Genomic DNA, 1,005,155 nt, shown 5'->3' on the forward strand with positions numbered 1-1,005,155 from the left:
TTTATTAACTCAAAATAAAAACGCAATACATTTCGGACATATGCTTTTCTATGTGCTTAAGAGTATTAGTAAACGTACACTAGTTTATATTTTATCCTTAGGTTTTCGATATACAAAGGAAATCACATATAGAGCTGTTTAAACCTTATATACTCGGTTTGCATAGCCTTTTAAGATCGGGTAAAAAATGCAGCTCGAATAAAAAGACGGCGTTTGGTGGTTATGATTTATTTCTTGCGACGATTGCCGCGCCGGGAGTTTGGTTCCGGCTCCTTCTCTCCTATGCCTGTGATGGAGGCACCCGCTAGCTCCGAGTTGGCCATCTTTTGCTGATTGTCCAGAAAGAACATTATGTCGCGGAGCTGTTCTTTTAAGTCGGTCACTTCGGCGTCGTGAGTTTGCTTGAACTCGTTGTACTGCTGTTCCAAGAGTTTGTATTTGCCGTGCCAGGAGCTCTGGCTGGTCTGCAGAGCCTTTGACAACTCACGCTCTTCGTTCAGTTGCTTCTGCACCTCCTTTAGTCTGAAAAAGCACAAACTGGTTAATATTCAGTAACAACGGTGATGCAGGTTTATTTATTACTTAGCTGTATGCTGGCCCAACTTGCGCTCCAGGTTGACCTTCTCTTTCTGCATGGTCTGCTGGAGCTGTTGAAGCTCGGAAACTTCTGTCTTAGCTTCGTTGGCGGTCGACTTATGGTTCTGCCATTCCTGCTCCAGCCGTTCCATCCGCTCCTCATAGTACTTGCGCTGTGTGTCTAGCTGAGAGGTCAGAAGGTAGGTGAATTCCATTTGCATGGAGTCGATCTTTTCCTCGCGCTCATCTTTCTCGGTTTGCGATGCCACCAGCTTGCCGTCGGATTTGTTTTGGAATAAGCGATGAACAAAGTTGTCACCGGCATAATCCCATACACTTGAAGTACCTAACTGCATGGCGAAGGTGTGATTTGTAGCCCGGAAGTGCGCAGCAGCATGACCTCCTTGGTAACGACCACAACCCACATGTCCGCAGATCAGGCATATCCACAACGAGTCAGTACCCTCGCATTCCATGCACACGGAATCCTCAACCAGCCCAGGAGTTTGAACATGGCGGCACACCGGACAGGTGGAGTCACCCCATTTCATCAAGCAGCTGGCGTGAAAGGCGTGGTTGCACAATATGGTCAACACTCCATCTACACTCTCGTCCATGCGCTCCAGGCACACTGGACAGGTGGGTAGCTCGGTGTGTCCCATTGGTGGTGCTCCATGCTCACTTCTTTCCACCTCTGAGACCCAGACCGCGTGGCACAGCGAGTCCGGTTCCAGTGAGTTGTACGTAATGCCATTATAGGACTTGTAGAACTCCAAAGCTGATTCATTCGAGCGGAATCTAAAACAGATTAAATTAATAACTATTCTTCATTCTGTAATGTCAGAGTGGAACGGCTCTTACTCCAGGAGCACCATGAACTGATTGGGGCTGCCGTCACGGACAATCTGGATGTGTTTGATCTCCGCATGACAGGGGGCAATAAAGTTCAGCAGGTCGTGGCAGTTAAGAGTGGCTGGCACTGCCAGCAGGCAGAGTTGGTTAGACGGAGCTTCCTTGATGGCCTTGCGCTCGCTGCAAAAAGAAATACAATAATCATAGTAAGTGAAATAGTTAATACGCTAAAGAGTAAACTCACTTCTTCTTGTAGAGGTGGATAAGACCTTTGGTCACCTCGACGATGGGATTGCCGGAGAAGTACCCTATCTCATGGGGGAACTTGGAGGCGGTGGCGCCCGCCTGGCCTTCATCACCGCTTCGGGGAGTAATCTCCCGGGAGCTGCCCGCCGAGGGGCTGTTTACGTGCTGCACGGCGGCTACCCAGTTCATCTCCTGCTTCCTGGGTTCACTCAATTCCCGCTTCCAACGCTGGTTTGTGTACGTTTCGATGATTATGTCGCGGGACTGGCGAAGTCCGCGGTCGCGTTCACGCTCCTTCAGCACTCGGGGATTGGTTGGATGTTCGGCGGACACAGCTCCCTCAGAATCTGTTCGAAAGTAAATAAATAATTCTGGTGAAATAAACTTCCTTTGTCTGCCGCACTCGCACCTCTGAAAATTACCTTCACTGGGATCCAAATCCGTTTCGATCTTGATCACACACAATGAAATGTTTTCTAGCATTACACAGGCATACTTTTCATAAGTTTTTATATAAAAATAAGCCTAAAGAGCGTTTAAAATTTAATTTTGTTTTAATGTGTGCGAAATGAGTTTGTTGTTTTTCTATGCGAACTGGTTCGTGCGGAGCGATAAGTATATCGATAACTTCGCGACAATCGCTTATCGACAATGTCTTCCAACACTGATTGTAACGTACAAGGATTCCAGTCCATCGGAATTTAAAAATTTAAATTTTATTTCCGGCTTAACAGAGCAGCATTAAAAAACTCAAAGATTTACATCGACAGTAGAGGAAAGGAAAATTTTTTCTCCTTTGAAATCGTAAATGACTAGAGCTAATAAAAGTAAAACTGAGTTCAGGTGGAACAGTGTGCTATGAAGTAATATACAACTTGTCGGCTTCGCTATGTTGCCTCGCTTGGCAACTTCGGCTGTGGCTACTTCGGATCCGCTTGGCGAGTTGGCCAAAACAAAGCCAGTGCGTTGCTGTTGCTGCTGCGTATCGGACGTGTTCGGTAGGCCAGACTTGCGTCATCCGTGATTTGGGCCATAACAAAAACAAGTTTACGAAACTTACGTCGTCATCCCGTTCTTTTCCGCGCGCGTAAACCAAGTCCAAAAAGAGAAGCGAAACAAAAAGGCTGGCTAAAGAAAATTGCAATAAAACAATACCGAAAGCAAAAGTGAGTGCAATAGTTTTTTGTGATTTCTTGTGGTTTTTTCCTTACTGTTGCTGCTGTCTGTAACCATCAGCTGCGCCCACGGTAATAACAACCAATTGATTACCATAGGCGGGGCGGGCCAAAGTCGATTGTAATTGCAATTACCAAGATTGGACCACAAAGTACATTAAACCGCACACACGTGTAACATTCAATGTACATATGGCCGCGGCCGTAAAAATGGCCATCGCAAGAAGTCAACATATTGATTTTTGGTATTATTTATTAAGGGGTTTGCCCATAAAACTGCTTACAAAATTCGCAACTTGCTCACCTTTCTCACAGCCGCACTCATATGCTAACAAACAAGACCGGAGATCAAAAATAGCCGTGGGTACACAGTGAGAAATCTCATGTATCTAGATATGTCGGATGGCCTTAATCTCCTTAATATCTTTGCTGTGAATTTTTTTTGTGTGCTTATTAAATGTTGTTTTTAAACAAAATTGTTATATTTATTTTCGTATATATATTTTCTTTAATATTGCACTAATTTGAATTTATCAAACAGTCCATTAGCATTGTTTGAAATAAAAATATCGATGAACGCTATTTGGGGTTCCCTTATAAAATATTAACGTTAAAACCCGATGTTCCACTTTGATGAAACTACATTTCCCCAATTTATATATTCTCCACGAAAGTCGCGTCTTAGTTACAGCTTTTTTGGCCAGTATATGCGTGTATGAGGACGTCAGCCCATTTCTGGGTTGCTGCTGACAGCTGCCAAGTGCCAGGAGCTTGTCGTCAACAAGTCTATCAAAAGCACGTTTGTCATTTTTGTTGCACTCGCCCAGCCAGCAGGTGGTACCTCCCAGAGCCACCCACCCATTCCACCCACTCCCCCGCCCACCCACTCGACGTCTCACTATGTAAACGTGTGTGTGTCTGAGAGCTGCGATTGTGTTCGCCAATTTGAAGTTTGTTTGAAACTACATGTATTGCCCCCATCCCTGACATTCATCCCGCTCTGGCACTGAGCACTCTGCCATTTTCATTTGCATTTTCGCCATCCCGCTTTCCCTCTATCCCTCTTTCCCCCTTTCCACCGTCTGGAGAAAATCAATTGTTGTATGCAATAAACGCAAGGCGAACGGAACGGAGCCCAGTTTTTGCAGCGGAGCCAAAATCCGTTTTCAGTTTACATAAACAGAGTTTGACTCTAGCTTTAAAAAAGTTGGCAAAACCATGGTTTTTGGTTTCCTTCTTACTGCTAAATCATGCCCGGCTTATATATAACAAATGGTAAATGAATAAAGCAAAATAGTTAATCGATTTCTCAAATATTCTTTAATAAATGGGAGCTTTAATTAAATTGACTGACAATTTATATATGTGTATGTATATGAATTTTCAATTTTTGTGTTTCAATTTTCGTTATAAAAACCTTCAACGAATTTCAAATTCTTCCCTATGTCATTAACTTTGTTTAAAGTGTGCTTAACTACACCTTTTGTGATGAAGGAAACACTAATAAATACTTCATTTATCGAGCTTCTTTTAATTACCCAGTTTATCCTAAAAGGTAATAAATTATTAAAAGCAATTTACTGGATATATATTAAGCTTAAAGCAGTTTGCTCCTGCCTTAAATTCAATAAAATTAATGTACCAAGCACCTTGCTTGCACATTTACTTAAAAGGAAATAAATATGTAGGATAATTTATCAATTAATTTAGCTGTGTGGTATTTAGATTTATAGTAGAACATTTATAATTAGTTATTCCATTTTTGTGCAGTTTTGTGGGAAACTAGTTTGTTTCAAAGTGGTTTGGATATTTAAAGAGTCTGCAGCAGGATTTAAAGTAGCATCCAAGAGCTTGGTGACTTTAAAGCTCAGTTTTAGTTTACATTTCACACCTTGCAACAACCACCACCCCTTTCCACCAACTGGGAACTCCCTCTGCCGACGTCGACTGCGCTGCTGTTGCTTTATTCAAATTGAGTTGTTGTTTATTCATGCATTTGTTGCACTTCCCTACGGTTTATTGTTGGGCCAACACCAACGTCGGCGCAAACACCCACATAGATACACACATGCACTAGGTTCTTGTATGTTTATTCGTGGGGGAATCCCCTGCTAGATGGACCCGCCCCCTCGCCGCCCTCCAGCGCCCATCGTTTTCCAGGGCTGACATTTCTAGCTCGACTCAAGTGTCTGTTACGCTTAAATGTCGGCTCATAGCTACAGATGCAGTTAAAATTACAAGCCAACTCACATGTGTGCAGATATACAAACGTGCATGTTGACATGTGGCATTTTATATATGTATCTATATGCATAAGCAGTTTGTTTGGCTGTGTGCGAAGTTGGCTCGAGTGCACTTTCACTTTTTATTCAGTCGTAAACAAAAACTGGCAAAACGACAATCGTGGTCCGTCTCTTTTACTCTCTAACTAACTTTTATATCTCTATCTCTACCATTTTCTATCGTCGCTGTCTTTCCATCTCTTTTAGACTGTTTGGAAACGCTTAGGGCAGTGCTAAAATGCAACCGGCTGAGGTAATCGCGTTTTAGTACCGATTGTACCCATTGCCATTTCAAGCATTGTAACCCTATCACCCAGTCAGACATTCGAGCCCCCTCCCCCTCCCGAAACACATTATAATTAGAAACGTATTTGGACCAATCGATACCATCGGACTTAGGTAAAGGGCATACAGAATGAAAGGGCAAAGGTTCGCAACTCATATTAGGCATACGCAGTGTTGTATCAAATTAGATCTGTTTGGGAAAGATATGTGGGAAAATGTGTTTTTCGTGTATTTACAAATTCCGGATAGGCCCAAACAATATGCAATTAAACTAAGTTAGGCGCCGCACAAAGGGAGTGAGCCGAAAAATGAAATAATAAATACGGTCTGGTGGTAATCCCGAAATGAGTATTTGAGCGTTAATCCACTTTGCACTAATTATCTGTGAACTAAGGCAATCTGTTTTCGTTATCTCTGATATACACATTGTGTCCAATTTGATTGATTTGGTTGTGCTAGGAAAACTTATCTTCTCAGCTATGCAATTGGCGTTTTTGCAACTTAAGCCATCCATCAATGTCAGCAGATTTCGGTTGCCAGAAATGAAGTAGGTTAATTAAAATAGTATTCTATATACACAATAAAAAATCCCTAGTTACTGAGTTTTGTCCAAGAAGTCTGTAATTGGAAAAAGTCCAAGAGCTGTATTACCAAATACCGAAAGAAGAGGATAAGCAAGAGGACAAAGATGAAGACGAAGAGCAAGGGAATGAAAAGGGCAACCATTTCAATAATCCAAACAGCAATCAATATGCAACTCAGACTCCAATTTCCTTTGGCCCCAAAGTTCGTTCGGTTCCATTCTCGTTTCACCATCCAGGGAACACCTAATAAATGCTTATTTGCATATGAATGCCTCGTCGGTTAAGGGAATTCACTGTGTAAATTGTGCAAAAATTCGAGATGAACTTCTTTCGGGGCGGCGGATGGTCTGGGAACTCTTGGATCTACCTTGCATCTCATCTGGCTGGGTGTGGACGTGTGCTGGAGATTGACATCCGGGAATGTCCTGGCCCCGAATGCAAACTGCCTCTGCGTGTGTGTGTGTGTGTGAGAGTGAGGCAGTTTGGTCGTCTGCACTCATTTGTTTGTCTCCACGTCGAGGATTTTGCATTCAAGTGCATCCCAGGTTATGTTGTGCACTTTGCCGGGTCAGGCGTTGCTCATTCGCCTGCTTTCCGTGCCCTTCTGTCCGGCGGAATTGCTGTGCTGATGGTGATGAAGCCACCTGCTGCGATGTCACAGAAATTGCTCTGCATTGCAGGGACAACGCTGCGTATACGCGATGTGTCCCGCCAGACAAACACTCTGTTTTTAAGTCACTATTTTTCAGTGCGCCACGGCTAAAAAACGGATGCTATAACACCCTTTTGAAAAGCTTATGCAAACAAAACGGGTAATCCACTTTATAGTATATAAATCAAATAAGGGTATGCCTGCAATTTTATAGGCTTACGGTATATCGAATTTTAAACAAGAGTCAATATCCAAATTATTTTGTTTTAATTCTTACTATAAAGTTGGTAAATATTTAGTTTATTTGTTTACAAATTAATTTCCCTCAAAGTGCTTGTTGTATTGTAAAAAATAAGTATTTGAAAAGCTTCTTTTATTGAAATCAAGTCATTTCATTTTTAAAGGGTAAAAAAGTCGAGCTTCACTATTTCAGGAAACCATCTTTTCACCTCTCCAGTGGGTATTTGCATTGGCAGTGCGCTTTTTCGGCATTTTCATTCTCTACAAACAACAAACAAATCAACTTATTTGCTTGTTCCAGCCCCTTTCCCCTGCCTTTCATTTCTTTGGTTGTTGGTGTTGGTTGGAGGTGGTTTGCTTAACACTGATTGAGTGCAGTTTTCGCATACATCAACTGGCAGCCGACACACACACATTCCCAAGTCGACCGGCTTTGACTTTGGCCAGAACAAAGGTTGATAATGGCCACAAAAAAAAGGATTCCACTCCTTTAAGAATAAAATATGAATATTACGAACAAACGAAAGCGACCTGTTTGAAAGGAATTAAATAATTTGCCACGGATATTTCCCCTAATCCCCAAGACAGGGAAAACTGCTTTGCTAATTGGAATAAATGATGGCCCTAATTGCTTCGAGGAGCTTCAACTCGAGTTCATTAAAAAGTTAAATTAATCTATCAGCCATCAGATGCCCCGCATTCCTTTGGCCTTTTCCTCCGATAATCCTTTTTAGCATCAACATTATTACCATAAACATCAGTGGTCGTCAAATCGTTTCGAGTTTTAATTGAAATGTCAGAGTCTCGAAAATTGTTTTGGGCAAAAAATTGAATGGAATTTTCCTATGCATATTTTATGGAATTTGGCAATTTTGTAGTGTTGTCCTTGTCGTTGTCATGGTTTCAGCTTTATTGGCCGTCGGTGTTTTGCCTGGATTTTAGAGATTTTGTTGATGTTCAATTAGGAATAGAGATAGAAACGGGCTAAATAGACAGATAGTTATTCATTATTAATGCAATTGATTAGCAATCGTTACATATATCTGCACGAATTAAAACTGACATGGATTGCGTGTTTGCCCAATGGAGGATGACTATTTCTACTATTATGGTGTTTTGTGAATTTCAAGAGGCCAGAGGCTTTAAAACACTGGGTATTAAATTTCCAATAGGCAGTTTTTCCTTGCTCGAGATTTTAGGCTTCGGCTGTTCGTAATTCTGATGTTTAACCTTAAATTTGTCATGGTTTCCGAAATTAAAGGCCTTCCTTCCACTTTAGCTTTATTTACCATAATTGTAGTAGCATAAAGTATCTAGTATAAAGCTATGTAAAGGCATATAAATAAAAGTAAAAATCAATGTATACAATTGTTTTAAGGTAAATATCAATTGCTACAGCTTAAAGTTAAAATAATGTGGTGTAAGCTCTAGAAGCCTTATACAGAAATAGTTGAGATAGAAAAAATACAAATTAATTATTTCTCTTTTAAAATGTATCTCCTTGTTTAACTTCGCTTAATATGCCTTAAATACAGCATGACTTTTCACAAATTTACACAACCTTACCCATTCAATTTAAGCTCCTTAAAGTGTTGGAGTGCAGCAGGAGCCCTTTTCGCAGAATACACTATCCGGCCAGTCAATATCTCGGCATTTTCCATCTGAGATTAGCCTCCGTCCTTCTCGATTCCTGCATCGCTCAAACATTCTTGAACCAGGAGTATTTAAGTTATCTTTGTGCTGCTGCGAACTGCATTTCTCTTGGCGCAAACAAACATTCCCATCAAACTGTTATCCCATCTCGACTGGCCAATCAACCATCCTGCCCCAGCGCCCTTCCAGCGGGATAGATCCATCAATGGCTGAGCAAACATTTCATCATCGTCATCGTTATCATCGATTTGTAATGGACGGGGAAGAGAAATGGAAGTGGGGAATTCCCCATGGCTCTTCCCATGTCGACGGCGCAGCTTTCGCCAAATCAAATCTTTAAACTTGTGCAGGCAACCAGAGCTTATCGCAGAATTCCCAGGCAGATACGAGTATAGCCCCGTTTCACTGCACCACCACCCCCTGCAACATTTTGTGCCACTTGTCTGGCAATAGTTTTGCAATAAAGTTTAACGCATTTTTTTAACCCGCATTTCTCGTTTCATCCTCCGCTCCTGTGCCCAGCACTTTTTGCTACATCATCGATTTTTATTGAAATTGACACTATCTCTGTGGCCCGGGGGGAGCGGTGGGACTAAGGGGGCCTCCTTATCGTGGGCGTTAAACATGAATCCGTATAACAATCTCATTGCGAGGGACACTTTTAATGAGCAGCAACTGGAGCGGATCCACTTTGTTTCCTCGGAAATGGGAGATGAGAGATGGGGCAAATGCAAAATGGCAGGCAAGTAAAAAGTTCTTATAAAGTTTCTAATTGGATTTGATTTCCCGATATGAACGTAAATTTGATTAAAAAATCTTCCTAGCCGAGTGCTCCTCCATTTGTCTCTGCCTCCATAGCTGGCTCGCTCGTTCCCTGGTCGATTTTCATTAAGGTTGCACAGAAATTTCATTAAAAATTTATTACCAACTTTTTCCTCCATCCCCCCCTTTTTTTGTTCTGCTCTCTTATTTTCCTCCTATGCCATCTGTTTGGGCGTGCGGACAAGCTAATAACCAACAAAAGTTCACAGAGACATAAAACAAGGCTGCAGCTGAAAGGGAGAAACAAAAGCAAATGCGAACGAGAAGCAGTTAATAAAAAACAGAAAGCGAGAATAAAGAAATGGAAATGCCAAACGAGCTGTAAAAGTGGCAACAACGAATCGCAATGGCCAAATGTAGCTGGTCAACACAGCACCACAGTAGCCACAGTAGCGATGAATGTAACATTTGCGACTCGCTAACGCGTTTCCGAGTGTTTGAAGGAGTTTACGCCACTGTATCTACACACAAAACAAAATATGGTTAACCATATGTAGTAATACGTAAAACTATGGGAAATAGCTTATAATGATGTGTAAAAGTATGCAACGAAAATCAGAGCAAATGAAAACAAAGGAATTCCCAAATATACCATTGCACCATTGTACCTTCTTGAAACTTTAAAATTTCGATGAGAAACAAATTATTTTGGAAAATATCGTGAAAGTGAACCCATTGTTTTTGGCCCTTTTAATCGAATGCAACAGCTAGGTGATTCTTGTTAAAGAATAGCCAGCATGGCTCACAAGCATAATTTTTCCATGTGCACAATGGCTTCCAAAAGACTTCCAAGCTCAACTGGTTTTGTGTTGGCCAATAAAAGAGAAGAGCAAGAGTGGTATGAAGACAAGAGCAGCCATCGAAACGAAAGCAAAATTAAACGACGCGAGACAATAGCGTTAAAAAGTGTGGCAACAGAACAACAACCCAGGGCCAAAAAAAAAAAATACAACTCCAACAGCATGTGAGATCATAAAATTCACACAAATGTGCAGACCCACGAACACATGTGCAGCATATCCAGAAACGCAAATTGAGTCAGTAAGTCAAATCGAATTGAATATGAGTGCGGAGTGCGGAGTCGGTGAATTTCCATCGACATATGTGGATGTAGCTCGGTGAATGGAAAATGGCACATATACTATGTATATCTACATATACAGGGGTAAATATCTGATTAAATTGCTCTTACTACGGGAAATCGGGATGGCAAATGTTGACAAGCAATTCCGATTTTAATGGATTGCAGTTCAGTTGGTACTTTCATAAATATAAATAGAACCAATGTAAACTTCGAATGCTTAATTCTCTCACTGCCCTCGGCAGAGTTCATTAAATCCGTCACGAACTAAGATTACTGCTCCATTTATTCAAATTGTGGTTTTGTTGCCACATTAACGAAGGGGAACATGAAAGATTTTATGGTGGACCTATTAAAATGAACAACTTATCTCATGGTCTTGTCTGGCCTAAGCTTGTCTCATCTGAACCTCATCTCATCTGATCTCATTTACGACTTCTGTTTTAGTACCATCTATTATGTAAGTCATTAGGTTGGCCTTATTTTATGGCTAAGATCTAATCCCATACCAGTTCTGAATCCCTCTTCTTCAATAATGAGAACGAAGGGAAATTTATGGGACTTTCTAATTCGCTCGTTGGATGCTCAATGGCGGCATCTCCTCTCTGCTGCTCCTGGCCTTTTTTTGATTTGCCCCCTTGAGAGCCCATTGAAGTGAAAAGATTTTCAATGGCTAATTAATAACTTTAAGGGGGAAATGGCAGAAGGGGGGAATGCACTCAGCTGGAGAACATCAATTCTTGACTAAAGTGGGCGCTCTAAAAAGAGCAATTTATTCGCCCAAAGCTAAGAGTGATAAAGTGTGTAAAAAATACTACGTGAGTTGCTCCTAGGAATATTTTAATATTATTTATTATGAAATTTTTGGTGTCTAGGTTAGGTCTTTCTTTGCTAAAATAACGCACTACGTTCATACAAATTTGACTAGTCGTAGACATGAATTGCACTCTTTTGAATTGGTTTACATTTGAAATGCCATTTCAATTGAAACCCACTGACTTTGCGACACTAAATTTGGATACCTACTGACCCGAATTCGCAATGAGAAACGATTTCCCTAACTTTACTCATGCAAAATCCATTTCCTCTTCTTTCCTTCTGCTCCACAGACCCATCGCCACCGCCATAGCCATCGCCATCAGCATTATCAGCGCGCATAATGGAAATGGCGCCCCTAACAATCATGTAAAATTGGTGTAAAATGCAGACGAGATGGAGACCCGGAATGAAGGAAATGGAAGTCGTGCGAAAGGCAATAACACATCAAATTGGTATTAGAAGTTGTTACTTCGACGCCCCACGCTAGCTACATTTATATATTAAAAGGGGGCGGCAGTAGGGCGTGGCCACGGTGATACAAATTGCAGGAGCAGGATCCGTAACATTTCGCCTGCCTGCCGCTGGTTGCAACATAAAAGTCAATTAATGTACAATTACAACAACGTCAGGAACACCAGCAACAGGAGAAGCCACGAGCTCCAAAAGGCACAGAAAGCACAGAAATAGGAGAAAGTGGGGTGCTGAGGAGGAGCAGAAATTACTGCAAATTACACGCAACGAGTCCTGAAAGCTGCGGTCCAAGTTGGAGCAAGATCCGGAAGCCGAGTGGACCGAAGAGGAGGAGTCGGTGTACCAGAACCTAGAGCTGGTCCCATCAACGCCACCACAGCCTCCCAGTCGCCATCCCCAACCCCATTCCCATTCCCATTCCCAATCCCGTTCCCATCACCATCATCGCCATCAGCCACTCCACTGCCATCTATTGTCCAGCGGTGGCGGCGACAACAACAGCGATAGCGAAAGGGACGACGAAGGCGGCGGCAACAAAATGACTTTCGTTAACAAGCTGAGCAAAAGCTTCCGCTGGCTGCGCTGCTCGACATTGTGCGCAATTTTGTTTTATATGTTCTTCATTGGCCTGATCCTGCACAGCACCAGCCAGAAGCTGCAGCAGCAGCTGAAGGAGCAGGGAACCAGCAGCAGCAGCAGCAGCAGTAGCAGCAGCAGCAGCAGCAGCAGTAGCAGTAGCACGCAGGCAGACACAAAAATGGCGCCCAACGTGGGGCATAATGGCGCCCAGCGTTGGCCAAATTCGCTGCAGGAACTGGAGAAGCAGCAACAAAAACACGAGCAAAAGCTGAGGCTCCAGCCTGTGGCAAACAATTTGGATTCTGGGAACGAGAATAACCAGCCGCAGCACCAGTCCCATCCCCATCTGCAAAAAGTGCAAAATGCCAGCAAATCCCCTAACCAGCCAGAAACAGTTATTTTAGCGGCCAGCAATGTGAATGAGAAGCAAATACTGGCAAAAGCTTTCAAACGGTAAGTTTTCCCCCATTCGCCTCTGAGTTATGGCCTTGGTTCTGGGCCTCGGTTCGTTCGGTTTGTTCGGTTGATAATTTGGCACTAGTTCGGTGGCTCCTTTATTGTTGCGCACGACGCAACGACGATGTTGCCTGCGGCTTTTATCGCCCCAACACTCTGACTCCTCGCAAATCCCCCATTCAGTGCCCCCCTCCATAACTGGGTGTACGACAAATTGTAAAAATTAGTGGCAATAGCAACAGCAGCTGGAATTGATGGATGTTCCGTCGCAGGCAAGGTTGGCCGGGTCAGATTCGATCAATAAGGACACGGACTGAGATTTGGTGACTGCCATGGTTTTGATTTGTTTCGAGCAATCAGGGTAATCGAATTACAAGTTTGCCGCAAAGCGAAGATAATAAACGTTGATTGAAAAGTCTGCTTGTCTAGTATTGAATTAAATGAGTCCCAGGAGAGTTGGAGAACCCAAGGGCACGGACCACTCTTTTCAGGAACCTATGAGTTTATTTAATAATCCCCATATTTACATAACCACTTCCCCACCAGCCTTTTGCCATCTCGTAATTGGTTTGCCGGAAGGCGTCCCGATTTCTCTCCTCCTGACTTGCACTACTCCCCTAATTACTTAAACAAGGTATATAAAACGTTCTCAGCTCCTGCACAAGCGATTAGGCAATTGGCCAATTACTTGGCTTCACTAGAGGTCGTAATAGATTACTTGATGGTTGCCAGTGTTTTGGGGCCAGAGGTGGTCAGACGGAAACTGAAAAGTTTCCAGTCATGGTCCTGAGCGAAATTGCAATTTGATGCTCTGGGGTTTTTGGGGGTAATCAGGCAGTCAGTATGCCAGGAATTTCCCAACCAAAAACAGCAATGGAAATACGAAAATAAAACTTGAGGTGTTGAAAAGAATTTGAGAGAAAATACATTTTGGGGGCAAATAACAGAGGGAAATCAAACTGTCACTGCCGATTCATATTTATTCGACTTCTTGGTTGCCAAACTTTTGGCCTCCTTTAGCCAGTGAAAGCAGTAAGAGCAGTAAAAGCAGTCAAAGTTGCGGTTGGTAAACTTAAAACGTCTTTTGGCCAAACTCATTTCAATTCAATAAATAATAAAGCAGAAATCCCTCCTGCTGTTGCGATTTGCGAATTTAAGGATGTCTGACTGTGACCTCGAGCAGTTTAACTCTTTATGACCATAAATACCAGCTGAGATATCCTGTGTACTTCTGCTACTAATGAGAAATTATGTAAGTTCAATTAGGTCTGAGTTTGAATGTTTGGTAAAGTCCGGATACTCTGAATGGGGTAATTAAAATTTTATGCCAGACATAATTATGTTAAAATGATCAAGTACATTGATATGGAATCATAGTTAAGCGTCGTGGTAAACCGAGTATGTATATTTGTATGTGTTCTCCTTTCTCATTGAAGGCTCCCCATTTCATTCAGTTTTGCAGATGGGCTCTTAAGTACTGTACTGCTTTCACCTCATTGCATTTTCTGATTGGCCCAAGGCCATGGGCATCCCTCCCCCGCCCACTTTTCCGTTTCTAACGACCTTCGGTTGATACGATAACCAGTTAAAACCCCCGAAGGCATCCACCAGAAAGCTGTCCATCAGGAGAGCAGTGGCTGGGCAGCGGTGTCCGTCAGTAAACTGAAACAGGGGAGAGCTTAAAGCAAATACGAATTTGGAGGTTCCGACACCAGAACCAGAGTTTTTCAAACTCCGTGCTTCAGTCGGTCAGCAATCTCTCCGGGGAATTTCACTTTGCCGGGTGGCCCGAAATCCGGGTTCAGCAGTGTCCGCATTTGTTTGTAGACAAATGGCTGCGTGCCTATATGGCCGCACATATTTGCACAGCATTTATTAATATTTGACGAGGGATAACATTTAAAACCATCGACACCAGAGGGAGTCGGAATTCATTCGATTTCCCGCTCAGACGAAATTAACAGTATTTGTACGAGTATAGCATTTGTTGCGCCGCTTATTTGCTATTTATTTAAGCCTGGCCGAAATATGTAGGTGCCGATATATTGAATTACGAACAATTCTCGGACAATCGAGTTTAAATCATATAATCAATCGAGCTTCGAATTCAAATTCCGGCAAAAAGCAATTAAAGTGAAACAGAAGCGAACACTAAATGGCTTTTGTGGCACGCAAAATATTTGGATCTTTAAGGTCCCTCGGGTGTGAAGTGAGAAATGTGGGGCTTTCCACATGTCCCCTTCGCATTAAACTGCAATTAAACTGACCAGAAAATGTTGTGATAATTGCGTTGCTGCCTGAAATTAATAGCCATCATTTGGCGGAAGACCCGACCCCAAAACCTCGTACTTTGCGATCTCATCTCCCCTGGCCCGTATGCAAATTCCATTTTAATAATGCGGTGACAGTGGGCGTGAGTTTCGCCGTTCTATCGTGGGAGTCCTGTTCATTTTTAGGAGCAATTAAATTTTATCTGCAACTGTCGCCTTATCTGGTCGTTGAAAGGGACATTGTTATAAATTTTAATTGTAAACCGTTGTGCTTTCGGTTGTGCTTCCCGGCTCCTCTTCGATCCTGGGTCCCATTCGGTCCCCTGTGGGCAGTCACATGCCATCGACAGTTGGCAGTTTTGCAGTTCCAATCTCATTCCCCATGCATGACCGAACAGACCAGTGAGGCGGGCTAATGTCCTGTCCAGTGTCCTGGTATCCAGTGTCCTCTGTACTCGTGCCCGTGTGTCCAGGCTGACTTTTGCATCCAATTAGGCCTGCCTGCGGCTCCCGCAGCCTGCCACGCCCCCAGCTAACTCAGCGCCCCTCATTGATTGGGCGTTGTGCTAAAATTGCACACTTCCTTTTCCGCCGTCCTTATCCCTTTCCCTCTTCCTGTGCGAACGCACCAAACTATGCAATAAACTTTGGCCCAAAGTTTGCGCGCAGCACGCGGAAAACTTTTTTTCACTCAAGTTTTCCTATTGTTGTTAGTGTGCTTGGTGAGTGTGTAGTGCGGTAATGTGATTTATGTGTTTTTTTTTTCTGGAAAAGTTAACACCTTAGAACTCGAACTGACTTGTTAAAAATACTTATTTTAGTTTCTCTAATGAGGTTGAAACGGTTGAAACTTTTTAATAATATTTAATTTAATAAACTGGGCAAGCTTCGAAGATTCGATTGAAACAGAAAACGTGCTTAAAACTTTTACTTGAAAATCGAGTTATTAATAAAAGGCGATTAAAATATATACATATTTGTTTATACGATAGTGCAACATCCATGTCCTTATGTCTGTCCGTTCGGCCGTCCGTATGAGCTTGAGATCTCAGGAACTATATGTAAATACGCTGTGACGCTGATTTTCTTTATTTGACTATTTGTCTGTCCAGTTTCTATCGGTAGGCCAAAATATAACTAAACTATAATCAACTAAAAAGCTACAATTGGTCAAGTTAACTTTTGCGAAACAGAAAGTTCGAATCAATTTAAGCCAACGAAGTGTCTTTACCATAAGCCCAAAGACATTAGAACTTGCAGTCAAGGCAAAAGGCCTAGATAAACTGTCGAAATCAAGTTTGAAGTAATCCCATTAAATTTTCAGCAGTTGGTTCTAACTACTGCCATCAGACCTCAAAGCAAGAAAGCCACCCAGAAAGAGAAGGATGTGAAAGAGTTGAAAAAGAGTTGAACGGATAAATGCGAACACAAGTTCGCCACAGACTGGTGTATATGCAATCAAATAATAGTTTTATGCTAGGCATCCTGCTGTCCAAATCCTTAGACAGGATCCTCCCAAAAACAAGCTGCTGGAATCACGGCTGTGGCAGAAGCAATTGGCCAACTTCAGTGGAACCGCAGGCTTATGCAAAATGCACTTTGCGCTTTGTAACAAATCCCCAAAACGCCCTTACCTCCCAACCCGCAACCACCCACCTGCCATCGCAAGCGGGCTTTTAAACCGTGTACTTTCCCCTTTTTCGGTCCGTTCTCAAAGCCTCATTGCAGAGGAATGTACGAATGCTAAAGTTGTTCCCATTCGCATTTTTTGCGAGTCAATTTCTTGCACGTACAAGACGCCAAAGGAAGAAACGCAAAGCCGGAAAACTTTGTTTTTATTTTCGCCGACTTAGCAGAGCTTCCCTTGCCTCATCTCCCTGATCCCACTTGAAAAAGACTCTGGCGGCGACCGCAAACGTTTCCCCATATATATTTCAGCCAAGCTGGAGGACTGGAGGAGTGAAACGTGACCGAGAATAAGAATTAGGAGGGCGCACCGTCAAAACGAAGAGGCAACTTGAAACCGTTTTAGTTGCAACTTTATTTATTTATCAACTATATGCTAATGAAACCACTGTGCGGTGGCTGCTTCCTCTTCATCTTCTGCTGCTGCTGCTGCTGCCACTTCCGTTTCCGCTGCGTCCCCACATACATATACATGTACATTTATATAACGTATACGTACAAGCAAACACAATTCCAGGCACAAACAATAGGACCCGCTCCTCTGAAATCCGCTGATTATTCCAGTGGTTAGCTGCTCTCTTCCCGTCACTCCTACTTACCCATTTTCCCTGCTGCCCTTATTCCCCTCCCCTTCCGAGTCACAATAAGAAGCTCTAATATCTGACACCTGTTTTGGGCATTCGCACTTCATTTCGGGGGATGCTGAACACTTGAAAAAATTCTGAGCTGCAGAAACAAAGTAATAATTAGGTTTTCTTGTGCCAATCAAATCACGACAAAATTAATAGTCATATGCTTTAATTTCGTTTTTAGGTAATAATATTCTTGTTAATGAACGTTTTAATTATGCTCCCTGAAACAAAAGGTATATATATGTATTAATCAAATAATAATAAATAAAATCGAGCATACGTGTAGAATAAATAAATAAATAATAAATAATATCACCACGATTAACCTATAGTAATTGGCTTTACCTATTTTTAGCGTGCAATCGCAGCCTGCGGTCCTGAGAAATCATTAGACAGCTGTCATATGCAGCATTTGGTGGTACCACATCTGTGCGGTTAGGCAGAGGTGGATGTCTGAGGATTGGAGTAAGGGTGTTTCACATTGGGGGCGAGACAAGTGGGCAGCAGGGAATTCTTGAGAAATGTCTTAGGGGGCTTTTAATGTATAATGTACAGTGGATTAGGCCTTCGTAACCAAGTTATGCTCCGAATTATTCAGAAAATGTTTCTTTTTCCACCTAATTTAGGAAAATATATTATATATTGCTATTAAGGCTATTATCACTTCATTTCAGTGCCGATCGAAGTCGAGATGGCATTGTATCAATCCAGGAACTGGGGCAGTACATAAACCGCCGGATTGTAGAGCACATAGATGAGGCGATTATGAACAATGCCCGGGAGTTCCGACGCGTGGATATTGGTCCTGCGGATGGTCTGATCACCTGGGACGAGTACCATCGGTTCTTCCTCAGGGAGCACGGCATGACGGAGGCGGACATCGATGAGCACAGCGAGATTCGCCACACGGCGCTGAATCGTAGGGCCAGGGAGGATATGATGAGGGACAAGGCCCGGTGGTCGGAGGCAGCTCGAACCGATCTGTTCACACTGACCATCGATGAATACCTGAGTTTCCGCCACCCCGAGTCCAGCGTATCCAATCTTTTGGAGCTGGTCGATGATCTGCTGCGCCAATTCGATCAGGATGGAGACGACCAGCTGACTCTGGAGGAATTCTCCGATCTGAATGTGGACGATGACGACGATCTGATGCGGAAATCTCTGATATCCAAGACATTGGTGGAGCGACGGGAGGAATTCAAGCGAATCATCGATAAGAACCACGACGGCAAGGCCGATCGGGGTGAGCTTCTGAACTATGTGAACCCGAAGACTCCGCGGTATGCCCTCCAGGAGGCGGCCACTTTGTTCAGCCTGTGCGACGAGAACAAGGATGAGCTGCTGACCCTCAAGGAGGTACGATCCCGGAAGTATTGGAATTCAATCTTTCAGTCTTAATAATATTTTTATTTAGTTGATTCAGTTTTGGCAATAATATTATTTTCAAATCTTCATGTGCAGATGACTGACCATGCTGAGATATTTCTGCAATCCAAGATGATCGACACGGCGAACAGTTTTCACACAGAGTTTTAGCTTAATCACTAAACCTTTACCCCTTTAAGCATTTATAGTGATATTAATTTGTAAGTTCTGGCACCTAAAACAGCTAGTTTAGTAGCAAAGCGTAATTTTGTTAATACTTTCTTTGAACCACTTAGATCAAATGTAAAGCATGAGAAAGAAAATCATTTCCTGTGTGATTTTTCAATAATTAGCGTTTAAGGATGCAAAGCAAACCATATTTGACACAAATACTCCGAATAAATATACGTAATTGTACGGAATTATGGAGGCGTGCGTTTTTCTGGGATTATATCGTACAACCTACCATTTATTTAGCCAATTACCTCGCCCCTCTTATCACTGATTACAAACGATTTTGGCCCTTTAACAAAGTATGAAATTAAATTTCAGCCGCCATCGAAATCCCCTTAGGGACATCTTCCATTTGAGCTGACAAATCACTCCACATTAAGGATAAGTCCTTGTTCAATTTGTTTGTTTCGTGCTGTCTCGGCTCCTTGCCTGTTCACTGATGATAAACAAGGCAGGGGACTAATGATAAATAAGTGTCACTTGCACAAATTTCCATGGAATCCTGTTGCCCCTCCCTTGACAAAGGTGGATAAATATCCTTGAGAGAGAATTTTACAAGCAATTGACTTTCTGATGGGTGTTAATACCTCTCTAATCTCCCCATTTATCCGTCCAGGCTCTCAAGGAAAGCATTTAAAATGTACGGCAAATAGTGATGGATTAGTTGTGCTAAGCTACGAACAGGAGCATCAGCCGGATGTTCTGGTTACGTGACGTGTGTGTGCCGGCGGAGAATTCCGTCCGGGTAACGCAACGGGAATAATAATCTCCAGTCCAAGTCGCATATCATCAGGGAAAGGCGGATCCGGGGGATCTCCAGCCTTCATCCGACAATAGACATGCGGTGGGTAATTGAATCTAATTGTTCGGAAGCGCAGATAATGAGCACGTAAAGCGAAAGAACGGAAAACAGGAAAGCCAGGACACGTCTATGGCATCTGAATCCGAGGCAGATGCAGAAATAGAAACATATACCCTCCGACTTTAGGTAACTATGCAAACACATCAACTCCGTTAATAAGATACAGATGTAAGACATAAAAACAGGCATATTACTACGCATATCATATGAGCTAGGGCCAGGATAAGTGGGGTAAGGACGAATGAATGGGGTGCGGGAGTGGAAAGTGCCTTGATCCATGTGTTGGATAACTGATGAACATGAAGCCGAATTCATTTACCCTTGGATCTATCACACTAACTGGTAGATAGGCAAATTAAAGGGATATATTAAGGCGTTGGAATACAAATCGGTTAAGAATCAAATTAGAAATTTATTTTAGAATTAAACATTTAAAGGAAAGTACCAAAGTAAATGAATCCCTAGGCAAGTGGCAAGGTGCAAGCTCATATCTCGCTTTAAAAAGCATTTAAAAATTTCGTTTATCTCAATAACGGGCTCTTTTTCGAGGAAAAGCCAAAAGAACGGCTCATGATACATGAGTGCTATTCATAAATTGAGTTAGCTACATAAAATAAATGGCATCAGGCTAACTTAACGAGCCGCAAAAAAGAAGCCACATATACCACATGAAAAACAGGACCTACCAAAGCAAATGGAACGGCCTTGTCTAGTACAAATGTTTTGCATTATTGGAGCATGGCGAACTGATGGAAGGTTGGAAGGTTGGAAGGAGACCATGCCGAGGGTACATACATACTCGTATAAGGGATACACGTAACTTACATTAGTCAGTCACTTGCCAGTGGGAAAATTGCTGAGCATGCCAAAAATACTGGGAGGCTTTGGAGGAAATTGCTATTACAGAAGTGAGAGGCCGGCACGCCCCCTTTTGCCACGCCCCTCCCCGTCGAAGACCTGCATAAATATGCCAAACACATACAGAGTATTCTATCTGCCACTGCGTTGTGTTGGCCATAAATGCTTCATCTTCAACTCATACATATTAAAATCTGGCAAAATAAACTTCAACAGTTCACAAAGCATGGCAGAAAACACAAACATGCTCGTAGGTCCAAAGGGGTTGGGTTGGGGTTTTTGGGGAGGGTTTGGGGCCTTTGAAGGGGTGACCCGACCCGGGTGGAGCTCATGCATTTTAAAATTCAGCCATTAGAGCAACCAAGTTATTTTGTATGCAGAATATTATTTGGCTTTTCGCTCCCCCGTTTCCATTTGAATTTTTGTTGTTTCTTGCTTGACATTGCAATAAACATTTCTGCTGAACAACACGCAAAACATTCTACATAAAAGGGAAAGAGGTGAGACACTTTCGTAGCAATTAAATGTTTTTCTCTAATTTGCTGCATAAATCAGTTTAAAATGTTACAGTGCAAATCAAGCAAATAAGTCTGTGTGGGGGAAAAGGAAATTGGACACTGAGATAGAAGAAGATAGTGAACTTGGCTTAAATTGGGCCACAACACATTATTTAACAGGACGTAAATGAGCGGAACGAGGTAAAAAGTCGGTTTCAGGACAATAGAAAAAGCTGTAGCTTTGTGGCTCATATTTTGTTGTGGTTTTTAAATGACTAATTTAATTGAATGTACTTTGTACCTCTAATGGGATTAAATTATAATTAAAATAGATAGTTATAATAGTAACTTGTTTAACGAACCGATAACAGAGCAGATAAGGTATTAAAAATGAAGATGAGCTCAGCGATGTGGAAGCCATAATTTCGATTAATTCGTTTTTGTATCGTGTTAAATATCTACCGCCACTCTGAAAATTCATTTAAATTACCGACTGTGCTTTGTCCAAAAAAGTAGGCGATGCCGATAATTGCATTACGTTTGTGACGACCAATGATTTCAATGTGACAATTTCGCGGAAATAGCTTCTCGAAAACCAAGAAATTTCTTTTGGAAATGAATAAATTTTAAATATTTAATATTATTTTACTAGCACCTACATGGGGCTTATCATACGTTCGGCGTTCCAGTTGTATGGGTTTATTCATGACAATTTGAATATTTATGTTTTTGTAAGCATGAGCAGGCGAAATTCCGACACACAATATATACAGCGTTCATTGGCTATGAATAGAGCTGCCCATCGGTTGTGTGTCCATTGTGCGAGGCCCAACACAGGCATCCAGGGCTAAAAACACCAAAAGGTAATTTGGCAGTAACAACTTCAAGGCAAACACTTAACTTACTTGCGTGTGTGTGTGGGGGGGAGGAACTCATTCACCTGCATGATGGGAAGTAAAAAGCAATTTTCGTAACATTTGCATGCCTTAAACTAACACAGACGAATGGAGCGCCAGGATAAGGACGAGCTCCTGACGTTGCGAGGAGCTTGAAAGCGAGAATAGGGAAAGCACGGCCTACCTTTTCGGCTGGGAGGGGAGAGCGGGGCTGATGAGAGGAACTACTGCGTGAGTGTAAGTGTGCGTTTTTTGATGTCGGTGTAAGTAGAATGGAGTACGTGTTATGCTGAAAATGCAATTTGCCTTCTGTGCGAAATGTACGGAAAATTTATGCAAATTTCTCCCTTGACCCCGGTGTCGCCCGACCTCACATCAACCCTCCCTCTCCTCCTCCCTCGCCACCTTATACTCTGCAACACCGCCGCCAGCAAGCGGAAACAGGAAGTGCGACCATTGTTGGGGTGTATAAGTGAGTGTGTGTTAGTTTCTGTATGTGTGCGCGCGTGCCCGTGCATCCGTGTGAGTGCTTCTGCTGCATGTGCCTGTGTGAAAGCGCTAAAATGAAAATATAGTGAAATATGCGATGGGAACGAGAGGGTCTCCCCTGCAGGGTAAATGCTATAACGCAATAATGCCTTTGCAGGTGATGGGCCATAAAAGTGCCCTCGACATAAAGTGAGAAAAGACTTGATAGATGTAAAACTCGCTAGTTGATTAGAAAATGATTATTTTAAATGCCATATTAATAAGTGATTTAATATTCTTTAAATTCGAATATAATCTTACAGCTTATAAGAGTATTCAAGTTCTTTTAAACACGAATATAAATATCTTCATAAGGCTAAGGATATAAAACGTTTTATTTATTTACCAAGCAACTTAAACGATGTTTTAAACTTCATTAAATCACCACGTCAGAAACACCCCATATAAGGTGTGTCAGTGGCAGCGATCCACAAATAAGCCCTTCGCGGATGCAACAACTAACGCGACAGCAATAAAAACACGCCAATGTCGGCTGTGGGAAAAAAGTGTGTTCACAACGTGGTGTAAATTCGCCATCGATAGTTTTGACATTACGTATACGCAACGTTGGTAGCTGTGTGTGAGTGTTACTGCTAGTGTGGCACCCCAGGGCGGATTTCGGCTCGGGGAGGCGGCACAACGTAAAAACGTAAAAAGAGAGAAATTCCGACGAAAAAAGTGGGAAAATATTGCTAACATGGCCGCAATGGTGTGCGCTAGGAGCAGAAACCTAGCCAATGCCAAAGAAATTGTGTGCGGGTGGAGGGGAAAAAATGAAAAGCCGCCGGTTAGTTCAACAGCGGCACCCGCAACTGTATATGTGAGCGGAACTACACTGAAACTAATATCGTCTTATGGAAAAGAGAATTATTGGTAAAAAACATTAAAATATTCATATAAAAATTCTGTATTCTGTATGTTTTAGAGTTATTAAGGTACTTAAACTTTTATTTTTTATTAAATATGAGTTAAAATATCTTAAAAGGGTTTTCTATTGTACACTACAAGTAAGATCTATTTCAGGAACAGCATCCCTTTTAAATTTTATTTTGAATTTAAATCTGCAATGGTGCTAGATCTAATATTTACTCTCAGTGTCAATGTGCAGAATTGTTTATATTGGATTGCACGTGCCTTTGACATGCCGATCCCTTGTCCGTGTTCCTATTTATGGGCCACCGTGTGTAAGTGTGTACGTGTGTATGGGTGTGTGTTTGCCTGTGTTTTGGCTTGTGGGCAAAGAAGTTGAAGCGTATTAGGCAAACACAAGCCTCCAGCTTCTCGCACAAACACTAACACACGTGCTGGCCCCTCTTTGAGAATGGTTGAGTATGTGTGTTGGAGTGTACGAGTGGCTCCTTTGGTGTGAGCCAAGTGCCAGATAAACGACAGCATTTAATGCGACCAAATCTTTTAACGCCGCATCAAGCCATTTTTCAATCCCGGATTGGGCGCAAAGATTAAGTCGTCTTTAAGTCGTCCTCAGCCAGGACTTTTTTACTATGGCAAAGGGCGAACAGAAAATCGCCCTAAAAAATTCTTCTGTACATTCAGAAAAAAGACCTAAGAAAGAAGCCATTACCAAATGGCCCTCAATTAAAGAAAAATTAACCCCAAAAATTGAGCATACTATTGCTAACTCTTAGGGTGATATTTCTTGACTTATTTTTAAGGTGATTTGCACTTATATGTATAGGGCAAGTCTTTCTTAATTCTAGAGATAGTTTTTTGTGAAATGCAGAAAAAGTGGTCTTTGTTTTACAATAGGTTGACTAGAACACAATTTTCTGAAATATATGGCAAATTTTCTTGCATAAAAGGTCGATTTCCACTAAAGTTAAGGTGCACTTTTCTAGAATCACAGGCCATCTTTAACAATTTTAGCATTTATCTCCTTAATAAGCTTTTTTCATATTCAGGGTATTATTTCGTAATTCAGGAAAGTTAAGTGAAGGGCAACACATCCCTAGAAAAACGGGCCCTTTCCTGAAAGGAAAACCCTGAATATTCTAAAATATTTTCTTATTATTTCCGAGTAAAACGATGTTTTTTGTTTTAATATTTTTATTAGATTTAATTTTTCAAATAAATATGTATTACATAAACTTACAGGGCTTACTTAAAAATAAAAATTTGGCTTAATATGTATTTTTTTATGTTATGTTTATTTATGTTATTTTTGGCGGAAACTTTAAATCAGTTAGCTGTATTCTCCATTTCTTCCATTTTCTCTAAAACCTCCTAAGATGTTATGTGTTCATTATATATACATTCCTAGGTAACAATAATATGTTGTTTAGAAGCAAATATCTTTATTATATTATTTCTTTTATAAATAATGCTTTGATGTTTTATGAAGGCATGACAAATAACACGTTTGCCTTGTGAGTACAAATTATGAAGCTCTTTAAATAAAATAAAATTTTCAATAAACACTTCAATATACTAAATTGAACGTTTCAAAATTTATGCACCATTTTTATTGCTAAAGACTACAATAATTTTGCGGGATGTTAAATTAAATTTTTTTAGCTTATGTTTTAGTAGTTTATGCTTCGCCTCAAAAGAAAAAGTCCAAAAGTTGACCCTGATTCTTGTATTACATTGTAATAATATCATAAATCGGGTAGTTCTTATAATGGAATGTAATTATTTCTTTTAAAGCCATTAACTCATTTACAGTATACTCTGAATATGTTATGATGTCAATTAGTTTCATCATCAATGGGAAACAAGTCCCCCACAATTAATGGGAAATAAGTCATAAGAGTTAGAAGCACATATTGGTTCTCCACTGGAGTATTCAAAAACGTTTTGGAAAAACTCGAAATTCAGCTTTAGCCATGTTCTTCCAAGATCAATTTTGACTAAAAATTCGATTATAGCTTTTTATAAAGTTGTACACAGATCTCTTAAACTAAAAAGAGGATATAGTCTAATTAAATAATTAATTTTTTATAAATACAATATATTATATTATTATACCCGTTACTCGTAGAGTAAAAGGGTATACTAGATTCGTTGAAAAGTATGTAACAGGCAGAAGGAAGCGTTTCCGACCATAATAAAGTATATATTTTTTTGATCAGGATCAGTAGCCGAGTCGATCTGGCCATGTCCGTCTGTCCGTCCGTCTGTCCGTCTGTCTGTCCGTATGAACGTCGAGATCTCAGGAACTACAAAAGCTAGAAAAATGAGATTAAGCATACAGACTTCCAAGATATAGCAGCAGCTCAAGTTTGTCGATTCATGTTGCCACGCCCACTCTAACGCCCACAAACCGCCCAAAGCTGCCACGCCCACACTTTTGAAAAATGTTTTGATATTTTTTCATTTTTTGTATTAGTCTTATAAATTTCTATCGATTTGCAAAAAAACTTTTTGCCACGCCCACAAATTGCCAAAAACTCTCAGTGTTTAAGACTCTCATTCGCACTTCCACCAGCTGAGTAACGGGTATCAGATAGTCGGGGAACTCGACTATAGCGTTCTCTCTTGTTTTAAATTAAATTCTTACTGCCGTTTCCGAATCAAAAATGTTTGTATCTAGGTCGATTTTCTTAATTGCTGAACTTTTTTTCTATGAGTGAAGGCACATTGGGCGTCCTAAAACTCACATTTAAGTACCCATTCAAAATAAAATACTAATTCGATACCAATTTAATGCAGTAAGCCAAAAGGAAAAAGAATTAGACAGCAAGATTTGTTACTTTTCAAATTATTATATTTGTTGTAATAAATATTTGAATATTGGCTCACCCTTAAGCCGCTATAATTTGCCGCAACGCAGGGATCTGCTTATCGATTTATGTACATTTTATCCCAATGTCCATTCTTACCTGCTCCTGGTCATTTACACCTAGCACCGATTGCATTACTCTACGTCCGAGCAGAAAAATACACTGAGAGTGGTAGAAAAGAAAAGTTTTATTTTAGTGTTGTTAAGCTGAGTTCAGAACAATTATTTTAACTTTTAACTTGGCCTGCAATGCGAGGAGTCTGAAAGACGTAAATGAAGCTTGATAAAAATGGAAATGGAACTTTTGCAAAGCACCCTGGCATAAAAAGCCGTAGAAGGAAAGTTTCGTTAGCATAATTTTATTTTATGAATGCCCAGGGAGTGCTGAGTTCCACGACGCTGAAGGATACAAGCCATATCCCTGTCTCCAGTCTGCCGGCATTTTTAATCAGAGCGGATTCCAGTCGCTATCTGTCAGTGTTTTCCGCGCAAAAGTTGTACAATAATATTCATGCTTGACATCAAATTCATTAAGAGTGATTAATATTTGTTTACTGCTGTTGTTTGCTGTTTTTCCCATCTCAAAGCTCATCGCTCCGGCTGCGGCAAAAGGAATATTTATTAAATGGTTTCCCAAAAGAGAATCTCTACCCGAAACTTCATTTCTCCGGTTTACCGGCTCCTCCAGTGCGACAGTCGCCGCTTGACGTCGGCTGCAAATTAATCGCTGACTGAGGATTTACGGCTGGGAATATATCAAGGATACTAGCCAATTTCCCACCGTTCCCAGAAAGAGGGGTCAGGATCCTAAGTCGCTGGACAAATGGCTCCTGGCGATTATGCGGCTTATTTCCTTGCCGGAACGAGGTAAACGTCATGGCTGCCATAAATGTGGCTAGGACTCCATCATCGGGAAGGTTGTTACAGGTTTTATACCCGTAATGAAAGTGGCGGTTTCGGAAACTATAAGAGCTACAGAATTGGTATTCAGAATGCAGATTTCAATGACGCCAACGATGTGTCAGTTTCTTACTAAATCTGTCATGAAAAATGTCAAAAGTAGTTAGGAACCAAGTTGCCAAATAAAATCGAATAAGTGTTTTGTTGTGCATTCGTAGATCCCATTTAATAAGAGTCGCGTTGTAGATCTTACCATTTATACGACATTTTTCAAGCCCATAAATCTCTCACAAAAGTCATTAAAAATAAAGGAAAAGAGGTTTGTCCTGTAGATGTTTGTTGTGCTAAATTGATCTATTCCACATTGTGTTTTTAGGACAAGACATATCTAAGTGTAAAATATGTGTCTACTCTTGCAGAGAGTATTCTTATTTTATTCAGAAGTTTGCAAGGCAGTGATTCTTGATCAATTGCAACAGCCCTGGACGAGATAGGATCCATGAGCTAAGGTCAGCCTCTTAGAAACGTTCCTCCCAACTGTTGACTTCAAAGGTCCCTTCCGCTCTGCATAAATATTTATGCGAGTTAATTTGTCGGCATATGTGCCCAGTGGACGGAGGGAGGTGACCCAAGGGTCGGTCCGAAGGGTCAGTTGGGTGCAATCAATCAGACATGAAACAATATTTACAATTTGAAGGCTTAATTCGACTCGGTTGACGTCAGTCTGCAGAGTTCAGTGTGCCGCAGTCGGAAAGGTTGATTTAAGGCGAAAGGGCGAGCGGGTGAATTGCGTCGGGTAGTTTTCCTCGCCTGAATGCTCCGTCTGTCCGTGATACCCGCAGGTAAACAAACAAATAAGGACGAGGGCCTTCAATATCCTACCGCTTGACCCCGCTGCCGCCCGCCCGCTCGATGCCACGCCCCCTGAAGGACCGCGCCTGCCGTTGACAGCCATAAAAATTAAACACACACACCCTCTCAACCAGACGACGCACTGACAGACACGCAACCCGTCGCTTTCGTGTGCGCATAAGTGTGCGTGCGCCTGCCATTTCGACTAAAAATAAACAATAGTCGAAAGCACAGAAAATTACAAAAAAATTCCACATCAAAATAACAAGTGCAGGGTACTTTCTGAATCCGATAAGCCTAACCCGAAATACGCTTCCAATCTAAAGATACTTGAAACAGAAGTCAGACTAGTAGTGCTGACCCCAAAGTTTTGAAATAAGCTCATGCTAAATTCAATTTTCTAGAGATAATAGCCACTCACTTCACTAAAATAAATAAACAATTTAATACTTTAAGGATCCATTCATGAATCACTCTTTAAGTCTAAATACCTTTGCCTATTTAATGCTTCTCAAAGACCCTCTGAATAGAGTAGTTAAGCCCTCTGCCACTGCCCGCTTTATGTACATATACATATGTATGTATGTAAGTCCATAAAATTACATTAAATATTATTGCCTTGCGGACGGTTTTCCATGGCACTTTCAGATTGTGTATATAGGATATATAGGATTGGCGGCACAAAGGAGGCAATGGTGCGTATAATTGACATATTCGATTGTTTACCTAGCATTAGTAAAGTCAGTAAGGACCACGGACAGGACTTGCTCAGAAAGGGGAAAAAATAACTGAAAGGGGTTGGAAGGAAAAAATTTGCTCAGGAAACCACTGGACATACACACTTTCTAAAAGCTATTTGTTCTGCAAACGAGACGTAAGGTAACTTACTGGTAAAGTTCGTTTGTATAAAAGGAAGGAACGCTGATAGAAAATATTCATAATACTACGAACGAATGAAAATTCAACTACTTCAATGGGGAAAGATTGATTGAATTATTAAACTTTGTTATTATTTTAGAAAGCGTTTTTATGTTTTGCTTTTTTGGCTTCATGTGCTTACGTCATATGATTACGTAAAAGACTTGGAAGTCTGCAAAAGTGACTGCTTAATAGGGATTTGTTTTGACAACTTACTCTGGTTTGGGAAGCATAATCTCCTTTTGGACAGAAAACTCCCTTTAACATTCATCTGAATGTGTGCATGCTCGCATGGTTTTAGTATAGTCAGGTTTCTGTCAAGCTCAATGTGTGCAATGATTATTCATTTAATTGTGTACACATGCAACCATCAGCGACTTCTATCTGACATTGTCAGCCTGTCGGGATCACTCAACAAGAAATTCGATTTCATAACCCAACAACAAAAAAAAGTGTGATGGATTGCTTTGCAGATTCGATTGCCTGTGTGTGAGAGGGCTACATTCTTTGAAATGTGTAAAATGGAGGTCGCATAACATAAATTGTTACATATTGTTCGTAAGTACTCCAAAGGAAAATACTCCTAAATACTCCTACGCAGGCGAGGAGGCAAAAGGCTGCGCAATCTTAACTGACAGGGATGACATTTTGTCTGTTTTCTAATGCACCTAACTATATTTTAGTGCCTGTGTTAACGAAGCATAAAACTTATCAGTGCATTGCCTTTCTTAAACGTTATAGTATTTATGCTTGACTGAATTTATACGTAACTAATATTCCTAAAAGAATATGATATGAGGACTTGCATTGGTTACCAAATATTTGAAAGTTGTAGTAGACTCCATCCAAAAATATCTAATAAAAATAAAAGTATTATGGAAATTGAAATCGAACGCTTTGCCGCAATTATCAAATTTTACTTCACATTTCCTCTATTTCCGCCGACCAATCTTGGTTGTGGAATTGTCGGCTGGCAACACTATTCACTAACAAGCTGCAATCTACAATCTGCAATCTACAGCCTGGCAATCATGTAATGTAGCGAGGCATCAGCACAAACACAGGAACGGGGTGGGCGGTGTGTGCTGCTGCTGATTGCACAAAGGATGCCTCTCAAGTCCTTGGTGACGTGTTAAACGAAAGAATGAAACTAGCAGCCTGTGCCCGGCAGTTCAACGGAAGATCCAGTGCACCTGAACTGGGAACTTGCTGGCTGGAAGATAAATTATGGCACGGGATAACCCGACAATGGCTGAACAGTTTGCTTTTCGAGAAGGGAAACCTTGGGAAAGCAGCTGCACTGAATAAAGGAAATCCCTTTGAGGGTTTGGTCCCACCTGACAGACAACTACTACGGAGTTTTCCATCACAATTTACAAATGCAATTCGCTGTCTAGGATCTTTTTAAAGCACAATGGGAACTAGGGTTAATCAGGAGCGATTGAAAAGTAAAAACCCTCTTAACGAGTATTCCCATCTGTTTTATTTATATTTTCTACATGACTTTTTTTCAGCCAATTTTTCTGTAATTTTTCATACGACAAACGCTAAAGGCAGTTTGTATCATAAAATGAAAAGAAATCTCGAACGATTGGTACCACCTGGCGTATGGGTAAATGGGTGTTGAATACAAAGGAAAAGTTATATTTGAAAAGTTCGCCCTTGACGTAAATGAATGCCAACTATAAGAAAATGTCCGTGTCAACGAACATAAAATTGTGAACAGAAACCCACCTGGCGTATAAGCAATATGAGTTCTTGGAGTATAAGTAATTGTATTTGCCATACTCAATCTTCAAATTTCCGAAATTTCAATCCATGAAAGCTCCCCAACAGACGAACGTAAATTAGTTTCATAAAAGCTAACAAGGCAAGGAAAATTCTTCTGTTCAAAACCTTTCGACTCCACTCCATTGTTCATTTTGCCCCGTTTCACTCTGCTTCTGCCTCTTCCCCTGGCCCTTTCCCCCGCTCTCTACTAATCCCGGTTCTGGCCATAGTCCAGCCACAGAAGGCTCATCATTGTCGTCGTCATCATTTGAATTCTTCGCCCGATTGCGGCACGCAGCGGCTGTCGTTGTTGTTGTTGCCAGGACACGTGCATCGGCGAGCTTTGCAGTTGACATTCCGTTACGCACGTTGCCTCTCTTGGTCCTTGTTCTTGTTTTTGCTGCTTCTGCTTCTGCTGCTGTCGGTGTCGTTGTCGTTGTCGTTGTCGTTGTCTAGGCAACATGCAATGTGCACTGCCAAAGTTTTTGTGAGGCAAGTGCGTAGTTTACTCACAATAAGGCTCGTTGAGGCTGTCCAGGGATGTTGGGTGTTCGACGTGCGGGGGTCTTTTAGGGGGAAAAGCTCACACAAAAAGTTGGCTAGGAGCTATGGCCCATACTCGGGGTAACTAACTATGCCAATGCATGCAACGCTTCCAAAAAGTGCGCCAGTAGCGAATTTTAGCCACTCTACTGGTCTAATATGATGAAATATTGGAGTATGGATTGGAATACTGCCATTTAGAAAAGCACATCTTTCATTTATACTCTGAGTATGCGTAATAAACCACCCGAATAGGCAATTATTACCACTTTAAAGTGATATAAGTAGGCAAACAGCCTGCGTCTAACCCACTGCAATGTTGAGTGCTGGCCGAAGCTCGCCACGTCATAAGCGGCAACAGTTGGGTTCAGTTTCTGGTTCTGTGTGCCCAGAACGCAGTGCCCAACTGTGAGAGCGAACGGACAAGGGGTGGCAGCCAGCTGGGGGTCGGATGGGGTGGGGGCTTGGCTCGCTCTCGGTCCCGGTCTCGGCGCAGAGCTAGAAGTGCAGGCGACCGTGGGCAGAGTGCCACACTTATGCTCACACAAGCACCCACCCGCGCACAGTTTCCCCTTTGCACACACACAGATCGACGGCTTTGTATTGACGCACTTGAGCGGGCTGCTTCCAGTTACCGGTTCTCAGTGCCCGCTACTACACGGGAAGAAAATATTTTAGTTATTTTACAAAAATATGTATCATCACCATAATTTAAATCATTATTAAAAATCATATTCATGTTTAAGTGATATATACATATATATTTTTTTGTTGTTACGCTTTAAAAAGGCTTCAAAGCTTTTTCTACTTTTAGTCTATAGTTGTTAATATTTAATGTGTCTTAGTTTATATTTTTTATATTTATATTTATATTTCTTTATCCACAGCCATAATAAAAAGGTGTAACGCTATTTATGCATAAGAATTTAATTTACAAAAATATGTATCATCACCATCATTTAAATCAATATTAAAAACCATATTCATGTGTAAGTAAAAGAATACTTTTTTTTGGTACGCTTTCAAGTTTCTTACAAGCTTTTTCTACTTTTACTCTATAGTAGTTAATATTTGATGTGTCTTAGTTTATATTTTATGTTGTACCCTGCTGTTTTAGTCCTGCCAATAAACTTAAACTGACTTACTGGGGAGTAGGTAATTTGTTTCAGTGTGCGGTTCCCACAGGTCGCTTTCTCTCCATCTCTGTTGCACTCACAACACTTACGTGATTCATTTTAGCTTATAACGCCGAGCACGGAACGTTGAGCTGCAGTTGTAGGAACGTTCTCAGCTCACGAATTTCTCATTCACGTTCTCATTCGTCAATTAGTTGCCGGCGCGAGCGAATCGCGTGTGCGGAAAAATAAAATCTTTCCAATCTGAATTTTCCCCAACTGGAAAACTGTACCTTCCGATCAATACTGGGAGCGATCAGCGGAAATTTCGAAACCCAGAAGAAGGGAACTCCTCACTGATGGCCACGCGAGGGGCGAATGTGATTTGGTTTCGCCATGGACTGCGGCTCCATGATAATCCCGCTCTATTGGCCGCCCTCGCCGATAAGGATCAGGGTATAGCCCTTATTCCCGTTTTCATATTCGATGGAGAGAGTGCAGGTACGAATCGAATTGTTGAAGGTCTATTTGACGGATTTTGCTGTGTGGGTATCAAATGACAGTTATCCAATTACAAGTAAACTCGAACTTATGTAGTAGTATAGTATAAAATAATGCTTTTTTCATTTATTTAGATAATTTTCCTAGAATACCTCAAATATTTAAAAGTTAACAAAGCTTCAAAAATAAAAAAATATATCTTTATAATTATGTTGTCATAAAAAATCTTCAGGAGAAAGAATTTGAAAATATTATACCAAAAAATCAAAAAAAACAGTGGCAACAAAGGGTTAAAATAAATACTTGTACTCTGATTGCCATTACACGCTCATTCTCCGTATGAGCTAATATCATTTTTTGCGACTTGCATCGGTTATCACATACAACCTCTTTCCGCGACCGCTGCGAATTCCGAGTTTTCGCTGCTCGTGGAAATGGGAGACGGGAGAGCTGCCGGGGCGGAAAACGGAGGGAAAACCTAATGCACTTTTGCATGGTAGAGCAAAAAAAACGATGCGTCCTAATGCGATTTGTGGCTGGCGGTTTTGAGAATTTTTCGTTAAATCCCTGAGAGAGATATAGAAGATATAGAATGCAAAATGGGTAGAGCCATTGAGTATAAGCCAGAATAAGAGTACAATGTTTGTGTTTAAACAGCAATCTTTCTGAAAATGTCGGAGAGAAACAAAGGTACCTATAGAACCCACCACTTGACCGATAAGTGTTGCTTTGTGGGGAAAAGCGGGAAAACAAATATGGCAATGGAAAATGGGCTAAACTGAATACAAAAGCTTAAAAGTTATCTAAAAGGTCGCACTTAAATTGACAGAATTAAAAGTGTAGTCATTATCGCCGTTAAATATTTTTATTTTGTATTCTTATCCATTTTAAAGCGATTGTTTTAAACACAAATCTTTTTGTAATTGAATTGGGCAAAATAGTTGGGTTTGATTTAACAGGAGTACACAAATTAATAAAATGTTCTCCAAGGGATCAATTGAATGAATTTGAACACAACACAGACCACGCTTTAGTTTTTGACCTCGACTATTAGATACCCCATACTCAGCATAAGGGAAAGCAAGGAAAATGCTTATATGAAAGTAAAAAAGCGATGGTTTCCGGGATTTGACAACTCTTGCATGTCATTGACCACATTACGGCTTTAAATCTGAATGTATAAAAAACTTCAAGATAACAATAATAGATAGATAGATAATAACAATTTCTGTTGTTTCACAATATGTTAAAATATAAAAATGTACTGCTAAACTGCAGTCTCTACCATGACCCTAAAGGGTTTCTAATTTGTCGGCGTCCGAGCTTACGATGTAAATAAAGTGGGCGTGGAAATCTCTTAAAACAAACTTGTACAGACTGCCTATTAAAATCCTTCTAGCCATTTGTTTCCCAAGCCTCACTGCTTATACGGACGGACAGGCCGACACTTATTGTCCTATTTACTCTATGAGGAACGGTTTCAAAAATGTTTGTAATATGGTTTTATATTAAAAACAAGAGAGAACGCTATAGTCGAGTTCCCCGACTATCTGATACCCGTTACTCAGCTAGTGGAAGGGAGAAGGAGAGTCTTAAAGACAGTTTTTGGCGGTTTGTAGGCGTTATAGTGGGCGTGGCAGAAAGTTTTTTTGGCAAATCGATAGAAATTTACAAGACTAATACAAAAATGAAAAAATATCAAAACATTTTTCAAAAGTGTGGGAGTAGCAGCTTTGGGCGGTTTGTGGGCGTTAGAGTGGGCGCGTCAAAAAGTTTTTTAGCAAATCGATAGAAATTTACAAGACCATTACAAAAATGAAAAAATATCAAAACATTTTTCAAAAGTGTGGGCGTAGCAGCTTTGGGCAGTTTGTGGGCGTTAGAGTGGGCGTGGCAAAAAGTTTTTTTGCAAATCGATAGAAATTTACAAGACCAATACAAAAATGAAAAAATATCAAAACATTTTTCAAAAGTGTGGGCGTGGCAGTTTTGGGCGGTTTGTGGGCGTTAGAGTGGGCGTGGCAACATGAATCGACAAACTTGCGCTGCGTCTATGTCCCTGGAGTCTGTATACTTAATCTCAACTTTCTAGCTTTTGTAGTTCCTGAGATCTCGACGTTCATACGGACAGACGGACAGACGGACAGACGGACAGACGGACAGACAGACGGACGGACAGACGGACATGGCCAGATCGACTCGGCTACTGATCCTGATCAAGAATATATATACTTTATATGGTCGGAAACGCTTCCTTCTGCCTGTTACATACTTTTCAACGAATCTAGTATACCCTTTTACTCTACGAGTAACGGGTATAAAAATAGTTCTTTGAAGCACTTATATAGAAAGAAATATGAAACGCAAAAAGGCTATTCCCTAACAGGTACCAAGAATGTGGGTTACAACCGAATGCGTTTCCTGCTGGACTCACTGCAGGACATCGATGATCAGCTGCAGGCGGCAACAGATGGACGTGGACGGCTCCTCGTCTTCGAGGGCGAACCGGCCAATATCTTCCGACGGCTACACGAGCAAGTGCGTCTGCACAGGATTTGCATAGAGCAGGACTGCGAGCCGATTTGGAATGATCGCGATGAGAGCATCCGTTCCTTGTGTCGGGAGCTGAATATCGACTTCGTCGAGAAGGTATCACACACGCTGTGGGATCCGCAATTGGTGATTGAGACCAATGGGGGCATTCCACCGCTCACCTATCAAATGTTCCTGGTAAGTTCTTAATCGAGTTATATTTTTCTTCTAAGAAAACATTCCTAATCATCTGAAAATCAGAACTTTATTAATACGTGTAATCCTTTAGCACACAGTGCAAATTATTGGGCTTCCTCCACGACCCACGGCCGATGCTCGGCTGGAAGACGCCACCTTTGTGGAGCTGGATTCCGAGTTCTGCCGGAGTCTTAACTTGTTCGAGAAGCTGCCCGCACCGGATCACTTCAATGTGTATACAGACAACATGGGCTTCCTGGCCAAGATTAATTGGCGCGGAGGAGAAACACAGGCCTTACTTCTCTTGGATGAGCGTCTCAAAGTGGAGCAACACGCGTTTGAGCGCGGATTTTACCTGCCAAATCAGGCGCTGCCCAATATCCACGATTCCCCAAAGTCGATGAGCGCCCATCTGCGCTTTGGTTGCCTTTCGGTACGTCGCTTTTACTGGAGTGTCCATGATCTCTTCAAGAATGTCCAGCTGCGCGCCTGTGTGCGGGGCGTTCAAATGACTGGCGGCGCGCACATCACGGGGCAGTTGATCTGGCGGGAATACTTCTACACCATGTCGGTGAACAATCCAAACTACGATCGCATGGAGGGGAATGAGATCTGCCTGAGCATCCCATGGGCTAAGCCGAAAGAGGATCTCCTGCAGCGCTGGCGCTTAGGCCAAACGGGATTCCCGCTGATCGATGGCGCCATGAGACAACTCCTCGCCGAAGGATGGCTCCACCACACGCTGCGCAACACGGTGGCCACGTTCCTCACGCGCGGCGGGCTGTGGCAGAGCTGGGAGCACGGACTGCAGCACTTCCTGAAGTATCTGCTGGATGCGGATTGGTCGGTCTGCGCTGGCAACTGGATGTGGGTTTCCAGCTCGGCCTTTGAAAGGCTGCTGGACTCCTCCCTTGTCACCTGCCCGGTGGCACTGGCCAAGCGCCTTGATCCAGAAGGGACCTACATCAAGCAGTACGTCCCCGAATTGATAAATGTGCCCAGGGAATTCGTGTAAGTTTGCGTAACTTAGAAGTAATAAAAATGTCGATGGTATACTTGTCGTATACGCAATATATGTCTTAAGTATAATTCGTTACATATTTCGAATATCTCTAAGCATCCACTTTAACTACAAATATTTTTGAGTTAATATTCTTATTACATATTGTAGATCGTAAATTGTATTTCCCTTTTGGTTTTTCCAGTCACGAGCCCTGGCGAATGTCTGTCGAGCAGCAGGAGCAGTACGAGTGCCTGATAGGAGTCCATTATCCGGAGCGGATCATCGACCTCTCCATGGCCGTGAAGCGCAACATGCTGGCCATGAAGACGCTCCGGAACTCGCTGATCACCCCGCCCCCGCATTGCCGACCATCTAACGAGGAGGAAGTGCGTCAGTTCTTCTGGCTGGCCGACGTGGTGGTTTGAAGAATTTAAATTCGATTTCACAATAAAGAAATTATCACCACTGAAATATTATATATAATTAATAATGCTTTATTTTCTTCAATTAAAATAAGTACTACAATACAATTTGTATCCGTTTTATTTGGTTTCGTTTTATTTTAACAGCTTATAACGTGTTACTCATATATCAATTTTATTCAGCTTATTTTAAAAATCGTTTATGGTGTATATATAATATAATTATTATTATCATCTGTATTACGTTGTCAAATTATACGTTAATTAACAGCATTAATTAAATAGTTTTGCTTTTAATTGGGTCTTTCATACGAGAAAAATTGAACGCGAAGTATTTCAAATATTGAAATTTATCTTATAATTTGTCTAAATTGTTGTGTATATTTTATTTTAATGCCTAAATTTTGGTGTTCCTTCTAGATGTGTGCCATTCAAATGAGATTCTGGTAGGGGTTGATGGGACCTAAAAGGAGTTATTGTTGAAGTTTGAGTCCCTCGACAGTTCGCTACAAATTAAGTTAGAGAAAATCTAAACTCGACCAGGCCGAGCTTTTCGCTCACCCCCTACCAGTGCATTCCTCGCAACAGTCCTCGCAATGGTCCTGTGTAGGAAGTAAGCATTTGTTTTAGACATCCACATCCTCTGAATTAATTGAAGTAAATTCGAGTAAACATTTAGAGCGTTGCTTGGCAAAAATTTATTTTTCTGGTAAATGTTTATGTCACACACATTGCGTAGTATACGATAGATAGCTGAATAAATAATGGAACCAACCAATTCAATCAACAAACGAACGAGAACGAACGAGAACTCACAGCAAATAACAATTTGATGCAATTTATACTTTATGGAATATCTTGTAACGCATTATACTTTTATCATTATTATATTTTTAAAGTACTCCCCAGTTTCAAGTGTCCTCTCTGTATGTATGTACAAATGTATAGTATTGTGCTGATGCAGATGCATTCTGTGTGCTAAGTGGATGTGTGTGTTCGAACCGATTGGCTATAAAAATAAAAGGCTGCTTGTCCCCATTCCGTATGCAATAAGGTTTAAATCCCCCTGGTTTCTCCCCAGCCCATCTCCAATCTCCACTACCATATACCATTCCATATGATGCTAGCTGACTGCTTTAAGCCTATGAGGTTTAATTAAATTCACTTGCTTTTTAACTTTTCCTTCTACTGGGCGCCTGTTTCCCTCATCCGTGTGTTTTAAGACCGTGAAAATATAGCATCACTAATGATTTCGTTAAAAGCTTTAAATGTTTTCGGTTTCGATAGAGGTTATAGCTTCAAAATGGACGTTTCATAGATAGATCATTAATGTTACATAGACTTCAAGAGTTTTTTCTGTGTTTGAGCAGAACTACGTGGCAGATAGTTAAAATCTCGAGGCGACTTTGAGGATATGTGGCTACAGCAGAAGAGTACGGTGTATCTAAGCTGGTTTACTTTAAGGATTCCTCTTGTTTGGGCATTTCAGATATTGGCAGTTTCCAGTGTTGTTTAGTGTGTTTGAAAACTTTTGAGAATGGAATTACAAAAATTCTTGGGCAATTCCCATTACAATATGAAATTGTTATTCATCGCAGGCAGATGGACTATAATGCAATCGTAGCTTACAGCTAACTCCACTTGCAAGCGGTTCATAAATCATTCAAACTAACCCATGGAAGGCAACTGTTTGCTAAGTCAATCCAACCCCTCAGACTCTCATCCTACTCCTGGTTATCTTGGAATTGGATTGTTACATTGACTTTTTGAAATGCAAATCATATGCAGACCACAGATGCATAGCCAATGAATGCAAATAGACATGCCTGCATAGGCTCCTATGTACATACATGTTCTCAGAAAATCACATATTCAAACTGCTCCCACCTCTTACCCTCCCCTACAGGTCGGATGTTTGCGTTTAACTTTTTACATTAACTGTCATTTGGTTTATTTCACAATTTACAAAATTCAACTTAAACAATGGGATTATACGTGGTGCAGTCCATGCGTGGATGTGAGTGTCGTCAACAAATGTCCTGTGTGTTTGCTCGGTATCCTGGTTACATTTTACATACAGTGCAGTGGAAGGAACTTAACTAACTTACTGCGGTTGCAACTGTTTCTCGGGTTCTTTAATTTGTTGTCGTGTGCTGCACTAGTACTAGTACTAAGCTTTGTTGCTGCGGTCGCCGTACACTTGGTGTTTGCTTAGTTTGCCTTTGTTTCAGCTGACGCTGCTGTGGCTTCACATTGCTTTAATTTGGTTTCATTTCGTTTTCATGGTGTTAGTTTATATCGTAAATTTATTTATGCAATTTCATTAATCTGTTTTGTTTTGTTTTGTTTTGCCTTTTAGTTCTTGTTTTGCCTGGTTTTTACATACACATATTTTGTTTACAATTTTCTACTAGACTTAATCGGCATCCGCGCGCATACCCCGCACCTCGCCCACCTGCCGCGCCTTGTCCAGCTCCTCCTTCGTTTGGTCCTCGATGGCGCGGATGTCCTCCATTGTTAGACCGTACCAGCGATCGGTTGAACAGAAAACTTGGCTGAAATGGGAATGGAAGAGTGATCAATGGGGAGTTTTCATCGAGGGTTTATCGAACTGTATAGATTTTAACTAACTTAATCTAGCATCGAATTCTATATATCTATTCTATACAATTAAATAGCAATTACCGATGGAAGTTTGTAAAGAGGCGGCGCTCCGATTTCTGGATGAAATTTTCTACTCTTGTTTGCAGGCCGAACCATTTGAACTCGCACGTGACCAGCTTGTAGCAGGTCATGACAGGATTAACATGCTTTTTCCAGTCGGCTCCCACCAGGGGACCGCGGCCCGTCTTCTTTGACTGGTAGCTGAAAGGATAACAGGAACGTTAATTACAAATTCTCATCAGAATATTCAGTATTAACGCTTACGTGGTTGGATCCTCATCGGGCTTGTAGTCCGCGGGCAGCACCGGATCGTTGGCAATGTCGATGTGCACTACATCTCGCACTTTCAGCTTATCCGGCGTCAGCTCGTGCACCTGAAACATCGAAAAGCACGACAAGATATCTTAGATCCATAACCAATTTTTAACTAATCGAACACGAAAAGCGTTTACTACATAGACATGAACATGGATCGATGGCGGATAAGAACTACAAAGCCGAGCCGAGCAGACAGCAAATGAAATACAAAACAAACAAAACTTACGTTGTCAACAGTGCCAAGGTCATTTTCTATATGTTGCGAATAAATGTCTATTTTAAAGTTTTTATTCATATAACCAGGATTCTTAATCGAAAACCAAAAGATTACAAAACCAAACCGAAAAAGCCAAACGAAATGGGGGTGGAATTTTGACCAAATCATATTGCAGGATGATCGAGTGTGATTAGCCGGGAGTAAGTAGTTAGTATTCACAATTAAATGCATGGTTGGGATGGGGTGATGTTATGGAGAGAAAAGAAGAAAACACATGTTAGTTATATCATGCAGTGGATTCTTGACTTACATTTTCTGAATCGCCCGCATCGCCGACGTGCAAAGTGTCGATGATTATTTTGAAAGCATCTTTCATAAACTTGGGGTTCTAGAAATTCAATATAATCACAGTAATCATCAGGTTGTCCGACGTATATTGCTAATGAAACCGAGGTGCTCTGTTTCTAACCCCCATTTTGTTACAATAATTAGTGCTTTCCCCATTTACCGTGATAATCGTTCGACAATAGGGATAGGCATTCCATGCCTCCTCGTGGATCTCCAATGAGCCCTTGGGCGCCAGTAGTCGTATGTAGGCTGGAACTTTTGATTGCAGATGATAGATCTTATATGTATATTGACCGGAATTGTATTTGCCACCTGTAGGAATTAAAAAATTCTCTGTTAGCCCGAAGTTAGTCATTACCAACCGTTAATTGCTTACCCAGCAGTGGGAAGTCTTCGAAGGGTTCGTTCTTTAACACCTCGATTCCCTCGCCGCCTCCCGTATTCTCTTTTGACGCCTCGGCCACCGAGAATAATTGTGCAACTTGATACTGTGGAGCAGAAAAAAGGAGAGATGGAAAAATAGTTCTCCACATGACAGCGGGCTTTTTTCCCAGTTAACTCTCTTACCTCTTCCACAGTCAATGGCAAAGTAACACGGCTGCAACGAGAAAAAACAATGACTGTGTCAGCGAATGTATACATAAAGGCTACGCGATTTTAATTAAGTTTAATATAACCATTTTAATTAAATACCATTCCTGTGCATGAAAAAACTGGTGATACCCTTAGCTCTCCATCGACCACACGGAGTATATCGAGTTCACTTTGAGCGGGAAATATACAAATGACTATAACCAGTGAAACACAGCCAGTTATTATTGACTTTTTAAAAGGAGCGGTATTCGCACCACGTTTCTTCAGTAGTAGGGTACTTGGCTATACCAGTGTTTCGTGTGCAAACAACTGAAATAAATGTCACTTACTACATGGAAATAGGGTTGACTGTATTTGATTCAGTTTACTTCTGAAGTAATTTGACCTCGATGGCTTCACTGTTTTGTCAATGCAAAAAATAATCAAATTTGATGACTACAAATGTACATTGTAATAGCAGAGCTTTAAAATGGCTAATTGCCTGGCCCACTTCAAGTTCCAATCAGCACTGCACGCAAATTGCCCCAAATTACAGGCATCTACTCTGGTTTTACATGGTCTAGGCACTGAACTCAAGCCCCAAAGTATGCAGCACCTATTCAAACAAGGAATATTGAGACGAATTGCAAGAATGACCATCAGTAATTTTGGCTAAGGCCAATTGATACATGTTGAGATAAGATCTCAGGTAATTTAAACGACCAATTAATACAAACTGCCGAAGAAAGATAATTTTACTGCACACTTTAAACGATATATTTTTAATTAAAAGCTTACAGAAGTGGGCTGAGCATAGGCATTGGAAAAAAACAATAAAAGGGCAGCATGAAAGCTTTTTGCATTTTATTTGCATGCATATGAGTAGGAACTCCCCAAACCGGAAACCACCCACTTCCGGGCCACATACTCATCCTCTAATTACCAAAAAGGTCGCCAGGCAGCAAAAGAGGGGGCAGGGCAGATGGAAAAGGCTGCAGAAAGTGTTTTGGGACCTCCATATAATTATGCCAGCCTTGAAACTTGTTCGCATCGCTTCACTTTTGTTGCGGTTTTGGCGGCGACAATTTAATTGCTAAAATTTAATTCTGTCCCCGAATAAGAAATGCTCTTTAAACTTAAAAACGGACGGAAGGGGTCAAAACCTTTAACCTTTCTATCATTGCTTTATAATCTCTTGGCAATGTTCACATTTCGAGGATTAACGATGCAGAAATGTGGGATACATTACCAAATTCTTGTGATGGTTTTTTAATTTTGGCATAGGGAAATAGTTAGGGAAAAGATATTTGGTTTTGATATGAACCTGTGATGAGTAACAAATAGGAGCATAAAAATCCCTGGTATTTCTCGTTGATATCTGGAAATTTGCCACCCGTCGTCGCAAGTTGAAATTTAGCTACAAACTGTAATCCAAGGAAAGTCAACAGTCAACGGCTTGGCAAATGAAATATTCCCCGGCAAATAAAGGCTAAATTGCTCCCCGGTGAGAGGGAAGCCTTGGCATGCATTCGCAAGGTGCGAACTTGAGCTCCTTGGCCATAAAGAACCTGAAACTCGTGCTGGCCCGGCTTTATGGGCTGCCAGCCGTTCTCGCCTCCCCACATAATACATAATACACAGCAAATGCCAAACAATGAGACACAAGAAAACACGACACGACTCGAGAACAATCAAAGTGATGTGGAGAAAGTGGGGGAAATTCGGGGCTTAGTTTGCCGGGTGTCTTGCAGACGCAATTAACCTTTTGGCCCACTGTTGACACTCGTAATGATGTGTTCCCTAATTGCCAGTCGACTCGAGCAACTGGTGGGCGTGGCAGAGAACCAGCACCAGGAGCTTTAATATTGCCTACTTAAAAGTTGCCAAACTACGCGCCGTCCCTGAAAAGGTTAAAGTTCCAAGAGCACTGTTTTATGGCGGGAGGATTTCAAGCTTAACTTTCGGCCGAGTTCATCTGGGGGTTTTCCCCAAACAAGGCGAATGATTTAGGAGTGTGTTTGTGACAGAGGAATGGGGCTCCAAAAAATTAAAACTATAAAGGGACTTAGAGAGAGGTAGAACATTGTGTTGCTGTGTTTAATTGTTAATGAAGTTATTTGGAACTTCACTTAATCATTACATAATCAAGAGGAATGATTTAAGCTTTTGGAGTGTATGTTCAGCGAGTTGGAATTAAAGTTTCCGCTTAAGATAATTGATTAAGCATTTACTTAAAACAGAATTTGTATGGCTAAGTGCTTATGTTTTACAGTTTTGGTCAATTAGCAAAGGCCAATCTATACTTATGTAAATTCATAGCTAAGTAACTCGAAATAAATATTTTAATTGGTTGCCTTCCAATTCAATTGCCCATTTTGTGCAAACGTATCATCAATTCATTTAATTATGCAAACAGTATAACTTTTCTTTTCAACAAATTTCCACGCACCGTTTGTCGTTTAATCTGATTATAAAACTTAGGCGCAAAAAATTGCCCATAAAAAATTGGTCTTCTGCCCTCTTCTACCAAAACTTTTCCTCTGTCGCAATAAAAATGGCATTTTATTTTTGGAATGGCAAAAAAAACTTGTTAAAGCTGAAAACCCAGAAAAAGAAAAATCATTAGAGGACAAACGCAAACGAATCACTGAAACGTGTTTGTGTGACAAAATCGCTGTTCCAATAAGTTCAGTTGTAAATAAATTTCCCCGAAATTGTCAAAACAACATCTAACTAACTGGGTTGAATATCTTCCAGTCAAAGCAAGAGATCAAACGATACAGTCGCGTTTCTCTAAGGGGTTTTGGTTTTGGATTTCTATGAATCACAGCACAATCAGAGCATTAAAGAAATTATGCAAAGCAAAAAAAGAAACATACAAGCAATGGCCACACATGAGTGAAGGGCCAAAAAGTAAAAGTAAAGCAAAAACAACAGTCTGAGAATATTGAAGAACTCTTAATGAGACCAAAGTTGCCGAAAGAAACACTCGGGAGACCCCTTCATACTCAACCCTCTTTTGTGGCCGAGAACAAGGGAAATTGTTTGCTCTTGTTGGCATAATTGAAAATGGAAAGTGATTGTTTGGGGCTCTGTGGTGTTCGCATCCCAAGGATGGTGGGTGTGTGTGGGTGTGTGAGTGGGTTGAGGGGAAAGCTATTGGCCAATGCTTTTGTGGTGGCCATTATTGAGGGCCGCCCACTGGGCATTGCCGCAGATGAAGGCCGAAGCCAAGTAATAATTGATTTACCCGCAATGAAGATGTCACACAGAGATTGCCCAGTGGATTGGTCAGTGAATAAGTGAGCAACGAGTCATTCGAGCTTAAAATTGAAGCATTTGTGCTAAGCCTCTGTCTAGCAAACATAAGTTTTAAAATGTGTTTATAATTCAAGACTTTTCAAGCTATGAGTAATTAGCTATCTAATAGACAAACTATTTATATATTAGTTAAGCGGAACTGAAAACTGAGAGAGCTTATAGGTAAATCAAGTATATATGTAGTGAAATTATAATATCGCCATGCACCAATGAAGAGGAGTTTTTAAAATCAAGGCCGCATTTTGCGGTTTACCCCAATTCGAATAATGGCATACCCATCTCTATACTCGGATCCCAATTATGCTGGCGCTTGGCAGCAGGCACACTCAATTACCAAACATTTTTGAAACAACTGAAACTTCACACACTGGAAACACTCGAATCGTGTAATGAGTACAGTGCCGTTGCGGAGTAGAACGACGGACTCAAGTCGAAAGCCAAACACTGCGTGTTATCTTATCGCAGTACATAAAAGGCACACAAATGGCGGAACTAAATTGGAGCTCGTGCCATTTTCAAATTGATTGCTGGCTGGGCCAGAGGGGAGTGCGAAGGGAGAACTGTATCTGACGGATACATGTGTGGTGTAGAAAGAGGCCAATCAGTTTGGGGCAGTAAAAGTCACGCTACAGCTGGTTTATGACGAGTACCATGGAGGGCCGACATTGAAAACAACAAGCTTTTGCTTTCAGATATCTGAGTTGAGATGCTTGAAAGTTGAAAAACCTTGCACTCACACCAACTTTAATGTGGCAAGTTTGGGGCTTATGGACGAGGAAAATGAATTGGCTTAAAGGTTGACAGTACAACAATGAAGATGGACAATTTGACCGATATCAAATAGAGGATTGAATACACATTTGAGCCAATACTCAAAGTGCTTATAATCTATATATCTTACCTGTTAAAACTATAAACCTGCAAGTTTACTGATGATAGATTCACAGAAATGGTATTTAAATTAATGGCTCGAATTCAGTCCGACACAATTCTGTAATTGCAATTCTCCACACTAAATAGTTATTTTAAATGCACTATTTATATTCACTATGTCAACAAATAAAGTGCAGCACTTTAAGCCTTTGGTACACAATAAACACAATATTAGATAAATCATGCAAAGTGCAGCCGATCACAATTGGTTTTTGTTACCTTTTCAACTGCCTTTTATTTATTTGGCCACTTTGCCCCCCGGCCATTTAAATTGTTTATCAGCCTGCAGCAACCTGTGATGCGGCACGCGTTCCCTTTTTTTGCACCTTTGTTTTTCATTTAATGATGGTGCTGAAATGTTCATTGCCAAATGGTTTACACGCCAACAGCCGGTTGACGGAAAAATATTTTGAAATGCAAATGCTAAAGGCTTCGTATTGGGATTACGGTTTCGAGTACAATTAAACATTAATGCCTCTCGTGACGATTGCTGGTAAACTTATGAGTGTTTTAATACGTGGAATTGCGCTAAAGCCTCTCTTACTATAAAAAGTTTCATTGTGCAGTAAAATGCAGTCGCCTTAAATTTTCCTTATTCTATTTAAAAATGTCGAGCAATACAAAAAGTTCTCAGAAAAGAATATTATTTAAAGACCGGCAGAAATATATTTTACCCCAAACTTCTTGAGCTTTAGTTTACTTATTGGACATTGTACACTTGTATACACCATATGATAAATATAAATGTTATAAATACATTTTATGGGTAATCTAAATAGGAACTGTATATCTGTAAACGCTCGCTGCAATGAACTACTTAGCTAATATACATTTGTGATTTGTACGTTATAAAAATGACATTTACATAATTCCTTGTATTCTTAAATGATATCAAATAAATTAAAAGGGCTACACAAGCTAAACAAATTAAAAGTAAGTAAAGTAAAAGTAAATTATACACTTAGCATCTATCAGTAATCAGCAATTTTATATTCAATTGAGGTTCCATTATAGGGAAAAGGAAAATGATAAGACGGAGATTGTGTGTTTGAGCTTTCAGTTTCAATCTCCTGTGTGCAACCCGCTCGGATTTTGCCTCATTTTCCGACAGCTGTCAAAGTCAAAGCAATTATAAGCCAAGCCATTTGAAGTCAAACTTTTGACAATTTCCGTTAATAAATTAAAAGTATCATTGCCAAAGTGGGAATGTGAAGGCGGAAACGTGAGCCATTTGCAAATGAGAAGAATGTCACCTGGTGCTTTTCGGGCGAAAAGGATTAAAGATGCACGATGAGTCAGTTGAGTGGGCTTTACGCAACGACCTTATCGCACTTAACAACTTGTTTGATTAAAATCGCAGTGCCCAAAGCCGAAAAGAGAGTTAAGGGAAAAGAGAGGCGCAAAAGAGAGTGACTCACTGAAAAAGTCGACAACGTGGCGTCGCTGAGCGACTGGAAAGCATTATCTTCTTTTCGCATATATAGTATATCGATGAAGCAAAGGAGTTTCCAAAACTAATTAGCAATGGAAATGCTTATAAGAAATAGGATGGCTTACGTAGCTCCAAAGTCTGACTTCAACTCATTACGTCATCGCCACAGCTGCAAAATACCTGAGATAGAGCGGGATGAATAGAGAGGGGGTGTGCGGAGAAGGGGGCGTCTAGGGGGCTGATAAGAAAACCGTTCTTTTGTTGTTGCGGAAAATGCCCGCAAACTTAAATACAACAAAAGCAACTACTGAGAGAACAGAGAGAGAAGCGGCACGCGACCAGAGAAACAGAGGGAGAGAGCAAATGTCACGGAGAGAGTGTAAAATCGATTTGTCACAAATAATTTGCGGCTTGCCCAACTTTTTGGTGGTTTAAACATAAAATAATCACTGGTAAATGGTAAAAATACACAGTTTTAATACTCACAATTCTTTGATCTGCATCTTTGCCAATTATTATCCGGTATTTTCCTGCTTGATTCGCTGCGAGAGAGTACAAAATACAGAATTAGATTTAATGCGATTTTGCTGGCGGATTTCAACTAAATTGTAGAATTTATTATTTCCAAATGTAAATGCACTTGCACTCGACGCTTAACCTTCGCACGCACTTTCTATATTTAATTTATATATCTGCCAAAAACACTTTGGTGTTTCGGATTCGCTGCCAAAAAAGTTTCACCCGCACTTTTTGTTTATGTTTGGTTAAGTTTGGCAACTTTAGTTCATTAAACCAATTCTGATTCTAATGCTTTTTTCTCCAATTGTCGGCTAAATGCACGAGTCATATGCACACACACACACTCGCAAATACACACGCACATACTTGCGGGCGGAATATCAATAGCAATTTTTACGATTTGCCGCTGATTTATTACTCAAGTGATGACGTACAACTGGGGACTGCGATTGGCCTGGTATCGGGATCTGTTCGCGCTTGCAAATCGTCGGCAGTAATGTAGTAGTAATGAGTTTGTTATTTAGCTACTGCGTGTCGTAGCGGAGCTAAAGTTCGATGTTCATGCAAAACACTTCGATTCCGATAGGCGGATGGTATCGATTTTGCCAAGGCCCCATGGTCACACTTGGTGGTGGGCGCAGCCAGTCGCCGACTACCGATAGCATATACGATGTATCCAGGGGTGGTCACTAATCGCGTCTTCTTAGGGTGACTACCGCTGTTTAATTTAACTATTATAATAAGAAGTGCATCACATTTCCTGGAATCAATAATACCAAAGTAGATACTTGTGGTTTGAATAAAGATAAAAATAATCATACCTATAATACTTATCTGGGCATGCCATTTTTCATTACCAAATCGGCCTTTTATATATATAACATAATTCTCGCTAATTTCAGAAACCATATTAAATTGGTCTGTTAAAAGAAAACATTCTGATTACTTCATCCGTTTTTAGAAATATATAAGTTAATTTAGGAGAATTTAAATAATCACTAAACATAGCTCTGTATTTGCACACAAACAAATTTTGGAAACACTCCAAATGGAGGTACGTTCGAATGGTAAACGATTTAAGGGATAGATTCGAATTCCAATTAGCTGGGTGGCTCTGTCATGTCCTCCTTCTGGGGATTATTTCCCATTTTGTCGAGGGCGTCCTTCTCGTTTTCCGGCGAAGGCGGCATTTCCAACCCGCCGAGCTGATCTTCTGGTCGCTCTTTATTCGGATTGGCGGGATCAACGGCTGGTGGCACTGCGGCTTTTTGAGGGGTAGTGGACTTATAGGTGGAGGCCTGATTGCTGTCTTTGTCATAGCGCATGTTCAGCGCGAACTTCAAATGCCCCGTGCCCTGGTAATCTTCGATGGGAATGTTTCGTGCCCACACCTTGCAATGGAAGAAGATCTTTGAGTTCTTGGGCATCTTGTTCATTTGGATGGCCACCACGCGTGTCACTCCTGTCATCTCCTCGGAGGCCTCGAAATAGGGACCCGGGTAGAAGACCATGTCGGGCTTGGGTCCTTCGGTCACCTCGCAGGTGAGCCAGATCTTCGGCGTGTTGCCCAGCTTGCCCACGGTGCCCTGAAGGCTCGAGGGCGCCTCCTTGGGCAAGTCGTCTGGAGTGTCGTAGGTTTCCGGTTGGTAGCCGAAAACCTTGTTTAGCTTGATGAAGACGGTCGGCTTTTGGGTTGCGTAGCCCCACGACGTGTCCTGGTTGAAGTCGCTGAAGAAGTCATTGGCATTGTCGTTTAATTTGTTCAGGAAATCGTCGATGCGGTCCGCGATCGGGTTGACCTCATTCACTAAGTGCGTAAAGTACTCCAGCACGGATCGATTTTGGTTGGGCACCATCGACAGACCCGGATGACCCTTGAGCCAGCGCGGCTTTTTCGGATCGATGATCGCTAGCAGTAGGATGGTGACCCAAAAAGCCACTATAATAAAAATGAGGAAGTACAGGAACAGGTAGTAGAGCGTGATTCGCAACCAAGCAAATGCAGTGCGGCCAAACAGCTTCTGGTCGTCTATGTCGAACACCCTCTTCGTCCACGGAAGGTCCTTCTTGCGGCGCTTCTCCTGCGTCCTGCGGATCTGCTTCACCAGCTTGTAGTCCCCAGCGGGCACCATAACATCCTCGGGCATCCTGGCGATTCTTCCGGCTCAGATTCAGATACTGCCTAGGCGTAAGTGGGAAATATTTGAGAAATCTAGGCACATCGATCTGTAGTTCCGTTCACTATGAAATTTAACGCGGAGCAGGTTGAAAACTTCACAATTTTTAAAAATAGCTTTATAAATACTTTTCCAAAAGAAAGCATTTATTACCACTTTGTTAAGTTCGCATATATTTATATACATAATACATTCCCATTTAACATTAAATGTTACTTCGATGCGGAGACCCCTCCAGATTACTTCCCTGTATACCGGCAGCAGATCTCACTCGTACCACTCGTCCAGTACCAATGGAGTGGTTGGGTGAATAGGTGCCGTCAGGCGCACCAGGAGCTTGATCGTCACCATGTAGAGTGGAATGTTCTTAGCCCACGCCTTGCAGTGGATTTGGATGTCCCGGTTGGGCGGAATGTTGCTAAGCTGAACACCGATGATGCGCCTAAGGCGGGGATCCTCCTTGTAGGTGCCGCCCTCGTTATCCGAGGACTCGTTCAGAAAGACATTGCCAGAGGTGAAGAGTTCCTCGGCATCGAAGAAGCGATCCGGAACGTAGTCAAACTGAATGTCCAGTCCCGGATCCAAAACCTGACAAGACACCCAGATCCGGTTGAAGCGCTCCTCCGTTCCCAGGCCCACTACATAGTCGTAAAGTTCATCCGGAGCGTAGTCGGGCAGCGTCATGGCGTCATCGTAGGTGACCGGCCGGAAGTCGAGTGCCTGGGTGATCTTTAATAGAATGCAGGGTGTCCCGGTCATATAGCCCCAGCTGTCGTCCAGGTTACAGCCCATCATACGCTTTAGGCCTTGGAGACCGTATCGATCCACCGCTCGCGACATCGCTCGTCGAATGTTGGCCAGTTCCTTCGCGTTATCCGGGCTCCACAAAATTTGCTTCTGATCGCCTACATGATAACCGGGCGCGGATGCTAACCCGGGGAACTTGCTGCATCCCGGCTTATCAGGTGGTATCTGATGCGCCATTATTAAAAGGGTCAATCCAGTCGTAAATGCGCCTAGGACCACATAGAATATGGTGAAGTAGAGCAGCAGTTTGAAAATGCGGCACATGGTCATCTCGGGATCCGGATTGCTGGTGCGGATAGAACGCCTGAAGAGGTAGTCCGCCACCCGCTGATCCCGCCGGCGGCGAAGGCGTCCCACTTCGTAGGGACCCGAATAGATTATCGCGTCGTTCGGCATGGCATCATAAATGTGTCTTCAATTCCACCATGTGGAAATTTGTGAGGGATTTCACAAAGCTAGCTTGAACATACGAATGTTAGTTTAAACTGTTTCTTTGTTTTATAGTATTTACTAAGGTATATTTAAAGCCCATTAATTATGCAGTTCGGAACATAAAACGGATGTTAAACAAACCCAAAAGAAAAAAAGGAGGATTTCTTACATTATTTGGAAGTGTTTACCTTTTTCAGCCAAGGCAGGCTGATATTGAGTTCCGTACAGCATTATAAAAAAGAAGAAGTGGTAAACTAAAGTAAGTAAGCATTATTATATATTTTTGAATTATGTGCGATTGTCGATATCGATAGGCGTTTGCTGTGGCCCTGGGTTTCCGTGCAGCTCTTGGTATTTTCTCGCAATCTCAACACGGTCATACTAAACTTTAAAGCAAAATAACTGAGGTAAAATGAGCGAAAATGTGGTTGCTGCTCCGCTTAGCCGAATCCCGGGCACCAGCCAGGCGAAGGAGAAGCACAGCAAAGACCTAAAGACCCTCACTTACCCGCAGCTGTTGGAGATGAGAGATAGGCAGTCGCACTTTCTGTCGTTCAAGTGAGTTTCGGTCTCAACCTGTGGAGCTTCCTATGAAATTTACAATTTACCGCTCCAGAAAGCGTCTGCATCAACTGCCGGACAAGGGAAAGCGTCTTCAGGAGTCGTACGACAAATTACTGGCCGAGATCAGGAGACGGGATGAAGTGGAGGAGGCAACTCGAATGCTGAGCGGTCTCAACATAGCCGAAAAGGGAAAAATAGCTCTCAACAACCTGGAGTGGAATGGCAGAAACACGGACGAGGGCGCCCATGTGGACGACATTCTGGACAGCGATGACGAGGTAGAAATGGATCCCCTGAAGATTATAGCGCAGGGAACAATGCACGAGAAGAAGGTCACGGTGATTCCTCCGCCAACGAGTCTTATTACGGCAGAGGATCTGTTGGATATCGAGGAGTTTAAGAAACCAACCGACTCCCCAGATTCGGCTTTGGCGGGACATAGTGACACCAGTTCCCTTCCTGCCAATATTGTAGAAATAGACGCCGGCCAAGTGGCCGACAAGCTGAACAAGGAGCTGCCTCCCGATCAGCATGCCCTCTACCTCATCGATAAGACCGAAACAAATGTGCATACTTCTAGAGAAAAGTTTATGCCATTCCGCACCACCAAGTCCAATGTCCACGATCCCGACAAAGAGCGGGTGCGGAAAAAAGGCAAGCACTGGGAGATAACGGCAGCAACTCCGCCACTCATCCAGCACAAAGAGGCCCAGTTGGTGCCATTGGCTGAGTCGGCTGCGTTACAGATGGATTACATGCAACGAGTTAAGGTAACTTAATTGCTTTACTCTACAGAATTCGATGCTTAATCCACATTATTTATAGGAGGTTCGCATTCAGCAGGCTGAACAGCGGCTGGCCCGGCTTAAAAGCTCGCGACTCGGACTTGGCCTGCCCGAGGAATCCATTATAAAAACCAAGGAATCCTTCCGCAACTACCGTGATCCCCAAGCCACATTTCTAATCGAAGGCAGGCAAAAAGCCAGCGAAGCGAATGAAGTGCACGATCCCACGATTCAAGACAGAGGAGTAGCCGCCAGTGGCATTCACTACACGGTGTTCGAGTAACTTGTGGGCAGAGCATGAGAGAAAATGCCTCTACTGCTATTAGATTTTCCATAAACATTGTAAACTATTTATTCGCGTAGGCAACAATTACTAAATAAGACTGCATACATAACTATATTCTGTGTATATTCTGCGGATACTTAGATTGAATAGAACTGCGTGGCCGTTGATGCTTGTAACTCGATTTGGCCCATCTTGAACTGCAAGCGCTGCAGCCATTTAAGCAGAGCCTCCGACTTGTACGTTTGCTGCTCCTCGTAGTCGGGTGCATAGTCCCTTACGTTCTGCAATCGGACGTGCAACGTGTCCGAGAGTTGAGTCTGTGAGGAGAGAACGGGGCTCCACATTGGCAGCAGCTTGCCCAGCACTGTGGAATTGGTGTCCTTCAACGCCTCCAACAGACTAAGGAAGTGCAGGTTGACCATCTCGGACAGCTTTGAGTTGGCGCTTTGCGTCTGGAAGTCCAGGGGTGTCTGCGGTTGATCCTTATTGACTGTCGGCTTGGCGTGGGACACCAATTGCAAGATGCAGGGCGTTACCTTCGCCCAGAACTCAAAGAGAACGCCCAACGTGCTGCCCTCCGCGTTACTGTTGGTGTTGTGGGCCATCTGCTCCAAGTATACCGTCCACAGCTGACAGAGAGTGAACGCATGGAATAGCGAGGACATATGCAGCACGGAAGTCTTGGACTGCTCCGCAAATCCGGCAAAGATCACCTGAATGTGATCGGCGATGTGACAAGAGGCTTCCTGTGGCACCGGTTGCGAATAGGTAACTCCTTGGTGCTGATAATGTACACTGGCTGTAGGACCGGTTCCCTGACTATTCTGCTGCGGCATGGGCGTAGGAATGCTATGCGTCTCCTGACGCCGCTGCATCAGAGCCATGTGAGTGAGGGAGCCAAGTAGCAACCAAGACAGCAGGCGCATGTGACCCACGCACTCAGTGAACTCCTTGGGTCTAAGTAAAGGATTGTTTGCATAAGTTAAAGGAGATGGTAATCCTGATCTGAAACTTACCCTTGCTGAAGGGACGATGGAGCATTGTTTAGCCAGGGAAGGTAGCGGGAAACTGCTTTGTTGTCCCTTGAATTGCCACGTGACATTTCCAGAGCCAAATATTGGGCCACTGCTCCCTTAAGGACTCCGCCCAAAGTGTCTTCACCCAGTCCACTGCTCGTCTGGCCGTTCTTAAAGTTCTAGGATAACACATTTGAATACACAATAATTCAATAAAAATGTTATCATTCTACCTTAATCTTGCTAAGGGTGTGGAAATCGGCCAGAAAATCAATAACATCGTTGATATACTGCCTCAAACAATCAGCAGAATTGGTGGTCATCATAGGAGCCGCGTCAGGCAAACCAGGAGCAGCCCCTGGAGGCAGGGTGCCACCAGCATCAAGGAGCACAAAACCAATAATGGTGAGTAGATTGTGGTCCGGAATATTCGACTTAAACTTCAGAGCCTGGACGAACTCAAAGATCATTTGACGACACAGCAAGTTCTTGTCCCGATCTTTGCTAAATGATCTAATGTTCAGAGTACAAAGCTCGTATAGTGTTTGGTATTCCAGATTTGTATGCTGCACACAATAGGCCATGATCTTGGAGTACGGATCAAGCAGCGTTTTTGGCACACAGTTGAGCCTCAAGGTTGCCGCCATGATGTCCAGCATGTACTCCGCGTTGGTGAGACTGGGCATGATGACGATTACTTGGCGAAGGAGCGACTCCATGGCTTGCATGGCCTGTGACCAAACGGCTAAGCCCACGCCCGCTTCCGTGGGGACGCACTGGAGATTCAAATACTCGGCCATGTTGCGGAAAATTACCGGTAGCTGGTCAATGGGCAATGCCTTTTTGGACGTCAGTGACTCGCACACCATGTAGATGGGACTGGTGGAGTTCAAGTCCTGGAAATCCTGCAGCGCTTTGGCAATGCTTCGAAAATGGTGGTGGCGGATTTTCACTTAATAGAGAAAATGGCGTGAGGTTTTTAAAAATAATTTTCTTGATGCTAGACCATTACTCACTTTTCATTTGGGTTTGGAATACTTGCAAGAAGATTCCATTAGGTGCCAACTGGTGCAGCACGCAGCGGAAGAACTGACAGGCCACCGCCTGGGCACTGCTGGCCAAAGGTGGACCATTCTCGCCTTGCCAGGCATGGGTGCTACTTAGGCAGATCCTGAAACAAAGGCAAATAAAGGTAGTCTGAAAGATGCATTTATAAGTAATCCAATCCCACTTACCGCGAAGTCATGGTAAGAATCTCGGGCAGGAAAGGTGCTGCCATGGCAGGTTCTCGATGAATAAAGGTCCCTAGGATTACAATGAAGATGCCAATCTCCTCATCCGTGTACTCCTCAATGTGGGCGCCGCAATCGGAGCAGCGTTCCACGATGGTGTAGTCTCCAACACGACGAGAGCTCTGAGGGATCACAGATTTAGAATGTTTACCCCTTAATACACAGATTAAAATGACTCACCCCACGAGGAGCATGAGTGGTTGAGTGGGTTCCATGCCCATTGGAGGCCTCTGCCCCGATCTCATCATCATCATCGGGATCGGGATCCACGGGCTGAAAAGGAGGCGGTGGCCAGGAACCAGCAAACCGAGATCGAATATCCGGAATAGCATTGCTGTCCACATTGAAGGGAGCCAGTTTTTGTCGAGGACGTTTGATACTATTGCTGGTGGTGAGCCCATTGCCTTCGGGGGCATTTTGCTTCAGGTCCTGCTGCACATTCTTGAGAATAGAGGTGTGCAAATCGGCTGAGGGCTGCGATGGAAGCTGTGCATTTGGATTCGGAGGAGATTCCAAAGCCACCTGCTTTATGAGCCGCCGGGGAGAGTTCGTCCTACTGCTCGGTGTTACATCATCCTTGGTGCTCTCCGACACATCAAGGCTGTCCTGCTTGAGATGACTGATGTCCGGCAAGTTGAGGCCATCTCTCACCCGCTCTACTAGGGTGGCCACCGTGTCCTGGGTTCCGATGGGCAGGAGACGCTCCGGAGTGGGAATCTCCAAGGCAGCAATGCTCTTGGGCGGCGGCAAGCTCTGGATGCTCTCATCCATTTCATCCCTCGGATTCGGCATCACGCTCATCTTGGACAGTGGTGAGTCCGGCGAGCCGTAGTTCTTATCCGTGCGTCTCAGAGATTTGGTTTGCGACTTCTTCTGCCGCGAATCATCGGCCGAGGAGCTCGAGTTCCCGGCACTGCACTCCACAATAGTCTTATGCCGTCCAATGGGCTTGCTAGCAGCTGTCGAAGAAGTTGCCTGGATGGCAGCTGGGGCACTTCCTCCACTGCCGTTTCCGTTACCATTTCCGTTGGCCGATCGACTCCCACTGCCGCTGCTGGATCCGGCTTTTCTTTCCACTGCCGGAGACATATCCTGTAAAGCGCCCAGTGCCTTTAGGTGATTCGTAGCTATGGCGGCGAACATCTTCGATGTGGAGGCGGCTGCATTCTCCAAGGACTTGTTGCGCACGGTCACAGCTCGATGGACATCTACTGGAGGACTAACAATCGCCGTCTCCGTGGTTTCCGCGCCCACCAAGGGGGTGACGATCATGCGAACACCCTCCTGCAAACTGTGCCTGGTGTGTGTGGTCACCAATGTCTCACTGGTAGTGGTGGCCTTGATTTTGGTAGTGTACGTATCGCCGACCTTGGTGGTGATCATGGACTTGTGGGATTTTGTGGATTTCTGTTTGGGATAAATCAAGCTTTAGTATTCAAAGTATAACCTATAGTGCAATCGTTTCACCTCTTCGGTGTATTCAAGGGTTCGACGGCTGCGTGGCATGACGTCCTCAAAATGTATGGTATCATCAAAGGATCCCTGTAACATAATATACAGATTATTTAAAATATAATACATTAAAGGACTGAAAACCGACCGGTGCACTGCTACCGTGTAAAGTGCTGTCAGAGAGATCGCTCTCCGGAATGGCCACCAGTTCCGATTCGGTTTCATCGGCATCTAGGCTGGAGTCGTTGTACTTCCGGAACGCGTGCTGCAATTTCGGAGTGAAGGCTACATTGCCCTTGCTCTTGGAGGCGGCACTGGTTCCCTCCGAGGGAAACATTGGACTGGCCGGCGGACTGGCCTCTTTGTCGTCCGGATCTGTGCCAAGCGAGGGCTGGCTGACGTCGCGGGATCGAGCAGCGCCGCCTACGCCCTGAATGTCCAAGATGGTGGTGGTCGGAATGCGTCGGCATTGGTGGAAGTGGCCCCGCAAGCTGTTCATGATCAAGCGGATCCCAGCGATGACGTATCCACTAAGAGGAGGCTGAGTGTACGAGTACTTGTAGAGTACCACCAGCAAAGTGAAGAGCCAGTTGCGACGCGGATACTGCTCCAGGTGCCACAGGGAATAGTTGAAGATTATGTTCTGGTAGGATTCGCCCGAGGTGCTTGTCGGATTTGGCGCATAGAGAATGATTTGCATGACCGAGGGCATGATGAGGCCCCCGATCAAGTGGTTCTGGTCCAAAACCTGCGGAAGATTGGCCAGGAACGCATTGAAAACGGCCGAAACCCTAAGAAGAATGTAGAATATTATTTACCACAGCATAAACAACTCAATCTATCAAATACCTTAGAGATTCCGGAGTGGTATGGAAGGTCTTGTCGATTTGGTTGTGACCGAGCAGTAGAAACAGGTGCTTGAGGACAATATTCTGGGTCTTGGTCATCGGTTTCTCCTCTGAGGGATATGCCTGATCCGTACGGGACATGAACTGCATCAGCATAAAAACCAGCAGATGAATGGTTTCCCGATCTGACTCCTCCAGTTCCGTAATTCTCGAAAGTAGTCCAATGAGATTGTCGTCGTTCAAGCCGCCCAATGAGTGGATATGACCATCTACATAGGATTTAGAGCATTTAATATATTATATATTATAGAATCTCAACAAATTACATCTGCATGAAAGGGAAGAGGGAAAAACACCAATATCTTTTTGATTTTGTTTTTTTTTTGGTCACAGCCACATGCCAATTCCACAATTAGATTGATTTTTGCTTAAGTTGATTTAAAATTTTGTATGAATCTTGTATAATATACAGATGTCTCTATTGAGTAAGAGCCAATTTCAATTCAGTTTAAACTTGTCGAGGGCAATTCGAATATCAAATATTGAAAGAGAGACGGGTGTAGGTGGAAAGAGTAGAGTTTTCTTATGTAGAGTGGACCGCGATAGAATAGTTAGCATACATACCAGTTCGAAGGGGGAACACACTTAAACGACATTGTTATGAAAAGCAGAGTAACACACACAACTAGAGCCTCGGCTGGATAATACAGATATAACTCTTAGATAGAACAGTGTGATGCAGATAGATCGATGTTGAATGGTCAATGGCGATGCTGTACGAGTTGATGTGCTTATTGCTAGAACATGCTTTTATGTTTGAGATGGTAGGGTGTGTCAAAAAAAGGAGTACCTGTCCATGCTTAAATTACAGTTACTCGGAAACTATTTCTAGTTCTTAAAATATTTTAACATACAAATTCAATTCAAAATAATTCATAAACTCATAAAAAACAATGAGCCCCTGAAGGCCGTAGTAAACTTATAACATACTAGGAAGTTAGAGAATCAAAGTGTTTCTATTATAAAACTAAACAAATAAGCGGAGATCGTGCCAATTCGAATAAACTAAAAATTAGTTTCTTAACTAGTACTTCTCCGATCTTGGTTGTTCTGAATGATAATGCGAATGGTGTTTACACACTGACAAAGCCAAAGCAACACCGAAAATTGGATACACCACTCACGAGGATGGGATTCTAATTGGTGTTCAAATTAATTATTACTATTTGAAATATAGCTTAACAAATCTCTAGAAATGGAATGGTTTAAACTGAAAAAATTAAAATCAAGGAAAATAAATTATTCTTAGTCTAATCAGCCCATCCCTAGTGAGTGGTGTATGCAGTTTGCTAGAACACCGATCATCAGACACCACCGAGGGGAGGGGATTCACAGAACGAACTGACACAGTGGAACACTCGTGCTCTAGCACCTACCTGGGTTCGCCGCGCTGCCGGTGGCCGCCGCACCCGAGACCTGAGGATGCGGATGTGGTGCGGCATCACAGGTGCAGTGCATGGGGAAGGCCAGACTCGAGGGGCTGGGACTGGGGGCCGGCGGCGGGGGCAGCAGGTTGGGAGCCGACGGATGCTTTTGGAAGTGGGAGTGAAAGGAGTGATGGGGAGTCGGGTTTCCCGTACTGCCTCCGGCTGGGCCTGTTCCCACCGCCGCTGCTTCCTGGCCCGGATGACCAAGGGATCCACCCAGTGATCCACTCGCTGCGGCGGCATCGGCGGCCGCCTGGGACCGCAGCAGTGTTTCCGCCTCCTGCAGCGTTGGCATCGGACTGTGGTGACTTGGGGGCACACAGTGCACCAGGTACTGGTGGCTCTGGCTGTGCGTCGAGACTAGACCGGCCGAAGTGCAGGCGGTGGCGGTGGAGGCTAAGTGTGCACTACTACCAGCATGGTGATGCGGATGATGGTGTGGATGGGGGTGAGGGTACGGGTGGTGGGCATGTGGATGGTGGTGGTGGGTGTGATAGGGAAAGGCCGTGTGCCCTGGCTGGTGGATGGGACAAGGCGGCGGCTTGGGTCGCGAGGAGCTCGCTGCCGTTGCTGCTGGGTTCACGGACTGGCTGCTGCCAGAAGCCCCCCCACTACTACTGCCCAGGAACTGACCCAGTCCGAAGCGCGAGGTCTTCCGCTTGAGAATGGGCGCTGAGACCTGGCGGCTGTAGATCTTCTCCTTCTCCGGAACTGTACAAACCGAGGATACATATAGTGAATACATATTATAAGGTTTGTGATGTTCGTATTGATTTTAAACTCACCAAACTTGCTGTCCTGTCTGGGTGCCATGCTGGCAGGTGCGGACATGGTGCGCTTATAGGGCCACTTTGTGCCGAAAGATGCGCTTAGCGTCTTGGCCATGCCTCCACTGGTGTCCGACTGGCTGAGAGCCTCCCTCGCCTTCTGAATCTTGGCCGAGAGGGCCTCGCTGCCGTTGTCCGAGTTCCGCAGATCACGCAGGTATGAGATGTCGCCGCACTTCTCCAGATTGATCTGTGCCTCCACGAAGAGCGTGTCGAATCGATTCAGGAAAAACTCCCAGCCGAGCATTTTGCGATCGGACAGGGAGTTGTGCAACTGGTAGACCGACTGCAGCACCACAGGACGGTCCACGATGAAGAGGTCGAACTGGGACTCAAGGCAGAAGAGCAGCGACCGAATTGCCGTGTCATGGATTGTCCCAATGTAGAGGGTCGCCCGCTGCGCCACGTACACATTGACGTCGTCCATGCTGGCGATCAGGTGGCAAAAGGCGGTGGCCAGGGCCGTCTGAAGACCCACCTCGGAGCGCAGGGGAGTGGAGTCCATGAAGCGGGTAATCACGGTAACTCGCTCCACTGCCGTGAAGCGGACGCGCCAGTCCGTGTCGTGGAAAGCCTCCTGCACCACACGCCAAAACACATCCGATCCGAGTGGTAGCGTGATGCAGTGCAGCAGCAGCGGCACACCCACCTGGCATATGTGAGAGTGCTCCGCGTTGCATAGCTCCCAGAGGCTGGCAATGATGGGTTATTCGATGGGTTACCAAAGCATATTTCCAGCATAACCACTTACTTCTTGATCAGAAGGTTCTCCTGGCACCAAATGAAGAAGCCTCGTTGCTCCCTCGCCGCCTTGGCCAAAGCATCGCCATGCAAAGCCATCGTGTTCAGGCACTGTAGAACGTAGTACAGGATTTCAGGCTTCTTGATGGTAGGTATTTCCTTTAGAAAAAACAGGAAAACGAATTAAATTGTTTTTTTTTTACAAAATTGTTATAGTCCGGAGCTCCCACATAACTAACTAGACACTCGAAATTAGTTAAGTGGGTGTATAAAAGTATGCAACAAACTATATGTTTTTTAATGTTTCAATCCAAGAAGGACTTTCCACATTCACGAAATTGTCTTATTTTTAGGGTTGTGCAAAGGAGATTGAGTTTTATAAATAATATTTATATTTATTAAGTTTTGACAAACGAAGGAAGTCCTTTAGAGAATAATATTTCCTACCGTGAGCAGTTGATGGATGTACTGCAGTGGCTGGGGCAGCGTATCCAGGGTGAACTTGAACTTGCCCACAGAGGTGTGCCAGAAGTCATCGCTGTCCTCCTCCTCCTCGTCATCCTCGGATCCGCTCCCGTTCTCCCCGCCGCCACAGGCCGCTCCGCCATTGGCACCGTTCTCACCCATGACCGAGGCCTTGGTCACGCTGACATTGGCGCTGCCCACGTCCGCATCGGAAAGGGTTATAGAGCGGGCTATGGCCCGGTCTGTGGGCAGGATGGAGGCCAGGTCGAGTTGCTCTGAAACTGTTTCTACCGTGGCCGTCATGATCTGCATGAGACAAAGGATGCGGGATCAGCAAAGGGGCACGTTGCCAAGAATGCGCAACAGGTTTACATCGTATATACACGTGGTTTACATGGTGTGTACGATATGCTACATTCCTTTGACAACACATGTAGACAAATGCAATGTTCGGGAAGTTTTGACTTTTGTTTACACTTACATATCCGTCTTAAGATTTGTTTGGGTAACAAGGTAATTTACATCAAGAACGATACATACACACGTAAAATTGCATAAATTGTGTTAAATCTTCTGTGCATTGATGTGATAAAAGTAATATTACATTTTATATTTTATTGACTGGAGGTGGGGGAAGGCAATTAACTGTGACAGTGCTGTACATTGAACATGCTCTTCAACAATGATCCATTAAACAAATGAATTAAGAGTTAAGTGAATAAAATTAGCATGGAACGCAATATTTACATGTTAAATAAGATATGTAAAATCGAGATTGTCTTAAAAAAAATGTACATTTAAAAACTCGCTTTTTCGATTTTTTGGTCGATTTACGATAATTTGTAATTTATTTTCACACACATACAAGATACTTTGAGACACAGTAGTTGAATAAAATTATTAAAAAACTAGTAAAGCAAAAGTTTTAAAAGAATCTATGACTCGGATCGTAATGCTATTTAATTAGTAAGTTAAAAAAGCTTATCCTTGCGTATTTTCTCTAGAAGAAAGTATTTTTTCGGGTGTCGTGAATAATGTTATTCAATGAAATCTTTAATAATTAGCAGTAAAATAAACTAAACTCTAAAGTAAATTACAATTAATTGTCACTAATATTGGTTACAGTTTCGTCATTGCTTGAACCTATTTGTCATCTATAATGTCTCTAACGTTGACTATAAGAGTATGTCTCTATAGTGCTTGCAGTATTCAAGACTGAAGTATTCATAACTAAAATTTGGAATAAAATGTTTACTCTTAAGAAAAAATAAAACTTAACCAATTTCACGAAAAACACTCTGTACATTTATTTACACACGAAGAGTACGATTTGTTGTCTGGACATAAAAAACTATAGATATTGAAAACGAATTATACAATTATCGGATCGCATAGGTATTTAATAGTTGGGAAAATAATAAAACTTAAGTTCGAAACCAAGATGTATAGCTTTTGTTGGTTGGGTTGTTTGTCTTTTGTTTGGTATTTCTTTTTTAAGAATGCACAAAGTACCTCGTCTGTGGCGTGAACTTTTCTCAATTCATTACTATCAACTGAATGCCCATTTTCGTTATTCTATAAAAAATATATGAAGAAATGAAAACGTTTGTATAATCGTTCGACAATTATCGAATTTCAATTTTCGAAAACAAAAACGTTGAATTGGAATTTGTGTTAAGGAAACTAAGAAAGTGAATCAAATAGAGATTATGTGTCGATTAAATGAAATAGCTCGAATGCTCACTTCAACTTAGTATTGATTTGTTGCTGTAATTAATTAATTGAATATTTATAGCAAATATATAAAATATATATGTATAAATGGTGTGTTTCAAAATACCTACAATCAACGCATAATATTTTGAGTTAAATTTCTGTTTCTTTCGTTATTATTATTCTTATTATTTTGTTTGTAGTGTGTAAAGAACTTTAAATTCGAGTATGGTCGTCAATAAAGGAGTGACAACTGAAGAACATAATGTGTACGGTTGGCATAGCTTATAATCGAAATACATACGGAACAGACGTGGGGCATGTGGACGAGCACTCCGCCCACGGAGTGCGGCTCTGGTTGGGGCACGGCCACCGGCACAGGACCTTTTCAAAGAGAAGTATACAGGGGGATTAGAATTAGATCGGGACAGATGGGAAGGCGAGTCCAGCTAAAAATGAAGTTCGCTTAGTGGTCAACATACAACTGTTTGGCATTCACAAATCAACCATGCATGCATATAGAAATCCTACAAGTGTCATTCGGATAGATAGAAAATAGGAGTTTCAGTGAAGGAATCTCATGCAGACTTTTGAGCAAGTGATTACATTACTGCCAATTGGAATCGGGTACTACGCGTGTATTTCCGGTTTTGGAATATTCGAATCCAACGGAAGGAGATAAACCAGGCACTCGTACTGCCAACCGAAAATCAAAGATCGTGTAAAATATGTGTGGCTTCTGTGCATCTGTAGAGTTGGATCAAAAACTCGCAGTATTGTGGTTTTTTTGGGAGCACTATTGCCGAACCGAAAGGAAATCGATTTGCGGCAAAACAGAACTGAACTCTCTAGGGAGGTCAATCTACGGAGGTCAACTAGATATAAAAGCTTGGATATTCTAAATCATATACTCTAGTAACGCTAAACAGAGATAGAGAGTGATGTGGAGTGTGTTTGTGGAGACAAAGTTTGTTAGAGTGATCGAGCGAAACTATTGTTGTCTTTTTCTGTTGTTCGTGTCGTATGGCTCAGAAAATATTTTGGTTTTGGTTTGTTTGAGTGAAGTAACGAAATGTTTCAACAAATGCTTCATAATGTAATGTAAATTTGTTATTTGTATTTTTGATTTTTTTTTGTAACGAATGAAAAATTTTCTTGTGGTGCATCACCTGCCATTATAATAATTTTTCCATCGTCTGAAAAGAATTGATCTAGCTTAAAGATATCTGATGATTGATAGATTTTAAATTTAGTACGGTATTAGTTTTGTAGTATTTCATGAGTATATATTATTTATTTTTGGGCATGGACGAGAAGTTTTGGAGTGTGAGAGAGACAGACAGTTTCGTACACGCGGAAGAGGGTGCGATCGAGCGAGAGAGAGATAGCGTTAGTTATGTTATTTTTGTACAGGCAGACGCGGGTAGAATATGTTAGAGATAGAGAGAGAGAAACAAATATACATATTTATGTAGAGAGAGATAGCAAGATAGACAAATAGTTATGTAGTTATGGCTTAAAAGATAATGTACTGATGACATCGGGATGGCGGTATGTTTTTCACGAATGATCGTTTAGATGGCTGTTAATTCATACTGCTGAGATTGTTTGATTTAGTCTGGGGATTGTTTAGTTGGGTCAAGTTGGTAGTTTACAAGGCATAGCAGTGCAGGTTTCTAGTTGTAGGTTGAAACAAAGTTCGGTTTGCGTTTTAACGTGGGGTTTAGGCTAAGTTAGGTTTTTTATAGGGACGCTCGACGGGCGAGTCGCCATTCCATACCATTCGCCCAAATTTAATTTAATTAAATATATTTTATATAGACCAGGCTGAAGTACTGTCTACATTTAGCTACTTTTTGGTGACGTTTCACTGCTTTACTGTTACGGTGGTTAGTTTATTCATAAGTGGGTAGGTATTGGGTGGGTTTTGGGGAAGAAACTTTGGCGGGACTTGAAAGACAGCTTATGATACAACGGGGGTTTGTTTAAGGGACTTGAAGTAAAGGGAAATGCGTTGAAAAATCTGGAGCGTACCTGCAAATCCTCCTAGAGGACCCAAGGGAATGGGTAAGGGAGCCATCGAGAGGGAAACATCTCGATCACGGGTCTTTTCCTTATCGGATTCGGGTGGAGATTTCCGCGAGGACTTCTCCTCTTCAATGATGTCCTCGATGGGAACCTGGAAGGTCACTCATTAGAAGGTATAGCTTCAAGTTAAGAGGAGGATTTACATCTGGTGGCCGGACTGGATTCAAGGGGGCCATGAACTGGACCAACTTGGTAGCTAGCTGATGCCACATGATGGAAGCCTCGCAATAGGCACACTCTGCCACCTAATAAGTATATTTATTTGTAGATTTTAATGAAATTAAAGATGTACATGAAGTTAAACGGATTTACTAACCTTTAATGCGCAGACGTGACTACTAAGGCCCACTCGAGCTGCAGTGACCATGCACTTGATAAGCCTGGAAACGTTCTCACAGACACTCGTGTGGATGCCCATGTGCTGCTCCACGTCCTGTAGCTCCATTTGCTTCAGAAGGATGTCCAGCATGAGGATGCAACATGTGAGGTTGTGCTCTGCATCCGTGGAGAACTCCGTGTGACGATTCGTGGGCGCCTCGTCATCGGAAATGGCAGACGTATTGCCAGAGTCATCCTCGACAACAGGAGCTATTGAATGAATACAAAAATGCAATTTACTTAGTGATAAAATGTTAGTAGAAAGCATATTCACAAATAGAGCTACGCCTGGGCGGATTGGCCATATCCGCCTTGGTCTCCTTGCTCTCTTTACACGGGGTCTTGGGAGCCTTGGCCAGGGACTGAGATTGGGCATCCTTCTCGCGCATCAGCTCATGCTGGATGCCATATTTCATTATGCGAACACCATCGCCGAACATGGCGAACAGCTGCACCAGTGGGATAAGGATCTCTAGCTTGGTGAGGATCTGCAGCCAGTGGAGCGCCTGCTGCTGCACCTTTGCCGTTGTCTTCTCAAATCGGATGGCCACAAAATTGTACATGGTTTTGGCATCAAAACCCAGGGGAGACATCTCCGGGTCGAGAATCTTGCTGAGCACAATCTTCAGCTCGTTCAGTTCCTTCTCGGCCACGTCGTTGGTGATGGCCTCCATCCAGTGTGGCATTACATAGTCCCAAATCTCGGAGGTGATGACCTCGTACGGCACCAGGCAAATGAGTCGCTGAAGACCTTCCTTTAAGTGACTTGTTCGCGATGCCAAGGTCTCCCAATGGCCTCCAACACGGGCATACTCTGGGGGATGTGGCAGCAGGCAGGAGATGAAGACGTTGTAGTGGATACGGCAGATGTCCTTGAGCCAGTTGCACACGTGATCAACTTTGAGCTTCTCAATGGTACTTTCCACTTGTCCGGCAGCTAAACAGAAACTTAGATGGTTCCTAAGTGTACAAACAGTTTATGATCTTTACATACCATCATAAGAGTAAGCGGTTACATGAAACCAGTGAAAAAGCATGCTCAGAATCCTGCCCAGAACTTCCACGGGAGTATCTGCAGTGGGAGTACAGCGACCCACCAGTAGCCAGATACCATAACGTCCCAGTCTCTGACGCTCCTCCAGTGAAATATTGTCTGCTGTAATGCCGGAGCCGTTCTTCTTGGACTCGGACGACAAGGACTCCTTGCCGGGCTCAAAGTTTAACGGCTTCGCCTCTCGCAGAAGGCTCACCACCGACTCCACCATGTGCATCTGCATCTCTGGATCCATCTGCCAGGCGGGCTGCAGACTCCGATGGACCACGTGATCGCCTCCTCGCCGGGAATTGTGCCTATTGCTGTGGCACTGGCTGCAGTAGCGGATCGGGTGATTGCCATTGAAGCTGGCACACTCCGTGGAGAAGCAGATGGAGAAGGCCGACTTCTCGTTGGAGCGGCAGTTCTTGTTTTCGCAGACCATCGACACCTGTTGCATGGGATGCAGGATGTCGCCGAACTCCAGGCTCCCGTGCTCCCGATGAATCTCGTTGGCGCACTCGATGCACAGGTAAAGGGGCGGTGGACAGTCGGGGGCGTACGCGATGCTGATGCTGTGGTCGTAGCACACCTTCGCTGCCTCCGCGTTGCCGGAGTTCGGGCAGTGCTCCCTTTGGCAGGTGAAGGGTACTAGGTCGTCTATTTGGGATAATATAGACACGAAGAATATTATAATATAATTATTATACAACTTAAGTGTAACTGACAATCGAATTTGAGTTACATTTAAGATTCGATAAGAGGAATAAGTTTCGAAAATGTAAAGATATGTTGGGTTATGAAATAAATGTACATAGCTTACTGGTTAGCTTGGAGAGCAGAACTTTGCGATCGAATAGATTGGCGTTGAAGGCTGGCCAGTAGTAAAATAGCAGCTTGGCAGCCGAGGTTCGGGAAACAGCGGTTCCGTAGGCCACAACGCAGAGGATGTCCTTGACCACATTGTGTTTAAGGGTCATCAGGCACTCCAGGAGCTGGCAATGATGAGCTGGATTGTTGGAGTACTGCAGCACCATCATGATGACCGACGACACTGACTGGCAGGCCTGACATTCCTGTTCGTCGGAGCTACGACGAGCTGGACATTGAAAATCAGCGGATATTTAAAGTTTGTATGTCCTGAGGCAGTAGTTGCTACTCACTTATAGTAAAAGGCAATATATAGTAGCATAGAGCGTTAATGATGCATTGGTGCAACGCTGGTGGTAGTACTGATATAGTAGAGCTTACGAGATAGGGTAGATTATCGATAAGATCTTTGTCCAGAAAGGGAAGGATGCAGCTTAGGCACTGCAATAGAGCCTTTCCGAAGACTGAAAATGAAAATTACATTCATTGGAGTATTGGGAGTTCTAAGATCTCTCGGGCTTAAGGAATCTTACCGATTTGGCCGTACTGGATGCAAGGTGCCACATCGATGAGCATTGTAAGAGCATTGTAGAGGTTGCCATACTCGAGATTGGGATAGGCAGACATGCGAGTGGGATCTTCGAGAGGGTCGCGGATAAGCTCGTGCGGCGAGGTGCGCACATCTTTAAGGACAGCTGTAAAAAAGGTTATTAGATATAAATTGGTGATAAAACATTATCAATATGCCAAAACAGTATTTATAGTTTCAGAAATTTACAGACAATAAATTTGAGACAATAACAAAAGAGAACGCTATAGTCGAGTTCCCCGACTATCTGATACCCGTTACTCAGTGAAAGTGCGAAGGAGAGTCTTGAACACCGACAGTTTTTGGCGGTTTGTGGGCGTTAGAGTGGGCGTGGCAAACAATTTGTTGGAAAATCGATAGGAATTTACAAGACTAATACAAAAATGAAAAAATTTCAAAACATTTTTCAAAAGTGTGGGCGTGGCAGCGTTGGGCGGTTTGTGGGCGTTAGAGTGGGCGTGGTAAAATTTTTTTTCACGAATCCATAGAAATTCACAAGACTAATACAAAAAATGAAAAAATTTCAAAACATTTTTCAAAAGTGTGGGCGTGGCAGTTTTTGGCGGTTTGTGGGCGTTAGAGTGGGCGTGGCAGCATGATTCGAGAAACTTGCGCTGCGTCTATGTCCCTGGAGTCTGTATGCTTAATCTCAACTTTCTAGCTTTTGTAGTTCCTGAGATCTCGACGTTCATACGGACAGACTGACGGACGGACAGACGGACATGGCTAAATCGACTCGGCTATTTATCCTGATCAAGAATATATATACTTTATATGGTTGGAAACGCTTCCTTCTGCCTGTTACATACTTTTCAACGAATCTCTACGAGTAACGGGTATAAAAAGGAGTCTATGTCCTCTAAAAGTACTTACTCAGTAGAGTTTGAGAAAAGTATTTGATATTGTTAGCAATATCGACGCCAGAGGGCGCAGGCAAGACGTTGTGCAGTAGACGAACGTGGTATTCATGAAGGGCTCTCAGTTTTGCCTGAACTGAAAGCAGAAAAAAGTCCCTTGAGCACCCGAGAAAGTTGAGACTTCTGGGGACAACTTACAGGCGGCAGCGCGAGTGCCCATGTTGATGAGTTGCACCTTGAAGCTGCCAGTCATTATATCAGACAAATCCTTCGCATTGCCGAAACTGCTGCCGAGGGACTTCGCATTCTGCAATCAAGTAAAATAGGATTGCTATTAGAAAATATTTCACACTTGACGCCCAGAATTACGTAATGCATCGCCCAGAAAGATGCGACGGTTAAGAAAGTGCTGAGGTGCACGAAACTTCAACGATAACAATGAATTTTCATACAGCCCGGGTTCAAAACAAACTTAAGGTAATATTTTTGGCAAACTTACCTCGAAATTGGTTAGTTTTTTCAATAGATTTGCAATTTTTTACGGTTTTGCAGCAAGCTACGTCCACGAAGAAAAATCTCTATAACTAAACTGAGTTTATGGTGTGTATCTGTGCAAGAATTTTGCTATCTGTTGGACGCTCCTGACCCCCTCCATTTTATTTTGCCTTTAATACAGGTTTAAAAGGGAACATTACAGCGGTTATCCTTAGAATTTATATAAAATATACTTAATTTTTAAATAGACTATGTTGCTTGGTATATTTTAACTTAAATGTAAGGGAATTTGAAAGAATTGAAGTTGTGGGGTGGGCGCTTGACCCACTTTTACCACCCACCCTCGGCAGCAGCCCCAAGAAACAGCTGTTCCGAAGTAGGACATGCGCATATCGCGTGTTTATCTCGCATTTGCCGCACTCACCGGTCGGCTTTCAACAAGTGCTTGTTTTGGTCTAGCCGATGTAAATATTTACTACTTCCAGCCGGGTCTGGAGTTTGCGCAGATTGAGCTCAATGTTGGTAAACATGGCCCAGCTGTTTATCCCGATATGCAACTGGTATGATTCGGATTTTTCACCGTGTTGTGTAGAGATAAGAATTGTCCTCTATCCTGGGATATACCTCTAAAAATGAGTAGGGTCAGCCTGGCAACTTATAAATGTACACCGAAAGGAAACTTCAGATGGAAATAAACCTTTCCACACCCTTGTTCTTTAATACTACACCTACCAACAATTAAATACTCATTACAGGACTTAGCTAGCCAACTTTTGGGGGTGTCTCACTTTAGGGCTTCCCTCGAAAGTGAAAACCTCAAAAGATTCTCGGGGTTGTCTGGCTCATGCGGCACCTTTTAACCCCACTGTTTGCAAGGCAAAAACGAAACTCGTTTAGGAAATCAAAACCGCCAGTGAAGACGTTTTAACAACCGATTTAACTGAACTCTGTGACCCCACAGGCGACCGAAAACGGATGGATTTACTGGACAGGATGATATGACACCATAACTCAGAGGACCAACTTATTGAGGGTGGTGTGTATGTGTTTATTTCGTGGAAAGCTTGAAATTATAATTTGTGGATTTAAAGCGGAAATGTTTGTGTGGGTATATATTTGAGTTAGCGGGGAAATATCTTGAATCCTTGAAGTGTTTAAAGAGTATATGGTGTAAGGTTTAACAGCACCCACCGTTTTGTGATTATTCGTCTAAAGACTAGAAGAAATACTAGATGTTCCGATGGATTTGGTTGGTGATGGCTGAAGACGGCTAAATGGAACCCTCATCCTCGTGCTCGATGGTGGATAGCTGGTCGCCCTGTAATGCACTGAGAATCTCCTGGGCGGATGCGTTGCTGGCAACAGTTTTCCTGGGCTTCGAATTGGGTGCCTCCGGATCTGTGCCTTCTTCCAATTCTTCCTGCTCATCTTTGGCTTTCGGCTGATGATCGGTATCGGGATCCTGGTTTACCGGTTGGAGTTCGTGGACCTCTTCAGACTCGTTCCCCACATTATTGCTATTGGACTGTCCGAAACCCACGTTTTGGCGCTGGCTCTTCTGGCGGTTGAACAGCAGCTTCCAGTAGGACGAAATGGATGTCTTAATCGTGGGTTTGGCATTCGGCAGCGGCTTCTCATGCTCGACGGGCTCGACTACCGATCTCGAAGGTTCTTGGACATCTGTCAAGTGAGGTTTATGATTATTCTAAGTCATTAGCCAATTTTTTTTTCAATAAAATCTAAGAATCAACTTAAAATCGGTGAAAAAAGAATCTTACCCTTACTGGCTCCCTTCAATCGGGTGAAGAAGCGACTTATCGTGTTGGACTTTCCCAGCTCTTTGTTGTCCTGGGAGGATGTCTCGTCGTCATCCTCCACTTGGTCACGCATCAGCGGCTTCTTGCTGATCTTAAAGAAGCGCTTCAAGGAGTTGGACTTTGGCGTGGGGGTCACCTCGGAGCCATCCACAGTCAGACCTTCGGGGTCGGCAAGCGGAATATCTTGCAGATTGGACATCTTCGTCCAATATGTCCACCGGAATTTTATCGGTTTTCTTACAATAAAAATATGGCTCGGTTTTCTACGAAATATAAGATTAATGCGACTGGTGTTGTTGAATAGAATACCAGACGAAAAATGCTAGAAAATCCAGAGCCCACTAGTTGTCACGTAAAACGTAATTTCATGATAACTTGGTTAGAGCGTTCATTTTAAAAGGGGTTAAAAAGGATTTTGTAACTTCATTTTGAGCTTGAGATTGGTATATGATAGCATAATTTATTAACAAACTAATCGTATAGTAATTATATAGTATTATTATTATTCATATTAATTATTACAGATGATAGCAAAGTAAGACTATTATAAACGTTAGTTGTACCAGCTACGAGGCCATCGAATACGTACATCTATACTTATACGCAATATTTAACACAATGATATAGTTTATTGAAGGATTCTAATACTTGGACTTAAATTAAGTTGTATAGATTAGTTTTTCTATGGTATTTTAATACGGTTGTAATGTTTTCTGTTGTTGGATCTTTGGGGAGGTCGGTGGTTTGCCATTATCTAGCAATTGTAGGGATTCTTTTGTGATAGCTGGGCATGTTTCCGGGATGTGATGTGTTCCATGTTGACGAGGGTTAAGGATTGGCATGTTTATGTGTTACGCTCGAGTGACCTAGTCGAAGTCTTTTTATAGATGCTTAGAGAAGTGGTTTTTAGATTATATATACATTATATTATATTATATTTTCTTATTATTTTAGGTAATATAGGTATCATTATAGCGAAATCGAACAGTTTAATTTAAATTTATAATGAAATGATTTTAACAACATGTGTAGATAAAAACAATATCAATTTCGGTGTCTGCAGCCTCGTTTAATGCAATTTCCTTAGCAATTTGGCTACGATTGGTTAACATGTGTTAACAACGACATCGAAACAGGTTTCAATTGGTACGACTTTGATTTCATTTTCTCCCCGCAATCGAACTGTTTCCTCGGCCAGGACAAAGCCAAACTGGACTGAAGCCTGCAGCCCCAGAAAAAAGCTGAAATGAAAGCCAAAGGCAATTCATTCAATATGTGCACATAATACCCCTTGATATGCTGCTGCCCCATTGTCTCAAATGTTCGAACTTCGAAGTCCGTCGTCCGATGTCCGTTGTCCACTGTCCGCTGTCCGTTGTCCGCTGTCCAGTTAGTGCTGCAGGATTCCATTGCTGAGCTGGGGGCCACCAACAAAGTGGTTTCGCAAAATCAATTGAAGAGCTGGTGGCGATTCCTGCTTTCGACACTGCGCCATCCCTTCAGCTCTGCCCCAATCCCTTTCCGTGGTCCTGCTCCTGGAATCGAGGTCCGTTAATTTATGTAGTTATGTACTGCCGGTTGCCAGGATACCCGAAACAATGGACAATTGCTGCGGCACTTGCCGCATGCCGAGCGGAGCGTATGCTTTTGTTTGGCAAAGGTGTTGAAATTCTGGAAAAAAGATATACATTATCATATCAATTTGAAAGCCATTAAAATTCATCAATTACTTATTACGAGAGTGCAATACCAAGCATCAGAGGAGGACCACCTAATGGTGATTTAAAATGGCGTATGAAATATTATACATATATCATGTTAAACAGAAGTAGATACTGTATATGCTTGCCCTTTCACTTTACAGCTTTCATGACTCTTGAAGTGCTTGCTCTTGTCCCCCAATTATTTATGTCCAACCCCAAGTCCTTGATAAAAAGTTAATAAAAAAACCCCACGCCGCCAACAACAAAGGGACATCAATAAATCATCAACAATAAAAGCATAAGGGAAATGAACAAGGATAATGCAATGCTATCCTTTTGCCCGCCAACAACTGCTCACCCACTCCGCTGAAAAGTGTGAAAATGTCAGCGGCGACGGGGAGCTATCCCCATCTGCCCCACCTCCCCCTCCGGTTATTATGCTCGCCCATTTGTGGAGGGGGCGCCACATAATGGCCAAAACGGAAATGTTGTTTGCAGCCAATTCATTGCCAACACACAGTTGCGAAACGGCAAAAAACAAACAACAAACAGCAAGCAGCATAAACACCCCCTGCAGGCTTACGCAGGAGCAACACCATTGCGCCGCGCGGTGGGGCGGGGATGCAACTGTGGTGCGGTGTGGCAGTGGGAACAATGGCAACAGCAGCAGAATCAGCAGAAGCTGCAACTGCAGACCGCAAAATGTGTTGCCACAACCCTCGGGGCAACGAAGCTGGAGCAGGAGCTGCATGGAGCTGGGCCGGGGCCGGAGTTGTAGATGGAAACTCATAAGTTGGCAGTCGTCGTCTGGCAGACAAATCCTCGGAGCAAGTGCATTCATTCATTGGCAATAACAATCAAACTGCTGTTGGCAGTACACAGTACACAGTCCCTTTCCCTTTCCCTTTCCCTGCCCATCTCTGTATGCCATTCAACTTGTTTGCCCTGCTGCTGTTGCTGTTGCTGTTGCTGTTCTCGGCAGCAAAAGCACAAACCCAAAGAACAACAACATGCAACATGCAACAGCAACAGCTATGGCAACCACAAGCGACTCCGTGCTGTTGACTTTAATATTTCGGTCTTCTTCGTTTATTACAATCCCCGAAAGACCAAATAGTCTGAAAATCGTAACAGATACCGGGAAATATAATATCAGCTCTATGTGGGAAAGGTAAACCTTAACCAGGCACTCTTGGGAATCCGATAAAGAGGCCATAAATCGTAAATTTTCCCCCCATTCCATCAGGTTCTCTTGGCTCAAGTTCAATTTGGCACTGCCGTTCGCCTTTATAGATTTACAATATTTACATAGTTGCACTCGAGTAGATAACACGGCGATAAAGAGTTCAATCGCATCGGTCTATTGGCCTGCGTCGCTTGGTGTTCAATCGCCGTTTGACTCTCTGTTTTTAAATAAATAATATTGTGTAATGATAGCAATAATCCATATCTGAGCGAGTGCGTTTGTGTAATCATTGATTAAATAGTTTCCCATTTACGATCTCACACTTTCACTTTATCGATCGTGAAATCGCGCTGAAATGTGAATCAATCGGAGGTAACTTATTTACCCGACCATAATCCTTCATTACATCTGCTCCTTAGGCGAGAGAATCTTCTCCAGCAAGTCACAACGTGGCCATGAAGTCCATCAATAAGTCCATCATGCAAGTGGCCATAAATCGGAACCGTTGCCGGCGACACTCTCGTTCGAAATTGGTTAGATATCGACTGATGGCTATCAAGGGCGCCAGCGGCAAAACAGAATGTCAACAGTTTAATAAATAAAATCAGTCAGCATCACCGGCCAGATGGGTTGCCAGCTCAGGCGCGCGACTGCAATTAAGGCGAAAAAGGGGAAAAAATGCCATGTAAAAGGGGCAAAGTCAAAGCCCAAGTGCGGCAAATGCCGTCTCGGATCCCTCACATGCTGCTGTTGTTGTTGCTGATGCTGATGTTGCATGTGCCGTCGTGTGCGACAGGAGCTGATTGTTGCTGGTCCCAGATCGGAATCAGAATCGGAATCAACGGCGGCATCAAAATCAGCGTCGACACATGCGATATTTGAGTCTCAACTGAGAATTATGATCGATTTATTATGCGACAACCAACGACGGCGGCAGCAGCAGCCGCAGCAGTCGCAGCAGTCGCAGCAGCAACTGCAACATGGCCAAGTGGCTGTGACAGGTTTGGGCTCTTCGTCTCGGGTTCTTGGTCCACAGAATATGCGCAAGACATTGATTTTCGCCAGGTAATGAGGCAACTCATTAATCATTTTTTCGTTGCGCACTGGCTGGGGGATTATGTTGCTTTTGCAACAAGCACACCGGCAACTCGCAAGCGGCAACGAGCAACGTGCAACAGTTGCTGCTGCCTCTGACGGAATGCTGGCAACATGTTGAGCGTGCAGCTGCAGCAGTCGCGGCAGCCGCGGCAGCCGCTTCTCCTCGCATCCTGGCTGGCTGTCTCCTCTTGTTCTCTGCTTGATTTTGTTAACCTTTTGACCATTTGAAGTTATTTTTGTATGCTTTACTGCCAATTTGGTGGTCATTGGCCATTCACTTGACTTGCGCCTGTTGCTTGTCCGTTGTCTCTTGCCTGTCTGTTGCTGTTGTGCTGCAGTCGCCGTAGCTTTTCTGTTGCGGTTGCTCTTTTGGCACACAACGCACAATGTCTGACAGTTTGGCCGATTGCCTGGCCCCTGTTGCTGTGGCTGTTGCTGTTGCTGTGGCTGTTCCTGTTGCCTTGATATTGCTCTTGCACTCGCCAATGTTGCCGCTGTCGCCGTCGTCTCCTGGCTTGTGGCACACACTGGTGATGCTCATCTGGCAGCAGGACGGATGCGGTCTGGTGGACTCACTGGATGCACTACACCAGCAAGCCTGCAACCTGCAAAGCCACCTTCAAGAAAGCTATATTTGATCATAAACCAATGACTTTTTTTATACTTTTATTGTATAACAATGCACCAATTATTGTAGACACCTTGTAAAACTATAGCCCAATCCTTAGGTTAAAAATTAAGTAAATTAAGTAATCTTATCTTCCAGTCATTCATGCATTTGACTTAACTGAAAGCATTTTCATACAAAGGATTATGACCTGAAGGATTGTAACATAATTTTGCAACTTATCTTTTTGAATCCTTAGGAGAATTCCTCCTTAATATAAATTACATCTTACTATAGGTGTGGGGGTCTACTTATATTATGCATTTTTATTTTATATATTTAATCAAATACAATATTTTATAAGGACCAAAGTAATAGGTTTTTGTCATGAAAATACTCATTACTATATTCATTGAATTAAACATGATATCTTTTAGTTTGGGAGAAGGGGGTTACTCAAGGAGTACTGAAGGGTATTGAGGATGTACCTGAGTGGTTTTATTGCCACTTTTCTGCACTTGTCGCGCACAGTTGGCCAACTTGTAAATGCCTGTCGTTGCGGTCGTTTGGGGGCCATTAGCCTTCGCCTTCATCTTCGGGTCAGCCGCACGCACAAATCCCGAAATTCTGGCAAAATTTCTTCATTTTGTGAGCGACTCGCTGGCGGCTGGGACCTGCAGTTGTTGGCAATTATTTATAGTTTCTGATGTATTCAATTTATTATGCAGATGGTTAGAAAGTTGCTAAATACTTGATGTACGACTCTAACATATCGGGTGTAATTTTTCTCCGGCTGGTGAAGGAAGTTCGAGGGAAATCCAACCAGATGCAGACGGGTATATTAGAAATTCATGAGTTTTCCTTCAGTCGGAAAAGAAAACATTCAGCTAGCTGTTAAATTTACGATTTTCTCACGATTATTCATTGATGATTGATCCGTGTAGTCGAGGGATTTCCCAGTGGAATCTAAATCGATACGTGGCGTTAAAAACGCCGTTTGCTATCAACGTCCGCTTAAAGTTCATCACACTGCGGATGGTAATTAATTACGGAAACTTGCAGAAAAAACACTGAAGCCAGAAGCCCGCAATTAAACATAACATAAATAACCGAGACAACTTAATTTTGAAGGTTGGCTGTTCTGCAGCCGAGTCAATGGATCGACATGCAATTCTCCATGCATTAAAGTTTAAAGGCCAGCTACAAAAAATCCAGCAGCAGCAGCAGCAGCCAACCGCAAGGAGAAAAAAACCTTTTCTAATTTATTAATATGTTTAAGAGGGAAAAAATCTATTTGGCAAACAAGACCGACTGACAGCTAACATAGATCGCGGTGGCTGGCGCAGACCATTAGAAAGCGATTAGATAGCGATACAGATACAGATACAGATACTTGATACTCGATACTGTATCCCCCGAAAGACATATGTAACCCGCGAGCGGTCGGCCCAAGGAGCAGCGGCCAAAACAATGTCAGACCGCTTTGCCCGGTCCGCCGAACAATGGCAGCTAAACATGGCAAGTTAACAGTTTAATTTACCTGGAGACAAACAAAAAATGCCGCTACATGCTAGCCAACGATATGCGGATATTTAATGTATCCGCCAGATACGTAACATAGAAAAAAACGCGCTGCAAAAATAAAATTCCGCTCTCAATCTCAGGACCTAACAAAAGCTAAATAGCTGAAAAAAATCGAGCTCAACTGCAGTTATCGCTCATTATGGATCGTGATCAATGGCGTAGAGTTGTAGAGTGTGTGTGGTGTATGTGGTGAGTCCCGAAAAAAAGGAACCGCAAGATAAACGCACTGCGCAGTCCCAGTCCCCTGAAAACAAAGGCTCCCGGTCAGGCCAACAAGTGTTGCTGGGCAACTGGGCAAAAAGCCGAAAAGGCAACGGTAACAATCTGGTGGCGAGAGTTCGAGACAAGCTTCCGCGTCGCATCCTTTTTCGGTCCTAATTTTGCATGCCCAGCTTCGCTAAACGGAGCAGAGCCGAAATAACCAACGACCCAAGGCTAAATGACCGTTGAAGATTAGCCCAAACTGTCGGTCTTGGCCAAGAAGCACTTCAGGGAGCGCTACCCAAAGCTCAAAACGCTTTTTAAGCTTGGCCTACCATGCAATTAGCAGAAGTTGTGTTTAAAATGATTAAATATCGGGAGTATAATGCTAAATAGATTAATATGTTCCTAACCCAATACCTTTATCGGCTTTGTTTAAAAAATTTGGTATATAGATCAGTTTTTTTTAACGATAATTTGTAATTTACAACCTCTTTATTTGCAAGATAGATACAAATACTTTACAAAATGTATTTAATTTAATTTATTCAACCATTCAGGGATCAGGTTGCGTCTCCTATGCCAAACCTTGCTGCATTTCATTATGTTAATAAAGCATTTAATTAACGCACCATTTATGGCCATCAACCCAATCGAATGCAGTTTACTCTCCCGGCCTCCACCTGGCTCCTTCCTCAATCCAGTCGATCCTGCCGCCGGTTCCTTCTCCTTCGCCGGGATCCTCATCCCCATTCACATCTCCATTCTGGTGCGTGCAGCGTATCTGAAGGCAAGAAAAAGAAAAACGGGCCGATACAGCTGCGGTTTAGGCGGTATTATGGCTAAGAGCTCCGCAAAAAAAATATAAATAAAAACCGAAAACAAAAAATGCGGTAACCGCAAATGTTTTGCTGTAATTTCTGGTGTTTTTGCTTAAACGCTTCGATTTGGATTCGATATGCTGCAGATACAGATACAGACACTGATACGCTTTTAAGATACACTTTCAGTGCTCTTAACCTTTTGCTTTTTGCTCCAGCGCCAAATGACATTGAATTGAATAGGGCTTTTCTTTGAAAGTTGCAAAAAACTGATGCCGTATCGCTTGATTTGGCATATAGGAGGTGGTTCGCGAATCTTTTTGTTCCCATTTTCGACATCGATTTTTATGTACCTGAGTACAGAACTGCATAAAAGTCAAACCTTACGGGTATATATGAACTCTTTTAGCCTGAAATATAGATTTTACATAAAATATATATCTGCATTGTGTAAATATCAATTTATTTGATCGTAACACGCATTAATCCTTGATTCCAAACGAGTATTCATTTTCAGCAGTAGCAATGTTTCTAGAAGCGTAGAAATACAATTTATTAATTGGCACCTGTTCGAAAACTGGTTGGCTTTCATAGGCTAAGCCATAAATATTTATTTTATTGACCTCCCGTTGGCCAAAGTGCCATGGAGCTTCCATCCAAGTCCAAGATTCCATCCCAGTTCTCTCCTAGCCACCCAATCCTAAGTAGTTTTCTATGTCAACCGCTCACATTACCCACCCGATTTGGCGGCACTACAGCCATTTCCATATTCATACTTTAAGCCCATACGCACAGCTTCTCAGCTGTCAGGCGGAACAATGATAATTTCCAGCCAAAAACTGGCTTCCACGGCTTCCACGGCTTCCCCAGCTTCCATTCCATCCAAAAATACTCGAATGAGTGAAAAAGGAAACATTGTGGCTTTACCGTTAGCCGGCTATAACCCATCAATTATATTGTAATGATGTCTGGCTGTAGCTACTTCTGCCGCCGATGCTACTTCTGCTGCAGTCGCATCTTCAGAAATCATAAGCAGGAATGGCAACTGGGCAACATGCTCATTATCAACGTCATCATTGGGCGGCGGTGGCATTAGAATTTGCTGGACTCAGAGGAATCCACGTTTTAGTTCGAAAAGGAAAACTACTTATAGCACTGATGAGAATCGCGCCCGCCGAATCCACGCAGCTTCCACCTGGCTGACACTCGCTGCTGCCAATCGATGCACTGGAAAAAAGGGTGGCACTTAAAGGAATCACCGCAGCAGTTATACTGCCAGAAGTTTAAGCCACAATGCTAGTCCGCACAAAGGTCGAGGAGTTTTTCTTAAACCATCGTCGTCGTAGTTTTCTGAAAATATTCTGAACCACACAATACTAGTAGTTTCTCAGTGTGTCCTTCAGAACATTTTATCCGTTGTAGCATTTGCATTCGAGTGTCCACTAAACGTCAATTAAGTGGGCTTACCCACTGCTCGGGATGGCGGGGCAGTTTGATTTGGTCGCCACTCCTGCTCCACCTCCACTTATCTGCACCCCCCTGCTCCACTTCACAAAGTTCCAGGAGTTTCGCTCCAACTGCGATCTCCACTTTGCCCAGTACAAATACATAACATAACACAACATGAAGTAATAGCTTTAACAATATTGTGTGCACAAGGCTTTTGGAGGGGCCGCCTAGGCGGGAAGAGTCCCCATTGCCGGCACCATCGTTGTCGTCATCATCTGCATGTGTGAGCCTCTGCTCCAGTGGTTTTTCCAGTGGGTTCGGTGGTGCGGTGGTGGTGCTGTCGCTGCTGTCGGTGGTGGCGGTGGCGGTGGCGGCGGCTCCCTTTGTCATTTCGCCATGACGCATGCGTAACGTTCGATTTGATTCAATTAATGGTCGGGAATTGTCTGTACGTGTGGTTTGATCGGCTTGGCTCCGTTTTGGTTTGGATTTAGCATTTCTGTGCTTTGGTTTGGTTTGGGATCCAAGCAGACTGCGGGGCAGACTTTTCGCAAGAATATACTGATGGGTGGATACGTGGATTGTTTTGTGGATTTTGAGTCGCAGATGCAGCAGAAGCTGGAGTGCTGCGCAAATACATTAAGTATACTACAGCCATCCGTATTGCAGGTTGAGCTATACGAAGAACACTTCGGGTTTTCATAGGGATTAATCGAAGGTAAATATTTATAAATACATTTCAACTTTATATATTTTTCCGCTTGTACAGCAATTGGTTAAAACGATTAATATAAGATTGTGACCCACTCTACATCCTAATTGAATCTACAAGCTACGATGTGTTAATACTTAACAATGCATAAAGAATCTGCATACCAATAATTGATTATACTCGAGTGCTGCATAAATGCAAGCTCTAGCCCCGATCATGATTAATTGCAAATTCATTTTGAATACGTTGAGCATCAATCACGGAATTCCAAATACGTCCCTCCAACCAGCCCATTAAAACTAACCGCTCATAATGATAATCTTTGAAACTAAACGCCCGCACTGTCGCGTAAAATGTATCTGCATCTGCATTCAGCTGAAAAAAGGCATTTTTAATCGTTTTTTGCACTGACTAGCTCATCATATTTTCCATAGTCAGACTCCGCAGTTTTATTTGTCAAGTGCGCAATTACTTATACTCGTAGAGGTTTTTATATTTTTTTGCCAAACAGCTGGCGACGCCAACGCCAAATGGCGGCAGCTGGGAGTTGCCAGTTGGCAACTGTGCATAATAACACCAATTGCAGTTGCAGTGTAGCTGGCGTTTGACGTTCGTCGCAGCAGCAATTAACAATTTGTAACCTTGTTGTGCATGATGCATGTGGCATGAGAGCACTCCGATCATCCCATGATCCGCTGGCGATGATGATGATGATCATTACGAGCAGAGGAGATGGTGACGCTGGCATGCAGATGCTGGTGCATAAAAAGCTGCTAAATGTTTTCGAGTGCTCTTCTATTTCGCCATTAAATCGATTTTAGTTTCGAAGCATTCCGTGTTTGCAAATGCGAGACATCATCGACCTCAATTTGCATAATCGATTGGTGATTGCAGCGGCTGTCGTAAGGCATTATTAATTATGAAAGTGTTATTCGACTTTCAGTGATGGCCAGACGGAGACTAACTTAATTTATAGATCGTTGCTGCAATCCGATATTCTCGTTAGCATTTAGCGTCGATTCACGAATCTACGACTTTAAATGGATTGTTTATTTCGCAAGTGCATTTTCCATAATCTGAAATGGCGTTCAGCACTCTGGCCGTTTAATTACTCATTTAAAATTAACACAGGTTCCCCAAGAGCTTACTGAAATACCTGGCATAACATTAACCCTGTTACCCACAGCAACTCCACTCGAAGCAGCAACATCACAAGTGCAATCAGAGGAGCGTGACTTCGTTGTTTGATTGTTGCTGCAAAAGTGAAGGTTGAAAAAGCTGGAAAGGCGACAATTAATGCTCTGATAAAGCCAGAGAAAGATGCAACACGAGCAGCGGCAGTGGATGCAGCAACTGCAGCCGCAGCAACATGCGACAGCAGCAATTTTTAGCTGCAAGTGCAACATCTGCCACAGTCGGCGCGCGAGTTTCCGTTAATAATGTTGTCAAAGCGTTCCGATGCGTTGATAAGCGCTTTCGTTTTGACGCTCTATTATGTGGGCGTGGCCGATGGGAACAACGCATCAGACTTTGTGACAATGGGCGATCTGCGGAGGAGTAGGCGTGGCCAGTCGCATTTCTCGCGTCCCGGTGGCATGATAATGGAGGGCATTGGGATCCAGTACAGCATGCGATATCAGCCGGGCTTCCATCTCCACAAACTGGCCCAGCAGCAGGCGGAGGATGGCGGAGCGGGCGGTATGGAAAATCCACCGGCCACGGAAGCCCCAATGCCCATGCCCACTCCCGGGACACCTCCACCTGAACCACCTCCCCCAGAACCGGAGGAACCAGAGCCCACGATACCCATGCGTCCGACAACCATTCCAGTGGAGGTATGCCAAGATATGGGTGTTTTCGAGACTTTAGTGCCAGACACTGTACTGTCAAAGTGTCTAGATAGATGATTCTATTCTCCAGAAAATTACAGTGAAACTCTCCTGAAAGCCTCCTAAAACATAAGTGCAAGACATAAAAATGTCTCTGTGGAATCTTTTGCCAAAAGATTTATTTAATAACTTTATGTTAAATGATCACTTTGCGAAGCAGTCTCTCAATTTAAAAGCTATCTGCATGAAACTTTGCCAAAGTCATCTTTTACATATCGGAACCGTTCTGTTCGGACCACTATATCATCTAGCTGCCATTGTATTAAATACTAGACAAATTTATAATAAAGCTGCTTTTATTATCTAGGAACCTTCAGCACTACCACCAACGATGATGATGCCCACTCCGCCAGGGATGCAGCCCAGTCCCAAACCCAAGCCCACTGGAAAGCCCTCGATGAGTCCGCCAGTGCCGACGCTACCATCCAGCACCAAGAGCTCCATAATGCAGCCCCATCAGACCCTGAAGAACATCCTCTTCGGTTCGCCCATCGAGGCGAATCTCATCCTGAAAAAACCCAATGCTCCGCGCTCGAAGGGCAAGGGCTTTCTCAGTCTGTTCGAGGTGATCAAGTTCCCCAACACGAAGTGCAGCGTGTCCATGGGCGACATCCGGAGCATGGAGGGCGTCTGCTACCACGAGTTCGAGTGCAAGAGCCTCGGCGGGATTCCCACCGAGAGCTGTGCCGAGGGCGTGGGCGTCTGCTGTGTGTGTGAGTGAAAGTACAGCGATCGATTTGCGCGATATCAAAACATCTCACTACTCACATCTAACTTCTTTCACTTGCAGTCGTCAATGGATGTGGCGATGTCACCAGCCAGCAGATCCTCTACTTCGAGAGCCCCAACTATCCAAATGCGGTGCGGGAGATGATGATCTGCGTCCTAATCATCAATGTGAAGAAGGGAGTGCAGCAACTGAGACTGGATTTTCAGATGTTCGAGGTGGGAGTCGCAATCTCGTATGCGTAGTCCTTAGCTTAATTGATTTTCACAATCTCTAGCTAAGTCGCCCCAGCAATGGTGACTGTGTAGACGATCAATTTATAGTCTCCGGCCACAATACCAATTTCCAGATTCCCATTTTGTGTGGCATCAACACTGGCCAGCATAGTAAGTGGTCTCAAACGGATTGAAAATTAGAATGCAGTGCTGACTTATCTTTCAGTTTATATCCATGTTGGTGACTCGAACGAGGGCAAAGTGTATCTATCGGTCTTTATGAAGGTCTCGGGAGGAGGACGTTCCTTCAATATAAAAGTCACCCAGTTGGACGACGATCTGGCTCCCAATAATTGCCTGCAATATTTCCCCGAGGCTGAGGGCGTAATAAAATCATTCAACTATGATACAGATGGCTCCATTGTGGATAACCGAGAGGCTACTTACTTTGTAAGCCAAAGGCTCTTCAATTTAACTAACTTTAATGAGTATTTCCTGATGCAGAACAATTTAAACTACGCCATATGCCTATCCCGATTGAAAAACGTGTGCAGTGTGGCATATAATACCGAACAACTTGGAGGTGATCAACCAGACTTTCAAATCATCAACAAAGATGAAGGTACGACCTAAAAATAAGATATTTTAGAGTAACTACTAACCGATTTATCCGGATACTGTTCAATAGCCGAGAACGATTTGATCTCCGATGGCCAGGCGGGAGCTGGCATCTTCAACTGTCCGGACGACTTCATAGCAATCAACTCCGTTCCCCTTTGCGGGGAGCGCTTTAACGATGGCCGGGAAAGCGACGACTACACCATCCACGCCACTGTCAGGGATACCGCTGCAGGTCCCATCATCCTGCCCTTCCGAACCGATGCCGAGTATGTGGGTCGCGGCTTTCGCCTGCTCTACAGGCAGGAACTGTGTGCCTGAGAGCCCCCTGCGATGTGCATGTCGATCACTGGTTCACAAGATGCATATGTTCCGCAGTCTCTGAATCTCACTTGAATGTTCCGTTGTTTGGCCTAGGGCACAGTGGGAAAACCTATTTACTTCCTAACTTCAGAGAGAATATACTACTTGCTTGAATGGATAGACTCAGTTCCCTTTCGAAATATAAAAAAAAAGCTTTTATACGTCATAGTATTGGAATCTATGATTGATTAGAGTGTTAAGTAAATGTGGTGAAGCAGTTCTCAAAATCAAAACAATAATAAATATAAATTTTGGATATGATCTGTGTACCTAGAACAGTCTGATCGCTTTCAGATTAAAGAGATTTCGAAAACATTCAGGTGTCCGTCTTTCTTCTCAGTGCACATATGGAATTTAGCACGCTTTGGTCAACTGGAGGGCATTTGAGTTGGCAACTGCGGATTGGGATTGTGCGATGCGGTGCTGGGTCGATGGGAACGACAGTTTCCGTTCGCGTTCCCGTTCCCAGTGCTGCCCCCGTGTTAATGTGTTTTATGTGATTCGAAGCGATTTGGTGGCTTAGTCTTGGCGCCGCCCACCCACCGACTGGGCGGTTCGCGGGTTCGTAGTTCACACACCATCCGAGCCACCAAAATGCAAGGGACCGATGGAGTCGATTGGCGTTGGTGTTTGTTGACAGGTTTATTTCAAATTTTCACGTCTCGCCAGGGCAAAAACAGACGGTAAATGTACGAAAGATACTATGACGAAATCTATAACTCGCCGCATCGCCATCGTCGCCGTTCCGTTCCGTTCCGTTCGCTCGATTCGCGGTCTCTATGCTTAAATTTGTAATAAATTTGATTTTTTCCTTTCGATTGCGATTTTCCCTTGGCTCGGATTCGTTTGCCCCGCTGCTGCATGATAAAGTCACAATTAACCCACGCCTTTTTCGTAGCGGTACTCTTACATATATTTGCATATCATTTTGATTGTTTGGATTCGGGCTGAACTCTCCATGCCGTCGCTGACATGGTGATGACTAAAAGTGTGCACTGCCAGCACCACAAGCACCAAAAGCACCAAAAGCACCACCAGCCCCACAAGCACCACCGGCAACAACAACAACTAGACCAAAGCAATCATGAAAACGACAACAAAAATTACTTCTCGACCAACAATAGAAAAAAAAGAGGAAGAAGAGGGCCAAAAATTGGCATATTGCATGCACAAGTTTTGAAGTTTGTCATCAAATGACGTTTTTGGATACCTTGGATAACTTTATGTGGCACTGTGGTAAAGGATATGAATTCTCAGTACTCCAAATAGTGTCTTCAGCAAGATTAGTACGACTAGTTGGATTTTAAGGAATTTTCTTCCATCATCTTCGTTTGGTTATGTCATCAAAAACAAAGAATGGTCAGTTCGATTGCCCGACCTTAAATCATTAAATGTTAATAGTTGTGATTCATATAAGTTGTCTCTTACTCTCGTAATAATTATAATCTTCTATAGAATGATTAGGAGGGTATTTTCTGTGAGTCAACCTTTGCCTTTCTAGCGTTTATTAACTTCGCTTATCCTCTTAATCATTCAAAACCACTGTGCCTTGGGAGCGCAGCAACACTGGCATAAATAAATAAAACCGTAAAGCCAAGAAAAAAATTTATAAAATAAAAATCCCTTCAGGGCGTAACGTGAACTACATTAGAAATTGAAAATCCACCGACGCCGCCAACAAAAACCACAACTTTGACGACGTGGATGTGGATGTGGATTGGGATGACGATGACGATGACTGTGACTGTGACTATGAGACGAGGACGTCGACAACCAAGACGACATCGAGTCAAAGACAACATGAGAATCTTTTTTGCCATGGCAAGCCGAAAAAACAAAAGCGCCGTTTGATGGAAATTAGGAAACTGAAATTCATTTTTTGAGGTTTGGTTTGGGATGTTATTTTTTTTTTTTTGGTTTTTTTCGTGCTTATATTAGGGGGTGTGGGAACCAAAGGGAAATGCAAGCAAGCGTGCATGGCAACGCCTTTTGTCACAGTTGCAATTTTTTGAGCAGACCGCCAGCATTTGCATAATTTAATCAATTCGGAATGAGACAAAAGTTGAAAACTTTTCGCCTTTAATCCTGTCCGATTGCCAGACATCACGGCCTAAGCAGACAGCCAGAGATATCTGCAATCGGTGTTTTAATTGCCGACACCCCCTCGAAGAAACCAGCGACGATTACCAACCGGGTCCACTCCATTCAAGGCATTCGGTTAACATGCCAGAGATCCCAATCACATTCGAAATAGCCATCGCGACCGCGGAACAGATCAATGCTCCCAGGAGTGGGACACCGCGAAGATTGGTAGATTGAGGCAAACAGAAATATTGGCAAAAATGCCAATAAATTTTTGACAAGACATTATACAAATGCTAACTTTATTAAATGGCCATTGGTCAGACCACCGCTTGGGTTGGTTAATTGCGCTGGTTATCGATGGAAAACAGCGAATGGAGAAGTCAAAAGGGGAAAATGCAATAGGCATGCGCCACAGCAACCACTTGAATAAAGCGATCAACGGTCAGCGGACTCCAACTCCTTCTTATCGCTGGAAGTCTATCTAATGAGCCGGACATTCCATCCCCTCTCCCGCAATTAATTTATGAACCCACCGGACGCTTGATCATTTGGCCAGTGGAGCTCGGCTTTAATGGTCGTGTAAGCGGCATGAGGTCCTGTTGGAGTTCAAAAGGAGTCGTCTTATTTGAATGCTGCAGATATCTGCGGGGTCATAAAATGTTGCCAAGCTTGTCGTAACTTAAGGTAATTAGTCATTGCTGAATTAATGGCATGTCCATCTGACATTCTGCATTCTTTGGCCCCAAGATCCTGATGTTCACCATAATCAATTCGATATTGAAAAGAGTTTTGATCAGCCACGAATGATAATTAATCAATCACAGCTTATTTACTTGTGATTTAAGATCTTAAGATTTATATAACTCCTATAGTTATATGCTGTAACGAACTGAACCAACGTTTAACTCCTTTCTAGCACTCAAGCTAATGTAGAACTAGAAAATTGAAATAAACTTGGTAGATCTAATGCAGCCGCTCATCTTAAATGACCCGACTCCAGTTTTAAAAGCCATTACTCAAGCACCAAACATCAAACACTTGACCTCTGACCCTTGGGCGAAGACAAGGCGACAATCGTGCTGGGCGAGATTCGCAGTGGATTATTATATGGTCACCCACTCAGGCTTTGGGCTTCAGGCTTTGAAGACTCGCGAAATGAAGACTGGAGGAAGTGGAGGAGGGCAGTAACCGAAGTGACACCAACACATCAAGTGAGCATTTTATGATTCACGCTTGCATTAAAATCTCATCTCGAAGCGCGGAAAACAAATCGCACTAAACTCTATGGAGTATACTTCGGAACCTAACCCCCCAAAGGAGGGGTAGGGTTTTTGTCTGCTGATTTTGGGGCAGGGAGCCAGAGGGGGCTGAGCAACGGACTCGGTGCGCAACTTCACGCCGTAATTAAACTGTCTTTGGTTGTGTAGTACAAGCGTTCAAGCATTCAGCCGTCCAAAATCCATCCCATTGCCATTTAAAGTTTCTTTTATTTAACAGATTCCACTCTCCACCTACTGCCACATATGTGTGTTCGTCGTTTTTCACACTATTTTCTACTAATTTAACGATTTTGTCCGACTCAACGTCGAATCGGTCCAAGCCTGGGCTTTTCTCCACTGCGCCACACGATTTTATTGCCGCACTTTTAGCACATCCCGCCTCTCCATTTACTTACATGTGTAAAAACGCTAAGTGTTTGCTGCCGGTCAACTTACAATGGAAATTGGCACATGAGATCTTTCTCATTTTTTCTCAGTTTCGTTTTACATAACATTTACCAAGGGCGAAATGGCATACAAATTGTTTTATTTGAAAAATATTTAAGTGGGATTGAGGTGTGTATACCTACACGTAACTTTGTTACTAAAAAATGAGGGGCCATAAATTTTTTTTTCATTTTTCCAGAAGTATTAAAATTTGATAATTGTGGTTCGAATTTGGTATTTGTTTACAAGTTATGTAGTTTCCTCAATGGGTAACTAAACAACCATAAAAAACCCATAATTACATAATTTAACTACTTTCAATTGAACTAAAAGATAGGACCTTAATATCAGTGATGCATTTCAATTCTCGCTATTCTCTAAAAATAATAGTTTTATCATAAACCTTTTTTGAGAAAAAACGCTGTTTCTTATTGCATAGAATGGCCTAACCCCGGATCGCCATCATCCGACTTTCGTGGCTCGTTTATCAAAATATCAACACCCAGCCAAAAAAGGAGCCTTCCCAAATTTGCGACTTCCCATTTTGGCGAATATGTTGCATGTAAAACATTCGACTGCAGATAACAAGGGGCTGAAAAGTCCAGAAGATGGAAACTAAATGGATTTCGAGGTGAGGAGGAACAGAAGGCCAGTGTAGAATGTGCATAAATCGCGTGAAAAATGTGAAAGAAGAAACAACATTTTGACACCGAAAAATAAGAGGAAAACTCAGCGCGGCGCTGGCCAGATGATGATTATGAGTATGAAAAATTAATGATAGTCACAGCATGGCAACAGTTGCACGCACACACGAAAAACTAAAAAAAAGGAAGAGGATGGGGATGAGGATGAGGATGAACGAGAGGGGAACGATGTAAATAGGCAGATTAAGCATACGCAACGTTGGCCAAAGTGGCCAAGCCTTGTCAGCGTGCATTTTCCAAGGCTTATCCGTTAGTTACACACACTCACATTCAGCAGAAGGCAAACGCGCGACGGCAGGAAAATGCAACAGCTTTCCACTCTCGGCATTTTTAATTTTTATTACCATTTGCCTGATTTTTGCATTCAGTTATGGCTCTTACTTTGCATTGCCACATTCTCCCCACAACTCTCTCTCTATTTCGCCATCTCTCGGCACTGCGTGCATTTTTCATCGGCTCAGTAGCCGGGTCAGACAGCTAAACTTTCTTTCTTCCCCGATCCACCATCAACTTGGGATTTACACTGAGAAGAAATCAGGAGGCATCCTGTAGGACACATACATCTATGTATCCATCAAGTGACTTAAAACGATATTGCTAAGCGAAGATTTTGTATAATTTATTCTAATTACGTGCGATTTAAAAATTATGATCTTGTGGGTATATACGATATATTGTGTGTAAGGCTATACAATTTAATTTATTTTTATACAATTCAATTTATTTAATTTCAAAAACAAATTCATTTGCTTAGAATTTACTTACTTTTTTAGGGCATCAGACTCGATGGTAAATTAAAAGCCTGATAAATAAATTTACATTTTATTATGCCAGTTGGACGATTGAGTAAGTTCTGTGGGTCTTACCAATTCTAAGACCAATTTAGTGGGTTTTTAACCGTGCAGATCTGACTCTCGGCCATTCGCCGGCCATCCAAGATCCAAGCTCCAAGTGTCACAGTCAGAGACTCCATCTGGAAGGCTCTGTCTCCATCGCCATCGCCATCTCTGTCTCAATTCGCTGGGGAGATGCGTGTGCCGTTTTTCACCTGGCATTTCTCACAGCAACGACGCTGCGATTAACGCCGACCAGGTTGCGTTTAATTACCGCACTTTTATTTAATTCCTGTGCGGATTTACTCTGTCCGCGCCACGCTCTCGGAAAAGGTTCAATTTTCCGCTTGTTGCCTCTTGCACTTAGCTGCAATTGCATTCTGCAGATTATGCAACGTCGCTGCTTAAAGGCCACTAATTAAGAATTGGCAATTAACTTACAGATTTGATAAGTCAGTTGGGCAGTCGGGTTGTGCTTGAGGTTAAACGGTTGTTGACATTCTTGGACAGCGTAATATATATTCATGATTAAGCGAAGTGCATCTACCGAATAGTTGCATTTAGACGACATTTTTGAATTTTGAATGGTTCAAAGCATCAAGGATATTCAATGGAAATGATACTGTACTAGCGTACAACTTTCTACATTTCATTGAGTATTTGTTAAAAGTTATTTGACTCATATTTAAGTGAGACTTTAATACACTTTCAACGATGGAACATTCTTTAGGTATCATTGAAAGTACCTAATTAGATTTCTAAAAATAAATTTAAAATTAAAACCAGCCTTTCCTTTATTGCTTTGTGTTGGCCGAGTCACGACCTTGGCAAATATATCGACAATACTTTAATTTATGCCACTTCGACTACAGACTGTTCTATTAATATGATCGCTTTAAGCACCGATTGCATGACGCATTCCAGAATAAAGGGCTTTGCCTTTGGCTCCGGGTCGCTCATTACGTAAGCCATGTTCAGTGTTCGGTGTTCGTTGCTCGGTGTTCTGGGTTTTGTCCCGTACTCGCTGGAGTACTCAAATTCAACTTGTTAGCTGGGAGACGGAGACGGAGACTTCAACTGCAACCTGGGATGAAAAAGTGCGCAAATCTTAACAAAAGACAGCGTCATCTGCTGCGCCCTGAGTTGTTGCTGGTGGTGTAGTTGTAGTCATCGTTGTCGTGGTTAGCGTCGCTCGTAAAACATGTTTTTTCAATTAAAAATCTACGAAATGCATCATAGTGCCCGCAGTGCAACTGCAGCCACTACCACAGCTCAATTCGCTAGAGGCACATTACTTGTTGCCATAGCCCGATTCCGAATACCCAAGTCCATGACTGTAAGCCTCCACTTAGTTAGTAAACGAGCCCTAGAGTCTGGAGGCCTCCTCCTCCGGCTCCTCAGACTGCTCCTCCTCCTCCTCCTGAATCTCCTCCAGCTTCTTCAGGTGATGATGACGACGATCGGTGGTGGTGAGCGTGTGACTTTATGCTGCAATTGTTAATATGACAAATTCATTTGCTACTCGGATTTGCCTTGCACCTTAATGTGTTGCGCATTATGTTCTGTATATGGATAGGGTATATTAAGCTATCTTAGTCGGTCCGTGGTAATTACTTGTGCCCAAAGGCAAGAGAGATGCTTTAACTTCCATTGCAGGATTAATTATAAGATATGTTCATTGAAATAAAGGAAGAAAGGAGCTATTTAAATCCCGTATCTACTTTGGATATCTATTTTAAAAGTATCGTTTGCATTTTATGGAATATATATATATATATGCTTACCAAAAAACATTAAACTACTGTGCTTTGAGTACCGAACTTACATTGTCTAAGAAGTAATTATAGACTTTACATACTGATGAAAACCGTTCTTCTATAATACCAATTATAATGAGGAGTTGCCGCACATATACACTCTCTTCCCACTTGACAGAACTCGTCATCCCAGTGGACCACATAGCATTATGGTAATGGATCTGCATTCCTCATAAATATCTAGCCGAACAATTAAGAATTGTCAACATAACTAATCCTACGGATCATAAACAATCATAGCGCAATATGTGCCGTTAGCTAGCGCCAACACAGAGCAAAAAAAAAAACAAAAAGCGAAATGCAGAAGCCGGGGCAATAAATTTTCTGTATGGAAAGACGCGTGTGGCAATCATTTTTGTGGCCAGGACTGGCAACAAAATTTTTAGACATAAAGGAAGTGGTGGGGAGTGAACAATGGAGGTGCGCCCACAACAAAGCAAAAGATACGGCAGAACGAACATGAAACTTGGAACCTGGAACTTGGAACCTGGTCACCACGTGACGGTGCCACCAATTGCTTTCAATCAAACACAAACTCTGTCATCGATCATTCGGCAACGTTTGGCTTTGGATCCGATGACTGAATGACAGACGGACAGAAGTCTATCCTTTGGGGCCAATAAAGCAAAAGCCGCTCCTGGCCAAGCCCCCCTCCCCACATATATCCACACTCGGAATAAATGCGACAGGTTAATTTACGTTGAAGCTAAATATTATAGCTTGTACCTAAATGTGACGTAGTAATGCATTCATTTTTATTGAAAGATCTTCATAGAAACAGAGACACATCTTACTCAGTTATACAGTTATAAAGAATTATGGGGTATAATTTGAATTTTCTGTCAAAGAAAACATTCAGGTAATATTTTCCAATAGGTCCAAAATACCTATGTCTAGTTTCTTACCAGAACGGTTAACTCGTACTTATTTTTCTTCAGTGAGGCTCCCAGGAGGAACCCATCCAGAGACCCAAGAAGATGCAGCGTGATGACAATTTGATTTGCATGCAATGCAAGTGCAATTATTATGGCAAAGGTGACCAGTTTTCGTCGATGGTTCACCGATGCTCGATGGTCACCCCCAGCCGAAGTGGATGGCTGCGCTCCAGCCAAGCCAAGCCAAGTCAAACCAATCGAATTCAAGCCGATGCGATACACTCCCCTGGTCCATTCGATGGCTATTTTGCATAAATGTCATTATTGTTGCCGCTGAGCCTGAGCTGCAGTCAGGAGTCAAGAGCTGGACGCGGACGCGGACTCGGATTCGGATTCGGATTTGGATTCGGAATCGGGAGTCGAGAGTCAAGAGTCTGGACCGGACACTATCTCAAACTGATTGACAGTTGAATTGAAAAGTTTGGCGACATTTCTCCTTATTTGATTTGTTGTTGCCGCTCTCGTCCTGGGCAAGATATGCAAAAATTGCGGAAAATATTTCCCTGCGTTTTCATGTTTACTGTGTACTTTTCTCGCGATACAATTTTCCTCGCAACACTTTTCACATCCGAAAGTGTGTTTTATATGGTTCATAACTCGTTGCTATAGTTACCTCTTTTTGGCGTTAATTAATGCAGTTGTGCTTTAAGCGAGTTCCTTGAATTATTAGCGACTTACCCGAATTGTGCACTCCATTAACCCCACAATTGGTTTTCTCCTCCCTCGAATTTTCCCCTCCGCGGAAAATGGGAAACTGACAAATCACCCGAGAGGCTTATCAACATGCCTCGTTGCATTCTAACGGTGGCCGCAGACGCAACGCAACTTTATTGACAAATATGACAACAAAGCTTGACACACATGCCAGGAAAATACTCCTTCCAGGAGGTGGGAACACTCCTTCTTGGCCGCAAATGAAATAAATTGACATGCATCGACAGTTGGCTAAAGAGAAAAACTACTTAAAATTGGCAAAAAACCTGGCTAAGTTGGCAGTAGTCACCGATCTCTGGCCAAATGACTCTGGCAAGCTCGGAAAAACGCTTTTGGCAGCACCCAAATGCACTTTTCACATAATTACCAAATGAGCCCGGCTATGCAAAGTTGAAATTTGAATGGCCAACCAGACAGGCAGGTAGGCAGCATTGAAGACCTGGCCAAAAGCAGTCAGGGAGTTAGCCAGCCAAACAGTCAAACAGCCAAATGAATGGCATTTCATCGACGGCCGACAGAGCGGGCAGTTTAATTGCCGACGCAGGAGGCAGAAGGCCAAATCTTCACTCTTGAGAGGCAGAAGGAGGATGGGGATTCCACTTCGGCTTAGGCTGGCAGGCTCCTCCACGGGCTTGGCGGCATAATCATAAAATCCCCAAGTTTAATAAACATTTCCACAGAATCTTTGGCATCGCCAACCGTTGGCTAACTCGTTTCACGGCGTTCTGCATTGGTGTTTCTCTTTATACTCTGCCGTAGGGTATTTTAATTTTTGCCCCAGTCTGGCAGGGGTCTTTTACGCAACTAGATACAGAAGAGTGAAATGAAAACCAAAGACTTTTTGAGCGACCATAAAGTAATTGTAATTTCAATCCATTAATCGCATTAATTTTATTTTAGAGTAGAATACAACAGTTGTGAGTGAATGGGATTCTTTGCGGAAGTGCATTAACTTTTCTATATTTTATATATATCAAGAAATTTAGTGATTACCTAAAGTGAGTTTAGGGTAACAGAATCTTCGGTACTCCTAGCCATTGTTTTCTACATTAGCTTGCTTTGGTTTTGGTTTGATGTGGCATATGGAGTTGCCGCCCGTGCAGTCCAGTCGTTGACTCATTTATGACCTGCCACCGCCTGGCTTCCAGCTTCCAGCTCCCAGCTCCAAGCTCCAAGCTCCCAGTTCGCAAAACAGCTCCAAGCTCATTTGCTGGCTTTTCAGTAATTAAATATGAAAATGAAATTTTATGTTTCCACACACAGGCGCACACACACCTAGTAATTAAAAGCAATATTAGTAGTTGGTAAGAACAAAAGGGAAATTCCTCAACTCCTTGACGACGTGATCTCGGGGCTAGCCGGTCAATCAGAGAGTGGAACTCGCTAAATTCAGAAGAGGGGTCAATATTGCAGTCCTGAAAATGCTGGAGGTTCAATTCAAGTTCAAAGTGCTTCAAAGACAGCACTTCTAATTGAAATTTATGGCTGGCCAGAAACGAGATCAAAGCGCAGTTTTCCCACAGCAAGCCCAGCTCCTTGACATTTATATGTACATATGAGGCAGCTACTTGAGGCACCCCACCAAGTCAACCAGCCACCAAGTCAGCCAACAATGGAGGGCGCCACACACAAAGCGGCAAGGAAAAACAGGGAGAAAAACCTGAGAAGTCTGCATGGAACATAATGAAATATTGTATCTAATAGTGACCCGCTAGCCTTAAATGTCAGCCCAACAATGTAGTGACGTCATATGCAAATGCACTGCAGGGTGTGTGATGATGTATCCGATCCGATAGCGTGTGTGTGTGTGTGTGTGTGTATATATATGGCGACAATGTTGCCGGGGCGTAATTAAAAATAACAGCAATGCATCATCGATTCGAATGACGCTGCAGATGAGAAGTGGCGTTGCACTTGACATTTCTCCACTAGATTTTATAGCCCAATGGCGCCCTTTTCCCTTTTCGACGTGGCCGCATCGTAAATCCCCAGCTGCCCCTCCGAATCGCCGGCTTTCCGTTTTGTTTCGAGGAAAATAATAATCAAGCAGTTGACAGCAGACAGAAACCACAAGCAAACATTCCCCCCCCCCTCGCCAGCTAGTCGCTAGTCATAAAAATTAAGTTGCAAAAATGTTCCTCCTCTCGTCGCGGAAAGCAAAAACATAGCGCAGATGCCACATACAAAATGACGGAAGCTGTAAAAGTTGATCACTGGGCGAGTGTGAGAGTTGTGTGTAACTTTCTGATGACTTGGAGATGCAATTACGTCTGCAGAAGTGTCATTACCATGATGATTAGAAAACTGTAAATTATTAATTCGCTAATTGTTGAGAATCTGCCAAGGAAAATCAGGAAAGCAGAAAAGCTGAAAGGGTAAATAGCAAGTGGAAAAAAAGTGTCGGGAAATTTCATCAGCGAATGGGGAAGAACTTTCGGTTAGGAAAACACTAAATGTAGCATAAAAGTGCAAGAAAAGCAAATGTAATTATTGTCTTTATTATAAATTCTCTAAAATCCAGGCTTTAACATAAAAGCAATGTTACCTAATGGCTGTAAAATAGAGGACAAACCCCATGAATATTTTAACACAGTTGTCTGATTACTGCCTAAATTTTAGAGCTTTAAGAAAAGGTGCCACAAGAAAAACCCTAGACAGCTTGTTATGTGCCTTGAACAACCACTCAAAGTGGCTAAAAACGCTTGGAAAAACGTGTAATTATTTAAAGTTAGCTGTCTAGAGCCGCACTGAAACGATGAGCAGCGCCCTCTGTTGTGTAAATCTCTCAAATGCCTTTCAAAACGATGCTAAACCGACAATTTTTGGTTGTTCATACGCCGTTTTGCAGCGTTGTAAATCAATATTACAACTGAATGAAGCACAGACGAAGCCGAGATTTTATTGCGCAACACGTTGCCGGCGAAAAAAAAACGTTAGGAGGCAGCAACAGTAGAAACAACTGAAACACACACGGCACTTGACACGTCAGGTAATTGAGTTTTTGGCACAAATTTGCATGAGGCCACAATGGCGATGATGACGGTGATGACTATAGAAGGAATTTATCATCGAGTGCACTTGAGAGATGTCCAATGGAAGATCAAAGCGAAAGTTAAAAGTGAACCATGAACGAAAAAGAGGCAACCACAAAATACGGCTTAGTCATCAGGTTGTGTTTTTAGAATTCTCTGTTCATTGACTTTAATCCTGTGGCACAGTTTTCTCAATTGTGCCTAAAAATAGAAGGACTTAAAAACCGTGATGATAGAGAATTTTTAAACCGTTTAAGCATTAAGTATTAATGTATGCATTCAATTAGATGTGTATAGTTCTACTTCAGTAGCAGAAATGCATGAGCTGCAAGGGGAAAATCTCCTCTTGCTAAATTTAAGTATGAAAAGTTCCCCTTTAAATTCTAAGAAGCTAACTTATTGATTGCGGATGCACCTTCTTCCGCCCTTCCCCCCCAGTGTCCATTAACCTGCTCTAGTTGGCAGCCCACTTGAACCCAGGCTTGACATGGTTATGGGTTGGGAACTCGAGGGAAGTTCCGGGGGAGTCAACTCGACTTGACTCTCCTCTAGGTGCGACCATAATGTGTCGGCTGTCCAGGGAATCCGTGTCATGGCACGAATTTCCAACTCGGAAGTGTCGGCACATAACAAAGTGGCAGGCCACCCCCAAAAGCCCCTCCTTCCACCAGGCATCGTCCAATTTTTCAATGGGCTGCACCATTGCCATATCAATATGATTTCCTTCCATGTCGTGCAAGGCTGTGGGTACACTGAATAAAATAAATGCTGTAGAATTGAAATTAAAACGAGACAACCAATTTATGGAGCTTGAAATACAAAGTACGCACTATTGTTTACTAGGTAAACAATAACATTTCTAGTAAATGGTCTAAAATATAAATTGCTTGCTTAATATGTTATTGACTTTTTCCTCCTAGTTTTGAAATTGTTTTTCCCAGTCTGTGTGCATGTGCTAGTGAAGGGTATCCTTGTAAATCAGCACGCCAAACAAAAACTTTACCTTCTGATGCCTTTTGTTTTGTCACGTTACCGGTAGACTTTCTCTGCATTTTCCAGCCCCATCCTTTAATTTAGACTGCGCTTTTCGGCAGTGCCAGGCAAAAGGACCTGGGTGGGAATAACCTTGCCAGGCTGTGATTGAGGTGCCAGGTGGAAAGTTGATTTGATTATCGATTGCCATTCATATTTGGAAAATTTGGGAATTAAAACAATTTCGTTTATACTTTTGCGAGCTGATAAGGTTACGGCTATGGATAGGGTTTTGCTTGGTTGCAGTCATCGCAAAATGTTTTGAGACTTTTATATTTGTTTGCCCATTTTAATTCGGAGTTGAACAAAAGTTGTGGGCCTACGGCTGCAGAAAAGGAAATTAATGGCCATCAGTTATTTCAGAAGTAGAACAATGAAATGGAAATGCGCACCAATAATAAACTAGGAAACTTTCCTTTTTGGCCAAACGAAACTGTGGGGGTTTCTATTGCCTGCACGTTATATATATTTCAATTTACGTTGAGCCAAAATTGTAAGATACTCGTATAGCACTTAAGAAATGGCTGGTTCATGATGCTCCGGAGATAATAGAACAATGAAATATCAGTGCTAATAATAAAACTGCCAGCGACAACAGAAGACAATTAAGTATTATAAAAACGCCAGAACAAACCTGTCCGGCCAATTATCGGACAACACCCACAACTTTACAGATCGGGGAGTGAAGATAGGGGATATATACTCATATAGCTGTCAGGCAACCTGCAACAAGTCTGTGAGTCGCCGCCTACTCATCTCATTACTCGGACACCAGGTGAGCAAACACAATTAATGAAACCGCGCTCACATGGAATACGAATTTCTATTTGTGAAAACTGTGAAATACTCGTACTCGGATTTTTTGGCTTAAAAAGGTGTTAATGAACAGCCCGAAGGCATTTATGTTTTAGACTCTTGTTGACACAGCAACGTCCGATTTCTGGGTAGAAGAAGGTGGCAAGAGTGCGGTGGAATGGGCACAATAAACAATTGTTCAGCTTTATGGAATGCTGAATATCTCTTTCGTTCGATTTTGTTTAGTATTTGGCTTTGGCATCCCCACAAAAGGTCAGGCGAGAGATCGAGCGAAGAGGGTTTGTTCTGGGACCCCACCTAGAAACCATCATGAATCTAATTAAAATGCAATTCATTGCAGGCTGGCTAGCAGCGTGATGCGCATCATCTGGAATGCAAATCGAAATATTACCCAATAGGAAATGCATTCGGGAAAATAATAAAATCATCAGCCGCAATAACAAACAGTTGTGGCAGTGGCAGCGGCAGCCGCTGCTGGCTAAACAAACCCAAAAAATCCGTCCAAATCATAATGCAACAGGCAGAAAACCCCCAGCCATCAAACGGCAGCATCAACAAAAGCAGCAGCAACAGTTGCCATCTCATGCAGGCAGGCGATGCTAAGATCCGAGCAACGAAGGCGTTGAAAATTGTCAAAGAACACGCCGCAGACAGGCGACAGTGGGGCAAGGGTACCGGAATATGGGGTAGTGAAATAATTTCAATTAAATATGAGATTCGTAGATTTTATATTTATAAAAACGGCTGTAATCATTAATAAAATAGAGGACGTAGCGGAAAAGATAGAAGATATGGCATGAAGATTCCACCTCATTACCTTGTTGTTCAGTTGTCTTATTATTGAGAAGATAAAAGCGAAAAACGTAATATAACTTAAATACAATCTTATACTATTTCATTTCCATTATTGCAGTTGTAAAAAATGGCAACCCACTGTGCGTGGCACTACTCTAGCTGCTGCTGGATATTCGATTGTTGGCAGTCATGACTCAAAGCATTCAGAAAGCGGCGAGACATCGCCCGCCCGTTGCATGCAACCTCATCGCGCAGCATCTCGGCATCCAAAAGCAAAGCGAAAACGGTAAACTAACAGGCGTTGCATTTTGGGAAATCAGGAGAGGACCAACCTCAAAAGTGCGCACCTTAAAAATAATCTTTATACGTGTTGGCTGGCCCCGCGAAAAAACTTTGAATTCAACTTGTGGCAAATGGAAAAAGAGGGAAAAATTGTTGCCAATCGATTTCGCACAACTCAACAAAACCCAGCGAGCGAAATAGGAATAGAAATAACCGGCATCCAATATACTGCCTCCAATCCAATATCCAGTGCTCAAAGCTAGTGCCCAGCACTCATCGGCATCTCGGCGTCGTCATCGCTCCAACTTGTTGACATTTGCAGCATTTCGACTTCAATAATATATAAGTAGAAATAGTTTGTTACTGCGGCCTAGTGCATTTAGTGGGGCAGCAGTTGCAGTCGCAGCACCAGCAGCAGCATCAGCATCAGCAGCAGCGACTTGCAACCTGCAACCTGCAACAAGTGCGGACAACTTTTCCAGATTATGCCACTGCCGAGTGGATGGCATAACGGGTTGGGTCCGTCCCCGACTTTGTGTAGGTCTTTGTGGAGCCAATTGGCCAACCTGCCCCCCCTCGGATCTCGATCTCGGTAATCGAAATTGGGAGGGTCTAATGAGCTAGATGAGTGCTTCTCTACGTTGCTTTTAATATTTTGCGATATTAATACCTTGAATTTGCATCAAAGCTTGCATAATGTTGGTCTCACAATTTAACGTGGGCATCGGATATCAAATCATTTATTTACAAAATATTAATCTCCAATAGATATGATATTATATAAAACACTAACTTGGAGGTCAAATACATATTCAGCCTTTATGATGACCAAATGCCGTACTAAAGTGTAGAATTCCTATAAAATAATGATTTTAATGAGTGGCCCACTGACCTAATTTAGCTTTATTAGTAGAACCATTTGAATGTAATTATTAAGTGGTTTTTTAATAGTGTCCCTACATTCATTGATTACTCCTCAACTAGCTGGTTCCACATTGGCAACAGCTACCTTGAACTTTGACCAAATATCAACCGGCAGCAACCTATAATCAAAAGTCAAAAGTCACACCCTCACACAAGGGGACCACCCAGTCTTAAGGCGATCGTTTCCAATTTAAGACCGGAAGACTGCTAAATTATTGCATTATCCGCGCTTAAGCCTTTAATTGCACAGACCGCAAACAATGGAGGGAAAAGGGAGCTTCAACTCACCAGAAACAGACATAAATCACCACCGAGAGTTTACTTTGAATTCGGAGAGCTGTTTGGTACAGGAAAATCAAAATCCTATTAATCAGCGACGGCGGCGTTAACCCAAAACAAGCGAATGGAAAAATTAACACCCAACTAATGCCAAATGCCGACAAAAGATGACGAACCGAAATCCCAAAACAAGAAGAAATAAACCCTTAAATGCCTCATAGAGGCATGGTTCTGATTCTGACACCCGGCCATAGTTTGGGCACCTCCTCCGATCCAATCCGATCCCCATGCCATGCCACCATCTCTGCTCCTCCACCTTTTCTCGTCTGGGCCCGTTAATTGCGTCTAATAAGCAGTTTGGCGCTGTTCTCACAAAACGCCAACGCCACGAGAAGGAGGAGTTGCTTGGCGGAGGAGATGGAGGTGGAGTTGGGCTGACCACTCCGAGATATATACGTATTCGAATACGTATTCGTATGGGCTATGCCCATGATTAAAGTCGTGCTCATTTGAATCTCCATGAGCGGCTGCTGTCCAAGCTAACTGCTGCCAGTTTGCCAGTTTGCCTGCTGGCTCTGCTGCTGCCTGCTAATCTGAAGATCAACACATCGAACAGGGGATTCGGTTCCTCTGGGGAGGGAGGAGTGGTGGGCTGGGTTGGATCGGAATCCTCAGCAAACAGCGGCTTCATAAAACAAATATCGCTTCGTGTACGCTAACTAGTCGCCCTGCCATCGAAATTGCCATCGCCATCGCCATCGTCATCGCCACATCTCCATTGCTGATCTTGGCTTATTGAAAAGTTTTGATTTCTTGCTCAATTCTGTTTCTGGGGGCTTCGAGAACTTTTGTTTTATTGATTTTCGGCTTGGTTTTGCTTGTTGTATTTTTTGCTTTTATTGAAAATCTAATCATGCAATAAATTGGCCAATTGTTTGCGCGAGCAGCTTAGCAGGCCGACAGGCCACCACATCTGCTAACAATGGCTGAATGGTCAACAGATATACTTTTGTCTTGACTGCCTTGCACATGTTTTTTGATTTATAAGCCGTCGAGTGAATTGAATATCCAATCGCAGGTAATTGATAGTTCTCAGCGTTGTAATTAGCATGTGGGAATTTGGGCTGCAATGAGTTGGGGAGTTGGAAGCCAGGTTAAGCTGTTGAACAGTTTATGGTTTTTAATACATGGGTGAATATGTACTGTAAGTACTTAACTTATAGATTTATGTGCGCTAGTTATATAAAATATATTTAACACGTAATATTTGAATTTATTTATAAACATACATATTTCGACATAATAAATAAAAAAATGTTATCCTATTTAGTTCCATCGAACAAATGCAGCAAAAGCAGCTTGGAATAAGCACATATAGCACCGCCTCCCCCTAAAGTAAAATCCATAAGATTTGTTTTCGCCTTCAAGGTTGCTGGTGTGTGGCTTCGATGGATCAGTGAAACCTCTGCCTAAGCCGAGCGACAACTTGTATCTGGGTTATCGCCAAGTACTTTGCATTTCTTTGCCATTTCCAGTTAGCCAGCCCACAGATTCCAGACCCAGCCGAACCAGAGAAATAGTCGCTGCAAAAACCGAAAAGCAGGAAAGGCAAATTCAAACGAAGCCAGAGGAAGACACAATTGATGGCACACCTTGGCACGATAAAAAGGAAAACTCAGTCAGTGCAGAGCAGCAGAAATATTTTATCAAGCCACAGAGAAAAGCAAGCAACAAATTTAAATCACGCCTCGGAAACTCTGGGACTCGGAGCTGAGTCGAGACACACTTCAGAAAAGATGACAAAAACCAGCCACGAGGATGGAGAGGCCTCAATGAAAAACAAGTGCCACGAGGCGGATGGGGCAAAGTAGGGTAGGGCCGAAAGAAAAGCCCCCGAGAAAAAGGAAAATCGCTGCTCAGCGATGCGAACAATATGGCAGGAAGCTGCTGCAGTCATCGTGTCGAGCAAATAAAATAAAAATAATAAACCAATTATGCACTTTGCCGCAACATTGAATGGAAAAAGTTGAGGACTCGGACTTGCTAGGCTTTCGTTGGCTTTGGTTCGCTTTGGTTGGCTTTTTGTGCCCTCGGAACTTTCGTGGTCAGTTGATGGAAGTGTTGGGCCGCGCGGAACATGAAAATTAAATCAACAAAATGTGTAACTAAAAGATGACTACCAAAGATAGTCGCGGGCAAGATAGTTACCCACTCCACTCCGCTGGGCTAATTTAACTAACCAGAGATGAGCCGCAGATTGCATTTGGAGGTTGGGCCTGGGCCGACTCCTCCTTCAAAACTTTGGCAAGTGCACCGTATCTGGATCTGCATGCGGTATATGTATGTTGGCTTGATTTGCCATACACACTTAGTCGTTCGTAGTAGCTTGGCCAACTAGACGGCGCAAATTTGCCAGGGCGGGCGTTACAATCTCGGGTCAATCCGCAAAAGCGGAGGAGGTCACCAGCCGCATTCCCCGTCTCAGTTTCACTCTTTAAAAAGGTTTCACTGCTCGCTGGCAACGATGTTGCTTCTTGCCGGCCGTCTTGGGTTGCTAATGAAGCCCCAGCTCCAACTCCGACTCCGGCTGCCACATCCTCCTCCTAATCTCGTCCCTCTCGTAATCTAGTCGAGCTGCAACGTCGATATTGTTATTGTTGATGAGCCGGAGTCGATAGCCCGAACTGAAGGCCTGACGACAAACATCAGAGGCCAGGTCTTTGTTTATCGTGCACAAAGTGTTTAGTATTTTTCGGCTTGAAGATACGGCGAGGAGTCTCTGTATTCATAGATCAAGTTTGTTATGTCTAGTTGGAAATGGGACACCTTTTGAACTAATTGTTTAAGCCTTGTTATGTATGCCTTTTGTTTTCATACTAATTATAAGTATCGAAAAACTTTATTTTAACCGTAAGGAATGAAATCAGGGAATGGGATATGTTTTATTTATTTTCATGCTCCTTAAATTTGTACTTGCTATAAAATTGTCTTAGGTTTCTTTCTATATTATCTAGTCTTAAACATCATAAAGGAAAGATACGTATTGGTATTGTTTTGTTTTCCATTAAATTTCATAAATACCTATGAGAAAATACTAACTAGTTTCCCTTTCTGAAATGACGCTCCAATTCTAATGATTTATTAAGTAAACACCAACAAAATCCATTTGAAATGCATTTTATTTTTTATCCTTACCCATAGAGTATTTTCCTATTCGTTGCTCTGCAAGTGGATGCTTAATTTTGCCTTCGTGTTTCCAGGTACAAATTATCTGCAACAATGCGATGGGGCATGCCAGCTTTTAGAGGTTGGTAGGATGGTCTACTCTCGGCCCATCTCCCCTTTGGAGCACCATGTAAATATGTGGCTTAAAATTTGTTTTGGGCCTTGGGGTAATTAGTACCCCCGAGGCAGTGCGGCAACAGGTTGATGGTTTCGGGTTGTAGGGCCCTGGGTTTTTCGGCTGGGGCTTGTGCTTAAATATGACATTTGTTGCCGTTTTGTTTGACGTGCACTCGAAATACATACATTGCAAAACGATGGAAACTATTTGCTTAAAGGTGAAAGTTTGTAGGTTGTCGCTTTGCAGATTTTGGTTTCGGCGGCTTGCCGATCACTTTGTCGATGTCGTCGCTTTGTCAAGAGGTAATGGATTTGAGGCGAAACCGAAAGTTATTCATCTTGTGCCAAAGAACCAGCAATTAGAGATGCATTTTCCGGTGGGTGGAGTCTTAAGGGTCTTTAGAGTTATTACAAATATGTTGGGTGGGACTGTCAGAGGTGCAGGCTGCATAGTAAAAAGTTGAGGATGGTTGGGCTTCATGATCGGTGGTTCAGTGATTCAGTGGTTCTTGGGTGTGCATTCATTTCAACAAGGCACTGCATAAATTCAGTGGGAAAACGGCAAAAGTGAAAGCTCATTCCGAATCGAACGTAATGCCTGCATTTCATCTTCATCTGGCTGTGTTTGCAAATGCAAGCGACAAGCAGCGGTTATTGAAATTCAATGTAAATCTATCGCGATATGTCATACAGGCGTAGAAAATGCGCCGACAGGTTCAAGACATCCACATCCACATCCACATCCAGCCTCGATTTACCTGTGCATCTCAACTCAACTCAACCCAGCGCAGCTCAGGTGCTCAAGAGGCGAAAGGCAGCAGAAACCACACGAAGGCATTGTCAGCTCCATCGTCAGTCACATCGAAATTTGGCAAATGCAGTTTGTACACACATATATAAATAAACTGATAGATGCATTTAATTCGAGTCCGCCGAAAAAAACGAATCGAATTGAATCGAATCAAATCGAACTGAGCCGAAACCGTAGCGAAACTAAACGAAACTTTCGAGAGTTGGTTTTTGTGTTTGAGCCGGCTGCTGCAACAGGTTGCACAGTTTGCACAGTTTGCACATTTGGCGCATTGCAAAACTTGTCAAACGCAAAACGCAATCGGTACGAATATCAATCAAATCCGTAAGATAAGCCACGGGCCTCAATCGAAGCCGTTGACAACCGTGGGCAGTCGCCTGGAAGATCGTGGATTCAATAAAGCCACATTTATGGCCATTTATGCATATGAAATTGTCTTAGATCTCCCAACGACAGCTCCACAATCCGGAAGCGATAAATATTTTGTGTCTGTTGTGTCGGGCTACCTATTGGGATTATGGTATGCCCCGTTTTGTTTTACTTTATATTCATTTTGATGTAAAACTGTGACTCAGTTGAGGCGACATCTTCGACATTTATTCGGGTTTTATTTTATTTCCAAGCCATTTCTGTAAAGACTCTTTTGTCTCGCTTTTGGGTCCGAGTCGAGGGAAACTGCGACTGAAGCTATTAAGGTATTTGGGTCAGCATTCGTCTGTGTGGTTTTCTGGTTTCTGTTTCTGTTTCTGTTTCAGCCTACTGCCTCCTTGCCGCACGGAGTTCATCTGCGCAGAGGCTCACGATGGCCCACATAATTAATTATGACAGTTTATTTATTTAATTATTTTGGTAGACTTCAAAGGCCATCCGACGCCGGGGAGCAAGGCTGCTAATTATGTTGTGACTCAGAGGAGGATTAGGTTGGTGTATTAAGAAACCACACTTTCTGGTATTTCCTCACCACAGAAACCTTTACTCCTACTATACAGAAGCTTTTATCCATCCAAACAATCTGTAAATTAAAAAAACAGATTTAATTCCAATTCAATTCAATTCAATTCAATTGATTTACAAATACAATGTATGTACACAAAGTGTCCGCCGATCAAGTGTTGCAATTACTTTGAAAAGTAAAACAACTACCGAGAATCCTTTCCAATAATAACTTCCTTTACCGAATTGACAGCAATTGGGATACTCGTATATGGTGAAGCACCTCGAAATTCGCGCTCGCCAACACCTGAGAATCCTGAAAGTAATTGATATGCCTGCTGCAGCTTTTCCCGCTTCAAAATCTGCGCACCTTCTACGCATAACCCTCAATCTGATCATGTTGAAATGCAAGATATTTCCTTAATGTGCCCGTATAAGCACAGCAACCTCTTCTTTCCGCATAATTGAGTTAGACTTTAAGACGTCCTCTTTAAAAGTAAATCCTGCGAGGTATCAAAAAAAGAATCGACGATAATTATGATGAGTCTGCGGCTCCTGATCGGTCGCTGATCTTTTGATTTTTGCTGGCGAAACAGGCAAAATGAGGGACGGCCGATCGCCGTGAAGCTGTTGATTAATTTTGAAACCGATTCCTGCACCGGAAATGTAAGCGCCCAGCTGAAAAAAGCTGCTAAATGTTAATGCAGCCGGCAGTTTGTATCGAAGAACGTCGATCGGGATCGGGATCGGGTCAATAGAATCACGGGCGAAAAAACTTGCCTCGAAAGCTGTTTGAGCATTATAAATTTTGGTGGACAATGTGAAGTCGTTTCTTCTGCCTTTTGAACAGTGTTTTTGCTCTGGCTAAATTATGAAGTTTGTGATTTGTAATGCGGCCTCGCAAAATATTTTGCTGCCGATTTTTATGGCAATTTTTGTGAAACAATAACGTCAAGTGCTTCGATTTTATATGGCCAGGCGTGAAGATGGTTAAGCATTCTGTTTATGTTACATTTTACGGCCCCAATTTCGCCTTACTCATACCCGAGCCGATTCGATTGCCACTTTTTGGGGACTTTAATGAGCTGCGACGTTTGTCTCATTGACTCCTTCTACTTGGCCTGGCCTAATCTGTTTCCGAACTAATTAGGCTACAAGCGAAAGAGAGCGGAGAAGGCAGATAAAACCGGGCATCCAAAGTTCAGATGCGTTTCACTGGACCTCTGGGCCTGGGTTTCTGCACCGATGTTTTGCGTTTCGTTTCGGTTTTAAGGAGCATTAATTTTAAGCACATTGACCAAAAACAGCGCCAGGTCAGCGGTGGAACAGTGGGATAGGGGAAAGGGAGCAAGGGGGCAAGAGGATCCATGACGATTGCGGTGCGATCCTCACGAAGCCGCCTTCAAAAGCTGTCAAGTTAACAATCCCCACAACACAGTCCCAGTCCCAGTCCCAATCCCAGTCCCAGGTTTCTGTTGTTGTTGGCCTGGCTGTTTCTGTGGCATCTCGACCAGAAACTCCAAGTCCGACTAAAGTTCCAGTTTGCCGCTGCGTCGCTGCTTCTTCTGTCGGTTAATGTCATTATCAAGATCGTTTGCATTTAATCTGCATAAACAAATCAAATAAAGTAAAACCCAGGCCGCGCAAAAGTGGCGCAGCATAGGCAGAAGTTAACTCTGACTTCTTCTCGGACTTCTGGCCTCCGGACTCCCAGCTCATCCCACTCTTCCACACGCTGGGGATAGAAATGGTGTTTTAACTTAAAAATGTCCTGGATTTCACAAGATAACATCTTCAATAACCGTAATTACTCCAAATTAATGTAGATATTACGTGCAATGCTGAAAAATCTTTAAAATCTGTACGAGCTTGGATGGCAACTATTGAGTTTCAGAGGTATTGAGAAGTATTACAACTTTTCTCCCAGTGCATCCGTTCACCAGTTTCGTCCGTCAGTCAACGACGCGTTGGTAATGCGGTAATTGTTGCTGCCTTTGCGATGAGTTGTAGGCCGGGACGACCCAGCTTGCTACGGTGGAGGGTGGAGGGTGGATGGGGGAGGATATCTCGGATTGGCGCTGGATCGGGATGAGGATTGGGATCGGGATCGGGATCGGGATCGGCTTGCGGATCGTCATCAGAAATCGGCAACGCACGCAGCGGCAAATTAAGTAGAACAGCAGTTGGCTGAAGTCGAAGACGACGAGGCTGCTGTTCTGGCTGAAATTCCTGCAGAACTAACAATATGAGGGAGATGTTTTTATATGCGGGAATACCCTGCATCTTCAGTGGGCTTGGGTAAGTCCGGCGACCAGTGGAGTTGAACTAAACTGTAAATCCAAGTACTCCAACTTTGTGATATGAATATTTATATACTTAACTGTAAGTTAAATAATTTAGTAAAAATATCAAACATTTATTATAAGTGTATATGGACTTTCTAAATGTAATGTACTTCAAGTACTTTACGGGGCATTTCAGTCTGAAGATGGGGATCTCTACAGGTCCTCCGCCCGCTTTCTCCCTCCCACTGCCACCACCACCCCCTGCGATTCCCTCGCCCAGAAAGCCAGCACATGAGGACAGGGCCTCGCGATAATGACCACCTATAGAGCACACGCAGCAAGCCGAGGGAGAGACAGGCGGGCGCATGGAAAATCCAGCCAGAAATCGGAAAAGGGCTCGCTGGGACCTGCAACTGCGACTGGAACTGAGGCTCAGACTGAGACTGGAGATGGAGATGGGGAGTGGAACCTGCTCATGCTGAGAACTGCGAGCCGAGAGCTCCGAGTTGGTACTTAGTTAAGGCCTTCTCGCTGATCGTCGCCGGCTGATTTTAGTGACGACCTTTGAGGAGGCGAACACCATGCACCATGCACCACACACCACACTCCATATACCATATACCATATACCATATACCATATAGAAACACAATACACCATACGCATTGGCCGCGCCGTAGCACTTTTCATAATCTTAGAACGGGTCCCAGCAACTCGCTAAAATTGCACGTGAGTTTGGGGCACACACTTACACAGAAAAAAAGGATTGTTTTAAACACCACATGGAATAAAAAGGATTTATTAGCTAATATATATTCAAAGCTCGTCATAAATATTAACTATCCGATGCTTAAGAATTTAACAATTTAGTCTGTATTTAATGTGGAATATAAAATACTACCTTCCCAGTGCACAAAATCAAATACTGGCATTACGATCGAACCACGATCCATGCTGTGTGGCTCACGTTTGCCTCATAAGTTCCTCCGCCACACGGACCCACATCCCAGTCACATGGCAGAATCCAAATCCCAGACGCAGGCGCTCGCTCCCTTCCCCAAGAATCAGCAGCAGGTTAATGAAATGCGTTTTGGCCAGCGTTCCAATGATGTTGTTCTTGGCCCTCTTACAGTTCGACGAGCCATCCTTTGGCTTTATCGCATTCGTTTGCCTTTGAGTTTTTGGCTGGGTTAATGTTTCAATATTGTCGAAAGCCGGGCCAAAGGATGATGATCAATGATTGTTAGCTTAGCGTGTGGCCAAGCTCGGGTAATAAGTTAAAGTCAGCGCAAGGGTAATATTTCTGCGGTCATGCTTAGGATACAAATTGTTTCGGATCGAACGTATTGGCCATACGGGAACGGCAGGTTCAAAAGGTACGAGTATTTGGCCAAAAAGGAAAGCAACGTGAGAGGTCTCGTAGAGGTCGCGAATAGCTTTATTAGTGGTCAGGTGTCCTCGCTGGGAATTTTCCTTAGGTAATTATTCAAAGTCATAAGAATATGATAAACAATACTTTCAAAGGAAAGCTCAAAATACAACTATTTTGACACCTATCATATAGTTTAGATACCTTATTAGCTTTTAATGACCCTTATTTAAAAAAACCATACATAATATTTAAAATTTATATGATTATTGCCATGGAGTTCTAAGCGAAAGTGTTTTCCTGGTAATTAAGCTCTTTGTAGTTTTTAGGGAAACCGAAATTAATAAACCACTTTCCCCCTTTTGAAATACTACTCCAAGTTCCCTCCCACAAAACCAAAACCAATTCCTGGAAGCGAATGCCTTCGGCTGCCACACTACCATATCCTGCCTATCTATGACTCATCAGCACCAAGCAAGACCAAATTCCCACTTCAGGCCCAAATACGAACGAATCTCTGCCTGCGGGCAATCTGTCAACTGACGTCGGACGATCTAGACAACATTGGCCCGGCCAAAAAAGCGAAATAAGAAAAGCGAATCACAAACTACAACTCAACTGGGCAGCCGAGAAGTGGTGATATCGGAGCTCGGAGCGTGAAGTTCGAAGTGGGAAGTGTGGAAGGAGCCGGAGCTCGGGGCGATTTACACCGCGTTACGCGTCCAACTCGGCGACTCGGATAGTTGGATAGTCTTGTCTGGTGACGATGAACTGCAAAGTGGGATTGGGATTGGGATTGTGATTGGGATTGGGATTGGTACCCTGGGCTGACTTCTGCTTCTGTTCGCGCTTGGCGCTTTTGCTGTTTTGGCTGTTTGCTCTGCTCGCGGCTATCAATTGCCCAAAAACGTTGCACAAATTGAAACGTTTGACTATATTTGGGTCAGCTAAAGTGATCGCATTAACAAGTCAATAGGAGTCCAGCATCCTTTTAGGGCATTGCACGTCAGCTAGTCAGGATGGTGGCCACTGGCCGTACTGTCTCTCTATCTATACCCACTCCTTGGCTCTTTGGATGTGGATCTGGACGATGTCGCCGTGGTCGGGGTGTTGACACAAGCAGATTGATGTGTACTGGTTTCCCCCACACTGGCCAACTGGTCAAGCCCAGAGGTGAGCTCAGCGTGAGAACTGGGATGGTTGGATGGGTGTGGGCCCAAGGGAGCTGCCCTCAAAATCCTGTCCAAGATGACTGCATCTCGGACGGAGAGAGTTCGCTGAAAGGGAGTTGGTCCGAGGTGCACTTGATTAAATTAGAAGATTATGAATGCGGACAGCGATGCTAATTGGATGTCTTGCGGTTGGGATTATAGTGTTTGCTAGTGAATATCTTAGCTCAAACTAAACTGCCAGTTTTAAACGCATTAGTGCAACAGAAATAGTTTGTCTATAAGTTAATGTGTACTGCTACTCGTATAAACATGGGTAATTTAAGAGTTGTGCCAAGTAATGAAACCTTGCAACCTGCTAGATCATAATTCAGGATTCCTCGCACCAAACCCCCATATTAAATATGTGGAATCTTGGCGAGAAAAGCTGGCCGGCGATGTAACCTTTAAGCCGTTTAATCTGACAAAGGAAATAAATAAAAGAATTAACATTTATTTTCAAGTACGCACACAAGTATGCGCCCACCTCCTGACCCTCTGTCCCTCTGCCCCTCCCCCTCAATTCCTTCGTGCCACCGCCAAGATGACGGCGAGATGAACCGCCAGCAGAACAGCCAACCGAAAACGCAGATACACCGACACACTGCGGCAGAAAGAGCCATGTCCGAAGCATTTTTGAAACATGCGAATTGCTTGTACGTGACACGCAACTGCAAAAGAAACAACCGGCCACAAGGAGAGGATAGGATTCGGGTTCTGAATCGGCATCGTCGTCGGGATGTGGATGTGGCTGTAGATGTGGATGTGCATGTGGATGTGCATGTGGATCAGAGGATGCAGCAGGCACTGGCACCCAAGACGAGGCCGTAAAAACAGACGAAGACGGCCATGTCCAGTCAACCACTTAGCCATGAAAGCGGTAACTACATGCAACAGATGAAGCATGCGCTGGGGCATGCAGCATCATCGGCAGCAGCAGCCTGGTCAAAAGCAAAAAGCCAGGCCGAGCCCCAGCCTGGCCAAGGTGAAGGTAAAAAGGTAGGCCCAAATGCAAAGGCAATGGCAATGGCAAAGGCAAAAGGTAATGTACTTGGAATGTGGTCGAGCTGCAGCAAGGAGCAGAAGCCACGGCAGACGCGGCACGTCGCCTTGGATCACACAGAGTGAACTGCGTCGGAAACAATGAGCACAGTGGGTGAAGTGAGGTTTCGAATGGAATTTTTGGTAAGAAATATTGATAAATAGTAAGCCACCTGTTTCGGAAAAAAAAAACAATTAAACACCACACAATTCCCTCTATTTCGTGTCTAATTATATATAGTGGATTACTTTCATTACGTTCTGTGGTACGTTTTACCACCCTGATTATGCGACGCATCCCACTGTGCAGAGATGCTCAATGAAATTTATTTGGTGATGGTTGAGCGAAGCGTGAAGTTGACTGCCGCAGAAGCCCCGCCAAACCAGACGCTCGAACACAAAGGAGACTCCTCCTTGCAGATCCCTTGTCCTCCACTCCTTCGATGAACTCCTCCGCCCCCTTAGATTGCCCCATTCGCGATCATTTTAATCGCACAAATAATATGCCACGGTCTTAGCCAGAGTTTGCCTTGTCTCTCGAGCGGCGAGTAAAAATAAGTAAATACGAAATAATCGTTATGTGTGTTCCATATGCATTCCGGAAAAACGTTTTTATTTAGATTAACACAGACTTCCAATATACCCTTTAAAGCTATGGGTACTTGGTTTAATACTTTTAAAAATGCCCTTCTTTGGAGCACAAAGTTTCTAGTGCTATACCAAAGGATGCGTGGAAATAGGCATTCATCAAAATTGTCAAAAATAACAGCAGTTTATACGGCAACATAGAACCTATATACCCTACCTGATTTCTGCGATCAGAAAAGAGGGCGAGAGAGCTCCCACCTTATCGCCCAGTTGAGATCAGAAAGTGTGTGACCGAGACTTTGACTTGGACTCAGGGATAAAAGTACGAGAATATGTACGATTATATGGGACTGCTTTGCATTTCTCGGGAATTTCTTTCGCCGGTCAACCTGTGCGCTCCAAAACAAGGGACCGTTGACCCCAATCGTCCTCTCTTTCACTTTGACACTTGTCTTGTGCGTCGGCGGTGATCCCAAGAAAATTACGCTAATTTCGCGATCCACTTACGTATTGAATGCCTTCGCTGGACGACGACTCCAACTCGGACTTGGTTGGGCCAGCATCTGGGATAATCGGCAGAGTTGAAAAGGCAATTACATGGCCTCAGACGAGTCGATTGTGGTGCTCCAATTTTCCTCCAATTTAATTGGCCTTTACACCAAACGCTTCTGCAGCAGGAGCAGCACGTCGCTCGAATCACTCAAATGTCACCATAAATTCCGCGCATGCGCACACATTGGTATGCCTATTTTTGGGATCTCTCTTCTTTCACTTGATCTTTCCCAGCGCTGTGTGCCGCTCTTGTTACCACATATACATCCACATCCTCAGTGCCACGTCTGGTGATCTTTTGTTACCACTTTACCATGTGGCCAGGCAACTGTTTTGCGGGTTGGCGCTTACAAGATGCCTATTTTGGGAGTGGCGCCATTTTATGTGCACCACTTCCACCGCCGGCTCTCATTTACGCCGCCCCAAAATGTGGACAAGTGTGAATATCCAATTAGTGGGCTTCTGCCACAAATGGTCAGCGGACTCCCAAGTGGGTGGCAGCCAAGCATCAGACTGCCGCAAATGAAATCCGTTTGAAAAGGCTAAATTACATCGTCTTTTTTTGAGTTATGAATACATCAAAGGTACTTTGTCATACAAAAATCCAATTTTTTTTAGGAATTGCTTAACAAAATATTTAAAAAACGCAACGACTATATTAAACAAAGTAAATTAAATAAGGCAAAATATGAATTATTAAAAAATAATGGACTGGTAATTAGATGTTATATAATTATCGCTTAGTTGGTCCACACCCAAATACGACGAGACTTGTGCCGGAAAGCAGGGGTCGAAATGCCTTGACTGATATCCCTTGAGCTGGACATTAATTGGTCAAAATGAAAATGGAAAAATTAAGACCCAGTCCCAAAAAATCCTTTACCCACCACGAATTCCATATTGGCTTTTCAACTCACTATTTATGCACCGCAACCAGCTACAGTTTAAGTCAAAACAAGAGAGAACGCTATAGTCGAGTTCCCCGACTATCTGATACCCGTTACTCAGCTAGTGGATGTGCGAAGAAGAAATTTCAACACTGACAGTTTTTGGCGGTTTGTCGGCGTTAGAGTGGGCGTGGCAAAAAGTTTTTTGGCAAATCGATAGAAATTTACAAGACTAATACAAAAATGAAAAAATATCAAAACATTTTTCAAAAGTGTGGGCGTGGCAGCTTTGGGCGGTTTGTGGGCGTTAGAGTGGGCGTGGCAGCATGATTCGACAAACTTGCGCTGCGTCTATGTCCCTGGAGTCTGTATGCTTAGTCTCAACTTTCTAGCTTTTGTAATGCCTGAGATCTCGACGTTCATACGGACGGACAGACGGACGGACAGACGGACATGGCCAGATCGACTCGACTATTGATCCTGATCAAGAATATATATACTTTACAAACTTTTCAACGAATCTAGTATACCCTTTTACTCTACGAGTAACGGGTATAATTACGCTTATTAGTGGCAATCAAATCGACGCTGCTTGAGTTCAGTATGGATCTCTATCAATCACCAAGTCGAAAGAGGCTGAGAGACAGAAACCGACCTAGAGACAGGGACACACATCTCGAACACGCCTCCGACCAAAGGAGTGCGATTATATCATACAAATTAATAGAGGAGTGCGGGACAGGAGGAGATATGACTCGATTGGACACGTACCGCTGGCAATCATGTTTGGCAACGACAACGGCAACGGCAATAGTTGCAGTGGCAATGGGAGAGGAGAATCGAAAGTAGACCCAACAAATTTGCACGCACCAAATGCAGGTGCAAAAACTATGCGAGCCTATTAATTAGATCATCGGGCTTATGGCTTATGGGCATGCCTGCGCCATATATCTTGTTCCCGACGTCATCATAACGCTAACTATAAGCGGCACAAAAACGGAACCCGCATCATCATCGTCGGACTCGTCCAGATCCCCGCCATTCACGAGCTGCGCAGTGGACAACGTTTGATCTTTTGCCAGCAACGTGTACCCGAATCCCAACATGCACTTCAGCCCAAAGTCGCCGCACCAAACCCTGAGATGGGACCACTTGCACCATGTGGCGCCTGGCTGGAGACGGCCAAAACGACGGCGTTAGATGGCGCCTGCTCGGACCACTAACCGAACCGATTCGTTAATACCAAATGCGCTTAGAAGGTGGCTGCAAAGCTGCTTCACATACTGCTTATACCTCGCCTCACATCCATATCATATCTCTATTTTTGGGGCCGACTAATTGAGTGATCTATTCAGTTCAGCAGATGTACCTGCACGAAGATGATCGGTTTATTTATGATAGTTTAATGACAGCAAATTATAAAAACTGTATTCATTAATATATAATTTAAATATTTAAGTTTTCGCCACAGGACATTACCTTGTTGCGGTATATGAAATTTGTACTATGTTTTTACTTCCACCATGGATATGTACTATTTTGCTAATATTTGTTTTAAAAGGTATTCTACTACCTCTCACTATCTATAAATCTATTTGTAACGTTTTGATACTACGAATAGTTTAAAATAGTAGAGATTGTGGTTTCTAATTGAATTCCTGCTGCGACTAGACGATAAACCAACACAAAATAATGTGATCGTGGTGGAGTAATTATTTTGCCTAGGGAAATCGGCTAGACCCCCTCGTCCATTTACCACATCAACAGATGGCAAATCCTTGCTAAGAATACACAAAATAAAGTAAAAGCTTTGGGTGAATAGACATTTAATTAATCTTCGCAGAGAGCTGGAACTTTGGTATTTGTAAATTGCATTGCCAACTCTATTTACAAGGCTGCCAAGAGGCATAAATTCGAAGTTTATGAGCTCAAAGATTTATAGTGCACAAATTATAGGAGCTTAAAACAAGTAACCATAGCAATCCAAATAAATTTGTTTGTAAATACAAAAGTTTATAGGATTTAAGCTGCTAACAATTGTTTGTTAATTTAATTAGCTTAAGTATATAGATGTTATCGCTAGCTTATGGCTTTTTTTTGTGCAATACTTAACCCACAACTATGCTTACAAAATAAGTGTATAATTCCTTTCCTTTTCCACTGTCATTACGGGCAACAAAATGCGAATTATTCAGCTGGAATCGTCATTAAATGGAAATCGGTTAATAGCATTAAAATATTTCGGTGTATTTCAAACAGAATATACCAAAAGGAGGAGTGGGATGCCAGTAGTGAGTGTAAAGGAGGACAAGACGTTATACTGACGAACGCTTCATGTTTGTATCTCGCAGATTTCCAATTTCGAGGCCCGAGATTTCCAATTGATATTTGTCTGCCAAAGCCGGCGACTGGGGAAATCTCCCAGGCCCAGACGCTCGGCTCATAAATTGATAAAATAATATTTACACAAAGTAAACGCATTGAAAACAGTTTAAACAATAATCGGTAAGCGGCGATCAATAAATGCAAAGAGCAACGGATGGCTCTCCATCTCCAGCCAGCTCCTTCTGCCTCCTCCAGCCATATTCACATCTTGCCATCTTGCAGTCATCTTTCTCTTGGCAGCGGCAACTTCTCACGCAGTTGTGTGGAATTTTTATACCCGTTACTCGTAGAGTACAAGGGTATACTAGATTCGTTGAAAAGTATGTAACAGGCAGAAGGAAGCGTTTCCGACCATATAAAGTATATATATTCTTGATCAGGATCAATAGTCGAGTCGATCTGGCCATGTCCGTCTGTCCGTCCGTATGAACGTCGAGATCTCAGGAACTACAAAAGCTAGAAAGTTAAGATTAAGCATACAGACTCCAGAGACATAGAAGCAGCGCAAGTTTGTCCATTCATGTTGCCACGCCCACTGTAACGCCCACAAACCGCCCAAAACTGCCACGCCCACACTTTTAAAAAATGTTTTGATATATTTTCATTTCTTATTGGTCGTGTAAATTTCTATCGATTTGCCAAAAAACTTTTTGCCACGCCCATTCTAACGCCCCAAAGCTGCCACGCCCACACTTTTGAAAAATGTTTTGATATTTTTTCATTTTTTTATTGGTCTTGTAAATTTCTATCGATTTGCAAAAAAACTTTTTGCCCCGCCCACTCTAACACCCACAAGCCGCCAAAAACTGTCAGTGTTGAAGACTCTCCTTCGAACTTTTTCTAGCTGAGTAACGGGTATCAGATAGTCGAGGAACTCGACTGTAGCATTCTCTCTTGTTTTTGCCTTGACTCATTTAAGTTTTTCTTAATTTTTCTCCTCGACAAAACCGGCGAACGCACCGCGTTCGTCGATATTTACTTCTGGTTAGCTTCTGCGTCGTTTTTCGAAAGTTCAACGTCTACAAATCTTTCAAGAAATCAACCAATGATTCTCCTCCCCGGCTTAGTCTTTCACCTACTACTTTGCGTGGAAAGAACTGAAATCGAAGTTGCATTCACTCAGAGAAACATTGATAATAGGTTTAAGTGTATTAATTTAGTAACTTCTTAGGCCAAGGGAGATAGTAATATATGGTACTATGGTCTGCAGTTTTTCTAATTATGAATTTGTTATCATAATTATAATTGTAATTGTATCAGATTTTTTTCGATTATTCCGAATTATTTACTAAAATTCAAGTCTTTTTTTTCTGATGCTAATTAATTTTTCATAATTTAATGTTTTTTAAGACCCAGTTTATGTATGTATAGCTTTGCTTTTTCACTTAATTTTCTTAAATATTTCTTTAAAAGAATTAAAAGTGGATTGTATAGCTTTTTCACGTTATTACACCCTTTCTACTTACAACGATTTTTTAAGAATTAAACTCAAAAAAAAAGCCTATAAAACGCTCTAGGTTGTATTGATTTCTGGAAGTGTTTTCAGTCGCCTCAACCTGTCCCTCTTGGACAAGCTTGTGTTTTAATTACACGCAATGTTGTTGCAGGGCCAAGACCATTGGCCGTTGGCCAGAAGTTCCTCAAACTCTCTGTCGGGGCTCCTCCGCTCCACCAGAGATGCACTTGCACTTGCCGTCGTTGTTGTCATCTTCTCCTCGAGTGTTGTCCCTCCTTCTTTGCGTTTAGCAATTAGAGTCCGATGAAGCGTATTCCTTATTTTTATGCATTATCGACTTAGTGCCATCAGGGAGGTTGCGGGTGTGCGATGCCAGTAAATCTCAGAAGGGCCTCGCTCTCAGGCGCTTAAGATTGCAGTTGACTGTGGTGAGTCGCTCTTTCCGGTTACCGCCAAAAGCTGATCGCAAGCATTGATCACTTGCACGCCAGTTGCGTTCTTAACAAAGGCGAACTACAGTAGACTGCCGGTAACTAGAACTGCCTGATTTAGTTTAGTTTTAGAAGTAGACTCTGTGACACTGGCTATTATCCGGAACAATGGTAACATTGGATGTAATCTTTCCACACTGGTCACACTGCATGGTATTAATCAAGCTGCTGGATGACTTAAAGGATAACAAGAAGAAAGGGATAATAAACAAAACTCAAGGCAGTCGTTCGGTTGCCAATTGATCAAAAGATCAACGTTTCCAACTTTTTAAAGGTTTGAGGTACAGATGCCCGACTGTATTTACGCGAAAAATAAAAAGAACTGAAACTTGTTGACATTATTGTCGTTAATTTTAACTGGCATTGCCGGTCAAGCCGCCAATGGCAATGGCAAAAGTCAATGCTGGGGCTTGTAAATCCTATAAACAAATGAAAGACAAACACAAGTCCGAGACGAGACAAAGCCTATCAGCCGGAGGAGTGAAGACCCGGATCGGTTCGGCTCGGTCTGGATTGGATCCTTCTGAGCCGCTCACCCGTTGTCTGGGCAAATGTTAATTTTGTCTTTTGCCAGTTAAGCGTGTCGATTTTTTAATTAGTCGCATCGTCGTCCAAGTGATTTATGGTCCAGCATAGCTGGCCCAGCCGAGCAGCCAGTCGAGCAGCCACATTCTGCACTTTGAAGAATTGGCTAAGCTAATAGGCGCTAAGGAGAAGGCGCTGAAGGAGTTGGAGTCGCAGATGATAAAGTTTAAGATGGAGAGATGGATATGACCGTGGGGCTGAGCAAAAGGTGCTGCTGGCGGGTTATGAGAGAATGTGATGTCGCTTATGGAATTTCAGCATAACCGCCTGCTCTGTTGATATAGTCAACGCGCTTTTATGGCCGAAAGCTGGAAGTTAAGAGCCCAATGCCAACAGCTAACAGCCAACAGCGAGCAAGTGCAGGTCCGGGTAATGAGCTGACATTGAACATGTTGGGCATGTTAGAATTTGCCGCTTGATGGCAGCTCAGAAATAAGCCATATCTTGTGCGATTTATGCCTCAAGTTAGTGGGGTCAACTATGCGTGAGTCGCCAATTAAAAAATGCGGCGCACTAAAAAAAGTGTCCTTACCATGTTTTATCCAGAGATCTGCTGGGTAAAATACATTTTAAGAGCTGGAAGTTATAAAACTTGTGAAGCATCAATAGGTTTTCTCAAATTAAAAAATTGCCATTCTAGTGCAAAGGTTGTAGAGTAATCTGTTCCCAGATTTAGATAAAGAAAGACATCCAACAACGGCCTCCGTTTTAGTGAGGCCAAAAACACAGTGTTTTAATTAAGCCTAACAAAATTCTGGTCATTCCAAAGTGAAACAAGCACAGCAGGAGTTCCAGCCAGTGGATCATGTTCGAAAACATAACTCCATCGCATAGCACCCAAGCTCAAAGCTCGCAAAAAGAATCCGCAAATCAGAGCTCCTAACCATATTTGCCAAACTTAACGATTGCATCAACATTTCTGCGCTCACTCGTTATAGTTTTCGTCGGGGGTCTTATGACATTGTCTTGTCCGCGGAATGCTTTAAATGCACTCACGCAGTCGGTAGAGCGATTTTAATTCAGTGAAAACCATTTGATGGAATTTCGACAGGGAATTTGAAATGACCAAACACCTTCTGGCTCCATCTTAACACATCGTAAACTACCCGCCGAGAAACTAGTCGCTACATAAATCAAACTGCAGCTGCTGAACCCGGGCCAAGACCTTTACTCTCACTTTTCCCCGTTCCAGCTGATTCAGCTGATCCATCCGAAGAAAAGGCGGAAACAAGAAGCGCGGGCGTATCTAAACATGTCCGGCATTAATATGCAAATCGATGGACCCATCATAAAACGAAGTAGAAAACACACCAAAACATCTTCGATATGTGTCACTGTGTCGATGTGCGTGAGTGTGTGCGTCCGACTTGGCTAACAAAGTGGCAAAGGCCAGTTCCGGGATGCAAGAAGCCTCTTAGAGGAAGGTGCGTGATGGTAGTAAAATACAATTAAGCTTGGTGAAAATCTTTAGAAAGCATGGGAGGAATTCTGCTTACAACATAACTGGTAGGCGACTTTCATAGCATGCAGATTATCTATTGGATTTTTGCTTATGTTAAGTTTGTGGAAATTACAATCGAAGCTGAGAAAAAATGTTGTATAACCATCAAGAAAGAAATGATTTAAAGAGAAATCTTTAGATAAACATATAAAAATGCAGGTATGTTATTATATTAAATATTAAGAAGAAGTCAACAATTAAACAATTTTGTCTGCTATCACGCTATCATCTCTACACAGTCCCCTGCCAGCAGTCGAAATACAAAACGAAAAGCAAAGCGGACCGACCGGACCGGACCAAGCCAAACCGAACTGCCCCGTCAGCGACAGCATCTTAAGCTCATTTGTCACATAAAAATCATATATGTAATTTGCTTGACATCCAAAAGTGGACACCGAACGTCACGCGCCGGTGCAGCAAACGCCTCCATATTGGTGTAGGCTTTTGGCCAAGAGAAAGGTTCGGGATGCGGAGGCTGGAGCGTTGAGGAGCTGGGAGCTGGGAGCTGGGAGCATGGAGCAGGGAGCAGGGAGCTGAATGCTGGGAGCGTTCACGGCGATGATGGCATCCAGAGGCATCCAGCTTCAAACTCAGCGGCGCATGCGTTTTGGTGTCTCGTCGAGTAAGCGTTTCCTTAAATTAGCTGCACTTTTGAGGCACCATTATGTGCCGCTCGCCCAGGCACTTGATGTGGTGTCGTTGTGGACTTGGACTCGCTCCTGAGAGCCGTCATCTTCGTCATCATGGCCATTTTTGGGTGGGCATTAAGTGCCGGGCTCTCTGATGGAGTGTTGATGCCAGCCGAGGTCAGTTGGTAAGAAATTTATAGCCTCGCAATGTTTGCATGATGCATGGGGCAGCAATACCCCAGCATTTAGGTGGGCGCAATTGAGTTGGATCATAAAGTGCCACAAAAGGGAAATTACCAAGAGCCATCTCATGGCTAGCTTTCTGTCAAGAGCAATTTACGAAGCAGATGGAATGAGAATATTTCGGGTAAGAATCAAGCATATTAATCAGTTTCGGGGTGCTCTCAGATCGGTATGCCATATATCGAGTGGGAGTTCCCAAACTAACGCCAGAATGCATCGGTACGAGATACAAATTTACGACAGAATTGTGTAGCCTTTTGCTGCAATAGAATTTTTAAATTAAATATTTTTACCTTCCCAAATCATTTGAGCTTAAGAACTTAATTTTATGAATTTCGACAGTAATAAGATTAGAGATATGCTCAATCAATTATCCATCTATTTTCCACTTGACCGGCAACTTGCAACTGTGGCCAGCTTCCTTGCTGCACCTGGGAGAGTGAGGATGAAGAAAAACCAACTCTTACTCTCTCGCATCCGGTTCCCAGCGAGGGGAATACCTTCGGTAGAACCGTTTAAGCAATCCATTTAAACAACTCGACACTTCAAAGCGAAGCTGCTGAATGTCTATCTGCGCTAAATGGAAAAGCCCTCAACGGCTTAGGCAAACATTTGCAATTACAATTTTAGCATATAATTGCAAACATGATAAACACTTTTATCTGCGGCTGCTGTTCACTCTCGGTTCTCCACAGCAATGGCAATCCGGCAAACCGACAAACCGACTATGCGATTCAATGCAATGCCATGTAATGCGAGGCCACGTCGAGGCAAACCTGGTCGGCCTGCACTCGGGCCACTTGGGCCACTCGGGCCAGAAGCAGGACAGGAGCGAGACCAGGACCAGTCTGGCCACAACTCACGCAGCACAAGCAGCACCAGTAGCAGGTTAGCCCGAGCTGCCAAGAAGAAGCGTGTCGCCAATTCGTGAGGTTTACCTAGAAAAATGTCGCGACAATTGTGCCCGCAAAAAGGAAAACCAAAGTGAACGAACAAAAGACAAACGACAGTAGTAGCCATTCAGAGATGAGCTCCTGGCTAGAACTAGAAGTGGGATCGCACATAGAGAATCGCAGTAAAAAAATTTAAAACTTTTTTTTGTTCATCTTATATGTGAAATTATCATTTTTGAATTGTATTTTATCACCTAAACTGAAGTTGAACTTATCTACCTATTTAAAGCAGATAATCTTTGAAAAATGAAATGATTAATAAATGTAAAATAACACTTTTTGTTTTTCATAGCTTTGCTTGAATACATTTCATGACCGTGCTCCAGCCAGCTACTTTTAGCGGCTCCGTCAGCGATGGAACGGCTTTGGAGCTAGCAGAGTATGCAATTGAAATTGAAGAATTACGCGAAGAATGTCAGCGAACATAGTAAATGTTGTACACATGGCCCAGCCCGCTGGCAGTGGATCCCGATCTGGCCAGAGGGTCGCATATATTATGGCCGGTTTTCAGGACGGGATGGGGATGGGGCTCATTCTCCCAGATATATAAGTGCTCGCAGTGCGGGGAACTGTCACTGGCAGTTAAGTGATCTACAGCTGATCGGAGGAGTCGTAAAACGAGTGGTTAGCAGGAGTGGTAGTAGCTGGAGCATCCCCCGCCATCAGTTGTTGCCTTGATTCTGTGGCGGCATCTAAATGAACTAAAGATCAACTGGGTTTTAGTAGCCTTAGCCTCATTACGAATGGAAATGATGATGGACAATAATGACGCGACAACAGGAAGTCCAAGTCGTCGCTGCAATGCCGACGACAAGTCGTCAACTTTGCTCGATTCCTCCCCATTTTGCCGCTCCATAGGATTGCGATTCAACTGAATGAAAAGTCCCAGTCGGACGCGAACTCAAACTGGAACTGGGCTAGTGCATCGTTAAATTGATTTGTGTGTGATCCGATCCGCACAACTAGTTTCCGATGCCTGAGAAAGCTCTGCTGTTCTGCCGGCCACAAAAACGAAATAGCTTCTGTTACAATATTTGTTTGAATATTTCAGAAATGCCACTTAAATGCCAGACTTCAGTTTCAGCACCGCGCTTCCGTTTATGGTAAGTTCTTGGTCTTATCATTGTCATAAGAGAGTTGTAAAGAATCCGGCCAATGTTAATGAGATGGGAATAAATCAAGTTTTATGGCACTGAAAGGCAGACCTGTACAAGCAATGCCCCTTGCCATCCGGCAAATGAAGGAACAAATTTACGACAATTCGAAAATTGGCAGCCGTGGAGAACGGTTTAATTCTATTGCCAGGATTGTCATATTTTCGACAGGCCGACAATGGGAAAATGCAGCCAACACCCGCAACTTTCGGGCGCTGGTACCGTTTTCGACCAGTTTGCCCTGTCCGCCTGGCAATAGAAATTAAAGTTAACAAATTTCCGACAATGTTTGGACATTTTTGCAACAAAACGCCAACAAAAAGCCAGAACAAAGCTGCAACAGCCGATGATGCCGAGTACCGTAATTGTGGCTCTTTCGGGTTCTTTGTCCGCATTCAAAGTTGTCAGATAAATGGGGAACAGCCAGGAGAGAGCGAGTGCACAAGCGGGAAGAGGTAAGTACACTTAAAACAATATCTATGCCTCAGAAGTCTTGATGAAAAAAGGAAGCCTTGGATCCTATGGTGCTCTGCAATACTTGCAATCTTTTTTTACTAGTCTATATTCATATTCGCGTAATAAAAAATTATTAATAATAATATCCTATCATTTTAACTTTCAATGGGATCTACACGCCCACAGTAATTACGCTTTAGCAGATCCGAGGAAGCTAATCGGTAGACTTAAAACTTAATGGATAAGGTAATAGGGTGTAAAGTTTTATAAAATTGTGTTTAAATAAAAGGATTGTTAAAGAGTAATATGTGTTTAAAGTAATATTGTGATTAGACTAATACTTTGTGTATATTAATATAAGCAATTGCTATTTACAATTTCAACTAACCATTTCTAAAAATGTTCTGAGTGCAGTCCTATTAAAGATCGCTTAGCTGACAATGCAACCCTAGGTAGCCGTTCCAGCTTCCTTCCATCAGCCAACGCAGACGCCCCAAAGGCCTAATAGTTGCCGCCAACTTCCAATTGCCAAACATTTCTGGCCCGTCCACTCCTTGCCCTTCTTTTCTTCGCGGATTTCTTTGGGATTCCGCGGATTGCAGGAGGAGTCTTTGGCTTCGAGCTGCGAATGTGTGTAGAGTTAAGTTGTCGTCGCCGTTGTTCGATGAATCGTGATTTTGTCAATTGGGGCTCAAATTTTTTGTGCTCGGGTTCCTTTGTGAATGTGGAAATGTGGCACATTGGCGTGGTACTGGGAATCGTAGCTTGGGTGTGGGAAAGGCAATTAGAGCGATGGAAAGTGCCGTCTAGTTCTAAATCGAATGGGAACAGAGCATAAGGAATCCACTTACAAATGCACCATTCTCCATATAAGATGTACAGTTCTTAGTATTACCTTAGTATTAATATTTGGTAAATGATTCATCAAAACTTATACCCGTTACCTGTACCCCAAAAGAGTATACTAAAAGTATGTAACAGGTGGAAGAAGCGATTCCGACCATATATAGCATTAATATATTTTGGATCAGATTCACTTGACGAGTGGAAACTATAACAACTAGAACTCTAGTTGTCTGATTGTCCGCCATACTCCATAATATGACCTATGGGAAGGAAAGCGCGAAAACATGTTCTATATGCACTGAGAGCCATGAAACTGTTACCTAAAATGAGTAAAACTTGCATTTTTACAACTACTTAAACCTGACACACGAAAAACAATCGACAAAATCGTGGCCGACTGTTGGTTTAAGTAAACAAAACAGTGACTGATGGAAGGCGAGATTTGAAATCAAATATTGAAGAATTATGGTTAAAGTGGAGAGACCAAAACATACATAAGCTAACACTTTTTTAGGAACTCTGAAATTAAGCAGCACTTGGCCAGAATGATCACTGATCACACAACGGAACGGTTTTCGGTTTGTTTGCCTTTGACAAACAGAAAGGCAAAAGGGAGAACAGAAACAAATCCCAAATAAATCAACACATGCCACAAATGTATAAAAGATGTGAAGGCACCTCGACTGCGGCTGCAGGCCTCATAATCATATTGATGTATTACAATAGTTTGTGGAAATACCAACTCAACTCGGCTCTTTCAGTTGTAAAAAGCGCTCGTAAAACCTACAAAAACATGGCTGAGAATGCGCCCAACAGATACAAAGGCCAAATGAGCTGGGGAATAAAGAAAGCCCGGCCAGAATTTCTTGGCCGACAGATAAATAATGGAAATGCATACTAATTGAATGGTGAGAATTCTGTTGAGTCTGCGTTCTAAGCGCTGCCTAATTATTTGCACTCCAGAGATCTCAGATTGCATCTCCTCTTGTTTATGTATCATCATCTGAGCGGGTTCCATCGCTATCAGCATCCCAACAAGATGTTAATTATGATGGAGATGAGTGTGTCGGCCGAGTCTAATTGTGTATGTCAATATATTTGGGGCTTTCAGCTTTGTGTGATGGTTTCGTTTTTTTTTTTTAGCATTTCTTCTTTAATTGATTCCAATGAGTCGATAATTACCGGAGAAAAGCGCCGTTCACATCAGCAAAAGGAAACAACGACGAAACCGATATTAATGAAATGATTTCTCATAATTAATGAAATTTAATGCAGACCCTAAAATCAACGTTCAGCTCTCAGCGCTGAACAGAAGTTCCCACATCATTAATAAAAAGTAAAGCCCAAACCAAGAGACACACACGATGTGGCCCCTTGGCGCTACCAAAAGCTGAAATTCAAACGAACTCGAGCAGCAGATACAGAGTTACAAATGTATCTACAAGTCGACAAATTATGTAGCGACAAGCAAGCGCAACGTTCCGAGTTGGTGATTCCTTCTTATCTCCGGCTTGTTCTTTTGGGGTTGCCTTGGTGTTTGCTTTGCTTTTTGCTCTTTGGTGAAAATAAATTTTAAACAGTTCGGAAATAAAGTCAAACGTTTTGTCCGCTGTCCATTTAGTGGAAATTTATTGGCCGGGAATGTTAGGGCGCTACCTGAACGAAGACTTTGATCTACGGCCAGATAAAGCTGCATACCCGGGCATAACCGCTCAGCAGCTTCACACTCTATTAGCTGCAGCTGAGCAGCCACTTTTCTATCGATCGGTTGCATCTTAAATACTTTATCGATCTCATTTGCATAGTCCACAAAATAGATAAAGCCTATATCTACTGAGCTTCTCCAGTTGCCTTGCCTCAAAATGTTCTCAGCTCATAAAGTTCCGTAGTGAATCATTGTCAGTTCATGGCCCCTTCCTCCGGTTTCCGAGTCCCAAAGACTCAAACTCCAGCCTGGAAGCTCCGATCTTTGTGGCTTGCCTGCATTTCATTTATTGTGTAATTCCCTTCAATGTACTGTGGTTGCCACGGATTTCTTGTCTTCGCTTTTGAATTTGATTCTTGATTTTATGTCAGTTTATTTATGATAAGATGACCCTTTTTCTCCTTTTTTATTTTTTCCTCCGGCTTCGTCTTTCCCTCGTTCTCATTTTTTATTATTTTGATTTGGACCCTTGCCAAAAAAAGGAGTTTGGTTTCTCTAGTTCTCACTCAGTCTCGATGCATGAATGAATGGATGAATGAAGCTCATTAAATTATGGATCACTTGTGTATGTGAGGGGCTGGGAATCTGCATGGAAAAGATATTGAAATATAAGTAGGATGCACTGGGAGATATTAAGGAGGTATCAAGCGATTTTAGCGTCTGATAAATCTAGAAGAGGATAAAGATTTCTTTGAGTTATTTATCAATGATTATGAAAGGCATGCTAATTTTAAGATTATTCTTATTTCCCCTCTCAATACATATTGCAAGTCATGGTTAATAAATGTATCGTTTAAAAATATTTTTATTACTTGCATTTCGTAACCTTTCAGCTTGCATTTTCTCGCACTGCACGATTTATATATCCCCGAGTAAAGGCCTTCTTCGAGCAAGTACAAAGCTACAATTTCCGATCATGAGACGGCGAAGACCATTCAAATCCTCGAGCAACCTCGGCTTACTATTTTGGATTTCGAATCGGAGCGGAGATTTGTGTGCTGTTGCTTTGGCTTCTTTTTACAGCAGATTTTCAAGATCAACAACGCAGCGTCACGAGAAGAGATGAAAAGCGAGATCTTTTATGGCGATTAGTGCAAGACAATGAATGCACGATGGATTCGAAAAAACTGACAACACAGAATCAGACAAAAATAAAAACTAAAAAGAACATTTTCTAACCGGAGCGACAGAGACGGAGACAAGCCAACAAGAATGAGAACAAGTTGTTGTTCTTTTTTCTTACTTTGGTTATATTTCGTTTTATGAGAATTGAGCCAAACAATTTTCAACGCGCTCAGACAAAGGCATAAACGTCTGGGACACTTCATTTTGTCTTTTATATTTCTTCCTTTTTTACGGGCTTTTTAAGGCAACATTACTGTCAACGAGTGTTCTCATTGCTTGTGGGTATCCAAACATAATTGAAATGCCTCCTCAATGGGTTAATTTGGTGTGGAGCAAGGGGCTAACGTAAACACAATTAGGTGCCAAAAAAAGAACGAGAGAAGATCTCCACTTATGGGGCATCTCCACACGGGCCAAGATGAAATGACAAAATCTAGAGTAAACCAACTTGATAAACAAACAAAGTGGACGATCATCGACGATGGTCTGTTTGGGGCCCAAGTGTATGCGACGACCTAACATAATATTGTTTTAGTGCATTTTAATGGTCTAACCCCTCGAGATCATCGGCCCGATGCATCTTTGCCGCAATTGTCTTTCTGGTAAGCGATACGCCACTGCACCATTACACCATTGCACCTTTGCCCACCGTGGGCTCCATTTCCCCTCATGCTGGCCTAATGACTCGCCAGTTTGAATGCAAAGCTTACACTAGGCTGAACAATTGTTTCTAATGGGTGGGAAGCTTTTACCTCAGCCGACCTTGCACTTTCATTAAAACGCCTTTTCTTGGAGGACGTTTCATTTATCTTAAATAAAATGGATTATCTTAAATAAAATGGACTTCTCTTTTGAATTGAGTTCTAATTCACCGCTGAGTAGTAAGAGTAAACACATGTCCAGATTGGGTCCAGCATCACGGCAATCTCTTCTGCACATTTCGCATTTTCTCGCAGTGCAGAGCTGCTTAATTAGGCAGCTTCGGCGACGGAGTGCCGACCAGGACGCCGTCTCGTCGCTTATTTCTCCTTTAGTACCGCCGCTCAGTTAGTAAATCAGACAGATACGCACTAGGCGGGCAGGCAACTTCATTAACAGCCTCTCGGCCGGGCTGTAGGCCGTTTAAAAAGTAGAAATAAAGTATTATTTATGATTATTGTGAGAATTTCACAATGGCATGCGAGAATTTATTGTTAATGTTCTGCAGCTTTACTCGCAACGCAGCGCGCGTTGAGTGCGGAGTGTGAGATGTAATTTCTATTGGATGCAGCACAGTGGTGTCATTTTATGCACATTATTTTCTAGTTACTATGTCGCACATACATATGCTGATTGAGGCTCGGATAATAAGCCAGTAAATGGGAAGTTGGTTTAGAAATCTGGCACTGCAAGAGAAAGAAAAACAAGAATTTGAAGAGCAGCCTATTCATTTTATGACTAAACCTACTAGTCGTGAAAATAATTGTAAATTAATATTTGAAATACAAATTTATTGCTTTTTAGTGCATACCATTTTAAATATCTTTTCTTAGTTTGAAAATATGTTATTTCAAATTATGAAAGAAGACTTCAAATTTATGCCTCGATCCTTAATGTAACTTTCCTATTTTAGGCTTATACTCACCCTATGTTTTCCACTGTACTTCTATGTTAACAGCCTTCAGTTGAAAGGCAACGGAGACAGCTGAGAAACCCACTTTGATGCTTTCTGGCTTTACATATTCCGCTTAAATAGACTTTTTCTCCGCAGTGCAACAGCCGTAAATATTTATACTTGGCTTTCTTTCTTGGCTGATTATTATTTGTCTGTTTTGTGGTACTTGTCTGCTATGAAGTTACGATTAAAACAGATTATTGACGCCAAAATAGGAGCCGTTTAACAAAATAAAGAGAAGGCAACCTAATCTACTTTTGTTTGGTGAACAATTGATAACTGATAAGTTCCAAAGAACTTCGATAAAATAAACGCTTTTTAAGGAATGTCCCTGCCAAACCCATTCCCCATTCAATTAAAAACATTTGTATTTAGAATTCATTCATAAAAATGTTTTTATTTTTTTTTTCATATTTTTTCCTTTGCACTTTTTTTTTGTCGGTTTTTTTTGTGGCTTTTTGCTTGCCTGGTTTTTTGTTTAATTCATTTTTTTTATATTACTAAAAAATTTCATAAAATTGTTTATACTAAATCGTAAGTACAACACTAAATTACAATTGTATGCAAGTAACTACTATTCTTATGGGTTTTCATGTTTGTTTCTTCTGGTATAAATATTTGTTTTTTACGATCGTATTAACTTTTTACAATTTTCTCTCAAGTGTTTGTCTAATTTTTTTGTTTCCTTTTTCGGCTTTTTATATGCAATAAAAATATAAATTACTAAAAACGACTATTTAAAAATTAGATATTTATAAAAAATATATGTGTGTGTGGCTTATATCGGAGAACTTTATGTACAAAATTGGATGAGAGAGCTGAGGAGCAAACATATAAAAATATATACTGTGTAGGATTTATCAGATAAGTAGCTGCACAGTTTGTTTCTAGCACTTTTACAACTAGTTTTCATTTCTTTACGCTAACGAGGAACCATTTGCAATTTAAGAGTAGTTTTATTGATTTAATTTTGACATTTTGGAATTTCGCAAACAGTTTTTGCGTCTTCGTGCTGCACATTATCTGGTTTTGTCTTGGTCTTCGGTTTTGAGATCAAAATTAAATTGTATAACCTTTAATGCGTTAATAACAAAAAATTATAATAATAAGACTATTTGGAGACTTTGAAAAAACACGAATTTTCATTTGTTCTTTAGTTGTGTGTATTGTTTGTATATTTCATTTACTTTTCGCTTATCATTTTTGTTTATTTTTTTTCCAATTCAGTTTTTGAGTTTTCATGAAATTTGATTGTTTGTGACTTACAATTTATAAATTCAATACATTTCGTTTACAGTTAGGCGCTAACTACAAATATTATTGACTTCATCGCTGATAAATGCTCCAAATCGGAATAGGCCAAAAAAATATAATAGGGTTTGTAGATGGACAAATTTAAAAAATAAAGATTAAAATAATAAGTTTAAAAATCGAAAAAAATAATTGGGTGTAGGGTAAATTAGAAGTACTTAAAATAGAATCACTAAATGTTTTGCTTGTCTTCGCATGTTTGTTTGTTTGTTTGTGTAGGGTCTTTAAATTAACATTAAGCTAGTGTCGAGTTAAGTTTAGTGTCTTCGTTTACTACATTTACATATACATAGTTAGAAACTAAATAGTCGAGATAGTGTCAATTTATGTAGTTTTTTTTATGTGGCTTTTCATCTTTTTCTCTTATCCATTTCGTATATCGATGTGAACTATGAGTACTATATACAAATCGCCCGAATCAGCCGACTGCCTTGCATAGAAAAGCAGCGCCATCTCGGGCGGCGTCAATGAGGAGGTTTTCTTTCAATCGTTTTGTCATTCGTTTACACATACGCGTAGGCTACGGCTACCATTAATATTTACAATTTATATCGAACTAAATGAAAAATAGATTAGATTGAAGCAGATTTTTCAGTAACATGCAAAACGTCAAAACGTGTGGAGAGTCGTCTCTTCGACTCTGTCGTCCAGTGGTTCTTGGTCTTGGTCTAAATTCTAGTAAGCAATTGGTCAAGTCATTTTTCTTTTGCGGGATATGAGGTTGTCATAAACAAAAGGTTTTCAATTTTGATTGCTTGACTGTATGGTATACAACTTTAGGCTTAGGGCAGTCCATTGGAATATTCAAGGGTGCAAAATCGGTTTCCCGTTTGCTGTATCGATCGAGTGTATCATTGGGTTTTTAAGAATTTTCAGTATTTTAAAATGTATATTCCAAATGTATAGTTTTCAATTTAATAATTCCTAAGATCGCATTTTGTAAAATCTTTAAAAATGTTCCTGCTAGGTACAATGATGTCTCAATCGATCAAAGCGGATGGGTCACACCTTTGCTAATTACTATACAAATTTTGTAGGGAGTTTTCGAGTTATGCCTGTTACAGATTTTTCATTTTTCGTGACGACTAAACTGCTTCAATCAACAACAACATTTTGGCGTCTCTCTCACATTTTGAATCCAACCCAGTCTTTTCTTTGTGTGTGTGCTGCCCGGATTTCCCAGGAATCCTTCCGGATTTTTGGAGTTACATATGCGGAGTGCCGCAGACCACGGATCGCTGTTGTTGCGCCGTCCCCGCTCCGCTTCCCGCTGCCGAAGCTGCAGCCATTAGTTGGGATGAACAGGCTCCAGCCACTCCCGCCGCCGCCAACGAGGGCCAACGCTGGCTACAGTAGGATCCCTCGCCTAATACGGAGATCCTCTTGCCCTCTGCCGCTCCCGGTCCTCCTCCAGACGCTCCCTTGGCGGAGCTGCCTGCCGGTGAACCGCGGTGCATGAGCGTGGGATCGGTGTTGAGTTGCTTTTGCGACTTGGCTCTTTGTAGCGGAGCCACACAAAAGTCAGAGTTTGCATTGTTGTTATCCGCCACCGAGGCCACGTATCCGCCGTACATGAGACACTCATCCGCCGCTGCTGCCGCCGCCGCTGCTGCTGCAGCTGAGGCGCAAATGTTGTTGACCGACTTGTCCCAGGTGTTTTTGATGATATTCGGGTTGCCGCCATCGAAGGTGAGACCGCTGTTGCTGCCAGTTTTGCCGCTCAAAGAGGCTGAAGCCAAAGCTACACCCACCGCACTGCCATTGTGATGCATTGTGGCCACCGCATTCTGCTCGTTCTGCTTCCTGGCTTCCGCGTCGTCCTTTTCCTGAGCGCGCTTACGCTTGCGCTTCATGCAGAACACCACACATGCCGCAATAACCGCCACCAAAGGCATTGCAACTGAGAAAACAGCAATTAGGACTACCTGGGCATTGGTCAAACCATCGGCTCGCGCTTGGGTGGTGGCTCCATATTGGTGGGCGTCGAAGGTCACCGAAGCGTAGGACTCCTCGTCGCACTGCTTGCCCCTGAATCCATTGGCACATACACATTCGAACGAATTGACACGGTTCATGCAGGTTCCGCCATTATGGCAGGGTCCACTGCTGCACTCATCGATGTCCACGGAGCAGTCCTTGCCAGTAAATCCCGCACGACAGGTGCACTGGTAATCGTTGTTGAGATTCAAGCAGGTTCCTCCGTTGGCACAAGGTCTGATGAGGCACAAGTCAACTTTGCTACTGCAGTGGGTGCCATGGAATCCGGGAACACATTGACAGCGATATTGGTTGACCATATCTATGCAGGTGCCTCCGTTCTCGCACTGGTGGCCAAAACAATCGTCAATGTTCGTCTCGCACCTAGTTCCCGAAAATCCCGCTGGGCAAATACACTTGCCGTTTGGCTGACAGCTTCCACCGTTTATACAGGGATTCGGACTGCAGTTGTCCAGCTGGAGATCGCAGTTGGGTCCGCTGTAGCCAATGGGACATTCGCACTGGTAGCCCTGACCCTTGCTCCCCAAACCAGGACGAACGTTGCGACAGATTCCCTGATGACAGGGTTTGTCCGAACAGGTGAGCACTTTCTCCTCGCACATCTTTCCATTCCAGCCGTTGGCGCAATGACACTTGTAGCCTGCTTTTGTGTGCGGCTCATCGATGCAGGTTCCACCGTTCTGGCAGGGATTGACATCGGCATCGCAGGAGTAAATCTCATTTTCGCAATCATCGCCACTGTACCCTGGAGCGCATTTGCAGGTGTAGAGTCCTTCGCCGGTGTTGAAGCAGGTTCCGCCGTTCTTGCAGGGTCGGTGGTTGGTGCAGTAGTTCAAGTCCTGGTTGCAGTACAAGCCTCCCCATCCCTCGTTGCAGATGCAAGTCCACGGTTTGTTGCAGGTGCCATGGATGCAGTTCGGTTCCAGGACGCACTCGTTGCACAAGGCTCCCTTCCAGCCCAGTTGACAACTGTAAGTAAATGTAGGTGAGAGGGGGTGGTTAGTATGACCGTAGTGTGAAGGGTGGCCATGCCTTTATATGAGTTTCCTTCAGAATAAATGTGTTTTAGAAATAACATCTCTAAAAGTTGAACAACTGACAATTCTACAAATACACGTAAAGATCTTTAACTCGGTTTATTGAAGCGCCGCGAGTGCTGGTTTACTTTTGAATGTTAAATGCGAGTGAACAGGACAGAAGACTGGTGCTCCATCACCTGTTCCACGCATCCCTGCATCCCGCTCCCTGCCCCACCGTACACTTGTTTGCATGCCACGCTTGATTGCAGTCGAAAAATGAGAGGATGGGCAAGAAAAGAGCTAAGAAGATAAAGAGAGGGAGAGACAGGGAAAGGAAGAAGGCTTGTCAACTTGAAAAAGTCTCGTTCGCAATTGAAGTAAAACGAATGTCTCTGTGTAAGAAGTCATATCCGCACACTTGAAAATGAAGAAGAGAAAGGGGCAAAGAGCTCCGAGGGAGTCACAAAATTTTTGCATTTCTCACGATCATAAATTGATTTCGAGCCAAAAGAAAAAATGTTTCCTCTGCCACAAATAAAGCAGACAAGCACGCACAAGCACGCATAGCCAGATGCAACTGTTGCGTTGCCAACTGTGTGGCTAAAAAGCCTTCACCCACAAAGATTTCAATAGTTAATAATTCAAGCCCGGACAGCTAACCTGTTGAAAGGGGGGCGGAGTGGGTGGGTGGAAGTGCTGGAGCTCGAGTTCGGATTGGAGAGACAACAGACAGATAACAGACAGAAAGACACGCAGACAGACTGGGAGACAAGTAGTAATTGATATGCGTCAACCAATGTGTGTGTACAGAAAGAAATGTCGAAAAAGCAAGAGTCGCGTTGCCAACTAGCAAATGTGTGCTGTATGCGCTTAGAATTATTAAAATATTCCCACCATCAAACAACCTGGCTAAGTGGCACGCATGCCCGAGCGTATCTGCGGTTTCCAGCTAACAATTCGACTCACAAAACAGTTCCACCAATCACTGTACTTTATTCCACGCTACACAATGATGTGTGGATTTTGGTGCTCCTTTTTATTTGGCACAATTATCGGCGGACCACAAAATGTTTGATTTCCGCCTGGCAGTGAGAGGTTTATTGGCCAACATAATGCCTTAATAATGAGCAACATCCTCCAGCATCGGCGTTTGAAAATCAATTTGGCAGATCGCTTTTAGAGTTCCAACATTGGCACAAACCTATTTTCACAATTAAGTAAATAAACGAGTTATGTACATACGTAAAAACATAATGTCTGGCACTATTGAACTTTGTATTCTCGTGCATCTGTTTTTTGTTGAAATTGTATGCTGCTAATATCTGAAAATATTTGCGAGCGTCGTCAAAAGTGTTCGCTTACACCTTGATGGGCAGAAATGTGGGAAAACTTCGGTACTTGTAATTCAATTGGCCGCCGACTGCCTGGATTTTACTTCGCTTCAAAATTGTAATGCAAAACCCCGTCCAAATCAAATGACATCGCGCCAAACAGAAAGAATTTCTGCGGTCGCCGAACGAGCAAACGAGAAAATAAAAAACGTGCATTAAAAACCGAACAAAACAAAAAGAAAAAATCAAGAAAATGATAAAAATAAAATAAAAGAGCAGCAAAGTGTTTTCTGCCCTTTTCGCAAAGCTCACGGTAGCAGTCAAACATTCAGCGTTACATTGAAAGGTGTGCCCCATCATGATAGTTGTTGCAATTTTTTCTAGTTTCTAGTGTTTTTCACTGGGTGGGCAAGTAAAAATCAAAGCAAAGAACAAACACAAGCAAATAAAACGTGCAAGCACAAGGAGGACAGAAATCATCATTAAATTGAAGGCAAACTAACCCGTTAGTTGCAGTTGGCAACAGTTGGCCTAATCAACATCATTTGAAGAAACTTGAAAAACGTTTGCTAAATATTTAAATAAAGTATCCGAGCTCAGCAAACTAAACTTAACAAGCTATTTCCTGATATGCCGAGATATATCTCTAGCTAGCTCACAAAAGGCCTAATCAGATAAATACGATCAAATAAAATACTTACACGCATTGGTTGGGTTTGTCGCAATGTCCATGCTCACAGCCTTTAGCGCATTTGGCTGCAAATAAAACAGGGAAAATTTAAATATAAATTAATTGAAATGTAAACCATACGGGTGTTGTTGGTGGTGGGGGTAAAACACTTTCCCAAAAACTTAAATGGCTTTGAAATGGACTCCCCACCTGTCCAAAAGGAAAAAAAAAACGCAGGGGACACCCACTCGACAACGAACTGCACAACCCACTCACAGACATCGAGATCCATCAAATTGAGGCAATTCCGAAGCAGAAGTGCCGAAAAAACTTTCTTTTTCACGCGTCTGGCAATGAAAAACATAAAAGATGTCTCTGGGAAATAAAACAAAAGCCGCTCGCTAAACAATAGGAAAACGTTTAAAATGTTTTAGCACAGACTAAACTACAAAAAAGAAGAAAACCTATAAAAAATGAATCATGGCCAGTGGCTCTCAAACTCTCAAACTCTCGGCAATCGGCAGTCGGGAGTGTGTGAGTGCTTTAAGCCAAGCAGGAATAACTTGTTTCTAAGGCCAAAAAGGAAACACACAAAATGAAATAATCCCATGGCCAGGAGAAGAAGCAGCAGCAGCTCGAGCAGCTGAGGCGGAGGCCGTGGCCCAAAACAGAAAACAGATTCCCAAGCTCAAAAGGTTCGACGAAAACTTCGATTGGAAGCTGGGCTGGAGATGGAGTTGGAGCTGGAGCTGGAGCTGGAGATGGAGCTGGAGCTGGGATCTCTCCGAAGAATGTGGCAAACATGTTTCGGCCGGCAAGAGAAGCAGCAGCAGCAGCAGCAGCAGCGGCAGCAGGAAGTTGGGGAGTTGCCACAAGGGCCTAGAGAAGGGGTAAAAGTCGTGAACAAAACTAAAAAAGGCAATGCCAAAAGGAGCCCAGAACGTGGAAGGAGCCGCCGAAGATGATGATGCTCCTCTTTAAACCGAGTGAGTTTCATTCAGAAGCAAGCGACGGCGGCGGCTGCATCGGGAAAATTGCTAGAAAATCACAAAAACGTGTTCTCTGAATGTAGAGGGCTGCTCCTGCTCCCCCTTTTAATATATATATAGCTATGACTATAGCTATAGAGAAAAAGCGTAATATTGGCAATTGCCAATGATTTTTATTACCATCGCCCGCGGACGACGGTGGCTGGATCGAAATAGATTTTCCTGAAAGTGAAAAAGAAGTTCACACGCCCCAGGGCAGAGATAATCCGCGCTAATCGAATGATATACATCCGACTCTTGCGCTTACTTTCACTTCTCGCTTCACTTCTTCAAAGGGTTCTCAAAACGCTTCTTGAAAAACATCTCGCAGATGTATCTTTTTAGCACCCACTGACCAGCCAGCTGCCTGCCATTCATTAACTTTAGCCGAAATAGCTCATTTCCTTGAAATTAACTTCATTCATATACGCACTTGGCCACGAAACACAGAAGGGGAAGGAGCCAGAAGAAGTAACCTTTTGGGCCAATTTACTCAGTTTCGGATGTTTTGTTTTTGCAGCCTGCACGTTTTGCCTTTTTATTTGCTGCTCCTGCTGCTGGAAAATAATTTTCGCACATGTGTGCGAGTGTGTGCCTTAATTTAAGCTCATTTCTGCGCATTTAAGTTGAAAATAAAACGTAGCAGGCAGGAGCAGCTGCCTCTTCCGCTGGCAACTTGCTGAACCGGCAGCAGGACACAAAAATTATCTGGCCCGAAAAAAGGCAGCAAATAAAACAAAACAAAAAATGGCAAGGGACTGGGACAAGAAGGGAGAAGAATCGAGCCGAAGAAGCGTCTTCAGGAGACTACGACATTTAAGGTGTAATCAGACGTTGCCACAACAGCCCTAAAGGAAGTTTGTTCTTGGGTCGACCCTTCTTCTCGGCTCCTCAGAAATGCTCGGCATGCAGACGACGACGAAGACGACGACGACGGCGATGGAGCAAACCAACCCGAACTCACTCTCAAACCTTGATCGTCATCTGTATCTGTATCTGTGCGAGTGGACCCCTTACGCAGACACAGATACAAATACAGCACCGATACAGACACGGACACAGACACAGATACAGATACAGATACAGATACACCGGCACCACACCTTTTTGGTCCAAAAACCCGGGCCCTTGCACTTGGCGTGGGAAGATTTTTGTATGCCCTGCTCCTCATCATCATCATCGTCATCATCACGGGCAGGGTATGGTATGGTAAGGTATGGTGTGTCTGCTCTGATTCACAGTTTAAAATGTTGGTGAAGCAAAGGTAGCTACAACGATCGACTACCAAACAAACTACAAAGAGCTGCCCGAATTCCTGCTCTCGGCAGTTCGGCAGTTCGTTAGACGTTTTGTTCTTCCAATGACAAATGACTTTTCCCCACATCTTGCATTTTGTTTTTCGTTTGCCGAACTTCATTGATTTTTAATTTATTTGTTTGACTTTGATTTCTTCCCCCCCACTTGATGGCCATTTTCAGTATTCAAATTTTTAGTTTCATTTTTGTCAATTCATCGCCGGTACGCACTCGAAAATAATTATACTTTAATTCGTTGGAGCAGCAAGCAGCAGTCGTTTTTCTTTATTTTTGGGCATTGTGTACAATCATCTCATTTGATTTGACAAGCAAGTGATTTTCAATAATAATGAGAGCTGGCAGGCAAAAAACAAAAAAAACAACTTAGGTTTTCAGCCACTTGAATTGGGAGATCGACAGAAGCAACAACAAACAGAGCGAACCAAGTGTTTTTGGCGTAAAGAATGCGTGGAGTGCTCTTGGTGATGGAGGCTATTGATCCGTGTGGATGTCTAGGGCTGAGCCTAAGCTTTGAAATGTTTCAACCAATCACGAAATTAATAACTAGGAAGAGCTTACAAAAAAGTCTAGTTAGTCAGAAAATTATACCGCTTGAAACCGAAACCAGCTATTCTAGATAAATTCCCATTTTACAACATTACCATTTACATTTGCTATGCAACCTTCTTTGAGACATCCCCTCCCACGTAAAGTATTGCGTATTTAAAAGCCATTTTCTACTTACGTATGTGACAGTAATCGCCCTGCCATCCGGTCAAACAGATAATTTCGCCCGTCTCCGAGCAAGTGGAGTGTCCAAATGAATCGTCGCGGGGTCGGCAGAACTTGGCACAGCCGGATCCGTAGTAGTTGGCATCGCAGGTGACACGGAAATCGTACTCCAGCGACGTGTACTGCGACTCCGACTTGTTCGTCTTCCATTCGGAGGACACTTCCAGTACCTGCTGCACCAAGAGTCGCTGGATGAGGAGATCTGCAAGTGGAAAAGACGGAGATGAGATCGGGACCATGATAAGTGTGTGAGAACGAGCTGAGCCCGGCGATAGACTAATGAAGATTAATTGGGTTAAAGATGATCCGATGAGATGGCGCTTGGGGCAGAAGCAGAAAGATTGAAAAACCTCTGTTCGGAATGTAGCAAATGGGAAATGGGAAAACCAAAACCAAAACCAAAACCAAAAATCGAAATCAAACGAGGCAAGGCAAGGCAAAGCGAAGCGAAGCAACTTGAAACACCCGAACTGCAATTGCTTGTCACAGAGTCAAGTGCTCAAGCCGAGGTATGCAGTTTGGCCAGGGCACGGAGTGCAGTACTTGGTATTTGGCGATGAGAGAGGCACAAACTGGCAGCCAGACACGGGGCATGGCTAAGATACAAAAAATAAGTAAGAAAAAATAAAAGAAGGCAGCAGGCAGCAGGCAGACCGCCAGCCAAGCTCGTCGAGGCATTTTTCAGCTGTTCGCCGACCGGTCTCGACTTTGGATTTGGGATGGCTGGAAAGGCAACTCGTTTGTGTGCGTCGCCTATCTACAGCCACATTTACACAGATGCAGATACTCTGACAGCGATGCAGATACAGATACATATGCAGGCACATTATGCCATGGTCTATAAAGTAAATTGCAGGTGCATGACTATTCGAATTGCATGCAGACAAGCTTAAGTTAAAGCTGAATCCTAAGCTAAGCCATAGGCAAGTTTTCAGTTGGAAAACCCAACGTAAATCCGTCTGGAATTTTTCGTTTATAACTTAAAATGTCTAAGAACAAAGCAAAGCAGAGAAGACCCCCATTTTAATAGCCCTTGGAAAATTAGAGCAGAGAAAGTGAAGCTAAGAGCGATAATGGAAAGGAAACTGTCTCACTTTTCCTAATCTCCGACTATTGAGCAACCGACCAAAAATGGCGGCCCAAATATATATAGCCATAGTGTCAAAGCCATATTTTACACAGGCGCACATATGGAGCGCGACCATTGACAAGCGGCCGAACTGGTTGACCAATAAAAATATGAAATAAAAAATTCGGCAACTCCAAAAACTCACTAATTAATTACCAAAAATATGCACAACTCAAATGCGGCAACCAGAATTCTTGGCCCGTTGCTCGAGCCTCTAGCTGTTGACTTGGCTGTTGGCAATTGCATTTTTTGGCCAAAAACTCGTGTGTGTTTGTGTGTACTTCACCTGCCGACCAACGGGGCCGACAACATGGAAAAGCATTCAATGCAAAAATCGCACCAGCCAACATTCCCAAAAACAAAATACAAAAAATCGGATTGTACTTTGTGGTTTTATTTACATTTGCAACACCGACACACACGTTAGCTCGCCAGTGCGATAAAGCGCATGGATTTGTGGCATGACAGGTTATTAGACAAGCCGGCAAGAGACGCACCATTTCAGGCCTGTTTGGCCAGTTTGCAAAAACGTGCAATAAAACATATCAGGCAAATTTTGTGAAAATATTTTACGCAAAGCTGCATTTTCATAATTATTTGTGAAAAAGCGGCGTGTGACAACATTCGAAATTGCAAGACAGACTAACTGACCATTGCGGAAAAGTTGAAATTTCTTATGGAAGATCATTTGGTAAGAAAGTAAAACTTTGAGAAATATCTGAAATGGAAAACTATTTGTCACAAACATTGGTTATTTCTAACCGCTTTGTCAACCCATTTGCAGCGTTTAACAAATGAGTGAAATTTGTGTGCAACAAATTTGCAACAAGAAATCCAAACTTGACTCTGAGTCCCGATACTCCCGTGCCCCTTCTTATCCCTCCCCAATCCATTTTTTATTTGCAGCATCCGCCTCCCCAAGTATCGCTGACTTGGACTTGAGGAATTTTTCGAAAATACCATTTTATCAAGACACACGACGACAACAAAAACGAATACAACAACGACAAGTTTTGTGGCAGACAGACGGACAGACAGAGAAGATCGAAGGAAGCCAAGTCGAAAGGAGAAGTTGGGCTCTTGTTGCCGGGCTGCCGCTTCTTGATCCAATGAGTTAAAATTAAAAGATAAGCATTTTAACAACATCGAACCAGGAGAGCAGCCGAGAAGCGAGAAGCGAGCAGCGGCCACAACAACGTGCAACTAACAACTTTGGCATTGGCAGAGATTAATTGGTAGGTAGGGATAGGTGAGGAATCCGAAGAGGCCGCCACGGTGCGGCGAAAATCTCGAAAACCATGAGTTGAAAGATTTCTGAACGCATCAAGCCAAGAGGCCAGAGAATCACCTTGCAATGCCTCTTACACAGTACGAAAAGTGTCATTAGATTGATGCAGGATAACGGATGAAATACAATGAGACGCCTTCTAATTGCTTTTAAGTTCGTTTGTGATTAAGCTATTATGCTAGAAATAAATAAATATTGTTAGTAAGGCAGTATCAAGTTTGCAGTTTTCTCCCAGTGCCTCAGCCTTCGAACTTCAGATTCAGATTCCTTTGCCCAGCAGGTCCGGTTCCTTTGGCTCTTGGCCATTTAAGCTGGCCTTAGGCTCTGGGCGAAAACCTGGCGAAAAGGTCGCCATGTGCGCTGCACCACCCCTCCTCCGCCGCCTCCTTCTTTATGTAATTTATGTTAAATGAATATAACAAAAAGAAAAAAACTCGTTGGCAAAATGCTGCAGCGTAAACTCGCTATGCCAGTCCAAGTATGCGGGAGATCGTCATTCAGCGAAAGAAAAAGGAGGAAAAAGAAACTAAGTTGCATACTTTTAAATAATGAAATTAATCCTTGACAGGCGGCGAGACTAGAAAATCTCGGTGTGCAGAAATTGAAATTGCAATTGCCGGGGGAGTTGGGAGTTGGGAGTTGGGGAGTTCGAAATGTGTTCATGGGGACGGACACGGCGATACTTGTACCGATAAAGATCTATTAGCCTGGGACCGCCTCGGAAATTAGCTTGTAGTTAAGGCGGCACTGCGGGATGCCGAGTGAAAATCGGTTAAGGAGCTCCCAGCAAAACAATTAAAATTCCTTGAAGGAATAGGGCAAGCTATATATAGAAAAATCGAAAAGGAAAAAAGGGCCTGGCGAGACGAAAAACAAAAAAAAACAACGTGCTAGAAATTCCTATGAAAACTCCATAAATCTCAAAAGCAAAAGAAAGTGCAGGTAGCTAAGCCCCAAGCAGGTAGCTTCTCCTTCTCCTTCTTCGCTCTTTCATCAAATGTGGGAAAATCAGCCACAAAAAGTGTTTTTTGAATCTGAGATGAGGAATTCTGCTTTTTGGTCGCAGAAAGAAAAATCGTTCGGCTTTGTCAAGGATTTGTGAGCGGGCTAGATCCTTGTGTGGTCCTTATCGCTGGAAGACAATCAGTTACTACACAGAGATCCATGTAGCATTGTTTCCAAGATGGATTACACACGATCTCGGTTCTCTCGATCGGGACAATCGGAATCGCATTGGACTAGCACAGCGTTTAGTTCGTGAGCCCAAGCTTAATTGCAATTCAAGCAAATGAGGGATGGCCAAACCTCAACTTCGAGCACACTTCCGTTCCAACAGGCAGACAACAAAAGGCGACAAAGTCTGGCCCTCGATTATCCTCGATGTGTGTGTCTTAGTGCATGTGTGTTTGGTTAGTTGGTTGGTTGGTTATTTAAAACCACTCAATACCCCGGAAATCTTACACTGCGCAAAGAGGAGCAAAAGCTAGAGCCGGGCAAGGTATCAAGTTGCGGGTCTGTCCGATCGCTTGCCGCTTTTTTGACAGCTTTCGATCACAGGAAGCAGGATGATGAGCTCATAACTTTTGCCCATCTTTCAAGGAAGTAATTTTACAGACTGAAGGATTTTGGTTGTGAATATTGATAGGTTTTAGGTTTGACTTACTGTTGGTGCGCGCATTGCCGCTGTTATTCGTATCATGCCATGCCTCGACGATCAGCGAGAAGGTTCCCTGTAAATCGGAAAGAAGAAAAGAAAATGGTTAAAGTAAGCTCACATCTAAACGGGAAATGACAGGCACTAATGCCATCCACACTTATCAAATCGAATCGACTATAACTAATTCCAAGCTAATGGAAAGCGCCATCGCCCCCACAGTGAACACTCATTATAAAGAGATTATAACAGCCGGCTAGGCAAGTTGGCCGCCCACACGATCCCCCAAAACGCCCGAATGCCCCTCAGACCACCGAATCTAATGCAATGCGAATGCATTTCAAATGCAAATCGGCAAAATGCAACTTCGAATGCAACCGGCAGGCAGCGCCCTCAATTCACACTTGATTTCAAATGGAAAAACCGGCAGAGATGACACAAAATCCAAATCCGAATCCAAAGCAAGGCGAAAACCAGCCGATGGAAACATTTGCAGAGGTGTCTACTACTGCTGCAGCGGTTTTCCATGGGCGTGTGTTTTTTCTCGGATTGCGCAGAGCTTCGAGTTCGGAGCTCCGCGTTTCGATTCGCTTGTAAATGACTAATTTTTCGACCAACTTTCGATTTTGCGTGGGCCTAGGGCAACCGGAGATGTAGAATTCATTTGGTTGATAAGCCACAGTTGCCGACTGATTGCATAACGATTGCATTGCCATTTGGGTGTTGGTGTGTTGGTCGGAGTCAGACATTGAAATCGCGCTCTGCGCGAATCTCTTCTTTTTGTCGCTGCGAATAAACGTAAAATTTATATGGGCACGACAGGAAGCAAATCAGACATAGATGATCGGCTTTAACCAGCGGCATACAATGGGAAATGAGCAGGAAAGGTAATAACAAACGAATGGCTAAAATGAAATGAAGCGCTGCGATGGTTTATTGGTTTTATTGTGCAGAGAAATAAAGTTTTCAACAGTGGCTACGTGATTGCCGCTCGTCTGAATAGTTTCCCATTATGGGAATTGTTATAAGTCTAATTTATGGAACTTCACTGGCGGATCTTGAGTTGGAAGAGTATTCTTTAATTTTGGCTGTTATTTGGTGTATGAATCTATGGAAAATCCCTTTTTCTCACCTTAGACTTCCTGCCCTTAGCCGGCATAAAAAGCCTATAAATTGCGAGTACCTATAGACACTCGCTGCACTGGCGTATGGCATATCCAAAAATAAATGAGGCAACATGCATCAGCGGCCGCTTAGTGCATATCGCGTGCGTCGGTGCTGTATATCAACGTCAATATCCAGCATATAGCATACAGAATGTAGCATAGGGATCTGGATAGGGTGAAGTGCACTGCGGCAGGAGTAGGAGTGGTAGCCAGACACGTAGCAACAGCCACAGGGGGACTGCCTCTCAGAAGGCACAGCCCAAAGACCCAATACTGAGGGCTGAAGACGCAAGACACAAGACACAAGACAAGACAGAACAGGCCCGTCAGACGGGGGACAAAAGTAGCAAAGTTCAATACGAAGAAGAGGAGCATGAATGCTGCCTGCCATTGCCTGATTATTTTTAGTCGCTTGGCGGGCGGAAGGCGACAGGCGGAAAGGGGGAGTGGCAACCCCCTATCCCTGGGTGCAACATCGGTTGCTATATCTTCTGGCGTGTCGTCAGGCATGCGTGGCTCGTCTTTCGTTGCTTTAATTAAGTGCAACATTAAATTAGTTGATGCAGCAGCGGCAGCAGACAGAGTCATACTATAATTAAATTTATAGTTTGACCTAGAAATGTTTTGAAGTTGAAAGTGCGCGGAAACGGACCGAAATAAAGTCTAGTATTCTCTAGAAGCACAAACAGCAAACTAATTTTAGAGGGCAAAATAAAGGACTGAAGTGGTTGCCCCAGTAACGATAAATATGTAGATCACAAGAAGAAATTTACCAAAATAAAATCTAGCATTTTCTTGAAAAGGATAAAAATAAAACACTCCAAAAAACTTTGGCAAGAGACTACGACGCGAATTTCCCTTTTCAATCTATTTAAATTAAAGCTAAGATCAACAATTTGGCGCGTGCCTTTCGAGACTCTGCGTTTTAACTTAATTATGCTAGCCCACGGTTCGCTAATTGTTTATTTATGCCTGCCCGCAGTTTAACCGCTCAAAATGTATGCAGCTTACACATTTCACGTGCTAAAACATCTTTCGCTACCTGGCCCGGTAGTAATGCCCCCCTCCCGAGTTTCCTCCCCCTTTTTCGGACCATAACTTTGCACACTTGAGATACATGTGTGTAATGATAATAATAGTGACGCTGCACATGCGCAGAGCGCTGAACAATTAGGAAGTAAAGTGTCTACGCAAAGAGAAATAGCTAAGTACACTAGAAAAAGAGGGATCGCGATAGAGGGAGAGAAGTAAAAACACCCCTGAAAACTGCGGGCGCACTGACACAAAAATACGTTACAAACTCCAGTTATTGCTACTGGCATAAATACTTTGAAGCTTGAGTAACTTCTTCGTTTCTAGGGTGGACCCATCATCATGTATAGCCTCCTGTCGTAATAATAATTAAGAAATGCACGGCATGCCGAGCTGAGCCGGGCCACAACCGCGATATACGAGTACATACTTTTCTTGGCCAGTCGAGCTGAACAGAATAAAGACGAGCGTCAGTGGCGGTATTTCAAAATTTCAGCAAATTTATTGAGCACACGTGCGCTTTAAGGAGGGGTTATAAAATAACCGGGGTACAAAACCTAAAAGTAAATCACCAAAAGGTGACTTCCCTGGATCGGTGAACAACCCTAACTTAAACCACCACCATCCAAAAGCTATAGAAAGTTCGAGTTAAACGCGTATTCTATTTAAAAATGGTTACCGGGTTTTTCAGGCAGTTTTATATAGAAATTTTTTAAACAGTTTGCTAGAAATAAAAGCTGGTTTAGGTGTTCGATCTGTAGAAGCTGTGTCTTCGGGAAATCCATCTGAATATTGTTTTCGGAGAAGACTAACCGGAAAAGTGTAGGGCAAAAAGTAACGGCAACTTCAGGAGCCCAAGGGTGGGTTGTAGCCTTGTGTGGCAGCGATCTGGAAATTGTCGCTCGCCAGTTCGTACAGTATAGCATATTATAGTATCGTACTGGATCGCACCAATGGTGGTGGTGCTGAATATGGTGGTGACGGTGATATAGCGGTGGTGCGCCGTGGTGCGGTTCGCGCACGCGTTTTCAGCGCATTTTTAATAGTCGACAGATGTTTGGTGCGGCGTGTGCGCCACAGCCAACAACCCTCGACAAGGACGCCCGGCGGAAATAAATGAATGCGGCATCAGGGGAGTTGTTCTCCCGCGGGAGCAGCCGATCGGGGGCTATAAAAAGCCCAAACAAATTAGCAAAGATGCCGCACGAATAAGTTTTCAGGCGAAAAACTACGCTCAGCGTATAAAGGAGACAACATGGAAATATTTATTGACTGACTGAATGAGTGACTGGCGTTGACGCAGGGCAAATCTAAATATAAAAGCCATCTGCACAGGCCATTTACAGAAGGGAACAGTGTCAGCGAAAAGTGTTTAGCCGAGGCCCTAGCCTTATAGATACTCTAATCACTATAAATTTGTCGTCTGTGTGTTATGCGTTTTAAAGATGGATTGATTTTTAATGATTATCTGCGATATTTGTTTCTAATTTTTTGTACCGTAGTTTTTTCCCATATTAATCTGTATTTTCTAGTGCTTTACTTACCGGCCATGAGAACGAGAAGGGGAACTGGATGGGGTTCGTGAAGCCCTTGTTCTGGAAGCGCTGGGTGTCAGTCAGGTTGACCGAGTTCTCGCCGAGAATGGGCGTGACCACGTCCCCGTAGGTACACGGGGAGGTGGTGTCGATGGTGGCCTGGTAATGCTTCAGGCAGACGCGAAACCGCGTCTTGCAGCTGCCGAGGCACTTGCCCGTCGCCCCGTCCGACTCCCCGCTGCAGCAGCGGCCCTCGTTGTCCCGCCCGTGATCGTTGCTGAAGTATTTCAGGCGCAACTCGAAGCTGCCGGAACTGTGAACCTGCAACGGATACAACAAGAAGGGGGTATTTTATTAGTCAAATCAAATTAAAAAGCAATTCATTAAGGCACACACACAAAATAAAAATAAAAATAAAAAGAGAGTCACAATGCGGAGAACAAAGAATGCAGCTCCCAACAAGACGATAAATCTTTCAGCATGGTATTTGAACAAAAACTGAAATTGCAGAGGAATTTTTAGCGGCAACAGCAGCAGTGGCAGCGGCAGCAAACATCCAGCAATGAGAGACCCATGCAAAGGACAAAACGAATACGAGCTTATGAAATATTAAGCGAGAAGCGAAACCGAATCCAAGACCAAACCGATCTGGAACCGAAAAATCGACAAATGCTCAGCAAGCGGTCGTTTTCTTCAGTTTGGGTCCGCCTCGGTCCGATTCGGTGTGCAATAAATTCCACTTGGCTTGGCTTTCCGCTCGACTTTCGTTTTGAAGCGGCGACAGAATTTGCATATTTGGATTTGCAAATTTGTTTGATAGCCGTCGTCTCATAAATTTCTCAATTAACTCGATGCCGCTGAGCGAGGTGTGAGGGAAATTAGCTATATGGGTCAAGCATGTGTTTTTAATTGATTTCCTAAAACTTACCATGTAGGGAAATTTAATTAAAAATGCATGAGATGTATTGAATGCTTGATATAACCTTATGCAAACATTTTTCAGCAAAAGTTATTGAAAAGTTGAAAAAAAAAAGTTCTATAAAAGTTTTCGAACTAGGAAATGGGAAGGGATATTAACATTACACCTCATTTTGGACTTGGCACTTAAAACTTAATTATGACTTCATCATCTAAATCCATAAATGGGCGAGACAAGCGACCAATGACCAAAAATAGGCGCACTGCGAAGTTATTGCTCCGTTTTCTATAACTGTTCGGCAATTAACATTTCAGCCACAACAAGTGAAGCTTGTTAAAACGACAATTTAATTGTTAACAAGACATGAGCACAGCAGTGAGCCTCCGTCTTACCTCCTCACTTATTTATTGTCGAGTGCTCCACATGTGGCTTGGGAAGTTTTGTGGGTTTTCCTCTTCGCCTTTGTAGGAACACGGGTGTTTAATTGCTCAATTAAGCAGAAGTGCGGTCCAGAGATGCTGTGTCGAATCCCAGGTGTAATCGTAGGCCCAGCCGGAAAAGTAGAGCTAAAGCTGGCGCTAACATTGTTCAAAGGCTTTTCCAATTGTAATTGTAAGGGAATTTAGAGCGAGCGAGAGGGCCAAACGAAAGACTTAGGCAACGAACGCGGCGCAAAATAAACACAATATACGGAGAGAAAACTTTAGGTAATATAATAATAATTAATTATGATTCTATATATTTGTATTACCACTTTAAATATTAAATCAGATTTTTATAATTTTACTTTATTATTAAAAAAAATAATTAATATTTATATGCCATGTTAAGTACAACAAGCGTAGAGTTCACCTATAAAAATGTTATAAAATGGTAGGCTACTACATAATCTCCTCTTTTCCCTGTGTATGTATTAATAAGCAGCCAACAAAAACAAAACGGACGCAAAAGAGCAGCATAACAAAAAACACACAACAAAAAACTTAAGTAAAAGAAGCAGCAGCAACAGGCAGCGACGTCGCCGCCGACGTCGACGTCGGAGAAAAACGATGAAAAAATGTACAAGTAAAACCGAATTGTTTCCCACGGCATACAATTTTGCCGGTCAACATTGATGGTTAAAACGAGGAAAAGAGACAGCGCGAGAGGGTGAGCAGGGGAGCGCATGGGCGAAGAGCGAGAGAGCAGCAGTTAAAAGGTGTAAGCGAATAAACGCCAGGTGAAGAAGAGCAGTGCATGCAGCCATATTGAAAGATCGCCAACAGAGAGAGAGAGAGGCCCCAAGCTATAACAGTTTAGCGCAGAGCGAGAGAGAGCTAAGCGGTAGTTGTTGTTGTCAGCTGAGCGCAAAAAGAGCAAAGCGTGGCTTAAAAGTGAATTGAAGTCGCGTAATTGCTGGTGTGTGTGTGCAAGCTTACAAGCTGCAGCTGCCAGCTGCTCCAAAGGGAGAGCGAGAGAGCGAGGCTCTCCCATAGCAAAAACTTGTTTTCAACGTCGCTTTGAAGAAGAGCATTAATATGCGCAAAAAAACGGAGAATAAGAAGCAGGCAAAATGAATTAATAGACAATCCAGCCAAACGATGCGTCTGAATTAATAAAAATACAATAAAAAAAGGGAAAGAGGAAGGGGGCGAAAAACCGGAAGAGAGGTTAGAAAGGTGGTTTGTGGCGGAAGGGGGGCGTGTCCAGTGAAAAGCCTAACTAAACTAGACTAGAAACAACAAAATGGGACAAATGAAAAGCGCATACGCACACAAAGGCGCAGAAGTTGACACAACATGAAAAGAAGGAAAACAAAACAACAAGCAAATCAATTTGCATAACACCAAACAAACATTCACACACACTCTAAAGACGGTGAGAAGCACAAGCACAAGCAAAACAAAACAAAAAGTGCAATCGTTAAAACCACAATAGTTTTGTCCACCATTTGACACCAATTTTGGTTATAGTTTCTCACACTGTTTTAAGGTCCCTCGAAGTATGCGGTTAGTATTAGCAAGCTTTTAAGGGACAAGTAATGCGTAAAATGAGAAACACATAGGATAACTTAAATTTAAAATCATATCAATTAAATAACATAACTTTCGTTTTAATAGCGGAATATATTATATAGTAAATTTCTCTTGCATCTAACTTTACTGAGCCGCCTTTGACTTTTTCATCGCAGGTTCTGAGCTGTGGAATACTCAGTTACACCTTGCACAATCTGCCCCATAACTTTGGCATATGTATACTTGTAATGTAATGGTTCTCCTTCCGCTTTTTGTTTGCCTTTGCCTTCAACTATGAACTCCGCAGTGACTAAATAACCGAAAGGTAAAACTAGGGGGTCTACGATGGGGTTTTACCAGGTGGAACTTGAAAGCTGGAGCTGCCAACCTCTCAAATGGAAGACAGACACTTGTTAAAGTGTTAGAAAATAGTGCGTTGCATTGTTTACCTTTTGCTTGAGCCGTTCTTTGTCTCCGTTTCTCATTTTCTTTCTCTTTACTGGCCACTACTCCTATTTTTACTGCGATCACTCAAGCTTGAAGCGACTAGTTAGTTGGTTCTTCGTTTCTTTCCATTTTTTGCCATTTCCACGTCAACTTGCCTTGACTGACAGACAGTTGTAAAAAAAGAAGCGGGGAAGAAGGAAAAACTACACAAGGGGACATAAAAATGTATGAAAGCACGCATTTTTATTATAATTTTCTCCGACTTTTCCTCGACTTTCCTACAGGTGTTTGCTTTGATGCCCCTACACTGTCTACACTGTATGTTGTTTATTAATCATTTAAATTCATCATCATAATCCACCGTTAACAACGGGCTTGGGAAACAGTTACAAGCGCAAGTGAATCATCCATCGCATTGTGTGGGAGTAGTCGTCTTCCTCTTTGGCTTCTAAATTGCAATTAATTATGTTATGCGAAGAAAGAGCGGAGCCGAGAAGACTAGGGGTGCTCCCCCACGAGTCCCAGTCTTCATTCATTCATTCATTCACTCACTCACTCACTCACTTCTTGGGCGCTCAATGTTAATATGAAAATTGCATAAATGCAAAAACAAGGCGACTACGGATATTTGATAGTCAAATTGAAACTTAAACGCAGCATGGGACAAGAAAGGGCCAAGAAATTGTGAGAATAATACTTTATAGAATAGGCAGAAAATTGAATTAAATTGCATTGCTAATGGCAAGCTAATTGCCCGAGATATTATTTTAAATGACAAATATATTTATTCCACCTTTCCCCGTAGCGGACAATGAGTCAGACTTGGGCAGATGTTTCTGCCTACATACGGGGAGCATTTTCAGCAGTCTCAAGACCCCAGGAGGTTGGCGTCGAGACACTTTTTTGGGACGTTGTTAAAATTAGCGACTAAATAGCAGACTGCAAAAAATACGCTGGTCGAAGAGTGAAGTTTAAGCACGCAACGTGCCAAACTTGTGCAAAAATCAAGAAGTGCGGATAGTGGAGGAGCATTGGAGCACATGCAGGGTGCACGGTGAGTAAATGGTTAATATTATCGATAAAGATTGTGGTTGTGAGTTATGAAAAGTTCTTCGTAGCTAGTTATTTCTAAGCTATGAACAGGCTGAACACAGACTGTTATCACAATATTGAACAGAGAATGTTTTATATTTTCTTATTTTTTTTTCTTGAAAACATATCCAGAAACCAAAAACAAAATGTTGAGAATCAAACATTCAATGGACTTCATAGTTATTTCCGAGAGATCCGTTTTTTTGAAACCCTGTTCAACTCTTTTTTTTTGTCCGTGTAACCAGGGGATGCTGGCGTTAAAGATCAATGAAAGCATGACAGAAGAGAAACGCAAGAGGGAGAGCAAGTGAGGCTGAGCATGTGTCGCGTTGACCTACGCAGAGCGAAAAGTAAACCGAAAAAAATCGCATGTAAAAAGCGCATGCAAAGCGGAGGGACAGAGGAGGAGATGACGGCGAAAACGGCAGATGTTGCCCAGCATCATCAACTTTTTAACATGGGCTTGTAGGCTCGTATCGCAGCACTACTATATAGCCTCATATTGAAATCGAGCAGTTTTATCATTTTTTCCTGCTGCTCTGCTCTGGACGCTTACGCCGTTGGTGGTAACTTTTGACGTTGAGGCAGACTTGGATTATCTCTCCTTTTGCACAGAGAACAATTGGTCCACATAGTAGTATTCTTTTCAAAGTAAGCCTAAGAAGGTTGAATCGCTTTGTACGCTAACTCTCAAATGATCTTCGGGGTATTTCTCTTATATATTTAATTGTTGCTAACGTACTTAATTTTTTGGGGATGGACCTGTTTGGCCATTGGCCTCGCATGTTTCCGAACTAGTTTTCCTCTATGAAATATGTATGCATGCTTCGAAAAGGGTGATACGATCCGATCCACATTTCCCACCCCTAAAAGCAAACCCGCCTAAAATATCAACTCAGCTGTTTCTACCCAAAAGTTCTCAGGTTACAAGCTTGAAAAATGATTTTAGGAGCAAACGTGCTCTTAGAGTGGTTCAAAAATAGATATTTAGAGATCATACGGAACCCGAAAAATTTAAAAATATTTAGCAGCCTGGCAACCCTTTAATCGCTTCTTTCTTTTTGACCACACACACATGCCCGCAAACCACACCAGCTGCAAAATTCAGCAGTGAGTGCACGCGTGCGCAGAAAAATAAAGAATGAATATTGCCAAAAATACAACTTGTTGGATGGAAAATGGGCGCTTTTTCTGGGAAGTTAACTCACCTGCACGATGACTGTGAAGCAAATGAATGCCGTTAATAAACATTTAATCCAATGCATGTTTATTGGTGTTTTTGTTGCGGATTTTTGGGATTGAGTGTCGCTTTTAGTGTAATAATCCACGATCTGGGTGTGTGTGTGTGCGGCAACTACTCAAATTGTTTATTGTATTTATGTTTTGTATTTTTTGGTTACTTGTCGCACATGGTTTTGCAATTCGCTTTTAGCACTTTCGTTGTTTTTTTGTTGTCGTTGTTGCAAGTTACACGTGCACGCGCCACATTTTTTGTTGCAATTTCCTCGAGTGTGTTTATTTTTAAGTGTCGCGAAATTAAAGCTTTTTCGCGAGCTGCGGAGTCTTCTCCTTTTCACGCAGAAAAGCGCAAAAGGGAAAAGCGACAGAGAGAACTAACGGTGCCGCGATTCTTTAATCATTCGTTTTTTAATCTTGCGGAGGAAACACTTTTCGTTAATCTCTTAGAAGATCTTTGATTTTGATTTCTGGTTCTGCCACTTTGCTTTTCAAACATTCAAATTTCGAATGAGAACTGCCCAAAATCGCGGTAATCTGCAATTCTTAAGAGAACTATTGCATTGGCAGTTCGCGTCACACACCGAATTTTTGGTCGCGTTTCGAGTCGGGGACTTGTGTTTTTCAAAATTCTCTTGGCTGCGGGAGCTGCCTTTTTCGAGCTATTCGCGCGGCCGAGTTGAAAAACGTAATGCCGTTAATGTCCAAGACCAAAACTCGAGTCCCCTGTAGTTTGGTCTCCGCCGTGAATCGTACTAAAAAATACCACGAAACGTACTCTCGCGCTCTCCCTCAACGATTTGTGAGCGAATGAGTAAGGAAAAAATATTCTTTTTCGCTCTTTTGCTCTCAATCTCTCTCCCGGTTAGCGGGAAACTGGTTCCGTGGCCAAAATTAGTGCATTTCAACAAATGCAATGCAATGAACCTTTTAAATAGTTAACTTACAAATATGTAAACCATATTGTTTATATTTTTTAAACACTATTATAGATTTTTTTATACATTTCTGAAAATGTATTTTAATATTATTCATCCTATTAATTTAATAAATAGTCATACTTTGTTAGAAGAGAGTTTTTTAGTACGAACTTTTAAAATCTGTTTCAAATAAAACTACCAAATTTAACAGCATTTTTTTTAAATATCTAGGTATGTATGTAATTTTTATATTTTACTTAAACCATGTATCTTTATGCAAACAAAATCTATTCAATATGCCGGTTTATCTTAGCAACATTTGTTTTCCGGTTCGCTCATTTTACCGTTTCGCTCGGGGATACCAAGACAAAAGTTGAAAGCAAAATGTTTAGCAACATTTCTTGTTGAGAAGACGACTTTGAAGGGAACACAAAATGCAATTTAGCATTTTAACATCTAATAGTACAGCACTTCTATACATGAAACATTTTAATTATTTTAATATTGAGTAGATACTGGAATTATTCAGCCGATATTAATTTATTAAACTTGCCTCGTCGAATGAGCTCAACTTTACAAAGATCCACTTTTACTGAAGAAGATTTCAGGGACTGAAAATGCATCATTAAATGAATTGTATCGAGTGCATATTTGTTATACAGCTGCTTGGTGAAAATTGTTGAAGCCATCTAGAGATAGATTTTCATATTTCAAAATATGAATATATTTAGTTGATAAAATGTACGAATTTTTATAAACCTCCTCAGCTGAACCGCTGCAAGTGCAGTTGATTCATTGGTTGGCAATACCATCCTGTGATCATTTCTTCACTGGTTGCTGTTTAAAACCCAGATTTTATAGATATATACGCTGTGATGATATACACGATATTTTCATATAAAAAAACATTTCTATATAATCAAAATATATTTTGTATGCTTTGTTTTTAAATTTTAAAGCGGTATAAAACCTTTTAAGTAAATCCTTCTTTAAGAAAAAGTTACTAAATCTACCTATTATTATTTCATAATTTCTTTCGTGTCTTACAAATTCCTTACAAATCATTAGATTCTTTGGTGGTCTCTGAACCAAACATTCGTACAAAACTGGTCCAAGATTAATTTGATTCGATTTTTTGGTCAGACATTGTAAATCACTTGATAAAAGCAGTTCATTGAAATCGTCTGATAAATGGGCCAGCAAGGCAAAGGGCTAAGAAGAACATGGCCAAAACTCTTTTCGCGCGAAATAAAGTTGTTGAAATTTGTACAATAAAAATCGGTCTTCATTAATTTGCATCGAACGAGGGACATTTGCATATGCATGAGGCCAGAAGTCAGCCCCAGAAAACGAAACCAATCAAGTCAACACCCAATTTTACAAGGAAATGCGGACCGAGACCCCGAATTTCTCCTGCCCGACTTTAAAGTGTCCGCCGCGATTCCCTTTACAGTGAAGTTTCTTTAACGGAAACCAGAATCTAAATGCATTTCGTTCAAAATATGGAAAATATTATAAATATAACAAAGTAATTTTAGTTGAGCGGGTGTCAAAGAAAAAACAACATGCTTTTAAAATCTAAAATCCTATGAAAATATTTTTTTTAACGTACGGTTACATTTTTTAATTTTTAAATTTATGCAGACATGCAATTTATTTTTATAGGCAGTTCACTATAGAGATGCCCAACTGTACTTGCAATATTTAAACAAAAATATATTTCGCGCAATAAATTTGACAGTAAAGTACTCGCACCGGGAGTTTTCGAGCCCGGAGAAGAGTGAAAAGTTTTTAAATTAAACACAAATTTATGGTCAAACAACGGCAACGGCGAAGTTAAAAAATGAAAAGGAGCAGTGAGAAGAAAAACCTGCAGGCTGTGGGGCAAAGCCAAACGGCAGCCTCTCGATCGCCGGAGCGCTCCGTTTAACCCCCTGAAGCCCCTCAAGACCCCTTTTAGCCCGCCGACTTTTGAAGCCAAGTTAGCACCTGTAAACCGGTTAACAGTCGGCAGGTAACCGAGTGGAGCTGGGAGCTTCATCTCCAAAAAACAGATGTCCTGCTGCTCCAAATTGAAAGCGCAACATACATCATCCATCCTTGCGTGCACCCTTCTTAACCCCCCGTTAACCGCCCCGCGGGTCCCTTAACCCGTCGAAGGGCGCCGTGCAGCTTGAATAATAAGGCAGCAACAACAAAGAAATTGGGGTCATGTACTTGGCCAAGTCCACCAGACAGGCAACATCTTTCACTTTGCAGCCTCTTCTGCGGATCCCCGAATTCCCCTCGCACTCCCCTCGCACTCCCCTCCGTTTCCCCCCATCCGCCACGAATAGTATGCATATTTTGGCCCTCTGTGGAGGTTGCAAAACTCGAAAATTAGTCGCGTGGCTTTAATAATCGGTGGATCCTGGGGAGGGGCTTCCAAGAGGGGGCTTTTAAGATCCGGAGGCGGGACATGCTCTTCATATCTGGTGGAGCGTGTGTCGCTCATGATCTGTTTATAGTTCAGATGGATGATGTAACGATCAATTGCAACCTGTTTCCGATATTTCTCCGGTGGCATGTGTCGTTTATTGCTGAAAGGTCTATCAAAAGGGCTTAAAAAGTAAACAAGACAAGAATGTGTGGGTATGTGTGTGATGATATGAAACCATTAATGAAAGTAAACAACAATCGTGTAATGACACAAACTTTTGAAACTTTCAACTCATAATTTTGTTTGCTTCTACCTTCAACGAAGGAAACCGCGAGTTTTGCCAATTTTTGTAATTTTGTTATCATTCGGTATTAAATATGTGATAAAAATGTATTTGGAAGTATTGCACAGATTTCAAGTTTCTGCAAATCTATATTCAATTTCTGATTTGTAATTTTCATTTTGTAATATTTCTACCGAATATTTAAAAAATACAAATTTCAATAAATGTGGGGCTTGGCTTTTGATTATTTATATTGTATCAGTTTAGTATCAGTAATAAACATAGTTCCAGAAAAAAGATCTCAACTTTTCCCAGGCAGGTGCGGTCCGGGAAAAATTCCCATCCGTTTTTCCCACACAGGATGCAAATGTAACAGAACCGAATAGGAAACCTTGAAACGAAAATTCGATTTCATGCAAAACACAAACGGGACATCAGGAAATCGGGAAAGAGAGAACTGGAAACCCCAAAACGAGTACCAAGGTCTCTCGTGAGGATAAAACGAAGGACGAACATGTGCGCTTCCCACAGACTCTCAGCAGCAGGTACACATGGATGTAGCGTAGAAGATCCTGCGGGATATCTATCCAGAAAAGGACTTATAGCCATTTCCCAGGCAGCTCGAAAACAGCTGCTTTTCAATCTCCTCTTCATTTACGAATTTTTAAGATTTTTATGTCTTACGATTTTACTGATTCAGATGTCGCTACTTGAAGATGCGAACTTCACTTCCGTGTGAATTTTTTCGAATTTCGCACAACAACAACAGCTGGCTAGTTAATCCTTTGCCAGTTGTTAGATGCAGGATTCTTCGACTTTCGCTTAATTGGAAGGAGTAGCAGCAGCAGTTGAAGGCGAAACCGCAGCAGTTGCAGTCGCTTTGTTATTGAATTCGAAACTTATCGGAAATCTTTTTTGGGCCTGAGAACGGAAACGCGACTGGGATCTTCGCAGCACCCTGTTTGCTAAAAATGAGAACGAAGAGGGTCACATCAAATCAAGGATCGCCGAGTGCGAGGGTGGATCAGGTGCATTGCATAATCTTTGCCTTTGTATTCCGGCGCATTTCATCTGTGGGAATATCTTTCGATTTCTGGCGAGGGGATCCCTGTGCAAGCGGATCGGAACGGAAGTTGTTTAGCGTGGGAAGTCCTGGAAGTCTTGGCAAAAAGAGATGCTGAAGGGGTTTTTTATGCAATCTAATTCCGGTGGGGACTACAGGTGAGGATTGCATGGATTTTCCAAAAAGAATATATATTACGCGAATGTTAAGCGAATTAATAATGGCGCCAAAAATGTAATGGAAATACATAGATATTAAACCAGAACAAAAGTTGTGTGTCCTGTGATCTAAGTAGGTGAGTTAACTTGAGAGCTTTTGCAGCTTTGGTTCGTGGAATCGAGAGGATACTGCTCCATACACACGCGCCTTGTCCTTTCAAATGACGATTCCTGGAATTCCAGCCGATTGTCCTTCAGCTGGACCACTGGCGGTAAACATCCTGTTATGGAACCCATCCCAACCCGTTTCATTCAAGCCCGAGATCGCCATATCCAAGATCGCCATCAGCTTTTAAGGCGAATGCGTAAAAGTTTCGCGTAAACAGAAACCGGAAACCAGACGAGTGGAGGCCAAAGGAACTTTCAGCAAATCGTGGGAATTTCGTGGGCTACTTCCTTCCGAGTGCGGGAGTCCTAACTGAGTCCATTGCTTTCTATGAGCGCGAATCAAATTACGCGTGCTGGCAAATCGAATGGGTTGGTACACTGGGGAAAATATTCCCTGTGTGTTGGAATCAATCTAAGTCAGAAAGCCTATAATTATTCACTGTTAGATAAAGCGTTAATCAATTAATTATATAAATTTACAACTACGATAATCTTAATAATTTACTTATTTCTTATACCATTTGTTCCATAAATGAAAATTTGCTAGCCATACATCTAAAATTGAATATTGTGTTTCAGTTCGTTTTTGTTCATGTACAGTTGAGAGGGGCTCCATCCATCATCCACATGCTGCTGCCTCGGCTGCTGTTTGTTGTTTTGCACCTTGAGCCTTGACTACTTCCGGTTTGCCGCGAAGAACGACAACTCCGAAGCAGGTAGTTCTTGTTTTGCTGGTTTGCTGCTGGTTTGTTGCTGGTCCCTGCATCCTCATCGCCGACACTTCCTGCGGGCCACTGGACATGCAAATAAGGATGTCGCCATCGCGGGCAGCAGGACATGCGTTTGCAGCGATATTCGGGGCACTGCTTATGTGGCGGGGCCAGGATCAAGTGGCTGCCACAGTTCGGCCAGCGAACCGGATGTTGTTGCCATCGATCGATTTGGGAGTAGCCAACTAAGAGGCTATCGTGTGGGCGGAGATGTATTGCGTTTTGGTATCAGATCCAAGAGAGCAGCTCTTCCGAGCCTTAGAAGGAACGCATGGATGTGCTGTTTAAAATGCTACAATTATTATAAGTAGCTATGTAAGAAATTAACGCAATGCATTTACTTCATCACACGAGCTGACAACGAGACTGGGTTTTATTTGTTTAGCAATTAAAAACTTGCACCTTTGTTATTCCCAGTTAATTGCCAAAGACTGCAGCGTTTTCATTGCCATGGCCAGGACCTCGAAGGACTAAAGTAAACAACATTAGCCAAAATGGCAATTTGCAGATACGGCCACCAAACAAATGTCTAGACAGGGCAGGACTACAGTCCCGGTGCTCTGATACACCTGCCCAGGTAGTTAAATTAATCGTCAACGTACCGCTCCAGGGGGAGAAACAGGATCTGTAGTGGGAGTTCCCGAGCAAACGCCTTCGATAGGATGGGGAATTGATGAACTACGAAAGTTACCAAAGTTATTATCCTCGTACCGAAATGATTGCGCAAAAAACAAAAGATAAATCTTTTCATTGCTTTCCTTTGAATTTGAAATTTTGCCGATGCTCAGCAGGTTGCCGAATAGGGTATAATAGTATACCCAAGTTTTTCGAACAGCGGTACGTGCTCTTTTTTTTGGTAAATAATGCTTAGGCATTCTACACTTAAGATCCTCTACCTACTACGGGTACAACTACCCAGGGATCAGTTCTATGGGTGGGTCTAAACATGTGTTGGACACAGACTGGGCACGCACTTAGCCTCACGATAAGATATTTGAATACTGGCGACAAAGAGGTCCTTCGGTGAAGTACAGTTTTAGCTGTTGCAGTTGTAAAATCAATTAGTATATAGCACTCTGCTCAAAAGTATTTGAAGTTAGTCTGGGTAGTTTGCCTGTAGGTTGGTACTGCCCTTACAAATAATTTATATTTTTCGTATAATGAGAGGCCCGCACCTTACTCGTTCCAGAGACCTACCATCTAAAACTCGATGACAGCTTCAATTACGGATGTTATTATACCCAAGGAACACGAGTGTTGGATCGCAACTGAACCATTCAGAAGTTCTGAATCAGAAGCGGAATATCTTTACCATACGCACTCGAGCAGGTACAGTTTCGTTACGCCAGCTCCACCAACAACAAGAACTACAACTAAAGCAGCAACTACTACTATGATGATGATAACAACAATAATAACGAACAACGAATGTCAACGCCAATAAAGAGCAGAGGAAAAGCAGTCAACAACATCATCATCCGCATCAACGTGATCGTGTCAGGTTTTTCTCCTTCACGTGGAGGCAGATAATCAGCCCGCATAAATACAAATTAAAGTGCAGCCAACTTACGGTTAATATATGCAACAACAGGCAAAACAACGACAACGATCGGCAACAACACTCAAGTTAAATAAGATGGGAAAGAAATAGCATTAAAATTAAATTTGTCGCGTGTTTGGTCGCCTGCTGCTTCTGTCCCCCCTCCCCTCCCCCTCTTCCTCTTGCCATTTCCCCAACTGAAAGCAAGGAGTGGGGACAGAGGGTGCAGGGGTCTGGAAAGGGTCGGCCAAGGTAGCTGGCCCCAGCATTCATTGCTAATCATGGTAATTATGGCAATGAAAAAGTTGCCGGGCCAAAAAGCGAGACGAATAGCAACAGCAGAAGATACTCGCAAAAAGCAGCAAGTTGACGAAAAAACTGCAAAAATAAATAAAAGCCGAAAAGCGAAAAGGTGGGGAGCAGTGCCCTATGATCGAAAGGGTATAAGGGGCTATGTGGGCAGTTTGATTTACCCAATAAAAGTGGGTGTTACTCTATATTAGTCTACGTTAATTGCAACATAAAACACGCTATAAATCTAAAACTTAATCAGAAAATGTACAAGAGACTATATCCTTAATTTTATAAGGTTTCTTACATAAATTCTTACATAAAGACAAAGTTTGTCTTTAAAAAGTTTTAATAATTTAATATTGTTAATATGTATATATAAATGTTGGACCTTACATTCGTTCTAATAAATTGTATGGTATAAAGTATTACATATTTTATTAGAACTTTGCAGTAAGAAGTAATGAAAAGACGTTTGTGTGCCTCCAATTCAGCAACCAACGAATTGTTGTGAAAGGTACACTTCTGCATTATTTTATTATAGTCAAATAGTGGATAGTAGTGGAAAAGTACATTTTCGAAGAGTGTCCATCGGTCGGCCAATCTGCTTCCGACTACCCTATAGTTTTGCTTTTCCCTGGGCTGCTGCTCTCCTGCTCTCAGCTGATAAACAATGAAAGAGGAACAACAGTAAATACACCTGTTGACGGCCCGTCGATGTGACTGACTTGTGGCTACGCAGGCGCAACAACACAACTGCTCGGCGAAATAATCAAGACAGCAGGAGCCGGAGGTTGGGTTGGGGGCTGGGGAAACGGAAGTTTATTCGCATAAACACAAGAACCGGATGCAGCTTGCTTCCAGGACACTGACAAAAGTATCGTGAAGAGAAAAAATTAAATTAAATTTCAACTGCAAGAACAGGTTGGGTAAATTATTTTTCGCCTCCTTCGGCGGGGAAACCCGTTTAGGCTTATCTCTGCGTACATCCCCGAAAATAAAGCGAGCGAAAATGTCCAATTTTGGGTAATCTCGCTACCCGAAAAGGGGCAGCTGGGGAGATCATCTGAGCGTCTTTTGCAGATCGCCACTGGCAGCTTGGACTCCTTGGACTTAATCTGTTTTGATATTTTGCCAAACTGATTTTTCATTATCATAAATGACAAAATGCATTAAGAGCCGCCCGGATTCGCCTGCCGGTGAAGGGAAGTATTTTGATATATCATTTAATATTGCTTTGCGGCATACTCGTATCTGGGTCAGCGATTAAGATTTTAAATGCCAATTATCGGCGGCGATTTGGCGTCGCAAGAATTCGGCTTCCCGACAAGTCGTAAAATATTTCCAAATAGCTGCGCCTTTGAGGGGAAAATATTGACAAAGCTCAGGCTGCAGACAGACAGACGGAGCCTGAAGTTTTTGGCTCGTGCTAAGCTTTTGCCAAATGCCAGAACCAATATTTGAACTTCTATATCCACTTATCGACGTTCCGAGAAATATTGGGGTTAAGTTCAGTTTCGCTCCGAATGCTCAGGTAGCCGCGCAAGTCGAACTCTGACAAAAATAAAATAATAATCCCAGCTCCGATAAGGTCAGCGCTCAAATAAGATAAGATAGTGGTCCGCAATCTAAGCAAATACAAATCGAATATGGAATGTTGAATGTTGAATGTAGAATGTGGAAGAGTTTCAAGAGTTCCTCGTAAATACATTTTCGTACGTTATCGGTGGGCGAACAGCTGCCCCAAGGAGATAACCCAACAGGCACGCGCTATATAGTCCATCCGATCCGATCCTATCCGATCCCACGCCATATTCCAGATCCGATCCGTGCTGTTTGCTCAGTAGTGCAATAAAAACTGTTTGCCGTATCCTTACGCTGCGGCATCTGTCGCAAGGATATGCGCATTTTATTGCTGCTGCTTTTATGGCTCTGATTATGCCATTTGAAACTAAGTTGCGCCTCATTAAGAGAGCCCTCAGTTTTATTGGTTATGGCTAGTTAAATTAATGTGCATTTTCATACTCTATGGTTCTTCTTACGAGGAGAGACAGTTGACAGCTATAAATGGAGTGATCTTCATTAATTTATACATTAAAAGACCACCTTCGAAACCAGCTTGTCAATTGTGGAACTTTGTAGTTTGTCATCTGTAACCAGATCTAAAGCTGAACGTACAGTATTGTTCTTTAAATGTAAAATTAAAAAAAATTTACTGAGAATCTTTTATAAGTATAAGTATAAGTTGTGGCTTATAAGTTTCTATAACAGAAGCAAAGGTATTACGACCATGGGGTCTTCTTATAGATATCCCTTTCAGTAGCCCATCTTTATTAGATTCCATTCTGCAATGGATACCACAAAGATGACTGCAAGCTGTTTCTGATATCGATACCGAGACAGTAGCTCGAACAATAAGCCACAAAGTCAGACAAAAGATCAATGTTAGATCACAGTATCCCCCAACTCATATCCTGGCGAATGGGATGCCAACATTCCTTCTCAGCCTTCTTTGATCCACCCCTGAGCAGATGAGCCGACGCCTCCGATCCTGTCCTCAATGGCAGCCCAACTTCTGATCCAGTTCACGTCTTCTTTTGTATCGGAGAATGTTATACATTTCACATTAGATTTCTTTGGCTCTTTGTGTCCGACTGACTGACTGACTGCCTGTCAATTTCTAGCCTTCTGTTTATTGCATTTTGTGGTCGATCAGCGCACGATAAGATATTCCATGGGGCTCGGGCTGTGCAGTAGTCCATCCATAATTACAAGGATAATCGCCTGATTGGTTATCCATCATGTAATATTTCAATTTCCCTTTGAATTTTCTGAAGTGGATCATCGATCGATCGCTTGAGTGGTTGGCTAAGTGTTTGCATCTTGCACTTTGATATGGATATCTAGATAATGACTAAGTGAGATCAGCTAGGCAGCTGAGGAAACATGATAATACGTGAACATTTCCAGAAGTTTCAATGTGAATATTTGATAGCGATTTAGGACAGTGAAGATAGTTGCAATGGATAGGAGCAATTGATGAAGTACAGTTTTCCCAAAAGCTGGCTGTTTTGCTTCTCGTATTTGCTTTATAATTAATAAATTCCATAAATAAATTTAACTTTAGAAAACATACTTTGGTAATTGAAATGCATTGCATGGAATGATGATGAGCAACAAGGATTTTCAGCACTGTGGATCTAAATTATCAGATGGAGATACAGCTCCAGATGCCTAATTTCAAATTTAGCTAAATGATTGGAGCAGCCATCGGAACACCTCAATTGAGGGAAGAAGGGCGACCCTTGGCAATCTTCCCGGCTCCAAATTACTTTACGGCTAATCGTTTTGTGCAGCAACAAGGGGAGAGATAAATGGGAAATGAAAAAACAAAAACAGCAGAGTGAAAAATAGAACATATTGCTGAAAAGCTCGTAACAGGCGCAAAACGGTGCCGGCCTGACCCCGAAGGCAACCCCAGCGGCAAGGCAAGTCGGTGCCACAGAGATCCCCATCCCACAACCAGGTCTTTGGCCACATCCACATCACAGCACATCCACATCCACATCCACATCCACATCCACATCCTCATCCCGATCTCGGCCAGAGACAACAGTTGGTGTCTGACAGCAACCTGACTCTCTGATCAAACTCGGACTGTGTGAATTGCCAATGCGCATGCGCGCCAGCAATAACAACAATTTCCACATTTAATGATAATAATGCCGGCGATAATAGTCCGAAATTAGTTAAACACGAATTATAACAAAACAAAACAAGGGGAAAAGCTTGGACACTACACCGAATATTTGAATGCCCTTGAAAAGTATTAAGTAGTATATTCATTTTTAGATTTCACCTTACGTTAGTTTCGTGGGCAATAGCCATTAAGAACGATGTTTTATTATTTATGTTACATTATACAGGCACATATTTAAAAGTGCTAGCTATGATTCTCAGGCACATATTTAAAAGTGCTAGCTATGATTCTCAGCATTTGATTTTCCTTAAAGATTTTTGTTTAATGCTGAATATTTTCGGAGTTAAGCAATCCCTCAGTAGATGAACATTGTATGGACCAACTCCCCGCTGAAGTTCATTTACCTTTACATAGAGTATGGCCAGGAGAAAGATAGCCGGGACTTGAGCTGGAAAAGGGTGCTCCGGATCAGCTTTTGAGGCCCTAAGTGCCGCCAGCTGTTGCCCGAAGCGGAGAGCTGGGAGCTGGGAGCTTTGAGCTGCGAACAGCGAACAGTGAACAGCAAACAGCGAGCGAGATTGCTTTAGCCGACTTTGAACGCAACTTAATTTGGCTCAGGTGGCGCGCATTCATGGAACAAATTTATAACAATTTCCAGATCAGCATGAAAACAGGGACTGAAAATTGCTAAGGGGTTACTAGGCAATCCGACAATATGTCTATTAGCGGAAGCATTCATCTAGAAAACAAAACTCACTTTAATGCGAGGGAACTCTTATTATTATTCTCGCCATCGAAGGGTCTTCACTACAAGCGTGTATTTTCGTCACGTCTGAGTCAAGAATTTCCATTTAGCTACTTTATGACATACTTATTGCATTTACGATTTGCCTCCCCACCTTTTGACCTCTACTGCGTTGACTTTGCCCAACAATCTTTGAAGTGGCCGCGGAAGGGGCGGACAGGTCGGCCTATTAATGGGGCTCAACTTTAACGATTCTTACGTGATGATCTCCTCAGCCAGACTCTGGATTTTGGCCGGTCGATCTAGCCGCCTATCCGGCTCCAAACTGACCACACACAAAACTTTCCAGCCACCTCTATGATCGGGCAAATGATATCAGAACCACTGATGAACGCAATTTATGTGTCAAAACTAAGGTGAAGGGAGACCAACTACTTGGATAAAAAGTAAGGAGCTGGAAAGAAAAACCGTCATATGTGTAGCTTCAAATCAAAATTAACGGCTATTTATTAATTTAATTTAATTTGGCGTTTTTAATATTCCTATTGCTGCAACACTTTGTTTCAAACTGCTTGCCTACAGATTTTGTAATTTGAGTGCCCCCTAAACATTTCTTGGAACCTCTTACGTTTTGCGTTCTTTTGTTATTCGATAACTTAATTTAGGAATAAATTACAAATGGAATCATTTTAAAACCGAGCTGCTTCTGTTTAGCATTCGATGCCCAGCAAGCGAAAATGTCGAACAATTGCAAATAAATTAGTGAAAACTAATACGAAACGAACGAATTTTCGCTCGACGCAAATAAAAGAATAGACCTGAAACAAAAGACGGACAGAAAGCCAGACGTGAAAACCGCAAAATGACAATCGTAAACGGCACCGCAGGATGCCAAAGGATACCTCAAGGTACCTCATGGCACCTCAGGATGCTAGCAGGCAGGCAGGCGGGCGGGTGGACCTTCGGGACACCAGAGAATCCTGGGTGGGTTGGTCCCGACGACACCCACAACCGATCCGTGATTCGTGTCCTGCCCGCCTTTGTTTTTGGCAAGGGTCCACGCACAGGACACATGCGGCGTTGCAGGCACAGAGCCGCCTGATGTCACTGATGCTTGTCACTGATGCTTGACCAAAGAGTACACTTAAAGAAATGTATAAAAATGATTTTTTATTTTTAGTTATTGAAAATACTATGCATTTTTATACTAATACACATTGATTATTTTACTCCTACTACTGCCAATTTTTTATTTCGGAAAATACCCTAAGTCATTGTTGCGAAAATACTCTGTGCGATAGGATTTTTCTCAGTGCACTAGCTTAAGTTACAATTTAGTTCCATTGAAAATCAAGCAGTATCTAGGCTTGTCCATATGTCAGCAGCAGTTGTTTGAGTCGACCTGGCTTCCGATATGGATATTGATATCCTTTCGCCTGCTGTCCCTAGTTGTTCTGTGTCAAATCTTTGTTAGTTCTTCTTTTGGGTTCCCCTAATTGTTCAAGTTGCCGACAACTTTCGGCAAATTGCAGCTACTGGAGAGACAGAGATCATGGCCAATATATATCTCGAACAATCTTTGCCTTGGATACTTTGTTAACCAAATTTACACGCGACAGGCGGCTGCAAGTTCTTGGTCCGGCTGCAAGTTATCAGCTGAAACTGATCGCCGAGGCAACCTGCAAACCGTGCAAGAACCCAAGAAACCCAAGAAACTCTTCTAACTGAGCTCACAAATTCAATTTCGAGCAGCTCCAAATCAAAGGTGTTGCTTGACCCTTTTGCGAGGGATACTTAGCCGAAAATAAAAAAATAAAAAAGGGAAGCAGTTCGAGAGCATCTGCCAATGAATGCGTAATGACCAACTGCCAAAAAGTAGTGAGGGAAAGGACTCGAGTCGGCTAATGAACGACGATGTCGAAAATCTACAACGTGGCTGAAAAAGACGAAGCGAAGCCCTTGCGCTTACAGATGCCAACGAATTATATGCCAACGGGTTGGACACCAGAAAATAAAAAAGAACCGAAAAAACGATACGAAAACAAAACAGTTGCCGAAGGGTTCGAGTCAAAGTCAGTCAAATGATGGCATGGCGCAATTATCGAGGCGGGTTAGGGATTTACCACCTGGAGTCTTGGATCTCTCTCGCTCTTGACCAGCCAGCTAGAGCCAGCAGCAGACGTTTTCCCTACACTCAGAAAATTAAAAATCAAGACCATTAAATAACTGGTTTTAATAACTTGAACTGTTAGAAATTTATATTGATTGAAACTGAATAGTATATATGTAATCCGAACTGTAAGTTTTGTGTCTGTTTTTGTAATAGCCGAACAAAAGCGTTTTTCTTCTGAGTGTGACTGATCCTGAAAGGGTTTAGTCTGAATTTAATTAAATTGAGCTGTATCTGTATCCGAGAATCGATTCGAGATGGCATCTGCCCCGGAGTGACCTCCATTTCCATTGCCATGCCGCTTGCCCCGCTTCTCTAAGTGAAACAAACGCCTAGCAAAGGGCACGTGCTCAGCTTGACTTCTCAGATATTTTCTGCTCCGCAAGGACCGTCAACTGTACTAGGGATCGTCCTTGCAGCGGCTTCATCTTAGTCGTAAACCACGCCGACTGACACCAGGTGCTGGCTGGACGGCCTTTTCTTGGCCTTATCACTCGCTCCTTGGTACTTCGTCCTTCGCCTTTTGTCCGGTTTCGAGTGCTGCGGAGCCCATTGTACCGCTCTGTCGTCGCGCGTTTTGTTCAGCGCGGCGTGCGTGTCCTTGCATCTTGGCCCATTGTTTTGATTCATTTTGTCAAATTTATATAACATTTATTACTACGCACGGAGTCTGCGCAGCTCGGCTAACCAAAAATCTTCATTTAATGGTGTCAAAATATGGAATCGCAGAAAGCCAGATATAAATCCTCGTAAAGAGGGAAAATTTATGGGATCTTGTTGATTGCGATGCGTTGAAAGACTGAGCATCGTTGAAAAGAATTTTGAATCATGGTTGGCTGGTCAGAGATAGAAGACAGGATTTATTAAGAGTTTAACTATGCGGGAGATTCCCCAAATCTCGTCTTTAGTTTGCGATCAAAGAAGTGAATTTAGTAAAAGATATTATCTTAGCAGGGGTTTACCTATATAGTTCTATTTTGCACCCTGATTTTTTTTCATTTTATTATGTTCATTAAATAAAAGAGTCAGTTTCTAGAATTTTCCATGATCTCTTTATCGAAGGAAGTATCAATAGAAAGGCTTTAAATTCTCGATCGATAAGAAGCATTAGCATCGAAATCCCTCAGTTACAACGTCTAGACTTACGGTAAACAACCTTGCTTGCTAATTAGAGCATATCTTTAGCTGAAGATCTGCAGGAAGGCCAAAGGAGAGGATTTAAAAACGTAATTCCGTCTCCTGGCTCAAATGTCCTGGCAAATATCTAAGCCAGCCAAAGGTCAGTTTGGCCACAAAGCACGTGCCATTGTCGGAGTTGGTGAGTCGGGGCAGGTGATGCGTGAAATACCGACTATGCTGAGGTGCCCCATTGTTTGGCCAGAAACACCCACAGTGCGTGCACATATGCAAATATTTTCAAAGAGCCGGACAGCTGCAAGCGGACTAGAAACAAAGGAGAGCAACAGGCAGGATCAAATAGGGAACAGGACCAAAAGTACGGCAAACAAAGGTGGAACGCACTGAACCTGCTGGCCAAAGACAACGCCAGGGATAATTTGTTTTCGGCCCACCTACTGTTCTGAGGTATTTGCATTCGGTAGAGGCCAAATGAAGTGGCCAGAACAGATGTATTTTACCTCAACTCTGGCCTATTGCACAACATGAAAGCGGTGAGTGGGTAATACCCGGAAAACCTTCACACATTTGCCTTGCTTTCGTTAAAAAATCACGCTTAAGTGTGAATCGGTATATGATGGGGATTTACGCCAATATAATAGAACTTTTCTCAGAATGGATTTGGTCCAATATCACGTATCTTAGTTGAGGGAAATTGAATACTCGAAATGTAGGATAGGCAGATGTATTTCTCTGACTTCAAATCAACATTCAAACCATTCAATCTAATTGTACAAACAAATCCAACCCTTTCGTTGGTGCAAAACATAAAATGTGACAAATCAATCTGGAGCATTTCCGTAAAAGGATTTCTATTCTCAATGCACAAGAATAAACATTTCCCTGTCATGTTTGCGTAAAATTCAACGGGAGTAAACAATCGGCAAATGTCACAGGCAAGCTGTAAAAATTTCAATCGATCGATGGATGGGTTGAATTGTATAAAAGGTTGATATCTATATAGGTAAATGATGGCAATTTGTGCCCTTGGCATCTATGGGTTAATTCAGTTGCATATTTTGCTATCGGCAAACAATGTGGGGGCGCTAGATACAAATACAGCTGGTAATGCATCCATGTCGAATTTCTTAAATGGGGCTTATTGTCTATTCTTTTGTCAATAGTTCAGATATATTGTAGCAATGCAAATATACGATTATAAGGAAAACAAAACTTCTTGGAATATTGAAGTCTCTTTTAATGGAGTTTTAAGAGTCTACATGAAATGCCAGAAAATTATATTTCCCCTTCTTTATAATAAATATTGTATTCCCACAAAGCAAGCTCAAGAGAAAGCTTGAAAATATTAATTTCTTAAACAACAAGGTTAAAATATAGCGAAAGATAGTTTAAAGTAGTTTCTAGTGTTAAATACCTAATGCTTTTTTAACCCGCGAAAGTCTTGTATGTCTTAAGCCTGAAATCGTATTTTTAAAAGCAAATCCCCAATTGCTTTAATTCGCTACTCCGACTCTACTTCGATTACTCACGTCTTAAAATTAACCAAAGTTGACCAGCATGAGCGGGGGGCCACCTGAATTGAATATGAAATAAGAACCTTGAATGGTTTATTTCCAGAAGCATTGAATCATCGCAGGGCAGGGCAAGAAAGTAAGCTTCTATCCAGTTCTCCAGGCACCCGCACTTTTCTAGAATAATCCCCCGCTGGTCGAGCTCTATCCTTCGACGATGACTCCTTGATTCCTTTCAACGGAATAGGATTTGTTTTTTAACATAAAAGAAAATGGCAAAGAGAAAGAAGTCTGCCAGCATTGTGCGTTCTGCGTGGAGGACAATGCTGCAAGTCCTAAAAAAAGTAGCTGCCCGAAGAACGAGAACTGATCATGCGTGGTGTTATGTACACTCCTTGCAGCCTGTTGAGGAAACATCTGCCCCGCTCAATTTTTTCTCAATTCTTCTCTTCTTTTTATGCCTCGTCTTCTCGTTGTTCGTCTTCTTGGTATTGTTGCTGTTGCTGCGCCGTACGCACGCAGGACCTCTTGGAACAGGATACTTACAAAAAGTAAGCAGTAACATTAAAAAACGTAGAATGCACTGAGAGAAATTGAATGCTAAGGTAAATGGGAAAATTCTACTGATTAGGAGAATTTGTATACATTTTAAGTGAAGCTTAAATTGTAAGATCGTATTATTATTCGCAAATGGCTTCTTTAACATTAAAGAAAACTATAATTATTAATGAAGAAAGCATATTTTATTGGCACTTCTTCTCTTACAATTAAAAACTGTTTTGGTAGATAGGTCTATGGAATCTAGAATAGTACATATATGAAATTTATCGCTTGGCAAATACTTTTGCTCCGAGTGAATGGAGAAGCGGAGTAGCCTGTACATGTGCTCTGCTCTTCATGCTCTTTATTCTGTACAGTCCTTGAGAAAGGACTCGCTTGTCATCTAGGAACAATGTCAAGGTCAAGCGGAGCGCGTGTCCTTCCCCGCCTACGAAAATTTTCACGTTGTTTTTTAATAGAAAAAATCTCTCAATTTGGTAAGGCACACGCAGGATATGCGTATCCTGCTTTAGTTGCATGTGCGGCATGTGCTCCTTCCTCCGAAGGCAGCTGTCACTGGCAATGATCGTCCTGTCATTTCATCCTTGGAGCGTGCGTAGTCCCAAAATGGAACTAACAAAAAACGTGGCCAGCAAGTACGGAGAATGGGGAAAAAATGATTTCATATTTTTTAGTCTATTTCCTGCGGCTCAGCTGCCGTCAATTAACATATTGTCCTGCGCCCACATAATGTCCTCCGCCAGCAGATGTCGCCGCTCCACCTCTCAATTTTGTATTTCAATTCAGTTTTTGACAATATCTGGCTTCTGACAATCCTTTCGGTATGCCAGTTGATAATTGCCACCGTTTGACGCAAGCCTATCGCACAATGCCAGGATTATCCTGTAGTCCTGGGCAATCCTTTCATTGTTGTCTAAATTTTAATACGGTGCCTGTATATGCTCAAAGGCCTTTGACAATTTTGCAACTGTTTGGATCTCGATTAAATAGGGGAAATTGATTTGGCAGATGGTTTTAAAGGGCTTGTGTTGCAAATCAGCTCACTATTCCGTCTTATGAAAGAGTGGGATTATGCTGAATCTACATCTAAACATAGAGCCTACTCATACAATGTTTATACCCGTACATTCGTTGAATAGTATGTAACAGGCAGAAGGAAGCGTTTCCGACCATATAAAGTAGATATTATATATTCTTGATCAGGGTCAATAGCCGAGTCGATATGACCATGTCCGTCCGTCTGTCCGTCCGTCTGTCCGTCCGTATGGACGTCGAGATCTCGGGAACTACAAAAGCTAGAAAGTTGAGATTAAGCATACAGACTCCAGAAACAAAGAAGCAGCGCAAGTTTGTTGATTCATGTTGCCACGCCCACTCTTACGCCCAAAAACCTCCCAAGACTGCCACGCCCACACTTTTAAAAAATAATTTGATATTTTCTCATTTTTGTATTGGTCTTGTAAATTTCTATCGATTTTCCAAAAAACTTTTTGCCACGCCCACTCTAACGCCCACAAACCCCAAGCTGCTACGCCCACTTTTGAAAATATTTTATTTTTTTTTTGTATTGGTCTTGTATATTTCTATCGATTTTCCAAAAAACTTTTTGCCACGCCCACTCTAACGCCCACAAACCGTCAGTGTTGAAGACTCTCCTTCGCACTTCCACCAGCTGAGTAACGGGTATCAGATAGTCGGGGAAAGAAAGGTTAGCCCCTTATTTAAAAAGACGTTAGTCACTAGCAGTTGCAGCACAATATAAATACACGCTTTTGTTCTTGGAAATTAAATGCAGTTGTGTATTATTTAAAAAATGTAAACTTGTAACTTGTTATTTTCCTATGTTAATTTTGAGGTGCTAATTTCATTTATTTATAAATTATATAAAAACTGCACAGCACAGCAAACCAAGAATTCATTCCAAGAATGACACCTTATCGCCATTAAAGGGGTCCATAGTCATAAAGAGACACACAATTTTCATGGATCATAACTTATCAATTTCGTATCAAAAAATTAAAATTGAATTCCAACTGGTCAAGAAAAAATCAATTGTGTCCCAGTGCGATTCAAAAGAAATTCCTAATGTCTTAGCTGATCGACATCAGCAGGAAATTTGTTTTCCTTTTTTATGGAAACGCTCAGGTGAAAAAACACACATTTAGGCGTATCCAGCCCCGACCCGGTCTGACCACGTCCTGTAGTTTCGTCCTTGTCCAAGTCCTAATCTCTAATCGCTCGTCACGCTGCCAACAGAAAAGAAGACGCTGCTGGACTCATTTGAGACGCTTTAAAACGGCGATAACCATCGGCAGGTTCAAGGAAGAGGCGAAGAGCAGGGCAGGTAGTCCTGCCCCATTGTCCTGCTCACGATTTCGTCCTGGCCAGCAGCCGGCCCCTGGCAGCCGGCATTTAAAATGTTGCAATGTGCATTGTATAATTTATAGCATAATTCTCCATGCGTTGTGTCCCTACTTTATGGCTGTCCTGCAGCTTTATCCTGTTGCTCGTGCTTATCTTGATTTCAATTGTTGCTTCTCGAGACATGAGCTCGGTGGTGTTTCTTACTTATATTTTAAGCAGACGAAATTAAGACATGAAAATAAAATTGATTACTTTGTATGTGGCTTTATAAAACTATAGGAAGTTTAAGATACTTAATATGGAGAATTGGTTTTTTATAATATCGTACACAACATCAATCATATTTTCTTTTTTTCTGTATTTCAACTGGCCACTTTGGTTTCTATATCTTTTATTCGATTCAACCTGTACCTAGGCTAGTTCATTGTTAAAGATGTCTTCACATCCTTCTCCTTCTCCTTCCGATTGCGATTCTTTGTTTTTTTGTATTTCCATAATTTTCCCTACAAATCCTTGTAATTCCCTTAATCCAACACTCCCATCCAATTATAAGTGCATTCGTAAACAAATATTTTAGGGTGTCATCTTTCATCTCAAAAGAGCAAACGACTTCCCTCCGATCATGCAAATTTTCTGAAATGAAAATTATAAAGGTAGTAGACCTGTTTGCCACCTTTCTGAACCTGTAACCGATAGTTTCCTGGGAAAATCTTTGACCCGCCCGTTGTAATTTGCCGAAATCCATGATCCCCTAATGATTGGAGTTTGGCAAAGACACAAAACTTCCGGTTTGGCAAAAAATGAAGATAAAGGAAATAGGAAGCGAACGATTCCGATTTGGATCGTCGGACAAAAGATGCGTAGGTACCGAGTGAAAAACTCGGTGTACCTGTCACTGGCATCGACAGATGCGTTCCAAAGATCCGGAGAGGCTCGTTGTAAGGATGCGGAAGCAAGGGCCGCGGTTCTGGCTGCCAGAACGAAAACAATCCAGAAAAATAAGAATGAGAATGCGAAAAACAGAAATCTGAAAGCGGAAATAACAGCAGTCCCGAGCCTCCGATTCCAGCTCTGTGCAACAGTTGTGCCGGCACTCCCGAAATCACAACTGTTCCTGGCCTGTTTTTGAATTTATTTCCATTTTTACTGCTCCCATCCAGCATGTCTGGATGGTTTTTTATTTTTTTTTCGAGTCCAGCATGTGCGAAGAGCATTAAGCATGGCTCAAAGGAGGATGCTGCGGTTTGATAATGTCAAACATGTGTCCGCCAAGCCGTTGTGCATGCCTAATGAGGACGGTCCCTGATGCACCGCCGATGGCTGGGAATATGCTAAGTCCTAACGGCAATCGAATCTGCCGACATGTGGGAAGATTTTGATTCTGATTGAATAGCTGAAATAGCTAAGGATAATCACAGAAAGGTGGCGGCATCAGACAACTTTTGGAATTTTGTATTTCTTAGATAAATATAAAGCAAGTAAACCATACAAAACATTAAGCTTGACTCTGAATAAATATATTTAGATAGGTACGCGGGAAAGGGGGAATCATGGGGTAATCAAACAGTCATACAAATGGAATCATGAGGAACTATATTCGTAGTAAATTAGCATTCATTCCAAGTGAAGATTCTTATACATCCATAATAAAAGATATCAAATGACTTTCACTAATCGAAGACTAACCATGACTCATGGCAATGGTCAGCGCCACTTTAGAGCGATTTGCATTCCCATCACAATCTGACCATTTGCATTTGGCCAAAACCGCACGAAAATGGAGCAGTTAAGGCGATTGAAATGCCCGATGCGAATTTATTGCGCCAAAAACCCCAACTGCATGCCTGATTAAACTCGAGTACCTAAATTAAATGTAACAAGCCCACAGATGGTATCAAATTATGCACAACGAATAAATATAAATTGATGAATTTAATGTGTCATATTTTGTCGCAATCAAATTAGTACACAAAGGCAGCAACGAGTCATCCGCTTCGAGGCTGGGAAGCGATCCTGCGACAGGGCGTGATTATTGCCTTTTAATGAACAAATTAAGAATCAATGCCTGAGCGACCAATGATAACACGTACATTGTACTTAAATTAAACAAATCCACAAAATTTGTTGGGGCCGAGTGGAACACGGTGGGTTAAGGGAAGTGGGCGGCTATGGGGAGTGCGGAGTCCATAAAGAACTGTCGATCGAACACCGATCGTGAGAATGGAAATGGCGACAATGTCGAATGCCGCCGTCTTCGCCTGCCTCCTGAACCCCATAAATCTTCATAAGCTTGTCACGTTTCCAGTGCAACAGCTACTCGTAAATATCTACTGGCTAACCAGGCTGACGAAGCTCTTCTTCCAAAATACAATCAAAATGAAATAAATAAAATGGAATTCCAGGTGTATTGGCAAGGACGAAGCTCAAATGCCCTTCAAAAGAGTGCAAATATTTTATTTAAGAACCAATCTGTATTTAACATCCAAAACAACAAGATTTATTTATTTGGATACGATCCGCTTTATTTTAAATACCAACATAGTGTCGCAATTTATATTTTTGATAGCCATATTTAACTGGTTTATAATGCATTGTTTGTTGATATATTTCGATTTTTCGGAAAATACCGATTTCAAAGGGTATTCAGAATTGGGGCTGCTCGCCGGCTTAACAATTATTTTGACATCAAATAGCCGCACGCCCGAATCGGACGGGAGTTTTGGAGCTGAAGACGAGCTCCCGGTCTGAACCCAAAACCCGGCTCTGCCGCTCGTCTCCCTGATTGTAATGGTAGTGGAGAAGGTAATGGTAATGGTAATGGTAATAATGGTAATGGTAATGGTGACAATCGCCCGCCCCAGCACAACCGAGTTCGTGAGTGCGATGGTGGTGCTTTGTGGCTTGGTGACACGTACGCAGCTCCTTCTCTTGGCCAAGATGCTTTCTGGACTACCGTTTTTTTCGGCTGGGATTGACTCTGATTTGGCAGTCGGTACACGTGTGTGTGTGAGCCAAGGTAGCCGCCGTCTGCGTCTCGCCTCCTCAATTTGAGGCAACGTTCAATGAAGTTCGGTCGTAAAAGTTGTTGTTTATCGTTGATGTTTTGCATTTCGGAAATGTTTAAGCCACTTAGAGGGTGGAGAGGGGAGCTGGGTGTAATGAGTGTAGGAGTTCAACAACTTCTGTTGGCATTTTGAGTTTTGGCCGTATTTAAGAGGCTATTTAAAGAATATGGCTAGCTTTAAAGTAATATATAATAAGGGGTTATTTAAAAACATAGCTAGCTTTAAAGTAATATATTTGGTTTAATTAAAGCTACTAAAAGCATTCACTTTTAAATTAAAAACATTTATTGTTATTACACACAAATTGGCATGGTAATATTCTTAATAAATATGTATTTGCTGATTCTATTTGCAATTATTTTCTAAGAACCCAATTTCTTCATTTGCCCAACCTAATTCTCACCGAAAATTTCGCTATCGAGTCTATAACTTTCCTAGCTCTCCCCATTTGATGTCTGCGTGAGTGGGGAAACTTTCCCAGGCGCAAAACTGAAAAAAGTCGTCCCTCACTAACTATTGCGGCTCAAATGCTGACAGGCCCAGTTAGCAGTAGAAGCGAATTGGTAAGCCAAACAAATGCCGACACTGACGGACCACTCATCCGCGATTGACATCTTCATCATAAATAAAAGTGAAAAAGTGAAAAACCTGCTGCTACAGTTTTCCCGGAGATCTCAATCTGAATGTGGCAAGTGAATGCCAATCAAGGAGACAAACAAACAAACTAGTTGGGGCCGCAATCATAACAATAACAATGCCATTGACATTACAATTACGATGATGGCCAGTACACCTGGCCTAATGAAGACATCGTGTCCGAGGGGAGGACAAGGCCTAATTACACCAAAATATTGCGCCTGTCCGCTAATGGGCCGGGCAAATAATCCGTACGAGAAGGAGGAGCTCCTTCAGATTTTTAACGTGACGCATACTTAATTATCGCTGGTTGGCGTGGCACGCCTGCCTCGTTTTGGCTAGGTGTTAACAAATTCATTTCACTCGGCAAACTGGGCAATCTCGGAAACTGTAACTGGTTTGCCACACAGCTCCATCACGTAGAGCCCGGCCCCAGAGCCTCCATCATCGCCCGATGTTACACTTCACGGTGGCTATACATGGCTTGCCACATGGCTTTTTAATCTTGAGGCGGAGGGGCGGCAACATTATTTGCATGCTGATTAGCCTTCAATGTCAGTTGCCAGTGAGACGGACAGGTTGCACCTCACTTTCCCATGGGCCCCTCTCCATGAGACTCACTTTACTTTTCTATCCATCGCCTGCTCCAGTTTTCAACACTTTTGATGTGCCTGTTAATTGATTTAGAGTGCCAGTGCGGGCAACTCCATCTTCATCTCTATCTCTATCTCGATGGAGATCCATGTTGGGTCTGTGATTATAGAGCGCCACTTGCTTGTTATGGCCAACTTTGGCTCTGGCCACTGTAATGACTCTCAGACTACGCTGCTGCCGGTAATTGTTGGCCATTTTGCTCTACGTGCTGTCTCATGGGGGGTTCCCCTGCGCAGCCGCTCGCAAATGTTTGCCTAACTGCTCAATCGTGCAGAAATGACAACTTTATTAGCAGGTTGTGGGCGGCAACCAGATTTAGATTGGCGATTTATCGAAGAAAAATTAAAAAGTGTACATTTTTGTGTATATATATGTTCAGTTTGTAAGGGTATTATTAAAAAATTTAGTGCTGAATGAATCTGTTATTGGTTTCGAAGAATTTAAAAATTAGAAAGGAAAACTTATTGACACTAAGAACTAGACATTTTCCATTAACTTAAGAACATTTTTCCATCATTGAATCCTACATGTTCCTTTGAAGTTGAATGTTTTTAGAAATTTATACGAGTTCCTAGGGAAATCCACTTCAATCCTCTGAACACCTTGAGGCCTTACTGTATCCACAGTGACTACTCTCGTTACAGCGATTTCCTATCGAGGCTTCCCCTGCAAATGCAGAACCATGTGCTGGAATTTTCCTTCATCGCATCGAGCATTCCGCGAAAACAAAAATCACTCCAAGTCTTCGGATGGTCAGTGGAACACCTTGCCGGGCATCGAATTCGGTTCGCCACCTTTTTTTACGCTCGACGGGAATAAGAGACATGTGCAAGAGCAACAGATTGCCAAGGGGACTTCGGTGTTTCAAAATTCCAGTAGGTAGTAGGGATGTGCAACAAATGAAAGCAATCTCTGAGGGCTGGCAGTTGGTGGTCGCAGCAGGTACTTGGATAGAGCCGGAGGATCAGCAGCATCCTGAGTGCAACAGGCTGCACCAGCCAAATCCCAAATGGATTTTTCCTTTTTTTAACATTCAGGAGAGATTTACTTTTGTTTTGTTCCTGACCTGGCAGCTGCTCTGGGTTTCCTCCAAAATGGTGGCAATCACAACACAGCCAGACCATGTATTCTTTTTCTAGACAAGGATGTGTAGGTTATGGTATCTGCGTTGATGGTGAAAATCGGTCTGCTGCATTGCCAATTTTTATAGAAATCTTTATTCCAATCATGCTCTGACCAAGGTATGATTTTCACAGAATTCTCAGAGTTGGCCAACAGCCAACGATTTTAAAGCGTTCAAATAATTTCAATACCCATTGGCGATATTCATCGATTTTCTCTCGTTTGATTATTGCTTATTTGTATTCGTAGCTGGATTCTTTAAACGATTTTTATGCAAAATATCCAATGTCTGATGGGCTAATGAGCAGTGGCAATGGTTAATAGGTATATGTCACTCTCATCTTTCTAAATTTCTGGTAGACTAATTTTTTTGGGTAGGACTAGTTTTTCAGAATTTGTTTAAATGGGTTGAACATACATATATATACCTACTCTAACGCCGACAAACGGTTGAGTTTCTTCATTTAAGTTGTATAGCCAACTTTGGACACGCCCTCAACATCAAAAAGCTGTCGAGACAAAACAAAGTATTCCCTTAACTTAGTCACGGATATCTAATAGTTGGGGAATTCGACTAAATTAATCTAAAACGCAATAGTTGTCGCATATTCAGAAATATATGACATACAATTACATCTTCTGACACAGTATTAAACTAATATAATACCCTATTTTTTTATCCATTTTTGGAAGATATGTATCTTCGAACTTTACAATATAACTAAAAAGGCAAAGTATAATTGAAATATTTAGTAAAAGTCATTGTTTATTCTTCTTTTAATGTGAATATGAGGTATATTCCTAAAATGCAATGAAACACGACAAGAAGCAATCATACTTTAAATTCCCCATTTTTCGTAAACTTTTTAATACCTCTGTTTTAAAAAGGGTTTCTGCCCTCCTTAACTTAACCCTACCATAATATTTAATCGACATTAAGAAAATTATATGCATTCAAAGACAGCGTGGCGAAACATTACTTTAAGGAGCAGCTTAAGTTTTACTGCTTTTATTTATCGTGTGGAATGTTTGTGGCATGTTGTCGCTCGTTCATGCCACACACGAAAAACTGCAAAAAATTAAAGCAAGTACGAAAAAATGGGAAGCAGACGCGAAATGAAGCCTGATGGTCACCGGCTGCCCAGAAAAAGGTTTGGTTTTATTTTACTGTGCCTTTGTTTTGCCTTTTGGGCCGCGAAGCCAATCAAAATCTGGTCAGCAGCAGCAGGTTGAAAGTTGATTTTGGGTTTTGGGGCATGCATAAATAAATGATCAGCGTGCAGCGATCGGTTTTTAATTACACAGACTGCAGTTGACATTCTGGATGCCCGGGCATATGGGCATATAGCACGCGTTGAGGCATATACAGATACAAAAAAAGGTGGAAAACCAAAAACCGAGGACAGTGAGAGTTTGTTGACATTGGAGCCAGCTGCTTTGATTAAATGTTTGAACAGCTTAAAGTTTGCCGAACTACTGTGTGTTAACATTGCTCAACATGCCACAAAGGACACACATTTCCGTATAAATGTAAGTATTTCCTTTGTGGTATCTTGTTCCCCCTGAAAACAAGCCAAGAAGTCAAAGGAAAAGGAAATCATTCTGTTCCTTATTCGCATTGGCATTTCTTACTTCCACCCCAAACTGTGACGACTACTGTGTCCTTTGTCCTGCTCCGAGTTATTTTTTTCTTCTTTTGACTGACATATTTCATACAATTGCTGGCCATTGTGTTGATTTTCCATGGCTGTTAAATTGATGGATTGCTGTGCGACTTTTGACACCACACACAATTGCAATTCTCCCTGCTGTTGCAGTCGCCATGGAGGAAACTCCTTAAGGATCTCCGTGGAAATTCTTAAGCAAGCATGCTTAATGCCAATGACGAATGCCACTAGTCTTTTGGATTCTGGGGCTCGTGTCTCCGCTGAACTGACATTTACTACTTTTTTGGTGATTTTTGGGAGACATTTTTATGGATATCACATTCGGATTGCGCTAAAGAGGAACGTATGCGGAATTTGGGGGATGAATCTGTCAGTCAAAATTAAGAAATCAGTCTAGGTTCCAATTTCAAAGCGATAGAATTGATTTACGACAAACTCATTAAAGTAATCATTTTTCTTATATGTTTTAATATAAAATGTGGAGATTTGTAGGTTATTGTAAAGTATATGAAGAAACATCTTGTATTTTTAACATGAAGTTTAATGTGTCTATTTTAAGGTTTATTTTATATATCTTTGTTTTAGATGTGTATTTGGAATATTAGAAAAATTCCAATTCGTCTAGCAAACTCTATTTTCTGGTTCAGAAGAAGTGTTAGAGCAGTTTATTTTTATTGGGCTTCTTAAATAACATCTGGCAGTCCTCAAGCCAACCCTTTATTCTTAGATGCACTTGTTTCACTTCGAATCAAGAACGAGCCCAGTACAGATGTATCTATTACCTCCGAGAAGTTGCGAGTTGCTCCGAGAATCAGCTGACGCAGAGCGATGTGGCGAGACGGGAAGCGGCAGACAGAGGGAGAGGAACGGAGACGGAGTCCAGAAAGCGGACGCAGCCACTTGAGAAATCCACCTGCACGACTGGAAACGATCTGGAAACGATATCTCCGGCGATATACCACACAATGCAGACTTATACCCCTCGGATCTGCTGCTGAGTTGCCTGCAGTTTTAATTTTGGTTGGCGCTGCTTTAGCTGCTGTTTCTACTCGAGCAAACTGCAGATTACCCAAGTTGAGCCCTTAAGTGTGTTCCATATCAGGTTTATCATTCGCAGTCATTGTCGCCGTGGCTCCGAGACAAGCATACGCTTTACTGACCCAACGGACCGAACGGATTAAATATATCATTTTGGTTTCCTCTTTAATGAAAGGGTTGAGCTGAATTTCGATGGCCAGTTGCCTGGAAGCTCTCGGCTAACACCTGAAAATTGCAGCTTACCAAAAAGTAAATATAAAACGGAAACTTTGTTTCGGGGACAACGCACATTACACACTAAATATGCTTTATGAAGAAAGCCATGGCAAGAATATGGCCAAGGGGTTGGTAATATAGCCGAGCGTATTGATTGATATTGAGGAAGTTGCCTTGCGGTTATATTACAAAATATCCTTTTTGGCGTGGCTTACACTGCAAGTAATGATTTGGGTATAGAACAAAAATCAAGCAATATATATGTTCAAAATATAAACAAAGTATAAGTTAAAATTTAAGCAATATTAATATAATTAAAAATGCATTACTAATAGTATTTTCATATGAATATTGTATTATTTGAAAACCATGTCGAACTTTCTCGCAGCTTTATTCCTTTTTGATTTACCGAGTCTTTGGGTAATAAAGTCCTTATAAAAAATGTTAACAATTAAGAAAAAGGAGGAGGCGGTACAGGGTGTTCCTAAATGAAAAAAGTAGGCTGTAATTTAAATTATACAAAAAAATATAAAAATATTTAGAAATCGATATATTAGGAAGATTATTAAAATGCGGATTACTTGGCGAACGTTTCCCAAATTGCTAATTGTGGTGCCATTGCTGCATTTTTATCTGGCCCACTGTGTTAAGGCAGAATCGGAAGACCACAAGCGTCGTAAAAAATCGGGTAGGTTAATTAATTATTTTTAAGATAATTTAGATGTAAAATCAAAGTGATTGCTTTGTCAGAGCAACCCAATGTGCAGAATGTGAACATCGCCTGGCTGATGAAACAGGGGAACTTGCGAAAGACATAAAGGACACCCTATACGGAAGCTTGTTGGCGATGAAGTAAATGCACACAAATTACCCCAAGCCAAAAACTTATCGACAAGCGTCGCTCGAACCGAAACGGAAGCAGAAAGTCAAGGTGCAAAACCAAAAATCATTACACCTGTTCGCAAACACAGCGAGCCGGGAAAGATGTGAGTGTAGAAAGCGTAGAAATCGAATGGACTGCGGAGAAGCGATGTGAGGCACGCCAAGTTGAAAATTTAACGCTCGTACTTCATCCGCAAGGGTTGAAGATGTTCTTCTCGGGGTTGGGTTTTATTGTTTTGTATTTTTGGATATATTTTTTCGGGGAAAACTGGTCACGGCTCATGCTCACCGCTTTCTGTTGCGTGTGGCAGGCGACACAAATGCGAAGCAAACTAAATTTAACTGTCTTGATATCAGAAATTAATAAACTTAATGAGCGGCCAGCGACGGATAGACATCTGCAACAGGTTCCAAGTTTGTTGCAGCTGCATTTGCTCGCCTCGGAATGGATTTGCACGAAATTGCATTTTAATTGTTTTTCTTTTAACTTCATATTTAACCTCTCGATATTATTCACTGATGGTAGTTGGCATTAGCACTTCTTTAGCAGCTGCCTTTCTTTCGAAATCGGAGAAAGGGGTCTTAAGAACGGGTTCTGTTCGTGGGTACTAATTAAACATGTTCTGACCATTTTTTATAATTTATTATCTATTCATCAACGTTTTAAGCACAAGAAAGGGTAAAAATTAGTCATTTGGGGCAGATGCAACGGCAGCTGAAAGAATTTTCTTTGTTAATATATGCAATTTAACTAAAATGTGTGAGAATATAATACTTACACATTTGCTTATAAGAAATGTTTAAAGTTTTAAGATTACTTTTAAACGCAAACATATGCTTTTTAATATATGACAGTTCCATACGAAATCGACTCCAGGTAACTGGTCATTAGATAATGTAGTTAATTGAGATGGTTGCATATAATGCGTTTAATTTATGGTAATCCTTTAGTGCATGTTTTCTACCCTCAACTAAAGAAGGAAAGTATAATTTGCATAAATACATTTTAATTTAGCGTTATAGAATAGGGTAAAATACAGTTATGAAATTAAAAAGCAAATTAAGCTAAGCATCCCCTAAAGTCAACTGTCAGGAACAGGTCCATTCAAAAAGTTTCTCATGGGAAGGTAAACGTCGAGATCCTGTAGATATCCACCCCTTTGGAGCTTAAGTATATAACTTGCATGCCTTATCAGCCGCAAACTCGTATTCCCCGCTTTTATCAACTTCATTACGCAATGTTCGCATAATTATCTGCCGGGGGAAAACTCACTCAGCAACAAAAGACCTAAGCCACAAACCTTCTTTTTCGATTCGAAGGGGTAATTTTATGGCATTCGGATATTACTTAATCATACATTTGACTGGTTGCTTTATGCAGAGCACCTTGCACCTATCATGGAGGAAATTGAAATGACAGTTGAGTTTATGACGCCGCGGAGGGGCAGTTGAGATGCGAATTCGAATGCGTATTTTTGGCAATGCGTCAGTTGCAATTGCAGCAGATCCAGCAGATGATGTGAAAAGGAGGGATGGGGATCGGATCTGGACGATGACAACCTGCAACTGTCAAAATGTCCGACAGTGGCAAAAGCTGTCAGCGAATGGCGGCGGCAGGGCGAATGTGACGCCATATAAAATCCATAAATTATGAAAGCTGAAGGGCGGACAGAAGAGTCCACCTCCCTGTGTCGGTGGCATTGGCAGTTGCATAATGTATTCTAAGGATGCCAAAAAGGAGTGACGACAAACCGGTTGCCACTCCATCAGATTACGTCCTTAGGGACTCACTCGATTGCCTGTATTTGGCGTTGATTGATTTAGCTAGTGGCAAAAACACTGCGACTACCTCTTGCCTCCTCTTTCTTAATGAATTAATTAATGAAGGCCATAATTAAATTTGCACTTTGTTATTCGGCCTGCTTTTGCATGTGCTAATTTATGAGTTTTTAATTATTTTTGCAATTAATGTTGTTTCTTGCACCAGCATTATAATTATTTCCTGGCAACAGGATCAACAGGATATGCTGCTCATTTGTCAGTTGTGAAGCGTTAAATCGAGACTCCAAAAAAAGTCTTCCTTCATCTAAGGAGGGGTACAAAAAACGAAAGACTCAGGCAACGAACTTGGGGCGCCAAAATGTAATATTTTTTCATGTTCCTTTTTTTGCAGCTGCTTCTCTTGTTTCTTTCTTTTGTAATTAAAAAGCGTTTTTTCGGATGCTCGGCAAAAGAGCTCCGGCACCGGCATCAAGTGCATTGTTCCAATTTTCAACTACCATAAAGGAAAATGTCATTTCGAAAACTCAATTGTTTGGAAATGCTTTTCGTGCAGGTACTCGTGTTTAAGTGCGTAGATCTTTTCTCTTGGCCTCCATAACCAATTTTTTTGGGGGTGAAAACAACAGAGATCTTCTTTCCACTATGGTTTTTGTGCGATGTTGCTTTGCTGCTGCAGGTGGACAGCTCGAAATGTTCTCAGGCCGAAGTGAATGGCTCTTGTTTAGTACAGTTATAAAACAGTTTAGATTCTCCTCTCTTCTATTTCTTTTTTGCGAAACGTGGGAACTGAATTCTGCAACAATATTTAAAGTTGATGAATGGGTCTCAGCACCAAATCAAAACAAAGCAAAGCTGGAACTATCGATGAACAAGGGTTGGTTACGGCCATTAACATTTAGTAGGACCTAAAGTCAGACATAGGCTTTTATGGAGAAAAAGATTTCAGTTTCTAATGATATACGAAATAAAGAATATTTTAAAGATAATTTACTTAAGCACCTAAAATTTTTGCTAACACAATATAACACAATCTACCAGTGCATATTCGAAAGTGCTTCTGCGTATTCTCACAATTCGAAAATTTTCCATTTTATTTTCAGACACTAATTTCCATTTTCTTGTGCCAACATCTCCCATTCACTCTTTCTTTCGATGTACAAATATTTATGTTATGCATTAAATGGAATATTTTCTGTTTGCTCACCTCACTTTCCTAGCAATTTCACTGTCCATAAATATATTTTCAGCTCCGGCAGCTGCTGTCCAATCTCCTATCTGCAATCTGCAATCAAATGACTCGACAACTTTGCAGAAACATTTCTTAGGATTTCTGTTTTCCATTCCAGCGTTAGCTTAATTGTTTGCAAATTAGCTAATTAGTTAATTAAGACATGATTACAATGCGAGTGGCAAGGGCAAGAATTGTATACCTCCAGCTTAAGGTTAGTAACCTGATTTGGGCATTTATTAAACCATTTTCAAATTTCCGTAATTTTGACTGAAATGAGACTGAAAAAAAAAACAAAGCGGCTATAACCATACGAAAATTAAGCCAAAAATTTGAAAACAATGAGCTTGAACAACTTAATTGAGATGTTAAAACTGCAAGCCCTCCTTGAGCTGGCTTCTTGTCATCGTTAAAGACCTAATTTATTTATTATCCCCAGATTTTTAGTGCTCCATTGTTTTTCGTTTATTCCAAGAGGGGGGCTGGGCCCAAGAATAATAAAATATTAAACGGCCACCACAGCAGCCGAAAAAAGAAAACCAAAACCAAAAACCACCAAAAGAACCGGCTTTGGCTAATTAGGAGCTTCGGGGAAAATATATGTAACACCGAAATCCAACTCGCGTATGTTTTTATGGATGCTCATCTCTGTGCATGTTTCTGTTGTCTCCGCATCGTTAGCCCCCTTCACATCCCCAACTCTTGGTTTTATGATGCTGAGAGATTTTGCACCTTATGAGAAAATCTTCTGGCCTCGGTGGCCATCTCCACCGCCGTCGCTGCCAATCTTGTTAAACTCGCCTCAAAGCCGCATTGACACTTTGTTGCGCTTTGGCTTCGTCCCAGAGTTACAATCCCCAGAGTTTTAAGCGGGAAGTCGGTACGGCATTTAGGCTCTTTGCTCTTTTTTTGTGTATTTCATGTGGCTCTGTGTATTTGAAAGTCCGTTTGGCTGTCAAAAGCGTTAATTTTTAAGTGCCTAGTGAGAGTCTTTTCTCCCCATCGAGTTCAGCCTTAGTCTTGGCTAACAGCCACTCAAAGGCGGCTTTAATCTCAGAAGCAGCTGCCGTGTAATTGTATGTGTGTCCGTTTGAGGCTTAATGGGAGCACGGGTTCAAGTGGCAAGTGTCTTGTCTATTTCTTATTTGCAGCATTCCTTGGCCCACAGTGAACTCATTAATTTGTCGCTCCAAATGAGTTGCCAACCCGACATTTTTCCCTTGAAGTTTTTCAACTGACCTGGTTATTGACCCAGCTTTTTTACTGAATCTTTGCAAGGCTTTCTATAACAACAAGTATTGACTGCCGAATAAACGTGAATATAAATAACTCACTCATATATAATATACAAGTTTTAGGTTTATTTTACAAAAAAACTAATACCACAATTAATGTAAGTATTGATTTAAATATGCACTTCTTTCCTAATAATAAATTTACTAACAAATGCATCTAATAATAAAAGTAATGTTGTACATAAATCTCATCTATATTGACATTTACAGTTATTATGCATTATGCAACTATCAATTCATTCAGATCTAAAGTCATATGGTAATTTCTTTTATGAAACCGTCATAACTTAATTTTCCCACTATAATATTCATTCCCTGGCTTATTATTTCCAACCCTTGAAAATTGAGCTCCTAAAAAACCAACAAACCTGCAATCAATTTACATATTTTAAATGTTTTGCTCAGCTAATTGCAAATAAAATGTTGACCCCAAAATTAAACGAAGAAGCGAGTTATTTTAAATTTCCGCAGCATGTGAGAACCTTCTTCGAAACGTGCCCCAAAAGAAATGTTGGCCTTCATATTTAATTATTTCAGAAATTGCCTTTTCCTGCTCCTTTTTATCATTTCACAAATACATATGTAACCCGGTGAGCGAGTGTCATTAATTTGGCCAACAGGTGAAGGGCGATTGGGGGATTTTGGGGGAGTTGAAGGAGACCGAGCATGACAGGAGAATTGGACAAGTTGTAAAGGAAATATTTTTGAAGTTACCGTTACTTTAGCGGCAAGGTAGCCGATCGTTGTCCGCACCGAATATATATATGTATATATGAAATTATTTTTACTTTTGCTCGTTTCTCAGGCCACTGGCCACTGGCAAGAGGTAAGAGGCTAATAAACTCAATTAAGCGAATGTAAGCGTGTCCAGAGCAGTGGTGATGTCCGACAGTACATGGCACTTAATTGACCAGCTTTGAGTTGCGTTTCTGGCCAGGATTGAGCACTACGGCGAATGCAAATCCCGATTTGAACGCATTATCATCTCCATAATTCAAATGCAAGGCAAGAGGCATTGCATGACTCAGTGGGATCAGATAAGCTGTCGGCGAAAAATTGTTCGCCACAGAAATAAATATGAAGAAAGGCGAAAAAAACCTAACGTAGAACGGTAGCTGCCAAACGCTGTTGACACTTTTTCCCCCAGCTTTTTCGTTTTCTCGTAGATAAAGAGATGTCCAAAGGGGCTCAGCGTGAGTCGGTGGCAACTGCAATGCCTCCTCATCGCTGATCGCAAACGTCGCAAACGGCGTGAAAACCGAAAAAATGAAAAACAGCACACAAAAGCAACGCAATTTCTAGCCATGACTATGTGGAATATTGTTACGTCCGTCTGACGGCGACTCACTGCACAGCATGCGCCAATTTCCCAGGAAACTCAAGTTGAGGGGGACCCGGACGGGACTTGGTAAATATTTGCCACTGTTTTGAATTTGGTTTTTTGTTTATTTCTGCTGGTATGTCTTTTGTTCTTCGCCTGACAATCCAACTAACAGATGCCGACGGTTCGGCGGAGGAGTTGCAAAAGTAGCAGAAAAGTTCAAGGGAAATGATCTGACAGTCTTGGTCTAAATATTTCCTGTTTATAAGCCCACTTGGGGGTCAAGAACATAAATCAGGCGCAGTCGAAATGCTGTTGCTAAAACTATTTCCAGCTAAAACTATTTCTTGCTTAAAAAATTCGTATTATTAGGGGCCTGGGTTATTACTAGCTTTTTTAATAAGTTAACTAAACTAAGATATTTTGCGTTATTATTTGAAGTCATTTTATATTATCTGCTGGTGATCTCCACTAGTATCCATTATCCATGATTACTTTAAAGATATGCTTTTAAAAATAGTTCATACAACAATTTTTTGTATTTAGTTAGATGACCAAAAGTCAGGATTCATTAGTGTAGACCTTTACATTATCCAATGCATCTCCAAACATCCTTTTTATATTTCATCCACTCAGCTGCTCCACAATTAATCGTTGTCGCAGATATTTAGGGCGTTTATCGCACGTTAACACTGGAAACGCCCCGAAAGCGGAACATCTTCAATGTAACTCAATTGATTTCACGGGACTTTCTGTTTCCCCGGCTGCTGTGCATTGCCATTGCAATCCTGACTATCATTCATGGCAACTTGAAGACAATGCGTTGACATTTGCGCCTCATGTTGCTGCTGGGCCAAAGTTATGACCAAGAGGCAAAACAAACAGAAATCAATAAGGAAAAACGCAACAAAAGGCGCAAACATTTTCTCCACTGGCCTATTGTGCGTATGTGCCTTCTGTTTACATTGGCGTCGATTGTAGCAGCGTGAAATATCACAACAATGGCATCATATATTTCCCGACTACTCCTCCATCCGTGTAATGTGTTTCCACAAGAGTTTGCCAGTTTCGATGGTCCGATGATGCATGGGCGCTGAATCTAACGGTATGCCAAAGCATTTGTACCCGCGAAAAACAAAAGACTTAAGCCACAAACTTTTGTCAGGGTATGGCAATCAATTGCGGGGTATCCTGCGAAAGGCTTCCAGAGATGAGGTCAACGTGATATAGGGAGCATGGCAATTTGGAATTTCACAAATTTTTGGAAAGGTTTGCGGCGAACCAAGAATTGTGATTGTAAAATAGTCAAAGTATGTGGGTATGTTTTTGTTAATACCTAAGAACTCTTTTTTAATTTAGTAACCGTTTTAGGATTGGGTGATAAATCAAAAATATAGGTATAGTATAATAATATAGTAAACTAACTTGTGTAGAAAACAGTGAAATCTCCATTAACCTCCATTTAATTCTCCGTGAAAGCAGAGTAGTTATCAATGAGATAAGCTTTTACTGAATTGGTAAGATTTAAAATATAGCTCTATCCCAGACATATCGCCTTTCTTATGCGTCAACGTTCCAGCCTAGCCGGCTACTACAGGCTGTCGACCCTTTCACTTCACGCCACTCAAAATTTAATGCGTACGTGCCTGACCACACAAAATATGGCTTAAAAAGCGGCACAAAATCCCAGCAAACAAAATGCCCAACTGAAAAAGATTTATTATATTAAATGCACGCATTTAGCGCCACTTAAGACGCCACTGAGTGGCAACAAAAACAGCAAGCGGAGCAGGAAGTCAAGATAATTCTCATCGATACGAATGATAGTTTTTGTTCAGCTTTCGTTTTTGTTTTTCTTTCTGTTGGCTGCCTAGCCACTTGTAATGATTGTTATGTTTATATTTTTGTGGAGAAGGACGTGAGAGCTTGGCGGCAACCGAGTTGCAAGTGGCAAGTGGCAGAAGGCAAGCGCCAGCGCCAGCGCCAAGCTTCAAATGACATTGCAGGAGGTGCAGAGGCAAGCACATAAAATAATACTACTAATAATAACAATAATAATAACAACAAGCAATTTCATAAAATGCCGCACGTCCGCACGGCCTCAAATCGAACCAGCTTCAATGATGGTTGCAGCTTCAAATCCAGCGGCAATCTCGGCCACTGCAAGTTGCAACTGCAACATCGGCCGCTGCAAGTGAAGTCAATAACAACAAGACAATACCAACAATAACTACAAAACAGCAGAAGATGCACAAGCTGGCTACTGGCTTTCGGCCAGGCTTCCTAGAGCCCAGGAAAAACCCAGATGGCCGGCCCAAAGTTATTTTCAAATTGATTTGAATCTATCTTTCGACGAACGTGGACTGCCAGAAGGCAAAAATAAAAATCAAATAAAAATTACTTTTAACGCAGTGATGAAAAAATATGAATAAACTTAAAGGACTTTTAAATTGGTAACGATGTAAATAGATGCGTTCGGGACCTATGCTAAAGAAATAATTGTTGGGAATATGATGTATCTTGACTAATTTATGGAGCCACAAATGTGTAATAATACATTTTATTAAAGTTTCTGCAAAGTAAAAAAATTGCTGGGGATTTCCTTTTGGGCAATTTACCACGCTTTCCATTCTGGACGGTCGCAATCAGTGTTCAGTAGCTGATAATTACGTTTCCCTGTGGTTTCCCTTTCATGGGGCGTTTTCAATTTAATTTTGCACCGGCCATCCTGGCGCAGACCTTTCACAATCTGCGCCTGGTCGTGTGACTTTTAACGCGCATTTTCAGGCACTTTAACGCCGCCGAGCATGGCGCACGAAAAGTTAAACAACTTGGGGTCTCAGCGGGGTTGAGGATGGCCGCATTGACATAACACCTCATAATTTGCACTACACGTTGAAGGCTGCTGCCACGCCCCCTGCACACGCACTTCGCATTGAGCGACTTTCGCCTTGAGAATTCTCGAATTGCTGCTGGCCAATGTCCGCACAGAAAGAAACTTCGTCCGGTTTTGTCATATATGTACCACATAAAATTGTATGGATGGTTTTTTTGATATTATTACAAACAACATTTTTGAGATAAAATCTATTGTAATTATTACATTATTTCAGACCACTTCAGATTTTAAGACTTAAGGTTCTGTATTTTTATGATTATAAGCCAAATAGTACATTGTATTAAATCGCATACCTAAGAACAAACTTAAGGGTAAAATTAGCCATCAAATGCTTGATATCATTGCATATCATAATATCATTGTCCTTTTTTCGAGATTAAAAAATTAAACTACTGTGTATTTTTGGGTGTAAGCTTTGTTTACGGAGAAAAAGAAAGTGTCGTCATCAGCGTCGACACGTTGGAATCGCCGGGGTGTCACTGTTGCCACCGCGATCATCAGCATCGGAGGCACCACCTCGTGTCTGGACCAGACCTAAATACCCAGACTCAGACCCAAAACCAAGTCCAAGTCCAAGCCGAAGCCCGGCGCTCGCTGATTCCGCCACACCCCAAATCACTTTTACATGTCCGCAGGGTGCTCAGGAGGCTCCGCCGGCCAGGCACTTTCTTTTGCGCGTGTCCAGCTGGGATCAGATGCAAGTCTTGTGTGATGTTCACACTTTAGGAAAGTTTGGTTTGGACCACGCAGGGCCGCGAGGTGCGAAGACATTGTCGCCCGAAGTGTGGCCATCATCATCATGGACCTCTTCAATGGCAGCGACATCATCTGGGTAAACAGCTTTTCAGCATCGAAAGCAGTCTCCTTTTGTTGTTAAGCATAAGTGTATATAATTTATATGGAAATTATCTGGCCCAGTAATGTCATGCATTTAATGCTTAATTTATACAGAGATTTTGCAGATTTCTGTTTTAATTTCGTTCCCTTGGCAATTTTCGGGTTTTTTCTTTCGTAGGTCACAGGAAAATGTTTCCCTGGGTCTATAAAGTTGTAATGACTGGCCTGGGAAGATTGCTGAAATATTTAATTGTTCATTAATATTTTATCATATAAATTATGAATTTCATTTGCCATTCCCAGGGAAACTCATTTTTAGCAAGCTGCCAACAGTCATTAGCCAGAGACGCTCTAATAACCACAAGCCAAAAATTACGATGTCTTTGCACAATGGTTTGTAAGAGGAGACTTTCAGGTAAATATAGATGTAATATTCACTCTTACAATACATAACTTCCTTTTATGGTTTTAAAATGCAATAAAAAATTATACATTTTAAACTCACAAAGTTTGTCCATACGGATATAGACTTTTGAATAACTATTTTTGACAGACGAAGTCAATGTCACAAAAGGCTAGTGGGATACTTTTGTGCCCACTGTTTTGCCAAAATGTCATGCCTAAAAATGTTAATAAAATCATAATTAGTCAGTAAGCCTGCAAGCTTTTCTGAACGGACACGCAAACATTTCCCCAATGAAAGCGGCCGTGGACAAATAAACAAACCAACCACCTGAGGAAATGCCCTGAAATGAAATGCTTCAGAGAAATTGCTTACATTATGGTATTGTCTTGTATTAGCTGGCTGTACTTATAATTCTGTAAAGGGAAATGGCAAGGCATGTGGGCGCAATTGGCGCCACTTTGACGCCTTCGACTTGGGGGACTTTGATAGACCTCAGTTGCATCTTTCTGATTCATTCTCATTCAACTGTACACTTACGTGCTCAGAATGGTGCGTCAAGTTGCCAAAGTTCCGAACGGTTTCAGGCGTAGCCAATTGCAAAAACATCGCCGCAGGAGAGATGCCACACAAATACAAATTAGTTGCTAATTCGATGTAACTCCAAACTCCTAACTCTGCTGTAAAAATGAATAATCGTGTTATGCTAAACACTTGTGACAGACTGCGACTTGTGCCTGCTTTATATGCAAATGTTTTCTTTTCTATTTTTAACGACTTGTAAGGCATGATCATCACGGCAGATAGGAGTTCTTCCCCAAAGACAACTTGGCGAAAGGGCGTGAACCAAATTGAAATGTTTTCATCGCTTCTGAAGTTTTTACTGTTAAATCAACGTTTCTTTTTTGGCCCGGATGCTAAGCACTTCGGAAACAAAGTTTTGGTTCACACGCGAATAAAACGCGAAGCAAATAACGTACAGATATACGAAAAATGTTAATACAATTTAATTTACTGCCATTTTTACTGCCCCTCGCCAGTTGACATTCACATTTTCATTTCGCGTAATTACAGACCAACCAGATGCAAGCCGAAGGGGTCTCCCCGAAACGGGGTCACATGGCCAGCTCCTGCTCACTGAGCATGCTCATCCAGTCTGGCTCCTTGGGTATAATTAGACCTGAAAGCATATTTGTCAAGTCTCGGTTTCAGTTCAGGGATCTGCGGATCGTGGTGCAGATCAACAGGATGCGATATGTTAATGACACAAGCGTTGCCTGTAGGTTTCCAGCTTGGGGAGCGCAACCGAATTGAGTAATTGTTAAATTGCGAAATGTCCACGGGAGCTGAGCAAATTGAAATTTGGCCAAGTGGTAGGGTGGACAAGGAAATTCAATAAAACTGCATTTCGGCTTTTGGATCAAATAATTATCTGCCATTTAATACAACAATATTTATTGAATATTATTGAAAGGATATGTACAGCTGTTCGCCATTTAAATTCTTTTGTTGCTGCAGTCGATTTAAAACAAGAGAGAACGCTATAGTCGAGTTCCCCGCCTATCTGATACCCGTTACTAGTGGAAGGGAGAAGGAGAGTCTTAAACAATGACAGTTTTTGACGGTTTGTAGGCGTTAGAGCGGGCGTGGCAGAAAGTTTTTTGGCAAATCGATAGAAATTTACAAGACTAATGCAAAAATTAAAAAATATTAAAACAATTTTCAAAAGTGTGGGCGTAGCAGCTTTGAACGGTTTGTGGGCGTTAGAGTGGGCGTGGCAAAAAGAATTTTTGCAAATCGATAGAAATTTACAAGACTAATACAAAAATGAAGAAATATCAAAACATTTTTCAAAAGTGTGGGCGTGGCAGTTTTGGGCGGTTTGTGAGCGTTAGAGTGGGCGTGGCAACATGAATCAACTTGCGCTGCGTCTATGTCTCTGGAGTTTGTATGCTTAGTCTCAACTTTCTAGCTTTTGTAGTTCCTGAGATCTCAGCGTTCATACGGACGGACAGACAGACGGACATGGCCAGATCGACTCTACGAGTAACGGGTATAAAAATAGTACTATTAATATGAATTTTCCCACATTAACGAAATGCGAAATGCCAGATGTCCACAACAAGTATTTCCAACTTAATTGACTTTTTATTAACAATTCTGCAAAAAAAAAGTGGTAATAAAAACCAAAAGCAAAGCTTAAAAACGGAGAAGCGTTTAAAATTCGAATAGGAAAATACCCTAGATATGCGGTTTTTAATACGAGGTATATTCAATAGTAAGTAAAAAACAAGCAAAGTTTTTAAAGGATTTTTTATTTAATAAAATTAATAAAAAAAATTAGAAAGTTGTTTATTATAAACTCATAAATTAATTTAATAATTTTCTTAAACACTCCAAAGGATTTAGCTAAATTTTAATTTTTGGGTGACATCCTTTATAAAGGGTATCTCCGATTTAGCCGACATGAACCACAACAAATTCAATAATGAACACATATCAATAAACACACAGGGAAGCTGTGGACAAGTGAGTTGGCCGGGCTTTCAAAAACACTAAACACGAGCTTCCAAGATGTCCCAAGCAGGCAACAATTTGCGCAAAAAGTAAATGTAGAAAAACAAACAGAGCGCAGCATGTTGCCAGACAGGAGTAGCAGGAACAAAAAGCCACCAACTGCAGCAGCAGATACAAATAATTAAAAGAAAAAAATTTAATTGATGCATTAAAGCTGGTAACGTGTTTTCCACTCGGTTCCCGGGCAAGTTTTTCCCCAGCGACTAAAAGCTAGAGAGATGACTGTCTCGCCTGCACTATTTTTAACTGACTAGGAACTTTAACAGGCTGAAGAGCAGAGCTCATTATGTTCAAACAACAGTCATGGCATGTTGTTTTAAATATTTACATTAAAATTGTTCGCATTGACTGGGATGACGGATGTTCCCTGGGCGGTGGATATCTTACGTTTTTTTCCAAACAGTTTCGGAATTTTGATTCCCCGTCTAAACGATTCAAAAATGTTGTAGACTTAGACAACGAACTTTAAAAGGGGCTGGCTTTAAGCGAATTCTTCACAATTCAGTTCTCCAGCTTAGCACTTTATTTTCCGCTGACATTGACAACAGCCGCCTAAAAAACAATCAAAGGACATCTGCGTCTTGAACAGAGTTCGCTCTACGCACCGTCATTATATCCATTATGCGGAGGTATAGAGAGACGTTGACTTTGTCTAAGATAAATTGAATTAGAGACGCCAAACGCGCACATTCATCATCCATCCGGCCATGGGTATGGGGTCATATGATAGATAGTCAGGATAGCTGGAGGGATGTTCGGAGTTCCTAAAAAACCAAAAGATGTACCAAGCGCGGGCCGTGCCCTCGAAGACCAATAGTAGGAGTAGACATTTTAATTTCCCGAAAATAGACTGCCAGATGAATAGCATTCTCCAGTCCTTTGAGGGAACTCGTCCCATCTTTCTTCTGTTCTCGCTAAGTGGCAGGGAAACTAGAGCAGTCTGCGTATTCTTCTTTTTTTAAGGACGGCCTGGAAGATGCCCGTGCATAGAACTTGAGGACTAAGCCGATCCGATGCGTAGGAAGGGCAAGAAAGGAGTGGAACTTGGATTTCCCTCCCTTTTGTGCTGGCTTTTGAAGAAAATTAAATCCTTTTGGTTATTTTTTCAAGGTGTGGCCATGCAATCTGCGCTATGCTGTGCTCCGTGCTTATTGTCTTGATTTATAGACCACGGAACATCTTTACCGGCTTATGTGGGAAAGATAACGTACCGGAATGCAGGAAAAGGATTCAAGTCAGGCTTCTGCGGCTTATTGGTTGCGCTGGATTAACTCACAAGAAGGGATTGAGCTCTTTCTTGAGCTGTGCCTGCTGCGAATTCGGAAGCAGCTGCCAAAAGGATTAACTTCCATTTTTTAGGCGCTTCAAAAAGATCACTCCCAAAGTAGTGCATGTAGCACGGGCTGGGGCAAGCTGCAAACTCCTTGCAACTTATTAACAGTCGCCAATGCGGCACACCAACCTGTAGCCGGCTTTTCAACAATTTTCTTTTCCTGCATCAACCACAACTTCGGAGGCAGTAGCAGTCAACAACGATTGAAATGCTGTTTGTGATTTTTAATTGAGGAAAAAACGAGAATTATTGGTATCTTCGAAATCGAATCACTGATCACCCTTTCAGACAAGATAATGCTGATATATATGAGCTGCAAATTTCATCAAATGCTTTAATGCAATGCTTGAGTAAAGCATGAACACATATCTATGCTCCTGCAAATGGAAAATGATTAAAATACTACAAGTTTCTAAAATTTAAAAAAGATTTTTTTTGGTATAAATGATTACTGACTAAGCATTGCAAAAAGATAGAAAAGGGTATCATGATGTCACTTTCTGGGCCTTATTCGCTTTAGTTTGGTTTCGAGTTCGAGATGGCTGCTAATTAATAAACGCAGTACCCCCAAGAAGAGTTGGATGAATAGGGGAGCGAAAGGGGAGGAAGGTAAACGACTGACTGCCCGACGCCGCCTCAGATGCCACTTGGCATAAATGCACACTTTTAACATTTCTCGGATTCTCCAACTGCAGCGACTACGGACGAAACGTGAATCTTATGACGGTCCGCCAATGTCGCCAACTGGCCGCCGGCGACTCTGAGGAGGAGAAAAAATAGCAACAAAAAGGAAAACAAGTTGCAGTTGGAATATTGAGAATTGTCATATTGAGAAGTCCAAGATGCCTAGAGAGTCAATGCCAAGCAACTGCAAGCCCGAAGGCAGAAAAGCTAATGAGATGTGATCGATGGTTAAATACTCTTAGATAAATAAAATTTTGAAAAACTCAAATATAATGTATTTAAGAAGCATGTCTAAATAAAAAAAAATGAACTAACTTATATTAAAAACAAAAGAGAACGCTATAGTCGAGTTCCCCGACTATCTGATACCCGTTACTCAGCTAGTGGAAGTGCGAGTCTTCAACACTGACAGTTTTTGGCGGTTTGTGGGCGTTAGAGTGGGCGTGACAAAAAGTTTTCTTGCAAATCGATAGAAATTCACTGCTGCGTACATTATAACAAAAGCACATCCAGCTAGAAAAACATGATTATATCTTTGTAAATTGTTGTCTTTTTGAGTTATTGTCTTTGCAGAAGCGTGTCCTGTTTAGTTTATAAGACTGCTGTCTTAACATAACTCCGCGGTTATAACACTGAAATTTGTATACATTTAATACAGATCGTAGCCTGCTGGTTGGAGAAACCTTTTGTACCGGGAATCACGCAGCGTAACTAATTGCCGAATGACAATGATTTCGGCTCCCTTATGAGCTTGGTCTTCTCATAGAGTTTTCCCATTTTCCTTAATTTAATTACCAGTTTTATTTGGTGCGTATGCTCGACTGTTGCGCTAATTTCGACGCGTCGGCGGTGTTGATTACAACTAAAATTTTGAGTCGAAACAAATTTTTATTACACCTCTCATTTGATGGTTTTGTTTCCGCAGTCTACAATTATTTTGATGGCTGATGCGTGAATTTGTTTCAAAGTCTTGGCCAACGAACTTAAGTGTCAACGGAAGCTCTCTAGCAGTTTTACAAGTTTATTAATTTATGATTGCAACAGTCATTCTTTTTTACTATTTATTAAGACGATAAAAAACACAGGGAAGCCAGTTGTAAAAAAGGTCAAGCATATACATATATGATTGATTACCTTTTCCAAGAATTGTAAAACTGTAGACCGAATTCTAGGATTATTGAACTTTCAATCGCAACGAAAAACGTATAAACTGTTAGTTATTTAAAACAAAATCCGTGAAATACTTAAGTAAGACTCGGGGCTATTAATTACCACTATACCTAAAGCAAAAGTGTTTTACAGTTCTGAAGACCGAATGTGAGTTGCACTATTGTTTTAATCAGCAATTCTTTTTTTATTTTTTTTTATCTTTCAAATACAATTACATTTTTTTGGAAACTACTCTGGACCGCCGCCACCATGGGATCCAGTTGATGGACTGGGCGCCCGACTTGTGGCCGGACTACTGCTGGGCGGCGTGGCATCCGGACTTCGGCCCAGAGGTACCAGCAATGGACCCATGGGTCGGCGGGCACGGGGAGCGCCGCGGGTTCCTCGACTGATAGGTGTGGCGGTTTTGGAGCGAGGTCGTCCTGGTCCGCGTTTGCAGGACACTCCAGGCGATTGTCCGGATGGACTGGTTCTATAATCTACAAAAAAAAAGGTTTGTTATTGGAAATAGACAATAAATATTATTTAAATTATTTTTAGACGGATAGAAAAAACAGCCTATCTACCATTTCAAACTTTCGAGATGTTGGAATTGCAGTTTTATTAAATTTTGCACCTTTCCCTTTACTCCATGGTCTCAATTCCATTTATAATTAAACAAATTGAATATTCGGAGGTACAGCAGTTGCAACTGCCCTTAAAAACTGCGCAAACTGTACTTTAACTCCTATCAGATTGCATTAGATAAATGAAAAACGAGCATATCAAGCTGAACAAAGGATAAGCAACTTTCTTGCTAATTCCACTGACATTTGTCACCGCACGTTTCATCGGATCCTGGCATTTCCTTGTTTGTCCCAGCAATGCATGCAATTGTGGTTTTTTAATTGCCGAAAGTCCCCCGAAACATTCTGGCCCTTCTCCTCCTACTGGCCAACTTTAATTTATGCAACGTTGCGTATTTGCCATTGCGATTATGTCTCCATTTTGGGCCAACAGCTACGGAACGTGTTCCTGTCACGTGTGCCCCGCTCCCCTTGCCTAGTGTCTGGGACTTTAAGCGGATTTATTCAATTATCATTTGTCGTGCGCCTGAAAATCCAACTGAAAATTGCCACATTGTTGCCGGATTTATCTCCTTTAAACGAATTGGTTTGACTATGAATTTGGGAAATTTACCATTTTACAGATGCGAATCACTTTGCTGAGTTATGAATCAAATTGGCAACAATCTATGAGAACCGTAACGTGTTCCAATGAATTGGTAAGGGAATAAATGCTGAAAAAAGTTGTCCTTTACACAAGTTAACTTCAAAAGCGAGGAAGTAAGAAGCGGAAAAGATAATGCTGCCAGATGTGAATCTCTAAACAAATATTTGGCTTGACTTGCAGCCAAACGAAAGGGGTGAACTTTCAAGAATGTTTTATCTGGATTTAAGTATTTGCTTTAAGGGGGCAATACTGAAAATGTTATGTAATGTAAAAACGCCTGGCACTGCGTTAAAATTGTCACGTACCACAAAGTGGATGCATTAATTCTGCGGGCTGTAATCGAGACATATCCGAAAAAATGAATAAAACGAAAGGGGGACCGGTAGATCAACCACAAAGCAATATGGAGATAATACCACCACAGGGGGAGGGGTTGAGTACCCGAAAATACTTGTTCCGGAAAAGGCAGCGATAAACGTGATTATGACAAGCGATTAGCGACAAGTAACACTCTATTCAACTGAGGGGGAAATCCTTGCGGAGCGGTGACTTCTCGAGAAGTGTGAGTTGCGTGACGGAAGGAAAGTTACTTGCACTGAAAGAAAACATTAATTCGCAACTATGTTGACTTGAAGGCTGTTCGATGTTTATTTTCCAGTCTTCATTTATAGTTGCTATTTGGTAGGAAATGTATTAATTATATTAACTATAAGCTCCCGCAGAAGCAAATTTTAAACATTTAATTACTGATTCGGATTGCCGAGCTAGTTTTGTTCACTCAGAACAAATTTGACTGAAACGTCTCTATCACATATTTTCTGCAAGTGTACCTACCTTCTTCGGTAAGCAGTACGCCGGCATTGTCGCCACCGCCGCATACTTCCTGTTGCTGCAAGGGTGAAGACGCTCCCGCTCCCGCTGCCGCTCCTGTTCCCGCCGCTGCCTGCGTCGCCGCGGCCGGTACCGCTGGCGTGGCCGCTTGCGTCGGCGTTAGCACGCGCGGGATCGAGCCGTGTCCGCCGCCGCGCCGCGTGCTGCCCCTGGGACGTCCGCGTCTGGTGCCGCGCGGGTGGTGCCGCCGCCGCATCGGCGAAATGCCGCTCAGGTCGCCGAGGAAGTCTGCAAGGAGAACGGAAATTTATAGGTGACTCGGTATTGATTAATTGCGGTTGGACGCAATCCACAAACATCTGGCCCAATATAAAACGAAAAACAAACATTAAACTGGGAGTTTTGTTACATTTACCACAATTTTATGGCTCGCAACCTAAATGCCTAATTAATGGGGATGGCCTGGGGTTCTTTGACGGCTGCCTGACGGGGATACCTTCTTAGGTTTCCTGCCCATAACTCTTTGCCAGCACCTTACTATCGATATTTGTGCCATGACCATATTTGCGCATTCAACGTGTTACTTTTTATGCCCCAAAGACAATGGCAGCAACAAACAAGTTCAACTTTTATCGTGGCTGAGACTCCACCGAAATGCCAAAGGAAAAATATGCGGAGTGCCATATTTCCATATTATAATTCTTAACCCGCCAATACACGTGACAGAAACCCCATTATATGTATTCATGACCAGCAAGTTGATTAATTCCAAAAACAAAGGGTTAAAGGAGTTTAAAATAATCAAATTTAAAGTTAATAAGGAATTATGATTGCCAACATTAATATTGATAGCAAATTAATAAGAAAGCAAATGAAAAATTGCACATTTTAACTCTTCAGAACCAACAGTTCGCTTAAAAACGATATCTCTAGGGTTAAACTTAAATATTTCACTGGTTATATGCCAGCGACTTAGACTGCTAACTGTAAGTTGCATAAATAAAACAGAGACAACAAATAAATAAACAACGACGACGACAAGACAGGCTCAAAAAAGTTGTGATCAGCGGGCAGACAACAATGTTGTTGTTCCACTGGTTCTATTTCCCCAGTTGTCTGTTATTCGGTACGAGTGTATCTTGTCTGGTGTTTGGCGACAATACCTGCCGTTCTGCTATTTCGGTATGCAACGCACACGAGTGCCGGCAGCATCATCATACCCGATATGATGATCATCACTCCATGATAGACATTATTGTCTAGTCGGTGCTGTGATCATCGCGATCGACAGTCGCCAGAGGAATTGTCTACAAGATTGTGGCCATGTCCCCATGAAGAGCTTCAAATGGCTTAAGCCGAAAGAGAGAGGCCCAAAAGCAGTCTGTCTCCTTTGGTGATAGGGTTTACTTTTACTGCTACAACGAGAACGAGACCAACTCGAATGGCAATGCAATATTATTGAGCTGAACTTTGGATTTTAGCAATAAGTTTTATCAATAAAATCCAATCCAAGGCAATTCACACAGCCCAGAGCCCAGAAAGGTTTTCCTCGCCTATTTCCTTTTTTTTTTGGCAGTTCGTTCTTGGTTTGTTGCTGCTCTTGGCATGTATTTCGGTCAAACGTCGTGGCATTGCAGCAAAACATCAAAAAACACCAACAAAGTTTCGCTTTTTAGCATAATTCAGCTGTCACCCAGGGGCAAGGGAAAAGTGGTGGAAAATACCGGGCAAAATGGAAATGTTGAGCGTGATGGATTAAGTCGAGCTCGGGTTAAAAATGATGAACAGGGAATGACAGTTGAATCTGGGGGATAAAAATGGGTTATAATGGGAACCAAAGGAGAGTGGGAATGGTACTTGGTAAGTGTTAAAAAAAATACAAAATATTATTTTTGCATTTATTAAAGCTTTTGTAGTAAGAATATTTCAATAGCCTTTGAGTTATAAAAAATATAAAAATTAAACATTATCCTATAACACCACTTTCTTTTAGCGCCCAGCCAACTTCAGCCTATACTATCAATAGTAAGTATTCCCTTCGCTCCAGTTGTATTTATGAATGCTATAAATATGTTCGCTTTGTTTGATTTGCTGCTGTTTGTTGGTGATATTTGCATCGTCTGGGCCCTCTTCATATTGCCAATTGACACGAAAGGCCCAAAGAAATAACAACAATGGAATTGCAGCAAGCGAAATATGACAAAAAACGAGAGACGGGAAGTAAAAAAACAGCAGCAGACGGGGAATAAGAATCCGCCGAGCATAATCGGATTTCACAAATCATTCATTCAATTATCTAATTGATTTGACTGATGATCATTTGTGAACCTTGATCCTAGCTCCATGGGCCCGGTGCCAAAGCCAATGTGACGCATGTTTGCTACGCCTGATAAGCGAAGTGAAAGAGGGTAATCTCGGCTCGAAAGGTCTCACCTTTGACTGTAATGCGCCGGCCATGACTAAGTGGCTCTTTGGCTCTTTAGATCTTTGGCTCCTTGGCACTTTTTTCCCGGACACCCGGCTCTCCTCGTCCTTCTCAGATTCACAGGCTTAGATTACATTTCGCTTTTGTCGCTATTGTTGTTGTTATTGCCGGCTACTGTAAGCCATAAAAAGTCATATAAATGGCGATTTTATCTGCGTGAAATTGTTAATTTTTTTACGGATTTGCAAAAGTCCGCGAATTCAGCTGCAGTAAGCTGTTAAGGTGAGATTTCAGTTCGAGGTTCGAGCATAACTCAGTATAGTTCTTATATGATAAAATTGTAAAATAATCATATCCTTACATAATAAAAAATCCAAACGTCTTAATTTTGAAAATATTAAATTTGGAAAACACATCGTTTACATGAATCGTTAGACATCAAGCATATATTTAAGGTCAAAAACAATTATACGGAATGGAAACAGTAACTTTGGGTGCCATATAACATGGCATTACATATAAAAATACTCGTATTCGGGCCGGGACACAGGCTTCGATAGATAAAGTAATCTGATTTGGTGGAGACGCCATCCCTGGGGAGTAAACTTCTTCCTCCGTGGCGGTTTGACATTCAGCACATCGTAGATATGATCCGGATGATAGCAATGGGGCGGAAACTGAGGCGTGATCTTCGGTTTCGAGAGGCTTAGAATGCGCGGAGTTATCGTGGCTTTGAGGGCAGCCTTGCGGATGGGAAAGCGGAGTTCGGCCCACCATTTGTCCTCGATGTCGGCATTAAAGAAGCAGCAGGGTTTCGGTGGCGGCTTAAAGGGTCGTCCTTTGTCATGGAGTGGTGGCTGACCCCAGACAATTATTGGGGAGTACGGATGGTCCGGATTGATGTACTGATGCTTCGGCGTCATTTTCCGTTCCAGTGGCGTGGCCAGCTTGGCCACCTTCTCCTGAAACTCGTCCGGATCGATGGCGCGTGGCTTTCGGGCGCAAGGCAAGATCTTTTCAAGACAAGGTATGGGCTGTTTAACCGGCTCCGGCAGTTCCTTTGGCATGGCTCTGGACGCAGCCCACTCGTAGAACTCCTTCCACTGCGCCTTCTTCATAGGTCCGGGAATCTGCCATCTGGTTAGGTAGCGCTTTTCCTGGATCAGACGACGTTGGATCGGCTTGGCATTCCGCTCGCACCATTCGACCCAACTCGGTGGCGGCTTCACCACGCTGAGTACACTAGCCTTGGTATCTTCTTGAATGACACTCATGGTGACCCGATTATCGATTTAAAATCACTTAAAATTTAGCAAGGGTTCAAACTGTACCTAATGCAACAAATCAAATTTTTGTATTCCAATGGCGATGGTTTTTAAAAAATAGTAAAGTTCTCAGCCGGTTGAAATGTAAAATCCAACTGACGACTAATTGAGTGCCTACTTATCAGCCCTCGAAAATAAAACCGTGAGCTGTAAGATTTTAAAGTCGATGCCCTGGGTCTTAGATTTAAAGATTGCGATCTTCACAGGTAAAATAACTATATACAAGGATTCCATAATTTAAGAAAAACCTTCAAGAAAACAAATATATGGGTCAAAAACTTGTATAAATTCGTTTTGGGTTGGACAAATATAAAGAGCAGTTTGGAAGCAGGTGGTTACATCTGACTATAGAAGAAACTCATTTCATTTCTGAAAACCGGCTTAGACAGATATAACAGTCGGATCTGGTGCATTCGCCAGCCCCTGTTTGAGAACTTCCTTCGTGGTGGAGGCGGAACATCCAGCGGATGCAGCACCTTTTCAGGAACGGGGCAGTGCGGAGTTGGTGGATATGCCCGTGGCTTGGCCAGGGACTGGATGCGGGGCGTAGTCTTTCCCAAGAGGGCTGCCTGCCGGACAGGAAATCTGAGCTGGGCCCAGAAGTCCGCCTCCAGTTCGTCGGTTGGAAAACAGTCGGGAACGTAGGGAGGTTGGAAGGGTCGACCGGGATCGCGATGCGGTGGCTTGCCCCAAGGGATCGCCGGGGAGTACGCTGGAGGTTGGTCTGGCGTATTATACTTCTCGGTGATCTTCCGGGGCTTGGCCAACAGTAACATCCTTTCCCGCAACTCTTCCTCGTCCAGCTGGCGCTTCCTTAGGGCACAAGGCAAGTATTTGGCCGCACAGAAAGGTTTTGCAGGTCTCATCAGCTTTGGATTTTTGGGTCTGGCCCGGAAACTAGCCCAGGCGCCGAAATGCTTCCAATCTCTTATGGTCATCGGACCGTTTTTCTGCCAAGGGGTCAAGATTCGAATCGCCCGAGGCTGAACGCGCTTCACAGGCTTTGAGTTTCGATCGCACCACGCCAACCAAGAGGGCAGCGGCTCTAGAGCCTTGGGTTTTAGGATCAAAGCTTCCTGCTCAGCAAAATTATGACCGGAATCAATAGGTCCTATCGACGGTTCTGAACTCTTAGTTTTGCCCAAGTGGGTTCCATAAGTTTCAGTGTTCATTTTAATTTTGTTAAGTATTTTTTTTGGTTACTCTTTTTAAATTTTGAAGATATTATCTTACGACTGTCTGGTTACTGTCTGACTTTCGAGTGATTCTGGACGCCTACTTATTATGTTCATGGCTCTAAAGAATAGTATCATACATAATCTATGTATCATTTTTGTCATGGTAATTATCTGTGAATTCTTTGTTCATAGCTTTATTTGCATTGTAAATGACATAACTTCCTGTGGTATCAATCCGATTAATTCTTAACTACAGCTCAACCCACCAAATGTATAAATCTACTTTATTTAGTAAGTGATCTGTTCCTAAGGAGTAATCATTTTGGTCCAATTTAGTGACAGCAGCACATAAGATCGGCCAGAATTCGAGGATTTGGTTTCGAAAGGAACTCGAGTCGCTGCAGATGATGTCGCCACTGCCGCGGCGACATTTTCTGACGTCTGGGCACCTGGTCCTCGTAGTTGCCGGGCACTGAGCAATGGCCTTTCAGGGGAAATTGACGTGGCCGGGACAGTTCATAGATCTTCTTGCTGGGACAGGCTGTGAGTGCTTTCCGCGACACGGGAAATCGCATGTTAGACCAAAACTCGTTCTCGAGCTCCGCATGCTGGAAGCAGCACGGAACCGCCGGCCTTCTTACGGGTCTTCCATGTTCCGGACGTGGAACACTGCGGCCGATGATGTGTGGTCGATAGGGAAACTGTTCCGGTGGCGGTGAGATATACTTTTCGCGCTGCCAGCGTGGCATACTGAGACGATTTTGGTTTTCCCTTAGACAACTAACTTCTGGCGAAGACGGCTTGTTAACAATTTGATTGCTAAGGGAAGATCGAGTTGTGGTTGATAAGAATAAGAAAACTACCATCTCTATAGAACACTTGTACGATCGTTTAAATGTGTGTCTTGTTTCTTATTTATTTAAAGGTGTTTTACCTATCATCCTTCTGCTTTCCACCCTGCAGTCTTAGGTTATAGGCCATTGTATCTGCTTGGTAAGTTTTATGGAAATTGGCCCACTCATTCCGTCCCATGGGTCCTGGCTTTTGCCATCTAGTAGCTTCCGGGCGCAGGGCGGGAGTGGGCGTCGAAGACTTGGGTCTCGAGTTTCGATCGCACCACTCCATCGTCGAAGCTCGGAGTTTTTGTCTGGCCGTCATTTCTTGATTTTACGTTACAGTTTTTGTCGTATGCCCAAAAAGTTTACTCTTAAAATAATTGTTTTTTTAATTTTAACTAGGTCTTTTGCTCTTTTTTACAGGTTTCTAGTACCATCTTGGCATTACATCTTTTTCAGTATTTTTTAATTCTTGGGGGTTAGCTAGAATTTTTAGTTTCCTTACATCTTTATTGTCGAGTATAAAATCTAGGACTACTAAAAACAAGATATTAGGCATTTTCGTAGTCTTATAATTTTTATATAATTGTGGCATATCTGATAAGCGTCATGTTATTTTTATTCATTTTAAAATGAGTATTTTTCCTCTGACATGGAAGACAATAGAATTGTAGACTCGAAAGAAGTCATGCCATAGGCATTTTCTTCGATTCCGGGCCTCGACACTATATTTGAAAGATGTTGAAGATACTTTCAGCTTTTTACTGCCGCGCACTGAAACCCAAACGGCTCAATCACGAGCCCATGGTTCGATGAAAGCCAGTGGGTCCAGGCAGATGCATTGTGGCATTGCCCGTGGCGACACGCATTCGAGGTCATAACCCAATTCCTTTCGTGGACAGCTGGTGATGGCCAACTGCAGGCTGCAAGCTGCTAACTGCAGTGGCAACTGTATTCCCCACTTGGAGTCCCAGATCGACTTGGGGCCTCCTGCTCCTGCAGCCAATTGAAATTCGGTGCGCATTGCAATCGATCGCACTTTTTGTCCAATGATCGTCGTATGCCTACAATACCCGTTCTGGCCTTTCTAACGCTGCGTCTGCCTTCTGGCCAGGTTGGTTTCAAGCGGTGGTCTCTGCTCGCCGTGTCGCCCATCTTCATCATCATCTTCGGCAGCGTGTTGCATTTGATGAGGTGCCGTCGTGGTCATCATTGCGTTTGTACGCTGCTGTTCATTGCCATTGTCATGATTTGTTGTCGCCACACAGCGATTTTTGTCTGGCTTTGCCACATGAATTTTAAATTAAAGCCCGCTCGGTGGGTATTCTGTATATTCTGTACACTTCCGGGCCGGAACTTTTCAGGGGATTAGCCATTACAAGGACAAGGACTCTGGGGTCCTGGGTCCTGTTTCGTTTCGAAAGAGTCATCAATCTGGCGACCGCAAAGTGCTCATAACATGTGTGAAATTGACACCACAGATGCGACGCGAACTAACGGAAACGCCAGCAATTTTACGCTACATTTAGCTAATGGCCAAAACCCCGATGGCAGATGGTCCTGCTTTTCCTGTTCCTGGTGGAGCCCTCTTCTAAAAAATGTATGTAGTGACTGGGCAACACCCCAAAAGGAATGACTAAAAAAGGCATACACCCAAGTGGCGTGAAGTATGTTCTTTTTCGAGATCATTAGGGGTGCGTTATGGACACGAATTGTAATTGAAGGGCACTTATTTTTACTTTTTCTTTTCAGCGGCTCCTGTCATTAAAATGTTACGTTAAGCTCATTAAATTGATAAGTCAAACTAGGGAACCAAACATATTTTACGAATTTCATTTATTATAGTCTTGTTTACAATGTACTATATTAATATAAATTTTAAACAATAAATTATAATGAAATCCAATGTACATATATTATCTAATGTACATAAAAGTTAAACTTTAAAATCAACTTAAATCTTTTGCAAAGCTTTAAAGTCAAGTTAACATTTTGTTAACTATACTGAATTGAATTTAGCTTTAATCAATCAATCAGAGCATCATTTTGTGATTCAAAACTATTCCTTTTTTACTCGATGCCCAATTAAAAATTCACTCATTTAAATCTAAGCAATGCAAAGCCGCCCGATTTGAAGCCAAATTCTTAAGCGGTTTCGTTTTCACATTGCAAATATGATTAACCAATTTGAGTCAAAACCACTTTAGTTTTAAAGCCGGGCTTCGGGCACGCTGACAAGTGGCCAACTGCAATTGGCCACATTAAATGTTGAGCCGGGTACTCGGCTAGTCGGGTTACCACAAATCCGCAGCACGTACTTGCTATGGGCGCTATGGGGGCCAATAAGGTGTAAATTTATGCGCCAAAGTCCGGGCTTTAAGCCAGTTGGGTTGAAATGGAACCATTAGCAAACCGATACTATGCAATTGCAGTATTCTTCAGAATACTCAGCGAAACGCACATTTTTCGTGTGCCTACGGATGATTGGCATTTGAGAATGCATTATTTTATTTTTTTTGTAATTACCAGTGGCTGTGTGAATTTTTGTGGCCAATCAAAGTTTTTGTTCGCGGTTTTGATTTGCTGCTAAGATTCGCAGCGTAATTGTGTCTCATGGCTAACTTGTATTCTATGAGATACTTTTTTGCCGCTGTTCCCTGAGAGCTTCGATTTATATACGGGTATTCGTATGTTGAACAAGTGTTTTGGTTTAATTATTTTCATGTCTCACAAGCTCCGCTGACAAAGTGGACAGGGATCTTATGATCTACGCGGGGTTGGGCTAATGAATATTTAATTCGGGTGGAGTTATGGCATCGCTTAGTTTTTCGCCTTAGATATGCTGCATAATGTTTGGCTCATGTGAAAGTTGCACATTTGGCACGTGTCCCAATTGAATGGCACCAATTAAGAAATTGTTTCACTCCGTGTTACACAAGACAATTAAGTGGGAAAAGTTGTTCACGCACTGGAAAATTTAAATGATGGCAAGAGAAAAATGTGGTCAATTGCAGCAAAGTCCTGCTGTATAACATTAAGCGCTCCCCTGATCCACTTATGTTTACACAACAAGAAAATATACATTGCTGGCTATTTTGTTCCTTTACCTTTATATAGGGGAAATATTTGTTACTAGATCAGATGTGATATCCCAATCACCGCTGAGTAAAGATTACATTTTTGTAGACTACGCAATACATAGGTATTTGTTTCTGTGTACTTCGGGTCTGCCCATGGAATGCAGTTGAATGCGAAACATCAGGCAAATAATTTAGTTACGCCTAGCTCACAAGAAGTATTTGATTTCAAAGAATTACAACAGTAGAATGTGTAACTCTGAATTCATGACAATTTCTCATTTGGCTCGGCACAGTAGTAAACAGCAAATAAATGTCGGTTTGCATTACGAAATCAAAACAAGGAGAGCAACCGGCTCAGATTGGCAATTTATGTAGCCACAACACGTGAGCTCATTGATTAAATTAGCTGTGTCTTTTGGCCAAGCCCTGTGCACATAAAAATTATTTATGAGCCGCATTTCGGTGTGTATTTCTGTCTTGCCGTCTTTCTTCGGCTTTCATTGGTTTTTGTGGCATTTAAATGCTAAGCAAAAACCGAAGACAAAACAAAAACCGAACGCCAAGTGACAAGCGAACCAAACATAATCAACTTCGTCGAATGTAAACTGGATTGCGTTTGTCTGGGAAATCCAAAAGAAGTAATGCCAAAATGGATTTTTTCGGAAAAAGCTGTACTATCTAATGCAATCGATCAATTATTAATTATCTTAATTATTTTATTATTATTATTTATTTTATTTATGATTTTGCCGTTTACTCGACATTTATTTCCTCTTTTGTTAAATGCGGTATTAATTCCTAAGAAGTGGTATATCATTTATACGTTAATAAAATGATTCAATAATCGATGATTTAAGAAAGAATATTGTTTTCTGTATGACTCTCCAAGTATGGGCAGTCCTTTTGTATTCCCACACTCTCCGTTGCAAAACTGGCATCACTGTCTCCCAAGAAGGGGAACTGGACAGGAGTCGAACTGGTAGTATTCACAACAAAACAGCCACATCAGGTCGAAATGAAAACGTTATCAAGCGACAGACGCGCGTTTGCAGTAACAAGATGAAACGGGGACATAGGCAAAATTAGCTGCGTTCGCCAGTGAATTTGCAGGCCAATCAGTGAGTGTGCCACAATTTGGCCAACCAAACGGGCAACAAACTGGTCAAGTCGCAGATGCCATCGGAGCTGTTCCTGCTGGTCTGCTCCTCCGGCAACGTGCAACTAGCAACATGCAACTCCGATCTGCTGACGCTGCACTTGTCGCGATTTCACATCAGTTTTTTGCTTTTACGACTGCTATTTGCTTTTTGCTCGTTGCCTACTTTTCAACGTCTTGTACTTTCGATTGGTTAATTGTTAAACAAATTTGAAATGTTTCTGCTTTGCAGTCACCTGGCCTCACCCCCTCCACCACCACCCCCTTCTATCGTTTGCGAATGCAAATCGCATGAGCTAACAAGCTGCAATCGTTGCACATCCCACATGCAATTGGCAACTCATAACAACCGACATGCTCTCAGTTTGAGGCAAGTTAACTTGGTAGACCACATTTTCGACTGCCTCCTTGAGGCAGGCGATTACCAAATTATTTTGCTTATTAATCATAAAAAATGTGATCGTTCCGGAGGAATAACTAGCCACATGTCGCAAATCATTGAATCGAGCTAAAGTCTCGAAAGATATTGGTGGGATATCTGCTACCCACATAATCAAAGACACAGTATGTTTTATGGGTAAGTCAAAGTCGTAAATTCCCAAAAACTTATCGTTAGAGTTGTTACAAACTGAAAACAATGTGCTTTACAGTATTTAAAACCATAACATTACCCCATCCTCCTTTATACATTGTTTAAACAATCCAATAATAATGGTTGAATATAACAAAAGGGGGGATAATAATATTAATTTGGTACTTACTCATGGATTCGTTTGGGCCCAGCAATGTGGGGCTATCTCCATCCACCACCAGAGCCTCATTTTCGGAATCGTTTTCCATCTGCTGGACACAGGTTGCTCCTGGCACATACGTTTCCTGACTGAGAGTGGGATGATTGCTGTCCGTGCCAACACTCGAGGCTGATGACGTAATGCCCACGTCGATGAAGTCCTCTTCAGATTCCAGCTTTAGGCGTTTTGCCGCCGAACTGCAACTGGGCACATCGTCGTCGGGGTTTTGGGTAACCGATGTGGCCGCGATGGTGGTGCCACCCATATTTACATCCTAAGACAATAAAAACATAATATCATAAAAAAGTTATACCTTAATTCCCAAATGTAACAATCAAATCAATTAGCATTTTAATGGACAACGGAAATGAGATATATCTGCAGGTCTTTTTTTTAAAACGGTTGCTTATCGTTCGTATCTTCTAACTGGCCCCAGAATTCTCCCCTTTAAGCCACTTATAATTTATGCCAAGGTATCTCGCTCCCCCTCTTCCCAGCGTATGGCATAAAAGTCATTCATGCCAAACTTGAACAAAACTAAGACTTGCGTTATGGACTGGTCAAGCGGAGGGATAGTGTTAAAAATGGGACGTATTCGGGAGTCGAGGTGGGCCTTTGGTAATTGCCATGCATGAGGAAATTGTTCGGAAGTAGGGTAAAGAGTTTTGCATGCATTTCGCCCAGATTTTGATAGTCAATTGCTGGGAAAACGGTAGCAATTTTCCTACATGCACTTAGCTGCTTGGTAAATCGCTTAAAAATTAATTATATTCATTGTTAAAGTTTAAGGTGAAATGGGGAAAAGTTGTGGTAGAAGTCACTTTAAAAAAGGTTCTGGGCAAAATAATTGAGAAGTTTAAATGAATTATAATAATTATGGATAAGGAAATTCGTTAACCTATTGTGAATGTTGAACGATTTTACACAAAATGATTTTGTGACACGCAAAATAGACATCCGCGTTTTTAGTTAAGTATTATGAAATATATATCCAATATACACAGTGAAATCAAACAAATGGAGAAATTCTCAATTTGATAATTGGAATTTCTCCATCAATAAAACCAACCCGCCCGTAAAATGATATATCATTATATCAGTAACGAAAATAAACCGTTTCTATAATAAAGAACTGCGACACAAATTTTCCAGAGCAGAGTCTGTTCCAATTGAATGCCGCTCTCCAATCGAAAGGCCCAAAGGAAGGAAGACGATGGCTGCACTTAACCTGAAAACATGAAAAGTTGGAAACTTTGACTTCCGACCATAAATGAATTGACAATCCGAAGGCGGAGGGGTTGGAATAAGACTGCGTGCCAGTATAACATTGTGTCGGATGGTGGCATATGAGCTTGAGTGGTGTACGACTACCCGACTGATTAACTAAAAGGAGGCACAGCACCAGTGCTCGTAGAACCAAAGACGGAGACGAAGAGAAGCCACCAAGACGAAGGCCCAGACCCAAAGGCAGAAGAAGCAACAGCTACAGCACCAGACCATATTCAGTGTTCCATTGAACGCACAAAATCATTTAGCGAAACCAACAAAAACAAAACAGAAAGAAGAGTCAAGGCCCGAGTTTGGAGGTGCTTGGTAGTGGTAGAGCCTGCACCCCAAACCGAACCAATCTGATCCCAAGCCCAAGCGGACCAAAAGCACTTGAAACTATTTTCTAAAAGAGTCTCCGAGAGACAGCGCTGCGATTCCAAGTAGGGTAAAAGCAAAGTGTTTGTTTTGGAGAGCAAGTATGAAGTATCTGCTAGGGAGTGCGATTACACTGGGCAATATTGACTAGTTGGATATTAGGCCTTACTTAAAAGCATATAGTTTTAGAAAATCATGTTTATAATGCATTTTTGCAAGTACTTCAAAGATGGCATGTTTCACTTTCAATTGAGTCAGAGTCTAAATTTACAGTGCTGAATAATATATTTTCAAAAGGATTTAAAACAAAAGAACTTATCAGTACATAGCTATCCATAAACTATTCATTAACCACAGGGCTACACCATTTGGATAGAACTATAATAATATCAAGTATTACTTCATAAATGTTGCATTTGTTTCTTAATGTGTACCGCACTTGGATGAATGAATATAGTCGGCTGGAAGTGCTAGTGGCTCATGGGCCATGGAGTAGGTTCAAAGCACGCTATGAAGCAGACCAAGACCAGCCAAGACGATGAGTTGAGTTTTGTAGCAAATTGAATTGTCTTTGTTGCCGTTCCTCAGTTAGCGTGCGTGTGTGTGTGCTGTGATGTTGCATAAATCACGTGACCATGACCACCGATGCAACCCATAGGCCAAGAACAACTGAGCCGGGCTTTGCCTCGCTTTTGCTCTCTGTATATGGAGACGCACTCGCAATTTGAACCTCACTCAAAAGATCATTTACTTTCATTAGGAAGCGCAGAGGAAACTTGTCGTGTAGCAAGTGCAAACTGGGTCTAATAAACGGCCATTAAGCAGTTAGCCTGGATCATGCATGAAACAGCCGACAGATCGTTTCGATCTAACAAGATTTTCTTTGGGGCTAGTCGTTCTCACCTTTTGGGGATGTCGTCTTTTTCGTTCGCTTTGAGTAGCTGGTGGAATTGGTGAAGAAGACTGCAGTTTAGCCTCCTGGCGATCTAAAGTCGATGGAATAAATAAATATTAATTGGTTTCAAATAATACACTTTTATCGTCAATCTACTCACATTTCATTTCAATTTCCTCGTCATCCAATAGCAATGAAACGACTTCCTTGGGCTTGAGTGTATCGGGTTTGAAATTGCCGCCACTTATAACCATGCGTTGTATCTGAAGTTCGGGAAAGAAAATACCAATATTTGAGTGAATAAAATTAGACATTCAAGGCAGGAAATGAAACGAGACTCGTACAAGAGCAGGGATAGCGCCAAAGTGTGCCCTATCTTCCTAGACTATTTACATGTCGGCTCAATATACTTTCATATGGTTATTAAGGGATTATTGTTACTCGTATAGTAATTTAGCCAATAAATGCACAGGAAAACGAAGAAGATGTACTCCATCTTAAGGGGAACCCAGAAGGCGTAACCGAGATGTCGCCTACCCAATTGTATAATTAATTTCCGGTGTTGGTTTACCAGCCCCAACCATTTAAATCCCATTTACAAGTGCTCGTGTTTCGCATTGAGCACTTTTTTAAAATCCCAAAGGCGCAACAATGCCTTCGGTTTTTAGGAGGGTTTTTTATTCCCAACAAAGCACGTGCCTAATATGCGATGCAACAAAAGAAAAACCGAGCAGTTGAAGAGTTTTGCGGTTTGGTTTGGTAGCGTTTCCTGTCCCCCGATCACTCACCTCGCTTTTTTCTCGGGCCCTCTGCAGAATTCGCTCCTCTATGGTTCCTTTGCAAATCAGTCGGTAGACAGTCACCTGTTTCGTTTGGCCCAATCGATGAGCCCGATCCATGGCCTGTTGATCGACAGTGGGATTCCAGTCCGAGTCGTAGAAGATGACCTGCAAGATGAAGAAAGTTACAGAAGTTATTTAGTAACTGGGCTAAGCAAGCATATTCTAAAAGAGTTCTTCCGCATTAGTATGCAAATAGTTGCTGCACACGCACATCCTTTCACCATTACTTTGATGAGTTTGAACCTGCATATATTATTGGTTCTACCTCGAATTCGACTAGTCTATGAACCACTTTGTAGTGTCACGAATTTTTCGCTTTTCCGGTCTATTATCTGGACTAGGAAAATTCCCGGCACCGGTGTTAACCCTTCAATCCCCCTGTTGAGTTGCACTTGGTACGTGTTTGGTGTGCAAGTGTTCAGTAATTCTCAAGGGTTGTCTTAGGGGAGTGCAGTTTCCGGCTGAGAGATGGCACTAATTAAAATCGAACTGCTCCAGGGATTTCTTTTTTATTTGGAACACGTGTTGAGCCCTATTCAGAAATGTAGGAAGGAAGTGGCCCATTGAGGAATCTGTCTATTTAATGGAATAAATGATCAATTGAGTATATAGCGCGGGAAGTCTGCCATTAGGAAAATATTTGAAGCAGAGACTGCTTTCTATTTTGCATAATAATGCATTCTACAATATTATACAAAAATACATTTGAAATCTGATGTCTCTATAAGTCAATATTTTTGTTGTAAAGGGTATGTAGACAGAAGTAACGAACTAAATATATTTATCACCAACCGATTTTCTTTGACCAATTGATTAGTTGCACTTTTATTTACAGCACCTCACTGCTATTTAATAAAAAATTAATCTTCACAACCAGTTTAGTAGTAACAGAAATGTGTAAGCACAATTTAATTTTGCTTCATATAAGTACTTTTATTATTGGAATTCAATCCAGCAAGGAAACTATTGAATTTAGATGGATTGAGCAGAAGTTGGATCATTTTCATAAGGATTCCAGAACATTTAAAATGGTATCAAAAATATTGCATACATTTTTATGAGACTTAACATCGTACACTTCTTAGAGATATATGGTTAAGGAGGATTATTTTAAGCCAAATGGAACAATATTTTTCTTTATGGGAGGGGAAGGATCAATTTTATCGCCGACCACAAATGTTTCTAACATAATGTTGACAAAGAGTTTCATTCACGACTTGGCAAAGAAATATGGAGGCTATCTGGTGCACAGTGAACATCGTTACTATGGAGAAAGTAAAGCGACCAAGTAAGTTTTAATCCCAATAATAAAAGCAAATGATCATAACAATAAATAACATCAATTGCCCATTTTAGAGATCTCCACTTAAAGTCCTTAAAATACCTAACTGTTCCCCAGGCAATGGCCGATGTGGCTCATTTAATTCAGTTTTTAAAAGCAAACTACACTTTTTTTGGTGAGTCTAAGGTATTTCTTGTGGGTGGATCGTATTCCGGATTTATGGTGCCGTGGTTTGCCAAACTTTATCCAAACTTGATTGATTTAGGCTGGGGTTCCAGTGCCCCGTTTCAGTTTAAAGTTGAACTGAAAGCGTTCTATACAAAAGTTTTTAAAATTGTTCAACATATTGGAGGTAGAAAGTGCCGTGATAGGATCATATATGGTTTTGAAACTCTTCGAGCGGACATTAAAAAAGATAATACCCTAAAGCTTGTGGAAATGAATATTTGCGGATTTGACCACGTCAATAAATTTCATGTTTTTAATTTATTTGAAAGATTAACTAAAGTCATTGGTTCTCTGGTGCAATACGAAAAGTAAGTAAATATTAAATATAAAATGAATGAAAATAACATTTACTTCTTTTCAATAGTAAAACTAATATTCAAAGCGCCTGCAAAGAGATTTCAGAAACCTCTTTTACATCTTACCTTAGAAATAAACTTAATGGAAATTCTACAAAATGCTACGACTCAATATCCAGTTTAAAGCCGTTGCGGGACGTTCGATTCATCACAGATTCATGTATGCAGATTCCAAAATACCATAAAATCTTTTAACAAAGTTTTTTTTTCAGCACGCCTCTGGTTTTATCAATGTTGTAGTCAGCTTGGAAACTTTCAAACTTCTGAATACATTCCATTGGATTTTTGGCTGGACATGTGTACCGATGTATTTGGTTACAAGTTTTCCTACTGTTTTATTAGCAAAAAGGTGAAAAACACTGATGATAACTTTAGGGACTTGGACAGTAGTGAAAAGCTTCAGCGCGTGTTTTTGACCCAGCCAGAATTGGATGCTTGGTCAGCTACCAAAGTGAGAAAACACAAACGGACTTATGTCTTAAAGGGTAAGTTCAGATTAACTGTACCATGTCAAAAATTTCTAACCCATTTTAATTCTTTAAGGTGCATCTCACTGCGAGGACCTACAACCATCACCGGTGAATGTAAACCCATATATAAAAAACCTAATGATGGACATCGATTTCGAAGTGCAAAAATTACAAAAAGATATACCACAATAAATTATTTTATTTTATTCACAAAAACTGTTGAGCAGAACTGCATTATTTAATAATATAATTTTAGCCGTTACCCGAATAAATGGGTAAACAAGATTAGATGAAAAGTATGTAACAGCGTATGTAAAGGCATTTCCGACCATATAAACTATGTATATTCGGATCAGGAACACTAGCCGAGGCGATCTTTCCGTCCGTATGAACGCAGATATAGTACAATCCAATCAAATCTAAAGGTTGAGATTAAGCATGCAGATTCCAGAAATATAAACGCAACGCAAGTTTGTTTCCTGATATTGCCACGCCCACTCTAACGCCCACAAAACTTACAAAACTGCTCCGCCCAAACTATTGTAAAATGTTTTTATATCGTTCGCTCTTGTCTCATATAATTAAAACAAGAGAGAACGCTATAGTCGAGTTCCCCGACTATCTGATACCCGTTACTCAGCTTGTGAAAGTGCGAAGGAGAGTCTTCAACACTGACAGTTTTTGGCGGTTTGTGGGCGTTAGAGTGGGCGTGGCAAAAAGTTTTTGGAAAAATCCATAGAAATTTACATGACTAATATTAAGAATATACTTTATATGGTCGGAAACGCTTCCTTCTGCCTGTTACATACTTTTCAACGAATCTAGTACACCCTTTTACTCTACGAGTAACGGGTATAAAAACGATTTGTATATCCATTAAAAGCATTCAACTCTTTTAAAAAGGGTATAATCATCATGTAGTTAGTAATTGTACTACACCTTGTATAACCCTTATCGGCTAACTCTATTACCCACATTTCAAGTACCGTCAAATTGCGTGAGTGAAACCCAATGATTGATAATCGGAACAGTCGTTGCAAACACCATTGTGCTCGATAAGACGCCGCATGGCGTTGGAACACAAAATACCAACAACCTATTTAGCCCAGTTGACAATACTATTTACTGGCTTAAGAACCACTAATTAAGTACCGCGTTGGCGATAAGATTTTCTTTTCAGCTAAGGCAATGGAATTAGTTGGCACATAAGCTGGTATATGTTGATCAGTCCTAATTTAACGCTCGACGATGAAACTTTGGCTAGGAATTGCTTTGGCTCTTTTAGCCCTGGGCCAAACCCATGGAAGCATATTTGAGAGGACTTTCAAAAGGATCCATGAGGAGCCACCACTCTCAACGATTCAGAATCGAGCGGATGCAGTTCAAACCCTTTGGATTGAACAGAAGCTGGATCACTTCGACCCAGCAGAAACCCGCACATGGCAAATGGTATATTGCATAATTTGGAGTTATTAGTTATAATAGTTATTAGAAGTTTTCTTGTACAAGAATAATATTCGTATCAATCTATTCCAGCGGTATATGCTCAACGATGCACTTTACAAGTCTGGAGCACCACTTTTTATTTACCTTGGCGGAGAATGGGAGATCTCATCGGGCAGAATAACTGGTGGTCACCTATACGACATGGCAAAGGAGCACAATGCTCTTTTGGCCTACACAGAGCACCGCTACTATGGACAGAGCAAACCCTTGCCGTAAGTGATTCTGAAACAATTCGGTGCTTCTAAGAAACTATTTCATAACCCATTACCGCACCTTTAAAGGGATCTTTCGAATGAAAACATTAAATACCTGAGTGTAAATCAGTCCCTGGCTGATCTTGCTTATTTCATTAACACCATTAAGCAAAACCACGAAGGACTGTCCGAGTCCAAGGTCATTATTGTTGGAGGTTCCTACTCCGCCACAATGGTCACCTGGTTTAAGAAGCTCTATCCCGATCTGGTGGCTGGAGGTTGGGCTTCCAGTGCTCCGCTCTTCGCCAAGGTCAACTTTGTAGGTAAGTTTGGCAGTTATAATATAACGGCCCTTATGTGGAATACTAAAAAAACTATACTTTCAACAGAGTACAAGGAAGTCACTGGCCAATCCATCCAACAAATGGGTGGATCCGACTGCTACAAGCGTATTGAAAACGGCATTGCCGAGATGGAGAGCATGATAGCCACGAAGCGAGGTGCAGAGGTCAAGGCCATACTCAAGTTGTGCGAACCCTTTGATGTATACAGCGATCTGGATGTTTGGACTTTGTTCAGCGAGATTTCCGATATTTTCGCGGGCGTAGTGCAGACTCACAAGTTCGTATAACACTCGAACATTGCTGGGTTAGTTAACAAAATTTGATCCCTCTTCCAGTGCTGGCCAAATTGAGGGTGTTTGCCAAAAGATAATGGCTGGATCGAATGATCTTATTGGCGTTGCTAGATATTTGTTGGATGTATTCGCGGAGAGCGGTGGCAAATGCTACGACCTCAGTTATGATGCAATTACTGGGTTGCTTCTGGACACTAATTACAATGGCAACATCAGTAAGTTCGCAACTTATAGGTTTTAAAAGCTAAACATTTGAAATCGGCTTCCAGTGCGTCAGTGGATCTTCCAGACCTGCAATGAATACGGTTGGTACCAGACCTCTGGCTCTACAGCACAGCCCTTTGGCACCAAATTCCCTGTAACTTACTATACCACCATGTGTGCCGATTTATATGGCTCACAGTATAGCAACGAGTTCATTAGCAACCAAGTGAGCATCACGAATCAGTTCTTTGGCGGATTGTCTCCCGGTGTGGAAAATGTCTACCTCACCCATGGGCAACTGGATCCCTGGAGGGCGATGGGAATTCAGGACGAAAGTCAAGCCACTATTATTCCAGGTGAGTAAATAGGAGTACAATACCTCAAACGGAATATTTTTACTATTATTGTCACTTTTTAGAGCATGCCCATTGCAAGGACTTCAATTCGATCAGCTCGAGTGACACTGCTGAAATGAAGGCTTCCAAAGAACGCATTGCCGAACTGGTCCGCGAATGGGTTAAATAATCGTAGATAAGAGCACTAATGAAAAACCCCAAATAAAATTTAGCGGATTCGACTTATAAACAAACCGATAAGCATTTTTGTTTCTAAATCTTAAAACGCTAAAGATTTGGTTCCAACTAAATTATACTTTATGTTAACGAATCGCGTATAATAAATGATAAAAGCAATAATACATAAACCTGAAGATCAATTACAATACCATAATAACGACTTGGCAAATCACATAGATTAGGTAATAATGTCACGGCTGTGATTTTGATTGGTCGACAATAAATTGAAATTCCCGACTAATCCAACACAGTTCCAAACGATTTATGATGAACGGCGAATACGAACATCTAATCGCAACTGTGGAAGCTATCATATCATGTCGCTGGTCACTTATCAACTAATTAATTTACAATCCTTATCGTGGTCGCAAATTACTTTAGAAGTCGCCTCTGTGAGCTTAAAAACCATAATCGGACCTGATAGTTGGTTCATTTGTGAAAATGACTGCTCTGCGTTTGGTCTGCCTTATTGTGGTCGTGACCATAGGACTAGTTCACTCCTTGGACATTCCAAAGATCAAAGATGTGCCCCTTTTGGTCAAAACTCTGAAGAACTTGAACCGTGGTCCACCTCTCCAGGTGATGACCAAGCGCGTCAATGTCCAGGAGAAATGGATCACCCAGAAACTGGATAACTTTGACGCGAGCAACACGCAAACCTATCCGATGGTATGTATACTCGTATGCCGGATAAAATTGATTGCTCAGTAATACTATTTATAAGTTCGTCACATGCGTCTGAGTTACAAAATGATAAGATCAAGAGGTAAAACACGTTCCATTTTCCACTTTCAAGCGTTATTTGGTCAACGATGAGTTTCAAACCGAGGGAAGTCCCATTTTCATTTACCTGGGTGGCGAATGGGAGATCGAGAACAGCATGGTCAGCGCCGGTCTCTGGTATGATATGGCCGAAGAACACAAGGGTGTTCTCGTCTACACTGAACATCGTTACTATGGTCAAAGTGTACCCACATCGTGAGTAATCAGTTCGTTCTTGCTTACCTCTTAGTAATTCATACTTTTTTAGAACCATGTCAACAGATAATCTCAAGTACTTGGATGTTAAGCAGGCCTTGGCCGATGTGGCCGTTTTTATTGAGACCTTCAAGGCGGAGAACCCCCAGCTGGCCAACTCCAAGGTGATTCTGGCTGGTGGTTCCTACTCGGCAACCATGGTGGTTTGGTTTAAGCGTCTCTATCCAGAATTGATTGTCGGTGGCTGGGCCTCCAGTGCCCCCCTTTTGGCCAAGGTTGACTTCACCGAATACAAGGAGGTGGTGGGCCAGGCCTTTCTTCAGTTGGGCGGCCAGAAGTGCTACGATAGGATTGAGAACGGCATCGCTGAGCTGGAATCCATGTTCGCTAATAAACGCGGAGCTGAAGCTAAGGCCATGCTGCGCCTGTGCAACAGTTTCGATGATCAAAACGATCTGGACTTGTGGACCCTGTTCTCAAGTATCTCGAATATTTTCGCTGGAGTCGCCCAATACCAAAGGTAGCGTTGTGTGTTGCTAGAATATGGCTTCAAAAATCAAAAATTTGAAATAATATTTCAGCGGCAACGATATTTCGTACAACTGTGACTACCTCCTGAGTTTCAATGATGATGCCACGGCCATTGCAAACTATGTGTACTGGGCGTGGGGGATGGGCACCTGCATTGATGCCAGGTACGAAGGCAGTGTTGAGTACTATCTCTGGGGAGTAGACAACTTCGGCGCTAGTAAGTGACAAATTCGATATTGCTCAATTAAAATTCTCTTGAATACTTTCCAAATCTACAGGTCGTCCTTGGTATTATCAGACCTGCAATGAGTATGGCTGGTACCAGAGCTCTGGCTCCAGGAATCAACCCTTTGGCTCCAAGTTCCCTGCCACCCTTTACACCAATCTCTGCGGAGATGTCTTCAGTTCGCAATACGGAAATGAACAGATTAACATTAATGCAGCCAATACTAACGAATACTTCGGCGGCATGGAGCCCGGCGTAGAGAATGTGTACATGACCCACGGTGCCCTTGATCCCTGGAACCCGATGGGTCATGGAGTGGAGCAGGGAGCCACGCTCATCGCCAACGCATCGCATTGCGCCGACTTTGGATCGATCAAGTCCACAGACCCCGAAGAGATGCGGGCCTCTAAAGAGAAGCTTGTTGGATTGGTTCGACAGTGGTTGGCCTAGATTTTCGGATTTAATATTCACTACAAGTAATGAAAAAGCCTTAAGAGTTTTATCTTTCAGAAAAAAAGTCTTGAAACTGGCTATAAGTCTTAAAAAGTTGTTTATGACCACAAGTTTTGAAAAAGTGGCGAAAACTTTTTTTAAATTCTTCAAAATTTATTTTCGCTCTAAATAAACCATGAGAAAATAGTGTAAAATATTGTATGAAAACCAAGTCATTATAATCGATTTTATTTCAGGCACTAATTTAGACTTCTTTTTAAACGTTTTATATTTGGATAATTAAAAGCTATTTACAAAAAATTATAGTGAAAACTAGAGAGAACGCTATAGTCGAGTTCCCCGACTATATGATACCCTTTACTCAGTTAGTGGAAGTGCGAAGGAGAGTCTTCAACACTGACAGTTTTTGGCGGTTTATGGGCGTTAGAGTGGGCGTTGCATAAAGTTTTTTGGCAAATTGATAGAAATTTACAAGACAAATACAAAACTGAAAAAATATCAAAACATTTGCCAAACTAAAGTCACAAATTTATTTTTGTATTACGCCGAAGCTTTTGCTATCAAAGCTACGTCAAATGAGAAAACATAGAACACGAATAAAATTAAAATTTAGCGCTGATCCTTAAACATTCTTAATATACTGTGTAGATATTTTGGTAAAAAAAATTATAACATTATTTATTTTCAATTTGAGGACCTGAAAGATTAATTATTTTTTATGTATACATTATATATATTGATAAATATAAATGTATACATATATACGCATCATTATATTACTATTGTCCACCCGTACAGATTTTTATTTTATAAATGAACGTTATAAAAAAAAAGTATATTAGTAGCTAATATTATTTTATTTATATTAATGTACTTATTTCTAACGTTATTCCTTTCTAAGCTTTACTAATAGTTTACTTTTTTGATAAGGCAAATATAACGTAACTTGCACTTACATAAAAATGAAAGAGAATGAAACTGATACCCTTTTCTTACATCATGGTAAGACCTTAGCTTATTGACCAAGGCACCTAAATAAGTAAATATTTGGTAACACAAAAATGGCCAATAAATTGCCACATTTGCTTATATAGGATTAGATTGACAAGAGTGGAAGATTGCAGGCACGTGTAAAAGTAAACTATTTAACAAAAAATTACATTTTTAAACTATTAAGAAAGTTAGTTACTATTAAGTAGTTAGAAATATTATTTCATATCACGTAATTAACTATTAGTCGACTGACTGCTGCATAACCGATTATATATTTATATGACTTATCTTATTAATTGGAGTCTCATTAAATTTTTAAAATCAAAAGTAACTTCCAAGAAAGAACTGTTCCAAGATATAAAGATTCGTATTCAGTAAAATTCAGCAAGGAAAATTGTCAAATAGTATCCATTAAATTATAAACCTAATTTACTACTTCCACCTGTTTTTTTTTCTAAGACAAGACACAAGACATTCTAATGAACCTAGCTCATTTAACGTGATGCAAGACATGATACAAACAAAGAACCCTCAACTTTATCAGTGTTATAAATTTTCGGATTTTTGTTTACTTTGCAATTCAGAGCCCAAAGGCCCTATCTAAGGTTAATGGGACTGTCAGTAGCGAATATTTCCCAATAAATAGTCGTCCATCGATGGAGGAAAATCATTCGCAAACTTGTGAACTATCCAGTAATATGAAGTATACACTAGTAGTACTCGCCCTACTTGCACCTCTGACTGCAGCAGCTAGTCTAGGTGGACAGAAACCGGAGGCCACTGCCTTCGTCAAATCCTTGAGAGAACTGCATCGAGGTCCACCAGTTGAACCAATGAAGACCAGGGCCAAGGTGGAGGAGCGCTGGATTACCCAGAAACTGGACAACTTTGATGATAGCAACAACGCCACCTGGCAGGATGTAAGGATAAGCTTGAAATGAAGTACAGTCAGCTTTACCAAAGTTCTTTTACTTCGCAGCGAATCTATATTAATAACAAGTACTTTGTGGATGGCTCTCCCATCTTCATCTACTTGGGAGGCGAGTGGGCTATCGATCCCAGTGGGATTAGCTCTGGACTCTGGAAGGACATTGCTAAGCAGCACAACGGCTCCCTCCTCTACACTGAACATCGCTTCTTTGGCGAGAGCATCCCTATAACGTGAGTAATGACATTATTACAAAGTTCCTTTGAACTAAAGTAATACAACTGGTCACCTTTAGTCCTCTGTCCACCGAGAACCTGGCAAAGTACCAGAGCGTGGAGCAGGCTCTGGCTGATGTAATTAACGTGATTGCCACGCTGAAGCAGGAGGACAAGTACAAGGACTCTAAGGTTGTGGTCTCTGGATGCTCCTACTCGGCCACCATGGCCACTTGGATCAGGAAGCTGTATCCCGAAATTATCAGGGGCAGCTGGGCCTCATCTGCTCCGATCCTGGCTAAGGTGAACTTCAAGGACTACATGAAGGTGGTCGGCGAGTCGTACGCTACCCTTGGAGGACAATATTGCTATGATCTGATCGATAACGCCACCTCTTACTATGAGAACCTTTTCGAGATTGGCAACGGCACTCAGGCTGCGAAGGAATTGAACCTGTGCTCCAACTTTGATGTAAACAGCGATCAGGACCGTTGGCAGATCTTCAGCACTATAGCGAACATTTTTGCTGGCATTGCTCAGTACCAAAAGTAGGTGATACGAAACAAACTAATGGATGTATTAATAATTCATTATTTACCAATAGACCGGAGAACTATGATATTCCCACATACTGCTCTATTTTGCGAGAGTTCAGTGATGACGATTCTGTTGCTTTGTCCAAATTCATTAATTGGAAAATCAATGAGCATTCAGGAGCTTGCCTTAGCACGACCTTCAAGGGATCTGTTGGCTACTACGAATGGTCTAAGGATAACTACCAAGATAGTACGTGGTTTTTATTTTAAGCATAATATAACTTTGTTATAACTAAGTTTTTAACTCTTTTAGGTGACTTGCCCTGGGTTTTCCAGACCTGCAGCGAGTTCGGATGGTTCCAGTCTTCCGGCAGCAGAAGCCAACCTTTTGGATCTACTTTTCCGGCCTCTCTCTATGAGGACACCTGTGAGGGCGTCTTTGGATCGAAATACGACTCGGATGGCATCCACGCTAATGTCCGCGCAACCAACGATGACTTCGGTGGCCTGAACGTAAACGCCACCAATATCTACTTTGTGCAGGGAGCTCTTGACGGTTGGAGCAAGGTGGGTGCTGGAGTTGCCCAGGGAGCCACCATTATTCCCTACGCCTCCCATTGCCCCGATACTGGATCGATCAGTGCCACCGATAGTGCGGAACTGGTGGCCTCCAAGAAGAAGTTAATCAAGCTAGTGGGCCAATGGCTGGAGGACTAATATCTCGAAAGATGATTTTAATTAGTTTAGAAGATTTTATCAGTTTTTTGTTTTGTTTTAAAACTATAATTATTAAACCACCAGTGATTGGAGCTAATAAACCGAATATTAAACATATAAAATGTATAATTTTTCTAACATTAAGACCAAATCGCCTTCAAAGAGACCGTTCATAAACTTATCAATTTTGTTTAATTACATAAACTTATCAGTACTCACTTATAACAAAACTTATATTTATACCCGTTACTCGTAGAGTATGAGGGTTTACTAGATTCGTTGAAAAGTATGTAACAGGCAGAAGGAAGCGTTTCCGACCATATAAAGTATATTCTTAATATTAGTCATGTAAATTTCTATGGATTTTTCCAAAAACTTTTTGCCACGCCCACTCTAACGCCCACAAACCGCCAAAAACTGTCAGTGTTGAAGACTCTCCTTCGCACTTCCACTAGCTTAGTAACGGGTATCAGATAGTCGGGGAACTCGACTATAGCGTACTCTCTTGTTTTAACCTTATAACTAGCCTCTATAGTTCAGATGAGAGTCTTATCTAAAGCGGCCACTTGTCCTCTGCACAATTAAGAAATAAATTAAGTGGGCTATTCTCTAAAAAAGCAAGTAGTTTTCAGAGTGTCCATAGAATATGAAGATCTCTCAACTTGAAATCGCTTAGTAAGGACAGTCGCAAAACACGTAGACACAAAGCTTTCTGTTTCTAAAACAGGTAAGCCAATTAATTATACTTTCAGCAGCGGCAGATTTCCAAATATGATGCAATAAAGACTGTAAATTTATGTAGCTCACAAATCCATCAAAATCTTCGAAGAGGTGTGACCACTCCGACAGTCTAGCACGGACATAGCCGGGCCCGAAAAAGTAAGGAAAGATGGTCTGCGGAGGAAGAGCGGACTCCTACACCCAATGAATTGCACTAAATTCAGAAACGTGCTGGGCATATCAAGATCTATGGACAGCCGGCTACTTAAAGACTTTGCATTGCTTTAGAAAATGTCATAAATCTTGCTGTTCGAAGCCGAATCGAGTCACGCATTATAATGACCTGGGCAGATCCATTTAACAAGTCCCAAGTGAACTTGTTTTCAACAATACAATTTGCTTATAAATAGCATAAAATACAATTAAATCGTAGGTCTCATTTCATTTAAAATGTAAGTGGTACAGTTTTTACTTCCTCTTTAAAATTGTTCTAATCATTTCGGGCTTGGTCGAATATTGGAGAAGGAGGGCAAACGAAAGGCCGAAGGAATACCAAAAATTTTAAGTTTTTGGTCAAATTATTCCGGTATGCGCCAAATACATGAACGGGAAATACCTTTGTTCTTGTTGAAAGGCCCCAAAGGGAAGGGGACGAGTAAGGGGAAAAACTCTTTCCAATGGTGTTTGAGAAACTATATCGAGAAATAAATGAAAATTCTTGCCATAGTTTAAGGGTTTGTGGAAATTGATTGATGTTTGAGTTATGTGATTTTTTAGCCTTGCAGGAAGTTGAAAAATTCCTCTATTTAGCTTGTTGATGTGCTTATAAACACATTTTTTTTTTTTTTAACTTTCAACGAAATTGTTTATTTGACTAGCGTACTATTACCCTTATTGGACAACTTAATCTAATCTGAAATAATATAAACACATAAAATTATAAATAAGTTTAAGCCTGTGGCCACTAAATATTCTTATATAAAATAATAAGTCCAGATATATCGCTGAAAGTGCGACATTGGCATGAAGGATAATTCTGAGTCATCGCGATGAAACTTCCCATCCCACGATTATTTATAAAAGGTCTCGGAAGCCGGCTTCAAAGATCCGCTGATGGCGAACAATCAGCCAGCTAAAATACCAACATCGAATTAGTCAACACAAAACATAAACCTGAGCAAGTGAGACGGGGAGACCGATCCGGGAAAAGAACTGAGCCTGAGAAACTGGCTATAAAGTGACAGGAGCTGAAACCAAATTACTTTTGGCCAGGGTGAGCAAATAACAAATCAAATCCGGTGACAAAATGATTTAGGAACCAGGCGAAAATGTTCACACGAATCACACGAACTCTGGGCCAGAACCACTAAAATCGAACAAGAAATGCTTGGGGAGAAACATGGTAAGATTCTGTTCGATATTGTATCCTTTTCGGTTGAGAATTCTTCTACGTGGTCGCTGGACGCGAATTGGTGGATCTCATTGTTGCGCGGCGATAAAGATCACACGAGTAAATCATGGTCTGCCGCCACTCACTCCCAGCTCATCCCCATCTCCATCCCAATCCGCAACCCAACCCGTCACCACCCCTTGCTCAAGATTCAACCTCGATTGCCGCAGTGCATGAACAAGTAGTTTAGCAAATGAATACAAGAGCCACACAGGGTTTTTCCGCCTTCGAGATCGGGACAATGGCAAAGGAATTTCTCTCTATACTGACGTGTAAAATATTATCCTAAAGCTGTCTATAAATCATCAAGTGAAAGGGGAACTATTACTGCACTGTAGAGAACTAAGAATAAGGAACTGCATAAGGAAAAATGTATAACAAAGATTTTAGAAGTCATAGTATCTATATATAAAATTAATTAGTCTTTCCATTTTTGTCCCAGTTTGTATATATTTGTCGTTTGAGTACCTACTCAAAGCCGCCCTCCTAAGTCTTGCGAAAACTGTGATAATAGAGTTATCAAAATACACTTTCAAAGGAAAAAGAGAATATACTTTACAAATAACTATATAAATCAAAAAATGATATCATAACGAAGTCGTAGAGAGGTCGTAAGTTTGTTATTATGGAAAAACTGTAGGAAACACATTATATAATTTAAGTTCACTTTGATAATTTGATATAACTTAGGATTTTCGTCTACTGGACTGATTTAAGCTACTGGACACGCACGTTGTCATAGATCTTTACGACATCTTCATCTTGAAGAAGCGCTGTACGAAACTCCTGGTAGCGGGCCATTTGTCGATCATTTAAATCCACGAGCGGCTTGTTTGGACAGTGGCCCACCTCCTTGTTTATAATCTTATAGTTGCACTGCCTTAGTTTGTACGTAACCTCTTGGAGGTCCAGAGGTCGACACTTGAACAAAACAGACCCTTTTCCCAAATCGGTAATGGCGCTATCGGTTGCTTTGCACCACAGAGCATCTGTTCGCAACGTTTGATTAAATTCCTCAAAACTTAAAGGGGTTTTGCTAGGCAATGTGGCCTCAATCAAGCCAGTTTCGTTAAACAAATGTCTATTAAAGAAGCGCGTTTTGTTTTGCCGAAGTAAAGAGGCCAAACGCAGCTTCAGGTTGGACAGATTATCCGTCCGGATCTTGCAAACCATGGCAACCAATTGGCGCCCATAGTCCATGGGTATACTATAAGTGTGTTGATTCCTCTCACTCAACTCGCACTCTTTCAGAATTCGCTGCACACGACTGTATGGCAACTTTAAGGGAGACAGTCGAGCCCTCAGCTCGAAATTCTTCTCGGGATCGATGGAACCTCCCCCTCGATGCACCGCCAATCGAAGCTCGTTGGCCAGTATTAACTCTTCTGATAAGTCCTGATCAAACTGAGCCTGTTTGGACCTTAGTGGAAAGCTGCAAACGGAGGTCGTACTCGGGATCTTTTCTCCATACATCGGAGCCCATCGTACACGCTTTACGCTGGGTATCTCGGGATTATTCAGCAGCTCCAAGTCCAAGCCATTACGCTTATCGTTCTCTAATTTAGGGGAATTACTACGTATTAGGCTCGGCTTTGGTCTGTAAGGAGTAACGCTGGACTTAAGCTGATGAAGTTTCGTGTTCTTCGTCTTGTCCATGGGTTCTAAGCAACGGGTGTGGTGCATTTGGAATGAGCTTAAAATTTTGCCTACTTAAAATTATTGTTTGAAATGAATTGGTTTTAGGTAATGCAATCGAAATTTCGGAGAGCGTATAAGTGAAAAGTTTTCAAAAGGCACTAATATACTTCACAAGGAAAACAAAAAAAACATTTTTGACAAGATAAACCTTTTTAAATAGCACGGTAAAAATAATTTGGCATTATGTATGAACTCACCGTATCAGCGGCTGTCAAATTAATTCCCAGACCTCCGGCTCTCGTTGACAACAAGAACACAAAGATATCTGCTCTAGTTTGAAAATCGGCAACCATATCGCGACGAGCGGAAATCTTGCTTGAACCATCCAGGCGCATATAGCGATGTTTGCGGTGCCACATGTACTCCTAGGCATTTTATCACACAATTAAACTTGACAATAAGCGCTAGAAGTTTATTTAACATACCTCTAGCAAGTCAATCATCTTGGTCATCTGCGAGTATATGAGTACTCGATGTCCATTCGCCTTCAGCCGAGTGAGCAAGGTGTCCAGAACAAAAAGCTTGCCGGCGTCGGTAATCAGGGTTTCCTTGTCGGGCACCACAATTGAGGACCATCCACTATAAGGCTTGCACACGGCCAATCCACTAAAGACGAGATCCCTGCCCTGGTTGTTCTCACACTGATTGTGTCGAATCTGAGCCCACGCTGCAGACCGACTCTCGCAGCTACCATGGAAATATAAAACGAAAGTAAAAAACAGATCCAATTGTAGAAGTCATTTTAAACTCACTATAAATATCTGTGCACAGCTTGAACTTTCTGTCCCAAATCATAAAGTAGTCGTGGCATGGAAAGCGGTTCGCATAGGTATTTTCTAGGTTTTCGTGGGCGATGCGGAAACTCCGGTAGCAGCAGCAGCGTTGTCACCTTTACATCGCTTTTGGCATTTGACTTTGTTTGTACCTCCACAGACTCGATTTCCAGCTTTGGCTTGGACACGTCCTCCATCTCCTCGATCAACAACGTTTTTTCCTTAAGAATCTTTGACCGAATTACACGGTGTTCGATGGTTTCCTGCATGTTGTACGTAAAGTAATCGCCAAAGGCGTAAATGCTGCTTTCGTTGGCGGTCTTTAAAAATAAATTTTTGTATAAGTTATTCGTCTAAAAAATTAAAACCTATTACGGATTTTACCATTGCTGTGAATACAAAGTTCTTAAGGACACTGTTTGGTGGCATATAGTCGAGAACTAGTATGTTTTCCAGCATCGGCTCCAACAGTTGATATCTACTGTCCGGCTGCTTTTTCCACCAAAATCGACGGTAGGCCAGTAGTGGGTATTTCTCCAAAACTCTTTGATAATGCAAAAGACTGTCGGAATTCAAATAGAGGCATTGTAAATATTTAATTGTATTGTATATCAAAGAAAAGATCACGCTATTTTGAGATCCTCCTCTACCATATACCCGTTACTCAATTAAAAAACAAGAGAGAACGCTATAGTCGAGTTCCCCGACTATCTGATACCCGTTACTCAGCTGTCAGCGTTTTGTGGGCGTAAGTTTTTCAAAAGTGTGGGCGTGGCAGTATTGGGCGGTTTGTGGGCGTTAGAGTGGGCAACATGAATCGACAAACTTGCGCTGCGTCTATGTCTCTGGAGTTTGTATGCTTAGTCTCAACTTTCTAGCTTTTGTAGTTCCTGAGATCTCAGCGTTCATACGGGCGGACAGAGGGACGGACATGGCCAGATCGACTCGGCTATTGATCAGTATATATATACTCTACGAGTAAAGGGTATAAAAAGGGTTGGCATATCGTGGCAAACTTTTGGGTCGGATTCGCTACGTTTGAACGAGTTTAGTATACCCTTCGAATCTACAATTAACAGGTATAATATTACTTACAAATCTATCAGTCCATTCAAGGTTACTTCTACCATATCTCCCACAGATAAATCACAAAGACGGGTAAATCCAAAACAACTATTCACGTTCACATCCTCAAAAAGAGACCTTTGCATGTATTCCGATTTAAATATATTGAACCTGCGGATGGCCAGTCGGGGAATACGAATTAAAATATGATACAATCCTCAAAACCTATCTACTTACCGGTTATAAAGCAAGTGCTTTCGACTTGGCAGCATTCTATGTATAAGTCCTTCCTCGTAAACCAATCTGGGAATAGTATATTCCGCACATCGCATAAAGAACGGACTTTTTGCGTCCCTTCTCTCAAACAGCTCAGGATGATTACATACCTTGCGAAATTGCATGACCAGATTCATCAGATTTGATGCCGAAGAAGATGATGAAGTAGTAGTGGATCCACTAGTCAGGTGAAGCAGATCCTCAATGCGGATCTTCTGCTTCAGCGCCCTGTAAAGCAACTTTTGACGAATGGTCAGCGGACAATAGACCATGATCTCAATTTTATCCGACAGCTCGTTCTCCACATCCTTCTTTATCCGCCTCAACATAAAGGGTTTCAGGATCATGTGAAGTCTGGAAATTTGCTTCTCATCAATTCCCGTTTTGTTTTCTGCATGTGATTCAATATCTTTGGAGAACCACTCGTTGAACTCATCATGGGAATCAAACAACGTAGGCATGATAAAGTGCAGCAGAGCCCATAGCTCTGCCATGCTGTTCTGGATAGGAGTGCCACTGAGAAGCAATCGATTACGACAACTGAAGCCCAGTAAAAGCTTCCAACGCTGCGAGGCGGCGCTTTTAATGGCCTGTGCCTCATCTAAAACCATGTACTGCCACTTGATCCGGTTGAAATACTTGTAATCGCTGACCACCAGCTGGTAAGAAGTAATTACCACATGAAAGCTGGCATCGCGAGTGTGTAAATGCTTTTGGTCCCAAAACTGGCGCAGGATCTTACGTTCGCTAGGTGAGCCCCAGTATGGTACCACCTTAAAGTCGGGCACAAATCTAGACATCTCTTGTTGCCAATTATGAAGAGTAGATGCAGGTGAGATTATTAGAAAGGGACCCCACACTCCGTAGTGCTCGGCTATGTGGCAAAGAAAAGCTATCGATTGGACAGTCTTTCCCAAACCCATTTCATCTGCGAGGATGCCACTGATTCCCTGATCGTAGATGTTTGCTAGCCAAGTCATGCCCTTGATTTGGTAACCCTTGAGAGTTCCCTTAAACATTTTGGGTTGCGGTAGGTCCTTCATCTCGGGTCGGGGTTCTGGTTTTATATCCTCCCCACTTTCCTGCTCTTTTTTCTCTTCCTCTTTCTCCTTCTTTTTTACAAAGACATCAAATGCCCTGGTTTTGTCAAGATCTCTTTGCATGGCTGCCTCGGCATTCTCCTGAGCCAAAAGTTTCATTTCTCCCACGTCATAGTCATCTTGAGCCGCCAACCTGGCATTGGTCTCCTCATCCAATTGGCTAAGAATGCGCAGCTGATCCTCTTCGCTGCCCTGGCCCAGTTTCTTCGACATGAAGTGGGCATACAGCTCAGTTTGAGTGATCAGGAAGTTGAGCTTACGCTGCTGGCGTTTCACCTCAATAAGTTCTACGTCCTGTTTTCTCTGTTCCTCCGCCTCTTTCTCTTGCTTGCGCCGCTGATCCCGCTCCACGCGTTCGTACCGCTTCCAATAAGCAAGCATTTCCCTGGTAAGCCGCTTGGCACGCCACACAGTTTCCTTCATGATCCTTTGGGAATTGATAGCACGCTGTCGCACCACTTTGGCGCACATGCCAGCCACCCTTTTACAATTAGCCAGCATCTCCTTGTGATTATTACTCTTGATGCGTTGCAGTCTGCCGGATTCCTTCTTAGACATGATCTGCCAGATGCGCCGACGACGAGCGGCCAAAGCCGCTGGGTTCTTTCGCTTTCGCCGAATTTTTGTTACTTGGCCCTCGGTGCCGCCCTCCACATTTACCTCCTCCTCGATTTCTTCCTCCTCTGGGTAATCCAACGCCAAGCTGGCAAGTTCTCTTTTGTAGTCAACCTCGCCACCATCTTCGTCTTCGTCTTCGTTGTTGGGTAGCGTGTCACCAAATGTATATTTACCCAGCTCTGACGGAGGCACCTCACCTGATTCTGGTGATCCCAGGTTGTCTTGCTTCTTGCGGCCTCTTCTTCTCTGTTTGGGTGGTTTTGGTCCAGCTTGGGCCTCAGCCAAACGGGCCAGAAGTATTTCCTGTTTGGTGCGTCGACGCCTTTTGCGTACTCCTGCAGTCGCCAGCTGACGCTCGGCAAAGATGTCGTGGTTGGACAGCAAGCCGCTGCCATAGTATGCATACTGCGCGTTCTGAAAGGGATTAAATCAGTTAACGCATATCTTTTTTTTCCCTATTCCAATTCGAAATACCATCCATCAACTTATTTACCTATTATACATTGACTGCAAAACAAACCCACATGACACATCTACATCACTCACCGTGGCCTTTTTGTAGTAGTTCTTCCGCTGACGCTGTTCTCGGACGTGCTCCCTCAGCAGTTGCTGCACATACTCATCTTCGGTGATGGTGGGATCATCGCTTTCCGTGTCGCTCAGGAGAAGATCGTAAAGCCACTCCCGATCGCTCGTTAGCTCGTTGAAGTTATAAAGTTGTGCTTTCACACTTTGTCGCTCTGTTAAGGTAAACTTTAGAAGGTGTATAATTTGCCTCCGATACCTACTCACCTTCCTTGCTGGCCAACAGACGACTCTTCCGCTTACTGGACTGCTTCATTCGGACCACGCCCACGGTGGAGGAGTCGTCTGAGTCCTGTACATCCTGTTCCCTCTTGACCACATGCTCGTCGTCAGTTTCCTCGTTGCTACTTAGTGGCTTCCGCAAGGTTCTTTTGGCCATGTTCATGAAGGGTCGCATGTTGAGGGCCGCCTCCAAGCGCTGGATGTGCAGCGGCTCCGCCATGGCTCGGGGACGCGGCTGGGGCGCCAGCACGGGCTTGGCTTCCATGGCAGCAGCGATTTTAGTCAGCTTTCAAACACAATTATCACGTAATTTCGCTATTTATTCGGCATGCATAGAGGTAAACAACAGTATGACCGCGGCGGGATCGGCAAAAAAATACCAACGAGTGACCCTCACATCTGAAACTATCGCCATTTGCACAGTGGGCGTATATATATAATTTTTATGATTTAAGTTTTATTTGTAATACAACATTGGTTAACATGTTGACAACGTTGCGAAAATAAAAATAAATGCGTACGCACTAATTTTGTTTGCCGTATTTAATCAGTTCTACCAAAGACATTAGAATATTATTATAATTATAATTATTATAATGTCTTTGGTTCTACGCTTCTGAGCCCACCAATAATTTGTTTCTGGTGGAAAATATCGCAGGCAGCGTCAGCTCTAGAGGTTTTCCAGCACTGCCAGCCAGCTGTTAGAGTTTTTGGTTTTGTTTTCAGTTAACAATTAAATAACTTGCGTACTTCCTTTTTAAATAGAGTATTTAATTAAACAAACGTCAAAAAATAGATCTAACTCGGGTATCAAATACGTAGAAAACTATTAAGCCCGCGTTGCTGCCATTTTAACCAAATTCGGCACTAGCATTTGTTATGTCGTGGTCAAATGCACTTGTCAAAGAAATCTTAAAACCAGAAAGTTTGATAATTTCATCAGAAATCGCAGTGGTTATAGCAGACAAGTTTCCCAAGGCGAGGCATCACTACCTGGTGTTGCCCTTGGCAGATATTCCCAGCATCTTTCACGTAAGCAAAGATTTATCCTTAAACGGTTTGCAATCTCCAAATAACTATGAACATACTCTGATCCATTTAGTTGAACCGCAGCCATCTGCCGCTCTTGGAGGAGCTTCATCTTCTGGCCAGGAACGTTGTGGAGGTGAAAGGGGTGCACTGGCAGGACTTCAACGTGGGGTTCCACGCGGAGCCGAGTATGCAAAGGCTCCATTTGCACGTCGTTTCCAGGGACTTTGTATCACCCAGTTTGAAGAACAAAAAGCATTGGAACTCATTCAACACCGAGCTCTTTGTGCCCTACACAAGTAAGGCTTTTGAAGCTGGCTTTATGCGGCAACAGGAGCACCATGAGCAAACAAAAGAAATCTAATACTCTGGTTAGATAGTTAATAGAGATATACAGGCGGTGCCATTTTTAGAACATCATCTTCTTCAATAAGAGTGCCTTTTTCAGTTAAGAATATGGTTTGCAAACTGCCTAAAGACAACCGACTTTGGCATCCATTCATTAATTTCAAAACTCCTTAAATTTGAAGATTGTCTGGATCATTTTCTGCCTAGTATTCCATTCTATACTTCCTTTTGCTAATCTACATGTACATACACATACATTATTTTTTTAGAACTGTATGCCCAACTGGAGAAGGAGAATAGCATTTCGAGACTTTCGAAATCACTGAAAGACGAGCTGCTGGCCAAGCCACTTATTTGTAATCAGTGCGAGTTTGTGCCGAAAAATTTGCCAACACTCAAGGAGCATCTGGTGGGGCACCTCCAAGATCCAAAATCCATTCGCAAGCGAACTACCAGTGAGAACTAGGGAACCAGTTCCTCCCCATAACAGAGCCGAGAAGTCAGCTGGGCTGAATTCAGGCAGGCACAACTTATATTAATTTGATTTCGGGGATTTCAACGAATACAAAATACAAATCGAATCTATTAAAATGGAGGTGGATAAATTGAAATATGTCCGAGATGAGCTGAAGCGCAAGCTAAGTGATAAGAGAAACTTTCTCATCGAGAGTGATCGGGCGGTGGTCATTAAAGTAGATTTTCCCAAATCGCAATACCACTTTCGGGTGGTGGCCAAGGATGAGTTCAGGGATATAACTAAGGTAGGTTGTGTCAGAAACTTGAATTAACTATTCATTCTCCTTCCCTATAATCAGTTAACCGAAGAGCAGCTGCCCTTGCTGGATCACATGATGGATCTAGCGAATCAAATAATCGAGAAGCAGGAGCACCTGGAGTCGCGTAACTTTCGCATAGGTTTCAAAGTCAACACCTTCTGGAATCGTCTAAATCTACATGTTATTTCTGACGACTTTTATTCCATGGCCATGAAGCATCCAAGGCACTGGAATAGTTTTAATACAGAGCTATTTATGCCTTTTCAAATGGTGCACATGATGCTCAGTGTGCAGGGATCCATTGAACCCATTCCGGAAGAGAGGCACAAAGAGTTGCAGGATCAGAAGCCATTACTTTGCAACCAGTGCGATTTTGTTACCGATCTGCTGCTGGACCTAAAGGCTCACCTGTATCAGCACTGGATGCGTAAGGAAGGCGAGCGTGAGCAGAAGAAAAAAATGGATAAAATAATGGAAATGATAAATGAGACTAGGCTGGATGAGGTGGCTAAACCGGAGCCGCTTCCTGAAAAGCCAGATCAAGCTCAGCCAGTGGCTGATATTGCCCGGAATCCCAATCAAATTCCAAGAAGCCTCTTAACGCCACAACAACAGCAGGGCAAGCAGCAGGCCCAAGGTGGTTACGTCAAGTACGTGTACGGACCTCCAGTCAACATGATGAATCAGAACAATCCCAACAATCCATTCCGGAACACTCCGTCTCTTAATATACAATCTCTGAATCCGCGTCAACCCAATAACTTCAATTATAGACACCCTGGCTTTGGGCCTCGTGGACCTATGCCACTTCAAGGTTCAAGGGCTCCTTGGAGTGGTCCGCGCTTTCAGCCTAATCAACATCAGAACCGATTCCGTTTTCCGGGATCCAACGCGCCGCGTCAACCTAATCGAATGGCGCAGCCTGGCCCTCAGCAATTTCAAAAATGTGCACCGACAGGTGGTCAAGCTGGACCGCCAGGTCAGCAACAGGGAGTTAGACCAAAATGGAATCCAACACATGCCTCCGATTCTCAGCATCCAAATCAGAAATCTAAGCCCCAAAACCGCCCGAATGCCTTTCATGCCAAGCAACAATCTGATAATCAACAGACTACCCAGCATCCAAATCAAAACAAGAATCCCAATCAAGTTAAAAGCCAAACACCTAATAACCCACAAAATCGAAAGAAGCCGTATCAACAGAAAAATCGGCAGCAATACGCGGGCAATCATCAGAATCAAGGTGCTAATAATGCCGCACCTTCAATTAATTCCAACCAAGCTTAGGATCATTTATCATCCTATTGATACAATTCCCACTACCAAACAGCAGTTGGCAAACTACCAGAAAGACTCTAGATTCGGAAAAAACGATCCCAAATTGATTTTTTGAAGGGAATCATGACTTCGGGCGTAATACCACACCACTAATCTCTAATTAGATAGGAACTATTGGATTTAAAAGCTAACTCTTTCCTAGTAAATGTGAAACATTAAAAAAAACTGAATCAATTTATACATAAGTACATATATACATTGCCAAACTATAAAACTATTTTTGTAATCCTTGCATATGTCTGTTAAAATAAATTCGTATTGAAACGCCAAAAATCTGATATCTTATTTAACTAACTATGTATATATTCGGGAGCTGATTTAAATGGATTAAAAGGAGTAAAAAAAAATAAAATAAAAAATAAAAATAAATTAATGTAGAAAGTATTCCTTTATTTTCATTTGATTTAATTGCTCAGAAGAACTATCGAAAGGGAAAATATCGGATCAGAGTTCCACCTTAAGACGTGTTCTTCCGTTTTCCAACACCTAGCTGCCAGCTGTTCGAGTTATTGTTTTCAGTACACATTGTAAAATGACTTACTTTAACTTAAGCTAAGCGGATGACCAGAATTCGACATGTCTTGGCAGTACGGATTAATTAGAGACATGTCGAGGACCGACTATCTGATTACTTCGTCGGAATTCGGTGTAGTCATGCCAGACAAGTTTCCCAAGGCAAAGCACCACTATCTGGTCCTTCCAAGGGAAGATATTCCTAGTATTTTTCATGTAAGTTAATGCCAGCAAAAACTACGCAAGAGCTAAAAAATAACTTATATCTTTTAGCTTAACCGGACCCATCTGCCGCTTTTGAGGGAGCTTTATCATCTGGCGCAGAAGGCTGTCAAATTACGAGGAGTTACTTGGGAGGACTTCCAGGTGGGATTTCATGCCGAACCTAGCTTGCAAAGGCTCCACTTGCATGTCATCTCCAAGGACTTCGTATCACCGTGTATGAAGACCAAGAAACATTGGAACGCGCACAACACCGAACTATTTGTTCCCTACGAAAGTAAGAAAACTACGAAAACAAAAAGACTTGTGGGCGCATATCCCATTTAATTTATAAAAACCAATTTTTTATAAGATTTTTGTACGTTTTGGAATCTGTTATCTTTTAGAACTGTGCGTTCATCTGGAGATGGAAAACTGTTTTTCACGACTGCCAAAATCGCTAGTAGATGAGCTGCTATCGCAGCCTCTGATTTGTAACCAATGCAAGTTTGCCCCGGAATCGCTTTTGGACTTAAAGGCCCACCTGTTTTACCACTGGCATAGTCGAAAAAAGGAGCATGAACAGAAGCACATAATAGATGGAATAAGTAAAATGTCGTTCCGAAACACTCCGCCAAAACATATCCAAGCGATGACTCCGCCTCAACTCAATCAGTTGAACCATAGGCCGCTTCTACCTATGTATCACGGACCTAGGGCTTTTGGGAATGGTCATTACTTTTCACCTTCTCAAAGAAAGGTCTGCACTAGGACCCCGGGAAACAAAGGTTTCCGACCACCTCCACCCATAAACGCCCCACCTCATTATACAAAAAAAACTTTTGCTGGAGAGAGAACTGTGCAAAACGGTCAAGAAAACGGAGCGATCCCGAGACGAATACCGAAAACGGATGAAAACAAGAACCAACAGGTTACACAGGAGCCCATTCAGCAGAATTTGAATTCTCAACAGCCTAATCAGGATTCCAATCAACAGAGTAGTTCGAACTCACAGATAGCTCAACAACAAAGCTACAATATTCAGCAGAAAAATACGCATGAGGTGAATTCGAAAAACACACATAATCAAATTCGTCAAAATACCAGTGAAAGTTCGACTGTCCAGAATCAAAGAGCAAAACAGTTAAATCGTAAGATTCTGCAGCCACATCCAGGCCTAAAAGTTATTCAAGTGAATGGCGAGAACAACAATTTTAAAAATGATACAAATTTTAATCAACAAAACGAGAATAAAAACAAGAGAAGTGGAAGAAGAAAAAAAAAGAAATCAGCTGGGATTCCTCAGAACAAAGAATGTATCGTTTCACCACCCCCAAACGATTAGAATTTATCCTGTAATCCTGTAATAGTAACTAATTAAGGATTTTACAAATTTTTGACCTAATTTATAATGCTGTAAAATAAATATATAGGAGAAAATATACCTATAAATAAATTTTAAAAATGGCACTCCATATTTCTATTAATCTCAATAAGCAATATCTTAGAAATTCCTTGAAGTTTTGTAATGAAGATATCGCTTTAATTTTCACTTTGCCACCCATCCACATTCTGCGCTCGATTAAAGTGCTCTGGCCAACTGGAAAAACAGCCACCCACGGCTAATTAAGCAGTCACCGAGGAGAATCAGCATCACTGCTCCTCCCCCAGCGCCAGTTTGAACTCTTATTAAATTATGATTCTGAATTCGAAAAGTGGACGAAGTTTGTCGGATACCCAGTTCCCATGGGAGAAGGGTAACTTTACTGTGGATACCCGCTTGAAGTGGAATGTTTCCAGACCGGGAAAATGTGACTGTCAACAACAAAGTATTATTTCTAACATTTATACACTAAATTGGACTTTAATGTTGTGAACTCTAGTCATGCTATGCTATTCTTATTTGCCTCCATCAGATTATATTCTTCTGTGAAATGACAGCGCCACTTAATAATTTATACTCTAATTAGTTAATTTACAGTAAATGTCATATGCTATGCTCATCAGCCATTCGTCTTGCGCTTTACAAGGCGAAATATAAGCTAAGAGGGAACAAACCCACTTGCCGTTCCTAGAAGCTAATACACATCGGGCTCTTAACAAGAGCAGAGGCAACATTCAAGGCAACATCCCTGAGTCCGACGAGGTCCTCGTGTGTTTGTTGCACTAATTTAAATTCGCACCCGCTTCTTTAGTGTGTCACAGTGTCAAGGTGTTCGAAAGCTGGCACTGGTTCTAAAGCCACAGCCTCATCGATATGCCTCGGGGTTGAACTTGTCTCCACTTTGAGGCTCTAGTTTCGGTGAGAAATCAACAGCTCCATTAAAGCTATCTCTCCTAGCCTTGCCACCTGTTATGTCTCGAGCAACAGGAGGCCATTCATAAAGGACGTTACTTTAGAGCATTGCGGCCAGAGAGAAAGGCTCCCTGGGAGGATTCCCTGTGAGTACCACTCGATTTGAGTACATTTTCCAAGCGCATGCTCGCAGACGAAAGCTTTTCAGGGTTGACAAGAAGAGTTCCCTGTGAGGGGTAAATACGCGCCTGAATTGGCTTTATGTTAAATTACCTGTTTAATGATCTGGAGATCTTGTTAATAAGGTGTTAAACGTTTTCAGTGCAAGTATCTGTATCTGCTTACCCTGGCAGTACTATATTATTTTCGAGAGTATTGGGAAATACTTGAAGCATATTGTATAAGAAAATACTTTTAATTGCAAGTTACTGCTCCTTTGGCTCAAGCAGATTTAATTCCTTTTCTGACACCCAAGGATATCTCAAAAATGGATTCTGTAATAAATATGCATATGAGAGAACCCTTATTGGGTGCCGAATGGAATTGTGGCTTTTGAGCTCATCTGGAATGTTGCCACGTATGTAAAATGTTGTTTACATGATGATGATTTTGGCCAGCCAATTTCTGAAACATTTGTCTGCTCCGTGGACTCTTCTCATGGTGAATAATCCTTTTCTCCGCCATTACGCTCCACCTCGGTGTGTGTAAACCAACTGAGTAAATAGGCGGCTTAACATCAATTGCTCGATTCAACCAATTTGCAATTTTTTCGGGGCAGAAATTATAACGAATGAAAGAATAACAACAACGACAAAGAGCCTCAATAATAACAACTTTTCATAGCGCCCCCTTTGCTGTTAAGAGCCCCCAAGGAAATAGGGTTGGTATCCTGGGATATTTTATATGTTATACAATAGGCACTGCACTTTAGTAAATTGCAATTTAATCGGTGGATTTATGTTATATTAAGAATTATTTATTATCTGTCTAAAACCCGTATTTATGAATTCAAAAGAATTTAAAGCTAAAAAAGTAATACTTTTACATTTATTTATACCTATACCCCCTTTTTTACAAAGATCGAAAAACATGCAGAATCAATGCAGCAAGAAGTTTTCCATTAATCCCTTGTCGCTTCACGTTAAAAGAGTTATGCTCTCATATGTTTTCCCGTTTTGACTTTCGATTTCAGCCATCCTTTTGCTTCAAATGCACAGGACAAGCGCTTGCACGGCGGGAGTGCTGCATCGCATTGTGCTGAGTACGGGGCGTATGAGTAATATGCCAATTACACATTTTGTGCATTCTCCTGTAGCTTGCTCGCGCAGCTGCTTACATTTCCGTTTACGTTTCCTTTTTTCCGCGTCAGCGCTATAAAAATATTTTTGTTTATTCAACTTTTTTGTGTCGCCTGTACCTTCTCAGCCACGTGGGTGTTATTTGAGTGGGTGTTTGTTTATCCTTCTGCAGCGGCAATGCGTATACGAGGTGGTGGCTGGAAGCGGCTTTGAGCCGTATAAAGTGGTCTAAGCTTGCCAGACGATTTAGAAAAGCAAAAGTAGTAAAATTTGCAAAGCTCTTTGAATGTAACTGAAACTGACGTGGGCGTAAATATAAAATCGAAAAGAAACGTATAAAAATGTAATTCATATATGTAAATCAAGTTTACAGTCCTCTTTATTCTGAATCAGTTAAGTGGTGTTAAAGTTTTATCAGTTCTTGCAACAAAATTTGCATTTACCTTGGTCTGTAAATTCCATATCTCATTTAAATATGCATGGCTTTTTTTCATAGGGGTATATCGCTTATATAATAAAGTGTGAACTACTAATTTCAGCTTATTTTAACAGAGGTATTCAACATGAAGTGGTTTAATTGGGCTGTGCAAATTTGTTGGATGCCCAGTTTTTTGGCTACCTTCAATCCTTATAAAAGAAATGTGGAGTTGCTTAATCACGAACCAGTAATAAAAATATGTTCAAAAAACGAATTGGCTTCTGTGGAGGAACTTTGGCTAGACCAGAAAGTGGATCATTTTGATAAGCACAACAACAAAACCTGGAAAATGGTAGCAATTTATAACAAAATTATTTTGAATGTAAAAATACATAGTTATGTTTTAGCGTTATTACAGTAATGCCAAGTATTTCAAGCCCCAAGGACCCATTTACATATTTGTGGGAGGAGAATGGAGAATCAGTCCGGGATTATTGAGCACTGGATTAACCCACGATATGGCAGTGGAAAACTCTGGAATGCTCTTCTACACTGAGCACCGCTATTATGGGCTCAGTTTACCTTTTGGGTGAGTAAAAATAAATTCAATGAAAGGAATAATTTAAGAATATTATTTATACTTAAATTATCAGCAATGAGAGCTATCGACCGAATAACCTCAAGAAACTAAGCCTTCATCAATCATTTGCTGACTTGGCTCACTTCATACGCCACCAGAAGTCAAATAGTCCCGAAATGGAAGACTCCAAAGTCATTTTGGTGGGCGGCTCTTATTCGGGCAGCTTGGTGGCCTGGATGACTCAACTGTATCCGGATTTAATAGCTGCCAGCTGGGCCTCCAGTGCTCCATTATTGGCGAAAGCCGATTTTTTTGGTAAGTGGGATGTTTTACAGAGACAATCTCTAATATTTAATCTTTAGAATACATGGAAATGGTCGGCAAATCAATTAACTTGAGCTATGGACACAACTGTTCTTTGCGAATCGAAAGGGGCTTTAAATTCTTGGTGAAGTTATTTGATGGCGATGAAATTCAGGAGCTGCTTTATAATCTTAATGGCTGCAAGGGTTATAGATCCAAGAATCCTTTAGATAGGGCAGCTTTCTTCAATGGGCTGGGAAACTATTTTGCTTTAGTGGTGCAAAGTTATAGGTGAGTTATAAACTATACTTAATATTGCCATACTTATAAAAATGTATATTTTTAACATTTATAAGTGCTTATATACCCCGGCTATGTGAGACTTTGATGAATTTAGGTTCCGATGATGAGCTGGCATTCATAGAGTTCTTAATACTGCTTTATTCTGAAGGAAGGCGCTCCATTGCTTGCCAGGACTTTGGATACTCTTCCATGCTAGAACTTTTCTCTGGGGATTCAGATGAAAGTTCGGAAAGTAAGCAAAACCGCAGCAAATTATTGTTTGATTAAATTTTGTTTTCCAGCTCGTGCTTGGTTTTATCAAACCTGCAATGAATTCGGCTGGTACACAACTACAAAATCCTATTCATCCGCGTCCCAAACCTTTGCCAATCAGGTGCCCTTGGGCTACTTCAACCAACTTTGCCAGGATGCGTTTGGAGCGGAGCAGACTGCCCAGCAATTGGCCCAGGGCGTTGAGCAGACGAATAGCCAATTCGGCGGATACGGGTTCAATCAGAGCGAGCGTTATGCTCAGGTAATCTTCACGCATGGCGAACTGGATCCGTGGAGTGCTCTTGGGCATCGAAAGGGTGACCAGGCAATAGTCCTGACGGGTGAGTCCTTGGTTGGTTTTAAATGATTGAAAGACCCCGCTTAGTTTTGTGCCACGTGCCACAGGCTACTCGCACGTCGAGGATTTGGCCAGCATCCAGGTGACGGACAGCGTGGAGATGAATCTGGCCAAGCTGCGTGTTATGTCCTTTCTGCGACGCCACATATGAATCATACTGGGTCCACACATTTAGATCCACTCGAATAAATTATTAAACTAACAAATGCGCCGTGTGATGAGCCCATTTGAAAATGTCAGGGGAGCAGTTTCTCGTGTCCTTTTGCAAACAAAGTGATAAATTGAGTGATGCTTGGACACTAAGTGATATGTCTGGTCCGTTGGGTTGCGTAAACAATTTTCCCGAATGCGGCATTCTTGTTGATTAGGAAATTGCACTTGTCCTTTGGCTTGTGCATTTTCTCCTGTTTGTTTGTCTTGGCTTGATTGGTTGATTAAGGGATTCATTGAGTGGACGCCTATGACACCTAGCCTGGCCAAGTTGATATATATTATTTTATTATTCTCTTACGCTATTACAACATAACCAAAATCAAATTCAAAATTCTGATAGTTTTAGGTTCTCATATACACGTTGCAAATCAAATTTAAAGATGTAGTTTCCCTTTTCCATAATTAACTAAGAATCAAAGTCTGGGAATAAAATATACCATGTCCAAAACTACATTTATTTTCTTTTGGGAAAAGCCTTTAATTAAGTAATTTAACCAAGAACGCCCAACGACAGGTGTCGGAAAAACGAGCCATATTTTTGTTTATTATCCGCCCTCGGAAAAGCTTCTACTGTCGCATTTCGCATTTGAGTGCAACGCCAACGCTTCGAGGACGTCGTCGAATCAGCGTCACCTGCTGGTCTGCGTGGGCGCCCAGGAAAGTCGCCCGGTTGGAACCAAAAACTATTGGATACATTCTTAGGATCAACGGGATTTACGGGACTTACGGGGGAAATGGGTGGCTCCACGGATAGTTGCGTGGGCAGACCAAATGGGGCGGGCCGGCATTCGGAGCTTCCTCTCTCTTGATGGCTCTCATTCACTCCAAAGTTCGTATTTACATTTATACCACTGTTGCTTGGCCATTTCTACATCGGTTTTGGCCCTGTTTTACTGCTAAGACCACGACCAGGCGGATTCTGTTGGCGCTAATTGGTATTTGTTGCTTCATTTATTGGCCACATTACGAGTAGATGAGCTTCGGCTTGGCTTAAGCTTAAGTGGAGAAAGGATTATCAAGGTTCAGAGAGTTGAAGGTTCCAAAGCTATATGTATGTTTCTGGATTGAATTACTTCAGCAAATATTACACAAGTTCATTGAAAATTTAGAAAGTTTTTAAAGTTGTTTTGATCCTTCAGTTTTTATGCTGAAAGTTTCATACTATGGCACCGTGGTGTTTTTTAGTTTCAACAGCTTTTAAAGGGTTTGCACTAAAGTTAACGTAAAGTATAAAAAGGCGTATTTTCTTAATTTTCATGTTCTTTACTACTATTACTATATTAAGAAATAATCGTGACATATAAGTTTAAAATAAATTTAACGTTTAATGTTTCTTTAAAGATAATTGTTAATATATTCAATTTTAAATATAAATTTACATTTATATATTTACAAAATATATATTTATATTTTGAAATTCCACCTAAATGAAACATTCATGTATCAATTTCAAGTTCCTTGCGGGGGCCCATCCCGCGGTGTGGGTGAGATGAGAACCGCTCCTGGCCACCAGCCAGAAGCCATCAACGCAACCAACGAAATATGGCCCAGAGCAGGTGCCCGAGCCCTGCAAGTGACATTGAGAGCACGGCAAAGAGCGAATGCCGCGGGGAAAACCAAACCGCAGAAGGGAAGCGCAAGAGAGAGGCTACTGGCTTTCCACTCGTCCGGGAAATTCACTCGACAAGGACTCGTGTGTAGGCGGCGACGAGGCTCAAGTTGAGTGGCGGAAAAGTGCATAAAAGACGAACGCAATCCGCTCAACGCTTCAGTCGAGTTTGAAACTTACACTCAAGCGGAGTTGTAAATAGTAGTTCGAGTTGTTGGCTCGTACTCAAACGTACTGTAACACATTTATGCATTTAAGATAATCCAGCCCTTGAGAAAACACAAGAAAAATATACTGTTACCAGAAAAGAAATACAATATAAATGTCAAAATGATTTCCAAATGACGCGTGTGCTATTACATGACTTGTGACATTTAACCGTTTAAAATTGTGTGGAAAAACTGTTAAGGAAACCCAGGCCCACAAAGCCAAATCGCCACGAAATTTGAGTTGAAAAGGAAAATCTGTGTGTGCGGAAAATTGCTTCTTTACGGCTCCGCTCTGTTGCTCTTCATTACCTTTACGCTATACCTACCAGCCGCCACTCCCCCAATTTTCTCGGATTTTTGTACATTTTTTTCAAGCCTAGGCCTCGTTAGTCTTGTCCCGCTTCCATGATTCACGTTGCGTATACGCCGTGTGGCGTCTGGTGGTTAGGGTGTGCGAGAGTGTGTGTGTGTGCGAAAGTCGGTGGTGTGCGTGTGCCTTGAATAACAACACGCAGTTGTTGATTGTTCCCAACTTCCTTGGGCTCTTGTTGCCGGGCCGCGCCCGCCCCTATTGTCCCTAGCCTCTGGCTTTTCTGGCTGCTGTTAAATTATGCATTAAGAACCCCAAACCCGCACAAAGGAGAAAGTGAATGTAAAGAAATGGAAATGGTTTAAAAATACTGGCTGCGAAATTCTGGCACATTTCTGTTTGAGTGTCCACAGTAAATTATGCAAATTAATGTTTGTTTGTGATTTGGTCGCTCTTTTTGGTGTTTTGCTTTAGGCCGAAGTGGTCAGGAAAAAGTTAGTGTTTTAGTGTTATGTTAACTTTTTCGGGCGGCTCTGGCTTTTATTCATGTTTGTGGAAATTAAGTGCAAAGAAAAGTTTATTTTCCGCCGTCTTTAATTTTTCTTTTATGCATATCATAACATTTTTATTGGGAGCTTACTTAATTAGTAATAATATTTCCGAGACAAAAGAAAAATGCTCTTCCAACACAGTTACTTTTCAATAATATTTACTATTTACAATAACTTCATTATACGCTGTTTTTTTTATTTTGATAAATTCTAATGTACGGAAATCATAAATTTGGAGTTGTCACAGCATAAAAAAAGTTTTGTCCCTGCTTTAAAACAATTTCGTTTAGGTTTTATCTTAAATTTAAATCTTTCCTATCCAGTAATTCTTTTTTCTAAAGTATTTTAACAATACAATCCTTAACAAATGCCTTTTCACACTTAACCTAATGCCCTTTTTACCTTTACCTCCATAGCATTTCATTCGAGCAATTTACGCCGAATTATTTGGCCATTTGGCGCCCTGGCCATAATTTACTTTACTTTTCCTGCTGCTCTCCTTACTGCGGATATCCTCTGGCCTTCTCTCTTTGTCTGTGAGTCTCTGGTGGCTTTTATTTACTATTTGGCTAACGTGTCTTTAGAGCCAAATGCTCGCCGATTCTACCAGTAAAGTGCCCCAGAATTTGTGCGTGTTTTTGGAGCCACTGTCGCAGTCTGCGTTTTCAGATGCTTATTAAATCGGTGGAGCCAAGACAGAAGTTCCATTTTCAGTCTATTAAAGAATTTTATGTCCTTCGTTTTTGTGTTTATTTCCTTAGCTAGTGGACTGAGTGTAGTTTATGTCTTCCTGGGAATTGTCAAAAGATTTTACGGCTTAATTCCCTGGTGGCTGATGATCAACCAAAAAGTTCAAATTCCTGGCTGTGAAAATTTCCTGTGGCATTTTTTTAAAAGCATAAAATGAAAGGCAATCTAAACTTTATAGTTTGGCATAGCAGAAACTTTTTTATTGCGTTGAAAAGAGCTGAGTTTTTGACACCAAACTTATCACTCAGCCAAGCCGAGCTCAGTGGAATTACTAATTTGGGTAAATATTTTGTTAATTATTCAATGCCCAGGGCTATTCTCAAAACTGCAGATTCCAGCTGTGAAAAAGACTAATTAAAAAGCTTGGCCTGACCGACACTTTTTCATTCTGTCTTTTAATTTTCCCTTTTCAAAACTCGTAGCCAAGGTTTCGTTTGTCGATGAGGACGGGTGTATTTTGCCCTGTCCATTTTTGATTGCCCCAAAAAGCATGCCGGAAAGTTACGGCACTTTTTCACTTCTTCAACTTTTGCTTACACAAAGAAGAGAACAAAACCGGTAGGGCTAACTTGGCTATAATTAAAGGTTCGCCACTGTCTGGCCCTTTTTTGCTTCTACTTTTTTCGACTGCCATTTCACATTTTGGTTACACGCGGCGTATGTGTTTTGGGTGCTCGAGAGAGTCATTAAGAGTCGCTCGAGTGTGTGAGTGCTGAAAATCCATCTAAAAATTATACGAAAAGGGTTGTTCAACTTTGTATCCTCTGCAGCTTCCGAAAATAAAACAACCAAGGGAATTCGGGCCAGGAAAAGTTAAAGTTCGTTAAGTTGATTAGAAGGCACTGCGTCAAGTTGTTCTGGCATGTAAATTGCCGCCTGGAGACATCTTCGCATAATCCACAGCACAATTGGTGTCGACTTCTTGGGGGCTCAATTGAGCTTTAGCTTTAAAATTATTTAGACTGTACAAAATTGCAAACCGTGATATCTGATTTATGACATTTATTACAAAGAATCAAAAAAATAAATCTCTGTTGTTAAAACATTTGAACTGTAATGTCAGAGTCATAATAGCGAGTCCTAACGCATCAGAAAAGTAATGAAAAGATGTACAAAAGTCTGAAACTGGAAATGATTTGGCTAGCATTAAATTAAGTTCAAAACCTACTGGCTTCAAACGTAGAAGCAAACTACATTTTAAATTAATTACAATAAATTTACAACTACTAATCAACTTTTCAAATATTTCTCCTATCTTTTCAGTGTAGAAAAATGTAAAAAGTCGACTAAAAACATATATCTATATACACACATATAAGTATTTGTTTGCTGCAAAATTATTTTCAACTATAATTTCAACGAAACGAAAATTAAAACAAACCAACAAACGTAATCGAAATTGACACAAACCAAACGAAAAACAACCAAACGGCTTAAAGCTTGCATGTAGTCCACAATTCCAAGTAGTAAACGATAAGGCAACTATATAGAATTGAACGCAATAGGGAATCGGAAAGAAGTTGCAGCTAATTTCTGGTTCGTATAACTCCATTAGAAGGCGATTAGCATATTGAAGGACGAGCGAAGGAAGTGGCGGGTAACCCGCTACAGTGGCTGAAGTGCCAACGATAATTCAATCAAAGGGCTGGAAAAAGTTTCCCGGAAAACTGCTTCTAAACGAAGAAGAAAACGAAACTGTAAAACTTCATCAAAACAATCGGATAAAGTGGAAAACGTGTGCGTGCGCGTGTGAAAAACTTTTATCATCAGGCCGAGGGTCTTAATTTCCACACTTTACAAGTTCCGCCAGCCAGCGGTATACTACAGCGGAATGTCCTTCTTGGCCATGGACCACCATCATCATCATCAGCCGCGTCAGCACCACAATCATCATCGCCACCTCACCATGTGGCCGTCATTCGCCGTCTGTCTGCTCCTCCTGCAGACCACCACCACCACCATGGCCATCGATTTGAGCCGTTTGTACGGGCACATGGCCAACCCCATCGTGAAGCGGAGCGGTAAGTAATCGACCGCAGCGCCGGCATTTTCCATATATTGGGAGCTCATTAGGGGAGCGCACCTGGCGTATACTCAATTTCCGAAATCGAAACTTCCTTGCTCACCATATTCGTTTTCGGGTTTTTGCTTAAGCCCATTTCCATTCACAGATCGGCCTTCACTCACTGTGTTCTTTGTGGCTCCAGCTATTTTTCTTTTCTGGCTTTTCTCTTAGTTTCCCCTGCTCCAGTTTACTTATTACCCTACTCAGCCTGCAAGACCCACAAAAAAATGGGTATCCGCAATTTTTCATTTATTTTATTTTAATTTAATTTCCTTTTTTTATTTGCACTATTTCAGCTGGCAGGTGAGCTGCATAATTAATGTGCACGTACTTTTTATTTATGTTTTTTTCAGTTTTCTCTGCTGTTTTACGGATTTTCCATTCGCGTGTTATGGTGGCCACTGATGGAAATCTTTGGCTTTCCGTTTAAAGTTTATGTAAATGATTTTTATTATTTTAAGCAGTTGGAAGTTTTTTCTACTCTGGGTTTTTCCGCGCCTCCATTCGTGCTGGAATTTTCTCTGCTTTTTTCCAATGCATTTTAAAGTGTTTAATTAAGCCCCGTAGGCGTTTGTTGATTTGTGGCATTTGAAGCTTGTCAGAAATATTGCCAACCCTAATTAAATTATTCATTTGATGCGTTGTGAGCCCTCTAACCAAATAAGTAATTAACTCCAGTCAGGACAATAAATTGGGGAACAAGTGAATTCCCAGCTTAATTTGCGGCATTTTGGTTTCGGGCCACGAATAGACTTCAATTAGTTAGTTGCTCAATCGGTCATTAATTGCCGCCTGTCGCATAGCCATTTCATGAATATGTAAAGCAATTTTATTTTAGTATACTTATTTCTGCGCTACACCAAAAATAAAATGGTAAAATTTACCATTTTAGGTTTTCTTAATTCCTTGCATTCGACATTTTGGCAGCTTCATGTGCTGATCTGATGAGGGAACACAATTTCCTCGATTCCTTTTACTCACAGAACGTCAGTTTCAGTAACTACACTTTTAAAAGTCTCGGAAAAAACACTTACAACTCTTGAGAATCAGGAACCTGTCAACCGCAAAGTGGCCACGAGTCCATGAACAAACCAATGGCTTAGTTTGAAGAAAAATAAACTACTTAAACTATTCAAAAATTTGGAGCAACCTGAGTATTATAACTATGTATCTTATTTATATTCAATTTGATTTTTTGTTTCCTTTAAATTTACCCAAAATAAACATTATCGAAATCGCATGCTACTTCTATATCAGCATTAAATACATTTATTTCTTTACTTAACTCGCTTGCATAATATCAGCTCTAAAGACGGAATCATTAACTAGAAAAACGTTAGCCAATTTGTCGCAACTTCCCCTTTTGCAATTTCTATGAGAAAACTAACTTTGCAGGGCAGTGTAATAATTTTAGTTTTTCCTGCCAGTGACAACATATTTTATGCTGCAATTTCCCGCAGAAAAGAACTCGCTGCATTTCCACGGCGCTTGTTATCCCGCTGGCTGCCTTTACTGAAAATTGGCTTCTTGGTTTTGGGTTTTTGGCGATAAGGGTTTGGTTTTGGGGTTGGCTTGGGTTTATTTATCGGGCTAGCTTTTCTGCTCCGGTGTTCTGGCTTTGTGACGAACGAAAACGAGCGTGGGTCGCCTGACAGGTTGTGGCATTGTGTGCTGGTCGTAATTTTTTGGTCAGCTGCCCTGCCGTACAATTCTGGGCCAGTTAATAAATGTGCCACGGACAGGATTCGGCGAGTGCTGGAAAGCACTCTGGAATTCAGCGCTCAGTGACAACTTGAAAGGGGCTGCGTCACTTCCTTTTCCTTTTCATCATGACAGCATTCATTACTTCTGATTGTTGCATGGTTTTTCGCTTTCAGTGCCGACATTCGGCTAAAACACACATTGTTAATTGGATGCACTTTGGCCAAGCACTGCGTTTAATAATTACATTTTGAAAATCAATCTTTTAAATATCAATTTATTAATATTATTTATATTTATTAATATTTATTAATATTATATTTATTTTTTTAATGCTTTACAGATGTTTTGATAACCTTGCGTTACACAAAACTTGTCTTGTTTCCTTCCAAATAAAAGCTTTCATTTCATCAAATTGAAGCAGTTGTATTGATTGGCATTTCCCAAACAAATACATTAAATTAGGCTTTCTAGCTCCGCTCCATTTAACTTAAGTACGACGTTTTTGCATAGTAAGCTACCATTTTCTTCCGTTTAAATATTCATTTAGTAGCTTAGCCTAGAGTATCATAAATATTAAGCGAATAATTCAATTAGTTTTACGAGCGCACTCTGTACAGTCAGTCCCGAGGCATAAATTATGCAATATTTGATTTGTCTTGGCTAATGTGTTTGTTCGAAGGAGTCGCACAAAAATCGTGGCAGTTGGCTGGGGAGTTCACTCTGCTTTTCCCAGCTGCCCGATGTATGTGGTGACTTAAACGGCAACAAATGGCAAACAAAACGTACCATTCTGGCTGGCACTCGCCGAAGCGTGCCCCACATGCAAATATCCTGTTCCACAAAAATACGATTTCGAGGCAAAGCAACTGCAACCAGCGGAAAAGCAGCGAATGCAGAGTTCTGAGGACTGAGCACTGAGCCAACTGACGGACATATTGGCTTACAAAACAGTTCGTGGACTTGGCCATTTCCACTTACGTGATGGCTCGAATTGCAGCTGGCGCAAAATGGAATTTCCATAAAAGCAAAGCCGCAAAACAGCAAGCGCAACCAAGTCCAAAATCAACAGAGCGCTCAGGCAAAAGCTGAAACGTGATTACGCCGCGCATTATGGCCAACTACGTTTGGCATTCAAAAGTTGCAGCCAACTAGACTCCAGTTAGCATTAACTTGCTCTCCAAAAAGCATTTAGGCCAAAACGGCAGCCATGCTCTTGAACCTGAAAGTCTTTGAATAATTTTATTAGCAACTTTTGGCCCCGACTTTTGGACCGTGTTTCCTAATTAATTCTCTTGGTCGAGTATTTTGCGTGGTCTCTAGGGGTTTTCGGGCTTAGTCGGGAGATATGAAACTCGAGCTGATGGTTTTAATGGGGTTTTTGCAGCGGATTTTAATTGTAACGAAAAGGGTTGAATAGGCTATAACAATGGAACTAGCACAATAAACATTTGGTTAATTATACCCGTTACTCGTAGAGTAAAAGGGTATACTAGATTCGTTGAAAAGTATGTAACAGGCAGAAGGAAGCGTTTCCGACCATATAAAGTATATAAAGTATAAAGCCGAGTCGATCTGGCCATGTCCGTCTGTCCGTCCGTCTGTCCGTCTGTCCGTCCGTATGAACGTCGAGATCTCAGGAACTACAAAAGCTAGAAAGTTGAGATTAAGCATACAGACTCCAGGGACATAGAAGCAGCGCAAGTTTGTCGATTCATGTTGCCACGCCCACTCTAACGCCCACTTGTCTTGTAATTTTCTATCGATTTACCAAAAAACTTTTTGCCACGCCCACTCTAACGCCCTCAAACCGCCCAAAGCTGCTACGCCCACACTTTTGAAAAATGTTTTGATATTTTGTCATTTTTATATTGGTCTTGTAAATTTCTATCGATTTGCCAAAAAACTTTCTGCCACGCCCACTATAACGCCTACAAACCGCCAAAAACTGCGTTTAAGACTCTCCTTCTCTCTTCCACTATCTGAGTAACGGGTATCAGATAGTCGGGGAACTCGACTATAGCGTTCTCTCTTGTTTTACCTTAAAATTTAATATAAATGTGCCATCGTCACGAGTTTTGTATGTATTTAAGAAGGTTTTTGTTTGATCTCATGTTATTTACGACCAATAGTAGTAGTAGTGTTGCTGGCAAAGCGTGTACCAGTATTTATCTTCGTTGAAAATCACTGCACAAATGTCAGAAGTGTTTTAATTGAAAACAGTGGATTGCCAAACACCACGATCAAAGCGTATCACAGAAAAAATGGATTCAATGTGCATTTTTTTTGCGCCCTGGTTCCTTAAGTTCCCATTTCAGAGAGACTTAAGGCATAAGAATAATTTTTAAAGTTTGAAACACAAAACTCAACAATCTTGTAAAACCAATTGTTTCGATATTTCAGTACAGGTGTCGAACAATTTTTAAGTTCCTCTGCGGCATAAAAGCAAAGCAAAGTCATAAAGTCCTGCTGCCAAACGAAAATATTTATTGTTATTGCCATTGCTAGTTTGTTGCTACTGGCATAAATAATAAATTCTGAGAGAAAGTGGAACAATATATTAACAAAATAATGTTTAAAAGCGTGGACCAGAACAGGACAATTCTCCAGTAATTTACAAAAGCCATAAATTTGGTGCCGAAAGGTACGCAATCGGAAGATGATATGGATGATTGTATGCGATAAATAAACTTATGGTGACAGTTTAATTATGCTCAATTGCCCGGACTTATATCGCGGCCCTAGAGTTTGTAAACTCGGCCACTGATATGCAAATCTATGAATATTTAGTAGATGTGCGTATGCAAATTGAGTGATTTCATGGGTGCTCGAGCAGGGTCGCGTATACGCCGCGTTGCCCATGGACACCGATCAATCCACACTTTGTCCCCATTAACTCGGTAAACTGTCAACTGGTTTACCGAATATAGCCCAACAAATGGTTGATTGTCTTTTAGTGAAATTGGTTGTGACAATGTGGAAAGGTCGTTAAGAAGTCTGTGGCGAAAATTACATTTCATTTTGATACGACAATTATGTCGCGCATATTTCACAAGGGTAGAGTTTCAGTGGCCAACGAACAGGAATTTAAGTTACGCCTTGTCCTTCGCCTCAATCGATTGCAATTGATTTTCACTCGTTAAATGTGCACTTAAACACGATACCCCAGATTATCAATTTGTTCATAAAAATGTTTACGGTTTTTGTCCCGCCTTAAAGTCTTTTTTACCCCAGACGCAGATGCAGACGCAGACGCCCCGAGTCATAACTAAGTATATTTTCCTTCGAATTTCATTTTTTATTTTATGGCATAATATTATTTTACGATCGAAGTTTTGCTCACTCGCGCCTTAGAAATATCTGCTTTATATGTTGTCAATTTTTACGGCCAAGTCTGCCGGGTAAAAGTGTTTTTCTTCCTTTTCCCGGCGTTCATTGTTGCCTCATTTATTATTTATTTGCTGCGCACTAAAAGTTTGCCATGCCAAGGCGAAGCACAGAAAACCTAGCCGTGTAATATGCATAAAAGAAAAGGAGGAGACCTCGAACCAGGACATTTTAGCAGCGTTACTCATACGCCGCGTTGGCTATATAAATAGAACCATTCAGCTAGGCGAAAAACACCACTTTTTCATTAACAAAAGTGTCGTCGTGGGGAAATAGAGGCTAGAATGGTTGAGCAGCAATTGCCTTATTGATTTTTCTGCACAGAAAAGGCCAAGTTGAGATACGTTCTTGAACTTGAGGGCCCTTATATAATAAGCAAAACTATTTCCACACTGTTGCCCAAGTTAAATTGCACCACAACCATTTCTAATAAATGGCTAAATTTATTTGCAAATCCGCAGGCTGCTGAGTTGGCAGCTGCTTAGCTAGCATACTTACACATTTATGGCCAATGCCACGTCAAGATATTATTCGAAATGGCAAATGCACAATACAATAATGCAATTTGCAGCGAGGAAAGCACACTCACATTGCCACATCGCCACAAATGGAAATCCGTTGGCCGCAGATGAAGGGACGAAAGATAACCACAGATGCAGACGACTGAAGAGCTTTTCCAGTGAAAATCCACTTGTGACTGGCGCATTTCTTCGACTCTGGCCCAGAAGTCTTAGGCCACATCTCAGTTTTGCATATCCAATTTAGCTGGGGAGTGCCATTTGAGGTATACATATATCTGTATCTGTATCTGTTGACTGGGAAATGGCAACACCGGAGCCAGGTGCTGCCTGCGATTTCAATATTTTGTATTTGAGCACTTTGCCCATCCGACAGCCAACCACAGTTTTCCCAAATTGATTTGCTTATAGGGGCAGCAGGGCGGCAGACCGGCACATTTGCGCGAGTTTCCAGTCATTTTCACAATTTTCACTCATGTGCAAAGTATGCATAACATCTGCCCTTTACCTGAACATTTCGTGGCATGTGTGAGAAATTAACCTGGCTACACTTGTGACACAAACTAATGCAAAATGAAATTTCGCTTTTCTTTAATTAAGTTCCTGGGGGGTAAAATGAAACTTGGTCTGACACTTCAAACTTTCACCTTATCACAAAAACTTGTAATTAGTTAAAAAGCCTTTTGATTACATTGCAATGGGTCTTACGGTTATTGCTAAAATTTCTAAACAAAGTCTGATAATTAATTTTCCAGACTTGCCGTTTATATCTCAACTGAATTTCATTAGACAAATATCCATTTAACCCAATGGCCTCAAAGATCTGGTTATGACCTGTGTGAAACACTTTCTTGTTCGGCTTTTCGAGGCACTATAACTGAATTGGTATTTCGGTCTGTTAAATAATTCAATAGCCAGATATTGTCCGTTTGCCTAGAACTGGAAAATATAATAATTAGCCCCCAATTATTTATTACCTGACCCAGGCCACAAAGCATGTTTAAATTTATTTCCAATTTGATGCGGTCGGCCGGCTTAAATGTTCATTGCTTTATGGGTTTCATTGAATTTCTGCGGTTAAACGATGGAGGCACTTGCTTACACAACTCTCATTCGGTTTCAAATCAACATGAAAAATGGAAAACTTTTTACCCGGAACATGCCGACATGGTTGGCCAAAAGTGTGCGTTTCGTACGGTTCGAGTGTGAAAATTGAGTGAAGTGCACATAAACAAAAGGGAAAGTTTTCATGCATTTGCAATGCGAAAAGTTTATCCAGGGAAGTTCAAGGCAGCAGCCGTCATGACCATGGTCAACCTTTCAGCATTTTTCACTTTTCTCCACTTTTCAGGTGTGAGAAATAGCTGCCTGTGGGCTGCCTGAACGCTTTTCCACATTTTCAATTTTCCAGCTCACAGAGAGGTGTTTGTAGGGGGGTTGCTGAGCCGTAAGTGCTGTGATGAAGTGCGCCCGAGTTATCGTCGGGACGAGCTGCTGCAAAAGCCAGATTAAATGTATTTTCCATTACTGTTGCATGCTACTTTCGGCCAAAGTTGACACAGACACCGAGACAGCTCACAGCTCACAGCTCTTCTCAGCCGTTCAGTTTTCCAAGTGGCCAATAGTGTGAGTGGGCCAAATGGATGCGGCTGAGTTGGTTCGAGCTAGGTGTGTGTCGCCTGAAAGCAAACTCAATTTTCCGCCTTAATATTTGGCAGTTGATGGGCCTAGTTGCTCACGTCCTCTTATTTGCGAACCATTAGATTGCGTAATTAAGAAGTTGTATCGTTTTCTTACCTTTAAAAGTGAAGTCAGTTGAACTTTAGATTTAGTTTAAGTTAAAACCCAATATAAAAAAATTTTAGCTACCAGAAAACCTGCTTTTGGCCAACCCACTTTTTGTGAAAGCGTTCATTTTTAATTAACATGCATCATCAACACAAATTTGTGTAGGTGCTTACTTTTAGTATTTTTGAAAGGCTGTTAATCCCTTAATAATACCATCTTGAAGAGGAACGCAAAATAATCAGAAGTCGGTGCTTACAGAAAGTACAGAAACTTGCTTGAATACAACTTTAATGTCAAACGGTTATTGCAAATATGCTGTCATTGAAAATTTGGAGAACTGCTTTCCTCAAGAGTGAAGCCAAATTTAGTAAACTAACAAGCGCCGATTCGCAGGATTCTTCAAGTTTAGGACTCGCCCTCAGGCTCGGTGAACGAAGGCTGTTTGGTGGCCAGTGGTGAACCGTTGGCCGCGTTCCCGTCATCCGGATTATTGGGAACCGTTTTGCCGCCAAGGGCAAGGAGAGCATCCGGCGACATCTCCTGGCCCGCTTCCTCCTCCTCGCCTTCGCCCTCATCGAGTAGTTTTTCCTCAGGCTCCGGCGGCAGCCAGCAGGTTCCCTTGACCAGGCGGTCCTCGATCTCGGCGATCTCGTTCTTGTAGTACTGATTGAAGTCCGGTCGCTCCCATATGCTCTTGACCCACTGCAAGTTGAAGTCCATTTTGGTGCAGCAGCAGAATTTGCGCGACTTGTGGCACTTGGGGCACTTGGTCGGCTGGCGAGCAGGATGTGTGTACTGCTGCTTCTGCTTTTTCTTGCAACAATATGGACACACGTGCTTGGGCTTCTTTTTGGTGGAGGTGCAGGGAGTCGGTTCCTTGGCATAGACCAGATGACCCCGCTTCTTGGCGCAGAAACAGCAGTTGCAATCATCGCCCTCCGGCTGCCTCTTGCGCGTCTGCATGCGATCGTAGAACTTCTTGAAGGCTATCTTGATCTTGGCCTCGTAGGCCAGCTGCTCGCTGCAGGAGAGACCATCGAAACGGGCATAGGATTCGGCAGACTTCCTGGCTGCATGGACCCAGACACACTCATCATTGTACGAGGGTCTGCCCTGCTCATCGTAGGTCAAGTCCTGTTTTGGCTCGTAGTAGAAGGCCTTAAATCCCCTCTTGATAATGGCGTAAGCCAAGTGGGCCTCCACCTTGTTCATCAGCGACTTCTTCCCCAGCTCGTGGAACAAATCCTCCTTTCTCAGCCGTTTCTTGGGCGTGGTATCTATGCAATAGCACACCTGATCGTAGTGCAAGAAGGCATATGTGATTATATCCACAGTTGACTTCGCTTTGCACTCGTGCAGTCCACAGATAATCATCACCTGGGCCAAGGTGTTGGCCAGGTCCAGGACATTTTCCAGGAAAATCGAGGAGGCATTCACTTCACCCAGGCACTTGCACTGAGTGTGCTGATCGATGATTCCCAAAGGAGCATGCCTCTGGCACTCCTTGTGCTGGCAATTATTCCGGCACCGGAAATCGGGCATCGCATGATGGGCCTGCATCGCGAATCGGTCTTACCTCTTTTTTTATGCTGTCTGCTACTCCTTGCAGCATGTACAATTTTCGAATTTTTACCTAAAGGTTTTTTGTAGCTAGTTAATAAAACGAGATAAGCCAAATGAATGTGTAAGGGCGACTGTTCGCCTGACAGCATTTTAAAAGATCAATTGCTGCTAGATTGCGAGTTTTTCTCTTTTAGTTAACCAAAAAAGTAATATTTAAATTTATTTTCTTGGACATTTCCATATTTATAATGTACAAATGAATAATAAAACAAGAGAGAACGCTATAGTCGAGTTCCCCGACTATCTGATACCCGTTACACAGATAGTGGAAGTGCGAAGGAGAGTCTTCGTTAGAGTGGGCGTGGTAAAAAGTTTTTTAACAAATCGATAGAAATTTACAAGACCAATACAGAAATGAAAAAATATTTAATCATTTTTCAAAAGTGTGGGCGTGGCAGTTTTGTGCGGTTTGTGGACGTTAGAGTGGGCGTGGTAGCATGATTCGGCAAAATTGCGCTGCGTCTATGTCTCTGGAGTCTGTATGCCTAATCTCAACTTTATAGCTTTTGTAGTTCCCGAGACCTCGACGTTCATACGGACAGACAGAGGGACAGACGGACGGACATGGCCAAATCGACTCGGCTATTGATCCTGATCAAGAATATATATACTTTATATTGTCGGAAACGCTTCCTTCTGCCTGTTACATACTTTTCAACGAATCTAGTATACCCTTTTACTCTACGAGTAACGGGTATAATTATTGTACTAAACTAATCCAAGCTCGCAATAAATTTTAATTTTTAAGAGACCATGACAATCAAATCCTGCTCCGTTTTTCAAAGAATACAATATTTAAATTTAAATTATGAAAACCTAGTACATTTTCTGATAGTTACAAAAGCATAATATGACCTCTTATAAAAATATACACTTTTATTTGAAAATTGTTTCGTATTTTTAAGGTATTAAGACATACAGCATTTTATAAAACCAAGGTTTTCTTGTGCTTCTATTCCCAAAACAAACATGAGTGTCAGTTGGCAAGGCAAAGCCTCAGGATTTTCTTCAAATTTGGTTACTTCCTTGGCTCTTCGTGTTGTCGGGGCCAAGCGGCATTTGATACGGCATAGATTGTTTGAGTTGTGTTTTCGTTTGTTTGCCCATTCCTTGTAGACACGTATAAGTTTCGATGGGTCAAATATTTGTAAAGCCAACAGTGGAAATTTTCAGGGAGTCGCCAAGTAGACGGCGCGACATTTCATTTCTCTTTTTGCGGCCTTCGTAATGGATGTCCTTTTTTTTTGGGCAGGATACATTCGTAATTGTTGATGACGGCATTGAGTCAGTTTATGATTCATTGGGGAGTGGGAAATGCGTCTGGCAGTGGCATAAATAAAATACGACACCCTGAGCTCGTTCCCAGGGGAAACGTCAGCGCAAATACATCAAAGAATTTATTAGACAAGCTTTGCCATATCCGTTTCCTGTTGACAAATGCCACGGGACCCGAAAAGTCATCTTATAATATTTATTCTAATAGAAAAGGCGAAAGGAAAAAATTGCTGACGAATGTAAATCTCCATTTGCTCAACGTCCTTCCAAGTTGACCCCTTGGAAACCATGGAAGTTGTTGTACCTCAACGTTTTGGCCATAAGTGTAAGAATGCTGGCTTAAATCGCAGAGCATAAAAGCCCCATAATCTGTCGCAGGCAAAAAAGGGAGAAAAGTCGTAACAACTTTGTTAAACTCATAATGAAAAAGCAGCGCGATGCGGGCCTGAAGATGAGCGATTTCAATCCACATCCTTCGGGCTTTTGTTTCTTTTCCCTTTAAGCTGAAATGCAACTACGTAACTCATAAAACTTGAGCAATCGCGCATAAATCTTTGCCAGACAAAATGGCCAACTGTTGTTGCCCAGGCCTTATCGGCCGGATTTCGTTAGCCGGCAATGTTTCTTGGAAAAATGGAAAGGCACCCCACAAGAAATTTATATTCGTTTCTCTAACAATAAAAGTTGACAGCATGGAACTGACACGTGGCCATGGTCAGGTGGCAATAGGAGTACCTGTCTGCCGGATAAAGTTACAAACGAAACCATTTTTCTGAACAGAAATAAAATACCTTTGGCCACTGTTCTATGCACAGCAAATGGCACCAAATGGCACGAAATACATCTGTAGAGATTTATACAACAAATCAAATTATAGAAAATCCGATCAGTCACTCTCATATCCCAATTTATATATTTAATATACATTTAAAATAAATATATATAATATATATAGATAAGAGAATATTCTAGCCATTTTAATAGTAATAATTATTAAGCTCTGCTTAAGTTGTTGCAAAACAAAATTTGTGTGGCACATTTTTAAAACTGTTTTAATATGATTCATATTTTTTTTCACATATCCTAAAGTAAGGATTAAAAACACACTTTGATGTGTCACACGTTGTTTGCCAAGATGATAAATAGTGGTTTTTAACCAATTTATAGACGGCGTACACTCTGTTGAACTTTTCCGCAGGGCTGGTCCCTAAATAATCCAGCAAACGAAGCTTTTCATATCTTGCAGCTTTAAAAATATCAATCATCTGAATTTCGGGACCATCCAGATATAAGCCAAGCTAACCCACATTTATAACCCGCTTAGACTGTGGCACGTACCTAAAATTAGTGCCTGCTCGCCACAAATACACACTCGCCCGTAACGTCCACGTCATTCGCATAAAACCCTTTAATGGTTATGCAGGCACCAATTACCATTAAAACGGACAGCCTCGCCTGAAATGTATACATGCACAACCCGATCACATATAAAAAACGCTGCTGAAAAAAGTAGCGAAAATCAATATATATGTATGCCGTTTGAAGGACTCGAAAACGCAGCTGAGATTGAAAAATCCTCGAAACGGTGTGCGCGAATCGTTTTTTAGCTAAGCGACTGCTATGATTTCCTGCTTTTTGTATCAGCTACTTGGCGTCGGTGAACGTGCCATGATTTATAATACTCTGTGATGGGGATTCACTCAACAAGTGAGTAACACGGTTACCGAAAGCTTTGTACAAGGGGGTATTTACAAATAAATAATTTAAGGTTTAATCCTTTAGGAAATCTTACATTTTGTTTCTGGGGAAGGTAAAGTTTTCCTTAATGATTTCATGATTTTATGTTAAAATTAAAAATTTGTTTTGTTTTTTTTATGGTTTAGAGGTAATTTATTTGTATTTAAAAAATAATGTATCACAACTTTGAATTCAATATTGACCTTTACTTCCAGTACATTCATATGTCTTTTACTTGCAATTACTTTAAATACAACTCCCTAAAGGACATCTCCTCTTCGTTTCGAGAGGGCTATATACTGAACTGATTTTTTGCCCTTTTCTGTGTGCACGGCCAAATGGCGGACATAAATCTACAAATGTGATAAATGGTTATAAAGCCAAGCGTAATGTTTATTTAAAATAATGATGATGAGGAGCAGCTGCAGCTGCTTGCCATTACAGCACCTCGCTGCTTTTCGTCCTTGTTTTTATTCGTGTATGTAAATGGCCCCGGACCTTCGATGGCTGCCCAAGTAGAATGTGCCATTGAGGCTCTGAATTTCGTTGGCCTGAGTGAGTGGCTCTTTTTAGCGCGACAGACAGCTGTTAAAGTTCAGCTGTCAATTATTCATAAAATTGCGCATACGTCTGCACTCATTACGCATTCGACGCGAATGCTACTCAGTTTTCATTTCTCCAGCGTTTTGTTTTTTTTTTACGTGGGCTCGGATCGCTTTCATTTCGCTGGTTCGTATTAATTTGATTTATACAGAAACCACAACACGTGCGACGTTGGTCCTTTTTTATTCGGCTGCTTATATTTATTTGTTTTATGGTTAGGCTTTAACATAAATTTGCATAATTGAGCTCCAGACTGCTCCAATCTGAATGTTTAATTTATGCGCTGACTCCATTGAAAACTTTGCGGCTAAGTTGCTATAATTTCACGAAACCGAAAAACTTTTTCATAATTTTTTTGACGGCCTGTTATTATTTTGTCTGTCGGTAGATTTACATAATATGGTTGGTAGTCTGATGAAAATAAGTGGACTGTGGGAACTTCTTTTAGATATGCAAATGCAGCAATAATGCGAGATTTTGGGGGCCTAAAATGAATATAATTAATGCTAACTTAAATAATTTTGGAACGTACCTTGGTTTGAAAGTCTTGTGTGTAGTTCTGAAGTATCGTTTTAACTTAACTAATCACCAACTTCAAGTTAAGCCCCTTGCCCAAAGTAATATCAAATCAATACACTGTTTCGTAACCTCAATAAGCCTCTTTGACAAATTGCTTCAAATGCCGATGGGGGAGGGTTCGGACCTTTGCCCTATCTCCAGTCAATGATCGGACAACAAATTATTTTAGCCCTGTCCCCTAAGGCCAATCAATGTGGTATCATTACAAAGCCATTAAGTTGGCCAATCAAAACCATGCAAAAAGGACCACAGAAAAACACCCACAGAGAAAGCATGACTCAATGAAATTCAATCAGAGTACCAGTCAAATGGCACAATTCCTCGTTTGCAGCAATATGCTGGTCCAATATTGATATGTCCCATTAAATTAGTAACCAATTAAAAAAAGGAAGAAGCCTATCGGCATTCGATAATTGCCTAGTTAATGATCCTAGGCCTCAAACTCCAAGTCCATTTAAGAGAAAGAAAGCCTAATGTTGATTGCCGGGAAAATTAGTAAAAAAGGAAACAGCAGCTCGAAAGGGCCATCGAAGTATTCCTCCTGGAAAGCTAGAATCGTAGGAAATGTCAATATCAGAGCCTTGGTACATTTTGGCCCTTTGATTGATTGATTTGCCTACGAGCCAAATGAATTCATCATCCACATTTGAGTGTATCCCCAGCACAAGCTAATTTATCATCTGAATCAATCGAAGAACGGGCAACGCAATTTGAACAGCTGAGAGCGATGAATTCTCGACGAAACTAATCAAATATGATGGCAGGTTACAAATAGATTTAGCTGGTTTTTCTCCCTTAAATGAGAAAAAGGTTCTAAAGCTAGTTTATGGAGATCTGGAATTGGAAAATAATTCCAATTTATGTATTTAAGCCAACTAAGATCTTAAACAAGCATGTCAATATTATCAGCTTATTTTCCCAGCTTTCATATCTCCGAAAATTCAATTCCGTGTGTCCCAGCTGAACTTTAATCAATTTATATTTTGACATTTTAAAAATGTTCTTCAAATGAATATTTCAGGCGGCCATTAAGGGCTCTAGGTGATTCTTGGAACAGAATTTTGTGTGAGGGCTGGCTCAGTAAATATTTGAAAAAGAATCACGTTCACAAGAAAATTAAAATTTTATTTAAGGAGGAAAATCTTTGCACTGTGACCTTCTACTCGACTTAAGCCGATTTCTAATTAATTGCCGGCTTTCTATTATATTTATATAATTAGATTTATAACAGAATTTATCATATAGCTTTTGCTGTTTATTCTTCTGTATATTGATTCCGTTCTACTGTTGATTATTTCTCGTGCTCTGATGGATTTAAAACTCTTGTTAACGCCCTCGTGTGTTACACACATGTTGAACTTGGCTTAAATCCGCTGTTGCTTCGCCATTTTGGTTTGTCGATTACGTGGTTGGCGCAGCTGGTGGTCCCAAAATCCGAAAAAAAGAAGAACTGGTGGTGGCCAATTTCAGAACGAGTGCCTTACTCTTCGGACTAACTTCAAAGTCACTGCCAAACATGTGGGGCAGAAGCGTTTTAATCTAAATAATTTATAAACTGTTATCTGCGCGCGTTGGGCTTTCGCCTAATGCTTCGCATGTTTTTTCTATTGTTCGCCATGTACGAGGCGAACCCCTGTGGGTGGGCTTCTCCTGCCATCTTGGTGGCGCAACACTCCGGATTGAATTTACATATTTACATCCGGTTGGCAGGAACAAAACCATAAAAACCATATGTGTTCGGGATTATGGCTGTCGCCGCACTGAAGCGTTAAGCTGTGGAAAACGATAGAGGGATAGAGACTTTGTAGCGCCTTATCGCAGACAAGGGATAGATCGGTTTCCCGGGCTTATCGATTAAATGGGTTGTGGTGAACATGTATTTAAAATGAAGTCCACGGCTTATTAGCGATTGATGGCTGAGTGAGGGATGTAATGGATCCTGGTAACACCTGAAGCCCAGATACCCATATACCTCAGCCACGAACCATTCTGCCCGTCTCATCAGCACCCGTCAAAAGCTGTCCCTGTCCTTGGAAAATGGAAGAGCTAGCTGCGACTTGCATTAAATGTCAAAGAATTGTGGAATGGAAGCAGAAGGAGGACCTCATTGCCTTTCCTTCGGCCCACGCTGTTTGTAATTTGCCCATTGAGGCGTGTGATTTCCACCAGGTGAAGGCAGCAAAAAAGTTTAAAAAAGACAAAAAGCGGTAAAAAATAACAAAAATTCGCTTCTGTAACTTTTGTTGCCCTCGGCTCTTTTGTGCAAAAGCCAATATGGCATGAAAAGCACCAAGGAAAATGGCGCAAAAAGTCGACAACGGTAAATTTACTCCAAACGCATAATATTTTTTACGCCCCTGCTCCTCTGAAATACGCGCCCAATAGAATGCTAATCAAAACGAATGTTCCTACCATCTGTCAATTACAGCAACTTGCATACAAAACAGACAACATAAAAGAGCAAACGACTACATTGTACTTCCGTAACGTACCACATATTACGACTAATTTAGAAGAAGCGTTGGTAAACTTGAACTTGGCCAAACACTCGCCATGATTAGGCCCATTAATTTTGTGGCCTGTACGCTAATGTCTTGACATTTCGATGCGAAAGTTTGGGGGACAGCTCTGAACGCAGCTGATCAATTTGATTGAGTGGGAAAAGCTGTCAGTAGCACATTTGTTAGCAAAAAGAGGAATAATTAAATAAGAAGTTTGGAAATTTAGGCTGTTTGCTTACCGTTTTTAGTTTAAGAAACTGTGGCAGGAGAAAGCTTTTAAGAGTTCTGACGGTTTATAAGAGTTCTTACGGCTGAATTCTCTTCTAAGGTCTTGTTTATCTCACAGCCAAGTGTATGTAGTCTTAACCCTTTTTTGGGCTTATCGCAGTTGCTCTTGAACTAACATTTCCTAACATCCCTTTCTAAAATTCTATAACCCCAAAGCAAGCTTGTTTGTTAAAACAAAAATCTTCAAGTTGCGGTGAAAAGTTAAGCGCTTAAATTTACTGAAACCATTTAATTGCATCCCTCTCTTTGTGTGGAGAAAAATGGGGATTAAATGTGAGAATAAGGGCGGAAAACGCAAACTGGAGTCTAAGAACTTGGCTTAAACGCACGACCGACGGCCAACGGGGACCGCATGTCCTGCGTTTGCGTAATTGTCATATTTCTTGGCCACGAGCAACTCAAGTGGTAATTATTTTAGCATTTTTCCAGTGCAACGTGTGGGTGGAATGGGGGCACGAAGTGCAAGGTCCTCGCTCGCAATTAACAAGAGGGAAGGCGAAAATGTGTCAGCCAGGACAAGGCTTGGCAGCAAGACCTTGGTTCTATATTTGGGGCATAACATTTGCATTTGGAAGCCAAGAATTTTATTCAAAAAATTTGTAAAGCAATGGGCCTTTGTCTTTGCGGGCTATATTTATTTATGAGCCCGCTCAATGGGTCAAGGTTTAAGTGTCGCAGAAACCAAACTTTAACTCAGTCAACCCACAAACATCCATGAACAGCCGTAAAATCAAATGGCATTTAAGTGGACCATCAATTTTACAGCTCGCAGATGGCAAGAGTCAATCCTCTACAGTTCTTCTTTTATATCCAAAGTGCGAACTCGGTAATTCAATTACCGTTCCAGCGAAAAAAGAAGCCAAAAGCTGAGAATTGTCACAGTCATTAACACGTGAGTGCATAAACATTAATAATTCCCGGTGTTATTTCCACACCATATCCCGAAAGTGAAAGCACGGAATGGAAGTCAAAGACGGAAGCGGAAATTCCATCAATTTAATGACTTCCCGTCGACGATTTCGCAGCCATTGCCGTTGACATTGGCCATGGGGAATGGCTATTCGCACATCTGGGTCAAGGCTCCACTGTCCACTGACAACTGTAGAATATCGTTACAATCCACAGATTAAGATAGAGTAACACCGACACCCGTATTTATTGCTGCAGCTGGCTTCTGCGCCTCACTGTGGCATTTGATAATTGCCTGCGGCACGACACCAGCACGTAAAGTTGCTGGCCAGGATTTTGATGGCTCTGGAAACCATTCAGTAGGGGGTGTACAGTGATCTGGAATTGAGCTGCTGAGGGCACATATATTTTTCTATTAGTGAATACTGTCCTGCTTAAGTGGAAACCGGACTAAATAAATTACAAGATCATACAGCATTTTATTAGAACCCTTGCCCAAGGGGCACATACCACTAACAATATAAAAATAAGATCTTTGTTTATTTTTATTTAATTGAAGTATCATTTAGACAGTTTATAATTTTTTGGAATAAACTATCCCTTTTATACGAAGTGAATTGAAGTTGATGAATTTTTTTGTAAAAGCCTTATTCTAACTTAAATTCTACACAGAAAACTCATATGCCCCAGTTGCAGTGAGCATACCGTGGTAGTCTTTCATTTTGCAGGGGTGAAAATAAACGGGCAAACAAACATCCAAATAGCGATTAGGATCATGTGAAATGCTTTCGTTCCATTGTCGTAGTAGTGTCAGAGGGGCTTTTATTTCGTTTTCGTTTTGCCAGTTTTGCTCGCTTTTAAATTCAGAGTTTGTCATACGCTTTGTTGGATTCCATTCGCTTGGCATTTGTTTGCACGAAATTATTTTCATTCTGGCTCGTTGGCTCGTTGGGTGCCACGCTGGTAATGCGAACTTTGACTGTTGGCAAATATACATGCGAATATATCTGTCAGATACCGAATACATTCGAACAACTTTCTGTGTGATGAACTCATTTGGGGTATGCGGGAAAGCGGTTCTCCAAACGCCAGCCAAATGACAATTGTTGGCCTGGCATTCAGTTTGATTGCGTGAAGTGCAGCCACAGACTGTCCCGCCCAATTCGGGTATTTCAGACATTTCGCCATTTCAGCGATTCTTGCCATTTTGTGAATATATTTTTGGTCGAGGGGTGTTTCGTTTTTTAGGGACTTTGCCACAACGGGGACAGACAGACAGTCTTTCGTGTATGCTTATTTTAGTTTAATGACGCTGTTCTGTCTGTTCCCATATTCAGCTGGATCCAAAGAGAAATATTATAAAAACTCTGTATTTGACCACATTTTTTCTACACACAAAACTGTTGTTGACAGATTGTTATGCTGTTGAGTTTTTGGCTTAGTCTTTTTCCATAAAGTTTTTAGTTGAATTTATTTTAATAGGAATGTGTATATACATTTTATTCATAATTGATGTGAAAAGGTTATTTGGTCGTTTTTGCTCTGGTATTTATTTAGTTTAGCGTAACAGCATATAAGATAATTGAAATGAATTTACATATTCTGAACTCAAAGGAAATAACTTTAGCAATATTAATTAGCAAAGATTTTTGTGGAAAAATGTAAATAATATTTTATTTAAGCCAGGATGTGCAGAGACGTATGCTCCGAACTGAAATATAATCACAAATTAATTAATTAATTTTAAATATCTTATTCAACGAGTTCATGGCCTTACAGTCGCTCAATTTCTCAATTTCTAATTCATCCCTCCGATTGTTCAAAATAGTCAATTCTCATTAACATCGTTGGTACGCGAAATCTAGCTTCAACCGCACTTAATCAGGTTCCACTTAGCCACGCATGTTCAAGTTACCCGAAAATCAAATTCAGGACCCGAGATTGCGTTTCTCGTAACAAGCTATTTGTGACGGGTTGGGCCATTAAAATGGCGCTTGTGAGGTGAGGTCCTTTGCACCTTAACGATGTGCCCCCATTTCCGCTTCATTTCCCGCCAACAAATTTGCGAAAAAGAAATCAAATTCCGCCCGGACACGCCTAAGCCCTCCAAACGGAACGAATTGCATTAGTTTTCCGCACCCACAGCTATTAGAAAAATGGAGAACGAAAAATCCGTGCTTTTATGATTGCAAGTTTTGCTGCACACACTGATTTTTCCCTGTAAGCGCTTCCACACTTTAACAAAGGTATTTCCGTTATGGAAAGCGCATTTGTTTTTTGCACGCTTACATTCGACATTTTTTGTTTTTATTGGCCAATAATGGTGAAAAGTTTACGGCAGACTTTGGAAGGTCATAAACTGGTTTCCCACCAAGTTTATTCTAGACTGTTGTTCTAAGCGATTTTGATTTTCTGGTTGTATGTTATTTTGGATACATCTCACCACCTTTTCACAGTTTAAAAGAGCTACTGTTCCAACTAATCTTGGTGTAGCTCACCTGCAATTTATTATCTGTGTTACAAGTTTAATATTAATAGGTCTTCGACATTTATATTTCATTCATGACTCGACCACAACCTTGCCGTTTTATATTGACCTCGTTTGAATCCGTTTACTACTTGACATTTCCGAACCTCATTTAAAATTAAAATTAGAAAATGACAGGAAAGTCAAATATGCAACCATTAAGGACTGGTTTTCAGCACATCGCATGTTTTTCAAGTGTGCGAACAATGTCACCTGAGTGCGATTTAATAAAGTAAATGTACGTGCCATGTGACTTGACATCCTTCTTATCCTGCAAATTAATTAGCTTACCCATTACTCACATCACCTTCACCTTATTTCCGATATTTTCCCAGTTGCATTTCGGCTGTACACATGCACAAGTGTTTATGCAGTTGGCTGAGTGCAATTAGCTTAAGCGGACTAATGGATATGGCTTATTAATGATTCAAAATGTAGCTAATTAATGTTTAAATTTGCGGAATTGGAAATGCTCCATGCAAATAGGCTCTAAAGCTTAGTGTGCGACAGTAGGAATATTACATTGGTTTGAAGATTTGAAGATTATCAACATTTGTAAAATAACAATGACAATGATTACAAGAGAACTGTGTTGCTTCTAGAAATACTGCCTAATTTGATATATCGACAACATAATTTAGCATTTTGCTTATCTGTACATGAGTTAGAATTTGACATTTTATTTAATTTGTTTAAATTGTGTGCTTCAATTTTTTTGGTCACACAATGAGATATGATGAGGATGATTCATAATTAGAATAATATTTTCTGTATATACTAACTATTTTATCAACACCTTCGTTATTCCCCACCTTAAGTGGTGAGCGATTTCTTTGTCTTACCAACACCCACTGCTCCCCACCAAACTGCACATTCCTTATTCAATACGTATATTCCGTTGCCATTCGTGGTGGAGCACATTCGCAGGCACTAATGCCAGACCAGAGCCATATCTCACACTCAGTTGGCCCGCAGCGTAAACGTGGCCGTAACCGTAACTGCGGCAAGACAATCGAAGCGATGTCGAGATGCATGTCCTCGAGGGCCGGAATCGGAGGGATATATACATAGGAATGTGTACTCCTGGTGCCACTAATAAATTACGTCAGAGTTCTGTTTTGTGTGTGCGTGGCATTGAATACAAATGTGCTAATTTATAAGGAAAACAATTAGTTCTTCTTGGTGCTGCTGTTGGCCAACTATTGTTTTTGCCGCTGCAAGCAAACTGCTTTTCGCCCAACATAGCTACAAACCAAACACAAACGCCAACAACCAACTTACAGCCAAGGAAAGTAATTTTCATTAGTAAGCTACATACGCTGTTGGCCCAGGGTGTGTGCCATTATTTAGTTGATATTGCGTATACGTCACTCTGTGCCGTTCCCTTTGTTTATTTCCCCACATGCCGTCGTGTATTGCGGTTTGTTTGTCAGTTTGCCATAGTTGCCAGCTTTGACTAGTCACTCTGGGGTTCGCATATGCAAAGCTTAATTATGGCCGGAATATGTTGTGTCTAAAGAAAACCTGGTGCTGGTTGGCCAAAGGAAGTTGGCTAACCGCAAGTTTTCATGGAGAGTAATGAATCACCATGGGGCTAACAGCATAATTGCGTTTTAATCAAAAGTGGTACTTTATTGCTGCACTTATGCTTCACTAAGCGTGTTATACGTAATGCAATTATTAGTTGCCTTTGAAGGTATTTTTAATATTTATCAGATAATTAAAACTAATTAATAACAAAGTGCTAGTAGTAAATAACATTTCAATAAACTTCAAGTTTTTAATCAGTTTTAGATTATAATACATAATTTCAGATATTCAGGAATATAAAAGAGAAATACGTGTCTCTTACAAAACTTTTACCATAACTACGGGCCTTTATTAATGTGCTTGTTAGGTCTTCACATTACAATGGAAACCCACAGTTAAATAAATTTCGTAGTTAAAGCAATTGATTATTCCCATGAAAGGCTACTGTCAGCCAATTAAAGGGAGCCACAAAACTCGCCAGAACTTTTACCATCCCCTTAAAGTGAACTCTTGGTCATAACTGTACCGACATTGTGTCCTGGGCTGTCATGTCGAAGCTTAGACTGAAGATGCCGTTAGACCCAACATTCCCCAACTTCCAAGTACCCAGATATAGACGGATATCGCCCATCGAGCATGAGCAGAATCCACCCCTTAACTGAAACACGCCCAAGCAATTGCGTGGGTCAGGTAAACTGCAATTGGCAGGCGGATGGGCCATAGATGCTATGGTAGCCACAAAGCAGCAGCTGATACAACATGCCCGAGCCAGGAGCAATAACTGTGTAACATTGCGCATACGCCATGCGTGACAACGCCTGCTGCTGCTTGTGGTGCTTCGCAAATTGACACAGGAAAACTCAAATTCTGTTAGCTGGCACGCTGTCTGTGGCTTGGAATTACACTATGTGCCTTTTTCCGATAAGTTTGGAAGCCATTCAATGAATATTGAAAGATTTTTAAGCCCCTTAAAAGAAAATTGAACTGGCTTGTATACTTAGGAGCAATTTTTTTTGGTTTTTCAATTTTTTCAACCTACTTAGGTTGATGTTTAAGTCTTTTGCCACATAACAACATTCACAAAATTTAAAAAAAATAAAAAAAATGTTATATTTATGTGGCTTCCTTGCGAATTTTACTTGACAAAAAGTATGTTGCACATAAAATACAAGCTGCAGAGAACTGCCGTTTTTGTTGCACGGTGTTATTACACATTTTTGTACGTCGATAGTGCCGGAGATTATTCCATAAGGAGAAAGCAACAAAAGCCGAGTGTAAAAATATTCTCTGGTGTCACGTGCAGCGCTTAGCAAAATGTTGAACGAGCTTCTGGATTTTGGCTTTTGGACATTGTCAGACGGAAACAACATTGTGTGCGACCAGAAGCTTTACGCGTCATTTAACTCTGGGTCGCCATGTACGAGTATATGCTCATTAGGTTTATTTTTTATTACTGGCCAGAGAGATGCCATGAGGAGCAGGAAGCTGTGCGTTGACTTAATATTTTTGGCCTTTGTGAAACATCCATTATGTGTGAAGCACTCATTATGTGTGCACCACACTTAGTGCTCACCTCCTTTATATTGAGAAGTCACATTTGACTGAGTTTGCTTAAATCTTGCTTTTACATATGTGCAACATATGATTTGTTTCTTGAACATGCACTTTGTAAGCATGGGAAAGCAAATACTTTCCACAAAATTTTGTGAATAAAACTAGAGCACTTATCCCAGATTATGTCAGATTCTTTCTTTCAAAGTCGAGTCCTTCCTTTTCCACTTCCAAATTGAATAAATTATTCAAGAAGCATTTCCACAAGAAGTTCGAATAGCCAATCCTTGGCATGCAACGTATCACGCTTAATCGTAAACCGAAAAGGCATTAAAAATAATAAAGTATTCAAATGGCAATCAATTGCCGCATAAAACGAGAATAAAAACACGACTAAACTAAAATCGCCAACAAAATAAAGGCGAAAACAAACGCTTTCAATGCAACAACAATGTACAAAAGTTGTCCTTTTTATGCCACATAAAAGCCAACTTTAAGTGCGAGTGTTAAAGCCAGCATCGACATCTTTCAAAGGGGAAAAGGGCGAAAACCAAAGACGGGAAACCAAAGACGGGAAAGGCCAGAGCAAGCAACCCTTTGGCTCATTTGACCTTTTCAATCTGAGCACAACACGCACAATAAACCGAAACACTTTTCCCACAGTATTGTATCCAGTGAGCTGATTTTCTGGGGCTTTCTCAAAGAGGTAGGGGGAGACTTATTGGATCCCTCGGCCTGTCAATTAGTGTTGCCAAGCACATAAATTCCAATTGTTTTGACATTAACCAAAACATAATGAATCACACAAAATTAAGTTGTCTCGCGCGTGCCACGGTGGGTATGTGCAATGCCCGCCAAGTTGTTTCACCTTTCCTCTGGCCTTTCCAAGGTGACAAGAATAAGGCTTTAATAAGACTGCTACCTCAAATAACCTACTTAACGTACTTTATTTTTCACTTTATTTGCCTGGTAATTCGCAACCATCTGGGGAGTGAAGAAATAGACGATTGAATAGAAAGTAGGTGAAAAAAGAAGAAGCGAAAACTCCGTCTAAACTTAAACAGAAAAATATTTCAAGTGTCAGAAAAAAAGTTCGCGGGACATGGACATTTCCTTTGGCCGAAAATTAAATTAAACTTTTGTGCTCGGCCAAAAAAGATTTGATCTTTGAATGCTTAACTTGTTTTTAGCTGCCATAAAACAAAAGCCGAAGAGCTAACAATTTTGTTTGCGGTAGGGATTTCGTCATATTTGGGAACCGTGGTAAATTGCGTTGGTAAATGAAAATTGTTTTCCAAAAATTTTGCGCTTCCATGTGCAGAGCCTAATAAAACCAATTTGCTTGGACAAACACAAAAAAAAGTCTGCAAATTCGGCTTTACATATTTTATGATGTATTGTATGAAATATGTGGAGTCTCGGCGAGAGAATGAACAATAAATTCAATTAACTTTCTCCTCGTTTCGTTCTATTCTTTTTGTGTGGTTGATGTTTCACTCTGACGGGGAAACATCATCATGTCCTTATCCTTTTCATTCTTGTACACCCCCTCATAAAACTGAAAGCTTCCTTAACGCCTTTTTATGAACAGCACAATATTGCGAGGGAAAATGTAAAGAATAAACAACATGAAAGCAAATTAATTTGCTTAATTGTCAAAAAACATTTTCGTGATATTTTTATTATTTTTTTGCCGTTGCTTGTTTCTTAATTGTATTGAATACTTGTTTGTTTGGATCCAAAAATAAACCCTAATAATTTTTCATTTCACGGAATTTAAGTATACTTTTAAAAATATGCAACAAATTTAAATACCAGAAAGTATGCTGATTATTATCCATCAGTAAAATTTAAACCACAAATATTTATATTAAATATTAGGATTCAAAACAGATATATGCAATTGCCATTAGTTTAGCAAATAAAACTCTCCGTAAAAATTGATTTATCTGTGAAGATAAATGCATTGTTTAATTTTAATAATTGAAATTGAAATATACATTTTAGGAAAATATGCAATTAGAAAAAGCAATTATGAATTTTTTTTTATTATATTTAATAATACTCTGTGGGTTGCAAATGAATTCTGTCAATAATTAAAACAATTATTTAATATGGTCCGCTGAACTAAACTAATTCAGTTCGGTTAGAAGCAGAAAATAAACAGCGAATAACAATAAATAATTGTATAAAATGAACTAATTCAGTTCGATTAGACGCAGAAAATAAACAGTGAATAACAATAAATAATTGTATAAAATGAATGGTAAATAATCGGCTTACACAGTCTAACCCAATAAATATAGTGTTTGCGTACTTGTTTCTAATGCGTTTTCTCAGCTTTAAGCTTTTGATTTTACTTGCTTACCCCGACTGACACAGATTTCTTTTTCATGTTACGATTTCAGAAGCCTGTCATCCATATGAGCCCTTCAAGTGTCCGGGGGATGGTAATTGCATTTCCATCCAATATTTATGCGACGGTGCACCCGATTGCTCTGACGGATACGATGAGGATATGCGTCTGTGTACGGCGGGTAAGTCATGTTGCAGGTTTCAGGATATTGCCGGGTGAACTGGGATTCTATTTGAATGGTTGCCAGCTTATCATCAATAATTCGCTTTTCCATGGCCCATTGGGGCTTTTGCCTGCAAAATGAGAATTTGCGAAAAGGAACTCTGCCTAAATTACCTTAAGAAGAAAGAAGAAAATTTCAGGAAATGAGCAACCAAACTTGGAACATTCTGCTGTTTCAAGTCATGGCCAGAAATGGGTTTTTAGCCAGAAGCGAGACGAGAACTTCTCCTTGGTCGTGTTGCATTCTAACATAATTTCTGAAGCTTGCTTCTCGCTGGCACCTAATCAAATTAGTCCAAGCTGCATCAAAGTTTCTGTACAAAATCTTAAAAACTTTCTCCGCTTGTTCCTTGTCCGTCAACTGAGGGCCAACTTTCAAGTGCAAGGGAAATGAGCTTCTTGTCAAAATGCTAACGAAGGTTCTGCCGCAAAAAGAAGAATTTGTATAAAGGGTTCTTTAAATGAATAATGCTGTAATAATCAGCTTAGTTCTCCACTGAACTTTGTTCATAGCTTATTAATGGGTATTGTTGATTTCAGACCTAAAAATAATATTTATAGAAATCACTCCATTGGTAATTGATTCTGATTCACATTCTACATCTTCCCACATCAATTACACTTGCCTTTGCAATCACGGAAATAATTACCGCAAATTGAAAAACAATTAAAACAAAATATTTATTTAATTTTCATAATCGATAAAGGATGCATGTACATGAAAGGTAAATTAAAAAGAACAAAAAGAAGGAAGAGTAATGGCAGTGAAAGTTTTTATAGTTTCCCTAATTATGTCATGGATGGAAACAATTTTAAAAAAATTTACAAATTCGCGTGATAAATTATAAAATTTGTTACGCAGACACACAGGCAACAAAGGCCGCATAAATTGGGCGGAAAACTTTACTTTACGGCAGAGGAGAGATTCACCACCCACCCGCTGTGCCCGCCGAAAACGGGAAATTCGAGACTTGAGGCCAAACAGCAAATTGTTGCTGCTAATTGCTGGCAATTCAGTTGGCTGAAAGTTGAGATACATCCCAGCACTTCACCTCCCACCCATTTGCCACTTTCCTCGCCCATTTTCCTTCTCTTTATCTTATCCTGCCAGTTCCGGACACAATGGCATAAATTTTCACCGTTTTTCTGCCACTGTTTGGCTCGGGGGAAAAAAAACTATTTTCGACAATGAAATTATTTAGGAAGTGTCGGCTGCTTTGGCGCTGGCTTAAGTTATTGCTTCAACCTCGGCGGTCTTTGATAAATTAATCGCCTAGTTTCTCATTATTATCCCCACGACCTCATCTTTTCCTGGAATACTCCCTTTTGCTTGGCAGCTAGGCAACAGTTGATAGACAAAAAAGTCCTTTGGGGCCAAATTTATCGCCGGACCATATTTCGTTTAATGAGTGGTGTTCACAGAAGACTTTTAAGGCATAATTGTTCTCGTATTGACGAGAAATAAAACTAAAACATCATAGAATTTATTAGGTATATTTTAATAACAAAATACAAGCCGTTTATTATTTTGTATCCGAAAATGATTTTTATAGGTCACAACTTAAAAGAGTGGAACATTAAAGCTCCGTAATACTTATATGTTACCTATTCATTTTAAACATACAATTTTAACCGCATATTTGTAGCCACTTATGCCCTTGGCCAAAGTCATCATTTGATGGCCGAAAAAGGGCATGCAAATACAGAAAAAAGAGTTAAATTGCAATAAAGATGGTTTGAAAACTTTTAACACACTGCATTCGAACACTCTTGGGAAATTAACATATTTTTGCATATTCTTTATCAGCCAAAGGCTGCGGAGAAAGTTTAAAAATGTTGGCCCACGGGTGAGAGGGAACCCCTGAGCCAGAATGGCCACGTAGACTTAATCTAAACTGCTGATATACATCGTCCGGAATATGTAACAAGTTAAAGGCAAACAACAGGCGACAATCCCAGCTCCCAGCTCCCTCGGCCACCCATCCCCATCCCCACCCGCCAATTGACTTTTTTCCCCCGAGCAAAGAACACAGTACATGGAGCCACCGAAGCTTATGCAGACGACAGAAAAGGCTGAGGGATTCCACGAGATTCGATTTAAGAATACCCAATATAGTAATTCAGGAAAATGTAGAGCACACAGCCATATAAACATGAACCAATTCATTATTACTAATTAATTTTATTACTATTATTTTTACTTAATTCAAGTTAATACAGTCAAGAGGTGATATACAAAAAACCTAATATATATTTCTTTCAGAAACCATAATAGTTTTGATATTTACTTTTTTGATTTAAAAGGTTTTTAAATAAATGACAAGTTCTTTTGTTTTCATTAACATTAACGGTAAAATAATCTAATAAATGTCGCGATTTATAATATTTAAAAAATGCAGTAAGAAGCTAGGAACCTACATGGTTTGAGATTAGTTTAGAAAAAAGATAGAAAAACAAAAAAAAAAAAACAAAAATGCGAAGCTAATTGTTTACATTAATCTTGATGACAGTGAAACAAAAAAGCAACAGTCACCCCATAACTAAGGGGTATGAAAAGTGCAGAAATGGGAGGGGTAAAATGGGTTGCAAACGCCGCCATTTGCATAACAAATACAGTCAGTAACTGTACCAACACACACACTCAGATCGAGAAGGAGACCCATCTAGATACATACGTGTCCTTGCAGCCATTAAAAATGCCAGCATATGTGAGTGAGCGGGTTAAGGGAGCGGGGAGGAAGGTGCACCAGTGGGTTAACAAGTGCAGTCAGTGGGCTAAAAAAAAAGCGACGCCAAGCGCCGTAAAGTCTGCCCTTTGTGCATGACTGAATTGAGAGACTGGGACAATGACTACCTGACGGACTGACTGACTGACTGACTTACTGACTGACCCATAAATGTTTGCCGGAGCCAAAGAAAATACTAGTAAACACAAACAGAAATGGCGGTAGGGAAGAAATGTGAATAAATGGGGAAAAACGTATTCACCAGGAGCATGAAAACGTAATGGAATATTCATACATACATACATATATGCTCCTTTATTCGGAGCAAGTGCCTCGAAGTGAAAGAATTCCTGCGAGTGGCTTTGTCGGCAAATGCAAAATAAAAGCTTTAATTCTTCCAAAACTAAACAAGGTTTATTTGAATTTCATTTATAGAGTTACATGGAATTTTAATTAAATTTAAGTCCCTCGAAATCCTTTCGTTTCCAAATGACTTCATCCAAGTTGTCAGTAAAAAATCACAAGCTATAAATCAAACACTATGTGTATCTTTACTACTAAATTAATTTTTAAAGCAAGTCTTTCCCTTTATGCACATGTACACATTTCTATAGGTCCCTTTGAACTACACGAAACAAAGTTAAGCAACAAAATCTGAATCAAAACAAAAAGTTGATACCGATTTTATAGAGTTGCTCGTAAATGTGAGTTTATATTGTTTCCTAAATATTTAAAAAGCCCCACCATTGTCCCTTTGCAGTAAGCCCGTGAATATTTCATTCCTGGGAAGGGACTCATTTCATATGCACGCGTGCGTTCAAAGTTGAGTGGAAAAGGGCAGCAAGTTCGCTATTAATATTAATGCCTAGGAAATTGTCAGGCGGTGAAAAAATAAATTAATACCTTAACAATCTGACAGGGCAAATTCAATTTTAATGACTTGTAAGTAATAATATTTCTCTCATTTATTAATCAGCCCAACTGTTTGCCGGCTTAATGAACAAAATCAATTTAAATGGGAATACATTATGAATGCAAATGCGTTAAGCTGATAGTAATCAAGGCATTCCGTAGATTATTAATTACATTATGCGGCAAATTGTCCCCCTCCCAAAAACTTTATTTAATTGCAGCCGATAAAATTCTGTGTGTCTGCTTTATTAATTGCAGCCAAGCGGCCGCCGGTCGAGGAGACTGCATCCTTCCTCCAGAGCCTGATCGCCTCCCACGGACCCAATTACTTGGAAAAACTTTTTGGCAGCAAGGCACGTGATGCCCTTTCACCCCTCGGCGGAGTCGAGAAGGTCGCCATCGCCCTGAGTGAGTCGCAAACGATTGAGGACTTTGGCGCTGCCCTTCATCTAATGAGGTGAGTACCGGCGTCCTAAATATCCACTTTCACTGCAGCTCAACACTTTCCGCCGTGCGTGCACTGAAAGAAAGAAGGGGAGAATTTGATTGGGTAATACAATGGGTAATAATAGAAATAAAAGACTTTTTCATACATGAAATCAACGCTCTTTACTTTACTCTTAAGTAAAGGTTAACAATGGAAATTTAAGGAAATTTAAATATATAAACTGTTTAAAATTATAGAATATATAGATTATGCGTATTGTTATAATTACATTTAAATAGGGTTATAGGCAAAGCGTCAGAATTTATTAAGGAAATTCTTGCTTCAATTACAGCAAAAATGTTTTTTCCTCATAAAAGTCAAGCCTGCTTAAACATTTTCTCGCGAAAAATATTATTCTGAAATAGTTTTTCTGTCAACGACATGCCTTCGGTAAAAATGTCTGCACTTGAGTTTGTTGTTTTTGCGCCACAGAACCGCAAAACGAAATTATTTCCCTTTTCGCCAGCTTCTTTTCGAGCTTGAAAAATAATTGTGGCCAGGTTCTAAGCTCATTCGAGTTGCATAAATAGTGAAAGCTGTTTAAGGAACTTTGGCACTGCCAAGGGCTATTTTCGCTTTGTGGGGGAATCCTTTTATTCGACAGAAACTATATAGTGGAGGTCCAGAGGCCAGCCTTTGTCCTTGTCCTTGTCCCATGAATTATCTTTGCATCTGCTTGTGTGCCGGCTTTCGAGTCCCTTTTTCTCTGTTTATCTATTTTTGTGGCTGCTGGAATAATAAAATTGTTCAGCTTCAAGCCAAGAACACACAACGTGCACAAGAAGTGTCATGAAATTTTAAAATATGTATGCCATTTATTTTTCTCCTTTTTCGGTTTTATTTTTTAAAGAGCTTCTTTATGGCTTCGCTGTTTTTCATAATATTTGCTTGACTTGTCCTAAGCAAACAAAATATTTGTCTCTGCCTAATGAATTAAAATATGAAATGGGGAAAAGCAGAACGGACTTTCTCGATATGTGTTTTCATATTGCTTTTATATGTGAAAAATATGGGGATGATCATCGTTAGATAAAATTGTCATGGAAATATTAATTGCATTAAAAATAGTGGAAATGACAAAAGCGTACAATTCGAATGTGAGATCGATTTGGTTTTAAATTTATGGACTATATAATTTATGGGCCACCTTTATCAAGGAAATCCTTTATAAATCCCAATTTAAACGCCTTTAACCCTGTCGATTTCGCTTTGTTAGGCCCAAACATGAGTATCCAGCTGATTTAATTATATTTTACTGTACACTGCCGGCATTCTGCTGCGAGCCTCTTGCTACAATTTCCAAGATAAACAAATAAAAAATTTAATTAACAAAAATAACAACAAGCACACGAGGGAGATGCCCGAATATAAACACAGTGGGGAGGAAAGAGTCAGACTCAGATTCCTCGCACAAAACATGAAAGAAAAATGTTCATTAAATTAGTCCAACAAAAACTAACCACAAAAGTGGTATCCGCAAGGTGGGTTGGAGTGGCAATAATAATAATCATAAAACTGTGGGCCATGCAGACACACAGGATCTCGGCCAGAGGCGCAGACAAAAGGACACGAAAATATTCCTCTTCACGCACATGTTGATAAATTAGCAAGACACAAAAAAGACAAAAAGCTCTGGAAATAGGGTACTGAATGAAATATAAGAGGGCATTGTTTGTCTCGCCTCGCTGGAAATTTACACAATTTCATCAAGGCAATTAATCGCCAAAGTGTCATAATGTCACTCCACCTAGCTCAAGTCTCTATCCGAGAATTAGGAACCGGAGGGTCGGAGTGGAACTGAATGGATGTACTCGAACCACAGGACACGCACAAATGTTATTAATGTGTATTTTGCACTCGTACCTCACCGTCTTGAGAGCACTGAAAGAAATTTCTAGGAAGTACTTTTTAAAATAGGAGTTCACTTGTTGAAATGTATAGTATCTTTACATTAGTACTTAGAAACCGCAAGATTGTACCTATGCATTAACCGTAATTATCCATTATATCTATAAAGTTATCAAGTTGCTGTGTATGCCACTCACTTTACTAATTATGCTGATGATAATGAAGTTTATCTAGCAGCCGCAACAAGCAGCGAAAAGTGTGGGTATAGAAAAGAGCAAGCTTGGCCGGGATGGTTGGGGTCAAAGGACACCCCGGGACAGCGACCACGGACACAATAACACTGACAACAATATAGGAGGCAGCCAAGCCGCACGTTACCTGCAGGGATTAATTAAGCAAAGCGTATAATTTGAGACCCACCGCAGCAAAGCTAAAAACTTGTCCCTGTGTGTGTCCACGTGGTTTGTGCCTGTGGGCGAGAGCGCTTGTGGAGCTTTTGCTCATTATTTAAGTTCACTGTGGGCCAAATGCTATAAAAATGAAGGGGTTTCGGGGTATTAAAGTAGTTTCCAATTTATATTGTATGGAATTTCGTTTATTACTATGCCGCTAAAAAGGTAATATTCATCAGCAATATTTAACTTTTAGACACATTCCGAGACAATAATCCGAAGTCCGCTTGAAAATAAGGTACTTCAGTTCGCCACAATTTGTTATCCTTGATTCTATATATATGATATTGGCTTATGGCTATTAAATTAGTTGTTAAGATACCTTAATAACATTCATCCTTAAAACTCCCTTAATATATAATAACTAACCAAGGTGAATTCATTTCCTTTGAACCCACAAACTATTGCGAGTTTAAGACCATTTAGAGACTGCTTCCTATTTCACACAACTGTTTTATTTCCCGGGGCCTAAGCCGTTTGCCAGGAAAACTTTATTTAAGTTTTGCCATTTATCACAAGTAAGCTGAAAATTATCCCGCCTAATTCCGTTGCATCCCTTTTTCTAGATCGGACTTGGAACACTTGCGCTCGGTTTTCATGGCGGTGGAGAACGGAGATCTCGGCATGCTGAAGTCGCTGGGAATCAAGGACTCGGAGTTGGGCGACGTGAAGTTCTTCTTGGAGAAGCTGGTCAACACCGGATTCCTCGACTGAGTAGCGCCAGATCCGGCTTCTGGATTTTATTACGCACACGCACAGCCCATCAATCCTAATTTCTATTCGTATTTGGGCACGCCCTACGATAATTACAATTATTAAATGCGAATTTCACCGAAACACACGTACCTACACTCATCGACCCCAACAAATCAGCCAAGAATGCCCCTCCATTTCAGCCAAAAGATATTTTCTCAAACTCTATTTTTGAGTATGATTTTGCTTTCCAAGACCCTTCTTATACGATTTTAAAGGTTCATTTATTTTCATTTTCCACACACTTTTATATAAAAACAAAAATCAAGCAACCAAAAACTAAAAAAAATTGCAAAAGAACACGAAAAAGCTACAAAAAAATAAAGGCGCGAAGAGAAAATATACATACGCAAATAAACAAACAATTTCGAACACAAATCGGCTTCTATCTACCGAAAAGCAAATCGCTTTCTCCCAACTTTCTGCGCTCCTTCCTAGACTTTCTTTATGCGTTGCGGTTCTATCGCGAACTATGTTTATTTTGAGAAAATCTACGCGCAAACTTCAGAACATTGCAGAAAAACTTCATAAGAACTAGAAAAATAAAATGTGGAAGCAGGATCGTTTGGCAGACCCAAAAAGAGAACGAAAAAAACAATATAATTAAACAAGAAATTTTATCAATGTTTATATATCGAACTTTTTCTGAAGCATATGTATGTATACAGATACTAAACATTTTTATTGATGTATATGTAAGTGTTTCAAGGCTTCTTAGATCCGTCACTAATGGTATTCACAACAAAAGTCCCTACGAACAATGTATGCAAAACCGAAACCGAGGCTATCAGTAAAGAACCTTCCAACCATTTTCTAACGTGCTACTCCAGTACACCTACGTATCTTCTTTCGATAAACGTCTATTAATTATATACTATAAACTATGGAATACTTCTTTAGTTCTAGTCGGTAAATGTAGCGAAAGCCCTGCAGCTATTGTTGTTTCCAGTAGAAAAACTCTTTGATGTTTCAAATCAAATTTATTAATAAACTAAACACACGTCGTTATAGAAACTAAAATCTCTATGTCGTGCTACTGTGCAGCAGTGAAATTATTGGTTTTGAGTTGCATAATTCACGGACCGTTTTGTATGTCTAAATATATCGATGAGAGATCTCAAGCTACATACTCAAAGCAAGGAATTATAAAGCCTAACCCTAATTTAAAAACAATACAAACAACTTTACTCAATTTTCAGCATATATATATTTCTTAGAAGAAAAAAACAAACAAAAAGCAGCTGTAACCAATGTGTGATTCTCCGTTTTCAGGTCCAGTTTCGATTTGCCAAAGAACTAAAACTGACCCAAACAATTTGGAATATTTTCTAAGCAAATCCCGAAACTGGCTCTCAAAAGACAAACCCGCATTACTACCTACCTAGTCTAAGAACTCTCGAATTCAAACATTCTTCAAATGGAGCACGGAATTGTTGACCAGATAGGGTGGCAAGTAACTAAAACGATTAGGAATCAGAGGAGAAATTGAGAACCCAATGTTAAAGAACGATTCGTTAGATTAAACCGAAAAATAATGGAGTTATAAGTACCTTGAATTAGCTGATAGGTCGTACAACAACTACAGCAAAAGTAAACTATAATTATTTATTGAAATAAAAGAAAATCAGAAAAACATTTTAACTACCTATATAGTCGTCTATTCAAAATATATTTACGAGTATATATTATTCGAAAGAACTTTAACAAGTCAAGAGTAATATTAAAAGAATAATAACGAAAAGAAACTGATCCATTGAACTATATATATATATATATATATATATTTTTATGTATATGAATAAAAGAGGATGTGAGAATATGCCCCATGTAAATAAAGAAGACAAACTACGAATTCCATAATCGATGCAAATGAAATGGAAACACAAAATTAAAATCAACAAAGTGATAATATGTTTTTTGCGTTCCATCAAAACACCTTCGCCTGTAAATTTTAAATAATTTAAATATCTACAAAAATAAAAACCAAAAAAAAAACGTTTTTCTCTGTGAATATTTTTAAAAAATTTAATATACTATTACCATATATAAAACAGACATTTTCTAATTGTAAGCCACAGAACTTATATCGTATACATATCAGCAAAAATCTTGCAAAAGAAGAAAAAACTGTAAAAGTTAGAATTACACAAAAACCTATTAACACAAAATATATGCAACATATCAATTAAAAACATATCAAATATGAAGAGGAGAAGAAAGTTGAAATTAAATAATGTTAAGAATATTATATATAAATATATTTATTGCTAAACACACCAAAGACAATTTTACACTTGATATTCAATTTTTCTTTTCTCTTCAGTTTTTGTTTGTCTTTTATTTCGAATTCCATTTTAAAAAATTGTTACTTGTTTCAGGGTTTTAATACCAAAACTGACCCATTGAACATTTAAAACGCTGAAACAATTTTACAATAGACAATCTTCGAAAAACAATTCTTTATTAAACAAGAAACAAGCTTAATGAAATTTAATTTTAAATTAATTTAGGTAACAAATTTAATTTAATATTTGTTATTTAGTTGCTAGACAATTTAGAAATAAACAAATCCACCTAAAGTCACAAGAAATAGTTGAAATATATTTGAATGAAACAAGTAAACGAAACATATCAGTCAGTTACTGAAAATTTGTAGCAAACAAAATACTCCAGCAACAAGAGAGAATTACTCTTCAAAAATCATACAAAAAAATGCTATATAAAACTATACGCAATACCAAAACAAAATTAATGTTTGAATTTAATACAGTAAAATAGATCGAGTTTTATGAGGAAAACACCCTACAACACAATGGAGTCTATGTGTAAATGCATTATAATTAGAACTGCAAAAAAAGCATACAAACAGAGGCGAAACGAAATTTAAATAAAATTTTTAACATTCCAATGATGCTATTTCTTTGGTGTGCTGTTTTAAACAACAACCTATCAAGCGAGTTTTTATTAATGGATAGGGGGTTATGTATCGCGTATTGTACATTTTCAGCTGTGATAGAAAACTACTTGCCTATCTCCTTATTCATTAATGGTTAAAAATAATTACCAAGTAACAATTCGCGTTTTAAGATTTCTATCGCCGAATTTATTACCGACGTTATCACAGTGTTTTGAGGAATGGGAAATCTACGAACTTTTTTCTTTCACATTTATTTTCCCACCTCAAACCCTAACCAATTTAATGTACGGCTATCACTATAATGCATTAATTAATTGGAGGAATTTCAGGCAGTTGACAGTCGTAAGCTATCGCAGTCCACACTGGTGATAAGATTCTCGTATATCCCCTCTCCCACTTGCACTCGCACCCATTAGGAACTCCCCCAATTACTTTCTCTGAGCAAGAGTGAGAGCGGAGATAGCACGCGCTCTCAGTGCAAATAAAAGCGTATGTTTTTATACCTGGTGTTCTTAGAGATCGTTTGGGTATAACCGACTATTTATTATTAGTTATTATTAACATTCGCAATACTTGATTATTCGACAGGTAAGAGCAATAGTCGAATTAAAGGAACACTTTAAACAAGGAATTGTTTTCTTTGATTATTTGCTATCATGTACATCTATTTCTCAGGCTAGGAAGCATCAAATTGATTTGTAACATGCTACTTTGCATTTAATCGAAAGTATTAGAGTATAGGGTATCTGGTGCTCTACAGGCTCGTCCTAAGACTTCCCACTTGCTATACTACTTGATATTCTAATCAGACTGTAGATTTCTTTTGTTGTTTTTGATAGCCTTTGTAGTATTTGCTCTTGATTAGCTGAAAACACAGAACGGCGGTACAAAACTGTCGGCTCGCCTTAGTCGTGTTTAAATTGGAAGCGCATGCGGTTGTCGGTGCTCTCGGTTCTCGATCCTCCATAATCGGTGGCTCCGGGTGCCTTAAAGTTCCCACGACTAGCATTACTCTTAACTGCACTTACTGCAACCTGTGCCCTTTGCAAAAAGTAGATTTCCAAACAAACTGACTACCCAGTGAATTTTGTATGCTGCCGAAGAGTATGCAATAGTGTTGCGTGGGTATCGGTGATTTAGTGAGCCAGTTTAATAATAAATAATAAATAAAAATGCATGATCCCAGCGACTACGACTCAGTTTACAGCGAGGAGGACTTTCGGGACACAGTTCAAGGAGCTGAAACTCCTCCGCTGATGGACTACGAAGAATTCAGAGTGAAGACAATGGGTGAGTCTGCCTTCAGTTTTGGCCATGGCCAAATTCTTTTTTGCTTATCTTGTATTTGCTGTAGGCTTTCGAAAGCGAACTTTTTTTTTGATATGCGACTCAAGATAAAATGCCAGCAACTGCGGGAAATCGTTTGCATATAGAAAAGAAACCTAAATAGAATTAGGAGCGTTGGTGGAATTTTGCTAGATCTTAGTGTTTTGTAATCAAAACAAATCCACAATCATTGAACCATTCATTTTTTGGTTGTTTCATTGTCATAACACTCCTGAAACATTGCTAAAGTCGATCCGATGATGATTTTCATGAAATACTAAACTTTCAGTGTTTGCATATACATATGTATATCCTAATGATCTTAAGTATGCAGATCTTCTAAAGTAATGGGATTTCAACTTTTATATGTAGTAAAGAATGTATTTCTTAGTTAGATTAAGTTTTAGAAAAAATAAAAAATTCGATATTTTAGCGATTTAATGAGCACAAAATTAGTTAATTGGGATTGAAAAGTTATCTCGCCTCTCCTACTTCTTGCCAGCTTGGGCCTTTTTTTCGCTCGGCTTGGGCACCAGTTTCAGACGGATCATTTCCTCGAGGAGCGAGGAGCCCAGGTGGCAGGGATTGACGGTCATGCGAACTCCCGCCTTCTCCAAGGCGGCCACCTTGTCCTTGGCGGCTCCCTTACCACCCGAAATGATGGCACCGGCGTGACCCATTCGGCGACCTGGGGGAGCAGTCTGTCCGGCGATGAAGCCAACCACTGGCTTGGCCTCGCAGCCTGTGTTCTTCTCCTTGAGGAAATCGGCGGCCTCTTCCTCGGCGGATCCACCAATCTCTCCAATCATGACAATGCCCTTGATCTCCTTGTCGGACAGAAATACTTTGAGGGCGTCTACGAAGCTGGTTCCGTTGAAGGGATCTCCGCCGAGGCCAATACAAAGTGCCTGACCCAATCCCACGTTGGTGGTCTGGTGGACGGACTCGTAGGTCAAAGTTCCTGAACGCGAGACTATGCCCACCATTCCGCGCTTGTGAATATGCCCCGGCATTATTCCGATTTTGCACTGCTCCGGGGAGATGATTCCCGGGCAGTTGGGTCCCAGCAGGCGGGATTTTTCCTGGCAATTAAGCATCTGCGATATCCTCACCATATCCGCCTGGGGAATTCCCTCGGTGATGGCCACAATCAGGCCTATTTCGCTCTCGATGGCCGAGCAAATTCCCTCGGCGGCCGATGGAGGTGGTATAAAGATCACCGTGGCATCCGGCTTCACCTTCTCCGCAGCTTCTGCCACCGATTTGAAAACCGGCTTACCCAGATGCTCCGTTCCGCCCTTTTTGGGATTCACACCGCCAACTATATTGGTTCCGTACTTTATTGACTCCTCCGAGTGGAAAGTGGCCTGCTTGCCGGTGAATCCTTGCACCAGAACCTTTGTTTGCTTGTTGATCTTCAGGTTGCAAATCGTTTTGCTATAGTCCGCTTTGCCACGCCTCAAAACTTGGGGCGTAATCGCCCGGAGGAGCACCTTGCTTCCTCGATTTAAGGACATTTTATGGGAATTAAGACTATGTCTGGAGGATTTGTTTTGGGCCGAAAAATTTTTATAATTTTTGGGGCCTGATTTGGAATAGAGTTCTTTCCGAAACTATTGACCGTTTGACAGGCTTCAACTGTAAAATTATTAGAGAGGTTTGCAACAAGGCTTGTTATGTTTTTAATGGTTTTTTGCATAAAAATTAGAGATTATTTCCGCACATACATTCATCAAAAGTTTTATTCTTTGATGTTTTGATCAATAATCCGTTACAGGTGGTTGGCGTTTAAAAATGCCCAAATTGAAAATTTCTTTGAAAATTTAAAGTTGAAAAAAAAAATTATCTGGCCCACTGTGCTCAGCCATCCAATTAATTCCGATTCGATTTCAATTGAAATCCAATAGGAGCTCTGCCTTTATCTCTCTTTCTCTCTTTTCCTCTCTGAGCGCGCGAAACAGCTGGACTGAAACACGCGCTTTGGCTAGTTGGGCTGCAACCCGTTCCAATAAGATCATCGTTCACAGAGAGAGAAAAAGAATAGGTATGTTTCCATACATTTTTACGATCGCGTTTTAGATCGCTTTTTGACTTCGGAGTGCAAAGACTTGAAACGCGTCGGAAAAACGACATGAAGTTACAAGTTTTTTTCTACGCGCCGTCGTTTTAAGCCGAGAAGAAAAAGTAACAAAAGAAGCAGCACAGGAAAATTAAAATTGGCTGCAAGTGCGCGTTTTGAATGTTTAATAACCAAGAAAAGTTAGTTAATTAAAAAAGGCACAGAAAGTGGTTACCAAAATTAAAAAGATAATGGGAAAGAGCGAAAAATAAGCTGACGCAAGTTCAAGGTGTAGAATTTGTGCGCGTGTGAGTGTGCCACAAGTTGTTCGTGAAAAAGTGGAAAAATAATACAAAATCCGAAGGAATTTCCGCAGCAAAGTGCATGAAATCGCATTTGGTGTGCCAAACTTAAGGTTTTGCCTTGAGTTTACTGGGTTTTTAGAGGCTTGAACTCTTTTTTTTCAACAAACACACACACACACACACATTCTTGATTCTTTGACTCACAATTACCCGCGATAGCAACAACAAAAGTGTTGTCTGTTCCACTTGCCACACGTCCCATTTCTGGTTTTCGCTTTTATGCCGCCTGTTCCGGCCATTGCCAGCGTTCCCCGTTAACCGGTGTTTGCTTTTTGAAGAGCGTAAGAGCAAAGAGAGATAGATAAAGTGAGAGACTGAGAAATTGATAAAGAAAATGGGAAAAAGTAAATAAAACAATCAAATTTGGTAAACAACGCGGCTTGTTAAACACAAAAACTCATTAAAAGCAGAGAAAAACCTAACGGTAGTTTCGTGACTCCTGCTCACTTCCTCTCTCTCTTCACCATGCTTTCTTCTGTTCATTTTGCCGTTGCGCCTGCGCAAAAGATATTTCTTTCTTAGTGGAAAAGTCAACTCAAAGTCTAATAAGAAAACAAACAACTCAGGTGTCACCTTTAATTTTCGACATTCTGCAACTGTGATTTTAGGTCTTTGTTTAATACTTGGCACACCTTCGATTTCTAGAAACTAACGCGAAATATTACGAAACGAAGCGGTAAACAAAACAAAATGGTGCGAAAGTGGTAAAAAACGAAATGCGGCGATATCAGTTGTCATTCCACGAAGCATATCAATCAAACCTAAATAAACAATCCGAATTGTGTACGATTTTATGATTCGATTCGATACGACCTTGAAAAGCATAGGTTTTATGTTAGTGATTTTAACTATTTTCGAAACGAAACCGATTCGCTACTGGGATTACGCGAACTAAGGATTATACGACTATGGAACCCGGAATTTTAATTGGTAAGATAGTGGATATACATATGTAAAAAGTAATTACTTAATTTGGAGCACCTTTTAAAGGAGTAAAAAAAACTTTAAAAGGAAGCACTTTTATAGAATATCTATTTTATACTATGTTTGATGCAAATCTTTACAAATAGTTTAGCCTATTTAAATATACCAAGTTTACTCTTAAGTTTATATGTACTTTCCTTTATATATTTATTAACTCGGTTGGGTAATTGTTATGTAAATATAACTTTGCATATATTAAATAGCTGAAAGTTAAGCCAAAAAGTCGTTCAAAAGTATTCTGTATGCATTTATTCCCACACATGTTCAGAGATAATTACAGAAAACTCCACAGATGATCCAACTGCACCCCTCCTCAAAAAGTAACCCTATTGAGGCATGAGCAATTATTTTGAGTGTTCAGAACTCGTGCCCCCATTTCACATCTCTGAAATAATTTCCATGCTTTCTTCGCTCGCAAGAGCGACTTAAGAACGGAGACAAACAGACGACCACATGTTGCTGGTAGTCAGAGAAAAATATGTAAGCAATCACTGGGAGAAATTGGTCTGATCTACAGAAAATGTCCGAGCTAATATTAATTTGAATTTACAAAATATAAGTAATATCATGGTTATCTGGTAGTCAGAGAAACATATGCAATCACTGGAAGAAATTGGTCTGATGTACAGAAAATGTCCGAGCTAAAATTAATTAAAATATATAAAGCATTAGTAATATCATCTTTATCTGGTAGTCAGAGAAACATATGCAATCACTTGGAGAAATTGCTATGATCTACAGAAAATGTTCCAGCTAAAATTAATTTGAATTTCCAAAGTATTAGTAGTATTATGGTTCGAGTAAATATTTTGAATGTAGGAAGTCAGCTAGTGAAAGTACATTTTGTGGAGTCCTGATACAAGTCAAACTAAGATGTTTTCTCTAAGTGTCCAGGAACAACAAACTGATGGCACACACCCCACTCAGAACCACAGATATATCGCTTTAACTCATTTGGTTAAGCATTTAATGATCAGGCGAATGCAAAGTCGGCCGAGTTCCGGGGACGGGGAAACTGCTGAAAAAAGCGAGTGGGGAGCAGAGGGCGTGGCTCGGTCTATAGACGGCGGTTGCCAACGCTCCACCGCCGAATGCTCTGCGTAACCCGCGCCCAGCTAATGAGCACCCAACCGCCAGGGAGGGGGTGGAAAATCGGGGGAGGGGGCTCCACTCGGGTGTAATTGAGACTCGGTTTAGATACGAACCGCACCAATTTGTGCGAGAAATCTAATGTGTGTGGGTTTCTATAATAGCCGGCGGCCAATATATATATATATATTTATATAGGGTATATTGTATTTATTACAAATAATAGTTATTAGGCAGACTTTTAATATTTGTGGAGCTGGAATAGGCAATTGTAAATAATTATATTTCTATTTTCACTTTAGAAACAGGCATGTAGCCTTAGAGTAAAGTATTCAACAGTTTTTGAAATCCAATTTCGGGCTTGGATGGCATTAGGCGTATCCATGACTGTCGCTGGTTTGTCTGCGGCTTAAAACCGGCAAAGCCACCAGTTTGGATCGAAATCCACTCGACCAGCTGGGCTTGGAATGCGACAAAGTGCGCATTTGCATTTGGCCACATGTGTCGGTTTTATTTGGTTTTTTGAATTTGTTGTATTTCAGCTTGGAATTGCTTTCTGGGATCTGGAGCACACATTTCCAACACCTATGCAAGTCTTTCCGAGTAACACAGACACGGAGTCAAAAATGCGCACGCCCGTAAAAAATTACTCCAACTACAGTTTGCAATTTGTTATTCCTGCTTTTTTGCTCTTTTTTTGGTTAATGGGTTTCCATTTGTTTATTGCTTGATTGGATTTTGTAGCAAAGTTGGGGGTATATGGCGTTTATCTGGTAGGTGGAATCTGTGGGCGAGTTTGGGGTTTTAAGGGGACGAACAAGTTGTTTTGTAGTTTCAAGGTTAATTTAACAAACTTGTCTGTATGTATTACCTTTTAATGTGATAAAAATGACTCCCTAATCCCGTATTGCCACGTCATTTCACAATAATATATGATAAAATATCTATATAAATAAATAACTAGAGCATATGAACTCATTGCGATGGCTTTGTCAGAAACGTTTTTCAAGAACAATTAGGCGCGATAAAAACTCCACTCAAGTAACTGAAATTCCTCAAATAGAAATTGCCTATCTGAAATGGATCTTGCTGTTCTCAAGCGCGAAAGAGCGCCAATAATTTCCCATTCAATTATTGTTTAGGCAATCAATCTATACGCCCCACAAAATAGCAGCCACGCCCCATGCGATCTTGAGTCTGAAACTGCCCACCCGCTGAAAATCGAATAATAAATTCAATTCATAACTCAAACTGTCTTATCATTGATCGATGTTGCGTGCCACTGAAGAATCGGGGAACAATCGCTGATATACACGTATAGCTGGATATATTTTATGAAAAGAGAAAGGGCGCCAAGTTACAAATGCGAGAGGTTTGTTCAGTTGGATAAGTACATATATGTATGTCCATATATCCAGCATATATTGCGCGTGTGCATGCATTGATATGTCAAAATGGTAAACGATCAGTTGCAGTCGATGATTTTTAACGCCTCAACGGGTTTAAGCCGGGTGTAAACGATGGGAATTGTTGGTGAAAGGAGGGTGAAGGGGTTACACAACTTTTGGTCAAGTAAGTTGGCCAGCATTTCACTCGCAATCGATCTCTGCCTTTTCTCTGTTTTTGTTTCTGCATTGATTTGCTTTTCGATTTTTACCTTATTGGTTGGGAAAACTTTCTAATTAGCTACCGTCCATCCGTCTCAACCCGATATTGTTATTGTTAATGCCAGCGCGGGTAAGCAATGGCAAAATATTGATTAAAGCCGGTCGACAGTTTGTGCCATGTTTATTTTTAGTTGGTTGTAGTACGTACATACGTACATTGTTTGTCTACAGCGACGACTTGTCGTTTTTCGAGGTGCTTGTCTAGTGTTTACAGCCCGCCTCGAGTGCACCTGAGCAGACGGTGCGTTTCGCAACTGAAAGTCTAAACTTATTAATGGATATGACAGCCAGCCAGTTGATTGGATTCAATTTAAATAATGTTAGGCTTGATAACGAATAAGGTCACATAGCGTCAGAGATAAATATTATTAAATAATTATCAAGTTCAATGATTGAACTGTGTCAGCATTAAAGAAGTTAATAAGTTATTGAATTCATAATTGTAAAATACGTCTCAAGTGCAGTGTCAGCGAAAATATTTTTTTTAAAACCTATGCATGTTCGAATTTATAGAATTAATATCTGAATTTGTATAGTAAAGTTAATATATTTCGTTTGTCTTGAATCTCAGCTTCTTAAACAAACTTTCCTTAAACAAGTGCTGTAGCAAATTGTTTGAACTTTTGTGTGGCATCGTTCAGTTAAGCTCTCTTTAAACGTTATTGCGGGATGCGTGAATTGTGTATCCAATGGCAAATAAATAAATCCTCAAGCCCATAACTGATAAACAAACATTTTGAGCGAGTGCCTATCGCGGTCCATCGGTCAGGCAATTCAATTAAAAAGCCTTCAGGAACAAGAACAACAAACAGCCCCACATAATTGACATGAATTACAAACTATCTGTATTTCCCACACGAGAGTGTGTGCAGCCTGCCATTTTGTGTCCAATAATTTCCACTAGCGAATAGCTATATATACATAAGGAAATAACACATGACTCGTTTGCTGCCAATTCTCACGCTTTCAAGGGCGGGGAAAGTTGGGATGTACATACAAATACTTAAACCCCTATCAATTGTGCCGGGACCAAGGGCCACAGGCTCTTCAGCTCACATAATATTCATAAAAATAACAACGAAGCCATCTTGTTTTGAAGTAGCGAAAGTTCCAGGAAAGGAGAAAATACAGGAGCCAGGACCAAGTGCTCAAAGCAATTGAATCGGCATTTAGGTAAAGTGAGCTTTAATAAGCTCTGGGAAAAACAGGCCGTGAGGTAAAGTAAAACGAGTACCTGCAACCATTTTAAATTACAATAAAAGTTCCCTAAGGCAAATGTTGCTGCTCATACGATACATTCACAAGAACTATAAAGTGAAAAGTAAGTGAACTTAAAAAAACTTTCAAATTTGGTAAATAAATAAAGAAAAATGCTTTGCAAACTTTTGGCCAAAACCTCGCCAAATTTCGGGATGAAATGTGAATTTTTAGTAGAACAGTTCTCACAAAAGTTGGGATAATTCTAAATTTAATTAAGTATACACTTGGAAACACTTTCAAAAATCCAATCATTATTAACCTAAAAATAGGACCGTTCCAACTTTGGACTTGCACTCTGTTAACACAATTTATAAGTCGAGTTTCCGAATATCAGATACCTGTTACTTAGGTAAATTGAGGCCTAGGAGGATATTAGCCTGACAATTAATATATGTTATACATATATGGACATTTTATAGTCATAAACAATTCCTTCTCACTTATGTAGTACACTTGATCTAACATCATGTATTAAAATACAAACACAACATTGTTTGTTTTTATACCCGTTACTTGTAGAGTAAAAGGGTATACTATATTCGTTGAAAAGTATGTAACAGGCAGAAGGAAGCGTTTCCGACCATATAAAGTATATATATTCCTGATCAGGATCAATAGCCGAGTCGATCTGGCCATGTCTGTCTGTCCGTCCGTCTGTCTGTCCGTATGAACGTCGAGATCTCAGGAACTACAAAAGCTAGAAAGTTGAGATTAAGCATACAGACTCCAGGGACATCGACGCAGCGAATCATGCTGCCACGCCCACTCTAACGCCCACAAACCGCCCAAAACTGCCACGCCCACACTTTTGAAAAATGTTTCGATATTTTTCCATTTTTGTATTGGTGGTGTAAATTTCTAACGTTTACAAGCCGCCCAAAAGCTGCCACGCCCACACTTTTGAAAAATGTTTTGATATTTTTTCATTTTTGTATTAGTCTTGTAAGTTTCTATCGATTTGCCAAAAAACTTTTTTCCACGCCCACTCTATAGCTCACAAACCGCCAAAAACTGTCAGTGTAGAAGACCTCCTTCGCACTTCCACTAGCTGAGTAACGGGTATCAGATAGTCGGGGAACTCGACTATAGCGTTCTCTCTTGTTTAGTATGCATCTGTGGATACGTCTTCAAACATCTTTAAATCCATTAGCAAATCTGTTCTTCCATGACGGTGCAAATATTTTTAAAGCACTGAGGCCGACTTAAGAACCAGTTTAAGCTCTAAACAATAATCACCAAAGGGGAATTGAGAAATTTGTCAACCAAAGTGATTATGATGATAATGGTGATGATGACGTTGCTGCTTGACTTGCAATTAATGTATGAATGAATGAATTTCGCGATAAGTAAATTCAATTATCCGTAACACTAATGAATGCGTAAAATTTAAGCAGCGGACGGCAGCCAAACCGGTGGCGGTTAAGTGATTTTGTAATCAATTTTCAAGCACCGTCAGATGGAAAGACAGACAATCGCAAAAGCGGACAGTCAGCATTCGAGCAAGTGAGCCAAAAAAAAAAAAAAAACTTAATAAGGCGTTAAGCGATTTAGTGTGGGCCGTTTGGCTAAGATATGACTAAATAATTTCATAAATATTTATAGATAAGTGACGGCCAGTGTCGTGTGTGAGTGGGTAACGAATTAGGCCTACAGGAAAAAAGAAAAACGGGATTAAGAAAATATCGATTTATCGATTTCAACACATTCGGAAAAAGTTCCTTTAAACGTAATATATAGCTTAATTTAGCTAGGGTTATAATATAAAGTGGAGTGGTATTCGGGCTCTAAGAATGTGTAGAGTATGGAAAAAAACAATTTTTAATCAAATACAAATTTTAATTACAAAATGTTGATACCTATTACTTATGCTGAGACCTTGTAAGCTCATTATGTACATAATAATAAAATTATCTTTGTTTACGTAAAAAATAGTATCTTCCATATATGTATTTATTTTATATTATTTTTTTTTTATTTTTTTTTATTTATTTATTTTTTATTTTTTTTATTTATTTATATTTATTTTTTTTTTTTTTTTTTTTTTTTTTTTTTTTTTATTTATTTTTTTTTTTTTATTTATGTATTTATATGTATTTATTGTATATTATATTATTTATTTATGTATATGTATATGTATATGTATATGTATATGTATATGTATATGTATATGTATATGATTTTAAGATTAAACTGCACTTAACCGTTTACCTTAATAACTGGTTTAATATGCACCATGACACCATTGCAGCCAGCAGATACTTTATTATTTAAATTTTTGAACTTTGCGTAATTAACGCCCGTAACATTCTGGCCATCCGGCTATAACCGACGGAAGTGTTGGAAAAATAGAAGTGTTGACCGAAATGCGCCAAAGCAAAAACAACTTCGAACAGCGAAATAATATGAACAACAAAAATGAATTAAAACTTCCGCTTGCAGTTTGGTGTATAAAAAACAGCTACAAAAGTTGAGGCGGCGGACTTTGCGAGTGGGAAATGGGGGTGATGTTGGGGTATCGTAGACATGACCAGGTTTTGTTATTTTTCGTGTTGTTGGGTCTCCCACATTGATAAAGCCTTTGAAAAGAAACTCGCTCTTAAAGTGTCGGACATGCTGGTGTCTGCTAGCGGCATTTTCTTGCTGCAAACGGGTTTTCCCAGGCTTTTCCCCTGCTTCGACATTCCTCTCTACCATTTCCACACACAAACATATATTTACTGCGGGTTTTTTTGGGCCATTGAAAATGCACTTCGGTTCATTCTAATTTATGAGGGCTAAAGGTGGTCCAAATGTTTGCTCGAATGATGCATTTAACTCCGAGTTTCAGGGCTTAAATTGTAACTTTATGTTTAAAGTTGAATGTTTAAAGAACCTGCAAACAGGCCGTCGATGGGGCGTAAAATATACAAATAAATAAAGTGATTAGCGCCATGTGATAAACTTGTTATTTAGTGATTGGTTAAAAGTAAAATGTGCTATTTGTATTTATTTTGTCTGTTATAATTATACCCGTTACTCGTAGAGTAAAAGGGTATACTAGATTCGTTGAAAAGTATTAACAGCAGAAAAGTTTCGACATATAAATATATATTTTGATCAATCAATAGTCGAGTCGATTGCATGTCGTCTGTCGTCGTCTGTCTGTCCGTCTGTCGTTGTCTGTCTGTCCGTATGAACTAGATTCAAATACAAAAGAAAGTTAGATGGATACAGATCAAAATAGACGCAGCGCAAGTTTGTCATTCATGTTGCCCCACTCTAACGCCAAACGCCATACTGCACCCACATTTGAAAATGTTTTATTTTTTCATTTTTTATTGGTCTTGTAATTTCTATCATTGCAAAACGTTTTGCACGCCCTCTAACGCCACAACCCCAAGCTGCCCCACATTTTGAAATGTTTAGATTTTTTCATTTTTTTAGTGTCTAATTTCTATCGATTTGCAAATTTTTGCACGCCACTCTACGCCACAGCTGCACTTCTATAGCTGATAACGGTATCAGTAGTCGGGAACTCGACTATAGCGTTCTCTCTTGTTTTCTTTTTATGATGACATAATATATTATTTGATAGATCAAATAATAATATCATAAGAATACATTTTCTGTGGAAACTAACGACAATCAATATTGAACGTATCTAAAAATAAAATAAATAATTCTACGCTCCCCAATTTGCTGAACTATTTCTATGAATAAGTTTGCCAATCAACCGATTGAATAAAACATTTTGCACTTGAAATTACCAATTGGGTTCCCTTCAATTCCGCCAAAACTCAATTTGCGCACATAACAATGACGCAAAAGCTGTTAAAATAAAATATCTGTACATATATACATACATATGTTTTGCTGAAAAAACGCCAGATACAAGCCAATTCAAAAAATTAAGAGCAAAGCTTTACAGAGTATAGTACGAACTCAACCTCCAATCGAAATGCATGTCACATGCAATGAAATGTCGTAAGAAGTCACGTTCCCAGCCATACAGAAGTTGCCGGTAGTCGAACTCAGCTCAATGGCAGAGATACAAACAAGTACCGCGAAATTGATCGAAAATTTGTAGCTGCCAATGGAATTTCAGTCTGCGAATGGAATTTTAGATCTTTAGACTTTTCTCAATTCTCTAAATTTCCCATATGGCCTGTAAAACCAAGTAATTACATGGCCTCCCTTCGGCGCGTAAAGAAAGCTGCCATTTCCATTATAAAGTCATGACAACAGAAGTTCATCCAACCGTGGGGAGATTATAGAAAATTTTGTGAGTGCGGGGATTGGTTTTAAAATAAAATGCACTGAACCAGAGAAAGAAGTAAATTCCTTCAAATATTTTACGTATTTAATTCGTAATTTTGGCTTGGAATTATTCAGGTTTTGGAGCCCACAGCAACCTTTCAAATTGAATACTTAAATTTTTTTTATTGCTGTCCCAGAACTAAGTTTCTGTGTCGAGATTTAGAAATGAGTTGACACATAAATACCCTTAAAATTCGAGTGAGTTGTTTCAAGGTTTTATATGTATATCACATACCAATATGAAAGTACAAACAATTCCCCTTGAAAGTACTATCCCACCCATTTGGGTGTTCAGCCGAACAGAACGCTTGCCCCTTAATTTTCCACCCAAATGCGTTACGTATTGTTAGCCTGTATAAAAATACGAGTAAGTGTGTGTGCATGTGCATATGTATGTACGTGCTGTTCTTCTCATTTGGAGACTGATAAGAGGTAGAAACTATTGCGTGGCTTATCAATTTCGTGGCCATACACGAGAGTTCCTTCACCTCGTCCAACTTGCGTGACACACATGCCGGGAAAACAAATAAATATTTGCTCAATGGCGCTACAGTTAGTGCCATATTGGTATGCTCCGATGCCTTTGTTTTGGTGTGCTGGTGCTGTCTGTTGACCCACAATAAATGAGGGATCGAGGCACTCATATGCCGGCACAAGCCAAACGAGCTTCCAATAATAAACAAACCGCGTTAAGTTGAGGGCAGACTAGTTCCCAATCTCCCACTCCATCGTCTTTAGCTTGCTTGTTTACATATATAATTTTTGTTTTCATTTCATTCGATGCGGGTCACGCTTTGCCAGAATAATACCAATATGCCATGAAAAATGATTCGGAGAAGATAACAATGAGCTAGGTCAAAACGCGGAGGAAAGTTCTTTCCTTAAACCGAAAGGGTGAATTACTAATAAATTCTAATTAAGTAATTAGAAATTACTCAAGAGAAGTTTGCATTGCTTAGTCGGAAAGTAAATCTCATTTTTATTTTACCGATATATTTCACTGTATTTCCCATAACAATTATAATTAATTATCAGTTATGGGCCGCCATTACAATAAACAGCAAACTCCTTAAAAGGCCAGCACAAATTTTAAAAATGAGCCATTTTAATTGAATCAAGTTTTTCTATCTCTGCCCAATCACTTTATTGCTCATAAATTTGTCTACCGTGGGCACCGCTCCCCAAATTGCGAACTTCACTTGATATTTCAAGTCCAATAACCGGCTTTCAGCGGACTGTCAATAAATCAACGAAATTGTTCCACAAACTTTTCACACTCCATGTAGCAACTTTCGTACAGCATTTAAAAACATTTCAGCACACAATAGAGCTGCCGAAAGAATAATGCCATAATCTAACTTTATATCGTGACAGGAGTCGGGGGAAACAAAAATCGCGTAACAGACAAAATGACTGGCAATCGATATTTTTCGCTTAACGGCTTACACATCAAACCATTTTGCTCCTCGGCTCCTCTCGATTTACATATCGGACCGGGCTCACAAACAAAAAGCTATAAAATTTCAATTTATTGCTTTATAATTGAAGGCAATAAATGTTTGTAAGAGCAGCAGCTTTGTGGGCGCTTGCGGGTGCGAACCAAAAGGTGCGGGCTTGTGGTAGACCAGACAAACAGAGAAAGACAAACTGTAATGACATCAGTACGTCATTCAGACAGTTGATCCATTGAACGCCATTCCATTGAATTGAATTCGAGTCAGCACACAATATTTCTGTTATGCTTGGTTTTTCAATTTCAATTTGCAATAAATTTGCCTCGAAACTTTACTAGATTGAAAATAATCGGCAGGGGGCAGAGATAGAAAATAATGGGGGAAAACCTAATACAGAAATCGACAAAAATGTGAATTCCGGTGATTGTTTTGCATTCCAAGGTTATTGTTGGCTGCCTTTTGTCATAAATATTTGAAATAAATTGTGCTTCGCATGCTCATATTGATTCAGCTTTGCAGAGTTGTAAAAACATCATAATTTTGCCATATTTCAAAATGTACAAACAAGCAGATAATTAAATAGCACCATCATTAGAAAAGCAATAATTCTTACTATTAATCGAGCCATTTGTCAAATAAAGAAATCGTCTCTTGAGCAATCTACATTCAAAATTTCATTTAACTCTGCACAACTTAGGACAAAATATTCCCCTTCATAAATTCGGAACAAAAGTTTTTAAAAACTTTCCAGAAAGAAAAGCAATAAATATCATTTGACTTTTAGTTGCTTTATGCTTCACCAATGAAATCAGTTGAATTGTTTTGCTTTCCATTGAAAGAAGACCAAACAGTCAATAAAAAACAAATGAATCTAGCAAGCCGATAGTTATATACCCTTGCAGTACTTATATCTTTTAAACACTTTTTGATTAGAACACCGAAGTAAAATTTGTTTCTATTTGTTTTTCGATTATGTACTTACTGTATATATGCATATACATATACTTATTTGCAATTGAAAGAAGATTTTGTATGCAGATAACTTTAGAACGGAGAGACAGACATTGCTATATCGAGTCGCCTGTTGATTATGAACATATATATTTGCTTTGGTCACTAATGCCTAATTTACTAAAAAAGTCTGACTGCAATGATATACCCTATGCAAGGGTATAACAAGTCTCAACAACAACAGTAGCGATAGACAAGACTTTGGATTTACCAGCTATGAAAGAGTTTTTCCGGGGAAAACAATTTGCAAACAACTTTGGCAAAACAAACAGCACAACAAACTATGCTGCCTAATAACAGACACTGGGCCAACTGTTGGTCGGCGGATTGGTATTATGGATAAGAGGGAATGGTCATCAGCACATGTTCAGAAATACTCTTCCGGGTAAACAAAAAAGAAATGCTAAAACTGCACTTCCAATTTGAACTTGAGGGGGGTTTTGAGAGGGGACTCCAAAGAAATTGCAGTAATTGACACTGAGAATGTGGCTGCCGTTCGGAGTTGGGAAATGCTGATGGCTACGATGATGCTGCTGTGCAAAGCTGATGATGTAGCAGTTATCTATAGAGTAGCAAAATATATGTACTTGCCACAGACCAGGGGCGCACAAAAAAGGGGTTAGCATACAAAGTAAAATAAACGGAATGGTGTTTAGTACACTAAAGTGAGACATTTTCTATTTGCACTAGTAATTTTTTAAACACTTTGAAATCATTTGACATTGGTTAAATTTGCATTTGCCTTATTCAAGGTTTTTAAACTCACCATGTATTGTATGATGTATTGTTAGTGTCAGAAAGTATGCCTTTAAATGTTTTTCATTCCGAGAATAGGAGTAATTTAGCAAAAAGACGATTATCCCATCTCCCAGACGATTATTATAATACGAATTTCATTTAGGTATATACCCCTTTAAGACACGCCTCAGTCATCTCGGCATAGCCATTTTCAAATGTAGCAGTTTAATTTGCTTTGGCCCAGCCCCGACACTTGAGAGAGTGTGTAGTTAATGAATGCAAAGAGTCTAAGGCTCAATTAATGAAATTTCATTTAATTACCAGCGGGTGGCAGTCGAAATTGGCTGGAGACGGAGACAAGTTGTCCCTCGGAGAATTCCCAGGGAATTCGCCATCTCTGTTGAATGACTGGCGGCAATCGTACGTGCGGCATCGTCAAGGACCATTAGAACTAGGCTCAGTTTGGCTGGGTCCTGCGCCTCGGTGCCCATTTTACAGTTGGCCTCATTTGTGGGTCACATGCAACAGTTTGGCCCAACCAGGCGGTAGCATCGTGACTTGCCACATCGATCAATATTGTGTGCTGCTTTTGTACTGCTCGGCAATTAGTCTTCGGGGAGAAGGCTCCGGCTCTAGCTGTCCTTCATTTATATGGCAATTAAATTCCGCATTGAGAGCGGGTGCGGCTATGTCTTGAGTGCCTCCTCGTGTCTTTGCTGCAGGCCTGCTATTCCTATTTGCCACACCGAATCAGATGAAATGAGTTATGTCCTCCAAAATGGATGTCCATGCTTGTGCGAGAGTGTTTGTCTTTGAATTGGTAATGAGATGTTTAAGTTGGCAATTGAAGTTCCTAGCAGCTGAATATAAACAGATAATATAAATCATGCGAAATGGTAGCTATAAATTTGGAAGATGTATTTCAGTTTTGTTTAGGTAACGCGACAGGTTTTCCCAAATATATTATATTAGAAATCAAAGCTAAGTTATAAACAATGCTGCTCCCTTAAGTAAGATAAGTACGCTTTTTAGATATTGGTTACATTGAAGGCACGATATATTATTTTCGGATCACTTAAAGCACTTAAGCCCGCTGCTTATTGGGTTACACATGTACATATAGTAAGTTGTAATTAGCTTAAGTCGCCACACACTTCGAAAATCGATTAGAACAAGTTAATTACAGTAATCTGCTCGGAAAGTTGCTCAGAGCGTGACATAGTTGAGTTTTCTGTGCATTCCGTGAATTGTCTAGTTTTCCAAAGGCCAGTTTACCTGTCAATTTGCATATAATGTAGAAAAAGCGAGTCAAATCAAGTCCAGCATTGCAGTAATTACTCACCGCCGAAATGAACAAAAATCGATCACTAATTACACGCAAGCGGCTGCCAATTCATATTATTGTCTGCCCAAGTCAGCCATCAATCAGAGACTTCTTTCAAGCAGCGATGCAAATCGCTTTCAACCAGAATGAGCTGCGGTTTCGCACAAAACTGACAAATGACGCACTCAAGAAGGTGGTATATCATAGTCATGCACGTCGAGAAAATGTAATTTATTTGATGAGAAATAGATTTACGCAACCTTGAATATATTAGAAGAAAGTTTAATTGTTTTACAATTGAGACTTTTAATTCTTAGGTTCTTTGAAACATCTATTATATTTATATTTAATGAGCCATTTTAGAGGGTCATCATTTAAAACTTAAAGAACCCCGCAAAAATATAATTGCGAGAAAACATAATTCGCGAAGCTGATATCAAATCTTTCACTCTGTTAGCGATAAAAAGGAAATAGTTTTGATATTCTTTTCTGTGTACTCCGTACTTAAATGCTGAGTGACTCTCGACTCTCAGCGATCGAGTTGGAAACCTGCAAGCGACGTCTCCGCTAATTGATTTTGAGCGAGTGATTTGGCACGTTTGGCTGCAGTTCATTAGCAAAGTTGAACTGCACTGAGTTGCGTTTTTGGGTTGGGCCCTTGCGATAGACAAGACTCGAGTCTGAATTCCGACTTGGCGTTCCAAAGACTCTTTTGGGTTGGGTCTGAAGGCGATGCCGATGGCAACGGCGACGGCAATGGCGATGGCCTACAATCTAGCACTGAAGCCGGCCGACTTGGCTCGAGGTTAAATAAAGAAAGTTGGCAACTATTTTGGCACTAATGGATCTAACCATTTCTCCGCATTTTTACCATGTTTTTTCCTGCTCTAGATGAAAGACAGCACATACAGAAGAAAACATTCACAAAATGGATCAATTCACATCTTATTGATACCCAGTGCACACCAGTGAAGGATTTGTTCTTGGATCTGCGGGACGGACATCGATTGCTGGCCCTGCTGGGCACCCTGACTCACACAAACCTGGTCAGTACATTTCTCTAGTGAATAATGGTTCAAAAATGTGGTTTAGTGCTGTACATATAAGTAAAATCTGTTCTCATTTGAAACTGATGTGCCGAATTAAGGGTACAGATGTAAAATATATTTTTTTAAATATATAATATATTTAGGTATCTTAGCATTTGCCCAGTTTATAATCATATGTTGCCCTGTCTTCGTTCCCTTTAGAAACCCGAAAAGGGTCGCATGCGAGTACACCACATCAACAATCTGAACAAGGTGATTACCGTGATCCAGCAGCATGGTGTCAAGTTGGTGAACATCTCCAGCGATGACATTGTGGGTGGCAATGCCAAGTTGACCCTAGGCCTCATTTGGCTGATAGCGCTGGAGTTCAATGGCCAGCATCTAGTCAAGAGTCATTCGAGCAACGGGGTGGAGAAGTCCCTATTGGCCTGGGCACGTCAGTATACGGAAGCTCATGGTCTGCAGCTAAATGATTTCTCCAGTTCGTGGTCCGATGGAAGAGCCTTCCTCATGATACTGGATGCCCATGTGGAGGAGTTGAATTTGCAGGCGGCTTTGCAGCAACATGCCCTGAAAAGACTGCATTTGGCTTTCGATTTGGCATATAGCCACTTTAAGATCGAAAAACTGCTGGACGCCGAGGATGTGCACACCCACAAGCCAGATAACAAGTCAATACAGATGTATGTGATGTGCCTTTACCACGCGATGGAATCCATGAGAACAAGGCAGCAGGAGCAGGATCAGGATCAGGATGAGGGTCAGGATCAGGATCCGGGAAGAGTGCCCTGCACCAGTATCACAGACTTGGATGAGGTGCCTCTGGACAATGACCAAACCAGTTTGGGGCTCTATACTTCAGACAGTGCTGGTAGCATGGAACAGCGATCTTCCGGGGAGCTAAAGACCCACTCAGTGCGCCCCTTGAGCACGGCTACCAATGCGAGTGTGGAGATCAGTGGCTATCAGTCTGCTCTCGAGGCAGTACTCACCCTCCTACTGGAAGATGAACAGCTGCTCTCACAGAACTTGCCGGATCCGCAGGATTTTCAGACTGCCAAGATGCAGTTTCACGAAAACGAAAGCTTTATGCTGAAGCTCACCGAACACCAGGAGTATGTGGGAGAAGCTCTAGAGGAGGGTAGCAACCTCATCAACGAGTCCCAGAAGGCAGGAGCTGGATTGAGTCATGAGGATCAAAACGAAGTGAGGCAACAAATGGTGTTGCTCAACGAACGATGGGAAACTTTGAGATTGCGCGCTTTAGATGTTCAAGCCAAAATTCTAATGAGACTGGCCGAGTTTCAGAAGCAAAAACTCGAACAGCTTCGCCAGTTTCTGACCAGTGTTGAAGATCGTATATCCCATATGAGTGACTTAGGACCTACCCTAGAAGAAGCTGAAAAGCAGCTATTGGAAGCTCAGAAACTTAAAGCAGATCTAAGTGAACAGCAGGAATTGGTGGATAGCCTGAGCAGTATGGTGGTTATTGTGAACGATACCTCTGGCAACTTTAATGATCTTGAAGATCGCTTGAGTGCCTTGGGGGAGAGATGGTCGCATGTGGTCAAGTGGAGTGATCTGCGATCCGAGAAACTGCAGCAGTATAAATGTATTTCCAGATGGCTGGATGCCCGCGAGCAGGATCTCAAGCTCATGGAGAGTAGGGATGTCACGGATGTGGGCGGCATAACCCAGCGTATTAATGAGCTTAACTATTGTGCAAAGGATCTGCTGGAACTACAGAGATATCTGATAGATCTGCGACAAATGGTGGCTGCCACATTGCAGGATGGTGATGACAAGGGCGAACGGGTACTCATCCAATTAGAGAGCTACGAAGATCGTTTGGATGCCTTAAAGCAGATTGTTGAAGTGCAAACGGTGCGAATTGAAACCAAGGGCTTCAACTTTGGACGAGATCGTGCTAGCTATGATGACAGTAGGGTTTTGCGTCCTGAAGGATGGGTGGATTACCAGATGATCATTCGCTTCGGTGAAGAGGATTGTCAGGAAGAGGACGAGGAGCATAATTTGGCCAGCAAAAAGCGCAAGCTTAGGAACGCTGACAATTTCAATGCCCTCGAGAATCACATCATGGAGCACTTCGGCTATGTCCAGGAAGCGGAGCAAAAGCTACAGCAGTTACAGAGACAAAGTCTGCGGCAACAGTGTGAATTACTCAAGGAACTTCAGGCGGAAAATAGCCGACGCTACGGTACTTTGCCCGAACTTAAGAAACTCTACGAAGTCTGTGAGCTGGAGGATCCGTCGAGGAACCTTCTCCTGGAAGAAACACACATCAAGCAGCTGGAGCAAAGATACGCGACCTTGTCTCAAAAACTAGCAAGCCAACAGAGTGAAAGCAATACGCTGTTGGCCAAAGAAAAGTATTACAATAGTCTGACAGGATTTAAATTAGTTTTAGCTGATTCCAGAGATTGGTATAAGCAACACGCTGGTTCAGCCAGTGGCAACGAGCTGGAACAGCGTTTGAGCCACATGGAATCCCTGGCATCGGAGATTTCAGAGGCCAAGACAGCCACCGAAGAGCTGGATGATAAGCTAATAGAATGGAAGCAGGACTTTGGGCTGTTCTACGATAGTTGGCATGACATGAAGCAGGCTTTGCAGGCCCTAATTCAACAGAGAGGTGGAGAAAGTCTTCCCAGGCACTTGAAACAAATCCAAGATTTTGTAACCAAAGTGTCTAATCAAAAGGTCCGCGTTTCCAATCTGGAAGTCATGCAAAAGCAGCAGCATTTGCTGAACCAATTGGTAGATGAACTAGAGTCTTTTCGGCTAACTTATGATAGTATACCGAAACACCTGGTTGGCGAAGAACTACAAGCCACTTGGAACCGACTTCCCGAACAGCTAAATGAGCGCGTGATTAAGCAAACCACAGCTATAGAAAACCTTAACCACTTTGCTGCGGAGTATAATGCCATTATAGCTGTGTTGCGAACTGCAGCCGATTCCAAGTTGAATGGAAGTGACGGTGGTAGCAGTCAAGATCTTCGAAAACTGGAGATCGATGTGATAAGCGCTCGAAATTTCAGCGAAATTCTGATCAAGGAGGCGGAACCAGCCCAAAAGGAATCGCTACAATCGCAGATTAAGGCTCTCAATACTTTATACGACCAAGTGGAACAGGTTCATCGGGAGAAGAAGCAACAGCAGACGGCTCTGCAATCCCAGATTGATCTCATCCAGCTGAGGCTCAAGAAAACTGATCAGTGGCTAACTGACCTGGAGAGTAATACACCCAAATCGGGAATTAGCGATATAGGGAACTCCAACGAGTTGTTCCAGAGCAAGAGTCGCTTTCAAACTCTTAAGGAAACGTGCGAAAAGGAAACCACCCAGTTCAGAGATCTCAATGAACGCGGTGGTGAGTTGCTCCTTCAAATGGATGAGCTTCAGGACCAGGATAGGGAGTCCCGATATGGATCGCTGGCCAAGCAATTCACACGCATCAATGCCAGATGGACGGAGGTCACCGAGCTGGTTTATGCGAAGACAGCTCTTCTCGAGCACATCTCAACGCAGCTGGGGGAGTTCAAGAAGTTCATGGTTAGCGAGACGGGTTACCTGGACAAGTTGGAAAACAAGATACGCAACACGCCAGAGAATGCAGCCGACGCAGAGGAGATCATGGAGGAACTTGATGTAAGTCTGTCATAAGTCTTATATCATAATGCATGTTAGATACTATCACTGATCTTTTCCCTTAGGATCTGGAGAATGTTCTGCGCTCGCACTCTGAGGAATGGCTGGACAAGATTCAGGAAATTGGCAACGAGCTAATTGACAACGAATTCATGGCCGACTCCATGCGACGCGACATTGATGACACCGTCCAACGATGGACGCAACTCCAGCAGCAGGCCAAGAAGCGAGCCGAACTTCTGGAGCAAAAGGTCAGCGAGGCGGAGCAGTCCGAGAAGTGCATCGTGCAGCTCGAGAAGTGGCTGACCCGGGTGGACGACATACTCAGCGATCATCTGGAGAACGATGTGACCATTGAAGATCTGCCGGAGGATTTCCAGGTAAGTTCTCATTTGCCTAAGGATCCTTCAAGCGTTCAAGGATTCAATTTGTAATTCATTAATAGCGCTTAGCACGCGAGTTTGTGGCCAATGAGAAAAACTTTAAGGAGATCAGCGAACTTATTGACGAGCACACGAGGAACGGCAAGGTCGGAGCTGCCAATCGCCTCCAGGAGCAGCTAAATCTGATGGAGGTGAGGTTCAAGTACTGCCAGGCCAAGCTGAGCAAGTGTACTGCACCCCAACCTGCCTACGAATCGCGTCTGAACAGGTCCTATGCGAATCTTCGAAATGTGGAGCGATCGACTCTGGTACTAGATGTCGCATCCGCCGGACCCAATACGGTTCAGGCTCAATACCAAAAGTGTCTGGTAAGTATAGTGCTTAATAAATAAATTAACATTTTCAAATCCCAAAGCGAAAGAAGCGCAACATTTTCTAATAATAATATACTAAATTTCAACTTAAACCCAAATGAAATATCACAAAATTGGCTAAAGAAATTGACCAAATATTTTGAAACTTATCACACAACTTTCTTCATTCTTTCACAACTCCCAGCAAATTTATCGCACTCTGTCGGAGATAAAGGCGGAAATCGAGAGCACAATTAAAACCGGTCGCAGGGTTTGCGAGGACCGGTACACAAAATCCCCAAAGCAACTTAGTCAGCGGATTGATGCGCTGAAGCACCTGTACAATGCACTCGGAGACAATGTGACCCAGTCTAAGGCGTTCTTGGAAAGTCTGCTCACACTAGCGAGGCAATTAGAGGAGTGTTTCGATTCGGCGGACACCCTAATCCGGCGCTTTGAGTCGCCGCAAGAGGTCCACGACAGAAACTCCATACTCCTGGAGTTCGAGGATGTGCTGCGGAGGTGCGAGGACCACTACAATGAGTATAGCAAATCCTGTGACCAGAGCTGCATGGTGGAAACCCGCCAAAGGATCGATGGACTGAAGGCCACGTACCACAAGTTGACCAGTGCGGACATTATCAAGCGGCTCACCGAGATGAAGGCCACCCTGCAGAACCTGGACAATATTTCCCTGGAGACCCTAAAGTACGAATCAAGCTAAGGAGTTATAGCATTATAGAAAAGATTTAAGAATAATAACTAGCATAAAGAATTTATCAGTCAGGTTCCCTTAACTTGGACACTGAATCTGGTAATTCTTATTTAGTTTTAACGGTAGAGTTAGGTGATTCTCACCTGTTCAAGTCCAAACTAGATTTATAATGCAGCAGAGAAAGCTTAATACTACATTAAGTTAATTAAGCCTTCTCGTGTTCACTATGCTGTAAACCCCTAATCTACTTCTTCACCTAGTAATTGTAATCTTTTGCAGGGCAATGGAGCACGACCTGAAGGAGATAAATGTGCCCTCGAATCCGGAAATTGAGAAATTGCAGCAGCAAGTAATTGCAATTGTCGTGGTGAGTCGGAGCAAGCAAACCAATCCTCTTAATTACGCAAAAGCTTCCTTTCCGCTTTCCACAATGTCCTTTCCACCTGCACATAATACATGGTCCATCCTTTCCTCTTTCTGTGCTTTCTGTTATCGGGTTTCAGTTTTTTGCTTACCCTCGTTTTTGTCTTTATTTGCTTACCTCACATTTCGCTTGTACATCGGAGTCGCCCCACACTTCCCATTCCATTGAGGCTGATTCTACTCGGACACCTTTTGGCCCGACTCCCGACTCGAAGCAAATGGAATTGGGTTTCAAATTTCCTCTGCTTTTACTCCTTCTGTTTCACATCATCGATTCGACATCATTTGATTTATCAAAATGTACAGTTTGATTTTAGGCGGAATGATGTAAACCTTAAATCGTACTCAGCAGTCAGGCGAATTGGGACTGGAAATAGATTGCTTAAAATCTGTATTTGTTAAATATACATAACGGGTCGTGCCAAAGCTCATTTAAATATATAAATCTGTTTGCTTTTAAAATACGTTTTTAGTATTGTGGGCTTTTGAATTTTAAATTTGCCATTAAAGCCAAAATATATAAATACATACATATTTAAGTTCTTATTGACTACAAACTAATACATTTTATAAAAACAATCAGAAATCCAGAAACCTATATGTTTAAATGTCCCACTACCAATTGCTTCTGTTGATAATGCGCACCACCATACTTACTTACTCAATCCATTATTATTTTTATTTTGCCAGTTTCATAAAACATTAAATAATCTTTCCACCAAAAGCTAATCCAGAACCACCAACACTTATCCGTACTGGTAAATGCAAATGCCAAACCATCAAATCTACCACATCACCCCAGCTAGAGAATAAACCATTATTTTAAATATTGAATAAAACCAGAAATCACCGTATCACTAGAGCTCTACGGGGTCTAACTTTGGTGTCATTTTCACGCTTCCAAATCTAATGTGTATAGTTTTATACTTGAATCCCCCCAATTGTTGTTGTGGCGTTCGATTGGTTGTGGCTGCGTCAAATGTCCAAACCATCCCAAAAACAACATATAAAAAGTAATCCTTCCAATCCACCGCTCACCACCACCACCAAAAAAAATATATAAAAGTCCACCAATTACCACCGCTCACCACCAACCAACGCTTATAAATAAATGGCCACTGCTTTTTTAATGGAGACTATGTACCTAAATGTAAAAATAACTATATACCGGCTTCATGGGCTTCATGCATTCAGAAATGCATTTGTTTAGTTTTTGAGAGTCTACAGAGCTTTGTAATTTACACCAAACTATGCATTTGTTGTTCAGGATGTGCTGAAAACCCGTTTCAATGAAGCCACAGCGCTTGCCGCTCGAAATACGAGCTCTCCGGAAAATGACGACACGGAAATAGTTGTAGTCAGCGATACAGTGCGTCAACGACGTGCCAGGACACCCCAATCAGGGGAATCCCCATCATCCGCACACACCAGTTCCTCTGAGTCGCCAACGAAGGGTGTGGAGAATAGTACGGTAGCGGTTGGCGACCTGCCAGGTGGAGTCCTGCCGGATCTTCTCCCACCTCAAACATTCCGGCTGGCCGAGTCCAGTACTCTGTTCTCCCAGATTTCCCTTAATCCCGAGAAGGTATCCAAGACTCCACCACCTAAACCGGCGAAAACAAAGCGAAAGGCTCCAAGTTCTCCCGCCCAAGTTGTGGAGATCAAGGTGAAGAACATCCAAAACGATAAAATGTCAGTGCAGAATATTGATCTGGAACCACAGCAGGGTGAAATCGTGGACACCGTCAATATCCTGGAGAGTGTGGAACCCTTCGTACCCGAGTACGTGGAGACTGTACAGATTGTAGATCTCTCCGAGGACTCGGATTCATCGGTTAGAGTTGATAGTCAGGGCAAGGAGGTGCGACGGTCGAAGAGCAAGCACTCACTGAACGATGCTCCACTGCCCAAGGTTTCGGATAACGATGAAGACTCGGCGGAACAGGAGGAGGACCTCCTGCGTCCCTCGGCTGGAAATACAAGCACACCGTTCCTGAGGGTGGAAAAGCACCGCATCTCCTTCGATGAGAAACGCAAACGAGTAGCTAATGAGCGCGATATCCTGCGTGATTCCGAAGAGGAGGAACCCAGAACACCGGATACTCCCCGGTCAGCGCAAGTATCCAAGCCAAAGCGCTGGCGCCAGCTTCAGCCAGAAATAGATGCCCTGGAACCCGAATCCCCCGGTCGCGATAGTTTCTATAGTCCCGACAAAGAATCCGGTTTCGATGCTGAGCCTCTCGTGTTTTCCGACGATGAGGATATACCGCGTTTCTCGCTGGAAATGACACCAACCATTGACTCCGATAGTGATACGGTAATTTGGTTGAATGCCCTGGCAAATTGCTTCCCCGTGTGTTTTAAAGTATCAACCCTAACTCGAGAAATATTATTCTTAACTATCCACACAGAGTCGCATTGAGACGCCCTCCACCAAAAAGCCCAATCCTTTCCTGAGCAAGGTCCTTGAATCGATGCCTTCCCCGGTGGATGACTCGAATGTAACGCTCAAAAGTCCGCTCAGCGAACAGCTGCCCCAGAATCTGGATGATCGTGTCCGAGAGTTCGATAAGCAGGCCAAGCAGATGATCTACAAGTTGAAGCTTACGAAGGCCAAGATTGAACAGTGTCACGAAAGCGAAGCGTAAGGCTTAGAAAACATTGTTGCATTCTTCAGTTTAAGATTTAAAATTAAAGAAAGTCTTTTAAGTAAGCCACTAAAAAGTCATCAAAGGGGCATTTAAATTTTTCGCATGTTCACACTTGGTCTAAAATACCAAGTCATATAAAAATTACGCCAAGCTGGTCACTCTGAAAGTAAATTTTTTTCTTATTTTGTGCTAGGTAATAACTTTGAAAACTTGTTCATAAGCTTGTTATTATAATTATAATTAGAAATTAGCATAAGGATGAGAAAAAAAAAAAACTGTAAAGTCAGTGTGACCTATACTTTGTAGTAGAAATTAAAAACGTAGCTTTCACCAAAATATTACAAATATAAGCATAGGGTGTGTATGATATCTTAAACATGTGACCTCATCAAATAAAATATTGCAGAGAGGATCTGAGGCTCCTAATAGCTCCCGATGCAGCCACCTTGATATCCCAGGGAGACTCCTTGGTACTGGAAACCCATGGAAGACAGGGCAGCATTTCCCGCCTGGTCATGCGCACCCAAATAATATTGAGGGAACAGTTTCGAGAAGTGCAGCAAGCTACGTATGACACCATCCACAGACTTCTGTAGTGTCCATTCACTTATCTCGTTCAATTACCATAGATCCAAGACCTCGGGAAGTGGGACGCCAGCTCCTCCACTCGACAGTGTGAACATCGAGGAACTGGTCACCAAGGGACTGCGTCGCATCAACGTTCTTATAGAGAAGACTGTGGATCTAAAGTCTAGCAGCGATCTTGAGAAGCGCATGGAGGATATCAACGTGAGTGCGACTGAGTTATGGCAATATAAAAGCTAAATTACCTGTCCAAACTACAATTAAATCACATTCATTTAATCGCCGCAATTAGTCATGTACGTGGACCTTTTGAAGACAGCGTCACATCTTTCGGCGATATTCGCTCGTCTCTGGCCGCAAGTTAATTGCCCTCTTGAGAATTTCGATGCACACATCTAGAAATCTATAGGCAGTGGCCACCACAGCTAAATGGGTCCATTAGAAGACCCAAAAATAAACACGCCTGACACAGTTACACATCTGCATGCAGTTGGGCGGTGGATCTGATTCGTAGTATTTAGTGGGTCAGAAGAGATCGTAGGAGTAAGAGAAATTTTAAGAGTTCTTTCCTGAGCTGCAGCTCATTTTGTTGCGGATGCTGTCTGTTCTGAAGGGTTGGACGATATGATGGTTGTCATGTTCTATTAAATTATGAACTTGTTCCTTTAAAGTTTAAACATAATGATGTATTGAAATGTTTTAATGACAAGTGATATTTTGTATTGGACTCAAATCCATTTTGGTTCAGACTTTCATTCTTTGTTTCTGTATTTCGAGAAAAATATAATTCAGATGGACACTTGTATCCAATAAGTGTAACCTTAAAAAACTTGTATAAGAAAAAGTTTCTGTAGTTTTTTGAGAAAGTCCCATTTCACATACGTGCCCATTCATAAAAACTAGGAAGAAGTAAAACTGTTTGCCGCCACCAGCCTCGCAGCATATAATAAATGAAGCATTTTCAACAAGTTCCATCCCTAGGCAACAGAGTCATTAATCACTGCAATCATTTGTTGTTTATTTTTATATGTTTTATTTATTCAGTTTTTTGTTTGATTTTATGGCACCAGCGAGCATGGCGACAAACGCCAGCGATTCAAAAAAGCGAAAAATGAAATCAAAAATAGAAAACATTATTTTGTATTTTCAGAGAGGGGAAGAGACATACCGAGAGTTTTGGGGCTGAAAAGTAGATTTAAAATGGGAAAACTTATTTCGAAGAGGCGCAAACATGTAAATTCGTCTCTTTGCCGGCGAGATGAGGACTTTTGTTTTTATTTTTCCTCATTTTTTGTTTGCGCCTCTTCAGTAGCGAACCGTCTCGTTTGCAAAGCGGTTGCAGAGCCTTAAAATCTTTTCAAATTTTCCGATGTGCTTGCGGGCGTTTCTTTGTTGGCCCAGTAATTGATTGTAAATTTTGCGGGAATTTCATTTTGGCGCGAAGCGAAATTTCGACAGCAAAAATCGGATCGTCCGCAACAGTTTGCATCGCGCTGCATTCTCGGCCCACAAATGCAATTTTGCTGGTTGGCAAACGCCGTTCAAGAGGTGGTAGGGTTTTCCGCCGCCAGTCACGCCCACCTGCGTACCGCCCATCCTCGACCAGCTTCCTTTCCCTAAAAGAGAGAGAAAGAGTCCCTGCATGATTGCAGCTGAAATTGAATTCCAATCGCCGTCGGCTGCTCCTCTCCCAAGCGGTGGCCATTTCGCTCGGCAGTGTGTGTTTGTTCAGCTTCCGTTTCCGCTTCGAACTGCCATTTATTTTTCAGCTGCACCAGCTCAAGAGTATCGAATGCATTAATACCTGCTTTAGTGCGCTTTTGCTCGACGCTTAAAGCCGATTTCATTTTTAGTCGATATGCAGTAATGCAAAGTTTCCCAATTGAATTAAATTTTTAAAATTGCGTCACCTCGCTTTCATTTCAAATACCTATATTCCGTTAGTCACTCCATTTTACCTAGAATTTTCTTGAAAATAAATACAATTCTAAATAACTAATAAATATGATTTGCTGACAAGCTAAACTACGCATTTGTAGAAGATAGTTCTTGAATGATGCACTTTGTAACCTCAAGGGAATTTTAAGAGCTTCATGGACACTGACGAAATGTCATTTAATAAAGTAAAGCAGATTCCGAAAAAATATGCAGGGCCAATCAATTTGCAGTTTAATACGTTTTAATATTAAAACTCACTTCCTTTTGCACTTTTTAATACATCTTCCCACTTTGATTGCAGGAGCGGCACGACGATTTGCAGGTGATTGTCAGCGCCATTGGCAGGAACGCCCAGATGCCGAAGGTCACGCCCCTCATGATGAACGAAATTGAAAAGGTTTGCCCACACACGTCGCTTCCCATTGAAAACCCTTACGTAGTGAATGCATTGCCATTTTGCAGACGAAAAACAATTTGATAGCTCACGCGGATTCCATTGAGCTCTCGTTGACGGAACTAAGAAATGGCCCCCGAATTTCCAATGGCAAGGAGCGTCCAGATGCATCCAGTGCGGCCACCATGAGCTGTCGTTCGGGTAAGCTTGCCCACTCAATTGTTTGAAATAGTTCCTTTTATTTTGGGGGCTTAGAGAGATCGCATCCAAACCTAGTCCAATGGTTCGTAATGTTCTTGTTGATTGTCGGCAAGTTGAATTGGCTTCAATTGTTTGGTTTACACTCGAGTTGACTGCTTAAATGTAGACAAGCTGTCGAAGTGGACTTGGTCTAGTGGATAAACTTAAGGAAGAGCACTTTTCGGGAGTGTTCATCCTGTCAGAAGGCATTTATTTGAGTGCTGACGCACAGGACATTTACCAAATTATCTATAATCAATTATCTATCACAAAACAGAGAACAATTTAAAGTATGTTATACAGCAATGGGTTTTAATATGTAATTTCAAATAAGTTGTGAATCTATCGCATTCTTGTTCAATCACGTATATGCAGCGTTCTATTTTTAATTTAAAATTCACACAAATTCCTATATTTCATTTTAGATTTTTTTATTAACCAATCCCGATTGATATGATTTGGGGTTTTATTACTGCACACAATCGTTCACATTACTGAAATTTAATAACAACGAAAACTCTTGAAACAGCACGTACTAGTTTTTGTTCATTGTAATTTTATTTAGTGTATGTGCACTTTCATGTGAACTATGTGTTGATTTACATTTAGCGTTTTAAAGTTACAAAGAAAAACTCCGTAAACTGCATTTTGGTGCAAGTTACACTCTAGACGAGTTTAGACATTTAATAACTAAAAATACAAAGGAGATCGATGTTTCCCGCTTTTTTCCTACACCATTTCCGTTTTTTGTTTATGTTTTTATAGGGAAAAGGCCAGCCAGATACCAAATGTGCCATGTCAATGGCACTTTTGACATTTTATGTGAATGTTTTCGGTGTTGACTTACCCAATGGGAGGTGGGTGGCCTTCCCATGTTTCCCATGTTTCCCATTTTGTAGACCCCCTTTCTGGATTACATAACAGATGCAGACATATGTTGTTGAATACATATTTCGCATGCCTGCTACTTGGGTTTTTGTGGCTAAGTTAAGGAAGGAAACTTTCACTTTGCTCAAATCGTTTTACATGTATAAATTTCGTTTGTATTATGGAGCTTCTAATAATTGAATACCCTTGTTTTATTCCAATATCTTAAACATGTTTTAAGAATTTACACAATACAAAATCCAAAGTGTTGAACAATTCAGACACCACACCGAAGTCTTGTACCTCTAACTAGCAGGAGTGCTGCAGATGAAGAAGACTCTCATCCTTTGGCAATCGTGCTAGCTAAGCTACAAGAAATCCCTCTCGTGACCAGAAGTTACGGGCTTTCCATAAGGGGAACCCACCTGGCTTAGCTGTGCCGATGCACGTGTGAGATTTCTGGTCATGGTAACCTGATCGTTGGATATCTTCACCAGGCCTTGGGATCTCATAAACTTCTCAATTTCCAAACTGGCTTTCTCTGCGAAATGCACACTATTGTCGAAAACCTCCTCATCCGCTGATGGAACCGCCATCATCACATCGCTCATTTTCCGACCGTTTTTCGCAATGGTGTACTCACCCTCCTGGGAAATCCTTCGTCGCTCTGCGAAACTCAGCTGCGGGTCCTGCAATTCCCCTATAATCGAGCCCAACGTGGCGTCGTAGTTGGCCTGGGTAACACTCCCACCGACCACTTCTCCATCTGGCGATGCTCCGGACGAAATCTCCGATTCTCGACTTTCGACGGGCGTTGCCAGAAGAACCCTTCTTTTCGCTTTTGGCCCCTTCGGCTTAACGGAGTTTACCATTGACTGTTCGCTCAAATCGTTTGTTTTCTTTATTAGATCGCCTAAATCGGTCAGCCGCCTGTCAAGTACCTTGGCATTCAAGGCCACGCCCTTTTTGGGATGCGGAGTTCCAACGGAAACTATATCCCGGATATTCTTAGTCAGCGATTGCCGACGAATTACGGTGACGGACAGCTAAAGTAAAAGTAGAGTTCAGAAGACAGATTTTAAGGACAGCAAACAATTGTGCTAAAAAAATCTTCATTTTGATTGGAGTCATGCAAATATTACCTTCGATTTATTCGTGGGTTTCGTCCAATGAGAGCTTGCATCGCTGATACTTGGGCTTCCATCTTCCAGCTTTTCCGGTTTTTCCGGTTTTTTCTTGTGCAACCCGGAATGGTTTTTATTCTCAGAATCACTACGCATTTTGAGGCGAGCCTTTAGTAAGTTGGCATCCACTCCTTGCTCCGCACGAGGATATGGAGTAGATGACTTATTAGAGGACTTCATTAACCCATAGTCCCTGGAAGAGATGGGTAAGGGATCCATGGTTTTGAATTTTAGCTTGGGTATCCTCAGAAAAATAGGAAATTCCTTGTCGATGATACTTGAGGGTTCGACAATTGTGTTGTTTGGCCTCCTAGTTCCACTCTTATCATCTTTGTACGGCTCTTTCTTCCAATTTCGCATGGCTTTGTGTTTTTTTTTGGTAAACGTTTTTTTATTGTAATTTGTTTTATTTTTCAACTGATTTTCTTTTTATTTTTTGAGTATATGGTTTTTTAAAAACAAATCATGACAAAAATCAGTATGATAATTGGATGAGTTTCTTCTTACTTGTTTCGATTTAAATGGAGCTGCAAAAAATGCCCAACACTATAGTTTGAAAGCCTTGTTTGCTAAGCTCGACAAAAGCTGGTTGCTGCCAAACTAATATTGGTGTTCCGCAATGACTATAGATGGCGCTCAAAGTTATATGTGTATGAATAAATGTAGACAACTTTGTTTATAGGGTAAAAGATTTCATTGTAAATATTTATCCCAATATATTTTATTTACGCCTAATACTTATTATTATTTTTTAATGATAAATTAAACAGCTTTACCTTTTAAACCTAAAATTGACTTTTTTGTGCAATCGTAGGGTAAGATTTAAAGAAATGCAATTCTACATTTATTTACCTTACTTTTAAGCTTTGCTGGGTTAATTTACGGAACTTCTCGCTTTGCTAAAGCTTTTTTAGAATTAGTCCTGAGCTTTTTGACGCTTTATTCGATTTGACCGTTTTAATCAGCTGTTGGGCACAAAGAAGGAAACATTTGAAAATAAATCGTTCAGCGGCAAGGAAGTAAAAAACTCTTTAATGTGGAAGTGATACTTTTAATGCAATACGATAAAAAAATAAAACCGTTGAAAACCGCAGTGTAAATTAACGCTCTTCAACTCAAAAAAATAAAATATTAAAACAACATGGCCTAATGTAACCGCACACAATTTAAATGGAAAAAACGCATTTCAAATATACAACTTAAAAAATTAGTGGCGAAAATCAAGTCTACTAATATCTGTGGATTTTTAACAACTAAATAATATTACTTTATAAATTTTCAAGGTGCTGGATAAGATAAGATTACTTCTAGGTAAATACAAAAACAGCGATAACCATTTCCCAAAATATAAACAACAAATTAAAGCCCATCAAGGTCATCCATCACTTAAAATGAAAACTTTAAAACGACTTTTCTGTTTGCTAAGATGTCAGTGTGTCTGTCTTAAAGTCCTTTCTGGTCTTTCCTTGACTGAGGAATAAAGAGGACGCTCCTCAGTTGAGTGACAACTGAAAAGGAGAATGGGAAAGGAGTCCAGAATTTCACGCTTTCTTTGGCTTTTAATGAATTATGACATTTTCTGGTAGAGCCCGTTTACTTTTAACGATAGAAGTCGGGCGCGTAGGAGGAAGAAAAATGGAGGGAATGTTATCAGCTCTTTCCCTTTTCGGTGTATTTTTTTTGTTTTTTATTCTTTATATGATGTTTTCTACCACTTTGCACCTGTCCCGTGAATGGCACGGCACAAAGCAAAAGGGGTTTGTGTATGTGGAGCCTACCTGAAACATTCATCAGAATGAGTGAAAAGAAATTTTACACTTAACGTGTTTCACTGCTACTTCACCGTGTTTTCCGCCCATGTGTGTGGTTGTCAGCTATGTTATTATTGCTTTCTGGTTCCCTTTTTTTTATTCCATTCCGAGGGAAAATATGCACAGTAAAAAAATATACATCATTAAATGAGCTTCCGTTTCTTTGGCAAAGAATTAAATGTGTTTGATTATCAAGAGATTTCCCATCCTTACATACATTGGCATACAGCTTGATAAGTAAAACCTTTTCCTAAATTTCAAATATATCTATAAATCGTATTGTGTGGGCTGTGGTGCAATCTTTTTCTCAGTGCATATATTTGCCTAACAGCTTCTTGTGAGTTTGGAACTCTCATTCATTCAGTCGCTCACTCACTGCAAATGCTTTCAGACGCCACAATTCGACGCGGCCTGCGTTCCGTGTCCCATGTCCCATGTCCTGAATCCCGCTGGTGGCCAGGGCAGTGTTAGCTGTCCTCCTTGGACTTGGCATTTGTCGCCAAAATCCCCTGTCCTTGCAGACTGGCCTAATCCTGCGAGGGACACTGCAAACTACAAACCAAAACAGCAGACAAGCAGAAAAAAATCCAACGTGTCCCTCCTTTTTCAGCTTAGTTTGTTTTGGTTTTGTTTTCCCGGATTATTGGCAAACTCAGGCCTAGAGAAACTTTCATAACTGTCAGAAGGACGCCCATTTCCGTCCACCTGCCCATTTTTTCAGTCGCCTTTCGGTTCCTTTGCTCTGCGCCTACTTAAGCTTTTCTTTACATTTCCTTTCTACTCTTTTTCTCAAGTATTTCAAGTGTTTCTCCTTTACTTCTTCGAGTTCTGAAATATTTGCACCATGGTTTGCTTTGAATGGCTTTCAATTGAAAATTGTCATTTAAAGGAAAAAGTTGAGGAAAAGCTAAAAAAGGCAAGGGGAAGCAACTAAGGTCCAGGGTTAAAATAATATTATTTTGCGATGCACTTTGCAAGCTTACTTCTTTGTAATTTCCGTTCATTGACATCAGTTGCATAATGTTCCCCAGCAAATACTATATTTTACGATAGAACTATAAAATAACCAAATGGTAAGCCATATGTCTTGGTTTTTAAATTTAAAAGCACTCTATTTTTTTAATATTGCGACTATTTAAAAGCCCAAGAGATTTAATTTATAAAATACAAATTATTTATAAAACTTTGCTTGTGCGTTTTCGTTTTATACCATTGTACTACCATCAACCAAGATACTCGAAAGTTTTGCTTCATTGAAATAGTTTTTCATTTACTTGCCTCTTGCTGAAATGTGCAACAAAGTCGAGAGACGAGTGGCAAGCAACACCAGAAGTAAAGAAAAATAGATGGATGAGAAAGAAAATACATAATTCAATATGAAGCTACAGTGACCCCAATAAGTATGCCACCAATGCCAGCAGTGGTCGGTCGGGTCAGAGTCAAAACCACAACTGGTGCTGTTTAATGAGCAGCCCCATCAGCAGCAGCGACACACAGGATTGTGTGGGTCTGTTTGAAAGGACAGGCTAATTAGCAAAAAGTCCTTTCCCGCGCTCGTTCCCCTTTTTTTCAATCCCATTTCAATTTGTCCCATTTTTTCTTTGCAGAGTACAATAACGAGCCGAGTGGTACTGGAGCGTTGGCCGGCAGCTTCGATAAGTCGGTGCTGCAAATTTCCGACTGGCTGACTTGGGAACAAAACATGATCAAGATACAGAGCGTGCTCGTCGACGATGGCGATGCAGTGCGACTAGCCATCGAGAAGCAAGAGGTGCGTCACATGAAATACCGTACAACACACCCGTTCTGGCGCACACACATATCCTCACCCATGTTCTCACATCATATCTCCTGTTCACAGAAAGTCCTGCGTGAATTGAAAATGAAAAAGCCGCAGCTCAACGAACTGGTTCACACAGCGGAAGTGCTCAAAGGCGACGTAAAACGGCAGCAACTGCAGGAGAAAGGTGAGTCCTTTAAGAACTATGGGGGTCCTTAATATATTGAGATTAGTATGGCGCATCCACGATTACGGTCGTGACTTTACTGGTGAACATCAATCTGGTGCCCTGTTCTTTTGTACCTACTATGTACGAGTATAAACATATTTGCTTTATTTTAGATTTTAAATGTGTATACATAGACTTAAGATTTATTAGCAAACTATTTAAATCACAATGACTACTTGCCACCCAACTCTGCTTTAAAGTAATTATTTCATCTAAAGGATTGATGGGACCCAATTATCATCTTGCCCATTCGTGAGTGTATTTTCGAATCTTCATTAATTTTTGAATGAAATTTTGCAAATTGGCTCACATATGGAAATTTCATTAGGCCTTGTTAGCCATTCTGTCTCCGCTGCCAAGGGGATTGCATACGGCTGATAGCTGTACAACACGGATCCATTTCCTTTTTCGAAAACCCCCCGCTACGAAATCCAGAAATCACTTCGGTGCAAACAAATTTCCGCCGGTCGAGACAAAATGCATGCAAGTATGTGGGTAGGGGCCGAGTGGAAATGGAAAAGCGGGAAGGGAAAAGCGAAACATATGAGTTTTGTACCGAACAGCAACAGACGCCAACGGATGGCCACTTAAAATTGCTAACTCAGTCAGGGGAATGTTTTCGAAGGGGATCCGGGCGAGAAAAAAGGAGGCAGTGTGGTTAAAGGACTGTCAACATTTGCATAAAGGGGCCGTGAACCTCGGTAGCCGCTTTGTTTCAGTTTGTTTCAATTCGAAAAAGTTCTCTTTAATCTGACTGACTCAAAACAATGTCACGAATAAATACTCACACAGAGACCAGAGAAGTATAAAGGTGGTTGACAAAGAGAGTTCCGCTTGCTTGTTAAACAAATGATTGCATACTTTTAGGTCGGGGTGAGTCCTGCAGTTTGACAGCCACTGAATTAAGAGCACACGCTGTTGGAGAGAGCTGTTTTGAGAGAAAACTCTCAGTCTCATTCAGTCTTCTGCTTTTCTCTTTTCTCCTTTTTCTCTGCGGAATTTTAATGTGGCAGTTGAGCAAGCGGCATGCAACATTTATGCCAGTTGACATTTAATTGACAAGCGAGGCAGCCGGCGGGGAAAATGGGAAAATACCCAGCCAGCAGGATGCTAACTGAAATATTTTCATGCTCTCTGGGATCGGGGCTACGTTTCCAGTGGGTGTTGGGGGCTGGTGGAGCCTGATGAGCTGGGAGTTGCCTGCACTGCTTGTTACACATTATTATGATGTTTGGTTTGTCATAAACATTTGTAACTTGTCGGCCACGTTCTCTCATCTCGGCCATTTGTACGTGCATTTCTGCCTTGTTTTTTTTCTGTTATAAGTGTATGTTTGTGTGTCTGTTTGGGCCTTTTGTAATGGAGATGCCAACAGTTGCAACTTGCACCGAGGGGATTTTGCTTTTTGAGCTTTGCAAAGCTGTGTGTGTGCAGTTGCACATACTTTATTACTATTAAATAGGAAAAAACACATTATAATTTTGCTCGTATTTAGGCTGCATAGCTAAGGTTTTCTAAAAGATTATTTTAAATATTACCCAATATTACAAGAAGCCTATTTAGTATCATTCTGAATTTTGTACTTATGTGTTTTTAAATTGGGGTTATTTACAATTACATCTATTATAATTAATTTGAATACTTAATTTTTTGTATTTGAGTTTACTTATCTACAGAATAGATGGAGTAATATAGTAATATAGAGTATTTTCCAGTTGTTGAATGTTTCAAAGTTGCCTCCACCTAAGTTTGGCTAAGAGCCAAGCTAAAAATATGACCATTGGGGCAGCATTGTATTTCAATTTGCTTTTCAAACAGCGTTTAGGATTTCCACGAAAAAACTGTTCGCAGCCAGGCCTAGTTTATTATCTGTAAAAGTGGTTGGAAATGAAGCAAAGAGCTCCAATTAATTAATTATTTCGTAAAGTGGGGCTTAATTAAACCATTATTCATTATCTCGTTGGCGGTTTGTCTCTTTCCTTTTTCTCTGTCTAGCTGCACCTTATTTTCGCTTCTCCTTCCCTTCTTTTTAGGGCCAGAAGTCGCACAAACTTTTCGCCAACCCAAATGACCCCAAAGTCCTTATCATAAATAAAATGCCCCGCCCCCCCGGATGGGGGCGAACGAATAGGTGTACGTGTGTGTGTGCGTTGAGGTTCGCTCGTAAATCTGTCTTTGACATGCAATTTCAGTGCAGCGGCTGTTGCTGCAACTTGGCCAACAACTGCCACAACAGGGCAACACCAACAACCCAGCTGCGAGCATACTATCTGAAAGGACAACGCACTCAGCTGGCCAAGCACAGGCTCAGTGGCGTCCCACCCACATTATGCCCCGCTTCCCCCTTTCTGGCGCCCAAATTGCCTTTAATTGCAGCCTTTCGCCTCGCAAACGCCTTCAACTTCATAGACCACCCAACCCCGACCCCTTCCTTGTGTTTTGGCGCTCCACACGCCCGCTTCACGCCATTACACGCTTTAATAGGCCTGCCCCTCTTGTACCGCCCATCCCCCAAATAAGGCAGTTCACCCCCTCCTTCGCATTCGCAAAAACCCTTCCTTATCCAAAGTTGGTTCTCCCCCAGTAGAGCGCTTTCTTTTCAATGGTTTGGCATAGCTTCCTGGCATGTGTCTGCGCTTTCAAGAAGTTCGTTGCTTTTGCTACTCTGCTTTAAGGTGCAAGCTCCCTCAGCTCGTACAGTCGAAAAAAGTTGTTTGAAAAATAAAGATGGATTTACTAATTGACTTTTGGAAGTGGTAATGATTACACCATTTCGATAATAAAATATTAATGGCATTAACATGAAAATACAAAATACAAGGCTTTACTTGCATATAATAATATTAGATTAAAATATTTTGTAAATGTATAGTATGTTGAAAAACCATTCTCAATCAGTAACTGTCTAAACTGCCGGGAATTAGGAACCTTTACTGTATATTAAAAAGTCTTACCATATAAATTTAAAAGAGAATAATATCACATCTTTGTTGCTATATTTTAAAGCTGTGAAAATCGATTTTTAATTTAATATGTTATTTGATTAATTTATTCGGCTTTAAGAGCTAATAATAAGTAACTCAAATAGTTGAGTGTGGCCACTTATATTCATCATTAATATTTATTCCTCTTTGAGTACTGATTAATTAGGTTGAGGGTATTCAAAGTCGCCATCCGCTGAGTTCGCCTTTCCGCGTCTTGTTTCTTTTCTTAATTACTCGAAAAAGTGAAGTGAAGCAGAGACTCTCCTATGGCTGCTTAACCTCAGAACTTTATGACACAAAGGCACCCGGTACGCCCTATTTGCCACGCCCCCTCGTTCGAGGGATTTAAGTAAGCATTAAGTGAAATTATTGTCATGGTTGTTAGCTCCGGCTTTTGAGCGTTTTTAGCCTTTCAACCCTGTAAGTTATTTTCGCTAAAATAGTTTTGCGCACGAACAAATTTTTTTGTGCAACGAAAGTATGCGTAAAATTTGTCTAAACATTGCAGGATATAGGTGCTTCGGGGAAACTTTTAAAAAGTGTGTTCGGGTGCGGGTGCGTGTGTGCCATTGTTTGTTTGTGCGTGTTTGTCTGTGTTTGTGTCACCCCGAATGCCCTTGGGTGTCCTGGCACATCTTGCCCACACTTCTCTTGGGGCGCAGCCAAGTTGTGTGCTCCTCTTTCAGCTGCAGAAAAATTAAATTCCAGTTCCCTACTGCAAACTGGGAAGGATAAAGGATGCGAGCGGAGAAAAAGGTGTGGACCCCATGCACTCACTCATTACGCAAATTGTCCTGGGCCAACACAACCGACTACGTGTCCTGGACACGGACCTGGACTTCTCCTTCTCAGTCTGTCTCAGTTTTTTCCTCTGGGCATCTCATATGACCGAAATGTCGTTAACAATTTTCGTTGTCTAATGAATTTTAATTAAATTCATTAAGAGCTTGCACTTTCTGCGTCCCAAAGGGTAAAACAATGAAGTTGAGGCCCCTTCAGTCTCCTCAATGTGGCACTAAATGTGCATTTAAACAAAAATGAAAATGAAATGAAAATTTATTTTCAATTTACAATTGTTTCCTTTTAAGAACATTAGGTCATATTCTGTTTCAAAAAAACTATGGAAATCCAATTTGCATTCAACTCAAATATTTTTCTGCAATCTCGGTAACGACCTTTGAACTAATTCTGCAGCTAGTTTCTTGGCCCACAATCCCATTAATGGCTTTCTTATCACCCGACATCCACCGCCACCGCCACCGCCACCCTTCATTTTCCTCTCAGTTTTTCTTCAACTAATTAAGGCCAATGCACACCAAGCATTTTTCCCGACTGCGCAACCCATAAAAGAAAATCTACATCTAAGACCACAATAACATAAACATCAAATTCCATCAATGGCACAACGAACCGCTCAATCCCCTTGCCTTCCGTCCCTCTCTGCCCGAGTATCTCGCTCTCTTTCGTGCGGAGGGTGCTGCCGCAAGCCTGTGCAAAAATAATCCTTATCAGTTGTCAAGGTTCAGAGACGTACGCACAACATGTGGCAGGAAGGTTGAATGTCTTCCGGCTAAATCGCATATCCATGCGCATGCTCCCCACGGAACCCCAGCAAAACAAATGCCACTGGATCCGGAGAGCAGCCGGATCGGAGCATAAAACTGACGGAATGCCGGTGAACCCAATATACACAGAGAGCATCGCGGAACTCGGGAGAAAGTTTAGTTGGGAAAGTTACAAGGGTGGTGGGTGTGAGCACTGTGGGAAAAAACAACAATTGGCTAAGAATCCGAGCACTATATCAAAAAAATACATTTAATGCACTACTCAGATATCTAATTCTAAACCATTGGGAACGCTATGGTCGAGTTCCCCGACTATCAGATACCCCTTCCTGTACGAGTAACGGGTGTAAAGATGTTCTGTAAATGCTGCTGAAGTGTCAGCAGCCTAGTACATTTTTTCCAGTGCATTGCTAGTAAACTCGCTTTGGGGTTGCTCTGTCACCCACCTACCCCCTCATCACCCCACACCCCTCGCCCCACCAGAGCGCTCCCCTTTTGGCCGCTCACCTTTTGTTTACCCATTTGGGGGTTGCTGGTCGGGTGATTGCCGCTCTTTTGGAGAGCTCGACAAAAAGCGGCTCCGTGTTGAAATTACGCCGTGACTTTCGCTCTCTCTCTCTCTCTTTCTCTCCCTCTGTTTCTCTTTTTCCGGTCCGTTGTTCTGCGAGCAGGCCGTCAGGACATTCGTTGGCTCTGACTACGTACAAACGGTTGTGAAACTCCTCCATAGCCATATCCATATCCATATCCGTACCCATTCCGTGTAGTCCCGTTGAGCCATTCACGTTTTCTGTGCATGGTGCGCGTCGCGTAAGAGCTTCCGGCAGAAATATAAAAATATAAACAAGAAATTTAAGTGTAAATGCAACATATTCTGGCACAACTAGCGAACCAATTGAGTGTGTGTGTGTGTGTGTGTGCAGGAGTTTTAGTGGGGCTAACAAGCCCAAAGCCAAGCAAAGTCAAACCACAAAACGGCATTTAAAGTTTTGTGTCTGCGGCGGCTAATAGCCTTGCCCTGCTCCCCTCTCGCTCTCTCCCTCGCTCCCTCGCTCGCCCACTCTACCCTTCTCGCTCTCTCTCCGCCGTATTTGTAAATCAATAAACGTGAGGGTGGCAAAAAGCCGCAAAATGTTGTTCAACAAAAAAGGGAAAAGCGTCCTGTGAAAAAAATAACGAAAACAACGTGAAAATCGCAGGCAAAATAAACAATACTTGTTATTTATTCAAATAAATGAGTCAAGAATGAATAAATGGAAAAATCCGCGAAAATACAATAAGTCATTCATTTCACTCAAAATTCTTCTAAACAAAAATTCAAAAATTACGAGTTCATAACACTTATACAAATATAATATTATTATTGGATTTAGTCCAGTGCCTACACCTACTAAGTACAATAATTCATATAATTATTTATCCCGAATTAACGAATTTAATCCACATTGCTATTAAACGCGTATATAAATTACAAAAAGCACTTTACAAGCCCATCATAAAGCCATAGAAATTAATTATAGAAAAATATGAAATTCCATTACAAATGAATAATCAAATAGGATAAACAAGAGTGGAAAAAAGACCCTACACTCACGAAATCATCCGCAATTTGCATATAAATATTCAATAAACCAACTTTATGCGAAACAAAAAGCAGACGAACAACAAATGGATAAATAAAGTGGGCGTGTTTCCGATGGCGGTGGTTTTTGCTTTTGCTGTTGTTGCCCACATCATAGCGAGAAATGAATGTGTTTCAATAAATTACACGGAACGAGCCTGAAGAGCAGCAAAAAAAATGTGAAGCATAACTTAAGGCGTGCGAGCGCGTTTCTGAGTGTGTGTGCGCACGAGTGTGCTTGAGCGTTCGTGTGTGTGTGCGTCTAGGAATTCATTGGAGTCCACTCCATGCGAAGCACAAAAACAGCAACGCTTGCGAAAAGAAGCGAATAGAAAGCATAGAAAAATGAAACAACGAGGCTTGTAGCTCCTCCAATGCCAAAAATCAACAAGGACTAAAACAATAAAACGAAAACTACTGCAACAAGCAGCGCAACAACTGCACTGACAGAAATTACTCTCGAATGAGGATTAATTACACATTTTTATAGTAAATGAATTCATTATTTGCTAAGTATTTGTTAAAGTAAAAAACTATTCATTTTCATACTTCTAGAAATCTTCGTATCAGTTTTCTGGTTCCACTAATTTATTGCCTTAACGCCGTTTTACTTGATTTCAAATTAAACGCACTATTAGACTGCAGAGCAATTTTGTTGAGAGATAAAACGGTTTACCCTCCTGAGGAACATCCATTGAATCCTGAGCATATTTGTGTATCCTATAAACTACCCCCGCCACGGCAGAAACTTTAACCGCGGCAACTTATAAAATAACTTGAGCAACAAATACAAGGATATTTCATCAACAAGCGCCACAACTGAACTCAGAACTTGATTGCATACTTTAGGCGGAGCAGTCAAACATTTCATACGCTTGTATCGCCCGCATCTCATGGCAGAAAACGTGTCTTGTATAAAAATAGTTTATCTATCTGGTCCCAGCAAGTCCCAACCACCGGCCCCATTTCGAAGCCACACCTCCCCAACGCAGAGCACCGAAGTTTCATCGCATGGCATGCTTACTAGCTATTTATAAGCAAATTTTCCCAAGTCTCAGCTGAAAACTTAAAATGAGAAATTGTCGGAATTGTCTGGACGTTGAGAGTAAAGCCGCTTGCTGGGGAAAATATGATTAATGATTGGTGGGGCCTAGAACAATGGATGTGTCAATCGAGTGTCGTGGAAAAATTGCTCTCATTATCGAAGCCATTATTGCGTTATTAGGAATAGCTAGGAAATAGAAAAGCCAACAAAGGTGGAAGGAAGGAGACGGGGATGGGGCCAATGGGTATTGAATTTATTGAACCTTATTTGTGAAGGGCCGGCAAAACGTATGTTATTGGGGTAATCAAGTTGGTTGTCGACCGAATGTAGAGCACATTGTCGATTTGAGGAATTATACATACTTAATTCATGGGTTTTGTATGCAGTTGCTGGATATCAGGTTGATGACATAGGCATATCAAATAACCATTAGTAATTTACTTCTGGTATTAATTTGCAACTATATAAAACTTGATCAATTTATTGTAACTGAAAACGATTTCAAAACGTCTACAAAATGGATCCTTCAACTAGTTTTTCGTACTTAATATCGGATAGCTGGCATATTTTATTTACTTTCCGGACAAATCAGCAATCTGCCAGAAGTTTTTGACTATCCACTTCCATTAGTTGTCATTTCACAGCCCGCTAATCCGCTTTACATAACTTTCTGCAAAAGCCTCCAGCTAATTGAGTGCAATTGTGAGGCAGTCGAAAAAGGGAGCAAAGAAACTTTCTCCAGCTGCGAGTGAAGTTTTAAATAATCAACTTTTGTCATAAATTAAATAGATCTGGCGACGGATGCATAATCAAGGAGCCGGCAGGCGCGGCCGTAAAAATTACGGCGAGAAAGCTATTAACTGTGAGTCGTTGACGGAAGGAAGGAAAGACTCTGGAACCTTCAGTTGCCAGGAGGGGTCGTCAGGATAATAGTTTTTAGTCCTGGCACTGGCACAGCCACTGCCCCTGCTGCTGCTGCTGCAATGACAGCCAGTTGAGTTGGGTTGAATATGCAACAGAGGCACACGGGCAACAAAAGAATCACAAGTGGAAACTGAAAATGCCCCGTATGCCAAATGGCCATCGTCCCGACATTGTTGTCTGCACTTGTTCGTCGGTGTGCCAGCGTCTGTGTTTGTGTCTGTGGCAAAAGTTAAATGCACCTGCCACCAAGGAAGTGCCTGGATGGGCTTTTCCGCAGGAGGAGAAACCAGACGGGGGCCTGGGTATCACAATAAAGCGCACTACATGTCTGCGTTTGCGTTGTTGCAGGTGCCAAAAGTTAAATGCAGCAGGGCTGACTTCGAAATGCGTGAAAACATTGCCAGCAGCTCCCCGATTTCGTATGCGGAACGGCCAGCCAAGAAAAATGCAGTAGACACTCGATAGGATTGAAATATGAAATATTAGAAAGGCATTGGTACCACAGATATTCCCCCATTCCCTTGAAAATTCCTTTTAAGGTATTCAAAAGTATAATTTAGAATATGACAATTCAAAATGTTCTTGCAATCGACAAGCTTTGCTAAGAAACGTTTAAGATCAATAGAATAAATTCCTACCATAATAGTAATATTAAAAAATTCGCCTTCTTCCTCGAGATACAGGAAAGTGTTGCCAACTTAATTTGCCCCATTCAAAAACCCGGACGCTTAACGAAAACATTTTGAAAATGGTTTTCGCTCTAGGCTTGTTTCTTGAAAATCATAATATGCGCATCGTATTCAACCACATTCATTTGAGTCTTAAATGTGTAATTTAATAGTAATATAATTTTTTAGCTTAGAAAATATAAAATTTAAAGTTATGTAAGCCACAGAAGTACCACATTTTATTGTAAGACAGTGTTCCCATTAGTTGGCGTCCACTGTTCGTATATGCGGACAAAGCACGCAGCGCCAAGAAGTATGCATCGTGAAACAGCCGGCGCAGGAAAACGCGCAAAGTGTGGTGAAAATCAAGAATTGAATGTGTGTGAGTGCGGTGAAGAGAGAAAGTTGCGAAGATGGCGCGAATGAAGTGCGAATTTAAGAGCTTTATTCGCACTCTCTTTTGTTTGTTTTGCTCTTTGTAGTATTTACTTGTGGTAGTTGGCACGTTTTATAAACAAACTCAAATCTAAAAGAGAGCATACAAGTGAGAGAAACAGCGAGTGAGAGAGAGAGATAGGTGGAGCTTATGTTTACCATTAACATTCAACGTTTTACCAATGTCAACAGTGCCGCTTTTTTATACGCTTTTTTATAAATTTATTCCGGCTATAACTGAGTGAAGAGCTGCTGGCCAATCGAACATTTCAACGCACATAATGCGCAGCGTGATAATGCAAATCAAGTGAAGTGTTAAAATCCTGAAAACCCAACAACAGCAAATATATAACATAAAAACACGGGAAAATCCTTTAAACGCACAAGGCTGTGAGAAGGTGTGGAAATCGATATGACTGCCAAACCACCGCCCCCAATCCCGCCCACTTTGGGTGGCGATGATTCCGGCCCACATGCACCGAAACTCGCACCCGAGATACCTCGCATTAACTCGGAATTGGCAGCCCAGGCGGCACTCAGAGGACAGCAATTGCTGAGGAAGCAGGGATCACAGGAGCAGCATGCGATTAACACGCTGCCTGCCCACAAAACCGGTGCCCCGCCCCCCTTGCCGCCCACCCAAAGTCGTCCTGTCCCGGCGATTCCCGCCAGGGGCGCCAGCGATCGTGCGGCACCGCCGGAAATACCACCCAAACGGCACAGCCTGAAGAGCATGCCCGATGGACAGCCGATGATGGTGCCGGGACTACCGCCAACCATGAGGCAACCACCGCCGCTGCCCAGGAAACCCGCTTCCACTCAGAGCTCGGCTCAGAACTCAGCACAAAGCTCCCCATTGGCGGGCATGAAGTTCAAGGATAAGCCGCCGCCACCCCCCGAAAAACATTCTACTCTTTCCGCGGAGGGAATGGCCGCACGGCGGTGTTCGAACCCCTTTGAAATGCCACCACCACCGCCGCCACTGGTCCTCCAATCCGCCGTGGCGGCCCTCAGCGAACAGAGCTCCAAGAATGGCCTGAATCCCGTACCCTCGCCAGCGCCCACAAGAGCCAGTGAGGCGAAAAAGATCAACCAGCGATCGATTGCATCGCCCACAGAGGAGTTCGGATCGGAGGATGCACTGCGAGGAATTGAGAGTGGCTTGCGCAACATGGAACGGGCCATGCAGGAGCAAATGAATCTGAGGAACATGGAGGCTGCGGTCCAAAACAATTTCGATTTAAGCTTTAAGGCTAGCTTAGCGGCAGGTGCTCGACATCTGGGCGGTGGTTCGGTGAATCTCAGAACGGCCAACTACGAAAGGAACCTATCCTTGGACGAAGGACGAGCAGGTGACTCGCGACAATCCCTGGAGGAACTGAAACAACTGAGGGCCCAGGCCCAGCAGCAATCCCTGCTCAATAATTCCTCCTCATCAAGCTCCAATTCCCAGGTGGAGCAATCCATGCGTTCCACCATTGAGCACCACATGCGCTCCCTGGATCGCAACTTACCACTGGAGCTGCAATATAGTCGCCATCGCTTTCAGAACAATTTGAATGCCGTGGCCGCTGCCGCTGCTGCAGGTGGTGCTGGTGGTGGTGGTGTTGGCAATTCGTCCACCGGAAATGCGGTGGCAAATTCCGCAACTTCCGGCTCGCAGCAACCACCAATGCCGCTGAGCAGCGAGTTTCGCGAGCAGATCCGCCAGCAGTTGTTGGGCAACATACCGCCACAGGTGGTCCACAATATGGGCCAATCGCCGGGTTCCGCTGCCGCCGCCGCCTTGCTGCAACATCAGGCGCAGTCGCGGGCCGCCGCTGCCGCTGCTGCTGCGGCCGCTGCAGCTGCTGCCGCTCAAGTGTCCGCCGGAAGTGGGGCTCTTTCGCGGGAGGAGCTGCGCATGCGCAGAAGGTCCTCGCACGACGAAACCCAGCTCACCCAGAACTCAAGCGGTGGCATTCAGGGTAAGGTTTCAAAATGGGACTTTCCCACTTCTGCCTTTTCACTTCTCCCAGAAACGTTTACCAACCGAATTCACATAAACACTTTACACAAAATGGGATTTTTACCTTAAATAATTACATAGGCATACCAGATTTTGTATAGAGCATAAGAGAGCAATCCCAAAAAAAAAAACCGATACGTAAACCCCAAAATCTTTATAGCGAGTTTATATATGTTAAACTTATCAATATAATATTTGGCTGTTATTTTAATATTTATAAAGGGGATAACTTCCTTTCTTACGAAAATATGTTGGTGATTTTATTTTAATATTAAACCTATTTGGATTATTTTTTAATACCTCCTACTCTTTCTGTACGATTGCTTAATTTTTTTATTTCTTCTCGATCCTTGACTTTGTAGAACTGAAACAGTTTTCCCTAGCTCCGCACTGTTCAGCGGACTTAGATTATATGCGTTGCTGTCTGAAAGGTAACCAAACCGAAGGATATAGCTAGTGTGTTTGTGTTGTCACTTAACCCCAACCTGCCTCCCGCACAGGGCTGAAGCTTAACCCATAACAGCACACACACGACCCCGAGCCAGCCTGCTGACAAAGCAAACTGCTAACTATAGTTATTATACCTACTAAATTGCATGGCTGGGCAATAAACCAAAGAGAACTGTGACAAACTCTGGCTAATCTTTGTTTACTATTGACATTTAATAGTTTTATTTAACTATAACAGAGCAGATTTAAATATATAATAATTTAGCCGCCGTTTACAGAAGTTAATATTCTAATACAATTTCACGTGACTCTTTTATTTTGATCTGTCCTTTAGCTTGGTTCAACAGCGACTGACTGCCGTGCTCTCTGCAGAGTGGCGAGTCGATTAGTCGATAAGTTTCTCGATAATATTGGTATGTTAAGGATGGGTGTATGAGTGTATAAGCTTATGACTAGATTGGCTATGTATGATTAGGTATGTATGACTAAGAGTAACGGAAGAGGGTAGAAGGAGCAGCCTACTACAACTCGGCCGTCCTGACAACTAGATCTCCCGATCGTAGGATTTTATAACAATTAACGTTTCTTAAAGCTAAGGGTCCTGTTTCTTATTTTATTCTTCTCAGTGGAGATACTTTTGAACGGTCTTAAACATTTTTTTGGTTTTCTTTTCTTCTTGTTTGTTTTCTTTGTTTTACAATTGCTTCTTAAATTATACATTCGATTTCGTACAGAGTTTCTTAAATTATACATTCTATTTTGTAGACTCTTAATTTTTCTTTGCCAGTGTTTTATATTCTGTATGCTCCATACACCCCGGTAAGGATTGCGAGAAATTTGAAATCCATCAACATCTTCCAGAAGGAAGCGATCATTTTTGAGAACTTTGCTTATGACATAGGGTCCTTTATGCTTTGGAATTAACTTCTTAGCTATGCCTGTTGTTGAGTCAAAATTTTTAACCATGACGTAGTCGCCTTTTGTGAACACTCCTGATCGTTTTCGTTTTTTGTCAACATATTCTTTATTGTATGCTTGTGCTATTTTCTGACTTGCCTCGCCTTTATTTCTAATACTTTCTAAATCTCTTTCTTCAATCGTTTCTCCAATTTCCTCAATTTTTTCTTTTAACTCATCCATAATTTGTCCTTTTTGTTGTAACCCAAATAACATTATGCTAGGATACTGTTTAATGCTGCGGTGTTGTGTATTGTTCAGGGTATATTCGACCTTTTCTAAGACTAAGTCCCAGTGTAGACCTTGATCAGGTTCAATTAACTTGCTAATCATTGGACCAAGACTTCGGTTTATACGTTCAACTTGACCGTTGGCCTGTGGTGATCCTGTTGCAATTTTTATGTGTTTAACATTGCATTCTTTCAGAAATGAGTCAAAATCGCCAGACGTGAAACATGCTCCTCTATCTGATATGATACACTTAGGCCTACTGTATGCTCTGAAGTAGTCGTTTAACGATTGTATGACTTCTTTTGTGTTCGTAGTTTTTGTTGCGTATAGTCTGACAAACTTTGTGAATGCGTCTACTATCACTAGAATATGTTTCTTCGGTCTAGCCAAGTCTACTGGACCATAATGGTCAATATGGATTATTTCAAAAGGTTTGTTTCCCTTAGGTATGTTGTGTAGAAATCCTTCTGTTTTTCCTGTTTTGGGACTGAATGAAATACATTTTAAACAGTTGCTGATATGTGTGCTACACTTCTGTTTTAAATTTGGAAACCAATAGTTCTTCATTATAGCTTCTATCATTTTGTCTCTTCCTACGTGTCCAAGTTCGTTGTGATATTTGTATAACACTTGTTCTTCCATTTCTATCGGAACGTAGAACAGCAATCTATTTTCATTTGTCTTTTTGTAAACTATACCATTTCTCATCTCATACAATTTATTTTCTGTGTTTTCTAACAATTGCCTGATTTCTTTTAATTTTGTATCTTTCCCTTGACATATAACTAGATTATCTTCGAAACTGTTTGTTTGTATTACCATAATATTTGTACACCTACTCAGTGCGTCAACATGTTGCATGCGGCTACCTGCCCTATGCACAATTTCAAAATCATAACCTTGGAATTCTAAAGCCCACCTGGCTATCCTAGGGTTTAGCTCTTTTTTGCTTAGGGTCAAAATTAATGAGTTGCAGTCGGTGACTATTTTAAATGTCCTCCAATGAAGATAAACTCTAAATCTACGTAACGAATAAACAATGGCTAAAGTTTCTAACTCGAAACTGTGGTATTTTGATTCAATATCTGTTGTCCGTTTTGAAAAGAATGAAACTGGGTGCCATTTCTGGTCCTCCTTCTTTTGCATAAGTACAGCACCGAATCCAGAAGAACTTGCATCACAATGCAATTCTGTTTCGTGTTTGTGGTTGTATATAGCTAAGACCGGTGATTGTATTAATTTATCTTTTAACATATTAAAACAAGACATTTCTTCACTACCAAATTTGAACGGTTTATCTTTTTTTAGAATGTCATGCAATGGTTTAGCTAGTCTAGAAAAATCTTTTATGAACCGTCGAAAATATGAGCATAATCCCAAAAAACTTTGTACTGTATGAACATTGTTAGGTATTGGGAAATTTTTTATTGCCTCGATTCCTTTGTCATTGGGCATTATGCCGTCTTTATTTATTATGAACCCAAGATATTTTATACTCGATTGCATAAACTCACATTTGTCTATTCTTAATTCAAGTTTATTTTCAACTAATCTTTTAAAAATTTCTTTCAACGTTTCTAAGTGTTCGTTTATATTTTCGGTTGCCAATAGAATGTCGTCCATATATATTACTACTTTGTTTTCTCTAATCATATCAGCAAAAATTTTGTTAACAAATCTTTGGAACACAGACGGGGCGTTTTTGAGGCCAAATGGCATTCGCAGCCACTCGTATTGGCCTAATGGTGTAACGAAAGAGGTGTATTTTATTGATTCTTTTTTAACATGCACGTGGAAAAAACCGTTTTTAAGATCGAGTTTGGTGAAAACAGTTTTCTCATTCATTCTATCTAACAAGTCATCTATAAGAGGTAGAGGATAGTTGTCTTTCATTGTCATTTTATTAAGTTTTCTAAAGTCGACGCACATACGTAAGTCTCCAGTTTTCTTTTTCACTAAAACAATAGGCGATGCATATTCCGAGTCGCTTGGTCGTATAAATCCGTTTTCCAAATATTCGTCTAATAGTTTTTGTAACTTGTCTTTTTCTGTGTATGAAAGCCTCCTAGGAGAACAGCTAAACGGTTTCGGGTTTTTCAAACACAATTGTATTTCACTTCTAACTGTCGGTTCATTTGGCCTTTTTGCATTTATATAAAAATTTCTAAACAACCTATCGAATTCTAGTTGTAACCTATTGCTAACATTTTCTCCTATTTTGTATTCTAACTCACTTTCAGTTACATGACATATTCTTAGTACTTCCTTATCAAAGTTGTGATTTAATTGTTCGTAAACGTTTTTATCTTTTGGCAATTTAAAACTAACGATTTCTTTTGAAGTGTTAACAATTTCATCTTCTGATAATTTTGATTTACTGACATTCTTTTGTTGATTATCTATTTCATCTCTTAACGATATTGGACCAGTTTCTTTATGCTGTTGATTAACGATTTTATTTTCTAACGATTTCGGACTAATAATTGCATTTTTAGACGATTTTGGACTAACAATTTCATTTTCTAACGATTGTGAACTAACAATTTCATTTTCAGTAAACATTGATCTTTTGTTTATTTCCATGGGTTTTCTCAACGCAATCATTCCCAAGGTGTAGGGGTCTAAATTTAAATTGCATGCAGTTAAAAAATCTCTGCCGAGAATAACATTATACCTCATAGACTGGTCGCAAACAATGATTAAACGAAAATATATTTTTATTGATCCTTTCAATACATAACATGTGGTTTGTCCATGTGTTTTGAGAATACAGTTGTTTAAACCAAAATAGCAAGTATTAACTAAGGCTAACTTCATTGTCTCGTTAATAAGTGACTTTTTAATGATAGATATAGGACTGCCAGAGTCTATGAGGCATTCTGAAATTATAGGCTTATAAGCATTTTCAAAAAAATTAATTTTAAACCATCTTACATAATTATTAGTTGAAACGCTCTTCCTTGTGGGACATTGTGCCACCAGGTGTCCAAGTTGTCCACAGGAGTAGCACGAACCTGGTTCACGTTTGGGCTTCTTGCAGATGTCAGCTTTGTGTCCTCTTGAATTACAGTTTGCGCATCTTTGTAGTCGGTTGGCTGTACAGGTGGCTCCCTCCGAGCTGGCAAACGGATGTTCGAAAATGCGCGTAGCATCTCCGACGGAGTAGAGAAGCATTGAATCCGTGCTTGGGTACGGAAATTTTGCAGCGGTATGCCCTCTATCATCTGGTCCAGTAGTTCGTCGTCGTCGATGTTTATCCCGTTTGAGAGAGCCATCTTCTCGTCGTAATAACTGCAGAAATTCTCCTCGGTTTTCCACTTGCGACTCTCGAATTTTCGCCGGATCTCAGCCTTGGATGATTGCTCGCCAAAAGTCAATGACAGTTGATCAAGCAAATTGTCAATTGGTTCGATCAATCGAGCAGGGTGCGCATGTAACCAGACTTGCGCGTTTCCTTTAAGTTTAGTGATGAGTAAGATGCGTAAATGGTTGTCATCGATGTTGAAAGTGCGTGCGATATTTTTGACCACTGTTATCCAGGCACGCGCGCAAGTTTTCCCATCGTAATCGGTTATCGTCTCTTTGGCGAGAGCGAGAGCATCAACTGGAAAACGCTGGCTCTCCGCTCTCTCGTTGGATCGCTGCGGCGAGTGAAATGTTGTGTTCTCTTTTGTGGCGCCAGCCTGCGTAAACTGCGCCGTCTGGATAACGGAACTAACTGTAGCCTTGCTTTGCTCTGGTTGTTGTTGTTCTTGGAACTGCGAGCTCGATCGTGTTCCGTTAAGCATTGCCTTCGCTTCTGCTAGCTCTGCGCGTAGTTGCTGTAGCTCGAACATGTTTGTCTCCCTCTCACTGCCAGTTTCGGTTGATTCTTTTCTGTTCATTGCATTCACACTTACGTGATCGGTGTTAATTTCACAATTCTGAAAATCCAGTGAAGAAAAAATGTCGTTTCCTGGTGGAGCGTTTTTCTGGGGGTGCTCCGGTGGACAATCGCCCCGAACTGCCGTTGGGATGTCTTGCAGCCTCGCGATTAATTCGGTTTTTGTGCCCTCCGTATTTTGGCCCAGAATACGTAGCCAATCTTTTAGGGTTGTCAGCGAAAAGTCGTTCAGGATGATTTTATCGTCCATTTTGGATTATTAATCCCACTTCTGAGATTTTAGCCGCCGTTTACAGAAGTTAATATTCTAATACAATTTCACGTGACTCTTTTATTTTGATCTGTCCTTTAGCTTGGTTCAACAGCGACTGACTGCCGTGCTCTCTGCAGAGTGGCGAGTCGATTAGTCGATAAGTTTCTCGATAATATTGGTATGTTAAGGATGGGTGTATGAGTGTATAAGCTTATGACTAGATTGGCTATGTATGATTAGGTATGTATGACTAAGAGTAACGGAAGAGGGTAGAAGGAGCAGCCTACTACAATAAATAAAGAATAAAGAATAAATAATAAATATTTAATTGTTCAACAGTGACGCGATTGCGAGAACACTGGGATGAGACGTCACAATGTGTCCTGCAGCGAGCTGCCCAACTCAAAAACATGCTGAGCGACTCCCAGCGGTAGGTTTTCACACCTCTTAACCGCCGACCGACTACTTAACCCCCTGTCACCATTTCAAATTAACCGCAGGTTCGAGGCCAAGCGCCTGGAGCTCGAGAAATGGCTGGCCCGCATGGAGCAGCGTGCCGAGCGAATGGGAACCATCGCCACCACAGCCGACATCCTGGAGGCCCAGCAGAAGGAGCAGAAGGTATGTGGTGGTAACTGCCATCAAAACTGGGTATTTCTCACACACACTCTTATTTCCTTGTCAGTCCTTCCATGCGGAGTTGCACCAGAACAAGCAGCACTTCGACATCTTCAACGAGCTTACCCAGAAACTGATTGCTGTCTATCCCAATGATGATACCACCAGGATCAAGAAGATGACGGAGGTCATCAATCAACGGTGAGTCAACTGAAATAGGTGGAAGGAAGTGGATAGATTTCTGGGGGTAATCGATAGTTATATGGGAATTCGTGAAGTAAAAATTCGTTGGATTTCAATTATATGTAACCTTTCTAACCGATTTTTCTCCTAATTGTCAGATATGCTAACTTAAACAACGGTGTCATCAATCGCGGCAAGCAACTGCATGCAGCGGTGCATAGTCTTCAGTCTTTCGATCGAGCCATGGATCAGGTAAGATTCATCATTACAAACTATATTAAAGACATAATTTTAATGAGTTATACCCCCTTGGCAGTTTCTTGCTTTTCTTTCGGAAACGGAAACACTTTGCGAAAACGCGGAGTCTGACATTGAACGCAATCCATTAATGTTCAAGGTAAGTGTGCAACTTTATCGTTCGCCGACCTAATCTCTGGAATCATTTAAATATACCCTGCTGCTGACATAATGATATATTTGCTCTGCAACAATTGAAAGACACTTGAAAGATTTATTCAGTGTATAAAGGGCAATCTCCCTTCCTTTCGCTTTTGTTGGTTTTCCCTCTGCGAATTAACTGCGAAAGATGATGAGCTGTCATGGGAAGCAGTGATCCGAAATAAAGGGAATTTCTTATGTGAATATGAAGAAATTATTCAATATTTAATAGACAACATGCCCGAAAGAATGAATTTATGAATAGTCCAACTTTTTAGGCAGATAAATGCCTCCTTATAAACTTTTTTATTCTCCGCTGTAACCATGTTATTGAACTTTAAATTATGTTCGATCAATTTCCTTTGGTCTTTCCTAAAAAGTTTTTCTTCAATTCCCTGTATTCCCCTTATCTATTTCGATAAGCGGAAACAATTAACCGCTTTAATTTACTGTAGCCGATCAAGGGCTGAGTTTGAACCACTTGAACTGGCCCATTATGAGCCCAATCCGTACACAAATTCGACTCCAAAGCGGAACCGTACAAAGTATTCCACTCGGAGCACTCAGTGTCTCGATTGCAGTTGCAATCAGAATTGGCATTGTGGCCACAAATGAGTTCTGCCCACTTGCTGGATGCACTTATCAGTGACACTCATCTGGGAGCGGTTTCCCCACCCATTGGTCTAGCGATTTCCCTATTTTCCGACCCTGCCCCTTTTGGCACCACTCTCAATATTCTCAAGTGTTCGGTGTGGCGCGCGCTTCTCAAGTGATGTTGCGCGTCTGTTTGTTTATTTGAATGGCTGGAGAGGGAGGGGTGGGCGAGAAAATGGGTGGGGGCGTGGCGTCATCACCAGCCCCATTTTCATTGTTTTGTGCGCTTGCCTCTTTGTTTTAATTACATTCGCCTATTTAAGATAATTATTTTAAGGCGCTTTTCTTTTCAATATTCGCGGCTTTGTCTGCAGCATTGAGCTTTTTGGTTCTTTTTTTCTCCTCTTCTCTATTCAATTACCATTATTTTATTATTGCCATTGTTAATGGTTCAATTGTACATTTTTGCGTTAGGAGGTTAAGGATTAAAAATTATAAAAATTAACATCGAAAACTTAAAGTTTTTAAAAATTATGCAAACATCCGTTTCCCTTAAAAAGCTTTCATTGAAAGCTTTTATATGAGCTAAAATATATAAATTCAGGACACGGATTGTTCCCATTATTATTCAGTTCCTCAACAAATATTCAATGCGCAGACGCATTTCTGATTTAAGGGTCAATCAGCAAAACATTATTTATGTTGGTTATATGGGGAAGAAAAAGTCTCCACTTTTTTAGTTTTTCCCTCTTTCCCTTAATAATTTATATTTAAGATGGTCATATAATTTGTTAAAGTAGTAAAGTAAAGTAAAGTAAAGTAGTAAAGTAGTAAAAGTTGTAAAAAGAAGAAAATTTTATTAATTAATGAGACAATTTCACTTATTTTAAATGAAGAAGTTATTTTCCCTAAGTAGGGGTTTTCATAAGTCGGCTATGTGTATAGTGCTTTTTTTTGTTTATTTTGCCGGCAGGTAATAACGGTATCAACCGGCTGATTTTCGCTCTCCCAGCTGGCAAAGAGTCTCTCGCAAGTCTCTCCGGGTCTCCAAAATCATTTCAGTCCGCTCTGTTGTCGTTTTGCCTCTCTGTTGTTGTTATTATCTCGGAAAATTTCCGACTCCCACATGTGGAAAAGGCGACCATTCGGACCCGAAGTTCGCTGTCGATGCCGATAGAACGCCGAACTTTTGCTATTTCGGATTCCATTCCGGATACTCGCTACCTCTGCCGCCGCCTCAGTCGGCGTCGCTGCATCCGTCGACTGTGGATGCTGGCGTCGAGTTTTCAGTTTCGGATTTCAGTTCGTGCTTTGAGATGCGCCCGGTCGCGCGTGTTTAACGGAAAACGCCAAACGTCAGAACTCTTTTTTAACCGGTTCCGATTTGGAGTGAACATTACCAGTTAGTTCGCTGCCCAAAATTAAATAAAAAAAGAGGAGTAATGAGAAATTTCAAAAATTAAAATAAAAAGTAAAAGGATAATTTAAAAGTTGTTAGAAAAAGATCAAGGATTAAAAGGAATAAGGCTTAACATACGTTGCCTACTTTGAGGCGTGCATTGCACTTTCTCCAACACACGCAAACACTCGCACTCACACACACAGAGCCATAACAGCACTGCACACTTGCAAATTGAATTCGCCATGCAACAATTAAACACAAATCTCGGCTCAAAGCAAATGGCGGAAAAGGCGTCACAGCCGTCGCCATTTTGTATGGCAGTGTGGGTGTGTGGGGGCGTGTGTGTGTGCGTGTAAGCGAGTGCATGTGCATTTGCCTGTGTTTGTGTGTGAGCCTGTGCATTTTAAAGTGAGATGTGCATTAATTATGCACACATATTTCACTCAACCACACATACAATGACCCTGTGCCTGTGTGCGCTTCGCGCAAAGTGAAATTGAAATTTTAAGTGCAATTTATGAAAATTCAACTCGCAGGCAATTATAATCGCCTTAAGAATTGTTACAGTGCCAATTAAATCTACCGAAAAATCCGTGCAATATACAAATGGAATAACAAAATAAAAGCAAAAAGAGCTTAACCTGTATAATGCCCTACATAATGCCCAAAATGTTGAAAAGTGTGTTTTTTTCAAAAATTGTAGAAAGTGTAAACAAATTTCTTAGGGGGTTTTATAGGCGAATTATTTCAATTAGTCTTCAACAATTTCACTTTACCTAACTAAGTTTGAATGAATATGAGACAAATTTAATAAACTAAAAGACGGCTTACCGAATCCGTATTGAAATAACATTCTACCATATTTGAAGTTATTTTTCTAAATTTTCAAATCGACAATGACGCTGCTTTCAATAATCGCTTATGCTAGGCATGTAGATTACCTAACAATTTACCACATGCTCCAAAGTACAACAACTTGCACAATAGCATACAAATAAAGATAACTAAATTGTCATAGTTTATTATCATCTCGACAAAGTCTGCAGGTGTCATTCTTATTTTTGTGCTCTAACTCAGCCTTAGCCCAGATAATTATCTTCTTCAAAGTCTCAAGCCTTTCGAGTACTCTTCAGAATATCGCAGCTTACACAGAAGCTGGAAGACATAGTAATCTTGAAAAACTTTCAATTTTCGTAGGGGGACTCGAAGGGCCGACCACATAAGATCCAAGACGTGTTAACACGATTTAGCATAGAAAAACAAGATTATTGGGTGGGGGAAAGGCGAAAGCCGATTATTTATCAAATGACAACACAATCGAGCGTGTCGCGAGTCGGGGAGATGCTCATTCATGGTAAGATTTCCACACTTTTAAGGCGCAGAGCCCCCGGAAAACCAGACTCTGGGTGTGGGAGACGACATTGGTCAAAACTCAGCTTAAACTCAGGCCAAGCAACAAATGTCAACCCGCCGATTCCGAATGCTTGTCAAGTCTCTTTATTTCTTCTGGCCGTGTGGGGCATTGGATTTTACCTGTTGAGACCCAGAAAACCAAAGCAGAAACAAAAGCAGCGGCATCTGAGCAACAAGTAACAAAAAACAAAAAAGATACAAAAACAAGTTCACAACAAATAACGACGGAATGCGTAGGCTTTGAAGTTTGTGTGCTAGAAGCACTTGAAGTTGTCTGACCGATTGTCTGAAGCGTTTGTTGATGTTGATGTTGCGTGGGTTCCTCGAAAAGTAGTTTGATTAGTGGCGCAACTCGACATTTTGGCCGGCAGCTCTTCGGCCATTAATTGTCTATTTAGTTATAGGTTATAATCAGCGAATCGGATTTCCTCGCCGCTTGTAGGCTAAATTCAAAACAGTTTTCACATTCGTTATACGCTTTATTAAATACGTATTTAGGTTTGTTGCTTTCTCGATGAATATTGAAATGCAACCTATTAGGCACACTCTATTAAAGTTAGTGGGAGAATATTATGTGCTCTAATCGTAGTCTCTTAACTTTATTTTAAAACAAAGAAAAATGTTTTAATAAATACTTTATATAAATTAAGTGGCTAAAGAATTGTTCTTAATAATCTTAATTTAAAATTATTGGTGAAAACTAGTAAACCATTCCAATATAAAAAGTTTTGATTAACAGAACCCTTTGAAAACTACAACACGTTCTATAAATTCCCAATTTTAAATTTGTTAAAAACCCATTACCATAAAAATTATTGTGGAGATGTCAAAAAAGTCAACCGCTTAAAAATGCTGGCTGCATTAGGAACACTCCAAACTTTAATGATCGCCCGACCGGCCAGAAATGAAAAACTCCCGGATCCCGAAAAACCCAGCCAACGAGAACACGTAAACTAACAACTATAACAACACATGCCCGCAGCACAATTGAAGTGCACTTTGTTAGACCAATTAATTTACATTTCCGCGCAAAGCGTGGCCAAAAAATGAAAGCCGGGGAAAGAACGTGAAGTGTGGGGGCAAACAAATGCAAAGCGAAGGGCGGAGAAAAAGTTTACATAGAAACAAAAATAAAAAAGGGGCGGAGTTCCACTTGAGGGCAAGGCAATGGTCCTTGACTTGGACGTTGAACGCCGACGATTGACCAGGATTTGCTGGTCCTGTTTGTTGTTTGTCCTGTTTCCCTTTTTTTCGCTTGCCATTCCCACGGACAGGATTGACCACAGCATGCGGATGTGTGCGCGATGGTTAGTCCTGATGAGTACCGTGGACCTAAATCCACTGTAGCCATTTTCGAGTGGCTCTTGTCAGCTGGTAGTTGCGAGGAATCGTGGAAAAGGAATCATCAGTGTTGCAGCATACTTTCGAGCCTCGCCGGGATCAGCGAATCGTGAAAATGAGGGTACACTTGGTACACTTGGAATGGGCCAAATACACGGTTGACTAGGGATTGATAAGCTGCATTTTGCAGTTTTTTAGGAAATATTTCATAACCATATTTATTTCGTACTCCTTTATGCAAGGGTAACTTGATTGCATTTTATTTACACATCTTCATTAGACCAAGCATTACCTGTCTTCTTAGTAGTCATTCATGGAGTTAGGTTTCATAAATTCCCTATTTGTAAATTGGTGAAAGCAAAGTAGATAACTTTCAATCACTCCCATTAATTTCTCTTTAATTCATAAAAATATGTGTGAATTGAGTGGTGTTCTTAATGGAACGCACGGAACACTTCTAAAATAACGTAGGTCATAAATAATAAATACATGTTTCGCGTCTCGACTTTACAAACCACTCCACCTCGCATATCTCAGAATCAGGCATCCAATTTCGTGTGTAAATTCCGCAAGGATACTTGAAGCATTCCACCGCCGCCCATTTCTCTTGCATGGTAGATAAAGTTATTTGTCAGTGCCATCTGCAAGAGACCCACCAAAGATTACAACTTCACTTTGACTATAATTGCTTGAACGTGGCACTAGTTCCGTCCCATTCCGCAGGACTCGGCTTCCCTTTATCCTGCACAGCATTTCCGGTGCGTCAACTGCGAGGTTCATGCAAGTCTGCTCTCCTTTGGCTCTCTTTTATTTTACGTTTTTCTATATTTTTTCATTCTCGTGTTATTGCATTTAATTTGTGCCAGTGTTGGGCTGACTGCTTCCTGTTTGCTTCAAGCAAAAAAAAAAAAAAATAAGAGCGGGTGGAAAATGGGGATAGGAAAGTGGGAAAACTGCAGACGCCGCACAGACACTGTGACATGTTTGCAGGGTTTGTATGGCTCTATGTGTGTGGGTGCCTCTAGAAATGATAACTCGCGGCCAAACATGCGATAAAAACAACAACATCAAGGAGATATTTGTGAAAAAACGACAAAAAATGAGAAGTACTACAAAAAATGGAGGCGAAGCGGTGGGGGCCTGTGAAAAAAGAGTTGTAAACGAAATTAAATGCGAACTTTATGCAGCTGGAAATGCAGAAACCGAGGTAGACATAATACAGCACAAAATATGCTCCGGCTCTTTCTATTTTTGTAACCCATCTCTTTCGCTCGCGGACATTTTGTCTAGCACTTGCATACTTTTGTGTTGAAGTCCTTCCTCCCCTCTAAGTGTGTGTGTGTGTGAGTTTGCGCTTTCAATTCCATTTCCACTTCATTCGTTACTGTTTTGCAATGTTAACTACATTTTCGCATGTTCTCAGCGCTCACACTAAATGTTATTTATTCTGCTTTGCCACCGCATTTCCCGACGCTTTTCCGCACCCTTTTCATTCTCTGGGTTCTATTGTAATTTTTTCGCCAGGTCTTTCATATCTTTGTCCTTTTGCGAAAAAATATAAGAGAATTATGTGCATATTAAAAATGCATTATCATTTGTGTAAAAACTCAGTATGGGCGGAATTAAAAGCGCGTTTCACAAGGGTTCTGTTTTTGGGCCTTAACTTAGTTTTGGATGTTTTGAAGGACAGTTTTAAGATGGCTTACAATGAGTGATGATGGCTTAGTTAATGAGAAAATAATTTGCTTTTAGTTAACTTACGCTCCTTTTTTGGCCTCAAAAGCGGTACGCTTATGTAGTAACTGACTTGGCCAACAATTTACGATCAAATAATTCGATTCGATTGGTTGACCACACAAGAACATTATGCATTTTTGGCTTGGTCTACAATTGGTTCATTGAAAATTAGCACCTCTGTACATTTGTTTATGTGCAGTGCCATCAATCCGAGAATTTGCATTCCCATCAATATTTGGCTTGGAAGCTCCACCAAGAAATACGTTTCATGAAATAAATCAACACAATCTTCCGACAGTTTGCACAAAAAATGCAAATGCAAAAGGAAACAAAAATCGAAATTCTTTTCCAGAGGCCAGAACGAAAAATTGTCGACACAATTCACTCACAATTGGCAAATGTCATGACAGCATCTGCGGAACTGCAATAAAAACAAGCAAATGGAAACTTGGTTCATATAACATCACTGAAAGAAATACACGTTAAATTAAGCATATGCTTAATTAAAGTTTTTTAAGTCACATAAATTTTTATTTTAACGAGTTTTCTGTCTCTATCTTCTCATTGAATTTTAAGAAAAAAATAATACGTATTCTTGAAAAATGTTTTTAATAAGGATACTGATTCCGCAAGTATTTTCGCAAACATGCGATTGTCAATCAAAAATATCAACATAAAAAAAAGAAAAGCAGATATGCCAAATGTAAACAGAAAACATGTTCCAGACAAGCGCTAAAATAAGATCAACGGCAACCAACCACATAAGAGATATTAAATCCACACCAAAATTTCAATGTCATCTTCTAGGCTACGACATAAATAAATCCGAAAGTAATATAAAGTCTCCATGATTTCACTCACTTGCATGATTTTTAGTCATTTTAAACAGGCCAAATTGGTGTAAAAGAGTCACAGAACAGAACCGCAAACCCAAAAAATGTCAGTTAAGAGTGGGCCAGAAAGTTACAGCAGATTATAAGCGACATGTGGTTCAAGGGGATGGTGGGTGGTGCCGGTTGGTGTGCCCTCCAACCACAAAACGTGGGTGGTTCCAGCAGTGGGTGGTGCTGGCTCTGATGCTCGTGGACTGGACCATTGTGGTTCATTGTTGTGATAAGGCTCACAACTATTTGGAAATGCCAGCGGCAGAAAAAGCAGCAACAGCCGAACAAACCATACAAAACACATGCCAGATAAGGCTTATCACTCTTCAAGATAATAAAAGTTAAATAAGATAAAAAATGTGTAAAAAGCATGCGAGAGAGGTGGAGCGGAATCCCCGAAACGAAGTTTTCCCTCGATAAAGTTTTGCCTCAACTTGGATAATATTTTTAGTTGTAGTCGGGTTAACCCAATTCCTCTCTGTCACTTCGTGTGCTTCTCCACACAGTTTTCACTTTTTCCACCGACAACTCTCGTTGTGCGGTTAATTAAATATTCAGTTAGATAAAAGGGCTTAAAGAAAAGGCGCTTAAATTAGAGACCCAGGCAGAAGGGTAAATAAGCTCATAAAAAATATGCCAGCGGTGGCGCCACAAATTATTTGCCCTTACCTTAAGGACGCCATGATAGCAACTACAGCAACTCCAGCGGCGAAAGGCAATTTAAATTCTAATGATAATACCGCAAAAGCCTTGCCAGGATCTTCCCTGGGGGATCCCCATTTTCGGGGGCAGGGCTGTGCTTTAGCCGGTTCCAATGTGTAAGCGAGCTTAGCAAATTAGCGCGCTTGGCAACCGACTTCACCTGGATCATCTCCTCCCACGTCGGCTCACCGGAAAATATCCTTTGGGATCCCTGGCCGACATAAATCGCAGTAGCTAGGAAATTTGTACTTCATTTCCGTTTTCCACTCCCCTAATGCGTAATTTTCAACACCTTCAGAGGAGCCACTCCCTTTATCTTCTTTTGCTAATTATTCTTTGTTTACTCCACGTGGGATTATATACATATATATGTATAAATATGCTTGTGGATATGATGTCCTAAAGGGATTTGCACTATGCTTTTATATAAGAGGATACAAAACAAGGTGATGATTGGTTGCAAGAAATTTATAATCATTTAAGTAACCGCAAGGAAGCTACAATCGATTGTATCATAGCTTACAAATTATGTTTAACCCCGAACAAGATTTCCTTTTATTGGTCAATCAATCAATTTCCCTTTGTCTTTGATTCAATGATGCAATGAGCAAAAACCAACCCCAAAATAAACATTAGTTGAATTATTTAGCGATCATTATCTAGGACGCCTTTCAATGACTTTCAATCAGAAAACCATTTTAAATGCCACTTATCATTGTGGAAATTGAAATTCATTTGGAACCCCCAAAAACCCCAGCCGCTTAACTGGTTTAATTAACCAACCAATTCAAAGCTCAAAGCAAATATAAATCATCATTAAGCGTTTCAGCTGATGCTCACGAATTACAAACCCCAGAGAGTTCGAACCGCTAATAGAAAAAGCAATGGGAAAAATAGTTGAAATTTCCATTTGCCACTGAAGCAATTTGGTAAATTGAACGTAACGAAATGGAACTTAAGGGAGCCCGACAAAAGCTTTCCGCAAAATCAAATGCCAAAAGGGCTAAGAACACGATAATAATCCCATCAAATGGCCCGAACAACGACCAGCCATTGATCCTTTTTGGCCGATGGTCTCTTCGATGGTCGATGGTCTGGGCGAAAGTCAATTTTTTAACACTTTGTTTGCCTTTGGGCGAAAACAAAACAGAAACTTAAATACATTTCGACCATTCATCCATCGCTCAAGCTGCGTGTGCCAACAATTATTGCGTCATTAATCAGTCGGCATTTGCAAATTCCCTGACACTCCATCCCCCTCACCCTCGCCTATACATATATACCAATATACATATATTTGTTTGGGGAGGACGAATCTGGGCAGCAGCTGGCATGACTTTTGTGTGGCTGGGCGAAAAAGGCAAATCTTCAATTTTATTGATTGTTGTACCCGATTCGGTACCGAAATCCTGCCGAAGGAAGATGAATGAACAATCTTGACGCATGAGTCTGGAAAAAGTGGTAAAAACACTTTTTGACCGGAACACATGGAACTCTAGATACACTTTCAACATAACTTATTGTTGTAAAACGAAATGGAAATCACTTTTATGAATATTAAATATTTTACACCTTAATTTTGAATGAATTTATACCGAAGACGAATTTGATAAAGTAGGTATAGTTAATAGTGTAATATTTTTAACATTAAAATACAAATCAACGGTTTACCTGAGCTCTTAGTAACTTATAAATAAATAGCTTATAATTATAAAATAACACCTTCATCTCATGTACTTAAATGCCCTCGATTTCGCAACATAACATTGTTATCGAGTGAAAGGCTTATGAAAGAAGTGGAAACTCAAAGAGTTTTCCATCTGACTTGCGAGCGAAAGTCCCCAGCTGACTGCAGCTGAAAATCGAGTGGCGAGTGTGGGTGATCCTACTTTTAGTCTCTGGCCAATGGCCATTTATTGGGCCATTCCACTTTTGTGTGCGTAAGACTCCTCGAGGCAAGAACCCGAAATGCTTGCGAAACGCATTTAAGGCCTCGCAACACATTTTCATTTTTATTTTCCACACTTTTCCATTTTCCTGGCTCCTGCCTCCTGGCTCCAAGCTCCTTGCTCCTTGCTTCTTGCTCCTTGTGTCCAATCGCCCAGCGGCACTCACAGTTGCGTATCAATAAAATATCCATACATGCATGTTAAGTAAGTGCTCCCCCACCGTCCATCCATGTGCCCGATATCTGAGCTGTGATTCCTGCACCCGAAACGAATTGGGATTTAAGTGTTGTACAAGGAAAAGGGAAACGGCATTGTAGCCGTATAAAAATGAAATGTACATGCTAGATGCGATGCTGTTGGGAGGTTAAGGGAATACAGAACCGGACTTGTAAGCAGTTAGCCGAGAAACGTGCCCGAGGTTATTTGCAAAGAGAACCGAAACCGAAGCAAACCAAACCCAGAAAATAAAACGGGAAAGCCCGAAAAAGGGAACTTGTCGTTATGTGCTTGTTCGAGTGGTTTTAACTTGATATTGCGTAAACGCCACATTGAACACTTGGATTACAGTTGCAAGAGCGGAAAAATACTGCTAACGTCTGAGAAATTTTGACATGCACTGCCTTAAATTATAAATTCATGCAAGAGATAATTTCATGTAAAGCGTTTCTAAATTATATAACCGGCACACCGCACACATCCTTGGAGAACCATAGAAACCATCTCGTAAAATACCCTGTTTAATTATTGTAACTTTCCACTTACACAATTACTATCGTTATTCAAATTCACTTAGCCGACTCACCTGCCAAATCCCTGGGTTTTAGTTGTTCGAAATTCGTTGCTATTGGACGTTCAACTTAGTTATTGTTAGTTGTAGTTATTTTCCTTTCCCAGCAGTTGGCGATTTTGCATAACAATTTCATTAATTTAGCCACAGCAAGAAAAGCAAACTTTTACTTTGCTATGAGCGGCGGGCACTTAAAAGGAAACAGGACCTTCGAGAAAAGCACGTAACAGCTGGTCAGGGGAAGAAAGGGAGTGTGCAGTTTCGCTGTGTGATTAAATCTCTGGCCAAGTTTCGCCTCTGCTTCATTCAATTGTTGCCGTTTTTATTGTGCAAATTATTATTGTTAGCCAATTGAATTAATTTCGCGCACTGCTCTTGTTCGCTCCACATTCCAGCCACTGCTATGGAAAACGATTTGCTGAATTCAATTAGTTTATTGTGATTTTATTTGCGCCAGCAAAAAAGTTTTTCGCAGCCAGCAACAGCAGCGTGAAAATGCCAAGAAAAAGGCGAAAATTGAAATGGCAAACAGAAAAGTTTTGCGAGCATTTCCATTTGCCGAAAATTAATGGAACCGTCTTCATCCACTCCTTTCAATTAGGTGTTCGGTCCTTCATAAATAGTTCAAGTTTCGATAATACCTCTTTTAATGTTTCTTTATTTAACGGGTTCCATTCTTTTCTTCTTAAAGTTTGAAATTTGCTTTCGATGCACGTTCGCCCCAGAACTTTTATTATCGACATAATCAAGTTATAATGTCCGGCTGTGAGTCCCAAGAAACGGTCGCATAATAAATAAATAACTGCGTTCTGCCTTAAAAAAAGGAAGTGCCCAAAATAGCCTTTAAATTCGGTTACTGTTCTTTTGAACTTGAGCCATTATTTAGATGATTATTGTTATTAATATTGGATTAATGCGGGAGTTTTAAAGTACTCAATCCTCTTTGCCATAACTTGTGTCGTTTGGTCGTTTGTGTCGTACATGATAAATTTTATTGCAAGTGCCCTCGAGCACGGACTTTGAATTATCCATTCAAGGTTAGCCAAATAAATTTGCACATAATTGCCTTTGTTGTGCCTCAGTTTTTTTTCTAATGCAGGCTTTAATTTGTTGTTGGAAGTTTGTTCTTGGGCCTGAAGTTTTGCTAACTTGTTCTTCCGTCTTGGCTGCTTTTTTTCTTATTTATAACTTCCGTTAAGAGTTTATTTTATAACCCACACACCTTTTCCATTTTCACACCTTTATCATCATAAAACGCACACGCACACACACAAAGACATGCCACAGTGAGACAACGTATCAATGGCATGCCAACAACACATAATCCGACTTCGGTTGGCTTTTAGCGGATTAAAACTTTTCAGTTGAGTGCCTCGAACGGAACCCAGAGCAAGACTGCTCCGTTACGCCCCTTCTTGGCCTAAGAATCCTGATTGTGTTATTAACTAGCTCAAATGTGTGTTAAGTTCCAGGCGGTGGACAGTGCGTGTCAAACGATTAACGATATAGGTTTAAATTCCAACAAGATCAAAATATGTATCTAGGAAAAGAGCTTTGCAAAGAAATTATTACTATGGATACTATTATGGATGTAGAAATTTAAAAATATTATTTTTTTACTTTTCTTTTTGAATACTTGTGTGAAAACCCAAGCTTAATTACTTTCCTTTGGTTTTATAGTGCTGTTACGCGCTGTACTCTCAACGAATATGGCCTGTGGCAGCTCATTTGTTGCTTGTTTGTCTATTTCAATTAAATGTTAATAAAATTGTCCAACCGAAAGAACTTATTTCGGTGCCAAATGATGGGGGCGGAAAAGAGAGGGAACAACCAGAGAGAAATGGAAAATTAGGGGAAAATGCGGTGACTGCATGGCCTCCAAATTGGCTAACTTAAGTACCGTTTCGTTCTAGTTTGGCATTTCCTTTTTCTTTAGCCGTCTACCAGGGGTTTCCCTTTTCGCAGGGAAAAACTTTATGGAGCGCTTACATTTCCCTAGCCATTAATTCTACCTTGCTTTTCAATTAGTGTTGCCGTTTGCCTTTGGACCGCTTTCCTTGGCCCGTTTTGTCTTTTATCGCTTACAGAGTTCCGAGTCCCGAGCTCCTTGTCCCTCAATCCTCTCCCTTCACTCTCTCTCTTCACGTCTATATATGTATATCCTTATTTATGCCGTCGTCCTGCAGGATTCTCTGTGCACCCCCACATCCGGCGCTGGCCAGATGGCTTGAGGTGACTGCAGCGGGCTTATCTCTCGCCAGCTTCACTCTTCCCCCAATTTTTGCTGCCTCCTCTGGCTCCTTCTTAACTAACTCGTCTTCATTTCTCACTTGGCTGCGTATTTGCTAGGTGTTTGCATGGTTTTATATCTATGGATGTCGGTGCCGTCCATGGGTTTGTTAGTATTAGCCATGTTGGCTATGTCTATTGGCCAGAAGGTGTCGTCCTGATAAATTGCCAAGCAAACAGGGTTGTCAGGTGGTTTGTATCGGTCACAAAAGAATACTTGCTTATACTTTAAGTTTCTTTTTCACAGCGTTATCAATGGTTTCTTCCCGAAACAGATGAATTTCTTTTGATGTACATCCCGACTCTCCGAATAGCACATGACCAAAGTTAGTCGACTCGTGCTTATTATTTGCTATTAATAATAAGTTTTCATGAATGAAAACAGCAAATAGTTACTTAATATTTGCTTTTATTGAACACCCTGACAACCCTGCTAGTCGAGCATATTTCCGACTATGCAAATGGCAAATCGCTGGCATTTCGAACGGGCTAGCACCTGCTGGAAGGCTTAACCAAACAAGCCGGGTGCCCCATCAGGGGCCACGCCCACCGAGGATTAGACTCCAACCCCTTTGCCACGCCCCCGCCTGCACCCGTCCTTCCGTCCGATTTCGCCCATTCGCTAGGACTCGCTTCTGCCTTCTATCAGTGTCGTTTGTTATTTATCCTGCGTGCCTCTTGACGCCTTTGGGGCATGCCACTTAACACACATCGGCCATCGCCGCACCTGCCACGCCCCTTTGCGAGGGGGGGGCGGGTGGATTGACAAGGGGTGGGAGGGTGGTTGGAGTTGCTGTAATCTTTTCTTGAGATTTGCGTGCAATGCGTCGCGTTATTTGCTTTTCATTCCCTTTTTCGCTTGTGCTGCTTTGCCTTCTGCTTTTTTAATTTATCATGTCTATTTGCTTAGTGTTTGAGCCTGGCCCTTGGCGTGTAGTACAAGCACGGAGTCCTTTTTTTTCATTTTTTGCTAGCTGCAAGTCCTTGCTCCTCCTCGTGTTCATTTGTTATCACTGTTTGCCTGTGTGTTGCTCCTGCAGCTTTTCACTTTTGAATGCGTCGGAGGATTCACTTTTAGCCCCTTTGCTTTTTTCTCTGGTTTTCCGCTCAGTCGATTGGTTTTTCTTCTAAATGAAAGTTTTTCCCGGCTTTTCGGATTTGGTTTACATTCCTTTCTTCCCTTTTTGCCCATACCTACACCCCTCAACTTTATTCTTTTTCATCGTGTATCCGCCTTGCGGTCAGATTTTGCTGCTGCAGCTAGTTTGATTAGGTTTCAGCACTAATTGAAAATCATTGAATGAGGTTTTCTCATCAGCATGTGTCTGGGTAATTTGTTTTCTTTTAATTAATTTATGGTGGGTTTTATCAGCGAAAGATGCGGTTACCGCTGGCAAATTGAAAACTCAATTATTCAATTTGCCAAACGCTTAATTCGATTTTAAAATGGTTTTGAAAGCGAATTCATATTTGGAGCTAAAGAACTTGCCGTCCTATTGGTAATGCTTTTGTGTGTGTGGATTAATTAAAGAGTGACATTTTAAGGTCGTGTTGTAACTCGAGGAATATTTCTTTACAAGGCGTCCTTTGGGCTATTTATCTTTGCCAACTGAAAACTCGCTTTCTAAACAGACCACGAACAACAATGCAAACAAATGATGGCAAAAACCAGATAGAGATACAGCTCAAGACACTGCTTGCCACAAATTAAATCAAATTCCTCGTAAGACAGTAGGACAGATAAAGACCGAGGAAACCGAGGGAGATTCATCAGCCACACACTCAAAGCCACAGTTGGCAAAGAACAAACACTGGGCTCGTGACAGTGACAGGACATCTTATTTAATTTCCAGGGCCCAGGACCTGATTCCGCATCAGAGAACTGGAAACCGAGCATAACATTAATTTTTGTTAATCTATTTTCAAGTTGCTCTGGTCAGCAGCAGCAGCTGTGTTCCCCTTTTCTTCTGCTTGGGCCGCAAGTAAATATGCTGTCATTAATTTAAAACTTACACAAACAACCCGAAAACTTCTCTGCTGTCTGCCGGCCTTCTGTTGGCAAGGAATCCTCCTAGAGTTATGTTCATTAGCAGGCAAATGCAGGAATGTGCAGGGGCAGGCGACCAGAATTTAGTCGGAATTCCTAATGAGCAAGAGCAGCAAATCTAACCCAAATATGTCAAGACGATGGCTGGCATTTTGTGTGCCCTGCGCTGCTGCAGGGTGCAATGCTCCAAGAGGGTCATCAGGTGGGTCTGCACAGGGCGAAAAGACTTGTTAGTATATTTTAGTTCCTGAAAATGAATAAATATGAAGTAAGCATATTTAACGTAGACAGTATATGTCAGATCTCTAAAAGAATCAGCTTTACTATTTCATTAAACTTTCCTTTATTATTTTTTGAACATTTGCTGTCAAATGCGATTCAAAAATATCGCTTATAATGGATCTTACTTTTGTCTATCTACAACATACATTTCTACTGTAAAGGCAGTGAGGTTTATGGATAATCTGATATGCTCCAAACTGGCGCCAGTTTTCTCTCGGTGTCCACGTGTGTGCGCAAAGTGGGTCTCTTCAGTTTGCTATGCATGTGCTAAAGTGTTGATACAAGTTACTTTTGCCATCCGCACCTCATTCCCGTCAACCCTTCGCTGTCCTAGCACACTGACACACTATCCATGTGAAGAAGTCCTGGCTTTCTCCGCTCTGTCTCTGCCGCCATACCTTTGGCTCCACAGCTAGTCGTAAACCACAAAGCCGGAGGGACGGGGAATCCCAGGACCCAGAGTTCAGACAGCTGAGCACGTAGCATGACGAGTTGACAAAGTGCATCACGGTGCAGCAGCTCCTCACTTCTCGTCTCTTCTCTTCTTCTCCGTGTTTACACAGCTCGAAAAATGCCTCGCCTTGTTTGCTCTCATTTTGGAATTATTTCGCACATTAGCAAATTAATGTACACTAGATTAGCAAATTCCGGCCTCTTGGTGTTTTTGATAGTGGCATCCATGACAGGCTGTTTGTTGGAGGAATAATATTTGTTAAATTGCCGTTTGATTTTCATAGATTGCACTTTGTAGAGGTGACATGAGTGTTTGCTTTTCGGTCAGCCAATGTATACTGAGCTACACTAATTTGTGATAGGTAAACCAAAACTGATTAATTTAATGCCAGCCTGATATGAAGTGCCACTTACTATTTACTTTTCATTTGGAAATAGACGAAGCGTAATTGGATTAAACATATTCGATAAACATAACAAAATGCAACACTTTTTAATTTTGTACGTTTATTTCATTTAAATTTATTATAATATATCACTTTTTTAAGTTGGGTAGCATTTTTTGTTCGTACTTATTTACTTTTAATTGCTTTTGGAATTACAAAAAATATTAGTTTTTGGTTACAATTTGAATTCTAGAAATGGTCAAAACATCGGAAATTTCGACCAGTGCAAATACATCCACCACGAAAATTAATCTTCCCACTCGGCACATGTAACTCCCTGTACCCGTCTCACTCCCTCATCCAGCCGTCTCGCTTTATCTCCATATTCATATGTGCATTTTGTTACATGTTCGCGCGTATTTCCCTTATGGCTTGTTTTGCCCGTCCTTTCCGCTTTCCCGGCCATTTTCCCTTCGGCCGCATTCATTTGCTGGTTTTTCTTGTTTCAGCTCGAATTTGTGTGTTATAATTTATGCGCATTTTTTATTAAATATTTATGTTTGTGCAGAGTTCTAAGCCACACAACCGCACTTCCCCGTCCCGGGTATCATTTCCCTTAATGGTGTATTTACGCTCTAAAGCGTGTAAATGCTTTCCATTCCATTGTTTTTCCTGCTGTTGACACTTCGAAGGAGAAAGGCTTGGGGTTGGAAAAGGGTCAGGAGTCACTTCCCTTCACGCACACATTGTCATAAATAGTTTTGTTCAAAGAGACCGCAGCAACTAACATTTAAGTTTTCAAACATTTCAGTCTGCAAATTCTTGGTCAACTTGAGGAAAATTCACTTGGAAATTCGCTTTCCCTTTAGTGCCTCTGCCTCTAGTTGGTCTGGTTGATATTTGACTTGGCTAATGCGAATGCGAATGCGAAATGAAAATTTGCATTTGTACAATGCAAATCCTCTGGCATTGGTATTGAACAAATTGCTAGGTTATTATTTCCATGTAAAATGTATTACCGGCTCGAGTTCTTGTCGATGCAATTTGCATAATATATTCCCCATTTATTCAATGATATTATTTGTGAGGTAACATGTTGAAATGCGAGAATGTTAATGTTTTCCATGGGAATGAAAAGGTATCGGTGCAAGGGTAACTGAAATGAAAAATTGCTTACACTTTCCACAACAGCTATTACAAATAACGGGTGTTATATAATAATTTAATCAAAGAAGTGTTAAAAAATTATAACTATAAAACAATACAAATTGCCACAAACAAATAATTCACATTCATTCATAAGAGTACGAAAATTAACCATGCTCTTTTGAGTGCAATGTGTTAATAATAAATTTTCTGTCCGTGTCCAGTCTATATTTAAAGTGAATCTTCACTAATTGTACCTTGTAGTGCATTTAAATTGAATGTCAAAAAAGCGAGTACAAACACAACCTTTTGAGTGATTGATTGATTGATGGTTTGATTGGCTAACGAACAGTTCATGGGCGGGCCAAAAGGAACGAATGCGCCATGACCACGACAATTACGGCCAAGACTGCGCAACGGCAACAGCAACATCAGCATCAGCAGCAGCAACTGCAGCATCAGCAGCATCAGCATCAGCCAACGAGCAATATGAATGGTTTTCGCATTACCGGCTATCCCGCAGCTGCCACGCCCCCCGCCCGAACCAACCCCATCTACGCGAAGCCCAACGCCCACGAACTGGACCTGCACATCAGTGAATCGCTATTGTATCCAGGTAGCACCACCCAGCAGCAGCAGGCCCTGCAAAGCTCGCCAGGTCCGCCGCCCCAATTGACCAGCATGCTGCCCAGTTCCGGGTTGCCAGGAGCTGCCCAGCCGATCGCACTAAAGGGCAATAATCCCTTCCTCAACAGTCCGTCGCCCACAGAAGCTGCGCCCAGTGTGCCAACAGGCATAGCCAGTGCACCGCCAGCCACATCTGCAAGTTCTGGCAACTATGAAATGCCCGAGTATGCGGAGCCCTCGCGACTGCGCGGATTGAAGCAGCGTCCTCACAGCATCGCAGTGGGCGGGGCGCCAGCCTCCAGTTTCGTGGACTACAATGCCCAGCAGCAGCAGCGGCTATTGCAGCTGTCCCGCCAGCAGCAACAGTTGCGTAATGCCGTTACAGCGGCAGCAGCGACAGCCAATGGCGGCGATAAGGAGACCCTGTATGCGGCACTGTTCCAGCAGTATAGACAAAGTCCCACAAACGGACAGCCTGCTCCACCGGTACCACTGCACCGGAAACCCGCTGCAGCTCCGGTGGTGCCGCGGAGATCGCAGAGCACGCCGCGGCCGCCACTGCAGCAGCAGCCGCAGCAGCAACAGGCTGGCATGAATGGCCACATTAATGGGAATGGCACACAGCGACCCAGAAGCTTGGATCGCTTCAATGGGGGTGGGGGTCTGCAAACCGAAGCGCCACCCATTCCGCTAAGGCGTTTCCCCAATGGAAACGGTAATAACAACGGAACGCTAAGTCGCCAAAAGAGTCCCAAGAAAAGCAGCAGTGCGGACAATATGCTAATGAGTCCGGCCGGAAGCCAGGTGAACACCATGCGACATTCCATCAGCTTTCATGGCAGCCAGGAGGCGGAGAATGGTAGCAAAGCGGAGCAAACCAGGCCCATGAGCTATGCTGCACCTGCTCCGGACCAGGCGTACCTGGAACACCAGTTGCGGGCCTATTCCGAGCAACTAAGAACCATAACAGAAAGTGTGCGCAAGTACTCGGAACAGGCCAAGTTACTTTCCGAGCTCAAAAGACAACAGCAACTGGCCAAGCAAAGTCAGACGAATCTCAACCTGCTCACGCCGACAACCTGCAATAATAGCACAGGCAGCAACGGCAATAACAACTTTCAGCCAAATATGATTTCCCCGGAGATTGTTAGCAAATCACTGGCCTCGCTCTCCACCAGCCAGGCCAATGAGGCCCAAACGCCCTCCAATCAATTGCGACTTTTTCTGGACAACATCAGAAGCAGTATGCGGCAGGAGTACCAGCAACATATGCCCGAGGATGTCCTGAAACCCACGTCAACCCTCAAAAGAAATGGCACTGATTCGTTGACGACCTCCAATACAACTGCCAAACCAGAACCAGAGGCGACGCCCACGCCCTCGGATCAACTGAGACAATTCCTCGATGCAATACGCGCCAATAAAATACCTGAGAGTGTGGACAAGCCCAAGATGACAAGCTCACAGACGCTGGACTCGTTCATCTCGAAACCCCTCCAGATGCCAGATGTGACGTCAGGAACGCCGGGTGGCGGAGTCGTGGGTGGGCAGACGTCGGCGGGAGGAGTAGCCAATGGCCAAGCTAATGGCATACCCACACGTCGGAGACCCAAGAGCAGCGTAATACCTTGCAGCAGCAATGGCAAGCTGGAGCAGAGGGAGCACTCTCTGGTGACCTCCGAAAGTTTCCACCAGATCTCCGACAACCTGAGACTCATGAGCGAGGACTTGCAGGCCCTGAGTCCTAGCAAGGCGATTCCCAGCTCCGCCAGCAGCAATAGCCTCAAGAGTCTAGCCGCCAACGGCAGTAGTTCGCTGACCACGGAACTCCGGGTCATAACCAGCTCACCCTACAGCACCTCCCCGAAGCTGCAGCAGATGGTGATGAGCAAGTCGAACAGTTCGCTGGGATCCGTGACCACGCCCTCGAGTGCCACCACCACGCCCTCCACTGCGCCCATGATCACCGATTTCAATGAGATATTGGATAGTTTTCAGGCCATGGCCGACAAGTACAAATCGAAAGGTTCCTACGACTATCTGCGCAAGTGCTCGGAGGCCCTGCGACAGCACTCGCTGCAACTGAAGTTGCAGCAGCAACACCAGTCGCACCAGCAGCAGCAACTGCCTGCCCACCAGCAGCAGCAACAGATCCAAAATGGGTTCGCCAGCGACGACAACAGCAGTTCTTGCAGCACAACTCCCGGAAGCATCCGGGAGGCGGTGCAGAACCTGCTCCTGCAGCCGAGGAACGGGTTCCAGATCCTCGACGATCGCATGCGGCTGTTCATCGATATAATCGACAGCCAGGATCGATTGAGTCAGGTGGGTTAATGGTACTTGTAAATAACATAAATGTTTCAGTTAAATGAATGTAGATTTAGTTAACGAAACCCGTTCAGAAGCCTATGTCAGCAGCAGTCGTAATTAGTTTTCCCAACTCCCATGTGCCTTTATATGTATTATGCGTATTGCTAATTTAAAATCCTTATTTCTCTTGCAGGTATGTACACCATCTTCCGCAAATTTGCAATTTAATGAGTAAGTCAAGCATGTTGGCGAATAAATTTAAGAAAAGCCCCCACCCCCAACCAAGCCATAAAAGCACATGTACATCAGATACGGTTTTATTGCCATACATAATTTATCATCATCGAAGTGACCAGGCTCGGGTCACTGCGCTTATCTCCGCCTCGCCAAAAGTCTTTCGTGCACTCACTCTGTGTGGCTAAAAGCCATCAAATCAGTTAATGACCCAGAAAGTTAAACTTACAAGAGCGGGGCGTGGATCAATTTCCATCAATTTTCACCAAATTTGCTCAGAGCCAATTAATTTTAATAAACTACAAAGTCATTTCGCTCAGCAAGTAAACTAATCTCGGCCAGGCCAAAATTGAAATTTTAATCGAGAATTTCTTGGTGGCACATAGAGGCCATAAAGCTCGACACACGCACACCAGAGCTGCGATGGTGATGCCAAAGTAATCAAGTGAGACGGGCCGGGAAAACTGCCAAATGTAGATAATCAGAGGGGGCATATCATCCTGCCGGTTGATATGCTAAATAAATCAAATCCCAAGCGAGGCTGAGGCGGAAATGTCTGTCGTCGTCTTAATAACACCTTTTCGGTAACCCTTTCAGGTCCTGGATTTAGTGTCCTGTCCCCCCACTCGCATAAACAATATTGCCAATGACAAATGGAAACTAGTTCTAATTGTGGGCTTTGTCGGGGCACGAAGATCTCGTCCCGGTCTTATCGCTCATTGCCTTTTCTGGGGTCTGGGCCTGATTTAACTGTATGCGGTCTGGCAAGTGGTGAATGTAAGGGTTCATGTGTAAACGTGTTGGAGTCCTTTGACTCCTTGGGGACGCATGAACGGGCATATTCGAGTTTATATCTCTGTCCTGATTAGTTTGCCGACCAAAGCTGGAATTGTGCCAAGCACACTGCGCTTCCGGTCTGTGACTTGCGTCTGAAAACAATAATACCTTATAATTTAACTAATATGCGTTTTTGCCTTTTTCTAAACTGCAATGTATCCGAAATCCATTCTTTCGAACACACTGATGTTCCGATTTTTATTGCACACTGTTAGACATACATATGTACAAGTGGTTACTTGGTAAATATCCAGTTTGTTAAAAGTTAATATTCATTAAACCTGTATTTCGGTATTTTCTACAGCTCTAAACATCACTCGTTTACTCCATTTTTGCCAATTTGCGAAAGATATTCCTGCAGCATAACTGAAACATGAAGTGGCCAATTAAAAATGAATGCAAATGTTGTGTTTTCTGCAAAATTCCAGAAGAGAATAGATTGCCATTTATTTGAGACAATTTCTGGGGCAAACAGTTATACAGCCTGTGGCTGGTCAGTTTATTTCATTTAGGCGATTGCGTTCGTATTTGTATTTTTCAAACAAAACAACACACAACGCAAACAATAAATGTTTAATGCTATCCATGAAACATACACACACAGTGCTGCCGAAAAGTATGCTACTCATAATGCAATTGCAAACAATTAAGCTGGGCTGAAGTAATTGCATTTCCACTGCACAGCAATTCACAATTTACAATTTACAATTTGCATTACAAAGTAATTATTTCTGCAACAGTGCGCCCACATTTTTCCGCTCTTTCCCCAAACACTTGCGAATTTTCCACCATGTTGTTTAGCAAATGAAGTGCAAAATCAACGCGACGTCCGCAGGACCCACAAGCATTTCGGTTATGCGACTATTGACAGCATGGCCAAATGACATTTATTTTAATTAGCTCCGCAAACAACAAAAGCGGACCGGCCGGCGCTACGGGTATTATAAACCAAAAGGACTGCCGCGCCAGGACCCGGAATTCACTTTTCGCCTCCGAGCAATTAACAAATGCAATTTTGCGGCCTTCAATGTTTATTGTGCGCGTGTGTTTGTGTTTGTGTCTGCGCCTGGGTGTGAGTGTGTGCGCTGTTTGCGGAGGCGTGAAAACCCAAAAAATAACTTTTTAATTACTATAGCGGACATTGCGGTTAATTACACTGGGCAACATAAGCCAATTTGAGTGGATTCAACATGGAATAGCGTCAATTTAATAAAACAACGCACACGGGTAGCAAAAGGTGTTGCTATCAGTTTTAATAATTATCAGTTACAGTTGGTTAAGTGCTTTAAAACCATTCTGTATTGTTTGGATTTTTACACACACTCTGCTGCTATTCAGCAAATGGAATCGTAGACATTGCACAGATATCTATATTTTTAATAATTATATATATTGATCGCCGTTGATTTTTCGCTTCTTGATGAAAACCGCAAACGAACCAACAAAGTCCGTGCTTAAAATAATTGCAGTGGTGCAGCGCTAAAAGCCTTGGACTCAGGTGACAAATTGGGGTGGTGGAGCAATGGTGGGATTCCACATTGTCAACAGCTTTCAATTGGAGGCTCAACGCCGAGTTTGCCGTGGTGCCACGCCCACTGTTTGCCGCTCCGCCTCCTTGACCATGTCGCTTATTAATTGCGTGTCATAAATCATGATTATGCCACTTGCTGACCAACCGCTGGGCTAGTCGCAGTTATTATTATTAATCTTTGTCACCCACACAAACACGCACTTATACACACACCTACAGCATTCCCTGGGGAGGGGCGTGGCAGTTCAGGGGAAGAGAGAAGGAAATAGACCCGTGTGAGGGAGGAAGGGAGCTCGAGTATAGCAAGCCATATGTTGGATCCATGTAAATGGCGATGTTCATTCCGCCGACCGGCCTATCTTGATTAATTGCAAAAGTTTACCAGGACACAGGTCCTGGACAGGGACAGGGACGGGGACACCGACCCATGGGTCCATGGAAATATGTCAGCTGCTTCCCCCTTCGGTGGCCAACAACAAGAAAACAGTGGCCAACAAAAGTCCGGTAACAAGCGTCATAACACGCGTATGTTGTCGCGTAAATTGGTTTTAATATTTAAAGCACTTCATTACATTCGGGCAGAAAGGGACGGCAAATTGAAGGGAGACAGCAACAACGTAGAGATGCCGAAAAGCGGGCGGCTTAATCAAGTGAAATTGAATCAACTTTTTCAGTCTCCGGAGACAACTGCAAATTAAATTTTAAAAATTTTGCCAATTTCATCTTAATTGTTTTCGAGCAAGGTGACGAAAGTTGTAAAATACTGTGAACGATAAAAACTTAAGTTAAACCAAAATAAGAACGTTTGTTAAATATAAGAAAACAGGAAAGCTTTTAAAAATTAATTCAATGCAACTAAAACCAAATTGAAATAATTTCAAATTTCGTTTTCATTGTTATTTTGTCATTAGTAAAGATTTACTTTTTTTTAGGAACCTTAAAGCTTTAATTATTAATTACAATGTACATAAGTGGAAAATGCGTATTGCTGTCATATTTGCTTCTTTAAAATGGTTTTCAAAACAGTTCAGTGGCTTTACAAAGACTAACTTCATCCTCGATTGGTGGAGAAGTAACGATCAGAAAAGCTGGGCGAAGTTTGCCTTAGAGTAAACAATTTTATTTTTGTCTACCCCTTTTTAGTACTTTGTTTTTCAAAGCGGAGATATATAAGCCGACAGGAGACGAAACGAGACTGTTTGCATACTTTCAGGCGCCTCTGACGGGGCGTCATATGCAATACACAACAAAGTGCATACGCGTAGCTAGTAGCTCCCTTTCTCTCTCCCACTTCGTCCTCTATCTCTATCTCTATCTGCATCTGCATCTCCATCTCTTTTCTTGTTATGAGAGCTGCAGGCAATCGAAGGCAGGTCCTTGTCTTTTCCATTTTTTCCCTGCTGATTTTTGACATATTTTCTCTGGCAGCAGCAGCATCGCCGCCGGCAAACAAACTAACAAACTTCGGGGCGTTTTTCAGGTGCAACTGGGTTAACATGGCTGCGATGGAAATTGCTGCAAGGAGATCGGAGAGATGACGGCGAGAGGGGCGTGTGCTATGCAAATGGCGTCTGAAAATTGATACAACAAAGGGAAGAAGGGCGGCGAAAAAATCTGAAAAATTGCTCGCAGTAAACGAAATGCATTCGCCGTTTTTGCAATTTGTTCAGACGCCCCCAACTCCATTTTTGAGCATATGCAACAGCTCAATTTTGTATAGAATGGCCCTGCACTTGCTTCAAATTCAGCACATTTTCCCACTTTTTTGGCCTTCCATATTGTTTGTTTGAATGGCAGCTTCATTAATGCGAATATTCAGCCGACTGACAATGGGATTCGAGATCAAAATGTTCCCTTTTAATACTACTGGAACTTCGTTGGCATTTCTGTGTGGTTGATGAAATCAAATTGCAAGCAATTACTTTAATGTTACCGCTACCACACCCCTCGCCAGTGTTCCGCCCACAATGTTAAAAGTGCAAAAGACCGCAACTCGTTTGCGGTTCTCGCATTTGAATGGAGCCGCCATTAACTGCGGTAAAAGGTGAAAGGTGCTCAAATATCTTTATACAAAAAATATATGTCCATGTGTGCGGCTGGGGAACATTGAACTCATCGGGTTTGATTGATTGCAATTGAATTCGAGGAGGGAAAAAACAAGATTCCGTTGGCCCTCCTTTTGGGCACTCGGTCTCTCCTGGATGCCAGAATGCCAGGATGTTAATGATGTGTGCACGTGTGTCTGGCTCATAATTAAGAGAAATGTTCCCGGGAAATTAATGAAGTCAGAAATGGAAAACTGGACCAGAGAGCGAAATATCCGTGGAAAAATGCCTTTTATAATATATTTCATTATATGATGTAAAGACGCGTATTAAAAGGGAAGCCAAAAACAAAAAACAATAAACATATAATATATTTTATAACAAAGTTCTGTTTATGATTCAACTTTATACTGGTTTACGCCACAGTTTCCCACTTCTCATTTTTCCTGAAAAACTTTTAATTTGAATTTTAAAATACGTACGCATTAAATCCATCAGCCTTGGGAAGAAGACATAAGTGACACATAATTCTGTTACCGCCGTTCGTTTATCGTCTCAGAAAAACAACGAACTTCTATTTTGCATGCAAATACACACACACTGCCTCTCACATGAGCGAAGTGAAACCCTATATTTCCCAAGACTTGTTTTCGTTGCACAACTTAGCATCGATTACATTTTTGCCAAATTGAATTGTGCATGGCAGTGCTGAGCAATAGGAAAATAACGAAAAGAAAATGGGAAAAGGGAGAAAAAAGAAATTGCTTCCTTGCATGTTTTCCATCCAGTCACATGTGAACAGACAGAGGAGAAGGCGATGCGATGTCCTGAAAATTGGGTTGCCTGATGACAAGAGCTGAATTCAATTGAACGAAAAACTTGCAAAAAGAGGAAGCACCATTTGCATCGATGTGCAATTTACGGCCTAAATGTCAATTTCACTTAAGGCCAACTTTCACTTGGGCGATGACAGGGATTCTATCTTTATCCTATTTTCGATCTGAGGCTTAGGACGCTTTAAGTCGGTGCCATGTTGACACTTTAAGTATTATTAGTAGACAATGGAAGCAAAGAAAGGGGAGAGAGCAAGGCAAACAGAAGGAGAGGGAGAAAGAAAAACTTGACTTTTCCGAGTGGACTGCATCAAAGTCAAAATGGCGGTCGAGTGTGTTTATAGAGGAAGTGAGACAAATACCGCCATAATTCCTGCCCAAAGTGGCATCCCACAGTAGAATTTACTATTTTGATATCCTTCTAAGATACTGTCTTAGATTAATGTAGATTAATGTGTACTGAAGATAAATCTAATTCATGTCTTGATGTCCAAAGATCATTAAGCTAAAATTTCTTTACAAGAATTTTATATATAGTACCTCTATAAGTATAAACAGCATTTTTGATCAACGGAAGAGATTAAAAGCATGCAAAGCAAAATGTGTTTGATAAATCTTACCATTTATCAATTTAAGTTCAGAGAGTGTACAGTACAACCCGACGTGCATGTGTTCGTTTTATGGAAGCCTGACTGTTAATCATTTTCCGTGCCTACTTTTAGGCTTTTGCCAGAGAGTTGAAAGTGCAGGCATAGAAGGCACAACGATAATTGCAATCCCGCTAATGCTGGCGAATGTGCTGTGGCTTTGTTTCGACAGCAACAACAATCGTCACTCAATTACTCTCGGAGCTTTGATGCATTTTCCTGGAGGCACAGCGCTGCACCCCACCCATTGCCGCCCACTGCCCATTTTCCTTTGTCAATCTGTGTTGACATTTGTCAACGAACTGTTTTCAGCAGACGCGCTTTCGCTGGTGTTTATTTTTTGTTTGGGATTTATTGTGTTTAATGTGTTGAAAAGTCTCCTTATTTATGGCAACTGGATTAGGGGCTTGCCGCTCCCAGTTTTCCTCGTTTCAGGGGTGACAGCTGCGGAATAGTTGTCACATAGTTTCCATGTGTTGTCATTGTCTTTGTGTCGTGCTCGATTGTGTGGAAAATTGAAAAAGAAACAAACAAAACAGAGCTGAACTGAACTGAGGCAAACGGAGAAGGAAAGCTTGGCAAGACTTTGGTATTGTCTATACTCAGTTGTTGTTATGGGGAAAAAAGGGGAATTCGATTTGCCAAACGGATATTAAAGGTAAACATCGACTTGATAGGAAAAAGGCATGGTTTGATTAAATGAAATCTCAGTGAGTTGCCATACAAAGTATGAGATTCCGGGATTCCGAGTGTGCTGAAAAAATAGTTATAAAAGGTTTCATACACACATGAATCAAATTATTTTCTGCACCTAATGTTTTGCATTTTTCTGTCAAGTAATATCATTCATTTTTCCGTCACCACATATCTGCATTAAAATCGGTGCTCTTGGTGATTCTATTTTAGCATTTGATATATAGTTTTCTGATGGAATTCAGCCAACTCGGGTAAATTTTATGGCGTTTTTTTATTATTTGGTTGGCTCTTTGGTTGCCAACAAAATAAAGTTTTATGACACGAAAAATGTTGCAACTAATATTTTAGACGTTGTATTGCTTTCAAGTTTTCTCTTTTATGTTTTGTGTATGGCTGCTGCTTTCCGACAGAAAGCTAATAGTGTTTGGCCATTTTTCATACTGCTCCTGAGGATGGAGGATAACGGCCAGCACACACACATCACGGCTCAGTGGAATGGTGCTGTCGTTAACTCAAAGTTTGTTAAAAATTTTTATCAGCATGCCGAGGCAATGACATGGCCACATCACACGGACGCGTATGAGGGAGCGGGTTTTTCGGATGGGAGTGTGGAGGATGTGGACACGGACACAAACACGGACACAGACACGGAGAGCGGCTGCCAGGATGCAGGATGCAGGAGAATGAGGATGTGGAGCAGCAGGAGGTGAAACCGCTAGCCACAACATGACGACGTCACTGACATGTGACCATACATACTAATAAAGCTTTAGTTGCTTGCTCAGAGCTGTTGAAATTTTTTCAGCATTCTCTATCCTACTGATGAGTTTGGTGTGGAATTTCAGTTAAGAAATAGTTTAGTGATTGATGGCTTAGAAGTTTTGAAAGTCTTCAGAGCAATTTAAAGTTTGACTGTATGTTAATAATGACAGCTTGGATTTTTTTTAACTTTTTCAGGTGCTATCTCATGACATCTAAATTTTTTGGCTCTTTCAATCCAACATGTTTTTAATAAATGCATTTAAAAAAAGGAAAAAATTGATTCCAATCCCTTGTTAAGAACATTATTCGCTTCTATCTTATGCATAAGTCGAAATTCGTTTTCATTTAATTTATTCCGTTCCCCTATTACGCTTTCCTTATAAATTCCTAGCGTATCGTGACTTCGTTTATCTTGATCTGCGTAGCTTCAATTTCCCCAGTTTCTTTTTGGACATTTTTTCGTGGCAGTTTTTCTTTTTCATCGCCCGAACAGGAGATGACAAAGTCCGTGCAGGCGAAGATTAGTATTCCAGCTAGCCTGGCTTCTTTTCCATACATTTTTTTGGTCAGCTTGGCTGAGGGATGCCTTCTGGTAGATCCCTGTTCATGTTTCTGCTTTGCCAGCCATTTCCTTGGCTATTTCTGCAGCATTAAAGTTGTTGTTGTATGTTGCATTTACGCTTCCGCTCCGCTTGACAGAGAAAGGGACAGCAGCAGCGCCACGAAGAGAGAGAGGGAGAACGCAGACTTTTAGTGGCACCATTATGAGATGAAGGACCCTTTCAGCTTTCGGAGCAAAGCTCAGTCAGTCAGGCAACCGCTTTATGTGTAGAGTTCATTACTTTTATGTGATTATGTGTCATGTGTGCTCTCAGCATGGCCATGCATGGTAGGGATAGGGAGTGTGGGTGTATGTTTGAGTGCGGCACATGTCAGTGTGTCATTGGCATTATTAGTTTTTCCGTAGCACACTTTTCCGACGCCCCTCTACAGCTGGCTTACATCTGTGACAGTTGTGCGAAAAACTTGTCCCGAAATTAGTTGCAATTATTTATGGCCTTGGCTTTTTGTGGCTTCGCTTTTTGTTCCGCCGAACTAGGGTAGCTAATCAGTTGAAAGTTGATGATGGCATGTGGGTAGCTTTGAGTCAACTAATTTGTTTATTTTGTGTAGATTTGTATCACGGACAGAACAGCACACGAATCCCTAACCCACTTTTGATAGATGGGAAATAACCTTTAAAATTTAATGCCTATGTGCTGGTATTTTCTCCTCGAAAAATTTCCACAAAAAATGTTGCACTTGTACGAGACTTTCTGAACATTTGCCAAAAAGTCCGGACCGGTCCCTGTTCACAGGCAGCTGACCAGTAATGAGTTGCCAGCCAGCTTCCATTCATTATGGCCAGCTAACACATGGCTATATTACACATACGCAGTGTTGTACACCGAGAAACATGAGTTTTCACAAGGGCGAGGGGGACTTAAAGCTAGCTGATAGGAAAAAGAAATTGTAAAAGAGGGAATTTTCATCGTTGTTTCATTGCCAACAACATGCAACATGGGAAATATGAACGAGCACCAAACAGGTTCCCCCTCGTAATACCCGGATGATTCCTTTTGCCCGACGTATGTAGTTAACTGTCTGCGGATTCTGCTAACAAGACTCGTCAGTGATTTGAGTGCTGCATACGAGTTTGTTATGCGAGTTGGAATTAGCATAGTTAGGATACAACGAGTTCCCTCCTGATTGCCAGCGAACCGCTCCTCGTAATGATGTGCAACTTGGTATCATCATGGTAGCAGTATGTCAGAACGAGATGGGAATGCCAACCTTTGGCTGCTGCTGCGATTTCTCTGTAGTGTCGGCATCTATTAATATTAATAGCTGTGAAATGGGGTCAAAGAGTCTCCTCCAATTATTCAGGGGCTGAGAGTGGATTGCGACGAGTGGATAATTTAAAAATAGCTTTTGTTAATCTTTTATTACAATTAAAGTGCTTAGTAGCTCTGGATATTATTAGGCTTTACTAAATATAGTTTTTGTTTTAATTTGTAATGTTAATACTCGATCTATAAATAACTAAAAGAAATCATTTTCTTGCATAAATTTTATGGTTTTAATTGATTAATTTGAAGGTTCGATTTATGTATACAATTTGTGTATTCTAAGTTTTCACACATAAAATCTTTTACGTATTTTGTCGACCTGCTTTCATTAAAAACGATGTGTTTGTTGAGCCCAGAAGTGCACATTTTGTGCCCCACATTTTGTCTACTTGTAATATCCACTCCACATTTTCCACTTTCGAAAGCAGTGCCACGGCTTCCATTTTCTTCGGTTGCCCAAAAATCATTAGCAGGCGACCGAAAATTCAGGTCAGCCGCTTAATGTGCCGCATAAGTACCTATAAGTATGCAATGCACTTTCGCCCAGGTACGCCACACCTATCAAGTTGTACACCTACACAGCGTACACCCATACACCCCCATACTCCACCCACACCGAGGCAGCGGCCACGCACAGATTGCGGCAACAAAATCTGTACACTTTGGCTCCATTAAAGCAGCACGCACGAAGAGGCCACGGCTGCCAGTCCGTGAGCATCCAACACAAAAGTGTGATGTCAGTGGCTCACTCATATATCCCACCACCACCCACCACCCACCGCCCCCTGCGGTATTTATTTAGCCTATAAAGCTTCAGTGGGTTACAGCCGTCTCGCACACCGTCAAAGCGTTCACCCATAGGAGAGCAGCTGGGAGGACTGGAGAAAGCAGGTTGTATACCCGCACTATGGGATACTGATTACATTTCCTCAGACTTGTATGGTCGCTTATCATTTAAAATACTGCAAATTATCAGTATTATCATGTGAAGATATTTTGATTGGATTTTGTGTTCTTACAATGAACTCTGCACTAAGACGAAGATCTAAAATTGGTTTAAAATGCCTTAAAATATTATATGTTTTTTTTTATAAATAATTTGGAGTAACCAGTTATGAAGATATTTTACTCGACCTCTTTGTTCTGAGCCCAAAGCTTTGAAACAGATTAAACAGAAACAGATGAAATATCCACCATGACAGGACAGGACTTAAACTATAGTTTGAAATGCGCTTTCGTAATTACTAAGACGACCCATCGCGCTGCAAGTACCCTGTATGAAAAACGGGGGAAAAATGAGTGGAAAGTGGAAAGTGGAAAGTCGAGCGGAAAGTGACACACTAAACCAAAAGCAGAGCCTGCCGGCGCGGTTCATATGGCAGTTCAGTTCAGGCGGTTGCCGCTCTGGTTGGACTCTGTTGACCTAAAAATCTCATTTGCCGCATGCCCATTTCTGCCATCACTTTTGTTACCTTACTTTTGTCGCACCTCTTGACTGTGGGCGGTGTTCTTTGTTTTCGGATCTTGGTTTCTGCAACTGCGCCCCCAGCTAACGAAAATTATAGGAGCACAGCAGCAGAGATTCTTTGATATAAATAAAACGCAAAAAATATATATTCTTTAGCTCATGAGAAAAATTGAAAAGAGGAAGTGCTGGAAATGAAATTTGAGCCCGCAGCCTGACCTAGAAGAAGCCGAAAGACCATATGTTCTGCGCTTCCCATTTCCCTGTTCAGTTAATTTCCTGAACATGACGTGCTGCTTTCCTTGCCTTTTTTGTTTAAGTTGTAAGACAAAATTCTCGATTGGTAATCAAAGTCCTTTTCATAAACGAACAACGTCAACAAGCTTCAATTTAATAAAACTGAACTTTTCATGCTCGTTTAGGGTTAGTGCTACACAGTTTTTCCAGAGGCGAATAGCAACCACAGACTCTTGATAAATATTAAATGGTCCTGTTTGTTTAAGCAAGTAACGGTGTAAAATGTAAAAATCTCTTGTTATCGCGTAATCGTATTATTTTAATAACACGTGCGTACAAAGTGCAGTAAATAGTTGAAAAAGACAACATTCAATCGAAAGCTGGGAATACATTTGTACCTTTATATATAGTATAAACTGCTAAAAAAGTTAAAACGCTTTATGACGATTAATTAACGGTCTTAGATATACTCCAAATAAAATCAAATATTAACAGCTCATTTGGGCATTGAACATAGGTTCCCTGACATCCCTGTTCAAATTCACAAGTTGCCATCCACTAATTGAATTTAAATCGGATTTAATGTCGTTTCGCAAAAATGTTGGCCAGTTGGCACTGATTTGGTTCCAATTCCATTGGCTTTTCTGTCCTCTGCCTTTTCGGGATGTCAATCTAATAAAGTGCAAGTGAAAGCGGTGGAAATTCTGCTCAGTTCTTTGCTGTCACTTAATAATTCAATCCCAGAATGTAGGCAACGTTTGGTAACCCTCAATGCCAGGCAGATTTTATTATTTTTTCTTTTTTTCCTCGGCTCTTTTTTAATTTTCTTCGTTTCACGTCTTTTGTTGTCGGTGGAAATGTCACATGGAAATCCAAATAAGCGAAGCAGCAAGAAGAAAAACGATGAAAATTGTGTTAGTCTCGCGACAGAGCTGACAAAATGATATATGGAAGCCGCGTCAAAATGGCGAAGAAGGGATAACTGGCAATCGAGGGGCGGAAAAATTAGCGTGCGCCTTAAAAAAGCTTCAAAAGCAATCAAAATGACAACTTAAGTAGGCTTCCCAACAACACGAAAAGAAGGAAAGCCGCGAAGGGAAAGTGAAAAGAAAGAACTTAAGTTTAAATAAAAGTAAGGACGAAAAGAGGAAAACTCTCCTCCTAGGGTTAGATGGGAATCGTGAGAAATGTGGGCTCAATTAGGGCATAATTGTTTGTTTTCTCACTCGGCTGGCTGGCTAGCTGCTAATTGAAGCATCAAAAGTTTTTTATTGGCTCCCGCCAAGTGTGAAAGGGCAAAGATGTAATTCAATTCCGCTCTGCCCCGTGCCCCAAATGAAAATTGATGTTGGCTAAGCAATTATGAAAATGTTGGCTGCCTAAGGAACAGCTCCGCTGCGTCAAAGTTCTCCCAAATCGTGCGTAAAATTGTTAAACTTTACTGCACAAGTCGAAGCAGACTTGCTAAGGAAAATGTGTGGTCTCTGAGCCAGAACAGATTTTCATGCGGTTGTCTTTTCGGCCGGGCTGACAACATCAGTTTGTGTGAGACCCAAATGCGCATTTAACTTAATCAAGATTTTAATATTTAAAGAATTTTCAGACCGGCAACAAATTTGCTAACACACACATACACACACACCGTACTCTTGTCATCTCTTATCATTCTGAAGACCCTTTCCAACTGTTTTGTGCTTGCAGGCAAAAAAGGGTTCTTCGTTCTCTTTTCTTGCTGCCAAAAGAGGAAACTATTCTGCCAAGGACAAACAACATTATCTCTCTTACATGATGCTTGCCACACTTCAATTGCTTGTAAATGCCACACAATAGATACAGCCCATACCACAAACTCCCCATCCACCCACTTCACTTGATAAGTTCGTAGCCAAGTTGTTGTTGAGAAAAGTTTACTGGTAGTTTTCCCTTTCCGGCTTCTGGCTGTCGACTTGATTTAGTTATATGTGTTGCACATTTATTTATTTCGACAGGTTTTCTCTGCGAAAATCAATACCCAAAATGACAGCTGCTCTGTGGCTCAATCCCCTAAAACGTTTTGCAATCCCTATAGCCATTGGCAAAACATTTCTGTAAATATTTAAAATGAGGTCAAGGTAATTTCACAAATTTTAAGAGTGGGCAGGGATTATGGCCTTAACGGTTTGACATTGAGTTCTTTTAATATTTTAAAGTATCTTATTTTACAATCATACGCACATTTTTTTTGTTGCTTACATATATGTCTTTATTTTCTAATTGCAACTTGGAATAATGAAAATTATATGTTTATCTATGGGCTTACGGGACCCAAACCCAACGGTTAGGAGATACCACAGCTGTAAAACATTTACCCAACTTTCGTAATGGACTGTGGTCCATAAAAACTTTGACTATAAACTATATGGTGCGACTTCTTATAGCCAGCTCTCTGCAATAATTCAGTGGTTTCAACTGCTTTACACTTTTCACGATACTAAATCATATTTAAAGGCGATTAAATAGGCGACGAGTGCAAGACACATAAATTTTGAAGACGAGGCGGCAGGCTTAAGTCGAGAGGTGTTGGACTAAATCTCACACAGACAATTGGGTTTGTGTGGGAGGGGAAGAAATTCTCCAGTCCACATAGAAACAACATGTATCTGCTGCCAACAATGACAAATTACCCAAAGCACAAAAATGAATGAGCGGAGAATCACGCAATACGCAGACAGACACGCAGAAAGTATCTGGCAGATACAACATGTTGTTAACAGCGACAATAACAAGTTATGAGGCAGCTACAGACTCTCTGCATAACAATAAACAGCAAGTTGGTGAAATTTATTTCACAAAACTATTGTGCAAATAATGAAGCGCCCCGGGTCTCAAGATTCTGGGCGGAGCTCTCTTCACTAGACGTAAAAGTTATAACTTATAAGCATAATTCTTGGGAGGGAAGAGTGCGAGCAAGACAACACATGTTGGCATGTTGATTGTCGCGTATGCTTCGTAGTCTGCTTTTGGGCGGATTATCCTCCCACAACGCACATTGTCCCCAAAAGTATTTGCCAACTAGATTTTTGACTTAGCATTGCGGAGTGTATATCTGAGCTAGGCATGCCTTGATTTGATCCGCTTTTCGTGGCGATGGAAAAGTAGTGGCGTCCAAAAAAGGAATGGAGTCGGAAAGTTTGCCAAGGCTTTGGTGTGGCAAATCCCAGCGACCTTTTCCTAACCGCATCACATTAAGCTCGTGGTCTTGTCGACTTCATCTGGCACAAGCTTAACTTTGATTTCAGACACACTTCCCTGGTGAGTAAGTGAGTAACTAGCCCACTTAAATGCGCGTTAGAACGGTGACAAGATTTCAGGCACGGAGTGTTGGCTTTAAGGAAAATGTTAAGGGACGTTTAAAGAAAAATCTCCAACTGAGAATCAGGTTACTCTTTCTGGTCTACAATGACTCTTTATATATTTCATATGAAGATAATTCCGCCTAATTGATACATTTAACAGAGCTGTTTTGATTAAATTACCTCACAAGTGTGCCTAACATTGTATTGACTGTTGAGCAAATTTTGTGAAGGCCTAAATCTAGGAAAAGAGCAAAGTTTCCACTCCCAGCTGATGACGTTTACCGTCAACTTAAAAGCCTTGCTGAGGATGATAGCGTGTAAGTGATTAAACTTCAAGGTACCTGAAGTTCCCTCTCTGGCTAAATCATTTTCAAATAAATAAACTAAACTTGGCCACGGTGCCGAGAAAAGTTATCGGCCAAAAGGAAAGGCAAAAACTCTTATTAGCCAGGAAGAGAAAAAGAGCAAAGTGGCAGGACAAGTAGACAGGCAATTGCGATATAAATAGTCAGTTGGAGCAGCTGCTGGAGTCCTGGGGGAATTGGTCGGGGATCCGGTAAAGATGCAGTTGACAAACTAGAAGGGGACTAAAGTTTTTCTTAAATTTGTGGTCGTTGCTTATGTTTTGTAGAGCAAAATACTTAGGGAAAGCAACTTTATCGCTTAGTGGGATCATGAGAAATATACTTCTTACCATCACTGCCGAACACAACAAGTAGGCCACATTGAATCAAAGAAAGTCTGGCCATTTTCGTAATTTGTTTATTGTTTTTTATTAACATAATTGATTGCCCGATTTGTATGGCTGTGGGAAACTCTTACACTTATTGGGTAAGTTGTTCCAACTGCAGCATCTGAGACATTTTCTCCTCTGGCCCAGAATGGGAAATCAGTAAGAAATCAGGAGCACGCCATTACACTTCCGCCTCCTTGGAATTAACTTAGCTGCTTATCCTTTATCCTTGGCTGAAACATCTGGGTTTTCCTCCTCCAACTTTTACTTGATTGATGACGCTCATTTGTGCTACGTGTGTTCGGCTGAGTCTCCCTCTTTTTCCAGGTTGTGCCAAATAATTCTGCTTAATTTTAAATCAGTTTGCAATTTGCTGCGTAAACTTTTCTATACCGCCATCTCCTCCTCATGCGGTTGAATTTGGTTTATTGCCTCGGTGCGTGTTGCATACTTCTTGCGGTGCCTGTCGGAAATGTTTCTCAGTCCAGTAGTCGTTGTTGTCGGTTGTTTATAATACTTAAGCACACTCACGGGTAAAGTTAACCGCAAGTTACCAACTTTATTAATGTGCGTATATGCCCGTTCATGGGCCTCTTTTTTGCTTTTTTTTTATGGTCTGTATGTCGGCTTTGTTTGTCGTTATTGCCTTTCCAGTTTATTGTTTACTTTTCGGAAGTGTGTTACTTTTTATACTTGTAAATTAACTTGGAAAAAAAGTTGACAGAGGTTCGCATTTTGTCACTGATTTATTTTCATTATGTCAGAAGAGGGGTGAAACCAGAAGTTTACTTTTTAATTTGTGGTATGTTGTTGCTTTAAACGTGCTCGGAGATGATCAAATCCCCTATTCTACTAAATCGAAGTAGTGTTATATTTTACTAAATTAAATTAGGTTTGGAATTTCAAGTCATAACCATTAGGTTAGTGAGCAATCAAAAATGAATCTTTGGGAACATATTTGTCGAGCCATTGTCGTCACTTTGTTCAACTAGGTTTAACACACACTCTTAATGTGGACTGTGGCTATAGCACCCACAAACATATAACCGCTTTCTCTCTCTTGACACCAAATGCCAGCTACAATAACACATTTTTTCAATATCTTATTTTATTCTATTCCATTATGCCCGCGTTCAGTGGAAAGGGGCAACATAGTTGGTGCCCGGTGCATGCCGTTTTTGCTTCAACGCCATTAGGTAAAGCAAGAACACTGCAGTGGCAGTGTGGCTAAGGGGGGAAATGCCATGCTTATAGAGGGGGTGAGAAAACACCCCACCACCGAGTATACATTAGAATTGTTTGCCCTCGTTCATAACGCATTACAAAATGCGGAATTTTTCGTGCTGTTTTTCCGCGAGAACGGGATTTTGCGCTGCCCAGCTTGGCTCCCTTTTGCTCCTCCTTGTTTTAGGTCCCCCTGCCATTATTTACTCAGTTTCATTATGCACCCATTTCATTAAAAGTTAAGTCGCTCTTCGGGGCCAGCCAGCGACAATTTATTTCAATAAATTTAATTACTAAGCCCTTGCAGGCATTTTTTGTTAACTGTTTTATACGCTTGACCAGGCTGATGTGCCCTGCCCTTCTTTTTAGAATTGTATGCCAGATGAGAGGTGGGAAAGTGGGTTGGGGTTGTGTGAAACTTTCATTACCTATTTGTATTACATAATTGCACTCACGTGTGGCAGTCCCAAAAGTGTGTGTACATAAGTACAGGGGTGTCTGTGTCGTGTGTGTTTCTCACAAAAAGTTCCTCCAGCGGAAAGTTTCATTTACTGTACGTTGGTAATTTGTTGAAAGTTTTCTCCATTTTTTCTACGTGTGTTCGCTGGGTCATTTGCAGGATGCCCAGGTGAACTTTTTCCTACAAGTGGGTGAATGAATTGGGTTGCCTGCTAATATTGAATATGAGCGGTTGACTGTTTTTATGCATAAGTGTAGCAATTTGACGTTGCACACGTCAGTGCACTGGTTTCTTTTATGATGATGATGATGGTTTAAAGAACAATGTGTTTTCTTATTCAAATAAATATGCTTATATATTATAATATTCTTTAAATTTGCTTTTACTCTATTAATTTTATGTTCAACTTTCTATTTAACACTTCGGAAATATTTCGGTGCACTTTTGCAATGAGTGGACAGCCTCAGCTGCAGTTTGTGGAGGAAGTACAAGAACATAATGCCAACCTATATAGCTGGCAGCAGTAGCTTCTAATTAATGTCAGTCAGTATCTCTCCTATTTTACTTACTCTGGCTTTCAACTTTGGAAAACACTGTGGGTGGGCGTGGCGTTGAGTGGGGCTAACGCCTTTTCCATGTCATAATAATTTCTGGCTGGCTTTTCCTTTATCCCGCTGCCCCTGCTGCTTCACGCAAAACTGAGAAATGGCGCATGAAAAGCGCCAACAAACTTTAATTAGTTATGCAAAGCGAATGCAGCTTTGGGAGCAAACAAAGAGGCAGAAAAATAAAAAAAATGGGTAAAAACGATTATGTGAAGCAGCGTAAATATATTTAAAATGCAAAATAAAATAAAATGTAAGAGAGCAAATTACAAAACTCACACATGGTCAGCGCAACAGGAGTTTTATTCGCCGGAAGCGTGTCTAAAAAAGCGCAGGGAAAAACAATTGAGAACAAAGAATTCAAATTAATTGTGCGCAAAATCGTAATTGCATGCGGGTAATTAATAAATTATATTGCCATATGCAAATCCGCAAACCTTTAAATGAGTTTCTGACGGTATAAAAACAAATTAACGAGAGTTTAATGTGCCGTATATATTTGATAACTGACCGCCTAGACAAGTATGCTATGAAAATATTGTTATGGCATTTAATTGACACAAAAAATAATTCCGCGAACAGGGACCGCAGGTTTGGTTACATTATTTATATGTTTAATTGCAATGTTATGGTACTAGTACTGCATGTACGGATTCGTCGCTTTAATAAAACTAAATATTAAAAAAAAAAAAGGCACCGCAGGCCATGGCTAATGACCCTTCTATTGTGCATTATTTCTTTAGTTAATAATTGAAATTTAAACTAAATGTTAAGTGCTTTTTATTAATGGCTTACCGTTTGTTTGACTTTCTGAAACTGACAAGCTTAAACAAAAAGCGAAATAAGCTTTAATGAGTTTAAATACAACAGAAATTAAGATTTCTATTTACAACTTATCCTCAAAGGTCCTTAATTGAGATTCTAGTTTGTAATACGTTGATCCTGATACGTTGACAGGTTACGACCCATTTAGCAAATAGAACGTTGTTCTTTTCATCTCCACCTATCAATTCACTGGGTAACCATCTCCCATCCTGTAAACAAAATCCTCTCCCTTCTTCAGTGGTTTCTTTTTTATTTCTTTATTGAGTATGCATCGATTGGTGTTTCCTTTTGGCCTTTACACTGGACCTTTCCTTCATTGGCTCATGCACTTTAGTTCATTACATCGTTTTCATTTGGCCAATTTGCTCACTTGACCATGGTTGATTTTTATTATTTGGTCTGGCAGTCGTCAGGAAAATTGAAATGTTTTCGGGTGCTTTGTTTTGTTGCGTTTTGCATTGCCTTTTTATTTCTTTCTGGTCAAATAGAGGGACAAACTAAGTGACTGGCTCTGATATCCTGACTCCAACTAGTTGCATTCGATTTTCCCTTGGGCTAAGTATTCTGTTCAGTTTCCCTCCTGTCTCTTACATCCGTCTCCTGGGTCTGTGTCCTGTGCCCTGTGTCCTGGGCCAGCTTTCAATATCTGTTATTGTCCTTCCCTTGACATCCTGCTGCTGCAGCTGCTGTTTGCATGCTACTTAATGTGGCACTCACTGCTGCCACTACGTGACTTTGCCATCATCTTCATCACGAAGCCAGTTAAAATGTGGTCAATTCTGGCTACTTTCCTGCTCAGTTTGTTCTGTGATCCTTTGGCTTTGGCCATTTAAGTTGGTTTCCATCATTCCGCAAACGTTTACATCCTTCGTTAGCTGGTGTCATTGAATAGGGAAATTTTAAATAACTGTGTGTAACTGCAATGTTACGCTGGATATTTACTATTTTCTTTCCCTTTCATTACCATACCTATTAAATGTTCTATTACACGTTACTAAAGTTTTCTTCATTATTTTGCATTTTGTGGGCTGATAACGCCTTCCTTATTACCAACTTCTGTTTTCTCAGCCTCATTTGTCCGCCTCAAATAAGTTACCCAACCGCAAAAAGTTTTGCCTGCTTACAGAAGAAGTTCCTGCAAATACAAACTGCAATTTGCCAGCAGGACCCCCTCTCGGCAAACATAATATGCATGTGATATGCTTAATTATTTATTACGACTAATTTGAAAAGTCCCCAACAGATTTCATCGTATGCAAACTTTCACGGTGCTGAGCCGCTCTGCATGAAAATGAAAAACCCAGACAAACTGCTTAAACAGCAGACACCATATGAGTTTCAGTTTACATAGGTCAAATCAGGGCAAGAACGAGAGCTCAAGGGGTTAGCTGCCGGAGGAAAATATCTGAATAAGCGAATCAGACTCGGAACAGCCAAGTTAAAGTAGTTTAAAAAGTGTCGTCGTCGTCGCCATTTCATCGCTCAGCTGATGATGAGTTTACCAGTTTACCAGGCCAACTAACTGGAGACGAACCCCTCCTCCAGTTCAACTCTTCCAACTCAGGTCCCTTTGGCCCACATAACCACCCCATTTCCACCCCATTCAGGCCGCCGAGCACACAAAGCTCGTTTAAGTTTTAATAAACAAATTAAACTTGCTGTCTGTGCAGTTTTTGGAGCTTACTTTTTGGGGGTCTACAGTGACACAAGAAACCACGAATTCGACTTCAAGTGGGGTTAAACGCAATGTATTGGGGCTGAGTTTGGCAGAGAAAATTGAAGATTTGAAAGACCGGTTAAATACTGTTGAAATGCATTCAAACAAAATCCTAAATCCTAATCCTAAAAAGGCATGGAATGGAATGATAACAATTTTCTTGTCCTTAATTTTCAGAACAATCAAAGTTAAAGAAACAAGATGCATGCATAATTTGTATCCCTTTATTCCAGTTCTTCTTTCCAGTTATTATGATAAAAGCTTTTCAGATACTTAAATAATTGTTGTTTTCAATTGAATTCCTCTGTGCACATTTTAAAGTCCTTTGCATGTTTAAATTCTGGGACTTTAGGCAAAGTCGCGGGATAACATTCATTAAATCCTAATTTGCCAAGGATTACGAGCAGATACTCGCATATGTGGAATGTTTGCCCCAGAATAAAACACTCACACAATCTCGAACCAAACGTATGGATATGCAGAGCAATTTTCACATTTGGCCCAACGCCCACTGCAAAAATTTCTCAATTATTTCAGCTTGTTTTTTTGTCGTTTTGCTGGGCTTGCGATTTTTATTTTGGGCAAAGTCATGTCTTGCGGAATTTTATTATCGCGGCAAGGATGAGAAGGATGCGCCACAGTTGCGCAATTATAGCGCCGCCACAGAAATTTTATTTACGTAAATTTTATTTCAATTTATTTTCCGTGCGGCATGCCCGCCTAGCATTTATTTTTGGCGAGTTCTTTGCATTTACTTTGCTTTTCTTTATGAATTTTAATGACATTTTTTCCAGATGCTCGTTTGCTATGCAAAAACCAAACTAAAACAGAAGACCTGCAATTGCTGAAACCAAACTTAGACACTTCAAATGCTCAATGCAAATGTCATTCCATTTGGCCAGGATGTCTCTGCTGCCTCTATTTCTCCGTTTCTGTTGATTTCGCTACGTATGCATTTTTTTTTGATGCTGCGGCAAATAGCAGCTTGCAGAGCGTTGCCAACTTGGCCAATGTGCCAACTGTGGAGCCCTTTGTTAGCCCTGCTAAATATTCGTTAACGTGGCGAGCAAATTTCGTTGGCAAACAGAGTTCCGTTTTGGCGTCCGCGAAGTCCCTGCTCTCTATAAAATCCAAATTTACATATTTGCACATCTAAATCGCAGTGAATTTGCATTGTTTGCCAAGGCTGCAAGTTTGACGGTTTTGAAAAGCGGGGTAAACTCGAAGGCTTACTTTGTTAGAGGAGCAAATTCAGGAGAAAGCTTCATTTAGGGCGCTGGAAAATTATTTGGGTCACTGTTGGCAGCCAAAAATGTTTATTAAGTATTTTCCAGAGATAAAACGAACTAAAACTGTTTAAAAACATGTTAAATCAAAGGAAAACATGTAACTTAAACATGTATTTAGCTCTGCAAAATAAATTTGAAAGACATCACATTCGTATAAATAAATATATATTTAAAGCTGACCCAATAACCTAGTATTATAAAATGAATGTGAGGCCAAAGGATAAACAACATATTGTGAAAATATTGCCATATGTATATAAACACTACTTTTTGTCAAAAGCTTATGTACATTTTCGCTTGAAATGTTTAAACTCGCATAACTATTCAGCATTTTTTAGTGTCATTAAAGGCATTTTATTTAAAACGTTCAACATTTTTTATGTAATAAATAATATAGCAGTTGGGAAAAGCATATTTCACGTTCGCCAACGCCTTCTTAATTAAAATGTGTTTTCACCGACGTTTAATTTACATACTCTTGCATTCTCAAATTTATTTCGGGCACTTAATGAATTGCTAACATAAATTGCGGGATTTGCAGCAACTATTTTAAATTAATTAATAGGATTGAAAAACGAGCGCGAATAAAAGGAAACAGCACAGAGAAAAATGTCATCTGCGGCCAATTGAAATGCGGGTGGGCAAACGTGGCGTATGATTAATATGCATTTTCAAAAAAGAACAGAAACGCAGAAGAATTTGTGTTTTTTATTTATGACTGAACGTTGAACTTTCCGCTAAAGTCAACGAAGCTCAAACACAACAACTGCCACTCGGGGGATTTGGGTTAATAGCCAGTGCAGGGGGCGTGTCAAGTCTGGGGGCAATGGGAAAACAGTGCCTACCTGCAACCCACAGGACAAAAAGGTGGCCGAGTGTACGTGCAAAGCTCACGAAATAATGGCAAAAGGTTTTTGTGTCGCTGTTATATATTTTTTGCCGCCTAGAAGGGCAGAAAAACAGGAGTAACAATATGTAGATGGAGGCAACCGCTGGGGAAGCTTAACAGTCTGACACGCACTGAGACTGTGACCAAGATGAAAATAAGATCCAAATGAAAGCTACAAAGAAAACCCGCTCACAATATTAAACAATGACAAAGATAACTCTCACAATGAGAATAAGCTTCCAGGCTGAACGAACAGGTGTGAAATGCAAAGCAGAACTTTTAAGGAATATGGAATACAACAACTTTTGGATTAATTTTATTGAAATATGTTTGCAAAACATTCTGAAAGTTGATTTAAGCCGATTCATTTTAGTGCTGCTATTCCGTTTGCATATAAAAACCCAAAAGGATGACAGTTGAGGCAGCAGATCCCCAAGCGCATAACGAGCTGAAAAAGATGCTTTGCATACGAAATACAAAGCCTGACATAAAAAGAAACAGCAGCAATGAGCCGGCAGGACGAGCAGCAGAAACAATAAACGTATCACAGGTCACCAAAAAACCTAAAAAAAAAACGGAAATTGTTTGGGGAAAGGGGAAAAACCTACGGAACTGGGAGAAAACCTGGAGAACCAAACCCCCAAGCCGTAAACTTGAGCCGCCTACAGAGTCCGGGAACAGACAAAAAGGATTATAAGCGCAGGGGAGGATAAAAAATGAGTAGGTAAAGGGAAATTCGGCAGCCCTCTGCGTCCAGAAGTGAATTAAAGCTGACACAAAAGGACTCGGCTTTAGAGCAGGGTTGTACTTGCAGGATAGTGGATAGTGGCCTCAAAGCCCACCCTGTTCCGCATATGTGGGTGTCTAATAATATGGTACTACCGTACTACCACTGGCAGGAGCCACAAAAGTTTGGTCGAGAAGAGATAGTCATGCAGCCAGGGAAACCCAGAGCATTTAACTTCGGTTTTGGTTTAGTGGGGTTTTTGTTCTTTTCCCCGAATCCTTTTGGCGTTTGCTGTCAGCAGCTTTCGGGGGACAGCTGGGAGATAGACCGTCGCCATATCGATTCCACCTCGAATCTTGTTGGCCAGGAGTCTGTGGCAACCACCGCTTGCTAACCAGGTTTGTTACCTGATTATACACAATCGCATGTGTGAGTACCGATGTATGTATGTGCTGAGTCCCGAGTCCTGTCTATTTGTTCAGTGCAGCGTAAACTCTGCAGATAAGTCAAAGCCAAGTGCAGCCAAGTTAATATTGCATGCGGATAAATTGGAGCTCATATTCCAGCTGCTCTATACAACTCCCCTCTCTTCTTGATCGTTGCCTTTGGCTTTATGCATTTCTGATTCCAGATTTTGCAGTCTGCATTTGATGGCTCAAGTATTAGTTGTAATACTCGGCAGTTGTTAAAATGTTGGGGTATATGGCTTTTAGAAATAAACATGTAGCTATCAAACATCTACATATTACATATAAATCTTATTGAATAATGCAATAGCCTCTTGCTCACTAGTTATTTTGAAACACCATGTAAAATAAATGTTTTTTTTAAATAGTGGGTGTGCCTGCGTCGATTCAAACTTTCTCGTTTGTTTGGCTCCTTTAAGCCTCTCAGAAACTTAGTCATATTTGGATGAAACTTGCACAAGTAAGCAAAAGCAAAGTTTTGAAGGGGATAAGTGAAAGGAAATGGGAAAAAATATTTTCGAGTTTAAACAGAGCGGTCGCAAAACTTCATCAAAGAAACTTATGAGCCATTCATGACAAAATCTTTTCAAAATCTGAACATAAGATAAATGAAACTATATCATTTCCCCACAAAATAAACATATACAGAAAGCGTTTCCTGTATACAGAAGTCCGTCCACAACTATAAATATCATTTTTTGTGGCATTCCAAAGTGAACATGTTCCTTATCATATCTGAAGCACCATATACATATATCAAACATAAATAAGTTTATTCAATTTATCAAACAAGCTTACAAATTTTAACTACCACTTTCCGCATAAAAAGGTTTAAATTAATCCCTCATCAGCATTCTCTTAAACCCATCATTTTCCCGTTTTACATTTTCCAGTTGACCCGGAAACAAAGCTTCCTTTTCCCCACCCTTTCCTTATCATTCCGAATTCCCCCGTAACTGGCAAAAGAAATGTTTATAGAACATTTGCTTTGACACATCGCTCAAGATGATATAACAAGGAATAAACATAATCGAATAAATAAGCAACGTGGGGAGCAACCAAACTGCCTGATACAGCCAAATCGAATTCCAGTTCCCCAACTTTGTCATCCAGTAACTCCAGCTCGGTGCTGACGGCTCAGAGTTTGGTCATAAAGGATTTACACGGATGTTAACACGGGCCGACTAAAATATGTAAAATGCTACAATGGCAGTTTCAAGAGCAGCAGCAGCAGTAGCAGCAGCAGCAGCAGCAGCTGGATGAGGATGATGATGGGCCCTGTTTAAATTTTCTGTCATTTTGTTTTGGAAATGGGAACTGAGAGCAGGGAGCAGGGAGCTGGGAGCTGGGAGCTGGGTTATGGCTGTCAGTATTGCTTGAACGCCCCTTGTGAGCACCACTTGACAGGTTTTCCCCCAGCGGCTGTATTTTTTCCAGGGAGGAGGTATCTTGGCCCGGCCAGGACGAGCATTCGTCACTGGTGGGCCGACATCACTTGGTGATGTGTTTATTATGTGCCTCTAATATATTTATGAGGCGTCTTATAAACGCATTTTTATTTTATTCACATGGCCTGTCTCTCTTCTTCTGCTCAGCAAACAATCAAAACACAAAACACCACCAAAAATAAAAGAGGAATAAGGCAAACAACACCCGTAGGTATTTTTGCGTCTTTAAAAAAAAGATGCCAAATTCATGCAGACATTTTTTCCGTCATATTGGGGAACGGAAATGATGCGCATAATAAAATAATCCTTATGAATTTATATGGCAAAAATTATTTTAGGAAGTGTCTCGAGTGGCTCAATCAAATAAATTTCCACTGGAGCCGTAGTGGAAATTCCGATTTCGATTAAAGACCTTTTGGGGAATTATGCGGTTTACTTAAATTAACAAACAGCAGTTCCCGGCTCTTTAAGCCCACTCAACACAGTTTCATGGCTGCTGCCATAAATTAACCCATCTAAGGCATAATTATGCGGATAAGCCATGGCGAAGCTTAGTTAGTGCTGCCATTCAGCAGCAGGAAGTGGGCGTGCATTTTTAACCAGCCATATCTTCCCCTCCTTTTTTTCTGAGAGCTTGGGGTCAGGTCAAGCCGAGCATGGCATTTACTTAATTGGCGCTTTAAACTGCAAAATGCAGTCACTTGCAGTGCATATATACGAACTCGTATAGCGGCTCCCACGTAAGCTCTCGTAGATGTATTAGTTCTTGCCATGTCGTGACTTAGCAAGGACAAGCAGCGGAAATGTGAAAAATGAGCCAACAAAAGCGCGTCGGAAAGGCAGCAAAGCATATACGAGTAGTATGCTCGCATACGTGTATTTATAGCCGTTGGCATATAAAAGCCATAAGCTGCATTTGTTGGCCCGCAGCTACGAAGCCTTTTGCCGTGGTTAATGGTCGTGGTCAGAAGCCCCTTTTTTTACCATCTTCCATGATCATGAGCACCGAAAATGTGCGCGTTTTTGTTTGCCATTAATAAACCAAGAGGAGGCAGTAGGTTAAGTGGCAGAACAGCTTCTGGTGCCCTGTTGGCATCCGAATCCAAAAGTAATATATATACACCATTATAAAAAACTACAAAACTGAAAGAGTATAATTAAGACCCCAATTGGATTGGTTTACTTAACATGGACCCCCCCTTATGAGTCCGTCATTCTCTTTTGCGGAAGGGACATCTAAATAACAGACTCCCGCCACAGAAACGCGCCAATAAAGAGGTAAGCCCGATAAAAGAGAGCTATCTGCTCATGCAGGAAATTGTGTTCTTTCGTCGCGCAAATTAGCGGCATTAGTTGGGGCTGCCTAAGGTGTGGGGTTGGTCTGCAGACTCGATGGTCTGCTGTGGCCAAAGAGGGCGTGGCGCAAGGGGGCGCAATAATGACCCGGAACTGCGTTCACTCGTGCTGGAAACTGCCGCTTTGCTGTCGCTTTTCCCATTTTCCCGCCGGCATTTTCTCGTTTTAATTGATTTAATCGGCTTTGGCACATGTGTCGCGATCGTGATCCACAGTCCCCAGTCCCCATTTATACCCCTTAAATCCATCACTTGCTGCTCATTAAAAATGCCTCGTGCTGGGCTGCCCCTTTCTTCTGCCCCTTTCTTTTTTTGTTTACCCCATTTCCGCTCTATTGGCGTATAAACAATTTTTGCGCATTAATTGAATCGCGATGTTTGTGTGTGTGCGTGTGCGTGCATGCGTGATTGTGTGCTTGTGTGTTTGTGTGTGACATGCATAAGCCAAATTAATTGGAGCTTCATTCCGCACACACACACTGAGGCGACCGACGAATTTTACGTCCTTTTGCTGGCTAGGATTTCTTGCCTTCAATTTTCTTGTTTTTGTTTACTGGCAACAAAGGCAACGAGCTTCCTAATGAAGGTTTAATTAGCAAACACACACGCAGAGACACTCACTTACAACACCCACACACATACAACGGCTGGGGAATTTTTGGAAAAGAGGAGAAAGTAGAAATGGATGCACAGGATGAAGTCTCGAAATACCATTTCAATTATTTTATGTGCTGTGTGCGAGCGCCTAATTCCAATTTTAATTAGTTTATGTGGTATATAACGTAAGTGATTGATTGATTGATTGATTAAATTAGTTGAAATACAATTAAATAAACGCTTAAGTTGGCATGGAAGTGTAAGTGAAAACGTACAGACAAAGAAATTGCAAAACGAGACGACGTGCTACATTTCTCCAATACATGTATTCAGAAAACTTGTGTAGAAACCAAAATAAATCCACAACCGATACAAAAACGAGCAACCAGAACCAAAAACGAGCAACATTTTAAGCCCTTTTTTTGAGCAGGGGACCAAAATTCCATCTGACATGCGACCGGCTCCAAGGGGTTAAGGAAAAATGTGGAAAAACACAGAGTATATGACAGATAAAAGGATGGTTGGGGTCGAAAATAACAACTGGGACAGATGCGGTTAATAATTGGCCAGGTGGAGAGCTTTCATACTTGTCACTCGCTCGGGCTCAGCAGAGTTTTGCTTGAAAAAATACTAGGTTAGTTTTGATGGAAAAGCTTTAATGGTTAGGTATACCCTTACTGAATACAAACCCACACATTTATTAGCATTTTCCGACTCACGCTCCACTTTCGTTTTATTTTTGCTCTTTCTAGGACCTACAATCGGAAATTGAAACCCATCGTGTGGTTTACGATCGTCTCGATGGAACAGGCCGCAAACTTTTGGGTTCGCTCACCTCACAAGAGGATGCGGTTATGCTGCAGCGTCGCCTCGATGAAATGAATCAACGTTGGAATAATTTAAAATCGAAAAGTATTGCAATCAGGTAAGTGCTTTTGACTTCTTGTTTCCTATAGCCTCGATTCCTCGATTCTCATTTTTTGCTTCCCGTTACTGCTGCTGAATTGTTTGTCCGGGTGGGGGTGAAAAAACAGTTTTGTTGGTCGGTTCTGCTGCGGGTTTTTTAGCTTTTTTGTGCTTTTGTTGTTGGTCTGCCATGTTTATGCTCGTGGGCTTAAGGGGGAGCAGGGTGATTGCGGGCCAAGGATGCTTGAAAACCAGCTGAATAGAATTAAAGTAGCTCCATGCAGTTTTTGGCTTCAGTGTTTAAATGGGCATGAAGTTGAGAGGCTGTCGGCGGGCTAGTAAATTGCCCAGGGAGTTGTTAAACAGCCAGCTGGGCGTATGATAAATGAGACCGAATCTAAGTTAGATTGCCAGCCGCGGATGAATAAAATACTTATCCCAGTACTGCTTTAAGTGTTAATTAAACCGCGTTAAGCTGTGCACAAAACGAGCAGTGCAGCGACATTGTTTAACAAGTTGAAAACAAGCCTTGTGTCTCATGTGCCACGCGGGTTAAGCAACTTTGTGCCGTTGAAAATGGGAAAATGAAGTCCGGAAAAGCGAGCAGTCAGCGAGGTGGAGATGAAAAGGGGACACACTTTACGGCTGACAAAGCCGCGAGGCGAACGAAAATCAATATTAAAAACGAAACGCGTGAAAAGTGATGGAAACGAGTGAAGGTCCGAAAAGCCCTGGTCCATGGACACTGTGTCATTGATGAAATCGTGTGCAAACACTGCCCCAGTATCCTTCGTCCTTCGTTCTCCTGTCCTGTTTTTTTTTTGTTTCTCTTCTTTTTTGTATTTGTAATTTCTCCATTTCATAAATAAAAGCTTGGCTTGGGCCCACAAATATTGCACGCTTGTTGATATTGATGCTGCCGATGATGAAAGTCGGGCTACATGTTTACAAAAGGGGTGTGGTAGCTATTGGGTATGGCAAAAGTGGACCGAAATGAATAATGATGATGGTGGTGACACGCAGAAATTCGCTCAACGCGGAGCGGGCGAGATCGCATAATGAATATAAATGGCAATTATCCATCGACCAAGACAGCACGGCGTATACGTTATGTAGCGCCCAAAACAGTAGGCAACGATTATTTTTCCACGTTTCTAGATGAGAAAATTAGCATTGTTACCATCTTATCGTACACAAAGGGGCTCTAAGATTTCCCCGTATGCCTTAATAAATAACATTTTTAATAAAAAAAACCATCTTATAGTATGATCAGTCTTTATGCTTTTAACAACAATCACACTACATTACAATAAAGGAAAATAAAAAATTCTAAATAAAATTTGAAGGTGTTAAACGGGAGCTTTTTATTATTTATTAATTGTTATGTTTTTATAGTGTATATTTCCTTTCGATGCCGCTTCTTGCATGTTGCTCAAATGTTTTTTAATTAAAGGCAGCAGACAAGATGACGAATGACACCTCGAGAGTGCCCTCATCTGATCATCCTCCGCACAAATTGCAGCCCTCATTACTCTGACGTTCTGGCACATTTCCGTGGGCTAAACTTGGGCTACTTCCTTTGTTGTCTGGCTTGGTTTCCGACCCGCCGTCCGGAGTCGTTGTTTGCGCTGAGGATTTGTTGGCTTATAAATTCCTCCAAAATATTTTGGACAGCACTTGAAAAGTTTCACCGTGGCTGCCGTTCCTCAATCCCTCTACGTCTTCCCTCTTTCTATTTGATTTTGGCCATTGTTCGCTGCTGTTCGTTTGTATTAGCCGCGGCACTTTTTGGCTTTGGGTCATTTTATGCGCAAAGTTTCGTTGGCTTTGAACTGTGCAAACTTTTTGCGTGCTGCACCTCTACAGGTGTTCTGAATCTGGTTTATTCCCCCCTTCACATTCTCGTTGATTGCTGTATCTGATCCAAATGGTTCTGTGTGCGTGTTTGCGGGAAGATTGATGAACCCGTATCTTTTCTATGGATTCGTTTTCTCTTTAAGCTTCTTTTTTCGGGTTAAAAAATGATTTAATCGACAATTTTTTCACGACCAGATTTATACTGAGGTGATGGATGTGAGTGAATGTCCGTAATCAATCAATATGCTTATGAAAAGCACTTTAATCAAATCTAGATACCTTTTCTATCACATTTTCAATAGAGAAAATCTGTTAAATCATCGTTGTTTTAATATTTTATAGTCATAGAAGTATATTAAGGTCAGGAAAATTATTCAATATTGATTGTTTGAAAATAAGTAGGACCAAAAACCAATCGTGTCTCATTTTTATTCTCTTAAAACTTTCACCCATATCAATTTCCCAAACAATTTGTCAGTCCCACGTCAGTAATTGTCCAATGCCTATTCACAGAAATAAAATCCAAAGTGAGAAAACAACAAAGCATCTGAAACTTGAGGATAAACCATCAAGTTTTGTCCGTCTCAAGTTATTTCGTTTCATTTGCATGACGAAAAGTGAAAGTGTGCGAAAAGCGGCAAAAGGGAAAGCCAAAGGAATAGCTCCAGAAGAAGATAAAGGTGCTAAAGCCAAGCCTTAATTATAATTAAAACCAGAGCAGAAATAATAAAAGAATGAAATGAGCACGCCAAAGAAATTCGCCAAAGATAAACAGACAAAAGGTCGAGGGGCAGGAAACTCCGAACGGAGAACCAGAGAATCGCGGGAAAACTAGAGAAAGCGGGCAGAAATGAGATGACAATGAGGCTGTGACTATTGTTATTACCGGGTAGCGGGGCTAGAGATTTTTCAGATTTTTCCCTGTGTTATTTCTTGCTCCCCTTGGCTGGCTGGCAGTACAATGGTCGAAAATATGCCAGGGCGAAATAAAATGTGAATAAAATGTCATGGCATTTCACAATTACAGCGACAGCTGAAATTTGGCATAGACCAGTTGTGTTGCCCCTACCAGGGTACCCGGCCAAAAGCCAAAACAGGACACTTTAATAGACCTCACTTAAGGAGGACATTTTGTGCGCCACGAGGAGCGGAACATTGGTCCGCAGGACGAGAAGTGCCGGAAGGCAAGCGGAAACTCAAGGAAATAGACAAATTGTCGCTGACATTTTGCGGGTGCAATCAGCACAGATGCTTCCTCGTCTGCTCTAAAGTGCAAATTAAATTTAATATTATTACAGCACTTTCGTGGGCACTGAGAAAAATAGAAAATGCTCTTCAAATAAATATATTTAAATAAATATATTTATACCCGTTACTCGTAGAGTAAGAGGGTATACTAGATTCGTTGAAAAGTATGTAACAGGCAGAAGGAAGGCATATAAAGTATATATATTCTTGATCAGGACCAATAGCCGAGTCGATATGACCATGTCCGTCTGTCCGTCCGTCTGTCTGTCCGTCCGTATGAACGCTGAGATCTCAGAAACTACAAAAGCTAGAAAGTTGAGACAAAGCATACTCCAGAGACATTGACGCAGCGCAAGTTTATCGATTCATGTTGCCACGCCCACTCTAACGCCCACAAACCGCCGAAAACAGCCACGCCCACACTTTTGAAAAATGATTTGATATTTTTTCATTTTTGTATTGGTCTTGTAAATTTCTATCGATTTGCCAAAAAACTTGTTGCCACGCCCACTCTAACGCCTACAAACCGCCAAAAACTGTGTTTAAGACTCTCCTTTTCCCTTCCACTAGCTGAGTAACGGGTATCAGATAGTCGGGGAATTCGACTATAGCGTTCTCTCTTGTTTTAATTTGGGATTACGTTCTTTAAAGTATTGCGTTATTAAAGGGGGACAGACTATAACAAAAATATATTGTCTCTTAATTACTTTTACTGCACCTTTTTATTTAATTTACGTTTTATTTGTCTTTAATATGATATTTAGGATGCTAGACATATTCTTAAACTTTTTTTGCAATGTAAAGGAGCTCTGATTCTGGCTGCCTTGTTTAAAACAACCTCTAACACCCTTTTACCCTTGTTTCCCTGCAGGAATCGCCTGGAGTCCAATTCGGAGCACTGGAACGCCCTGCTATTGTCGCTCCGCGAACTGACCGAGTGGGTTATCCGCAAGGACACCGAACTGAGCACTTTGGGCTTAGGTCCCGTTCGAGGCGATGCCGCCAGTCTACAGAAACAGTTGGTAAGTCCTGGCAATGGGTCATGAAACCTTTTCCATTTCCCACTTTTTTGGTTAACGACCCAATTTTATACTACTTTTCTTCATTTTTGCATTTCATTTTTACTTGAAACTCCCGGGGGCTCCACCTCAATTTGTTAGTCCGCCTGGCCAACTAATTGTGTGGAAGTTTTGGCCTGCGTGGTCTTTTGACACATTTTTAGGTCGCGGGTTTAATGATGCCGAAAGTGACTTGGCGAGCTGCCCTTTGCACTTTCGGTCCCAAATTTTCTGGTTTATAATTAAATAATATTCAGTAAATACCTTAAGTCTATTTGAGCCATGTACATGCATATTTCAGCGAAAATACCATTTCCAACTGATCCGGTAATTGCAGTTTGATATGGGTAAACTGTTTAGACTTGTAGCAATGCAATCATTTTGCAATTAGTACAATTGTATTTCGAGTCTGCTGTGTCTAGCCCATATCAGTTGCTATGATATAATTTACTGAGTCTGTAGTATAATCAATTCGATCCGTAATTCATACTCACAATGTAATCATAAAAACTTGGGTCGATCAAGTTTGAATATTTTATGCTCAGATATTAGCTTTATGCGGGCATATATTAAATCCTAATCTTTTTCAAATCCTCCCAATGTATTTAATGGCTTGCAATAGAACCCGCATTTTAGTTGGTATATTCGGCTAAACAGCCACAAGTCCTCCTTGCGAGTAGAAGCTCCTTAACCGAGTTTCGTATTCGACCACGATTGGGCTCAGAATTCTTAAATAATTGTTAAATGATGCTTGTTATGTCAAAAACATGGACACACTCGCTCGATTCCACACATCCTGCCACACATGGGGCGAATCACTTAGAGACCTGCCTGAAAAGGGAAGTAAGGGAATTAGGGAAAAAGTGTAAGGCAGGAGTTAAGCAGGCCACTCTCCGAATGGGAAAACACTGTCTAACACAGCATGAGGCACTTGAATTTCACTTGGCCCCACTTACTGCCCCAGATCCGAGCTCCAAGAAACAAGTGAGCGGAGGAGCAGCTGAAAAAAAAATGAGCCAACTTTCACCCCGTGGAGAGGAAAAAGAAAGGGCATCAGCAGGGGGTAGAGAATAAATCTATTGCCTGCCACTAAGTTACGGTCTGCCGAACATTTACATTTCGGCCTGAAGATTTTATTTGCCAGCGAACGAAGGATTCAGCCATCGGCCACAAAAGTCCGGGTCCAGCCCTCTCGGTCCGAAGTTTTATATTGTTGCATTTGGTTATTTCCCAACTAAATGCATTAAACACGAGAATTTATTGCCTTGGGCTGCAGAAGATGCCATTCCCTTGATAGTTTATGGGCCTTGACCACTTCAACTGTATTTTTCAGACGGCGACCAAAAATCATGAAAAACCTAAACATACTTTTATATATATAGTTATTGCACAAGAGTTTCATTCATTCATGTATTGCATTCATTGCCGTTCCACTTGCAGGACGATCATAAAGCCTTTCGCCGCCAATTGGAGGATAAGCGGCCAATTGTCGAGAGCAATTTAACGAGCGGTCGTCAGTACATCGCCAACGAAGCAGCCGTCTCGGATACCAGCGATACGGAGGGTAAGTTTTATGACCACCAACAACACACTAAAAAGTCGCCGGCTAAACTACCCATTAAGTGGACCACAAAAAGGTTTTCCATGAATCTCGTCAAGTGTCCTTGTGGCGCAAAACTGAAATTGGATTTGTTAGGGTCGGTGGAGAATCATGATCTATAAAATGCCCGTAGAATAATAGAGTCTCCTAGTAATGGGATACTCAGGGAGTTCGTTGACACGTTCTTCTAAAGGGTTTTGTTATTGAAGGGTTGGGATCTGAATAAATATGTTGACCTTGACTACCAACATGCAATTTTAAATTGTCTCGAATAAATCTCTATAAATTCTTTATTTGAAATAACTACACAAAATTAAAAAGTCACTTTTAATGTTAAAAGCTATATGATGCTCATTTAAAACTAACTAAACTTAATGTTTGTATATTGAATAAATGTTGCCTAACACTATTCTAAGAAAGTTCCCCTCCACACATTAAATGAAACTTAAAATGAATATTCTTGCAATCCTTCTTCATGATGAATGAATTCACAAAACTTCAACTTTTTATCCCACCACCCAACTCGTTCGACATTCCCTTGAGCATTTTACAATTGATTGAACTTTCTGTCGAATATCTCTCACGAATCACCAGAAAACTAACATGTAAGAATTTGCTTTAACTATTTTACAAAAGCTTAGGAAGCTCAAAAACCACACTATCACTCCCACTTCCAATCACACTCGCACTAGCACGCATACAAATACAAATCCAAGGATTGTACTTCGGTACGTGAGCGCCTAAAAGTAGACAACTGTTGTTGGGCAACCGGAGAATTGCCAATTGATTTTGCACCACCACACGTATACCCTGTTCCAAAACCCCCGAAACCTCAGAACTGGCTTTAGTTGCCATCGTAGTTTTTTTTTTTAGCCTTTAGTTAACAATTTAGCAAATGGCTGTGTGGATTTAGCTCGGTGGCGGAGGCTAGAGCTTGGTTGGGGATTTGTTTTCGTTTTTTTGTGGCATGGCGGGTTGTAGGAAGGCTGGGAAAGCGTCAATGATAATTGCGACCAGAGCAATTAGGGCGATTAGTACGCTATTAGTGCCAGCCATCAGCTGTGGGAGAGATTTGGCCGAGTCCCCATCACACCATCAGTTTGTGGCCTTTGATTTCAGAGAACCTTTTTCGCCACTGGTATGCAGTAAATGCCCCTACAAATGCCGAGTTAAATGAGTTTTGCCTATTATTAGTTAGTATTAGTATTTTAGTATAAGTAGTAGTATATAAGTAGTATCTTAACATCACAGGGTGATTTTTTTTTTTTTTTTTTTTTTTTTTTTATATTTTAGATAAAAAAAAAAAAAAAAAAAAAAAAAAAAAAAAAAAAAAAAAAAAAAAAAAAAAAAAAAAAAAAAAAAAAAAAAAAAAAAAAAAAAAAAAAAAAAAAGTATCTTAACATCACAGGGTGGAGAAATATTCTTAGGAATTACCAAACACTATATAAAAATGAGTGAATTAGCTCTATTTTTATTAACTAATTAAGAGGAAGAGCTCGATAAAAGCAATATTTAATTTAAACCAGTTCCATTTTGAATACAAAGTTTAGACATACATTAAATTTTTAATTTGTGTGTATTGCATTATGCCAATAAATATGCATATTTATTTTTATATTTCCTCGAAACCAACCAAGAGTCATTTAAATATCAACATTTATGCAAGTTCTTCTTATAAAATCAAAATTGAAAAGAAAAAGTTTCGCCCTAGAAAGGCAGTGATGCGAGCAAAAAGCAGAAAACATGCAGAGCGATAAACTCAATCTTTAAATTGAATTTGAATATTACAACGGAACTTCGATGGAGACGGAATGGGAAAACTCAGCTCAACTCTCGATATTTGCTTAGCATCACATTACCAGCTGTCCAACCTCTCCTTTGGCCATAAAAGTTGCTCGCTGTCTCCGTCCGTGCATTAAATTAAATTCGGATTTAGCCAACTTTGAGTTCGCCTTGTTGCCTTCTTTTCTGTGCGACTGTTTTGGCCTGCCCATAAAGCAGCAGGAGTTGCATGAGTAGCAGTAGAAGCATGAGAAGGAGCAGCAGCTGGCACTCGACTATCAGTCAGTTGGTCCTTTCGTCCATGGATCTGCTATTGCATTTCCCTTCGCCGCAGAGCGCGTCAGTTTGTCTTTCAAATTTCCTGACACTTTTCCTTTTCGATTTTCCCGATGCCGACGACGACGACTGGCTTTGGCTTTCATCTTTTACTGTTGTGGAAGGAAATAGCTGAGCTGCTCAGTTGGTTTTTGCGGTCTCATCGAAGCTAATCGATGGCTTAAAGACATCCATTCGAATAGAGTTTTCCTTGAAACTTTGGCTTTAACCTGCCCAGCTGAGCTAATTGAGTCCCCTGCCGAATCATGTTTGAGTTTTCCTTTGTTTCCACTCAGCTTGTGGGTTGGTTTTCCCCCAGAGCTTACCTGTCCGAGAGATTATTTTATTGCAAATTGAATCACAGGCTGCAATCAGCATAATCAAAGATGCCAAAGAACTGGCAGCACACAATCATCGAGCCAACACTAAGAGCCATAATATCATCTCTAATTCATAAACTCCTGTACGTGCCAGGTGGGGAATGCTGGTGGGATCCTCCTCAATTTAATGGCAGCGCAATTGTCTTTTTGTCAGAACTTTGTCTTTGACTTGATTTTCATAAATTTAGTAACGAACATTTCCTTATCATAATCTTTTCCTTCTCCCCTCAGCCAACCATGATTCCGACTCGCGTTACATGTCCGCCGAGGAGCAGAGCCGTGAGCTAACACGCAGCATCCGACGGGAGGTGGGAAAACTTTCCGAGCAGTGGAACAATCTAATCGATAGATCTGACAATTGGAAGCATCGCCTGGATGAGTACATGACGGTAAGTCGAGACTTGCAACTTTTGCCTCTCATTTCCTGCGTGACATTTTCGTAATTTGACTTTGGGGCCTCATGGAAATTTGAACTCGAACAGGCGCGTAATTCTCGATTTTTACATCTGCTCGTTAAGTGTCCATTCTGTGATGGGAGAAAAGATCTGCATTTTTAAGAGGAACTCGAATTTAGTTTGTTTTTCCGAATGAGTTTAACTTATGGCAGAAGTACTACCCGCATTCTTGGCACATTTTCCGATGTAAAAATATTTTTTTCAATCACACTTGCTGTGGCCACAACAAAAAGTTTATTTCCAGCTCAGAATACTTTGTCCTTTTTTTGTTTCCTACATTTTTTGGGCTAATAAATGCAAGTGTGTTTTTTATGACGCCAGTCGTTCGAGGCTTTGTCTGTCACAGAACAACAACACAATATATTCCACCGCAAGGGAATGAATGTGTTGAAAGGGACGGCAAAACGGTACGGGCTGAAAGGAGGCTATTTCGAATGTCTGCTGCTAGCGTCGTTACTCATACGCACCGTAAATTTGATGCAACAATGTTTGATCGCATAAAAATGTCACACAGACTGTGCAAACAATGGCTTCACCATGGGACCCACCAGTCCCCATTTCGGTGCAAAAACAACTCGTTCTGAGGGCACAAAATGTATAAAATATCAAAGCGCATAAAGTGCACATATTGTATGCGATACTCGTCCGTTTTTGTGCGAGTTTTTGTAGGTGGCATACTCTCGGTGGCCAGCGAAGCGAAAATCAATGCTTCAGACTGAACGAGCATCAGGAAAGAAATATAGGGGGAAAGAGCACAGCCAAAAGGCAATATTCATGAAAATCAAGAAATCCTGGAAACAAAACAGCAGCAAGGACATAAAAACAGCGTTTGACTTCTACCTATTATAGTCGGAAATAAAGTTTTCTCAATTCTACTAAATATTTCTTTTTGGTCTTTTAATAGAAGACCAAGCTAAGCTAATACATTTTTAAACATAAATCATAATCTGAATCAAACCACTAAACAATACCTAATCTTTCTATTATTTAGCAACTTTTTGTTCTAAATCATGAGGTCAGGCCTTCTAATAGATAAATTTTACTATTGGGAACAGTTTGAACGGATTTTGGAGAACATTTTTTGTTGTCCCTTTGGCAGGCATATCTAATCAAAACAAAATGTTGACCCAGTTGGCGGTTTAATATACCATAACTTCAAATAGTTCTATACGTATTTATTATGGTGTCTGCGGCGAGTTTATGAAAACCGTTTAAAATTCAAATAAATTCGTCCGTTAGATTTCCACTTGTTCTAAAATGGTTCAAACGAATTTTAATAACGCGTTTGCCGCCGCTCTTTTTCAAATGGTTCTTGATAAATTCGTTTTGGTTAACTTGTTTCCGGTTCAGTCGATTTTCGACCAATTGAATCAGCGGAAATCGCCGGAAAATAATCTCTCAATGCCACTCGACACCCAGAAAAATTGCAGACTCCTCGAAAGTGCTTAACAGTGTAGTGCGTTTTACATTTTTTCGGACTAGCATAAAAAACAAGTTAAAAGCGGCTAAAAAACTCGTTACCTACCTGTAAAAGTTGGTTTACTTTTTTGCAGTACACGCCCACCGTTACATAAAAATGAATTTTTATTTTTTTCCAGGCTAAACAAAAAGTACTGATAGGGAAAACTTTTTTCAAAATTAAAAATGTGCAAGAATTAAAAGGGGACTGTAAGCAGAAAAAAGTGAAAATTAAAAATGAAGGAAGAAAGTTTGCCGGCAAGAAAAAATCAAAAAGTTTGGTGCGCTTGGCATATAAAAAAGTTTAAATAAATGCAACTTAAAACAATTACAAGGATGCAGAACACGGCAGAAATAAGGGTGCGGGGGAGGATATGTAAACTTTGCGACCGTTTTATGAAAGCCTGGTTGGGCCACGTTAAATGAAGTCGCCAAATAGCTGAGAAAACTTTAGCCAGTGTAGTATCCAAAACCCTTCCTCCACTTTAAGCCACTGAACAGTGGCCGGCTTGGTTAATTGACCACAGGGAGAAAATTTCAATTAATTGAATAAAAAGTTTTTGTGGGGAAATTTCATTTGCATGGCAGGAAGAAGCGATGTATTTTAGTGCCTATCAGAAAAAGAATTTTCTGACATTTGGTTGATTTTATGTATTCGTGTATATTTATACCGATAACTTAAGTAATCACTCAATAAATGGCTATTAATGAAACTACAGTGCAGATAAGGAAAAAATTGAATCAAAACCGTAGGGTTTTCGAAGTTCCGCCAGCAAGAACTTCCAATCAGGCATTCAACCCTAATGAAGTTTGACTAGTACTGGCTTTGGTAAACCTCAATGCAATGCCAAGCAGCAAGGCTCTTCAATCAAACTGGGAGGCATCTCCACATCTCAAAATCCCCAAGCCTCCCCTTGCTCCTCTTGGTTGAACTCCAAATGGTGCAGGGCGGCCATCAACATCAATGTCACGCCGAAATTCCTTGGCAATCGCCCACAAACTCAATCAGATGTGGAATGTCGGCCCTGCCATGCTAATGAAAAGGGTTGGTCAGAGCAGACAATGCCACAGAACTACTTCTGGCTCATTTGGCAAATAATTCGAGACTGAATTTTATGGAGTTAGGCCGACAAGAGCAGAGGAATGGGCTTCTCCAAATGCGTGAATGTGAATCCCCATGCGGAGCACGCTCTAGAGAATCCAATCGAATCGAATGGAATGGAATCGGAGAACCGTCCACTTAAAATGGGTAAAATTGTGGAATTGGCAGTCCGCAGTGGCATGCTGAATGGACGCTAAAAAGCAATTGCTTAACGCTTTGAAATATGTTTCATTGATTTCCCGGAAAAGTGCTGGTAAAATAGGAGAAAATGGTGTAAGGGCAGTCAGCTCTGGCCATAATTTAACCACATGTGGTCGATATTGAAGCAGGACATGGGAAGGCAACTTATTTAACCCCTTATGGTCACTCGGACGAGGCTGCTGCTACATGGACGTTGTCCTCTGCTCCTCTAGCCGTGCTTAACCACTTCAAGTAAAAGCTGCTGAAAAATGTCCTTGCTGGAGCTAAAAGTTTTCGTTGCAGCTTGTATTTGTGTTTGGTTTATTATGCAGGCTGGGACACACAATGAAATCAATTTAGCTAGCTCACTTCTCCTCACTTCGACGCAAAATAGTTTAATAAATCACTCATACGCAGTGTGTGTGATGCATGTGCGAGCGCTTGTGCTCGGTGGCCAGTGATTTATGGCACACTTTACGAACTACTAGCCCCGGTTGACACTAGGAGAAATATTATCTATGGAAATTTTGATTTAGCAACAGGGATTACCGACTGGGCAAGTAACCAACAAAAGCTAATAAAACAAATTCATAAATATTGTGCACATGCACACTTGTCCTTAGCCAAGACCAGAACCCCATGAATTGCAAAACCTATTTTTAGCCGTGTGCCTAGAAGTATGCAATATTTCTTAATCTGTCCATTGCAAATTTATACTAAAGATCGCTGTCGCTTTTAAAAAGATAATTTAAATTATTGTTAAAAAGTGTTGTTGAGTGTATATTAAAAATTGATAAAACACATAGATAACTTGAAAACTTTTTGGCTTATTGAAATAAATGAAATGCTTCAATTCAAACATTTTCTTAATGGCAAATCCCAGTTTAAAATAAAATGATGGTGAATTAATCCATCCCTTTTACAAGTAACACACTTCGAAATGGTTATCCAGATAAGGGATAATAAAAAGCCATAATAAAAAGTCTCCCTTCCGTGCGACTAAATCCTTTAACAAGGATAAAAGTAGAATAACAAGAAGTGTCAACAGAAGACAGCAGCTGAGTGCTGTGAAAAGTGGGAAAATATTGCACGTCAAATATAGAAAAATATATCATTTCTCGTCAACCGCATGGGAAATCAATTGATTGTCACGCAAAAATTCTTTAACCATGCGGCTTTCTTCTCTCCTTTTATTTTTACGGCTATAACTGGGAGTGGATCCTTTGCAACGCCCACAATCATCGTAATAACCCCATATTGCACTCCACAGTCTGACTTTTTGCGCCATTTTATGTTTTTTTTTTGTGTCTATCTCTTTGTTTTTTATTGCGCTCTTGTTGTTTGCTCAAACTGCACAAATATGCCACGAAATGTAACCAATGTATAATTGTCAAACGTGTTGTGCTTTATATTGCCACACACCGAGTTTCTCCTATTTGGAACGTGGCTCACCATATGGACAATTCATTTGGCCTGTCAATATTTCTGCTCGACTTTGCTCCTTTTTCCATTGGCTAACGGCGCCATTTTGTGCGGCAGTCAACTTTTTCCAATTTCACCCTGCTGACCCTTCTAGCAGGGTCGAGGATTTTCATTTCATAAATATTTGCCATTTATTGTATGTTTTTCTTTCTGACTGGCGTTCGTGGGGGCAAAAACAAACATTTGGTAAATATTTGCCACAGGGCTTACAATATGGCATGAAATAGTTCTCTAATTGGCATTGCTTTCCAATTAGGTGGGACGGGGTAGGGAAGTATAAAATTGTAAAAACAGGGATACTCCGAAAACATTGCTCATATATACATTATTGAAAATAGTTGTGGTTTATTTATTAATTAGCCAGTTCTGCATTTATGTACGTAAAATCCACAGTTCTGAATAAATTTGGAAATTTAAAGCTCTAACGAATGTTTCTGTTATCAGAAGTCTCTTTTGAGATCTCCCGACCATTAATAAGTGCCACAAAACAAAACAAAACTGAAAGACTCAAACCAACACGAAATAGACAGAGGAAATATGCAAAGACCTCAAAAAACAATTAGAAGCGAAGCGACAGAAGAAGAGAATTCAATTTCCATTTCCGAATTCAGGAAATCCGAATCCCAGATGCATTTTTGGCTTTAGGAATTTCGTTGGTTTGCTTTTCGGTTTCTGTTTTTATCCTGGCATACGACAAATCGCCTTGCCAAAGATAAATATTCACACGAGGGCAGAGATGGAGGAAATACTGCCCTACAAGGTGGCAGACTGGAAAAGAAAATTATGAGCTCGAAAATAGATTTTCCGGCCGCACTTCGCAGACAGAGAGACAAACGAACTATTGCTGAAGATTTGGCCCCCTCTCTCCTTCGTTTTTTTGTCGCGTCTGCAGTTCATAAATTTCCACATTTTCCACATCCTTTCCCCGCCTCTTAAAGCAAGTGTAGGCTTAAGACAATCCCAGAAAAAGAAAAATACGCTTCGGAGCTGGAGGCATTTTTCACACTTTGTCACGTGTGAGCGGGCAAACGGGAAAATTATATACCAATTTTGCATTTCTCTTTTTTTTATGCCGCTAACCAGAAAACACAAGAATAACACATTTTGGTCGACTGTTTATTTTTATTACATGAGTTGAGGGAAATGGAAATTAAATTAACTGAAAGAAAATGCAAAAACAATTAAACAATAGACAACTATTAAGTGCTAAATTCTTTCCATTTTTTAATTTGTGTGAAAGGCGAAACTTTACTTAAGCTATCAAAAACAGTTCACTTTAAAATAAATTATGGCATTTAAACCATATAGATTTGTTATATTTTGATATTTTCAAAAATATTACATTGTGCCTGAACACTGATACATTTATATCACTTTTAAAAACTCTTTTATCCCACACCCAAAACAATATTTGTTGTGAGTCACAAGTATAATTCATTGAGAAACGAGTCGCATGAGAACAAAAATCGCACAAAAAATGCGTGTAAATTATCAAATAAAAAGGCCATAAAAACAAATGAATAAAAACCAACAAAACCAAAACAAACCAAAAATGCGGGAAGATAAAGAGCGACAACAAAAAGCACGCCATTCAAATGCATTTATAAATTGTATCGAAATGAGCCCGAAACTCGGGCAATAAATAAAGCCATGGAGAGGCGAAGAAGTATGTGGCAGATTGAAAAATTATAACAACACTTGTGAGTGGCACTCAATTGGAGCACTCAACGTGACAACCACTTAATGAGTAAACCAAACGAGTGAGTGGGAGAGCCAGGTTGAGTGGATAGCAGCAGCAAGAAGACATAAACAATGCATAAACAAAACTCACTAAGTGAGCAACATGTTCTTGGCAAGAGAACAAGTTTCGTTTTTTGGGAGTGTGAGTTTTTTGCGAGTGTTTTCCGAGTGTTTTTGAGTATTTTTGAGTGCTTCTTCGAGTGCAGCAACGCTTCGCTCTCCATCGCTAGCCGGCTTTGTTGTTGGGTCAGTGTTCGAAGCGGCGGCGCGTAAGCTGGTTGCGTTTTTTGTCGCGATCGCGATCTGCCGGTAAAAAAAAAATATAAAAAAGATACTACACATAAAAAAAATCAAATTCCTAACTCAAGGATCATTTTTAAAAAAACGTAACCTCACAGAAAAAGTGTTTAAAGTGCGAAAAATATTCCCCAGACATATATTCACCTTCTCGGTCGCAATTGTAAACCAACGTAGAGAAAAAAAATTGCAGAAATAAATTGTTCTGGTGTTATACTTCATTTTTTCAGTAGCACAACAAACGAAAGTAACAAGAGTAATAAGGTCGAATTTATTATAATCATTTTTCGTCAACGCTGTGGCCACAAGACAACAAAAGTAACAACAGAAAGTATAATAACACCAGAACTTAGTGCATTTGTGTTGTGTGATAAATGAAACAAAAATTCTTTGTAACAGTCACGTTTAAAAGTGTGCGCACTTTTCACCAACTTGTGGTAGCGCGTGTTCAATACACCATTATTTTCACCGCCGTTCTTACTATAAATGGCAAATAAACACTATAAATCATACATCGCACAAGAAATGTAGAGTATTTTGTTTTCTCTCTCGTGGCGATGGGAACAACTGTTTAAAAACATGACAACGGCGTTAAGAAAAATTGTGCTAGTTCAGCTTTTGGCGAGTAGAAATTACAATATGGCAAACGCAATGGAAATGTATTTTTAATAATTATTACGGGAAAGTGCCCATCTCACTCTTTCACTGACTCGACTTTTTTACACGTTTGTGTGGGTAAAATGCACGGCGAGAAAATGGTCTTAGGTTGCGAACTTACAAATTAATACGATGTAAAATTGATAAAGGAAATGAGTGCCTGGTGTCCCACAACTTTAGTCTCACCTGTTGGACACTCCTCCTTAGAAGCCAATTGCCCAAAGCTTCACATCCTGTCAGATTTCCTACCCGAGAATCCGAAGATAGGCTTAGTTCTGAAAATTCCTTCACATCTGAGAGGAATCTCATTTGCATCTCGGCGAGCAGGAAATCTCCCGAGGTGTGGATGCTCAATATCCCACGCGGAACTGTCGAAAAGCAGAACTCAGACGGGGAAAACACACATCCCGAGGAACCGAGGATATCCTCTTGGCAAGGTCGTTTATTATTATTTACTTAGCATTTTATTGAATTTTGTTGGAGATTTAGTCGTCTTGCTCATTTTATTTGTTAAAGCTGTCTCTTACTTCGCTGTCCTTCCCTGCGCTGTATCTTATTCTCCTTTGTTGTAACCTTGGATGTGTCTCACTTTATCTTTGTCATCGTTCCAAGTGTTATGGGTAGTCTTGTTACTCGTGTTTCCATATGGAAATACATATATTTTTGCATCTCAGAGCAACAGTTTACAGTTTTGCATTGTGTCTCAGCATCTTTGAGTTCGAGTTGTTGTTCTGTCGTATATAACTCGCTATATGCTTATCTGGCGAGGACCCATCGTTGTTTCTTTACTCATTTTTAATGGTGTTCAGTGTCAGTTGGTTAATTGGAGCGCATATGACTCAAATCGGCGTCACACTGGCGCCATCTGCCTGGCCACTCGATTTTTCTCGCCTCTGTTAAACTTTCTAAACTCCATCAATATAGTTAATTTATTTGCTCGGACGAACTGCCCGCTGTGCCCCCAATTTTCGCCGATTTTCGATTCTTTGCCCCTGCCAATATCATTATCTTCCGATCTTTGCGATGATGTCAGCTGGAAGTTAAAATATTAAACACCCATGCATACTGTGTTTCTGATCATTTGCAGTTTTCATTATCTAGCACGAATGTTTAATTCCCTGTCTAAGTGATCAAATTTCTTGTTTTATTTTTCCAGCCGCAATCCGTATCTGTTGTATCGGAAATTCTAATTTCCAACACACTCAAAGTATGTTTTCTTTTTTCCTTTGTTTTTCCATATTTTGTCTGTCGTTTACATTCCTGTTTTTATTAACCCATGAGCGCTGGTGAGAGCCCCTGCCCCCAAAATGAAACGGATCTCACCCCATAACAATAATGTTCATTTGGCACAAGAGCAATTCCCATTTCCATTTGCATTCCGGTTACAAGTAGAACATCACCAATGCGACACATTTATCTAACATAACAGATAGCTCTGGTACTTTAAGGGTCTTAAGGGCTAGATCCGTATCTTTCATGTGATATGGTGCTTTTTTATTGAAGCTGTTGACAAGCCATTATAATTATTGCGTGCGACGACCAATAAAACAGCGGGAAACGGCTTGTGGGGATTTTGAACTCGAACTCTGAAAGGGGGTGACCCACTTGAACTGCCAGACAGTCGCGATAAGAAAGCTTCCTAACGCATCTGCTTTCCCGCAGTAATGAATCTCAATTGAGAGCCGAATAGCCAATATTAATAGTGAGTCACTAAATATTTTGATTTTCTGACTGCCCCGGAGCAACGACCAATTAAGGAATAGTTCTACAGCTGTCAGCTGGATGAATTCGAGGCGAACACAATCGGTTGCCTCATTTAATTCTGGGAATCTAGTTCAGCCTATTGGCACTGACGGTTTCCAATAACCCCAAAGCGATTCGACCTTGGGTGTCGTTTCATAACCGATTGGGAGACCCAGTTCCCACACAAAGATCTGCTTTCAGTAGGAGCCAAATATCCAAATATTTTACTGTCTGGTTTCGGGTTCTGATGAGCCGGCGGTTTTTCCATTACCAAGACACCGATACCAAGTCTCGCCTTTCGCGAATTTCACTTAAATTTCTTGAATTCACTTATTCATTTGTATGAGTGCTTCTCTTATTTGTGCATAATATTTACCCGCCGCAGTCTGCGAAGTTCGCGATTGCCGCTGTGGCTTTCCATGTGCTCGACATTTTCGTACATTTCACGTACTAAACGCCATTTAAACGTCATATTTACACATGCCTGTACGAATCCATATGCATATGCATATGGTATGTAAAACTCTGTAAACAAACACCAGCGACTGAGATCGGATACCCCATCATGTGCTTCTGTTTTATTGCGTTCCATTCGGATCTGTTGTTTTGGGTTGAAGAAGGCGGTTCCGTTCCTCTGCGGACTTTGGTTACTTTGGATTTTAAGTACATGCATGTGTTTATATGAAGAGCTTTTCGAATAAGGAACGCGAACAGAACGAACGAGAACCAAAATTGTTACTCGAGACTTCTGCAGCTGCAGTATGAAATCATCAGGCTGACAAAAACAAGGGGTTATGTAGAGGGTATTAAGGGGTTATTCAAAATCAAGGGGGAGTGCAGGGTTTTCTGGGAATTTTGGGTTCATAAAGTGTCAATAATATTGATATCTTTGAGAATTAAGGAAAATTCCTTAGAATGCAATCTACTCTTCAAAACAAAGAATTTACTTGTTTTCATTGCTCTGGTGTACTTAAATCAATAAACTATTCTGTCTCATATTCTTTATATATATATTAATACAATATAACTTTTAGCAGATACATTTTATGGCACTACTTATATTCAAAACTTCCTTATTACAACATTTGAGCAAACCAAACGCACTGCATCCCATAAATAACGCATTGCCGCAAAATTGTTCACCATTCTGCCACCGATTTCCAGTACTTGCCAAATTTGGCGAAAAGTAATCTATCCACACAAGCTTAGTTTCTGGCCACGTCCTTATATGAAGAACATCTTGCCTTGTGGCCTCAGATTTTGTGTGTTGTTCCCTGGATGGCGACCATGTGTTTGCCATGCCCCTTTCAAGTTCCCCCGCCCACTTAAGACACCCCCCTCCCGTTCCGAACTGCAAACAGTTCAGTTAAAAGCTGAAAATTGTTTATGCTAATTGCACTTAATTTATGCATGCGTACTGTGCCTGATCAATGTTTGTGCGAGTGGGAGCGAGATACAAAAGTATCTGAAAGATACCGCACTACATGTTGTGCCTGTCTTGGTTTGTCTCCCTCGCTTGATATTTATTAGTACGCCAAATGCGCGAGTGGAGTAAATATTTATTTCAGCACAATTAAGGCTTTTACCACGCCCACAATAAATGTGGGTAATGTGAGGTTCCATTCGAGGCACATTCCAAGTGCCATTTGGCATTTCGAGGAGATTCGCACACGCGAGTGAACACTCATACCTAACATCTAAACTTGGGCAAATGTCAGGCTATCTCGTGGCTTAGTCCTGTCGCCATTTCGACGGTGTCTATTTCGGCCAATTAATATGCAGTTAATGCTGCTAACGGTGTGACGTGCTTATTTATAGGCCCGCAGATGCGACTGCAAATGGCAACTGCAGGCGAAAATCGCAAATGCAACTCAATTCCACCAGCGCCAAATAAATGGCTGGCATTCGCAGCTCAGACATCAGCCTGGCGCCACAGCACACATTTTGCATGTCAATTTGATGGAGGGCAGGGGAGTGTCTCTTCGCCTAAAAAGTATCTGCCGGATTGCATAAGAAAGTCGGGCATTTTCGCCTTTGTCAGGGTGTGGAATAAAGTTCACTTGACTAATCCAATACATCTACATCTGTCCCGGGAATGTAACTCACAGCGAATAACATTTTATGTGCATACAGTCTAGCCGAGCAAAATGCATTTAGGTTTTTGATAGGATATCTTGAACTGTAGGGAAATATTATAAATATAAAGCAAAATGTATTTAAACTGACTTCAGTCGATTTTATTTCCTATGAACAGTTTGGCTTAGCTTAAAGCTAAACTTTTTATTTATTATTTATTTAACCTAAGATAATCTCAATACAAGTATTGGTTGCAATTTTTCATAGAAGATTCGTCGACCATAAAAGTTAAATTTGAAGTGCACCTGACATGCCCTAACGAATTTCTGACTAGAAGAACTAAAAGCACCAATGTCTAGTGAAGTAAATACATAAATATCTGCCAGAAAGTTGTGACAAATTTCAGAGAGAATGCATATTGGCAGTCGAATGCATGAATCAAATTCTGTATCTCAATGAACAAATGGCATTTGCAGCCGGTTTTATCTATCGGCAAGCTTACAAACCGATGCGAGAAAAAGTATCTGACAAACAGAGCAATTTAGGTAATCTGAATTGGCAGCCTCACTTTGCTCGCATTGTTCTCTCTCCGTGGCTGTGTGATACACACTCGTATATACTTACAGATTGGGACAATTCGGTTTATTGGCCCAAGACATGGCGGGAGTTTTTGTCCGATTCCTCACGTAGCCAACTTGCTGTAGATACGTTTTTTTGCTCATCCTCACGCACTTGAAGTGGAAAACAGTGGCAGCTGTCAATGGGGCGTCGATGTCAGTTGTGTTTCGATCAATTAAAAAATTGCTGCACTAATTGTGGCGCGTTTATCGGCTACACTTGCTGCCGTTGCAGTGCTGACACAATCACTTTAATTGAACAATTATGCAGTTGCACTCAATTAAATACCATGCGCCTCCTTTTTGGGGAGACAGCTCAATTAGGAGTCCTAGGAAATTAAATAAAACTTCATGAACTCTTCGATCTCATGGCCGAACCAAAGTCAGTGCCTTTATTAACTGCCGATCGCAAACGCAGTCTCATATTATGCAAATCACTGGAGCAAACAGAGTACCCAAGAGGCACACTCAAAATCTGTGACAGAAGCCAAGTATTCATGATTCCTAATGTGACAGAAGCCAAGTATTCATGATTCCTAATGCTCTTATGAGCTCAAATGTTTGTCCAAATATTGACAACCCAATTGAGCAGAAAATGTACTCGCCAGTTGGCTAAGAAAAGGGGGGAAACTTCAGGGGCAGACTTGGGGAAAATTTGGTCAGGTACCCATCGAATTAAAGTCATTAATCAAAGTCATAGTTCGGCCCGCATCAAAGACTGCAAATCGAACCCAAATCGAATCCGGCGTATTTAGTCAGCCGTGAAGCATTACCAAACTATTATAAAATGGCGAGGAAAAGGGAAAAGAAAGTTCCAATTGGAAAACCTTTTTCCAGCGACAATATCTCTAATGCAATTTTAATTGGAGCTTTATTTATGTTGCAGCATAGAGAAATTCCAACTTAAAGACATCCAGAAAAACGACTAAATCTATGAAGTCATGTTTGGACTACCACTTCAAATATCCATGCTCGAATTCAGTTGCACCTAATTGTATCGATTTTTATTTGCATACTTTGGACCCAAACATGCATAACAATAATTTTTGGTTATTTTGTTTATATTTGCACAGCAGCAATATAAACATTTCTCTTTATGATTATTTTAATTGAATAAATACCGGCAGTGTGTGACCAAACAGCCACCCACCCATTGATTCATACAGCAAAACCATTCCACCTCCAAGCTGCGCAATTTCTCTCCAATTTATTTATTAAATAAACATTTTCCGATTACCTTTATGGATGCTACTGGTTGGCTTCCTTTCGGGTTGCCAGTGTGATTAGTCAGAGCTTTTATCTAAAATGGTCTGGTCTATCAAAAATAAACATAAAAAAGTTGTTCAAATTTATTGTGCCTTCAAATTGGCTTAATCTTTTGCTGCACAGAAAGGTTTTCTCCCGCATACGATTTAATCGTTGAAGTATTTTAAGAAAAACCATAATACGCACCTGGAAAAAATGTTTATATAAATATTTATTTTTTAATTTGCCCAATTTAAGCAGCATAATCTGCAACATCTGTTGACCAGTTGAGTAATTGTTCTAGTTGATAGATAGGGCCCAAAATCTTTAATGTTTTACCTTTTTGTTTACTTCCTTATGAATATTTATTCAGCCATCGCTGGAAATTGTTTACATCGACCTTTATCCAGTGAGAGGTGGCTTTAGCCGCTCGGTTTGTTTAGAGAACTGGAACCATGCACTTCGGGTAATTAGCAAGTTTATTTGACCCTGAGCAAAGACCACCGAATTGAGCCAAAAATAGGCCACTGGAAACGATTCGGTGTAGTGAATGCCATTCATTTGGGAACCCAGCAATGTGAAATCAATAATCATTTAAAATTCAAATGCGAGCAACGCATGAACCGGAAAATGGCGAAATGGCGACCAAGGAAACAGAGACTGGCGAATGCAAATTGGAAAAACAGATAATGAAAAATCCAGTAAGCGGGGGTGAAGTAGGTTATGCCCTCCATGCTAATGAAATTAAAAATTGATGCTTTGGGGCCAGCGGCGCTCCATTTTTGTGTGTAAAGAAATCTATGCGAAAATGCAAAGCAAATGTCGTTTAGCAAATTGAAAAGGGCCTAAAGAATATGGTGGGTGGTGGGTGGTGCTCGCGCCCTATGCCTATTCATTACTATGGCTGATTGATTTTGCGGCGTTGGCGGTTAAGTGGCGGACTTTGAGACACCGAAACACCGAGACGCTTCGAACCACAAGAAAAGCCAAACGCCGCCGCCAACTCTTGACACGTCTTTTGATAGAGTTGCCAGCGGAGCACTCCGATCTGGCCAATCTGGCGGATCAGGTCGGTCTGAGTGGTAGGAGCAGTAGGACCAGAGGAAGCAGAGGGAGCAGAAGGAGCAGCTACATTTTGCGGTCTGGCCTGGTTGCTCAATCTTCCTGGTTTCAACTGCCACTACCGCCAAGCCGTTGACATCAATTAGCTATTAGATGAGATGAGGTTTGGAAAAGAAAATTCAAGATGGTTTAATCAGTACTGCAGAATGGCAGTGTTAAATTTTATAATAAAGCAAATTAGAATTCTACATAGTTGACTAACAAGATTACGAAAATTACACATCTAATGAACTATGGTTTCCTAAAAAGTTAACCATTAAGAAACTCTCAACGTGCTGTAAATAGGATCTTGTAACATATCTCATTCAATTTGTAACACCTATTGTGTTCGAAATCTTTTTCAATCAATCGTTTTTGCTAGACCAGAATCTTTTTCCCGCAGTGTCTTTATTCAGCCAGATAGTGAAAAACTATCAACATTCGTTAGGGCAAATTATTGCATCGCTGTACATTTTTATTGAGGCGAAGATAGTTGCAGTCCCCTTTCAGAATCCATCCACTTATCATGTGGGCGTTCATTGGTCCGGCGCCATCTGGCAGTCTCCTTCTGTTACCAGCTGCCTTTTCCATCCGCCATCCACCATCTACCATCTACCAACTTCCATATTTCCTCCGGCCATCGGTTCATTAGACGCCGCTCAATTTATTTCTCCTTTACACGCCAATTAATCAGATTATGTCAAAATGTGTCACTGGGTTAATGCAAATATATTACGATGGCCATCCAGTCAGGCATCCAGCGAAGTATAGACTCCCCCGGGATCTACACTTTGCGCCCCAGGTCCCAATCGATTCGGATGTCTGGCTCTTGGGAGAGGTTTTAAAGCGTTTGGTCTGTCATTCGCATTTGGTTGTTTGAAAAGCGCTTAGATCCACTTAATTAGTGAACTGCATCCAACAAAAGAGGGGAAAACACTCGCACAAAATCACTTTTAAGCTGATTTGGATGCGGATAGAAGGCAGAGGGGCAAATAAATCAGGAAATTGGAAATAAATTGTCTACCTTCATTGAGTTCGAAATAAAATGGATTAATTTCCGAAGAGAGCGAAGCGATGTTAAAGTCCGTATTATTAATGTTGCATTGCATTACATTTTGTAGATTACTTAATATAGTATAGTATTCTGACAAATTATTTGAACTCCTTCATGCATTGCCTAATTTAACTCGAATTTAAATACGTAAACGGCATTACTCTTTTTAAGTCTCAGCCTTTTCGGTAGACAAAAAGCGTATCGTTTTCTGTTTTGTCTAACATAACATCATTGCGAAACAAAGCAATCTGACATCTCTCAGTTCGTTCAGTTACCTTGGCGACCGAAAGCCAATTTCAACAGAAAATCGCGCTGGGAACAATGTAACATCAGCAACTCCATCGGATCCCCAGCATTTTTACCTCTTCCGACTGCCCCTCCGGCGGAACTTGTTCATTTGGCATTCAGCAGAAAAGTCATTAAGTGACACACCCGCCTACAAAATACAAAATTCCCCCAAAATAGATTCCAGCATATTTATCATTATTTTTTCTGCTTCACTTTTTGTCCCCGAATAAAGAGAGAACAATCATGTAAGGCTGGGCTTGGTACAAAAAACAAGGGAAATCGATAGAAATTTAGACGACTAATACAAAAATGAAAAAATATCTAAACATTTTTCAAAAGTGTGGGCGTGGCAGCTTTGGGCGGTTTGTGGGCGTTAGAGTGGGCGTGGCAAAAAGTTCTTTGGCAAATCGATAGAAATTTGGAAGACTAATACAAAAATGAAAAAATATCAAAACATTTTTCAAAAGTGTGGGCGTGGCAGCTTTGGGCGGTTTGTGGGCGTTAGAGTGGGCGTGGCAAAATTTTTTTTGACAAATCGATAGAAATTTACAACACCAATACAAAAATGAAAAAATATCAAAACATTTTTCAAAAGTGTGGGCGTGGCAGTTTTGGGCGGTTTGTGGGCGTTAGAGTGGGCGTGGCAGCATGATTCGACAAACTTGCGCTGCGTCTATGTCCCTGGAGTCTGTATGCTTAATCTCAACTTTCTAGCTTTTGTAGTTCCTGAGATCTCGACGTTCATACGGACGGACAGACGGACAGACGGACAGACGGACAAATAAAACGAGTAAGGGGTGGGCATCTGTCAGTGCTTAATCACGCATATCACCCAACTTTCCGAGCTCGAAACCAGCTTGTTTGTGTTTGGATTTCGATTTTTTTGCATTTTTTCAGGCTGTTTTGGTTTTTGGGCGTGTTTTAGCTCGGCTCATTGAAGGCGGCGCACGGAAGTGGGCACCGCAACGGAAATTGAGCCATCAAAAATAATGTACAACCAAATCCACACGATAAATATATGTATGGCATACAAATTCAGGTGCTCGACTTTCGCTTTTCCCTCCGTCTCCAAAGCAGTTGTAAAAAGAGTTGTAAAAATACTTTACAACTCATTAAAAATTATTATTGTTCCTGCATAAAGATGATGTGCCAGGATGAGCGAGTCCTTCGGGATCCTGTCTACAGTCCCTTGCGTAGGTGTCAATCGCGATCCCTTTTCCGTTGCTCTTCAAACAGAAATTGGCGTAAAATTTTGCGGCTACATTTTGATGAAATTTGATAGGAAGTGCGGACAGGAGGTGAGGGCAAAGGTTAAAAGTTTGAGCTTAAAGCGGCTGCTTAGTTCCCACGAATTTTCCGGGTAAAAGGTTACGCAAAGTTTCGCATCAAAAGGCGGTAAAGGTTTCGAAATGAGCAGCCGGGCATCGAGTGCTTCCCAGAATGCTTAATTCAATTTGTTGAACTAAAATTGCTCCCCTGGCCTAATGAAAGATGCTTACCGGCAGCTTGTTGCCAAGTATCCAAGAGATTGGAATGTGGGAAATGAAGTGACAACGATAACAGGTCTTCGATTCTCTTAATCGCTGGATGGGTTCATTTCAGACCAGAAGTGGCTTAGTTCCATAAATTGCCCAGATTCGTTTAAAACTGTAAAGCCATGTTTAAAGTCTGTTTACTATATTTTTGGTGGACTTACACAATCAATTGGGTTTACTGTTCATGTTTTATCCAGGTTTTAAATTGTTTTTCTCTGATTATTCTGCTTTGATAATTCGGCTTTCTTGACCCAATCGTTTTTACTAATCAAAATGGAAACAACTTCCGTGGTTCGAGGTCTAATCTCTGTTTTCCATGGGCCTATTTAGTTAATGTTGAACCCTTATGAAGAAATCTTTATAAATACCTTAAAGCTATTCATGCTGCGGTAAATACCGAAACCTGATAATATTTAAAAAGAAAAGAATGCCGAACTACCGAAACAGCATTTTATCGCACAGTTCCATCGATGGGATGTCTTTATGTGCCCCATCCGGAACATAACTCACTTCCCCATTACTCCATGTTTGTTCAACAATTTCGCTAAACGTTTTACAGGCCAAAAAGGAGGTAGACGTTCGAAGCCCAGGCGCCATTTTCTGCTGAGTGCCGTGCAGCCAATTCAATGCACTTTATTAATGGCATCCATGACTTGGCCCGACTCTCCTTTCGGGGGTTCCCCCACGAGCTCCCCCACCCTCCCCGTCGTCAGAGGGGCGACAATAAACCCCACAAGAAGCCAGCCATATCCATGCTCCTTCCTTCCTTGTCTGCTGCAGTTGCACTTAATTTTATCTATTATCCTCCATTTTTGTCATTGTCTAAGGAAAATGAAGATTCAAAGCCATAAATGTGTGTGTGTGTCTGTGTGTGCCTGTTTGTGTCTGTGTGTGTGTGTGTGTGTGTGTGTGGGCCATCAATGGCAAGGCAAAAGTTGCCAGCATGCTTTTGCTTTCGGCTTTGAGCCGTAGTCCATTGTTGTTGGCCGAGGATAGAGGATCTCTATCCTGGCAGCAGGTGTGCCAGTGAAAACTCAACTTCTGCTGCTGCTGCTGCTGGCAGGTTGGTTGGAAATGTGATAAAATGATTATAAAATAATTTTCACAAACAATGGCCAGGACATGCACACAGACTCACGTCTCTCTTCCGGATGGGGGATACGTGCAAACTTGTTCTCACTATTTCCAACCACTTTTCCAGCCGCCGGGTGGTCAACTCTTCTAATTGAATAGATTATACGGGGTCGGGCTTTAATGGCTGCCAACCTCAAAGTCTGAACTAATTTCATTCTGGTGCTTCTTAAACTCCTGCAGCTGTCATAAGCGAATCTCTCATAACGTTTTACTAGTGCCATAAATATTCGCATATTTTTATGCGCTGCTCCCCCACACACTGCATTTATTATTAATCCAAATGCGGGGCCATAAAATGCTGTGAAAATTACTTTTCCCGCTGGCAGGCAGGATAGAGACTTCGGCGGCCGTAAAAGGGAAAACCTTTAAATGGACTGCTTGAGTGCTTGAATGGGTGGGAAACCAACCTGGCCGATTAATTGCAACCAGGGCCACACGGGGAAGCACCCACCCACTCGCCGTTAATCCCAAAAGGAAACATTTGTATCTGGCCAATAAACATGTCTTAAAGCTCTCCTGACAGACACAGTTTTGAACCAGTTTGGCTGGCCCGCCACTCGCATCTGATATAGAGTCCCAATTTGTGCGAATGCGTAGAGCAACCAATTTGAGGCAAATTGCCATAACGAAGCTATGCTGCTCCAAAAGCCTCAATAGTTGAACAGAATGGATAGAATGGAGGGTATTCTGGTCAGAGGGAGTTGAGGGAGCTAGGGAAGTCGCAGCCGGAGCAGCTGATGCAGTTCACATTTGCAACTTTATTTATCGCTTCGAAAACATCTTGTAAATTTTGCACGTTATTTTCGCCGGCGGCCAAGTTCGTTCTTTGCGGAAAACTCAACAATTGAATCCAAAGCGTTTCCCCTGCGCCACCCACTCCATGGCGAAAGCCAAGACGAAATTGATATGAAAATTCGTTTTAAGTCAGAGAGAGCCTTCAGTGGCACGCCCATTGCCTCAAGGCAGGACTCACTAGCCCTCCGCCCCGTTTTGCGATCCTTTCGCCTTGTTTTGATCATTTGCCTGTGATAAATTGTTCCATGTCGCTTGGCACTCTTGACTTTTATTGCTGGCCATAGGCAAGTCCACAAGTCTGCTGGCCATCAAAAAGTCTTTTGCTTTTTTGCCATTTGATGCAACTGTAACTGGGTAACTTTGCCCAAATGCACTGCCACGTTGGCTTTGTCAGTCGCTTTCAGTTTATTTGCCGCTCGGCGCGACAAGTCTTTTTGTGTTTGTGTGTGCTTGCCAGGCAAATACAAATTTGATATCATTTTTCAACGCCAATTCCAGGCAGCCTCATATAGTGTATAGAATGGAAATGTTCTCTCGCATATGTTTGAGCCCTGAAAATGCAGTGACATACGGGGGCGTGGCCCCGACGAAGTGACTTTTGTGGTTTCAATTTTGCCGCATGACGCATGAAATTTCCGCTCCTTTTTGTGCGTTTTCTTCTTTTTTTATTCCTCATGGTGAGGCGGGTAAAAAATGGGCAAAAAATATTTTAAATTGAAATCTGTATTCCTTATTGATTGGATTTGATTTGGGTTAAGCAAGTGAATGGAATTTGATTTTCATTGAAATTCGAGGCGACCTTGCTGATAAATAGGAATTGTTTGATTTAATTCTTTAATAAAATCACCAAATCACCAACATCTGTGGTAACTTTACACTTTAAGTAATTACGCCAAAGCTCCAAAGCGAAGCTTTCCCAAATTTCAGTGATATCACTTGACGCATTTGCATAGCCCATTAAATGTTACGCCCGCACATTCTACTCTTTTGTTCATCATTTGTATGGATTTGACAATCGGAAAACAAAAGTCACAACTGGAAAATTATTCATGGTCGGCCACTCAGAACTAGATGGGGAATTCTTTCTCGTGCCCTGTGAAAATGCATAAACCAAACAGAGCGAGACCAGCTAAACAAAAGCCCAGAGCCGAGGGTCGCATAATGCACTTTTGCTTTTCATTTTTCGATTTTGGTAAGGTTTTCCTGGTTTTTTAATTTTTTATATGTCTCTCGTTTGTGCTTCTTTTCCTGCTCTTTTTCCAGCTGAAATTTCCGGTTGGGCTTTTGTGTAATCCGCCAGAGACGCGGCTTTGCATGATTCGGGTTCTCATTTGTTATTGGTTGTTTTCAGAGTTGAATGACTGCCGTGGCCTGCTCAAAAATTATGGACACTCGGAGTTTCGTCGGTTCAATCAAATTGCAATTATCGTAAGCACGTGGTTGTGTCCTCCATTCCTTGGGTGCGGAGCAAGTTACCCCGCCGAAATGATCTACGATTCGTGACGCTTTTGATTTATGTGTGCTGAACTATTTTCACAGCGATATTCAATGACTCAGCACTTGGATTCTGGATATCTCCGTAGATTTCTGTGCCTTTTGGGTTCACAGAGCGTTCAGTGATACGAATGTGACCGCAGGGCTTTCTATTTCTATACTTGTATCTTTGGGATTGGGGCCCTCCTCAGCTGGGCAACTTAATTAGTTTTGTTGTTGCTAAACAAAAGGCGAGTATCTTGTATCTGAAAGGCAGGTAAACGGATTTACTTTTCGGCGCCTTTCAAGACTCCCTACAGTTTCTCACTTTCGTGATTTATTAGCGTTCGTATTTTGGTTTTTGGCCAGTATAATAGTTGGCTGCTCCGCGTGTGATGAGCATTGTGGATTAGTTTCGCCAAAGACAATAAACCGAAAGTGAAAACACACACTTTTGATTTGCTCACTTGATAAAATTCAAATTCGATTTGGCTTGTGTTACGCATGATTAAGCAGATGGGGGATTCCCCCATCTTTGTATCTACTCAGTTACATGATATGATTTGACTTTTAGCTGATCGCCGGGGGAAGCATCTTCAATCTGTTGCGTTTCATTTATTGGTAAATTGTTTCCATACCGTCCTTTTTGCAGCCATAGTGAAAACATTTGCATTTCCAATGGCAATAACAAATGCATTCCGCACACATCAGCGTCACATTCTATCAATATCAATTCATATTCCTATATACATACATACATACGTTTGTGTGTATCTGTGTGAGGGGGAGACTTTGTATGCAAGTCGACGCAGACTGTTATCTCTCTGGATGTACAGGGAAAAAAGTGAAAATTATAATGAAATGCATTGGCATTTCCCTCACGTACCCACAAAGTACATCAATCAAATTGAAATGCAAGCATCAGCCGGCGCTGCTTTTCAATATTTCGTAATGCATTTAACCATGCTAATAACAAAAAAGTAATGCCATAAATATTGCATATTTTCAATCCAGTCTTACACTCGCTCGTGGTGGAAACAATTTTTGCATTTTCCACGCGGCCAAATATTCCAATTAGGGTTCACTTGAATTTACAGATGGTCGTGTGATTTTAGGCGAACTACTGTACTGTACTTTTGTACATGTGTTCCTATAAATCGCACACGTCCTAATTTTATTGAGTTCAACAAGTTCTTGATGGGTTTAAAAAACAAAATCATTGATACGCAGTTTATGAAATCCAAAAGAATGAAAAAAAAAAAAAAAACTCGTGTCACGATCTATCACGCACACATCTCCAGCAATGCGGAAGCTTTCGGAAAGACTGAGCAACTGCAAACAGAATTTGGAGAAAAATTAAATTTATGCAAAGCCAAAAAGAGACGACTGCATCGGAAAGTGCGATGGAGATGGGGAGTGGAATGTTGCTTTAACTAATTAGACACTTGTCATTTGAAGTAATGTTGTAATAAATACCGTTACAATGTCATTACCGGCATTACTCGCTGGTATTTCTTTCGCACCACCTCGTCCCGTCTCGTTCGCACAATCTTTCCGTCTCTTTCCACGCTTTTGGCCGCACTCACTCATCAACGCGGCGAAGTCTTTGTCAATGGCTTGTTAGTTTACTTGTCTCCACTTTTGGCCCCCGCGCCCCTTCGGACTTTATTTAAAACTTTGTTTTGCTTTACAGCTTAGAATTTTTAATGAGCTTTCGTCTGCCCCGTACTCCGTGTACACTCTTTTTCCAGTAGTTCTCGGTGGTTTTCCGCTTTTCGTCGGTCATTTCTTTCCTTCTTGAATGTCATCTATTTTTGAAGCTTGTTCTTTGCACACTTTTTCTGTTGTTTTCCACTATTTTCTATGGGGCTTAAGCGGGGTCATTGCTTAGTTATAGTCACTTGAGACGAACTTGGCCAAGGAGTCAAGCCGTATTCAATCTTCCATTGAAACCAGAACCCAGGTCTCATGGGTTCCAGCTTACTCAAAGTCTAAAAACCGTCACCTGTAAGGCCTTAAATAAATTAATAAAATTTAATGTTACCTGTAAAGTAAATATAGTTTAAGTAAACTTAAAAAAAGAGAGGTTGAAATGAAACAATAGGCGAGATTCGATTTCATTCCGTTTGAAAAATTTCAATTTTGTTGTAAATCTGTTTTGAATGCACTGATTCCTTTGAACTTGTTTCTTCCAATTCTTGTAGCTCTTAAAAAAATGTCTCATACCTAACACCATTTTATCACCTCCTCGGTGCAGCGTTGCTTTCACAACTTCCTCTTGCCTGCCCCAGAATACATATGTATATGATCGTTCCACTAACCTATCCCACCTTTTTATTGGCTTTTCCCAAAGACCCCCTGCTCGAGCTCCTTCCCTGCGTTCTTACCATTCCACTCATCGCACCTTGGCAATGTCAGCAAGAGCAAGAGCAAGAGCAGAACAAAACATAGAACCCAGAGACAAGACAATAAATGTCTTAACTGAAACATTGGAGTTGGCTTATCGGCGAGCAAATATTGCCCAACATAATTTACACACAGCAAACGTCAGGGAGAGTGAGTGAGATGGGCATAGATATAGGCACAGGCGCGCAACAACAATTGTGTAAACAGAATGCAGTCAACCTTTTTGCTTGGCAAACAGAGCCAAGATGTCTGGATAATTAACGCTAGTCAAAAGTTGGTCGGCTTTGGGAGGGAGCGGGGGGCGTGAGCTGGGAAATTTCGGCGTAATTGAGTGGCTTATTGACTTGGGGCATATTTGTAGTACGAATTACACACATATTTGTGTGTGTGTGTGTGTTTGTGTGTGTGTTTTAGCCGCCTTTGTCATTTTTGACCAGAGCTGAAGAGAGAAAACGGAATAATAAACGTAGAATCCTGTCGAACCGGTTTTATAAATAGATAAGCGCATAAAAAAAACAACGTTCATTACGCAAGAATGTGCCCTAAAACGATGCAACCAAGTGCCTAAGTTTTTGTTCGGGAGGAGCACCAGCACCAGCATCAGCGAAAACCTGAAATCTGCATAGAGCAAGATTAATTAACTCGCCCCGCCAGACGATCAGCCACGTAGGACAGCAAGGAGCAGCAGCGATATCAACGGCAACGTCAGGAGCCACTGCAGCAGCAGCAACCATCTGCAGCAACTCGTGCAAGATCTTGGCAGCAGCAACATCAATTGCTCGAACAGAGGCAGCACCTATATTTTCATCTTAAGAGTCAGCAACATATGCAGTATCTGTAGCAGCATCAGCATCAGGATCAGCATCAAGAAGATCTGCAGCAGCAACATTTGCTTGCCGAATTGCAGTATCAGCAACTCTAGCTGCAACATCCGCAGCAGCAGCAGCACCAACTGAAACAATAGCTTTAGTAAAGGGATCCCCTGCTGGAACAGTGCCACAGAATGCGACTCTTCGCCAGCAGTGGCCAAGCTGCAACATCGCCAGCACTGGCCCATAGCTCCAGCGATGAGGCTGGGGAGGTAATTGAGAATTCCCACACCAGGAGAGCGGGGTGCTCCGTGCTGCATAACAGTGGGGGAAAGTCAAGGTCGCTGGAGAGGTACTCAGGGGCACCCAAGATGCACCAGCAGACGTTGGAGATGCTGCCGCCCTATGCCACGCCCACGTGCAGCACCCGTCGCCGACTCCTCGCCCCCTTCCGATCCCTGAAGCGCCGAAGTCGGAGCAGCAGCAGCAGCAATGAGTCGCACCACTTCGGCAACCATCTCAACAACCTGGTGGTGGTAAATGTTGGGGCGGCCACTGCAAATGGAGGCGTGGCCAAGGCCAAAGCCAAGGCCAGCTCGCAAAGCGGTGACAGTGGAACCGGCGGCACCGAACTGGAGCACGAAATGGAACACGATGATGACGAGGAGGGCGAGGAGATGGACGAACTGAGCCTTAGTTACTCACAGCTGAGCAGCAGTGGCTGCGAGGAAGCCGAAGCTCCACCAGGAGATGTTGCTGATGATCGAGAAGCAGCAGTGGTGTCAACAGTCGCTTCCTGCGTGCAACACGCTGCCAATGAGCGGCGGCGCAACATCCTGTCGCTGTACTCGTCCTCGTCGGAGGAGCAGCTCCACTGCCGCCTGGGTGACATCACGCTGGTGGACGACACCTACTCCAACTGCGATCCGCAAAACGATGCCGAGCGCATGTTTCTCCAGGTTGTCGGAATCTTACGCGATGAGAATGAGGTTTGTGTACTGGCTAACAGTGGATGGCCGAAATATTGGTCACGTCTATGAAGTTTATGTTTCTTAATAAGGTCAAACTCTTTATTTTATGAGATTGCTACATATAGAGTATGCATGATAAGATAATATCACAGTATGAAATTTATATTTACATAAAAGAGGTTTACTGCTTATTTATAGTTCATAAGTTTTTACCCACCCCACATTTTGATTGAGAAATCGCAGAAAAAAGATTTTTTAATCTGGGTGAAATACAGAAATCATTCATTTTAATGCATAATTTTAATTAAAAGAATCCTTGCCTGCTCTGCGTCTGTCCATCTCTTTTTTCAACATTTCCTTTGAAATCTTGATTAATTTCCACCCACAGACATAAAAGATTCGTTTTCGTTCTTGGTCGTGCTATATTCTAGTAGATGTGTCTTTGCTAAAAAAGAAATGGCAAACTGCTAACCGAGTTTTCTTTTCTCTCCGTAATTTCCCGCTTTTTTCCCTCCCGCTTTCTATGGACAAAACTTTTTCAGTCTCACTTGCAATTTCAATTAATTAATGCAAGCTAGGATTTCCGGTTTGAGCTTCACTGAGCAAGGGGTAAAATTAAGGGGGAGTAAATCAAGACGGAAAGAGCCACACTTTCATAAAATAATTTATTTACCTGCTGAATTATTCTAATCTCGCCCTGCTAAATCGCATTTCTCTTTGCATTAACCGCCTGGCAAAATGTCAATTTAAGGTATACATTTCTGCCATTTCTGTGGCATTTACCTCCCGTGGCAAACACAAATCATTTTTAATAAGCTCTGTGGGTGATGCGAGCTTTACATTGGCAAAAATCCGGGGAATATTTGTCCGTTTTGCCTTTATTTTCATTTGCTATAAAGAACATAATGCATGTCACTTATTTGCAACTTAAAAGGATGTAAACCTTTGCAATGCTCTAGTTAATTTCATTACTTGAAAATGAGAGTACCAAGAGTACAATGATTTTCTTCTGTGCTGCTCTGCGTGCTGCCATAGAAAATGTGGCGGCAACATTTGCTTTTTTATTTAACCAAGTTCCCCGCTCGACAGCCGCAGGTGAGGAACGCTAAGGAATTGTTATGGAGTCAAGCGGATGGTATTAAATTACACAGAGTTGCACTTTTTAAGTACACGCCATGGACAAACGCCCGGCAACTATGGCCACCCAATCCCGACCTCCTTGTTGGCTTTGCAAGGATTCCCTTTGGCAGAGGCCCACAATACATGAAGCCTGCTCATTTCTTCTTCTCTGTCGCTGCTAGCTGATTAAACTTCTTCCAAGGAAGGCAGCTTTAAAAGTGCATTGCCCTCTTATCAGCGAGCCACCCCATCACCACCATCACCTCGTCCTAACGCAACCCAACCCCCGAAGACTTTTTACTCAATGACTTGGATGGCAAACAGCTTTCTTGTCTCTTTGTGGCGGCGGCCACTTTGTTGGCTTGTTGCCACTAATTAATGGAGAAGCAATGAGTGAGGGGATGCATATTTATTGTAAACAACAAATTATTGATTGCCAGCGACAAGTTGGCCACAGCCTTTGGGCGCCTTTGTTGGCTGAGTTTCCCGCTCCGCTAATTAAAAATAAATGCGAGGTAGCTCAAAGCAGCCACACACAAAGGATTTCAACTGAAGTTGCTCGCAGTGCAGCGGGAAATAATTTGTGCGCTTAATTAGCAGCGGAGGTGAACAAAAAATAAGTAAGAACACTTTCCTTTGGGTTATGTGGGAAAAAGATAATGAGCAGAGGAAAAACTGCCAAAGAAGCATACAAAAATATTTTTTTTATTAAATAAAGGGGTAGTAATCGAACATTTAAAATCACAGAAAATACCTTTTGTGTTGTGGCCTTATTACATCAATTTGTTTATATTTATAGAAGCAACAACATAAGCAACACTTTTTGTAGGTTCCATCATATTTTTAAGTTGGTAATCATTATAAGCCCTCGAAAAACGTCATATTACTTAGCATTGGCAAAGTATCTTCTGAACTGCACAGAGACTGGTCCTTCTCAGCCGACTTCACCTGCTCCAATAAGGCCCAAAATAGATAAGGTTATTTATTTAGTTCAGCGCTAAAAGCAAAGCAACAATTGCCTCGGGAAATCCCACAAACAAGAGCTGCAGTAGAAGAATAAAAAATGCTTGGGTGCGCCCAGCCAAACACATGGACAACTGCCAGTGCAAGTGCATTATGGGGCATAAACTTGCCTCGGGAGCCACAAAGAGTTAAAGGCTGGAAAAGCTAAGGCTAAAGTTCCAAATCAAAAACACAAACTCCAAGAAAACTAAATTAAAAAACTGCACAGAAGCCGAAATGGAGGAGCCGGGATCCGAAAAGAGAGTTGAGGGATCCTGGGAAAACTAAATGAAATAATAAAGAAAACGAACAAGCAGGCGGAGTGGGTGGTTGAACTGGGTGGACTGAAGTTGTGGCCTGGTCCAGGACTTTTTTCTCCTTGCGGGGTGCTGAAACTTTTGCTTTGCCAAGGTAAATGCATTTTGCTTGTTGCATGCAAAACGGCAGGCAATGAAAGTTTCTGTTGCCGGGTTATGGAAATGGAAAATGCTGGGAAGTGGCAATGGGGAACGGGAAATGGGAAGTGGAAAGTGGGAAATGGGGTGTCAAGGTAAAAATTGAAAAGCGAAAATTTTCTCAAGGGAGCGGGGGAACGGGCGAGCGAAAATGGGCCAAATGAAACGTGCGCAGATGTTGCTCCTTTCTGTTCTTCTCCTGTTGCTCCTTTTCCTTCGCTCCTGCCTTTTCCAGCTTAGAGTTACAAAAGCGCCAAATTGGCGCAGCGGAAAGTCGGTAGAGTGCAAAGGGAGCAGGGGGACCTACGTGCAGGGACTTTTCGGCAGGGACTTTTTGCAGTGCATACAAAGGACATAAACGTTAAAGCACAAGCTGCCTGCTTTTAACTGCTAATGAAGAAGCGACTCAGCACACACTTCAAAAAATATACAAAAGCCAGCGATGCGAAGGCGTTAGGATGGAACAGCTGTATCTGATTCGCAGATACTTGCCAAAATATAAAGGTTTCGCTTGGAAAAAAAGCTTAAAAAACGAAATAGTCTAAAGTAACTTACATATAATACGGCTTAGGGTTGCTCTTTAAAATCACTTAAATTGTTTTGTTTTATAAAAGTGGATTACTTGAATCTAGCAAACGTTCCCTAAGAACATCAATAGAATAGCAGTGTGCACTAAACAAAGAAGGGATAATCAGCCTGGCCAACAAATCCGATTTAATATACTAACCATGCACACTAACCGGATCTGATTGGCATTAGATATTATGTTCACAGGCAAGTCTGGGCCAACATTTTAATCCCTTGGGGATGGGCATAATAATAATAAGCCGTAACTGCAACGTGAGCTCAACTAAGCTCGTAATCATAATGAAATTAAAGTTGAGAAAGGCGCCTGCAAGTGGAATTAAAAAGGGTTTGTGGTGTGGTGGAAACAATAAATGCATATTGCTATCCAGTGAAAAGTAAGCCGTCGGGCACAAAGGGAATATTATATAAAAGATGCCCAGGCATAACAATATGGCTAATTACATAATGCAGCTCGTCATTTCTTCAATCAGCAAGTGCACTTTAATTAATTTCCCTGTTTTGGTTTGTGCTTACAGAAAATGCGTCAGTTCCAGAAGATCCTGGAGGATCTCAGCTCCCGCGTTGCCCTCGCCGAGCAGACAAAAACCTCCTGGCTGCCACCCTCTTCCGTGGGCGAGGCCAATGAGCAGATGCAACAGTTGCAGCGCCTGAGGGACAAGATGACGACGGCCAGTGCCCTCCTGGATGATTGCAATGAGCAGCAGTCCTTCTTCACCGCCAATCAGGTCCTGGTGCCCACACCCTGCCTCTCCAAGCTGGAGGACTTAAACACGCGGTGAGTTTAACTCTGCGCTTATTATTACACTTTACCTATTTACTTACTGGGATGTTTCAACAACGACAGCATGAAACTCCTGCAAATCGCCATGGACGAGCGCCAGAAGGTCCTTTGTCAGGCTGGCGCCCAGCAGACGCACGAGAACGGCGACGACGGACGCACCACATCGAACAGCGGCACCATTGGACCACTGCCCAATCTCGGCCAGAGCGTAAAGCCGCCCTGGGAGCGGGCCACCACAGCCGCCAATGTGCCTTACTATATCGAGTGAGTACAGAGAAACATACACTTCGCGGTACCAAGAGATGTGAACTCTTATTCTTGGTCTCTACGGTCAAATATAAATGTGATAAAGTAAAGTAGTAACAACCGTACTAATATTTGATAACTTACTTTAAACTATAGCCACGAACGCGAGACCACGCACTGGGACCATCCGGAGATGATCGAGCTGATGAAGGGCCTGGCAGATCTCAACGAGATCCGCTTTTCCGCCTACAGAACGGCAATGAAACTGCGATCTGTTCAGAAGCGACTGGGTGAGCTTAGCCCGTAGCACTTGTTCTTCGCTGTAACTCAATTTTTCCATCTTCCAAACAGCTCTCGACAGGATCAGCATGTCCACCGCCTGCGAGTCCTTCGATCGACATGGCCTGCGTGCCCAAAACGACAAGCTGATCGACATACCCGACATGACCACGGTGCTGCATTCGCTCTACGTGACAATCGATAAAATTGATTTGACGCTAATGCTGGACCTGGCCATCAACTGGATCCTGAATGTGTACGATTCACAGAGGACCGGCCAAATCCGAGTCCTCAGCTTCAAGGTCGGACTGGTCCTCCTCTGCAAGGGTCACCTGGAGGAGAAGTATCGCTATCTGTTCCGCCTGGTTGCAGATACTGACCGGCGGGCGGATCAAAGGCGACTGGGACTCCTGCTGCATGATTGCATTCAGGTGAGTTAGTTTGTTTTAAACTACTCATTTAATTACTAATTAACGATAGGTGATTCGTTATTACAGAAATGAAGTAAATAACTGTGATTAAATAAGTTTTATTGGGTTATTTATCAGTGAAAAGCTACTAAGCTTATAAGTTAATATCACAATAATTACTTTTTGCTTACTGCTGCTCAAATGTATTAAACAAGGCAATTTACACTTCCAATGTGGAGTATTACTTGCAATAAAAGCAGGGAAAATAAAACAGCACTTCATATTTTTAGGTACCCCGCCAACTAGGTGAAGTTGCCGCTTTCGGTGGCTCCAACATTGAGCCCTCAGTGAGGTCCTGCCTGGAGCAGGCTGGCATCTCGCAGGAGGCCATCGATGGCAACCAGGACATCTCCATCGAGCTGCAGCACTTCCTCGGCTGGCTGCAGCACGAACCGCAGAGCCTCGTGTGGCTTCCGGTGCTCCATCGCCTGGCAGCGGCGGAGGCGGCAAAGCACCAGGCCAAGTGCAACATCTGCAAGGAGTACCCGATCGTGGGCTTCCGCTACAGATGCCTCAAGTGCTTCAACTTCGACATGTGCCAAAAGTGTTTCTTCTTCGGCCGCAACGCCAAGAACCACAAGCTCACGCATCCCATGCACGAGTACTGCACCACTGTGAGTGAAATACTCTTACATTGCTTAAAATGCGTTGTTATATTTTCGCTAATCTCTTGGCTTTTCTCAGACCACATCCACCGAGGACGTTCGTGACTTTACACGCGCCCTGAAGAACAAATTCAAGAGTCGAAAATACTTTAAGAAGCACCCAAGAGTGGGATACCTGCCCGTTCAGAGTGTTTTGGAGGGTATGTTATTATGATTTAATTTCAATGAAATCAATTCTAACTAAAAGTTTACACTCTCTGAGACCAATACCAATTCATGACAAATCATCATTTTAATATTCCCAAATCTAGGTGATGCTCTGGAGAGTCCGGCGCCCAGTCCGCAGCACACAACCCACCAGCTCCAGAACGACATGCACTCCCGCCTGGAGATGTACGCCTCACGACTGGCTCAGGTCGAGTACGGCGGAACGGGCTCGAATTCCACGCCGGACAGTGATGACGAGCACCAATTGATCGCCCAGTATTGCCAGGCTCTGCCCGGGACTTCAAATGGAAGTGCGCCCAAGTCGCCTGTCCAAGTGATGGCCGCCATGGATGCCGAACAGCGGGAAGAACTGGAGGCTATCATCCGCGATCTCGAGGAGGAGAACGCCAACCTACAGGCGGAGTACCAGCAATTGTGTAGCAAGGAGCAAAGTGGCATGCCCGAGGACTCCAACGGCATGCAACACTCCAGTTCCAGCATGACCGGTCTTTCTGGGCAGGGCGAGCAGGGCCAGGTGGGATTTCGAATTAAATTTACTGCCTTCCTTTAATGAATTGTGCCTTATTGTACCCTTCAATTTTGCAGGACATGATGGCGGAAGCAAAGCTGCTGCGTCAGCACAAGGGTCGCCTTGAGGCGCGTATGCAAATCCTGGAGGATCACAATCGGCAACTGGAAGCCCAGTTGCAGCGACTACGCCAACTTCTAGATGAACCCAATGGCGGCGGCAGTAGCGCCACCAGCAGCGGCCTGCCCAGCGCCCCCGGCTCCGCGTTGAACTCCAAACCCAACACCCTCCAGACCCGGTCTGTGACTGCCTCGCAATTGAACACGGACTCACCGGCAAAGATGAACCAACAGAACGGCCACTACGAGCACAACTCAAGTGAGTGGGTGGGATTGCCTAGACTAAGCTGAAAATAATTGAGTGGCGCTTTGTGTGGCATTTAGCGTTGTATAATGGGGAATTATTAGCAGGATCTTGTTTGATTCAGCAGGGAAAACTAGCGGGCCTTAGAACCTTATAGCTTTTTACCTTCCTTTCTTGAATAATTTCCCAATAATTTACATATATAAACAAATATTTAAAATAATCTGCCCAAAGGGGAAACGGAAGTTTAAAAGTATTTAAAGTATTTTTAGTTATTTTTCGTTTTTATTGGCAGTGGCGGTATATTTAGAAGGGAGTCAAAACTTCGGCCTACACTACAATAGAGCCAAATTTTAATCGTCTAGAAGTCGACTAATTTTAATGGAAACGTATTTAAAACGGGGGCCTAGATGCGACAGAAACTACACCGATGGGAAACAATCCCAATGGTAGGGGGTTCTGACTAACAGTGAGTGGCAGCCTCGCCCACTGGCATTAACAAAGGGGCCATCCTGCGAACTAACCTCTAATTGTGTGCTGTTCTTGTCTGTTCTGTCACGCACTCTAATGTACACCCCCATCAATGAAAACCCCCACGTCCATCTCCATCTCCATCGAAACTGAAACCGCAAACACACTCGCAGAGGGAATTGTGCTGCCGGGCATGAACAGTGAGATGCAGCAACAGCACGCCCAGCTGGCGAGCTTGGCGGCGAAGCATCATCAGCACCAGCTGAGCGGAGCCCTGAATGCGTTGCACCAACAGCAGCAGCAGCAGCAACAGCAGCAGTTGCAGCAGCAGCAGCAGCATCCGCAGCAACAAAGGAGCCTGATGACAGGCAATGGCGGAATGGACATTTCCGGCGGCATGCAGACATCGGGCGGATATCTGGGCGACGACGGACGTCCACCGCCGCCCCCGCACTCCAGCCTCATGCAACAGCAGCACCAGCAGCACTTGAATGGTGCGGATATTAATGGCAGTCACTGTCACCTTTTGTAGCCGGCTCAATTTTCCGACCACCTCTGTGGAGCTTGTGTTGAGTTTGGTTTTCGTTTGCGGTGCCTACCTTAGGGCGCTGAATTTTGATTTCTTTTTCGAATTGCTTGTGTTGTTTGTGTTGATGTCGCTTTCTCTATACAATCTTGTTGGAATGGAAGTTTCCACTATAAATACTAATCTCGTTTATTTCTCTTGCTCTGCTCTCTTTCTACTGCCCAAAATCGCCATGCAGATCTTGCCTAGAATGAGTTGGATTAAAGCGGTAATGCAACGATTTGTGTCGTCACCTTACCATTTCAGGAACTGGAAAATATTACCAGTATAACAGATTTTCTAATCGGAATTTTATCTCTATTATCGACAGATAACTCAAGTGGACTGGTGACCGTAATCACAGAGCAGGAATTGGAGAGCATTCACGATGATTTGGAGGACACGTCGAGCAGCAACACTACGAACACAACGACGACGACGACCACGGCAACCACGGAGAAAACCTGCGTGGAACTGCAAAAATAACACCTTCGATACTTAACTGCATGGCATTCAATTATGAAAGAAATCAATGAAACAGTATAAGAATCCAAAAGAATTAAATGCAAGTGAGGAAATCCAATTGGCTGGCCTGCAAAACATTCTAAATAATCATACCTAAACACCTAAAGATAGATCCATATAACTATTGGTACATATATTTATACATTATTGCGAGGAATCAGCTGGAAAAAAAATTCTAGAAGAGCTTCGAGCAAGCTGAGAACACTTTTTAGTAGTTATGAAAGATACAAATCTATATATATTATATACAAATATCGAAGCATAAGTAAGTGAGACATATTGAAAGCTGGAAATAATGCAGAAATGATTTAAAAATTAGATAAGCTGTAACTCCCACAAATACTTACATCCTATGATATACAAAAAAAACACCTATATCATAAATGAAACATAATCATAATTTGCTAGTACATGAAAAATTGTTATAACTCGCACCTTTTTCAAAAAACTGATAGGAAGCAAATCAATTTCAAAGATACAAAAAAATAGCTAACAGTTTTTGGTTAGCTTTCAAATCATTTTAAAGCTTATACAATAAGTGTTTTAAATGTAAATTTCGAAACATACAATCAGTTTTAATTTGTATCCTTATTTATTCCGATTTCTTGTGTATTATTTCTCTATATTATTTAATATTAATATCTGTGCTAACTGAAAGTGTGCTGCAATGTTTTAATTAAAGAATTATAATTAAATATCACAGTCTTCAGGCTTTTATTTTGTTTTTGGTTTGTAGACTACAAGATATTCATTAACCTAATCATATGCTGACGATCACTAAATGGACCACCTTTTCTATCTACTTAATCGAATCGAACCTTATTCACTACCAGAACCCTCAAATATATTAGGTAATCCACATCATTCCAATGAAACTAGTCAAATTACACTTGGATAACTCAGAAATACTTACGAATCAAATGATAATGAAAACTGCTTTAAAATACCTAAATACCACAAAGAACTAATCGAATCGATAAATATAGATGTCTATAACTTGATACCCAATATCGTACAATACTCACATCAACATAAGATAAAATATATAGCCGAAAGAGAGTAAAGTTTTAACCTAGATATGCCACAGATCGATAGATATTTATAGATATATCAGATATTAGCTATATATAACATGAAACTCTTTATTTTATTTCTCTTGAAATTCCACATTTAGTTAACGAAATTATACAACAATTAGGAACGAAAAAAATGACAATATGGAAACATTTTTAGAAACGGTTATTTATGTTTCTTATCTATCACTTTGTTTATCTAAGCTAGGTTCAGTTTTCACTAGAATTTCCGGGCACTTAGTAAATAACTCAACACGACTTTACTATATATAGAAAGAATTATATAAAGAGATATAGCTTTCAACAAAATACAGTTAGCAAATTATTCAACCACTTCCGTGTAGAAAAATGACCCAACTATGAGTATTTTTGTCTAACCATACCATACCAGCCCAAGCCGAAACGTAATGTGGAACGGATGTCCTACCAATAACCAATCCAGTTTAATAAAAGAAAACCCTCCGTTTCAAGTTATAAACAAATGAACTAAAATCGAAACAAAAATGCTTAAGTCAACTATCTAATCATTAGTGAAACATATCCCATTCAACGGCGTATATATAAACTTAATATATATATTATATATAATTTATATCTTTAGGAGTACGTAGTCGAGGACGAATTTAAAAGCATCAAGTCTAGTAACTGAGATCTGAGTTGAGAATAGCCAAAGCTGCCATTTGTTTGTCCACAATTTTATACTGACAACTGATATCAAGCAACGCAATTCAAGCATATCCCGAAATAGTCTTCATCATCCAGTGGTTGTCTACAATAGATTTTTACCTAACGCGAGAATCGATGAGGAAATCGGACGGAGAGGTCCGAGACGAAGCCAAACAATCAACGAAGAAATTATGAATTAAATAATATACACTTGTCAAGGAATACTGTGAGCTATATTAGCCGCTTATTTATATCAGCGGTATGTACACCGTATATTAGTCTCTTATTCTAAGCAGATTACTTAGCTAAATTGTGTCCAACTGTAAAGGCCTCTAGAGCACAGCACTTTTGTATGGTATATCAGCCTAAAGACCCTTAGTTTAAATAGTCGTACACATCAAATCAATCAGACGGATAATGATAGACACAAAGCCCCGAGCTTGGCAACTAATCGTTTTTGTTGGAATAGAAGCTTCGAAATTAGTTTAGTGGTAGCAGGCATGACTCAATTGTACCTATCTTTTGATACCGTTTATTACAAAACTAAGGACTATAATCGTATTTAAATTGTATACCTTATCGAGTGCAGCGAGACCAAAACGCACTCTGCACACTGATGAACTTTTGAAGTCGGCTGAGGAGTATTACGATATCGAAAACATTTCAATATGTTCTACGAATGGTAGCTCATAGAACTTATTAAACATAATTCATAAATAATAACACATTATGCATTGTAATAAACTTATTTATAACATACGGTGACATACTCGAAACGTTTATATACAACACACATATACCTATTTATACATAATCAGAAATTATACATATGAGATATGCCACATACGATATCATATAACATATACATATATGAACCATTGCGAAAAGTTGATACAATAAATAAAACACTCATCGATTGCGTTAAAACCTGAGTTTCCATATTATTTAAGTACCTTGTGACCAGGTTTCGTAAAATTTCGATCAGACAAATAGTTCAAGCAACTTTGTTAGGTTTTCAATTCTCGTTTTATTTCCTAGACTAACCATTCAACAACATATTCTTAAGACGTGTACATAGGCTAGGGGTATCTTAGAATCAATCTACATGTTGGATCGGTATCAAATCCCTCGAAGAACACAGAATAAGATATTGAGAGTACAGCGTTTGGCACAGTTATAGCCGGAGTTTCAGTTTTGGATCAGTGTAAGCTGCGTGCGATAGATGAAGTCAAATCAAATCAGATCAGATAGTTGAGAGCCTTGGTGCCTCAGTGATGGTAGTAGGCATGGGGGTCCACTGGAGCGGGGGCTGATCCAGGAGCCGGATAGTGAGCATAGGGGCTGTGGGCCAGGGCGGGGTAGGCGGCATGGAAGTGGGCTGAGGGCAGGACTGGAGTAGCCACAGGCACAGACACCGGAGCTGGAGCAGGAGCAGGAGCGGGACCAGGTGCTGGTGCTGGTGCAGGAGCAGCCCGGTGGTAAGGTCCCAAGGCTAGGGGATACGAAAGCAGAGGAGCCTTGGGCACCGGCGGAAGTGGAGGAGCCGGAGCTGGGCCGTAATGAGCCGGCACTGGAGCGGGTGCAGGTGCAATGACAGGTGCCAGGTGGGCTGGTGCCTTGTAGGCCAGCGGCTCCTTGCGAACCACCGCATTGAATCCGTGATGGGGATCCGCCGTGTAGTCAACGGTGCGTTTGGTGCCATCCGGATCCACAACCGAGTAGCTGCCCTTCACCACATCTCCGTGGCGCGTCTCATGCTGTGACTTCAGATCACCTGTGTAGCCATCCTGGATGTCATAACCAAAGGAATACTTCGGGTCGGGATCGTAGGGTTCGGGAGCTGCCGGCTTAGGTGCCACATAGGGACCAGGCAGAGGCCCGTGCTGCGGAGCATATCCTCCATAGTGGTGCAGCGGTCCGGGACCAGCTGGACCGCCGTAGTATGGTCCGGGTCCAATCACGCCCGCATAGGCGATGCCGAGCACGGCGCTCAGTAGGGAAATCTAAAAAGTAAGAAAGAAAATGTAGAAAATGATTCAATTGAAATATGCACCACGCAATATGAGCAAACGAAAACAAATGACTTTAATGCTTTTAACTCTTTGCAATTACACTAAATTTATATAACTGGCATAATAACTTGGGTTGTGCGACGGACTTGCAACTTTTAATAATAATAATAATCTTTTTTATGCACTGACTAGGAAAGCTTGTAAAATGCATCTTTGCATCCCCTTTAGAATATATTAAAGCGGTTTTCACTTTATTGTCGATATTGTAAAGGCACACTGCTATCCTTTGTTTTCACACCTTCAGCATATCGATGTCCTTGCAGGGGTATCCTTTCCACTCGCTCACAGTTGTCACAGACTCAGCAGACAACACGTAAAGAGTGGCCTGAGTATCGTTGGCTTCGACGACGATCGCGCTAGAAGAAGTAACCAAAACTGCAAGCGTTCGCTGGGAGTTCTGGCCATTTATACTGCTTAACGGCGGCAAATGTCGCCTGCTTCACATGGCGCAGTCGAGGCAATAAACTAATTTCAGATCAAGAGAGACCCGGCCAGAGGAAGTTTTCAGCTTGGGCCAGCGATCAAGCACATGGCGCGGACCAGTACTGTGGAGCCACGGGGGCGGGGTTTGACTCTTGCCCACCTGGCGGCAAATCGTGTGCCTGGCTTCAACTTTGGCGCAGTTATCGTGTCGACTTAGAAAGGTTATTCTTCCGCTAAACCATTTAAAGGGTCCCCAGACCTCAGAGGCAAGCCAGCCCGAGCTTTGACCTTTCACTTTTGCGACGTTTACGATTCGGTTTCGATTCGCTTTTCGCTCCCCGCCTGGACACCGACTTTTGGCAGTTATGTGAAAATTTATTTGGCCGCACACAATTGAAATGTTAAATTAACATTGTCTGGATGCTGGGATATGCTGCTCTTGGCTGCCGCGTAATTAGCTGAGAAGAACAAGCTGCACCAGGCGGTATGGCTGTATGGCGGTACCATATTAAATGGCAGTTGCAGCACATGCGCAAAAGGTCAGGTGGTCCACAATTGAATTAAAAGTGCCTGGAGTGGGCCTAAAAGCCAGAGGCTCGCCGGAGAAGGGGGCGAGAACAGGGGCAGCCAGTCTCCACAACCGCCTAATAAAGCGAAAGGTCAACGCGCTGCTGTCGGCACTTTAGTCTGGCCCACAGACCAGGCCAAACAACCACTTGCAGTCTAGGCAAATAATGTCATTAATAATACCCTTTAATAAGTGGCATGACGACTATATAACATTCCTCATCATTGATCCTTCAGCGCATGACTTGTTTTCTGGCTGATCTTTCCCTTAGATGGTTACTACGTAGAAAGAATGTTTGAAATGCTTAAAAATGTTTGCCATTAGTGCCTTAAAACCATTTTGATTGCCCAAAATACCCTATCCAGCTTCTCACAGCCAAGTGTCTGCCACAATTCCAATGTTTACCGTTTTGTGAGCTTAATTTATGGCTGCAAATTTGTATCTGGCATCTGGAAAACTATTGACATCTGCATGCATTGTCTTACCCTTGTTGTTACCATCGGGCCTGTTTATGCGACAACTAACTATAACAAAGAATCAAAGTCGTGCCAACCGTCAGGCCAGTCGATGTCAGCTGTTTTAACTATTTTTAGCCATAAGATCAAAGCAATTGATCAACACGAATGTCAGGCTAATGCTACAAAGTTGCCAAGAAGGCAAGAAGGAAAAGGAAATCCAGTCAATAATGGATTGGTTGAGCACAGTAGTGGTATGAAAGGTATTTTAATTGCAAAACCTAAGGTTCGACTAAAACCTGAGCGATAGATGTGACATCTCTTGGAGGTATTTTCCCACTTACAGGGCTCACAGCTGCCAAAACATTCGACAGTGTATCTGTAATTTCAAAACCCATTCAGCTGTTTCAGCTTTATGATTCATATTACTTAAAGCCGCTAAAGATAAATTTATGGCTATTCCCAGCGCAGTTTTATGAAACTTCTGGTCAGTTCCCGAAGGGAGTTGGAAGTAGGCAGTCGCTTAGAAAGTATTTAGTCAACGCAAAAACGTCTGATGGATTTCAGTCAGGTTCTGGATAAGTGTGGAAACTATGGGAGGTTCCAAGTGATGATCCTTTTGCTGTACGGCTACACAAATATCCTGGGATCACTGCACTACTTTTCGCAGACCCTCATCACCTTCACACCAGAGCATTGGTGGGTGGACACAAAATAGGTGATTGGTCCTCACTAACATCTGATCTTTCTTATATAGGTGCTTTCATGCTGACCTTAAGGGTCTCAGTATGGAGGAGATTCGCTCAGTATATCAAAACATATCCGCCTCATCCTGCACGCCCCTTTTGGGCGTAGTCAACGGCACAGGAGTAGTAGCAACGGACCGAAAGTGCAGGAGCTGGATTTTCGACAGGGAGAACGGCTACGAAAGCATCACCACCGAGGTATAAAGCCATAAAATATATGCTGAAGAAGTGAATACTATTGATGTCCCACTTCAGCTCAAATGGGTCTGTGACAAATCCCCCCATTCAGCAGTGGGCCAATCCTTCTTCTTCATGGGTTCAGTCGTGGGCACCATAATCTTTGGCTATCTGTCGGATCAGATAGGTCGTCTGCCTTCTCTGTTGATGGCCACCTTGTGTGGTGGCACTGGGGACTTTATTACCTCCTTTGTGCACACTCTGCCATGGTTCGCCTTTTCCAGATTCATGTCGGGACTATCCACGGATACCATGTACTACCTAATGTACATATTGGGTAATATCCTTCTTAATTGAAATCATGATATTAAATTAATCTATCTACCCCATATTGTCAGTCTTTGAGTACTTAAGCCCTAAGAGCCGTACCTTTGGCCTCAACATCATTTTGGCCGTATTCTACTGCTTTGGACTGATGACCTCGCCCTGGGCCGCCATTTGGATTGGTAATTGGCGTCACTATCTCTGGCTAGCATCTCTCCCAGCACTGGGTGTCCTTATATATCCCTTCCTGATCTGCGAAAGTGCTCAGTGGCTTTTAACCAAAAAAAAGTACGACGAGGCGGTGATCTGCCTGAAGAAAGTGGCCAAGTTCAATGGGCGACAGGTGGAGGAGTGCGTTTTCGATGAGTTTGTCACATTCTATCGGGAAAGGGCACTCCAGGATGACAAGCTGAATAGTCACGAGGACACTTTTTTAGCCATGTTTATGACCCCTCGGTTGCGTCGATTCACTTTGACATTGCTCGTGAAGTCGTAAGTTCTTTACATGACTTTAGATTTAAATGCATTATTTAATGTCTCCTTTCGGTTATAGAGTCATTATAACCCTCTCATGTGATGTGATTAATCGGAATATGGAGGGCTTAGGCACTTCGCCCTTTAAGCTCTTCTCCTTCACATCGATTGTATACCTCCCAGCAGGAGTGGCTATCCTCTTGTTGCAGAATAAGATCGGACGCAAGGGCATGGCCTGCACCGCCCTTTTTGTGGGTGGACTTATTACCACGATGACGGGATTTCTGATAGCCCACTTGGATCCCATGGAGAACGCTCTGCTGCTGGCTATCATGGTGGGACTGGGACGATTTGGAGCCACCGTTTCCTACGATGCGGAGATCCAGTACGCAGCGGAGATCATTCCGACCAGTGTGCGTGGACAGGCGGTGTCCAACATCCATGTGGTGGGATTGGCCTCCAGCTCACTGGCCTTTTATGTGATCTACCTCGCCCAGTACTACAAGCCGCTCCCCTCGATCTTCATTAGCTGCCTGATGTTTTTTGGGGCTGGACTTTGTCTCACATTACCGGAGACGTTGAACAAGTTTGTTTATTTAACTTAAATTCTGAACAAATAATTTATTGCAGGGTTTTTTATCAGGAAGCTGCCCGAAACCTTGGCGGATGGAGAAAAGTTTGCCCTAAACGAGAGTTTCCTCTACTTTCCTTGTTTTTCAAGAACAGAAAAAAATGTAAGGATTGATAGTGCTTAACAAAAAATTGAAGACAAATTAAAGTGAACCTCTGGCTGAGAACACTGAAACTTAGTTTGTCATTGTCATCCGATTTAAAATATCCTCCACGAAGACTGATAAAATTAATAAATTTAAAAGTTATAAGTTCGTCGTTTAGTTTTCGTTAGATTTTGTATAGATATCATATACAAAATGCTCATCTGCTTTCTTACTATTTAAATTGCTTTGACTTTCTGACGTCACGAATTTAATCGTAGCTATAATACCTGTAAATAAACAGCATTGCATGTTTGCAATCACCGACCCCAAAAATCTATACTTATCTCCTCATCAGAGCATTCAGCAATAACAAAGGCCTAAGATTTAAAAATAATTCGTCGCCACAAATACTTGTTACCGATAGTATACATGGGACTCTCAAATGGTAATTAAAATTAAATAAATTAAAACAGATCTAAGGGATATTGAGAAAAAATTTAGAACGCATATAAAACATCGCCACTGATATCTCCTGTGATAACATTTTACCAAGTTCAGCGTAATAGGTATTCAGGGATCTGTACACTCTCAAATAGCTTTCTTTCGTGTATTTGGCAATTTCGTTTCACGAAAATGCGACTGCTGGCAAATCGAAAGCCCCACATCAAACTCTACTTTCGTTCCGTGCGGTTGACATCGCAATTTCGCTTGAGACGCGCACTTCTCGGTCAGTGACTGCATAAAGTTCTATTGTGAAAGGATGTTTTGGATGCAGCCAAACGTCTGTTTCCTATCTTGAATTTAATTACGAATTTCTCATCAAGCATCTGCTAAAAAAGGGAATTTAATAATATATAAAAGGCTCGCCGAACTATAGTTCAACTTTTAAAGAAGTTGATGTGCCAGTGCATAAATTAAAATTAAGTCTGAACTCAGCAACAAACAGCAGCAAGTGCTTTGAGTGCAGATAAGAATATAAAACAAAATAAAGTAACAAAAATATTAAATGACTAAGTAGAAAATTGTACATCATTTCATTATTCTTTCATATACAAAAACTCTAAAATGATTTAATTTGAAAGGTTTATGAAACAACTGCGAGTAACAACCTACAACACGTTTTGTGTTCTTTATAGTTTTCAGCGCTCCAGTTGAATTGCACAACATCTGACGGAAGACCGCAGCTGTCAAACATAATCCACACGAATTATTTCTGATCTCGTTCTGGCAAGAACAGAGATCGCAGAGCGCACTAATTGGTTTTGGAAATTAAGAGGGAATTCAACGCAGACAGTAAGGCCAGTCGCATATACAGTCGTGGCGATGAGTCGGAGTCGTGTCGTCGTTCGCAGACTCAATTCAATTCCCGGATAGAATCGTGGCTGGACTTAAGACGTGCGAGTGCAAGGAAGCACAATGTTGGAGGTGGACAAGATCCTGGAGAAGTGCGGCGACTTCGGCCGTCTGCAGCTGATAATGCTGCTGCTCTTCTGTGTGATCAACGTTCTCTCAGCCCTGCACTACTACTCCCAAACCATCATCAGCTTCGTTCCCAAACACTGGTGCGTATAGTACCGCTGTTCACCTCGTCGTATACTTAACGCATTGTTCATACGCCCAGGTGTGCAGATGGACGGCCCGTCAGCACTGAGTCGCCGGTTGAGTCGACCTGCCTGCCGTTGAACCGGAATATTAGCAGTCCGAATAGCTGCTACAGCTATGACTACGAGCTATATATGGGCTACCAGAGCTTTCCCAGCGAAATGGATTGGGTGTGCGCCGATGCCTGGAAACTCACGCTCGGCCAGTCGATGTTCTTTGTGGGCTCGGTGGTAGGCTCTATGGTTCTGGGCTACCTAGCGGATGTTGTCGGACGTCTGCCCATTCTGATCGTAGCCAACCTGATTGCTATGACGGGCAATTTACTGACCATATGGAGCACCAATGTCGCGCTTTTCTGTGTGTTTCGCATGGTTTCCGGCATTGCTACGGATAGCAACTTTGTGATGATGTATATTTTGGGTGAGTGCACTTTTGTTCTCGTTACTCCTAGATTCGTTAAAACGTTTTCTAGAGGTATAATCAGTATGTAACAGCAGTCGCATTGCTGCTCCATTGGGTTAGGTAGGGGATCTAATATTCGGGCACTCGAATATAGCGACCTCTTCTGAATAAGTATAGTGATATTTGCTACTATAACCAATTTAGTTATGGAGTACATGCGGCCATCAGTGCGCACCCTTGGCCTGAGCATCTGCATTGGACTTTTCTACTGTCTGGGCTCGATGGCGGCACCTTGGATCGCCGTGCTCATGCGCAGCTGGCGGGGATTCCTGCTGGCCACCTCCTTGCCCCTGCTGGTGGTGCCGCTCTTCTACCTCATTGTACCTGAAAGCATTCAGTGGCTGATTTCCAAACAGAAGTACGACAGCGCCGTGGTCTGCCTGAAACGGGTGGCCAGGATAAATGGACGGCACGTGGAGGAGAGCGCCTACGAGGAGTTCATCGAGGAGTGCAAGTGCAGTCAGCTAAACCAGAAGGCGTCACCGCACCTTCTTGACCTGTTCAAAACGCCCCGGCTCCGTCGGCACACCCTCATACTGTTCTTCAAGTCGTGAGTACCCAAAGAATGAGCTGATGGTTTTGATTTTTACTAATTTTCAACACCCACACGCAGCATGGTCATCACCCTCTGCTACGATGCGGTATCTCGCAACGTTCAGGGCCTTGGCATTTCGCCATTTGTGATGTTCTCGCTGAGCGCCACCGCCATTCTGCCGGCCTGTCTGCTCATCATCGCCCTCCAAGATCGCATCGGTCGGAAGGCGATGGCGTCCGCCTCTCTGCTGCTGAGTGGCATTTTCATCTCGGTCACCGGAGGCATCATCTTCGCCGCTTCTGCATCGGATAAGAGTGAGTTCAACACAAGCAAGCGGGGGTACATTTGGGGTTGACTTTTGGCAGTGAATGGTACATATTTAACTGAAGATTAACATCAAATACTCGTAGCTGATTTAGAAATGCTTACATAGTTACATATTGATCAAGGAAGCATTTAACGAGCTGCGAAATAAATTGTAAGCCTGCTTGTATTCTAATATTTAGGGCATGCGCCTGTATTTTTAGAGTCTGGTGCTTTGTTATTTTCACACAGACTTAATATATTGTTTCATTTCATCACTTTAAATGTCTGCAGATATGCAGGTTTGTTATTTTCACACAGACTTAATATATTGTTTCATTTCATCACTTTAAATGTCTGCAGATATGCAGGTATAAATGGAATAATAATATACTTTAAAATTAGTGGAATTAAACTAATTCGTTATGTTCTTCTCTACTTAAATTAAAGTATATTAATTATTCTTTAGAAATTTAAGGCTTCGAATTCGAATTAGGTTCCTTAACAAAGAAACCTTCTTTTTTATACCCGTTACTCGTAGAGTAAAAGGGTATACTAGATTCGTTGAAAAGTATGTAACAGGCAGAAGGAAGCGTTTCCGACCATATAAAGTATATATATTCTTGATCAGGATAAATAGCCGAGTCGATTTGGCCATGTCCGTCTGTCCGTCCGTCTGTCCGTCTGTCCGTCTGTCCGTCTGTCCGTCTGTTCTTCTCTACTTAAATTAAAGTATATTAATTATTCTTTTTTTTTTTTTTTTTTTTTTTTCTTTGGAAATTTAAGGCTTCGAATTCGAATTATTTTTTTTTTTTTTTTTTTTTTTTTTTTTTTTTTTTTTTTTTTTTTTTTTTTTTTTTTTTTTTTTTTTTTTTTTTTTTTTTTTTTTTTTTTTTTTTTTTTTTTTTTTTTTTTTTTTTTTTTTTTTTTTTTTTATTCGAATTTTAGGTTTCCTTAACAAAGAAACCTTCTTTTTTAAATATAATCATTAACAAACACTATCTGTTATCCTCTTAGCCACCACTTTGCTGGTAAGCCTGTCCGTAGTGGGCCGCTTTGGAGTGACGGTGGCCTACAATTCCGGAGCGCAGTATGCCACGGAGCTGATCCCCACCTGCGTTCGCGGACAGGGAGTGGCTGCGGTCCACGTGGCTGGCTATGCCTTCACCTTCTTCAGTGCGTACATCCTGTTTACGAGGAGCGTGTTCTCGCCGCTTCCCGAGATTATCCTGGGCGTGCTCTCCTTGCTGGGGGCGTGTCTCTGCCTCCTGCTGCCGGAAACCCTTCACCGGACATTGCCCACTTCTCTGGAAGATGGGGAGAATTTCGGAAAGAATGATCGCTGGTACACTTTTACTTTTTTGGACAGACGCACTCAGTCGGCAGCCACCCTGGACACCCAAAACGTCAAGATGTACTCGCAATCGACGGAATCGGCCGTCTACTTCTGAGTAAATATATTTGGATTGTGGAACTCTGTTGGGTATTTTTACTGCAGTTATAGTTCTTTGTAGAAACCAATAAAGTGTAATAGTATGTAGTACATCGGCGGATTCAAAAATTAGACCGTATTTGTAGAATAAGTTTTTTAAATTTGTACACTAAAATCTTATTTAGTAGAGAGTGATCAAACAATAAATAAATATCCATATATTACAAAATGTACAAGGAACGCAGATCCGATTTGGTAATATTTATAAATGTAAAATTCCTTAAACTAAAGCCTAATACCATTTTTTTTAAACATTTTGCCCTTTATTAAAAATGAGAACGGTGAAGTAAACGGTATCGAAAATTCAGTGGTTTGTGTAACAGCGACGCGACATTGTTTAATCCGACTTAATTGCTCCTATTTGCACGAAACTCTAAATTTATTTGAACTATAAAGCTCCCTTAAAGATAAACGATGCTTTGTTATGGTTTTGCGGGCGTCGCATTAGTAACAAGAGAACGCTAAGTTCGATTTCCTCGACTATCAGATACCCGTTACGCAGCTAGTGAACTATTTTCTAAAGACATATCGATCGAAATTTTGCAAAATTGTGGTCGTGACAATTCTTTGATTCACTAGAATATGCATGCTAATGTCAACACTTGCTTCTATAGTTCCCGAGATCACGGGGATTATACGATCAGACTTACTGAGAGGCCATAGCAGATGGATTCGGCTAGTGATCCTGGTCAGAAGTACATACTCGCAGCTTTTTAAGGAATCTAGAATGCCTTTCACGCTACGAGTCCCATGAGAGTATCAAGCGACACTCTCTGCATCCAAACAGAAGTCAGTCGTCGGAAATTGTTCAATCTCTTTCTTTCTTTTCCTAATGCCCCTTGGGAGATAAACTAATAGCAACAGATTCCCCTTGTTTGCAGTGTATTAGCGCATTATAGTATGCGCCCAGAATCGGCTATATACCACCTGCTTTTTCTACTTTGTCGGAATCAGTTGATGTTTCGCGATTGCTGCGGTTTCGTATGCCAAAATGGACCTCCAGAGTGTCCTGGAGAAATGCGGTAACTTTGGCCCCTATCAAATCCTCCTGCTGGGTCTGTTTGGATACACGAACATTGTGTCCTCGTTGCACTACTTTTCGCAGACCATCATTAGTTTCACGCCATCGCACAGGTGAGAAGGGAATTACAAGATAACAAATTATGAAATTTGGCGCAGAATTTATTTAATGTATAGGCGGCCTTTAAACGTTTAAAAACTATTTAACAAGTACGTTTAGATCCGTTTAGACAAATGCTCATATCTTAAATTTGTAAAGATTATAGAGTTCCTCCCATTTTAGATGTTCTCAACCAAAAGAATTTCAACCGAATTCCACGTTCCTGCTGTCCTGCAGTGTGATCCTGATCGATGAAGATCGGACCTCTTTTCGGGATTCCAAGTGCTCCTCCTGGGACTTCGACAAGGAAAGCAACTACGAGAGTGTTACCACAGAGGTTTGTTTCAGCCCAAAAGTAGAAAACGCATTTTATAATTTTATAATCAACACTATCGGGCGAAATATTGAACACAGCTCGAGTGGGTCTGCGACGATGCCTACAAACTGGCAGTGGGTCAGTCCTTCTTCTTCATTGGTTCCGCCCTGGGAAGCATATTCTTCGGATACTTGGCCGATCGCATAGGACGTCTTCCTGCCTGCGTTCTGTCGACCCTAACAGGAGCCTCTGGAGATTTCTTCACCTCCTTCGTGGGAAGCCTGCCCTGGTTCTCGTTCACACGCTTTATATCTGGTCTGTCTATGGACACCCAGTATGTCCTGATGTACATTTTGGGTATGTACACTCAACTTTCATCGTTAATTATTTAGAATAACTCGTTTTTTGCAGTGTTCGAGTACTTGAGTCCAAAACACCGCACCTTTGGGCTCAACATCATCTTGGGTGTCTTCTATTGCGTTGGGCTAATGATATCACCCTGGATAGCAATTTGGTTGGGCAACTGGCGGCGTTACCTCTGGGCTGCATCACTTCCGGCGCTTGGAATGCTTCTATTCCCCGTGTTTCTCCATGAGAGCGCCGAGTGGCTGTTGACAAAGGGAAAGTTCGAGAAGGCAGTTAAAAGTCTTCGAGGCGTCGCCAAGTTCAATGGACGAGAAGTAAATGACTCTGTTTTCGATGAGTTCGTTAAGCACTACCGCGAAAAGCTAAACAACTCGCAGAATAAATCTTCAGATACCTTTATGGGTATGTTGAGGACTCCAAGACTGAGGAAATTTACCATTATTTTATTGATCAAATCGTGAGTTAAAATGATATCGACATATATTCAACATGTTCAACATTCTTTTCTGTTACTTTAGAATGATCATTACGATTGCATTCGACATCCTGAGTCGCAATGTTGAAGGCGTGGGCATTTCGCCGTTCAAGCTCTTTTCCTACTCTGGATTCTGTTACCTGCCTGCCGGTCTGACCATTATCCTATTCCAGAACAAAATCGGGCGGAAGGGCATGGCCTGCGCCTCTCTGCTTATGGGTGCCATTATCACGGCGGCCACTGGTTACTTGGTGGCCACCCTGGATCCAGTAGACTATTCGGTACTTTTGGGATTTATGGTCAGTCTGGGAAGATATGGCGCAGTGGTGGCTTACGACGCTGAGGCCCAGTATGCAGCTGAAATTATTCCAACCAGTGTCAAGGGACGAGGAGTGGCCAACATCCATGTGGTGGGCAATGCCTTCGCGTTCTTCAGCTCCTACATCATCTACTTGGGAACTTTTTACAAGCCACTGCCATCTCTTCTGATCAGCTTCGTTTTACTAATCGGCGCTAGTTTGTGCCTTGCTCTTCCGGAGACTTTGCACAAGTAAGTCTTCTACCCTTTGAAAACAGTAAATTAGTAAAATAATACAAAAATTAATTATTTTCTTTGCAGAAATCTTCCGCAGAATCTCGAAGAGGGCGAAATATTTGCGAAAGGCGAGAAATGGTATTTCTTTCCCTGCTTTTCGCGCAGGCAGAAACCACATAAATCTGCGTCACAAATGGAGTCATCCGACAATATTTCCAATTAGTTTTAAGTTTTTATTCAAAATACAAATACATATTACAATTACTAGCAAAACATGTTTTTTTGGGTTCTTTCTTTTATAAACTGTACCACATAAGTTCTGTTTGAACAAGAATTACTATTTATATGGTTTCGGACACTCATAAACGTTACCAATTACATCATATTCTGGTTGCATTTCTGAAACTGAGATCTTCGTAGTCCCAGACCCAGGCATCTATTTCTTCTAATGCCTTTTTGCTTAATAAGCTTCTGTCAGCGCTTTATTAATGCCTTAAAATTTTGAAATTAATCAAGTTGTATAGAAAGTGATTGGCGGATTTCCTTGTTTTTTAAGACTTTAAAACGTTGCTATACAAACAAGTTACACCCCACGGATAGCTTATATACAGACCATAAATATATATTATAAGTGTCTAGCAACCTGACTGATTTTGCTTTGATGTATTCATCCCGCTTAAGGTCTGCAATTAGTTTATGAATATAGAAAGGGGTAGTCAGAATGAATTGCATCTCATTCATTGCACATTGCAAATCAATTGATGTTTTCAAATCAAGTGTAAGCACTTAAATGTCTCCAACAGAACATTTTACGATACTAACGAGACTTTGTTTGGATAGATAAGCCCGTTTCTATTTGCCAGACAGCTATGTTTTACTGGACCATAGAACACCCATTGAGATAAGTAAGGGCATACTTATGTTGTGCGGGCGTCACATTAGCAATCGGCCCATGGGTCTAGAAAGAATCTCTCCACACGCCACACAGTCGCCAGACGTCGGAAATGGTTCGAAAGCTGTATTTCTTCCTCATGTCCCGTTGTGAGATAAACTAGCACCAGATATTACGTGTTTGCAGAGTATTAGCCATATATCCGGGGTTTCAGAATGGTGTATACACCATATATACCAGCTGCTCGCCCCCTTCGCTGGCATCAGTCGGTGGTCTGCGATCAGGGCAGTTTCTTGTGCCGCAATGGATCTGCAACGTGTCCTGGAGAAGTGTGGCAACTTCGGTCCCTACCAAATCCTGCTCCTTGGACTCTATGGATACACTAATATAGTGTCCTCGTTCCACTACTTTTCGCAGACTCTGATTAGTTTTACGCCCCCATACAGGTGAGCATTTGAAATTGTATTTCCCACAATAATAATATAAAAATTTCACAATAAACGAAATTGCTTCCCTATATACTCGCCTAAAATATTCCAACTCTTTTTATTTCAGATGTTCAGCGCCAGTAGAAGAATATTCACAAAATTTCACTGAACGGTTTTCCTGTAGTGTCATTCAGTATGATGAAGATCGGACCTCTTTTCGGGATTCCAAGTGCTCCTCCTGGGACTTCGACAAGGAAAGCAACTACGACAGTGTTACCACAGAGGTTTGTTTCAGCCCAAAAGTAGAAAACGCATTTTATAATTTTATAATCAACACTATCGTGCGAAATATTGAACACAGCTCGAGTGGGTCTGCGACGATGCCTACAAACTGGCAGTGGGTCAGTCCTTCTTCTTCATTGGTTCCGCCCTGGGAAGCATATTCTTCGGATACTTGGCCGATCGCATAGGACGTCTTCCTGCCTGCGTTCTGTCGACCCTAACAGGAGCCTCTGGAGATTTCTTCACCTCCTTCGTGGGAAGCCTGCCCTGGTTCTCGTTCACACGCTTTATATCTGGTCTGTCTTCAGACACCCAGTATGTCCTGATGTACATTTTGGGTAAGTTTATATGAAAAATATATAGGCTTTTTACACCATATTCAATACCCTTAATTTTCAGTTTTCGAGTACTTGAGTCCACAACACCGCACCTTTGGTCTGAATATCATCATGGGTGTTTTCTACTCAATAGGCCTAATGATCTCGCCCTGGATAGCAATTTGGTTGGGAAACTGGCGCAGTTACCTGTGGGCGGCTTCCCTTCCCGCTCTAGGAATGTTACTTTTTCCTTTGTTCCTCCACGAAAGCGTCGAGTGGCTACTAACGAAAGGAAAATTCGACAAGGCGGTTAGCAACCTCAAAAGTGTCGCCAAATTTAATAGACGCCAAGTAGAGGACTCTGTTTTCGATGAATTCATCAAACATTATCGAGAGAAGTTGAATAGTACCCAAAAAAAATCCTCAGACACCTTTATGGGTATGTTGAGGACTTCAAGACTGCGAAAGTTTACCATTATTCTATTGATTAAATCGTGAGTTGAAACGATACTAAAATAATTTAAAGATACTAAACCTTATACACTATTTCAGAATGATCATTACAATTGCATTCGACATCCTGAGTCGCAATGTTGAAGGCGTGGGCATTTCGCCGTTTAAACTCTTCTCCTACTCAGGATTCGTCGTCCTTCCTGGTGGTCTCACCATTATCCTATTCCAGAACAAGATTGGGCGAAAGGGCATGGCCTGCGCCTCGCTTCTTGTAGGTGCCTTCATCACGGCGACCACCGGTTACCTAGTGGGCACTCTAGACCCAGCGAACTACTCCATACTCCTCGGGTTCATGGTGTGCTTGGCAAGATACGGAGCGGTGGTTGCCTACGATGCGGAGGCCCAGTACGCGGCGGAGATTATTCCAACCAGTGTTCGAGGAAGAGGAGTGGCCAACATCCATGTGGTGGGCAATGCCTTCGCGTTCTTCAGCTCCTATATCATCTTCTTGGGAACTTACTACAAGCCATTGCCGTCACTCTTGATCAGCTCACTCCTCATTATTGGCGCTTGCTTGTGTCTAACTCTCCCAGAAACCTTACACAAGTAAGTCGTTGATTACTTATCCGATAAAGTTAGATATAATAATAATTATTTTATCCTGCAGGCAACTCCCACAAACTCTAGAGGAGGGCGAGGCGTTCGGCAAGGGCGAGAAATGGTACTTTTTCCCCTGCTTTTCACGAAATAGGCAGTCGAAAAAATCAGAATCTCAGTTGGAGTCAGCCAACGAAATTACAGAGTAGTTATAGTAAATGTAATAAGAATATAATAAATGCTAATACCAAAGACTAATGACAAAACATGTGTACAAGTCCCTTAATTTTTATGGGTGGTTACTAAAACAATAATCTCAGGCTTTATTACCTCTGATAGTATAAAAAGTATCTGATTTCATCATAGACTGATCGCATTTCAGAACTCAGGTATTTATTTTAATCCCAAGCTCAGACATTTAGTTACTCTCTTACTCGGTTCGTTAACACTTACTTAGCTTTTGTCTAGGACATGATTTATATAGATCACGCCGATGGTTCCGGAACTTTTACTAGCCGGCGAGATAAGCTAAGTATAACAGTATTTTGAAGAAGCTTTGTTTGGCGCCTGCGAGAAGTAGACCTGTAATCTATACTATATATAATCTATATCTCTAAAGTGTCCAGCCACAAGCAACGAATCCGTCCGCATACGAGTAAGTCCGGTAAATCCCCCCATTAAAAAAGACTCCATTTCAGGCGTGACTTACAGCTCGACAGTGGTTAATCCATCATAAATCTAATAAAAAGTCAACAAACGGAAAGAAGCCAAATCGCATTTCACAAAGCCTTATTTACTTGAAATCCAAAAATCAAGGTCATGTATTGCTTTGACTTAGTTTGAGTAAACCGTATGTTTATACAGTTTATGTTCATCCACATTTAATCATTATAACATCAATTTTTTGTTGGGTAAACAAATAACTTCTGTTTAGGGTGTTCGTTCACCTGTTCCGTAGACTGTTTGCTCTGGTCTCAGCATCTTATCATAGGCACACACCCCAAAACGCGAGAGATTGCCTATCCCAATCTCTGTGGTACTAATTACCCGTTCTAATCAGCGACAACGCCTATATCTTTATACTATATAAGGCAGCTGCCGATCCTAGTGGGCGTCAAAACACTGCGCATACAGGCGGAATGTAGTTGACTCGTTGCTGAGAAGATTCACATAAACAAAATAAAGTCAGTTAGATATTATTACCCAAGCACGGTTCCTAAAAGAGATCACTATGGATTTCGACCGCGTGCTTGAGAAGTGTGGAAACTTCGGAAGATTTCAGTTTGTTATTCTAATTCTCTACGGCTACACGAACATTCTCAGCTCGTTGCATTATTTCTCGCAGACCCTTATTACTTTTACACCTGAGCACTGGTAAGTTAGTAAATTAGACAGCAGCTAAATGACAAATATTCAAAATTCTATGGTAAAACCAATAATCCGTTTTTGAATATTTCCTGATTTTAAAACGAGTAACAAGCTCTAAAGTAATAAATTCATAATATTTACCACCTAATAATTTATTTTTTCATTTATTATTTTCATTTTTTGTTTTGTATTTTTTCGGTGAATTAATATAACCTATTTAAAAATCAAATTAAATGAGTTTATTGCAATCCTCTAGGTGTTCCCACGATGACCTAATGGGCTTGGGTGCCGCGGAGCTGCGAGCCATTTACTCCAACGTTTCGCACTCCTCCTGCACTCTTCTTTCCGAGGTGGTCAATGGAACGGGAGTGGCCTCTGATGAGTCCTGTCAGGACTGGATCTTCGAGCGGGAGAACGGCTACGAGAGCCTAACCACGGAACTGAAGTGGGTCTGCGACAAATCCCATCAGCCGGCGGTGGGCCAATCCTTCTTCTTCCTGGGCTCGGTGGTGGGCACCATTTCCTTCGGGTTTCTATCTGACCATATTGGAAGATTGCCGGCAATGCTGATGGCGACTTTATCCGGTGCAACCGGTGACTTTATTACCTCGTTTGTGCACACGCTACCCTGGTTCGCCTTCTCAAGATTTGTGTCCGGACTATCCACGGATACCATGTACTACCTAATGTACATCTTGGGTAACATTTGACATTCTGCAGCTATGGAATCCAAAATAACCGATTTATTTTTCAATAGTCTTTGAGTACCTGAGTCCCAAACGTCGCACCTTTGGTCTGAACATCATCCTGGCTGTATTCTACTGCTTTGGATTGATGACCTCGCCCTGGATCGCCATGTGGATTGGCAACTGGCGTCGCTACCTCTGGTTGGCATCTCTTCCAGCGCTGGGAGTCCTCATTTATCCTCTCCTGATCTGCGAAAGTGCCCAGTGGCTGCTGACCAAGAAGAAGTACGATGAAGCGGTGGCCTGTCTGAAAAAAGTGGCCAAGTTTAATGGCCGTCAAGTTGAGGACTCAGTGTTTGATGAGTTCGTAAAGCATTATCGCGAGAAGATGAACGAGGAGAGCAAGCTGAACAAGCAAATGGATACTTTCCTGGGAATGTTCAAGACTCCCAGACTGCGCCGCTTCACCACCACATTGCTGGTTAAATCGTAGGTCTATTGTGTTGCTTCTATGAGATACAAACTGCATACGTCATGTTTTCAGGGTCATTATCACGCTTTCCTACGACGTGATCAACAGGAACATGGAAGGCCTGGGCTCCTCGCCCTTCAAGCTCTTCTCACTAACCTCCAGTGTTTACTTGCCGGCTGGATTCACCATCCTACTGCTCCAGAACAAGATTGGGCGAAAGGGCATGGCATGTGGAGCCCTGCTGGTGGGAGCCATCACAACCGCGGCAACTGGATTCCTGATCGCGGTATTGGATCCCAATGAGAATGCTGTTCTGCTGGCACTAATGGTGGCTCTGGGTCGCTTTGGCACAACTGTTTCCTATGATGCGGAAATCCAGTACGCAGCGGAGATCATTCCGACCAGTGTGCGTGGACAGGCGGTGTCCAACATCCATGTGGTGGGATTGGCCTCCAGCTCGCTGGCCTTCTATGTGATCTACCTGGCCCAGTACTACAAGCCCCTCCCCTCGATCTTCATTAGCGTTCTGATGTTCCTGGGTGCGCTACTCTGCCTGAGCCTTCCCGAAACTCTTCACAAGTAAGCGAACAAGGCCCATTAAGGATATTGGACAATTGGTTTTATTATTTTGTGGCTCATTTACATTTTTCCTTTATCCATTTTAGAAAACTACCCGAAACCCTGGCCGACGGAGAGCGCTTCGCCATGAACGAGAGCTGCCTGTACTTCCCATGCTTACACAAACGCCGCGAAAGTCTGACCGAGCATACGGACCAAAAGTCTGAACCCTAGAGAAAGATGCACCTGGTAGCTGACTACTGTTTTGTATCTCATAACCTGCTAGCCACTCAACCTGATGATGGGGTCAACGAAATGCTGACCCCCGTAACCGAATGGTCTGATAGTTATTACTCATGTGAAGGATGCATAGTAATTAAACCAAAACCGTTGTATAGAATACACATACCTAATCCTATATATCCAAAAACAGAACTGGTATACATATATGACGCACTCCTTTTTTCACAATAAATATTTACATATATAAAGAACTGAACGAGTTGATAGCTTACTTTAATCTTAATTATAAATCACTACTGTCAGAATTTTAAATATTAAGCAGTACATATAGAAGTCGACTAACTCATGGAAAAATATCATCCAAATATTAAATATTTAATTTCTTGGGTATTTGGGTAATTAAATGTCATTAAATATTTAATACTTTTGTCCCGTTACTCGTAGAGTAAAGGGGTATACTAGATTCGTTGAAAAGTATGTAACAGGTAGAAGCAATTGTTTCCGACCATATAAAGTATATATATTCTTGATCAGGATCAATAGCCGAGTCGATATGGCCATGTCCGTCTGTCTGTCTGTCCGTATGAACGTGGAGATCTCAGAAACTATAAAAGCTAGAAAATTGAGATTCGGCATGCAGACTCCAGAGACATAGACGCAGCGGAAGTTTGTTAGCCTGTGTTGCCACGACCAACAAACTGTCACGCCCACACTTTTGATAAATGTTTATATCATATCATTAATATCATAATATCATTTTTCTGTTGTTTATGTAAACCGCTATCGATTTGCAATAAACTTTTGCCACGCCCACCCCATCGTAGGGTATGGTATATTGCCGATGAGTATATTGCCGATATTGAAGACGCCAGAAAATACCACAAAAACGTCGTGATAGATTGATTTTCATTTGTATATTTTATAAGTGGTTGTCTAACTTTAAATAATTATTATCAGTTTGCTTGATGGCTCTCATTAGCTTAAAGATCAAAATCCAAAATAGAACATTCAGTTACTGGCCTAAGTAGTATCGCACTTATGTACATGTAGGTATGGAAAACTCTTACGATAAATATTCAATTGGTTTAAGTTAAGTGATTTTGTGCCGCTTAAGTGTTAACTATACGATTCCATTTTTATACACAATCAGCATTTTGGAAAAACAGCAATTTTCGTCAGAGTAAAATGTACAACTAAGCCCTAAGGTGACTACCAGCTAGAGTAGATATATACGTATATATAAAATTATAAGGGTACACTCTATATAAGAAAAGGCTTCTGCATACTGAGCACAAATGTTGCAGGCACCCAACCGGCCATCGAATTGAGTTAGTCTGGATCCCAGCCAGGATCCCTACGGCCTAGGGTCTTAGGATCTAGGCGAAATTGGTTAGCTAAACTACAAACTACTGAGGACGGGATGGCGCCCCTCAGTGCTTGGCGTCCTTCAGGGCCTGTTCCTCGTGATCGGCGTCGATCAAGGACTGCTTGCGCTTCCCGTTCGAGCAGGACTCCATCTGCATCTGCTTGGCGTCGATCAGGGAGTGCTTCCGCTTGTACTTCTCCATCTCGGAATCGGACTCCTCGTCATCGTGCTTGCTATGCAGGCACGGGAAGTCGAACATGCGCTCGCCCTTTCCGAACACCTCACCCTCTTCGATGGTTGTGGGCAGGCTCCTGCAAGAAAAAATTAAGGATTGGTAAAATATGCACTTAATCAACTCAAATAATCATTACCAAAACCAAAAACTTAGCAATTGTCAAAATAAACAGGAACTTCGCTGAGTTTTTCAAAAGTTCATTGCGATTGCAAAAGGACGATTTACTTTATAAATAATTAACTTTACCCAAAGCATTAATAATTCTTTGTATTACTAAATAAGAGCCAGTCATCGATCAGATGTACTAATTGGAATGAAGATTTATGAAGTCTTGATTAATGATAAATGTTGAAAAGCAAAGTGATAGATTTTAAAATCATTTATCAATAATGAAGAGCATATCATCCACTTAACGTGGTGCATTTTTTAAGTTTAAATAAGTCTTTCGACTAAACAATTTGTTGGTCAATTAAATTTTTGTAATTTCTAACCTGTTTAGCGTCTCAGGCAGCAGCAGGCAAACAAAAGAGCCTGCGAAGAACAGGACACCCAGGATGATCGAGGGCGCCGCCTTGAAGAAGGTGCCCAGCCAGAGGATGTAGGGCGCCAGGAAGGAGGCCGCGAATCCGGCCACGTGAACTGCGGCCACGCCCTGACCCCTCACGCAGGTGGGGATCAGCTCGGTGGCGTACTGAGATCCGCTCTCGTAGGAGATGGCCACTCCGAAACGGGCGGCGATTGTCAGACAGGCCAGCAGAATGGCATTATGGTTGTGCTGCTGGTATGCAATCGCGATGCCGGCGGCGGCGGTGAAGAGTCCACCCACCAGCAAGGATCCCGAGGCCATGCCTTTGCGACCAATGCGATCCTGCAGCAGGACCAGCAGGATACTCGAGGGCAGCACTGCCAAGGCACTCAGCGAGAACATGATGAAGGGGGATATGCCCATGCCCTCCACGTTTCGGGAGACGGCATCGTAGCACAGGGTAATCACCATGCTGTGGATGAGAGAAATAACAGAGTAATATAAATAAATTGCATCTTTGATAAGGAGCTTTAACTATAGCTCAAAAATAATCAAATACATTTACATAAGCAAATAATTGTCGAATGATAAATTCAGTTCTGAGAAACTCACCTCTTGAAGAACAGAATCAGTGTGTTTTTGCGCATGCGTGGCGTTCTAAACATGTCCAGCAGAGTGGCCTGCTTCTTGTCATCCCCACCCAGCATTTCGTGGGTCATTTGGCAGTGGCGCCGGAACTCGTCGAAGTCCGCCTGGCTCACCCGGCATCCATTGAACTTGGCCACCCGCTTCAGCCTCACGATGGCCCCGTCGATGTCGTTCCTGGTGACCAGCCACTGGGCACTCTCCTGCACCACAAAGTAGTAGAGCACCACCAGCAGGATGGGCAGGGAGGTGCAGGCCAGGTAGATCTGCCAGTGACCCACCAAAACTGCCAGCCAAGGAGTGAAAACCAGGCCCAGACAGTAGAACAGACCCACGGCCATGTTGAGACCCAGGGTTCTCATGCTGGGTCGAATATATTCGAGCACTATTTGGGAGAAAGTAAATCATTCGAAAGATCAGTCAATCGTACAGATGTCAAGATTTACCATTTTGAGCACGTTTTGCACGTAATAATTACAAATATTTTTAAGGGCACACATGGCAAAGGAACCTGCTTTTCGGTACTTAATAACAATAGTTCACTGGCCCATTATTTATATTTTTGCTTACCTATAATGTACATCAGGTAGAAGTTAGTGTCGGCTGCCAGGCCAGAAATAAAACGACAGAGAGTGAATGTGGCCACGCTCTTCGTGAAAATGGTGGAGAAGTCCCCGGCAAAGCCGCAGAAGTTGGACAAGATGAGGGCGGGAACTCGGCCAATCTTATCGGAGAGGAGGCCGTAGAAAAGTGTGCCCACCACGGAGCCAATAAAGAACAGCGACTGGCCAATACGTGCCTTGTACGCCGAGTCGCAGACCCAGTTTAGCTAAATACAATACAATCGTTAGATTTTATATCCAGCTTTATTGGTCATCAGTAAACCAGACCTACCTCTGTGTTCATGCTTCTGTAGCCGAAGTCATAGTTGTAGATCCACTTCTCGCAGGGCTTGCTGCTAACGGTGACATTGCGGCCATTGATGTCCTCCAATCGGGTGCACGAGGGATTCTCGAACTGGGCATAGATATCCCCGATCTCCTTATATGTCATATTCACAAGTTTGTCATGATAGCACCAATGATCTGGCACAAAACTAATGACAGTCTGCGTAAAGTAATGCTGAAATTGCAAGAAACTCAGTCAATCCAGTTGAAACTATTGGATGGAAATCCAGAACTCACCATCGATACGATGATATTGATGAACCCGAAGAGGGCGAGTATCATGAACTGGTAGCGATTGAAGTCGCCACATTTGGCCAGAATCTGATCGAAGTCCATGTTGTATGAGTGTGATTGGGGCCTAGTAAGTTGGGTTCTGTGTGGGTATTGTGTTTGTACTATAGATAGTTGAGCCTTCTATGAACGCTGATTTTTTGGGAAAGGAGGCAAGCCCAATCGCCAGCGGAGTTCACATGTGATGTATCACAATTTATTGTTAGTTGTCAATACTTTTCCTTTGGTTTTGGTCTGAAATGAGAGGAGTTTTTCAGTAATCAGTCAATGTACGTTTCTAAGAATACATTTGGATACGATTATCTTTTCGGACCATATATCAAAGTAAACAGAAAACAAATAAATTAAATAAATATTTTCACAAGCACAGGCACACTTCATTTGAATAAACATTTTCATTGTATAAATTGTAAAGTATTTTAGGAAACTTTTACAAATATCTTTTGGTAACAAATGCGTGGAATTCGCCCATATTAATGAGCAACAATCTTGCGCAAATAACCCCCCTTTTCTTATCAATTCCGGACCGACGAGATATTATGGCTCTAATTTTATTATTGTCTAGCCACGTTCTGTCATCAAATCCCGTTTGCTGTTCCCCGCTAATTGTTTCTAAACAATTGTAATAGGCAAATAAATGGATTCACTTAGCACGTTGGGCGCAGTTTAGCGAGAAAATCGATTAGAAAACAACATTTCCACTCGAAGCTGACCATATTGAATATGATTCGCCAGCCCAGATAAGCAATTGACTACCGTTGAGCACTCCGTGGAGCGAAGATAACTGCGATCAGACTTTGGCCAAACATCGTTCGGCGTGTTGGACGAGCCGAAATTAAGGTCACCAGAGCGGGTTCCACAGCCAGTTACATGGACTTATCGCTGGCAAAATATTTATATTTATATAGGCGTTCATTTAGATAAACCCCGAAAAAGTGCTAGTTGGTGGTCTGACTAATGCGAGGGCCATACCTCCGCTCGGCGGAGACTGTTGTCAAGTCCGAGAACGAGAATCGACTTTCAATGGGGACCGAGCACGTGCAGATGACGATTCAGACCTCGTACTGCCCGACTGGATTTCTCCGAATGGTTTTTGCTCTTGGAGTTGGACACTCGACAACGGCGTGCCAGATCCGGCACTAGTGATTTACATCTTGGCGAAATAAATAAATCATTTGTGGATCGCTCATACATTTTTGGGGTGAGTGCAACTGGTTTTCCCTTGGTTTTCCACTCTAAGAACCACTTTTTGTAAGATTTGTAAATCGGATCCAAGGTTCCTTCTAATTACACATTTTACACAAGATCTGTTGTGTGTCGAAACTTGTGAAGGCCGAATAATAACCAAAATCATTTTTATACACTCTGCAGTTATGGCTTGCAGTCAAGTAAGCGAAACTAAATCTGTTTAATTAGTTCACCTTTAGAATTTTAATTTATTGCTTTTATAGTGCTATTTACCTTTTGCTTTTATATCTGTGGAAAGTGAAAACTCTAGCCACAATTTTGTTTACGAACCCGTCAACAAAACAGATAAGGCGAAACAAAAGAAGAAATTGAGCAATTTCTGCAGCGTAGAAACAAGATGTTTTCTGCGACGCACCGCAAACAGAATTTGCCGAGAGCAATTCGTGCAGGGATATATGTAGGTATGTTATTGTTGATGCCTTTCCAAATATTTTCTATATTTCAAAGTTCAACGGCTCTGTCACAGAAACGCACACGCGGCCAATAAAAAATGAAAATGTTTTTGCAGCCCGATTTTGAGAGGGGAAGGCAAATATTTATCTGTTTGGATAATCACGAAAACAAACGCGCACGCTCAACTGGATTTAAATGAAATGTAGAAATATGATGAGTGCTTTTCCGTAATATGCCTTGGCTAGTGCGCTTGTCGGAACCGTTTAGGCCCGTTGGGACGAGCTGGCCAAGAGCGATGGGTTCGATGTGTATCCGCCGAACGCTCCTCACAAACTGAGCTGCCAAACGCCGACGATTGTTTATTAAAAACGCCAAACAGCTGTTCTGCTCGCGCAGCAACGGCGATGGCTGCGGCTGCGGCAGCGGCTGTGGCGGCGGCTAATCGAACTCGACTCAACAGGCGGACCAGAAAACAGGTCATAATTAAATCCAAAACCTGTGAAAAACAAACACAGTGCCCAGCTCGTCCAGCTCGCCAAGCTCGAGTTTTGTGATGTGATTTTTGGGGGCTTTTACGAGCGACCACACGGCGTATACTTGATTGGATTCGATACGATTTCATTTGATTTACATCCCCATACTCCACCCTTGTGATCGGATAGCCATGCTAATTCCCAAAACAAACTCCCCTCGGTATCATTTTTGATAAACTTGCCCTTTAAAGAAATGGTTGTGCCGCGTTTATCATTTGCGTTTGGCAATTTCAGCGCTAAAAACATCACTCTAAGGGGAAATTCTTGGCTGATTCACTCTATTACGATTATTTTGCTAATTATTCATTAAAATCGTAGCATTAACGCTGATGTTGCAATATGTTTTGATTATACGATATTTTGGGGTCGCTTTCTTTTTACTTTATCTTGCGCATACAATCGTTATTTTGATACGTTTTTATTTTCAGGTTTTAAGAAGAGTCATAACCGCACAGATACCATTTACCATACCATTGCCATTTTTTAACTTTTACGAGGGCTCTCTTAGAATTTATATTTCAGCAAAGATTATCATTTCATTTCGAGGACCAAGAATAAAAGCAAAGAAATACCAGCCGTGCTTAGCATAAACTGGCAAGGTATGAAAGCCATGAGCACTTTAACTGGGATCTAGCTTATCTTAAACTATTGAGAGCACTGCAACTACAATTTGTAAAAATCATAATGTGATTAATCAAAATTCTTCGGCAATTAGTAGACGACAATTTATAACACACTTGAGGCTTACTGGTAGCTAAAGGTGAATGAGCAGTAAGCCCATAAATAAATATCAATTTGTTGGCAACACTAATCAGAAATCAAAGCTCATGGCTAGTGCTCCAATGCAATTAAAACCCAATCAAGTGGTTAAGGCGAGTACAAGGCATACGGCCCACCAACCGCTGATTAGATAATGCCCAATTTCAGACGTTGTACACTCAAGTAGTCGACTTCCATGTGCTAACGAGTTAGGAGCCGTAAAATCGAGGTGCGTAGCCAAAATAAAAACTCAATGCCACAACACGAAATGCGCGTTCGATCATATCGCACTTTCCCCCAACCAAAAAAAAGGCAAACACGTGCTGGCTTGCTCTTTTTGATCTTGGCCAACTGTACTTGCCAAATGTATGATCTTTCAAAAGATCCGGAAAATGTGCACGGCTCTTGCAAATATTTGCATTTTCATTGCCGTTTTCTTTGTCTGACTGCCCGACTGTCTGACAAAGGAACAAAGAAAGTACAGGGCTTCATTGGCCCTTTTCAAAGCAACCGAATACACAGCATTACTCATCGCGCATACGCCCTGTTATCCGACCATCCAGCCGGGTTTTCACTGGATTTAGTGACTAAGCTGCCCTTATATGCTGCCCGGCAGATCCTCTTACACTCTTTGGCTAACTTTAGCACCTACTTGAAAAACAAACAATAAAAACGCGAAAGAAGCAAATATCAAATCAAGAGGCGTTAATAAATCAGGGGCGAGAATTACGAACGCCGTCTTTGGGACTGTATTAATTTGTTGGGCCAATATCAACAGCACCTAGATTATGCTTATGCAAAGGTGTTCGGCTAAAAGGAATTTAACTAAAAGTATATTTGCGTTTAAATACCCGCCTTATAACAAGGCAAACAAAGGAGATTTTGGTGTCTGCCTTTCAGCTTGCTTAAGAAATATGTATATTCTGGTCGCTTTCTTTTCTGAAGAATACTCTTTTACGAAATGCAGCACCATGTTGGCTTTATATAATGCTTTTTTAAAATCGCTTAAAACACGCTCTTGACTATCAAATGCATCGTATGCATAAATAACTTTTAAAGTTATTTCTGAAATATAATTCAAACTTAGTAAATGTATATATTTTTTTTTAGTTTTCACTGTTCATTTCCTTCGGTTGGGTCCTTGAACCGTTCAAATTTTATGGTTTTCTTCGGAGGTTTTATTCCACCGAACTTCCCTGGTACCATAAACTATTGTTGAGTCTAGTTTTGTTCACACACACTTGCGAAATGTTTCGAAAATTGATTTTATAATAATAGCCATCAGAAATTGAACTTACTCATTAGGCCGTTTTGTATACAGTTTAACGCATTTTACGCGACGCAGTGATTTTTCCCGAGTTCTTCCGCGGATCCTGAGCGACTTTCCCTCTCTCTCTCTCACCCACACTCAGCGATCAGCTGCTGGGGCGTAGCTCGCGATCTTTTGCTGCTGCTCGCGTGACAATTGGATTCGCTTTGACTTCAAGTTCACAGCATGTTGTCGGTTATAAATGCTTTAGCGTGCCTGCAAAGTTTCGCTGCCAACTGTAAGCTGCAGCTGAAAATGAGTGCCGTATTCTTGGTTCTCCCCTCTCTTTCCACCACGCAATTGCTCTCTCGCTCTCCCTTTTTTAAAAAAAGAATGCACTTTATCCCTTTCACTTGAGTTTCCCCATTCCACGCGGAATGAAATTTGGGTACCGACTTCTTTATTGAGCTATTCAAGCCGTAATCAAGTTCAATAGCTTTTTATACACTGAAGAAAATAAGTTCTGTTTTCCCCTCTCTTTCACCAAATAGAATTCCCTCTCTCTCGTTTTACTCGCTTATGAAATAAGCAAGCTAAAATATAAACTGTATACCTAAGACTGAACTGAATAAAACATTATTAATAGAGAATAAGCTATATTTAAACTAATTTCCAATTTTTTTCACTGTGTACCCATCCGAGCTCCTCAACTTTTGCTTAAAAACGCCATCCACCATCCGCCGCATATCGAATTTCCCTTCTGCGAACCTTTAATTGATTCGAATGTTTGCTATAGTTTGCTGCTGATTAAGCATTAATGACACCGTTTCTTTTGTTTGCCGGGCAATCAACAATTATATTTCCATGAATGTCTATATAAATACACACACACAACTGTTGGCTTCAATTGGAGTGCTTGGCGACACAAACACGCCAGTGAGAAACGCCTCTATAAAAAAGTATTTTAATGAGTTAACAATTAGGGGAAGATTGTTGGATGGGATTTACTCGAATGCGGGAGAAAAAAAAAACAAAACAAAAAATATGAAGAAACGATCTGGCGTTTCTTTGTACGGAATATCTTTATATCCCATAACTACGTCGCAGAATCGTATTAAAGTTTTAGTGCGCTAGCTACCAGCTCTGAGTAATACGACCTCTTTTTTTTAAATACTACAAATTAAACTACAAATTAACTACAAATTTAAACGCCAGATAGAGCAGTATTCTTGTTATAGCCGCAAACCGGAAGCATTTTTCCGAAAGTGCAAAAGCGTGGCGATCCTAGGAAGGGGTAAGGAAAGCCCTCAGGTCCGAGATCCGAGTGATAAGGGGACTCGCCATCGAGAACACGTTCTCCCCCACTGATAAAGCTCGCTCTCTCTGCGCTCCACTCACACTTTGAGTTGGCCATCCGATCCGGACTGGTTTATGTCAGTTGTAACCAATTATGAGCACGGGCTCAGCTCCCAGTCCCATTCCCATTTCCAGCTCCCAGTCCCATTCCCATTTCCATTCGCATTCGCGACTCGTACAATCGGCCGTGGGGCAATGCGGCGTATGCTCAACAAATGGCGTCAGCAGTTTTTCTCCATGAAATTACGAAATTACCAATACGCCGAAATAAAAAGCCACTTCAAGCACAAAGTGTAGTTAATCCAGCCCTCCATAAATACCAAATTGGTGGTTCCTCTCGGCACTCTATAATATACAGTCTATATGTGTTCATGCTGCTCCCTCGTTGTTATAGTAAGGAGATAAAGCTCGAATGATACCCAGGATTTTTAACAAAAAAAAAATGAAATTCTATACTGGGAACGTGATGGCAGGGCATGTAATGAAACAAAGTCAGGGGAAAACCTTGATGGTTATATTACTGTCATTAATTTAATTTTAATAGATATACAATTTATACCTCAGTGTTTTATATGTGTATTACTATCCTCGATTAGTCAATTTAAAATCGAAATTCTACCCAAAGCCCAAACAATCATATATTTTACGTAAGCCTTGACACTGTAGTTTCTTGACCCACCCAGAAAAAGAAATGCGTTCGCCAAAAAAATGATCAAAATCTAAAGAAAGCCATTTAATTGATTGGCCAAACATAAACACAACAATCAATTATTGCGTAAACAAATCGATGAATGAAAGTGCCGACTCACCCAGAAATGCTGGGCAATTGGATCGAAGTCACCCGAGATCCCGAGATGGACTATGCAAATGATGTCACGGCATCTCCATCCACACATTCATATATACATATTTGTATTTCCGAGATATATGCTGGTGGGGTGCCGTACCAGCATAAATGTTGGGAATATTCCATAGACAAAACAAATTGATCAGAGGGTTTCTGGGGACAGAGAGCTTTTCCGAACCGGTACGAATCGGATTGCATGGTCCACACAAAAGGCCGCACAAAGGTTTACCTTTGGCAGCTGGTCGGCAATCAGCTGATAGCTATAGGAAACAGACCCCGATCCCCGATCCCAGATCCACACCCAGACTACGCATTAACATTTTACGATCGGGCTGAATAACAGACTTTCGATCGCGAAACACGTTGGGCGAGTCTTTCTCCGCGCCAGACACATAAAAAAGAGTGCAAAACTAAATACTCTGACCCCCAATCAGAAAACAAAACGTGAGCAGAAAAAATGAAACAAATCCACATCCAAAGCCAAAGCCAAACGAGCTTGGCAACGATGTCTCCGGCATAAAAAGTTTAAAATTAAATTCAAACTATATATATTTCTGTTTATCGTTCGCACAAAGCAAACACGCACACAACCGAGTATACATATTTATGAAGGCAGCAGATACAAATGAGTCAAAAACGTGACTTAACTTTTGCTTTAATTTTTCTGTTTGTTCTTTAATTTATGCCAAGAAAAAACATGCGCATAATCGATGGTTAATTAAATGGATGTGTATCGGGCGAACGAGCTTACGCCGATCTCGAGCATCAATCATCTAGTTATATATATACATACGTTCAGATACAAATGAGCAGGGTGGAGGTTTGGGTTCGGTATCTATCGGTCAAATGTCATTCGAGGGGTTTTGCTCAAAATAAAAACCAGTTACAAGCGCGAAAATCAAAACAAGTTATGCGATCCCCTGCACTAAGGAGACTGCTTCCACGAATGCAATCAAGATTATCTCCATACCAGATCCAACTGGTTGCCCCGAGATAATGGTTCTCTGTGGATCGGCTCATTTCCTTCCCGTCGCCGCAGTGCAAAAGACTGCAGTTGCAGCTCAGGTGCAATTGCCCCTAACAACTCTAACGGCACTCTGAAATGTGGAGTGCACTTCTACGGGAAGTACCGACACTTAAAATATTAAAATATTCCCCGAGAGTCTGAGAACGATTCAATCAATTAGCAAGATGAGTTTTCTGTGCTAATTCAAAGACGAATAGCTACTAAATATTATCTTATCTGAATGTCTTTACGCGTATTCTTTACCTCTTTTTTTACATTTAAAGAGTGTTTTTATTTAGCTGCTCAAAATTTTTAAAAATGAATATATGATAACGGCCCTGACACACAAACGCATTCCGTTGTACCTCTTTGGGAAATATTATTCTTAATAAATTGACACTGCCTTATCGGCTGACATCTTTACCCACGGTCGAGTCAATTTCTTTACCCACGGTCGAGTCAATTTATTTCGCGCTTATAGTAAATAAAGTGTGTATATTATCTTAGCTTTCTTTAATATCACTTCTTTCCGCTGATATTTATACAATTTCCGCGCATGCAAATGTGCTGATTAAAACAAATACCTCAGTCGCATATCAGTGCACTCCCTCTCAGCATTTAAGTACTCAACTCCCACGAATCCTTCTCAATATAAGCCGAGGAAATAAGGACATCAAGAGGATGCCATTGGCATTCAGATGCGTTCGTATCCAACGCCCCCGCCCACTTGGGTTTCCATTCCCAGAAGTTCCAGATCGCCACTCTAGAGCCATTAAATTGGCCAAGGCCAATGAAATAAATAGAAAAGCAAACTGTTTGCATTCATTCGGTCTATTTTTAAGGGGGCACAGTTTCATACACGTGCGCTTGAACATATTTATGTGTACTTGAAATCATACAACTGACCAAAGTCGATTGCATAAATCTGTTAATTGCTATTTATATGGGCCGACACTTGGCGACAGAACGGCAATAAATAGATCGAATGCAAAACTTTCCACTTGCCTGCAAGAAACTCTTTGCATGCCGCCTTTCGCGATCGCCAACTGCACTTCAATTGTCGTCAATTAATTGTTGCCCTGCTCATTCACTCTCGCCCATCAGACTGCACTTGGCACCCGCCGATTTGCTCAAAGCACTTAAAGCACTGAAACACTAACACAATCTGGTTGAGGATCTGCGGAGCTACCGGGATGGAGTCCTTTAGTCAGAGGGCTGGGTAGTACTCAATGGATATACGGCGATTCGCCGTTGCACTTGCAATTCCAAATTTTCGCGGATGCGTTTACTTATTTCCCGGTTCCGTTCCTCAGCAAGCGCCGATGTGCGACTGTTCAATGCTCGTCAGGTACTCAAAATATCGGCCATGACATTCCCAAAGAAAAACTAAAGCAAGTACGGTGGTAGTCGCGTGACCTCGACTGAAAGATACCCTAGAAAGGAGTGGGGTACGTTGCACTGAGATCGTAGTACTGTACTTGCATGGTCGTATTAAATAAGCAATATATTAATACTTGAAGTTCACCGTAGTACTATTTTTATATATCAATGTTTTATAAAAGTCATTCAGCCTTATTCATTACCATCTATGAATAGTCTTCAATAGTCGAGACACATTAATATATGTATTTCTTGGAATGTGAATTCGTTCTGAGAGTCAAAAGCAAAATTCACTTGGACTTGAATATTTCAAACTTAGCCTTCAACCGTCATACCCACTGATTTTGTTAACAACTAGGGTACGACTAGAATTCTATTTTGTTGTAGTGCTCTCTTGCTCTTTAACGTTTTCTCTCTCTCTCTCTCTATCTTTTTCCTTATGTTTGTTTCTTCTCAGCTGCTAAATGCCGTCTTCCTGGTTTTACAGGGTGCATTCCATATCATGATCGTCCGTAGGGATGCTGAGCGGTAAGGAAATTTTCTAGCAGTTGGATTTCGAGGAAACCCACCCCCTTGAGGCACACAAATTACGCATTTATCTTTTATAGAATGCAGATCGGGGTCGGAAGGGTTTGTTGCAACATCAACGTGCGTTTCAATCTGATGCGTAATATAGCAATAACATGATAACAGGTAAATACAAAAGAAATTAAAAAAAAACCAAATTAGAAGGGAAACAAAAAGTTTTGTTCTGACTATTGCAGTTCTTTCTTAACAATTATTTATTATATGAATTTCGATTTAACCAAACGGAACCGGTTCGATTTGCGCTTGATTTCTGTTTGTTTTCCGAGGGTCTGGCCCCAAACCAATGACGTCAGTAAACGTGTGTTCCCTTTACAAATGTAATTATTTTTTGCTTTGTTTGCCTCCGATTTGTTTGCTAGCATTCATCGGCCGAAAAAGAAAACTCTTATAAGTACTCAAAATGTCAACGAGCTTTAGAGGTGGGAGTAATTTATTATCTGTATGCTCGCTAAACAATTCATATACTAACAATAATGAATATTTTAAAAACCAAAAAGCAAATTCGAATAATTTTTATATTTGTTATTTTCTGAACGACTATTCACATATCTTAACCAATGTTCCTTTCCTTAAATTCTATAGGAAACATCGTATTCGTGACACGAATGCATCTCCCCCAGCGACCTTCACATTGAGCAGAAAACTCTTTATTTTCGTGGGATTTTCCGATTCTTGGCAGCATCTAACGAATCTGCTTACTTATTTGTTGGCTCTCGCAGTTTGGCACATATACTATGTAGGATTATAATTAGTCTTACACTCTATATTTGCACCGAGGATGCGTTTGGAGCAGTTGGGACTACTTTGTAGAAGGGTTAATGGCTTCTTTGCGTTTTGAAAACTGCTGATACTAAGATTCGAACTTTCGAAGACCTTGCCCAGCTACAATTCATTCGTATTGCAACAAATGCATTTATTATGGCTGACATACTTGGATACAATTAGGACTGATTGAAATGAAATTCATGCAAGTAAATAAGAAAGACAAAATGCTATTTTTGCCTCAACAGATCATACATCAAATATTTACTTAATAAAATGCATATACGTTTATAAGAGCGTATCTGCTTATACCGCCTCACAAATATTCAGCAATCAACTGTGTTAGCAAGTAAATATCCTATTCCTTAAGTATTCCAGCTGTATTTTATTGCGGAAATTAGAAGCTAAATGCTTGTGGCTGTTAAAGTGTAAGATATATAATATTGTATACCATGCGTATACAATTGTATACCATACGTTATTTAAGAAGATTATGTATGTATAAATAAATATTTTTCAAAAAACTTAACGTGCTAGAAATACGGAATTACTTCTTCTACTAACAATAAGGTGTAAGGTTTGTTTACTGGCTGGCGTTTATGATTGATAATTTAAATAAAGGTAACCGAACGGATTAATCGAATTTATTGCCAATCTTTATATAATTATATTGGTTGTTATTGCAGCTCTTCGCAATTAGTTATGCTCATGCTGGGTTTTTGATTATAAGCTTGGATTTATGCGATCGCTAATTCAAATGCGAGTGTGGGGGAAAACAAACTAATTAGGAGTCGAATGACGCAGGTTGGGGTTGTTTATCCCACAACGAAACCCGATCAGCTTTCTCCACGGTAATCAAATCCGTACCTTGGTGCAAATTTCAAAAAGTCATAAATCATCAGCTAGTATTGTGCGTGGTCCGCTCAATCACTGAAAATGACCATAAAATTTACCATTGTGCCAATACAGTGGCCCGCACTCGCGAAAAGCAACAAGTACGACTGGTTGGGTCTCCTGGCGTGTAAATGGAACTGGAAACTCGGAACCCCACATCGAATGTCTTCGAGGGACTACGGGGGCCAGTTCTATTTATAGAACTGCACGAGGACAGCGGAAAAGACACAGACAGACGTAGCCTTAATTTATAAGCACGCAAATCGCGTGCGCCATCGTGATATATTCGCATATGAATTTTCATGAACGAAAAGCTTGGAAAGTGCATACAAAGGCCGAAAATTGTGTGACTCAGCGGTTCTTTCATTTCCTCCCACTATGCTTAAAGTGGATAGGAAATTGCGTTCATTATGGACTTGTTGTTCTTTCGTGGCTTCTGTATTTTGATAACCCAACAATTACCCATGGCTTCTTATGGCGGTGCAAATTGAAGCCTTTGCTATTTATTAGTAAGGAAAACATGGAATGAAAAGAAAGCCAAGAGAACAACATGTTGTAAAATTGAAAAAAACTCAAATTAAATTTGCGAATTTGATGTAGTCGTTTCGCCTATATCAATCGCTTTTAGCACCGGAAATGTTTGTTTCATACACGGCGTATTTGCAATTTGCGCAATTAGTTCGGAATATTCAGTTTAAAGCGGTTTCAATGAAGAAAAGTGAAATTGAAAGGTGAAACAAGACTTTTAAACTGCTGATTTATTAATTGTTAACACATTGCGGTGTATAAATAAAGTGTATGCTAATGAATGTTAAGAAGACATTCGATTGATACAAATAAATTAGAAATATGAATGTTGAATCCTCGGAAAATCCCTGACCTTTCACATGACATGCGTTGTTTTTCGCACACTTCATTGATTTAACAGGCCGGTATCCTGTTCCCTTTCAAAAATGAGTGCTCGTCTTAAGTGAGTTGTCAGGCTGAGTTTGATTGTCCCATGTTATTCAAAAATTGCACACTCACGCCTGAGAAAGCATTAATAACGCCGGCTCACAGAACACAGCGTACAACATCATTATTCAATGTCATGTCGCCGTCTTCCGAGTGGAGCAAACAGAGCTGGCGGCACCGAACTAGAAACACTTTGCACTCTGTGCATTATTTAGCGCCAACTTGGGAACATCAGGGGATCCAAGGCTGGGGCGACTGGGTGGAATATTGGTCGTGATATTCCTCAAGGGTAATTACAGGCAGACGGGACTTTGTCAGCTGGCGACTAAGCAAATCCATCGTATTTGTAAATAATTAAAATGGCCAAGCATAAGCGATGGAAGTCATTTCACGTCGGAAATGAAATAATAATCATCGGGGGAAGAGTGATTCACTTAGTCGGAATTATTAAATCAATAAAATTATCAATCTCATTAGCATGAAAGCTGCAAAAGTTTTTTGCCATTTCGTGGCGAAAGGTCCCCTCCCTCATGCAATTCTCATTTCTGTTGAAGTTCAAGGAACCTTTTGACGTAAAAAGGAGGCAACTTTCGTTGTCCTTTTTGCACTGATATAAATCGTTGCCTGTTAGTGGGACTTAACTGACTGTCAGCACAAAGAACCGAGCTCCTGGCGAAGTCCTTCCTTCGGCCAAACGCACAAAGGACGCTGCAGTTCCTAACAGGGACTTTGAAGCCTCAACTTTCGTAGCTTAAATACGAGTATGTGCCGGCGCCGGCACTAAAAATCAATATCTGGAAAGAGCAGGGGGGCAGGGGGAGTCAAACAAAACATAATTGCCAACATTGTTACCCTCCATCGATTCTACGCCCTTGTGCTTCAAAAAAGATTTGCATTTTAAACTTTCAAACTTTAATATTAACGATTAAAGTTTTAATTATTTATTTTAATTTGCATGGCAATCATTCAAGTTTTTTTTTAAACTAAATAAAGTTCGTCCAAAAATATAATTAGTGGAAATGTACTGCATTAAAGTTAATTAAAGTTTTTTTGTCGTTGTTCCACCACTGTGAAAGCTGGACCACGGGGCGTATGGGTAATGGAGCTAGCCACAAAAGGTCATATGTTTGAGCTGATACCGCCGAATACTTTTTTAATTATGAAAATAATAAAGACAAATGAAACGAGGGCCTGTACACTAATTGACTCACCCAGAGATGCGAGGCTTGACCCGCGGCAAGGACTGGTTACGAACTTCCAGTTGCCAGGACAACGGTTGCGGGAACTCGAGGAGGACCACTGTTCACGCGTAGATATCCCAGGGCAACGCCGCCAAAGGCTTCAACGCCTGGGGGCAATAAACGAATGCACTGCCAGGGACCAATATCATCGAGCCCGGCATCTCGACCTGCGTCCTGCGATGTTTATCCTGCCAATCCGCGCCGTAAACTGAGCCCAAGTAGCCCAACTGAAAGCAGGAGTCCACCGCTTGTTCAGCCTCTGCTCTGCACTGCGGAAAACGAGGCAAGCGAATGAAAATGTATGCGAGTTGTGTTTTCACAATACCGCCGTAGCGCCATGTGCGCGTAGCTGGCGGTCCAAAACAGCTGGGAGCGCGCACGCTTTTCACGAGTGACGTCACCGTTGGCGCGACTCATGCGCACCCACGAGAGAGAGCGAGTGAGATTCCCAGATACCCAAGATATTCAGACACTCAAATAATCGTGCTCGTGTATCTGTATCTTGAGGAAGTCGCCTGCTGTGGCGCCGAATGTGCTTGGCCCAAATGCATGCTTGTTGCGCCACTTGGAACCATCCCTCCCCCTTCCCATCCCCTCAAGTGGCGGAAGGGGGTCGTTCTAGCCGAACAGGGATGGCTGATGGCGTCACAAAGCGCTACGATGTGCGACTGGGGCATATCGACATTCGGAACTGTACTATGCCAACGAAACGGGTTATAACTTCAATCTAAAACGGTTACGTTATAGTAAATATACCGAAATAGGTACTATAATTAATTACATTAAATCAACGAATAATGGGTAGAAATATTTAATAGAATACAAAAAAACGTACTAAACTTTGATGTCTGGAATATCACCCAAACGATTTCTAACCGCATTTACCATCAAGTTTTTTACCACAATATTTGACTATTTTTTTTATTGGTACAATCAACATTAAGTAGAGATTCCAGTATATCAACATCAATATACATACGGTTTAATGAATGCAATAAATACATTTATATATGTTACGCTATCTAAAATAAATGATCATGTACGCGTCATTTGGGAGCCTGAGTTATTTAACACCAGTGAGAGATTACTTTATACATTTCGTCATGTTCAATAATTTTAAAAAGCTTATTCATTGTGCTCGTTTACAGATTGGCACTCACTTCGGCTGCATTAATATAAGATTGAGCCACTAAATAAATCGTCTTCAATTAACAGATCGTAAAATTGGAAAACCTATATAAAATGTGCAGGGCTCTTACAAATAAATAAGGCATGAGTAAAGCTTGTAACAAAGTAGCAAACAAATTGCTACGAATAACTAAATAATGATAAAAGTGATGTCACAACCTAAGGTTGAGTTAAGTGACTGAAAGGAACATCCGTAACACAAATAATCACTTTAAATGATATTAAACTTAGTCGCTGAGTTTTTTGTGCACTTCGTCTAAGCAATCTGCACCGGAAATTCCTGTTATTGCATTTTCGCCGTGTATGATAGCATCCATTTCGATCTGTGTGAGGTTTTCATTAAGGAGCTTTTCAATGTTAATGAACTTGGCATTGGGCTCTTGAATGGAGGCAGCATCCATGTCCTGGTCAACTTGCGTCTGGAGCACCGAACTGCTCCGCTTGGCGCGCTCTAAAAAGTGAGGTCAGTCAAGTTAATAAACATAAACAAGTTAAGATTGCAGCACATACCAAAACGAGCACGGTGGGCCTCCTGATCGATGATAATTTCATTGGTCACATACACTTCCCGTCGGATTTGGTCGCGCAGTTCCACGCTCATGTCCGGAATGCACCAACGCACCAAAATCATCACCAGTGCCACAAAGTTCTGAAAACAAAAAGCAAGCCATCAACTAATTTAGTCAAAAGATTTCATCATCACACGCCCCTGATTTAAATTTTTTTTCTATGACTTTGCCTGCGAATTTGGGGTCAAATGAAGCCAACAAATTGACAACTTTCCAGCCAAGTAAATGGAATTGGCTAAATGCAGCTTAGACAGGTGCTAGCCTCAACCCTAATATAATGTGTATTGGGGCAAAATCGTCGAGTTCTATTTGAAAAAGAAACCCCTTAGAAACAAAAACCGGCACAGCAGCACACCGTAAAACAAACATGCAACACATGCAACATACTTGACTCAATGGACTTTGGATTCTTGCAGCATAAGAAAAGCAAAAAGCCGGGAAAGAATGAAAGGTAAATGTAAAGAACCAAACGAAAACTAAATGGATAATGAGCCCTAGTTCTACTTAGAGTCAAAAACTTTAGTTAGTAGCTGTGAATTCCCCGAGCCAAGCGGACGCTCTAGAGCAAAATAAAATACAAAACTAAAATTTTTAAAAAGGATACAGAAATTGAAAAAAAGGAAATAACTACGGAATACACACAAGGATTACAAAAGGACTAGAAAACGGAGGAAACTAGACCATACGAAAATAAAATCGGTCGAATTATTGTACAAAGTCGATTAGGCCGCCTTTAAGATGAAGTACTTTGAATTTCTAAGCCTATCGTCCGTGGGCCTCTGCATAGCCTGTGGAGACATGTTATTAGCTCTGAGCATACTGGGACCCTCGAGCTATTACCTATACCTCGATTTCATGGATATCGAGAAATGGGAACCGGATACCGAAGTGGAAGCTTTGACACCCATTGGAACCTTCTTTTCCACATTGGGTAACTAAAAGGCAAGAACCAAGTAAAATGGTTTTCTAAACACTATTATTACAGTGAACTATTTGTGGGTTCGGGAGTTCTCGCAGGTTTTCTATATGACAGCAACGTTTATAATTTGGGTAAAGGCAATGATTAACCTAATGGTGGCCTGTATTCTTGTCGACGGCATAAAGCAGGTAACATACTTTAAATATCCCGAGAACACTAGATATTTTATAATCTTATATAATAAAATATTTCAAGAAACGTCTCGTATGTATTGCTCCCTGGTTGATAAACTCATGTCTATCAATGGTTGTTGAAACGGGAATTTTTGTGAGTCTGGAGCTGAGAATTGATGAAGTTGATGCCGCAGTGGATCGTCGAATAGCGAGAAGCCTAATCTTTGGCGTATTTATAGGTGAGCTACCACTTTGTCATTATAGAATACTTCGTTATACTCTATAATATATTTCAGTGCTAAACGCGTTGTTTTCGTATGGTATCTATGCTCTTTATCGCAAGCTAAAGTCTGTGCCCACTGAGAATGTTGAAGTCATTCCCCAAAGTCCTCACACATTTAATGCCTGAATATAAAGATATAAACTTTGAAGTTTGGGAGGATTTGATGTTTTGGAATCGATTAAAATAAAACTAAACTAATATAGTTAAATATTATCCCAAGTATACTCACTTCAAAGACAACCACAAAACCCAATCGGCAGGCCAGAATTATGTAGAACATGCTGCTCAACGTGTATTTTTCTGGAGAGGATGGTGGAAGTCGAAAGTCTGTGTATCTGAAAGCAAGTTAGCTAATGAGTAATGAATTTCATGAAAGTATTCCATGTAGTTTACTTACCTGCACGTTGTTATGTTGGAGAGATCGCCAGCTAAGCTATACAAGGTGGGTGAATCAGCGACTTTGAACTCTGATAGCGTAAAGTTGAGGTAACCATCCAGAGTGCCGTTCTTGTTCACGTAATGCCGGTACACCAAACGGGGAATCATGTCAGAGGTAAAGGCAATGATGAATCCCTAATTATGTGGCAAAGTATTTAGATTTTGTAATTCTTCCAACTTTACGAAGTCTACTTACATTTGTGATCACGCTAAGTTTGCCTATGCAGTCCAGGATCCGATACCACACTCCAATATCTCGAACTCTTTGTGATACTGGACGCTTGTGGTGGGTCAATAGTTTCTTTGCATCCAGACGCATTTCCAGAATATTATTTAGTAGGGCAAAGAATGGCGCCAGGGGAAAAGCGGCCACAAATATAGTTACAAAGCCATACTGCAAGACCATCTCCAAATACTCTGGAAACAGACCTCGGGCACCCCAATCCAGTAGCTTGAAATCCCGCATCCAGCGTTCGTCTTTCGTCTTGTCTGGGTTCGGGGTGATGTTAAAAAGTCGCGACAGGCCGACCTGAACAGCCAAAACCTTTCGCCAGAACATGGGAAGATACACCTCAAGAATCGTGTTGAATGCCTGCTTGCCCACCATTATAATGGCTAACTGGATGCACAGCTCCGTTAAGCAGCCGCCGGAAGAGCACTAGGCAAATTAAAGAGTTTATTTATTTAACTACAATAAGATTTAAAATTAAATGACCCACCTCCTCCTGGCGATAATCAAAAAGTTTATTATACTCCCCCGGGTGACCCACGAATTTGCCCTTAAAAAAAGCAATGTAAAAAATGGAGGCATAATAGTTGACAAACTGCAGCAGATAAATTTTGAGGGTCAGCGAGTCATCGAACTGAGTTTGAGTGCGCCACATTTCAAGCTCTGTCAGGTACTCCGCCAAATGATTGTACATCTAAAAATTGACCTGGTATTAGTGAATAAAATTTAATTAAATAAAACTATTTGCATACATAATTAAGTATGTAGAGCAGGCACAGATTCACAAAGGCTGCTGATGCGGTGGCCAGAACAATTGCGCTAGAGGTGGTCATGGGACTAGCACCCACTTTAAGAGCCGCCAGCATTGACATTCGGTATACAACCACTGCCAGCAGAGCCACAAAGGCCAGCGCAATTAGGAGCAGTACCACCGAAAAACTGAACACGGTGGCGGGAAGTTTCATGCGCCAAAAGGGAACTGTTGGCTCCTTTATGTTGGTCACATAATCCACCCTGGTCGGCGGTATGTGTTCCAAACGGGCCAAGTACTGTGGTCTCGGATGCTCTTCATGTACATCGAATCCCGTCAGATCCCAGCGGTGTGTTATTTCCGCGGAGTACCGCTTCCACAGCTCCAGGAACAGGGTGGCCCAAAATGACATAAAGACGGCGAAGAACACGGTGCTGGGATTGTCAATGAGGTATGTGACTTTGGCATAGTTGCAGGTCTCTTTCAGGTCCCAAAAGTTGCACCAATCACAAAGAGGGCACATAGTTATGTTTGTATTACCACTCTGGCAAATATCTTTCCTGGAAACAATAGTATTTAGTAAGATAACGTTCTATGAAAAAATATTTCAATGAACTTACACAGGCACATAGTTTTTAAGGGAGAACCATGAGTATAGGAAACAAATGACACCCACTATCGAGGCCAGCAGCAACATGTAGGTGTAGTAGCCCAGCCAGGCGAAGTACAAGCCTAAAATTGATAGTTAAAAGGTAATTATACTTTCTTTATCGAATTTTCAATTGTATAATCTCACCAATTTTGACACCAAAGTATTCTTTGATGTCATCCAAGGGCTGATAGCGATACCATTTGGGAACAGAAGCCCAATGTTTGTACAGCAGCGCTCTCATGGTTCCCGTCTCGGTTATTTCACCCTGCGATAAATACATGATTTAGTTTTAACACTTATCGTACAGTTAATCTAATACATCGTGGAGTGGATAGGCAGCAGAGTAGACACCCTCGGCAATCAGTCGCTCAATACCGAAGGCCATGTCATGTTGATTCTTGGCAGGAAATCGCTGGCGATCTAGGATGAACTCTACGATGCGGGAACGGACGGCGGTGGTGAAGAAACAGTCCTGTCGGATGTCAAAGCTGCCAGGCAATAATAAAGCCAAATAAAGAGGACATTTTAAGTGAATTTTAATTGTACTCACAGATATTCCTTATCGCGACTGTAAATGGCGGTGAATCGATGAGCTCGCTTTGGAAAAATTTCTTCGTTCACATAAATGTTGCGCAGAAAGAATTGGAAAACATGTTTAAGACTAGAAAACACGCTTTTGGTAGATCGGTTAACCACGGACATTCCTGGAATCTGAAGGCATTAAAAAGTCAAGTATAAATAGTATTAGGAAACGTATAATAATAATTACGTATTAACATTCAAGCAGGCGTGTTCTAAGTTACATTTTCTTTATACAAAATCTATCAAGGTTAGGCTGGGTATTTTAGTTCGATTTTAAACAACTCACAGCGGAAACTTAGCGAAATATGATAATTAAACATTATTTTTAGGGGATTAATAATAAAATATTTAACTGGTTCAACTTCAACGCTTTGGCCAACCTTATTGGTCAGGTAATGGGCCGCATTTCGTAGGCGATTCGATCTTTCATATATGCGCAAATTGCATAACGACTAAAACATAAGAAATGTAAAATAATTCAAATTATATAATTCAAATCCAATAAATAAAATACATTTTCGGAAACCTTTTTTGTTTAATTGGGCCTAAAAGAATGCTATATTTTTTATTTTAGCGTGCAATAGAAAAGGGGAACTCACTTCCTTCATGGGCATGCGCAGCTTAAGAATTTCCGCATACCGTCGCAGGACCTCCAAAGGAGCATGGATCTAAAATCAACATATATGAAAACATGATGAAACTTGGTTAAGCACTTGAATCCTACCTTGACGAACCAGATTTGGTCCTTCTGACTGGCCTCCACCTCCAGTCCCTGACTAATGAGATTCGCCTCGAAAACACGACGCTTTTCCGTGTTTTCCAGCTCTGTGGGCTCGTGAGTATTGATCCTGTAGGCCAGGACGAAGTCAATGGAGCGGATGCAGTCCTCAAAGAACAGCGAGCTGTTAATCTCTCCCCGCTGGTAGAACTCCCTGGGGCAGCTGCACTCGCGATCATCGTAGACGCCGCCTCCATTGCCCTTCACAAAATCCGGATCAGTCATTGGCAGAAGGGGAGCAGCTGGGTTTGATGGGTTGGTCCTGTCCCCAGTGGGCTTTTTGCCATTGGCCCTGGGCTCGGCAGATTCTGGCAGTTGGAGTGTGGGGGCGTTGCTATGGGGTGGACAGTGACAGTGATAAGGTTAATTATCGTATTTAGCTAGGTAGATAAAGGTTTGGTAAAAGCACATCGCAGATATACTTAAGTAAGATTAATGTATATGTGTATTGTATACATACATAATTGTATGTCTAGAGAGATTTGAATCATTCAGAAAGCTTTAATCCGTCACACTAGAACTATAAACAATTGCTACGAAATAATAACAAGTCTTGGCTAACTCGGAAATGGTTTCAGGCGTAAAATTCAATGTGTTACCATTTGGGGCGAGTTAATAGGAGCACAACACGTTTAGTTCCCGGCTGGCGACTCCTGTCGTGCCGAAAGGTCCTAATGGGACGCACATCCCATCAAAACACCAATAACATATTTAGGTCACCTCCTGGGAGAGCCAGAGCTACTGGAATTTAACGACCCGCCACATTAAATGGGATATTTTTGCGACGGGAAGGAAACGCACAGTATGAGCTCAATTAACGTTTGCTCCGTTAATCCAAGTAAATAAGCAAAGGAACCAAGAAATCTCAGCATATGCTCGGGTTATCTTGAGTTCGATTTGCTCGGAACGAGCAGCAGTGGCTGGCGTTTAGTTGAAAATGAGCTATATCGCAAGCTTTAACAAACAATACATCTTTTACATACAAACATTTGGTATTTGTTTGCTAAAAAGCAGCTCCATGTGATGTGATTTCTAGATGGGAAATATCTAATGATTCATAGCTTAGATTGATATAGAGTAGTTAAGCTTCAAAGTGCAATGGGGTGAGCAATCTCCGCCATTTAATCCCGGGTTTCATTTAAAATGCATATAGCAAATGAGTAAAAGTATGGAAAGTATAACTTATTTAACTGATAAGCCCACAAGCATACAATCTGACTTTAACTTATGAGTGTCAACAGTATTAGTCTTATACTCCGCATTATATATGCCAATTAAATGAATAATTCTTAAATAATATAAAATTTTCTTCCATCAATATACAAGTACGTTTATATAGATTATCAAGTTTAGAGCTTTATTCATGAGCTAGGATTCTGGTTCAAAATAAATTGGTACCTCCTTTTAAGAGGGGAAAACTTAACTAATGCTTAATTAACCTATTGAAATCATAAATCTTTTTTTCCACTCTTTCGTTGCTTAGTTCTTTTTTGTATTATTGCTTGTCTGAGCACTTTGGGCCATTAGGCATTTTTTCACTTCTTTGGCCTTCGCACAACTCGAACTATCTTCAACTTCTTTGATAAAAAATATAATTAAAATATACATATAATCGCCGTTTGCTTTGTAGGCCCACACGTTTTAATTTTCGGCATTTGGTTTAATGAAGGCCAGAGAGTGAGAGAGACATTAATTTAATAAACATGTGTGTGGGGTTTGTTTTCTGATATATTTTCTCAGTATATCTCTTATATGAAAACTTATATAACTTAGACGTCACTGCTAAAATGCCACCGATCATATAGGCCACCGATTATACATATATGCACATCGAAGGCTTATTCATCCCACAAGATCGCAGTACTTAAAGTGCTCAAAAAACGATGCGCGATGCACGACACACAAAGAGTATATTGTCTTTTGCTTTTCGCCCGAATTGATGAGAAATGCTACAATACACGCAGAAATGTGTCTGAAAAACCCGTTTCCCTGAAAGGTGATCGGATTGCCTTGGTTTACAGAGCTTACAGAACCTAATCACAATCACATTTACCGCGGAAAACTCCCGATTGAAATTTTCACCTCTTGTCCGAGCAAATAATTAACAAACACTGAATTAAAGTCCACAAGTGTTGGCCATGGCAACCAACCAACTTGTTTGACGCGGACTGAGAGGCGACCAACGCGCAGCAGCGAAGACAACAAACTGAGAAGTGAGAGGCAACCAGCTGGGTTTATTTGCCGGTGGCCCCAATCCCCCCGAGCTACCTGCCGCCCTCTTACTACATACATCCCCCAGTCAGCTGTTTTTCTCTCGAGAGAGCTTTGAGCACATGTTTTCCCAAGCCCCGCCGTCTGATCATTCAGATGTCAAGTGCATACGCCCACACACTGGCGGGATTAAATGTAAACAAGAGGGAACGCTGTAGTCGAGTTCCCCGACTATCTGATGCCCCTTACTCAGCTAGTGGAAGTGCAAAGAGAAATTTCAACAATGACCGAAAACGATTTTTGGCAAATCGAGAGAAAATGACCAGACAAATACAAAAATTAAAAAATATCAAAACATTTTTTAAAAGAATGGGCGTGTGCGTTCCTGAGATCTCGACGTTGTATTTGTATTCGCTGTATTCTGCCTGTTACATACTTTTAAACAAATCTAGTATACCCTTTTACTCTACGAGTAATGGGTATAAAGAGATAATGGGTATCTTTGCGCCTATATAAGAGCCTATAAAGAGCAGAATGTTTATTTCTTATTTCCGGGGAAAATGGGATAACACCAAGTACTGAATAAGAGAGCAAATTAGCTCGATTGGAACAATAATACTTGCTCTTGAATATCCACATATCCAATGGTCTGTGGGGACTCACCTAACATCCGTGAGTCACTAAATAACTGAAGTGATTGCCCAGCACATTTAAGTCAGATGTGAACGATCAAACCAAATATTGGGTGAGTTCAAAGAATCGCACTTCATGTGTTTGGGCAAATGTACTTTTCCCGCTAATGCTTATGTGCTACCTCAATGAGAGATAAAATAGAGTTTTATTATTTTAGAGTGCATATTGAAAAGAATTACAATATTATTAGTTTTATCATAATTATCAGTTCAGTTTCTAGACACACTGTATCCCCCACAAGCGAAACTCAATTACAGAAGACTGACAACAAAAGCAGTCAGCTGCAATAAACTTTTTTTTTAGACCTTTTGGGCCTAGGAAGTGGCCATTACCTAGGCCCAAAAGGTCTGAATGCGGTTTCCCGCTCTTTTCGAGCTTTAACGTGCTGGTAGAAGTGGGGCTTACTTACCTCTCTGCAAAGCTGGCTCTCTTGTCGGCGGTGCTGAGTGATTCACGCGATGATGTTAGTTGCTCCTGGTCCAGGAATCTCTGGGATCTCTCGCGCCCCCGCCAGAAGCTCTCCTTTCCCGTTAGGCGCTCGTGGAGATTGTGGCGCTTCATTAACTCCATGTCGAAGGGCGCCAGGGGGGTGGTGAAGGGGGGCTCCAGCGGGACAGTGGAGGTTGGTGATAGGCAGGGGGAGTGGGGGCTGCGCTCCAACAGCTGGAAGCTCTCGTCTTTGGAGAAAGGTGGTGGCGAGGTGGCCTCCTCCAGAGCGGCAACTTTGGCGCTGCCTAAATTTAGCATCTTGTTGCTTGGAAATTCTTAAATTTAGTCAGTTTTGCTAAATCGCGCTCTCTCTTTCTCTCTTCCTCTTCCCCGGTGCTTTCACAAGGCATCTGCATCTGTGTGCGTTGGCGGCCACAAATTCAGCAGTCAACTTTCATCATTGCCGCTCATGGGAGCTACTACTAGTAATATCACACCTAACTATTGCACTTTACACTCGTATTTTTTTATAATTATCAATGAATCAATGAATAGCGACCGACAGCGAAGCGAAAAACCGTTTCTGCCAATGTTCTGTAACAAACTGAGAAAGACCTCAGGTGGTGGGGTATTTTTAGTCGGTTTTCGATAACATATCGATGTATGCTGGGCGGGTACTTTGAAAGAAAAAAGTTTGATAACAACTCAAAAATGGTTAAATGAATTCACGGTGATCTGTTGAACTTCCAGGTTCAGTGTGTTATATTAAATGTAGGTTGTATTCTTTAGGTAAAAGTACAACGATGATATTTGCCATGCATATGTCTGTTCTACTACTTGGGTACACATTACTATCCCTTGTTAATTACACGCTTGACCACTATAACAAGCCATTAAAATAAAACAAAATATTTGCATATATGTATAATATTTTACTTATTATTCCAAACTGGTGAGCTTCATTTAGCGGATTCTTCTTACAATTTAATTTCGTAGGTAGCCGGAGCCGTGACTATCGCCATCTTCAGTGTTGGGAAGCGATGAAACGTACCCGCCGAGACAACCTTATCACGCAGCAGCTGACACTGCAGTGCAGATATGGAAAATAATAGCAGCACCAAAATGAGGGAAACAATTGAAACACATGACTTTTCGGATAAAACAACAACGTGTATTGGGCAGAACACAAAACAAAGATAATACAATCCCGCGCAAGTGGGAGGCAAACTAATATGCTCGCTTTTTACATGGAACAACAACGAATTTTCACTTTAATGTATGGAATAATAATACAGCAGTGTTTTCAGTAGATTAACCACTATTATTACGGGTCTAAATTATGGATTAGAGTTGAACGTGGACATTGAATTTACAGCACACAGTTGGGGCCACCTCTTTACTTGTGGTTGTAGTTTTTGTGCACCTCGGGCGAGATGTTGTACACGTACTGCAGGATCTCCTGGATGAAAGGGTCCTTGCGGGTCTGGATGGCCCGGTCCATATCGGCTAGCTTGACGCGGATATCCGCATCGATCTTGGCCGCCACGCCCTCGCGACTGCCCATGTGCTGGAATCGGGGTTCACACGGTATTAAATGTAAGTTTCCCTATGTCGCGTTATGTGCCGTCTTACCTTGGCCTCGAACTCCTTGAAGGCGCGCTCGCGCTCCTGGCGGAACTTCTCGATCTCCTCGGTAGCCTCGTCCTTGGCCTGCTTCAACCTTCTTGCCTTGCCTGCGGGATTACCCAGAGATCCAGATGAAATCAGTGGCACTTAGCAAATCAGAACCCCGCAAGGCGACCTTCCATAACTCAAAGTGCCAACTCGCACAAGAACTATTCATTATAATCATTATATTCATTCACAATAAGTTATAGTTTAAGTATCTATAAACAAGGCAATCATAGTTTAATTTGGCCTATATCTCGAGTTATGGAGGTTTGACTTGTATTTACTTTTTTCCACCACATCATGTGACCCACACACAACGGTGATGGTGATTATGGAAGCGCGGGGGGCGAGGAGGTGAAAAAATCGCAGTTACTTTTCGCCCTGCCATTTCCAATTGGATTTATTTTTCCCTAAATTAAACTCACGTTTACGGGCCTCGGCGACCTTCTCGGCTGCCTTTTTCTCGGCAGCGAGCAACTGCTGGATTCCCTGCGTCTGGCTGGCCATAATTTCCCAAGTTCTCTAATTCCTCGCCGTGGTGTATACTGAGCAAGTCGAAAAAAGCAAGTGCGACAGAATCAAAATCGACGACGAACTGTGAAAAATGTCATATGACGAAGTCACACACACGCAAACTCACCACGTTGGCTAGTTGGTGTGGGTCCGCAAAGTGTTAGAAAGCTTGATGCTGGGTAACTCTTAGAGATGGCTCGGTCGATAACATATCGGTTGGCTTAACGCTATAACATGTTATAATATTTTTCCGTATATTATTTTTAAGCTTATTAATAAGCGTATACAAAAATTACTTTGCTATATCCTTTTAAAAGATCTGAATGCTTATACGTTTTGATTTACATGTTGTACACTTTGGTACGTCAAAAATTTGTTTTATTTATAATTTACATGTTTTATGTTTAAAAAAAAAAAAAAAACAGTTGATACGTGATATATATGTTATTTTATTTTAAACCTTATATATCAATAATTAAGAAATCTTAATGCTTGGTATCGTTTGGTATCAAATAACAACCATGTGGTAGGGGCTTATACTCACCACACCAACAAAATAATAAAATCTTAAAAAAACATTAATCTACTCTATATAAATCTACATTATTGTTTATTTATTGTAACCAAATTGTGTGTTTTTTTTTTAAATTTAAGTATATTAAAATATTTTCTTGACACATCTCTGCTGTCCACTTATCGATATCATCGATAGTGTCATCTCTATCTTAGCAGTTAAACTACAGATGCTTCGGCATTAAACAAAAATAATTTCGCAATTTTGGCAGTAAACATAGTTTAGTTATTTTAATTCTCGTATAAATCGTTAAGAGGGGTGTCTAAGTATGTTTACGCCCAGCACGAACACCCCCATCGGAGGCGCCACCGCTGCTCCCGGCGCTTTTGCTTTTGGCGCGCGACCGGCGACAACGACTGCTCCGCCTCCGTCCTTTGGAGCAGCCACCTCTACGACGTCCTTCGGAGCTGCTCCGGGCACCACCTCCTTGTTTGCAGCTCCGGCGACCACCCCGGCTTTCGGAGCACCAGCTGCTACGCCTGCCTTTGGCGCAACTTCAACTGCGGCGCCCGCTTTTGGAGCAGCTGCTGCCACGCCCGCTTTTGGAGCAGCGGCTGCCACGCCCGCTTTCGGAGCACCAGCAGCCACGCCGGCTTTTGGAGCTCCAGGTGCCAATTCCGCTTTTGGAGCACCCGCCTCCACGTCCGCCTTTGGAGCACCAGCAGCCTCAACGGCGTTTGGAGCGCCAGCTTCCACGCAAGTATCGGCCTTCGGAGCACCTGCACCAGCCGTGGGCACTGTGGCTCCCACCTTCTCCTTCGCCACCCCGGCCACAAGTGCCCCGACCACCGCTCCGCCGGCCTTTGGATTTGGCACCACCGCTACAACGGCGGCAGCTGCTATGCCAGCATCTCTCGGCTCCGGCATTGGATCCTTTGCCTTTGCCAAGCCTCAGGCCACCACGGCGGCCAGTTTGAACTTTAGCACAACCACGACGACGGCCACCGCACAGCCCTTCAATACGGGTCTCAAACTGGGAACCACCAACGCGACGACAGCCTTAGGAGGAGGAATCTTTGGCAAGCCAGCGGGACAGGCAGCTGCCCCGGCAGCATCTACTTTTGTGGGTCTCGGAGGGATCGATGTGAGCGCCACGCAGCCAAAACTGGGGGACAACAAGCAGGATGGCATCAAGGTGCAGACAAAAAGTCTTTTACAGAGAATCAAGTTAATCATTTTATTTTGACCACTCCAGATCAAGGAAACCCAAGTGCCCGACGAAATAGTAAAAACGGTGGATGCCCTAAAAGCGTATATCAAGCAGCAGAAGACCATTTCCTCTGACATTGGACGGACTTCCACCTCCAAATTCACGAATGTGAGCCACGAGATCACGAACTTGAAGTGGGCGCTTCAGAATATGGCCAATTTAGTGGAGGGCAGCAACCAGCAGATCCGCCTGATGCGACAGGAGACCGTAAAGGCAATTCAATCTCTGGAGATGGCCCAACGCACGCAGGACACCCCTGCTGGTCTGCAGTTCGAGAACAGTGCTCCGTTCCAGTACTTTCAGTGCCTGGTGGCAAAGTACGAGCAGGATTTGATCGCCTTTCGCCAGCAGATTGCTCTGACCGAACGCCACATGCACGCGCTTTCCAATCCGCAGAGTATTTCGCCGGAGGATCTGAAGCGGGGCTTTCGCCAACTTAACGAGAGCTTCATCTCGCTGGCGGGACGTCTTCACGAGGTGCATCAGCGGGTGGAGGAACAGAAGGAGCACTACCTAAACCTCAGACGCTACCGCCTGCGAGACGCCACCAATGTTTTTGAGCGGATCGACAATCCTCCGCTGCCGTCGGTGGAACCTCAACGAATTAGTAGCGGTCCCACGCCCTTCTCTAACATCTCGGCTCTGATGAACAAGTCTTATGCAGCAGCGGCCAGTTCCGCCAGCAATGCGGCAGCCAAGTGACAATGGCACTCTTAGCAAGTTTCAATAAATCGTTATGTACAATAGAACCTAGACTTTCGCTTTCAGTTATAGCATAGAATATATATTTCATCTGCAACAATTTTTATTTCTTGACCACCTGGATGACGTCCTCGTCGGCCATCACATGGGCAATCCCGACGCGCTGCGGCGAGTATTTCGTTGAGGTGCCCCACACCAGAGCATACTTAAACTGCGCCGCCAGTGTGCGATGGATGGCGTGGCACACGTGCTCTACACTGACGCCCTAAATAGTGAAATAAAAAGAATTAGAGTTGCTTTACCAGGATAAGGAAGAATATTAAGCGATGGAAAACAGTCTTGCCTTTCTCAGAATCAATCCATCGTCGAAGTCTGGGGGAGCGCCTGGCTTCTTTGTGTAGACCCTGATGAGCTGCAATGCTTCCCAGAGCGCCTCCATCATGTAGTCCAGGTTAAGTTTCATGTTGCAACTAACCACTATCGAGTTGGGCTGGCGCGCCAGGCGGTCCACTTCCTCAATGGAGATCTGATCGATCTTGTTGTAGACATACAGACAGGGCAGATACACACGGTTGGCGGTGACCACGTCGATGAACTCGTCCTCGGTGCAGTCCTCACGGAACAGCACCTCGGCGTTGAAGATCTTGAAGGAGTGCAGGATGGTCTGAACCATTTTCTCGTTGCAACGCGTAAGGGAACAGGTGGCATTGAAGCTCAGGCCGCCGCCCTTCTTCTGCTTGAAGTAGATGTTGGGCTTGCGCTTGTTCAGCCGAATGCCCACGCTCTCCAGTTCCCGCTCGAGCAGCTCCCGGTGAACATTGGGCTTGGTGGCGTCCAGCATCATCAGCACCAGGTCAGCGGTACGGGCCACGGCAATGACCTGCCGACCACGTCCCTTGCCCTGGGCAGCGCCCTCGATAATTCCGGGCAGATCCAGCAGCTGGATATTGGCACCCTGATACTCAATGACGCCCGGAATGCAGGTTAAAGTGGTGAACTCATAGTTTGCTGTCGGGATGGGGTAGTAAAGTTAAAATGTCAGATCTGTAAGGCATCCGCTTACCCGCCTCAGACTCCGTTTTGGTCAAAGTGGACAACATTGTGGACTTGCCCACGGAGGGAAAGCCTATAAGCGCCACCCGGGCATCGCCACTCTTGAGCACATCGAATCCCTCGCCCTTTTCGCCCTTCTTGGATGGCTCCAGCAGCTGGGAGCGGTACTTGGCCAACTTTGCCTTCAGCAGGCCCAGGTGGTACTCGGTGGCTTTGGGATGGGGATGAAAAACACGCAGATTTAGCAAACTTCCAGCTTCAGAATCCTAACCTAAATTCCGATGGCCAGCGCGGCAATCTTCGCAAACCTTTGTTCTTCTGCGTCCGCGCAATCTCGCGCTCGATCTCCGCGATCTTCTCTAGAATGCCCATGCTGCTGGCTTTCTGAGTCTGGGGCAGGGCATGCAAAGATTCAAATAAAACAAAAGTTCGCTTTTATTTATTGACCAGCGGTGCGTCGCCCGGAATTTCGCTCAGCTGTTTTCGGCAGTCAAGGTGGTGGAGTGCTGCGGCTTTGGAACAACGAAACAGCGAACAGCGAAACCCCGGGAAGTTATCTTAACATGGCTTGTTTTAATTCGTTAAAACATTTCGATGTACAAATCATAACTCAAGGGATATATTCCCAGAAATCTTGCAATCTTAGTTGTTTCATCAATCTTAAGGCGTATTCTATAGTATATTCTTAAAAATAAATTGATATATTTAATTTGTAATTGCAAGGATAAGTAAGGATGTTAATTGAAACAAATGTGGCCTTGCCCTTTTTGGATATTCCAATTTGAAAGGGGCGCAAATCAAAGCTGCAAAGTTTACCAGGTGTTTCTAACAACTAACTAACAAGATCGGTGGTCGGTTACCTCGACTATAAATTACCCGTTACGTGCACACACAGGCAGCAAAGCGACTGTCCCGAAAGTGCACACAGGCTCCACCTAGCGAAGCTTACATAGACTGCGCCTGCCCATTTAGGACGTTACTTGTAGAGCAAAAGGGTATACTAGGCCCGTTGAAAAGAATGTAAGATCCAAGGGGAAGCGTTTCCGGCATTAAAAAGTATATGTAATCAGGATCACTAAGCCCATCGATCTGGGGTGTTCAGATTGAGCAAGCAGCTTGTTTTGAAAAGATTTTAGCTCTGCGAGTAGACGTGCTTAATCCCAACTCTTATAGTTCCCGAGATCTCTTCGTAATATGGGCAAACAGACGGACATGACAATATCGACATTATGTATGTATGTTCTAGGGTCGGAAACACTTTCTTACATACCTGTAGAAATTTAAAATCAAATTAGAGTATTTGGTATCTATCTACTCGACATACACAAAAAAGTGTTCATATTTCGGAAGTAAATATGGAAACCGCACCGGAAGCCGATAAATCATTTCAGTTAATCAATTAAAGCATGTCATTAAACCATAATTTAAATTTCGTCATAAGGTCAATTAGGAATTTAAGATATCAGTTTAGTTTTGTCATTAGTTTACTGCTTGCGCTGACAGCAGTAGCTTTTTACACTCTGAAGAAAGATGTTCCTCGCACTGAAAACGGGTTCTTCCATTGGGATCCTCATTTTTCTGATGGTTCATTTGGCATATCCTGGTAATGGGAGACAGGACATTAAAAGAGCTTCCAAGTTGTGTTATAAGTGGACTTATTTTACTGAATCTCTTTCATTTCTTTTGTTTACGAATTGCACAACAGAAATGGAAGGCAACAATTTTTATTTATTAAAATTATGTATTTTTTTCATCTTTTCAATAGATAATGTCTGCCAGCAGGATGAGACGTGCGTCAGACTGCAGGATTGCCCACAAGTGTATGTCGCTGTGAAGACGAACAGATTGTCCAGGGCCACAAAAAGGGAAATTTTGAACAACTGGCGATGTGGCTCCAGTGTTCGAAAGCAGAAACTTCACCATAGAACCATCTGCTGTCCCGAACCCGCAGACATCTTGCCCCGACTTTCGGCTTGCGGACAAATGAAAATGACTTTCCGGATTATGGGTGGCACGGAGCCGGATCTCAACCAATACCCCTGGCTGACCATGCTTCTTTATCGGAACCTCTCCACTCCACGTCGGAAACTAGTCCCCGGATGTAGTGGCTCCCTGATCAACACTCGCTATGTCTTGACTGCAGCCCACTGTGTAACCAATGCGAACATGAATCTCCGACGAGTCCGCCTGGGCGAGCACAACACGTCCCAAAACCCGGACTGCATCAACGTGGGCGCATCGAGGCGCTGCGCTCCCCCCCATCTGGACATCGACGTGGAATCGGTCACGAGCCATGAGGACTACGACCCTGCCAAGTTCACGTTGCACAACGACGTCGCCCTGGTGCGACTCCAAGTGGCAGTGCGGTGAGTAAGCTTCTCGGACACGACCTATTCCCCCATGTAATATGTAACATGTAATATGTAACCATCAGCTATACGGTCGCAGTCCATCCGATTTGTGTTCCGGACGACCACATCTCCCAGAGGAACTTCAAGTTTCGTGTGGCTGGCTGGGGAAGAACGGGCATGTCCAGTGATGGCAGCGACGTATTGCAGCACGCTTTACTCAAGGAACAGAATCCAAGAACGTGCTCACAATTCTACGCGCACTGGCACTTCCAGCCCCAATCCCAGATATGCGCCGGTGGGTTGGATGCGATGAGCACCTGCGACGGCGACTCTGGCAGTCCATTGATGGGCATCGCTGGTCGCGGCTACGACGAATACACGTTTTTGGCCGGCATTGTTTCATACGGACGTTCTTGCGGACAGTCTGCCTACCCAGCAGTTTTCACACGAACTGCCACGTTCTTCAAATGGACACTGGAACACTTAAAGCCTTAGAAGCTGCAGAAATCGTAAATTACATATACTGCTGATTAAATATAACACATAATATGACGCGTAACAATGAGTTCGAAGTTGGGTCTTGGCATGCTCACGTACTTTTATATGAAGATCTGATTCGCGTACGTTTTCGTTCAAAAAGAGCTGCAGAACACACACGAACATACACACTCATATGAGTGACGTACTTTTCTGGAATTCCACGGAATCGTTATCAAGGAAACATGACTTTGGAAATATGCAAAATGCCCCTATGTGCTTGAGTGGTTAGTTAGTGAAAACTTAAATCTCGACGGCTCAACATGTTCATCCCACTGAGAGTTTGCATTCCGTTCGTGATCCCATTCCTTCAATTGGCATATTCAATTAAACCTGGTAATTAATCGCAGCCGTCTGCAGATCCCTAATTTACTTAGCTATGTATAACAAACTAAACAAACCTTCGTAAATAACTGCACTTAAATCGTCGACTCATTTCTTAAAAATACCTAATCAAATTCTTATTAACTCATCACTGTGAAAAGAATGTTAAGTATGAATCATAGCGTTGAGCTGGAATGCACGAATCATTATATGTTTTGTAAGTGCTCAATTTCCAAGAGGTTTTATTAATATGCAATGAGGTGGCATCAGAGAGTTTGTATAGCCATGTCTGTGCTAAAAAGTTTCAAATAGCTTCTGCCACAAAAATACCCGAAAATAGCAATACCCTTTACTCGTAGAGTAACCGACAATATAAGGTATATATATTCTTGATCAGGATTAATAGCCGAGTCGATCTGGACATGTTCGTCTGTCCGTTCGTCTGTCTGACCGTTCGACTGTCTGTCCGTCCGTATGAACGTCGAGATCTCAGGAACTATAAACGCAGTTTGTTGACCCATGTTGCCACGCCCACTAAATTTTTCCAAATTTTTTTTACATTTTGGTTAGTCTTGTAAATATCTTTCGATTTGCCAAAACTCTTTTTGCCACGCCCACAAACCGCCAAAAACTGACAGGGTTGAAGAGTCGCCGTCGCACTTCCACTTGCTAGTGACGGGTATCAGATAGTCGTTCACTTTGAGCTTAATTCGCATTCACGATCTAGGAGTTCTATTACAAATTTCGAATACCTAGCTTTTCGGCTTTCCGGAAAGGCATTGTCTGGTATAAGTCACCAAATTAAATGTGATTTCAGATTGCCATCCGGATGAGAAGTACGTATCTCTGTACGAGTGCTCCCATGTATATAGAACTGCCTGGTCCTGGACGTTGATGCGCGAGTATGATATTGATATCTGGAGGAGGGACCGAAGGATCTGCTGCCCCCCGCCTGGCAATCGGCTCCCGAGCACAGATATCTGCGGCAAGAGCCCACTTGTACCCCGAATTGTGGGTGGCTCGGATGCGCGGCCACACGAATTCCCCTGGATGGCAATGCTTCTGTATCTGAATAGATCCTCCTTGGAGATTCTGCCCCTCTGCGCGGGTTCCTTGATCAACAATCGCTATGTCGTGACCTCGGCCCACTGTGTAGTTGGAGTTCCGGATGACTTGTCGCTCAAAAACGTCCGTCTCGGCGAGCATGACATCACCAATAATCCAGCCTACCATCCGAAGTGCAGGAACCAGGCCAGCCGATGTGCCCTCCCGAATCTAGAGATCGGAGTGGAGGAAATCATAGTCCATGGGCGATTCAATAGCAGTTTCTTAGGGAGGATCCAAAACGACATCGCTCTCCTGCGACTGAAAATGCCAGTTCGGTGAGTAATGTTTTTGCAGAAAATATAGATAGGAAACACCCTTAGTTATTTGCGAATTTTCTATTCGCACGTCCGTTTATCAAGAAATAAATGCCTTTTTTATATCGGAATAACTCAATTAAATTAGAAGAGTTCCGGATATAATCGTCTAGTTCATCGTCACCAAATAGATAGCTTACAATTGAAATGGGCGTTTCTCTTGCAGCTACAGCACAGGAATCCAGCCAATTTGTCTTCAGAACTCCGACCCCTTCACCAAATCGAGATTTGAAGTAGCCGGATGGGGCATAACAAATAATGGAAGCTTTAGCCAAGTTCTGCAGCGTGGAATCATTCGGGAGAAGGAACTCAGGGTTTGCGCAGGAAGGATTCGTTTTCTGGACTTCAACGTCCACTCCCAAATTTGTGCCGGCGGCGACGGCGGAGTCGATACCTGCAGTGGAGATTCCGGTGGACCGCTGATGGCGACGGGGGGACGCATGGACAATACTCGGGTTTACTTAGCTGGCATCACCTCCTACGGAAGTCGAAAGTGCGGAGCGATCGGGTTTCCTGGTGTTTACACTAAAACGAGTGCATTTCTTGGATGGATAAGAGGGTTATTGAGGCCCTAATGCTAAATACAAGGATAGTTTAAAGTGGATTAGTTTTATTTTGTCAAAAGAACTCGTAAAATATACACAAATACACGCAGGTAAATACTGTTACGATTACAAGAAACCCCACAACACGCAAATGACGATAAATTACAATAGTGACTGTTGACAGAGACATTGAGAGAAAGAGATAGGCTGCCGCGGCAGAAGTTCGGATCCAGATTCGGTGGCCAAAAGGACCCACTCCTCCGCCGCCGAATCCTCCGCGGCCAGCGATTAGCGATTAGCGATTAGCGTTTAGTGGTTGGCATAGAAGCCATGTCCAGAGTTCCCCATGAACTCCGTCCAGCGCTGCGACTCCGCGGGATCCAGCTCCGAGCAGACCTCGCCCGGCCGCAGTGAGCGACAGGTGCACGTGATCCCGATGCGGGTCACCACCAGCTGCGACTCGAACTTGGGAAGGGCGGGCTCCGCGTCCACCAGACGCTCGCTGAGGCACTGCTTCAGGAACTGTTTGCGCAGCACGCGCAGGTTGTCGATGGTGTAGCCTGAGGAGCGCAAGTAGTGGTGGATTAGTCGGGAAATGGATCAGAGGGAAATCGTTACGGCATCGGCGTGGAGTACTTACTCTTATACGCACTGACTTTCTCCTCGACGCAGCTGAGATCCTGGGGTGAGAAGAGTGGCGGATAGGCCTCCGACTCGCGGATGTTGAGGACGAAGGCAAAGTCCAGAGAGGAACTCACATTGCCCAGAGCCTTCAGCAAAACGCCGGTGGATGAGATGGAAGCCAAGTACCAGTCAGCTCCGGTGGAGTCCTCTCCACCAGCGGAATCCTCGGCCGCTGTAGTCGTGGTTCCGAAAGCCCTCTCACGTCTCTTGCGACGCCTCTTCTGCTTTTTGTTGCCCTCCTGGGCGTCCGCAGCTCGCTCCCGCGCCTCGTTGTCCAGCTCCAGATCCCACAGGCTCAGCGGGGACTGCGCGGACATGGGTTGTCCGGTGGAGCTGGGCGTGGCATGGGTGGTGGCTATGAGGTTGCTGCCACTGGCCTCAAGGAAGCCACTGCGCACATCGCGATTTCCGGCGGTGGGATATTTGGACCGCAGGTGAATGGGTCGCTCTCGTTCACTCTGCTCCAGAAGCGGAGGCACTTCGTCGTTGTACACCAGTTCGTACTCCTCCGGCAAACGCAGCGGATTTGCATTCTCTGGCGGCAGCTGTAAGGCATCGTAGTCCTTCTGCGGAGTTGGGAAGTCGTTATTGTATGTTAAAAAAAGGTAACTACCTAGAAAACTAAAAAACTATAATATGTTTGTTTTGCCTTCGTTTGCATAGAAGTTTATGAAATTTAGATATTACCAATTCCAAAATACTTACAAATTCCTTGGGGTAACCAACTCCGACTCCGAAGTTAGGTGGTTCGCTGTCTGCTCCCTGAGGCAGTAGCTCCTGCAGTTGCTGCTCCATCAGCGGATTGGGTCGATGGTGCGCTTTGGGGCGACGGCCGGGGTGCTCCGTCCCACTACCGATGGCATTTTCATTACCAATATCTGATCCGGCGGCCACCTGGCGCAGCAGTTGCTCCCGGTTTCCGGCCAGCAGTTTCTTGAGCAGTTTGGGATGCTTCAGTGGGGATTTCTTTCCCGCTGCCGCCGGTCGTTGTGTGCGATTCAGCTGAACCTCCAGGTCATCCGTGCTGAAGAGGACGGCACCCGGCGGTTCGATGTGCCTGGCAATCCCGTAGAGCTTTAGTACAGTGGACTCGTTGTACCGCAGACGACATGTGTCCGCCCTGGCTTGGAGTATGATGTCGCTATCCGGCACAAATTCGTAGGCATCCCGGGCATCCGGACGGTTGCGGCACTGCAGCTGCCAGTGCAAGAAGAAGTCGCCTCCGAAGCTCTGCGAAATGGAGACGCCGCCAAGGAGACTATTGGCACCGCCCGCATCCGTCATCATGGCGCTCAGAAGGGGCTGTCCGTTTCGTCCGTCAAGGATGGTGGTTTGCGAGTAGTAGTATACCGGGAATCCCGGTCCAGTGTTGTACTTCACCATGAAATCCGTGACCCTGTCGTGATTGAAGAGACCCGGAACAATGGCACTGACGCACTCGCTGGCCGGGAAAGTGTAGTTCCACATCATGGTGTAGTTGGCTCCATCGAAGGCCAGAACGCTTCGGTTGAAGGCGGCCACCACCACATCCGAGATGCCATCTCCATTCAGATCGGTGAGCACGGCGGGCACCATCAGACCGGAGCTCTCTTGTCGGTGGAGCGGGGTGAAGTGCTTCTCACTGGTGTGCGCCATCAGGGAGTGCAGTCGCAAGGAGTAAATGCCACCTGGAGTATTCTGGCCACCGGTGACGATCAGTAGGAGCTCCGTTCCATCCGCCTGCGTGATCAGCTGAATCGGCACAAACATCTCCTCGCGGTACGGCGTTGGAATGCTCCGGATCACCTTGCCCGTCTTCCCCGAAATCAGTTTTATGTGACCCGCCTTGGACTCCTCGCGCTCCTCCAGATGGGCGGCTATTATTTCTGGCACCGAATCGCCATCCAGATCGCGCAGCACATTAATCGTGTACAGGTCCATTACAATGGGCGAGTTGGTTTCCACTTCCAATTCCCGGAAGCTCCAGATTACGGAGCCAGTGCGTCCATTGATGGCGTAGATCATCTGAGTGGTAAAATAACGGGTAAGCTGGATTCAAAAATCGTATTTTTCCTAAATATTAAACTTACTCCCAGTCTTCCAGCTGCCACGCAATCGGTGCCCCCATCACCGTCCACATCCGCGCTGCAGTGCAGCGAGAAGACATTCGCCACGCTCCACGATTGCCAGAGGATGGATCCATCCAGTCCGTTCAAGGCCACCACTCCGCCCTCGCAGGGCACCTCCTCCCCTTGCTGGGCGGACTGGCAGCGCGGCAAGGGGATGCCCTCGTAGGGTATGTTGTCGTCGACCCCGTAGCCAAAGACCACATCCCTGATGCCATCGCCATTCAGGTCAGCCGCCCGCAGCGGACTCTCGCTGTTCATGCGCGCCAAGCTGCGAGACCATCGCTTCTGGACACTGATCTGGGTGCAGGGCACGAACTCACTGCCCAGCGAGCTGCCATATGAGATGCGGGAGGAGCCTGCTGAGATGGCCGCCAGCTGGGCGGGATCGGGCCGCCACCAGTGGCGGATTCGCTGCAGCGGCAGCGGGAAGAGCGTCAGCATGAGGGCCGCCAGGCTGAGCAGGGCGCAGAGCACCGTTAGAGCGGCCAGGGCGTAGCAGAAGGGTTCGCAGCAGCGGCAGCAGCGCCGCCTCCTGTGCTGCTTCATTATGGGAGTGGATCCCGACCCGGATCCGGGTGCGGATCCTGCACTGTGTTTTCGACGCGGCGCCATCAGCGGGCGCTTCAGTCCCTGCTCCTCGCTGCGCTGTGGGAGGAAAACGGATCAGAGTTGAATTATAGTTTATAGATTAGTTCACCAAAAATTGATAACTGCCGCGGAGAGAAAAGTAACATTACATTACTCTGCATTTTCTTCTTTTGAAAAATAAGCAATAACATTGTGAGTCATGTTGTATTTTAATATTCAGTATAAAATATTCCTTATTTATTCCTTCATTATCTGCAGCATTATCTATATTATTATGCAATATTTTTTATTTTAATCGTCATACTTTCACGATTTATAGGTATAATTAATTTTCAAAACAAAAGAAAATGTATGTATTTTAATAAAGTTGAGCACGGCATATGGTAGCTTTTAATTTCGGATATGTTTTTGCAAACTATCTTTTAGAACAGAAAATACCTTTTTTTCATTTGTGTCTTGACCAAAAGGAAGCTGAACTTAATGGGTCACTACTTTTTTTCTCTGTACACTTGAAACTATGCACGAAATGTCAGCACTCCTTCATTAACCCTTCTGTGACCTGTCACTTGACTATGCTATGTATTTTCCCTCGTGGTTTTTGATTCCGTGCTCACCTTCGCCGACCTGGCATCCTTGATGAACACCTCGTCCTCCACATCATCGCTCGCATCCTCGTCGATGGACGAGTCCCGTATGGCAATCCTCTTGGAGGGCACATATGGCCGCAGTTTGATCATCGTTGGGAGTGGTTCCGCTGACGCGGTTGCACCACCAGGCTGCACCTGCAAGAAAGCTTCTGATTCAGCCGCTCGAAGGATGCGTTGCGGATCCCTTAAAGCATCCTGCGGCTCCTGTTTTTCCGTGCAACTCCAATTGCAGCGATGCGCGTCCGGCGAGTGTGTAAAAATCAATAGCGACGTCACGGTTTCGCGCTCAGCTGTCCGCGAGCACGGAGCATGCGCCCTGGTGACCTGGCATTGGAACCACCCGAACCACCACCCATGGGAGCGAGCGCCACGTGTTGGCCAGCGGCTACAGGTTTGTTTGTCAACAATGAGCTGGCCCACCTGGTCAGCTCTCTCTCTCTCTTTTGGGCTCTGCGTCCCCAATCTCTCTCTGGCATCTGTTGCTGGTCAGAGGCACCACCCATACGCGACCCACCACCCATCATCCCCCAGCGAAAACTCCCTGATTAGCTCCTTCCCAGCGGTTCAATGTCCTCGCTTTGAGGCTTTTCATGAATGAAATGGGAATGGGTGGAGTTGGGATATGTGGGCACTGGGCGTTGGGCGTTGGGTGGGACAGCGGGAGTTCCATTCAGCGAACTTCCGCGTACTGCCGATGTGGGTCACATCTTCTGTGGGACGCTGTGTGGTTGCCTCGCTCGCCGAAGTTGGCGATTAATATTTAATGGCATTTTGTCTGCATTTAGTGGCAGGAAGGGAATCGGAAATTGGAAACGGATAATTGGCCGATATATTTTACCATTTGAATCAAGGTGTACTCCTTACTTGTAGGGTAAGAGGTTATAAAAAGTATAAATAGGCTGCAGAATGGGTTTCCAACTTAATGAAGCAAAGCGTTCTTATGAACGCAAGATTGTTTCAGAAGATTACTCACAAACCAGCACAGACATTTTTAAATTTAAGATTGCATTTGATTTATCAAATTTTGATATACATTGTTGTAAAACCCACACTATCGCCAACAAAGCTCCCAAAACTGACCAAATTCAAAAATTTTATAAATTTTAAAAATTGGTATGATGTGTCATTATTTGTTGAAAGTATACTTTTTTGGAAAAAAATGCATCCACATATACTTATTTCCCTGAGGTAACTTCTATCGGCATGCCAAATATATAAAAACCCAACGTAGATTTTCTAGCTAAGCTAAATTCTATAGTCCAAGTTTTGTAAATTCCAAGTTTTTTGTACATAAAGATATTAAATCGTTAGCGTTAATGTAACCGTCTCTTTCCTACTTGCATAGTCTCCCTCCTATTCCCATTATCTTAGTAAGGGGTACGTGATAGTCGACTCGACTATAGCGCTGCCGCTTACTTTTAACTTTGTAAACTGAAAAGTGTAATAGAACATTATTAAACTGCATTTTTCAATTACCTCCATAAGAATGGTGTACTCATCTCCAGGGTCTGCTGAGTTGGGTTTGGCTATCACAGTCCAATCGACGTTCATCGCATAAGTTCCCAGATTGCTTCAGTAGAGGGAATAAATCCAGAAAATTCGTTAACCAGGCCTAGTAACTCTGCAACCTTGGCTCTCTTTACATCACTGATATTTTCTTGCCAAGCAAAAACGCATTTGGCTAGATAAGTTTTCGCTTCTTTATCTATTTATCCTACAATATATTTTACAAAATTTTCTATGACGTAGACCGCTTGTCAAAAGCCAAACACAAGTAAAAAGTTTGCTGGTTTTTTTTTTGCCCCCCAAAGTATTCAAATTGCAAGTGCGCCAAAACCTTTTGCGAATTTGCCATAGCCACCGCCCTCTGACGCTGCCCTCAGCAGAAACTTAAGAGCACCACTTAGTGGGGTTGGAATAGGAATACTGGGGTGGCTTCTGGCGAGGAATAGGAGCACTCAGAACAGGTCCAAGCTCGACTGCATTCGAATAAACTATAGAAAAATCTGCGGCTTTTTATAGCTGCCCCATCAATAGGGAGGAGCGTGGCGGGGAGTGGATTAGGATGGCTATGAGGATGAGCATAAGCATGAGGACGAGGACGAGGACTAGTATGACGATGTCGAGGACGATGAGGTGTGGTGGTAACTTAAGTGCGCTATTATCGCATCAGAGATAATTTAATAACGACAAGTCTTCTTCCTCGGTCGTGGGCCAGAAAGACAGAAAGGATGTATGGAATCGGTTCAAGAGTGTTGCGGAAAGGCGTTGAGTAGTTCTTGGGCAAATGGGCGTGGCAGGTCTGTGGGACTCACAAAATCTGCATACAGAAAACAGCCTCCGATTTTATAGTGGGTGCGAGCCGCATCAAGGTCGGCCGTAAGTCGAAGGGGAAAGCCAAGTGTTTATTATTTATGATTTTTGCAATTATAAATTGAATAACTACCTCCTCGTTAATAAAATACACACTTAAATAGCACAACAAATGTTTGCTTTTTGACTGGGCATAATAAATCTTTCAAGTTAGCATTTCAAGTATAAACTTTAGGTCCTAATTCAGATCTCAGGACATTTGCATGGAACAGTAACCTAAGTACAAAAACTAATATTTACATCTATTTTTTAAGCATGAAATAAGAAGGGGTCAAATTACGTGCAACGAACATAATAAATAAAAACATTCTCCAAGAAATGCTTGTGTGGGTTAAATGTTTTATAAACACCTCTTTCGTTGTAAAAATGTATGCTAAAATATTACTACGTTAAAGGTAAAATCGTCACTTTTTTACGTCCTTGCTTCAAACAAGACAATCGAATTTACCCCCTTCGATTTTCCGAGCTACATGCTTTTTACTCTCCAACTTAATCATCTCATTAAACTTGATTTTCCTTGCGATTTCCCTCTGGCGTTTATTTTCAACTCGTTGTTGTTCCAATTGTTCATTCCGTGTGACATAGGACGGGGATCACAGGATTACCGAGGTACTGCATTCATTAGCCAGTGTCCCCAAGAGTCGCGTCCCCACCGAGGATGCCACTGCCCCCAACTTCTGCTGCGACAAATGCCACTTCTGGGGCACTTGGCAGCTTGCGGAGAACTTGTCACGGAAGGACTAACGAACTAAATTGATTGAAAAATGCTCAAAACTACAGAATACAAGTGCGGACATATAAAAGCTTGAAACAACTGCAAGAAAGTTCCCCCGAAACCGAGAAGTCGAATCAATAGACACATGCCGCGTCTTGCCATGATGGGAATTGAAGGTCCTGCCCTCCACACCCTAGGGCGCATCATTGGGTTCTGGGCGAGAAGGGTGAGCCGACCACAATGCCGATGACGACAGAGCCTAGCAGATTATGAAGCAAATGGAGGCAATGCCAAAGTACTCGAGGAAATTATGTTAAGTGACAAACACACAGGCCCATGGCGCTTGCAGCCCTGGTAGGCAAAAGGATATTTGCCTGTCCTATATATAGATGCATTTGCAAGCAGGCATTGGCTTCCTTTGGCGCCGATAGTTCCTTGTTCTCCCCAATATTAAAGAGCACGTTTCTGGCGGCTTTCACTTTTGCTTTTCCCCACTAGTCGAAAAAGGACTCACCCACACGTACGGACCCTTATACCAACATCTCGTCAAGCATCCTGCATCCTGCATCCTTCGTTGGTGAACTGTTCGTTCGTGCCTGGCAACGTTTTAAATTCAAATCGGTTTGCCTCCAACTGTCAGTTGTCAGCGAAAGTTTGAACTGCCAAGACGTTCACAACGGAAAAAGGAAATTTTCAAGAATAATTCCAGTAAACTATTAAATGCTGAAGTGTTCAAAATATTTCATAAAACACAGAAACCTTCTTTGACAATTTTATAAATCTTAAAAATTCTTTCGGGAAGTTTATGAAAAGAGGTGTTTTTAATCATGCCATTTGTGGCGTCAAGCTGATGGTTATGTAATCTCTGTGAAGATTCTAGAAATCCAACAGAAATATATTGCTTCGAAAACCAAGCAAAGATTAGTTGACTGAAGAGGAAAGCTATTTCAAATTCATCTAAAAACTGTGTAAGATTTAAAAGACCGTGTGTAAAATAACTTTCTAAAATATCGTTTAATAATATTTCATACATGCCCAACTAATATTATTTAAAAATTTCCTAGCTTATTGAGAAAATAGTATCTGTTAAATTTGTTGTGGTGGGTTAATTGATTAAATTATTATGATAAAAACTACCTACCTAAAAGTGATGACAAGTTCAATTTTAATTCAAACTTTTACTCAAGTTTAATATATTATGTTGAAAAACCTATAAAGTGATGACAAGTTCAATTTTAATTCAAACTTTTACTCAAGTTTAATATATTATGTTGAAGATACCTATAAATTTCGCAACATCTTAGAAAAGAACAATCAAGCTATTAAATACCACTTCATATTCCTTGCTAAAGTATCATTACTTGTAATTTTCTTTTGATTTAATATTAAGCAATAAGCCATTTTGGGATCAGAATATTTCAAAATGATTGTTACACTAACAAATGTTTTTTAATAGTTTAAATTATATTTTATCATCATACTCATATTTCTCGGACATCCCGTTAAACCTTTTTTGTACGAATAATGCAATTAATGATACCATTAAAGTGTGTACTATCAATGTAACTTGAATCGTTATCTCAAAACATTTTCCCATCTCCGCTTTATAATATTTATTGCAGCCTAATCATGAATTCATTATTTAAATAGCTGATTCTTTAAGTTGGCCCAATTTGCCGAGAAGAGAGAAATCCTCAGACTTGTGCCGCGCCGAGTGCCATGGCAATTGTCCTTGTCTAATGGGGGCTCTGCAGCATTGGCAGGATTCTTTCATTGCCCGCTTTCTTTGCCGTGTTCGTCATGTGGGATGTGGGCGGGTGCACTGCCACGCCCTCATCCTCGCGGGCGCATGAAAAGGCGCATGGCCACTTAAGGCAGTTCGCCCCGCCCACACTGCGCCCTTTCGAGTGGCTTTAATTGTGAATTAAGACGGTATTGTGCAGCGAGCGACTGGGACGACGGCAGGTATCGCTGTCTATGTCCTGCGGCCAGGGTTGCCAGGCTGCATTCGGACTCGGACTCGGATTCGATGCCTCCCAATGCCGAGGCTATCCATTGTCGACGGCAAATGGCTCATTGTCTCTTGGGCTCGGCCCCTATTTTATTTACTTGGTTAAGCGGCATAATTGTTGCTATTTTCGTGCCAATCGCTCTCGATGCATTGTCAATGCCAGGACGACCCTTCAAGAGCCTTTGATCCTTTCCACCTCGTGGCAAGGTCACGGACGAGACCGGAATATCGTTTCAAGTTGTTTGCATCGTTGTAGACCTTTTGTCACCCATTCGGCAGGAAGAACCCTGAATATTCATTCTTATTATAATTGGGCTGCAGGAAGGTCTCACAGAATTTCGATACGTCAATACAAAGGGAACCATAGAGTTCAATCATAATTCGTGTAAATCGCAGTTTGTACAATATAAATTATTATATTCTCTTTTCAGCACAGCTTATTGATTTGTTAGTGTTCTTTATTAAGAAAATCAATAAAACGTTGTATATAAATTTATTAAATTTACAAACAAATTATTGTATATTTCTGACACAGCAAGAGCTCACATTGAAATGGTGTTTCAAATAGTAATTCTGGTGATCTGCACCATCTGCATGAAGCACTATGTCAAAGGGGAGTTTCAGTGAGTATAAACTCGAACGATAAACGAACGAATATCGAACTGAAATTGTCCTGTTCATCCAGACAAAGTCTGGCCATAACCGACATCCTTCCCGAGGACATCAAGCGCTACGATAAGATGAGACCGCCGAAGAAAGAGGGTCAGCCGACGATAGTCTACTTCCATGTGACGGTGATGGGTCTGGACTCCATTGATGAGAACTCGATGACTTATGTGGCGGATGTGTTCTTTGCTCAGACATGGAAGGATCATCGCCTGCGATTGCCGGAGAATATGACACAGGAATACCGATTGCTGGAGGTGGATTGGCTGAAGAATATGTGGCGGCCGGATTCGTTTTTCAAAAACGCCAAATCGGTGACCTTTCAGACCATGACCATACCCAATCACTATATGTGGCTGTACAAGGATAAGACCATTCTTTACATGGTCAAGCTAACACTGAAGCTGTCGTGCATCATGAACTTTGCCATTTATCCTCATGACACTCAGGAGTGCAAGCTGCAAATGGAAAGCCGTAAGATTTCGTAAACTGGTTTTGAACGGTGAATCAGTCGAATAGCCGAAAAGATCGCTGATCCATCATTTCCTTCTACAGGCTTTTGAATAATATTTAAATTTAAACCCCTCTTCCAGTGTCACACACCACAGACGACTTAATATTCCAGTGGGATCCTACCACGCCCCTTGTGGTGGACGAAAACATCGAGCTGCCCCAGGTGGCCCTCATTCGGAATGAAACGGCGGATTGCACCCAGGTTTATTCCACGGGCAACTTCACCTGCCTGGAGGTGGTGTTCACTCTTAAGCGTCGTTTGGTGTACTACGTCTTCAACACCTACATTCCCACCTGCATGATAGTCATCATGTCATGGGTTTCCTTCTGGATCAAACCGGAGGCGGCTCCAGCCCGGGTGACTCTAGGGGTCACCTCCTTGCTAACGCTTTCAACGCAACACGCCAAATCGCAGTCGTCCTTGCCACCTGTTTCCTATCTTAAGGCCGTGGACGCCTTTATGTCCGTTTGCACGGTATTCGTGTTCATGGCCCTCATGGAGTATTGCCTAATAAACATCGTCCTGAGCGACACGCCCATTCCCAAGCCGATGGCCTATCCACCCAAGCCCGTGGCGGGAGACGGACCTAAAAAGGAGGGCGAGGGTGCTCCACCTGGGGGCAGCAACTCGGCGGCCAACAAGCAGCAAGCCACTATGTTGCCACTGGCCGATGAAAAGATCGAGAAGATTGAGAAGATCTTTGACGAGATGACCAAGAACAGAAGGGTAAGCTAGAGTAAGATCTCTTCAGTTGTGACAATTAAGGTGTTTTGATTCCACCCACCCTTCGTATTTAGTTTGCAATGCAGTAGCTAGTCTTAAATAAAAAATAATTCTGCATATTTTCAGATTGTAACCACCACACGCCGCGTGGTGCGTCCGCCCCTGGACGCCGATGGTCCGTGGATTCCGCGCCAGGAGTCGCGGATTATACTGACCCCGACTATTGTCCCGCCGCCACCGCCCCCTCCGCCAGCGGCACCGGAACCGGAACTGCCCAAGCCGAAGCTCACACCCGCCCAGGAGCGGCTCAAGCGGGCTATATACATAGATCGGTCATCGCGCGTCCTTTTCCCCGCCCTCTTCGCCAGTCTGAATGGCATCTACTGGTGTGTGTTCTACGAGTATCTATAAGGACAACGACGACTGTGCCCTGTAAATACTTTCGCTAGCTCTCTGGCACTCCATCCGAGTGTTAAACGTTGATTGTTCGCATATATCGAATCGTATATGGCAAATTTAATCTTAAGCTTTCACGCACAAGCTTTAAGTCAATGAATTTTAAACATAGATGATTGTTGAACCGGAGGAGAAGGAAAAAGGAACAGATGGAGTTATGATTACAGGGTAAATTACAAATAATCAATTCAATTCCTAAAATGCTTAAAGTTAATCAAGTGACGTAGTAGCTGATGTAGACTAAGTGAAATGTAATTTAATGTCTCAAACAAATGCTTTTAATTGTAAATAAATAGAGAATCCATTTCAATTGACGAATAGATATACATAAGTGTGCCTAAACTTGATAGCATGATGATCAAGAAAGTTTAATGGTAATACCAGTACTAAAACTTTTGCACAAAATAGTTTGTACCGAAACCCTTGATAGTGAAAGCTCTTACAATTCAAAAGCTTAAAGTAAGCTCAAAGCAAAAGGGATTCCCTTTTTCAGGTATGTACTTCTTAAGTCAAATGTTGGCCTCCTTCCCCACTTGAATTACCATTTCTCAGACACTTGGCCAGCCCATTCTTTTTTAACACCCTTTTCTTCTTTTATTTTTACAGTACCAGTTTTAGGTTTATTTCGCGCTGCTTTTTCTTTTAAAGGTGTCAGCATTGGATGGAACAATGGAACTTGCTCGATTTTCTACCGCTCGCAGTCGCCAAGCAGCCGCAGGGTGAAGAGAAACAGACTTATGAATACCCAATTAATTATGTTGCTCACACGCTCTACACTTTTGCCTTTTCACGGTCGTTAGTGACGTCCGAGCAAAAACCATGATAAGGTTAAAAAACGAAAACCAAATCTAGCACTTGAGCTAAAGATGTGATGTAGACTATCACCAGCTGGGAGTTATTGAGGAGGTGGCATATTGAAAAGTTGTGAGATGGCATTTGTAGATGAATCGAAAAAGCCTTGCATCTAAGTATTCTCCACCATCATATTTCCACTTAAATTTTCCTAATTTTTATGGGTTTCTCCCCTCTGTTCAATGATCAATCATATGGTGTATGGTGCTGTGTGAATATGTATGCTTGCGGTTAAAACATTTGCATTTGAAGTAGGCCAGGCCAAAAGAGTTCGCTGTTCGTTTTGGGGAATCCACACCATGATTCACTCAAAAACCACATTGAACACTGGCGCAGTACTTGATGGAGTGGGTTGCATTGGCAGAGGCTTTGAGAGCGGAAAATAAGCTAAGGTTGCGCAAATTGACTACATATTTTGGGCTGGGGAATACCTGGGGCCCAGCATTATGTGGGCGTGCTCAATGCAAATAAGCTCAACCTAGTGGCGGAGTTGAATGAGTTCGATGAGATGGTTTTTCAAGGAACGCACAATGGCTAAGTTGGTCAAATTATAAATTATTTTCGACAAGGAAAATACCCAATTTGAGTGACTCTCCGAGTGCCCAAAGTCCCACCTCTTGCACTCACCATGCCCAAAGTCTGAAGAAAGTAAAAATCCAGCCGACAACCTCGCGGCTACCGTCGCGGCTCTTAGCTCCCCCTTTGCCTCCTCTTTGCCACCTCTTTGCTGCCCCTATCCCCTCTAAAGAGCAAAAACGAAAACGAAACGAAATGCTCCATCGGCAAAAACAACACTAAAGGCCAAAGCTGCCTGACAACGACGCCACAAAATGTTATGTTGTTGCTGCTGGCGTGGTGTTGTCTTCGGCTTTTGCATTTTCAGTTTCAATTTCAGTCGAACTCGGGCAGCAACGGCACACGGAAGCAGCAGATCGCACTCCGTTCCAACTTCGAAAAACCCTCCAAAAGGCCCAAAACAAACAAATCCAATCATAAGCCCAACTCCCATTGGAATTCGGTGCTTAAACTACCAGTACGCAGTAAACGCCTTGCTTGACTCGAACAGGCGTATAAAAAGTGAAATTCGACCACTTTTCGCAATCAGTTTCGCAATCTTATCGGGCGTAATAAAGATAAATATTACAAAATTTATTTAAAGCAATTGGCAGCTCGTTAAAGTTTACACCAAGGCTAAATTTTCTTTCAGCTAAGCCAAGATAACGAAAAGCCACAGAAACGTCGCCGCGGCTTAAACACTTTTTAACACTTTCCATTTCGTTCAGAGCAGTTTTCGTTGAATTCGTCATCGCAGCGGTTGCCTTTCGTCGAGTGTGTTAAATAATAGTAAACAAAATTGTGAACGAAACTACCACATTTTTCGGCAAATGTTCAACGGCTTTGTGAACTGAAAACGGAGACTGCATTTTAAGTTGATGATTGGCAAGATGCAAACGAAGGTGTTTCTGCTGTGCCTGGGTTGGTATTCGAAATAACAGCATGACTGTCCCCAAAATTAACAGATAATTAACCTAGTTTTGGGCATCCCAATTTTATTTGGTAACCATTTATCACCTTATTATGGATAATTTGTGCTAATGTGCTGCGCAAAATATATCAACGAAAAACAAAAGACTTAGGCAACGAACATGCTGTTGCGCATCCGACGAAAGTCCGAATGCAGCTGATGATTGTGAATGATTTTCTTCTTTTGTGGCTATCATCACGATTCGTGCAACGTGAGGTAGCTTGCAACTTTCTTTGCCCGCACTGCCAATAAAACTTCCGCTCGGTGACGTCATAGACAGGTCGAAAACCAGCTGGCATGCAAATCACATAGATAACGCCACCAAGGCCAATCGGTGATCTCCCCTGGCCCAAAGAGTACTCTTGTGTACGTGTTTCTTGGTATTACCGCAACGCCAGGCTTGACCATCTATTATGCAATAAACAAAAAAAAAAACAGAAAAAAAAAACTTGTCAACGCCGCAATTTGTTGGCTGTTTGGTCACTTCGGACGTTGCCGGTTGCCAAAACTCCAGGCGGTTTGCCGATAGCCTGACCATGAAGTGTACAATTTGAGTTTTCTGCTTCGGAAGTTAATGCAGCCGCTGTTTTTTTCAATTTTCCCCTTTTGTCCCTCTGTGCAGATTAGCTTGTAATTTTTTCCATCAACGGCAATTGCAGCGTTGACATTTCAACTGCTTTCTTCGGGATTTTCACTTTCGATAGCCAAGCAATGATAGGAAGATTGGTTACTCGGAGCAGACAAAACTCCTGGCCTTAACTAATTGCATTTATGATTTTGTGGAACTCGATTAATAATATTAGAAATCGTCTATACAAAAATTGGATGTCATTTAAGTGCAGACGAGATTAAAAATAAAATAAAGGCATCGTATAGTAAATTTCCTCAACTATCGGATACCCGTTACCCAACTATTGTATGTGCGAGAAAGAAAATATAATTTTTTAACGACAGAACAGCTGTTGCGGCTTATGGGCTTTAGAGTGGGCGTGGCAACGTTCTGAAACAAACTTGCACACAATCTGTATGGCTTATCTTTCAAATTTCAAGACATTTTAGTTCCAGAGACCTCGACTTTTATAAAGACACTCAGACAGACATGGACAGATCGACACCGCTGGTGACGCTAATCAAAAATAGTTCTAATCCCTTTTACAACCTTTTACAACCTTACCTTTTAACAACGAAAATAGTAATAGTTATAGTAACGAGTAAGGGGTACAACAAATTTTATATTAATATGAAAATTCTGTCTTGATAGTGTAAACAGATTTAATTCTATCTTTGATATGTTATACATAGTTAGATAGCGAAAAGGAAAGCTTGGGCTAATAAACTAATGAATTTTTGTTTAACTAAGGTTATTAGCAGCAAATATCAGCCCATTTTTTGAAACAATCCTATATAGAACTCACACAAAATTTCATCTTGATTCATCAAAGATTCATCTTGATTTAATCGCGCGCCGCCTGAGAATTTTTCAATACAATTTTCACATTTAATCTTTGAACAGAATGTATCATATTTTTGGGTCAAAATGCACAACAGTATGATTAACAATGAACCGAAAAGAGAGCACGTATCCACAACGAATGTGCTTAGTCTGCCTAGGGCCTCCGGGGCATTCACTTTTCCGAAGAAATCATTTCTATATAAGCCCTATAATTGGCCAATATTTCATTGTGTTGAGGTGAGCAGCAACAAAGTAAAGCAGTGCCATTTGGTATGGGCAATTTTATTCCAAGTGAAAGTGGCAAAGTTGCAGTGCACACCTCGAAAAATGTTAATGAGCCGCGTTCGAATCTGGCATAAAAGCAAAACAAGATAATCAAAATAAAGCAGAAAAAGGCGAAATAAAACCGAAACTATAGCAGTTTAACCCAAATCACTTTAAGATAATCAATTTTGTTTTCCTTCGTTGCGAGGTGAAATCTTTTGGCGACCTTGGCGCCCAGTAACTTACATAAAGAATCATCACGGAGGAAGTTCCCCATAGCCGAGATCTTCTCCTTCCCAAAATGACAAGTCATTAAGCAAATGGAGACGGAGACAAGCCCACCAAAAAAACCGAGCAATCCAAGCCCGACGAGCAGAGATTATGTCACGGCAGTCAAGCAAAATAAACTCACAGCTAAATAAACATTAAATGCTTCAGTTGAACAACGACATACTTTCCCATTAAGGGACAAGGGTGGCTAGGGCGGGGTGGGGGCGGGGGCGGAGCGCAGATGCGTAATGCCAATTTGTGACATTACTCAACCGGCGACAAAACCGAAAGACTGCATAGGACCATTGTTGAAGTGAGTTTGGCCAGTTAGGCGCTCGCGGATCTCCGGTGTTTCCTGCTTTCAAACTGTTTAAGCAGATTTTCCCCAACAGTGCGTTTCATAACTTGCAAGTGCACGCAGTAAATTTATAGAAAGAAAAAGAAATAAAAACTATATGTCTTGAAACGCGTTATATATCATCTTACCATTGTAGCTTACTACAATACATTTAGGTATTCATTTTTCGATACATGAGTTAGTTTAAAGGCCCACTTTCCGTTATGAAGTAAAATCAATAATTTATCAACTAGTCTCCCTTATCAGAGCACTTCGCTTAACTACACATTATTAGATTTGTCTTTAAAGTCAGTGTTGTTCTAGGGAGTTTGAGACAGAGAGAGAGATTCTTTGACTAAGTATGTTATTATGTTAAAGAATAAAATACCATTTTAAAGCGACGCATTTAACTGATTTCGTAGGCTCATTAGTTGCGTTAGTTATTACCTTTTTATACCCCTGCAGAGGGTAAATTAATTGAAGTCAGAAGTTTTATTTGATTAAAGTAAGAAAACTAAATCAATTTATTTTTTCACCGTTTCAGGACTCTCCTTGAGCACATTTCTGGCCGCACAAGGACAATCGAGTGACGCCAACGATGAGGAGCAACCACTCCATTTGACCAACGACGGTAAGTGTGATCAAGATGCAGGATGCTGTGCACGGACATTCACAACTTTAACCCTTAAGGCAGCGTCTTTCTTTCAGCCGCATCTGCACGATCGACGACTGGGTCGCCAGTTGAGCGCGGACCTAGCCGAGAGCCAGAGCTCGGCCAGCAGTGTCAGCAGCAGCAGCCAGTCCAGCTCCACCTACGAGGATGACGATGATGACGTTGAGGGTTCCAGCGAGTACTACGATAGCGACGAGGAACAGTCCGAGGGCAGCAACGAGTCCCTGCCTCGTTTGCTCTCCCAATCCACCTTCAATCGCATCTCTGAGACCTTGGGAGCGCTAAACCACGTGGGACACATGCTGGTGGACATAACTCGCGGTGGACAGGATCAGGCCAAGACGGAGGGGGATGAGAAGAGTGAGGATGCGGGCCAGGACAAAAGTCAATCAGTTGGAGCGGCCAGCTCAACCACAAGTGCTTTAAGCACCACTGAAGTGGTTCCCTCTTCCACATCCTCCCCACGCGGAAAATCGGAAGCACTTCCAGGAGTCTCCGACAAACTTATGGATACTCTACCGATCACACTCTCTGCCAATAGCTTGCTACCAGCTGGGAAGCCCGCTAATCTGAGTGTTATCCAAGTGGCCACTAAGAGAATCGGTATAGATGACTCTAATCCCATGTTTGTGGAAAACAAGGAGCTCAAGCTGAAGAAGAAAAAGAAGAAGAATAAGAACAAGCAGAAGGTCAAGAAGCCCAGTGAAGAAGGAGTCCCGATTCCGGCAGCCCAGGGAGCTCAGCAATCGCAGCAGAAGATCAAGATACCCACCACTCCGCGCACCACAACTACCTCCACCACCACCACAGAAGCACCACCTATTACTCTGAGCCCACTGGATCAGTTGGCAGAGGCTAGTGATGAGGCGGGAACTGCGAAAGATGCGGAAAACTACTGCAAGACCCCAAGTGGGAGGAGAGGACGTTGCGAGGATCTCAGCAGTTGTCCCGCTCTGCTGCTGAATCTCAGCAGCCTGAGGGAGTCCCTGTGCTTCAAGAGTCTTTATGTGCCGGGCGTGTGCTGCCCCATTTCCTCATCCTCCACTGTTTTGACCACTCAAAAGCCTTTGAGACTGACCACTCGTCCCACGACCACCACCAGCACCACCAAGGCCACGCAGCCCACGAAGAAAAGCACTGTTCGACCCACCACGCGCCCCACATCTGGTCTCGTGCTTATTCCCCAGAAGAAACCGCCCACTAGCACGACGACCACCACGACAGAGGTGCCGCTTGAGCCAGAGGGTCTGGATGAGATCGGCAACAACATCGTGGATCCCGATGAGTGCGGTCAGCAGGAGTACTCTACGGGTCGGATTGTGGGCGGAGTAGAGGCCCCGAATGGTCAGTGGCCGTGGATGGCGGCCATTTTCCTCCACGGACCTAAGCGCACCGAGTTCTGGTGCGGTGGCTCGTTGATAGGCACCAAGTATATCCTCACGGCTGCGCATTGCACGCGGGACTCGCGACAGAAACCGTAAGATATTGGGAGTCTTTCACTTGGGTTGGGTCTAATTCCGAGTTTCTTTTAGATTTGCTGCTCGACAGTTTACAGTTCGCTTGGGTGACATCGATCTGTCCACGGATGCCGAACCCTCAGACCCCGTGACCTTTGCCGTCAAGGAAGTGCGCACCCATGAGCGGTAGGTTTTGGCCCTCCTAAAGTGGATAGTATTAGTAACGTGTGTATCCTCAGCTTCTCCCGCATTGGTTTCTACAATGACATTGCCATTCTGGTTTTGGATAAGCCAGTGAGGAAGTCGAAGTATGTGATCCCTGTCTGCCTGCCAAAGGGAATCAGGATGCCGCCCAAGGAGCGTCTTCCCGGACGTAGGGCCACCGTCGTGGGCTGGGGCACCACCTACTATGGTGGCAAGGAATCCACCAGCCAGCGGCAGGCGGAACTGCCCATCTGGCGGAATGAGGATTGCGACCGCAGTTACTTCCAGCCCATCAACGAGAACTTCATCTGCGCAGGATACTCCGATGGTGGAGTGGATGCTTGTCAGGTGAGTTGCTATTGGAGTTTCCATTCACAGAGGATCTAAAACTTATTGCATGTTCATTCTAGGGCGATTCTGGCGGCCCTTTGATGATGCGATATGACTCCCACTGGGTTCAACTGGGAGTGGTATCCTTTGGCAACAAGTGTGGTGAGCCCGGGTATCCAGGTATGTTACTCTCCAGACGGACTACTTAAGCAGTATTGACTGATTTTATGCCCACTCAGGTGTCTATACTCGAGTCACTGAATACCTGGACTGGATACGCGACCACACGAGGGATTAATCACTTTCCCGATCCAATCGATCCAATCGATCCACCTTAGCCGTAACTGTAGCCTAGATTTAGGTACGCACTAGTCTATGTACTCTTAATGAACATCCCCTCCTGATCTAAGCAGTGTACTATTTATTAACCACCCATTGCAATCATTGATGATTGGCATTTGTTGACTAAATTAATATATATTATATTTAATTTTGATAAATAAATTGTGTAAACAAAATGACACTGGAAATCTCTAGATAAAATGTTTTAGTATTTTGAATTGCTCTTTTCAATGTGATTTACTAATTATCAGTGCCTTTTTCACTAGAAATATATGTTTTTATCAAATAGCATTCATTTCATGTCAGTCTTTTCTCTACTGAAAAGCCTGAGTTATGTATTTCATATGCATGTATATCAAATATACGTACATATGTACATATATACTGCGCAGTAGTTGGGGAAAACGTTTGTAGTGGTTAATTTTGTGAAATGATCTTACGCAATCCGAAAGCTAATGATCCGTAGCTAATTGGATTTGGATAAACAGTAGGAATCGATTCAGTTTGTTTCGATTGATGCGTGGGAGCGCCAAGCGATTATTTCTAGTTTGTAACTTTTGAAACTAAATTCCGATTATGTGTGACCCTTCCCTTCTGACATTCTAGCAACTATCAATGGGGAAGTGACTAACTGATAAGTTCATTCATCCGTTGGTTAGTCTTTATCACTTACCGGGAACTACTTGGTAAACAAACATGAGCAATTTCATAAGGTTTTTTCTCGGTGCCGGTTCTCTCAGTTGGCCATAAGCTTTCACAGCTGACGGACGCGAATTTTTCCCTCCAACCGGCAAATTTTTCGAGTTTCTCGCGAACGTTTGTATTATCTTAAAAAATCGACTACCTCAACGAATTTGAAGTAGTGGAATTATAAATTGTGCTTCTTCTGAAGATTTACAACACGAATAAATCATAATATTGTACAATTAACTCTGATAATCACGAATTTCACATTGCTACTACTTCAGTGCGTGGACTCTGAAAGCTCTGAGTGTTTTGTTTATGCAAAGCTTTCTTGGGCTATCGCGTGGTAAGTACCAGGGAAGAGAAAGCTCTCTTATATTGAAAATAAAGAGTGTGATTCAGTAAAATTTATAAAAATAAGGGTAAAAAAAGTCGAGAAGCTTCAAGTGTGGTCTTAAAAAAGTGTCAAATGAGAAATTCCTAAGGTTTGAAATCGTTATATTTTCTCTTTCACATAATATTTATGTGTCCATCTTTGTTGGGTAGTGTAAAACACTAACCTAAAGCTTCAGCATATATAACATATGTTAACTCGTACGGAAGCTGATTGATTCTGTTAAGGGCTTTCGCCAGCCCTTCAAATCTTCAAAATAACAATAAATATTTCTCTAGACGAGCAAATTTGTAAATTAAATGATTTGATTCTGCTGAATATACAATATATACAAACTTTTGTCATACAACGGATCAGCACATTGTGCTAAGGTAAATTTAATTCCAATTAAACGTTTCGCACTGGGAAATTGTGACATCTGCACTGTAAAAGTTATTTGATATTCAATGTTATCGCAATTATTCCAGTTATTAAGTATTGAACAACGTTATGACTTCCTTTAATATGAAGTAATACATTTTGACTTCCGTTTATTTAATTTATTATATATTATAAAATCAAGTGGTTTCTTGGAAAGCAAGCGGTTGGTATAAGTGTGAAGTAGCTACGACATATCTTTCTTTGAGCCTCCCTTTTTTGTGTTAAGTGCAAACAAAAAACATTTCATCATAATGATAATTTAAGGAAAATATTTACATTATAAAATAAAGTAAAGCAAAAAAAACTTTCGCTGTTCCCGCCCGGGTTCGAACCGGGGACCTTGTGCGTGTGAAGCACACGTGATAACCGCTACACTACGGAAACTCTTGGGAGCAGTGCGGTTAAGTCCAGTCAGAGGCTAACGAACGGTTTCTATCCGAGTATTTACTCATTAACCAGATTAGTTAATAGAAAATTCCCAAGACAAAATTGTCTTGTTTATGCTGTGGAAATCGTTTCCACGATGTAAAAAAAACTTGCGGAAATTATAAAAATAAGTATGGAGATGGCGGCAGAAAAGTAGCCAATATATAAAAGTACAGATTAAAAACCTTTGGATCGTGAGTTTCTGCCGTCTTAGAGCGCCCCCGCTTGGCAGCAACAATGAAAACCCATTTCTTCGCCTTGTCATTCCGCTCTTAATTAGCCTTTATTTGTCCCCTCTTCACGGAGCCTTACAATTGGTCGGCATTTGTGCTTGTGAATAGAGGGAAAGGGGCAAGGCCAAGGGCAAGGCATTCATGGCATGCCTGAAACACGCTGACCAGATTACCAACCAAAGCGCCAAGGGGCCAGAGGCGAAGCACTCTGTGGGTGGGGTGCTCCGATGGCCCACCTTTAAATAAATTCGAGCACGCTGATCCTTGATTAAAATTCCTATTGTCTGCTTTGGTCCTGCCAAGATTTCCTCCCCTTTCAGGACTCCGCTTTTGTGCGGCGCCTTGAACGTAATTAATATGCAGGCCAGAACGGACTCTAACTGCTTCTCGGCACTCGTTATAATTACGCATTTAAATTGGCACAAAGGTTGAGGCCAGACATGAACCAAACCGCTCACTCAGCAAAAAAAATCCTTTCCGTGGTCTAATAATCCCCTATACTTTTGATTAATAGATGGTCGAAATGTATTTCAATTGCCCGAGTTGTCCAACTTAACGAAAATAAAATATTATATTTCTGTTTAAAATAGTATTACTTTGATGCATTCAAGGTGATTTTCTCTCAGTGCCAGCCAATCCAAGAGCTAAGCCAAGAAGAGTCCACAAGGAAGCGCCTTCAACTCTTGCGTTGAATATGTATGTGCGCCAGTGTGTGTGCGGCTTATGAGTGTGTTGGTGCACGGCCCCATAAATTTGGGTCAATGGGAAAAACGTCAGAATTGAGTAATTACAACATAATTTTCAATTTTGCAGTTTACGTTGTAAATTAATTTGCGGTCGACATTGGCGAAGCCGCCTCCGATCATTCCATCCCCTTTTGGCCTCGGCTTAGGCTCATTCGTGACGGGTTTTTGGGTGGGGTCTTGGGGTTCCGAGCTCCGAGCTCCGGCTTTGGGTCTGGGATTGGGCTTTGGTGTGGGCTTGGGCTTGGGCTTGGGTTTGGGGGATTGCACAACAATTAAAGCAACAATTACTGGACAAACCGGACGGCAGACGTCGAACTTAGCGTTGTTGTGCTGCGCCATAGTACACGGAAAACGCACATACATATACTGTTGTCTGTGCCACACGGGTCGCCATTCGCCGGTTGGGGGTCATCTGTTTGTTGTGCATAATTAATTTGCAGTCATTCAGGCTGTCTCGCGTGCTGATACCCAGTAGGTAAAATGCCAATGAGTCCGGCATAGTGAGTTGTCACGCAGGTTCAGTGCTTTAGTGCCTAACAAAAGGAAAGCATTAGAGTTATACAGCTGCTGAGAGTTAATCATTAGCAGCATTACTAAATGGATTTTAATATTTGAGCAGCAATTTTAAAGATACCTAATCTAAAGTTTTTATATTCGTTTTTTCAAATGCCTTCTTTGGAACTAAGATTCCGTTTGGAACTTGTGCAGTCAAACTAAAAAGTTTTAATATATTTAAACACAACATGTTTTTCTATATTATTACACTTCCATTTATATTATTGTCCTTATAACTAAATGAAGAGAACTTGAAAAGGGAACTTCGAGCAACAGAATATGGACTTTGTTTTCTTCTTATTTGGCCCCAGTGGTTATCAATGTATTTTTAAGAGTGACAAAATAGTTTTCTCATCACCATTATCAGCAGACCCAGGGGGTTCTGCTCTCTGCACAAAACTGTTTACGATTTTACAGCTGAATGGATTTTAATTGGAAGACACGCTAGTGTCAATGGCACTCGAAGGGAGCAAGGGGGGATTTGGGGATGGGAATTTTGGGATGTGTGTAGGGTTTTCCAGGGAAAAGCAGTTGCCAGCAGCTGTGACAAGATTTCGGATCATGTAGGTCGAGTCCCCCGTTGCAATAAAAAACTGACCCGAAAATGTGTAACAAATGTTGTGACATATTTTCGCAACGTTTGCTCAGGCCCTCCCAAAAGCAGAAAACGATTGCGAACCCGCTGCCAATGATCCTGAAAAGCGCAAGCTCAAAGAGTCTCTGAAAGGATGCTCAGAATGGGTTTTCCCCAGTTTCGGGTGAAAATCGGTTTCGGGCAACATTTGTTTTGGCCCACATATAACACAAAATGTGCAAAAATGAATATGAAAGCGGGGGTCGGGCTTGTCCTGGAACTCTGTAACTGTAAATGTAACTGCAGCATGGCATGAACTTAATCTGCTGCCGATTGTTTTTCTTGCTTTTCCATCGGTAGGTGGTGGGGGGTGGGCGGTGGGTAGTGGGTAGAGGGCGGTTTTGTTGCTCAATTTGTACTGAGGGGTTTTGGAGAGGGCTACTTGGTGCGCCGAAGACCCAAATACGGCGCGTTTTCAATATTGCGGCAACAATTTTCATGGATTTTACGCTTTCTTTGTTTTTGCTCTGTTTTTGGCTTGTTTGTATTTGGCAACTCGGTAATAATGAAACCAGCGATTCGGGGCAGCTCTGCTGTATAGTGGGTGGTGCTTGGTGGGCGTTAGGCGGTGGGTGTGTTCATTTAATTGAAAACAAGGCGTGGCAGCGGCCGCGGCAGCGTCGGCAGCACTTAAAGCGAAATTGAGAACAGATGGAATGGCAAACGAAAAACTTACAATAATTGCCCACAACAGTTTGAAATTGAACGAAGCCACTCAAATGGACTGAAGTCCCGGCAGTTTCGGTTAACTGGGATGATTACCATCGACGGCAGATAAAGTTTCCGCGGCCTCTTAATGGGTTATTTATGGAGTTTCCCTTCCACCGGCTGAGTGCTGAAACTAATTAAATTATACAATCAAAATTTTCTTCATATTTTATGGGAAAAACATTTGCACTTATCAGGGGAAAATGAAGGAAAGAGAAACTTCTCGACTTTTGCAGGGTTTGCTTATAAAAGAAATAGTACAACCTGTTTGGGATTCCATCCGTTTTCTTGGCTGTTCACTAATTGGTTGCCCTTTTCAAGGGGACTATCCCTAATAAATTTTCTGTTAGGATATCATTCTTTTTTTTTTAATATTTTAAGTCTTTAAGATAGGCTATGGCTTCCGTCTTTCACTCTTGCTTCATACATTTGTATGGCTTGTCATTAGCGAAGATGTATCATTTTTTCAACGATTTATTTAGATTGAAGTTTCATTTAGATTTTTCCGTGTAAGAATACATCTCTCTTTACTTCTCGGCAGCATCCTTAGATATTCCTTCTTCAAGGCTCAATTCCTCATACCTAATAGTATACAGCAATATAACGTGATACACAATTTTATTGCCATTCGTAAACCGATTCGCACAACAATGAAAGAGGGAAATATCTCAAATTTTGAAAGACAAATATGCACCACAAATCACATTTCCATAATATATATCCTGTCTATCCTGGCTGCGGACATGTGCGCTGTATTATTTATATCAATTTGAATGGTATACAAATTTGTGTGGCAAACAGCTCGTGACTATAAACAGAGAGTGTAACCTGATACGTTGTTTGTTGCAGTCACTCGCCGATTTCTTTTGTGCAACACATATTTTCCTCCATTATGTGGTGTTGGCTGTTTGTGTGTTTGGACGCCATGGCGACCTTTTCTTTAGAGATTCGCCCACCCAACTATCTTTGTATGCGGCCAAACACTCACACACACATACATGGAGAGGAAGGACATCTGACCGTGGAAAGTGGACAAGACAAACAGACGCCGCCCCTTCCATGTGAGTGGGTGGTTGGCTGGGCAAACAGACCGATCCACTGCAGCCTAGGGCTCCGTATGAACGCATTTCCCATCTAGTACAACCCGCCACCCACCTGCTCCGAATCCTCCTGCCCGTTGCATTATGCTGAATCCGACTACAATCTCTCTTTCGCCTCGCCACTGAGGGCAGTGCAAAAACCAATAAGTCAAATGACCGAAAAGGCTTAACAGACCATGAAAAAAGGAAAAAGGTAAACCAACGGTGGAGTTGGGAGGAAAGCCCAACAACAATAATCGGAAAATCAGGAAAATATCACAAAAAGCGTTGGCAGGAAATCGATGGGCAAAGAAAAAATGAATAGCGAACGAGCGAATTAAGACGATAAATAAACAATCATGTTCCTTAAGTCGATGCACGGATTGGGTGTGGTGTTTTATAAGAGTTTTTCAACAATCTCTAAAGATTTGTTAAAGAATTTTGTTATCTAATGAATATTTTGTAGAAATACTTCAACAAATTTTGTTAATTTAAAAAAATATAAGTGGGAGACAAAGAGTTATGATTTAGGAAAATACCATGCCCTACAAAAAGCCATATTAAATTGCAATAGCGAGTTCCCTTTCAAAACTACTAAGCGAAATGCACAAAACGCTTATTTTTGTGCCTTAAAATATATGTAGTTCTTCCCCTTGGCAGCTCCTTTGTTACGGGCTGCAATTTCCTCAGCATTCCAGTAAAATTTTTATTAGCTACCATATTTTATGGAATTCTTTGGACAGAATAGAAAACCATTACAGCACTCACTTGATTCCTGAATTACCTTTGACTATTGCAGATTGCATTGAAAAGCTCTTCGACTCTTAAACCAAAAACAAATCTCATTGTTGACTGTTTGCTGCCGTGATTGCCGCATAAGAGCCAAGATCTACGAGCCAGGCACTTCGAGTTGGGTGGGTGATTGGGGATTGGGGATTGAAAACTGAGGGCCAACTGGGGGTCCGAGCAAACTGGGGAGACGGTGGCAGCCGGCGATGTCCCATTTGTGCCAAGTGTGTGACAATAAAATGTTTACTGATAGCAATACCAGCAGAGCAAAAAGAAGCCCGGCTAGGAACAAACCGGTAAAGCAATTGAATGTGGCACAAAGTGCTCGAGTGGGTGGCGGATTGGCTAGGGATTGGAATTCCGTGCTGGGACTGTGGCTGGGGCTGCGTTCTGGTTTGGGATTGGGCCCATCTATTAGGAAAGGTTGCTAGGCAAAAAAGGCGAGCCGTCGACTATTATAAATAATAAATGCTGACTGGTCAGCCAGGCGACTAGCAGGAGAACTGTCCTTTTTCTCCCCTGCCACAGGCTAAGAAAGGCAACAAAAAATCCCAGGGAAAGACAAAAACAATTTGCCGGTTTCTCACACTTTCTCCATCTTCAAGTTTCGACCTGCTCAGATGCTTTTTTCCAGCTCACGCGCCCTTGGCTCATAAATCTCGACCAAGAGTGAAATAAAGCTAAGCGTAGCTCCTGACGTTGGTGTCCTGGCACCTGGCAAATTGATTTGTTGGTTTATTTGGTATGCCGGAGAAAAGGAGATGGTGCCCAAAGGAGCCACGTAAATTCAGGCGCCGCCTGTTTGTGTCATAAAATACGAGGACATAAGATGAACTGAGCCTGTAGTGAAGTGTCCTGGTCCAAGGGCTCGAAAATGACATTACGATGAAGTTAAGCAGCCGAAGGCGCACATAAAGCAATTTTCAATTGGGAAAGTGTGCCGCTCCTTGGTGTCCTTGATCGATTAAATTCAACGTCCGGCCAACCGCTTAATGCCTTTAATTTAAATCAATCAATCAATCAACCAGCTGCTTCCACTTGAACGAAGATTGTCCGTCGCGTCCTCCGTCTTCCCCGTCCTCCCCGTCTTCCCCGTCCTCCCCGTCCTCCCCGTCCTCCGCTCTTTTATTATTATTTTAGTTTTTCCCCCGAATTTCCCAGATTTTCCAATTCCAACGACTTAGTTTAGATGGGCTGGCCATGCATATTTTGGGGGTTGTGATGTAAAACAGCTTAACCGTTTGCCCCAATGACCATTCTCCCTCAGCCTTTTGTCTTGCTAAGCTACTTAATTTATCTGGCCCAATTCGCTCAGTTTTTCCTCCATGTGTTTGGGCTAAGGCAATTTAAAGTGGCCCGAAATTGAAATCAAATCAAATCAGAGCCGCTCATCCCGTTCAGCGGGGAAAGTTCCTGGGATCCTGGCTAGTGACCTGAATTGAATGCCCATTTGAATGCGTGTGCACGACAGGGTGTTCTTATCTATTAGTGTGTGTGTTCTACAAAGCGATTTCTGCTTAGAAAGGGTTTTTCCTGGCCTTCCACTATTATGTTCTAAAGAGAAGTCATATTATGTAGAGGTAAGGTAAATCAATATAACTATATACGAGTTTAATGGTTAATAATATAGTTTGAATTAGGCTTTAATTTACACACTTGTAATTCAATTTCCTGATTACAAACTTTAAATGTTACCTTTGGCTTATGTGCGTAGTTCATGAGCTTTTCTAGAAGGCAAATTGCCACGTCAAGTTTATTTCTGCTTGCCATATTGGAAATGAAATTACTCGAAATCTCAGTCACTTTGCGGTGACCTTTTCAGGTTTCTGGAATGGCCTTGAATCAAATGCGAGTTGAATGCATGACCTGCATTTGCCATAGAAACAGCAGACGCCCCCAACCAATCCTTTTGCAATTTGCCTAACAATCTTTCAATATTTCATGACGCAATCAGTAACGTAAGCTAACAACACGTGCCCTGGCAAGCTTTATAGATACAGTAGAACTTGGCTAACAGCTAACAATAACAAACATAAAAGGTTTTTAGTGATTTTAAAGAGAAGAAAACTTTTTGATCACTATTACGATGTATGCTACGAACTGCTTTTTAAATTTAAGTGATTCGCAAAAATGGATTTCAATTTTGGTATAGTTAGTACATAACAAAAGGGAGTTTTCCGAAAAAGATCAACTGGGAAAACCTTGTTTAAGGCGTGCAAAGGCAATTAACTAAGAAAATGTATACAAAAAACATTGAACTATTAAAGTTCCACTGTTGTTGGAGCTATGTGTATCTTAACCCCTCAATGGCTGCCATTTTGCATGCATTTAGCTGCAGCTCGTTTCGCTTGCATATTTGGCCAATAAATTGAGCTTCCCGGACAAACTGGCGAAACTGGAAGAATGAGAGGCAGTAGCTGCGGCTGCAACTGCCAGATCCTATCTTCAATCGCTTCTGGGGCTGCCTCTGCATTGCTATCGTAATGTCAAAGTTCAATGTGCAATTTAAATGCAACACCCTGCCATTGGCTTTGCCTTTTGTCCGCTGCAGGTGGAGGAACACTAAGGCCGAGAGTGCCACCTCCCCTCAAAATAGAAGGAACTGCAAACAATTTGTATTTAAATTCGGCGCAGCAGCGGCAGCAATGCGGACTGGGAGATTCTAGAGGACGGAGCCTGCGGCTGTTTTTAATTGGCAAATAAAAATGCGGAGACGAGAAATGAAATTTTGCATATGAATGCAGAAAGCCAGCGAGCGATTCAAAATTGAAATTTATGTGAAAAAATCAGCGAAAAAAGCGGAGTTTGCCATAGAAGGGAAAATAAACTAGGGCCTGGGCAAACACACAGCCCAGGACAAGGACCAACACACACACTCACACTTCCATACACACTCATACACGTGCGCGTACGCATACACACGTATGCATGGCAAGCAGGAAGCATCGATTATTCAAAACATCCGCAATTGGGAGCGCTTATCAACACAGGCGTCATCTATCTCCAGCGTACGCCATCTATGCGCAGTTTGTCAAAAATATTTTTTCCACCGCTTTTTAGAGCCGGAATTTATTAAGCCACGGACAGGTCGTGAAGGCATGAGGCAGGCACATTGGCTGCAAAGTTGTTTGGTTGCGGAAAAATATTTCGTTTTTAATAGTTCCTGGAATTCGGAGATTGCTGGAAAAGTTTTTGATTGATTTGTATACGATCTTTTAAAACTATCAGTACATACATATATGATAAAAGTGATTGTCTCCAATATTATTCCATGACTTATCATTTCATTCAAAGTTTGGCAAGTAATAATAGTAATTAGAGGTACACAACTGATTTAGGAGCTCTTTTAAGTTATTTGTTTTTTTATACAACTTAGGTCCGAATGAATCGTAAAAGAGCCCTCAAAGTTCCAAAATTATAAACAGTGATTTTAGGAACTATAGCTAATTACAACTAAAAGTATTGCTTTAAATTAAAAAGAATTAAAAATGCTAGGGTTAAATTTGAAATAAAATTATATTTCTTAGAAAACTAGCAATATTGGAGAAAATAATTTTCTGTGAAATAAAATCTATTAAAATATTGGCCCTCTGCTGTACAGAAGTACAGTGAAACACTTCCTTTTTGAAATTCTGAAGCGCGAGTTCAGATCAATCGACTGCAATCAGTCGAAAGCAGCTCAATTAATTTGTATGTAGGGTGCCCTCCAATTCAGCTTCCGTTGCGTTCGACCCTTTTTATCCCTCGCTCGTTTGATGAGTTTTAGTGTCTATTGTCGCTGGTGGGATGGCCACACCCATACACATGCACGTGTGTCCTGGCAGATACAGTCATTCTCCCTCACACACACACTCCTACGCTCACACACTGGGACATTCACACATTGATAGGTATCCTGCGCCTCCTTTGGCTCATTCATATGCATGACGATGTGTCCATTTTTGTGGCTTGTCATTAATGCATAAAAAATGCTAATGGGCCAGCGTTTATGTCAACGCTTTTGCCAAAAAGGTGCAAACTGTTGTTGTCGTGCCTGTAGTTGTTATCCTTGCTGTTAGTGCTGGCATTGTTGTTGTCGTTGCTGGAGTTGTTGGCCAAATGTTTGTCGTAATGCCTTTTAAATGAAGTTGTGCGCCATTTGCCATTTGCCATTTGAAGTTTGCTGCGACTGTTTTGTCCGTGTTTTTGGCCGTTTGCAATGATGGCCACCAAATTGAGTTGGCTATGCGGTGAGTGGTTTCTCCTTCTTTTGTGCTATCCCAAAATGGAACCCCTATGCCATCTGGCTCCTCCATCGTTTTGTTTCGGGGATAAGCCGCAATGTCAGATTAGGATGAGGATGTGGTGTTCATGGCCTTTGAGCAGAGCTGGTGTAATTCCAAAAGGGTTCTTATGGGTAATTGTGTGTGGATGGCTTCCATATTAACCCGGCCGAGGTGGCCGAGAGTGCGGCAAAGTGTTTATCACTGGATATTGGATTGGATATTGGTCGAAGCGCCAAGGAGGGTCACTTTTCCCTGGGGAAGCCGTAGTCGAGTGCGATTTCTATGAAGATTAAAATAAAATCGGGCAAAGGTTGCGAATGTTTGCAGTTAGCTGTTGAAAACTTTATGAAACTCTGTGAACTTCAATTGCCATTTAACATTCGTGTGGTGACCTTTGGCTCTCAATAGTTCTAAATGTACTTCTAAAATGTTTTGTACTTGTATAGGGTGTTTTTTTTAGAGGTATAGAACTTTAAATTGCAATAAAACAACGATGGATTATTCGATTGACATGAATTTTATTGACATGAAAGATAATCTTGTGGCATTACATTTTAAATATGATTTCTGGCATATGACCGCGACGGCTGGCTTGGATGTAGTCCAATCTGGACGTCCAATTTGCAATGACTTTTTCCAATATTTGGCCGTATATCGGCAATAACACGGCGAATGTTGTCTTTCAATTTTACGTTTTCAATTTAAAAGTTAAGGTATTTGTAACTAAATATAGCGGTTTGCTGTTAACATCACCATTTAAAGACTATTTATTGGGTGAATCTTAACTTGAGTTACAAAACACCAGCAAAGGGCATTACTAACAGCGTTTCTGCGGGGCTCCTTTCCTTTTTGTAATACCATTTTCTTGAAATCCATTAGTTTGCCAGGAGCAGAGTGGTCCATTCAGCACTATTGCTCCACTGTGCCCTCCTCGCCTTCAGGAATCAACGATCCGAGGCGGCCCATTACCGCTCCTCCATATCTTTTCCATCTGGGCATGCAGATGTGCCTGTGTGCGTGCCTGTTTGTCTTGGTGTTGGTAGTGGTACTGCCATTGGTATTGGTGTGCGTATTGGTGTGCATAGTGGTGGGGGGCTTGCCATAGTGCTCCTGGTGTTTGCAAAGCCACGTATTCGCGTTTTAATGTTATCTGGGCGTCGACATCAGCGGCGCGTAACGCCAACATTTTTCAGCCCAGCCAATGCGCCAAAAACAGTTTGCAGGCCAAAAAGCAGAAGCAGCAGGCATTCGAGGCCAAAACAAACTGGGACTGTGAGGAGCTGAGTGGAGTGGAGTGGAGTGGAGTGGAGTAGAGGGGAGTGGAGTTCAGTTCATTGCGTTATTGCAGTGGCGGGGTCAATGTGGGCGGCCAGGGTGACGGGCGGGGTTTTGTGGATTGGAGGCCGCACCAGGGACCGCAGTCAAAATGGCAATTTATCATTTTGTATTTAAGCGCGGTTCAGGTGAGAGAGCGAGAATGCTAGAGTTGCTGGAAAGGGAAACCAAACGAAAAACCAAACCAAACCAAACCGAACCGAACCGAACCAACTGAAATGAAATGAAAGACGGCATGTGGGCCACGTATTTTTAGATACTAACAAGTGATAAAAGCCAACCACGTACCACCCATCGCACACACACAATACACATCTGTGTGTGAACGGATGGACAAATGGATGGATGGACGGATGGACGGATTGATGGAAGGCTGTGATGACTGACTGACGAACTGAGGAACTGACTGACACCTACTGCAGGCAAAGGCTGACTCGGCATTCCTTAACTGCGTATCCATCAATGTCGTAGCCTGTCGTCCTTCTGATCCTGCTACCGCTACCATCAACATCGCAGCTCCTGCTGCTTTTGCTTTTCAGGCGGCTCCTTTTCAAATTGCTGCTGCTGACGTGCCTGCATTAAACCTATACGGAGAACCAGGCGCCAGCAGACAGCAAAAAAATTGAAAGCCTTTTATAGGCAGCACACATACAAGGCCCAGCCCTATCTGCACTTGGAGAAAATGCTACAAATATCTAGCGATGTTGTGTAACGCCATTTTCTCGAAACTCAAATTAGTTGTTGAAAATATATATATCTTGTTTATAAAATATTCCTAATTTATTTAGTTCATAACCCCGTATGTTCAACCAACGATTACATTTCTTTCCCTACATTATTGATGCAACTTTTTAAGACAATTTTGTATACAAATTTCGTTAAAAGACGAGTAGATTTATGGTCTAGCAAACTAGTTCAGATTAAGTTTATAACAAAGGACAAGTATTTTAAAGAGATTCCCCTGATTATGTTTTCTTGCCTTCTAGAAGAGCATGTATTTTTGAGGAGCTTGAAGTTCGGTATAGGCAATTCGCTTTAATACCAATTTACCACTGCCTGATTTACCCCGTATCCCGTTCCCATACCAGACCCCAGTTTCCATCATCTGAGCCTACTCAATCCACCCCAACCAGAGCCAGCCGAGCAGAAGCTGCTAAATTTTTTGGCAATTCAATTGACGAGCCCCAAAGGCGTTTGCTCTTAAATGCTCCACTTGGCCCTGGTTCCTGTATTCCTGGCTTCCTGTGTCTGCTGCGTCTGCTGTGCCTGCTCATCAGGTCCTGCTGCTTGAGCTGTGGCCCGGGATGCGAGATGCGTGGTTTATTAGCTGATCCCATCGCCGTGACAAGCTACTTTTGACACGCCCACTGCCGAAACAACAAATACAGGAAGTCTTAGGCGGTAATTTACTTTTCAGCGCTTTGCAGGCAAATTATGCAAGACTTTCGCCCACTCCGCCACTTTCCCGAGCGCCTTAACTCTGCTCCGCCGGATGGAGCATCCGCATCCGCATTCGCATCCGCATCCGCTTTTCCCCCTGGCTGCTGACTTATGGTGGCAGCTTAAAGTTTCCCCACTTTTTTCGTGTTCGGGGAGAGCATTAGAAGTTTTCAAGTGCCTCGCGGATTCTTTGGCTTTGCAGGGCGGCGGAAGTTCCTATGAAAATTGATAAAACAAGTTTATTGTAAGTCGCACCTTTGTGATTAGCACTTATGGTAGGTTAGCTAAGGGGTTTGCTTTGATTTACTGCTTATTCTTAGTGTTTTACCACGCAATGCCAATGGAAAATATACCTTAACATTTATTGTTATGCGTCACGTTGCAATTATCCTAAATTTTAAAAATCTCGTATTTTATACAAAATGATTTATTTACTGTATTTGGTCAAGTGCAATTGTGGAACCCCCGTCCAAGGTGTTTTTAAAAGCCCCCCAACTAACGTTTCCACCACAAACTCAAACTGCTTAACCTGAGAGCAGAGCAGAGCTCTGAAGTATCACGCAGTTGCCGGCAATTCATGGCCATCAAAATCTATTGGGGGCAAACTTGAAATCTGTTCCCTGCTCCGTGGCTCAACTGAAGTTTTAACCCCCGAAAAACGCCACCTGGAAAATGCCACCTCCCCTCCTTGTCACCTTTGCAAGTCGAACTCATAATCGGGACACGTGCTGGCTTCGTTATTTCTCTCTTATTCTTGGCTGACTTTCATTTGCGGAACTTTCGTCCTTCCCCGTCGTTTCAAATTGTCAAAGTTTTTTCTTCAGCTTTTTTTGGCTGGTTGGTGGGGGCTAACTACTTTGCCGCTTTTATGGATGCTCTTTATTTAGTCAATGACTTTGACGTCGACAACTTTAATCGAAAGCAATCTGGAGGAGAGGCCATGAGGTGAGGTGTGCGCACGCGTTCGCTTAATGTCGCGTAAATTGTTTCGCAGCCAAAGTTTGCACATTTCGCGTTATCCGCCATTTACATATTAACCCGAAACCCAGAAGCCCGAAACCCAGAAGCCCGAAACCCAGGAGCCCGAAACCCGAAACCCGAGACCAGAGACCCAAGGCTCAAAAGCCCAAAAACGCAGGGATCTCCGGGCTCCCAGGAGGGCGGCCGTCCAAAAATAGTTTTCAATTAGTGTGTTTCGGGGCGCCTCTGACTTCACAGGGGCTTCGGATTGTATTTTCCCGAGGGGTGAGGTAGCAAATGCCGGGAGATGTACTTAAGTTTATTTGGACAAACTTTGTGCCGAGCTCAGCGAAATTATGCGCATTTTTATCGCTCGCCGGCATTTTGTTCATGTTTATGTTTGTTTATCTCTGGCCAAAAGTTATTGGCCAAATGAAACCGCAAACTTGTTATTGTATCAGGGTATCCATCTTTACTTGGCAATTTAAAGCGATATTCGGCGATCACTGACAGCCTGCCTTAGACTTGCCCCACCACATAAATCATGGACATATTTTTATTTTATTGCGGCCTTTTGTACCTTGTGCAGCCAACATATTGTGCATAAATCTTTAATATTAAGTAAACACACATACATTGCCGTCCAAATTTAAATTTATCGCCTGCTGCGCATTAGTTGTACTAGAAAAGAAAAAGGATGCCAGAATGGCACGAGCTGGAGCAGGACACAATGTTGGGAGCTTAGCTTGGGAGCTCTGGATGAAATAGGACTAAAAGTTAAATGGAAATCTATGGCTTTGTGGCTTACCGGGGAATGGAAAAGGAATGCGGCAAAGGGGTTTAGGCCTTGGGAAAATGGAAATGTTATAAGCTGCAGGTAAATGTATGCAGCCAAAGGAGATTTTTTGTAAAACGAAACGAAACTCAAATAGAAGAAATCCGAGAACCGAGGCTTAAAAACTAATATCTCGAAAAGGCAAGTGTAACAAGAGATGAAAAAGGGAATGGAAGTGGTTGCAAATGCTGAGTTACCTTGTTAACTTAGATGAAAAGTTGACACTCGAGCGTGGAAAATCAGTCAGAAATGCGAAAGCAGCCAACGCAATTGGCCTTGTTAGCAGATGGCAACTCAAGAATCCCGCGCGCAACTGTACCTCAGTCCTTTTCCCCCTAAACTTTCCTTTCTTCGGATCCTTCAACTTCTTCCACTTATTTGACGCTTTTCAAAACCTCTCACATATCCACAACAATCAACTCCGATTCCCGACGTTCAGAGGGCCCGCATTTCGAGGCTAAATGTCGAAAACTTTCATATTCACCTCCCGGTGTCCCGCCATTAACTTTGCCCCAAAAATCCGGTGAGAAGTTATGGTGAACAGCAGAAAATCACTGCAGATACAGTCGGAAAAATAATAGCAATTCGATGGCAACGTATAATAAGACAGTGTTTAAATGTAAGAAATGTTTGAAATAACCAAAACAAAAAAGAAAAAATAGGACATTTAATGGGAATTGATAGATAATTATATATTCATTGCTTTATATTTTAGACCTAAAAATAATCAATGTGAATACTTAAATTACCATGACTTGAATGTAAAATGACTTTCTAAACTAGTGCATAAAGCGGCAAAAATTCAATTTAAAAGCTCAATTTCAGATAAATATTTTGCACATTACATTGGGTTTGTGTCAGAACATATTAACGCGTAATTGAATTATCGCCAGGATTATTTTCGATGTCTAGGTGGATAAATCGATATTAATTTGTATCAATTAGCAGCCTTTAAAATGTACACATATTACGTTACAGTTGAGTGCAACTATAAGTAAAGTTACTAAAACAATTCCTGTCTCCCTTTTAATATGAAGAAATAACATGGGGAGGAAAGATAAATCTGCTTCAGTGTAAAATGCGCACTTCCTTGATTAGGAAAAACGCCAGGTAATCGTCTGCGGGCGCCGCCACAAAAGCTTGGATGGATATGGATGGTTGAGTGGGCGGTGTGGCAGGGGGAAAATGGTGGGAGTGCCGCAGCGCGTACACGGTGAAAATCAAATAAATAAAATAAACCACAAGATGACGTCGTCGCCATGACAATGCCCCGGCTTGCTGGCCAGGCCAAAAAGCTGTGGAGTCGTGGGGCGGGCGGTGTGTCTGTTGTTTATTCGATAAAACTATGGAAGGCAAGCGGCGCTTGGCCATCGAAACGAGCAGAAGGAAGTCAGCCAGCGAGTCAGCCAGTTTTTCAGTAACTGGCAAGCGTTCGAGCTGAGCGGGCTAAGCCGGGCCCAAAGTAACAAGAAGAACAAGAACAACAAGAACAACGTGAGCGCAGAGAGTTCAGTGAGTGGGCGGTATGAGTTGTGGCTGTTGCACCCACCCACTCTCTTGAAGGAAAATAGCTTTTCCACCAACACCACCAGTGTTTACGTGTGTGGCCCTGTGTGTGCTCTTGTTATTATTGATGGCTTCACTTTAACTTGCAGCTGGCTGCGGGAGCTTCATTAAGTGAGAGTTCGCTGCTGGATTCGTTGGCTTTGTTTGGACGTTGGCAACATCGTCGCCGTTATGGATTCACCTACACCGCCAATTGTCATCGAAGATTCAAACGGATCAGCAATGGACGCCTGTTTCACGGCATTCGACAAGGATGGGTGAGTTGGTTGAAGCAGCGAGTGTGGAGAAATCCTAGGGATTTCGGACTAATTGTATTATGTGCACCAGCAAATAGTCGATTTATAGTCAATTTATAAATTAATCCTGTAATTATATAATCTCGAATTGGAACGCAGGCCACTTTCTTTTCAAAATTATATAATTACTCTTATTATTATGCTAAACACTGTTACCACAAGCCACAAAGTAGATTATTTGGCAAAACAAATAAACAAATAATAAAACTCTGCTGAAATATATGTTCAAAGCTTATTCACGGTCGTTTGAAACAAATAAACAACCATTAAAATATTTCAGTTCCCGACCGGCAAATGGAATATCAATTTATTTTATAACAGACTGTCCAACGTAAAATGACGTACATTAATTTTAATTGACATTTTGAGCCTTTTTCTACGGGACATTTTTAGAGTGAATCAATAAATGCAAATGGCACGAATAAAGTGTGCATGGTTTTAAAACGCTTTGCCAAACACTGCGATTTTTATTTCATCAATTAACAAATTTGAATAACAGAGCGAATTGTCTGATGCCGAGTGTTTAATAATTTGTGAATTAAGTGAATAAATAACATAACAGAAAATAATGAAAATAAATATGTTGGAGAAGGTGTGTTAACAAACTTAAAAGTCATACTTTTTTTTTGGTTTATGTATGACTATGAACATAATTGTACAAACTTTTCAAGCACTTTTATGTCAAAGCTAATTTGAAATTTGCTTCGCTAATGCTCTCATATTTCCTCATACTCTTTCAACTCTTTCATTTTTCTAACATGAGTTTTTCGGACTTTCTACCCTTTTTTCTAGTGATGACCGCCTAAGTCTTGCCGAGTTTTCGATAATCTGCCGAGCTCTGTTCCGCAACGACAAGGGGCACATCTATGATGTGCCCCCCGAGCGCCTTGAACAGATATTCGCCGTCTTTGATACGAATGGCGACGGCTTCATCGACCGGGAGGAGTTTAAATTCTGTTGGAACCAGTGGATAAAAACGGTGAGCCAGAGTCGAAAGAATTTAGCACATCCTCGGTGCTTTTTCTCGCACTATTTATGAATTCTTGTTTTGCGGTTATTCCGTGATTCTCATCCGGGGACTCGTAAAATCATAAAAAATGTGATAATAAAATATTTGTCAACATGTATCCCACCACCAGCACGACACACACATGAGGCTAAAATTTGCAATCAAAGTGGCCGACTACTCGGATTGTGTGTGTAATTCAATCCTGATCAGTCCTTGGGACTGCAAGGAGTTCCGACGGGGAGGATTTTTGGGGGGATTCGGGTGCTTGGGCAGTGGTAAAATGTCGCTTACAGCGAATGTCACACGTCACGGGTCTCCCAGGGATGCTTTCATCATCATTTCCATTCCGCATTTCGTATTTTGCGTACCATCTCCATTGCCATTTCCATTCCGAGTCCCATTCCCATATCCATTCCATCATCATCATTATTGTGCTGGCCTGTCACAAAGAAGAAGCAGCAGGCGGCGGCATATGCAAATGTGATAATCCGATGCCGGGACTGCCTCACACAGATACACACGCACACACACTTAGAGTGCCTCACACAGACACGCACACACGCACACACACTGGCACAGTGGCCAGACACCGCACGTAAAGAGATAAAAACGCGTGACAAATAAAATGCCACAGAAAACTGGGAACTGGAAGTTGGGAATTATGGACGAAGTTGCATTCAAGTCCTCTGCGTCTTCCGCCCCAGCATATTAAAATAGAAATGGGCAGAAAAAATTTCAAATAATTATACCCGTTACTCGTAGAGTAAAAGGGTATACTAGATTCGTTGAAAAGTATGTAACAGGCAGAAGTAAGCGTTTCCGACCATATAAAGTATATATATTCATGATCAGGATCAATAGCCGAGTCGATCTGGCCATGTCCGTCTGTCCGTCCGTCTGTCCGTCCGTCTGTCCGTCTGTCCGTCTGTCCGTCCGTATGAACGTCGAGATCTCAGGAACTACAAAAGCTAGAAAGTTGAGATTAAGCATACAGACTCCAGAGACATAGAAGCAGCGCAAGTTTGTCGATTCATGTTACCACGCCCACTCTAACGCCCACAAACCGCCCAAAACTGCCACGCCCACACTTTTGAAAAATGTTTAGATATTTTTTCATTTTTGTATTAGTCTTCTAAATTGCCAAAAAACTTTTTGCCACGCACACACTAACGCCCACAAACCGCAAAAACTGTCAGTGTTGAAGACTCTCCTTCGCACTTCTACTAGCTGAGTAACGGGTATCAGATAGTCGGGGAACTCGACTATAGCGTTCTCTCTTGTTTTATTGTTGTAGTCTATGACTTTTGCACATCTTCATCTGCATCACAACTTTGTTTGCCACAGTCTCTGCCATAAAATTGCGTACGTGATGGTACCAATTTGCAAAGACTTCTTTATTTATTGCACCCGGCTTTAAGCTACTTGAAGCTCGGCGGTTTTGGATTTTTTTCTTTTCCTCGAGTGGAAATCAAAGACGACACATTTTCTGTAATGTTTAGCCTATTGATAAAAGAATCTTAATAAAATTCTTTATAAAAGTAAATGGAAGAAAATGACTTTATTCGTTGTTTGGGCAAAAGCCTTTATTGAATTTTTTGTTTAATCCTGGTTTCTGTTTCATTACTGCATTCAACAGTACTCTTAGATTTCGACAAAGATTAGAAGTATGTTTTAATGGTTTTCTTTTCAGTGCAAAGTAAAGTTTATCCAAGGTTCGGATACATTTTTTTCCATTGAGTTTTCATCTTAAATAGTCTTTGGCATTTAAAGTGGTCTTTTAGAGTATGATGGACAGAGAGAAAACGTAAAAATCCAGTAATTGTCTGGAACTGCTTTAGTACTTACATTTTTCGCAATGTATAAAGTTTGGCCATCCTTTTCTCGGTGTTCTTGCCGTCAGAAAAACTTTTAATGATGAGTTTCCACCTGATATACAGAATACCTTTAAGCTGCTTTTAGTTTTTAATTTTACTATGTTGTGGGGTAGGACTTAAGAACTGTTGCTAAAGACTTCCTGCCATTTGTAAATGGTTAAAAGGTGTTCAGGACAGGGATTTTGGCTTTATCCCGTTTTAATCCTGTATCATTTCGCCATTTATATTAAGTCTATTTGAAAGCTTTATGCTATGTGATGGTAAACCAGCAGAGTGTTTATTTTTTTGTCCACCTACCACACGGAGGCATCAACTTTGATGACCTTCTCTTAACAATCTACCCACAGACATATCCCCATTACGTATACGCAGTGGTGGCATCCGATGTGTTGCCGTTGCCTGTTGAGTCCTGCCCTCCATTGTCACGCGACAAATTATTTTGGAGCGAGGAAAAGAATAATCATTTTATTTTTGATATGCCATTTAGCCCCGCCCACAGGGACCGCCCCTTCCGCTGGCGCACACCAAATTGTGTAATATTGTATAAAAAATTTATTAACGTATAAAAAGCAGAGCGAATGAAATCTTCCGGCAGCTGATATTGTAATAACGGCAACACTTAAAAAAATGACAGCCCCTAACGAAACCCTACTTACGCATTCGCAGTTTTTGCACGAAGAATGAAATAAAGTCGAGTGGATGGGGGATGGGGGATACAGCAGAAAAAACGAAAAAAAAAAAACCACAGCAAAATACCGCCCCATAAAATTGACTTTTGTTTGTATTTCCGCATGAATTGCATGAATGGTAATTTTGCAGTTTAATGTTTGTGTGAAGGGCGGGGGCATGAGCAAAAATCAGAAAGAGAAACGCAGCGCCTAAAAAAAGGAAAAACAACAGACAAGCCGAAAAATTTGCATAATAAACAAATCAACTGATGGGGGGAGGAGGATTTCGGCTTAGCTTAGAATTATGAGGATGAAACTCTCGCACACACACAGACGCAAATTAAATAAACGCATAAATAGAACATTAACGCCATAAATCATTTGCATCGGTCGCTAAATATTTTGCGGCTCCTGCGGCTGTCCGTTTATAAATACGCTCGAACATTTATACGTACATATTTATATCGGTGTGGATAGGATTGCACATTGAAATCGATTGAACTTGCGGAAACGGAAATGGAAATGAAAGCAAATTTATGGAAATAATACGACCTTGGGTCCATCGAATGATTGCGCGTGTCCAGAATTCATTTGAATGTGAAAGGTAGTCGCGGACACTGTCTGCCTGTCCATTATTTACCCCAATTTTGATTTACAAGCGTAATTCAATATGAGGCGCGTTTTCGTTTTGATGTTTTTATTGTGTTTGCATTTGCCCGAAAGTGCGTAATTTATGTGCCTAAATGTGCAGAAAATGTTTTTTAACCAACTGCACAGAGTTCGGTTTTCCGTGTTCCATGTTCCATGTGGAAAACGCCTCGAGCGTGAAAAGCTGCGGCTTTCTCGTTTCTGGGAGCGGAGCCGTGTTTTTGACGAGGGACAAAACCTTGAGGTGAAGTTTCAGTTTTTGGGTTCCTTGGGTCCCTTTGCTTAAAATACTAATTGACAAAGGTGAAAGGACATATACAACACAGCGTTTTCCTGATAAACTCGCTGGCCTGGCACTTTATTTAATGCGAATCTATTCCTTTTGTTTGGGTCTCCCTTTGACATTTTCGGCCCTCTCAATTGACTGCGAGATGCCTTCTTTTCAGGTACAAGTACATACCTTTTTTCCATTTCGGGCTCCTTTGTTCGTAAATATTTCATTTCTTTAAACTGCTCTTATTTCTCGTATAATAAATTTATGGCCACCTCACCTGCTCGTTTGCTCCTTCGTGGAAACACACACACACACACGCAGTAGAGAGTGGGCTGCACTGTGGGATGTGAGCAGTTCGCTGTTCGCTGTGGGCGGTGGACGATGGGCGTTGGGCGTGGTAGCCATGTATCATACAAGGCATCATCATATAGTTCATTGAACCCCCTGGCCATAAAGCAACTCAAAAATCTTCAACAGCTTTAAGTGTCTTACAATGTCTACCGTTAATCTCGGCCCCCACTTACAAACACACTTACAGCCCACACACACTCACACACTCGCACACACACAAATACACGGGCAGCGACACAAAAGCAGACAGTGTCGGTTATAATGTCTTCATTTATGGCAGAAAATGTGGGACATTTTTTTGTGCTCAGTTACGCACCAACACCGAAAAAGACACGGCGAGTGCTCAATATCTTGGCGGGCAGAAGAATTACAGTGAGTGCCAAAAGTCGCCCCACAACTTCCCTGCTCACCGAGCGGAAAATAATATCGTGCTATAAATTTTGCTCAGTTTTTCCTGTGCTTGCCCCGCTCGATTCCAAGCCCAATTTTTCCGAGCTTAATTTTTGCTAGTCGCTGGCTGCTGGATTTTCCCTGGGCGGCCATGTGATTCCACTGCTTCCACCGCCGACTGATGAAAGTTTAACGACCAAAGTTGACACGCTGCGGCGATTATTTAGAAAGTTAATGACTTATAACACACCCCCGAAAAAGTCACCGGAAATGAACAGCAGCGGAGGAGGAAATCAGAGGGAGCGAGGAAAGATGACCAGAAGGAGCCAGATTCACTGATTTAGTGACCAGTCTGAGAGTTGGTTTTAGTTGATTGGACTTTATTGAAAAATGAGTCGCAATTTCTTAAGCTCTTGAACAGAATCAACGAAAAAATACGATAAATTACAGGTTAACTAGGGCCGGGTCGATCCGGCCGTTGTGGCTCGAATGTAAATTTGGAGAAAAAAGGACGAGGATCTGCAATTTGATTTCTTGTCATTTGGGTTTGCTGGACATTTTTCAGGTTCTAAGCGCAGTTAAAGTATTATGGCAATAAATCATTTAATATTTTTTCCATTGCTCTTAATAATCCATTTTTTTTATAAGTAAATGTAGTATAAGTATAAGTATGTTATAAGTATGTAGTATTATTTGTATATTAATTGTCACAAAATTATTTATTGTGTCACCGTCATTTTAGCCTATTTCCTTTAAAAAGCGTTTTTGTGTGATATCGTTGAGCAATGAAAAATGACTGCCGCATTTTCATTTCATTTTTGTATCAAACCACTATGCCGTAAGTCTAGAAAACGGGGCACCACCCATTTCGACACAAAGTGCAAGTATATACTAGTTACTTTGCAGAAACCTTCCCAAACTTCAGCCTTAATCGAAATCGGCTCAGCAAAACAATTTCCCACCATCCATAAGTTCTGTCGGATCTCCAGCCACCTTTACCCGAAAAGCACCGTAAGTTCTGGGCGCTTATTTATAGTTAGTTTTCACTTCTTTTGGTGGCTGCACCTCCCACGTCCAACCTCCCACCTTCGAGCCTCCCACAGCCCGGCTGTCTGGCAGCCGCATAAATTGTATAATGTAATTTTCCAGCAACTGTCAGCCCCAGCCCTGTTCAGCCCACAAGTCCACAAAACTGTCAGGACGATGAGGACTGTCTGCCTATGCGAAATATATTTGTGTATATATCTGTCCCATATATGTATGTATTCATACACGGATGTACGTATGTACGTTTGGGAGTCTCCGGCGACTGGCAGCCACCAACTTATGCAACAATTTCGGAGCGGAAATTGCTTTAGCACCTGCCTCCACCGCCCCTCCCCCAAAAGGTGTAGATTTTGGGGATATGTGTTATACCAAATATACGAGTATGTGTATATGTACATATATATATGGGTGGCAAGTCTGCCATGTGGGTGTGTCTGGTCTGGCTACGGCACGTTCGCCTTTTTGGCACATACTTCAATAGCAAGTTGAATTCCATTCGATTCGATTCGATTCGATTCGTGGCTCTCGTCTCGTCGTCACTCGTTTAGCTTGGCAACATTTTTGGCTCAAAACCCATAGACACACGAACACTTTGACAGTTTGTCTGCCTGAATGAATTGAAGTTGGCCTGGGCGCCCGATTTGGGATTGGTGGCTCCCGGTAACCCCAAAAAACGTCGACGCTCTGGGTTTTACGGATTTTGAAATTTATTTGCCACCGAAATTGAGTCGAACCGAAAGAAGAAAGTTTTCCCTGAGCAAGAGTGTGTGTGGATCTGACAAAGTTATTCCTATAACTTGTTCCCTTTGTTCGGGTTAAAGTGTAATTTGAATTTAAGATTTGCTGTGGTTACCGAAAGGTGCCAAGAATTTTCAGCTTCCCCAAAAAACCAACTTGTGGTTGGGCCCCACCATCTAGCCTTCCATAATTAATTTAAGTGTAGCATGTTTGTGGAAGGGGCAGTGCGGCAGCCTCATTCATCAGAGATTCATAGTTTTAACTTTAAATTAAGATGCCGATTTCCGGGAGGCTATGCCATAACAAAGGCCCAGAGGTTACTTGTTTATATTGGCCAGCAGTTGAGGATGGGGAGCGTGTTAATTTGCCAACTTTTGCAGCAGCCGGACGATGATGGGCGATGATGACGGAGCTGGATCTTGGGTAGCATCTGTGCCCGATGGCTCGTAATTGGAAGCCTGCCCCTGATTTCTTGAGGTGAGCGAAGAGCAACTTGATGTGCAAATTGCGGCAGACAGCGGGGATGCCACCTCCGTCTCCTCCATCTCCATCCATTTTAACAGAGCCTTTTGTGGCTTTGGCTGTGTTTGCCCCCAGTTATTAACTTGGCTCAGCTTCCTGGCCTGTCTAAAGTGTCTGGCTTAATTGTTTGGAGTTGAGTTTTGAGTGAGAAAGGGTTAGCTTTGATTTGTAGTTGCATTAAACAAGGACCAAGTAGCCTACGGACTGCTTAAGTTTGATGTAAGGTATCGCGTACAACGTGTCGTATGAGCAACTAATCTTACCGAGAACATTTTCTCAGCAGGAGTCACTGTCATATTAGCAGCAGATTCTGTCGCTGCTCGTATCTCTGGCATTTAATCTTACCAGGCATTCCCTGAACCCAAATTACCCAACACTTCCTTTCACTTAGACACTCGGCTTCCAACCGACACACACGAACTTGGCTAAATTGATACATTAACTACCTTGATCCGGCTATTATCTGGCTGCAACCCCCCTGCCCACTGCTCCCCGGACCTGATAGCCTCCTGGAAACTATTCTCAAAATGTTGAGAATGTTCGCCATGTAAATGTAAATCACTTCCTCTCGACTGTGGGCTCCATTCTACAGCCTGGCGTCTCCTATCTGCTGTCTCCTTTCTCCGCTCTTGGCATCCAAAGTGGTTGCATCCCAGTGGCAAGTGCGACTGCCAACATGGTGATAAATCATCAACTGCTTAAGCGCTGTCTCCCCGCTGCCCAGAACTCCTTGGTTCACCTGCTTGTGGATTCTTGCAGCTGCAGCTCACGTTCCAGCGCTTTAAGGCATTTAGCTGGATGACATATTTTAAATGCCCTGCCAGCCCAAACAACACAAATCAAAAGGAGCTGGAGGAGGTGGAGTTGCTGGAGAAGCTGGAGCAGCAGGACGACAACAAGCCGGAGCAGGAGCAGCAGCAGGAGCAGAAGCAGGAGCAGCAGGAGCAGCAGGAGCAGAAGCAGGAGCAGCAGGAGCAGCAGCAGGAGCTGGAGCAGGAGCTGCAACTGCGTCTGTGTTTGCGCATAGATCATAATCATTCATAATCAGCGTGCACATAAATAACAAATTAAAAGCGCTTCACTAATTTTAAATATGCTCGAACATAATCAGCTTACAGTGAGCCACGAGGATGCGACTGGGGACGAGGATGAGCGGCAGCAGGAGCAGCAGCGCAGGATTCAGATGGGAAGGGGGATAGGGATGGAATGAGGATGGGGCTGTTGATGATGCTTTCGACACTGTTGATGATGCCGCTGCTCCTGCTGCCAGTCAAGATAGCAATGACAACCTAACGAGCTGCTCCCTGTGTGTCTGTGTTTGCCAAAGTCTGCGCGTGGGCTTGTGCGAGAAATTTAGATGCTCTTCAAAAAATAACAAAAAATAATATAATGAATGGCGCACAACGTTTGGCTCCAACTTTAAATGGGTCAAATTCAATTGAATCATCACAAAAACCATTGTTTTTTTGGTTGGGAGCAACAAGTATTTGCATTTATAACGAACACGTGTGTAATCAATAAAGCGAATTACCGATCAAATCAATGCTCATACCGGATTACAACATTTTGAAAGTACAGGCAACTGTGAATGTTAAAATAAAACAGAGTTCAAAATAAATTGAATATTTTAAAATTGTGTAACAAAATATTTTCAATCATTGTTTTTCAATTTCAAAACCATAAAATACATATTTTTTCTTAATATCTAACTATCTATGAAGCGATATTAATTGTCCTACCTAGTTTATTTTATATTAAAAGCGTATCCACAATTTCGTATACGTGCAAATGATTCTTCTAGATTCCTATTTTTATTCCCTTATTTTTTGACTGGCTTTTACTTCATTTAAAACGCATTTATAACGCCGGTCGGCAAAAAAGAAACTCATCAGTCGACGGAGAGCACACACACGCACACAAAGAGTCCGATACACACGTACACGCTAATGCAGAGCTCATATATGTATACAAATTTTCTTTTTAGCTTTTCATGTTTGTGCTCCGGGTACTCTGGGTCCGCCCAGAAACGAGACCGCCCCCTTACCTCGCCTCTTCTTTCACCTTCCACCCCGTACCGCCTTTGTGGCGCCTGCTTCACTTACTTTGCCCATACAATTTTTCTTACAATATTCTTTCATTTTCCGTTGTCCCTGCTCCTGTTTTCCTTTTTTCGTGGCTGCTCATGTTTCCCGCTGTAACATTTTCGAGACACTCACCATCTCTCGTTTTTCTCCTCTTCTCTGGCAGATTGTGCGACCGGTGAACGCGTTCCTCATTGTTGATGTACAAAATGATTTTATAAGTGGTTCCTTGGATATAAGTAATTGCAGTGCACAGCAGCAAGGACACGAGGTGAGCTCCGGAGTCACAAATGGTTGGGTGTGGGCGGGGTTTTCGGGTGGTTAATGTGGCAGCTACCTGGCCAGCAGCTAAGCCCCGACAGGTGCGGTAAGCGGTGACGACGGAAGGACATAAAAAAGTAAAGCGTAACAAGAAATGAAAATGAAGGGCCCGGCCCGGGCCGGGTTAGAGCCAAAGTCATTGCCGCTCCAGATGATGGGGATAAGCTGGTCCTGGGGGGTTGGGCGCTCTGCATGTCAGACCTCAATACCAGATACTTTCAGGGATAAGAAGAAGCGAGACGAGGAGAGAGACAGCGAGAGAGAGAGAGAAAACGAGTGGGGGAGTGCAGAGGCGGAAGCGGATATGCTTTACTTAAGTCGCTTCCGCGCTGCGACACACGCCGGAAGTCGTCGAGATCTCTCGTTCCTGCTCGCTCTCGCATTCACTGCCCCGCAATGCCACTCCAACGCCCACTCCATTTCCATTTCCATCTGGCAACTGACATGGCTCTGTGGCTGGTACATGAAAATTTGTCAAAATTAATAACACGCACTTCCGTCTCGTCGCTTTATGGACTCCGCCCGGCTCTCAAGTTGACTTTGTGTGGAAAGTGCCACCGATTCGCAACCAGCTTCTTATCCCAACTTCACCTTCACTGCAGATACTGGAGCCCATCAACAAGCTGCTGGATACGGTGGACTTTGATGCCGTATTCTACTCATTGGACTGGCATCCCAGCGATCACGTTTCATTTATTGATAATGTCAAAATGCGCCCCATGGACGAGTCCTCCTCGGTAAGACGTCGATGGTAATTGAACGGAAGTGTCGGACACTTAACAGACATCCGCTTTGTACATCTCCCCCCGCTCCTTAGTTGGACTCGGATTCCGCCAAGGTGTTTGACACGGTCATTTTCGCAGGACCGCCGCCGATGAAGCAGCGCCTCTGGCCACGTCACTGTGTCCAGGACTCGTGGGGAGCCGAGCTGCACAAGGACCTTAAGGTGGTGGAGCACGGCATAAAGGTGTACAAGGGCACCAATCCCGAGGTAGACTCGTACTCGGTGTTCTGGGACAATAAGAAGCTATCGGACACCACTCTGAATGCCCAGCTAAAGATGAAGGGCGCCACGGATATCTATGTGTGCGGATTGGCCTATGACGTTTGTGTTGGCGCCACAGCCGTCGACGCTTTGTCCGCCGGATACAGGACCATCCTCATCGACGACTGCTGCCGGGGTACGGATGTCCACGACATCGAGCACACCAAGGAGAAGGTGAACACCAGCGATGGCGTTATAGTCCACACTAATCAGGTTAGCTCTTACGCGGTGTCCACCGCGGATTCCACCGCTTTTCAATCCGATAACTAACAATCAATATTTTCGAATTCATAATGTATGTCTTTTTATTCTAGGTCAAGGCAATGGCCGAGGGTAGGGATCGTCGTCCTGAACTGGGCTACAAACTGGCCATGGAGCTAAAGAGCCCCGATTCGGTTCTTTCACAGCGCAATGGCTTCAGGCCCTCATACTAAATCCGAGAGGCAACTAAATCACGCTAGGCTTATCTTCATGGATATAAAAAGACAAAAGGCTTTTGTGTAGTCGACGGTTAGAGCGTTTCGATTAGATTAGTTTAGAACACCTGTGAAGTGCCTCTGCAGTTTGGCTAGCTTTTGCTAAAAAATTCTAGAATTGGTAACATCTTTTTAAGCCTGTTATCCATGTGGATTTTACATGACATTACAGTACTTACAACAATCGAAAACGAAAAGTGCAAAGTTCTTGCCTAAAGAGATAATGAGGTAAATAAAATGTTTAAGTATTACCGAGCTCTCTCTATAACCCAAGCACCTTAAAATACAATTTCAAGAGCAATGAAGTACTAAGGGTTCTTAATGTTGTGCGCTGCACCTGTTTGATTAAATTGATATTATATACAACCAACAAAAATATAAGTAGAACAAAATTATTTATTTTAAAACAAAATAGAACAACTGCTTCAGTGAGAAATATTGTATGTACTTAAAAATGTTAAAATAAAAAGATGGAAGTGTGGAAGTCAAATTGAAATGATAATATTCAATAAAGGGGCGAATGAAGTAAAAACATAACTTGAGTAGAGATTGGTGTGACAATAGCAATACTTAAAAAATTGCGTATATATCATTTAGTAATTTATTTTTTATGGTGCGATTCACACGCTCCAGTTTGTCGAATATCTGTCAAATCAGTGTCCAATCGAAGCCATGTTCAGATCCATGGAAGCCATAGAAATACGGTTTACTTATCCCCACTTTGTCCACTCTCCCTGACGAATGAATATATGCGTGTTTTCTTTAAGCGAATTTCAAGTTGAAAGGCAAAAACTTCAAAACAAACCGTATAAATGTCCTGGCCGAAAGTGTGGCACAGACTGTTAAACGTTTTTTCTAGCATGTGTTTTTCTGCTTTTATTTTCGAGCTCAGGAGCAGCATGAGCAAAACTGAAATAACAATCCATGCAGCGTTTAAGGAAACTTTTCTGTTTTCTGTTTTATGTGTCTGTGCTTTTTTCCTTGCCTGCTTTCCTTGCGCTGCCCGAGGTTTTTGTTTTTGACCAATTTTTGGTGTTTTTGTTAAAGGCAAAGGGCTGGAGAAAGTTCTCGCCTGTTACTCTTCGAGCAGGCGACTAAAACCAACTTTAAATTTATTAACACCCGGCCACTAAGCAGAAGCAAAGTGGGAGTGGCACATTGTGTGCCCATTGTAAAGTGCAAACTTTTTATTTTTCACATTTCAGCATATTTTTCCATTTGCCAAATGGGCGAGTCAGTATGAGAGTCCGAGTCTGGCCAAGTTTTATGGTAAGTACTCCCCCCAGAATCCGGAATTTCGCCGACCCGTGTGGTTTCCCTCCTAAGCACTGGCTTTTGGTCTTTTATTTGGATCGGGAACAGAGCCTCAAATCGTTTACCTTTTGTGGCGTCGTCTGCCGTAGACAATGAACTTTAGCTCCGGCTCCAGTTCCCAGATCTAGCAGAAGACTCAGAGCCCTACTGAAAAAAAACACACACATACATTTCCATAAAATCACAAATTATAAGTTATAATATTAGATTTTAGACTTGCAATCTTATAGAAGAATTCAAAAATATATTTGAAAAACAAGAATGTAAGTTATTTAATTTACCACTTTAACGATTTGGGTTAAAGTTTAGTAACATTAGTTTTGTAACATAATTTTTAAAATATTAGTTTCCTGTTCCTTTAAAGAACTCCAGCCAGATAAACGGAGTTCATGTTTGAGGGGCTTACTTGGTGCTTTGTTAAAGGGCGAACCACCGTAATGTAATTTTTTCCCTGTGCACCAAACTTTTGTTGTCATGCCCTGTTGTTGAGGGAACTGTTGTAGCTGGCGGTGGCGATGGAAATGGAAATGGCTATGGCGGTGGTGAAGGTGGTGTTGGTGGTGGTATGGTGTGGAGGTGGTAGCGGCATCTCTTGCGGTCATGCCTCTGAAATCCACACGCTGCCAGCTGTCAGCGGCACTGGAAAATGTTCCACTCACACAGCTGCACCACAGGCAGGCACACACGCATACTGACGCGAGGATGCGAGGATACGAGGATAGCAGGAGTAAAAAAACCAAGAATCGCTGATGAAAATAGCTTGCAAGTGGTTTCTGTTTCTGTGTCTCTGGCTCTGGCTCTGGCTCTGACTCTGCCAGCCCTTTTGCCATGTAATGGTCTCTCGTTTTGCTTGTAAAACTTTTGGATTATTGTCAGGCACACATAGGCAGCAACTCACACACACACACACATGCACACGTGGGCTGGCCATTTGCCAAGAGGCCGGGACTTGGACTTGGACTCGGACTGGGGACTTTGGACTAAGGACTACGAACCACGGACAACGGACAACGGACTGAGGAATACGGACACGGACATGAGCGCTTCGTTCGCGTTTTGCTCTTAACAGTAAATTCTCGCATATTTTTCTCAACCGGTTCTCTTGCACTCTCACTCTACATATATACCCATCCATCTATCCGGCGCTGCTGCTGCGTAGGCGTCGCCATTTTGTCCATGACCTGGAACTGCAAATTCAACTGTGCGTGTGTGTGTGAGCAAAATGCAGATGAAGCCGGTAAACTCGAAAGATGGAAGCTGGAGAGAATTCCCAACTGCCGTTCGCCGTCTGCTGGCGACTGCTTGACTTGTAGCTTGTTCAGGGGCGCTAAGCTCGATGTTCGTGGCAGGAAAGGGGGGCTTAAACCACTATGTTGCGCCCCAGATCTTAATCGGTTCGACAGGGTTACCCCGGGAAAACAAACTGACAGCGACGTGCCCCAAGGAAAGCTGCCAAAAGAAGTAATGTCAAATATTATCCTAGAGCCAATAGACCCCTTACAATATAACATTCTAAAGAATATATACATATGTGGGAGGATAAGCTTTTATAAGTTTTATCATTGTATTCGATTTTATATTTTGATATTTCTGTGGTAAAAAATATTTAAGATTATCGTCAAGCTTACTTGTAAGTCGGAGCAAAAATTACTAAGCAGTTTGATTTATTTTTATTTTTGCATTATTCATACGGTCATACAAACTCTGGCAAACTCTGGCTATCAGCTGGCAGTAAAGTACATTACTGTTGGTTTTGTCCCCAAATTGAGAAGCTGTCTTCACGAAAATGCAGCGCTCAGAACAACAAAATCAGCTGGCACAATAACTACAAAGGCGATAACAACAAAAACAACAAACTGCTGGCTTAACTGGCGGAGGCTGTCTGCTACCATTTTCGGGGAGTGGCAAATTAGTTTTTCAGTTTGGGGCTGCCAGCGAAAACCTTATTGAAATTATAATTTATTTATTAGCGGCAGCAGCCGTTGGATGAAGGGTGTGGAGCCGTGAATAAACTGAAAATGTCAAACCAATTTGCTGCGGAAAATTTCGTTCGCTGATTAGATTGGATGCCATGGCCAAAAGTTTTAATTATGAATAAAAATGTTCGTGCACTCTTGGCTGGCGAAACGAGTTGTAATTAAATTTTTGCGCAGGTGAACGAAGTTGTTGCAGGGCGAACGGGGAAATATCTTACTGTTTTTGTTTGTGGGGTTTTCATAACTGATTTAATGAGAAATATATTGGATCCGAAGGTGAAGTGAAGCCCAAGCTGCAGTTGAGCTGGGTGGCAAAAGTTTTAAGCGCCGTTGAACGGGTCGTATGCGCAATGTTCTTCCGCCTTGGATGAAGGAGGGAAATGCATACAGGAAGTTGTTGCTCCGGCAGCCCCGGCCACTTCTTCGTCATGTTAATTCTAATGCAGCCAAATGAGTTTGCCATGCTGGCTGACTGACTGAGATAGAAAGTTTTGAGCTCCGCATGTGCACTTGTGCAGGATGTGATTATGAGGTTTTCGCATTCCAAATATGTGTGTCACCCTCACTTTCACCCTCGCCCTCACCCTCATAGTCATCCATCCCATCAGCAATCCCTTTTTCTTGGCAAGTGTGTGGCAATAAAATGCTTTACTGATTTGCAAAGTTTTGTCATTAAGCACACTTGCTGCCGCCGCCATCACTTTGCCCTGATTACAGTTTAGAATTTCACAAATATTTGCCAGCCAACGTTTCATCTTTCTGTACGTCCGTATTTCCGTATGTCTGTCTGTCAGTTTGGTTATTTAATTGCTGGCTGTTTGTTGGCTTACTTGATTATTTGCCACTTTCCATGCATGATAGCGTGTTAAAATTGATCGACAGATTTGTTGGCGAAACTCTAAAATGTATTCAATATTTTTTAAGTGGCACTAAAATCAATCAGTCAAAATATAATTTAATTACCAGCTGGGTGAAATGACTAAATGAAACCTCCAATTTGTTTTGGCTATATATGTATGTATATATCAGGACTCCAAAGCCAGTTGCCATAAAAATGAAAGTCAAACTCCGAAAAATGTGCGTGCTTCTTTGGCAATCAGCCATTACTCGCGGTGAGTTGCGGATAAAAAATATAGCCGTGCTGGTCGGTCATAAATACCCTCTACAATCGGTCCCTTGGGGCACATGCGTCGTATACGTGATATTTTTTAATTACATTCAAAAAGCTTTGTGCTGCGTGCGGAAAATTCGCTTTTAATTGCCCCAGCAACAAACGCTTGCGACTTCTGGCCCCAAAAGACGGGCCGAAAATTCAATTGGAAAGCGTACCCAATGCACAGGAACTGGAACCTAAAACTTTAACCCTGCAACACAGATGGAAAGTATCCTTAGGAAATGAAAATTTAATTAATGCCACCACTAAAAACCAGAAAAACCATAACTCGCTGGGGAATGGAATGGGAGTGAAAATTCTAAACTAATATAGAAAATATTTTGAATTTGCAGCCAAACTTTTTCCTCCAGCTGCGACCATCTGCAGCGGATGTGAAAAGGAGGTGATGTGCGCACGACAGAGAGAGGGGATGTGGCAAAGAGCAGATAGCAGATAGCTAGTGTCTGGAGGATATTTGTACACATGTGAACTTGGCATAGCAGTGCTTAAATGTCACAGTGTCATTAATATTTAAGGATACGAGTATTTAGAAATCATCATCTCAACTTGAGCACCATTGTGATTCCGTCTGCTCATCGTAGCATTTAGTGGTTCATTATTATAATCAAAGCCAAAATACCAATGGCTTTAAGCTGGTTTTTGGAACAGATTTTCCTATATGGCTAAGGTCAGACCGCACTATTCAATTAAACTGACTGCCGAGTCAAATTTGCGGCCTTAAAGCACAAATTGAACGAAATTAGCGCCCAAAGCGTATGGAGTGGCGGGAGACAAATGAAAAGGCATTTAAAATGTCAACACGACCGCAACATCGTGTGCGAAATGGTCAAAAAGGTATGCTAGTTTGTGCCAGCGTGCATGTGCAGAGGGATAGGTACGGCTGTATGGGTGACAACTGCCTGTGTGTGTGTCTGTGTGAGTGTGTGCGGATTCTCCTACAGCAACAACGACTTTTGCGGTTGCACAAAAGTAAACCAAAGTGACATAGAGTCAAAGGTGAGGGCCAAACTGGTTTTTTGGGGCTGGGGTCCGGAACGCTTAAATGCTTGACCACGAAAAGGCCATTAGAAAATGGTCGCATGTATGGGTATGGGTATGGGTATGGGTGTGTGTGCGTGTGCGTGTGTGAGTCCCGGGGTCCAAAAGTCATCTCGGGTGACAGTTGGAAATTAGACAGAGGCCAACCAGAAAGACAAAAAAATAATCCAGAAATGAAACCGCAAAACGTTTGCCAACACGTGTAAGCCTTTGCAAGTTTTTCTGCTAAGGCTGAATGCTCAAGGTGTGTGTGTGTGTATCTATATCTATATCTGTATCTGAATCTGAAACTGTATGTGAGTCTGTAGAGAGGATGGACCTCTTCCCACAGGGTTGCTAGCGAGTCCTTCAACATCACACACATCAACTCGTTAAACTTTAATTCAAAACTTTAATATTTTCTGAAAACTCTTTCCCACTTTCCCTTGAAAAGGGATATTTTTAATCGCAAACGCCTCAGGGAATGTAGTACGCCTCTTAGGTCATTTTGTTTCCACTTTTGCAAAACACCGTCATATGAAACATAAATATTGTATATTATTTTAATTCCTCTTTCACTTTGCTTGTGAAATGTTGCTGGACAAAATACAATTAAAATAATAGTAAGCTAAAACTTTTTCCACTTTAAAACATAAAAAAATAAATATGGAAAGAAAATGAAAGAAGTATGTACTATATTTAAATTGTGATCTTATTATACTATATTTGAACTAAAGCAAATTCTACAAAACGTTGCCACGCTTAAGTCTTGTTAATTTTTCATGAAGCTGCCTTAAGGCAAACTTTCATCCACTGACAAATGAAATGTATTTGGGCAGTGCGGACCCGAAAATCCCACAAAGTCACGCTCTGATTCCCACCTCTAACGACAATGCACACACCTGGGTATCTGGATATTTGGATTCCTGTGTTTAGGTTCACGACTATAATCTCCTGCCGCATTGCCGTTGAATGTGTAATAAAGCACATGACTTCGGTCTTTTATGGTTTGGTCGTGGAGAATTTGGCCGCAGCTCACCTTGAACCCGAGTAACAATGACCAAAGTAAACCCAGATTGTCCGTTGACGTGGATGTCGTGTTTGCTTCGCCATGCTCCTTGCTCGGCCACAAGGACAACAATGTGCAACAATTAAATGTCAAACAGGAGCTTTTGATGGACGCTTAAAATCACTGCATTTGTCAGCTGACACTGAAGCCGGCTTCGTTTTGCGGCAATCGCCGAGCGGAGGCGGTCGGAAATCTGGGGCGGATGGGGCACTGGGTGTTTCTGGTGCTTTGGGGGAGAAGTACAAGTCACGGAACGGTTATACAGGCACTGGCACATTCAGGATCACACAAAAGCAGCCACACATGATGGCGGAGCAGGTGCTCATAGCGTTTAAAATGTACACCCATAAACAAAAGTGCAAACAAAGCCATAAACAAGAGGAGGACTGCAGAGCAGGTGGCAGTGGGGATGGCGATGATGATGGAGCTGGTGGTGGAGGCCAAACTTTTACCCCACCCATTTGCAGGGTCCTTTTTCCAGGACCCGCCGATGTCGTTCGTTAGTTTTTCCTGCCTGCCAGTTTGCAACGGACACTGATTTAGCACGTGGCCAAGAGTAATTTTATTTCAAGTTTATTTTGCAAATTTGATTTTGGGTATATTGAGGTAAATGATAAAGATCTTCAGTTGAAAGTGAAGCCGAAATTATTGAGTTTAGAGCAACGAACGAAACATTGAATCGTAATTCAGCAAATGGTTTAAATAATATAGAACTTTATTTTAATTTTCAGAAAGTATTTGGTTTTCCCAAAAGTTATTTTAATTTTAAATTTTTTGGCTTATGTAGAAAAAATTGAGAAAAGTAATTTGCCAGTTCTGGGAGCAAGAGGACACTGTGCTCGTAAACATCGCTGGCAGCCAGCGAACGACATTGAATGTCTGGGCTGACAGCCCCACCCCCTTTGGCCCAGTCTCTGTCCACTCCCCTACGCTCCCTCACCCCTCCTTGTCGCGCCACTGCACTTCCTTCCGCTCGCTGGTCGCCGCTATTTGTGCTCCGCTCCGCTCACAGTTTGTTAGCTTTGCTTTGTGACGGGCTTCTGTTGCCGGTTCGCAGGGCTACAGCGACCATGGGTTTCACGGGAGTTGCTGGGGGATATTGAAGAAGGGGTTGCAGGAGCAGTAGATGTCCTCCAGGATCCCCAAGCTGGTGCTGGTGCTGGAGCTGAAGCTGGAGCAACCGAAGGCAAAGGGCCTGTCAGCGTTTTCTGTGCTGCGCTTTGTTTTTAATACATGTACGTGGTGGCATCGTTTATTATTATTTTTTGTGTTGCCAGCATAGGGACCGAAGGACATCCCTGCATGCCACAGTATGCGTGTGTGTGTGTGTGCGCATATATAACCCATGGGTCCATGTCACGCACACATTAGAAGGTAAACACGCGTTTCGCCACACGATGCATAAACATTTGGACATTCCATTCGCCCCAGCCATTTTCCCAGCCAAGGCGAAAGGACTTGCGTGTGTGGCATCGTTGGGTTACGAACCAAATTAAATTTTTACATCAACATTTGCGCTTCATTAGAGATGGGAAAAGTGGCAGGAGGGTGTCGGAGGATTTGTGTGGGACAAAGCCAAGTGTTGCTCGTCGAGTGCCCCGTGGGAATGGATTGGCAACGGAGTGGGAACATGGACGGGGATGGGGATGGGGATTGGGACTTGGCTAAGCAGTCCCGGCCAGCAGACAAATGAGTTGCGAGTATTATTGGTGGGGAAAATGGCAAAGCAAACTCACTAAATTAGCCCAGGGCCTTCCGGGAGGCGGGGAATGGGAATGGACTCACGGATGGTGCACGGCCAAAGGATGCTGGCCAGACAGAATGTTAAACTTATCGCAGGCATAACGATTCAATTGATGGACCAGTGGAACTGATAGTAGGCCAGATAATTGGATAGAGTTGAACGTGGATGTGAGTGGTGGCAGCGTTGAGAATATGCCACGACTTTAATTTTTCGTGAACCAAATTGTTTAACGGTGTCATTACAAGGAATGTATATAATTTTACTTTCTATGTACAAATCGTAATCAAAAGTGAATAAAAACGATTTGAAAGATGCTCATACAAAATGTCACACCATCTAATTTACAACATCTACTTAGACATAACTTAAAATTTAGGATCGCCGGGTCCGGAATACTAATTTAACTTCATTAGTCCATTGTAATAAATTGCCTACGAAATGATACATTCAATACAAGATATGGTTTGCAATATGAGTGGTATGTCCTCCAAGCGAACTGGCTGTTTTGACATAGGAAGTCTCCAATCCACAGGACCTTCACTCGGCGTAGTATTCGGCATCCTGAAGGCTCTTTATCTGGACCGTTGACATGCAGCAGATCTTTCGTTTGTTGATACACGTGGTGCGAACGCGACTGCGGAACCTTTCCTCGCAGTTCCACGTTTCCCGACAGGATCCGCCTTTGAGGTAACAGCTCTCCAGATCTGCAAGAAGTAAGGGGTACGGGGTCACAATATCAGAATAAGCTAGCAGCACGCTGGAGACGGAGACCCAAACTTACGAATCTGTTTCGGGTGAATAATGGTGTAATATCCGCAAGCAGCTAGGACGAGTACGATTAAAACAAGCAGGAACAAAAGACATGGCCACTGACTATGCATCTTCAAAAGGACCAAGAACGCAGCATGCGGCCCCTAACCGCGTGTCCCTCAATAACTTCGTAGTGTGCGGCAGCAATTGTGTTCCAAATATTCAAATATACTTCCAAACTGAAAGCTATCTCATTGCCTTTGGGAACGAAGGAAGTGAATGGAGCGGCCTCGGAAAAAGCCCGTCGACAATTATGCTCTGGAGTGCCCCGCCCCAACTAAGTGAGTAAGTAAATTATTATGATAATGCGCTTTTCGAGAGCGAAGTGCAGTCTATGGGCAATGTTAAATTGAAACTTCTTAATTAAAAACTTGCTGCATAAAAACTGGCAGCAGCAAATCGAGGAAAGCTGCACTGCTGGAAAAGTTTCCTGACTGCGAAGAGTAGCTGCAAAATAATTAGCTGGGAAATCGACCTTTTGAATCATCCCACATTTTTAATGTGTATAACAGCATAAATTGAAATATAAAATAAAAATATGTGACCTAAGTTCGACCAACAAATGCAATTCTAATTTAAAAGTTGTCACGCCTGAAAGTTGCTGAGAGAGGTCAGTATAAATTATCTCTTATAATCGCATAACTTGTATTTAGATGGCGCTAATCCCCATTTTTAGTTTGAAGTGTAAAGGGGGTGGCAAGGACGGGTCCTCGGGACACCTCGCTGCCTGCAAATCAGTGTGAAGCAAAATAAACCGCTTAAGGACTTGCGACTTGGCTGCGCGTTGGAAATAACAAGAAATCTGCCCTCCAGCAAGAGTCTGCTGATGCTGCGGAGGCTGCAGGTTGGGCGATGGGCCTCGGAAAAGTGGGAATAGAGGGAAAGCGGGAAAAGGGGCACCGGCGGAAGTGGCGGGCGGATGTGCTTGGTCAGGCCATTGGACCATTGGCTGGCCGCAGCGGCCAGTTAGGGAGAAAGCTACAGCAGTCAGGAGCTACAGTGGGAAAAAATTCAATTAAAAGCAACAGCACGTAACTGAAACTTTTCTTTTTCGCTCTCGTTTTTCCAAGTTTTGTATCTTTTCACCGTCACCCTCTATATGTGTATGTGTGTGTGTTTTACTTGTTCGTGGGGAAAAAAGGAAAGGAATTGCTTGGGGCCCGAAGAGCCATAGCACTTTGAGTTATAAGTTGGTGCCAGCTGTCAGTTCTCCCTGCCTTAAAAGTTGCATGTCGACTCCTCCTTTATTCTGCCATCCTACGAAGTTGCAGCTGAAAATTGAAGATATCGGTTTTGTGGCTGGTCAATGGCGGAGTCAAAGTCAAATAGAGTGAAAAAGGAGAAAAGGGACTTTAGTTGAAATGAAGACTGTGACTGTGACATGGCTGCGTCTTTGTGCTCGAGCAACTGAAATAATATAATGTATTCCCATTTAATCAAGTTATCCACTTGCCATGCCGGTTCCACCACCACTTTCAGCCTAATGCAGCGCCGCTTCGCACATTACGTATTCGCCGTGAGGCCTATCCTGCGAATGACGTCACTAGAATCAGGTCAAATAGGGCGGCATGGGAGGCTTTTCGGAATGGGGGCGGGGGGTCTGGAGGCTGGGGCATACAAATTATGTTGGAGCAGCAAAATGGCAACTCACTGTGGAATATTTTCGGCTGGCTTGCTCTCTCTTTTGCACTCTCTCGATAGCCCGAATGCCCGATAGGCCCTCTCTCTCTGGCAAACTCACCTTGAGCTTGAGCTCCTTGGGTCGTTTTTCTATGGGTGTGCTACTTAATGGCCATTCATTCGCCAGCCAACACTACAGCCTAGGAAGCACCCAGCAACCCCCTGGAAAGTTCATTTTCGTTTTTGACATTTTTCAGTTTTTGTTTGCCTTATTTTCATTTTCAGCAGTTCGTTTCGTTTGGTTTCGTTTCGTGCCCTGCTGTTTAGCTGTGTGTTTTTGCGGGGTAAATTAAATTCAGATTATGCGGCTGGCAGAGGCTCTTAACTAGATGAAATGAGATGGGGACGAATGGGGCTGGGTGACTGGCATTTATTTTCCATATATTGATTGCTTTTTAATGGATATTTTGCTTTGCTCGCTCAAAGGCATAAGGTGGAACTGTCCGGTGTTATCCAGGCTCTCCCTCAAAGATCCCATTCCCGTTCTGGGCCAGCTTCCACTTTCAGGGAGCATTAATTTTATTTACATAGTTAAATGGTTCAATTGTTTGGCTGTTGATTTAGTGCTGGAATTTCAGACAGAGAAATTAATTGTTTGATTTGTGGCGGCCGCGTTCGTTTTCCCAGTGTGCCGAGTTCCGTATATTTTATTTTCCCCTATTTTATTATATTTTTTTTTGGCCAAGCCTGCCATCTATGTAGGTCACTTTTCCCCGACGGTCTTTCGCTGACTGTGTCCCTAGTGATTTACAGTTTTATTTGCACAGTTTATAAATAAAACTGTCAAGTGAGAGACGCCGTTCACTGACGTTGGCAGCTGCTCATCTAATGGCATTTCCCATGCCTGTTTAAAGTCACCACCCACATCGCCACCCCACCGCAGCCATTTGTTATGCTGCAGGGAGTTCGGGATCCCTCTACCCGGTTCTACCCTCCCCATGCCCTCCGATTTCAGTCCAGTCCGTCAGTCACTAGTCTAGTCAATCAGTTGGAACGTCAATCAAGCAGGAGCCAAAGTTACTGCGCTGAGCTCGGCACAGCAGGTAACTAGCTGGAAGTAACTGGCAACCGGCACAGAAAGCGAAACAAAGCAAAACTATCGGGCGGAAAACATTTCCCGGGCAACACTTTAAGCCAGCCGTCTTTATTTGGTTAACATGTCGTAACATTTAACTTTTGATTTCTGCACTGAGCAAAACACTAGGAAAATTTGTAGAGAACGTATGCCACATCCAGATAGATGATTGCTCTCTAATTATAATTATATGTCAGCAAATGTAACACACACCAAAAAGTGATTTTCTCGACTATCATATACCTGTTACTCAGTTAGTGGAAGTGCGAGGATATAAGTATGAATGATTAATTTCAATCTTCTACAGAAAATGCTGTCCTAAGATCCTGTTTGGAAAACTAGGGAAACATTAGGTATTCTTCTTACTTCAGGAATAATTTGATATCTGGTGGCTTTATATCATGGCGAGGAAATAGGACTCTTTTAATTATTTTCTTATACATTTTTGGAATCATTCCTTTAAAAAAGGTGCAAGCCCAACTGCTTGCATATAAGATTGTACTATAATTTTACATGCGATAAACTTGTATTTTTAAAGCATGCACTTATAGAGGTCCTATGCCTTTCTACAAAGTAGGGATTATATTTTCCCCTGTGCAGCATATCCCTTCTGGCCTGCAGGGTATAACAATAACAAATCCATATACACACAAGCAGCATACAAAAATTCACCACGCTCTGCTCTTTGGGGCAACAACTCTTTGGCGCTGCTTTTGCTTGCCTGCTGCTGCTTTTTTGCTGCTGCTTTTCTGCTTCTGCTTAGCTGCTTTCTCTTCTGGCCAAATGAGCGGGCCAGCCTCTTCTCTCTCCCCGTCTCTCTCACGCATAGACTGGCAACAAGAGTGGTGATGGTAGTGGCAGTGGTAGTGGTAGCAAAGGCAAACGGCAAAAGGCGGCTTTCATCTTTTTTTAGCACACGCGCCCAAGTTGCCTGCTGCGTGGCCCAAAAGTTCGTACCGCATTCCGCATTCCGCATCCCGCATTTCTGTTCCCCTTGGTCGCCTGTCGACTGTCAAATCAATTTGTCAGAAATCACTGACAGCTGCTTACAGCCAAAACACACACACACCGCCACTCTCGCACTCACACACATGCTGGCAAGGACATGGTCGGCCATCGGAATCGTCGTTCGCCTGCTGAAGAGTTGTCATGCCACCAGCAACAAGGACCAAAGGCGAGTCACAGACCCACAGTTCGGATTTTCGACTTTGCGATACCCAATACTATGTTTGATGTGCAGTCCAAATAATGTGGAATTACGCAATTAAATTACTGATGCATTCATAAACTACTTAGCTTATATTATTTTGCTTGTTTGTCAATTCAGGCGCCTGTAAATTATTGCCGTTCAATTCAGACCGAAAAATGACTGGTTTATATTAATAAATTAATTTGGTTCAAACTATTTCGATTGCAATGGTTGTTGGACAACATTATTATTATTATTATTGTTATTGTATTATATTGCTGCAAAAGGATTGATTGAACATTTGACATTACCGTAGTAATTTGAATCTAACTTAAGAATTGAAATCTAGGTAAATAAACTCGCCTTCTAGCAATCAAAACTGTTTTCCCCAGGACATTACCACATGTGATTTCAGAGTGCGAAAGACAATCACATGGTATGCATACCCCGAGTGCTCCACGGGTAACGGGTATAAAAATAACGACAAGATCCAAACATGAATTGATAATAGAATGGGGCCGTGGCATAGAGGGAAAAAATTGCCTTGGGTGTAAATTATTGCGCATATTTTCATTTCTTTTCAAATTGCTGTGCAGATTGCCAGCATTTGAAAATTGTCTGCGGCATCCTCCGAACGCTTTTGACATTTACAACTCATTTTTGTTGTTGTTCTGGCGTTTTACGCCCGACTCAACCTAAGACCAAAAACAGAAGCAGAAAAAAATGAAGAAATCTCAACGCAAGAAAGTTTTCAAGTTCGAGTCTGACAGACAAGCGGCTTTTGTTTGCATGCCACACACACTCACATCAGCCGACGGTTGGAAGTTGTGCGCTGCGAGGCGTATACGTAATTTAACAGACAATGCCAAAGCGAAGACGAGAGTCCAATGCGAAGGAAAGGCGCTTCACCAAACAAAACAACGGAAAAAAGGTGGATAAAAAAACAGGAAAGGTCTTTGACTGAGGCGATTCGAGATGCCCTAGCTTAAGGAAGGGATCTAATAGTTTTGCCATAAGGCTAATGGGTATTATTAAAGGATAAGGAAATACTTCAGCCCCTAAGTTTGAAAGGCATTTCAAAAGTAATTGCGATAATACCATTACTGATAGTTAAATATATATAGAACTGAAGGCGCTCGAAACTAATTATATAGATCCTCGTAATCCTCGTAAGCAAACCAATATTAATAGGTATAGGAAATATGAAATCTGATATGAAATATGAAATATGAAATAACGAAATTTCAAACTAAGTAAGTATTATTTTTTAAAATCCATCGGAAGCATGAGGATATTAGGTTGATTATGCAAAGCCTAGGATACCAGCGGAGTTGTGGTAGCGTAGAATGCTTGAGTAATGAAGAGTTTTTGGCAATTCTCCATTCTGGCATTGAATATTCCTGCAATTAAGCTAGATTGAATGCCTCAGATACCGTAGGTTGGAGAAACTTTTGAATACCCAAAGCCGACCCAAAAGTTATGCCAAGTATTTCATACAAACTGGAAAAATGACTCCACTTGAATACATTTTCCGGCTGCAGAGGCCCAAGGGAATCCAAACTTCGTTCATCAGCTCGTCGGCATTGTTTCGTTTTGTTTTGTTTTCCGATTTTCTTTTTCATTTTTTCATTTTTTCATTTTTTCCCATTTTTCGTTTTTGTTGCTACTATTTTGGCCTGCCAGTGGGAAAGGCAGCGCCAGCAACAATCAGTAAGGAGAATCAGTAAGCAGCATGTTACTGCTGTTGCTTTTTATTTATTTTTCGTTTGTAATCTCTACCCCTTTTTTGTTCCAGCTCGTCTTCTTTTCTTTGCCTTGCAGTTTTCCGTTGTATTTGCTGTTGTTGTTATATGGTGTGTTTGACCAACTACAACATACTAGCTCATAAATAAGTAGGCAAAAGGAGGCGGGGCAGTTGACGGGGGCCCAGGCTTGTGACTGAAAATGAAAAATGGATTTCTGTGTCAGTTGGTTGCCATAATTTCAGCTTGCCTCGCTTTCGGCTTCATCTGCATGCCACGCCCCCGCCTTTCCCCCGCATACCCGCTTGCCCGCCCACCTCAGCCGGCTTTTCTCGAATTTCCCCTTTTGCCTGATCCATTTCATTTGCTTGGACTGCTTTGACGCGCATTCATCATTTGGCATACACTTTGTTTTTGTTTTCGGCTTGGCCACCTTTTTTTCGGCCTGATGCCCTGATGCTTGCCATTTCAGGGAGTCCGATTATTTAATTAATTATTTTAAAGATTTTCGTCCTTTTTCCGCTCGCATTTAATTAATTAATCGAGAGAACAAATGAAAATTGGTTTCGTCGTCGCTTCTTCAGCGCCGCTGGTCCCTTTTCGTTTATGCTTGCTTAATATTTTATTTTATTCTAAATAAAACAAACTTTAAATTAGCCCGAGAGCGCCCGACTTAGACGAGGACAACGCCGATCCCCTTGTGCATAAGTGGGGTTAAGCTGCGTGTCGGTCGGTGTGCCGGTGGGTTAAGCCAAGGCCAAAGTTGTGGCAGAAAAAGTTTGCCGGTCCCCGTCAGCCCGGCCCCTACCTCGCCATTCGTTCATACATTTTTTCCGCCCAACTCTCAGGTCGCTGCTAATGCTGATAGGTCTAATAACTCCCCGGGACGCTGTAATCCTTTGGGTTTGGTTGTCTTGTCCGTGTGGTTGTAGTCCTAATGGACACTGTGAGTCACGTAATGAGCCCGGTGATTATGAAACGACCATGATGGCCGTGGTGATGATGATGCTTATGCCGGCTACGTGTTAATTTCTGTGACAGCGCGGCCAAACTTTTGCCCCATGCAAAACTCCCCAATAACCCCAAGCAAGAAATTCTGCGTATACGTAATATTCAATGAACAGCTGTCTGCCAATTTCGAATGTATTAAATATTAATTTGTGCAGCATTTTCGGCCACTTTGCATATATTTCTCCCATACGTTAGCCCGAAAACGGAAATTAGTTACAGAAGTTATAATTAAATTCCATTGGATGCATGTGAGTCCTGGCCGCTCGTTATATCATCCTGGGTGTGTGTGTGTATTTGTGCCCGGCTGAGTGTGTGCAGCAAACTGAGCTTGTAAACAGCCCTGGAGTCCTGTGTCCGCACACATTTGCCAGCCGTTGCCATAGACAACTCTTGAGTGCACAGCCAGGAGAGGCGACAGGCCTTCCTCCACTTTCCTGGGGGCAGCCAGGACAACCCAGTACTGGTCTGGACACTCGGGCCATCGAAGTGGGAGTCCTGATTAGTAACAATTTGAGGCTGACTGATTGCTCTTGGTGTAGGTTCTTTGTTCTGTGTTCTCTGGTTCCCTGAAGATACCATTATAGCCATCGAAGGTCACACGCTTCATTGGATTTTAATTATTGCTTGCAAGACTTTAAAAAAACATGATTTTTTCACAAAAAAAAATTTTGAATAAAAACCTGGGAGAGTTCTTTATAAAAGCCTCTTCTCGAATATGTGAGCAGCAAAGTGGCTTGTTCATGTTAGTTGCTCATAACTTTCTGATTGATAAGTAAAAAAACCCAGAAAGAAAACCAGTTTTGGCAAGAAAAAGATGTTATAATCTTGGGTATATCGAATGCGAACAATGAATGATCAAAAAACAACGAAACAATGATTTCTTTCCACCCTTTTATACCCGTTACTCCTAGACTAAGACGGTATACTAGGATCGTTGAAAAGTATAAAGAAACTTTATCAGGATCAATATCGGTGTTGATTTGGGCATGTTCGTCCGTTTGTCGTAGGAACTATAAAAGATAGAAAGTTGAGTTATGAAACATGAACACAGTGCAAGTTTGTTAATTGGTGGCCGTACCCCCTCATTATTTTTATACCCGTTACTCGTAGAGTAAAAGGGTATACTAGATTCGTTGAAAAGTATGTAACAGGCAGAAGGAAGCGTTTCCGACCATATAAAGTATATATATTCTTGATCAGGATCAATAGCCGAGTCGATCTGGCCATGTCCGTCTGTCCGTCCGTCTGTCTGTCCGTCTGTCCGTCTGTCCGTCTGTCCGTCTGTCCGTCTGTCTGTCTGTCCGTCCGTATGAACGCTGAGATCTCAGGAACTACAAAAGCTAGAAAGTTTAGATGGCATACAGACTCCAGAGACATAGACGCAGCGCAAGTTTGTCGATTCATGTTGCCACGCCCACTCTAACGCCCACAAACCGCCCAATACTGCACGCCAACACTTTTGAAAAATGTTTGATATTTTTTCATTTTGTATTGGTCTTGTAAATTTCTATCAATTTGCCAAAAACCGTTTTGCACGCCACTCTAACGCCACAAACCGCCAAAGCTGCCACGCCACACTTTTGAAAAATGTTTAGATATTTTTCATTTTGTATTAGTCGTCTAAATTTCTATCGATTGCCAAAAAACTTTTGCACGCCACTCTAACGCCCACAAACCTGCACTTCTACTAGCTGAGTAACGGGTATCAGATAGTCGGGGAACTCGACTATAGCGTTCTCTCTTGTTTTTATATTGTTCTTAGAAATTGAGGCAAATATGAAATATCGGGAATCGGATGTTCTATGACTAATGTGTGCTCTGTACAGCCCAGCATTTTTCTCCAACAACACAGAGCCTTTCAAATTGTGTCCTTCCTTGGGCCTGCCAGTTCCATCAATTTCCGCATCAATAACATTTTATGGAACCGCAAATTTGGGCTGAAGAGCTCTCCGGGGACATTCGGGGATGTGGGCTTGGGTGTGGGTGTGGGTGTCGGTGTGACTGCCACACCACGGCGCACACACATGTATCTATTATTTCATTTCGATCATAGCCGCCAACTGGTTGTCGATTATTGAAATTGATTTGCACAATTGAACGTGGTGGCGAGGACGCACATAAATCACACATGCATCAATTATGGAACGCTCGTCGTCAACGTAGCTATGCATCAATATTTGATGCCGCAAAAAAGAGGAAAACAGACAGGGCCTCTCATCCACTTCCGCCCACTTTATCCCAGTCCTAGCAAAGGGGCGGAGTGCGTAAGCCTGCGAAGTTTTCATCTAACTCAGATGGAAATGCCAGAGGAACCAAGTCTGGCTGGCGATTACAATCCACGCCAGCGACTCGCTCCCGATGCCGATCAATTATGCAAATGGGATTGGAAAGGGGCGTACGACATATTCAATAATAAAGTGTCGCCGATGACGACGCGACGTCCCTGCAAGCATGCCGCAGCATTTATTACAAGCACTGCGTATACGTAATGTTTGCCAATGGACTTGCCCTTTTTTCGGTGGGATGTGCACCACCAGCAGACAATTGCGGAGAAAAACAGCTGGAGCGTATACGTAATGTGAGGTCAGAGACCATATGATGTTGTAAGTGGAGCAACTCGATTGAAGTCTGCTGGGTTTTTTGTTTTTTTTTTTCTTTTTTTTTGGGTTTGTTTTCGGAGTTTGCTGCTGGGGATTGAGACTTGGGGAAATGGGATTTCCAGCTGGAGATAGCTGCGCATTTTCATGGCCTGCTTGGCTGCGAATCATAATTGGATCCGGTCCAGCACTACGCATTCAAGACCAACTCTCGCCTTCTTGGCCCATTTATTATGGGGTCCATAATTAACCGAGCCCCTTTTCAATATTTATCCCATATCCCGTATCCGTTTCCGGATCTGTTCCCCCAGTAAACACTTGCCCGCGACCGCCATTAACACATTTTGCTGAGGCCAGTTGAACCATTTTCGAATAACATTACCGGAGCCCGAAAACTGACCCGCTAAAAGACAATAAAGTTCAATATTAATGCACCCTTTGACTCAACTCGGCCATTGGGAGGAGTTAGCCGAATCAAGCGCCATAAAAGCAAGACAAACAGGCTACTTAAAATGCGACCCGAAAAAATTTTAATGATCTGTCATAAAAGTGGGACGCTCCTGGGGAGTGGGAGCGAAAATTGAGCGCTGGCCACATAAAACCGAATTTATTAGCATTGCATACTTCTGGGGGCAAGTAACCAGAGGCAGGAGCAAAGGGATGCCCGCCAAAAACTGTTGCTGCCGAACCCAACTTAACTCCGCTGAACTCGGGACGACAGGACACGAAATCCTTTAAGCACTCCTACAGCGTGGCGCCGCCAAATATGCGCCTCAGCTTGTGTGTGGTGGCAATTAATTCCAAAATCACAATAGCCCATAAAGATGATGATGCGACTACAATTTGAATGCCCATCCGCCGATTCCCCGCCGAAACCTCGCCCCATCCCCTTCCCCATCCAAATCTTCATCCCCATCCCCATCCCCACTTCGCAGCTGTCAAAGACAGGACCAAATTGACAACAATGGCGACAAGCGGCGTTCGTAATAAGTAGTTTGGCTGCTGCGGCTCCCCTGGCCCCGCTGCGCCCCTGGTCCTGACCCTCAGGGGTGGCGGCCATTAAATCAACGCAGGACATGCCTGGCAGGACACTGCGCCTATTGCCGCACACAATATATCAAAGTTTATGTTGATTTGAGTGGCGCAGCAAACTTTTTGCCCCGAAAGCACACCCACTTAGAGCAAAATGTTACTTTTTATTATACTTCATAATTATTTACTTAACGATAAACACTTCAAAATAGTAGAAGTATACTTAAAGCATTTCTGTTCAGAATAGTTTTTAAGAAATTATAAAAGTTAAGACTTGGTTTTACAAATATAAAAAGGGTAATAGATTAAGCTCTAAAAATGTGTGTCATAGCAAAAGGCAGTTAAAACTAAAATACTTATATTAACAAAAAATAATTATTATTTGGCCACATATTTTTCTCACTGCTCCCACAGCGACCGAATTTCGTGTTATTGTCTCCTTTTATTGATTTATTTGGCTTGTGTCCTGCTCCTGCCGCATTCCTTTTTTATCATTTGCCATTTTATTTGTGTGCTTATTTTTGATTAGATTTATTTATTTTTATTTTCGCTGAGCCGTCGTCGTCGTCGGCGGCGTCGTCGATGAAATTTAATAATTCCACTTAATGCAATAATAATTTCGTCGCCTTTTGTTGCCGGCCCCAGGATCAGAATCAGTATCCGAATCCGAATACTGGCCGGCCATCTCATCCATTGCCCATTCGTGCCATCGTTGTCGTCATCATTTTTGTGGCCAACGGATAATTTGTGCGAAATTTGTCAGATTGCTGCCACCGCGTCGGACGAGCTCTTAAGGCTGAGTAATGCCTGGAATCGTGGAAATCGGAGGCAGTGGCGGGAAATCGGGGAAACTCTGGGAACCGTGGATGGCGGGGGTGTCGGAGGTGTCGGGGGTGCCGGAGTCATTTGTAATATGTTTTATTTGACTTGCGGCAGCTGCTCCTCTCAATGAAGGCTAAGTAATTGACGCTCCGAACTCTCTGCGGATGCAAAGGCGGCAACTGATTACAATTAGTTGGGGGTTTCGCTAAATTGTTGCCAGCCGGGAAAATTTGCGGAAAATGAGTGAGTGGGTGAGTGGGCAAACGGCGCAGGACTGGCGCCAAAGGGGAGTTGGCGTTTACTCGCCATTTATATTCTTGTTACCTATAAAAACACGCACCTGACAACTCACTTTAATGTATGTCAAACCTCAGCACTTCGGGACCAGCAACCGGCTGGGAAAAAATAACAAAAACACAAATAAGAATGGTACGAAATTCCAGCGGCCTCTTTTTGACATTTTGAGTGACATTATTTGTGTCAACAATAAAACACTCAAGCGGCAAGAACGAGATGAAGACGGTAAGCGAGAGGAAAAAGTGTAATTGCACTGGGGGAAAAGTGGGTCCTTTAACTAAATCCAAATTAAATTATGCGTAGGAAAATGTTATATAGTTAGACAAAATCTAACAATCAAATATTAAACTTTTGGCGGACACTAAAATGCTATAAGATATACTCGTAGAACTCTTTATTATAAAATATTTTCTTTATTTAAAAATTAATTTACATCTTTCGCTTCGGGGATACACGTAATTCTGGGATCATTACAAGTTGTCTTGTGGACCTTTGCAAATTGGAAAATCAAAGAAACTAGCATACACAAAATAATATATCCGGAAAATGAAAAAAAAACCATTAGAGTTATAAGGTGCCATTGTTACAGCAGATATAGTCAATAGCTGTAAAAAGAGGATAGGAATTTCTCTGTAGCTGGGCATATATATTTATAGCCATAGCGATTTCTTAGGCGAAACTCCAGATTTTCCCGACGTGTACATCAGGAGTTGCCTGCAAATAAGCACAAGTACAAAGTGGAAAGTGAAAATAAGCAGCAGAAGGAAAGCGAACTCAAACCGAGGCCAGTGCAATTTAAAATTCAATAAAACTTCAATCAGCGTTTAAAAATGTGTATGTGGGTGTGTCAATGGGTGTGCGTTCGTGGGCTTGTGTGCGAGTGTGGCAAGTGGAAAGACAGCGCCCAGCAATTTAAGCAAATTGAAAGCAAGCGCAAATAAAAAACAGTTTGTTGCCACTTTTCACATCAATTACGCACTTCAGCCGAAATAGGCGACGAGGACGAGACGAAGACGAAGAAGGCGAAGAAGAAGAAGGCAGCCCGGCAACGACGAAGACGCAGAACGAGTCCTTCGACCTGCCTCCCCCTCGACCACCCGCCACCCACCACCCGCCATCCTTAGAGCTTCCCCACCACCACTAAATCTCTTCGGCTGCTGCTGCCGCTGCCTCTAGTACAAAAATAACACTTGAAACTAAACGCGCATTCAGGCATCGCCGCTGCCGCTGCCGCTGCCGCAGTCGACGTCACAGCCTGCCACGCCCACCAACAACAATTTTCGCCTGCGAACACGGGGCGTATTTTCCACGATGCTGCTGTTGTTGCTTCTCCCTATGACCAGCGGGGGGAAACGCGATTGAGTGGGGTGGTTTGGGGACTGCTCCAATTGCCACCCACAATTTGAATACGTGCCTTTCGTGTGTGTTTGTCTATGTTTTCCTTTGCGAAAAGCGAAAGTAAATGTTTGAAAATCGCAGGGAAGGAAAAATCAAGTAAGCATCTGTAGAAAAAGTAAAACATCGATGGGGGATGACGAAGCTTTGATGCTCTGGGGGTATTTTAAAAAGGATGATAACCGATTCCGCAGGAAAAAATCAGGGCAAATGACTAAAAATCCTTTGTAGAATTTAACTTGCAGCGAAAAGGACCTGAGTGCTCTAAATTTGTAGTTATATGCTCTTCATACCTTTATTCAACCTGAGATTCAAATCATCAAATAATCAACGGTTATTGTTGATCCCTGGGATAAAAATGAGAATAAAGTATTTTCTCTAAGGAAAGCTTTCACTTGGAACGCACTCTGTACCACTTTAAATCCGAGTAGTAAGCGCCGATTGTTGCCCTTCAAGAAACTCCCACAGCCCAGAGCAGTCGTAAGGCGGGAATCTGCAAGTCCGCACCGTGTACCATGTACCGTGTTTCCCCTGGAGAATCTCGACCAACGCTCCATACCCTTTTCGCAGAGTATCGAAGACGGGCGGGCGAGAAGCGAAATGCTGCCAAGCTTTTTATTGCGCGTGATAACAAGCGGGGAGGCTGGTGGCCGGAATTGTCCTAAGGTGCCGAAGGACGTGGGGCGTGGCAAGTGGGGGGTGGAAAGTGGGGGGTGCGGGCGGAGCGGTACGCAGAACTGCGAGATTTGAGAGCTGGCAAGCTGGAATCCGGTGGGCCTCTGGTGTCCGGACAGTGCGCCGTTTGATGTTATTATAGATGACGATGAGGATGACGATGATGATGGCGGTGACGACATACACGCACACTCACACTCACACTCGCACGCACTCTCAGACTCACACACTCACAGAGGCCGCCTCAGTGAGGATGATATCGCCCCCACCTTCTGGCTTCTGGCTGGGGAAACCCCCTACTTTTACCAAGAAGGCTGCCAATCAAAGTCGCCGCGGCAAATGTCTTGTTCTTTGGCTTGTTCAGGTTGTCAAGGCTCCTCAAGTATATGCGTGTCTGTGTCCTTTCACTATGAGTGTCTTCGTTTGACAGCCATTACTTTGTTGCCTAGGTGTTGCCGTCGCCAATGACAATGATTTGCTTTGGCTTAAAGACGCCCGATCCGCCTGGAATTTAATTCGCTTCGAGCAGATTCGCAGGCACCTAGATGAGCCTAGAAATTCTGTTCTACCTAGCCATTTAAATCTTACTGGATTTCTGTGCCAATTTTCGACTGCCGAACGTAACCCTCCATTATAAGTGCGTTAATTCAATTGTATATAATTATATTTGTTATTAATGCTAAAGTGTATCAATATTTTACGTAATAATTCAATATACATTTTGGGAATTAAAGTATGCTATGGAAATACTATTTTGTCATTGTCGTTTTTATTTGTATGAACAATAATTAATATTGTTCTTAAGTAACATTTAACTTCTGTTGTTATGTTTCTAGAGTAAAACATGTATGGCAGACTAATATGCATTGTTATTCAAAAAGCGAAATTTCTTTGATGGATTGTGCTTTAAAACGTTCATCTTACAATTTTAGCAAAATTAATTTTGTATAATTATAATTCAAAAGCAGAAGCAGGCGTGTCCAAGAACAAGTATTTGGTATTCATTATTTAATTCGCTGAGCGACATTTGTCAAATCTATGGGAATTACTATTTCCGGCGGAAGTTCGCCGCACTTACCACTTTCTTCGCCTGCTGCGTTACCTGAGCAGCGCTTAGCAAAAAGTCCTTGCCGGAGCTGTTATCCTGTTTCGCGGCTGCTGCTGCTGCTGCTGCTGCTGGCGCCTAACAATATGCAATAATAACAATTTACATATTCATGAGACGCCCGACCCGCAAACAGCAGCAACAACGCAAGGACGAGCGGAAGAAGTGGGCGGTGGGAGGTTGGGTGGGCAGTGGGCGGCAGTGTGTGGGGTCGGGGAGGTGAAAGCGGAGCGGCGACAGTTTGCATAAAGAGCAGCAGAGACCGCTTAAAAAAATCAACAATGGTGCCCGCCAAACGTTGCCCGCCATCTGTATAAAACCGATTGGGCAGCAGCCCTTTTGTTAAGCCGGGGCGTAACTGTAGCTCGCCAAATATTTATATTTATTCCGACTCACCCTAACCCGCCCCACCGGGCAGCTCATTTATTTATTTTTCATATTTTATGATATTTATTTTTGGGGCTGGTATTTTGTTTGCCCCGGCAGCGCAAATTTTTGCGCTTCGAATACTTTTGCGAGTTGGATTTTGAATGCTGATTGCCGAGGGGTTTCAGGGGGTTGAAGGGTTTGAGGGGTCGGGGGGTTTAGGCTCGGGTGCCTTGCTGGGTTGGAAAAGGTTAAGCTACAAGTATTATTTTTTAGTCGGGAGCCCGCGATTGAGGCTGTGTCCGCTCTTAGCGTTCTGCTTTCGCTCTTTCGGAATCTCGACAAGAACCTACCACAAAAATAAATCAAAACAAAGGCCGTTGGAGATGTAAGAGCAGAAGAGATGGTCTCGCCCGAACAGCATCCACATGGGATTCTCAGATTTTGAGAGCCACTGCTCCGCTTTCTCTCGCGCAGCGACGCCTTTTGAGAATTGAGAAATCGAGAACGGAGAATCGAGAGCTCTGAACAGAGAACTCGGAACATGGAAACTTGGGAACTGCGAGGTCCGTCAGTCAGGTGCAGACAGTTGACGTGTTCGGTTGACAGAGGCGGAAATGTGCACTAGTTTATTTAGCCAAAGATAAAAAACCAACTGACACACACAGAGCGCTTGAGAGAGCAGGACAGCAAGCAGCGGGCGAGCGAGTGAAAAGATAGGCAGTCGAAAATCGAGGTAGCCCCCAACACAACAGCGATGTCAGCGGCAACTAGATAAATGATAAATAGAAAATGTGTAAAGTAAATGCGACAACTACTGGCAAATAGCAAATAGAGCAAGACAAACAGCAGCAGCAGCAGCAGCAGCAACAACAAGCGCCTGTGTGTCCGTGTCCCCGTGTGTGTGTGTGTGAGAGAGAGCGAGAGCGCGCGCGTGTGTGTGTGAGTGTTTTGTACATGTGCCAGTGTGAGTGCGTGTCACATATCAGCAGAAGAAAAAACCAGCAGCAGCAGCAGCGGCAGCAGCACTAGAAGCAGAAGCAGCAGCAGTGGAAAAGCGCGCAGCCAAGCAGGAAAATTTGTAAGCCAAGTCGGCAGAGCAGAGGCACCGCGGGAGCAGCGCAGCGCAGCAGCAGCGACGCCAGCAGAAGGTAGGGCCAGGAAAATTTGCGTTTTTCCAAACAGCGGCAGCATAGCAGCATAACTCACCACACCCTGATCCTGCAGCAGCAGCATCTGCGCAGAGATTTTCCCGAAGAGAGATGGGTGTGCAGACAGAGAGAAGCGGCGAGAGAACTGAGAGAGAACGGAGAGAGCCAGATTGGCGATGCTTTTCACGTGGAGTCTGTGCACAGAAATTGCCTTCCATCCATCTATCCAAACAGGACCTTCCCCCTTGTGAACCGACCTCTTCCTTTTCCCCTTTCCCAACAAACGCACACGCTGTAAGAGTAGTAGAAAAAAACATACACACAAAGTTATGAAAGTTGGTTGCAATTGTCTTCGGTGATTTTTCATAGCCCGCTTTTCTGGGCCACGTTACTTTTGGCCCGCGGGAAAACGAAAAGCAGCTCAAGTAATTGCTTTAAATTGGCACAATGTGTAAACAGAGCTGCGGAAAATTCAATTTCCCTGCCAGTCTGACCTTGCTCCGAATTGGTAAAAATTCATTTGGGATTCCGATGCCTCGCCAATTACTAACTGGTAATGCAATGACTTTGATAATCTCTTACTCGCAGACAGACTTTGGCTAAAGGATGCCAATAAAAATGTAGGAAACTGTGTCACATACCCACACAGATTGAGTGTGCGAGTGTGTGTGTGTGTGAGTGTGTGTGTACGTGTAAATGACCGGAAACTGTGCTCAAGTGCTCCCTGGCAAGCAATGAGGCTACTTTGGTCTCCTTTCTTTTGGGGGCTCCTCTCGTGAAGAAGCACTTCAATTGTCAAATTGCTCTTGCTTATTGTTGCAATAGTTCTGCTGATGGACAGGTTTTCCCAGCACAGCTACCCCAGCTCTTGCTGCTGCTTGTGTCCTTTCACTTGTTTTTAAAGCGATTCCCGCAGACATAGTCGCTTTTTATGGGCGTCGTCCTGCCGTCTTTTGCAGTTCTCCTCGCTCAAGAAAAGCCGGGAAAAAACAATCAACACGGAAGCAGATTCCTTGTTGTTTCTCACTCCCGTCTTTGTTTTTTTCTAAGTTTCCCTGTTGTTGTGCTGGCTGCTCGTTGTTCCTCGCCGTTGTGTTGGTTGTGCTGGTGCTTTTTCTATGCCCGGCTGTGTACAAATCAGCGTGGCCTAGTGCGCTGCTTGAGGTTGGTTCTTTTGTGCCGTGAAATGCGAGTTTTATGGCGGAGTGGCTCGGCTTCATCGGGTTGACATTTAAGTTGTTTCTTTCCTGTCATTAAAGTGTGCGAGTGTAACAGTGTGTGTGTGCAAAAGTTCACAAGTCAGCCAAGTCAGCAAAGTTCTGGGAATTTTCTATTTCCCTGCCGGTGCGCACGGGTCGTATGAGCAATGCAAGGCAGCGCGAAGCTATTCGTAGCGCATACGTCCCATGTACGTCGCTCTGCCGAACTGAAAGCCACAACTATCGCCAATCAATTGAATTCAACTCGGGGGGAGGGGCCAAATTCCAGTGCACCTGGCAGCAGGCAGCAGGGAGACGAAGAAGAAAAATTGAAAATTGTGAATTGCATTTCCCCACTGTCCCACTTCGGCAAGCAAATTGATAGCTGTCCGCCAGCCTGATTCACCGTTCAACAAGCGAAGGCGAGCCGAAGTTGCGAATTTCATAAACAGGACAACTGAAGATGTTGAGATACTCTGATTCTCAGATACTCTGATACACACAAATAGACACTGACACACAGACACTTGACGTTGGGCTAGACAAAGGCAAAAAGGCAATTATAGAAATACAGACGAGCGGCAACAAATAATAAAAGCAAGTTGCCATAGACAATCACAACAACCACGGGGGAAAACTGGGAAGCTGGCGAGATTGGAGGCTGGGAAGAACTGAACGATGTTGACGACAAGTAGCTGCAAAAGTTCTGCGACGTTTTGCGCATATTAAACAAAGTTGACGACAGCGACGCCGGCAGTGGCCAGCAAACCGAGAACTCCGGACTGAGCTCCCCGGACTCCGGACTCTAGACTCCGACTCCGGACTCCACAATCCGCATCCCCACTCCGGTCGGAGAATTGCGAATTGCGAGCAGAGAACTGAGAGCTCAGACAGCGGCAGCCACAGTCGCCGTCTCATTATTTATTTGATTGCCCGCACAGGCAATGCTCGAATTACCCCCTGGGAAAAGATTGGGGGTGGTGGGAAAATCCAGCGGGAAAGAGGAGCAACAGAAAAAACATAATAGTCAGAAGCATAAACGTAATTAATAAGGCAAATTAATGCAAACAATAATACAAATTCATTTTCGTGCACAAATGAAACTAAATTACAACAACGTGAGCGAAGGGAACCCAAACCAACCCAACCCAACCCAACCCATCCCAACCGAAGCCAAGCATCTAACAATGGGAGGCAAAAAGCATGGAAAACCATGGAAATTGAATGCTAATTTGGGCTGAGCCGAAAACTTGAATACCCTCCTGGGCATTTTCCGGGTGTGTTCTTGGGGCAAATTAAGCATGCTAAAAGATTTTGCTTTAATTAAACCTTTTGTGGCGCATAAATTGAGGGAAGGGAAATATTTAAATCCACGTTTGAACTTCTTAAATCATTCGCCCACAGTGTAATCCCTCACTTTAAAGCAGAGAGAGGTGGGATGCAAACGCACAGGATTATTATTTCATTTATTGTCACTAAAATGTCTGCAAAACACGAGTGTTGAATTTCAAAGCATATTCTTGGACAATGCAAATTGAATTATGTAATTAAGAGTTATTCGACCTCTTCTTCATGTTGGATAGGAGGGTTACGTTTAAAAATGTAATTGCAATATTTACTTACCTCAGAAAGTGCTCAGAATGCACGAAAATTACGCAAGTAATTATTTTCAAAATGTCCAAATGTAGACAACCTGTGATTATACTCCTACTACGAAAATACATTCAAGTGTTTTTAGCCCTGCTTTCGATTTTGATACTTAATCATTAAGTAAATATCTTAACCATTAAATAACAAAATATGACTTTTTAAATATTGACCAATTAACAAGGCAGTAGCGGGTTAAAGCTGAAAATTGGACAGTCTATAAATTACTAATTTCCGCAAAAAGCACAGTGTCGGTTGTCACTTGACTAAATCTCTTCCTAATAAATAAGATTCAGGTCCTAATATTTTCGCCTACTGCTCCGCAACCTCAACGCCCAAGTTATTATACCCTTTCCTACTTGCAGGAACAACAATAAATGGCTACTAATAAGCACAGGTCACCAACACCCACACCTTCAAGCACATTCAGACACAAAAACACACACACACACACAGAGAGCATCGACAACTAAACAGTTCGTCGAGCAGAAAAACGAGGAAATCTACTTAATCACGTTTAATTAAGGTGAGTTTATAAGTAGCCCTCCGTACGAATGTGGCTGTGGATGTGGCTGCGGGTGTGGGTGTGGGTGTGTATATCTGCGGGTGAGCACACACACTACATCTACACATGCGGATTTTTTGCGAATTGCTTTTATTGCCATTTTGCGGAGGAGCCGTCGACGAATGACACAAAAGAGCTTGCCAGGTAATCACAACTGGCCCCGGTCCCACATAAATTCAAATTAGGGCTAGATGTTTACGAGTGTATATGTTTATAGATGGCATTGGGTGTTTCCAAAGCATAAGTGTGTGCGGCTCTGGAACTATAATACTAATAATTATGCAAGTGGCTTGAATGAGTTTATTGCAAGCACCCATTTATTATAAGAAGGTCTCATTCATTTCTCGAATTACCTTCATATCCTAAAACTTGCTTCGCTTCTTGCTTTCACTTTGATTTATGCCCGGCCAAATGGTTGTCACTGTCACAAACGGAAAGCAGCCTACTATCTGCTTTCCGTACGTCACACATTTGGTTAATTGAAAAAGCATCGAGGCCCTCATCATTAGCAAAGCTTCGTGACTTATGTCGCCGTTCGCCCGACCTCTGCTCCTCCTGCCTGCAAGGACCCACATCCTTTGCCACCCAGGACCTGCACCCCCACCACACCGCACCACACCACACCACACCACCCCACCCATTTATGTAATCGATGCATGTCGAACAGCAGCAACAAAGCCAACAACAAGTGAATGGCGTGTGTGACACGAGCTGAAAAACGAAAGGAAAACGAAAGAGCCAGAAAGGAGAGCACACAGGACCTAGAACACACAGGACCTAGGGATATAGAAGGAGGAGGGGTATGGAGGCGGGCTAAAAGGGAACAAACAAAAACCTATCAAGTTGTATGCTCGTTGATTTCAATTTGTGAATTGTTGTTCTTTGGCGAATGCATTTGCATTTGCATATTGCACATACGCCATGCTGGCCGCCTGCAAACCCTCCATACGTACGTATGTGTTTCTAACTAACGATTAAAAAAATAATTAAAAATGCCCGAAAAAACAATGGGGATTGGGGCTGCACTAGAGCACAGATAAGGGTGGAATTTGCTCTATAAATCGCGATGTTTGCCTTTTTTCGGGCGCTCTGTTTGTTTTTTTCCCTTTCTGCTTTCTGCCCTGGCTATAGGGTATATCCTTGCTTTTTGCTGGCGCTTGGCTAGAAAGTACATAAATTTCAAATAAGTCACGTTTCCGGCATAGTGTCCCAGCACGCATACAAATACACAGAGTCCCCCCGACCCGCACACACACACACTCACACACGCACACAAACACATGCTTGCATGGCGTCTAAAAATTTGCTTTGTTGCGGCGTCTGCTGCCCAAGGCAAATAAGTAAAAAATAAAATGGGATAGAGCCACGCCTTTTTTAAAAACAAAATGACACTAAAACGTACAAAATATTTGCCTGTTAGCTTAGTGTGAGTGGAATTCGCTCTTCCAATCGCTTCAACTTTTAATTTTTGCCACTCTGTCAGTCTATCTATTTGTTTTCGTGAAACTTTTTTGGGCTGTAAAGTGCTTGGTGGTCAGAACTCATTTTAATGCTGATTTGCAGATTATTGTCAGTCAACAACAGTGAAAATGTAGTCATAAAACGAGCCAATGAAAATGTGTAAATAATAAAAAAAATGTGGGAGACTATAAGTTCTATCACATATATTTCAAATGAGTAAATAACTTATTTCGGGCACTAAAGGTTGAACTCTATGTAGGTCGTGGATCTATCCTTAGTAATTACTTTTAATGGAATTTTGTAAACACAAAAATTTAGTTCTTAGAATACATGTTCGATTATTTTTAAACGAAATAAAATTACCAGGGCCCCAGTTTATAACTATAATAAGAGTTCCAGGAAGAATGAGGGTCTAACAGAAGACTTATCCGGCTGGCTGCACTTCCTGAAACTAGAAAGTTTTCCCAAGAATTTCGGCACTAGACAGCAATCCCTTTCCGTACGTTTTCCGCTCCGCCTCATGAAGTCACGCAAATAAACCCGAGCAAATGGTTTACAAGCGCCCTCACTTGCAAGTGACTGCTGATTTATTTGCCACATTTGTGTGGTGCCTCAGTTGGTTTTACTACTTTTTAGTCCTCACTTTTTACAGCTGCAACCCACGGACCTGGGCCGCGATATTATACACACTTTATGTGCATATTTTTATGTGGCTTGGTCTCGTTGTTATGGCATTTGGCGTTGCTCTTTGCTCGTTTGCTGATCGCCATTTGCCTTGCCATTTTACGACATGAATTTGTCGTCTGTTTCGTTGCCCAGAGGGCGCGAACTTTAATTGAATAAGTTTTAAGCGGATTTTCAAGAGAATTCCCCAGACAGCTGCTCCTTCTATTACACTTTCTTTCCACTCCCTTCGGTTGCACGGGGCGTATGTGTAATGCTTAATTGAAACATGCAAAGCGCCAAAGCGGCGAGCTCAGCGATTTTTGCATAACAAATACCGCTAGCAACAGCCAACGGCAGCAGGTGAACAAAGGTGTTGCAATTTGATTACAAAATCCTCCAAGCCAGATTTGCATTTCAAATGCGGAGTTCCTAGTAAATAAGTTATTAATTGAGCTTCTCTAAGCTACCCAAAACACAGGAGGTTAAGATGGCCAGGAAAATAGTTGGGATAGTATTTAGATAGTCCCCATTTGCTCACTCTTTCTCTCTCGCACTGCGATTCAGAGCCGGAAATCTGTCGGCCTGCAAATAAAATGTCAACGAATAAATGGATTTCTGCTGTGAATATTTTTGCGAAAATTAACAAGTGGAATACGGGATCCGGAATACTCAATAATTCAGGGCTGCGACTGCGGATCGATAAAAATGTATTTCCCGTTTAATTTACCCGCTTGATGGCTGATAAATCAATTTAATAATTGCCCAGGGATTTCTCTTTCGAATCGCCCCGCCCCGCCACCGCCCCCGAACTCTGAACCCAAGGCCTTCCCTGCGGAATCTATGGAGGAGGCAGTAGATCTCGGCGGGTGCGGCGGCCACAAACGACTTCATCTCGAACGAAAGTCACTTCCCTTTTGGGGCGCAATGGAAAGGCTTTTGAACATTTTTACATAAAAATCAACTCTCGGCGTGTGCAAGTGCTTCCTTTCCTACCTTTGAGCAGCCCGGCGCAGTTTCGGAGAGGAAACTCACGTTGAAATGTAATTTCATGGCACACAAGTTTTTAATTAAATTTCATGGCAAAAAGAGCTTCAGGAGCAGCAGCTGCAGCGGAGTCGCAGGCGAAGGCCTTTTAACATGCAATCAGCAAACCACTCTGGCATGCATATAGGGCAGCCGTACAAGAGCGTATTATGGCACATACACACACACATACACTCACACCCACATATATCGTATAATATATATAATATACAAATGCCACACAAAACTGCAGCCTTAATGCGTTTTTCAAGTGGCAGCCAAGCAGCAGCGCCATGGAGCCATTACAATTTCTGGCATATGGCTCGTGGACCCCGACTACAGGTTGGTGACTACTGGTTACTGGTTACTGTTTTCTGGTTACACTCTCCGCCGGCAATAATCGTCACATAATTTTATTAAGCCCTAGGCCCAGACATTGCAGTTGGTCCAAGACCCCTTTTTCCGACTCTCCAGCTTTTCCAGCGCCTCTTCCGGATCCCATTTTGCGGTGGGTGCCAAGCTGCCGGTTATTGCCCATCAAGAGGTTTCGAATAACTTTGTAAAGATGCGGCCACCTGCCAAACTGTTTATGCCGATACTTCGCATTTATGAAGGCCTTCAGCGGAAAGTGTCAAAGTACAAAAATAGTTACCATCAATTTTAAAAATACGAATGCGAAGATCTGTGTACAGCAGGAGACATATCAAATATGCTGTGGGAACTATTACGTTTCAGTTATTAGTTAGTGTAATGAATACCTCCTCGTACCCAAAATGTTTCAATTCATTTAAGCCTGGATTTTTTTAAAAAAGATAACCAATAAAAAGCTCTGCTTTAGTTGCCACAACTTCCCACATTTCCCAAAAGTTTTACTCTGTACACTTTTAGTTGCTATAAGCTTACAGATTTCTATATGTTTTACCCCCCGGAATTTCATGTATCCTTGGTTTCCTTCTGAGAAATTGTACGCTTGGACTAAAAGTTGAGATACTTAGCAAATATTTAGTTAGTCTTCCGCTCAAAAGATAGAGATATAATGTGTTTCTTTTAATTCATTTTGTATATTTTTGCATGTTTCTCTCTCTGATTTTCCTCATCTCTTTTGCAAACAGAAAATAAGGAAATTAATTTTGCAATATATTTTTAATAGTTTTTCCTGAAAGCTACCCGCTTTATACTTGCAAATCGATACCTATAAATGTATTTCATCAGCCTGAATATCAAACAAAAATGCTTGTCAGGCTGAGACATTTGACTTTGTTTATTGTAAGCAAGCGACAAGCGATGTGGCCTCGTGCCACGCCCCTCCCGCCCGCACACACACACACATCCTATGCAATTCGCAGTTGCTGTTGTTGTTGGCAATAGTTCTTAGACAGACGACAGCCGCCATGCGACCATATAGTACGTCCGTCTATCTGCGGCGTTTATTACACACACCCCACAAAATCACACTCTACACACACACAGGCATGTGGCGAACGCCGCTTTTGGGGGCGGGGTGCACGGCTAGGAGGAAGAGGGCGTGGCTCCGAGGGGCGCAACAAGTTATGTCGCCGCAATTAGTTGGCCTTGCCCCTCCGCAAAATTTCTTGGCACTAATGCCAAAACCAAAGGCAGCCAGACCTCCGATTGTGTGTGTGTTTGCACTCGTGTGTGACTGTGTGCGTTATGCAATTGATGAGACCCATGGGTAAACACTCTCGAATTCAATGATATTTATAATAAACCTCAAAAGCTTATTACAGATTACACAGTACAAGCGATTTTTAGATTGGCGTATGTATTGCCACGTCGTATGTGCAGTAAACCCATTGGCCTTTTTCGAGTTTTTGAGTCAGTTATGGGAAATAGGGGCTTTAAGTGGGCTTAATGTTTGTTTTCCAACTAAATCGCCAGGCTACGACGATAATTAGTTTTGATAATTCATTAAAATGGTATGCAAAATGCTAAGCACATTTAAATATCAAATTAACCCAAAGAACGCCTTAGCAAAGACAGAATAAAATCGTGTCGGGGAAATCCCCTAAAGTCCCAAGGCAAATCTATATTTAGCCATCTAGGCTATTTAGAATTTCATTGTCCCGTGGTATTTATATAAGTGCATTCCTGGCAAATCATACGTTGAATATATTATAGTTAGCCGGCGCCCACATATCATCGCCCACTTTTCCATGTGGTCGTGTCGTGTGAGAAAATTTGATTGCATGCATTATGCAAATGCATAAATATTTAGCAAATTGTTTGGCCAGTGCTGACACTGTGTTTATAATAAAATATCTTGTAGTTTTCGCACATCCTTTGCCTTCAGAATTTATGTGGCAATTATCAACACTCTGAGGGGACCAAGAGTTTCGACCCGAAAATATTCATTAAAATTTGCATTGTTTGCATGGAAAAGTTTCATTTTTTTCCCCTTTTGGATCCGTGTCCCTTTTGTTTGGTATGTGGCTTATCGCAAGTGCAATGTGTCTTCAGTGTCTCTTGTGTAAATTTAGAAATTTATGGTTATTTAAAAATTCATCCCCACACACGGATGTGGTACACTGAGGTGGGGCAGGGGATAGTGTGGCCGAATATGAATAAATTATCGTGTCCATTGTTTGCCGAACTGGGAAAGTAACCAAATTGGGCAAGGGCCAGGAGTTGAAGTTTGTTTCGCTCCTAAGACTTTGGCCACTAGCAACACGGATAAGGGGACACCAATACCAACACCAACACCGACAACAACACAAGAGAATCCCCAGCCACGCACACACTTACTTGGGCTCACGGATACACACGCAGGGCATTGTCTTAACTGGAACTCGAACCCCGAACCCCGAACCCCGAACCCTTAAACATGCTGTTGACATGGCTTTTGTCATTTTCTGGTTATGGCCAAGCGGACAAAGGCAGGAAACTCCGAGGGATGAGGAAGCTGGACAAACTTTGGCCACAGTTGGTGCCATGTTGTTGATGCTGTACTGTATCGCCTTTAAAAGTGCCAAAATGGAGAGGGACAGGAGAGAGAGTCAGAGTCAGAGAGAGAGAGAGAGATGATGTGGTCCTGATGATTTGGTCACATCCTGCATTCAAGTGGCGAGAAATGATTTTAAATATTTGTGGCTCATGCATTTTAATTGGTATTTGCAAACGTGTGTGGCCTGCAAATTCCAGTACTTTCTCTACGGATTATAATAACTAGTTTCTACTATTCTGTTTGCGTGTAACTTTATTTAAATGAGCTTCGCTGCGGATTTTATAATTAATATGAATCGAGTTCCAACCAATTTATTGGCATTCTTGCAGTTTCGCTGTAGAAGTGAAAAGTTTATCAATATTCTCCAGATTTTCTTTTTTCCCTCTTCAATTTCTCTTTATTTTGTATTTTTCTTGCCGCACTTTATTTACCTTGCTCTCGTAATTGACTTGAATGTTTGCCCATTTGAGCTTTATGCCATTTCTGTAATTAATAACGACCTTCCCCAGCTCTGCCACTCGCGCCTGTCGACCCGCTTTAATGATTAATGAAGCTAAAAATGTCAGCTTTTCCCCCTTCCGCCAACCGAGAAACGGCGAAAAGGTGAGGCGAAGTTTTTGCACCTGGTCGAAAGTCGCCGCCAGGGTTTCGCATCAATTATGCATTAATCAACACTAAATACATTTAAGTTGATATTAATTTCCTATGGCAATTAATTAGCGGAAGTGGATCTGCGGTGCCGTGAATATTTCCGCAGACAACTTTGACCGGTGCAAATACACATAAATCGAAACAAGTTGCAACAATTTCAATTTGCAGCGTTAACTTGCTGCAAGCGAGGCGCTCAAAAACTTCGCCCGTAAACAACAAAGAGTTGTTGACGTTCCGCTGGAGAATAAAGCGAAAGAGGGCCCACACGGGGCGCACACGTTGCCATCATTGAAGCAAACCGAAAGCAATAAGCAGTTGCCACTGGGCCATAAAACAAACAGCCAGCTCTTGGCCCGATGGGGAATCACCACCCACTGCCCACTGCCCACCACCCATTTCCCATTGCCCATTGCCCATTGCCACCCCATCCAATCTTCTCTTCAGTCTGTGAAAATGCAATCAAGTCGCTGAAGCTGCAGCTGCAGCTGCTGTTGCATCTGCAGCTCAAATCGCCGGCGACACCAAAGGGGAAGGCAACGGCAACAAAAAGTGTCAATTGACAATGAAACCGAAATGCGATGGTGGCGGTGCTGGTGGTGGTGGTGGTGGATCCTCTGCAAGTCACTCTGTGAGTCAGCAGGACATAAAATCCCCGCCCCAGTAAGTGGGTCTGCTTTCGGTTAACGATTTGGTCATTTGGCCAAGCACTTCCATCCGCCACCTATTGGGGTATCAGCGCGGCCATGGGGGCGTATGCGCAATGCCAACTATTTGCAAGACGTGGGACATTCGGGCAAAAAGTTTTGGCGCCCAACGGAACCTTCAATCTTGGCCAAAACTCTCGGCCAACTTAATTGAAATGCGAAATAAAACATTCCAGCAAGTGAGTGTGCTTGCGCCGGGAAAAGTTATTATGGATAACTCCGATTACCCATCAACTAAAGTGAAAGGCACTCTCTCTGGTGTGGAAAAGTTTTTGCCAAAGATGATCAATGGCCAATAAATGATTAGGGGCCCGGCAAGCGAGCAGCGAGCTCGAATATTTAAAAATTTCGCTGATTTCGTTACCTACTGATTGGTATTATTTGAACACTCGACAAAATAAGTTCGCAAAAAGTTAAAGTTCATCTGCATTACTTTTTTCATTCGACGTCGATGTGCGCCGTGAAATGAAAGCATTGCACGAAATTTAATTGCTTTGGCCATAGTGATTATATGGCATTTTATTTCAACTAACGTGCGAGCTGCACATTTACTGACATTAAAATGCACTTTGACAGACATCGGATTGCCCGCAGGCTGCCCTCCAGTTTGCACAATGTTTAGGCAATTATTTACTTTGGTTGCACAGTGAAACAGTGAAGCCCACACATACACGGCTATGTGGGGCCGACATGAAGCCCAAATAGAGAGCCCCAAAGCTTATCTTGACAGCCATTAAATGGCCGCAAAGCGCTGGAATACGTGATTTATGTGTATACTGTGTGTGAATAGATCGACCTTTTGGTGAGGGGTGTGTGTGTGCGTGCGTGTGCATTTTTAAAAGGGGACCAAATTAGAGGGGATATACTAACTTCTAATCGCGCTTATCTCGCGACTCCACTGCAACCCACCTCCCAGGACCCCAGTTTTATCGCCTTCGGGGTGCTGCCTAGTTTATTGACCCATTTGACTAGGTGAACGAGGGCCCTGTAACGGGCAATTTGTTTGTGGCGATAAATCCAGCAAATTATTGCCCAATTTTCATGCGAGTTAATTTCCAGTTAAAGTTCAGATTTCGCCCGAATATCCTATAAATAGAGCAGGCATGTACATATATGTATATGTACTCTTGTTTGATAGATGATTCCGCCTTTCTTGGAAAGCTAATAATAAGGCACACACATTTCGGCTCCCAACCCCCTAAATCCAAACCCTCATCCAAGGAATTCCGCCCGGCTTTCATTAATATTTTTGCTGGGTCGCACAAACAATGTATTGACATTTCAATTAATTATGAGTGAGCAGGCGGCGGAGGGGAAGTGGGCTGGAATAGTAGGTGGCTGGAAGCAAGCTGTGACCTTTTGGACCTGTCAGCTGAGTGATATGAAATTCTGGCTTGGCATTTGCGAGATGAGTGCGGAAAGTTCAAGACTATTTTCTCCGCATATATATCCCAAACGTAGTGCTCTGTAAAGTCTATCGATCTGTAATTTCCATCGATTTGCCAAAAAACTTTTTGCCACGCCCACTCTAACGCCCACAAACCGCCAAAAACTGTCAGTGTTAAAATTTCTTCTTCGCACATCCACTAGCTGAGTAACGGGTATCAGATAGTCGGGGAACTCGACTATAGCGTTCTCTCTTGCTTTATATGCACACTTTATCCCAATTTATCCCAATTTATCCCAATTCAACAAACCCATTTCAAAATTTGGATTACTTTCGAAGTACATCGTTAGTGGGATTACTATCAGCTCGAAACGGGCTCTGAAGTGGTGTTCCTCGTTAGAGCTACGTAGTAGGGTCCTCGTGTTCAGTAGGCTTTTTGCAATCCGTTCGAACCACTCACGTTGCATACGCACTTTGACCTTTCGATCTCTCCCCCGCATTGTTCATCCAGCGCTTTGGGGCGCACCAAACGTGTCATCAGCTGTTGCTAAAACGGCTTGTGCCTCATCCACGGCTATTCGGGTGTTTATGAAACTGTCTCCTGAATGTTAAAGTTAAGGCGCCCGTCTGAGGTGAGCTTTATGCAAATCCTGGCTGCAGAATATTACTTATACGCACCAGTACCCGCACCCACATGCACATACACAACCAACAGGGCCCTAAATGGCAAAATGCTACTAAGCCCACTTACTTACAATTTAGCAGAAAAATAAAGCGAACGAGTGACAGGAAGAGAGGAACAAAATCATATGGCGAAAACGAGAGTGTAAAATTTTTTGCATACATAAAACGAGGAGCAAAGCGTAAGGGCAGCAAATAAAACAACAACAAAATGAATCCAGCTTTATGGCACGCACCCACACAGGCGCACATATCATCTCACAAATACGCCACTTGACTTTATTCAGCAGCTATCGCAAGTGCCTTGATAGTGTGCGTGTGTATCCCTGTATCCGTGTATCCGTGTATCCAGGGGGCCTGCTCCATGTGCATGTGTGTGAGTGCGTATGTGTGTGTGGACTACTTTCTGGTGCGGGCGGCACAAAATCCAATCAGCATAACGAGCTACAAGCGCCGCTGAGCGGCATAAAACGCAAAAAATATATATGGCTGTGTGCGGGCTGTGATTGTACGGCCTGCGAGTGTGTGTGTGGGTTGAGATTGCACAAGCACAGCACGCTCTTTTGGCCAAAACACTGCGAGAAATAATGCTGCGGGGATGGAGACAAAGCCATAAGTCAAGAGCAGATTCTGAGCCTAATAAATCGCTTCTAAATTCCACCCAAAGCCTGGAATTAATGAATTTACCTAGAGAGTTCAACCGATTCCCCGAAAACAAATATTCAAAAACAATCAGGCTTCTGTGTCTGACTTTTTAAACAGGGTATAAATCAATTATTTCCATATAATTTTCAAATATATTCACTAGCTTTAAAAGAAAAACGAAATTTTAATAGTTATTGCATTGAATTCTACTTGAGTGGCATTTAAATCATTGAAATCGAATGAAACAAATAGATGTGAATTTAAATACGTCTGCTTGTATAGATGATTAAAGATGATAAACCAAAAAAGGCAATCTGGTTAAATATGTATCATTTTTCATATTTTAAACCTGAATATAGTTCATAAAGACACCTAAACTTTCAGTTTTCTTAGCCAATTACTAATTATATAGGATTGTTGATTTTCAGATTAGTTGGAAATAAATTCAAGAGCTGGATTACAGTACCAACTCAGTATCTACATCCATTTCAATCGGGGATATTTTCCTCATTTTTGCACGTTCATTCAACTCGCAGCTTGGCAACAACAGACGAAGCGGCCAAAACGGCTCAAACTCAAAGCTTTCGCTGAGGTAGACAAGCGCACAAGTGTTGTTGTTTTTATAGTCGGTGGCGAACAGTAAAAACATTGCCAAGCTCAAAAGTGTGTCGACTCGTCACAACCAAACATACACACTCACACTCGCACTCACACTCACGCACAAACAAATGAAATAAAAGTAAACCCATTTACACCACACACACAGTCGGTAGTCCTTTTTCCTCTCCCACCCTCCCCTCTCCACCACTCTTTTTTTTATTTTCCGAGGGAAGGAGGATTGGCGCCAACTGCTTGGCAAGCTGCAAATGTGGGACATTTGGCAGTCGCAGTCGCATTGTTAACTTTCTTTGACAGCGGGCCAAAAAACAAAAATAAGGGTGTAGAAGGAGGGTGTTGAAGGCGGAAGAAGGGGAGGATGCCAGCGAGGACCGCCCGGGTCCATGTCCTCAACTCAGCGCCAATGTTGCCGCTGCTTTGCTCGATGCAGATACAACTGCTCGGGTGCATGGTGCATGGTGCATGTTGTATTTATGGCACAAAATTGCAGGCACAGCAGCGGCAAATTAACACAGCACGAATGCAAATTTGGAGCGGCCAGCCTGTTGCCATTTCAGCCATTACCATTCGAGAGCCCATTCCCATTTCGACCAATTGATTATTTGCCCGGGCATCCCACATGGCAGCAACTGTGAAAGACCCGACTCGGTCATGGCCAATGTTCCACACATGTATATGTACATACATATGTTCATATATACAAATATATATAGACTTTCCTTGTTGCGTGGGCGTGGCATCCCGGTCACCACAACGCACTTATCGCCCATGCACAGCACGTCGGCCATTCGGAGTGGAGAAAAATGCTTATAAAGGATTAATTCGATTCCAATATTCACATACGCATACGCATACGCATACGCAAACGCATTTTGCATTTCGCATTTCGCATTCGGCATCCGACATTCTGAACTCGGCATTTTGTATTTTGCATCTCCAGCCTTCCCAAGAGCTGGTCAGCAGATATATCAGGGATATTGCCGGTCATTGTTGGCATTGTTTTAAATGCCCCGACCATAATGATTGTTGCAAAATGGGAGCGAGAAACAGAAAGTGGACTTTTCAGAGTATTGAGTGGCAAGCACCCTGCAGGCCAGAGATAAAAGTGTTAAATGCTTCACTTAATAAATACTCGTTAGCTTTGGAACGTTGGAACCCGAGACTTGGGTAACTTCATTTGAATTCCCTAACAAAGTGAAAATCTCTACTGAAGAAAATCACTTCATCCCATCTCAGCGATTTTCATATAAATGACATCATTGGAAGTTTTCCTACCTAATGTACCATCCATTAATACTTATTTACAGAGCATTCGTACTTCAGATTGAGCTGGACAAAAGTCTTTTGTAGCTCGTTGAATGTGTTGAGCTGCGATTGCAATTTGCATTTTTCATGAATGCCAGGCAACATAATGGATTCCCTGGGCAACAGATTAAAGCCGCATTACGGTGTCAAGACCTTTTAAATTTTCAATTTCCCACCTTCAGTGTTGGCCAGAAGGATATTGCTAATTTAATTGCATTTATGGCTGCATTTCGCATTCGCAAAACGCATTAACACACCGACAAAGGCCGAAACCGGAGAGTTGTGTGTGCGCCATAGATTGAGATGCACATGCGTTTGATGCACCGGGACAGATAGCCAAATGGCATGTTAATTTGCCTAATTCGATAGCCAATTGAATTAAACACCACGCTCACACATGCTTAAGGCCGTGGAGGGGCTTAAATCACGGAAATTTTCGCTCGACACAAAATGATTTAGTGTACACTTTGATTTTGCGGCAGCGACATCGATATGATTATCAAATAATTCAGTCAGTACCTCGGCGCTAATTGTTAATTACCAATGCATTTCAGGTCGCATCGCACACCACAGGAGGCTGCCACGCCCCACGCCCCCTTTCCAGGAAGCAGGACGCACGACACACCACACCCCCATTCCCAACATGGGCAGCGGACACTATTTCTGGGCGATCTTATACTTTGCCAGCCTGTGCAGTGCTTCACTGTAAGTACCCATCGTACTTTCCACCAATCCAATCCACACAAGTACTCGCCACTCGCACCACAGTAGCTGCAAAATGTAAACCGCTTCATAACTTGTCTCCCGCTCCACTTACCATTTATTTAACACACTTACTTTTTACTTAATATATTTGCTGTCGCGCGGCTCTTGTTCCGCGTGTTTCACACTGCTCTTGGCCGGAAGTGGCGCTCAAAATGCCATTTACATACAATTGTCATTAATTTGGACAGGCCACGCCTCGTTGTGAAGCAGCAATGCCGATATATTCATCGAAATCCATGTGAATATACACTGAGAATGGTTTCTTACCAGGATATATCTTAGGTGCAAAACAATTAGTTGTCTTCAAAAAATTATAAATTAAAATATATATTAATTAGTTAATTAGTTATTGAAGGAAATATAAGTAACATCATTTATAATTAAATAATCTATACAATGGGAGAGATATTGCCTAACGATAAATTGATAGAAAAACTAGGGGAACGCAGACTGATAACAATATAAAACACTATATCTAGAATACCTCTGTGTATATGCTCATATCGGATATGGTGCTTCACGATGAGTTAGCAGTGTGGCTTTAAAACTATAGTTTGCATTTCAGTTGTCGCTTATTTACGAAAACACGCTCAGCATTTAGTCGCCTCGATCTACTTGAATTTCCATATCCTTACACACACTCACGAATACACTCCACAAGCAGGACACATTATTAAAATGTAATTAATTTTCGTGCAATTTTTTGTCGGAGCATAAATTTTGGAATTATTTACGCTCAAGTCGAGGTCAGAGTCAGCAGCTATGTGACTTTGCCTGGGCTTTTGATAAGTGCGACAGTGTATAATAGCAACTATAACGATAAAGCAAACTCTAGCCCACACTTTCGATGATTTGTACATACTTATCTTTAAATATCAACAATAACGTGCTGTAAATTGTATGCAATACTTTTCTTTTATGCGATTTTTCAAACCAAATATTACTTACAAATTGCTCAGCTAATGTTTTTCCAAAACTTCAATACCATTTAAATATTTCAACTTTTAAATTGCCCAATTAATTAAAGCAAACATTTTAAATTATACATGCGTACCTATCCGTATCCTGATTTCAGAGCAAATAATGCCAAAATAAATTTCCGAGAAAAGGAGAAAAAAGTCTTAGATCAAATTTTAGGTGCAGGCAAATACGACGCCCGAATACGACCATCTGGAATAAATGGAACAGGTGAGCATAACTTCCGATTAACCCAAATAAAACTTAACTGAACCTTACCGTGTGGTTCATATAACTTTTAATGGTTGTTTCCGAATTCTAACAACATTCGTTTGCTTTTATAATTCATTTTTATTTTGCCTTTTTGTTATTGATACAATATTGGTTAAAGCTATCGTTAGGAAGCTATTTAAACAAAATTACGAAATTCTAGCTAATGTAAGCCACTGTTTAAGTTTAACGAAATACAATGTCTAATCATCTCTAACGTAGCCTAGAGTGCCAATCAGATCAAGCAATACATAGCCTAGTTAGATCAGCTCAATAAGTTAACCGTTTTACATTTACGTCGAAAACTCACGTTTAAACCAAACTTTATGCCAGATGGTCCCGCCATAGTCAGAATCAATCTATTCGTTCGCAGTATTATGACGATTAGTGATATTAAAATGGTAAGTCGCACTGAAACGGAGCCAGTAAATCCGATATCGTCACTCGAAATCGATAGATTGCCCCCACCATCCCTTTTGTCCTGACTCTCTTAGTCTGTTTCTTGCTATCTCACTCTGCCTCCTCATCCAGAATTAGAACATACTAAAGTTGACTTGGTAGCTCTTGCAACTTACACACACACTTAAACTTACACATAGCCGAAACACAACTCACTTGCAACACCCACACAACACACTTGTACTTTGCGTTTTACGTTGACTCGTTCTCTAATTCTCTCGATACATGCTACCTTATATATATTGCGTATATACATACATCCAATGCTAAGTATTTGCGTTTGATTTTTGCCACATTTCGGCAGTTTGTACCAGTACCTGTTCTTCCTGTTTGTACATTTCTGTTTCCGTTTCGGTTCGTTTCAATCAACAGCGTTCGTTGAGTTTCATTTAAGATATACAGCAAATAATACTCGGAAAAAACGCGAGCAAAAAACATTGCCTACTTTTCTGCGCGCCTTTGCAATGCGCCTGTTTCACTTTCCAGGATTACTATTGTTGGCAAGGTCCAGGCTTCAACTCAATTCTGCGGATTTCCCAAATTTAAAAACTCTTTATTTAATGTATTAATGTTTACCAACTTTTTAGTACAATTATAAATTCAAATACACAATTTTAGTGATTTATGATAAAAAGGTAATAAACATCCTCGATCTATTTATTCCGATTGTTAACGAGTCAAAGCTTCGACAATAATTTTTCCATTTCAAGTTTAAGCATTTGGCATTCGAAAGAAAATACTTCATCAACCAACTATAAGCACCCTTTGCAAGTATACAGTTTTTTTCAAAGGTTATTTCATTTCAATTATCAAAATGTTTTGATTTCATTTGCAGTTCATTTTATTGTTGTCATGTTGACTTTTAGCGCAGCAATGACATCATTAAAAATGTAAAGGCAGCATAAATATTTAAAAATAGCCCGACACAATTTCATTCACATACAAATAGTCTGAATCACCGACTGGGAATGGCCATTAAAAAGGACCAATAAATAAGCTTTTAAATATATACTCCGTATATTTGCGAGTTCGATAAATATTAACTATTAAGGCATATCAATTAGCACAGCCCTCTTTGCCCTTCGGCATTTGGAATAAAATCACACAGATTCAGTTGTAATTTGTTCATACCACACATTCTTACGTACCACACACCCAACACCCCTACCACCCCCTATAAGCCACCCTCGAAGGTCACAAAAACAACTCATAGACAAACAACGCAACTTTAGTAACGTACATAAATTCTAGCTTAACTTAGGTATATAAAAAACGCAAACAAAACGAAACAAAAATCGAGAAGAATATATTCTTTGACTTAGCTTAGCTTTGTAAGCAAAACTGGAAGCGAACTTGCTTAGCAACTTTTGTATCCTAGCAAGTAAGCAAAAAGGAAAACAACAACCGGGAGGAAGGCTATAAAATAAAACTTTATTGCAGAGAGAGAGAGCCACATAAAGGCATAAGGACCGCCTTTCCTGAAAATTTGGTAGATGGAGGGCAGCATCTCCGTCTCCACCTCCACCTCCATCTCCATCTCCTCCGCTCCGCTGGTCATTTTAAGTTTGTTTTTAGGGGTTGGACTCTGCGGCAGCTGTTAAAATTTGTAGTATATTACATTGAAAGTATTGTGCAAATCGGTGAATATGTCTATCTATCATGTATCGCCTGCAGATGGTCCAGCTGTGGTGCGCGTCAACATATTCGTTAGGAGTATATCGAAAATCGATGATGTAACCATGGTAAGTCGGCGCATCCGCAGCCAATCAAATCCACATTAAAACCCGATAGAAAGTCAGACCCCTTCCCCTGACCGCAAGTGGATGCTCAAGTCGTAACCCCGGGTTCACTAGGTTCTTAAAATCCCTGAACTGAACTGTTGACCCCGTTCTCTGTGTTCGATAGGGCTGTGTGTTCTGATCCTTCACTCGATTTTCTGCTGCTAGGCGTCGGAAAGTAACCAAGACACTCGAAATGATACTAAACTATATATGTATAAACATTATATTATATATGCTAACGTACAAATCTTTATCTGATATTGGTACCTATAATACATAACACTATGTTTGACTATCGATGTGATATGATTTCGTATTTGAGTTGTATGATTTACGTAAGATTTGCCTCTTTGGTTTGGGTTTTTAGAAAACGAAATTGCTCAATTGGTTGGATATTCGGTTGAGAATTGCATTAAATTAGATTTCTTCGTTTGAAAGTTTGCATTGGTAACTTGAATTAACTCACTGCATTTTTCTTTTATCTCATATTAACAAATTGTAAGATAAACCATTCGGTTTGCTGTTTTGTAGACAACCAAACGAAATACAAAACATTGTGAAAAAATGTCTTTTTGGATCTCTTTCCCACTCAGTCTCTGTCTATTATTCTCTCGCAGCCTCGCCTCTATACCTTTGTTTCGAAACATAAAATAATCAAACTTAGTTAAATTTTCCTTACTTCTCTATCTCTGTCTCTCTTTCTATCTGTATAAATTTATGAATTTATATTAATAATTATTAATTAACTAATCAAACTCATTACGAATTATTTATAACTATGATGAGTGTTGCAGATGTGAACCATCTATTTAGCCTCGGTCTAATAATTATATACAAATTTAATTTTATTATGACATTTGCTTATTAACAAAAATTATCTGTGAAATGAACAATATTCTTTAATTTATGCTACTCTGTGTACTTAGTGAAACAACAAATTCGATTGTGAACTGTTAATTTTAATCGTGTGCTTTGTATGTGTGTCCCCAACTATGGTTTCCCAGCCCATATCCCGAAGAAGAAAAACAATTTTCACCCAATATTCAATCGATTCGCCATTTAAATATGGTCCTTTTATTTTACGCCCTTCAACAAACACAACGCTGACATGAAAATTATCAGACGCTGTTAGATTTGGAAGCAAAATTTAATCAATCCGTTCTAGCCGACAGAAGGAAAACTAATTGAAAATGTGTGGCATGCATTTTTCAAAAAGTATTTTCAGTAAGAGTATTACACAAATAAAGGGAGAAAAACATTCACATATTGGCAAAATAACTAAATACATTTTTAGATTTTAGATGACACAAACATCAATATTGAACAGAAATAAACTAAACCAACCCAATTTCATTCTTCAATGAGATCCATGCAGACATTTTCTCTACGCATTGATTCGAATTTAAATTTGCGTTCTCGTATATTTTAAATTCTCGTTTATGTTTTTAGTGTAACAACATACATACATTTCGCTCACACATGAAATTCATCAAAAAATTAGAAATTAAGAAAGCACATCCTATTTAAGTTAGTGTGTAAGTGAGCGTAGATTAAGGACCATTCGGCGTAAGGATGACGGAAAAATGAGAAAGGTGCAGAACCAATTTTGATTTGATGATTGATTTTAAATTATATTAAAGCCACCAATGTGTCGGTGAACATGTTCCTGCGCTCCATATCGAAAATCGACGACTACAAAATGGTGAGTCCTGGATCAAGCACAGCAACAAGCACACTACTACTACTACGACCACTCCAACTACCACAGACATATGATTAGGTCCCAAGCGCTTACTCTCACTTTGCTCTAATTGTGCGTGCGTGTGTGTGTCTACAAAAGTTAATCCAGTAATTTGGGCCTATTAAATAATTGCATTAATAATACATACGTGTCCTTCGGTGTGTCTGTGTGGGCGTAACTGGGTGTAAAATACATTAGTCGAGTTGCGACGATTCGTCGAGTCTGTGTCAGTGGAATCTGTAAATTTTCTTTGTACCTGCAAGCTGTACTACTTAAGCAAGCTGAATATGTTAACAATACCAATGTACTTGTATCATACAAATATCTATAAATACTCCCTGTACCTAAAATGTATAAACGAATACTTAATATTATTTTACCTCCTATTTTCTCATGATTTTTGAACTTGAAAGCAAAACCAGCTTAATGCTTTGTCTCCACCACCAGCCGACGTCACTGCCAGCGAGCCAAGTAAAAGCAAATCAAAACCACTATTCTATGAACTAAGTTTAAGTTGTAACTTAGGCTAGACTTAAGGCTTAGGTCGGAACCACCGCACGACAAAAACAGACGCTCACCACCACCATCACTACAGCATTTTACCACCGACATTGAAGACACACAAATGCCGCCCACACCACCGCTCATTCAGTTCAGTTCTGTTCCGTTCGATTCGATTCAGTTCGGTTCGGTTCGGTTCGGTTCAGTTCTTTCATTTACCTTCATCATTTTAAGCCTCCTTGTTGCAGCCAGCCAGTTTTGGGCTCTATAAAACCAATTGAAAATGCTTACCACACACTAATAAAAACGAGTGTTTCAACTCTGTTTAGGTACTACGGTAGGGCTAACTGTAAGTACAAACTAGGAGATATCATCCCAGTGCCGATAAGAAAAAAGATAACTAATAAAAAACTAAGGAGAAACGAAGCGGGGAAAACCATTTACAATCTCCATTTGTCCAGTTCGGTTTCCGCTGTCAGGAAAAAAGCTGGTAAAAAGCGGACAGCTCCGACAGCCAGCGGCCGGCACAAAAAACCCACAGCACATTTAATTTGCATAAAAGAAACCAGTCATAAATAAAAAGCAATTATTTGTAATAATTATTCAAATTTATTTGTTTTCACTCTGCTTAATTGGCAAGTGTTTACAATTACATTTCCCCTTTCTGGGATTCATTAAATCGCGAATAAAATATTGTATAACATGTTAGTTTACTTACATAACAGCGATTTTAGTTGGATTCAGTTGATCTTTTAATTAAAATCCCATTTACTTTTTCCAAATCCCATCTCTTGTGGAATGGCATGAGTGTTACTAATCAGTACAGTTTTGTAAGCATGCAATTAGCGATTTCTTAGTTGATTATTATAAATAAACTCTAAATAGGGTTTGAAAATGGCAACCAGAAGATTAGCTTCTGGAAGTCAATGAAAGCCTTACGACTTTTTTTTAAGTCGTTTCAACTCATAATATTTTTGGCTAACAAGCTTAATATATATAGATATTTTCAAGAATATTTATATGTATGTACATATTTGACCCACCATTTTCCATCAGTATTCAGAGCACATTAAAGAACTACTAAGATATTTTTAAGTTAAACTTAAATATGTTTTCAGCTTTTCTTTAAGAGAAAGACTTGAAACAAGTTCTGAATGTATGTATAAGATGCCTTGCTTTTTTCCACTTCGCCTGCCTGTTTTGCTTTTGTCTTGACGTGCTTTTTGCCCGATCTTAGCCTGCTTGCCCGTTTTGAAGTTTGAGTGTGCAACACGTCGCATGCGGCATTCGGTTGCATTGTGTGCAGATATAAAATATTTTTAGCCATGACAAACTATACCATCAACCCGAACAATGCCGAGTACAATCTAAACCAGCAGAAGCCCAAGCCAAACGACAGTTATAACCACCATACTCTCTACTATATATATATACGAATATCAATATATACCACTCAGTTATACAAATAACAACTACTTCGCATCGCCTTGCTCGCTCTTTCATACTCCAACAAAAACAAACTTTGCAAAAGTAAAGCTAAAACCCCTCCAAACCAAAAATCAAATTCAATTAAATAAATCGAACTGCAAGCCACCCCATTGAAAAAGTCCTCTTAACACACAAGCTAAAAAATTGAGAAGAAAAGAAAACCTGAAAGAAACTCCCTTTTCAATTCGACAAAGAGAAATTTGCATTGTAGTTCAGATTGAATTCCCGCAAAGCCCCCAATTTAATTCGTCTACTAATGAGAATTTTCCCCTGGCCATTCAACTACCAATCGGGCGAATCCGACGTCCACAGGAGTACAGTGTGCAGTTAACCTTCCGTGAGCAGTGGACGGATGAACGCCTCAAGTTCGATGACATCCAGGGTAAGTTCAATTTCACTGAACTTTAGAGAGTTTTTAGGCGTTTAACCCAAATCCATTTTCAGGTCGCCTAAAATATCTGACCCTGACGGAGGCCAACCGCGTGTGGATGCCCGATCTTTTCTTCTCGAACGAGAAGGAGGGACACTTTCACAACATCATCATGCCCAATGTGTATATACGCATCTTCCCCAACGGCTCGGTGCTATATAGTATACGTATCTCGTTGACATTGGCCTGTCCAATGAACTTGAAGCTGTATCCGCTAGATAGACAGATCTGCTCACTACGGATGGCCAGCTGTAAGTAGCAATCATTTAGGGAACACATTAGTAACGAGTTACGAGTTATGGTTATAAAATATATAATATATTTTAGATGGCTGGACCACCAACGACTTGGTCTTCCTGTGGAAGGAGGGCGATCCCGTGCAGGTGGTGAAGAACTTACACCTACCTCGCTTCACACTGGAGAAGTTTCTGACTGATTACTGCAACAGTAAAACCAACACCGGTACGTGGGTTCAGAATGCGTGTTCCACAGTGTTCCTTACGTATAAGCCGATTTTGCCAGACTTCAATATTAACTTAACTATTCTCCTAGTACTCCCACTCGTATTCGCACGCGGCTTGTTTCGTTTCCTCGCGTCGTTGCGAATTTTGTTTGCATTTGTAATAAGTGTTCCCTTGAGATTGCATGCCAAGTGGTTTAACTTTAGCTCCAATCATATCGTAAACGCTGGGTCCCAAATGGAAAATATTATAAACGGACCCATAACCACTTCATAGCAAGCACAAACGCCCCATACCCATACACCCATACACCCGCAATTACCCAACCCACACCCACACCCACGCCCTCACTCGAACACATCCATTTATATATAGACGTAGCGACTTTCATAAGATGCCGTTCACACATGCGCCATTTCAATGAGCATATCGTTTTGGGCCGTTATCAATGCCCGAAACGCATAGAGCCAACTTTTTACGATGTAATTCGCACACTTGCACACACGTGCCCCTATATAAATGTATATCTGTATATATATAAGCCCCCACGCCACCATACAGATCGTTTACCTTGCCGTTTTTTATGAGCACTTTGAAATCTGCGCGCGCTTTAAGTAAATGTTTACCTTGGCGAACAACTATTCAGTCGAGGGGACTCCCCATCGAATGCGAAACGGAAAATGAAGGCAAAAATGGCAAAAGCCGTACGGAAAGTAAATTAATCGAGGAAATTGTCTGCGACGTTGTTTAAACTTGCACAAAGACGCTGGCTGCACCGAAGATGATGATGATGGCGGCAACAAGGATGTGAATGTAGACATAGCTGAAGAAGTGGAAGTGGCAGTGGCAGTGGGAATGGAAGTGGGAATGGAGACAAACAAGAGGGCCAGATTTTTCTACAAGTTGGCAAATTGTGTGTCAGCATATTAGGATAGTTTACGGCAGCCAGAGCAAACAGAATCGCGTATTTGTGTAGTGGAGAAGCTTCACCTGAATCAAACCCAAACCCGCTGACACGAAGTTTGTTTGTTCACAAATTAGTGAACGAAAGCCAGAGACTCCCACTCCCTTAGTTGATAGGGCCATCCCCATCCCCATCATCCATCCACAAATAAGTTAGCATGAGCCTAAACTTCATCATTCCCGATTAAAAAACAAAAACCAAATACCTAAAAATCATTCTCATTTTAGCTCAACTATATTTAATCTCAACTAAATATGACTTTTTCCACCTAGACGTTGCGTAGTTGTTGCAATTTAGATCTCTCGCCTTGAACTTAGTTGCTCACCTAAAGTTTATTAATTTCATATCTTCTATGAGCGTTGAACGTTGAACGGACTTAAAGAGCCACGCAAACGAACTCTAGAAACGGGTTCAAGAGTCGAATGCGAATCTCGGCCAAGAGAAAGAGTCATCGCTTGATTGATGATGGCCAGTTGCACAGCCAGAGCCGATGGCAAAAGCAAAAGCAAAATCAAAGCAAAAGCCGCAGTGCGATTTGCGCCAGCTGCGAATTACGGAGACCGTAGACCAGACCCAGATTCAGACCCAGATTCAAAGACCCAGACCCAAAACCCAGACCAAAGAGCCGAGCAAATAAACCACACACGCAGCAGTTTAATGCAAACAGGGCGTATGAGTGCTCCTCCTTACATGCAGACACTGAGAGAAATTCTAATGCGCCAAATCGTCGAAAACCGAAAAATGAGAACCAATCAAAAGCAAAAATATGAGAATGTAAAATAATAAACAACTTTGTCTTGAAGAGTATGGAACGCTTTGCCAACAAATTAACGGAAATGAAGCACAAGAAAGGGGCGTGGCCCATCGCTAACGCGGGGGGGCGGTTTCGGGGGCGGGGGCGTGGCAGCAGCGACTGCCGACCGGAAGCTAACAGAATGAAAATCAAAACCTTCAACAAGAAACAGCAAACAGCACACAAGAGCCGTCGAACTTCATTTCCGTTAAGATTTTTGTTGCAAAAAGTCAGAAATTGAATTCATGTTGATACTTTTTGCCTATGATGCAATTTTTTATTTGATTTTATAATTTTCCACTTTCTGTGTGCCAGCCACCTCCCTCTCCCCCACTGACTTTTCATTTTTGTTTTCCTGTAAATAAATTATGTCTTCTTAAGCCCGCCTACCGCCAGACCCCACCCACTGACTTTGTATGATATGTTTTTACCCGAATTTTTGTTTTTTATCTCTTTGTTTTGGAAAACCAACTTATTGTACATACCCGAAAAGTCTTGGCCCGAACAAAAAATCGTCTGTAAATGTGTTTTAATTTCTTTTCTTGGCAAAATTTCTGAGCAAGACACTTTTTATGTTCACTATTTATTGGATGGCATTTCTCTGTACCTTGTATTGGATATCTATCTGTGTGTATATACCTACTAAAACTGTGTGTGCGTGAAATTTAAGCAAACGAAAGCCAAAAGCTGCAAACGATACCTCTCTTATGACATCCTCCCGTACATTTTGAGTTTGACACATTTTATATACCTTGTATACTCATAGGTGAATACAGTTGCCTCAAAGTCGATCTACTATTCAAGCGAGAATTCTCATATTACTTAATACAAATTTATATACCATGCTGTATGTTGGTCATTGTATCATGGGTATCATTCTGGCTGGATCAAGGAGCAGTGCCGGCGCGTGTTTCACTGGGTAAGTCTGCACTTTCATGTTGCCTAATCTACCTGTAAAGAAGTTATGTATGTGTTTTAATATTTACTTAATGTTTGACTATTTTATAGCCATTACCTAAAGTATACTTGATTTCAAGCTAAAAAAGATATGTAATGGATGTTTTGGAATTATTGTATCATTTTCCTTAGCTATTTCTAAAATTACAATTTAAAATTAGGGCAATATTATTAACTTTAATCAGTTTAACAATACGAATTTTGCATTGCAGAAAAATTTAATTTTTAGAGGATCTAAAACGACGAAAAAAAGATCTCTTGATCGAACACAAAATATGTTTTGTTTTTTGATACCTGCTCCCAGGATCGTATTTAAAACAAAATGCAATTAATTATTTATGCACATTTTCCGAAAGTAATGATGAAAATGATATATAAAAATAACCCAGTGGCTGCAGATTTGAGATAATAAACTCTTAACAAAAGCTGTTTTGAGGTGATCCAAGAGTTCACTTCAATAATGAAATAGTCAAGTATAAGTAAATATTTTGGAAATGAAATATCTGAAATATCAGATATATATTTCTGAAATTTATCCTCCAACGATAGCTAGTCCTTCGGGCCAGTGCCACGGGCTCTAGTTCAGCAATTTGTTGGGCACTACTCCATTACCTACTCCCTCTTGCAGGTGTCACCACCCTGCTGACGATGGCCACCCAGACGTCGGGCATAAACGCCTCCCTGCCGCCCGTTTCCTATACGAAGGCCATCGATGTGTGGACAGGCGTGTGTCTGACGTTCGTGTTCGGGGCCCTGCTCGAGTTCGCCCTGGTGAACTATGCATCCCGATCAGGTTCGAATAAAGCTAGTAATTGAACTTTTATATGCTTCTTAACCACGTATAAATGTTAATTAATCGATGGTGTTTATCTTTTTTCTGTTGTTTTATTGTACTGAGTGATATCGAATATACTATACGTACATATCTATAGTACCCACATATAAATGTCTACGCATACTGTACATACAACAACTCTAAAACTATGAAACTCTGAACCAACGTCACACTCTCAATATCTCACACACACACGAGTACCCACTGTGGACCGTTATATCAGAACACTCACACACGCAGGACCGGCGTGGCTCACACAACAACAACAAGAACTACAACCAGTCGCGGGCTATATGTATATCTATCTATCGAAAATCGAATATATCCATATAGAGTACTCGTCTATATGTCCGAGCGAAAGCCCAACGATTTAGCCGTAGTGTTTTTGATCGACTTTTTTCCCTTATTTACTTTTCACTTTGATATCTAACCACAAAATGGGTTCATCGTGTGTATCAAACTAATCCAACTTTTTGTTTTACTCTCTTATTTCATTGTGCGCCAACCATTCATCGACATGCATACGAACCCACACATGCACAATCCGCAAAATACACACCCACACTCTCATCCACACGCACACACTAATACCAATACCAATACCAATACCAATACTGATACCGATACCAATAACAATACCAATACCAATACCAATACCAATACCAATACCCACGAACCACGAACTTTAAACGCGTTTGAAAAAACACATTAACCGAAAATTGTAAACAAATTGGTCGAATTTCCTGTCGAATTACTACGATTTGTTCGGTTCCTTGCTGTTGTATAACAAAATGCTTGTAAATAACTACAAACTGTGTGTATATCCACCGATCTTTGTGGTAATCGAACTGTGACTTGCGTACCCCCGACCTCGTCGATATAATTGCACCCGATGTAATATTTTGTTTTATATTGTATTCTTTGGTTGGTTAAACATTTCGAATTGTTTAACGTTTTCTGTATGTGTGACTCTCTTTCTGTCTTTCTCTTTCTGACTGTCTCTATCTCTGTCTCGCCTAACACTATCGCTGTCTAACTGTATTAACCGTGTTTTACCTGTGCATCCCAACTAACACACCCAAAAAACCTGTAAAAAAAATCCAACAAAAATCAAAAAATCCAAAAACCACCCAACTGCCGTGGAACAAATAAATTCTTGTCAAACATCTTCCATCACATGCAACATATATCTATGATATATACGGATCGGGCCGCAGACATGCATAAGGAGAATATGAAAAAGAAGCGCCGCGATCTGGAGCAGGCCAGTTTAGATGCCGCTTCAGATCTGCTAGATACAGATAGCAATGCAACGTTCGCAATGGTACTTACCTCTTGATATATCTCTTTAAACTCCAAACAGCTTATGGTTTACTGGGGGTCTAAGCAACTAAGTGGGGGTTTCTTAAATTTCACATTATTATTTCTTGGTTTTTTTTGGGGGGGTCCTTCTCCGAAGGTTTTACTTCTTGCTTTCAAAAACAAACTACAAACTATAATTGGCTTAATCAAAATTGTTATGATAAAACTATTAAAACAACTATTTCCTTTTATATTTGCCTCCTTTTTATTACCACAAAACAAAACCAAAACAAAAACCAAAACAAAAACCAAAACAAAAACCAAAACCAAAAACAAATGCAAAATTCAACAACTTTTTTCAAACGTGCTCATCCCAACTACAACTACAACCACACCTTAACATCAACCACCAACCACAAATAAACTGAAAAAAAACTGAAACTGCAAACAAAAAAAACCAACAACCAACCTCCCACCAAACAACCATCACCGAACTTCGCTCGCTGGCAACCAAAACAAACCACTCGACCGGAATTGAATTGAAAAATTGCGACGAAATTAAATCAAATTACGCACATGCCAATGCACTTTTGCCCCACCCGAATCACCAAACCACCGAATCACCGAATCACCGAATCACCGAACCACCGATACATCGAACAACCGAACCATGGTATATTCAAACCTCCAAACCACCAAAACCACCCACCAAACGACCAACCCAACCACCTGCGACCCTCATTTACATCCGACTACAATCGCAACTTTCATGTCAAACGGCGTCGCAATTTGCGCGCGGTGGTGGCCAACAGAAACCGCTAGTACGCCATCCAGGCGATCCGCTGGCCCTGGAAAAGCGGCTCCAGTGCGAGGTGCACATGCAGGCCCCGAAGCGACCCAACTGCTGCAAGACCTGGCTGTCCAAGTTCCCCACAAGGTAACGCACGGGATCGAGGATCCCGAACCACTCGATCCTACCATGTAGCGACCTCGTTTAGTTCCATATGTGTTCCGTAGTAGTTGATGGATTTACTTTTTGATGTTGTGAACATGTACTATTCTACTCTTTGTATCTCTTTCACTAACTCTTGTTGACTTTTTTGCTATCACATAACTCTAACTCTAACTCAACTCAACTCAACTCAACAGTCATTGACAAATTGACCTGTGAAAGATACCGAAACGATAACCAAAGAAACCAAACCCGATATCTGCCGCTTGCTTGCCGTTCGTTCGATTCTGTTTGCCCGCTGTCTTTTGTTGCCAAATCAAATCTGTTCAGATCAAATCGAATAATACTACTAATGATAATGACGTGGTTTAATTGCTTGCTGAACTGAGCCAAGTATATGTGAAATATAATTGAATTTCAATTTCTATGTTTTTATTAAGCCCACCAAGTCGAAATTACCTTCGATGGGTTTATGCTTTGCCTTTCTGTCATTTTACGTGCGATTTGTTTGTTTTAAAATTCGTATTTAGTTGTAGATCTTGAGATTCGAACTCCCCGCCCTTAAATACATAGCTATCCCCAACACCCTGGCATCCTGGCACCCCGGCATCCTGGACCCACCAATGCCAGTTCTCCCCATGTAGATATTATATTAATCCCCAGAAAACGCACTTTTCGTTTCCAGCACGTAGTCTTACTACCCCTTTTACCAATTTAAAACAAACAAATTATTTGCCAAATTTGGAAAGTTTTCAAAACGATATAAAACAAAAGAATAACCAATCAAGTAATCACAAAAATCAAAAAGCCAATCTTTAGATGATCAATTAATTTGCATTTTCGTACTTGTTTAATATCCAAAGACAATGTTCTAGATCCAAGAGAATCGATGTTATATCGCGGATCACCTTCCCGCTGGTCTTCGCCCTGTTCAACCTGGTCTACTGGAGCACATATCTCTTCAGGGAGGAGGAGGATGAGTAAATGCCGTTACCTATTGCCAAACACCAATTACTTTATAGAAGGGTTGGCGCTATTGGCCAACATGAATGTACTAACCTATTTCTTTCATTCTTTTCCATTTCGGTTGTCTTCATTTCGTGCTTTGTGTTGCTTATGGCTTTGTTGGCTTCATTTCCGATTTGGTTGATTTCTTGACACCTTGATTGACACCTTGATTGAATGGTTAAAACCACTAAAGGACCTTCTAAGGCGCGTCTCTGAAATGCGGTGGCTATGTAGAATCTAATACGAAATTAACTAATTATACCGAGGGATACGTTGCGATATCGCTGTATGCTACCGGCTATGTGCCACGTGCTACATTTATGGTTATGCCTCGGAACAGTGCAGATAAGTTAAGAACGGTATCCGGCAAGGCTCCATGGCACTTCCACTGAACAAATAAAATATAATGTTTGATGAATGACGAAATTCTAGTTAATTGTAAGTTAAATTGATCAAGAGTGACTGCATAGTAGATAATGTTATGAATAATTATACTATACACAAACTGACACACACCGCAACACTTGTTTGACTTGATTTGTTTTGTGGATGCTCCAAATTGTTACAAATTGATTAATTATTTTAGCTGGTTATGGACGATAATCGAGTTTTGTTCCGGACTCTAGCTTAGTTCTAAACGAAATTCCAATTGATTTGTACTTAAATGCGTTAAGTTAGTTAAGCCGTAAACAGCGAGAGGAGGTCGTAAAAAATCCGACTTTTGTAAATATGTCATACAATAAGTTTTAAGCGAAACTAGTTTATATGAATTCTAATTGTAAAAATCGTGTAGATAAATTTAAGTTTAGTCGATAAACAAACCACTAACCGATGCGAGATACCTAGGTAAAATCAATTTAATTATGTTCACCATCAAAGTAAATAAAAATCGAATCGAAAATATCAAAGAATCCTTCAAAACACACAGAAACAAATACAGAACTTTATTTTTGCATTTTTTACCCAAACTACTCTTAAATGATAAGTTCAACCGAAACTGGTGGGTATCTGCAAGGTATTTCTACCCAAACTTTATTAGAAACTTTCTTCATTATTTATATAGATACGGCTTGCGTTTTGTTATAGAGTTGAATTTTTATAGTAGTTAACTTGTTCTGGTATTCACGGGAAGTAAAGCCCTCGAGTTCTGATTTCTTTTTATTTTGAATCGTTAGAATATTATAATAAATTTACATTTACCTAATTATGTATTGGGCCCAAGTGCCGCTTAGCTAGTTAATTTCCTTAATTAGACTTACAATATAAAAATATACAACATGCAAACCATAAACCAATTAACTGACAATACAAAATATTTTATCATGTAGTCGAAGTCCCTAAACAACTTAATGGATACTACACATAATTTATTCAAATCAGTATTATAAGACATAAATTAGATCCAGATATACATATACGGTTCTTTTCATATCCAAAAATATCTTTGGTTATTTAAGTGCCTTTTGTATTCCAAGGAGATTTTTCCCCTCTTTCTTACCTTCTCCATCTCTCTCTCTATCTTCCAAACTTTTGAATGACTCCGATCCTTTTTACACTAAAATCCTTTCCTTAACTCAATTAGAGAAATGCACTAACCGACACCATAAACTATGCAGCTCTAATTTTAGAATTATAACTAAAGTGAATTCTACATAGCAACAACAGAAACAGAACCAGAACCACAATAACAACTTAAATACTTCAGATAAATCGAATAAAATATTTCAGTAGTTTTTTAATATTTTTATTAACTTGAGCCTGTTTTATCCACATGTTTTCTTAAACTTTTTCTTTGGTTAAGGAAATGCTTTTCGTTTGCTATAATTTATAATCTAAAGGTAAGAAACTAAACGTAAAAGGAAATCAAAAATCAATTGAAACTTATTCTAATATATAGACACTACACAAGGCACCCTGCATAATAATTGTTGTCATTAAACAAGCGTCAAAAGTACGATCAGAACATATAGAAAAAACGAAAACGGAAATATTTATAGATACTTTCATGTTGTAAAAGTTGTGCCAAGCAAAGACGAAACCAAAAACTAGTCAAAGAAAGAAAATTGAATAAGATCGCGAATTATAACTATAACTCTAGCTATAGTTGTATTGTATATGAAGCTATTGAACATACAGGGTTTTTAAATGTGAGCATATAGTTGATGAACCAGATGAAGGTCTGCAAAATCGAACCAAATTGATGGCAGCCGAAAACGGGCTGATTGATTGAAATCCGTTGATTGATGTTCTCGATGAAAAATAATCAAGACGTTGGAAAAACAATTAAACTAGGTCATACACAATGGGCGGGCGAAACACCGTTTTCGGCATTTATTTTTAGTGAAAAGAGGAAACATACTTAGGTTGTGTGCTGCTCTTCATTTGCCGTTCTCCAATTCGGTCAATTATCATTTTTTCCGGCAAATCGTTTAGCAGCGGCAGTCCAGTTCAGTGTAAATAGTTTGGATCAGAACATGTAAATGTCATTAAAAGGTTAGGTTAACGAGAAACACAACTACGGGAAATCGTAACACGAAATGTGCACAACTTTATATATATATATATAGATGCGTTCCAAAAAGACTTACAGGTTTTGATTAACAGACGAGCATAGAGAGTAAATCATTTACCAATGCGATTTAAACACGAAAACAAAGAACTAAGAGAACGAGTAGATCCTAAGATAACGTATGTGTAGATCTTAAGAGGCAGTCCGAAACCAGTCTAGCTAAAGCATGCACATAACTAAGCTATTAAGCTACTAAGCGCCACGGCAAATTGCATTCACCACCCACTATCTGAACTCACTTGATCCACTCACTCACTTACCACTCACACCACTCACTCGATGTTTAATCTTTGCTAACCACACGAAAGAAATCAAAAAACGACACCCAAATCGAAATCGAAAATCGAAATGAATCTAATCTTTGCACAGTTTGTCGGGGACAGACGAGTTTGAGTATTGCAAGTAAAAATTTAGATAGATCATAACACATATCTTCCAAAATGGGGGCGGCTCATGGCCCATTGATAACAATCAAGCAACTCAAACTATAATTTCTAGAGAAGTGTAAATATACGAGCGACAAAAAGCCGAATCATTCGAATCGATGTTTCGATGGATCGATGGCGATCGAAAAGTGAATCAATAAACACTGCAAATCACCTTACTTTATAGAGCTAAGTCAGGACATGCACACCCGTACACCCCCAACAAAAAAAAACACACAAAACACACGATCCCCGACAGGAGAGGACTTAGCAAAGATCACACTCACACGTTAGCCTGTAAGACCGATTCGATTCGAAGGGAAAGATCGCATGAATTTCTCTGTAGTGCAATCCAATACTGGAACATAACCCAAGCCCAGAAAGAAACAACGCCAAAACCACAAACGAAAGAAATTCTAAAAGTACATACATATAGAACCGGCAATAACACATCCATGCCGTCGGTGGGAAATTAAAACAGCAAATCAAATGCCTAAATGAAAGATTAGTAGCATAATTTTACAGTATAGTTGAAATAATTGTTGTCACCCGAAAGGAAGGAAATCCTAGAACGGAAACCAGGATAAAAACGAAATAATTGTGTAAAACCCCCAGAATAATGATGTTTGTGAAATGTTTATAAATAAATGATGCAAAACGAAATGAAACAATACACAAAACACGCAATGACTTTACTTCTCATGGTTCCAAATAATTAATCGTTCTTTAAAACTAAACAATGTATACACCAGTACTGCAGTTCTCTCCTTTGTCTGTATAAATTTATCCATTTCTAAACAGCTAAGAAAAACAGTTGTTAGTTGATAATGCTGGAAATGACCAGTTATCAAAGCTAGTTATCGTGGCCGTCCAAATTAATACCATTAAATTATTGGTACTAACGCAGCCGAGGATGACGAAATAATCAATCTAATTAAAATTTACAATAAAATTTGATTTATATAAAACTATGTCCGATTTTACTTCCTAAAAAAATCGTTCAACTCCTTCTATTCTTTACATTCAAAAAATGGGCCTTATTGGCCATTCTGTTGGTCTTTCCATTGCCACTACGCTGTAGGTCCTCAACAATTAGGGCTCCTCCGTTTAACTGCTTGTATTTGGAATCTGTCCGTTTGCTCACATAGTCCACCACATCCTCGGCCTCCAGCTCACAGCCCGTTTTCTTTACGACAGCAGCTGCAGCTTCGTCCCCAAAGACGTCGCTCCATATCCCGAAGACACAGACTTCGGCGACTTGGGGCATCTCCGAGATGACGTTTTCAATATCGTTTGGATAGTACATGATGTTCTGGTACTTCAGCATCTCCTTCTTGCGGTCCACTATGTACAGAAAGCCATCTCGATCCATGTACCCAAGGTCTCCGGAGTGATACCAACGCAATGAATCTCGCATGGAACGACTCTCAACTTCGTTTCCGTAGTATCCCGACCAATGCTGGTTATTCATGATGCACACCTCCCCAACTTCATCGGGTCCAAGCGACACACCCTCATCATTGATAATCTTCAGCTTTAGCCCATTGACCAATCGACCCACCGATCCGGCTTTCTCGTCGAAATGGTAGTTGACAGTGGCCATGGCTCCAAGCTCGGTAAATCCATAAGCAAACTGCAGGCAATCATGGCTAAGACGGCTACGGATGCCTTTCTGAACCTCCAAGGCCGTCCGAGATCCTCCGAACAAGTAGCACTGAAGGCTCGACAGATCGCAAGTTTCAAAATCTGGGCAGTTAATCATTAGAGCCATACACGATGGTGGCTGTATGATCCATGTAACCTTGTACTCCTCGATGATTCGCATTGCAAAGGCGGGATCGAAGGGATTATCCGCGATGATGCGGGTAGTGCTGAACACTCCAGAGGTTATGGTGGTAAGCAAACCGCTGATCCAGTCAAGGGTATTGTGGGAGTACTGTATATCAGCGGTGGTCAGATGACTAGAAGTGCAAAATGAAACAAAATGTTCAATACGTTTCAAGGATTCTGTATAGAATAATTTCTTACTAGTTGGCTGCGAGGATGTGCCGACTGTTCGTTATGGTTACAGCCTTTGGAGTTCCAGTTGTTCCCGAAGAGCATAGAATGGCCAATGTCTGATCGTTGCCCCGTTCCAGCTTAGCTGGCTGGAAGTTTCGTTCGATGGGAGTGGTCAAAACATCATCGATCTTTATGGAATCTAATGGATGATTGCGCATGGTGACAATCTTAACATCCAGTTGGGCCGTGGCTGATCGAACCTTCTCAAACTCATCTCCGTCGCAGAAAATAATACAAGGCCTTGTGACCTTGAAGATCTTTTCGATCGTATCGCGATCGTAGGAAATGTTGAGCGAGTGAAAAGCTATTCCGTTGAAGAAACAGGCGTAGGCTACGGCGACCATGTGGGTGGTATTCCGGCCTATTATGCCCACTATATCGGATTGAAGGAGTCCCTCTGATCGCATATAGCTGGCCACTCGCATGACGTTGGCAAGGAGCTCCCTTCTGGTCAGCACAGTACCCTCCGTTGCAGAGATCTAGAAGATATCATGCTTAGTCATCTGTTTAGTGTGTGACCTTCAAATTACCCACCTGGGCAGTAAGCTGCGGATGCCGCCGCATCTCGTGGAAAATGATCTCTCCGATGGACAAGTCCGGATCGAAGTATTTAATAGCCGGCTCACCACTCCAGATCTTTTGATCATTATCGTAGGAACTCACTGGGGTGTACGGCATTCTGTAAGTAGGCAAACTTTGTACGTCCGGAAAGTCAGATTTCAACTGTTTCAGATCTGCAACCACAATCCGCTTTTATAAGCACAGCCCTCCAAAAGCTTATCACTCTTAGATAAAAAGTTCGAGTGGCAGAGAAAATAACAAGAGAGAACGCTATAGTCGAGTTCCCCGACTATCTGATACCCGTTACTCAGCTAGTGGAAGTGCGAAGGAGAGTCTTCAACAGTTTTTGGCGATTTGTGGGCGTGGCAAAATTGATAGAAATTTACAAGACTAATACAAAAATGAAAAAATATCAAAACATTTTTTAAAAGTGTGGGCGTGGCAAATTTGGGCGGTTTGTGGGCGTTAGAGTGGCCGTGGAAAAAAGTTTTTTTGCAAATCGATAGAAATTTACAAGACCAATACAAAACTGAAAAAATATCAAAACATTTTTTAAAAGTGTGGGCGTGGCAGCTTTGGGCGGTTTGTGGGCGTGGCAAAAAGTTTTTTAGCGAATCGATAGAAATTTAAAAGACCAATACAAAAATGAAAAAATATCAAAACATTTTTCAAAAGTGTGGGCGTGGCAGTTTTGTTCGGTTTGTGGGCGTTAGAGCGTGGCAACATGAATCGACAAACTTGCGCTGCTTCTATGTCTCTGGAGTCTGTATGCTTAATCTCAACTTTCTAGCTTTTGTTGTTTCTGAGATCACAGCGTTCATACGGACGGACAGACGGACGGACAGACGGACATGGCCAGATCGACTCGGCTATTGATCCTGATCAAGAATATATATACTTTATATGGTCGGAAACGCCTGCCTGTTACATACTTTTCAACGAATCTAGTATACCCTTTTACTGTACGAGTAACGGGTATAAAAAAAAAAAATTCCATGATCAACAAGATTTGCTCGCGAAGCGTGATGGCCATAAATTGGCTATTTTGGTGACGGCCAAAATTGCTCTCTTTTCGCTCGCCTAAAATTGAAAGCCTAAAAATCGAAAAATAGTATTTCCTTGATTGTGTGAGTAAAAGCATTAATTAATTAATTCGTACTGAAGGTAATCGAGATAGTGTGTAAGTGTGCGTGCTTCTGCTAGAAGACGATTTTCGGGCCGAAACCAATTTTGATCTAAGAAACTAATTTACATATTTATAGTTTTGGTCAACTTTGATATAATATCATCTAATAAACTATTATTGAAAAATATATGTCGTAACTACTATTTTTTGGAGGAAGTTTTTTTAATATTCGTTTGATAAAACATATTTTACATATTTATATTTATATTGACAGAATGATCTTGTAGCGATGTGAATTGAACATCAATAGACCACTGAGTAAACTATTTTTGTCCCTTAGTAAAATAGATCTGATTAGATATAAAACAAGATATTTACTTTTCAACTCTAAATTCTTGAAATTTATTATGTATTATTATCTACATAGATTGGCCTTTTATTATTTCTATGTTGTATTTAAATAATTGTTATGTCAAGGCAACACAAAATCCGCTCTCTGGCTTTTGAACAAAATTTCGAGTGAGCCTGGAGCCAGCACAAAAGATTTTTCATTGTCTTTGGTTCGATCTTATTTTATTTCGGTATTTTATACGTTATTATTTTGTCAACTTATTTAATCAAACCTAAACTTTCTTTTGATAAAATCATGTCAGTTTTTTATTTCTGGTGAAATTATAAACTCGTGGAAAATAATTTTACGATATTTACACCAACGTCTCTAGTATAAATCTACGTAATTATCTTATTTTGTAAAAGTCATGGGACATGTTATTTTGCTGGTAACTTCTTGGCCAGTTGCTTATCATCAAATCCCACGAAGAGATTTCATTACATATCTGGTTAACTTTCTATCTTATCATCGTTGTTCTTTGGTCCCCTGAAGTTTACGGCAAATCATTCTGCGTTAGCGAATCTTGTTATACCCGTTACTCGTAGAGTAAAAGGGTATACTAGATTCGTTGAAAAGTATGTAACAGGTAGAAGCAATTGTTTCCGACCATATAAAGTATATATATTCTTGATCAGGATCAGTAGCCGAGTCGATTTGGCCATGTCCGTCTGTCCGTCCGTCTGTCCGTCTGTCCGTCCGTATGAACGTCGAGATCTCAGGAACTACAAAAGCTAGAAAGTTGAGATTAAGCATACAGACTTCAGGGACATAGACACAGCGCAAGTTTGTCGAATCATGCTCCCACACCCACTCTAACGCCCGCAAACCGCCCAAAACTGCCACGCCCACACTTTCGAAAAATGTTTTAATATTTTTTCATTTTTGTATTAGTCTTGTAAATTTCTATCGATTTTCCAAAAAACTTTCTGCCACGCCCACTATAACGCCTACAAACCGCCAAAAACTGTGTTTAAGACTCTCCTTCTCCCTTCCACTAGCTGAGTAACGGGTATCAGATAGTCGGGGAACTTGACTATAGCGTTCTCTCTTGTTCCAGTTGCCGATCTGTGTTTTATCTGACTGAGAATTGCTCTTATCTTGAATTACATGGTTATTGCGAACTGCGTCGTTTTCCATTTTAAGGATGGGCGTTTTTAAATAATAAATTAAATAAAATTAAAATAGTAATTTGTATACTTTTTTTTACATTTTTTTTTATAGACTTGGAGTCATCCGTATCCGCTTTAGTGAACGTGACGGCTTGTCTTTGCAAGGCACTAAAGGCATAACTTTGTATAGCAGTTAAGATTTTGGGCTCAGCAAATGTAAAATAAGAAGAAAATGAGAATTTTTTTACTTGGCATATTTAAAAAAAAAATTATTTTTAAGATCCTAGGATAGCCATAAAAACTGAAGCATTAGTTAACATTTAAATGTAATATATATTGCATTAGTTCAGTATTGGATGTCATGTATTTTTTAGATTAACTGCCTGGATAACATGTCATGTAGATATATTTACACGGTTATAACATGTTATGTAGATATGTTTAGACATTAATAACATGTCATGTAGATATATTCACACGTTATTATGTAGATAATAACAAGTAGATAACCAATCATGTAAACGTGTTTACGCTTTTTATGTATATGTATTAACTCGTAGTTCTGAAAACAGATAAGTAGGGGGCGCATCAAGAAAAACGTACCAGCAGTGAAATAACCTAAATCAAAGTATTTAAAAAAAAATTAAAATAAATATGTATGTTCATTAATTGGCAAATAAACGAAAACATTACATATGGTTCAAATTTAGTAAAGTTAACTGCTAAATTAGTAAACTAATTCCTTTCTAACAAAGTTTTTGAACAAACGCGATCTTCCCACTTAAAATTTTCGAATACTTTTCACGTTTAAATTTGTTGATCTTAAAAGACCTTTTACTTAATAACAAATAAATGCTGTCGAAAGCTCAGTTTGATAATCATCCGTTTCGGCAAACGGTTTTCATCGCTGATATCGTGTCAAGAGAACAGCTTGGCAATCAATAGGTAAAATTAAATATCCGGACACTTTAACTGCTAAATTGCCGGCTAATTTTTCCAATTTCGTTGACTTTTAAATAGACGTGGCAGGCGAGTATGCAGCAGTAATAAACCGCGCGTGCATCACGATGTTGGACCTCAATGGCAATCCCGCGACCAGCTATGATCCCGATCAAAATGTCTGGAGTGGCTGCAGCCTGCAGAGTCTCTACAACGAGGATCTGACCGTGGGCCAGGTCATCTTCCGGCAGCTGCAGCGGCAACCCCAAAGGATATTCCAGATTTCTCACACGGATAATACCCGGCTAACGCGGTACCAGATGCTTCAAAATGCCACAAAGATTGGTTGCTACCTTCGGGATAAGTGTTTCAAGAAGGAGACGGACTTGGTGGGACTCATGGCACGCAACTCCACGCATGTGGCTGCCGTGGCCTACGGCTGTTTGTTCAACGGAACTCCGTTTCACGCCGTTAACCCCAGTCTGGAGCACAATACAATCGCCAGTCTCTACAAGATCACCAGGCCACGCATCCTGTGCTGTGACGTTGCAGACTACGAAAAGATTAAGGACATAGGAGCCTCGCTGGGAGCTCTGATCATCACTGTTAACGGAAAGCTGCCGGGTGTAATGAGCGTTGCGGATCTGCTGCAGAATCCCCTTCCCGATGACTATGAGCCCGCCCAGTTCCAGCGAGGTGTCGATCGCACCATGGCCATCCTCTGCTCCTCGGGCACCACAGGAACTCCCAAGGCGGTTACCCTCTCGAACAGCCGCAAGCTATTCGAAATGCACAGGTACATTTTCAGTTACTAACTTACTAAACTACTGAACCTAACTTATCATGGCAATTCAATAAAAATAGCTGTTCCTCTTTTGCATTCCAGCTATCTGGGACCCGATGATGTTCAATATGCTCCGAGCACTTTGGATTGGCTAACAGGACTCATTACCCTGGTCACAGCTGCAGTATTTGGCACAGTTCGCCTGATTTCCAGTGAAATGTTCAGTACCACACACTTCCTGGACCTTTGTGAGCAGCACGAAGTCTCCTGGACCATCATGGCCAACTCCCATGTGGCCATGCTGGCCAATTGTCCAAAAACCAATGCTCAAAAACTGAGAAGTCTCAGACATCTGCTCTTTGCCGGAGGTCATTGTTTGGTGGCGACTTTAAAGAAGATGCAGTCCTTCCTACGCGGATCGGGCATTCTACGAAATGCCTATGGCTTGACCGAGGTGGGAACACTAATATCCTATAACTACGACACCCAATCCAAGCCCGCATCTGTGGGTCGCCTATTGGCAAACATTCGAGTGAAAGTGGTTGACTCGTCGGGACAGTTGCAAGGTCCGAAAGGATTGGGTGAGATTCTATGCCACAACGGGCAACCCTGGAGCGGTTATGTGGGAAATCCTCAGGCCACCGCCGAGATGAGAGATTCCGCGGGGTGGTACCATACCGGAGATGTTGGATACTTCGATGAGGATAACTACCTTCACATCGTTGAGCGCAAAAAGGACATGCTGAAATACCTGGGCATGATGTACTATCCCCACGAAGTGGAGGAAGTGATCGCCCAGATGCCCGACGTTGCAGAGGTCTGTGTTTTCGGGATATTTAGGGAGATGGAGGGCGATGCCGCTGCTGCATCCGTGGTTCTGAGGTCCGGAAGCAAACTAGAACCTAAGCACGTGGAGCAGTATGTGCGGAAAAACATATCCGTGCAGTTCAAACATCTCCACGGCGGCGTCCAGTTCGTTCCACAGCTGGCGAAGAGCGCCAACGGAAAGGTCAATCGGCAGGCGGTAAAGGCAGCCTACTTGAAAGATGCGACCCAGTCCAAGGTTCAATTTACAATCACAACCAACAATTAGTAGGCAAAGCCCATGATGAAGCAAGCTTGCACTTCCTTAGCACATTGAATTATTGCACCATTGTTATTATTGTTTAGAAAATAGAAATATTAGAAAATTATGAGTTCAAGTTCATCTCTTACATTTCCGAGTGGGTTCGATTTTATTCAAAATAGGTTTTTTAATAGCACGTTTGTTAGCACTGTACTTACGCGAAAAGTTGTTTCTACATTCAGTAGAAACCTACTATTACAGCAGTCTATTAGCGTGCTATTTTATTTTATTTTAGGGCGGTGTTACTCAAACTTCTAATCGATATGCCAATATTTGCTGCAATGCCAGCCAATGTATTTACATTGTCCAAGCAGTGCACATCATTCTCAATGAAAAATCTGCTGAATCATGGCGAAAGCGCAGCCTCACTGCGCTAACAAATGTTGGAGGTCTATCGCCAATTACACGACGAGAGACTAGTGTTTTGTTGTTTTGTTATGGAGATTGACTCACTTGCTCGACTACTTTAATCTTAAGTGCTACTGTAATCGCGTGTCGGTAATCAGTACAAACGTACCCGTACGCCCCCCGAAAGTAATCTAAACCGAATAGATAGCTCGACGCTATAAAAGGAGAACTGACACTGCAGCTTGCATTCAGTCCGGAATTTACACCTTATAAAAACAGCACGCGGATTGCAATTACTCAGAATGCCGTACAGACCAGCAAGCTATTATGATGCGGACCTCAAGATCTGGAGCGGTGGGCAATTGGAATACTACTTTGACCCACATCTGTCCATCGGGGAGATAATATTTCACGAGATGCAGAGGCATCCACAGCTCATCGCTCAGGTTGGTTAATGGAAAGGAAACCTTTGAGAATTGCACATGGATGACAGATACTCACCTTTCAGATCTCGGCTACGGAGAACACGATACTGACCAGGGCCGAACTCCAGGCCAACTCGATGCACATTGCCAGCTATATGCGATCTTTGGGCCTCCTTCAATCTGATATAGTGGGCATTATAGCGAGGAATACTACCCACATTTCAGCAGTGGTCTATGCATGCTTCTTCAACGGAATTGCATTTCACTCGCTTAACATCTCATATGAACAAAGTACAATCGATAAGCTCTTTAGCATCACCAAGCCACAAATCATTTTTTGTGATGGGGATGAGTTCGAGAAGGTCCGATCTGCCACGGCACAACTGGATGTAAAGATAATCACCATGCGTAATCATCCATCGGGATCTATACGGATCAATCAAGTCTTGACAACTCCCATTGAGAAAAACTTCCAGCCAGTACGACTGGAACAGGGCAACGATCAAACTCTGGCCATTCTCTGCTCCTCAGGCACAACGGGAATCCCAAAGGCTGTGACAATTACCAACAGTCGACAGATCCTTAACTCCAGCCAGTAAGTAAGGACTTTGGGGTGACTCAGTTCAATAAATAATCAATCTTCTCCTAGTTCCTTAACCACCAACGACGTTCAGTACAGCCACAGTTCTCTCGACTGGATCTCGGGTCTGCTAACCACTGTAACATCCGGGGTCTTCAGCACCAAACGTATCATAGCAGATAATATCTTCGATCCGGAGTTTTTTATGCGACTCGTAGAAGAGCACCAGATCACGTGGATAATCCAGGCCCCATCCCACATGGCCATGATGGTCAACTCTCCCGCGTTCACCACATCCGACTTGTCGAGCTTGCGGTACTACCTCTTTGGGGGATCACGGGCTTCGGTAGAGACACAGCATCGGATCAGGAGTCGCCTGAGCAAGGACTGCCTACACTTTGCCTACGGCTTTACAGAACTGGGCAGCATGGCCGCCTTGAACTTTCACTTCGATGAGAAGCCGAACTCGGTGGGTCGTTTGGTGGCGGGAGTTAAGCTTAAAGTGACCTGTGAAAAGGGTGAATCCCTCGGTCCCGATGAGGTGGGTGAGCTGTGCCTCTGGAATGGTCAATTCTGGGCCGGATATTATGGCAATCCGGAGGAAACACACAAGATGAGAGACCCCCAGAAGTGGTTCCACACGGGGGATCTCGGCTACGTGGATGAAGATGGCTTCATATACATTGTGGAGCGCAAGAAGGACATGCTGAAGTATCAGAACATCATGTACTATCCCAACGATATCGAGAGCGTCATCGCAAAGATGCCAGACGTGGCCGAGGTCTGTGTGTTCGGGGTGTGGAACGAGATAAACGGGGATGAGGCCACCGCCGCCGTGGTCAAGAAGCGGGGGAGTGCTCTTACGGCCCAGGACATTGTGGACTATGTGGCCACTCAAATCGATGCTAAGTACAAGCAATTGAACGGTGGAGCCATCATTGTGGACGATCTGGTGCGCAGCCCCAATGGGAAAACCAACCGCATGGCGAACAAAGCATTTTTCTTGGAGGCCAAAAGTTCTGCAAAATAAGACAAAATCTAGGTTACAAACCCAAAGTTTTTATTCAATTAGAACTCGTGGAATTTAATTTTTTTAAATAGATTGTTAAATGAATTGGTTTAATTACAATTATGTCAATTTCATACTATAAAGTAGTCGAATTTCGAATTTATACATTTATTTTATACACTTATCTAAGACATGGATTATCGGTAAGTGCGTCCGAAAAGGGCATTCGTCCGGGGAAGGTCTTTCCTTTTATCTTCCTCACTCACTCAATTTGCGTTAGCCAACTCAAAATTCGTTCGACTTTGTCTTATCTAGCTGGAAATGCCTTTTAGCGAGCTTTTCGAGCTTCGGCGATTGGAAGCGATAAGATTGGAAGCCACGAATTGCAAATGCCCCGAACTTGTCGGTCGGTCTCCAGTTGCTGAAGAACCGTTAATCGATCCGGACCCGGATTCACGTCCGGACAGAAAACCGTTTGTTGATACCCGGGATAGGCTTATCAGTCACCGCAATGGATCGCTCGACCACGCAATTCGATAAATACACCAAAATTTGGAGTGGACCAAGGCCGGCGAGTTTCTTCGATGTGGACTGCTCGATTGGTAAAATTCTTTTTGCCTTCATGCGGAATCATCCAAGCAGCATATGTCAGGTGGATAAAGTCCTCAATCAATATATTATATTACACATTAAGTTATTCCCCCGCAGATCTCTGATACGGAAGGCACAGCTTTAACCAATGGCGAAGCTATCACCTTTGCCATTCGCATCGCCCAGCAACTGAAGGCTCTGGGTCTCAAACAGGATGATGTGGTGGGCATCGTGGGGACCAACACTACCTACCTCATGCCGGTGGTACTGGGATGTCTGCTAAATGGAACCCCCTTCCATGCGGTCAGTCCCTGGCAAGACGAGGATACCATAAAGCATATGTTCTCCGTCACCAGGCCAAAGCTAATCTTCTGCGACGGAAAGTGCTTCCAGCGACTGAGCATCATTGCCAGGATACTTAAGAGCCACGTATACACGCTCAAGGATCATAGATTGGGCATGCCGCGAGTAGAGGATTTGCTGGAGCCAACAAAAGCTGAGCTGTACTATGTGTAGGTTTTGCTTTTATCCTTCCTAAAAACATTCCTAAGAATTCTGCTTCCCTATTCCATAGGCCCGAAACCCTTCTACTCGGAGGTGATCATACAGTCGCCATTCTGTGCACTTCGGGAACTACGGGTTTGCCGAAGGCCGTTTGCATTAGCAACTCAGCTTGTCTATTTGATTTCGGGTAAGATATATGGATACTGATAACTTTTGGGCTTACAATATGCTAACAGAAATAGTCAATACTCAAATACAACCCACAACTCACTCTATTGCAGCTTCGTCACTGGCCAGGATGTGCTGCTCTCCTTCAGCACCATCGACTGGTCGGCGGGGATGTTCAACATGCTATTCAGTTGCTGCCATGGCTCCACGCGGATAATCACGGATCGCCCATATACGCCGGAGTATATGATCCAGCTGGTGGAGAAATACAAGGTGACCTTGTTGACAGTGGTGCCGCAGCAGGTGGCCTCCCTGTTGAAGGCGCCTACCCTCAATAAACAGCGACTAGCCAGCATACGTTTCGTCAGCGTTGGCGGTGGCTCCTGCTATGTGGCCAATCTTCTGAAGCTTCAGGAGTTCCTGGTCAGCGGGCAGATATCCTACGGCTATGCCTTGACTGAGTGCGGAGGAGTCGCGGCAAATATGGGCGTGGCGAAGCCATCGGCGGTGGGCAGGATTGTTCCCGGAGTGAGAGTCAAGATCTTAGACGAAGCCGGTCGAAGTCTGGGACACGGAGAGACGGGTGAGATATTGGTGCACAACGGCAAGGTCTGGAACGGCTACTACGCCAATCCCAATGAATCAAAGCGCATGCAGGACTACCAGGGCTGGTTCCACACCGGGGACATGGGCTATTTCGACAACGAGAACTACCTGCATATCGTGGAGCGAAAGGAGGATCTTCTGCGTTTCCATGGCGCCCAGTATTGTCCCCAAGAAATTGAGCAGGTCATCGCCGAGCTGCCTGACGTGATTGAGGCCTGTGTTTTCGGCCTGTGGAACGAGGTGGATGGTGATCCTGCGGCGGCGGCTGTTGTCAAAATTCCTGGAAGTCGTCTCACCGAGATGGATATCGTGGAATATGTGGCCAAGCGCCTGGTGGTCGAGCACAAGCAGCTTCACTGCGGCGTCTTCTTCCTGCCCGAACTGCCAAAAACTGGAAGTGGCAAGGTTCTACGTCAGCAGGCACGCGATCAGGCACTGGGAAAAAAATGGGCCGATCACGGCAACGGCCACTAATCGGCCACATTATAGACATAATTCTGTTAGGCTTAAAAACAATTAGATATTACCAACGGGTGACTCATCCACTTCAGGAACTGCCGAAAAGAATAAAACACGCACACATACACAAGCAGTTTTTACCGATGGCCGACACATTTGGGGCTATTCTTTGATATCGACAGCTTATCTCCTGTTTATTAGCGATTGCGTTTGAGGTGCGATAGTTCACCATTCGGTATGTGGTTCAAGGTAATGGCTCCGCTCCGTTGACTCTTTTGAAGTTCAATTCCTGGGGAAATATAGTACTATGTTAATGACAAATACTTGATCGGTTAGAAACAGTTAAACAATTATTGACGAACCTTAAGGTAAGATTAAGTCTAATTGAAAGGTGCGGACTTGCACTTGTATTTGTATTTCGGAATGTTTTAACCTGATAAGCAACACTTAAGTTATTTTCAGTGGTAGGCTCTGTAATTATGAAATTCAACGAAGGAAAAAGAAATAAATGTATTAGCAGTAGTATTTACTGATACTCCCCGTATCCATATTGTTAAAAAAAAAATATATAAAATATTGCAGCAAAGGTTAATAAATTGAATGTAATTATACCTGTTACTCGTGAAGTAAATAGCCGAATCGATTTGGCCTGTCCGTCTGTCCGTCCGTATGAACGTCGAGATCTCGGAAACTATAAGTTCAATTGAGTTGAGATTCGACTTGTTTGTTGTAGACCGTTCCAACGCCCACTCTAACGCCCACAAATCGCACCAAATTCTCCAAAATATTTTTAATTAGTTTGTTTTCCAAAGTATGAGCGTGGCAGTTTTTAGCAGTTTGTGCGCCTTAGAGTGCGCTGCGTCTATGTCTCTGGAGTCTAAATGCTTAATATCAACATTTTAGCTTTTATAGTTTCTAAGATCTCGACTTTCATAAGGACACACAGATAGACAGACATGGCTAAATCGGCTCGGCTATTGATCCTGATCACGAATCTATATACTTTATAACGCTTCCTTCTGCCTGTTACATACTTTTCAACAAATCTAGTATACGCTTTTACTCTACGAGGAAGGGGTATAAAAAGGAAATTGTTATTAATTTCATGTACTAAATATCTTTCGCCCTTAATTCATCTTTACTTAAGATAAAAGTTCGGTTATATAGAGAATTTCATATCAGTAGATTATCACATCCTAGTAATCTTCCGAATACCAATACTTAGGACAAGAAAAGATTATAGGATCACCTTAGGACAGACAGCTGAAAACATCAAGACGCCGTCGCAGCGACTTATGGAGTACCTAATGGCGCACATTCCAGTTGAACAAACCCTTTAGTTTTAGTGATGGAACGGAATAACATCATTATTTGATTGACAGCCAGGCAAAGTTGCACTTTGTGCGTGATCTTGTCAGCATTGCAACGTGATCCTTTTGGCCCCGCACTCAAATCTGCCCTTCTGCCACACAAAACTGAATGACATGCCCCCGAATGAATTCCGATCGACGCTTGGGTGCACTCCCGAAATAAACTGCAACAATTAGGAGCCACTTAGGACCAGAAATTAATTTGGTTGGGGATCAGTGATAATGATCGCACAATTCCCCTGCTAAGCGGATTGACAGGCCATGGAGCATCTTCATCTTGTGCCTTCGCCGATGTTTTCAATGTCAAGTTCACGAAATACGATCCCATCCTTGTGGCGCATTTTCGGGGGCATTAGTGCTCATTGATCATGAACCAACTGGCTGGAGCTCTCGCAAACCGGCTCAAATATGCAGGAAGTGCTCGGCATGACCAATGGCATTTGCCTCGGACTCCAAGCCAGCTTCTCAAAGACGCCTGGCGCCCATCTGATCCGATCTTGGCAGCTATTCTTGACGGCGATTCTAATTGTCATGCAAATACCAATTATCATTTGTCAGTAGCGCCACTAATAGTATTGTGTGCTGGCGCAATTAAATACCTACGCTCTTTATGCGATTGTCTGAATGGTTTCCGATCGGAGATCGGACATCGCAGATCGCAGATCTCAGATCCAGAATCGCAAATCTGCGATCTAATCTGCACGCTGATTAATTCATTAGCAACTGTCGACCAGTTTGTCAGTTACATGGCAATAACTGCTGCAAGCCGCCATTGCTGCGATTAATTGGCGTTATTAATCGTGTAGAAAATGCTGGAGCTGTTTGTGCTTATTTATAATGCTAAGCACTAATTTATGTCCCGCGAAGTTACGGCTTGAAGGATTGTTTAATTACTTTTTCCATTTGCATATGTCACAGCAAAGTCTCAGCTAATACCGCTGCTGTTCTCTTCCCCCTTGAATCCATTTGAAAGGGGATCCAATTCAGCTGCCCAAGTTGTCCGAACCATGCCCAACGAAAATCTTATTAAGTCATATAATCCAACCTCTCATTATGGAACGGTGCTTGAAAGGGCATTATGCTTGAGTAAGTCTGAAGGATGGGTCAACCGAGGGGTTCGATTACGCATACCTATTATCTAGCCAGTAAGTTAAATATGTTACATTTCTTTAACGAATTAGTACTACATATTTTATTAGTACGTTGCGATCCACGCTAAAGACAGCACAGAAACGTACATAAACAAAGTATTCAAAGGGAAAAATATTTCTTGTTAATTTCAGAGAAATTTAGAAATAGGTGTACCCTTTTTAAAGCTATCTAATATTCTATTATTATTAATTGCCAATATAAATTTCAACATTACATTAAACATTTCTTTACAATTTTAGTAATCGAATTGTTCTTTGTCTGCGCATTCCGCTGCTACCCTGTATAATGCAAGGCCACATAAACTTTGACATATTGCCTTCGACTTGGGGAGCTGCGAACAGAATTTATGGCGCTTAAATTGCAGTCATGCGCATGAGCGGCAACGGCTAACAAGATCAGATGTGGCCCCCGCCTCCGCGATCCTGGTTCGGATAAGAATCGATAGCTAGCCCTAACCCCCTTAAAGGGGCTGCGGCTTGGAGCGGATGTTTGGTGTCAAAACACAGGCGGGGCGATGCTGGATGCATTTTCCCTGGAATTCTATACCGGACCTGGTCCTGGCCCGTAATTTATGTAAGCGATGTGTTCGCCAGTGAAAACAAGAAGAACGGGGGATCGATGATCGTAAAAATAGTCCAAGACCGCTGTGGAGCGCCCCATGTTGTTGATGTTGCTTTTATCAATTTGTGTTAAGTTCGCTTCTAAGCACGAAGCAGGCATAGATCATAAAATGGCACCCCCCGGCATCCGATGGATTGTAGGAGATCGAAACGGAACGGATTGACTGGGATCCGCTGGTATCGGCGGGGAAATTTACATAATTACCGCTGGCGGTGCTTTGGTGAGAGCCGCCCGAACGTGTCAAAATGAAAAGTGTTGCATGATTAGCGAGTAAATTACGCCGCCGAGGCATAAATCTATCCCAAGCCAGTCCGCTGTCCCCGAAGATAATCAAATAAATGGGGCGATTAATAAAAGATGAAGATGCAACCGCAGACAGGGAAAGGAAGATCAATGTGCCTGCTGATGGCCCGCAGCGGTGTTTTGGGGTCTAGGTCCGATCAAATCCGTAGTTCTTGGCCAGTCCAGCTGGTTAGGATCGGCTGGCGCCGCAAGCGTGCGAATTTCTGGACGCCCGTTGTGGGAGGTGTGAAGAATGGCTCCGGCCATCCAAGCCAGCAACTCTAGGAACCTGGCCACATCTGCCCCCGGCTGGCGGCCGACATGACACATCGTTGTTCGCGTAGCATAACTTGGTCAACAAGCGGTGATGTTGATGATCCGGCCAGTTGCTGATGCTGATGATGATGGAGGTGATGGCGCAGCCTGCAGCCAAACGCAGTTGAAACCGGCTCACGCACTCAGAGAAAGAAATGGGAATTAAGGAAAATACATATTAAATATATTTGCCTTAGGATAACTTATTGCACAAAACTTGCAATTATATATACGCTACTGTTATTTAAAAATTAAGTTCCTACTAAGGGAATATTCCTACCAATAAGTTTCGAAATCCAGACAGGATTGAAGGAATGCAGTTATGGGGGATATTCAGCCAATTTCCTCTCCGTGTCATTGGAAATGCTGATCTCGGCGATAGATATGCTTCCTTAACACGTCTTCGATTGAACAGCCTTGGGGCCAAAAGTGGCTAAAGTCGCCGAAGTTGTTAAGAGCAAAGTGTTGTTAGGCGGCTATATGTTCTTCACTTGTTCGCCACTTGTTGCGTTTTAGCGGTGGTTTCGTATTACCGTTTCCCAGCCGGGACAACCCGGTCAAGGTCTCTCCTTCTTCAGGTGCCAAGTGTCTCCAAGAACGAAGAACTACAAGCCGACTTTCATTGAGCAACAGCAGCGAGGCGTCGACGGGTTTGCAAAGCATATAGCATATGGCAAATAGCATATTGCATTCCGATTCATCGAATCGAATCGAGCGGAGCGGCCACTAGCATTTCCTGTCGCATGCGCCACATAAATTAGTTTTCCATGTTCACTTGTCACTTGTATCGCCATTGGCCAGTTGAACCCGTTTGCCCGGCCATTGCGGGTGTCTATTCCACTTAGAATCCGCATCCGACCGATTGCCCTTATCAGTCGCAGAGGAGCCCCTGCAAAGCCATTGCCGCATCCCGGCACAATTTACAATCAATTTTGGCAAGGAGCCACCTAATTGCTTTTGCAGTTTATTTATAGACGCGCCGCACGCACCGCCTGAATAAATGATATAAACGCTTTCCTTTTATAGAGTTTGACCAATCGAAAGAGTTGATAGTTCATATCGAAAGGGGGCTAACCAAACTCTCTGATGCACCAGCTAGTTTCATACTAGTATAAGAAGCGAAGAAATTCATCAACCAGCGCATTCAAAACACTTTTACTCGCCTATCGGAATGTCCATAAATCAGGGCTTTCTGTCAACAACTTCTTGCGTTTTCCCGCATGGAAATTATGCAAATCGAACAATGAACAATGATGTATGTGTGATAGTTTCTAAAACTTTAAAGATGATTTCCTTCTTGAAGGCAAGCAGCTAAGTGTAAAACGAGTTATTCGCCACGAGAACTTCATGTGTTTCCGTAGTGTAGCGGTTATCACGTGTGCTTCACACGCACAAGGTCCCCGGTTCGAACCCGGGCGGGAACAAGCAGATTTACTTTTTGCTTTCATTTTTTTTTGCATGCATTTTTTGCATTTATTTTCAATGTCAATTGACCCCCCTGCCCGCTTTTACTATGTTACTGAAGTTTATTTTATTATTTTTCCTCCCGACCACATTAATTTATATATCGTTTTAATGAGTGTGCTGACTTTACGATCAGTTCAGGTGTGTTGCATTTATAAACATGCCGACCCTCAGCACGCACCAAATTTCAACTGTTTTACGACCCGCCTGCAATGTCAGCATCCCGTGTATGACTCCCGGGCATTTTTACGACTTCAATTTGTTGCAGCCCTTGCAGAGAACCACCCAAGTCGAAAGGTTGGTTGTCTGGAAATAGGATTGCGTCCCATTAAAGAAAGTGCTGTTATGGGCTAAATATAATATGTTGCACCATGGAGTTTTATGTAATTCGTTGACAAGGCGTGTGTGCTTTGAACTTGGCAACGAAAGCAGCAGATAGAAGTGGGCCAATAATGACTTTCCCTTTCGTTGTTTTAGAACGCATATTGTTAATAGGTTTATTATTTATAACACAAATAATTGTTTAGAACATTTGTATTTATAAGAAATTATTAAAAAAAAAAAAACGTTCCTTGCCAACGCTCTCACAGTTTTCTTTTAAAGCTTATGCTAAAAGCTTTTTTCTCAAACATAAAGGGCTTACCGCACTCACGTACATTCTACGACATTCATTGTCCATCGGGGGATGTAGCTCAGATGGTAGAGCGCTCGCTTAGCATGTGAGAGGTACGGGGATCGATGCCCCGCATCTCCAAGTTGATTCTTTTCACAATTTTTTTTTCTTTGAAACAGGAACATTAGCATAAGCCACTAGTCACTTTGATGTACATGCTCTCCCATCATAGCCGACATTTGTGTCAAATTATTTAGTAAATAGAATATCATGGCGGTTACAACTCCATTTCACACGCTTTTCCAAACGACTGGTCGAACCGGCTTGTTATGCAATCGCTCAGTGACTTTGGCTCTTTGGCCCGCCTCCGTCTCCATTTCCACTTCCCGGCAGACGTCGCAGCTAATCCAATTAAGCGTACTCATCATATTCACGCAATGCAGGCCATGAACTAGAAATGCAGCTAAACCGGACTCTACAGAGGGTGGCTTGCGCGGTGACCAACGGGTAAGGCGAATATTCTGACATTTCCGTCATGTCCGGATGATTGAAATCTGTTTAATTGAATTCAACTATGGAATGCGTTTTGCTGCCCCTTTATTTGTCCCCATTAATTTTTATTTTAATAATCAATTTTTTTTTTCTAAGCAGATTCGATATCTTCCCTTTGCATATCTAGTTTAGATAAAGGTGATGATTATCTCTGTATGAAATAAGGCAGGTTATTGAATCAAAGGAGGTTTTTGAAGGGGAAACATATTCCTATTTCATTTTTTTCTGAATATATATTTTTTAATAGGTTTTGTGCAGACTAGTGTATTATTAGCACTGATGTGATTTTCAGATTGAGGCGTAAGTCACTTGTAACGTATTCTCACCGGTAGGGTCATAAGCCCTATAATATACTCATAATTTCTAAGCGCTTTGTAAACAGCGCTTAACAATAATGAAAAAAATATATTTCTTTATAAATGTTATTTCTATCAACAGCTAATATATTCCAATGTGATATTTGCTTTTACAATGCATTAAATAAATACTATATTTTTTTTCTAAACATGTTTTTATAACCACCACATGCAACACGCTGCTTAACGTTATTACCCTTAATTACGCAATGGGGTATTGCTTTGAATGTATTCTACCAACTTTACTACAAGTTTGCTCATAAAGGAACTTAGTTTAGTTTTTATTTCCCGGCTGCAGCCCACTTGTGATGACAGTTAACAGTTGTTAGATCTCACGACAGTATGTTAGTATTGCCCAATTCGTGTGGGTGTTCATTAATAAATCTATCTAATCTGCCACTCGAATTTGCTGCTTACCAATTGGCACTCGCAATGGCCATGGCATTGGCATTGAGCAGGTGCAGTTGAATGGACGGAGGATCGTTTGGGTATGCCCACACTAAATTTTACCGCTGTGAATCACCACGGGTGTATTCTCCATACGTCACGTAGACCCGAAAATCGTAAAGATTTACCTGCAATCTGCCAAACTGAAATGTCATTTTTTCTGTGACTATCAACAGAATATAAACTACAACAAGAGCAAGAAACGGGATATTTTAACAAGCCGAAATCTAGATACTCTCGACTACATTAAACTCATAAATTCACAAAATTGGCTAATGACACCTAATTTATTTTAGAGTTTGTTGTGAAATATATAAACGTTAGGACAATATTACTGGCTAATTGAATGTCTATTAGAGAAATAATTAAATAATCTGCAGTTAGTATGCATCATAAGTTTAAGCAAAAAATCTATTCCTAACGCAATTCTTAACCCTATTTGCAATATAAAAGTTATTTTTTTATTTACTTGCATCTGCCGTTGGATTTATAGACACATTAATCTCAACTAGTAATAAGGCTGGAAACCCCCTTGAAAAACAGAGCAATATAAGTCTTTGGGGCATACTCCAGATAGAAATTATAGCGGTCGTAAGCTGATGACGCCAAAAACCCGAAAGGTAAACAAAAACGACAAGCAATATTGTGACATTTAAGCACCCATTTAAGTATATTATACGTAAGCGCCGGTAGTTCGCTGGCTCTCCCGATTGAACTCTTTTAATCGCGCGACCAGTTAACGTAACGCTCTCAGACAGCTGACTTAGTATCAGGCTATGGCCGATAGGACGGTCGTAGCCATATGATAATGGTAATGATCATCGCCGCAGCAGCTGATAAGTGCGGAAGTGCCCGTGGAGAGCGTGCGACCAACTTTCGGGCGGCAACGTCGACGTCACCCGCTCATTTATGCTTACGTTAGCTTTGCGATCGGGGGACTTTACTTTCCCATTCCATTTTATGTTGCCAAGAGAACTTGGACACTCGGCTTGTTGGTTTTGGCTTGGATGGTGCGGTTCGGGGTCTCCGGCGAGTCTCTTTATTTTTTCAGATCGGGTTCTCTGGTGGGCGAGCGGTGTTCTTTTCATGCTCTTCCCCCTTTTAAATTTTTTGATTTTCATTTTTTTGGCTGCTGTGGGGGCTGGTTGTGCCTCGTGTTTCGCCTATTCATGCGAAAAATTCAGCAGCGTTTGAATGAACGCGAATGCGGGAACATGAGCGACCGCGAGCGGCAGCAATTTCGCCATTTCAAGGCCTACGTGACTTGTCTCACACAGGGAAATCGGAACGATTTGAACTGGGTAATGCTATTACGGTACCGACATGGGGAAACTGGGCAAACTGGGGAAACAGCGGGAACCAGGGTCCGGGTCTCCTCGCCGTAATCCGAGCGCAGTTAGCTCCACATTGTTCTATTATCCATTTACAGGGGAGCAACTGCAATGGGAGCTTCTACAAAGAGTCTCTGGCACGTGCCGCCACTCGAACTGCTATAACCTTTATTTAGAACTATAAAAAATTCAGTATTATACCTTTCAATTTTAACATAACCCTCATACTTAGAGAAATTTAAAAATTTCCCTATTGAAAACCAACATAACTGCAATTGAGCCCCTAAAGTTGGTATCCACAACTTAACCCGAGTTCCATAAAAAGCTATAAATCGCCTAACTCTGATTTATGGAGATTTGGCTCTAGCTTTGAGATCGTCGCCTCTCTCTGTTCCGCGATCTCTCAGTATCTATCTGTCCATCTGACCAGAGTCTAGTCGCAACCACATGATCCATACGTTCTCAGCACGTGTTTGACGCCGGCTCTTCTAGAAAAGGTCTTTGACTGAAGTCAGCTGATATCAGCATATGGTAGCTGGATTTTTGTTGTGCGAGGTGCGGCCTGCTCTCCCAAAGCAATTAGCTCTATCTGCGCACCTGTTCGCGGATCGCAATCGATGTGTCCCAAAATGATGAGAGTACTTAATCAGCATGAATATATTTCCCCGTAAATCATTGGATAGCATGGTGCTGAATTATATTTTAGAATATTTTAGTTTATTTACAGTAAGTTTAGCTTAGTTCTCTTGTGTTCTCTTATCAGTCTTAAACGATAAATACGAAAATACTAAATGCTACGTGTAGTTTTAAATGTATAACTCTTATGCTTAAAGATCAGGAACTTTAGCTTTGTTGTGTGGATCGTTGGTCCATTGAGTTTCGACGATACAACGAAGGATCTCCACTCACAGGATGGCTCTTTTTCGGAGCAAAACCAGGACGATTAGCTGCAGGCACAGGCTGTAAAGGGCACAAGATATTATAGGGAGGCTTCGAGCTATGGATTCTTAGGAAGGATATGTAAAACTGCATTACAGAAAACCATGCCAAAAAATGAGTGAATTGGAATAATTTGTTGAGTTTAACTCAGGCAACGTGCAAAATGCTAAAAATAATTCAATTCCATGCAGAAAACCCGGTTATATTAGACATGATCCTTAGGACTAAGTCTCCTTACCATATCGACAAAAACACACTCGCATTTGATATTAATGTATTTTTATACTTTATTTTTTAGTTTAGTTTTTTCGCGTTTTTCTCATGCTCTTTTCGTTGATCGTTTACTGACTTATCTGGAAAATGTTGGTTTAATGCATTAAGTTATAACAAAGTTTGTTAGTCTAGGCCTAGTAGTTTATAAATAAATATTTTTAAATAAATAAATAAATCCATCATACAGCTACAACTATAATTTCACGCTTTTATCTCGTTGATCAAATAAATTAATATTAATGTTAGTTTCGTATGTATTGTAAATGAAAATACAATCTTGTGATTTGTGAGTTTTGCCTTTCTACATTTCGTTAATTTATTTCATAATAGTTTTCGATGCTTCGTTTGCTTCATTCTTTTGCATTGGGATTTTTACCTTGAGTGGGAAAAATTGCATTCAAAATTGATTTACAGGGCTAAGGCTACGCGAGGTTCGACAGTACAGACAAAAAATGGATCTTACTTCACTAAGCCGCGTATCTATTTACAATTGTATTTCCTCTTACATATTCGAATTATCTGACCGCATTACTCGGTTACAGTATGCGGAAAGCGTTTTGCAAGTTTTCAAGTTTTGTTTCTGGTAGACTTAACGGAGTGGTCGTATTTCTGAGTATTTTCATCGTCAACCGATCGTGAAAGTTCCGCCACAGAGACTCAAGTATTTCAATAGACTCTTTTGGGTCGTTCGTGTTGCGTAAGGTTAGGGCTTCGATTTACATCTATCTGATTGGATGGGCGAGCGTTTATAATACATTTCCATGATAATTATACTCCAAATGGGTGGTAGAGAGGTTCTTATAAAATACTCGAGACTCCGTCGTAATACATTGATATTCATCGTCTTTAGTGGGATCTTGGTTGCATTTTGGATCATCGCCGGGGGGACAACAGTCCGCTGCATCAAAAATACTTTAGTGAGCCACAGGCGTATGAAGAACATGATATTCAATATTTACACACTGGCGGATGATATACATGAATATGGTGTTGTTCTGGTGCTAAATGTGCAGTGTAATAGAGTGTGTCTCTGTTGGTGTCTGATCGTGTGTGGATGTGTTGTGGTAACTTGCAATTACAATATCTTTTGCATACCCAAGACAGACTTTTTACATTATTTAGGTCCTTTCCTCTCTTTTCTTTTTTTCTCAACAGTCGCACTGATTTTAGCTGAATTTACCACATTTTGAACGTTTTGATTTGATTTATGTGCAGCCCAAAGTTTAATTTTAAATTTTGAAAAATAGAAACTTACGAATATGAAATACAACAACCAAATTAAAATAAATCAAAAAGTACAAAATGTGCGCAATAAATTCGGAAAGTACTCTATGAATTTTAAACGTTATTAAAAATTTCAATCAATGTTAATGCCAAAAGTAAATAATTTAAAAAATTTAGAAAAATGTATAAGTGTTTCAAATCCGATCCATAAAATATATTAAAATGTTATATCAATATTCAACAAATAAATTTCGAATAATAATAATTTAAATAAAATTTAGAAAATCTAAATAGCGTTTGTTTGTGAGAAATAGATGAAGGGTTAGCTTAGAATTTGCTCATGGAAAACTCACAAATCGTAGTAGAGCGAATCATCGCCAGCTGCTCCGCTGCGTCCTTGGGCCTCGGAACTTGCGTCCTCGTAGCTGGCATCCTCCAGGGATCCCCCGTCGCCCTCGGCCTCCTCCTCGCCCTGCTCCGCCGGATCAGCCGGATCAGCCTGCTCCTGATCCTGATCCTGGTCGTTATCTTGCTCCTGCTCCTCACCGCTGCTCATGCGCACGTTGCGCTCCACCCTATCGCTGGTTTCGCTGAGGGAAAATGCGGGCAAGGGCGAGCTACTCTCCCAGTGGCTACTTGGCGGCGAGGCCAGGCTGGTGGCCATAGTGGTGGTGGTGCTTGCATCCAATTTCCGGTGCTTCCGCTTGCCACCGGAAATGGATTTGGCCAGATGTTGCTGCGGCTGTTGCTGTTGCTGCAACTGCTGCTGTTGCTGCTGCTTTTTGCCGCCATTTGGGCGCTGTTTAGCCGCCTTGTTTGGCTTCTTTTTGCCTACGTGCTGGATGTTTCCCTTGGGTCCCTGTTGCACTGCTTTGGCTGCCTCTGCGGGATTCTTCCTGGCCCCATTCTTCTTGCCACAATTGGGCGGAGCTCGCTTCTCGGCGGCAGCCTTCTCGCGCAGCTCCTTGCACCTCTTCGCCTTGGGCCCCAGTTTTCGCAGTGCTCCCGCTCCGGCTCCACCGCGCTTTTGGCAATTATGAGTGTCCTCCTGCTCGTGCGGCTTGCACTTGGGCTTCTTCTTCTTGTTGGTCTTGCTTCCACTTGGTCTACTACTATTGCTACCGTTACTGTTACTACTACTGTTACTGCTACTGCTATTGCTACTACTATTACTGTTACTTTTACTGTTACTGCTACCACTAAGGCTACTGCTAATATGGCCGCTCTCGCTTTGACTACTGTTACTAATACTACTCAGGCTGCTGATCGCAGGCTCAGGAACGTAACTGCTACTGCTATTGCTACTACTTTTACTACTGCTCCTACTGCTGCTGCTGCCACTTGTGTTGCTGCTGCAATGTGGCGGCCCCTTGAATCTGGCCACATCGATCAGCTCGATCAGCGGCTTGCCCGTATCACAGAGTTGCCGCACGCCGTGCCTAACGCGATTGGCCCCAAAATTCTTGGCGATCAGCTGCTCCACCCGCTCCTGCGGCACCGTCTCCGTTATGGCGTTCGTGTAGGTGCTCAGCTTGCCCAGCGATCGGCTGGCCGGGATCTGGGTGCGGCGGGGCTGACCACTGCCATTCAGAGCCAGGTAGAAGACCCGCCGCGCCTGAGAGTGGTACGTCGAGGAGTACGTGTTGTAGTTCTGAAGACCCATGTTCTCGTTGAAGACGCAGTCGTCGGTGAAGTCTTTCTGCAACAATCAAAGGCTATGATTAAATGACTTGGCTAAGCGAAAGGCAGCGGGAATACGGAGATCACGATATCTTATAGCTTAGCGTAAGGGCTTCATTTCTATATGAATTCTACACTGATTATCCTAAGGTCGCTCTGAGATGGTAATATAAATAATTTATTAATGATCAAGTCCAAGTTTTCAAAAAATTATGAATCAACACAGTAATCTCTTCCCCTATACCGATTTTGCACATAACATTTAGACTTATCAACAAATACAATGAGATAGTAAAAGGCAGTCCTATGAGGTAGCAAAAGGCATGTTCGGTATTATGAAATGTATTCAAACCAAAATTATATTAGAACCTTTGAGGCCACTTCAAAGGCCACTTCTCTGACCAACTAACTTCTTCAGAACCCTAACCCAATAATAAAACTTCTTTGAATTTGCTGTCCAGGGGCGGCGTCTGTTTCTTTTGTCTATCAGCACCGAAATCAGATGGACAAATGGATAAATGCGCTCATTATCACAGGATGTGCTCCTATCGGTGTTGACCATCGATAGGAGGCCCCCGACCTCGAGCGGAGTACTAACCATAAACATTTCTACTTTATGAATACCTCATGACAGGCGAACAAAAGGACCAAACAGCCAGTTGAAAGCACTACCCGGCTGAGAATGAGAAATGGTGGGCTGGGTTGAAACGAGAAATGTAAATCAAGAGCGGTGAAAGGATTTTCATTAGCCCTTCCTCAGTGGCCTTTGGGATGCGCCGACTGGCAGACATCCTCAGATCAAATTCAATTAACAAACACTGAATTAATTCGCTTGTCAGGCAATTAAAATTGTTTCGTAAATAAATCGCCAGCTAGGCAATTCCCTGCCCGATTGTTTACCCGGTAAAATGTCGCTGCTTAAATTTAGAAATTAATCAGGCGAAAGGCGAACCGCAATGAGCCATCTAATGGGTGAGGGCCAGGCCATGCCAGGAGTGTAGTATGTCGACGCCATTCGAGTGGAGTCAAGTGGAGACTAGTTTTTTGACATATGTGACAACAATGTGGATCCCCTCCCTGAAAACTCTTTTATGATGTGTATTTCCAGGCATTTCCATTTATTTTTAGCCTTCCACGGCTGGCAAGGGAAAATTGGCAGCCGCCGAAGGGAAATAAAGTTGTACTTGGATAAGGGAAAAAACCGGGCAGGGGCAGTGAGGGGGGAACTGGACGAGATACCCAGAACCATTAGCTCTGCGTGGCCTCTCTATCGGAGCTCATCGGGTGGCGCCAGGCGAGCCCAGAAAGGGTCAACCTGTTGGCCAGATTACTCTGGGACACCTACAAACGGAACCACTTAGGGCGCGCAATCGGAATTCCATCCGAACCCTACGTGACGCGTTCCGCCCGCCACTTATCGCCCCTGAACAGGACAATAACGAAGATAATGATGCAACATATTCATTTTCGGCCTCGGGTCGGCATTAATTGACCAAACCCAAGTTTGTGGACTCCGCGGGCGGTCCTATGTATACCTCGCCGGAGTACAAATTATGCAAATTAATAAGCAAAACCGTAATGTTAACATTTATGGCTACGAAATTTTAATTGGGCGAGAAGCTGACTCACGAGGTTTGCTATCTGTTTTGGGATTTGGGATTGAATTTATGAATTGGCAAGCGATTTGTACATTTTCCCCTGCTCAATGAGCCGAAACCCGAAATCACCTGCCTCGTTTGTCACGAGGCACAAAGCGTTTACAAAACATTTTGGTGAAATGTCGGAAAATCAGTCACATGACTAATATTCAGTCACTAAGAATAGAAGCGACGAAAAACACTAAAAACACCACTAAATCAGGGCCCATAAATGCAGCCATTTTTGAGATCTTAGAACTCTTGCTGTGAGTACCGGACGCCTTGGTCGCCAAAATAAACAAGACGGCCCAAAATAACCGCCCACTTGACCAACTTAGAGCAATGCTGGCTATGCTTTAAGGCATGCGGCGCTTCAAAGGGCCGCCTACAAAGTGGCCGGTGGTGAAGCGCATCAATCAGCAAGTATCTGTGAGTATCGGCGAGATACAGATACAAAAGCGCGTACAAGAAGACACGCCTCGGCTGACAGAATTGGCACACTCGCGACTATTTTGGACGCCGAAAGGTCAAAGTGCCTGCGACGGCGGAAAGAAATGAAATTAAATAAATAAAATTAAAAATGTCTAAAATCGAATGAATCGTCCTCCGACGGACCAATGAAACGGTCACATGGCGCCAGCCCAAAAAAGGCATCCGATGATCGTGGATTTCGAAACGCAGCGGGGTGAAGTGTAGTCTGTATTCCAAGGGGAAGGAGAAGGAGAAGGACATCCCAAGCCAAACCCAGCCGACCGACATCAGTTGCCACTTGACATCCTCACCGCGCATTAGGACATCCACCCGGGGCAGAAGGGAAGAGACCCGACAAAAGGACTCGCTCTGTGGCTGTTGATCGTGTTGCATTGTTTTTGTTCACATTTAATTTTTTATTTATTGCCCGAGCCCTTCGGGTGCTCTTTCATTTATTTGAGGGTCCCTTCGGCTTTTTCGGATGACCTCAATCTTTTAACAGGCCTTTGTTTGTTTTTGTTTTCTTCAGAGGGGTGGCAACAATGGTCTAGATAGGATTTCTATATGTTTATCTTAGTACTACCAAATGTAGTTATCCGAGAATGGCAAATTGCCATACAAAATCAATTTCGCGGTTCAAAGATTACTGAAAACCGGAATGTTACTGTGTTGTAATATATTTTTGCTATGCGGATAAGCATTTCATATCTTTCTTTTGAAAAAGTACTACAAAATATGCAGTTCTGATTATCCTAGAAACAGATTTAGAATATTTGAGTAGTCTATTTGAATTGTAATCCACTAATCAGCTGGCTAGTCCTCCGCATTGGGTTGGTGAAATGAATCTAAATACTGTAAACTGTTTTTTTTGTGTTCAAAAAATACGCTTACTTACCGAGCCGTAGGGAACACCGCACGCGTCCATGCAGAGATACAGGCAAGTGGCCACACTCTGCAGCTTGATGCGTCCCACATCCACCGTGGATCGCTGGAGAATCGCTGCAAGTGAAACGGAGAAAGCACAATAATTAATTATCAATCAAAGGTGGCAGATGGAAAGACCTGATTACGGGTTGACCCAAAATCTGGTCGCAGGTGTCAGGATGTCAGGATGTCAAAGCGGCGAGAACCAAAAGGCCCGTTCAAGAAGTGGTTAATTACAAATCCGACACTTGGTGGGCCCTCCGCTTAAAAGAGTGAGTTTAGCCCCCTTAAGCAATAAGTTAAAAAATAAAATAAAATTAAACAGTAAGGAAAACCAGCTGGAAACCTCCTTAATCATAGATTCCTTGCCAGGCAAATTTGTCAACTGTACCAAATCGAAGATGCCTCAAGTGCGATTATGGCGGATTTTATTTATGAGGAGTACCGCGGCGGGTTAATTGAAATTGCCGCCTTGCACTTGAGAAACGAACATAAAAGACGCACTGCAGCCACACCAAATTCAAGTTCAGCATCGTTTAAGGTCAAACCACTTGTGTGGTCCACAGTCGAGATTCCGGAGTCCGGAGGAGAATACCGCCTGCCTCTTTGTCAGTTGGCAGTTGGCTGGCCAAAGTGTGTCAGCACTTTGAGGCAACGAGGCACTCGTTCAATGAACTTTATGCACTTTGTGCATAATAAACATCAATTTATAAATACGCAGCTTGTTACGGGAGCAATGGAAATTGAAATCTTAGCCAGCTGCTGCGGCAGCCAAATGGTTGCTCCTAATAAAAATTATTATTAGAGATTATATAGCCAGCGGAGCACGCTGGGTAAGAAAATCGAAGGGACTGAGTGGCCACTTGAATAGAGGAACTATTCACTATCACACGATATGATATGACTTAACTTCGCTTCATTCATGTACCCTTAAATGAGCTGAAATTATATCCTTGACATAAGAGTTGGCATATGGGAACGCATACCGGCGCGCCGGTATGCTGGTGATTTAATGTCCCACCAAATACTCGATGAATTATCTCATCTCCCTGAAACTATGCCAGGGCATAAACACACGCCCAAAAAAATCATAAAATATTGCCGTCAATAGGTGGGCAATTTATGGCCCACATGCTTATCCCGTATATGCAACTTTTATTGCAACTGCAACTTCGATTGCAACTTCGACTATAAACAGCCCACCTATTTAAAAGGCATGCGTTTTTATTTACAGGGCATCAATCGCCCATCCCCCCTTTAAATACGGAAATTGTAAAGTTTCAGCGAAAAGGAAAAACGCATAAATAGTGTAACCCAAACGGAAAACCAAAAAGAAGAGGCTTTAATGCCTTTGCTTACCCGATACCTTCCCTTTCCCGATTCCGTTCCCGTTTATCTGACGGATTTACAATTTCCCTCCCCCAGATATTTCCCACCAGCACTCGAAAAAAACGTATAGATTTCGAGCCTAATATACAATTACGTAGGTCATTTTGCGTTCACTTTTTGTTTAACCGTTTGTTTTAATTTTTTCATGCATACATTTTAAAATTATTTAAGGCAAATAAATACGTTTTGATTTACCTAATACCTTTAAAATATATAGTGTTTTTGAATCACAAGTTATCCCATTAAATCCCATTAAATCGAAGGTAATAGTCACAATATATTTTTCACTGTTGGTAATTGTTCCCTTTTTCTGGAGGATTGTAGTTTTTTTCGCTTTTCAACTCTTTTGAGAGTCCTAAAATATATACAAACTAAACAAATGACATGCTAAGCGCGTCAGTTCATTTGTTAAAATCAAAGAGCTCGCAGTGGGCGGGGTTTTTGTGGGAGAAAGAGTCCAAAGGGGGGAGGTTGGGGAGTCAGTGACAACCTTTCACTTCGGTGCCATGTGGTGTTGCATTTCACTTGCGTCGTGTTTGTCGTGTGTGACTTTTTTCTTCGAGGCTCATTTAAAAAACGATTTGTTTTGCTCGAGTTAACAAAAGTAATTTTTCTTCTTTTTATCTTTTCGACTATGCGTATGTGAGTCTGAGCATGTGTGCATTTGGACAGCAACAACTCTTAGTGTATTAAATTGTTTAAAAGAATAATTTCTTTTTTTGTTCTTGTGGGAAAGTTTTCTCTGCCAACGTGTGTCTATCTCTTTCGCGCAGTGAGCTAATTTTAGCTCTGAGAACGTCAACAAGCTGTGAGAGCGCAGAGGGATGGACGCTCTCTCACCTTGTTACTGAACTCTGGACACCCGAATGACATGTGGCGCCGTGGCTTAGTTGGTTAAAGCGCCTGTCTAGTAAACAGGAGATCGTGAGTTCGAATCTCGCCGGGGCCTATGCTTCTGGAAGCATTTATATATTTTTTTTCTTTTTTGATTTTTGATATATATATTTTTTGTATGCTTTGCCATTTTCTGTGTTGTATGTTGGTATAATTATATCTGCTACAAATATGTCCGTAGGTTATGACGTTCTTTTGGTTCATCTATCTTTGGATTTGTTATAGCAAGTAAAATTAATAAAGTTAAATTAAGATTAACATATAATAAGATAGTAGAACTTATACATATATGTGCGCCGTTTTCTATCAAATCCATCTATTCTCTAGCAATATTCATAGAAATCTATTTAATTTACTCAGCTCATCATTATGTGTGTTATTGCAGGCGGAACAATAACAATACGAAACGGCTTGAGGTGTGAATTAAATGCATATGGATAATCAAATGATCTTTTATTGATCAATCAGCTGGCGTGTGGCAGTTCAATTAGGCGTTGAGTGCAGTTCATTGAACCAAAAATGGGAAACCGAAAGTTCGAACTCCAAAAGTTAATGTATCCAAATTCCTGGCACGCTTCTGAGCTGCTTTAAATTACCCACATATTAAGCACGTAGTCGGTCGAATGTGGGGATTGTGGGGAGAGGTCCCCTAAAACCACAATAATAAAATCGACGCCAATGAATGTCACGCCCGGGCGATAATTAAAATGTCAAAAAATATGGCTGTCAAATCGAAGTTTTGGAAGGTGCTCGATTGAGTTATGTTGTGATTGCATGTGTTCTCCTTGGCATCGATGAATCGATGGATCGCTGGGACTCTTTGGTAACCGTTAAAGGGACAGGCGCTCAGTTTATGCAAATGAGGCCTTAATTTTCCACAAGACGACAGCAATGGTAATGTCAAAATTTATGTGCAGGCCCTAAATAAAACTTGAAGTTGACAAAAGGAATGGTATATAGTCGGATATTTAAATAAATCCATGCATATATGTATGGATTGGCATTTTATTAAATCTTTAATTATGCTTACAAAAAAAGTGTGACATTTTGGCGTGACATTTTATGAAAATTTATGATCACTTTTGTGGTTATTTAACATAATGTGGTATGCCAGCCATGAATGGTCGTAAAAAATATCTCTGGGAACATCTAATGCCTCGCATTATCCGCTTTGTTTGGACCTCACCCCCGATAAGAAGTCCACTACTGTGCCACGCCGTCTCTTGTAGTTTCTTGGGGCTGTTTTAATTTATGGTCGTGGGCAGCGTATTTTGACAATTTGATTTGAATCGGAGGCGAGCATATCAATCAATAGAGGCCTTACTGTATTCAGATGTTCCCAGATCCAGATGACAATGAAGAGTTAACAGTCGCCGTCTATTAAAGCCCAATTAGTGGCACTTAATTGAGTTGTCGTTTGGCCGGGCAATAAATCTCTCTACTCCACATAAGGCTGCTGTGCCGCCTGCCGCCTGCTGCCTGCACTTTCTGCCTAGATAAACGGCGATAAATCAAACCGTGGGCGGTACGATAAGCCGATCTATTTAGCATTGCAGGTGATTGCTTTTTCGATGGGAAAAGCAAGGCAGCCAGACTTCCAGCTTCTTATATATAAAAGTATATCTGCGAGCAGGGCCGTTTCTCACCCTGAATCAGTGGTATTTCATGCTCGACTGGAGAAATTGCAATCCATATCTATTCCGGTATTCGCATCTCAAATTAGCACCCATCCGCACAGACAATCGCTTGAGTGCCAAATTCAGTTCACAGTTGGCTAAACCTCGCACCCTCTCGCCTCTTTGTGTCGCTTTCTTGGGCAATCGAAATGCATTTTTTGCGTTTGGGGAGGGAAAGGATATCCTGCAACCGAAAACCTTATTGGCCAATATCCGATAAAACCAAATGCGCAAAAGAATAAATTACAATCGCGTTGACAGGAGGGAGAAATGCTCACTCCAAGGGTTGTTTACCCAAAAAACGCCCACTAAAATCCGTTTTTGCTGCACATGGCAAATCTAAATGGGAATCGTTGCAATATCTGCGGAATGGCAAATCATAATGGAAAATATGGAATATCTCAGCAATATCAGGAAGAGATCTTTTCAAGCTGATGGGATTTGTCACGACCACTTTGGTTTGGAATTTCTCTTCCGACCATCTTCATTCCACACGTGGGGGATTCTGGCTTTCTCCCTGGGACAAATTAGATTTATCAACGCTACCGTTTTCGGTCTAGAAGAGGCTTCATATCAATAGGCTTCCCATCTGGGCCCAATTCATTAATGAAAAATGAACGCGGCTATTGAGAATGCCTTCATTTGATTAAATTAGACTAATAACGTGTAAAGTATGGGCAGTTCCACATCGAAATGCATTGTCTAATCGAGTGGACTGGCCCACCAAAGGAGAGCCCTAAAATAAAAGCCGATTAGGTAAAAGTTTCCCAGTGAAAGCTTACGATATTTGAATAACACCGAAATGTGCGTTCTTACAAATTAATACAAGCTGGAAAAAACAGACGAAAAATTATGTTAAAATTGTAAGCGGAAAAAAAGTTGTAAAATGCAGAAACAAACATATGTAAAATATGCCAGAAAAAATAACTTGAGCAAGATGTTAAAAACTGTAAAATGTTTTTCATGGGCCGAAAAACAAGCTCGGCCACGCCCCCACCCCGCCCCAAAGTGCGTGACCAGTGACAGGCCAATTTCAGAGGCGCCCGCAGAGATCCCCGTTCTCCGGACCCAGTTTCCATTCCAGGTTGTGTTTTCCGCATTTTCTAAGGTGGATGTTGTGGCCGCGGCTTTTTCTTGTCCACTAAACAACCAGTTGGAGTGGAAATGAAATATGTAGATGAGTCTTTAATTAATTTGAGACACGACAAGACAAGTGGCGTCGTCTGTGGCTGTGTCTGCGACAGCGCTGTCTGCCCCATCCGCCGTCTCCTGCCGCTCCACCTGCTGCTCCGCTTTCCCCGATCCCCGCCAGAATCTCCCCCTTGAGGCCAGGAATCTAGTCTAGCTGCGAGTTGGAGGAGGTACCTGCTCTTTGGCAGGTGTTGAGTCATTTGGTTGACTGGCCATTAGAGTCCCCATTGATCACCATTGATCATTGATCGAGTGGCACGAGGCGGTCGAGACTATGGCATGGATAGCCCTGGATAATAATCACTGGATGACTTTGACTGGTCTATTACCTAATCTCTTCTGCAATTATTGTATCATTAACAGATGGTTTTGTTAGGTTCAATATTCGAGCCGCTAGCATCAATTTAATGAAATACCTCTACTTGTTTTATCTCTATAATCAAGCAAGTGTTATTAGAGCGACTCCTGTCTTCCGTTTCATGGTCACACTCTAGGATCCAGCAGCAAACCGAACGTGAAACTATCTGCTCTGCCTTAGATCTCTGACCTCTGTGCCAAATATTTGCATTTGGCATTAAGTCGGTCATAAATTTTAGACCCGAGCAGCAGTCGTCTAGTAAAGCCCGTTTCGCTCGAATGCGATTCTGTGTCAGTTGGCGAAAGAGAGTGGGAGTCGGTGGGTGTCAACATTGTCGCCGTGGCCGCGAGATAAGCGTTATGACATTATCAGGCCGGGGTCCAGACCAAAGACCAACCGAGTGGGCGTGTCCCCGCCCACCATATGATCCGCCCGCATCCGTTGGCAAATGACAAGCGGCACTCATTGTGCGAGAAACTCGCATCAATGCGTATTTGCCTAACGCTGGAAGCGTAAGTTCTGTGAGTTTACGACCCTTTTGCGTAGAGAATCAATCATAAGAATTCCCAGAATGACCCTAAGCCATTTTGGCTAACTGCTTGCGGTGCCACAACGGCCTATCACGAATCAATTAGCCGAGACGAGATGGGGAAAAACATAAATTTTGTAAGATACGCTTGGCTGTGCTGATTTATGCAATCCAACAAATGGAAACTCTTAATTATTCGACAGGCATGCGGAGATAGGAAAATCAAACTTAAACTGTTATAAGTCGCATATATATTATTTAGCTGGCGTTGCCTGTCAAAGCCGTGGTTGTCAAATTGTTAACCGTTGTTAGTTGTTAGTTGTTGGTTGTCGGACGTTGAGGCCAAGTTGCCCGGCCTGTCAGCCAGTGTTCCACTCTTCCAGTGTCTGGTTAGACGGCATTTTTCGCAGGCCACAGCCACAAAAACAGAAGTCCATAAAACATTTTTAGCATGTGCAGACTGGCGGCTTTTAAAATTATTCACTACGACCGAGGCGACAGATGCGGGCTGATGATCTGGTCGTGTCAATGGTTTGAGGTTTTCCCATTTTATGGTTCCATAGATTATGGTCCATCAAGCACTGAGAGTTTGAAGGAGCCAATTATTCGGGGACACGGATAAAATATTGTTAAGATATGAAGATTAAATGATTGAGTTGTTTCAACATATACATATAAGTATCGAAATAGTATTTGAATAATGATTTGGTAGTGGCAGTTGTTTAAGGTTTTCTCATATTGAACAAGAAAATTAGCAGGAAACGGAGTTTTTTTTTGTAAACTTTAGTTTCAAAAATGTTAGCTAGTATTTAAACTTTTTTTCTAGTGAAACGACCAGAAAAAACGTATATTTTGTTCCCTTAAGTTATTTCCCTACCCTGAAACATCACACATCAATGTATCTACTAGATACATTCCCCAGGCAAAGAAGTCTCTAACCCAGCCGTGACCAGATAAATAAAGCCGCAGTCAAAGTTCAAAGAGTTCTCCCCCATCGACGACGTTTGACATGGCAAACGATTCGTTAGTTCCCGCCTCGCTGACACACATATTATCATTGTGCAGTTCCCCAAAATATATATACATTTGTAGTCGGCCAATTCGGTAATCTCCAAACTGGAGCGTAGCGAATGCGGCAAAGGCCCGCAGCCAAACTGTCGCCTGTCAACTTGGGAGGATTGAAATTTTGGGAGTGGAAATGGGAGCTGATTTTGTGTATTTTTAGCTGTCACCAGCTCTCGGAGACATTTGACATGAGAAATAACATTTCAATTAGTTGATCCAATGCTCGATTTGAGGCGAATCGCCACTAAGGAGAGAAGCTCCAAAAAAGTCCCAAAAGGGAGCGAATGGGAATGCGGATGGTTAACAGCACAGCGAATAGCTAATGCCTCCTCAAATGTTGAATCCCAGATACATTTGCATCTGATCCAGATATCACGTGTTAATGTGTCTGTATTTGTGCGATATCGCAGAGTGCAAAGCCGTATCTATCAGACACACTCTACAACACTTGCAGCTGTGTTTGTGCGGGGGGCGTAAATAGTACAGAGCGTGCTTAGTTGCGTTCGCAATTAATTCACAGTAAACAGCAAATGTTGCAAATAAATTAGCAGCGACAAAAAGTTTCTGCAAGTGAAAACAACGACAAAATCGAGTCTGAGCCGCATAAAATGCAATCGAAGCCGCATGCGACACAGGCACTTTGCTTATCGCCTGCAAACATCGAATGGGTTTCAACTCGATTCGATTTTCCAATACCTATTACATTGAAAAAGCGTTCCCAACCTTTAAAAGGGCTAAAAATTATATGTATGATTACTATTAAAAACTATGAGAATTGAACTATATCCAGTAATTCATGAATGACTTAAGTAGAAAGTAAAGATGATAATTTTTTGATAAATTAAAATAAAGACATTGTGTGAAGCTGTAAAAATAAATTTAAAATTTGTTTTAGTTTTATAATTGGGGCGCATTTGATATTTTTCCATTTCAAAAGTGTTTCGTTGCTAACTAGAGAGTATGGCCATTTCGGTGAGTCAGCCGGTCTAGGAACCCCATCGGAAAACGTCATAATTATCGGGGATAGCTGAGTGGGCCGTCAGTGAACAAGTGAGCAGATACAGATACAAGTGCAGGGCGCACTGAAACAGATACAGATACACTTAATACTACGTTTGTTTGCCTGGCGCAATGCAAAATATATTGACTTAGGTCAGTGGCTCATTGAACGCAAATGCAAATTGTTTTTGCTGCCGCTGCCGCTCGGTAATTCGCACTTCACACCCTGATATGCATGTGTCTAAATGCTTAAATGTATGAACGTGTTCGTGTATCTGTGTATCTGCAAGATACAAGACTGCAAGTAGCTGGCAAAATGTGATAAACAAACCTGACGCCAGACGCCTTGTGAGCAGTTAAATTTAAAGGCAAACAACAGAAAATATTACCTCATCGGGATGGCATAAGTTATAGACCAGACCGATATATCAGCCGATCAAGGTTGAAATTCACATGAACTCCTTCAAAATACTGAGTTACGGCCCAAAATAACGTAAAAACCATAACCCGTATGCCACTATCAAGTTACTCGGAAAATCGAAACGAAACTGGAAAACCCAAAATTATTGACCAGTCCGCAGTTAAGTTTTATTGGTCGCGTCAATCTTCATGAGAAATGCTCGAAGAATATTCTGGGAATTTAAGTCCTCTGCCAAGTAATGTCCATTTAAATGCTCATTAATTAGATAATCATAAAGATATTATTGGCTAAGGAATCTTGCTCAATGGGAGTGGAAAACAAGCAATAAAAATTCCAAAATATAATAGAGCCATAGGAAATCTGTCAGTGCCTGACAAGATAATAAAAGCGCACACAGCCAATAAAGAAGTATATAAATATTTTCTAGCCTCAAGAAGAATCTCCCCAGAGAGAGTGAAAGTGACGCTCAAGTTCGAAAACAGAAATCAGCATAAAAACTGTTAACTAAATTGTTATTCAACAAAAACTCACAGCCATTATAAACAACAGACTACAAGCACAAATTTAGATAGGAAACTTAGGAAGTTATCTTAAGATAGCATGTTTCGCTTTATTGTCGCCGCCATGCATCATTCAATACGATCCAATCCGATTCGATTCGATTCGGAAATCTGGAAATTTTAGCTTTCAGCGCTGCCATCTGCCTATGCCCGAAAATTTTTACGATGTGCTAGACTATTAAAGATATTTAGATACTTCTGGGGGCTCTATTTTTGGCTCTGCCTTTGACTCAATTCGCTCCAAAGTGTGTTTGCATTAATTCGACCTCAAAATGCGCCATGAAATTGGACTACACTTGGGTGTAGTGTGTGCGTAAACGGTTGGTTGGTTGGATGAATAAGTGTTGGCGGCTGTGCCATGCCATGCCATGCTCCACATAATCGGATGGATCGCCAATGGATCCAATTATCGCGTCCATTATGCACCAAATTGCATTGTCATCGGACCACCTGCATTGTGCATTTCCAGAGCACGCGACTGCCATCGACTTCCATCGGTTGACAGGCAGTCTTTTGTAGAAAACTTGAAACACCTAACCACATTTGTCATACTCCCGCGGTGCGAGGCACTTGTAGATTCAGATAGCCACGGCTTCAGGTGGAACTCCAGTCAAATGAACAACTGGCTTTTAACAACTTCTCCCCCTCGATCATCGATCGCTTATCGACTGACAATGTAATTGTGATTTATGCAAATTGCCACGCTCGACACCTTTTGGCAAATTTATGCATTGGCATTAAATCTGACCACCTCCCCATTCTCCGGCCTCGATGGACTTTCTTCTTTCTTCGCGGAGATTTGCTTATTATGCTTGGTCGTCTCGGAACTGTTTATTGACTAGGTCTGCGAAACAAAATAATTGACTGCAGCCAAAGTTGGGAGCCGAGGAACCCACACGAACTCTCCCAGCTTGTTTTGATTTCTATTAATATTTTCGTTGGAAAATGATTGTTGCACCCCATAAAAAATTGCACAGAGCAGCACGGACAGGCATTAATCAGTTAGAAAAAGAAAAAAAAAGAAGGAAAATGATCAAAAACTAAATTCAAGAAGTTCTGTTTGCACACTGCCTGTGCTGTTGCTGCCAAATATCTGCAGATGGGAACATTTGTGTATGGGGAGCTCGGAACATGCGTCAATAACCCCATTCCGATTCCCAATCGATCGATGCGATTCTGATAATCCTTCGGCCGCCAATGATGAAGATGCTTTTCCTGTATTTTTATGAGCTCTCCGGCTAAGTGGGCAATATAAGCGGTTAGAGGAACTAAAAGTGGTATCTGGTACTTGGCACCCAGTATCTGATAGTGGGCCAGACACACTCTCTGCTTATCTTTTGGGCGGCAACAGGCCTCCTCTAACCACTTTCCTGGCCAAGTGTGGCAAGTGCAATTGGAAATAGTTGGTGCTAGTTTATGCGTGCTCTGATTTCATGATGTGTGAATCGGCTCGTTAAATGTTTGGCCAGATGCAGTGAGAAATTTGCCAGTTGCCAGTTTGCTGTGAATATGCCACATGAAATGCAAAAGCTTCACAAGAGTGCCAATTGAATGTATTTACTTAAATTATTATAAGTATATTTAACGGAAGCAAAACTAACGATCTACTTACACTGTTTAAGCTTAAATTAAACATTTTTTTTAACCTTGTTATATACATATAAAAGGAACTTGAAGAGGAGTATAACAACATTTCACCGATCGCATTTAATGTAATGATGCATTGCATTCCTTTTGCTCGGTCAAATTTGCCAACATCTTTAATATCTGCTCCACTAATGCAACGTTGTTGCCTAATAGAGCACCTGTGCCATATTTTCACTGGACTTTTGTAGGCCATGTTCCAGGCAATTGTTTTTTGTTCACTCGAGCTGTTCGATGTTTGTTTGCTCTGTATATACATGCATGCCAGAAACAAATAGCATTGCATAAATCAAAGACTTAACTCGCTGAAGTGCGTGAATAATGAGTGAGAATCAGGGTGCGAAAAAAAGGAGTAGATTAGGAGTGGAACACCACTTAATAATCCGCCGACTGCTTGTGTGTGGCTACTGTGCGACATTCTGTCTGATGTCCCACTCGAGTGCATTTTTATGGTCGCTCATTAATTTTATGGCTTTTCATTTGTCGGATGTGGAGGCGGAACTGCGCGATAAGGAGGGTCCCACACATGGGAGCGTAATATGCGCTTGTTAGACAGACCCACTGGCTATAGATGGATGGACGCACTTGCTCCAATGACCGCATTGGCCCCTATATCATGCACCGATCGCATAACTCGTCGTGGCGGGATTTCACGCAGGATTGTCAATGCGGTTTGATTGCGAAACCGTTTGCCAAAACACGTCCCACAATCAGCTAATTGGACGGACTTACTCGACTCCCCAGTGTCGCTTTCATTAGCATGCAAATGCAGATCGCGGCGATATCTGAGTCCGAATCTGCTCCGCTTCTGTTCCTTAATGGTCGCTACGTGTTTCGGTGCCTGCTCTTTTGTAATTAATGTGATCCGCCGACTGACCTTAACTGTGTGTTGTCAGCCTGATTAAAGAGTGTTGAAAAACAAGTTGTTACTGCCCCCACCTAGCTACCAAGCCAATGAAACGGAAAACGAGGATCCACAACCTGGACTTGTGGACACTCGAGGATCCTGAAAACGAAACTGGCTGTCGGGGCATTCTGTCATTTTAATGGTGACTCTGGGATTGGCTGTTTGGCTTTCGATTTTGAGTCTAATTAAGGCGAACATGTGCCAAGATCAATGTCGGCGGCGCCACGGTGGCGTGCGTATCCGAAAGATACTTATGCGTTTACTACATAGCGGATAAAACCAATATGCCAGCTACCGAAAATTAATTTATGCCATTCTCAGACGACTTGTTTGCCATAATTGCACTTCGCCAGCTGACAAATTGCACTCGCGTAATGGCATTTTCGACTGGCATTATTAGTGCGTTTTTAAATCCGATCCGCGAATTATGCTCATTTTGCATGCCATTTATGAGAGGCATGCGAAATCTGTATGGCATTGAACTCTCAAGGGATGTCTTCATCGGGCTCCTCGCCGTTTGCCGTCAAGTTTAAAGCCACCGAATGAAGTTTGTTTGCCGGAGGATATGTGCAATACACAATGTCATTCAGAGTGACACACCCACTACACCCATAAGGCACACCAAAAAAAAATGTTCAAACTGAATTAATAAACGTTTTAAAGAAGTCACTTTAAAGTAGTAAAAAAAATTACAATAATCGCCTCTACTAAAGTAAAACATGTTTTATTAGGTACAATTAACGAGTGTAATATTTGTGTGCGGGTTCATATATTGCATCGCCATTATTATACAAAATTTTAAACTATATTGCTTATGTGAGGTATATTTGTATACTTTTAATTTTTGATCTTTTGAGTAAAAGTGAGTAAAAAATGGCGTAATGTCCATGGCTTTAATAATTGTAAAATAGTAATGGCTGAATTCAGGCCAAAATTACTCTCACTAAATTTCTAAAGTTACAAAATGTTTTAAATACACGAAATCTTTCCCAGTGCACGTTCTCCCATGCAAATAAAACGTAGTTTGAGTGTGGGCCCTAGGCTCAAACTCAAGTCGTGAGGAAGTCATAGACCGAGTTGATGAGTTGGGACTGCCTTCCAAAAGTAATGTCACCGATCTGACAAGGCCGTTAAGGCCATTAAACTTGGCCCAGGTTGAGGCAGTTAGAATCCCTGCGATTCCGACTCCATTCCAGCCAGATGGAGCCAAAGGGCCAGGGAGTCAAAGTGCAAATATGTGGCCACCCGACGCCTCCACATTACTCAAGCTCACGCCTCTGAATACAATTCAATCCAAAGGTTCGCCCGGGGTCGCATGCAACTAATGAAGTTGAAGCACATCCCCCGGGTTTTCAGATCGAAGTCTTGCTAAATTTAGACCGAATGGCTGGGTCCTCCGGCCAGGCCTGCCACCTACGATAAATCAAAGTTAATCAGATCTAGTTTCGATTGGGTTTTTACGGCTCGCTGCGCTCCACTGCCATTCTGCTCCATTCGGCTCCATTCGATGCCATTTAAATTAGCTGCCGGGTAATTTATCGCATTGTTGGCTCTTTGCAGGTTTCGTTTAGCGCCAGGATGCCGCTAGATCCGACTGGCCGGCCCAGACACAAAGGCCTTCGAGCCCCGACTTCAGCCAGTACTCTCCATTCTTAAGTCCCAGTCTACATTCTTCAGACTGCAGCCTGTCGACTCCTGGCTCTTTGGCTCGAGACTTGTCCGAGTCGTTTGCGCCCGACTGAAACTGAATGGGCTACCAATACTAGTCGATAATTACGCATATTTTGTTGCCTGTTTTGACGTTGGTTTTTATTTTTATTCAATTTTATGCAGTCCGGCTGGTAAGAGTATGAAGCGCATGGCTGGCCGAAGCAGGGGATTGCCTATCAGCATATAAATTTCCACTTTTATGATGAGCTAAATATTTAAAAGCCTCATAATCAGAGCAAGAGCTACAAACCAGTACAAATCTCAGTCCTGTTTCCAAGAAATATGGCTGACAAAACGGGTCAATTAGAACAATTAATTATCAATAAGTGGATGTCATTTGAGTCTTCGTAAGACCGGAATTGAACAAATTATAAAGGTACATTAAATTTAAATAAAATTCAATGGATTAGTGTACTTAATTTCTTTTAAAATGTATTAATATATATTTTTTTTTTATCAATGAAAAGGTATTATTGACTTCCTTATTTTCCCGACCATTTATTCCTTTGATCCCGCACTTTAAAACTAAATTGACCATTAAAGCAATTTGTTCTCCATCTAATAAGCCTTTTTATAGTAGTCTTGTTATTATTGACCTCTATCATTGATAGTTTACACAAGTAGGCCTAGGAAAATAATCCACAAGGGCATGAAAACTTCGGCGCTCCAATAAAAGTGCGCCGGCGAGGTTTTAATATTATTTTCCTACACTCCATTTAGCATGTCGAGCATTGTCTTGGCGTGAGGATTGGCCATCGTTGTGTTTTTAGTAGCTGTTAAATGGCACGGACGCAGTTGGTGGTCTCTTCGATTTTTCTTGGCAGCGAGATCTAGTGCTCGGCTTGTTTTTAACACCCATCCAGAGTCGGGGTTGCAAGTTCTGGATCGGATCTCTGAGTAGGAAACCCAAATGGGTTTTAGTTTACACACTTGTCGCCAGGCTCTTTGCTTCGCTTTGCCCACATCGGAGCAGATTGGAGTGCATGTGGATGGGAACCTTGTCATCGCCTGGAATAAGGCGCTTATTTATTTGCAATGGCTTATAAGAATCTTAAGGCATCGGAACGGATCGCATGGTATCGCGTTGCAGAGACGTATCGCAATTATAAATCAGTTTAAGGCTTTCCGCAGCCCTGGACCCCCGTGACATTAAGCAATGAAACCTTTTGAGCTCTGTTTGGCTTTGTCTTTGTCAAGTGGGCTGTCTGTCCAGTGCGTCAATCCTGTCCAGACCACCTTCCACTGGAGCATCCACGCTCCGTGTGGCACCTTTGTTTGCATCATTCTGACGATGTGGCGATCGCCGCTGATTGCCAAACACGAACAAATGAATGATTGCCCCAGAGCCCAGTTCAAACGGATCCATCACGGATTTCTCTCACGGCTATACGTCGTCTATGTTTGCTAATAACTCAACAGCTAATCAGCGAGCAGCTCCTCGCAGCATGTAGTCCGCAATTAAGCGACCAGAAATGTATCTTTATATCTTTAGATCTTCGAATCTTTGGTATCTTTGCATCTGCATCAACAAACAGGCCTCAGCGCATGCCGTGCAGCATTAGACAAATCAATTATGCTGACTTTATTTAGGTGGGGCTCGATCTGTTTGACTATCTAATGGAGATGCAGATAAGCTGATCAGAGGTACTGCGAGGTACTTACGGCGAGGAATTCTGAATTTTGAATCACGAATTCAAATTGCAGAAAGACTTTTCACACTAAGACTCTTCGCCTGACCTGCAAAAATAAATTCGCAGCAAATTCCATCAAAAGTTGTCAGCTGACGGGAATTTGATCGCTATCGCAAAAGTTTGGGGCAATAGCCGATAAGGCAGTCATATTTAATTTATAATGTGTAGCTAAAGGAGCCGCCCTCTTCACGCACCGACTATTAACACAAGTTTCCGCTTTGGGGCCTCTATTAATCAACATAATTGATGACAATTGGCCTGGTGCTTTCTGGTGCGTTGTGTCGTAACAAAACGCTTATCGGCTATAGCTGAATCTAACACTATTAGTCAATGGATCGCTCCAGCTGCCTATCATCAATTTATCTGCAAAATAACCCTCGCACTTCGTATTCGTACTCGCAGATAGAACTGCATTCTTGTCTAACTGATTTATGAATTTGACCGCCGATCCATTTGCAAGGCAAGTTGGAGAAGCTCAGTTAATGACCCTGCCTACTCTTTGCTTTTGCATTTTCCACTGATTTTCCATTGACTTTTCCCCAACATAGATCAATGGCCTTTCAGTAAGTTAGTAGGCAACCGATCGGCACAGAAATTAAAATCAATTCAAGGCACACACTCCTAACACACAAAAGCCAGTTGAACTTTGGCGGTTGAACGGCTTGATTGCTCTGCCGATTGACGGGGTGACTGAGTGACCTAGTGCAGTTCGCGGAACCGAGGAACTCCAAGATCAATACCCATTCAATTGAAATCGATCAGAAAATCGCAAACAGGGTGATGCAAGGAGGAAACGCCTGCGCATAAAGTAGTCAGCCATTTGAAAGAAAACTTAACGCTGTAAAACAAGAATTCAATAATATTAAATATAACTAGTATCATCGTAAACATTTGTTGTACTTTATTATTATTAAATCACTATTACATCAGTTACTTAATCTCCATTAGGGCGCGTTCAAATTTACCCTAATGCTCGCATAACAGATCGGTAAAATTCCCATGAATAATTTTTCCATCATTTGCATGCCATTTCCATTCTTACAGCAACAACTTTCAATGATCCAAATACTTAGCACAATTTTCTTGGAAAAAATCGCGCGCACTTTTAAAGCCACTAGCTTAGTGGCCACTCGCATTTGCTTTGTTCAGCTTTGTTTTTCAGCTATTTAGTCAAGCGATTAGTGTCAATTTGTGCAGAGCATAACTTTAAGTACACACATGGTTATGGCCACTGTGGGTTGCTTTCTCGCGCCAGATTGTGTGTCGGCGTGTTTATTCAATTAGCATGCATTTTTTTACTATTTTTGCTATTTGGCAACCCGAAGAGGGGTTAAAAAAGAAGCAGCTTGCTGGAGAAGGAGGATCCGCAGGCGGAAAAGACGGCGATGACATGGACATAATTGCAGGCTATTTATCATGGCCAGTTGAACTGGAGACAACTCACTGAGCAAACTACGCAATCGCAGAGCTGGAATTAACACACCTAGGCCACGTAGCAGATGCCATTGGATCGGGAACACCGGCCCCGCTGGGCCAAGTTCAAGTCCCATCCTCAAGTGCATCCTCACACCCATAGCCATAGCCAAACCCCTACCCATCCCCATTCGCATCCCCATTTAAATGCAGACAAAGTAATTGCCGAGCACCGGCTGATTAAAATGGATTTATAAATTATGCAGCGGTGCGATTAAAATCGCCTCAACAGTCGCGTCGGCGGCGCTTCCAAAAGATATTTCCTCTACCAGTGCCTTTAGGCCCATATATACATATAAATATATATATCCCCTTGTTCCTTATGGTTCCTTACGTGCCCGCAGTTTGGCTAATAGAAAGATTTATCACCCCGTCGGCGACTTGCAGGCCAGGCTCGATTTCCAGCTCAGCGATAAAAACCGCCTTCAATTCGCGACCGCGTTACGATTTCAATTTTCATTTCACTTGCAAGGCGGCGCGTCAATTCCTCTGCCCTAGGGCATTATTTATGTACCGCACTGTACGGGGCTTGTGGACTCTATCTTCGCTTTTCCTTTTAATTTATGGTATTTAAATTGCAATTTCTTGTCGCGGATTGGCGAGAATGAGTGCTGAAATGGATGGCACTCTCGGCTGCCTTCGATTTTCACACCTTTACAAAAATGCAACGCTTTTTTGGGTTCTTTCTATTAGCAACTTCAAACTGGCCTGGAATTGATTTGGCTCGGATGCTGGGCCAGCCCACATGAGATCGCCACCGCTTTCCCTGATTTGTGGTCAACACGGAATCACTTTTCATGGGAAACAAATTTTGTTCAATGGCCAGAGTAACGGGTATGCTGCGATTCCCCGCTGATTTGATAGATTATGTGGAGCACATGGCTCTGCCAGGTGCGAAATCTTAGACGTTTCTCGTGTTTATTTTGTGAGAATTCCATAGATTGGCATTGAATTGGATATGGTTTGGCTATAGTGAATTATAAAGGAATACTGACATGGATTTTTCGGTTTTATTAAATTATTTATTGCTTAATTTAAAATTCTAAAGACCAACCACAAATAATCTTGTATAAATAAATGCTTCGTATGAATTGTTTTAATATTATTACAATTATAATGCTTTTTTACGTCTCAGCATGGAGAGTATATATTTTTAAACGTTTTTACATATTGGAATAGAGAAGATGTTATCAATTCATATTCCCCATTAACTCTTCTCGTCAATTTGTTAACTACAAGCTATAGCTATATAGCTATAACATTATAATGTTCCATTTTACACACACTCACTGTGTGATGTGCATTAAAAAGCCAATAAAATGACGCAAAATGCCCAAGCGAATAGCAAATAAATGCACATACGTCAGGCGTCAGACAAGGTAAACTGTTTGACAATCACGCCCTGAACTCTGGACTCTTAAATGAAAGAAAGTAAATCCCAGTGAATTTATGCATTTAACTTTGGCTATCAATTAAGCGAGAGCGACCGCCCAGCTATTGAACGCGGGCCAATCCGAGGGCATTTATCTTCATTAGACCGCCGAGATGCAAATCAATCTGCCAAGTGCCGGCGAAGATTTGAGTTTGGAGGCTGGACTGGCGGTACAGCATATGTAAATATCGACGGATCGCTGATGTAATGCCGCAGATAGGCAGACCCAGTGAGTTTTCCTTTTGGCCAACTGTGTGGCAATGGTGTGGAAAGCCTGCCGGCGGCCTGATAGGCAAATCAACAGGTTGAACGGGGCGCCACTCACTGGACAAACTGGTAGTGGAGCATCTCACCTCGCTCAATCTCAATCCCAATCAAAGCAAAATTGTATCGAAAATGGATTGAGAGAGGGCACCGGGGGAAATCCGATTCGGAGGTGAGTTGAATTGAATTGGATCTAATCAAGGTCCCGTTAGGCCAAAATCCCCCAGATCAGTATCTAATCGGGAGCCGGGAGCCGTCCAAAGAATTTCCATGCAATTAAAAGGCAGCCCCATGACGGATGCTCCACCTTTCGGCACCTAGATCCCCTCCCGAAATCAGGGCAAACAAAATGCAGTTGTCCATTATCGGATCAACTGCTTCAATCGACACCCACGGCGCTCGAACTCAAATAGAGCTAATACACTAATACTTTAATTGATCAAGCCGTAAGTAAATCAATTTCGGTGTTGCAACAGAGCAGCTCCCACCCACGGCTACAAAATCAGCTAGCCCCAGATACAAATATACGTTTCTGTTGATTCTTAGCTGCTCTAGCACAAGGAAAGTGTCTTGAACTGATTATGGATGAATTCTTTTTGGATGCGGGCTGGCGCTGTGACTCGTGCTAGTGTCAAGCAGCGACGGTGCCTGGTGGTTCCCCTTTGGAGAACAGCAGTGCAGCCACTTAACAGCGTAGTCCGCCGTTTGGAGAGAACTTTTCACTTTCTTTGTATATTACATTTTCAGAAAGCACTTACATTTAATATTCTTAATACGAGAGCATCTGAATGTAATGGAATTTTTCGGGGTCTTCACAGAGATGCTGTGAATTCTGAATGAAACAGGTCTACAGACTTCGCTAAATTGTAACATGAACAAGATCTTTTTCTTCTTTGATGATAATTATTGTTTTGCAACGTTTTTTTTTAATTTTCTGAATTACCGCTGAATCACATTTATGGCCAGATTAACCGATCACCTAAGTTGTCGCATTCCCAGGCGGCCAAACACAGATGTATTACCATCGGAATCCAATGGGCTCGAAGTGGGTGCGCTGCTAATTTGGCACTCGGCAACAATTCAAGTCCGCGAGTCCAGCGCGACATTTCCCATAGATCACGGCTGTCTGTGGACCTCGCCCCGAGATCTCTTGGTCTGGAGGTCTTGAGATCGCGTGGGAGTCGGAGTGGGAGTGAGGTGGCGGTAGTCGGGCGGACTGTCACGGACTGTCAGAGACGTTGCAAAGGTAATTAGCATGGCACCCTGCCATACGAACGCCGGTGACATTTGTCAACAATCTGTCAAAATAAAATGCAACAAAGGCCGCTGCGACGGTCATAAATTTAATGCAGTGCCTATTGACCGGGTTTGAGCAATTTTTATGGCCGATATGCGATATGCGGTATCACCACTCGGTTAGTGGAATGGTCAATTAGACGGGCACGATTCCAGTGGGCGAGATGGGAGCCAAACAAAGGCCAGTAGCTCTGCGTATTACTTACATTGTAGAATGCTAATGGAACTGGCCTTTGCCAGCCTCCGAAATTATCATTCATAAATGCACGAACTGCGGCTAATAAATGGGTCAAGCAAGTGAAGTAATCGAGAAAGCCAGAACGAGACCAGAAAATATAAGACAGAAAAAAGAAACATACTGCTGAACAAGTTAACAAGTTGTTGGCCCCCAGGCAGTGGAGCACTTTCAATTGTCGGGGGCCCAGCAAATTGGACGTTTAAAATTTATTGTCGCTGCCTCTGTGAGCCCAGACTGCCCACGTGGGTGGTCATTTTCATTTTCCCTTTTTGGAAAGCCCATCGATGTCGGGGGACTCGAGTTAGTGGGTCACTGGAGCCCGCCTCATTATGCAACTGCAACTGCATTGGCCATTGAATCCGGTCATAAAATCAAGCATCCATCCTGCACTTCAATTACCTGGCTGAAGAAGAAGCCACTCATCCGTGAACTCCTCCGCAGATCTTCTGTTTGTCCGCTGTAAATAACGCGGAATACCATGGCGATGTGGGTCCTCTGCCGGCTGTTCGGCAAATTAGCAAGCTCGTTAAGAAGCCGCTAAGGCTGTTCTTCTATTGGCCAAAAAATGCCATTGAAAACAAACAGATTGCAGCTCTTAAAACTTCTCCCTGCACTTTAGTGGCGCTCATAAAATTGACCCGCCACGGAAGCGATTTCTGGTTGTCTGGGGAAAGTGTTTGATCTTCCACGAAAGTGTGCTCATAAAGCCCTCGATCCGATGATGATCAGCGGAGCAATCAAATTGGATAATTAATAGCTTGGCTCTGATGGGGCGCAATGTGAGCACGAAAATGAATGAAAAGCAAAAGAATTTTCACCTATGCGGAAGCACTTTCCGCAGGAATTCTACGCAGAATGTAATGTCATTCTGGGAGAGCAAGACCATTTTGGGTTGGGGCAGTTCAGGGAGCTCAATCAGCTGCCCATTCAACCAGACACACTTCCTCATTGCCCTGGATAATCCAGCGTGCAGTCATAGATACTAATTGAAACTCATTGTTCACTCTTGACGCCCATCAATTGCCCGGCGAAGTGACTGCGATGACGCTGCTGCCCGCGTCGACCAGCCCAAACAATTGACACTTTTCCAATTGCACCTTTGCACACATGGCCGGAATGGGGTGGTGGGGAAAATGGGAAAAGCATAGGGTGGGGGCCGGTGGGGGCGGCAGACGCCTGGGAACCCGCACACCTTGCACACCCGCCGCTGGCGTCAATTAGTTTAAATAATGCGTGTATACACAGAGAACGGGTTAGAGTCATTGTCCCACACTCAGAGAAAATTGGGGATCCAGTCTATGCAGTGCAAAAACACTTTGATTGAAGGGTACAATTAAATAAAGTTACGATTGTAGAGAAGATTTGATCAATAGATATAACAGATTTCAGACGGTTTCTGTGACAGCCTTGTTAATATATTGTTCAATAACGATAATTAGTTTAGTCTAAAATAATGTGAAGGTGCTCCCTAATTTTTTCGAGTGCGTGCTCAGTCAGACCTTCTCCCAGACATACTCCACCCCTTAAGCCACCACCCCCAACCCCGTGCCCCTGAAACCTCCAGCATGGTCATTAGAATTTTGTATACACTGCACAACATCAGAACGCACTGGGACTCGGTGTGTGTGTCATCACCTCAATTGGGTTCACTTCCTACTTGCAAGATGCAGACACGGGCACTGATCACAAAATGTATCTGCAAGATGCGCGGCCAGCATTAGTCGCTATTCGCTTTTCACTTTTTCCAACGGAAGTCATTTTCAAGTTGAATTTTGTTTTTGCTTTTTTCGTTGAGACACCATCGGGATTGAAGCCGCGTTTTATCTAAGCAAATTGCACACGCACTTAACCCGCTTCCAGTAGCTAAAATATCTAATATAGAGCGGGATACGAGCCACGCGGGTCTCCAGACAGACCGCCATCCACATTTTTTATGGCCTTCCTTCCATAGTCGCGCATACTAAAGAGAATATAGCCCCCTTCTGAGAAATGGGGAAAAAAAGGGGGAATGAATGCTTTTTACATGCAAAAATGTATACAGCAGGCCGAAAATTGTTTCGCCGGGCATATTAGTGGCTCAATTTGTCGATTGGCTCTGTAAACTTGAGCTATTAAGTGCGAACATATTTGAGGAGGAGGTGTATCCAATCCAATCCGATCCCCAAGAGAGAAGGCTTTCGTGTAAACCGGATTCATAACGAGCAAACGCCTCCTGTAAATTGAAAATTTGTTATTTTGAGCGCGTGTGCGGTTGTTGTGTGTCTGGTGATGGCAGCGAAACGATCATTAATATGTCATTTACAAGTCGGCAAATTGTCGCTAGTAAATTGGCAAGGAAGTTAATACCTATCTATTTGCCAGGTTATGCCACGTTGAGCCGTTCAAAGGCTCACTTTCGATTGAACTTTTTCGAAGATTTGCCACTTGTTTACTGAAAATCAAACTAAAATTTCCCAAGCTCGTCCGTCAATTTTGCTTTCAATCACTATCACTCAGCACCCATAAAGAAAGGCAGAACTTTCGCTTTTTCCATACCAAATGTTTGGCTTGAGTAAACAACAATATCTCAAATCTTTTGGAAAAGTTCGGTGTGTGTGAGTCCCAGATATTTTGAAGGTGTAACTGCAGTTTACTCAAATAATTCTCGGAACTCCGTGATGCACAACACTTTCTTATCAACTTCTATCGGTGCGCTCACTTTTATTTTACTCGACTTTAGATTTACGATACCACTGGCAATTGGCAATTACAGTGCAATTAATTTATAATCCCCGGGGGCACTACTAGAGACCTACTTTGTCGCAGAGTAGGTGACACACTTAAGTCGAAACATTTATGGGGCAATTGCAAAGATAACATAAGCTTTCCGATATGATATTTATGACTGTTGAACTTCGAAGTGGGGGAATATCTTTTCTTGGCGCCCAAAGAATTCTCAGATATATACTTTATACTGCGATTGACTCCGACTTTGGGTGTTGAGCAATGAGTCAAATTATCTGCGCTATCGGTGAGCAATTTCGGTTCAAATTAATCACTTCATTTGCACGAAATCCGGTTGGCTAAAAAGGCTTCGAGTTGCAGGGGGAAATCGTGTAAAAAAATGCATTTGCATCGCCAACGCAAAGTGCATTAATAAATTGATCCAGTTTCGGCCTGGGTTTTTCCTCTTTTTTTGCAACTTGTAGGTGGCCGTGTTTTGACTATTTACCACTTGTTCAATGGCCTCTGTGAAGTTGACCGCTTTTTGGATACCCATCCGATATCGTGCCAACCCAAATTTTTCCAACTTCGCGAAATGCATGTCTGAGCCCACAGATTTACGACTCAAATGACCATGAACGTGTCGGTATGGAAATGTCTATATAGACGAGTACGTATCCGGTTATATTATCGCTCTGTATGCGAAAGAACGAAATGAAAGGAAACTCTACTAAAAGTGCAGAGAACTATAGGACTGTATGCAAAGTTTTAGAAAGTCTTGCCAATGCTATGCATAGAACAAATTTGAATATGAGGTCTCATAAAACTTAATTGGTAATACATGTACCACATAACTATGATTTTCCTAAAAATAAAATTATAAATATACATCAGACTAGTATCACCCAAAAACCTATTAATGTTATAAGAAAAACAAATATTTTTCTAATCTACTGGGTTACTAATGGAACTGAATATAAAAAAGTAACTCCAACAGCCCCATGGCTACATGTTCAATGAGAGTTACATTATCATATTACTCATACGCCCCATTTTCCCTTGCAGCCTTCAGTGTTAATTCATTGCCAAAAATATGGTTATGTTTCGAGTGGTTTCTGTGCCACCGGGCACCGCTGCAATATCTGCTGGTTGGACCTGAATGTGAATCGACCTGGGTGAAAATAAATTGACCGTAAAAATGATTGTAAAACAACGCCAATAACCACGGCAGCAACAGCTGCCGAGAACTGCGTGCAAAATGTCATTAATCATTGTAATTTATATAGCGGGCCAGCTTCATAAACCATCGACGACTTCGGGGGCCGTTTACAAAATGTTTTCGGTCTTACGAATTTACGCATAATTTCAAAATATTGTCAATGCAGGCGGGGAAGCGGTAATATCAATACTTTTGACCAACTTATCTGGCCTAGACCTTTTTATGTAACCGACAAGTGGAGAGGAGACCGAAGACCGAAGACCGAAACGAAACAAAACAGTTCATTGCCACCTGGCTAAAAATATAGAAGTCAGCGCCGCAGAAAAGTCGAGCGGCTGCCGGAAAAACATTTGCAGAGGAAGAGCTCCTCCATCCAAAAGTTTAGCCCACGCTACGTTTGCTGGCAAATCCATTTGACATATTGCGTCGTCCGCTCGCCCATTTGCTGTCCCTGTTTGGCTACCCAGAGAACTCTGGGACATAATCTTATCTAAAACAAAACACTTTCGCGGTATTTTCAAGCCCCTATGCTGCCCGACGCATAAATCAGCACCACTACCGGCACCACCAGCACCACTGCCACCACCAGTGCCACCGGTGCCACTGCTGCCACTGCTGACTGATGATGAGCCACATCGCTGACAATAGCTTGTCAAGTGTTGTCTCCTCATCTGCCCGCCACCCACTCACTTACACGTAGATATATTCACCGAAAATCGGATCTCCAAATATTTCTCATGAAACGACAGATGGAGAAGTCCACGGGAACTATATGTATACGCTGTCACTTTAAATTCTGACTTTTAATTATGATTAAAATTGTAATATCGCTTAGTAAAAAAATGTGGAATCTGATTAAGGGCTCTTATCCTAACATTTTGAAAAACCTATACTTTCAATACTTTTTTATATATATCTAAGATTTACTGAACAATTTAGGTTACAAAAAATTCTACTATTTTATTGCTATTTAAAGTATTAAATAGTCGCTTAGGCATTTCCTCTCCTTCTTTGTCCGATCTGAAAATTCCAACAATAATTTTTGGCCGCCGTCTAGCCAGCAGAAGTGAGATCGCTCACTAGATTGCTTGGGATCCGTGACGTAGCCAGCGGCGAAATGTTTGTGTAAAATTAATTTATCGTATTATGTGCCGAAAGTGATATAATAGTCCGGCCATTTGGTATACTAAGGAATTAACAGTGTTGAAATTTCCTTTTTTCTTTTCATGCCTAATTGCCGTGCCGAATCTATTTATCATGATCTCGGGGGATTAAAATTGATGCAATTATCTAAATTTACATAAAAAAAATTCTAGGCTGGAGTTAAAAATAACTCTGAGAAGCTGGAAACCGATCTTTAATTGAGAAATTCGTTATGGATGGGATACCAATTTTAACGAGTTCACTTTCCCACAAAAATAGCTCGACAAGGGCAACGTTTGTTGACTTTTTACGCACTAAACATAGGACAAAGACTTTGTGTGTCAAATCTAGAACACCCCCAGAGCTAAAGGCTTGGACAAAAAATAAATAATAATGTAGAAGATTTGTATTTATAAAGACAATTAACATGCCGGAGTCAAGAGGCAGTGACAGTGAAAGTAACTGCAGTGGGATCGATGCAATGTTGGCCAAACTGTCAGAGCAACTTCATCAACTTTACCAACTTCACCGGCCAAAAGAGCGAAAGACGTGCCGTAAATTAAGTTATCAAACGAGATGCTGTCGGAAGCTTTTAGCATCCACCAACTGCAGTTTGTCTTCTGGGATTTCGGACGACTTGGGCTTCACTCAACTTCACACCTCGGTCCACGCACTAAATCAGTCGCATAATTGCCGCCTGGCCGCCGGGCCAAGTACTCTCCATATATCATCTCGAAAATATGGTATGCACGCCCCCCATGCTAAGGTTTTCTTTATTTTACCCACGACTTGGACTTGGGATCAGGTCGGATCGGATCGGGTTGGTGTTCAGTTCAGACTCGGACACCGTTATTCGGTGCTGCAATTTGTGGGCAACTGCAACTGGCGTTGAGCTTCACCCGACTTTTGGAGGTCAACTGGTTGATGAGCCTCGCGAGGTGCCTCTGAAGATGCCAGCTGACAGAGTGGAAAATGCGCAATATTTGGCACTTTTCATTTTGTTTGGACAGCTTTAATTCAAAGCAGTTGTCACTGCCTGACAGCGGTTTTGTAACTCAACGTTTTCCAACGTTTTATATGGGGTAAATATAAAATTTTGTTAATAATAAATCAAATTTAAAAAAATTATTTGTTTATTCTAAAAATAAATTATAATAAAAGCTACTATGAGCCAAGTTCTGAAAATAATGATCTAGACCTTCCTAAACTTCCTTCCTTTCTTCCTTTTCAGTCAATATAAGACTTCATCATTAAACGATTTTTTAAAGATATGACTGTATTTCCTTTCGTCACCATCTCATCATATCATTCTGGGCGATAAGGCTTTACTACTCCAACACAAGCTCAGCACAATATCCGGAGACGTGATTTTTGGAGCACTTTGTACAATTTACAGCCCATAAAAGACTCACTCAGTCACTAATAAACACAAATTGCTTGGTTAGTTGCCACTGATTTGGCTTGTGAAAGTACCAAGTTCGAGGGTGAGAGCTAGAGCTAGCAACGGCTAGAGAAACCACCCAGCATTTTCCGCTTGCTGCTTGACCATAAAAATCATTCCCAAACCTCACAACTCCCACAATCTCTCAAAAGCTCTTATACGCGGCAATTTCAATCTTATCGCACTCCACTCGCATTATCGCCGCCTGATCGAGTTCAAAATCAAATTAACACCTGAGGCCGGTTCCGGGAGATATGTAAAGTACAACCGCAGTGGTGAATTAAAAAATTTGTACCCCAGCGAAACAAAATCCCCGCTATCTATGCGGCATCTGGGAAGCTCACGATGATGTTCCTCAATGACGATGATGCGTTCGCCCCGATAAGCGAAAAACCGGAATGAGGTTGTACAACAAGTTTTTCGGTTGCTTTATCAGTGCTGCAATTGCTGGGCAACTGGAGGGAAGTCAATGAAAATGAAGCTGTAAATTAATTCGACTGGCGGCCCAAAAGTTATGCAAATGCTGCGTGCCGGAGGAGCTGATCTCATGATCATCTTCATCAGACTGAAACTGACTCATTTCCCACTGGGAGCCCGGCTAATCAGGGCGAGCGGTTAATTAAGGCAAGATTTATGCCCTTAGCCCACTAAAGAATTTATATGCCAAATAATACAAAGCCGGGGGCCACAGGCATTGCAAAATCAAGTGTCTAACTTAATGATGCTCAACATAAACAGACGAGAGCTGCGGAAAATACAATTTCTTTGGCGGATCTCAGTGCGTGTTACGCAGCTTTTATGAGAACTTTCAACTTGTGGGCGCTCTACATATGTATGTATGTAGGTGGGGTACACGGACTGCGATCGGATGTGTTTACACATACATCATACACATACATACATGATGACTGTGGGCATGTATTATTTCTGATATTCTAAATATTTCATATGGCCATTGGCATAAGTTTATTTGGTTGTTCATGCAGTCCAAGTGGAATGGGTGGTTCAAAAAAACCAAACCAAAGAACCACCGAAGGAATAGAACATAAAACAAATCAAAACCGAAATACAAGATGAGTAATGAGGGGGTGCGAGGATGGGTGGCATCCACTTTGAAGTTCATTATAGCGGCATCCAGTAATAGATCTTTAACAATCATATCTGGAGAAGATAGAAACTACTGTATTGCTACCTCACATTCTAGAAGAACGAATTTGTTAGCTCTCTAGAGCTCACTTCAACATATGAGTACTGTTTTGAAGATCAAACTATATTGTTTATCAGATCGACAGATATTATTAAGAAAAATATCATCACCTAGCGAATTCATGGATTCAAGTTTTATATAAATTGGTTTTTCTACTCACTGAATTCACTATTCTCGTCCTGGGTTCCGTTGACAACGCCATCCCGCAATATCTGAAGGATGCGATTTTTAATATACAGCTGGATCTTGCGGGAGGTCCAGGCCAAATGGGACTGTGGCACTGTGGAGCGTTCGTTACGGTCCAGATTGCTGATGGGTGTCTTACTGCTACTGCTATTTATGTTAAGACTACTTCTAGGGTTGCTCAGTCTTTTCGATTTCGAACCAATGAAATTATTGTCAGCGGGCTGCTGGTGATGATGATGGTGCTTCTTCTGCTGCTGCTGATTCCGGTGACGAATGCTGCGTTCGGTACGCGACAGGACCGCCAGATGCTCGTTCGGCATCGCTGAGATGACGAATCCCAGCGGCTCCTCCATCTGATCGAAGTCCTCCTCCTGGGATGGGTATTGGGATTGGACTTGGGTTTGGGTTTGAGTTTGGGTTTGCGGTGTGCTTGTTATGGCAGTTGGATGCGTGCTTAAGCTCTGATTAAATTCAGCATTAATACTTTGATTTGTGGATTGATTTACACTACGTTCACTCACTGCGCTCGGCACTAAACTACTACGACTATGATCACTTTGTAGATAACTATTACTAAGCAGATTGCTATTGTTCGTGCTGTGGGATTTTGATGTGGATGTGGATTTGTATGTGGATCCGGATGAGTCTGTCAGGTTGTTGTCCATGGCCATGAGGGGCATCGCAGATGCAAGGCCACGCCAGGCAATGATAAACGAGAGGAGGGCGCCCAGCAGCGCCAGGGCCCTCCAGTCCAAGCGCAGGTTTCTTCGCATCAAAGATCACCACTTTGGTTCACAGGAGTTTCTCAAGCCGTTGTTCGGAATCTGAATCCGAATGTTTATAATTTTTGTATAAATCGCTTGTCTCGAAGTTGTTTATAGATTTTTTGCCAGTTTACTGGGCGTTCGCCACGCCCTCGGGTGTCGTTGAAACATATGTACGCCCCGTTTTCAGAAATCTTTTACTTTCGTTTCGATTGCGTTTTTTTTTTTCTTTTCACTGACTTTGCTTTGTTTAAAAGTCTCTCTCTGAGCCCGTTTAAATTTGCTTTAAAATCGTTTCGCCTCTTTCCTGGCAGGAAATTAGGTTATCATATCGTACACTTTTCAATTGCTGCTGTGGCTGTTGCTGTTGCGGATCTTCATCTTCGTCTTCCCCGCTGATAATGCATCTTATCAACGCCAATGACTTTCTTGTCATGTCAGAAATTCCCGCTGTTAAGTTGGGGGGCGAAAAATGAAGCAATCTCAGCTTTTTTATGCGGACAAATTTTGGTTGGCTAACATAGTTGACGAGCTGCAATGAAAAGAGTTTTGGAAGTACATTTAGTTGATTATGATTGACAGAGTATAAGTCATTAACTAAGAGATTATCTGTACCGTAAAATATCTCATCACGTGACACTCACTTGCTCAGCCTTAAATTTATGGCCTTCGGGAATTGGCTTTGAAAATTCCCTAGCAAACATATGCAACACATATTTGGATTAAGCCAAATTGTACATAAATTCTTCAGCTAAGCGCTTTTAACGCAATTTTTGACATTTTAATTAGCGTTTGCCTATATAACGAAGAAACGACAAAGTGGCACAGTTTAATTTTAGCCAACGGTCTATCAACGGACCAAAGATACAATTGTATATATATGGGCGACAAGTGATCGGCAAGAGGTTACATAAAAACTGCCCAAAGGGAGCAGTTACGCAAAGGAAAAACTCGGTGAAAACATCGAAAACGACTTTCCCAAACGGAGCAAGTGAGAGGGAAAGCCCCTTCAAGAGTGGCGGACGGGCAAATTGCTTAAAAATAAAATGTGCAACAAAAGCAATTCGCTCAGAAAACTGTGTCGAATTTGAAAATAATCACGCACTAACTTCGTCGGCAAATAATATCCGTGTATCTGTGTATCTGTGTATCTATGTATCTATGAGATATTCGCAGGGCGACGGGGCGGCTGAGTGACGTTGCCGCTGCACTTCCACTCGACTTCTGTCTTTTTGGCACGTGTTCAGCTAGGCAAGCCTACGCAGCAGCATTTTTTCTGCAACATTTAAGTGCACCCAGTTTTAATTACCATAAACAACAAAAACAGCAGGAAGAGCACCAAGAAATCCAATTGGCGACAAAACAGAGGCAACACAAAATTCTGTCCCATCAACATGTTAATTGCTTTTGCGTCCTTCTGTCCAAACTGCCAGCAATGTTATGCAATGCGTTGACTTTGAGATGAGTTTTTAAAAATCAAAACCATCCCAAAAAGTTATGGAACCATCCAGATCGTAAAGTCCGACATTTGCATGCCAGCTGAGCTATAAAGTTATAAAAACAAGAGGCCGATCCGATAAATGAGAGAGACCCAATATTATAAGTGTAATATAAAAATCACCAAAATTCTTCAGGTTTTCATCATCCTTCAGCATATAAAGAAATGAATTTCAACCTTTACCTTCGCCGGTTTAATGCCTTTCACCCAAATACGACGATGAATAAAAAGTATATGTGCCACAACAGGCAAAATGTGTGCCAAGCCTGCTGCAGATTCGGTCTCCAGGTGTTGTTTATGTTGTTTTTTCAGTAGTAGAATTTATGAGGAATTCTGTATGGGCAACAAAAGTTCCAGCCTCAACGACCACAAAATCACCGGCAAGAAAGAAAGATAAAAACCCCCAAAAAGGGAAGCGTGTCTTGACACATGCCGAAAGTTATAAAAATAGCGAGGGAAGAATAAATACCTAAAATGTTGACGGAGTATACAAATAACACCTATGATTTGCAGGGACAAAATTAAAAAAGTATCTGTTTTTACGACCTCAGGCCATCGGCTTATCTGTCATTTATAAGCCTCCACAATTCAACAAATTATGAGGGGCATAAAAAAATAATGAAATCTTTTGTGGTTTTTAATATGTAGATATTATCGAACGCCATATTAAATCAGAGTAGAAATTTGATTGCCGTAATTGCACTGGCAAACTACTAAGCTCTTAACGAAAGCACTGAACACCCCCATATCATTAAGTATGGTTAAAGAACTTGAGCTGTCATCTGAGTAGATTGTAGTCTGTTATAAAACTTTAATTTCGCTTAACCCAAATTCAACTGGCAATCTTCGTTGGCAGTCGCCTAATCAAATTAATGTCCAAGCCACAAAAAAAAGCGATCACCAAGACCAAAAACTAAAAGAAAATGTATATTATACAGTGTATAACAATGAATGGCCAGAGACGTGTGGCGGCGTCTTTGGTCAGCAAATAAATTAGTTTTATAATAAAATGATCTTAAATGTCCACAATGGGAATAATTAAGATATTTGTGAATCAAAATGGACACAAAAAAGACGATTGAGCAAAGGTTTTTTCAAAGCGTAGATAATTTTTAAACTTAATAATCAGATACAATAAAAAAAAACTTACTAAAAATTTCATAATGTCTTAAAAAATTGGAGCTATATTTAAATAAATAAATATTATTCGAAGTGTCAAAAAAATATTCTATAAAACCATCCCATTGTCCATGCAAATAGCATATTGTCTGATGAATAAAGAATATAGTCTGTGCGGCTTTCTGCTGCGAACAGCTTGACAACAAGTCATCAAAGTCGAAAAGCAAAAGCCCAGTAAAATATTTAAATCTATGTCTTCTGTGGGTTTCCATGATGGCTTTGGGAAGCCACTGAAATCGGAGACAGGCCTAGTCATCGATCAAAAATGGCAGTCGCTCCACAACCTGATTAGCAAATTTGAACTGTTTTGTTTTTGGCTTACTGCCCCTTATCGAAAAACGTTAAGTTTATGCGTTTGAAATGCGTTTGACATTTGCGCTAGCCGCTGTTTTAATGGCGGCGCTGACAGATGGGTTTTGTGGCATTCGGAAAGTATTCAGCAGATCGCATGTATCTGGCGGATCGCATTTATCTGGCGGATCGCCTGGAGGGCGATAAATCTAAGCCGAGCTGCGCAACTTAATTAGTTCACGTCAGACGATTGGCTACCCCAATATTAAGACAAAGGCGAGAAACGCTCTTTGGACATTTATTACAAGCTAAAATGTCGGACATATGTAAATTGTTTAGACCCTTTTGAGGTTTTTGCTAATATGCAAATGATTCACGCAGGTTGCCCGCTGAGAAAAATGTATATAATTTATAATAACTGAATAACAATTTAAATAGGCTAATAAAATAAATACGAGATTAAATTAGCATAAATTTTAGTTTCCAATGTATATAACACGGTAACCGGTTTAAGCATTTAAAAGAGAATGTTTCCTGTTTTTAATTGTATTTATTCGTATTTTTGGCAATTTTAACATGTTTACTTTTATTAGTGCTCTTGTAAGGCTTATTTGTTTGTTTTCAGAAGCGGTGCTAATTCATAATACTTATTGCTCGAATCTATTACACAGAAAACCCTTTAGTAATGTCGTATTTCATTCTTCTTGCGGTTGGCAGTAACAAACAGTGCCAAAACCACAAATTCCCAGACTCTTCACTTACATAAGTGTGTGCAATTTATTCATGGCTTGTGGTTATGGTTTTTGGCCAACTTTAGTTTGGGCAATAAAATAAATTAGGCCCACAAATAGGCAAAACAATGTTGTGAGCTGCAACACTTTAAGTTAATTATTTTGCCTACTATTAGAAAAAGTATTTCAATGCCCCGTTGAAAGCGAAAAGAATTTAACAAATGTGCAAAGATATATGGGCATAACAATGAAATTCTAGTTCAAGAGAAGATAAATTTGTATTTATTTTCCCCGCCAAGTGTCTGACGTTCATTGTCGTGTTGACACTTGTCACAAGATTGAACGAGAATAAATATACATACAGTTCTTGTTTCCATACGTACATTAGTGTATTATTTTGTATTATGGAATGCTTAGCGAAAGATTGATGTGCGGTGGCATTCACTGACAACTGCCCTATAGATAGTATCCACCAGAATGCAAACAAGGCGATGCATTTGGATGAAGATTATTGTCGCTGATCTGGTTCTCTTTGGATCCCATACCCCGTCCCTCGATTCAACTCTCTTGTTTACAAAACAATTAATTTTCTTTGGAAAAACAAGAGAAGCGTACAAACGGGGGAAATGAAGAAGATACCGAAACATAACTCAGGCAGCCAGCCAAATGCACTAATCGATGTGCACTTCATTCGTATGGAAACGAGCATAAGATACTTGAAGGCATCACTGTTAGATACTTGCCAACAATCCGCGGGGAAAGCACTGCCGCCAGGGAAAAGTAGAAAAGAAAAGTACGTTGGAAAACCTGAGCGCTCAAAGGCAGCGCTTTTGTGTAATCGATTTGAACCGGAAGCAATTGGGTTGCCGCAGTCGCAGCGGCAGCGGAAAAAATCCTCTCAAGATGCAGCTATTTTAAATATTTAGTGCACGAGACAGGCGAGGGCACAATCGCAGATACACGCATACAAGCCACACAGCAATTCAATTCAATCACATGCGGCGATGCTAACAACAAAGTAAATATCGGTCGCCAGATATATTGACAATATATAGAAAAGCTGATATAGGTAGGCCGCTGCGATTTGCACAAAGAATATAAAATGAAAAAGTTACTTTCATAGATAATCTACATATTATTAAAAGCACACATGGAAGTACTTAAAAAAGTTTCTTAAAGAAAAAGTTATAGTCAAACAAAGTATAGCAAAATATGTTCCTGTTTATTAAAGTATTAATTTATTAAGATAAGGTTCTTCCTTAGAAATTTGAATCGGATCCTGTCACCTTTGCCACCATCCATCTCATTTAAAATGTATCTTGCCTTCACCAACACATTGCCAACAGGCAGACTCATCTCCCACACATTTTCGCACATTTATTGTAGTCTAATTAAAAGTCACGCACTTTACGTGCGAAAATTAAAAGGAAAACCGTCGTTTTAAAATAAAAACAGCAGAAAACGACGAAATCAAAGACAACGCGACGTATTAGTAATGTGACAAACAGACAGCCAACAAAACAACAATTGCGTCTAGGATATTTTTAAAATGCGTCAAACAACCCAACAAAATATATAAAAAATAAGGAAAACCGCCAAAAAAGAGAAACAACAACAACAACAAACCTGAGTAAAATACGCGACGATTTTCCCATTTTCATTTTGCCTTTTTGTTGCTCGTTTTTTAGCTGAGCGGTGTACCTAAAGCTGTTGCCATGTGAAATCGTGTGTGTGCGTCTCCAAATGTATGCCGCACATTATGTGGTCTAGTGTTCACGCTTCATTAAAACAAACGCTACATTTTTACTGAGTTTCCCGCATTTTCCGCCTTCCTTCGCCGACTTCAGTCGGTTTTATTCCCAGTGCTATGCGCCACTTTTGGCCAAAAAGGAAAACAAACCGCAAAACTATTTACGCACGGCCGTAAAACTTTTTTCTTTTGCATGCGATAAGCTTTATCTACGAATTATGATCGTTGTATTTCAAACTTTGCCTTCACTGCTTGGTGCCCATCAATCAGGTACAATTTGTAAATGTGCCACAGTCCAAAGCGAAAAGTTACCCAACTCACGCGTTTCAGAACTAAACCTGATAATTGGCTGGCTTTATGACATCTCAAGTCCGAAGGTAAACACGCCAGACTCCGGGGTCCAATGAATATATAAATTCCACACTTAATTTTTTACTACCAAAAAATAAATTTCCTTTTCAATTAATTCGGGACTGCCATACAATTTAATGACTTTGTTCGTTTTTTCTGTATAAACTTTTGTCTTAATGGGCGTCTTTTACGGTGGGCGTTTCAATTATTCAATCGTTGACGTAGCCAGAAACAGTTTCGTACTAAACAATTATCCAATTATTTTCTTTGCCCTTGAGGGATCTTGGTTTTTAGTTAATGAAATTGTGACGTAAGAACTTTAATGGAAAGAGAAATTGAATTTTATCGGACTATAGATTTGTATGTTTAATCAATTTATTAACCCTAATATTTGGTGAAAAGGACAAGGGTTTGGTAAAAGGCTACTCAATTTGACTCTGAAGATAATTTAATTTGGAATTACATTTAACCTATATTCAATTTAAAATAAATTCAAATTATATTTCAAACTATAAATCACAATTGCCCAAACAATTTGTAATACAATTGTAAATTAAAGATAACTAAAGAACAATTTTAAAAATTTTCCTTAGACCTGAAATGAGTTTGAAAAATGTTCAAACAAAATCTCAAAATACCAAATAGTTAATAGCTTCTATAAATAACGTCCCTGATTTGAGTTAAGCACTCTTCGCTGCCATTAATTATGAAGGATATCACCCACTAGTCCACTCAGCCGAAATTCATTCAGTTTATACTTTATCGCGATCCGCACATTTCGTAGTTTATCTGTCGCTCCGCTGTCCAAACTGTGATCCGGCATGTGATTAGCAGTTGTTGAACCCGACACACACTTGCGTGCGGCAATAACGCAAATTCGCACACAGATACAGAAACAGATACGCAGCGCAAATCAGACGCAGTAACAGCAAGAACAACAAGCCAGCTTAGATAATAGCGCACAAATGTTAGATAATAGTCAGCGCCGCCAATTTATAGGACAAAAAGTGCACGCGCAGAGTGAGCAAGAAAAAAGTTTATAGGGAAAAAGTCGCGAAATGAGATTAAAAGCGCCTGCGTGCGTTTGCAAATAGAGATACGCACAATTCGCAGATACACAGATTCGCAGATACAGATACTTTTACAGACGGCGATAAAGATTCACAAATGTATATGCGTTTTGCAAAAAAAAACTATAAATAATCCCAAAAGTGTGTGATCAAATTTAAATGGATTTCGCTTTTATAGAGTATGTTCTCCTAAGGTCGTTTGCTTTCACCGGTTTGCAAAAAAACATGTTGCTAAATTTTGTTTTCCTTACTTATTGTTTATTTGGGGCAGATTAACACGGAAAAGTACTTGAAAGCACTTCGCTGTAAATCAAATTTAATTTGTTTATAGCTAACTGCATTCAGATTACGTTTTAAATGATATCATTTTCCATAGGATTTGATCAATCAAATCGAATATGAATTAAAATATTTCAATTAGCACTAATATAAAATTATTTCTTTTTTGCATTTGCTTTAGCTCGCTATTTGTTTGTTGAAATCAATTTATTTCGTATTTATACATTTGGTTATTTAATTACTTTCCCTCGTCGGACATTTAAAAACACTTATTACTTATTATTAAAATGATTTTAATTTATGTTAAAAGTTACCAAACAAATTGCCACAATCCACGAATTCAAAATATTTTATTTAAATGCGCTTCTTTAAGCGACCAAAGCACTGAAATATGAATTTTTTTTCCAAACATCAAATCCAATAATAAAGAAAAACATATTCGAAATACTTAAAACTTTCAATAATTTTAGGCTTTCTTTTACTAAGCTCTTAAGACCGAAATTCAAAGAAACATTTTGCAACATTCAAGAAACAACATACTAAAAAAATGAACTTATGTAAGAGTGTTGAAACAGAAAATTACGCACCTTGTTTTTATGTTTGTTTGCTTTTTACAATTTTACGATTCTTTTTTTGGACGCGTTGTATTCTTCGTTGATTTTCAGAGAGTTGCACTTTGCACACTTTAGAACTTACGGCAACAACAATTCAACATATTCATAATATTTTTCTGATATTCCCTTTTAAAACACAGCACAAACCATATTTATATTTTTATATATTTTCAGATCTTTGAATTGCTCGTATCGTAACGATTTTAGCGGCCTTTTTAAATTGTTACGACTCTCTTGGATTTCGAAAAGAACTTTCGTGTTTCAAACTTCCTATCCGCCGAGATTATTGTTTCGATCTCCTTTGGACACGATTGCACACAAAACCGGAACATCGAGTGCGGCAAAACGGAGCGATTACGGGCGCGATCACGATGATGGGGTTACGATTAGATGGTTAGGATGTGCCAGATGGATCGGATCGAATGGAAGGTCGGAAAAATTCGAAAACGCTGCGGATGCGGCTGCGGATGCGGATAAGCGGACTTCGAGTGCTACTGCGACTGCGGACGCTCCGCTCACTGTGTGTTCCCAAAGCGTGCTAGTCAGAGACTGAAACCATGAGCAAAAAGACCCTGTCGATGAGGCGACGCTTCGTGCGTTCATGCCGAGCACGTTTGCGGCGGGGCGAGCGCGAGAGAGAGAGTGCGATGCGGCGCGGTGCGGCGGGAGGGAGATGGGGAGAGTGAGAGCGAGTAGTGGGCGAGTCAGGTAAACGACAAGAATGGTCAGCTGTAGTGAATGGGAATAGGTGTGATATGGGGTTTATCCACGATTCCCAATTCATCCTTGCGATCTGACGAAACTGCGGCTTAAGTGAATGAGACGGTGCTAACTCTCTTATTCATCCATTAGTTCACTAACGCCAGTATCAAAAATACCGTTAAATTTATCATTGCTTATATATACTTTGTAGCTAAAAAAGTTATTCATTTTAATAAGATAATAATATTTAATTACAAATATGTAAAACTATTGTTTAATTATTTGGGGCTTAAAAACTACTTTTATCAGCTCAGAATTGTACTGAAGCATAAAATGCAAGCTCTGAATAAATGTATATTTGTTTATTATATATTTATTCCTTTTGTACAAAGTTTATAAATTTTTAGTGTTAATAATTGTTAATATTGTACATGATTTCACCTTTTTTAAAATAGAAAATAGTTGGAAAATACAATTGATTCAGGTCGATCATATATTTACATTTAATGGGTTTTCTAGTTTAAAACTCATTAAATGTAGATATACTCATATTTAATATAATTTTTATATCAATAATTTGTATTAATTTCTATTTATACAGAAAATAAGTTTTTCTTAGTTTTTTTTTTAACGCATATTGTATATATTGGTTCGGGGTAACAATCAAACTGAATGTTCTGAAATTTTGCGCTACAATGTAGGCTACAAGGTGGTATCTGTTAGTATAAGAACAACTTTCGCACTTAAAGCTCAACTTAAATGTTCTATAAAATATTGTGTTAAAACTTTTGAAACTTTTAAAAAGCGCTTATGTTAGTTGAAATTGTAAAATATACTAGTCCTCAAATTTTTGTTAGAGTTATGCGACTATTTTGAGCCCCCAAGTCAACAAAGTCCATCACGTGACAGTTTTCAAACAGACACTGTGAACGGCAAGATTGCAGTTGCTTTTTGTTTTCGATTGGATTGCTTTTGGTGGCTGTTGTGCTTTCTGGCGCGTAGACCTTTTCTAGTGCTTTTGTCGTATTTCGCCAGCTAGCGTGGATTTGCACAAATACCAATTAACTAACAACACAAAGTGCAACAATAAGCGTCACACAGCTTTGTATTATTATTATTATTGCGTATAATATTGCCAGTGAATCAGTCGCGTGGGAGAGCCACCTCATGAAATGCGCTAATCAGATCAATGTATTCGCACTGATAAGGCCTAAACTTTGACCAACTCAATTTGCCTATGGCTGCAACAAACCATTCTTATATCACAAAATCTATTTCTGATCACCCGAACTTTTGGCTAATTTTAGGTGTTGACCAAAATTCAGCCCAAAAATACTGTTCACGTCAAAAGAAAGTTAAAGCCGCTATGCGCGAATTTCGTCGAATACAAGTTTATCTTATCTATTTAGAAGGCGCTTATAAAAAATCACATGGTGCAGATACCCATATGTGTGTATGAATGAACTTGACTCTTGACACCATAGAAATTGCAGAAATATTCCAGGGCAGTCGCCGACGTCATTCTAGATGACTTCTTCATTTAGTGGGTGTGGCCGGTGGGAAGAGCAGGTTGCCTACTGATTGGCAAGTCGCGAGAACGTTTATTAAAGTTATAAATTATTATTTTTTGAGGCTATAGCTATTGGTAAGTACCAATTTTTTTAAACTGTTTTGTAAGATATGTTGTGTAGAGGAGAGGTAAAGGTGATTTATAAAACATAGTAAATATATACATATATATAAATAGTATCTATATATTATAAAAACTATAAATTATAAACATGAATTTGAATAAAAGAAATTTTCATGTTTGTAAGATTATGTTGTGTAGAGTAGAAATAAAGGTGATTTATGAAACATAGTAAATATATATATAAATAAATAGTAAATAGATATTATTAAAACTGAAAATTATAAACATGAATTGGAATAAAACCAATTTACATAGAGCCTGAATTTAATTTGTAGTTCAAATGTTTTTTGAAATGCTTGCTCTTAAGTGGTCTAAGTGATTTCGCCAAGCCACAAAAATGGCTGCCCCAAAACAATTAACTCAATTAACCGGAATGAAAGCATTTTGTGCCCGAGAATTTGACGCCTGGTGTATCGGAGAAGCACATGCCAAATATGCCTATTCCAATAAATAACCTACGACAGGGAGAACTCCCCCGCAGTTTTCGAAGGCGACCTTTGGAATGTCGATCTGCCCTTTGCGCTCTCCATACTATCCATACTATCCCTGTTTCCCCTTTGTCCTTTGACAAGAAGTCAGACAATTAAAATGATTAATTATGCGCAGGAGCAGCGGCAGCAGCAGGACATTTTCGGGCTAATGACTTAATTAACCCAGAAGTCGAGTGTTCCAGGTTAATGTGCTCGCCTCAACGACCTCTGACCCTTTTTCCGCGAAAGTCGGCCAAGATGATAGATGCTAGATTAATTAAAAACCGTGCCCGACCAAAAATGTGGCAAGTGAAGACCGTTAAGGTGTTTAAATAGCCCGACTTATAGCAGCTGGTTTTGGGTAGCCCCCAACTCTCCAAGGGATCCTCGTAAACCTGACTTCCAGTCTTTTACCTTTTGATCCCATCGCACGCGTTTCCCCGGCGACTGAAATCGCCATCAAACCGCCTCAAGGCTGGCGGGTTTTTCTTGTTCACAGATCACAGAGCGAACCGTATTAAGATTGCTATCAGTGCGATATACAATTACAGAATATATTCATATATTTATATTGCCATGTCCAGTGTCAACCAACATGATTTCCCAGCTTGGTAGCAAATAGTAACCAAAGCTGTTTCGAAGATATGATAAGAACGAGTGTCAACTGAAAGCAAATCAACAGTCAAAAGCGCGTTGGGTCAATAAAGTAATTTTGGTGAGGAATTCCGTCACCAAGCATTAACAACCATTAAGCTTCCATTAGTTGTAGGCGACTTACGTACTCGCGATTGGATCGATCTGAACGCAATAATTTATGTTAATAATTGTAATAGCGCCTGTCAGCAAATGGCGACGAACACACTGCCAGCAGCCGACACACAGACTGACAGAAAGTCAATTCAATTCAACTCGAATCGAATCGATTCGAATCAATTAAAAACAAATCTCAAACAGATTCTGTCGCCAAAGGCTGTCTTTTGTCTTTAGCCAAGTGACAGGCTTTAAGTCGCCTTCCGATACGAAAACACGTTAACCCCTAGAACTTGAAAATAGTTAAATATTGTATTATTTATAAGGAATTTAACATATATTTTGAAATATACTCATAAAAATGAAGCGAATAAATGCAAGTTTTCTCTCGTCCGAACATCCCAATACACGGAAAGATAGTTTTATATTTTAAATAAATTTTGAACTGTATTTCAAGGCTTGTCACACTAAATCTCTTTCTATATTTGACAAATTGAAAACAATTTTAAAGATAAAAATTTAAGAATTTGGTGGTCAGTAATGAACTTAACGTAATACAATTTTCAGCTTACTAATTGTGCACAAAAGAATGTACGTGTTTGATTAATGAGATGACCCTGTCGCAATAGTTCTTTAGAAATTGTATATCTTGCAACGGGTTAAAGGCAATGCAAATTATGATTACTCTGAAATGCTGTCGTCGCCAGCGAGTCGATTGGGGGTGGGGTTGGGGTTCGGATCGGATCGGATCGGATCGAATTGGATCGAAGTATGGATTACGGAACTGCGACCTGAGCGAGAAATGCCCAGCTGGGTGATCGATTATGGTGGAAGTTGCGGCGGCGTTCGCTAATCACAATAATTGGTTTGTAAATATTTTGATTTAGATTGCAATGCTAATTATGATGGCAGCCACTGCCGACATAAATTATGAGTGCACTATCCGAGTGGGCCTTGACTCTCCACGCAGATCTATCGGAACAGATATTAATCACAATTTCCCCGCACACGGAAAAACGTAAGGCTCTTTGTTTCGGCAATAAGTTGTTGGCGTTAAAAAAAATAAAACAAAAAACAAAAACACCAGACGTCATGATGTGTCTATCCAATACTGGCGATTTTGTAATATCATTTATTTTCGCCTGTAATGGCAATAATCTTAGTGTCTTGGAAACCTCCTAGGGAAAAATCATTTCAGATTGAAATGGTTGAGAGAAACTCATTACCAGATGACCAACAAACATGTTTTTTCTGTAGCAAATGTACAATTCTAGGGCGGCGTTGACTCTTTTGTTGACAGTCCTCAAAATGGTGGAAAACTTGTGAATCAACATTTTTACCCCCGTTTCGGGCTTCTAAACATTTTTTTAAATTTAAAAGTCACACTGAAATTGGAAAGACGAAATTGGAAAGACAAAATTGATAGTAGAGCATTTCCACAAAATGCCAGTACAGGAATTGTTTATTGTTATGGACAACATTTACCATGGATTCCGACGCTGCTTCGGACCCGAAAAGTAACTAATTTTATCTCAGTATATGTAGAATATGGAATATTTTGATATTTTCCGTAGTCAGAATGAACCCAGAACGTTTCCCGCTTACAATGCGATGAAAAAAATTGGTAAACGACGTCGCAGAATATTTAAAAGCAAACTCGGTTGGCAATATGTGCGGAGGAATCATTTTTCCAGCAGCGAAGAAAGCTTCCAAAATGTGACTGCCTCAGAACTCAACGGCTATTTTACCAGGGGCAAGTTTCCAGCTCCAATTACTGTGAGCCATGAGCCCAATATAAGCCCTTCCATTGGCCTGGTGCATCGTCGGCGACTCCAGAACCGCCCGCTGATGTTGAATGCCCGGCAGGTTCTTCAAGTTCAGTGGAGCGGTTGGTGGCAGAGGTACTGGCCCACTCTCGTGGCAGCCAGTATGCAGGTGAATCAAATATAATCCAAACCAATATTTAAGAAAGCATATATGAATAGCCACAACCCTACAGATGAGCTGCGGATCTTCGGTCCTTTGCCATTCGCTGTTGGGGCTGTACGATGACGAAGAATCAAGTCCACCAATCGTGGTGCTCATTTGTCACTTTGGCCAGGCGATTAAAAAGGTATAGTCGCATCTTCATATAAACGGATATGTTATCCCAAGTATCTGTTTCGTCCTTTAGCTTTGCAAAAAGGCTGACTTGGCCATTTGTAGCAATGGCCGTAGTCCCAATTATGTGACCACTTCGGCTGCCATGGAGTTGATCGACATTCGTGGTTTTTTTCAACATATTAACAATGCCCTGGTAGACTTCCTGCTCAGAGCCGCTGATTCTGGGATGTATATGTTATAGGCTTATATAGTGGATTACAATAACTGAGAAATCGGCCAAAAAAGTTATGCAGAAATAGGCAAAATAAACTTTAAAAATCCAGCTAACCAGCATCTAAGCCTATGGTCTAATGCACTGAAACGAATACTTTAAATAAATAAATAACTTACAACCCGAACTTTTTTTTATAAGCTAACTTCAATCTGATACAATTTATAGTACGTACATAAAATGTAGGTTTATTAAAATTTAAATAGTATTCAATTTTCGTTCTTGGACATAAATTACGTAGGTATTTAGATAAAACTCTAAATATTTAAAGATCAAGAAGTCTGAAAAACATTTCGGTGCAGTTAACTGATTTAAAAACTTGTCTCTGTGCTATTGCACTTGATTTTAGTGGTCACTCCGAGTCCAAGGTGTGGCTGGGCCCATAAAGAAGTCTGTCCAGGAATTAACTGATAGATGGAATCACCAAGAAGAACCAGTTACAAGTTATGATATGCAAGGTAGGCACTAAATCCGTACTCAAAATGGGAGGCAGGTGCTTCGACTGTTGGCTTTTGCACCCAGGATGAAGTTTCCACATTTCGATTGTGGTTAGTACTCGATTTATGGGTAAGTTGAATGGCGCCTTCCACCAAAGCAATGAATGTCATCATCAAGTGGCCCAAATCGGTGAAGAATTATGGGGGCGACACATGCAATGGTCGTCGGAGGATCAGATCTGGGCGAGATCGGCGTGGTTATGCTCTGCATTCCTTGGCGCGGGTGCTTACCACATGACGATGACAGGCAAATGAATCTCATTTGGTTTGCCAAAATATTTATGCATCGTTCGCATTGACTTTGATTTCGCTGCAGTGTCTCTGGGACTTTCGGCTTTGGGCCACGCCCAAAGATTTGGCGAGCTTTATTTATGGGTTCCATGAATCAAAAGAAATCTGTCAAACAAGTTTATGACACTTTTTTGAGCCCACCTCCTGCCCCGCCTTCTGGTTTCGGTTTCGGCAAGCCGTTGACATTTTAATTTGGCAGCCATCGATGGCAATTTAATAAATTTGCTGCCCGCTTTTAATTGGGTTCGGCTGGAGAAGTGTTGAGCAATTGATGGTATCATCTGGCCTGCGCCCAAGTGAAGGGCACCGTGGGCACACGCGAGACCCTGAACTAGGTAATGGCATTGAATTGAAACTAAGGAATAGGGTGGCATTTGGGGCACTATTTTCGGATCAGGACTGGGGGTGCTGCCACCAAACATTGACGTATTGTGTACCTATGCAATATAGGAAGACATAACATTATAGGAAGCGTCTGTACTTAAAAGACCCAGAAACAACACAATCATTTGCCAAAAGAAGTCTTTATAAGGGTTCGTTACTTTAATGTGTTTTTAAAAAGAAGCAGGTTTTTGAAATTATTGGCTATTTCAAAGACAGTTTTAAGGAAAATTCTTAAGCATCACTTTAGATAGAAACATGAACTGGGTAGATACCTCTGATAAAAGAAAATGTTTGACTCACTAATTCGAACAGAACCATTAGGTAGATCAATGGTCATCCAGATTTCATCAATTTATATTCACGTTTATAGAAGACAACCGCGCCATCTTATCTTATTGAATTCGGATTTCGAAAAGCTTCTAGTCTTTGAGCTGCTGCATCTGGAAGAGATTCTTCCACCGGCTCTCCCACAATCAGTCAAGCTGTCCCATAAGAATGTCGGAGACACTCAATAGATCGCCTTTCTTCCACAATCTACAAAAATGTGAGCAATTTTTATTGTGCCTGCCAACGAAATCGATATCGATATCGCGGCTATTAACCAAATCAGTGGAACGGCTATCTATCGCCATGCATTGGAGAAATTTATGTAACTGTGCGGCAATAACAATTAATAAAATTAAAAGAAAGACTCGAGGCTGTCTTCAAAGTTGGTGGCCAGAGCTCGGGTTACTCTATAAGTCCCCCTCCTTGTGAAATTGGTATCAGAACTTAATCAAAGCTAAGAAAACAAAAGAGCATCGAGAAGTTTTCTCTCGTTGTATGCACTTGAAAGGAAACAATTTACTAGAAATATTTAAATATATTGTAAACACTAGTTAGCTAACTAAGGATAAATAATTATCCTTATTTTAGAGTGTTAATATTTCTATGACGAAACGAAAAGCATTCGTGCTGATAATAAAAAACATTATTTTATTTAGGAATAAAATACAACTCTCTCTTGTTTTTACTCACCATTAATATTTATAATGTGAATACCCGTGTGATCGAGTATCTTTCTATTAATAAACTGAATTGAACCGTTTTTTCAGTGTACACATCTCTTGTTTTGACTCTCCTTATTTTGGTACATTTTCAATGGGCTAGGAGCAGTATATAGCGCCGATCGTAAAGTTGGCCAAACCGGCTGTTGGCCAACAGATGGACCGTTAACACAGCCAAGATCTCAGTGAGAAGAGACCCTGATCGAAGATCTACGCAGATCCCAAGTCTAGACTGGTAATCCTGCGGAGATCTTGTCCGGCGATAAACTTGGCTCTCTGTCTGATTATAACAGCCTAATGTGACAGCCGCGCGGAGTTCCAGTTCCTCGGGGAGTGTTTTTTGGTCACCTTAACTGTGGTTTGAGTGATGTAATTGGAGCGGCTTCTATTTGTTGGCCACTGCCAGTTGGCCAGCAGCCTGGTTTCCTGGGCTCTCATAAATCACCATGTTAGAGGGGCCTACGAACTTGCTACGCATATAGCACACGATCCCAAAAACCGGCTTGTCCAGCATCCTTGGCCAAGACCTCTTGGCACCCTTTTCTTTACGATTCTTTTCCGGAGGTTATGGTGATGCATCAGCTCCCAGAGGTGGAGATCAGATCCCCCCCGAAAGTCCCGCATTTACCATTGAGATTTATGTGTACGGCAGGCAGCGGATTGCGTGTGGTCCCCATCCCCTTAATATTTTCTTGCATTCCATTATTTGAGTTTGTGTTCTGTTTATTTTTTTTAATTACAACTCAATGAACTTCGGGTGAACCGGCACAACAGGTGGGCCCCTTTCTCTCACCTGACACAAAGTGCTCTTAAACTGATTGAGCCGCCCATCAAGCATTGACATTGAACTTTTTATTTGATCAGCCAGTGATATCATCGCATATACGCGTTTCCAGCTAAATCCAAAATCTGATCTGGCCCCGCTCAGGAGTTTTTGTTTTTCATTTTTTATATTTTCGATGTCGGCTCGTATATCAATTTCAATTTTACCGTTAAGTGATGCGGCAAGCCCGAGGAATGTGCTCTGTGGCAACCCAACCCCCCGAAAAAATTACCTAATCACACGGCCTAAAGACCGAAGACCAACCCAAATCGGATAGGAATCGACTGCATCTTCAGGTCACGGACAAAAATACAATGACCTTAGCTGTTTTTGACATTCTAATTATATATCATGTTAATGTACAGTATGAAAAAATATGTGAACGTAGTATCAAACAATTTATTTAGATTATATGAATGTACTTATAATTCTCAAACTTTAATGTGATATTTCTGAATCTTTTCCAATTCCTTTTTGATTTTTTTCTTCGTGCACTTTTGGTTCCTGCGAAACACTCTTAATGTCAGACTAATTAAACAGTAAAGGAAAACCACGGATTGAATAAAAAAAAAAAGCCCAAGGGCTGGCGCTTACCAACATTTTTGAGCCGCGCTTTTTTTGGGACTTGCGAGCTAATTGAAACGACTTTATTACTACCAAAAGAAAGGTGGAACGGAAAGGAAAACCAAATACGCATTTCGATTTAAACGACTTTATTACTACCAAAAGAAGACCGAAATATTGTGCATTTGTATCGATCGTTTTGTGGATTTGAGTTGTGCCCTTGGGCAGTTTTACAAGTCGAACCCGTGGAAGGCGTCAACACAAGCATTTTTATGTGCCAACGGATCTTCTGGACCATCGGATGCTCTGTTGGGATCGGTTGGCGCCTTCTTCTTTTACAACTTTCGCAGGAAATGGATTGGAAAAAGGAAACACAATGCGCCGCTTAAAATCGAAACTAATAATTTACGAGCTCATAACTGGGGAGTAAACGAATCCAGCTTAAAAGGGCGACTCCTTGGCGACCCCAAGATCGAGTTAGTGGAGCAAAGCCTCAAAGTGTCAACTATCCTGGGTTATGAACTTCACCTGAATCGAGCTGAGAAAATGGGAAAAGGACGGACTGCGTCTTAGGTTTCGCGCGACAGCGGAAAATCGAGTGAAATTGATATTTTCCGTTTCGAAAACGAAGAGCAGATAACATTTCTATTGAATTTACACATTGTAGGGGGAATGCAACAGGTTTCTTTCGATCATTTTATCGTATTTCAATGGGGACAATTGTTTTCCCATAAAATATTTCGACATTTTTATTGCATTCTAGTTGCAATTTTATCATATATCATTCCTGCCCACCGTTGCGTACAAATGAGTCATTGGAACTCAGAACGATTGACGGTCAATAAGTTTACTTGTTCTCGATTTTAGCGTAAATAGAGACGCGTCACATGCGGATTTTGGGCATGCCCAATAAAAATCCCCAATATTTTAAGGTCAAATATATACATTTGCGTCAAGAGCGCGCCGCGGAAATTCACGTCGGCAGGATTTTTAATTAGTTTCTGGACGGATCTGTGTGGACTTGAGCACGTAGTCCCCTTTTCGAGTGCCTCAAAATTTGCAATAGTTAATAATTTTTAATGGTATTGTCAGTTATGGAGAAATAATTTGGGAAGCCCGGTCAGGTGGGACAATTCTTATTCATATTTGAATTTTGGAGCTAGTATACTAATGTTGGATACAATTGATTTGAAAATTCAATAAGGTTTATGTTGTTTAAATCTGGTTAAACGCCTTTTTATACCTTAAACTGCACTAACAATATAAATATTAATTTAAATATCTTAAATAAAATATCTTAAGAACACTTCTCTCAATTTTAATTTCTACATTTTTATTAACAAATCGTTTAGACGATAATCAATTAACATATGTATACATCTAAAACTATTTTCTATTTCACTTATAATTCAAATGCCCGCCAAATTGCCGCAGGCAATAGTGTTGATCTGGCAACTCCCTTTTAACTACGTGAGTATTTTTGGCGTGTTTACGTTGCTTTTACTTTTTATTGGTTTAATACAATTTAAAATCAGATATAGGAAATGTCATTATGTGGTATTGTATAGTTTACCTCATTCCAATAGAATATTACAAAATATATATATATATACCACAACCACAAACTATCACATAAATCACGCGATTGCGATATCCACTATGAATAAATGTACCTGGCAACCCTAATACGGTACGCATTCCACGTCTTACGTTGCACACCTCACGTAGTTCTATTTGTCACTAGTTTACTTTTTTACTCTTTAAAACTCGGTCGAAATGGCGGGTGCAGTGGCTAGAATAACGGTTAAAAGTGGTACAATAATCGCCCAGCGGTCAAGTGTGGTCGTCGGTGTTGGTAGATCGGCCAGATTTGCCAGCAGTACGTCACAAACAGGCGGAGTTCCGGGTCACAAATCGCGACGTCTGCTGACTTTTGTGGGCGGTAGTGCCATTTCCTTGGCCGCCCTGGCGGCTTTCATTAAACTACGGTCCGCGGAAAATCCCGTGAATGCAGTTAGCCTTAAGAGGCGCATGGTAAATGAAGGGCGTGAAAATCGTTCGCAAGTGTTCCAAGTGTTTGGTGTGGAAAAGTCAATAATTAGATGAAAAAAGACCTGCGCAGCTATTTTTAGCTTGTGGCATGTCAGTGACTACGTTACACCACGTCGTTACTACGTAACGCAACGGAAGTGATATCTTATCAGCTGTTTTTCAGCGTTTTGTTGTGCTCCGCGCATTCGCTGCACTATTATTGTTTTTCATTACCAAGTCGTTTACCTAGCCCATAAAATGTATTTAATATACATGCATTCTGATTGATTACCAAAGAACAACAAAAGCCAACCAAATTCAGTTCAGGGTCGTTATCAATGATGTAAATTGAGCTTCGTTGTTGTGCGTGTCCAAGTTCAATGAAATAGCAACCACTACAACTATGTGCCAACCTGTTGACATTGTCTCTGGGTAGACCTAAAAAACTGGAAAACATGTTGACGTGAGTGGCAGGTTGATAAGCATTTTGTGGTGTGTGATTCAGGGTGTGAAGTTTAAATATTTACATGAGGATTTTTGGCAAGTGCTTATCAGGGATTACGCCTAAAAGGCGGGGAATACCCTAACAGTTTTTGATTAGCAGTTCTACATGTTGAAAACTAGCTAATGAGGATGATATTAGTTCACAAAAATTAGTAACCTTAGTACAAATAATATAAGTTAAAAAAAGGAAAGTTTGTAGTTTATATGTTTGCGCAAGTAGTAACATTTTGTAACAGTGATCAACTTAATTTTAATTAATTAGTTTCTGATTAAATACAACGATTTTGAATTTTTTATAGGCCTTTGAATAGTATTAAAATTATATTTTCTTAAGTTCAAGAAGTTAAATAAAAATAATAGTTTTTAACTGACATAGGCAGAACTCAGTAAATTCCTTAAGTATATCTTCCCAGATCTTCCTTTCCCCAGATGGCAAATCGTCATCTATGATCTGCATATCTTGCCATCGAAAATATGTAAGCTCCCAAGGCTGCAGCCTTTTGGAATGAATTCCAGCGCCAATGCCACACACCTTGAAACATGATGAAGTGGCAAAGTAGTTAGTCCGATTTCGAAACGCCCACGCACCTGCAGGCGGAAAATGATACGCGGTGGAGCTGCAACTCCCCCGAACGCTGACAGAATGCCAGTTACTGAAAATTTATCTATGAATCGATCTGGTTGCCGATTTGATACACCCACCAATATCGGAGGCAGCCATAATGCCCAATGCCAGACGCGGGCGTGGCTTCCATTTCAGTTGCAGTATGAGCCGGAGTTTGGGACTTGGTTTCGGATTTTGATTTGGTTTCGGTTGTGGTGTTGGCCTGGACCTGACATGTGTTATGACAACTGCGCCTGATGATGATGAATGAGATTTAATTGTTGCCTATAAATCCAGCGCCTGCAGCCATTTCGAATCTGCTTGTTCTGGGCGCAGGGTTCCAGAACAGTGGTTCTGCCTTATCAAATATAGGTGTAACTAAAAATTGATAAATTATAATATACCAGTTCTTTTAATTAAAATTCGTAGGGTTCATTTAGAGCATCTTTAATGTTATAGTTAAAATGTAACTTTTAGGATAATTCAATTATTAACACATTATAAGACGAACTACTGTAGCCTCTGCTGCAGTCAGAATGATGTCAGCTTTGCTTTTATGAGGAATTGTCCCCAGCCCCTCGACGTTTCTTGGGGCATGGGCGTGGGCGTGGCCGCGAAGTGTTTGCTGCACATGTCTAACATTCAAAGTGGCCTTTGTTTGAATCAGTTTTTCGGGAACAGGCGGCAGGCAGGGCTTCTGTGGTGTCTCCAGGGCGAGAGTTATGGCCTGGGAGTTGTCTTTGCCACTTACCACCAATAAAATACAATTGAGTCATTCGCCCTGTCTACGAGTATGCGGGAAAAATGATTGCTGGTTGTGGGGGGCATTAAATGTCAGATTTATGGCGAATCACCGGTCACAACATGTTCTCAAATCAATTTGACACTTTATTTGCCAAACGTCCAACGTGGGAATACTGTCTGGCGGCCGTCAAAATTCGCATTTCGAATTAAATGCAGATCATACATGTAATTCCCGATGCACGGGGAGTACGGCAAACCGGATCAAATTAATATTTCTGATCGCGGTGCGAGGTGCCATGGCCGGGCATTAATCAAAACGTCACCAGATGAAACCCGTCCAGACTCGAGATTGCAGGCTCAGCTTTTGTGCCTGGCGGTCCGCCTTTGTGACCAACAGGCGGAAATTCGCCTCCCCGCAATCCAATCGTTGGCTGATTTATTTCAATTATGTTCCCCACCAAATACGCACAACGGCATATTAAGTTACCTTCCATCGATGGCCTGATTAATCTCATCCACATCCTCGATCTCTGATCCCGCAGCGCGACGATAGCGAGCTGGAGAACGTGAAACTAACGGCCCGGGAGCGCCGCTTCATCAAGTTTGCATCCGTGGAGTACGATGATCAGCTCTATATGACCCCGCAGGACTTCCTAGACTCCGTTGTGGAGCAGGAACCCAGACGTAAGTGCGGATTTTCAATTATTTAGTATCTGAGAATATTCATCACCCAATTCATCTGCAGCTCGCTTGAAACGTCGCCAGTTGTCCAGCGATGAAGTGGATAAGTACAAGGAAAACACTCCTGCTTTGAAGAAGGGCTCCACACGTCTGTTTCGCAACCTTCGGGACAAGGGTAAGATTTCTTAAATACTATACACGGTAAATGTTAAAAAATACTTTAAATTTAACGGAAAAACAATCTCTATTTGATTTCTGTTTATATATTTATATTTAATGTTCTATTCCGTTCTACGTCAAATTAACGACGAATGAATATAAAAAGCGGATCTTATTATTAGTCCAATCCAATTATTAATATCTGCCATCAAGTTTTCAGATATATTAGAAAAGTCTTACAATGTTATCGCTGTATCTGCAATAAATAATGATACTTTTTGCATGGAAGTCACTTATCATACATTTCGAATAAATTAGAATAGTCAAGCAGGTTTGTTTGTTACCTGGCCATTTCAATAAATTGAATAAGCAGACAAGAACTGATAAAAGCAACTCTTTAACTTAATTTATTGATTGGTGTACTATTACAAATGCTTACGTACTATTTTGTACCGATAAAAATCTTGACAACTTCCATTTTTAAAATAAATCCGAACGATAATGTAGACAATTAATTTTCCTTTTAGGCATTGTCTCCTATACGGAATATTTATTTTTGCTATCCATTCTAACAAGTAAGTGGTATTTGAAACTGATTAAGGTCAATTCTACTATAGTTCAAATCATTACAGAACCCAAATCGGGTTTCCGCATCGCCTTCAACATGTTCGACACGGATGGAAATCAGCGCGTTGACAAGGACGAGTTTCTAGTGGTAATTAAGGAATCATCGCCCCATTCGTATGCTCATAATTCCTATGGGTTCCTCGAATTGATTTTATTTACTTATGATTTAATATAATTTTCGAAAATGTTTATTATTAGATAATTTCCATTTTGGCCGGCGCTTTAAAAGACACTCAAAATGTCGATCCGCAAACCAAGCAAATTGTAAGCATTTTATTTATTAAGTTAAGCTATAATTTAATCGTATAATTTATGAATAATGAAAACTCATTTGAAATAGCTGGCCCTAGGGCACTGAAGTAAGCTGCACAACACTTACCCTTTAGATTAACATTTCAACTTACGCCTTCTGATTTTTGTATAATTTATTTTATTTGGTTTGTGAAACAATTTCGATGGCAGCTCTCGCGTTTAGTTTCCTACGATGAGCAAAGTCAAATGACGAAACCCATGGCAGTGCCTCAGGCGAAGAGGGGTCTAGTAAGTGTTAGCCACCAGAGTTCCCAAAAAGTATTGTCTTTGCTTCGCGAAAACTCCGCTCAAATTGTACAGAACTCGATATATGCCTGGAGCATATGTAGAAGCTACGCTAAGTTACGTTGTGTTTTGTTCTATTTACGAAGGATACGTTTTCCTACTGGCTATGCTTTAGTTTTTTGTCTTTTGTTCCATAGACATACCCATACTACTATTTAAGAGTTTTTGAGTTTCAGTTATTGTTTCGTTACAAGCTTTTGTTATGTTGAGTTTCGTTCCTGTCGCTTTGATTTTGATACCAAACCGAAAACAGGCCTACACCCTAGAAACGCTCCACCACTGTCTTGACCCTTACTAAACCACCTAACTTTTCTTCTCTCCAACCTAACCCTCAATCCTGCACACCCAAAAACCTGTCCCCAAAAACTGGCATGTTTATAAAATCCCAGATGGAGCGCATTTTTAGTGGCGCTTGGAAGGAGAAGCACGGCGAGCAAGAGCCAGAAGAGGAACTCGCAACGCCCACTCCCCTTGAGGTAAGGTCATCCCGAGTCCCAAGCATGAGCCTGGTGTAACTAACTAATGGGTAATCTACCGCAGACAGTAACTAATCCTCAATCCCTTAAATGCATTCCAGCAGAACTATGTGAACGATGGCGAGGGTCTGCAGCGGCGTCACATGGTGCCCACCACCCTGCAGCTGCACTTCTTCGGAAAGCGGGGCACTGGGGTAATTAACTACGATAACTTCTACCGCTTCATGGACAACCTGCAGACGGAGGTGCTCGAGCTGGAGTTCCACGAGTTCTCCAAGGGCAACAGCGTCATCAGCGAGCTGGACTTCGCCAAAATCCTGCTGCGGTACACGTACTTGGCCACGGACGAGTATGATGTGTTCCTGGAGCGCCTGCTCGAGCGGGTCAAGGATGAGAAGGGCATATCTTTTCACGATTTCCGGGACTTTTGCCATTTCCTTAACAATCTGGATGACTTCACGATCGCCATGCGCATGTATACGCTGGCGGATAGGGCCATTTCAAAAGGTGAGTGGATTATTTTAGTCAGCAGATACTAATTTTGACTCTATGACCAATTGTTAGATGAATTCTCGCGCGCTGTGAAGATCTGCACCGGCTATAAGCTCAGTCCCCACTTGATCGATACCGTGTTTGCCATCTTCGACGCGGATGGCGATGGCCTGCTGTCCTACAAGGAGTTCATCGCCATCATGAAGGATCGCTTGCATCGCGGCTTCAAAGTAAGTGGTCGGTTCTTTGATTACAACGAAGCTCTGGACGCCTACGATGAGCCCGATTATCCGCTGTTTGTGGCCTGGCGACATCGGGTGTGTCGCCACCTGGATTACTTCATTGACAGCGATGCGCTTTGGCACTGATTACTGATTATTTATATTAACTTAATTTATTTTAAGTCATTTAATGAGTACCTCGTTTTGTTTGCCGCTCTTGTTCTTTATCGCTGCCTAGCATTGAATGTGTGTGTTCATTTGATTTTGTCGCGACTGTAAGCGTTTTTGCTTTAAGCTTCATGTTTAACTGCGTTAACTTATAATTTAGTTAAGGACATTAACCCGATTTCATGACATTTATTATTATTATTATTAAAATTCGCTTTAATTTGAATTGGCCATATAACCATTAAACCCTAAAATATACACAGAATTGGTTTTTTATTTATTGCACCTTGTATGTCCAAAAACATCACTGAAATGCAAAGGACAGAACTTCTAACTATGCAAATGTATTTTTAGTTTATAAAAAGTGGGTTTCCTTTTAAGCCCATTCCATATCATATTATTTTCATCGCATTGCTCGTCCAAGGTCTGTTTTCTGTGACTCACATGTCTAACAACGAACTGGGCTACGTGCTGTGCTTTATTGTCCAGGTTAAAAGTCCAAGCACCAGGTGATTAGCAATGAGTTGTACTTTTTTCCTAGCAAGATGTCGTAGACCCCGATGAGCGTGTAAAGGTTTCCATTGAGGTAGTCACACCAAATGGAGAAGAGGTCAGTGGGCGAAGGAACCCACAGTCTTTTGTTTCTTGCTGCTTATCATCACTTTTGTGTCTCCCCTTTCATTTTCACATGATCTCCAAGAACTCGCACACAACTAATCCCAAACATATTGCTTACAGTCCGTGGCCAAATCGGAAGGCTGGGATGCTTTCAAGTACTGCGTGCGCAACGAGATGAAAACAATGATGAAGTCAGCCAACTAAAATTGACAAAGAAGCGAAAGCGCACAAACAACGAGGAAACGACGCCAAAGTGAAACAAATTTCTAGTTACAAAGTTTTCTTCTAAAGAACCAAAATCTCTATAGCCTTTATATTTGTTATTTATGAATTTGTTATTGAACTAAGCTCCCGTCTTTTATAGCCAAAATATTGAGAAATTTTATAAATCGGTTGATTGCCACTGTTATAAATGTATAGTGCAAATAAAATTGTTTTGTAAAATTTGTTTTACATTTTTATTAAGTTTTCATATTGTTTACGATTTCTTAGAAAATGCAGCTCGTTATCAAGCATGAAGTTATCCATCAACTGAAACATTCCATTATTAAACATTAAAACTATGTGCTTTTATAATGATATACAAACTAAAAACCTTCGCTTGTCAAGGGCCTCCACGAATGAGAGGAGTGTTGGATAGGTATCTTAACTAATGCATAAATATACAATAAGTCTAGGTACTATATATAAAACTCGAACTATTTGTCTAGGTCAACTTGCACTTGGGCATTGAACAAAAATCAAAAATTATCACAGTTAAATTTCGTGCATTCGACAGAAGACACACTACATTATTCTTACTTGGTATATAAAATAGTTTCATCTGTTTACTTATCGTTGAATATTTTTGCTAAAAACTGAATTGGGAATCATTTTGGAATAGTTGCATATACACAAATTGCACAATAAAATAAAAATAAACTTAATTATTGATTAAAACTAAAACTTGTCTAATCTGATCTGATTGGGTCTATGCCCTAATCCTGTGTTGAAGGTGGCAGCGTCCAGCTTACGTACTTCTCCTTGTCCTGTGTGTCCTTCTGGCCACCGTTGTAATTGCGATTGTTTCCCGGCTTCGAGTAGCGCCGAAATTTGAAATTGGCAAACACATCCCGCTTGCCATCGGGCTCCAGTGATTGTCCATCTAGCTCCATATTTCGCTGCAGACCAACGCCAGGAATCGGCAGCTCATCGCTGGGCTTACGGAAGTTATAAAGCCCTTTTCTTTGCTTTAACTGCTGAATTTGGCTGCTAGCAGGCGAGGGCAACTTTTTAGGACTACCAATCTTGGGTAGGGGCTTCGGATCCCGCATTAGCATGGGGAACAGCGCATCGTCCGCATCAAAATACCACGGACGTGAAAAAAGATAGCCGGCACTGTAATACGGCTTGAAGATCGCCTCGTTTGAGCAAATACTGAACGCGTGGTAGGCGTGTGAAATAAGCTGCGGGAAACGATCCACCCAGTAGTTTGTGAACTCGTGCGGAATGCAGCCCAGCATCTCCTGAGCGGCTGGTGTTAGCTCGTGATAGTGATGCTTCTTGTTGCGCAGAGCACGGAGCAAATCTCTTACACTGGCGCCCATGTATCCGCGGTACTTCCTCAAATCATCTGTAATCATGGGGTCCAGATGTACATTCCAATCGTCTAAAACGACTATCCGCCCGTTTTTCTCCAGCGACTTGAGCGGCTCGGCATGGAATTGCAATTTCTCCACACGATCGCTGACATCCTGAAGGAATGAAAGCATTTTAGGCTCATCCCAAAAGAGCGGATGATTTCCGATACAACGAGCTGGAGGTCGCGATTGCGGATCCTTATGTATCATATCCGATATTAATTGCTCAGCTAGGATCTTTTGAACAATATTAGGTAATTAGAAAAATTAGCTGCAACTTTTCTTTTGAAGAACACTTACAATTCGACTGTCCTCACTGTCGTCCTCTGGGCGCAGCTTGGCCAGATTGTACTCGTGAGAGAGTATGTTGGCTTGACGCTTCAGATTGTCCCCAAAGGCGTGGTGACCGCCACTCAAAACATAATAATAAACGCAGCCCAAGGAAAAGATATCCACTGCAGTTGTCTGTAAATAAATTAAAGACATCGATGAAGATGTGGAATAGGTTACAAATAAAGATCAGATCTCACCGTTCGCTGTGATCTCATCATTTCTGGGGCTATCCACCCATCTGTGCCTGTTACACCCGATCGACGGGAGAAACTAGTCTTGCCAAAATTCAGCTTCTTGCACAGTCCGAAGTCGGAGATCATGACACGTACTTTGCCCTTAGCATCTGGCAGCGAAATCAGAACATTCTGCGGCTTGATGTCGCGATGCACAATATCGAGAGAGTGAAGGTGACTCAGTCCAGATGCAGCCTGGCTCAACACTTGCCAAACATCGATGTGGTTTTGCAGTTCCAGCGACCGATCCCCTTCGGTATAGTCCTGCAGAGTGGCCGCGCAAAGTTCGACGGCTATGTAGCGGAACTGTCGATCCTGTTCGGTGCAAAAGTAGCGGACCACATTTTCGTGAGCGTCCGATTCCCGCAATAGAGCCACCTCGCGATCAGCAAAGGTGAAGCATTCGGGGAGCAGCCGTTTTACGGCTACGAAACGTTCCTCAAATGTTCCCTTAAAGACAAAAGTACCCTCGCAGCCCTTTCCTAGCACCTCACTTGTGCTGAAGCTGATCTTGCCCACACGCACTTGTCCATTACCCAAGTCAACTAGGTCTTCAGCGTTCGCATTACTTCCATTGCTGCCAGTGCTTCCATTGGATCCATTCTGGGCTATGGCAAAGGTTTTTGATCCGTTTTCGCTCTGTTTTTGCAATTCCCTCATGGTGCTGCAGGTGTACCAGAACAAGGCAATCATGCCCAGAACGATAACAATCAGAATCTGATGCACCTTTCCGCTGGGATGCTCCATAAACCACTCGTTAATAAAGGCCTGCACCTTATTGCTGTTCTGAATAATTATTGTCTTCGTCCGATTAATGGTGTTCCCATTTGTCCGCTGATCAATGCCAATTTCGACCATCTCGGGATCCGTTTGCACGCCAATGTCGGCGGCGTTCTTTTCATTATTGGCCAAAAGTCCGTAGCCATCGTTATAGTTGTGAATGGTGGCCAGACTCTGAACCACCTTACTGCTTGCTGTCGTCGGGGATAGCTGCAGGTTTCCATTACCCTCATTAGGCATGTTGTAGTGCCCCAGCATAATTCCTGGATGCTCTTGCAGCACATCATTAATGTAAATGGTACGCGGATCTGTCTCTTGGTTGCTGTTCTGGTCTCCTGTAGGTCCGTCGAGGAGTTTTATAGGTGGTGTTGTGGAAATACGAGGCGTGTTCTTGTCCACCAGCGAAGGCAGAGCGTACAAACCCTTTTGATGTTCACCCACATAAAGGGATTGGCTGTTAAAAATTGTACTATTAGTATAGAAATAAGTACAAAAATCATATGTCCCTTACAATAGCTTTACGGTGTTCACATTTCCTGTTTTCGACTCCTCGAGGATAGCCTGGTAAGCCTCATCGGAGACCGTGGTAAATGGGACGCTGAGGAGCCCATCTGGTCCCAAAAGGAAAGCGGCCACAACTGGGCTGCTAAGATCCCGCTGCCACAGAAATTTACCCTGTTTGCGATCCAGAGTCACAATTTGGCCATTGGTGGTGGTGGTCAGATGTATATACTCTGCGGGCGGGAGATCATTAGCAATTGTATACATACATCGTATATATTATTATTATTAGATGCACTCACCATATTCCTTGGCCAGCTCTGGGGGAGCACTCACAGCATTGTAGTCGTAAAAGGTGATATTCCAGGGCTTTGCATCCTTGTTCTTAGCCAGACTGTCGTACATCATGACCGTGTACTGAGTCCGTCCCAGATAAATGGCCCGCGAAGTGGCCCAGCCAATCTGCTCGCCCTCCTTGCCATCCATTGAGGCATCTCCAAAGCCCATTACCTTTTCGCGTCTACCCGTCTTGGGATCCACCATATACCACGTGTCGCTCTTTTTTCCGGAGTACAGGATACCATCGGAGGAACGACAGGGGGCATTGGCCACCAGTTGAGGAATGGTGTATGGTAACTTCTTGAGGCTGCCCATCTGACCCAACTGGTAAATGCTGCCATCTCTGGGATCAGGCAGAAAGTACGGAACCTGGACATTCTCCTGGTGTTCTGCTACTATAGGAGGATCTAAAATGTATAAAATTAAAATTTAAAATTAAAGTAATAAAGAAGAAGCAGTTAATAAACATGGTTGCAAATTCTACATCGTGAATAAATCTAATTCCTATGCAGCCCTGTACAAGCACAATATATGCAAATCACCTTAAATGTATTCCAAGTGGTGTTAAAGTTTTAAAGCGTGTTCTGCATCGAACTCATTATAAGTCGTTTTGCTACGACAAAATTAACTAATATGTACATATATACTCCGCGCCAAAAACACTTCTGAATAGCCGGCAATAATAGTACTTTCAAGATTTATTTTGCTTCCGTATTATTTGTATTTATGACCTAGTATTCACGAGTGATGAACATTTCATGCCAATTTTTAACGATTCCAAGACGTAACGCAAAAAAAAAAATATAGATTTACTTGAATGAAATTCCCAGTGTTATCCACTGAAATTCTAAATTTAAACAGAATCTAAATTTAAGATTAATACTCAATATCCAGTTCTCTTAAAAATAGTACAGATTTATTATTATTATCTTTTCAATTTATAGTGATGTACTCCTTTTTACAATAAGTGAGTACAGTTAAAACATTCAAAAAAAAAATTGCCTGATATCGGTGCAACTAACGTGGAGTGAAGTAAGGAAAATATAATAAATTATAACCAGAACCTGTTCCCGATAACGCTTATCTCGTTGTACTTATACCGAAGGGAACGAAAGTGTAATCTATACATTAACCCCTTACAAAGCAAAGCGCACATTTTCTGGTGCACATTGAAGAACGGAACGTGAATACTTTCCACCAAAAGGCCCAAATAAATTAAGCGGCTTTTTGGCGCGGGAGACAAAGTCAAAGCAAACAGCAGTTGAGTAAATACGAAATAGACCTGGGACCATGGCTGGCTGATCAAATCCAAAGTGTTTACGCCAGTCGTGTTGGCAATTTCTGTTATCGCCAACAATTTGCTTAAGGCAACAGCGTTGAATTCTGACTTTGGCGAATGCAAAAGGCCACGATCTCAGTAATGCACGAGTAATACAAGTATTGCCAGGCAAGATCGTCGTCACACAATATCGGGTAACGAAAGCAAACCATTGAGAGTACTGCCCATTCTTATCAGTAATTAGTTTCAACCACAAACACACGGCTGCGTGCAGATTCCCGGCATTAACCGAGTGTTGCCACAATTTCTGGGGCAGGTCATTTAACTCGCCGCGGCACTTTCATTAGCATGGGCATTCTAATTGGTTAGCGGTAGTTGAAGACAAAACCTGATTTCCTCTAGTGATGAGGTAATAGAACCCGCCATATCGGTACACAGATCTGCCGTGCTAGAGCCGGCGAAACGGTGTAATTACCGCGAATCAAAAACATATTATTGGCTTGAATAACTCGGAAAAAGACTACCCAAATACTGCGCTTTGCCAGCAAACCGCAGGTCAGATGCTGTCCACATGTTTGTCTCCATGAATTTTCAATCATTTGCAGTTCCACGAAGTCGGACGATGAGCGGGCAGCATGAAATTTCTAATAATACGAATGGACATGTGTACCTATATACATATGTATTGCAGCTATCACGTTAAAGAATCTTCACGGGGCGTGCGTTTTTTTTATTTCAGAAATTAAACAAACATGTGGAGGGCGTATTGTCCAGGGAGTCATTTGGCACAACTCCAATATTTCAGTTGGGGGTGGCATTATTAAAAAAAGTTCTTGAAGCAACACTTATCACGAAATAAAAAGGAATGCTCTGAAGTGGAAAATCAATCACAAAGCCCGTGGAACTATAAATAGCAAGAGCACTAACGTTCTGGGACCAGGCTTATAGCAATACCCGATAATTCGAATTGGAAATGCCCTCTTCTTTAATTTGATAAATGAATCCCCATTTCGGTGATCTATTGAATGCTATATACACCAAGCTAGCGTAATAATAAACGAAAGCTATGCACATACATGAACCCACTTAATCGCGTAGTTTACTAACTAATTTTCCCTGCTGACTCATATGTGTGTATTTAGAGCTCACCAACTACCAGCTAATCTCAGAGGTTAATACGGAGCAGCCAAATGACCGCAAGATAAACGCACTTAAGCCATCGAAAATCAATACGTCACGCTGATAAATCGTAGGAATATTCAATGAACCGAAAGGAAAATGGCTCAAAGTCAAAACCACCCACTACGGAAAGGGTATGGGAGAACAGCAACTGGTGATATGGCGCACTGGCTAGCAACTTAATTGGTGGAATTGTGTGCCGAGAACGCTTGTCGAGATTGCGTTATACGTGGGACCTTATCAGCCCCCAGCGCAATTCAAAACATTAACAGCGAGAGTGAAAATAATAGAGCACGAATGGCGGTGGAAAGATCTATCCTAGACTCTTACATCTGCCAGATACGAAAATTGCGATGAGCTCATTGAGCGCATGCATGTGCTACGCATTTTGCACTTCAAACGGCGAGTGCAACAGCCTGGGAAAGTGGTAATTTTCCATAACATATATCTAAACCCGAGGCGGTTCTTAAGATCTTTAAATCTACTAAGCAAAAGCAGCGGGAACTTTAAAGGCAAATAAATCGATTTCAATTTAGTTTTTAAATGGATTGAAGAAAATTGCAACATTTAAATGGAAAAAATTATGTTATTTCTGAAACCTTTAAGTTCTTTTTCATAAAAGTTATTTTAGTAGCATACGGTAAGTAAAACTGTATTTTTCTGTGTCACGAACTTATCAGCTTTTTTAAGGAATTAAAATGATGATTTTTCTAAGAACATAGTGCTTCTGGGTTGAATGTTTTTAATATCAAGCATTATAGTTTCTCAATCTTTAAAGACTTTATATACTGAGAACATTCAGCTTGCGAGATATCTGCTGGAAAATTTCCACTTCGACTAATAAGGACCCCTCCTGCCCATCATATGTTTCGAGTCCCACACTTGTGACCGGAAAATAGGGGTGCAGTGAATGCGGAGGACTGCGGAGTGCCCGCGTAATTACCATCTGCTATTGTCCAGCGTATTTCGCTGGTCACCGGATCGATGGCTGTCAGTCCGCCGCCCAATGTGGAGAACACCATCAGCGCCTCCTCGTCGCGGGCGAGGTCCGTGCAGTCCTGTGGGTTGTGGAAGAGCGGGAGAAACTTATGAACAACATATCGGGGAAGGTGATGAAATATTCATTGGGCCCAGTGTTAACCCTTAGTGGGGCATACGGCCGCCCTAGCACTTGTGCCGCCCCCACTTACCGTCTTCTCATCCTCGCCGCTGCTGACGACTTCTGCCGAGTCGCCCTGTTGTGATTTTGCTGTAGCTGATGCAATAGGCCCGCTGGCCAGCAAAAATAACACGCAACAAACAACAACGCAGAATCTCATTTTGTTTTTGCAACCGGTAGGGCTCGGGGGGCGGAGGTATTAAGAGGGACCGAGAGCGAGAGAGGGGGAACTAGTTTCTGCGATTTCCGATCCGTTTTCAGTTGGCACGTTCAGTCACTTTTGGTTTCTTGTTTGTGGCATATTATCGCCTCTTTTTTATAACTTTTCAATCTCTAAACACTGTTGCAGCTTTGACCGTGGTTGAGTTCACATTTTCTTCGCACTCGCGTTCAATATTTTCCAATTACGTTCGCCATTGTTGAGTTGAGAGTTCATCGAGTGAGCGGAGTAGAGTGACAGTGGGCGGATATTTGGAAAAAGACCGTGCAGGTTTTCAGTGTGACCAAGGCGCAAGCGATTTGAAAAATGTCTAGCAAATAATACCCCTTTCACAGTTGCCGTCGAGATTGCAGTAACGGAAATCTGTTTGTAACCCATCACTTTTGCCATGAATGCTATTTTAATTTGGAAAGACTTTTTTTAATCCGCCATGAAGAAAATTTGTAGCATATGCGTAGTGATCACAATGAAACGCAGCAACGGAAATGTGAGCTTTTGCAGTTGCTGCGTTTGCAGCGTAAACGTCCCAGAAATTGTATCAGCGTAGGTCAATACAAATCGATAGCCGTGCTAATTTCGATATTACACAATGCGGCTTGTTTTTACGGGTAATTGTGTTTTTAAACGCCTGCTGCACACCGAAATAGGTGGAAAGTATGCCAAACAGCAGCCGCGGAACCTCAAGGGCCGGAGCAAGAGCTCCCAGGAGTGGCTTACGCGACAACTGGCGGATCCCTACGTGGAAAAGGCCCGTATGATGAACTATCGCTGCCGGAGTGCATTCAAGCTACTGGAGATCGACGACAAATACGAAATCCTGCGCCCCGGAGGCACAGTTTTGGACTGCGGAGCAGCTCCTGGCAGCTGGACACAGGTGGCCGTGGAGCGGACCAATGCCAACGGAAAGCAAGAGCGGGCTTCACAGGGAGCTGTCTTCAGCATCGACCTGTTGCATTTCCATGCTGTGCCGGGTGCCACAATCTTCGGCGGCATGGATTTCACTACTTCTCTGGCGCAAAAGCGACTGAAGGAGGCGTTACAGCACAGAAAGGTCAACTGCGTGCTGTCCGACATGGCGCCCAATGCCACCGGAGTGAGGATGCTGGACCAGGAGAGCATCACCAACCTCTGCTACGAGGTGGTACGCTTTGCACTGGCAATGTCTGCTCCGCAGGCCCATCTCGTGGTCAAGGTGTGGGATAATGGGGACGTGCCCAAGCTGGAGCGGGATATGCTTAGGTTTTATGAGAAAGTGAAGAGAGTAAAACCGCGCGCTAGCCGCGGAGATTCCGCCGAGCACTTCCTGGTGGCCAGAAACTTTAAAGGAGCAACGGAAACTTAATTGTTAATTGCCTTTTGGCATTGTTAGTCTACATTAGTTTTTTTTTGATAGGATAAGGGGAGGTAAACTTATTTGTTTAAATAAAAAATGACTGTTGAACTTGCATCGTCTAACAATATTTTTATTTTATTTTGTTTTGTTATATCTTTATAGATTAACCTTTGTTATATATTTGTTTTGTTATATATTATATGAATTTGATTTTTTACAAAACAATGCCTACAATTTATCTATGATCGATTTTATAAATGGAGATATTTTTTGAATGGAGACCAAATGGTTAGAATAGTTCAAGTTTGCAGTTTCTAGTGTTTATAGTGAGTAAGGTGATTAATCATCTCGTACAGCCACTTGGGCTGATCGTGAGGAGCCATGTGTCCGGCATTGCGCACCATGATCTCCACCAGATGTCCGGCGTGCTTGACATAACCGGCAATTTCCCCATCAATGCGCCAGATTTCACGAGGAGCCATCTTGTACTTGTCCGAGCCGGGGAACTTTAGATGGTTGAGGTAATTGCGCGTCAGTGGATAGGCCACAATAATGTCCAGCTGGCCGCTGTAGATGCACACAGTGTAGTGGGCCAGCAGTTCAGCTATCCACGGGGCCACGCTATCCATGACATCCTTCTTCAGGTGAAGTTCCACCTTGTTCTCCTTGTCCAGATCGTGGAATGGCTTATTGCCCACATGAATTGCCCGTCGAGTGGCGCCCGCTTGCAGAAAGTTACCCAAGTTGGCGCCATCATCGTCATGCGTCTTTAAGTAGTTGTAGTACCAGTTGTATCCAGTGAGGTTGCTGAACAGCGAGCCATTGGTAAGGTCCCCATTTATTAGGGAATCGAATACGTCGAAAGCACACTCCATGTCGCGCTTCTCGATGCATGCAGCTCCCTTTGCCTCCGCATCGTGGAAACTCTGCAGTCCGTGCTCATCGATCAGGCCCAGCTGGTAGAGATAGTCGCCGTACTTCAGCTGATGCAGCGGATCCGAGAGACCATTTCCGATAGCCACGCCCTTGAGCGGCACATAGACGCGGGTCTCTATGGCATTTTGGACCTTGTGGATGTGGTAAGCCAGGGCGGGCACGTACTTTCCGGCATAGGACTCACCGGTGACCCAGAACCCAGATGAGTTTCTCCATTCGAAGAGTTCATACAGCTGCATCACGGCTTCGTGCAAATTGCGGCCCACATCTTTCTCGTTCTTAGCATAGCCGGCATCGTTGTCGGTAAAACTAAAGCCAGTGCCCACGGGATTGTCAATGTAGATGAGATTGTGTGTTTTGCTCCAGGTATAGTTGCGTTTTTGAAGCTTTTCTTTACCGTCCAACTCCAGAGGGCCGTTCTCCGTAAACAAACCAAACAGGGAGGAGGCACCTGGTCCACCCTGAAGCCACAGGACCACTGGAGCATATTCCGGTTCCTGCTCGGCGGGGAAGTACCAGAAGAACATGTTGGACTTGAAGACAGGGTCCACGGTCAAAAAGCCAGAGTAGCTCTCAACTCCATGGAACTGGGAGCCCACCACGCGGGCCAGCTCCTGAACCTTTTGCTTGGACATCGAAGCATTGTTGATGAGGGGCGTCAGGAACAGGGGCTCGCCGGGATCAACGCCATCATCGAAGAACTGGCACCGCGGATAGGGATTGATGAAGCTCCGCCTGTAGGGACGTTCCCCGTCGACTGCTTTTACCCCGTTAATGGCGACTACAGTCGCGATAATTAGAAATGCGCAATGAGTTGCAGTTTTCATTGTTCAGCTGCGCTGATTCGACTGAAGGCGATCGAATTGTCAGTGGTTGCTTTGCCTCGGCAGCTAATATATGTTTACGCCCCGACCTGCTCACGGATCGACCGATAAGGGGTTATAATCAGTACTTGCACTTGCCTTGTTTCCTTCTATTTGCAGAGCCGGCAAAAATAGTTTTTTAAATTGCGCACTGATTTTGCAGTGTACCGCACCGGTCAAATGGTAGGGTTGTCAAGTGAAGCGAATTCATCAGCTATTGTTTTTTTTTAGGGGGATTCCTGAGGTGTTCGATTGTCGGAATTATTAAGGAACACTTATCTATCAACTAACTCTATAATGGTCGAGTTTTCAGCAGTATTCATGTTAAATGACCGCTTGAATTTGCATGGAATGGAACGAAAGAACCAGGGATCCGAGAGTTTCCAAAGTATTTATATTTGTTTTGTTTGGCATTTTATATCACCATTTCTTCTCACTTCAAACGTTAAGAAATTCAGCTCTACTTGGCTTTCATTTTCCCAGAAACCAATCGATTGGAAACATCGACTAGACCGCCAATCCGGCAACGCCCGGGCATTTTGCGTCAAAATTTTAAGTAGCGCCGCAGCTGATTTTTCAGCCGCAAACGAAGTTTGAGCAAACAGTACACAATGTCAGTCGCCGACACCATCGAATACGTGACCCTTGGCAATCCTGTCAGCAAGATGGTAGCCTCGTCCGCATCCGCCCTGCTCCGCACCCTTGTAACTAATTGACTTTTCCCAGACGAAGTACCAGGTTGATCATCCCTTTCTTCTTCCTGCAGGGTCTGCGTCCCAAGAAGGTGCCCGTGCAGGAGACGAGCATGGCGCTTCTCCCTTCCGCGCACAGCTACGTGCATCCACACGGATCGCTTTACTGCCTGGCCGGCAGCCACTACCACTTCGTACGGCTGGCCGGGATCAGCGGCGCGTCGGCCATCTTTATGGGCGCCTACTGCAAGTATGTCCTGAAGGATGTCAGCGACCCCAAGGAGCAGGTGGACTCACAGGCCTTTGCTGATGTGGCCAATCGCATCCATTTCCTGCACTCCTTTGCCATGATGGCCATGCCTCTGGCCCATTATCCGGTATTTGTAAGTATAAATGGATGAATTCGATTGCTTCATTTGGAATTGGATAATGTAGTCCGGTCTGGTATACATATATTCCAGCAATGCTATTATCGCAAAGTTTGATGTCTATACCCTTTTGAATGTATAAAATCTCTCGGTCGGCACGGAATTTTGTAACCATTACATTTTTGAGAAACTTAAGCCTAGATGAAATTTAAAGAAGTCCAAATGTGATGTCTTAAATTTCTTGCACATGTTTTCGATATTTCTTTGGAGATTTCCACATCCTTTCTGTTTAAGTCCTACCTCCGCATGTCCCATCCTCAGTCATGTAATAATCCCAAGAAAATCACAAATTTTTCATAATCAATTTGGATCGTATTTGGTTTATTTGTAAAGCTTTTCTTTGTCGGTTTGTCGTTTACATAAACTCTGTGTAAAGTTAGATCTCTGAACGGAATTTATAACAACTCGCGTTACCCTCGAATCGAAACTCCAACATTAATACTCGAATAATTGACTTTGCTTAGCTAATCTAAAGCGCTGATTGACATTACAAAATTGAGTTGTGAATGAATATATTGGTTTTGGGCAAGCGCTTCCAAGTTACTTCTTTATAATATAGGTATGCATGTGTATATTCATGTTGTATATGAAATGTTTCCAAAGCTAAAGCTAAATGTTCAACAACCACTAATTGCAGCTTACAAAGTAATCTAATACCACGTACGATACTTGTATAATTGCGTTAATTCGGATAATTCTTAGGTTTGTGATATGAGCAGGTTCATAGCTGATATGGGTTTGGGGTCTTGGATAGGAATTTGTTTAGTACTTCATTATTACAATCGTATTTTAAAAATGTACCAAAAAGGCATAGATTCTCTTGTCTTTGCTGTTATCTTGTAATTGGTATTTGTTGTTATCAGCCTTATTTATTAAGTAAAATTTGGGCTTTCTCGAGCTCCGTTTTGTTGACGTTAAAGCTAACAACTAAAGCTAACACCAAAATATGCACTCAAAACGCTGGCCGTATTCGCTATCTTCTACTTCTAGGCTATAAACTATGGGGCCTGTTCCCTTTTTGAATTTAAGATGTAAATGCAGTTTAGATAACAATATGACTTGTAGTTTGGGTCAAAAAGGGTATTTTCGCTGCTGGTAAACTAATTGGAACTTTGACTTTCTTACACATATCTTGATTCCTGACTGAACATTTAAGTGCTATAAATTCTTTGTATCCTAAAATCGTTTGGTTACAGTAGTCGTTTAGCTTTGATTTTATATAAATTTCGGAAACTGTGGAGATCGGAACAGGCCCAAATGACAGCGATTTCTTAAATTAATTTATTTGTTTCCTCCCGCAGACTGGGTCTTTGATGATTATGGGCACGATGCTCTTCAGCGGCTGCATGTACTACCGCGCCTTGACTGGCGAGAAGCGGCTACAGCCGTACGCGACTGTCGGAGGATTCTGCCTTATGGGCGCGTGGCTTTCGCTGGTCCTGTAGGGTGCTAGGAGGGAAGTCTACCTATGTATATCTTATGTAGCACACGCTAAACAACAATGCAGTGCAGAGGCAAATTAAGCTGAGCCAACTCAAATATATAACATCAGCTAAACATGAATGTCGTTTCGTGTTTCTCTAGCCGCATCGGGCCGTTATTTACAATAATTATAGTTAGATTAAAGTGAGCTCTGTGAGGGCCTTGCAGCTAATGGAAGATACTTTTGAGTTAAATGCGTACAATTTCTTAATTTATATTTCAGTAGGCAAATGTAAGTCGCTATAATAAAATAAACCAAATGAAAACGTTTTAACAAAAGAACCAACCGAGCTGTTACATTTATTGTATACCTGTACATTAATAAATTACTATAAAAACACTCGTATATTATACTAGGCGTAACATTTCATAGAATTCTCTTGTTTTTTTTTTTTTTTGGGTTTTTTTGGGTTTTTGATTTTTTCTTTAGGGTTGTTATTGTCGTTTTACTGGAACACATAATACAAATGCAATGCGACCTTTTGAAGGCCAATGCACAAAGTTCAGCTAAAATTAATTATTGCACGGTTTGCCTTTTATATCAATCTTATTTTAAGGTACAAAAACATTTACTCCCTACGCTCCTCTAACTTCAGCTTATTGTCTTGCTGTTTGATTTCCTAGTTTTATACACCTGACTAACAAATAATTTGATTTGTACACGTATTGTAAAAAGTTCCTCAACGGCCGCTCAGTTGGGATGTCTGCTAGCGCCGCTGATGGTGTGCTATCCTAACAACTTCTGCTTGGAGGCCTCCGCAAAGAGGAAGGTCTTCTGAATGCCCGCATTGGCCGCCGGATGATTCGTAATTGGTTCCAGTATCTTAAGTATGTAGTCTTTAAAAGCCTTCGGCACGGCGAAATGTCAAGAATCCTTCTTGAGCCGCAGGTTGTCGTCATGGGCCTGAAAGCAACACAAAGTATGAGCTTATGTATGAGGAGAAGTTACATTGAATCTTTAAACGAAATCCCACCTTTTGGGCAACCTTCAGCAGAGCATCAAAAGTGGAGTCTCCTGTCTGCTTCACCATGCTGTGGAACACCTTCTTCTCGCTGGTTGTGAGCAACTCGAACGGAGATCCGAACTCCACCGCCTTTCCTGCGTCCATTACCAGCACCTTGTCCGAGTCCATAACCGTATGCAAGCGATGGGCAATTGTGAGCACCGTGCAGTCCTTGAATTTGTTCCTAATTGTCGTCTGGATGAGAGCATCTGTTTGCGGATCCACGTTAGCCGTTGCCTCGTCCATCACCAGAATGCGATTCTCTCGGAGAATGGCCCTAGCTAGGCACACCAGCTGGCGCTGACCCACGCTGAAGTTGGTGCCTCCTTCGGATATCTTGCTCTGCAAGCCACTGGGAAGATCAGCCACCACATGCTTAAGCTTAACCTCCTCTAGAGACTCCCACAGCTTGGCGTCGCTATACTCGTCGAAGGGATCCAGATTGTAACGCATTGTGCCCGAGAACAGCACCGGCTCCTGAGGAATAATGGAGATCTTGCTGCGCAGATCGTGCAGTCCCAGGTCGTTGGTGTCGCGCCTGTCGATCAGGATGGCTCCCTCGTTGTAGGACAGACGGAAGAGAGCGTTGATCAGCGAAGATTTTCCGGCACCAGTACGTCCCACAATGCCCACCTTTTCGCAACCCTCGATGGCAATGTTCAGAGATCGGAGCACGTAATCGGCCGCCTTATCGGGGAAGTACTTCAGCGAAAGGTCGTCGAACACGATTTTTCCATCCTCTGGCCAATCCTTTGGCGGCTTCTTATTTGGCTTGGACTCGAAGTCACCCTCCGGTTCAAGATCCTCATACTCCACTACTCGCTCCACTGCCGTCATCGTGTTCTCCAGCTCTGCCGATTGTCTCATTCCCCACTGGACCATACCGGTCATGCCCATGGCTTGGGTAATGGCCAGGCCGACATCACCTCCGTTCTCCGGGGAGAACAGGAAAAAGCTCAGTGTGATTACGGCTATGTAGACGACACAAACGCAGTCCAACCAGTATCCAAAGGCTCGACTCGTAGCAAGGAACATATAGTAGCCAGAGCTGTGGATATCCTGGTAGTTGTCGAACTCGGCAATCAGTTCCTTCTGCGCTCCAAATGCTCGGATGGTGGCCAGGCCATTAAGGGAAGCACTCAAATGGGAGTAAATGGGGGAACGTGCTGTGAATTTAAAAAATTGATTAAATAAATGTGATGATACTACAACCCTATGTGCACTTAGTACAATATAAAATCTACTTACTGACAGCTTCGAGCCGCTTTACGTCTCGGGATGTACTCAGATAGAAGACGCGTAAAAGGTAGAAAACGATCACAAGGACAACCGTGGCCAGGATGTACCATACGTTAACAATACACAGGACCACTACAATGCCCACGATGGCGAGGAAGATTTGCATGACGTCCATCATCACGGAGGGAAGAATCTCGTCCACTTGACCCAAATCCTTGGAGAAGCGGTTGAGGATGCGTCCGGAGGGGTTGGTGTTGAAGAAGTGCATTGCCGCTCGGGTCACACCTTGGAACATGGTGTTGTGCAGTGTCGTGGAACTGCGCATTGCCAGGTAGAAGAAGAGCATGCTCCGCACCAACGAGAAGATGATCACAGACGCATTGATACCAGTGAAGTAGTAGATATCCACGGGATCGGTATCGGCGTTGATGCGGGTTTCGGGGAAGGCGCGTCTCAACCTGGCCATAAATGTGTCACGTTCTGCCTCACCATTTTTGTTCACCCTAGATATGCAATTAAACGGTTAACAAAAAGATTAAACTTTTCTTCGGGTCTCTGACTTACCAGTAGGACAAGAAGAGATCACCACCAGAAGCCAGCACCTGGGCACCAATGCAGAAGAACGCAAACACAATAAACAGTCCGTAGCCATTCGCTCCAAAGTACTTCTTGTAGAGCTTCATTCCTATGCGTCCCTCCAAGCGGCCTTCCTGCGTCTGCATAGGAGACTCCGCGGCCAAGGATTCGGCAGCTGATTCCATGGAGGAGATGCTACCGTGACGGTCGCGCAATTTACTATTCTGTCGCGAGAGGCTCTTTTTGTCCTCGGCATCGCCGGCACCCTCATCTTTCTTACTGGGATCCGTCAGCATCTGGGCGAAGTCCAGGCCGCTCTTGGCCATGGACTCGTAGGTGCCCATAGCGCTGATCTTGCCCTTGTCCATGATCACAATAACGTCGGCCTGTTCCAGGAACTGCAGTTGATGGGTCACAAGCAGTACGATTTCCTCGCGCAGGAATCCACGCATGCACTGGTCGAAAAGATGACGTCCGACGTGGGTGTCCACGGCACTGAGGGGATCGTCCAACAGGTAGATGTCAGCCTTCCGGTAAACAGCTCTGGCCAAACTGATACGTGCCTTCTGTCCTCCGGAGAGAGAGGCTCCTCTCTCGCCTACAATAGTCTTGTCAGCATAGGGCAACAGCTCGAAGTCCCGCTCCAGGGCACACCTTTTGACCACAGTGCGATAGCGATGCTTGTCCATGGGCAGTCCAAAAAGAATGTTCTGGCGCACAGTGCCGGTGAAGAGCCACGGCTCCTGGGAGGCGTACGAGAGAGTGCCATTAACTTTGACCGAACCAGAATCCGGATTTAGTTCTCCCAGAACAGCCTGGATCAAGCTGGATTTTCCAGAGCCCACTGGCCCAATAACTGCCACAAGCTGGCGGGGCTTGAACTTTAGCGAAATGTTGTCCAGCGTGTTGTCCGTGCTCTTCTTATCCCACTTGGCCTTCAGCTTGCTAATGACGATACTGTGCTCCGCCTCGCTGGTGCGCCGACTGCTGGGCTTCAGGACCCCAGTGGTCTGGGCCACTGTAGGTTCAGCAATTAGACCCGCCTTGCCCAGCTTCTGCTCGTCCATATCCTCAGATTTGTCACGCACCTTCGTCTCCTCGTGCAGCATGAAGGTCTGGATACGGCGGATCGAGACCAAGAGCTCTGCAAACTGGGATATTCCCATGGGGAAGTAGACGGTCATTGTGTTACGCAGGATATTGTAGTAAGCGGTGATCACGAAGGCCTTCTCGGCGGTCAGTAGCTTTCCAAGCAGCACGAATCCCACCAAGCTCACGAACACCGATATCCTCGTGACGAACATGATGAAGCTTTGCAGTGTACCTCGGATGTAATTCACGTTGCGTATGGCGTTCATCTCCTTGGTGCGCACATAGTTTATCATCTTGCTGAAGGGAATCTCCCACGCGTACATCTTGATCACCTGGATGCCCGAAATGATCTCGTTCATCATGCGCACTCGTTCATCCGTCCGCAGAGCCGTCTTCAATCGCAGCACCGAGGTCTTCTTTCCCAGATAAGCTTGCAGGGGTATAAACAGCAACATCACCGCCACGCCGAAGAAGGCGGAGATGCCAATCTGCGAAGGAAGTGGGTGTTACAAGGGTGTAACAAAGTTCAAACATTTTAAAAGAAACTTTTGGGAACCATAACAGAGGTTCGTATTACAATGGATCTTGTTTGACTAATAAGTTTTAATCTAATATGCTCTTCTAAATTTAGTTATGGTTGTAATTTTATGCGTTAAATATTAAAAAATTAAAAAGTTCAGATTTTAGTCTTTATTATACACATGTATAATATAGACCTACCCCAAATATATTTTTTTAAGTGCGTAAACTTTTAATCTAATAAGTTGATCTAATCTTGTAATAATGTAAATTTTCTTAAAATTAAGATATGATATGATATGATATTATGATATAACTATCTGCGATTACATACCTCCCTGTACATGAGGTATGTGATAATGCCAATCTCCACCGGGCCCAGCCATAAATAGTTCATGTGGATGACGGAGACGTCCAGCCGGCCCACATCGTTGGAGATCAGATTGACCACCTGACCAATTGTGGTATCGCCCAGCGCCGTTCGACTCAATCGCAGCGCCTTTCGATATATCATGCCTGGAGGGGGATCGTTATTCATGTGTCACAAAGGGAACAATCCCCATCCCAACTCACTTGTCATGGCTATTCTGGCCTTCATGCCGACGTGGAACATGCCCAGCATGTAGGGATGCATGAAGAGCACGTTGCATGCGCTTGTCAAGATCACGCCCAGGGCGTAGAGGTATGCTTTCGTCTGGTTATCGCCCTCCTGGTTGCTCGCGTCCGCATAGTAGGCCACCAGACCGCCCAGGAACAGTGGCTGGGTAACTCTGAGAAGAGTATGGGTTACGGGTTATAAATCAGCCAGCTGTCGGGAGGTGGGCGTGGCGCAGCAGCTTACCGGAAACCGATCTCCAAGATGAAGAGGACCAGGCCTAGACCGGCCAGGCGCCAGCCAAACACGTTCATGGAGGCCTTTAGCAGGCTGGGGGTCTTCTTCTTTTTGCGCTTCTTCTCGACCTCCTTCTCCCACGCCTCGCTCAACTTGCTGCCCAGGTGATCTGGAAACAAAGGTATTGAGATATCAACCAGGTGCACTCCACCCGTGGACATGTTATGCATTCTCCTGACTGAATAACGAGGCATGTTGACATGTAATTGGCAGATGGTGCTTCGGTGTTTAAAGAAGCCTCCGCATTAAACCCGCAAGAATTGAGTCACTGACGCTAGTTGCTTATGTTCGTAAGGCAGTTTTTAATACTAACTCCATTCCCAAATTGTACACAAGAAACTTTATTAAATTTTTACTCAACTCCACAGTGCTCGTACCAAGGAATACATATACATATATGTATGCCTGATCTATTTTTGAGCTTATCATCATTTAAATTGACTATGTTACGGAACTTATCATTGAATAAACCCTTCAAATTGTCAGGCTGGAAAAATAGACATGATAATCAGATTTTCATTTGTGCTATCTGCTTAATAATAAACATCTCTCTATCTGCTTATGCAACGTTTAAAAGGTAAATACTGCAATACATTTCAATATTTCATTGGGAATAAGAGAACCACAAATCATGCTAATTCAAATGAATAACTATTAAGAAAACTAATTGATTATGTTTGTTTGTAATAACAAAATGTTACTATTCATGGCAATGTCATGTCCGGGAGTTAACAATTGCGCTTATCGATAACTAGCTTCTGTGGTTGAGGACTTTAATGAGCAGTATAATTGCTATCAATTCGCCCGTAACCGTGGCTAATAAATCCAGTAAATTGTCATTTCTTGTGCTTTGGTTTAACTGTAAATTATGGCTGGCAACAAAGCAAATCCCGACCAGCTGCATTGCCTCCAATCGATCTTATCGACAAGCAGATTTCCTAGCCAACTACAGCATATGGGGATTCTGATTCAGGCACTTCCGCAAGGCTTATATCAGCCTCGAGGGGCCTTAGATTGCACACCGATTAGGAACAAAAGCTTCCCATTTCATGTTTGCGCATATTTGGCCAGATATGAGCCATTAAAGTTGGCATTGCATAAGCCCCTCGGCACGATCCACTCAATACTATATCTTTGGGGCCCATTTATTATAAGTAAGTAAATAAGCCTGAGTGCCTAATTGCGTGCCATATCGGGGGTGTTGAGAATTGAGAAGGCGTTATCAACTATGTTGGGCATTAAATTCAATTAATTGTGGCCAGCGGACGTTGTCAAAGATATCAGGATTGTCACTTTTCGGGGCACCTCGAAAGTTTTGTGTGAGGAAATCAAAGGTCTGAGAGTGCCAGATTGGATAACGCTATCTCTGCCGATCGTATAATTCAATGAGAATGAGTGATGGTGCAGAAAGCGCATATCCAAAGACTATCTTATCATCCGGATTAGCCTCGGGCATAGTTCCGCCAAATGATCTCAATGAAATAGTGGTATATGGTGCAAGCAGAAATAAGCAAGCGCTGATATCTAATCGCAACTTCCCCTTTAGAGAAGAGCCCTTCAATGCTCGCTGATCCTTCGAACCCGCGGAATAACCGAAAGGCTTTACAACCACCACAAAGAGTGGGCGCATGCTAAGCCCTATCTAATCGTAATCGTCGGGTGCCTTGAAGTGTCTTCCTGACACTTCATTCGGGTGGTGTCTGAATGCCGGAGATAGTGTGGTAAATATGCGGTTTAGTTGATTATATAAATTATATACTCCATGCAGGTGGAGTAGGGGGAGCAAGGAAGCATTCGAGACAAGTCGGGTACCTGGGATTTCACACGCGACTAATGTCCATCTTCAGGAACCACTCCAAATAGCTGGGCAAAGGGCGAAGAAATCAAAAGTCATGTTTGCGTTAAGTAATGGAACTGGGCATGGTGTAAAGCACTTTTACTAGGTGACTAATAGATGGCATGTGGTCACCTAGTAAAACCCAATCTATTGCCACATGACGTCACGTATGGCTTAATCTGGCTACGTGCTGATAAGAAATTCTTCTCTCATTCAAACCTCCTTAAGGGTAAATCAGCTTATCTGACGCGCCGGGCGATTTCTATATAATAATAATTAATTTGATTATCGACTAGTCCGCAGATATGTCTATAAATTATCTTAGGTCGAATTCGAGCCCATTTATTATGCAAGGCATGTCGGCAGTTCGTTTTTGGTGCTTTCATCTTTCTCTGTTGGAACTTGGACTGAATCCTACCGAAACTCACCTGATCTATGCTCCTGTAAGGCGCGGTACAAATCACTTTCATCCAGAGTCTTTTTGCGTCCCTTGAAGAATGTGGGCATGGCAAAGCTGAGGATAGAGTTACGATTTAGACAGGATTTGGTGTAAATCAGAGTGCAAACTGACCAGAACATCAGGGATGAGAAGATGTTCGACGTCTCGCGCGGGTTCTCCGGCAGTTCATCGGCTTTCATTGACTGCATCTTGGTCGGATTGGTCTAATTCTATCGATTTCCTAACTTCAGGTGCCAAGTCATTGGTCGGGGTGTACGTATATCCTGTACAGGTGTCGCTGTAATGGGATTACAACTAAAGCTATTACTCGTTACTATACCAATCAGCTGCTACTCAATGAGCTGAATCTAAAGATTGCGGACGCATGATGATTGCGCTCTTTCCGTTCTTTTATTATTTGAGCACTTTTCACGAGCGGTTTGTTTGGCCCGCGATAAAAGCAAAGTGGTAAACGTGACCCATAAATGTTTGTTTTAATTCAAATGCTATTTAGAGCACATATATCAATATTAAAGCATATAGTTAGGGTTACACATATTTAAAACAATTAACATTTGTTAAATTTTCAAATTAAATAATTAAAATTGGTTTGCTTATCTTAATAGGTCATTTAAGCTGCATTAAGTTTCCAAATTTTCATATGTACATAAGGACCAAGTTCAATTTAGTATCATTTTGTTTTTTTGTAGCCAATAAATTAAGACTTTTACTGGTTCAGATCACTTTTATGACACTCATTTCTTACAACTTCCTGTAACCGATTCTGAATACATTTGGTTTCCACACGCGTCACTTTTTACTAATGGGAAAATCCTAAGGACCGAGACTCACGCTACTTTTACACCTGGCGGATCCGGCGGCAGCTTCTCGTTAAAACTTAATGGGCTCGCCGTGAATGAAGCGCCCTTTATATAGGCGCCTGGATGAACACCCACGCACACCATTGCACGCGGAATTATCAAGAGATCGCCGAAGAGCGAGAGAGAGAGAGAGCGAGCGTTATCACATCTCACCTCTTTTGTTTATATTTACACATGGAGCACTTGCACTTTGTTTTTACCTGTCTTTCGCGGGCGCAGCGGGATCGGGAGCGGGCGGTGGATGCCGAAAACGGTGTGCAAGGAACAACGAAAAACTCCAAAAAGTCGGGGCAAATCAATAGGACAACAAACGGGACTCCTACTGCGGTGCTCTTCCTCTTCTTCGTGCTGGTGAAAGTAAATGGTCCTTCCCCTCCCGCAGGACACTCGGAAATAACTGTGCCCGGTTTTAAATGTAGTGTGCTGATTTTACAAAGTTGTGCAGTAAAAACATAAAAATTAAACAAGGCCTAGTGCGTGCGCGTCGAATCTGCGCAGAGATGAAAAGCGGGCTGTCAAAACCAGAACGGAAAACTGCCAGATGCACAGTGGCGAGCAAAAGTATTCGCACTAGCACACGATTGTGCGTGCCTACTTGGGTGAGTTTAATTGCTGGTTGAACTATTAACAATAAGAAACTGTTCCGTTTTAACACTCTTTCCATGGAAACTTAAAATTATACTAAAAAAATAATGTCTGCTGTTTAGTGCTTAATAAGTAATTCGTAATATTTATAAGCAGACATACAATTCGCAACGAATAAAATTTGTGGTGTTGTGTAGCTCTAAAACTGTAACCCGAATTTAAAGAAAACTTTAATTATACAACCGTTTAAAAATTTTAAAATGGAAATTCTTTATTCTTAATACCAAATAATAATAACACTACGCAACTACGTGTTTGTATGTACAAAACCACACCTTTGCTTTCTTAGCTTTTCTCATTTTCATTTTAAATGCTTTATAGCACTCTAACAATTTAGTGGCTACGAATAATTCTTGACTTCAAGAATTTTGACTTATCAAGAATCAAAAACATGAATACATGATAAATATATCAGGTTTGGTCATTGCATTGATTATATTCAACAATTCGGTGGCATTCATGTTCTTAGGTGTACAAAATGAGTTGAAAAGCTACAAAGCTACTTAAAGCACGGAGAATGACTCATTTATTCATTGTCCAGCGCTATATAGTAGCAAATATCGTCCGGACTGTCTTCAGTGGGCAGGTACACGATCTCCTCGTAAACATTTTCTTCGGCAGTTGTATATTCTATCACTTCGAAGCCAGGCTCTGTTTGAATCACCCCGTCAAGCTCCACTAAATTATCAGTCTCTTCTGGTCCATTTTGCTCATGTAACACTTGTATATCCTCTACAACATTTGACTCTTCCATAACATGAATATCAAACTCCTCCACGAGAGTTATCTCCTCTCCGTGGTCGATATCCTCCAGGTCATTTTCCGCTTCCAAGTATTCAACCGGCTCAAGGTCTTCAGTTTCCTCCACGCCATCAAATTCAGCTTGAATCTTGGCCAGGTGCCTTGCCGACCGCATGTGGCGAACGAAGCAAAATCTTCGGGCCGTTCTGTATTCGCAGGGGGCGCACTCCAGAGTGGAGCTACATTCCATCTTGTAGGCCAGGTATTCGTCCTCGGTCGCCACAGACTCCCCAGATAGATCCATCATCTGTTCTTGTCCTTGGGGCACACACTGTATGTACTCATTCGATTCCAGCTGGGTCTGCAAGATCTCGATCTGCGCCTGGCTTTTCGCTTGCAGTTCTATGCGAGATTTTCGAGTGGTGCTGTAGGCACATGGCGTGCAGCTGTGCAGGGTGTCCTCCGCGTATTGTGTTTTTACCGCATCCGAAAGCCCCAGCTCATCCACTCTTTTTATGCGCTTTGTGGGCGGTTCTGTTCCCTCTGCCTCGTCCATTAGCTTCTCGCACTCCTCCTGCTCCTTCATTATGTGGCGCCTTGACTCCTTGTGCCGGTCGAAGCAATACCGCTTGGCAGTCTTGTAGCCGCAGACGTTGCACGAGAACAGCGACGATTCTACCTCGGACTCGGAGTCCGAGCAGGACTCCAGCAGCATGTGCTTCTGCGATCGCCTGTGGCGCCTCATGTCTCTCCTGCGGTCCGTGGAGTAAGTGCAGCCGCTTATGTTGCAAGTCAGTCGCTTTATTTTCACCGCCTTGGCTTGTTCCTCCTTTATAGGCGCTTTTTTGAGGTGCAAATCTGTAGAAGGGGAAACTGTATTTTTGTTCAACCGGCCTTAAGTCCATCGTTAGTACTCACACTCCATTTCATCCTCGTAGATGAAATCTAAAGCCTCTATTGTCAGGGTTTCCATTTTTTTACCTTTTGGTTCGCGTTCTTTCAATAATAATAACAAAACAAATCAACAATTATTTGATGGTACCAACATTATCAAGCTGGATAATGTGGAATGCACCCGCGAACTTACAACTGTAGAAATTTAGTATTTTTCAGGCCGCATGAGGCAAGAGTTGGTAATTCCCGAACAAGAGTCACCCTATAAAAGTCACTTGTTGCATGCACATACAGCCGGTGCCCGTCTCTGGCCACACTGTCCATTTTTAATTTGTTATAATAGTCGATTTTTTTTATAATCTTTTATCCGTATTTTATGCAATAAATTTATTTAATCATAGTAAAAATTAATCCCACACAAACATGCAATCTGTACTCACCCGCTCGTTAAGCATTGGTAAGACCAGCTGATGTGTGGACTTTGAGCCCCAGCCATTGTAAAGTTGTCTATAAGCAAGATCCTAAGCCAGATATTTATATTCAGCCCGCAGATCTTTAAGTGCTCGGCAGATCGCCTCGTTGTCGGCGCTTTCGGAGACGCATCAGATGCTGCAGAAGTCCTGTCGGGATTTTGCCAACAATGAACTCATTGGAAACGCAGCCAAGTTCGATCGGGAGCACCTGTATCCAGAAAAACAGATCCGACAGATGGGCGAACTGGGCGTGATGGCAGTAGCGATCCCCGAGGAGCTAGGTAATTGATATTAATGGCATCTTAGCCCTCCTTATTGTATCTTTATGTTGTTATACAGGCGGCACTGGACTGGATTATGTGGCCTACGCCATTGCCATGGAGGAAATCTCAAGGGGTTGTGCCTCTGCTGGCGTCATCATGTCGGTAAACAACTCCCTGTACCTGGGACCCCTTCTCTCCTTCGGTAACGATGCCCAGAAAAAGGACTACATCACCCCGTTTACTACTGGCGAACGAGTGGGCTGCTTTGCCCTCTCTGAACCTGGAAACGGATCCGACGCTGGAGCTGCGTCCACCATAGCCACCGACAAGGGAGATCACTTTGTGCTGAATGGCACCAAGGCATGGATCACCAATGCCTTCGAGGCGGAGGCTGCCATTGTGTTTGCCACCACCAACAAGCAGCTGAAGCACAAGGGCATCTCCGCATTCATTGTGCCCAAGGCTACCAAGGGCTTTTCCCTGGGCAAGAAGGAGGATAAACTGGGCATTCGGGGATCTTCGACGTGTCAACTGATATTCGAGGACTGCGTAGTGCCCAAGGATAACATGCTGGGAGAGCCGGGTTTCGGTTTTAAGATTGCCATGCAGACGTTGGACGCCGGCCGTATAGGAATCGCTGGTCAGGCGCTCGGCATTGGTCAGGCTGCTTTGGAGCTGGCCGTGGACTACGCTCAGAAGCGACAGGCCTTCGGCAAACCCATTGCTAAGCTCCAGTCCATCCAGCAAAAGATCGCGGACATGTCGTTGGCCATGGAGTCGGCACGTCTGCTCACCTGGCGCGCAGCCTGGCTAAAGGACCAAAAGCAGCCGTACACCAAAGAAGCCGCCATGGCGAAACTGGCTGCTTCGGAGGCAGCCACTTTGTGCTCCCACCAGTGCATCCAGATCCTGGGAGGAATGGGTTATGTGACCGACATGGCTGCCGAGCGTCACTATCGGGACGCCCGCATCACCGAGATCTACGAGGGCACCTCTGAGATCCAGCGACTGGTCATCGCGGGCTCCATTCTCAAGGAATATGCTAGTTAAGATCAAAGTTAACACAGAAGTCTTTTAAAGCCGTACTATCATTAAAATTGTAATTTGTACTTTTGTTTAATAAACGATGATAATTATAAATAATTATTAATTTGCTAATCGTATTAGGAGAGATGTTTTCCAAAAACAATTAACATATTTACCACATTCTATTTTTGTGTATAAAAGGTAAAAATACAAGACACAAACCACATATGTATATATAACATTAAAATAATAAAATTTTCCAATCGCTTTCAACATAAATTGAAAGTCTTTAAATTACACTCCACTTGCACTATATGATTTGATTCTTGAAAATTAAAGTAAAATATCAGAAACTAATTATCAGAATTAGAATCAAAATGATGAAAATAAAGTGCTTTCAAAATATAAAAATCAAAATACGTACACTTTCAAAATGTTACCATTTTCTAAACTCTATTGAATATCTTTTAAATCAAGTTTTAAAAAACTGAAAAAGGCGCACTTAGCGCCAAAACTCCGGTAAGTCTTTCCCGTTTAGCATATTTTTGTGGTATATTTATGGCTCCTTTCGGTATATTGCTAGTAGCTCCGGTACGGTCACACCGCAAAAGCAAAAAGTTTCTTTATTTATTTGGTAATTATTCGTTACGCGGTAATTAACGCGATGCAAGTGCAGCAGGAACGTGGTAATGAGCGTTTTTGCCACTGAGGTGCGCGCGTCGGCCGTCCAGAAAGTGCAGAAATCGCGCGAAGTGCGCGAAGTCCGTCCAAAAGCAGAAAAGTGCCAAGAATAGCTGAGATCGAATCAGAATCCAAATCGCATCGAACCAGCGATGGATGTGGTGTGTGTAATGGATACGTCGGTGGGCGACCATCTGGATGATCGCCTCTGTGCTCTGGAGGAGATCAAGCAGGCGGTGCAGTCGGCGGGCGCTAACTTTCAGCGGGTTCAGGTGCGCCAGATGGGTTATACAATGGCATATAGGTGGCTTTACTCCACACTTGGCATCCTTGCAGTTCGAGCGCCTGGACTTTGGGGAGACGAATGTGCTGGAGACGTTCTACAACGCCGATGTGGCTGTCATCGATCTGAGCATCCTCACCCAGCAGCGACCGCTGTCCTATCACTACGGCGTGAGGGAGAGCTTCGGCATGAAGGAGAACATCCTCACCTACAACGATATCGAGTCCAAGCAGACGCTCAGTCTCAAGGTGCGTTCGGAACTATTTACATGACCAGGTGTGCCTGGTCAAAAATGCGGGCGTGATCGGGAATCCGATTCCGATAAGATAAATGCTATGACCAGCAACTGCGTGGACTCCTGTACTAGTTGCTCTTGCTGATCTTTCCACAGTCGAGCTTCCATAACGCGAACTAACGAAGTTTCTAACAGCTGTGCTAAGACACCTCTTTAAAATTAATCTTTGTATGTACATAGTATTGATGCTTTTACAAACCGCAGAAGAAACCGAAAAACTTCTGTAGGACTTTTTCGAAACTAAAAAGTTTTAAACTACATATTTTCAAAACACTTCCGCAGAGGTCAAAAACTAATTATCTGAAATCTCTTTCCCATATGGTACACACTAATTTGTACCGTGGAAGTTCGACTGTATTTCCGTCGAAACGTTTTCGTTATTTTTGTTTTGGCCGCGGCCATAAAGCAACAAAAGCATTGGCCCAGCAATAACAATAACAAATGCGAGCACGCCCACGCCAACACTCAAAGAGGAACGCACACACTTACCATACAGCGCGGCGTACACCAACGCAGTGCGGCCTGCATTCACAGTGGTGGGCACTAAATTGGGTACACTCTACTTCCCTTGCAGCTCTCGTGTGCCAACTACCTGTTTCTAAGCTACAAGCGGAATGCAGAGACCAATTCCTGCCACCTGACCAGTCAGCCCAACAGCAACAATAACAACAAGGAGCCCGCCGCCGACGGACGAGTGCCCACTTTGCAGTGGCGCCTCAAACGGAAGCTGCAGGATGTGGAGATCCAGTCGAAGTGAGTACCCCCTGCAAGTTCCCTTTGCAGTAATTCATGCACGGTGATTGGATATCTGAGCACTATTTTTAACCTACCCCTGCGGTAGATTGGCTGCTTAAGTCACGACTTACATCTAAAATGAATAAGACCGATTTATAGTGTTGGTCTTGGAAACAGATGCATATAAAAGATCATTATTCATGCATATAAAATATCATTATTCACTGTCAATTTTAAAGTTTCTTTATAGATTCATAATTGTCCTTCCAATTTAAATTACTCGGAACGCTGGTGACAATAACAATAATTGGTCAATACAATTATTGTTCGAATATATTCGATAACAAATCTTAAATCTGCTGTGCGAGATGGATGCTAAGTTAATTAGCCTTTCAGCCAGAGCACGAAACACTGTTCCTATTATGCATTACTTATGTACCTACAAACTAAACAGCTATTTTCGGTTATTTACAGAGCCCACATGCGTGAGAAATTTCTGAGTGACATGCGAACGGCGCGGGACACGTACGCCACCAACGGCGCCAAGCTGCAGAGCATCTTGCACGAGATGCGGAAGCGTCTGGACGACCCTCATGTCCTCTCCGGCGAAGTGGTACACAGCTTCATGTGCTCGCTGAGGGATGTGCAGGACTACGATGCCATGGTGAGGCTGGTGAATGACCTGAAGAACATACCCAACACCCGGAAGTACGTAGAGACGGGCAACATGAGTTTTTTGTACGCCTTCGCCCTGAACCGAAGAAATCGGAAGGGAGACCGTGAAAAGGCTCTGGAATCTTCACTGAAGGCGCTGGAAAAGAAGGAGAACCACTTTCCGGACATGCTCTGCTTGTGTGGCCGCATCTACAAGGACATCTTCGTGGAATCCGATTACACAGACGCCACCAGTTTGGCGCACGCCATTAAGTGGTACCGCCAAAGTTTTGAGGTGCAGCCAAATGAGTATGCAGGCATCAACCTGGCCACCCTGCTGGTTATCGAGGGCAAGGAGTTTACCAACACGGAGGAGTTGCAGCACATCGGCATGACCTTGAACAATTTAATTGGCAAAAAGGGCAGCCTATCCTCGCTGAGTGAGTATTGGGATGTGGCCACTTTCTTCGAGATCTCCGTTTTGGCCAAGGACTACGCCAAGGCGATTCAAGCTGCCGAGTGCATGTTCAAGCTAAAGCCACCCAACTGGTATCTGAAGTCCACCATCGGAAATATCTCTCTTATTCATCGGTTTCGAAAGAAGCCCGAGGAGCGCCAGCCGCCCATCGAGGAGCAGGTGTTCCAGTTCTGGATGGACTTCTTTCTGGAGGCCACCAACACCGAGGAGGTGAAGAACAGCATTCGTTTTCCGATTCTGGTTCGTACCCCTAATCTGCACTATAAACTCTATTGTTAACTAAAAATAAATTGCAGATCCTCGAGCCGCAGAAGATTTATATGCCCAGTTATGTGACCATTAATATGGATGCGGATGAAAAGTCCATTCAGATTGTGAACAACTGTCTGGCCCACGCAAAGAATGCGTGTAAGAAAATCCACGACTTCCTTTTCGTGGCATCGAAGATCAAGTCCGTCAGTCTTTACAAGCGCGATGATCGTTGTGCCTACTTGTACGTCCATCACAACTCAGATGATTTTCAAATATATTTTCCCTCCACTGAGCGGCGACAAAAGTTCTACGATTTGATCCTAGAGATGACTGCTGATCAGGTGGTGTTTGTAAATCTCAGCAATGATGACGCTCAAATCGAGGTGAGTAATTTACTATTCATATATCCCCGCCACATTTGCTAAATATTGTTAATTGCAGTACGAGTACGACTACGATGAGCAGAACCGCAAAATGGTGCTGGGCAAAGGCACTTATGGCACAGTGTACGCCGCCAGAGATAAGCAGACGCAAGTTCGAATCGCCATCAAGGAGGTGCCGGAAAAAAACTCCCAGGATGTGCAGCCACTGCACGAGGAGATTAAGTTACACTCTCAGTTGCGACACCGCAACATAGTTCGCTACTTGGGATCGCGCTCGGAGGACGGCTTCTTCAAGATCTTCATGGAGCAGGTGCCGGGAGGCTCGCTCTCCGACCTCTTAGAGACCAAATGGGGTCCGCTCAAGGACAACGAGTCCACCATGGCTTTCTACTCCAAGCAGATCCTCGAGGGGCTAAAGTACCTCCACGAGCAGGACATTGTTCATCGCGATATTAAGGGTGACAACGTGCTGGTTAACACGTATAGCGGCGTGGTGAAGATCTCCGATTTCGGCACCTCTAAGCGGCTGGCCCGCATCAATCCGATGACGGAGACCTTTACGGGCACCTTGCAGTACATGGCGCCGGAGGTGATTGACCAGGGCGTGCGCGGCTATGGCCCGGCGGCTGACATCTGGTCCTTTGGATGCACAAACGTTGAGATGGCCACGGGAAAGCCACCGTTCATCGAGTTGGGTTGCGCCCAGGCGGCCATGTTCAAGGTGGGCTACTACAAGAAGCATCCGAACATACCCGAGGAGCTGTCCGCCAACGCAAAGAACTTTATTCTACGTTGCTTCGCCATAAGCGTGATGGACCGACCCTCCGCATCGCAACTTCTGGAAGATCCCTTTTTACAAGAGTAAGTTTCTTAATTGACTTGCTTAATCCCTTTTTAATTGCACTTTTAATTTTCTCAAAAAGTAAACCTCGCAAGGTGCGCCCAGCCTTGCCCATCAATACTGAGTTTGGACGCAGTGTTTCGGTGCCGGCTGATCGATTTGTGCACAAGACCACACCACCGCTGAGCTACAACACAACCTGCAATACGCCCACAACGCCGGAATTGGAGTAAGTTAATCGCTGGGACTATTCTTATCAAGTTTGACCTTCCTCAATTACAAGTAAAGGTTATCTTATCTGTAACACTATTATCATTTGTATTTTGCTAATTTGAATGTCTATAACCCATTTTTCTTGTTTCTTTACTTTTACCATATCGTCTTTTATTAAACAAATAACAAGTGCCTTTGTTATTATCGTTAGTTAACATTGATTGTTGCTATCAGTTAAGTGCATATTTTTTAATAATTGGAAAATCCGAACATGGATGTAGATACCGAGAAGGGCATTAGGTGTACTGTAAATGTAACGTCATTTTAAATTGTTCTTTCTTTTCCCCGTTTCAGCATAACTCATACATCGTCCGTAGACATTGATGAGCTCCCCAGCAATCAGTTTATGCTTGAGCGTCGAAATTCCCATGGATTTTTGCTATCGCCAGAGATAGAACCCTCCACTCCGTCCTTGCGTACGAGCATCAGTGAGACGAGCGAGACTGACGGTTTTTACAGGCTAAAAAAGGATTCGCAGCGGCGAACAACGCTATCCAAGGTGCTGGCACTAGATGAATCCAAAATCTGCGATATTTGGCTGAAAAAGGTCGACGCCGATCAGCACTCGATTGCGATTAGGAAGAGCGATTTGGAGGTGTTGATCCGAGGCCTGCGGGACTACATAATGAACGAAAACGAAAAGCATTTGGAGGCGACTATCAACGAACTGAAACAAAAGCTGAACAACGACGCAGTGGCTTTAGACCATCTGCACTTAGCGCTGTACTCCTTTCAGGACGCCGTGGTCTGCGTACTGCGGTACCACTGCATTAAACCTCACTGGATGTTTGCACTAGATAATCTGGTGAAGCGGGCCGTCCAGGCGGCGGTCACGATTTTCTCTCCTGAACTGGGTGCCAATCTGGCGGACAAGGACCTGTCGGGAAATGATGATGAGAGCTTGCACACAAGTCTAATGCAGCAGGCTTCCACCGAGAGCCAGGAAAAGCAGAGCCTGGAAAAAATGCTACCCACGAGCAGCACTCGCGAAGGTGTGGGACTAACGCCTGCGGAATCGGGCGGGGATGCCCTGTCCAGTTCAATGGAGTGCGCCCGCATCCTGAGAGACATCCGTGACAATCAACAAAAGCTGCAACGCCAGCTCCTTGAGCAGCAGCGCCAGAGCATGAGGGCCCTGCATAATATCAGCCAGGAACTGGCTCACATTTACATGGGCGGCAGAAAGAGATTAAGGTGGGTAAACAGTAGGGCCTTTTAAATTTCTAGATTTAATAAAAACTTCTTAACAGACGTACTATCAACGGCTTTAACAAAAAGTGCCATAGAATGAGTCCCAGTGTGGGCGGAACGTCCGGAGTCCGTACAAATACAGCGAGCAATCCCCGGAGGCAGCTTAATAAGCATCACTTTGGCCTTCACGAAATAGACGAGCAGTTGGAGCAGTGGTTGACCCAGCATGAAATAGACGAATTCTCAAAGACGCTCATTCTGAATGAAGGATTTACATTTGACGATTTTATCTATAACATGGAAAAGCTGGACCTCATGAGGCTGGGACTGCGGTACGTTAAAGCTATTCCCAAAATTAAGTTAATCCATGCTTAGCTAACACTTGTATTTTGCAGTGTTGGCATCGAAGTGCGCTTGTGGAAACTCATTATACAGGAACGCGTCTGCACCTCGTCCGATTGTGTGGACAGTCCCCCAAGCACTTACCACAAACCCATTGGAGGCAATAGCTCTTTTGCGCTAATTGATAACAACAATACGCTACCATCACCCACAACCACAACTCCCGGAACGCCAGGCATCAAAACGAAAATAAAAAAAAGCGAAAGCGAGTACGATTCTTGCAGCGAGTGACTGGAGTTGGAAGATTTCTAAGTTGTGCCTTTACAGATACTACTGATTAATTGTTAATGTTCTCCATGTGCTACTAACCGCTGCGAGGCTCAGCTCAATGAGTTTCCAGCAGCTCTGGGTAAAATTCTCCCATGCTGACTCATGTCCTTTGAACTTTGAGTTCGAAAAGACGTTGTCTGTGTGTCCAGTTTTTACAATTGCATGTTAACTTATAAAAATGGAATTTAAGTGCCTTTAATTTAAAAAAAAAATGAAATAGAAAATATATTGTGAAGTGCTTTGCAGAAATTTGATGTTTTTTTTTCAACTGGCAGGAATTTTAAGCTTCTGACTCACTTTGAACGTAGTAACGAAGCGCAGAACGAAAATGTGCGAAGAAAACTCTTATATAAGCACGAATAAATACAAGACTTCTGTGGTTGTTTATCAACTAATAGCGGAAGATACCAGATACCAAGAACTTGAAAAATGGGTGATTTTGTTGATATTAGAACTTTTGTATGCTTAAGGTGCGATCGTCACCAGTATTTTACTGAGATCGGTTTTTGTTAGATATACCACGATATAGGAAAGGCTCATTTAGTTTATAACTTTTCTAGTTCGTTTGCATTTATTTTTTTTGTTGATTTTTTGTAGTCCTTAACTGACATTGCATGAGATTTAATAATTGAGTTTACATTGCTTTTTGTTATGTAAGAAAGTTGCATAATTTGTTTATTATTGTTGTTCTTGATGTTATTCGAAAGCGTTTCGTTCTGTTGCTGCAGTTGTTATTGCTGTTGTTTTTGTTGCTGTTGTTGTTGTAAGTAGTAAGATGTTGTTGTTGTTGTTGCTGTTCTGGTTGTTGCGCCAAAGAATTTATGCCTTGGACTCGGCCTCGCTGGCGGTGGCCTGGGATTGGGCATCGCTCGATTTGCCATCGTCGACCTTGCCAAAGACGCAGCAAGGACACTTTTCCTTGAGGGCCAGGCGGTACTTGGGATGGCTATATGGTAACAAAAGAAATTAGTAACATATTAAAGGATACAGTTGCACAACCAAAACCCACCTGATGCCGTATACAATTGGATTGTAGCAGGCGGCCGACTTGGCGAAGCAAGCTCCCCAAATGGTGTTCAGTGGTGTGAGACCCTCGAACTTGAACAGTCCCATGCAGTTGATCACCAGGTATGGAGTCCACGCCATGAACCACAGGGTGATGGTGACCAGAGCAACCTTGGCCAGCTTGCCCTCGGCGCTCTTCTCGGCATCCTCAGAGGAGCGGAGGGACTTGACATTCATCTTCTTGGCCTGCTCGCGCATGGCCTTCTCGTGGGCGGAGACAGCCTGGGGGATGATATATCGGGATAAGTCACTGGGATTAGCGAGCCTCCTAGCCACTTACAGCAATGATGAACCAGTAAGAGTAGCAGATCAGGAACAGCGGAATATAGTACACGAAGATGGAGTAGAAGATCAGGTATGAACGGGGGTTCCAGTCGCGTTCCAAGTAGTCAATACCGCAAGATGTCAGGTTACCCTCCGGCACATACCTATGACAAGCAGGATAGATATTTGAGAAAATGTTATGTAGGCAGGCACAAGATAAATAAAAGAAGAATTTCATAACCCTCTTATGGAAGTGGGTCCATAAATGGCTTTAAAACCCCATATAATTTTAGATTTTCAGACTGTTTGTTGTTTTAGAATGCTTAAGATTATGTTTAAGTATCCCATTATGATACAGAACAGACCAAAATAAATAAGTTCACAGATGGTCTACCAGGTAGAGGACTCACCTGCTCCAGCCGAAGGCGGGCGCCAGGCACCAAATGCTCGACATGAACCAGATGTAGGCTATCTTGCCCAGGGCCAGCGGAATGGTCATTGGCCGGCCGGCCATGCCCTTGACGATCACTTGGTATCGATCCAGGGAGATCATGCACATGGACCAGATGGAGCTGCAGCCGAAGGCCGAGCCCAGTCCGGCGTAGATGTCGCACATCATCGGGCCGAGCACCCAGGTCTCGAAATACAGATTGATGCCCATCATGGGCGTGTTGGTGATCATGATGCCAAAGTCGGAGATGGCCAGGTTGATGACCAGCAGGTTAGCGGGCGTGCGCAGAGATTTGGTGGTGGCGAATATGTAGATCACCACGCCATTTCCGCACCAGGAAATCATGCCGATCATGATCATGTAGGCGGTCAGGATCTTGGCCCAAATGGGGTCCATGGCGGGGAACTGGTTCCAGTACGGGCTGATAAGGTGGGCCATGTCGGGCGTGACCTTGTCCACCACCGATCCATTGGACAGGGGGGCAAAGTGTGGCCCCAGTTGCGCGGCTGCTACTGCAAAGCTGCAACACCGAAGCAAAAGTTAAGTTACAGACCACTACTCCCAGTGGATCCACGGATCGTACCTCTCCATTGTGTTTTGGTTACTGGCTGCGTCACTATATCCCGCCTATATCACACTGTCTACATAAAAAGCTGCAAATTCACTAACAATATTTCTAACACTTTTTACATAAAGGGTTCCTGGATTCTGAATATTTCACTGGGCGGACTATTCGCGGCGATTGGTCGTTGGAAACCTGCATTGTCTGCATTCTGAACCCTGGCTTTTATAGTTTTCGTGGCGCTCGTGTAACCCCTAGTCTTGAAATTCAATTAGGCCAGCCTAAAAATATGTGTACAGTGTGCAGAGGAAAGTGTCGACAGCTTTTGGCTTATAATCATAATAGCCATAAGAAAAGCAAGCGCGCATAGCAATGGGCCAATGTCAATAGTTAAAGGCATTTCAAGGGTTTCCAAGAGGGTTCTGGCCGAGCATTAGTCTTCTCCCGAGGCTGTGCAGAAAGCAACGGCGAAAGTCAGCGACTTAATGTGTTAATGCCTAGACATATTTAAAAAACAACATGAAAACATATCGCAGCAGAAGAAATGCCAGTGTCAATCGTCTGCGACACCAGTGCGTATGCGCAATTAAGTATACGCAGCATGTGCGCTGATGAAGGCACATCTCGACAGATCGGTTAATCTTGGATTAGATGAGGAACGTCAGCTGTCGGGAGTCGTAAATAAATCTATTTAAATGAACAAAATGAACACCCTCTCCCAGACGCTAAGCTGCTTATGGATTTTGTGTGTCGATTGATCTTTTCGCACCTCCATTCAATTTTCCGCACATGTTTTGTTTTTTTTTTGTGTGGGCAGCTTGTATTTTAATTTGTCAGCCCACTTTTGGCATAAAAGCCTTTTGTTCGCCATTGTGCGATGGCTCTACACATCAGCTTAAATTGGGTCAAGTTTTAGGCTAATCCAAATGGCTGGGATGTCACGCTTTGTGCCCAGCCCAAATATGGAACTCAACTGAAATAACTGTCAAGCATTCTGACAGTCGACACATGTTGGCAGATCTTTCGGTTTTAATCAATTACACACCGCAAAACAATAAAAACAAAAACGCTGGTAATAAATATTCATATGAAGTCAGCCAGCGCAAAAAACTAACAAAAATACCGAGGTGCAAAACCGGAAGCTGCGCTCATATCGCCATTATCATTACGATCAATTTGATCATTATGATCGTTATACCGGCGTCATCGTTAGCCGCACTTGCGGTTCCCATACTTGCGTATTTACCTACAAGTCTGTGTGTGTATATATGTATATAAATACTATAATCTGGCTATAAACCAAAACACGAATCGCATTACAATTTATTCGACATTTTCGGGTTCTCTAAACAAACAAAAGTAACCCGCCCACCTGCTAGATGCTAGATGGCCCAAACATAAAAAGCCAAGAAACGAAATGGGTACAGCAACAACGGAGACATATGGACAACTAAATGCAACAAACATTGCGATGTGAAGTGGCAGACGGCTGCCGAAGGCGGGGAAGAAGACGATCATTTAGCATTAGCAAATAAGCGAGATAAACGCTTCGATCCGTAGTCGTTGTTATTGTTGTGGAATTTGTTGTTTTCCTGCTCAATGAGGCGGACAAATTTGAAATTGGAGAGGAAAAACGAAACTTACCTGGGACTTTGAATACCCTATTCAAAAACATCTTTCATTTAGCTGATCATTTGGTTTTTGAACTAAGAGTAAGGAACGTAGACTAAATACCCCAAAAATTATATACAATTCTGTTGATCATGTGATCAAAATAAGTACAAAAGAGAGTTTAGGGTGTGTGCGCCTGAAAGTATGCTGTACTTATTCTACGAATTTATTAAATGTAATTTAGGGTGGACTTTGAATTGAACCCATATCCTTACGCGAAAGTATTCAATGCAAATTCGTTTTATTATGGTACGTGCTGTTCACGTGACTCGTCCAAACTTTTCAAACGAACCGTGACACCCTGCCTCCAGGGCACAGTGTATAATTAACAAACACCTATGATTTGATTTTTGTATTTTTATGTTCGACACTGGATTGTGTGAGTGAGTGTGTGTGAGTGTGCGTGTGAGTGGGTAAACGACGGCAAGTGTTCTGCCGACGTCGCTGCTGCTGCGCCGTCGTGTGGGGGTAGGTGAGAGCGCAGAGAGAGCGAGAGGATGGGGATGGTGGAGCAGCTGCTCAAAGAACGCCAAAGTAATGGATCTTTTCGGGCGCCGCTCTCTTATTCTCTCACTGCGGCTGCGCTGTTCTATTAGCTATTTTTTAGCTCATTTTAAAACAGATAATTAAAACGAAGTCTAATATGGTCACAATGGTCCTTTCTATTTTTTATACTGTTATAACTTTAAATATTCTACTATTATTGTATTTATTGTAATAGTGATATTAAACTACTTACGTAAAAACAATTCAATGTAGCTTTCTCTTTACAAAATATCCCCATTTTGTTTAAATATTGTATAATGTTAATTTTGCCAACTGAATGACATTTCACATACATTTGTAAGGTCTGTGAAAATTCCTTTCTTACTGGCAAGACCTTGACCCTGAAGGGTCAGTATAATCGCCCCCTTCAAAATGTTTGCTTAATCCGATCTGTCGGATTTCCCAGTCGATTTGTCAGCGGTTTTTTCCGTCGCTTGGCTCACCTCTGATTTGATCGCAGGTCGCTCGTGTGTGGGAGCGCTCGTTCTTGGGGGCTGCGAGTGTCATTAGCGTAGTTGCAGCAGTAGGAGCAGCAGCAGCAACAGCTGAGATCACCGCGGAGCACTCTCGCTCATCCGCTCCGTTGGCTCGTCATCTCTGCGGACCGATCGATTGGATCGCTCGCAGAACGGAGGCTGATGTTATTTTCAGCGGCCGAAGATTTACAGTAACAACACGGACCTTAGCAGCATCGCGTGCACCGCTTGTCGCTCGTATATACTACGGTTTTCCGTTTTCGGACTCGCATTTTCTGATCTGTGGATTCTGTGTTCTGTCTCTGCTCTGTTTGCCGTTCTGTTTGCTGTTAATTTTAGACTCGCCAAGCGGAAGCTTGCCAGAGTTTTCCAAAATATCCCGCTGCCGCGTGTGTTTTCCCCCGTTTGTTAATATTTCTCGCATTTCGCCAAAAAAATGTCGTGCCGCGAAAATTTCGATTAACCTCTGGTCGGTTTCGGTTTCGGTTCGGCTTGGTTAATTAATTAATGACGGAATCTCTCGGTGTCGCCGTTGTTGTCAGCACGCGCCCTCCGGGCCCAAATGCAATTAAATCATTAATAAAGGCAGACAAATATTAAACTATATGTACGTCATGCACTATACACCCCACCAACCACACACACACATACGCACACACTGGCTCGTAAAGTGTATGTAAAGTGCATTGGGCGAGTGTGCGTGCACGTGTGTCTGTGAGCGGCAACTACTTCGAAATTTATTTTCGAATAAATAGTACAAAGTTGAAGAAGCAGCAGCCGCAGTCGCAAACGCAACGCAGCTCCCGGTTTCATCTCGTCCCCATCCCCATTCCCATTCCTATCCCAGTGGAACCCCACGTAAAAACGGCGAAATAGTACAACCGACAGCTGCGCCCAAGACAATAGCAGCGCTAAGTGCATTGGCAAACGACTTTCCTTTTTGGCTATCTATGAACTTTGTTTTGCACAATGATGAAATTTTTTTAAAAATACCATTTAACAGAGACTAAAATTAAAAACAAAAATGATTATCAAAGTTTTTACAAAAGATACTGACTCAATATAAGTACATGTGTAGGTCAGTTTCGTTCGTCAATGCAATGCATGGTCACCGTCAACAAAATATCTTTGCTGACGCTAATTTATAAATGAGGCATTTTGTTATTTTATAAAGTAAGATGAAACTAAAATGCCTTTCTAGTAATCTCAGATTTAAGTAATAATTGAAAATATTTATTTATTTATATAACTAAAATCAAGTTAAATTTAAGTAACTGCAAACAAACAGGAAGGAAAACTTCTATGAGATCACATAGTGCTACAATTTTGGCCGCTCTTGTCTATTTCTTACGCATGCACAGTGGGTTCCCGTTTATCTTTGACCCGTCAAAAAGATACAATTAATTCAATTGATTAATTGTTTGTTTTTGCACAAACATAACCAAATGGAATGTCGAGATGATTCAACGTGACACTATAATTGTTCACGTTTTTGGCGCCAAAGGTGTGGGCCATTAATTAAGCCCCTGATATGATAATTGCTCCTGGTAGTTGAATGTCTATTTTTTTCTGGTTTTCAATGGCTCCGCAACCACTGTGCCCGCCGTGTACGCGTCTTACGTATCTGCTCGATATTCCTATGCCGATGCGATGCCTAGTCTGAATCCGTATCCCGTATATTTTCGTGTGGTGCGTCTGTGTTTCGAATGTTTCGTATTCGGCGTCTGAAATAAACGAAATAGGAAATTTTGGTATTTTCCTTTATATAAATAGATTTTGCCATACGCAGTCTACGTAGAAAAAGTTGAAAACGCTGAAAATGTGAAAAGTGAATGAAACGCATGTGAATCTTGCAGTGCCAAACGACACAACAAAGCCGGGAAAATTCAATAAAAATCCAATTAAGATTTCAATAAATTATTTAAATGAAAATGTGAGCAGTGAACATGTGAATACCCAAACAGCGAAAAAGAAGAATACACATTTTCCGAGATACTGAATCAAAATGCAAGCCAATTCGAGCACCACCACCACAACAACGACCACCAAGACCAAGAAGCTCAGCAGCGGCACGGGAACCAACATGATCAGTTCGGTGGCGGTCACGAGTGCCATCAAAACCACCACCACGACTCGTAAGCCAGCGGGATCTGGAGTCAGTCCCAAGACGTCCAAGGCGCAAGGAGCGTCGAACAGCACTTCAGCCACCAGCGATTCAAATGCGGAAATAGCCGAGTTGACCAAGAAGATCAACGACCATGCCGACGCCATCTACCACACGTGGAAAAGCCAGGGCATTCCGCCCCCAGAACTCCTACAGATGTACACAAACGCCGCAGCCTCCGGCGACCTTTCGGATGTGGCCTCGCCCACCGCCGATGCCGAGGGTCTCCAGAAGATGGTCACCAGCTTCGTCAACAAGGACAAGGAGCAGCGCGGCAAGACCAACAGCCTAAAGAAGTCCGACATCACAGCCAACGGCAAGGTGAAAAAGGCAGTGGTCTCCAGCTTCAGTCCGGTGCCTGATCAAGCCCTGAAATCGCCCAAAAAAGTGGCCGCCGTTTCCGTCAGCAAGACCCTGCCCGATGTCAATCTCAACTACGACATCAGCCTGGACCTGGACGTGAACAACCTCTCCTCGCAGCAAACACAAAATCTCCTGAAGATTAGCGAGCTCATCCAGCAGCAAAAGGACGCCCCAGCTACAGTGGGAAAAAAGCGGCAGAACAGCAAGGCCAACAGCAGCACCAGCAACAACCACATCGGCAACTCTGCCAGCACCAACAAGTTAACAGCCTCAGAGCAACCCACCAAAAAACAGAGCAAGGCCAGCAGCAGCGGGAGCAGTGGAAGCAGCAGGATCGGATCGGCTGCTGTTAGTCTAGATGTCGTCGATGGGCCATCAGCTGCGAGAATGGCCAACAGCACGGCAGTGAGTGATAAGGGCGCCGAGCCGGCGGCCACCACCAGTCGCAAGTCGAGCAAAACCAAAGAAACAAAAGAAACTAGCGCCGATTCGAAGCCGGCAACCAAAGAAAAGCCCACAGGGGTAGCCACAGTAGCCACAGTAGCCAACGCACGCAAATCAACAAGTCGCATCGCCACTGAAAACGCCGGCAACATAGCGGCAGCGACAGCGGCAACATCGGCAACATCGGCAGCATCGGCAACATCGGCAACATCAGCAACATCGATGGATGCAGCGCCAGCGACAGCGGCCAGCACAACGATGCCAACGTTAAATAAAGTCAAACCGACCAGCGGGGCGCGGGCGGCCCTCACCAATGGCCAGGACAAAAGTAATACCATCGACTTGAATCCCATATAGTGCGATAGCTATCCATCCAGATATCGGTCTCTACTTCCAGTGAATCTCCTCACCCGCGGCTCCGTGGCCGAGCGCGTGCTCATGTTCGAGAAGTGTCCGGATGTTCGGCACGCCTTCCTGAACATCAAACGACCCCAGACGGACCCTCCGCCCAAGAGTCTCTTGAAGGTGAGTTATGAAAACCTGTGCAGAAATCTTCATTTTCTGCGGCCAAGTGTAGTGTGCTCGTGGTGTTATCTAATAGCTGAAAATGCCAGAAGACAATGTGCAAAAAACCGAACCAATTGCAATCGCCCATTTGTTTTCGTTCGACTTTTTGTGGGCTGCTCTTATCGGTGCGAGCGCACTGCATCATTGATTGATTTAAGGTTACCCCAAGACGCCATGCGAGAAACGCTTGCCAAGTGGCTGGCGAAGATCGGCGCATCGGCCATAGGAGCGCCGAGTGAAAGAGGTTCCTCTGATCTAGAGGGGTTTCATTTCGCAAGCAATATGGCTATCCAATACTATCAACCAAAAACAGATATATTAGCTAGAGACTTAAACAGCTCACATTGTTTCATTGTTTGTTTGTTGTTTCTATTGTACCAATTTTTATACAAGAATAGCAAATATTTCTTAACTTACGGTCTTAAGATGTAATATTTAATTATTATTATTATACAAAACTTCCAAGACCGATTGATTAAATATTTTGGATCATATAATAAAGAGTTAGAACTTTAGAAACGTATAGAACTCAAAGTTGTAGCATTATAAAAGCAAGCAAGTTTTGGCGAAATCCTTAGTCTGCGTTTTGAAGCGACTTCTTTTAATGTACATAAAGTTTGCTCATACGTCCAAGAACCTGTTGACTACTCTTCTGCTCCGCAGAGTTTGTTGGGAATCATAGTAGTCTCGCATGCCCACATCGAGTGCTCCCAGTGTTGTGTGCATATTTTCGTATATAAACAATCAAATCAAGCATTTGCGATCAGCACAATCGTGCATAAGCAAAGCAACAAAAATAAACTAAATAACAACCAAACCGAATTCAACACAACCCCAGCACACGATCATCATCACTTTTGAGCACTTCGAAATGCAATTCGCTTTGCTTTTTTCAGGCTTTGGTGCGGATTGTTGCTTTGGTCGGGGGTTTTTGTTTCAGAATTGTTTAATTGCTTAATTACATGTGCGGGCGGGCGCGGCATATTTGGTTTTTTTATGAATGGCTTACCAAACCGAAAATCTGTCCAGCTTAATTGAACTTTGCTTTACTACGAGTGTCTGAGAAATTCCCCACTTCTTGCCAAGCGTCTGATCAAAGCAAACAAATCGGCTAAAAATAGCTATAATCCTGAGAAAAAAACAAATTTTTTGCAATTTAGTTTTAAGCAGGGGGCAGACACAAGAATCGATCTGCTAGTGCTTTTTGGTCTCTTTGCTCTTTGTCTATGAATTGGGCAACAGTGCGTATGCGTAATATTTGACTATAAACGATGTGTAGCCGGGCGTATACGTAATGTGCGCACATGCCAATGAATTGTTTTCCCTTCCGTAGGGGCTTCTCGACGTGGTCGAGTGAGGAGATTAATATTTATGTCTCCGTTGACAGTTTTAAAATCATGAATGGCCTGGCCATGAATTATGATAGATAAAAAGTTCTCACAAGAATAAAAACCAAATAGAGTCATTTTATGTTAAAGGGAAAAACAAGAAAAACGTTAATAAAAGAATTTAGATTTAGTGGACTGAATTTACAAGTTAAATCTGTTCAAATCAACATAGCTCAACAAATTGTTCATGTTTTTTTTAACTTAAATTAACTTAACCTTTTAAATTTATAGCAAGCGATCTTTTGCCTCCCCTTTTTCGCTTATACGATATGGAATTCAATGCATTTATTCCACGAAAAATCGAAACCATTAAAATCCCACGTAGCAAATATGTTTCCATTATTTACCAAATAGCAGCGAGGTAACTTAAACAAAAAGTATTTACTCTTGCGCCTACACTCACCGCCTAAATTAGACAACAATTGGATGATGTTTATTTGAATGGCAAACATTTAATAATAAATTCAAAGGTAAAGGGCGAATGTACGTCGATATGGGCGTGGCAGTCTGTGGCTTTTGGGGCGAGAGTGGGAAAACAAATTTCCGCAAAAACGTAAACAAAGCCAAAAATTCGAGAATAAATTGCACATTTTATTGAGTGGCGCTTTGGCAGCCACAACAAGGGAATGTAAACAATTTGTGAGTGAAATTCATTTTCGCATTCATATTCGTCGACAGGTCAAGCTACATGCCACACCGCCCCCGCCGCCCCAAGAGCAGAATCTGCTGCAGAAGGAGATCCGCTCCACAAAGAGCGTCTACATACCCAGGTGAGCGGATCCATTGATGTGGTTTCTAAGGTGTGCATTACCTATCTATCATCCGGCAGATTCTACTTTCCACACGGCAAGCCTCAGCCCAACATCGCCATGGAGCGCGTGGTGCGCGGCATCCTCTCCGCCTTCGACAGCTTTCCCAACAACCAGGTGACCAAGGACGAGCTGCCGCGCATCCTCAAGATCTGTGGCCTGCCCTTCTACTGGCGCATGCCGGTGATGGTCTTCTGCCAGTCGGCCAGCTCGGGTCTCGTCGAGCGTCAGAGGTTCGTCGAGTTCTGGAAACAGTAAGTACCTCCTAGATCCTGAAATATCCTTACAATGTACCTGTTCAGATATTGCCAATGTGATGAATGAACAGCACAAGATATCCTGACATATTATACAATGTTGTTTTATAATTTTGATTTTAGTTAAAACTGAACAGAAGTATTTACAAACATTTGAATAAACAGAACCATATATTTTGGTTTTCTTTTAATAGTTTTCTTTTTAACAATCCAAACGCTTCTGTATTCAAATTGTAAAAAGCGTTTGGGTTTATTTCAGATTTTAATTTGATTCTTGCAATATTTTACCTTGATATTACCACTCAAAAAAAATAAAAGATACCAATTCAACCGTAGGCGTTGGAATGTGCGTTCGCTAACACATTTTATAAGGCAGATGTAATATTACACAGAAATAAGATTTGACTCAGGAATTTTATGATTTATTTTTATTTTCGTGTTTAAATGGAATGTTATAAGTAAGAAAACGAGAAAAAAGTGAAACATCTTATTATTATTATTAATTAGTTCGTCTAGAAAACAATACTCGTTCTGGACGAAGAAAGTACTTCTAGGCTCAAATATTCTTATATTTATTATTTTATTTATTTTAATTTTACTTGCAGAATGAATGTTTATTGCCATGAGGCGGCCTCGAGATTCGTGTACATTCTGTCGCGTGGCCAGAGATTCCGTTCATACATCGTGCCCGAGGACCTGGTGCCCATGGTGCAGGATGTGGTGGACACACACCCCGGCTTGGCCTTTCTCAAGGAAGCCACGGAGTTCCATTCCAGATACGTGCACACAGTCATCGCGCGCATTTTCTATTCAGTAAACCGCAGTTGGAGCGGAAAGATCACAATAGCCGAACTAAAACGGTCCGATCTGCTGGAGGTGAGAAAAGTATATCAGTGATCTATCTAAAATATAATTATATTAAAACTTGTTCTGGAATAATCAGAGAATATATTATGTATATTTTTAAACCCGCCCACAGATGATCAGTCTGCTGGAGGAAGAAGAGGACATCAATCAGATAATGGCCTTTTTCAGCTACGAGCACTTCTACGTGATTTACTGCAAGTTTTGGGAACTGGACAAGGACCACGACCTGCTGATCAACCAGGAGGACCTGGCCAAGCACAGTGATCATGCCCTGTCATCGCGCATCGTGGAGCGCATCTTCTCGGGATGTGTAACGCGCAGCGATAACAAAAAGGCGCCGGAAGATGAGGCCAAGATGTCCTACACGGACTTTGTGTGGTTCATCCTCTCGGAGGAGGACAAACGGACGCCGACGGCAATCGAGTATTGGTTTAGATGTATGGACGTTGACGGAGATGGAGTGCTGTCCATGTACGAACTGGAATACTTCTACGAGGAGCAGCAGCAAAGGATGGAGGGAATCGGCATTGAGTGCCTGCCTTTCGAGGACTGCCTGTGCCAGGTGGGGATCAGATATTAAATTCCAATTTGAAGAAAATTATCAATTTTGCTTATATTAGATGCTAGATATGATCAAGCCCGCAAATCGGGACTGTATCACCCTGGGCGATTTGAAACGCTGCAAAATGACGCACGTCTTCTTCGACACTTTCTTCAATCTGGAGAAGTATCTGGATCACGAACAACGAGATCCGTTTGCCTCTCAGCGAGATGAATATGTAAGTGGTTCTAGCAACAATTGGTGAAGCCCTTCTCAAACTGTTATCTATTTCGCAGACCTCCGATTGGGATCGCTTTGCGGCACAGGAATACGAACTGCTCATATCCGAGGAAAACGATTAAGGGTCGTCAAAAGATATTTATTAACTTACAAATTTTTATACAAATTTATACACTACGAGATGAAAAGGAAACGTAAAAACAAACAAGAAGAAGGAACTACTATTAGTCCATTATGTGCAATAAATTCAAATTATTTATTATGAGTTCTGCTGACTTAGTTAAATTTTAATGACGAATAAAATAAAATGAATTAAAACTAAAAATTGATATCTACGTTGTTTACCTTGTTATTTACTTCCGAACTGAAACGCGGAATGGAAAACCCCTTGACGCATTTCTCAAAAAGTTAGCATTCAGCTTTTTATTTTGAAAAGTCAGAGGAATTCCTTATCAATTTTTTTCATTTTTTTATTTATTTTTTGTTTTAGAAATGTATTTTTCAACTTAAATTAGTTAAAAGTAGAACGTGCTTCTCGTTTGTCATAATTACAACGCTACAAGAACTCATTTCGAAACTCAATTTAGACTATGCAAAAATTTGCCTAAATATATGTTTACGTTTGTATATATAATTGGTATATGCAAGAGAGGATCCTAGCGCCAATTGACCACATCATTGCCAACATTGCAGATTTCCGATCTTTGTATAATATAATGTTTAAAAAAAACTGTGGCTCTTATTCATGAATCACTTTGGATTTGTTATTCCACTTACAAGTGCTTCGGGCTCAAAAGATTGCGCTGCTTGTCGTTTATGAATCACAGATGCATATGGGATTGAGGATATATTCTTTATGATTGTATGCGAAAGCATTCATACACTCCTCAGCGGGTCATATTTTACAGAGTGATGGGTTCGAGGAAGGGATCTACGATGAACCAATAAATTTACCATTCAAACCAGACTAAAAAATATACATGTTAAAGTGGGAATAATGAAAGTATCATAAGGGTTCAACATTAAATTGTGTTTATGAGAAAAATTAGCGCTGACGATTCGAAATTAAGCAGCTAGACAAGCTTAAGAAGCTGTATAGGGGATATAAGATAAAAGAGTTTACAGAGAAGAAGCTATTCGGAAAGCGTTGCGAATTAAAAGGTTTCTCTTTGTTCAAGTGTGGTCTCAATTTCGGTTTTGGTTGGCTTTGAATGTGGATCTGTCTGATTACTGTTTTAGTCGTACTTTCTCACTATTCTCAAAGTTCTTATCATTATCGGTTGTGGTATCGGAATCCGTCGCAACCGTCCCAGATGCCGGGGCGTCTGCATCACGACTGTACTCGGGGGTGGAGCTGCCCTTGACATAATCGGCGGTTATGTGAACACCTCGAATATCTGAACCAGGCACTATGAACATGGGATCCAGCAGCAGTTGTTCCTGAAAAGGATGATAAACATGTTTATGGTTTACCTCTTATTTGTTTCACAAATTCAATGTTTTACCATTATGGAGCGCAGTCCACGAGCTCCCGTGTGCCTTTCCATCGCCAGCTGGGCTATCGACTTTACAGCATCCTCGGTGAACGTAAGATCTACCTCATCAAGACCCAGGAGTGCCTTATATTGCGGCACTAGAGCGTTTCGCGGCTCGGTAAGGATACGCACAAGCATGCTAACGTTCAAACTGTGGAAGGGAACGATAACCGGGAAACGTCCAACGAATTCCTGCCAAACAAATTGGGTTTTAAAATAATCCAAGATTGTTTTATGACTACATAGTAATATTTAAAACTTCACTCCTGGTACTTACCGGTATCATGCCGAACTCAACGAGATCACGAGCCTGCACTTTGGTCAGGCATTTATCACGCTCCTCCTGGTCGTTGTCCATGGGACTGGCGGCTGATTGAGCTGCACGACGGCCAGATCCGCTGGTCGAAGGCATGCCGAAACCCAAATACTAAAAAGTATAAGAGGCAATCAGTGAGTAAAGGCTGAGTGAATAAAACTAACTTACCTTTTCGTTGAGACGACGTGCGATAAGCCTGTCCAGTCCTGTGTAGGCACCAGAGGCCACGAAAAGGATATTTGTGGTGTCCACCTGGACTGTTTCGCCACGCAGCTTGCGCGGGGAGTTCCGCTCCGGCACGTTGACCACTGTGCCTTCGAGCATTTTTAGCATGCCCTGCTGCACGCCCTCGCCTCCAACGTCACGAAGCTGGTGAATTCCGGGGACGGCACCGATTTTGTCCACCTCGTCGAGGAAAACAATGCCCGTCTGTGCGCGCTCTACATTGTAGTTGGCATCTTGCAGCAGCTTTGAAATAACGCTCTCGATGTCCTCGCCCACATAGCCCGCCTGTGTCAACGTGGTGCAGTCGCAAATGGCGAAGGGCACATCCAGGCACTTGGCTATGGTCTGGGCGATCAGCGTCTTACCGGATCCCGTGGGGCCCAACATGATTATGTTACTCTTCTCCAGTTTGACATCGCCGGACTGGCGGTCAAGTATTTCTGATCCGGATCGATGGTCGCCACCTCCACGCGCACTGCTGGATGATGCACCCGTTAGTCCTGCTCCAAGTCCAGGTCCTCCCATTCCCCCGCCCATGCCCATCTGAGACGGCGACTTTGGAGGCAGTTCGTTGCCCGGGGAGCTGTTCAGGGTGTGTCCTATACCGGTAATGTGTAGCAGGTCGGGCCGAGGAATACCATCTAGGCCGCCCCCGGATCCACTGGCACCAGCTCCCTGGTTTTGCAGTTGCGGCAGATTGTGGTGGATGCGCTTGTAGTGGTTGTAGACGGCCACTGCCAGCACCTTTTTGGCAAAGTCCTGTCCCACAACGTGCTTGTCCAGGTACTCCATTATCTTTTGTGGTGGAGGTGGCGGCTTGCGCTGGTTCTTGGGCTCGTCCTTGGTGCGCTGCTTGGTCTCCACTTCCGAGAGCACAACGAAGAAGTAGTTGCACTTGGCGCACTTAACGAACCGCGTCGAGCTCACAAAAGTCTCAACCTGGGTGCAGGCGCTGCCGCACTTTGGGCACGAGAGGAACTTGTCACTGCCGCCGCCTGGCGGATCGGCGCCACTAGCCGAACTGGCTCCAGAACCAGCCGCACTGCCTGGGCTCTTCGCTCCACTACCTCCCGACGCACTGGCTCCCCCTTCGCTGCCGCTACCACTGTCGCTGGAGTCCCCTGGCGTTCTGGAGGTGGCGTTGGTTACATCAATATATGCTGGTATTGCCATCGCGGGCTCCAATCTCATCAGTCGATTCCTTGCGCAGTTCCGTGTTGCTAGGTGGAAGCGTCTTACGCCGCAGTTGCTGTCATCCGCAGATCCTGCGCTTAGGATAACACATCTTGCCGAGCGCTGTGATTGACCAGCCCCGCTTCCTGGAAATAAAGTATATGTATCAATATAGATAACTGTGCTATAAAGAATTTCTTTAAAAAGTCGAGTTTATAAATTGCGTACAATTTGGTAGTCATCTAAGGTTTGTTGTCACTGTGCATGGATCCGAAAGATTTAAATTGTGTCTCGTGCACAAAGCAGAATAATGGAAGCATCGACCCCATGTGCGGGGTTAATGCTTTCCAAAGCACAGGCAATTGATAACAACAAAGGGAATCCGGGGAAGAGAGTCTCTAGATTGGCCCACAAAAACGAACTAACAAGTGGAGGCCAAGGGCAATTAGCATCTTCCGATATCGCAGATGACTCGCACCTTTTTCGCAGTAGTGCTATTCGAACAGGGCACTGATAATGGCTAATCTCGGAATTCACAGGTGCTGTACATTAGACAACAGAAAACAATCTCTGCAGGTTTCTTTCAGTGAAATTTGTGAGGTAAACTTCCGGCTCTCGCTTTCCTAACCTGCAGGCCAGCAAATATAATAACCAACAGTTGGCCATTAAATATGTGTAAAAAATTGCTCCACTGCAGACATGTAATGATAAAACAAAAAATCATTGCGTCAGAGCGGCAAGCAGTAGTTGCGCTACCTGGCCATTCGGGCCTTATTCAACAATTCAAGTTCAGTTGGTCCAAGAGCCACGCTTGTCTGATTGGAAACGTCGAGGGGGTGGCCTCCAATCAGATGCGTGTGGCTTGTGAATGTAAAGTCAGTTGGGCGAAACCCCTATTCAGCGACGCCACTGTGGCCCGTTGACCGCGAGCAGCTTTTTGGTATCAAAAGAAGACGACCTTCACTCAGTGTTTTGGTTGCTTGACACTAGACAAGAAAAGTTCAGCAAGCAGAGCAGCTAGAAAATTCTGATAAGCCAAATGGCGGGGGGTGGGTTGGGATTCCGATGCAGGCTGTTTTTTTGTTGCCATTGCCAGTTGTTGTTGATTCACGGCTAATGACGCAGTTACGTATGCGATTGGCAGCACAACAACAACAATACGGGGCAGCACTTACCCTTTGCCCACACACTGTATTTGGGGCCCAGCAGGATAATCCGCCGCACCATGCTCATGGTGGCTGCTGCCCGCCGCCTATGCGCCTTCTACCTCTGTTCCTTCTACCGCTTCCTCCGCGCCCGCTGCAGTTGCTTCTGGACTCGGATTCCCCTGCGCCCCTGCTTTGCTTCGCTACTCAGCTGGCCGCCGCTTCTTCTTCTTGCTCTGCTGATCTGCAAAGTTGATCTGTAAGTTGTTGTGACTCCTGCTGGGGATGGCTCGGCTTTTAGGGATTCCTCTTTTGTATCCACTTGTTGGTTTTCCGTCGCTCTCCAAAATGCGTCGCAATTTGGATGATTTTCCGCCTGCCTTGCTTTATTTTCGGAGGAAAATGGGGGGAATAGATTGCGCTCTGCACGTAATTTTTGTGGCTGTGTGCGTGCGTGTGATTCTCGTTGTTTTGGCTGCCACACTCGCTATGCTTCTTCTTGCTTATTCGGTGGTTATACCGTATTAAAAGATCCGCTAATTTGTAGGGTCTCCACCATTATCTGATCCAATTTTTGTCTCTTGTAAGTACTCGGAAAATATGGAAAAATCGCAGCAATCCAAGTAAACGATTACGATAGCAATCGATTGTTACTATCGGCCTCAGCTGTTCGCAGCTCTTCTTCTTCTCAATCTTCGGTGAGGCCGCGCAACGCACAGTGGAACACAAAGTGACATAAAGTGGACAAAAACGAGGAGCCAAAAACTGTGGCTTTGAAACTGGGAATTTTGTTGTCTGCTGGAATTTTGACTGTGTCGAGGCCGGAAAAGTAAATTTTTAACACGAAAATGTAAGAACGAGAATTTCGGAAAGATAACTCTTTTTTCTAAAGCATTCTGAGTTGAATTTCAACGTGGCATACATTTACACTACTTTACACTTAAGGCTAGATCATAGTTAATAGCCGGGTATGATGCGACCCTTCTTGCTGGCCGTCTTTAGTTTCCGGTTCTTCTTGTCCTTGCTGCGCTTATCCAGGTTCTCCTGTCGCTTTTTCTGCCGCTTCTCCTTGTCGTGCTCCACCTTCTGTTTGCGTTCCGTCCACTTGGTCTTAGACTTCTTCTTCTCCACGCGCCGCTTTTTAATGGCCTTTTGCAGGAGCTTGGTGTCGTCCTTGACCTTCTTGCCCTCGACCTTGTCGAAGGCGTTGCGCCAGGCGATGTCCGTCTGAATCTCCGCCGCCTTATCCGTTTCGCCCTGTTCGCGCAGCTCGCTTAGGTGCTTTTTGGTGTCGCGCAACTTCTTCAGAATCTCCTTGGGGTTTTGGTGTGACTTCTTGGCTTTGCCTCCTGGATTGGCGGCAAAGTCCACCTTGGAGTAGACGATCTTGGCCTCCTGGTTGTACACCGGCTGCACTTTGACCGGCTGAATATGTTCCTTGCTGTCCTCTGTCTCCTGTTCGGCCTTCACCAAGCCGTTCTTCAGCTTCTGGTGCTTGACGTTCTCGTTCTTGAGGTTTTTGGCCGAGGAGAGGAGCAGTTTCTGGACGCCCTTGCTGCGCTTCAACTTTTTGGACTCGCGCCGTTTCTGCTGGCGCTCCGTGGTGGGACCCTTCTTTTGACGCAGCTTGTTTTTGATGGAGGCTATGCGCGCCTCCACATCCTCGTCGTCTGAGTCTTGTTTTTTCAGTTTTCCCTGGTTTCTCTTTTTCTTGTTGCCCGATTCCTCCGTGTCCGACAGCAGGTACTCTTCGTAGGTCTCCTCATCTGTAGGAAAAGCGATAAATTTAACGAATCAATGCTTTTCATAAATGGTTTTACCTTCTTGTTTGGAGTAGGGCACTTTGTGAGTGGTCAGTAGTTCCAAGACACGCTGATGGAACTTTTTGGTAATCGTGAGCAGGTCCTCCTTCTTGGGTTTCTGCTCCTTGTTGTGCGCGATTTCGTACTCCTCCCGGAGACATTTCACGACCTCCGCCTGGGTCATTTTCGATATAAAATAATAATAAAAATATTATTTACGCACGCACACGTGCAGAAAAGCAAGGCGGTTGGGTGCAGTGTGACCCCAAAGAATGTGGTTAAAATGTTTTCACTAGGGCAATGTCTGGCAACGCTGCAAGGTATGAAGGGTATTCCCTTACTCAAAGAAATAAAGCATTGATTTCAGATGTAATGAGGTTGAGAAGGCATAGGAGTTAGGTAACCGCAGTTCCATTTCATAAATCTCGCTTAAACCGTAGAAATCTCTATAAGCAGTCATCAAACAGTGTGACCAAATACACACTTTTGAAAAATGCGTTCTCCAGCCTTTTGTCATTTCTTAGCGCTCCCGCTACGGTCACACCCGTCTCACTTTTCCGTAAAACATCGTTGAAGAATGACTAATTTGCCAGTTTTAAGTATTTACTCAATGCCTAGCTAATTGCACATCGCAAACAAACACACAGAAGTTCAGTTTAAGTTGGAGACGCGAGCGGCACCAGCGAATCAGCCAAGATGAAGAGGCAGTTTGCGAAAATCAAAATAGCAGCCGAAAATCTGTCAAGGTAAGTTCAAAGGCCAGTCAGTCGGATGTCTGTGGGTGTGTGTAAATGCGCTCCAGGTGGACAGACAGGTGTGTTGCCTCATCACGAAAGCAGCAGCAGCAGCAGCAACAACAACAGCAATAACGACAACAGGCAGGCGACCACAGAGCAACTGCATCAATAACAAAGCGCGATGACAGCAATAATAACAACAACAACCACAACAGTGGACTACTGATGATGACCTAACCCGTGTCAAAACCCCCTTTCGCACCCGCAGATCGAGCAAGTCTGACAGCAAGGACTCCGAGCTCGAGGCGATCGAGCGGCAGGTGGACAGGTACCGGGATACCATCGAGAAGATCGTCCGCAAGCTGCCGGCTCTGAGCGGCGGAGGCGGAAGTGGCAGCGGGAGCAGCGAGGAACAGGACAAGCGGACCAAGAAGAACAGCCACTACAAAATCGCCCAGGCCCTGGACGAATCCGCCAAGGAGCTGCCCAAGGACATGCCGCTGCAGAAGGTCCTCTCCAATTGCGGTTAGTTATCGGGCAAGCGGGATTTCAATGTGGCAGTCAGGGGCGTAGGCGGGCATTTGTTAGAGGGAGATGTAATGAGCCTTTTCTTCATCAAGTGATTATATATTGCAGTCAAACTGTTCATCTTGCTTCAGTTACCTACCTAGCTAATCATAGTTTGTTAGCAACATCTATTTGCTTATTTTGACAGTCTTAAAATAGTTCCCATTCCTACGGCCCTGGTGGGAGTCATGTTGTCGCTGCTGATAAGGCGCACAGTGGTTGTCGTTCGTTACAAATCCGATAATCGCCGCCAGACATGCACAATGGCACACGAATACGGGTACGGGTACGGGTTCGCAGGGGACTTGGAGAACACTCGCGGATGACTGTGTCACGGGCTTCGGTTTGTCTGTGTGTATTGGAGGCCTCGCCTTGTCGCTTGGCCTTGTGGCATTTACATTTCTCAACTGCAAACGGCAACATCGACATCGACGGCGTTTTTTAATCATTATTATAATTTTTATTATGACTTTTTCGCTGCATTCTTTCGCAGCCCGTTCGTCGTGTGCCCGCAGCATTGGTATTGGTTATTATTTGCGGTTTCGGCATTGTCTATTTATACACCTTTTTGTTTTGCCAGCCAAGTTAGCCCGCCCCCATTGGCGCCCGCTTTTATTGCCCTGCTTCTATACAATTCACTGTCCGATTTACTGTGCATTTCATTTAAATTTGTTACACATCGCGCGCGAAGTGGCATAACAAAGCCCGGTAAACGGCGATAATTATGCTATCTCGGTTAGCTGACTATCTGGCTAGCTGGTTAATAAAAGTAAAAGTCTGGGCCAAATTCATACATCATTGTATCGTCATGATCTCTTCTTCGCTGCCCATTTATTTCGTGGGCGCTCCCCCTATGCCGCATTACTCATTCCGAGTGTTATTTTTATTTGGCTGTATTGTTTCCATTCGCTGTTTCCCCCTTTCAGGCAATGCAAAGTGCATATACTCGGAGATGCGTGTGCGTCAATTGCAATTGCCGTTTCTGCCGCAGTTGCAACCTCGCAGCGGTTCAAGAGCATCTCGGTGGTTGTGTAACGGCCAGGGATCTGGAGAGCCCCACGTCCCCCCGGGTTGTGTTCCCCACGTTCCTGATTAGACACGAACGTTTCCACATGCAACTATCGCAGCCACAGTGAACGTGTGTCCGTGGGTTAAGTAGGAGCTCCAATTGAACGTTCAGGAAATCATAATTGGGCCAAGCTGGGGAAATCGATCGCCAAACGATGCAAACTTGCTAAAAACGGTTTCTTTCGATCGGGCTATAAAGCATAAAGCATTGTCACAGTTTCGCATACAAATTTTCGGTGAATTAAATCCTGTTCCTTTGCAAATGTTTCGAAAGTACATATTATTAAATCAAACTCGATTTCAAGTTGACTTTAAGCAAAGATGGTTATATATCGGTTATATTCATTGTGTAACCTTAAGTTATAGCTTCTTTAATTCGAAAATTTGGGAGACGTAGACACCCCATCATAATGAGAAAAGCTTTTGTAAGTCATATTTACGACTTAATTTCTATGGTAAATAATATATCAATGTTTAATTGCGAGCACAGCCACTTAAATGTTAGGCAACCACTTGAATGCTCGGGAGAAGCTACAACTCCAGACCCACGAAAACCAAAATTACCGCACCAAAATGAGCTTTTTGTCGCCAGTGTTATGTCGGTAATTGCGGTGAGATATCATCACACTTTAACCCACTGTGCGCCCTTTGCAACTTTTATTGTTAGCCACGATGCGCTTCAATTCAAGCCATTCAGCAAGGGGAGCCAGAAGCGAGCGTACCTCGAATGTTATACTCCAGTGCCGACGTCGTCTTCGCTTTGGACTCCGACTCCCTCATTCTCCGCCACCGCTTCCGCCTGCGCCTGTGCTTGTTCCTTCTGTGGTGGTGCGACCTTTTTGCCTCTACTTTGCCTCCATGGCGGGTTCAGCTGCTGAGGCTCGAGTCTCGGGGCACTCAACACAATTATCACAATTTTGCTTACTCAGCTCGTCAACCTATTCGCCGGGCACCTCCCCCTCGGATTGCTCCAATCTCGCCCCGCATCTAAGCGGAGCTGCTCCAGCAACTTGAAACCGGCACGCCAACATCTTTGCAGCTACCGCTTGGCGATAAGGTCTTAAATAAGCAGTGACTTCCTCACTTGCGGGTGGAATGAAATGGAATGCAAGAGGCTGCGCGATACACACAGCAAACTATCTCAATGTACTTGCGATTCACTTCATGATTGATAATGTTAGCAAAACACTGAGTGTTATAGTACTTATAATTTCCATTCCCTTGAAAAGATAGATTCGCTTTACATAGCTTTATAAATTCATAATTTAGTTGGGCTCTGGTACTAATTTTGGTTAATGTTTAAGATTCTAAGGATCACGAAATTAAAAATTAGTTTTGCAATGATAAAGAAACTGATATTGCCACTTGATGTGTATATAAGATGTGTATATAAGAGGGACATATTATCTTTAGTATGCTTCTAATATTCCCGACATTTATTAAGGGGCAGATAGGTGAGGGCAATGGAGCTCCAGAGCCGATACTCATGTCAGTGTGTGTGTTTCCCCATTGCAGGCGAGCTGGAGAAGACGATGGCCGAGTGCATTATCGAGAGCGAACTGGAGACGGAGACCAAGGTGGTGAGGCGGCTGAAGAACATCTTGGACAAGGAGATCCAGGAGATCTCCACGCTCAAGCGCAACGTGTCGCGCACTCTGCAGGAGTACACCTCGCTGAAGCGCAGTCATGAGGTGAGTGGCGATCATAAAACTAGCGCGGATTCGGCGTTACGTATATGCTCGGTGAATCGGTGAATCGGTGAACAGGCCAGAGAGAGTGAATAATGTTGGATTTCCGTTTTCGCCAAACTGTGCACGATGACAATGGGAGATTGTTAAATTAATTAAGAAATCTGCTCGGTGGAAGTGATGGGCAGCGAAAAGTTACCTCAGCCGGTCAAGTGATTCGTTTTTCCCCAACGCAATCCAATCGCGAGGTTGTCTCTGATTGACGAAGAATAACAACGATTGTCGGTCGTTGGGGTTGACTGTATCCCTCTTGGCCAAAGTGCACCGTGGTTTGATTTCTTGTGTGTCACACCAGTTCAAGTTCGATTAGAAGTAAACAAAGTAAGAATTCCCAGAATGAAAGCAGCCGAAAGATAGGCCCGTCCCAGAATGAAATGCCAATTAAAGCTGAGCCCTCGCTTTTCAATCAATGTACAACCACTGTACAGAGGCGGATGCCAAGAAGCGCCGGCCAAAGAAGCAATCAATTTTTAATTTCCATTTATTATTATTACCATTGTTGTTGGTCTTTCTTTCATACTGGCTTTATCTCACGCCAGTTTCTATTGTATTGTTTGTTTGCCGTGCGTTTCGCTTTTGTCGTTTACGTTTTTATGATTCGAATCCGATACTCGACGCTGCTGCCTTATCGCCGACTTGGGACAGCTGGAGTGGGATGTGGCGGACCGGGGGAGATGAGATGGCAAGAACGGCTCTTTGGTGTTCCAATTTCTAGGCGTCCGATTGGTTCTGTCCCCTGGCGCCTTCAAGTGTGTTCGGTTAGAACAGTTATGGCCGGCTTCTGGACACAAAACTTACTTTTCGAGTTTCATTGTTTTCTGTCTTATCTTCGTATATTTTTCGCCCGTTTTTTCCTTCCGCTGTATTTTGTACAAATCACGACGCCGTTTGCCATATGGAGACGTCGGTCGGGGATGACTAGTCGCTGTAAATGTTGATGTATGTTGTCTTGCTTTCTGTTTAAGGTGTCGGAAGACGTTCATTGACTTGGCGACAGTGACATCATAATTGAAATGGGCGACCGCTGGCCACTGGCCACTGGCTCTATCAGAAAATTCGAAACCCAAGTTATTTATACTCCCCAGTAATCTTATCGCCCATTAAACGCCCGTCGGCTTGCCATAATTCGCTAATCAGGCGCTCACCGATGCCTCGGTGCTGTTCTAATTGCACTCCCTGACATAGATCCGATCTGAAAACAATACGTACGCGTATGAGCACACGGCTGCCTTTGGAAGTGCTAAGTTTGGTGCCCGGAATGTGTAACTTGCGGTGCCAACTGGGATGTAGGTCGCCGAGAGGTTGCGGCTCATGGAAATGATGTGACTCAGTCACACTCCGATCCGATTTGCAGGTGGGGAGGGCGAGGAAATTGATAGGTGGATGCCATTGTCTTCTGGAGGCAGATAGCGACGCTTGCACTTACAGCTATTTGTCACGATTTGTTTATATTTAGGGCTGTTGTGATACGGGAGCCGTGGGGTAGGATGATGAATGCCACCACCCCTTTGTTTGCTCACAAGGCGTAATGCTGTAGTAAGCAAAACTTACATCATAAAGCGGAAACTTTGTATACGCTGCACGCTGGATTACTCTACTCAAAGAATCTCTGTTTTGAACGTTAGCGGACCAAAATTCCGCAGAGGCAATGCGATTATGAATTATCTGAAGAAATTTATAATTTCAATCTTGATAAATTACAGTCTAGCCAATGTAAACATTGATATAAACGCTTTTATGGGTCAATCCTGAAACGCATTGTTCGTTTAGTTTTTGTCATTGATAAGCCCCTTTCTCTTTCACTCTTGATGAAAGTATTTTACGGAGCTCAATTGCCCTTCTTATCAGCCTATGTGCTTCGGGAGAATGGCATGTTCTAAAGTCACCTCAGTCAGTGGCCCCAATGCAGCGGCGCATGTGAGCTGACTCTCAAACGAAACCCATTGTCGGAAGTGGGTGAAATGAAACAACGTCCGCAGTGAGAGGGGTAACAGCTGGTTGGGCTGCGGTAGAGGTCGTTCTATTTTTAATTGGCCCGCAAAACATTCCTCTACAGGCATCTTCCATTAGTCATTCGGGAAACTATTTTAAGATAAGATACGTTTGGCGCTTGCACTTTGCTCCTTCTAAAATGTGACGATGTCCGTGACATTGCTTCTTATCTGACAAGGTTTAATCAGTGCTTTGCTTTACTCCCGCAGGCGGCAATCCGTCTGGAGGAACCGGCGGCCAAGGTTAACCACATCAAGAGCCAGCAGGAGGAGTGCGAGCTGAAGCTGGAGAAGGAACGGGATGCCTGGGCCGCCCAGATGCTGGAGCTGATTGCCAAAGAGGACGAGATCGTTAGCTGCATCCGCGACTATGTACTCAACCAAAGAAACTATCATGAACGCGCCCTGCAGCACGTAAACGCCTCGCTGGCCCGCATCCAGGACACTATCCAGGGCACAGAGAAGTCCCGCTTTGGCACCTCGCTCAAGGAGCACTTGACGTCCACCAACCGCGAGATCTCTTACATTGTGGAGCTCTGCTGCTGCTGTCTGTTAGAGCACGGCCTGGAGGAAGAGGGTCTTCTGCGCGTGGGATGCGCCAGCACGAAACTGCGGCGCATGAAGCACGCCCTGGAGGCACAGCATGTAAAGACGCCGCTTCCATTGGACTACCAGGACCCCCATGTCATTGGTTCCATACTCAAGCTGTACTTGCGGGAGTTGCCCGAGCCGCTGCTCACCTACAACCTGTACAAGGACTTCATCCGGATCGCTGAAAGGCACAGCGAAGCCGAGCGCAAGACGGAGATTAAGGCCATTCTGACCAAGCTGCCCAAGGAGAACTACGCGAACCTGCGCTACCTCACCCGCTTCCTGTCAATCGTGCAGCAGCGCTCGGCGCTTAACAAGATGAGCTCGCAGAACCTGGCCATCGTGATGTCGCCAAATATGCTGTGGCCACGCGTCGACAAGAGCAGCAACGCCCCTGCCGACTACATTGGTCAGGTGAACAGCTCCTCGGCAGCCAACATCATCGTTGAGCTGCTGATTAGCCAGTGGGACTACTTCTTCACCGGCGAAGTCGAGTTCTATTTGACCCTGCAGAAGCAAAAGCTATTCGTCGAGGGCAAGAGCAAATCCAACTCCTCCAACGAGAACCTGGATAGAAACGACAGTGGTAAGCATACTGCACAGTCGGACATCTATGAAACGGGCCACTATACAGTATTCGACCTATGACGACTTTTTCTTTACCCTTCAACAACGAAACATACGAGAACTCCACGTTTAGTATTTTCCCGTGCCTTATATTATTTTTCAAAATGTGGTTTTACGCACCGAGAAGCTGTTTAAGTGCAATATTAGTGATAGTATTTTGTTCAATAAACTATAAACTGGATTGGAACTATATTTAGTATTGTACTTTTGGAAGTGAATGGTGTCATAGGAATAATGATTCAACATTTTTGTTAACTTAAAGAAAATAGTTTGACTAGTTTGAAATTTCAGTTCTTGTACTTCGGACTTTTCGATTTTCATTTTATAATATTTAAGTAATGATTTAGTTTCTATAAATGATTGTTGCTCACTTAAAAGCTCATTTCATATTTAACGATCCATTTTCATTTATAGAAGTCATGGAAAGTCCACGCTACGGTACATTGCGAAGGCAAAAAGCTAATGCACCTTCGCCTCCCACCACCAATGGAAACGGCACAATCATCACCACATCACAGACTTCGCACCGACCACATGCAAAGGAGCTGTTCCCACAACAGACGCCGGACAAGCAGGAGAAGCCCGCCAAGCCGCCGCTCCCGAATCTGCCGCAGTTTCAATCGCCAGCTGCTAATCAGCCGACGCAGACGCAGCTAGAACCACTTCCTCCGCCGCCTGTAACGCCAGCCAAGCCTGTTCCGATGACGCGGACACAGTTCTTCGGATTGGACAACCTGCCCTCTCCAACGGCCGATCGCAAGAGCACCGACAGCATTGGCAGCTTCAAGCTGAAGCCAGATGTGCCACAGAAGCCTCTGCTGCCGAAGCGACCGACTGTGCTGGGTGTGGGAGCGGCTAGGGCAGATGGAAAGAGCGATGATGAGGGCGGTACAACTCCCACTCAGGCGACAATTGATAATGGCAATGGCAGTGTGCGATTTAAAACGGAGCATTTTCTTGACAAGCTGCGACAGGAGAACGGTGAGACGAACGGAACGCGAGAGGGGCCGTCGACGGCGAAGGAAAACAATCACAACCACGATCCGCCTCCTCCGGCTGCCGAGCCAAATCAGCAACAAGCTCAGCCCCAAGTCACGACGCCCATCTCTCCGAACTCATTTCAAACGCCCAAGAGGCCAACGGTGCCAGCGCCGCCACCGCCCACAAATTGGAAGTCCTCGGAATAGAGGGGAAGGAGGAGACGCGGAAGGGGAACGGGGTCAGAGTCATTAGATGTTACTGCTTACTCGTTAGGACTTGAACGCACAGTAATATATATATTTATATATAATCGAAATGATCCTTTCGGTAGGGAGGCATTGTGCATTATAGAGAGAAAAGCCTCGGCGTATTATGCATTTGTATTTTTGCCTTGTTAATAAGCAATCTAATTTGTACGTGTTTAGCCATATAACAATATCACACGATATCCATTACGTATATGTATGCATATATAGTCTTTAGTAGGCCTTCATAAATCAATTGTTCGAAATTCGATTTGTTAGCCCGAGCAGCTCTTAATTGTTATTCCTTGTTTGAAAGGTTGTGATACTTCAGAAAGGTTTTGTGTTTCCTTAATTTTTTTGCATTGCTCTTGAGTCCATTTTGTTTCCATTTCCAACGAAAGACATTGTGATTCCCTTTTATTAAAAATTATGATTTCGATTAAAGCTCCATTCTGAATTCGGGCTAGTACAGCAGTAGAATTCCAATGTATTATTCAACTCATGAAGTACATTATCATTGAATTATTATTTCAATGTACGATGTACTATACTTTGTATCTTTGCTTTATTAATTTGTAATGCAATTATTATTATTTTTATTTTATAATAAAGTTATGTACGATAAACTGTTGTGTATATAAAATATACATAAAAAGATGAATATGATTTTGTATTTGTTCGTTATTGTTTGTTAAGTTCATTTCACGAAATTGGCGGGCTTGTTAGAATGTGGATCTCTTATAAAATTGATAATACCTAGCTTTTAATCACATACAGACCTCTTTAAATCAAATGATACTAAAGATATCTTTAGCTTTGCGGTATCTTTAAAACTCCACAATTTGTGCCACAAAAAGAATACCTGAACACCAACGATTTGTAGACAGCACTTATAAACCTAATGGCATAGCTTCCAAGTCAAATACCTAACTACTTCATATCTGCATATAACTACTATTTTTCACACGCTGCTTCAGATATAAACTCGGAATGACTAGATCTTGATGAAATAGAGCTTACTTACAGGCCCAATCAATATATTCTCTGATACTTATAGAAATTAGTGTTTATAAAGTTTTGTGAATAGGTTAGTAAGTGAGCTGATGCTGGAAATACTTCAATATATTGTGAACAAATTTGAATAAAAAAGTGAAAACCACAGGTTGAAGTAAGTTTGTATTGTAATTCATAATGGTGGCATGCAATGTTTTCTTCGAATGTAGAGAAAAAGACCCATAAGTATGCAATTCCGTTTTTAGTGCTATGCTTTATTCTACGAAATCCATATAAAATACACTAAATATAATTGATACTTTATAATTATAGGATGGGCTATCTTAAGTTGCTCGTAATTAGGCAAACTTCAGAAGGTGCAAGAGTGCCGGTAATCTCCAAAAATCTTAGAAGGATGTGACAATGGGTTTCTCCTATATGCCAAGTTTCATTTCCTTCCGCCGGGCTCCTAGCCACCTCGTCCGGAGAGTCCAACTCCCTAACATAATCCATAAAGTGGTCCACATTGATGGGTGTCTCTGCCTTCGCCTTCGCTGGTTCCGTTTGCAACTTCCGCTGGAACTCACTTCTATAGTAGTCGTTGATCATGGACATCATCCCCTTGGAGTACCAGTAGATGATGCCAATCAAGAAGAGGCCCTGCATGAAGGGGCCGACCATTTTGTAGCCTTCGACTTGATTTACTTATTTTTTCGATAGATCCCTCGTATTTTACTGCTGATGCTCTTCTCGGAAGCTTTCAAGCCATTGGTTAACCATGTAGAACTGTTCCTTGATGTGCGGCCAGGCCATGGTGACAATTAACATTATTGTATTGGCGAAGACAAACAGCTTCATCATTTCAAATGCTGATGGAGAGGATAATAATTAATAGTTAACTTGAATATATTTTTAAGGAGCCTTTATTACAGACCCTCCGGAGTGCGAAGATAGTCGCCGAAGCCGGAATTTAGGTCCTTGTCGTCCTTTTCGTCGACCTCCTGCTTCTGCCTCTGATCATGCTTATGCTTATCCTTCTCCTCCCGGCTCTTGCCCTTAGCACCACCTTCGGCTTTATCCTTGCCAGAGTGTCCTTTACCGTGCTTGTTCCTGCCGTATCCCGTGGAAGAGTTGGCAAAGGCCGATTTCTTCGGTTTCATTGCATCCAGATAGCAGCAGTTGGTCAGCCGGCCGCCTGCATTTGATTGGAGATGGTCCTGATTGGATGGTCCCCGAATGGTCCTTCCTCGCCAACTGCCGCTCCGCAAATGACACGGTCTTTGTGGTGCCAATTGGCGAGGCGCCGCTGCTGGCAATTTTATGGTTTCCATTTTATTGATTTGCGATTTCTGCTTGTCGCTTTGGATGGGTGGGAATAGTGGGAGTGTGGGAGTGTGGGGCGGGACAGGTGACCAAATAGAAATATGTTGTTAGTAGAGCAATGCGCTTGGATATTTAGCCAGGCATGTGTGCTTATTACACGAGTCACACGAAATGTGTGTCAGCTTGGTGGATGAATGTGGTCGACGGGTGAGCTGGTGTTGTGGGTGAACATTGGTCCCAAAACGCTTGGCGTCATGAAAGCTTATCGAAGAATACTATTTAAATACCATGCAAGCATTTTTTAATATATTTAATGCATTTATCTGCCAAATACTAAACTTCTTCGTAAAGTAAAAAGTCCTAAGAAAAACTTAAATATAAACTATTTCAAAGTTTTTTCATACGTTTTGTCATGATCAGGCCTGAAACTAGGGAAAGATGTACATTTGAAACAAAAAAACGTGTAGATGTGAAACCTTTGTGTTATTCCCAAAAGTATGCAACCCAATATACATATTCGGTTCGCGTTAAGCGAATGTTTAATGAGCTAAATTCGAATACTGTTTGCGAATACTTGACAGACACTAAAACTAACTTATCATATACACCCAACCATATTTTAAGTATACGTTATTACGTAAGCCCTATTAGTTGCTGTCTCTTATTAACCGCAGCTCCTCCCGGTTGCTGCTCCTTGTCCCGCGTGACCAGGCAACATGTGCAGAGGCCGCCCAGGATGGCCAGAAGACAGAAGGCGGACAGGGAGAGGGCGGGGCTCACCTGCCTGAGCAGCGTGAGAAAAGAGGCGGAGAGCTGCCACACCCTCGCCCACGTGACGGCGGAAAATGAGAGGCAACTACGCTGCTCCAATGGCACCAACTCGCCCAAGCAGGCCATGATCATGGACTGGGCGCAGGCCACGGCCGCCTGGGGAAGCGAGGCCATCAGCAATCCCATCGTGAGTCCATAAACCTCTGGCATATTACCCTCGGCGAGGAACCAACAGATGCTACCGATGCAGCCGACCACAATGGCAAATCCTCCGGCCCACTGCCACTTGCGTTCCCTCTGGTTGAAGGTCAGGTGCAGGGCCAGGAAGCAGCCCAGAATCTCGGCCAGGCCCATGGCCAATGTGTTGGACACCAGGTGCTCCCTGCCAAAGGACCGCACATGGAGCAGCAGCCCGGTGTTGACCACCATGAAAGTGGCTAGTGCCATGTGCACAGCCACCAAGTGGAAAGTACTCTTCCGCTGCCCCATCCACAAATGCATCCAATGCACTGCGGGCATTGGCTCCAGCATCATTTCCCTCAGCTGTTCCAACAGCTGTGGTAACTCCTTAGATACCTTGTGCATCCTTTCATTGGTACGGGCTGCTTCCAGCAGGATTCTCACCGTTCGCTCGATGGCCAGTTGGCCTTCCTTGGTGTGCTGCAGCTGCCAGCGCGGGGAATCCGGAGTCCAGGGCAGCAGGAAGACAATCACCAGCAAGGAGAGAGTTACACCCAAGTATATGTGCTGCCAGCTGGGAGCACCAGAGGCTATGCCTGGGAGTAGGATCAAGCCCACAGCCCAGAAGCAGTCGTAAAGTAGAACTGCTCCAACGCGATATTTTCCCGCTGTTATGTCACCAACTGGAAAGCATGTTATTTAATATTAAAATATTTCTAAATGTAACACCTTACTCACATATATAAAGCCCGGAGGTGATCATAAAGCAGCATGAAACAGCAGCCAAGCATCGTAGTCCGCAGTGCAGACTGAAGTCCTTGACCAGACCCATCAGCAGACTGCACATGAGAAGGCACCAGATGCCAGTTGCATAAATCTGTCGGGGACTCAAGACCCGCATCAACTTGGTGGCCGCCACTCCACCGATTAGAAGGCCAAAGAGGTGCCAGTACTGGGACCAGGCCACAAAGAAGTCGCACAGACACACCAAATCGAACTCCATGGTCAGGGAGTGGAAGCCCGTGGTGTAGAGGAACTTGCTACACTGGCGCATGGCGTAGCCGGACTCCCCGTAGTTAACCATCACATAGCAGTGGTCCAGCGAGACGGTAGAGTTAACCTCCGGCCCGAAAGCCCTCGCATCACACTTGTACTCCTCCTCCGGGTACAGATCCGGCGCTGTGAACAGGATGCAGGCCATGAACCAGGCGGCGGGAATTTTACAGAGGAACAGGATGAGCAGGGAGCGCAGTTGCCAAGGCCCAAAGTCCCCCAGGACGTGTGCGATCACATCGTCATCACTGCCATCTACCGTTTTGTTGGCTTTGCTAGGTGGAGTTTGATCGTTGGCTTTGGTATCGGTGCAGGTGAAGCTGGTCGCCATATGGCCCAAATCCAGGGAAAAGGGTACGTGTCGGTGCATATTAGGCATCCAGCCTTGGTAAAGATTCTCCTCCTTCATTCTTTGCTAGCGGCGGAATTTAGTTACCACGTCTTGGGAGTGCCGACCCTCCAGCATGACTGCGACTTCGCTTAGCACCTCACCTGGGCAGGTAAACTCGAGGGCTCCGGTTTGCGGTGCCTGCCTACGACGTCGTCGCTAATCAAATCATTCCAAATAAGCGAAGCAACGTTCCTAACCGATTGTGCAAACATGTTGGCCGTCGAGCTGCGATCTATTTTCGCGGAGATCTTACGGATTTAAGGGAGGATCTTGCCGGGGAATCCGATCGCGGTGGCGGGTAATTGACATGATTGAAGCTAATGAATTGGAGAGGTAAACAGCATCGCCATTCGATCTTATTGGAAAGCTGCGCGGCTGTGGAATAATTCGGTGGTATAACCAAATTTGCTGTAAAGATATTTGTTTATCTCTAGTTTTCAAGTTCATGGCTTTTAAATTATTAAAAGTACGTAGATGCTTGTTAGAAATATACAGTTCATATAACAAAATTCAGCAGTATGAACGTGGACTATAACTCTTGGCCAAAGCTTTGATTTCCCACTTTATTTTTTTTTGAATGATCATGAACCAAGGCCTAGCGTTGTCCACATCCCATCCCCATCGAAATATGATGCAATATGTTTGTGCTCAAGTGTTACGTCTGAGCTGCTACTTTCGTTGGCCAATTGCATTCTCCACATGCATTTTCAGGGAAAACTTGTTTCAGGAGGACCAAGGCATTTCTTTTGCCAAGCCAGTTGGGCGTTGAAAGTGAGTAGCTCACCGGATCAGTAGCGATCGTGGCTTTAAAGTGGCCACACCATGGACAACGCCAAAGTGAATACTGTGGAGCACCAGACGGATATTTACCAAGATGCTGTGGTCTTTATAACGGGTAATATAGAGGCGATCTCCAAAAGAGGCTGCTCAAAGATGGTAAACTTTATTAGGAGCAACTGGCTTTGTGGGAAAATCGCTGCTGGAGAAGCTGCTCTGGAGTTTTCCGCAGATCAAGCGGATCTACATGCTCATTCGACCAAAGGGCGGGGTTACAGTGGAGGAACGATTTCGAGGATTCCTTCAGAATCCCATTTTCGAACGCCTAAAATCGGAGCATCCAACGCAACTGAAGAAAATCTTTCACTTTTCTGGCAACATTGAGGACGACAACTTCGGTATGGATTTTTAGAGAAACTGTAAATGAAAACTCATGACTTCACCTGAGTCTTCCACCAACAGGTTTAAATGAGTCCGACAGATCGGTTTTGTGTGCCGAGGTCAACATTATTTTCCACAGTGCAGCAACAGTGAGTCCGAGGGGGATTCCCCAAGATTTTCCCACTGATTTGAATATTTGAATATTTAAATTCCAGGTACGATTCAATGAGTGTCTAAAGGTGTCGGCTCGAGTCAATTCGCAGGCCACCTATAATCTTGTAGAGCTTTGCAGACAGATGCCTCATCTGAGGGTAAGGAGCTTCAGTCCGTTGATTGCATCTTACCAACTTCATAATAACCGAAATCTCTAGAGTTTTCTGTACGTTTCGACGGCCTACTGCAATCCGGGTCGCAAGTACGTGGATGAGCAAGTGTACCCCACCATGCCGCCGGTGGATTGGCGACAGTTTCTGACCGCCACCCAGAAAATACCCGACGACTATCTGAATCGCCTGGCCGATTATATAAAGGGTCCGCATGTCAACACCTACACCTTCACGAAGTCCATTGCCGAGCAGATTGTTAATGCATATAAGGATGTGATTCCCATTGTGATAGTGAGGCCCTCGATAGTCACTGCTGCGTATAGGGAGCCCTATCCCGGTTGGATTGACAACATCCAGGCCATCAGCGGGATTATGATGGAAATTGGGAAGGGCGGCATCAGCAGCATCCTAGGGGATAAGGATCTTATATGTGACATCATCCCTGTGGACTTTGTGGTCAATGCCATGATCATGATGGTCGGCAGGGCTAAATTAGGGAGGTAACTGGAAATGATCTACTCCTTACCAATGTTAGTTCACATATTGGTATTCCACAGCTTGAGCATCTGTAACGCCACTTCTGGAGTGACCAATCCAATCACCTGGCAGCATCTTGGAGAACTCACAATGAAGTGGTCCAGAATATATCCCACCCGGCGTATGATTATGTTTCCAAACTTCAAGTACAGGTGCAGTGCTTTTAAGCATGAGTTGGCTGTGTGGGTTCTTCACTTTGTGCCCGCCTTGCTAATGGACTTGCAAACGCTGCTGTTGGCCCAAAAGAAGCGACTGGTGACACCCATTGCCAAGAAATTCCGACAGGCTTGTCTAGCAGGTGACTTTAGAAATACCATTAGTATAAACTAAATCATTCAGTGGACTGCTTACAGGTAGCTTTTTTTCGCTGAACGAGTGGATCTTCAAGAACAAGAGCCGCTTCCATTTCAAGGAGGTGATTGAAAATGGTACATATCCCACTCTCTATTGGAATCTCGAAGAGCTGGACTACGATGAGTATGTGCGGCGTCACATGATTGGGATCAACAAGTACCTGCACCGCGAGAAGTTCTCCGTTGACTCAAACAAGTTTATGGTGACCAGGTGAGTCGTTTGCTCACCATTTCTGTCTTTGTGTCCCGCTCAGGTGGGGATGGTTGTCTAAATTACCTTTTGCAAGATACTTTTAGAAATTTGTCGTATGCCATGTATTTTATTTGTAATATGTATTACATTTTTACAGGATTTACTGGTTCTGGATATTCCTGCATTTGATTTTCTACATGTTGCTTGTCTATATAACATTTTAGTGAAGTAGATTATGAGTTATTAGCGATATGCAATTGAAATAAAATAAGAGTAAAATGACATCAATTAAATATTTATTAATAACTTAAGTTCCAGTCTCTATGGTCCTCCTTAATGTCATCAAATGTCTTTTGAGTAGTAGTTTCTTGTCTATGGTCCAAAGCCGTCCTGACCCATGGCAAAACTATCTAAGAACTTATCCACCTCATTGTACAAATCGTTCCCTGGCTGAAGTCTTCCCCGACACCCACAAAAACAAAGTATCCACCCTAGGCTGTGCATAATCCGTTTTTGTGGGAGTGGTTGAAGGCACCCGCCTAGGAAACGATTTGTACAATGAAGTGCTTAAAGACTATGTCCTAGTAATGGGGTTTTATTTGCTCTCCATCAGTTATCCACCAACTGTTTGACCATTCAACAAGCCGCCACCACCAGTCGCATGCGATGGTCTGTCTGTGGACCTTATTGGACCTATCATGGAATTCTTACAAATTTTGATTAGTACGTCTTGCTGTTGACCTGTTGAGTTTCAACCCTTAGTCTATGACTAACTACCTTTTAGCTCGTAGTGCAGAAACACACCATTTAGGAATTCTTACAAGTTTGCAGACCAAATTAAAAATTGGCTGAATATAATTTCAGCCATTGTCACTGTCAAATTACGGACTAGAATTCCTTGCTCTAAACGTCACTTGTATCGTATCTTGTTTCGTACCTATCGTATAGTTAAAGTGATAGTTGTTGGGTAGTGTTCGAAAAAAGAACTAATATCGCCCATGCCGAAAATCACACGAATATGTCCTCGGCTATGGAACTGACGAAGGACATTGAGAACGAAAGGAAGGATCAGAGTAGTATCGATACGAAGGATGCTATGAGTCATATGGAAATGATGCGGCTTCTTGGCTTGCGATCGAATTCTGAGGAATCCGCGGTTGTGGCTAATATGCGCAATAGTCGGAAAAGATCTTTTAGTGTAGATCCTGAAGAGCGTAACAACGGCAGAATTTAAAAAAAGTTTACAAAATTCAGAACCATAAGACAAGGTGATCAGCTTACTTATGTTATCGTTTTATAAATAATATATATTTTATTCTCTAAGCAAAATATTTGGTAGTAAGATAATCGTGTCAAGCAAAACAATTCAAGTTTTACTTTTGCCAAATCTACTGCTTACTATGAATATTTTCAGAGCTTTTTTAATAGTTAGAAAGAGCGGGGACGAAAGTACCATTTTTATACCCGTTACTCGTAGAGTAAAAGGGTATACAACTTTCGTTGAAAAGTATGTAACAGGCAGAAGGAAGCGTTTCCGAACATATAAAGTATATATATTCTTGATCAGGATCAATAGCCGAGTCGATCTGGCCATGTCCGTCTGTCCGTCCGTCTGTCCGTCTGTCCGTCCGTATGAACGTCGAGATCTCAGGAACTACAAAAGCTAGAAAGTTGATATTAAGCATACAGACTCCAGAGACATAGAAGCAGCGCAAGTTTGTCGATTCATGTTGCCTCGCCCACTCTAACGCCCACAAACCGCCCAAAACTGCCACGCCCACACTTTTGAAAAAATGTTTTAATATATTTTCATTTTTGTATTGGTCTTGTAAATTTCTATCGATTTGCAAACTATCGATTTCGACCAACTTTAAACGCACAAATATTCTTTAGTAAAACTTCAAGCATTTAAAATAACAATTTACTTAACCTAATCACAGAAGAATGTCGTTTCATTAGATGACTAATACAAAGACTATTAATTGGCAAAATTACGCTGTCGTCCTGCGCTACAATCGAGTATTGTTCACATCGGACTCGACGGTCCACACTGGGGCGTTCAATGGGGACTGCTCCTTCTTGTTGCTCGGCTCCAAGTGCGGCACAACCGGCGACACACTAGTCCTGGGCGTGAGGAGCAGGCTGGTGCAGATTCCGCCCAAAATACTAAATACACAGTACGAAGTCAGCGACATGGCCGTGTCGATCTTCTTCAGGACGTTGAAAAACGGAGCTGAGAGGAGCCACACCCGGGCCCAGGTAACTACGGAGAAGACGAAGAGCTGCTTCTTGTTCGCCGGCATCAGTTCGTTCATGCAGGCCAGGATCATCGACTGGGCACACGAAACAGCCGCCTTGGGAATGGTGGCGATGATCATCCAGAGGCTCACCTTTAGATCAGCATCCACTGAAGAATAATCATATTAAATGTATTACATCCATGAAGTTATAAACATACTTACTTGAGTCCGCATTGGTGAAGATCCAGCCCATGCAACCAAGGATTCCAGCTAAAATATTAAACACCCCTGCACATTGCCATTTCCATTTGTTGTGCTTGAGTGCAAAGTGGAGCGCCAAGAAGCAGCCAATGATTTCAGAGAAACCTGCAGACAGAATAGTTTATAAAAAGTTAAATTAAATATTTCAAAAGTTCTAAAAAATAATTTTAGTGAATTTTTATCCTAATAAGTGGGTTAATAAGTTAATGACATTTAACACACTAAATTAACTGAGAACGCCCAACTCACCCATGGCTATAGTGTTCGGTACCAGATAGTCTCTGCCAAATGATCTTATGTTGAGCAGCATGCCCATGAAATTGATGACGAAGAAGGCCAGTGCCAAGTGGGCAGCTACCATGTGCGTCTTGGCCCGCTTTCCCTTCCACAACTCCCGCCAAGGAGCCGGAGGGGGTTGAGTCTTCAAGCGCTCACTTAGCTGCTCCAGCTGCATCCGGAAATCCGGAGGGATCTTGAACGAGCGATCATTGATCGCCGCTCCCTCACGCACGATCTCCTCCACATTGTCGATGGAGAAGCGATTCACGGCGTGCCGGAGCAGCCAGCGAGGTGAGTCCGGGGTCCAGTAGAGCAGCAAGATCAGCATGACAGTGGGGAATGTAATGCCCACGTAGATCAGGGACCAGCTGTTGAAGAACGAGGAGAGTCCTGGCAATAGGATGACGCCAATGGACCAGAAAGTGTCGTATAGGATAATGGCACCAATTCGATGCATTCCCGCCGTGATGTCGGCAACTGGGAGATTGGATTTCTTCATAAATATTTATACTGAATATCTGTGATTGTACTTATAAATACACTTACATATTGCTTGACCAGCTGTGAACATGATCGCACAACAGACAGCAGAGAGGCAACGGAAGGCGCAGTGGAGACTGAAATCCCTGGCGTATCCAGTGACTACTCCGCACAAAATCTGGGCTACAGCTCCTACACAATAGGTGCTCCGCGGGCTTATTCCCAGCATCATCTTGGTGCCCACAACGCCGCCTACAAGAACTCCGAACAGATGCCAGTACTGAGTCCAGGCTACGAAGATGTCCCTCAAACAGACCAGATTGAATTGCATGATCAGGGAGTCGAAACTGGAGACGTAGGTGAACTGCTCGCATTCGGAGCTCGTGCCAGTGAGTTCGTCCCTGATATAGCACTGGTTATCCGATACACTGAAACTGGAGTTGCTGCTGCTAGTCATATAACTGGTGTCGCAGGTGAACTCCGAGCCGGGATAGAGTTCCGGTCCAGTGAAGATGATGCAGGCCATGAACCAGGCGGCGGGGATTTTGCACAGGAAGATGATGAGGATGGTTCTCAGCTGCCAGATTCCAAAGTCGCCCACAACATCGGCGATGACATCGCTACTCGCAGGGGCAGGAGGTGGCGTTGCCACCCTCTTGTCCAGGTCATTCTCCATCTCATTGGGGAGGATGTGGGGGCCAGTGGATTCTCCACCTCGATCGGGCGACGGATTGACCATGGCTCCTATTTAGTGGAACATTCTGCAAATGATGAGCGAAATGGACGCATATCTGATGATTTCCCATTTATTTATTTCTTTTTTTTCAATACCCCTCATAGTAGACAGATGTACCCTCCCATCCCAATTGATATAAATTGGAAGCGGTTTACTGATGAAATCAGTCGAACAAGCCATTGAATATCACGAGAGATTGTTGAAATATCTGCGGTTACTTCTCATTTCACTGACTTTCATTATTACATTGACAAGTGAATGCCATAAGTAAACACCTGGGAATAATTCACAGATTATAACAGACTTTAAACTTTCCTAAAACACTTTAGATGAAACACCTTTGTATCTGCTAATGCACTGATTTCTTAACTCATAACCCAACCCTGTAATCTCGTTTAATTGAACTCATTAATAAATTAGCTAAGCTCTTGATTTACTTTAACCAGTTCGAAGTTCTCGCTTGCTTTATTCTTTCTCTGATATCATATCTCAAATCATGACTGCCTGTAGTTGTATCGATAAGCCAGAAGGAAAGATAATGATCATTCCATTTCGAGACCTTATCTGTTTGCTAGCCCTTACTTACCAAAGGGCACTTATGGCGATTTGCAGCCATATTATTTAGTTGTTAATTCGCGACAGATTCGCTTTGTTGGATCATCTGAATTGACAGACTCTTGACTCTTTATGCTTCGGTTTCACAGGTGCTAATTCGCGATTGTCTGGCGTACAATTGGTCTGTCCACCTATTGGTAGCGCAAATATTTTAATTTCTAGTTTTCCAGGCAGTGCTAATTGCAGAAAACTGGTCGTGCCGGTGCTAGATATTCGAATTTCCTATTCGGCATTCGATATTTATCTGGACAATGACTGAGGAGGCATGTCTTTCTATCAAAGCGACTTGTTTCGATTCGAGCCCAAATGCAAATTAATAATTGCTTATGGGGCAGGCAAACTGAGCCACTGGAAAGGCGTTACTCGTTTCAAATTAATGGAGTGCTCGACTTTTTGACAAGAGTATGATTAAGTGCACAGTGTATAGACTCACGTCTATAATGCACTTTTCCAGAATAAAAAATAAACGAAGATAATAAATCGATATGCTTAGTGAATAGTTTTCCTATTTAAAAACCGACCTTAATAAAGCAAAATATCACTTTTTGATTTATCACGGGTTCAATCACAAACACCTAAATATTTTCCAATACACTTTTTTTCTCGCGATGACTTTGCTGTTTGTGTTTGTTCGATTGATTTCATACAAATTTGTTTAAATTAATTAAGCGACAATAAAAGTTATTCACGCCGCTCGGACTTCGGCGGATCCCCGTTCTAAAAAGGCAGCTTTTCGATTCGCACGTCCCAGCCCGATTTCTTAATAGATTCTTGGAGCACACGCGTCCCAATCGGCCGAGAATCAAATAGCAACTGAAGCCAATGTCGCACTGGGAGCTATAGACGGGGAGTGAGCCGACTGGCTGTCCACTCGGAAACTCGAGGCGTTAATTTACTTAATGAATTTGCTCAAATAATAAAAAGTTATTGAACGGGTTAGTTTTTCCAGCATTTCACTCTAGTTTCTATTGTGTTTTATGGTTCGTAAAGTATTTTTCCCGGACGGGATTTTCTTTTGGTTACTGAGGCATTTTTTCTTTGTTTGCCCATTAAACATTTAATTTTATTGAATAGCTGACGGATCGATACGGTGTCTTTTAACGCTCTTTATGTTATTAGTTTGAGTTTACCCCTATCGAGTGTGCATTATCTCAGGTGAGGAGCGGAAAGTGTACAAGCCGGGGGCTGCTGGCTTGGGAGCCATAACATTATTGCTTCACGTTATCAGCGATTTTCATTCGGGCTTGTACAAATTCCTCAACGCCTTCCTAGCGGATTTCTATTTTAATCTTTATTGTCTAGGTCGCTTTTTTTAGCGCTCCTAGTGACACATCGACTGTGGTGCTCTTCATTAACCTACATTAATATCGAGCTATAGATTAATGGCTAATGCGGTCTTGAATTCAACACAAAATATTCCTTCCAGGATCTACATAATCATTTCAATATCATATATTTGTCATTAAAATGAGTTTAATTTTCTGTCATTTGTTGCTCATTGCTTGCTAATTAGGACTGAAGAAATAAATAATTTAATTAGCAATATATGACGAGAAATGATCGAATTTTGTGGGATTCCGGTTACGTTTAACTTTGAGCAAGCCTTTAATTCGATAAACACGTGGTTTATGGATCATCTATTTAAAATTGGGCGTGTTTTCTATCACGAAAATTTCCAACATCGGTCAGATAATGTAAAGAATATGATAAGGGATAGGGATGATATTTAAATATATAATAATTATCGGATACTGTTACATTTATTGTTATAATCGCCAAATAATAGAGTGTACACTGTACACCTAACAACTTAATATCTTTAGATCGAACAAAGCCTACTTTCGGGCTCTGCAAAAGCTCTTCAAATGGTTTCCGAGCTGTGCGCTCTGTGAGCTTCCCCACCATTCCGATCCACTGCCAATTCGATTTCACTGGAGGGATGGAAATTGATGTGCCATATATCGGCTATGCTAACTGCCATGTTCCGCTCAAAGTTGCTGAGAAGCTCATTGCTATAGGCACTGCAATCCGAACTCAAGGTGCTGCAGCGGCGCAGGATGATGGCCGACTGGCGACGATAGGTGTTGGGCGTGGGCACCTGACTGATCTGCGGCTGCTCCGTGTTCCAGTAATAGCGGTTGAGGCGGCGCAGGGCCAAGCCGTAAACCCAGCCCATGGTGGCCAGGATGGTGATGGGGACCAGGTGGTGGATGACAGTGAGACAGCTCAGAAGGGGGCAGAAGACCAGGCACACTCGGCTAAATGAGATCACAGAAAGCATAAGGAGCACTCGCTTTTCCTTGGACACAATTTCACTGGTGCAAGTGGTCAGCACTGCAATCGATGCGGAGTTGCCTATCTTTAATATGAGCCAAAATACCAGTTCCAGTCCCACGCGTCGCGAATTGCGTTCTATAAGAAGAATTTCCGATTTAGAAAGTAATTACAAGATATCCAGAACAATGCTCACCAGTTTCGGGCAGCAGCCAAACCAGATAGGTGCTGAGACCAGCCATAATCATCAGATTTCCTGCCCACCGCCAATGACGACGCGTGTATAGGATCAGATAGAGACCAACAAAAATGCCCACCATCTCAGCAAATCCCATGGCCGCTGTGTTTACATGCACTTGTTCGGCGCCCAGGTTTCGAATCATCAGCAGAATGATGTTATACAGCACCATAGCACCGCCCCAGATCAGATGGATGTACACGAGCTGGCTGCGTTTCGTCTCGCCATCCCAGACTTGGCAGTAGCTGTGCTTCTGTTTGGATTTCTGGTCCAGGTCATTGGCGTACATCGTGAGCTGAACATCGAGGGTAAGTGGAACCTTCTGGTTATTGTATGTGGCTGATTCCAGCAGCTGCCGCAGGGCAGCCTCCACTCGCTGATGCCGCAGCAGCCAGCGAGGAGCATCAGCTATCCAACGATGCAGCCATACAAGCACAATGAGGGAGGACGAGATGGCCACGTACAGGTAGCTCCAGTTGTCAAAGTATATCGATATGGCGGGCAGCAGGACGAGACCCATGGACCAGAAGAGCTCCGATAAAGTAACCACTATGATGCGAGCCTTACCCGAGGTAATGTCGTTCACTAAAAAGTGGAAGTGAATTAGTTCGTGTCTTGGGTCTTTTGATTTGCATAGATGGAACCTAAGCTAGACACTATTCTTGCATACTTACAAATAAATTGCCCGGAAGTGTACATGAGAGCACAAAATATGGAAGTGAGGCAGCGGAAGTAGATATGCAACTGATATGTGTCCACTAAGCCGGTGAGATTACCGCAAAATATCTGTCCAATCATGCCCAGCAGCATCAAGCGACGCGGACTGATTCTTCAGAATTAAAAAGTCGAGTTATCACACTAAAATAATATAAATATTTAAACCAAATACATACTTCTTGAGAGCAGAATGGGCCATGAGTCCGCCAATGAGGGCACCAAGTGCATGAAAAGATTGCGTCAGAGCCACTAGCACGCGACGGGAGCAGATTAAATCAAACTGACTGATCAGGGACTTGTAGTCAGTTCGATGTTCCACGTGCGCGCAGGGCAGCGAAGGTTGGCCACCTGGTTCCTGTGATTCCGAGGCGTTCCACTCCTGACCATGTCTACGCACGAACCCTCGGGCCAGGGAATCGGAATACGCATTGCACACGTCCACATTAAAGAGCCGATCCGTGCTGCGAGCATCCTGCCAAAGAGCATGGTTCCGGTCCACATGGTCCGCCTGTGACCGGCTAACATTCCAATCCGCCGGGTGGCAAACGAGTTCTCCCTTCCAGGGATACGGTGCCGTATAGATAATGATGGTTGTGAACCATGCGCTGGGAATCTTGCAGAGGAATATCAACAGGATGGTGCGCAACTGCCAGCGGCCAAAACTGCCGTTAACCTGCTCCACCACGTCCAGTTCTGGAGAGGACTTCCTCGGAAAGCTACCCGTCGACTGCGAATCCGGCATTTCGGAGCTTACACCGTGCCGTACGTACGCGTACTGAGCTTGCTAATTTTTCATCGATCCCATGGGCTTGGAATGACGGGAGGGAAAATTATGTTTGCTCTTCCGTTTAGTTGTACCCTCAAATTGGTGCAAATTAGTCGCAGATTTTGCGCTCCGTCTGGGTGATGTCTTATTATTAGGTTTGTTTTCTCCGCGCTTATAACATCTATGACGTAGTGGCGTTGAAAAATGAGGAAGCTCTGTTTAGAGCCTAATAAATATTTATTGTCTTTAAAACGGAGAAATAAATTTTCCATTATTGCATGGTGCATGGTGCCATGGTACTAATTCATTTCAGTAATTTTGTTAATTTTATTTGTCAACAAAGATTAGCTTTATCTATATTAGGACCAGTAGAATACTCCGCGAGTCAACAAATATTTATATTTGTAGTCAAACGATATAAATGTTTACAATATGAATATCCGTAAAACAAATATAAATAACTTTTGAACATTACATCTTTAAAATCGCGGCACTCCTGAAAGAACACAACCTCTTTAATAATTAAAGAGACCACCTAAAAGAAGGCAACACAAATAGTTTGCATAATATTTATACATCCGACTTTACAATGGCCTTTCAACTCTACTTTATGACCCACTGACCAACATTTTGAAGCCCAGGCAGCCAAGTAATAAATAAAGGCAGTGTTGTATATTCAATAATTCATCTTTTATTAAATTTTCCTGCTTTTATTTGTTTTTCATATAATTCCCATTGTGTGTTTGCTTCCTACAAAATTGTTTGTTTCCCAAAAATCGCAAATAATATTGTATTATGAACCTTATGGTTCTTCTATACCTGTTATGTAAAATGCCCCATATATTAAATTGCAATTAATCAATATTTGAAATATTTTACATTAATTTTGTTATGGGAAATGTTCTATAATGCATTAGGCAATTGGCTTTGTGTGTATTTCGTTGGTTTTGTTTGATCAATTTTGCTTTTTCGATTTTGGTATAAATTTCCAATTAGTTATTGTCTGAAATAATGATGTCAGCTAACCAATCGACATGTGTTCACTTTAGCTGGCGAAAACAATAGGTGAAAAAAAGACGAAACTAATTGCATTTCGTTGCTCCTAATTAAATTGTTTCCGTTTAACTTTATTCTGCAGTATTTACAGTGATGCCTAGTAATAAAATAAAATAAATGCGTTGTTGGATCGAAAACATTTTCCAAGCACTATGCTCTTAGACTAAGTGTGGATTTGGCTTTGCAGAGACTTGGCGTAACAATAAACGAAAAGCTACGTGTTACAAATTAATTATTTAATCTAATTTATGGCGGTGTAGTGTGGGTGCGTTGTGAAGGTGAAAAGTGGATTCGAGTGGGCTCGCACCTCACAATGTTTGGAAAGGGAACTCGCGTTTAAAAAAACACATTTTATGCAATATATTTACATTATTAAAGATCTTCGGGGTGCGACTTAAGCGTGGAGTACAGTTGTGGTCATAGATTTTAAAGTTTTGCTTAGGATTAGGTTTAGAGATAATATGCGCTCTGAGATTTTGCTCGTTTGCCATTAGTTGTGTTACTTTTGAATGAAAGAAGCCAAGTCCGCTAGATGTTTTTTGTCTGCTTAATTAACATTATGCTTAATCGCTAGTTTAAAGTCCTTCGGTTGATTTTTATGCTGATGCTTCTGCGTATTGGTAACCTTAGTGACCGACCCCTATTTCGCCCCTCCCATCTACATAATTATGAGTTGGTGTGTCCTACATCTAGTTTCTAATCGGTAATTTTTGGTTTCGAGTTCAATGATCCGTGCTGAGCCCATCCTCCACGTTGCTGTCCCAGTTGAATTCCGTAACGCCCTGCTTGAAGTAGATGTTGCCCAGATTGGCGTAACGCTGCTCAAAGTTTATGTCTTTTGCCTTCAGATGTTCGAAACTGAAAAGAAAATATATGTAAGTTATTATTAAAAAAATAAATAAATTATACAAATTTGAATAAATCTAAGCCAATATCGCATGGGAATTGGAAGCCGTGATGCGACTCCTATAAATACGTACGATTTCTAGTTACAAATTTGGTATCGGGGAAAATATGTTTTCAGGTATTTTAAACAAAAGACCTCTTTTGCTTCATTTTTATACCTGTTAAAAGTAAAAGGGTATACTAGATTCGTTGAAAAGTATGTAACAGGCAGAAGGAAGCGTTTCCGACCATAGAAAGTATATATATTCTTGATCAGGATTAATAGCCGAGTCGATCTGGCCATGTCCGTCTGTCCGTGCGTCTGTCCGTCTGTCCGTCTGCCTGTCCGTCCGTAGAACGCTGAGATCGCAGGAACTACTAAAGCTAGAAAGAGATTAAGCACACAGACTCCAGGGATATATACGCAGCGCAAGTTTCTCACGCCCACAAGCCGTCCAAAACTGCCACGCCCACACTTTTGAAAAATGTTTAGATTTTTTTTCATTTTTGTATTAGTCTTGAAAATTTCTATCTATTTGCCAAAAAAAATTTTGGCCACGCCCACTCTAACGCCCACAAACCGCCAAAAACTGTTAGTGTTGAAGCTCTGGCGTAATTGTTAATATTGATATGATCCGTGGAAATGCAAATGCCGTTGGTAGTAGGTAGGTAGACGAATACCTTAATCACCATTTGTCTGAATGCGTAATTTACTTTCTTCGGGGATTTACGGAGCAACTTGTGTAGGCATTTCCTCTTCGCCCTCCTTGGCAATATTTCCACCCGACTCTCTGCATTGTAGCCCTCCAATCCTACAAAAGCTGCTCAATTTACTTCGGCGCAATAGAATGGTTTTCTATATGCACCCCACCATAAAAGAGAACCTTCAATTGTTGATGCAGCTGCCCGAGGTACAGCTGTATATACCTATGTGCACAATGAATAAATCCATGTCTTGGGCAAGTCTTCAGTTACCTTGCCCGGGGCAATGTGAGCATTGCAGAAAATGTCAAAGGTCATAAGCGGCTATTATGCGGCCCAAGACAAAGGGTCGCTTGGGATGCATTCCCAAGCAGCCAGGCAGCCAGGCAGCCAGAGATTTTTACGGGGAAGGAAAAGGAGCGGAAAAACAAAGAAGGTGAGGGAAAACCCCGTCCACAGGCTTAAGTCACAGTTAATGAAGCGAGCTTGCAACTACCAGTGGTTGGTGGTGCATGGGTATTTCCCTTCGTTTTCGGACCTATTTACAAGACGGTTGAGTTAAGCCACCCTTGAGGAGGAAGCGCAGTCGCAGCTGTTCCGATTCGCTCGAGGAACTTAGCAACTGCGCAACTCTGGAACTGTTCCCGTCGAGTAGCCATCGGGGATAAGGCGGTGCCAAGGGACACGTGTGCGTAATCAGCGTCGCAAGAATCCATCGGATTGCGTGGCAGCCCTCACCACTTTTTTTTTCTTTGAGGAGGTTCAGCATGAGAAAATTCCACCACATAGAAATCAAAACGAGTTCTATGGGGTTGGCATGAAAAACGTAAACAATTTCCTCATCCTATAGGTACAGGCTTTTTTTAATGCAGATACAAGATATGACGTCCTCTAAAACCGAAGTTTACAGAATCAAGCTGCTTTGTAATGATGAAACTGTACACTTCTACATTTTAGATCAGAATTTAATTTACTATTTTTTTACAGCTAATTTGACCATAAATGTATACATGTGCTAACAAATGAATAAAGTAGTTGATACACAAAAAGGTTTTGGTTACATTCAAGTATGAGTCTATATAGACTATTTATTATAAAATATCTTAAAAAAAGCTCAGAATAAAATCCACGTTCAATAACGCCTATAATCCAATGTCTATGAAGGTTTGAAAAGACTGAGTGTAACGATATTTCCCGTCTTAAAACCCATTAATAAATAAGGTATGGTATATAAGATTTAGATAATCTCATACAAAAACGCGAAAGATACAACACAAAATATTTGATATTTAGTCGGAGTGTGCCCGAAAGAGATTTCAAAAACACCTCCGGCTGTGTTGTGTGCAACGTGTATTTATTATATTTCGAATCGGATCTTAGCTAAGGTATATAATTTATAATAGTACGATAGAGTAGTTGGTACAAAGGAATAGCCTAGATGTTGCGTGCCTTGAGCACCTGCTTCTGTGGCGGACTGGGCACGTTCTCCTTGCCGGCGAACAGGACAGTCTTCTTGGGAGTACTGGCCGCCGAGCGGGGTGTTCGTGGGGTGTGGGGGGTGTGGGGGGTGCGCGGACTGCGCGGGGTGTGCGGCGCCGCCTTGGGAGTGCGGGGGGCGGGACGGGGCGAGCACTTGCCGGCGGAAAGGAGCTCGCTGATCTCGCTGGTGCTGTCCTGGCGCACGCACTTCTCCGAGGAGTTGAGCAGCCACGAGGTGATCTTCTCGCAGTCGGATCGCAGCTCCGAGTCGCACAGCAGATCCTCGATCTTCTCCAGATCGGTGGTGTTCGAGCGGTTGGCTTTGCCAGGTGTTCCTAGCAGGGAGGCAGATGCCGGTTGCTTGGACTTGAGGGCAATGTTCTCCAACTTGAGCTGCTCGCACTCCTCGCGGACCTTCACAAGCATTTGCTCCTTGTTGTCCAGCTCCAGCTGGGCGAACTGCAGCACAGTGGCGAACTCATCGAGCGCCTTCTTCATGTCCACCATATAGGCCTCGCGCGTCTCGTCCTTGCGGCGAAGCTCGTGGTAGTGGGCCAGTTGGGCGTCGCCATCGATGCGCTCCTGGAACGAGTTTGCAATCTGATTGAATTTAGCCAACGTCTCCGCCTCGCCGGCGAGCAGCTCGTGGAGCAAGGACTCCTTCAACGATACCTCGCTCTGCAGCGTCTGGGAGGAAGATCTCAGTGCGTTGAGCGCATCCTGGCTCTCGGTCAATTGGTGGCGCAGTTGCTCTGCGTCCGCCTGCAACACCAGATAGCTCTGCTCCAGCGCTCCCTTGGCCAGCTGCACCGATTCGAGCTCCGCACGGTACTGCTCCACATCCGCATCGGACTTCTTTAGACGCTCCATCAGTATGTTGACGGTGGCTCGAGTGTTGGTCAAAGTCAACTGATAGTTGTACTTCTCGGTGATCGTCTTGGCCATGTCCTGCTTCAGCTGCACCAGCTGCTGCTGCAGTGCGTCGCTCAGCTGGATGTAGTAGTCGATGCCGTTGCGCAACTGCTCCTCGCACTTCTGCAGCTTCTCGTCGCGCATGCGCAGCATATCATTAGTGGTCTCCAGCAGCACCATCACGTCCTGCTTCTCCAGCTCGATCTTGATCAGCTCGTTCTCGGCCAGCTTCTGGCGCTTGTCCAGCTCGGCGCGCCAGTAGCTCTTCTCCCGCTCCACAGCGCTCTCCAGGTCACTCTCCACCTGCTGCTGCACCTTGGCCACCGCCTGCTGCTGCTCGGTGTGGCGCGCCTGTTCCCGGCACAACTGGCGGATAGTGTCGCAGTGAGCATCGATCTCGCAGTTCTTGTCCAGGAGCTCGTCTTGCAGCGAGCGGATCAAGGTGCACTTGTTGGCCAAGTCGTTCTTCAGGGTGTTGCGCTCCACCTTCAGACACTCCAGTTCCGCCTGACAGCTCTTGGCCTCCTGAGCGTAGGACAGGGCATCCTGTTCGATCTGCTGCTTCAGCTGGACCACGTCGGCCAACAGGGAGGCATTGCTCTTCTGGAGATTCTCCACCAGCTCGATGTTCTCGGCGGTCTTGGCCTGTTCCAGGCTGCAGTGCTCGCGGGCCTGAGCCACGTCTCCTTGAAGGGCAGAGAGTTGTGCTTGCAACTGCTCCTCCACCTTTTGACGATCGTCATTCGCCGCCTGGAGCAGCTCGTTGGCAAGACGCAGTGCTTCGCTCTCGGCAACCAACGCCTCCACTTGGCTCTCATGCTCCTCGCGCTGCTGCTGCAACTGATGCTCCATGGCGGCCAAACGCTCCAGGAGATCAGCGTGCTCCTGGCCCATCTGCTCGTTCAAAGCTTTGTGCGACAAATTCTCAGTGGTCAGGGCTTCAATGAGCTGGTCCGTCTTGTTGGTGGCCAACTCATGCTCCTCGCGCAACTTGGCCTCGGCTTCCTTTAACTGATCCACATGGCGGCGCAGTACGTCCAGTTGGCTCAACTGGCTCTCGATCAGCTCGTTCTTGTGACGGATTTCGTACTGGAGTGCCTCCTTGCCCTTCAGACGACTGGCGGACTTGGCCTCCTTCACGGGTGTGGTGGCTGCCGAATGCAGCGGAGTGGATGCCGCTGTTGAGGCGCCACTTCCGCTTCCGGTGGCCGTATCTGTGTGACTGGGTGTCGGACGGAAGCGCAGGCGCTGCGGCAACGAAGGAGTACGGAAGAGGCGTAATCCCTTGGACTTTTTGTCCTCCTTGGGAATGGCGAATTCCTTGGCCTCCTTCGAGCTCGACGCGAAGCGCACGGCGTCCTTGAAGAACTTTTCGATCTGCTCCTTGCGCTCCGGTTTAACGGTGGGCGGAGCAGCGGCTGCCGAAGACGCGGTGGGCGTGGCACTGCCCGCCGATCCCGCCGAGCTGTTGGACGCAGCCGGCGACCCGCAGATGGCCACATCCACGTCGTTGAAACGCTTTAGCTTAGCCTTGGAGAAAGACATTTTCGAAAGGCTTTTTCGTTTTTTTGAACTTTTGGTTTAACTCGGTAACGATTATTTTTGGTATTTTTCTTAATGTCTCAATAACAACGCTCGTTTAACTTTTGAAATAACAATAACTCAACGATTAAACATAAACACAACTTTAACTTTCGGTTTGTTTTTAGGTAAACTGTTTAACAATATCGTAGTCTGTAGTCGTTTTTAATTTTTCTGTACTTTGTGGTCTGTTCTGTTCTGTTCTACACTAAACCCGCTTCCCGTTGCTACCCGCTTCGCTGTACCTACGCGTTCCGCTGTCAAAACCTAACTGAGCTCACCTTCTGTCCAAGATCTCTGAGGCAGACATCTCCTCCAGCTGGAGTGAGCGAGCGAAAGAGGGATGGGTAGAGTGTCAGAACGAGACAGAGCCAGGGGAGGCACAGAAAACAACCCTCGAGCAGGGGTCGCTTCAACGATCCTGTATTGCTTCACCTATGTATGTGGGTTATACCCTATATGTCAGGTTGGCTATTTCAGAGCCCTTAAAACGATAACTGTCTATATGTGCGGTGTTATATGTCTCTTATGGATCTGTGGACACAGGAAACATAGTCACAAATGCACGTTTTTAAGTTGTCTAGAACTGCATAGAAGAAGCTCTATACAAGTTCTTATTCTCTAATCAGTCTGATGTTAATTCATCAATAAGAATACCATTTTTACAAGGCATCGTTCTTTTGATCTCGATACCTTTAAATTAAAATTGTACTTGTAGTATAATCTCCCAAAAATACTCTTCTAAGAGTATCTAGAATTCAGGTAAGCCGAGTTATTTCTTTTCTCATTTCTTGATTTGGTGGTGGTTCGTGCCACAGTCCTTGATCCCCTGGTCGTCTTATCTGTGTGTTTGTCAAGACGTCGGCCTCGTGTATGTGAAGGAAATGTTTTCATTTTAGCGCGCGCAAATGTTGCAATTGTAGCTCAAGACAGCACGAGGAGGGTTCGAGATCGGAGTTCGAAGTGGGGGTAGGAAGATGGGTAGGGGTGGAGATAGGACCACGGGGTTCCGCATTCCCTGGCTTAAATACATATGGGAAATGTGCCGTGGCCGACGAGCAGAGACATACGCACTCACATCTGCCCGGGCTTCTCCTTCCCTTTGAGGACTACAAGTAAATGCGATTGCTTTCGAGGATGGCGAGGCTACGAGTGAATACAAGGATATGAGTTGATGGCTGGATGGGCTTCATTATCCGTTAGCTCCAACCCAGCTGGCAGCCAGCATAATTTGTTAATTCGATACGAAATCCGATGCCCGCATAATTAAAGTAAAATGCGTCGGAAATGGGCGAGTTGCGCCTGCGCAATGAGTTGAATGAAATTGAGGCGAATTGAATTGCGTGGAAAATGGAAATGCGTCGGGAGAACTGATTTTTCAGGTGATATCACCAAGCAGTTGGGCAATCGACCGTCCTTAATTTGGATAGGGACCCTCATGACATCCTGCTGGTCCTGCGGTGGCTGCCTGTGTATCCTGTCATTTTTCGGCTTCTTCTTTCCAGTGAGTTTGTCACAACTGCCAACTGCTCAGCTGGTTTTTCCTTTGATGGCAATCAATGGTCGGCAGATTCTAGCAACTGGGAGGTGATTATTCTAGGTTAAAGCAAACAGGCATGAAATTCTGGGTGGGTCAGCCACACACAGCTGTGCCAAAGACAAGAAAAAAATAATTGACATAAGGAAAGATAATAGAGGGCTCCATAGATCAAGGGGTATCGACTGGAAATCAATAAAATATCAATAATCAATAAGTAATTTTTAATTGATGTGGGTTCTTCATAACCTGTGTAAGTTTTTATACAGCACGTATCTATTATAAGGTAATATTTTCCTACATATAAATATTCATTTTGAAAATACTTAGATTTCGTGGGACAGTTTCATGTTTTGTTGCCTTTTTCGAACTCTCTTATAATGAAAATGGAAGTTGTACGAGAAAGGGGTTTCACAATTGGCTGATCCGATGATGTTCAGCACAGTAATATAAATGATGTTAATGACATTTACCCTACGCAGCGACACCTTCAACCTTATTTTCCCATGCCTGGCCATGCATAAATGCTATTCATTGAACGCGCTATAAGATAACGCGATCTAATGATGGTTCCATGGGATCCATTCTCCCTTCTTCGCACTCTCCTGTTCCAGAACCAATGTCATCACAACACAAAGTGAGTGCAACAAAGGACTGACTTGGCCCCTGATGATCCAAAGGGTTTCGCACCCTCAAGGCATACAAAACGCAACTAAAGGACGAGTACGTGGACCTGAGTCACTGACCTTCGAGCGACGTCCCGATGAAGCTTTGCAGGAAAGGATTCAGGAAACCGGACCCACGACTTTGGATCGGGTTTTTCCCGACCAGATAAACTAGCTGCTACTACGGTAACTAAGAAGGGGCACACGGAAACAACATAACTAAAGCCATGTTCTATCGGCACATAAGCCAATTAAGCAGGGTGTTATAAATATCAATACATAGGTCGCGACCAGGGAAAGATCCTGATGCCAGTGTGTGGTACTCACCGCTGAAAGAGCAATGTCTTGGCAAAGGCGTACAGCTCGATGTCCAGGCTGTTGAGCTTGTCGATGCGACGCTTTTGGTCGGGTCGAAGATTCTGGACAGCAGTCGCCGAGATTGTGGTGTTGTGCTGCTCGAAGGGAATGGCGAAACGCAGGTTGAAAGTCTCCTCGAAAATGTACTGGGACATCTAAATGCAAGCGGGAAAATACAATTAGTTATAGTCTTTGGAGTTCACTATAGAAACTCACCTTTTGATATTCAGTCAGTCCAAAGTAGGCCATGGCGGCCAGATTGCGCTTTGCGCTGGCCAGCATCACGCGATCCCGCTCGTGGGCGGGCATCGAGGACTTGTTGTAACAGCCGACGAGGGCGAGGTCGGCCAGCATGCGGGTCTGCCGGTTAGCCGCCAGATTGGACTCGCAGCCGGCGAACTGGTCGAGATCCACGTCCAGCCAGTCCTTGCCCTTGTAGCAAGCAGGCAGCTCGGCGGCGGTGGCCTGGCGACCCAGGCACCAGTGGCGTGATCCCTTCCAGGTGGCGCCCCGCCGCACATGTCGATACTCGGACATGTAGCGGGCAATGGGTTGTCGCAGCAGCGAAATGTAGAAGTACCGCCGCTTGGCCGTCTCCCCTTCGTTCTTGTCCAGCTCCACGTCCACGCAGCTGGTGAGCTCGGTCCAGTCGGCGTGGAGGCCGCACTTCCAGCCCGTCGAGTAGCGGGAAAAGAGCCAGTTCTCATTGCGATGCGGTCGGAAGCAGTAGCAACGCTTCCTTTGCCGCTGGCACTCACAGGGACGCTGGATATGATTGGAAAACATATCAGTTACTGGAGCTCATTTTGGGATATATCAATTACTCACCTTTAGGTCCAGATCCCTGACCAAATGGCGGCCAAACGAGGTGCCGCCCGTCTTCTGGATGTGCAGGAAGACCATCACGTCGTGGCCATCCATGTCGAACTGAAAATCATCGTTAAGCACATCCTCGTAACTCAGCCCTGCATTGGCGATGATGTTTTGCGGGGCGGAGGACTTGGAGGCCATAGCCGTGATGCCGCCCACACTGTTACCGTTGCCATTGCCGTTCGCATTGCCATTAATGCTGTTGGCCTGATGGAGTGAGAGCTCATTATAGGCGAGGATATCCGAGGACTGCAGTATGACGGCACGTTTGGATAGGGCGCATACCTGCGGTTACGAAGAGGAGGAAATACATTAAATATTACACAGAGTTCAATGGGAAGGAATACCGACACGCCCTATACCCATTAAATAAAGCTCTTAATTCCCATTTCAATGTATGGAGTAAGTCCATTTTTATTTAATGCACTTCACTCAGGGTGCAAGAATTTTTCACGCTCTCTCAACTTTAATTTTTAATACCGCCAAGGGCCTTAAAGTAAATTTATTGGCTGCAAAAACTGCAAAAAGTTCGCAAATGTGTGCGCGGCGAGGTGTTTACTCTGCGCATTAATTAAATGCACAACAGGATTAAATGCATATTTTTGGCTCAACACAGGTTACTCCTCCAACTACACGCAACTTAATTTAACGCAGAGTGAAGGCTTGTGGAATTTTCCCACTCCGTTCGCATTTTCCTTTTTTCCTTTGTCTGCGCACTTTATTTACTTGGTGGAAAGTGTACTTTTATTGATGGCACGCACTCAAGGCTTATTAATATCGAACATGAGTTTATCCCCATTTCACTGCACTCACAACAATTACATTGGATATGAGCTGTTTGAAGATATTTAATATTTACTTGCCATTATTTGAATGGAGGTGGATAAAAGTGTAAACAGCTAAAGAGCTAAAGGATAGTAAACGTTTTGTAGCATATCTTCATGCTGTGAAAAAAATGACTAAGGAATTTGGGGTATGGTTTTCAATTGGAATGTTCATATTCCTGGTTTCCAACTGGATTGATTGCTTTTCCTAATTGGATTTAAAACCGGATAGGCCATAGTTATAAAAACCAATATGTCAATATTTTGAACTAAAAATGTATATGCCCGTGGTTGATTATATGAAACCATCAACACACAATTAAATTTTTCGTAAATATATATTAACAGTCGCCGTGTGTAGTCTCCTGGGACGCTTTGGCACTACGTAAACTTCTGTCCACATTGATAAGCTCTAATTTCAAGTTGATGGTAGTTTTGTTTAACTTTAGTTTGTTTTTTAGAACACATCATGTGACATATAGAAATATTCAAGCATTTTAGGACCTCGACTATTTGCATTTCAAAACTTTATAATTAGAATAAGTTTTGCGCCTTGTTGTTGTCATTATTCGTCAATTTTCCCCTCAGCCAGGCCTGAATAGAAAATAAAACAGGACCTCAGTTGTCCACAAGCCAGGGACTGCCACACATACACAAAGTCACACTCAGCAATCAAACTAGACGAAAGTTTCTCGATTAAAATGAGCAACTTTTGTGAAATTCTCTTATCTAACAATTTCCGCTGCTTAGTTGAACCAAAATGAGCAAAGCACGCAACAAGAGAAGCGGGGAAAAACAAGAAACAACCGAGGAAAACTCAGCTCATTAGACAATTGGCAGGCAGGCGGAATCGTTGCTGGCCATAAGGAATTAAGAGCTCCTGGGTTGCCAAGGCCTTTCCTCCTCCCAATCATTAAGTCTTTGCTCCATCGAACTCAGTGCGAGTGGAACCATGAATGCATGTAAGCTTGTTTCCACAAAAGTTCACCATTCACCATTTAAATGTCCAGCAAAAAAGGGTGATGGAAGAGGGGAAATACCCAGTTGTTAGGTGTGCTGCCCTGGGGCGAAAAGTTTTGAATTTATTGTGCCCGCCACCACAGCGCACCAATTCGATACTACAAAAAAAAAGACGAAAGGAAAGGATATCGGGGGATATCGTTGGGTCCTGTCCAAGGACTCTTTACCCTAATCCCCTTTGTGGCTCTCGTTCCGTTTATTTGTTTCTTATATATTGTTGTCAAGTTGTTTAGTGGCTCAAGTCAGTTACTAGCACTTGAAATGAGCTTTTAAAAACAAGATTTTCTTTGAGCAGAACGCATTAAATGCGAGACAGTGTGTCCAGCGGCTTAATGACGAGCAATAAATTCAAAACATAGTAAATTTATATGGACCACGTAAATTCGCATTAAATATACAATTTGGTGAGTCGAAAATGAGAGGAAAGTCTACCACTAATGGGTAATTTAATTTTGTTTTCGGTGCTACAGCGACATAACTAAAATGGAATTCACCCAGAAGGCCCACAGCTTCCACAACGAAAAAATGATAATAATAATAACTGTTTTGTGTCCGGCAACGTGTGAGCTCTTTGCCCAGACGTTAATTGCTTTTATTCCCCGAAAATCGGTGCCCAGTCTTGTGAAATAATATAATAACAACCATTATGTGGTAAATTTGTTAGAAATGTATGCGCATTGGACGCACACACAGCGGAAGTATAAACATTTAATTCAGCTTAGCGGAAATGCAAAATGATGTGTGCACTTTTTTTTTGGCATTTCCGCTGGGAAATCAAATTGAGAGCCAATAGAAATTTACAAAATACGAGTATGCTAAATAATTGATAGACACGACGAGGCCGAAATTTTCACTGAGTTTGCACTCAAAATATATTCCGATTCCACCCAATAATGACTGAATAATTTGGAAGCGCATTTTTTTTAGTAATCTGAAAGGATGTAATTCAATTTGCATATCGAGTCCCTAGTTGAAAGATTACAATGTGCATTTTCTATGCGTAATTGGAAATGTGATTACAATAATCCACTAAATTACCCAGAACAGTGAATTTGATTCCTTGGGGGCATTACAGGTTTTGTTAAATATAATAACATCAACAATCAACCGAACAGGTTGACATCATAAAATGTCTGATCTTGCTGCTGATTGCATTCATAAAAGCCAACAAAGCAGCCATTTAACTTCGGCATGAGCATGACGAGAGCCAGCAATAAAAACATGCTGAAAAATAAAAATGCTCGGCAATAATTTCCATTCATGAAGTGCAAGCAAACAAATGACACACATCAAAAGCCACAGCTAAAGTCAAAAATACGTAAAAGAACGAAAGAAACTGCGGCTAAATTAATATTTATGTTGTAGAAGCAGCACAGATTTAAGATTGTTCGCTTTATGAACTGGCAGCCGGCCACAAAAACCAGATCCTCCAACACCAGAAGGAAGTTCCCTAGAAATGGGGTCAGGACACCGACGAAGTCGTAAATCTCGAGCACCGCAAAAATCAACAATAAAACTTTCGCTGCCAAAAACGTTGAATTCCCAAGATACAATTCCGTGCCATTGTCGTTAAAGAAAAGAGAGCTACAACTGAGTCGGGAAAGAGCCATAGAAATGGAGCACGCAGTACAAGTCTGTAAAAATCTCGGAGCATGTAAATTGACAAAGACCTTTGGAATGTAGAATGGCCATTGGCAATAAAGTTCAAGTCTCTACAATTTGTTTTATATCTTGTATGGTGTAAACATATTTTCTAAAAACTGTATCCCATGTAAACTGGGATGTACGTACAATTAATTAAGTTTATTATACGTGCTTGTTTGGAAAGGCATGAATTTGAATTTAAATGAAATATGATTAAGTACACTTTAAAAAATGGGAACGCTAAGCTGGCGCACTGGCATTTTGCACTCCAGGACGGAAATGCATCGGTTATCGAGATCATGGCGAATATATCCAAACTTGCAGCCACATCCAAGTCGACACCTTTTTATGAAAACGCAAAGGGGCTCTTCGATGTAGGGATGTGAACATTTGGGCTCAGTGCAGAGTAAGCAGGCTCGCTCCTCGTTTTCCCCGCAGGCTAAAGGAGTAGGGACACACAGTTCCTGTGACTTCTGTTTATGCTACTTTTTGGCTTACCTACGTTCACTTAACGGGGAAACTAAGGAACAACCCATCAGAATAAATAGAGAAAAAAGCTTCAAAGTTGTTTGCCGATGCAACATGGGCGTTGTGCGAGATGAGATGTAAAACTAAGAGCAAGCGTTCTAGGCCATTTGGCAAAAGAAATCGTTTTCATGGGACAATTAGCTACGGCGTAAAAATTATAAAAAGTAATGGTTTTAAAAATATATAAAGCAAATGTTAGTAACATGTGGTTTCCTTTACAAATTGTTGTCCATTTCCTTTGGAATTTAGCTTTATAATAAATAAAATTCAACAGCGTGAATTCTGATTACAATAAATAACAAACGAATTGAAACAAATTAGTTATTTTTATAGGCCCAACAAGTAAGTATGCTCAAAAGCCACATTCCGCTGCATTTAATTGTGTCATTGGTTAGCTACAAAAGCTGTGGGCATCCACTCCAATCCATTCCAATGGTCAACAGCCACTCGGACGTACAAATATTCGCAGACAGATACAGAAAGTGTTCCACCAAAGGGCTATTCAAGCCGTCATTCAGGCCGGCAGAGGAAACAGCATACCCAAAAGCCCTTGTGCTGCGTAGATAAAGCTGAACTATGACCTATGCCTCGAACAGGGATTTCGGAAAACGGAAAGGTAAAAATATAACCCAAACTGGCCAACCGAATGATAAATGAGGATAGGGCCCTGCATTTGATTATCATTCGAACAAATATGCAGCTAAAATTGCGGTGGCGGGTGAAATTTGCAACGAAAATCGTGTAGATTGCGGTCATGGCAGGGTTTAAGGTATTGGCATGCCAGCAACCCCCAGTTCTCCTGGCTTTGTGTGGGTTTAGGCCAAGTCACGCCGTTAGCGAGCGAAGTAAATATTTTATTGCCTGCTTTTGAGCGCTGCTCATTTGCTCCTGCCAATTGCTTCCCGAGGGCACTTGTTTAATTTACTCCGATGCTGGACAATGACCCTACCAGAGAGTCTTCTCTTCTACGGTACACATTTCAATTAAAGACTTAGTTGCACGTCGTGGGAACCATGAAAGTGGTCTGTCACTCAGTTGGCAGGCAATTCGTTTAAAAGCAGACGGCCGCCATGGCTCGTCTATCTTTTGAACAGCAAAAACCATTGACAATTTGCATAAATAAACCATTCTACGTTATTTTTTCATTCCCCCATTGACCCCTTTTCTTCGTTACCTATTTTTTTTCAAGGATTCTCCCTCAGCAGAACGATTGAGCGGCAGCTAATATTTTTGCCCTTTTTTTGTGGGCCAACAACGGCGAGTTGGAGGAACAATAATAGCTGCGGCAACAGCAGGACACAGATTGCGATGATGGGGCCGCATGGAGCTTAGGAGCATTTTTAGTTTGGCCTTCTCGCAGACGATGATGTGATGTGAGATTGGGGCCCCAACGCTGCCATAACTTTGAAGAAGCCGTGGCGAATGAAATGAAATATGAAGGGGCTTGGATTGGCCATCAAGTGAACAGATCCTTTTCAGTAGTTCGCAGTGCTTGGGGCCCATAATCGCTGGGACTTAAAGATTTTCGGCTGAAAAAGGCAAATAAATTGATTCTCCTTGAGATAGTACTCCCTTATCATGGCTTTTTATATTCCACCTTCCTGATGTCTTCATTCCGTTGAGACCACTCTTCCCGGATGGTGTATACCATGATTGAGAAGCTGTTGGCTTTCGAATGTTTGCCATTTCATTTATCAAAGTGTCGTTTTGTCCGGGGTCCTCGAACTTGCCATTTCTGCGACCTGTCACGTATAACTATTTCTGATTTTAGACATTAAATCATTGACAGTTGCTTATGTTTTCAATGGCTTTTCTATTGCATGTGAAGGGAAGAACTCCTCAAGAAACCTACTTGAATTATGGTTGGGCCATTTATTATTTCCATTTTGCTTTTTTTTCAGTTTTGTTTCGCCTAAGAGCTCGAAACGTTGAAAGCTAATCTATTTTAAGTGGCTGTAAAGCATTCAAGGATGTGGGAATGCGATTGTGTGAGTGTTTCTTTAATGAAATGTAGCATAATATTTTCATTTCGTCCTGGACATGTGTGTATGTGTGATAAGCGTGTAAATCCCCAAAAATAGCCAAAGACAAGCACAAATCCCACATGTAAGTATAACGAGGATGCGGAGTGCGAGGAGCATTTGGTGGCGACCAGTGACCATAAATCCGAGTAAAATGTATTTTGACATTTTGCACGCAAAGCGTGTGGCAGAAACTAACTAAGCGTGCTCGGGATTCCCACAGTGCTACATGCCATACACGCCCCAAAACGAAAGGTCATTCCAATGATGACGAGAAAGGACATCAGGCCAGGACGACTGGCTACCCGGCTGGCTAGGATTTGCTATGAAGTGTTAACATGCGATAACAGCGGCAACGAATAAAACACAATGAAGCGCAACTGATGAGGATGCGGTGAATGGGCATTCGAATGGGGGACCTTGATGATGCCTAATGCGAATGGAAAGACCCAGATCCCACCCGAGCGAATCCGTTCTCGTTGCCCATACCACACCCAATTCCCAAGCGAAACTGAAACACAGACCACAAACGAAATCAATCTTGGCCCAGGCTTCAGTTCGAAGGAAGTAAATGATGTGAAATGGCTTGAAACGAAGGATAAGGGCGAAATCAATGTCTGCATTTTTGTTTTTACACTTTTGTATCTTAGCATTGAGTTATGAATTTTAAAATGGAAACTAGCAATAGAGTAAAACGATATATAAGAATTACTCCATATATAAAAACAGCCTGGCAACCGAACAATTATATAACTATTTAACTATAATCTTTAACACTGTAACATCCTAGAACTTTAAACTTTGTAACTTAAAAACATGTGACATGTGACGTCATAGTAAAAAAAATCTTTTAATTACCTTTTTTCCTGGAGCATAAAACAGTGACTTTATTTCGCAAAAAAAGGAGCATAAAATTTGAGGAAAACTAAAACAAGTTGAAGCGTTTCGAAGCTCTAACCAGTAAACATTTTTTCACGCTCATAAACTCGACGGAAAATTGTTTGGTTTACCTTGGTGTGGGCGAGGAGTGTGACATATATTGGAGGGGGCTGGCTGGCAGGCTGGAAATGGAAAATGGGAAATGGGAGTTGCGAAGGGGGAGTGGACAAAGACCAGGAGCAGTTTCGTGGGCACCTTGGTCGCACTGTCACGGTCATAAAAATGTGCAAAGTATTTTGTATAGCGCTGGCTTCTCCCTCATACCGACCAAAGCTAATAACAAGCGAGGGTATGAAAATGGTTTTAATGCATAGAGTAAGAAAACAAAAAAAAAATGTTTATAAAAACCATTTTCTTGTTAAGTGGACTTTTGGACTTTACATTTTACTTGCTGGCACCGCTGTTCGTTGCGGGCAACTGTTTCACATTTGCTTTTTGCTTTCATTGTACTCAAGTTGGCGCGTAAGTTTAAATGAAAGACCATTTTTTCTGGAGGGTTTAGTGCTGAGCACTTTCGCGGACCCTGGCAATTTTTCATGTATTTCTGGGGATGCCAGGACGGGACTTACATCAACCTTAAAGCGGAAGTCCCTGAATTATATGTAATGCTGGGCATCAGAGATCTGAGACTGACGGATAAGGTTAGCTGTCTGTCTGTGGTCAGGCAGAGGAATTTATATAATATAATAAATTTGGAGGGGAATTCATCTAAGGCGAATGGGATAAACTGCGTGCAATAAAAAATTGCACGTAGCCATAGCTTGACATTCATGCGACCGCAATCTGTAATCAAATTCAGTTTCCTTTTTTAATTGATTAATAATATTATTTTGCTGCTGTTCTGTCGCCAACATGCTGGGCAAAACGTGTTTTTTCAATGAAATTACTCATACGCCGGGTGTACACCATATAATGCGGATATACGAACTTTTACTGCGCGATCTATTCTGGCACTGTCATCTTTTTGCCACAAATTCAATTTTCGTATGGCATTTGTTTTGGCTGGACATGAAAAATGGTCAAATGTTTTCCTATAATGCGATTTTCTTAACGTTTTCTTTCATGTGTTTGTGTTTAAGTGCGAGACGCTTGAAAAATGCTGATTGAAATGTCAAAAAAAAGGAAAAACATCGGATTTGTCCTTTTTTCATCAGGACTTTTCCTCCACAGCCTTTTGTTTGTACGCTCCTATTTTATTTCGGTTTCTGGTCCGTTTTGTTTTGTGTTTTCATCTGATTTGATTTGGCTTTCGGCCATTTGTTGGTAAATTCTCCCACTTTAATCAGAAGAAAAAATAATGCTCTGGCTAATCTGCTAAGCGTTTAATGTCCCCTGGGAATCTGGCTGTTATTATTGGAACCCTGTGAAACCCAGGGAGGGAGACGCACTTTACGAATTACTCATATGACAGGATATCAGAATAGTGTTAAGTTCCCGGCAACCAAAGCCATGAAGTGCCTAGCCGGGTTGTCATAAACGGACAACAAAATGTAACTTAATTGGGTTTTTGTTTGTAATTGAAACTGCAAAACTAAACTGCACATTGTCCGGCCATCAGCTGCACACAGTGTCCAATTTTAACTTAATTAAATTCGAAGCACTTTATATGCCGCTATTTTCGGCAGTTGCCGGCGCAACACATACCATCCTGTCTGGCATCCCAAAACTCCACATCCCGGTAGTGGTGCTGGTGGTAGTGGTGGATCCGGGCACATGCCTGGCACGTTTGCTCGTTTCTGAATATGTGCACTAGCTGCGATACATTCTCAGATCTCCGATGATGTCGTTGCACTTGGAGAATAATGGCGTTAGTAGATACAAATTACTCTACTAAATGATTGCTGCACTTTTTAATCCTTTAGTGCAACATCAATTTAAACGGACATTATTTGATTTTAAATGTTCGTTTTGTATAAACTTTATGTATATACTACTTATATTACCAATAAAACGACAATTTGAAATGATAAGAGGTACAAAACACAAAGAATAATAAAACAGCCAAAATAATTTAAATGCTTCTTTTAGGATTCTATTTTAAACTTTAATTATTCTGCGTGCACAGTCGCCTGTTGCCTGCGTTTCAAAATGTGATACAAAATGCCACAACAATGAAGCGACTCGTGCAGCAAGCTGTGCAACGAGGCGTATGAGTGTTGACTGCCGCGCGAGCAGGATAAATTGAGGGCGGCGGGGTGGAGCTGAGCTGTTCGCTTGGCTTATTATGCTATTGCATGCAAGGCTGCACCAAATCATGACGAATGACAACCCATTGTCCCAGAAAGTAAACCATCTTTTTACCGCTTTGAAACAAAAATAATAGCAGCGAAAATACCCTAAAAGGAAAGGAAAACTTTCCTTGCAAATAATAAACCGTAGGGGGAATTACACCACTTGACATTATTTATGGGCAGATACTCTACCTTTATGGGCTGAGTGTTGGACAGATAAATATTCACATATTTGCGTGCACAAAAATTTGCACAACGTGCCATCGTCTTCGATTGCACTTGATGTTGTTTTAGGGGTCTTGTTGGGTATGGCTCAATTGATTGCCCATTCATATGCCACACAAAGAATATCAAGATTCTACAGACAATGTCTTTTCCGGGCCATTATTGGGCTTGCTCCCATTTCTTCTTATGTTTATTTAGTTGCCCGATTTCGGACAAGAAAGGGGAAAGACGACACCCTCTTGTGGCTGTCCTACGCTCATAATGTGTTTATTTATTGTGTTTATATGATAAATTTTCCCTTTTTAGCTTCCAAAAAGGGGAGACATAAAACAATATAAAAACAGGTGACTTGATATTGCTCATGCGCGCCTTTGGCCGCAACGAATGCATAATAGCCTGCAAACAAAAAAAAAAATAAAACAAAAACAACTTAAATAGTATTTGCTTTGTTTTTGGTTTCAGACCTTATCCTTCACTTTTGGCCAAAACATGCTGGCAGGCCATTCGGAGGTGAGCTCTAATTCATTTCTATTCCGTTTCGGCATGGCATTGCATGCAGCTTTCGGTTTTTAATACATTTTTTTTGTGGCGCTGTTTCGACTTTATACTACCTTATCGCACTCTATGGCAAAGCGAGGCGATAGCCTCGAGTGGCTCGTGAATAATAGCAGGTGAGAACACAAATAACTCACATTCGCAATCAGTCAGTCCGACACCTGCGACATGAACTGGGCTACAATAATAATTGCAATTATCCTGCTGCTGCCAGCCAGCCAGCAAAGGTAACTCTTTACTTTAATCAAATTACAATCAGTTACACTAAATACGTTCAAACCTCTATTAGCTCCCAAGGCTTGGAACGCAAAGTTCTGTCGTACAATCCCACATACGATTTCTGGTTTTTCGTGCCAACTGGCAGACCCAAGGTGGTTACTCAGAATGTACAGAATGCATATTGGGCTGCACGGACAAAAGGAGGTGTTTGCTTCACAGATCTGTGGTTCTACTGCGCCACTGGCATAAAAATAGAGGAGTAAATATCTTGGAAGAAAAGAACACACACCACTTCCTTTAGGTGTAAAGGTTCATTAAAAGTAAAAATAAAAAATATGCGTAATGAGTACCCGATAACGCAACTCTTAACTGTGTGCTTTATCGGTCATGTTAACGCCCAAGTCGTAAAAATGTAAATCATTTGTGTTATCTTATTTGCTTTGAAAAACCAACTTTTTCCTAAGAAACCAAATTCTCTTCACGTTTGTCTTAAAGAATAAGCTAATTTCGCAAGGTCCAAAACATGTTATGACTTTTGGCAAGTTCCTCGACTATTAGATACCCGTTACTCCCGTGCGCGGGAGATGCAGACATGCAGTTAAACAGCAATGTTTTTCCCTTATCAGCTACAAGGGCCACCTAATGGACTGAACTTCATTCATTAGACTGAAAACAGTGTTTTGTAATTGGACTAAGAAAGGGCGTGAAATTGAAAAACATATAACAAACACTTAAAAATTCATTCAATTTTCGAGAGTGCGGACGTTGCAGTTCAACTTGTAGGCGTTACAGTTTAAAAAAATATAATCAAATTAAAAAGAAAACAATTTCAAAAATTATGGCAGTGACAGATTTAGCGCACGAAACTGGAAAATTAAACAAAACTAAAGCTTGTATAAAAAGTATTACACTTCAAATCCACTAGCTTACACGCTACTTGAACACAGTCACGTTTGGCGTGGATTTATTGCATGAAAGCTGATAAAAACGTAGATTGCAGTTCAGTTAAAGTTTATAATATAGTCATTCTTGCTTGCGCATTATTTTCCCAGTTGCCTCTGCTTCCCCTGATTTTATCACTTTCCATTTTTATATTCATTCCATGGACATGTTAAAGTATTCTTAAGAAGAAAATTGAAGTTGCAGTTGAAATTATTATTATTATGTTTACTTTGGCTGTGCTTGGACAAGAAACGAACAAAATCAGCAGAAGCAGACATTTTATTGCATCGCCGAGGGGCAGAGACTGAAATATAGTCCTTTTTGGAGAGGCGAACTGTGATTCTGTGTATATTTGCTTGTGCTGCTTCCCAGTAGCCAGTCTGCACTTATTTTTGTATTTTACTTTACTTTTTTGCTGCATCACGCAGAGGAAATGAAATATCAAATAATTTATGAATCAAGGCGGTTCCAAACTGCCGCAGATATGAAACTGGGAGAGCCAAAGGAATCCGCATCAAAGCAATGCCATTGCAATGCGCAGTCAAATGTATGATAAATATCCTGACTACATGGAACGCAAAACCACGACTATACTCGTACAGATGTATATGTATGAATCAGAAAGTCAAAAGTGGAAGTCAGTTTGATTGCTCATCCTCTTTCTCAGCGCGATGGCATTGTTTGGTTTTGCAGAGACTGACGAAAACTTTTGCAACAGAAACATGAAGTGCGTGGAAAATGAGTCATTTGTTGTAGCTGCTGTCAGTGTTGCTTTCGCACAAAAAAGCAAGTCAAAAGTGAAGACAAGTTTCCGACAATCCCCGAAATCCAGCTAAGAGTTGAGCCAACGAAAACTAAGAAGTTGCCGAGGAGTCTCTGAAATGTTAAGACTTGAGCATTCTGTGGTATGTTATGTTGAAATGCATCACTTCTCTCGCCATATATTAAGCGTGAATCGTGCAGATTCAACAGACTTACTGAGATCCTAAAAGTGTGCAACGCCTTTTGACATCACACATACGCCATGTTAGACAAATGCTAGGTGCAGCTTGGTAACAGTGCACTGCAGAGACACGAACAAATTCGTGAATATAAAACAAACGACTCCATTTTAATTTATAATTAAGTTGGTTCGTCTGTTTTCCATATAAATAAAAAATCTTGAGTAGCAAATATTTCCCTAACTAATTGACTCGATCATTGGCATCGGCTTTCGCAAAGTTTTTCCCACAAACTTGTCATTTAAACGGCATGAAATTTTCCACAAACCTGTCGCAAAGTTTTCCAGCACCAGCAGTGCCTAAAAAGTGAAAAAATAAACTTATTCCAAACTAATCAAATTGTCATTCTGGTTTAAAAAACTTCGTCCAACAGGGAAAACCAACTGCCAACTAAATGTCTGCAAATCAAAACATATTTTATCGGCAAAAAATCGAATATATCTTGGGGCCATTCGTACTAAAATAATCTCGGTTTTTACTTTCCTTTTGTTTGCCCATATCGAAAGCAAATTGATATCCTTGCTGCGTGGATGAACAATTTTTACTGGCCAACATTTTCAATTTATTTCGACAGGTTTTTCGAGAACCAAATGACTTTCTACATATTAAAACAGCTCGTTTAAACGTGTTTTTACCAGCAATCAATGGCTTTGTGTAGCTAAAGTGATTTTTTCTTTTCATTTCTCATTTTAATTCTGACCACATATCATCGGACGTCATTTGCCTAAGCTGCGGGCCAGACATTTGAACTGATATTGGTTTTGTCTGGAATGCATAGGAAAGATTGTGAAAGCGGTATTTTACGTCGGTATCGTGTTTAGACAACTTGCCTCATAAATATTTATGAGTATTATGATGCAAAAATTCTGCAACATAATCAAAATGCTGAACGGAGCGAACGAAAATGCAGGGAGGACAAAGAAAACGAACGAAGTAATAAAACAACCAAGAAGCAAAGCTCAGTGCAATCAAATCAGCCAAGATGGGGTGGAAAAACCGCCGGAGGTCCAACAGTAGCACAAACAGCCATCCGCATCTCCGCCAGGAGTGTGAAAATTATACACCGCCGACAATAAAAGACATCCACACCCAGAACATCCACTGAGTGAGCATCCGCACCACTGAGTGCAATGTCATAAAGGCTTCATGTCTCGCATTTCCTCCTTGGCTCAATTGAACGGTGGGCCAGGTAAACAGGACCAGTACCTGTGGGGCGGGTTCTCCAGTTGGAAGCTCACAGCTGGTCATCTTCAATGTGACAAATATGCAAAATATAAAAAAATTACGACGGGCTGGGGATTACTTGTGCATTGATGCAGGGAAATTGGATTTTTTGAATAACAATTTCTGGGAACTCAGTAAGCGAAATTTGAACCATTCAAGCTTAAATTCAGCTTTTTCAGGGATTCTTTGGGAAAGCGGGGGACTATTGCGAGGAAATGCGTCTGTTTGAATGTGGTGCTTTAGTGAGACTGCTTGCTGAAGGTAACGAATAAGAGACAACTAAAAGCAAAGAGTAACAAATTTGTATACCCATTACTCGTAGAGTTAGAGTGGGCGTGGGCATGGCAACATGTTTACAATCTTGCGCTGCGTCTACGTCTATGAAATTTGCATGCTGAATCTCCAATTTCTATCTTTTATATTTCTTGAGATCTCGAAGTTCATACGGACAGACAGACGAACGGGCAGACGGACAAGGCCAGATCGACTCCGCAATTGATCCTGATCAAGAATATATATACTTTCTATGGCTTAAAATGTTTTCTTATGCCTGCAACATACTTACGAATCTAGTATACGGGTGTAATAAAAACAACATTTACCTCAAAGCATAGATAAAGTGTCAAAATTAGATTGAGTATTCAAAAATAAAACCATATATTACATTTCGTTATTCAGCCTTTTTAATTTAAGTAATATTCAATACTTGTAAATTATCAAATATTCCCACGAAAAGTGGAGTTTAATTAGGTTTTAAATTAAAGATACTCACACCGCAAAAGCGAAAAGGACCGAAATTAAAATTTTATCTCTTGTAAAAATAAATCGCTCAACAATGCATTCCTTCTCGGCACCTTTATTTTCAATTTCCCCCCATAAATAGCCGCAAAATGCTGGACCATTCCATATACCCATGTGTATGTGTGTGCGACGGGGCACGGAAAGATGGTCCTTTCGGATATTTATTCCATTACCGAGGAAGTGACTTTTGTTTTCTGGTGGTGCACAGCAGCGGCTGTCTCCGCTGTCCACAATGAGCTATTGCCCTGTGCCCGGCACTAAAAGGATGAGAATCTGTGCCTCCCTTTCGGGACTCCGTTTCTGGTTACCATTCATTTCACACACGGAAATTTACGATTTACACGTATGCCAAATGCAATGGCAACTGCAAATGGGAATTGGGAGCAGCAGGATTGGGAGAACACGGCTGTCTCTGCTCTTGGCGATAATGGTTTGCCAGGATGCGACTGTTTTCCTTGTTGTTTCGGCTGGATGTCTGCTGGATGGCGTGCAAGATGCAATCGATGGCAAATAGCGTGGAATGCAGTGGTATTCTCAAGTATATGCAGCACATATGCAGACGTGCTGAGAGCTCCAACAATTATTGCCCAGGCTGACAACAATAAGGGAGATGGCATTGAAATTCCATTTCATTGTTGTGCAGCAAGTAGTAGCACCCGTTCCCCAGTTGCATTCCCATTGCCGATCATCAGTTTGTTTACACAATCAGCTGTGTTTGCATGGCCAATGCGATTCCCTTGTTTTTCTTTTCAAAAGGATGAAATCCTGGGTAACTCTTTTGCCTTGGCTGCATATTTTTGATTTATCGCTACGCACGTTGCAGGATTCAAATCGGGGTTGTTGTGCTGCTGTTTCATGCAAATTTCTACTCTGTTTTCCTGTTTTTTTCTTCCCAACCAGCTCTACGAGACAAGCAAACCAGCAACAAATTTTCGGTTCTTCGCTGGAGAACGACGTAAACCAGCAATTAGAAGGAGAACGGGGATAGTGTTCAATTGAAACCAAACTGAGGCAATTCAAGCAGGAAATGAGAGTATGAGAAATATGTAGTAGAAAACCATATAAAGCCTCTTTGCAGAACATTTTGAAAGCAGCATAATCGTTTGATTAACGAGTTTGGGAAGTAATCAGAATAAGTCATTCTCTTTTACTTGATTCCACCCAGCAAATCAGCCCTGGACATTTTACTTTGATTTTCAGTGGCCCTGACTCACATACATACCTCCCAGCTGCCAATACCAGGCTGTCATTAACAACCCGAAAGGTCTATTGACCATTTACATAAGTTCAAAATGGCCAGCAAAGAGAAAGCAATGCTTTAAAAAGTGCAAAAGTAGACCGAGAAATGAGAAAAAAGAGCAAACACAACACACTCGAGGACGTCAGGAAGTCATGCAAATTTTTGCTGCTTTTGTCTACTTGTCTAGGGAATATGTTTGGCCCTCCGGACTCCTTGAAGCCATGTGTGTGGGCAGGTTCTACCTTATTTTTTCCCCCAAAGCTGTTTTTTGGTTTTTGGCCGATGCCATCAGGTGGACCCTTGGCTGGTGGCTCGTTTGCTGATGCGTATCATGATTGCGGCACTTGTAAGCAAACAGCGCTGGGGACCGAGTGGCTTGGGCCACCGAGACAGAACAGTGTCAGCTGATGGACCGCAGAATCAATATGCATTTGAATATGCTGCTGGCTCAGCGAAGCAGCTCATGTACCATTGATGCTCATGTCCTGATGCCATGAGAAGTCCGCCGACAGACAAACACACAACTTTCCACGCACGTGACCTCACGTATCAGTTCTCGAAATTTATTTGGTCCCTCTGCATGGCCAGGGAATTTCACATTTGGGAGCCATTTTGAATAAGAAAGTAAACGATATACATTCGTTGCAGCAAAGAGTATCGCAGGTTGATCAGATGTTGAATGAAATTTAGATTATTTGGTTTTAAACAAATTGTTTAGTTAAGTTTTTCGGTTGAGTGAATTAGTCATTAGGAAACGCATTACTGAAAAGTCTAAGAACCGAGTTTACATCAGATTGTATAAATCTTTTTAACCAACATGTTTCTACTTAGAAAAAATAGAGGTTTACAGATAAAATACAAGATAGAGAGCATATACAAACGTCGATGCTGAGTAGTTGAGATAGCAGGATGACGACCAACAGCATTTGCATAAGAAGTGACTGATGGCGTCCGATGGGAGACAGGTGGGAGAATATGTACATATATCAAAAGGCAAACTTAATTATACCAGATGCTGGCGAAAAACGAGGGAGCCGGTACGCGGTGGAAAAAATATAAATCCCAATACTGCATGAGCAACATCAGCAAATCCCAAATCCAATAAATAAGAACAGACGGGGAAATGCTTTCGCCACGAGATGGCATGTGTGAAGAAGCCAATGAAAAGTCATAATAATAAGCCTGGGGAATTCAAAACAAGAGCAACAAATTAATGGAAGCCTGCGGAGCTTAGACTTCGGTGTACATAAATGTAATTAAATTGGGAAGTCTTTTTTTGTGAATAGGAAGAGAGTGGTGGATGTTGACACCTATATGTCAGGCCACATGATTAATTAACGTTAACCAACGAAGACTTTGCCTAACAGTGAATAAGATAAGTTACACAAATCTGTCTTTTCAAGTATCCGAAATTCATTAGTGTACAAATGGGATTCAATTTCAGAGACACTAGTAATCGTGATCACGTAATTAAAACCATTTATATTTAGGAAGGGCAATGTATGCATGTCATTGGTTGTGTAAATAACTGGAGCTTCTTTTATTGGAGTTTTACAAATGAATTATTTTGCTACTTGCAGACAAATGTTTTCAGCAAGTTGGGAAACTAATACTTTAACCTACAAGATTGTAAGCTATTAGTGTTCGCAAAAGAAAGCCGAACTAAACATAAAATATTTAACGCTTAGCTAGAGGGTGATTTGTATTAAAGCTAGCTAGCCAATATAGCTATCTAACAAATTACTTTGACACTAAGCGAGGAACGAAACTAATTAAAATCCTAAACTTCACCTGAATTCGCAGGACTGTGCCCCAACTATTCTTATACAAAATCGCTGCCATGCCAACCGGCGAACGACAACAGCCCAACTTTCCCTTGATGGGTGGGCGTGGCCAATTTGAAGCAAAGTTTCTCATACAAAAGTTCGGCCTGCAATAATGCCAAAAACAAATGAGAAACAGCGTCAGGAAACGAAACCAGAACCAGAACGAAAAACCCAAAACCCCAAAACCAGCGCGAAACTATGTAAAGTTTTTAATCATGATGCCTCTTTCGCAAAATCAAAATCAGGCAGCGACAGTAGTTGTGGAAAGAACCCACTCGCGACAAGCCAATTAAAATTTACCACAAGGCGGCTTACATGTCGTATGCGTAACATTGCCGCACGCCCACAAACGGAAAAGGCGATTTATCCAAAGACCATTTTGGGTTTATTAAAATTTCATTTATCACAGTGGCGACTGGCGCGGCCAAAGTTTGGTCTGCATATTTCCTCTCCATTTTGGCAGTGTGCATTTTTCCATTTTTAGGCTTCGAAAATTGGTTTTTCCGTCTAGCCTCTGCTGGGCGCTGGGAAACTTTTAACCAAACTAAAGGTGCTTCAAATTTTGCCGTTATGTCCTCGAAAAAAGTTGTGGACGCTTTTGAATATCAGCGCCTGCGGTTGAATAAAGCCTTTGCCCCGCACATACTAAATTCCAGTAACAATAAATGGGAAGCGAACTGTACTTCAAATTCAACAGCGAAGCAAATTTATTCCGGGTAGGGAGAAAAATAGTTTTCTCATTGTTCAAAACTTGTTGAGGAGCACAATCTGAATTGCATTATATATTGACTTAAACTGGATAAAGAATCTCAAGGAAATTAATAAATATGATAATAAAATGAGCAAGAGTTTGAAGAAAGGAAATAGCTAGTTTGGAAAACTTTGCATTTGTCGAAAAGGTAACGAAAACGATTTTTCCTTTTTTTTTGTGTCAGACGAAGCGGAAAATTTCAAGAGTTATTAAAATTTCCAATTGAATGCCAATTTTTTGTTTTAAGTAATCATCAAAAGTTTCATCTTGAGTTTAATTTTAGAGTTCAATGAAGGTGAAATGGCTTCTATTGTGATCAATATAGCCTTAGCTTTTGTGGTGAATTGATATGCGTAATCTGCCTTTTCTTGCTTGGCCAATTTGTAGTTTCCATTCTTTATGGTCAAGCAAATTCAATTAAATTATCCATTGCACATATCTGAAGTGATTTTCTTGGGAGACCAAAAAGTCTGTTCGGATTGTCAAATAGCTAGGAATTTGCTGCCAAACCAGTCGAGTGTATGTGCGAAACGCAACAACAAGTAACAAAAACAGAGTCATATCAAATAATGCACATTTCCGCTTCCGCTGCGAGAATGTAGAAAGTCGAAAGTTGAAAAGCAGCAAGGATATGCCTTTGTCATAAGTAGTGGCTCACTCAATATTGGCTCTGCCCACTTTTCGCCTTCTCGCAAGTGTTTAGAAATAAACAACTTCAGTGTAAATTGCCTTCGGCAACGGCTTTTGACTTGACTTGGGACTATATATGTGGGTGTATCATAGCTGAGCTCTGCCATTTTCTTCATGAAGACAAACAGTGTATCCTTGGAAGACATTAAGAAATCAACTTTAGACGCCAACGCGCCTTTTGTTATGGCCACACCGAATGCTACAGCTACAGTCTGTGTGTTTTTGCACTTTGTTTGCTGTTTTAGTCTTTGTCCTTGGCGGGCCTTCCATCCTCTTACCCATCGTTGTTATTGTAAATTTCCTCAAAGAAAGGGACGAAAATCTACAACATAAACATAAAGTTATTATATAAATATGAAGTTACCAAAGGCAAAAAGTGGCATGGGTGGAAATCTGGTAAACGAGAGGGAAAACTTTTCCGCCTCGAAGGGAACTTTCTTTCCCATTTCTTCGGTTTGGGATGGTATTTTTTCCTGCCAATGCTGTGGGTTCTTGGTTTCTTCGGTTTTGGCCTGTCATGATGCAGAGGCTTTTGAATTATGCGGCACATTAAGTCCCAAGTGCATGCCTTCAGAGTTTATTTAGTCCCGTCCAAACCAAAGAAAACCGTCGTTGAAATGATGAATGGGTATGAAATATTTGAATTGTGTTGAAGGGTTCATCAGGACAAAGAAAACAAGCTTAAGAAATAGATGGCAGGATCAGGATTACTTACTGGATTACTAGCTTAAGTGTAAAACCAATTAAATGCTCTGATTGTTCGTTAAAACTCATTTGAGCATTTTTTTTCTGCAGAAACCAAACAACAATTTCATTTTTATCAACCAACAGCTCTAGAGGGAAAACCCCTGTCTTTTTCCCTTAACAAAACACTACAATGTATTCAATTTAAACAAACCAATTTGACAATGCAGGAAAGAGGCAGACAGTAATACCAGCAGCAACACCAGAAACAAAAGCACCACCGACGCAGAACAGATATGTGTACTATATCGCATAGTTTCGGATAAAATCCATGCATATCCATGCATATGCGATTGCGGACAGGGACCGCCAAAAGGGGTGTAGTGTGGAGGGGCTGTAAACGCGACCGCAGAATAAACAAGAACAGAAGCTGCAACAAAAATGCCGACAGTGAGAGACAAAAGCAGGGCAGGCTAAAGCCATTACTCATACGTCATGTGGCACCGGCAAAAGGGAATTTACTCGCACAAATACAAAATTCATAAAAAGCAACTAAAGCGCCAGGGCGCAAAAACAGCAAACATATATGTACGGCGGATTGGCAAGTGGATCAGAGAGTAAAATCCACATTCCCATTCCCATTCCTATCCACCAATTTCCCCGGAGGGATTTCGGTATCGTGCAGTTTTCCTCATGCGTTTTCTGGTTTTCCTTGGCTTCGCATTATTTCTATTCCCCAATTACCCGTTGCCAGGACAACTTCTTGATTTTTGCACCCCTTTCAGCTCCTCCGGGTTTTCGGGGCTATACTTGTCGTCTGGGTTGCGTTTAACCACAAATTAAATTATCTGACAATTTACAACTGCGTGCAGCACCAGACTGTACCACAACACACCGCTTTCCCCCTGGAGTGGATAACTCACCCACAAATGAAACCCTTCAATGCCACACGCTTAGAGGTCTTGTTGCATAACATTTTTCAGAGCATAGGGGATTGAAGCACAAACATAAATCCATGTATACCAAGGGCACTGAATTGGAAGCATACCTGCAAAGGAAAATTAATAACGTTTATTAAATTAATGCCAAATATTAAATTGATTGAACTAGTTTCAAAATATATAATTATTTCTTTTAAAATTAATGAATTTTTTTTTTTTTATGTTATCAAATATGTTGGTCTTTCTGGAATAAAATGCTTCTATAAATAAAAGGCATTTAAAGTGTGGAAACTGTTTATTATTGTGCTGCATGAATATAAATATTACAATATTTTAAAATTTAATATGTACATAATTACCACATGAAATATGCATTATTCATTTATTTTACTTTTATATACAATCGAATTATAATATATTAAATAAATGCTCATATAACTTGCAATGAGTTATGTGCATATTCATATTACTGTCCAGTCAAAACAAAGACAACCTTATAAGGTGTACTTTTCAACACACTAACCACAAGTGATCAATCATGACCCCACATAGAAATGTCAATCAATTTCCTCAAAAAAAAAAGGGAAATAGAATGCACAAAATGTATTTTAGAACATTATTTTAGGCATTTGCAGCACGTAGCTGACAAGCAAAATCAGGAGTCTAAATAAATAAAATATTTATATACGTACGGGCATTCTGGCCCCTCTTCCCAGCACCCAACACCCAGCATAAAACGTCAGCCGGAACTGACAAGGACGTTTCCTAAATGATTCCTTCCTGGTTATGTCAACAAGGATTCACCGGCCTCCCTAATTGCCAAGTATTCATCACACGTGCGTCCATGCGACTAAACGTGACAGATCCATTTATGTACAAGGAGTTTAATAGAAACAGGGAAAAATAGGGAAAAATATATCATCGAATTTGGTAAACTTATGAGATTTGCTTTAAAGTGTCCACCGAAAACATAACGATTCTCGTTATTCGGTCTAGAAAGCGTAATGCATTTTTCTTGTTTAATCTTGGGTAAGACTTAGGACATAGAGGAAACATGAAATGAAAACGGATGGCTAGCAAAGTGGAAAGATTTTGGCCCAGTTGCCTGCCAGAAAAGCAAAATGAAGCGAATGTGGCGATAGGAAGCTCCTGGAAAAGATTGCTCCTGCTAGCATTTAGATAACTTGGCAAGTATCCTAAAGCAAACATTGAATTATGGGCAACGACTGCATTTTGGTCCTTACTTGCTGCCCAGGATATCTGTGCGTTTGCTAATGCATTTAATATTTTATAGGTAAAACTGTCTAAGACCTTCGGACGATTTATCCCAAAATGTAGGCAATATATTTGCCATTATCCGATGAGCAGCTGGCCAAATGCATTCCTTTAAGGATGTCGGGAAAATATTGACAGCATGCTTGACTTGGGATAATCTGCCTCGTGGGAGCAGGCACTCGACCACTCGACCCATTTGAATCCAAGTAAGCGGCTTATCCGAAAAACACCAAATGGAATGATGTACAGCCAAGTGGAGCTCATAAACATTGCGGGCGTCGCACCAAATCCATTTGCAACCTTGTTTACGCTGCGTATAGGTAACAAATCAACGGAGCGAGGAACACGGAGCAGTACAGAGTGCAACCGCAAGCAAAATGCCTGATTGGCAACATAAATCAGAGAGGACAGGCAGCTCCACAGCAGCAGCCACAAACCTGCCCGCCCCTTTTTCGTTCCGCCCCAATCCCGCTTGAAAACCCGACAGTTGGGATGGCCGCAAAATAGTACCCCCCAAAAAACAACTGGAAAGGGGCCCGGCATCGCATACCAAAGCATGGAATACCCTCCCAGATACACGATACGGTGATGTGGTTTATGCCAAACCAAAAAGTATGTAAGAAACATTTCAAAACATGACTTTGTTGGAGTTTAGCGGAAAAAATACCTATATATGAATGTAGTACCAATAATACCTATAATGGGCTTAACAAGAACCTATTATTTATACTAACCATTCTTATGCAGCAACGAAATGGTTACTCAACTGTTATAATGGAATTGAGAAAAATGTAACAATCTAAAAATAAATGTAGGTACCAAAAGTTGAAATCACACTTGTAAATGGAAATGTAATTCAAAGTTACATTTTGTTTAAAATTAATTAAAAAGGCTGTCTCAGCTATATATGTATGTTCTATAATACAAAGCTTTGTAAGATCGGAAGTGATTGTTAGTCGGTAAGATAGTAAGAAAAAAATAGTACCCTTCAGATAGAGTGTGCCAACACACATGCCACAGCTTCGTGACGCGCTTTTTGGGCAAGTTGCAGCTGCAACCAGGTGGGCTACCTCCGGTTCCCAGTTCCCGCAGTCCTGTCGAGCTTCATGGCCCCTCGAAACTACTGTGACACAAACGCTGAATGACTTCGTTAGCGGCACATGCACATGGATAGAGAAAGCTGTCAAACTTATGCAAAACAGGGCAGAGGGACAGGTGAGCAGCCGCTGACAAAGTGAACAAGATAGAGCTGCAGGCAGGTGGGCCTGCAATCCGTGCGAGTTCAATTGAGCAGCAAATTGTCATGGCAAATGTTCAAAAAAAGTATATGTGTATGACTGGGGAAATTCGGGAGGAAGGGGTCTGCTTACTTGCAGTTTGCAGGCGACAAAATTGTTAGCACAAATAAATGGCGAACGGCAGAAAGTCAAACTGCAAGGGAAAAACGTTTCAAATTTATTGCGCCAACCTGCGCTATTTGCATTCACTCCAGTCCTCTTGTGGCCCCTTTTTAAGGTTTATGGGGGAAAACGTTTGTGGTGGGTGTTTCGGGCATGGAACTTCGTTTGCCATAAGCTTCACCTTTTATAGCTAGCAATCCCCATCGACTTAAAGTTACTTTATCGAATTATTTTGTGAATATTTTTGACGTAAATTCATGCATAAGCAAACAAATCAAGTTAAACACATTTTATCTGTGAAGCTAAAAACAAAAAAAAAAATGTATTTAATGCATTTTAAAGTTCTGCAGACAACGAAACAAATCCGTTTAAGTGCAAAGAAAATAAAGACAATCGTTCTGAAAAAAGTATTTGTAGACTTGCACATTCTTCAAGGTCTTCATTGTACCCTTGAGCGAACCTCAAAATTAAGAAACCTAAAGAACTTTTAATTTAGCAGAAGAATGCCCTTTTACCAGAAGAACCTAAAGGAGATCAAGGAAAGTGCACCAGTACGGAAAACTGAGGCACGTGTATCCTTAATGCCGCATCCCCCCAGTCTCCCCGGTTGCTTCTCAACTGTTCGATTACCCAAACTCCGATTGGCGATTTCCTTCTCTTTTTGTGCTGCCGTTACACCTTTTTGCCGCATTCCGAACTGATTTGCATGCTGTTCGCTTCCTGCCGTTTGTTTTTCCGCCGATTTAGCAAGACTACCTGGCGTTTCTTTGGCTCTTAACCTTTTCTTTGCAGCAGGATTCTAACGAATTTGCTCTGCTGCCCGAAAATTGAGTTCAACTCGTTTCCATCCTTTTAGTAACTGAAGCTGGTGAAGGTATTTGCTTTAGTTCTAGCCCAAGCTTTATTTATTTATGTCCCTTGGCTGCTGGATATTTTTGGTGTGTAAATTAAAATGCAACTCAAGTTGATCTCGCTCCAAGTGGGTTAAGCAAAGTCTGGCTGAAATGAAATGGAAATGCTCCCAGTGCCCGTTGGAAGATGTGCCCAGTTCCCTAGCCAGAACCGAGAAGTCCTTGTGTAAGCACTTGTGTGGTTCAACAATTAAAACGAAGTGATTTCCTCCATTCCGCTCCGTGAACCACCATGGTCCTCCTAGTTGTCGTAGGTTTGTCGGTATTTACCCATGTGTACGTGTGACTCTGTACGAAATGTGAACTTGTTGTTCTTTCTCTCTGCTCCGGGTTTATTTTTTGTATATTTTTTCGATGCTATTTGCTGAGAAAAGACAGAAGCGCAGCTGTGCGTCAACTACATTCCCGGCAGCCATCAGAAGGCTAAGGGGAATTATAGCTATTGCAGGAAACGTCGTCTGCTCTCAATGTGCAATATTTCTAATGCACTCTGAGAAAGAAAATAAGGCGAGAGATCTTGCAATCACTAAAATCAATTGGATGGGTTTTAAGCCTGTCACCTCGTGTGCTGATTTCTGCTAAGTAAATTGTACACATATTCCTATTTCTTAGAAAAAAAGTTTATTTGAGTTCTGGGTCGCATCAAAATAAAAAGTTATATGTATTAGCGAATAAGAGCCATGGATTTCCACTCTATTCTACGCATGTCCATTTACGTGCTCCAAACTTTCACAATTTGCATTCTCCATATTTACTTTTCAACCATTATCCACCCTGAATCCCATATCAACTCCAAGTAAATATGCTTCAAAAAAGCCGAAGTAAAGTCATTTCGGGTTCAAGGGAATATTCAATATGTTTGAGAGGGCGGTTCAGTGGTGTGAGTTAAAGGAATACTATAAAATTTGCCTGATAATCCAATAAAGTCAACGAGCAGCATGGAGAGCCACTCGGCTAACTGCTTCATTGATACGCACAAGCCGCAGCCACTTACACACTCGCCCAAACACACACAAACACAGACGGCGGGTGTGCTGTGCACACACTTATGACAAAACCAGATGGAAGCCAAACCGCATTTATAAGTCGGCACGGTACGGACAGCCGACGTTCTAACATATAGTGCAATGCCTGTCGCTGAATGATTCACTCAGTGTCTGTCCTGTTGACATTAGATTGTGTTTAAAGTGGTAAGACACACACCAGCATTAGGGTGGACCTGTCAAGAAGTAAGTAAGGGAGCTTCACTGTTTCGTTCGAGCAAAATTCTTGTTTGCTATATGCCCTTGACTTAATAAAATGTAATAAAATATATGTAAGTACAAAAAAATATGTAAGTACTAAAACCACAAAAAATTACTAATTGGTTCTTGAGCTTAGTTTTTATTGCGTCAACAGTGCGTATGAATGTTTAAAGGATTAAGTTATAAACCAACTCCGAAACAGCCTAAAGCCCACTCATATATTCATTTAAAGCCTTGAAAATCGTCAGCATATATACATTTATATATTTATGCAACGGCGGTATCACATGCCACATTGTCACATACTTTGTGGCAGGCATGTGAATATGTGCGAGTTTATGTTTGACAATTGTATGTTCTTCAGCCGTTTTTTGTTGCTGGGAAAGGCGGATGTCTAAATGACATTTACTCAATTTGCGCGCAATTGATTTTTCGCTTAGCCCAAGCACAAACAAGGGAGACCGAAAAAAAATAATGAAATATACATAAATACGTGACTTCTAGGGATATGAAAAGTATAAAATGAGCAGCGGCAGCAAATGGGAGAAATAAAAAGGGCCAAAGTCTAACCACTTCGCCATTGAACCCTATTCAAGTATTCCCTTTTTTTTATTAACTTCACACAATTTGCTCTACGGAGCTCCCCGTTTTTTCTATCCGCAATATGTTGGCTGGCTGACTGACGTTAAGGGTCTTAGAAGTTGGGTGGTCTGAGCTGTGCTGATTGTAGTCGATATAATCGCACATTATTGACACATTATTCTAGGGGCACTTGGCCCACACTTGACTGCCAAACCGACTTTTTGTTTCTTGGCTCGATCACATTTGTTATACCCGTTACTCGTAGAGTAAAAGGGTATACTAGATTCGTTGAAAAGTATGTAACAGGCAGAAGGAAGGGTTTCCGATCATGTAAAGTATATATATTCTTGATCAGGACCAATAGCCGATATGACCATGTCCGTCTGTCCGTCCGTATGAACGCTGTGATCTCAGGAACTACAAAAGCTAGAAAGTTGAGATTAAGCATACAGACTCCAGAGACATAGACGCAGCGCAAGTTTGTCGATTCATGTTGCCACGCCCACTCTAACGCCCACAAACCGCCCAAAACTGCCACGCCCACACTTTTGAAAAAATGTTTTAATATTTTTTCATTTTTGTATTGGTCTTGTAAATTTCTATCGATTTGCAAAAAAACTTTTTGCCACGCCCACTCTAACGCCCACAAACCGCCCAAAGCTGCTACGCCCACACTTTTAAAAATGTTTTGATATTTTTTCATTTTTGTATTAGTCTTGTAAATTTCTATCGATTTGCCAAAAAACTTTCTGCCACGCCCACTATAACGCCTACAAACTGCCAAAAACTGTGTTTAAGACTCTCCTTCTCCCTTCCACTAGCTGAGTAACGAATATCAGATAGTCGGGGAACTCGACTATAGCGTTCTCTCTTGTTTTTATTTATATATAGCACTGGCCATTTCGGTTTTTATTTTGCCTTTCATTTTTCTCGGTTAATATTTTAATTCAATATTTATAATGATTTATGGTTAATATTTGAGCACACATATGTTATGCATACATTGGCCATCAATTATAATTATGCAAATTGGCCACTTTTTTCAATGGTAAAGGGAGTGCAATAATTGAAAGAAGTTACGCATGACAGACAGTTGATTCGTTAAATTGATTTCAGTGATAATACGAATATGTTTAACCTTATTAATTTCACTGCACCGTAAATTTTTATTTAATGCTTTGCTGAATTCCGTGTAAATAAAATCAAAGAACAGGGTATCCTTCAACCGAATACTTTGTACATTTTTTACATCTGCCATTAATTAAATGAATGGCGATTTGCAGGCTGTGAGTTTGTGACGTGGCAATGACAATTAATGCAACGTAAATCAATTGGTACGTGTTAATTAATGTGCCTTGCATTTAAATAAATACCTCACATTGTTAACAGCGAAATTTTAAATTAACGAGTGCTAGAAGTCTGCTCAAAAACTGGCATCAGTCAGCAGACAAAAAGAGGCCATAATTGAATTTTTATCTCATGCAGGGAAAACAAGGAATGAAAACATGGCTGAAAGGCGCTAGAGAAACGTTCGAAATTCGATTCAATGAACAAGAGAAACGAATGGGGGTATTATACTTCTTTATATACGTATATGAACGCGCATGTACATATATATCAGCCGAAAAGCATGCTGCATAACTTTCAAAAGTTGTGTAGTTAAAGGCATCGCCAGTATACGGGCATGCAGATACACAGATACAGATACACATACAGATACGTGACCCACTTGGCAAGCTCCGCAGAGGAGCTCGCCGATACGGAATTGATACCCAGAGCTCCGCATCCTTCGACGACCATTTATGCATGCAAAATAGCAATAAAGTATAAATGTTTCCAACACTTTTGCCTGCATGCGTAAATAGCAGGGGAAACAAGTCCAAAACCTAATGCAATTGGCAGTGCTCCGGCCTGACCTTTCCACTGTATTAATTTACAGAGCAGAGTCATAATCGTATTAAAACACTGCTCCGTAGATACTTGCAGATCCAACAAAAACCGCAGCCCTGTTAACTCAATCTTGATTGAGTTTTACATGTTGACCTGCAAGTAAACACCTCTTGGACAACTTTTTATTAGCAACATAATCCGTCGTAACGAGCTCGTAAACAAGAACTGAACCTTATTTTTAGTTTGTGGGAAAATATTCAAAACTTCACACTCCATTAAGCGCGATGGGGATAATCGAGTGGCCGATGGCAGAAGTGTTTAACGAGCTCTCAATAATTTGACATCATTTTGCAGTAAGTAATCTCACTGTGCTCTATCCTGCTGCCACATGCCCCATTTAACTTGCTGGGAAAATATGAATATTTAAATTTTTATTGTCAGTGCATCTAATTGCTTTTAGTTTAATTGCTGTAAGGACGTCGTTTTGGGGCTTGTCTAACTCTAACTCTATTTGTGCGTGCGAGTGTTTATGTGTGCTGAGTGCGAAAGGATTTAAGATCTGTGCCTTGTGCGAGAGATTTTGAGGGTGAGTTTCCATTTAATGGAATTATGCGCTTAGGGGCAAAAACTGATTCTAAGTGTAAAATGGAAAATATTCTACATTATTAAAGTTACTAAGTAATTTCTGTAGAGGCGTTGGCTGAAAAACTTAGTCAACGTTTAATGAACGATTAGCCCAAGGACTAGCTTACACTTATACGTACTCCTCCTGTTGCCAAAAACGGAGATACTTTGGTAGTGTGGGCACCTGTCTCCTTTAAAACTTGCCTTCAATTGTCGCTTTCTTTTTTTTATCCTCTGCAGAGATCAAATGCCTTGCGAACCCATCTCGGAAAATCCCCAACTTATTTGTTATATTAAAACCTTTTTCCAAGTTTCATTGCCTTAGCGTCTCTGCATAAATCAAACCAAACATTAAATTATGCACACCAAACGACAGACAAATCCTCCGCCAGGATCCGAGGACAAAGGAAAGAAAGTCGGCGACAAAGGCAAAAGAGAAATGTGAAATCTGGTACAATTATGTGTTTAATGCATAAATCAAAAACTCATTTAAAATAAAATCATGGCTCTCAACGAATCGTAACAAAAAGTCATAGCAGCCAAGCACCCTGAAAGCAATTATGTACAAAAATCGTGAGGGGGAAGAAACGTATGAAAAATTTAGAAGGCTCTACACAAATACGTGTGTATAAGATGTTTGTGAAAGGACATAAATTGAATGCCCGAAGAGTTTGCGGGAGAGCAGCTATTAAACGTAATGCAGCATACACATTGTAATTTAGGGGTGGCGCTTGCAGCAGTCATATCACTGAGCAGTGATGAAAAAAGTGATTATATGCATTAAATATTATTTAGAAAAATAAATCAAAGCTAAACCGTTTTAAAAATCCAATAAATGTAAGTCCTTACATATTATTTCTTTTAAACATCAAGGGAATCCCTTTTCAAAGTTCTCCTTAGTAACCAGAGCTTGGCAATCAATTCAGTACTTTTATTACTTGCAGCTAAAAGCGGAATGCTTTCCGTATCGAGCTATTCGAGTGAAGGATGTTGGTTGGCCTGAAAAAGGCCAAATTGGCATCGCTGGTGGCAGGACTTGTCTCTGTCGGAGGACGAGTTCGAGTCTGTCAGCATGTCAACTGTCAGCCGCCGCTGCTGCTCCTCACACGTGATGTCAGACACTCCAATGGCGCATCCTCGGGAGCGACGGCAGTTGCATTGTTCGACGCCATTGCTGTTGCCACTGCCGCTGCACTTGGAGTTGCAGGAAGTGAATGGAGCACTCGGCCAGACAGGCAACTTCAGTCGGGCGGGGAGGCAGTGGAGATGAGCAATAAGCTTGGCCAGAAAGGATGTGATCTTATCAAACTGTTCATGTTCTCCCAAGCCAAAGTAATTAAAACGCAAATGCATATAAGGAATGGTTGTTTTTTTTTTTTAAACCTGATTATGATAATTATGCTTTTATGCTAACTTATATTTCTAATAAAATATATTATTTCCCTAAGATTAAGATTAAAGTCTGTTTTTATCGTCAACATTTGATTAATAAATACTTTTTGTCTTTCTAAATTTCATTACTTAGTTATAGCACATTTTAACAATATTTTAATTGGATTTAGGGCCACATAAATACCTTGTGGATCATTATAAATAATTAAATGTAATTATTTCATGGTTGTAGAATACGTATAAACACACTATTGTTTCCACACCGTGTGTGGAACTCAAATCAAGGGTCACCGACTCTTTTGAGACTATCTTTAGATAATGCTTTTGTTCGCCACATGTCAAAGGGACGCAGTGGGCAAACAATTGAAGGTTTGAAGAGTGCGGAGAAGTGTGTGTGGGCCAAGCCAAGTGTCTCCTTTTGGCCTCCTTTTCTTTTTGGCCCATGTGCTCTCTAGTGGGTGTGACAAGTAGTTGGCTTCATTTCAAAAAGCCATTCGGTCAAATGGCCCCAGCACCGCACAACGTTGAGGAATTTTAAGTGGAGCAATTCAAGTGTTTCTCCACAAAAATGTATTGACATCAATTTGATATTAAACTAGTCCAAGCCAATAAGGACAAAGTGAAAATCCTCGAATTTCAATTGTAGTTGCACATGAAAGTCTCACAATTTATGTCTCTACATTGTATAATTCACCAGCCCTGGATGGAAGTTACATTTCTACATTTTCTAAATTCCCATAAGCTTAGACCCATGCAAGTGCACTATAATCGCATTTCATATGCATACACAAAGTTATTTGTTTACCGACGAGTGCACAATATCCATTCTAAGCCAATATTGCGCCACTCAGCAGTATTATTTCAATTCAAACACTCAACAGCGGGTAATGCAATTTTACAATGACTCTCGGTAACGTATCTTCTGGCTTTTTGCCTGTGTTTATTTATTGTTTTTGGTAACTTTTTAACACAATCCCATTGAAAGTTGGCTACTTCACCCTTCATGTGCCTCATTTTCCGCCGAGAGTTTGAAAAGTGCTTTATATTGATGGCTTCCGTCATACATTTTACAACCGAACTGGGCGTCTCCTCTCAGGACTTTCGTCCCCGATAAAAGAGGGGAAACACTTTTATCTCTAGAGCTCTGGCAGATAGTCGCTGGAAATAATTCATAACCATAAAATATCAATTTATCGTCTACAGTTTTTGGGTTGCCGCGCATACATTCAAATCCTTTACGTCTGCGGAGTCCCATCCGTAGGACTTGGCAGTAGTGACATCAGCACCAGGAGCAGCAGCATCATGGCAGACAGGCAGACAAGTGTATCGAGGAGAAGTGACAGTTATAACGGCAGCAGTTACAGCGCCAAAAACAACCAGATCTACAATATACATATACAAGGCTGTGTGTCGAGAGGAAGGAACAGCTGCAGGGAAGCATATGCCCAACAATACAAATGTACCCCTGATTGGAGTTTGAAAGATTGCGATTTTTCACTTGCTGCGGCACACACCCTCGCAATCCATGGAAAAAAAAAAAAACAAAACAGCCAGGTGGTATTTTGCGCTGAATAATTCATAAAGCGTTTCTCGACCTACTAATTGAAGAGCTGATTGATGCTCAAAGATGGTTTTAAGAAAACACATCCCTTAAAATATATCCTATATTTTGAAATATTTCTAATATTATGAAGTATTACTATCTTTTTTTTTTTTGTGTAAACACTTTCGACCTAGGTGCAGCAATATCGAACGCATGGACTGCTTTGTTTAAAGGGCATTTTAATAAATATTCGAGAAGCAACAAGCAATGTTAAATCATTACAAATAAAACAGCAGCTAGAAGGAAGGTGCTAAAGAAAGCAAGCCGTGACAGTTACAAAACATTTTACAAGCAATTCACCAGAAACAATTCAGGGACAAGAGATGAAAGTAGTAAACAGGGAGTGGAATGGGCTTGAATTTAGAGGAATACACCATCACCAACCCCAGCCAGAGTCAACGATAAAGTTGTCATAGTGTGAAGCGAACAATTCATCAGCGTCAATGTGATAAATTGTACTTCCACCGCACCGAAATTGCTGGAAATTTTTATTTTAAACGCAGGCGGGGCATTGAATGAGAAGAGATGGTATACATCGCCAAGGAGAACAAGATAAATTAGCCCACTCAATTGAAATATAAACAACACAATACTAACATTAAGCATACGCACCGTGAACACAGCGATGTTGATGATAAGGAACTAAAAACTGGATGTGCTTGAGTGAACTGGCGAATTCCGACTTGTATAATTAGCATTTTAGGTTGAAGTATATTAATGAATGAACTAACGAAAAAACAATCAGCAATCGGTAACACACATATTATAATTTGTTAAGAATGTAATGCTTAAATACCAATAAAAAGCCAAATGTTGCTCATTTGATAACTATTTGTTTGATGCCAATCATTACGTATATGTATGAAAATCACATGGATGATGACCGCGAAAACAAAAGTGAGAGCTAAACACAGTAATCAGTTGGCATGTTTGTGGTAAGTGATAATCAAATGCTTAGGACCATGAAAACACGGTCAATGCTTAATTTGCTAACTATAAAAGAAGCACCTTTTTCCTTTTTCTGGGATAAAAACTAAAATCGGGATATTAAAATAATTGCCTTTTTTCTTATGTAAATTTTGGTTTATATATAACAATTTCCAAAACCATGATTGGGTACACCCCTATCCAAGAAGGCATCAACAGGAGCCTTTGAATAAGCTAGATAATTAAGCGTCAAGCTTGAAGGATACGCACTATGAGTGGCAGACACACTCGGTCTCCGAGCTGGGGGCCAATGTCTAAAGTCGCGTTTTGTGGCGCGACCAACTAACTAAATGACTGTTTGAGTAGACAACTGACTGATATTCTGACTGACTGGCTAACTGACAGAGTGACGACCGCACACAGCCTAGTCCCCTAGAACCTTGTGAAAGATTGGAGGAATGGTTTGCCACCGTTTTGAAGGAACTACAAAGCGCCTACCCCGGCTTTGACTGACAGCTGTTGACTACTGGGTGGCTGTCGACCGCATATTCCATTGTTAACGACTCGTTTTGACATATTGAATTAAAATGCAAAAGAGCCCGGCGCAGCTAAGGAAATTACAGTCACTCCAAATAGTGGATTCGTCGAAAAGTCGAATTTCCAATGAATCGCTGCCTATCGAACTTGCCATTATGCGTGTTTATAAATTTGTAGAGGCGCTTTTCCGAAGGGCTGCCAAGATCATAAGCCTGCATAGAATTTAAATGCAAATGGAAAAATTATTTCCAGCCAATGGAAAACGCAAATGATGCTATAAAAATGCAAAATATTTGTATGTATATGAGAATTTACACTAGACGTGCAAGGCAACAGACGGATAAAATATTTCCCACAATAAAATAACCATTTGTCTGCTGTTTTTCTTGGGCTATGATAAGATAAGTAGAACAGATATTCAAATCTTTGATTTTTTATTTTGTTTACGTAAATATAGGTAAAATTTCGGTTTAAACAGCAAACAAAGCTCTCTTCATTTGAGAGTTATTAAAATAAATTACATAACAATGTAACAAAAATAAACCCCACCGTTAAAAAAAAAAGTAATTGCCTTTGTAATTGTTCTTCTCTATCCTGCGCTTTAAATTCTAATTAAGTTCAGGAAAGTAAAATATTTTGTTTTAATTATAAAGCTGTGCAAATTTTTTCCCATTTTATGGCTGGGTGTGCTGGTTAAGCTGCCATTTCAACTGCAATACCACTTCGGCGCCACCTGTAATGGTCATTTAAGGTAATAAAACTACCTGGCTAATACTCCTAGCCACGTGGGTACTTTTTATACAGTTTCGAAATTAATTAAGTTGAGGTAGATATATCGTAAAGAAGAGGAAAATCCAATTTAAAACGTAGTTTCACAATGGCATTGGCTATGCCATTTACGAAATTAGCTTAGTTGAAATAAATGTAATAGCCATTTCCAAATTATTATAGTGAGAAACCAATATAAAAAGCTCTAATGGGTAAATTGAAATAAAGACCTTTTAATAGTTATATGTGGTCCTTATTACTTGATTCTTGTTATGCTTATTATAATGAATGTAAAACCTAGGTTTTATAGGTATATATTGTGCAGTTAGCAAAGTTTGCACTGTTTCTTTTTAAGTTCGCAGGACTTTTTATTCATTCGCGTTCATGGAAAAGATGGTAAGTGGATTAAACTTGTGTTGGATAAACGCCGACGAATCATGAAACTCAAATGGCAATAAAAATGAAACTATGCATTAATTGCAATTCCCAATTGACCACACAACGAACACGAGCCACAAAATTTCCAAAATAAGCTTGACCGGGTACTTTGAAAAACGACTGTGGATGTGTGGGTGGCTGTGTGGCAATGTGTGTGTGGGCCGTGGCATAATGTAGCTAATTGCCGTTAGTTATGTTGCCACCCACAAAATTCCGCAATTAATGTATCTCCCTCTAGCGGAAAAATGTGTGTGTCGTGCGGTTAAAAGACCAGCAAATGTTCGTCCTGGAAAAACACAAAGCGCAGAAAAGTAAGCTACATGATGTTTGCTGTACTGCGGAATTCTACTCCTTCCTTCAAAACATGTAGTATTTATAATATGAAAATAGGGTAATTATATAAGATTGTTTTTCACAAGTAATGCAAGGACTGTCGCATAAACTGAAAAAAGTCGATTTGATATTATGCAATTAATGCCACTAATTAAAAGTAATTACTTAATCTTACAATATTGACAAAGAAAGTGTGTTAATCGGTGTACATATAAGCCATTGTTTCTAGCCAATGGCCTTAAAACTAAGTCCATGTTTCTCTTTCCCTTTCTTGTTTTCATTTTAATGTTTTATATTAATCACACGCAAAAAAAAAAATAAACAGAAGAATATGCCATGTTACTAAAATGGGCTTGGCAACCCAATCTCATTAAGTCAGAAAAATATACAAATGTTATAGTAAATATTTTCGGAACAACAGTGGAGGAGCAAAGGGGATAAGGCATTTGGTAATGAATCGAAACTTGACCTATTGCCAAAAGTACCGGCTACTTCTATGGAAGGACATCAAACTACAACTTGCAAATGTGGTAGAACTTGTTATGATCATTTTGCTTTTTGCTTTAATGCCCATCATTTTTACTATTGGCACAAAAGTAGCAAGATCAGTATTTCCCCCTGATATAGAAATAGAAAAGACTCCCGGCCCGAAAAGTGTCAACACTAGTTTGTAAGTAAATATTTCATTAAAGGCAACATATATTGGATTTTTTATATTTAGATTTGAGAAATTATATTTTACACCTAACAATGGGATACTTGAGCAATTAATAAATCAGCTTGCAAATATTTCCGGCATTAAAGATGTCGATGTGTATGACTCTAACACTGAACTCTACTTGAATTTGATGACCAACAAAAAAGCAATGGGGATTGCGTTCCCTAGTGAATGGCATGACATAAAATCTTGCCCGGAAGTGCTAAATATAACAATATTTATGCCGTTATCTATAAAAAGGAAAGATTTCAAATATTTCGAATCGGGCTTTTTGTTGCTTCAAGAGCGGATGTCCAAAATCTTCATATATCATAGGAATGCTGGCAAAGAGAAGATTCCACGTGTTCTGATGAATCATTTTCCATACCCCCTATATGTGCCCAATCATTATGCGCAGTCGGCAAAAGCCATGACATACCTGACCCTGACATCATTTTTTCTTCCCTGCATCACAATTGCCAAGGTATGATAAACTCACTAAGTACATTAATAAAATCCCTAAACCTTATTTTGTTGCAAAGTATGTAGTAGCTGAAAAGGAGCGCCGGCAAAAAGCTATTCTAAGCGCGATGGGATTTGGTAATAGTGTTCACTGGTTGGCCTGGTATACGAAATCAATGTTGCTTTTGATACCATGTGTGATGATTATGATTATTATTTTTGCTATTGGATCGGTTTATGAATTCAGCAACCTGATTTGCCTGATCTTAATTTTTCTTGTATACGTCCATTCACTAGTACTTTTTGCCTTCTTCGTAAGCTCATTTTTCTCAAAAAGTTTATCGGCTGTCGTGGCCACACTTTTGATATACTTGGCCACAGGTATTCCCTTTCTGATTGTGGGTGCGGAAGACTCTAGTGTTGCATCCCAAACGGCTGCCAGTTTTGGACTCAACTCTGCGCTGTTCTACATTTTGGCTTCCGTGGCCACAATGGAGATGCAGTCGGTGGGATTGCAATGGCACACCATGGACAGTACCGCCTCTAACGGCCATAAGCTCAGCATAGTGGCCCACATGCTAATCATGTTTGCGATCAGCTGGATCGAGCTGCTCATCTGCCTGTATGTCGAGGCGTTGCGTCCTGGTGAGTTTGAAGTGCCTCAGCCATGGAACTATCCATGCCAAAAAAGATATTGGTGTCCACACCGATATGTATCTTCAGTTTTCCACCAAGGACCGCTTCTTCCCCTTTCAAAGAAATCATCCAATGGAAATTCACCCATAACTTCTCCATTAGGACAACCGTTTACTAATCTTGATGATCGAACACAAGAAAATTTTCAAAATGTACCCATTAACTCAAAAATTGGCGTGGAAATCAGAAGCCTTTCCAAGAATTTCGGATATCGCAATATAGTAAGAAATCTATTTTTGAATGCGCACGAAAATGAGATTACAGCTTTGGTGGGACATAAAGGTTCTGGCAAGACTACCACCATAATGATGCTCTGCGGGATCTTGCAACCCACTACGGGAACAGCCCTGATCAATGGATACGATATAGTTAGCGAACCAAAATTAGCAAAAAGTAGTTTGGGAATCTGCCCGCAGCATAGCGTTCTTTTCAAAGGAATGAGTGCAAGGGATCACATATACTTCTTTAGTCGCATAAAGGGCTACACAAAAAAAGAGGCCATGTTGGAATCGAATATCTACATCAACAAGCTTAGCTTGCTCAATTTCCAGAGGACGGACGCCATGAAACTCTCACCAGGGAACCAGCGGCGATTGTCACTGGCCTGTGCCCTTTGTGCCGGCTCTAAGGTAATACTCTGCGACGAGCCATCCTCCGGTTTGGATGCCGTTGGCCGCCACGAGCTATGGCTATTTTTGCAGAAGGAAAAACGTGGACGCACCATCTTAGTGACAACCCAACTCTTGGAGGAGGGTGAAATCCTTGCTGACCGCATAGCTATCATGAACGATGGACAGATTCTGTGCTTCGGCACTTTGGGATACATAAAACAATTGCCATTCGCCAGCTTTACACTCTCCTGCCAGATGGCTCCCAACAGCAAAGCGGAGAAACTGACAGATCTCATTATGCTCTATATGACCACCACTACACCGTTGTTCCGCGGATCGAATGTGAACTACAAACTGCCACGATGCAAAATGAACCGCTTCCCGGAGTTGTTCCAACAGTTGGAGAACAATAAAAAAAGTCTCGATGTCGTCAGTTTTGGAGTGAGCGATACAAGTCTGGATGGGATCTATCTCAGTCTGGATTATGGTCAGGGCTTACGCAACAGGGGCGGTGCTGATCCAGAAGATAAAGGTAAGATTACGGCTTTCTATATATACTATAGGTCTTTCGATATTCAAACTATAGGGGTCTATATTATGTACACTGTTCCCAATTTGATTTGCAGATAAAGCCGATTTTTCACTCCAAACTGAGAAGTCAGTTCGGTCGAAGGAAAGAGCAACCAGCTCACTAGTTAGGTATCAGCAGACGGTGGAGTCAAGCTCGAAATCGGAGTTCCAAAACGATTCTATCCTAAAACCGAAAGCGTCCATATACCCAATAGAAACTTGGGGACCAAAGAATCGGAGAAAAGGAAGTTGTATGGCCCAATGGCAGGCAATGATTATAAAAAAAACGAATTACATAGCGTCGCGAGCTCTCATATTTATTATTATCCTCATCATTCCACTTCTTTATTATGTCGTAGTACTTTGGACTGCCAGCTTAGAAAAATGTACCCGTCAAACAGATATACCACCTGTGCTCCCATTGTCATTGGATTATTATAGCTATGATGACATGACCGTCTTACTCGAAATTGATAATGACTTGTACAAGAGCGCAGGAGATGCCTATATCAAATCGGTCAAAGAGACTGCCACCGTTCAAAGGATACGCTCAATTTTTTCGTATCTATTGAAAGCATCGCCATTAGTACGCCGGGATATTAGGCGAAAATACGTCTCTGGTGCTTCGTTTAATAATTTGTCGACTGTCACAGCCTGGTTCAATAGCGATGCCTTCGAACACTCGGCACCCATAGCCATGAATTTGGTGTACAATGCCTTAGGAAAGGCAGTGCTTGGAGAAAACGATTTCAGTATTTTTGTAAACAGGGGAGATCTTCATGATTTCGTTTTTAAAGATATAATATCAAGGACAAAGCGCAGATCTAAACGACAGAATGATCCGGACTATGAAGATTATCCGGACTACGAAACTCAAGAAGATGATAATATTGTCATCAAACCAAGTACCTCCACCACACTCGCTGATAACTATGATTCTCTTTATAAACCTGGTGATGGTAATCAACTTGCTGCTCAGCTGTCTATTCTGGAAGCCTCTTCAACATTACTGAATGAAAAGGGCAAAATAAAGCAGCTCCTCGGTTCACTTCTTATAATAACAGCGTATATTGCCCTAGCTTTAAGCATTTTTTCCTTATTTGTAACAAAGGAGCGAGTGCAGTATCTCAAATTGCAACAAGAAATTTACGGAGTGACCCTATCCCACTTTTGGTTAACCCACTTTCTTGGCGATCTCCTTATTTTTGCAATTTATATGGTGGCTTTAACAATTTCAATATATCACTTAACAAAGTGGTACCAAGTGTTTATAATGCTTCTACTTATTGGATTTGCTTGCTTGCCATTTGTGTACCTATGTAGTTTCTTGTTCAGACAGCCTACTTCTGCGTTTGCTGGAAACTTTACGATTTTGGTAATGACGGGTAAGTAACAAATTAGAATTTGTATAAAATAAGACGAACCAAATGGCTATTTACAATAATATAGTTCAGTCGATCTTTACAGCTCTATGTAGGGAATGTAGATTGTACATAAATTCTTTTAAAAGGCATACGCAAATCTGAAAATAAAATGCAGATTCCATTTTCAATGATATAAATAAATAATCGAAGTTGTCTTTCTCTGTAGGCGGACTACTATTTTACATTCTCTACATGTTCAAATTACTCACGGATGTTAATTTTAGGACAGTATTTGCGATACTTCCAATGTACGTGGGTGCCTTTGGCCTATTTAAATGCCTCACCTCGCGTGAATATTGCGACCGTGAAGTACTTCCTCCCATCGATGATCTTGATTGCAAATTCGGATCTTGTAACGTGTTCTGCGCGTGCAAACGTGAGTACTTTTATTTTACGTAATGTGAAAGAATATATTTACTTGTTTTATTGTTGACTAGACGAAAATAATTGGATAGAGGTTTGGCTACTAATTATCCACTGCTTAGTTTGGTTTTTTTTTCTTTGGTTTTCGACTTTTGGATACGAAATTGGCTACAGATTTAAGCAAAAGCAATCTAACCGGAATTGGAATATTAGTGAGAAAAATATTCGAGTTCTGGACGAGGAAAAACGTGTCAGTCAAATTCCGAAGTACGAACATGATGAGTATCCTATAATTGTGGACCAGGTTACTAAGAAATACTGCCGCACAAAAGCCGTCCAATTAGTGTCATTTGCGATAAGACCGTATGTTTTTAACTAATTAATTTCCTAAATATCTTTACAATATGAGTATAAATAGCGCCGACTGTTTTGGCCTTCTGGGGGCTCGAGGCGCTGGAAAGACATCTATTTTCCGGATGATTGCGGGCGAGACCAACATGTCCAATGGAAACATCTATGTGAGAGGACACAGTCTTAGGGAACACAGGAAAGCTGCAAAAATGGAGGTCGGCTATTGTCCCCAGGGCGACACGGCCTTCAAATTTCTCACCGGTCGGCAAGTGCTGAGGATCTATTGCCTGCTCCATGGAGTGCCGAAAAAAGACATTAAGACGGTGTCAGAGCAAATTGCCATCGAATTCGGTTTTAAGGATCAACTTGACAAGCAAATTCGGACATATAGCGGCGGGAACAGGAGAAAACTGAATATTGCCCTCGCTATCGATTGCGGATCGGTAATTTGTCTGGATGAGTCGAATGGTTATGTCGATCCAACGGCCCGAAGATTTATTTGTCAAAAACTGGAGGCTGTAAAGAAGAGCGGCAGACCCGTACTTCTGACCACCCAGAGCATGGAGGAGGCGAATGCACTGTGCTCAACAGTGGGTTTGTTAGTTTCCGGCACTATGATGTTTGTCGGGTCGTTGCAGCAACTGCGATCAGAAGTAACTAATACCATAATGATAAGGCTTAAAGTCAATGCCAGTGCGGAAGAGTAAGTACCGTGTTTCGAAAATGTATCAGGACAAACAGTTCTTAAAAATCCTAGCTGCTTGGCTAATGAATTCGTGAATTTTCAGTTAACTAATGAATATGAATCATAATATTTATTGTTAATTTGTTTTCAGACAGAAAGGAAACATTCAGCAAGTAATGACTGATATGGAGGAACTTTTTCCATTGGCCACGTTACGGTAAGATCCAGTTAATTACTTAATGGACGAAAGTAATCTAATCTTGAGTGGTATTCTATTTAAAGGGAATTCCTTGGAAACTATCTCATATATAACATAAACAATAATGTTACAACGTTGTCCAACTTATTTTACCAAATGGAAAAATTACGAGATGAAGGAAAGTTGGAGGACTATTCCATAACGCAGGTTTCCCTAGACGAAATATACAAAATACTAGATGAGGAAGACGATCCTAAGCTCATAGACCTAGACCCTACTGAAAATAGCGAAGGTTCAGATGACAAGCAAAGCAAAGGAAAAAATATAGAATCAGATACGGATACAAGAAAAGAAAAGGATGAACGGAAGAGAGTTGAAAAGGAAGATATAAATAAGGAGAAAAGTAACGAAAATAAGCAACAATTTAAGAAAAGGCCTACCACCTCATCTGAGAGTACTGATAGTGATGATATGGTAGTTAAAAAAGGCGGAAAATGAAAAAAATGGCAACAATTCTTCGCGATATGAAAATCAAAATTGTTTTGTACTTTATATTTTTATATTTTTTTAGAGTACAAGAAATATTTATATTATATCACACCTCAACTTACATAGCTTTTAAACCAAAGAAGGGGAGCAAAGCAGTCGGCCGTATTTGTATTCATTAAGGAATTTCCGCAAGTTTTACCGGTTTTTTTCCGTCATTCTTTTGGGGCTGCACTTAAGCTTTTTGGTGTGCCTGGCTGACTTCTGAGGGCAATGGTTGATTAAAATGTCAAATGCCTTGAATATTTTAAATGCCATCGCGCCAGCCCCCGAGGAAAATTTATTCGAAAATCGAGGCGCAGGCCGAAAAGCACACAAGGACCATTCGACGGGGCAATTAAGGATAAGAACTCAGCTTAAACCAAGGATGAACCCCAGAATATGAATGGCGCATACTTAATTGCCTCAGCAGGTGTTTAAGAATTGCGTATATGGGGAAGAAAACGTGGTACAATTTGTACCAATATTATTACTAAATTCGTACATATGTTTATAAAAATTGCATTTACTTTGCAAAATCAAATCAAAAAGAAAACGTAAACATTAAAATTACAGATTTTCTAATTGATGCCTTTCTTGTATGACACAAGTTTTTAATAAATATTGTTTTCCTTTTTCAATGCGATGTTGCCTTGTTTACCCTTTGGTTATTACCTCAAAAGATAATAAAAACAAGTTACATAGATTTGATTAGTTGGTTTCCAAAATGTTTCAGCTAAACAACTAACTTAAATTAAAGTCCTACTTTTGGCGACCATTTTGAGAAATGGCAACCGAAAGGCGAAAGTTTCCCGGTTATCAAGTGTTGGCCAAGGTAGCGTTTGCCGGAGCAAAAAACAAATTGTTGCTGGGCTGCAACCAATGGTTCTTTAGATAAAGCTGGGGAGCCAAACGACAACGATGGCAAATACTAATTTTGCAAAGCAACGCGGAAACGGCAAACTGCGAACGGCCGTACTGCGCGAGGGAAAGTAGGACGAGTTGAGTTCACTCGCAAAACTTTCTTGAAAACAAAGTGAAAATGGGGAAAATAAAGAAAATAAAGAAAATGGTAGCCAAAAAGCAGCAACAGCGAAAGCTTAAATTAGTCAAGCGCAAAATCAAGGCGCTGACTCTTTGGCGCGGCGTAATGCTGATATATTAACTTGTTACTTGTTGAAGTACAGAATTAATTGTAGTCAACTGAGTAACAAATAACTTGCTTAGTTCGTTTTACACAGATTGAAGCAGTACTTTCATTCTATATTTCTTGAAAAATTGCTTCCAAAAATATTTTTCTTCTAAGACTGGCTTTTGTTTGCGGCATTATTTCGCGAACTTTTTTTGCGATTTAAGTGAGCTGCCATTTTTAAAATTATTTTACCATTCACTAAGTAATACTAGTAAATGTTATGTTACGGTTATTAAAAAATAAGGCAACTTTTTGTATTATCATCTTAGGTTTTTAATAGTAGTAACACATTTTTATACTTTGCCTCAAGTATAAATGTATTATGATTTATTGTTTTACAGGAGCTTCGCAAATGGTGCACCACATATTTTTACTGCCTTTCCCCTTTTCTAAGTTTTTCAATACCTGCAACTTTAAGCAACTTATACGTGTTTTTACTGCTGTTGGGATAAAATAATAAATCACAGAAAATATATGCGCCCGACACTCTTTACCTCGATTCACCTTTTTTACTGTAATGTTCGCTGCCATGAGTGAGTAGAGTGAGTATGTGTGTGTTCCGGAAACACGTCAGCATGTTATGGCAGCGGAAGCTGATATAGCTGGGATCGGGTGAGGTGGTACCAGTCCAGCCAGGTTGCATGTAATGAGGCACTGATTGGTGCCTGAGAAATTGCCACTTGGAGAGCTCTGCTGATTATTATGCACCATTTTATACGCTCGGGCTCCAACTTGTGAGCTAAATCAAACAAGTTGACACTTGCCACGCCCTGGTATTTAGCACGGGCGCATGCATAACTTTTGTCACTTTATGTGGATGTGCAGTTGGAAGTGGCGGTGGCGTCAAGAACTTAACCTGCATCCTGTTGCAGCTGGCAGGCAAAATGTCGTAGAGCGACCAGACGTGCACCCCTGCCTTTTGGCCCATTATGCTTTGTAACACTACTTTTCATTCTACCATTTTTCCCTCTGCTTGGGAATTTTCGCAGCTCTGTTTCTCAAGTGGCAAGCGAAGCTGTCTTTCCCACGACTGCTGGCTGCACTTTGCATAACTTTGTTGCATACTTTTGAGCGTGTTTCGTCCCCGGATCGTGTTTCACAGCTCCCGTTGGAGCTGTTCCCCGGCCTCTCCTGTCCTATTCCACATTATGTATTATAAAAGCATAAACGTTATGCCTGACGTTTACTTAATGCTCGAATAACTCGGGAGCTGGAAAACTTTTCAATAATTGCTGTGAAAAACATCACGGAAGCAAGCGACCTAAGCAGGTGTGGTTTTATTAGGCTTTTATGCCTTTTGTATTGTGCGTTTGAAAGAAATTCGTAAAGTAAAGAATTGAAAAGTAGTATGATAGTATAGTAATAAGAGAAATTACACTACAAGACAAATAATTACTGAAAGGTTAATAACTACGCAGCTAAGTCCCTGCTAAATACAAATATAAATAAGAATGTACGGCACAAAGTAAAGAGAATTCCATTCTTGGAATATATTCGCTTAAAGCAGCTTTGCAGTAACTCTCCAAAGTATTATAATTTTCAATTCCGAGCAGTGGGCTACATTCTCCGCCCCTTAAAGTCCTCTTATGTGAGAAACAACAACAAAAAGTCAACATCGCAGAGTCTTATCCTTTGAAATCCCCGCCGTCCCTATAAACACAAATATCTCGCCCGTTTAAGCCCATCAAAGCTGCTGCAATTACCTTGTTAATACGCATAAAAATGCTCTAACAAGCGAGCACCAGAGACTGGAGCCCACTTTGAACCCAGAAAGTCGGAGAATCCCCTGTGAAGAAGCTTTGCCGACAGCGACAAAACGCAATGAGATTAAAAAATAATGCAAAAAGAACCGAGTTTTCTTTTTCATTTGCCGTAACGCACAGCCGTTTTAATCCGCTTTTAATTGCCTGAAATCCAATTGGCGACCTACATAGCAACCTGGTTCAAAGTTACTCGCATCCTCTTGCCTTTCGCCTCTGCCCAATCCCAATCTTAATCCCGCACACCCACAATCTGTAGCCCGTAAAATGGACAAGCAATTAGTAAAGTAAAAAAACAGAGAAGTTAGTTTGTTGAACTGGGCTGAAGGGGTCAAATAAAAACTTATTCCCGCAGTCCAGCTTAAAGGTGGCAAATTCAAAAAGCAGACAACGAAGAGAGTTTCATTCAACCCCCAATGATTAAATTGCCCTAGCCACAAATGTTTTATTTGATTTGCTAATTTACTAAATAAAATGGAGGAAGAACTTCCTTTGGCAGTTGCATTATTAATTGTTTCCTAGCTGCAGAATACTTTGAGTAAATTCTTTAAAGTATATTCGACAGACAGCTGTCAAAAATACAAAAATGAGTTTTACAACCGCAATATTTTTATTACCAAAGTGTGAATATTTCAGTGACAAGTAAACCCAATTTCTACCACAAGCTTGGTTTTTTCCTTACTGGTTACTGGTTTTCCCTTCGTTGTCAGTTGGCTTTGTTGACTCTTCTGCCCGCCTGCACTTGACATTATTCAGAGGCAGGATAAATCGCCTTGGCTGTTTTCCGTATCAACTGGCCCATGCCAGTAACTGCCTTCAATTGACTTGGCTGAAATCAACGAGGCTTTGCTGTCATATTCCGTTTTTTTTGAGTAAGCTGTCAAAACCACTAAATTCTAATTGTAATGGTGCTGTGAGACAGGTGCCCTAAAAGTGCGAAATGAATAAGCGTGACGTAAGGGTAGATGTAGTTAAACAATAATAATAAATATTCAAATTAAAATTGAATTACACAATTTATTTATGTTTTAAAAGGCTTAAAAAGGGTTTGTGTTGTGTTCATTGTGTTCATTTTACCAAAATTTCAACTTCAACTAGTTCATTTATAAATTGCGATCCTGGACAATGCTAACCAACCCGCACCAATTTATTATCGCCGAGTCTATATGGGCGTTGTCCGGCGTGAGAATGATGATAATAAATTCTCGCACTAAAACCTGAGCGACATTCAACAAAATAATTACCAGCATATTTCGAATGTCTCACGGGGCGCACCCAGCCACAATTTATCATTTTGCTTCAGCTTTGGGCAAACTAGTGGGTGAACCCGTGGGTGAACCGGTGGGTGAATCAGTGGGTAAATAGTGGGTGGGAAGAAGAAGAGGAGCTCATTTCATAACTCAAAAGCCTCGAGAGTCATTTATAAGGCTAGAAGGCGAAAAGTTGTTTTTTCCTGCAACTGGAGTGGGGTGGGAAACTTTGACTTGAACTTGTTATTTAACACTTTGCAGGCGAGGCGAGCTGACAACTGGGCGTGGTCAGAGGCTGTTAGAATGCGCATATATACAATCATATTAATGCACATAAAGGGGGCGGAATGGATGCATGGAGTCCAAAGGAGGGATGGTCCAACATGCACGGACACTTGAGACAGTCCGGAGTACTCGACAGGATATTTCATTTGAAGTGCGAATAGTTTAGGCGAATAGTCTGCAGTGTGTACGTGCCAGTATTCTCGGTTAAGCATGGCAAACACGTCGTATTAGTAATTAATTACACTTGTGCCAGAGTACTAGACAGAGACGGGGGAAGAGTACGACTTCTAGACTTCTCGGTTTGACATGTGATTATGCGCTTTTAGCATCTGTTTGCAAATTGGTACTACTATGCACATGTCCTGTCCGTTGTCATCTGAGCACTTAGAAATCACCCAATCGCATCAAATGGAAAACGTTGAACTTTGCGACTGCAACCACCTCAAGGTGTCAGTCATTTATTCAAAATCGATTTAAAAGAAATCCAAGAAAGCCTAATTTTTTTTATTCTGTATCTAAAATTTAAATTCTGTGGATTAAGTATTTGGACAACCATTTTATATAAGCCCTCACACGATTTAAAACTCATTAAAAGGTTTGTTTATGCTTAAGCCGCTTGAAAGATTGCAAACATTTTTTCGGGTAAGAATTTGCAACCTTGCCCTGAAAAGTAGGCATCTGCGTAGAAACTTTCAAAGTTGGGAAAACTTTAAAGAATGCAGTCGAGGTAGTAGTTTTGAGTCCCCCCTCATAACTCCCTCCCATAACGCTTCACTTGCTCTCATTTTCTTTGGGTTCGCAAAAGTTGGCAAGGGTAAAAATATAAATTCTTTCTGCTAAGCGAATTTTAAGCTTAAGGCGCTTTCAAATGATTTGGCGGAAAAAACCGAAAAAAAATGGGAGGATAAAGGACCATTATTTAACTTTTCACTGGATGTTTTTTCTTTTTAGGCGCCTCGTTACATGTGTCAGCAGCACACCTGAATTGGTGTAACGTTAACACGTGCTTACATAATGGATACAAGTCGGAGGTAAACGAAACCCCGTTTAACAAAAATGCAAACAAAACTTTTTAACTCAACTAATTGGTTTAAACTCTGTCGGTTGAATAATTTTACTCTTGTATTTCTTAAATTAAGGCCTAATTTGATACGCTAGAACACTGACTTTGATGTCCTTTAAACTTTGTTTGCCCTTGTCGTATGCAAACCAATATTCCTATTCTAGACTTTCATTTTCCGGCTCAGATTTCATTGAAGAAATCGTAAAATGGTGCTTCTACATAGCAACTGAAGAAAATTAAGCAATTAATTTGATTGAAATTGTAATTACAATTAACATAAAAGATTCCTATGATCCTTATTTGACTCGTAAATAACTTTGTAAATTCCGAAAAGGCTTAATAGCATTTCATTTTTACAACCATATTTATTGGCAATTACAGTCGCTTAAAATGTTTATTTATTTATTTTAAGCCAAGTTATTTATAGAGGCACTTGCAGATAAAAATGCCAGTTTTGGGTTTTGTTTCGAACTTGATGAATAGAATATGGTTCAAATCTGTGGTTGCCTACATTCAGAACAAATTTCCACATCAGCTTCAGTTACTTCTCCTGCAATCTTTGGAACACGAATGCAGATAGGAGCGCAGCAGATTTTCTTGTAGGAAAATCTTTTGCCCAAATGAAAGCCATGCCCACAATGCAGTTAAAACAAGAGAGAACGCTATAGTCGAGTTCCCCGACTATCTGATAGCCGTTACTCAGCTAGTGGAAGTGCGAAGGAGAGTCTTCAACACTGACAGTTTTTGGCGGCTTGTGGGCGTCAGAGTGGGCGTGGCAAAAAGTTTTTCCGCAAATCGATAGAAATTTACAAGACCAATACAAAAATGAAAAAATATAAAAAAAAATTTCAAAAGTGTGGGCGTGGCAGTTTCGGGCGGTTTGTGGGCATTAGAGTGGGCGTGGCAACATGAATCGACAAACTTGCGCTGCGTCTATTACTCTGGAGTCTGTATGCTTAATCTTAACTTTCTAGCTTTTGTAGTTCCTGAGATCTCAGCGTTCATACGGACGAACAGACAGACAGACGGACGGACAGACGGATGGACAGACGGACATGGCCAGATCGACTCGGCTATTGATCCTGATCAAGAATATATATACATTATATGGTCGGAAACGCTTTCTTCTGCCTGTTACATACTTTTAAACGAAACTAGTATACCCTTTTACTCTACGAGTAACGGGTATAATTAGAATTTAATGACATATTGTCATTTGACATATTTCCCAGGCCATTGAAATGGCAATGCGATTCTGAATTACACATCAAAACTTCCATTTGTATTCATAAACTATTTTCCAAACACTTAATAGCACTTCAATTGCGCTTCAAGTGGCAAACATAACGGTGTCCGCTGATAGCCGATGCGAAGTCACATAAAAACTTCGAGGACAGAAGTGTACGGTCATGTCATAATGTCGATTGGCAAGTATGCCCCACAATTTGGCCACCACACATATATGTACGTAGACTGGTACCCTCTGTCCCCAGCTCGTGGAAAGTTTTTTCGCAGATAAAACGCGAGAAAAGCGGAAAGACATAAAACCCGGGACAAGTTAAGTGCAATCATGGATTGGTCTAGTCCGCTGCCATGTGCCGTCATTAACGTGGCAACACGTTATTGTTTGAAGGCTGGCGGGGCGGGGCGGGGTAAGGTGGCGGTTGGATGGGGGGCATGGCACTAGGGGCGACGCTATAACCGCACATAATAGTGGGCCATTTTATCGAGCGGCCAGGAGAACGGAAAAGCATTAGAAGTCCGGGAAAAGCGCGCTTTATATTCGCCATTTACGTGTTGAACATGGAATTTAATTTCTTCGGTAATTAATTGCAATCGTGTTGGCATTAGGTTTAATGCTCTAATTGGGCAGATGTTTGTCCGCTCTCCCACGTGTGTGTTTTGCGCGAGTGTGTGTGTATCCTGTGTCCTGCGACTGTGTGTTAGTGTGAGTGCGCGTTTAATGGGGTGTCCGTGGAGCGTGGTGTGCTTGCCTCCATATCAAATTGTTTGACTTTGGCTTCGCCATTTTATTTGTCAAGTCAGTGGACATTAAGATGAAATGCAATGCTCGCCTAATTGATTTTATGATTTGCGTAATTGTCTTGGCACTCAAGCACTTTACTTGAGTTGTCTCTGCTTGCTTAGTTTGCTTAGGCGGAGCAGAACGGGAACTCATTAACGGAAATTGCACTTTAATTTAATTAAGGTGCTCGGCAGTTGGATTGACTTTCAATGGTGTCTTACACGAATCTAAGTTCATATTTCTCGTAGTTCTCGTAGCTTTGTTTTTTTTTTTTTTTTTTTTAAATTTTAGTTTAATTAAACTACTTAATATTCTTTCCAATCAAATTAAATTTTAAAATATTAGTTAAATTTAAGCGTAATTTTTTCCTTTCCAATTTTGTATTCTCTGTTGAAGGCTTCAACTTAGACTTTTAGAATTTAATATCGAGATTCATATTTTTTGACCCCTTTAGATGCGAATCCAAAGCTTACCTGAAAAGACAAACAAAGAAAAGAATATAAATTAAAGAAATATATTTTCAGTCATTAAATCTGGTTATGATGTATTTTAAATATAGAAGTATATGGATTCCCGGGTCATTTTGTTAGCTACATCCCAAAGGCGAGTAAACCGAAACCAAGAAAAAAGCCTATTAAGTTCCACACCCACTCGCTCAAAAAAAAAAGGACAAAAAGGATGCCGAAAGAAAAACAGAAAAAGTAAGACTGAAAAAAGTTAAAGAAACAAATACTGGGAAAGAGAACCCTCAAAAGACCCTTATTATTTTCCATGCCCCCTTTCTTGGCGGGCGCTAAAACGTTAGTACCCGTTTGTCAAAAAAACGCCTCAGACGTCACTCTTTTAAGTTTAATGTATATTTTAAGAACCAGCGATCTCTTGAATCGAAATTCTTTGGGTTGAAATAGAGCTCTCATGTAGTACTTTGTGTTATTACACGTTTAACAACTATTGTACATAGAAACAAGCAATTATTCATCTTGTTCAATTCCCGAATGATCAAAAGAATAATACGCAAAATGGCAGTAATCAACAAACACGAAAGATGATATTGTTAGGGAGCAGAGAAATTTATAAACGTAAAGATTCATTATCGGAACATTATGCTATTAATATTTGGCACAGCCACGTTCGTAGGTGCTAACGAAATCCAACTCACCTCGAAAGTAGACAACAATGTTGCTCGTGCCCCGTCATTAATGCGAAAAGAGTGTCAAAACACACAAAGACCTTTCTAAGCTGCCTCCTCGGAAACCCAAAAAACCCCTGAGGATGAAAAGCGTGAAACAAAAGCAAACTGTTCCCTCTACACGTGCCAACATCAGCGGAAACGTCAACGTTTCGATGTCTACGACGACGCACTTGACGGAAAATTTGGCAAGACCTGTGAAATGTCTGCAATGTGTCTTTTGGCACAGGTACATTGAAACGATACAAACCTAAATGTAAGTGCTTAACATTGCAATACTTAAACCAGAACAACAGTATAGTTTTATGTCCCAACTGTAAGATACCCTTTACTTACATACTGGAAGTGCGTCGAAGACATGCAAGAGGCAAAGCAACTGAGTAATAGTTGTCAGTGCATGAGCAGCAAAATCTGTAGCCAAAGCAGGCACGGCATGAAATTAGAGGAAAGTAGCTAGAAAAGGATGCTCTGTAGGGATGGCCTGCGGTCCTAGCTGCCAGCTACTTTATGCCTTCCATGCTTCCTGTGTCATGTCGGTTGACCGCAAAATTAAATTACAAGAAAACCCCAAACGAACAACATGGCCAAAAAGAACGGTTGCAAGCGAAAGCGAGCAATAATGCAGCCAACTAGGGAAGGAAGACAAGGATTTAAAACGTTAAAGTAGGACAGCCCAAAGTCGGAACAATAACCAAACTAGAAGCCACGGGAGCGGAAGGACTCGACATGGCGGAACAAAGTTTGAGAACTGATTCAGCCGAACATGGTAATTACGTGTGTCCAGGCCAAACTGACCCCATACACGTCATCACAACCGACGACTCTGGGCCATTAGTCCGTATTCGGTTTGGGTTTTTGATTCCTCCCTCTCCGCTCCACGCCGCTCAATTAGCAATTTGTTTTATTTCAATTCAGTTTACTTAAGTACGAGATCCCCACCCTAACCAGTAAAATGGGGATTTGTCTAACTTTTGCAAGTACTTAAGAGCTTAAGGTAAAAAGTTTTTTGGGTCTTCAGTTTTTGCTTTTCATTTAGGTTTTTTGGGTCACAGCTTTGTCAAATGGCTTGTAAGGGTTGTCGGCCAGGTGAGTATAAAATAGGCTCAAAGCTACTTCCTCCCAGGCTTACTACCTTAATTAGAAAATAAAACGGAGAAATGGGATTATTTTTTTAGTTAATTATTGGGTGGCTTCATAAGCATTTCTTAGCTCTCTAACAATACATAAACTTTTTCAAATCACGAAGATATTAAATGTTCTTTACCAAGTGCTTTTCCTGCGAAATGCATACACATTCTATATATGGCACTATTAATTAATTAATTGTTTATTGAATACTGGCAGCGTTTTCATATTAGCTTTAACTTTTTGTAACTAGCCGAGCACTCCTAATTGAGTGGGTCTTGTAAGAGTCCTGAATGGAAAGTCATCGCCAGTCCACAACATAAACCCACTCCCATATGCAGATGTACTATTTAAGCAGACGGACAAAATACTCAAGTTGGCCTTCGTCATCGTCAGAGAATGGGAGCTGTGAAGAAATCGAGTGAGCTGGGAGTGTCGGCGCCATCATTCGAAAAAAGCTGCCACATTGTCGCCAATAATTCAACGACAACGTCGGCGGTCATAAACGAAATGATTTATTAGCCGGCAAAGGCGGGAGATACCAAGATATATACGAGTATATATATCGAAGACAAACCAACTCAACAAGCCGCTTAACGCATCCCCACGCCTTTTTATCACATCACATATGGATGGATTTCTCGATTCTATCAATGCATATCGCAGCGATTTATTATCATTTGCAATCGGAAAAGCATAACGAATATGAAATATTCTCAGTTTCTGTTTTGTTTACTTTATCTTATTACTGCTTCCTTTTTTTGTGGTTTTCAGCTTGCTGTCTAGTCGCTGTGACATTTTTATCGCCCTAAACACTTTTGCGTTACTTAAGATTTTCTAGCCAAATTTTATTTGATTTTAATGAGTGTGTCTCGTGAATGGAACCAAAAATCTGGCGCCAACATAAATTGTGTACGGATGTTTGCTTCTTTGTCCTCCGCCTTTTTTTTTGTTTTAGGCAGTTGACGACACAATGTGCACAATATTGAATGAAAAACAAAAGCGTTGTTGCTGATTTTCAATGGCTATTGGAGTGTGTACCTATTGCTATTCAAATATGTTTTTAACTTGTAAAGGAACTTTGCCCGTAGGTGGGAAAATACAATATTGTGATTGCGTCTTTTTGGCATTCAATAAATATTTTATGTGGTTATCAATTATTTTATCAAACCACCGCGCTCTTTTCGGCTAATATAATCATAAAATGTAAATATGTTTTCGATTCGCAAGTGCGCACGCAAATTATGGCTATACATTATTTTATCAAACCGCGTTATTTTCGGCCAATATAATCGAAAATGTAAATAGGTTTTCAATTATGTGGACAAACAATCCTTTATAATAGGTATAATTTGATTAAAAAATTTAAACTAGATATTTTGTTATTATTTGATTAATGTGAAGTAATTGAAGAAGCGTTGTACTGTCTAGCAATTTTGACTGTAGTCCCAGACTTTATTTGGCCTAATGTAATTCATATTCTTAATGCCAATTATCTGCCAATAAGTGAACGCAATTCACCAATTTTCCTCGAGTTTGGGTCCAAACAAATTTGCACATTTATCGACTGCATAATTTACGAGCCGTCGAATTAACCCAGCTCGCAACTAAAATTTGCACCCGAAAAGAATGTAAATAAGCCGCAATTATGGCTGCTGTTAATTGAAGCAAAAAGTCGCGGAGCAGACGCAGTTTGCCAGGGAATATTAAGGCCCTATGCGGAAACTGTGGCGCATTGTAAACTAGGTAAATAACCGGCTCACACTCACACAGGCCCATGAATATTTCTGGGCCATTATAACAATTACTTGCACTTGCCCCTTTGCTGGCATGGCCCCAAAGAATTAAATAAAAAGTAAAATATAAAATGTAAAAAGAGGAAAATACGGACTACAAAAATTAACCAAAAATAGGAGAAAAGTGTAAAGAGTGTGGAAGTGAGTGAGGCAAGTCAAACACTCAAATGTTGGGGCAAGGCGAAGGCGCTAAAAACCCGAACACACTTTTGTGGGTAATGGGCTTTGGCAAAGACTGCCTGTCGCCCCATTTTCTCATTTTTCCACAGGCTTTTTTGTACCATGCAGCGTATGTGTAATATCGTGCGGTCCAAGTGCATGTTGACTTTGGTTTTCAGTCTGTGTGTGTGTGCGAGTGTGTTTTTGTGAGTGTGAACAAACAACATACACACATGAAGAAACGTACACACTGACCTACATCGGCGCCTGAGTTGAAGCCCGCATTTCCTACAAAAACGAATTTTCCTTACGCAATTCCTCCTTTTTTCTGCTTTTTTGTTGTTGGTTGCCAGTCCTTTATTTGGAATTTTCCGTCTCGATGGAGGTCAGGGTAAAAGAAGAACCAAAACCGAACAACACATTGCAGGCCTCAACGAGTATTTAGTTAATGGAAAATATTAAAAATGAAAACTCTTGCCGCAATAACTCAACGAACGGATGGAGCCTTCTGTGATCCAACTGCAATTTGTTTTCCCTTTCCACAAGCACCCATCGTTTTCCCCGCTTGACTGCCGGATCCGGATTCACTGATTTGTAACAAAAACAAGAGAGAGTTCCCCGACTATCTGATACCCGTTACTCAGCTAGTAGAAGTGCGAAGGAGATTCTTTCGATAGAAATTTACAAGACTAATACAAAAATGAAACAAGAGAGAACACTATAGTCGAGTTCCCCGACTATCTGATACCCGTTACTCAGCTAGTGGAAGTGCGAAAGAGAGTCTTCAATACTGACAGTTTTTGGCGGTTTGTTTGGCATATTGATAGAAATTTACAAGACTAATACAAAAATGAAAAAATATCAAAACATTTTTCAAATGTGTGGGCGTGGCAGCTTTGGGCGGTTTGTGGGCGTTAGAGTGGGCGTGGCAAAAAGTTTTTTGACAAATCGATAGAAATTTACAACACCAATACAAAAATGAAAAAAGATCAAAACATTTTTAAAAAGTGTGGGCGTGGCAGCTTCGCGCGGTTTGTGGGCGTTAGAGTGGGCGTGGCAACATGAATCGACAAACTTGCGCTGCGTCTTGTCTCAACTTTCTAGCTTTTGTAGTTCCTGAGATCTCAGCGTTCATACGGACGGACAGACAGACAGACGGACGGAGAGACGGACATGGCCAGATCGACTCGACTATTGATCCTGATCAAGAATATATATACTTTATATGGTCGAAAACGCTTCCTTCTGCCTGTTACATACTTTTCAACGAATCTAGTATACCCTTTTACTCTACGAGTAACGGGTATAAATATGCATTTTTTATTGCCGCATTAATTCTGAAAGGCGGGATATTGAAAATGGTTTTCGTTTTCACGCAAATATTTGTGTTTTGAATTATTCTTGTATTTCATTTTTACCAAATTCTGTTTAAGTATGGATAAGGTCACCTGTTCGTGTTTAAAGGATTGTTGTTCAACTGTTCCTTAATGTGTAACGCTTTGTGTTATTATACAAAACGTGTTACAAGTACCTACTCTAAATATTTATTTAATTTAACTAAATTGCATGCTCTTTTTTCTCCTTCTTTTAGTGTTCTTATTTGTAATTTTGCGTTCAGTAAGGATATCATCTAACAAAATGTAAAAATCTTCAAAAAAGTTCTAGGATTCATTCCAAGCTTAAGCACAATCTAGCATTTTCCAAGGCTATTCCATATCAATACAATTTGTTGGCAAAATTAAGGCTAAATAGAAGAATTTCCATGAATGGCAGTTACCATTTCTGTGCTGCCTTTGTTCTAACCAACTAAATTAGCCGCATGGCTTAGTCATCGTTGTGGCTATCGTGAACACACATATTTTTGCCAAAATTACTTAAAATATTTTCCTGTCTGCCTCGCAATAAAATGAATCCTAGCGATTGCCATCGAAGGAATGACGGAAAGAGGACCATTTCAGCCTGACAAGGTCTCCAGTCCTGAAAATGATCCCCCAAAAAAGCTTTTTGAACATTTTTCGAGGCCATTGCTATTTTTTTGTTCGCCGACGTCGTCTGTGTGGCTGTCGTAAACCAGGCGTAGGCTATTAATTTTATCACCGGGCCAGGTTGAATATTCTAGGACCAGAATCGAGGTACCGCATGCCGTTTTACAGGATTCCGGATGGGGAGGGTAATTTTAATAAAATTTTCGTACTCGAAGCGTGGAACTGAAGCTTTTCATAATGTAGATTTTATGCTGATTCAATGTTTTCTTCATTTATTTCGGTTTTGCTATGTGAGTGAGTGGCACAGATTGAAGTTGGGCGTAGCGTTAAATTAAACGGAGGGGGATAACAGAAATTGTTCGAGCCTTATGTGCCGCAGTCAATTTGTGTTAAATTTTATCAATCGCCGAGGGATAGCAGAACTTAAAGCATAAGTCTCGTTTAGTACCGCTGTTTCCAGCTCCATATGGATAAGGTATCTCAAAGATACATACAGCCCCGAAAGCGGCAAAAGTTATGAATATTGATAAGGTTGGGTATGTAGGATGATGTGTACCAATCCACTGTTACATAATAAAGAGATCTGCCAAGATTGAGTTTGGCCCCATTTGGGATTACACACCCACAGAAGTCGTCCCGTCTTATCTTAGGCCGAAAATTGCTTTTAATATTCAGTCGTAGAAAATTAGTTTCATGTGCGAAATGTTGCAGAAAAGGTCAAAGGTGAGCGAAGCATACAGCCTTCTGGGTAATGAAACGCAGCTGACGAAAAAGGTGGGGCGTATACGCAAATTACTGGATGTCGTACGGGTTAATTGAATTGCTGCGGGAACACTGACACGTGTGTCACTGATAGGACGTTTTAGGAAAGTGCAAAATGCTTACATGTGGGGATAAAGTTAAATGTTAATCCTCATTCGAGGATGCTATTTGAAATCACAAAAGTAAGAGCTGCCTAAGAGTATGTAACTATGTATTCCTTGAGATTGTTACGACGATGGATTCATTACGTAACACGAGGACTGTTTCACTTTGTTTACCACTATTTTTAATTGTGTCACTACAGTTTTTCAATCATTAACAAACTAATAAAAAAAACAAGAGAGAACGCTATAGTCGAGTTCCCCGACTATCTGATACCCGTTACTCAGCTAGTGGAAGTGTGGGCGTGGCAGTTTTGGGTGGTTTGTGGGCGTTGGAGTGGGCGTGGCAACATGAATCGACAAACTTGCGCTGCTTTTATGTCTCTGGAGTCTGTATGCTTAATCTCAACTTTCTAGCTTTTGTAGTTCCTGAGATCTCAGCGTTCATACGGACGAACAGACAGACGGACATGGCCAGATAGACTCGACTATTGATCCTGATCAAGAATTCTGCCTGTTACATACTTTTAATCGAAGCTAGTATACCCTTTTACTCTACGAGTAACGGGTATAAAAAATGTAGCTCTTTCCTTTTTCCACTTGAACTGCATCAAGTCTCAATAGCTCAATAGCTCAAGCTATTAAACGACGCCAATAAAATGTGTAAAATCATTATAAACTATGCAAAACACTCAATTGAGTTGTGAGGCAAACGGTTCCTGCACTTGGTAATTACTTGGATCCATTCCAGATTTTCCCCCCGCCGAAGCACTTGAAGTAGTCAGCTTGAGCAGCTGCAGCTGCACTTCACCACTTCCCAGGCATGCAAAGAGCTGGGCAGGAAAAGCCCGGAAAAGAAAGGCGGTTAGGGAATGCAAACAAACATAAAGAACAATTACGGAAAAGCTTATCGGCAATTAAAGAAACGCGCCCCACGGAAATGCAAACTCTTCACTGTGCCCCAGGTCAGTTCCCCTGAGTGGAGCCCAGTACAGTTCAGTTCAGTTAAGTGGTGTGGTGTGGAGTGAAATTGTGCTAAGTTGAGGAGCTCTACTCACTTGGTTGCCATTAATTGTTGCACAAAATGCCTCCTCCATGGGCATGCAACACATGCGATAATTTTTGCAGTTTTCATGCAATTTAACTCAAAGCACATCGCACTTTTCAATTGTTGGCGACAACTTGAAGTTTAATGGCATAATTTATGCAATGTTAACGGCCAGCGAAAAGCGGTAAAACCGGGACTTGTGATCTGACATGTCTACTGGCAATTTGAATTAATAGTAGTTAATGTGTTCTGGCCTGCGAACAATGGTTCCCATCGCTCTGGAGTTCACTGGAGCGACTGACGTACACATATGCGGATATGTATCATCCTCTTATCCACCCGCAACCTCTATAACTAACCCCCTTTGGATCCCTCTAGATGCTGACAACAAGATGGGGTAATGTTGAAGTGGCATTTGCCCCTAGCAGACCACCAAACGTGATTGATGGACCTCTGGACGACGAGAGCGGGATTAAGATAATCGACATTTGCATAATATAATTTCCCAGTCCCAGCGATCTGCGGGTTAAGTGAATTTGGGGAGATGTCATTGCTACACAAATTGAATAAATATTAATAAAGTCAAGAGTTAACGGATGTGTAGCTAACTAAGTGTAGTTCACTCAATATGGGCTGATTGATTAAAATCATTGTTAATACAACCTTTTTAAATGGACATTGGGACATTGATTTCGAAGTATTAAATTCAAAATTAAGTTTACTTAACTGGTTGAAACATACAACTCAATGATGTTTGATAAACGTTTTTAACATCCATCACAATTTGAATTTGCAGCGCACTGCCATTTGAATCATTGCAATTAGCTGCACTTCATTGGAGATTGAGTTCAATATAATGCTGGTTACCCATAACTGGGAAGTCTCGCAAACAATGGCCACGTACCACAGGACTCAGGCAGATATTATCCAAAAGTCGGGCCAAACGTAGGGAAACGGAAAAGAACGTGTTAATAGATATTAGGCTGGTTGTTTGTTGTCCCTATTCTGAGTACAGGAAATCGGGGCGTGACTGAAATCTCTAAATGCTGTTTTCAATTCCACCGAAATTTTCAAAGCATATTAACCTGTGGAGTTTTTTTTCTTTTTGTGAATCAAAGTTGTTAGTTTTACCATACACATCCGTATGTCGATGGCATACATAATTTCTTGGTTATGAATTCCTCCAAAAGGGTCAGAACGATTTAAGTTTCGTTGGGGTCGAGAATTTCTAATGTCTTTTGCAAGATAACCAGTCAATAGTCTGAATGGTATTCCATTTAAAAAGAGCCACTTAAATGGAGATCCTCTTGAAACCCGTAAACACAAAGCCATCTTTAATTTGTCTATTTTCGTTGCCCACCAAAAGTGCATTGACATTGCCACATTGCTAAATTCATTGGCAGCCCATGCCAATTTTAATTCGTATTTTTTGCCTCTGCTGCCTCATTTCTTTTTTCCTATTTTTTATTTTTCCTGAACCCGCATTCGTTTAGCTCTCAAGTGACGACAAACGACCGAATGCCGAATGCCAAATGCCAGCCGTTGTCGGAGTCAACGGAGTCAGCTTCACTCTTCGTTTCACTAAACTGCCTCAAATGCCGCGTGACGCATAGAGACGATTTAATTCTTCTGCCCCTCATTGTAATACCCTATCTAGGGGATACTAACAGACAATGTGGAGTTGGGAGTTTTGAATTATCTCTATCAGTTCGAAATTTATCAGTGACATTTCAACTTGTTTAAGTTCTTACTAGTTCTGTTAGTATAATATTATTGTAGTGCAGTATAGCAAAGTATCGTATTGAAAAATAAGGTAGCATAGTACAGTAGTATACAAACTGTATACCACAACAAATGTATAGTCTTATCACTATAATTAGCTTATAGCGGAATTTTAGGAATTTCCCATTAACTCGTATATTGGGGCATACAAACACTTATTGATATTAGGAAGTTACAGGAGTTTTTAATAACTAGAATCCAGTATCGGATATCTAAAATTGAAAGCAATAACCGTTCTTAAATATAAGAAAGTGTTAGCAGAATCCTCTTATAAATGTTTTTTCAAGAGTGATGATCTTGCTATAGGGTATCTGCATCAGTAGATCTTTTTCAAACTTTCCCCTTGGTGTTTTGTTTTTTACATATTTTGCATGTCTCTTGCGGGGCCTCAACGCCTCGTTGGCCGCCCAGTTGTCCAGCTCTCCGCCTCCGCTGTTCCCCGACCCCTGAGGGCCTATGCCATCCCACTTTCGTTTCCATCTCCATTTCCAGTTCCAGTAACCCCAGTACGCATTTTAAAACTGCAGCAACAAACACAGCGGAATCGCATTCATATTCATGTGACAATTTGCATGAGATACAATGAGGCCATAATATGAGTAGAAGTCACCATAGAACTTTTGTTGCCCATGCTGAAAAAGCAATTTTTTCTAATTTATGTGCCCGTTTATATAATACAAAAGAGGCAAATCCACTTTGCTGAATGGGCAAAGTTTTTGGCACCAATACTCGAATTGTTTGTGGCAGATTAAAAGGAACTTGTTTGTGTCTGGAAGCATTAGTGTAGATAATTGAAAGAAGCTTTGCTTGATGACTGATAAGCCGATTTCAAATGTGGCAAAAGTCGAAAAACCGTGACAAAAACTGCTGTACTTGTAATAATTAAAATACAACGAAAACGCTAAGAAATTATTTGGCCATAAATGAAGGTGAATAAACAACATACCCCAGTTCCCATTACCCCAAACTACACATCCATAGAAGATATACGCATAACTATGAAGTGTTCCTCAGTTGGAAAATACGAGAACAGAGAATAAGCAAATCGAAAAGACAGAAGCTGCTTCCGTTTGGTCTCAATTGCATTTCTGTGTTCTCATGTGCGGTCCATGTTCGGGTTTGGTTCGCTTTGGTTTCTCCTGCCTCCGATTTTGTCAACATATGTTCAACATAATCACAAACAAGCTAGGGTATTACTTTAACACAAACATCATCTTTGAAGAAGAAAGCGGAAAATCCAACAGTCAAAGGAGTGGGACTCGAAATTCCACTTGCTGCATTTGGAATTTAATCTGAGTAGATTCGATGAGTTCGAATTGAATCCCCTTCGGTTTGCGCAGTGCCTTTGTTTTCGTACTGCTTGTCGGCCAGTTGAGCGGCTTATGCTAAATAGGCAAACACATTTTTGTAACAATTCTCGAAAGTCTGGTGAATGTGTGGCATATAGGAGCTGTCTAAGTGCTCCATTGGCCCATTCGTTATGGGGCGATGAAAGTTGGCTGCACTTTTTGAAGTTGCGATGATGAATTGTTTGAAGCACTGGCGGACGGCAGCTGCTGAGGGCCTGTCGGTCAAGATGAAAAGATGAGTGGCAAATGCGATTGAACCATAACAAATAGTCAGATATCCGAGAGCGAGTTTCTGGGGATCCATTAATGGATTTGGGACTATAAATACACTTGCGCCTTGGTATCTACCTAGGGAATTGTTTGATATTTCCATATAAATAGCCCTAGCATCGCACTTTTGACATTTTGCACCGCTCACTCGAACTAAGTCCTCGGTCAGCTCGATTTCTCGAAACGATTTACGACTTCCGTGAGGCACTTTCAGTGGCCGATAGTATGCAATCGGCATTCACGGAGTGCCTCCGATTTAAATATACAAATCCGCAGACATACACCTAAACGTCTGGAAGCCTGTGCGTGTTTGATATGCAGTTCATGTCTCGGATGTCTGCATTGATTGAAATTGCAAGAAGTAACCATGCGGTAGAAGAAATATACAGAGAAGACTCCTAGGTTGCATTTCTTCAAAAAGAGGTAGGCAGCGAAAACCGTTCACTTAGAATGTAAATTCATTTACGGCCATTTCAAACCAAGTTAAGAAAGTAAAAGAAATTATTATCGAGTTTGCTGGTAGCATTTAACAGTCCGTGCCGTATAAGCTCCACTGTACCATCAGACATATCACAAACAACTCTCGCACACTAAGAATGTGAGGGCATGGGGTTAAAAGAAATTGTGATTTGAGATGGGGTGTGCTGGTGGTGATGGAAGCCCACTCAATTCCGTATGGGAGGTCCAAGAAAAAGCTAATCTGATTTATCAGACTGAAAATAGATTTGTGCAAAAAGAAAATCCAAAGCGGATGAAGAAAGGATATCCCAATGAAAACGAATCCTAAAGATTAAGGCGGCATAAGTTGCTTTGCTTTGAAAGGAAACCATTTGAAGTAAAGAAATTGAAAATTTGAATACTCGACGACTGGGCTTGAATTATATCGAGAAAACAGAATAACTATCCTGCAATTAACGACCTCCCCTCGCACACTACAATTAATTAAATTACTCCAACACTTCAGACACAATACTGTCATTAATTTGGGCTAATTTGATATGCCCTCTCTCCAAAGCCACACCCAATTAATCACCAATATAAACCCTTCATAAATCAACAAGAAAAAACCCTAGTAAGGACATATAAAGTATATCTTGAGTTCAAGTGCTGGGAAACATCAAAAACATGTTTCGGTCAATAGCAATTCCTTACTTTAGTGCTGCCATTTTTTTTCACTTTTCTTGTCGCTTCCACTTGAGCAATTAATACGTGAGCAAACTGAAAATTTGTCAGAGATGTGGTGAAGTGGGTGCTTTTTGAGGGGTGTTGTATGGGAGAGAAACAGCGTCTAAGCCGAGTGCAAAACAGTGTTCAAGTGATGTATTGTTACCAAAAAAATACTTCATGTAAGATTGCTGGGCCGAATTTGATATACCCTGTAGGACCACATTTTACGAAAATTAAATTATGAAATACTCAAATGAGAACCAAACTGCAAGTAAATAGCTTTTATGCCAAACAGTTGAGACTTCGTTTGGAAACCAGTAAACATTAATATTTATATTGATGCTATGATATGACCATCATACCTACCCTAGTAGCATTTAGAGGTAAAACATTCGTCATAATAGTTGGAGTGTGCAAAGACTTCAGATTTTTCTCATCTTTGGCTTCTGTTTCCAGCGTCTGCCGATGGATTATTTTTATCACAGCTCACAAACACCCCACATAAAGAACAATACGAAAAAAAAAAAAATATATAAAACCCGAGGGGAGAAACACAGATAGAATCCATAAAGCGAAACATTTTGCAATTGCGAAACCCAAACACGCCCCTCGCATTGTCGCTGAACTTCATCTATAAACATACGAAAATGTATATGCATGTGTAGGGTAGACAATTGGGATGATTGTAATTATCACTGTCATTATCGCGGCGATGACGATGATTGAGTTTAGTGTTTTAGAATGGAATATAAAGCATTTTACGCAGCATACTGAATTGTAGCCTATTCTGGTTTTCCACGACTCCGAGTGTAGATGTACTCAGAAAAGTATAGCATTGTCGAAAATCTGCTCATATTTCAGTCAACCAAGCGGAAATCCTTTATGCCCCACCGCTCACCCATCTTGAAACCACCAGCCCCTTAACCGCCCAACCATCCTCGTAAAATAAATACTAACGGTTTTGCCTGGCTTTTCCAGCCAACTCACATTTTTGCAGCTCGTTAAATAGGCGACAGTCTAGAGGAAAGTTGCCCCTTCCCGCTTTTAGACACTCTGCATTCATTGTTGGTCCGTAGTCCGTAGACTTTTTAGTTGCTTGGCTTGGGTTGCATTGTGTGAAAAAGTTTTAATTGGATGCTTATTACACAAATTTGCTCGTTTTCTTTTCTGCCACACACTTTTTTCATTTGTTAGTGGAAGCAATGTGTATTTGTATTTGTTAGTTAGAAGCCAAACGGGCATAAAAATATTAAAAGTTATTTTTAATGTTTTATTGAGGAAAATAATGATGTAGAAAATTATTCCCAAGTAAATGAATTTTTGGTAAGCTTTTTGAATTAAAGGAGCTGGTAAAACAGCATTAAATGCTGAGGTCATAACGTAAATTGGGTTTATGCTAAGAATAATGCTAGTTAAGTTAAAACACTTCGAAATTACAGAAGACGTGGCATTATACGCATATTTTATTCCACAGAAACTGAATCTGACCCTTAAGCGCTGCTCGCAAAATCCGACTTACATTTCAATGCCGCACCATTTTCTGCACCGAAATGATAATTCAGCTTGGCTCACTATTCTCCCTATCGTTCGCAGTGCATAATGCTGAGCCCAAAATAATCCAATTAGCCAGGACTTAAATGCACGTGCTGCTGCAACGACGAAATGATTGCAATTAGTATTACAAAACGCTAATTGCATTTTACATAACGATTGAATTGAATTTCTAATTGCCAATTGCTGCGGCACAATGATTTTGCACATAAATGAATAATTCTAAATGGATTTCAAAACGCCAAGAGTGGAAAAACAGACGAATGGAAAATTTGTTAATGCCCGCGGCGCACATCTGTTACCACCACTGACGAATAGAATTTGGCTAAAAATTAGTGATTCCATTCAAACAATTGAATGTGCAGTTTAGAGCATCGCATATTTCGAAATATTTCTGATTTCCGACAGCACGATTGAAATGATAGAAAATGCTAAATATACATTTGTTCGTTCGAAATAATCAGGATTATGATGCAAACGTTTAATGCTTTTATAAACTGCTTTAGGGATTTAAAAATCAACAGACATAGAGGGTCTTTTATCTACCTGCATTGCCATTTAAGATCATAAACGGCTATCAGTTAACAGCGCTTAAAAAAAAAAAATCAGAGCTCGCTTTAGAAACTTAAGAAATGGTGAATAGATGGTGGCTTTTTAATGCCCTTTATAGAGATTTTAAAATTAATTACTTTTTATTTAGATAGTTATTAATTATTTAAATTGTGTCATTTTTGGAAATGAAAATTATCGGAAATGGATGAACAATAAATTTGTATTTACGAGAAATATTTTCAACAACCCAAACTTATCTGAAAGTTCAACCACGATCGTAATATAATATAAAATATAACATGTTTATATATATTAATCTGTAAATTACCGAACTATCTACAATGCTTAAAACATATAGTATTTAAATTTGAATGTCTTTGACCGTGAATAATTTTATGTATATTACTTTATTTAATGTATTCCTTAACGTTGACTCGTGGATACTTTTATATTTATTATAAGCCAAATCTTTGCCATAAGCACCTTACCCGAGCACGTACACCAAATTTGAAGCTTTCGAGACACGTAACCCAAACCGGTTTTTTAACAGAGAAAAAAAGGGAGAACGGCGCGCAAGGCTGGGCTATCAAAAAACTTTTATCACAAAGACAAGCTAAACCAGTCAACGGGTTTATTTTGGGCCTCTGTGGATGGCTAATTTGTCCAGGGGTTCCGGTACTCCAGACGCTGCATCTTTCGCGTGGACGGAGAATCGATATCTGAGCATCATCTGATTTGCAGGCTGACCACTTTTTTGATCTTTTGCGCAAGAATTAACTTCAAACAGGCGTGAATAATGCCCAGCTGATCTTTTGTCTCTGGTTTTTAGGGAATCTGAGATCTGAAAATTCATTTGCCCCAGTGCGAGGGAAAGATGCCACATTAAAGTGCCGCCTGACTTCCCAACACTTCCCCCGGATTTTGCCCATCGACAAACAGCTTTATGACATGTGCGGTCTGAGTTATGACCGGCTCTTGATTTTTGCGGCATGTGCGGAGCTTGAATTTCGTTATGCCCCCTGCCAGCCGCACATATATTTCAGATGGCTGATAGTTTAATTGGTCTGGACTTAATGTGCTTTGCTGTTTTTGTTTGCCCTCGTCTTGGCAGTGTTTGCGCCTCTTTTTTGCTTTTCTCCAGTAGCTTCTGGTCTTGGACTGAACCGTAATGAAGACGTCACTTGGCAGGCATAATAATTCTAATTGATTAGGCCAAAGTTCCTGAAATTGTTAGGGCGGCTCTGAAACGTATCTTGATCGTGCAGCCAAAACAATTAGGAGACATTTCGTAGCTATATTGATGTTTGACCCATAGAACTCATGAAATTATATATAAAATAAAGCCCACATACCCAGTTTCACCGTTTGATGCAATAAATAGCTTAGACTTGGGTATTAAATCACCTACTAAATCATTAGCACGATCACAATGATCCAAAGAGCTAAAGGTAATTGAGACATTTAAGGCGCAGCAGGGCTTCATTTCACCAGAAAGATTTAAAGCCTATCGGGGATTTATAATCTTGTGACAAATCTGATAAAGCGACTTACCAAAAATTCTCAATAAAAATCTAGAAATCCCACACTCAATTAAATTGATTAACGCTGCCATAAAACGACAACAATAAAATGAAGGGGGACAAACAAATCTTTGCTAATAAAACGCATAAGCAAAAACCGAAATGGATTCATGGAGTAAACTTTTAATGGCCCGAAAGCCGAAGTCAAAGTTTGGAGCGATCTAACTGGTAACGACAAGTGTTTTGCAGTTTTAATAGAGACATAAAAAGAGTGATATAAATACAGGAATTTCATATGCTGTTCATTTTCCTGTGTATTGCTCACAAAAACAAGTGGGACAAAACGAATATATATGCGGAAAAGGCGCCATAAAAACGTAAAACAAAACATTTTCATTGTGGTTAAGGTATGGGTATAAATTTCGGAAAACATTCGGCCAAACAAAACAGAAAAAGTCATAAACAGTTTTCATTTCATTAGCTGCGCTTTGTGAATTGGGTCAAAATCCAGGCAACCACTGCAGCAATTATGAAAACTGAATATGCAAGCCTACTGAAATAATAAATATTGCCTTTTGCTTACTCAATCAGATAAACCAAAGAGTCCAAGAAGAGGGCATAAACAAAAACACACCTGCCATCGAACTTTGGACCTTATTTCAAATTTGCGTAAACAATTGCAGATAGGACGTCACAACAATCACGAAATCCTCCAACCACAAATTATTTAAAACTCAAACATACTCAAACAACTCGAGCCACTCGAACGCGATATTTAATTAATGGCCTTTTATCAGGACTGAATAAATATTCAGTGATTTAAAATTTGCATAAAATGAAATAAATAAAACCAAATTAGAAAAAATACAGCGTTGAATATTCAGAGTAAAAGTCAACGATTTTGTTTATGTTCAACTGGCAGTTTGTGTTTACACATTTGTTGCTACTTTAGAAAAGGCAAAGACTGTCAAATAAACTTTACACATTCACTGGCATTATTATTGCCACAGACTATAAAATTAAGAGCTGGAATTAAAAAATGTGTCCGAAATAAAGTAAAATTATAGAAAGCGCTACTAAAATAAAACTATCCAAGTACTTTTTTTAGCCAATCTAAATTTGTTTCTTTTAGCAGTTTTAATGAACACGTTTATAGATTTAAATCACTTTTATTTTGCTATACAATAAAGAATGAATTTCTATATTAAATTAAGTTTAAACTATTTTTACTGTGTTGCGGTGTATCCTTTAATACTAAATTAAATCTAGTTTATCAAAAAGAATTAATTTATATTTTTTTCTTCCTGTCATATTATTAAGGCAATGTAACATTACTGGCTTAATGGTCTGAAGAAAGACAATAACTGCTACTCAAGATCAGCAAGGAAGGACAATTAAAAATGGCTTGTAATTTATGAAGCCAAGTACCAAAAGTTCAAGTATTCTGGGAACAGAATACTCCCATCGCAACCGAGTAATTTATATTCAACTTGGCCCATTAAGGATACAAATCTGAAAGAATCACCGAAACGAGCCGCCCTCGCATCCGAAATAATAGAATAATCTGTCTGTTTTCCATTGGACACGCAACTTCACGAGGCTCATTTTCATGTTTGCCTTTCGCCGCACCATGCATTTAAGCATGTTTTTCGTTTATAGCGCGTACAACTAATTAAGCTATTTTTAAAGACGGCGAATTTTCCAACGCACGCACATCGATTCGGCAGGGGGCGTGGCCACGCCCTACTCGTCACTATGTCTAGCTAGATTGCGTGCGGAAAAGAGGGAGAAAGGAGGGCGAGGCAACTGCGCTCAATTAATGTCATTTTTGCTAGCTATTTTAATTTAGAAAATATTTAATACGACAGCCTCGCCGAAATCAAACAAAAAATCTTTGAAATAAACACTTATATCTAAATGTATATATCTATATCTATATTAGAAACACTCTCATTTGACATTGAACTCATGCTAGCAGTCACGACCACTTGGCTTCTTTTTCCGTTCTTAGAGACTTAACGAATTTGTTTCTTGTTTAATTAATGACCGCAAAAACAATATTGAAACATTTTTCAACAGCCAAACATATAGAACTCATCAAGACATTGGTTTTTTTCGCCTGCAATTGGCAATTTATGGCCTTTTTCAAACATTTTATCGGGGATTATTTTAGATGTGACTGGCACGAGCCGGATTAATAGTTGAATATATCCGAAGCACGTATGTATGTATATGAACACTGCAATACGGCAATACAGCAAGTTGAAGGAATAGCGTCTGGCCTGGGTTTATGTGTCCCCAGGGTAGAATTTTATGCGCTGTTTTTGCCTCGGTTTGGATTTTATGGCCCATGAATGCACTTTACACCTCGGCCATTAAATCATTCATTAAAAGCGAGGGAAGCCTTATTAGTCCTACAGATTAGACAAATTTCAATCAACCACGTCAAAGATTTATGGACGGTATTATGAGTAGTGACCTACATATAGCAACCAGAAATAGTTGTTTGTAAACTTTATGATACAGATTAGACTCATTCCCATACAGGGCGCGCGTGTCAAAGATTTATGAATAATAACAGAAGCACAATCGCTGCAAGCAAAACTTTACTATGTTACATATTTCCCATTCTGGACGAATTTCTTTAGCACCTTTGCGTTTGCATAAACAATTTCCAAGTTTTGAAGGCGCCAACCGAAAGGCTGTAAACAAAACATTTTGTTTTGTCTAATTTAAGCTCACAAAAATGGGTAAACATTGAGGGAGAGTTCTATATTATAAAAGCTAACTATGGACCGCAGGGAAACACTCCAACGCATATTTTTATACGATTATACAGCAAACACCGAGCTAATAAATTTATTGGTGCGCCGTAGAAAAACGAGTTTCGTCCCCCCAAAAAATGTATGAATGGTAATTCCAATAAAAACACAAACGCAAATATAAATGATTAAATTCAGCATTTCGCCAATAGGTGTGCTAATTTGCATTGGCGCCAAGGGACGAGAAAGTAAATTATGTGCAACGCTATGGAAGTTAATTAGGGGCTTTTGAGCTTACCTGATCTTGACAAAAGTATCCGAATCCGATGATACCGGCGATGGCCAGGAAGAGACAAAACACAATGATTGTTCGGATTTTGGAGCGCGGTTCCATTTTCTTGATTTCATAAACTCCACTGGGTAGCAATAAGGCAAAATCACTATCGACTTGAACAGATACGTTCTTATGCATATCCCCGGGCATGTTCCATTCCCCTGGACTTCCTCAAAAATCGCACTAAAGGTCCATCAAGAGTCCACCCGAGTGGAGTTCAAGCGGGTATCCGTATCGGCCTACCGCAGCCACAACCTGACGCGAATCGGTGGCGAGGCCAACTCAATCATACTTCAGACGCTGTCCGATAAGCACTCTGAAAATGGGAACACCTTCGCCCATCGTACTTGGCGCGGAAATGAGTTTTCCTTGTTTCTAGGGTTTCGGTGCCTGCAAATAGAGTAAAAGTGAAAAACTGTTAGAAACCTATTAGTTTTGGGAACACTACAAAGCAACACCGTCTCCGATTAGTTACCTCTTGACCATACCGATATGGCGGCCTGTCAAATATATGCCTTATCTAGCCACTTACTTAGTAGCTGAAAGCTCCTCAAAGGAAAACAAAACACAAAAATACATGGTTCAAAAGAACTTAATTCAATTGCTGACTGATAAGAAGTTCATAATTCCAGCGAACAAGCTTATATTGAACTTTATATTTTTGTTTAGGGTCACAACTGATAACAAAGCGGTGAAGTTGATTTATCGTTTTATATGACGTTATTTTAGTTGCAAATCTATTAGTAAATATTGAATCTATTAAATTTCCGTCCGTGCAAGAAAAAAGTATCTTTATTTGCGTGGGAAATCTTAAATTTTATATGACACGAGCAAATGCGATCTGCAAATGTATAGCGTAACGATAGAAGACATAAATCAGATTTTTTTTTTTTTTTTTTTTTTGTTTGTATATATGTACATGTATACACGCTATAGTCGAGTTCCCCAAAAATCTGATACCCGTTACTCAGCTAGTGGAAATGCGAAGGAGAGTCTTCAACACTAACAGTTTTTGGCGGTTTGTGGGCGTTAGAGTGGGCGTGGCAAAAAAGTTTTTTTTTTTCAAATCGATAGAAATTTTCAAGACCAATACAAAAATGAAAAAAATATCAAACCATTTTTCAAAAGTGTGGGCGTTGCACCTTTTGGGCGGATTGTGGGCGTTAGAGTGGGCGTGGCAAAAAGCTTTTTAACAAATCAATAGAAATTTACAAGACCAATACAAAAATGAAAAAATATCAAAACATTTTTCAGAAGTGTGGGCGTGACAGTTTTAGCCGGTTTGTGGGCGTTAAAGTGGGCGTGGCAACATGAATCGACAAGCTTGCGCTGCGTCTATGTCCCTGGAGTCTGTATGCTTAATCTCAACTTTGTAGCTTTTGTTGTTCCTGGATCTCAGCGTTCATACGGACGGACAGACAGACGGACAGACGGACAGACGGACGGACAGACGAACATGGCCAGATCGACTTGGCTATTGATCCTGATCAAGAATATATATACTTTATATGGTCGGAAACGCTTCCTTCTGCCTGTTACATACTTTTCAACGAATCTAGTATACCCTTTTACTCTACGAGTAACGGGTATAATTAGAATTTAATGACAATATTTATTTCCCAGGCCATTGAAATGGCAATGCGATTCTGAATTACACATCAAAACTTCCATTTATATTCATGGGTATAAATACATATGTTCATGATAAAGTACACATACAATTATTTAGTTATCAATAACATAAGTTTGTTTGAAAACTATTTTGTACATGATCTCATTTTATTTAATATTTAAATAACCTAGTGTTGGATTATAAAGAGCATGTTCTAGTAAACATTTTGATACGCAAAATCATAAAGGTGTGCAAATATCAAAATAGTTGTCAATACTTCGGTAAATATAAGTTTTTATTACCTTTGATAAAGACATAACAAATGTGTAATGAACAGACTTTGTTGTATGGGCGTCCTAGATATCAATTAGTTTGTAATCATAAGTTGCTTTATCTGGGTTTGATATTCTTGTTTATATGTGATGTGTGTAATGTATCAAGGTTTGAATGTTACTGGGCATATGTGAGTTGGCTTCAGTGAGGGTATTTAAATGTAAAATCCAAACTAAACTGACCGGAGATCGGAAGTCAAAGTGACGCCTAGGCAAAACTGGTCCTTTCATTCATGTAGGCGATTTCATTTCGCGATCTTTGCTACTGCAGCGAGCACAATTGTTGAAAACAAATGAAAAAGTTGCTTATTGGCAAATTGTAAAAAGAGAGACAAGAAGAAAAAGGCAGATGTGACGAAACATGTTGCCAGGCAACAATAACAAAAAAGCACAGCATGTAGTGCACACATGGCCGTTTAATTTACTTCTACTTTACTTTACTTTACTCTAAACTACACTTAAACCATGCTGATTGCCAGGCCAAATGATCAGGTTTTTCGATGAAGTGACGTCAGGGCAAGGAGTATAATTATAATAATAGAATCAAACGATTTAGCAACATTGCAGTACAAAAAAAGAGAAGCAAAGGGGAGCAACAAAAACAGAGAGAGGGCAAAAATGAAGGAGAGAGAAAGACAAACCAGACAGAGAGAGATGCCAAACAACAGCTGTTCTTCTTGCCAAATACGAAGTGGGCAATTCAATGATATTTAACCAGATTTCACTCACTTTTCACTTGCCAAATGGCGTGTTTTTTGACTTTTCACGATTGTCGCGGAGTCACACGTTTATTTATTTACATTTCTCTGCGTTTTAGGCGCTCGCACGCTCAATTAGCGCGCTTTCCACTTTGTGCCACACATTCTGTGACAGCCATAAAAAAAGCCCGCAATTCGCACTATTGGATGTTTTCAGCAATCCCAACGTTCGTTTTTCATGCACTTGCACTGCTCAATATCCAATGTTTTGTTAATTGACACTTTTTAAGCGTTCTGCGTGTGTTTTTACGAATTTTTTTTGGCAAAACGACGCGATGCCAGCGTCAGCGTCCGTATTCTTCAAAATCGGCGAATGAACTGAACAAAACGAACTGCGCAAGTTGGGCAATAGGAACAGCTGACCGCGCTGCCAGACTGCTGCGCGAATACTTGCTGCAATAGTCTGGCAGCACTTGCAACTATCGGTATAAACTATTGGTAACAAATATTTAAAGAATTAACTACATCATTTCACTGACAACGCGATTAAATGCTTACATCAAATAAGAAGGTTAACTAGTAAAAAATATTTGATTAAGTAAAACATAAGTAATGAAACTGATAAAACACCAAACAATTATTTTTTTTATTCGGAAAACAAATATTTTTTCAATAGAATTTCAATATTTTGATTCAATAGAAGAAAAATTCTGAAGATAATTTGTATATGATTTAAATTCAATTTAATAAATAGTTTTCAATTCATTTCTTCGGCAGCCCCAGCAATTGCAAAGCGATGACTACGAGCTGACTATCGATAGTAGCGTAGCGATATCCAAAACAAACGAAAAAAGTGAAAGAGCGGTGGTGAATAGCAGACAACATAGTTTACGTTTTTTGCAACAAGTTTTCCAACTTAAGGCCAACTCCCACCCTCCGGATTAAGAATGGAGGTGGACCAGATTCCCCTGGCCGACGTGGTTTTCATCATCGAAGGCAGCGCCATAAACGGAGCCTACATTAACGAGCTAAAGACCAATTACATCCTGCCGACTTTGGAACACTTCACCACTGGCTCCATCGACGAGCGGGAGTACCTGATTGCAGAGCGCTTTGCCACTCTGTACGGTATTGTGGTCTACCGTACTGCGGCCAATCTGCTGGAGCCGGTTTGTTCTACTTATGGACCATTTCTACAGCCTCAGAAAGTTATGGAGACGATAGATAGATTGCCATTAGTGGGAGGCGGAATGGAATCCTGTGCCCACATGGCCGAAGGATTCGCTGCAGCCCACGGCTGTTTCGATGACATCAGCGAACGGCGGCAGCTTCTCGATCAGACCAGCGTTCAGAGACATTGCATTCTCATCTGCAACAGTCCGCCGTACCAGATGCCCACAACGGAATCGTGGAAGTATCCGGGCAAATCATGTGAGCAGCTGGCGGCACTCTTTAACGAGCGCAAAATCAATCTCTCCATCATTGCTCCACGCAAGATGCCGGTGTTGTTTAAACTTTTTATGAAAGCTGACGGAGATCAGCCCATTACGAGCAAAAACTATGCCAAGAACATCCGACACCTGGTGCTACTAAAGGGATACAGCCTCAAGGAACGAGCACCTAGTCCCAACAGCATGGCGGCCCAAATGGCCGCACCCAATGCGGCACAGGCTACAGTGCAGCAGCAACAGCAACAAAACCCAGCTGGTCAGCAACAACAAGGCCAGGGCATGCCCATGGACACCACACCAGCCCAGCAGCAGCAACAACAACAACAACAACAGCAACAACAAGGCAATCCGCAGCAGCAGGTCATGAACATGAATACGATGCAACAACAGCAACCCGGCCCAAATACCCCAGCGGGCTTACTCAATCCACAGCAGCAGCAGCAACTTTTACAGCAGCAACAACAGAACCAATTTGTCCCCAATCAAATGCAGAACCCGAACTTCCAGCAAAACGTGGGACCCGGCCAAAACCGTTGGATGTATCCCAACCAGCCGGGTCAGGCGCGTCCGCCCTTCATGCAGGGAGCAGGCAATGTTGGCGGTGTAGGCCAAGGCGGTGGCATGCAACAGAATCCAAATTCTGCTCTGATATCGCGCATTAATGCTCCGCCGCCGAACCAAACTGTAACCTCGCTACAGCAGCAGCAGCAGCAACAGCAGCAAGCGCAGCAGCAACAACAACAGGCCCAACAGCAGCAGCAACAAAGGATGCAGATGCTAAGCCAGCAGCAGATGCTAAATCATCAGCAGCTGCAGCAGCAACAACAACTGGCTCAGCAACAGCAGCAGCAAGGACAGCAGCAACAGCAGGGAAATCCCAATGCAGGAAACAATATGATGCCGGCTAGCAATGCCGGCAACATGCCTAATCCACCGCAACAGCAAATAGTGGGACAGCAGCCTAACCCCCAGCAACAAGGCAATCCACAGCAGCAGCAGCAGCAGGGAAATTCGCAACAGGAGCAGGCCTCCTTAAGGGAAAAGATCTGGACCGGAGTGCTGGAGTGGTCAGAGAAGCCGAAGTCGGATCAGCAGAAGATTCCCCATACACTCCAGTGCACCGTGTGCACCAACATTAAAGATGGCGAACCCGAGATCAAGGCTGAGAACTGGCCGCCCAAGCTGTTGATGCAGCTAATGCCCAAGCACCTGGTTGGCAATATCGGTGGTCAGTTTCTCAAGGATTCTAAAATGGTAGTTTTTCGACCCACTCCAGGAGAGGCGCTTGATTCGCTGGCAAAGATGATGACCTCCGGCTACGCTGGCTGCGTCCACTTTTCCTCTATCCCAAACTCGCCTGCCTGCGACCTTAAGGTTCTCATTCTGCTCTACACGCCAGATCGCAACGCTTTCCTGGGTTTCATTCCTAACAATCAGGCAATGTTTGTGGAGCGTTTGCGCAAAGTCATACAACAAAAGCAGCACGGCAACATGCAACAGCAGCAACAACAACAGCAAATGATGCAGCAGCAGGGCAAGTCGCCAATGGAGCTACAGCAGCAACAGCAACAACAGCAGCAGCAACAGATGCAACAGGATAACTCGCAGCAGCAACACTACAACCAGTTCCAACTCAATATGCAGATGGGTGGAGGAGTTCCTGGCGGCGGACCGGGTCCTGGGACCGGCGGCATGCCTATGCAACAAAATCAAATGCAGATGAACATGATGCAGCAACAGCGGATGCCGCTGGGCGTGGGCGTTGGTCCCGGTGGCGTGCCCAATCCAAATCTGCAACAGCAGTTGCAACAAGTGGCGCCAAACGTCGCCGCCATGCAGCAGCAGCAGGCGCAACAACAGCAGCAGCGTATGGTGCGTCCCATGATGAGCAACAACAATCCAGGTCTGCGCCAGCTATTGCAGCATCAGACTACGCCAGGAAATCAGTTTCGGCCGCAAATGGGCGGCCAGAATCCAAATCAAATGGGAGCAGGCGGCCCAATGGTCGGCAACCGCAACTTTGACGACGGAAACTATGAGTTCATGTAGACTACTTTAAAATATCTTATAGCAAACCAGGATTAAGACAGTAAAATATTTCATAAAATCCAACTGAATGTCTATTTTGGGGCAGTACAAGTAGTCATCAAAGATTTTGCCGTCGGTTCGGCCTAACTAACACCATAAGGTTTATACTAGAATTATCTTTACTAAATTTAATTTACCTATTTCCTCAAATCGAGACATACAACCAATAATTTCGACATTTTCATATAATTCCGTTTATTTGATTAGTAAGAATCAAAGGTGAATCTGAATTTGCATAAGGCTTATATTAATCACAGAACATTATCTCCAAAGGAACGACTCTAATTTGCTCCTCCACCGCCGCCCCCTGAAGATGCGGAGCTTGCACTTCCGGCACTAGCGGCAAACACCTTTCGAAGATTCTGCAAGATGCTGAATAGAACAGTTCCCGCGCTGCCCAACGTTTCCAGAACATCGAATCCTGTGCTGTCGATAGCTGTCTCTCGATCCTCCTCCGTTTCGATGGCCGGAGAGCTGATGTTCCCGCCATTGTGATGAGGTTCGTGGACGCCATGGTGTCCAATCAGCCGATGAGTATTGTTCTTGACATGGGAGTCGTTCACCCCGCCGCCACCTACTGTATTTATCAAGTGCTTCACGGGCTCCAGGACCGGAATATTCAACTTAATGCGATGCCATGCATCCGCTGATTCTGTGAAGCCCTCATGCTGCTCCCCAGTGGCCTCCATTCCATCATCCAGCTGGTTCCGCTCACTGACCGGATCGTCGTCCGTCTCCAGGGATAGCTCCAGGCTCATGTTTCCCTTACCTGGCAGTTGCAGCAAACTGCCAAAAAGCTGTTGCAGGTGCGCCGAGTTGGTGGCTTCCGCCTCATTTTGCTCGAAATCGAACTCTTCACGGACTCCCGACTTGGGTTTCTGGTTCACAAAGCTGGTCACATGTTGCATTCCATTCTTGGAACTAAAATCGCTGGATTGGTTGGTTGGATTGGCGGACGTCGTCGTCAGCAGCAGCAGCCACAAAAACTGCAGATACATTCGGAGAAATGGAATTTATAATTGGCGCTTAATGACCGGCTACAAGTACGTTAATGAATATTGAGTATGCCAGGTAATAAGGCTTTCTGTATTCAAATCCCGGCGCGCACTCGTCACTGGACCTTGAATTCGTTTAATAAGATATGGCAGTTTTAAAAATAAAATAGAATAGATTTAGAAATTATGATAGGTGCCTGTCTATATTATGGCTGCTTTAAAAAGTCGTCTTTATTCTTACTATTACGCAGAGACTATAGTTATATTACTTCATTGATTTACATTTTTTAGTGATGGAACGGCATTGATTTCAAAAATCAAGTGATACATATGTTAAATTTTTTAGCTTCGTGTTAACTTGTGGAAGGTAAGACAGTCAAAATATCAAGAAATAAATACATGGTGATCCCTGACTTGCAACCAAACTCTATTCATGACCTACACCATTTCCTTTAATAGTGCATGAGTCACCCAATTGTTTAAAAAAATCCCACATTATGAATTAAGACATAACAAAGTTCCCAATTAATCGGCAATGCCAAGTGTTTGCTTACATTAAAAAATACAATAAAACATATGGAACTAAGTGTGGAGCTGGCCAATCGCAACATTGTCAATGAAATCACGGATCTAGCTCTTGGCTAGAAATCAAAATCAAAACCAAATCCGAACCGAAACAAAACGAACCGAAGCAGAAACAGAAACCGCTGCCAGCAAAAGCAAAAATCGAACTGAAGCACCAATTACTTGGGTGACCAGGGCGCAGCTGAAGGCAGTGAATCAATTAATATGCAGCAGCGGTAGAGGCGATTGTAGTACCTAAATTTAATTTAAAATGCATTTAGAGGCTCCCAAAAAAGTCGGTTCTTCGGGTTTGGAGTGATATCATTTAAGGGATCATATCTGCATCAAAATGTTGCAGTAATCCATTTTTTCCAAGGACTTTTTAATAAAACTTATTAACGAATTTTATCGACATTTCGGGAAAACAGTAGGCTTTGCCAATTTTAGTTATCAATTTTCCCAGATTTACTAACTCAGTCTGAAAGCATAGCCCAGAGCTAACACACAACCTTTTTAAAAACCCACAAAAAATTCCACCAAAATTCCAAATTTATAGTTTTTAGTTTTGGGCATTTCAGCACACGTCAAAAATTAAGTAGTATGCGATTATTTGGCAGAGTAACAAATTTTTTACAGGTATGTACGCTTCATTTATAAAAAACTAATTATTTTGAAATTACGTCTAAACGCCATAATCAGTAGGCCCTTCACTTTTACGTTAAACTTCAGCTAGGCTTGTAGATCATTTTCTCTTGCTACGTCTTACACACTACACATTTTGGTTTCTTCCCTTTTTTCGAAACTGAAATTCTACAGTGATAACTTATGTATTCTTGATCAAGTTAAATTTTTATAAATTAAGAAAAAATGCCAGGAATATTCGGGAAGTTCCCGACTAACCGTCTCGGACCTAATCTCCTTCAGATATCTCGATGCGTTAGCTACCATGCACCGCTCTTCCGACCGCGCAACCTAATCTATACTGAACGGTTAAGACGGCTCTGCATCTGTGCCTCCTCCGGATCCAAGTCTAGCCGAAGGACCGCTCATCCAGGTCGCGTCCGGGTGCAGAAGTACTCGCAAAAGGGTGGCAATGTGTTCTCGGTCAACGATAATGTGGACATGTTGCGCAAGCGGATCAGTTTTTCCGGATCCTCGGGCAATGCGCCCAAGATCATGCCCATTGGTCTGATTACACCGGAAACGGGTGATGGCAAGGATCTGAAGATTGTCATTGTGCCCTTGGATCTGTCTGGCATGGATGCCAACGAACTCAAGGATACGCTTGAAACCATCAACAAGTTGCGCTTGTACGCCAACCACATCGAGACTTTCTCCAACAGCATGGTCGAGGAATACAGTGCTCTGAACGAGGCAGTGCAGGAAGTGGAATCGGGGAATCAGTCGCAAGCCGAGGCAAGGGCCCAAGAACGCACCTCTTGGGAAGTCTACCCATCCTCGCCATCAGCAGACGTTAACGCTGTGGGAACAGCATTGGATGCGGGTCAAGGTGTCAACTTACCGATGCACCGCCAGGCGGCAGTCAATAGTTGCCTCCAAAACGCTCTAAGTAATCCAGTTACCATGTCGGCCATGGCCCAGGCGGAACCCTTCCATCACCAAGAGCTCGCTAACCAAGAGAGCGACTTCGTCGAGGAGGTGCGTGTCGATGTGCCGCAGGATTTAAGCAATCGCCTTAACGATATGGCCGTTTCGTCAATGGAGCTGTCTTTCGAAATGGACATGACCAACCTGCGGCGGGCTCTCGAAAGCAAAGACTTGAACGCCGTGGCTCCGCAGGATCCCATGATATGTATGCACACAAAGGTGGAATTGGATGCGCCTGGTACTGTAGAGAAAACGCTGCCGCTTAGGTTTAACGCCTTGATCTCGGGCGTAGTGGAGATAGATACCCAGAAGTTAAATCCCGCCCAGCTGACGGACGACAAAATGCCGGGCTTCAACGATGACCTCACCTCGCTGGCTGCTAACCTTTGCAGTACCGCCTTGGAGAAGGGTTTCGCCGGAAGCTCGAAATCCTCGGATACCTACATCGCCGACCTGGAACTGACCAAAAATGAGGAGACCCTTCCTACTAGGATCATCGATACTTCCTATATGTCGGCGGCTAATCAAGTTGGTCACGTGCGGGAAGCCCAGCAGAAGATAGCCGAAGAAGCGTGTGCAGTGCCGGGCACCCAGGAGCAAGAGGTGCCAGTTCCCGTGGACAAAGACGGCTGCAAGCATCCACCCGTTAAGCCCAAGCGAAAATGTCCTGGAAAATGTCCCCTAATCACAGATCCTTGCAAGGAGGATCCCTGCGTGCGTCCTGCAAAAAAGAAGCCACCCAAGAAGGCTTTAAAAACGAACGACATTACGTGCAAGGCAAAGAGCTCTTGTGGCAAGGACAGTAAGAAAAAGGATCCTTGTGACAAGAAGGACGGTAAGGAAAAGGACAAGAAAAAGGACCCTTGTGCTAAGTTCAAGTCTGGGGAGAAGAAGGACCCGTGCGCCAAGAAAAAGGAAGATCCATGTGCCAAGAAAAAGGAAGATCCATGTGCCAAGAAAAAGGAAGATCCATGTGCCAAGAAGAAGGAAGATCCATGTGCCAAGAAAAAGGATCCCTGTGCCAAGAAAAAGAAGGATCCCTGTGCCAAGAAAAAGAAAGACCCCTGCGTAAAGAAGGATAAGAAGAAGGATCCCTGCGCCAAGAAGGATGACAAGAAAAAGAAGGATCCCTGCGCAAAGGGCAAGAAGGATGACAAGAAAAAGAAGGATCCCTGTGCCAAGGGCAAGAAGGATGATAAGAAAAAGAAGGATCCGTGCGCCAAGTTCAAAAAGGGTGCTGGTGGCAACAAAAACAAATGCAAGTTCTCTACCTTCACTAACCATCCCGATGCAAGCAGGCGTTACTTGTCCACCGCCTTAAGCCGAGTCTTCCGTGAATCTAATACTGTTTCTAGTGGTCCCCGCTTCCAAGTCTACTCCACTCTTGTGCGCCGTCACTATCGTGTCCCAGTTGCAAGGACCGCAAGCTCTTGCGCGTGTTCCCTCTGCAAGAGTCGGCTGCTCCACAAGGCAGTCGCTCCAGCCCGTTTTACTATCAACACGGCTCTCTTGAGAAGACGCTTCGGTGGACTTACGGGAAGGATCTCCGGGGGAGCCCTACCGCAAGGCAGCTATCGCGGATACGCCAAGAAGGGCAAATCTGGCGGCAAGTGTGGCGAAATGATGCCGAAGTACCCCATTAATCGTGGCAAGGACATCAAGGAGCGAACGGGACTGCGCGACGATTGCTTCAGCAACGAAGATGGCTGTCCAAAGAAAGCCTGCACCGGCAAATGCGCCAAGGTGAAGTTCCCGAAGAAGAAGTGCGATCGCAAGAAGAAAAAGGATGGTGCGTAGTCATGTGATTTGTATTTGCTCAGTTTGCTCAGGTCCATCATCTCTTCCCAAGACAGAATAGGCAGTCTCATGACCCGAAGTACTATTACCCAGCTGCAGGCGCAGAGATCATTCAGCACACGGGTATGTTGCCATCCACCCTCTGAAAAGCGCTCTGTGAATGATCAAGCTCTTGCGCTGCACATAACGAATCCATACGAGATCAGCGTGGTTCCTGTATCCAAGCCTCGACCAAAGGATTTTGGTAAGATTATCCTTTAACTGAGAATTGAAGCCGTTATAATCGATCTCTCCTTTCTTATACAGACGTCCTTATTCGGACGGGCTCAGTGGCCGTCTCGAACTCGGACATTCATGTATACGAGAACGGCAATAAAGACATAGAAGCCATGTCCCTGGGCCATGATGCGACGGGTGTCGTGGAGGAACTCGGTCGATGCGTCCATCATCTGCACGTGGGTGACCGCGTCGTCATGGAGTCGGCGTTGTCCTGCGGCATCTGTGACCTATGCAAGAAGGGCCTGTACAACATGTGCTCCGGATTGGTGTACAACGGCTTCCTAAGCACCTACCAAACGCATCCTGCGGACCTCTGTCACCGGCTTCCCTCGTCCCTAAGCTTGGAGGAGGGTGCCTTAACTCAAACACTAGCACTGGGATGTCAGGCGTGCTTCAAGGCCAACGTCACTCCCACCAGCAATGTCCTCATCCTGGGATCCTGCCCAACGGCAGTGGCGGCCGGCATATGCGCAAAGGCCATCGGAGCCAAGCGTGTGGCCATAGCCGGATGTATGGCTCCGGCTCTGGATGTGGTCGCCCGGGACTTCGGTTTCCAAGCAGTTGAGTTCGACAGCAACGCCCTGTTCGGAGAGGTCCTCGAAGCCATCTACTGCAAGTTCAAGGACTGGCCGGACTGCGTGATTAACTGCTCCATCTCTGCAATGACGATGAATCTGGCAGTCATGGCCTTGAAGCCTTGTGGGGTGTGTGTGCTGGCAGAGTGCGATTCCGAGTGTGCCAGCTTCAATGCCCTGGACGTTCTAATGAAGAACATCCGCCTTGTGCCCAGTTTCCGTTCCGCCAATATGTGGGTGCATCAGAATCCCCTTATCTAACCATTTAGTTACTCTGGTATCTCCACAGGTATCCGACTGCTCTTCAACTTATGCGATCTGGTCGAGCACAAATGCACAAGTTCGTAATGGCAAAGTATCCTTTGAGCAAGGCGGAGGAGGCCTTTCGAACTGCGCAGCACGAGTCCAACATTGGGCTGGGCAAGGTGATTGTTAACTGTGCAGAAGAAGTAGACGTCTAGGAGAATCGAGGGAGACTAATTCCAAGCAGGCAATAAATAAATTTATGGTGGTAAAAGCTCTGTGAAAGCCGCAACAGAAACCTCTTATTCTAATTGAAGTTAATTCTGTGTTTTCGACTTTAAATTCGAAATTAGAATAAAACAATAGATTTAAGTATTGCAACAAAAATCGTCTCGCATTTTACTAAGTTCTGCGTGGGCCCATAAAACAATAAATTTAAAAGTGCGCTCATTAAAATACTTTAAATAAATAATATTTTTCAACAGCATTCTAAAATCTATCCTCTCTGGCTCATAAGATTGGTTTATGTGTATACATACATTCATTCATATATTTATGTAAATATATTTTATAAAATTATTATTGTACTTCGCTGCTTACAACAAACTATTTTACAATTTTACAAGAACAAAAGTGACTCACTAAAGGTGTGTATGCTACGGGGGAATCAATGTACACAAAATAAAAATGAAAACATAAGCTAACAACAATTACAATAATGCATACATATTTAATTTTTAAGCATTTGACTACATCGCACACTTTGGAACATTGCTTGGACTGAGTATAAATAATAATTAGAGCTAACTAATAAAAATTAAAGATATGCCATTTCATATGTGAGTGTGGAACTAATTAATGGACTGTTTTGTGGTTTCGGTTGCCTATGGTACTGCCGCTTTGCTGATTCTTTGTTCCCTTGTTGGTTTTGGATATAGCTTTCCAGTTACTATCGATCGTTTGGCCAACAGTAGTAGTTACATATATATATACTAGTAGAATCGTCAGAGTCTAAAATAAAAACCACTCGCTCTGCCACCCGGAGCATCCGATCATGAAGGTAGTTTGTCTTTAGCTATTCAATTGCTTCCTGTTCTCCTGTTAATTGTCATGTATCTGCATTTCCAGTTCCACATCCGAGAGATTTATCTGACGCATCGAGTTAATGAACATGTAGCGCGAAAAGTAAATATAGAGCCAGCGAAACCATCGCATCTGCGAGTGATGCTCCTTCATCGCACTTCTGACTATAGCAGCTTCCTTCCAGTTCAGAATGCACCTGTGGGGAGCACTCATGTTAGAATTTGTATATGAATTCAGGATTTCTTCATACCAGTGCGTAGACATAAAGCACGTGCACAGCAGGTCCAAGATGGATAGATATTTTCTGACCACATTGATCGAGTCCAAGGTGTAGAATTTGCAATCTGCATTGGGAAGGTACATAAAAAATTGCTGTATACTATAATATCTAAGGCTATTAATAGCGACAAATGCAGCGATGGGCACGCCAATTAACATGCACCCATTGTTTGCATCCGTCGCCGCCCGCGTGACTCACACGCCTCCTCACCTTTGGGCAAAAGGTTGGCCAAACAGAGCGAGGCGGCCGCGTAATACACGGCACAATGGTTCGGATGCGAGCTGACGCCATCCCGATCAAAAGTGAATATCGCCTGGATGTCGAGGCTTTCGATCGTGTGCAGTATCAAACTGGCGACCGCATCTGGGCGCCAGTCCACATAGGGGTCGTCAGGCAGGTTGGTGGCATTCATCAGCACGATGTTGGACTCGGGAATACCCAGTTTGGAGCAAGAGCGCCACAGTTCCTGACGCCTTACCTTTGCCTTGTGCTCAAAGTTTCCTGCGAAAGAATGCAATTGATTAATACAGGTAATTTTTAAAAGGACAGAGATTGGATAGGATTGACAACAAATATTTATTTCTATCCTAAATTAACTATTTATTTATCAAACGAACCCTACTAAGTAATATATGTAAATTCAATTATTGGAAATCGTTGATATATTAAAAAGGTCTATAGTGGTTTTTAATAAAATGTCTACACTTTAAAAAAATAGGAAAATCTGTCGTATATTAAAAACATATTTGTCAAATAGGTGTTATTTATACAAAGGATGAAATCAGTGATGCCCCTGAATCATTGCAAAAATTCAAATAATAATAATAGTATGGCTCAGAACATATACGGTTTAAGAGAATAAAATATTCCTATCGGCACTATATTGCAGGGAATGGATTGGTGGCTAACACAAAGAAATTATTGTGCCGTTATGGAAGCAATAAAGCTAAATCAGATTCGCTACTGATTTCGAAACGTGTACTTTCGTTTAATGCTTCCAGATCTATTGGTGGTATGAGAATGATGTCACTGCTGGTGGTCTCACCGTTGGACAAACAAAGTATGAACACCTGGCAGCCTTGGCGCTGCGTCAGCGAGTAGATCAGCGGTCCAAAGAACATGCACTCGTCATCCGGATGGGCGGTGATCAGCAGGACGCGCTCCATGTACGCCGTTTTGGGCAGCCGGACGCTACGCAGCCGTAGTCCAGACTGCAGGGCCTTCTTCAGGCCGCCAGGACTCCGATTGCCATCCGGGCTTGGGTTTAGCTCTTCCCCCTCACCCGACCCGGCGTTGCTGTTGTCATCGGTGTGGTGGGCGTCCGATCCCGATCCGGATCCCGAGAGCCAAAAAGTGAGCTTGTAGAGGCCCAGGCATACTAGCAAGTACACCGCACAGGCGATCAGTACGTGCTCCAGTGCTTCGGCGGATGATGACCTGATACGGCAGTAGATGGCCTGCGGATTGGGGACGAGCTGCTGCACCTGCTGCTGCAGTTGGCGCCACGGGGATGTTGATGCAATGCTGCTTGATATGCTGGCCACGTACTCGCTCAGCCAGTTAAATCTCATCGCTCATTGCGTCCGGCCAAGGGCAAGATTTTTGGCGAGAAATTCTTCACCAAAAATGGACATGCAGCGCAATTTGGCAGCGAGGAAAAGCGGAAAAGCGGCGATAACGGTGCTCGTGCGGTTACTTAAACTATTTCACTATGTTGATGTGTTTCATAAACGGTAGTTTAATACTTGAAAACGGTTGGTTACGAGCCCGCGCGCCGCTTAATCGGCTAATCTCTGCATTTTATTCGAAAACTTTACGCGTTTTCGACTTTCGGGGGCAGCAGCTAGAGATGGGCAACTAGCGTGGTGCGTGGCAGGTGCGTGACTCACGCCGACTTAATCACGATTTCCGTTACGCTTTTAATCAACTTGTCAGGTGCGCCGTGCAACTACAACGGCGCAATTATCTAATTAGCACTCGAATAAATTGATAAACTCTTTTCTGCCATTCATCGTTCGCTGGCAAGTTCCTATTCGTGAGAAACCATCAGTCCATCTCCAGCGGTCAGCTGTTTGACCAAAAGCCCAGCGGTACGGGTACTCTTGTTACTGTTCTCTTAAGTTCTGGTATCATGTGTATTATTTAAAATGTATTTTATTAAAACTTCTATCCAACCTTATACATATAAAATGTTCAGTGCCCTATCATATGTATAGCATCTAAAACATAATTTATTTTAATTATAAACTATATACGAATATCAATACATTGTTTGAAGTAGAATCTAACGAAAAAGCTAAAAACAAGTTAAATAAGAATATACAAGAATTTATAAATTCCCTTATATAAAAGACAAATATCGACATCCTAAGAACCATGATTGAATGTATTGCTTAAGTTTTCGGATTTATATAGTAATTGCATACAGCGACTTGAGCGAACACCCCTAACGTTGGCATGCTCTTCGCAAAAAATACCAGAAAAATACTCCCGAAAATACAGGGGCCGCTCTCTTTTCTTTGAATATGCAGTCTGAGGTTTTTTTTATTTTGAATAAAATTTAAAGTCACTAGTTTCTATGAAAATAAGCACCTAATTAGCCTTTGACCGTGTGATTCGAGTGCCTGAGAGCCAACCGCCCGCCCCCGACCGCCCAAGCAACGCGGGCAACCTAAGGAGAGTCCCAAACGATTGGAGGAAATTGATCAAAGACGACAGCGTGCCGCAAACCCCAAAAGAGAGCGAATCTCAGTGCGAGGTGCATGCAGCACGTTGTAATTAGGTTAGCAGCATACAGCAGCACCACATAACACGATAACATGGCACATCAGCAGGGCATGGACTCGGCATTGTTCGAGCGGCGACTGCGGCCGGTCTACGGTGAGTGTGTCCCCGGAATGGGGGGCTCCAACTACCGGGTGCAGGCTCACCGACTAACCGCAATCCTCTACAGACAACCTGGAGGTGGGCAACAACCGCAAGGCGCTGCAGGAATCCGAGAAGTTGCTCCGCAAACATCCCACCCTCCTCTGCGCCCGGGCTCTGAAAGGCCTATCCCTCCTCCGACTGGGACGCTATGACGAAAGCCACGGATGCCTCCAGACCGTTGCCGAGGAGAAGCCCACGGACGACTCCACGCTGCAGGTGCTATCCTTCTGCTACCGTGAAATGGAACAACGTACGTACGGTTTAAGCCACCGCCGTGTTGACATACTGAGCCCACGTGGTGCCAGAGTTAGCTTGGGATAAGGTTCCGACAATTGGATCCTACGTAAGATTGACAACATTACTACCTAAGCCTATTCTAGGAGGTAGCTTCCCTATGATGGAACCAAGTAACACCAGTCTTACGCGGTTACAATTTTGGTTCCCTTTGCCATTTGAATCCTCTGATCCCCGTTCTTAAACTATAAAACATTGAAAACTACCGGTTTATTGATATGGGGCTCCCATTATAGGAAATATGTTTAAACGAAGCAGTTAAAAAAGAAAAAAATGATATTGGCTTTTAAAAAATATTTAGGGATCTTAGAAAATGAAATCTGTTAATAAATTATATGAACCAAAAATGATGTGGTTAGAAATATTTGCAAATTTAGCTAGCTTTAATAACAAAAGACCAAACCATACAATCGAATCGATTTCTTTTGAAATCAGAAAGATGTAATCGTTTGCCGACCAATTAGTTTTTTTTTTGCCGACGTCCAGTTTTAAAAATACGAAATTTTAAAAAATCAGAAGGTTTACTTTTTTGAAATATTTTTCTTAAATCGCAATTTTAAATTAATTAATTTTAATTTTAAAAAAAATTTCTAATTTAGGAATTATAACCCATTAAAGATCATCTCGATCTTATCAGAGAATTATGTGTAAAAAATTATATATAGAACCATGCTGAAATTGAGAGTGTATAAAAACGAACTGCTTCCTTTTTAATAAAAAACCACGTAGAGAATGTATAGTTGAGTTCCCCGACTATTTGATACCCTTTACTACCTAGTGAAAGTGCAAAGAAGAAATTTCAACACTGACAGTTTTTGGCGGTTTGTGGGCGTTAGAGTGGGCGTGGCAACATCACAAACTTGGAATCTGCATGCTAAATCTCAACTTTCTAGATTTTATAGTTTCTGAGATCTCGACGTTCATACGGACGGTCAGACAGACGAATATTCTTTTTGCCCTTTTACTCTACGAGTAACGGGTATAAAAAATATTACCAGACACCATTATATGTATATTGGTGTAGCAATTTTTTGTATATTTTCTAAAAACAATCATAATTGAGTATTAGTTCCATGCCTAGAATTATAATTAGAGTTTACAAAATATTTTTAGTCTTACACTGATGTATATAAAGCTAAATTATTTCATCAAAAACTTTTTTTTTTACACGTCTGCCGGACGATATCCGCGAAGTGATTCCCCAAGAGACGCCCATGCTACGCACACGAAGTGGCCACAATTCATATTTTCTTATTTTCTTGGCACGCGCACCTCGCCCGACTAATTAAAATCGCATTCTCTTAGTCAGACGTCGGGCGGCAAGTCGTGCCAACGATCTGAATATATAGATACCTGTACCTGCAAGAGCAATCGCTAATAATATAAAAATATCCGCCTCTTTGCAGTGGACAAAATTGTGGAACTGTACCAACACGCTGTAAAGCAGAATCCGGGCAATGAGGAGCTTCTCGCCCACCTCTTTATCTCCCATGTGAGGGTCGAGGACTACAAGGCACAGCAGGCGGTGGCCCTGCAGCTCTACAAGGCTCAGCCGAAAAATGCGTACTACTTTTGGTCGGTGATCAGCGTAGTCTTCCAGGGAATCCGTGGGCCAGAGTCGGCCTTACCCGAGAAGCGGAAAATCTACTTGGGACTGGCGCAGCGCATGGTCGACAAGCACATCAAGGAGGGCAAAATGGAGACGGAACAGGAGGCCTTTCTTTATCTGCACATCCTTAAGCTACAAAACAAGTACCAGGAGGCTTGGGAATTCCTTACTGGTGAGCTGTGCGCAAAGCTGTACCCTGGTGCTCCAGTCAGCATGAAGTTCGAACTGCTCAAGGAACTGGGAAACTGGCGGGAGTTAAATGAGCTGCTGCAGCAGCTGCTTGACGCAGAGTGAGCTTTAACAATAGGTATATGTATAAATACGATTTCTAAGTTTTCTCTATCCTTAAGTCGTGACCGTTGGGACTTCTACAAGGAGTATATCCAAAGCTCGTTCGAACTGCTTAGACTTACGACGCAGGGTGTGCAGAACGGGGAAAAGGACTCTCTGAGCAGGTGTCAGGAGTTTCTTCAGGGCATCATTGATTCATCAGAGCGCAAGAAAAGGGGTCCCTATCTGGCACGGTTAGAGCTACACCAGCGCATGCGAGCGGAACAATTGCCGGCGGAAAAACTAATCGGCGACTTTGACGAGATGGTCATTGAGTATTTCCGTCTGTTCGGCGACAAATCGTGCTGCACTCATGATATCGCCTTGTTTTTGCCTTCGATCAGCATGAACCAGAGGCAAGCGCTGGCCAGCAAGTTGTTGTTAGAGAGCGGAGTAACCTCCACGTCGCTTCCGAAAAATGTAAGTGTGTAAAAAGTACAAATGGAACTCTGAGTCTTACGATTGGTATATAATTTTAGAAGGAGCAGTTGCAGAAACATCTTTGTGCTCTGCAAATCTCTCGAATGTGCGGTTCCCACATGGATCTGCCTGTGGACCACCTGCTCGCCTTCTACACAGCCCTCAAGCTGCACTACGAACACGGCAGGAGTACTTTTGGTAAGAAGTTACTTGCCACGGAAATGGGACCATCGGATGCATACGCCCTGCTTGCCGCAAATGTGATGTATGACCTGAGTAGACGGGAAAATAAGTCGGATCACCTGTTCGAGGCTTTGTGCCTGCTGCAGTATGTTCTGCGAAACAGTACGAGTAACTTTCACGTGAAACTGCTAAGTCTAAAGATCTACCATCTGTTTGGCTGCCAAGTGGGCGCACAGGAGATGTACGAGTATTTGGACATCAAGCAGATTCAGCTGGACTCCATGGGCTATGTGCACTGCCAACTGTTGCCCCTAGGTGGTCGCTTCTCGGGTAATCGAAACGTGTACGATGCCACCTTAAAGTTCTTTACGAACAGCTACAAGGAGAGGTTGGAATACATTGCGTTAACATATCGCTTTTGCACGTTTTCTAAAATGGAAGAGTTCATGAACTTTAAGGAACGGTTAACCAACAGCCTACAGTACGTGGCTTGCTCGGTGGAGGCGCAGATCTGTGACTTGGTCTGTTGCTACGGCAATATCACGCAGAATCTGACTGCATATGTGGCGATGAGTATTGAGCCGGCGGAGGACAGAATCGCTTGGCATGAGTTGAGCGACAATCGCGACTTGGAGGCAATTATCCGATGGGATCCGCTACATGAGGTAGATGCTGCGGAGGAGCGCAAGGAGTCATTCGACCAGGAAGTTGAGGTGCTACAAGTCCGCTCGCTGATGCTTCGACTCTTTGCCTCTTTCATGGACTTATACCACGGCGCCGGCTTGAAGGATTCGGCAGCGGGAACGGAGACGACTACCTTGGAACTTCTGCGGGAGTCCTGGACGGGATTATTCCAGAGATTGCGTCTAATGCACTACAAGCCTTTGGCGCAAAAATTTCTAGTCAACCTGCTGCCCACACGCCTTCACCTGCTGCTCGACATGCCATATGAACGATTCTTTGACGACCTGGCCCAGCTGGTTCTTGACTTGCAGAGCGGGTCAGGAAAGCTGGCCGAGCAATGCAAGCGGGTGGGTGACAACGTTATTACGGTTATGGAGCTGTGCGTGCAGACCATCAACGAGAGCAACGAAAGTAACGGCATGGACGGTCTGTGGAAGCGGCGAGGGAACCAGCAGAAAGTGGCTGCCACTTTGGAGGTACATTTGTGATCGCGAAAGCCGTACATCTAATGTTAACCTATGTTTTAATAATTATAACTTTTCAGATGCTATCGCTGTACGCCTTCCTGCTGTCCGTGTTAAACGATAAGCTGCAGGTCAGCTCAAAGACCAAGGCCAAGAAGAAGCCAGTAGAAAACAAGGTGGATGGACCGCAACCCATCAGCGAAAAGGAGCGATCCCAGATGTTGCAGGAGCTGATGCGACAGCTGAAGCACAAGCTTGAGGCCTGCGATGCAGCCATACGTAAGTAGCTCTAGGTTAATCAGGCAAAGATAAGCTAGGGTACAATTCTCTAATCCTTAGGCACCTGGAAGGCTCCCGTGCTGCCACGCGACCTAAGCTCCTTCATGTCTGACATGTCGTTGAAGCCGGAGGTGGAAGCCACGCTCATCGGCGACGTTTCGGCCACCTTTAAGGACTCCCACGAGCTGATGATCACCGAGCTGCGCAATCTGCTGAAGGACAAGATACGCATGGTGGCCAAGTAGATGCTTCTTTGCTGTGCAAAGGCCATCAGCCAATCCGGCCATCATTGCCCAAACACAATCCACGTTAATAGTTTGTTATTTAATTTTGTTAACGGATACAATCGACCCCTACTCCTACACCACAATTATCTCGAACACCAGAGCCAAGTCAGCACTTATCAATCAATTTTCGGCATTTCCCTCGTACAACATATAGAAGTTGTAAAATGTGTAGAACAAAAATTAGAAAAAAACAAAACAAAACAAAAAGATTGCGTACCGCTTTGCAAGTCAAATAAAAGAAGGAATTGTAAAAATTTAAACAAATTGTTTTTCTAGTATGTTCCCTAATTGGTTATATTTTTCCGGCGGCTTACATAAAAATAATAATTTACATAATAAAGTTCGTATATACAGAGTTTTAACATTTAATCATAAAATCAACAGTTTAAAGTTTGGTACTTTCACGATCTTATCAAATATCCTATTTTATATTACTTAAAATTGTGCAATTGTTAAGCATTAGCTACAGTATTCCCCACTTTAAAAGTACTCAAATAACCAGTCAGTTGTGGATCATTTATATGCTGTTGGGTTTGCAGATGTGCCACGAGATTGTGAATGCGAGCGAAGCTTTTGTTGCAGAGTTGGCATCTGAAGCAATAATAAAATCGTTATTAAGTCTTATTTAGGCTGAATATAAATCCTCCTACATGTAGGGCTTCTCTCCCGTGTGTGTTTTGTAATGCATTTTAAGGACACTGGCGTATGTGAACTTCTTTCCGCAGGTGTGGCAGGCATAAGGACGCTCATTTCGATGGGTTCTGTGGAGGAATACAATTTAGTTAACAGGATATTATTTGAAGTTAAGTAATAGGGTTTGCTCAAATATAAAATTATATTTGGTTTACCTTTCATGCTTAACGAGAGAAGTGCGATCTGCGAAGCTGCGATGGCAATATTGGCAGGTATATGGCTTAGCTCCCGTGTGCTGGCGGATGTGGCGCTTTAGCTGGTAGTTGACGTGAAAGCTCTTGTGACAGATCCTAAAACGACCAACATGACAAGGAAGTGTATATATACAAGAATGAAGAAAGTAAACTTACTCGCACTCGTAGGGCCGCTCATCGTTGTGCCTTCGCATATGGGTGTCAAGGGTGCTCTTCCTGGGATAACCGTTGCCACAGATCTCGCACACATGTAATTTAGCAGTGACTGCAACAGCAGGAGCAGGTTCTGGCGCAGGATAAGGAGCAGGAAGCGTTTGTACCGTCAGAACCGTCGGTATCTCCTTTTCCGCTGGTTCAGGTGGCGTTTCCTCGATGGGATCTTCCGTGGACCAAACTCCCTCTTCAAGTAGCTCCTCCTCAAGTGATTCGAACTGCTCAGTCTCGATGGGCTGAGTTGCAGGACCCACCTGTTGCACCACGTCCTTGACCACCACTTGCTCGACTGCGTCCTTTACCACGTATTCCCTAAGAAATTCATTAGAGCGCTGGCAAATCTGTCGGAATTTGTGAGCCAGAGTTAGGAATGCCTTACATCTGAGGCAGATTCTCGTGGGCAGCGCATCCTCTTCTATTGCTTTTATCTGTGGATGAGATAGTACTTGGATTCAATGAGAAAGATCAAAGGAAACAAATGAATCCCACCTGAATTCCACTCAAACTTTCAATTTTGTCGCAGAGGGATACGCCACCGGACAGCTTATCGTCCGCTGTCTGGAAGATGGACACCATTTGGGCTTCGCCATCCTGCAGGCAAGTCCTGCACAGGGTCATCATGTTCAACCGTATCTCCATTCAAACCAAACAAGTAACAAAAATTAACGATCCGAATAACTATGCTTCCTCTTTGCTTTTTGGCCATTCATCGATACTTATCGGGCCATCTATTGTCATTCGCCCCGAAGCCGCACAAATTTTAATTGTTTGGTCGGTAAACAAAATCATTGAATATTTCGAAATTCGTGCTTGCGATAACAGAAGAATGCATACCAACATAAATAACAAGGACCTTCAGTGTCGCATTTGCTTGGTGCAGCCGAAGGACGAGTCCCTCATGTGCACGGAGCCGGATTTTCCAGATCAAATTAAACGGTGCACTGGAGTTGAGGTGGATTTTTAAATAACTATGTTATGATATATATTAACTCACAAAACCCTATCCACAGTTGAGTGAGAGTCCCAACTGTCCCAATCGCATCTGCACTAGCTGCGCACTGCTTTTCAGAGCGGCCCTCAAACTCAGATCGCTTTGCCAGCAGACGGAGAAGGAGCTGAAGGAGCAGAAACTGCAGGAGCTAAACATAGAGATTGTTTACGATGAGCAGGAGACCACAAAGAAGAAAAGTGAATCAAGGGACCTTTCAAAGAATGAGGCTACCGGCACCGACAGCGAGGTCGAGTACGAGTACCTAGAGTCCTACGATGTGACCCTGGAGAGCAGCGAGGATGTGGCCGGTAGTGCCGATGAATTGGTCAGCATAGAGCCCGCCAACTCTGCTCCAGAGGAATCAGTCTATTCACTCAGTCCCAAACCGCAAACTTTTGAGGATGAGGACTCCGGACAGGCTACTTCCTTTACCTGCCATATATGCAACAATGTCTATTCCGAGCGGGTAAAGTTGAATAACCACATGAAAGTCCACAGCACGGAGAAACCCCATGAGTGCGAGTAAGTAGGAATTGGGATTTTTCCCGATCGTATCCTATATCATATAATCTTCTTACCTTGTAGGATCTGCCATAAACGCTTTCGCCAGACCCCGCAGCTGGCGAGGCACATGAACACGCACACTGGCAATCGTCCCTACAAATGTGACTACTGTGACTCCAGGTTCGCCGATCCCTCCACACGCATTAAGCATCAGAGGTAAGCAAGAACATTTTATAGGACTGTCATAGCTTCAACAAAAGAGAGATATTTCTGTTAATTAGCTTCAACTTCAATTAAATGTAATACTTATATTAATACAAGATGTCTTTAATATATATTTCTAAAGTTATGACACTCTTTAAGTAATGCCTATTCCTATATATACATTTGACGTTATCTACACTTTAGAATTCACACCAACGAACGACCGTACAAATGCAAGTTCTGCAGCAAGTCCTTTGGCTACTCCAATGTTCTCCGGGTTCATTTGAAGACCCATACGGGCGAGCGTCCATTCAGCTGCCAGTACTGCCAGAAGTTCTTCTCTCAGCTGCACCATAAAAAGACTCACGAAAAATCACACAAAACGCCGAAAGAGGCGAAAGCATGGCAGTGACTTAAGCAAATCATTAAAGAGCGAATTACACATGTTTCTCTTTGAAAATGGTTCAATATTTTATCGTAAAAGTTTTATGCTATAAGAGGGTACCGCCATAAAACTTTGTAAGTTAAACGGGTTGGTCATATTTTATTTTTTAATTGTTTGTAAGAAAAATAAAACCACAATTGTACAGTTAATTAGAAAAAAAAAATATATATCCTGTGTCCATATATTTCCTTAATGGAAGAACTTAACAATGGCTTTCTTAATGCTTAGACTTAACTTTTCATATAAACTAAAAAGAATCCTCTGGGGAATTAACTGAGGAACCCTGGCGTTTCCCCCTTGACATCTTCTTCTTTGGTGCTCATTTCCACGTCAGCTTTCCAGGGGCCGACACGTCTATCATGCGTCCCCCGATGCAAACGCATTTTGTAGGCCTTTACAAATCCCTTGCCGCAAAGATCACAACTGATAGATAATAGCGATCATTAGGGTAGAAAGAACAGTAATGTATGTTAACACTTACACATGCGGCTTCTCCCCCGTGTGAATCATCTTGTGGAACTTCAGGTTGTCCGAGTAGGTAAACGTTCTAGAGCAAACGTCGCACTCGTAAGGACGCTCCTTAGTGTGGATTCTGGAGAGGATTAAAGTTAGTTTGGTTTATTTCCATAGTCATTTTTTGTCTTTAAGATAACCTATGATGTTTGGTTTTGGTGGATCGATCGGCGAAGGCAGCTGGACAGTAGTTGCACTTGTAAGGACGATTCCCCGTGTGCGTGTTCATGTGCCGCACTAACTGTTGATTTTGTACAAAGCCTCTTCCGCAGATCCTTTAAAAAGAGCTTTTATTAGCCACAGATATTATATATTATCCACCCTCTAAACTTACTCGCACTCGTGTGGTTTTACGCCGGAATGGAATTTCATGTGCTCGGTGAGACGCGCCTGAGTCGGATAGATATTTCCGCAGACATCGCAGATGTATGTGCTCAGCTTATTGCGCGGCTTCCTGCCAAGCTTCTTTTGCACAGGTTCCACTTCTGAGGTATTTTTGTAGTATGCAACAGCCTTCCCGCCAGATCGATCGCGTTTTTCCGGCTTAGTATGAGTTGGCACATAATCTTCGTCTGAACTGAGTATGTCTTCAGTAACATCTTCTTCGGGCGGTTCTTCAGTGGTAACATCTGTGACGGTGGAGCTTTTTTCATGTGTGATTTCCGGCGAGTTTTCGTTGGTGAGCAGTTCATATTCCTCATATTCAGCATACGGTTCAGCCTTATCGATCTCAGTCTGCTCCGGCTGCGTGGGATCGTGGTCACTGAACATATTGGTATCGTCAGCGTCGGCATCCTCCACGACGTAGGTAATAACCTGCTGTTGCTGATGTTCCGGCTGGTCAAAATCCTCCTCGCCCTCCACTTTCATGCCGCCATCAAGCTGACTGGCGTCCTGCTCCCAAGTCTTGAGCACGCTCTCCACCGAAAGGTCCTCCGAGTTGTTCAGCAATTCTCCTTCGCCGGCGGCATTGGCGTTGCTAGCCTCCCGGACCAGCATGTCCATTATGTGTTGATGAGATCGCTGGCAGGTCAGGCGGAACTTGTAGCAGAGCCGCAGGCAGCGCACGCACTTGCTGCACATCTTGTCCGGGAAATTGTCATCCAGGCTGACCTGTGTTGTGAAATAATTGTCTTTGAAAATGCACAAATGAACCAGGTGTCTTGCTTACTGGAATGCCTGCGCAAATGTGCAGCATTTGGTCCAGGCGCGTGCTAGCCGTTTCGCTGAATATCTCGTGGAGCAGCTCCTCGCCCTCGCTGGGATTGTTCAGGCAAACGCGGCACACAACCCACTTCTCGTTGGACTCAGTTTTCATGGCTAATTCTATAAAACAATTACTTCAGTTGCTCCAAAAGATTCAAACAGCTGAATGCAAGCGTCCACGGCCACTCGCCATTCACAGCGAGACGCGGTTCCCTTACCTGATACGGTGAATGAACGTTATGAACGACATACATGGATCGTATAGAGTACATAGCTGTGTGTAATTTTTACCAAAATTATTATATAAATCACCTCACCTATTGTAAGATAGCAATGTAAAAATGTGTCAATTAATGTTTTGCAACAATACGGCAATAATGTTGTTTATACTCTTTTGACTTAATAATATAAGAAACCCATTTTTAGTTCTGTAAATACCTTCCTCTTTTATTGAAGTTAACAAATACAAAATTTTAATTTATCCAAATCCATAATTTATTATTTATTTAATATATCATGTACCGAACAGAACACCCCTACCGTGTGCACTGTCGAACCGTGGTCACCCTGTGGTCGCCATTCGCCTTGCGACGCGTGCACTTCGCTCCAGACTACATTATATTTTTTTGGCGTCGTCTTCGTCCAGCGAGCGTGCTAATCGAAATATTAAAGCGGAGAATAGCTTTCTGGAATAGTTCCACCTCCTTTTCGCGACAATGAGAGACTCGGCGGCACATGCGAGTCCGGCGGCGGCGCCAGCGACCACGCAGAAGTGGATCGTTTGCCGGGTTTGCCTGCAGCAGCCCAAGGAGCCCATGGCCTGCATTTTCAACGACGATTCGGAGAAGGATTTGACCAACATGATTCGCGAGTGCGGCGGAGTGCCCGTAAGTTTGTCCCATTGTACATCCAAACAATTCAAAAACGCAATTTCCTTGGCAGATCAAACAGTTCGATCATTACCCGGACAAGATATGCGAGAAATGCTTCAGGGTGCTGAAAATGGCATTCAAGTTCAGAGAGACCTGCCAAAGATCGTACGGCCATTTGCGGCAGTTCGTTGGTCCCGTCGAGGTGGAGCAGCGAACACCCGAGAAGAAAAGTGCCGAGCCAGCCACCAAGCTGGAGCAGGACCCCGATCCCGATGAGGCTGAGCAGGAGCCAGAACATGAGGAGGAAGAAGAGGAGTTGGATCTGGACGAAAGCCAATACGCCGAGGCGGAGGATGCCGCCGAAGCCCAGGGAGGTGTCTTTCACGAAGAGCTTGAGGATGGCATCCTTGTGGAACTGGAAAAGGATCGCATTGTACATGTGAAAAGCGAGCAAGTGGAGGAGGACGGCATAATCGAGGAGGTTTATGACGTGTACGAAACATACGAGGGCGACCTCATCACCGAGCAGGGCTATGACCATGAGATGGCCGATCAATCCCTGTCCGAATTATCTGCCGAAATCGAATACTTGGATCAGGTCGAACACGATCAGTTGACCGAAAGTGCTCACGAGGATGATGCGGATGGCGATCTGAACTCAACGGAAGAGGATTTCGTTCCCACAAAAAGTGTTCGCGCATCCATCAATGCGCGAAATGCCACTAAGCGGAGAGTGAATCCCCGCAGGTCTGCTACTTCGACGACTTCGGTGGCTGTAGAATCAGGAACCTCCAAGACAACTGCACGCAGCAATCCGCTTAAGGTCAGAAGGGGAAACAATGATGCGGCTGGCAACCAAATGGTCATCAAATCGGAGGAGGGAATCTCCATTGGCGAGGTGTTGGCGCGCAAGCATTCCGGCATCAAGACCAAGGGCGGCCACAAGATCCTTGTAGGCGACAAGAAGGAGTTCAAGTACATCTGCGATGTCTGCGGCAACATGTATCCCTCCCAGAGTCGTCTTACCGAGCACATCAAGGTCCACTCCGGCGTGAAGCCCCACGAGTGCGAGTAAGTTACTTATTAGACTTTACTGAGGTCACTATGTTCTATGGTGTGTTATTGCGACTTTAAACATAAAGTAAAAACCATGCATTAAACAATCTAATGTCGCTTATGAATCGTGGAAATATGTCTTCTCCATAAATCTTTCTAAACTGAACTTCTTTTCAGGATCTGTGGTCACTGTTTCGCCCAGGCTCAGCAATTGGCGCGCCACATGAACACCCACACTGGAAATCGGCCGTACAAATGCAGCTATTGCCCGGCAGCCTTCGCCGACTTGTCCACTCGTAACAAGCACCACAGGTAAGTTGGTGAATTCCGATTCCAATCCCGAATTGATTGAATAATTACCTCCCGCAGAATTCACACCAACGAGCGTCCCTACGAATGCGACGTTTGCCACAAGACATTCACTTACACCAACACACTGAAGTTCCACAAAATGATTCATACGGGAGAGAAGCCGCACGTGTAAGTTCCCGCTTTCCCCTGCGGATACAGTCCATATTCTCTAGTACGAACTTTCACTGTTCGATAACGTGTGTATGCAGACCGCTTTAAAAGCAGTTTAAGTTTTTTGGTATAAATGAATAGATTTGGTAGAGAGATAGAAATCGTTTATATATATATATATAAAATTTACTTTTTATTCTATAAGAATGTACAATTCACAGTGGAAACTATGTTGAAAGAGCTATGCTGTTTCAAAAGATTACTTTTTTACGATCATTAATGGTTTGAGTTTATTTGATTGTTTATTAGGTGTCTGAGGGTTAAATAAAAGAAAGACTTGACGAGTATTTAAATATTATAAATTATAAATAAGTCATAAATTAATCAAAGAGTTCGCAGTTCTTGAAAATTAATTGTAATCAATTTAAAACATGTTACTCTCTCTGCAGCTGCGAAGTGTGCGGCAAGGGTTTCCCGCAGGCGTACAAACTGCGCAACCACCGGATAATTCACGAGAGGCGCGGCCAATCCACACGGGAATCCGTCACGGGGCTGCTGCCCTACGACACGGCCAACATCGTTGGCCTGGAGATGTAAATTTCGAGCGGGGACTCCTCGTCGTCCCAAAGCGACACTTTAAACAGACACACGCGTGTAATTACACATCTAAGTATATTGATGAAATTTAAGTCTAGCCTAATTATGCGGAAATAAATTAAGAATAGCTGCGCAGATGGTCTTGGCGTCGGTCTCCTCCGGATAAAGCTGCAGTACAGCATGCACCTGGTGCGGCGGGAACAGGCTGCCCAGATGATAGCGAAGCAACCGGCGCTGCTCCTCCCGCGGAAGCTGCTGCGAGGCATGCAGTTCCTCGTTGATGCGCGAATCGGAGGCGGACAGATGGGCGAAGTTGTGAGCGGGCAGTGGCAAACCCAGTCCCTGATCCGTGACCGGGGCGGATGGCGTGCGCGTTAGATACTGGTGGTGATAGTTGGAGTTGGACTGCTGATGCTGTTGCTGTGCCTGGGGCTGTTGCTGCTGGAGGGGCGCACTGTAGGTGGGCACCAGGAGGCGGTAGGTGGGTGGCGGTTGTTGGCGCTGCAGCTTCTTGTGGCGGTTGGGCTGGTTGGATTCCACGGAGCCCTCTGACAGCTCCATTTGAGCGGAAAAGCCCTGGCACACCTGTTCGATGGTATTGGATTTGGTGCGCCCCAGGGGCTCCCGGCTAATCAATGAGCTGATTTTAACATTGTTATTGTTGCCACTCAGACTGATCATCTGTTGGCCACCGTTCGTGTGTAGGGGTGCACTGTGGGAGGCCTGCAGTGGTAGGCGCTGCAGCAGTGGCCCCTGATTGTGATGACGAAACTTGCATTTTTGCCCGTAGGTGCACTTCTTGCCGTACGGACACAATTGCTGCGCATCCGCCATTTTTTGTTGCGTCTGCGAGCACAGGAAGAGGTCCAGATTTGGTCCCGATCTGCCCAGAGGATCATCGGGTGGCATGAATATATCATTTACGAACGAGTACATCAACAGGCGTTCCTGCACCACGCGCCTGAACTCGTTGCTTTCGAGGATCAGATCCCTGTAGTTGTCGTTGGACACCACAATGCCGTCGGTTTCCACTGCCAGCTTAAGTATGAACCGATCATCGTAACAGGACACACGCTTGCCATCCAGATGTCGCGATGGCGTGAACACCAAGAATCGTTCGTGTTCCAGCTCGTAGAGCAGCTCCTGGTCGGCTATGTTGTTGTTTGCCATCTCCTTGCGCCAGTTGGGCACAAAAGCGGTGATGTCGCGATGTCCACGCTGCCGGAACCAGTCCACACAGATGCGGATGCCGCGACAGGAGAATATCAGGTTGTTGCCGTGAGAAAGGGCCACATTACTGCCATCGATTACAATGTGTCGCAAGCCAGAGATGTTGCCACCGGCGATGGAGGAGGACAGAGTGGTAGTCATGCTGGATGGGCTTCCGCCCCCGCCAATGTGGGCGGGTCGTGGTGCATCGGCCGTCAGCTTGATCAGCTCCGCCAGCAGCTCGTTCTGCTTGGCTTCCGAGCCAAGGCGCGTTAACGCCGAATGGATGGACTGTTCGCTGTAGCCGAGCTTCTTGGCGAACTCTAGGTTCTGCCGCTCCGTCGTGCGGCTGGGACTCTCATCGTCGTCGGAGCAGCTTTCCTGCTTTCTCACTGGCAACTTGTTGCTGCTGCCGTGATGTTGTTGCTGATGTATCTGCTGTTGTTTTTGCTGTTCCTGCCCTGGCTGATGTTTGTGTTGCTCCTGCACTTCGCAATCCATTTTGATGCGCATCTAACTGACCAGCGGCTGGCTATCCCTCGGCTGCTCGCACCTGCTCTTTGTGTAGCCCAATTCGTTGCGTTTTAGCTGTCCTCTGCAGCAAGTTCCGTCTATTTACATTTACAGACTAGAGCTGGGTTGCCCTTTCGCGATGTAATCGATCTTTTATCGAACATTTCGATTCGCGAAACACCAATTACGCTTTGGTATCGATAGTAGCTGAGCTAAACGCTTTAAAATTGTTTCATCGCTAGTTTGGGAGAACAGGAAACGGATTTTCGGATTTACGGATTCATCTTCCGCTTATTCTGGATTATAAATGTCCACGAAACATTTTTGGTTCTTGAAAACATTATGCCTTAATCTTATCTTATTATTAAAGGAGCCTTTTTTTTCATATTTGACATTTCACGTAAAAGACACGAGCGAAGTAACATATGTATTTATATCTTATTAATTTATATTAATAATGTTTCGTCAAAACTTAAATTTTGATTTAGTTATGAATGAAAGAAAGTATACAAAAAACCTACATTATTTTTTTAATCATTACTTACTATTTATTTTTTTTTCTTATAAAATCAATTGAATAATATTCGTGTTTCCACGTTCCATAAAGGATCCAAGCGAACAAGCATATATAAAATAAGTTTATTTTAAAATAGTTTAATACTTACTAATATTTAAACCTACAAAGACTTTTAAATAAAATACCAGCGTAAATTTAGTAACATTCATAAACATTTCTTTATTGTATTGTTGTACATAAAGTATTTCGAATATAGTTTTAACAATTTCGCACTACTATCAACATTTATAGATCTCACTTAGTTAGATTCAATTAGTTAAAATAAAGTACACATTTTTTCGTATTGAATTCTTTGTTTCATTGTACGTTTGGTCCCCCTTTTCATGACAAAAAGGATGCACTGCCTCGAATTAGCCACAAATTCAATAGTTTACTAGGTATAAGTGGTCACATCTATCTTGGTTACATAGATATCTATATGCTACGGTCGAAGTGCAATTGGATAAATGCATATACAATACGTAATATGTCCCTTCTTTCCAGCGACACTAAAGTAATTTCATTAATTTCGTTTCGTCCTGCAGCGTCCTTTCATCTTTTGCCAAGTCATGTGGCAATTAGTGGGACAGCGCTACATAAAAAAACTATAAAACTGGACGTAAAGTTCGCTACGTGTGCCATGGGAGGTTTCTTTGTGGGGTGGTTATATATCTGGGTTCGGTCCGCTTAAGTAGGAACGAGTCATTTATTTCGCACGCAGGGAAAGTGAGTTTCCCTAAAAGGATAAGGATGCATTTTGAAGGGCGAATTCTTGCGAATCCTCCTCCGAAACTAAACTCCGAAACTCCTTCCTGACTCAGACACACGACAAGTGCTAAAATTTTTGCTCCAATAATTTTTTTTTATGGTCGTCGTAAAATTTATTGTTGTTCTCGGAGCGTGTTTGGATTTTTATGCTGGCATTCTTCCTGCTTAACGGATAATTAGTAAAGTCCTCTTCTTATCTTCTCTTGCTTTGAATCCTTGTCTATTAGGGCTGATGCACTTTTAAGCTACATTTCGGTGGTTGAGTGTCAAGTTAACTTTTGTGTTTGTGGTCAAAGTTTTGTCTTATGAGGTGTAAGAATAAAAGAGGTTAAAGAAACTTGAATAGCAGCATAACTGAACAAAGAAAATCTTGGAAAATTTAATAAAGCTATAAAAGAAGTCATATATGACACAGAAACAAAGAACATACTTTAAGTACTTCATCGTAAATCTTTCAACATAAAATCTTCTCAGAGTTAATTTTCCAAGTCAATAGACCCATTTGGTCACAAGTAATTCGTCTGGCTCTGCAGTAAGTGCCCTCCATCCGCAGGATCTAAAAAGGACTCGCTCACCACGTGGTTGCCAGGCAATAGATGAGCTCTCATCAGGGCCTGCCAATTTGTCAAACGATAATTTCTGGTCCAACGAACTTTGTCATTTATCAGTTGTTTAATTTTTAAAAGCATTTCCAGAGGATAAAGCCCCTTGCCCATCGAACTCGAGTTATTTGTTTGCTCTTAGGCCTCTTGATGTGCCTAAAAAGCGGGAGAAACAACAAAATGCCTTGAAACCGATGACGGAGGTTGTCTAAGCTGATTAACCATGAGTTCCCGACACATGGCCATAAGGCGGATGTGTGTTGGTTTTTTCGATTTCAGGATGTGAGATGCTTATTTTTGTGGAACCTTCCGCCTGACATGAGCTTTAATTTATGCCCACAGTTCTGTTTGCCGAAAAGGGCCTTTAAATGTGGTCCATTTTGCTCTAGTTTAATGCCAACTCTTTCTGTCCTTTTTATCTTTCTCTTATTTCCCTCGGAATCGCTTTGCTACCACGGAATCGTTGGGCGATTTCCCTTATTGTTCCTTAACGCTTTGTTCGTGTGCACTGCACCCAGTTTCCGCTACTGTTTTTATTATTACAGCCTCGAGCCACGGTCTTGAACCCCAATCCAAAAAAAGCGGATTCCACAGAGCATCAAGGAAAAAGGCAACCAAAAAATGGATATAAGAAAAGTCACTCACTAGCTGGTGGCGTCTTTTCCCTCTCCATTGGATGGTTAAATGCTCCCGCGCTGTCAATACTCGAAATTGGAATGTGTGTACGAGCACACCGAAAACAGTCTGCCAGAAGTTGGAGTTATTAAAATTTATGCGAATAATATAAATCTTGAAATCACTTAAAAGACAAAACTATGAAATCATAATTTACTCGGATAAAACTGGTTTAAATCTATTATTAATCATAATTCATATAAAAATCAAAACTCATAATGTTTTTTTTATTTTTAGCCGTTGTCTGTCCTAATATTTTTGAATTTGTATTCCATTTTAATATTACATTCCTACTTGGAAATTGATCAAACTTTATTGGTGATGCCTGTTAATTAAAGCTTTTGTAAATTTAAATCTTCGTCCCGTGTTATTGGTCGTTTTTTTGCGGTTTTCAATGAACTTACTCTGTTTCTCAGTGCACATATGCACAATGTTTCCAGAATTCAGTTTGGAGCAACCATATCGACGTAGCGCAGTGCAAAAGTATCGCTTATATATCTTGCGCTGCCATTATTCCGTGGTGTGAGGTTTCGGTTGGGACTTTTTTATTATTCCTGCTCGGTTTGACAAACAAGAGGTTGCTGCATGGTGGAATTCGAGTGAATTGCATTTTAAATTGAAATGCCTGGGTGCGGCATAAAAACCCATATTTATGAAAGTCTTAAAAAGTCTGCTTCTTTTGCAGCAGCCGAATTTAAAAAGTGCTATGCCAGCGCAGAAACCATTTCACTTGTGTTGGCTATGTTTTCCTAACGAGAATGCAACGGGGAAAACACAAAATGGGAAAATACAAACGCCTAATTGGCTGGTCAAATGTCAAGTGCCAAGTAGCTAGTGGTGGCACCCACTGTGCACAGTGGACAAATAATCCGAACAATGGAGCCATGTTTCCCGGCACTTGAGAAACTGCAACTGTGGCAAAGTCAACGGAGATGCCGGAACGTTTAAGCAGCACAAAAATGCCACTGGTTTCCGATTTGGGTACGTGTCTGTTCGTTGTTTGGGTTGCAAGTTGGGTTGGGGCTAGAGGAAAACGGAAGCAGGCGGTTGGATGCAGCCTCTCTGGGTTATTTTTGTTGGCCAACTAAATCGTCAACGTCAACATTGTCGCAGACCGTGTTGACATTTGGCCTTGCACCGCCTCCCACTGCAGAGGATAACAAAAACACAGGACGAAAAAAGGGGAAGTCCCATTGTGGGCTCTTAAATTCCGGTGGGGACACCCTCTAGGCGTTGATATAGTACTCCCGCTTCTTCTGGCACTTCTCATACGCAATGTAGCACAGGGCGATGGTGATGAGGACCAGTATGGTGATACCCATTATGATGCTGACCAGTATAATCTCATCGTTGATGCTCTTGTACGAGTGACCTGCAAAAAGACAAGGATAAGCAAAGGAAACTCGATTTAGAGGCCTCGCTGACAAATTACAGGCAATTATTCTTGTCAGGTGGGTGAATTTTTTTGGGGGTGGTGGACAGGTGATCCAGTTCCCCACTGTCACTCACCAATCCCCAGTTTGGTTTTTAAGGGTTCAGTCCATGCTTATTCAAACAATGGGAACAGCGGATCATGACAAATGCAGTGCTGTAAAGAATAAACGATGGCCATATGCCACAAGCAATCTGGATGACAACCCACGCACACACAAAGCAGCTATAAAAACTCGCAATAAACAAAAATAATATGAGAATTGGATTTGCAACTCGCATTTTTATATCAGCAGATGTGCAGATTTTTTACAATTCCGCTTTATATAAATTGTGTTATTAACGCAATTATTGGCGAAAGATAGAGAAAAAATATTTCAAGGATTAAGATTTAAGCTTGATTTACGATTAAGTTGAAATGGTTTCTAGGTTTGAAAAAACAAAAAAGTGAAGGTTTTTCTTTTATTCTATACATAGATGGCAGATGGTTCCCATTACAATATATTTCATTCAAGGTTAAAAATTAAAAATAACGTTTAGCAAGAATAAGGAATTCATTTCTGTTTATTCAAAACACTTTACTTATGCATTGCTAAATATTTGTCATCAGTGTTTTGAAGTAAATTGTTTAAAAATATTAAAGTTTTTAAATTCGAATATTATAAATAATATTCTTTATACCATATATAGAATATATAACTTCTGACTGCAAGGGTATTTTTATCCTCTCTGTACAGCAATTGCTAACATATAAATTTCAAGCCCGACAAATTAAATCTGAATTCTCGAATTATTTGTTAAAAAATCGCATTGCGGCTAAATAATTTGCAATGTCATTAGCTTTGGAGGTTTGATTTAATTTATATACGAGGGGGGCATTTGCAAATGTAAAGCATTTATTTAAAAAGCGGTTGGTAGAATTTCAATTTGCCGTAACCAAAACCATCTGCACCCTCCCAACTTTTGCAAATAGCCTCGCATTGTTCGGCTCCATTTGGGCCAAATGTTTGTTATATGGGTAATTTAGCACATAATCGATGTCGAGCATTCAGTCTACACACATCAAACCGTTTCAAATCTTGTTCTTGTCTTGTGGTCGGCAGTCAAGCCGACGCCGCCAGAGATTTGTTAATTAGAAGGCTCGTGTTACGAGGTCTCAAAACCCAATGGCCCAAGAGCCGTGGCCCAAAGCTATGGTACTACATAAATCTCATATTCCGTATATTATGTATATAAAATATAGTATGTTACATATGCACGGCTTAACATTCGAGTGTTTGTGCGTTAATGTACTTGGTCGTCGGCATCAAGGCGTTGAGTGTTTTTCATGGCTCACAGTTCACGGTCACTCAGCCTTACTCAGATAAATAGGCAATCATTTGGATTGCTTTTTGCTGGCCAAATGGCTCACCTGCTGCTATGCTGGCCATAAAACACAAATGGATGCACAAAATATTGTGCGAAACTCCAGAGGATAAAATGAGATTTATGGGTGATGTATATTTACTAACATTTAAATATAAGACACTTGATAAGATACATAATTTATTCATCTTAAAAGCGAGGTGTTTTGATTTCGGCTGACCAACCTAAATATTTCACAATTTTATTGTTAATATTTTTTCAAATATTTTACGGGTTTTGCAGCATGAATCATATTGACGAGCTGAAAAGTAGATCTCCAGACAAAATGCTTTAAAGCTGCAGATACAAAAATTGCAATTTTTTTGTGAAGAACGTATTTAAATTTGGTCTTAATGCTGTGAACTATGTTCTGAACTATGGTGACCCCATAGTTCAAATAGTTAAAATCAAATGAAATCAAATCCCAGAGTCTGAGATGATGGGATTTGTCGGAGTTTTAGAGCTATTATATACCAATTAGGAACTACTATTAGCCAACAATTGTACCATTAGCCACTTAGATGCTTTGCGAAACTTTTCAATGGTCTTCAAGTGCGGTCAAAGTCTTCTGTCCACAGGCAAAGTACACGCTTCTTGGGGTTTGTTCTTTTTCAAGACAACAAATTTGCGGTTGCTTAAAACATCAAAAGCGCACAGAAAAGTTTGCCATATCAAATAATAATTCACAGAAATGCCTTTCCGGGACGTCTGACAAAGTTCATGCTGTCAAAATGAAAGTTATGATAGCGTGAAATATGCAAAACGAATGCAAGGCGCCTACTCTTCCGCCACAAATTGAAAACTGAAATGGATTTGGAAGAACCCATGGGCAAAAACTGGGCTAAACTGAGCGTAAATTATTAAGGTTCACGAGCAGATGAGCCTAACTATATTAGGGGATTCACCCAAGGACACATGTCCTGCCAGCCGATATGTATTAAATTTCATTTATTGTTCTCTTTCCGCACAAAAATACAGTCAATAAAGTCATTTGACAGATTATGTGAATGGACAGTGGACAAAAAACATAAAGGCATCGGAGTTAGGGTCGCACATTCATCAGGCATTATGTAATCATCCTCTGCCAAGTCAGTGTGTGTTCTGTGTGTCCTGAGTCTGACATCTTCCGAAATGTTTTGTGGCCACAAGGATTTGGCCAACATTGGGGAATTTTATTTGGGCCAGATTGTAGAAGCTCTCCTTTAACACTCCGACCGCTGTAAGAAAATATTTAGTACTATACCGAGAAAAAATCGTAAAAAGTGTACACCAACCAAAGCAATTGTGTTTTTCTTCAATACAATTGTAATGCAAATTATTATATTGAATGCTAACTTTCAATAAATCATTTCGTCCAGTGCAGGTTTCGAAAAGCAGAATTTGACCTTCCCAGAGAAAAGAATTGCGTCGGGAAATTATCAATTAGATGACATCAAAGTGGTTCAGATTAAATGGTCCCCTCTAAAGCGGCACTAGTTGTTCCCGACCACCAGCTAAAGATTTTTTAAATGTTGCTGAATAACCCAGCACTCCGTTCTCCTTAGATCTAATTACTTACACATAGGTACTAAACTTATATATACATTTTAACACAACTGGGGACTGCAACTAGGCAAGATGGCAGATCAAGAAGCACAACGGTGGGTTCGCATTTGTTTTAGGAGGTAACTCCCAACTTATATATCGAATTCCTTAGGAAATTCGTCTTGGGACGCTGTTGTAAGTTCCACTGGCGAGGTATTATCACAATAATCATACCTACACTCACAATGCCGATTCTTTTACATGGTCTCCTGAACAACATGGCCGTAAGTACGATTTATATTTTTTAGATATCACAAACTTGATTAAAGTGATGTTTTAGGAGTACAAGTGCTTGTGGCTTATTGTCACCATGGCCCTGATGTGGATTACTGAAGCCCTACCGATTTATGTCACCGCATTGTTGCCCCTTATCTTTTGTCCGATACTTGGTCTTGTGGTGAGTTAAAAAATGTCCCAAGAATAGAGCTCAATTAAATAAGTGAAAACCCGATTCAAATAAAATAAACTTTCTTTTTAGAATGCCGATAAGCTTTGCCAACAGTACTTCACCGAAACCATAGTGGTATTCATAGGTGGGCTTATTGTGGCCTTGGGAATTGAGTACTGCAATCTACACACGAGAATTGCCCTGAGAGTTATTCGGATTATCGGTGGAAGTCCTAGGCGGTAAGCCTTATTTCAATCAGTCATGCTTTAAGATGTTAAGGTTTTAATTGAAGTCGAACAAGTACAGTAGTAGGGAGTGAGTTGAATATACTCGTATATATATATTCTTTAACAATATCAGTAGCCCTCTTTCTTGCACTTTAGAGATTGTGCAATAAGGCAACATGCTCGCATTACTGCTTGCGTATTGGCATCTTTCTCTTAAAGTATTTAGTTGACTGTGTCCCTCTCTCTTATTGGATTTCTAATAACTTATTTAACGAGAACGAGTAGAGTTAAAGGGTATACATAGATTTTGTCTGCCCATAGCGACGACTAAGTTGAAAAAGTTTGTTTAGAAAGTTCACATTCCCATTCTATGGTTAATTTGTATATTTGTGCCATATATATTTTTTGAGCATGCCAAAGACGTTGTCAAGTTCCATTGGTAAATTAAAAGAAAATAGGGTGTCTGATGGGGGATGAACTCGGTTAAGAGTTTTTTTCTTGTTAATCGTTAATGTTCACACTTTTTGTAATATTAATTATAACATGCATTTAAATTAGTTTACAATCATAGCTATATTTTTTCCTAATTCGATAATCCTTTTAGGCTATTTGTAGGCATTATGATTGTTAGTTCGTTTATGGGATTGTGGATATCCAACTCTGCCGGAACGGCTATGATGTGTCCCATTGTTAAAGCGCTGATCACAGAATTGAATGCCGTGAGTATAATAATAATTCGAGTAATTCAAACCTAATATACATTTTTTGATTTTGATACTACTTACTACTTTCTACTACAATTCGAAGAACAACATATTTCCCGTTTATATGACGCAAGAAGAAGAACCAGTAGAGGAGGGAGAGTAAGTATAATACAGTTTTAGATCTTAAATCTTTAATTTTCATCTTGCGCAGACCACCACATCCGTCCAAGATTACGATAGCCTTCTACGCTGGCATAGCCTACGCCAACACCATTGGGGGACTGGGAACTCTGATTGGTACAGGAACGAATCTGGTCTTTAAAGGCATATACTCGGAGTAATAAAGTTGGTTTTGAAAAGCTGAATACCAAATTAAGATAATGTGTTTCGACAGCCGGTTTCCCACTTCCACGGTGGAGATTACATTTGCCAACTTCATGTTCTACTCGATCCCCGTGATGGTGATATTAAACATTACGCTGGTTATCATTTGTTTTCTCATAACACACATGGGCCTGTTTCGACCAAAAAGTAAGACCGGACAAATTATTTCTGAGGCCAACAAAAACAGGAAACTAATGGAGGATGTTTTGCGCCAGCGCCATATTGATTTGGGCCCAATGAACTGTCATGAAATTCAAATGGCCATCGCCTTTGGTTCTATGATAGTTCTTCTTATTACCCGCAAACCGGGCTTCTTTCCGGGCTGGAGTGATTTGATTGATAGAAAGTGTGTACCCATTCATATATGTAGGTCTCAATGATGTGACCCCTAAATGATAAATGATGATATACATTATGATATTCATAATTTTAATGCTCTTCCATTTCAGGGTAGTCGGAAGTTCAGCTGGAATGTTCTTGATTGTTCTATTGATTTTTGCTTTGCCCACCCAATATACGTTCTTTAAGTACTGCTGCGGTAAAGGTAGGTTTCTTTATAACATAGGTGAAGACAGTCTCACATTGCATCTCGAATTACAGCTCCGTTTTCCGCCCAGGCGATAGATGCGTTATTATCTTGGGAATATGTTTTACGTAACATTCCCTGGGGCCTAGCATTTCTTCTGGGTAGGTTTCTTTGGTTCAGGCCCACATATTCGAAATATGTACCGAGTATACGAGTAAGTAACAGCGTATACTAGCTTCGTTGAACATGAAGTAAGAGGTAGAAGGAAGCGTGTTCGACCCTCTAGAATATGTATATTCATGATCTGACGTTGTCCGTCCGCCTGTCCGTATGAACGTTGTGAGATCGGGAACCATAAAAGATCAAGATTTAGCAAGCTGATTCTAAAGGTTAAAGTTGCCTCCCCCAACCTAACAATCTAACGCACATTCTTTGAAAAATGTTTTGATATTGTTTGCCAATTTCTATTGCTATTCAAAAATATTGATGGAATTTTTTCTTTCACACTTGCACTATATGTTTTTCCTATCAACATTCATATACATGCCAAAAGTGGTCAGTGGCAAGCAATTACAAGTGAAGCATTCCTCTCTCCATCTATCTTCCACGTAGCACGGGTATCTGATAGTCTGATAGTACTCGACTATAGGGATCTTGGTTTAATTGCAGGTGGTGGCTTTGCCTTGGCCGAGGCCAGCCGACAAAGTGGACTTAACATAATGATCGCCAAGGCCATGCAAGTCCTCAACGGATTGCCGAGTATGGTGTTGCAGTTGATTACGCTTGTAATGTCCAATTTTTTCTCGTCTTTCAACGCCAACGTTGTTGTGGCGAACATTGTCCTACCAGTTCTATGCGAAATGGTAAGATGCCTTTTACTTTTTATTTATTACTTATTTGTTTCTTTTTTACATGAAGGCCCTTGCTCTGGAAATGCATCCTTTAATTTTAACTCTACCAGCTTGTTTGGCAATTAGCATGGTCTACTTTTTACCCGTGAGCACGCCCCCAAATGCTATTGTTACCCAATATGCACATATTAAGACCAAATACTTTGTAAGCTTTAAGATAATACAAATTTCCAGTTTAAAATATTTATTTTCTAGGCGTGCTGCGGTATTTTGCCCACCTTTATCGGGCTTTTCGTGTCAATGCTGAACACGAATACATGGGGAATGATAATTTTTCCAGAAGCGAGTAGCTTTCCAGATTGGGCAAAGGAAATTAAGAATCGTACAAAAATTTAATGATGGAATATATAAATATACCCCGTACATCTTCAGTTAAAGGGCATACCTTTCTATTAGTTATGTATTCTATAAAAATTACGTATTCGACCTTAAGAAGTAATTACAATTTCAATTTATATATTGCAGATCGCAAGAACGTCATGTATGTTATATCTGTAATGAGTATCTGATAACCAAGGCAATCCCTCGGCTACATTCGTGCCATCGATTTCATTGATTTGTTCGAACTTTATTCTTGGCCTATAGTCGGCCATGATATTTCTGTTTAGTTTTTAAAGCGAGAAATTCTTTACAATCGTACTAGAAGAGAAACAAAATGGGAGAGTGAGTATTTTATAAATCAATTTTAAAGGACCTATCGACTTTAGACCTCGTCTTGCAGTGCCGACGGAAAACTTGCAGGCGGCCAGGTCGTAAAGAGATGTTGCGGCTTCCATTGGAGGGGCAAGGCAACCGTCATAATTCCTCTCATCACATTGCCGTTACTGATCTATGGGATCCTGGAGAATAACTTGGCAAGTTAAGCAGGCCACATCCCCGAGTGGATAATTTGTTATCCCTACCCGCAGGCATATGTGTGCATGTATCTGGTGGCCAATATGGCGCTCTTCTGGATAACGGAAGCCATTCCATTATATTTGACAGCTCTGTTTCCAGTTTTCTTTCTGCCACTGTCCGGTATTTTGGTAAGTTATTGAGGTTGAAAAATATTTAAGATTTAATGTTTAATTTGCAATACTTTTGCCCTACTTTACAAAGACTTCGGAAAAGGTGTGTGGCTTTTACTTCAGTGACACCGTGGTTATGTTCGTGGGAGGACTGCTTATTGCTCTGGCCATAGAATACAGCAATCTCCATCAGCGCATCGCACTCAACACTATTCTACTAGTGGGCTGCAGTCCGAGACGGTAAGGACTTTTTTGAAACCTATTTAAAAACTAAGGAGATATCTCTTTGACCAGCTTGCACTTCGGATTGGTCATGGTGACTTGCTTCATATCGCTTTGGATTTCAAACTCAGCTGCCACTGCTATGATGTGTCCCATAGTCAAAGCAGTACTCAATGAAATGGAAGCTGTGAGTAGATTCCTATTAACCGAGGTAACACTTTTCCAATAATGCAGGGATCCTTGTCGGATATTTTTTTAAAATCAATATCGGTCCTTCAGGCCGGATAGCCCGTAAAATTGGTACTAATATCGGTCATAAGCTTACAATCCACATCGCCTAATAAACTAATAGTTTCTGTAAAGAATTCATGTAAACTCTTACTTTTAGCAAAAAATTTTTGCCATTTACAAGTCGCAGGAAGAGGAGCCGGTGGAGGAAGGCGAGTATGTGAAAATTTCCTGCAATTAGGGAATCTGTATTACAAACACGGCAATTTTCTTGCAGCCCCCCGCATCCGTCGACCATCTCGATGGCTTTCTATTTTGGCATCGCATATTCTTCGTCCATCGGTGGTTGTGGCACCTTGATTGGAACTGGCACGAATCTGACTTATAAGGGCTTATACGATACGTAAGGACGATAGGTTGAGTTTGCCGGTCATTTTGATAGTATGCAGCTGATAAAACCCATAGACGGTTTCCCAACTCCGAGGAGAAGATTGACTTCCCCATCTTTATGGCCTACTCCATTCCGTTTGTAGTGATCGTGCTCATCTTTCTCACCTACTTCTCGCTGCAAGTCACCCACATGGGGCTCTTCCGGCCTAATAGCAAAATTGGTCAGGAGGTGAAGAAGGGCACCGAGAGCCAAGACGTTGTCAAGGACGTGATCAAGCAGCGCAAGGTGGAGTTGGGACCGATGAGTTGCCATGAGATTCAAGTGGGTCTGCTCTTCGTGCTGATGATTATCCTACTGTTTACCCGTAAGCCGGGTTTCTTTCCCGGATGGGCTGATTTCCTAAATGCCAAGTTCGTTTTTCCCAAAGATCTCTGTAGCTGTAAGCACGTTTAGTATAAATGATTCCATTCTAGAGCCATAGGCAGTGGCCCGCCAGTATTTTTCGCGACAGTTCTGCTCTTCGCCCTGCCCACACAGTATACCTTCTTCAAGTACTGCTGCGGAAAGGCTCCTTTCCCAGCACAAGCGTTGGATGCCTGTCTGTCGTGGGTCTACTGCCAGAAGTATACCCCTTTTGGCCTGGCCTTTCTGTTGGGTAAATAACTCTCTCTCTCTCTTGTTATTGAAATATCATATTGAATTTATCATATTTGGTGCCATTCTATTTAATTTCCTTGTCAGGAGGAGGATTTGCTTTGGCTGAAGGCAGCAGGGTAAGCGGAATGGCCAAGATGCTGGGCGAGTCCTTAGCATTTGCTGGTAAAATGCATTCCGTTCTCGTTATTTCTATGTGTATTATAATCTCCCTATTCTGCACTGCATTCGCTTCCAACGTGGCCATCTGCAACATTCTGATCCCGATCTTCTCGGAAATGGTATGTTGATCCCGGCCGCACCCCTCAAATATTTTCACATAAGAATACGTTTATCCTTTAGGCCCTGGCCATCAAAGTGCATCCAATGAAATTGACTTTTCCTGCTGCTCTGGCCTGCAGCCTAGCCTTTCATCTGCCCGTAAGCACCCCACCTAATGCAATTATATCAGGCTTTACGGGCTTGAAGACAAAGTACATGGCCATCGCCGGGGTTCTGCCCACATTTTTTTCCTTTCTATGTCTGCTGTTCACCGGAACGGTGTGGACCATGCTGATCTATCCGGGGACGACGGAATTCCCCAAGTGGGCTGTTTAGGTCCATTTATATAGTGAACAATAGTGATAGCAAAGTGAGTTTAGATCCAACACCACGACCAATTTTGAAAAACCTTGTTCATATTATTTTTTTTAGAATAATCCATATCTACAGACATACCTTAAAAAGATGATAGGTGTACAAAATTTCTGGTATCCCCAATAATATTTCTGTCAAATCAAAAGGCCTTTAAATTCAAAAGAACGGGATTTTTCTTTTGGCAGCAATTTTGTTGAGTTGTATGCCGTGTTTTGCTAAATGTGAGTACCATATTCGTTGTAAACTGACCTTTAATAATTTTTGCGTTTCAGTTTTAGGTGTCTGCACATTTCTCAGTCCAAGCTTATTCAGTATTTTGTTTGATAGCTAATAAATAAAAAAGCCCACAATTTGCGGCAATACAACTAAAGCTAACTTGTTTAAAAGTACAGAAGCTTTCCTAATGTCTAAATGTGGCATAGAATTTTGAGAAGGGCGAAATTGTAGCCTACGGGTGGGCATTCAAACTCACTTAGCAGACAATTTGGGACAAGGGGAAACAAAAATTGTATGCAAACACAGCAATAAGTTCCTACGGCTGGCCCTTCACCTAAACTCATTCACCGTCGCAGGTATTGTTTGGTGGCATATAATCAAGCGAAACGTCCTTTACTCCCCAACTGAGTTATATTGCTTTCATGCGTGAATGATATGCTGAGCCCCCGAAGAACAGCTCAGCTATCTGTAGCGCACAAATCTCCTGCCGACACACGAACAAATAAAAAGTGTACACTTCCGAGAAAAATGCCGGTGCGAATGCTCATGTGAGTAAAAGACGCACCGAAATAAATGTAATAAAACACTGACAAGCAGAATATACCATACATACGTAATCAAGACTCGAATAAAAACACGCTTTTCAACACTGATTACGGTGAGGCATGCGGCAGGACTTCATCAGCAGGACTCCAGGACGACAGGACGCCAGGACGACGCCATCGGGGGCCGACATAAGCCCGCCAAATGGGCGACAGTGTGGAGAACAAATCGCCCATTCACCACCCCCAAAGTGCCCGGGGCGAAAGTACAGTGGTTAGGGGGCGAAATAACAACGAGACTCGTAGTTTATTCATATACCAATAATATTTCATTAAACATAATTCGGTTTCGCCTTTGTATGGCAGACAGGCAGTAAGCTGAATGGATTTCATGAATTATTGAAAAACAGCAAATAATAATATTAATAATATTTGTTGCGATATATAAAATGGCAAATTAAAATAAATCATCTGTGGTGATAATAAAAACATTTCATGAGATGCGGAGTAATGGAAGCCCAAGTATCTATAGGTATGTCATTCTCAAATATGACCGGCAAAAAACTGGTATCTGGATCGCACATTATCCTTATCTACTCACCACTGTAATAATTGTTGTCCGAATATCCGTATTTGCCGGCTGTCCTACCCCCGCCGGCCATCGTTATAGATTGCTTTGTTTCCTTGGCTCGTGCTAATACTTCCTGTTGCCCTACGCCGATGTTGTGCTTGTTAGTTGTATGTTATGGCTGTAGCTGCCACTTCGGGACCATAAAACACTCAAGCTGATCGGCTTTGGCTTTGGATGGGCTACAGTTCCTGCTGCAAATGCTGCTGCTGGTGGCGAGAGGCGGAAAGGAATGCAAATAAAATTTGGGCAAATCAAAACCGGCAAATTGTTAATGACTCTGTCAGAAGCACAATGAACTTGGGTATGAAACAGATATCGGAAATCACACACACAAGGACCTAACATTTGCCTACGGCACTCAAACATGATATGAAAGTAAGTCACAGTGTTCTGCAATTGGCGAAAGAGCGTTCAGTAATGTCTTCAGAGCTACAAAATTATATTCTCCTGCTTCTCAAAAAGAAGTTATGCTTTAAACTAGCTTAAAATAAATTTGTATATGTGACTTCAGAAAGAAATTGTGTAAAATTGAAGAAAAAACATTAAAAGGAAAGAATTTAGTTAAAAGGTGTTTCAAGAATACATTTTCAACCCCACTTTTAGGTTCTATCAAACGTAAGCATTGACAACGTTACGTATACGTGATATTTAGCTTGTACTCCACTGAACAAAACATAACTTTAATTCAGTCAAAATATAGGCCCATCCAAACATACAAATAATCGGTCTAGCTCTGTTCGCCTTCAATATAATTCGCTTAATACACGGCAGCTTAGCCGCCAGTCACGTTACATATACGCAGTGTCAGCACGTTTTAATTACAGCAAACACCCTAACAGGAGGGCGCGCCTCGTCTGGTCGTGTAATTATGCATATAATTAATATGCAAGTACTTATTTAATATTAACCAAATTGCTGCCACTTGAAGCGTGTCGCCAACGGCAACAGCAGGAGTAACCATCGAGTTTTGTGCTCCCATGGCAACAATAAATTGTGTTCAATTTGTGTAATTAGTGTAAGAAGCTTTGGCTGCCAAAGGTGAATGGGCTTGAGTATGTGGGATTGTGTGCCAGTGGGCGGGGCCAATTTACACACATAAATTGTTTCCCCAGCTTAGAGAAAGCAATTTGGAAATTGCATGCCAAGTGATCACGGGGGTTGCAGGTGGGGGCTGTGCGGTTCATGCCTGATGCATTCCTCTAGTTAGTCCGCTCCATTTACTTGCCTTACTATGCCTTGGGGGTTTTGATGGCAACCCAGAACCGCAGAGCAACGGGGCGGGCCAAATGAGCTCTGCGATTTGCCATTGCAATTTGCTAACGATAAATTTCGAGTTAAAATCGGGGCTTGGTGCAAATTGGATTTTCTTTGTCTCTGGTACGCAAAGTGTGGATATAACTTAATTATAAACTTCAACAAAAGCTATCGGAATCAAGTGTCACAACTATGTTATCGGATAGTTTAAAAGCCTGTTATGGCAAAACAAATTATTTTGGAAATTTACCGAAACAAAGGGCCATCAAAAGTGAACAGCAGGAAATAAGAAGTACTTAACACAAACTAAATAATAGAGCTTAGCCATTTTACATGTGAATTATAATTATCCGAACAAAGAAAAATGTGGTTTTATATTGACTCCTTGATATGTTAGTTAAAATGGTGCAACCCCATCTGAAACTGTTCGATTTCAACTACCAACCTATGCCAACTTATACCATACTACATCATCAATCAGGGCAAGTTCCGCCGTCTGGCTAAATAGCTTAGAAAGTTTGAACGCAGTCCAAACTCCAGGGGCAGCTAATCTGTGTACCAGATCTCATCACTCACTTAGGAGTCATCTATTTATGTCTGGAGCTATTAGATTCATGCCAATCGAGACGAACCTAGGGCTGGCAAACTTTCCTGTTGGCCAATTTCCCTGCCGTAATGCAATTAATCGACTCCTACGCTGAACAATATGTTGTTTCGGCAAAGTTATTCAAATTAAACGACGCTTCCTTTCGGTTATTTTTTTGGCGCAACAAATTTGATTATTACGGAAAGTTTTCACTGGATCAGTTTTAAGAATTTCCTGCACGTACTGCGTGAAAACTCAATTACACCTTCAAAAAGCCATTCCTCTTGCGTCTTCTAAAGGCGGGGGTGCTGGTCCTGGTTTTCCAAAAGGTGGCAAGCAAATAATAATAGAAGTTTTTCCACTCTGCTGTTTGTGTGCTTTGTATTTTCTAATGCCATGTTGTTCCGCACTCAAAAAAAATAAAACGCTTAAAAGCCAAGATTAACCAGATAATCTTTGTGAATTAATAATGTGAATTAATAATGTGAATTAATATGCGAGTTAAATAACATGGTGTCAACAAAACCTAAAAAGACTGAAGCTATTTAAAATAGTAACTTAATCATAAATAAATAATAATCATAACTTAAATTAAATGAATTATCGGGTGTGAATAAACACAGTTTCTTTTCAGGTCTAGCTCTAACAACACATCATAATTACTTTTCGCAGTGACCACAATTTTGCTTTTTGGTTTCCCACCGTTCAAAGTCTCCTTTTCGTCAAGTGTACTTGCAGCTGTTGGAATCCAATCCAAGGGAAGAAGACCGCAGTCTAAGTGAGAACATATGTTGGACAGCAGATACACACTAGCGCATAAGAAATAATAGGAGTACGAATGGTGGCGCAGGGTGGGGAATGGGGTACGGGAGAACGGAGATGGGAACTAGGAGGCTGTCCGGAGTGATGGCTTCCATGTCGGGTCCCAATAGGTTCCGCTCCTGGGCTATGACCCGCTCTAAAGCCAAGTGATGACCGAAAATAGCACTAAAATTGTCGCCTCTGTTTCTCTGCATTCATTCAGGTTCTGTCTGGTTGTGTGTGTGTGTGGTTGTGTGTGTGAGTATCCTCGCTGGCGTATCTGTGTTGCTTTATGGTGGCGTTTCCGTGTGTGTGGTGACGGTTTTCGATGGATAGGCTGAGTGTGTGTGCGAGGAGTAACCCTCATCCTGTTTCCTGGGCATGGCGTGTGCGCACGAGTGCCATTGTCTAAATTATTTGGATGGCGTACGCTTTCCGTTGAATTTGCGTGCCCTGCACCGAAGTCCCGACAAACCATGGAGTCTACTTCTCACCCACCTCTTTGCCGATAGTCCTAGTATGGCTTCTGATGGTCCACTCGGCGTCCCAAAAACAATACATCAATTTGTTCGTTTGCACGTGGCCCGGGCGTTTGTCATCGCAAGTGATTCCTCATGATTGGCCTAATTGTCAGTCAGGTCAGAAACACCCATACCCACACCCACGACTTGTCTCAATGTAAAACCGATTCGATCTCTCCATTTTCTCTAATCACATGAAAAACTGCATACACATTTGCGCAAAGTGTGTGGGTTCTGGGATGGACTTTTAAACGTTACGGTTGTTTTGACATTAAAAATAAAAAGATATGAAAATAACCAAGAATCAAATTTGTTAAATAATTCTTGTGCAATAAGATTTTATGGTGTGAATGGTTATTAAAATCGCAACTAAAATGATTTGAGAATTTTTAAGAGCTATATAATGCTGATATCAGAACTTTATCTCAAAACTATAATGATTGATAATAAATTCCAAAACTTGTCTATTACCTTCTCATAGATCTGTATAAAGCTAATATGTGGAACATAATGCCCACATTAATTATTCATAAAAGCCATACATTATTGTTTGTAAATCTAATCCGCTTATTAGAGTGTGACAGTAACATTTGACGCACAGCAAGAACGGAATTTAATAATATGTGACAACACTGCGTATGCGTGATAAACGTTAGCACAAAGTCCACACCAGAACGCACGTGCTGTGTAAGTGGTTTTTCAGGTTCAATATGTACATAAAGTTAATTGATGTGCTAATGGATGCTTTATTTTAGAGCGACTCTTATTTATATTGTACCGAAGCCATTTTATTTGAAAAAGGCTATAAATAATTTCAAGTTGGCGTCGGTATAATCTGCAGTTGTGGTAAATATGTTTCATAAGACATTGAGTAAATTTGTTTTATATAATCAGCAATTGTACTCAAATTTAGTAGAGACTTAAGGATAAAATACATTTTTCAACAAATGACCAACTTGAGCAAGTAGGCGAATATTTTGCCTTTAATAGATAAATCTTATTCCTTCGAACCAAGAGTTTCGCAAACAAATGACAACACTCTTCCTCTCGCTTTTCTTATATTGGCTTTTATTGATTTTACGTTCAGTTTATTGGAATTTTCCTTTATAACGTCTTGCCAAACAAATCTGTTTTCCCCTTGAACTGCACAGATATACAACACTTGTATTTACCCATCGTATTTGGCCACCTCAATACACAAATCCTTTGAGGATTTAATATGGTTGTTGAAGTGGTTTACCAGTAATTAGGACGGGGAAAACTTATCGACCAAGTTGTTTAACTACTACACATGTGTGGGCCTCAACTTTAATCCGAAAAACTTCCCATATCTACGGGTTTTCCTTCACGATATTGAATGGAAATCCACGCTTATAATGTGCTAGCCGGCTTTTGCTGCGGCTTTTCTTTGAGCAATGGAAAAATAAAAAATGGTTCGAGTGTCTCAAGCATCCGTCTGCACTATAAAAATAGAAATATTGCATTTTATTTGGCGGTCCGCTTTGAATGAGCGACAAGATTGCTATGCTACAAGATTTAATTTGAGAGCGTTGAATAGTTAAATGCTGTTTGAAGGTAGCACGATACCGAAGTTTTCTAAAGTTTATATTTTAACGGGCTAACGAAATCTAAAATTTCCTTTGGAATTTAACTTTTTAAGTAGAGGGCCAGCAAAATGAAGCGGATTTATCACCGCTTGTGGAAGCTTAATAGATACTAAAAAAATATAAGTTTAAATTCCACAAGAAAATTAATCTATTCGTAATAAACTTATTGGGGAAAAAATGGAAAGAAAGAGCGTCAAAAAATAAAAATAGTTTCGGCAGTACTAATTGAATTGGAAAATTCCAAGGGGCCTGGTTCCACGGTATGGCCTTTTTTCCCCCCGGTTATGGGAATGAATATTTGTTTTTGGTTGGGGTTCCCATATTTTTTTTTCCAAAAGTCAATTAAAAAACGTGTCAAAATGGGTGGAATAATTTATAAATAATCAAAACGTCTAGCGAAATACTTGCCATAATTTAAAACAATTTGGTGATAAACTTTACACAGTTTATACTTTAGTAGTCATATAAAATGTGAAATATGGTTTCTTAATGCTAATTTTAAACGGGGCTCGCGCGAATCGTTGTTCTATCTTGATACACAACTTGAAATTGACGTGTTTTGTCCAGAACCTAAAAACCAGGTTTTCTTTGCATAAATTTGAACAATTTAACGTTTGTCAAACCAAAATAAAGTGGAAAATTCTTCGTAATCTCTGTTTGCTTGACAGTCAAGAAAGAAACAATTTCGCAGCTGCGAAAGCATTTTGCAACCTCTTTTGAAAGATCAAGTTCATTGCTTTTTGTCACTGAAGCCCGACAATCCCAACCTTAAACAAATCGTTCGAAATTTAAGTGAAGCTCTGGTGATAAGAAACCAAAACTGTTTTTCTTGTATCTAATTCTAGCCCAAAAGTACGTTGGCTTAAAAGTAATAATTGAAAATTTATAATGAGTGGAATAACCAATTCTAAGTCTAAGAAGGCCCAAAGCAGTTTTCCAAAGGGCCTTTTGATAATAAAACCATAAAATTCAATAGCTAAATCATAATATGCAAATGATGGCCAGTGAATACAAGCCCTAAATACTTTTAATAAGTTTGAAGCCCACCACCCGCGGAGGAATCGACAAACTTGATGGATGGTGAAGGGATACCGAGTGTGAACTTGACTCTGAACTGTGAAAAATGGAGTGCTGATGGAAGCGTAAAAATGCTAGCGTGCAGTAAAACGGTGGCCATAAAACATGTCGTGCAGTTGCTCATAAAAATCAGAGAAGGCAGTTCCACTACCACACCTGACTGGCTGACTCGCTGACAGACTGCCAAGATCTGAGCTCGGTTTCAAATTGATTTACATTGGCCATATGGCCAAGGGCTTACCATCGGGCTTTGTTGTGTGCCAACTGCCATTAAATAGCTAATTAAGATTTCAGTCCGCTGGCAGTCGTCCAGCAGCTGGCCGCAAATCTCACGCCTTTTCAAATCCCTTTTTTTGGTACCCGATTTTCCGACCCGTTGGTATATAAGACACAAAAGCGCGCGAAGTTACACAAACAAACGGGGGCCAAAAAACAGGACTATCTCGCGCACACACGCAGTCACGTAAATACAGAGCTGCCGACTCCGATTGGTCCTAGTAAATATGGCGCCAAACAAGCCGAGAATGTCGCCTTTTGGAGCCTCCGTTCGGTTCGGATCCCTGTGTGTCACTAGCGCATCTATTCCATCAGACGGCGTTTATACTACTGATGAATGAATCCTCCGCAGAATGCCAGGATGCGGAAAGTTCCCAGCATGCCGTGGACCCACAGCCTGAGAGCTTTTACTACGTTGCGAGCTTTTCCCTAACCCCAAGTCCGGGTTGAAGGAAAAGTGCTCAGTAATTCTACGAATTGGGAATACCTATTACATTCAATTTTAATGGTGAACGGAAATTGCAAAAATCAGAAGCAGAACTTAAAACCCTTAATAACAAAATAGAAATTGATAAAAACATTTTTTTTTTCAAAGTCAAAATTCTTCAGCTCTAAAAATTCATTTTAGATGCTCCGTGGAAATTGTTTTATTTACTGGCGATTTTACTTTGAATTACGGATTTTTTGGAATACAAGCAGAGGGACATCAAGCGGAAGGGGTGAGCAGGGCGGCGTGGTAGGCGATGTGCTCGGCGACGAAGGTGGCGATGTAGAAGTAGCTGTGGTCGTATCCCTCGCGCTGCTTGAAGATGGTCTGGATGTGCTCGTTGCCATCGGCGGCAGCTAGCAGGTTCTCCGGAAGCAGCTGCTTGCCGGCCAGGAAGTTGTCTGCTGCCCCTTGGTCGATAAAGAGCTCTTGCGGTGTGCTCTCGTACTGCGACACCAGATGCGTGGCATCCCACTGGGCCCAGTCATCAGGATTGGAACCCAGATAGCCGGCAAAGGCCTTCTGACCCCACGGGCATTCGGTGGGATTGGCAATCGGGGCGAAGGCGGACACCGACTGGTACAGTCCAGGATTCTTGAGGGCGCTGATCAGGGCTCCGTGGCCTCCCATACTGTGGCCTAATATTCCCCGCCTACCGGGAACCACGGGAAGATTGGCATTGACCACATCCACTAACTCCTGAGTCACATAGCTGTACATTTTGTAGTGCTTGGACCACGGCTCCTTCTTGGCATCCACGTAGAATCCAGCCCCGCTACCAAAGTCGTAGGCATCATCCTGCCCGGCGATTTCCACTCCCCGAGGCGAAGTGTCCGGATTGACAACGATTAGGTTGTGACGGGCGGCGTGCTGCTGGAAGCCGCTCTTCTGGATGAAGTTCTCGTGGGTGCAGGTCAGTCCGCTCAGGAAGAACAGCACCGCACACGGTTTGCCCTCTAGAGCAGCCGGCGGCAGGAAGACGCCAAAGGTCATGTCGCAATTTAAGGTGTCGGAGCGATGGCGGTACACGCGTTGCTCGCCCTCGAAGCACTTGTTTGCGGACAGCTGTTCGAGCGTCATGTTCTGCGGGTAAAACGGCGTAAATAATATGTAAATTGAAACTGAAATATATAAATTTGCAAGACGCACTTAACTTTAATGTTCCAAAAATAACAAACGATAAAAAACAGTGTGGCCGTGTGCAGAGCGCCAAAAATATATATTCCGGTTATGAAAGCTTTCGAAACATATTGGGAACTATCGATGAATATAGATAAGTCCTCATAAAAATTAATATTACATTTGCTAATATAATTTATTCAAATAAAATTAAGCCCGTAATGATTAACGCCGTTTATTGCTATTCTTAAAACTAAACATATTCTTTAAAAGAAAATAACTAATTGCAATGTGCCCGTTCCAAAAAAAAATACCTACTCCGTAACGATAATTTCGGAGATACCATCCCTAGCCGGGAAGAAGAAGCGTCAGTTGGCAAAATTGCAATTGTTTATTGTTGTTAAACTGGTTTAATAAAAAGTACACCTGTTAAAGAGCCAAAGAATGTCAGAAGAAGCGGCCAGCACGTCGGCCTTTGGCTTCAAGAAGCGAAACATCAAGAAGGGAGCAGGAATTCGTCGCAAAAAGGAATCTAGCAGTAATGAATCTGGTAAGAACATAACTTTACCGCCAAAAAAGAAAACCGGCAAATATTATTGATTTTCCAGCAAAAAGCAGCGATGAAGAGACTAAAGGCAAAGCCAGTGCCCTAGTGCGAGCCGAGAACCGTCGAAAGCGGACCAATCCCAACTTTCAGAGCACCAAGACTCTCAGCAAAGCGAAGAGACAAGCAGGAGCACCCGGTGAAGATTGCTCATCCTCCGCCTCTGACGATGATAAACTGGGCATTGCGTACAAATCCAAACGCGAGGCGCTGCCCAGCGGACCCCAAGATCAGGGAGCCACATCCATTAATGAAGTGGACACTGAATTGGATCGCGATGCGCAGGCCATTCACGCGAGAGCCTTGAAAATCAACGAGGAGCTGGAGGGCAAGGCGGACGATAAGATCTATCGCGGACTCAATAACTATGCGCAGTACTACAAAAAACAGGATACAGCGGCAGGGAATGCCAGCTCCGGAATGGTACGAAGTGGTCCTATTAGGGCTCCTGCCCATCTTAGAGCAACTGTCAGGTGGGATTATCAGCCGGATATCTGCAAGGACTACAAGGAAACAGGATACTGCGGCTTTGGCGACAGCTGTAAGTTTCTGCACGATCGCAGTGATTACAAGGCGGGCTGGCAACTGGAAATGGATCATGAGAATCAGCGAACGGGTGATGTGGACTCCGATGGCGATGATGGCAAGTATGAGATTCACTCTGATGAAGAAACACTGCCTTTCAAGTGCCACATCTGCCGTCAGAGTTTTGTCAATCCCGTGGTAACAAAGTACGAACATGAAAATGATTTCCTAACCTGTTTTACAAGACATATACATATTAATTTTCCCTTCAGGTGCAAGCACTATTTCTGTGAAAAGTGCGCCTTGGCCCAGTACAAAAAGTCACAACGCTGCATCATCTGCTCTCAGCAAACAAATGGGATTTTCAATCCCGCAAAAGAACTGATAGCTCGTCTCAAGACGAATCCAATAGAAAACTCAGATAGCGATGAGGAGGAACTTGGAGCCAATGAGGATAAACCTCGAGCAGAGGAAGAGGCACAGGAGATATCTTCCGATGATAGTGATTAATTAAAATTCAAATCATGTGGCTTATAGGCCACTAAAAATCCTAGAGTCGAAACCACTGCCCACTACTAAAGAAACTAACGGTTCGGGGGGTGAAAATTAATTAGACAATAACGTATTTTTATTAGAAATAAATATTTGATTAAATGTTTTAAATAAAATCTTTTCTACATACATTCATAGCATTGAAACACCGATAGGTGGCGGGTAAGAAAATGTAAAAATCGTTGTTTATGTAAAAGATACACAAATATTTACACACGCGAGACTAAAGAAACAAAAATAATACTTGGCCAAAAGTCAAAATATATTTGGTAAATTTTAAAAAGCCTATTTATTATTCAGATAATATTATTTAGTATGATTAATAATATTAAGTTAAAAATAATTTTAGGGCTAATTATTATAATTGAATAACCTACAAATCATGCCAAGCAGTTCTGATTGTTTGTTCTAAGTTAGTTTATGTATGTCTTTTTTTATATTTCGTTAATTCAGATACAAATTCATTTTGATGCATAGGAATTTAAAGAAAGGCGGCTGGAAAATACATCGTAAAAAGCTTTATATAAAACGAATCACGACGGCTTGGGTTTTATACCATTTAGTCTGCAGGACCTAAAAGCCTTACTCACCTCGGTCATTATGTGCCCAAAGCTGAGTACAATGCTCCTTCGCTTGGGAAGATTTGAACACGCGACTATGGAGTATGCGAACGAGCTTCTACCACTTACACTGGGCAGACGAAGAAAATTTCTTCCCATCCCCAAGGAAGCTGCATTAACTTTGTGATTTCGATCGAGTTTTGCTTGACGTTTAGAACGAACCAAGGCCAACTCTGATTCCTTCTGCGTTGGCAATCGTGGAAAACCAACAACTTAACCCCAAATTTAAACTTGGCAAGCCATTGTAATAAAACTCTTATAATTTAATTACCAGCACTTTTTTTCCGGTTTCACTCGCATCAAAATGCACAGGCACAATAGAAAGTTGGGGAATTGTAATGATAGATAGGAAAAGGAGTAAAGCGGGCCAAACCTATTCGGAAGTAAATTCGTTTGACTTTTGCCCGCTAAAATCAAAACCTCCTGCCAAACTTCTAGGCCCCATTGTTTCACAGCACAAAGCCGAAATATTGGCCAATGGTAACGAATCGATGCTTAGCCACAAATTCCAAAATCCATCCGGCTTCTCAGTTCACCCTTTTGCCAGCTCTGAGCATGCAAAATATGAGCACATAAGCCTTTAAAAGCAGGGCAGCTAAGCAAAAAAGATAAAACTTCTACTTTCCGGGATTCTGGATGCCACAATGTTGAAACGATTTGGTTGGGGGTAAGCTATGGGGTATATGGAGAAGATTTCCCTATTGCTGTGTTAACATATATTACTTAGAGATTAATATAATATAATATAATATAATATAACCACGTGCTTATACCTAGTTTGCTCATGGTATTCACATTCACATTTCTTTAAGACAGTAATTACTGCAGTCAGGAAATTTACCTCTGCTAAGGATTTCTCCAATGATAACAATCACGGTACATATCAAACTAGCTTACGGCTGGTAGGTCACGTTCGCATTTCCTCACATTTTGTGTGCCACTCACTTATTGGCAGTGCAATGGTTAATTGAATGACAAAGTCGTGCATGATGAACGCGACTTAATTGAGGTGGCGGTAACGATTGTTTCGACATGAAGCTGCGGCGCAAATAAAATTGGCGCCAAATCAGTTTTAATTATTTCCATAAATGCGAAAGTGAGCGGCAGACGTGAGCTCTGAAATTTTATAGTTTCTCTGAGGGGCTTTGATTGCCAAAGCGCAATAAGGGGGCAGGGGATTTGGGTTGCTTTTTGGCGAAGGACGGGTAATTTTTCCGCCTAATTAGGATATAGAAATTTGTGTGCGGTTGCTCACACGATTGCGTCTCGGCCCAGTCAAATTGGGCGTTAAATGTGTTTGACGCCTCCAGAAGTAGGCGAACTTTTTTTCATTCTCGAAAAATCATGTTGATGTGGTGTGTTCACTAGCTAAGTAAGTTACATTCAATTTTTGTTATATATATTATATATTTTTATATATATATAATAAAACTATAATTAAAACAAGGCGAACGAAAAAGCAATAGTCGACTTTCCTATCATAAATTAGGCAGTTTAAATCCGACTATACAAATCACTTATCAGATAGCTGAAATGATCGTAAATTAAGGTATACAAATAAATTTTCGTTCAGAACTAGTTTGAATAACATCTTAAAAATTTTACAAATTTATGTATGAACATAAGCAAACAATTAAAGATATCGTTTTTCCCCGTGTATATGTATACCCAAGGGCATCTATCTGTACGTTTGTTGGGCTGCACGCTGTTTGTTTTCATTCGCTTTTATTTATTGGCTTCTAATGTCATTGACTATTATATTATCCCAGGGGCTGGATGGGATGGTCCGCGCAGAAGTGCCCCTACCCTGAATTTGCTCCCTGGACTTGGGCTCAACTTGTCGCTTATTGTGTCAATTATCATTAATTCCTAAATGCCCTCCTGTCCGCACCAAGGCTGCAGCACCGTTTTGAATGATACTGCTCCTGGAGCGACCTGAACGGGCTCTGAACTTTCAGTACGTGTCCTGGCCATGTTGAAATGTCAGGCCCGGCCATATAAATTGTTATTGCCTGTGCGTTCCATCACCAGGACTCCTAGAACATCGTGGCCCGGCATTCTAAAAGTTTGCCAAACTTTGCCATATGTATTTACGCTTTGACTCCCAATAATTTATGGTCCATTCAGTGTTAAGTTCGCTCGTTGTCCAGGAGCTATGTTGTCGTTGAGGATTAACTTTAGTTTCAAATCGAACAATTAAGAACGCGCCATAATTACTGTGTAAATGAACCCCGCACTGCAGGCCGTAAATAATACACAACAGCAATATTATGCCACCGCAAAAACCCCAGGCTCATTAATCTTTCACTTAATAGTCCCGAATAATTAAACAGGACAATTGCACACTGGCCCCAGCCGACCAATTAAAAGCCAATTTAAAGAGATAACAATTTATGAAATTCCTCAATTGAAAGAACACATTTTCTAAGCGCAAACATGGCCCCGAATGTGAATAAGTGTGAATTTCCATGTGCGACTGAGAATCACAAGTTATGGCCCTCAAATCTGTGTCTCTGATAAAGGTTCATGCCCCTGCAGACACGACCGCAGCTTTAATTTATAACAAACACTCTGTGTGGCTGGGGCCTTTCCGAATCCGAAGAATCTTTGACACTTGCACTGCGCTGGCAGTTATCCAGGAAAAACGGCTAAGGACAAAAAAAAAGGAAGAAGGAAAGTTTTCTTCAAAACAAAAACCACTCGACATGTCCGGCCACAAGAATGCTTGTTGCTGGTTAGCCGCAATGCAAATAAAGATAAAATGCAAAGTGGGCAGAAACTGGACAAATGCACCAGGCCAAATGCAGCAACGAGGATGCTTGATGGCCACAATGGCAGCTACAGCAGGCAAACAAATCGCTGCTACTTTTGCGCCATTTTCGAATTGATGTTGGTCGATTTCTTGGTATCCCCCGGAATAGCGTGTAGTCGCCCTCTGGTTTTCTGGTTTACGACTTTGCAAGACTTGCCCGCTTTTGGCCAGAAACTTTTGCCTGCACTTTATGATTTTTGCGCAAACTTTTGTCAGCTCGGCTTTCGCTTTGTTTGTCGCCCTTGCTTTATGGACACCAAGGAGCAGATGCCTTATGTCTGATGTTTCCACCATATTGATGTTTATTGTACTCGAAACATAAAAAAATATTCAAAAAAATAAAATAAACCGAACAAAACAAATATATAATAAGAAGGTTACAAAAGTTTGTGGCATTTCGTCTGACATTTCTTCGATTGCTCGAAAAGTTGTTGCACGTGCACGGGACAAGCCAAATCAATATTTTCATTACTGATGTGTTAAAATGGATCTCTAACAAAAAAAAAAACAAGAGAGAACGCTATAGTCGAATTCCCCGACTATCTGATACCCGTTACTCAGCTAGTGGAGGGGAGAAGGAGAGTCTTAAACACAGTTTTTAGCGGTTTGTTGTCGTTATAGTGGGCGTGGCAGAAAGTTTTTTGGCATATCGATAGAAATTTACTAATACAAGACTAATACAAAAATAAAAAAATATCAAAACATTTTTCAAAAGTATGGGCGTAGCAGCTTTGGGCGGTTTGTGGGCGTTAGAGTGGGCGTGGCAAAAAGTTTTTTGACAAATCGATAGAAATTTACAAGACCAATATAAAAATGAAAAAATATCAAAACATTTTTCAAAAGTGTGGGCGTGGCAGCTTTGGGCGGTTTGTGGGCGTTAGAGTGGGCGTGGCAAAAAGTTTTTTGGCAACTCGATAGAAATTTAGAAGACCAATACAAAAATTAAAAAATATTAAAACATTTTTCAAAAGTGTGGGCGTGGCAGTTTTGGGCGGTTTGTGGGCGTTAGAGTGGGCGTGGCAACATGAATCGACAAACTTGCGCTGCTTCTATGTCTTGGGAGTCTGTATGCTTAATCTCAACTTTCTAGCTTTTGTAGTTCTTGAGATCTCTACGTTCATACGGACAGACAGACGGACAGACGGACGGACAGACGGACATGGCCAGATCGACTCCTGATCAAGAATATATATACTTTATATGGTCGGAAACGCTTCCTTCTGCCTGTTACATACTTTTCAACGAATCTAGTATACCCTTTTACTCTACGAGTAACGGGTATAATAAATTGAAATTGTGAGGACGATACACTAAGATACCCTGCTTACGAGGGTACGGGTAAAACTGCGAAACTAGTGATTTTTTATAGTTATTATTATAATTATCACTATCTTGATTTATTCTCGGAATTTCCAGTTTTAATAGCGGAATTTCCAGTTTCTTATCAGTGGAAGGGCAATGGAATAGAAATTCCCCTGAAATCTTTTTCTTGTATTTATTCTATTATATCCCAAGAAAAAACTTATTTAATTTAATTTATTTGCATTAGTTTAGTTAGGCACTTTTATAATATAAGTAAATTGTATAAAACAACCCAAAAGAAAAGTTTGAATAAAATTTTAATATGTACTGTGTTTACTGACACAAATGTAGTTAAAACACAGTGAAAAAGGTTTGTAAATTGTAATATTTTCTTGCAACTAGAATTGTTGTTTTATTGCTAAATGGTAAGTAAAAGCAGTAAAACGGATTATCCAAGTTATGCTTTTAGCAAACAGCGTTCAATTAAATATATAAGCTATGAGTAATTGTCCCCAAAGCAGAAACATTAAAAACCCAGGTTTGCATTTAATGTTTGCACCTTGCCCGTGAATGTCCGGCACGAATATTGTGGGTCCGGCCGTTCTTGTGTGAATTCGGAGCACTCATCGTATCCTGTGCACAGTTACAACTTCCGGGCAAACACACAAATGAGCTACAAAATACATTTGCCGCCACAAAATAGCAAAATGCCTGCAATGAGCAGGCACTAAGACAACAATAGAATGGTTGACTGGTCCGCATGTCCTTTTCAGTCTAGGCAAATGAGGCCATTTTGCTGGGATAAGTCTGTAAAGGCCTTGCAGGATCGACTGGCAGGATGGGTGGTGTGGTCGGTAGGAAAGCCATTGTCCAGTCCATGAAAAGTTTCAATAAGGAAATATGGACAAATAAAATAAATGAAAAGTGTCTGAAAAATGTAACTTTAATAAGCTCAAGAATGGGAAGACAAAAAGCAAAATGTTTTTAAACGAATGTGTATTAGGGTGTGTCAAGGGGTTTTTGCTTTTGACAGTTTTGTGAGAGTTTTAAACAACAACAAGTAGCCATTTGCCGTTTTCCGGACTTTCTTTGGCCGTTGCTAAGCTGAAAATATTTTCATTATAAACTTTGCGACAGGTTTTCCCCTCTAAATGTGTGTGCGTGAGTGTGTGTGGCTGTGACTTTGTGTCGCTGAACGGGAACGGAAATGCGCCATTAACTGGCAAGTCAAGCTTATTAGCTGCAATAAAAAATAATAAGCTGCAAAGTTATGTTGCAATTGTGGCATATTTTTTCACCCAGCAGACTGTCTATTGCTGTGACTTTCCCCCGTACAAAGGAAAACATATACGTGGCTTTTCTTGTGTTAAAAATTCTTTGTTTGCACTTTCGCCTCCTTCGCCGAAGGAGAACTTTTCTCCACATTGTGCTTCTGTCTGCGGGTGATTGTGTGACAGCCAAGGACAAAATGCCAAAGGGGACAGGGCAGTGCAGTCTTTCTTTCACTTCGCCGGCGCAGAGAGCAAATTCGAGTTAATTTTATTTTAAAAATCGTGCTACAATATGTTCCCGGTCTTTGTGGAAAGTGACCGAGGCTTCCTTTCCGACTCTAACTTGATATCTGATAGTTGACTCCCACACGACCCTCAGATGAGTGCGATTATGAGACGGGGAATGGGCATGGGCATCACAATGGGTGTGAGAATGGGTATGGGAATGGGCTTGAGAATGGCACTGAGCCCGAGAAAGCGAGAATGTGTGGACAAGACACTGAGAACTTGACAAATTGACAATGTGCCAGGCGTTGATAGAGTCCATTGAAAGTTGATAGTGGGAAGCCTGGAGACAAATGAAAATTTTGAATTGACAGCTTTTAAGGAGTTAATTTTTTTAATTTCCTTTTGTGCGTATTTTACTGTTTTTATTCATTAAAATATCTAAAGAATTATTGTTAGATATATTTATATTACAACTGTAGTTGCTTGAATACTAATATTTGTAATATGTTTATTAGGTAATGCAGTTAAAATCTCCATATGTAAGTTTACTTTCTGCTCAAATAATTCAGTCGAGTCCACTTATATATTTAAATTATTTTTTCTTTTGCGTAATTAGCAAATCTAGTCAATTAAATATAAATTAATTTACTCTAATCCATTTACGCTTTCTTTATTAAGTGTATTGTGCCACATTGTCAGCACATTTTAGCTTAATTTCCCATTGGTTTCCGCTCCCTAAGTTATTTGAATAAACATCCAATCAGAACTTATTGTTTACCATTATAATTATAATAATAATAATCATGGCTGTGGTTGTGGCTGGCGCTGCCATTAAAAGTTTTGAAATTTAAACACCTGTCAGTCGTTTCAGCGCTCAATGGCCCAGCCCGGCATTAATAACAAAACAATTTATGCAACTTTTTCGCCGGGAGAGGGGTTTTCCAAAACAGGAGCGAGGAATCGAGGAGCGATGGAAAGTGCTGAGCGGGTGGAAAGGTACATAATTTTAATAATGTCCTGCTAATATCGAGCGCAATAACAATAACAACCGCAGGGAAAGTTAAATGGAGAAGGAAACGAAAGATGGCGACCCTGCGGCCAAAATATTTATATACCCCCCACGAAAAAGGGGAGACTCGCAGCCGGGTATATGTCTGCACCTCTCAATCATGGCTTATACTCCAGCTTTTTCGTTAGACAGCAGTCGAAAGTAAAGTTTTCGTTACCCTAATGGAGCCCGAAGTGAAGTAAGGTCGGTGGCCAAAACTGTGGCTGCGGGGTGCAACGGCTTCGTAACGTATTAAAAAAGTTTTTGCTGCCAGTTGAACTCCGACAACAGGTTGTACTACCTCGTACTAACACAGTTTAAACCGCAGTCGAGCCACCCTCCCAAAAAATCAGAAGACACTTTTATGTATTTCGTTTCGGATTCCGGGGAAATTCAGCTGCCGAGCTCGGAACTAAGTCACACTCCAGGACTGCTACGATTCGGTCTCTGAGTAAATTATTTGAAAAACTTTACCTTTATCTGTTGATACAAAGTAGGTGGTTTCCTAGTGGCCTTCTCTGTTCTTCTTGGTTGGCTCCTCTCCTTTGTGGTTCGTCTACATCTTCTTTTGGCCAAAGCTTTTCGCCTTCTTGGCTTTGGGACGAACGGAAACGTCCGAAAACGGAACTCGATTTTATTTTAAGACTTTTTAAATGGACTGTCAGCGCAATTGCTTATTATAAAAACAAGTAAATAGTATATTGGCGTCGGGTTAAAATATAAATTTTCTTTGTCAGTTCAATGTTGTATACGATCTGGATTAAAACTCTCCTTCTTCGCTGTTGTTTCTATGCTGTTTTAATATTTTGTTATTAACTTTCTTCGTTGCTATTATCTTTTGTTTAATTTATCTTTTTTTTTACGATTAATGTTATTTTTTAAATTATGCAAATGGAATTTTATTTGCTAATTTGTAGTTGTTGTACCCGTCACTCGTAGAGTAAAAGGCTATACTAGATTCGTTTAAAAGTATGTGACAGGTAGAAGAATATGCCAAAATAGCTGAGCAACGAGTATCTGATAGTCAAGAAACACTAATATAGCCTTCCTTTTGGTTTTTCTTCTGCATTATACGCGTATTTTGGGCTCAATTCGGGGAAAGTTTGGGTGCATTATTGGCCGATTGTTTTTACGCTCTCGTATAGCTTTGGAGGTGCATGTTCGTGTTGATTTTGGGTCTAAGAGAAAAGTCTGGTCGAAATATCCTGGGAAGGGAGAGTATCAAGTAAAGCAACTGTTTTAAAAATAAATTATTTAAAAAGTTGTATTACTCACGATTTGTAGAATTACACAAATCGTTACCATTGAAGGTAAAATTATATAGTGTAGGCAGTACAGTGGTAAAATTATCGAATCGAACAAACGCCTGGCCAAGATATCCATTTTCGATGTTACGCATGGAATCAATTTTTGATGGGTACGGTGCAAATTCACTGACTTGCTGCAGAGTAGATAAAGGATTAGGAAAACCTCATAGCTTTCAGACCTTTGGTTCTCACTCACATGTATAGAGCCCTTGTGCAAGAATACAGCATTAAAGTTTAACTCTGGAACACCTGCTTTATCGGCAGTAAAAACGCCTATGTAACTGCCGTTGGCTTCTATGCCGTATGTAAAATATTTCGAGCAATTGTGGTTTGGAAAGCTTAAAGCCTCTGTGGAGGCTAAAAAGAAGCACATAAATATCAGAAATATGTTTGCCATTCCGGTGGTATGAAATGAAACTCTCTCGGTGAACACTTAAGAAGAACTGGCAATTTGCTGAGCCGATAGGCGTAATGATTCTGTTTAAATTTAAAAAAAAGAAAAAGCTCTACGCTGGAGATAAGCAAAGCGATTGCTCACGAGCTCCACCTGGCGGCGGGAACTTTTTTTTGAAAAAGTACGATCTTACATACATATATATATATTTTGGCCGTTCGGTTTATGGCGCATCTCCTTTTGCCAAGTCTTAAGAACGTTTATTCTACGAGTTATGATTTATAAATTAAAACAAAAGTTTTTTTTTTTATTTCTGATAACGCGTTGGTCGTATTGTTTGTATGAATGTGTGTGTGTTTTGAATACTTATAAAGCCTTTGCTTATCTCTTATTTTATGATTTATAAATTAAAACAAACGTTTTTTTTTTTATTTCTGATAACGCTTCGGTCGTATTGTTTGTATGAATATGTGTGTGTTTTCATTACTTATAAAGCCTTTCCTAATCTCTTATTTTATTTATAAGGAGTATATTTTGTGTAATGTTGTGATTTGAGATATGGACGCTTATATAACATAATTTTACAGCAATTTATTATATTTCATGGTTAAGCATTGGTAAGTTTATAAATAGCTTACATATACCAGGTTTTTTTTTTGAGCGTTGAAAATGTTAATAGTAACATATAGATTTCTTTCAATTCTCGCCTGGCAAAGCTATAAATCTCAATTTAAAATCAGTGCCAAGTGAATAGGTTTAACTTTTCATTCAATAAATACTGAGCAGAGACGTATGCCCCTGCTTCGTCGTATGTGTGTCCTTCTAAAAGTGGGCAGAGTGCACGTAGAATGCATTAAAGATAAAAGCCGCTGCAGTTTGGAAAACTTCAAACTGGAAAATATGATACAAAAGGCAACAGTGGATGGCAAAGAAGATGGGGTGAGCAATGGAATGTTGGCTATATGCAGTGTGGCCATAATTTCCAACAGTGGTTTTTATGCTGAATGTGCATTTTACGACTTTTTAAGTGCCAGGGCAAACAAAACTTTCCGTGGGAGCCGCAGGACCTCCAGGACTTCCAGGACCAACACCAGAAGCAGCAACAGCAGCAGAAGCAGAAACAGAACGAGAACCAGAACCCTGCCGTGCAACTGGCAGCTGGTGCTTTGTGCTGCCGGCGGGACACCTTGTATGTATACAAAAAACGCCAGACATATTTTCTTTCAACGAGAATAAACTTTGCTTTTCAAATATATATTTTCAAACTTTCAAACCATGGCGAAGCCAAAGCCCGAAAGGGGCGCACTAAGTCCAAGTTTACGAAAACTTAATTCTATTTTTAAAGCACCAACAACGAAATAACCTTACACTCACACCAACACACCTACGCAGGACATGGAAAGGCGAAGAAAGGCAAGGCAGTTGCAGTTGCAGTTCCGTTTCCGCCCGTTGTTGCATGGAGGCACTAAGTTATCGTCTTTATTGTTTGTCACATACATGACCTCACAATTGTGTTCCTGTTCCTTGGCGGCTCTGCCTTAGCCGCTATACTCGTTCCCTTTCGCATTCCCATTGGCATTGCCGAGTTCTGCGCTGAATGGCAATGCGAGCGGAAACGGAAATGGCATAAGTTGTTGTCGCCTACTAGTTCACACGTAAGTCCGTTCATTCAACAATAAAAAGACGTTGCTGCAGCGCTAAAGACGCTACAAAAGGAGGGGAAATGCTGCGGACCTGGCCACTGAGATGGTGAGGGCCAACAATGAAATCCCATAAAAGAAAATCAAGGCGGTGGCTTTTCCGGGAATTCAGAGATGGCAATGTGATATACTGAGTGTCGGCGCTCAAACGAAGAAGCCTTCAGTGTTCTTTGTCGTTGCGGCACTTCTTTTCGCTCTCGGGTTTGTTTAGGATGACCTTTAAGGAACCAAATAATTTTGATCAAAGAGCTTTTGATAGTGTTTTTTCTTAAACTTAAAAATAAACTGCTTTTAAAAATAAATGTAGTAAACAGTGACTATAACTTAGAGAGCTTAGGTCTAAATAAAATGTTTAAACTTCCATATGGCAATTTTGGTTAAAACAACTTTCAATGGTCCCAGTCTAAAAAATTTGATTATTACTTGATTAGGTATTCTTTTCATTGGATGTTCTGATGCTGTTTTTATTAGATTGAACCTGAAAGAAATTTAAAACCATCCTAGTGTTGATTAATTTCAACCGAATGTTTAAGAACTAATATCATGTCGTTTGCCTGCCAAAATCACAGTTTCCCATCTCTATGGCCCACCTGGATTACTGCTATTCTTAGCTGAAATTTGCTGCATCCACCACGTCGTATACGTAATGTGCGTTGTTAAATTAGCAAAAGCTCTCACAAACGGAAGGATTTGGGAGGTGAAAGAGGATCGGAAAAATAAGCGGGGGAAGGACAGAGGGCATTTCATAAAAACTGCTAACTTCCTAAACTGATTGTGCCCTCCTCTCGATGGAGGGAGTGAGCTTCAAGTTGAATAGAAAATTGCAGCTGCAAAAGTTCTTTTCTGTCGTTTGTTGTCACTGTATTGGATCAACCTTCAACCTCTTTAGCCCGGTCCCGATGCGAAAACTCCGCCCACACTTCCCGTTTCTCCTTTCTGAAGCGTTGCACGTTTTTCTTATTCAAAAGTTATTGTGCTGCCGTCAGGAAAGTTTCCCTTTTTCCCCATCTCCACCTTCTCAAATGTCCAGTAGCCGGCCAAAATCCAATAATGGCTCAGAGGAAGACAGAGACAGAGGGGGAGAGGGAGATTTACGCACACACAGACACATGCGTAGCTTTCAAATACTAATCTACGCGCTATAATTGAAAAACTAACAGTTTTTGTAACGAGTTTTTCGTGCTTTTACTGCAAGTGTGCGCATTTTTAGTTTCTCTATCCCGGCGAGAGTGTCGCCCACTTTCTCTTTTCCACACATGCAGCCACTTTTGCCAGGCCTCAGTAAAACTGTAGCTCGGATGGAGTTTTTCCCATAAGCTGCAACAATCATTCTTTCAGGTTCGTTTTTTCCCGCCCTTTCAAGCACGCGCGCATATTTTTGCTGACTTTTGGGCATTTTTCTTCTTTTTTTTAAAGACTTAGCTGGGTGCTGTTTTCAAACTACGACAGTTCACCCTATGTTTTTGGGTTGCTTAGTTGCTTGTGAGAAGCTCTTGAATCTGGGCAAGGCAACTAAATAGTTTTATAAGTAGAGTTTCTTAAAAAAATGTAAGAACAAACGCTGGGTATACATATTAAACTAATTTTTTGTAGTAAGAGGATATAAAAACAAAAGACTCTGAACTTAAACATTCTTGTATAAAAATGTATTTTTAAACTACAGCTTAGGAAATAGTTTATGGCATTTACTTGATGACCTCAAGTAAGTTGAGTTGGTAACCATTAAACCCTAAACCAAACACTTTCATTTGTACATACTTCAGTGGTATGAGGCAAGTGCCAATGCAATGAATGAACGGAAAAATATCCATGAAATTGAAAAAATATGATGACACCTTCACTGCAAGTGAAACAATAGCTGCGGTTCGAGTGTGGTGGTGTGTGTACGGACGGGTATCCGTGTTTCTGTATGTGTTTGTATGGGTGAGTCCCCTTTCAGGGATTTGTAGTTTGGGCTTTTGTGTGCACGCTGGCTTGAAACATTTTTGCACTGCTCTGTTGGCCAGATTTCACTCGAAGCGAACGCAAACAACAAAACCGAAGCCGCACAAAAAGTGAAAGATAATTTTTGAAAAATTTCGTCTGAAAACATTTTGCCCCTGTCAGACTGATGGCAGCTTTCAATTCCCCTTTTTATGACTTAAGAGCCATATATGGCCAGGAGGATTTTGGCTTTTTTGTCACGATCTAAGCCGCGGTTCTGTTCCGATTGCCCGCGTGCGTTGTGACTCGCATGAATATTGGCATTCTTGGCTTTTCAATTTCGCCAAGAGCTTTACCAGCTTGATTTTTCCACTTTTTCTGTCCACATTTCGGCAGTGTACGTGAAATGCTCATAGTTCAAATTACCTGGCCAAGTGCCGCAAGCATTAAATTAAATACCTATTGTCTGTGGCCATTAAATGGAACGAGTTTGGTTCAAAGGAGCGTGTTTTTTACCCCTCTAGTTGAGGTCGAAATTTCTGCCAAGGGTTATGGCCACGTTGACCAAAAAAGCGTGCGTTCGAACAGCAACAAAAGGCGCTCGAGGGAGAAATTCAATCAATTCGTACGTGACATGATTATTTTATGTTTTTATTTATTTATTGTGCCCGCATTTTATTTTATTTTGTTTTTATTTATTCCTATACTTTAAAAAGTGTGTGCAGCCATAACGTGATACCTGTCACATTCTGGCGATCAATAAAGAGCTTGGGGCTGAATCTTGAGTTAGAAGATGTTCATAACCAGACTAGTGATTGTTTAATCATTTAAAATAGGAACCATACTGAAAAGGCTTTCTTATGTTTCAAATGCTCTGTTAAAAATACCAAGCATGTGATTTTAATGATATTATAATATATAATATTTTATACTTAGCTCAATAAATGATCGTCTTTAATGTTACTACTCAAGTCAATTCATTTAAAAGTTTTGTCGTAGATCCAAGGTATGTGGCTTAATAATAAAATGTATTATATATAATACTCATTATAATTAATTTTTTTGAATAGATTTTTATAACCGTTACTCGTAGAGTAAAAGGGTATACAAGATTCGTTGAAAAGTATGTAACAGGCAGAAAAAAGCGTTTCCGACCATATAAAGTATATATATTCTTGATCAGGATCAATAGCCGAGTCGATCTGGCCATGTCCGTCTGTCCGTCTGTCCGTCTGTCCGTCCGTATGAGCGTCGAGATCTCAGGAACTACAAAAGCTAGAAAGTTGAGATTAAGCATACAGACTCCAGGGACATAGAAGCAGCGCAAGTTTGTCGATTCATGTTGCCACGCCCACTCTAACGCCCACAAACCGCCAAAAACTGTCAGTGTTGAAGACTCTCCTTCGCACTTCCACTAGCTGAGTAACAGGTATCAGATAGTCGGGAAACTTGACTATATCGTTCTTTCTTGTTTTATGTATAAAGAGCCCTTGGATAATAACTATAATTTAACTTCTACCCTAATCGGTGGAATTATTTTATTTTATGAGTCTTGCTGGCATATGCACTACCATTTGAATTCGACCATCTGCTTTAAGAACAGAGGGGAAATATGTCCTCCCTCAATCTTGAAGAAACATTTCAAGTTGGGAGGAATGAAAGCGAAAAGAAAAACACAAAAAGGAGGCTAAAACAAGAAGGCAAACAATAAAGGCGTCCACAACGATCTAGCGATGGCAACTTGTTAGTTACACTTAACGAGCCAAAAACCGTATTTAAGCCAAATCGAGGCGGCAAAAAACAAAACCCAAGCCCATGTCCCAAAAATGTTTGAGGAGTGGGGGATCGGTTGGAGGTGTGACTATTGGGGATGTTGTTGGCTTTGGTGTCAAAGTAAATACATTCAATTTGATTGTGTTGTCCTTTTTTTGGCTGGTCTTTCTATTCGACCCTTGTGCCTGGGCCATCGATTGATAATTTAATTCAATTGTGCTGTGACTGCCATTAAAATTGGCAACTCGATAGCAAATGGCGACTCGACAGGGGCCACATAGAATGTTAATTTCTGGGTAAATGTGAGGCAGGCCACGTTCCTAGAGATTTGTACTCTTTTCGAGGACCGAAATCATCGACACGTTTTTGATGGATAACAACACAATTTAGCTGGAAAAAAATATTCTATTCGGTCACGTGTTGTTGTCATATAAAAATCATATTCAATTGCCCTTGCCAGTACGGAATTTCTGATCAGGCAATCACAGCTTCATCTCGTGGTTTATTTTTGGGCGTTCACGGGTGCCGTTTCATTCGAGCTTTCATTGTTCCGCGCTTAGGTCAATAATAGATTTGTTTTGCTTGGATTTAGATCCTGTTAACTTTAGTTTTACTATGCGATTGCATACAAGTTATTGCTAATTGTGGATGGTTGATGACATTTTAATAACATTTAAATTCAAGTGAAATATAAAATTCGCATACCACCTTCACAAACTATTCAGGCTGTGAACGTAATCATTTAAAACAATAAACGCTATAGTCGACTATCAGATACCTTTTACTTAGCTAGAGGGAGTGCAAACGGAAAAGTTCTCTTTGGAATATCAAAAAAAAATCCACAAAAGTTTTTGAAAGTGTGGTCCCACTCCACTCCGCCCACTATGAAGTTGTGGGCGGTTTGTAGGCGTTGGAGTGGGCGTTACAAAATCGACTTGGCTATTGATTGTGATTAGGAGTATATAAATACTTGATATGGTCGGAAACTATTCCTTATACTTGGTACATACTTTTTAACGAATCTATTACACCCTTTTACTCTTATAAAAATATTTTGATGTATGTATCTGTTTGTTAGAAACTAGTAAGTTAAAACTGTGGATGTGTCGAATGAATCCATTAGTTAGATATGAGAAAAAAACTGTATATTTGTTGAATGAAATAACAAATTTAAGAATTACTTGATACTATCGAGATGGGTAAACCCATTCTTCAATTAATAATGTAAATACCAAGGGCCTCATTTTTTATTCACTTTCAATTGTTCATCTCTAAAATACGATTATTGCTCTGCTGGGAACCTCTCATTAAGGAGCCACATTTAATCCCAACCGGCAGATAACAACGAGCGTGGCCTATTAAGTAGCAAAACAGTTTTGTTCCACCCTTTTGGTGGCTAAGAAAAGGATAACAAAGGCCACAACCGGTCTGGACAGTCGACAAGAAGAAACGAAAGGATTCAATTTGCATGAGCCACGTTAACAATAAATTTATAGTCTGTTTCTGCGGGGTTGTCCATGATATTGCTGCACTCCCCTCCATTCGCTCGTAATGAAATGCTGGAGGTCCAAACACGTTCGGCTAACGTATTCGTGTGATTTGCATTTGGGTGATGCTTCTGCAGAGTCCTGCTTTTAAAATGTTATCCCTGGGGTGTTTCCCGCTATCCCTGTGAATAGTTTAAACAAGCTTTAGATGCGGTTAGTATCGCGGAAAGTAGTGGAGTATAAAAAATATTTCAGTGGTAAAAAAGGTTCGATATAGTACTAAATTATTTTATATGGATACATACTATACTATAAAAATTAAAAATATAAAAATGAACTTAAAATTAAAAATATATTCATATATTGTAATGGAAGCAATATTTCTTTCAGCGGCGTTAAACAGTAATCGCAATATTTACGGGATATGAAAATAAATAAATTCTAGTGATAGGATAGAAAAACGCGACTTCCTCCCACTTTTTGTGCCCCCAGCGGTTGTCGCTTCATTGACAGGCGTGTGTCTGAAACGGAAGCTGCGTCTTCTATGGCGGCAACATTTGTTGATATGTCGCCTTTGTTTCGCAGGCTACCAGTGCCACGATTGCCGCCAGTGCCACCATCCGTTTCCCTTCCCCTGCGGCCCTTTGCTATCGCCCAGACAAATCCAATGAGTCCTGTGTGCTGCACCGCTCCGGGCTAAAGTAAGATGGGCATGGGCATGGGCATGGGCATGGGAATTTTTTCGCGTCTCAACTTGTCCGCTTGTGTGCTTTTTGTGCCTTTGTCAAATGGCTTTATCATTCGAATGACAGCAAATCCAGATCCGGTTACCAGGCTGACTTACAAGGGGAAATGGCATGGTATCTCTATGTGGGCGTGGGCGTCCCCCCAAGCCGCACTCAAGTGGCTGGTGGCTGGCGGCTTAGCTAATGATTCCAAGTGGCAAGTTATTGAAATCATTTAAATGCGCCATAAGCCAACGCATAGCCAGCCAAATCCGTAGACTTTAGACCCACCAGCAGACTATCTGCTTTACAATCGGCAGCAGACATCACAAAGTCATTTGCAGAACTGCACTTTAAGTGCACAGTGGAATGATTATTACTTGAGGGGCAATAGGGAATATTACTAAAATTGCCTACATAATTAGACAAACGATATTATTTACAGGACTTTAGCTTCATAATTGAATAGGAATGTAAGGTTTATATACATATAGTGTACTTTTTGTGTGGTTATAAACAACATTATTATGCCATCAGTTAAGTTATCTGTGAGGTATGCTATGTTGCTTGTGTGCTTACAATTCTTAAATAAAGCACATATAATACGAAGTATCAGAATCATTCTATATAGAAAAAAAGCCATTTGAGAGTTTAATTTTTAGGTTCACAAATCATTTTGTTCATTACTGACCACAGTTCCTGAATAAAATAAGTATGAGTCGTTAGCAACAATCGGATCAGTTGTCACACACTGAACTGCAAAAGACTCGTCACAGCGACTTACTGACAGACTGACAAACCGACAAGCTGACAGACTGACAAAGTGACAAACTGAGAAAATGACAGTCTGACAGGCAGACGGCGATTTCGTGTGCAGTCACAATTCTGTGAACTTTCCCATGGCCAGACTGGGATCTCCCAGATTTTGAGCCGGCGGCAGAGCCGGGATGAGTCGCAGCCACTGGTGGACTTTATGCAAATTTTAATTTTATACATAGACACATAAAAATAAATTGTTTTTACTCGTTTTTACTCTGGCAACACTTGCCAGCATATGCGAAGCTCTGATTCGAATACTCGTATATGTGTATTTACGTGTGAGTTGTGGGGCTACTTGTCATGCAGGCATTGTGTCTAACCCCCGTTTTTGGCCCCATTTCGGAAATTACTGGCCCAACTTTCTCTGTGGCACTGCAGCATATTGATTTTCTTTTTTAAGGGATTAAAAGGAAAATTATTTTACCAGAGATTTTGCATATTTATTGAACGTATCTGTGCTGGGAATCGGGATGTGTACATCTGTGCTTAGTGCTTATGTAGTACGTAAGAGTATTTTGCATTCACTTTGTATGAATTCTGGTCTTTCGTACGCAATATGCAAAATAGTGGATGTCCAATGAGTGCGGCTTTGTTATGGAAATATGATTTTGTAAGTTCTGTAAATTAGTCGAGTCCGTGCGGCCTTGGGTGAAACGGAAAAAATAATATTTATTTGATTGCATACCTTTACATTTGGTAGTTCAGCATAACACACTTTCTTATATGTCATCCATGAATCGGCAATTGATTTGAAAACACAAAGCCGAAAATCTGCTTTGCAAGCTCAAAGGCATTGGCCATTTCCTGTTTATACAGAGCAAACCAAGCAAATCCAAGCTTTTGTTTCTAATTTTGGGAATACTCGTAACTCGAAAGGCAAAAGTTTCAGTTCAGTTTCCTTTGTCGTTCGATTTAAAAGTAGCTCGGGGCCAAGTTTTTATACTTTTTGGCATAACAAATCAATTTCGTATTAGACTTGGGTCCTCTCAATCCAGCCCAATAAGCTTTGCCCGGAAATAACTTTCTGTTATTGTTGCCACAAACTATAACAAGGCGCTTAAAATATATAAAATATATAAAATATTGTTTTCGATTTGTGGGATGGCAGGGGATGCATGGTTTGAAATTGAAATGTGCCTGAGGGCAGCACCAAACTCCCCGAACGAAGAAAGTCGATCAAAACCAGCAGCCAAGGAAAGTAATAAAAACTTGCTGAAAGCTCGGCATTAAAAATATAACAAGCTAAAGGTTTTCTGTGTCATCCGTGCAACTTGAACTTGAAATTGAACTGCTTGAAAGTTGAGCGAGCATAAAAGGCAAAACGCAAATCAAAGACTTTCAACCCCATCTGGAAGCCACATGCGGGTCTGAAGCTGTGGATACACCTCCTCCTTTGCAGGGCTGTTTCCGATGTTTGCCTAATGCAGCTGCCAACATTGTCAACTAAAACTCGATGCTAACAAGCAGAAAATGGCAGGCAACTACATACCAAGTTGAGCTCGTAAAGCTGCCGCCCAAGGATAACTTTTTAACAACAGCTCGTGGTAGCTGGTAGCTGGGAGCTGGGAGCTGGGAGCTACGAGCTTCCTGCCTAACTAGCAGCAGAGCAGATTGAGCCTGGGTCCTGGTTGACTCGGGATCGGGCAATTTGATTTTTACGAGGCTGGCTAACGAGCTTCAGCTGCAGTTTGCAGGGGGAACAAATAAATACAACGTGGCGTATGAGCCATATGACTAGGCAGAACGAAGGCATTCAACAGTGGGGCCACGTACAACGGGGCGTATGCGTAGTCCGACCCACTCCTAAGTGCCTCCAAGGCTGTGGTATGGGGTTGGTGTGTATATGTGGGCTAATCTGCCATTACTCAGGTGTGTTAATTGCCTCAAATAAAGGCAGTTTTAACTTGGTCGGCAGGCATCTCTCATTTTTGCATGTGACCTCTCATTTAACCCATTTGGATGGGTAGGCAGATGTGTTCCACATAAGAAGACTTGTATTATCATTTGATTAAAATGACATTTTTAAAGGAATTCATCTTTTGCTTAAACTTCTATGGCCACGCTTAGAAGTGGGTTAAAATCAGATGTAGCCGACAGGCAGACAGTACGCAGCCAACACGTGTCAGTCTTTAGTTGACGGCTATGTAGAGTTTCGACAATCCGGCTAATTGAAAATATTTATGAAGAGCCTCGAAGGCAAGGGGAAATAATTTTAATGTTCACTTAATTTGTCAAACAAAACAATTTACATAAATTAGTAGCTTGTATTTCTGCTCTTTGCCACTCGTAATTTTATTTATAAAGCGAAAGTTTCCCCGCGTCCGCTGTTCAGGATCTGGATCTGCCTCAAAGTTTGACATTTACATGACACGCGAAAGGACGCGGAAGGGAATGGAACGCTGGGGGGCAGATGAGACCAGGAACGAGCCCAGGAACCCACGCGAAATATGTCAAGCAAGAGCAAATTTTACTTTGAGTCAATTAGGCGCATAAATTAGAAAAGTCTACCACAAGTTTAGCCGGCTTCGCTGCCATGGTTAATGCGATTAGAGGCAGCCCCGAACAATGAACAATTTGCGTATAATTAATGCGCATAGTTGGCATTTTTATGATGCCTGGCGACGTCATAGCCACGACTTTAAAGACGACATATCTTTACCGACAAGGCGAACAGAGAAAAGTGCTCCCCTGACTCACTTGGCAGCGGAAATGAATGTGTTTATGTGCAGGCCATGGATTTGCTTGGCCGCCAGCCAAGTGCCTGCCTCAGACAGGCCAACACTTTTCTTCATTGTTTGCCCGGCAACAGCAACAGCAACAGCAAAACCAACATCAACTCAAGTCAAGAAAAAACAACAGAAAAACCAGTACTGGAAACAAAATGTGAATAAAAACTTCTCAAACGAATACTTTTTGACGCGCCTGGGCCGCATTGCAGTTTGTGTCATTTCAACTTCCTAACCAAAAATGAACTTGGTGGCAGAGGTTAGGCAATGAAGCCAAGAGGTCACGTCAAATGTTGCCAATTCGACAACTCTACTTCACTGTTCTTTGCTTTTTAAGTTTTATTTATCTCCAAGCGCATCTGGACGGATTCTAAATAGTTTCCATGCCTTAATAATTTCATTTAATAAATGGCTTAGTTATAAAAACGCCAAAACTGCATAGTAAATACAATTTTAATGTAGTCAATTATTTAGCTATTTTACCTTTATAATTTGTCGCCATTTGTATCGCCCTGAAATTGGGATTGCACTGGTCAAGTTTCGGAGAAACTTTAACAAAAATAAAATAAATAATTTGCATGCGGGCCAACGCACTCTTTTCCATTTGCAAAGGGTTCAAAATCCAATTTGCGGAAGTCATCCACAGAAATTAAACGAAATTCGTTACTTTCGATAAAGTAAAACTCGTAGTTGTAAAACAACACACACATTCATGAAGACTTTTTTTTATTCTTACACTTCAAATCCAAATTGTATGTATGTACATATATAATACAATTTATATTGATATTTTTGATTGATTGCCATGTCCAAAACATTACAAATACAAATGTTGATTGACTTAGGAATAAGTAGTTAGAAAGTCCTTTGTTTACTGACATTTCCTGTAATAATTCCATTGAGGCCTCCACCATCATCAATCGATGTGAGTACCTACAATGGCTCCGTTCGACGAGTCATTCAATTGGTGGAGAACGCTTTTGCCCAACAGGCCGAGTGCTCCATGACTTGCAAATGCAGGCGCTAACCAGAAAGATTTGCATATTCCCATTTCGAGTCCAGACCATTACCGACCATCCTGGCCCGCCGACCATCTACCCATCCGCAGATGAGGCTCCGACCATTTTAGCCCTCCACGTAGCAGGGCCTAAATTATGTCCTGTTGCGGAGTCTCGCTGTTCGCCGAGTTGGCTGAGTAGGTTGAGTTGGTTGAGTTGGTCCGGCCACTGTGAGTCTGTGGCCACATTGCGTATACGCCCGCTAGTCCCTCGTTAATTGCAATGTTTGTCATTTGCCTGTCAATTTGCATTTAAATTACAAAATTTAAACGCTCTTTTTTGTTGCCATGCCAGGAACTTTACGACTGCCAAGATATGGACGAGAATGCCATTCCGGAGGAGGCGTAGTACCGGGATCCGGGATGAGGCTGTTGCGCCAGGAAAAAGAGGTGGCAACGAGGCATTTGTCATGATGGCCCATCCATGGAGAGTCACTTAGACGTATGCTCCATTCCGGATTCCCACGATCACGCTTAACCCAATCTTTTGTTTATGTGGATTCTGAATGAGGCACGGCCATGGCCGCGTAACGTTTTCGGGCTAATTTTGTTGCAAATTGCTGGGCTGTAAAAAATTGTGACGGCAGGGCGAAATGGCTGTGAAGCGTCGACTGGCAGATGACCTCGAACTTTGCTCTCTGACGCGCTGGATGTTGCCATTTAATTAAAGCGACACCCAACTAGGCGCCACCCAAAACCTACCACCCACAACCAGTTCGTCCTTAGTCCTGTGTGCGTGCTGACCTTATTATGTTGACTTTGTGTGCAGTGCATAAACTGTGATAAAAATCGCATATTCCATGCCGCATAGCTCCCTTCTCCGCCCACCTCCCCCCATCCGATAAGTGAACGTGGCATCCACCACCCCATTTTTAAATGTCTATAATTTATGTTGGCCGTTAAACTCACTGGCTGACTTTAGCCTTCCAGTTTGCAGGCTTTTGCTGTAGCTTTTGCGTTGCCTTTGCCGCTGCCGCTGCTTACAACAATTTGATGGCATATAATTATTAGTTCGTATAATTTATGGCTTCATTTTGGCTCACAAAGTTGTGAGCTGCCTTGTGTCTTGTGCATTTCAAGTTGAGTTTGCTAGAAAACAGCAAGGGGTCACCCCAGCTGATTTATAACTAATTTAGCTGACATTTTTATGAGCTATCGAGAATGCAGCTGCAAGTGATTTTAATCAGTTGAAGCAATATGCAAAAATATGAAAAGAAATTGACTTTTGCAAGTCAAAAGGAAATCGAGTTTTGCTTCATCAAAGCCGAGTCCGAAATATAAACATGGCCAAGTGGGCAATGAAAACTGGAAGTATTTAGAGAAACTTAAAATACATATATACATTTATACAACATATTTAAATAGGCATCATTACTTGATAAGTTTGTTAATGTTGATTTGTAACAAATGGTTTATTTTAATCATAATCCAGTAAACTTCATTTAGAGGAAGCTGAAAGAAGAAACTATGTTTAACGGAAAGGTATTTAAAGGTTATCATTTGAAATATTATAAAATCTTATATTGAACAGATATGTACATACTTCGTGGAACGGTTTGCGCCACTGTACAGTGAACTCTGACGATGACAAATTGTTGGATTGCAAGCCACCATGTCCGCAATTTCTGTTGCGGTTGCATTCAAAGACTTCTTAAAATATATCTCTGCACGACGAAGGTCCTTGAATAAGCGGTTTTGCGACCATGTGGGGCAATCAAACGCAAGAAAGCCGCCAACCACTCATTAAGGAAAGCCCACGGAGAATTTCCTCACGCGAAATATGTACTGCATATACCATATATGGGTGGGTAGATGCAAATTGTAGAGCCCACTTCTCGGGAGTTACTGCAACATGCGATGCTGAACGTTGAACTGTCACAAAATGCGGCCTTCTTGTTGCCCACATTTTGTTGTATTTTTGTATTCGGGTGCGTTTTCCTTTCACTTTGGCCTTTTTTGCACGTTGAACTTTGAAGGCGTCGAAAAGGCCTAATTATCTTAATTAATGAGAGCCAAAGCGAATTTCGTGGAAGACAAATGTTCCGTGCCGTCGTGCGGTGGCTGGTTTTCGCATGGCCTGTGGGGGCTGGGTGGTTTGGGTGGTTTGTGTGGCGTTGCCTGGCGGCATTCACTCAGCGGTGCAAGGACGTTTTGTGGGTGCCATTTTAATTGTCTCTGCCCGCCGACCCGCCAGCCCGTCTGGCTGCCTGTCTGTTTTTGTATATATAAATATCAGGCTGGGTGTGTGTGTGTGATTTTCATTAATTTTACTTCTTTTTACCATTTGCGCGCGTCGGTGGCTGCGACCGATTTTGGTTTATGGCCTCGCTACTCGCTCAGCGCTTTTCTGCCGCTTCTGCCTAGTTTTTCCCCTTGATATTCCCTGGCTTTTCCACCATTTTCCCAGCTCGTTTTGCGCTGGCTGTCTGTGTGCGGTTTTTGGGTTCGCCGCATAACGACGCAGGGAAAAGGCTCTGGCAAATGCCCGCTAGGCAATAAGTGGAAAAGCGTGCTAGGCTAGGCGCCAAGAAGAAAGGCAGAGATAGGAAAACTCAGGGGTGGAAAGGGAGGGGAGGGGCTTAACGAAAAGTGTGAAGGAAATGGTAGCTGGCAAAACAATAATAATGAGGCGCCACACAAACACACGGTGCAACACTTTGGCCAACAATTTGTTAAATGCCATTCGGGGTAGGCGTGAGTCAAAGTGGAGGCCATGTGGAAGTCGTGTGGCACAAAAATCTAGGCATCCTTTGTGGCCAAGGCTCTGCTGATTTGCAGCCAGTTACCGCAGGCTCCAAGATCCAAAGGACGTGTGACTAATGAGACCGGGATGCAAGTGGACTCAATGTGGATTTCGGCCGTTGTTTTGTTTACTCTGATGGCTAGGATACAAATGCAAATTCCCTCGGGTGCCACGTGCAGGTATTTAAGTGTGTGTGGATCCCAAGTTCGTTATTTATCAAAATTCCTGTAATATTTGGCCGTGTTCGATTCAGCATTCCCCCATTTATGTTTCATTCTCAAAAATGTTTTATTTTTCCAACTGCGCAGGATCCTTCCAGCTGCTAAAGCTTTCCCTCTCCGGAGAAAGTAAGAGCACAAGAGAGCCGCTTTCCCGTTTGTGGATCCCATTGGAACTGGCACAATTCCCCCATCGTTCTTGGCCAACTCTTTTGCTGTTGGCCATCTCCGCTCCTGGGAGCATCGAGTCGCCTTCTTCGGCTCGTCTGAGTGCCCTGCAATGGCCGCGTCAAGTGCCCGATTGACAACTGACAAGGGGCCAAAGTTCAAAGCGGGGTTGGGTTCACTCCAACATTTTTACATCATGTGGGGAGGTAGAGGTTTTTCCCGGTGGATGAATGCACATTTTCCTTATCAGCTAAATAATAAAACTAAGAGCCACTTTTTTCAAAGTAAAACTGGTGCTGCAATACATTTTTTTGCACTATGTATACCATATATACTGATTATATGTATATTTAATCTTAAAGATTTCAAAGAAATCATTATTATGCTTATTAAATTGATACCTGTGTTTTAAGATTGTCAATGAAGATAAATTTTCTTAACCTTATACTTTGCTAGTAATGAAACATCAAGAATTTTGTGAACAACTAAACCATTTTTGAGTTTGCCCATCTAATAGCTCATTTTAATAGTTCAACTTAAATTTAAAAGACCACTCTTTTCAACGCTTTTTTCTGTAGCTTGCTGTAATATTACTATATTTCTTTGATAAACACAAAAGTGACTACAAATCATAACAAGAAAACATTTTTTACTCCTTGCACCAAGAGTGCTCCTGAAACTCCGTGAAATATTTATACAATTTTCCCTGGCGTTTGGTATTACGAGTTCGTTGCCGTTTCAGTTCATCATCATTGTCAGCATTTTTTGGAAGGGCTGGCTGTAGGGTGGGAATTTGCATTAGGCGGCGGTGGTTTGCTGCGGTTCCTGGGTGGTGCTGGTGGAGGCGACAGCCGACGATTCCGGCGCCTTTTCGTTGAGCGCCAGCCAGGGACATCGCTTTTGCAGCTCCATGCGGTATCTGGGGTGACTTATGGCGTACACGAACGGATCGATGCAGGCCACCATTTTGCAGGCACAGGCGGGAATCATTGTGGCTCCGGGCGTCAAAAGGGTCTTATCCCCAAAGGCGCCAATCAGCGACATAACTCCGTATGGCGTCCACGAGCAAAAGAACAGGAAGCAGATGGTGATGGCCGCTTTGGCTATCCGGATTTCCGCCGTCTCCTTGCTTTTGTCCACATTCGAGCGCAGAGATTCCACGTTCATCTTCTTAGCCTGATCTCTCAGTGCCTTTTCGTGGCTGAAGACATGGCCCACAATCTGGGAGTAGTAGTACGTGATCATCGTGGTGGGGCACACGAAGCTGAAGAAGAAGATGCAGCCCACAAAGAGGCGCGTATCAAAGTTGTCGGTTAGATAGTCGAAGGTGCAGGAGGTCAGATAACCCTCCGGCACAAAACGACCCCAAGTCTCCGTGTAGCAGGCTACCACCCAAGGAGTGGCGTACATGTAGATGAATATGATCATGGCAATGGCCTTGCCATGCGTCATCTTGCCCTCCATGGGTCGCGTGATCACATTGAATCGATCGTAGGCTATAAACGCATTCGTGGCACCGGCAGCGATTCCCGTATAGGAGCCAATGATACCAAAGATCTGGCATCCCAGATGACCCAGTGCGTATCCCTGGTGGAAACTATTGTAGATGAATATGGGAGTCTTGACCATCATCATGAAGTCGCAGAAGGCCAGATTGATGACCAGTATATTGGAGGGAGTGCGCAGCGATTTGGCTGCTGAGAAGACCCAGATCACCAGTCCATTGCCCAGCATCGACATCAGGGTGAAGAAGATGTACAGCGTGCCCAGCAGGTAGTTCATCGACTCGGGCGGCTCCGGATAAGTTAGCCAGTGCTCGGGGATGTGACGCAGCTCCTCCGGCGGCACATTCCAGCCCAGAAGTCGCGTTTCGGCGGAGAGCCGCGCCTCCGGCCGCAGCGCGGTGGACACGTTGCCAAACAGACTCGACGACACGTTAGCGGACTCCATGCTCCGGTCTTCGGGCCAAGACGAAATCACAGCCAGCACAGCTTGGGGCTTTTATACGGCCCAACGGAATTGGATTAGCAATGTCGCGGCGGGATTAGCCGTTTGGGATTGGCCTAGTCCCTTGCTGACATTTTCGCTGGCACTGCATTTGCATTGATTCTCGATTGAGGGTGCAGTGCAGCTCATCTGAAGGTTAGTGTATTGCCCATTTTGGGTTCTACTCGAACAATCTGATTGCATAATAAATATTAGATAACCAAACCTTTTTACACCGAAGCCATTTATTTTCGGATGGGAGTTTCACCTTGAAAGTATATACAGCATATTCATTTCTGATTGAAACAGAATATTGTGTTCTTATGAGTAAAAACGTAGCTCCTATTGAAATTATGAAGGCAAAACCAGATTATATGAAATAATTTAATTACTTTATATAATAATTATAATTAAATATGAATTATGTTAGTCGCGTCTATATGTCAGGCTATTTAACGTGCGCTGCATTTAGGGAATTTAGTCGGCTGCTCCATTAAACTTGAACTCGAAGACTTCTCCACGCGGAAAAAGCTGGTTCGATCCCAAGAGCGAGTGCAGCTCAGTCGACTGGTAAAATAATTTCTCCGACACCGAGGTACATTTTCTAAATTGCGTGCCCCAAAAGTATACTTGAAGAAGTTTGTGCTATCTGATCTGCACATATATATGTATGTAGGTTCGGAAATTCCCCATCTGACAGTGAGGTGGCTGGGCGGCTATGTGGGTATCCGGTGCCATAATCAGAGTGTAGCAATTGGGCTGGGGCCACGCCTACTTATTAACTCATAAAACAAAAAGTGTAGCATACTTTGGCGTGCGTCCCAAGACGACACACACACATGGCCGAAGCGATGTGTGTGTAATTATATGTACGCGAGCAGCAACAATTTAGGTCATAAATCATATGGAAAAAGTACACAAAGGCATGCAAATATTCCCCAATTCCCCGCAAAGCCGACAACTGCACACATATACACACGGCCTTGCATGTGTGTGGTTGTTTCATGGGGATCATACGTGTGCATATGCTAAAAGTATGTACAAAGATTGATTTCCCTTTGTTTGCCTTTTAGTGTGTGTGAATGTGTTCTTCGCTGATTCACCTCGATTCCGCAGGTCTACAGAGCCCAAACCCTCGATTCTTCAACCCCCCAATTTACCACAACTCTCAAAAGGCCCAATCCCCACCCCATATCCGCCAACGTGGGCTCCACATCATAGACTACGTACATCAACTACATAAAGCTCCATGGGTGGTAATATTATATGCTGAATGAGTTGCCTGTTGAAATAATATGTTATATTCACTTGGTTTCGATTTTTGCTTGCGCCTTTTGGCTTCCGCCACGTTTTTGCATTCCCTAACAGAGTATTTTCATACAGTGTCTTTCGAGAAAATCTTATTATTTTGTGTTTCTTTTATTTACTTATATAATTTCTACAAATTATAAAATTTGATAATCCAAACAAAACTCTATTGTTAATGTAGGAAGTCTAATAAATAGAATGGCTTAAGATTATTGGACAATTTTTGTTAGGCGCAATTTATCGTACTATACAAGTCTTTTCTGTAGTTACAAAAATACAGAGCGTTGACATGACATGTCAAGTATTGCAGCGGTATTAATGTTCTAGAGTATCTAATTAGACTTGCTGTAGTATAAAAGGCTAGCTAAATGTGATATATGAAGGCAGAAAATGGGGCTTTAAGGGTATCCCTCAGCCTTCGAATCGAACTTTCCCTTTACTTGCTGTCGTTTTTTTTTGGTGGTGGCAAGGTGAATGACTCTGTGGGGACTTCGGTTGCGAGTGCGGGGCTGGGGCACGAATCTAGTGTGGATTTCCATGTAATTAAGGACAGCTGTCGGCGGCCCACAATTCCCTGGTGTCATTGGAGCAAGCGATGGCGATGGAGAGCCGAATAGCACTGAGCTCGCAGTGCCAGGTTGATTAGTGTGCAGCATAAATGGAACATGTGTTCCTAGAGAACTGAGCGGAAGAGCTGCCACTTCCACTTTGTCGATTGTCGCCGGCACTGATTAAATGATTTCATTAAGTGATTGCTGCCAAAGCTGACAGCGTCAATTAATGGCAAGCGGAACAAAAAGTTGCTGCTTAAAAAGAAGTGCCATCCAAACGTAATTGTCAAGTAAAACGATAAAAAACCAGCTGGGCTTTGATTTTCCTACGCCAGTCCAACTTTGCAGATCGAAAGTTAACTAAGCCAACTTTGGGGCATTCATTTTAAGCAGGAAATTACGTAGCTAAAATGTATCTTGAAGATAAGTATTTGATAACTAAGCCTTTAAATGCACTTTATCAGATTTAGGAAAATTTTCTTTGTTTCCATCTACAGTCAGCCATAAATCCCTGCCTTTTGAATGCAAACAAGGTTTGAGGAATGTTGAGCATTTGTGGCTGGCAATCCATTAATTGGTTTAGGATATGCAACGACAAGGATATATTTACATGAACACGGCCAGCGGGTAGCAGCTGTTGAGCAGACACAAACCAATTTGCAGTTTGTAATGAACATTTTTTGGTAAATCTGGGGGAATTCGGATATTTATTTGCATTACCACCTGCAACTCACCCACACGTGCCCCTTGGCATAGACAATCCCGCATATTACTCATACGAGGCGTTATACAAAGTCGAGTGAATGCGGGGCATTTACTTGTGTTTGGGGTCATATGTGGTCCCCACAGGACCTCGGTCCCTTCCTTTCGGCTATGGCACGGTAATTGATTATCAAATTCAGCGTTGCATTTTGCCATGGCTCCGGGCCATAAAAGGTTGAGCTGCAGCATCGCAGAATCGCAGCATTGGCCACAACGACCCCTTCTGCCGGCAGCTCCTTCTGAATCCCGTTCCTCGATTTCTTTTCCACATTCACTTCCTTTTTTTGCCCTCGTTGGCATAAAAACTTTACTCGTCCTTTTTTTGGCATGCAAAAAATGGGCTCATGGGAGGCGTGGCATAATGTGTGCTTGCGTGTGTGTAGCTTGTGGAGTAGCGAACATATTTTTAATGTGCAAAAATCTGTGAAATTTGTGCTATGTCGCTTTGATTGCAGTTTGGTGAACATATTTTACTGTGCGTGTGTGTTTGGTATGTCATGCAGCAAAGGGAAAGATGTGAATTCACTTTGGGAAAGCTTATGCTCGCCAAATGGGAAAAAAGTTTGCAAAACGGTTTGCCGCATTAGCGAAACTATTTAAGGACGGTTAACCGTGTTTATTTCTTTATGATTTGGGAAGCAAAGATGGCACTTAAGCATATTGTTTTTATTTTCCTTGGTTTTGACTTGTCGAATATATTAAGTTTTTCTAGTACTTTTCTGCATTTATTTATTACGGAAGAGAGTTTTAAATTTCCATATTAAATACTATTTTTAATTAAGTTTTTCAAAAACATCTAGGTAGCAAGACTATAATAAATTGTATTTATCCTTGATTGATAGTTCAGATAATTTTTGAACATTATGATTTGCTTATATTTAGGTAAAAGTGTTCAAGAGCTAGCAGTTTTAAATTCTAGTTTAATTCAATACCGCGCTCAGCCAGTTTATCGTCATACAACGAAACAACATACAATATACATAAATCGTTCCCATTTAATAATCTTTGTATTTCCCATGTGAAATTCAAGAACATGCAAACGCAATTTACTGGTATTAATAAAGTTGCCCACAAGCTTTGATGCAACTACTGTTCTGTCAGCATTTAATAAAGTTTCATTGTCAATTCGATTATTTTGATATCTCGGTAAATTCAATCAATAATTATCCCGGACATTCGTGGATATACATTATTTTGGCCCTAACCCCGATTTCCCAATAATGATTTTTCCGGTTGGATCTTGATGGCGACTCCATAAAGTGATACCTCCCTCCTCCGCTGGCTAAAACAAATATAAACCCATTAAGGCCTTTATTATTCTACGAGGTCAAAACAAAAAGTGCATGGAAACCCGTTATTGTTATCAATTCTAATTAATTAAAATGAAATTTGGTTGCGGCACCAAATTGAACATTTTTGCAATCAATTGAAATTCAATTAAAATACGTTGCCAGCTGCCAATAGCTATTGTAGAAAGCCCACGAATACAAATGCGTCAAGTGTAAGGGTTAAGTGGGCGGAGGTGGTGTGTGTTTGAAAGCCATTAGGCAGAATACCAACGGTTACATGACGCAAAACGAAATCCATTTAGTTCAATTAAATTTATTCATCAATAAAAAATAAAAGCTCAGCAACGGCAATTTTACAACAAAGGGGGCCACATAAACCCGAATTTCGAATTAATTACGTAAAGCGGAAACGGAAATGCGAGCACGCCACTTAGGCCAGCCCCAGCCAAAACATTCCCCCTTTCCCCATGGAAACACGCCTCGGCGGTCCTAAACATAATAAACTTGGTTATGCCGCAAATTATTCAAGCGAAGCGCTCCACTGAATCCGTTTTCCAAGCGAGCACTCGAGTCTTTGGGGCAGCTTTCCCAGCGTCCTTGAGCACAACTGTACTACGGCCACAAGGACACGCCCCGCTCTTGGCCATGTGGCCATCAACCGCATGATTGTGTTCATCAATTAGTTATAAATCACACGCCTTTGGTCACGGCTTTCGACTCGGACTTGCGGAGCCAAAGTGGGAGATGCAATCCGCTGAAGCTACGATCATTCCACAGTTGTATTCGGAGGCACACTGAGCAAAACTATTAAGTTATACTTAGATATATACAAACGAAAGGTTATAATATTTCAAGAGCCAGCATTTGAAGCGCTGGAACTATTATTACTATAAATAAACTTTTTCAATTAGTTTCGATACCAAGTAAGCTTCTAAGATTCGGAGTGTATAAAATCTGTATAGTTATGTTCAGCACTGTGTGCCATAGAGTTTAGATGGACCCTAACAAATTGCAATGTTTACAGACAATTGTGTGCCGGCCCATGCGCCGTATGCGCAATTTGTTGAGATGACCTCTGATTATCCTGTTACGAATGGGCGATTTATGATGTTCCTTGAAGAACATCGATGTAATTTTTCTTTCCTCATACTTCAAAATGTCAATAGATGATTAACTTGACCGTTGATTGGCATATCCTTGTTTGTAAGTTCATATAATATGTACACAAAGTGTCTCTAACATGTTTTTACATCCTCTTTGCAGCTTATTTATCTAACCCTAGAAAAACTCATCACATGACCATTGTAAGCATGTTGTTTGTGCCCGTGTGCATGTGGTTAGTAAAATAATCACTGCACAATTATTTGTATAACTCATTTAAGTGCTGGCCCAGATGCAGATGACCATGGCTAGGCTGTTGTCGTTGCTGTTTCACTGTCCGCTCCACTGTCAGTTTGTTTGTGTGCACTTTTGTTATGTAATTACCGCAGCGCACGAGCCCTGGGTTGGCACTCTGATTCGGATTTGGATTCGGATTCTGACTCTGATTCTGATTCTGATGAGAACCGGGCGGGCTTGTACGGCCAACTGTTACAACTGTTTATGCTGGCGCTAAACAAACAGCCCAAATAGCCGCCCACACATGGCCAAGGACACAAGGGAACAATGTGGCAGCAGCACAGAAAAGTTCGTTTTCCGATGGAAAATAATATTTTACCAAAAAACAGGGAAAATATAAGGTTGCCTAGTTTTAATGTGGTAGGAGTTCGTTTCAACAAAGCAGCAACTTTTTAATGATGGCAAATATATCAACATTGTATCAAAGTCTGAAATTATTTATATATTTGTGATATAGAAAATATTTTTTTTAATGGAAAAAAATATCTAGCAAGCCTTTTCTCTGTGTGCATCCAGTAGGATTTCCTTTAATTTGCCCACTACACATGCGAAAATGTCAACAGGCAAGTGCGCAAATGCATTTCAGCCGAGGGGTGGAGAAGTGGGTTTGCTGCCACTTCCTGCTGGACTGTTTTCCGTTTGTTACGGAGAGTGTGTGCCTCGTGCTGATTTTTCACGGATAAGCCGGGAAAAGTGCGAAAAGTCGGGCTATCTGGATGAGCTCGCTCAGAGGCTCATAAGATGATTCATTCGATTTGCATGATGGCCCACTTAGAAAACAATTTTGCCACAAAACTCATCGCAAATCCAATTACTCGTACCAATCAACTGCAATCCCGAGCCAACTTGAACTATTTTCAACTTGTTTTGACTCGGTTACTGTCGAAATTTATAGTTTTGAACTTGTCCAGGACGACCAGCGAAGAGGAGGGAGACGGTCTGAGTTGCCCATAATGTTGTCGTTAATTTTTACGATATTTGCCAAGTTTAATGCATTTTGCCGATGTTTGCGCACAAGTTTAATGATGGCAAGCGCACGGATGGCCCATCTCTCCGACTTTCTGCATATTTCTTCGTTTTCCTCCCGGGAAAGGACCGCAAATGTAAACTTGCTGACGGCGCAAAGGCAAGGGGGCAAAGGGTGGGGTGTGGTGTGTTGGAGTCGGATAGCAAATGCTTATCATGAAATGTTTCCAAAGCACTTTACAGCAAACCAAAGGGGGACGTGAGGCCGACTAGACAACGCTAAAGGTTAATGGCATAAAGTTTATCTGCAATTACGATATGGGTTGGCAATCAGCCACGCCCCGAGTCTGCAGAAATCCACTCCACCGCCTCCCCTCTAGTAAATATTTATGGCTCTATTTTAAAATGCACTTTAATGCATTGACGACGAAGCTTGAGGACAACGATAATGACATCGAAATGGAGACATTTGCTTTATGTGCAGTGAGCTCCCACCACTTTCATTAAGACGAAGATATATCCGTGCGCAATCTGATCTGGAGCATCAAAAATGAATTTTAATTCGATTCAATTTAATATTTCTCCCCAAAAAAGAGAGCGACAAAGTTGTCACAACAAACCGTCGGGCCCGCAAATAGAAACTGAAATGAAAATTTCTATTTGTCTCCCAGGGAAATCCAATTAATCAAAAATGCGAATTAGATGGGGCCGGGTCGAACGGATGTGGGCCCAGTAAACTTCGGGCACAGCGGACGACATCATATTGCATCAGGACGTAGACAAACGATAATTTATCATTTTCAGGACCAGGAAATACAATTGCCGGCGGTGGGCAGGGGATTCCAGTTTCAAGGGTTTTCAGATTGCGAAATTGGAAGCGTAAATGAAAATGTGCAAAAAGGCTTTGCCAGCAGGTGGAAGTGTAGGACTAGGAAATGTCCTCAGCCAGAGCCTGGGCCCAAAGCATGGGCAAAGCCGAAAATTCTCGTTACATGCAAACTGGCTCAGCCTCGGGGCTTGTCACTTGAGCTGAGGCTGACACAAACATGTCTGCATAGGATAGTTGACTAAGGAAAACGAACGGACACTCTTTTAGCCAAAAAGTAGGGTGGGTTGGACTGCTGCTGGTCGGCCGCTGGTGTTTGTCATGCAAACGATTATAAAATCATCATTTATCACATTAAGTCACTCTCCTCGTCGCTGGCAACAGTCCGAGGAGACGTTCTAGGCTGTGCCCCAGACTGAACTCGGCCTGAACTCAGAGTTTATGCCTGAAATAATGACGTCTCTTGATATATGACAAGGTAACCGAAGCTTATGCCCTGACATTGTCAAATATATATAATTTAATCTGAGAACGTTACTGCGCTCACTAATCTTTATATGATTGATAATGTGTATTTAATTAAATAATATTCACAGAAATCAATTGTTTTCAAAATCACTGGTAATGTGAATTTGACAAAACGTAAGGATTTCTTAGGTCCTTCATGTCCTTTTACGAAACTATGTAAAATTGAAGCAAAATTGTATAACTCTAGAATTTGAAATCCCGTAAAATCCCGTATGACAAACTTTAACGAAAGAACAACTTTAGCATGACATGGGAATACGAATATATGTACTAAATATGTTCCACTGCACACAGCCCGCATCGGAGGAGTGGTCCTTGAACTCGTATTCATATTCGTATTCACTGCAAAACAATGGCGAAGCGAAACTATTTCACATTGTTGGAGAAGCAGAGGAAATGCAAACGTCGCACTTAAAACTCTCGAATATCCTTGGGGAACCCTTCAATGACATTAAGTAAAAGTAATTTTCTAACTGCACCACTTTCTTTTTCGCCCATCCTCTGTTTTTCCCATTCTCTGTCTATCTTTCGCTCTGCTTTTCTTGGCCCAAATGCAACTTTCACTTTCGGGTTCGTGTGACATTAAATTTTACGTGAATTGCTTCATCTTCTACAAGTATTTTTTGCACCTTGGGCCGGCTCCGCGTTTGTCTGTGTTTTCTCAGCTGGAAAACTGAAAATGTTGCCCGCTGGCGGTTGGATAAGTTTTCTGAAAGGGGAAGCCGAATTACGTGGGTCGCTTCAATGCCAGTGTTGAGAACCGCTACAAAACAGCTTAATGATGATGGAAAAGGGGGAAGATGTTAACATGAACGGTTACTAAAGAAACTTTGAAATGATAATAAAGTTGCATTAACTCGATTTATTCAGTATTGGTAGGAACACAATTACCATTTGAACACAGTGTTGATAAGCGTTATATATTGTTGATAGTCGCAAGAGAACAAAAGCAAGTGTTTAATACATTTATATGTGTATAAAGTCGATAATGCAGGAATTTCGCATAGAAAAACGGATCCTACAAAGTATAAAAAGACTCTTTACTCCGACTATTTTAAAAAACTATTTTTTGGCTTTAGATACAGAAGAAAAGTCGCATAGCAAGCAATCGCTAGTGGAAGGGGTGTGAGCGTAACAGTTGAGTAAGCCTGTCAACATGTCAGTCGTGTCCAAAAGCAATTTGTCAACCAGTTGTGATTGGCAGCTAAAGCGAGGCAGAGGAACACTATCGACCACACTTACACACACATAGACACAGATACAGATACAGATACAGAGATACCCACAGATACACGCAAGCACGTAGGAGGAGAAACCGGAAATTCGCAGCATAAGCAAAATGGTGACACATGAGCCGAAATGCCCAACAGGCTTGTCAGGAGCTAAGACAATCTCCTGCCCATGCCATCGACTTAGAAATTTGATTGCTGTCGCCCTGATGCTGAAGTTAGCGCAACCGAAGCGTACACAGTTAATATTCAATAATGCACAAATAGATTCCAGGCAATTGTTATTACCTTTCTGCCTCCTTCAAGTCCGAAAATTAAAGGTTTTATGTAAGCCACTTTGAATCAATATCTTGGGTAATTGGCTGAATTGTTGGCCTCTATTGTGAGGTAATGTTGTTGATTCTACTTATTAAATTTGGTTATGTGAAATGCGCTTACGTAATTTAATATTTCTATAAGCGATTTTGAATTATGTTATATCATGCGGATCTAAATTACATTCAATAGGACATGCAATAAGGCTGACCGAGAGATAACAAGATTTGCATTTTTGTACTTAATAAAAAGTAATACCAACTCATCAGCAATGCTTGAAGGACCCAAATATGCTTCTAAAACAAAAAACTATGGAAATGAAAAACTTTAAACTGGCAAAAAAAAAATGATATAGACGTGCTATACTAGTTAATATTAAGGTTTATTTATAGAGTGGCTAAGAAGATAACGGTCCATTTTAACGACATCCATTATATTCAAGATGGGATGTAAAGCAGCTGATGTTCTAAACAATCTGCTTTTATGGCTACCGATAAAAATGAAAAAAAAAATTCATTCTTTCACCCATTGAGTCTTGAAACTGTCACCTGTTTTTGTCAATCTGAATGGACTTCCGGGGACGCACTGGCAGTAGAAAAAAGAAAGGCGTTCTTGAGGTGCAAAGCATGGACATAAAAGTGTTTGGGGTCAACGGAAAGTATCGAATGTATAATTAGAAAGTGGGGGGTTGTGATACTGAAGCTGAGATTGCACGACGTGGCCATAGAGGAAATTGAAAATCTTTAGAGTGGAACACATTTCAAAAATTAATTTAAACTTTTCCCACATTTACTCATTAGCAGCAAGTTTTCGACCAAATATATTAGAAGAGCGCAAACTTGTAGATCAACAAGTTTGCCCAAGAGCGAGAGGGACAGCACTAGGAGTGGGAGCGAGAGGGGTGATAGCAACTAATTTGCCTGTGATTTGTGTGGGAGGCAGCTCCTTGCACACTTTGGGCCAAGATTTATTCGAGTTGGCCAAAGTAACATAATTTGCAAATAACGGCAGCGCGAACGCAAAACGCCATGGCGGCCGCCATTGTGCAATTGCAAAGTGGCAAAAGGGCGAAATGGTGAAATGGCGGCCAAGTTAGGCTCGAAAAAAGTTGCAAATGCAAAAGAGAAATGATTTAAAAACTTGGCTAGCTAGGTGGGAGTTCGAGTGTTTGGGCCCCTGAAGTCAACAATGACCCCTCCAGCCACTTTTGGCGGAAGTTCGCCGTAAATAACTTTTTTCTCCTATTTTTTCAACTTGAAGCGGGAGAGCAACAATGGCGCTCAGTTGCATTAGTTGCATAAACCAAGACCAGGCTCAGACTTCGCAAAAGTGATGGCCAAAACCCTCCCTTCCCTCCCTCTTTCTCACCAGCTTTCTACACACTTTTCTTTATTTTTCGACTGCAGTGAGACCATAAATCATGCACGCGCTGCCTTTTGGTGCTAGTCTGCACTTGAGTGCGTGTGTGTGATGGAGTAAATTTTAAGCCGATTTCCGCTACATGGCCGAAAGCCATATATATGGTCGTGAGTGTGTGTGTGTGTGTGTCGCATGTTGGCCATCAACGCCATTGCGGTCATAAAGTTCACAATAACAAGGCAAACAAATGAACAGATATCGTGATTCCGTTGTCAAAGTTTATGGGGTCGAAGTTTATAGTTAAGGAAGGCAGGAATATATCCAAGGGTTCAGTTTTCAACAAAATATTGACGAAGGGCGTGAAAAACACAGGAAGAGAAACAAGTAGGACTCTTTCTACTAGTCCTTAAAAATGTACCAAACGGTTTAATGCAAATTGAATTTTTGAGCATTACTATATTTCTAATCATTTTTAGGTTCTGATAAAACATGATAAGAAATTAATTTTAAAGTAATAGGCATTTCATCTAAATTAGTTTAGGAGTAACACAAATTTATTTTCCATGCTACAGAATTTTTGATTCTCGTTCGATACCAACCCTCTTCGCAGTCAAGAAAATCAAATAAATATCACACATACGACGCGTGTCCATCAGACATGCCAAGAACCATATAATTTTGTCATTTCTACGCCCAATAAACAAGTCTCAGACGAGGGTCAGGAAAGTGAATTGGTCTTGCGATGCAGAAGAACAACAAAAAATTTTAATAGAGCACTTAATGCATAATATATGAGCGTTAAAAGTTGCCAAGCCCGGCGCAGGCGAAAACCACATCGTTCGGCGAAAAAATGCCATAAAGCAAAATAAAACCGCAAGCAAGTTGCGTGCATCATGGCTTAAACGGAGGGCCCGATAGGATGTCGCCTGCAGAAGAGCGCAGAGCGCAGAGGGCGGCACAGCTCCAATTTAATTGCGTTCCGAATAGTGTAAATTGAATTTTTAACACCAAGGCACTCCTTCTTTTTGGCGCAGACATGCATAGTTACACGCATGTGAACACGGTGCTTCCCGGACTCCCAACTTCCGACTCTGGAGTCCTGCCGAAGGCGGGGCTAAGCGGAAATTAAGTTGTTTCACACGCAGCCAGTCAAAAAGCCACAAGGAGCCACTGCGTCAGCACCACCCCGAGAATCTGAATCAGTGCCACAACCATTTCCATGGCCCACCGACTGACTACTGAACCGGGTACAGCGTCTGGACGGGATTCCGCTCGCCATCTTGTTATGTGGCTTGTCGTCCGCCATGTTTTATGCCCGCGAGCCGGCAAACAATTCACTATCTTGGACCCCAGCACGTTCCGCGCCAGCATGTGACGGTCATGTCCGAGTGCGAATAAAAATTGGAGGAAGTCTCCTGGTCCTCAAGGTGACAAATAGTATACTCTGCTCTGAATCTGTGACAAATTGCTGTCCCTTTTTGTAGTTACTTTGCTAAAGATTATGGTTATTTAATTAGGAAAAACAGGTTAAGGATGTGGTGGAGTTTATTCAATATGGTATACATACATACATCTAAAATACCTAGATAGGCCCTAACAAGCCTGACAGTAACATTATAATACCCTCTAAAAGAGTATTTAAAAACGAAATCGTTGAAAAAAGGGTTCGCAGCTCTCTCGCCTGACTGGCCGTTTCTCCATTCTCTGGCCAGCTCCGCTTGCTTTATGCAGACAAATGGGCTTTTAAATTGCTTGCGTGTAGCCAGCTGTCTGTCTCGAATGTCTTGGCTGTCTGGCCTGTCCCACATTCATCCCACACCCCCCCATACCACACTCAATCCCCCCGCCATTCTGCGGCCCTAACGCATTTGCATGATGATTTGATATATGAATCGCTGCCGCACAATCAATCAGCGCCTTGAATGCCGAAGAGCCAAATGTCGAGCTAAGCTCACATCGATCGCACTGTAATTGTCTTTGACAATTTGGTAGGCAGTGAGGGGTTAAAGATGCTCGCATGAGGTGTCAAAGGACCCACAAATTAGACCACGGATTCAAAGTTAAGCAGAGTAAGGACTGCAACCGTAGTGCTTTAAATGCTTAAAGGGGAACTGTAAAGTAACAACTTTTATTCAAAAAACATCAAACTCTTGAAAGTCTCCAAACTATCATTTTTGTTAAAGTTTTTTTTGCTAGTAATTGGGAACTGATATCCTTTTAATGCGATGTACACCACCAAATCTTTTAAGCACTCAAATAATTGCTACTTATTTTGAGACCCCATCAAAATGATAACCCGCAAACCGATTTCCAGCACATTAGAATGGCGTTATATAAATGCCGTAAACACATAATTATTCCAATTGTATCGCAAATCAGAGCACGGACAGCGGATATTGCTACACACGCCCACACTCACCCACCTAGTGGGATGTGGGGAAAATTGCCGTCATCAAATTGGTTGTCAGCGGAACCGCAAAATGTTGCAGGATTCGCGGGCGGATAGGAAGGAAACCTAATGCTTCCGATGGAGCGGCCCAGGGCGAAATTCGCAATCCGTTGGAGGACACGCAACTCGCTTGATTAATTGCGCCCGGTAATGTGAGGCATGAAAAGTGGGTGGGCGCCGTCCTGGGAGACACCCAAGGATTTCCATGGCTTTGGCCGGGCCGAATAACTAATTCCAGTTGGCTGCATTTGCCACTGGCTCGACTGGAAATCATTTGATCTGCTAACAATTTTTATTTAATTTTTTTTTTGTCTGGGGGTAATTTAATTTGAGGACCTTGTCCAAGCAAACGTGAAATGCCTGGGGCATTTGGGCGTGCCAACAATTTAAGGCGTATTCATCGTCTTTCGAAGGCCAAAGGACAGACACTCATACCCTAAGTTAGAGCAACCGAAAATAACAAAATTGAATGCTCTGAAAAATGCCGGAAAACGAAAGCAATTTTCCTGTACCCCATCCACGAGCACTTGTGCCTCCCCTTGACTTTTCACATATATTCGTTCGCAGCCAGACTTTTATTGTTAATGGTCAGTTATATGGCATTGTTATACTCAGCAATTGCTCCATGTTCAGCGGTTGTAGAAACAAAATAAAGGGCTTCCCACCCACAGAGGCCAAAGAAAAACAAAAACCAATAAAACAAAATGGGGATGTGGAATGGGCAATGGGCAGTGGGAAAAACGCCGATGTAACCAGTCAAGCCCTTTGTGCCGCTATTAAATAAGGATTAAACCTATAATGTTAATCCCTAAAAAGAGAGCAAAAGGAGGTGTTTTTATATGTTGATCAGATGTTTTACTTAAATTGTGAATTGGTAGTGGACTTAAAAAGTAACAGCTTGGTATTGGAATAAAATCAGTTTACGAAATGGATTTTTCCAATGTTTCTGTCGTCTATAGCTTCGAATAACTTTCTATTTGTTTCAAACATACACATAAAATCCTTTGTGCTGCAGACCTCATTGTTTCATTCAATTCTTTACTGTAATGTGCACGTATGGTTTATGCCTTTGTTATGAGCATTTTTGTGCCTTTTGTCTACGTCATTGATGCCTTCTACAGTTTCATTCCCATTTGCAAACAATGAGCCACTCAAAGTTTTCGCTACACAAAATAGAATACCAAAATTCCGATATATCATTTGTTTTTAGCTTGAACACGGCATATTTTGGTTAAAATATCAAGGGATTTCCATAGGGAACCCCTTTAAAAACGCGTTCAAGTTATTCCAAATGCCTGACCAATTTATTATTTGGGGCTGTGACAAAAGCTCAACATTTTATGACAGTCATGACTTGCTGGAAAAATTAAATAAAAATTTAAATAATTTAATAAGAGTAAAACAGAAATGAAGTTAAAACAATTCCGAACCCACCGGATACCACCATCATCTAGCATTATGCAGATATCGCGATATATACCCATATGCAAATGTATTTATGCATTTTTAATATTGTTTTTACAATCCAACTTTTGCATTGCCCTGAGAGCAAATTTGTCTACCCAATTGGCCAAGCAGAATTGTGAAAAAATGTGAATATGGGGGAGAACTTTTTTGTTCTTTGCTTTGTAACGCATTTTCCAGTTGAACAAGGCAATCAATAGAAATGCATGGCCAGGAAAAGTTATTATAAAGAACAACATCAGAAATATGGCTGCGGGGCTGGGAAAAGGAGAGCAGGCTGGAAAGCATATTACAAAAGCCAAAAAGTCTCCGGCCCTTTTGGCCGACATATTAAAAACGCTTTTGGAAATTTCCACTTGACCAAACCAATTAAAATCATAAATTTTCAGCGCCTGTGGTGAATTTTCAGTCAAATATAACAAGTCTTTTTGTACTGCTCTGCTTTTTTACGATATTGCAATATATGCAGATAAATTCTGGGCGGCTTCCAATGGGCGGTAAAAAAGAAGCCATGGATATATGTATTTGGGTTTCATATTTTTCCGTTCTGTTGGTTGTGCGAGCTAGTGCGAGCCTGTGGGTGTACAACAGGCATTTTAAAATTTCACACCAGAGCGCGAAAAAATGGCGGGAAAAGTCTCAGGCAAATTTCACTTCTAAACCTTTACATTAATACTCATAGTAGTTCAGTATGCACCACGCAAGTGGATATATGCAATTTTGTTCGCTAAACTTCGCAATTGAAAAGAAAAGTACCAAGCTTACAAACGAACTAAGCCCACATACTGAAGGGTCTATAAATCAGCCTCCAAAACAAAATGTTACCTAGTTAAAATTTTACACCATGGCGCGAAAAAATGGCGAAAAGTGTCAGGCAAATTTCACTTATAAACCTTTACTTTAATACTCATAGTAGTTCAGTATGCACTACGCAGGAGGATATGTGCAATTTTGTTCGCTTAACTTGAAAAGGAATAGTACCAAGCTTACAAACGAACTGAGTCCACATACTGTAGGGCCTATAAATCAGACAGAAAAACACAATGTTAACATTTAACCATTCTCCGACACATACATATATAAGTGATATATATATATCTTTTATCTGTATATCTATATATATATATATATATGTATATATCTCAACAATATTCATCGCAATCGACCTATAATTAAAAAAGTATTGACTTTGATTGTTTTCCAAAAACAATAGAGAAAATTCTCTTATAAGAGATTCGCAACCGAAATGTGACCTTAAATCATTAAAAATTGCCTATTCAAATATGCAGCAATTACAGCTTTATATGTAGCACACATGTGTAAATATAAATACAACTTCCCTTTCGGGCAGTTTGGTCAATACAAATTGTAATAATTGTTTGGAAAATTGTAGCTCTTAAAAATACATTCCCTTTCCCACTTTTTTGCTCTCCGGGGAGAAATAAAGGGCTGCGTTCGTGTTTGCAACTTCCGGTTCGACCACTCACACAAACGCACATACGTTTATGTAGTATTGGTTGCCATATTGTTTTCGACATGTGCATGTTTTTGATGTCGAGTGGCCGTCTACTCGAAAACAATTTTCTCTGCGAGTGTGTGGGTATGTGTAGGTGCGCTGGTGAGTTTGGGACTTTTTCCGAGTCTGCCAACGCAATTCTGTTGTCGTCCCTTTGATTGTTCGATTGAGCCTGTTTCGGTTTGAGCCTTAGTTTCAGCTTTAGCTTCAGCTTTTGATTCTGCCCATGCTGCTGCTGCTGTTATTGTTGTTTTCGACCCAATTACGACCATGGCATCCATTTTGTTGACGTCGTTATCAATTAAGCGACACGTTGCGTAGTAGCCAGGCCACAGTTGGCGTCAATTGACTGAACGAAATGGCCCAGAAGTGGCCCAGAAGCTGTTGAATTGTACAGGGTCAATTGGACCGTCGAAGGCGCATAAAAACAAGTTGCAGTTAACATGGACAGGCCACTTTCATCTCCCCCATATAGCGTTATTGTCCTGTAAATAGCTGTTGGCTGTGTCTGAGCGAAATATTACCCGTTACCGGCGTTGATTTTACTCGAAATAATTGAAGTAAACTTCCAATAAGGGAGTATATAATGAGCATAACATAGCACGCTATTTATGGCCAACATAGCGAAACCCAGTTTCTTTTGAGGGGAATGGTGTTGGTCTCATCATTGATTTAATAATAAATAAGTGGTCAGCGGCGTTTAAATTTCTTGTAAAATGAAATCTATTGTCTTGTATAAGCACTTGTCTTCAGTTAAAGATTAAGTTATTCTGTTTGGTTACACTATTTTCGATAAATGAAGTGCAGAAGTTGGAAGTGGCCGACCTATAGAAACGTACAGAGGGGTTCGCCAGTTAGTTAGAAGTGTGTTACCAAACATACGCACAATTATGCATGTCAAATTAAGTGCAAATCCGCCCAAGTAATAAAACCTACTGGGGTGACAGAAGACCAGGGAGGAGTGTTGAGGGCGGGTCATAAATCTTCACGTTGCTAGTCTGGAGAATCAGCGAGCGGTAACTAATGATGTTCATAATCGGAGTGGCATGTAAAAGGATAATGGCGAATGGCTGATTAACAAGGAAGGCAAGCCACAACTTCATTTAAGCTCTCTCGGCACACTTGTGCGCTCTGTGTGTGTGCTTTTGTGCGCTTATGCTTGTGTGAGTGAGCCGGAAGTGTCAGTAGTGGACGCCATTAATTTAGCGGAAATAAACAAACAAAATCAACGGGGAAACAGTAAACCGCAAGATGGGCTGGGGAAGCGGGTGAAGTGGCGACTGAGAAGCAGGCTGAAATCTCAGTACTTGGCATGGCTTGTGTTTGAACAGGATATGCTCGTGCTCCGCTTATAATTGGAGCATAAAGTGAAGCTGTAAGAGATGTGCAAGACCGTAAAAAAGGCCAGGAAGTGGCAACAGAAACCAAAACTCAAACCGAATCAGAAAAGGCCAGCTGAGAGGGAAGAACAGCGCCAGCAAAGATACACTTACAGCATGGCCTCGTTACACACACTCAGCAAAAGATTTCTAGAGTCTCCCCCTATAAATAAAATCCCCAAGCGACTCTATTTCTTTTTTTTTTGGATCCTGCTATACACGGCAGAGTTAATTTATGACCTACAGCCATACACATACAGAAGCACAGATTGCTCCTCCACTTAAGTGTTATAGCCGAAAAGACTTTCCAATGCCATCCTGTGCCGAGTCATGAATTTTAAGTAACTCTGTCTGCTTGCCTGCCTTTGTTTCTCGGCCTTTCCGTTTGCATTCTTTTCACAATTAATGTAAAATTTAATTTGGCTGGGCTTGAGCACACGTTGCGTGTGAAAAGGGAATGGATGGGGCCGAAATGAAAGGATTCTCATATAAATATTTTACTTGTCTGCCATGCGAAAACAATTAAAAGCGGTTAGGAATTTTAAGCAAGGCTAAGCCTAAAGGAAAAACTTATTTAAATGCTTACCACTATAACCACGATAGCTTAAGAAATAACTACGAAAAAAACAAGACATCAAGGATATGCTTTAAGCCATAAATACTTAAATAATATGATTCAATATAAAGAATTGTAACTAAAGACATTGTTAAACTTACTCGTCCATTGTTATCATATTCATTTATTCTGTCTTTTTCATGTCTTTTTTCATGCCTATGGAAAATAGCGTCCAATTAAATTTATTTCTGCCAAGTTATTGCTCACCTATTTATTAAATATTTGTTTTGATTCAATTATTTCATTACGGAATGCAAACACTATTAACTCTATCCCCGCATTTATATTACATATTAACTGTGACCAAAACAGCAACAACTACATACGAGTATGTACGTACACAGTAATGTTGTGGAGTCCGTTGAAATCCTGGTCCATACAGACACACTCATAGTAAATTGAATGGGCAATTGTGGTTTTCTATTAAAAATGAGTGGGCTTCTCACACAAACTGCAGTGAGTATGGAAACCACACAGGCACATCGACAAATTCCGTTTCTGCGTAAGAGTTAGCCAGCAATTTTATGGCTTTGGCTATTATTTTACCATTTTTCTTTTTTGTGAGTGGGTCTCTGTGTTTGTGTGTTTGGCTGTGTCTATAAATATTTATTACAGTTTTGTTGGGAGCTAGAAGATTGAATAGGAAACGCTGCAGCAAAGCAGTTAGTTAGTATACATATGTAGACAGACATATACTTGCGATGACAGCAAAGTTTGCCGGGACCTTACTCACCCGATTTGGCCCAGACTTCCCAATCAATTAGGCACACATAACTCAGAGTACACCAAACCCACATCAGCGCACCAAATTGCTGATTCAATTGTGGATGCGGGTCAACAAATTTTTTTGGGGAAACGAACGGTCAGACCCAAGATTTCCATTTAGACTCGTGCCACAAAACTTTGTACAAGTACATAAATTAGAACGCAACGCAAGCTGGGGAAAATCACTTTTAATTATTTGCAAATAAAAGGCGTCCGAACTCTTGCAATTAAGAACCAAAAAGTACCCACCGAAAAATGAGCAAATCATAATGAATAAATGTCGCTCCGGAAGTGAGCGGAAGTCTGGCCAAGAGTTGCCCTCCTCCGTTCGCCATTACATTTCCGCTCAAGTAACGGGATTTATCAGGAAGGGTTGTCGCCGGGCTTATTCCTAATGGGAAACGCTGCGTGGCATAATAAACCGTTCGCCTCTTTTCCCTGCTTTTGTTGTTGCCATGAAAGCGTGTTGACTTTGTTAATAAGTTTAGTAATAAGTTGCCGGCCAGGCCAAGGGACTGTCCAAGGATATAAACAAACCGCAAGGGCATAAATAACCCAAGAATGCGGCTAAAAAAGTGCGGTGCAAATGGAAGTTAAGAAAACTGATTATTAGGGACTAAGGAAATACCAAAGAAAAGAAGTACATTTGTTTCTGGTCCTTAAATGTCCCTGGTGTTCTGAGTTTTAAGAAGGATCTAAGATCTGAACCCTAAGAACACGGCTTAAAGGATTAATCAAAACTTTTTAGAATACTTACTATCTTTTTACCTATTCTGCAACTGCGTACCTCTTCTGATAAATGCCCCTTTTTCGAGAAGCAAAAAGAGAAAGTATCATTTAACTCTCACCAAACCGCAATACCGCCATCCAAAGCCAAAGTTACAGACTGTGCAAAAACTAAAGAAGAATGAGAAGAGCGGCAAAAAAAGATGATTAATTTACGCGTCCATTGGTCTATTCGGTGTCCTTCCTAGGGTTTGTCGCCCTCAATGGGAATGGGGCCCATTGTTTGCCCAGATTTACAAAAGCAGCCGAAACTTAATTTGATTAACTTTGAGTAGGTTTTTTTGTCGTCTTTGTCTTTCCGGCTTCGGTTCATCAGCAGATGAGATGCGAGCGGGAAAAGTGGATAGAAGAGGATTGGATTGGTGTGATGGTGGGAAAAACGGGCGGCCGAAGAACAAAGGATGGGATGAAGGCAACGTTGACGTTGATAATGATGTGGCCAGCCATCATCAGCGCTCGTCCGCTGGCCATAAAAAGTTACAGACTTTTAAGTGTCCTGCGTTGGCATTTTATTTTAGTTTATTGGTTGGCAATGGCAAATGAAAATGCCAGCTGAGAAGAGAGGTGGATCGTGTTTACGGTCGGGGCATTCTAAATAGATGGGTGCTCGTAAATCGGTATTAGTATACCTAAATGATGTCCACGGCAATGCACAGATACTGAATACGAATCGCGGGCAAATTGAATGCCAATTTTATTCGAACTTAATTAAATGGCGAAACTTATTTTGAAAGGAAAATGGCTTGAAAAACAAAGTTCGCAACAGCTGCTACCCTAGCTTGTAGCATATATTGATGTCGTTTAGGAAAGGCGCATGTTTATGAGAACGTATTAGAGTTTTAGTTCATGTCCTATCTAAAATTATCTTTGAATCAGTACACTATCAGTGTTTCTCATAGTGCTCTTGTTGATCATATTTTATTCCAACAATATTGAACTTTTCATAACTTAATTAAACAACAACGAGACTGGAATTGCCTTCATATATGCATTAGTTTGAGTTGCTGTAACCCGGGCTAAAACTTTGCCGAGTCTGTGTGGTCTAATGTCTTTGCTTTGGCAATTTGGCTAAGGGCGTTTTGCTGTTTTGTTGGTGCTTTTCAGCTGATGCGATCCTTTCTGTTTCCCTGCTGCTGCGACGCTGTTCCCGGTAATGTTTGCTTTCATTAACATTATTGTTGCTATTGTTGTTCGCCCAGCAACAAAAACAAACATTGACGCAACTACACTTCAATGCATTTTGTGCAACAGCTACAACAACACCGCCAGCAACCCCAAGAACAATAGCAACAACTCCGAAAAGCCCCCAAAGGTATAATTTCAATTTCAACACTTTACAAACACGCCACAGTTGCGTCATTAACTGGGAAGTTTGCATGCGCGTCTCGTCTGCAGTTTTCCGTCGGTACACTGAAATAACTAATTGCACGCAAAGGGCATTTAGTTGAAATTTTCTGAAGCCAGCTGGCATAGCCAAATGAGCACTTATTAAGTGGTTTCGAAGATAACCATATTACTCTATTTTATATTACTGCAGACCAGATATTAAGAACTAAAAATTTAAATTGAACATCGCAAAAGTTGAAGATTAAGAGTTAATGTGTAAACTATTACATTGCGTCGTGTTTAATTTTAAGACTTATCAAAATAACTTCAAAAGTGATACTAATCAAAGATTTTGAATAGCCAACCAATTTATTAGTTTTAATAAGTTCAAATAATTTTTGTAGTGCTGTAGTGCTTCTGAGTATTTAAGTCCGTATCGCTGCGTGGCACTAAGTGCGCTGACCGAAAGCAGCAACGGCGACAGCAACAACGGCGGAGATGAGTTCAACGCGGCGTCAGGTGCAGCAGCACGATGGTCGCAACTGCAGCAGCAGCAGCAGCAGCGAGAACAACAAGATCAAAAAAAAAAAACACTTTTCCAGTAGTTTCTGTTGTTTCATAAAACTTCATTGTTGCATGTTTTTTGCTTTGTGCCGCTGCTATCGTTGTTGCTGTTGCTGTCGTCCTGTTGTCGCGGCTGCTGCATTGCTTCAAGCCGTACATAAAATCATTTGTGCCACCCCGCCCTCGAGCATTGACTAATGCTGACACTCCGCCAACACGAACCCCGCAGCAACGGCAGCAACAGCAACAGCAGCTATAGCAACTGCAACAACAGCAGCAGGACATTACAACAGTTGTGGTCCATTAAGTTGACGCTTTTCCGTTGCATTTGCTGTGACATTCGTCCCAATGCCATCGAGATGCTATCCCGACTGTCTGTCGGGGGCGTTGATAGCCATCTAACTGGGCTAGCAGCCACCAAGCAAAGTGGAAAAAGGCCACAGTTCCGCTTGGTTATACACGCCAACCTTCAAGGTGAGCGGGGATGAGATTGCAGATGGCTGGCGGAGAAGTGGGGATGGGCGAAAGCCCTTGGTGTGCACTAAATCGATTTCCAAGAGAGATGGACCAGGAACGAGGGAGAAAATCTATTTCAGTCCTGATGGAATAATCTAATTTTTAATACCACTGCATAGCCATTCGTCATTTGCTTATTCCCTTGCATACAGAAGAACAGACCGGGTGGTCATACTAGCTTTTAGACCATCTTGTATTATATCATTTTGACATCATAATATTAAAGTAAATATAGCCAAGTAAACCTTATTTTAAATAGGCATGGCCAGATCAACTTTAGTAGATCTAAAACGTTTGTTAGATACTTTTACAAATCAAGTGTGCCGTTTAGTGTTACGAACAACGGGTATGAAAATGTTTGTGCTTTGAGTAAGAAGATTTTGTAGATGCCTTTTATTTTTGCCCATACTTGGATTTGTTGGATAATTAGGGAGTTCTGGTCCTCACCATCAGTCTGAACTAAGCAAAAGAAGCGAAGACAATTCCATGACCTGCCTTATCCTGTTTTTCCCTTTCCTTTGCTTAGGCAATTTTAAATTTTACAAAATGCAGTTTCCCTTAACTGTCGACAGTTCTATTGTTTTAACCGCTGTTGTGCCAACATAACTTTTATCTACTTCCACCATTTCCCATCGACTAAATGCTGCCGGATGCACAAGCTGCAAAAACAGCGCCAAACAGGATTGCACATTTCTTTTATGCAGTAATTATTTGCGGCACTTTATTGAATTCCGAGCGGCAGCGGCAACCGAAAACAGCCCGCACAACAAGTCCCGCCCACTTCCGCCCTCCGCTGGCAGGTGTTGGCTTTCCATTCCCCGCCCCTGCCGCCAACCGTATCCTTCGCTTGAAATTTTCCCCGAGCGCTTTTTCCGCTTCGATTTTCCCTCTTGTTATTCTTTCCCACACATCACATGCTCGCTTTGGCTTCTTGCTGCCTCATCGTGATGTTTGCCTTGCTTTGCCCTTCCAAAAAGTGCAGCAGAATGCTGCATACTTTAAGGCGAAAGTCAACCGCAAAGTGAATTCCGCCATCGACAAGCGCCATCTTGAAAGAGCGCGATTCTTGGCTACTTTTCAGTTGGATTTCTAGAAATTAGGTATTTGCTGAAAAATAAAATAACAGGAAAACTACGCGAATAGATTTTACAACTCTGGCTTAGTTGGGAGGTATGTATATTAGAAAAAAAAGATCAAAACAAGAGAGAACGCTATAGTCGAGTTCCCCGACTATCTGATACCCGTTTCTCAGCTGGTGGAAGTGCAAAGGAGAAATTTCCATACTGACAGTTTTTGGCGGTTTGTGGGCGTTAGAGTGGGCATGTCAAAAAGTTTTTTGATTTGCCAACAAAACAAAAATCAACAAGACTAATACAAAAACAAGAAAGAACGCTATAGTCGAGTTCCCCGACTATCTGATACCCGTTACTCAGCTAGTGATAGTGCGAAGGAGGTCTTCTACACTGACAGTTTTTGGCGGTTTGTGGGCGTTAGAGTGGGCGTGGCAAAAAGTTTTTGGCAAATCAATAGAAATTTACAAGACTAATGCAAAAATGAAAAAAATTTAAAACATTTTTCAAAAGTGTGGGCGTGGCAGTTTGTGGACGTTAGCGTGGGCGTGGTAACATGGTATCGACAAACTTGCGCTGCGTCTATGTCTCTTGAATATGCATGCTTAAGCTCAACTTTTTAGCTTTTATAGTTCCTGAGATGTCGACGTTCATACGGACAGACAGACGGACAGACAGAGAGACAGAGAGACGGACAGACGGACGGACGGACGGACGGACGGCTATTGATCCTGATCAAGAATATATGTACTTTATATGGTCGGAAGCGTTTGCCTGTTACATACTTTTCAACGAATCTAGTATACCCTTTTACTCTACGAGTAACGGGTATAACTACATTTAAATGTGTTTAATTTTTAAAACCCATTCTGTAAAAGTGGTTTATTTTGATTATTCAAACAGTTTAGTTGTGACCAAGAACCCAATCCTAGGCGTTTTGCTTTTATGCACTTATCTTTGGTAAGTTTTTCTGTTTCAGATCCGCTTTGCTTCTTTCTGCATTTTTTCTAGCCAAAAATGTGCCAGCACTGCACATGTAGAAACCCAGGGTGTGTTAATCTTCGGCAATCTTAATGCGGATATATTAAACTTATTTTTACAGCATTTCTCTCGGCGATTGCCTAGCCCCCTCAACGATCTGGATTCTTTATTTTCATATACTTTGTATTACTTGTGCCGCGCCCTGCTGCCTCCCACACTCGCATCCTGCCAGTTCCTCAGATTTCGAAAGCGCGATAAACTAACTGCCTGCCAGCCCCACCCCTGGACGCTTTTCAACACTGGCGGAGAGACAGTAAGTGGTGCAGAGTGGGTGGCATTGGGAGGTTGGCTGATGGTGGGTGGTGATGGTCCATGTGTATCCATGTGTATGTATTTCGCAACTTGAGGCGCTTGCCACTTCCGCTGACGGTCTATAAGAAAACACCAACACACTCGCTGTGTGGGGATAGTACTTCTCGACTGCTTTCCATTTCTTTTTTTGTATATTTTGGGTTTTCTAGCACTTATTTTAGTTTTATTGCTCGGCATTTTATTGCACAAATTTTAATATTTATTTTTGCTGTTGGTTTGTTTTGCACTATGCCTGCAGGGCGCTTCCTGTGTGTGAGTGTGCATGTGTGGGTTGAAGTGTGTTTGTGTTGGTTTTACCGAAACACACACTCCCACGCACACACTTAGAAGCGTGGGATGCTTTGTTTGCTGTCTGCTCGCGTTTAGTTAGCGTTTTTCTATTGCAGCTCCATTTTAATGTTTAACAAACTTGAATGGCGCAGTTGAGAGTTTCAAATAAACGGAAAGAAAATACAAACGATTTTTGCTTTTTTCGCCTTTTTTTTTACATCGTGTTTGCCCCTTGTTTTGTGAATGAACTTCTGTGAAAAAACTTTTGTGAACATTTTTTTAAACTGTTAAACTAGTTTTGTGCCTTTTTTTGTTTCGCTTGAATATTTATCTCATTTGAAAAAATTGAGAGTTTTATAATGACACTCAATGATGAGTCATTCCATGTCATTATATTAAGAACCATTAATGTGGGATTGGAGTAAGCTGGCATTATTATGCAGCCTAGATGTGTTGGGAGTGCACACACTGTTTCCTATTTGACTACAACCGACAAGTATTTCATCAGCCAGATCCTAACACCATTGCCAACAGTCTCTCTCTTCCATGGGTTCTCTAAAGTCAGTCGCTGCAGAATTTTGTGCGAAAGTCGTAGTTCTTTTCATTTTTACAATTATTAATGTCAAACTTTGTGAACATTACCCAAAATAATAAACTTAATTTGTATTATCCCTACATTAATGATTTACTGGTTTAAGTTTTTGGTATAATTTAGACAGTCACCACTGGTTTAAGTTTTTGGTATAATTTAGACAATCACCACTGAATTGTGATACCAAATAATAATTTCGATACAGAATTACACGCAACGGGTAAACTTTTTAACAACCATACATACAAACTAGCGCATTTATCATTATTAAATAGATTTGGCTGGAAAATGTGATTTAAAGCCAGGGAAATCTGGGTCCAGGTGGAGGTGGATAATAATAATTCATATGCTGATAGTGCTGAGTATTGCAGTGCATTTCGCTCGGATTATGGGTTTCCGATTGAACGGCTCTTGCAGGATATTCAGGTTTAGAGCTCTGCAAATTTGCCGAACGACAATAGTGGTCACCACAGCCTCTATGCATGGCCCCAGATCCTTGAGAAGCGCTACGGGATTACATTAATTAAAGCAATAGACCAAATCCTTTATCTCTCATACATACTTTGTAGCAAACCGGGGATTACCTTTCAAATATCGATGTTGAATTGGTGGTGGGTTTCCATGAAACCTGGACGGACTCACCATTCCCGGTTGCGGATAGGATGGGGCCTGCACATTACTGGAAAGATTGTTCGGGTGCCGACAGGCGAGCTTTAAAATATCGATTGAGTCTGATACGAGTATGCACATGCAACACTTACTTAGTAGTATATCGGTGATTAACTTTTAAATTTCGATCGTGTGCTGCTTTTGCGTTTCCATAAAACCTGGACGGATTCCCCTCCATCATTCCTGGAGGCGAATGAGTTGTGTCCTGCACAGTCCTCGGAGGACTGGTCGTGGCCATTATCATCATTTTGCTAAAATTATCACTTCCGTAAAGTCTTGCAAACTGCTCAATGCTTTCCTGTAAGCCATTATACATTCTATATGCTATACTTAATTGCAAACAAATAATAGCGAGTTCTTACATCCGGACAAAAAATTCCGGGTAGCCGCACGCCGCTGTATTCCATGTTCTAATTTATGAAATAATTTAAAATAGTTTAATTTGGATAGTATAAAAACAGAATTTTGGAGTGGATTTGGCTTGTTGTAATGGAGACGAAAGCCGAAAATAAAATGGCAATTTTTGACAGGAAACTTATGGAATTGAACCAATATTTGACGTAGTTTTCTTGGCATATATTCATTGAAGGGAAAACAAAGATTCAATTTAAGCGCAGAGAGACTTTGCAGTGAAATTTAAAGTTGAATTCAGATCAATACATTGAAGAAAGACACCTTTATTAATTTGATTACCATTCATCTGACCTTTCAGTGCCTCTGGCCAAGTTAAGCGTTAAACAGTTGACAGGCAATTATTGCACCCGCATAAGGACCTCAACTACTCGGCACATTTGTTTAATTCTCCGTTTATTAATTTACGTTGAAAATCCTTAACGACAGGTTCATATTTTTATGGCTGCCACGGCAACCTCATTACCGGCGACTTGTTGTAAATAATTATTTGCGGCTTACAAGCATTTTTTGTGCCCTTAGCGTATGCGGAATTTATGAATAAATCATTTGATCCGCATTCGCCAGTGGCTGTTCAGCTTTCGAGTGGATGACCTCTTCGGCGGATAATATGCAATATGCATTTCCGTGGCGCCACCGATTCGCCGGGCAGGTGCTTGCCGTTGAGTTTTAATTAATCGAAAACTCATAAAAATATTAAAATGCAAAAAAGCACAGGGCTTATGGCCATACGGCAATTCCAGGGCCAAGAGTCGATGACGAGTGGGAAATGGCGATGCATGTTTTATTGCCCGGCATGTGGTGCCACATGAGTATGAGTGGACCAAAGGCATAAAGCGGAGAGGTCCTTGCTGTCTGCAAAATATTAAATTGAGGCAGAATTTTATTTCTGCTTTTATAATTGCGCATAATGTGTCATGGCTCGACTTTTTCTTTCTGGATCATTCCATCTAGGGACTTTAATCTGAGAAAAATATCCGCTTACCAGCATTGGTAAAACCATAATCAAGACAGAATACTACAGTCGATTTCCTCAACTATCAGATACCCGTTACTTAGTAGGATTGCCGGGAATTCTGAACATTTTCTAGAAGTGTGAGGGCGACAGTTTTGTAGGGTTTGTGGGCGTTACAGTGCCAAACTTGCTCTGCGTTTACATCTGAAGGATCTTAACATTCTTAACGTTTACACAGACAGACACACAGATAGATGGACATGTCTATATCGGCTTGTGATCCTGATCTAAAATATATATGGTCAGAAAAGAATTATTCAGGCATGCTCCTGTAATCGTAAGATTTTTTCGATTTCGATTTGGGCCAAATCGTACGATTTCGTTTTTAGGTGCCCTGGTTTTCGCATAATTTTTGCTTGAGAAAATCTTGAGCGGCCACCTTTTTCACAGCTTTAATTCCGATGTTCGCAATTACTTTTTTACTGCACTTTGACCATTTAAGTAATTAAATTATATAGCATTAATTACTCCTTTTAATTAATTAATGAATTCTTTTATGTTTTATAAGTACTTTTATCTGCCTGTCCACGAACAATATGACAACCTTCGGGATAGCTTTTGGCGACGTACTTCGACCCCTACCAAATCGTAAATTGTTGTTGCCGACGGCAACATTTTGTTTGTAAAATCTGAGGTGGGGTCAGAAATATATGTGGATATGATATGTGAATATATGTGGAATTAACATCAATAGACCACTGAGTTAGCTATTTTTTTCCCTTAGTAAATAAGATCTGATTTGATATAAAAAAAGTCATTTGCTTTTCATTTCGGCCAGACAAAAGTGCCCGTTTTACAAATCGACAAATTCTTACGATTTCGAAAACCGGAGCACCAATTTTACGATTTCAAATCGAAATCGTAAAAATCTTACGAATTCGATTACCGGAGCATGCCTGATTATTAAGTCCATAAACATTAATTTATAATTGCCTATCAGTTTTAAAACCAATTATAATTGTATGTGACAAATCTAATGGGTTTAACGCAGCACTGAGAAAAGCTGACAACTCTTGACCAGACAACTTAGACAATCGATAAGTCTAGTTACCTGGCTCGACTGTCATTACGCAAAAAATTTGGTTTTTTCTGTGAAGCTTGCGAAGACCTATTTTTCATCATTACTATTTAATAGTATACTACGCTAACAATGGTTGACCCCGATGTTCACCCGGAATACAAAGAACTGCAAATAGGTTTGAAGAAATTAGGGGATGAAATTACCGAAAATAGAAGGTATGTTTAGATAAATATATTCTGCTGCTTTAGTAATCCCATATGGGGTTTTCAGCATCCCGCGGTACATGTCGCCCAGCATTGAAAGAGATGAAAATTACATCAAGCCAAGTCATCACATAAGCCGTTCACGTTCTCGTCGACTAACAACAAATAGTGTTAATGCAATTATAAATCATGAAACTGATGGGTATGCTGAGAGTTGCTTCCCTATGAGCATGAGTTCAACTACTGTTTGTAGTTCTGGATCTGTAAAATCTCCATATGATCTTAACGCACAGACATCGTCGTCTATAAGTGGACAATCAGATGCAAAAAATTCCAGCGTGAGCTCGAGCACAAGATCTATTTTCAAATTCGAAAGCTCTGGCTCCGAATCAAAATCCTCAAGTTCAACATCATCATTCGCATCGACTTCTTCATCGTCGAAATCAGCTTTGACACCAAATGAACAAAATGTAGAAAATAATGTCAGGGACACTTTGCCCTTGAGTCAAAACTATCCCGGACCGAGATCTATTAACTGCAGCAACCCAAACTCTTTTTCAATTATCTCCAATGAAGCAATACCTTCGACTAGTCAGATTGGCGGCATGGGAGAAAGGGATGACCAGGGTAGTATCGATTCTGAAGTAATCCATAGCATCAGAGAATCAACTTCACTAATTGAACTCAAAGACAATTCCAATACGATCATTGACGAAGATCATAATCAAGAATATAATATAGGAGGGAACGTATTGCCTACTGGTCCCATTTCTTGTTCCAATTTTGATTGCCAACCCGAAGAAAGTATCCCAGCTCTTACGTTCCAGGGCATGTTGCCTACACAAATTTATAGACGAAGCTTGTCACCAAGGTCGAAAGAAGTATCAAATGGAGCAAGTAATGAGAAGGAACTAGAACTTTGCTCTATGCAATATTCTTCAACGATGATGATAGAAAATCAGCACTATGGAGAACAAAATGACATGGAACAGGATCTGCGCCCATTGCAAAATTCTTTGGTTTTACCGCCACCATCCCAAAGTATGACTGAGATCTTAAACCCAAGAAAAGTGCCTTTCACTCCCAGCTCTAACGAACGCCCAAACTCAAATTTTGGGTTTGAATCAAATGGAGCAAATTATAACCAGGAGAAAACTTTGTCCGAATTGCGATATAGTACAGATCCAATGGGATCCAATGACTTGGCGTATGCTTCATCTGATAGTCTCGATATTGTTTCCGATTTCGATGATAATCCAGATAATCAGCAGCCTGGTAGAGAAGTAAATGCTTATAAGAAGTCGCCCGAGAAGGAGTTGTTCTCCAACAGTGGAATGCAAGTTTTGCAAGTTCTAGATATATCCCATTCCGTAGAAGGCGAACAACGTAAAATGTTTGGAAAAGAGGTAGCAGTTAAGTTTCAGTCCACCATACCAACTGATAATTGTGGACTTCTTAAAGGTCCAACTCATTTTTTGAAGATGCCTTCTTTCATACCCGTGGAATCCAAGCCATACGTGCCTCAAACCTTTGAGAATCGCATGACTAAAGATGATTTAAAGGATGAACAGGCGCGCGAGGATTTCTTAAATCGTCTAAAGGCAACTGTTAGGTGGCGAGAGGACGAAAACAAAGTCAAGGAGTCGAATTCGAAAATTGTTCGCTGGTCCGATGGCAGCGAGACTTTCCATGTGGGCGATGAGGTTTTCGATGTAATGCACCACCCGGTGACCGATAACCAGAACCATTTGTATGTTCGCCTGGCCAGCTGCTATCAGCCTCAGGGAACGATCAAGGATAAGATGACGCTGCGTCCCATGCTGGACTCCAGTTTCGGGCAGAGCCATGTCCAGGGGTTGCGTAATCGAACCACCAATAAGCCGCAACAGGGGTGCGTCAAGGTGATAATGGACATGGGTTCCAACCCCGAGCAGGATCAGGAGCGGCTCATGAAGCAGGAACTGGCGATGCTTCGCCAGGAGGAGCGTGGAAACCGACGTGAGAGGATCAAGAATCGGCATTTGAAACGTGGCAAGTCAGGGACATTCCAAGAGGACGATTCAGTGGACGGCGAGGCAAACTTTGAGGACGAGGATATGGATAAAGCAATGGGCCTAGAGGAACCTACCGATGATTACATGGACGATGATCCTTCTTGCAGCACAGCGAAGTCCAAGGAGGGAAAGCAATCCATTTACGAAGACGGTTTCCCGATCGGAGGTGCTATCCGCAAGGCCAGGCGGTTGGTCTATTCTGATTTAAGCTCGGACTAAATATTAAATATCCGCTGGTTACGAATCTGAATAAACATAAGGCATTAGCCAGCCCACAACAAAGAGTAGAGCGTAGCTGCAACTGATAATTAATTAACAATTTCTCGCCCCCACGGGGGCGTACGGCCATTGCCGTAATTAGGGGGCGTGGCAGCAGAGGCACACATTGGTAGCCTGCGCAGAAATTGCTTAAGGTCACAATGGGGTCGTGATTGCAGCGCGGAGCACTCTAACCCAAATGCCATTGTCCGACTGCCAAACTGGCCGGCATTCCAACGCCCAAAGCAATTAGTGGTAGGTGCATTGGATTGCTGCCTGGTGTTTTTGGGAGATTGGACTCGTGACTTGGTGGGTCGTATGTGGATTTGGGGGGCGGCAAGTGGGTGGGTTTCGGGTCAGCGGCTCAGTCGGATTCTGCTCTATGATTTCAACTTGATATTTGTCACCCTCCAAAAGCTGACTGCATCACAGGTATCCGAAATAACAAGAATTCTCAGGTTGATTAAAATTTAAAAATGAATTCAACATTGAAACAGTAGCTCATAAAAAATACATTTTGCTGTTAATTATGAATAGAATTTAAAAGTTTGTCTCTTTGAGACAATGTACTTTACTGCTTTTGAAGGAACATATACGATTAAGTTCAGTGCATTAGTACATAAATAAAATAAAACATCTAGAAATATTCAATTTTTAGACATTTTTATACACGTTGCTCGTAGTTAGGGGTATTCTAAATTCGTAGTTAGGGGTATTCTAAATTCGTTGAAAAGTAGGATGTCCGTCTGTCCATATGCTTGTCAAGATGTCGGGAAGTATTTAAGCTCGAAAGTTAGGATTGATAAAGAAGATTGCCTCGCCCACACTAGCGTAAGTCTCTCAATATATAATGAAACATCTGCATTACATTACATTACATTTTATTTTCCTTCAAGCATTTATGCTTAACTTTCCTTTTCAGTTAACACCAATCATAATGAGAAACTTGAGCTGTGATGCCTATTAATTAACATTGGACCCAGCATTATTGATTTTCGAAGTGCATTCAGTCATGATGTGGACGGAGAGAGTTGTATTTGCTCATTTAACTGGTGAAATTTGATCAGGAGCTCCTGGAACTTATGGGCTTGCAAATTTGATCAGGAGCTCCTGGAACTTATGGGCTTGCATGCCACGGGGAATTGTGTGTACTGACAAGGCTCGTTTGCTTCAAAGGCACATAAGCTCATTACAATGCCAGTGTCTTGACGTTGCTGCCTTAGCATTTGGAGCAACGCATTCGAATGTAACCGAGATATAGGCCCCCCACATGCTATGGGCTATAAACTAAACTGTCACGGATTTTCGGGCTGGGCCGAAAATCGACCAGCTACACGACACGCCTGTAGGCCAAATATCTTGCACACATATTTGTCGACAAGTTGGCAAACTGTGCGGGCAAAAGGTGCAAGTGGGTCGGTGGCATGTCAGCCTTTGTGCTAATGCAATTTAGTGCCTCCTGCAGCAAATGAACCTTGATTATGTGTTTATTAGACACCAATTTACGCCTGCTGCAATGTTGCCTCTTCTCCGTCGGCCGCTTCTCGTATACGTAAAATTTCATTCCTCCATTGTCATAAATATCATCTGTCGGTTTACCTGCATTTATACATTCCAGTTATGGGCTCAGCCTCTCAGAATTTAATTACATCGATACTGCTGATCAATGAGGCGAAACTGGGGAAGTGCTGCTTAGTATATCTGCTTGTGGTCCACCTATTAATTGTTTCAAAGTAATATTTTTACCGTATAACTTTTGTTCGGGACAATGCACTTAAGACATTTGCGGACCTCAGGCACGGATTTTGTACGCTCTAATTAATTCAGGTTATTCGAATAAGTAGCGCACACTAGAATTACAACGGTGTGCAGAAATTAATTGGTTATTGTGTTAATGTAATATTATTGAAATGTTTTTCATGTAAGGGTGGCAAACTAAATAACCAAAAACCATTTCACCGAAAGCTTGTGCCTTTATGATCTAATAAAATTATAAGTAACCCACTTTTCATGACCGACCCATAACCCATATCAAATTTTGTTCCCTGCCTGATGAGCCCGAAAGGCATTCTGACCACTTAAAACCGTCAAGTAGATACACTCATTAACCCGAAAGTCTTGGTTTTATAGCCATTAAACATATGCGTGAAGGCTGTTCATGTTAGCCAAAGCAAACACAATTACACTTACGCACTCAAATTTATTTACAGCACATAAAGTAGACACTCGTTTTCGCACACACACCCGCCAGTTTACACACCTCAAAGGCATTAATTATTTATGAAGAGACAGGCTGAAATGGAAGCTCGCTGCACTGGAGAAAGGAATGTAATAAAATTACAAGCGAATGCCGTAAACCCGAAAGGTTTTGAAATTCGAGCAAGAGAAGGCCGTATTAAATTTGCTGGCCGTGACAACTGGCAAACTGGCTAACTGGTAAGCTGGCCCCCAGTAATTAGAGGCTCTTTTAAAGCTAACATTTCTCCAGACAGTAGATGGGACAGTGGGCACATCTCACTTGTCAACGCAGCAATTTGACAGGACCCGCACTGAAACGCCCAGATATATGTACATATATATATGTACATCGGTATATATACTATATTATCCTACAAGCGCAAGGATAGCGTAACCACAAAAACGTAGCAAATGCTGACCGAACAAACCGATGGAGCAGGTCATCGTTGGTAAGGTGAGAATTATAATTTTTATTTATATAAGGATAAATCTCCTTTAAGTTTGATGAGCTCTAGAACCACAGAACGTTTTTGAATCCATATTATAGTAATTTTATAATGATTGGATTTAGAAACATTTTGTTACATACATATTTAAAACGACTTACTTGAGTACGCTATAATATTAATGAACAATCTTTATTTTATTATTTCTCATTTATTTCAAGAATAACAGAAAACATTTCTTTTTATCGAACAAAAATGAAGCAAATTGGTAAAATCTTTTAGTTTCACCACAATATTTTCGGTAAGCTCTGCATTTATGGAGCGCGCTGTATAGATGTGTATGTATATATGTCTCTCTTTAGATACTCAACTTGTATTCTCAAGCACTTTGGCTTTGTAGATTTTATGTCTTGCGGCTTGCATTATAAAATTAGTGGCATGCTCTAATGTGGCAAATAGTTGATGGGTGGTTCGTAAATGGGTGGTGTGACAGTAGAGGTTTGTGGGTCAATTTAGTCCCCTGGGCGACTTTAGAGAATTTCTGTATGTGACAGTTGTTGAAATTTTACAGTCTCTCATTAACAATTGGCAATTATGCCGTAAACTCGAAATGCGTTTGTGCACATGTATTGTGCTAATATTTGCTTAAAACAATGGGCGCTTAGGCAGCGAAATTATTTCCTTTTATTTCATTCCATATGCAGCCGAAATGGTATTAATTGCATTACCATACCAATGTTTGTCGACACTGAAGAGCCCGAAAATCGAGTGTGTGTGTCATTAGTTGAATATGCATTAACGTTCATAAATAACTTTACACTTAATGCGAAACGGGTCGAATGGACACCATATGAGCACATATACACATATCCTCCCGTAATGCATTTAAGCGGTTTTCGTTGATCACATTTATCATTAAAGCTGCAATCATTGAATAAATAATTCACAGAAACAAGCATAACTGTAAATTGCAAATCTGCTTGATTTGACTAATTGTTGAAATTGATAGCAATAATTGAAATATTTGGGCGCTCAAGAGCTATTGCATTACATAACCCTATTAATCTCTCAGCAGCTGGAATAGGATAAATTAGGAAATCTTTTTATAATAGCACAATTCTCGCATCCACTCAAGATATTAATCGACGCTTTCAGTCAAGTTTTTAAGAAAATTAAATTAAACTGTAAATTACCGTAAAAACCTTTTTTTATCTATGTTATACCTGTTTTGCATTTTTTCTACTTGTTTTGTAAGCTATCACATTTGGTTATTCTGTTAATTAAATAAATAAGTTTTTTGAGAATTCTGATGATAGTAATATGTCACCTGTTGTCACCTGTCATCGTGAGATACAATCCGGTACTGAGTTAAGTTTTCATCAACTAATGCACCGCTTGTTCTATCGTTTATAATCTGTTCTATAATCTTGGTCTGCCAAATTGTTCGAGGCCGAGAAATAATTGATCTTGTCAACCAGTTTTTGCATCTCTTTCGGAAAGTGAGTGATTTATTTCAACCGAAAACACCTGGACTTGGCGGCAGACGTGAATTGATATTAATCCTACTGAATTTGATTTCCTTCGCCCATGAGCAAACATATCTTTGGTTTACGGTACGAAAAGTATATTCTTGGCTTTTACGTAGTCAGTGCCACCAATATGTTCATCCACATCAATTTTATCGGCTATCTCAGTATGGGTGTTCTTTATTCCGAGGTCAATAAATATGTTTATACAAACTTGCAAATTCAATTACAAAAGTTAAATACTTCGTCCAGCCAAAAAAAAATACGAAAGGTACAAAATCGTTTGAAAAAATGCATAAGCTTAAACAGAGATATGTATAACACCAGCGTTTCGTTTCACAAGCTATTTGTTCTTCCCCTTTTTCTGGCACTGATATATAAGTTTGCACTAATCGCCTTGATCGGCCGGAATGTGGCTGTAGAATTTTATTCAAGCAGCTTTGTTTTCTGGATACTTTTGCTCAAACACGTGTTAGATCTTTTTCTGGTAACTGTCTCCGTTCAGGGTGCTGTTAATCAATATTTAAAAATTGGGTTGGAATTTGGAAATGTCGGCGAACTAAGCAAGTTTCAAACTACGGTTAGTCAATTTATTTTGATCGATTTTATACTAATTTTAATATTTTATTCATTGCAGCTGGATATTTTATTCATCCATCTAAGGCTTTGCCACTTTCGAGTCAGCATTTTGGGTCTATTTGATGTTACCAATAAGCTTTTTTTAAAGTTCATATCAGCACTTATATATTTGCTAGTTTTTATTGCACAATATAAAATGCAAAAGGGAAAGGGCTAGGTCTTTTTGTAAGTTATTCGGTTTCATTTAATAGAAGAAGTCCTTAGAAGATGATTTGTTTTTCCTTTAGCACAATAATATGTTGTAATAAAATAAAAAAAAATATCCTCAATAAATTAAATTTGTATAAATTACCAGTAACATAATATTTGTCGTACCCTGTGAAGTCACCTAATAAGCTGCATTTACATGAAAGCCACTAAATTTTGAAAGATCGCACCATATGCCCGTGTGGCCACCTGTCAGGGGCACATAGCTTATTGTAATGGCTGTGGAAATGAACTTTTGCCACGTGATTTGCCCAGAAGTTGGACCGTGGGGGCCAGTCACATCAATAGATAATTTTTCATAATTAAAGTTTATGTGTATGTGGTTCGCTTATCCAACACACTTTCCCCGGTGGAGTAATCCCTCGACTCGCTTTGGGTTCATTAAGGATCATAAAATGTTTCATTTTCATTCCAGGAAACGTTTCGTTTAGTGGAGATTATTGTGTTGCTTCCACAGGAATTTTAAACCGAAACAAAAACTTAGCTTTAGTATGTCGTCATTTTCATACACAATTTGCTATGATTTATTAAATTTCATGTTCATCCTTTTTGCCTTAGCTCAATTTACATACATCTTTTTAATGTATTAAGCCAATTAAGGTTGACATGCAGACGGAAAACTGTAACACTGACCGTTGTCCTTCGAGCAGGTTGTCCTTCCCGAGAAGATTAATTTGGACGGAGCTGCCTTTGTGTTTCATCAAACAGATTTGGTGTTATTTACTTAAACACTTAAAATAAATGTGCAAATATTTCTATCGGCTGCTGAGTTTAATTGAAATTCCTTCGTCCTGTCCCTGTTCTGGTCAGCCTGCTATCCTGGAGGTGACAATTTAAGCACGCTCAATGCCAACGGATAATGACGTTGATTGTGGCATCTTCTTGGTAGTTTCTTCCGTCTCGTTCTCTTCCTTACAGCCATCCATCAATCGAGGGACCCGGCTTCCTGGCCGTCCTGGAAGCCTGGTCTTCTGAGCAGCAGCTGCAGCAGCATCGGCAAAAGCAACAAAGGCACATCATGTTGAGATGTTGCCATTGCTGTCCTCATCCCTCTTCCAAGGTCCTGCGTTCTGCCTTCCATGTGTATCCTTGTGCCCATGCTCGTTCTCCGTTGTTCTTGTTGCACTTTGCTCTGACATTTTGAGTTTATGGCATATTTGCATTATGACTCTGCTGCCTGGCCCGGCCTTTCCTACGTCCTACGTCCTTCTCGTAGCAGTGTGTGTCCTTTTCATGGTGCACTTGAACAATGACGTTGACTTTGTCGTTGAGGTTGCCATGAATGCATGGGCCAGGACTCTGAACCCGACTCCTGCTGACGCAGCTGTTAACAAGGCAAATAACAACGCATGCTTGCATAAAAATTATGCAAGGCTTAACAACCTAAAACTATTTCGACCCCGCCCAGCTCCCTTAATTGGTCAATTTCGCTGCCCTCTCTTGGCCCACGCACGACCTATGCACTAAATGGGATATTCTTGAGCGCTTTTTAAGGCTCAATCTGTGTCCACCCATCCAGCCCATCAATGGGTTCCGACTGTCAGTGCCCAGTTAGAGTTGCATTTTGTCATCTGGACTGCTGGATAGCATGGCAACGAGAGTAAGCCGGCAGATCACTTTGCAAGGCCTTCATCTATCAAGCATTACCGTACGGCTTTCGGCCAAATCTACTTAAGTTCAATCCAGGCACGTTTTGGGTTGCACAGTACAGAGCGGAAAAAGGAGAGAAATAGGTCATTAGTCAACGTACTCCCAAGATTGACGAGGTTTTCAGCTGTAACAATTTTATAAATTTAAATATATGCCTTTCTTTCGTGAAATAAGTCGGATATTTATAGCAATATTACAAAAACGAGTAATATTACAAATACGCGTTATCACAGTACACATTCTTTTGATATTTAATAGTTAGAAATAAATGAATAAATTACTGAGTCATTGCATTATATTGAAAACTCCAGGAATATATGTCAGCATATTAAATTTCTTCAGATATAACACTTAGTTAGAACACTGAATGCTTCATGTTTTTTCCCGTGTACATGAAACGTTGTGGCGTATTATAGTTTATGCCTTTTAAATATTACCAAAAATTAAAGTCAAGCTTAGTCCCAGAAAACTTCATAAGCCGTTTAGCCGTTTTAGTCTTTTGTTATCCCTCTCTAATGCCAGACTTTCATGTGGAGCAAGTGACTGTGTTGATATCACTTTTAATTGGAAGTTCAGAGACTCGCATTTGACTCAGTATAAAATGCTCCATGTCACACTGCAAACGCTCTGAGTGACCACGGATAAAGCTACGATTTTGTTTCACAATTTACCACGCTTTTGCTTTTTTATGCTTAACAAACGTGTCTGTTAACCAAAAAATCGGGTAAGGAAGAAAGAACTTTAACAAAACCCCACTGATGTTGATAAAGACAGTGATGAGAAGGATGTTGCAGATACAAGCACGCATACACACCCGTGCTAAAACAAAGTTGAACAAAGCAAGGGTCCACAATGTCTACACTAAACCTGAATGTGTAGCAATTTGCTAAACAAGAAAATAATTGACTTGCCACGATGTGTGGCAAGCTATCCCACACATTCCCGGGCGAATGAGAAGCATTCTTAAAGAGAGCAAATTGAATTTCAACCGAAGGACGAGCGGCGCGCCTAAGTATGCAACACTTTTTTCCAGCCCTTCACTTGAGCGGCTAATGGCGTAGAAAAACGGGTCGCGTGAAAAGCGCATGGCATAAAAATGTATGCCCTCAAATGAAGCCCGTGATGGCTGCCAGTCATTGTTGCTGCTTTTATTGCTGCTGATGCTGATAAGTGGAACTTGAGCGTCAACAATGCATGATGCCGGCCCCCGTCATGACCCTATTTTTCCCACTCCCACACTCCCACTGCACTCGGCGATAAGATAAATTAATTCAAGTAGTTGGCCAGACACTAAGCCCAAACTAACGCCCACAATTCCACTCCAATGCCACCCATGGCCGACTGGCCAACTGGTCAACTGGCCAACTGGTCGACTGGCCAACGAAATTAGCTTCATTTTCCAACACCCCCCGCCATCAAAGAGCATGCATAATGACTTGACCTGCGGCTTATGAAATTCGAAAAGCGGCTACAGCATGCGGGTGTCCACTGATGATGATACGGAGTGCGGGGCAGGACAATCAGGACGACGATGATGCCATGTCAACAGGCCCGAGACACGCGTCGCCAATTGCCGTCCCGTGATTTAGCATCCAAAAATTGTGGCCTTAGGCCGCCCAAAAACTCAGCCGTCGCTCGTCAAACAACGCAAATTGAGAGCGCGTGGGGAATTTTCATTCTGTTGCCAAAGAATGTAATCAAGCCACGAGCTGCAAATTGCGATCGAGTTAATTGAACCCCGCCGATATGTGACTGAGATTGAAAAAGAATATCATTCAAAAAACAAGAGAGAACGCTATAGTCGAGTTCCCCGACTATCTGATACCCGTTACTCAGCTAGTGGAAGGGAGAAGGAGTGTCTTTAACACTGACAGTTTTTGGCGGTTTGTGGGCGTTAGAGTGGGCGTGGCAAAAAGTTTTTTTGGCAAATCGATAGAAATTTACAAGACCAACACAAAAATGAAAAAAAATCAAAACATTTTTCAAAAGTGTGGGCGTAGCAGCTTTGGGCGGTTTGTGGGCGTGGCAGCATGAATCGACAAACTTGCGCTGCGTCTATGTCTCTGGGGTCTGTATGCTTAATTTCAATTTTCTAGCTTTTGTAGTTCCTGAGATCACAGCGTTCATACGGACGGACAGTCGGACGGACAGACGGACATGGCCATATCGACTCGGCTTTTGATACTGATCAAGAATATATATACTTTATATGGTCGGAAACGCTTCCTTCTGCCTGTTACATACTTTTCAACGAATCTAGTATACCCTTTTACTCTACGAGTAACGGGTATAATAACATTCGCTACGGTTTACTGTGGTAACGCAAGTTAAAGTTTGTGTTCTATCTTAACATATCGCTGTAGTCTGAGGTTGGAAATCCAATGTTTTCTAAAAGTAGGGTTAAAAAGTGGTTGAAAATTATTGAAAATTTCAAGAACTATTTAAAAAAGCATCCATATTATTGGAAATATTATTTCTATATAATATTACCATAATTTATTCCTTGCAAAAACGAAGATTATTTGCTTAAATTCACGTACACTTAGCCTTTTTCAAAAAAAGACTTCATAATTTAAATTAAATTCTATTTGCTAACTTATTTGCTTGATTTCTGTACTTTAAACAGTTTATTTAGCACTATTTAGCCAAAGTTCAAGAATCACAAAATATTTAAATGTACTGAAGTGCATAAGAGACCTTAAAGGCTGAATGCTTCATATTTACCGATGACTGAAGTGGCTGTTCATCGACATCGTTATAATCAACTCTTATCCAAGCATATCCGTAATTTCTAATCAAATGTAAAATGAATAATTAAACTGTTACGTTGATTTTCAAGCCGTTCAAACGGAAATTGCGTCCGACGGAGAGCAAGGAAATTTTCCCTACCCCAGCTCCTTTGAATCGTTTGCTCTTTGAATATAGCCAGTCTGGCCACCTATGTAAATTTTAGCCAAGTATACCAGGCTGTGGAGTCCTATTGGTAAACAGACTTGAAAGCTTAACTGAATTTGAATTAGGCCCAGCCAAGTAAAGGAATTTGAGCAGGGTGGGCCATGCCGGAAGCCGAAAGTCATCATATGAATTTATGACTTGCTCCTCTATCAACTCCATTAAGCTGCAAAATATCTTGCAAAGTACCATATAATGCTGAATATTTTGGATGTGTGTCCAAATCGAAACAGAAATTTTAAAGCCGAGAATAATAGGACTGAATGCTTAGCCATGACAGCTGGAAAGTGTGCAGTTTTTGTTTTTCCCAGCTTGGGCCTGGGCAGATCCACTCCCAATGGGTCTCTCTATTTTCCAGGACCTGCCAGCCACTTCATGTAAATTGAAGGAAGAGACGAACCGGACAGGACGTCAGAGACCCCAGAGCTCAGTGACGGATGCAGGAATAGCCTCCAAAAAAACCCAAACCTAGGGATGCAAAATAACTAGCAGAATCGAGTGGCTCAATAGCCGAGGATGTACTTAACCCATTTTCCGAAAAAAATAAATATATATATAGTAAGCCTGAGCAATCGAAGTTAAACGATTGAAGTGGTGGCTCTGCTTATATACTATAAAGGTGGGTCATTGAACGAGCGGCTGAATGTTTTGCCTGTTTAATAATAGAATGCAGCATTCAGAGTGTCTGGAAATTTCATTAAAAAGTATAATCGAAATGTTAGCAGGCAGTGAGGAGCCGAGCTACGAAAAAAGAAAAATATAAATATAAATTTTAAGCACTCTCCAAGCAGCAATGCCGGATTCACTTCCAGTCCGCCTGTCTAAATCGCTCGGATGCTAATGTCCGTGGGCAGCGGGCTCCATCGGCGCTGTGCATCCTCCTCCGAACTCCAGGCCCGGTATCACTTGGTCAGGCCCACTCGAAGACTTCTGCCCTTTGCACATGGCCTGCATAATGAATGGGAATTTGTCTAAGAGCTTTTTTCGACCGGCGAAACTCTGCGGTTGTTTTTGCAGTTTAATTTTCCTTTTTAGCTGCGTTTTACATTGCTTGTTTTGGCCTGGCTCTGCCAAGCCATGTTGATTACAATGCGAAATAAAAGCGCAATTTGTGGGCATATTGTGGGCGAGCATTATTCGGAAACATCATGAAAGGCTCTTTGAAGAGGAGTAAGAGCGAATATATATTTTTGGTAACGGAAGCTGCATTAAAAAAACTTTGAGGGTAATGCAAAGAAGGGAATAAGCTTTACAGAGTTGAACACAGGCAGAAAAATCACTTTTGAAATATTGAACGTCAAAAACTTTAACTTAAAATAAACTTAATGTTCTTTAAGTGCTAGGATGCATTTTTTAAGTATGCTCCTATCATATAAGGAGACTTAATAAAATATGTAATACATAATTTTAAAAAAATTTAATAGAAACGGGAAACGAAAAATATATTTTTTAAAATGTATATGCCGAAACCATAAATTGATGTGTATTTTGGTTACTAAATCTCTAATCTAATCACTAATTGCTGGAATAACGCGAATATCATGCTTTTCCAGCTTATTGCATTATCAACTTTGGCAAAACACTAGGAACTACGCCAATTTGCGAATTACAAACATTGAATGCTGGAACTCACTCTGGTTTTCGACCAGGTCTTAAGTGGCCGAAGGTTTAAGTGAGGGATTTCGTGTAAATTTTGTTAAATATGGTTCCACGTCGCCCATCTGCATGACAAGTAATAGATGGATATCCCCATTGGAGTTCACTTCCCTCCGGTTATCAGTCACAGCTTTGAGCAGTAAATTTTGGGGCAAATGAGTTCACTGTTTTGTGCCTTTGTGTTTTGCTACTTTTTCCATTTTTTATACTTTCCTTATCGGAAAAATAAACGCTAGTGGCTGAAGGCCAAGCTCGTAGTGTGTGTGGCTGAGTCAAGGGCATCCGATTTCGGATCTAGTCACATCCCTCGACTGACCCAACTAATTTTATGCCCATTTGCAGAAGGCTGCCTTGCGGCAAAAGCCCTTTACAATTTGGAAACAGAAAAAAAAAAAACAACCGAAATGTGTTAACTTTATCTAAATTGTTAAAACATTTACCAAATGACCTCACGTAGCTAAAAGTGAGTTTGTGAGTGTGTGCGAGTGTGTGGTGTGCTATCGCTCGATCGTCCTGTGGCCTTTTGCATGTCGCATGTCGTCCTTCCTGGAACGTGACTCCCTTCCTGTTGAAGCCCCTATTCTTTTTCATCCCTGCGAAGTTCATTTGATGCTCTCCTTTAGTCCACCGACTTTTCTCCTCCTGTCTACGCTTTATTGGCCGGCCAACATGTTCTTTATGGCATTTTGATGCATGATGCATGGTAACCCTTTAACTTCCTCCTAGCTTTTCGGACTGCTTTGACGGAAGTCTTCCAGTCTGGCATTTATTATGCTTATTTCGGAGCAGGCTCACGTATTTTGCGTATTGAGCATACGCCCGGTATGACGTTTCCTGCGTCACTTAAAGTATTACCAAAAATGCGAGATGCCATGCAAAAATTAAAGCTGGATGAGAACGAACAAGCAGATTAGAGTGTAGGATAAACAGAGACCATAAGCTTAAGAAAAGTAAGAAAAGGGGCTTAGTATTTTGCCCCAAGTACTCAGTGGAGTGGGTGAAAAGCTTTTCAAATCGCAAATACTCCACATGAAAGAGTGAATTGCACATAACTCTGTTGGGCAAACTATGCTAAAATATTTAAACAAATTTTAATAATAAACGAAAGTACAATTTTGTGGTAAAAAAGTTGTACAAGTCAAATGTCTGACAAACATTTGCATTTTACCGCATTCGGAATTTCACAAATGTATCTGGATCTGGCCAACCTTTTTGTATCTTTACCTACCTTTGCATAATTTTTAACGCAGCAGAGCATATTCATTGACATCTCCGGCGCACATGCTACAAATGAGGGCCTCATGGTATGCTAAACCAAAATTCTGAAAGTAAACAGGATGGGTTGAAACAAATACATTTTTTTCTATCCCCACCCCTAAATTATCCTTTGTAAATTGACAAGTTGATTTAATAGACGGGAGCAGGAGTATTTTTCTGATCACAGAAACTAAAAAAAAACCAGAGCTTAAATTGTTTAAATTTCATTCGTGGTTGCCTTTCATCATGAAAATGCAAATGCCACTATGGATCTGTGTGTGTGTGTGTGTGTGTGTGTGTGTGGATGTTTATGTGTGCTTGATGCTTTTTCTTTTGCCGAGCATTTACAAAATGTTTTTGGCCTGCGCCCGAAAGTATGTTATAAAAATATTTTATGACATGTAAAAAGCATCAATAAAAAGGTTTCGGGCTGGTTTATTTTCTCCCCACTCCACCGCACACCCACACTTCGCAGGCTGCTTTTTGACCCCCATTATTTTCTTTTTCGACTGTGTTTATCGCATGCCTCATTGTTGTTGTTACCGCGCTTTATCCTTTTGGCCAGGATCTGGGGTTATATTTCATGCGAGTGCGGCTGGCTTTTGGCTTTCGCTTTTCGGGCCGTTTTACGGAAAATTACATTTAAGTATGTGTTAGAATTCACGCTGTAACAGGTTGTAAATAAAGAAATTTGTAATACATTCGACTTTAGTCCGTCTGCATATTACATTTATCATTCAAAGGTCACGGAAGTTAAGTGTTTAGTGGCAAAATAGCCATCAACTTATCGCATCCAAGCCTCTTTATACCGATTTTGACTTTGACATCTCAATTGCAAGCCATCGAATTCCACTTAATAGCACATGTGATTAATCCTGAGAAACAGGTTAAAATGCATAATATTGACTCACTAGACTGGACCAAAAAATGAAAGCCAGCAAGAAGTGTCGTTAAAAGTTTTTTCGAAAATACATTTTATGCACTCGAACGCACAGCTAATATGATAAAAACGGAGAGCAGTCCCAGGATGGGAAAAAGTATTTTGATAAGCCGCTTACGACACGCCCCCTTAGCTGATGTCACAAACGGGCATTTGTGACAATTTTTCCACCGCCCGCTTTTACTTCATTTTTTGGACAGCGCAGTAACTTTTCCATGTGCATTTCGAACTTTTGTTTTCGTTTTGCTAATTGCCAGTGCAAAGCCGCAAGCGGTATAAAAACTTTTTCCGTTTTTTGTCGGATACTTTTTTTGAGCCGTGTTTGCCAGCAACTGTAAAGTAGAAATTAATTTCACTGTAAATGCACATAATCAAGTGTGTGCATAGAAGGGGGTGGGGAAATTCTGGGGGCACAAAAAAGAAAATGAAAAGGAGCCTGCTCTTGAGGCAATCAGCACGACTGGTGCAGAAGCCGTAGACCAACTCCGTCAACGCCATGTTAAAACTTTCCCAGCAAACAAGAGAGAAAGAGACGAATGCGGGTCGGCAGAAAGAGCCAGAGTATCAGACGCACAAAAAGATGAAGCACTTGGGAGCAGACATTTCGCGACCCAACTCGGATCTTAATGAAAATGCAATCCCATCTCCTTGTCTGCCCTGTATGCTCTAGACATTCGAAAAACCACCAAAGGATGCAGAACGGAGTGCAGCTCGGCAAAACCGAAATGGCGGATGTAAGATGGAATATGGAAGATGGAAAGTGGGGGGTGGCAGACCTAATTGAAAAAAAATTATGCAGACTGCGAAATTAATGGGAATTACTTGATGCCCGGGTAAGATTTGTCCAAACCACACAAAAGCAAAGCCGCTGAGTGCAGTTCCATGCGAGTGCGTGCTTAGGTTAACATCAAGCATACGCCTCGTGTGCAGGGTCATGCATATTCAAGCGTTCAAGCGTTCAAGAGTTCTACGTCATATGCACTTCAAATTCAAGATTCCAGCTAGAGAAGCATTTCCTAACGGGCAAAGACCTGAGCATGGGATTTCAGTAGTATAAAGAAGCTATTAATACGTCTATGCTACGAGTCTTATATGTATATACCCTGAAGCCAATTCATATTTGCTCCTGTTTATGCTTCTATTTGGTTTAAGCTAATAGGGGTGCCTGATTGTTAGGAACAAGTAAGTTTGCCCACAAACTTTTGGGAAATCTATTAGAATGGTTATTTGATCTTACGTTTTAAAACAAAAAAGTTCATAAAGCAATATGTTTATCTCTAAACATTTAATTACCTTTATAAAGTAGGCAGTACATTTTATCTTTTTATCCAAAATGATTAACGATGTACCCATATTAAGTATTTTTCTTCGGAGCTAAATATTTTATATGGATATATCAGAAGATAACAATTTCCGTGACAGAAAATGTTTTAATGTTCCGCAAAATAGTTGGGTACTGCCTTTATTTACACCTGTATTAACTCGACTTAATCGAGCCAATAACCTTCAGATGTGAATCTCTTTTAAAGCAATAAAAATGCGCAGCTGCAGTCATAACAAACTCTTCATGATGGCCAACAACTTGACTTCAACTGGAAACAAGACAAAACTAATGCAGTGCGGGAAGATAAATATAAGAACCTGGCACTAGCGGTTCATAATCTATGCTAATTTTCGCCTTCTCTATGGCCAAGAGATTGTCGGACAGCTTTCATTTCTTTATGCAACACGCAAAAAATACAGCGAGAAAGAAGTGGCATTAAAATTAATGAAGTTGAGACAGCAACAACAATAGTTAAAAGGGACATACGAAACTTACTGAACTAAAAATTACCCTGCAACCTCAAATAAACGGAAATGATTACTCTTGTTTGTTTATTTATAAATGTTGAGCTTAAAATTAATTTAATAGTGCATAAATGCGTTTATTATAGGTTAAACATTAACATTTGATTTATAGTGCCATGCTTGCATAGACACATATATTGTTTCAACATTTTTTATATCGTCTCAGATATTTCCCTTTTCAAAAATAAAAGCATACCCATACATTTCGTGAGTACCTGGAATAAGGAACAACAACAGATGAGACAGTGTCCAGGACTTTAGTCCTTTGCCAAGCGTGTTTCCACCGCTGGTCGAGAGAGAAAATCTTAATCGTGATCTTATTACGCGCGTTAATTACGAAATACAGCACAAATAGAGAAAAAAGTCTGGTGTAAGCGAAATGCCAGAGCTGGGCAGGATTCCACTCTGGATTATGGCCAAAGAGGAGAAAATTAAGATGCCAGTAGAGGGAGTCCGGCGATGAGGAATATTTTGCCGGCGCCGAGGGATTGTAAGAAAAATTAAGAAAATAGACGGCGCATAGATAAGCAAGTGCAATCTAGCACATTTTGCGGGTTGTTCATTTATCCTTTGCTGCTGTTGTTGCTGCCGCACAAGTTTTATGACCCGCTGAGCAACATTGTTGCCACTGGCCATTTTTCATTAGAACAATGCAATGGAGCTGCAGCAATATTACATGCACAGCGATGGCCAGATGGCAAAGGGCAAAAAATGGACGAAAAACACACACAATCTACAAGTAACTTTAATCAAAGAGCAGAAATGCACGGAAAATGAGAACAATAGAAGTTGGAGAACTCAGAGTGAAGGCTATGGAATGCCATGATCAATATGAATTGGTTACAAGCTGAGAAACAAATTGGTAATTGCTCCTCCAAAAAAATAATAAGGCAGAGTCTTTAATGCTACGAGATTTTATCAAAGACTATAAGAATTTTATACATATATCGTATCTATAATACCCACAGATATCGTTGTTCATATTATGTCTTCAAAAGAGCAGAAGTTTCTTAGATATACATATTTGAAAACACAATACTCATAAGCTTGTAGACTCTACGTATGTTTCTAACTACACCAAAACTTTATTTTAGCAAAACTCATTACCAACTACTTAATATAGTTGACCAAATTTATGTTGGAAAAGGCCGAGAATTGGAAAACAGGCAGCTGTTAAATATTTTAAGCAGCTCATGCAGGGAACTAAAGCAAACAAACGCACTAATAAACAATGCAAAAGCGAATCAAAAACTCGAGCAAAGGCAAACAAATTTTGCAAAAATAAAACAATAAGGTAGTATTTTTTTGACCAGCACGAAGGTGGGGAAATGCAAATAAACCGCTGGCCGGGATTACACACATAAGCGGCTTGGCTGTCACCACTAAAACAAGCGATGCAACAATAAACAGGTCAACTGAACAGCACAAACAAAAAGGGAGTTAAGTCTTGCCAGGCAGCGGTTTGAAATATTTATATGGCCCGTTACTCGAGCGGAACGGATAGATTCAAAGCTGGCGAATAACTCCCCAGAAGGCCACTTAAAGACCCGGCCAAGGATATAATTATAAATCACCGGCCGTCCACATTCGCCGGCTTCGATCCGCTTGGCCACACTCAAATAACTTAACGCCAAGTTGATGCATTCAACGCAGGATTTAATGCCAAACAGAGTTTGAAAAGCCATCATCAAGTGCATGTAACCGAGCAGGACATGGGCAGCGAACCAGGACGAACCAGGACGAGCCAGAACGAAGTAGATGAACCAAAGATATACATGGCCTGGACATTGAACGACAAGTATAAATGCTTGACCATCAATACCAGATACCAGGGTGGATGTGGAGATTCAGATGGAGCTGGAGCGATGGCAAAGGGCCCGGCACCGAAATGAAATTGGCGTTGACACAACACATCTACAAACATACAGATGCACTGAAAAATAAAAAAATGTAAAAGTTTGATATTAATAAACGGTTGCTGTTCCTGAAGGAACTGCAGCTTACTACTGAAAAGACTCCTTTAATTATATTTTATAAGCATATAATATTTTTCACTGCATAATGACTGCTCATTTTTGATGTCATACTCCCTTTCTAGGAGTGTACTGGGAATATTGGAAGCAGGATCCTGGTCAGGATAAATGGTCACAAAAAGCGCAACAAATGGAGCTGCCAAGCTGGGCAATGCGATGATGTGTATCGCCAGCTCTTCTAATGTTTGCGGCTGCGGTCGAGAAATGTTCTTGCGGACAGGACAACTGGGAAAGGGTTATTTCCTATCAAACTCTACCTCAGCACACATTTCCGGAGCGGACAAAAGTTCATTTTGCGTTTATCAAGGAATTCAATTAGCATTTGCTTTATGCATGAAACTGAAACCCGAAAACATTTCTTCCTTAAAACGAAATAACCGCCCGTTGGTTACCCCTATGCTCACCCTTTCTCTCGCTTTTTTACTGTAATTGCCCTACAAAACTTTGCTATTTGTATTTATCTTTTGGCAACTTTGAGACGCACGTGGAGCGAAATGGGGAAGAGGGGGAACCCGATCTGCACATATGTGCCAGATGCTGCAGTCCACGGGGCGTATGCGTATTTTTGTGTCGCACTCCTTTTTTCGTGCTTTTCCGAGAGTTTTTCTCTGCTCTGCGGGTTTTCCCCACCATTTTGTTGTGGGAAATTGTGGGCGGTGCCACATTGTAACAAAACGGAATGGGAGTGAAGGATAGTGAGAAGTATCCTTTATTTCCTTGTCGCACACCAAAACGTCTCGTATTTTAATTGTCAGCCATATCTGCCAGTTTTTCTCTATAATGAGTTTTTGCCTTGTTAAGTGGTAGAAAATAATTTTGTATAAAATTAAGTATATGGAATTCAAAAGTATTTATTTTTAATGAACACGCCGGTTTTTGCTGGTCAAAACTGTCAGCAAAAGTAATATTTTCCAATTTGTAACCTGCACATATTAATGTATGGAAAAACACTCCAATCATAGCAGCAAATAACTATCGAGGCTTATGCTGAAAAATCTCTACAGAAACATAATCAGAGTTCGTTTTTGCTGCCAATGTCCTGCTGTTAAATTGATGAATGCGTCGCCATCGACAGAGGCGGTGAAAATGCGTCAACTTTTTTATGTGGGATTGTGGAAAAAATTGCCTTGCATGCGATTTGATAATCAAAGATGGAGGCACAAAGCTGTTTCTGCTTTGGTGCTTGTGTCGCTGACAGCAAAAAACAGAGAGCAGCAAATGGAAATCAGAAAAGTTTTCCATGTTTTGAGGGGCTGGCTCGGGGTGGGGTCGACATTTGTGATGCATGTAAACAATAAAATGAACAAATCAACATTTTATGGATTATTGACAAGCGATATCAATCTTCGTGGCTGCTTTTTTCGCCCCTGGCTGTACCTCCCCATATATTGACCAACTCTCGCTTCCAGTTTGTTTTTAGCTGTTTTTCGAAACTGTAGATGGTTGTGGGTGTGCACTTTTCTCTATAGCATTTAGCTGGTTGTTTTCCACGCTTTGGTTGATTAGCTGTGAAGTTGTTTATGGCCTTTCGAATACAGTTTTCCACTGCAGTTATGACCTTTTGTGCGGCTCCAAAATCGAACAATTAAAGTTGACCCGTTCAAAATAAACAACGTGAGCTACCGTATGAGTCTAAAAAGTTTTCAAAGGGTAAATAAACCGTAAAACTCCAGCACCGGTACTAAAAATTTAGAATATTACAAGACGGCAGATGGGAGATATAGAACAAAACCCCAACCGCACAAGTCAAATTACCCAAACATACTCGAGTATGTGTGCTGAATGGAAAAGTACGGGTAATTGGGAAAATAAGAGCAAAGCTAGAGCAAAACGGGAATGCGAACTTTAGCAGCTGTGTGAATGGTAAACTGTTATTATCTTGCCAACTAAACCAAAAAGGCAAAACAAAATATTTTCATAAGACTAAAATGAAACACAAGTACGATTTGGAGTGCGGAAAGCTGTTTTGGCCAAACATGTTCTCGCTAATTAAATGGCAGTACACAAAATCTAATCAAATTTAAATACATAAGCTCACGCGTACCGCCTCCTAAAAGTTGGACCAGCGTTTTCGCCAAAAATATAATTGGCAAAAATCATATTTCGAATGGTTGGAGAATATGCACCGCAATTTTGGGCTCATTTGGCACGCACCGAGCAATTTTATGCCACAATGCGCAATTTAAATTAAAAATACTTTGGTTTCTAACAGCTCTTTATACAAATGTACCGTGTGCACGCGTCCTATCTTAATAAAATTAAATGAAATTCGCCAACAAATTTTGCGTCATGGGCAATATTTGGTTAACTATTTAACTAATTGCGGTTGAATAACTGCTAGTTAATTAAGTTTCATGGTCATGATTGTTCTTTCGTAGAATTAAATAAATTAGGTGGGCAAGGGTTTTACATCGCTTTGTTTAATTTTGCATCAATTTTTTCAATTTGGATGGGCTGTATGGAAATCAGCCAGAAGCTTTTAACGCAGTAAAGAAAACATTTTCGACCATAAGTATTTCAATATTTGATGAGTATCAACAACCGAGTCGATATAGCTAATAGCTATGTGTGTCTAGCCAAACTAGTGTTTTAGTTGTAAAACCATTTGCATGAAACTTTTTTAAATTCTTTCTGTATTGCAGGTAGTATACAAGACACAAACAGCCGTAGCGGACTAAATTTAACACTCTTTTTTATTATTAAGTTGAAATTATGCATCATTTCTTGTTTTAATTTACTACATTAAATGTATAGAGTGCAATCAAGTGAATTCTGAGAACTCATCATAGTGGCTTATTTGTTGCAAAAGTGTGTAAATAAAACAACGACATTTCCTGTGCTTCAGTCTCCGAGGTGGCAAATGTTACGGGCTCCTCGAGCATAAATTGTAAATTGCAAGGAATCATCAGTAGCAATTAAATCTCATTCAGTTGCTTAACTACGATTGAAAGTATCACTTCTGGTTAAAGTCTAGAATGCTGTACCAATTTAAAATGGGGCCATGGTCTAAAAACTTCGTGTTGATGTTGTAGAAATTTTTGTTTTGAATTTACATAGTACTAGCACATACATATATGCACACACGGCGTATATACCCAAATGAATTGCTTCCGCCTGCGCTTTGCTTCCGCTTCCCTTCCGAAAATGGCCAAATTCTGCCGCAGTCTCTGGCCCCCCAACATCCTTGTTTGCTTCCAACCCAATGCCCCGCCCAGCGGCCAGCGCCCACTCCACCCACCACTCCAGTGCACTCCCCCTTGGGGACCCCTTTTCGGTCCTTCACGTTCTCTTCGCTGTCACTTTTGTTTAATTTTATTTGTTTTGGCCGACGGCGCGTATACGCAACGCACTGCAATATTGAAAAATTCCTTTGTTGTCATTTGCCGCACCCTCCGCCCATTTCTTCTTCACAGTTTCGTTGTCGCTCGTTGTAACTGGTGCGATTCTCAGCTTGCGACAGTGTCGGTGACTTTGTTTGCATTTGCTTTCATTGTAAAATCTTTTATGTCAATGCAATATAGCCATTTGGACTGGCATATATATCTTCAAATATATATGTGTTGCTCGTCATGGCGGAGAATATTTGGGATTTGAAGCTATAATTAGAAAGAGTTTTTACTTTTCCTTAAATAAATAGTTAAAAAAGTAAGCATTAAAAGCAAAGACTTAATAAGAAAATATTTAAATTATTCTTAAATTAGTTACGCGTAATATGTACTGCGTAGAAGGTACTGGTTTTGCTGGTTTTAATAAATAATTGTTTCAGGAAGAATTGCTTGTAAGAAAGTACTGCAGATGTTCATCTTGGTATCCTTCAAACATTTTCCCGCAAGCGCATTAAAAAAATTAAATGTAATTGTCACGGCCACTTCCATGCTATTTCGAGACGCGTCCCCAATTCCCCGAAAAGCTCCGCCGGAAAACTTCTATAAATACCTGTGAGCGAAAGCAAAGTTCATGGGTACAAGGACAGTGGCCCATTTTCGATCATTAATCATGCGGACTCGTAATTTATCTTGGCACTGGCTTTTTATTTCCCCCCCTTGATGAGTTGGTAACGGATCCCAAGGATCCGCTCCCACCTGGCGGGAATGAAAACTTCGCCCCCAGGCGGTTGGTTGCCTCGAAAATACTTTCTAAATACTTTTTTAATAGCTTAAGCGCATTTCCTGTTTTTATTAAAATGATACCAAGACCAAGACCGAGACCGAGGCCGACACCGACCCCGAAACATATGCCAAACAATTTCTTTTTCTCTCCGTAAGTAGGGAACTTTTTCACCGTGGAAAGTTTCGTCCTGGGACGGCATTCCTTGCCGTGATGGGGACTTGCACCTGCACCACACGCCTCGATAGGCAAGTTTTGGCTGCTTGGCTGGGCACTTTTATGTAAATCTGCTAAATTAAGTGCCAGTCGCTTGTCATCTCCCTCCAGGTGATTGTCGGTTGCCTTGTGAGAGCTCTCGTTTCCCTGTTCTTTGCCTTTGGCTTCCATATCATTCCCTTTCCCGACATCATTTTTTTCATTAGTGGAAAAATTTAAATGAAATATTTGATGGTCTCCGCCGAGTGCGCAAACAGAGAAGGAGAAAAACGAACTAACGAAGAAATTTAATATTGCATTGAAAAATATTTTACCTACTGGCTAGCCATTCCTTAAAGTGGGAGTACCTGCTCCAAGGTAAAAAAACCTTGCAACTGGCCTCAATTAACTTTGTTTGATTGTCATAATCTTGGGCTCTATTTTAAGCAAGCTCCCCCTACTTCACGCTAATCCCCTTTACAAATTTGGGAGCCGTTTAAATACCCTTCACAACGCCGGCGGGCTAATGACTAAGCCCGCCCAAAAGCAAAGAGCGGAAATGCAACAAATAAACACAAAAAGCCAACTTAATTCCACCAGCCGCAGTGGAAACTGAACTGAAATAAAGTTGTCACAGAGCCGGGAAGCCTTTGGGCCTCCATGCAGGACCTCGTCCTGGGCACACGCTCATTTAGTTGGAGGGTCTGCAACAATCCAAAAAAGACAAAAATAAAAATAAGATGAGGCAAAAACAAAGTAGAGAACAAAACAAACCAGAAGTGAAATAAAATTCTCGCCAAAGAGAAGAAACAGGAACGGCAGGCGTTGCACGTCATTAGGGCAACATGCACGGCTGAGTTGCAAGGCCAGCTGAGGGCCACCCACCATCCAGCCCCACCCACTTACTCATTTTCCAGCCCCATTGGATGTGGACAAACATGAAACGGTTTGGCTAAAGTGAAAATTTTATTTTGCAATTTCTGTTTAAGGATTTCTATTTCCGCAGGGTCCTGGGCCAGACAGGCTAGCATCTCCCTAAAAAAATAAAAATAGTTGCAAAAAAGCCATAAACAAATAAGAGAGGAGATGCAGGGATTCGTAGTAGGAAAAAAGAAATAAATAATGTATGGTGTCGCCGGCATTTTAATAGTTTTGTTAGCCCTTTTTCTCGGCCACCGACGAGCAACGGAAGTAACTTTTATGCCCGGCCTTAAAAAGGGGTTTCGCCCATGCGGGCATGATGCAGTGGGTGGCAGGATCAGGATCACGACGGGGATGAGCGCGAGGACGAGGTTTGGAGCAGGGGGCCAGCCACTGACGCTGGCTATGTCTTAATGGATTTTGTGGCTTTTTTTATTTGGCACCATGCAGAGAGCTTGAATTTCCTGCGGCTATCCTCCGGCTTAAGTCGTGTTCCACGATATTCCTCTTTAAAGTAGGCTCAAGGGTTGGGCTTCTTCCAATCCGATTGGGTGTTTATGGTTGGTTGGTAAACTCACAGATAGGATACTGAAAATCAGTGAAGCTCGACCATTATTTCAGATTTCTTTTCTAGGATTGTTTAAAGGAATAAACTTATTTGCCCGAGTTTTTTAACATAAATGTAGGTCGCACTGAAGGCTAGAAGGATACTTCAAATAATTTTATTCAAGCATAGTATTTTGATTGAAATAATTTTAAGATCATTTTATGTCTTGGATAAGACACCATGGTCTTGGCAATTGCCTTGTTCCGCTTCGGCATCGAAGTCTCGCTTAAGCGATTGAAATGCCTGCGAGGGATGAAAATAAATCTCCGATCTGGACTGATCTATTTTTTGATTCTCGGATCGCAGTGGTTCTATTGGTCCAGCCCTGCGTATTTTGGTTCTCCAGTAGGCTCGGACCTTTGCTAGCAGCCCCATTATTAAGCAATTTTTGAAACGAGAACTTATGAGTAAAAAGGAAAGGCCAAGGTTGGATATATAGAAATTCGGAATCAAAGCGCTGGCACTCATATAAAATGCTTACATGTGGAACACCCAGCGGCTGCAACACACGAAAGAATATGTCAGATCGCATTTTCTGTACTTTAATGGCGGAAAATTCTCCAGGCACCAATTGAAATGACTAGCACTACTGCTGTGGATAAATATTTTTTGTTTTGGTAACTTTTCTGTCAACAGCGAGCTTGTAAGTTGTATCTCATGTCTACGTTGTGAGCCAACAAAAGTCAGCACTCATAATTTGAGTAGGTGTCTGAATACCCACGGAGGGGAGCTTTTTTCTGTGCGGCTTGACGAGTGGTGGCGATAAGATTTTCATTTGAAATGCATAAGATCCGGATGGCACTTAAAAGTTGGCAAGTCCCGGTTTCTGTAACGCATTTTGTCATTCTGCGCGGCGACAACTTTTCTAAGCGTCTTTTAATTAACAGCCATCAAGTGCAGGGATTTCAAGGATCTTGCATCTACCGCATTCAGGGACAAACACACACACAGCAATACATACGCAAGGATTCAGTCTTGAGGCCCGACGCCATATTGAAATTCATTAACATGGCGTCCTTTACGTCTTCGTCGCCTCTTCTTCTCATTAATGTGGCAAGTTAAATATTTATAGCATAATTCTAGGAGCTGCTACATCACCAGCGCATTGTCTCATTCATTGTTGTGGCGTGGATGGCGCGGAGAGCGTGTTAAAGAAATTAATTAATATTCCGTTCGCCACACTCACACTGACACACACACACACACACACACGTTCACCACACACACAAACACTCGACGGGCTTAATAATGGCACATGTGCGACGCGATTTCCACCCGTCTCCCCCTCCCAATTTTCCGCATCCCGTGCGGTTCGCCAACTCCCGCGCCTTCTTTGCGGATTACTTGCCATTTTTCGTTATAGCTCCTCAAGTCTGACGCCGCTCATTGCGTTTCTCACTTTATAGAGCACACACACAGATACACAGTCTAGGGTGCTCATGGAAAATTTAAGGTCAATCCGCTGGGATTTTAAACGTTTATGTTCAATTGAGAAGCTATATGTCCGGATGTCCGGATGTCCGGAGTCCTTCAAGTTTCATTTGACACATCATACTTTTTAACACCTGTATATATTTTTGTGGTTTAATGTTAGCTATATAAAATATCTCAGCTACACTGGTCCACCCCAATGTCCTTAAACAGACATGTGTGTATACACATGCAAACAGCTAAAGGCGCTTTCGTGCCGTTCGGCTTGTTTTAATCGTGACATGCCCGCAATCCATTTTTATATATCTCATGGCTTCCAAATTAAGTTATAAATTAAAAAAGCACTTTGTCTTGCTCTTGCCTTTGAAGCGAATTAGAAGTCGACCTAAAAGGTGGCAGGAAAGGGATTAGCGTTTCGGGAAATGGCTTTCTTTTAATGAGCGTCATTTCCAGCGAAGATTAAGATGGAGAATCTCTGTGACTTATGTGTTCCTAATGTGTTTTATTTCGCCCTCAGCCGCCATTGGGAAAATTAAGCCCATATGGAGTTTGAAATTGACTTTGCCGCGTATGCAACACTTATCTTCAAGTGCAACCTATGCCACTTGAGGACCAGATCTATCTAGCCTGAAGTACTTATGAGCCGGCAGCACTCGACTCGACTCCCCCACTTTGGACCCTTCTAATGGGGTTCAACCCTTCGCTAAGCAGACAATTTAACTTAATTACATCCCCGCTAACTGGCGCTTTCCACCGCTCCAGCTGACACATCAGGCGTAAATGAACGGAAATGAATTCATAAAATGCGAGGAGCAACTGCGTTGCAAACAGAAAAACCCAACGTGACGCAGAGTTGCGCGTTTAAAAGTGTAAATAATATGCACGCCTGTGTGCCGTCGGTTGCTTTGTCGCCTTGCCATACAGGTACCTGCCATATTAAATGTACGACTATGTGTGGCATGCCAAAAGGGTGCAGAGTTCTGTGGCAACTGCAACTGCAACTGCCACTGCCAGTGCAGCTGAAGCATTGACGTTGTCCCGAGTTGTCAGCCTAAAAAACTTCATCGTATTTGAAATAAAGGCAATAAACAAAAAAGCCGCAAAATGTCAGAGCACGGGTGGATGGCCAAAGTGCTGGGTCACATGGTGTCACCAAATTAAAACCGAAATAGAAAGCTCCCACAAACAGGAAGTTGCATTCAAACGCGTTGACATTAAGCCATTGCAGTGCTGAGTAAATAGGAAAAGGGAATGGGGGTGAAAAATGGCTAACCAATTGCCTACGGGTGCCAACTGAAAAGCGGTGGATGGCAGCTGAGATTCGTTTAGCACTATGTTTTAAACGGTAACTTAAATATGGAGTCTAACGTCAAATGGGATAACTACTATTGCCAATAAATATAGGAAAATTAACTTGGATCCCCCTATTATAACTATAAATAATATAAATAAATTTTTACTCTATTTTCGTTGATAGATATGCCTTTTTCTAAGATATAATAGAATTTTTTCTTTTACATATATAACTGTGATACTCAATATGAAAATCTTGAATTTGATGTTTTTGAACTTTAATGGGACCAAGCATTTTTGTGCAATTTAGATGTCTCTTATCTTTCTAATATCATACTATTTTAAAATCTTGGCTTGAAGTATGGAAATCACTTTTAAATTCTAGAATACAGCTTTGTGTACAGCTAGGATATATCATTTAAATTCCTCTCACATAGATCGGTGGCTACAATCTTTCATCGTTAGTTACTCCACTGTAAGCCGTTGAAGAAAAGGTTTAGCAGTGAAACTTGCAGTTTGCTTATCTCTCGCTTGTTGGCTGTCGTTACGTGAGCCTGTCATCCCGGATTAAGTGCGTATCCTCGACTGCTCATTTGGCCTTTTGTTTGGCATTGGACCGTGAGCCGAGCAAGTTGCCAACGAACTTTGGCCCCCAAAAAAGTTACCTTTCTCGCAGAAACACAAACACACACACACACGCGCAACGGCTTTTCACACATGTGAGGCGACGACGCGTGTAAAAGTTTTTGTTGCATAAAATTAGGCGCGGCAGCGGGATTCGTGCAAGGACCTCGGGATGGGAGCAGATGCCTCATCGTCTTTAATCAGCGGCGTGCGCTCGTTTAACGAAAATTAAAATGTTGTTGTGCAGGAAAACTCCACTCTACTCTACTCATGATTAACGCATTTTCCTTTTAATTTCCCTCAAGCCCACACACATCAAGGAAGCCTACACACAGAACCGCCTGCATTTGTTGATAAGATTTTAACACGCCGCGTAGGTTTCTCGCAACAAGCCCGAAAAACTTTTTCCGTCAGCCTCTGGCTGTTTGTCCTCCTTTCCGAAGACTTTCCGAGCCGGGTCCTAATACCCGTGGAAGGGCATTGGGAGAAAGGTGAACGGGATCGGGGTCCCAAAACCGTCTAAAGCCTTTGCCGCACTTGGCAACCCGTAACAGAAACCGAGAGTGCCTCTAAAAATACCCTTTAAGTTGCGGGGCGATTTTATATACATTAATGGCTATTGGAAACAACTACTTTCGAGTTAAATTTCCTTGAATTGAAAGTTTCCCCCCTTACATATCTAAATTTTTGTTTTCCAAAATTGGCAAGCTAAAAGCCTGTAATTCTTTTTATAAAAGAAAAAATATGGAAAATATGAGTTCATGAGCTATTGATTTACGGTGCAGAACACATAATCCTTTTTTTTTAAATATAATATTGATAAAATCGTTTCGTATTTACTGATTCGTCTAAAATATTTTGTTTATTTTATTCTTCATCCCGTTAGGCCTAAGATTAGGGTTTAATCACTCATTAAGGTAGTAAACATTATTTTTCCACACCTTTTAAGGGGTATAATCCTTGTCATAGCCCTCAAGTATTACAAACTTTTCTGCTCCTTTCTGCCGCTAGGCTGTGACTTTTTTAGCATGTTTCCAAGGCTTGTGTGGAAAAATCTCAAAGCTGTCTTAAAATTTCACCAGCAAAGTTGTGTGAAAGTGGGAAAAAACTTCCTGGTCTCTTTTTGGACCTGGGCTGTCACACGAGCAGATCAACAGATTAAATGAAAGTTTCCATACTTCCCCTAGCATTCCTGTTGTTCTGGTTGCTGTTAATTCCCCAGGTAATATTTAGGGATGCCATACAAGGCATAAAGCATTTTATATTGCTGCTGTCATTTGGCAAAAATACTCGCTGATTGCGGTTAATGATGACACCGGAGATAGCCCGAAACGAAGCTTTTTCTGGCGGGTTGGCGGCCGATAAGACCTTTGACAAATGTGCACTTTTAACACCTGGCGGCACCTGGGGGACTGGCTTGATTTGAACTGCAGATTGCTCCCGGAGCTTTGCATCCTGCAATTAAGATTTGCTAAATTGCCTCGAGCTCTCTGCATGTGCTGGATGGCTGAATGGCTGAATTCCTAAACGGTAGTCCTCATATCTCTGCACATAAAGTGTTTATTTAATGAGAGCAGTACAAATATTCATTTTTATTGTTTAGAAGAAACTATAGTTGGATATTTAAGTAAAAACAACATAGTTAAATGGTATGCATGTCGAAAAGACAAATAAAATTAACTAAACGCACTTGATTGTTCAGCAATTCATTTGGGAAAAAAAAATATCGTTTTAATATCAAGAAAATTAAAAATGAAAAAAATAGAACTTAATGACAAGTGAAGAACAGGCCACTCCTTTTAAATTTTATAAACGGAGGAGTCCGTTACTACCAAGTTAGTTACAATTAATACATTCAATTTTAATATGGACTCTGTACTGCAAGACATATTCCAATTAGAAATGTTTGCTCAAAACAAACAACAATGAATCGATTACTTGTTTGCCAAGGCTTCATTTGAATATGCATGACAAATATTTGATCTCTGAATCGCAGCTCAACTAATCATCTGTCAAAATAAGATCTGCTAAAAGCACAGAACAGGGGAAATGACTATAGCAGCTACTCCTATACATCCAAACTAGGGTGCGAGTACAGTGGTACATCCCATGGAACAGAGGCCGACAAGTGCACTTCGACACCGCCAAAGCGGAGGAGTCGGTGTCGGTGGGGGCGTGGCACGTTGGACTGTGTGTGGCGGCAACATGTGAGTTGCGTTTAGCTAACGCCAACTGTCGGTGGCGTGAACAAGTGCCATTGAAGTATCCCGTTCACGTTCATTCCGCCCTGTCCCTTTCTCCATTTCCATTCCTACCTCAATTCCACTTTCCCCTTTCACCGGACTACGTGAAATTGTTTCGAAGGTGTTTGTGTTCGTTTGTGAGTGTGTGTGTGTGCGCGAAGTGGATTATAATGTTAATGGAGGGATGAGAGTGGAAATGTCTGCTTATGACATTCATTTCTGCACAAGACACACACACTGCATACGTTCATGATTCCACACATACGAGTACATATGTATGCATATTTCTATCTCCATGTTCAACAAGCAACATTATCGTCATTATCATTCGGCTTCAAGATAGCGGACAAATGGAATACAAAAAATTCGGCGAAATAAATGCACAAAAAAAAAAGTAACTAAGATACATTTTAAAGATTTTTGCATATTTTTGTGCTATATTTTTTTATTGAAACATTGAATTGAAACTTTAAATAAATTTGCCAAGCCAGGCGTATGAGGAGCTATACTTTAAGCTCTAACTTAAGCTCAAACTTAGTTTGCTATGGAATAATAATACATATATTATAAATATATAATATATATGAATAATATATTAATGGACTTATCATAAACTAAATTTTTTTAAGTGTACTTACACAAAGGCGTTTATAATTAAGGAGCGGCTCAAATCCCCGAACCGCAGGAACCGCACAATCAATCTTAAGTTGTCTAAGTGGATACACCTCCTCCCATTCCCGCCTCAGAGCATAAAATAGATTTATCAGGAAAGTGTTTCTGCCGGCTTTGGCCAAAAATATTAACTTCAAAGGCAGCCAAATGGCAGAAAGTCCTGTATTGAAGCGACAGCTGTGGCATCGGCCTGAAATCACGTATACGCCGCGTGCACACCGAAGTTGTCCTGTAATTGAAACTATTTACTTTCTGGCGTTTTCATGAAGGGCAATTTTCGGAAAATTTAACGCACTTCCCTGCAAATGTTGCCCGTTCACCGAAATTGGCAGCAGCAGCGGTGCCTGAGGTGCGGGGGTGCTAATTACTTGAAAATCAATTGTTGCAATTCATTTTAAAATCGGGCTTCCGTTGCCCCATGGCTGCGTGACTGTGAGAGTGTCAGGGTGAGTGTGCTGTGTAAAATTAAGTATGTTAATTTAAATTTATCGTTCCAATGATTTTCATTTCCTTTTCGACGTTTCCCTTCCACTCAATCCAACTTGCATACTTCTTCAAACGGACTTTTGTACTACCTACCTCGCCTCCACCTTTCTCTGAATGGCAATGATTTTTGCAAATGTCCTTAATTAAGGCGTAGGCAGCAGCTGCTTCAACCTAGCCCCCCTCTATCCAGCCGTGTAATCAACGGCGACGAAGCCATGGCCATCAAATTAGCAAACGCCGCTAAATTGGTGGGTAAAAATAAAAAAATTACTAGAAAAGTCTACTTTTGTGTGTGCTAGCCTTGTGCTTGTGCAGGGTTACAAATGAAGCCATAATTCGTGACGAAAAGGAGTATAATTGGATGTGATATGTGAGAGATTGGGTAATCAGCCGAATCTGACGAATCGTTTGCATTACATCAGTCTTCCGCTTCCACCCACATTTATATACTTACATACATACATATAAAGTCAAAGTGTTTTCCCCAGAATAAACTTTTTGCACAACTTTTATTTCCATTTGCTAAATGCTTTTTCCTCTTTCTATTATATTCTAGGGGACTCTTTTTTGTGTCGTTTCCTTACCCATGGGACTCCCATACAAACACATGAATTTAGTTTGATTTTATTTTCCTAAAGCTTTTTTCGTTTATCAATTCCTTTGTGGCTACAAATTTACGTTTTATTTACCATGTGCGTTTTATTCGGTTTTTATTTTGCCCAAATTTAATTTTTATAAAAATGTATATTTTGCAGCAATAATGAACGGTTTTTGTTGTCTCGGGGATCATAAACAGTTTTGCATTTGATTGTTTAAAAATAAGACTTAAATTTCAACTTAATGGAAATTGTGGAAAAACGGGGAATACGTTTTATGATTTCAGTTTATTTAATACTCTTGCAGACACTTTGCATGATTTAAATTTCGCATACAATTAAGCAATTCCCGAACATATTTCCTAATGAATTTGAAAACAAGTTTCCGCCAAGAGGACTGAAAATGGCTGTAAATAAGTTAATGACTCGACGGAGAATCAATTTTTAACATTTTATGAGCTTGACTGACTTTCTCCTGGTGTCACATTCTTGCGCATAAAAAGACAAAGGAGGGTGCGATGCCAAAGGAAATTGCTGCGAAAGTGAAAGCTGGGCTAAGTGCTTAAGTTGCTGAAGAGGGAAAATGGGGATTGTGGCTGCTTATTTTCACCACATATGCTTCTCCCCCGGTCTGTGCGTCGGTGTTGGCCATATAAATGCAAATGGCTTATGAAAATAATTTGACAGTAAATTACAAATTTATGGTAAATTGCATATTGAGGGATTTTTCTCATTGCCATCTGCTGCCACCACTTCTTTTTCCCACTTAAGAGCCATTATTATGGTGGCGTAATAAAGGGCGCCTTCTACCTGTCCTTCAATGTACCTTTTCCTATGCCTCCTGGCAGCTGTAAAACTCGCCTTCCTTCTTATCAACTTGATTGCGTTAAATGGAACATTTTCATTTTCTTTCTTTTGGATATAATTGGGTGTTTAAGGTGAACAATTTGCGTTCTTCTCTATGATTCAGGAAACCATTACAAAGAAAAGAGAGATTCCAGGAATGGGTCCGCTCGAAAGGAGACAGTAGGCAGAAAAGGCTTAAGTGCCACGCCCCTTCTGCCCATGTCGCCCCATAATATGGGGGACTGTGCACTCGACTGATTACTGCATAAATGTGACGGAATTCGTATTGAAAGGCTGGAGTGAAAATCCATTAAGCTCATTCCCAGGAAAAAGCTTGAATTGGGAGAAGATTATTCTTCGAATATGCAAATTTAAAGCGTAAACCGTCAGACCTACGGTAACCACTAATAAATATAACATTTAAAATATATAACTTATATGTTGTATTGTGCAACGTCCATTGCCTATGCATATTCATAATATTGTAATTTTCGTTGGGCATTATACAATTTAACATAATAATACGATGTTCAATTGCCAAATGGAATTGACCCTGGTCAAAAATATAATAAGAAATATATAAAAGGAAATAACTTAAAGTTATATCTTTACAGTGCTTTATAATAAAAATAAGCACAAAGAAATGCATATAAATTCTTCTTCGAGTTTCCAGCTTAGTTAAATTGATTTTATTAACAATAATAACATCTTTAATATTGCTGGAGCAAATTGCTTAAAATGTTTATTTATGTAAGTAATATGTTTCAAGGAAACGGATATATTATATTTGTAGCAAAACTAAATCAGACTTAAGAACTCAATTAGATTCAGTTTTGATCAATCTGAATCTCTAATTTCCACATTAAAGGCTTTCTCTATTTTGCCATCTTTGTTTGCGTTTCCTCGGTTGTTTTGCTCGCATCCAGAAAGCCAGAAAGAAAAGTCAATTTCCATTTGAAAAATCCAATTTCTTACGCTCTAATCTGTGCTCGGAAATGTATCTCGTGTATCAACAACCGCCGTGGCTGTGGGCTGCTTACCTCGCCGGATGCAGGACGCAGGACGCAGGATGCAGGACTCTCGTCTGTCCTGGCCAATTCCATTGAAAAACAGCTGCATCGCATCGGTCACTCGGTCTGTTTGTCTATCAATCCGGGCGGCGAACAGCTGGTACCAGGGCGAGCTTGCTGTCAGAAGACCCGGATCCTCGCAATTTCTGAACCTGAAGCTGCTCATTGCCCTGATTTATCCAATCCATGGGAGCACCTTTAACTTTGTGTTTTTGCTGGTCAAAGTTTTGTGCAATTTTCCATGCTGTTTACAGAATGAGCGAAGCAAGAAGCAGACAAAACAAATTGCGAAAGAAAACTTTGTACGTTTTGCTCGGTTTTTGTTTCGTGGCCAAAATGGTAGTGGGGTGGGGCTTTAACGAGAAAAATGCAATTTTGTGCAGGCGCTTCGGGTTCGCAGAAAGATGTTGCAGCTGACTTGGCATTGTTTTCCCCATTTCAGTTCTCAGTTTGGCTAGGTGAAAGTATTCCTTTGTTGGTCATTAAATTACACTTTTCCGTAGGTTTCATTTCGCCCCATTCGGACCACGTTCGCGTTGCCTTTCAATTGTACTTTTCAAAGTTGTTTAAGATTCAGGACATCTCACTTTGCTCCCTCTCCCCCAGTACTTGCAATTGCAACCGTCAAGTGTGTACTTAGGCAAGAATATCCTTAGAACTTAAATTACTTTCACAGTTATCTATCTAAACGTGAGGGTCTGGTCCTCTGAACCTTCTCTCACTGTGCGCTAAAAATTGCGGAAATGCAACAGCAGGTGCAACATACAAAACGCTGAGGTAACCAGGCTTAACACCGATCCATTGATGTGCAAATCTATTTTTATTTGCGCATTCCTGTGAGAAAACGTCAGTTTATTGGCCAGATGTCGCCACATTATCGGAAACATCTGGCGGTGCTAAAATGCATTTGTTGTAGGCTATGAGGTCACTTCTCCTAAAAAACAGTGGAATCAAAATGCTTCCTTTTCGTTTTAATAAATGTGTATGTGTGTTCGGAACAGTGATTATTCAAGTGTTATAAAAAATGTTTGGAAGTTCAACAAAAGGTATTTTCCAATTAAGCTGTGCCTGTGTAACTTATCACGTATCATTTTGATTTGAAAGAACTTTAATTGTTTTTCATTTGTAACTTCTTTGATAATATTCGCCTGGCGTCAGAAAAAGGGGAGCGACTACTCGGATTAAAAAAAATGGTTTAAATGAGTATCCACTTCATCTGCCGTTTGTTTTGCCAATGTAAATGGCCAACTGGGATGAAATTGGGGCCATCCTCAGGCCGAAAGGAATCAGTTATCAAGATAGCAGTGACTGGGAAGCAGGACAGATGGGAAGAAAAGCCAACCGAAATGGCCAGACTCAGTGGCATTCAAATGCGATTGGAATGCGTTTTTCTTGGTTCTCCGAAAACCATCTGCCAGAACACATGAAACACGGAGTGGCCTTCATTGAGGCGTTAAACTTGGAGAAAAGAGTGGATTCAGGTGAAAATGAAAGGAAAAAAACAGTAGAATGGAAAAAATTCCGTTTGAGCTTTGAGTTGCGATTCAACACACACGTCGCTGTCGGGGCTGGATTCCTAATTGAATTCGCACAAAAATGATGAATTCTCCCGGATTTCCCACGGTAGCCGCCACCTGCCACTGTCACCACTTGATGTATTGATGCCGGCAAAAATTTATAAAGAGGAACACCCTATAGTCGATTGCAGCGATGAGCGACTAGCAAACAAGTGCTCAAGATCCACTGTATTATTTCCCTGGACAAATTTCGGCTAATAATTGCGCCAAAGACTTTGTCAAGACACGTTTCATTACACAGTTTGCATTTCACCGGAGACGCAGTAGTCGAAAATAAACAGTCGAGGCGAAAAAGGACATTGAATCGTGACGCTCCGTTTGTTTACCTGTTTTCCTGACTTTTTAATGTTTTCCTTATATGTGGTATTTTCTCTTATTTCCGTTCACCTTGGCTGCTCTTTATTATTATATCCGGCTTACGTGGCGTATGATGAACACGTCTATCGGTTGCCAGGCATTCCCGCCCCAATAGCAGAGTGTTTGCCTAACCTCGAGGTGTCTGCAAGTGTGTTACTGCTGGCTTATTGAGTTTTGGGAGCGGAAAAACACGCACACAATGGCAAGTGCACACGTGTGCGTAGGTCGGTTGTTGTCATTGAATAGCTCGTTATATTCGACTCCGCTTTAAAGTGGCATTAAAATCGCACAAAGGCACTGCCAACAATTGCGAAAACAGAATTGCCAGTCGGCATAGTTACAAATGGAAACTAATTCCGCTGTGTGCCAAGAGCACTTCTGACTAACATATATGTTTTAGAGAAAATTGGGCACTTCATCACGAATACAAAAATATAATTCTTATTATCTTAAACATTTACAGATACCTGCATATACGTACCACTATTTAAAGAAAACATTGGCTAATTCAGTTATATTTCTTTTCTATTGTTTTGTTTGTCAACATTTTGATTATTTATTTTATAATGTCAATACATTTAGAAAAAATTTTTTAATTTAAACTATTTTGTTACATATTTCCCAGTTTGTAATTAAATGGATATTGGGCTATATTATGTTTAGCAAAGATAAATATACAACGTTTGTGTTCTAAACCCGTATAGATATTTAGCCCATTTAATTTTCTCTCATTTATTTTATTTATTTTGTTTCGTGATGCTTACAAGAAACAACATTTTCAAAACAGCTTTTAATTTTATAGTATATTTTATATCCAATTACAATTTTTGCTTAAAATATAAATTTAAACTACTAAACCTAACGAATATGAAAGAAAGAAGCTTTAAAATGTAAGCTGAGCAGGGGCTATCTGTTAAAAAACATACAAGAGTGTCGAGTTGCCCGGATATCAGATACCCGTTCTTTGCTAATGGAAGTGCAAACGAGAAATTCAAAAATTATAACGGGTTTAATTTGGGCGATACATTTAAAATATAATTAAATTTGAATTTACTTGTAAGCTTCTTTAGTGCCCACATGCTTAAAATATATAGAAAGTAAGATGCAACATCAACTTTATTTTTATCAACTTAATTCTACCCAATTGCTCACATACCGCATATTAAGTGGCAAGAAAGCTTTATGGCCAGTATGGTGCTGAATTTCTGAATTGCGGCTTGTAACTTGGCTTTGGCCCCGTGGGAAGTGTTAAGCCCGGGTTGACAGTCTGTGCATACGCATCTATCTGCCGCGTTACCAGCATAGACAAACGCGAGGACTAACTGCAAAGTGTCAAGGGTCACACGGATGAACCCGCGATAAAAGCGAATCGCTTCCTCACAGCTAAGAAGAGTCCTGGCTGACAGCGCCATTAGTGACACGGCGATAACTTTAATTTTTCATTTCGACAGCGGGGCACATTGTTGCCATTTCCGTTTCCGGCTGATGGTGACACACGTACACTTCCGCGTTGACACTCGACAATTACAACACGTGCTAAGGTTTTTTTCAGGGTGCCCTCTCTTTTTCTTATCCGTTTTTTTTCTCTCTCACATTTTAGGCACAATTCAGTCGACAAGTTTTCTTCAATGGCGGCTTAAATCACATACAAGCACAAGAGCTGACACACACCTGACTGAATGGATGTTCGTTTTGGGGAAAGTTGAACGATAGCGGCGCAGGGAAAGGCCCTAAGTTGCCACCGTAAAATATTCAAATTAAAAGGACTTATGTAGGCACTCAATGTTACCGCCATTATGTTACATTGTTGTCTGCTGTCAGCATGGTGAGCAACGACCGGGAGCCAAGACCAGGACCTCGACCTACGCCTGCTTCTTTCTTCATCCCCTTCCAAGTAACCTTCAGCTACGCCCTCCTCCTACTCCCCCCACTCCTTCTCCACCAACCACCGTCCCCAGGCATCTGCTCCACTTGCATTGTGGGGACAGCTTCCGCTGCTTTCAACGCTCAACTTGCCATTTTTTTACACTTTAGTTGACAGCGGGAGCCATTTGCGGGAACAGCCACGCCCCGAATTCAACTCCCCACCTACCAACCTTTCTCCTTTCACTGCACAGAGAACAAATTTGCTGAAATTTTTACATCGTTCGTTAAGTTTAAAAGGAAGTTGAAAAGTTGGAGGGATATATTTTGACCGAACACCTTAAAACTAGGAAGGCTCATAAAAAATATATTTAACTTGTGCTTAATATAAAGTTGTTTTTTTCGAATAACTATTATTCGATTCTTAATGTATTTTGTTAATACTATTGGGTAAATACAAAAATACAAGTTTAATTAGATAACTTATTATTAACTTAATAATTTTTTAAGGTGTAGGCTGCAAGTTGTCCTTGCCGATGCTTATGCTGTTGCTGTTGGTATTGCTGTAAACGTATATATGTCGCATTTTCCGGGTAATTTACATTCTCATCACAACATTTCGGGGAAGGCGGCGATGGGCGTGGCACCCAACTCACCTATACAACAGCAGCGGCAACAACAAATGACAGCGGAGAAATTTCTCCTTGGCTGCTCCCAGTGACTCGGAAGGTTTTAAAATAATAAAACAAGCATAAAGTATGTATGTCAGTGTACTCGTGCCACGAAGAGGAGATGCCCTGTAAGCAGAGATGATAGATGGACTTTCACATATTTCCGACACCTTAAGTAAAGACAGAAACCCAACTGATTCTATTAAAAATCAGGGACATCTTACTTCAAAGCGGCTATGTAGGGTACCAAATTGTGGTCCCATTTAAAATGATGTGCTCGTTATTTGCTTTTATTACTACTTGCTGTAGTTTCGCATTTGACATTTTTATTATTTTATTACATCTGCTGCGGCTATGCATTTTATTAACGTAAAATTAAGCGCATCAGTTCGGTGGCGTCCAGGGAATTTGATGAGTTTTTTGAAATGGTTTGCATAAATTGCAGCCAACGGCAAAAGTTTAAATTGAAGTCTAGGAATGTTGGCTCAGTTTTCGTGCTTTATTTCCACGAATGTCAAGTGCTCGGCTTGTAAGCCAGAGAAGTGGAAAATCGGCATATCACATTGGATTCATTATAAATACAATTTCACAGCGCGTACTCCTTGCCATACGGAGACAGAATAAAAATTCAGGGTAAAAAGTATATACAGTATATAGTACAAAAAGGGGAAAGAATCGGCTGGGTGGGAATACGTACTAAAAGGCGATTCTCAAGCGGTTGGTCTGCACTCTGTTTCTGCTTTTCATTCGGTTACTTTCAGTGCTCCTTTTCATGCTTTTTGCTCCGACAAGTGAAGCGCACTCAAAAATTTATTGTCTGCAACTCGAAGTTCGACATGAATTTTATTTATTTGCATGTAAATCGGATTTGTGTGACCCCAAAGACGTTCGAGCGTGAAATATACGAGCAAACAGCCGCTGACCACCTCTCTGCTTTTCCTCTTGTTTTTCCCCAGAATTTTCTATCTGTTCGTGTAGGTGAAAGGTGCAGCGGCATTCGCAGCTTGAATCAGTCCGAGAATCAGGACCGCCTTTCGTTTTCCTCAGCTTTTTGTTTTCCATTTGGACTCTTGGCTTTATTGTTGAAGCATGGCAACCTTTTTGGACTTTTTTTATATTTATTTTCCCACACCGCCTGTCTGTTTCGGCCTGCCTTTATCATTTTAAATGTAGTCGGACATGGACACGTCGTTTCGGTTAGGCTTGCATGATTCCGAGGCATTTTTGGACTTGGATTGCTTCTCAGTCGGCTGGCCACTTTGGTGTGTGTTTTATTAGCTATTATGCCTAAAATATGGCTTACGTCCCGTTTATTGTTATTTATAATGATTCATTTTGCACGTTTTTATGGCTGTCTGGGGCTGAGTAGGGACAGGAATCCCACAGAAGGCACATTGGATAATGTTCTGCGGTTTGTCTGCCATCCGCATTCACTCTATGAAAGTGTATTTGCTTAATGGCTTTCTCCGCATTCTCGCATGTAGCGAAAGTCCGGAATCTGCCCTGGATGTTTATTGATATGTTCCCAAATTATCTCCGTAATTGTTCTAATGGGCCTTCAAAATGTTTTTAACTAAATAAGTCGGAAAAAAATGGGTGTTTTGCTGCTTTAGTAATTTTTGCAAACAAAGAATGCAATTATTGGCTTATGTACCATAAATCTCACTGCTTAAAGGTTTACAAGTGTAAACTCGTAAGCTTTGCAAAATTGACTATTCGAAGTTTATATAAAAGGTAAAATATATTTTATACAAGTATATAGAAACTGCACATTTTCCGAATCAAAGTATTTACTTGGAAATTAAACAGTTTCGAAGCCATTCCTTGCATAGCGGCTAAAATTGTTTCAAGTGCCTGAAAGTATGCAAGCCATTTGAAAGTCAATCAAGCCATATATACGTATTTGCCGTGCAAGCAGTCGACTGCAGTCTCCGCAGCCAGCAAGCAGTGCAGGCAGCAATTTGCAATCATTTTCCTCCTGGCTAATGTTTAATCCTGCACAATCAATTAGGGGAATAATGTAATCTGCCAGGGACACTCCATCCGCACTCCAAGCCCTGCCGCAATTTCGCTTTTAGTTGGCTGCTTCTTGTGCAACACATCATGGCTTGCTTATGTTTTGAATAATTTAGTCGGATATCCCTAAGTCGTTTTTTTGCCATTTTCTTGCATTTTTTTCATTGTGCAAGCGATTTTGCCAATGTAAAACGTGAAATGCAAAACTGCCAGTGCAACACATGAGCTGCGCTCGCATGTTGCAGCTGCTGTTGCCAGGATGTTGCCTGCACAGGAGGAGCAGTATCAGCTGCAGGACATCGAGGCGCGTGGGTGTAAGCTGGAGAAATTGTCGCATAATGATGTCTACGATAAATTTTACAAATCCTTGAGCAAGTTTATGCCGCTCAACGTCTTCAGCCCGGAGTTTCCCCCAATTTCCCGTCCGTCGCAATGTTTTAGTTTTATTTCATTTACTGACAGCTTTTCTTTCTAGGTACCTTCTGCATGCCTGTGTGTGAGACTGAGAGCGACGTGGCTGTGGCAACCTTTAAAATATTTTTGCAATTTATTTACTCGCACACACATGTGCGCCCCCATACACTTAGCTCAGTTCACATATGCAAAATAAAGTGATTACAAAGATACACACTCACACACCGACACACAGGAGGTGCTGGAGGTGGAAAAGATGGCTCATACATGTTTTAATGCACTTGCTTGCAAGGAAGACAAGGAAATTTCATTTGCATTTACATACAAACAAACGCATTACCTCTCTGCGTGTGTGTTTTTGGGCGTCCTTTTCGATTTGTTTGCCTGCACTTGTGTTTTCCACCCAAATATTTATACACTGTGCTCTAAACACAAGCCCACACAAGATCAGAGTTATATTTTACGCAAAATTAAACGTTTGCGGAAAACATTTGGGCATATATCTTAAAGGGAAATGATGGACATTAAATTTACACGCAAATAAAGTTTTTTGTTTTTCCGTAACATTTTATACCCGTTTTCTTAAGCATAAACACAAAAATATGTTTATTTAATGGTGAACTAAATGTTTTCAAGCATAGGGAAAACATTATATGAATATATCTACATATACATACAAAATGTATGATCTTGTTTGGCATGATGTTATAGCGAAAAAATATTCCGCAATAATATGACATTTTTATAAGAGTTTATATACCTTCTTCCTTTCTACAACACCAATAAAACAATAAATAATCAAGCTCTCTAAAATATCAAGTAGACAGCTTATCACAATGAATGTCGGAAAAAGTCAGAGAACATCAGCCAGCAAAACCAACAAGAAACTGTTGGAAAAATTAGCCACATATGAAATATGCAAACAAACAAAATTCCATACACCCCCACTTTTTTTTCAGAAATAGAAGGCATTCAATGAGCCCCAAGTCGATGCGCAACACATGCTGGCTGTCATTAAATTTGTGCGAAAATGCCGAGCAAAAAAACCAGTCCTAGCCAGGCTGACGAAGATTTGGTCGGATCGTACACAAAAACGCCTACCGGAAATGAGTGGCAAATTTAGTGGGAAAATACAGAACTGCGAATAGAGACATACAAATGTTTACTAATAGGGGAAGCAGAAGCAGAAACAGAAACAGAAACAGTAACAGATATCCAGAAACTGTTTACACGCTGCACACGTTGCACACCAAGTGTGAGCTGAATCTACAATTCAAATGGAGGGAATTGGTGGGTGGCAGTGGGCTGTCTTATTAGTAAACAGGCCCGGGGTAAAATATGCTACGTAAAGATAGCAGCCGAATGGCAAAAAAATAATATTAGGCGAACAACAGTGCATATAACAAAAATAAACTCCGACTTTTTTGCGTATATAAATTTGTGCATTTTTATGAGTTTATATCGCAAATTGTTTGCGTGTTGCCTTTTAATGCCGGCGGCTAGAATACATTTTCGCATTGCCTTTCGCCCGTTACCATATTTTTCTTTTTGTTATTTCTGTTTTAATATCTATTCAACTATCCCAGAAGAAGAAGTGCTCGGCACATTGTTCAAGATATGCAGAGGGAATTATTTAAATTGAAAATTGTTTGTTTAGCATTTCTTGGCGCCGGGCAAAGATACATTTCCAGCATCATGACCATCGAGGGGAATATTTAGTTGAGGCATAAACAAAAAGTGCAGAGGAATAATCTTCGTACTGGAACTAGGACATTCAACCTCAGGAGCCTGGAATTTATGCGTATATCGAAGCTTCAAACTGGGTGAAATTCATTTTTGGCTTATCCATGAAGCTCCGACTCTAAACTTCAATCTTTTAATGGCTTGCCTGGCACATAAAGCACAAATAATTGTTTCTACATGCGTGTTGACTCCTCGTAAACAGCAAATCTATGTCGGATAATGGTTAGGGTAAACAGAAGACCAAATGCAAAAAACAATTCAAGACCCAGTGTACATCTCACTTATTTTGCATGTACAATTCATTTACGACCCTGTTCGGAGATAAAGCGAATTAACAATGTAAATTGAGCTTTTGGTGTTCCAGTAAGAATTTTTCAGACTCAAAGAAGTGGCACTTATTTATGTTGCAGATAAGTGGGAACTTTATTTCATCCATCGCTTTGTTTTGCAACCAAGCATCGCTGCACCCCTAATGGCAATATGCATAATTAATTACTGCGTTTTATGCACTCCATGTTTGTTTCTAATTAACGTAAAATTGTTTTCACTTTGTTCAACCGAGACTAAAGCTAATGGCTGACTAACAACTACTGTCAGTCCTCACAGTGCACCAATCAATTTAATTAAATTGCTCGTTTTCCCGTAATTCAATTTAAAAGTGTAATATATTGAGCGCAAAGCTTAAAATTCCAGCCACATAAATTGCTTCATGTGAAATACAAATTTTAATACTCGCTTTAATGCAAAGGAATCCCTATGAAAATATCAGCAAATTCCGGGAATAAATAAATTGAGAGCAAACCAAGCAAAAAGGACTAATTAGCACAGTTAAGTGAAACGAAAGTATAGGAGGATGAGGCTTGAAATCGAGTCTTTGGATACTACAAATTGCTGAATGTGTCCAGATATACACAGTTGACCTCGATTTGTTGGGGTCTGCCTTGAACATAATTATCGACAAGTGCCCCTCCAGCCGCAAAGCTGCTTAGTTTTTTTTCTTTTGCCCATTCGACTGTTGTTCTTTTAAGCCCATTTTCCATTGCTTATTTATGCGCAACAGTTGGCCCGATGTCTTGGCCAAGAAACAAAAGTTAGCCGCCTCGTCTTTGATGCTCTTTGCGGTGGCTAGAAGTATTTCATTTTATTGACTTGGGACCGCGATGATAGGAAGAATAATAACAGAATTATTGGGAATAAATAATTGAAAATCGTAAACATTTGTGGTTAAATAAACGAAATAAAATTATACCTAAATACTGAATTTTATAACTTTTTCATTAAATTAAAGTAACTACAAATGTTAAAGTACTTTACACAAAAATGTTTGATTAATTTTTTTAATAAATCAACTCCCATTAAATTTTAAAATAACGTTAATAAGAAAATTTTTTATGTAGAGGCTGTCTTAATTGAATTTAATTATTTATTTGTATATATAATGCTAGCAAGTACATAATTACAAATTGCTAGCTAACAATTGCAAGTGTAAAAAAAAAAAGTTTTAACATGTTGATTTTGTTTCGTACAATTTTATACTATTTATAATTTTTTGGCATTGTCATAGGTAGGACATGTAAGCGAGCACTGTTGCACAATGGACACACTTTATTTTTGGTTTTATTTATTTTATATTCCTTAGCCGAATTTAAAATTATCAAAACAAATTACTCTTATGTAAGGAGTGAAAAGCTAGATAGATAGGTTTTGGGCTCGCTTATTATAGAAAATTGTTCAAACTGGGAAGAGCATTTCCACTTCGTATATCGCATTTGTGATGGATGCGCCCACCCCCCATCGTGTTCTCATAATTCCGCTGCTTTTTACACAAAACGATTTCGATTGCCAGATCTTGGCAGCAAATGCTGAGACTTTGGGCCACTTTTTGTAGGTCGATGTTTTCGGCGGACTGACGCCCACGCCAACGCCTTCACTTTGACATAGACTCATAGATTCATAGACTCACAGATACAGCCTCAAATAAATAGATGTCCACAATCAGAATCACACTCACACCAACACGCACGTACCGACACTGAGCTTCGAGTTGCTCAATTAATTTTGATTGCAGCCTTGGCAGCTGCTTTTGCTTTTCCCCTAGGTGTTTTGTTTGTGCTCCCGCCTTCACACTTTTCATCGAGGACTTTCCACAGACACAGTTCATGGTTAAGTTCATTTGTCCATAAATTTTCATATTCGAGCATTTTGTTTTCGTTGTGTGTGAAATAAATAAATAAGAAAATTATTCATTCGGTTGGGTGAGAAAAATTCATTGAGCGTTTTTAGATGAAGCGTGAATATACCACAAGGCTGAGGTTTATCAAAGATTTTGCAATTCATTCGGTATATGTAATTGTAAAATGCAATTAATTAAACCAAAGTGAATTTATGATTTGAAGCGAATAATTTGGTAAGATGAGCATTCAATAAACCCATCACATATGTATGGAGGAATTTAAATCGATGATCACGCCCAGCAGCAAATGTCAGAAAATCACAGAGATGTGTGTCTCAGGTGTGAAAAGACGTACGGATTTACCCCTTTACTATTTGTTTATGTTTGTTTTCAGGAGATTTTATAGAGCACCTTGCTTGAAAACTTAAACTTGAACTTGGCCGAGTGTCAGACTATATAATTTAATTACTCTATCGCAGAGTGCAGCGAAATAAATAAATGAAAGCTTTTAAACTTTATTGTGTTTGCTTTTAGCCAAATTATTTGGTTCCAAAACTTTGTCATATGGGACGAACTTTTAATGTAATTGCAAAATGATTTTAGTTTCGCTAGATTTTCGTCTGAAAGATAAAATTGAATTGGCTTTATTGAGAGTTTAAGAATATTTTAGAGTGTTCCGCACTTATAGCCAACGGGATTAGTTGGAGGTACGCAAACAGCCCACACAAATATGTATCTTTGGGATACATGTATGAGCTCTTGACTAAGCATAATTGCTGGCAAATTGCTTGAAATTTGTTCTGCCAACTATGAAAGCGAAAGGGAAACGACTTCAATACCGATATCTGGCACACTTCTGTCTGAGATAATTTTCAATCTTTTTTTATTTTCCCCTACTTTTCACGTGGTGACGTCACAAAGAGTTTCCGCCGTCGCTGTTGGCATCTAAGTTTTGCTTTTCCCGCCCCTCCTCTGTGCCCCTATGGGTTTATTTCGGGCGATTTTGGCATCGGGCAAGTCTATATCTGACCGCTGACGTCGACGTCGACAGAGGCAGCAGCAGCAGCGGCATTAGCCTAACCTAAAATCGTTTTCATTATTTTCGTACATTATCTTAGGCCAAATGGAAAACTGTTTCAACAAACCTGCGTCAGTTGAAATTTGTGTTTCAAACGCGCCACACACTAATTTGCATTTCACTTTCAAATCCAATAATTCACAATGGCTGTAAGTCCCACAAGCTTCGCAAAGGATAATCAAGTGTCCTGGGTGGATTGAATTAAACTGAGCAAATTAGCATCATACATTTTGGATTTTTCCATAGAATTTACGAGTATCGCGCTTACTTTAATTGCCAATTTCCTCATTTTGATTTTTCGTTTCCGATTTCTTTTTCAAAGTGAAAAGAGCCTTAATATGGCTGGCTTACAAAAAACAAATCCAGCAGATATAATTGTTTATAAAATAAAATTATTCAGCCGTTGATAGTAGGAAAGTCACGTAGTGGTGAATGTACTCATTCAATAAATATGCGCACTCGTTCGCAGAGAGGTATCAAATAAAACGAAACAAATGAGGAAATCAACAAATTAAAGTGAAGCAAAAAAAGTGCGAAGTAAATACGAAATACATTTTTGAAAAAGTGCCAAATATCAGCATATTCATTTAAATGAAAATGCTTATTAAAACAATATATTGAACGTTGATTTATGCCTTTATATACTCGTACATTTACGTGCGTGTACGAGTATAAGCAGCAATCGGCTCACAAATACATAACGCAATCAATGTTTGTATGTATTTATAATTAAATAAGCAATTAAAAGACAAAATATTTAATTGCAAACAGCGCGGGCGCTTTAATTAAAAATTTCTTAAATTGGTTAAATATTTAAATAGTCAATTAACAGTTTTCCGATACAAGAATTGTGTGGATTAACATACTCGTACATATTATCCTACACATTATAACCAGATACTGCCCGGGGCCCTTGTAGAATTTTCTGGCCAAGTGATTTCAGCTACGCCCACTCGCAGCAGCTGCCAGATAATATTTCATACTCATATATCGCGTATTTGTGCTATTTATTTTCTCTATATATTAAAATAAAAAATCACTTAGTTGGCAGTCTGGTCGGGGATGACAAATGCTCTTGAGCCCTTCGGCCATTGGGCCATTGGACTGCCTGGTAGTTAACCAGCCATTAATTCCCACCGAATCGATGGAAAACAGTGGCCTCCATTTGGTCGCAAATCACTCAGGACGCAGCACTTTACAATTTAATACAAACAAATTACGCTTTTCATGCATCACTTGGCATTTGGCATTCCTTTTGCACTTTCGATTCATAATTAATTTGCGAGTTTTCCGCTGTTGACATTTGTCTCTCAATAATGCTGACAAGTTTTTGCGACAGACAGTCAAAGCCACTGGGCCATAACTTTGTTCTTAATTGAACTTAATAATTTGCTGAATTATGCTGAGGGAAGGCGCAGGTGCATAAAATACATTTGCTGCACTGTGTCTCTGGGGGCCATTGGATCTTTTTCCTTTGCTCTCTGATAGATTTATACTTTTTATAATTAATTACGCTGACCTGGTGACAGTTTGTGTTGCAAAAACTTTCAATTTATAAATACACTTTAACACGTGATACATTTTTTAACAGCAGTTGGCATTTATTATGAACGCCCAGTAGTTTTTTAACAAACGCCATATGCTTATAATATATTTTTTTTAATCCCTTTTTCGGTGTAGTGTTATGATGCCTTTTTTTGTCACTCGGAGTACGACATATTTTAATTAATGCATTTGCGGGTTTTGATTTATAACATTTTTAATGAACAATTTTGTAAGGATGACTTCATGCGTTAAACATAATTTGGAATCTCAAACAATTTCAATGTTTATCGCTTCGAATAAGCAAACTGTTGAGTCAAAATATCCCCACCAATAATCAGCCAAAAACCCAAACAATTCGTTGACGAGCGTCTGCCGTTTTCTTGGCAACAATGCAAAGGCCATAACCATAAAGTCCAAGGGAAGACGCAAAATTTTAATGCACTTTTGCATTGCTTAGCTCGCCTTTTACGGTCCCCTCAAGGCCACGAGGCGGCGTCTGTAAAAAATAAACTTTTCATAAGGAATAAATGATATAAAACAGCAAACAAAAAGAGACCATCTGATTGTCAGCCCCCTTGTGTTTGGCTCTTTCACTTGGTTAATGTTGGCCAGCATCCGCCAATTGGCAGCTGGCCAAATGACAAATTGAAATAACAGCAGCAAAATGAGCGTTTATCTTCATGTGCAAATGAAAATTTTTATTTATGCCAGCAGCCGGAAAACGGCAACTAAAAAGAGGGCGCCATTCAGGCGAACAAAAAATCACCACCCAAGTTGAGGGTTATTTGAAGGTCAATTTAAAGCAGAATAATATTTATATATGTTTTGAGACAATTTTTTTTACATGGATAGTACTTTAAGGGCTAAGAAAATATTGAATTATTTCTGAAGCTAATATTTTTTTTCTATAAAAATTACTGAAAATTAACTTTAAGACAAGGGAGAGCGACTATCGTTCATACGGACAGAAAGATGTGCATTGCCCGATCGTGATAAATTCGTATAAACTTAATAGGGTCGGAAACGCTTTCTTCAAGGTGTTACATACCCTTATAGGAATCTAGTACACCCTCTCACTCTACGCTTAACGGGAATAATTATGTTTTTGCCTTAATGTTTACCTTTCCTTAAAGCTTTAATGGTACCGACCATATTTCCCCTACCTGACTTTTACTCCCAGATTGCCGGTCTGAAATGAACTGCCAGTATTGGCACTGGCTGACCACAATCGATATCACTTAGCTGTTCATCACCTATAAAATGATTTTTTTACGCAGCGACCTGGTATGCCGGGCGGCATACAGAGAGAAAAGAACCAACTGCCAAGCGGCCAACCAGATAAACCAATTAATAATGAGAAAACAGAGCCAAGAGCCAAACGTGAAATGCAATTCTATCAGAAGATCAACAACAACAACAACGCTTTCTGGTTTGTTTGTACATTCAATTAAAAAAACACCTGAAAATATATTGAAATAAAAAAAAGACGAGAAATAAACTCGGCTTCGAAATCGAATTGGAATTAAAGCAATTGCGAATGCAAATTGACGTACAATTCATTAAAACGCCCTCGGCTCATTGGTTGCCATTAAAGCGTGCCGATGGTTTGGCTGCAGTCCAAGCTCGATTTTTATACTCAAAAATATACACATATTTACGCATAAATACATACTTTAAATAAATAAATAATTTCCCTCCTGGAAATATGAAAATGCTGCGTCTTTCTGTAGTCGCCATGAGCATGGGTGTGCAACAGACTGATGTGCAGCTCTCAAATAATAGCAATAAATAAACAGCCAATAAAATGGCAAAAATAACGAGTACTTCAAACTCGAAAGATAATTTCAAGCTCTTCATACCCTGTAATCACGGCTACAATTAGGAAACAGACAGATCTCTCAAATTTTTTGGTTATTCTATCCCAAAGTTATATAAGTCTTAAACTTAGTTTGTATATTAAATTTTGGATATCTGAAAAAATGTTTAATGAGTATAAGCCTGCTTGTACATAAGGTTCTCTCGGATTGATTTTACCAGTTTTAAACATATACCTTTAACACCGTCGTCTTTTGGTAGAGTATAACAGGCATTATGTTGGTAAAATTAAAAGGTATAAATTGTATGTCTGGCTACAATGTTATTGGTATTGAATGATATTATTTTTTAATGTTTGCACTTTGTGTGAAATTTGACATTTTGCGGGCATTTCGGTTTGGCCCAAAAAATGTATACGAGCCAGAACGGCTGGCCACAAATCAAATGGCGGCTTAAAATGTACAAACAAAAAGCCGCAATTGAACGGCAAAGCAATAAAAATAAAATAAAAATCGCCATGAACAATGGACGATAAATTAGCAGAAATGCGCGAAATATTAATGAGCCTAGATGCATGCATATAAGCATCGGATTTCAATTACGAAAATATTTCAGTTGGGTAATTGTTTCACATAAGCACCGCTGAGCACGGGATAAATATTTTATGCACAGATATAGCTTTATTTTTAATTAGCAATCCTTGTTCTGGGGTTAATTAGATTTGTGTTGGCGCGGCCAAGAGGGCACAACAATATGGAAGTTGGCTGAAATTTCTTTGACAATAATCAAATTTAAGGACCACAATTCCGTTTGTTTGAATGAAATGTGCAACGGCAATTGACCCAAGAGTGAGTGAGTGAATTTATTGCCTTCACGTAAATTCCAATTAAACAGTTAGTGGCTTTCCCTGTCAACTGTCCCATAAAATGCTCGAATGAACGGACAGGACTCGCGGTGTCGGAATTAAAATTAATTAATTGGAAAATGAATCTATTTCTGGGCGGCGCTCTTTCAGTGGTTCCGTTCTGCTTTGTTTGTATCTGCCTCGATTTGGGCATTTTCCAAATGGAATCACACACAGGACACTAAGCCCCCATGCTGACCTTTGAACTCTGTGCAATCTGCGTCGGGGATTTTGCCTGTTTGCTACTCGACAATTTCATGACCCTCCTGGTTGGCCTTGTTTGTCCCGCAATTGTCTACGATTACAGCAAATTGATTTGCCTGGCACTTAGCAGCAGCTATCTTGTTTCAACCGCCTACGTCCACTTTTTTACGTTCTAATTTCCCATTTTGCGCCGTAGCCACGCAACAAGGAACAGGAACAGGAAGTGCTCAACTGGGTGTTTGCCGTGATTGGCGAGAAGGTGCCCAGCGGGCAGTATGAGGACATTCTCAAGGACGGCATCTGGCTGTGCAAGCTGGCCAACAAACTGGCCCCCGGATCCGTGAAGAAGATCCAAGAGCGCGGCACCAACTTCCAGCTGATGGAGAACATCCAGCGCTTCCAGGCGGCGGTGAAGAAGTACGGCGTGCCCGAGGAGGAGATCTTCCAGACGGCCGACCTCTTCGAGCGTCGCAATATCCCCCAGGTCACCCTCTCCCTGTACGCCCTTGGACGCATCGTAAGTATTTGCCAGTGGATATATTAATAAATATAACCATATAGAGGTAACTTAAGGATAATTCTTGAACGAGATTTGATACTTTAGTTGTTTATCTTTTAATAACATTAAAGACACAATTTGACACAATGTAATAGAGTCTTTAAAGCGAATTTATTTTGTTTGTGACAGTCTCCTGAATAACTGGTTCCTCCTTCGCAGACGCAAAAGCACCCTGAGTACACTGGCCCCACCCTGGGCCCCAAGATGGCCGACAAGAACGAGCGCAGCTTCACCGAGGAGCAGCTCCGTGCCCACGAGGGTGAGCTCAACCTGCAGATGGGCTTCAACAAGGGCGCCTCCCAGGCTGGACACGGTGGTATGGGCAACACCCGCCACATGTAAGGCACCGCCATCCCTAGCGGTCCCGAAAAGAAAAACACCACAACACTCTCAACCACACAAACACCGAAATCTAATTAGTTCAAACAAAAAGTGGGTTTTGTATCTCGTGCGTCGTGACGCATGATTTAAGCAGTGCCAAGCTCTAAATGTAATTTATATAATATGAAACAAATAAATTAATTAATTTTAATATAAATGTCAAGTTGTTGTGTTCCGCCAGTCTGCGTGGATTAGCATTATGCTGTTGTTAATTAGCGGGCAGAGTTGTGCGATTGTCGGCAGTTAGTCGAGCGGTTTAAGTGGTTTTCCCATCCCACTCCCGCAGCTCCCCTGCCCATCAATTTCCCCCAGGTGGGAGGCCATTTCCAGCTCACCTCGCATGAGACACCTTTATTTCTCTGTCAGCGGTTGCGGCTCCTTCGGATGCCCAGGCTGTTGCTCTTCCGTTGCCTGGTCCACCTGAGATTACACAAATTACAATTTCAACGCCTGCTCTGACAGCGATAAGCATAAGAAATGTCAAGGCCATTTGTACTTCCATCTGTGCTGATGTGTGTGTCCATGGGGTATGAAAGACAAAGACTCAGGTGAGCTGCGAAAAAGGGCCCTGAAAGTCTGTTCGATTTGCACTGAGTGCACTGAGGGAAAATATGTGAGATGCTCGGGAATCAATGCTTTATATTTATTTATTTTTTATTTTGATTTATATTTTTTATATTTAACATTTTCTGGATAATATCGAGAATCTCTTAATCCAATTAAGTATCAGTAAATATAACAAATTAACCGACAAATAACTGTGCTTATTTAAAGTTGTAAACCATATTCTTTAACAAGAATTATCAATTCGCAGGATAACCAATATTGTGCAATTCTTTTTTGGCGGTGTAATGGTTACCTCCAGCACTCTTAAGCTGCAGGCAGGACAAACGCTTATCCTTTCTTACCTAGGCTTCGGACAAAGGAGCAGTACAAAATAAAGCAGAACTAAAAGGGGCAGACAGAAATTGGGGAAGACCACAAGCAACGAACTGCGAATATAATGACGGTCACTGAGCAAACATTCGAGCAGCCAAAGGAGAGGAAAGAATGATAAGACAGTCAAAATGGCGAATGGCTTCCTGTGCGTATGTGTGTGTGTCTCTGAATACTTGCGAGTTTGTTTGCGTATGCCAATGATCAGCCAAAACCAAATGGGATATAAGGTGGTGTGGGTGAAGTGGGTGTAAGGGGTACGCGTTTAATTTCCACTTGTGGGGGGGACAGAAACGAAAACGAAAACAAAACACAATACACAAAAGGGACAGAGAGAGCGCCAGTGCCAGTGTGTGTGTGTGTGTAGTAAATGAAATGGTCACTTTGACAGTCAACTGACAGCCAGACTGAGCTTGTGTGCGTAAGTGTGTGTGATTGTGTTGCTTATGCGTGAGCGTTCCCTACTCCATTAATTTAATTTTATTTATGTTGACAATTGCTGTAACAAACACGCATGTCAGCATGCCCACAGTGAGCCAAGGGCCATGGTCATAGAGGCTGGGCGACATTTCCATTCAGCAATGCTGATTGTATTTCAAATACTTTTGCAACCCACACAACCCCTGCCCTGCACAGACACGCTCACTCACACACACACAAGCGCGCTTCAGCAGGAAAGTCTAATACTACTCTAATAATGCAATTTATTGGCAACCATACCAGCACAGCACAGTTGACAATGACAATTGTTGACTTTCCCTTTTTAGTCGTTTGCCGTTCATGTCCCTTTATTCCATTTCGGTTTTTTCTGCAGCTTATGCATTCCACTGGGTGTTTTGTTGTTTCATTGAATATATTTAATTTATATTTATTGTGGTCAACATGACAATTTATTGTCATTTGTATTTATAGCCAGCTGAATGCTTTTTCATTCCCGGCATTCCACATTTTTATTCTCATTCAGCGGCGATTTTCCCTGAAAAGGTACTAGGATTATTATTTATTTCAGGCTTCAATGTCATTGATTTCTATGTTTTCTCTCATTTTTTCCACTAATTTGTGTAATTGCCCTTAAGCGGAATGCGATTTTTGTTCATAACGTCAATTAGGTGGAATTCACTTGAAGGTTTTACGATTCATTGTACGATTTTATTGCCTTTTGACCTTGGCAATGATTTATTCTACCACCAATTTCTTTGGCAGTATGAACCAAGACATGTAATTTTTTACATTTTTTAAATCACTTTTTCCAGCTGAGTTTGTTAGTTAAATTTCTTTGAACTGCTCTCCTTTAATTAGAAATTTATAAGACTAATACAAAAATGAAAAAAAAATGAAAACATTTTTTAAAAGTGTGGGCGTGGCAGCTTTGGGTGGTTTGTGGGCGTTAAGTGGGCGTGGCAACATGAATCGACAAACTTGCGCTGCGTCTATGTCTCTGGAGTCTGTATGCTTAGTCTCAACTTTCTAGCTTTTGTAGTTCCTGAGATCTCGACGTTCATACGGACAGACGGACGGACAGACGGACATGGCCATATCGACTTGGCTATTTATCCTGATCAAGAATATATATACTTTATATGGTCGGAAACGCTTCCTTCTGCCTGTTATATACATTTCAACGAATCTAGTATACCCTTTTACTCTACGAGTAACGGGTATAAAAAATCTAAAATGAATGCTATGGGAATAGAAACCATTTAAGCAACTACAATGATTTTTTTATTATTATTTGGCCTGAACATGCAAGGGCATTTATTTTGTTGTTGTTTCCTTGCCGCGAAGCGTTTCGCTTTAGTTTCGGGTCGGTTTCAACGGACTAAGTTGTACAACATATTTCTACCTAATTGCGGAAAGTTTGCAACAATTTATAGCTGCATTGCAGTGGCTGGTTTCCCAGTCTTTCCTTCCTTCCCTTACTGACTGCGGTTAACTAACTAAATGAAAGAGTTGATATTGGGCATAAATTTCGCAAATGGCAGAAGGTGAACCCAAAATATCCAAGGTGCCAGAGGTTCCTCGGCGGTTTCCGCCCATCTGTAGTCCAACTTTTCGGTCACTTCAAGCATATTTCATGCTCAACTGCACATAACACTACTGTAAACAAAACATCCTGGCAAATGACACTAAAACCCAGCGCATTAGGTCGTCCTTTCTCCTTCTGAGTGCCGGTGTTCCATCTCTATCCCACTTGCAACCATAATTGCTGCCCAACCGCTTGCTGCAATCATAAACAAGCCAAAGCTGCAGCAGCAGCAGCAGTAGAAGCAGCCACGGATTCCGAATTCGAATCCGTTAACCAAACGAAACAAACCGAAGCACGGCAAAGCTTACTCCGGCAAATTCCAGTTGAGAGGCGTAATAACCAAGCCTCAAAACCGGACAACAACTAACCGAATAACAAGTGATCTGGCGTGTTTAGATTCTTCGATTCTCAGTAGTTTTGGAAAGCGATTTAATCTAAAATTAAATAAAAGATAACGTTAAAATTTTTTAAAAAGAATTGTTTATTTTTTTGTAGTTGTATTACTCACAAGCTATTTTGTAATATTTGTAGTTTTAAAGACAACATTTAGCCAATATTATTTTGATAAAGTGAATGATTTTTAGATTTTAATAACTTAATTGAGGGTAGAAAGAAGGGTTTTACATGACTGGCCTTCCTTAAAAATCTCCCTTATTTCACCTTAGTTTTAATTTACTTGAAATGTATACCACCTCTGAAAAAGAGTTTGTACCAAACTAAATAACTAAAAGATAAATAACTAAAAGATATAAAAGGTTACCTAAAATGGAATTTGATAAGTATTTGTATACCAATATACAATCTACTTATGTATTTTTAAAAAAATGCAAAAAAACCTTAAAGGTGTATACCACGAATTCTTCATATCTTAGTTTCCCGTACAGGGTATGTAAGTCCTGAATTACAAACAATCTAACAGACTTAGTGCAGCTGCTCGATTGCTTGCGCTAAACACACACACGCGCTGCCCGGAGCTTACTTTATATTTATGCGGATAGTTCCTCCGGGCGGCGGTCATTAAGATGCAGGGTCCTGGCCGCCCTGCTCCTCCCGGCTCGTCCTGGCTGCTTTCTGCTCCTCTGCAGGGAGCCGGAGGATGCAGTGGAAAATGATTTGTGCGGGCATAAACTGCGTGAACTCACAGTACAAATTGACTTGTTACAAAGCGAACAAAAATTCACCTGCCACTGCGGGAATACCTTTTTGGCCAGAAGCGGTATTGAGTGGATTGGAGTGCCTGTGCGGGTTTGTAATCAGCTTTTGGCCCTGGATTCTCTGGATCCTCCACCTGCAGCACTTAGCCACAGCTAATCCCAGTTCGAGTTTGGGCTTTGGTTTCCCAGCCCTGCCGTCGGCCATAAATCATGAAATACTTTCGGTTGGGCATATTAATAACCGAAAGACAGTTGCTGGCTTGATTTATGCACGGCGTGGGTTTTTCAATATCCTCACGCTAAGATGCTTACCGCTCTTACCGTTTATTGTTGGCATTTTTCTGTCGCCCGCATGTGTCAGATTCGTTTTGAATTTATACGTTATTCGCAGGGAGTAATATCTAAGGATTATGCAATTGACCGCAGAGTAATTGATAAGGAAACGACCGGTTATGGGATCATTTGCCTTACAGATAATAGTTGAAGGCAAAAAATAACCCAATTATAATTAATTACCATGCGAATCTAGCACTCTGCACAAAAATTTCGCAAAAATAATTTACATTTATTTTGCGAGGAAGACCAACTAATTACATTCTGAAGACCCCAACTGAACAAAACTATAAACTATGGTGCACCCCTGTCCTTTCCCATTTAGCAACCATGCGAACCGGCGCAACGCGGCGTATACGTAATCTGCATTTTGCGACGCTTGCCTGCGCAAAAAGTTATCGATTTAATTGGTGTTAAAATTTATGCGCACCAAAAATTGTGGCAGGAAATCCCTCTTCGCCCCCCGTGCTTACAAAAACTTTCCGAAATCCCAGCAAAATCTCCCTACCAAAGCCTTCAATAGCGTTGCGCCAACATTTTTCAAATTATAAAGCAAAATAGTCTTTCATGGTAGCGCAAAAATGTTATATCCTACAGTTCATGCTCTTTGATTATGTATGGGTATAGAAAGCAAGAGAGCGTTTGATTTTTAATTATGTCAGTTAAATTCGAATTTATAATGTATTTATTGAAAATTACCTTTAAAATAAATTTAATAGGTATCAAATTCTCAAATATTATCTATAAATTATTATATTCATGTTTTATGATCGAAAGAAAATGTTTGTACAAGGAATCTATGAGTCAGTACTCTAAGCCACACAATTTGGAATACACTTTTGCCCACTTTATCAAGTGGCCTCAATTTACAAGCCGTGGGTCCTAAAATCCATTTTTAGTTGAATAACTCAATGGTGTGTTTCGTAAACGTTCATAAATTTGTGGGCCTTTAACAAAGTAATAAAAGCAATACAACAAACAAATTTTAACTGCATTTATTACTTTAAACCTTGTTTTTTTTGTTAAATATTAACGTGCTGATGGCTTGGCAGTTAGGGATTGTAGCCAGATGTCTATATTATAAATGCGCTTGGCATTGAATTAAATGTTCTTTACTTAATGAATGTTAATCAGAAAGCTATTTTGATATTGTGAGAGCTTAAAGATGTGTATTTAAATTGACTGATATATATGTATAGTTAGTTAGAAGTTTTCAAAAATTTCATTTCAATGCCGTCAATGTAATGTAATGTACTACTTAAATTCAAAATGATGAGGACAATTGTAATGGCAAATACCTTCAGGACGTTCCACGGATTGACTGCCAAGATTATGTTTTATCAGTCAAACAGGGACAGCAAGCGCGATTCCAGGCAAATACGGCTCTGTTCGCATACAAATTGAATCCTCGTGCAAAGGGCTGTAAACGGCTGGTAATCCCGTAACTGCATCATTTTAATGCAGCCTGAAACTGTGCTGACATTTATTGCAGTCAATAAATTTGCAATTAGCGCTCGAGCCGGGTACGTTCGCCATTTGTGTGGGCGTGTCCGCACCCCCAGTATACATATATTCTAATTGTAATTGCATTTGCGACATTCGAGGATGCCACACTGTATATGGTATATGTGTGTGAGCGGATTTAAGTGGGGTTTCAGAAAGGATTCCCATTGAATGTCAATGCGCCAACGGCTTTCGTCGCCTGTCAACACAGCGTGCTGCAGCGCCAAGGGCCAAGGTGCAGCTGTATTAGTCGGTAATTGTAAATGTTTCAGTGTTTAGAGCGAGAGAGCATTACAAATATATCACTGCAGCCAATGAATATTTAAGTATCATTTGCCACGGGAGCTGATGGAATTTTCATGCCAAGTCCCTCGAAATGAGCATTTCCGTGCTTCAGCTCTACTTCTTTCTAATGGATTTAAATGCTCTGTTGACATTTCTGTTTTTTCCCGTCATTTTTGGCTTTCTGTACCCTTGCAGAGGGCATTCTGGCTTTTATCAGAAGTTTGCAACGCAGAAAAGAAGACATTTCTGATCAAATTAAACATCTTAGTTTTAAAGCTGCAAGTAACATTACCAAAATTTATTTTTTTATTTTGGTGCGTGTAGTATATAAATTGAAACGAATCGGACGATTATATGATTTAGGTGCCAGAAAAATAATTAAAAATCAACACTTATTTTACATGTATTAACTGCCAGTGTATTTAAACTAGAGATTTCTTTCTTAAATATATTTCGCAGTTTTTCTCGCCATTCAAAGGATTACAGTTATGATACAACATACATGACAATACGATAATAATTTTAATCGAGTTCCTCGACTATCATATACCTGTTTATCAATGGAAACTGGCAAGCAAAACAGTGAAATAAAAACAATCAAAATATTGTTCAAAATTTTAGGCGGCTTGTGAGCAAACTTTTGAATGAATCGGTATACCATTTGCAAGGGTAGAGCAATGCATAGTAATGCACAGTGCTATATATTTTGGATAATTAAATTTCCATTCCTATTCCTATTTATTTAACGTCGCGTTGTCTGCAGTCGAAAAGGTTTAATAGAATGGCTTTTCTAATTAAATTGCTCTTATTTGATTAAATGCTAAATGCAAATTTTGACTGACAAATAAAGAGCCTTAAGCGTTTGCGACTGTATTCACATTTTTTATCTATTCTGTCTTCAGCCATAAATAGACTACTATTTCACCGTTACTTTAGACTTTAAATAACTTTACTATCAATTTTATAGTAAAAGTCGTATGTATTTCTTTTATACAGACAATATAAGCGCAGGCTTTTACAATCCAAATTTAACGAAACGCGTTTCCATAAAGCGTTTTAATACACATCAACGTCAGTTAATAAACTGATTATCAATGCAATGAACCATATACAAATAAAAAGGATAGATACAGATAGCCCCAACTACCACATACCCGTTACTATTTTTCTTGGGATATTGCAGCAACACAAACGAAAACACAAAGCGTGGCAATCAGTGGAAACAAATTTATGTTGCGTATATGTCTCTTGAAAATAAGAATATCATTTTTAGGGTCGCAACTGTAAAGTACGTTTCAACGAATCTAGAATACCAATTTACTTCACTCGTAATGGGTATAAAAACAAAAGGGCACACCCTTTTAATTATACCAGTGCCATAGGTTCAGCCAGGAAATTTCAGGCTATCAGAGAGTTAAGTTTTATATTTTCTAGATTATTTGAGCCATCTGGTTGGGAGCACAATAATCACCTTAAATCGCATCTGAAACTATGCTAAAGTTTTATCAAGGACCTCTGCCGCTGGATATTACCTTTTCTATATATTTTTTTTGCTTGCCACTACTTGTGAAACTATTTTCGAACGCCAGGCGCATACCGAAAGCGGCGATAATGACTCCGTTAAAGAAATTTTTGCACCATCGTTGCATCGCCCGATGGCTCAGGAGAATGTTTTCTAATGTGTTTGCCACGGTTTATGTATATAGCTTTCTCTCTGTGTGTGTGAGTGTTCGTTCGATTGCAGTGCTGAGGTCAAAACTTTGCCAGGTGCAAACGCGCAAAATCAGCGAAATAATTCGCGCGCAGAAAATGAAATGAGTTCCCCGAGCACAAGGCACTTGGCCCCCAAATCCCACCTCCGATGACTTTTCCCCAACGAGTTGAAGGGAGTGGAAGTTGTGGCTGCCATTATGCGGTCTTCAGGCGAAGAACACTTTCGCTCGCGTTTCAACGGCTTTTGATCATAATTGCGATGCGCGTTGATGATGCTGCGAGATTATTGAGTTGGCAATGCAGCGGTAGTGCTGCGTGGTGGGTGGTTCATAGTGGGTGGTGTCCTAGCCGCCGCAGGTTATGCAGATGGCTGTGTCCCACCCACACACGAAAAACCCAATGAAGGCAACTTAAATGGGAGGACCTTTTTTCCCCAATATGCAATATCTAACGCTGAAACACTGAAAAAATGTACCTTGCAAATCAATTGCTTAAAATTTTCAGAAAGGATTGCTTGTTCTAAAATAGCTCGAATAGATAAAGGAAGTATGTTTCAAGTGTGTTGTCGAAGCCAGTGTCTCTACATAACCATTGTATTGCATTCACCCTAATTTCATGTAATACTCTTAAATTCTAAAGAACATATTTCTGCATTTTTCAGTGCCCATTTTATAGCCCTCCTGAGTTGCTGGCCTGATTTCGAAAAAACCCATAAACGGAAATCTTTGGCGCTGATTCATTAAAGCGATGATCATAGCGCAGATAACGGCTAGAATAAGTTGCAATTAGCTTTAAGTTCGCTTACCTTATGTACAATGTTCCAGTCATGTACATCTGGCATACTAAGTAAAATAGGTTTAATTTTTAAGTCCCTTGGGAGACTTTCAGCCGTGTCAGGCATTGCCCTTATCACACACTCACACTCGAACCGCGTCGAGTGGAAGATGAATGGACACGGACTTAAATGAATTGTCTGAGTTTTGAGACAGGACAACAACACGGCGGCAGCAGCAACATCAGCAACAACATCAGCAGCAACACGTCGCAGGACAGGAGCAACACATCAGCAGGGGACTTGGAACGCCACTCAGACTTCTGGGGCAATGACAGCTGTCAAAATTGCTGGGAATAAGTCGTTTGGCATGCCGAAAATTCCTACCACTTCCTATGTATGAATGCTGGTAACTGCATGAATAAGTGGCCATATGTATGTATGTATAAAGGTGTAGGGCGAGAATTGTCTCTAGTTTCGTATTCACACCCAAATCCAATTTGCATGTTGACTGTCAAGGCAAATCGATTTTTTCTATATTTTCTGGTGGAGAGGTGCTGCGGAAAGCCCGACATTGATTGGTGATGTGGGTGGGGTCTTAACGGGTCTGCAACTAAAATCGAAATGGAACACAAAAGATCGCCTCTGTGGTTCAGTCTGTTCGATGGCAAAAGTCCGCAGAGTCCACCAACCGCACACACTCAAAACCATTTTGCAATTACTTAAGAATATGCAAAACATTTCAAAATTGCATTCCGCAAACAAAACATATACATGCACGTACACGGACATCCACAGAATCCGGATACGAATCCATTGCCTGACCAGCTTACGTGCCAAGGTCCTGGTCCTGGCTGGCATCCGGATTCGGGATCGCAGGCGAGCTGCATGCCAAGTGCCATCCATGTGCGCTGTGCCAAGTGCCAAGTGCCCAGGCAAAAGTCAATCCAATGTCTCCGCCTTGAGAGATGCCACAGGACTCACGCCGCAAGTCTCAGTTTTGAACAGGACCAAGAGGAGAAGTTCGTGCAGGAAACGAAAGTGCAGCTCCCTTTCTCCCAAAAAGTGGAACAATGTTCATTGTCGTTAAATGGGATTTAGTCGTGAAGAGCTTTGAGGGTTATTGCGATTGAAGTGGATTTGTAAATGATAGTACCCATTAAATGATTTTGCATCTCCATAAGGTAACCAAATAAGCAGTTGAGAGGATAAGGCAAACAACGCGTTGGAATAGGGAGTGTTCTTTACAGCAAGCATTTAAATATACTCAGCTTTTTCGCCACCCAGGAAAATCAAACAGTTAATTAAGATCATGGTATTCAAACAACCACGAACAATTGTCTTAATTAACTAACAAATGCAGTATATTGATAATAAATTTAATAAATATTATATACATCATTCACTCTGTAAATAAAATATTCTGTTTTATCAATCATTGCGATATGTTATAGACTGTTATTTATGTCACTTTCACAAGTCTCAATGCAATTTACGTACATTGGTATGCAGTTCTCCCAGTCGCTTTGCCAATATTTAAATAATCTATAGACCGCAAAATCCAAATTGAATGAAATTTAAGCAGACATTGCTGGATGGCTAGGGGATTGCACAAGGACATGCTGGAGTCCTGTTACAGGATGCTGGTTGGCTTTGCATGGCAGTCCGTTGGCTGCAAAACAAATTACTCTGCAAATAGACAACATTTTCGTTGCCTTGACGATAGAAGAAAGGGGGGCGGCGATGGCGACGATGGTGGCGAGAAAAATTGGCATCAAATATTTCACGCTAGCCTTTTTGTGGCCCACCACATACATTTATCTTAATTTGGGGCCCGCTGCAGGTTCAGGTGGGAGTTTTCCGATGGGGAAGGCTTATAGGCAAGACTGCTAATGGCGTTCTCGCCATCGAATCCTCACGTGTCCTTGGCATGTGCCTCAGACCCTGCCAACGGCCTTTATGTCGGCCAAACTGGAGTGTATTTACCCCGAAAATTTGTCTCGTGTGTGTATTTTACACGCACGTCCCCCCTTCTCCCCCTCTTCCTTTCCCTCTCCCATCACCTGGCCGAAGGTCTCACCTGCATTTATAATAGAGCTTGAGCAGCTCGGGGCACGAAATTCGAAAGGAGCCGCAGAAAGTTCGTTGCCTTTGTCAGCCGCAAGCAAGCCGATGTCGATGCCTTCCTACGTATGCCACATGCAACACTGAAAGAAATCCTATTTGATTAAATGCCCCAAGGCCTTCAGCTTAAAGCCAGCTTCCAAGTCACCGTGAGTTTGTAAGGCGGTTCTTTTGCTCACTTTACCAACATGGTGTTATTCAAAGAAGCGTTCGTAAATTACAATTAAAATCTTTGAAAATTCTTTCCATTTAAACTTAGCAAATCTATACTAATATATAGTTTCTGTATAATTAATACTTTCTTCTCAGACTAAATCTGGCAACTCAAAGATAAGATGTCAGTTTAAAAAGTTTAGAATGCCATTTACATTTAAAAATATTTACTAAAGTCGAATCTCCTCTTAATATCCAACAACAATACTACAAAATTTTCAGGACTTAGCTATTCAAAATAACAATAATTTATGTTGTCCTAGTGTATTGCCACTCCACCTCCCCAAAAATTTGCCGTGCTGTGTAGAAATTATATATGCCACACATGATTGGCATTGTGATGCAGTGTGGGGTGGCAGTTGAAAGGGGGCGGCAGCTCGCACTGAACACGTGTAGCCAAGCAGCTGCAAAAGGGGCGGAGGGGAGGTAAGTGGGCGTGGCTCTAGACATGCGAATGCGGAGCAATTTTTATTGATTGCATTGATTTTAGTGCTCGATTTGTTGCGTTCCAGGCGTGTGATATTGTTACGCTCCCCAGGTACTTTTCACGCGATTTGTTGGTTGCTCAAAGTGGCCTCTGTACACCGGCATGGTGCAGGAATCTCCCCTCAAATATTAATGAATTCAATTGCAATTATTTTTCACTTAACCATGGCTAATTTAATACATTTTAAGCACCCTACGACTGACCCTAAAAAATTTATTTAATTAACTTTAACAAGATATAAATTCTACCCTGCTTCGGGATGAAATTAAGCCGCAGGGCAAATTGTTTTTCGTTTCTTGTCAAACTTTCGGTCCTTTCCTGCGTTTTTTTTTACCAGCCTTACATAGAAAAGGTGTTTGCCTCTAATTGATGGCCAGAAAGTTAATTGAGTGGCATTTTGGAGCCAGTCGGCCGGCACGCCCCAAAAATGTTGTTGTCCACCGGTTTTTTGTCGGTCGATTCTGTTTTCCGTGTAAACCAGATTTGTTTAGAACTTTTTTACGTGCAGATTCGCTTTGAAAGTTGCTGGCGAACTTTCCCTGGATTTAATTCCTCTTTTTCTTTTTTTGTTGCTATTTCCAACTCTCTCGCTGTAATTAACTTTATCGATAAACATTTTTTTGCTGGCCACCTATGAGTTGTAAAAATTCGAGTTTTTCGGAAGTTTACCAGCCACTTCACAGCACTTTCTGGCATTTGTTTGAATTATTAATTAGTTTGTTGGCTGGCTGGTTAAAAAGTTGTGCCTTTCAGTTTGACAGATTGAACAAAAGGCAAATCCATGAGAACGGCGGCGGCGGCGGAGGCGACAACAATTCGGCGGTTTCGTTTGTGAAATTCGTTAACAATTGTTTAACAAGAGGGCGGCGGGCGGCAAGTGGGTGGCTTCCCAGCCCGGTGGCAAGGACATGCAACGCATTGCAATTTACGGTTCCCATAGCCATGACCAGAGCCAGAGCCAGACCCCAATCCAAATCCCCCTTGGCAAAGTTGCCTCGAATGGCAAACATCAGCGGAGGTGGGGTGAAGGATGGTGGGACTGAGAATGGCGCCGGCAACTGGAGCAGCGGTAAATACTCGGGCGTTTGTTGTATAATCCCCTGGCAGCTAACAAATGTGCGCACATCCGTATCCTGGCCACCAAAACCCCGCCTGCAATCCCAGCGCCGATTCAGAGCAAACACAAGCTCAGCTCAGCTCAACTCCACTGCTCTTCACTGCACTGCACTCCACTCCACTCCACTGCGCTCCGCATCACATCATTCTTCGCCACCCGATCCCGACCAAACTTAGCCAAACTCAACACCACCTCATCTCAGCCCAGCCCGACTCCAGTTTCCTCGACACGCAAAATGCAAACATACGCATTGCAGTCGGCAAATGTGTTGAGCACACAGTGCGACGTTGTTTTTGGTCCATTGCCATCACCTGACTATAACTCTATCTGGGCTATCTGGACTATCTGGCGATATCTGGGCTATCTGCAGTTGGGTTCTCCAGGTCACCACCGACTTGTACCTGGCGCAAATTGCTTAGTGAAAGCAAACAAATTAATCAAAATCAACTGGAAAGGTGTGCCACACAGCCAGCATCAAACAAAGTCGACAAAAGCCTTAGTTCCGTGCTCTTCTTGGGCACCTTTTCCACTTAAATGCAGAGAGAGAATATAACAAAATTTCATAAAATTTGTATACTGATTTTTTCATTGTTTTATTATTGCTTTGTTGGCATATAGCCGTCTCAGTTATTAGGTATACGAATAAGTTCAATTTTGCATATTTACATATTCATTTAATTGGCATTTAATATAATATTTAACCAATCCTGTTTTCTGCATAGTACCATCTTACATGTTAGATTTTATCATTTATTCAATAACAATAGTCAGTTAACAAGTAAATTTAGTAAATACATGTACTGAAATAACACAATTTATCTTTAGAATTCTAAAAGACCTTGTCGTCAGGTTTACATGTTTTGCTTTAAGATACAGATATCTTTTCTATTTTTCAGCTAGAAACACATAATCATTTTCTCGCTGCGCACATGAATGGAGTCATCGGGGACCGGGACTTGCAGTTTGCATCCCACGTTCGAGTTTTCCTCTTATTTGGCCAGTGCCAGGTGCAGGTGGAGCCGATTGAGGTGGCTTGCGGATGGGAGTGAAAGGTCCCCGGGGAGCTGTTGGCATGGGGTTAACTAACGCAACGATTGGCTTCGTTAGGCAAACCGAAAAACTGAGGTTTGCGGAGGTCACTTTGTTTTCCAGTGGCGCCCATATTGGCGCTTCCCTAACCCTCAAGCAGTTGGAGTTGCGTGGGAAGGAGTCGTTTCCCACCTTGCGTGCCCCTAATATTTTCAGATGCATTTTGGTACATTAGGGAAAAGTTTCCCATGCTTTGGGCGGAAATATAAAAGCCAACCAAAGTTGATGAAGGTCAGGTGGCAGAATTCGGAGAAGCTGGCAGTTGGATTGGGTCAAGAAAAGGTTCGTGAGCAAAGTTTTCGGATATAGATAGTGGCATATTCACTTTTATATGGATTATGAACAGTTTGTAAAAGTACTATAAATAAATATAAATAATAAATAATAAGTAATTCATAAAATCAATCAATCTTGTATATGAGGATTAATTTGTTATGTTAATTGGTTTTAAATAAGGGAAATCACTTTCAAAGCAACGGCACTTAATTTGGGTAATGACGAACTAAGTATAGCCATCATAAGCTATCAAGTGTAGCTTACGTCCTAATTTGTTTATAAACATTATCACCTGAACGGAGTGTCCACCCACTTTACATCGTAATGCCTACCTACAATCTCCCGCCAAAAGCAATCACTACCCGAAGTGGGAGTTATATGCACATGATTTGAGTTTTCCCCGCACCGCGGAAGCCATCACATTAGACTAGGCAATTACATCACCTGTCTTTGCCCACCTTAAATTGGTTTATTCTGGGTAGGATGTAGGACGTAGGTGGGCGGTGGGCGGTGGGCGGTGGTCGGTGGATAATATGTGGGTTAAGGGAAGCCATACGACCCGCATTTTTCCGCGAGGAGGTTTCCATAGAAAAGCGGGGGCATTGATTGTGCAACAATTGTGCACAACGAACCGAAAGCAGCAAAAGTGGGTGGGTAAACACGTGGCTGGGTGGAGGGAGGGTTCAGGTTTGGTCAGGCATATTGGTTCGTCCTCTCACCTGACTTTACCGTGCCGTCGTCTGACGTTTAACCTTTTTTGACGGGGGCAAACCCCCTTCATGCGAACCCATGTATCTGCGTGCCAGCCTGATAATACCCTCTGGCGATTTTTCGCATTTGCCGCATGTCACAGGCGCCGTTTCGATTGTTTTTCAGAGGGCTAAGGAGGGCGGGCTGGAAAAGGGACCGGCTGAGCCGCGACAGCACACGCTAATTGCCATGTATGAAACAATTTTTGTGTTGTCGTGTGTCGGCCTTTGGGCGCTACAACGGACTAAATGGAGCCGTGGCCCGGAACACAAGTGACCTGCGGCCGACTTCCTTGTTACTACGGAATCAATTTTTCCCCAGCCTCCGTCCTCTTATCCTTCTCGTGTTCATACACTTTCCTAAGGGTATTACAATAAACCTAAGTTTAAAGATGAAAGTTAGCTGTGAAAAAGTGTTTATAAATATAGAAACTTTCTAGTCGTATAAATATGATTGATGTACAATCCCCAATATTCCACCATTCTACCAGAAATCCTACTTAACAAAAGTTAAATCTCATTATATTATCCATAATTTTCATAGGTGCATTCAAATCCAATATTGTAATTAATTTGTCTGGGTGCAAGAACTTAGATATACTCGGGACACATTTTAAAATGCATATTATAATTTAGTTATTTTTTTTATAATACATATATGATTCTTTTAAAGTTGTTCCACATTTGTGAGAGTATTTGGTGAAATCTTTTTTCTCCAAGCCAATTCTCCAATTCCGGTTTTTTGAGGATGGTTGATTTGATAGTTTGGCCGCTGGCATTGGTGTTCAG

General features: G+C 41.8%; 104 protein-coding genes, 3 long non-coding RNA genes and 4 other non-coding genes across 204 annotated transcripts in view; 58 read left to right on the top strand and 53 right to left on the bottom strand.

Annotated features, from left to right (window-relative positions):
- Nucleotides 1-39, top strand: part of LOC120452072 — a 1,131-nt gene extending 1,092 nt beyond the window's left edge. The window contains exon 1 of the mRNA XM_039636135.2: nt 1-39. This exon is cut by the window's left edge and continues 1,092 nt beyond it. The gene's annotated coding sequence lies outside the window, so the exon portion shown is untranslated.
- A 17-nt stretch (nt 40-56) lies between these two features.
- On the bottom strand, nt 57-2,406 carry LOC120452069 (BRCA1-associated protein). Of its 2 annotated transcripts, none has more exons than XM_039636132.2 (5): nt 2,097-2,406; nt 1,673-2,021; nt 1,438-1,608; nt 583-1,374; nt 57-522 (listed from the first exon to the last, which is right to left on the bottom strand). In XM_039636132.2, the coding sequence occupies exons 1-5, from the start codon at nt 2,155-2,157 to the stop codon at nt 228-230; spliced, it is 1,668 nt and encodes a 555-aa protein (XP_039492066.1). In that variant the 5' UTR covers nt 2,158-2,406; the 3' UTR covers nt 57-227. The 2 variants fall into 2 exon arrangements, with proteins under 2 accessions (XP_039492066.1, XP_039492067.1); XM_039636133.2 differs by having other exon boundaries at nt 213-522; nt 2,084-2,221.
- A 155-nt stretch (nt 2,407-2,561) lies between these two features.
- On the top strand, nt 2,562-19,143 carry LOC120452071 (45 kDa calcium-binding protein). Its single transcript, XM_039636134.2, has 4 exons — nt 2,562-2,840; nt 11,558-12,770; nt 18,036-18,720; nt 18,826-19,143. Exons 2-4 carry the CDS (start codon nt 12,277-12,279, stop codon nt 18,898-18,900), a joined length of 1,254 nt encoding a protein of 417 aa, XP_039492068.1. The 5' UTR covers nt 2,562-2,840; nt 11,558-12,276; the 3' UTR covers nt 18,901-19,143.
- A 13,479-nt stretch (nt 19,144-32,622) lies between these two features.
- Nucleotides 32,623-37,205, top strand: LOC120453248 (cryptochrome-1). The gene is made up of 4 exons (XM_039637860.1): nt 32,623-32,942; nt 35,329-35,672; nt 35,764-36,683; nt 36,878-37,205. Exons 1-4 carry the CDS (start codon nt 32,801-32,803, stop codon nt 37,098-37,100), a joined length of 1,629 nt encoding a protein of 542 aa, XP_039493794.1. The 5' UTR covers nt 32,623-32,800; the 3' UTR covers nt 37,101-37,205.
- Nucleotides 37,206-39,017: 1,812 nt separating this feature from the next.
- On the bottom strand, nt 39,018-48,020 carry LOC120453252 (phosphatidylinositol transfer protein beta isoform). 3 transcript variants are annotated; one of them, XM_039637865.2, is made up of 9 exons: nt 47,857-48,020; nt 47,390-47,445; nt 41,212-41,242; nt 41,021-41,132; nt 40,805-40,956; nt 40,306-40,386; nt 40,026-40,135; nt 39,783-39,962; nt 39,018-39,652 (listed from the first exon to the last, which is right to left on the bottom strand). In XM_039637865.2, the coding sequence occupies exons 2-9, from the start codon at nt 47,404-47,406 to the stop codon at nt 39,514-39,516; spliced, it is 822 nt and encodes a 273-aa protein (XP_039493799.1). In that variant the 5' UTR covers nt 47,407-47,445; nt 47,857-48,020; the 3' UTR covers nt 39,018-39,513. The 3 variants fall into 3 exon arrangements, with proteins under 3 accessions (XP_039493799.1, XP_039493800.1, XP_039493801.1); XM_039637866.2 differs by having other exon boundaries at nt 47,789-48,020; XM_039637867.2 differs by lacking the exon at nt 40,306-40,386 and adding an exon at nt 40,607-40,684 and having other exon boundaries at nt 47,857-48,017.
- A 388-nt stretch (nt 48,021-48,408) lies between these two features.
- On the bottom strand, nt 48,409-49,696 carry LOC120453250 (sodium/potassium-transporting ATPase subunit beta-1). Its single transcript, XM_039637862.1, has one exon. The coding sequence runs from the start codon at nt 49,567-49,569 to the stop codon at nt 48,523-48,525; it is 1,047 nt and encodes a 348-aa protein (XP_039493796.1). The 5' UTR covers nt 49,570-49,696; the 3' UTR covers nt 48,409-48,522.
- A 52-nt stretch (nt 49,697-49,748) lies between these two features.
- Nucleotides 49,749-50,876, bottom strand: LOC120453251. The gene has a single exon (XM_039637864.1). The coding sequence runs from the start codon at nt 50,800-50,802 to the stop codon at nt 49,867-49,869; it is 936 nt and encodes a 311-aa protein (XP_039493798.1). The 5' UTR covers nt 50,803-50,876; the 3' UTR covers nt 49,749-49,866.
- Nucleotides 50,877-51,197: 321 nt separating this feature from the next.
- LOC120453249 lies at nt 51,198-52,585 on the top strand. Its single transcript, XM_039637861.1, has 3 exons — nt 51,198-51,396; nt 51,455-52,172; nt 52,228-52,585. Exons 1-3 carry the CDS (start codon nt 51,251-51,253, stop codon nt 52,468-52,470), a joined length of 1,107 nt encoding a protein of 368 aa, XP_039493795.1. The 5' UTR covers nt 51,198-51,250; the 3' UTR covers nt 52,471-52,585.
- Nucleotides 52,510-68,712, bottom strand: LOC120453246 (protein unc-79 homolog). Of its 7 annotated transcripts, none has more exons than XM_039637857.2 (27): nt 68,629-68,712; nt 68,328-68,436; nt 68,146-68,265; nt 67,217-67,378; nt 66,977-67,147; nt 66,637-66,912; nt 65,775-66,473; nt 65,055-65,717; nt 64,719-64,990; nt 64,546-64,647; nt 64,349-64,493; nt 63,484-63,540; nt 62,619-62,698; nt 62,114-62,176; nt 60,584-60,907; nt 60,147-60,295; nt 59,354-60,087; nt 59,202-59,279; nt 57,083-57,350; nt 56,382-57,024; nt 56,249-56,323; nt 54,962-56,188; nt 54,725-54,903; nt 54,506-54,660; nt 53,723-54,441; nt 53,490-53,668; nt 52,510-53,430 (listed from the first exon to the last, which is right to left on the bottom strand). In XM_039637857.2, exons 2-27 carry the CDS (start codon nt 68,380-68,382, stop codon nt 52,611-52,613), a joined length of 8,415 nt encoding a protein of 2,804 aa, XP_039493791.1. In that variant the 5' UTR covers nt 68,383-68,436; nt 68,629-68,712; the 3' UTR covers nt 52,510-52,610. The 7 variants fall into 7 exon arrangements, with proteins under 7 accessions (XP_039493791.1, XP_039493786.1, XP_043862312.1 ...); XM_039637852.2 differs by having other exon boundaries at nt 58,518-59,279; XM_044006377.1 differs by lacking the exon at nt 63,484-63,540.
- Nucleotides 68,713-69,651: 939 nt separating this feature from the next.
- Nucleotides 69,652-70,756, bottom strand: LOC120451870. Its single transcript, XM_039635877.1, has 2 exons — nt 70,403-70,756; nt 69,652-70,304 (listed from the first exon to the last, which is right to left on the bottom strand). The coding sequence occupies exons 1-2, from the start codon at nt 70,638-70,640 to the stop codon at nt 69,895-69,897; spliced, it is 648 nt and encodes a 215-aa protein (XP_039491811.1). The 5' UTR covers nt 70,641-70,756; the 3' UTR covers nt 69,652-69,894.
- A 9,962-nt stretch (nt 70,757-80,718) lies between these two features.
- LOC120452130 lies at nt 80,719-83,732 on the top strand. Of its 2 annotated transcripts, XM_039636214.1 has the most exons (7): nt 80,721-81,637; nt 81,999-82,404; nt 82,482-82,636; nt 82,696-82,804; nt 82,860-83,083; nt 83,138-83,255; nt 83,322-83,732. In XM_039636214.1, the coding sequence occupies exons 1-7, from the start codon at nt 81,242-81,244 to the stop codon at nt 83,570-83,572; spliced, it is 1,659 nt and encodes a 552-aa protein (XP_039492148.1). In that variant the 5' UTR covers nt 80,721-81,241; the 3' UTR covers nt 83,573-83,732. The 2 variants fall into 2 exon arrangements, with proteins under 2 accessions (XP_039492147.1, XP_039492148.1); XM_039636213.1 differs by having other exon boundaries at nt 80,719-81,637; nt 82,860-83,255.
- Nucleotides 83,733-91,526: 7,794 nt separating this feature from the next.
- Nucleotides 91,527-92,190, top strand: LOC120453027. The gene is made up of 2 exons (XR_005616523.1): nt 91,527-91,618; nt 91,698-92,190. It is a non-coding gene; the product is annotated as an uncharacterized LOC120453027 (long non-coding RNA).
- Nucleotides 92,191-101,092: 8,902 nt separating this feature from the next.
- On the bottom strand, nt 101,093-123,429 carry LOC120452165. The gene is given in 4 exon segments (XM_039636269.1): nt 101,093-101,220; nt 122,825-122,882; nt 122,885-123,248; nt 123,332-123,429. Coding segments are annotated over 2 exon segments (141 nt in total). The 5' UTR covers nt 122,973-123,248; nt 123,332-123,429; the 3' UTR covers nt 101,093-101,220; nt 122,825-122,829.
- A 6,003-nt stretch (nt 123,430-129,432) lies between these two features.
- Nucleotides 129,433-151,408, bottom strand: LOC120451361 (neurogenic locus protein delta). The gene is made up of 6 exons (XM_039634997.2): nt 150,675-151,408; nt 145,024-145,335; nt 141,291-141,357; nt 137,164-137,412; nt 134,127-134,181; nt 129,433-132,044 (listed from the first exon to the last, which is right to left on the bottom strand). Exons 1-6 carry the CDS (start codon nt 150,729-150,731, stop codon nt 130,283-130,285), a joined length of 2,502 nt encoding a protein of 833 aa, XP_039490931.1. The 5' UTR covers nt 150,732-151,408; the 3' UTR covers nt 129,433-130,282.
- Nucleotides 151,409-179,408: 28,000 nt separating this feature from the next.
- On the top strand, nt 179,409-180,226 carry LOC120451938. The gene is made up of 2 exons (XM_039635959.1): nt 179,409-179,588; nt 179,651-180,226. Exons 1-2 carry the CDS (start codon nt 179,471-179,473, stop codon nt 179,716-179,718), a joined length of 186 nt encoding a protein of 61 aa, XP_039491893.1. The 5' UTR covers nt 179,409-179,470; the 3' UTR covers nt 179,719-180,226.
- A 2,310-nt stretch (nt 180,227-182,536) lies between these two features.
- Nucleotides 182,537-183,069, bottom strand: LOC120451939. Its single transcript, XR_005616423.1, has 3 exons — nt 182,995-183,069; nt 182,769-182,936; nt 182,537-182,710 (listed from the first exon to the last, which is right to left on the bottom strand). It is a non-coding gene; the product is annotated as an uncharacterized LOC120451939 (long non-coding RNA).
- A 12,405-nt stretch (nt 183,070-195,474) lies between these two features.
- On the bottom strand, nt 195,475-231,433 carry LOC120454330 (chromatin-remodeling ATPase INO80). 2 transcript variants are annotated; one of them, XM_039639538.2, is made up of 14 exons: nt 231,048-231,433; nt 230,802-230,995; nt 228,499-230,669; nt 228,292-228,432; nt 227,581-227,758; nt 227,176-227,516; nt 226,849-227,110; nt 226,621-226,788; nt 211,473-211,631; nt 210,845-210,947; nt 210,693-210,775; nt 208,116-208,419; nt 197,358-197,642; nt 195,475-195,790 (listed from the first exon to the last, which is right to left on the bottom strand). In XM_039639538.2, the coding sequence occupies exons 1-14, from the start codon at nt 231,325-231,327 to the stop codon at nt 195,540-195,542; spliced, it is 4,920 nt and encodes a 1,639-aa protein (XP_039495472.1). In that variant the 5' UTR covers nt 231,328-231,433; the 3' UTR covers nt 195,475-195,539. The 2 variants fall into 2 exon arrangements, with proteins under 2 accessions (XP_039495472.1, XP_039495471.1); XM_039639537.1 differs by having other exon boundaries at nt 227,572-227,758.
- Nucleotides 200,198-201,194, bottom strand: LOC120454337. The gene has a single exon (XM_039639547.2). The coding sequence runs from the start codon at nt 201,051-201,053 to the stop codon at nt 200,292-200,294; it is 762 nt and encodes a 253-aa protein (XP_039495481.1). The 5' UTR covers nt 201,054-201,194; the 3' UTR covers nt 200,198-200,291.
- Nucleotides 201,370-202,373, bottom strand: LOC120454336. The gene has a single exon (XM_039639546.2). The coding sequence runs from the start codon at nt 202,274-202,276 to the stop codon at nt 201,440-201,442; it is 837 nt and encodes a 278-aa protein (XP_039495480.2). The 5' UTR covers nt 202,277-202,373; the 3' UTR covers nt 201,370-201,439.
- LOC120454338 lies at nt 202,450-203,670 on the bottom strand. 2 transcript variants are annotated; one of them, XM_039639548.2, is made up of 3 exons: nt 203,553-203,670; nt 203,217-203,488; nt 202,450-203,101 (listed from the first exon to the last, which is right to left on the bottom strand). In XM_039639548.2, exons 2-3 carry the CDS (start codon nt 203,438-203,440, stop codon nt 202,615-202,617), a joined length of 711 nt encoding a protein of 236 aa, XP_039495482.1. In that variant the 5' UTR covers nt 203,441-203,488; nt 203,553-203,670; the 3' UTR covers nt 202,450-202,614. The 2 variants fall into 2 exon arrangements, with proteins under 2 accessions (XP_039495482.1, XP_039495483.1); XM_039639549.2 differs by having other exon boundaries at nt 203,217-203,645.
- LOC120454333 (putative serine protease K12H4.7) lies at nt 212,421-214,078 on the top strand. Its single transcript, XM_039639541.1, has 6 exons — nt 212,421-212,557; nt 212,612-212,814; nt 212,883-213,344; nt 213,401-213,552; nt 213,605-213,877; nt 213,936-214,078. The coding sequence occupies exons 1-6, from the start codon at nt 212,555-212,557 to the stop codon at nt 214,052-214,054; spliced, it is 1,212 nt and encodes a 403-aa protein (XP_039495475.1). The 5' UTR covers nt 212,421-212,554; the 3' UTR covers nt 214,055-214,078.
- LOC120454332 (putative serine protease K12H4.7) lies at nt 215,063-216,992 on the top strand. The gene is made up of 7 exons (XM_039639540.1): nt 215,063-215,311; nt 215,399-215,580; nt 215,650-215,885; nt 215,952-216,183; nt 216,242-216,414; nt 216,469-216,759; nt 216,822-216,992. Exons 1-7 carry the CDS (start codon nt 215,111-215,113, stop codon nt 216,926-216,928), a joined length of 1,422 nt encoding a protein of 473 aa, XP_039495474.1. The 5' UTR covers nt 215,063-215,110; the 3' UTR covers nt 216,929-216,992.
- On the top strand, nt 217,396-219,377 carry LOC120454335 (putative serine protease K12H4.7). Its single transcript, XM_039639545.2, has 5 exons — nt 217,396-217,647; nt 217,775-217,956; nt 218,009-218,476; nt 218,538-218,704; nt 218,766-219,377. Exons 1-5 carry the CDS (start codon nt 217,420-217,422, stop codon nt 219,161-219,163), a joined length of 1,443 nt encoding a protein of 480 aa, XP_039495479.1. The 5' UTR covers nt 217,396-217,419; the 3' UTR covers nt 219,164-219,377.
- On the top strand, nt 220,832-222,672 carry LOC120454331 (putative serine protease K12H4.7). Its single transcript, XM_039639539.2, has 5 exons — nt 220,832-221,079; nt 221,139-221,320; nt 221,383-221,850; nt 221,907-222,088; nt 222,152-222,672. The coding sequence occupies exons 1-5, from the start codon at nt 220,858-220,860 to the stop codon at nt 222,553-222,555; spliced, it is 1,458 nt and encodes a 485-aa protein (XP_039495473.1). The 5' UTR covers nt 220,832-220,857; the 3' UTR covers nt 222,556-222,672.
- LOC120454334 lies at nt 225,323-226,534 on the bottom strand. 2 transcript variants are annotated; one of them, XM_039639543.2, is made up of 2 exons: nt 226,344-226,476; nt 225,323-226,281 (listed from the first exon to the last, which is right to left on the bottom strand). In XM_039639543.2, exon 2 carries the CDS (start codon nt 226,196-226,198, stop codon nt 225,443-225,445), a length of 756 nt encoding a protein of 251 aa, XP_039495477.1. In that variant the 5' UTR covers nt 226,199-226,281; nt 226,344-226,476; the 3' UTR covers nt 225,323-225,442. The 2 variants fall into 2 exon arrangements, with proteins under 2 accessions (XP_039495477.1, XP_039495476.1); XM_039639542.2 differs by having other exon boundaries at nt 225,323-226,534.
- A 331-nt stretch (nt 231,434-231,764) lies between the features above and the next one.
- LOC120452856 (aprataxin-like protein) lies at nt 231,765-234,826 on the top strand. Its single transcript, XM_039637297.1, is given in 6 exon segments — nt 231,765-232,094; nt 232,165-232,390; nt 232,709-232,890; nt 232,893-232,930; nt 232,963-233,200; nt 233,255-234,826. Coding segments are annotated over 6 exon segments (2,085 nt in total). The 5' UTR covers nt 231,765-231,941; the 3' UTR covers nt 234,503-234,826.
- Nucleotides 234,827-235,038: 212 nt separating this feature from the next.
- On the top strand, nt 235,039-236,742 carry LOC120453659 (aprataxin-like protein). 2 transcript variants are annotated; one of them, XM_039638453.2, is made up of 3 exons: nt 235,039-235,282; nt 235,340-235,565; nt 235,641-235,872. In XM_039638453.2, exons 1-3 carry the CDS (start codon nt 235,130-235,132, stop codon nt 235,736-235,738), a joined length of 477 nt encoding a protein of 158 aa, XP_039494387.1. In that variant the 5' UTR covers nt 235,039-235,129; the 3' UTR covers nt 235,739-235,872. The 2 variants fall into 2 exon arrangements, with proteins under 2 accessions (XP_039494387.1, XP_039494386.1); XM_039638452.2 differs by having other exon boundaries at nt 235,042-235,282; nt 235,675-236,742.
- A 2,682-nt stretch (nt 236,743-239,424) lies between these two features.
- On the top strand, nt 239,425-241,226 carry LOC120453671 (putative serine protease K12H4.7). Its single transcript, XM_039638481.1, has 7 exons — nt 239,425-239,631; nt 239,687-239,868; nt 239,933-240,174; nt 240,222-240,453; nt 240,519-240,697; nt 240,747-241,058; nt 241,123-241,226. Exons 1-7 carry the CDS (start codon nt 239,425-239,427, stop codon nt 241,224-241,226), a joined length of 1,458 nt encoding a protein of 485 aa, XP_039494415.1.
- A 1,832-nt stretch (nt 241,227-243,058) lies between these two features.
- On the top strand, nt 243,059-282,000 carry LOC120452143 (IDLSRF-like peptide). The gene is made up of 5 exons (XM_039636233.1): nt 243,059-243,128; nt 245,981-246,738; nt 271,708-271,836; nt 275,774-275,972; nt 278,869-282,000. The coding sequence occupies exons 2-5, from the start codon at nt 246,549-246,551 to the stop codon at nt 279,014-279,016; spliced, it is 666 nt and encodes a 221-aa protein (XP_039492167.1). The 5' UTR covers nt 243,059-243,128; nt 245,981-246,548; the 3' UTR covers nt 279,017-282,000.
- On the bottom strand, nt 254,429-255,882 carry LOC120452142. Its single transcript, XM_039636232.2, has one exon. It carries the CDS (start codon nt 255,734-255,736, stop codon nt 254,582-254,584), a length of 1,155 nt encoding a protein of 384 aa, XP_039492166.1. The 5' UTR covers nt 255,737-255,882; the 3' UTR covers nt 254,429-254,581.
- Nucleotides 282,001-282,898: 898 nt separating the features above from the next.
- On the top strand, nt 282,899-425,873 carry LOC120451087 (dystrophin). Of its 23 annotated transcripts, XM_039634456.2 has the most exons (37): nt 282,903-283,262; nt 300,437-300,591; nt 300,796-304,266; nt 304,332-304,646; nt 304,712-305,017; nt 305,208-305,710; nt 305,997-306,084; nt 307,408-308,457; nt 308,552-308,784; nt 309,198-309,359; nt 309,421-309,580; nt 311,616-311,711; nt 311,777-311,909; nt 317,418-317,581; nt 317,672-317,777; nt 329,432-329,500; nt 335,183-335,273; nt 335,344-335,464; nt 335,529-335,662; nt 335,803-335,896; nt 335,961-336,041; nt 384,031-384,203; nt 388,161-388,311; nt 389,788-389,911; nt 392,656-392,813; nt 400,952-401,002; nt 420,722-420,981; nt 421,051-421,251; nt 421,390-421,523; nt 421,585-421,943; nt 422,213-422,596; nt 422,667-422,787; nt 422,899-423,329; nt 423,401-423,701; nt 424,331-424,651; nt 424,922-424,951; nt 425,054-425,195. In XM_039634456.2, exons 1-36 carry the CDS (start codon nt 283,145-283,147, stop codon nt 424,930-424,932), a joined length of 10,830 nt encoding a protein of 3,609 aa, XP_039490390.2. In that variant the 5' UTR covers nt 282,903-283,144; the 3' UTR covers nt 424,933-424,951; nt 425,054-425,195. The 23 variants fall into 23 exon arrangements, with proteins under 23 accessions (XP_039490406.1, XP_039490390.2, XP_039490394.2 ...); XM_039634460.2 differs by lacking the exons at nt 424,922-424,951; nt 425,054-425,195 and having other exon boundaries at nt 307,408-307,806; nt 307,864-308,457; nt 424,331-424,699; XM_039634467.2 differs by lacking the exon at nt 424,331-424,651 and having other exon boundaries at nt 282,904-283,262.
- LOC120451091 (succinate--CoA ligase [ADP/GDP-forming] subunit alpha, mitochondrial) lies at nt 283,719-284,944 on the bottom strand. The gene has a single exon (XM_039634481.2). It carries the CDS (start codon nt 284,813-284,815, stop codon nt 283,787-283,789), a length of 1,029 nt encoding a protein of 342 aa, XP_039490415.1. The 5' UTR covers nt 284,816-284,944; the 3' UTR covers nt 283,719-283,786.
- Nucleotides 312,984-314,485, bottom strand: LOC120451090. Its single transcript, XM_039634480.1, has 2 exons — nt 313,958-314,485; nt 312,984-313,861 (listed from the first exon to the last, which is right to left on the bottom strand). Exons 1-2 carry the CDS (start codon nt 314,357-314,359, stop codon nt 313,184-313,186), a joined length of 1,080 nt encoding a protein of 359 aa, XP_039490414.1. The 5' UTR covers nt 314,360-314,485; the 3' UTR covers nt 312,984-313,183.
- LOC120451089 lies at nt 329,813-335,055 on the bottom strand. The gene is made up of 2 exons (XM_039634479.2): nt 333,642-335,055; nt 329,813-333,586 (listed from the first exon to the last, which is right to left on the bottom strand). The coding sequence occupies exons 1-2, from the start codon at nt 334,838-334,840 to the stop codon at nt 333,547-333,549; spliced, it is 1,239 nt and encodes a 412-aa protein (XP_039490413.1). The 5' UTR covers nt 334,841-335,055; the 3' UTR covers nt 329,813-333,546.
- A 2,088-nt stretch (nt 425,874-427,961) lies between the features above and the next one.
- On the bottom strand, nt 427,962-429,431 carry LOC120451092 (larval cuticle protein A1A). Its single transcript, XM_039634482.2, has 2 exons — nt 429,297-429,431; nt 427,962-428,989 (listed from the first exon to the last, which is right to left on the bottom strand). The coding sequence occupies exons 1-2, from the start codon at nt 429,303-429,305 to the stop codon at nt 428,255-428,257; spliced, it is 744 nt and encodes a 247-aa protein (XP_039490416.1). The 5' UTR covers nt 429,306-429,431; the 3' UTR covers nt 427,962-428,254.
- Nucleotides 429,432-431,006: 1,575 nt separating this feature from the next.
- LOC120451994 (organic cation transporter-like protein) lies at nt 431,007-433,034 on the top strand. Its single transcript, XM_039636022.1, has 6 exons — nt 431,007-431,203; nt 431,262-431,448; nt 431,506-431,764; nt 431,826-432,243; nt 432,305-432,811; nt 432,869-433,034. The coding sequence occupies exons 1-6, from the start codon at nt 431,061-431,063 to the stop codon at nt 432,978-432,980; spliced, it is 1,626 nt and encodes a 541-aa protein (XP_039491956.1). The 5' UTR covers nt 431,007-431,060; the 3' UTR covers nt 432,981-433,034.
- A 554-nt stretch (nt 433,035-433,588) lies between these two features.
- LOC120453940 (organic cation transporter protein) lies at nt 433,589-437,491 on the top strand. The gene is made up of 6 exons (XM_039638885.2): nt 433,589-433,668; nt 434,078-434,503; nt 434,563-434,963; nt 435,150-435,555; nt 435,619-435,854; nt 436,861-437,491. The coding sequence occupies exons 2-6, from the start codon at nt 434,358-434,360 to the stop codon at nt 437,292-437,294; spliced, it is 1,623 nt and encodes a 540-aa protein (XP_039494819.1). The 5' UTR covers nt 433,589-433,668; nt 434,078-434,357; the 3' UTR covers nt 437,295-437,491.
- A 789-nt stretch (nt 437,492-438,280) lies between these two features.
- Nucleotides 438,281-440,407, top strand: LOC120452951 (organic cation transporter protein). The gene is made up of 6 exons (XM_039637434.2): nt 438,281-438,469; nt 438,639-438,792; nt 438,870-439,128; nt 439,183-439,594; nt 439,656-440,162; nt 440,232-440,407. The coding sequence occupies exons 1-6, from the start codon at nt 438,327-438,329 to the stop codon at nt 440,368-440,370; spliced, it is 1,614 nt and encodes a 537-aa protein (XP_039493368.2). The 5' UTR covers nt 438,281-438,326; the 3' UTR covers nt 440,371-440,407.
- Nucleotides 440,408-441,281: 874 nt separating this feature from the next.
- Nucleotides 441,282-443,382, top strand: LOC120452950 (organic cation transporter protein-like). Its single transcript, XM_039637433.2, has 6 exons — nt 441,282-441,485; nt 441,595-441,751; nt 441,829-442,087; nt 442,149-442,560; nt 442,619-443,125; nt 443,187-443,382. The coding sequence occupies exons 1-6, from the start codon at nt 441,343-441,345 to the stop codon at nt 443,323-443,325; spliced, it is 1,617 nt and encodes a 538-aa protein (XP_039493367.1). The 5' UTR covers nt 441,282-441,342; the 3' UTR covers nt 443,326-443,382.
- An 850-nt stretch (nt 443,383-444,232) lies between these two features.
- On the top strand, nt 444,233-446,694 carry LOC120453269 (organic cation transporter-like protein). The gene is made up of 5 exons (XM_039637897.2): nt 444,233-444,490; nt 444,741-445,183; nt 445,242-445,659; nt 445,715-446,221; nt 446,308-446,694. The coding sequence occupies exons 1-5, from the start codon at nt 444,348-444,350 to the stop codon at nt 446,432-446,434; spliced, it is 1,638 nt and encodes a 545-aa protein (XP_039493831.1). The 5' UTR covers nt 444,233-444,347; the 3' UTR covers nt 446,435-446,694.
- A 644-nt stretch (nt 446,695-447,338) lies between these two features.
- Nucleotides 447,339-459,180, bottom strand: LOC120452497 (organic cation transporter protein). Of its 3 annotated transcripts, none has more exons than XM_039636749.2 (7): nt 459,005-459,180; nt 450,400-450,687; nt 450,110-450,337; nt 449,786-450,044; nt 449,183-449,600; nt 448,536-449,042; nt 447,339-448,120 (listed from the first exon to the last, which is right to left on the bottom strand). In XM_039636749.2, the coding sequence occupies exons 2-7, from the start codon at nt 450,496-450,498 to the stop codon at nt 447,874-447,876; spliced, it is 1,758 nt and encodes a 585-aa protein (XP_039492683.1). In that variant the 5' UTR covers nt 450,499-450,687; nt 459,005-459,180; the 3' UTR covers nt 447,339-447,873. The 3 variants fall into 3 exon arrangements, with proteins under 3 accessions (XP_039492683.1, XP_039492682.1, XP_039492681.1); XM_039636748.2 differs by lacking the exon at nt 459,005-459,180 and adding an exon at nt 454,685-454,863; XM_039636747.1 differs by lacking the exon at nt 459,005-459,180 and adding an exon at nt 451,915-452,414.
- Nucleotides 459,181-464,576: 5,396 nt separating this feature from the next.
- Nucleotides 464,577-474,159, bottom strand: LOC120451519 (anoctamin-1). Of its 4 annotated transcripts, none has more exons than XM_039635284.2 (15): nt 473,539-474,159; nt 470,172-470,559; nt 470,047-470,115; nt 469,828-469,899; nt 469,416-469,576; nt 469,185-469,353; nt 469,010-469,130; nt 468,834-468,945; nt 468,215-468,773; nt 467,953-468,156; nt 467,430-467,891; nt 467,193-467,368; nt 467,025-467,130; nt 465,362-465,500; nt 464,577-465,302 (listed from the first exon to the last, which is right to left on the bottom strand). In XM_039635284.2, exons 1-15 carry the CDS (start codon nt 473,874-473,876, stop codon nt 465,079-465,081), a joined length of 3,300 nt encoding a protein of 1,099 aa, XP_039491218.1. In that variant the 5' UTR covers nt 473,877-474,159; the 3' UTR covers nt 464,577-465,078. The 4 variants fall into 4 exon arrangements, with proteins under 4 accessions (XP_039491218.1, XP_039491220.1, XP_039491221.1 ...); XM_039635286.2 differs by lacking the exon at nt 473,539-474,159 and adding an exon at nt 472,279-472,413 and having other exon boundaries at nt 464,578-465,302; XM_039635287.2 differs by lacking the exon at nt 473,539-474,159 and adding an exon at nt 472,308-472,326 and having other exon boundaries at nt 464,578-465,302.
- LOC120451520 lies at nt 465,514-466,998 on the top strand. Its single transcript, XM_039635288.2, has 5 exons — nt 465,514-465,871; nt 465,929-466,351; nt 466,406-466,527; nt 466,595-466,751; nt 466,809-466,998. The coding sequence occupies exons 2-5, from the start codon at nt 466,159-466,161 to the stop codon at nt 466,919-466,921; spliced, it is 585 nt and encodes a 194-aa protein (XP_039491222.1). The 5' UTR covers nt 465,514-465,871; nt 465,929-466,158; the 3' UTR covers nt 466,922-466,998.
- Nucleotides 474,160-474,707: 548 nt separating the features above from the next.
- Nucleotides 474,708-475,829, bottom strand: LOC120451521 (V-type proton ATPase subunit G). The gene is made up of 3 exons (XM_039635289.2): nt 475,655-475,829; nt 475,191-475,291; nt 474,708-475,125 (listed from the first exon to the last, which is right to left on the bottom strand). Exons 1-3 carry the CDS (start codon nt 475,734-475,736, stop codon nt 474,955-474,957), a joined length of 354 nt encoding a protein of 117 aa, XP_039491223.1. The 5' UTR covers nt 475,737-475,829; the 3' UTR covers nt 474,708-474,954.
- Nucleotides 475,830-476,452: 623 nt separating this feature from the next.
- Nucleotides 476,453-478,275, top strand: LOC120452516 (nuclear pore complex protein Nup58). The gene is made up of 2 exons (XM_039636772.1): nt 476,453-477,451; nt 477,512-478,275. The coding sequence occupies exons 1-2, from the start codon at nt 476,585-476,587 to the stop codon at nt 478,226-478,228; spliced, it is 1,584 nt and encodes a 527-aa protein (XP_039492706.1). The 5' UTR covers nt 476,453-476,584; the 3' UTR covers nt 478,229-478,275.
- A 13-nt stretch (nt 478,276-478,288) lies between these two features.
- Nucleotides 478,289-479,784, bottom strand: LOC120452517 (developmentally-regulated GTP-binding protein 2). Its single transcript, XM_039636773.2, has 4 exons — nt 479,590-479,784; nt 479,292-479,492; nt 478,572-479,236; nt 478,289-478,493 (listed from the first exon to the last, which is right to left on the bottom strand). The coding sequence occupies exons 1-4, from the start codon at nt 479,651-479,653 to the stop codon at nt 478,332-478,334; spliced, it is 1,092 nt and encodes a 363-aa protein (XP_039492707.1). The 5' UTR covers nt 479,654-479,784; the 3' UTR covers nt 478,289-478,331.
- A 995-nt stretch (nt 479,785-480,779) lies between these two features.
- Nucleotides 480,780-482,128, top strand: LOC120452339 (spaetzle-processing enzyme). The gene is made up of 3 exons (XM_039636503.1): nt 480,780-480,884; nt 481,047-481,647; nt 481,716-482,128. Exons 1-3 carry the CDS (start codon nt 480,812-480,814, stop codon nt 482,125-482,127), a joined length of 1,086 nt encoding a protein of 361 aa, XP_039492437.1. The 5' UTR covers nt 480,780-480,811; the 3' UTR covers nt 482,128.
- A 1,094-nt stretch (nt 482,129-483,222) lies between these two features.
- Nucleotides 483,223-484,518, top strand: LOC120451494 (spaetzle-processing enzyme). The gene is made up of 2 exons (XM_039635245.1): nt 483,223-483,875; nt 484,081-484,518. The coding sequence occupies exons 1-2, from the start codon at nt 483,388-483,390 to the stop codon at nt 484,487-484,489; spliced, it is 897 nt and encodes a 298-aa protein (XP_039491179.1). The 5' UTR covers nt 483,223-483,387; the 3' UTR covers nt 484,490-484,518.
- LOC120451490 lies at nt 484,508-504,454 on the bottom strand. Of its 3 annotated transcripts, XM_039635236.1 has the most exons (7): nt 504,325-504,454; nt 489,963-490,056; nt 488,454-488,621; nt 487,213-487,896; nt 485,849-487,147; nt 485,100-485,709; nt 484,508-485,019 (listed from the first exon to the last, which is right to left on the bottom strand). In XM_039635236.1, the coding sequence occupies exons 2-7, from the start codon at nt 490,035-490,037 to the stop codon at nt 484,769-484,771; spliced, it is 3,087 nt and encodes a 1,028-aa protein (XP_039491170.1). In that variant the 5' UTR covers nt 490,038-490,056; nt 504,325-504,454; the 3' UTR covers nt 484,508-484,768. The 3 variants fall into 3 exon arrangements, with proteins under 3 accessions (XP_039491170.1, XP_039491172.1, XP_039491171.1); XM_039635238.1 differs by lacking the exons at nt 488,454-488,621; nt 489,963-490,056; nt 504,325-504,454 and adding an exon at nt 492,089-492,186; XM_039635237.2 differs by lacking the exons at nt 488,454-488,621; nt 504,325-504,454 and having other exon boundaries at nt 489,963-490,227.
- LOC120451492 (glycine receptor subunit alpha-4) lies at nt 492,303-496,249 on the top strand. Its single transcript, XM_039635241.2, has 5 exons — nt 492,303-492,542; nt 494,121-494,208; nt 494,271-494,725; nt 494,845-495,491; nt 495,615-496,249. Exons 2-5 carry the CDS (start codon nt 494,138-494,140, stop codon nt 495,897-495,899), a joined length of 1,458 nt encoding a protein of 485 aa, XP_039491175.1. The 5' UTR covers nt 492,303-492,542; nt 494,121-494,137; the 3' UTR covers nt 495,900-496,249.
- LOC120451491 (serine proteinase stubble) lies at nt 498,148-503,712 on the top strand. The gene is made up of 7 exons (XM_039635239.1): nt 498,148-498,272; nt 501,190-501,276; nt 501,340-502,795; nt 502,851-502,961; nt 503,015-503,327; nt 503,390-503,489; nt 503,549-503,712. The coding sequence occupies exons 1-7, from the start codon at nt 498,230-498,232 to the stop codon at nt 503,605-503,607; spliced, it is 2,169 nt and encodes a 722-aa protein (XP_039491173.1). The 5' UTR covers nt 498,148-498,229; the 3' UTR covers nt 503,608-503,712.
- An 88-nt stretch (nt 504,455-504,542) lies between the features above and the next one.
- On the top strand, nt 504,543-532,960 carry LOC120451493 (nicotinamidase). Of its 3 annotated transcripts, none has more exons than XM_039635242.2 (7): nt 504,543-504,681; nt 520,810-520,977; nt 521,809-521,995; nt 530,785-530,889; nt 531,542-531,676; nt 531,757-532,197; nt 532,299-532,960. In XM_039635242.2, exons 2-7 carry the CDS (start codon nt 520,892-520,894, stop codon nt 532,416-532,418), a joined length of 1,074 nt encoding a protein of 357 aa, XP_039491176.1. In that variant the 5' UTR covers nt 504,543-504,681; nt 520,810-520,891; the 3' UTR covers nt 532,419-532,960. The 3 variants fall into 3 exon arrangements, with proteins under 3 accessions (XP_039491176.1, XP_039491177.1, XP_039491178.1); XM_039635243.2 differs by lacking the exon at nt 504,543-504,681 and adding an exon at nt 520,592-520,666; XM_039635244.2 differs by lacking the exon at nt 504,543-504,681 and adding an exon at nt 520,602-520,648.
- Nucleotides 505,461-505,533, bottom strand: Trnav-cac. Its single transcript has one exon. It is a non-coding gene; the product is annotated as a tRNA-Val (tRNA).
- Nucleotides 532,961-540,916: 7,956 nt separating the features above from the next.
- LOC120452251 lies at nt 540,917-541,771 on the bottom strand. The gene is made up of 2 exons (XM_039636378.2): nt 541,536-541,771; nt 540,917-541,458 (listed from the first exon to the last, which is right to left on the bottom strand). The coding sequence occupies exons 1-2, from the start codon at nt 541,633-541,635 to the stop codon at nt 541,292-541,294; spliced, it is 267 nt and encodes an 88-aa protein (XP_039492312.1). The 5' UTR covers nt 541,636-541,771; the 3' UTR covers nt 540,917-541,291.
- A 15,361-nt stretch (nt 541,772-557,132) lies between these two features.
- LOC120454582 (glutamate-gated chloride channel) lies at nt 557,133-592,691 on the top strand. 16 transcript variants are annotated; one of them, XM_039639992.1, is made up of 13 exons: nt 557,133-557,701; nt 573,770-573,920; nt 575,056-575,168; nt 575,541-575,608; nt 581,490-581,559; nt 581,622-581,858; nt 581,935-582,069; nt 584,592-584,744; nt 585,411-585,590; nt 586,835-586,941; nt 587,732-587,856; nt 588,735-588,851; nt 589,073-592,691. In XM_039639992.1, the coding sequence occupies exons 2-13, from the start codon at nt 573,859-573,861 to the stop codon at nt 589,080-589,082; spliced, it is 1,377 nt and encodes a 458-aa protein (XP_039495926.1). In that variant the 5' UTR covers nt 557,133-557,701; nt 573,770-573,858; the 3' UTR covers nt 589,083-592,691. The 16 variants fall into 16 exon arrangements, with proteins under 16 accessions (XP_039495926.1, XP_039495932.1, XP_039495933.1 ...); XM_039639998.1 differs by having other exon boundaries at nt 588,747-588,851; XM_039639999.1 differs by having other exon boundaries at nt 585,411-585,575.
- A 122-nt stretch (nt 592,692-592,813) lies between these two features.
- On the bottom strand, nt 592,814-594,669 carry LOC120454581 (4-coumarate--CoA ligase CCL1-like). Its single transcript, XM_039639990.1, has 3 exons — nt 594,469-594,669; nt 593,902-594,413; nt 592,814-593,834 (listed from the first exon to the last, which is right to left on the bottom strand). Exons 1-3 carry the CDS (start codon nt 594,610-594,612, stop codon nt 592,874-592,876), a joined length of 1,617 nt encoding a protein of 538 aa, XP_039495924.1. The 5' UTR covers nt 594,613-594,669; the 3' UTR covers nt 592,814-592,873.
- A 3,484-nt stretch (nt 594,670-598,153) lies between these two features.
- LOC120453968 (probable 4-coumarate--CoA ligase 2) lies at nt 598,154-600,035 on the top strand. The gene is made up of 2 exons (XM_039638919.2): nt 598,154-598,856; nt 598,947-600,035. The coding sequence occupies exons 1-2, from the start codon at nt 598,189-598,191 to the stop codon at nt 599,935-599,937; spliced, it is 1,659 nt and encodes a 552-aa protein (XP_039494853.1). The 5' UTR covers nt 598,154-598,188; the 3' UTR covers nt 599,938-600,035.
- Nucleotides 600,036-600,555: 520 nt separating this feature from the next.
- LOC120452847 (luciferin 4-monooxygenase) lies at nt 600,556-602,432 on the top strand. The gene is made up of 3 exons (XM_039637284.2): nt 600,556-600,764; nt 600,827-601,338; nt 601,393-602,432. The coding sequence occupies exons 1-3, from the start codon at nt 600,621-600,623 to the stop codon at nt 602,351-602,353; spliced, it is 1,617 nt and encodes a 538-aa protein (XP_039493218.1). The 5' UTR covers nt 600,556-600,620; the 3' UTR covers nt 602,354-602,432.
- A 113-nt stretch (nt 602,433-602,545) lies between these two features.
- On the top strand, nt 602,546-605,225 carry LOC120452846 (4-coumarate-CoA ligase 1). The gene is made up of 4 exons (XM_039637283.2): nt 602,546-602,984; nt 603,041-603,435; nt 603,498-603,614; nt 603,709-605,225. Exons 1-4 carry the CDS (start codon nt 602,844-602,846, stop codon nt 604,673-604,675), a joined length of 1,620 nt encoding a protein of 539 aa, XP_039493217.1. The 5' UTR covers nt 602,546-602,843; the 3' UTR covers nt 604,676-605,225.
- A 4,526-nt stretch (nt 605,226-609,751) lies between these two features.
- Nucleotides 609,752-609,824, top strand: Trnav-cac. The gene has a single exon. It is a non-coding gene; the product is annotated as a tRNA-Val (tRNA).
- A 721-nt stretch (nt 609,825-610,545) lies between these two features.
- Trnaa-agc lies at nt 610,546-610,618 on the top strand. Its single transcript has one exon. It is a non-coding gene; the product is annotated as a tRNA-Ala (tRNA).
- Nucleotides 610,619-613,911: 3,293 nt separating this feature from the next.
- Nucleotides 613,912-657,007, bottom strand: LOC120452892 (rho GTPase-activating protein gacF). Of its 3 annotated transcripts, XR_006356508.1 has the most exons (6): nt 656,448-657,007; nt 647,922-649,243; nt 620,283-620,386; nt 615,953-617,298; nt 614,341-615,273; nt 613,912-614,123 (listed from the first exon to the last, which is right to left on the bottom strand). XR_006356508.1 is itself a non-coding variant. In XM_044006369.1 (5 exons), exons 2-5 carry the CDS (start codon nt 648,718-648,720, stop codon nt 614,069-614,071), a joined length of 2,304 nt encoding a protein of 767 aa, XP_043862304.1. In that variant the 5' UTR covers nt 648,721-649,243; nt 656,448-657,007; the 3' UTR covers nt 613,912-614,068. The 3 variants fall into 3 exon arrangements, 2 of the variants coding, with proteins under 2 accessions (XP_043862304.1, XP_039493284.2); XM_044006369.1 differs by lacking the exon at nt 614,341-615,273; XM_039637350.2 differs by lacking the exon at nt 613,912-614,123 and having other exon boundaries at nt 614,172-615,273.
- Trnat-agu lies at nt 622,576-622,649 on the top strand. Its single transcript has one exon. It is a non-coding gene; the product is annotated as a tRNA-Thr (tRNA).
- A 4,095-nt stretch (nt 657,008-661,102) lies between the features above and the next one.
- On the top strand, nt 661,103-662,590 carry LOC120454120. 2 transcript variants are annotated; one of them, XM_039639155.2, is made up of 5 exons: nt 661,103-661,211; nt 661,272-661,606; nt 661,664-662,024; nt 662,089-662,202; nt 662,263-662,590. In XM_039639155.2, the coding sequence occupies exons 2-5, from the start codon at nt 661,533-661,535 to the stop codon at nt 662,431-662,433; spliced, it is 720 nt and encodes a 239-aa protein (XP_039495089.1). In that variant the 5' UTR covers nt 661,103-661,211; nt 661,272-661,532; the 3' UTR covers nt 662,434-662,590. The 2 variants fall into 2 exon arrangements, with proteins under 2 accessions (XP_039495089.1, XP_039495088.1); XM_039639154.2 differs by having other exon boundaries at nt 661,113-661,606.
- A 5,181-nt stretch (nt 662,591-667,771) lies between these two features.
- Nucleotides 667,772-674,376, top strand: LOC120450862 (calcium uptake protein 3, mitochondrial). Of its 8 annotated transcripts, XM_039634077.2 has the most exons (12): nt 667,772-668,102; nt 670,494-670,635; nt 670,697-670,807; nt 671,319-671,366; nt 671,424-671,506; nt 671,617-671,682; nt 671,881-671,958; nt 672,405-672,491; nt 672,593-672,998; nt 673,056-673,213; nt 673,914-673,982; nt 674,111-674,376. In XM_039634077.2, exons 1-12 carry the CDS (start codon nt 667,845-667,847, stop codon nt 674,192-674,194), a joined length of 1,590 nt encoding a protein of 529 aa, XP_039490011.1. In that variant the 5' UTR covers nt 667,772-667,844; the 3' UTR covers nt 674,195-674,376. The 8 variants fall into 8 exon arrangements, with proteins under 8 accessions (XP_039490011.1, XP_039490013.1, XP_039490017.1 ...); XM_039634080.2 differs by lacking the exon at nt 673,914-673,982 and having other exon boundaries at nt 667,774-668,102; nt 674,111-674,373; XM_039634081.2 differs by lacking the exon at nt 673,914-673,982 and having other exon boundaries at nt 667,774-668,102; nt 672,596-672,998; nt 674,111-674,372.
- A 58-nt stretch (nt 674,377-674,434) lies between these two features.
- Nucleotides 674,435-681,879, bottom strand: LOC120450861 (serine/threonine-protein kinase/endoribonuclease IRE1). Of its 2 annotated transcripts, XM_039634075.2 has the most exons (7): nt 681,444-681,879; nt 681,197-681,311; nt 677,759-678,202; nt 677,467-677,689; nt 676,140-677,409; nt 675,910-676,074; nt 674,435-675,846 (listed from the first exon to the last, which is right to left on the bottom strand). In XM_039634075.2, the coding sequence occupies exons 1-7, from the start codon at nt 681,570-681,572 to the stop codon at nt 674,968-674,970; spliced, it is 3,225 nt and encodes a 1,074-aa protein (XP_039490009.1). In that variant the 5' UTR covers nt 681,573-681,879; the 3' UTR covers nt 674,435-674,967. The 2 variants fall into 2 exon arrangements, with proteins under 2 accessions (XP_039490009.1, XP_039490010.1); XM_039634076.1 differs by lacking the exon at nt 681,197-681,311 and having other exon boundaries at nt 681,444-681,567.
- Nucleotides 681,880-682,143: 264 nt separating this feature from the next.
- On the top strand, nt 682,144-683,087 carry LOC120450867 (rRNA methyltransferase 2, mitochondrial). Its single transcript, XM_039634090.2, has one exon. It carries the CDS (start codon nt 682,222-682,224, stop codon nt 682,972-682,974), a length of 753 nt encoding a protein of 250 aa, XP_039490024.1. The 5' UTR covers nt 682,144-682,221; the 3' UTR covers nt 682,975-683,087.
- Nucleotides 683,069-684,966, bottom strand: LOC120450864 (venom serine carboxypeptidase). Its single transcript, XM_039634087.2, has one exon. The coding sequence runs from the start codon at nt 684,726-684,728 to the stop codon at nt 683,280-683,282; it is 1,449 nt and encodes a 482-aa protein (XP_039490021.1). The 5' UTR covers nt 684,729-684,966; the 3' UTR covers nt 683,069-683,279.
- Nucleotides 684,967-685,342: 376 nt separating this feature from the next.
- LOC120450868 (transmembrane protein 256 homolog) lies at nt 685,343-687,447 on the top strand. The gene is made up of 3 exons (XM_039634091.2): nt 685,343-685,468; nt 685,531-685,839; nt 687,186-687,447. Exons 1-3 carry the CDS (start codon nt 685,376-685,378, stop codon nt 687,327-687,329), a joined length of 546 nt encoding a protein of 181 aa, XP_039490025.1. The 5' UTR covers nt 685,343-685,375; the 3' UTR covers nt 687,330-687,447.
- Nucleotides 687,448-687,692: 245 nt separating this feature from the next.
- Nucleotides 687,693-695,871, bottom strand: LOC120450860 (probable multidrug resistance-associated protein lethal(2)03659). 2 transcript variants are annotated; one of them, XM_039634074.1, is made up of 10 exons: nt 695,817-695,871; nt 695,097-695,262; nt 694,954-695,039; nt 692,638-692,797; nt 692,370-692,566; nt 692,131-692,312; nt 690,174-691,765; nt 689,619-690,112; nt 688,341-689,536; nt 687,693-688,270 (listed from the first exon to the last, which is right to left on the bottom strand). In XM_039634074.1, exons 2-10 carry the CDS (start codon nt 695,171-695,173, stop codon nt 688,232-688,234), a joined length of 4,023 nt encoding a protein of 1,340 aa, XP_039490008.1. In that variant the 5' UTR covers nt 695,174-695,262; nt 695,817-695,871; the 3' UTR covers nt 687,693-688,231. The 2 variants fall into 2 exon arrangements, with proteins under 2 accessions (XP_039490008.1, XP_039490007.1); XM_039634073.1 differs by having other exon boundaries at nt 687,693-689,536.
- Nucleotides 695,872-696,675: 804 nt separating this feature from the next.
- LOC120450866 lies at nt 696,676-698,325 on the bottom strand. Its single transcript, XM_039634089.2, has 2 exons — nt 698,150-698,325; nt 696,676-698,089 (listed from the first exon to the last, which is right to left on the bottom strand). Exons 1-2 carry the CDS (start codon nt 698,202-698,204, stop codon nt 697,017-697,019), a joined length of 1,128 nt encoding a protein of 375 aa, XP_039490023.1. The 5' UTR covers nt 698,205-698,325; the 3' UTR covers nt 696,676-697,016.
- An 82-nt stretch (nt 698,326-698,407) lies between these two features.
- LOC120450865 (short-chain specific acyl-CoA dehydrogenase, mitochondrial) lies at nt 698,408-700,004 on the top strand. Its single transcript, XM_039634088.2, has 3 exons — nt 698,408-698,582; nt 698,670-698,879; nt 698,938-700,004. The coding sequence occupies exons 1-3, from the start codon at nt 698,549-698,551 to the stop codon at nt 699,909-699,911; spliced, it is 1,218 nt and encodes a 405-aa protein (XP_039490022.1). The 5' UTR covers nt 698,408-698,548; the 3' UTR covers nt 699,912-700,004.
- A 479-nt stretch (nt 700,005-700,483) lies between these two features.
- On the top strand, nt 700,484-706,874 carry LOC120451771 (mitogen-activated protein kinase kinase kinase 15). Its single transcript, XM_039635701.2, has 10 exons — nt 700,484-700,840; nt 700,905-701,099; nt 701,721-701,899; nt 702,356-703,253; nt 703,310-703,648; nt 703,707-704,509; nt 704,572-704,718; nt 705,057-705,956; nt 706,013-706,285; nt 706,349-706,874. The coding sequence occupies exons 1-10, from the start codon at nt 700,721-700,723 to the stop codon at nt 706,584-706,586; spliced, it is 4,092 nt and encodes a 1,363-aa protein (XP_039491635.1). The 5' UTR covers nt 700,484-700,720; the 3' UTR covers nt 706,587-706,874.
- A 290-nt stretch (nt 706,875-707,164) lies between these two features.
- On the bottom strand, nt 707,165-709,172 carry LOC120451603 (opsin Rh1). Its single transcript, XM_039635434.2, has 5 exons — nt 708,989-709,172; nt 708,365-708,925; nt 707,971-708,118; nt 707,635-707,912; nt 707,165-707,571 (listed from the first exon to the last, which is right to left on the bottom strand). Exons 1-5 carry the CDS (start codon nt 708,994-708,996, stop codon nt 707,445-707,447), a joined length of 1,122 nt encoding a protein of 373 aa, XP_039491368.1. The 5' UTR covers nt 708,997-709,172; the 3' UTR covers nt 707,165-707,444.
- A 2,704-nt stretch (nt 709,173-711,876) lies between these two features.
- Nucleotides 711,877-719,629, top strand: LOC120454515. Of its 2 annotated transcripts, XM_039639875.1 has the most exons (9): nt 711,877-712,267; nt 713,517-714,959; nt 715,029-715,156; nt 717,265-717,356; nt 717,416-717,649; nt 718,258-718,528; nt 718,632-719,081; nt 719,140-719,298; nt 719,357-719,629. In XM_039639875.1, the coding sequence occupies exons 2-9, from the start codon at nt 713,666-713,668 to the stop codon at nt 719,420-719,422; spliced, it is 2,694 nt and encodes an 897-aa protein (XP_039495809.1). In that variant the 5' UTR covers nt 711,877-712,267; nt 713,517-713,665; the 3' UTR covers nt 719,423-719,629. The 2 variants fall into 2 exon arrangements, with proteins under 2 accessions (XP_039495809.1, XP_039495808.1); XM_039639874.1 differs by lacking the exon at nt 711,877-712,267 and having other exon boundaries at nt 713,450-714,959.
- Nucleotides 718,383-724,518, bottom strand: LOC120454516 (ATP-dependent Clp protease ATP-binding subunit clpX-like, mitochondrial). Of its 7 annotated transcripts, none has more exons than XR_005616623.2 (7): nt 723,725-724,517; nt 721,320-722,695; nt 721,113-721,262; nt 720,806-721,027; nt 720,546-720,740; nt 720,078-720,231; nt 718,385-718,522 (listed from the first exon to the last, which is right to left on the bottom strand). XR_005616623.2 is itself a non-coding variant. In XM_039639879.2 (6 exons), exons 1-6 carry the CDS (start codon nt 723,780-723,782, stop codon nt 718,505-718,507), a joined length of 2,016 nt encoding a protein of 671 aa, XP_039495813.1. In that variant the 5' UTR covers nt 723,783-724,518; the 3' UTR covers nt 718,383-718,504. The 7 variants fall into 7 exon arrangements, 4 of the variants coding, with proteins under 4 accessions (XP_039495813.1, XP_039495812.1, XP_039495811.1 ...); XR_005616624.2 differs by having other exon boundaries at nt 718,399-718,519; XR_005616625.2 differs by lacking the exon at nt 718,385-718,522 and adding an exon at nt 719,755-720,002.
- Nucleotides 724,519-724,557: 39 nt separating this feature from the next.
- LOC120454518 (surfeit locus protein 6 homolog) lies at nt 724,558-725,765 on the bottom strand. Its single transcript, XM_039639880.2, has 2 exons — nt 725,515-725,765; nt 724,558-725,460 (listed from the first exon to the last, which is right to left on the bottom strand). The coding sequence occupies exons 1-2, from the start codon at nt 725,678-725,680 to the stop codon at nt 724,652-724,654; spliced, it is 975 nt and encodes a 324-aa protein (XP_039495814.1). The 5' UTR covers nt 725,681-725,765; the 3' UTR covers nt 724,558-724,651.
- A 273-nt stretch (nt 725,766-726,038) lies between these two features.
- On the top strand, nt 726,039-734,712 carry LOC120451592 (rho GTPase-activating protein 92B). Its single transcript, XM_039635411.2, has 5 exons — nt 726,039-726,242; nt 726,502-726,758; nt 729,384-729,559; nt 731,818-732,784; nt 733,240-734,712. Exons 1-5 carry the CDS (start codon nt 726,193-726,195, stop codon nt 734,010-734,012), a joined length of 2,223 nt encoding a protein of 740 aa, XP_039491345.1. The 5' UTR covers nt 726,039-726,192; the 3' UTR covers nt 734,013-734,712.
- A 573-nt stretch (nt 734,713-735,285) lies between these two features.
- Nucleotides 735,286-735,725, bottom strand: LOC120451594. The gene has a single exon (XM_039635414.2). The coding sequence runs from the start codon at nt 735,723-735,725 to the stop codon at nt 735,384-735,386; it is 342 nt and encodes a 113-aa protein (XP_039491348.1). The 3' UTR covers nt 735,286-735,383.
- Nucleotides 735,726-735,776: 51 nt separating this feature from the next.
- On the bottom strand, nt 735,777-736,290 carry LOC120451593. The gene is made up of 2 exons (XM_039635413.2): nt 735,979-736,290; nt 735,777-735,913 (listed from the first exon to the last, which is right to left on the bottom strand). The coding sequence occupies exons 1-2, from the start codon at nt 736,202-736,204 to the stop codon at nt 735,777-735,779; spliced, it is 363 nt and encodes a 120-aa protein (XP_039491347.1). The 5' UTR covers nt 736,205-736,290.
- Nucleotides 736,291-736,940: 650 nt separating this feature from the next.
- LOC120452190 (solute carrier family 22 member 3) lies at nt 736,941-738,889 on the bottom strand. The gene is made up of 2 exons (XM_039636301.1): nt 738,057-738,889; nt 736,941-738,001 (listed from the first exon to the last, which is right to left on the bottom strand). Exons 1-2 carry the CDS (start codon nt 738,778-738,780, stop codon nt 737,001-737,003), a joined length of 1,725 nt encoding a protein of 574 aa, XP_039492235.1. The 5' UTR covers nt 738,781-738,889; the 3' UTR covers nt 736,941-737,000.
- Nucleotides 738,890-739,546: 657 nt separating this feature from the next.
- LOC120452204 (putative fatty acyl-CoA reductase CG5065) lies at nt 739,547-741,562 on the top strand. The gene is made up of 8 exons (XM_039636324.2): nt 739,547-739,657; nt 739,713-739,937; nt 740,002-740,069; nt 740,136-740,231; nt 740,292-740,746; nt 740,804-741,081; nt 741,137-741,347; nt 741,487-741,562. Exons 1-8 carry the CDS (start codon nt 739,585-739,587, stop codon nt 741,551-741,553), a joined length of 1,473 nt encoding a protein of 490 aa, XP_039492258.1. The 5' UTR covers nt 739,547-739,584; the 3' UTR covers nt 741,554-741,562.
- A 1,606-nt stretch (nt 741,563-743,168) lies between these two features.
- LOC120453547 (solute carrier family 22 member 13) lies at nt 743,169-746,759 on the bottom strand. Of its 2 annotated transcripts, XM_039638300.2 has the most exons (5): nt 746,462-746,759; nt 744,656-745,350; nt 744,080-744,586; nt 743,792-743,935; nt 743,170-743,736 (listed from the first exon to the last, which is right to left on the bottom strand). In XM_039638300.2, exons 2-5 carry the CDS (start codon nt 745,326-745,328, stop codon nt 743,339-743,341), a joined length of 1,722 nt encoding a protein of 573 aa, XP_039494234.1. In that variant the 5' UTR covers nt 745,329-745,350; nt 746,462-746,759; the 3' UTR covers nt 743,170-743,338. The 2 variants fall into 2 exon arrangements, with proteins under 2 accessions (XP_043862318.1, XP_039494234.1); XM_044006383.1 differs by lacking the exon at nt 746,462-746,759 and having other exon boundaries at nt 743,169-743,736.
- Nucleotides 746,760-747,672: 913 nt separating this feature from the next.
- On the bottom strand, nt 747,673-749,939 carry LOC120453983 (solute carrier family 22 member 19). Its single transcript, XM_039638938.2, has 4 exons — nt 749,346-749,939; nt 749,127-749,281; nt 748,411-749,037; nt 747,673-748,352 (listed from the first exon to the last, which is right to left on the bottom strand). The coding sequence occupies exons 1-4, from the start codon at nt 749,909-749,911 to the stop codon at nt 747,802-747,804; spliced, it is 1,899 nt and encodes a 632-aa protein (XP_039494872.1). The 5' UTR covers nt 749,912-749,939; the 3' UTR covers nt 747,673-747,801.
- A 1,102-nt stretch (nt 749,940-751,041) lies between these two features.
- Nucleotides 751,042-830,835, bottom strand: LOC120450872 (heparan-sulfate 6-O-sulfotransferase 2). Of its 3 annotated transcripts, none has more exons than XM_039634098.1 (6): nt 830,494-830,835; nt 827,785-828,210; nt 759,938-760,264; nt 759,326-759,874; nt 759,080-759,264; nt 751,042-751,849 (listed from the first exon to the last, which is right to left on the bottom strand). In XM_039634098.1, the coding sequence occupies exons 2-6, from the start codon at nt 827,968-827,970 to the stop codon at nt 751,714-751,716; spliced, it is 1,383 nt and encodes a 460-aa protein (XP_039490032.1). In that variant the 5' UTR covers nt 827,971-828,210; nt 830,494-830,835; the 3' UTR covers nt 751,042-751,713. The 3 variants fall into 3 exon arrangements, with proteins under 3 accessions (XP_039490032.1, XP_039490033.1, XP_039490034.1); XM_039634099.2 differs by lacking the exon at nt 830,494-830,835 and adding an exon at nt 830,406-830,422; XM_039634100.2 differs by lacking the exon at nt 830,494-830,835 and adding an exon at nt 829,735-829,881.
- Nucleotides 753,810-756,836, bottom strand: LOC120450871 (myosin-8). 3 transcript variants are annotated; one of them, XM_039634096.2, is made up of 2 exons: nt 754,730-756,836; nt 753,811-754,639 (listed from the first exon to the last, which is right to left on the bottom strand). In XM_039634096.2, the coding sequence occupies exons 1-2, from the start codon at nt 756,512-756,514 to the stop codon at nt 754,013-754,015; spliced, it is 2,412 nt and encodes an 803-aa protein (XP_039490030.1). In that variant the 5' UTR covers nt 756,515-756,836; the 3' UTR covers nt 753,811-754,012. The 3 variants fall into 3 exon arrangements, with proteins under 3 accessions (XP_039490028.1, XP_039490030.1, XP_039490029.1); XM_039634095.2 differs by having other exon boundaries at nt 753,811-754,657; XM_039634094.2 differs by having other exon boundaries at nt 753,810-756,836.
- LOC120450873 lies at nt 763,612-764,077 on the bottom strand. The gene is made up of 2 exons (XM_039634101.1): nt 763,970-764,077; nt 763,612-763,906 (listed from the first exon to the last, which is right to left on the bottom strand). The coding sequence occupies exons 1-2, from the start codon at nt 764,049-764,051 to the stop codon at nt 763,692-763,694; spliced, it is 297 nt and encodes a 98-aa protein (XP_039490035.1). The 5' UTR covers nt 764,052-764,077; the 3' UTR covers nt 763,612-763,691.
- On the top strand, nt 764,204-765,571 carry LOC120450875. Of its 2 annotated transcripts, none has more exons than XR_005616332.1 (3): nt 764,204-764,337; nt 764,391-764,611; nt 765,185-765,571. It is a non-coding gene; the product is annotated as an uncharacterized LOC120450875 (long non-coding RNA). The 2 variants fall into 2 exon arrangements; XR_005616333.1 differs by having other exon boundaries at nt 764,232-764,337; nt 764,400-764,611.
- LOC120450874 lies at nt 770,069-770,602 on the top strand. Its single transcript, XM_039634102.1, has 2 exons — nt 770,069-770,193; nt 770,256-770,602. Exons 1-2 carry the CDS (start codon nt 770,135-770,137, stop codon nt 770,446-770,448), a joined length of 252 nt encoding a protein of 83 aa, XP_039490036.1. The 5' UTR covers nt 770,069-770,134; the 3' UTR covers nt 770,449-770,602.
- LOC120450869 (phospholipid-transporting ATPase ABCA3) lies at nt 794,553-801,371 on the top strand. Of its 2 annotated transcripts, XM_039634093.2 has the most exons (10): nt 794,553-794,879; nt 794,931-795,390; nt 795,449-796,013; nt 796,167-797,207; nt 797,302-798,630; nt 798,836-799,045; nt 799,107-799,395; nt 799,451-800,086; nt 800,220-800,285; nt 800,351-801,370. In XM_039634093.2, exons 1-10 carry the CDS (start codon nt 794,662-794,664, stop codon nt 800,763-800,765), a joined length of 5,229 nt encoding a protein of 1,742 aa, XP_039490027.1. In that variant the 5' UTR covers nt 794,553-794,661; the 3' UTR covers nt 800,766-801,370. The 2 variants fall into 2 exon arrangements, with proteins under 2 accessions (XP_039490027.1, XP_039490026.1); XM_039634092.2 differs by having other exon boundaries at nt 795,449-797,207; nt 800,351-801,371.
- A 469-nt stretch (nt 830,836-831,304) lies between the features above and the next one.
- Nucleotides 831,305-834,025, top strand: LOC120452438 (mediator of RNA polymerase II transcription subunit 25). The gene has a single exon (XM_039636666.1). The coding sequence runs from the start codon at nt 831,410-831,412 to the stop codon at nt 833,960-833,962; it is 2,553 nt and encodes an 850-aa protein (XP_039492600.1). The 5' UTR covers nt 831,305-831,409; the 3' UTR covers nt 833,963-834,025.
- Nucleotides 834,026-834,179: 154 nt separating this feature from the next.
- Nucleotides 834,180-835,723, bottom strand: LOC120452439. Its single transcript, XM_039636667.2, has 2 exons — nt 835,551-835,723; nt 834,180-834,987 (listed from the first exon to the last, which is right to left on the bottom strand). The coding sequence occupies exons 1-2, from the start codon at nt 835,605-835,607 to the stop codon at nt 834,283-834,285; spliced, it is 762 nt and encodes a 253-aa protein (XP_039492601.1). The 5' UTR covers nt 835,608-835,723; the 3' UTR covers nt 834,180-834,282.
- Nucleotides 835,724-836,037: 314 nt separating this feature from the next.
- Nucleotides 836,038-840,449, top strand: LOC120451386. Of its 3 annotated transcripts, XM_039635048.2 has the most exons (5): nt 836,038-836,196; nt 836,485-838,957; nt 839,018-839,209; nt 839,272-840,052; nt 840,109-840,449. In XM_039635048.2, the coding sequence occupies exons 1-5, from the start codon at nt 836,161-836,163 to the stop codon at nt 840,278-840,280; spliced, it is 3,654 nt and encodes a 1,217-aa protein (XP_039490982.1). In that variant the 5' UTR covers nt 836,038-836,160; the 3' UTR covers nt 840,281-840,449. The 3 variants fall into 3 exon arrangements, with proteins under 3 accessions (XP_039490982.1, XP_039490981.1, XP_039490983.1); XM_039635047.2 differs by lacking the exon at nt 836,038-836,196 and having other exon boundaries at nt 836,413-838,957; XM_039635049.1 differs by lacking the exons at nt 836,038-836,196; nt 839,272-840,052; nt 840,109-840,449 and having other exon boundaries at nt 836,413-838,957; nt 839,022-839,167.
- A 323-nt stretch (nt 840,450-840,772) lies between these two features.
- LOC120451387 (N-acetylglucosaminyl-phosphatidylinositol de-N-acetylase) lies at nt 840,773-843,431 on the bottom strand. The gene is made up of 4 exons (XM_039635050.2): nt 842,471-843,431; nt 841,636-841,926; nt 841,396-841,489; nt 840,773-841,341 (listed from the first exon to the last, which is right to left on the bottom strand). The coding sequence occupies exons 1-4, from the start codon at nt 842,994-842,996 to the stop codon at nt 841,164-841,166; spliced, it is 1,089 nt and encodes a 362-aa protein (XP_039490984.1). The 5' UTR covers nt 842,997-843,431; the 3' UTR covers nt 840,773-841,163.
- A 490-nt stretch (nt 843,432-843,921) lies between these two features.
- LOC120454434 (phagocyte signaling-impaired protein) lies at nt 843,922-849,128 on the top strand. Its single transcript, XM_039639730.2, has 7 exons — nt 843,922-844,305; nt 844,379-844,603; nt 846,054-846,546; nt 846,607-847,006; nt 847,066-848,349; nt 848,418-848,616; nt 848,677-849,128. The coding sequence occupies exons 1-7, from the start codon at nt 844,245-844,247 to the stop codon at nt 848,859-848,861; spliced, it is 2,847 nt and encodes a 948-aa protein (XP_039495664.1). The 5' UTR covers nt 843,922-844,244; the 3' UTR covers nt 848,862-849,128.
- A 122-nt stretch (nt 849,129-849,250) lies between these two features.
- LOC120454439 (zinc finger protein 771) lies at nt 849,251-850,645 on the bottom strand. Its single transcript, XM_039639734.2, has 5 exons — nt 850,493-850,645; nt 849,947-850,431; nt 849,752-849,886; nt 849,554-849,664; nt 849,251-849,494 (listed from the first exon to the last, which is right to left on the bottom strand). Exons 1-5 carry the CDS (start codon nt 850,640-850,642, stop codon nt 849,356-849,358), a joined length of 1,020 nt encoding a protein of 339 aa, XP_039495668.1. The 5' UTR covers nt 850,643-850,645; the 3' UTR covers nt 849,251-849,355.
- Nucleotides 850,646-850,733: 88 nt separating this feature from the next.
- On the top strand, nt 850,734-852,299 carry LOC120454440 (zinc finger protein 544). The gene is made up of 4 exons (XM_039639735.1): nt 850,734-850,955; nt 851,014-851,516; nt 851,580-851,714; nt 851,907-852,299. Exons 1-4 carry the CDS (start codon nt 850,830-850,832, stop codon nt 852,112-852,114), a joined length of 972 nt encoding a protein of 323 aa, XP_039495669.1. The 5' UTR covers nt 850,734-850,829; the 3' UTR covers nt 852,115-852,299.
- Nucleotides 852,293-854,174, bottom strand: LOC120454438 (zinc finger protein 37A). The gene is made up of 6 exons (XM_039639733.2): nt 854,085-854,174; nt 853,832-853,986; nt 852,995-853,773; nt 852,801-852,935; nt 852,629-852,739; nt 852,293-852,570 (listed from the first exon to the last, which is right to left on the bottom strand). Exons 2-6 carry the CDS (start codon nt 853,976-853,978, stop codon nt 852,417-852,419), a joined length of 1,326 nt encoding a protein of 441 aa, XP_039495667.1. The 5' UTR covers nt 853,979-853,986; nt 854,085-854,174; the 3' UTR covers nt 852,293-852,416.
- Nucleotides 854,175-854,439: 265 nt separating this feature from the next.
- Nucleotides 854,440-856,988, top strand: LOC120454436 (zinc finger protein interacting with ribonucleoprotein K). Its single transcript, XM_039639732.2, has 5 exons — nt 854,440-854,753; nt 854,809-855,809; nt 855,972-856,106; nt 856,164-856,274; nt 856,706-856,988. Exons 1-5 carry the CDS (start codon nt 854,583-854,585, stop codon nt 856,851-856,853), a joined length of 1,566 nt encoding a protein of 521 aa, XP_039495666.1. The 5' UTR covers nt 854,440-854,582; the 3' UTR covers nt 856,854-856,988.
- On the bottom strand, nt 856,953-858,729 carry LOC120454435 (endoribonuclease ZC3H12A). Its single transcript, XM_039639731.2, has one exon. The coding sequence runs from the start codon at nt 858,573-858,575 to the stop codon at nt 856,953-856,955; it is 1,623 nt and encodes a 540-aa protein (XP_039495665.1). The 5' UTR covers nt 858,576-858,729.
- Nucleotides 858,730-859,314: 585 nt separating this feature from the next.
- LOC120451508 lies at nt 859,315-873,742 on the bottom strand. Its single transcript, XM_039635264.2, has 2 exons — nt 873,233-873,742; nt 859,315-862,548 (listed from the first exon to the last, which is right to left on the bottom strand). The coding sequence occupies exons 1-2, from the start codon at nt 873,291-873,293 to the stop codon at nt 862,403-862,405; spliced, it is 207 nt and encodes a 68-aa protein (XP_039491198.1). The 5' UTR covers nt 873,294-873,742; the 3' UTR covers nt 859,315-862,402.
- On the top strand, nt 865,535-869,331 carry LOC120451503 (protein I'm not dead yet 2). Of its 3 annotated transcripts, XM_039635255.1 has the most exons (14): nt 865,535-865,651; nt 865,708-865,819; nt 865,876-865,992; nt 866,074-866,222; nt 866,815-866,929; nt 867,018-867,073; nt 867,126-867,251; nt 867,309-867,644; nt 867,748-867,842; nt 867,899-867,985; nt 868,494-868,687; nt 868,743-868,880; nt 868,931-869,131; nt 869,201-869,331. In XM_039635255.1, the coding sequence occupies exons 1-13, from the start codon at nt 865,629-865,631 to the stop codon at nt 869,069-869,071; spliced, it is 1,689 nt and encodes a 562-aa protein (XP_039491189.1). In that variant the 5' UTR covers nt 865,535-865,628; the 3' UTR covers nt 869,072-869,131; nt 869,201-869,331. The 3 variants fall into 3 exon arrangements, with proteins under 3 accessions (XP_039491189.1, XP_039491190.1, XP_039491192.1); XM_039635256.2 differs by lacking the exons at nt 868,743-868,880; nt 868,931-869,131; nt 869,201-869,331 and having other exon boundaries at nt 867,899-868,038; nt 868,494-868,681; XM_039635258.1 differs by lacking the exons at nt 868,494-868,687; nt 868,743-868,880; nt 868,931-869,131; nt 869,201-869,331 and having other exon boundaries at nt 867,309-867,664; nt 867,899-867,917.
- On the top strand, nt 869,257-872,243 carry LOC120451505 (protein I'm not dead yet 2). The gene is made up of 13 exons (XM_039635259.1): nt 869,257-869,398; nt 869,457-869,589; nt 869,644-869,760; nt 869,834-869,982; nt 870,037-870,151; nt 870,353-870,408; nt 870,470-870,595; nt 870,658-870,993; nt 871,057-871,238; nt 871,325-871,518; nt 871,580-871,868; nt 871,931-872,094; nt 872,146-872,243. The coding sequence occupies exons 1-11, from the start codon at nt 869,391-869,393 to the stop codon at nt 871,832-871,834; spliced, it is 1,671 nt and encodes a 556-aa protein (XP_039491193.1). The 5' UTR covers nt 869,257-869,390; the 3' UTR covers nt 871,835-871,868; nt 871,931-872,094; nt 872,146-872,243.
- Nucleotides 873,743-880,002: 6,260 nt separating the features above from the next.
- LOC120451507 (S-formylglutathione hydrolase) lies at nt 880,003-883,447 on the bottom strand. 3 transcript variants are annotated; one of them, XM_039635261.2, is made up of 2 exons: nt 883,262-883,447; nt 880,003-880,954 (listed from the first exon to the last, which is right to left on the bottom strand). In XM_039635261.2, the coding sequence occupies exons 1-2, from the start codon at nt 883,388-883,390 to the stop codon at nt 880,091-880,093; spliced, it is 993 nt and encodes a 330-aa protein (XP_039491195.1). In that variant the 5' UTR covers nt 883,391-883,447; the 3' UTR covers nt 880,003-880,090. The 3 variants fall into 3 exon arrangements, with proteins under 3 accessions (XP_039491195.1, XP_039491196.1, XP_039491197.1); XM_039635262.2 differs by lacking the exon at nt 883,262-883,447 and adding an exon at nt 881,021-881,108; XM_039635263.2 differs by lacking the exon at nt 883,262-883,447 and adding an exon at nt 881,026-881,044.
- LOC120451506 (E3 ubiquitin-protein ligase RNF113A) lies at nt 881,343-882,787 on the top strand. The gene is made up of 3 exons (XM_039635260.1): nt 881,343-881,540; nt 881,599-882,325; nt 882,392-882,787. Exons 1-3 carry the CDS (start codon nt 881,435-881,437, stop codon nt 882,627-882,629), a joined length of 1,071 nt encoding a protein of 356 aa, XP_039491194.1. The 5' UTR covers nt 881,343-881,434; the 3' UTR covers nt 882,630-882,787.
- A 6,267-nt stretch (nt 883,448-889,714) lies between the features above and the next one.
- On the bottom strand, nt 889,715-891,691 carry LOC120452105. Its single transcript, XM_039636181.1, has 3 exons — nt 891,456-891,691; nt 891,228-891,393; nt 889,715-891,157 (listed from the first exon to the last, which is right to left on the bottom strand). The coding sequence occupies exons 1-3, from the start codon at nt 891,654-891,656 to the stop codon at nt 891,021-891,023; spliced, it is 504 nt and encodes a 167-aa protein (XP_039492115.1). The 5' UTR covers nt 891,657-891,691; the 3' UTR covers nt 889,715-891,020.
- A 15,854-nt stretch (nt 891,692-907,545) lies between these two features.
- On the bottom strand, nt 907,546-908,951 carry LOC120451945 (opsin Rh3). Its single transcript, XM_039635964.2, has one exon. The coding sequence runs from the start codon at nt 908,940-908,942 to the stop codon at nt 907,791-907,793; it is 1,152 nt and encodes a 383-aa protein (XP_039491898.1). The 5' UTR covers nt 908,943-908,951; the 3' UTR covers nt 907,546-907,790.
- Nucleotides 908,952-934,243: 25,292 nt separating this feature from the next.
- Nucleotides 934,244-935,363, bottom strand: LOC120451946. 2 transcript variants are annotated; one of them, XM_039635965.2, is made up of 4 exons: nt 935,207-935,362; nt 934,937-935,142; nt 934,738-934,854; nt 934,244-934,681 (listed from the first exon to the last, which is right to left on the bottom strand). In XM_039635965.2, the coding sequence occupies exons 1-4, from the start codon at nt 935,249-935,251 to the stop codon at nt 934,471-934,473; spliced, it is 579 nt and encodes a 192-aa protein (XP_039491899.2). In that variant the 5' UTR covers nt 935,252-935,362; the 3' UTR covers nt 934,244-934,470. The 2 variants fall into 2 exon arrangements, with proteins under 2 accessions (XP_039491899.2, XP_039491901.2); XM_039635967.2 differs by lacking the exon at nt 934,244-934,681 and having other exon boundaries at nt 934,749-934,886; nt 935,207-935,363.
- A 1,903-nt stretch (nt 935,364-937,266) lies between these two features.
- LOC120451944 (RNA polymerase-associated protein LEO1) lies at nt 937,267-939,832 on the top strand. The gene is made up of 2 exons (XM_039635963.1): nt 937,267-937,506; nt 937,562-939,832. The coding sequence occupies exons 1-2, from the start codon at nt 937,421-937,423 to the stop codon at nt 939,765-939,767; spliced, it is 2,292 nt and encodes a 763-aa protein (XP_039491897.1). The 5' UTR covers nt 937,267-937,420; the 3' UTR covers nt 939,768-939,832.
- A 2,642-nt stretch (nt 939,833-942,474) lies between these two features.
- On the top strand, nt 942,475-944,812 carry LOC120453693 (putative gustatory receptor 92a). The gene is given in 4 exon segments (XM_044006446.1): nt 942,475-942,498; nt 943,864-944,123; nt 944,125-944,596; nt 944,654-944,812. Coding segments are annotated over 4 exon segments (915 nt in total).
- A 39,403-nt stretch (nt 944,813-984,215) lies between these two features.
- Nucleotides 984,216-989,746, top strand: LOC120452902 (myophilin). The gene is made up of 3 exons (XM_039637360.2): nt 984,216-984,330; nt 988,846-989,166; nt 989,368-989,746. Exons 1-3 carry the CDS (start codon nt 984,325-984,327, stop codon nt 989,548-989,550), a joined length of 510 nt encoding a protein of 169 aa, XP_039493294.1. The 5' UTR covers nt 984,216-984,324; the 3' UTR covers nt 989,551-989,746.
- Nucleotides 989,747-1,005,155: the final 15,409 nt, after the last annotated feature.

Source organism: Drosophila santomea, chromosome 3R, assembly GCF_016746245.2.
Source record: "Drosophila santomea strain STO CAGO 1482 chromosome 3R, Prin_Dsan_1.1, whole genome shotgun sequence".
Lineage (NCBI taxonomy): Eukaryota > Metazoa > Arthropoda > Insecta > Diptera > Drosophilidae > Drosophila > Drosophila santomea.

Bases quoted from the DNA above. Each gene is read 5' to 3' on its own strand.
- LOC120450871 (XM_039634094.2), bottom strand. From the start codon at position 756,514: ATGTCTTTCTCCAAGGCTAAGCTAAAGCGTTTCAACGACGTGGATGTG.
- LOC120451870 (XM_039635877.1), bottom strand. From the start codon at position 70,640: ATGTCCAATCTGCAAGATATTCCGCTTGCCGACCCCGAAGGTCTGACT. The intron at 70,305-70,402 runs GTAAGATTCTTT...CTCACTTGACAG, and splicing joins ATTGAAGGGAGCCAGTAAGG to ATGTCCAAGAACCTTCGAGA.
- LOC120451938 (XM_039635959.1), top strand. From the start codon at position 179,471: ATGCGGATTACTTGGCGAACGTTTCCCAAATTGCTAATTGTGGTGCCA. The intron at 179,589-179,650 runs GTAGGTTAATTA...TTGCTTTGTCAG, and splicing joins CAAGCGTCGTAAAAAATCGG to AGCAACCCAATGTGCAGAAT.
- LOC120454516 (XM_039639877.2), bottom strand. From the start codon at position 723,782: ATGAGCATGGTGCGGCGGATTATCCTGCTGGGCCCCAAATACAGTGTG. The intron at 722,696-723,724 runs GTAAGTGCTGCC...CTTTATTTCCAG, and splicing joins ATACAGTGTGTGGGCAAAGG to GAAGCGGGGCTGGTCAATCA. The intron at 721,028-721,112 runs GTAAGTACCAGG...TTTGTTTGGCAG, and splicing joins TTGAGTTCGGCATGATACCG to GAATTCGTTGGACGTTTCCC.
- LOC120450873 (XM_039634101.1), bottom strand. From the start codon at position 764,051: ATGTTGCATCGGCAAACAACTTTGAAGCTTTTTTCTCTATTTATTCTG. The intron at 763,907-763,969 runs GTAGGTAAGCCA...CTACTCCTTTAG, and splicing joins AGTTTCCCCGTTAAGTGAAC to CCTGCGGGGAAAACGAGGAG.
- LOC120454335 (XM_039639545.2), top strand. From the start codon at position 217,420: ATGACTGCTCTGCGTTTGGTCTGCCTTATTGTGGTCGTGACCATAGGA. The intron at 218,477-218,537 runs GTAGCGTTGTGT...ATAATATTTCAG, and splicing joins GGAGTCGCCCAATACCAAAG to CGGCAACGATATTTCGTACA. The intron at 218,705-218,765 runs GTAAGTGACAAA...CCAAATCTACAG, and splicing joins AGTAGACAACTTCGGCGCTA to GTCGTCCTTGGTATTATCAG.
- LOC120450864 (XM_039634087.2), bottom strand. From the start codon at position 684,728: ATGAAAACTGCAACTCATTGCGCATTTCTAATTATCGCGACTGTAGTC.
- LOC120453249 (XM_039637861.1), top strand. From the start codon at position 51,251: ATGAGCGAAAATGTGGTTGCTGCTCCGCTTAGCCGAATCCCGGGCACC. The intron at 51,397-51,454 runs GTGAGTTTCGGT...TTACCGCTCCAG, and splicing joins TCGCACTTTCTGTCGTTCAA to AAAGCGTCTGCATCAACTGC. The intron at 52,173-52,227 runs GTAACTTAATTG...CATTATTTATAG, and splicing joins ATTACATGCAACGAGTTAAG to GAGGTTCGCATTCAGCAGGC.
- LOC120453671 (XM_039638481.1), top strand. From the start codon at position 239,425: ATGAAGTGGTTTAATTGGGCTGTGCAAATTTGTTGGATGCCCAGTTTT. The intron at 240,454-240,518 runs GTGAGTTATAAA...AACATTTATAAG, and splicing joins TTAGTGGTGCAAAGTTATAG to TGCTTATATACCCCGGCTAT. The intron at 241,059-241,122 runs GTGAGTCCTTGG...CACGTGCCACAG, and splicing joins CCAGGCAATAGTCCTGACGG to GCTACTCGCACGTCGAGGAT.
- LOC120454434 (XM_039639730.2), top strand. From the start codon at position 844,245: ATGGCACATCAGCAGGGCATGGACTCGGCATTGTTCGAGCGGCGACTG. The intron at 846,547-846,606 runs GTGAGCTTTAAC...TCTATCCTTAAG, and splicing joins CAGCAGCTGCTTGACGCAGA to TCGTGACCGTTGGGACTTCT. The intron at 848,617-848,676 runs GTAAGTAGCTCT...TCTAATCCTTAG, and splicing joins GGCCTGCGATGCAGCCATAC to GCACCTGGAAGGCTCCCGTG.
- LOC120451592 (XM_039635411.2), top strand. From the start codon at position 726,193: ATGAAGAGGCAGTTTGCGAAAATCAAAATAGCAGCCGAAAATCTGTCA. The intron at 726,243-726,501 runs GTAAGTTCAAAG...TCGCACCCGCAG, and splicing joins GCAGCCGAAAATCTGTCAAG to ATCGAGCAAGTCTGACAGCA. The intron at 726,759-729,383 runs GTTAGTTATCGG...TCCCCATTGCAG, and splicing joins GAAGGTCCTCTCCAATTGCG to GCGAGCTGGAGAAGACGATG.
- LOC120452951 (XM_039637434.2), top strand. From the start codon at position 438,327: ATGGACCTCCAGAGTGTCCTGGAGAAATGCGGTAACTTTGGCCCCTAT. The intron at 439,595-439,655 runs GTGAGTTAAAAT...CTGTTACTTTAG, and splicing joins ATTATTTTATTGATCAAATC to AATGATCATTACGATTGCAT. The intron at 440,163-440,231 runs GTAAGTCTTCTA...TTTTCTTTGCAG, and splicing joins CTTCCGGAGACTTTGCACAA to AAATCTTCCGCAGAATCTCG.
- LOC120452143 (XM_039636233.1), top strand. From the start codon at position 246,549: ATGTCCTTCTTGGCCATGGACCACCATCATCATCATCAGCCGCGTCAG. The intron at 246,739-271,707 runs GTAAGTAATCGA...TTACGATTTCAG, and splicing joins CCCCATCGTGAAGCGGAGCG to AAGCCTGTCATCCATATGAG. The intron at 275,973-278,868 runs GTGAGTACCGGC...CCCTTTTTCTAG, and splicing joins GCTGCCCTTCATCTAATGAG to ATCGGACTTGGAACACTTGC.
- LOC120451521 (XM_039635289.2), bottom strand. From the start codon at position 475,736: ATGGCCAGCCAGACGCAGGGAATCCAGCAGTTGCTCGCTGCCGAGAAA. The intron at 475,292-475,654 runs GTGAGTTTAATT...GTAATCCCGCAG, and splicing joins GGTCGCCGAGGCCCGTAAAC to GCAAGGCAAGAAGGTTGAAG. The intron at 475,126-475,190 runs GTAAGACGGCAC...CCCCGATTCCAG, and splicing joins TCAAGGAGTTCGAGGCCAAG to CACATGGGCAGTCGCGAGGG.
- LOC120452439 (XM_039636667.2), bottom strand. From the start codon at position 835,607: ATGTTGCGATTGGCCAGCTCCACACTTAGTTCCATATGTTTTATTGTA. The intron at 834,988-835,550 runs GTAAGCAAACAC...ATGTATCTGCAG, and splicing joins GTTTTATTGTATTTTTTAAT to TTTTTGTGGCTGCTGCTGCT.
- LOC120450862 (XM_039634077.2), top strand. From the start codon at position 667,845: ATGGCGGGTGCAGTGGCTAGAATAACGGTTAAAAGTGGTACAATAATC. The intron at 670,808-671,318 runs GTAAGATTTCTT...TTTTCCTTTTAG, and splicing joins TCGCAACCTTCGGGACAAGG to GCATTGTCTCCTATACGGAA. The intron at 671,367-671,423 runs GTAAGTGGTATT...AAATCATTACAG, and splicing joins TTTGCTATCCATTCTAACAA to AACCCAAATCGGGTTTCCGC.
- LOC120451506 (XM_039635260.1), top strand. From the start codon at position 881,435: ATGTCAGAAGAAGCGGCCAGCACGTCGGCCTTTGGCTTCAAGAAGCGA. The intron at 881,541-881,598 runs GTAAGAACATAA...TTGATTTTCCAG, and splicing joins ATCTAGCAGTAATGAATCTG to CAAAAAGCAGCGATGAAGAG. The intron at 882,326-882,391 runs GTACGAACATGA...TTTTCCCTTCAG, and splicing joins GTCAATCCCGTGGTAACAAA to GTGCAAGCACTATTTCTGTG.
- LOC120451090 (XM_039634480.1), bottom strand. From the start codon at position 314,359: ATGCGAAATTGGAAGAAAGAGCCGTACAAAGATGATAAGAGTGGAACT. The intron at 313,862-313,957 runs GTAATATTTGCA...CTTTTACTTTAG, and splicing joins AACCCACGAATAAATCGAAG to CTGTCCGTCACCGTAATTCG.
- LOC120454338 (XM_039639548.2), bottom strand. From the start codon at position 203,440: ATGACGGCCAGACAAAAACTCCGAGCTTCGACGATGGAGTGGTGCGAT. The intron at 203,102-203,216 runs GTAAAACACCTT...ATCTTCCCTTAG, and splicing joins GGAAAGCAGAAGGATGATAG to CAATCAAATTGTTAACAAGC.
- LOC120451944 (XM_039635963.1), top strand. From the start codon at position 937,421: ATGGTTGACCCCGATGTTCACCCGGAATACAAAGAACTGCAAATAGGT. The intron at 937,507-937,561 runs GTATGTTTAGAT...TGGGGTTTTCAG, and splicing joins GAAATTACCGAAAATAGAAG to CATCCCGCGGTACATGTCGC.
- LOC120452950 (XM_039637433.2), top strand. From the start codon at position 441,343: ATGGATCTGCAACGTGTCCTGGAGAAGTGTGGCAACTTCGGTCCCTAC. The intron at 442,088-442,148 runs GTAAGTTTATAT...CTTAATTTTCAG, and splicing joins TGTCCTGATGTACATTTTGG to TTTTCGAGTACTTGAGTCCA. The intron at 442,561-442,618 runs GTGAGTTGAAAC...ACACTATTTCAG, and splicing joins ATTATTCTATTGATTAAATC to AATGATCATTACAATTGCAT.
- LOC120454439 (XM_039639734.2), bottom strand. From the start codon at position 850,642: ATGGAGATACGGTTGAACATGATGACCCTGTGCAGGACTTGCCTGCAG. The intron at 849,887-849,946 runs GTAAGTTTACTT...TGGTCGTTTTAG, and splicing joins GAGCGGCCCTACGAGTGCGA to GATCTGTCACAAGAGCTTTC. The intron at 849,495-849,553 runs GTAGGAGGATTT...TTATTGCTTCAG, and splicing joins ACGGGAGAGAAGCCCTACAT to ATGCCAACTCTGCAACAAAA.
- LOC120451594 (XM_039635414.2), bottom strand. From the start codon at position 735,725: ATGGTCGGCCCCTTCATGCAGGGCCTCTTCTTGATTGGCATCATCTAC.
- LOC120451994 (XM_039636022.1), top strand. From the start codon at position 431,061: ATGGATTTCAGTCAGGTTCTGGATAAGTGTGGAAACTATGGGAGGTTC. The intron at 431,765-431,825 runs GTAATATCCTTC...CCATATTGTCAG, and splicing joins CTACCTAATGTACATATTGG to TCTTTGAGTACTTAAGCCCT. The intron at 432,244-432,304 runs GTAAGTTCTTTA...TTTCGGTTATAG, and splicing joins TTGACATTGCTCGTGAAGTC to AGTCATTATAACCCTCTCAT.
- LOC120450872 (XM_039634098.1), bottom strand. From the start codon at position 827,970: ATGCCCGGGGATATGCATAAGAACGTATCTGTTCAAGTCGATAGTGAT. The intron at 759,875-759,937 runs GTGAGTAATTGA...AATCATATCCAG, and splicing joins TCAGGGATCTGGACCTAAAG to CGTCCCTGTGAGTGCCAGCG. The intron at 759,265-759,325 runs GTGAGTTTCTAT...GCTTGCATTTAG, and splicing joins GACTGACTGAATATCAAAAG to ATGTCCCAGTACATTTTCGA.
- LOC120454436 (XM_039639732.2), top strand. From the start codon at position 854,583: ATGAGAGACTCGGCGGCACATGCGAGTCCGGCGGCGGCGCCAGCGACC. The intron at 854,754-854,808 runs GTAAGTTTGTCC...TTTCCTTGGCAG, and splicing joins GCGAGTGCGGCGGAGTGCCC to ATCAAACAGTTCGATCATTA. The intron at 856,275-856,705 runs GTAAGTTCCCGC...CTCTCTCTGCAG, and splicing joins ACGGGAGAGAAGCCGCACGT to CTGCGAAGTGTGCGGCAAGG.
- LOC120451490 (XM_039635236.1), bottom strand. From the start codon at position 490,037: ATGAACGTCGATTGGACTGTGATAGCCAAACCCAACTCAGCAGACCCT. The intron at 485,710-485,848 runs GTAAGTATTTTG...CCAACTCCGCAG, and splicing joins TTGGTTACCCCAAGGAATTT to AAGGACTACGATGCCTTACA. The intron at 485,020-485,099 runs GTAAGTACTCCA...TGCGCTCCTCAG, and splicing joins GAAAGTCAGTGCGTATAAGA to GCTACACCATCGACAACCTG.
- LOC120452071 (XM_039636134.2), top strand. From the start codon at position 12,277: ATGACTTTCGTTAACAAGCTGAGCAAAAGCTTCCGCTGGCTGCGCTGC. The intron at 12,771-18,035 runs GTAAGTTTTCCC...ACTTCATTTCAG, and splicing joins CTGGCAAAAGCTTTCAAACG to TGCCGATCGAAGTCGAGATG. The intron at 18,721-18,825 runs GTACGATCCCGG...CTTCATGTGCAG, and splicing joins AGCTGCTGACCCTCAAGGAG to ATGACTGACCATGCTGAGAT.
- LOC120451593 (XM_039635413.2), bottom strand. From the start codon at position 736,204: ATGAAACCGAAGAAATCGGCCTTTGCCAACTCTTCCACGGGATACGGC. The intron at 735,914-735,978 runs GTCTGTAATAAA...CCTCTCCATCAG, and splicing joins CTATCTTCGCACTCCGGAGG to CATTTGAAATGATGAAGCTG.
- LOC120454331 (XM_039639539.2), top strand. From the start codon at position 220,858: ATGAAGTATACACTAGTAGTACTCGCCCTACTTGCACCTCTGACTGCA. The intron at 221,851-221,906 runs GTAGGTGATACG...ATTTACCAATAG, and splicing joins GGCATTGCTCAGTACCAAAA to ACCGGAGAACTATGATATTC. The intron at 222,089-222,151 runs GTACGTGGTTTT...TAACTCTTTTAG, and splicing joins TAAGGATAACTACCAAGATA to GTGACTTGCCCTGGGTTTTC.
- LOC120451520 (XM_039635288.2), top strand. From the start codon at position 466,159: ATGAAGTACTTTGAATTTCTAAGCCTATCGTCCGTGGGCCTCTGCATA. The intron at 466,352-466,405 runs GTAACTAAAAGG...CTATTATTACAG, and splicing joins AACCTTCTTTTCCACATTGG to TGAACTATTTGTGGGTTCGG. The intron at 466,528-466,594 runs GTAACATACTTT...AAATATTTCAAG, and splicing joins TTGTCGACGGCATAAAGCAG to AAACGTCTCGTATGTATTGC.
- LOC120452204 (XM_039636324.2), top strand. From the start codon at position 739,585: ATGGACAACGCCAAAGTGAATACTGTGGAGCACCAGACGGATATTTAC. The intron at 741,082-741,136 runs GTGACTTTAGAA...GACTGCTTACAG, and splicing joins CCGACAGGCTTGTCTAGCAG to GTAGCTTTTTTTCGCTGAAC. The intron at 741,348-741,486 runs GTGAGTCGTTTG...ACATTTTTACAG, and splicing joins AACAAGTTTATGGTGACCAG to GATTTACTGGTTCTGGATAT.
- LOC120454518 (XM_039639880.2), bottom strand. From the start codon at position 725,680: ATGACCCAGGCGGAGGTCGTGAAATGTCTCCGGGAGGAGTACGAAATC. The intron at 725,461-725,514 runs GTAAAACCATTT...CTTTTCCTACAG, and splicing joins GCCCTACTCCAAACAAGAAG to ATGAGGAGACCTACGAAGAG.
- LOC120452516 (XM_039636772.1), top strand. From the start codon at position 476,585: ATGTTTACGCCCAGCACGAACACCCCCATCGGAGGCGCCACCGCTGCT. The intron at 477,452-477,511 runs GTGCAGACAAAA...TGACCACTCCAG, and splicing joins ACAAGCAGGATGGCATCAAG to ATCAAGGAAACCCAAGTGCC.
- LOC120451503 (XM_039635255.1), top strand. From the start codon at position 865,629: ATGGCAGATCAAGAAGCACAACG. The intron at 865,820-865,875 runs GTAAGTACGATT...GTGATGTTTTAG, and splicing joins GTCTCCTGAACAACATGGCC to GAGTACAAGTGCTTGTGGCT. The intron at 867,252-867,308 runs GTAATAAAGTTG...GTGTTTCGACAG, and splicing joins TTTAAAGGCATATACTCGGA to CCGGTTTCCCACTTCCACGG.
- LOC120453659 (XM_039638452.2), top strand. From the start codon at position 235,130: ATGTCTTGGCAGTACGGATTAATTAGAGACATGTCGAGGACCGACTAT. The intron at 235,283-235,339 runs GTAAGTTAATGC...TATATCTTTTAG, and splicing joins ATATTCCTAGTATTTTTCAT to CTTAACCGGACCCATCTGCC. The intron at 235,566-235,674 runs GTAAGAAAACTA...GTTATCTTTTAG, and splicing joins ACTATTTGTTCCCTACGAAA to AACTGTGCGTTCATCTGGAG.
- LOC120452251 (XM_039636378.2), bottom strand. From the start codon at position 541,635: ATGCATAGTCAGTGGCCATGTCTTTTGTTCCTGCTTGTTTTAATCGTA. The intron at 541,459-541,535 runs GTAAGTTTGGGT...TACTTCTTGCAG, and splicing joins TATTCACCCGAAACAGATTC to ATCTGGAGAGCTGTTACCTC.
- LOC120454333 (XM_039639541.1), top strand. The intron at 212,815-212,882 runs GTAAGTTTTAAT...TGCCCATTTTAG, and splicing joins GGAGAAAGTAAAGCGACCAA to AGATCTCCACTTAAAGTCCT. The intron at 213,553-213,604 runs GTATGCAGATTC...TTTTTTTTTCAG, and splicing joins TCGATTCATCACAGATTCAT to CACGCCTCTGGTTTTATCAA.
- LOC120451386 (XM_039635047.2), top strand. From the start codon at position 836,428: ATGCCAGGAATATTCGGGAAGTTCCCGACTAACCGTCTCGGACCTAAT. The intron at 838,958-839,017 runs GTGCGTAGTCAT...TCTCTTCCCAAG, and splicing joins TCGCAAGAAGAAAAAGGATG to ACAGAATAGGCAGTCTCATG. The intron at 840,053-840,108 runs GTGGGTGCATCA...GTATCTCCACAG, and splicing joins AGTTTCCGTTCCGCCAATAT to GTATCCGACTGCTCTTCAAC.
- LOC120454581 (XM_039639990.1), bottom strand. From the start codon at position 594,612: ATGCCGTACACCCCAGTGAGTTCCTACGATAATGATCAAAAGATCTGG. The intron at 594,414-594,468 runs GTGGGTAATTTG...GATATCTTCTAG, and splicing joins ATCCGCAGCTTACTGCCCAG to ATCTCTGCAACGGAGGGTAC. The intron at 593,835-593,901 runs GTAAGAAATTAT...TTGCACTTCTAG, and splicing joins CACATCCTCGCAGCCAACTA to TCATCTGACCACCGCTGATA.
- LOC120454336 (XM_039639546.2), bottom strand. From the start codon at position 202,276: ATGAACACTGAAACTTATGGAACCCACTTGGGCAAAACTAAGAGTTCA.
- LOC120453547 (XM_044006383.1), bottom strand. From the start codon at position 745,328: ATGGTCAATCCGTCGCCCGATCGAGGTGGAGAATCCACTGGCCCCCAC. The intron at 743,936-744,079 runs GTGAGTTGGGCG...TTCTGTCTGCAG, and splicing joins ACCGAACACTATAGCCATGG to GTTTCTCTGAAATCATTGGC. The intron at 743,737-743,791 runs GTAAGTATGTTT...ATTATTCTTCAG, and splicing joins CTTCACCAATGCGGACTCAA to TGGATGCTGATCTAAAGGTG.
- LOC120450861 (XM_039634075.2), bottom strand. From the start codon at position 681,572: ATGAGATTCTGCGTTGTTGTTTGTTGCGTGTTATTTTTGCTGGCCAGC. The intron at 678,203-681,196 runs GTAATTACGCGG...TATACATTTTAG, and splicing joins ACGCTGGACAATAGCAGATG to ATCCTCCTATAGTAGCAGAA. The intron at 677,410-677,466 runs GTAAGGGACATA...AATTTTTAACAG, and splicing joins GTGAACACCGTAAAGCTATT to CCAATCCCTTTATGTGGGTG.
- LOC120450865 (XM_039634088.2), top strand. From the start codon at position 698,549: ATGCAATCTGTACTCACCCGCTCGTTAAGCATTG. The intron at 698,583-698,669 runs GTAAGACCAGCT...ATTTATATTCAG, and splicing joins CACCCGCTCGTTAAGCATTG to CCCGCAGATCTTTAAGTGCT. The intron at 698,880-698,937 runs GTAATTGATATT...GTTGTTATACAG, and splicing joins AGCGATCCCCGAGGAGCTAG to GCGGCACTGGACTGGATTAT.
- LOC120452892 (XM_044006369.1), bottom strand. From the start codon at position 648,720: ATGCGAAGAAACCTGCGCTTGGACTGGAGGGCCCTGGCGCTGCTGGGC. The intron at 620,387-647,921 runs GTGAGTAGAAAA...TTTCACTTGCAG, and splicing joins GGACGAGAATAGTGAATTCA to CGATTCTCCAGCGATCCACG. The intron at 614,124-615,952 runs GTGAGTTTTCCA...TGCCCTTTACAG, and splicing joins GATTCGCTCTACTACGATTT to CCTGTGCCTGCAGCTAATCG.
- LOC120454120 (XM_039639155.2), top strand. From the start codon at position 661,533: ATGCCAGTACAGGAATTGTTTATTGTTATGGACAACATTTACCATGGA. The intron at 661,607-661,663 runs GTAACTAATTTT...TATTTTCCGTAG, and splicing joins CGCTGCTTCGGACCCGAAAA to TCAGAATGAACCCAGAACGT. The intron at 662,203-662,262 runs GTATAGTCGCAT...TTCGTCCTTTAG, and splicing joins TTGGCCAGGCGATTAAAAAG to CTTTGCAAAAAGGCTGACTT.
- LOC120451771 (XM_039635701.2), top strand. From the start codon at position 700,721: ATGGATGTGGTGTGTGTAATGGATACGTCGGTGGGCGACCATCTGGAT. The intron at 701,900-702,355 runs GTGAGTACCCCC...GGTTATTTACAG, and splicing joins GATGTGGAGATCCAGTCGAA to AGCCCACATGCGTGAGAAAT. The intron at 704,719-705,056 runs GTAAGTTAATCG...TCCCCGTTTCAG, and splicing joins CCCACAACGCCGGAATTGGA to CATAACTCATACATCGTCCG.
- LOC120451493 (XM_039635242.2), top strand. From the start codon at position 520,892: ATGGATTCACCTACACCGCCAATTGTCATCGAAGATTCAAACGGATCA. The intron at 521,996-530,784 runs GTGAGCCAGAGT...CTTCTCTGGCAG, and splicing joins GGAACCAGTGGATAAAAACG to ATTGTGCGACCGGTGAACGC. The intron at 530,890-531,541 runs GTGAGCTCCGGA...CCTTCACTGCAG, and splicing joins CACAGCAGCAAGGACACGAG to ATACTGGAGCCCATCAACAA.
- LOC120451387 (XM_039635050.2), bottom strand. From the start codon at position 842,996: ATGAGATTTAACTGGCTGAGCGAGTACGTGGCCAGCATATCAAGCAGC. The intron at 841,927-842,470 runs GTGAGACCACCA...ATTCTTTCGCAG, and splicing joins CATACTTTGTTTGTCCAACG to GAAACTTTGAGCACAAGGCA. The intron at 841,342-841,395 runs GTATGAAGAAAT...TGCTCCCCACAG, and splicing joins TGCTTTATGTCTACGCACTG to GTGCATTCTGAACTGGAAGG.
- LOC120454435 (XM_039639731.2), bottom strand. From the start codon at position 858,575: ATGCGCATCAAAATGGATTGCGAAGTGCAGGAGCAACACAAACATCAG.
- LOC120453940 (XM_039638885.2), top strand. From the start codon at position 434,358: ATGTTGGAGGTGGACAAGATCCTGGAGAAGTGCGGCGACTTCGGCCGT. The intron at 434,964-435,149 runs GTGAGTGCACTT...TAACCAATTTAG, and splicing joins TGTGATGATGTATATTTTGG to TTATGGAGTACATGCGGCCA. The intron at 435,855-436,860 runs GTGAGTTCAACA...TTATCCTCTTAG, and splicing joins CGCTTCTGCATCGGATAAGA to CCACCACTTTGCTGGTAAGC.
- LOC120450868 (XM_039634091.2), top strand. From the start codon at position 685,376: ATGTCAGTCGCCGACACCATCGAATACGTGACCCTTGGCAATCCTGTC. The intron at 685,469-685,530 runs GTAACTAATTGA...TTCTTCCTGCAG, and splicing joins CCGCCCTGCTCCGCACCCTT to GGTCTGCGTCCCAAGAAGGT. The intron at 685,840-687,185 runs GTAAGTATAAAT...TTCCTCCCGCAG, and splicing joins TGGCCCATTATCCGGTATTT to ACTGGGTCTTTGATGATTAT.
- LOC120451087 (XM_039634478.2), top strand. From the start codon at position 283,145: ATGCATGATCCCAGCGACTACGACTCAGTTTACAGCGAGGAGGACTTT. The intron at 335,465-335,528 runs GTATGTGGTGGT...TTTCCTTGTCAG, and splicing joins CCCAGCAGAAGGAGCAGAAG to TCCTTCCATGCGGAGTTGCA. The intron at 389,912-392,655 runs GTAAGTTTTATG...TTCTCCCCTCAG, and splicing joins GGATACCAGCGATACGGAGG to CCAACCATGATTCCGACTCG.
- LOC120453968 (XM_039638919.2), top strand. From the start codon at position 598,189: ATGTTGGACCTCAATGGCAATCCCGCGACCAGCTATGATCCCGATCAA. The intron at 598,857-598,946 runs GTACATTTTCAG...TTTGCATTCCAG, and splicing joins AAGCTATTCGAAATGCACAG to CTATCTGGGACCCGATGATG.
- LOC120452846 (XM_039637283.2), top strand. From the start codon at position 602,844: ATGGATCGCTCGACCACGCAATTCGATAAATACACCAAAATTTGGAGT. The intron at 603,436-603,497 runs GTAGGTTTTGCT...CCTATTCCATAG, and splicing joins AAAGCTGAGCTGTACTATGT to GCCCGAAACCCTTCTACTCG. The intron at 603,615-603,708 runs GTAAGATATATG...ACTCTATTGCAG, and splicing joins GCTTGTCTATTTGATTTCGG to CTTCGTCACTGGCCAGGATG.
- LOC120450867 (XM_039634090.2), top strand. From the start codon at position 682,222: ATGCGGCTTGTTTTTACGGGTAATTGTGTTTTTAAACGCCTGCTGCAC.
- LOC120451505 (XM_039635259.1), top strand. The intron at 869,590-869,643 runs GCAAGTTAAGCA...CCCTACCCGCAG, and splicing joins GGATCCTGGAGAATAACTTG to GCATATGTGTGCATGTATCT. The intron at 870,596-870,657 runs GTAAGGACGATA...TAAAACCCATAG, and splicing joins TATAAGGGCTTATACGATAC to ACGGTTTCCCAACTCCGAGG.
- LOC120451089 (XM_039634479.2), bottom strand. From the start codon at position 334,840: ATGGACGATAAAATCATCCTGAACGACTTTTCGCTGACAACCCTAAAA. The intron at 333,587-333,641 runs GTAAGATGGTTT...CTATAATTTCAG, and splicing joins GCGTTTCAACTAATAATTAT to AATGCCTCATAGACTCTGGC.
- LOC120452190 (XM_039636301.1), bottom strand. From the start codon at position 738,780: ATGAAGGAGGAGAATCTTTACCAAGGCTGGATGCCTAATATGCACCGA. The intron at 738,002-738,056 runs GTGAGTAAGGTG...CATGCTTTCCAG, and splicing joins CACCTCCGGGCTTTATATAT to TTGGTGACATAACAGCGGGA.
- LOC120454334 (XM_039639542.2), bottom strand. From the start codon at position 226,408: ATGCACCACACCCGTTGCTTAGAACCCATGGACAAGACGAAGAACACG.
- LOC120452069 (XM_039636132.2), bottom strand. From the start codon at position 2,157: ATGCTAGAAAACATTTCATTGTGTGTGATCAAGATCGAAACGGATTTG. The intron at 2,022-2,096 runs GTAATTTTCAGA...ACTTTCGAACAG, and splicing joins GGATTTGGATCCCAGTGAAG to ATTCTGAGGGAGCTGTGTCC. The intron at 523-582 runs GTAATAAATAAA...GTGCTTTTTCAG, and splicing joins TTGGGCCAGCATACAGCTAA to ACTAAAGGAGGTGCAGAAGC.
- LOC120451091 (XM_039634481.2), bottom strand. From the start codon at position 284,815: ATGTCCTTAAATCGAGGAAGCAAGGTGCTCCTCCGGGCGATTACGCCC.
- LOC120453250 (XM_039637862.1), bottom strand. From the start codon at position 49,569: ATGCCCGAGGATGTTATGGTGCCCGCTGGGGACTACAAGCTGGTGAAG.
- LOC120454582 (XM_039639992.1), top strand. From the start codon at position 573,859: ATGGGCAGCGGACACTATTTCTGGGCGATCTTATACTTTGCCAGCCTG. The intron at 581,859-581,934 runs GTAAGTAGCAAT...AATATATTTTAG, and splicing joins CTCACTACGGATGGCCAGCT to ATGGCTGGACCACCAACGAC. The intron at 586,942-587,731 runs GTACTTACCTCT...GGTGGCCAACAG, and splicing joins GCAATGCAACGTTCGCAATG to AAACCGCTAGTACGCCATCC.
- LOC120454515 (XM_039639875.1), top strand. From the start codon at position 713,666: ATGCAAGCCAATTCGAGCACCACCACCACAACAACGACCACCAAGACC. The intron at 715,157-717,264 runs GTGAGTTATGAA...ATTCGTCGACAG, and splicing joins CGCCCAAGAGTCTCTTGAAG to GTCAAGCTACATGCCACACC. The intron at 717,650-718,257 runs GTAAGTACCTCC...TTTTACTTGCAG, and splicing joins TTCGTCGAGTTCTGGAAACA to AATGAATGTTTATTGCCATG.
- LOC120454330 (XM_039639537.1), bottom strand. From the start codon at position 231,327: ATGGAAGCCAAGCCCGTGCTGGCGCCCCAGCCGCGTCCCCGAGCCATG. The intron at 230,996-231,047 runs GTGAGTAGGTAT...TTACCTTAACAG, and splicing joins TCTGTTGGCCAGCAAGGAAG to AGCGACAAAGTGTGAAAGCA. The intron at 211,632-226,620 runs GTGAGTTCATAC...TTCATCTTGCAG, and splicing joins ATTTGACAGCCGCTGATACG to GTCATCTTCTACGACTCGGA.
- LOC120450869 (XM_039634092.2), top strand. From the start codon at position 794,662: ATGAATCGAAACTTGACCTATTGCCAAAAGTACCGGCTACTTCTATGG. The intron at 794,880-794,930 runs GTAAGTAAATAT...TTTTATATTTAG, and splicing joins AAAAGTGTCAACACTAGTTT to ATTTGAGAAATTATATTTTA. The intron at 799,046-799,106 runs GTGAGTACTTTT...ATTGTTGACTAG, and splicing joins CGTGTTCTGCGCGTGCAAAC to ACGAAAATAATTGGATAGAG.
- LOC120451945 (XM_039635964.2), bottom strand. From the start codon at position 908,942: ATGGAGTCCGCTAACGTGTCGTCGAGTCTGTTTGGCAACGTGTCCACC.
- LOC120451492 (XM_039635241.2), top strand. From the start codon at position 494,138: ATGGTGTTTCAAATAGTAATTCTGGTGATCTGCACCATCTGCATGAAG. The intron at 494,209-494,270 runs GTGAGTATAAAC...CTGTTCATCCAG, and splicing joins TATGTCAAAGGGGAGTTTCA to ACAAAGTCTGGCCATAACCG. The intron at 495,492-495,614 runs GTAAGCTAGAGT...GCATATTTTCAG, and splicing joins AGATGACCAAGAACAGAAGG to ATTGTAACCACCACACGCCG.
- LOC120453269 (XM_039637897.2), top strand. From the start codon at position 444,348: ATGGATTTCGACCGCGTGCTTGAGAAGTGTGGAAACTTCGGAAGATTT. The intron at 444,491-444,740 runs GTAAGTTAGTAA...GCAATCCTCTAG, and splicing joins ACTTTTACACCTGAGCACTG to GTGTTCCCACGATGACCTAA. The intron at 446,222-446,307 runs GTAAGCGAACAA...TATCCATTTTAG, and splicing joins CTTCCCGAAACTCTTCACAA to AAAACTACCCGAAACCCTGG.
- LOC120453248 (XM_039637860.1), top strand. From the start codon at position 32,801: ATGGCCACGCGAGGGGCGAATGTGATTTGGTTTCGCCATGGACTGCGG. The intron at 32,943-35,328 runs GTACGAATCGAA...ATTCCCTAACAG, and splicing joins ATTCGATGGAGAGAGTGCAG to GTACCAAGAATGTGGGTTAC. The intron at 36,684-36,877 runs GTAAGTTTGCGT...TGGTTTTTCCAG, and splicing joins AATGTGCCCAGGGAATTCGT to TCACGAGCCCTGGCGAATGT.
- LOC120450866 (XM_039634089.2), bottom strand. From the start codon at position 698,204: ATGGAAACCCTGACAATAGAGGCTTTAGATTTCATCTACGAGGATGAA. The intron at 698,090-698,149 runs GTGAGTACTAAC...CCCCTTCTACAG, and splicing joins CTACGAGGATGAAATGGAGT to ATTTGCACCTCAAAAAAGCG.
- LOC120452130 (XM_039636213.1), top strand. From the start codon at position 81,242: ATGTTGTCAAAGCGTTCCGATGCGTTGATAAGCGCTTTCGTTTTGACG. The intron at 81,638-81,998 runs GTATGCCAAGAT...TTTATTATCTAG, and splicing joins CGACAACCATTCCAGTGGAG to GAACCTTCAGCACTACCACC. The intron at 83,256-83,321 runs GTACGACCTAAA...ACTGTTCAATAG, and splicing joins AATCATCAACAAAGATGAAG to CCGAGAACGATTTGATCTCC.
- LOC120454332 (XM_039639540.1), top strand. From the start codon at position 215,111: ATGAAACTTTGGCTAGGAATTGCTTTGGCTCTTTTAGCCCTGGGCCAA. The intron at 215,581-215,649 runs GTAAGTGATTCT...GCACCTTTAAAG, and splicing joins GGACAGAGCAAACCCTTGCC to GGATCTTTCGAATGAAAACA. The intron at 216,415-216,468 runs GTAAGTTCGCAA...ATCGGCTTCCAG, and splicing joins TAATTACAATGGCAACATCA to TGCGTCAGTGGATCTTCCAG.
- LOC120452497 (XM_039636749.2), bottom strand. From the start codon at position 450,498: ATGGACTTCGATCAGATTCTGGCCAAATGTGGCGACTTCAATCGCTAC. The intron at 450,045-450,109 runs GTAGGTCTGGTT...TATTGTATTTAG, and splicing joins ACAGAAGCATGAACACAGAG to CTAAACTGGGTCTGCGACTC. The intron at 449,601-449,785 runs GTAAGCAAAAAT...TCTCCCAAATAG, and splicing joins CTACCTGATGTACATTATAG to TGCTCGAATATATTCGACCC.
- LOC120454438 (XM_039639733.2), bottom strand. From the start codon at position 853,978: ATGAAAACTGAGTCCAACGAGAAGTGGGTTGTGTGCCGCGTTTGCCTG. The intron at 852,936-852,994 runs GTAAGTTTAGAG...CTCTTTTTAAAG, and splicing joins GTAAAACCACACGAGTGCGA to GATCTGCGGAAGAGGCTTTG. The intron at 852,571-852,628 runs GTAAGTGTTAAC...ATTATCTATCAG, and splicing joins ACGGGGGAGAAGCCGCATGT to TTGTGATCTTTGCGGCAAGG.
- LOC120452339 (XM_039636503.1), top strand. From the start codon at position 480,812: ATGTTCCTCGCACTGAAAACGGGTTCTTCCATTGGGATCCTCATTTTT. The intron at 480,885-481,046 runs GTAATGGGAGAC...TCTTTTCAATAG, and splicing joins GGTTCATTTGGCATATCCTG to ATAATGTCTGCCAGCAGGAT. The intron at 481,648-481,715 runs GTGAGTAAGCTT...TGTAACCATCAG, and splicing joins CGACTCCAAGTGGCAGTGCG to CTATACGGTCGCAGTCCATC.
- LOC120451508 (XM_039635264.2), bottom strand. From the start codon at position 873,293: ATGGCCGGCGGGGGTAGGACAGCCGGCAAATACGGATATTCGGACAAC. The intron at 862,549-873,232 runs GTGAGTAGATAA...GTCTTTTTGCAG, and splicing joins GGACAACAATTATTACAGTG to GTCACTCGTACAAGAGCATC.
- LOC120452902 (XM_039637360.2), top strand. The intron at 989,167-989,367 runs GTAAGTATTTGC...CCTCCTTCGCAG, and splicing joins TGTACGCCCTTGGACGCATC to ACGCAAAAGCACCCTGAGTA.
- LOC120453251 (XM_039637864.1), bottom strand. From the start codon at position 50,802: ATGCCGAACGACGCGATAATCTATTCGGGTCCCTACGAAGTGGGACGC.
- LOC120454440 (XM_039639735.1), top strand. From the start codon at position 850,830: ATGCATACCAACATAAATAACAAGGACCTTCAGTGTCGCATTTGCTTG. The intron at 851,517-851,579 runs GTAAGTAGGAAT...CTTACCTTGTAG, and splicing joins GAGAAACCCCATGAGTGCGA to GATCTGCCATAAACGCTTTC. The intron at 851,715-851,906 runs GTAAGCAAGAAC...TCTACACTTTAG, and splicing joins ACACGCATTAAGCATCAGAG to AATTCACACCAACGAACGAC.
- LOC120451361 (XM_039634997.2), bottom strand. From the start codon at position 150,731: ATGCATTGGATTAAATGTTTATTAACGGCATTCATTTGCTTCACAGTC. The intron at 137,413-141,290 runs GTAAGTCAAACC...TTCCACTTGCAG, and splicing joins CGGCAATGCGCGCACCAACA to ATCTCCTCATCCAGCGACTC. The intron at 132,045-134,126 runs GTAAGTATTTTA...ATTTACTTACAG, and splicing joins GACAAACCCAACCAATGCGT to TTGTCAACTGGGCTGGAAGG.
- LOC120453983 (XM_039638938.2), bottom strand. From the start codon at position 749,911: ATGCCGGATTCGCAGTCGACGGGTAGCTTTCCGAGGAAGTCCTCTCCA. The intron at 749,282-749,345 runs GTATGTATTTGG...TTAATTCTGAAG, and splicing joins GCCCATTCTGCTCTCAAGAA to AATCAGTCCGCGTCGCTTGA. The intron at 749,038-749,126 runs GTAAGTATGCAA...TCCACTTTTTAG, and splicing joins CACTTCCGGGCAATTTATTT to TGAACGACATTACCTCGGGT.
- LOC120451946 (XM_039635965.2), bottom strand. From the start codon at position 935,251: ATGGAATACAGCGGCGTGCGGCTACCCGGAATTTTTTGTCCGGAT. The intron at 935,143-935,206 runs GTAAGAACTCGC...AATGGCTTACAG, and splicing joins CCGGAATTTTTTGTCCGGAT to GAAAGCATTGAGCAGTTTGC. The intron at 934,855-934,936 runs GTAAGTGTTGCA...CAATCTTTCCAG, and splicing joins AATCACCGATATACTACTAA to TAATGTGCAGGCCCCATCCT.
- LOC120452142 (XM_039636232.2), bottom strand. From the start codon at position 255,736: ATGCAGGCCCATCATGCGATGCCCGATTTCCGGTGCCGGAATAATTGC.
- LOC120451603 (XM_039635434.2), bottom strand. The intron at 707,913-707,970 runs GTAAGTGGCTAG...ATCATCCCCCAG, and splicing joins CTTACTGGTTCATCATTGCT to GCTGTCTCCGCCCACGAGAA. The intron at 707,572-707,634 runs GTGGGTTTTGGT...GTTACCATATAG, and splicing joins CCAATTGTATACGGCATCAG to CCATCCCAAGTACCGCCTGG.
- LOC120451507 (XM_039635261.2), bottom strand. From the start codon at position 883,390: ATGGGAAGAAATTTTCTTCGTCTGCCCAGTGTAAGTGGTAGAAGCTCG. The intron at 880,955-883,261 runs GTGAGTAAGGCT...TTTTACCCGCAG, and splicing joins TTGGGCACATAATGACCGAG to AACATGACGCTCGAACAGCT.
- LOC120453252 (XM_039637865.2), bottom strand. The intron at 39,963-40,025 runs GTAAGCGTTAAT...TTATCCTTTCAG, and splicing joins CCCGATGAGGATCCAACCAC to CTACCAGTCAAAGAAGACGG. The intron at 39,653-39,782 runs GTAATTGCTATT...TTCCCATTTCAG, and splicing joins CTCTTTACAAACTTCCATCG to CCAAGTTTTCTGTTCAACCG.
- LOC120452105 (XM_039636181.1), bottom strand. From the start codon at position 891,656: ATGGCAAACATATTTCTGATATTTATGTGCTTCTTTTTAGCCTCCACA. The intron at 891,394-891,455 runs GTGAGTGAGAAC...TCTACTCTGCAG, and splicing joins TGCACAAGGGCTCTATACAT to CAAGTCAGTGAATTTGCACC. The intron at 891,158-891,227 runs GTGAGTAATACA...CTCCCTTCCCAG, and splicing joins TTTGTGTAATTCTACAAATC to GATATTTCGACCAGACTTTT.
- LOC120451491 (XM_039635239.1), top strand. From the start codon at position 498,230: ATGATTGGCAAGATGCAAACGAAGGTGTTTCTGCTGTGCCTGG. The intron at 501,277-501,339 runs GTAAGTGTGATC...CCCTTAAGGCAG, and splicing joins ACTCCATTTGACCAACGACG to CGTCTTTCTTTCAGCCGCAT. The intron at 503,490-503,548 runs GTATGTTACTCT...ATGCCCACTCAG, and splicing joins TGGTGAGCCCGGGTATCCAG to GTGTCTATACTCGAGTCACT.
- LOC120453246 (XM_039637852.2), bottom strand. From the start codon at position 68,382: ATGACTGGCAGCTTCAAGGTGCAACTCATCAACATGGGCACTCGCGCT. The intron at 62,699-63,483 runs GTGATGCACCAC...CTCTTTGAAAAG, and splicing joins AAAAATTATTATAATGGCAG to GTCCTGTGCCGGTGGCCGTG. The intron at 54,442-54,505 runs GTGAGTAATGGT...TTCTCTATTAAG, and splicing joins ATTCCAAACCCAAATGAAAA to TGAAAATCCGCCACCACCAT.
- LOC120451519 (XM_039635284.2), bottom strand. From the start codon at position 473,876: ATGCTAAATTTAGGCAGCGCCAAAGTTGCCGCTCTGGAGGAGGCCACC. The intron at 470,116-470,171 runs GTAGGATTCAAG...TGTTGATTTTAG, and splicing joins ACCAAATCTGGTTCGTCAAG to ATCCATGCTCCTTTGGAGGT. The intron at 467,131-467,192 runs GTAAGTAAACTA...ACTTGCTTTCAG, and splicing joins TCCAACATAACAACGTGCAG to ATACACAGACTTTCGACTTC.
- LOC120450860 (XM_039634073.1), bottom strand. From the start codon at position 695,173: ATGCAGTCAATGAAAGCCGATGAACTGCCGGAGAACCCGCGCGAGACG. The intron at 695,040-695,096 runs GTCAGTTTGCAC...CTCTATCCTCAG, and splicing joins TTCTCATCCCTGATGTTCTG to CTTTGCCATGCCCACATTCT. The intron at 689,537-689,618 runs GTAAGTAGATTT...TTAAATTCACAG, and splicing joins AAAGCGGCTCGAAGCTGTCA to CACGTTCCCCCATTTACTCC.
- LOC120451494 (XM_039635245.1), top strand. From the start codon at position 483,388: ATGCGCGAGTATGATATTGATATCTGGAGGAGGGACCGAAGGATCTGC. The intron at 483,876-484,080 runs GTGAGTAATGTT...TTTCTCTTGCAG, and splicing joins CGACTGAAAATGCCAGTTCG to CTACAGCACAGGAATCCAGC.
- LOC120452517 (XM_039636773.2), bottom strand. From the start codon at position 479,653: ATGGGCATTCTAGAGAAGATCGCGGAGATCGAGCGCGAGATTGCGCGG. The intron at 479,493-479,589 runs GTTTGCGAAGAT...CCCATCCCAAAG, and splicing joins GCGGACGCAGAAGAACAAAG to CCACCGAGTACCACCTGGGC. The intron at 478,494-478,571 runs GCAAGACTGTTT...TTCACTATTTAG, and splicing joins ATGGATTGATTCTGAGAAAG to GGCGTCAGTGTAGAGCACGT.
- LOC120452847 (XM_039637284.2), top strand. From the start codon at position 600,621: ATGCCGTACAGACCAGCAAGCTATTATGATGCGGACCTCAAGATCTGG. The intron at 600,765-600,826 runs GTTGGTTAATGG...CTCACCTTTCAG, and splicing joins ATCCACAGCTCATCGCTCAG to ATCTCGGCTACGGAGAACAC. The intron at 601,339-601,392 runs GTAAGTAAGGAC...ATCTTCTCCTAG, and splicing joins CAGATCCTTAACTCCAGCCA to TTCCTTAACCACCAACGACG.
- LOC120454337 (XM_039639547.2), bottom strand. From the start codon at position 201,053: ATGAGTGTCATTCAAGAAGATACCAAGGCTAGTGTACTCAGCGTGGTG.
- LOC120452438 (XM_039636666.1), top strand. From the start codon at position 831,410: ATGGAGGTGGACCAGATTCCCCTGGCCGACGTGGTTTTCATCATCGAA.
- LOC120450874 (XM_039634102.1), top strand. From the start codon at position 770,135: ATGAACTGGGCTACAATAATAATTGCAATTATCCTGCTGCTGCCAGCC. The intron at 770,194-770,255 runs GTAACTCTTTAC...AACCTCTATTAG, and splicing joins CTGCCAGCCAGCCAGCAAAG to CTCCCAAGGCTTGGAACGCA.